Raw genomic sequence first — 1,153,433 nt, forward strand, 5'->3', positions numbered from 1 at the left:
AGCTTTACAGTAAGATTTTAAATCAGGACGTGAAAGTCATTCTACATTGATTTTCTATTTCAATAGTGTTTTGGCTATTTGGAGTCCCTAATTTGAATATATGTTTTTACATTTCAGCAAAAAAGGCCATTGAAATTTACAGGAATTATATTGAATCTGTATCTCACTTTATGGGGAAAGAATAGTTTCTTCCACAAATGGTGCTGCTACAACTGGATAACCACATACAAAGAATAAAGTTGGACCTCTAGATCACTCCATATGTAAAAATTGCCTCAAAATGGATCAACAACCTACAGATAAGAGCTAAAACGATATAACTCTTAAAAGAATGCATACAGGTGGGACCAGGTGCAGTGGCTCATGCCTGTAATCCCAGTACTTTGGGAGGCCAAGGCGGGCAGATCACGAGGTCAGGAGATCGAGACCATCCTGGCTAACACAGTGAAATCCATCTCTACTAAAAATACAAAAAATTAGCCGGGCGTGGCGGGCATCTGTAGTCCCAGCTACTAGGGAGGCTGAGGCAGGAGAATGGTGTGAACCTAGGAGGCAGAGCTTGCAGTGAGTCGAGATCGTGCCACTGCACTCCAGCCTGAGCAACAGAGAGACACTCCATCTCAAAAAAAAAAAAAAAAAAAAAGGGCCGGGCGCGGTGGCTCAAGCCTGTAATCCCAGCACTTTGGGAGGCCGAGACGGGCGGATCACGAGGTCAGGAGATCGAGACCATCCTGGCTGACACGGTGAAACCCCGTCTCTACTAAAAAAAATACAAAAACTTAGCCGGGCGAGGTGGCGGGCGCCTGTAGTCCCAGCTACTCGGGAGGCTGAGGCAGGAGAATGGCGTAAACCCGGGAGGCGGAGCTTGCAGTGAGCTGAGATCCGGCCAGTGCACTCCAGCCTGGGCGACAGAGCGAGACTCCGTCTCAAAAAAAAAAAAAAAAAAAAAAAAAAAAGAATGCACCCCGGTAAATCATCACAATAGATTCTTAGGTTTGGCACTGAAACTATAAGCAACAAAACAGAAAATAGATAAATTTGACTTAAACAAAATTTAAAACATGTATCAAAAGACATTTAAAACATGTAAAAAGACAACACAGAGAATGGGAGAAAATATTTGCAAATCTTATGTCTGATAAGTTTTACTATCCAGAATATATTAAATAACTCTTACAACTCAAAGATGAAAAGATGAACAACCAAGTTAAAACATGGAAAAAGGACTTGAATAGTCATTTCCCTAAAGAAGATATACAAAAGACCGAAAGGCAAAGGAACAAAATGTTCAACTTCATTGGTCATTAAAGAAATGCAATCCAAACCACAATGAGATACCACTTCATACTCACTAGGATAGCTTTAATAACACACAAACAAACAAACAAACTGGAAAATGAATATTGATGAGAATGTGGATAAGTAGGTTGTGTGGTGCATTGTCAATGGGAATGTAATATGATACAGGCACTGTGTAAAATACTTCATGGTTCCTTAAACAGTTAAACATGGAATTACCATATGACTCAGCGATTTCACTCTTAGGTGTATATACCCAAGAGAAATAAAAGTATATGTCCACACAGAAACTTGTACACAAATATTCATAGCAGCATTATTCATAATAGCCAAAAGGTGAAAACAATCCAAGTGTCCATCAGGGTGGATGAATGGATAAATACATTGTGAGATATATACACACACACACACACACACACACACACACACACAATGAAATATTAATTAGCCATGAAAAACAATTAAGTCCTGACAGGGCTACAATTTAAATGAACCATTAAAACATTATTCTATGTCAAAGAAACCAGACAGAAAAGGCTTCATATTATGTGATCCTTTTAAAGTGATATATCCAGAATAGGTGAATCTACAGAGACAGAAAACAGTTGAGGTTACTAAGGAATCAGAAGTGGGGAAAATGGAGAGTGATTATTTAACAGAATGTTTTCTAGGGTGATGAAACAGTTTTAAAACTAGAGAGAGCTAGTGATTGTACAACAATGTGAATACAGCAAATGTCAGTGAATTGAGTACTTTGAAATTATTAAGGGTATGCTATGTGAATTTCACCTCAATAAAAGAACAACAACAAAAAGGTACATCACATATTACCTGTACCAGAGACCATATCTAGAAAGCAGCCTGGATTAGTTGGTCCTACTCATGGCTTCTGTAATATTCCTTGCCTATCACCATATAACTGCTTGTAAAATTGTGTTGTAATATTATTTTAATATATCAATTTACATATATATCATATGCTAGATTATAAATTCTTGAGGGCAGAGACCATATCTTACTCTGAAAGTTACCTGGTGCCTCACAAATAGTAAGTACTCAATGTTTAGTTTACTTTGATGGTATCCAGGCTACTAACATAAGATGTATCTTTAAAAAAACAGTTTGTCTAGGTTGTTTTAGAAACCTAATCATTGGTTAAATATTTCACTTGAATTCTATTGATTTTCCTGTAATTAGACTCCCTGAGTCTATCTTTTCTGGCTACTATGGTCTTTTATTACTTGGCTGCCTGTTTATTCTCTCATTATAAAAATTTTAAAAAACACACGTAGCTTATATTTGTCAAATGTTGCTGCATAATCTTGAATGATGTGCCTTTACATATTTATATCTTGCACTACATAATAAGTTTGTTATGCTATAATGCAGAGCTTTTTTGAATTATCATCATTTAAGTCCCACTTCCAATAATGAGTATGAAACCTCAAGATCCATCTGTTTATTCCTTATGGTAGAAACACCAGGCCGGGCGCGGTGGCTCAAGCCTGTAATCCCAGCACTTTGGGAGGCCGAGACGGGCGGATCACGAGTTCAGGAGATCCAGACCATCCTGGCTAACACAGTGAAACCCTGTCTCTACTAAAATACAAAAAAAAATTAGCCGGGCGAGGTGGCGGGCGCCTGTAGTCCCAGCTACTCGGGAGGCTGAGGCGGGAGAATGGCGTGAACCCGGGAGGCGGGGCTTGCAGTGAGCTGAGATCCGGCCACTGCACTCCAGCCTGGGGGACAGAGCCAGACTCCGTCTCAAAAAAAAAAAAAAAAGAACCAAAACAGAAACACCATTGGAGTCACATTGTTAAGTATACAAATGCTCCTTGACTTACAATGGGGTGATGTCCCAATAAACTCATCATAAGTTAAAAATATACTAAGTAGAAAATTTTTTCAAAACACCTAAACTACTGAACATCATAGCTTAGCTAAGCCTACCATAAGAGTATTCAGAACACTTACATTAGCCTACAGTTGGGCAAAAACATCCAATAAAAAGTCAGTTTTATAATAAAGTATTAAATGTCTGATATAATTTATTGAATTATCTACTGGAAGTAAAAAATAGAATGGTTGTATGGGTACTCAAAGTACTATTTCTACTGAGTGCAAATTGCTTTCACACCATTGGAAAGATGAAATATCGTTAACTTGAATCATCATAAGTCAGGGAATGTCTGGACTTACAGAAAAATTGAAAATTAACATTTTTTTGGTTAATACATAGTGAAAACAAAAGGAAAAATATTATAACTATTACAAATATGTGATGTCATTTTTAATATTTTTCCAAAGGCAGCACCCAGATATGTATCCTACACAAGAACTATTTTTTGAGAATCAGTCTCAATTCTTCAGCTAGCTTAAGTTTGTCTTTTATGTTCTATATTCTGTATAACCAATTACTACATCTCAATACTTTCCTCAGTGAATTGCATAAACATTTAGTTCTTCTTCTCTCCCAGTATCAGTCTGTGCCAGTCATACCTAGATTAGCAATATCTACTTCTAATTAATCTTAATCATTTCATCACCCATTTATCAAATCAGAAACCTACTCCTACTATTTTCTGAAATATAAAATCAAGATACTTTAAACTCACATAATTCTTCACAATCTGATTCTATAACATCTCTTTACATTTTTCCAACTTCAGCATTCATTAATTTCTCCAAAACTTTATTCTCAAGTGTTCCTCTCTTCATTTTTTTTTTCTTATTATACTTTAAGTTCGAGGGTACATGTGCACAACATGCAGGTTTGTTACATATGTATACATGTGTCATGTTGGTGTGCTGCACCCACTAACTCGCCATTTACATTAGTATATCTTCTAATGCTATCCCTCCCCCCTCCCCCCACCCCACAACAGGTCCCGGTGTGTGATATTCCCCTTCCTGTGTCCAAGTGTTCTCATTGTTCAATTCCTACCTATGAGTGAGAACATGCGGTGTTTGGTTTTCTGTTCTTGTGATAGTTTGCTGAGAATGATGGTTTCCAGCTGCATCCATGTCCCTAAAATAATGTCTGTTGACTTCCAGGACATTCTCCCACCCTCCCTAATGTCTGATTTACCTGGCATGTATAGGTAAGCACCCTCTGTATGGCCTCATTCTTAGTGACTTGATATATAAAGTTACACCTTTTAATGACTAAACCTGAGTTCCTCCACTTTCTCAACTCTAGCGTTCATATGTCCAGACTCCATGTCAGTTACTCACAAATCAACCATGTGGTGATTTTCATCAGGATTCAAAACTCTTCAATATTCGATATCATACAATTTTAAATTCTGATATTCTGTTATCCTTCCACATCAAATTCTGATCATATTCTCTATTCTTCTACATCTCTAGTCTTATTCAGGTAAATGGCTAGATGGAAGTTTTGGCTTATGATTCATTAGAAATATGAATGTATTGCCTCCGTTTTTGGACAATAGGGCCCATCAGGCACACTGAGGCCAAGGCCATTATATAACCAAGCTATAGTTTATTAAGATGGTTAGGTATAATAGTGGATATGCAGAATAAACTTGTCAAACTTTTGAATAAAATATGTCCTATCATCTATATAGGAAGGCCAGCCCCTTTAAACCAGCCAACTAAATTACATTTACCCACTGTCATAAAGTCTGATCTTATGTTTCATTTCAGATAAATATGTTAAAACACATTTTGATAAATACTATCTAAAACACTGAGAAAAAAGAAGTTATTAAACCTCTCTGGTATGCTAGATACTAAAAACATTTCACTTAATAATAAATAATGTGGACATCATATAATTAATTGTCCTATTTTCTATTGAGTTATGAAAGTGGGATAATGGATTCCTCACTACCTAATTTTTCATAATTAAATGTAATATTTAGCTAATGTAATATAAAGCATGACAATCTTTTGGAACATTTATATAATTTATCCTGTTTGTTAAGTGGCACAGCAATTTCTATATCACAGCTAATTGTTTGAATTTGGAGTAGTTATGGAATAAAAAGTACTCTATCAAATAGAAATATATTAATGAAGCTTCATTAGACCAGGGCATTTGTCACCTTCTTCACTGTAGCCCATCCCTTCCACTCAATAGACAATGTCCATATATTCTTTGTGTTAGCATAAGATGGCACTATTTTACTTTTCAATATGTTGAGATTATTATGAATAAAGTAAAAAAATGATGAAAAAGCATATTTTCATGATTTTGCAATTGGTAAATCACTTTATTTATGATCAACTTGAACATGAATATTTTTCACCACTTTTTAAATATACTTTCTCAAGTGGTGATAGGTTTTGTGTAAAATAAAAGACATTTTCACTGCCTTCATAAAAAGAGAGATTTTATTGTTAAGAAAACATGAAAATGTTTATGATGGCATGAGGTACTGAAATAGCATTTTATTATTTTATAGTTAGTTATATATGTAATTATTTATTTAACATTCTATGTATATTTTTATGCATACGTTTGTATATACACACATCATTTTGTTTATACCATTTGTATTTAAATACATGAAAAGCACTTTCTTCTTCTGCATTAATGTTGAAGAAAAACTAGAGGAATAAGTGTGAAAAGGAATATATATTAGCTATATTACTTACATGATAAAGACAGTTTTATTTTTCTTGGGAAAATAAGTGGTTATATGTCAATTTAAATTCAACATAAAATTTCTGATATATTCTTGATATTTCCATGATTATGTATTAGTTCATTTTCACACTGCTATAAAAAATACCTGAGACTGGTTAATTTATAAAGGACAGAGACTTGATTAATTCACAGTTCTTCATGGCTGGGGTGGCTTCAGGAACCTTACAATCATAGCAAAAGGTGAAGGAGAAGCAAGTACCTTCTTCACAAGGCGGCAGGAGAGAAGGAGAGTGTGAAGGGGAAATTTCCCCCGGTTTTTTTTTTGAGACAGAGTCTCTCTCTGTTGCCCAGACTGAAGCGCAGTGACGTGATCTCAGCTCACTGCAAGCTCCACCTCCTGGATTCATGCCATTCTTCTGCCTAAGCCTCCCAATTAGCTGGGACTACAGGTACCCACCACCATGCCCAGCTAATTTTTTGGTATTTTTAGTAGAGATGGGGTTTCACCATGTTAGTCAGGATAGTCTGGATCCCCTGACCTTGTGATCTGCTGACCTCAGCCTCCCAAAGTACTGGGATTGCAGGCTTGAGCCACTGTGCCTGGCTGAAGCTTCCACTTTTAAAACCATCAGATCTTGTGGGAGCTCTCTCATTATCACAAAAACAGCATGGGGGAGATTGTTACCATGATCTAATCACCTCCCATCAGGTTCCTCCACTGACACATGGATGTTACAATTAGAGATGAGATTTGAGTGGAAACACAGAGCCAAATCATTTAATTCCACCTCAGTCCATCCCAATTCTCATGTCTTTTTCACATTTCAAAATCAATCATGTCTTCCCAACAGTCTCCCAGTGTCTTCACTCATTTCTAATAAGTTAACTAATGCTTAAGCATTAACTTAAAAGTCCAAGTCCAAAGCCTCATCTGAGACAGGGCAAGTCCCTTCCACCTATAAGTCTGTAAAGTCAAAAATGAATTCATTACCTCCAAGGTACAATGAGGGTACAGGCATTGGGTAAATATTTCCATTCCACATGGGAGAAATTGCCAAAACAAATGGACCAGAGGCCCCTTGCAAGTCCTTAACCCAGCCAGACAGTGATTAAATATTAAAAATCCAGAATCATCTCCTTTGATTCCATGTTTCACATCCATGGCATGCTGATGATACAAGGGTTGGGCTCCCATGGCCTTGGGCAGCTCTGTTCTGTGGCTCTGCAGAGTACAGTCCTACAGCTGCTTTCATGGGCTGGCATAGAGTGCCTGTGGCTTTTCCAGATGCATAGTGCAAGCTGTTGGCGGATCTACCTTTCTGAGGTCTGGAGGATGGTAGCCCTTTTCTAATAGCTTCACTAGGCAGTGCCCCAGTGGGGACTCTGTGTGGAGGCTCCAACCCTACATTTTCCCTCCACTGCCCTAGCAGAAGTTCTCCATGAGGGCTCCACCCCTGCAGCAGACTTCTGCCTTGATATCCAGGCATTTTCATACATCCTCTGAAATCTGGGCAGAGGTTCCCAAATCTCAACTCTTGTCTTCTGTACACCTGCAGGCCCAACACCACATGGCAGCCACCAAGGCTTGAGGCTTGCAACCTCTGAAGCAGTGGCCCAAGCTGTACATTGGCCCCTTTTAGCCATGGCTGGAGGTGGAATGGCTGGGATGCAGAGCACAATGTCCCAAGGCTGCACAGAGCAGCAAGTCCCTGGACTTCACCCACAAAACCATTTTTCCCTCATAGGCCTCCATCTCTGTGATAGAAGGGGCTGCCAGGAAAATCTCTGACATGCCCTGCAGACATTTTCCCTGTTGTCTTGGCTATTAACATTCTGCTCCTCATTACTTTTGCAAATTTCTGCAGCCAGCTTGAATTCCTCCCCCCAAAATGGGTTTTTTCTTTTCTGCCTCGTGGTCAGGTAGGACATTTTCCAAACCTTTATGCTCTGTTTCCCTTTTAAACATAAGTTACAATTTCAAACTATCTCTTTGTGAATACATATAACTGAACACTTTCAGAATAAGCCAGGTCACTTCTTAAATGCTTTGCTGGTTAAAAATTTCTTCTGCTACATACCCTAAATTATCTCTCAAGTTAAGCATTCCACAGATCTCTAGGGCAGGGGCAAAAAGTCACCAGTCTCTTTGGTAAAGAATAGCATGAGTGACCTTTACTCCAGTTCCCAATAAGTTATTCATCTCAATCTGAGAGCACCTCAGCCTGGACTTAATTGTCTGTATCACTATCAGCATTTTGGTCAAAACCATTCAACAAGTCTTTAGGAAGTCCCAAACTTTCCCACATCTTCCTTTCTTCTTCTGAACTCTCCAAAGTATTCCAGCCTCTGCCTGTTCCCCAGTTTCAAAGTGGCTTCCACATTTTGAAGTTATCTTTATAGCAGCACCACACTATTCCATTACCAATTTCCTGTATTACTCCATTTTCACACTGCTATAAAAAATACTCAAGACTGGTAATTTGTAAAGGAAATAGGTTTAATTGACTCATAGTTCCGCATTGCTGGGGTTGGGGGGGTGGCTCAGAAAACTTACAAGCATGGGGGAAGGTGAAGGAACAGCAAGTATCTTCTTCATAAGGTGGCAGGGAAAACAGAGTGTGCAGGGGAAACTTCCACTTTTAAAACCATCAGGTCTTATTAGAACTTCCTCACTATCACAAGAACAGGATGGGGGAAACGGCTCCCATAGTCCAATCATCTTTCTCCAGGTCCCTTTCTCAACATGTGAAGATTACCATTCATGATGATATTTGGGTAGGGATACAGAGTCAAATCGTATTAGACTATAAAAGTTTAAATTTCTTCTGTCTTTAAACATAATATAAATTTTAAAATCTTAGAAATATTTTATATGGCATACACTCTATATCTATGTAACTGATAGTTTGATATTCAATACACGTTACCTTAATAGAATTTTCATAGGAGGTTTCACTAGATTTTAAAAAATATGTACTTTATATAAATATTAGGAAGATTAATAAGAATTAAAAGGTTTTAATTGATGGGACATATTTCTAGATTTTTAAATAATTTTCTACTTATGGTACAGATGCTTTAATATCAAAGATAGATAGTTTTCTGTTTTTTATATTTTCTTGTGTTGAATTTTAGTGATGTCCTTGTTTTCCTAAGCTAAGAATATATTGCTAATTCTTGAAAATTTTATGTAATATAGTTTAAAATTATCAAATATTTGAAACAATTGTGTGGCATTTCATAACCATCATTAATAATCTTAGAAACCCTTTATGGTTATGTAACTTGATCCTCACTGTCCCAGTCTTTTAATAAAGAATTATCCAAATATGGCAGGTTAAAATTTAACAGTTGATTTCTTTATTTAATTATCATTTGCAAAAGCTTGACGCATTCATTGTAATAGCTGCTTTTCTCGTCAATCTCATCAATATTTGATAAAGACTTTCAAACATAAAGAAGATACACTAAACATTGTAATTATTTTAAAATTATACTTTAAATTCTAGGGTACATGTGCACAATGTGCAGGTTTGTTACATATGTGTACATGTGCCATGTTGGTGTGCTGCACCCATCAACTTGTCAGCACCCATCAACTCATCATTTACATCAGATATAACTCCCAATGCCATCCCTTCCCCATCCCCACTCCCCACAATAGGCCCCAGTGTGTGATGTTCCCCTTCCCGTGTCCAAGTGATAAACATTGTAATTTTACCTTTTATCAACTTAGGCTACTTAGCTTGAATACATAATAATAATTGTTTTTCCTGTTTAATTACTTCCCATTTTCCCCCTTCTACCTGTGATTTCTTTCTTAGATCATAACAAGTGCTATAATTTGAATGTACCTCCAAAAGTTTGTGCTTTGGAAACAATCCTCAGTGCAGTGGTGTTGGAAGGGAAGGTCTAATGGGAGGTGTTTAGAATTGTAAGATTTCTGCCCTTAAGAATAGATTAATGCCACTACTACAGGAGTGGGTTCCTAGTAAAAGGAAGAGTTTGGCCCTCTCTTGCATTCTCTATAGCCCTGCGTTTGCGTTTCCTCCATGGGATAACAACAAGAAGGCCCTCACTAGATGACACCCCCTCTATTTTGGTGTCTCTAGCCTCTAGAACTGTGAGCCAATAAATTTCTGTTTATTATAAATTATCCAATATTCTGTTAAAGTAGCACGAAATAGACTAAGAGGTCAACGTTACAAAATGTAAACTTGGTGAAACAGACAGAATATTATTTTATCAAAATCATAATATTTCATTACTTCAAATACTAATTGACAAAATGACTGTTTAAAAGACAGGCTCTGTCACCCAAGCTAGAGTGCAGTGGTGTGACCATAGCTCACTGCAGCCTCAAACTCCTGGGCTCAAGCGATCCTCCTGCTTCAGTCTTCTGGGTAGCTGGGACTATACACATGTACCACCACACCCAGTTGAGTTTTTAATAGTTCATATTATTTTTTGTATAAACAGGGTCTTGCTATGTTGTCCTGGCTGGTCTCAAAATCCTGCCATCAAGGAGTCCTCATGCCTCAGCCTCCCAAAGTGTTGAGTTTATAGCTGTGAGCTACCATACTCTGCCAGAATTTTTTTTTTTTTTTTTTTTTTTTAAATTTTTGAGACAGGGTCTCACTCTGTTGCCCTGGCTGGAGTGGAGTGGCACAATCATGGCTCACTGCAACCTCAGTCTCTTAGGCTCAAGTGATCCTTCTGCCTCAGCCTCCTGAATAGTTGGGACTGTTGGTGCACACCACCACGCCTGGCTAATGTTTTTTTATTTTGGGTAGAGAAAGGGCTCATCATGTTGCCCAGGCTGGTCTCGAATTCCTAAGCTCAAGTGATCCTTCCGCCTTGGCCTTCCAAAGTGCTGGGATTACAGTCATGAGCACCTAACCAGAGAAATTTTTAAACACAAAAAATTGATGGACTAAAGATTGTAAATATTTTCTGAAACCTATTTTGTATTTACAAAATGAGATGTTTAATAAATTTAAAGGCAATTTTACATGTGTGAAGTCAAAGACATGACATGTCAGGCACATTGTAGTGCTTTTACAAAGATTGAAATTTTAGAATTATTTCTTTCTCAATTTATGACCCTGAGATTTTTTACTTATGGAATGATATGAGAAATACACTATTACCTTTGTCCCTGAGTATTTAACGGCAACAAGCATTTCAGTAGATGGTACTAGTCTATAGTTTGCACATCTTTAGATCAGTTGCAAAGCAACTCTTCCTTTGCTTTAGGAGTTTAGTGCTCATTTATAAAGGCTTACAGCATGAACAAAAATGGAAAACTAAAATAATAAGTGGAAAACATGAAGTAATTCAGTTTATCACCTCACTGTTTCAGAATGAATGTCTATAATAAACTGTTCAGGTGCATTTGTAGTATAGCAATTAAAGTATTTTTTAATTTCTACCAGGCACTATTTCCCAGTCATTTTGTCTTTATATCAATATTTTCCACACCTCCACATGGCTAAAATTTTGATTCAAGAACATAACACTCACATACAGTGATTTACCCCTAACAAACCTAATAACTATTCACAACATTTAAAAATACCTTGATTTTTCTCATTAACTTATCATCATTAGCTGTAATAGCTCTTTCTTTCTGGGTAATGACAGCTGGCCACAAGAATAATAGATTAGTACAACTATCTTTTATGATTTACTTCTAATTTGACCTTGAGATCTCTGTCTTGAGAGTTGTCATAAGCCAAGATAGACACTTTCTAGGGGAGCTCTGACAGGGCAGAAAGTTAGATTTAGGTGTGTATGTCAGAAGAGACACGTGAGGAAATAAAACTAAAATGTACGAAGCAGAAGAACTGTATTATTAATAAGTCCTAGAAAGGTTGGCTGTGCTGAAGGGAGACCAGGGAGACCGATAGGAAGTCTAGAGGTGGCAGGGAGCTCAGCCAGTGAGTGAAGGAAGTGGGGGGGGGGGGGAGAGAGAGAGAGAGAGAGAGAGAGAGAGAGAGAGAGAGAGAACCTGTGGGGCTATGCCTTTGTTAAGGTCCATGGCAGGCCATTATGCCTTAGACTTTCCAGAGGGAGTTGTGAATTGGCTAATGTAATGAAAACACTCACAAAGAGGAGAACTGATTTACATGACTCCGGTGTTGACCTTTAGGTTTTACTGTAGTCAGCAGCTGTGGGGTGTCTTGGGTTTTTTGAGTTAATGAGATGAGGAACAAACAGGCTATATTGCAAACAACCATACAGGGAGGAGTTTCAACTAGGCTAAAGGTGATGTTGTGTTACTACATTTTAAACTTATGTCAGGCCTAAAAATGAATGCCAAGGCAGCAGCTATTAATACATTAATAATTATCAATACATTAAACAAATTGATGACACCATTTCTGTCAGAATAATATTCTTCTAGTGAAAAACATAAAAGAGTAAACACTCCAATTGGTCTATCTAGTATTAATTATACGTTTCTAATCATTAACAGGGAAAATAATAATATATAGAAAAATCTAAAATTTTCCCATGAAGGTAATGCTAACTATTTTGTAACAGTTATCATTTCTACTATTGGAAAATCTATGAGATAGGCCTAAGGGGTCACTGGAGGCCCAAAAAGTGGTATATTAAGGACATTAATTAGATACCAATGGAAAAAGAAAAGATAATTAAGCTGCTTTATCTTGTGGTTATATGTAAGCAATTATTAGACCTCCTGCCTTAACAAGGCCCAAAGAGTTATTATGAGAGTGACCATACATCCTAGTTTTCCTGGGAGAGTCTTAGTTTACAACTCTTATTCAGGTGTATTATTGGTAGTGCCTTCTTATCTTTTCAAAAGTGTTGTGTTTTGGACAATAAATTATATGGTTACTCTAATTATAACTCAGAGAAAAACTGAAATTTTTGAGCTTCAAGATCAAACTGTAATGGGGGGTGTAAGATCAAATATTCAAAGAGAACATTAAATTTACCTGGTATATAATATATTTATAATAGTATGTAACTAATCAGATGTTAGAAATAAAAGTATGATTTTTATTTGACTTCATTGACATGCAGTCAAAACTATACAATGGATTAGCTGATGGTATAATTCAGAATAGAAGACAGAAGGAAATAGAAGGGATAAAGATATTTGAAACTGAATCTTCCATGCCTTATTTGAGTTAGAGCAAAGAATGGACAAGGGAAAAACTGGAACACTGAAACAGTAAGTTATTATTATGTACTCCGGGAGTTCCATTTGAGGCACTTGTGAGAGAAAATTGGCTGAACTTGAATCTTCACCTATATGACTAGGTGACAACATTTTGGGCAGTTTGCAATATGGGACCAAATCTTCAACTTTGTGGCAATAGTCATAAACAATGCTATACAGTACTTAGCATGCAGCAGCTCACCAGTATTAGCAGCCAGCATCATTAAACAGAGGATGGGCAGGAGTAATTCAGAGTGACTTTCTAAATTCAGTTTATAGTTAGTCATGGCTCTTGGGTAGGAGTAATGCTCTGGCCTTAAAAGTTTCATGTTATTTATAAACATAAAATACTACAGATTGGTGCTATTCAATAAAGTTCTCTTCAAGGTTAGGAATGTCCTAAGTCTAGAGCTATGGACAACTGAAATAATGCAGGACAGAGGTAATGCTATCATATCAATAGAGAAGTGGATCTTCCCTAAAAGAAATCAGCTTTTTAGTCACTCTTCCTCCACCCCCATAAAGAGGAAGAAGAAAAGTCAGATGATATATGTCTATCTTATTTTCAAACTTTTGTAGATTCTACATCTCTTTATGCATCTGTGTTGATCTGTCCTAACTCTTAGCAAGCATTCTCTCTCTCCGGTTCCATTTCATCCTGCTTTCTTGTGTTCAGGATGGAAAAAAAGAACAATTAACAATTTTATTTTATTTTATTAATGCCAATTTATGTAACTGAATAATTCAGCTACACGTAGTACAAGAGTCTATACCCTACAATTTAGGGTTTGGTTAGTTTTGGGTAGTAATGATAAACATCAGAGTAAATACCTTTAACTGGTAATCAGCAACTGTTAACAAAAAAATAGAAAATTTCATTTTCTTGTGGTAAATATGATCATCATTATCATCTACAGTTTAGTACACACACATAAAAAAGGGAAAAAAATGTTCTCCTGCTTCATTGAATTCCTTATGGGTTCTGTAGTTCCTCTCACTGACATGTACACAGAAGGTATACTCAGTACCTTCTTTGCACCTGTCATGGAAGTGTGAGAAATTTAAAAAATTTATGTATATCTATCTATGTGTGACATTGTGCCAGGAATACAAATGGTATCTAAAATTTCATGTAATCATTTTTATATCATTTTGAGTGATACATATATGTTCTGAGGAACAATAACTTTTATCTCAATTATGACAGTGAAACCACAATATCTTTGTGAGGCCAATACTATTTCATTTTATAAATGAAGGAGCTGAGGTACAAAGAGATTAAGTAACTTACATAATAAGGTCACATAGATTTGATTCATCCATTGAATCAATTTTTCTATGCTACATAACAAATCACTACACACTTAGCAGCTTTAAACAACAAAAGTTTATTATTTCATCATTTCTGTGAGTCATGAGTCCAGGTATCATAGATGAATACCTTCTTCTACTCAGGGTCTCAGCAGGCAGAAATTAAGCTGTCAGCCAGAGATGCTGTCTCATTTGGAGCACTGGATCCTCTTCTAAGCTCATTGGTTGTTTGCAGAATGTATCTGTCTAGTGTTATATGCTTGAGATCCCTGTTTTCTGACTAGTTATCAACCCGGGACTTCTCTCGGCTTCTGCAGGCTACCCTCCAGTCCTTGCCATGTATCACCTCCTCACAATGTGGAATCTATAGTCAAGAGGAAAGAATCTCTCTCACGCTTCACTAACTGTTAAGGACTCTCATGATTAGGTTAGACTCACACTGGGAAAGCTCTGTTTTGATGAACTCAAATTAAAAAGTAACATATTACAGGAGTTATATCTCATCATAATTACAGCTTCTTCCTCTGCTTACCACCACCACCACCACCACACACACACACACACACACACACACACACACACACATATCCATAAGGTTGGTCATATAGGGTGTGTATAATAGAGGTGGGAAGTCTAGAGGCTGTCTTAGATTTCTTCTTGCCATATCCATTTACTGACTTTGCATTCCCTTCACTATTCTACTCCTAAAATGCCCTTGATGCTAAGGTATTATGAAGTTGAAGGTGGAATTCCCAAGGTTTTCATCCCCCTTGTTTGCTCTTGCCTGGTCTTCAGGGAGAGTAAACTGTGAGATAAAACTTGGGTAGAGGGTTGTGCAAGTTCTCTCTGAGTATCAAATTAATAATCCACAAAAAGTCCTATCTCACAAATTGTGGAGTTTTTCCAGGGTGTTTAGTTCATTCCTACGAAAATACAACATTATCCATGGAACTGCAGTCTTAGAACTATTTTCATCAAAGCAAGTCAACATCTGATATTTAGGAATGTTGGTTTGTGACTTGTATTCTCATTCAGAGGAACATCCTACTAGTAATATGTGGAATATGTATTAGCAAGGGTTCTCCAGGGTGATAGAACTAAGAGGGTAGATACAGACATCCCTATCTCTGTCTGTATCTCTGTCTCTATCTCTATCTCTATCATCTCTCTTTCTCTATCTATCTCTCTACCTCTCTACAGACAGAGAGATAGAGATATAGACATAAATATAGGCATATATATATAGATGCAGATACAGATATAGATATAGGTATAGATATAGATACAAGAGAGGGGATTTGTTAGGTGAATTCGCTCACATGATTATGGAGGCTTAGAAGTTACACAAGTCAATAGCAAACTGGAGACTCTGGGATGCTGGAAGTGTGGCTTCTTTTAAATCCAAATACTTCAAAACCAGAGAAGTCAGTGGTTGAATTCTCAATCTGAGGCCCGTGGTATCAGTGCTGAACTCTGAAGTCTGGAAAGCCTTTTCTAATGTCCAAGGGTAGTAGAAGAAGAGTGCCCCAGCTCCAGGAGACAAAGAGAGAGAGAGAGATCGAGAAAGAGAGAGAGAGAGATCAAGAAGAGAGAGAGAGAGAGAGAGAGAGAGAGAGAGAGGAAATTACCTGTTCTCTGCTTTTTTTTTTCTATCTGGGCCCAGACCAACAGGATAGTGCCCACAAGCATTGAGGGCAGATCTCCTCCATTTGGTACAGGAACACACATGCCAATCTGCTATGGAGACACCCTCACAAACATTCCAGAAGTAATGCTTGTCCAGTTCTCTAGGTATTCCTTAATCCAAGCAAGCTGACACCTAAAATTAACCATCATAGATATGAATAACAGAATGATAATCTCCCTCTTTCTGGCACTTATTTAAGCACATTTGTCATTCAGGTACTTAGGTACTTGTGAATTATCATTCCCCTTTGCCCTCTTCTCTACCTCAGTCTCAAACTGCCCACCTACCTCACCCTCACTCTCCCACTGCCAGTGGAGATAAGCAGAATAAGCACACTTCTTGAAAGTAAGGACCAGTAACCCTAACACAGCTCTTCACAAAGTATAGGATTTTCTGTTGGAATGTAAGTCTCATGAGAACTGACCTTGGTTGTTTTATATACTGCCCAGCACAAGATCTGGCACTCCATAAATATTGATAGGATAAAATATAGATCTAAATAAACATTGAATTGAATATTATTGTTATGCTAATTCTAAGAGTAAAACAATGAGTTCATTTTGGTCCTGGGAAGGAGGAAAAAAATTCTCATCATAATTTCAGGTCCAAAATCTTCTTTCTAAACATTAGTATATTTCAGCTTCTTATTCTGCAGAATTTTAGAATTTTATTTTTTAATATACCTTATTTAATTTTCTTCAAATACAAGATCTCACAGTTGTAAGCAAATTCAAAATATATAAGAATTACGATTTTAAAATAGCAATCTACTCCTTGTCCTTTTGTTTGTTTGTTTGTTTGTTTGCCTAGTACATTGTTATTTCAAACAGTAAAATGTGAAGTGTTCTGTTTGGTTGCAAAATGCAAATCAAATGGATTAATAGTCATCTCATAACTTCCATTTTCTAGGAAGCATCTTGGCGATTAAAGTAATTTATTTTCTCTTTTTTTGGGGGATGCAGCATTAATGTAATCATCCCAACTTTTGTAGAAAGTCAAAATGCAAGGTGATAAAGGTGGACAATACAACTATATGATGAGTTAGTCAGAAATTTTTTATTTAAATTTTACATAGAGGGACAAACTTGTGATTTGTAGTTTAATACAACAAAAGAAAAGTTTATAATAAAACTTACAACACCATTAGATACTAAGGGTTAAAGTTAAACTTAACTACCAGAACTGAGAAAAACCCTGACTTTAAAACATTTATCTGCATTGATCATATGTCCTATCATTTATTTTTACTGTTGGGCTTGCTAAAATTAATTCATCCTAAGATTTTATCAACTATAGCTTGTCTGTTTTTGCCATCATGGAAACTGCATAAAACTTAGAATCTTGATTAATTTCTTTCAGCAACCAAAAAATAGTGGTCAAATTTCAGGTCTATTTAGAGTAGTAGATAATTTAATAGGGTTGATAAATGTCATGACTGAATGGAATTTTTTTAACAATCACTTTTCAAAATACTTCACGCATTGGAAATGTCATTTTTGGATTTGAGAACAAAGACAGTTCATTTATTAAAAAAATAACAACCAGCCTATAAATCACTTAAGCTATAATTTTAAAAGCCACCCACTCTCCCCTAATGATTTTGTTCTTTGTTTTTAATTCTATGGTTTTCCTACAGGTCAACCAATTACTGAGCAGTTCAGCTAGAGAATCAGTAAAATCGCTTCTGAGCATCATTTAATGAAAGGGCCCTTTGATCTAAAAAAGAATTCAAATGCAATCACACAGAGGGAACAAACCAATTTATTAGATGATTTTTAAGTAAACTTTGGGAATTATGTTAAAGCCCCAGACTAGAAAAAAAAAATAGATGGCTCTACCAGTTCTACTGCAAAAGTCTTGCGATGTTTGGCAAAATCATCTCTCAGATTCCATTTTTCTCACATCTAAAAAAGGGATAATAATTTCTACCAAGTACCTTCACAGTGATGTTGTCAAAATTAATTAAGTTCAGAAATACAGGAGGATTTTAAAACATCAATGTGTTTTATTCAATTTGTCTCAGACCAGTAAGTGCACATGAATATTGCACACAAACCAAAAGTTCACTGGTATTTTCAACAAAGAGATGTTGTGGATCATTCATAAATTATCCTCTGTTTAATGTAATGTTATGATAGTGACTTTTAATTACACTCAAAGGATACATGTCAATTATATTTTCTAGAAAAAAGTTACTTCTCTGTAATTTGTTATTTCTTTGTCTTTTTGGTAACTAAACCATGTATCCAAGTACTGCAATGGGTCGTAGAAAGGTCATCTAGCATTCTTTGAGAAAGGTAAAATATCCTCCACTAAAATATAACTAAGTTTTATAATTATACTTACACATTTATGTGTCCTTTCTAAGAATATTTTAAGAGTAAAATAAATAGTCACTCTCTGAAATTCTTTTAAAATTACATGCAGTTATCAATAACATTTATTTTCATAGTCAGAAACTTTCTAAAACCTCTCCACCCTGTCTCTCCTTTTTACTGCATGACATGTGAAGTAGCACAGCTTATGTTAAAGAAAGTTTGCTCAAGAATCACAGGTTTATCATAATTTTTTCTTAATTATGTACTTTGCTTATTCTGAAGGCCGATTTCACTATTACTACAAGGTTGCCAATATCTATGCTATTCTCAGTGCCTGGTTCAAAATAACACTAAATTTTGGCGGAATATAACAATTTGGCTGTCTCTTTTATCATAATTTTTTTTTTTGTCCAGGCACGTTTTTAAAATATGGAAAAGAAAACCATTATGTAATTTATGTAGTTTCTTTCTTGCCTGCTTCCTCTTTTTTCCTCTATCAACTTGTGTTGTACAGTAATCCCCCCTTATCTGTGGGAGGTAAGTTCCAGCACACCCGGGTAGTGGATGCCCAAAACCATGAAGAATATTGAATCCTATATACACTATGTTTTTTCCTATGCTTACATACATATGATACAGTTTAACTTAGTAATTAGGCATAGTAAGAGATTAACAAAAATAAATGATTGTAAAGTAGAACAACCATAATAAAAGTTATGTGAATGTTGTCTGTCTCAAAATATCTTGTTGAATTATATGCATCTATTTTTGGACTGCAGTTGACCACAGCTAACTGAAACTATGGGAAACAAAACTATGGATAAAATGAGGCTAGTCTATAATTCTTCCTTTAATTAATAATCCATTTCAATTCCACTTAGCAATATGGAAAGTAACTGGCCAATCTTTGTGAAAAATGACATTTTGATAACAGAGAGTAAACTAAATATCTATAACCAGAAACTTCTAACTTATTTTTTCTGACAAAATACATATATGTGAAAAATAATATTTTGGAAAGCTAGGAAATATGCCCTACATATACAGTATACTCAATCCAGTTAAATATTACATAATATTTATCATGCTTTTTTGTAATTATATATGTTGCAGTTATGATAACCCCAAGGGCAAGTAAAAATAACTTTCAAAAATATTTGATTTATTTATTTTTTGTGCTTTTTTTGTCTTGTACTTTTTATTCTGTTAATAAACTCAATTTACCCTTTTATGCTAAGATTTCAATTAAGGAAAACCTTTGGATATAAATATCATGAGATTCAAACATCTCATTCAAGACTTAATACATAGAATATTTTTTTGTTATGCCATGATTTATAATACATAATATCCATTAACTTGAAAATAATTAATTGTCCCATCACTTTGTATTTAATGAAAAAATTCAGCCTTCCTGCCTTCAGTCTTCACATGCTTTTGCCAATTATCAGAATTATACTGTATATTTATATTTGTGTATATATATGTATATATGTATTTACATTTATAATTGTATATTTATATTTGTATATTTACATTTGTATTTTTGTATTGACTCTTGAAAAGATGTTTGAACTGTGGGACCACTTATGCATACATTTAAAAAAAATAAATGTATTGGAAAACTTTTTTGAGATTTGTGATGATTTTTAAGGAAACTTGCAGATAAACCATGAAGATTAGAAATATTGAAAACACTAAGAAAAAGTTAGATATGTACTGAATGCATAAAATATAGGTACATATCAGTCTATTTTGTCATTTACTACCATAAAGTATATAGAAATCTATTATAAAAAGTTAAAATTTGTCAAAACTTATGCACACAAATGCTTAGAAGACCCTACATGGTGCCATTCTTAGTGTAGTAGCAAGAAATATAAATACGTATAAAGATGTAGTATTAAATCACAACTGCATAAAATTAACTGTAGTGCATAATGCACTACTGTAATAATTTTGTAGCTATTTCTTGTTGCTATTGTGGTGACCTCAGGTATTGCTAGTACCTACTTAAAAATGCTGTGTGATGCTAATCATCTCCGCATGAGCTGTTTTGTCTCTCAAGTAAATTGCATCGCAGTGGAAAGTGATCTTTGGAAGTTCTTATGTGTTTTTTACTTTGTCTAGTGCAATACAATAAATCCTGAAAAATATCATAGGCAACATAAGAAATGCAACTAGTAACACGAGAAGTGCCCCCAAGAGGTAAAGTAAAGTAACGACCTTACAAAAAAAGTTAAATTGCTTGATATGTGCTGTTGCTTGAGATCTACAGCTGCAGTTGCCCACCATTTCAAGATAAATAAATTCAGAATAAGTACTATTGTTAAAAATGAAAAGAAAACTAGTGAAGTTATTGCTGCAGCTATTCCAGCAGGTGCAAAAACCATGCACTGTTTGTGAAATGTCTATTGTGCATTGAAAATGTAGCTTTTATGTGGGTACAGGGTTGCTGTAAACAAAGTATACCTATACATATGATATGATTTGAGAAAAAGTGAAACCATTCTATGACAACTCAAAGCTAAAGGAAGGTAATGGATCTAAAACTGGAGAATGTAATGCCAGCTAAGGGTGGTTTGATAACCTAAAAAATAGGTTTTACTGTAAAAAATGTCAAGATAAGAGGAGAAGCAGTTTCTGCTGACCAAGATCTGAGACACTATTAATGAAATCATTGAGAAGAAAGGATAACTGCCTAAAAAAGTTTTTAATGCAGACAAAAGTGGCCCATTCTAGGAAACCATGCCATAAAGGGCATCTTTGGTAAGAAAGAGAAGGCACAAGGATTTAAGGCAGAAACGAAGAGGCTAACTCTACTATTTTGTGAAAATGCTTCAGGTTGATGATCAGAATTGGCCTTATTTGTAAAGCTGCTAAGCACCCATTGTTGAAGGAAATAATAAACACCAGCTGCCAGCCCATCAGTTGTACAAAAGGAAGACATGGACAAAGAGAATCCTTTTTCTACATTGGTTCTATGGTTGCTTTGTCTATGAAGTCCCTTACCTTGCCAGTAAGGGACTGCCTTTTAAACTTATTTTGTATGGGACAATGCCCATGGCCACACAAAATCCTATCAGTTCAACACTGGAGGTGTCAAAGTGGTCCGTTTGCTCCCAAACACAGTTTCTAATTCAGCCTCTAGATTAGGGAGTCATAGAACCTTTAAATGTCATTACAAATGATACTCTGTAAAACAGATTGTCACTTCTGAGGAAGAGAACTCCAGGAGAGCAAATGTCATGAAACTCTGGAAAGACGGTACCATTGAAGATGTCATCATTGTTATAGAAAAAGTAGCAAAGCCTATCATGCCCCAAACAATAAATTCCTTCTAAAGATAACTGAGTTCAGATGTTGTGCATGACTTCACAGGCTTTACAACAAGGCCAATCAAGGAAATAATGAAAGAGATTTTGGATATGGCAAAAAAGATGTTGGGGGATAGTTTCAAGATATGAATCCTGGAGAAATTCAAGAGTTAGTAGGCATCACAGCAGAGGAATGAACAGAGGATGACTTGATGGACACGAATGCTTAGGACCAGTGACAAATGATAAGGAAGATGTAGAAGAAACAGTGTCAGAAAACAAATTACATTAGTCTCACAGAAGAGTCTCAATTATATGACTGTTTTTGCTAAAACAAATTGTAGAAGAAGTAATATAGAAATATTTTTAGAGAAGGGAAAATGTCAGACAGAAATTATAATGTATTTCAACAAGTTTACATTAAGTGTATCTACCTCTTCTGCCTCTCGAACCATTTCCTCCACCACTTCTACCTCTGCCACTCCGAGACACCAAGACCAAATCCCTCATGTTCTTCCTATTCCTCAGACTACTCAGAATGAAGATGATGAAGTTGAAGACCTTTATAATGATCCACTTCCACTTAATGAAAAGTAAATAAATTTTATCTTCCTTATAATTTTCTTACTTTTAATTTTATCTAGTTTACTGTAATAATACTATATGAAATACATGTAACATATAAAATATGTGTTAACTATGTTATCAGTAAGGCTTCTAGTCAACAGTAGGCTATTAGCAGTTAAATTTTGGGGGAGACAAAAGTTATATGCAGATTTTTTACTACACCGGTTGAGTGCACCCCTAATTCTTGTTTTATTCTATGGTCAGTTGTACAACACAGACTAAAAGAACTGTGTAGCATATTCTTTTATTTGACTATTCTGGTCTGTAAGCATAATCAGAATAGGGAACTATTTTTAAACATACCTCTGATGCTATAAATATCTTTACTCAAATAAAGGGCATTTTTAACTTCTCAATTTGAGTCTTCTTATGAGTATTTCTTAGAATATGTCCCAGTGACTGTTGATCTGATCTGGGGTTCTAGCTAAAACAACAGTTAGTTATTTATGACATCTCGATAAGTATTGCATATCTCTTTATACTGGCAACCTGACAGCTTCTGATTCTATTTCTATTGCACTATAGACAACTGTCTCTTCCCCTGAGATTTCTCTTATAGGCCTCAACATGATTTTCGTATGCCAAATTATTACAAATATACGTATACTTTTTTAGAAAACTATCTGGCTCTCTTTGCCAGATGTAACTTAGAGATAAATGGATACAAATTTTATGATACAGATTGAATGGTTCTAAACTAGCACAGCTTTAAGATGCATATGCACTCTGATACTACCATCCATAGTGATATGGTTTGGCTTTGTGTCCCCACCCAAATCTCATCTCAAATTGTAAACCCCATGTGTTGAGGGACGGACCTTGTAGGAGGTGATTGGATCATGGGGGTGGTTTCTGCATGCTGTTCTCATGATAGTGAATGAGTTATCATAAGATCTAATGGTTTAAAAGCATGCACTTCCTTTTGCTCTCTCTCTCTCCTGCCATGTAAGATGAACCTTGCTTCCCCTTCCCCTTCTGCTATGATTGTAAGTTTCCTGAGGCCTCCTCAGCTATGGAGAACGGTGAGTCAATTAAACTTCTTTCTTTGTAAATTACCCAGTCTCAGGTGGTGCTTTATAGCAGTGTGAAAATGGACTAATCACATAGTAAGCAAAGTTGCTACCATCTTGGAGAAATTTCAGGTTTTATAAACACTTTTTACTCTGAAGTTACTTACACTTAAGTTCTCAGTATGTGTCAATTCCATACGTTTAATTAAAAGTACTGTTATTGCCTAGAAATATAAAAGAAGAAAATAACATTTCAGTGAGTCTTATTTAATAATTTTCTAATGAGCTTTTATAAATCTTATCCAGACATTAGAAAAACTACATTAGGCAGGGCGAGGTGGCTCATGCCTGTAATCCCAGCACTTTGGGAGGCGGAGGTAGGTGGATCATGAGGTCAGGAGATCGAGACCATCCTGGCCAACATGGTGAAACCCTACCTCTACTAAAAATACAAAAATTAGCTGGGTGTGGTGACGCATGCCTATAGTCCAGCGACTCACGAGGCTGAGGCAGGAGAATCACTTGAACCTGGGAAGTAGAGGTTGCAGTCAGCCAAGATCACACCACTGCACTCCAACCTCATGACAGAGCGAGATTCTGTCTTAAAATAAAATAAAACAAAATAAACTAAAATTACACTAGGCAATGGCAACAGTGTATGGACTTTAAAATTATAGAGATCTGGATTTTAATCTCAGCTCTACCATCTGTAATCTTGCCATCTTACACATGTTAGATAGCATGTTAGATAGTTTTTCTGAGTCTTAAAATTTTCGTGTATGTAATGGAATTTTAAAAGCAACTTTTTATGGTATTTGTATAGATTAAAAAGTACACACACATACATACACATAAATTAGTGTATAATGGCTTTATAAAAACTATCTGTCTGTCCTCTGAAGTAGCAAAATTACTCGTGGTAGAAATCCTCACTTTATCTGTCCTTCAAACTACCAGAGTCATCTGTTTGTACTATGGCCCCTGATTTGAGTTTGAGGTAAACATGTCTGGGTATACTTACTATAGCAGGGCCATCAAGATTCTAGGGGTTGTGACATGAGGAAATACTGTTACGGGCTATATTGTATTCCCTCAAAATTCTTATTTTGATGTACCAACTTCCCCTACCTCAGAATGTGACTATTTGGAGATAAGATATTTAGAGATAATTAAGGTAAAATGAGGTCGTTTGGGTAAGATCTAATCCAATATTACTGGTGTCTTTATAAGAAGAGGAGATTTAAGATACAGACAACTTGACAGAGGGATGAACACGTGAAGACAGAGAGAAGGTGTCATCTGCAAACAAGGAGAGAAGCTTCAGGAAAGTCAAACCTACTGAGATTTTGACCATGGAACTTCCATCCTTCAAAACTGTAAGAAAGTAAATTTCTGTTATTTAGGCCACTTAGTGTCTGTTATTTTGTTTTGACAGTTCTAGAAAACAAATAGAACTATATATTGAAGCAAAGAGATTTGGTTTATGGCATATAACGTCTGAAGGGAGGTTCTATTGTCATTACAAGCTGATGCCTAAAACTCAGATAGATACTGCTAAGTTCTCACAGAATTATGGCTAATGTTGGCCGGGTTTGGTGGCTCACACCTGTAATCCCAGCACTTTGGGAGGCCCAGGCGGGCAGATCACAAGGTCAGGAGATTGAGACCATCCTGGCCAACATGGTGAAACCCCTCTACTAAACTACAAAAAATTAGCTGGGCATAGTGGTGTGCACCTGTAGTCCTAGCTACTCAGGAGGCTGAGTCAGGGGAATCACTTGAATCTGGGAGGCGGAGGTTGCAGTGAGCCGAGACCATGCCACTACACTCCAACCTGGCGACAGGGCAAGGTTCCATCTCACAAAAATAAATAAATAAATAAATAAATAAATAATAAAGAATTATGGTTAATGTTCATTGATTGCAGTAAAAAATAAGAGTGAATAAAAACTAAACTTTTTAAAACCACATTTTGTGCAATCAACATCTTTAATCTCAGCAGTAGACACAGAAGTAGAATTCAGAATAGGAGAATACCAGGTAACATCTAGTATATGATTGAATAATGTAAGTCCACAATTAGTACATTGATGTAAAACCATTAAAATAGGAGAAAAAGTAACTGCCAAGTATTTTGTTTTAAAATTTTGAATGAATTTGTTAGTTCTAATAATATAGAGAATACAATTATGTGTAATTACAGTTTACAGTTTATATTGATTACGGATTATTTATCTAACTTATTAGACTTGAGTTGGCCAAAGAGCATGTCCGTAGAGTTGGTCATGAGAATCACAGATAATAAAATGTGTATGTAGCCGATTTGGCAATAATTTGATTTTGACTTAGCTATCAATCCAATATATGTTTAGAAATAAATGATTCTAGTAACTATACATGAATGAACAGCCTAATGAAATAAAGTTGTCAAATATTGGCATTATTCCTCATTCATGAAAAGTTAAAAAAAAAGGCCTCTTTAGCTAAGAGTATGTTTGTTTGGAAAAACACAAGGTCTCTGAAGCCAAGTAAACAGCATGAGGGGCTACTGGGTTAAAAAAAGAAAAGAAAAAGAACAAATAAGCAGGGCTAATCAAGAACAGATTAGTGTATTAGAGGACGTTTTTTCACTGGAAATGCTCAAGCTGTCCTTCCTCTCCTCTTATGGCCATGTTGGTGATATCTGACTTCTGTTCGCCAATGACTAGTGCCCAAATATTTTTGCAGTTTACTTTCATGCATTTTTGAATTCATTTGTTCATTCAGTAAGTGGTTATTGAGCCCTTGTTATATATCAGTCACTCTCAGTGTTCCAAACATTAAGGGATTTGAAATATTGCAGAGAAAGTTCTGTCATAATAGAGCTAAACTGGCCTTGTTGCTAAGACTAAAATATGCCAGAGTCATTCCTATCTCAGGTCATTCACTCTCATGAATATCTCTGCCCGTACCACTTTGTGCTCACATCTTCCAATCTCATTTCCATTTTTTCAGGTCTCTCTACGTATTATTCATATGATACTTCAATGAGTATGGGTACTGAAGGCCTCATAGCCAAACAGCAGATCTCATAGGAGAAAAAGTGAGTTTCATAATGTGGACTAAACTTTTTAGCTTCGAATACAGTTTGAGGTTTTAGAAGATCTTGTGAAATAGAACTGATCTCAGTTACAGTAACTGTTCCTTAGTCTCCATTTCTGCTATATTAATGACTTAATTACTTTTCAACTTTTTTCTACTACTACAGCTGGTTCTAAAGGCAATACAGTAACACAGTGCTTAAGAGTGTGGACTCTGGAGCCAAACTGCTGGATTCAACTTGCTATGTGATCTTGGGCAAGTTTCTTTATCTCCCTGTACTTCAGTTTTCCACATCTGTAGGATTTGGAAGGATCTTATAATACTTGTAGAATTGCTGTGATAATTGAATGAGATGGCATATGAAATGATCTTTGCATAATCTCTGGCTACATATGTCTACGCTCTTATGACAATTAATAACTCATTCCTCTCTCTTCTTTTTTTTTGCTCCTCCAGTGTTTTACTTTCATTTGCAACTGCTCCTGCTTGACAGATTTTACTTAATACCTTCTTTATATATTTTTAGCTTTTTCCCTACGCCGTATCTTGTCCTACTACCAGTATGTCTTTATTTATCCATCCCTTTAAAATGATTGATCTTGATTTAATCACTATCATCCATGTTTGGGAAATGGTGGGTGGGGAGCAGACCTTGTTTCTCCAGTTTACTTCTGGTCTTTTGTAACTAAGAAGGCTAAGATATATGGCTTCCCATTATAAACATTACTGCAGATTACCAATAGGCTTCTCTCCAACGTGCCCACTACTCAGGAGTGACACACATTATCAGAAATCTAAACAAAGATTTTAAGTACTGATTTTTTTACTCCTATTACTTGGAAAAGACTATGGCTATGTTGGAGATACCCCTTAAAGAAATGTCAGAAAACTAAGAAATAAAAGTGAATAAATAGGAAATGAGATTGAAATAAAACAAAATGGGAAAGCTGATTTTTCCTCGGATAAAGTAAGTTATGTTTCCACAGCTGGAGGCTAAAAACAGCTGCATTATCTATAGCCCATTGAATGGAGCTCAGTCATTAATATTTTACTCATGTACACACTTCATTTTGATGCAATTTTCCTGTATAACTAGCCAGAATCATTTGCAGGATATTTAACAAAAATGATGAAAATACTCAGCTGCATCTGTTCATCATTTGGCTAACCACATTTTTGCATAAATTTAACATGGGCTTAAGCCATCACCATTATTTTTCTCATCCTTTCTCTTCACTGTTGAAATCTGAATGCCAAAATTTATTATTATTCAGGTACGCAATCACAGTACCATCCTAGCAATCAAGTCAAAAGCAGCAAAGCAAAATTGAAAAAATGTTTTCTAAAACTGCAGTCACGTAGAATACTTCCCTAAGACAACAACCAGTGGCTGTTGCAATGACAAACAGCTTTAATAATGAAAATAGACTCTCAGTTTTACCTACACAGATGCAGTTTAATTTTCTTCTTCCTTATTAGAATCCTCACTACCTCTCCTCCTCCACTCTGCCCCCAGTTGTAAGAATGAGCTGGCAAATACAACAGTTCTATTCATTCTCAGTTTAATACACAATTTCTCATATACACAAAAGGGTGAAATGGTTTCTAAAAACATTGGCTGGTGATGATGACAGTAGAATCTAATTCCCTCAGGTGCTCACTTAATACTTATCTCTCTGCTGGAGAGTGTAATAAGGTCGTCAAGATTATTGAAGTTGACAGGGCACCAGGCTCAGATTAATTACTTCATAGAATTCAGAAGGAATTAGAAAAAGCAACAATACTGCCTCTGGCAAATGCATATATTTTTTATAGTTCTCTAAGGACTTTCAGTGTAATATAATACAAAAGAGAGAAGAATAGCTAATGCAATTGATTTGTAGGTTTTGCTATACAAATTCTGAAAGATTATTCTGAGAACAAGAAATCACCATCCATCATAATTTTAAAGAAAAACACTCAGAGTGGAATACCTTAAATAAGTGATGAATAATTGAAGGGTAAGTAAAAGGTACTAACATGTGAATCTTTATCCTACCGTGTTCCAGAAAATTTATCTTCATTGCATCATTTAATTCTCACAAACATGCAAAATAGATGCTATCCTTTAAAAAAATGGACAGGTTGAAACATGTTAAGGATTTTTCCCAAAATTTAGTATCTAGTGAATAGTTAGCAGCCTTTAAATTTATCTCCCAAATCCCAAACTCTTTCCTCAAACATAGGGAACACCAATGAATTGTTCTTGAAAACTGTCCTTGTTAGGTAGTGAAACACTCACATGGAAATCACAAGGAAAACACATATGATTAAAGAATATGAGAACAAAATTGGACAATTAGAGGTTAACTAAATTTAAATGGACAAAGAGAAGGGACATGAGGCCAAAGTTACTTCCCTGAAATTCCTTGACACTTCCTGCTTAGGTGAATAATTCCAGGAACAACCCTAACCACATACTGATAATGACTATTTGAAGACACACTGTAGCCTTTAGTCAATCATCTATTAGCTTATCACTGTTAACAAATGGTATTTGTATGTGAACAGGCTGATACTCCCTTGCTGTGTCTCCTCATTTTGTCTTTAAAAATCTGCTTATAACTGCCCCAACTCACAGCATTTCTAAAGAAACTTGGAAGTATTTGTTGGGTTACTGCTCTGAATTTTGGTCCAAATAAACTCTCTACTTATATCAATTTTGCCTCAGTTTCTTTCTTTAGGTTGACATACCCATCTATATTGAGCACCTTCCTTAAATAATGCTAGAGACTTTATATATATTTATTTCATTAAAACATAAGAAATTTTAAGAGTTTGATGAGTCACTTATCAGCTTGGGGAGATGTGACAAGTAAATCTAAAAAGTGAAAAGAAATGATACAGCACAACCTACACCATTACACTTACCAAAAACCAGAAACACATCACTACTGCAGATTTGAAAACGTAGAATACACCTGGGTATGGAATAAACAAAATGAAAAAGGCTTCTGGGTAACTAAAATAGATATTAAAAAACAATTGCCCCTCGGTTCATGCAATATACTTGTAAATGGTACTATTTCTATTGTCTGTAATGAGGACTCACTGAGGCCACAAAGCTCAGGACAAAGGGTAAAAAGTACACATCTGCATTCCAAAGAAAGGTGCTTACACATTCCAGAGGACTTAGTAAGAGGTGGTCAATCAATACCCATTCTCAGTCTCCAGGCGAGAGAGATATATATATATTTATTTATATATATATAAAACATATATATATATATAAAGGCTAGCAACTAATTAGAGATAGAGACTTGATGGCATTTCCCCTCCTCCTTCTTCCAAAAATGCAGGAATGATGCTCCTTCCTCTTTCAACTCAAAAGTTGACTGAATAAACCTGAAATAGAAGGTGAGGAGAGAGGTGAAAAGGTAAGGGTGGGGTGGGAGTAGACCTGTCCTTTCCTGTTTTGTGGAACAAGGGTTTGTAAGTTTTGCAGTGGGCCAAAAGGAAACCCTGAGAGATGCCCAAGAGGTTTGTTTCCCAGGGAAAAGAACTCAGGGTAGGAGCTTATGAGGATGATGTGTGAAGTCTCCTGGAGATTAAATCACCCACAAAAAGAAATGACATCGTGTTCATGGTCTCCAAAGAAACAGCCAATATGTTCCAGAAAATATGAGCACCAGCCAAAATTAAATGAGAAGCACAGAGGCGAAATTGTTGGGGTGGGAATGGGAGAAGGGGTATTTGGAACAAAGATTGCGAAATAACAGACCAGATCTCATTCCTCCAGCCTACTCCTTCCTCGCCACTGGGCCTATGGCTCTATAGCATAAGGTTAACTCTGAACTAAACTGGTGAGAAATGAATGCCTTATATTGGATGTAAGATTAAAACTTTGATTCAGATTGAATTAGATATTTCTATATCTGAAAGTGATCCCCAAATTATAATACAGCTCTGAAATGCCATTCAGGGCAGAAAAGAGACTTCAAAAGAGAAGGGTTAAGGTAATGAAGAGAAAAATTAAAGCTGTTTCTATTGTCCAGTCCGTTATATAAATTGGTTTCACATGCATAAGAGAGACCCTTGGGTCCATACTTATAGAATATTTACTCTAATTTTGCAAAAAAAGAGAGATCTCTTTGCAATATTTATCTATTTAAAGAATATGATCCCATTAGACAGCAGGGGAATGGCTATTACTAACAGGTATGCTTGTAGCAGTGAGCAAGGACACAAGGACAGCTGCCAGCCTCAAAGGAAGGGAGAAATCAGGAACACTGCAAAAAGTAGCTTTAAAAGCTGTATAATCAAATTAGTATTCACCATTTTGCATTGGGGCAAACCTTCCTGTATCCCCCTCCTACATCCCATATCAAGCATACATAGTTAATTTGTTTCTGAGGCAGTCTGATTCAGTAAATTTACAGTAAAGGCCAGGAATCTCAATCTTAATTTTAGTTCCTCTCAAAGTGATTTGCCTAGATTTTTGCAATTAAAAAAAAATGAGAGCACTTCTGTTAATGATGTTAGTAATGCTGTTCTGTGTCCCAGATGCCTCCAATTTTACTAGATACATATCACTTAACAAATGGGGATACATTCTGATAAATGGGTCTTTAGGTGATTTCACTATTGTGTGAAAATCATAGTATGTACTTAGACAAACCTAGATGGTGTAGTCTACTACATACCTAAGCTATATGGTCTAGCCAATTACTCCTAGGCTACAAACCTGTACAGCATGATACTGTACTGGATATTGCAGGCAATTGTAACACAAGGGTAAGTGTTTATGTATCTTCACATATCTAAACATGCCAGCACACTTGTGTACGGCACTTACCATGTATGGGGCTTGCAGGACTGGAAGTTGCTCTGAGTGAGATAACAAGCAAGTAGTGAATGAATGTCAGCATCTTGGACATTATTGTACACTACTGTAGATTTATAAACACTGTACACTTAGGCTACACTAAATTTATGTATTTTTTAATAATAAATTAAGCTTAGCTTATTGAAACTTTTTAATTTTGTAATTTTTTTTTTCTTTTGAGATGGAGTCTTTGCTCTATCGCCCAGGCTGGAGGCTGGAATGCAGTGGCACAATATCACTGCAAACTCTGCCTCCTGGGTTCAGGTTTAAGCCATTCTCCTGCCTCAGCCTCTTGAGTAGTTGGGATTACAGGTGCCCACCACCACGCCCAGCTAATTTTTGTATTTTTACTAGAGACGAGGTTTCACCATGCTGGCCAGGCTGGTCTTGAACTCCTGACCTCAAATGGTCCACCTGCCTCGGCCTCCCAAAGTGCTGGGATTAGAGGTGTGAGCCACTGCTCCCGGCCAACTTTGTAACCTTTTAAACAACTTTTTGACTCTTGTAATAACAGCTTAAAACACAAACACATTGTACAGCTGACAAAAACATTGACTTTCTTTATTCTACAAGCTTTATTCTATTTTTAACACATTTTATTTTAAGGTTTTTACTTTTTAAATTTTGTTATTATTAAAAATTAAAACACACATATCAGCTTAGGCCTTCACAGAATTCAGATCATCAAAATCACTGTCTTTCACCTCCATCACATCTTTTCTCACTGGAAGGTCTGCAGGCGCAGTAACAAGCATGATACTGTCATCTCCTGTGATAACAATGCCTTCTGGAGTACATCCTGAAGGACCTGCCTGATGTTGTTTTACAGTTAACTTTATTTATTTCTTTTTAAAAATGTGTTATTATTTAGAAACAGGGTCTCATCTTGGTTTGTCACCCATGCTGGAATGCAGTGGTGTGATCATAGCTCACTCCACTTGTATTCCTAGCCTCCCACCTCAGCCTCCCAGTGTGCTGGGATTACAGGTGTGAGCCACTGCACCCGGCTTTAACTTTTTATAAGTAGGAGTACACTCTAGAATAAGGGTGAAAAGTATAGTATAGTAAATACATAAACTAGTAATAGTTTATTATCATTATCAAGTATTGTATCCTATATATAACTGTATGTGCCATACTTTTATACAACTGGCAGAGCAGTAGCTTTGCCTACATCAGCACCATTGTAAACACATGAGCCATGCATTGTGCTATCATGTTACAATGGCTGGCTATGACAACACCAGGGGCTAGGAATTTTTCAGCTCCATTATAAGCTTATGGGGCCACTGTAGCATAGGTAGTCCATACTGACTGAAACATTGTTATGCAGTGCAAGACTGTATCTTATAATCAGGCATAGGAAAATCAAAACACCTTTTAAATAACGTTTATTCAAAATTAACTTTAAGGTTTACTGCTCAGGATGCATATTGTCTGCTTTTCAGAAAACTCAACCGGATTGATGTGTTTCCTACATGCATCCAGTAGCCGAGATTTTTCAAGATGAATATTGTAAGTGTTATATAAGGGCTCATGTATTGAGAACCAGAGAGTTCAAGGGAAGGCCAGTAGTCTGGGCCGGTATGACTGCTTCAGGAGCTTCGATTTAACTCCTGGACTTAAAGACTAGGTTAATGAAGAGATTTTGTAAACTTACGCAGCACGGAACACAGCACAAAATGAATTCAAATGGGGAATTGTCCATTGAGTCTCCAGAGTGGAGTAATCTTGTTGTGAAAAAGAAAATTTACACATTTTGCTTTCACTGTGGGTCTGTAAAGGGAGGGCAAGCTGGGGAAATAGCTGGGTTTATTTATGAGATTGTTTAAAGGATACATCACACAGAAGATAAACTAGAGAAATTGTATGGTCATGTTTGCCCATATACAATCGAATCCTCTGCACAATTGATGTATCCAATAAAATCATGAGATGTTACATGGACTGTACAAAACAGTAGAATAAGGGCATTTTGCTTGGAACATGTCCAGGAGAGAGTGTATGAAATAATTTACTGCATTGCCTAAACCCTGAAATCACAGATGTCTGGAAAAAAAACGAAATGAGCTAGAAAAATGTAAGGAAAACACTGACAGCAAATCATGGAAACAAAAGTCCTTGCCCACATGAGAGGAAACAATTTCTGTTCATTGAACATTGTTGCTTCACAGAGTTCTCTGTGCACAGTGAGTACTAGAAAAGTTTACCAAGGCTGAATATTAGAAATATCTTCCCTCAACTTAGTAAATTAAACTCAATTCACTTAGACTGGGCACAATGGCTCATGTCTGTAATCCCAGTGTTTTGGGAGGCTAAGGCCAGAGAATCACTTGAGCCAAGATTTCAAAACCAGCTTGGGCAACTCTGTGAGACCCTGTCTTTACTAGAAACTAAACACCAAAAAAACAAAACAAAACAAAAGTCCTGGTGGTGTTGCATGGCCATAGTGCACTCCCAGTTACTTGGGAGGCTGAAATGGGAGGGGTACTTAAGCCCAGGAGTTCGAGGCTGCAGTGAGTTACGATCACCCCACTGCACTCCAGTTTGAATGCAGAATAAGATCCTTTCTCTTAAAAACAAAATGAAGTATTGCCAGAATGGCACTTAATAAATATTTGTGGGTTAAAGTGAGGGCTTGTTTTACTTTAGAATTACTTTCCAAGGTAATGTACAGAAAACGAAGGTTGTTTAAATCTTATAAGACATCAATGCTTTTGTAACCAATATTATTCAAATATTTGTAAAATTAAAGAGTTGATGAAATTTGTTATTATGTCTAATATAAACTTTCACTGGAATTTTCTCCTCTTCCTAACCAATATAGTCTTTTTTTTATTTTCTACTTCTCCTGTCAGATAAATGACTTTCAATGACCTGCCCTATTGATCCTATTTGCCACTTCCAGGTAATTTTTCTCCAAGACCAAAGTGTCCCGAATGTCTTCGTCTTTCTGATCACTCCATGTTCCTGTGCATGAGGCCTCTTCTACCTTTTATCTAATATTTTAGCTTTTCTTGTACAGATAGTTTGTATGTCCAGGCACGTTATAGATAATAGGCATACAACAATAGAGACAGAGAATGTGTGCCGTCTGGAACTCACAAACTATTAGGTAAAATAGACACACAGCTGCTAGGGCTTCAGGCTAAGGCAGAAAGGAACAGAAAACATAACAAATAAAAACAGGAAATCCCTCTACTCTCTGTTTCATAGGACCTGGATTTCCTGCTCCTCTGACCAGAAAGAGGGAGCCTTTAGAAACCATTTCTGTGTGAAACTGGTATGCAGTTCTAGGTTTCGGGTTCTCTTTGATTCTGTACTTGAACATAACAGAGGAAAAGAAAACAAGACAAAAACAGAAAACTCGTCTCCAGTACATGAGTGCTTTGAGTTCCCTGTTCACTGCAGCTAATATTTACTTGGCATAGTGCTCAAATAGCTGCTTCATGCATATTGTCCAGGTTTTTTGGTTGTATTCAGTGGGAAAGCCAGAATTGTGTGTCCTTATTGCATTCACTGTGAACTCAGAACCCCAGTGAGCACAACTGTGATAGCTCACCAAGATCACATCCTCTGTAAAGTTCCTCTGAACTGTGTCCAAACATTCCTGCTCCTGCTAGAGATGGCGATGTTGGCATGCTGTACTTCACTGACTTTTAGAAATGACCACAGTTTTAAAAATGGAGGACTTCATCAGTGCTCCTTGGATTTTCTCTACTACAGAAATCCAGCCCCCAAAGCATCTAGAACCTTACAGATAGTTCAAGGTTAGCTTTGTTCTTGCTACCTAGAGCCCTCTCTACATGATACACTGTGGTGATGGTAGTTTTTTTTCTTTCTTTCTCAAGTAGGACTATCTCACGTCATGAAACCCAACCATAAGGACATCCCAACTCATTTTATGTTAAAAATGGCATAATATCTTATTCTATGGATCTAATTTATTTATATTTCCAGGCCCAAATAAATGAGCATATAGTTGTCACCATTGCTACCAGACATCTAGCATTAAAACTGAATTGCTATATTAAATATTTCTGTGTACATCATTGCATATCTGTTCTAATACATGTGTTGAATGAAGTTCTAAAATTGGAATCTGATTTTGCAACTTTTAATATAAGGAGTCATATGTCATTTTCTCTCAATTTTCTCAAAATATACTAAAAATAATATTTTGAGAATTTCTATTTACCAACACAATTTTTTTCTCATGATATTCTATACCTACTGCTCTGTTACCACCACTTATGAAACTGTATTGCAATAGCATATGTGCTTCTTTCTTCTTGATTCTTCTAGACCAGTGCTGTTCAATCATAGTCTCTAAAGATGGAACTACTCATACGTTGTCCAATATGAGAGCTACTAGACATATGTAGCTATAAAACACTTGGAATATGGCTAGTGTAACAAAGGAACTCAACTTTAAGGTTTTTGTTTTTTTTAATATTAACTAATTTAAATTTAAAATGTTGACCAGGCACAGTGTAATCCCAGCACTTTGGGAGGGTGAGGCCGGTGGATCACTTGATCCCAAGATTTTGAGACCAGTCTGGGCAACATAGTGAAACCCCATCTCTATGAAAAACACAAAAATTAGCCGGGTATAGTGATGCTCACCTGTAGTCCCAGCTATCCAAGAGACTGAGGTGGGAGGATCGCTTGAGCCTGGCAGATAGAGCCTGCAGTGAGCCCTGATAGCACCACTGGACTCCAGCCTGGGAGACAGAGCAAGACTCCTTTTAAAAAATATGTATATATAATTATATATATATATATATATAAAATGTACTTTGTGACTACAATATTAGACAGCAAGGTTCTACCCTATGGGTTCTTAAGAATAACAATTCTACCTTTCATTTCTTTGTCTCTAGCATCTAGGATGGTCAAGGCAGTTTAGGTTCTGCTGGGCGAAAACCCCAATTCATCCTTGTTTTAACATTACAGAGTTTAATTTTTGCTCATCATACATATCCAGTGTGGGTTGGTTGGAGTTTTGCTCCCCACCATTATTCAAGGTCTCAGGCTAATGTAAATTCAGACACCTTGAAGCTGCATCATTAGGAACATAAAACCACCCTGGTTCCCATAGTTGAATAAAGTGTACATGGAAATTCAAACCACCTTTTCTATGTTTCACTAAAAACCCATTGGTTAGGACGAGTAACATGAATTCACCAGAATTCCTGGGGGCTGGGAAGTGTGTAAGAATGCATTGTTATTAATGATTAGTAATTATCCCTGTCACACAATAAATCTAAATTCTTGTTGAATGTTGAATAAGGAAACATTTTGGATTACCAGACAAAAGAAGTGCATTCCAGAGAAATGAAAAAGTAATGGTACTGAGGTGGAGAAATAATTTTTTTAAAAAAAAAGCCTATTCTGGGAACATTTTTGGATAAGTATTAATTTTTAAAAATGGACAAATAGAGTAAAATTAAAATGGTGGATTCTAGGTTAAGGAATTTAAAATATTAAATTTTAATTTAATATTAAAATTTTAAATTTAAATATTAAAATTTAAACAACCAGTGGAAAACAACCACTACTTGATGATTTGTTCTTGACCATCAAATTATCAGAACTTTAAAAAGTTTTTTAATTAAGATAAATATGATCTTAGAAAGGAGGACAGAGTCTTCTTTCTCTAAGACAGCAAAGCAGAAAGAGAATATGGATGAAAATTTGGAGGAATTTGTGAGATGGTCAAGAAATGTGGAAGTAGAGATGCAAAATTAGCAATAACACTATGTCATATTGACCCTTATGATGTCCCAGGGCCTGCTTTAAACACCTTATGTCTTTTACTTTATTAAACACTTTAAAAAACATAGGCGATTGGGAGGCCGAGGCGGGCAGTTCACGAGGTCAAGAGATCGAGACCATCCTGGCTAACACGGTGAAACCCCATCTCTACTAAAAATACAAAAAATTACCCAGGCGTGGTGGCAGGCGCCTGTGGTTCCAGCTACTTGGGAGGCTGAGGCAGGAGAACGGAATGAACCTGGGAGGCGGAGCTTGCAGTGAACCGAGATGGCGCCACTGCACTCCAGCCTGGGGACAGAGCCAGACTCCTTCTCAATAATAATAATAATAATAATAATAATAATAATACATAGGTAATATATACTATAACTTCTCCCCAAATTAGAGATAAGGGAACTAAAGGATTAACAGAGCAGTTAAGAAGTTTATTTAAAAATATAGCTCAAAAGTGATGATTTCTTTGGTCTACAAAGCAAGAGTATTGCATCTGCTGAGAAGAATAGATAAACAAAAGTTAGGATTGACCCCCTGAAAAATGGCGACAAATTCCTGAATAGTCACTGCAAGGCATATAATAAGGCAATAAGTCCTCTTGGATTTAGTAAAAGCTATGTCCTGCTGCTCCAATTTTCCACTGAAAAATTAGTAATTGGATGAAGAATTTTCAACAAAGATTAACGGGGTTCCTAAGTGCAGACCAAGCTGAGGTAACTTTTGTTTTATTCTGTTGGAGTTGATTGTTTTTGTGGAAATTCCAATGCCCCATGACTCTTTTGTTGTTATTTTTTACTCACATCTTAGCTAACGACCAGTCTCATAGGAAATTAAATCAGAGGTAACAATATGTTTAGTAATGATTTACTCTTGTTGATTAGTTGCTCAAATTGGTTATTACTTTTCATAATATTGAGAAAAATTTGATGGGAAAAGAAATTGTCATATTTAGACCTAAAACATTTATACCTTATTTGTGATATTTCGGTTCATGCCATCTCTGACTATCCATTCACCATTTTCAAGGATACTTGGAAGTTGAAAGTATTTACCATACATAAAATATATACATTCTGCTATTTTTAAGGTCAACAATATTTCTTTCTTCTAATTATTGTTAATATTTATTCATAACATTACTTATAAAAACATCTCTGGGGCAAATAAAATGGTAGTTACTGAAAGATAGTAAGCCCTTGGTTAGATCGTTTTGTTGCTCTACAAAAATCAGTAAAGACTCAGGAAAAAAGAATGTCTCTGACAGTGCAAATTCATACAGTGGCACATCGATTACTTGCAGGGTGGCAGTACATTTTGCTGAGAACAGATGACATCTGTAGAAAATCAAATAAGGCAAGACAACAACTTTGAAAGTGCCATTTGAATTTTCATCCGTTTCCTAATGTCATGTTTCTCAAATTGCCTCATGTTCTCATTCGTGCTCTTTTTACATTGCTATTTTGGAAATAGTAACCAAAAATTAAACTACATTTTGAAATGTTACCTCAATTGAGAAAAGAAATGGTCATTATCCTTATCACAAGCGCTGCTATTTATCAGTGCATTTGATTGTATAATGAGTCAGGCACTAAAGATAGGTATTTTCAAGGATATAAAAGTATCTTTGCTACTCCTGTAGAAAAAAGGGTTCTCTCTCATTTTCTGTGTTCTTGACATTCATGTACTCCATGAACCTTTTAAGTATGTGTGTGAATGGAATTGTATATGTGAATTTTTTGAGGGATAGAGGCTATATTATAGTAAGGTATTGTTTGTAAAATCAGCTAAGATTATTTGCTGCCTTTAAATACAATTACTTGCTCATCCTTCCATCTCCTTCCCCCTCTCCATAAGCAGGTTAAACTCCAGGTAAACTGTTAGTGGCTATGGGCCATCTCTTCACAAGAGAAACATGGAAACTCCAGATACGTTAGGCAAGAATTTAAGCTAGATTCCAGCATACGCTTCCTGATATTTGAAAACATGGGAAAGTATCTCCCACGCAGGGAGAATCTAGTTTTCATTTCACTGGATATTTCATTTGGGGCTGACTTTTACAAAATTCAGGTTTAGAAAAAGTAGCAACCATTCTCACAGTTCACATATTCTTGTGGAGTGTTATCGGGGGGAAAGGCAAATATTGGAAGTGGGAAGGAAAGAAAATAGAAAAAAACTATGTGTGTATTATACTTAAACTGGATCACTAGGGGAATAAATAATATAGGAAACATTTTTCTAAGACTAAATAATATAGATTTCTAAAACATTATGTTTGTTGATATACAATTTACACATAAAATAGTCATTCTTTTAAAGGGTACAGTTTGATGAATCTTGACTCATGTGTGTAGTAGTGTAACCATCAACACAATCAAGACACAGACATTTATTTACATCACCCCAAAACATCCCCTCATGCTCCCTGTCTCCCCATATCCAGACCCTGACAAATAGTGATTCACTTTCTGGATAATAATTTTGCCTTCTTAAAATATCATGGAAAGGGAAATATCTAGTTTCTAGTCATTTTCGTCTGGCTTCTAGCATTGTTAACACAATGCCTCTAAGAGTCACCACGATATAGCATGTATCAATAGTTCATTCCTTTTTATTGTTGCGTGTTAGGCTACTGTATAAATATACCACAATGTGTTTATCTGTTCACTTAGTTGTCTGGGGCAGTTATGAATAAAATTGCTATTACCCTCTGGGTATAAGTCTTTGAACATTTGTTTTGATTTCTCTTAGATACATAAAAGTAAAATTCTCAGTTCCTTGGTCTATGTTTAACTTTATAAGAAATTGTCAAACTCTTTTCCAAACTAGCTTTACCATTTTCCATTCCCAACAGCAATGTGTGAGGTTTCTAGTTGTTCCACGTCTTTCCTAGTAGTAAATGTTGTTAGGTAGTTATTTGTTTGTTTATTTCACCATGTTAATGGGCATGCAGTAGTAATTCATTGACATATTAATTTGCATTTCCATACAATCTAATGATATTAAGCATCTTTGTATTGTTTATTGACCATTCAACATACTTTTTGTGAAGTGTCTATTCAAACTGCTTGCTCACTATTATTTGAGTTTTCTTTTTACTGTTGTGTTGTTAAGAGTTATTTATATATTCTGGGTACAAATGTTTTATCAAATATTTATTTTATAAATATGTTTTTGCTATGTTGTGCAGAAACAAGTTTTAAAAAGAAGAAATGTATCAAGAATTCAATGTACTGAATTCCAAACTTGCTTCAAAACTAAAATATTCTAGAGGGTCTGATATTGATGTAAGTACAGACATATGGAACAACATATACAATTTTGTTCTAAATAGGCTAAATAGAACTAAATTAATAATTCAGAAATAGTCTCATTCATAGTCAGTTGATTTTCAACAAAATTGTCCAGGTATTTCAATGGCAATAGGACAGGCTTTTCAATGAATAGTTCTGGATAAACTTGGTATTTATATGGGAAAAAAAGTAAGCCAAACCTCATTCCACATACAAAAATTAACTTGAAACATATAAGCCCTGAACAATAAAACTTCTAAAAGAAAACAAAGGAGGTCAACTGACTATGAATGTCTGAGACTATTTCTAAATTATTAATGTAGTTCTGTGTAGTCTACTTAGAACAAAATTGTATATGTTGTTCCATATGTCCATACTTACATCAATATCAGACCCTCTAGAATATTTTAGTTTTACAGCAAGTTTGGAATCCAGTACATTGAATTCTTGATACATTTCTTCTTTTTAAAACTTGTTTCTGCAAAACATAGCAAACATTGTGACCTTAGATTAGGCAAAGACTTGTTAGAGAAGACACAAAAATGCATAGGCTATAATATAATTAAAACACTTTAAAAGCCCTTAACTCCAAAAAAAATATATAGTTGTTATGAAGATTAAATGAATTAAGATGTGTTTTGCATGTAGCATAAAACTTGGCACTGTATACATGATAGCTATTACTTAACAGCTATTACTGCTATAGGAAAGAAATTGGTGATCCAGGATTAAACATACTTGGGCTTTAATACAGTAAAGTAGGAATAGAGTAGGTGCCATTTTCTCTCTAATTTTCTTTTAGGTAAAATATGTCATGAAACATGGTTTATAATGCAAAATAGCAAACTTTTATTATTCACAAATAATGATTCATTAAATCATTTAATGTCCCCACTATGTGTAAGTCACTGTAAGTAAATGAAGACACAATTCCTATCCTAGAGATTTTCACAATATTTCACAAAATACTTAACATTATAACTTTTACATTTATAATAAAACAATCCATGCTTCATCTAATTATTTAATTTTTTTCTAAAAAGGGAGTATATTATATAATTTTGCAATGCTTCAACCATCAATAACAACATTTACACAGATCTAGGTGTCTCATAAGATAAATACTATTGAATAAACTTTATTATTTTCCTTTAATTTTCACACTTCAACTTTTGTCAGAATGTGCATTACTCTTGAGGTTTGTTCTATAGGCTAGACATAATGTGTTGTTAGGTTTTTATAAATTTGTAACTCCAAGAAGCCAATATCTTCCCATTTTTTTTCCAGAGAAAGGGTTTTACTCTGTCACCCAGGCTGGAGTGAGTGAGTGTGCAGTGGTAGAATCTCAGCTCACTGCAACCTCCACCTCCCAGGCTTAAGGGATCCACCGACCTCTGCCTCCCAAAACGCTGGGATTAGAAAGATGAGCCACTGGGCCCAGTAAAGACTTTTTTTTTTTTAACCTAGCTTTGAAACTGTAATTGTTTTACAGCCCAGATATTATTATCTTTAGGTTTTAGATGAGGTATTTTTAAAGATACACCACTTGACTCTATACCTAGGAATAAAAGTGGGCAGAAATTTCACTATACCCAGGTAATCTGGAGAAAAGAGTTGTGATGATCTTCCTTTTAAATTTTCCTTGTGACTAAAGTGGTCAAAGAGACAAAGGCAGTCAATCTAGGAAACAAAATCCTAGGCATAAATCTCTCCTTGTATTTTTTCCCAATTTGGTACAAGATCTCTTGTTACAACCCCAAGATGCCTAAGATCTAAGGTGGAGGAAGCTCTCTACTTCAGGCCTCAGGGAAAGCTCCCTGGTTTGCAGGTCCTTTTGCCCTCAATAAAAGAAAAAAGGCACTCCTACATAGTTAATCTTTGCCGACTTGGGTTGTATAGTAGGATTTGAGATGAAAGCCTTATTATATTTCTTAGTTTAGCTTTGCCAACTTTATGGGCTGAAGTGAAAGGTCAAATAAATGTTGGATTACATCCCTCTGTCTTTAGGTCCAATAGCACTTCAATCTTGCCACCTTTATTCCCAGCATTAGTGGTCTGATTTATGTATTTTCGTGTCTTTTTAAAATTACATACTTCACATGGGCAGGTGCTCTCTTAATTCTCCCAGAGACTTACCTAGAAATATACTCCTATGTTAAGTTCCATATATTCCCCAGCACTGTCTGATACCTAAGTATACCTTAACCTTGGGAAATTGAAATAGTGTTTATGAATAAACCTTGAGGCTTTTGAGCACATGGAGGTCCTGGAGAACGGGGGGGTCTTCAGTCCGGGGTGAAGGCTGAAGCAGCAACCAAAAGGTTAAGTACAAAGCTGTTTATAATCTCTCTTCACTGCACATTTCTAGCCAAAGGCAATGCAGCTAGAACACAGATTTAATAGAAAACTTCAGTGAAGCAGTGTCATAAGATGAAGGAAATATTGCTTCAGCAATAACATTCGTCACTAACTAATAATGTAGTCTCTGGCTTTCCTGTTACTCTTGTTGAAACTAAAGTGTATTTAAAAATTCATTACTTCCAGCTTTATTGACCCTGCATTTCTCATCTGTCCTTGTTTTTCAACCAGGCAGTCATCTCACTCATCCATTCAGCATATACAGGTTGAGTTTCAGGTGCTATATTTAGCATTTGGAATATTAAAACTAAAACAACCTCCCTTCAGTTACCTCCATTTGTCTCTAAAGTGATTGTTTAAACCATTGCTTTAGAGACAAGCAGATAGACAGACTGTTCCAAGTGTAAAAATAGTACAAAGTGGCTAGGAGGACAGAGGAGAGACAACCTAGAGACATTGAAATACAGGCATGAAAACCTATATCAAACAGTGCAAATTCGCATGTGAGATCTTTTCAAGACAGTCTTTGTTTAACCCTATATTCCTGAAGAGTTCTTGATTGTGTATTTGGAGACTCAATTTTTGTAGACTTTAAATTTGGAAGTTGTTGATGGGATAGTAAGAACTTTAATAGCTACTGCTTGGGAAAATTAAGAATATTCTTACATAGAGGATTTGCAATTACCAACTCAACTGCCCAATACTAAGTATTGAGGACAGTGATTAAACTTATAGGACTCTATCTCCTAACAAATAAATAATTTTAAGAATGAGAGCAATTGACAGAAGCTGTGAATATCAACATGACTAGTCAAAATAATTTATATTATTAATTTATATACAATAGAATTTTAATTTTATTCTTAGAAATGAAATACATACAATATAATGTAGCATTAGCTATAGAATGTATTTATGAATTTGCCCAAATCTAAATATTAAAAATGAATGAGATTATGATTAATGATGTAAAAATATCTCATAACTATAAAAAACTTTGAATGCAGTACATTAATACTCTCAAAAAGTTCTTCCTTATTGGCTAAATCAGTGCAGATTCAGAGGCATATTATTCTTAATGTGCTTTCTATGAAGCATGAGAACATACTACAAACATTGGGCATTCATGAAAATTACTAAATTTTCTGATGAATTAGTCAGCAATACTCATCCTCCTATGTATATTCTACCTTAATCAGTAATCCTAAGATGTGTTAAAACAATTTGAACATTCAGAAATGGAAATTTCTATACAGCCAAATTTCTACTTTTTAAAATCCGAACTTTTTCAGACAATAATATCGATATTGTTATTATTATTATTTTACAATAAAGTGTTTGGAACCAAACTATGCCATTTTTCTCAACTTAAAATTCTTCACACGACACTTCATTCTATAAAGAAGCAATCAAATAATATTCACAAATCGCACATTTAATCTATGTTTGTCGCTGTCCTATTAAAATTATCCATATTTTCTATTCTCAAAGAAACAAAGTCCCTGTTTTCTAAACTTGCTTTCAAGATCTTTATGATTTGAACCCAACCCCCTTTAAAAGCTTTATCTCTTATCACTACTCAGCATATCGTCCTCTTTCCAGAAACATTAAAAGTCTTCTTATTCCCCCACGAATATTCTCTACGATTTTTCCTCCTATAGTCTTGACTTTGTCTACTTTGAAGTATCCTCCTTATCAATCTATTAAAATTCTAGTTCCTTTTTAATCTAAAAAAAAAGATGTTTACTCCTCAATGCTTGTGTACCTATCTGCAGGCAGAAATCATCTTATGAAATATTTTAATATGCCCATTTTTACACATGGTTTAATATCCTACAAAGTTTGTAGTTCAATGAGAAGAGAAAATTTTTTTTTTCCAAATGTAGAAAATTAACTAAGTTTTTGAATGTTTGAATTACAATTTAGCAGGTCAGTTGAGTGAACTCTGGAGTCAAAATAAATAGGTTTTTACCTTGGCTTCATCCTTTCTAGCTGTATTTCCTTGGACATGTTATTTTACTTTGCTAGGCTCTAGCAGTCCAATTGAAATAGGTTTGATATCAATCCATACTTCACAGGGCTTTTAAAAAAAGTAAATTAGCGAATACACCTAGCGAATACACATGCTAGGTGTTACTACAGTGTTGACACATTGTAAACAATGAATGCAACTTATTGAGTAATTAAGTGGAAAATAACATACTGCTAAATGAGTTATCTTTGGGCATTTTTTAGGAGCTTTGTCTAAATTATTTTCTCAGATAGTCAATACCATTATGATATTATTAAACTAATTTTACAATAGGGTCAGTAAAAAGTCACCGTTATAAACTTTTGTAATAATTACAGTACTTAAACTATAAATTTTGTATCCATTTCAACAGATTGATTCTAAATCTTTACTCTAAAATGAGCCTGTAAATTTCCACCTTCCCAGCACTCTGCCAAAATAGCATTTGATCATTTAGGGTCAGCATTTGTAAGATTTCTGCCAATGAAATACAGTGACAATGTTGTGGATCCTTTAAATATCTGTGGCTGTTAAACTTTGCCCAATTGGTCCAATATTGCTGTCAACATAGGCAATAATATAAACGTTATCAAGAAAACAAATAGAATTAAAAGACAAAGGAGATACTATTCATGAAATAATTACAATTAATTCTTTACACAAATTAATAGCATACAAACTTAAAGTAAGATACTTAATCCTTCTCAGCTCAGTTGTAAATTGGTTGTTCTAAACTACATCTTTGCTTTCTTCATCTTATTAATTTCTCAAAAGCTATAATCAATTTACATTCAAAGTTTTAAAAACAGTATACTCGGGAGGCTGAGGCAGGAGAATCGCTTGAACCCAGGAGGTGGAGCTTGCGGTGAGCCAAGGTTGTGTCATTGCACTCCAGCCTGGGCAATAAGAGCGAAACTCCGTCTCAAAAAAAAAAAAAAAAAAAAAAAAAAAAAAAAAATTGCCTTTTAGTGACTTCTTGTAATCCTTAATCCTCCATCCATACTTTATGCACCTACACTTTGATAAGGATTACATCATTCAAGACAAAAAAAAAAAAAAAACACAGATTCCTTATTCACATTGAATTGCAATGAAATATACCTGAGTTAAGCAGAAGCTTTAAAAATAAGTTCCTAAGAAATTTGGTATTTACCTTCTACTGGAAGCTTGGTTTTTGGTTACTTGCATATTCAGTTAAACTTCAAAGGATGACAGAATATTCTTCATTAAATTATACTCTTCAAGATAGATATCATGACTGAGAAAATGTGCTTTTGAAAATGCTGTAGTGTTAGTGATTTTTTTTGTGTGTGTGAGTGAGTAATTATGTGTCACCATTTTGGTCACAAAGATAATTTTGCTTTCCACTTCTAGGTAGAATGCTAAGATACTGATTCATATCAACTTATTAAATTCCACAGAAGAGAAACTACCTTGTATTTCCAAAACAGAAAGAAGTTTCCTGTCTTCAAATGAGATTTCATGTTTCTCTTTAAAATTAGATTTTTAACTTAGAGTTGTGTTAAAGTTTCCCTAATAAAAGTTGTTTAATTAAAAATTTTTTTCTACTTTCTAATTATTTTTTAGACTTTTACTGAGCTTTCCCAAAAGATACCAAAAGATTGAATGCAGGACAATATATAGTAGCAGAGTTTCCTTACCTCTCTGGAGTGATGGGCTGTCAGGGCAATCTTGCACAGGGAAGTGTGTATGTGTGTGTGTGTGTGTGTGTGTCTTTTGGAGAAACAGAATTGGTACTGGAGAAGTGAGGCATTACTATAGAGATATCTGAAAATGTGAAAGTGCTTTTAGAATTGGATAACGGACGGAGGTCAAAATAATCTGGAGGCTTTAAAAGAAGAAAGGAAGATGAGAAAAATTTGGAACTTCCTAGAGACTTGTTGAATGGTTGTGACCAAAATGCTGATAGTGTTATGGACAGTGAAGTCCAGGCTAAGGTAGTCTCACATGGAAGTGAGTAACTTATTGTGAACTGGAGTAAAGGTCACTCTTGCTATGTTTTACCAAAGAGACTGATGGCATTGTGTCCCTAGTTTAGAGATCTGTGGAACTTTGAACCTGAGAGAGATGATTTAGGGTATCTGGTGGAAAAAATTTCTAAGCAGCAAAGCATTCAAGATGTGGCTGGCTGCTTCTAATAGCCTACACTCATTTGCATAAACAAAGAGATGACCTGAAACTAGAACTTATATTTAAAATGGAAGCAAATCATAAAAGTTTGGAAAATTTGCAGCCCAACCATGCAGTAGAAAAGAAAAACTCATTTTCTGAGAATTCAAGGCTGCAAAAATTTGCATAAGTAAAGAAGAACAGCTAAATGTTAATAGCCAAGACAATAGGGAAAATGCCTCCAGAGTATTTCAGAGACATTTGTGACACCCCTTCACAGGACTGGAGGCCCATGAGGGAAAAACGGTTTCATGGGCTAGGCCCGGCCCTTCTGCTCTGTGCAGCCTCAAGGCATGGCACCCTGCATCCCAGCTGCTCCAGCTGTGAATGAAATGTGCCAAGGTACAGCTTGGGCCATTGCTTCAGCAGGTGCTAGCCCCAGGCCTTGGTGGCTTCAATGTGATGTTGGGTCTATGAGTGCACAGAAGGCAAGAGTTGAGGTTTGGAAGCCTCCACCTAGATTTCAAAGGATGTATGAAAACGCCTGAATGTTCAAGCACTAGTCTACTTCAGGGATTGGGCTCTCATGGAGAACATCTACTAGGGCAGTGTGGAGGAAAAATATAGGGTTGAGCCCTCACACAGTGTCCTCACTGTGACACTACCTAGTGGAACTGTGAGAAGAGGGTCACTGTCCTGCAGACCCCAGAATGATAGATCCACTGACAGTTTGCACTGTGGACTTGGAAAAGTTATAGGCACTCAATACCAACCTGTGAAAGCAGCTGCAAGGGCACTACCCTGAAGAGCTACAGAGGTAGAGCTGCCCAAGGTGGTGGGAGCCCACTCCTTGCATCAACAAGCCCTGGATGTATGTATTAGTCAGGGTTCTCTAGAGAGACAGAACTAATAGGGTCGGTGTATATAGAAAGGGGAGTTTATTACGGAGTATTGACTCACACAATCACAACATGGGATACCACAATTGGCCATCTGCAAGCTGAAGAGCAAGGAAGCCAGTCTGAATCCCAAGGTTGAAGAACTTGGGGTCCAATGTTCAAGGGCACGAAGCATTCAGCACAGGAGAAAGTTGTAGACCAGAAGGGTAAACCAGCTAGTCTTTTCATGTTCTTCTGCCTGCTCTTATTCTGGCCATCCTTGGAGCTGATTAGATTGTGCTTACCCAGATTGAGGGTGGGTCTGCGTTTCCCAGTCCACTGACTCAAATGTTAATCTCCTTTGGCAACACCCTCACAGCCACAGTCAGGAACAATACTTGGCATGCTTTAAACCAACCAAATTGACACTCAGTATTAATCATCACAATGTGAGACATGGAATCAAAGGAGATTATTTTGGAGCTTTAAGAATTATAACTGCCCTGCTGGATTTAGACTTGCATAGGGTCTGTAGCCCCTTTGTTTTAGCCAATTTCTCCTTTTTGGAATGGGAACCTTTATCCAATGCCTCTACTCCCATTGTTTCTTGGAAGTAACTAACATGTTTTTGATTTTATAGACTCATAAGCAGAATGGACTTGCCCTGTCTCAGATGAAACTTTGGACTTGGACTTTTGAGTTAATGCTGGAATGAACTAAGACTTTAAGAGATTGTTGGGAAGGCATGATTGCATTTTGAAATGTGAGCAGTGCATGAGGTTTGGGTGTGGAGACAGAGCCAAACTGTATAAGAGACTGTGTTATTTTCAAGTTTGTAATAACTAGAAGGAGGAGTGCTGGGCATGTAATAAATGTACCTCAAATTTTAAAACGATGAACTACAAAAGTTGAGAATAAACTAATTGATATTTGCCAAAAGTTATCAAATATTTATCTGTAAGTCACAACTCCAACTAAAATGCAAATTATTATTATTCCATTTGATGGATTTTTTTTGAAGAATGAAGCAAATAGTAAGATTTTCATTAAAGATTTGATAAAACTAAACAACAGGATTTAAGGTATTTTAACCAAATAGCATGTAAATCAAAACATTAATGAAGTAATTCATTAACTGGTGTCATGCTTGAAATTACAAGGCATTTTTAGAAAGAACCATTCTCACCAAAAAAGTGAAAGAGTTGAACAAGGTAACAACAGCAACATCAGAAAACAGCAATCTAATGTTCCCTGAACTCCTAAGGGGGGGTAATGTTCAGCTTACACACTATGGATATTTGGAATGGTCTAGTGGATTGCTATAAGGCTATTCTCTTTTGTCATTTTCAACAACGAATAAATTCAACACAGTGTCGTCAATATCAGTACTAAAAACTTCCCTTATCAGCAAACTGATCTTGTTGCTATTGCTACTGCAATTTACCTTTTATGCCTCATTACTTTATTTAGAAAATGAACACATACCGTTTAACCTTTGGAGAAAGAGACTATGTCATTTCCAAATTTGTGATAGCTAGAAGGAGGGATGCTGAGCACATAATAAATGTACCTCAAACTTGAAAAATGTGGATACAAAAGTTGAGAATAAAGATAGGCATGAACTGAGACTCTAAGAGGAATGTCAAATTATTGGGATTGATGTAGCCGAAGAATACTCTGATAGCTCCCTTGAGTTCAGATTTTAGAGGTGTATATTTGAAATTATAGGTTAAGGACAAATAAACTAGAAAGAAAATATTATTTTAGTAAAATAAAAGCTGAATTGAAGAATAATCTTCAGCATTAAAATATTGCTTAAAATTAGACAGATTAGCCTAACAGTAAAATATATTACTTCTGGAGTCAACTTCCAGGGTTAGCATCTTAGCTTTTCCTCTTTTGGCACATAATCTTAAGAAAGTTAGCAAACTTCTCTGAGCCTATTTTGCTGATCTGCAAATCTGGGGCCAATACTACAACTTTTCCTTTAGCATTATTACGAAGATGATATGAGAAGTAAATGAATCATCAATCTTGCAAACAGTGCACAATAAATGTTATTACTGTTATATTTAAGAAAAACACTTTAACGTTTAATTTTTTTTAAAAAAAGGGGAATGCCATAGCTTGGTTAATAATGTCAAATAAATATCATACTATAAAAGTAAACAGGAAAGAAAGACTTATTAAAAGCTAATGTAATCAGAGAGAAAGGCTCAATTCAACTCCCCTGTAACTAAAGGAGGAAGAACATTTAAGTGGAAAAGTACTGCAAGACTTTAGCAGAGAGTGTGGTCAATGTAGTTAGGTCATCTGTGTTTGCCAATTGGCACTTATTGAAGTCAGTCTCGCCACAGAGACTGAAAGACAGAAGTCTAATATTTCTTCATGATTTAAAAGGGATGGCCTCCAGGTTCTTGAGAAAGACATTCCTGGCTTTCATAACCTACAAGTCACATTTAGCTGACATCCAAATTAACCTGTCTAGGGTTAGGTCTTGTCATTCATGGAAGTATCCTGTCTCCAAGTAAAGAATCTTATCATGAATTCCTCAAATTGTTGATGTACTGATTAATGTATGACCTACTGACACTGGAAATTATGCTGACTTGTTTTTGAATCATGAAGTTTTACCTATTTGTTTCTGAGTCATGACATTTTACTGGTTATCTTGCATGTAGATATCTTAGCCCATATGTTGCACTCTGTAGCCAATGATTATAACCTCTGTATTGCACCCTCCAATGAACAAGGAAAATTCTGATATGAGAAGTACCCTCCCTTTTCCTGAAATTTCTTATAAAAGTCCTCCAACTTGTAGCAGACTCTGGAACATTCTTAACTTTGTTGGCGTGTCTTTCCAGTTCGATTCTCACATTTGGCTTACGGTAAAACTTTATCAAATTATTTATGCCTCAACAGGCTTAATTTTCAGTCAACAGCTTGTAAAACTGATAAGAGGAAAGGGGAGGTTAGGAACATTTATTCAGGAAAAAACCTGCCTAAAGTTTAATCAAGCTGAGAGAAAAGTTAAGACTATCTCAGTTATAACTAACAGTGAGTAATTCAATGCTTTTTTAGATAACATTTGTGATCATGAAACAGTCTCATATATTCAGTCTGAGGAAACATTATTCAGAGGGAATTGAATTCCAAAATATGTAAACTAATTTAGGTTTCTTTCTAACTGTTCCAAATGAAGTTTAAGATTTTATGCTGAGAGGAATTAAATTCCAGGGCACTGAAAAAAGAATTTCATGGGAAGTTACTACCAGTAGCCTCATAATCATGAGGAATTTGAAGGCAAGAGAAGAAAATGTGAACCCACACCTTTCACAAAGATAGAGGAAGTACAGTCAATACTAGTGACATTAATATTAAACATAGAAAAAACTTATGAATTAATTCTCTAACAGCATTGTGTGTGCACTTAGAATAGAGATAACTGGTAAACCTCAGACATGATCTTATAAATTGCTAAGATTTATATGGATTATAAAGCTAATAGATCAGGGAAATTATGTAGTGGCCTCAAATTCAAATGTTTTCAGGGGCCAGACAAGGAGAATACATGTGATGAAGTTTTATGTGTAAATCAATAAGGAGTTCAAAGACCTGTGGAAAGTGGAGAATGTATGTATAAAGACATACAGCTTGACTCCATGCAAAACAAAGAACCAGAATTTATAGTTGTTTGTGAGCTTAATAAGAGACAGTAGTATAGAACTATTGCCACAAATTCAAGAAGAAATTCTTAGATTTAATTACCCAAAAACCAAAAATAATTTAAGAACATGGCAAATGATGTAACTGCTCTCTCTCTGGTGGGCAAAACCTAAACTTACATTCAGAAACAGTAAGAGAAACACAGAAAAGAGTTACTCAGGTGGTGAAGAGCCCCAATTTATATAAAATGAAAGCCCACTGAGTAAATATCAGATAAAAGATAAGAATTACAAAATTCTTAAATATTTTGAAACAGTCATCTTTGAATATTTAAAGCTTTTATGTGCAATAAAGTATAAGCATATTATATATTACTTTATAAAACAAACATTCAAAAATGGGGAAAATTTTCAATACAATAACAAATAACTTTGTTTTTAATAACAAAACTTTTACAAAACAAATAGTGTTCAGGGACAAAATAATTTTTTAAGCCTAGAGATGTTCACAATTTAGCCAATTCTGCACTATGTTGAGAAAGGTAGTGTACTATCAGATTAAGGTCAGATTACATTGTCTTCTGTGTTCATGAGATTCTAGGATATTATGAGTGACCTTTCATGCAATCCCATCAGATTCAACAGATAAATTCAATTGCAAGCCAAAATGTCTATGGGCAACCTCCCGTAGATTTTTCAAAGAAAATGAGCTTCATTTTGATTTGGGAGATTATGATCTTTTTTCAATTGTGTAAGCAAAAGTTTTAAAACAAACAAAACAATAATCAAGTTACTCATAAAACAAGAACATTGACTTTGAGAGGCAGCTTGTATTTGAGTACCATTTCTGCTACTTGCATTAGTCTACATAAGTTGGTGAGGTTTTTTGGTCTCAGCTTAATCAAACATGAAATCGCAGTAAAATCTCTTACATGATGCTTTTCATGATTATTAAATAACTAAAAACTGTAGCATATGTTTCTCTGTTATTGGCATATTACTGATTTTCAGTAAATTAAGCAAAATGTTGTATAGACAAGTCATGTATTAAAATCCTTGTATTAGATAATTGAGGTTCAAGGAAACACCCCCAATTTTAGATCTAATATTTAGGATAGTCAGAACTAGAACTTAGATTTCTTATACTTGGCTTCTGTTCCTTAGACATCAATACACTTTTGACTCATAAGGAAAACTAAAGTTAAAAAAGGGGAATGATGCTGTTTGAAGAGGTATAATCCAAATATAGTGTTGTTATCAGCATGATCAATTAAAGCAAAATTTCTGTATTGTGAGGAATTAGTCATTATTAGCAGGAACTAAAATCTTAACAATCTTATGTCCACATAATATTTTGATAGACATTAATCAAATTCATAACAAAATTCAGATTATAATTGAGGATACACTATTTGGACTTCAAGGGTTTAGAAGAATGAAATTCAATGACTTTAGGAGAGGTATGCGTTCTCCACTTTCCATAGGCCTTTGAACTCCTTATTGATTTACACATAAAACTTTGCCAAATGTATTCTCCTTGTCTAGCCCTTGAAAACATTTGAATAGTGCCACAATAAACATACGTGTGCATGTGTCTTTATAGCAGCATGATTTATAATCCTTTGGGTATATACCCAGTAATGGGATGGCTGGGTCATATGGTACTTCTAGTTCTAGATCCTTGAGGAATCGCCATAGTGTTTTCCATAATGGTTGAACTAGTTTACAATCCCACCAACAGTGTAAAAGTGTTCCTATTTCTCCACATCCTCTCCAACACCTGTTGTTTCCTGACTTTTTAATGATCGCCATTCTAACTGGTGTGAGATGGTATCTCATTGTGGTTTTGATTTGCATTTCTCTGATGGCCAGTGATGATGAGCATTTTTTTCATGTGTCTGTTGGCTGTATGAATGTCTTCTTTTGAGAACTGTCTGTTCATATCCTTTGCCCACTTTTTGATGGGGTTGTTTGTTTTTTTCTTGTAAATTTGTTTGAGTTCTTTGTAGGTTCTGGATATGAGCCCTTTGTCAGATGAGTAGATTGCAAAAATTTTCTCCCATTCTGTAGGTTGCCTGTTCACTCTGATGGTAGTTTCTTTTGCTGTGCAGAAGCTCTTTAGTTTAATTAGATCCCATTTGTCAATTTTGGCTTTTGCTGCCATTGCTTTTGGTGTTTTAGACATGAAGTCTTTGCCCATGCCTATGTCCTGAATGGTATTACCTAGGTTTTCCTCTAGGATTTTTATGGTATTAGGTCTAACATTTAAGTCTCTAATCCATCTTGAATTAATTTTCGTATAAGGAGTAAGGAAAGGATCCAGTTTCAGCTTTCTACTTATGGCTAGCCAATTTTCCCAGCACCATTTATTAAATAGGGAATCCTTTCCCCATTTCTTGTTTCTCTCAGGTTTGTCAAAGATCAGATGGCTGTAGATGTGTGGTATTATTTTTGAGGACTCTGTTCTGTTCCATTGGTCTATATCTCTGTTTTGGTACCAGTACCATGCTGTTTTGGTTACTGTAGCCTTGTAGTATAGTTTGAAGTCAGGTAGCGTGATGCCTCCAGCTTTGTTCTTTTGACTTAGGATTGTCTTGGAGATGCGGGCTCTTTTTTGGTTCCATATGAACTTTAAAGCAGTTTTTTCCAATTCTGTGAAGAAAGTCATTGGTAGGTTGATGGGGATGGCATTGAATCTATAAATAACCTTGGGCAGTACGGCCATTTTCACGATATTGATTCTTCCTATCCATGAGCATGGAATGTTCTTCCATTTGTTTGTGTCCTCTTTTATTTCACTGAGCAGTGGTTTGTAGTTCTCCTTGAAGAGGTCCTTTACATCCCTTGTAAGTTGGATTCCTAGGTATTTTATTCTCTTTGAAGCAATTGTGAATGGAAGTTCATTCATGATTTGGCTCTCTGTTTGTCTGTTACTGGTATATAAGAATGCTTGTGATTTTTGCACATTAATTTTGCGGCACTATTCACAATAGCAAAGACTTGGAATCAACCCAAATGTCCATTAGTGACAGACTGGATTAAGAAAATGTGGCACATAAACACCATAGAATACTATGCAGCCATAAAAAAGGATGAGTTTGTGTCCTTTGTAGGGTCATGGATGCAGCTGGAAACCATCATTCTCAGCAAACTATCGCAAGAACAGAAAACCAAACACCACATGTTCTCACTCATAGGTGGGAACTGAACAATGAGATCACTTGGACTTGGGAAGGGGAACATCACACACCGGGGCCTATCATGGGGAGGGGGGAGGGGGGAGGGATTGCATTGGGAGTTATACCTGATGTAAATGACGAGTTGATGGGTGCTGACAAGTTGATGGTTGCAGCACACCAACATGGCACAAGTATACATATGTAACAAACCTGCACGTTATGCACATGTACCCTAGAACTTAAAGTATAATAATAATTAAAAAAAAAAATAAATAAATAAATAAAAAAAACAAACAAACAAACAAAAAGAAAACATTTGAATTTGAGGCCACTACATCATTCCCCTGATCTATTAGCTTTATAATCCATATAAAGGAAAAAATCGTAACAACCATGATTATTTTCTCTGTCAGGTATCTCTTTTTCTCCATGTGTATTCACTCTTAATAAGTAGAAAATGTCATTCAATTGAAAATTGAACCAGCAAATTTATTTTAATCTTTGGTTCCCTAGCTACCTCACTGATTTACAACAGTCTTGGGCATCCATTGGCCTTTCAGTGTAATCCCCTCATAAGTAAAATATTACATTCCTTTCTACTGAACAAATTTTAATGCCGCTGTGCAAGTAACTGAAGAAGCAAGAATGAATGTGATGATCCACGCTTTCATTAAAAATTCAGTAATGATTAGGAAGACAGTAAGGTACACAAACACTCAGCAGATAGATGAATAGATAGATAAATATAGATCATGATGAGGATGATGAAGACACACTATTAGAAAATTGGGGGCCGGGCATGGTGGCTTATGCCTGTAATCCAAGCACTTTGGGAGGCCGAGGCTGGTGGATCACCTGAGGTCAGGAGTTCGAGACTAGCCTGGCCAACATGGTGAAACCCCATCTCCACAAAAATATGGAAATTATCTGGGCATGATGGCAGGTGCCTGTAATCCCAGCTACTTGGGAGGCTGAGGGAGGAGAATCACTTGAACCTGGGAGGCGGAGGTTGCAGTGACCTGAGATTACACCTTTGCACTCCAGCCTGAGTGACAGAGCAACAGTGACAGACTATCTCAAAATAAGTAAGTAAGTAAATAAATAAATAAATAAAATAGGTAACCGAAATTTCAGTTGAAGAGGAGGAATAAGTTTGAAAGAGCTATTGTATAACATGGTGACTTTAGTTAATAATAATGTATTGTATTCTTGAAAATTTTAAGATTTTAAGATTTTAAGAATCTCATCACAAAAAAAAAGATTAGGATGTGAGATAATACAGATATTAATTAGCTCACATTAGCCATTGAATACAATGTATACATATTTCAAAACATGTTGTACATGACAAATACCTGGTATGCAATTTTTGTCAATTAAAATAAATAATTTTAAAAAGAAAATAGGGGAGAATTAAAGCTACTAAGCTAACTATGAAAATGGTTAGAAATTATGTTACAAACTATGACACTGGAAGCATAATATGCACAGTATTTTTATCTCATTCCTGTATACCAGAGAATGATGGTATGATTTAGATTATTTGATGCCAAGAAGCAGTCTTATGTAATCAAGTACTCAGAAGTAACATTATACCAGGTGAAATGAAGTATTCTACAAGACAGTACAGTGGAATGAACAAAAACTTTGGAGAAAGACAAGTCTTTGTATGAATCCTGGTATGGTACTCAGGAGCCATGAGAACTGAAGAAAAGTATATTATCTTCTAGCCTAATTACCTTCATCTATAAAGTAGACATGATATGTATTATGCAAGTTATTGGGAGGATTGAGGTAATATTTGTAAAGTTCTATGCCTGGCATAAAGATAGATATGTTTTATTTTTCTTATCGGTACTTTTTATTGTCTCAATGGGTGTCATTCTTAGGAAACATGTTTAGTTCAAATTTTATAATAGAACAATTTATAAAAATATGATTAAAATAAAAAGTTGTTTTTAAATGAATAATTCCTTATACCAAGGGTCATGGAAGAACTCTTTTTGTGGGTTCCATTTCTTTAAGTTGCTAGTACTGTATACAGAGTACCTTGAAAGAGCTCATCTTATACAAAATTATCTCTATTAGTGCTTGTATCACTGTATTCATAAATGCTCATATTACATTTCGGTTACTCTATCTGTATAAGCATTCCCAACAAGTCAATCTTTAGGAGTGAACACTAATATCTGTGGGACTGTTGCATGGCTAGTTATGTTCATACCATGGTTCTAAGATTTATACAGAATTTACACATAATTTTTCCATTTTGCTATAATTTTTAAATGTTTGATTTCTTTTAATTATATAAAAAATTACAAAACCAAGACATTTCTTAAAATAGAAGCTAAAAAGTAGATGTGCTCATAATCACCACATCCCAGTTAAGTTATTGCATCCAGGAGTCATGTCTCAGTGGCATTTGAAAGACAGAAGCTTTCATTATTCATGATATTCATTTGACAAAATGAATTAAAGACAAGATAAAATGAAGATATGCTGTAAGCCTGGAGGTTTTCTGAGTGGCAGAGTCTGCAGTCAACTAAATGACTAGTCAAAGGAAAGACAAAAGAGAAAGGAAAGTCTGGCTTACAGCTTGTACCGTGTGTTTCTCCTAAGTCTGGCGATAAAGTGAGAATATTGCTTCTGTATTCATTAATTATTTATCACTAGCTCTCCAAACCTCTGAACAATTTCTGTTGAAGGAACTACAATACACATGGAGTTATTCATCAAATGCTGATGTTAGCACATTCTCTTTAAGGCTATAAACATGAATGCCAGTTGTCCAGTGAGAATCAGCAGAGTTCTGATTTATTAAAGGTAGTGAATTTCTCCACATATTGCAAAGAGCAAAAATATCAGATTCTGGTAAATTAACAGGGATAAAATATATTTATTGCCACTTGCAGTAAAAGGTTTAAAGATATTATAGCTAGGGTGGACCATGTAAAAAAAGTATGTCTATTGGAGAAATGAAATAAAGATAGGCAAAAACAAAAATTCTAATGTTTACATTGAAATGTAACTCAAACTACTATTCCTTTGATTTATTCAGACTCCTTCTACCAATTATGCAAAATCAAAGATAAAAATGCCCTTCATCTCTAGAAGTCAAAAAGTAAGATTTTCTAATAAATCTTAATTTTATTTATTTATTTACTTTTGAGGCAGGGTCTCACTCTGTCACCCAGACTGGAGTTCAGTGGCGTGATCACCGCTCACTACAGCCTCAACTACATGGGCCCAAGTGATCCTCCCACTTCAGCCTCCCAAGTAGCTGGGACTACAGGCACACGCCACCACGTCCAGCTAATTTTTGTACTTTTTGTAGAGGTGGGGTTTCACCATGTTGCCCAGGCTAGTCTCGAACTGCTGGGCTCAAGCAATCCGCCCTGCCTTGGCCTCCCAAAGTGCTGGGATTACAGAGGTGAGCCACTGCAGCCAATTTTTAAACTAATGAAATATACCTGAATGCAATTTGGTTACCAGCATAATAGCAATTCCCTATCTATTTCCCATTTCCTTCAAAATTTCTCCATATAACACTTTAATTTCTGCCTCAATAGTTGCATCTTTTATTTACCCATTTTCTTACTCCAATTTTATTTTTGCTCCTAGATCTGTACTGAAACTATCCTCTAAAGTAGTGACTCTCTAATTTAGTGTGCATAAAAAACAGGGAAACTCTGTTAAAATATGGATTCTTGGGGCCCATTCTGCAATATTCTGATTTAATGGATGGGAATAATGGAGCAGAAATGGTAAGATAGAATTAGGATGGCACATTTTAAAGCTAAGTTACCAATGTTTTATATAAAGTTAACTTCAACTTACCCCCAAATCTATTTTCATTTAAAATTTAAAATAACATACATTTTATTCTTATAAGTTCAAGTAGTATAAAGGTTTAAAAGTAAACTGAAGCCTCTCCTCACATTTTCTCTCTCATAACCTAAAGGTAACCCAGGTTAACCTTTGGATGAGTGTCTTCATATATATTTTATGTTAATGTACATATAGGTGTTATACAATTTCCTTTATCTAAAACAAGAGAAAGGTATATAGTTAGCCACGTTTCTAACTTTGCTAATTGATTTTGATATTTAAATGATCCTCTTGACTTTTCTAGATAGGAAATTGTAATTAATTCAAATTTGTATGACCTCCTTTCCATATTTCACACAGTTTTTTAAGACCAATAATAGTAGAAACAAAACAATAGCTTTCTTTTGTCACTCACTGAAAAACATATGTATTAAGAATTTTTATAAAGAAACTTCATTTATGTGTAGAAGACTCCCAAAACCATAATGCCATTTCTACCATAGTCCCTGCAGTTGAGAATTTTCAGTTTTCTGTTTGACGTCTTCATATGGATGTTATGTCAATACAATAATCTTCGTAAGTCTAAAATGGTGTTTGTCACTGCTGGAAAGGCTAAAAATAATAAGAATCATGTCTCATTTGTTCTCATAAAGCCCAATCTGCCTCTCCTTTTATAAACTATTTGTTTCTTATATTCAACTAAACCTTAATCTTATTTATCCTTTATTATCCTGCCTTGGAAATCCACAACCCTTGAGAGGCCTTGTAGGTGAGTCCACCATGGTTATGTGCTGCTTCTGTGATAAACTGGAACACTAAAATCTTTATGAGTTTGAAGTCATTGTATTAAGGGTCTTGTCACCCTAGGTACACCTAGCAGGTATATAGTTAGGATCTTGTCAAAACCACATCCTTCACCTCTCCCTGTCCATTCAGACTCCCATAAACAACTTAGTATATTAGAGAAAATATAGTGGCTATGACCAATGGACTGGAAATAGTGCTTGAGTTCAAACCCTAGCTCAGCCACTCAACAGCTTGACTGCTTGCTTTGCACAACTTATCCTCAAATATCTTATCTTCAAAAGGAGTTAATGCTAGCACTGACCTGTCTTATAAGAGTGATAGAAACAAAAGAAATAATTATGTGATATACTTAGAATTGTGCCAAGCACAGACTTAAACACATATTTGTGTTTAGTGTTTATCGTCCTAGACACTGACCATAATCATCAAAACCCTCTACAAAGAAAAGAAGAACCGATCACCTCAAATAACCCTTGATCTCTGCAATAAAGGTCAATGCAGAGCTTCCAGCTTGAGATAAAGTGAGAAAATCTCAAGGAAAAAATATAGATCCGTTTATTTTTTAAAAATTATCTTGTGAAACTGGGATTATGAAAAAAGGTAAATATTAGAATTGCCATTTCAAAATTAGAACATTTGTTGACCTCATGGCGAAAGGAGAGATAAGAACTCAGATTAAAATTACAGAAAAAAGAATATTATAAACACTTAACAGCAAAAATTGAAAGTACATAAATTGTCAAAATACCAGTACTTAATTTATTTGATCATAGGCAGAGTATAGATGAAAATATAGTAGCATCTGTAATAATATTTTGTAAACTCTTTTAATTTCCTCTCAAAACAGTCAAATGGTTTCAATTAGTTCTCTCCACTGGCAAATATTAATTCAAGACATAAATTGAAAAGACAGACTTCTAAAATAATCCTTTCTGCCATCATGAATTATTACCTAGGCTAACTGGAAAATGTAAATTATCTAAGGAATAGTTGTAATGTAAATATTATACCATTAGATTTTTTTCATAGATAATTTTACAAGACCATTGTGAACATTCAACATAAAAATTTTGGAATTAGTAGAAATGTATACTTGGCTTTACAAGAAGTTGTAGCCAGTAAAATATAAAATCCTGCCTCAGATAGGAAATTAGACATTAGTTATTTAAAACCTCTATAAAAACCAAACACTTCCTTCTATTATGCATAGATTAGCATTTTAAACTGATTTATGAAAAAAAAAGCAAAACAGGGATTTAAATGACTACTGTATTCTACTGATTCTATTTGATTAATCAGTAACCTGTCAAGAGCTCCAGAATTTAATAGAGAAACATTTCTTTGAAAATGTCAATAAAATAATGAATCAATTATAGGAAGTTGGGTATGTTAAATATAAAATAAAACAACCAGCAACAGAAAAAAAAAAAAAACCCTAAACTTTCCAAATAAAGGAGGAGAGGTCAGTGAAAAACTGTTTATCAGTTTATGAGATCAAATTGGTGGACTATAGATTGTACCCTTGCCATATGGCTTAACTTCCAAGCTATGTATTAAAACTGAAATTACTATGATGGCTGTGTTATACTGGTGCACAATAACATCTGAAAAAAGGGATCCCTGAGAACTTTTAATGTTGCTACTACCACTAAAAAATAGGTGACAGGGATTCAGAAAAGCTCTATCCTAACAAAGCAAAACCTTCAGACTGTACTCATTTCTTTTCTCTCTTCAAGAAGTCACCAACCTCTTCAAGCCAATCCATAATTAGTCCAAGTAGATTATTTTAACACTGAAGATAAGTTGAATGCAAATTACATAATGGTAAAGAAATGAGAAAATTATTTCACTAATTCATATTTATAGCAGCTTTGGGTAGTATGAATTTTCAGGTGCTGGAACACTATTTCCTGGAAAATAATCTTAAACTTGTCATTAGATGACTTAATCATTCCATGCAAGTTTTATGTAATCCTTATCCACTAGAATGACGCTATTCCCTCTGGATTCAGCTATTTTTCAATTATGTAGTTTCTATCTTTCCCAGAATTTTACTCAACTGTTCTTTCTGACTCCTTTTCCTAGTTCATTCCGATCTCCTTTAAAAAGCAAACAAACAAACCAGAAGCTGCATCTCATTATTTTCAAACCATGAAGTGATTCTCTGCTAGCTAATTCTATAACTCTACATACATCAAAACATGCTCTGCTAGTCTTTCCAGACTTTGTATTGTAATGTCCCTTCCTTTAAGTATTTCTAGATTTAATACATTTTTCCTATTCTTTTTACATTTCATATTGCCTTTACATTTCATATTTTCTTTGCTTTGTTATCTTAATAAAACATCATTACACTTAAAGCCTACATTTGCATTTTAAATTTTTGCTTGGAATATTACCGTAAAATACACCCACAATTATTTAGGAAATAGATTTTTACCATGGAGCAAAAAAATAGTTATATATATGACATGAAACACTAGCTAACTTACATTTGTAACTTATATTTTCCTTTGTGTTTGCAGAGATATATATACCAGAAGCTATATGTCAAATTAGTTAACTATTTGGTCAAATATGGCTTATGTAGACAAGGCCTGCATTATATTTTAAATAAAACAATATCTTTCATTTGCAAGGTATTGTAAAACTTACATAACATTTTAAAGCATAATAACATAATATATATTACTTGATTTTTATAAAGCCATTGTCACAAAGGCTGTATAGCAATTTTACTGATAAAGAAAGAATGCCTATGACTATTAGTAGCAGGTTTGGGACCAGTTCCAAGTCTTCATATCTATGCTCCATTACTCCTTTCACCAAAGTGCACAACTTGGCTAAGTGCAGCTTTTTGTATAAATTGACTCATAGCCAAGTAAAATTCAGTTAACATGGTTAAACATTTTGTAGCTTTTATTTAAATGTGTATAGGTCACAAAATTATATTTATAGTAGGCTTAGAATTTATAAACTGTAAAAACAATTTACTCTGCTAAGGTAGATGAAACTTAAAGATAAGTGAATTTTCATAATTCACTTGTTTCCTATTTCTTCCAAGAGAAGTAAGACTGGCAAATAGACATATTAATGATGTTTCTTTGATTCTTTTATTTCTACTGCCACATGTTCCATAATAAAAGAAGTAAGTGAAAACTTGTCATTTATCTTTACAGTTTCTCCAGTTGTTCTCAAATTTCTGCATAATATTGTATAGTAACATTGAGTTTTCATCAACCTGCAGAAAAAGGTCCTCAGCAACAAGAACAAAAAATGTTGGGAAGTGGTGCAAGGCATACTGTACCTGTTAATAATTGCACTTAATCAAATTATCTGAGAGGAGAGACCTCCTGAATATGGATTCTGAATATGGTTTCTATATAGGGTCTGACTCTAGAGGATTCAAATGGCACTCAGAAAATTTTCCTTAAAGAAAACAGACAACCTTATACCAGGTTTCCAGAATAATTGATTTAATCATACACTTTATAAAAAAGTTAAATTTTATAGTGGGGAAAAAAGTAAATTATCAAAAGGCAATTTTACATTTTCCAAATGAAAATATGCAGAACCCAGAGAATGCAGTGGTTTAGTTAAGACTACATACATAACATTATAAGAAATGAAACTAAACTAAAGGTCATGACTGCTGATTCTCTATACACTTACGTTTGTTTCAATAAATAGTTACTTTCCAAGAAAAAAAAAGTTTTAGAAATTTCTGACCTAAATTTGTAGAATTGTGGTTGAAAATATGAAGCCACTTGATTAATTTACCATAGGCTGTTCCTTAAACTATGAAGAAGAAACTAATGAAGCAGCAGTAGTGTTATTTTGTTGGCAGAGAAAAATTTTCATGAAGGTTCAATAAAATTAATTATGCAATACATTATACTAAGAGCTACTCTGAAAATAAAGTAGAAATCTGAGTCAAATTTACATCAGTTTCTAGAAGGGTTATAAAATTAATTGCTTTTTACAATTTAAGATTATAAATAAAGCAACCCTGATATGTCCTCTCCATTTGTTGACAGAATTTATTTGTTCATGTCATAGTCAGAAGGGTAGAAACAGATGAATCAAGTGCCCTTTCATTTCACCAGCCTTCAGATTTAATTGAAGAAGACTGTTTTGCTAATCTCCATCTCAGGGAAATTGCAAAAGTGCTTATTAGGTTATCTTTCAATTTTAATCACTTCCCAGAGCAGAGATAGAGACTTAAGCACCTGGCACAAAAATTGAGAAAGTGAAATATTGCTCATATATAGAGTTTCCCAATGAATGTGTTTGCAAAGCAAATATTCCATGTATATTAGATTGCATGATCATGATTCTGATTAGTTATGTGTAATTTAAAATGAAAAATAATAAAATTATGTTAAAATTGTTTGGCAGTTTTGCCAAATAATTATTGAGAAGAAAGGCACAGATTTGCTTCCTTGATAGTGTAAAATACATTTTGAGGTAGCTTTGTGCTTTTATTAGAATTCTGCATAACTTACTGTTATCAAATGTATTAAGAAGATCTCTAGACTCTCAACATATATATCTCTCCCTTTATCTTAGGTCATTAGATGTAATAAGTCCCGCAAACCTGTATTTCAAGCACTAAAAACTTACATTTCTCAAATATGTATATATATGTAAAATGTATGGGCATTTAAGAATAATTGTTTTCCCTCCATCATTTAATCTTCTTGTGTTAAAATAGTGTGTTACAATAGTTACAAGAGTTTTTTTCTGAAACTACTGGGCAGAAAGTATATATTTCTTTACTTTGAATGAAGCAAATTATTGACTGGCATTCATAAAATTATAGTAATTAGACCAAAATATTATGGGAATTTTGTGACTTGGAGTTCTCTTCATAGTCTGTTTGTATCCAAATTAGAGCCAACGACTTTCTAAGACAATGACATTTTCATAAAAATTATAATAAAACAGTTATGATTTTTGATCACCAATGTATCCCTACAAATTTGACCAAAATCATAGGAATTTCTCAACATCTTTTCTCTTATTTATTCTATGCAATATTATATTGTTATCTCCATTATACAGATAGTGAGGCCGAAGAATAGAGAAGTTAAAAACTTTCTCCAGACTACATAGCTGCCAAATGATAGAGCTAAGAGTTCAGTCCACATTTGGCTAATGCTAATATCTGTACTCTTTACCCTGATTAACAGCATTCTGTACTACCAAGTTTAAATTAGTGGCAAGCTGATCCCAGATGATCTGATCATAATTTGAGAAATAGCCATATAATTTGTCTCTCATCTCCAAAAACAACTTCACAATATACTCTAGTGAGGTAACTTTTGGTAGGAAGATATATATTCCCTAGACTTGTATGACTTACATTATAATTAGAAACCGAGCAATATTGAAAACAAAAATTTAGTCGACTTGTGTGTTTGAAACAAAGAAGCCAAGAGATAGTTTAAGGCATATGAATCAGAAGGATAATTAATATTTTTTCTCATTAAAAAGTAATATTAATTACAAGCAATTTGGACAATATAGAAAAATAGACAGTAGAGAAAAATTATCAGCCAGAATTACACTGTTTATGTGCAATTGATACAAATCTTTTACTACATTTCCATATATATTAGCATACATAATATCAGTGTATTATATCATGGTATATGTCAATTACAATATATATTATATAGTTTAGTTATAATTATATGTTTGTATTTATGGGTATATAGAGAATAAGAATATAAAATTTACATGCTGCTTGCCTATAAATCTTTTTCATATATTTAATTATTTTATTAGAAAAATAATCTAGAAACTTATTGGGAAAATTTGATTTGCTTTACTGAAATTTCTTTATGTAAATTTATATCAATTTATACTCCCAACGGCACTATAGAAAAGTAACTGACATTTTGTCATATAGGGGAAGTGGGAGTCATATTATACAAGCTGCCAAGAACACTGTAGTTTCTTCACTAGACATTGGTTTAGGTCTCTTCCCTAGACATTGCCCAAGGGTAAGCCCCTCTCCAGGGTACCTATTTGCAATTACTGATTAATGTGGAAGGACAAAGGTCTAAACTCTTTGCCCAATTAAAGACATTTCTACAGGACTATCCCAGCTCCAGAGCTCTTCATGGGATTAGCTTAGACATTGGTTGCAACTCGATCAGAGTTCAAATTTTCTCTCTGACAAATCCTGCTTCCTGTATCCTCATGAGTTTTGTTACCAAAAGCTCTCCTCAGCAAATTGCCTTCAAACTAATCTCCACCTGAGCTTGTTTCCAGTGGAACTTGACTTAAAACATATTAATTTTTGATATCTCCACTCATAAATATGGTATCATTTTCCTTTATTCAAGACTATTTTTCAAATGTGTCTTGGTAATGTTTTGTGTTTTTCTCAAATATACATATATTTGATATAATGAATAAAATGAATTAATACATTTTACTACCTAAAAACAATTTTTTGTGATGATAAATCATCAAACTCAAATAAAAAAGAAACCCAGAAATATTTTTATCAAATACAAGGAATCAATAGGATTAACATGTATAGAGTGACTATGAATCAGTAATCAAGTACTAACACCAAAATAGAGTAATCACCAAAGCATCTTCACATTTTGTCTTTAATTGAGGCCTAAATTGTAAAGTAGGTAGAGGCAGGTCAAAGTCTGGGGTCTGAACATCCACTGTGCTCCTCCAGACTCTCTTTATCTCCTAATTCCCTTGGTTCAGAGGATGTTATCTGGCTCCCTAGATCTCCATGAAACCCCATCTGGAAACTGTTGCTCTAAAAGAGAAATTAATTTTAAATAGGAATAAAGCATATAGAAACAAATATATAAACAAATTACTTCTCTATTATTAATCATATTAATAGCATTAAAATGTATGTTAAAGGGTGATGGTACATCTTTTCTATTATTTATAATAAATTTTGACATAAAAATTATAATAGAGTATAATGAGATGCATAATTACAAGCTTTCAATACTGAGAGCTTCAAATAGGTCACAATCAATAGTTTCTGAGAAATTATCCCAAGTCATTAGAGATTCAGAGAAATATTTAAATTCATAATTTTGATTAAAGTATTGTTTATAAAGATAATGTTAAACAATCAAAATGCTCATGGAAAAAGCAATAATAGATAACAATTCTTGACAGTTTACTATAATTCGGGTACTCCAAATAATAATTAAAGGTAAGTTCCAAAATTGACCCATTTTATGGTCTATCCATGTAATAGAAAATGATTCTGCAAGGTATGCAGGCAGCACATAAAAGTTGACAGTTGCAGAACCACAGCTCCTCTCTGGAACACTCCCGAAGAACAGTGGTAAAGGGAAATTTTCTCCGGAAAACATTCAAAGCTATCTGCTTTGCTTTGAAGGAGAAATGGCCAGGCATGCAATTCATGGACTGTAGCCAATTGTTTGTTTGGATGGTCAGGATCTTGGAAGAAACACGATTGGAAAACCAGTGACAAAGACATTTGGGAAAGAGGAATGTGAATAGATGTGTTAGAATGGGCAAAGGACATAATAATATTTGTGTCCCATGTGAAACTCACCAAAAGGTGGCCTCAACAGAGGAGTATTTTAGTAATCAAGTGGATAGGATGACAATTTCTGTAAATACCAATTGGCCTCTCTCCAACCCTTGACACCATGTGCTCCTCACACCTCTGAGTCAACAGGCAAAGAAGAGAATAACAGTGTTGGCTAAAGTAATTGATCCTGACTACCAAGGGGAAATTGGACTACTACTCCACAATGGAGGTAAGGAAGAATATGTCTGAGGTACAGGAGATCCTTTAGGATGTCCTTAGTGTTACTATACCCTGTGATTAAGGTCAATAGGAAATTACAACCCCATCCAGGCAGGACTACAAACGGCCCAGGCCCTTTAGGAATGAAGTTTGGGTCACCTTATTAGGTAAAGAACATAACCAGCTGAGGTAGTTACTGAAGGCAAAGAGAATACAGAATGAGGAGTAGAAGGTATTTACAAATATGAGCTATACTGTGTGACTTCAGAAATTAAGAAATTAATTGTCTTGAATACTTACTTTCTCTCTCCCTTATGATGTAACATAAAATTATTAACTTTATATCAGTATTATAGCATTATTACCCCTACATCATAGTATTTAAGTTATGTGACATTACTTAAGGACTTGACATTCTCTTCTGGGGAAGGGATTAGATTTTTGGTTATATGCAAGACAGCTGTAGTATGTTACGTAGAATGACCTTATTGTTGTCTTTATTTGTGTATGGGTGACAAGTTGATAAAGGGTTAGTATTTGCTGCTTAATTGTATGCGTCAACTTGACTGGGCTTGATCAAATAGCTGGCAAAAGATTATTTCTGGTGTGTCTGTGAGGATATCTCCAGAGGTGATTAGAATTTGAGAATCAGTTGCCTGAGTAAAGAAGATCATTCTTTTCACAAGGTGGCCTGGCATTATTCAATCTTTTGAGCACCCTAAAGAAGCAAAAAAGAGAGGGCAAATTCTCTCTCTCCTTTTAAGCTGGGACATCCATCTTCTGCTTTTGAATGTAAGAACTTTTGGTTCTTATAGATTCTGAATCTAGAACTTATACCCTCACCCCTCCTTCCCCCCAATCCCTGGTTCTCAGTTCTTTAGACATGGGCTGGAATTTACACCATAGGTGGAACCTTGCTTCTCGGGTTTCCTGATCAACCTGGCCTAAATTATACCACTGGCTTTGTTGGTTCTTCTAGATTGCAGAGTTGATGATAGGACTCCTCAGCCTTCACAATTATGAGAGCCAATTCCCAAAATCTCTCTCTCTCTCTCTCTCTCTGTCAGGATAGAGAGATATATACCTGTTTTTATTGCTGTCTCTCTCGCTCTCTCTCTCTCTTGAGATAGAGAGAAAGCCATAGAAATACAAACAACTATGTATTGTGTTATAATCAGATAAAATTATTTATAAAGTATGTATTATTTTATAATCACATAAAATTGTTATTTGGAAATACAAAGCATAGTAAAGAGTATCAACTTATTAAAACTCTGAGGTATAACTTTGCTTGTTGATTTTGGTAGCAGCCGAAGTATTGACTCCAAAATAAATATGCTGACTTCTTTGAGGAATTATTGTAATAGATAAGGTATCATTTACTTCACGTCTTATTTGGTTCAAAAATGTCATTTATTTAATTTCCTTAGAATTCCTTTTCTATGCTCTTTGTATGAACTGCACTTTGGTTTCTCACACTTACATTTTGTGAAGGTTTCTCACAAAATGTTGTTTTCTAGCATTATCTGGGCCATTTATGTCACTATTTCTCTGTGTGCGTGTGTTTGTTTCTTTTTTCATTAGAGTGAAAGACTATTAAATGTAATTTGTCCATTAGTAAAAAATTATGAGTCCAGGTTGGCAAGGGCAAATAGAGACCTGAGCAATAGGTCAATTGTGATGTAATTAATTACACTCATGTAGCTTGGAGTTCAGACTGATGATCGTTCAGTTATTTTTCCCAGAGAGAGGGAGAAAGGAGAACACAGATTGATTCTGTTCCAAATAGTTAACAGAAAAGGTCGTTGTGTCTTATCCTGCTTACAAGTGAAACTCATGAGAAATCTTAATGGAAATAACTAATTTATTTTTTTTTCAGTAAATTCTACTTGAAGTTGTTGATACAGATTATAAGAGAAAAATGTAGCCATGTTCTTTATGGTTAGGTCTGTATGATTTTCTCTTAACCATTCACAAAATTGCCAATTAAGTTTTATTTTCTAACATTTTTCTGTTGTTTAAAACAATTATATGCACATATATATGTGTGTATGAATACACACACACACACAACATCAATGAAAAAATAATCATTTAATGTTCTGCTAAGTTATATAAGTCTACCTTACTGGACCATATGTATTTGAAGAGAATGAACACCTACATGAAATAATTTTAGACTGCATCTAAGATGTATTAGGTTCTGACTCTTAGAATAATTTACAATGGAAAGGCATGTGGTTTCCACCTTAATAAAAATTAGTGAAGTGTTTTGGATATCTATGACACTGATTCAAGATTTGTTCATTTTAATAGTATGACATGAACAAAATATGTGAGAATAATATTTTACTGAGCTTTCTTGTATTTTTAATTTCTTTCAGCTGCTATTTCTGAGCCTTTTAATATTTCAAGTTTGTTCCAAAACTTTCTAACATTCTTAGTGTTAATCAATTTATCCACACTGTTTTCCAGTATTTTTCAATGAAGTTTTTGAGTCAATATAAATGTCTCAAATATTTTTGAGACAATGTCTCTTACATAATAAGATCAATTTCACATTATAATCCAACAGTGATGGTGTAATTTTAATGCTATGCTAAGGAGACTGGAGACTACTTTTAAAACTCAGTGTAGGTAATAAATAATTTGTGTTAAAAACTAGCTTAAGAAATTTGAAGCTAAATTTAAAGATTTAAGAAGCCAACTTGAGGGAAGGGGCAAAGAAAATTAGGAAAACATCAGAGTTGACAACTATGAGAACTTTGCCATTACTTTTCCTCAAAAATATCTACAGGAATCTCATTTTCACCTCCAGTTTGTCACTGTTCTGTCCTTTCTTTTTCCTTTTCTCCCTCTGCTTCCTCACTCTCTTTATTCTTTCCTGCTCTCTACAAATATTAACTTAGTCTTAAAATAATCCAAGCATTGAATCTATAAATTACCTTGGGCAGTATGGCCATTTTCACGATATTGATTCTTCCTATCCATGAGCATAGTATGTTTTTCCATTTGTTTATGTCCTCTTTTATTTCACTGAGCAGTGGTTTGTAGTTCTCCTTGAAGAGGTCCTTTACATCCCTAGTAAGTTGGATTCCTAGGTATTTCATTCTCTTTGAAGCAATTGTGAATGGAAGTTCACTCATGATTTGGCTCTTTGTTTGTCTGTTACTGGTGTATAAGAATGCTTGTGATTTTTGCACATTAATTTAGTATCCTGAGACTTTGCTGAAGTTTCTTATCAGCTTAAGGAGATTTTGGGCTGAGACAATGGGGTTTTCTAAATATACAATCATGTCATCTGCAAACAGGGACAATTTGACTTCTTCTTTTCCTATCTGAATACCTTTTATTTCTTTCTCTTGCCTGATTGCCCTAGCCAGAACTTCCAACATTATGTTGAATAGGAGTGATGAGAGAGGGCATCCCTGTCTTGTGCCAGTTTTCAAAGGGAATTTTTCCAGTTTTTGCCCATTCAGTATGATATTGGCTGTGGGTTTGTCATAAATAGCTCTTATTATTTTGAGATATGTTCCATCAATACCAAATTAATTGAGTGTTTTTAGCATGAAAGGCTGTTGAATTTTGTCAAAGGCCTTTTCTGCATCTATTGAGATAATCAGGTGGTTTTTGTCTTTGGTTCTGTTTATAGATTCAATGCCATCCCCATCAAGCTACCAATGAGTTTCTTCACAGAATTGGAAAAAACTGCTTTAAAGTTCATATGGAACCAAAAAAGAGCCCGCATCTCCAAGACAATCCTAAGTCAAAAGAACAAAGCCAGAGGCATCATGCTACCTGACTTCAAACTATACTACAAGGCTACAGTAACCAAAACAGCATGGTACTGGTACCAAAACAGAGATAGAGACCAATGGAACAGAACAGAGTCCTCAGAAATAATACCACACATCTACAGCCATCTGATCTTTGACAAACCTGAGAGAAACAAGAAATGGGGAAAGGATTCCCTATTTAATAAATGGTGCTGTGAAAATTGGCTAGCCATAAGTAGAAAGCTGAAACTGGATCCTTTCCTTACTCCTTACACAAAAATTAATTCAAGATGGATTAGAGACTTAAATGTTAGACCTAATACCATAAAAACCCTAGAGGAAAACCTAGGTAATACCATTCAGGACATAGGCATGGGCAAGGACTTCATGTCTAAAACACCAAAAGCAACGGCAACAAAGGCCAAAAGAGACAAATGGGATCTAATTAAACTAAAGAGCTTCTGCACAGCAAAAGAAACTACCATCAGAGTGAACAGGCAACCTACAGAATGGGAGAAAATTTTTGCAATCTATTCATCTGACAAATGGCTAATATCCAGAACCTACAAAGAACTCAAACAAATTTACAAGAAAAAAACAAACAACCCCATCGAAAAATGGACAAAGGATATGAACAGACAGTTCTCAAAAGAAGACATTCATACAGCCAACAGACACATGAAAAAATGCTCATCATCACTGGCCATCAGAGAAATGCAAATCAAAACCACAATGAGATACCATCTCACACCAGTTAGGATGGCGATCATTAAAAAGTCAGGAAACAACAGGTGCTGGAGAGGATGTGGAGAAATAGGAACACTTTTACACTGTTGGTGGGATTGTAAACTAGTTCAACCATTATGGAAAACACTATGGCGATTCCTCAAGGATCTAGAACTAGAAGTACCATATGACCCAGCCATCCCATTACTGGGTATATACCCAAAGGATTATAAATCATGCTGCTATAAAGACACATGCACACGTATGTTTATTGCGGCACTATTCACAATAGCAAAGACTTGGAATCAACCCAAATGTCCATCAGTGACAGACTGGATTAAGAAAATGTGGCACATATACACCATGGAATACTATGCAGCCATCAAAAAGGATGAGTTTGTGTCCTTTGTAGGGACATGGATGCAGCTGGAAACCATCATTCTCAGCAAACTATCGCAAGAACAGAATACCAAACACCACGTGTTCTCACTAATAGGTGGGAACTGAACAATGACATCACTTGGACTCGGGAAGGGGAACATCACACACCGGGGCCTATCACGGGGAGGGGGGAGGGGAGAGGGATTGCACTGGGAGTTATACCTGATGTAAATGACGAGTTGAGGGGTGCTGACGAGTTGATGGGTGCAGCACACCAACATGGCACAAGTATACATATGTAACAAACCTGCACGTTATCCACATGTACCCTAGAACTTAAAGTATAATAAAAAATTAAAAAAATTAAAAAAATTAAAAAAAAAAATCCAAGCAGTGAGTGAACACACATACAAAAAATAAAGATGCACAAACTGAAATTCTGTCTATTTAGTCTGCTGTTTAATTGGTTTTCTATTTGGAATATATTGGTTATATTTCTTTTTATGTTCTCATCTACTCTTTTTTTTTTTTTTTTTTTTTTTTTGAGAAGGAGTCTCTCTCTGTCGCCCAGGCTGGAGCTCAGGGGTGGGCTCACTGCAAGCTCCGCCTCCCGGATTCACGCCATTCTCCTGCCTCAGCCTCCCGAGTAGCTGGGACTATAGGCGCCCGCCACCACGCCCGGCTAATTTTTTTGTACTTTTAGTAGAGACGGAGTTTCACCGTGTTAGCCAGGATGGTCTCGATCTCCTCACCTCGTGATCCGCCCGCCTCGGCCTCCCAAAGTGCTGGGATTACAGGCGTGGTGAGCCACCGCGCCCGGCCTCATCTACTCTTTTAAAAGCTTTGTATGTGCTATTTTTATATTTACTGGACTTTTTATATTTACTTCGTGTGTACTTGTTCATATGTGTTATATGTTTTTGTAACAATATAAGGAAAAATAACTTTCAATATAATTCTATTAAAAGAAGTTGTATATATCATTACTTATCTGCATATGTGCTTTTTCAACTTTTTAAATTAGAAATGCATTTTTATTACAGGTGGAAATTTCATTGTTTTATATTATATTTTTATGTCAAAAATAATTTTTGAGAATTGCATCATTTATAATCAGGTTGTAATAATTAGACTCCTTTTTACAGTTTTCAAAACTCTAGTTCGTTATTTTGCATCATGAGTTTATTTTAAATAAGGAGTTTAATGCTTATCTGAGTGATAAATATTTGTTATAATACTGAGAAAATCACAACAAAGAAAGAAACATGTTGTTCTTATTCTGTGCTTTTTTTTTTTCCATGGTTATTCAGCTGCTTCAGTTTATTCAAGTACTCCAAATGCATCCATTCTACTAGTCAAAACATTATTGTGTTCAGCATTTACTGACAGGTGCAGGGCTGACAATCATTATTTCTAAAGTTTACACTCACTGTTTATATTAACATGTGGTGTTGGGCCTCTTTTCCTCATGTGCTGTGGTTCTTTTAAAAATTTTGTTTTCTGAGTGTTCAAGTTTGACAAGTCCCACACTGTTTATACTTTAAAAGTGCCCTTTTAACACCTCGCAAAATAAAATACTTAGGTATAAATCTAAAAATGTGTGAGATCTATATGGGAAAAGCTGCAAAACTCTAATGAAGGAAATCAAAAAAGGCCTAAATAGAGACATTCTATGTTCATGCATAGGAAGAGTCAATACCGTCAAGATGAAATTTCTCTCCAGTTGATCTATACATTCAATCCATCCCAATAAGAATCCCAGCAAGTTATTTTGTGGATACCAACAAACCAATTTTTAAGCTTGTATAGAGAGGCAAAAGACTCAGAATAACAAACACAGTATTAAAAAGGAGAACAAATTAGAGAATAGACACTACCCAACTGTCAGACTTCTTACAAAGCTATAGTAATTAAGGCAGTGTAGTACTGGTGAAAAACTAAATACATAAATAGAACACAATAGAGAAACAGACATCAAAATATAGTCACAATCTTTGACAAAGGGGTAAAGACAATACAATGGAAAAAAGAGGGTGGCGACAACTAAACATCTACGACCAAAACAAGAAATTTAGCCCAGACCTTATACCTTCACAAAAATTAACTAAAACTGGATTACAGACCTGAGAACATCCAGATGACTTTGGGTTTGGCAACGCCTTAGATACAATGCAAATTTATTTGTTGCCATGAAAGCAATAATTGATCAGACAAAACTCATTAATTTTTTTAAAAAAAATATTGTGCTCTGTGGAAGACATTGCAAGAGAATGAGAAAACAAATCACAGACTCAAAGAAAATGTTAGCAAAGACATACCTCATTAAGGACTTATGTAAAATATATATAAAAAAATGCTCAAAACTCAGTAATAAGTCAATGAGCAACCTAATTAAGATGTGGGCAAATGGTCTGAGTAGACACCTCACTAAAGATTATATAGATGGCAAATAAACATATGAAAATACATTGAATATCTTGTATCATTAGGCAACTGCAAATTAGTAAAACAAGATAGCGCTATGCACATGTTAGAATGGCCAAAATCCAAAACGCTGAAACACCAAGTGCTGACAAAGATACGGAGCAACAGGAATTTTTATTAATTGCCGACAGGAATACAAAATGATACAGCAACGTTGAAAGACAATTTGATGGTTTCTTACAAAACTAAATATAGTGCCTGTAAATAACTCTTTTTAGTTTTTACCCAAATGAGTTGATAACTTATGTCCACATGAGAACCTGCACCTGCACATGGGTGTTTACAGAAGCTATACTCACAATTGTCAAAATGTGAAAGCCAACAAGATGTACTTCAGTAGATGAATAGATAAACTGTGACATATTCAGACAATATAACACTATGAAACTCTAAAAATGAATGACCTATCAAGATACAAAAAGATATGGAGAAAATTTAAATGCATAATTACTAAGTAAAAAGGCTAATTTAAGAAAGCCACATACTGTATGATTCCAACTATATGCCATTCTGGAACAGTTAAAACTATAGAGACAGTAAAATATCTAGTAGTTGCCAGAAATTAAGAGGTAGGTAAGGAGAAATAAGCAGAACATAGAAAGTTTTTAGGGCAGTAAAAATATTCAGTATGATATTATAATGGTGGATAAATGTCATCAAACATTTATAAAAAAAATAATAGACTGTACAACACAAGTGAACCCTAACATAAATTTTGGACTTTGGATGATAATAATGAGTTTATTTAGGTTTACTAATTGCAGCAAATGTACCACTCTGGAGGTATGTTTTATGTGCGTGAGCAGGGGTATATGGGAACTCTCTGTACCTTCCACTCAATTTTGATGTGAATGAATCTAAAAATGATGTATAGGTTGAGTATCCCTTATCGAAAACACTGAGACCAGATGTGTTTCAGATTTTTTATTTTTTTTTTCAAATTTTGTAATAGATGCATACATGCAATGAGATATGTTGGGGATGGGATCCAAATCTAGACACAAAATTCATTTATGTTTTATATATATCTTATATACATAGCCTACAGGTAATTTATACAATATTTTAAATAATTTTATGCATGGAAAGTTTTTATTGTGTTTGACTGCAACCTATCACATGAGGTCAGGTGTAAAATTTTCCACCTGTGATGTCATGTTGGTGTTCAAAAGTTTCATATTTTGGAGCATTCTGTGTTTCAAATTTTTGGATTAGGGATACTCAAGCTGTATTTAAAGAAATGTCTACTGAAACTACATTTTTGGAAGATTTTTAAACAGACGATAAATTTTACTTTTTATTTCTTTAATGTATTGATAGTCTTTTATAGATGACACATTCATCTTATCCTTAAATAATGCCACATAATTAGTGTAATATTTTCTGACAGTTGCTTTCACAATATTCTCTCCATGCTGATAGATTTTTTTCCAAACAATTTTTAAATGCCAACTTTACCTCAAAGGGAAAGATTCACTACTTGCTAGATAGTAGACTTCTGGTGGCTGCTAGTCTCAGAAAACATCAGAAATTTCTATTTTTGCAGGATACAAATGCTTAGTATATCTTTATATTTTTAAATACTTCATAAAATTTGCGATGGTGTTATGACTAAATCTCTGTTATACAATATACTTAGGGTTACTCTCATTTATTGTAAAGATTCTATTAATTTAGAAAATCTATTTCATGAATTTGGAGCTGCAAATTATAACCTGTCGAAATGCTTTGGGGTGAGAAGCACAGCAACGGGTGAGCATGCTATTATTTCTCCTTTGTTTTGTACAAAGAGCTGTTTTGTCCTACTCTGCCCATAAAATTTGTTGTGTTCAAGATATGACATGGGCAAGTGAAGACACTAGTTTTCATTCATTTGTTGCATTAATGTATTACTAAATTTAGATTTCCTTCTTCTGTGTTTAGAAATTAGCAGAAGTGACAGTTATTCTACTTGTTTCCATTACCACAAATGGATCCACTTATGCATTCCCTACGGTTTGCACTGCCCACTTTGGATTATGGATCAGTTCTGCACAGCAGAAGTGTAACATAAGCCACATGTGTAATTTTGAATTTTGTAGTAGCACATTAGAAAAGTAAAAAGAAGCAGGTGAAATGAATTTTAGTATACTCATTTAACTTAAAATACTGGAAACATTATTCAACATAAAAACAAGAAAAATAAATGAAGTATTTTACATTTTTGTAATAAGTCTTTAAAATGTAGTGTATATTCTATGCTTAAAGCACATCTTCATTGAGACAAACCACATTTATTTACTTATTTGTTTAGTTATTTCTCTACAATGTATATGGGAACAGAAAGGACATTGTGCTCAGTGAAAAAAGGCACTCACAGAAGTACTAATACTATAGTATTCCACTCATATGAGGTCTGTAAAATAGTCAAACTCATAGAAACAGAGAGTAGAAGTGTGGCTTCCAGGGGTTAGGGAAGTGAGAATGGGGAATTGCTGTTCAATGGGTATAGAGTTTCAGTTATTCAAAATGAATACATTCTAGAGATCTACTGAACAACATTGTTTCTATAGTTAATAACACTGTATTGTACCTTTAAAAATTTAGTAAGATTGTAGATCTCATGTTAAATGTTCTTACTACAATTTTGTTTTCCCTGACAACTTTCCATGAGGCTTCTTGCTTTTGTATTCTCTGATGCCCTTGACGGTTTGGCTCTGATGTTAAGTTGGGTTTAGTTGACTGGCTTCATTTCTGAATGATTTCAGGGGGCCAAGGATCAGCTCAGTACTGCTGGACTGTGGACTCTCACCTTGGGAGGTTGGGACCAGGCCTATGGCTTTGTTCTCTGGCCCCTTGAGATCAAGCACCTGCTGCATTGGAGGGGCCAGGGTATTCCTGGTCCACTGATAACAACACAAATGGAAGGTCTGTCAAAGGTGCTTCATCAGGGCAGTGGCAGGGGGTTCCTTCCTTCCTTCCTTCCTTCCTTCCTTCCTTCCTTCCTTCCTTCCTTCCTTCCTTCCTTCCTTCCTTCCTTCCTTCCTCTTTTCTTTCTTTCTCTTTCTTTTCCTTCTTTCTTCTTTCTTTTTCTTTCGTTCTTTTCTTTTTTTGATGGAGTCTTGCTCTGTCACCCAGGCTGGAGTGCAGTGGTGTGATCTTGGCTCACTGCAACCTCCGCCTCCCAGGTTCAAGCAATTCTCCTGCCTCAGACTCCTGAGCAGTTGGGATTACAGGCATGTGCCACCATGCCTGGCTAATTTTTGTATTTTTAGTAGAGACAAGGTTTCACCACGTTGGTCAGTCTGGATCTCAAACTCTTGACCTCGTGATCTGCCTGCCTCAGCCTCCCAAAGTGCTGGGATTACAGGAGTGAGCCACTGAGCCTGCCCCCTTGCCTTTTTCTTAAGCTCCTTATTCCTTTAATCCTCTTCTCTCTAAATTCGAAGACATTAGAAAGTATTCTCAGAACTTTCTAATATAACTTCTCTCTTCACAGCAGAGCATCTTCTTTCTTAATTTGATCATTGCCACTTGAAGTTTAGATGTTATTCTTGTTTCTTTTTCTTTGTTTACTTTCTCCTGAATTTTTCCTGTCTGTAAATTAACTTGTTTAGTTTTTTGTCTGTTTTATTGCATATTAAGAGAGTGGTATTCCATAATCCTGCCTTTCACTGTCATTCTTACTCAGAATTTTCTGTAATGTTATTTTGGTTTCATAATTTGGCTTTATGATCAGATAAAGGATTTTAAGTATTTTTTTCAACTATTGGTGTATAGTTGATATATACTTGGCCTGTATAAAAATTTTGTCTGAGAATATGAATCTTTTTTTTCCTGTGTTATTTGTCCTTTGCCTTCTGAAAACAAGTAGCCTGAAGCCAACCCAGTATTTATTCCTACATTTAACACTTAACACTTACTTAAAAATTGGTTTTATTATGTCTGCTATTCTTTTTGTTGTTGTGGTTGTTGTTGTTGACAAAGTCTTGCTCTGTTGCCCAGGCTGGAGTGCAGTGACATGATGTTGATTCACTGCAACCTCTGCTTCCAGGTTTCAAGCAATTCTCATGCCTGAGCATCCCAAGTAATGCTTATTATTCAAAAATGTTCCAAAATATTTGTAAACGTATATATATAATTTTGTTCTGAATGGGGTGGAACTCCAATTATAATAAAATCACCCTGCTTAATTTTAAGAATGTTGATTCCATGTTACCTTATATAGATACATTTTTATTTGTTTTCCTTTCTCCTTGGCATATTTTCTGCCCGCCTCTCTTTTGCATATTTAACATGATCATTCATTTTATTTTTTTTTTCCTCTTTCTTTGCAGTCCTAAAGAACTTTCAAGTTTGACCTTTAGGTGAGTGACTTAATTTCCCATAATGTAAATTTTACCCTTTATTTTTTCCATGGGGGATTTAATTTTCTCATTGCATTTGTTTATATTCTTGCACTCTCTCATAATCAGGTCAAATTCCTGTGTCAGATCATTTTAAAGGTATCCTTTTATCTTTTTGACTCTTCAACTCATTGTAGAGAATTTCTATTTCAATTTCTTTTGTCTTAATGAGCATTTGCTCCTATTTCAGAGAGGCCATTGCCATTTCTTATTTCTGTGAGAATAAAAATAACATTCCCTTTTCTTTCATATTCTGCAGTAGATTATTTTTAGAGCTCTGCGTTTCTTACATTTTTTTTCTGGTTGCTAGTTTCTTCCTCTTTTACCCCAGCCGCTGCCCACCTTACAATGTTTTCTCAAAAGCAGATTCTTTCGCTTTCTTTCTTTCTTTCTTTCTTTCTTTCTTTCTTTCTTTCTTTCTTTCTTTCTTTCTTTCTTTCTTTCTTTCTTTCTTTCTTTCTTTCTTTCCTTGCTTGCTTTCTTGCTTTCTTGCTTTCTTTCTTCTTTCTTTTTTTCTTTTTCTTCTTTCTTTCTTTCTTTATTCCCTCGTTCTTTCTCTTTCTTTTTTCTCTCTCTTTCTTCTTTATTTTCCTTCCTTCCTTCCTTCCTTCCTTCCTTCCTTCCTTCCTTCCTTCCTTCCTTCCTTCCTTCCTTCCTTCCTTCCTTCCTTCCTTCCTTCCTTCCTTCTTTCCTTTCTTCATATTTGTTCATTCTCAGTGTTACAAATATAAAACTTTTGCCCTTGTTTCTGGGTTTTGTTCAATTGTAATTTTCTGGAACTCAGGAATTGTAACCTAATAAAGTATATAAGGATATACTAAGAATTACATGTTTCAGAAACTTTACAATAAAAGATTTTCCATCTCTGCTCACTGCCTATTCAACTACATTCTAGGTTACTTTCAACCACATAGGTAGGTTATACCTATTTATTTTCTGAGAATTATTGCCCCTTCCTATATATAGAAAGATGTTTGAAATGAAATAAATCCATATTCTTGCACTTTCACTTATGATACCATACAAGATATAAAATGGACATATAAAACTAAGTTGCTTTTCTGTGCCCTAATTATGAACCATTTGAAATATAAATCAGGGAAACAGTGTCATTTACAATAGTTAAAAAGAAATAAAATGGGAATAAATTTAACCAAGGAGGTAAAATCCCTATACACTGAAAACTGTTTTAAAAATGATGAAATAAATGGGAAGATATTCTGTGTTAATATATTGGAAGAATTTATATTATTAAAATGTCCACCCTACCCAAAGAGATCTATAGATTCCATATAATCCCTATCAAAACTTCAATGATATTCTTCACATAAATAGAAAAAAGAATCCTAAAATTGATACCAAATCACAAAAGACCCGCAAAAATACCCTGAACAATCAAGCAACCTGGAGCAAAAAGAGCATAACTTAAGATATCACACTACCCAATTTTAAAATATTACCAACATTATAGCAGTTAAACCAGCATATTGCTGGCATAAAAATAGATACATAGGCCAGGAGAATAGAACTGAGAGCCCAGAAATAAATTCATGCATTTACAGTCCATGGATTTTTGACAAAGGTGTCAAGAACACACAATGAGGAAAGGAAGGTGCTTTTGATAAACAATGTTGGTATAACTGGATATCCACATGCAGAATAAAATCAGACACAATCTCACACCATATACAAAAGTCAACTACAATTGATTAAAAACTTACATGTAAGACTTGAAACTGTAACATTAATGTAGAAAATGGAAGGAAATCTCCATGGCATTATTTTGGGTAATGACTTTTTGGATATAAATCCAAAAGCACTGGAAATGAAACAAAAATATACAAACAGTATTGAATCAAACTAAAAGCTCTGCACAGCCAAGAAAGCAATACGCAGAGTGAAGAAATAACCCACAGAATCAGAGTAAATATTTGGAAACTACTCATCTGACAAGGGAGTAACACCCAGAATATACAAGGAACTCAAATAACTCAATAGTTTTTTAAAAAAGAAATCCAATTTAAAAAATGGGCAAAGGACCTGAATAGACATTTTTCTTAAGAAGACATACAAATAGCCAAGAGGTATATGATAAAATTAATCATCAGGGAAATGCAAATTAAAGCCACCATGAGATATTGCCTCATGCCTTTCAGAATAGCTATTATCATAAAGGCGAAAGGTAAGAAATGCTTCCGAAGATGTGCGGAAGAGGGAATCCTTGCATACTCTGTGAGAACGTAAATTAATCCAGTCACTATGAAAAATAGTATGGAGGTTCCTCAAAAAATTAAAAATAGAACTAGCATGTAATTCAGCCATTCCAGTTCAGGGTATATATACAAAGAAAATAAAATCACTATGTCAAAAAATATTTGTACTCTCATATTGATTGCAGCATTATTCACAATAGCCAAGACATGAAATCAATCTAAATGTCCATTAATGGATAAATGGAAAAGGAAAATGTAATATATACACAAAGGAATACTACTCAGCCTTGTAATTTGCAACAACATGGATCATCCTGGAGGACATTATGTTAGGTTTAATAGGTCAGACATGGCTTATTTCAAAGACAAACGACATGATCTCATTCACATGTGGAATGTGAAAAAACTGACCTCACAGAAGTAGAGATTAGAAGGATGATTACCAAGGGCAGAGGCAGTGGTTGAAGAGAGAGTTAGGAAGTGTCGGTCAAAAGTTACAATTTTTTTTTAATTTTGTTTTTGAGATGGAGTCTAGCTCTATCGCCCAGGCTGGAGTGCAGTGGTGCAATCTCAGCTCACTGCAACCTCTGCTTCCTGGGTTGAAGCAATTCTCCTGCCTCAGCCTCCCAAGTGGCTGGGATTACAGGTGCATGCCACCATGCCTGGCTAATTTTTGTATTTTTTAGTAGAGATGTGGTTTTGTCATGTTGGCCAGGCTGGTCTCGAACTCCTGACTTCCGATGATCCGCCAACCTCGGCCTCCCAAAATGCTGGGATTAAAGGCGTGAACCACTGTGCTCAGGCACAAAATTTAAATTAGATAGGAGGATAAGTTCAAGAGATCTATTGCATAACATGGTGACTATAGTTAATGTATCGTGTTCTTGAAAATTGCTAAGATAGTAGATTTTGTGTTCTCACAACAAAGAAAAAGATAAGTATGTGAAGTAATGCCTATGTTATTTGGCTCAATTTAGCACTTCCACAATGTACACATATTTAAAAACAACATTTTGTACAAGACAAACATATATAATTTTTACTTGTCAATTAAAATGAAGAAATTAATTTTAAAAAGAAGGAAAGAAAGATACCTGCACACAGTTATGGTATTTACTAATTCTTGTTCTGTGGCTCGAATGATTGATATTAAACTATTTCTGAAATAATTTTCTGTACATATTTAAGAGACATGTATTTCTTAATAAATATTCTGGGTATAATTTTGTGAAATGCTTGGCCAAACATTCAGCTTGATCATGATATTATACCCAATAACGAATAAAAATCCTTCTACATACTTGCTTTTATTTGGTTAATAGTATTTGGTATTAGGTAATCCCTTGTGTAAAGTCTATGTGGATATTTATTGAGATCTTGAGAGTAACTATGCAGGGAGCTATTACTCAAATTTTACTTTGAATTGGTGATCTGGTCTTGATTTCCGAAGTAGAGTATATTAAACACAACATAACCTTTTCAAATATCTCTATGTAAGGCACTTTTCAAAGTACCTTACAAATGTTATGCAACTTAGGTCTATAGGTAAATCTAACTCTCATTAATACCAATATGCTTGGACCACAGAACACATGAATAATATTTAAGGAGCTTTCTTCATTGACTTCAGGTTTCACTTATAGGATCATAACTATGTTTCTCAAGAAAGAGATTGTTAGGAATACAACCCGTGTTTGTGTTCGTGTGTATTCTTCACAGAATGTATACGTATACGTACATGCATGTATGTATTGATTCAATCATAGTGTTGTTTATGTATATATATATACACACACACTTATAAATATATAATTAAGTTTTTTAAATACATGGCATATTGAATTTATGGGGGCACTGTTAAACAATATTTCATAGAGATAATGTTATTTCTTCTCTCAATAAAGTGTTGATATAGCAACTAAAATATATTAGTAATGAAGAAACACTTTGAGGTATTTTTTCTCAAATAAGCCAGTAAAACTAATGCTACCTTAAAAAGTATACATGCTGGCCAGGTGCGGTGGCTCATGCCTGTAATTCCAGCACTTTGGGAGGCCAAGGTGGGCAGATCATGAGGTCAGGAGTTGGGGACAGCCTGTCTAACATGACGAAACCTCGTCTCTACTAAAAAATACAAAAATTAGCCAGGTGTGGTGGTGCGTACTGAAGGATAAAGTCAGCACTCTGCATTCTTCGTTTTTTGTAGAATCTTTTGCAGTAAACTGCATATGTTTATTGAGTTCAAGCCTTCCATAATTCATCATCTTAAAAAAATCCCTAACTTACTTTTGTGGGTAAAATAACCTCACTAGATATTATTGAGAAAGAGAAAGGAAAAGATAGCTAGATAAATGTAAATGAAGATCGATAGATGTATAAATAGACAGATATGTGTAGACAGATAGATATGAATAAATGAGACCAAGTGGATCATCAATAGCTTTTACAGACAATTGTTTCCAAAAAAGCTACAACAATATCAATTATATAATTATTTAATGATGAAGTTTATTTTAATTTGAGTTTGGACAGTGTTATTCATCCTTCCTTTATCATGAGCTAATTTTCTTTCCTTTGTTTATCACCTTTTATCTAAGCTACAGAAGTAGATTCTGCAGTCTTTGAGAAATCAATTTCTAACTGTCGAGGGAAATTCCTTGGGCGGGGGAGAGAGAGATAGATTCTTTCTATAACATTCTCATAAAGTAAGAATGTAGAGAGATGTTATATGTCTTATGAACCTGCAAAGATTCTATGGGAAAATCAATAAAACTGTAATATAACCAAGAAAATCACACAATGTTGACTAAAGACAGATTTACAAACTTAGGTTTAAAATTCTGTGCTTTTTTTTTTTTTTTTTTTTTTTTTTTTTTGAGACGGAATCTCACGCTGTTGCCCAGGCTGGAGTGCAGTGGCGCGATCTCGGCTCACTGCAAGCTCCGCCTCCCGGGTTCCCGCCATTCTCCTGCCTCAGCCTCCTGAGTAGCTGGGACTACAGGCGCCCGCCACCGCGCCCGGCTAATTTTTTGTATTTTTAGTAGAGACGGGGTTTCACTGTGGTCTCGATCTCCTGACCTTGTGATCCGCCCGCCTCAGCCTCCCAAAGTGCTGGGATTACAGGCTTGAGCCACCGCGCCCGGCCAATTCTGTGCTTTTTTTTTTTTTTTTTTTTTTTTTTTTTTGACGCGGAGTCTTGCTCTGTGCCCCAGGCTGGAGTGCAGTGGCGCGATCTCGGCTCACTGCAAGCTCCGCTCCCCCGGGTTCACGCCATTCTCCTGCCTCAGCCTCCCGAGTAGCTGGGACTACAGGCGCCCGCCACCTCGCCCGGCTAATTTTTCTTGTATTTTTAGTAGAGACGGGGTTTCACCGTGTTAGCCAGGATGGTCTCGATCTCCTGACCTCATGATCCGCCCGTCTCGGCCTCCCAAAGTGCTGGGATTACAGGCTTGAGCCACCGCGCCCGGCCCCTGTGCTTCTTATTTGCACAGTTTCCTTCCAAGAGACTGAGAGCATCCCTGACATGTATTTGCATGATCAAGTACTTTTGTAAAACTTGCCCAAAAAACCCCATATTTTAATTATATTTGGCTAAAACCGTTGTCTTTTTCCACTCTGACTTCCTCTTTATGTCAGGTGGCATTGAAGTAGTCAGAGACATTTCTAAGCTCCTGTTTTGAGTTCATAATACTCCATTTTAATTGCAATTTGAAAGACTACAATGTTTCAGTACAATAATGAGAAATGACAGACTCCCTATTTAGACAAGTGTTAAGAGTTCTTAACAGCCCTGCCCTCTGCCCCATGACACCACTGCCACTGATGTAAAAATATGCGTGGAGGTAGCCAGCCTCTCACCCCCACCAGTGCTGCATGCCCATAACACCACCACTGTGGATGCAAACATGCACACAGAAGCCAGTGACCCTGTCCCCAGTTTCCACTCCTGCACCACCACTGCTACCACTTTCAAAGCCTGCATGTAGACAAGCAGCCCCACACCCACCAGTGTCCAGCCCCAGTTGACAAGCATGCACCTCACCATGCTGCCACTACTGCTGACATGAGCAAATGAGCACAGATGCTGCTGCCACCACCAAGTGAAATGCTTTGTCTGGCACCATCCTTTGGAGTGTTATGGTCAGCAGTCTGGGAACGTCTCAGGCCTTCCAGCACAATAGGTTCCTAACCGCGAGTTGCCAGAAAACAAAGCCAGTTTTGATGTGATGAAATAGTGATACAAATGATAAATGTAAATTATATCATTTACTGAAAGGAAGACACATGTAGATTAGTGCATAAGCATCTATTCAAGCATGTTAGATGTAAATACATATATACCTGAGCATTCAAATTGATTATAAACAAAGGCATCACTGAAGAAAACTGACCAAAAAGTTAAAATGCAGATGTAAGTATTTCTCAGACAGATTAGTGAAAATACACCTATTCCTTGACATGCCTTGATTAAATATTTAGGTTTGTTCAGTCAGTGTCTATTAAGCATAAATTCTGATTACCTTTGTTGGAATGAAATGACTTTATTTCACCTTTCTCTTAAAAAATTTGCTTCACTGACTACAGAATTCTAGAATAAAGGTTTTTTTTTTTGTTTTTTTTTTATAGTTGTTGATGAAAAATCTCCTGTCAATCTGATTGTTAAATAGATAATCTTTCTTTTCTATCTGGTTGTTTTTAAGGTCATATTGTTCTCTATAATGTTATACCAGATGATTTCCTATAGGTTTTTAAAAATATATCCTGCTTGGTATTTCATGTATTTCATATACTTTTATAAATCCTAATACTCATGATGGCCTTCCATTTTAGGAAGCTCTCTGCCTTTGTCTCTGTCATATTGTCATATTGCCACTATCACCATCTCCCCATTCCCACTTTTACATATTCAGTAAATATTGAAATGTATTTTATGCACTTCTCTTAATTTCTATTTATTTATTTATTTTTATTTTATTTTATTATTTATTTATTTTTTTTTTTGAGACAGAGTCTCACTGTTGCTCAGGCTGGAGTGCAGTGGCGCAATCTCGGCTTACTGCAAGCTCTGCCTCCTGGGTTCACGGCATTCGCCTGCCTTAGTCTCTCAAGTAGCTGGGACTACAGGCGCCAGCTACCACGCCCAGCTATTTTTTTTTTTTTTTTGTATTTTTAGTACAAAAAAATTTAGTACAAACATTTTTTTGTATTTTTTGTAATTTTTTTGTATTTTTAGTACAGCCAGGATGGTCTCGATCTCCTGACCTCGTGATCCGCCCGCCTTGGCCTCCCAAATTGCTGGGATTACAGGCTCGAGCCACCGCACCCAGCCTTTAATTTCCATTTATTATTGATGCCCACACCTTCATTTATTTGTAATGTGTTCTCAATTTTCTCTAAGTTCACATGACATAAATGACGATATTCATTTAAAAAATTATATTGGTGTCTTTTAAAATTTCACCTCTTATTTTCCCACAACATCTCTATGTTTAGTAGAATTCATCAGTGAATATTCTGAGCCTGGTATTTTCTGTTTTGGAAGGTTATTAATCATGAATTAAATGTATTTAATAGATACAGGCCTGTTGAGATTATCCATTTATTTTTGAATTTTGGTATGGTGTATCTTTTAAAAATTGGTTAATTTCATCTCTGTTATCAAATTTGTGGGCATAGAGTTGTTCACAATATTCATTTAATATCTTTTTAATATTCATGCAAACAGTAGTGATGGCCTTTCTTTCACTCCCCATATTAGTAATGTGTGTCTTCTCTCCTTTTCCCTAGTTAATCTGGCTAGATGTTTATTAAACTTAATGATCTTTTCAAAGAAGCAACTTTTACTTTTGTTGATTTTCTCTATAGATTTTCTGTTTTCAATTTTATCAATTTCTGTCCTAATTTTTATTTTGTAATTTCTTATACTTTGGAATTAAATAGCTCTTCTCCTTTTGAGATGGAAGTTTATATTATTAATTTTAGACTTTTCTTCTTTCTTTTTTTCTAATACAGTATTCATCTATTTCTCCTTGTAGTTCTAGGTTTTTTTTATGTTTTTGTTTTTGTTTTTTTCTGAGATGGAATCTTGCTCTGTGGCCCAGACTGGGGTGCAGTGGTGTGATCTCGTCGAACTGCAAACTCCACCTCCCAGGTTTAAGCAATTCTCCCACCTCAGCCTCAAGGGTAGCTGGGATTACAAGTGCACGCCACCATGCTCAGCTAATTTTTGTACTTTTAGTAGAGATGGGATTTCACCATGTTGGCCAGGCTGGTCTTGAACTCTTGACCTCATGATCCGCCCACCTCAGCCTCCCAAAGTGCTGGGATTACAGGAGTGAACCTCCTTGCCCGGAAGTTCTGTCTGTTTTTGCCTCAGGTTTTTTGACCCTCTGTTGTTTGGTGCATACTCTTTAAGGATTGTTATGTCTTCTGGGAGAATTGACCTCATTATTATTACATAATGCCCCTTTTCATTCTCAAACATTTTTCTTGTTTGCTTTGTCTGAAATTAATATAGCTACTCTAGCTTTCTATTGATTAGTGATAGCATAGCATAGTTCATCTTTATCCCTTTACTTTTTAAGATCTATGTGTTTTTATATTTCAAGTGGGTTTCCTGCAGATTACAAATAGCTGGGTTGTGTTTTTTTAATCCATTCTTATAGTCTATTTTAATTAGTATTTAGGCTATTTATCTTTAAAATGGTTAATATAGTTATATAAATATCTACCATATTTGATATTGTTTTGTATTCATTGTCTTTGTTGTTTTTCTCTGTTTTGTCTTCCACTTTCTTCTTACTTCTCTGGTTTTCATTGATCATTTTACATACTTTTATTTCCTCTCCTCTCTTAGTATATCAATTACACTTTTTTTTTCTTTTTTTTTTACATTTTTAGTGGTTGCTTGAGTTTGTGGCACTTTTACAGTAATCAATATCCTCCTTAAAATAACGCTATAGCACTTCATTATAGCTATTAAAGGTTACCTGTACCAGGGCTCAATCATTGTCTGCTTGCGTGTTTTATCTGTATGTTCTCCCTGGTGATCTCATTCAGTTATGTGGCTTTCAACATCATCTCTCTGTCATTGATACCCAAATGTATTTATTTATATCTTTATCCCTATCTGTCTATGCCTCACACACATACATTGAAATAGAGACTTCTTTAAGCATCTCAAAATTAACAACATATTTTGAATTTTAACTTTTGTCCTAACCCTGCATCTCAGTCAGTCTATCATATTCTGTTAGTAGCTTCACCATTATTTTAATTGCATGGCCACAAAGCCCACTGAGCTGGTGACTCAGGCAGTTGGTTGTCCTTTTTCTCTTCCCTCTTCTGCTAGCAAATCCATTACTAAATTCTATCCAGGATTTCACATTTGATGTTCCTTAGAATACTCATTTCTCAGTTATCCCCAGGGCAGTGACCTTTTCATCAGTTGAGTCTGTTCAGATGAAACTTCTTCATACATTGCTTTTTGACTACCTAATCTACAATAGCCTTGCCAATGTTGGTCTGTGCCATATCCACAGAGCCTAGGATAGTAGTTTTCAGGACATTTCTATGAGTAAATGAATGTTTTCTTCTACAGAAAAAAATGTGAATCAAGTTTCTATAACTCTGCATCAATGCCATCTACTATATGTACATTAACTAAAACAGTATTTAAAATTGATTTAAGTAACCTTTCTTGTACAGAAAGGTACATATATAAAAGCTACATATTTTTCAAAATTCATGAATATACTATTTTATTAAAGGTTAAAATTTTTAAGAACTATATTTTCATTTTTCTTTAAATTTAAATTGCTTTTATTTAAACACTTATATTTGGTTTCTACTTATGTGCTTTTTATACTTAGTTCTATGTGCTAATGGTCTAGCAGTGAATAAAATGGGCAAAAGCCTTGCCTTTCTGGAAACCAGTGAGATGGGAGTAAAAACAGGAGAGTGTGGTTTTCTAGAAGCCAAGTGAAGGAAGTGTATCCACAGGGAATGATCAACTGTGTCAAACTGCCTTACAGGTCAATTCATATGAAGTCTGAGAACTGAAGATTAGATACAGTTAATTGGAGAAGTACTTTCAAATGGATATAGAGTCCAAACTTTGAAGTAATATAAATCTACATTTGAAAATTCCATATACCTCTATTTAAACTGTCCATGCTCGCTAAACCTGAAATTCGTAAGACGATAAAATAAAAATAGGCTGGGCGGGGTGGCTCACACGTGTAATCCCAGCAATTTGGGAGGCCGGGACGGGAGGATCACCTAAGGTCAGGAGTTCGAAACCAGCCTGGCTATCTGGAGTCTGCGGCAGGAGAATTGCTTAAAACTGGGAAGCGGAGGTTGCAGTGAGCTGAGATCGTGCCACTGCACTCCAGCCTGGGTGACAGCAAGGCTCTGTCTCTAAAGAAATAAAAAATATAATAAAATACATACTTTTTACCTTATAGATTTATTCAAGGAGTCAAAGGTGATAATGAATTTAAAGCTTAGTGAGTTTGCACATGGTAGACACTGAATAAATGTTACATTTTATCAGTTACTAAATTAGAATATGGACACACTTTTAAAATTGAACATTTTTTAAAAATTTTATTTTAACCTACAGTAATAAGAACTGCAAGGCAGATCACTGACAATAAATTTATTTTGTTAATTGCTGCTTCATGAACCAACTGAAGGTCTATCCCTTCAACAAGTGATACTGCTTTTAAATTCTGTGGAGAACTTGGGCCTGAGTGTTTTAATATTTGTGTATTGAATTTATTATTATTTTTCTGTATTGGCTTTATTCATAGTTCTTCTTTTATGCACTATTGTTTATTTCGTTACATCATGTTTTTTATAATAGCTTACTTTCCAGAAAAAGATAAAAAGATCATTTTCTAAGTAATCCTATCAAACATGTTTAATTACTAATTGTAAGTACATAAAACTAAATTTAATTTTAGATTTTGTATAGTCAATAAGTATATGACTGATTCTCAAATATTTCACGTTTTTCAGTTATAATTCTTGCAACCGATCAAATATTTAAATGCTTTAACAAAGTTTATCCAAACATATTTAATGCTTACATATTTATAGAGCTGAAGAAGTATCTGAAAATTGAGAAAAAGTTAAAGACAATTTTGCCTATGGTTTTCCAGTGAACATTTTTATTCAGGTTTTCTGAAAGCCAACAAACATACAAAAGCCATGTAATTTAATTTGGTTCTTTTATTTCTGAAATAGTTATATTATTGTACCACACATTATGTTAGAGACAGGCATCTCCACTGAAAAGGAACTGCTTTGTACAGTTGCTTATTATGAACAGTGTTTGTAATAACACAAAGATAGCTAAAACACCCATGTTTTCTAGAATGTAATTTTGATCCACAGCCATAAAGGCTTGATACTAGATGAAAATAGAAACAAAGAGACAGCTTTCTCTTTAACCATATTTTCGACTCGTCCTGAAGGGCAATGGCTCCTCCCTATGGACAGAGAAACAGTTGAAATAAAGATCAGTATTTTTCAGATATGATATAAACCAACTATGCTAATATCAGCATAGGGAAGGTTGGGGAATATTCTACTACAGTCATTAGATTGTACTATATATTAATTACCAAAGGAAGGAAAATATAAATCTTTTCTATGAACAATTTGAACATATGCATTAATTAAACAGGAAACAAGACAGTGTTTTTGCCAAATTTGAATGTGGCATAATTGAGACTTAAAAAAAAGTTAGGTTCATGAAAATTGTCCGCTGTATTTAGTTAAGGATAACAAAATCCCACAAATCATGAGCAAATTAAAGCAAAACCACTTCCTTTCCAATTTGGCAGCTTCTTGAATGTTTAGCAAGCTATGAAGGATCATTTTAGTTTATACAGATGAGAGGAGGATGCATGTATGATTCAGAGTCTTTTTCACACAAATAAGCAATTATTTTGGACTTGGGAACTTTGTTAGCTTTGTTTGAGATGCTTGTGAAGTCACAGTCATTTTTACTAACATCTGCTATTTCCATTTATACTCCTCAAAGACATAGTCATATGTAGAAATGAAGGAATTCAGCAAGACGATTTTAAAAAATTAAATGTGATTCATCTTCTTTAAGGCAAAACTGTTTTTTGAATTTGTAAAATGGAAATCATTTACTAATTATTATTATGGTTTTTCACTAGTAGTAAAAATCAGTCTTTTGTTGTCTTGGTTCATGTTATGTTTCTATATTTGCAGAATAATCCTTAAATCCTGTCATGTGCTATATGCAGACTGGAATATAAATTATTTTTATTTCTAATACATGAAAACAATTGCCTTAAGAGGTTTCAAATCGATTCTTTGAAAAATTTCTCTTGAACAGCCACTCTTTTATAGTGTAGCTGCCCTAATTGCAAGCCCAATATGACACAAATCTAGATAATTTCCAGAACTTTATTGCTATACTTGCCTGTCTAGTTACTGTCCTGTAAGCTGTTCCAGGATTATATTATCAACACTGATATTATATTCTGTTTTTCTTTAACATTATCGCTTGTTACTATTAGGCTTATTCCTACGTATTTAAATTTTACATTTCATATAAATTTTACTTGGAGACCTCTAACTACGTGTTTCCAGATAAGGCTAGAGATTGCATAATCAACATATTTGCATAGTAGTATTCACACTTGTGATACAATTTGTGTCAAAATAAGGTTTATTTCCACATTCAGCAAATATGTATCAAAGGTATCACAATGGATTCTCATTAATGTTAAGGTGGACATACTGAAGACAAAAAATATGTTGAAAAAACTACAAAATATACAGGTAATCCTCATTATTTAGGGATTTCATTTGTGTGAATTTGCCTATCATTAAAATATATTTGTAAATCCAAATCAATACCCAAGGCTTTCACTGTCATTTGGAATGTGTGCATGCTCCTTGCAATGAAAAATTTTAGTTGACTAATGTACATGATCCTGGCTGAGGTTGAATAAGACATTGCTTTGCCATCTTTTTTCAGTTTTCATATGGTAGAAAACGCCCTTTTTAAACATTCATTTAGTACCATGTTACTCTTTTTTTTTTTTTTTTTGCCTTTTCTTGGTGATTTTACTGTCTAACGTGATAAAATGACCCCTAAGCCTAGTGTTGCAGTGTTGTCTAAGGTTTCTAAGTGTCAAAACAGCTCTGATGTGCCTTAGGAAAACATATCTGTGTAAGGTAACTGTCATTCAATCATGAGGTATAGTGTTGTTATCCATGAATTCAGCATAATGAATCAACTATATATATTAAATAAGGTGTCTTAAAACAGAATCATACATGAAACAAGATTACTACTTATAGGTTAAAGACAATGTTATACACCAGAGGCTTCCAGAAACCTAACTCTCGATTTTGTCTTTATTTCACAAAGAAGCAATGATTCAATTATTGCTAATTCAGAGTTCACGGTGACTTTAGAGAACATAATTACCATGAATAATGAAAATCGACTTTCCATACAATTTTTCACAGTGAAGCACACTGTAAGACTTCTGTGAAGTTTAAAAGAAGCACAGGCAGAGGAAAAAGCAAAGAGGTGAGCTTAATCAAGATGTGCTGGATGTTAATGTGTGGTCTAGATCAGGAGTCCCAGGAATGTGTTTGGGTGAGTAGAGGGTCTAGTGATGAAAAACAAGCCACTAAGCTGAGGACTTCAACTTTACTTTAAAAGATAATGTTATTTTGAAGCCTTGAGTAAGATAAAACTTGTTTAGGTTTTAAATATATTTGTTGAGAATGTGTTAAATGCAATCATTGAAATATGTCTATGATATTCATAACAAATAAATCAGTTGATATTTAGTCCAATTATAATTATCAATTATAGACCCAGATAAATTAATATCTATAATTTATACTCTGAAATAACTTCTTTTCTGATTTGTTAATAGATAAAGATTCTGTATAAACAATATGTATTACTACCCCTATAATATTGATCCAAAAATTCAATATAATTGAGTAAATATTAATACCCCAATTTTTTAAAATTAATAATTGTTCTAACTTAAGTATCTTGCAAGCAAATATAAAATTGATATATGGGGAGATTATTTGGTTGACTTTTATTGAGAAAATTAAATATTTTTACTACATTGCAGGAGAGATAAACCAAATGGCTGCAATTAGAAAATAACATTTGTTATATTTCCTTTTGTTTTATTCAATTTGTGTGACTTAAATTAATTAATTCGTTAGAGATGTATGTTATTAATTCAAAAAAACACACATTGTGTAGAAGCTATATCTTAGGACAAGCTGTGTTCCTCTGTGACTCATTACCAAAAGGCCCATCTGGAGACATGAAAAGAAAAATCTATTCCTTAAACTTCAGTGAAAGCGTGATTATCTACTCCATGTGAAGAGAGATTTGGGAAGCTTTTTCTAAATGTGCACTTCAAAGATTGACAAATTGTCTATCCCACTGAAGAGCAGAAACAACACCGAGGGCATGGCAAAGTTAAATGAATTCCAATTACTAAAAACAAACATATAAACATCTGTAATTCTAATGGTCGTAATAAATCTCAGCAGTTGAAAAAAGAAAAAAAAAGTCCTAGTTGGCTTGATAATTGGATCAATTTTTCACTTATGGGCTGTCAATTACTTGACATTTTAATGCATGCCAAATACAGCTAAAAGTATTTTAATTAGAATAACATTGCAAAAACTAACCCTACAGCTTTAATTGTAATTCTGATGCACAAAATGTGCATTTGAATACCTATTTACTGAGAAGGAGTTAATTAAAAGCATAGTTTTATATTGAACATGCACTGGGCAGAAAGAGAGGAAAAATAATTGGCAATTAGGAATATGTAACAGTCCACTTTATAAAGCTTAGCAAGCTTGCTGGAAACTTTAAACAAGTTGAGAATTTCATTATTATTTTGAATAGTACCAGAAGTTGTAACAATTCAATATTCCCTACATAGACATAGAATGTCTGTGGTTGTTAGTTTCAAAAGTTTCAATATTACTATGATATTAAGTTATATTTATATGGTTACTATGTTAACAATTTATATTTATATTTAAGCTACCGTTAGCAATCCATAAGACTGAATAACACCTCCCTTTTCTCACTGAAGTTTGGAACCAGTTTAGCATAAGACAAAGTCAGAAGAGAAGTCAAACTATCTACATTTCTAATAAAATTAGTATTGAGGACATATCTTGAAGCCCAAAGGGGACTGCTCATTCCCTGTCTTGGTGTAAAATAATCAAATTACAAACTATTTTGTTCATTCTACCTCTTCTAGAAAGTTTATAAAATTAGAATAACTTCCTTTCCCAGCATTTAGATGGCAGAATTCTAGGCTTCTGTGTTGTTTGTTGATGATGCTTTTAGCAAGGTCTCAGTAAAGAGGAGAGGAATATAGTGGATCCCAATGGAACATTTTGTCCAAATAAATCCTACAGTCACTGTTCAGCTTCCTCACACTAGTCCAGAGTAGGACAAAAATAGGATGACACCAAATCTCTCTCATTTAGAACCATTTATAGTTAGTATCATAAAATAAAAAAACCTTAAATTAATGACTATCACCTACTGTCAAGAAAATTCTTTCCACTGCTAAAAGGAATAAGGTAAAGCAAAGATTTTTTTTTTTTTTTTTTTTGAGAAAATTTATTTCTTATGGAAACCAGAGCAATGGGAAAGAGGCTTTTCTTCAGACATGGCCATCTAGAAAAGTTAGTTCGCCTTTAAGAAGCAAAGAATTTATGCTTTATAAAGTGGCAAAATTAAGACTAGAACTGGGCTGCCCAATCACAAGTCCATTATGTTTCATTGATTCTTCGTCATATGTCTGTAGTGTTTATTTTCTTTCTCTATTTGGTTTGTCATCAAAGTACGTTCCATGAATTACTTATCTAAAAATGTCAGATCCACCAGGGCAGGGTTCCTGCCAGTCTTGGTCATCATTTTAAACTTAGTGTCAGGCGCAATGCCAGTCAATGCTAGATAATGCTAGAGTTTCAACAAATATATTTGAATGAATTAATAAATAACCAACAGTTTGGTAACCACCCACAAGGAGGTGGAGCATAAACTTCACCCTTCAAGTGTGAGCTGCACATGGTGACTTCCATCTAAAGAATACAGTATGGAAATAAGAAAAAGAAGAACTTTACTATGAAGACACTGGAGAAATACCACCTCAGGAAGGTTGACCAAGGATACAATCAAAAAAGAAAAAATTCATACTGATAATATTTACCCTTGGTATGATGTGATAAAAGTGCATTTTGTTTCTGTGGTCTTCTTCCTAAGAACAGATAACACCAGATAATTAATGAAAAAACAAACAAACAAACAAACAAAGTAAGTCTAATCCCAATTGAGAGACACTCTACAAAATGTCTGATTAGGACTACTTAAAATTGTCAAGCACCTTTTCATATACCTGTTGATCATTTGTTTGTGTTCTTTGAAGGAATGTTTATTCAAATCTTTGCCCATTTTTAAATTTTTTTTTCTTCTGCTGTTGAGTTGTAGGATTTCTTTATTTAAAAAATTAAACTCTTATCATATACTTGTTTTACAATTCTTTTCTTACATTATATAGGTTACCTTTTCAGTCTGTTGATTATTTTTCTTTGCTCTGCAGAAGGTTTTTAGTTTGATGTAGTCACAATTACCTATTTTTTTCTTTTGTTGTCTGTGTTTTTGGTGTCATAATTAGAAAATTATTGACAAGACCAATGTTGTGAAACTTTTCCTCTATGTTTTCCTCTAGGAGTTTTCTAGTTTCTAGTCTTACATTTAAGCGTTAATATTGAATCCATTTGGAGTTACTTTTTATATATGGTATAAAATAAGAGTCCAATTTATTTATTTACCTGTGGATATCAGGTTTTCTCGACACTATTTATTGAAGAAAGAATCTTTTCCCATTATGTATTCTAGGCAACTTTGTTGAAGACCAGTTGACCACACACGTATGTGTGAGTTTATTTCTGGGCTCTCTATTCTATTCTGCGCTGTAGGCCTATATGTCTGTCTTTATGCTAAAATCATACTGTTTTAATTGCTGTAGCTTTGTAATATATTTTTGAAACTGGTAAATGTGATGCCTCCAGTTTTGTTTTTTTTTTTTTTTTTTTTTTCCCTCTCAAAATTGTTTTGGCTATTTAGGGACTTTTGTAGTTCCATGGGAACTTTAAGATCTTTTTTATATTTTTGTAAAAAAATATGTCATTGAGATTTTGATGGGTACAGTATTAAATCTGTAGATCACTTTATTAGTCTGTTTTCATACTGCTGATACAGACATACTTGATGCTGGGAAGAAAAAGAGAAAAGAGGTTTAATTGGACTTACAGTTCTACATGGCTGGAGAGGCCTCAGAATCACTGTAGAAGGTGAAAGTCACTTCTTATATGGTGGCAGCAAGAGAAAATGAGGAAGAAGCAAAAGAAGAAACCCCTGAAAAACCCATCAGATCTCGTGAGACTTACTCACTATCTGGAGAGTAGCACAAGAAAGACTAGCCCCCCATGACTCAATTACCTTCCCCTGAGTCCCTTCCACAACACGTGGGATTTCTGGGAGATACAATTCAAGTTGAGATTTGAGTGGGGACACAGTCAAACCATGTCATTCTGCCCCTGGCCCCTCCAAATTTCATGTCCTCACATTTCAAAACCAATCATTCCTTCCCAACAGTCCCCTGAAGTCTTAACTCATTTCAGCATTAACCCAAAAATCTGCAGTCCAAAGTGTCATCTGAGACAAGGCAAGTCTTCTCCACCTATGAGCATGTAAATTCAAAAGCAAGCTAGTTACTTCCTAGATACAATGGGGTACAAGTATTGGGTAAATACAGCCATTCCAAATGGGAGAAATTGGCCAAAACAAAGCGTTACAGGGCCCATGCAAATCTGAAATCCAGTGAGACAGTCAAATTTTTAAAGCTCCAAAATGATTTCTTTTGACTTCAGGTCTCACATCCAGGTCACGCTGATACAAGAGATTAGTCCCCATGGTCTTGGAAAACTCTATCCCTGTGGCTTTGCAGGGTATAGCCTCCCTCCTGTTTGCTTTCACCTGCTGGTGTTGAGTGTCTGTGGCTTTTCCAGCACACGGTGCAAGCTGTCAGTGGATCCACCATTCTGGGGTCTGGAGGATGGTGGGCCTCTTCTCACAACTCTACTAGATGATGCCCCAGTAGGGACTCTGTGTGGGGGTTCTGATCCCACATTTCCCTTCTGCACTGCCCTAGCCAAGGTTCTCCATAAGGGCCCTGCCCCACCAGCAAACTTTTGCCTGGGCAAGCTGGTGTTTCCATACATCTTCTGAAATCTAGATGGAGGTCCCAAACCTCAATTCTTGACTTCTGTGCACTCACAGGCTCAACACCATGTGGAAGTTGCCGAGGCTTAGGGCTTCCACTCTCTGAAGTCACAGCCTGAGCTCTACATTGACCCTTTTCAGCCGTGGCTGGAGCTGCTGGGACACAGGGCATCAAGTCCCTAGGCTGCACAAAGTCCCTAGGCCCAGCCTAAGAAAGCACTTTTTCCTCCTGGGCCTCTGATGGGAGGGGCTGCTATGACGGTCGCTTACATGGGGATTAACATTAGACTCTTTGCTACTTATGCAAATTTCTGCAGCCAGCTTGGGTTTTTCTTTTCTACAGCACCATCAGTCTGCAAGTTTTCTGAGCTTTTGTGCTGTTTCTCTTTTAAAATGGAATGCTTTTAATAGCATCCAAGTCACCTTTTGAATGCTTTGCTGCTTAGAAATTGCTTCCGTCGGATACCTTAAATCATTTCTCTCAAGTTCAAAGTATTACAATTTTCTGGGGCAGAGGCAAAATGTGCCAGTCTCTTTGCTAAAACATATCAAGAGTAATCTTTGCTCCAGTTCCCAGCAAGTTTCTCATCTCCATCTGAGACAACCTCAACCTGGACCTTATTGTTCATATCACTATCAGTACTTTTGTTAAAGCCATTCAACAAGTCTCTAGGAAGTTCCAAACTTTCACGTATTTTCCTGTCTTCTTCTGAACCCTCCAAACTGTTCCAACCTCTGCCTGTTACCCAGTTCCAAAGTTGCTTCCACATTTTTGGGTATCTTTTCAGCATCACCCTACTCTACTGGTACCAATTTACTGTATTAGTCTGTTTACATGCTGCTGATAAAGACATACCCGAGACTGGGAAGAGAAAGAGAAAAGAGGTTTAATTGGACTTACAGTTCCACGTGACTGGGAAGGCCTCAGTCTCATGGCAGGAGGTGAAAGGCACTTCTTACATGGCAATGGCAAGAGAAAATGGGGCAGAAGTGAAAGCACAAACCCCTGATAAACTCATCAGATCTCATGAGACTTAGTCACTGTCATGAGATAGGAGGGGAAAGAGTGCCTCCCATGACTAAATTACCTCCCCCCTGAGTCCTTCCCACAACACATGGGAAATCTGGGAGATACAATTGAAGTTGAGATTTGGGTGGGGACACAGCCAAACCATATCAATCACTTTGGGTAGAACGAACAGTTTAATAATATTAAGTCTCCAATTCATGGATGCAGAATGTTTTTGTTTATTTATGTCTTCTTTAATTTTTTTCATCAATGTTTTATTGCTTTCAGTGTACTAGCCTTTTACCTCTTAGATTAAGTTTATCCCTACGTATTTTACTCTCTTTGATGCTATTGAAAATGGGATTGTTTTATTAATGTCCTTGTCAAATAGTTTGCTGTCAGTGTAAAAAACACAACTGATTTTTGTATGTTGATTTTGTACTGCAGTTTACTGAATTCATTCATTAGTTTTAACAGTTCGTTTGTTGAGGCTTTAAGATTTTCTACATATAAAATACGGCATGTTCTCACATATAAGCGGGAGCTAAATGATGAGAACTCATGTACCCATAGGGTGGAATGATATACACTGGAGCCTTTTGGAGGGTGGAGGGAGAGGATCAGGAAAAACAACTAAAGGGTACTAGGCTTCATACCTGGGTGATGAAACAATCTGTATAACAAACCCCTATGGCACAAGTTTACCTATGTAATGAACCTACACTTGTACTCCTGAACTTAAACATTAAAAAAAACTATAGAAATAAATTTAAAAATTTTAAAAATCGTGTCATCTGCAAAATGGCCAACAGGTATATGAAACATGTTCAATATCACTTATTATCAGAGAAATGAAAATCAAAATTACAACATCACCTCACACCTATTAGTATGGCTATTTCCAAAAAACAAAAGTTAACTGTTGATGAGAATATGCAGAAATTGAAACCCTTGTATGCTGTTTTGGGAATGTAATATGTACAGTCACTATGAAAATAATACGGAGATTCCTCAAAAAATTAAAAATAGAGCTACCATATGATCCAGCAATCCCAGTTCTGAGTATATATCAAAAAGAATTGAAACCAGGACCTCAAGAGATCTGCACTTCTATTTTCATTGCAGCATTATGTACAATAGTCAAATATAGAAACAACCTAACTACACATTGACAGATGAATAAAGAAAATACATATATGTATCACATTTTCTTTATGTGTATGTGTATTATGTGAATATGTGTGTATGTATATATATAAACATAAAATGGAAAATTATTCCATCTTAAAAAAGAAAGAAATCCTGCCATATGCAACAACATGAATGAGCGGGGGACTCTATGCTAAGTAAAACAAGTCAGTGACTGAAGGACATGATTCCATTTGTATAAGCCATCTAAAATGGCTAAACTCAGTTACTGTTTTCAAGCTGCTGTTGTTTCTGTGATGAAGGAAACTTTTGGTGAAAGGATGGTGCATGAAAAATATGAATAGAAACTTGGTACTATTATCACTCCAGATACATGGAAAGAAGCTACAAAAATACCGTAGAAATTGGTAGAGAAAAGCTAAATAAAAATAAAATTTTTACTTAAAAATAAAGTAAGAGTTAATGCAACTGGAAAGAATAAGTTTCCCACTTGTACAATTTGTGTAAGTTCTGGGTACCAACCAGCTTCTCATTACCCTCACGACTGTGCCCACAAAAAGGGAATTTTTATGTTGTATGGGAAAAAGGTTTTGTATAAAAAAACTACAAACAAATGTCTATTTAGATGTGTTATGACATTTTTGACTTTCTATAATTTTAATTTGTCCTTTGATAATATTAAGCACAAATCCTGTATGTACTGCTGCACAGTAGAGCACATATAATACTCTACTATATTATGTAATTATGCAATTTAATAAGAAGGTAGAACTCATGTTGAATTTTTAAGGCGTAACATAGATGTTTAAGTTACAAAATCACGTTTTAAAAGACATAAGTTTAAACTTGGAATGTTGACCAATATTCATCCTTTCACTCTCAAAAATTCTGAACAGCGACAATGGAACTAGTCTTCGACCTCAAGTAGTTATTTTCCTCACAGGCATTTCATTGAACTGGAATACATAGCAAATTTAATGAAAAATAACTTCCAAGTTTTTATGTACTTTTTATTTAATGTTATTCACATAATTCCTATCCCTTCCCTCTATTTACAGATACTGCAAAAGTGAGGAGATTTTGGACATTTTGCTCTGAACTTAGCATCCAGGTTTATAATTCTTCCCTCGTTCCTTATTCATTGCATAGCTTTTAGAATCAGCAGAACCTTAATTAATTGCAGTTTCACAGGGTATTTAAATGTTTGAAGCCATTACTGTTGAATGGTGCCTTAGTAATTAATCTAGATCCAAATCACAGACAAATTGAATTTGTCATAAATTTGTTCTGAGGCTGAAGTGCCAATTCCTTTCATATAAGAACAAGAACACAAGGAACACCCAGTGTTCTTCCATGAATCCAGTGAATACACTGGATTTCAGAAAAACACATGTTAAAAACATTACCTTGAATTCAAACCATCATGAAAGTCAGGATAAGTGTTCATCCATGATAATGTGAAATGGAAATGAATCACCAATCTTTGGAAAAAGTCTTTGGAGTACAAACCCAATTTTTGTTTTTACCTTGTCCTCTTTTATCAAAAAAAGAACAAAACAAAGCAAAAGAAATCTAAAATGAAATATTCAAACTCAGAAGAAGAACATAGAATGGTAGTTTCCAGAGGCTGGGTGGAAATGGGGAGTTTTTTTTCAATAAAGTTTCAGTTATGCAAGTGAATAAGTTCTAGAGATCTGCTGTACAGTATAGTGCCTATAATTAGAGTACTGTTCTATACTGTGCACTTTAATAATTATTTAAGAAGGTAGAACTCATGTTGAGTTCTCTTACCAAACACACATGCATGTACAAAACAAAACAAGGGGCAGGAGGAAATTTTTGGAGGTAATACATATGCTTATTACCTTGATTGTGGTGGTGGTTTCACAATGTATGTGTAAGTCCTAACTCATCAAATTTTATACATTATATATGTGCAGGTTTTAACATATAAATTATACCTCAGTAAAGCTGTTTTTAAAAACTGTTAATTTAACAAAGAAAAAAATGGTGAGCCAAATAAAACATGATGATATCAAAGGTAAATGTAATGGACCTTGGATGGAATCCCGGTAAAGAAAAAACCATTAGGTAAAACCTAAGAAAATCTAAATAATGTATGAACTGTAGTTACTAATAATGTATCAATATAGGTTCACTAATTGTAAAAAATGTATCATAATAATGTACAATGTTAATGGTAGGAGAAACTGGGGGCAAGATATATGTACTAAATTAGGAATATGTCTGTAAATATAAAATTGTTCTAAAAATATGATTAATTTCAAAAATTATAAAATTAACACATGAAACATCATTGGTACAATAATGTTCTAGAAATGAGTAAGGTATGAGAACATTTAAAGTAGACATACATTAATTAAGGTTCATGGAGTCCTTAATTTTTCAAGGATTGATGGTTATTGTCAAGATTGTCTTTAGGACCGCCTAGAAGAATGAGCTAGTACGTAAGAGGAAGAAAGTACCGCAATTCACAGACGTGTAAATATGAAAGAAACCTAGTCAAAAACTTGCAGGTATTTGCAGTACTCTAACATAAAATCACTTTTTTCCAGTTTTTGAAAAAATGGGTTAGTCTTTAAGTTTCTCTATTTTTCAGTTTAATGAATTGATTTCGAGAAATTTTGACAGTGTCTATTACATTTTCTTCTCTTTAAATATTTTTTCATAAAGGCAGGGTCATTTTTATGTGCCAGAGTAACTAATTTTTTTGAAAGTTGGTTGTTATAAGAGTCAAATTATATCATTTAAATACTGAATAATAAAATAAGGGCTAAATTTAAAGTTAGGTCCAACAAGGAATTTGGTTTGGCGAGTAAACATCTTCTTTTGGCAGAGGTGTTTTTTTTGTTTTTTTTGTTTTTTTTAATTAGCGGTTTTCTGTTAAAAGTTGCTTTCATGTATTTTTGAAAAAAATGAACTTTTTAGTTTAGAATAGTTTTAGATTTACAAAAAAAAAAAATTGCAAGCATAATACAGAGAGTTTCTATGTACCATCACACCTATTAACAGTTTCCCCTATTATTAACATACTAGTGTGGTGTATTTGTCACAATTAATTGCTTTTCTCATTAGTTTGATGTCACTTGTTCTTGGGAGAAACACCATAGTCACCTGGCTGAGGAAGTATTTGTCAGTTTCTCTGCTATCAAATTACTCTTCTCCCCCTTCCCATACTGTGCTGTTTAGATGGAAGTCATTATGTACACCAACACTTAAAAAATAGGAAGTTATGCTACACCTGCTTGAGAACATAGTATCTACATAAATTATTATAACTCTTCAGATTCACAGATTTGTCTATTCTCCCCTAGTTACTTGCTTATTCAGTGTTTTATGTCAATGGATTCATGGATAATTATTTTATGCTTTGGTTTATAATCTTGTAATACTTTGTTTACTTTGCTATCTAAATTGTTTCAGCTTGGGCCATTGGGAGCTCTTTCAGTTGACTCCTATGCCCCTCTGACATATCCCCTCTGCATCCTTGTGGGTTTTTTCTTAAAAAATAACTTCCTTACCTCTGCAACTATAAGATGCTCCAAGCTGTGTCTGCAATTTTAGCCAGATTTTTTTTTTTAAGAATAGGATCAGCTTCGTTATCTTCAACAGTGAATTAAACTTTAAATGAAATTAATTTTTAAACTAATTTATGTACAACTTAGTACACAAATTTGTGTACTAATCTAATTTGTGTACAAAATTTGTGTACTCTCTAATTTGTGTACAACTACAGGTATTCTTGTATTTATGTTATGCACTAACATTTCTGAAATTCTAAAAATTAGTTATTTAGCATCAATGTTATTTAGTTGATTTATTGTTGCCTATGCTGATATTTAAAAGTGTAAATTGCACAAGAACACATGAACACAAAAATGTACATTCAGCCAATTATTAAAATTATGAAGACATAAACTATAAGTATTGGCAGTGTTTTGGGAAAAGAAAGGAAAACAATGTTCTAAGCGAAGGGGCCAAGAAATTGGTTCTGAGGATACGTGGCACCTCGATTGGAAACTTTCAGGTTCTACTTCTCCGGAGCTGTCTCTTCAAGTCTGAAGCCACTTGCCTAGAGCCACTTTTATTATAACTATTACTTACTTTAGGTAGGAGAATCTTAAGTTAGAACGCAGCTTCTCATTTTTATAAAATCTGCTGTTACCAATCTAGCTGTGAAGTCTGCCTTTGTGTCTGGCCAAATCTTGGTCACTGCCTCATAGAGCTCTGGTTCCTAGAACTTCGCCCTTGGTCTCTGTCTTAACTGTATGCCAAGAGGTCCAATTCCTTCAACACTGGCCATGCCTACTTAATAATGTTAGTATCACAATCTCTTAGCTTTGACTCAATACCTAGCTTCTTAACTGGGGTTTGACTATCTGCCAAGAGACTTCTCTACAGCCAAATGTCACGTAACTAAATTTTGTTGCATCTTTCATACAGTCCAGTTCTCTCTTTCAAGAGTCTTCAAACTGGCTCTCTGCCAACCGTCATTTACTCTGGAAAACTTGGGTTGTCCCGGTATAGGCCACTTGCTCACACCTCCCACCCACAGCTAATCAGATCACACCAAAGGTGTTGGTTTATTAAACTTAAAGCAAACATTTTAACATTAATAGGTGATTCTAGAATTCCGACAAGTTTTCAGAAGACAAATATGGTGGATGTAGGGCAGAATCCACTTCAGAATCTCCTTTTTCAATTTCAGTTGTCCCCCTACTTGTACCTCCTAAAACCTGACATTTCTATTATACACAAACACACCAGCACTCTCAACACAAAGGATTTGGTAAAATAGAACCCTCTTGTTCCAAAGGTTACCCTTGATTTACCTATGTGAATCCATTTAGTTTATCTCACTGGCTATATTTCAGAGATGTGGATAATGCCAAAATAGAGCAAGAGAAAGTGATGCAGTCCTTGCTGGGAAAAGTTAGAAAAATTAAACACCAGCATTCTATTAAATGATAGGTAGATGTAAGGCTTGTCACTGCAGCTAAAAATGAAGCCAACACAATGGAAACAGAGAGACAAACGAATGTGGGTAAAACTGGATGCTGAAGATACCTTTTGAGCCCCACTGTCCAATTGCACTTGAAGCTACTCCTATTCCTTGAACATATGAATATATGAGTTAATACAATTCTTTTTTGTCGGCTTCTGGTATTATCAGAAAAGGCAGGTAGCATAGTGTAAATGTTATAGATATTAGAATGAGACAAACCTGCATCCAATTTTGCTTTATCTAATTATATGAATTCAGTTAAGTTACTTAGCCTTTCTGCAGATATAAAATATACAATTTGCTCTTAATTCTACTTCAATGCAATATATGGTATTCTTGTAAAAATATTGTTTAAGATAGTTTGATTATTAAAGTGATAGTCTTTTAAAGACAGTTTAAAAATAGGTAATTGAGTAATTGATCTCGACTACAGGGTTAAAGTTGAAACCAAACTAAAAGTTTAATTAGTAATTTAAGTTTGATCTATTAGACATATAAGAGAAGTTTAAATATTTAGGAAGTTTGTTGTTATTGTTGTTGTTGCTAGAGAACTGAAATACATTAAAAAGAAATCTAAAATAATAACTTTAGAACTTTATTGTTTAAAATTTGATGATGTGTAATTAAATCTGGAAACAAGACTAACCATTCCTTAAAGTCCCCTTAGAAATCATTATTCAAATCCAATAAATTTATGTATAGAATAAAAAATTTGTAGAATGAGTTAAAGGTACAATTTTTTTTAATTTTAATGATTTTAATATTTAGTCTTAAACTTGAAAAATAATTCTTCTAAATTGTCTTTTAATTGTGATTTTATATCAAAATCACCCTCAAGTGTATCAAAAACCTTGTGTCAATGTCACTCAATTCACTTACCTGTAAATAACTCTTTAAAAACAGAACTGCATAATGACAAAGTATGTCTGATGGATCATCTTTCCTTTTGTCTATTTTGTTTATAGGTGATATGTTTGCATGGTAAAAATGAAAAAAAAAACCTGCCTTATGAAGTACAATAAGAAATACATCCTTCATTTAATTACTTTTCTCAAAACACAACTTCTTTCCACAGCAATAGTGTTATCAGTCACTTGTGCATCCTCTAGCCTCAAAGATTTTCTGTGCATGTATATCTTTTGCTCATATAAATAGCACTGTATTATACCTTGTTCCACACCTCACCTTTCTTACTCAACAATATATCTTTTGAGATCCTTCCATATTGTTATGTATTAATAACCTCATCTTTAAAATGGCTGATAGTGTTTTAGTATGTGAATTTGTCATTATTTAGTAAACCAATTCCCTGTTGACAGCTATTTAGGCTTACTTGGTTTTTCCTATGCTGTTACAAATAATATTTCAATGAATATCTGTGTATGTACATAGCCATTGTACAAATAATTGTATATCTATTTTACATATATTGTCAGATTTTATCCATAGAAATTATTCCAATTTAGAACCCTACCAAATCCCACAAGATACAGATAAGATTGTATTTCCAAAAAGTTTTAACTGAATTCTCCACTATACATGCTGGTTACCAAAGGGCCCTGTGTTGTATTTAGTTCATTTAAAAATAACAAATTTAATATTAAAAATAGTAATAATTGATAAGGGGTTCCTACATGTGAAGCATCCTATCATATTACATTTCTGTAAAGTTTACGTTACTGTCATATTAATCCTTTACAATAATAATAGTCTCACTTTCTTTTTAATAGATAAAAAATTAGAGCAATACAGAGTTCCTAGGGACACATAGCTTGAAACTGGTAAAGACTGTAGTCACTTCCTAAGAAGCTATATTGCATTGCTAATAAACTCATTTATTAGTCAGAAATTCTAAGTTATGTAGTAATAATAACTTCCAAATCTCAGTAACATTTAAAAGTTGATTTTCATGTGTGCAGTGCACAGCAGGTCCAGGAGATTCTCTAGGGAAGTTTTCCCTCTGTAATGCTCAGTGCCTCATCTCCACATCAGCATGTGCTTCCCTGATCACCAAGGCAGGGGAAGACAGTACATCTCTTTTTCTTTTTTCTTTTTTTCTTTTCTTTTCTTCTTTCTTTCTCTCTCTTTCTTTCTCTTTCTCTTTCTTTCTTTCATGCAAAGTTTTATTTTTAAACTTTTAAAATTTGAAAACAGCTAACCTACATTAAATAATACAGTTTCCGAAGCTGAATGTGCTCACTTAGAGCTTAGTTTTTCTGCCTGAAGTACAGACGCAATTTCCTAACACTCCTAGGTGGGAACACTACTGTTTGAAGATCTCTGATTAGATGAACTGATCGATTTCAGTTGGTAACATCCCTTTTCCTTCCTTAGGAAGAGTTGAAAAAATTCTACAATAGATGCATTTTCTTAGTTTTACACCGATAATTTCTTCCCAAATGTCTCCTGGGAGGCATAGACCATGTACAGGAATCCACCTTCATCCTTCTCACTCTCATAGGCCTCTGAGATTGGTGTGGAGGCGCTCACAATGCTGTGTCCCCCTTCATCAACAGGAAGAAGGCTTGAGTAGCACTGAGCTATACGCGCTTTCTAATTATCTTGATGAGCTCACTCACGTTGAAGTGGTCAGGTACAAGGAACCTCGTTTTATTCAGGACAGGAAGCTGCTTCTCACCCTTGTATCATTCTATTATCACCGGGATTTTGGTTGGATGCTGCACTCGAATAAGTCGGACATCTACCCTTCGTTGGAAGGTGCTGCGCTGCTCGAAGGTCTCCGATCGCATGGTGCTGGGGTCTGGACGCGAGGGTCCCGGCGGCTCCCAGGGCGGGGGTGGGGGCGGATGCGACTCTCCATCTCATTTTCTTCAAACGCTGTGGAGACATCATAGGGAACAAGGAAGTATAAACCTACTGATAATGATGATGGCAATAATGACAATAACCTTTTATATAGCATATCTGTGTACAAGTCACTGATTTTTGGGCTTTGCACATACAGTCATGCCCGGTCTGATGATAGGGGTACTTTGTAAGAAATGCGTCAGTAGGCAATTCTGTCTTTGGCAAACATCATACAGTATTTACACAAAACAAACCTACATAGTATAGACTACCACACACTTAGGCTATTGGGTATAGCCCATTGCTCCTTGGCTGCAAGCCTATACAGCATGTTAGTGTACTGAATACTGTAGACAATTGTAACACAATGGTTAGTATTTATGTATTTAAACGTATCTAAATATAGAAAAGGTGGAGTGAAAATAGAGTATAACAGATAAAAATTGGCACAGCTATATAGGGCACTTATCATGAATGGAACTTGAAGAACAAGAAGTTGGTCTCCATGAGTCAGTAAGTGAGCGATGAGCCAATATGAAGGCCAAGAACATTGTTGTACACTACTGTAGACCTTATAAACACTGCACACGTAGGCTACATTAAATTTGTTTTAATTTTTTCTTTAATAATAAATTAACCTTAGCTTACTATAATATTTTTCTGTAGAAACTTCCTTTTTAATTTGTTGATTCTTTTGTAATAACACTTAGCTTAAAACCTAAACATGGTTTTATATCCTTATTCTATAAGTTTTTTTCTATATTGAAGTTTTATTTTTTATTTTAAAACATTTTTGTAAAATCTAGCACACAAGCACATCCAACTGCCTGAGTTTACACAGGGTCAGGATCATCAGTATCACTGTTTTGCCCCTCTACATCTTGTCCCTTTTGAAGGTCTTCAGGATCAGTAACACACAGGGAGCTGTCATCTCCCATGATAACACTGCCTTCTTCTGGAATACCTCCTGAAGGACTTGTCTGAGGCTATTTTATAGTTAACCTTTTTTTTTTAGTAAGTAAAAGGAGTATACTCTAAAATAATGCTAGATGTATAATATAGTAAATACATAAAACAGTAACATAGTCATTTATTATCATTATCAAGCATTGAGTACTGTACACAATTGTGTGTGCTGTACTTTTATATAAAACTGATAGTGTAGTAGGTTTACACCAGTATCACCACAAACACATGAGTAATGCAGTGCCCTATGAGCTTAAGACAGCTACAACATCACTAAGTGATAGAAAATTTCTAGCTCCATTATAATAGAATGGGATCAGTGTAGTGTATTCATTCTGTCATTGACGAAAATATCATTATTCAGTGCATGACTGTATTTGGTACAACGCTATGAATACTAACCCTATTTTACAGTTGAGGAAACTAGATGAGGTTTTTCTAGTTTCCTAGTATACTGAGAAAGTCAAACCCAAAAGTGACCACAAAGGACTCTTTTTCTCATTTCAGATTTTAAACATAGGAAGTATGTGTATATGTGTGTTTGTATGTGAAATAAATTTTAAAAAATGCCCACACAGAATATTCAAGTTCCACTTTGTACTTCTGTGAGAAGTTGGTCAAATTGGGGCAATTTGGAAGAAGCTATCCAATCAGACTTTATTTGTGTAGGAAATCACAACTAGTAAGTTAGAGGAATGTAAGGGTTTGAGTCAGCAACATTTGGTTTCACTCTTGATTGACTATATTTTTAGTTCTACTTACATTTACACTTTACTCCTTATCTTTACATATGCTACTAACAATTTATGTAAAATTTATGTAAAAATTTGCTAGGCTAAAACATTACTAGCACATATTTCTAGTTAGTATTTTTCCAGCATGGACAGCTTAATGTCCTTGAGAATATACCTGGGAAGATGACGTAGGATTTCATACGGCGATCAGCTCTCTACAGGGAGAGGAGATTAAATACATTCTATTAGTCTCATAGTTACCCAAGGTGACCGAGCTGGATGACAATGTTAATGCACTCTTTTTCTTTTGACTTTTTCTAGTTGGATTCAGGCTACCTGGTGTAGTATTTCTGTCCAGAATCAAAGGCCTTCATGGCTTCCCAGTGAAGCCTCAGACAACAAATTGGAGATGAGAAAAAAGACAAGGTTATCACTTCTTAGAGAAATCATTAGCTATGAGATAAATAAAATAGGGACAAAGAATGGAAAATGTTTTCAGAATCAGGACAACCTTGTGGTATAATGTTCCTGACCTTCAGAAATAAAAATAAAAAATATAAATGGAGTAAGAAAAAAAATTAAGGAAGCACCAGCGTGATCTAGAACTGACTCACACCTTAAGCAGGGAAAGCGCTCACAGAAAGGCAGGTGAGGGGGAATGAGGGAAATTTCAAGCAAAGGTGACAGTGTTGAATAATTTAAATCGCTTATTAATTTTTTCTATAGTACTGACTTTTCTGTTCCATTATGATAAATTTCAAACCAGAGAAACTGCTTTACAATAAATATGACACAAATAGGTAGAATTTTTGCAGATTTTGATCAGAGGAATAAAACCTTTTTTGTGTGAGATAATTCTGTAAATTTTGCACAGGTTTGATTAGACGGGAGAAAGAAAATTTAAAGTTTTAAAAATAGCCAAAAGGATGTAGCAATATCTAGGTCTAAGATAGGCATAACATAGGCTCGAGCAGTGATGATGACATTGATGGAGACAAAGAAAAATGCAAGATGAAACTGAGAGGAGAGGCCGGGCACGATGACTCAAGCCTGTAATCCCAGCACTTCAGGAGGGTGGCAGATCACCTGAGGCCAGGAGTTTGAGACCAGCTGGCCAACATGGTGAGAAACCTGTCTCTACTAAAAATACAAAAATTAGCTGGGCGTGGTGGTGTGTGCATGTAATCCCAGCTACCCAGGAGGCTGAGGCAGGAGAATCGCTGGAACCTGGGAGGCAGAGGCTGCGGTGAGCCGAGATTGAGTCACTGCACTCCAGCCTGGGTGACAGAGCAAAACTTTGTCTCAAAAAAAAAAAGAAAAAAATGGAGAGGAAAAACTACAGAACTGTAAATAAAAATTCATTTTTCCACTAAAAGTCCTAAAGATAAACAATGTGTTATTGTTACTATAATATTGATATATATTTTAGGAAAAATCACAGTAAAGGGGGGAAATATCACCACTTTCAAAAGAAAAATCTACCATGAAAGTAAGTAAACAGAAAAATAAGTTCCTGATGTTTTAAGTTGTAGTTGTCTGAATGCTTGCTATGGTGAAAACAAACAAATCAAATGGTAACAAATTAACAAGAACAAATATGCAGTTTTTCAGACATCATTGTGACGTATTAATGGCTGTTGTACAGCAAACATAAAGAAAAATTACAGGAAGGAAGAAATAAAAGAAGAAAGCTGTAAAAATTATCTTGGTTACATATTTTTAGTATGTTTTCAGGTGACTACTCCTTGCAATGCTCATAATTGATCTGAAATTGATTTTGCATAGTGCTACTCATAGAGATAGAAAGACCTAAGTATTCTGAAATTCATTTAATTTTATGAAATCAAATGTTTCTGTTTTGCATTAGCAGAGACACAGAGATTAATTTAAAAGTTAGTTGAGGTAGTTTTTAGGTTATATTTTAGAGTTTTTTGATTGGAATAATAGAATAAAGCAGTACATTTACAAAGGTACCCCTAGGAACTCAGTTGGATGTGTTTTCTCTTCAACACATACAAACTATAGGAAACAATTGTATGTTTTTTGGCTTATAACAATTTCAAGAGAATTTTAAGTCAATTAAAATGAAATTGGCAACTCTTTTAATTTGATATTATTTTTATGCAAATATGTTTAGTAATAAAAAAGAAGTGAAGTGCAGAAAATGCAATTTGGAAAACAAAGCTATTTCTAAGTGCAACATTTGTCAAATCTCTTTAGGACTGAGCAGTTCTAAGAATGATTCATTGAGCATGAATGACTGAGAAAACACAAATTCAAATAAATGATTGGTTCTAGCAATGATTAGGTAGGTGGATAAAAATTTTATCATTTAGTTTGGCATTGCTAAGTGAGGAAGGGTTGATTTATATGAATTAGCATTAGCTACAAAGCATTTAATTTGGTCCTAGTAAATTGTAAATCTTAAAAATTGAAATCAATATTTCTCTAATACATTTTGATATTTTATGAAAATCAAAACATAAGTTTCTGTAAAAATCTCATGCAAATACTTGCAGATCTAAGTTTTTAATTATATATTTAAATAAGTAATAAATAACACAGAATTACAGAATTGGAATAGTGAACTTAAACTAAAGCCAGAACTCAAATATATTAAGACATAAACCAAAAGGTTGAGAATGAGGGAGTTTGGTTCTTGACTAGAGTAGCCAGTAACTGGTTTGTCTCTACATGGTGTTATAGATGTGTAATGCTTCCTCTATAGCCTTTACACAGAAGAATTGAACAGAAGGATGTCAATCTTATCAGATCTGTGTAGGAGAAAATATCTCCATAAATTTGATTGAAAAAAACCAAGTCTGCTTTATCACTGAATAGCAATGTTCTACCAGGATTTCCCCCAGGGAAGCAATTTGAGAAACAAGATTTTGCTTGCAGATTATCCAAATATAACAATATTATGTTCAATAGATGCTCTTCAAGAAGCAGGTTATTGACTTCATAATGTGGTGTTATAATCAGGAATGAATGAAAAATATCTACATTATTATGATTTATATTTGTTTCTTAGAATACACCTCAGAATGTAAATTCAATTTATTATCTACCATTCTGGTGTTAGAATTGAGCAGTTTATGTAATTGACACATTCTGAATCACAATGTTGAGTGATTATGAATTAATCATTAATATCTAATGATGCTTATGATACAAAATAGAAAAATATAAACACATATCTAGGGGTTGATCATTTTACAAGAGTCTCTTTAGTTATCTTTCTGGAATTTTTTTAATGAATTCAGTGTCATTCAAAGGTGTTCCCTTTTAATTATAAAAATATTACCCTTTTAAGATTTTAAAATATTAATGTGCCATTTCAAAACTTAAAGATCTACTATATTTAGAACTATGCCATCTACAAAATTTCTAAAATATATTTTGATTAATTGTCTCTTCATGCACGATTTGCCCTTCCTGAGAATCCTTTCCGTCCTAATAACTCTATTGTCTCTCCCCTCTCTAGTTCAAAAAAGCACTTAAGTGCCTACTATAGAACAAGCTCTGTGCTAAGTTAGAAAGATGCAAATATTTAAAAAAATAATGACCCTCAACCTTTTATATTCCAGTGGACTTAACAAATATATGACATACAATTTCAAATACTGTCAAAAGTGTTATTCTTAACTCACGGAAGATGGCTACTTATTGCATCCAGAAGATTCAAGGAAATGTTCCTAGTGAAATAAAATAATACTTGAACTGAGATTTGAAAGATACTTAATGTTAGATAAAAGAGGCATGAAAATCCATTTTGAGGAGAGGAAATAGCAAAAGCACAAGTGCAGAGGCAAAGAGTAATATGAAATGTATCATGATCATTATAGGCAGATTTTTTTATTCTAGACTATAAAATGAATTCAGAACAAGAGGGGGTTGAGACTGGAGACATACGTGTAAGCCAAATTGTTTATATTGTTATTTAATCTCTATTTTGCCTCACAAATAAGATGGAAATCTTTTGGAAAGATAGTGGAAGGCATAGTATACTTTCTACCTTTAAAATGTTTTTCTGTAAGTATTATAGGAAGGCTACAGTATAATGCTCTAACAGCATAATATGACTTCTCGTTATCCTTTAACAATAATGTAGGATGATGAAATACTAATGATGATAGCATTATTGTCTGTAATTGCTTTGTCACTATTTACCCTAGCTCTCTGACTTTAACTCCTAAGAATCGTCAGTGGAGAGTACATAAATGTGTATTCCCCTTTCTTTATGTTTTTGTGGGGAGAGCCTTCCACCACAGTGCCGCTCCTGTACTCTTGTCTTGCCTTGCCTCTATTCTCACTCACCAACGCAAAGCAAGTGGAAAGACATCTAATGGATGACTGGGGGATATGAACTGGTTACATGTGACTCAGCCTACTCTTATTCCTCTTCAGTTTTGCCTGCCGTCAGTACAAGGAACTTCCGCGTGTGTGTGTGTGTGTGTGTGTGTGTGTGTGTATGTGTATTTGTGATATGGTTTGGCTGTGTCTCCACCCAAAATCTCATCTTGAATTTTAATCCACATAATCCCTACATATCCAGGGACTCACCAGGAGGAGGTACTTGGATCATGTGGACAGTTTTCCCCATGCTGTTCTCATTATAGTGAATGAGTTCTCACAATATCTTATGGTTTCATAAGTGTTTGGTAGTTCCTCTCGCATGCATTCTCCTTCCTGCTGCCTTGTGAAGAAGGTGTCTTGCTTCCCCTTTGCCTTCAGCCATGATTGTAAGTTTCCTGAGGCCTCCCAGCCATGCTGTACTGTGAGTCAATTGAACCTTTCTTTTGTAAGTTACCCAGTCTCAGGCAGTTCCTTATAGCAGTGTGAAAATGGACTAACACAGTGTGTATGTGTTTGTGCACGTATATGCATTGTGAAGGCTGGGGATGTTGAAGTGTGCCAGTTAGTGGGTAATAAGGATAATTCAAAGGTCAACTATTATAAACTGATTTTACCAAATATTTAAGAATAGCATATGGACATGATTACAAGAGAAAATTTGTACTTTCCATCTACCTGGTCATTTCTCAGTTGGTTTCAACCTCAAACAGAGGAGAGAAGGGTGCTGTGAATTAATCTTCTAAACCTCTAACATATATGAAGGAAATGTTTCATATGTATTCCTAATTGGAACTGGCCCATTTAAAGGTATGATTGGGACAGAAGATTTTGTGCACTTGTTTCCCTCTTCATTTCACTTAATTCCTGGAATCCATTCCAATTGCTCATGTTGCCCAGTAGTCTCTCCAGGCTTCCTCTTCCTTCCTCAGATGCAGCTTCTACTCTGCTCTATTCTGAATGAAGATTTACATGCCTGTTTAATAATTTTCTCTGGAGTAAAAAGATAGTAAGTAGTGATGAGTTTTTGAGCTGCCACTACTGAATAATAAATATGCAATTGAGCGTATGTTCTCTGGATGCCAAATATCTTAATCCAAATATGTGACTCTAAAAGTGGAAAATTCACATTCAATGACAAGCTTTTGGAAAGTTACTTATGAGCAGATGGGCTTTTTGGTATGTTTGTGTTCCATCAAGTTGGTAACTAAATATTTCATCTAAATACAGGCATACCTGGTTTTATTTATCTGCACATTGCAGATACTGCATTTTTTAGAAATTGAAGTTTTTTGGCAATCCTGAGTCTAGCAAATCTGTTGGCGCCATTTTACTAACAGTATGTGCTTACTCTGTGTCTGTATCACATTTTGGTAATTCTGATGGATCTGGGCAAAGTAAATTGAAAAACTTCTGGAAAAGATTCTCCAATCCAGACGCCATTCAGAACACTAGTGATTCATGTGTGGAGGTCAAAATAAAAATATTAGCTTGAGTTTGGAAGAAGTTGATTTTCACCTTCGTGGCTGACTTTGAGGGGTTCAATACTACAATGGTGGAAGTAACTGTCAAGTGTGGTGGAAATTGTAAGAGAACTAGGATTAGAGGTGGAGTCTGAAGATGTGAATGAATTGCTGCAATCTGATGATAAAATATCAATGGATGGAGAGTTGCTTCCCATGAATGAGCAGGGAGTGATTTCTTGAGATGGGATCCACTCGTAGTGAAGATGCTAGGAGTACTGTTGTAATGACAATAATGGATTTAGTATAGTACATAAACTTAGTTGATAAAGCAGCAACAGGATTTGAGAGGATTTCTTTGATTTTAAAAGAAGCTCTACTGTAGCTAAAATGCTACCAGACAACATTGCATATTATAGATAAATCCTTCATGAATGGAAGAATCAATCAATGTAGCAAACTTCATTATTGCCTTATTTTAAGTAATTGCCACAGCCACACCAGCCTTCATGAACCACTACTCTGATTGATCAGCAGCCATCAACATCGAAGCAAGACTCTCCACCAATAACAAGATTACCACCTGCTGAAGGTTCAGAAGATTAAAATTTTCTAGAAATAAAGTAATTTTAGGCTGGGTACAGTGACTCATGCCTAAAATCCCAGAACTTTGGGAGGCCAAGACAAGTGGGTCACTTGCGGTTAGGAGTTCAAGACCAGCCTAGCCAACATGGTGAAACCCCATTTCTACTAAAAATACAAAAATTAGCTGAGTGTGGTGACAGGCGACTGTAATCCCAGATCCTGGGGCAGGGGGGTGAGGTATGAGAATTGCTTGTACCCAGAAGGTTGCAGTGAGCCAAGATTGAGCCACTGCACTCCAACCTGGCTGACAGTGAGACCCTGTCTTAAAAAACAACAACAACAACAACAAAAGAAAAACAGTAGTTTTTAAATTAAGGTAAGTACCTTAGTTTTTAGACACAATGCTATTGCACACTTAATAGTTATAGTATGGTATAAACATAACTTTTATAAACACTGGGAAACCAAAAGAATTGTATGACTCACTTTATTTCAGTGGTCTGGAACCAAACACACATCTCTGCAGTATGTCTCTGTGTCTCTCCCCTTCTCTATCTCTGTCTGTCTATCTATCTATACTCTTGTGTTTGTATAGGGGGAGATATATATATATATATATATATATATATATATATATATACACACACACACACAAAATCAGGAGACGTGTGAGTAGGCTACAGTATAATGTAAAAATATGTTTTATATAGACCAGAAAACCAAAACAATCACGTGATTTATTGCAATGTTCACCTTACTGTGATGATCTGGAATCAAATCCATAATATCTTCAAGGTAGCCTGGCATTTGAGTAATATTTGGTTGGAGTTTATCAGAGGAGCCCTAGGTGACAACAGCAAGTAAGGCCATAACAGTGTTGCAAACATTGTAGGACGTCTAACTCAACATAATATATAATATTGATTCCCTTGCTTGTCTGTATTATAGAAAAAGGATAGTGAAATACCAACCTTCAGGCCTCAGGGAGTACATGAGACACAGTTCTAGTCACTGAGATGTCAACAATAATCCCTGATATGGCATCCCTTCTCAAATAATGTATTGTTAGAAGTAAACCTTTAGCCCGCCCTTTCCCTCCTGCCTGGTGTGCAGACAATATAAGGAGGTAAATGCCCCATGTTTTAACAATGAAGTGAAATTCAGATGTTGAAGATTGTTTGGGATGACATTGTTGAGTACCATGTGAAAAACAGGTTCCATGTTTCAACCACTATTCATTGGATTTATTACTCACAAACGCATTACTAACCAACAAAGGTAACAAGTGTATTTCAACTTTGAATAGTCACCATTCTTAGCTGCAGACACTAGAGGCTATCTAGCTGGTTTATTTCTTAAGGAATTGGTTAGTGGACGCCACATAATACAGAATTGTTGCGGTGGTTTTTAAGCTTGGCTACTACATGTGTAGAAGATGCACTTGAAGAACAACATATTTAGAAGAAATGCCCAACCACATCATGGAGTCACTGAAAGGGAAAGGTATTGCCATTTCCATTGCCTCTACAATAGGAGCTAGAAACTAGAAATTGTATCACATCTACCCCAGGAAACCCACATGCAACAGTTGCTTTGTGTTCTTTCTCTTCATTCATGTTTTATGCAGATGCATCTGCTTGGCAGAACCTAAGTCCCACGCCTGCACACTTAGTTAAAAGGATATTTAGAAAATGCAGCTTATATGTGGCCAGCCTCTATTTTTCAAGAAAACAAGCCAAAGAAGTATTGAAATGAGTGTGTGAGTGGTGAGTGAGTTAATATAAAGTGTCTGCAACAAACTGTGCCAACCTTGATTGGTATTGACTTCCTGGAGTGGTGTTCTGAGGAGTGGCTGAACATATGCACGCTCAGCAAGAAAGAGTGACATGATTCATTAGTGATATCTGTTGAGACACAGAGGGAAAGTTCGGATATGCTTGCCACTTACTGTTTCATCTCCAAGCAAATACTGACATAAAAAGGCCACTAGAGAGTGGCAGCTGGGGATCTGAGACAGATCAATTACAGGAAGTAAGATCGGGAAAACACTAAGCTACTCTAATTGCTAAGCTGCTTAGTCTCAGGCAGAATTGGAGGAACTGAGATTACAAAAAGAAGAGACAATGGAAGTAGGACTATCCTGGAACAGAAATACAGAAATACACAGGGTAGCTCTCTTCCCTTGAGCTGAAGTTATTTTGGCACTTGTTTAGCCAATCTTTAGTTTGTGGGCAGAAAAACAAAAAAACATGTATCTAATTTGGGCTGAAAATTTATTTTAGGTACACCTGCTTCTGAAATCTTACAGAAGCATATTATATCAAAAGGTCCTTACCTTCAAGATCTACAGAAAAGAATAAACTAAGACAAATAATATGTAATTTCCAGGCCCATAAAACTTACCTGGCCATTTCATTTTATATGTGAAAAATCTGTGACCCAGAGATACTATGGCTTATGTAAAAAAAAAAAAGTTAGTATTTGCTTTAAGTATTTCTCAGGCCTAGGCTTTTTCTATTAATATGTAATCACATGTTCATTCAATCATCCATATTAAAATGTCATTTTCTTAAATATTATGTATAATAAAGAAATATATAAAATAAGGACTCCATGAAAAAGCAGTTTATAATAAAATGGATGAAAAAATGACACATAAAGACTGCATTCTTTGCAAATTCCAAAGGAAGGAAAGTCTTAAAAATACAAAGTATGAAGTTGGAACCAGTCAAATTTTCAGTTCAGAATCTGCCTCTATGTGAAAAAGTAGAAAATGAGTTTGTTAAATGAATCATTGGAAAGACTAAAGAGCAAAGTTTTTAATGAATTTCCAGAAACAAGGCAAAAAACACACTACAGTATCGATGTGTTGAATATTCCTTCAAGTACTTAAAGTATTTATGTTTTCACAGATGTCACCTTTCATCATTTACTACTATCCTCACCAGCCGAGAAAAACAGATGCTTCTTTAGAAGCTACCAAGTCAAGGTCAGCTGCAAGGAAGAGTGAGATCATGAGTAGCTAACATTTTCAGTTTTTATACAAGGAGAGTATTTGCCTCTCTCCATCAGTATTCTTAAATTAAGGAATTCTGCTACCATAATGAGAAATTAAAAGGCTAGGCATTCATAAATTTAAAAACTATGTCAATCACAAAATGCTACAAGAGATCTTGAAGAGATAGCTGCACTCCTATGTTCACTGCAGCATTATTTATAAGACACAAGACATGAGAACAACTTCAATGTACACTAACAAATAAATGGATAAAGAAAAATGTGGTATACACATACAATAAAACATTATTCATCCTTAGAAAATAAATAAATAGGCCTAGAGAACATTATGCTAAGTGCAATAAACCAGGCAAAGAAAGAAAAATACTGTGTGATATCATTTATATGTGGAATATTAAAATATCATTTATATTTATATGTGGAATATCATAGCTACTCATACTACAGGGAATGGTATGGTGGTTGCCAGGGGCTGGGGAGACAAGAAAACAGGTATTTGCTATTGGATTGGTATAAAGTTCAGTTATTCAAGTTGAATAATTTCTAGAGATCTGCTATACAACGTGTCTATAGCTAACAATACTGCAGCTTACATGGGCAAGACAGCCAAATAAGAACAACTCAGGTCTGCAGCTCACAGCAAGATCAATGTAGAAGGCAGGTGATTTAGGCATTTCCAACTGAGGTATCCGGCTTATCTCACTGGGACTGGTTAGACAGTGGGTGCAGCCCATGCAGAGTAAGCAGAAGCAGGGTGGGGCATCACCTCACCTGGAAAGCACAAGGGGTTGGGGAACTCCCTCCCCTAGCCAAGGGAAGCCATGATGTACTGTGCCCTGAGGAACAGTGCCTTCCAGCCCAGATACTACGCTTTTCCCACAGTCTTTGCAACCCAAAGACCAAGAGATTCCTTTGGGTGCCTACACCACCAGGGCCCTGGGTTTCAAGTACAAAACTGGGCAGCCATTTGAGCAGACACCAAGCTAGCTGCAGGAGTTTTTTTCATACCCCAGTGGCACTTGGTATGCCAGTGAGACAGAACCATTCACTCCCCTGGAAAGGAAGCCTCAAGTGAAGTCAGTTGACACAATCCTTACCATTAGAAGATTTTTGGTATTTCTAATTTGAATTCCAATACAGTGAAAGAAGAAAAAAGGTAGAGATGAAAGGCAAAATGGGAAGTCAAGGAAGGAACAAAGTGACCTTGAATTAGGATAACAGTAATTATAATGAAAAGCCAAGGAAAACTGAGGAATAAAAAAGAGTGTTACCCGAATTCTATACAAAAGCAATGTATCAGGACATTTAGAAATAACTATAAAGTTTGAAGCTGAGTGACTACTCAGAGAATAGTAAGTGCTATTGAACTAAAATATGAAAACGTTTTATGTGTTTATTAATTTTCCCCTAAGATTCCACAGTTATGTTTTCTGTCCTTTGGAAAAAGTCAATCAAAAGTAAGAAAGAAAAATTAAACGGACAAAAAAGAGAATTAAATATAAGACACAAGGAAATAATTTTAATGCATTTCCAAATTCTAGTTCTAATTCTTCCTGTGGTTTAGTTGTATGGCTGCCTTATATACAACCTTGTTGTTTCATAGCATCTGAATAGCCTTCTAATTAATTTGTTTTTATTTCAAGTATATAGATTTCAGTTGCTGTTGTTTGCAAGGAAAATATTACCAAGAAATACAGTAGAAAAATATATCTAGTATGGGAAGTAAGGTGGTCAGAATTCACATAATTACTGCTTGAGTGGCAAAAACCTCCATGCCATTTGCCTCAGGTGGGTATTATATAAATTCCATCAGTGTCTAGGATGGGAAATGCTGTCATGCTAAAATAAAGATAAGACTTTCTTGAATCTCCCATGATCTCATTTTCAGAAGCAGGAATTAGAAACACTGAGGAATGAAAGTGTTTCAAAGATATACCTGTGGGCAAGGAGTTTCTCTTTAGATTTTGAAGTAAAAATACACATTGCAACATGTAACAGCACACAACCTGGGTTTGTGGGGAAATTATTTACAGCGACTTTAAGGAGGATGCATGGGTGTAGGTCTTAAATGAGGGGAGAGAGGACAGAGACAGCAACCAGCACTTTACTGAAGGAAAGAATTCCCCAGTTCAGAGGACAAAGACACGATTTCCCTTTAAGGGCAAATAATTTTTGCTCTTCCAGCCCAGGAGATTATTTTCTAGACAAATATCGTCCAATGAAAATTATACATGTTATTTTGTACTTTCTAGTAGCCACATTAATGAAAGTAAAAATAAACAGGTGAAATGAACTTAATAATATATTTTAATTCAATATATCCAAAATATTATTTCAAATTATAATCAACATAAAAACATTAGAGATGTTTAACTTTTTTTGTACCAAGTCTTCAAAGTTCAATGTGTACTTTACGCTCACATCACATCTGAACTTGGACTATCCACATTTCTATGCTCAGTAGCCACATGTTGGAAGTAAATGCTCGGTGCTGCCAAGTGAAAATAGCACTCAGGCAAAAGTTTTCTCAGCAAGGCAATTTACTTATATAGAAGGGTGCATCTTGCGGATGGAGCAATAGTGAGAGCACACTGAACAAAGGAAAGCAGGGGCTTTTATTTCTAACGCGATTGGTTTCTACCACGGTGTCCTGTCTCCACTGGCTGGAGCTGGACCGCACAATCTAAACTGATTGTGGTTAGCTAATCTGAAGGGTGCAGGAAAGGGGTTACACTGGCGGAAAGGGCAGTTTTGACAGGAAAAGCCATTGTGGCGGGAGGGGTAATTTACAGGGTGAGCAGCAGATGTGGAATGTAGGCTCTGTAGATAAGGACTGACAGGGGAGTTGTCTACTGAGACCAGGACAGGGAGACACAAAGAGTAAGAATGCATGGCCTTGAAAGCACGAAACAGAGAACAAGGGAAGTTAGATAAGCTAAACCTTTGAAGAAATTCTTACTGTATTTAACAGACATGAGGTTTGTGGCTTCAGTCTTGAACCCCACAAGCTGTACAGTAGAGTGTCGGGCAACACTCCTGTCCTCCTTTTCAAATGTTCTTTTTAACTTTTCTTTCAATTGCTGTATATAGAGTCAGGTGGAAGAGGTTAATTTTAAAATCTTGCCATAAATTGATTTAAAGTTCTAGAACAAAATGAGCCTAAATCAGACCTTACCAAATCAAACATTCCCTTTGAGAGATCCTAAACTTTAAGTGGAATTTTAATCTAAAGTTAATATAGGATTTTCCTTGGAAACCATTGAGGTGGACTGTATGGGTGTTCTTTGTGGGTTGTCCTGAAAGGTGAACATTATCCTTTCCCACCTCCCAGGACATGTTTTGTAGGTGAATCTCCACACAGTGGTGGAGAATAGAACATAGACTTGACCAGTTGGCTAACCAAATAAAGTCCATAAATAGATGTATGTTAAAAGATGAGCATACATTTCCTTTTTCTCATCAAACTGTCCCCAGTTTGCTTTTACCTGAACTGGAGCCCACTTGTCATTCTCTTTTCCTTTAAAGTCCTTTTCAATATGAAGTTCTATAATTCTATGATTCCCGGTGCTCAAACACAAACACAGAGCACTATATTAGTGCTCTATATACAGCAGTGACAAAATATATGGTCTCTGCCCTCCTGGAGCTTACAAACAAGAGAGTGAGTGAGAGTAAACATTTGAAGTCACAAATTAGAAAGAGTTCTTGCACATTACAGAGTGTGGGAAGGTGTCTCTGAGGTATCCAGGGTTTTTCTGTGATAGAAAGCTATTTGAGTCCCTACCACAACAAAGAAACAACAAACAGCACAAGCCAAATCAAAAGGCCTTTCTTTTTACTTCTATCATCCCTTCTTCTAACCCTCTCCTGTAGAAGTCAATAGTAGAACAGCTGATGGGAAAGGAAATCAAGTAGGGAGAGCAAATGAGAAAAAAAAAAAAAAATTCCAGGGCCTGTCTTTTGCCCTCCCTGTTGAGTTCAGGGCCACAAGTAAAGGCTGAGTTGTCATTCTCTTTTCTTTTAAAGCCCTTTTCAATATGAAGTTCTATATGAAGTTCTATGATTCTGTGATTCCCAGTGATTATGGGGAAGAAACACTGAAGTAGGCGAGAGAGTAGGTTTTAACTCAGATTAGTTTATACATTGTGGTACATTTTTAAACTGGACAATTCTAATTGAATTCTAATGCTAATAGCCCCATATTACCAGAGAATTATGGATTTCCCAAAATGTTGCTAAGAGGTTGGGCATGGAGATCTGGGAGAGTGAGTGTGTAGGTAGTGGCAGGAGAGAACAAAACAATAGTCTTCTTCTGATTATGCCTCCCACATTTGGCTTATTCAATAAATAATTTATAGCTGTGTCTCTCTGTGACTCAGTTACAAATTTCTTAACAGCAGGGAGTTTAAATATATAACAGTGCCTAACACAATGCTTAGCATCTCATGCGTTAGTAATTCCAATGCACTGAAAAAGGAAATGAATGTGTTGAATGTGCTTTAGAGCTTCAGAATCTCGTCTCTCTCCTTTTTCTCCTCTGTTCTTACAACTGTTTTGCGTGTGCCACCCTTTAAGGCTGCGGATCTCTATCATCACATAATAGTCACCTGTAAACCAGAATCAATAGCTAATAGGCCTAGGGTAGTTTCAGATTTGATTGTATGAAATTGAATCAGAATCAATATCTAATAGGTCTAGAGTAGTTTCAGATTTAATTATTGGAAATTGAAATCCTGTGCATTTATTTTATATAATACACCAATTACAATGCTTTGAGATCCCTGCTACTAGGTTCCTATTAGATTCTTCCTTAAAGTTTTCCCACTAAATTTTGTGTTCTCCTGGGTACTGCACCGAATTGACATTAAAATGAATCCTTTTTGTTCTCCATTCTCCTTGCTGCTTCCTTCTCTGCCTGTGACTCCTACAAGGCCACCTCTCTGCTTCATTTTGATGTTCTTGACTCTTATTCTCACTTCCAGAGTAGGCCGAAAGAAGCTGCTTTGCTTAAAACATAATCTGTCTAAACTGAGATGAAGTATAAATGATGAAGAGTATATATTTTAACTAATAAAACAAAAATCTGGAATCCACAAAACAAAAGGTGTGGATATTCTACTCAAGGACGTCATTATATTTTGTATGTAAACTGATGCACTTTTCAGAAGAAAAAAAAATAATAGAGGTTTTCATTAGTATTAGTATTTTACTATCACTTTATATTTTTGCTAACATTAATTTGTGTGAGCTTTGTGATGCAAATCTATGTTCACCTATTTAATAGTTTTGTTAGCCTTCTTTTTGCACTTACAAAAGGCTTTAATTCACTTGACTTTTTTTTGGTGGTGGAAGAGGCATACTCAAGCAATATCAGCAGCAAATCATCACTAGATGGCAGCATAACTCAATTCTTAAATACATTTCAACCAGTAATTTTTTTTCTTATTACCGGCATTTGTTTCAAAAACTTCAATGACAAAAACATTATACTGAAATAATATGTTAGTTGGTCTTAAATATTAGTTGCAAATAATCACACACAATCTTGAGAATAGGGCCAATGCATTTGTTTTGCTCCAAGTAAAGAAGGCAATAGCTGTTTTAACTATTGAAGTATATTACGTAATACTGAAGCCTAACAAGGTACAGCATAAGTGCATGAATTTTGGAATCTGATACAACTGAATTTAAAACTGGCTCTGCTGTTTCCCTGTTGTAAAAATTAGAAAATTTGTTATAGTTGTTGTTTTATCTATCCACCTCAGTTCTCAAATAATCTCTTCATAATTAGAACCTTTTGAAGCAGCGTTTTCATGGGTGCATTATAAGATTTTTTTTAATGTAAAATGTGAGTTCTTTATTAATCTGTTCTATAATAAACTTCTATAGTATCTACATTTGTGGTATAAAAATTGAATTTCAATAATTCTAGCTTCATTATTTTATAAATGCTTCATGTGAGTAAATAGTATTATTCCACTTTATAAATGTACTCTCTTTAATTTGCTTCTCTCTTATTAATGCTCAGGCTAAATGACCACACAATAGATGCTAGGGTAATAGATGCATGTTACCCTGATTTGAAAGAGATCAAGTGATTAATTTATTCAAGAATATGCCACCTCTTTACTGAATGAATAAACAGAGACTCAAGATTTTAATAGACTTTCGTAAGGTCATACAACTTGTTGAGGCAGATCCAAGATTAGAAACAAATTATCTTCCTAATATACCACATACTGGCTCTTGTTTTGTTCATGATCATCCACCATGACCCCTAGAAACTTTAGACATAATTATTCCCTCCTTCTTCCTCGCCCACCAAACTTAATCACAGATTCATGTCAAATCTACCTCCAAAAGTCTCTTGAATCCATCTCATTTTATTCATCCAAATTTCCAATCTTTAGTGAGAACCTTTATTAAGTCACCTGTATAGTTACGATAGTATCTGAAATTATCTCCTGTTCCAGCCAGCGACTTCTACCATCTTACCATTTTCCTTCTTGAAATATTCTAGTTCACTTTGGTGTAAATGGGAGTGTAAACCAGTGTGCTCTCAAGAGCATATTATTTTTAGTTCTCAAAATTTGTAAGAAGTTACCCACATGCTTACAATAAAGATAATGTGTTAATCTCAATGTTTAAATGCCCTGAGGACTAAGTAGACACATCTCTTCCTCTCATTAGAAATGTTTTATGTGACTAAAAATTTAAAAAATTGAAAAAGTAAGAAAGAAGAAGGAAAGTCGAGCTGCTTTTGTCTTCCTTTTGGCTTCCTTTTCTGCATCACTGAAACTTCAGGAGAAAGTTAGAAAACTCTTCTCTCACTGTCCTGATACCTCTTCCTGAATCTGGTCAGAGATTGTGCCTCCCAGATGACAAGGGAGACAAAAGTGGAGTACTACATTTCATCCCGGGTATTATGCAGGTTCCCAATAAAACAAACGAAAAAAGGAAAACACTAAGTGGCCATCTCATCTAAAGACAGCAAAACCTTTCTAAATGAAAGCTTAGGATAATTGAGCTATAACAGACATCAAAATGAAAATTGCACCAAAGTCAAACAGACCAGGAAGATTTTATTCAAGATCATTGTAATAGGAGAGAGAAGCCAGAACTCAGTTGGAATTCAACTCCAGTGAAACCCAATGCTGGAGAGTTTTTAGGAGCTGAGGTGAGGGAATCTTAGGCGGCCCTTTGTCTGCTAATCGACATTACCTCAGGGAAAAGCAAACTTTCTCATTTTTTTTATGACTGGAGGTACTTTTGCAACTTGGAACAAGGTGTCTTGCCTCCAAAGTTAGGCTTCTGCTCTCCCACAGAAGCTGAGAGACAGAGGCACTATCTCTTTTGATGATTATGGTTCAAAGAGGTGGCTCCCAGGTTCTTAGGAAAAACATTCCAGAATTGTATAACTGGCAAGAGGCTTTTAAAGATACTTACGTCTCAAAGGAGCAGAAAAGCAATTTATAATTAAAAATTTCCTAAAGTAAATGCTCTAAGAAAAGGGAGAACAGAGACCTAGAGTCAAGGAGCTAAATTAATTCAATTGAAGTTTAATCAAGCTGAGAGGAACATCAAGGTCTTCTTGATCACAACTGATTATCAATATGCTCTCCAGCATCAAGTCTTAAAAAGAGATGAAAAGAGGCTACAGTGAGAAAACAAGCAAACAAAAACCACAACAAAACACAGTACTTCAATAAAGAGCCATCATGCTACCTAAAGGGCAGATAACACAGAGTTTAGCTGAATCTCTGCCCTATGTGAATTTTAAGAACAAATACAAAAATAAAAGTACAATATAGGCCTAAGAAAAATTACATCAAGACGGGAAAGAAAACACCATCATGAAGACTTAGAGAAATGCAAGCCTTGAAATGATTTAGTAAGAAACTAAAGAAAAATTTTAAAAAGTGCATAATTATGAATCCAATGAAATAGCAATAAGGATTCATAAAAGAGTAATAGACAAAAATCAGTTCAAAATGTGAAAAATAATTGGATGAGAAGAAGGATCTAAAGAGCTATAAAATAAGCTAAAATAAAATATAAATTAAATTGTATATAAAGGTATTGATATTCCCTAATATAATACATTTCATCAGGATAAACAAAAACACTAAAAATAATAAATAAGATTTATTAAGTGCTCTTTAAGTGCTAAAAGTCTTTTGATTTCTTAAAAAATCAACAAATTAAAGTGTTAGAAATATTGGAATATATATATGTAACATTTTTAGAAAAAATAAGCATAGGTCAATATGCCCTCATCCACTCTCATGCATTTCTGTGTTTTTAATTATTTTGAGTTTCTTTTTGTTATTTTTTATATGTTTATCTCATTTACTAATGTTAGAGATTTTTCTTCAATTGCCTGATAATACTTGGCTGTTCCTTCATATTTAAGAATAGCACTATTGCAACCTCTGTGTGCATGAGTAGCCTTGTCAGCTAGTGGTCTTTCTTATAGGATCATCTGAATGAGCTAGTTCAGGAAGGGTCTCCATCAGTAGGTGGGTTCTTACACTGTTCAATTTTGCTTGAAATGAATTTTTATTTCTTCTGACCATCAAGAGATGGGATGAGAGAAAAAGGCAACGAGCAAAGGTGAATTCTTAATTATTCCTTTAGTTTTCTTATTCAGAGCCAGACTTTCATGGTTAAGTATACAGATTAAATTATCCCACTTTCAACAAGATTCTCCTTCTGAGTACAGAATCTTTCCATTTCAAATTTTCCAGAGAATAGAAAACATCCACACTTCTGCAAGGATAAGTGAGCAGGGGAGCATCAATGGAGGGAAGAGATCATCTTCGTTTACCCTAATGATCTTATGAACTTGATGAAAGCTCAAAATAGATGTGCTGGGGATATGGAGTTTGGTTTAAAACTCAACTAAGAAAAACTCCATTTTTATAATCTGACTATCATGTTGAAGCTTTAAAAATTTTAATTTACTATGACAAGCTGAGAGGAACATCAAGGTCTTCTTGATCACAACTGCATATACATAGCATATACATAGACAATTGATTTTAGCATATACATAGACAATTGATTTTTTAAAAATTGTAATAGACTATTATACCTACCACCCAAGTTAAGATATCTCCTTCACTGAAGGAAATGTTATTCTGAATTTTGTGTTTGTCCTTTGATATGGTTTGGCTGTGTCCTCACCCAAATTTCATCTTGAATTGTAGCTCCCATAATCCCCATGTGTTGTGGGAGGGAACCAGTGGGAGGTAATGATGGAAAAGGGGTTTTCCCATGTTCTTCTCATGGTAATGAAAAAGCCTCAGGAGATCTGACGGTTTTATAAAAGGCAGTTCCCCTGTGCAGGCTCTCTTGCCTACTGCCATGTAAGATGTACCTTTGCTCTTCCTTTGCCTTCTGCCATGATTGTGAGGCCTGCCCAGTCATTTGGAACTGTGAGTCCATTAAACCACTTTTTCTTTATAAATTACCCAGTCTTGGGTGTGGTGTGTCTTTATTAGCAGTGTGAGAACAGACCAATACATCCTTTCCCTGTTTTGCTTCATTCTTTTTATATTGTTATTTACACTGTTAGCTTGGCAAGTGTCTGAAATTTATGCAAATAATATATTATTTAAGTTTCAAATATTTCTGCTGAATATCATGCTTGTGAGATTTATAGATATTGATAAATGCAGCTGTGGCTTTTTTTTTTTTTTTTTTTTTTTTTGAGACGGAGTCTTGCTCTGTCGCCCAGGCTGGAGTGCAGTGGCCGGATCTCAGCTCACTGCAAGCTCCGCCTCCCGGGTTTACGCCATTCTCCTACCTCAGCCTCCGGAGTAGCTGGGACTACAGGCGCCCGCCAACCCGCCCGACTAGTTTTTTTGCATTTTTTAGTAGAGACGGGGTTTCACTGTGTTAGCCAGGATGGTCTCGATCTCCTGACCTTGTGATCCGCCCGTCTCGGCCTCCCAAAGTACTGGGATTACAGGCTTGAGCCACCGCGCCCGGCCGATATATTTTCATTATTATAGAATATTTTATTGTATTATAATATGACTGTACCACAAGTGTTTTATCAATTCCCTTGCTGGTATACTTTTAGTTTGTGTCTAGATTTTTCTCACACACAGTATTATTATGCAAGCATCCTGATGTATATGTGCAACAACATTTTCTAGGTAATTATCCAGCAAAAGAAGCCTCTATAGGATAGAAGCAGAGATTTTGGAGCAGAAATTCTGAGCTGTAGAGTAAGAACACTTTCAACGTTAGTATGTTGTGAAATTTCAAGAGTCTGTAGCAATTTATAGTCCTGCACGCAATGCAGAAGTGTTTTTCACTGTTTTACATCCTTATCATGTTTGCAATTTTTAAAGTTTTAAATTCTTCTTGTTTTTTTTGTTTGTTTGTTTGTTTGTTTTTTGTTTTTTTTGAGACAGTGTCTCACTCTGTCACCCAGGCTGGAGTGCAGTGGTGTGATCTTGGCTCCCTGCAACCTCTGTCTCCCAGGTTCAAGTGATTCTCGTGCCTCAGCCTTCTGAGTAGCTGGGACTACAGGCATGTGCCACCACACCCATCTAATTTTTGTATTTTTAGTAGAGACGAGTTTCTCCATGTTGGCCAGGCTGGCCTTGAACTCCTGACCTCAAGTGATCTGCCCCCCGTGGCCTCCTGAAGTGCTGGGATTACAGGCCTGAGCCACTGCGCCCAGTCAGTTTTTAATTCTTAATCTAGCCAGTGTGTTACCTCCATAGTGTAATGTGAATATACTTAATTACTAGTGAAGTTTAACAGTCTTGCAATTGTATTTTTTTTCTTTAGTACATCCACTCCAGTGATATGCCTGCTCATAAATTTATGTTCCTAAGAAACTTTTTTCTTTTACTTATTTACTGCCCATTTCATTTCTTAATATTCTGCATATAAATTATTTGTCATTTAGAAGTGTTGCAAATAGAAACTCTAATAGCTTTGTGTCTTAATGGACATTTATTTCTAATTTAATCACATTTATTAGTCATATTTATTTGCTAATTGTTTTTGTATCTTGTTTAACACATTCATCTGTGTATTAGGGATATAATGGTCAAAGATACACAGTTTCAGTTAGAAAGGAGAAATCAGAGATCTAATGTTCATCATGGTGGTTACAGTTAATAACAATGTATTGTAGAGATGGAAATTTCTAAGAGAGTAGATTTTAAGTATTCTCACCAATAAGTTATAAGTTTGTGAAGTAATATTAATTAGCTTGATTTAACCATTCCACAATGGTTAAGTACATACTTGAAATATGAATATGAAATACATATTTTAAAACCTCATGTTGTATAACATAAATATATATAATTTTTTATTTGTTGATTAAAAAAATACATAATCAGACTGGGCATGGTGGCTCATGCCTGCAATTCCAGCACTTTGGGAGGCCGAGGCAGGTGGATCACGAGGTCAGGAGATCGAGACCATCCTGACTAACATGGGGAAACACCGTCTCTACTTAAAAAATACAAAAAAATTAGCCAGGTGTGGCGGTGGGCACCTGTAGTTCCAGCTACTCGAGAGGCTGAGGCAGGAGAATGGCGTGAACCCGGGAAGCGGAGCTTGCAGTGAGCGGAGATCGCACCACTGCACTCCAGCCTGAGTTACAGAGGCAGACTCTATCTCATAAATAAATAAATAAATAAATAAATAAATAAATAATAACGAAAACAGGTTAAAAGGAAAAGAAATTTTTCCTGTTCAATATTCACCTACATTTTTCTTTTCTTTTCTTTCTTTTCTTTTTTTTTTTTTTTGAGACAGAACTTCACTCTTGTAGCCCAGGCTGGAGTGCAGTGGTGCGATCTCGGCTCACTGCAACCTCCGTCTCCTGGGTTCAAGCGATTCTCCTGTCTCAGTCTCCTGAGTAGCTGGGATTACAAGCGCCCACCACCATGTCCGGCTAATTTTTGTACTTTTAGCAGAGACGGGTTTTCGCCACATTGGCCAGGCTGGTCTTGAACTCCTGACCTCAGGTGATCCACCAGACTCCGCCTCCCAAAGTGCTAGGATTACAGGCATGAGCTACTGTGCCTGGCCTCACCTACATTTTTCTAAAAAGCTTTATTTTTAAATAAATTGAGCTGATGTGGAATTGATTTTGCATATATGATTACGATATAGTTTAATTTTCATATGGATATAGCCTTGCCAGTGCAAGTCATTAAATGGTTAATTATTTCTTCAGTGATCTCCAATATCCATTCTGTCGTATACCAAGATACCATAAACTTTTAGGGCACTTATGCTTGAAATCTGGTAGCGTCTCTTGGTCATTCTATTTCTGTATTAAGATTACATGCCTCAATTTATAGGTTTATAGTACCTGTTTATATCTGGTAGGGGAATTCTTCCCAAAGTTTTGTTTTTTTAAAATAGCCTTCCCTATATCATGACTTATAAATCTTTCCAATTTTTATTTATACTCGAAGACAGTTTAACCAACACAGATATTTACTAATCTTTTGATATTTAGTGGAATTCAATTGCAGTAATAACCTGGGCATATGCTTTGGTCAAGGTTAGATTTATTAAACAGTCTTTAAAATTTCTTCTATAGTTTTCAGTGGAGTAAGGTAGTCTACTTTTTCTTTAGTCAATTTGAAATTTACATTTTCCCAAACTGTCCCCATTCTATCTAGACTTACTTATTAACGTTTGTAAAGTTGTTCATATTGTTCCTTAATAAGTTTTACTCTTCTCTGTGTGTGTGCTTGTGTTTTGTTTTCATCCTTGGTGTTTATTTTTGCCTTTACTGACTTAAAGTTGTTTCTTAATCTGACTTGCCAGGTCAACTGTTGATGTAATCGATCCCTTCTACTGTTCTATTGTTTTATAAATTTAAATATTTCTGATTTTATTTTTATCAATTACTTTCTCCTAGTTTGTTTTGATTAATTTTGTTGTTCTTTTCATTTATTTTTTAAAATTCAGCTCCTTGAATTGAATGCTCTATGCCTTTTTTTCAATTTTTCAGTTTATTCTAATAAATGCATTTAGCCAAGCATGTAATTTTCTTCCAGTTCTTCATATTCTTGTTTTATCTAATTGTTCTATATACATTCTTATATTATTATAGTTTGTAAAATTTTTCTTATATTTACAATAGTTGATTCTTTTATATGCTGACACTGTGTTTTTCAAGGCACAAACTTAGAAGATCAATGTGCCTTCTGACTGAATTTAATATTGTTTAAATGAAAAACATTTTTTTTACCTCAAATGCCTTTTAAAGGATCTTAGTCTAACTTTTTATAGATAAGAATGTTTTTCTTCTACAAGAAAATGCACACACACACACATACACCTACACATACACAGACACAGTATGAACAATAATAAATTAGAAACTGTGCTTAGTTTGGAGTGAGAAGGTGCCATTTCTAGTTATTTGCTCATCAGCTGTGTAGTTGTGTGACTTTGGCCAGGTCACAGGAACTCTCTGAACTTCAGATTTCTTATCCATACAATGGGAATACCACACGTTCTTCACAGCCCCAAAGAGTTGCTGCAAAAATTAAATACAAAAATGTTATCAACAAAAACTTTTTTCAACTACAATAGATTACTGTTCATCTTATGATTGCAAATAAACAATTATGAAATAAAGAGTTGAGGATGAGCATCAGAAATGAAGAAATGTGCTAAGTTTTGTTTTATAAAACCTTGTTGATATGGTGATGTAAGACTGATTATATTGATTTTATGATTATTTAATCTCACTTTTAGGCTGCAGTCTGCATATTTAAATTATATATAATTTATATTTTTATCAGATTTCCAGCTAGGAAAGATCCTAGGCCCAGTGTAAATATGAATGATATATATATATTTTTCTGGCATTTACAACTGGAGCCTCCAATCTAGTTTTATTACCACATGGCTTAATATTTTCTTCACAGCAGTCTATGAGTCTCAAATCGGCAGAAGGCAAGACCTCATCTAAATTTCAGTCTTCCCGCAACAGCTGAGACACCAGCCGATTTTTACTGTCTGTCTATCTATCTATCTATCTATCTATCTATCTATCTATCTATCTATCTATCTATCTATCTATCTATCCATCCATCCATCCATCCATCCATCCATCCATCCACCCACCTGGTAGACCTTAAAGCAAATATTATGCATGTATCAATCTCTCACTGGGAAAATAAACTTTGGAAGCTGGTTACCACTGTGCAGAGTTTTGAACAGTATAAGAAGACTTTTTCTTAAATACTTTTTATTTGCACCAATAAAGTTAGGAATCAATATGCCTACCTCTCCTCTCCCTCAGTGGGTAACAAAAAAGAGGGAACATTATGCAATCTTACATTCCATCTATAATAATTAAATCTACCAAAGTGGGATCTTTGTGCCAAATATTGAAATAAGAGCTTTACACATTTATTTAACTTATTTTCATTCTAAGAATAGCCTTTCAGATAGGTATTATTGTGAGGTCTGATAAAGGTCACATAGGCAGTAGTAAGTGGTAAAGACAAGTTTTAAATGCAGATATACATAAGCCCCAAATCCATTTTTCTTCCATACTCCTCTTTAGCATCTCTTTTATTTGGCAACCCTAGGACATTTGGGGATAGAAGTTATTTAATGATTGCCTGGCGCTCTCCTCCTGAAAGCCTCCAAATTTCCCAGCTGGGATCACTTAATTCTCATCTGCAAACTCTGTCTCTTCTCAGCAGCTGGAAATCTCTCTTTGGAAAGGTTTAGGCCAAGCTTGTCCATCCCACTGTCCATGGGCTGCATGTGGCCCAGGACGGCTCTGAATGCGGCCCAACACAAATTTGTAAATTTTCTTAAAACATTATGAGCTTTTTTTGTGATTTTATTTTCTCTCATCAGCTATCTTTAGTGTATTTTAGTGTGGCACCAAACAATTCTTCTTCCAATGTGGCCCAGGGAAGCCAAAGGATTGGACACCCGTGGTCTAGGCCAAGGGTTCATTCTTTTGCATTTTATTTTATTAATCCTCCTGAGTTTCTGTACCTCAGTGAATTAATTACTGAGTTGACTCGGTTCCATTCCCTCTATCCCATTACTTGGCATCGGAGGCATAATTCTCTTCTGCTGTTCTCACCAATACTTCTGGGGGCTGGACTCTCTCTCTCTCTCTCTTTTTTTCCCCCCAGCTTTTGTCACCTTTGGATGCCTGCTAATTTCTTCCATGTATATATGATACAGCATGTCAGTTTGGAGACCTAGACATGGATTTGTTACTGACTCATTATAGCTACATTTTGTCACCTCTCTGGAATCCTGTCCTTTACCCCATGCTAGACATCCTGACACCACCTATCTGCCTATCTGGATCACTGGAAAATGGGATTGTCACTATTAACTTCTACCAGCTTAGTCTGCAGACCTTTTTTTTTTTTTTATGTTAGTGTCTGCCAATTTAGCTTTGCCTCTGCTCCCATTGGAGACTGAGTATTCATTCTTATCAGTGACACCTTTATTCAGAATCTTTCCATTTGTCCTTTTAGTGACAATTCCCACCTAAAAGCAGACATGCAGCTGCTCAGTAACTCAATTTTGTCTGTTATATGTTAAACTACTTCTCCATCTTCTACTTACTTATTAAATTTAGTACTTTGGCAAATATTTTAAAAGCTCAGATAGTAAAATCATATTGATTTATAAATGAAGGTTAAACATATACACACACATGCACACACACATAACCCTTTGCAGAGGATTCTATTCTAATTTTGTATTTTGATATAATTTTGAACTTACAAAAGATTTGCAAGAATAATACAAAGAACTCCTATATATTTTAGTCCAATGTACTAATTACTAACATTTTGACACAATTGCTTTATTTTTTCCTCTATGACTGTAGAGTTTATTTTGAAGTCATCATGCCCCTTTGCCTCCTAATACTTAAGTATTTCCCAAGAACAAGAATAATCTCTTGCACAATTATAGTCTGGTTATCAAATTCAATAATTTTAATCTGAATATGATTATTGATTGATTTTTATTTTATTATTATTATTTTTTGAGATGGAGTCTAGCTCTATTGCCCAGGCTGGAGTGCAGTGGCACAGTCTAGGCTCACAGCAAGCCCCGCCTCCCGGGTCCACCTCATTCTCCTGCCTCATCCTCCCGAGTAGCTGGGACTACAGGAACCCGCCACTACGCCCAGCTAATTTTTTGTATTTTTAGTAGAGACGGGGTTTCACCATGTTAGCCAGGATGGTCTCGATCTCCTGACGTCGTGATCAGCCTGCCTCAGCCTCCCAAAGTGCTGGGATTACAGGCGTAAGCCACTGTGCCCGGCCTGAATATGATTTTTTAAAATCTAATTTGCATCTATATTTCTGTGTTAATAATTCTTTGTAATAATGTTTTTGATAACAATTTTTTTCTTTCTTTTAACACATGGGGTCTAGAGCTATTGTCCAGGCTGTGGTACAGTGGTATGATCATGGCTCACTGCAGCTTCAAACTCTTGGGCTCAAGTAATCCTCTCACCTTAGCCTCCCAGGTAACTGGGACTGCGGGCATAGACTACTTACTGCACCTGACTAATTTTTATTTTTTACTTTTTGTCTCACTTTATTGCCCAGCTAGTCTTGAACTCCTAGCGTCAAGTGATCCTCTTTCCTCAACCTTCCAAAATGCTGATATTATAGGTGTGAACCACAATACCTAGGCTACAACAATTTTTTCAGTGTAAGAACTGTCTTAGGGGTCCCCAAAGGCACCCTTAGGCTTGATTCTAGAGTACTCACAAGATATGGAACAACTGTTAGGATTATAGTTCATTACAGTGAAATGATACAGATTAAAATCAGAAGAGGGAAAAGATTCGCAGAATGAACTCTAGGGGAAATCAGATGTAAGTGTTGAGATAGCTCTTCCCATTGGAGTCATATGGGAGTGATCTTAATTTTCCCACCAATGACGCAAAGTACAGTTTTGCCTCCTAACAAAGCTCACACAAGCTTTGGTACTCAAGGTTTTTATTGGGGGTCAGTCACAGAGACATTAACCACTTGCCTAACTGACTTTAGCTACTCAGATTCCAGTCTCCACCCCCAACACCAGGAAAAACGATATTTATCTTAAATCTCATTACTAGGATGCACTCCTCAGGTCAAACTGATACAGTATGCCTCGAGGCCCCTGGTATACAGAAAACTCTCTTATCAAGCAGAGTATTCCAAGGACTCAGAGGTAATTTCTTAGCAGACAATCAAGAGGTAATCTGAAGACAGGTCTTCCTTTGAAATGTGCAGAATTTGAGCAACCTAGGCCTGCTGAGTTAATCATTTCTTGCCTAGTAACTAATCCAGTATTCTGTACTACACTTAGTAGTCATGTATATTTAGCCGTTTTAATCTAGAAGAGTTCTCCAGTTTTTATTTCGTTATTCATGATTTTAAAGACTATTAACAAGTTTTTTTTAGAACTTTCCTAAAATTGAGCTTGTCTGAAGTTTTTTCATGATGAGATTCTGATTATATGTTTCTCACTGAAATACCACAAAAGTAATTCTATCTTTCTTTCTCAGCAGGCATCAGGAATGACCCTGTAATGGTGGAGTTCAGTTGGTGGAGGTAGACGTCATAATGAAGAGGGTATATCCTGGATCTCTTCAGATGGCAACATGTGGCCTTTTATTAAATTAGTAATTCGATATTATTTTTGCCCATTTTCTCAATGTTTAAGTTCTGAACCATATTTCCTAGCAAGGGTCGTTACATAGGTAATATTAACTATCTAGTGTGACCATGTAACTTATTTTCCATGCTGGGGAAACTCTGAGTATAGGAGGGGACATGAATTATGCTGGGACAAATAGGTACAAATTAAAAAGCAAGATCACTCTATTCCTATCAAAGTCATGACTGTACATGAGTAGTAACAGTTGGAATTAAATTACTTAAGTTTAAGATAATAAGCTTATTGCTGGCAAAACAAAGTTATATTTATCTTTATTCCTTTATGATGAAAAAACAGACATATTTTCTTTAGAACTCAATATGTTTCAATCGGTTTATTTTTCCACTGGCCATATAGCATGATTGTCAAGACAAAATGACTTAATGCTTTCCAGAAAACAAGTAAAATATTGTAAGAAATAGAAAGGAGGTGTATCAAACATCATAGTCAGAAAGTTAATCATAAGAATGCTGGTGCATACTTCGTAATTTACATAAGGTAAATGCAGTGTTCAACAATGAATATAATTTATCAGTCACAATTAACTAGAATATATATAGAATCAGTATATACACAATTCCCTGCAACCAATATGTGAAACAAGTTTAGCAGTAATCAGAGTCTCAAGAGGGAAGTTCTAATGACATCTAAGTAATTATTGACCTTTGCAGTGAAAGAAGAATCTACAGAACTTTTCATATTTTTCAGCAAATAAAGTGTTGTGAAATAATCCTTTATATAGAGGGCAGCAGTCTTCACACCATCAATTCACTGAGTTAAGTATTATTGTCCTATTTTTATCTTCACTTTGTAAGTGAGGGAACTGAAGCATAAACAAATCAACTAACTTGTTTCAAAAATCACAAAACTAGCTAGTGGTAGAGCTAGAATTCTGCTCAATTCATCTGGCTTTAGTGGTCATGTGCTCTTGACCACTGTGCAAATACACCTTTTTTATGTAGCATGCCAACAGCTCATTTGCTATTAGGAGATACAGACTGTGTATACTTCTCTTTTAAGCAATGCCCTCATTACTGCCAATGTCCTGGCTGACCTATTAACTCGTTGAATCTTTAGGGTATTTGATTTGTAAATATATTTCAACCTTTTTCCCTTTTTGGAACAAAAAATATAATGACTGGCAAATTCATTCTCTCTCTCTTTCTTTTTTTATTTTTTTTGAGACAGGATTTCACCTTGTTGCCCAGGCTGAAGTGCAATAGCACAATCTTGGCTCACTGCAGCCTCTACCTCCTGGGCTCAAGTGATCCTCCCATCTTAGCCTCCTGAGCAGCTGGAACTATGGGCACACACCACCACAACTGGCTAATTTTCTTTTTGTTGTTGTTGTTTTCGGTAAAGACGAGGTCTTGCCATGTTGTCCAGATTGGTCTCAAACTCCCAGGCTCAAGTGATCTGCCTGCCTAGGCCTCCCCAGATGCTGGGATAATGGGTGTGAGCCACCACTTCCAGCTTCTTTTACATCCTTAAAGACATTTGTGACAATATTTTTCTCAGCCTCTTATTGTTTCTCATTATAGTATCAACTACAATGTTAACAAAAGATGAATCAAAGTTTTGGAACTGTAATTTTCTGTATCACCACCTACAATGCTATTTCCATTGTAGGTTAATGCTCAATAATTATTTATTTAATTTTATTTAATTAAATAATTGTACTTGTCAGGATTTCATCAGGAATGAAATTTAATAACAAAACTTTTTTTTGAAAGAAGTGTTAGGAAAACCAGTAAGAGAACCAAGGCAGCCAAAGAATACCAAGAGTGGGAAACAAATCCCATCCCAATATGAAACTGCACAGAGAAGAAAGATGTTATTGGAGCCAGTGAGAATTGAAGCCTTGAAAAAGTAGAGGTGGACCATCTGCCAGAAGCCACAGTTATGAAGCAGAGGAACATGGCATCTACTAGAATCCCAGCATAAAGCAGCAAGAAAGGGAATAAGGAGTCTGATTCCTCTCTTTTCATTTTTGGATATTGATGTCTCTCAGTGCCTCCCTTTAGTCAAACCAATGGGAGTTCAGATAACAAAGAGCTGGAGTGATAAAAAGCACAGGGACAGCTTTCCCAGATTACAGGACAGGTCAAAGAACGGCAGATAATTATCAGATATGGGCAAAATGAGAGGAATAGTACAATAATTAGTACCTATTTCAAATATCATGAATATAATTAATAAAATGTCCATTATTTTTTCATTATATTTATATTTTACTCATGCATTTAGAAACATATAGAGCATGTCTTACTGGAACAAAAGCCTATTTATTATGTAATATGAGGAAAGAAGAGTATATTGTTGATTTGGTGTTGCAGATAATTATAGTTCAAAACAGTAAACTCAATAGAATTGAATACATTCATGAAGGATATCATGGAAACACAGAGCAAGCACACCTAATTCGTTCTGAAGGGCAACACCAACCTTGGTGACCTAATGGATTATCATATAAGCTTGTAATGATAAGTGTGAATCCCATGAATAATGATGACTGTTATTCATGGGATTCACACAGTTGCAGAGTTCCATCCACTTTAACTTGAGCTGGCCCCATTACTGAATTGAAACAAAATACTTTGGTGGAAAGAATAATGTGCCAGTTTTGTGCCCAGGCATTAAAGTGCTCTGCAGCCTCTACCATTTTGTTATCAGGAGTCCCAAAACACCATGTAAGAAGTCTGGTTACACTACTGAGGAGCCTGTGTACAAAGACTAGGTGGAGTGGAAGAGTTCTGAAGGTTAACTAGAGCAGAGAGGTGCAGCCATCCATGTTGCAGCTGAGTGGAACTCCTTCCTGGCAGATCTGCCAGTTGAACCCAGCCTATACAAGAAGGGATGAGAACAAGAATACCCCGCTGAGCCCATTCCTGGTGACAGAATTGTGAGAAAATACAGAAGTTGTAAATTTGAGCCACTGGGTTTTGGGGAGTTTTAAAAATACATTAATAGATAACCTAGTTTCCTTGAGATAATGACTCTTGAGGTAACCAAAAAGGAAAAATAGTAGTTTTCATATATACAAGATTATGGTAGTAGTGAAGTGAACAATATTCAAAGGAGTACAAAAAACTTTTTTGAATACTTCTGGTACATAAATTGAGGAAAAGGTGACTCAAAATGAACCTGGAAAATAAACCAATGGCTGAATCATAGACAGCTTTATACACCATGATATGGAATTCAATTGTATGAGTTTTTATTGAACTGTCTTTACAAAACAGTTTTAGAAAAACACTTTGAAATATTTGTGGTAGATAGGACAAGTATGGAATCAGAAGAGTTAAAGTAGCAGCTATTGTAATGGCCCAGGTGAAACCCTGCACAAAATGTGGGAGAAATAGCCACTATGAGCTTCTTATTGGCCACAACTTAAATACACCAGCCTATTACTTCTAAATATTGTTTCTCATATTCTGTATCTGTTACAATTGTTCTGTTTCTTCTAAATCCAGAAATCTCTGTTCTCCTTAAAAAATGTAAACTAATATGTGTATCTATAATTATATCTTACATTTTACAGAATGTATTATTGCTAGTTGTTTGCAACTTTTATTGCCATGGCTATAAGTCTTTAGATGGCAGGGTAGATTTATCACTTAGCCATTAAGCTACTTAGACCCAACAAAGTGCTTTGAGTACAGAAAAAGTTGTAAAAATTTTATATTTCTTAGATGATTTTTTAAATAGGTAATTTTTTTCTGTTTTCAGTAATGTTAGACTAGATTGTTCAGAACAAAAAGATACTTAGTAAAGGGAGACATAACTCCTACCTAGAAAAAACTGGCATAATCTTAGGCTTTAAATTATTTATATAAATAATATAAATGCAATGTCTGCCATACAATAAAAAATGATGTGGAGCACAAGGAGAAAAGATAATATGAATCAAAAACAGAAAATAAGATGAATAAAAATATGCAGTTAATATAAATCCAGAAGGGTGGATATTAGTGTTGTCAGACATAAATTGCAAATAATTATGTAAACAACATCCAAAGAGATAAAAAGAATAATAAATGAGAATTGGAGCTCAGAATTGGAAACAAAGGCAATATTAGATCCTAGGTTTTAAAAATATATTAAATTTGGCAGGGCACAGTGTCTCAGGCCTGTGATCCCAGCACCTTGGGAGGCCAAGGTGAGCAGATGAATTTAGGTAAGGAGTTCAAGACTAGCCTGGACAACATGGTGAAACCCCGTCTCTACTAAAAATACAAAAATCAGCTGGGTGTGGTGACACGTGCCTGTAATCTCAGCTACTTGGGAGGCTGAGGCATGAGAATCACTTGAAACCGGGAGGCGGACGTTGCAGTGAGTCAAGATTGTGTCACTGCACTCCAGCCTGGGTGACAGAGTGAGACTACGTCTCAAAAAAATAAAAAAATTAAAAATATATATATATATATGTATATATACACACATATACACACATAAAATTCAAGCTAGGGCTGTATATCAGAAGATTAGAAACAGATGAAGTGCAAGGGATCAAATGGGATAATTTGATCAGAAGGTCAGAAGGAAATATCTAAAATGAAGCATTATAAGACAAAAAGATGAATAATGGAGAAGAGAGACTAAGATACCTAAAGTATAGTGTAAGAATATCTAATATACATTTAAATAGAGTCCTCCGAAAACATGAGACTGTTAATAAACAATATGTGAAACAATAAGGTCGAAGGCTAATGCTGAATAAATGAGAATTATATGAGAATTATATGTGTTTGAAATGCCTTTGAATGAACAATCATTGGCAATCAAAGGATGAGTCACAAGGTAATCGTAGAAGAGAATAAGTATTCTCAGGCCTCTGTTGCATTCCTTCACCCCAGGTATAGGGTAAGACCCCACTGAATGAGAGTCTCATGACCTGCGTTCAGGTTAAGTGGGTCAAAGAATGTCTTTATAGCCAGCTGTCGAACAGAAAGTTATGCAAGGTTACAGTGACCTTTTTGCTTCTGAGGCCCTCCCAGTCTCCCTTAGTTCAAAGTTCTTTGGGATACCATTTTCTGGGCCCTGACAATATAATACGAGGCTCAGTACAATTCATCCTGTGAACCTGTCTCTTAGGTCATCAGAGCTGTCCTGTCAATTGTGGTCGACCCTTCTATGTCCAACTGTGTGATAAGAGTTGAAAGATTCGAGAATTCTCATACATTCACAGTGATGCTCAGCAGAGAGCTGGAGAGAATGTAGGTATTGCCTGAACATTGACAGAAAATAATGAGACAGTAAAAATCCTTTGACATTTTTCTATATCTAGGTGTCTGAGACTACTTTCTTCATTACGTTAATAAGAATCCAAGAAAGTATTGCCCAGAAAAGGGAGCTATGTTTAATTCTGGCAAGTCAAATACACCATCTTGGCAAAGGCTATATATACATACACACACACACACACACACACACACACACACACACACACACATACACACATATATATATATCAGGTGTATACTTGAACAGAACACATTTGTAATTGTTATTGTTGTTCAGTTGGAGCATATTCTGGGTAGTGCTTATTGTTTTGCAGGTTAAAATTCATTTTAAATATCACTATTGAGAGGGTAAGTGAATGATAAGTTTGGCTCTGTGTCCCCACCCAATCTCATCTTGAATTGTAATCCCCATGGGTCGAGGGGGGGACCTGGTGGGAGGTGATTGGATCATGGGGGAAACTGCCCCCATGCTGTTCTCGTGATAGTGAGTGAGTTCTCATGACATCTGATAGCTTAAAAGTGTTGGACAGTCCTCCCTTCACACTCTCTCTCCTGCCACCATGTGAAAAAGATTCCTGCTTCCCCTTCGCCTTCTGCCATGGTTGTAAGTTTCCCGTGGCCTCCCCAGCCATGCAGAACTGTGAGTCAATTAAACCTCTCTTGTTTATAAATTACCCAGTCTCAGGTAGTATCTTTCTAGCAGTGTGCAGACAGACTAATACTGTAAAATTACTCTTTTTTCTTAATATTTGAATTTGGATCAAGTGTGCTTCTGAAAATTTTATTACCTTTTCAATTTAATTAGCCAGTCATAAAATTGAAACCAAGATAAAGACAAATAAAACAAACTTTATTTTTCAAAAGTAATTTAAAAATATATAGTAGAAAGAAGATACAGCTTTAGGCTTAAACATTATTTTCTGAGAGCATGCTATATTTAGATATTTAAAAAAAATAATCACATTCATGTTGAATATGTATAATAATTTGAAATCATGGAGCTTCTAGTTAGATATTCACATTCAGGATTTTCAACAAAGGCAAGGGCATATCAAAATCACCTAGGGAGAAATTTCATACTATGCACCTGGACCCTCTTCCACTGGGTAATAGCAGTTCTCAAACTTGGCTGCACATTTTAATCAACTGGGAAGCTTTAAAAAATATTTGTACTTGAGTCCCACACCAAAATACTTTGATATATTTGGCCTGAGGTTCAGCTTATACACCAGGATTATTTTTAGTCACCCCAGGTGAATTTAACATACTACCAAAATTGAGAACAATTTGCTTGTCAGAACTTCTGAGAGGACAGAAGGAGGAGATTGTCATATACATATCAGATTTCTTTCTTCCAATGTATCACTTCAGCCAGCACCACTGTGGTGATGATTGTCAAATGTATACCTAGTTCTCAAACATTCTGCTGAGCTCCAAGTAATACTTCCAAACTTTCTACAACTTCCCACTCCACAACCAAACCTCTTCCACTTGCCTTTCCCATATCGTAGTCACTGGGACTATCATTCTGCTGGGATTCCCATACCAGAACCCAGTAAACTCTTTCTGAGACATTTCTCTCTTCCTCTCGTCCTTCATAAATGGGGTTTCAAGGCATTTCAGTTCTACTTTCCTAACATTTCTTGAATATATTTAGTTTGTGTTTCAATTATCAATTGCCAGGAAACAAACCACACCAAAATCAGTGGCTCAGAGCAATCACCATATATTTGCTCACAATTCTGCAGCTTAGGCAGGACTCCTCAGACACAACTCATCCTGCTTCATGTGGTATTAGCTGGAATCTTTCACATAGTGGTATTAGTTTGGGCCTTTCGTATAGGTGCATTCAATTGTGAGCTCTGCTGAGGTTTAGTGTATGACATAGATCACTCACATATCTGGCACATCAGCTGAGGTGACTATAAAGACTGGGAGCAGGCTGGACATCTCTCTCCACATCATCTCTCCAGCAGGGTAGCTGGACCACTTTACGTGGTGGCTCAGGATTCTAAGAACACAAAAGGAGCTGTCAGTTCTCTTAAGGCCTAGAACTAAACTGAGATAGTGTCACTTATGTCACATTTTGTTGATCAAAAAAAGTCACAATGCAACCTTAGATTAAAGGAGGGGAAAGCGACACTAACGTTGATGGGAGGAGACACATGTGTGTAAAAGGAAAGAAAGAATTTTGGAGCGCCATTTGGAAGACAATCTACCATGCTCCATTTCCACTATTTTGTTTAAGCAATCACACCCTCTCTTCTTTCATCTCTGGGCTTGTGTTTCTGCAAAGGAATTTCTATCTTAAAAGCAAGTTGATTGTACTAAAATGTTACTAAAAGAAAAATCTCAATATTTGGACTTTCCTTAGTTCTCTAAACTCATTTCTTGACCTTCTTTTCTCACTACTCTCTCCAATAACAGAGTCACCTTTTAATTTCCCACATCATCTTTTCTCTTGAAATCTTGCCTGTTTATAGGCTCTTTTCTCTGGGTAAATGCTGTCACCACTTGACTTGGCTATGTCATTTTTCCCATTCAGGATTTCACTTTGCTCCATCAAAACTATTCCTTGACAACAATATAGTATATTTCCACCTCCAAACTATGCTATCTCAGAAAAATCTTCATATGTCAACAGTAGCACTTGCAACACTGCACTGCAATTGTTTGCTTTTCCACAACTTTCAACTCATGGGCTTTGTGTAAAAAGTTAAAAATTTTTTAATACAAGCATCATTATATTTCTATACAGTGTCTATAGTTTTGCCACTTTGGATTTGGCCCTTAAATTGAAATACTCAATAACAATATCATAACTGAGATTAAATAAAACCATAAACTCTTATAATTATCTTTCATGTCTTTCTTTTTCAATTATTCATTTATTTGTACTTTTCCTCTGTGCTCTCAGATATTTTTTGACTCAAACAAGTTCCTAGAAGCAGCTGTTTTCTTTCCATTTTAAACCATAAGATTTAAAAATTATTTCCAGTTACATATGTCTTCTGCTACAATTTTTATTTTATTGATAGCTCTTTAAGCATCTCTTCAATTTTCCAGAGTGGTCAGTACATGATTTGATTTCTTATATTGGATTTCTTTCTTCAAGTTGTTAGATCTCCTTAAATAAATAATTTTGTAACCTATTCATGGATGTATACATATGTGTGTTCATCAACAAGTGTTTGGGCCTGATTGCTGGGATCTCCTTTTTAGTAATAATCCCACAACCAGTGGGGAAAAAAAGCAATCTTTGTTTAAAAGACCAATATATAATGATAAAAAGATGGAGATTCCCTCCCTGTGACATGAAATGCAAGAATTGACAACCTAAAACCTTTTCTGAGACAAGTGAGATGCCAGGTAAAAACGGGAGAGGACCTCCCTAACTGCAGGACCAAATTCGGTTAAACCCAGTAATGTTTCACAACTCCACAGTTCTTCTCCAGGGCTAGGAAAGTCAAACACATTCCCAAAGAATAGTATTGAGCATGTTGGGAAATACACTCTTCCTTACCTTGCTCTTCAGGTTGCAAAATCATCCACTAGCCAAACCTGTATGATAGCTGCAAAAACTTCAGTCATTGCTTTAGATACTCTCCATATAGTACAGACAACAAAGTACTTCTGTCATCTTCTTCCAAGAAATCACAGCTTCCACTCTACATGCAATACCAGCAAATTTATTTTGTTTGTTGAGTCCTTCTAGCAAAGAATTGAGAATGACAGTGAAATTGATTTTCTCTGGGATTCCAACTTCTCATAATTCCTGTAAGCATTTTGTAAGCCATATGTGCACAGTAAATGAACTGTGGCATACAACTGGAGTAGCCTGAGATATTTTAATAAATACGTAAGTTTACATGGAAAAATATTTTTTGATGTATCATTTCCAAATTATACTTAATTATTATTCTTAGGTCTTTTAAATTAGAAATTTTACCACTATAATAACAAGTAAAGCAATCAAACCTCTCCTATAACATTGACAAAATTCATTTTAATGTCTGTTAGTAATCATAAGATAATTCTCTGCTACCCTTAATGTGTGCTTTAGTTAAAAACAGAAGTTGGAGGGGCAGTGGTGGATAAGAAGTTGCAATTCTCTACGTCTTTCTTTAAATGCACATTCATTGCAAATAAAAGCAGCGGGGAAAAAAGTTGTTACAGTGGTACTATACAACGAAGTTCTCAGCTTTTATAAAACAAATGAAAAATATATATCTGCACTTATTTTCTTTTGGTACAAACATGGTAGCATAGCAATTTAGAGAATAAAGTAGGCATTAAAATAATTTGTGGTTAAAAATGATTAACTTTGAAAATAACTTTAGAAGACATTCAGCATGTATTTATTACAAAAAATGAGGTAACCCGGAATAACTTTTAAGAGCACAGCCTTTGAAGCACTACGCCTGGGTTTGAATCCTGGCTCTATTTGCTTGCTAGAAGCATTACCTCAGAAAGTCCCTTAAACTCTCGGTGAATCAGTCTGTTTCTTTCTCTAAAATATGAATGAGTACCTATCTTGTAAGTTGTTTGAGGCTTGAATGACTTAATATTTGGAAAATGCTTAGAATGGTGCCTGGCACTTGGAAAGCACTGTAAGAGAATTCATTTTCCCTTCCCTGTCACACCTCCATAATTCATAGGATGTGTGATCAGTGTTTCTTAAATGCCTAGAAAAACGCGTGTAGTAGTTACTCAATAAATGGTGTTAACTAAATGAATGAAAGCATGATATAAATCTTCCTACTTTCAATGCATATACAAAAATGATAATTACAGCATTTTTTCTGCATTTATTTTTTCATTATGGAAACTAGTTATTCAGAGCTGTTTTGGGACGTGGCCCTATCAATAGAATCACTTACTAATACACTAATAATCTACGTCCAAAGTAATGTATTACGAACAACTTCAGATAAAATACTGTTGTAATGAAAGATTATTCCATTACCATTATGCCTAAATCACTAGTTTCGTGTTTTAGTATGATTATCCATTTTCAAATCCCCTATTATTGATTGCAAAGATTTGTATTAAAATGTTACTGAAAAGACCACATTGAGAAATAATCAGCTGCATCTATTAATGTGTCTTGTATTAAAAGTTATAATTATATTGTCGTGTATTACATAAAAATAACTTGTCATGATTCTTAACATCTCAACTGTTCATTAAGATACCGTTTTAGATTTGATAACATACTTTAAAGCATATTTTAAATATTTATAATTTTCTAAGCATGTTTACATATTTCTTTCATTGCCAACCTGGGATAAGATACAAAATACATAAAGAAAAAAATAAACTTAACTATAATCTCTCACTTCAATCAATTTGGAATGTTTATTTTATTTTTATTTATTTTATTTTATTTTTATTTTTATTTTTTATTATTATTATACTTTAAGTTCTAGGGTACATGTGCATAATGTGCAGGTTTGTTACATATGTATACTTGTGCCATGTTGCTGTGCTGCACCCATCAACTCGTCAGCACCCATCAACTGGTCATTTACATCAAGTATAACTCCCAATGCAATCCCTCCCCCCTCCCCTTTCCCCATGATAGGCCCCGGTGTGTGATGTTCCCCTTCCCGAGTCCAAGTGATCTCATTGTTCAGTTCCCACCTATAAGTGAGAACATGCGGTGTTTGGTTTTCTGTTCTTGTGATAGTTTGCTAAGAATGATGGTTTCCAGCTGCATCCATGTCCCTACAAAGGACACAAACTCATCCTTTTTTATGGCTGCATAGTATTCCATGGTGTAACAGGTGCTGGAGAGGATGTGGAGAAATAGGAACACTTTTACACTGTTGGTGGGATTGTAAACTAGTTTAACCATTATGGAAAACAGTATGGCGATTCCTCAAGGATCTAGAACTAATTGTACCATATGACCCAGCCATCCCATTACTGGGTATATACCCAAAAGATTATAAATCATGCTGCTATAATGACACATGCACATGTATGTTTATTGCGGCACTATTCACAATAGCAAAGACTTGGAATCAACCCAAATGTCCATCAGTGACAGACTGGATTAAGAAGAAGAAAATTTGGAATGTTTATAACCATCTTTTTATAGCATGGAGATCATCCTGTATCTTCAGTTTTAAAGACAACAAAAGAAATTTTTAAAACAATTAGAAATTTTAAAAAGTCCAGAGAATCACCAAAAAGAAAACCATGGTTATTCAGAATTCAATAATTCCAAAATTATTTTACAGATTTAGGTTTTGCTTTTTTTTTTTTTTTGACATCAATCAAGACTATTATTTTGATCTCTGTGTGGGCAAATATAAAGGTAATTTAAAAGTAGATGATTAATTTCTGAAATTTATTACATATTTTTGTGTATCTATTGAGATAGCCTAAAAGATTCTTCCTTCGGTTTATTAATGTAATCAATATTAATGATTATTTAATAATTTTGCAAAAGAATGAACAATACGTTAGTAGTCAAAATAGTTTTATATATTGTCTAAGCATCCAAATACATAAAATACATGTATAATAAGTTGTTTTCTGTAATGTGATACAATTCATCTAAATGGTCTATGTACAAGTATTAGTTATACTAAGTGAGAATAAAACTCACAATGTTTTAAATTTAAAAAAAACCCTGAGATTGACAACTGCAGATTCTCCAAAAGACCACGAAAAGAAAAAAAAAAATCTCATAACTATTGATTTAGCAAAGCCCAGTTTATTACTGCAGCAAGGGAGAATAGGGAGAACACCACCTTGGCTAAATCTTAGCTGTGTCTCAGAAGGCTTTAAGAGTCTGGATTGGGATGATTTAAGGGAATTAATTAAATGTAAGAGTCTGCTCTGGATTGGGCAAAGTCCTTGATATGATATTTATAGATTGGTGAACACACCAAGTCAGGGTTCTTTGAGACACTTTTGTGAATCAAATCATTGTTTGATATGGGTACAGCTTTGTGCCTTTGTTCTGAAAGGAAGCTGTTTAGTCAGATGAGCAAGCTATTGTGCTGAGAAAGCTATCGTTTGAAGCTGGTTGTAAGATTATTTACTGGTTTATGGCCTTATTTTAGTGACCGAGAATTTCCAAGTGATGCAGAAGTCATAGTTCCTGGGTCTGGCAATCAAGCTCTGGAGGACAGTCATTTCAATCTCATGGTGATAATTCCAACTCATGTACTCTAATTAACAAAAGAGCAAAAGTTGTTGTCTTCTCCATTTTATGAAATGTCAAGAAAAGAACTAAAAGGATTGATATTTGATAACTGTAATGATATCAGTGGTAGCTAAATATGACTTCTGAAGCAAAACTTTTATTCTTATTTTGAATTCATCTATTCAACCAAGTGTATTTTTAGGGAGTATAAAATAAGCATTATTTAGTGATTATTACCATATAATAAAAGAAACAAGAAATCTTTGTGAAAAGCCTGTGAAAATATTGAGGCTCTCTGTTGACTTGGAAGGGTGAATTAACTGTGTGCTATTTCCTAAATTAGAAGAGAGTTTACATAGCTAGCTAGTGGAGCTGTAGGAGCAATATATTTAAATTTCACATATTATTGGCCTCATATATAAATAGTTCAAATGCATTGTGTTTTGTGATATAAGCTAGTATAAAGAAGTTAAGATGGAGCATGCTGAAAATGTTAATGCAATTAATTCTACCAATAACCTAATATGATTTTGACAGACTGGGAAATGATGTATATTCAAAAGGATGAGCAAGTCAGGAAATTTCAACAAAAACAATACTAAGTTGTAAATAATGCAACCTTTATTGTCACACATATATCCATCCTATCTTCCACATTATAGGAAAAAATATTCAAAGAGCAGGTCATCAACTGAATGTTTAGCCATATTTGTAACCAACTTTTCAAAGACATATAGATTAGCTTCAAAAGCAAAACAAAAATCATCAGTTTTTTTGATTACTGCACCAAAATGTATGATCAGTCATAACTAAATTGAGACTTTTGCTTCTATTTCTGCTATCATGTGAATTTTTTTCAAAATGCAAAGATTTTGATTATTTAATTGCCATAACACTTTACTATGTTTAAACAGTGTGATACATTGAAATGAACATTTCTTTCCTCAAATAGACTGCCAGAAATCAGAAACATGAAGTGGCTTTGGAGATCATTTAGTCCAGTGGTTCTCAAAATGTGGTCATCATCAGAATTGCCTGGGGAGTGAAATGCTTTTTCCAGACCTTTGCATCATAGATTCTGATTCAGCAGGTCTGTGATATGGCACAAAAACAAAGTTTGTTTTAAGGGTTTCAGGTGGTTTGATGATAAGTCACATTTGGAAAATACAAATTTGGTACAATAGCATAGGGAAAAAGTACTAGATTTGGAATTAAAAATCCTATCTGTGTTGTGGGTTTTCAAGTGATTGGACTTAATTATTCTATTAAATGACCGTTTTGTTTTGTTTTGTTTTTCAGAAGTTCATGAAATAATAAGCACTTTGTAAAATTTAAGGCCCTAATTTTACTTTTGAAAACAAACCCTTAATCTACTTGTCCAATATTGCCAAGTGTCTTGACCAGATTAGGATCACAAAAATAATTATTTGCTTTATAAAAATACTTACCACTGTATGAATGATTTACATTTTAAAATGACTTACATTATACATGTTAATTTCTCTAAGTTCACTCAGAGAATTAGGTTTTGAAACTTAAACGTTGATATGGATTTTTCTGTAAATTTTTTAATAAAAATGTATCAAATTCATCCATTTGACAAATATTAGCTTTTGTTTTCTGGTCACAAACTTTGTGACGATTACTGAGCTAAGTATTATACATGTATTTTTGATGACATTAGGAACGTATTTTCATTCCCATGTTTTCCTGGCAAAGTTGGAATTCAAATGCAGGTTTGTGAGATTAGAAAGCTGAAGCTATACTGAGTGACAAAGCAATGTTATTCAATAATAAACTAAATAAACACAAATTTTTACATAGCTGTATATATATGCAGTGATTTAGCAAGTGATTTAAAATGTTACTGCATGTGGGTTTTTAAATATAGAGATTGCATCTAGACATTCAACGCCTTACTCTTTTAAATGTACATAGGAAAAATTAAAGTAGTAAAACATATAGTTAGCATTGCCTGTAAAAATGAGGAAGGGCACAGTGACTAAATCTTATATGTTTAGAGAGTTCTGCAAGTACAGGAAAGATAAGACCAGATTATCTACTGAGTGATTGTAATTCAATAGATAACAAGTGGCCGGAATCCTAGGAGAACTCCTCCCAAGCCCCATGATTGGAAAAGGAAGAAATGGGATGAAGGTGGGACTTTTATCAGTCAACTGGAGAACAATCTAACATTTACAGGAGACTTCAGGAGATTCAGTAGAAGCCAACACTAAGAGGTGATGAACCCTATTCTTAACCAGGTCTAGGGGATACAAAATGAGGTAGAAATATTTTTGTGGGAGTGTTAAAGTTTTGCTGGCTTGAAATAGCCAGCCCAATTTTGTCCTCTCCAAGCTCTATTGCATTGTGTCTATTCCTAGGGTCTATAGTTTTATTAGGCATGTATGAAGAAAGAGCAAAAAAAGGACTTGACTGAAGAGAAAGAAGGCAAACAAGAAGCAAATATTTGAGAGTCAAGGAAGAAAGGGTGACCAAATCTGTGGTTAAAATGAGAGAATGTTTTATGGTTTCAGCAGAAAAATGATCAAAAGTGAGAGATGTGAAAAAGTAGAAGAAAAGGAAAAAAAGGATTTAAGAAATTTTGCCATTATGACTTGTACCTCTCTTTTATGTGTTTCTCAGTAAGGGGATGAAAATTACAACAGCTACTAAAGTGTCAATATGTAGTTAGATATTTAAAAAAACCAAAATCCCGGAGATTTGCCATTTTCAGAGATGAAAATAAGAGCATGATCACCTTAAATATGGATGCTTAAGTCTGAGAATCAAACCTGCACAGCTCTATTGTAACTTTATTTCATGCGGACATGTTCATTTTGAGTCTTCCTTTGGGTATTTTAATAACCAGACAAATCAGTTTTCAAGTTCAGACTCAAGAACTGTAATATAAGATTTAACAGTCAACAAAATGAGGTTTTTAGGTTCAAATTATAACATAAATTAAAAAGAAACAGGAATTAATATACAATATTAGACATCTCTCTCTTTTCTTTCTTTCTTTCTTTCTTTCTTTCTTTCTTTCTTTCTTTCTTTCTTTCTTTCTTTCTTTCTTTGTTTCTCCTTCCTTCCTTCCTTCCTTCCTTCCTTCCTTCCTTCCTTCCTTCCTTCCTTCCTTCCTTCCTTCCTTCCTTCCTTCCTTCCTTCCTTCCTTCCTTCCTTCTTTCTTTCTTTCTTCCTTTCTTGTCTCACTCTGTCACCTAGGCTGGAGTGCAATCGTACCAATCTTGGCTCACTGCAACCTTCACCTCCCAGGCTCAAGTGATCCTTCCACCTCAGTCTCCGAAGTAGCTGGGACTACAGGTGCATGTCACCATGCCCGGCTAATTTTTGTATATATTTTTTTGTAGAGACGTGTTTTCGCCATGTTGCCTAGGCTGGTCTCGAACTCCTGGGCTCAAGGGATCTGCCTGCCTCAGCTTCCCAAAGTTTTGGGAGTACAGGCGTGAGCCACCGTGCCCACCCACTTTCATTTTAAGGAGTCACATTGTCCATATTCTAGCTGGTGATGAAATAAACCTGAGGGAAATTAAAGGTAGATTTATTGCGAATATGGAGAGGACTGATCTTCCAATTTAGACTAAAGACTCTAAGAAAACTTAAAATGAGAGAAGAGGTGGTAATAACACTTCCGTTAAGAAAAACCAAGGACTTGGTGGAAAAAAAGGGGGAAAATACACAAAATATACAAAAAAAGTAAAATAGCAAAACATAATAAATCTACGAAAAGCAAAAATAAAATGAACTCAAATACAAATATAACAGTGATGAGAATAAATCTAAAAGGATGCACTCTCAATTTAGACCAAAAAAAAAAAAAAAAAAAATAGACGTATGATAGAGCTAAAAGGCATCCCTAATACACAATACCCATGAGAACTGAAACCATCTAGGAACACTTAAAACACGTTAATTTTACTATTCTACATTCTGCATTAATATGCCTTAAGAGATCGAAACCATCCTGGCTAACACGGTGAAACCCCGTCTCTATTAAGAAATACAAAAAACTAGCCGGGCGAGGTGGCGGGCGCCTGTAGTCCCAGCTACTGGGGAGGCTGAGGCCGGAGAATGGCGTGAACCCGGGAGGCGGAGCTTGCAGTGAGCTGAGATCCGGCCACTGCACTCCAGCCTGGGCGACAGAGCGAGACTCCGTCTCAAAAAAAAAAAAAAATATGCCTTAACTAAAGTCAGGACATTTTTGCCCAGTAAGATGAAATTAAAAACAACTTTGGGTTCATCTGAGGAACTTCATAAAAGTTCATTTATCTAAAGAATAAACTATGCAAGTAGCCCTCGACAAGATAGCATCTCCTCTAGTCTTAAAAAAAATCAATTGCTATAATTGGCTTATTAAATGGCTATTTAGTCATAAATGCTCACTCCAAATTCCTCACATTGCTGCGTGCACCAACTCCAACTATTATATCACGTATTTTGTCTAATCTTAATTAAGTCTGCACTTGAAATAGCACCTTCAAACAGTTTCCCAAAACAGTATAAGTATCAAAGCCCTGACTTCTCTTTACAGTACTACTAAGACTCTGTCAGTATAGTGTTTTCCATTATTGCAGTGAAAGTATAGGTATAAAAAAACACTATACCAAGGAAATTCTAACCAAAAAATTGGGAGTAAAACATGTAAAATACAAATTAATATAAAAAATTATATCGGGGTAAAATATTCAGTATAGTTTTAAATGGTTCAATTGCTATATCAAGAAAAAATGATCTCTCTCTGCTGAAATTCAAGAATTTGAGTAATTGAACCATAAGTTGATAATGTTCTTTAATGCTTACTAGATTAAGGGACATGCAGAGTATTGAACTACACAAATAAAAACGTTGATTTCTAGAAAATATGCAGATGAATGCATGCAAATATTAGATAAGATAAATTCTTCACAATCTCACATGGACCTTCCACAAAAATTGGTCATATTCTAGTTTTACAGCAAATCTCAATGATTTTTTGAAAAATCAGTAATCTATAGACCAAGTTCTCTTAATTTAATTCAACTAAATTCAAAACCAATTATATTCAAGTTATATTGATGCTGAAAAACAGCAATAAAACCTGGAAAGAATGCATAGAGCAGCTACATGAGAACTCAAAGTAAACAGTAGGAAAATTTGCAAAGAAAGTCAAAATTTAAAGTAACACCAAACTAGCGGTGAGTTTTTTCCTGTGTCTTCACACTACTTAGTGCTGGATGTAGGCATAATTACAGGAAATGCACAGCAGAATAAAGTAAGTGCAGCCTCAGATTTACAACTGCAAGAACAAAAATGAGAAACCAGAGGGAAGTGGAAAATACCAGTAACATAGCGAGACTTGAGAAAAGTGATCCCTTAAACTAGCATATTAATTTCTGGGTTCACTCTTGACCTTTACATGAATAGATCTGGTTGAGTGTTAAACACCGTTACAAAGACTTTGAGAAGTGAATTAATATGAAAAGCAGATTCCATATTGGTTCTGAGTGATCCACATGAAGGACTGATCCTAATAGGACTACAAATGCTCTGAAAACTGAACTGACCTTAGAATCACAATCACAGCCCATACAGAGAAGACAGGTTGAAACTGTAGTCTGAACGTAACCAGGGCAATTGACTCCTAAAGCAAAATACCAACATTCTTCAGTGGATTTAATAAAAATCCAGAGTCTCATAACACAAAATTCAAAATGTTCAGGAACAATTCAACATTATTCAATATATAAAGAGAGAGGAAAATATCAACTTACAGTTTAAAAGGCAATCAACAGATACCAACACCAAGATGACACATATATTAAAATTATCTGATAAATATTGTAAAGCAGCTCTGATAAAAACGTTAAAGGAACTGAAAGCAGATCCCCTTAAAGTGGATGGAAAGATAAACATCCACAGCAAAGAAATAAAAGACACAAAGAAGAACCAAATGAAAATTTTGGAACTGAAAGATAAAATGACAAATAAAAATACTCAAGTTGGGCTTAATAGCTGAATGGTTATGAAAAAGGAATCAGTCAGTGAACTTGAAGGTAGATCAATAGACATTATCTACTCTGAAAATGATAGAAAATAGATTGCAAAAAATTAATAGAGCCCCAGGGACTGTGGGACAATTCAAAGTTCAATTATTGGGTCATTAGAAGTCTCAGAAGGAGAAGAGCAAGAGTACAGTGCTGAAAAATATTCACAGAAATATGATTCAAAACTACGCAAATTTAGTGAAAGACATAAACCTACAGAAATGCAAGAAGCTTAGTGAAGCCCAAAAAGTATAAATTCAAAGAACTCCATGTTCTAGCTTATTATATTGGGAACAAAAAGGCATAAAAGCAGCCAAGTTATAATGATACCTTATTTGTAGGGGAAAAATGATTTAAATTACTGTATATTTTTCACTGGGAATCACAGAGACAAGTAAGAAATGAAACAACAATGCTGAGAAGAAAAAAGAAAAAAACTGTCTACTAAGATTTTGATATTCAGGAAAAATATTTTACTGGAATGAAGGTGAAATAAGGACACTTTCTTTCTTTCCTTTCTTCCTTCCTTCCTTCTTTCCTTCCTTCCTTCCTTCCTTCCTTCCTTCCTTCCTTCCTTCCTTCCTTCCTTCTTCTTTCTTTCTTTCTTTCTTTCTTTCTTTCTTCTCTTTCTTTCTTTCTTTCTTTCTTTCTTTCTTTCTTTCTTTCTTTCTTTCTTTCTTTCTTTCTTTCTTTCTTTCTTTCTTTCTTTCTTTCTTTTTCTTTCTTTCTTTCTTCGTTTCCTTTCTTCTTTTTCTTCTTTCTTCCTTCCTTTCTCTCTCTCTTTCTTTCTTTTTTTTCCTTTTTTCTTTTTGACAGAGTATCACTCTGTCGACAGACTGGAGTGCAGAGGCACCTTCTTGGCTTACTGCAACCTTCACCTCTCAGGTTCAAGCAATTCTCTAGCCTCAGCCTCTGGAGTAGCTGGGACTACAGGTGCCCGCCACCATGCCCAGCTAATTTTTTTTGTATTTTTAGTAGAGATGGGGTTTCACCATGTTGGCCAGGATGGTCTGGATCTCTTGACCTCGTGATCCGCCCGCCGCAGCCTCCCAAAATGTTGGGATTACAGGAGTGAGCCAGTGTGCCTGGCTTCTTCTTTTTCTTTTCCTTCTTCCTTCTTCCCTTCCTCTTCCTCTTTCTTCCTCTTCCTATTCCTCTTCTCCTCTTCTTCTTCTTCTTCTTCTTCTTCTTCTTCTTCTTCTTCTTCTTCTTCTTCCTCTTCCTCTTCCTCTTCCTCCTCCTCCTCCTCTCCTCCTCCTCCTCCTCTCCTCCTCCTCTTCTTCTTCTTCTTCTTCTTCTTCTTCTTCTTCTTCTTCTTCTTCTTCTTCCTCCTCTTCTTCTTCTTCTCCCCCTTCTTCTTCCTCCCTTTCCTTCTCCCTCTCCCTCTCCCTCTCCTTCTTCTTCTTCTTCTCCTTCGCCTTCTCTGAGACATGGTCTTGCTATGTTTCTGTTGCCCAGGCTGGAGTGCAGTGGCTATTCACAGGCTTGATCATAGCTTACTAATACTTTAACTTCTGGTCTCAAGCAATCCTCCAGCCTCATCTTCCTGAGTAACTGGAACTATAGGTGTATGCCACTGTGCCCAACTGAAATAAAAACATTCTTAAATGAAGAAAAGTAAAAAAGAATTTGTTGACAGGAGACCTTCTTAGAAACAAATGGTAAATGAACTTCTTCAAATAGCAAAGAAATGCTAGCATAAGGAAACTTGGATCATCAGGAATAAAGGAAGAGTAGCAGAAATAGTAAATACTTAGGTAAATATAATAGGCTATTCTTTTGTTCTTTATTTCTTTAAAATATGCTTGAAAGTTGAAAGTAAAATTTTAACACTGTGGTGGGATTCTCTATTTATATGTTAATAGAGAACTATAACAGTAAAAAGGCAGGACACAGAATTGGGTTGTAAGTTTCCTATATTCCAATTGTAGTGGTAAGGCATTCACTCCAAGGAGACCTAAAATACGAGTAGTAATATAAGCTGAATGGTGACCCTTCAAATTAGTATTTTGAAATCCTTCATCCAGTACCTCAGAATACGACTATATTTAGAAATAGTTTCTTTAAAGAGATAATTTAAGTAAAATAAGGTCATATGAGAGGGCTCAAATCCAATATGATTGATGTCCTTATAAGAAGAAGAGATTAGGTCACTGATATGTGTGCACACAGAGAAAGGACCGTATGAGGATATAATAAGGAGGTGGCCATGTGAAAGCCTGGAAGAGAGGCCTCAGGAGAAACCAAGCCTGCCAGCGCCTTGGTCTCAGGCTTCCAACCCCTAGACTGAAAAAGTAAATTTGTGTTGTTTAAGCTACCCAGTCTGTGGTATTTTGTTATGGAAGTTCTAGCAAACCAATACAAGTAGATACATTGTAATATGTAGAGAATCCATTAAAATAAAATAAAACTGTATAAAGAGAATGTATCAAGAAGCTGTTAGACATATTAAAGTGGAATATTAAAACATGCACAGATAACCCAGAAGAATGCAGGAAAAAGAAACGGGAACAAAAATAGAACAAACAGGAAAAGTTAGAATATAGTAGACTTGTATACAAACATATCAATAGCCACATTAAATATTAATAACAAGCATAATAATTAAACTATTTTAATCATGAACTTAAAAATAACTGTGTTTCTACAAGAAATCATATATACTGATGTCAGTAGTTTGAGAGTAAACAAAGGAATAAAATACACAAACACTCATGAAAAAAGCTGCAGCGATTACATTAACATCATAAAAAGTAGACATTGGAGTAATGAAAATTACCAGTGATAAAGAGGGACAATGCATAACGATGAAAAGGATAATCATAAACATATATAAATCCAAATATGTACATGATTAAAGCAGAGTATCAAAACCCGAAGTAAAGAGTGGCAGAAGTAAACAAAAAATAGATAAATTAAAAATTGTAGTTGGAGACTTCAACACCTCTCTCTCAATAATTTGTGGGACTAGCAAACAGAATATTAGTAAGGATAAAGAACTGAAAAATTCTGTCAGCCAATGGGCTCCTGTACCTATGGTGATGGTTCTGAATAAAATTTGCCTTACCATGTTTTAACAAGTGTATTTGAATAATTTTTAAAACAATATTATAAATTCAATGACATTGTGAAGTGTTCTCAGTTATGTGAGAAATTAGGAATTATTTTATCCATGTACATACATAGTGAGAGAAAAATAATGCAAAGAAATATTAATAACCTGACATCTCTTTTAAATAATATTTAACTATTTTAACACTTATTTGGAAAAGAGGATTAGATATGCTATTAGGAAGGACAGAGGAGAACTGCTAATAACATTACCTTATTGGCATTTGCCAAGAATAAAATAAAATTCAGGCAATTAACTAGATTTAGCTTCCTTAGAAGGTAGTATAACAATCATCTGTACCTGATTACTAATGCCTTACCCCAAATCCTCCTGTGTACTACATAAAACATCCTCCTTGAGTGATGTCCTGGTGAATAATTTCCCACTCTTTCTTTACAAAGTCAAAGCCATCTTACTGCCCCTTGGAATTAGTGCCCCTGGGAAACTGTCCATCTATTCTCTTCTTGAATCTAGTAATATATATATAGCTCCTAAGCATTGCAAAACTCCTCACTGGATTGTACAAAACAGTACATTATCTAAACGTTTAGGTAGTAAGTAAGGGTTTCCTTATCTACTTTTTTTTGAGAAAATAATTTGAATTTATATTACAGAAAATATATATGGACACTAGGCTTGCTATAGTTAAAATTCCATATGAGCAAGGCATATTTTCTGTACTGATTGTTGCAGATGAAGCTGAAGAATACTTTCTAATAGTTGCCATGGTGTTTGACATTATGTAGATGAGAAGTAAATTGTAATTGGCAAACTAGAAGCTGTTTCCATTTCTTATATTTTATTCTAATGAGGTTATATAATTGAACTTATTTTATCAGCTGTTAAGTTTAAGATTGCTTCCCAACAGACAAGATTGGATGATGTACTTTTTATTATGTGATTTGATCCAATCAATATTCATATCTGATGTGTCAGTTATCAAAGCTAACACTCTTTTAGTTGGCTAAGATATAGAACTTGTTTAAATTCTCATTTACCACCGAAAATATTTGCTGATGAAATCATTTAATCAAAAACACATTTAAATCTAAATTACCTAAATTATAATAATAATTAAGCACACTTGAGTATATAGCCTATATTAAGCTGAAATGAAAACCAATTCCTGTGCATATTAATACATTTATATTTTTCATGTTGAAAAAACTGAAAACTAATGATTTTTAATCAAGACATAATGGCAACTCTGGGTGGGACTAATTTGCATAGCTATATCATTTGATTTGAGTATAAAATCTGAAAATGAACATATCAAATACAGTAAAATTAAATGTTATTATACATTAAGGACAAGCAATGGAAAGTTCCTGGCTTGAGAATTCCAACTGTAGGGGGACTTAATAGCATGAAAACAATAGACACAAAGAAAGAGAAACAATTCACCAAGAATTGTTTGTTCCAACTAGGAACTTACCTAAAGGAAAAATATCAGAACAACATATGAATTGTATATCAAGAACATCCCTTCATTTTTTAGTTGATGATATATTAACTATTATTACTATTAACAATCTGCTACATGTAAGACATATTAATTACAAATGCTTCATACTGGCCGGGCGCGGTGGCTAAAGCCTGTAATCCCAGCACTTTGGGAGGCCGAGGCGGGCGGATCACAAGGTCAGGAGATCGAGACCACAGTGAAACCCCGTCTCTACTAAAAATACAAAAAATTAGCCGGGCGCGGTGGCGGGCGCCTGTAGTCCCAGCTACTCAGGAGGCTGAGGCAGGAGAATGGCGGGAACCCGGGAGGCGGAGCTTGCAGTGAGCCGAGATCGCGCCACTGCACTCCAGCCTGGGCAACAGCGTGAGATTCCATCTCAAAAAAAAAACAAAAAAAAAAACACAAATGTTTCATACTTCAAGGAAATCAATGAAAAACGTAGGATGGACGATGAAAGACACTGGAATAAGCTTAAAGTTAAAACTAAGAAAATAAACAGAGGGGAAAAAAATTCTGGCTTTCAAAGCCAGAAGCTAGCAGCTGGGCTATAATGGTGCCGCTAAACATTACCTGAGCAAAAAATCTACAAGCAGTTAGAAAACATTACTCCACGGCTGTGGTGGAACAAGAGAAAGTAAGACCACTCAGAATCATACATGAATATAAAACTAAGATAAAGACACTGTGTCATTAGAAAAACAATCAAACACCCCCTCGCCAGGCTAACAGGAGTGACTACCACCTCTTTACCAATGATAACCCTGGTCCTACATTTTCTTCCTGTCTCCTAGAAACAAACAAGCAAACAAAGATAACTAATAGTTACATTTGCCTTGCATTCTGACAGCACTCAAACTGGAACCAAACAGAACCCAGGCAGTTGAAAAGTCTTAATGTCCCTGTTAACAGCGACAAATAAACAAATACCAGATTATCCTCAGCTAGTGTTGAGAGATGGAGAGATTGACCCCTGAATTTAGGGGCTGGGTTGGCAACTTGAAGTTTCATTGTTCTTCTGCAGTCCTGACATTCCCAGATAACTTCGGCTCTCTAGGTGGTCCTAGACAAGGCTACTTGGCAAACACACATGGGCAACTCCTGCATGTCCTTGGAACTATACAAGGCCCTTTGCTTGCTCATTCCATTCTTCAGGACAACTGTATTAGCTTCGTGTTAATACATCCCCATGTAATAGGTGAAATCTGGGTTTTAGGTTAAATCCTTTTCCAAAGCCAGGAAGCCAATTTGTGATGAAGCCTCAGTAAACAGAGGTTTTAGGGCAGCATCCAAAGCACTGCTGGAGCCCAGTCCCCAAAGAAGAGATGTAGGAATCGTGGGACGAGTCTCTCAGGCATGAGAGACTGATAAACCTCTCAGAATTCCAGATACCTGGGCTAGAAGCTCATCTACAAGGTAAAATACTTAATTTGTATCCCGTGGAAGGCATGGAGAAAGAATTTAATGATGTCTGGTGGTTTTACTTCTAGGAAGTTTGAAGGAGACTCTTATACTCCTCCTGAAATGTGACTGACCCCCAGAATGCATGCGTGGGGGCTCTCCCACAAACGTCCTTCTAGTCACTCATTCATTGCCCAAAAGGTTAATGTGTGCCAACTAGATGCTAAGCATTAGAGGCTGGGGGTGGGATAGTGAGTAAAATAGACCATTTCCTCAGAGAAAAACATTAATTCACAAGTTACAACACATTGATATGTGCCAGAACTAAGGCATTCCTTACACATTCCATTACACGTTTCCCAACTTGGGAGAGCCAAGAGGTGTGGGAGTGTCCCAGGGACACATTTTTTATTATAAAAGGAAAGCAGAAAGGAGAGGGATGTTGAAGTATTTTTGAAGGCATAATGAACATTTTCCATCTGATGGATTCTAGTTCCTCTGTGAAGCTGGTGTATAGCACTTCTGTGGAGGGGCCGGGGTGGAGGTGGGCAACGTTTATGGGAAGTGGAGGTTTGAAATACTTTTGAATAGGAAGAATGTAGGCCAAAGAAACAATCATGCAATCTTTATGGGCCTATGATCTTTGCTTGTTTGGTATGCTTATCTATTCCATGTGCTGCTTTTTACTTAATGTATAGTAGGCACTTAAGAAATAAGTGGAGGATAAATGAATGATTTTCAGGTGGCTTCTGAGTTGACCATCCATTCTACAGTATGTATGTATGGTGACATCCATATGCGCCATAGCTCAATAAGGGTCAGTTACTTATAAGAAAACAGGGCTTGCAAAAGCAAAGAGATGTGTTTCTGCCAAGGCAGAAAGTGTTGGAAGGAGAATAAGATGGAGTGTTTAAAATAGTTAGTTATATGACAGACCTTAAAGTCTATTATAGTGAGAGGGTGAAAATGAGAGCAAGTTGTTACATCATGTATTTAAACCCATGTACAGATTTCACCAATGATTCAAATCCCACGGAGTACTTTATAAAATATTAAGAGACTATATACTCTACCCAGTTAAAATTTCTATACTTGCCGGGCGCGGTGGCTCAAGCCTGTAATCCCAGCACTTTGGGAGGCCGAGACGGGTGGATCACAAGGTCAGGAGATCGAGACCATCCTGGCTAACCCGGTGAAACCCCGTCTCTACTAAAAAATACAAAAAACTAGCCGGGCGAGGTGGCGGGCGCCTGTAGTCCCAGCTACTCGGGAGGCTGAGGCAGGAGAATGGCGTGAAACCGGGAGGCGGAGCTTGCAGTGAGCTGAGATCCGGCCACTGCACTCCAGCCTGGGTGACAGAGCAAGACCCCGTCTCAAAAAAATAAAATAAAATAAAATAAAATTTCTATACTTTCAGCACATATCTGTAAATTCTAATAAGCAAAGTAACCTTTTTCCTTGAGGACAATTACTGACTTTAAAAGACATTCTGAATGAAATGTTATCAAATCTAAAAAACTGCTACAAGACTGTAAAACTATGAACCACATGTTAAACAAAGAACAATTATCTCTTTTGGTACTGTCTGACATTAGGAGTTGTCTGACAGAAACCTATGAAAAAATTATATATTATAGAAATCAGCATAAAAATTGAAATAAATGTAACTCATAACTCATGTTTTACCCAGGTACTATTCTGATACAAATTATGCTTAGGTATTCCAATCACAATGCTGTATTAAATTCTGAACATTATATTTAAACAAAGATAATAACAAAATCAGGATTGAGTTAGAGAAATGTCAGAACAGGGATGAATCTGAAAACCATGTCAGATGAAAAATGGTAGAAGGAATAGTCAAAGGGTTCTTGGAAAAGAAAGTATTCAAGAGAAGATGCCATAAATCCGAACTTGTTCTAGTGTCAAGAATAAATAGATTTACTTTTCTGTATAACTCCAAAAAATAATAACTCCAATGGAATAAAGTTATTAAGAAACATATTTGGTTTCAACCATAGAAAATCCTAAAGAAAGTTAAATAGTTTGGTTTGGGATGGCTTCACAGATATATCACCTCCTGGTAGCCAAAACTTAAGGGTCTACAAATCAAAGAGAGTTTATGAAACACAGTGAGAAAGTAGTTACTGGTTACTCTTACTAATAAAGCATACTTTTTTTGTATTTTTCAAACAATTCATTGTTTTAGAATTTTTAATCATTTTGAAAGAATGTATTTTTCTCCAGCTTTCTCAACAAGGAAAGTTATGCAATTTTTGTGAGAGAAGATACTAAAGAAAACCCAGAGACTATTGGATAGTGCTAACTCTGTCAGTACCCTTTTCTAATAAATGCACCATGAAACGAATAAACAGAAAAAAATTAAAATATCTCTTATTTTATAATGTCAATTTAAAAATTCAGTATTAATTATTCAATAAAATATATATTTTTATTTGGGGAATTTAAAACATGTGGCTCTTGTCTATTTCAGAAATGGAAAGAATTCATTCCTGAAGTAGCTATAAGATAAGTACACAGGCATTGGAAGGCTCCCAAATTTAACTCTGTATCATGTGGACTGCATAGAAGAAAGGCAGTTCATTTTCTAAATAGTTGGATGGCAGCCAAAAACTTTTTATAAGGAAGTAGATTTTGCTCTTTGCTATAATAAAAGAGGCAAGTATGCTTAAATGGATCATAAAAATAAAGGTGATAGAGCCAGGTGCAGTGATTTCCACCTGTAATCCCAGTTACTCAGGAAACTGAGGCAGGAGGATGGCTTGAGCACAGGAGTTAGAGGCGAGCCCGGACAACAGAATGAGATCCCATCTCTAAATAAATAAATAAAAATTATTGACTTCAGTACCTTGAGTTAGCCATTTATTTTGGCTTCAGTTTTTTGAATAAAAATAATACAAAAGAAAGAATTATTAAGGGATAAATAACGACTATCCACACATCCAGATTTATTTTTTGAATTTAGGCATAGAATAAAGAACTTCAGAGGATCAAAGATCATGGGCTAACAGCAAAAGAAGAAAACTGAATTATGCTGAAAGAATACAGAAAATCAATTTTTGAAAACTAAAAAATACAAATTTTGAAATTAAGAACATATTTCAGGAAACAGTACATGCTCAATTTCAACTGTGGAATTTTTTTCTTAAATCATTTGTGAGACTGGCTGTCAAAACTATTTAAATTGTTTGCATCAGAAATTGTTCTGATCTTCAGCCTGAAAAGAAAATCTACCTTTGTGAAATTAGATATTCTATCAACAGTAATCATTATACAAAACACAAACCATCTTTTATATAATAGAATATTCAAATATAAATAGACGTTAATCTTAAGATATTTGAATAGAAAAATAGTACAGGTTGACCAAAGCTTTGAAGACTTTTATGCAAATCTAACTTTGGACCCAGTCTAGGGCTTATTACTTTCTTGTAGGATTCTTTTGATGAACATTACTTGAGTCTGAACTAGCAAGAAAAGTAAGGTATTTTAAAGAATTGGGATTATTTTTTGAGCTGCAAGGCAGGCAGTGCTTATGAGGATGTCACGGGGTGCTTGTAATTGGACAGCCATCAGGAAGTAAAATAAAAGCTCTCTTGATTGATTTCTAATTTACAAACTCACTGCATTAGCTAATAATTCCCTCTCACTCTCTAAGACATACTGATTAATTCTCATAGCATTTGAAACAGTTTTGTTTAATAGCCTCCTGTCTACTGTGCCCCAACAATTCTGCACATTTGAGGTTCAACTATATGCTTAAAGTGGTTTCTGTCATTTATCTAACCTGCTTTTACTCCTGTACTTCACTTTTACAAGTACAGAATGTAATTATTATGTAAATTGATAATGTAAAGTAGCATATTGTAAGAAAGCCTTTTTCTATGAAATTTAATTCCAATGCTTTGGAAATGCTTGACAAAGACACATGACAATCTTGCAGTTAAACTAAGTGTAAAACTACAAAGGATGGGAGACCATTACTTTTAAAATGTAGAAAAATTCTTTATTCAGTTTCCCTCACAAGAGAGTTTAAGTTCTTGCTCCATTAAAAAAAATTAAACTGTAAATTACAAATGATACATTATATGTATAGTTTATTCAAGAAATACAACAATAAACTCCAATCAGCAGACCTATATTCACAGAAGAAACTTTGGCATTCTATTAAAGAATAAAGATAATAAGTATACATCTACACTGAGAAAAATTAGAATCTTTATTTATATATGTTTATAAAAGTGGGTATATATATTTTTAATAATTGACTGATTTAACCAAAGTTTCAATTACTAATTCTTCCATATCTAGTAAAACAAAAGGGCTTTCTTCTGCCACACTAGTCTCTACGTCTCTTTGGGATGAAATAATCACTTGCTCTTGCTCCTCTCTCTTTTTCAATTTCTTAAAAAATACCAGCATTAGTTATTTGTTTATTTAATTTACTTATTTTTGGATGAATAACAGCTTTATGTTTTTACACTTGAAGGCTGATGAGAAACCATTACAAATCTGATTAGAGAAATTCCAACACTCCAGCTGAAAAGTATGGTAGGCCAGGCATGGTAGCTTACACCTGTAATCCCAGTACTTTGGGAGGCCGAGGTGGTTGTGTCATTTGAGGTCAGGAGTTCAAGACTAACCTAGCCAACATGACAAAAACTCATCTCTACTAAAAATACAAAAATTAGCCGGGTGTGGTGGCATGCACCTATACTCCCAGCTACTTGGGAGGCTAAGATGGGAGGATCACTTGAACCCAGGAGACGGAAGTTGCAGTGAACCAAGATTGCACCTGCACTTCAGCCTGGGTGACACAGCAAGACTCCATCTCCAAAAAATAATAATAATAATAATAAAGAAGGGAAAAAAGTTACAAGTAGTTAATTGGCCAAAAGAATTTTCTTTTATAAGATACCAACTGTCAAAGAAGGAGAGAGGCTAACTTATTTGGAAAAGTTTGATAAAATCATAGACGTTCAGTGTTTGGTTGTTGGATTTGTAGATTTAAAAATTTTAATATACTAGTTCACCTATGGTGATTTTGTCTTCCATGATCTACCTATGCTTACAACCTTTGCTTCTCATTCAAAACAATGATGTGAATAGATGAATATTAATGTTTAGTCATCAGTGGGAGATTTATTTGACTCAAGTATTGGCTTTTGCACAGAGCTCTTAGTAAGGGAATCAGTAAGGTAAAGATAATAAATAGACTCATAGAACATTGAAACAAGAAATGTGGAATCGGTAAACATTTGTCAAGTTCTTATTATATGCCAGGTGCTGTTCTAGGTGCCAGAGGTACAATGGTTAACAAAGCGAGCTACATTTCTGCTCTCATAGAACATAAATTTGGGTTAGTTGGGGAGATTGGCAGAGGAGGCAAAGAAATAAAGAAGACAGTTTTGGAGTAATTCATGCTATGAAGGAAATGGTCTAAGGAGGATTGCCTGGGGCAATTGTTTTTAATTGTGTGTCAGGGGATACCTTACTGAATAACTGAGACCTGAAGGAAACAGCTACTCAATTTCCTCTGTGGACAATAAGCCTGAGTGGATAAGGTTTGGCTTATTTTTTTTATTAAAAAAATAAAAACGGAACTGGGATTTAGGTTCAGAATTTCTTACTATTCTTCTGATTGATTTTCAGGATAATCATGAAATGTGAAATGAGAAAGAACTTATCTCAGGCCTTTAGTTCAACAAGCTCTCTGACACTTTGCTGTATTGTATATTACCAAGAGATGTGCTGTTAGAGCTACTATAGACTGACAGATTCTTTCTCTATCTAGAGTACTTCTTATAAAAGAATAAGCTCATTATTTTTCTTGGTCATAGATTTGGTTAAATATTTAAAAATCCTTGCTCTTAATTTCGATATATTTAGGTTGGTTTAAAAGTAATGCAGTTTTGGCCATTACCTTTAGTATTTTGTCACTACAAGAGCCAGACAAGTCACTACATAATTATGGCAGAGTTTTCCTTTCCATTAATCATAGCTAAATCATCTTTTCCTAATATTATATATTAGTTTCCTTGACTGAGAATGTAACCGAGAATTTTCACTAACTCTCTGAGTGTCTTTTTTACTACAGAAGACTAAACTCATTCATTTAATCACAAACATGTTTGAGGGGCCACTATGTGTCAGATAGAAGATAGGAGTTGAATGCAGATAAATAAACAAGCTGGAAATTTTTCTGATTTCATAGAGCTTGCGCTTTTGTTTGTATACATTGATTTTGTTAGTATTTAAAAAAAAAAATCCTTTGATTTTGTTTCCAGGTCTATAAGCATGTTTCCGTGATTTACAACACAGAAGTGACACTTCCTTCCACACAGAAGTATATGTTAGAGATTATAACTCTGCAAATCACTCACTCAAATTTCTCATTATAGATATCTGCAACTGGATCCTGCTGTGTAAGTTCTTTTAACAGGTGAGCCTTTTCTCCCCAGAAGGATGAAACCAGATAGCAATGATGATGAAAATAAATGTTTATCACAGTAGTCACAAAATGTGATTGATTTTTCTCTTATTTCAAAAATCTAAACCACTGACTTTATATACATGTTTTTGAGAAACACAATGGAGATTACGACAGTGTGTTTAAACACACAGCACAGTAACACAAATCAGCCATATTCCTTCCTCTCACACATCATTATGGATTAGAAAGATGCTCAGGCTGCAGTGTCTCCACTGCTTATAGCAAGAGATTAATATTTACAGAAGCATACTGTAAATTTGGTAAGAATGAGAAAGTTTAAGGAACCCCACAAAGAGTGCATATCTTTAGTCTAAGAACGTTACAGATGCTTTGTGTAAACACAGTGGTAAAGTTAAAATAACCTGTAATGATTCCCATGCTTCCAGAGATCTCAGTGAAGTGTAACAACCTTCTTGGCTGATAACTTTCTTCAGATGTAAACTTCAAATGCAACTACCCTTAGTATAAGCTGCCTTCACAAGTAGAGCTTCTTGACATCTGCTTTGTGGCTGAAAGCAAAGAAGACAAATGAGCCAGGCACAAAGGCACCGGGCCTCTGAACGCATGAGAAAGGACAAAGCCTGGGATCCAAAGATAAGCTACCATTTCTCACAAGCTTTTCTGTTCAGCCATATGCTGTGTGCTGGCGACCAATTAGGCGTAAATTCATGGCTAATGAAGACAGTAATCTACACTCTTTCCCCTTCACTGGTGAGAGGAAGGAACAATGACTGTGGTCTGGAATAATGTGACCTAACAGACTGCTAGCAGAAATGAGAGTTTTAGCATCTTATCATGTATGTAGGTTAAATATGATGTCCCTTTGCCTTTCTTCTTCCTGGCCTATTTTGATGATGGAGTCCATGCTTTACCATTAGTAGATTGTATCAATTGGTTTCTGTAAGCTTATTAGAAAGCTTGCTAACTAGCTTATTTACTATTTGCGATCTCATTATTAGAGAAATTATATTTGACAGGCATTTTAGCTGAAAGCAAGGAAAAAGAAGACAGTCTTGAAAAAGATGCCATTTAAATAAGAATGTGTTTAATTTGTCATGAATAGAAGATTAATAAAAGTGTTTTCTATTCCTAAATTCCAGCTGTAAATAGAACTTCTCAATTTATTTCTTTTATCTTTTCTACCCAATCACAAATGAACAAATGACACAACAGGCCTTTTTATTTTTTAATCTATTTGCCACCTGATTTACCAATACCGTAATTAGTTGAAAAATCTTTCTATTTTTTAATTGTCTTATCTAAAGAATGTATAAATGCTAATGTTAAAAATTAAATTCTAAGAACCTAACTATTCAGTCAGATTTTCTCTGTGCTAATAAAGTCTAATTAAATATTATGACAATGAAATGCTCTGATAATTTGTGGTTTCTTAATAGGTACAAATTTACTAAAATTTTCCTGCAGAAAGAAGTTTATAATTCTATACTGTTCGCTGTTATTTACTCATTTCACTTATTCAGTATTGTTAGGTGCTAATTAGATCAAATACTATAAATGTTCCTTTCCTAACTTTAACAAAAGGATAAAAAAAGTACTAACTAAGCATTACTAAATGCTTAGCATTCTTGTTAATTATTGTGTGAGAGAGATGTACAGATAACGGTCTCTTACTCCAATAATTTAAAACAAAATTGAAAATCCATGACTAAGCACATGCAATACAACATGGCATATGGATAAAATGTGTCTATCAGCTTTGTGTAGATGAATGGATTCTGTATTCTGAATCAATGCTTTCAAAATGCAGCAAAGGAAAGCAACAAAGTCATGAAGATGGTGGGAAAAAATCAGCATCCAAAATAGCCTCATTTTCATCTTCAAGTCGTGGATGATATATATCAACTGAGCTATAAATGTCTAGAATGTGTCAAGGTATCTGAGGTTCTTATCTATTTTATGAACCTCAAGAAACTGCCAAAAAAGTTGACTTTTCAAAGCAGATTGGTATGGACTGTAATCATTGGAAAAATTGGTAAAGTTGAGAAAGATCTTTTTTGGTATAATCAAAATTGGGCAGGTTATTACAGCTTTGAATTCATTATAACATAAAAGTGCTAGAAAAAAACACCAGTCTTGAAAAATAATATCATCATTTTAATTCAAGCGTTCCTCCTGAACTCAGAACCACAAATATTTAACTACCTAGTGGACACTTCCAAATGACATTCTCTGGTAATCTCAAGCTCAATATGTCCAATACGGAACTCATTATTTTTCTCTAAAATACAGTTGTCCTCTCCTGTGCTAAAATCCCAGTGAATGGTGTCACCATGCACCAAGTCGCTAAATCGAGAAACTTGGAAGTAATTTTGATCTCTTTACCTGCCCACATCCAATCAATCATCAAGTTCTGTTTATGTAACTTCAAAAATGTCTCTTGATTCTCTACATTGCACTCCTCTAACTCAGTCCAGCATTAAATTTCATCTTGAGCACAGCTACAACCTCCTCATTTTGCTCTCTGTCTTCCATTCTGTACTTCTCCAATTCAGCCTTCACACAGCAGCCAAATACGTTTTCCTAAAACCCACACGGGAACATGGCATTTCTCTGTTTAAACCTTTGTGGCACTTCCCATTGCCTTTGGGGTGGGGGGAACCAACCCTCTATAACCTGCTTATCAGATTCTGTAAATGAACCCTTTCCTTCATTTCTTATATCTTCTGTCACTACTCCAAAACAATGTACTCTGAATTTCATCCATAGGGACGGCTATCATTTTTTTCTAAGGCTCTATGCACTATTGTGAACTATGATTATATATTAAGTCATTAAGTCAAGTTAGTGGGTCATTCTTAATAACTTTAAAATGAAAAAATTAGAATTTTAGTAATGGCATAAACCAGAAATATATTTTGCCACATGTATATACATACAAAATATTGTATATATTAAGCTATGTCAAAATTTTAAAATCATTCTACTAATTAATACATACTTAATCACTTTGAACTATATATATCTTTGGCTTTAAATGGCCACCACTACAACCACCATCAAACACCTTCTTGCAACATATCTTCTTTTAAGCACGTCTTTGCCTGGATAAATCCTACTCACCATTTAAGTCTGAGCTTTTCTCTTACCTCCTATAGGACCTGAAAGCTGAAGTTTCTTGGTACTCCTGTAGCACAATTTACTGCCAACTCAATAGTATTGTTGTATACTATATGTATTTTTGAAGTAAAATGATATTATTTTTTGTTTTTAAATTTTTTTATTTCAATAGTTTCTGAGGTACAGGTGGTTTTTGATTACATGGAAAACTTGTTTAGTGGCAATTTCTGAGATTTTAGTGCACCCATTACCGGAGCAGTGTACACTGTACCTAATATGCAGTCTTCTATCTCTCATTCCCCTCTCAACATTATCCACCCCCAAGTCCTCAAAGTCTATTTATAATTCTTATGCTTTTCCATTCTCACAATTTACTCCCACTTATAAGTGAGAATATATGATTTTTTATACTATATTTTAATTTCCTATTTACATTAGATAATAATTTATAGGATGTGAGAAAATGTATATTCTTATATTTTAATGTATTCATACTACCTTTTATAGCACCCGGCACATTATTGTGAGTACTTAATAAACATATGCTGAATGAATAAATACATTTTCTGAAAATTCTGGCTCATCCATCCTCTCTTTTATGTTCTTGAGTTATAATATTCCTGTTTTTCATAATGTATGCTGTATCTTCATCCTTTGACTATCTAGAGCAAAATGATATTTCTTATATTTTTAAATAAAAAGTTTCTAATTGAATGATTAAAGTATTTCAAATTGTTCAATAAAAATATGAAATAAAATAATTTTATATTTAAATTACAGCTTCTCTCCATTTTCTGAGCATTACTGGCATGCATATTAATCCTCAGGGTCATAGTATAAAATTTTATGAATTATTAAAGATGTGCACATGTGTGTAAAGAGATGAAAGAAAAGAAAACAATTTACTGAATATATTAGTACTGTTCATTTCATGCTGTTTTCTGAATGACAAAGGTAGATAAATCAAAATACAAAAGCATGAACATTTCTGATGTAATATAGTTCAAGGTGACCCTAATTTCATGAGTTACAGAATATATTTGGATGGCGCTTCTATCTTGCTCACTGTATACATTTTCCTAATTCTTGATTGCAAAAGCAGATGGATAATGTTAAGACTTTATTTTATGGGAAATTAGACATTATAAACATAGCTCTAAAATATGTTTTATTTATTTAGAAATGTGCTCATTTGAGATGTGACCAGAAGGCAAAATTATTTTGCTGATATTTCAAACTACTTACTACTCTAAACATATAAAGTGATGTAAGTGGCAATGCCAGATGTGACTAATTATCACAAAAACACTTCCTTAATCTAGGATCTGGAAAAGTCTATAGCTAAACAGTTCTTATATTTGATATCTGAACCTTGATTTACACTGGAAGCTGTTATGAAGCAAAAAATAACACAGCTCTAAAAATAATAGGCTCCAAAATCTAAAGGTACAATGACCCCAGTTATGGAAATGAAGATTAAGTCCAATATATTTATAATTTAATATTGATTGAAATTTAAATTGGAACTGGGATGCTAAAATATTAATAACGGCTAATTTAAATTTCAGAGAAAATGATATACGTATTTACAGAATTATTTGAACAGACATTGTGTAGAGATTACAGTCCATTAAAAAATGAAGAAGAGGTCTAAATGTTACCATAAAATTTAAATTAAATCAATAGTTATTCTGGGCTCAGTCATCATTGAGACTTTTTCTAATAAAATAAATCTAAAAATAGTAGCAATTCCTATATGCCAAGACTCGGTCTTTGGGCTTTATCTATTGTTCTAGACAGTATCTGTTGGTTTTTCATGCCATTCTCTCCTTCCTGTATTGTCTCTGCACTACAGGATTAGAAAACTTCATTTCCGAGATGCCCTTGCCAGCTGGGTTACTAATCTTGTCTGAGATTAGAAAGGGGGAAAATGTGGGAAGGAGATGATGATGATACTTCTGGCTCTGGCATTGGTTGGTAAACCCAGGCTCCCGTAGCATATGCTGTGGTTTCAGCCTATGCATCAAGAGGAATGCAGATTTTGGGTCCCAATGAGCTCCCTGGTCACTTTTCAGATAGTAATAATGGCAATTATAATAGTAGCTGTTCCTGCAGCTGTGCTCCAGTGGCATCATGGGAGAATGTGGTCCTTTCTCTCATTCTCAAGGGTAGCAGCAGCTTCCTGCAGTTACTATTAATATCTCCGGGTAAGATCCCTATTGTTTTTCCAACCCTTTCAAAACATTTAAATTCAATTCCTTATATTGATTTCTAGTTTATGTTTAAAATCTAGAATAGTTTCTATTTTATTAATAGTTTATTAGAGTTTCTATTCACTGGACATACAATAATAAATATATTGACTCATTTAATCTCTACACACTATGTTCTAAAATAGTTATTTTATTCACTCTATTAGACAGATGAGGAAAGAGAAGCACAGAGTGATTGAATAACTTTCCAGAGATTAGCCATCTGTTTCTAGCATCTAGGCTTTTAACTGCTATGCTATGCTGGTTAAACCAAATACCCCTATTCTATTACTAGGAGGTTTATTTCCACAGCTTGTTTGCTGGTAACCTTGAGAATGTGCATGTATGTTACAGGAATCTACATTTGCCAAAAATTGGAGAAAATTAAGTTTGTAGTCTACAGATGCGAACTATGCTCGTACTAGGCAGTTGAATTTGCTATATTACCTTATATAATCAATCTTCTTTGACCGCACAATCCTACTTTTTTCTTTGCTTTAGCAGCTTTATTTTTATTTATTTATTTTTTATGTCAATAGCTTTAGAGGTACAATAGTTTTTAGTTACATGGATGAATTGTATAGTGATAAAGTCTGGGTTTTAGGGTAACCTATATACCCTGATAGTATACATTGTACCCAACAGGTAATTCTCCATCCCTCACCAGCCCCCTCACACTCCTTCCTTCTGAATCACCAATGTCCATTTTATCACTCTGTATATACATAGTTTAGTTCCCACTTATAAGTGAGAACATTCAGCATTTGGTTTTCTGTTCCTGAGTTACTTTTCTTAAGGTAATGGTCTCCAGTTCTATATAAGTTGCTGCAAAATACATTGTTTTCTTCTTTTTATGGCTATTTTCCATGGTGTATATGTAGATCACATTTTCTTTATCCACTCTTCAGATGATAGACACTTAGGTTGATTCCCTATCTTTGCAATTGTGAATTTTACTGCAATAATCATATATGTCCAGGTGTCTTTTTGATATAATGACTTCTTTTATTTTGAGTAGATACTCAATAGTAGAATTGCTGGATCAAATAGTAGATCTACTTTTAGTTCTTTACAAAATCTTCATGCTGTTTTCCATAGAAGTTGTACTAATTTACATTCCCACCAACAGTGTATAAACCTTCCCTTTTTACCACATCTGTGCCAACACATACTGTTTTTTGACTTTTTAATAATTGCCATTCTGGCTGGGGTAAAGTGGTATCTCATTATAGTTTTAATTTGCATTTTCCTGATGATGAGTGGCATTAAGCATTTTTGAATGTTTGTTGGCCATTTGTAAATCTTTTTTTTTTAGAAATGTCTGTTTATGTCATTTGCCTACATTTTTATGGGATTATTACTTTGTTTCTTACTGATTTGTTTCAGTTCCCTGTAATTCCGGATATTAGTCTTTTGTGATATATGCAGTGTGAAAATATTTTCTCCCATTCTGTTTACTCTGTTGATCATTTCTTTGGCTGTGCAGAAGTTTTTTAGTTTAATTAGGTCCAATTTATTTATTTTTATTTTGTCGCATTTGCTTTTGTGGTCTTAATCACAAATTCCTAGGCCAATGTCTAGAATAGTTTTTCTAGGTATTATTCTAGAATTTTTATTGTTCAGGTCCTAGATTTCAGTCTTTGATCCGCCTTGAGTTAACGTTTGCATATGGTGAGATATAGGGATCCAGTTTCATTCTTTTCTAGGTGGCTGTTCAATCGTCCCAGCACCATTTACTGAATAGGCTGCCTTTCCCCAGAAAATGTTTTTGTCTGTTTTGTCAAAGAGCAGTTGTCTGTAGCATTTGGCTATATTTCTCGGTTCTCTATTATGTTCCATTGGCCTATATGTCTACTTTTATACCAGTACCATGCTTACTATAGCCTTGTAGTATAATTTGAAGTCGGGTAATATGATGCCTCCAGATTTGTTCTTTTTGTATAATTATGTTAGAATTAAAACCTAGTATACATAATTCTACGAAAATCACAATGGAAGTACCACTTTAAGCCCACAAGAATGGCTATAATAAAAAAGACAATAACAAGTGTTGGTGAGGACACAGGAAATTGGAACCTTCATATGCTGCTGTAAGGATGCAATATAGTACAACTATTTCAGAAACAATTGGACAGTTTCTTAAAAAGTTAAGTGTACATCTACCCTTGTGATCCAGTAATTCCACTCCTGGATATCTACCCAAGAGAAATGAAAATATATTTTCACACAGAGACCTGTCCAAGAATAATCATAGCAGCATAATTTTTGCTATACAAAATATTGGAAACAATTCAAATGTCCATTAACTGATGAGTAAATGTTAAAAGATGTAAGCAATGGAATGTTAATTGGCAACAAAAAAGAATGGAGTAATGTTACATGCTGCAAAATGGGTGAACCTAAAATCATTAAGCTTAGTGAAAGAAGCCAGATTTAAAAGATCACAAATTATAGTATTCAAGTTAGTTTGATGAAATGTCCAGAAAAGGCATATATAGAGCTAGAGTAGGAACAGTAAGTGACCATGCAAATGAGCACAAAGGATCATGTAGAGGTAATGGAAATATTATAAAAGTAGTTTGTGGTGATGATTGCACAACTATACGTCTGTCAAAATCATTGAATTGGGCTAGGTGCGGTGGCTCACGCCTGTAATCCCACCACTTTGGGAGGCCAAGGTGGGTGGATCACTTGAGGTCAGGAGTTCAAGACCAGCCTGACTAACATGGTGAAACCCCATCTTTACCAAAAATACAAAAATTAGCCAGGCATGGTGGTGCAAGCCTATAATCCCAGCTACTTGGGTGGCTGAGGCAGGAGAATCGCTTGAACATGGGAGGTGGCAGTTGCACCATTGCACTCCAGCCTGGGCAATACAGTGAGACTCCATCTCAAGAAAAAAAAAGTCATTGAATTGTACACTTAAGGTGTCTGAATTTTGTGGTATGTACATTAAATCACAAGAAGGTTATTTAATATACTTGATATTTTTATATCAATACTTGAATATTTAAATACTTTCTATGTCTATTAGGCCATTTTGCATTGCTATAAAGAAACACGTGAGACTGGGTGACTTATAAGAAAACAGGTTTAATGGGCTCATGGTTCTGCAGGCTGTACAGGAAGCATAGAAGCATCTGCTTCTGGGCAGGCCTCAGGGAACTTTTATTCATGACGAAAGGAAAAGCAGGAGTAGGCACTTTCTATGGCAAAAGCAGGAGCAAAGAGAGAGAGAGAAGGGGGAGGTGCTACACATTGTTAAACCACTAGATCTTGTGTGATCTCAGCGTGAGAGCTCACTTATCAACAAGGGGATGGCTCAAGCCATTCATGAGGGGTTCACCCCCATGATCCAAGCACCCCCATGGGGCCCAACCTCCAACATGGGGGATTACATTTCAACATGAGATTAGCATGGGGACAAACTACATCAGTGAGTAAAAATTAAATAATTCCTATAAATTCATTTTGAAATACGAAGTAAAATTGTTTTATTCTGCACAATAAAGCAACTGTTACAATTTTAAGCCTTTGAAATACATGTATCATTGACATCTTGAAGAAATAGTTATTGTGTCCATTTGAAAACAATAAAGGCATACAGTCAGATGATCTTCTATAAGACAGTAGGACAACATTCATGTTTATTTTCATAAGAACATACTTAAAGACTGTTTGTCAATGATGGATTTAAACAAAAAAATATTGAATTAAAAAATGAAATCCAAAGCATTGACTAACAAGTTGGTAAGTATCAGCCAGGTCTAGTGGCTCACACCTATAATCCCAGGATTTTGAGAGGTTGAGAGAGGAGGATTGCTTGAACCCAGGATTTCCAGACCAATCTGGGCAAAAAAACCCCGAGACCCTGTTCCTACAAAAACTATTTAAGAATTAATTGGTCATGGTGGCATGGCATGTACCGTTAGTCCCAGCTACTTGGGAGGCTGAGGTAGGCAGAATACCTGAGCGTAGGAGGTTGAGGCTGCAGTGAACCATGTTCACTGCACTCCAGACTGAGCAACAAAACAACACCCTGTCTCAAAAACAAAACAAATTGGTATCACTGTGTTTGTAGTATAGAGCATGTATTTCCTTATCACAATAATCAAGACATAGCAACCTTCAAAACCTAAAAAACCTTAATAATGGACAGGTTTTGGAGATTATAAGCAATTATATAATTAACAAAATTATTGTCAATATTATAACTATCATTATTGCTTAAAAGTGAAAATAAATTTAAGTGTTCAAGAAGATACAAGAAATAATTGTACTTATATCAGAAATTGCTTAGTGATTTTGTCATTTAAATGGCAATAAATTGATAACATACAGAAATGTAACTAAACAGAAAATAGAAAGTACTTGTGCACATTAACTCATATTTCATGTGAGAATTAACTATGTGAGATATTGTAAAGAAATCTCTGAAATACTGGTAAGAATAAGTAAATGAAGTATGCTTTGATTTATCTAAGCAAGTACTACTTTAATGTAAACAAGTAAGTGTGCTTTGTTAGTATTTTATTATTTAACTAATAGACTCTATCATAAATAAAAGTCATATCTATCTGTGATAAATAATTTTAAAACTCTTTATATGATACACAGAAATTACTTGTTGAGAGTGTGATGGATACTGAAAAGCATATCTCATAGTTAAGAAGCATAGTGATAGAAATTTAATGTGGAGAATAACATCTCTAAAATATTACGAGAGACAATTATAAATGAACTATAGTTTTTCAATCTCAGTAGCCATTTCTTCATTCATCCATCTACATAGTTACTAAAACCCTACCGTATCCCTAATAGCTATTTAAAGCCTTGTAAGTATCAATGACCTCAAACCCACATTCTTCAAGGTTTGATTTTCCCTATTACATACTGAGAATTTGTAGGAGGAGAAATTTTATGTGTCACTTGAGTTCTCTACTTAGCAAAGGTCCCACAAGATGTCTGTGTCTCTCTGATTCCATCGTGAGCCATTTCTTCCTTGGCTGCCCTTCACGGTCTAAAACCCCTGGGCACGATCATCTTTGGATTATTTCCGAACTCCAAATTCTACTCCATTTCTCTCTATATACACATATCCTTATGTTGGTATCACTCTCTTTTCATTACTGTCCCTTTGTGCAGTAGGTTTCAAAATCAGGAATTATGAGTGTCCAAATTTGTTCTTTCTCAAGATTGTTTTGGCTGGTTGGGGGCCTGTAAAATTTCATATGAATTCAAGCATCAAATTTTCTACTTTTATAAAATGTACCTGTTGGACTTTTAATAGAGACTTCACTGATTTTGTAAGTTTGCTTTGGGTAGTACTGACATCTTAACAACACTGAATCTTTCTACCCATGATCACAGAATGGCTCTACATTTATTTAGGTCTTTAAAACTTTCTTTCATCTTTGTTGTATAGTTTCCAGCAGACGAGTTTCTTACTTCCTTAGTTTAATTTATACCTAGATATTTTTTCTTCTAAATTATATTATAAATGGAATAATTTATTACATTTCCTGTTTGGGTTGCTCATTCCAGCAATCCCAGACTGGTAACACAACTGTTTTTTGTGTGTTGATCTTTGAAATTTTAATGAATCCATTCATTAGTTCAAGTAGCTGTCCTGTGGAATCTTTGGGATTTTGCTATATAAGATCATGCTCTTACTAGAGATAATTTTAAATTGTTCCCTTCTAACTTGGATGCTCATTTCTTTTTATTTATATTGTCTAATTGTTCATGCTAGAATGCCCAATACTATGTTGAATAGCAGCGGAGAAAGTAGGCATCCTTATCTTATTCTTAGTTTTTGGAAAAAGCCTTATCTTTCATGAAGTATTATGTTAGCTGTGGGTTTTTCCTAAATGCCTTTTGTTATGTAAAGTAAGTCCTGTTGTATTCCTGTTTTTCTGAGTATTTTTTTTTATCATAAAAAGGGTTTGGATTTTGTCAAATATCTTTCCGCATCAATTGAACTAATCTTTTTTTTTTTATTCTGTTAATTAATTTTCTGAGGTTGACCCACTTTTGCATTCCTGTAATAAACTCCACTTGGTCATGATGTATAATCCTTTTAATATGCTGTTAGATTCAGTCTGCTAGCATTTTGTGGAGAATCTTTGCATCTATATTTCTAGGGGATATGTGTCTGTAATGTTCTCTTTTGTGATGTCTTTATCTGGCTTTAGCATCAGGATGATGCTGGATTCATAGAATGAATTAGTAAGTATTCCCCCCTCTTATATTTTTTAGTAGTTTGAGAAAAATGGTATTAATTCTTATTTAAATGATAATGGAATTCAACAGTGAATCTCTCTGGTCTTGGATTTTTCTTTGTTGAGCAGTTTTTGAATACTGATTTAATCTCTTTATTACTACAGATCTGTTGAGGTTTGCTATTTCCTCTTGAACAAGTTTGGGTAATTGGTGTATTTCTAAGAATCTGTCCCTTTCAATTGGTTATCTAATTTGTTGGTGTACAATTGTTTGCAATATTTTGCTGTAGTCATTTTAATTTCTATAAAGTCTGTAATATCTCCACTTTTATAGTTTTTATTTTAGTTGTGTTCTCTCTATTTTTTATTATTAGTCTAGTTAAAAGTTTGTCATTTCTAGTTTGCAACACAGATGCTCCTTGACTTGAAATGGGATTCGGTTCTGATAAAACACTTACATTAGCCTACAATTGAGCAAAAATCATCTGGCAACACAGTGTACTGTAGAGTATCAGTTGTCAGGAGTCACCACTTGTGACAGTGTGGTTGACTGGGAGCTGTAGCCCACTGCCACAGCCTAGCAACATGGGTGAGTGTACATCATATTGCTAGCTCTGGAACAGATCAAAATTCAAAACTCAAAGTATGGTTTCTACTGAATATGTATCACTTTTGCACCATCATAGAGTTGAAAAATCATACAACAAACCAAGGCAAGTTAGAGATCATCTGTATGTATTATTTCTGAATGTCTCAATTACACCAAATAACCTAGTTCTTGGGCCATGGTTTGAACTTGAGAGAAATATGTGTAACAGGAAGAAACAGGAAGCTCAGTTAGCCTTAGACTGCCTTCACTAACGTAAGCTTCTTTGACATCCGTTTTCCAATGATCTTTTTGTTGGTGAAGTGGGAAAAAAAGTGAATGAGAAAAAGGAAATGAGAAAGGAATATTCCCAAGGAATTTTAGTAAAGAATCCGTGTGGGAAATGAGTTCTCTTGAGTCTGTTTGTTTCATATATTTCTTAAAAAATGAATAATGCTGCTGTAAACTTGCTTGTTAATGTTTTTTGATAGGGAATGCACTCATCTCTATTGGGTACATACCTAGGAATGCAAGTGCTGGATCACAGAGTTTGCATATATTCAACTTTAATGGATACTTCCAAGGTGGTTCTTCAGGAACTTGCAGAAAAATTATGTCCCTAAAAGAAGTATATGATTCCCAGCTGCTTCAGATGCTTGCCAACACTTATATATGGCATGTTCAGCTTTATCTTTAAAACTGTATCTATTCTAGTGTGTGAGAAGTGATATCTCATTATGTTTTATCTTTTATTTCCTTGATGACTGATGATATTGAGCACCTTTTCAAATATTGATTGTTCGTATGTATATTATCTTTTTGAAATGCCTATACAAGTCTTTTGTCTTTTATAGCGTGGCTTTTCTCTTGTTGATTTATAGAAGTCTTTATTCTGGATATGAGTTTTGTCACATGTATGTATTGCAAATGTTTTTCTCCTACTCTGTAATTTGTCTTTTCACTTTGTTAATAGTATCTTTTGATAAACTCCCGTTGTTCTTTTAATTTAATAAAGTATAATTTGTCAAATTCTTCCTAGTGTTCCTGTTTTTCTTAATGTTTTCCATGTCCTATTTAAGAATTTGGTTCCAATTGGGCAGAAACTAACTTGAGAATCCTGAAAGAAAATTAGCATCAAGGATGAGATAGCCTTTATTTTAGTAAACATTTCTTATATATATATTATTTCTCTTTCTAATATTTTTATAATGCTTTAAGAACAAGGTGCCATAGAACTTTCTGAGATGATAAATATGTTCTATATATTCACTATCCAATATGATGGTCATAAGCCACATGTGACCATGAGACTTTGAAATACAGTAATGCCATTGAAGAAATGTATTTTAAATTTTACTTGATTTAAATTAAATTTAAATTTAAATAGCTGCATGTGGCTAATGGCTACCATATTGCACATATAGCTTTAGAAACTTTGGACTTATTTTTCTAGTTGACTCCTATTTCACCTTGTGAATTTGATTGCCATTTAATTTTATCACCAATTTAAGAATAAGGAAACAGAGGCACATAGAGGATAAGTAACTTGTCCACCATTGTAGTACTGTTAATGAGTAGAGTCTGGAATCAAATTCAGGTCTATCTGATTCTGGTCTTGTTTTAAAAACCATGAGGACCGGTCGTGGTGGCTCACGCCTGTAATCCCAGCACTTTGGGAGGCCAAGGCGGGTGGATCACGAGGTCAGGAAATCAAGACCATCCTGGCTAACACGGTGAAACCGCGTCTCTACTAAAAATACAAAAAACTAGCCGGGCGTGGTGGCGGGCGCCTGTAGTCCCAGCTACTCGGGAGGTTGAGGCAGGAGAATGGCGTAAACCCAGAAGGCGGAGCTTGCAGTGAGCCGAGATCCGGCCACTGCACTCCAGCCTGGGCGACAGAGCGAGACTCCGTCTCAAAAAACAACAACAACAACAACAAAAAACAAACAAAAACAACAACAACAACAAAAAACCTCATGAGGAGGCGGCCGAGAGCAGTGGCTCACACCTGTAATCCCAGCACTTTGGGAGGCTGAGGGGGATGGATCACCTGAGGTCAGGAGTTCGAGACCAGCCTGACTAATATGGTGAAACCCCGTCTCTACTAAAAATACAAAAATTAACCGGGTGTGGTGGCAGGTGCCTGTAGTCCCCGTTGCTCGGGGAGGCTGAGGTAGGAAAGTGGCTTGAATCCGGGAGGCAGGGGTTTCAGTGAGCCGGGATCACGGCACTGCACTCCAGCCTGGGCAACACAGTGAGACTGCTTCTCAAGGAAAAAAAAAAGATAAAACCTTCAGGACCTATATATACAAAATAAAACCATCATTAATTTTGAGAAGAGAAGAGACACTTGCCTGAAGACACAAAAAACTACTTAAATTTTTTTTTAAAAGTTGAAATAAATCTCAAAAAGATGGCTTTTAAAAGCCATCTCTTCCCTATGAAGCCTTCGCAATGATACCAGCTCAAATTGGTTTTTGTGGTTCCAATTCCCTTTGTACTTATTCTTTAAAGCACTTAATTAGTATCTTATTGTAAATTGTATTTCCCAATGCTCTGAATAACAGACATTGATAGAGTTAGAAGTAACTTATAATAGAAGCATTGTTCTCCTGTTTATGTTTTAATACATGTGTTTATTATATTCCCAATGTGATTAGAAACTGTAAACCTCTGTGCTCAGTTTCAAGTCACTAACAACTGGTCATTTTCCTTTGGAAACACGGAATGGTTCAAAATTGAATCTACTTAGTCCCTTCTACCCATTAGAACGATTTTTCTATCTTTTCCTCTTTTTGTAATTCTTATCTAAGTGAACACTAGCCATGTAGTTTCCCATATCAGAAACCTCATAACCTTGTCTCACCCACCTCCTGGTCCACCTGTTTTTAGAACATCTCTTGTGTCTTTCTCAACTCTCTCCAACCTCACTGCCATATTATTAGATGAGGACTTCCATCTCTTTTTTCTATTATATTGTGAGATTATTCTAACTTGTTTTTTATGCTAGTCTTGCATTCTTCCAATTATTCTTCATCATGCTCAAAGGCTAGCACTCTAAAATTCAAATAACAACATACATTCAACAAACGGTTTCCAATATATACATTGTATAACCACTATGTTCTAGGCACCATACTGCCTATAGAAAATACAACTATAAGTTATAAGTTAAATTCTTCTCCATTAGCTACTAGTCAAAGTCCAAACTTATAATTGTACTTTATAGCCTGCCTAATTCTCCTATAAAATCAAGCACCAATTCGTATCTCTTCCCCCAGGGAATATTTCTCCCCATATATTCTATCACCACCAGAAGTTTTTCTACTGCATTATGGGTTTTTGTGCCTTTGGAATTTGATGTGTACTTTATACTGCAAATAATGCCTTTACTTACTCACCTCCAAAAATTACATACAGCTCTATAACAACCAATCATATTTAAAAATGTGTGAACTTAAATATTCAAACTTTGTGAACTTAATGTTATTACTTTTGAAAATCTCAGAGACAGAAAACTACTTCCATAGTAACTGGGTGGAGAGCAGAATTTTGATATGAGTAATTCAGAGAAGTTTATTAGTTTGAACTGTTATTTCCTTTCCTTATTAAACAACAATAAATCACTAACATTCAGTAGTCTCTTGTTTTCCATTAATTTTGTAGAAAACTAGTTTTTACATTATGTGGTTCTTGTCTAATATATACTTTAAGTTCTGGGATACATGTGCAGAATGTGCAGGTTTGTTACATAGGTATACACGTGTCATGGTGATTTGCTGCACCCATCAACCCGTCATCTACATTAGGTATTTCTCCTAATGCCATCCTTCCCCAGCTCCCCACCCCGCAAAAGGCCCCAGTATGTGATGTTCTCCTCCCTGTGTCCATGTGTTTTCACTCTTTTTTTTTTTTTTTTTTTTTTTTTTTTTAAAGACAGAGTCTCACTCTGTCACCTGGGCTGGAGTGCAGTGGCCGGATCTCAGCTCACTGCAAGCTCCACCTCCCGGGTTTACACCATTCTACTGCCTCAGCCTCCCGAGTAGCTGGGACTACAGGCGCCCGCCACCTCGTCCAGCTAGTTTTTTGTATTTTTTAGTAGAGACGGGGTTTCACCGTGTTAGCCAGGATGGTCTCGATCTCCTGACCTCGTAATCTGCCCATCTCGGCCTCCCAAAGTGCTGGGATTACAGGCTTGAGCCACCGCGCTGGGCCTTCACTCTTTTTTTTAACTTTTAGGTTCAGGGCTACATGTGCAGGTTTGTTACACAGATAAATTGCATGTCATGGGAGTTTGGCGTACAGATTATTTCATCACCCAGGTAATAAGCATAGTAGCTGGTATGTAGTTTTCTGATCCTCACCCTCTTCCTACCCTCCTCCCTCAAGCAGACCCTGGTATCTGTTGTTCTCTTCTTTGTGTCCGTGTGCTCTCGTTGTTCAGCTACCATGTATAAGGTACAACATGCAGTATTTGGTTTTCTGTTCCCATGCTAGTTTGCTTAGGAAGATGGCCTCCAGGTCCATCTATATTGCTGCAGAGAATATGGTCTCATTCTTTTTATGGCTATTTTTGGTATTGCACATGTACCAGATTTTCTTTATCCTGTCTACCATTGATGAGCATTTAGGTTGATTCCATGTCTTTACTGTTGTGAATTAAGGATAATTCACATCACCACATGGAATTGTTTACTAATAATTTTTCATATTCTGGGAAACTCTAAAATATCAAAAAGTCACAAAATAAACTTGAGTGTTGTTGACATGTGTGAGTTTTCACTCTTAAGGGCGATTGGCACATATTTTTAGGTGTCCAATTTTAAGTGATACCATGAATGTTTTATTGAAAAGAGGACTTAAAATGAGAATAATTATCATGCATAGAACAGGAAAATGCCTAGCAAAAATTAAGCAGAAAAAATTAGCACAAACATAATGTTCTGTTCCATTTTAGAGCTTTTATTGATCGAAGGAAAATGAAAAGGAAGAAAACACAAAGAAATGACATGGTTGTCTTAGTTAACAACTATCATCTTACATGATTATCTGTCCTTCCTCTCTGCTGCTACATTTAATAACTTGAGGGAAATTAAGAAAGAAGGAACAGAATGTATATAATACTATGTCCAAAGCAAATGACTTACTTTAGATTTTTTATTTTCACTATGTCTAATTGATTAACTCCATTAAACATACTAATTTACAGACTTTGAAATTAATGATATACTAACATGTTTGCTTTAAAATTAATTTTCCAATTTTAAATAAGCACTTGAAAATATCATTAATTCTCCTGTATTTATTATTAACGATGTTTATTGCTTACTTCCATTATACCACACATTTAGCTAATTTCTAATATAAATATAGAAAACATGATTTTCACTACCCTTAAAGACATTGAAGTCTAGTAATGAAGAAACACAAAAATTAACAATTACAATAAATTATGATATCCTGTGAAATATATTAATTGTAGAATATCAATAGTTACAGTACACAGAATATCTCTTTATGTGTTCCAAACTGTACTAGTATTGTTTCATTCATTATTATTGAGAATCTTAAGCATTATTTTTTATTTCTAATGCCCTGAGTAAAATTTTCAATGCAGCAGAGCCAGTATCAAATGCCAGTCCTATTTGATTTCAGAGCCTGTGTGTTTTATATGTACAGACAAGAGACATCTAACCTAACCAACAAAGTCATTCAGCTACGCCTTGAAAAAAACATCAGATAAATACTTGTATAAGAGAAGGTAAGGTACATAATGCACTGGAGAACTATTATTATTTTATTAAGGCTCTAAAATGAGAAATGTCACAGAAATGATATCTAGAGAAAGTGGGACAGTAACCACAAATAATGACCTCATATGCCATTGTTCTCCATTACAGTGTCCTGTATTATATATTTCATGTTTGAATTCATACAGATCTCAATCTTTCAACTGTATTTTCTGAGCTTTACTATATTTAGACACATAAACCTTCTCAAAACACCTTACACTGTACCAACTTACATAGGAAACTTTTAGCACGTACTTTTCTTGACGATTGTAATTAAGTTTGTCCATGTTCACTTTGCCAACAGTAAGCTACTGACTAAGCATTCTCTTTTACTTGCTGGATATTAAATAATGAAATCAAACATAAAATGTTTTGTCTTTTATTGAAAATGCAATGTGTTCATAATTCTTCATTAAGAAAGTAGAGCCATTCTATTTTGATTTAAATAATTTCTTGATTATTTTTGTTGGTAAATACGTAAGTTGTTTATTTTAAAAATAAAACCTATATAGATATTTCTAAATTTTACAGGATTATTTTTCAGACCAATGTTTTGTGAACCTGCTTAATATATTATAAACTTTAAACAGGAGACACTGTTAAGACATTTCAAACTGTTTAAACTCCATTTGTATTGTTAATAGTATTTCATTTATAGTGTTATTTTTTCCACTTGTATTAATATTTTTCTGTAAATATCCAGCAGTTATTTAGTTTAGGTCTCATGAGTTTTGCAAATTTTATAAGTAACTGAGTCTCCAGTAACAGCAGAGGGAGCTCACAGTGTATGATTTAGATTATTGCTAAGTATTTGCTTCTCAGATTTATTAGTTTTTGCCACATAGTTCCAGTTACTAGGCACACTGCCGTGTTATAGTAAATTATCAATAACTAAAGGTGTCAACATTGTATTTAAGCCATCTTTCTATCTCTCAGGGCCCCCAGTGGAGTCTCTTACATAGTAGTAGGTGCTCAGACTATAATAAATTTCAAATGAAATTATTTTTACTGATGTAGAAACTCATCATATTGACTGTTTATTTTTTATATCAAAACCATTTCTATAAATAACTTTGTTTCTGAATCTCATGGCTATTATGGATTTATTTTATTGTGTCATAAGAATTGATGTACACTTAGGTATCCTTAGGTGCCTCAGAATGTAGTATGGTCAGAGACCGGTATTCTATTTATGTTTGCCTATCTAGTGTCTAGGAAAATGTTAACCAAAAAAAGGTGCTTATTGAATATATGCATGCTAGACAATACAAATTTATTTTACTGGTCTTTAGGTTCTTATAATTATAGAAAAAATAGTCCTTTCTATGTTGCGTATCTTTATAAATCCTCAAAGACATGATTATGCCTTTTGCTATGTGTCAATTATGAACTCTGCTTGAACAAAATACTCTCAATTTCACATAAGATATACAGGCTTTCTTCAGAGCCTATAATACTTTTTGTAAAAATAAAATTGAAGTTATCCCTATATTATACTTTGTTTTTATTCACATTAAATATGTGTGTATTTTTAAACTTAAAAAAAAAAAAGTATTTGCTTCTATGGTTCAATATCAGGCTCGTAAAACTAAAAGGTTTATTTTATCAAAGGAATTTGCATAAATAGGCAATGGCAGATATAATTTATGTACTATGCTTTATAGCAATAAAATATAGAGTAAAATAAATTTAATAACTTCATTACATATGCATTTATTAAACTCAAACTAATGAAAACTAAACCTGAATCACTTCCAAGTGATACAATTATCCTAGATTTCCATGTCTCAATGAAATCTATCTCCTGAGCTCCAGACTTTGATATCTACTCAGTATCTTTCTTCAGACGTGTAATAAACATCTCACTCAGTCCAAAAGTAATCTTCCCTTTCTGTCAACCTGTCTCTCACAGTCTTCCCCATCTCTGCTGAGGATAACATCATCCTGTAATTGCACAAACCATAGTCTTGGATTCACCTTGACCTATCTCTTTCTCTAAAATTTTAGGTCTCACCCACTGCAAAATTATTTTTGCTACTCTTTCAAAATATTTTAGAATCCAACTACTTTTCAATATGTATATGAATATGGATGCTACCATCTATCATAGTTTTTTTTTGTTGTTGTTGTTTTTTTTTTTTTTTTAATGGAGTCTCGCTCTGTCACCAGACTGGAGTGCAATGGCGCAATCTCTGCTCACTGCAACCTTCGCATCCTGGGTTGATGCAATTCTCCTGCCTCAGCCTCCCGAGTAGCTGGGACCACAGGCGCCCATAACTATGCCTGGCTAATTTTTTGTATTTTTAGTAGAGACAATGTTTCACCATGCTAGCCAGGATGGTCTTGATCTTCTGACCTCGTGATCTGCTCACCTTGGCTTCCCAAAGTGCTGGGATTACAGGCATGAGCCACCGCACCCAGCTCCATCATCATTTCTTACTTGGATTACTACAAGAGCCTCTTAAAGAATATTCTTTCTTTTTTCCATGTAACTTCCACCCTCAGTTTATTCTCAGCACAACAGCAAATAAAATCTTTTAAAAATAAAAGATCTTTTAATTTCTTCAGAGCCTTCCAATGAAATCCAGTATCTTTTCAATAGCCTATTAGGTCGAGTACAATCACTCCCAAGAGAAGTTCTTAGACATAGAACTCTTAGCAGGAAAAAGTAGACCCTGATTAACAGGGTTGGGTGGGGGGTCCCTAGGAGAGATAGTGGTCAAAGTGTACACAGCTTCAGTTAGACAGCATGATTAAGTTCTGGAGATCTATTACAGAGCATGATGACTATAGTCAATAATAATGCACTCTATACTTGAAAATGGCTAAGAAAGTAGATTTTTAAAGTTCTAACCACAAAAAAAAAAAAAAATGATAAGTTTGTGCAGTGATGGGTAGCTTAATAAACTTGATGAATAACTTAATTAAATCCATTGTGGATTTACTCATTCCAAAATGTATACATATACAAAAAATCACGCTGTATTCCATAAATACAATGAAAATATTTTTTAAATAGATGAAAGAAATTTTTAAAGAGGTACCCAAAATTCAGTAATCAAGCTAACTAATATTTAATGTAATAAACTAAAAATCAATATCAAACAAATATGTAACAAGGATTGCAGCACTATTCACAATAGCAAAGACTTGGAATCAACCCAAATGTCCATCAGTGACAGATTGGATTAAGAAAATGTGGCACATATACACCATGGAATACTATGCAGCCATAAAAAAGGATGAGTTTGAGTCATTTGTAGGGACTTGGATGCAGCTGGAATCCATCATTCTTAGCAAACTATCACAAGAACAGAAAACCAAACACCGCATGTTCTCACTCATAGGTGGGAACTGAACAATGAGATCACTCGGACTCAGGAAGGGGAACATCACACACCGGGGCCTATCATGGGGAGGGGGGAGGGGGGAGGGATTGCACTGGGAGTTATACCTGATGTAAATGACGAGTTGATGGGTGCAGCACAGCAACATGGCACAAGTATACATATGTAACAAACCTGCACGTTATGCACATGTACCCTACAACTTAAAGTATAATAATAATAAATAAATTAAAAAAAAAATTTAAATATAAGCAGGTTACTCTGGTTAATTTATGACCTGGTATCATTGTGTAACTGGAACAGTTGTTTGTTATCAACTTTCTTTTCCCAGGTCTGGGCAGCAGTCATCACTCCCTGCCCGGCATGTTTATGAGAGTTCACATGATTTGAAAATTTATTTGGCAACTCAGACTTACTACATAAATATATCTATTCTATAAGCATATATATAATACATAAAGGTATATGTGCATAACACATTATACATATATATATAGGTCTATGTAGGCATACTTCATTTTATTGCACTTCACAGCTACTGTGTTTTTTTCAAATTGAAGTGTTGTGGCAACCCTGCATTGAGCACATCTATTGGTGCCATTTTTCCACAAGCATGTGCATGTACTCGCTTCATGTCTGTGTCACACTTTGGCAATTCTCACAGTAGTTCAAAATTTTTCATTATTATTATATCTATAATGATTGTCCACGATCAGTGACCTTTGATGCTATTATTGTAATTGTTTTGGGGCACCACAAACTATACCCATATAAGACAGCAAACATAATTAATAAATGTTTTGTGTGTTCTGACTGCTCTGCCAACGAGTTGTTTCCGCGTTCTCTTTCTCTCTCAGATCTCTGAGGAGACACAATATTGAAATCAGGTCAATTAATAACCCTACAATGTTCTCTAAGTGTTCAAGTGAATAAAGAGTTGTATGTCCCTCACTTTAAGTCAAAAGTTCTAGGGCCCTTAAGAATTATGCTAACTCTACTCTGCCTGTGTTCCATTAATGAAAGTCATAAGTCAAAAGCTACAAATGATTAGCTTCAGGGAGGAAGGCATGTCAAAAGCTGAGATAGGCCAAAAGCTCAACCTCTTGTGCCAAACTGTTAGCCAACTTGTAAATACAATGAAAAAGTTCTTGAAGGAAATTAAAAGTGCTGCTCTAGTAATCACACATATGATAAGAAAGTGAAACAGCCTTTTTGCTAATAGGAAGAAAGTTTTAATGGTCTGAACAGAAGATCAAACCAGCCACAACATTCCCTTAAGCCAAAGCCTAATCCACAGCAACACCCTTTTTTTGATTCTTCAAAGCTGAGAGAGTTGAGGAAGTGCAGAAGAAAAGTTGGAAGCAAGCAGAAATTGGCTCATGAAGTTTTAGGAAGGAAGTTGTCATCACAATATAAAATTGCAAGGTGAAGGAGCAAATTTTGATGAAGAAACTGCAGCAAGTTCTCCAGAATATCTACTTAAGAGAATTGATGAAGGTGGCTATGCTAACAGTAGATTATCAATGTAGATGAAACAGCCTTCTGTTGGAAGAAGATGCCATCCAGGACTTTCATAACTAGAAGTCAATGCCTGACTTTGAAGATTCAAAGGACAGATTGGCTGTCTTGTTAGGGGATAATGCAGCTGATGACTTTAAGTTAAAGCCATCTCTCATTTGCTATTGTGAAAATTCTAGGCCCCTTAAGAATTATGCTAAATCTTCTCTGCCCTTGCTCCATAAATAAAACAACAACGCCTGGATGACAGCACATTTGCTTACAGCATGGTTTACTGAATGTTTTAAACTCACTGATGAGAGCTGCTGCTCAGAAAAAGAGATATTTTTTAAAAATATTACTGCTCTTTGACAATATGCCTAGTCACCCAAGAGCTCTGATAGAGGTGTACAAGAAGATTAATGTGGTTTTCATGCCTGCTAACATAAAATCCATTCTGCAGCCCATGGTCAAGTAGCAATTTTAGCTTTCAAGTCTCATTTTTTTAAGAAATACATTTCAGAAGGGTTTAACTCCCACAGATAGTGATTCTTCTGATGGATCTGGACAAAATAAGTGAAAAACTTTCTGGAAAGGATTTAATACCATTCAGAATATTCGTGATTCATGGATGGAGGTCAAAATATCAACAAGAGTTTGGAAGTTGATTCCAAACTTCCTGAGTGACTCTGAGGAGTTCAAGACATCAGGGGAGGAAATTGCTAAAGATGTGGTAAAAGTAGCAAGAGAACTATGATTACAAGTAAAGCCGGAAAATGTGACTAAATTGCTGCAATCTCATGAAAAATGTTAATGGATGAGGAATTGCTTCTTATGGATGAGCAAAGAGAGTGATTTCTTCACATGTAATCTATTCCTGGTGAAGATGTTGTCAATGTTGTTTTAATAACCAAAGGGTTTATAATATTACATGCACTATGTTGATAATATAGTGGTGGGATTTGAGAGGATTGACTCCAATTCTTAAATTATACTCTGGATAAAATGATATCAAACAGCATTGCATGTTACAGAGAAATCTTTCACGAAAGGATGAATCAGGTAATGTTATAAACTTCATTGTCTTATTTTAAAAAATTGCCACAGCCACTTCAAATTTCAGCAACCACCACTTTGACCTGTCAGCAGCCATCAACATCAAGGCAAAGCTCCCCACCCACAGAAAGATTATAACTGCTGAAGGTTCAGATGATCATTAGTGTTTTTAACACTAACGCATTTTTAAAAGGAATTAAATATATTGTATTTTTAAACCCAATCCTATTATACACTTAATAGATTTCAGTGTAGTATAAACATAACTTCTATAAGCATTAAGAAACCAAAAAAATGTATGTGATTGGCTTTATTGCTGTGGTCTGGAACCAAGCACACAATATTTCTAATTTATGCCTGTGTGTGTGTGTTTCTCTAGGGGCCTATGTATAAGGAGATGTATGTTGTACACACATTATATACATAGGATACAAATATAGTCATGTATTTTATATATATATATCTCTCTATATATATGTATCTTTCTATCTCTATCACTCTTTTTCTCTCTACTTCAATATATACATGTCTTCCTATATATGTGTATATCTCTATATTTACTCCCATAGCATATATCTCCATGTATATATAAATTCTCACATACAAATTTACCTAAATATATCTCCATATATATCACTGTTTACACAGATATAGACAAAGTTCTAATGTATATTGTGTGTGTATATATACATAGCACATACATGTATGTGTGTATACAGTCATGTGTCACATAATCATGTTTTGATCAACAACAGACCTCATTTATAATCTTTGTCTCATAAGATTATAATAGAGCAGAAAAAATTCTATCACCTAGTGACATCATAACTGTTGTAACTAACATTTCTAGTTCAGTGGATTACTGAAGTGTCTGTGGTGATGCTGATGTAAAAAAAAATATTGAGTTGCTTAATTATATAAATGCATAACATATACAATTACGCATAACATAATACTTGACAATGACAATAAACGACTCTATCACTAATTTATGTATTTACTCTGTCATACTTTTTATTGCTATTTTACAGTGTACTTCTTCTACTTATTAAAAAATAGTTCCATAAAATAGCCTCAGGCAGGTCCTTTAAGAGGTACTCCAGAAGAAGCCATTGTTATCATTGGAGATGACAGCTCAATGAATGTTATTGCCCTTGAAGACCTTCCAGTGGGACAAGATGTGGAGGTGAAACAGAGATATTCATGATCCTGACTCTGTATAGGTTTGGGCCAATATATGTGTGTTCCATCATCTTTTTTAAGAAAAAAAAAAGTTTTAAAAAAACAAGAAAATAAAGATAAAAGCATAGCTTATAGATTAAGAATATAAAGAAAGAAAATATTTTTGTATAGCTGTAAAATGTGTTTGGGCTTTAAGACAAATGTTATTACAAAAGGTCAAAACATTTTAAAATAATATATGCTGTAAAAGTTGTAGTAAGCTAAAGGCTAATTTATTATTTAATAAAGGATTTTTAATAAATTTGTATATCCTTTGTGCATAGTGTTGATAAAGCCTACAGTAGTGTACAGTCACGTCCTTGGCCTTCACATTCACTCACTACTCACTCACTGACTCCTCCAGAGCAACTTCTAGTCTTACAAGCTTCATTCTTGGTAAGTGCCCTATACAGGTATACCACATTTTCTATTTTATATTCTATTTTTACTGTACCTTTTCTATGTTTAGATAGGTTTAGATACACAAATAATTACTATTGTGTTATAATTGCCTACAGTTTTCAATACAGTAACATGCTATACAGGTTTTAGCCTAACAGCAAGAGGCTACACCATATAATATAGGTGTGTAGGATGCTATATCATCAGGTTTTTATGAATACACTCTATGATGTTCATACAATAACAAAAATTGCCACTGATGCACTTCTCAGAATGTATATATGTCATTAAGCAATGCATGACTATACTATGCTGTTTACTTATTCATTATAATTAGTTTCTACTCTAAATTGTAAATACTAAAAGACCAGGTTTTTAAAGGAAATATCTGATGTAGCTCAGGCATATAAGCTATGTCTGCAATTTCACAGACATAGTAGGTGCTACTAAATATTGGTTGAATGTTTATTGAATATATGTGATAGACATTAATTTTGATTGATTTTTAGGGTACATATGCTGTCATGTATTTTCAGTTCTGTGTTATACTAGTGATTCTTTTTATCTAATACCCTGAAGTTTTAACTTTAAAGCTAATCTTGGTGAGAATTATCAATCAATCATATATGTGTGAATGTGTGTGTGTGTGTATGTGTACATATGTTTGATAATGCATAGTAGTTATTCAATAAAAGGAAGCTGATTTATGGTATAATGTACTTGGACCAAAAGGATGAAAAAAGCTTTGTAATAATTTTCTTTTTTTTCAGATTTTTTTGAGGTGAGATTCACATAACATAACACAATTTTAAAATGAACAATTGAGTAGCATTGAGCACCTTCACAGTGTTGTACAGCCATCATCTCTATCTAATTCTAAAACATTTTAATTACCTGGAAAGAAAACCTTTTAAACATTAAGCATCTTCCTTCTCTCCAGTCTCTGGCAACCACCAATCTGTGTCCTGTCTCTTATGGACTTATCTGTTCTAGATATTTCATATAAATGGAATCATACAATATGTGACCCTTTGTGTCGGGCATCTTTCACTTATCATGTTTTTGAGGTTCATCCACATGGTAGATGAATCAGTACTTCATTCCTTTTTTATGGCTGAGTAATATTTCATTCCGTGATATACAACAGTTTGTTTCTCCAGTTATTCATTGATGGGCATTTGAGCTGTTTTCATTTTTTGGCTATTGTAAATAGTACTACTATGACCATGTACATACATTTACTTGTTTGCATTCTTTGGGGTATGTACCTAGGAGTAGAATTGCTGGGTCATATGATAATTCCATGTTTAACTTTTTGAGGAGCTGTCAAGCTCTTTTCTTCAGTGGCTGCACCATTTACACTCCCACCAGCAATGTACAAGAGTTCAAATTTTTCCACTTCCTTGCCAAAACTTTTTATTTTCCATTTTCAAAATTATCATTCTAGTGAAAGTGAAGTGGTACTTCACTTTGGTTTTAATTTGCATTTCCCTAATGACTAATGATTTTGCACATCTTTTCATGTGCTTGTTAGTCTTTTGTGCATCTTAGGAGATCCAAATGTTGTTATTTTTTAAATTTTATTCAGATACACATTATTCAGATTTTTTTATTATATATATTGTTTCATTAGGATTTGGGGGACAAGATGTTGCTTGGTTACATGAATAAGTTTTTTAGTGGTGATTTCTGAGCTTTTGTTGCACCTGTCACCTGAGCAGTGTACACTGTACCCAATGTGTTGTCCTTTATCCCTCACTCTCCTCCCACCCTTTTCTCTGAGTCCCCAAAGTCCATTATATTATTCTTATGCCTTTGCATCCTCATAGCTTAGCTCCCACTTATAAGTGAGAACATATGATGTTTGGTTTTTCCATTCATGAGTAACTTCACTTAGAATAATGTTTGCTACCCAGGTTGCAGTGAGTGCCATTATTTCATTCCTTTTTATGGCTGAGTTGTATACGTAAACCACAATCTCTTTATCCACTCATTAATTGATGGGTATTTGGGCTGGTTCCATATTCGTGTGATTGTGAATTCTGCTGCTATAAACAGGCATGTGCAAGTATATTTTTTGTATAATGACTTCTTTTCCTCTGGGTAGATACCCAGTAGTGGGATTGCTGGATCAAATGGTAGTTCTACTTTTAGTGCTTTAAGGAATCTCCACACTGTTTTCCGTGGTGGTTGTACTAGTTTACATGTCCAACAGCAGTGTAAAAGTGTTCCCTTTTCACCACATCCACACCAACGTCTATTTATTATTATTATTATTATGGCCGTTCTTGCAGGAGTAAGGTGGTATCACATCGTGAGTTTTATTTGCATTCCCCTAATCATCAGTGACATCGAGCATTTTTTCATATGTTTGTGTCCATTTGAATATCTTCTTTTAAGAATTGCTTAGTGGTGTTCTTAGCACACTTTTTGATAGGAATGCTTATTTTTTTCTTGCCGATTTTTTTGAGTTCCTTGTAGATCTGGATATTCTTGGTTGAATTGCGAAGATTTTTTCACATTTTGTGAGTTGTCTATTTACTCTGCTGATTGTTTTGTTTGTTTGTTTGTTTTTGATTTTGATTTTTCGCTGTGCAGAAGTTTTTTAGTTTAATTAAATCCCATCTCTTTGTCTTTGTTTTTGTTGCATTTGCTTTTGGGTTCTTGGTCATGATGTCTTTGCATAAGCCAGTGTCTAGGATTTTTCTGATGTTATTTCTAGAATTTTTATGGTTTCAGGTCTTAGATTTAAATCCTTGATCCATCTTGAGTTGATTTTTTTATAAAGTGAAAGATGAGGATCTAGTTTCATTCTTCTACATGTGACTTTCCAATTATCCCAGCACTATTTGTTGAACGGGGTGTCCTTTCCCCATTTTAGGTTTTTGTTTGCTTTGTTGAAGTTCAGTTAGCTGTAAGTACGTGGCTTCGTTTCTGGATTCTCTATTCTGTTCCATTTGTCTAAGTGCCATTTTTATACCAGTGTCATGCTGTTTTGGTGACTATGGCCTTCTAGTATAGTTTGAAGTCAGGTAACATGATGCCTCCAGGTTCGTTCTTTTTGCTTAGTCTTACTTTGGCTATGTGGGCTCTTTTTTGGTTCCATATAAATTTTAGGATTGTGTTTTCTAGTTCTGTGAAGAATGATAGTGGTATTTTGATGGGAATTGTACTGAAATTGTAGATTGCTTTTAGTAGTATGGTCATTTTCACAATATTGATTCTACCTATTCATTAGTATGGAATGTGTTTTCATTCGTTTGTGTCATTTGTGATTTCTTTTAGCAGTGCTTTGTAGTTTTCCTTGTAGAGGTCTTTCTCCTCCTTGGTTAGTTATATTCCTAAGTATTTTATTTAATTTTTGCAATTATTATAAAAGAGGTTGAGTTCTTGATTTGATTCTCAGCTTGGATGCTGTTGGTGTATAGCAAAGCTATTGATTTGTGTACAGTAATTTTGTATACTGAAACTTTGTGAATTCATTTATTAGTTCTAGGAGCTTTTTGGAGGAGTCTTTAGGGTTTTCTAGGTACACAATTATGTCATCAGACAACCGCAACAGTTTTACTTCCTTCTTACTGATTTCTATGCCTTTTATTTCTTCTTTTTTATCTGATTGCTCTGGCTAAGACTTCCACTATTACATTGATTAGAAGTGGTGAGAGTGGGTATCCTTGTCTTGTTCCAGTTCTCAGAAGGAATGCTTTCAACTTTTCCCTGTTTAGTATATTGTAGGCGGTGGGTTTGTCATAGATGTCTTTTATTAAAGTGTGCCCCTTCTATGCCAATTTTGCTGAGGGTTTTAATCATAAAGTTATGCTGGATTTTGTCAAATGCTTTTACTGCATCTATTGAGGTGATCATGTGATTTTTGTTTTTAATTCTGTTTATGTGGAGTATCACATTTATTGACTTGTGTATGTTAAACTATTCCTGCATCCCTGGTATGAAACCCACTTGATCATGGTGGATTATCTTTTTGATATGCTGTTGAATTTGGTTTGCTAGTATTTTGTTAAGGATTTTTGTATTCTTATTCATCACGGATATTGGTCTGTATGTTTCTTTCAGGTTTTTTGTTTGTTTGTTTGTTTGTTTGTTTGTTTCCGTTATGTCCTTTCCTGGCTTGGGTATTAGGGTGACATTGGTTTCACAGAATGATTTAGGGAGGATTCTCTCTTTCTATATCTTGTGGAATAGTGTCAACAGGATTGATACTAATTCTTCTTTAAATGTCTAATAGAATTCAGCTGTGAATTTGTATGGTCCTGGACTTTATTTTGTTGGCAATTTTTAAATTACCATTTCAAACTTCCTGCTTGTTATTGGTCTGTGCAGAGTTTCTATTTCTCTCTGGTTTAATCTTGGAGGGTTGTATAGGAATTTATCCATCTCCTCCAGGTTTTCCAGTTTATGCAAATAAAGATGTTCATAGTATCCTTGAATGATCTTTTGTATTTCTGTGGTATCTATCATAATGTCACCCATTTCATTTCTAATTGAGCTTATTTGGATCTTCTGTTTTCTTTTCTTCCTTAATCTCACTAATGGTCTATCAATTTTATTTATCTTTTCAAAGAATCAGCTCTTTGTTTCATTTATGGTTTGTATTTTTTGTTGTTTCAATTTCATTTGGTTCTGCTCTGATCTTTGTTTTTGTTTTTGTTTTTCTTCTGCTGGATTTATGTTTGATTTGTTCTTGTTTCTCTAGTTCTTTGAAGTGTGACCTTAGATTGTCTATTTGTGCTCTTTCAGGCTATTTAATGCAGGCATTGAAGGCTATGAACTTTCCAGTTAGCATAGCCTGTGCTGTATCTGAAAGGTTTTGATAGGTTGTTTCATTATTATTGTTCAGTTCAAAGAATTTTTAAATTTCCATCCTGATTTTATTGTTGATCCAATGATCATTTATGAGCAGGTTATTTAATGTCCATATATTACATGGTTTTGATGTTTTCTTTTGGAATTGATTTCCAATTTTATTCCACTGTGGTATGAGAGAGTACTTGATATAATTCCAATTTTCTTAAATTTATTGAGGCTTGTTTTGTGCTCTATATATGGTCTATCTTGGAGAATGTTCCTTATGCTGATTAATAGAATTTATATTCTGCAGTTGTTTGGTAGAATGTTCTGTAAATATCTGTTAAACCATTTGTTCTAGAGTATAGTTTAGATCCATTGTTTCTTAGTTGACTTTCTGTCTTGATGACCTGTCTAGTGCTGTCAGTGGAGTACTGAAATATCCCACTATTACTGTGTGCTGTCTATCACATTTCTTAGGTTTAGTACTAATTGTTTTTATAAATTTGGGAGCTCCAGTGTTAGGTGGATATATATTTAGGATTGTGAAATTTTCCTGTTAGACAAGTCCTTTTATCATTGTATAATGTCTCTCTTTGTCTTTTTTAACTGCTATTGCTTTAAAGTTTGTTTTGTCTGATATAAGAATAGCTACTCCTGCTCACTTTTGGTGTCTATTTGTGTGAAATATCTTTTTCTGCCCCTCTATCTTAAGTTTATGTGAGTTCTCATGTGAGTCTCTTAAAGACAGTAGATACTTGGTTGGTAAATTATTATCCACTCTACAATTCTGTATAATTTGAGTGGATAATTTAGGCCATTTACATTCGACGTTAGTATTGAGATATGAGGTACTGTTCTATTTATTGTGCGGTTTATTGCCTGAATAACCCTTTTTATTATTTTGGGGTTTTTTTATAGGTCCTGTGAGATTTATAGGAAACTTTGTAATAACTTTCTGTAGAAAAATGCAATGTTATTTTCTCAGTTGAAAAAAAAATTATAGAAATAATTAGTTTCAATCTCTATGTAACCTTTCCTTCAATTTTCTTAAAATAATAAGATATGTAAATCATATGAGTCTGATGGTATTTAAGCTGGTATTTTGGACTGGTAAGTGTCTGATTGCCTGTTATAAGTAAAAAAATATAAATCATAACTGATTGTCTTAAGAAAGATATTTATACTAAGATTATTGCATTATTTTATCATTTTTATAGGCAATAATACAAACATGATCAAATCTGCTCATTACTCAAAATAACTGTATAGCTTTCCTCCACTGTCTCAAGACCAAAACTGAAAAGCTATTGCATGGCTTCTGCATATTTAGCTAAAACAACGTGTTGCTTTCTATAACACATCAACCATGCTGAAACTCAGAAGCTTTTGACCATACTATTGTTCTGTTTCTTTGAAATATTTACTGTGGCAAACCTCATCAGTAGTCTCCCCAAATCTACTTTCTCTTTGTCCAGATCTATCAGTCTCCACTGCAGTTAAGTACAGCACGGGATGAAGTTCTGTGAGACAATGAAATGCATGCCACTTCTAAGTCTGGCATACAAATCTTCCACAAGCACTCCTCCAAGTTCTGTTTATTTAACTGATGAGAACAACTTCATAAAGGGTTAATCTTGGAAGTCACGCATTAAAAATTCCAAATAGCCATTAGTCTGAGTATGAGAATAGTTGTATAAAGAAGACTTCCTTGCTGTAAATTAACCTGCTCTGGATGTACTTATGAAAGAGATAAACTTCTTGCTCTACTACCATTGAAACAGAAATAGATGATATTGTTATTGGATTTTTTAGTGTGAACATTATCAGAATAAACATGAAGTCATTTGTGTTAACAAACAAACAAAAACTCTTCTGACAAATAGAGCTATGTAAGAGTGTAAAAGGAGGGTTCTCATACCTGTATGCCTGATAACAAAACCATCACAAAAGACTTTGCAGAAACCACAACCTTGCACAAAGGCCACTGTAACCTTACAAAAAATGCTGGGAGGACATCTGCTCAGCAACTGCCTATCTAACCTCAGACTTGTGTCACTCTTATTGATTTGTGTAGCCAAGGATAATCATTTCAAAGCAATCACATAGTCCTTGTCATTTTTCCTTTAAAAACTCTTTGTCTTTCTTTACCTTCCTGAATACATAATTTACTCTGGCATGTGTGTTCTCATTGCAACATCCCCTTGAAGAATAAATATCTCCTTTTTTTAGGGAAACTGTCTCTGTTTGTAATGTAGGTTTACATGAGCTTATCCTAATATACTGTTAACAAATACCAAATACCTACATCTATTAAGTAGATGTCTTCCCTGACTTTTACCTAACTCCCAAGGCAGAACTGGAGTTCTCTTTTCCCACTGAAACAGCTACAGTTATTCCCCAGATAAATTACAACATTCAATGGTAAATATTTGCATATTTGTCTTCCTCTTACTATTGAACTCTTAAAGGATGAGGATTTAATTTTCTATTCTCAGAGTGTCAGATACAGAGTATCTAGAACACTCTAAATCCTGAATATTTATTGCTTTATTAAATTAATACATAAACAAATGAATCAATGGCCTCAGAAATAATACATACCTACTTCTACTCAGCAACACTTTTCAAAATTAAAATATTAGTTCATTGAATCTTTAAAAACTGCAAAATGCCTCCTACATACTTCTTTTTTTTCTCTCCCTCTCTTTCTCCAGTCAAATACCACCACCACCACCAACAAAACAGAATCCTCACAGATATATCCATATGAAAACAATGTCTTTTTAGAATCCAGATGTTCACATTACAGATTATTAGGGACTTTCAGAAGCTCATCTTGTCAAATAAAGTTTGCATTTTCATAACATTCACTACTTAATATAGACCATAGTGAATGTAGTAGAATACAAACTCTAATAACAATTGTTATATTCAAAATGCCATTTTTCTCCTTTAGTTACAAATGAGAGATGCTTTTTTTTAAAAATGTATTTATTATTATTATACTTTAAGTTCTAGGGTACATGTGCATAACGTGCAGGTTTGTTACATATGTATACTTGTGCCATGTTGGTGTGCTGCACCCATCAACTCGTCAGCACCCATCAACTCGTCATTTACATCAGGTATAACTCCCAATGCAATCATATTTATATTGGAAGCACACATCAGTATGGTAAGGACATAGCCTTCAAAAGGTCAGTTGTTATTGTGTACAAGGAAACTGTAATAAAATTGCATTGCTCATTCACTTGTAGGGGTTAATTAGTTAAATCTGAAATGCTACTTAGTAATTTTCACACAAGTCACATAGTTCAAGTGCACACAATACAAAGCAATTACACAGCAGTGAAAATTTGACAAAGGAGAAAAGCAAGATCAAATTCAGTAATGTCTACCTCTTTCTTCTAAAAATAATGTAACTTTGGCTCAAAACATAGTCTCCTGACTATTAGATTACTTTATATTGGAAGTATCGAGAGAGAAAAGAGAAAAAATGGTATATCAAGAAGTAGAACTAGCAATAACATCTACTGAATTATTTGGTTCCAGAACATTGTAAATGTAGCTAAACAGTAGAACTATAAGAAAATGAACATATGGAGTAAAAACATAAGCGGATAAACGCTTTTTCTGTCTTATGCTTTGAAAATTTTTAAAAATCTCCATTAGTTCTATAGAGTAATTGTGCAATATTTTTCAATGATTTCTTTTCAATTGTCCTCTCTGATACTTAGAATTTCAACAGTCTAGTTTTATATCAAGGGATAACACGATTAAACAATTATACATCTATTTATTATCACTCTTTGTCTCCCCCATTTTAAAATGCTTACTTTTCCTGGTGGCTTGCCAACATTTCCAATTCCATTAGAATGCATTATTTCAATACAAAAGCACTCTTTTAGTTTGCTTATAATGAATGGGAATATTTATAGGTGTACTTTTCTTAAATGGTATGTTTTTTATAAAATTTACATTTGAAAGAATTGTTTTATAAATTTACATAACTATTGCACATATATAATTTTCAATTTGCTTGAAAACAATATATTTAAGCAAGAAGAGAATAAATATTTACTTCATCTATACTGTACAATAAACTCTGAGTTTCTATTGCATTAGGGTAAGACCATGGTATAAATAATCCAAACTCATTTTAACATATGATTGAAGTATATTGTGTTTCAATTCCAAAACATATATAATTTCTATTTGGTGGAATTTAGTAAACTTCAGCATGACTTCACATTGTTGGATGTTAAAAGAATAAATATTTAATATTGTTTCTTTGATTGTTTATTTGGAATATCTATTACCAATAATCAGAGTTGGTTCCTTCTTTCCTTACCTATATTCTTTTTGTATTTTTCCCTCAACAAAGGAGAAGTACTATACAATATAGAAATTTTAAGTAGCTCCTAATATATCTAGATATAATCTCAAAAGCCATTATCTTTGAAGTTACTTACAGAAATAGTTTTTAAATTTTTAAGTACTTTTCAATGAGTGAATAAATGAAAAAGAAATACTTAACAGGAAATATTTAAAATAGTAAAATTGGATTGTCTGACTGCTGTGCCTCCACAATTTTCACCAAATTTATTAGTTATCCTATAGTTATTTATACTTTCCTTTAGCTAGCCTTTACTAACTTTATTTCTTGAACATATGCAATCGACATTGGAAGTAATTCTAAAAGCATTCATGCCAAGAGTGAGAAGCTAGCTTGAAATTAGGACTTTGTTTTAGTTTATATACATCCAGCCAGTAACCATATACATTCAATAAATGAATTTAAAGCAATTCTGGGTCTATCCAAAATTTAGGGACACCATTAACCCCTACTTTTTATTTCCAAGACTGTCAACAGAACATTCCATGAAGAATGTGTCCCAGAAGAAGACATCTGACCGAGAATCATAAAAGTTGAAATAGCATGGCTATTAGGTTCAATTATAAAATCTGATTGATGAGGAAAGAAACAGGAAGTTTACATATATAAAATGGATGTGAAGAGATAGAGTTAGATAAACATAGATTAGATGTAAATATAGATGAGATTTAGAAATAGACTTAAAAGAATGTATAAGTACAGATAAAGATGTAGATACCAATTCAAAAACAACTTGTTACCATCTCTCCAGTTTCCATGAAAAGAGAAGAAATATCTTTGGGTCTTGGTGAATTGGGGAGAAGAATCTGAGCATGCTCAACAGACCCTCTTCCTCTTATTTCTTCTGGATCCTGTCTGTGCAGAGAAAAGCATGTGTTCATCTTGGATATTTTCCATGTGCAAAGAGTGATGACTCTGCCTGGGAAATGTGAATTCACAGGCAACTCAGTGAATAAATGAATCTCATTACAAGTATTATAAACTTTATATCTCAGTCCAGTCTATCACTAGTAAAGCTAATAGTTCAACTTATAAGTTTGGAGAAACTGACTCTTAACTTGTTTTGCACTCAGCTGTGTTGGAGGGATGTTATTTATTGTCCCAGAAGATAACCATTTTGAATTCTTATAATACATAAATATATTATTTTCTTAGAAACAAAATAGAAATATATTTCCTGTCAGTTTGCATACCAAATAATGCTTCACATACGATATAGATGTTCTAACAAATATAAAATGACCCACTGGGTAAGAAATAAAATTAATTATATTCTTGGGAAATACATTTTTTAAAAATTCTGAATGTACAATGGCATCTTTGACTAACTTTATTGATTGAAACTTTTCACCTATTCTTTGTGACACAGCTAAGTACTGGGGCAGGGGACACCCCCAATCCGAGACTTATTAATTCACAATATGTCCTATATAAATAAAACCCTAAATAAAATTTATTTCACCCATTAGCAGGACACTATGTATTCCATCCAACCTCTGATTAAAAAAATAAAATTTTAGATGGAAAAAAAAAGAACTGATACGATGTGTAAAGCACTGTTTTTGATACTAAAGGACTCTCAGAATTGCCTAATCCAAGATCCCCTCATTCTAAGGGTTGAGAAAAATTAAAACAAAAATGATTTCTCATCTGTCTGTCTATCTGTCTGTCTATCTATCTATAATGAGACATGTAAAAAAAATTGGTTGAATGGTATGAGAACAGATTATTCTCTCTTCAGAAATATTAAGGCAGGACTTTGAAAGACAAATAAGACTTCAACGGCATATAAATAGAAGTACAGAAAATAATACTAGCAAGCCATAGGTTAGTTTCATTTATGTTAAATACTTTATTGCAGCAACTACCAATATTGAGGGGTTACGTTGGAAAACTACTAATATATTGGAAAAGCTAGTTGGACTTTGTGTCCCGATCGAGTCACTCCTATACCATGCAGTTGACATTCTATAAAGCAGATCCCTGAGCTCCTCTCCTCACACAAAAGTTTAAAGAGAGAACCATCTGAACTGGTTCATATTATGGTATTCTCAACTTGCTTAAGTTTCTCTTGGTCATCCAAACAGTGTCATCCAGGACGCATTTATAATCTCATTATGGCTGACAGAACTCACATTCCATGGATGTCCTATCACATGAATTTCACACATCTGCCAAACAAAGACTTTACAAGCTTGCCTTCCTTCACAAAACACTTCGTAAAATATCCACTTACTCTTCTCCTCCCCCTCATTGTTTCTTATTCCCTCTCTCTCTGTGCTTCAAGTGTATTTGCTATTTTCTTTGGTTTTTGTTTGTTTTTGGTCCTTCATGACAAAAGACTTTTGTCAAAACTGGGAACTAACTTTTGCTTTTTGCTATATCCTGAGAGCATAATAAAATAATAATATATAACAGGTATTAAATTTACACATATATTTGCCTTCAGAGTTATTATGGCAACAAATGAATGAATACCACTTCCATAGAAGTCTCAATCCAATGACTTAAGAATCAACTTCAATCAAAAACCATTTTTGAAAAGGCCTTAATTATATCCTGCAAGTATTGAAGAACAATACAATTTTATTTAGGCAAGTAGTTGTTTTAAACTTCTGAAGGCCTAAAGATCCTTTAGAACCATTAAAATCCAAAAGAGCTAAGGGAACTGAGGAAGAACAAAGCTGGAGGCATCAGATTTTTCTATTTCAAATTATATTACAAAGTTGTAACAATCAAAATAGTTTTTGGTTCTGGAATGAAAATAGACATACGATCCAATGGAAAGGAAATAGAGTCCAGAAATAAACCCACACATGTAGGGTAAACAAATCTTTGACAAAGTTGCCAAAAATACACAATAGGGAAAGATAATCTCATCTATAAATGGTGTTGGAAAAATTATCCACATGCAAAAGAATGAAATAGAAACTTCATCTTATACCATACACACAAATCAACTCCAAATAGATTAAAAACTTAAAACATAAGACTTGAATCTGTACAACTCCTGGAAGAAAACAAAGGAGGAAAGCTCTTTTAAACTGATCTTGGCAATGGTTTTCTTTGGATATGATACTGAAAGCTCAGGCAACAAAAGCAAAAATAAAGAAGTGGTACTACATCAGATTTAAAAGTTTCTGGGCAGAAAATCAACCAATCAACAAAACTAAAAGGAACACTAAGCAATGGGAGAAAATATTTGCAAACTCTATAACTGGCAAGAGGTTAATATCTAAAATATATAAGAAACTCCTGCAGCTCAATGGCAAAAACAAACAAAAAAGATCAAACAACAATGGCAACAATAAAATCATCCAGTTAATAAAAAAGCAAAGGACCTGAATAGATGTTTTTCCGGAGAAGATATAAGAATAGCCAAAAGCTGTAATAAAAGGTGCTCAACACCACTAAGTATCAGGGTAATGCAAATCAAAATCGAAATGATATATCACCTTATATCTGTTAGAATAAGTATTTTCAAAAAGCCAAAAGATAACAAGTGTTGGCAAGAATATGGATAAAAGGGAACCTGTGTACACTATTGGTGGGAATGTAAATTGGTGCAGCTGCTATGGAAAACAGTATGGAAGTTCTTCAAAAAAATAAAAATAGAACCACCATATGGTCCAGCAATCCCACTTCTCGGTAAATATCCAAAGGAAATGAGATAGCTATCTCACAGAAATATCTGTACTCCCATGTCCATTGGAGCATTATTCACAATAGCTAAGATATGAAAATAACCTACGTATCCATCAATGGATGAATAGATACGTAATATGTGACACACACACACAAATATTCTTCAACCTTTTTTAAAAAAGAAAATCCTGCTATTTAGACAACATGGATGAACCTGGAGGACAGTATGATAGTGAAATAATCCAGACAGAGAAAAATGAATACTGTATGATATCATTTATATGTGGAATATAAACAAGTTGAACTCCTAAAACAAGAATAGAATGGTGGTTACTATTGGTGGGTTACATTCCCACCAATAGTGTACACAGGTTCCCTTTTATCCATATTCTTGCCAACACTTGTTATCTTTTGACTTTTTGAAAATACTTATTCTAACAGATATAAGGTGATATATCATTTCGATTTTGATTTGCATTACCCTGATACTTAGTGGTGTTGAGCACCTTTTATTACAGCTTTTGGCTATTCTTATATCTTCTCCGGAAAAATATCTATTGGTGGTTACCAGGGTCTAGGAGGTGGGAGAAATGGGGAGATGATGGTCAGAGGACCCAAACTTTCAGTTTTCAGATGAGTAAGTTCTGTAGCTCCAATGTATAGCATGGTGACTATGGTTAATAATAACATGTTGTATACTTAAAATATGGTAAGAAAGTAAATGTAAATGTTAGCACTCACACACAAATGTTATCACACAAAGGTAACTATGTGAAGTGATAATAGTGTTAATTAGCTTGATTGGGGTAATGATTTTACAATGTATATGTGTATCAAATCATCACTTTGTATACCTTAAATATATATGATTTTTGTCAGTCAGATCTCAATAAATCTAAAACAATTTCCCAGAGGGTATCTTGCCCAACTACTACCTCCACTTCACTTTATTAAATGTTAAAGTAAAAGGTTTGCTCTTTATACAAAATATTGCCAGTGTTAGAGCCTGATGAAGAATATAACCTAGGACTCTTCCACCAGATCCTTGGGGAAATCCTGTCTATAAGGATTATAAAAATCCTGTTTATAATACTTAGAAGAGTATTATTTAGAGTTTTTAAGCTATAACACATGCTATCTTCTATGTAAATTTTGTAGTTGGATCAAGCTGTGGCATCAGAGAACTCTGAAGTAGGGTCAGAATGATTGGACTATTGATGAAATTGTCCTGATTCACTTGTATTTTGTTGTAATACCATTGGCCTTATATACTGAGTCATAAGAAATGTCATGTGTAAGTCACTGTTGTATTTCGTTTTGTGAACATTATCAAATCATTTTTTATTATATTACACAGACCATCTTTATGAGGCTTTCTCAATGAGAACCTCAAGCGTGACGACTGTTCACCACCCATTTGTAACTCAATACTGTGAACAAGTTTTACTACTTATAAAAATGAGCCAATCGCTCAACCATCCTAAATAATGAAACTCAATCAAGATGAAATAGGTAATCAGAATAATCTTAGAGTTATTAAAGAAATTTAATTTATAATTAGAAAGGACAAAAGGAAGTAATACTGAGGTTCAGATGGTTTCACTGGAAGATTTTAACAATGATTAATTTTTAAATCATATTTGATCAATTTGAATGCCACAGTTATTTTTCTCACACTAATATCCTGTTTGTAAACTATCATCTTGATTCTTTTCGTATTTGTACAAAGCTTTCATACAATTTTCATCTTTGCATGAAAGACAAAGCAATATATCTATGTCTGGGATACAGTGATGAAAATTTTCATACAAATATCAAAAATTTTTTGCTTTCTATTTCTATGCAAAATGTACTTTCTAGATTTCTAAATGTTTTCAGGAGGAAACAAAATATTATGAAATGAAATTTAATTTATATTCATTTTTTAGTGGGTCTAAAACTTTTCTCACTAATTTGTTTCCCAAAAAAATGGTACTAGAGCTTTGAAGAGTGAACTGTGGCATATCTGAGAAAGTCTCTCCATTGAACTAAACAACTATCTAATAGGTGGAGCAACTAGGCACTACACTTTCATTTCAAGTACTTACATGGGTTTAAGAACTTAAATGGCTACAAAGGCCAAAAAAAGGATAAGTTAATGAAACATGCTTAGAGTCATTCTCATGTCATGAATAAAATGAATAAATGCATTTTAAAAATATGACATAAGAATAGAAATATGGCAATACTTTGTCTTATTTTTTCTTAAAGTAAGTAGTCTTTCCATTTACCTTTCACTTTTGCACCATGAACCATGAGTGCATAGAACTACTTGTTTACTTAATATACCCACCCAAGGACAATTCTTTTTTTTTTTTTTTTTTTTTTTTTTTTTGAGACGGAGTCTTGCTCTGTCGCCTGGGCTGGAGTGCAGTGGCCGAATCTCTCAGCTCACTGCAAGCTCCGCCTCCTGGGTTTAGGCCATTCTCCTGCCTCAGCCTCCCGAGTAGCTGGGACTACAGGCGCCCGCCACCTCGCCCAGCTAGTTTTTTGTATTTTTTAGTAGAGACGGGGTTTCACCGTGTTAGCCAGGATGGTCTCGATCTCCTGACCTCGTGATCTGCCCGTCTCGGCCTCCCAAAGTGCTGGGATTACAGGCTTGAGCCACCGCGCCCGGCCGACAATTCTTAACTGATAGTTTGCCTCAGTGCTGGGAAAAGAAAGTTAGGAGAGACAGAAATGTGATGCAGACAGACTCAGTCCCAGTTTATTGTTGTCTTGATGAAATGTGGACCCAATTATTGCCAAATGTTACTATTATTCAGGAGGGTCCAGAACCACACACATTTTAAATGAAATGCACAGTATAAAAATTTGCACCATCCAAAGCAAACCTTTCTGTGTCTGGGATACAGTGGTGAGCCTACCTATGACCTCTACATAAGATATTCATCTTTTGTCCCCTGGAATTTAATGTTGTGAAGGAAAAGTCTAACACATCCTAATTTTCCTTTACCTCATTTGTTATTGGTACTTTTCCCCTGCCAAGACATTTGTATAGTTTAAAAGATACTATGAAAATTCTAAATGTTTGGATGTCTAGGTTTGAATTCCTTTATTCTTTTTCCATATACGCTGTGAGCATGTTTTACTTATAAATTTGACTTCAACTCTAGAATAGTTTTTCACTGTACTATTGATTTTTAATTGTTTATTCTTTATTAATTTTCCAGTTTATAGGTAGTTTCTGCAGACACTATCTTCTATCATATAGCTGTGATCTCTCTCCATATTTTTGCCTTTGTTCAATTCCTCTGCACATTTGGAGAGGTTCCCAGTGTTCTCATATAAAACATAGCTCTTCCTTAGCCATCCTTTTTTATACTCTTGCCTTGATGGAAATAAAATTGGAGTATTTCCTGGGCTAGGTAACTAAGGCAGGTAAGACTACAGCTATGTTATATATGCACACATACAATCATAGCTATCGTATATATTCCACATACAGTTAGATAGGAAAATATAGCATACTAAAGAAATATAAGACAAAAACAGACTCTGAAATCTGCACTGTCTGTTTCAGTTTCCCTATCCCTAAATGCACAAAACAATTTTAAGATCTTTTTAGAACTTGAGAGAAAATGATAGTCTAATGTATCCATCACAATCAGAAAGAATGCAGACCTTTTTAAAAATTTTGCAACTACAGTAGAGTGCTTAAATGGAGCAGTGGCTTACCTTCTCATGTGGGAGAAGAGAATGAAGAAGGGAAAAAGAGATAGCCAGGCCTCCATCTCTGTGCAGAGCCATCTGTCTCTCACTAGTCCGAAGACAACAAAGAAAAAGGTGGAAGAGAAGAGCCAAACTACAGTGACTCATTCACTAAAAAGAGAGCCCCATTAATGATCTCAAATTTCCGATAGCAATTCCTTTTTCATCGCTGGGGATGAAGAGAAAGATAAGGGACTTTTATTTATTTATTTATTTATTTATTTATTTATTTATTTATTATTATTATACTTTAAGTTCTAGGGTACATGTGCATAATGTGCAGGTTTGTTACATATGTATACTTGTGCCATGTTGCTGTGCTGCACCCATCAACTCGTCATTTACATCAGGTATAACTCCTAATGCAATCCCTCCCCCCTACCCCCTTCCCCATGATAGGCCCCGGTGTGTGATGTTCCCCTTCCCAAGTCCAAGTGATCTCATTGTTCAGTTCCCACCTATGAGTGAGAACATGCGTGTTTGGTTTTCTGTTCTTGCGATAGTTTGCTGAGAATGATGGTTTCCAGCTGCATCCATGTCCCTACAAAGGACACAAACTCATCCTTTTTTATGGCTGCATAGTATTCCATGGTGTAACAGGTGCTGGAGAGGATGTGGAGAAATAGGAACACTTTTACACTGTTGGTGGGATTGTAAACTAGTTCAACCATTATGGAAAACAGTATAGCGATTCCTCAAGGATCTAGAACTAGAAGTACCATATGACCCAGCCATCTCATTACTGGGTATATACCCAAAGGATTATAAATCAAGCTGCTATAAAGACACATGCACACGTATGTTTATTGCGGCACTATTCACAATAGCAAAGACTTGGAATCAACCCAAATGTCCATCAGTGACAGACTGGATTAAGATAAGGGACTTTTTAAAAAAAGATACTTTAGATTCCTATTCAGAGGAGATACACTGGTTCTAATGCAGTTTTTATTGTTTCATTGCACTCTAATTCCTAGTAAGCCCTTTTCTTATATCATTCACCTCACCTCTTTTTAAAAAATATTTTGGATGCCTATCAGGGATTTCTAAATTCATCTGAATCTGATTTCTTATTATCTCATCTTATATGTCATTTTATGGAATCTGCATTTTATTAAATTTTGATGTCAATAATCTTTCAAAAATATTCTCCTATGTCCTAGGAATAAACCATTTTGACAATATCTTCTTCCTCTGTTTCTTTGGGCTATATGTTGCTTTCTTTATTGCATTTGATCATGTATATGTTTGCATGTATTTGCTAATCTTTGCATTTTGAAACTTATTCAAGCCATAGTACTGGATTCTCAAGTACTGTAAGTGTGATTTTCTTGGATTTGCATCATTTAATATTTATTAATATATTAAATATTCATTGAGAGCCTATTTTCATACCATGAGAAATCATTCCATTTGATTGCTGGTATAATTCTCCTCTCAGGTACCAATTTTATTGCTCCCAATATGGCTCTTAACTTTGGGTAGTAATAAGCAAAACTTGCCAAACTGTTTTTTCCTTTTCCTTTTTTTTTTTTTTTTTCTCTTCTAATTCCTGCGCAAACCAACTTTGGATATATCCTTTGTGATCATTTCTAAATCTGATATTTGCCACAGCAGAGAAGGCACCACAAAATGTATCTGAAATTTCATGCAGGAAAATCATGCCCTGCCCTAACATTAACACCAGGAAATATTTTACTATTTTCAGTAAAATGTTTTCAGACAAATTTCAGACAAATTCATTCAGGCACCATTATTACATCCCTAATTCAACTCCTAATGGCTTGGTTATTGTGTCTCTTGCTTTAGTACACAGCTGACCTTGAATACCACTACATCACATGACAAGAGTTTCCAAGGAACCCCACTCCAAGGCTGCTCCAACATTCCCTCTTGCCTATAGCACTCAACATTTGGTAGACTCACTCAGTTTGATGTTGTATCATTTTTTGGATAGAAAGGTTCTATAATATTGGTCCAGGAATAAAAACACATTTTCTTCAAAGTTAGAGGTTTTTTTATGTGTGTGTGTGTATGTGTGTATATATATATACACATACACACACACATACACACACACACACACACTCACACACACATATATACACACACATATAAATATATATGTATACACAAATATATACATAAATGTATATAAAAATATATATATTTAAGGTGTACAAGCACAATTTTGCTACACAGATATTTTGCCTAGTAGTGAAGTCCTTGCTTTTAGGGTATCCATCACCCAAATAATGTATATTGTACCCATTAAGTAATGTCTTATCATCCGCTCCCCTCCCACTGCCCCACTCTTCTAGTCTCCAATATCTCTCAGTCCACACTTTATGTCTATGTGTAGATATTATTTAGCTCCTGTTACTAAGTAACAATATGTGGTATTTGTCTTTATGTTTCGGAGTTGTTTTGGTTAAGATAATGGCTTCTAATTCCATCCATGTTGTTGGAAAGGACATGAATTCTTTCTTATGACTGAATAGTATTCCACTTTGTATATATACATTTTCTTTACCCAATCATCCGTCAATGGATTTTTAGGATGATGCCACATCTTGGCTTTTATAAGCATAGAAATGGCTTGATAAGCATTGAAGTGGAGGTATCTTTTTGGTATAATGATTTATTTTCCTTTGGGTAGATACCCAGTAATGGGAATGATGCATTGAAGGATAGTTCTATTTTTAGTTATTCAAGAAATCTCCATACAGGTTTCCATAGAGGCTATACTAATTTACATTCCCACCACCAGTTTATAAGCATTCCCTTTTCTCCTTATTCTCACCAATGTCTGATATTTTTGTCTTTTTAATAATAGCTATCTGACTGGTGTAAGATGATATTGCCTTGTGATTTAATTTGCAATTTCTCTGATGATTAATGGTGTTGAACATTGTTTCATGTGTTTCATGGTGATTTGTATGCTTTCTTCTGAAAAATACCTATTCATTTTTTTTTTGCTCACTTTTAATGGAATTTTTAAATGTAATATAAATTTATAATTTATTCTTAATATTTCTTATTGACATTTGTGTGTAAATGCAGGAGATTTAGCATTTACCATTAGAATTGTTTTTAAAGGTTGGAAAAGAGTGGCATCTTTTCCCTTTCTAGTATGAAAATATTGTGACACATCTATAGGTATCATGTAGATTTTCCTAGAAAATGAAATTTGCTGGCTTGTTAAATTTTGGAGAGGTTTGGGAAGGGTACATAATCACCCATCCATCTTCTTTTCCAGATTCTGAACCAACTGAATAGACAGAGGGTACTAGTAGAAAATTTTAGCGTTATCTGTTTTATCATTGGTATAATTGGATGCTTACACGTGGCATGGATTTAAGGCCAAAATGCATTTTTCTAATGTTACCTTCTCACTGATTAAAATTTATTCACCTAGGCACAGAAAGGGCAGCCAGACAATTCAGGGCTTTCCTCAGGTGGGTAGGGATTGTAGAAGCTCAATGCCTAGGATATGGAAGTACCACTAGGGAGAACTTATAGACATTATCAGAAAACAGAAAGCAGCTTCGTGGTAAGCAGGAGGACAGACCACATTAGTGTCAAATCAATGACTGTCGGGGCCTCAGCAGTACACTACACCTCATCCTATCTGGAAGCCTGAAAGTGTTCTTTCAAGAGAGGTTGGAAACATGAGTAGAAGAATCATAAACATTTTCTCCAAAATATACTTTGTCAAATTGTCTTTTGATATAGTTATGATTATGTCCTCATTTTAAGGTAGCAAGAAACCCTCAGAGTAGACCATTCTGCCAGCGGAAAAGAAGCAATGAAGAGCTCCTGGCCATACGTATATAGAATTATGCCGTGTGACATCCCTCACTTTTAGTCAGTGTTCCCACCCTTCTCATCATACTTCCTGTGTCTCAGAAATTGTCTCTTTCAAAAAATGTACAAGCTTCCTGTTGAAACATACATGTACTACGGTGTAACTCACATTGGAAGAGGAGATCTTTATTGTGATGATTTAACACCATTTATAATTTGTGTATTTGAATGTAGGCTTGCTTTTTAATGTTTTTGTCCTATTGCAAAGGACTAGAAGGAGTAATTTAGTTTATTCACCTGACAACTTCATTTATAATGTTATTATGTAAGTATTAAATCATTGATGAGTAAATAAGGTTGAGTTGATTTGACTAAGGAAAAAGACAAAATTATTTAAATGTAAAGGCTATGACAGCATGTGCTATTATTTTTAGTACATATACTTTGGCTTTATACATTTTTCAAATTTCAGGAAAATACTTCAAATGCATAAACATTTTCTATCTGGGCAATTGTTTATTTTCCCACTTCAAGTGACAGTCTACTTCATCTTAAACAAGGAGATTGGCCCCCTACCAACTGATTACCCCAATGGAACCAAATTCGATGACCAAAAACATAATGGAAAAAAGTTGTGAAGAAAAACAAATTCATACCTATCTTCCTTTCACAAAGAACAATTGTACCTAAGGAATTAATACATTTTAATGAAATAAATATGTTTTTGTATGTTTGTGTGAATTATGATGCTGATAGACGCATGCACTTTTATAATATAAACAGAAACTGCACTCTTGTTGCTGAATGCTGACAGGAAAGGAAATGCTATTTAATCATTGTCACAATTAACAAATTTTTACTTTTAAAATTTTAACAAATATTAGTGGATATGTTCATGTGTACTTGACATCCTTCCATTTCACTCAATAGAACTTGCCCTTTTAATCTTATCTCCTTTCCTCTACACTCTATTACTCTAGAAATGGGCTATGTTTCACCCCTGGGAATAGTTTCATGATAAAATACTGGATTATAAAAACAAAGTGGCCCTATATTAAATAGATTGTGTGGTCTACCCAAAATGTTCTGTGCCTGGTTATCCCTTAAATACCTACAAACAAAAAGACATCAGCAAATCCCGCTTTAATACCATTCAAATGTTATTCCATCAGTATTATGTAAACAGTGAACTGAAACCACCAAAGCAATGTAGCACAGTAGGATAATTCAAAGGTTAGCCTTAAATACATCATGTTGTTATGAAATGATGTCTCACTTTAGCATTAAGGTTACATTCAAATTTACTTAGATTCTTATAATGACACATTTTGTTTATTAAACCTAAATTTCATTTCACATAACTTAGTGTTAGCATTTTCTTATTCACTTTTTATTTATTTATCATTATATGCCCAGAAAGGATTATAATATATGAACATCAAATGCTGAAATGCCTCACTCCCAGTGATGCCACTAACTGCTCCAAGATGCCTGCTCCAAACTAGAAACAGCATTCCACCTCTTGACTTCTGAATTATTTAATACATTTTATTGAAAATATATACCACATCTTTACCGTAATGTTAGATAGTTATAGTGTCACTGTTTAGTCATTTCCGCGGTATGTCTCTAGTGTGCAGTTTCCTTTCATAAATACAAAGATCAGTAAGTTCTGTGTGTGAGATGACCCAGGAATGGAACTTAACTACTATGTCAGGGTAAAAACATGTCAGGAATATCAAAGACTGTGGGAAACACTTAGATCATATACTCCCTCAGACAATTCGAATGCCAACACTGAAAATCAACCCCTGAATCTAAAAATTTAAAGAATAAAATGATAATGTATTAATAATTTTGGACAAATAACTCTTTAAACGGAGATTAGGCACTTCGCCAGAATCAGAGTTGAGGCCGAAGCTTGGACTTAATTATGTACCTTTGATCTCTGGGTCTACCATCCTTTACTTTTTCCCTCGGAACTCCAGTATGACCTGCAAAATGCTTGTGCAACAATAACTTTAATATATTTTTTTTAAATTAGCAAAATGTTTTGCCGGCCCACATATTTAAGGTTGCTACTACTGGCTAAATGCTCCTTTGCGGAATTAGAAATGGGTGTTCCCACTTTGGGAAGCCAAGGCGGACGGGTCACTTAGTATCAGGAGTTCAAGGCCAGCCTGGCCAACATGGTGAAATCCCATCTCTTCTAAAAAATAGAAAATAGCTGGGTGCGGTGGTGCATGCCTGTAATCTCAGCTACTCCAGAGGCTGAGGCAGGGGAATCACTTGAACCTGGGAGGCGGAGGTTGCAGTGAGCCAAGATCGCTCCACTGCACTGCAGCCTAGGTGACAGAGCCAGACTCTGTCAAAAAAAGAAAGAAAAAAAAAAAGAGGGAGAGTGAGAAAGAGAGGGGGAAAGAAAGAAAGCAAGAGAAGGTGAGAGAGCGGCAGGGGAGGGGAGGGGGAGGGGGGGAGGGGAGGGGAGGGGAGGGGAGGGGAGGGGAGGGGAGGGGAGGGGAGGGGAGGAGAGGGGAGGGGGAGGAGAGGAGAGGAGAGGAGAGGAGAGGAGAGGAGAGGAGAGGAGAGGAGAGGAGAGGAGAGCGTCCTAGGGCCGGGCGCGGTGGCTCCTGCTTGAAATCCCAGCACTTTGGAAAGCCAAGGCAGGCGGATCTCTTGAGTCCAGGAGTTTGAGACCAGCCTGGCAACAATAGTAAAACCCCGTCGCTACTAAAAACAGAAAAATTCACCAGGGCGTGGTGGCCCAGGCCTGTGGTCCCAGCTACTCAGGAGCCTGGGGTGGGAGTATCGCTTAAGCTTGGGAGGTGGAGGTTGTAGTGAGCCGAGATTCCACCACTGCACCTCAGCCTGGCCACAGAGGGAGACCCTGTCTCAAAAGCGAGCAAGCAAACAAACAAAACAAACCAAAAAACGTGAAAAAGGGCGCCCCCCGCCCCCATGGGAAGGTGAATTAGAAAAAAAGCATAACTTTCCTCAGGAATCATGCAATCATACTTAAAGAACTTGTTTAGAGGAACTTTTGGCTTAACCCTGTGCAGGGCACGATTTGTATGTTCATGGTTGACCTGAATCTATGTATCTTAAATTCTCTTTCTTCACAAAGCAGTGAGAATAAAGTTTTACTGAAATATAAAAGTGCTATATTAGGTGAGTGTTCTCATCACTGTATTTGTCACTTGCTTACCACCTGTTTTCTTTAAACCTTAATCCAGTTATCTTTTCTTCCGTGTGCATTTGGACTAATGTTCAGTGCCATGAGGCACTTTGGACTAATGTTCAGTGCCATGAGACAGCATATTATGAAAATTAGTATTTACAACCATTTTTATGAGTGTGCTACCAATATGTATTTTTCTAATTGTCACTGAAAATTTTGCATCATCTCAATGATTATGTAAAGGCAAAATGAAATGTTGGTAAAAATTTTCAATAGTTCAATTATTTCTCTATTGTCAATCCAATATACAAGTATATTTCCTTTTAAATGAGCCAAACTGATAGAAGCCAACGGATGGAATTCAGCAGTTAAAGTTTCTTGTAAAAATATTTTGATATTTTGTCTTAATTTTTCTCTACAGGAGATTTTTATGCCTTGCCAGGATCTGTCATTTTGCGTTAATTGAGCAGTAGACATTACTGGGATTCTCAAGCTTTTAAAAAATTATGAATACATCAAGATTCATTTAAACTTTTGTTATCAGGTAATTTAAACATATACCACACTTTTAAAGCTTTAAAACAGATCAAATACTACAACTATCTCATCAGGATATAATAATCAAAGGATATACAAATGTTAAGCACTTAGAACTGTATTTGGCATTAATAAGCACTCATTAAACAGTAGTCACTACTAACATCCTTTTATTCACAAAAAAATCTAAAACTCACAAAATGTGAGAAGATTTTTGTAGATGTAATAAGAAGCCAGTTTACAATAAAGTTTATCATCTATATGAAGTCATCTGGGTCTTGTACCTTTTACATTTTGGTGTTAGGAATTTGCATGAATGGCAAAGCTAAAGAATAAATTTCTTACTTAAAGATTTAGTTTAGAATAAGCAAAATATACATGCTGAGTATTTAGAGGAAACAGTCAATAATAGAAGGAAAAAATAAAAGTAAGTGATGATACATGGGCATCTGGAAGAAGAAAAATATTATGTTGTTATTAATAGATTCCTTTTAAAAGTATCAGGTTTGTGTGCTGCCTTTTCAAAACCCACACACTTTGAGTGTTAAGAGGAGGAGTTGTTAGTACTGAAGTAATTATAACAAGGGTGTAAGTTTCTGTAGGTGGAAGACAACTTATTCTAAGGAGACACTTATTTTAGACTGAAATAATATTCTATTGAATTTAAGGATTTAGGCAAGGCTGAAGTTCTCTCTGCAATGTATTCTGCAATGTAAGAATAAAAATGTGCTTCATATTTGCACAGTGGCAAATTCTCTCTGTTAAACATGAATGTTAAGTGAAGCATATCAAGAGGCTAAACTTACCTTGTGAACTATGTCATAGACCTTGCACCCCTTGCAAAAGGTGAAATTTCATCATTTGCCTTTGTGCATTTACTTGCCTAATATCTTTATTATCATAAAATTGGGATACTCTACAGCCTTTAATTTAAAACTCTGAGCTATATAAATAATTTTTACAGAGAATCATCTTTAAAAAAAAAAAAAAGACAGGATTGTAAGACCTACAACCCAATAATTTATTCTCAAGTTTCATTCTGGAGAATAAGAACTTTAGTGCAATGATTTGAAAATTTCCTATCCATTTCTCTTCAGAACTAAAGAGATCTATACCCATAGCTAGTATCTAGATTTTGTATTTTCAAACTCTTCTATTTTGTTAATAATATTACATATTGAAATTTATCCTATTCCAGGATTATTGAGGAATTAGGTTTTTCAAACGTGCTTAAGTGCACTTTTGACATATGGATTGACCTTGAGGTGTTAGAAAAAAAGTCGTTGAGAGGTGTTTGCTAGGTAATTCCAATTGCAAAAGAAACTGGTTATATAATTGTATAAACTTATTAATCTTTTCTCATTCTAATTGGAATTTGGCCCACTACCATGTAAGGTACAAGGAGTTCTAGACCAGGTTCTGAAACATAAGAATTCAATAAATATTAATATAATTAATGAATAAAAGTAGATGCCCTAGAGGAGACTCTTTATTCAAAAGCAGGACCTCTGACTGTTAATATGGTTTAATTAAAATGCTCAGGCTCAATGTTGGTATTCTTTCCTCCATCCATAGCCATCCTCCCACTCCACTATCATGTTAATAAATGAAAACACTGATATATTACCAGACACTAATCTATGAATTTTACATACATTAACTCGAATCTTCTTAATAATATTATAAAGTAGATGTTCTATTTACGCCAGTTGAGTTAGATGAAGGACGTGAAGCACCAGCAAGATAATTGACCTACCGTAAGTTACAGGGGCTCATAAGCAATTAGTCAGGATCAGAACACAGAATAGCTTCACGGCTGTGCAAAACACCCTGCACTGTCCCACCCTGACTCCTAGCCATGTTTGATGACAAAATGTCAAATCTTGCTCTTTGTGGAAAATTTGCCTAAAGATACAGAGAAATTATCCTGCCTCCACCCCATACTCTCCACCCGGTCACATTTCCCAGATCATGGGCCTAGAAAGGCAATCTTTAGCTCTTTCAGAGTAAAGCAGGCTAATAGAGCAAGCCTGCAGCCTGAAAAAATTTGATTTCACTCTTAATAACATACTTAATTATGTTACAAATCTAACATTTTATTTGACTTTCCCAGATTGAAGTTCAGATTCAATTAATTAAGCAATATGTAAAAAAACAAAACCAAACAAACAAAAAACAAGACTTGAGAACTTAGGGGATGTGATTCCCAAGTGCCTAAGTGGCAATGTTTCCTGTGTATCTGAGGCTCAAAAATTTCACATCAAGAGAGAGGTGCTGGCTTTCAAGTGCTGAGTGACTATACTTGAATCACATGGCAATTCATTCCCAGATCCCAAGTCATCACATATCTCCAGAGAAATGTAGGAGATGAAAGCACGGGGATTTACACACTCAAGGGGGCTCATTTAAGACCTATCCCAAATGAGGATGGGGGAGTATCCAGAAATGATTCCCCAGGATATGCATGCTTTGGTACTATGATTTCCTTACCCGATTCCAAATCTTGCACATCAAAACAACAGAAAGATTCATAAATGCAGAAAAGCTCATTGGCTGAATAGTGATGGCAGAAATGAGGACATATTTGGCTGGAAAGTGTTTAAATCCTTGTGATCTCAGAGCTCATAATGTGTACAAACCCAGAGACATCACTAACCACGTACAGAGTTGTGCTTCTGTAGTGGCTTCTAACATTGAACATGAGAGAGCAAGACCCCCTGGAAATAAACAAAATCCACCCCTATGTCCCACACCTAACGTCAGGACAACCAAAAGGCATGAATGGATGTAGAAAGCAACAGTACCCCAGAGCTTAACTTATTGACCATGAATTACTCTCTGGTATGTAAGAAAATTATATTCCTGGAGAAAGCCTCTGAGGTGGTTTTAACCTAGAAACTTTTCCAGAATCTTCTGTAAGCCCCTGCTTTAAGGCAGGGGCTCTATCTGTTGAGTGTTGCTGCTTCTGCTGCTGTAAAAAATTACCACAGCTGTAGTAGCTTAAAATGACACCAATTTATTATCTTAAAGTTGTTATGGTCTGTAGTTCAAAATGGGTTGGCAGGATTGTGTTCCTTCTAGAAACTCAAGAGGAGACTCCAAATACCTGTCCTTTTCAACTTCAGGAGGCTTCATGAATCCAATGACTCATGATCTTTTTCCTCCATCTCTAAAGACAACAGAGATCTGAATTCTTCTGACACTGAATCACTTTGACCTCTACTTTTAACAGTTTCTTCTCTGGTCTTAATCCTGCGGCCTCAATTTTATAAAACCCTTATGAATACATTAGGTCCACTTATGTAATGCAGGATAATCTCGCTATCTTAAGATTCTTAATCACATCTACAAAGTCCCCTTTTGCCATGAAAGGTAACTGTGATGGTTAATATTAAGTGTCAACCTGATTGAATTGAAGGATGAAGAGTATTGTTCCTGGATGTGTCTGTGAGGGTGTTGCCAAAGGAGATTAACCTTTGAGTCAGGGGACTGGGAGAGGCAGCCTCACCCTCAGTTTGGGTGAGCACCATTTGATCGGCTGCCAGTGCAGCTTGAAAAAGCAGGTGGCATAAGCTGGCTTTTGCTGAGTCTTCTGGTTTTCATCTTTCTCCTGTGCTGAATGCTTCCTGCCCTTGAACATCAGACTCCAGCTTGTTCAGCCTTTGGACTCTTGGACTTACACCAGTGGTTTGCCAGGGGCTTTTGTGTCTTTGGCCACAGACTGAAGGCTGCATTGTCAGCTTCCCTACTTTTGGGGCTTTGGGAATTGGACTGAGCCACTACTGGCTTCCTTGCTCCTCAGCTTGCAGACGACCTAACTTGGGACTTCACCTTGTGATCGTGTGAGTCAGTTCTCCTTAATAAACTCCCTTTCATATATACATATATCCTGTTGGTTCTGTCTCTCTGGATAACCCTGACTAATGCAGTAACATAGCCAGAGGTTCTGAAGATTAGGATGAGGAACATTTTAGGCAGAGAGCCATTATTGTACATACCATGGAGGCCCATAATAGGGAAAGAAACTATAGTTTTTTAGGATGGTTTTCTAAAACTTCCGTTATCCATGGAGGCCTGAGCTAAAATTTGCCTCTTGTTTTTCTGTGATCACAAGGAAAATGTTTACTTTTTATTAGAGGCCAAGGGACAGTTTATGGGCAAGCGTTATCTTCTTTTGGAGGAGTCTGGAGGTGGAATGATTATTACTCATGTTTAGGGCACGTGGAAGTTACTCAGTGAGGGAAGGAATTAGGGCTCAAAATGACAGTAAGTACCAATTTCCTCCTTAGCCTGCTTTAAGGTCATTTACGTTTGTCACAGGATATTTGACCAAGCTGTTAATTGCTATCTCCATTGACAGATGATACTCCAGTGGAATGAAAGGAAATTTTGCCCTCACGTCTTCTAACTTTTGGGCTTTTAGTCTCAGGGATTGTAAATGACTTTGTGTTTCCTGCGCCCCCCTCCCTTAAGAAAAAGTTATTAGGCACTTAAACAGCTTGATCCAGGTTTTCATTTTAGAAGGAAGTTAGCTGGATATTCTGGAAAGGGCAGAAATGATGTCTGGTGTGGGATATTTCTGGATTGATAGAGAGGTTTAAGGTTAGCAGCGCTGGATCTTGAGGAAGGGAAAGTGGACATGATTTCTTCCGTAGTCAATAACTCTTGTGGTAGGTAATGCCTCAGGAGGCTGCTGGGATTCTGAAGGAGTCAGTTGATGTGTTTGCTGGATGGACTAAGCATCAAGTTCCTATGTATCTCCTAGACTCCCCTAGAGGTTGCCAAGAAAGGAGCCTTGCATTGTGAGAAATTCTTTGGACATTGGTGACAGAAAACACAATTCAACTAAATTGAAATACGACTGTGAATGTGTTGACTCATGCAACTGACAAGTCTGAGATGAGAGCTGCAATCAGCTGCAGGGGGTTGGTGGCTGTACTCTCATAGGATCTTAAACGCCTTCAACAAGACCACCAGGCTGCCAGTCTTTCTTTCGCCTACTGTTTTTGTAATACCACAGACCTGAGAACAGAGAGGAACATTTGATTTATTTTTGGCTTTTTCAGGATGAGACAGATTTGGTACCAACACACGTGGATGATGGTTGTTCTAGATGGTTCATGAGTTTCTGAGAGCTCAGCTCTTCCCAAGATGTTCTCCTTTCTATTTTTTGCCTTGGAGATCACAAACCATGCTCCAGACTTTCTCCCAGGTCATAAGGGTATATTCTGACCCCAGCTCTTTCTGTTATATGTTAATTGAGTCCAATTCTTTCTCAACATGCAACTCCCTATAAACCTTTGAAGTCATTTTGCTTAGAAAAATAGGAGAAAATGAAGTGGAAAATTAGAAAACCCTCTACCTAGAAACTTTAGAGTGAAATATAAATTGGTACATGTAAATAGTTATTTGTTAAATACTATCAAAGCATAAAATATACTGTTCAACTTCTAACAGTGTAATAGCACATGTACATGAAAATATACTTACAATCATATTATTACAGCATCATCTGTAATAGAATAATGTGAAAATTAGTTGAATATCTGCTGGCACATCCTTACAGTAGGATGTTATAGAATTATTAAATAAATATACAGACTCAAGTTTTCTGTGATATAACTTTTCAATAAACATAAGAGACTGCAGATTAAATTGTATGACATTGTTTCTTTTAAATAATAAATAATAAAATAATGCTTATTTTAAAATGATTGCTTTTAAAAATATGTATGTTTTTTATGTTGCTGCATATAAATATAAAAATATGTATGTTAACAGAGATAAAGAAATGCCTGTTTGGATTTACAATGAAGGTGATAATTGTACCCACCAAATATTTAAAGGTAGTTGCTAATAAAAGCAAACATATTTATATTTCATTTAAATTTTATTTAATTAAAAATAAATAGTGGGAGGTCAGGAGTTTGAGACCAGCCTGGACATTATGGCGATATCCCATCCCTACAAAAATTAAAAAATAATAAAAATAAACTGGGCATGGTGGTACACACCTGCTGTCCCAGCTACTCTGGGGGCTAAGATGAGAGGATGGCTGGAGAACCAGAAGCAGAAGTTGCAATGGACTGAGATAGTGCCACTTCGCTTCAGCTTGGGTTACAGAGAAAGACCCTAACTCAAAAAATAAGCATAAAATAAGATAAAACAACAAAATAACAATTAAAAAAATAGTGGACTTCTGGGTGATTCGTATCACCCAGATGACGTTTCTCATTTGATGAGGAAGACATGGGTGCAGGGTTTAAGGCATACCTATCCTATCTCAACTACAGCAGCCTCAGCATAGAAATAGTGAAGCTAACAACAACAAGCCACATCTCCCTGAAAGTTTCTCTTATGTAAAACCTATAGGAGTGACAAGGTAAGTGTGTGTTTGTGTGCGTGTGTGTGTGTGTGTGTGGGGTGTATGTAGTATGTATCTTCCAGCTTTTTCTTTTTTCATTTTGTCTGCTTTCAGTGTGATTTTTCTCCCAAGGCTCTTTGTGAAACCTATTTAAAGATAGTGGTCACTGCTAGACATACTCCCTGATCTGCCAACATTGCCCTCTTCTGTCCCTATAAATTTCACTGCCAACCCCTGTTCCTAATACCAAGTACTATCACTTTCTTTGCTGATACTGAGAATCTCCTAGAATCACCTATGTGGTGCTTTGTTATCTGGAGTTCTTAGTTATAGTCTTATGCTATGTCCTGGGCTGTATGTGAGAAAAATGTTAATCTTTTATGTTGCTTTCTTCTAGAATAGGTGCTGAACTTTAATGTTCTGATGTTTTACAGATATTTACCTACAGCCTCTTCTTCTGTATTTCAAACATGAGCCCATGTGATTGCTAAGCTGAGAAAAGTTGTCTAACAACAACAGAATGTATTGAGAACAACAATTCCTTCCCTTAGAATAACTCTTCTCCCAAAAGAGTTTTTGATTCCTCATGAAAATAGCATGAATATTAAGAAAAATATCCACTAATATTCTGGAAGGATTATTAGATGTCAGGTATTGTTACAAGTGCTTTACATATATTCACTCATTTAATCTTCACAATGGTTTGAGGTGTATAGTAGAATGCATCATTTTCATTATGATAAAAACCATGTGATATATTTCAAGCCATTCTATAGAGCAATTTTAATACATGTTTTACTAATATTTATAAGCATTGTTCTCAAAGTTCCTAAGTTAAAGTTTAAAAATACAGACCAAGCTGAGTCAGAGTATCAGTTACTTTATCCACCAAAGGTTTACAATAAAAAAACAGATTAATTTTAAAGCAAAATTCTATTTTGATATACAATGTACATAATAAGGTAGGAAAAATTTATAATGTAAGAAAAAAGACAAATACTAAAGACCATACAAGTACAGTATGAATAAAGTACAAATTGAAATGGGAGTTACTTATGAAGAGGCATATTGCCAAGTTCTCTCTTGTGATCTTTGAAGTCAGCCTCGTAATTTTCAGTTACTCATACCTATTCTCCCTTTCCTACATCAATTCATGGTCTAAAGTCCTAATGTACTTCCATTGATATCCACTCCTACTGCTCTATTAATTTCCAAGCTGCTCTAAGCGTCCAAGGACACTTAAGTTGGCCTTGTCCCCAAAATACCTTTTCTACTCCCATAGAAAAAAAGGTTTTATTCTTTCAATCCATTTCAGTTTAATTTTGGCTCCCAGTGATCCAGATACCTAAGAACTTAAAAACCATACCAAACTGAGATTTTGCACTCAACAATTTCTTTTTTTACTTCCTTTTTTTAAAATTACACTTTAAGTTCTGGGATACATGTGCAGAATGTGCAGGTTAGTTACATAGGTATACACGTGCCATGGTGATTTGCTGCACCTATCAACCTCTCATCTGCATTAGGTATTTCACCTAATGCTATCCTTCCCCTAGCCCCCCATTCCCTGACAGGCCCCGGTGTGTGATGTTCCCCTCCCTGCGTCCATATGTTCTCACTGTTCAACTCCCACTTATAAGTGAGAACATGTGATGTTTAGTTGTCTGTTCCTGTGTTAGTTTGCTGAGAATGATGGTTTCCAGCTTCATCCATATCACTGCAAAGGACATAAACTCACCCATTTTTATGACTGCATTGTGTTCCATGGTGTATGTTTGCCACATTTTCTTTATCCAGTCAATCACTGGTGGGCATTGAGTTGGTTCCAAGTCTTTGCTATTGTGAACAGTGCTGCAATAAACATACGTGTGCATCTATCTTTATAGTAGGATGATTTATAATCCTTTGGGTATATACCCAGTAATGGGATTGCTGGATCAAATGGTATTTCTAGTTCTAGATCCTTGAGGAATTGCCACACTGTCTTCCACAATGGTTAAACTAATTTACACTTCCACCAACGATGTAAAAGCGTTCCTATTTCTCCACATCCTCTCCAGCATCTGTTGTTTCCTGACTTTTTAATGATTGCCATTCTAACTGGTGTGAGATGGCATCTCATTGTGGTTTTCATTTGCATTTCTCTAATGACCAGTGATGATTAGTTTTTTTTCATATGTTTGTTGGCTGCATCAATGTCTTCTTTTGAGAAGTGTCTGTTCCTATCCTTCGCCCACATTTTGCTGTTTTTTTTTTTTTTCTTGTAAATTTGTTTAAGTTCCTTGTAGATTCTGGATATTAGCCCTTTCTCAGAAGGATAGTTTGCAAAAATTTTCTCCCATTTTGTAGGTTGCCTTTTCCCTCTGATGATCGTTTCTTTTACTGTGCAGAAGGTCTTTAGTTTAATTAGATCCCATTTGTCTATTTTGGCTTTTGTTGCCATTGATTTTGGTGTTTTAGTCATGAAGTATTTGTCCATGTCTATGTCCAAAATGGTATTGCTAGGTTTTCTTCTAGTTTTTATGGTTTTAGGTCTTACATTTAAGTCTTTAGTCCATCTTGAGTTAATTTTTGTGTAAGGTGTAAAGAAGGGATCCAGTTTCAGCTTTCTACTTATGGCTAGCCAGTTTTCCCAACACCATTCATTAAATACAGAATCCTTTCCACATTGCTTGTTTTTGTCAGGTTTGTCAAAGATAATATGGTTGTAGGTGTGTGGCATTATTTCTGAGGCTTCTGTTCTGTTCCATTGGTCTATATATCTGTTTTGGTACCAATACCCTACTTTTTTGTTTACTGTAGCCTTGTAGTATAGTTTGATGTCAGGAACCATGATGCCTCCAGCTTTGTTCTTTTTGCTTAGGATTGTCTTGGCTATACAGTTTCTTTTTGGTTCCATATGAAATTTAAAGTAGTTTTTTCTAATTCTGTGAAGAAAGTCGATGGTAGCTTGGTGGGGAATAGTATTGAATCTATAAATAACTTTGGGTAGTATGGCCATTTTCACAATATTGATTCTTTCTATCCATGAGCATGGAATGTTTTTCCATTTGTTTGTGTCCTCCTTTACTTCCTTGATCAGTGGTTTGTAGCTCTCTTTGAAGAGGTCCTTCACATCCCTTGTAAGTTGGACTCCTAGGTATTTTATTCTCTTTGTAGCAATTGTGAATGGGAGTTCACTCATGAGTTGGCTCTCTATTATTGGTGTATAGGACTGCTGGTGGCTTTCACACATTGATTTTGTATCCTGAGACATTGCTGAAGTTGTTTATCAGCTTAAGGAGATTTGGGGCTGAGATGATGGGGTTCTCTAAATATACAATCATGTCATCTGCAAAAAGAGACAATTTGACTTCCTCTCTTCCTGTTTGAATACACTATATTTTTTTCTCTTGCCTGATTGCCCTGGCCAGAACTTCCAATACTATGTTGAATAGAAGTGTAAGAGAGGGCATCCTTGTCATTTTGCTCATTCAGTATGATATTGGCTGTGGGTTTGTCATAAATAGCATTTATTATTTTGAGATACATTCCATCAATACCTAGTTTATTGAGAGTTTTAACATGAAGGGGTGTTGAACTTTATCTAAGGCCTTTTCTGCATCTATTGAGATAATCATGTGGTTTTTGCTATTCGTTCTGTTTGTGTGATGGATTACGTTTATCAGTTTGCATTTGATGATCCAGTCTTGCATGCCAGGGACGAACCTACATGATCGTGATGGATAACCTTTTGGATGTGCTGCTGGATTTGATTTGCCAGTATTTTATTGAGAATTTTCACATCAATGTTCATCAGGGATATTGACCTAAAATTTTTTTTTTGTGTTGTGTCTCTGGTATCAGGTATCAGGTATCTGGTATCAGGATGATACTAGCCTCATCAAATGAGTTAGGGAGGAGTCCCACTTTTTCTATTGTTTGGAATAGTTTCAGAGGGAATTGTGCCAGCTCCTCTTTGTACCTCTGGTAGAATTCGGCTGTGAATCCATGCTGGTCCTGGACTTTTTTTTGGTTAGTAGGCTATCAATTACTGCCTCAATTTCAGAACTTGTTATTGGTCTATTCAGGGATTTGACTTCTTCCTGGTTTAGTCTTGGGAGAATATATGTATCCAGGAATTTATCCATTTCTTCTAGATTTTCTAGTTCATTTGCCTAGAGGTTTTTATTGTATTCTCTGGTGGTAGATTGTATATCTGTGGGATCGGTGATGATACCCCTTTATCATTTTTTATTGTGTCTATTTGATTCTTCTCTCTTTTCTTCTTCATTAGTCTGGCTAGCAGTCTATCTATTTTGTTAATCTTTTCAAAAACCAGGAGAAGTTCTCCAACCTAGAAAGGCAGGCCAACACTCAAATTCAGGAAATACAGAGGACATCACAAAGATACTCCTTGAGAAGAGCAACCCCAAGACACATAATCGTCAGATTCACCATGGTTGAAACGAAGGAAAAAATGTTAGGGCAGCCAGACAGAAAGGTCGGGTTACCCACAAAGAGAAGCCCATCAGGCTAACAGCAGACCTCTCTGCAGAAACCCTACAAGCCAGAAGAGAGTGGGGGCCAATATTAAACATTCTTAAAGAAAAGAATTTTCAACCCAGAATTTCATATCTAGCCAAACTAAGATTCATAAGCAAAGGAGAAATAACATCCTGTACAAATGCTGAAAGAGTTTGTCACCACCAGACCTGCCTTACAAGAGTTCCTGAAGTAAGTCCTAAATATGGAAAGAAAAAACCAGTACCAGCCACTGCAAAAACATAACAAATTGTGAAGTCCATCAATACTATGAAAAAACTGCATCAACTAATGGGCAAAATAAGCAGCTAGCATCATAATGACAGGATTAAATTCACACATAATGATATTAACCTTAAATGTAAATGGGCTAAATGCCCCAATTAAAACCCAATTAAATGTAACAGACTGGCAAATTGGATAAAGAGTTAAGACCCATTGGTGTGCTGTATTTAGGAGACCCATCTCACACACAAAGACACACATAGCTCAAAATAAAGGGATGGAAGAATATTTACCAAGCAAAAGGAAAGCAAAAAAAAAAAAAAAAAAAAAAAAAGAGTTGCACTCCTAGTCTCCAATAAAACAGACTTCAAACCAACAAAGATCAAAGAAGGGCATTACATAATGGTAAAGGGATCAATGCTACAAGAAGAGCTAACTATCCTAAATATATATGTACCCAGTACAGGAGTACCCAGATTCAAAAAGCAAGTTTTTAGAGACTTACAAAGAGACTTAGACTCCCACCCAATAATAGTGAGTCTTTAACACTCCACTGTCAATATTAGATAGATCAATGAGACAGAAAATTAACAAGGATATTCAGGACTTGAACTCAGCTCTGGACCAAGTGGACCTAATAGACATCTGCAGAACTCTCCACACAAAATCAGCAAAATATACATTCTTCTCAGCACCTCATCGCACTTACTCTAAAAGTGACCACATAATTGAAAGTAAAATACTCTTCAGCAAACGCAAAAGAATGGAAGTCATGACAAGCAGCCTCTCAGGCCACAGTGCAATCAAATTAGAACTCAAGATTAAGAAACTCACTTGAAATCCCACAACTACATGGAAACTGAACAACCAACTACTGGATAAATAATGAAATCAAGGCAGAAATAAATTAGTTCTTTGAAAGTAAAGAGAACAAAGACACAATGTACCAGAATCTCGGGAACACAGATAAAGCAATATTTAAAGGAAAATTTATAGCACTAAATGCCCACAGAAGGAAGCAGGAAAGATCTAAAATTGACACTAACATCACAATTAAAGAAATAGAGAAGCAAGAGCAAACAAATTCAAAAGCTAGCAGAAGGCAAGAAATAACTAAGATCAGAGCAGAACTAAAGGAGATAGAGACACGAAAAACCCATTAAAAAATCAGTGAATCATTACTACTTTCTAAATTGCCATTATTTTGTCTTTCTTTCATCCATTTACTCCTTTCATCATCTTTGTTAGATTTCTTTCCTGCCCAACTTTAATATTAAAGCCAAATACATCAATAATAAATTGTTAGTAACAATGTAGAAGTCCCTGTTTTCTTTTATCAACTTATTTTGAATTTACTTAACTAACTTATTTTGCATAAGTTTAATAGTTCAAGGATTTGTTGAGATTATAGAGAGAATTAACATGCGGTACCTGTCCTTGGTAAGGTCAAATGACATATTCAAATACAATCTTGTTAAAATTATTACTATAGGAACATCTTGTGTTTTATTATAATTATATGTGCTAAATATTTTTGAGTTATTATAGATGAAATTATTTTTTTCTTCCCACCATAATCAAGGAAAGCATCATAGAATAGAGACCAATTGGTCTTAGCTTTGAGGAATAAGTAAACATTTATTAGATAAAGAAATTTCCAAAGGAATAAGAGGAAAACAGAACTAAAAATGGGCTAACAAAAGTCATAGAAAGTCATAAACTCATGGGCTCTTGAGAAACCAGAGATTAAAGCCCTAGGCCGGGCGACGTGGCTCAAGCCTGTAATCCCAGCACTTTGGGAGGCCGAGACAGGCGGATCACGAGGTCAGGAGATCAAGACCATTCTGGCTAACACGGTGAAACCCCGTCTCTACTAAAAAATACAAAAAAACTAGCCGGGCAAGGTGGCGGGCGCCTGTAGTCCCAGCTACTCGGGAGGCTGAGGCAGGAGAATGGCGTAAACCCGGAAGGCGGAGCTTGCAGTGAGCTGAGATCCGGCCACTGCACTCCAGCCTGGGCGACAGAGCGAGACTCTGTCTCAAAAAAAAAATAAAAATAAAAAAATAAAGCCCTGCTGATGAGTATGGAACTTATCCAGAAAAAAAATGGGAGTTCACAAGGGTTGTAAATGCAGGATACATCTGTGTTCTTAAATAATTTTAGCTAAAGCAACCACTACTGAGTAGTTATGTGTCATAAAGAAGCATATAAATACTAGAAAAAAATAACTGTTTTTTATGTCAGTTGAATTAAATTTTTGAGTACTCGAGGGAAGAATAACATGATAATTTCTTCACGGGTAATGACATGAATTAATAAATCAGAATAGATATCTGAACAAAATCTTTCCTGAAAAGAATATAGAAGATATTATTTTCAGTGAAAAGAAATAAACATCTACACAACAGAGAATGTTACTTAGAAGAACATATATAGGGAAAGCACCACTGAAATGTCCAGGCCAGGAATACTGACTCCAAGCAATTAGAAAAAATACACTTCTGTGAGGTCTATAATGTATCAGTCACAATCTCAATAGAAAAACTGTGGCCCACTTAAAAAGTCATAAATAAAAATAATTTAATGAAGGGCCTACGAATTACTGTGGGTTGAATCATTTTATCCTCTCCAGAATTAATGTTGCAACTTAATTCCCAGCGCACAATAGTATTGGGGGTGGTGTCACCTTTAGGGGGTGATTGAGTCATGAGGGGTCTGCCCTCATGAATGGTATTAAGTTTCTTTACAAAAGGGCTTGACAAGGAAAGTTTGCTCCTTTTTGCCTTTCCAACGTCCGCCATGTGAGGACACAGTGCTCTCCCCTCTAGAGGATGCAGTGTTCAAGGCACCATCTTGGAAGCAGAAATGACACTAAACCTGCTGGCAACTTGATCTTGGACTTCCAGCCTCCAAAAATGCGAGAAATAAATTTCCATTCTGTATAAATCACACAGTCTCAGGTATTCTGTTACAACAGTACAAAATAGGCTAACATATATACCTAGAAATTAAGGGAATAAATATCAAATGAAGAAAACTTATTCCAGTTCTAAACTTGAAAGGGAAAATGGAGGAATGATATTGCTAGAGCCCGGAGAAAGCTAGAGCCATGGGAGCAGGGCTGCGGCAGGAGCTGGAGCTTTGAAATGCAGCCATAGTGGTGCAGCAGGAAGGGAGCTAGATAGTAGAGCATAAACATACAGTCTCTTAGTCTCTTTTCTTTCCCACATTTTGATCTCCCTGCTCACGTCTCCCACTGGTGAAATTCATCCAGAAATCAAGAACAAATAGAGCCTGGGTGACCAGTCTACAGAGGCCAACCTTTAGGAACAAGAATCAAGGCAAAGAAGGGCAGCAAGAATTGGAAAGTCGAGTGAAGAATTAAGCAGCAAAGAGGAGAGGAAAGGGGGACAATGAGAATAGGGACATGAAGGAGGAGTGAAGGTCACCACAACCAAGTCTTGATAAGTATGGGCCCTTAGCACAGACTGAAGATAGGTTGAAAAGGAAACGGTATTTCTCCTCTTGGATATTTATGAAATACAAGCAGATTAATACATTTGTTTGGATTGTCATTTGCTTATTTAGATAAATTACTTCTTTTGTGTATTAATAATATTCAAAACAACAAAATAAAAATAACTTTACAACATTTCATTTTTAGCCTAAATGTTACTCATTTCTCAAAATGGTTTTGTAATTTAGTAAGAAGACATGTAAATTTCAAGTTACATATCATCATGATTTTACCTACAGTCTCAGTTCTTCAAATAAAATTTGTAATTTTCAAAACTCACATACCTAATGCATTCTAGTAATTCTTTTGGTTATTCTGATGTGCTTTATTAATTCTCCCAGATAAATCAGATAATATGTTATTATTTTAACCAAGGACACAATACAAAAACAATTCAGGTAAATATTGTTCTTATTTGGTACCAGGTGACAGACAAGTTTTATGTAACTATGGAACTAGTTATTTATGCTTATAAAATATTTTAATGCAGAACCAATTAAATTGTTAGTCAATCTGTTCATTAATTCACCAATTCAGAAAATATTTATTGCATAACTACTATGGGTGAGTACTAATTGCTAATTAAAATATCTCTCCCTCTCCTCTCTTCTGTCTACCTTCATTTCTATCTCTATCACTAGCTCTAGCTCTAATTTATCTCTACGTATAAATTCCCTAATTGTAGTGGCTTAAAATATTGAGTATATATCATATATATGTAGAACATAAAATAATCTTTAAATGCAAGTTAAAAGTGAAACAAAATAAAAACCTAATATAATAAAAGCTATGTCTTTGATGAAAATGAAACCAAATACTGTAAGTATGATGTCCTGAAGTTCCCTTTTGCCCTTTTGTCTTTCACAGCCTTGGTAGTATCTACGAAAAATTATTTTTCACATTCATTAGGCCAAAAACCTTGTGATCATCTTCGATGCCTGCTTCTGATAACCCCACATCCAGGCCAACCACAAATTATTTCAGCTCTGCATTTAAAACACATTCAGAATTCAACTACTCCCTCCTCCACCTAATAGCTACCACTCTGGTAGAAGCCACTATCATCTCTCTCCTAGATTATTGTAACAGCTTCCCAGGTAGCATCCCTGCTTCTTTTCCTGTACCCCCATTTAGTTTATTACAAACCATTATAATAAGTTATCAGTTTATTCAGATTATGTCATTTCATTGCTCAAAAATTTCTAGTGGCTTCCTATCTACTTAGAGGAAAAAACAAACTCCTCACTCTTACCTATAAGACCCTGCATGACTAGGCTCTCTTCACTCTTGTTTTATCTTCTCCTTCTCCTTTTCCCCTACAAAAAAAAAAAAAAAAAAAAAAAAAAAAAAATTCTTTTTTAAACAATGCTTCAGGCAAAATAGCTTCCCTGATGTTACTTGACTATACATGTTCCTACCTCAGTTCATTTGAACTCACTTTGCCCTCTGCCTGCAATAATTTCAATCATTTGTGTGTCTATATGGCTAACTGTATCACTTTCTTGAAGTATTTAGTTGAAAGTCACCTTTCTTGTAGGTCTCTTCTGACCATCTATGAGAATTTTAAACTACATCCCTACAGTGTAGTGACTTAAAACAAAAACATATTATCTCTCACAATTCTATGACTTGACCAGGTTCAGCTGGGCAATTCTCATTGGGAATTTTTCACATGGTGTGTAGTCAAATGTGTCAACTGAGAGCTGCAGCCATCTGAAAGTTTGAATACGCTGGACATTTGGGGCTGATCTGACAGTTGAGGCTGGCTAGTGTCTAGACATTCAGCTAAGCTCTTGATCAAAGGGCTTTATGTCTTCTCCACGTGATTTGGGCATTTTACAGCATTGTTTCTTTTAAAGTTGCTTTTGGGCCCTAGTAGAGAATGAACATTTGATCATGAAATATCAATGGGTTACACAAAATGAGCTACTTATCATAAACTCTATGTTGCATACAAAGATAAATGCCCTTACAGCAGAACTAATGTACAAACGTTTTCCAAGGAAACTCTTGGAGTCAGGATCTGTAGCTGTGGCCTATGTCTTCGATTTCCCACCTATTCTAGGGCATCATCTAACAGGGTCATGCATCCATATTCATTAGAGGGATTTCAATTCTGAAAATGTGGAACTTTATACAAGATGAATAGAAAACACCAGACCCTCCCAAGCTATGGTCAGCTTTAAATACAGATCAAGAATAAAATAGCAATATTTTGTGGCTTATCCATGGTTCTAGCCCTTTTAGGTCACTATTTACGGCTAAAGGGTAGAGTAACTAGCCCTTTCTTTAGCATAATAGGAAGGAGCTGGGTCCAAACTTTGCAATTCATTAAGATATTCCTTGGCCAACTTCAATGAAGCCTTGAAGGAAGCCAACAACTTCTCAGGGAGGCCAACTATCAAGTGGTCAGTCTTGGACAAATTAAACTTTATATCTCAAATAGGTGTTGACTGAGACTTTATTCCATAAGTAAGCTCAGTCTCAAACAGGTCTGAGAGATGTGAATTATATGGCTCCCTCTTCCTTATTCTTACTTCGTTGTTATCTTTCTCTCAACTCCTATCTGTGTCTTCATGGGGAGTTCCCTGAATTATTTGAGTAATTCTAGCTGCTATAAAATAAAACCCAAAATTTAAAGTTTAACATAATAGCAATGTATTTCTCACTCTTGTAAAGTACAAAATAGCTATTTATGATTGAATAGTTCTGTCCACCAAGCAGGGACACTTGTTGTTTCAATCTTCAATATGTTGCTCTGCCTCTTCAATATGTGGCTGTCAATGCCACTGTGGGAAAGAAAAAATACTTGTGGAATGACTCAAAGAGTTTCTTTATCTAACTGGTCTCCGTGTAGCACACATCAGTTTTATCTGCACTCTACTGACCAGAGTTCTGTCACCTGCCCACACCTAACTTTGAGGAAGACTAAAAAAGAGGACCTAAATATACATCTATGAGGGAGAGAATACGGGTTTTGTGACTAATGAACATTCTCTGCCACATTTCCCTCTGACTAGTTACCTGACAAGGGGGAATAAAGAACAACAAAAAGCATAAAAACAACAGTAAAATCACACAAAAAAAATTTTAGTTTTTTTCACAGATATCCTTGAATTACATGATGGCAGTGACTGGCAGTGGATGGCTGTGCTATTCCAGAATCATTCAGGGGTGGCCCTCAAAGATATAGAAGAAAAGACATTCTCTTAGGGATAATAACTTGGAGGTTATGCATCTCTTATTCACCGGAAGGAAAGATAACATGTAGGAAATATCAAGAGGGATAAACAATTTAATTCAATAAATAGAGAAGTAGGAAAAAAGTGGAGAACTTGTAAAATAGGTATTTCTAGAAGAAATGTATGTTTACATATCTCAATATGACCCATACCTGCCAATAGTTCCTGTTCCCTGAGATAGCCATTTAATAGATGACCTAGCATGTCTTACACTATGGACAGTCCAGTCAATCTTTTTTCTCCAGCCATGACAATGCTTACTCTAACTTTCATGAACAGAGTTGCAAAGATGGAGGGATGAAGTCTTTACAAGGCTCAATAACATATACTTCCTTTTAATTTGCCACAACAGCCCAGCCTTACCACTATACTGGTGGCAGATTGATTTCCTAAACCATTTCTCTAATGAATGGATAGGACAGAAATTATTATTCACTAAAATATACAAAGTAATGATTTATATTTGTTTTCCTTTGTCTTCAAGCTTCTGCCTGCATGTTCATCCACAGACTTTCTAATTAATTTACTCATAGTCATAGTATCCCATATAGCATTGCTTCTCAAGAAAGAAGTCTTTTTAGGGATAATTAATTAAGGTGATGTGCTGATTCTTAAGAGTTTTACCATGTTTTCCATAACCTGAATACAGCTATCCTTGTAGAATAAATGGAATGATCTACTGAAAACCAACTTACAATGTTCATTGTTAAGAATAAGATCTTATGAGATGGGGATGTGATCCAACAGGATGCAGTATAAACTTTGAACAAGTGGCCATTATATTTGTATAATACAATCTTTCACTATTATACCTAATGAACTACTAGCAAATATCTACTTCCTGTCTATGCTGAATTCAGATGTTTTAGAGTTTTCAGTATTTGAGAGAGAAAACTTCCACAAGGGGTCACAACAACATTTTCATTGAATTCCAAGTTATGATGTTATTCTGCCATTTGGGGTCTTTTCATACCACTGAACCGGCAAAAAAGGGAAGATTTTTTAGCTGCAGTGATGATCCTAATTATCCAGAGGAAATAGTTTCTCCCGTATGGGGTTTGGAAGCTCAGGGATGTTCTAGAACACTTTCTACTACTCTCATATCCAGCAAATTCTCAACTTTCTTTTTTCTTAACTAAACTTCTTCTTCTGAGAAGAAACTCAGAGAAACCAGTACTTTTATATATAAAGAACATTAACTTAGATGCAAGCTGAGGAATAAATAATAAAGAAAGAAAGCTATAAATATAATTGATAAGTCATATAAAGAGTTGTAGAGCCAAGAACTATTGTAGTTGATCATATTTTCTCCCTAATTGTTCTATTTATATGTACTTAACTGTTCTCCTTGCTCAATTTTTCTTCTTTTTTTTTTTTTCACTGAAAAATAAGCTGTCTTATTGATAGCTCAGTTAATTGAGTCCATGTATTGTATGCTTTCAAGACAGGGTTGAATATGAACTAGAGAAACAATCAAAACCAGATATGAAAGCAGTGACTTGATAAGACATAAGTTTCCCCTTTTGGAAAGAGTTACCATGTCTTACCTTATGCATGTATAGTTGTACTATGTGAAGCTGGGGCATGATGATTGTATTACTTTGTTTTCTTGCTGCTGATAAAGACATACCTGAGACTGGGAAATTTACAAAAGAAAGAGGTTTAATGGACTTACAATTCCACATAGCTGGGGAGGTCTCACAATCACGGTGGAAGGCAAAGGGAAGCAAGTCACAACTTACATGGATGGCAGCAAGTAAAGAGAGAGCTCCTGTGGGGAAACTTCTGTTTTTAAAACCATCAGATCTCATAAGTCTCATTCACTATCATGAGAACAGCACAGGAAAGATCTGCCCCCATGGTTCAACTACCTCCCACCAGGTTTCCCCACAACACGTGGGAATTGTGGGAGTTACAATTCAAGATGATTTTGGTATGCTGTTGTCTAGAGAAGTATGCATATAAATACTGAGGAGTCAAAAGAGTGGATTATAGACAATACTTCAAATTGTCTCATTCAATACCATTTTAGGACTTCAGGTAAGACAGATACAAGATTTTTCAGATTCTTTGTAACCAGAATTTCACATGCGATTTAGCTTGTTCCAAGCAAATATTTCTCCAAGACAACATACACAACACTTCAAACTGAAGTTGACATGTCCAGGGGTATTTGTTCTTTTATGACTATGAGGATGTACTGTTGGTTCTTAGTTTCATTGATTGGTAAGAGAATATGGTATGCGGGAACAACTCTGGTTTGGGTAGTTATTGTGCTGGCTGTAGGTTCTCCAAACTTATTTTCTACACATCCTCCAAACTCTGTGAGTTACCTTATGCTTTATAGATTATACATTGGACATTATAGATTACTTGGTCATATGTAACAAAAGTACAAAGAATAGCATGGAAGTAATCACCAAATATAGAATATATAGTATTTTAGGAATGGAGAAAGAGAAATGTGATAAGAAAGTGGTAAATAGGATCTTCACTAAATTGATACATGCTATATTTATTGAGCTGCATACTATTTATGTCTATTGCAACACTTGAGCAATATCAGAGTGAAGTATAACATAAGAACAAACCTAGTAAACACAGAGCATTCCAGGAAGAAGAAACAGTACAGAGAGGTGGCAGGAATCATGCTTGTTCAATTTAGGAACAACATTGAAGCCTGTGTGGCTGGCATGTACTGAACTAGAAAACAAAGTCAAACCAAAAGGCCAGATCACATAGGGCCTGTGGGTCAAAACAAAGTCTTTTAGATTAATGCATAGTGTAATGAAAACCCACTTCAGTATTTTCAGCAGAGGAGCTTCTTGATCTGACAATTGTTTTTAATGATCACTTTGCAACGGTGTAGAGAGTATTACAGGGAGCCCTTTGGAAGGCAGTAGCAGTATTCCAAACTAGAGATGATGGTAGCTTGGAGTTGGGTAATGGCTGTGGAGATGGTAAGAGTTGGGTAAATTCCTGTATATTCTGAAGATATTCCTCACAGAAAATGACACTCAAACTAAAGGGAAATAAATAGTTTAGTCAAAATACAGGATTGGAATATTGAGATATTCCCTACCTCGAGAGAGGATAAAATTTAAACCAAAGCAAACTGCAGATGAATTAAAAATTCAATGCAACCCCTATCAAAATACCAATGATGTTCTTCACAGAAACAGAAAAAAAAAATCCCAAAATTTATATAGAACACAAAAGACACAGAGTAGCCAAAGCAATTCCAAGTAAAAGTAACAAAGCTAGAGCCACCACATTACCTGACTTCAAATTATACTACAAATTTATAGTAGCTATGACAAAATGGTACTGGCGTAAAAACAAATATATAGACCAGTGGGATAGAATGGAAAACCCGTCAATAAATCTGCACATTTACAGCTGACATGTTTTCAAAAAAGGGTGCCAAGAACATACATTGGAAAAAGGAGAGTTTCTTCAATAAATGGTTCTGGGAAATCTGAATATCCATATGCAGACTAGACTCCTATTTATCACCATATACAAAAATCAACTCAAAATGGATTAAAGACTTAAATCTAAGACCTGAGGCTATGAAGATGCTAGAAGAAAACATTAGGAAAGGACTCAAGGACATTGGTCTGGGCAACTATTTTTTGATAGGCAACCAAAGCAAAAATGAGCAAATGGGATCACATCAAGTTTAAAGGCCTCTGCATAGCAAACGAAATCCTCAACAATTTGAAAAGACAATTCACACACGGAATGGGAAAAAACATTTGTAAACTACTCATCTGACAAGGGATTATTAACCAGAACATATAAGGAACTGAAACAATTCAATAGAAACAAAAATCTGATTTAAAAATGGGAAAATGGTCTGAATAGACATTTCTCAAAAAGGAAAACCATACAAACAGCCAACAGGTATATTTTTAAAATTCTCAACATTACCAATCTTCAGAGAAATGCAAATTAAAACTATAATGAGACATAATCTCAAGTCAGTTGAAATGGCTTTCATCCAAAAGACAGGCAATAACAAATGCTGGCGAGAATGTGGAGAAAAGGGAACCCCTCCACATTGCTGGTGAGAATGTAAATTAGTATAGCCATTAAGTAGAACAGTATGAAGGTTCCTCACAAAAGTAAAATTAGAACTACCATATGATCCAGCAATCCCATTGCTGGTTATATATTTAAATAAAAGGAAATCAGTATGCTGAAAAGGTATCTGCACTCCTGTGTTCACCGTAGTACTATTCAAAACAGCCAGGATATGGATTCAACCTAACTGTCTCTAAATGGATGAATGAATAAAAAAAGTGGTAAACATACACAATGGAATATTATTAAGCCATAAAAAGAATACAATTATGTCAAATACAAAAAAATGGATGGACTGAAGGATTTATGTTAAGTAAAATAAACCAAGCACTGAAAGGTAAACATTGCATGTTCTCAATAACATGTGGGACCTAAAAAAAATTGAACGAATGGAGCTAAAGAGTAGAATGATTTTTACCAGAGGCTAGGAAGAGGAGTAAGGAGGGGAGAATAGAAAGGGGATGGTTAATGGGTGCAAAAATACATTCAGATAGACTAAATAAGATCTAGCATTCACTAGCACCATATGGCAACTATAATTAACAATAATTTATTATATATTTCAAAATAACTAAAAGAGTGGAACTGGAACATTCCTAGCATAAATGATAAATTCTTAAGGTGTTAGATACCTCAATCACTCTAATTTAAACATTACTTTGTATGCTTGCATCAAATTATCATGTGCACCCTATAAATATGTACAACAGTTATGTAGCCACAATAATTAAAAATTTAAAAATAAAAAGTAAAAGATTAGAATACAAAGCAAAAAATTATAAAACAACACTTAATATGGTTGCATAAATAACTGATTTGGGGTCACAGAAAAACTTTCTGAGCAGAAATACAATAACAAAGGAAAAGATTGTCACAGAGAAAATACCTAAAGTAAGAGTCAAATGCCAAATTTGTGAAAACATCTGCAAAACTTGAAATGTTAATGTGCCTGGTTTCAGAAATCAGTTCTGATTTACTTGCCGTATCAATTCCCTTGCTTTAATGATCGATCTGTATTGATCTGGCCATCATTTTTCTCTGTCCACTTTATTTTCCTCCTTACCATTATTTTACTTTGTATTTAGCAAAGAAACCATGCTCTATTATTTTAATTATTACCTCATAAATGTTCTCAACTCTCTCACTTGCTTTTTTTTTTCTTTTCATGTTAATTCCATGGCACAACCATAACCTTAGAAAATCCAACCAATTACATATCTTCAATTCATCAGTTGAGCATTTCAGGAGAAAATCACTCACACATTAGGATAGGTTTAGCTCATTTTCATCATCACCCACAACAAATAATCATGCAATAGTAAATAGCATTATGCAGTTCGTTCTTCAATTAGCAATGTATTAACAACATTTATAAAAGAATAAATCCAAGCATATGGATATAGGGCAGTATGAAGCCATTAACAAATCCACTCTCCTAGCCATATGTCTTGCTTCCAGTGTTCGGCTGTTGTAAAGAGGAAGGTGATGAGAAATCGTGTATCCCTAAGTATGACTTCAGCAGAAATCCTTAGAATCGTGGAAATATGGGTCAAAGAGCATAAAATTTTAAGGCTGCTTCTGAATTTCACAGTTTTATTCTCTTTCACAGAGGTGGGCGAGACTTCCCACATTACTTTTTGAGATGACTTTCTAATTTATAGATAAAAAATGCTATTATCTCAAGTTACTTTGCATTATCTCAATTACTAATTATGTTTAGTATTTTGCTTGCTTATTACTTATATTATTTTAATTTGATAGTTTTTAATTAACAAATATTGCCTGATTTCTATTGCTTTGTTTACTTCAATAAGGATGAGAATTTTCAAATATTGAGAATGCTAAAAACATTGAGAAAAGATGCTTATTGCTTCTCTCATACATTTATCTACTTTACAAATTCTTCTGCTAAAAATATTTTACTTATAATTAGAAAAAAATACTCTTTAAGGAGAAATTCAGTAGGGTTTCTTATATAAAGAAAACATTCTTTTGCCACTTTGTTTTTGGTGTTGCTATTATTAAAAATTTGGAAGATGAATTGAAAAATTAACCATTTAAAAAAGAGCAATTGCTAAAACATAGTGAAGATTTTTATATAAACTATAAAAATATAATCCTTGTACAAAATTCCAATTATTTAGATGTTATGACTATGTCTTGCATACAGTAAAGTAGGTCCCTTATATTTAAAGAGATTGGTATTTAAAAATTACAATAACATATATCTATTAATTCCTACTTATATATGAATTCATATATATATATATGTATATATATGGCTTAACTAAACTTCAAGGTACTAAGAAACAAGAATGAAAATGAACTCATAGAAGAAATTCACAAAGCAAGTAAGAAAAAAGAGTGCTTAGCCTCAACTTAGAATTGCAAAAAGAATAGAAAGGGAATATATACTTTCCACCTTTGCTCAGGTTCTGTCTCTTAGTAATGTCATATAATTCTTGGAAACAGCCTGACAGGATTACGCAACACAAATTCCCTCATGTATTATTTCATTGCTATTTGGGGTAACCAAATCTTACAGACTGTCAGCCAGCACGACAGTTTAAAAAGGACATTCCACAGTGAGTTAGAAGCTTCCTCTGACTTCACTATTCTATTCTGGACCTTCTGAATGGGCTGTCAGTTTGAAGGTTACTAGACTTGGAGATAATTTTGAGTATAATACAAAGCCTGTTAGATAAACAAAACCTCTTAAAATTTCACTTTCCTCTAAAACTTGAGATATTGTTACCGAATTAGATTCAATATTGTGACTTGTGTGTTTACTAAACATACATAAATAAATATACATTTTTATTAACACACAGATATGTATATGGTTTGTCTGTTAACAGTATAGTTGCTTTATAAATGTATTGCATTTGTAAATGTTTTGGTTCCACCATTTTCCTTTTCCTTTTTTTTTTTTTTTTTTTTTTTTTTTGAGACATAGTCTCGCTGTCACCCAGGCTGGAGTGCATTTTTTATTCTAAATCTCAGCAATTCATATGTTGACACCTGGCAGATACGGTTAGTTTTTAGAGTGACAAACATTTAGTAGCTAGGAGAGCTGGATCTTCCTAAAGTCTGCTAAAACTTACCATTGACAGATTTTGCTTTGTCAATCGTAAACCAGACACAGTCCCAGGATTCATTCTCCATTGTACCATTCTAAAGAGATAAATTATTGTTATTTTTTGTAGCATAGTCCTAAAAATGACTAAATGAACTCATTTTAAAATCTTTTCAAAAAATATCACAACAAAAACCAGAACCTAGAAGTATGGAAAACCATTTAAAGACTTACTTATAATTATCAAATATGTTCTCCAAGTAGGAATACTTTAAGTAAATGCAACAAAGGCAATTTATATTGTCCAAAAGCATGAAGAAAATCTCTGACCTAGATGACACAAATTTTTGGTTTTGGAGTGCATTGCATATTTTATTTTCTCCCCAGCAAATATATTTTCCAATTACATCTTTAGGCTATTACTAATATAGATTTGCATCCTTTAGCATATCTGCTTGTTGAAAGGGCTAGACAGATGGGAGGGACAGACAGACAATTTTTCATTTTCCACTTCTTTCTTTCCTTCTCTAATCTCTCTTTATCCTCAAACCTTTCCTTCATCTTTTCCACTCTGTTTATATCCTTCTGCTTTCTTTTTTCATGTTCAATCTTTTATTCCTCTTTCATTCATTATGTAAATATTTTCTACTTTATCTAAGGAAAAGCTTTCTACCTTCTGACAACATCTCAATCCTTGTTCCTTTTCGGTCAAACTGTTTTCTGTGCTTTATTAACAGTTTAGTGTCACACTGATCAACTTTGATGGTGACATGTAACATGAATCTGATGACAGTAATGAATACTTTAAATAGTGAATAAACACTATTAGAGTGCAAGTTGCATGACAGTAGGGATTTTATTTTATTAAAAGTATATTCCTGGGCCAGGTGCAATGGCTCAAGCCTGTAATCCCAGCACTTTGGGAGGCCAAGACAGGTGGATCACAAGGTCAGGAGATGGAGACCATCCTGGCCAACATAGTGAAACATCATCTCTACCAAAAATACAAAAATTAGCTAGTTGTGGTGGTGCTCATCTGTAGTCCCAGCTACTTGGGAGGCTGAGGCATGAGAATCCTTTGAACTTGGGAGGTGGAGGTTGCAGTGAGCCAAGATCATGCCACTTCACTCCAGCATGGGTGACAGTGGGAGACTCCATCTCAGAAAAAAAAAAAAAAAAGAGAGAGAGATTCCTAATGTTTTAAAAGTTCCTAAGGTATGTAGAAAAAATATCAGCAGAGTAGGACAAAAAGGAGTTTCAGATTTTGGTTGTTTAAAATGGTCCAGGATTGGGTCTTTTGATGATGTCAGGTTTCCATTAAGCTACCGGGGAAGTACAAACAATGTTGACAAATGTTATACATGCTGTATGAATGGGTGTCCTAGCATGGGAACTCTTAAATCTGTCTAAAATAATGATAAAGATGTCACGGGAAAAATAATATGTGAGTTGCATCTTGAAACATGAATAGAAATTCATTAGCTATAGAAGGGAGAGGGGCATACCAAAAAAGGAAAAAGCAAATACATTATGGAATACTGGAGGAGATTTTTCCTGATGCATGAGGATTAGTAAGTGGTACTCCCATTCTCTATTGCCAAAGTTCACTGAATTCCAGCAGAGAAGACCTGCTATAATCTTCTTTTCCTTGCCCACTTCCAATTATATGGGGGAAAGATGAGATTAGGTGGTTATGGTGGTGGTAAAAGTCACTGAATTTTTAGATGGGTGGCAATGAAGCTTCTTGTATTCTCCATCTTGAAGATGTGGGAATGTGAGAGATTCTTAGGAAGAGTAGAAGCTGTGGAAGGAACCCACCAGCATTCTCCAGACAGCAAAATGAGTTTGCTCTCTACAAGGAGAATTGCAAACTTCAATCCAATGAAGTATAGAAACATGACTTCTCTCATCCCACAATCTTCCTTTCTCCCTATCCTCAAATATGGGGATGTGGAATCTAGAAGAGGAAAGAAAGCAAGGCAATAAAAGAGTTGAATTCTCCACTTTTCCAAGCAGAAATTTGGTTTACATTGAGTTTGGATACCAGTTTGGAATAGAATATAAGTTTAGAGATTAAACTGGAATCAACTAATTTTAAAAGCAGAAAGTGACTATGTATTTATATAATCTGACCAAAACAGCATGTTACTGGTACGAAAGCAGACACATAGGCCAATGGAACAGACTACAGAACCCAGAAATAAGACTGCACACCTACAACCATCTCATCTTCAACAAACCTGACAAAAACAAACAAAGTGGGAAGAATTCCCTATGCAATAAATAGTGTTGGGGTAGCTGGCTAGCCATATGCAAAAGATTAAAACTGGACCCCTTCCTTACACCACATACATAAATTAACTTAAAATGGATTAAAGACTTAAATGGAAAACACAAAACTATAAAAACTCTGGAAGGCAACCTAGGCAATATGATTTAGGGCATAGGCATGGGCAAAAATTTCATGATGAAGATGGCAAAAGCAATTGCAACAAAATCAAAAATTGACAAATGGGATCTAATTAAACTTAGAGATTTTAGACAGCAAAAGAAACTTTCAAGAGGATAAACAGATAACCTACATAATGGAAGAAAATTCTCACAAACTATGCACCTGACAAAGATCTAATGTCCAGAATCTATAACAAACTTAAACAAATTTATAAGGAAGACAACCAAACAACCCCATTAAAAAGTAGGCAAAGGACATGAACAGACACTTTTTAAAAGAAGACATACATGTGACCAACAATCATATGAAAAAAAGCTCAAAGTCATTGATCGTAACAGAAATGCAAGTCAAAACCACAATGAGATACCACCTCACACCAGTTAGAATGGCTATTAAAAAGTAGAAAAGAACAGATGCTGGAGAGGTTGTGGAGAAAAGGGAGCACTTACATATTGTTTAAGAGAGCGTAAATTAGTTCAGCCATTGTGGAAGACAGTGTGGTGATTGCCGAAAGACCTAAAGACAGAAATACCACTCAACCTAGTAATCCTATTACTGGGTATATACCCAAAGAAATATAAATAATTCTATTATAAAGACACATGCATATGTATGTTCATTGCAGCACTACTCACAATAGCAAATGCATGAAATCAACTTAAATGGCCATCAATGATAGATTGGATTAAGAAAATGTAGCACATATACACCATGGAACACTATTCAACCATAAAAAGAATGAGATCATGTCATTTTCAGGGTCATGGATGGAGCTGGAGGCCATTATCCTTAGTGAACTAATGAAGAAACAGGAAATCAAATACTGCATGTTTTCACTTATAAGTGGGAACTAAATGATGCGAACACATAGACAAATGCGGGGAACAACACAAACTGGGGCCTATCAAAGGGTGGAAGGTGGGAGGGGGGAGAAGATCCAGGAAAAATAACTAATGGGTACTATGCTTGGTACCTGGGTGAATAATCTGTACAACAAACCCCCATGACATAAGTTTACCCATGTAGCAAACCTGTACATATATCACTGAACTTAAAAGAAGAGTTAAAAAAAAAGAAGGTGAAATTTTACCTATTTTAAATCGGGGCAATGATTACAAGAAATATAAACTGGCCACAACCATACTCTTAATTAATTGGAATTATTCCAAAACTGGTATGTTAAATATTACATAAAAAAGCAAACAGATAAAAATAGGACTACAGCAGGCGTATTCCAAAGAGAGTAAATACTTCGAAATGACTAGAAATCAGAGGATATCCTTGAGAATCCTGAGAGATGAACCAAGAAAGCTGGACAAGATCTTTTATTCTATCTTTGGAATCTGAATTTTATATTTCGGTGGAGAGTTCCTGAAAGGTGTTAAGTGTGCAAGTAATATGATCAGATTTCACTTTAAAAATATGTAATGTCTGACAAATTTATTTTCACTAGCGTGAGAAACACACATTTACCCATCCAAACCCAAGTGATGGACTTGGAGACACAAAGAACAGTGGAAGTGAGACTTTAATGGAGGTCTTACAAGATTGGTTGTCTGGTAGGCAGGCACACCTGGGGCAGTTACAGTGGGTAATTTATCTCCTAGCACATAAGTCCCTCCCCTAGTTCCTCACTGGTCGAGTATTATGGGGTTACAATCTTCCCAGAGGTTGCCTACATTTCACTATCCCGCTATAAAATTATATCCCAGTCCCCTTCCCTGCTTAAGTTTCAATTTCCCAATGACAAAACTTTCTTGCCTTTTATGGGCTGACCCCTCATGTACATTCTGCTCACTTATCATGACCTTCTAGGTGCATGAGCCATGCGGTTTGTTACATCCACTGGCCGGCTGCCAGTACTTAGATTTATCATGCCTTAAAAATTGACCATTTTAAATATTTTTAATATATATTGTTATGTTAAGGCATATCTTACCTATATGCCTTCAATTTTTAGGTGATATATAGGTAATATATTTTGGACAATAAATAATATAGCATTTATTGTCCAAAATGGGGGCACTTTTGAGAATAAAAAGGAAAATCAATAATTATGCTGAGGAAACATGGAAACTAGACCTATTCTTAGAAAGCTGGATGTCTGGTCACTACATATAAGAGCCAAGCAAACATAACAAAGATGACCGTTAAGTTTGTACTACAGCAATGGAGAACCAGTGTTTTGTTTTCTACCAAAACAACACTTGACTAAAACTAATGATGTATGAGAACTTAAAGATATAAAGAAATCAGTTTAGTATTCTCCATTAAAATCTAAGAGGGCCAGAAAGGCCTGAATAATCATGACAACATTGAGAAATCAAGAAAAGATGGGCCAGGCATGGTGGCTCATGCCTGTAACCCCAGCACTTTGGGACTCTGAGGAAGGAGGATTGCTTGAGTCCAGGAGTTTAAGAATGAGACCAGCGCGGGCAACATAGCAACATAGAAAGACCTCATCATTAGAGACACACACACACAATCAAATTCTGTGGCTAGTAAAATTGTGGTGGAATCAAATAGAACTTAAGAATTGTTATAATTTGACCTAAACTTGTATTGGTTGTGGATTTAAAGAAAAGGGGATGAATTGGGGAGATTTAATTGTTCAGTGTTACATAATAATATGGGCTTTTGGAAACCGTAAGTTAAAGTTAAACATTTATTTACCTTTTCCCTTTCTTATTCTTTGTTTTCTCTTCCAGAAGTTATGGGACTTCTCAAAGCCTTAATTCAGTAATGCACATTGTGAATCTCTAAGTGGAGAATATATTATTTTGAAATAAAATATTTCAAATATTTTTCTTGTTACTCTTATTATTACCTATAATGAGATTCCATAGAAAATATTTTTAATTGAAAAGGAAAATAAAGTACAAAAAGCAAAAAGATAGAATGGCAATTCTAAGTCACTAATTAGTTTGTGTCAAAGCAAGATTAGTTCTCAGGTAGTTCAATATTTCAATTTTTTTTTTTTTTTTTTTTTTTTGATGTGGAGTCTTGTTCTGTCACCCAAGGTAGAGTGCAGTGGGGTGATCTCGGCTCACTGCAACCTCCCCCTCCCGGGTTCAAGGGATTCTCCTGCCTCAGCCTCCTGAGTAGCTGAGATTACAGGTGCATTCCACCACGCCTGGCCAATTTTTGTATTTTAAATAGAGACAGGGTATCACCATGTTGGTCAGGCTGGTCTTGAACTCTTGGCTTCGTGATCCACCCACCTTGGATTCCCAAAGTGCTGAGATTACAGGCATGAGCCACCGTGCCCAGCCCAAGATTTCAATTTGATAGCACCCCCATCCCCACTTTTTTGTAACACAGTTGAAGTCATAGAAGTGAATGAGAATTTGAGAATACCAAGTAGAGTGATATGAGAGTGGAGAAGCCTACAGGCTAAATTATTGGGAAAGGGCACATATTGGGAAGAAGAAAGTAATGTCTTAACACAAGACTAATGTAAAATCTATGTGAGAAAAGTTTCAAGAAGTAATATAGAATTAACTGAGTAAATCATTTTAGAAAACTAGACAAGAAGAAAAACTAATTAAAGGACACAACACTAGGGGGTGTAGGAGTGGATAATTTGTAGTTAGTATAGAAGAATGCATAGCATAGTAAACTGAAGGTTCAGAAGATGGATAAAAAATTAGAGGGTGGGTGGAGGTCATATACACTAATATCAAATATTATTTTTATAATCCAATGGTAACTAATAGTCAATGACTCTTCTAGGAAGGGTCAAGCAAGGCAAACAAACACACTAGGAACTTGTCCTGATATAACCTAAATGTTAAATATATGTAGCATCCTATATATGCATGAATTCAATGAATATATGAAATATATATGTCATTTATGGGATTGTATATACACATATATGCATATACATAATCATCACCAACTTGGAAAAAAATTGTGTATGTGTGTATATACACAGATTATCTGTGTGTATGTGTATCTATGTATATATAATTTTAAAGAAAGAAACACTTTTTCTAGCTTTCAAAATGAGTATTATGAATATATTTGTAGACATATGTGGAAGAATAAGTGTAGAAATAAATAAAAATGCATGCAATAGGAATTAACTATCCATACAAAGATACAGCCAAAGTAATAGGCAATTTAATCAAGAACATAGCAAATAGTAGGACAGAAAGGAATTATGAAGTTCAACAAGCAGCAATAAGAAATGGCTGAGATGAGACTAGGAGGAAAGTGAAGCTTGATTAAAATTTAACAGTATAATTCAAAAAGCTATTCATCACTGTTGAATAATTAAATTTTGCATGAATGAAATATATTATGGAAAATTAAGACAAACATCTTAAGCAAAAAGTGACATTTCTATAATTAATAATTAAAATAAATGTAATAATGATAGATAATTTAATTATGTGTATTCAGTAAAATATTACTGTATTAAGTTAATCTAGAAATATCTGCCATTAAATTTGTGTCTTTACTTTCTTTAATTTATTTTAAATCCCATTACCTATATGTTTTAAGTATATTACACAAAGTATTCTTGCTATTTTTCATAATAGTCTGATATTTCTGTATTCATACTCATTTAGATTCCTCCAAAACTCTTAAATTTTCTAACCTAAGATCAACAATTTTGTTCATATAATTTAAAGTTGTCTAGCAATAGACAACATAATCTAAACATAGTCTTTTCATTTACAAATCAGTACTATACTTAGTATTACAATTTATTATCTAATACATAAGTAATGACAAAATAGTTTGGTTGAATTAATATCAGTGATGCATTGTCATATCATAAGTTTCAAAAGAGCAAAATAAAAAAAATTTTCTCTCAGTGCCAGGCTGGAAAAAAACGATATATGTCACGTTGGTCTGTCTCAGGCATACTTTCAGTCAATGAATACAGAGAAAATTACATCCATTATAAGGTAGAATTAACTTTTCCAGGCATTCCTGGTGTTTATTACATGAAATAGAGCTCTAATGTCCTATTCACTGCTTACCTGAAAATAATTCATTTGAAATTAACATATCACACTTGTCTTCTCCTTGGATCAATTTCCTATTAGTATAATTTATTTTATTTATAGACTACCATTAATAGATTGAACTCTTATCTAAACTGAAGATTCACACTGTAATTCATATAAATATGCCTGTATTTTCTCACATAAACTCGAAAATTTCATTTTAATGACAATTAAGTTTTGTCATGAGCTCGTAAAAGATTACAGGGGCTTTTTCACTAACACAATTCAATTTATGTTTGGTATGTTTAGAAAGTGAGAGAAGACCAGATTGATAAAATAAATTTTATAAAAGCAAAAATAATCTTTTAAAATTTTTACAGGAAAGGGAGTGTGAGAGAGAAAGAGATACTTTTATCATATATAAGCTCAGCTCTAGTTAGGACACTGACTGTTTTAACCTGAGGATACAAAAGAAAATGACATAGTCTTTGTTCCTAAAGTTATTTAAATTCGATATTATTTTTAGAAAGAAAATATACCAAGATCTGGATAGTCATAATAAGCTTTTGTGATAGGTTAAACTTGAACCAATAACTTAACCTATAAATTGATATACTGTGGCATGTGTATGTATACTCAACACCAGTCAGTCTACTTGTGAACACTGGAAGTTGAAGTCAACTGAACGTGAATGACTTCTGAAATTTTTAATGCCAATGTACTGTCTCCAGTCAAACACTTCTTTGTGTCTTGGGATTTTTGAACTTCAACTTTATTAAAATTTCTAAAGAAACAGTCTAAGTGAAGCAATGTAATACTTAACATAGTTGTTTTTAAGTGTTTACTAGAGTTTCTTTGGCATTTTCGCAGGTAGTATAATTACTGAAACCCTATGGCTTAATTTTAAATATAGACTTGGCCATTTACTAACTGTCAGATACTCTTTAAACTGCTTAGCCTATCTGAACTTGTCTTCTTATTTGTAAATTAAGGATTATAATAGTAACTACTTCAGTAAATGGGCTTAAATTCTGTAAAACCCACAGAAGAAGACCCTGCAAATAATTAGAATATATCCTGAATATTCACTACTATTACTAGTACCACTATTACTTGTACTAGTGCTACCACTAGTAGTATTAATATTATTATTATTTTTTGTTTGTTTGTTTGTTTGTTTGTTTTTGAGACGGAGTCTCGCTCTGTCGCCCAGGCTGGAGTGCAGTGGCGTGATCTCGGCTCACTGCAAGCTCCGCCTCCTGGGTTTACGCCATTCTCCTGCCTCAGCCTCCTGAGTAGCTGGGACTACAGGCGCCCGCCACCGCGCCCGGCTAATTTTTTGTATTTTTAGTAGAGACGGGGTTTCACCGTGGTCTCGATCTCCTGACCTTGTGATCCGCCCGCCTCGGCCTCCCAAAGTGCTGGGATTACAGGCGTGAGCCACCGCGCCCGGCCTAGTAGTACTAATATTATTACTACCTAGGAGATTTTTTGCTAACATCAGTATCAGCAATATAACTCTTCATTCTTGAATAGTTAGTACACTTTTACCTGGAAATCATTTACTTTTTAAGGTTGAATTAATGACTGTTGTCTCAACATACAGTTCTACCATCCAGGATTAAATGAATTGATTATCATTTTAACTAGCACCTTAGTGAAGGTAAGAATGTCTTACTTAGCTGTATGTAGGAAAAAAACTAAAGCAATGGTTGCTTAAGAAAAAAATATGTATTTTTAATAGAAGAGCAGAGATCGTTAGAAACCTAGATTCCTTACGTCTTTCTTCTATTGCATACTTTGTATAAAGCTTCCATTCCCCAGTTTCTTTCATGATTCGAGATGGCTGCTAGAGTTTGAGGTAAAAGTCTTTGCACTGAGCGAAAAGAAAGGGAAGTGGAGCAAGACCCAAACAGCGTCTATCTTCATTCTGAGTAGCACTTTAAAGAAGTTCTACAAAAGTGTTAGCATCTGCATGTTTATTATTTACTTGTGAAATGCAAACTACTGTTTATGATATAGAAACTCCATATGCTTGGATCTAGTTAATGTGGAGGTCAGTGATCTCTCCCAGAAGATGTTTCAATTGTACCTTGAGAAAGAATTTAAACTATTATACTATAAAAGGTCTGGAAATGTTAAAAAGTACAGAATAATATTCAGAAAATAATTTATAACTAAATATTGCCAAAGGATGTTGAAGCCCTACTGAGAACTAATGCTAGGAAAATAGTGTGCTGCTAGGGCAAGAAGGTATTTGCAATCGAAGGTAGAATAAAATAAAATTTATAATTTCTAACATGAATTGGGTACTTACTGCAAGTCATGCACTTATAGTGGTCCACAGAGGAGATATACTATTCACATGTTCAGAAAGAAAACAAAATGACTACTGCTTCTAAGAGATTTTAGTGACCACCTAAAACCTCTAAAGTGTCAGTCTCAGCATCAGTAAGTGAACGGTAAAGTCAGCATCAGGATCAAATATAGGAGCTCTAATTCAAGAGCTATCTTTCTTATTGGCATTTTTAATGCATAAACTGCTCACAATTTTATTTTCACAGTACATTATAGGTCTTTTTGAAACCATTCAATTTTAAGGAAATATTTTAAAGTAAAATTGTGAAAGCAGATTGAGAAATAGGAGAGATAAGTGTTTAAAGGCAGCAAAGACATCTAAAATATTCTATTTAATTATTCATTCATTTATTCATTGATGCTAAACATAGTGGGAATATGTAAGGTGTGTCTCCTACTTTTTCTGAGGCTTAGAGTGTAGTGAACTGAAATACATAAAATAGCAAAGAAACACACATTGGTCAGGCATTGCTAAAGAATAGGTCTTTTTCCAAAGTAGTGTTAACATGAGGGCATTTTTTATCCCTAATAGAACTTCAAACTAAAAACTTGATTTCTGATATGTCTCCTAGCAGAAAGAAATGAGATTTGACTGTTTCCCACTAAGGTTAAAGAACATAAGATACTTACGAAATTGAAATTCAGTACAAAGTATAATTGAAACAACATATGCTAACAAACCAGATTCATTTTAATATAATTTGCTATAACAACTTATTTCTTTTTTAACATTTGGGAAGATGCTTGAGCAACAGATCCCAGACTATAGGAACTGATTCAAACTTGCTTCAATTATATTTTCAATATTGTTTCTATAATGAACCCCTTGTAAAACTGATTTAAATTACTATATATTTTCAGGCTCTTTGCATTTTAAAGTAATCACCACCACATAATTGACAATATATATAATAATCAATATTGATACTAAGTACCATGACACCTGAATGGCTACTTCTCTCTCAGCACATTAGCTCTAATACTTTAAAATAACCAGAAAAGAAAATATTCAAAATATAAAATTAGTTTTAAAAATTACTAAACCAGGGAAAATAAAGCAAAGGCATTTTAATACTGAACTATAATTCTAACAAACAAAAAAACTTATCTTACTTCATTTTGTCTACTGTGTTTTTCAAAGTTCATATATTCTCCCTAAATTCTCTGATACATAATAAAATCATTTTTCACAATGGTTGAGTTTTTTCATTTAGAAGTACTTTCACTAACACGTTGATCAAATCTTGGTAAATAACATAAACACAATCAGCTTAGTCTTTCATAGCATAAAAATTTGAATACTGAGAGGTGAAGCCAGCTGGATTTCCTGGGTCGAGTGGGGACTTGAATAACTTTTCTGTCTAGCTAAAGGATTGTAAATGCACCAATCAGCACTCTGTAAAAATGCACGAGTCAGCACTCTGTGTCTAGCTAAAGGATTGTAAATACACCACTCAGCACTCTGTAAAAATGCACCAATCCGTGCTCTGTGTCTAGCTAGAGGATTGTAAATGCACCAATCAGCACTTTGTACTCCCAATACACCAATTAGTGCTCTGTGTCCAGCCAAAGCATTGTAAATGTGCCAATCAGCACTCTGTAAAAACGAACCAATCAGCACTCTGTGTCTAGCTAAAGGTTTGTAAAAGCACCAATCAGTACTCTGTAAAAACACACCAATCAGCATTCTGTGTCTAACTAAAGGATTTTAATCACACCAATCAGCACTCTGTAAAATGGACCAAGATTGCTGAATCTGTAAAATGGACCAAGATTGCTGAATCTGTAAAATGGACCAATCAGCAGGATATGGGCGGGGACAAATAAGGGAATAAAAGCAGGTCACCCCAGTCAGCAGCAGTAACCCTCTTGGGTCCCCTTCCATGCTGTGGAAACTTTGTTTTTTAGCTCTTCCCAATATATCTTGTTGCTGCTCACTCTTTGGGTCTGCAGTACCTTTATGAGCTGTAACACTCACCACAAGGGTCTGTGGCTTCATTCCTGAAGTCAGCAAGGCCACGAACCCAATGGGAGGAACAAACAACTCTGGATGCACCACCTTTAAGAGTTGTAACACTCACTACGTAGGTCTGTGGCTTCACTCCTGAAGTCCGCAAGACCATGAACCGATTGGAAGGAAGAAACTGTGGACACATCTGAACATCTGAAGAAACAAATTCTGGACACATTATCTTTAAGAACTGTAACAATCACCGAAAGGCTGCGGCTTCATTCTTGAAGTCAGAGAGACCGAGAACCCACCAGAAGGAACCAATTCTGAACACAGTACTAGCACTGTACGATTTAGCATTAGGTTTGTTGCATGTGACATGCTTAACCCAGATCTGTCTCTCTCACTCTCACTTTGTATGTATGTGTATATATATATAATTGTTGTTGTTATTTTACTTTACAGGGAGCCCAGAAGAGCAAACAGTCCTAGACTAACAGAGTAGCTCTACAGTGCCATCAGAGCTGGAGGCTCCTTCATTCTTCATTCCTTCATATTTGTTCATTCTGTCATCCTTAACATGTTCTTTCATTGTTATGGTTTCATATCTATTCCACTTCAGTCACCATGCCAACAATGCAGTATAAAAATAAAGGAACAGAGAGAAAAAATAAAGATGTGCCCTTTTCTTTTTGGCACAATTATGATCCTATAATCCATATTATCCTTAACTTGCTTTTGCTGTAATAAAACCATAACAACTGTAATCCCAACTACTAGGGAGACTGAGGCAGGAGGATTGCTTGAGCTCAGGAGTTTCAGCTTGGGCCACAGTGCAAGACCCAGGCTCTGAAAAAAAAACAAAACAACAAGATACAACAATAAAAATCATAACAAAACACTAAGAAATCATTTCAGGTCAGTACGTATTTACCACACAAAAACTAATATAATAGTAATGGATGTGTAAATTTGAAAATTTTTTTCATAAATGGAAGCAATGTTACAAGGGAAACACTTGTGAATATCTTGCATTCTTGTGTGAGTATAACATTAGATAATTTTTTTAGAAATATAATGTCTAGGTAAAGGCATATAATATTTAAAATTTTGGAAGATATTGCCAACATGTCCTCCAAATGTATTGATTCATAATTCTAACAGCAATGTTGAGTGTATTTGATCTTTTACACACATTTCAAAAATATATATTTTTAAACTTGTTACTGTTACCAATTTTGTAGATGGGAATGGGATTCATTATTTAGTTGGCGTTTATTTAATTATGAGTGAGTTGAGTACTATTTTGAAAGTTTTGGGCCTTTTTTAACTTTTTATGGTTGAGAGTGACTCATACTTAAAGAACATTCATAATACATTACTTTCATTTCAGGACAAATTAGAATTATTTTGTGCATTTAGCTTAATTATTTACCTTTTTTAGAAATGTAGGACAAAACAACATTTTAACTGTATCTAAGTGGAAATGATGGCAGTGGCGGCCCTTCTAAAGTAGCTGCTGTGAGGATGCCAGTTGCAGCAGGGGAGGCATGACTGAGACTGTGCTCTCTGTAGAACTGGCAGGGCTGGGAACAGATGGGAGCACAGCCCCCTACCGAATTGGCAGGATGGGAGCACTGCCCTCCTGTGTACAGAAGCAGCCACCCAGCCGTAGCTATGGACCCAGATATCTCTGTGCTCTTGGGGGCCCAGGAAGCCTCTGCAGGCTTGAAAGTACCTGCTCCCATTCCCAGCATCCACTCTGGGACAGAGAAAAGTTGTGATCAAGCCTGGGCACTATCGCAACCTGGTCAGGTGTGCACGCACTTAGGGTGGCTCTGACATGCCAGCTCCCTGCCACCTTGGCACCCTCTGGACTTTGGGTGCTGACAAGCATGGGAGGGAAGCTGAGACAGGGACTAAGGGCAACTTAGGGTGGGCCTTCCACTCCTTGGCACAAACAGCCTGGGTGCTATGGATGGCATGTTGATGGCAGGAGGCAAACAGGTTCCTGGGTGGAAAGGGGCAGGTCCCTGGTGAAGCCCCACCTTTAAGCCAGGAACAGCCTGAAGCCTGTGGGCTGGGCTGCCAGTTCTGTGGCAGCCTGGTGAAGTCTGCCACATGGAGTGAGAACTTATGCTCCTTTTCCAGGCCTGCCCATGGCTGCCCATGGACCAATCAGCATGCACTTCCTCCCTTCTGAGCCCACAGAAACCCTGGAATCAACCAGTCGAACAGAAGTCAAGACTACCACTACAGGAAGGTGTTACCCACTTCAGGTTTCCTCCATTCATTGAGACAACTTGCATGCAGAAAGGAGTTCCCACTGCGGATCTCCTCTCCACTGACAGCTGAACACTTATTGGGATGACTTGCCTGTGGAAAGGAACTACCCACTTTGGGTCTCCTGAGAATTGTTCTGTTGCTCAGTGAAGCTCCTCTCTGCTTTGCTCACCCTTCAGTTGTCCACATACTTCATTCTTCCTGAACATAGGACAAAAACTTGGTAACCACTGAAAAGTGGGACTGAAAGAGCTGTAACATAAACAGGGCTGAAACACACGCAACCACAAATACACTTGGATCTCGTGGGTGATGAGAAGGAAAGAAGAACTGTGGCCTTTTGAGGGGCCCAGGCCTAGGAGCTCCCTGAGCCAAGGCTGTGACAACCTCTTTAGGGCTCTCTGTTTCCTGGTGTCTCTAAGCTTCTGGGCACACCGTGTTCCCTTTGTCCAGAAATAGAAGCCACATGCAGTACACCTGGTCTGGCTGCAGCCTTGTATGAATCTGCACACAGTCCCACAGCAGCCAGCATTCCTAGCTGTGTGCAGTGGCCAGACCCCATGCTTGCTCACCCACACACCCCTCATCTCTCTGCACCAGGCTGGCCCTTAGCAGCTGTGGGACTGAGGCTGGTGGTGTGAGCTGAGCACAGCCTGCCAGGCTGAGTGGGCAGAACTAGCCCAGCAGGCATGAACCATACTCAGGCAGAAGGCACTGCTGACCACAGAGGTTTTTGGCTAGTGAACTGACACCGCAACGATCCTGTGACAACAACCCTCATCACTTGTCTTATCATTGAGTGTTTATGAGTTAAAAACTATTGATTAAACTACTTAATGCTCTGGGCTTGTTAGCTAGTTAGACCTTGGGACAATAGTCAATTCAGATATTGACATTTTTGTATCAATACTTGCAGAAAAATTCATGGTACCATTGTAATATCAATAAACATATTCTAAATAAAGCTGTGTTCATCCATACACATAGGTACTGAACATTAAAATAGTGAATCATTTTATTTTTGTAAAATTATGTTTAAAGTTTAATTAAATTTTTCAAAAAATAAATATACGTTTTAGAATTTCACCTACATTCAAATAATTTTGATATGTAAGTTAAAATGTTTACACATAAATATGTGAGCTCCATTTGAACTGTTTCTAAAAGTCTAGTAAATATCAAGGACACAGATTGTTTAGTACAGGATGTCCAAACTTTTGGCCTCCGTGGTCCACATAGAAAGAAGAACTGTCTTGGGCCACACATAAAATACACTAACACTAACAATAACTGATGAGCTTAAAAAAAAAAGTCGCAAAAAATCTCGTAATGTTTTAAGAAAATCTATGAATTTGTTTTGGGCTGCATTCAAAGCTGTCCTGGTCCACATAAGGCCCGCAGGCCATGGGTTGAAGAAACTGTGTTTAGTTCATGTTATTTATGCTTCCTAGATTGTAGCAACCATCAGGAGCAAGTATTTTACTGATCAGAATTGTGGTATTACTACTTGTGCTTATGCAAGTGGGCTTCAGGTTCAGATGGAAAAAAACAACAATAAAATTACAGGATGAAGTGATAGTAGTTATCCTTGGTGAAGCCATTTATTTCATTAAAATGTACAGAAATCTGTACCCTTTTATCACTGTTATCTCAAGGGTACTTAGAATCTTTACTTGAATTGGCAGAGAGACTACTCTGGTTTACCTATGGTGGAAAGCTTATGTATGTATGTATGTATCTATCTATCTATCTATTTACCCAACATCTGGTTGAGAATTTTGAATGTGTGTAACTAAGGGAAGAATCTGGCCTTCCTGGCTCAAGAGTAGTGGACTGAAACCCAGTGAGGGAGTGTTAAAGTTTATTCAGTTATTGAGAACATGTAGCCTCAATCACCTTTGCCTTTGTGTCTTCGTTTTCATCTCTCAACTTTCACCTTCTCTATGAAGCAGCAACAGAAGTCACAAATGTGGTGCAGTGTGGGAGTTCAGTCAGGCCGGTGGGAAAAAATTTTAAAGATAGTTGTAAGAAATAGACGCGAACCTTCTTGGAAGACTGAGGGGTTTGCATAAGCTCCAGTAATAGATAAGGCTGAAGGCAGCCTAATCCTCACCTTGAGTTAATAGCTTAGGGTGCAAATACAAAGGAATGTAGAGTAGTTTATCTAAATAGCTTGTTTACTCACGTGGTCCTAATATCAGCCTTTGATCAACTACGAGTGCATAATTGCTCTCTACTCAGGAGGTCTTAATGTCAATTACCCTCTAGTGGTGTTTACTCAAGACCTTTGTCATTTAATCTATACTGAATAAATGTGAGCTTTGCTGGCTGATGGGGCCCTGGCTGACACTCTTTACAGCACCCTCCTTGGCGCAGGTAAGTGGCCCAGACTCTGCTGGACTGACAGGCAAAATATCTGTGTCAGTGTAGGTTATTCATCTATCCTTAGGTCAGGGTCTGTGGGACAGACCTCTGCAGTGTGAGGTAGGGGTTGGGGGGCACAGGTTGTTATAAAGTCCTTATTTGCCTGGTTGAACTCTCTCTCTTTTGCACTACTATTAAAATTTGCACTTTAATGCAGTGAATATCAAAAACTTTATTTCTTTTTCTAAAGAATATTATTTTGGTTAAATTTTGCATCATCACTATATGTCAAGTGTTCTATTATAATATTTTCCATTCACTACCTGAGGAATCCTGCTAAAAATTAATGAGCTAAAGGTACAGGCCCTAAAGCTAAACTTCTTGAGTTAAATTCTCAGTGCCTACTCTTCCTAACCTCTCTAAGTCTACATTCCTCATCTGAGAAGTAAAGACAATAATAGCACCCTCCTCAGAAGAGAGTTGTGAGGATATTTGAGTTAATATTTATTAGATACTTAGAACTATGCCTGATATATTGTAAGCACTCATTAAGTATTATCTACTATCATTATTACTCTGCTGTAATGTTGATTACTTTTCCTTGTTGGTTGGTTTCCTCTTTTCTGGATATAGTCTGAAGCCAGCAAATAAGTTTAATTATTATTATTATATTTTTGCAAACAAGGGCCGTGTAGTTAAATCCATATGTTGTGGCTTAAATGTTCCTGTCCCTCCAAAATTCCTATGCTTAATCTTATTCTCCAATGCAATAGTACTAATAACGGAGTCCTTTGAGAGGTAATTAATGAGGTCCTGAGAGCTCTCTCCTCATGAGCAGGATTAGTGCCCTTATAAAAGAGGCTCTAGGAAACCCTTTTCCCCTTCCACAGGACAACACCGCAAGAAAGTAACATTTATAAAGCAGAAAACTCTCATCAGATATTGAATGTGCTGATGCCTTGATCTTGGACTTCTCAGCCTTCAGAACTGTGAGCAATTTCTGTTACTTATAAGTTACCCAGTCTATGATATTTTGTTGTAGTAGCCCAAATGACCTGAGACATCATACACATCAGTCTAATTTAGCTATTTACACATTTTAAAGTTAGATATATGGAAAAGTTAGGGTTAAATAGCTACTGCCAGACAACACACTCACAAAATACTACTTATGAATAGGACTTTCACATACAGCCACAGTAATAAACTTTTCTATAACAGCCCTAACATTTAAACATTCATCTTTTTATGAAGAGTGAATACTGAATTGACTTTTCAAGACATTTTTTGCAAGAAATAAAGTATAACTGTTAATGTCCTAGAGATTTAGATATCCTCAGGGTACACTTTAAGTGATTGTTAAGATATGGGGGAACATGAATCTACTATATCATTACATGTAAATGGTACCCCCTTTTGGTTGATAAATCTGAACTAATATAATCTAAAATAATGAATTGTAAAACAAGAGAATGTTTTCCTATTAGTTACATAATGTATTTAATATCATTTATTGATAGCAACTTTAATAGATTATACTGTTTATATATTATTAGATAACGCTTGTAAGGCTCTGAATTACAAAACTAATGGTAAATTTTGTCAGCTCTTAATTTTTTGGCAGACCATAAGTGCATTCAACAAATTAAAGAGTTACCAGCATAATAAAAATTGAAGGCATCATTGATATGATTGTCACATTAATGTATTTGTTTATAATAAACTAGAAATAATTGTGGAATGTTGCAGAAAAGTCATCCTTTCTTTTATGTACTTCTTCCTTCTCTTTTATCTATTTCTTTTTCTTAAAAAGTTTGGATATCTTTTTTTTTCCGTTTAATGATAGCCTTTGACTTGGAACCATCTGTAGGGTGCACTGTATTTCTGTTATATAGCTCAGCGGGGAACTTTAACACATCCTGTAGGGCACTTAGTGTATAGTATCAATTTGTTCCACTGACAAAATGACTCATTTGTTGCTTTGTTCTCTGTTATCTAATTTTGTCTTCTTGCATTATTGTTTTTATTCAGGTGGTAAATAACAGTTTAGTGTAATTAAAAGTCACGTATTGTCAGTGAAGAATCATACAAATTCTTCTAATGGAAACCTCTTAATGTCTTAATAAAATAATGTACTAATAAAAGACTTTGTAGTTTCCTTTTTTTCACACGAAACAATTCTCAGGCAGCATTTTTTAAGTTTTATTGGGAAATAAAAGTCAAATACAGCTTCTTTTTTCAAATTTAGAGAGAATGATCAATAGTTTCCAACATATAGCTATTCCGTAGATTTGAGTGAGGAAATTTTCAATAAAATATAATAGTGCAATGAACGCTCATGTCTCCATCACTTAGTTTCAGCAATGTGTTTCTCTATAACCCACCCACTTTCTCCCACCGGTAATTACAACAGATTATGTAGGAAAAAAACCCAAAAACATTTCATCTGTAATTATCTCAGCATATCTAAATAAAAGATATGCACATAACTATAAACATAGCCACAATTTTATACCACATTCTTACCCCAAAATTGAAAGTAATTCATTCATTAATATTAACAAATATCCAATCATTGTTTTCAGGATTTTATCTGTCAAAATTCAATCAAGATATAAAACAATTATAAAAATGGACTATTTTCATCATACCAAAAAGTCTATGTCTGACTCTTCAAAGTCAAGCTTTTCCTTTACTTACCAATAACTGACAACCACTAATCAGTTTTACATTCCTAGTTTTATCTTTGCTAGAATGCCACACAGATGAAATCAAATAATTGCACATTTCAGTCTTACAAATTACTCCATAATCATTTGACCATACGTATTGAGTCTATTTCTGCATCTGTTGCTGTTTCCATTGATCTGCTTATCGAGATTTACAGCAATCCTCCATTGTCTTCATTATTGTAATGTTACAATAAAGTTCTTCAAGTATGTTTCTTGTTTTTGATTTTTTTTTTAAGCGGAAGGATATTTTTAGTACTTATTCCCATATTACTTTTAGGAATGTCTGGGGAAAAACAAAAACAAAAACAAAAACAAGCCTTTTGGGATTTTTGTATAATTTTGAATAGGATTGCATTACATCTACATATCAATTGGGGAAAATTGACATCTCAACAATATTAGGTCTTCGAATTCATGAACTTGATATGTCTTTCTACTTATTTACACTTTTAAAAACTGTTTATCATAAATATTTTGTAGTTATCAACTACAAAATACAAGTTTCACACATATTTTCAGCTATATATCTAGATATTTTCATATTATTTGTTGCCAATAGAAGTGGTACTTTCCAAAATTTTAATTTCTAATTGTTCTTTAAAAGTGTTAAAAAATACAGATGATTTCTAAAAATCAATTTTTTATGTTGTGATGTTGCCAAGTACTTAAGTTTTAGTAGCTAACTTTTTAGATTCTTTAGCATTTTCTATGTAGATAATGATGTCCTGAGCAAACAAAGAACATTCTATTTCCCTCTTTTCAATAGTCTGTAGGAAATGACAATTAAATTTTGCAATAAACTCTTGACCTGATTTCCAAAGTAGTTTTTCCATTTTCCATTTCCACCAGTAATTCTGGGTTCGCTAAGTGAAATTATCTTTCAAATGTTGTATATTCTTTTCTAGAAGTTCTTTTTTTGTTTGTTTGTTTTTTTTTTTTTTTTTTTGTTGTTGTTTTTTGTGTGTGTCTGAGTGTCGCTCTGTTGCCCAGGCTGGAGTGCAGTGGCACGGTCTCAGCTCACGGCAAGCTCCACCTCCTGGGTTCACGCCATTCTCCTGCTTCAGCTTACCGAGTAGCTGGGACTACAGGCGCCTGCCACCACGCCCGGCTAATTTTTTATATTTTTAGTGGAGTCGGGGTTTCACCGTGTAGCCAGGATGGTCTCGATCTCCTGACCTGGTGATCCGCCTGCCTTGGCTTCCCAAAGTGCTGGAATTACAGGCGTGAGCCACTGTGCCCGGCCTGTTTTTTTTTTTATTATATACAACTTCTTTACATTATGTTTATGCTTACATGTATTTTTAGTAATAGCTATTTGGAAGATATTTTTCATTTCATTTTTTCCCCCAAGGTCATTTTCTGCCTTCTTTCACTATAGATAGCAAAAGTCTAGTTCTGTGCATATGAATGGATGCATCAAGTTTGGAACTGTGAGGATTGCTTCCTAGATCCTATCACCAGTGGAGCTTCCTGATATTCTCTGAGCGAGGAAAAGATCTGGAGACTGCTCAAGCTAAAGTAGAAAAGTGTTCATTTGTCGCTCTAAGTTGGCAGCATTCTCAGGGAGATAATGGGGATAATATAGAATTTTGCATTCAAATAGAGTTCTGAAAAAAGGAGATGTCTCAGGTTGACATTTAGTTTCATTTTGTCATTCTTTAAAATAAAAGTATGAACACCATGTTGTTTTTCAAAACTGGTTATTTACACAATATATTAGGACGAAGGAGGAAAATAATGTCACCAAGTAGATAAGAGGGTGGGCTCTGAGAGTAAATTGGTTTGAAACCAGGCTTGCCTGTTTACCAATTGGTTATGTGGTTTTGGACTGATTATTAACTTCTCTGTGTTTTGGGTTTCTTATCTATACATTAAAAATAGGGGGTTTTTTTCATAATTTTGATAAAATAATACCCAACAAGCATTTGAAATTGCCTGCCTTATAAATGTTTTGTTGTGTTTTTTTCAAATAGCATAGAGGTATGCCTCACATAGCAACATATAAACAGAGTGGCTGGCCTGGGCACAACTAAGTCCTTTGAAAAACAGAAAATTTTCATGGACATTGGTCTTTGATAATGGAGCCTCAAATAACAGAAACCCCTAGCAAGAGGCTTTTCTCTCTATTTCCTGGACTTTCCTCATCACAAAAGGTCAAGATAGCACCTCTCTTTATAAACCTTCAGTGGATAGGAAGCCCAAAAATAGGGAAGAGGCTGAAGCAGGAAGTTTGGTTCTTCTAGGAATTATCTTTAAGCATTTTTTTTTTCACCACCCTCACAAATCTGAACTGGCCACAGTCCAGGTATCAGATTAGCTCACTGATAAGGGCTGAGCTGATGGTTAGTACTGTGGAAAATGGAGAGGAGGAAGGTTAAGGAGTCACCATGTACTGGCAAGGTAGTGGACTTGGTGTAGTTGGAAACTCACTTGAACACAGTGCAAGAAGATTTTATTGAATTTTACTTTTTAAAAGATTTTGCATTAGTAATGCAATAATTCTTTTTCTCCTAAATGTAAAATATCAAATTAGATTTTTGAAATACTGCTTGGTTTTTTGTCCTCTTTTATTACCCTGCCTATTTTGAAGATCTTGTTTGCTAATAACATCCCTGTGATGTTTCTGAGGCTAGTCCTAATTACTGAGTTTTCTCGTAATTATAGGTCAAATATTGGTGCTTCTTCATATGTGTAGTAATTTTTTATTAAGCTCTAAACATTATGTATTACATTTTTGAATGTTTGACTTTGCTATCTTCTTTTAAAAAGTGTTAATTTTTGATATGCAGTTGAATTCTTTAAATTCAAACAATAGCATTTTTAAGCTTAATTGTGGGAGTGTAGTGTATTTTTTACTCTAAGGCTAGCTTATGTCTTTTAATAAAGTGTTATCTTTCTGTCCTTTCTACTGAATGCCAGATATCCAAAAAGGTATCTCCACTCTGTCTAGTGAAATGCAAATATTTCTCAGACATGGCTAAGCTCTTGGAACTGTTCAACTTAAAACTTTGTCTGCAATTTTTCTTTGCCTAACCTTGTAGTCTCACTTTATACCTATACAGATTGATATTCAGTCAAAGACTCTAGGGTACCACTATGCAGATATTTGAGAATATTTAACCGCAAGGATCTCTTTTCATAAATAATCAGCCTTGAAATGTATCTGCCTCAGCTTCTCTGACTTCCTATCTGTCTTCCCATCTCACTGAAGAAATTCAGTGAGTCACCTGGATTCTACCATCATTCCTCTACCCCATGTTGAAGAAATTGCAATGCTATATCTAGGTAAACAATCATAGTAAATGTGTACTTAGTAAATTGATGTCATTCTTTCATAGGGATTACATAAAAATATTGTTAGAGGAAATATTTTTAAAGAAAGTGAAGTATGGCTTTTAAATGCTAGATTTGTCTGAATCACTTAATGCTTAAGATTACTTTTGGTTTTTTGCTTCTCATTATAACTTAAACTTCTTATATGACTTACATACATTCATATATAAAACAATAAGAAGTATGCAAACTAAAATATGTGATAATAGACATTGCCAAGCTATTTTGCCTAATTTTTAAGTTATTTTTTTAAAAATAACCATCCATGTTTTAGATAATTTTGCCTTTCATTATTGCATTTATTTGATATGAATTTTTATTCTTACTATTGAATACAATAATGAAAGCGTTATTGAATGTATAAATCACCAACAAATCTGTAATATATAGAGACAAATTCATGTAAATAATAAATGAAGAACAGGTTCTACTAATTTGAAATCTGAGAGGAATACTTATTACCAGAATAACTGTTATCAATAATGTAACGTATCTCCAAAATATGAAGAAAGATGAAAAGCTAATGGTCAGTTAGTTAAAAAGGAAGCAAAACACTAATTAATCCTTTTGGAATCACTAAAAGAAAAACAAATCAGGTTAATTTTGGATTATATATATAGCTTCAATTTCAAAAAGTCTAGATAAAAAGATAAATCTTGACAGTGTCCCCAGTACCTGGTTTAAAAAACATTTTTTCTTTGACAATATTTCAAAATTAATTATAAAAAGACATTAAATTTAGAAATATTCAAGGCCATGACTATATACTTGAAGATGGAACCATGCAAATGACAATCAATTTTGTAGCCCAATTGGTGTCTGAATTATTTGGATCTGCATCATTTCATCTTGTTAATAGGAGACCTAGCCACAGATTGAAGCAATTTTCCAAGTTTCAGTTTGTTGCTGTTATTTTCAATTGACTTACTACCATGTAGATAACTATTTAAACTGGCCATGGAAGAAAAAAAAAATGAATGCTTCTACATTTCTCAGCCATCTTCCATCTATAGGTGTGTATGTGACTAACTATAGCCAATGATTGGATTGATGACTGAAATGTCATATACTTCCGTATCTTGCCACCTCAAATATCCTGTGACATACTGTAATTCACATTCATTTCATAGGCAAACATAGAGAAACCAGTGGAACAACTTAAGAATCTACAGCATGGAAGGAGCATGGGGTTTCTGAATCACCACTTGGAATCTGGCTGCCAACATTAAATTAGACTGACCTATGAATGAGAAATATCTCCGTCAACTTTAAGGCTGCCTGTTTCAGCACTGGGTTGCTTTGATACCATGAAAAGAGATCTACTATTTCAGATGATAAAAGTTCAAATTTCAAATATAATGAATCACTGGGAAAATGCAAAAAGAAGGAGCTTTAAAGTTTTACATCAGTTAAATAACTATTGCATATTTAACCTAGTGTTTGCTTCAATGTTGAGAATAAAATAAGAACAAGAAAGAGCAGCATAGCCAAAGAAGTGAATAAAACACATGTCTTAAGAGAAAGTCCAAATGAATAGAATAATTCCACCTATGAAGAGAAGACAGGCTGGTGTGGTGGCTCACACCTGTATTTCCACACTTCAGTAAACTGAGGTGGGAGGAAAGCTTGAGCCCAGTAGTTTGGGACAATCCTGGGCAATATAGGGATACCCCATCTCTACAAAAGATAAAAAGCCAGGCAAGGTTGTGCATGCCTGTGTTTCCAGCTGCTCAGGAGGCTGAGATGGAAGGATCACTTGAGAGCTCAGGAGGTCAAGGCTGCAGTGAGCCGTGATCCCACTATTGCAGTTCAGCCTGGGTGACAGAAGAAAACCCTTTCAAATAAATAAATAAACAATAAATAAATAAATAAATAAATAAACAAGAAAAAAAGAAAAAGAAAAAAGAAAAGGGAATAAGGAAGAAAAGAAAACAATTTTTTGCCTTCAAGTGTACACTAGGTTAAACCATCAGAGCATTAACAATAATGAAAACCTCCTTAGCATAGAAAAACTGAGAAAATACTTAAAAAATGATGCAGCCAAAATGTAACTAATATACAAATCTAGATTTAAGACAACACTATTTCATATGCCTTGAAAGCAGTCAACAAGCATGGTAAATTTAGGATTTGGTTGAGGGATTACAAGAAAATGTCCAGGGTTTGCTTAAGGTAGAAAATGAAAAGAAGAAAGGCTAAATATGAAGGAACCAAAACATTACAAAAAGGAAAACTAATAAATTCTAGGAGAGTAGGTGACTTGAAACATTAAAAATAAGAAGTAAAATTAATGAAATATAAAACAAATAAAATGGAATCAACAAAGTCCAGTTCCTTCGTGGTGGGGATGGGGAGCAGAACGTTTAGTGAGATTGACAACTTTAAGTGAGATTTAGTAAGTTAATATGTGATATTAAACAAATTTATAGTAATAACTTTGAAAGTTTACATAAAATAGATGTCACTAGAAGAGCACAGGTTATATACTGAAAAGGGAAAACTATAGATTGCAAATAATTCTATAATTGAATTAAATCAATGGTCAAAAATTTTCTTTGAAGAAAATTCTAATCTCACATGGCACCAGTAGTGATTTTATACTTCTAAGAAGCCTATTATTCCAGTCTTACACCAATTGGTTCTAGAAAACAGAAAAAGAAGTTACATACACACCGATTGTATTTTTAAGATGTGCATAACCTTGATATCAAAACCAAATAGGGATAGTATGTGAAAATAAATTTACATATAAATTTAACCCGTGGGCATAGATGCAAAAATTCAAGCCTAAATATTACCAAATCAAACTCTACAATGAATTCAAAAGGTATTATAACCCACAGAGATGGGTATATTTTAGGGATATGAGTTTATTTAAAATTAGTGAACTGCAAACAGGGATAGTCTGACTTTCTCTCTTTCTATTTGGATGGGCTTTATTTCTTTCTCTTGCCTGATTGTTCTAACTAGGACTTCCAGTACTATTTTGAAAGACATCCTTGTCTTGTGCCAGTTTTCAAGGGAAACGCTCCCAGTTTTTGCCCATTTGGCATGATGTTTGCTGTGGGTTTGTCATAGAGGGCTCTTATTATTTTGAGGTATGTCCCTTTGATATCTAGTTTGTTGAGAGTTTTAACATGAATGGATGCTGGATTTTATCAAAAGCTTATTCTGCATCTTTTAAGATGATCATGTAGTTTTTTCTTTATTCTGTATATATAATGATGCACATTTATTAATTTGCATATGTTGCATCAACTTTGCATCTCAGAGAGAAAGCCTGCTTAATTGTCACAGATTACCTTTTTGATGTGCTGCTGAATTCACTTTGCTAGTATTGTTTGTCTGTTTTTTCTTGACACGGAATTTTGCTCTGTCGCCCAGGCTGGCGTGCAATGGAGTGATCTTGACTCACCGCAACCACTGCCCCACTGGGTTCAAGCAATTCTCATGCTTCTCCCTCCTGAGTAGCTGGGATTACAGGCATGTGCCACCACACCCAGCTAATTTTTTTTTATTTTTAGTAGAGATGGAATTTCACTATGTTGTCCAGGCTGGTCTTGAACTACTGACCTCAGGTGATCCACCTGTCTTGGTCTCCCAAAGTGCTGGGATTACAGGTGGGAGCTACCAGGCCCGGCCGACTTTGCTAGCATTTTGTTGACTATTTTTGCATCAATGTTCATCAAGGATATTGACCTGAAGTTTTCATTTTTGTTGTATTTCTGCCAGGTTTTGGTTATAAGGGTGATGCTGGCTCATAAAATGAGTTGGGGAAAGGTGCCTCCTCTTCATTTTTTTGGAATAACTTCAGTAGGAATCGTGTCAACTCTTCATATATTTGGAAGAATTCAGCTGTGAATCTGTCTGGTTCTGGGCTTTTTTGACTGATGGACTATTTATTATTGATTCAATTTGGGGGTCGATATTGGTCTGTTCAGGGATTCAATTCCTTCCTGGTTCAGTCTTGGAAGGGTATATGTGTCCAGAAATTTATCCATTTCTTCTAGATTTTCTAGTTTTTTGTGAGTATAGGTATTCATAGTAGTTTCTGAAGGCTATTTGCATTTCTATGGGGTCAATGGTAATATTCCCGTTGTCATTTCTAGTTGTGTTTATTTGAATCTTCTATCTTTTATTCTTTATTAGTCTAGCTAGTGGTCTACCCTTTTTTTTTTTTTTTCCCCAAAGAGTCGGCTCCTAGTTTCATTAATCTTTTGAAAGTTTTTTTATGTCTCAATCTCTTTCAGTTCAGATCTGATTTTGGTTATTTCTTGTCTTCTGCTTGCTTGGGGTTGGTTTTCCCTTGTTTCTCTAGTTGTGATGTTAGATTGTTAATGAGATCTTTCTAGCTTTTTGATGTAAGTGTTTAGTGCTATAAATTTCCCTCTTAATGCTGCTTTAGATGTGTCCCAAAGATTCTAGTATGTTGTGCCTTTGTTCTCATTAGTTTCAAAGAACTTGATTTCTTTACCCAAAAGCCATTCAGGGGAAGGTTGATTGATTTCCATTTAATTGTGTGGTTTTGAGTGATTTTCTGAGTCTTGAATCTAATTTTAATTGTGCTGTGGTCAGAGAGAGTGGTTGGTGTCATTTTGATTCTTTTGCATAAGCTAACAATTGTTTTATGTCTGGTTGTGTGGATGATTTCACAGTATGTGCCATGTGGTATGAGAAGAATGTATATTCCATTGGTTTTGTGGGGGAGAGTTCTGATATCTATCAGGCACATTTGGTCTAGTTTTGAGTTCAGGTCCTGAATATCTTTGTTAATTTTCTCTCTTGATGATCTGTCTAATACTGTCAGTGGGATGTTGAAGTCTGCCACTATTATTGTATGGGAACCTAAGTTTCTTTGAAGGTCTCCAGGAACTTGCTTTATGAATCTGGGTGCTCCTGCATTAACTGCATATACATTTAAGATAGTTAAGTCTTGTTGAATTGAACTCCTTAGTATTATGTAATGCCCTTCTTGTCTTTTTTTGATCTTTGTTGATTTGAAGTCTGTTTTGTCTGAAATTAGGACTGTAGCCCATTTTTTTTTCTGTTTTCCATTTGCTTAGTAGATGTTTCTTCATCCCTTTATTTTGAAATTATGAGTGCCATTTCATGAGAGATGGATCTCTTGAACACAGTATACCATTGGGCATTCCTCCATTATCCACCTTACCACTCTGTGCCTTTTAATTGTGGCGTTTACCCCATATACATTTAAGGTTACTTTTGACATGTGTGAATTTGAACCTGTCACCATGTTGTTGGATGTTTATTATGCTGACTTGTTTGTGTGGTTGTTTTTTAGTGTCACTGGTCTGTGTACTTAAGCCATACTATCCCTGTTTGCAGATGACATGATTCTATATCTAGAAAACACCATAATCTGGGCCCACAAGTTCCTAAAATTGATCAACAATTTCAGCAAAGTTTCAGGATACAAAATCAATGTACAAAAATCATTAGCATTCCCATACAACAGCAATAGCCAAACCAAGAGCCAAATCAGGAGTGCAATCCCATTTACAGTTGCCACAAAAAGAATAAAATACCTAAGAGTACATCTGACCAGGGAGTCAAATATCTCTACAATAAGAATTATAAAACCATTCTCAAAAAAAATCAGAGATGACACAAATGAACAAACATTCCATAGTCATGGATAGGAAGAATCAATGTTGCTAAAATGGCCATACTGCCCAAAACAATTTACTGATTCAAAACTGTTTTTGTCAAACTACCAATGACGTTTTTCACAGAACTAGAAAAAATCATTTTAAAATTCATATGGAACCAAAGAAGATCCTGAATAGCCAAGGCATTCCTAAACAAAAAGAACAAAACTGGAGGCATCACACTACCCAACTTCAAGCTATACTACAGTTCTATAATAACCAAAACAGAATGGTATTGGTACAAAAACAGACACATAGACCAATGGAACAAAATAGAGAGCACAGATATAAGGCTGCACACCTACAACCATCTGATTTTCGGTGAAGCTGACAGAAACGAGCAATGGAGAAAGGAGTCTCTATTCAATAAATGGAGCTAGAGTAACTGGCTAGCCATATGCAGAAGATTGAAACTGAACCCATTCCTTACAGCATACACAAAAATTGACTCAAGATGGATAAAGCCTTAAATGTAAAACTAAAAGTATAAAAATCTTGAAAGACAAACTAGGCAATATCATTCTGGACATAGCAACTGGAAAAGATTTCACAGCAAAGATCCCAAAAGCAACACAGCAAAATCAAAAATTGACAAATGGGATCTAATTAAAGAGCTTCTACACAGCAAAAGAAACTATCAAATGAGTAAACAGACAATCTACAGACTGGAAGAAAATATCTGCAAACTATGCATATGCAAAGGTCTAATATCCAGCATCTATAAGGAAGTTAAGCAAGTTTATAAGCAAAAAACTAACCACATTGAAAAGTGGGCAAAGGACATGAACAATTTTCAAAAGAAAACATACATGTGGTCAGCAAGCACATGAAAAAAGTTCAACATTACTGATCATTAGGGAAATGTGAATCAAAAACCACAATGAGATACCATTTCACACCAGTCAGAATGGTTGCTATTAAAAATTCAAAAAAATATCAGATACTGGTGAGGGTGCAGAAAAAAGGGAACACTATATACTGCTTGTGGGAGTGCAAATTAGTTCAATTATTATGGAAAGCCGTGTAGAGATTCCTCACAGAGCTAAACACAGAACTACCATTTGACCCAGCCATCCCATTACTAATCATATACCCAAAGGTATGTAAATCATTCTACCATAAAGGCGCATGCACATGCATGTTCACTGCAGCACTATTCACAATAGCAAATACATGAAATCAAACTAAAAGTCCATCAGTGGTAGACTGGGTAAAGAAAATGTGGTACATATACACCATGGAATATTATGCAACCTTAAAGAAAAACAAGATCATGTCATTTGCAGGGACATGAATGGAACTGGAGGCCATTATCCTAAGCAAACTAAATCAGGAATAGAAAACTAAATACTGCAAATACTGCATGTTCTCACTTACAGTGGGAGCTAAATGATGAGAACACATGTACACAAAGAGAAGAACAACAGACACTGGGGTCTACCTGAGGATGGGGGGTGGGAGGAGGGAGAGGAGCAGAAAAAATAATTATTGGCTTATAATTAGGCTTAGTACCTGGGTGACAAAAATAATCTGTACAAGAAGCCCCTGTGACATGAGTTTACCTCTACAGCAAACCTGCACATGTACAGCAAACCTGCCTATGTACCCGAAACCTGAAATAAAAGTTTAAAAAAACAGAAAAATAAAAATAAAATAAGTAAATAAGTTAACATAATCTATAATGTTAAAATAAAAATAAAATATATCACCTCAATATACATAGAAAAATAGTATTATGTATTGTGCTTGTAAATGATTCGGGGCATATACATTTGATTCTGCTGGGTATATACCTAGCAATAAAATTTCTGGGTAAAAGGGTAAATATATCATCAACTTTTAGGAAATACTGCCAAGTAGGAAATGTCTCCTTCCAGTCTGGATACTGTCTTAATTTTAGGAAGAGTTTGAGGAACAGAGTTTGTAATTTTACATTTTCCAATTGATTAATCTTTTCTTTGCGAAGAAAACTTAGTTTTTAAAAAGGTAATCTTCCTCCCTCCCTCCCCTTCCTTCCTTCCTTCCTTCCTTCCTTCCTTCCTTCCTTTCCTTCCTCTTTCTTTCTTTCTCTTTTTCTTTTCTCTCTCTCTGTCTCTCTCTCCCTCTCCCCTTCCTTCCTTCCTTCCTTCCTTTCCTTCCTTCCTTCCTTCCTTCCTTCCCTCCCGCCTTCCTCCTTCCCCCCTCCCTTCTTCCTTACCTTTTTGTTTTTCTTTCTTTTAGAGAGTGTAAATATGTATTATTATCTTCCAAGGTGAATTAGAATTGTTGCATTTTCCTTTACAAATAAACATCCTCAAAACCGAACTTCCATTCTGTTGAACAGAAATATTCTAATTGCTGAAAAACTGTGTAAAGGGAGGAAAAGCACAGACGGCAAGAAGGAAAACAATTGTTTAACATGGGAAGAAACTCTTAGCACAGAAATTAAGGGGAAGTAGCATTTGAAATGATCAGTTTAACAGTTTTTAACCATTGCTTATGTGAAATGTGAAAATAACAAACCTCCTGTTATGCACAGAGATTAGGCAACCAGATGACACAATTTAACATCATGCTTAAGAGCATGGTTTTAAGAATTAGAATACTTGAGGACAAAACTAGGGTCTTATATGTATTCACCAAGTGACCTTGGAAAATTTTCTAAAATTCTTTGTGCCTTAGTTTTTTCATCCATACTATGAGAATAATAATGCTATATTGATATAGTAACCTACATCATGACTAATAATGATATAGTAACCTATATCTTAGGTTACTTAATGGGGATTTCATGATTAATGCGTGTAAACTACTAGAACAATGTCTGAAAAATATGAGTATTTAATAAATGTCACTTCCACCAAACCAGAAATGTGCCTATCATTATTCCTGACACGCTAGCTCTTTCAAAATTCTCCAGTGCTGTCCATTCCTCCCAGGAACAAATCTTGAGAAATTAGACTAGTCTTCTAAACTTTTATATTCATTATCCTGAAACCTTATAAATTCCCCCTTACCAGTGGTTTTGGGAAGGCTCCATTGCTGACTCCATTTAAAACAGCTGATCACTCACTTTCATTAATTCATGGATTTTTACTTCATTATTCATCATTATTTTTATTTTCTCCCTGTAGATGTTTACTTAACACTACTTGTTCCATAATATGTGGGTTTCCTTACACTTAGAATGTTTTCCCACTTTCTAGCAATCGAAAGTCTATACTTTCTTTCAAGTATTACTCTTCAGGAATACTTTGTCAGCTAATTGTACCTCTTATCAATCCATTATTTTGTTAATAATAATGTGAAGTGCTTACAATGCACTATCACATATTTTTATCAGACATTGTTATGTATTTTGTCACACTATGGCTATAATATCCTTATGAGCAGGAACACTATATGTCTGTAAGCCTCATAATAGTCATGATAGTAATTATCAGAGCACTGTAGATATACTCTGTACCTGGTGAGAAATCAGAAGAAGGAAGCATGGATTAGTCTATCAGAAATATTTAATCACGTTGATGATAGTCCTTCACAATGAAATATGCTTCTATCCCATGATAAAAATTATTATGCTGTCAGACTATCATACTTTACGAGCCATTATCTACCCTATTTGCCATCATCTGTGTCCTAATACCAAATATTATTTGGAAGTTGTAGCTTCTTCAACTTCCAGTCAACTGAAAAGATACCTGAAAATGTGGAAGCAACTTTGGAACTGGATAACAGACAGAGGTTGGAACAGTTTGGAGGACCCAGAAGAAGACAAAAAATATATAGGAAAGTTTGAAACTTCCTAAAGACTTGTTGAATGGCTTTAACCAAAATTCTGATAATGATATGGACAATGAAATGCAGACTGAGGTGATCTCAGGTGGAGATGAGGAACTTGTTGGGAACTGGAGCAAACATGACTCTTGTTATGTTTTAGCAAAGAGACTGGTGGCATTTTGCCCCTGCCCTAGAGATTTATGGAACTTTGAACTTAAGATAAATGATTTAGGGTATCTGGTGGAGGAAATTTCCAAGCAGCAAAGCATTCAAGTAGTAACTTGGGTACTGTTAAAGGTATTCGGGTTTTTTTTTTGTTTTGTTTTGTTTTGTTTTTGAGACAGGGTCTCATTTGGTCACCCAGACTGGAATGCAGTGGCAGGATCTCAGCTCACCACAACCTCTACTTCCCAGGCTCAAGCGATTCTCCTGCCTCAGCCTCCTGAGTAGCTAAGATTACAGGCACCCACCACCACGCCCAGATAATTTTTGTATTTTTAGTAGAGATAGAGACGGTGTTTCATCATGTTGGCCAGGCTGGTCTCGAACACTTGACCTCAAATGATCCACCCACCTCGGCCTCCCAAAGTCCTGGGATTACAGGCATGAGCCACCATGTCCAGCCAGCATTCAGTTTTAAAAGGAAAACAGAGCATAAAAGTTTGGAAAATTTTCAGCCTGACAATGCAATAGAAAAGAAAATCCCATTTTCTGAGGAGAAATTGAAGCTGGCTGCAGAAATTTGGGCAAATAATGAGGAGCCAAATGTTAATCACCAAGACAATGGGGAAAATGTCTCCAAGGAATGTCAGAGACCTTTGCAGAAGCCCCTCTCATCACAGGGCCGGAGGTTAAGGAGGAAAAAGTGATTCTGTGGGCCAGGCTCAGGATTCCTGTGCTGTGCGCAGCCTAGGGACTTGGTGCCCTGCATCCCAGCCACTCCAGCAGTGGTTGAAAGAGGCAAACATAGAGTTGGGGCCATGGCTTCAGAGGGTTCAAGCCCCAAGCCCTGGCAGCTTCCACATGGTGTTGAGTCTGGGAATGTACAGAGGTCAAGAATTAAGGTTTGGGAAACTCCACCTAGATTTCAGAAGATGCGGTATGGAAATGCCTGGATGCCCACGCAGAAGTTTGCTTCAGGGGTTGGGCTCTCATGGAGAACCTCTGCTAGGGCAGTACAGAAGGGAAATGTGGGGTTGGACCACCCACACAGAGTCCCTACTGGGGTACCATCTAGTGGAACTTTGAGAAGAGGGTCAACCTCCTCCAGACCCCAGAATGGTAGATCTACCAACAACTTGCACCATGGGCCTAGAAAAGCCACAAACACTCATCATGAGCTTGTGAAAGCAGCTGGCAGGGAGGCTATACCCTGCAAAGCCACAGGGGTGGAGTATCCTAAGACCATGGGAACCCACCTCTTCCATTAGCATGACCCAAATATGAGACATGGAGTCAAAGAAGGTCATTTCAGAACTTTAAGATTTGACTGCCCTGCCAGATTTTGTACTTGTTTGGGACCTGTAGCCCCTTTGTTTTGGCTAATTTCTCCCACTTGGAATGTCTGTATCTACCCAAAGCCTGTACCCCCATTGTATCTAGAAAGTAACTAACATGCTTTTGATTTTACAGTCTCATAGGCAGAAGGGACTTGCCTTGTCCCAGATGAGACTTTGGACTGTGGACTTTTGAGTTAATGCTGAAAGGAGCTATGACCTTGGGGGACTGTTGGGAAGGCGTGACTGGTTTTGATATGTGAAGATATGAGATTTGGGAGAGGCAAGGGGAAGAATGATGTGTTTGGCTCTTTGTCCCCATCTAAATCTCATCTTGTAGCTCCCATAATTCCCACATGTTGTGGGAGGGGCCTGGTAGGAGATGATTGAATTTTATGGGCACGTCTTTTCCATGCTGTTCTTGTGATAGTGAATGAGTCTCATGAGATCTGATGGTTTTGAAAACAAGGGTTTCTCTGCACAAGCTTATCTCTCTTTTGTGGCCACCATGCAAGAAGTGCTTTTTACCTTCTGCCATGATTGTGAGGCCTCCTCAGCCACGTGGAACTGTGAGTCCAATAAACTTCTTTCTTTTATAAATTGCCCAGTCTTGGGTATGTCCTTATCAGCAGCATGAAAACAAACCAATATACCATGCTTTCTCTGAAGGCCCTGGAAAAGAAGCCTTCTTTGCTTTTTCTAGTATCTGGAATTTATCAGCAATTCTTGGCATTTATTGGCTTAAGACTTCATCACCAATCTCTACATCATCTTCACATGGCCTTCTCTTTGTGTATGTTTGTGTGTGCTTTCCTCTTCTCATATGAACACTAGTCATTAGATTTAAGACACTCTACTCTGGCATGACCTGAACTTAACTAATTATATCTGAAAATACTCTTATTTCCAAATAGGGTCAAATTCTCTTTCTGGATGTATGTGAATTCTGGGGGGACATTATTCAACTCACTACACAACCTAAATTCCCCTCAACTGATGAGTAGATAAAATCTGATATAGCCGTACCATAGATGATTATTTGGTAATAAAACGGAATGAAGCAGTAAGTGATGCATACTGCAATGTGGACAAATGTTTAAAATGTTATACTAATTGAAAAAGCTAGGCACAAAATACCACATATTGTATAATTCAATTTTTATGAAATGACTGGGATTGACAAATCTATATAGGTACAAATAGGTTAGGGGTTGCCTAGGGCTGGCAGAAAACATGAGGAGTGACTGTTGATGTTTTTGTGCTTCTTATTATAGTGAGAAAAGTGTTCTAAAATTAGATTCTGCTGATTTTTGCACAACTCTGTAAATTTACGAAAAACTATTGAACTGTACACTTTACATAGATGAATTTATTGTATGTAAATTATGTCTCAATAAAAGTTGTTAAAATATGATAAATTATGTACCTAGATTTGTGCATTAGGTTGTTATTTGTGCATAGAGTTATTTTATACATCTAGAATATGTGGCGACACAGTTTCTCTCTTTCTGCTGTTGATATTAAAGAATTGATGAAACAACATCTATATACATTGAGATTCATAAATATATAAAATCTATCTATGGAAAATTCTCATAATTTATTTCTACTAATTTTAATAGTGGTGAGATTTGTCAAAAAGAATTCCTTTATTTTTCTATATATTTTATGATTTATGTTTTTAAAATTTTTAAGTCCTTTTCCTCCTACATGAGTACAAAGTCTCTCATTTAGTGATATAATCACCTTACAGTTTTTCCCTTTCATATTTATGTTTTTAATTCATCTGAAATTCAAGTCATTATGTGTAATTTGGTAGATATTTAATTTTATTTATCTCCATAATGATATAGTTTTTGTAACACCACCTACTAAATAATGCGTGCTGTAATCCCTTTTAAGTGCTGACATACACATGGGTGAATGTCTTAACTCCCTTTTATTTTCAGTTGTTCCAGTCTTAGGCCATCACCACATTGCTTTTATTATTATTATTTCACATTTTTCTTCATCATTTCTCACGTAGAATAGAGTATATTGTGTTATGTACTTGAGTAGAATATTGTATTGAGTAGAAATAAGAGTTCCAAAGGTTTGAAATTATGGACTCTGGCAATCAGTCCATGGTCAAACACATAAATATGTAATCCATATATATGAATAAACAAAGAACAAATGAATAACAATAACTATTAATAAAAGAACATGAATATGAATTAATAAACATGAATAAAAGAAGAATTAATGAATGAAATAACTATCATGTAGAAATTATGTGCCAAATGCTCAGTAAGATACAATGAATTATTGATGTGGTCTTGTAAAATGGCAGCAAATGAATGCATTTTGTAAGAAGCATATAAAATAAAAAGAAACTAAATGGCCATGAGAACAGAGCATGCCATGTAAAGAGGAGGGATTGTACATAGACTTAATCTCCCTTCTAAAAGGAAGGAAGGATAAACCATTACCATTTGATATTATAAATCAAAATTTAAACATAATGTTTTTAATATTGAAACTGGTACAAGCTTGTATTAGAACATTATGTCATTAATTTTATGTTTTATTACAACTAGGGCATTGTTGATTTGAGTTTGAAAATAAATACTAAAGATTATTTTTTAAAACCTGCTTTCAATTTGGAATTTAAAGTTTTATTACACTAATACAATTTTCATGGTAAGCCAACACTAATTGCTAATTAGACATTGCTTACAGGTGCAAAATATAAAAACATTTCATAAAATTGTTAACACTTTATGATATTGTAAATATCTCTATTTTATAGGAACTAGTAATGTTTGAAGTGAATTTCATTTTAACTACTTTTTAATCATTTGAAAAGTCAATAAAATTGTGATTATTCTTCTTTAGAAAATAATATTTATGTTTCTAAAATTTGTAGGAATTCCTCAAAGTACTCCTTATCTGGACTTACTTCTGTCTGTATCAAGGTTCCAGTGACCCATTAGCACCTATTTTTGTAACAAAACTTATTTTTCTCCCTGCATGATTTATACATCTATTTGTTCCTACTGAAGTAAGTTTTTGAAATTATACAGGCCCAAACAAGTCAATGTACAAAAATTTTAGGAAGTAGCTCCATGTACTGGCCTTCTGTAGGCTTTTTTTTTTTTTTTTTTTTAACTCTCAATATTTAAGGTAAGGTCTCTTGATGTCTATATATTGATTGCTGTGAGTTGCTGAAGTTTAGAAAAGGGAATGGAGTAGGGAAAGAAAGAGAGAGAAGGAAGGAAATTAAAACAGAAAATTGGAAATTCATACTTGTTGACAGTCTACCATGGGCCTAATGTATTTGGCATTTCATATATACATATATATAAATTATATATATACACATATATATATATAATTTAACATTCACCAAACATCATATATTATTTTCTAAGCACTTCAATTGATTTTTAAATTATAAACATATACTTATTTTTTGTATATTTCACATGCCATAAATTTTTTAAAATAAAACTTTATGGTTACATTTTTTAAAGCGGTCTTTTGAAAGATCTGGGCAAAATCAATTGCCCAAGTTCTTAGTTTACAGCTAAAAAATGTGTCTATAATTAACTCTCTTAAAGGAAATTACCTTAGAGGGAGAAAGATATTTCAGGATTTAATTATCTTCATCCTTTGTTTTGGCATTTTTGTAGAATAAAAACAATATAGAAAGATTTGTAAGTTAATGTTGATATGAGGGGGATCACAATTGGAGAAAATATGCAGTACTTTTCAAACATATGAGGCAAATTTTGGTATGATTTCCACTATTTCTCCATATGTTTCCCTAAACTTGGAAAATATAACAGTATTTTAACATACTAGGAACCAAATTAAGCATAGCAGTGTTAGGTTAGCTGCAGGACTTATTGGATTTCAGATTTTGACTTTTTAAACATTTTGTTTTATTTTTATGCTCCTTTCCCTGAAGTCATTCTGTGTAAATGTGCATTTTATATCAGTACATTTCACATCTAATAGTCAAATAAGAATTTGTTAAGTTTCATTAGAAGGAATCTAGTTGCTCTTTCTTGTTTCTATGTTTTCCACTTTTACTTTTTAAAAAAAAAAAGGTTCGTTTGGTTTAATATTCAGATAAGTCTTAACAAATTTTAAATAGGATACATTATCAAATAACCCAGAAACAGAAACTCAAATACTATGTGTTCTTACTTATACGTGGAAGCTGAACAGTGAGTATACATAGACATACATAATGGGAAAGTAGACACTGGAGACTGTAAAAGGTGGGAAGGTGGGTGGGCGGCGAGGGTTGAAAAATGATCTATTGGGTACAGTGGTCACTATTTGAGTGATGGGTACATTAAAAACCCAAGCTTTACCACTTTACAATATTCCACGTAAGAAAATTGCACTTGTACCCCCAAACCTATAAATTAATAAATAAATGTCACAGAGTAAAAAAAAAAAAATAAGGAAACTTTTGTCTTTTTAAGCCACTGAGTTATTGAGATGTATCATTTATGGTAATTAGCTTTGCTTAAATATACTGTTTCCTTCTATTTTATAAATAGCATTTAATAAATATTGTGGGAGGGCGGAGCAAGATGGCCGAATAGGAGCAGCTCCAGTCTCCAACTCCCAGCGCGAGCAACACAGAAGACCGGTGATTTCTGCATTTTCAACTGAGGTACTGGGTTCATCTCACTGGGGAGTATCGGACGATCGGTGCTGGTCAGCTGCTGCAGCCCGACCAGCGAGAGCTGAAGCAGGGCGAGGCATTGCCTCACCTGGGAAGCGCAAGGGGGAAGGGAATCCCTTTTCCTAGCCAGGGGAACTGAGACACACAACACCTGGAAAATCGGGTAACTCCCACCCCAATACTGCGCTTTAAGCAAACAGGCACACCAGGAGATCATATCCCACACCTGGCCGGGAGGGTCCCACACCCACGGAGCCTCCCTCATTGCTAGCACAGCAGTCTGTGATCTACCGGCAAGGCAGCAGCGAGGCTGGGGGAGGGGCGCCCGCCATTGCTGAGGCTTAAGTAGGTAAACAAAGCTGCTGGGAAGCTCGAACTGGGTGGAGCTCACAGCAGCTCAAGGAAACCTGCCTGTCTCTGTAGACTCCACCTCTGGGGACAGGGCACAGTAAACTAAACAAACTCAGCAGACACCTCTGCAGACGCAAACGACTCTGTCTGACAGCTTTGAAGAGAGCAGTGGATCTCCCAACACGGAGGTTGAGATCTGAGAAGGGACAGACTCCCTGCTCAAGTGGGTCCCTAACCCCTGAGTAGCCTAACTGGGAGACATCCCCCACTAGGGGCAGTCTGACACCCCACACCTCACAGGGAGGAGTACACCCCTGAGAGGAAGCTTCCAAAGCAAGAATCAGACAGGTACACTCGCTGTTCAGAAATATTCTATCTTCTGCAGCCTCTGCTGCTGATACCCAGGCAAACAGGGTCTGGAGTGGACCTCAAGCAATCTCCAACAGACCTACAGCTGAGGGTCCTGACTGTTAGAAGGAAAACTATCAAACAGGAAGGACACCTACACCAAAACCCCATCAGTACATCACCATCATCAAAGACCAGAGGCAGATAAAACCACAAAGATGGGGAAAAAGCAGGGCAGAAAAGCTGGAAATTCAAAAAATAAGAGCGCATCTCCCCCGGCAAAGGAGCGCAGCTCATCGCCAGCAATGGATCAAAGCTGGACGGAGAATGACTTTGACGAGATGAGAGAAGAAGGCCTCAGTCCATCAAATTTCTCAGAGCTAAAGGAGGAATTACGTACCCAGCGCAAAGAAACTAAAAATCTTGAAAAAAAAAGTGGAAGAATTTATGGCTAGAGTAATTAATGCAGAGAAGGTCCTAAACGAAATGAAAGAGATGAAAACCATGACACGAGAAATACGTGACAAATGCACAAGTTTCAGTAACCTACTCGATCAACTGGAAGAAAGAGTATCAGCGATTGAGGATCAAATGAATGAAATGAAGCGAGAAGAGAAACCAAAAGAAAAAAGAAGAAAAAAGAAATGAACAAAGCCTGCAAGAAGTATGGGATTATGTAAAAAGACCAAATCTACGTCTGATTGGGGTGCCTGAAAGTGAGGGGAAAATGGAACCAAGTTGGAAAACACTCTTCAGGATATCATCCAGGAGAACTTCCCCAACCTAGTAGGGCAGGCCAACATTCAAATCCAGGAAATACAGAGAACGCCACAAAGATACTCCTCAAGAAGAGCAACTCCAAGACACATAATTGTCAGATTCACCAAAGTTGAAATGAAGGAAAAAATCTTAAGGGCAGCCAGAGAGAAAGGTCGGGTTACCCACAAAGGGAAGCCCATCAGACTAACAGCAGATCTCTCAGCAGAAACTCTCCAAGCCAGAAGAGAGTGGGGGCCAATATTCAACATTCTTAAAGAAAAGAATTTTAAACCCAGAGTTTCATATCCAGCCAAACTAAGTTTCATAAGTGAAGGAGAAATAAAATCCTTTACAGATAAGCAAATGCTTAGAGATTTTGTCACCACTACTAGGCCTGCCTTACAAGAGACCCTGAAGGAAGCACTCAACATGGAAAGGAACAACCGGTACCAGCCATTGCAAAAACATGCCAAAATGTAAAGACCATTGAGGCTAGGAAGAAACTGCATCAACTAACGAGCAAAATAACCAGTTAATATCATAATGGCAGGATCAAGTTCACACATAACAATATTAACCTTAAATGTAAATGGACTAAATGCTCCAATTAAAAGACACAGACTGGCAAACTGGATAAAGAGTCAAGACCCATCAGTCTGCTGTATTCAGGAGACCCATCTCACACGCAGAGACATACATAGGCTCAAAATAAAGGGATGGAGGAAGATTTACCAAGCAAATGGAGAACAAAAAAAAGCAGGGGTTGCAATACTAGTCTCTGATAAAACAGACTTTAAACCATCAAAGATCAAAAGAGACAAAGAAGGCCATTACATAATGGTAAAGGGATCAATTCAACAGGAAGAGCTAACTATCCTAAATATATATGCACCCAATACAGGAGCACCCAGATTCATAAAGCAAGTCCTTAGAGACTTACAAAGAGACTTAGACTCCCATACAATAATAATGGGAGACTTCAACACTCCACTGTCAACATTAGACAGATCAATGAGACAGAAAGTTAACAAGGATATCCAGGAATTGAACTCATCTCTGCAGCAAGCAGACCTAATAGACATCTATAGAACTCTCCACCCCAAATCAACAGAATATACATTCTTCTCAGCACCACATCATACTTACTCCAAAATTGACCACGTAATTGGAAGTAAAGCACTCCTCAGCAATGTACAAGAACAGAAATTATAACAAACTGTCTCTCAGACCACAGTGCAATCAAACTAGAACTCAGGACTAAGAAACTCAATCAAAACCGCTCAACTACATGGAAACTGAACAACCTGCTCCTGAATGACTACTGGGTACAGAACGAAATGAAGGCAGAAATAAAGATGTTCTTTGAAACCAATGAGAACAAAGATACAACATACCAGAATCTCTGGGACACATTTAAAGCAGTGTGTAGAGGGAAATTTATAGCACTAAATGCCCACAAGAGAAAGCAGGAAAGATCTAAAATTGACACTCTAACATCGCAATTAAAAGAACTAGAGAAGCAAGAGCAAACACATTCGAAAGCTAGCAGAAGGCAAGAAATAACTAAGATCAGAGCAGAACTGAAGGAGATAGAGACACAAAAACCCCTCCAAAAAATCAATGAATCCAGGAGTTGGTTTTTTGAAAAGATCAACAAAATTGACAGACCACTAGCCAGGCTAATAAAGAAGAAAAGAGAGAAGAATCAAATCGACGCAATTAAAAATGATAAAGGGGATATCACCACCGACCCCACAAAAATACAAACTACCATCAGAGAATACTATAAACACCTCTACGCAAATAAACTGGAAAATCTAGAAGAAATGGATAATTTCCTGGACACTTACACTCTTCCAAGACTAAACCAGGAAGAAGTTGAATCCCTGAATAGACCAATAGCAGGCTCTGAAATTGAGGCAACAATTAATAGCCTACCAACCAAAAAAAGTCCAGGACCAGATGGATTCACAGCTGAATTCTACCAGAGGTACAAGGAGGAGTTGGTACCATTCCTTCTGAAACTATTCCAATCAATAGAAAAAGAGGGAATCCTCCCTAACTCATTTTATGAGGCCAATATCATCCTGATACCAAAGCCTGGCAGAGACACAACAAAAAAAGAGAATTTTAGACCAATATCCCTGATGAACATCGATGCAAAAATCCTCAATAAAATACTGGCAAACCACATTCAGCAACACATCAAAAAGCTTATCCACCATGATCAAGTGGGCTTCATCCCTGGGATGCAAGGCTGGTTCAACATTCGCAAATCAATAAACATAATCCAGCATATAAACAGAACCAAAGACAAGAACCACATCATTATCTCAATAGATGCAGAAAAGGCTTTTGACAAAATTCAACAGCCCTTCATGCTAAAAACGCTCAATAAATTCGGTATTGATGGAACGTACCTCAAAATAATAAGAGCTATTTATGACAAACCCACAGCCAATATCATACTGAATGGGCAAAAACTGGAAAAATTCCCTTTGAAAACTGGCACAAGACAGGGATGCCCTCTCTCACCACTCCTATTCAACATAGTGTTGGAAGTTCTGGCTAGGGCAAACAGGCAAGAGAAAGAAATCAAGGGTATTCAGTTAGGAAAAGAAGAAGTCAAACTGTCCCTGTTTGCAGATGACATGATTGTACATTTAGAAAACCCCATTGTCTCAGCCCAAAATCTCCTTAAGCTGATAAGCAACTTCAGCAAAGTCTCAGGATACAAAATTAATGTGCAAAAATCACAAGCATTCTTATACACCAGTAACAGACAAACAGAGAGCCAAATCAGGAATGAACTTCCATTCACAATTGCTTCAAAGAGAATCAAATACCTAGGAATCCAACTTACAAGGGATGTAAAGGACCTCTTCAAGGAGAACTACAAACCACTGCTCAGTGAAATCAAAGAGGACACAAACAAATGGAAGAACATACCATGCTCATGGATAGGAAGAATCAATATCGTGAAAATGGCCATACTGCCCAAGGTAATTTATAGATTCAATGCCATCCCCATCAAGCTACCAATGAGTTTCTTCACAGAATTGGAAAAAACTGCTTTAAAGTTCATATGGAACCAAAAAAGAGCCCGCATCTCCAAGACAATCCTAAGTCAAAAGAACAAAGCTGGAGGCATCACGCTACCTGACTTCAAACTATACTACAAGGCTACAGTAACCAAAACAGCATGGTACTGGTACCAAAACAGAGATCTAGACCAATGGAACAGAACAGAGTCCTCAGAAATAATACCACACATCTACAGCCATTTGATCTTTGACAAACCTGAGAGAAACAAGAAATGGGGAAAGGATTCCCTATTTAATAAATGGTGCTGGGAAAATTGGCTAGCCATAAGTAGAAAGCTGAAACTGGATCCTTTCCTTACTCCTTATAGAAAATTAATTCAAGATGGATTAGAGACTTAAATGTTAGAACTAATACCATAAAAACCCTAGAGGAAAACCTAGGTAGTACCATTCAGGACATAGGCATGGGCAAAGATTTCATGTCTAAAACACCAAAAGCAACGGCAGCAAAAGCCAAAATTGACAAATGGGATCTCATTAAACTAAAGAGCTTCTGCACAGCAAAAGACACTACCATCAGAGTGAACAGGCAACCTACAGAATGGGAGAAAATTTTTGCAATCTACTCATCTGACAAAGGGCTCATATCCAGAACCTACAAAGAACTCAAACAAATTTACAAGAAAAAAACAAACAACCCCATCAAAAAGTGGGCAAAGGATATGAACAGACATTTCTCAAAAGAAGACATTCATACAGCCAACAGACACATGAAAAAATGCTCATCATCACTGGCCATCAGAGAAATGCAAATCAAAACCACAATGAGATACCATCTCACACCAGTTAGAATGGCAATCATCAAAAAGTCAGGAAACAACAGGTGCTGGAGAGGATGTGGAGAAATAGGAACACTTTTACACTGTTGGTGGGATTGTAAACTAGTTCAACCATTATGGAAAACAGTATGGCGATTCCTCAAGGATCTAGAACTAGATGTACCATATGACCCAGCCATCCCATTACTGGGGATATACCCAAAGGATTATAAATTATGCTGCTATAAAGACACATGCACACGTATGTTTATTGCAGCACTATTCACAATAGCAAAGACTTGGAATCAACCCAAATGTCCATCAGTGACAGATTGGATTAAGAAAATGTGGCACATATACACCATGGAATACTATGCAGCCATAAAAAAAGGATGAGTTTGTGTCCTTTGTAGGGACTTGGATGCAGCTGGAATCCATCATTCTTAGCAAACTATCACAAGAACAGAAAACCAAACACCGCATGTTCTCACTCATAGGTGGGAACTGAATAATGAGATCACTCGGACTCAGGAAGGGGAACATCACACACCGGGGCCTATCATGGGGAGGGGGGAAGGGGGAGGGATTGCATTGGGAGTTATACCTGATGTAAATAACGAGTTGATGGGTGCAGCACAGCAACATGGCACAAGTATACATATGTAACAAACCTGCACGTTATGCACATGTACCCTACAACTTAAAGTATAATAATAATAAATAAATTTAAAAAAAAAAAAATAATTAAAAAAATAAATAAATAAATAAATATTGTGTATTTAATAATATAATTTATTCTCAGGACTTGCTGTATGCCACGTAATGTGCCAGGAATCTTACATACAGTATTTTGTCTTTAATCTGCACAATAGCCCAATCTGAATGCTAAATATATATGACGGGAACACTGATGCTCAAAGTGGCTAAGTGACTTGCAAAATAAATCAGATTTATTATACCAGGAGCCAGAGGGTGAGTAATGACAGTTTTATAACAGATACCACAAAAGGAGTTGCAGTGAACAAAATGTTGAATAGTAATTCCTATGCAATCTATGGAAAGTTCTTTTAATAGGAGCTAGTTGCCTATTAGCATTAGTCCAAAATCTTAGATTGAGAATGGAAACGAAAAACAGTTTAGTGAAAGAGAACACTATTTTGGAATCTGAAATGCAGCCCCTTGAATTTCACACTTCAAACAAATAAAGAAAAGTGAAAGTCTAGTTATATTAATACAAATTCTGCTTCTTCGACTTATGCTTAAGTCAAAATGCTTGAATCTTTAAAATATAAATAAGTAAACACCATAGTTGTCAATCAAAACAAAACAACAGGCTGGTTCTTTAATTTTTCTTTTTAGATTATCAATGAAAATAAAAAATTTGTAAGTGTAGATACAATCTGAATTGTTGAACTGATTTCTATTATTCATATGCTTGTGAAAAGGGAGATGCCTAAAATATAATTGTTGTAAATTTTTACATATGTAAAAATATTGTAATGTAAATTTACAAGTCATAGATGCAATGAGCATGGACAATCTGACAAGAAAATAATTTTCTGAATGAACAATGAAACTATAAATTTCCAGTCCTTCATTAACCTAAAAATCAAAGTAGAGGCAGGTATTACCTGACGAAGTCGACACTGTTCAGGCTTCATCTGTTAGCCTCTAACACAGCATATGGAATGCTATTTAAATTTATCTTGGAGTTTCTGTACTTGGCTGAGATCACAAGAATATGGATGAAAGACACTTTGCAGATTTCTGGGTACCCACTGGGCACCAAATTAATAAACTGGTATCAATTTAATATGTATAGTGAGTTTGGCAGAGGTTGAGCAAAGGAGATGATTAAAGGTTGAAAATCAAGGCCTATGAGAAAAACAGTAAAAATAAAAAGCTTAATTTAGTATGAGAAAAAGAAAATTGAGGAATAATTTAAGAATGCTCTTCAGAGATATGAAGTCTATTTTAGAAACGGTGATAGTTGTTTCTTTTTTCCAACAAAAAAGAGCAGAAAGAAATGAAGCCAATTTGTAAGTCATAAAAAAGGAATATATTAACCTGTTAGGGTCTGAAATATTTTTCACACTTTTAAATAAGAATAAATACATTTTTAAGATATAAGTATGTATGCATACATATATACATGTACATATATATTTACACATGTATGTATGCATACATAGTAATACTGTATTATGATTTAAAAGATGGGTAGATATTGAACTATTACTTACCAACCTCTAGCTTGTATTCTTGAATATTTAAATGGTTGAATAGGTATCGTAGACTCCAGAAAATAAAGGTTCCTCTCTATATGCAATCTCCTCAGTGCAGAAATTCATCACCCAATTGAGGGTGAAAATACTATCATCAACCTCATTCTTGTGTCAGAATAATATCACATGTTCCTATACATCACTTGAGTGCAAAGTGACTTCAGGTCTTATACAATTAAAGGTGTTAGCTAGAAAAGTGGGGATAGCACCTACTGAAGAGATGGAGGATTGAGAGGTCAAACATTGAATTGAAAGACAAAGACCAGCCTTATTTTAGTTTTAACCATATGACTTCTCATACAAAATATTGTATTAAAATAAAGGACTTCCCCAAATGTGGTTTTATAATTTTAGACTTAGTATAAAAATTATTTTATTTAAAAGATTTTTTTTTTCAATTCCAGTGACCCTCTGGTATCTGTTTTTGTTTTATATATCAATTTTTCTCCCTTAAAAAATGAGAGTAATAATTCATTTTCTATTTACTTCCCAGAGTTCTTGTGAGGATTAAATAAAATCATAGTGATTTTTAAAGAAACATCTTTAAAAAGTAAAAAGCTCTAGAAGCACTGAGCATTTTTATGATTTTAGTTGTTACATATCATAAATCACTTTTGCAATCCAGGCACTAGAGATCCGAGATCAGTTGCCATGCTTGTTTTTTTATTTTATTTTATTTTATTTTAAAGACTTGGACAAATGTTTGTCAAGTTATTCGCATTGGACTAAGAAAGTCATCAGAAGGTGTTTGAGTAATGCCAAAACCTAAACATTGTAACAAGCATTTTCATGGTGTTTTAGTTGCAATTTACAGAGCCCTGCCCTGGCTCACATGAGAGAAAGGAGAATTGACTGAAGGAAGAACTGTACACCTTAAGTGAGAGAAGGCAAGAACTAATAAAGTTCTAGAAGTTGAGGGAGCAGGACCAAATTGATGGTCTCCTGCTAATGCTTTGATCAATCAGCTCCAACCCTCTCCCCCATAACTGTGTCACCCAGTTTACAGTATAAAGCTCTGAGAGTATCTAACTGGCCTAGCTGTGGTTATATGCCCACATCTTGTCTAGGGACAGACAATAAATGTGAATGATACTCTTTCGAAGGATGCATACAAGAAGGAAAAAGAAATTGTTATTTGCTACTAGAATAAGTGAGAGTAGATGCTAAATATTTAAAATAATTAAGGCAACAAATGTCAGTTACATAATTGTGTCTTAGGGCTTGTTGCAGAATATATCTGAATAAGTTAAATTCCATGAAAAATTTCCAAATACTGGAGGATTTTTCAGTAGATTTTAAATGAATGGTTTATTTTCTAATAATTTATAGAAAACTCTAATATTTAGATATATTTCTAAACTATAAATATAAATAAAACTATATATATAATGTTTTATATATAAAACATTAACTGACCCTTTTTTTCTTCTTTTCAGCTGTATGTTCTTTAGAATTGCACTAAATTCTGATACTTTTCAGTCAAATAGCAATCCCTCCTTGTCTTTGAAAGGGTGTCTGGCTCTCAAAAGGCTCATATACTTGTATACTTGGTTTTATCCTTAAAATAATGAAGAAATATTCATTCTAATTAGGCTAAATCTGCCCTTTTAATCCTAATTAGTGTCTATCAAAATGTTCAGTGCACTTATTTTTTAGTAATGCTGTCCTGATTTTAATAAAGTCTGTTAAAAAATGTCTCTCCATATGTTATAAAACAGAGTTATAAATCAACTATCCATCTTCAAGGCTACATGTGTATTCATTTTTATCTAAATATTTATCAAGCAGCTCAGCACTTGCTAGCACTTAAGAAGCTCCCAGCCTAGTATTTGAGGAAATACGGGCATTTCAACAAAATAATGCTTTAAGTATATGGAAGAAATACTTAATTTGCCTAAGGGAACCTGGTAATGGTTGTCAAATAAGGTCAGCTGTAGTACTATACAGTTTCAAATAGAAGATATTGTGGGAAAATATGGGGTACGTTAAGACGGTTGAAATATTTAGCATGGTAAAGTGAAGTGTTCATTCCCTATGGGTATTTTATATAGACAACAACAGTAGTTAAAGTAATGCTAGCTATTGCAGCAAACAAAACTCGGTTCTTTAATCTAAGTTTATTTCTCGCTCAAATAACAGTTGAATGTGGGTGCTTCACATCAGTACACAATTTTTCCACATATTGTAATTCAGGGACAGAGGATCCTTCTATCCCCTAGGAACTCCTGCATTCTAATAGCACAACAACAACAAAACACTTCTCTACTAAACTGCCCTGGAAATGACATCTATGAGTTCTACTTACTTTCTGCTGGTAAGAAATGGTCATATGGCCCCACATGCCACTTTTCCCAGTAACAACAGCTCTATTCTATGTGAAATAAATTACAGCTAGCTCTCCTGCTCAGAGGCAAAAATGAAAAGATAAATGAGAGAGAAAGAGATGAAAAGTTGACATGGAAATTGTAGCAAAATATGATGATACCACCAATGACATAAACAAAAGCAGTTGACATTTTTGCAAACTAAGAATAACAGAGTGGGGAAGAATTTGAGACTCACATTCCTTTGTATTTTCAAAAGGATTTATTTTAGACCCTGATTTCCCTTGAAAATGGATCAATAATAAAAACAAAATACATCTATGTATTTCAACATACCTAGATCTCAAAAACTTACAGTGATATGGAATAAATGCAAAAGTATATGCAAGATGTCCACAATAGTATACCAATTACATAAAATAAAGCACAAAATGTCCATCATGTTTATGGATGAATACATATGTAGAAAATATATTCTAATATGGAGTGGAAAAATGTATACTAAATTCTAAATTTTTGCTAATAATTTTCTCTGTGAATAGAAGTAAAAGTAAAGAAGTGTAGGAGTATCTTCCAACTTTATCAGTAAAATGTTATTTCATATAAGAGATTAGAATAAAATGTGGCAAAATGTTAATATCTTTTCATTTGTGGTAGTGAATACATGGTTGTTTGTTGAAGGTGTTTTCCAAATGAAAGAAAACATGCAAAGTTAATTTAATCTTTTCCTTAAAAACAAAGAGTGTATGGCACACATTTAGGGCATTTTAAACTTGCAAGGTTGTATTATTTAGCTATTTTTACATCTGAGAGTTTGTTGCATAATCTTTTGTGAAATTAAAAAAAAAAAACCTTTGGACATTGCTGAGTATAGTTTAAACCGGGAAATACAGAATTATTAGCCAGGAGTGCACTGTATGATTGGATTTAGTATAATTAGACTCTCTTCTAGCCTAAGGGCTTTGGAGAGCAAAAGCAAAAGATTAACTAACTGCTCACATGGGTCCCAGGAAAATACAAAAGCAATACTGTTTAACAGGAAAGTTACTATCCAGAAATTAACCCACAAAGGTGGGAAGAGTATTTATCTGCTAATCTCTTTATTCCCTTGCCTGACAAAACAGCTGCATTCCTGGGTGGCCTCAAGGTAAGAGAACTAAATGCCAGCTGCCTGTTCACTTCTTTTCTCTATATTCTTCTCTCTATATTCTTCAAACATGGTTCATAAAATAGAAACTCTAACTTTAGGACAGGTTGCGGAGAAAGCTTCTTACTTTCTCTTTAGCCCTGGTTTACCCTACTTCTTTGATGCAGCTGTGATTTATCTCGGTGGTGAGAAGGTGCATTAATGGTGCCTGTTTCAATTAATGAAAGGACTGACAAGATTCTGATAAAAGTAAGGAATACAGTGTAGGAGGAGGAAACAGTATAGGTAAGCATCAAGAAAGTCTGAGACATCCAGGCTCAGCTTCCAACATCTATTTTGTGTCACACAAAGCATGCTTCATTGCTGGGTCACAAACCACCAAAATATGTGTGATATACCTTGGTCTCTGGAAAGCCATATTCTTATTCAAAGGGGGATATTTTGTATTATTCCTGGTTATCTAATCAAAGCAGGCTGGAAAGGAAACCAAAATAGTATAAGAGAAACCAGGTGCAAAACATCAGTCTGAACATTTTTTTATAGACAATGTTGACAAGATAATATAGACTATCCCCCACACGTCGCACCTTTGCACGGAACTGTGTTGATCAACAATTATGACATTTTAGTTTGGCTTGCCAACAGTCAGCATCATGTCTCCAGATAACCTCAACAATGAGTACAGGGTTGTAACTGAACAACAGAAATTCAAACTATACGTGTACACAAGGGTTCTATGGGCCAGTAAATAGGTGCTTTTTCTCTTCTCTATGCTTCATAGTACTATATGTATATAGTTCATGGTACGAATCTCAGGAGAGCAAGTCTTCCTGTAACAGCATTTCCTCTGTGACTAAGGAGATAGGTCAGCTTGATGAAAAGAGATTTACTAGCTTGTAGATTTCAGACAACATTCTGAAATCTGTTTTTTCTTCTGAAACACAAGCATTCTTTAATCCTGTTTTATTAGTAAAAAGGTGAATGATTAGTCTCCATTTAAGTCTTCTATTTTCAATATAATTGAAATTCCATAAACAAAAAGGTTTGAATGGAGAGGTTCCCTGGAAGCTAAGTAGAACTCTACATCACTATTGATTCTACCTTTTTCTTTTAAGAAGAAACATTAGAGTAGCATGATTTTTCCAACTCTCATTTTTAGCCCTGTCAAGTTAGGGGACTGGTATAAGAAACACTGTAGTATTTCTCTAAGATTATTCTAGGGAGTATCGACATTGGAATCACGTGAAGGACAACATGGAGTTCTCCAAGTGGGACCAAGGGATCTGGCTACTTTACAAATCTCTAGATAACTTCTCCCCACTCATGTTTGGGAAACGTGTTTACACATTTCATTATTTGTGTTTGTTTTCTTTTCTTGTTTATCCTTCTTACTCATAGCATTTATCTATCTTCTTGTACAGTACTCCTTTTTCTATTACTGTCACTTTAGTGGTGTATGAGACAATAAGGATTTACAAGAGTCTTTTTTAAAGGTTATATATTTGGAATCTAATATTATTGAAAACCTTTTCAGGTCAACTAATAGCTAAGATTTATTGAAGTTGAACTGTGTGCCATCTTTTGTTTAAAGTTACTTTCATATATGAACTCATTTTATACTTAAAACATTCTTTGATATAGGTTTCAATATTATTATTATTACAATTTTATTGATGAAGAAATGCAGGAACAGCTAGGTAGAGTAACTTATCCAACAGCTAGGTAGAGTAACAATTTTATTGATGAAGAAATGCAGGAACAGCTAGGTAGAGTGACTTATCCAATGTCACACAGCTGAAAAACAATGCATTCAAATCTATAGCTCCTTTAAATCACCACTCTGCTGGTTCATTAGGGGTATGTCGCCTTCAAAATCTACACAATTTACACGATATGGACTCTTTCCATAGGTAGCATGATGTCTGTCACTAAAACAAATGGAGTGTTCAGAAATGCTATGCAATTTATTTAACTATGAGCACACTCTTCGGACTCATCTTCATACCACAGTAAAATAAGAGGTGGAACCACTTGCCCATCTGTGCTAACTTGTTGCTAGTGTTAAATCATTTTGCTTCTATTTGACTTTGATTGCTTCACCAGAAATGAACTACAGACATCTATTCCCTTTGTGATACCTCCTTGGAATCAAAGTGTGGAATGTAACGATGTGCCTCCACATACTCACACTAGTTGATGCTTCATCCTGGTGACTCATGTTTTTGGAATTATCTTTCCTAAGATCATTCTATTCACAGAGAAGAGCTTAATGCATGTGAAATTTTGTAAAATCCAAAGGTGTGTACCATTTATATGTTGTCCAACATATAAATATTGAGAGAGTAAAATGAAAACTGTAGCAAGGAAGAAATCATCTCATCTTAGTGGGGTAACATTACAGGCTTTTTTTAAATTAACAGAAGATAATAAGATAATGATATGGTTTATGTGGATAATTAACATTTTAATTGAAGAATCCCTGCTCCCGTAGTAGAAATCTGTTTTTCCAGAAATAACTGTTTCTTATGTTCCCTGCAGAGGTCCTCAATGTACAAAATCTTTCAGTACACTGGGATGAAAAGCTCTTATTGGAGGAACATTTTTTGTCCTTTATAGGTAAACAATTAAACAAAAATAGCTTCACAACAAGCTATTTATAGCTAAACAATTAAACAAAAGCTACTTTTTTATAGTGAAATGTAACACCCATAGATAAAAGTGCATTAAACACAAATTTAGAGTTTAATAAATAATTATAAACAAGTATTATGTTTGGCATTTAGTACTTGTGCTCATAAATGAGATTAAACTGCAATTTTTTAAGGTAGTGTCATTTATTAATTTTGATATACTGGTCTCATAGATAAGTTAAATGCTTCAATGACCAATCTTTGGAATAATTTGTTTGTGTTTAGTATTATTTCCTCTTTATAAGTTGGCCAAAATTGTCTTGTGAAGCCATCTGGGCTTGTAGATTTTTAACGATCAGTTTAATTATTTTAGTGGTTATAGGATTATCTAGAATTTTTATTTTATTTTAGATCACTTTGAGTAAGTGGTATTTTCCTGGGAATTTGTCTGTTTTATCTTAATAGCAAAAACATTTATAAGATTCTCATATCTATGTAATATTCCCAGGATCTATAGTAATACTCTATTTTTATTTGTGACATGGATTACTAAAAAATCTATTTTACTTTTAAAATAAATAAACATTATTCTGTATCTTCTTATTTTTTATCTTGATCAGTACTAGCAAATATTTATTCTTAATCTTTTTCAAAGAACAAAATGTTAACTTTATTAACCTTTTCTATTTATATTAGTTTTCTGTTCACTTATTCTTACACATGTTATTTTATCTTTCTAATTTATTTGGGATTATTTTGGGTTTTTAAAAAATGTATTGAGATTACTACTTAGCTTATTATTATTTCTTCTAATATGTGAATATAAGCAAATACATTTCTTCTTAAGCTTGCTTTAGTTTCCTGCATTTCCACATGTTGACATATCAATATTATTTTATTTCAGTTCAAAATATATTTTATTTTCCATTTTGAAATATTCTATGACTCATAAATTTGGAGTATGTTTTTAATTTCCCAATATGTTGAATGCTTAAATTATAGTTGATTCTCACTATTCATGGATTCCATCTTTTCAAATTCACCTATTCACTATATTTGGAACCCCCAAAGCAACACTTGGGGTGCTTTTGCTGTCATTTGTGAACACACAGAGAATAAAAAACTTTTGAATCATACCTATTCTCAACCGAGGTTAAACAAGGGGATATCCGCCTTCTTGTTTCAGCTCTCACACTATAAACAAGTGTCCTACTGCAACTTTTGTAGTGAAATGCTTTGTACATTATTGTTGGTTTTGTTGGTGATTTCACTACTTAAGATGAACACCAAGCATAATGCTGACATATTGTCTAGTATTTCTAAGTACAAGAAGACATCATGTGCCTTACTGAGAAAATATACTTGTTAGATACTCTTCATTCAGGCATAAATTATAGTACTTTTGGCCACGAGTTCAATGTTAATGAATCAACAATATATATTTAATAAAGTACCTTTCAACAGAAATGCACATAAAATAAGGTTATATATTGATTGATTAATAAAATGTTATAAGCAGAGGCTACGGGAAGCTAATCTTGTATAATAGTTCCCCTAGGAGCAATGGTTCAGTATTCACTAATTAAGTGTTCGCTGCAACTTTACAGAACATAACTACCATGCATAACAAGAATTGACTGTGTGCTTTTGTTATTGATTTCTACCTTTATTGTGTATGTTCAGAGAATGCATTCTGCTATTAATCTTCTTAAGTTGAAATCTGCTTTATGCATGAGTATATGATCAGACTTTGTAAATTGTTTTTGTGTCCTGAAAATGTCCAAGTAGGCCCTAGACTTTCACTTTGATCTCAGAAATGCTACTTTTCTGTCAGCTCCATAACCTGCAATCAGCAGATACTTACAGACAGCAAGTGTCTCCAAAGAACAGGCTCAGCTCTCTGAATTCTGTTTCTTATGGATCATGGCTTGATTATTTCTCTCTCCCATTTTGCTGGTTCTCTGATGCATTAAAGCAGATTTTTATATTAGGTGCCGCTTTTTCAGTTGTTCTAGGTATACTTATATAACTTATTTGATTAACATTGCCTATCAGTAATATAAGTAAATATTGATTATTAACCTTTAAATTAAGAAAGATTTAAAAGTTCATAAAGGGCTTTTAAGATAAATAAACACAAAAAGTGAATATTTTGATATCATAATAAGTAACTCATATACTTGATATGTAAATAACTTATTATTTAATGTTTACCCTATCAGAAAAAATATTAGATTTTAATTGAAAATATATAATTATGTAATTAATTTTATATGTGATTTTAAAACACAATCTTACTAAATTAATAATACTTAAACATTTAATTCAATTATATATTTACTATATTAATAAAGTTAATTGATTTTTCCAAGTTATTATATTAAGGCATTCAATTCTTTTTGGTAGAATATAAAAATATGGCAAAAAGGCAAATATTAAAATTTGTTGGGTATTAAACTTTTGGATAAGGTAATTAATTAATCTTTAGAAGCTACATTACAAGTCATTATTAGATTTTTCTGTTTATAAATAAAATTTTTAAAGCTGTAAGTGTAACTTGAAAGATAAAACAGAACCATTTTGCTTTTGTAAATATAACAAATTGAATCTTTACCTTTAAAACCAAAGTAACTACAAAATTTATTTATTTTATTTTTTTTTCATTTGAAAAAGCACCTTCATGGACATCTCACTTCAGCCTTCTTAATTATCAATGCAGAATAGTCCAGGATAAACTTAACAATAATGATTGGTACTGACATTTAAGATATTCAAAATGTAAGACTTCATAAATTAACAAACATTCAAATTTTTAACATAGTGCTTGGCATCCAATTAGCTGTTAATTATAATCATTTTGCTTGAAGTGTCTACTTACAGTCTATAATTATAAATGCTGTTTATTTTCTAAACTAAAGAAGTTATTTAATATCCTTATTATTTTAGTAGAATGTAAACTATCTGAGAATAAGTTTTTCTATTTTGTTCATGGGTGGATTTCCACTATCAGGAGCAAAAAACAAAAATAAAAATCTGAATGAAGATGTAGTCAACATTTGTTTGTTGTTTATTTGGTTTCTGTGTGTAGTAAAGAAGAAATTGAATTCAATCTACGTGTATGTTGATGGGAAGGATCCAACAGAGGGAAAAACAAAATGAATGGTATATGAGAAGAAGCAGATAATTGTAGGAACAAAATTCTACAGTAAACAAGATGAATAGCATCTAGTGCATACATCTGGTGCCTGCATTTACTGGAGAAGAAACGACAGTTAAGGCACTGCAGCAAGAGGAAAGGAAGACTGCATCATTATTTTAAACAGGTTTTGCTGATTGCTTTTTTGGAAGACATTTTTTCTCACTAAATAGTTTTAATATTCTCACTGACTAAGAAGTAAATTTATTGCATCAGCATGTTTTTGAAAGAATAAAAAAATTGGTTTTGAAAGTGTGAGAAACAAAGCAAATTGTACAAACCATTCTAGGAGGGAAAGTGATATATGTCCTCCTGAATTTATTGTTACCAGGAGATACTGAAGACTGAATTACTGGTAACCCAGAATGTTGAAGGTAGTGCTTGGATTACTTTAGCTTCCCTTAATTTTGTAAAACAGAATAGAGTTCAAAACTTTATCGAAATCAAGCGGATTTTGACAAAGCAATCAACTATTCTACTCATCATTATTAATGTTATTAAACTTCCTAACTGAAAATATTTAAACATGAAATTTAAAAATGTAGGTGACGTTTAAAAAAAATTTGTACTGATCTATAATAATCCTACATATTTGTGGGGGTATAAATGGTATCTTTTTTACATGTATAGAATATGTAATGACCAAGGCAAGGTATTTAGGGTATATATCACCTTGAGTATTTATCATATTTATGTGTTGGGAACATTTCAATCCTTTCTTCTAGCTATTATGAAATATACAATATTCATGTTCTTATTAATGACAATCATCCTAGTCTTCTATTTAATATTTGAATGTATTTTTGTATTTAACTGTATGTCTGTATCAATCAGCCAACCTCTCTTCATCACTCCTTCTTCCCTCCTCCACACACAATCTTCCCAGCCTCAGGTAACTATCACTCCACTCTACCTCCATGAGATCAATTTTTTTAGCTCCTACATATGCATGAGAAGAAACAATAGTTTTCTTTCTGTGCTTCGCTTAACATAATGGCCTCCAGTTCTATCCATGTTGCTGCAAATGACAGGTTTTTATTCTTTTTATGACCTAGTAGTATTCCGTTGTGCATATATACCACATTTTCTTTATCCATTCATCTGTTGATGGACACTTATTGATTGATTCCATATCTTTGCCATTGCCAATAATGCTGCATAAACATGGGGGTGCCAATATGCCTTTGATACACTGATGTATTTTCCTTTGGATAGATACCCAGTAGAGGCACTGCTGGATTGTATGGCAGTTATATTTTTAGTTTGTTGAGAAATCTCCCTACCCCATTGTATTAGTCCATTCTCACACTGCTAATAAAGACATACCTGAGACTGGGTAATTTATAAAGGAAACAGGTTTAATTGACTCACAGTTCAGCATGGCTGAAGAGGTCTCAGGATACTTACAATCATGGTAGAAGGGAAACCAAACATGTCCTTCTTCATATGGCAACAGCAAGGAGAAGTGCTGAGAAAAAGAGAGAAAAGCCCCTTATAAAACTCAGATCTCGTGAGAACTCTCTCACTATCAGGAGAATAGCAGCATGGTGGTAACAGCCCCCATGATTCAATTACCTCCCACCAGGTCCTCCCATAACACGTGGGGATTATGGGAACTGCAATTCAAGATGAGATTTGAGTAAGAACACAGCCAAACCATATCCCACACCAGCTGTGTGTAAGAGTTCCCTTTTCTTAACAGCCTTCCCAGCATTTATTTTCTTTTGCCTTTTTAATAATAGCCATTCTAACTATGATAAGATAATATCTCATTGTGGTCTTGATTTGCATTTCTCTGATGATTTTGATATTGAGCATTTTTTCCATATACTTGTTGGTTATTTGTACGTCTTCTTTTGGAAAATGTCTATTCATATTTTTTGCCCATTTTAAAATCAGATTATAGTTCTATTGCTCTTGAGTTGTTTAAGTTCCTCTTATATTCTGAATATTAGTCATTTGTCAGATGAATAGTTTGCAAATATTTTCCCATGTAATAAGTTGTCTCTTCATTCTTTTGATTCTTTATTTTACTCTGCAGAGCCTCACAGTTTCATATAGTCCTATGTATTCAGTTTTGTTTTCGTTATCTGTCCTTTTGGGGTCTTAGCCATAAAATCTTTGCCTAGGCCATATCTTGTAGTGTTTCTCCTGTTTTCTTCCAACAGTAGTTTTGGGTCTTATGTTTAGGCCTTTAATCTATTTTGAGTTTATTTTTGTGTACAGTGAGAGATAGGGATCTAGTTTCAGTTTTTTGCATATAAATATCCAGTTTTCTTGGTACTGTTTATTGAAGAGGGTGTGCATTTCTAAATACATGCTCTTGGAACCTTGTTGAAAATCAATTGATGGTAAATTTGTGACTTCATTTTGGGATTCTCTAGTCTGATTCATTACTCTATGTATTAGTCAGGGTTCTCCAGAAGAACAGAACCAATTGGAGATTATCTATCTATCTATCTATCTATCTATCTATCTATCTATCTATCTATCTAATCTAGCTATGTATATAAGTTTATTAGGGAGAATTGGCTCACATAATGACCAGGTGAACTCCCATGATAGACAATCTACCTTTTTGAACCCTTTTACTTTGAGTTGATATGTGTCTTTACAGGTGAAGTGAATTTCTTGTAGGCAGCATATAATTGGGTCATTTTAATAATCTATTCAGCTAGTCTACGTTTCGTCAGTGGAAAATTTAATCAAGTTACATTCAAGGTTATTATTGATATGTGAGAACTTACTCCTGTAATTTGTTGATTGTTTTCTGACTATAATGGGGGATCCATTACATGTGACTAGATGTTATTCTCTTGTTTTTATTATAATTCTACCTTTGTCTTTGAATTTTGATAGTTTTAGCATAATGTGTCATGGAGAAAAAGTTACTGGGTTGCATCTGTTTGGATTTCTCTGAACTTCCTGTATCTGGATGTCTAAATCTCTTGCTAAATTTTGGAAATTTCCAGCTATTATTTATTTTAGGTTTATAAATCTACTATACTTAGGTTTATAAAACTATTATGTTAAATAGGTTTTCTATGGTTTGGTCTCATCTTCCTGTTTTCAACACTCAAAATTTGTATATTTGGTCACTTTATCATATCCCACATGTCAAGTAAGTTTTTTTTATCGTTTTATTTTTTATTTTATTTTTTAGTCTGACAGTTTTTATTTTGGGGCTATTTTTAAAGATCTGTCTTCAAGTTTTGGGACCTTTTTTTTCTCTAGTTTCTCCCTGAAGCTCTCAAATAAAGTTTTTATTTTATTCATTGAATTATTTGATTCTAATATTTGTGTCTTTTTAAAATATCTATCTCTGTGGTGAACTTTCACTCATATCTTGAACTGTTTTTCTGATTTTTTAGTATTGTTTATCTGAGTTCTCCTGCATCTCACTGAGATTCTTTAATTACTGAATTTTAATACCATTATTTGGAATTTTTTTGGCATTTTATAAGCTTTTGTTAATTGGCATCTGTTACTGGGGAATAATTATGTTTCTTTGGAGGAGTTATATAGTATTTTTTTTCAGGTTTCTTGTGCTCTTTTATTAATATTAGTGCACTGGTTTAATAGTCACATCCAATTTATTGGATTGGCTTGTATAGGGAAAGACATCTTCCTGCAGATATATTTATTGTGTTAGTTAGCAAGGAAGAACATACTAGCTTTAATTCTGGGTTCATACAGTAGCATAGTCTCCATATGATTTCTTTAGCTGTAAAAAGCATCAGCTTTGTCTGTGATTCCCTTAGTGACATAGGCTGTGGTTGTTAGTGGAGGCTGTGGTGAGGCTTTGCCACAGACAAGGATACCAGTCCCTAGACACCACTGGTAGCAGTACTGGGCTGAATGTGTCTTTCCTTGGACTTCCTGGTGGTGTATACAGGCATAAGTGTTAGTGGGTTCAAATGGGTCAATTATTAGGCCTCCAGGCAGATTGCTTGGTGGCTGGTAGTAACAGTGATGGGCTAGGTAAGTGGGCAGGTCCTCAGTTCACTGGGTAGTATGCATGGAATGGACAATGACAGTAGCAGTGAAGAGTCAACCATTAGACTCTGAAGTGGCAGATATTGGCATTATTTTAATGTATCATTTTTGCTAAATTTGAGGGATATATATATATATATATATAGTTTCTTTGTTTGTTTTTTTTTGAGACAGTCTCACTCTGTCGCCCAGGCTGGAGTGCAGTGGTGTGATCTCAGCTCACTGAAACCTCTGTCTCCTGAGTTCAAGCAATTCTCATGCCTCAGCCTCCCAAGTAACTGGGATTACAGGCACGCACCACTGTGCCTGGCTAATTTTTGTATTTTTAGTAGATATGGGGTTTCAACATGTTGGCCAGGCTCGTCTCAAACTCTTGACCTCAAGTGATCCACCCGCCTCAGCCTCCCAAAGTGCTGGGATTACAGGCATGATCCACCACACCTGGCAGAGGGATATATATTTTTATTTATAGACTGTCTACAAAGAATGAATTCTGAAGCTGACTATGCTTACAGTTAAAGGTTCAAATTCAAATTATTAAGACTATGCTTCAAATGAATTATACTTCAACTAAAACTAGATGTATGGGATATTTCTAATATCTAGTATTCTATCGAATACTAGTCTCTAGTATCACAAATTTAGGTACTATAAAATGTAAACAATGTAGCTATTAATTATTATTACAGAAAATGTTCTATTTATTTTTGTTCATAGTTTTTCTTCAATTTCCAGATGTATTGGTAGATTTTAGATGTCATAAAACATGTTAAATTATGCTCTTAATAATTAATTTAGTAATATTTGACTGATAATTTCTGATATTAGCATTACTAAAAAATTCTAATTTGACCACAATGCACAATAAATTTTATTTAATAGAGTCAGGATAATTTAATTTTCAAATGATAAAGCTTTGGTAGGTTTTATCAAATTGTTAATTACTACAATGGGTGGTGTAAAGCAATTGGTTAACATTTGTAATAAATATACATATATTTATGATTTTTAAAATGAATCAGAAATGAATTCTCATGTGAATTTCAGCAATTGGCAATATTCTTTAAATATTGCCATCTATGTTAACTCAGAGAAGTATTTCAAGCAATTTATTTACAAATGTATGAACAAAATTTACTTCATAATTCAACAGGTCTACTCTTTGCGTAGCATCTATAGGCACAAAAAAGGGTCACAGGGCTATGGTTATTTCCTTATTTAATTATTAGAAAATTACATTAATATAGTAAATTTAGTCACTGAGAAACAATCCTTGAAACTTGGACCTCAGTCATGCCTCATTTCTACTACCTCATTTTGAGTGTCTCTCTCCTCCACTGCCCTCATGGCCTGGGAATAGCCACATTGACCCACTTCCCATTTCTCACCTTTTGGAAGGGAAATCCAATGGAAAGACAGGTTCTAGAACCTAGTAAGGTGCAGTGCAAGGCAGAGTAATTATTTTCTCCTTCTCCACATTAATACAAATAGAATAAGAAGCAATTGATTGTCACTTTACACTGCCATCACAAGAAATGCATGTAAAATGTTTATTCTTCATCAGCTTACACAGGGCAAGTTCCTTAAGCCAACTCTCAACTCTTTAATGGGAGTAACCTTCTTCCTCTGAAACTTTTGAAAGACAAAAAAAAAAAAAAAAAAAAAAAAGATTGAGCCAGTAAACTGATTTAGAGCCAAAATAATAAAGTTACAAATGAGTAGTAAAGACAAGTATGAATAAAATTCTGAAGAAGGGACACCAACTTGGCTGAGGTGATCAGGAATGGCATAGGATACAGTGACAATAAGCATAGCCTTTATCTTTTTGGAACTTTGAAAGATATGCATCTTGGTAGAGGTTGAGAAGAGGTAATTTATTTAGTTACTGAATTGAATCTTATTACTGCACAATTGTATTAAATAGCATATACTGTATTTCCCATACAACTGTCTCCGGTTATATGGAAAAATAGCTAATATATTACCAACATTGACTTTTATAGACTGTAAAACACAGGGAGAATAAAATCATTTCAATTTTTGTCTTATCTAGAAATAAATTTCATGAAATCCTATGTAGGAATTCTGACTGAAACATGATGGATTATATGATGTTTTGAATTTTTCTCCTCTTATCTCAGGAATTATCCAAGAACAAGAACAAGAATGAGTGACATAAACATAATTACCATTTCAGATGACTGTGAAATCCATGATTCCAAACTGTATAATACAGGGAAGAATTACCCTAAGTAATAAAGGCTGGATGAGGTCATTGGCTGGGATTTTTTTGAAAATATTTAATAAAAAGAATACCTCATGAATTAACCAATTGGAACAGATTTTGTGACTAATCAAAACAGATACTAATCATTAAAAAACAAAAATCAAACTGAAATATCTCTGGCATTCTATTGGCTACAACCCAGCCTTAGCCTTCGAGGCCTGGTCCTGGAAAAAAACAGGGAGTGATGCTCTAGGCCATACTACAGAACTAGGAGTAAAGCAAATGTTAAAGAGAAAGTATATGTTAAAAGCTCAGAAAATGCAGATGTGCTATAACTACAAAAAATAGCTGAAGGAGAATGAAGAGTAAAAAATGTAGTGAAATAACCTGTGTCCTCATCTTTTAAAGTTTAGCATTAATAATAACTCTTCAATAAATAAAATATTGAATATGGCCGATTAGAAGCAGTGGCAGTGCCAAATAGTTTTCCAGTTTACATTCCTATAAGCAGTTTTTGAGGATATCATTTACTTAATATCCTCTCCTACATTTTTATATTGTCAGTATTTTTCAACAATAGATATTTTGATGCATGTGTGATAGTATCTCATTGTGGCTTTAATTTGTACTTCCTTGATGAGTAATGATAGTGAGCATTTTTTCATGTACATATTGCCCATTTGATAATTCTCTCTTAAGTGACTATTAATGCTTTCTGTCCATTTATTTATTGGGTTGTCTCTCTTTATCTTACTAACTTTTAGAAGCTCTTTAGACATTAAGTATAAGAGTATCTTTCCAAAAATATGCAAATATCTTCTCCTGATTTGTGCTTATCTCTTTTATGCACTTTTTCTGATGAATGGAAATCCTTAATCTTAATAGTGTCTAATTCATCTTGATTTTTTTTTTACTTTGGGTTAGTGCTTTTAATTTCTTATTAAAAACTGCATACTTTACTGTCAAAAGTTACTTTCCTATGTTTTCTTCTAAAACATTTATGCTTTACTTATCAGTTTTGTCTATAATCCATCTAGCATTGATCTTTGAGTGCAGTGTGAAGAAAATGTCAAGATGACTTTAAAACTATTTTTAAGCAATAAATAAGCATTCAGTGGCATTCAGTGGGGAGAAGAATCATTTTAGAATGACTCAAAATCTAGATTCCTTTAAGGAAGCATTTATGATGAATTTGACAACACAAAACCAAAAAGAAAACAATCAGTTTCACTGAAAAAAATTACGAAGAATGTCAAAGAACAAACACTAAATTGGAGAATAACATTTTACATGAATTATTCTCTTATTTTTTGCATGTCATAGCATCTGCAAATCAGCAAGATAAATACCAATTACTCAATATCGTTTGTATAAATTAGTTAAGATATAGATGAAGCTTCTGTAACAAATGTCAAAATAACAATAGCTAAAACAAGACAGCTTTTAAAATTAGTTTTTATGTATGTGTGTGCTATAAAATAATGGGTGTATAAGCAGGCCAGGTCTTCTACTGTTGTCTGGTCTTCCAGAAAATATGATTTCCATTCAAGGCTTAAAGTAGCTGTTGTGTCTCCCTCCATGTTGTACAAATATTAGTCAGTATTAAAAAGATAAGGCAGTGAGAAGAGATATCCCTTTTCAAAGCACAACTGAGAGATTACACACGTTTCTCTTTGCATCCCTTCTGTGAAAATTTAGTCATCTACCCGTAGGGAAATTTGGAAAATGATTACTCAATAAATGACAAAGGGGAATATGACTATTGAAGGCTCTAGGATTCTCTTTTATCCAGGGAAAGACATATTAACATTTACATTTCATAGAAATTGGATATTAAGCACAACAAAATGATGAGATTAATCTAAGGAAACTGTAATTTTTAACCTCAAATATGTGTTGTTTTAACCTACCTCATGGGCAAAGAGCTAAAGGTTTGATTCTACATGTTGTGGGCAACGGTAGGGGAAAGAGGCACTTTTTCTATGTCTACACCCACCTGAAGGAAACATAAGCTGAAATACTGTCTATTGCAGTTACAATATTTATAAAAATATTAAATTCACATATCCTTTCACCTAGATATTCTACTGCCAGTTATTTAGCATCCTCAAATCCAAGCAACGTAACAGGTGTGCAAGGAAACTCAGGACAGCATTGAAAATAATATACATGTTTATTAACGAGGCAGCTTCTAATCAATCATGTTCTGGTAGAATACTATGCACAACTAAAAAGAGTATGGCAGTTCTATTTAAACTGATAAAAAAATAAAATGCTATTCTATGTAAGAACTATTTTTATTTTATTTTATTTTATTTTATTTTTGAGACAGAGTCTTGCTCTGTCGCCCAGGCTGGAGTTCAGTGACCCTATCTCCACTCACTGCAAGCTCCGCCTCCCGGGTTCACGCCATTCTCCTGCCTCAGCCTCCTCACTAACTGGGACTACAGGTGCCCACTGCCACGTCTGGCTAATTTTTTTTTTTTTTTTTTTTTTTTTTTTTTTAAGTAGAGACAGGGTTTCACTGTGTTAGCCAGGAGGGTCTCGATCTCCTGACCTGGTGATCCGCCCGCCTCGGCCTCCCAAAGTGCTGGAATTACAGGCGTGAGCCACTGCGCCCAGCCAGAAATTTTTTTTTAAAAAGCAACGCATAAAGTAATATGCAGTGTATAGTAACTTCCTGTGTAAAAGCAATAAAAATTGTCCGAGCACCGTGGCTCATGCCTGTAATCTCAGCACTTTGGGAGGCCGAGGCGGGTGGATCACCAGAGGTCAGGAGTTCGAGAACAGCCTGGCCAACATGGCGAATCCCCATCTCTACTAAAGTACAAAACTTAGCTGGGCATGGTGGCAGGTGCCTGTAATCACAGCTACTCAGGAGGCTGAGGCAAGAGAATGGCTTGAACCTGGGAGGCAGAAGTTGCTGTGAGCCCAGATCATGCCACTTCACTCCAACCTGGGCAACAAGAGCGAGACTCCATCTCAAAAAAATAAATAAATAAAAATTAAAAATGTATATATGTGCATATGTATATAATCTCAAACAGTAAATTGGAAGAGGAATCTACAAAAAATCTAGTAATAGTGGATGCTTCTAGGGAGAAAAACTATGTTCTGTGGGGCTAAGGCGAGAGAATGCTTAGTTTTATTTCCTTTCTTTTCAGTCCTTTTGAATTTTTATTCATGAATTATTACTTTTGCAAAGAAAATAAAAATCAGGTTACACTTAAGAGTGCTCAAAGATGAAAAAATATTCATTCATTGAAAGACGTTCCCAAATGTTAAACTAAGTCTAGGATTTAAATGTTATCTAAAATAGACCTAAGATGTTTAATGTCACCTGAAAATAATGTTATCTCAAGTTAACGGCTTTGATTGCCTTGTAAATACCAAGACAAAACCATAGTGTTTATTTTTAATGAAATCATACTGGTTTGCTTGAATACTTTCATGTTTCCTCTGAAATTACGTAAGTACCCAATTTTTCTATGATTTTATCTGCGGCCTTAAAATGTGTATGCTAGCCGGGCGCAGTGGCTCACACCTGTAATTCCAGCACTTTGAAAGGCCGAAGCAGCTGGATCGCTTGAGGTCATGAGTTCAAGATCAGCCTGGCCAAAATGGCAAAACCCTGTCTCTACTGAAAATACAAAAATTAACCAGGCATAGTGGCGCACACCTGTTACCCCAGCTACTTGGGAGGCTGAGGCAGCAGAATCCCTTGAACCTGGCAGGTGGAGGTTGCAGTGAGCCTAGATCGTGCCGTGCACTCCAGCCTGGCTGATAGAGTGAGACTCAGTCCCAAAAAATAAAAATAAAATAAAATAAATAAAATGTGTATGCTGATAAACTGAATAACAAACAAGCATTTGGAAAACCTATATTCTACTCTCTCTTTACATTACTACTGACCTAGTCTATGGCTTTGAATATCTAATGTAATACTTTTCAAATTTCAGTATTTGCATACATGCTTTTGGAAATATACTTATTTCACTTGGCACCTATTGACTTCATGATAGTTGGTAAGTAATATTTTTTGAAAGTGATAAAGGAAGTGAGAGAGGATCAGGAAAAATAACTAATGAGTACTAGGCTGAATACTTAGGTGGTGAAATGATCTGTACAACAAACCCCATGACACAAGTTTACCTATGTAACAAACCTGCACATAGGGCCCTGAATTTAAAATAAAAGGTAAAAAAAAAAAATCATAAAATGAAACGTTCTCCAGAGTGTGATCATGTCTCATGATAACTTAAATTTAAGGATGTCCTCACAATGACTAAATTTACAAGAAACTGATTTTTTCTATCTTCCATATATATTAAACAGAATGCTATTTTACTATTTTTTTTCTGAGAGTTATAAATGATTAATTTCTTCTTGTAAGAAAACAAAGAAAATTGCAAGTGAACTTTCTTTAAAAAAAATTTGTTGATGGTTCAAACATTACTTTTCTATGTTCATAACAGAGATATAACTTTTAAATGGGAAGCCCAAGATAGTGGTGTTACTAAAAGTGCCTTCCTGAAAGTCTTATTCTCTGTTTCTGTTACTGATGAGAGTTGTTAACACAATTTTTTTTCAACGAAACAACTCCAAGTTTTTCATAACAGAACAAATTTTCCTTCTTACTTGCCACTCACTTGGCCACATTCATTGGAGTCCATGCTCTCCTGACCTCTTTTTTCTTTTTTTTTTTTTCTGAGACGTAGTTTCTCACAGTTTCACAGACTGGAGTGCAGCGGTGTGATCTTGGCTCACTGCAACCTCCGCCTCCTGGGTTCAAGCGATTCTCTTGCCTCAGCCTCCTGAGTAGCTGGGATTACAAACACCCGCCTCCACGCCTGGCTTTTTTTTTTTATATATATATATATAATATATATATATTTTTTTTACATATATATGTATATGTACATATACGTATATATGTATTTTTAGTAGAGACAGGGTTTCACCATGTTGGCCAGGCTCGTCTCGAACTCCTGACCTCAGGTGATCTGCCTGCCTCAGCCTCCCAAAGTGCTGGGATTACAGGCGTGAGCCACCGCACCTGGCCTTGACCTCTTAACTTCCTATTTCAGTTCTCTTTATTATGCCCCTCAATAGGTTCTTTTGACAATAAGCCACTTATTGATAACAGGAGCTTCTAACATTGTCTCATCGATTCTTTACTTCCACCTGCCTCAACATTCTACTATCAAATTGCTCATAAATTTCAACCAATTATTTTAGTACCGGACTCTATCCATATCTACTAAGTTATTGAGAAAGATTGTTCCAAGATCATGTGTCAGAAACTAGAACCTTGGCACCTCAAACTCACTATACCAAAGGGACAGTTAAGCTTGGGAATGGAGTCACACAGAACTATCTTTCTCTTTTTCCCAAATAGATAGCTATAATTTCATAACCCTGTATCATATCCTCATACATAAGCCGGGTTCCCAGAGTGCTGGAAGGCCACATGTCTCCCCAGGGTGGCCTCCTTCACAAATTGCTCACAAGGAAATTCTTGTGGTTCTCGAAATCGTTCAGGATACATATCCTCCCGATAAGCTAGCACTAAAACTAAGTTCTGTTAAATGTCACTCAGCAACGTCAGTTACCGGGTTATCTTCACAGGTACAGGACAAGAACAAGACTCTGCCTACCTTGAAGTGAGTGCATAACTGACTTTTTTTCCTCTATTCCCTCTTTTCACATGTTTATCTGATGTAAAATGTACGTGTACTGAGTACATAATTGGCTTTTTCCTCTCCTCCCTATTTCACATGTAAAATGTAGATTCACTGAGCACTAATCAGAGCCTCACAAGAGTAAACACTTGCCTCACTGCCTACCCTCACTCCCTTTTTTAAATCCTCCCTCTCCTGCTTGCTCTTTCCCCTTTAAATTTTGAAGTTTCCAAAACTCTCTTTGGAAAAAGCACAGGCCACAGATCCTCCTGTGATTTGTGTTTCTTTTTCCCGGGTGTGTCCTCAACCTTGGCTAAATCGGCCTCTAATCGATTGAGACCTATCTGAGTCACTTTTTGGTTTACAGTTACCAGACTATGTTTTAGCCACACTTGAGAAGCTTATTTATCTAATTCTGAATTTAGTGCTTAAAAGTAGAAAAGAGTAGAATATTTTAAAATATTATTATTATTATTGTTATTATATTTTTATAGATTTAGGGGGTACAAGCTCAGGTTTGTTACATGGATATATTGTGTAGTGGTGGGGCTTGGGCTTCTAGTGTACCCATCACCAGAATCATGTACATTGTACCCAATAGGTAATTTTTCAATCCTCGCCCTCCAACCACTCTCCCCACTTTTGGAGTCCTCAATGTTTATGTTTTTTATCATCTGCATGTCTATGTGTATCCATTGTTTAGACTCCACTTATAAATAAAAACATACTGGGTTTGTTTCTGAGTTATTTCACTCCAGTTCCATCCATGTTGCTGCAAAATACATGATTTCATTCTTTTTATGGCTGCATAGTATTCCATGATGTGTATATACCACTTTTCTTTTTTCTTTTCTTTTCTTGTCCTTCTTTCTTTTTTTCTTTCTTTCTTTTTCTTTTTCTTTTTTTTTTTTTTTTCAGACAGGGTCTCACTCAATCATCCAGGCTGGAGTGAAGTGACAGATTTCAACTCACTGCAACCTCTGCCTCCTGGGTTCCAGTTATCCTCCCACCTCAAACTGAGTAGCTGGAACTACAGGCGAATGCTACCATATCTGAAAAATTTTTGTATTTTTTTGTAGAGTCGGAGTTTCACCATGTTGCCCAGGCTGGTCTCAAACTCCTAGCCTCAAGAGACCCTCCTGACTCAGTCTCCCAAAGTGCTAGGATTACAGGCATGAGACAACATCCCAGGCCATATACCACGTTTTCTTTATCCAATCATCTGTTGATGGACACTTTGATTCCATGACTTTGCCATTGCGAATAGTGCTGCAATAAAGAAGCAAGTACAGGTGACTTTTTGACATAAGGATTTTTTTTCCCCTTTGGGTAATTAAACAGTAGTGGGATTCCTGAATCAAATGGTAGTTCTATTTTTAGTTCTTTGAGAAATCTCCATACAGCTTTCTGTAGAGTTTCCATACAGGTTTCCATAAGTAACATTCCCACAAACAGTGTATAAACGTTCCCTTTTCTCCTTATCCTGGCCAGAATCTGTCATTTTTTTTTGTCTTCTTAATAATAGCCATTCTGACTGGTGTAAAATGCCATCATATTGTGGGTTTATTTTGCGTTTCTCAAATGATGAGTGATGTTGAGCATTTTTTCATGTTTGTTGGCACTTATATGTCTTTTTGTAAGAAATGCCTTTTCTGTCCTTTGCCCACTTTTTAATGGGGTTATTTGTTTCTTTGGTTTTCAGTTGTTTGAGTTTCTTGTAGATTCTGGACATTGGTTTTTTGTTGAATGTACAATTTGCAAATTTTTTTTTTCCTATTTTGTAAGTGGTCTCTTACCCTGTTGATTCTTTTCTTTTGCTGTGTAGATTTTTTTGTTGTTGTTTAATTAAGTCACATTTGTTTATTTTTGTTTTTTGCTGCATTTGCTTTTGAGTATTAGTCATAAATTACTTTCCTAGATCAATGTCCTGAAGAGTTTTTTCCTAGGTTTTCTTCTAGGATTCTTATAGTTTCAGATCTGGAGAATTTTGGTATTTAATATCATTGTAAAGGAGATTATAGGATTAATTGTCCAAACCAGGACACTGTGGAGATGAAAGAGGAAACTTAATAATTTTACTGTGACCAAAGACCTAAACTGGGTAGCCAAGACCAACTGGATATGTGGTCAGTCTGTAACTCAATATTTCTGAGGGGAGTTGTCAAGGTGAACCCTAGAAATGTTTTTAATGTTAGTGTCTTCCCATAATAAATTATGCCTAAATAGCATTACATGAACATGAAAAGACATCAAGAGTAAAACGATCCAATAGCCTTTTCATTTTCTAATATTAAAATTAAAATGCTATTATCAGCTACTGTGAAGATAGCAGGTGGCCTGTGAACACTTCACTGATTCAGAATAAATTCACCTGAGCTCCAGATGATATAAATGCTCAACCAGGCAGCTTTGCCAGCAGCAGGTGAGCCATGGAACTAGGTGGGCATCTTGACAATGAGAGCCCATAAATAAACTGCCCATGGCCTCTATTACAGGTCCTTGAAAGAACTTCAGCATTCTTCAGAAACTGGAGAATCTTACCACGTAAGAAAATCCAATGATGAACTACCAGGATTATATTTAATTTGCCTGTCTGTCATAGTATTTTGCCTTTGTGGTTAGCAAAATAGCTTTTGCATTTTATTAATATCACTTATCAGATGCCTTTTCATCTGAAATGTATTCAGATCTGCCATTACCAGAGAAATTTCAGAATGGACCCTCAGACTATGAAATGTAAGATATTTAACTTCATGTATTGGATCTTTCTAGGAAAAGCTTATATATGACATGCAGTTAGACATAAATTCCTTGTGGGTGAAGTTTCTAGAGTTTGCCTTAGTCCATTACATGAATCTATTGCATCAATCGCCAAGAAACAAATCTAAAATTATAAACTAAAAAGGAGCAAGGGAAGGGAAATTAACACTGGGCAAATAAAGAGTCTCTTAGTGCAATTGGCTATTTCAATTTTAGTAGAAATTATTTGGCATTTACTTAACCAAACTATCAGTTTTGCATCTTAAATATTATTTTGTCCCTATAATCTCAAATCTTCAAGTTACAGTTTTTCAAAGTGACAGGACCACATGATATAAACAGTTCTACATACATATTCATGAACCTTTAATACTGTTATAAAAATTCAAATATAAAATTTATTTAGAACAATTAACAATGTATACTGATAGAAGAATCATTTAGATTACTGATTCTATTTAGGTTAATCTGAGCAAAGCAACCCTAAGATAGGTGTTTGCTTCAATCTTGGTAGTCCCGATAATGAAAAATTTAAACAACATTTAAAAAAAGAGAACACTGATGTCAAAGAGAACATAACAACGTGGTTCCATATATAAAGACCCTACTACGTGCTGGACACCATATGAGAGATTTTACGTTCAGTATCTCATTTAATCCTTAAAACATCCCTGAGAGATATATCATATATCCCTATTTTGAGGTAAAAGGAATTAAAATTTAATAAGTTTAATTAACATCTTTCATATTACAAAATAGTGAGTGAATGAGCAGGGACTCAAATCCAGGTGTGATTTTAAATCTCATAACTATTAACTGTATAAGAGATCCACCATTCCAAATTCTTAATATCAAAAATAAAAGCATGGTGAAATATCTGCAATAGATGATCAGCTTACAGTCACACAGGAAGTAATTACTGCCATCTCTCCTTACACTCTCTCTACAGCAAAAATTTACCCAAGCTAACAACATTTAATTTTAGCTGAAATAATTTTATGAATCAATTTAAGATGATATATGTAAATACCTTAGCACTATGACTTAGCTGACTCTTTAAAAGTTTAGTACTCTTCCTGTACTAATCTATTTGGTGATAATACGTTTAGAAAGCTATTAACTGTCATCACACAGCAGAAAATTGTTATTGATAACATTAATTATAGATAATACATCTGATCTTGTCTAATACACTAATATTTTACGTTATGGAGACCTATCATTAGATACCTAATAGATTTTCTTTGATTACCATAGTACCTGTAAAGCTGTCCTTTGTTTAGATGTCATATTTAATCTTATGGAATTTTAACATAGATGTAAGTTATGTTCTGGGTATCTTCATTTTATAAAAATGTCTCATAAATATAAGACTGATTTGAACATGTAGGAAATAAATTTATATATTTTACCTGTTTTCATTGATATTTATACACCAAGCAAGGTAATGATACTTTATAGTTTCTATCATGAAATAGTAATCACAGAACTATAGAGCTCCCAGGTGGTCTTACAATGCAATAAGCCCTAACTTATTTTGTAGTGAAGGAAACAAAGATCAAAAAAGGTCTAAGTGGTCTTTTCAATTCTCTGTAACCTAGATCTCTAGTCTTCCTTTCTGGGTACTTTCTACCAGAATTTAGTTATCAGATCACAGTCCTTGCAATTCTGGAGCAAGGCTATAAATTACAATTCTATACTGTGTGACAGTTCAGTGCTGACTGCACTACCATTTTAAAAGCAATTATAAATCCTGGTTCCAATATTGCAAGGTTAAGGTCATCCTGCCCTCTGAATATCTGTTGACATCTAAAGAAACCGTTCCAGTGATAGCATCTAAAACATATCTTTAGTTGCTTTATTCTTGGTCCTTGAACCAGATTAGCAGGTCAAAAGTAAAAATAAAATAAAACCCATTGATTATTCTAAAAAGAAAGGACAATAATATGCTGTTTTTAATTATGTAAAACCAAAATCAAAGCATGTATTCACAGCCTCAGGACATTACACTGTGTGGGTCAAGGAATCCACATTTCAAAACAATTGTGGCAATCACACCTGGCTATCTTCTGAGCAGGATAGTGTCCTCTTAATAATAATATTTCAAGAACTATTTCCTGTAAAAATTGCTCAATGACACTAAAGTACAATTAATTACTAGATTTTTTTCCTTTGCCACAATACAAACTCATGAATAGTAAAAAATATATCTCTGTAGCTCACACTGATAAAATGCTAAGTTCTTCTCTTTTCTGTCACTTTTATCAGTGACTAAGTTGTCTGAGAAATTTCTTCCTGAATTTCAGAGTTAATAGTTCAATTCATCAGTGTCTTATAGATCCTAACTTTCTTTCCTTTTAAGGCATTGCAGTGTATCTCCAACCATGTTGACATTTTTTAATAACGTAAAGGTTTATACAGCCTGGAATTATTTAGGTGGCTGTGGTAGTTTTAAATTCTGTCTCAAAATTCTTTAATACTTCTCCCTTCCAAAACTGGTACCTACTTCTACTCCTCTTCAGAGGAGGCTGTACTTACAGACTCATTTCTGGTGAATATAATGTGACGGAAGTGACAGACAATCTCTGAGACTAGGTTATACAATGAATCATTGAATTTCCTCCCTGATCTCTCTCTCGGATCATCTGCACTGGGAGGAGCCAGATTCCGTATCAGTCCTATGGAGACATTCATGTGGTGAGGAACTGAGACCTCCTGGCAATGACATAAAATGTATTTTGCTCATTTAATCATTCTTTCATTTAATATTTATCATGCATATTCTATAGGTAAAACACATACTTATTAATTAATTATGAATGCTATTGAAAGGTTTTAAGCAAGAAAGTAATGATTTCGATTGGATACGGGGAGGTGTGTTCTTTTTATAAGGCAAATTGGTTTATGTCATTATCCTGCTTAGAGCCCATCAGGGATTATCATTGCACTAAGAACGAATTACAAACTCCTTAAACTGGTTTATACATCTCCTGCCTACCTGTTTGGCCTCATCTCAAATAACTATCATCATCATCCACTATAAAGCTATACCAGCCATTTTATTTTCCTCAAACAAGTCAAGCTGCATCCTCAACTTGTTCTTCGTCCTGATTGTTCTTCTCTCATTTAGGTCCAAGACTATATGTCATCTCTTTAAGAGGGCTTTTGTGACCCCACAGTCTCATGGAGTCACCATTTCTCTTTTACATAACCATTTTCCCATTCTGCTGATAGCACTTATTGCTATCAAATATTTTATCTACCTATTATTTATATTTCCCTATTTAAAGTCAGTTCCAGCCTAGCAGAGTGCTTAACTGTTGTATTTACTACTGTATTTCTGGGATTGAGAGCAATAGGTCACAGTCACTGCTCATTAACTATTTTTTAATCAATGAGTATATAAAAAAATGAAGGCATGTTTGAAAAATAGGAAACATAAGACTCATTGATAATTTCTATATTATTGACTTGAGCAAACAGATGAAAAGTGGTGTTACTTAAAGATACTGAAGACTAAAGGAGAAAAAGTTATGAGTGTATAAGAAATCAATAATTTTGGTTGACTCATATTAAGTTTCATATTGCTATTCGATATCAAAGCAAAGATACCAAGTTGTCAGGTAGTTACCACTCTGGCTTTCAATGGTAAACCTGAGGATGGAACAAAATCAACAAACCTTCAAACTTTTCCTGTGCCATTTATAATAATAACAATCAGAATAATGAATACATATATGTGTGTGTGTGTGTGTGTGTGTGTGTATGTATGTATGTATGTATAGTAAAATAGTCTGGCCCACTAATGTGTTAATGGAGGTTATGTACTATTTTAAATTTTATTAAGACTAACTCATCTAATCTCAACAACTTCACTTTAGCAGACACTGTTTCTATTTCATTTTATACAATTCAAGAAACGGAAAAACCAAGAGCCTAAATAGCATGCCTAAAGACACAGTGCTAATAATTTGTGAATACACGATTGAGAATCAGGCAATCTGATTTTATAACCCACATTAAAAAAGCTATTTTATTTTAGATTCAGGGGGTACATGTGCATGTTTGTTACATGGGTATACTGTGTAATGGTGGGGATTGGACTTCTAATGTCCCCATTACCCAAACAGTGAACATTTTACCCAATAGTTATTTTTCAACCCTCACTCCTTTCCCTTGCTCCCTGCTTGTGGCGTCTCTGGTGTCTATTATTTCTATCTTTATGTCCACATGTACCCATTGTATAACCTATATTTTTAACCATGATGGTGAATAAAAAGAAGAGAGGTAAAGAATAAGCTTGAGGTTGCTCTGATATTAGGAATGAACCATATAGGAATATAAAGAAGAGGCAAAAAGCAGAGAGGAAAATTAAGTAGAAAAACACAGACAATGTGTTTTCTCAAAATTTGAGAGAAAATAATAATTCCAGAAGAAGAAAGAGATTATTTTTGTTAGTTATTTCTGAGAGCTGTAAAAGAGGAAGATAGAAAAGTCTCCACTGATTTTCAAAGTATATTCAGGTAAAAAAAAAAATAGAGGCTGGTGAGTGGTGGTCTCCTGAAGAGCAGTCTCTTGTGATATGGAGTAGGTGAAAACCCAAAGAGAGCATTAAGGGGGAGTAGAAAGTGAAGAAGTCAAGAGTGATATTTTGTGTACATATAAAATAATAAATAAATAAATATTATGGCCAAGCGGAATTTATCCCTAGCATGTGAGGCTGGTTTAACATATGCTAATCAAACAACGTAAGACATTATTTTAATGGGACAACAAAAAAAAATCACATAATCATCTCAATTGATGTGGAAAAGGCACTTGAAAAACTTCAAAATCTTTTCTTGATAAAAACTCTAAACATTTCAGGTATAGAAGGAAAGTTTCTCAACACAATAAAGTCATTTATGTAAAATTATGATTTTGTAATATTATAATTATTACAGAAAAACTGAAAGGTTTTCCACTAAGATCCTGTGCAAGGCAAGGATGTCCATGGTACTATATGCAAGAATAATCCAAAAATTACACACACACACACACACACACACACACATACACACAGAGACAGAGAGAGAGAGAGAGAACTGTTCACACTAATAAATTTAAAGGACACAAAATCAACATAAAAAATGAGCATTTTTATACACAAATCACAAACTAACTGAAAAAGAAATCATAAAACTATCTCATTTATGATGGCATTAAAATACCAGAAATATATTTTACTAAGGAAGTGAATGATCTATACACTAAAACTATAAAACACTGATGAAAGAGATTGAATAAAACAAAAAATGAAAAAATATTTTCATGAAAATATAAAACTCCCCCAATAAACAAATAAATTCTGAGAACAAAAAAGTAGACAAAACACTACATGATTTAAAATTATCTTATAAAGCTATATTAATAAAAACAGTAGGTGGGTTAATCCTGATTTGCATCACTATAAAGAAATACCTGAAGCTGTGCAATTTATAAAGAAAAAGGTTTATTTTGCCTCACAGTTCTGCAGGCTGTACAGGAAGCATGGCACTGGCATCTGCTCCTGGTGAGGCCTCAGGAAGTTTACAACATGGTGCAAGGAAAAGGGGGAGCTAGTCTATCAGTCAGTGAGAGTGGGAGCAAGAAAGAGAGGTAGAAGTGGTCCCAGATTTTTAAACAGCCAGATCATGTGTGAACTAATTAACAAGAACTCACTTGTCACCAAGAGATGGTGCTAAATCTTTCATGAGGGATCTGCTCCCATGATCCAATCACCTCCCACCAGGTTTCACCTCCAGCTTTGGGAATCATTTTTCAACATGAGATTTGAAGAGGACAAACATACAACCCATATCAGTGTGGTGCTGGCATAAAAACAAATGCATAAAACAGTGGTACAGAACGGAGATCCCAGAAGTAAATCCAAACATATATGGTTCAAACTAATTTTTGACAAGGATATCAAGAGGAAACAGTGAGGAAAACATGGTGTCTTCAATAATTGGTGCTAAGCAAACTAGATTTCCACATGTGAAAGATTGAAATTGAATCCTTATCTTACCTTTTCCACAAAAATCAACTCAAAATGGATAAAAGACCAGAAAATATAAAACTCTTAGAAGAGAATATAACGGAAAAACTCTTTTACATTGACCTTGGCAATAATATTTTGGAGATCACACCAAAACCTCAGGCCATAAAAACAAAATTAAATAAGTGGAATAACATCAAACTGAAAAACTTCTGCACATCAAACAAAACAATCAACAAAATGAAATGGCAGTTTATACATTAGAGAGGATATATTTGCAAATCATATAGCTGATAAGGGGTTAGTATTCAAACTTTATAAAGAACTCATACAACTCAATAGTAGGAAAACAAATAACCTGATTAAAAAATAGGCAAAAGACATGAATAGACATTTCTCCAAAGACATCAAAATCACCAACAAACATATGAAAAACCCTCAACATCATTGGTCACCAGAAAATGAAAATCAAAACCAGTATCAGATACCACTTCACAGGCATCAGGAGGGCTATTATCAAAAAGTCAAAAGATAACAAATGTTAGACAAGGTGTGGAGAAAAAAGTCCTCTTGTGCACCGTTGGTGGGAATGTAGACTAGTACAGCCATTATGAAAAAGAGTAGGAAGAATTTTTTAAGAAATTAAAAATAAAACTACCATATTACCCAAAAATTCCTCTTCTGGGCATATACCTAAAGAAAATGAAATCACCGTTTGATAAAGATGTCTGAAATCCCATATTCACTGCTGCATTATTCAAAATAGCTAAGACATGGACACAATCTAAGTGTCTGTTGATGGATTAATGAAGAAGGAAAAAAATATATATATAAAAAGTAGAATTATAGACTATCATATATATAGAATGGAATATTAAATATATATGTTATAAAAATATATATTATATGTAACATAATATATGCAATGGAATAATATAATATTTCATCATATAATAGCCGATTCCATTATATATATAATGGAATATTTTATATATATAATAGTCTATTGCATTATACATATTTTTGCATATATATAATAGAATATTCTTCAGCCTTAAAAATAAATGCAATCCTGCCATTTATTACGACATGAAAAAACTTGGAAGACATTATGCTAAATGAAATAAGCCAGACACAGAAAGCAAAATATTGCATGATTTCACTTGTATGTGAAATCTATAAAAGGTCAAATATACAAAGATAGAGAATCAAACAGTGGTTAACAAGAGGAGGGACTGAGAATAAGGATGAAATTGGGATATACAGGTTAGAGGATATAAAGTGGCAGATATGCACGATGAATAGGTCTCGAGATCTAATGTACAACATGAGGACTATTGGTAATAAAATTGTACTATATTTAGGATTCATTCTAAATGAGCGGATTTTAGAAAATGGCTCTGGACACAAAACAAAAACAAAATGGGTAGCAATGTGAGATGATGGACATGTTAATTTGGCTCACTATATTAACAATTTTTGCTATCTATATGTATCCCACAGCATGTTGAATATCTTAAATATACACAGTAAAATTTATTTTTAAAAATTAAATGTATAGTATTTTATGTGCATAAGATGACAGTGATGAAGCTATTAGACTATGAGTTCCTTGAGACCAATTTACAAACCTAGGAAAATATTAGAATACTAATCAAGTGTGTGTCTCAAATTTCCAAGTATGTCTTAACTCTGCAGGAATTTTTAGCCTCCCTCCTTTTCTCAACACATACTGGTCTCTGGATGAAGAGCTTTAATTTTCAACGCCCCCCAAAAAAGTAGCTTGTGAGCCCCTAAAATAAAATGTTACTTGTTTCCTTTAATTTTTTAGGGTATCTAAAGTTGCACAGATTAAATATTAAATAATAACAGCAGCTCAAAAATGAATGTGAGAATGTGATTTCCAACTCGGGTCCCACAGGTAATTCAACATATCCTTTCAAGCGGAAATTCTTTTTGTTTCTCTTCTGTAGCACAAGGACATTGTGCCTTAATCTACTAAAATAAAACAAACCAAGAAAGAGAAAAGTAGCAATTGAGGGGAAAAAAAAATAAAAGACATGATTCTTATCTTGTCAGCATTTGTGACTTAACTGTATAATCCCTGATCCCTTGAAAGTCACAGAAAGAAACCTGATTAGCCAAGAAAACAATAGCAAACTGTTGGAAAAGGACTTTGGTGGGGGATGGTTAACCGTTCCCATTGCATCACAGTTGTAGGCTCTGTCAGATTTTGACAATGCCAAGACATCTACCAAAACAAAATGAAACAAACAAAGCAAAAATCTCTCAGCAAACCTGCAATCGTGAGCATCACCTTTTTATATGTCAGCCAGAAATACATTCTATGAAAGATACTTTAAATAGATTTTTGTTATTGGTATTCAAACTGCAAAGTATTATCTAGGAAAGAAGTATGTTTTGTGTACATAGCAACAAGCAAATTAGAAGGTGTTTTTCTTACTCAAATTGTCTGATGAATCGGGAACCATATAGAATACAACTTGAAGAAGAAGGCTAACCATAATGCATTATTCATTACCTTGATTGAGAATGCTAAATCTAAAACAAGAAGTTACAAATGAAAGTTAATGTCTTTTTAAAACAAGTCAAGAATGAAAATATTGGTATAGTTTGTTGAAGCCCAAAGGCAGATTGGTGCTTAAAATCTGTTGCTAGTACTTATGTTGGTTATATCGATGTCATTGCCACCTGCATATGTCTGTTTATGCCATTGTGCCCATGTACCGTGTGTCTGCCCTGTACTTTTGGAATAAATTGCTCTATTTCCTGAAGCGACCATTATATAGCAAAAGATTGCTCAATATATCACCAAGGCCCAAAGAAAGAATATGCATACAACTCAAAGCCATCTGCTATTCCAAATGCCATTTATAGAGTAAACAAGGATTGATTTAATCTGTGGACATTTATAAGATGATCATGTGAAAGAAAGCAATGCTGAACATAAAAATTGGATTTTCTCAAATTGCTATGGATCGTTCAACAAGCGGTCACTAAACTCAGAGCTATTTAAAGTCATGTCTTAATCATTAGTTTATATCCAGGTCAATAAACATTGGTTACATGTTGTATATTCAACAGATACCCTGTTCATGTAATGCTCTGAGTATGGATGACAGTCATAACAGCAAAAATAATAATTAACATATGCTGAGGGCTTAGATGTTGTAATAAGAAATTTATATGTTGTTTTATGTAATCTTCAAAGTTACATTAAGAAGAGGATATCATTATTTTTATTTTAGAGATGACATTTAGAGGGATTGGGTAATATACCCAGGAGATAGTAAAAGGGGGTGACTGTAGGAAAGAGTGGTGGCTAAAGTATCACTAGTTCTAAAAATTATGCTTAAGTTCTCACCTAGAAATCTTGGATAAAATATTGAGTTAAAATTAAGAAGATTTTATTGTTGTTATTTTTTCTTTGTTTTAATGATGCTCTTGCCAATATTTATAGTTAAAAAATATTCAGTTTGATTGTTAGTGATACTGTCTATATATTCTGGAATTATTTTTAAAATTTCTAGTGTCAGAGCTTAACCACAAAAATGTCCAGAAAGAGATCACTCTATCGAGGCCACAGAAAAAATATATGGAACTGATAGAAGAACCATGTCTACTAGAAAATGTTGGGCATGATTTCTGACACATGAAACTCACTCAAAGCAAATAAATCAGAATACTAATTTTTTGAAGAAAATGTAGCATCAAAGAAACTAGCTTTAAAAAGATGTGAGGCAGCTTTGACAACTATTTAAAACAAATCTTGGGCCCATAATCTTCTATGAGTAGAGATAAAGTTTTAAAACATACCTCAGATGTGGCTAAGGAAAACAGTGTTCAAGGAGGAGCATCCTAGAGGTCTGATCAAGGAGAATACGGAGAAATAATAACAAGGAAAGTCCTTCCAGATAGCTGACTCAAAGTCTAGCCGAGGAAGCACCCCAGACAAGGAACCTTCCCAATCCAGGAAAGGGTCTTTTACATAGTCTGAGTGGCAGGATTTTGTGTTTACTACAAACAAATCAATAACTTTTCTTTCATTTTCAAAATATGGCTATTTTGTGATTATGCTCTCCTTGTGTATATTAGTCCATTTTCACACCGCTGATAAAGACATATCCAAGACTGAGAAGAAAAAAACAGGTTTAATGTACTCACACTTCCATGTGGCCTGGGAGTCCTCATCTTCATGGTGGAGGGCCAAAGGCACTTCTTACATAGTGGCAGCAAGATATAATGAGAGAGAAGAGAAAGCGGAAACCTCTTATAAAACTAATCTCATGAGACTTATTCACTACCACGATAACAGTATGGGGGAAACTGCCCCCATAATTCTATTATCTCCCATTGGATTCCTCCCACAGCACATGGGAATTATGGGAGTATAATTCAAGATGAGATTTGGATGGGGACACAGAGTCAAACCATATCATTCCTCCCCCAGACCCTGCCAAATCTCATGTCCTCACATTTTAAAACCAATCATGCCTCCCAACAGTCTCTGAAAGCCTTAACTCATTTCAGAATTAGCTCAAAAATCCACAGTCTAAATAAAGCATTATCCGAGACAAGGCAAGCCCCTTCTGCCTATGAGCCTGTAAAATCAAGAGCAAGTTAGTTACTGTCTAGATATGATGGGGGTACAGGCATTAGGTAAATACCGCAGTTCCAAATGGGAGAATTGGTCAAAACAAAAGGGCTTCAGGTCCCATGTGAGTCGGAAATCCAGCAGGGCAGTCAAATCTTAAAGTTCCAAAATGATCTCCTTTGACTCCATGTCTCACATTCCAGGTCATGGTGATGCAAGAGGTGGGTCCTATGGCCTTGGGCAGCTCTGCCCATGGCTTTGCAGTGTACAACCTCCTCCCAGCTACTTTCATGGACTAGCGTTGAGTGTCTGGCTTTTCCAGGCACACACTGCAAGCTGTCAGTGGATCTACCATTCTGGGGTCTGGAGGATGGAGGCCCTCTTCTCACAGCTCCACTAAGGGGTGCCCCAGTAGGTAATCTGTGTGGGACCTCTGATCGCACATTTTCCTTTCTATTGCCCTAGGAAAGGTTCTCCATGAGAGCCCTTCCCTGCAGGAAACTTCTGCCTGGACATCCTGGTGTTTCCTCTGAAATCTATGCAGAAGTTCCCAAACCCCAGTTCTTTACTTCTGTGCACTGGCAGGCTCAACACCACATGGAAGCTGTCAAGGTTTAGGCTTGACACTTGTACCCTCTGAAGCCATAGCCTGAGCTATATGCTTGCCCCTTTTAGCCATGGCTAGAGTGGTAGGAGGCAGGGCACCAAGTCCCTAGGCTGCACACAGCATGGGGACACTGGGTCTGGCCTATGAAACCACTTTTTCCTCCTCGGCCTCTGGGTCTGTGATGGGAGGGGCTGCTGTGAAGACCTCTGAGATACCCTGGGGATATTTTCCCCATTGTCTTAGGGATTAACAATTGGCTCCTCGTACTTATGCAAATTTCTGCAGCCATTTTGCCTCAGAAAATGTGTTTTTCTTTCCTTTCACATTGTCAGGCTGCAAACTATCCAGACTTTTATTCTCTGCTTTCTTTATAAAACTGAATGCCTTTAACAGCACCCAAGGTATCTCCTGAATGCTTTACTGCTTAGAAATTTCTTCTGCCAGGTACCCTAAATCATCTCTCTCAAGTTCAAAGTATTACAAATCTCTAGGACAGAGGCAAAATGCCACTAGTCTCTTTGCTAAAACATAACAAGAGTCACCTTTGCTCTAATTCCCAACAAGTTCTTCATCTCCATCTAAGACGACCTCAGCCTGGACCTTATTGTCCATATCACTATCAGGTTTTGGTCCAAGCCATTCAACAAGTCTCTAGGAAGTTTCAAACTTTCCCACATTTTCCCATCTTCTTCTGAACCCTCCAAACTGTTCCAACCTGTGCCTGTTACCTCGTTCCAAAGTCACTTCCACACTTTCGGGTATCTTTTCATCAGTGCCCCACTCTACTGGTATCAATTTACTATACTAGTCTGTTTTCATGCTGCTGATAAAGACATACCAGTGACTGGGAAGAAAAAATTAGGTTTAATGGATTCACAGTTTCATGTCGCTGAAGAGGCCTCACAATCATGGCAGAAGGTAAAAGGCACTTCTTAGATGGCAGTATCAAGATAGAATGAGAGAGAAGCCCAAGTAGAAATCCCTTATAAAACTATCAGATCTTGTGAGACTTATTCACTACCACTAGAGCAGTATGGGGGAAACTGCCTCCATGATTCAATTATGTCTCACCGGGTCCCTCACATAACACATGGGATCTATGGGAGCATAATTGAAGGTGAAATTTAGATGGGGACACAGAGCCAAACCATATCACCTTGTTTCACCCTTAAATAATTAAGTAATGATGGGAGAAGGATGTGCAAATAATACACCTTTTTTGACAGTAAACCTTAGACCAAAAGGAGTCATAGCTAGACCTAATTCAAAAGAATTAACATAACCTAAGATCCTAGAATTTGAGCTGTATGTCATGATTGACATAATTTTGTGGTTGACAGCTTTGAGGAAGGCTGAATGTTTTCTATATATAAGGAATAGTGAAAAAGATATGGGTAACCAGAAGGAACTAGCTAGCTACTCAAAAACTCTCTTGTCTGTTTTGGAGAACATTAAGACATATGCCAGCTTTCCTAGCAGTAAGGTTGTGACCTTGTAATTAGATTTTGACAATAAAAAGCAGGGCAAAGTGATGTGCTTCCATTTCCAAAAGTAAACTGTCAAATGCCAAATTTTCCTGCCCCTCTCTCTCTGTCTCTCTTTCTGTTTCTGTAGCCGTAAGCAAATGACTGCAAGATAGAGAAGCCACACAATAAAAGGAGCCCAGATAATCAAGTCAACCTTTCAAAAAGAGGCTTTCAGGCGATCCACACTACTAACAGTAGATTATGACATGAGGAACAAGATTTATGAACACACATAAAGCCCTTTGATTTGGGGGAGGTTTGTTATGGCAGCTAACAGCGTTCCCCTGTCTAATATGTGACTCATACATCCTTGTATATCTTACTCAAATCTCACTTATTTGCTCATGGTTTTTAGCAATGCCAATCCCTTAATGTTATGTAGGGAAAGGGTGTCAGATCAATACAAAACATGTGGCAGGTGAGATAGAGTCACCTTTTTCTAGCATCTGCAGTGATAGGATATTGGAATTTTCTTTTCCCCACTGGAAAATTCTGACGAATTCAAGTTATCCTCCCCCTCTCTTTCCTGTCTCCTCTGTGTGCACACACACACACACACAGAGGAGAGAGAGAGGAGAGTGTGTGTGTAATAGAGGACAGAGAGTTTGTGCTTTTCAACCTCTGAGGTATTTTCATCTGGTGGTAAGGAACTAGGATAACACCATTTATGGTTGATGACTTGCTCACACAGCAAGAGCATATCTCAAAAATTCAGCCACCCGGAAATCACAAAATGATTGCACCCCATTTGGTAAAATAGAATAGCAGAGAAAAATAAGTCCATTAAATGAATTTTATCCACTCTATGTGAATATAAAAATATGAGCCATAAAGCCGGGCAAATCTCTGAGTAAGTCAGAGGAGCTCGGGTTGATTCCTGATATGAGTCTAATGATGAGTCATGGTCAAGCTATTTATAACAGAGTCAGTCACAGCAAGAGATAAGAGCCTGTGCAAAGCTTCACTAAAACCGGAGTTTCTGCTGGCAGCTACCATACTAAAGAAACACATGTGATACCGTCAATGCAGTGGCCCTGTGTAATAAACTAACAAACTCTTCATATTCTTTTAGCATCTGTCTATGGAATAAGAATATTAACATAGTTACATAAACTAGCCTCTAATTTTGGAAGCTACTTAAAGCAGAATTATCAAAGATTTTTGTCTTTGGCTATAAATGTGATTTCAAACATTAAATGAAGGCTGTTTAACAAAGACAAGAAAACTAGACTGAGTTAATGTTATACACTACAAACACGAAACTGATTAAATACAGCAAAAGAAACTCCCAGACGCAAGTATATTTCAGGAACATCATAAAGAATATTGAGTCTTCGGTATGTTACACTGTAAAAAATTTCATTTGATAACTTGAAAACTATTTGAAACTAATTTCATTTGAAATTTTGGTCGCTGGCTAAATGGATTTGCACAAATATAATTTGTGCAATATATATAAATAGTAAGAAAATAGAAACAATTTTCTTTCATTTTGCATATATAGAGAGATGGCTGAACAACTTCAACTGTAAGCAATTTTGTCTAATCCAGATACAAGAACCAACTACATCAGGATCACTGGGTTCCTTCTTACGTAGTCATATAGGACCCATACCATATAGCTAGAATCAGAATTAGTCTATTTTGAGGGTTGCTAGAATCTTCATTTTTCTAACTCTCCATTTATCTTCCCTAAAGTTAGTGGGATTGTCATCATTTGCACCAAAATATATTAGAAACTTGTCTGGAACCTTTTAGCTTTGAGGTTATAAACTAGATATCTTGTAAGATTTTTATAGTGGTTAAACATAAAAGGAATGTAAAGCATCTGGCCTGACATAAAGCTGGCATATATAAAATTTAAAAATATTGAGATGACATGGAAAATAAAAATGCATAGGTATGTAGTATTATTTACTCAATCTCATCAAAATGCCTAATTCTTGTTTCATCTTCATGACACTACAGATGGGGATCTAATACTAATACTCTTATCTTAAATAACAGGGGAATGAGTCCCTCTTAAAAAAAATATCATCCTCAAGCTAAAGAATTATTATGTAAGCCATTTTCAGATTGGACTCCAGGTCTTTTTTAGCTCAGAATTGAGCTCCCTCAGTCTTCTTCATCTTGCAAAATGTGGAAAAGAGAAAATTTTACAGATTCTCAATGAATCCATCTTTCCTTTTCAAGGCCAGTGTTTCCAGTTTGAAAAACCCATAACTTATATGTATAGTGGGCATATTTCCTTTGCTAACTTTCATCTGCTTTTAAGGTGATCCTCAATGTCATGTGGTATAGAGGGCTATTTAAAATAGCCATCTAAAATAGACAGATTGGCCTGATAATTTCATCTGCAGTTGCTTCTCAAGGAGAATTAACTGATCTTTTCTCTCAGCTGTTACAAAGACAGATAATATACAACCAACTGTTGTGGATGCCCCTCCCTCCTATTTTAAATACACAATTTCACGGAAAAAAAATGAATAAAAATAAAGAGGAAGGCACTTTCAAAGAGGTTTACAATATTTGGTTATGGGTTACTTAAATGGCTATGTTAAATATTTTCTACATTAGGATAAAAAATTAAGGAAGAGATTGATAAAGACAGGAGGTGAATAATTTTAAAAACCCATGAAGAGTTTTGAAAAAAGACCTTTATCACGACACAGTGAAACTAGGGAGAGTGAAGAGCTATTGGCTTCATAGCCTTTTTAGACATACATTGAAAATTCACAGAGCCACAGAATTTGAATGAAGTGAATGACCTCTCCACAGGTTTGCAAAAGCAAGACTATGGCTGCTGAAGGAATTTCAATACAATGAAAGCATTTGGGGAGAGCAATTTTATCACTGTTGATAACTAAAAAGTGCACCTGGCTTCTGAACTGCAGAGTTATTTTTTTTATCATTATGAAAAGCTTTTTAAGATTAAAGGAAATCATCTAAGATTTTATCTGTAAGAAGGTAGAGGAAGAAGTAGGACACACAAAAGTACAGCGAGTGAGCAAAAATAGCAACGCTGAATAAAACCAGATGAAGCTTGAAGTACGAACATATTATTTATTCATTTGACAGTCTTTGGAATCAAACAAGAATTACATGTTCTGAATACATCAAATATTAGAATTATCCAAGGATCACAAAAAAATAAAAAGAAGGAAAGCGGTGGCAAGGATCAAATTATATCTTAAGATGAAGCTGCAGGAGGGTAGCTGTTCTTGCTCTCATGGTTGCAATTAAGTGCTCTCACTACCACCTTTCAAATTTTACTTCTTCTCAACATTTACTTTGTTATAAAGAATCTCGTGAACTGTAATTGTCTAGCTTGGGCTCTAGGATATAGTGATAAATTTATTGAAACTATCCAGTAATGGTATTTTACTTAGATTATCTTATGTAAGCCTCACAAATATTTAAGAGACCCACATAAGTACACAGCTTTTCCAGATGAGGCAATGGTAGTTAATTATGTGACCAAGGAACATAGTAATTGCTACAGCATAAATTTGGACATTGGAATCCAGAGCCCCTGCTGCAAGTGGTGAGCCTCACTGTCTCCTGAGGAAGCACCAGCAGGATTCTGATTATTTCACCAGGTGAAGCAGGGGCAGCACTAGTAGCGACAAGGTCAACTAAACTGAATAACTGAATAGGCTTTGACAATTTCTCCAGGCTTTTGAGTGGTTGCCAAGGTGAGCTGGAGAAGAGATAGAAAGCGAAGAGAAGGCATGCGATAATACAGTGGCTACGGCATACATCTGTAAATTTTCATGTCTCTTGAAACCCCCTCCCTTTTTTTATAAACAATATACTCTTATTCTATGCTGAGCTTAAAACTGGGATTTGCATTTTTAAAACAACAATGTTCCTTAAAGGGGGTGATGGGGCTCAGTGTTTTAAATGAGGACTGTTTCTACACCTGTAACAATAGCTGACACTATGTTCCAAGTACCGTTTAGAGAAAGCACTTTATAGATATCAAGTCATTTAATGCTAGCACAATCTTAAATTTAACCTGTGACAAAGCACACAAATAATATATAGCAGAGCTGCGAAAAGAATCCAGGCAGTCAGGTACCAGAATCCCCCTGTTTACCATTACATGGCACACAAAAAGATTGAAGAGTGAAAGAAATAGAGCAGACCACAGTGGCAATTACTCTGTCCACAAACTAATTTGAGCAAGGAGAAACATAAGCTTCTGGATAAAGAAAATATAGCACATGTACACCGTGGAATATTATGCAGCCATAAAAAAAGGATGAATTCATGTCCTTTGCAGGGACATGGATGATGCTGGAAACCATCATTCGCAGCAAACTAACACAGGAACAGAAAACCAAATGCTGCATGTTCTCACTCATAAGTGGGAGCTGAACAATGAGAACACAGGGACACAGAGAGGGCAACGTCACACACCAGGGCCTGTCGGGAGTGGGAGGCTAGGGGAGGGATAGCATTAGGAGAAATACCTAATGGGGATGACAGGTTGATGGGTACAGCAAACCACCATGGCATGTGTATACGTATGTAACAAACGTGAGCACTCGGCACATGTATCCCAGAACTTAAAGTATAATAGTAATAAAAAAGAAAGTCTAAGATTTTTATTTCAAAAAGTTAAGTTTCTTCATCCAAGAGGCCCTCAACATTTTGTGATGAAGAGTTAAAGCTTTTAGTAAAGTTGAATGATAATGGAAGATAGTTTACAGCACCTGGAGGCACTGCTAAAAGACATCAAATCAGGTATATTTTTGGTGATGGTGCTTGTAGCAAAGCATTTAACCAAATTCAAAAGAAAATTACTACTAGTGGAATCCAGACTATCTCAGCCATGTCAGTGTAGAAAGGTCTCCTGGTCCAGAAAATTGTGGTATGGGCAGCATCTATAAAACTGCTATTGATCATCAGGTTCTTCAGGATCTATTGTTCTATGACAACTGATCACTTAAAAACATCAGTTCTAAACCTCTAGGGTAACCCAGACCAGGGGAGTGCAGATGCACAAGTATGAGTTTTCACTACTCCTAACTCTTTTCATTATGTGGGTTGCATATAATATTAATTCTCCATCATTTCAGTGCATTGATGGCAGAAATGTGACTCCATTACACTACAAATAACACAGGGACATGGAGAGAAAAAGATGGAATCATAACCATCTCTCCGTCTTCACATTATTATAAAGATAATTATTTTAGAAATTGAGAAGTGGATTGTAGAGAGAGTTTATTCAAATTTGGAGCCTAATAATAAATACATCCATTATAATGCAAATGTAGAAATCATCCCTTTTGAAAATAAACATTTATCTCAAATGGATCATTTAAAACTGTCTAAAGTTTAGGCCAGTTTTTGCAAACACTATAAGTATTCACTATATTATTCCATAAAACAAGAGATACTTAAAGAATTTGCCAGTCCAGAACTTGAAAGATATTTCATAAGAAAAACTTATATATTTAATGAAAATATATCAAATTCGAAAATGGCTGGGCACAGTGGCTCATGCCTGTAATTCCAGCACGTTGGTAGGCTGAGGTAGATGTATAGCGTATAGCTTGAGCCCAGGAGTTCAAGAGCAACATGGACAACACAGTGAAAGCCTGTCTCCACAAAAAAAAAAAAAAAAAAAAAAAAAAAAAAAAAAAAAAAAAAAAAAAAAATTAGCTGAGTGTGGTGGCATGCACCTGTAGTCCAAGCTATTTGGCAGGCTGAGGTGGGAGGATCACTTGAGCCTGGGGAAGTCAAGGTTGGAAGTGAGCACGATAGTGCCACTGCACTCCATTCTGGATGACAGAGTAAGATACTGTCTCAAGAAAAAAAAAAAAAAAAAGCAAAAAAATCTATGGTTATGTGTTAGATTATTCAAAGGAAGGTATTGTCATGTAGCCTTGATGTAACTTTGGGTTGAAATTATGACAATGATGAAGAAACATCAATCAAAGAAAATAAGAATACACACTCTGTGACATCAGTGACACCAAATTGTCCTCTCTTTGCTAAGTTTTATATTTCTGTCTCTATTTCTTTTAACTTTATCTCTTTTGACAAGATCATAAAGTAGAAAGTGTCTAAAAGGAACCATAAAAATAGGAAATAGGCAAGCAAGTAGATATGGTTGTTTAGTATTTTAACTTTTTCCTTGTCATTTTTATTAAAGAAAATCTATCAATATTTATTTATCTTACAAAATAAACACAACAAAAATCAGCAAAACCTCATAAAAGCAACTACTGGAATTTTAGTTTAGGAAAATATATCTAGTTTAACTGGAAAAATATTACTTATTTTTATATTTATGATACATTTATAAAAATATATTGAACATTCAAATGATTTTTCTCAAACTGAACTAAAGAAAGGTGCCAGGGAAAAGCTAAAAGCACGTGAGAGCTTTGCAGGATGACCTGCACAGTGATGGTGAAGTGAAAATATGCGGGAATCCAGGAGACTTAAGTTTTTGCCATATACTCCCTTGGACAGTACTGTCATCAGGACTAATGAAATGAATGTGTATTAGCATAAGTTTTGAAGTCTTTATACACATACACACAAATACACACGCACACATCATGTATGTCGCTTGATGATGGGAATGCATTCTGAGAAGTCATTTGGCCATTTCTTCCTTATGTGAACATGATAGGGTATACTTACACACACCTAGAAATACAGCCTACTGTACATCTAGGCTATATGGTATAGGCTATTGATGCTAGGTTACAAACCTGTACAGCAGGTTACTGTACTGAATTATAAGCAATGGTAACACAATGGGATTTGTATATGTAAACATATCTAAACACAGAAAAGGTGCAATAAAAGATTGTTATAAATCGAACACCTTTTTAGGGCACTAACAATGAATGGAGCTTACAGGACTGGAGGCTGCTGTGGGTGAGTCAGTGAGGAGTGGTGAGTGAATGTGAAGGCCTGGGAAATTCCTGAACGCTATTGTAGACTTTATATGCACTCTACACTTAAGCTACAATGAAGTTATTTAAGCAATACTCTCTTCAATAATAGCTTAAGCTTAGTTCACTATACCATTTTATTTTGAAAATTTATTTTTTTTAATTTTTGGACTCTTTTGTAATAAGAGCTTAAAACACAAACACATTGTATAGCTGTCCGAAAGTATCTTTTTATATCTTATAAAGTATACGTATATTTACAATAATTCTATAAACTTTTTTCTATTCTTTTTAAGGTTTTTAAGCTGTTTTATGGAAAACAAAGACACAAACACACATATTAGCTTAGACACACACAGGTTCAGGATCATTCATATCATTGTCTTTCACCTCTATATCTTGTCTCATTGGAAGGTGTTCGGGGCAATAACATGCTTGGAGCTAAATCTCCTGTGATAGCAATGCCTTCTTCTGGAATATCTCCTGGAGGACCTGCATGAGTCTGTTTTACAGTTAACTCTTTTTGTTTTATGAATAGAGGGAGTATACTCTAAGATAATGATGAAAAGTATAGTGTATATGTAAACCAGTAGCATAGTCACTTAGTATTATTGTCAAAAATGGGTTACTGTACATATAATTTTATATGCTATACTTTTATGTGACTAGCAGTGTAGTAGTTTTGTTTACACCAGCATGAGCACAAACACGTGAGTAATGCATTGTGCTATGTCTAGGTGATGGAAATTCTTCAGGTCCATTACAATCTTATGGGACTAACTCTGTACATGCAGTTCATCATTACTGAAATGTCATTTTGCAGGGCATGTCTATACACACACAACACACACATATATATTTTTGTGTAAATACATTATTTTATGTTTGAATTTAGCAACTAACCAGAGGAAAAATGTGCTCGACACAGAAACAGATATGTAATAGGTACTAACTATGCTTTTTTATTATTTTAATTTTTATCTATTTATTTATTTAGAGACCAGGTTATAAGACCGACTAACTTCTGTATTTTTGGTAGTGATGGTGTTTCATGATGTTGCCCAAGCTGGTCTCGAATTCTTAGGCTCAAGTAATCCACCTGCCTCAGTCTCTTAGAGTGCTGGGATTACAGGTGTGAACCACTGCCTGGCTTATGTTTTTAGTTTTGATTTCTGTTTGTTTGTTTAGTGAGAGCAAAAATAATAAAAGCCAAAAAAGCCTTGTAGCACATAACAATTCAGGACTTGGGTTTTGGCATGTTAAAACAAGAAATTGTAGTGCATCAGAAGAGACACGGACTGGAAACCTGCCTCTGACATTCAATGGGTGTGACCAGAGAGGAGCGATTAGTTTATTTAGTTTCAGTGTCATCAACTTTTAAAATGTACTTTTGTTAAATATCCTTTCATTTGTAAGTAACAGAATTAAAATTTAGAATAACTCTATAAAATGGAAAATTATTAGCTTTAGTATGATCAGTTCTAGAGCTGAAAACATTGTTTTTAAGGCTCTCTCTCTGAAGGCTCCTGTGCTTCTGCAGAAACTTCAAGTTTGTTTGCTTCTCTGTGTCTCTGTGTTGTCATCATTATGTAAATATATGCCTTCATATGGCCAGGGGGAGGTTTTGCAGGCATCTCTAGATTTACAAGGTCTCTATGGTTCATGATTCCAGAGAAAGATAAATCTTCTCTCTTCTGGAACCTATGTGTCAAATTCTCGGTAAAGTTCTCCCTTAAGCTGGAGGAGTTGCACGGCTATTTCTGAATTGCTCTCCATGCCAAGACCATACAGTACTCTAAAGTATAAGTTTGCATGGCCTACGAGTACCCCTATGGCTGGAACCCAGGCATGCTATGATTTCAGTTTCAAAGAGGCAGTGGGCTAAAAGTGAACTTATTTCCCAAAGGAAAGAAAGAATAGGCAGAACTGGCCAGGCATGGTGGCTCACGCCTGTAATCCCAGGACTCTGGGAGGCCGAGGCGGGAGGATTGTCTAAGGTCAGGAGTTCGAGACCAATCTGGCCAACATGGTGAAACCCCATCTCTACTAAAAATACAAAAAAATTAGCTGGCCGTGGTGGTATGCAACTGTAATCCAGGCCACTCCGGAGGCTGAGGCAGGGTAATTGCTTGAAGCAGGGAGATGGAGGTTGCAGTGAGCCAAGATCGGGCCACTGCACTCCAGTCTGGGTGACACAGCGAGACTCCATCTCAAAAAAAAAATTATTTGTAATTATACACAAAAACCACATGAAATCCAATATGAAAGTGGAAATAGGTATTTTTCACACATACAGGCCTCTTAACATTTATTTCCTATGTCTTGTCTTTCATGAAACTATTGGTGGATGTATTCTAGATAGATGAAGGATTAAACCAAGATAAAAACATGTACATGAGAAAAGTGGGAGTAACAGGGATTCCGAGAGAAAGGTAAACAGAATCCCCAAGATGGTGGCAAAAGATGGTCCCCTGGCAAATACTATACAGTTGTGTTAGAAAGATTGGATAAAAAGACAGGAGGTTATGAAGCAAATTGAGAGAATACACGATGTATTTAATGAAATTCAGAAGAATTTTAAACATCTTCAGAAAGCTTTGGGACTAAATTAATAAACAATATATAGAAATTAAGCAAAAGAAAAATGAGACAATTAATACACAGGAAAAACAACCGTTGTTCACGATGAGGCAGGATAATTTTGAATACTTCTCTATGAATTGCTGTTTATATTATCTTTAGTTTGGATGCAGGTTGGATTTACGAAAAGTTTCACAAGAGGATTGTGAGGCTGATTAAGTAATAAATTGAAAGAATAAATCAAAGCACTAAAGCACTAAAAAATGTAGATGATTCAGAGAGAGAGAGAAAAAAAACAACTTTATCTCTATTTGAGCATCTAATTAAAGAATTGTTCACTATATGGATAAAGCTTTTCCCCAACCTCAAGACTGTGGTTAAAGAAAGCTTCCATAATCGTTACTGGGTCAGCCCTGTGTTAATGTGAGAATTAACCAGAAAGCAGTAGCCACTCTCAAAGTTAGTATAAATGTGAGTCAGCATCACCTGGAGAGATGGCAAAAGGCAGGACCAAGGCCACAGAGAAACGAGGAGGGAAGGCCAGCATCAGTGCAATCAGAGGTGAATGTCACTGGCTGTGGTGAGAAGATTTTAGTAACTCAGGAACTCTAACAAGAGAAAGGAGAGAACTGGAGCAAGGCTAGTGTGATGACTGCGATAAGGAAGTGCCAGAGTAGCCTCTGAGACAAAGGCTACTTTAGAGTACTTTCATTATAACCTATATCCCCTAGCTCTTTTTTTTTTTTTTTTTTCTAGTTGGGTCACACTGGGAAATGTGAATAACAAAATTATTATAGACAAATATGAGGCATGGTAGGCAAGTAATTTGTATAAAGTGCATTCTGCCTGTATATCAGCAGTCTTCTATCTGGGAACATAAAAATGTAACTGTACTTTTTTTATGGATTTGACTTATAAGAGATATCACTTTCATGTTAGCTAAACTTGTGTCTATATATCTCTGTGTATTCAATTTCATACTTGTTCAATATTGTCCATGGAACAAAATAATTTTAAAAATTATCATGGCCTAAGGCCTCCCTGATTTATTTACAGTGCATCAGTGGAAACATTGATGAGAGAGATATTAGACAGAATTCATAAGCACTATTATCAGGATAAAAAGGAGAGATCTTTAAACTGATGCTGCAAATTGCATTTATAAATACTGAGGGATAGTGAGAAATTTGCCATTGAAAATAATTTTAAAAAACAGTAGAAAAAATGAAATATTTTTAAAAATATGTAATATGCAATTATGCTTCTAAAAAGTTAGATGTATATGTGTCTGTTTGTGTCTCTGTGCATTTAATGTTGTCAGTCTTGGGAACTCATTATCTTCCATTCATGCGGTTTCCTGCAACTGATGCTGTATATTCACTGAAAAAGCTGACATTACTGCACAGTCGGCTTGAAATTTTCAATGCACCACAGTGCAAAGCCTTAAAGTTAAGCTCTGTTTCCACAGCAACCACAGTTGAGCTCCTCAAGCATAGTTAGACCTTTTTTGTGGTCTTAACCTACATGTACACAGTAAGGATTGCTGATCTTTGACGCACCATTTGTGTTTTATTGGTTATATAAGCCTATGTTTGTGGGTTTTTTCCTGCATTTGAAAATTCACTGACAGTTTTGCATAGGAGAAACTGTTGAAGTACATATTGGGGGAAAAATCATAATTGTGAGCAATTGGGTGGGTATTCAGATACATTTTCTGTAAAACTGATGACTAGTTCACTCAAAAAATAAATACTTGATAATTCATCTATGAAAACAAGTTTGACCCAATTTTTGAGGGCCCTCTTCTTCACTCACACACACGGGCATACACACACCCTAGAGTAATTATGTTTTTTCCACAAATGCTCTCTTTACAATTAATAATCTTAGTTATCACTGTATGATGACTGTCTTACAAATCTACTAAACTAAATGGTTCATGTGCACTGCGGATCGCAGTCTTTTCACTCTTCTTCTAAGTCACTAAGTCTCTTGGCTTCCTATAAATTAAGTCACCCTGAGTCTATCACACTTACAGGGCTACTTCACCCTCTGGAGAAAAAAAAAATGCCCACTTTTTGTATTTATAAGTGATCCCCACTTCCCCATTGTTAAAGAATCAGGAACAACGGAAGTGAACCCTGGACAGAGCTTTATTATACACATGGAAACATTCACACGGGAGCAGTCAAGAAAATGATTCCCAAAAAATTTTAGGGGAAGAGTTTTCATAAAGCTAAGGAAAAGTAACATTAGTTATCTACCAAAATATCACACTGGTTGCTTCTAAAAGAATGATACTTTGTTTTGATCTTTGCTGATCAGATTTTTAAAAAAATCTTTTGCAAGCTTTATTAAATCATAATGCAAACCAAAATCTACCAAGCAAATAGAAAACAGTTCTTGATCAGATCTTAAAGACACAGCTTACACTCAGATTCCATTCACAACACTCCATGTTCAGAAGTTTTTGTGTCATACTTGAGAATTATTAGATACAATCCAATTGTAAGATTTCTTCTCAGTGATTTCTTTTTACTACCATGATCACAACTTTTATTTACCATTGGAAATTTATGTTTTACACACACACACACACACACACACACACACACCATATTATCTTTTTCTCCAAGTTGTCCAAAGTCATGGTCAAGGCACATGTGAAAAGAAGGCAGACGTTTCTATTTCAGATGTGCAAATAACCCTTTTCATTGTGTAAATACTTCACTTATTTTTTGAACAAAATGACTGGACAAGATCATTTTACTGGGAGGATTGGTAATCCTACAAAATTGTGATTCATAAACACATCTACTGTCAGTAATTCTTAGTAATTAATCTATTTATAGACATTGAGAATCTTTCACATTACTCGGAGCTGTATTCAACATCTTTCACATTATTCTCTAGCTTTCTAACCTCTTCTCCTTTAGCATAACTTTTTTTCTATTCTGTATGAGAAACAGGTATCATCCTAAACAGTGTCTACCACCAGCTGCTTTCCTCATCCAACCTGCAAACTTTTGTATACCCATGATTATTTTGCTCTCATCTCTAAAGAAATAAATCTATTCCTTTTTGAAGTATGTTACCTTTATTGACTAAGTTCACCAGCACTCTATTGACCTTTTCTCCAGTCATTAACATATTTTGTTCTATATTGACAATGTTTTCCAATGCTAGTTCTTCCTCTCTGCTTATGTGTCAAGTGTTTTCTACCTTAAAAATTAAAATATAAATAAAAACGTTTTTACATCTGCCTTTGAATTTATCTCTACCTATTATTTCTTCTTTCTTTCACTTCTAGAGTGACCAAAAAATACCTTAAACTCGTTATCTTTCTTATATGACTTTCTCTTATTAGTTCATTATGTTTGGATTCTTACTACTGCCTCATCATTTCACTAGAATTGCACTAATTAAGTCTTAAAATAATGTGCTGATTGCTAAAGCAAAAGTTATTTTTCTATTCTCTTCTTATTTGACTGTCACTTTCAGCACTGATTACTATGCTTTCTTAAATGTCTCATCCCTTGGTTTCCATAGTATCATATTCTCTTCCTCATCTGATTCTCCTTCTAGCTCCTTTACAATATTATTTGCAATTCTTTTTTGGTTGCTTTACTCTGCCCTACTCTCTCATCAGCCATTTTTTCTTTCACTATGTATTCTACTCCTTGGAGATCTTGTACACTGTAATGGCTTTGATTGTCTAAATTTGAACCAAATGCCTTCTCTTCTTCTCCATCAACCTGTATTTTCTACTTTTATCTTTATTTTCTTCAGTGACAAGGACAACCAAAAGGCCAAAATAGAATACTGAGAGTTACAGTCCATCCAGTTCTACTTATCACTTCCTTCATCCATTGTCTAAAGTTCTGTAAGTTCTTTGCTTCTAATTATAACTTAAACGTACCCTCTCATCTGCATCTCTGCACTTATTATTTTGCTTCAGTCTTACATAGATCGCCTGGAATATTGAAATTGCCTTTTACTTGCCCTATCTCCAGTCTCCTTCTTTATCAATATATTTTACATACTTTTCCCAAAGTGATTTTCTTACCAATACAAATATGACTATGTCAGATAGTACCTAAAATCCTTCAATGACTTCCATAATTTTTTGAATTACATGGGAGACTTTTCATGGGATATGTACAGTTCACCATCACTTATTTTCATGATTTTTAGCCTTTCTAAATTAGTCATGATCTCTAGTGGAAGAAGGAAGAAGGTCACATGCTATTCAGTATTTGTATTCCCAGTGCCAATCACTGTCCCTTAGAAACAAACAAAAATGAACAAATGTTGCTGAAAGGATGCAAGTGTGAGTGAAAGATACACACATAAAAAATACAGTCCAAATGCTATATTTTTCAATTGGATTTATCAATTGGATTTAATCTCCACTCTATTTTTTCTGTATTTTTATCAGCTAACATAGTCATTTAAGTTTAGTTCAACAGGATACAAATATTTTTAGGTAGGTGGCTTATTGGGGAATTAGATCAGCACCTATAAGAGAGTGAGAGAAACAGAAGATGAAGGCAGAAGTTGAACTACAAAGTTATAACAGGCTTCATACAATCCTACAGTGGACTCAGCTCATAAAGGCAGCCGTGGACCTAAAGAGTGAGCAACAGCAAGATTTATTGCTAAGAGAAAGAACAAAGCTTCCAAAGCTGGGAAAGGGACCTGAGCAGGTTGCCACTGCTAGCTCAAGCAGCCTGCTTTCATTCCCTTATCTGACCCCACCCACATCCTACTGATTGGCCCATTTTACAGAGAGCTGATTGGTCCATTTTACAGAGAGCTGATTGGTCCATTTTACAGAGAGCTGATTGGTCCGTTTTGACAGGGTGCTGATTGGTGTGTTTACAAACCTTTAGCTAGACACAGAGTGCTGATTGGTGCATTTATAATCTTTTAGCTAGACACAGAGTGCTAGACAGAAAAGTTCTCCAAGTCCCCACAAGATTAGCTAGACACAGAGCACTGATTGATGCATTTACAAACCTTGAGCTAGACACCGAGCGCTGATTGGTGCATTTACAATCCTTTGGCTAGACACAAAAGTTCTCCAAGACCTCACTAGATTAGCTAGACACAGAGCACTGATTGGTGCGTTTACAAACCTTGAGCTAGACACAGGGTGCTGATTGGTGCATTTACAAACCTTTAGCTAGACATAAAAGTTATCCAAGTTCCCACCCTATTCAGGAGTCTAACTGGCTTTGCCTAGTGAATCCTGTGCTGGGCCACAGGAGGAGCTGCCTGCCAGTCCCACTCCACAGGCCTGCACTCCTCAGCCCTTGGGCGGTCAATAGGCTCTGTGGAGCAGGGGGCAGCACCCGTCGGGGAGGCTCAGGCTGCCGGAGCCCACAGTGGGGTGGCAGGGGGAAGGGAGGGTGGCTGGCAGGGGAAGGCGGGGGCGGTGGGGGGGAGACATGGCTGACGGCAGGTGCGGAGTCCTGCCCCATGGGGAGGTAGCTGAGACTTGGCGAGAATTCAAGCACAGCACAGGTGGACTCGCAGTGTTGGGGGACCTGGTGCATCCTCAGCAGCTGCCAGCCCAGAGAGGGGCTCCCACAGTGCAGCGGTGGACTGAAGGGCTCCTCAAGCATGGCCAGAGTGGACACGGAGGCCGAGAAGGCACGGAGAGCGAGCCAGGGCTGCTAGCATGTTGTCACCTCTCAACTGTGCATGGGTTGCCTAGTCTGCCCACCTTGACAGTGCAAGGCTTGGACTGAGGAAACTTCCCTTGTCAATGGGAATCTGTGAGCCATCACCACATCACACTCCTGACAGCTGGATGAATAAGATATGCCACTTACCATAGCAAGAACTCTCCAGGTTTTTGGTGAATGCTTCAATCTCTCTTTCCCACTATAAATGCTGTCGTTGCAACTGTCCAAACCCCACATGAAACAATAAGCTACTTAGACTCCTTTGGCCTCTTCATATATTTCCGAGACACGTTCCCCATGCCCAACCACTACCTCCTGAGAGGATCAAACTAATAATGTTATTAACCAATTAAATCACAATTGGGGAGACACATACTGCCAAAAAAGTATGGTATACCTTTCAAATTGGGAACTTAATTAATTTTTAGATAATTTTCTCTCTTAGAAGATAATCTGGTCATAGACTTCCCTTTAGAAAAATTAAAGAGATGACTTTATACTGCTTTAAAATAGTGTCCATATATAGTGAGATATATCTATATATACGTTGGAGGTTATATAGATATATATCTCTATCCATAGAGATCTATATATATACTTAGCAATATATCTATAGAGATATATGAGTATATATGTATATGTATGTATATATAGATATACACACGTGTGTATATATGATTTTATGTATATAAGTATAATTATTTATATTTATGTGTACACAGCATATAATGCTTACCTGGTATCTTGAAAAATAGTGGATATGAGATATAAAAATAGTGGAATGAGATATAACTGCCTTTTGTTATTGCCCTTTTTAAACACATAATATCATGTATAAATATTCACTTGCCCTAAGAACTGCTTGAATACTGTAGTGTTTCTGTTTCTAAATAATCCTCACCCCTATGGCCATCGGTTAACCCACGTATGCCAGAACACACAGCTGGCAGACTTTCTTAAAACAAACAAATGTAATTTATTTAAATACTTTTCTTGACTTCTAATTGCCTGCATATTAAAATACACACTGGTACCCCATCACATAGAAAGTCATTTTAGCAGCCTTTTTAATTTTATGTTCTCTTGGTCTCTGTGCCACAATTTTTGAGGACTTTTTCATGACTGAAGCAACAATGACCTTGTGATAATCTAAATTTTACACATGTTCTTTCCTCTTCCTGGAGCTAAAATCCTCATCCTTCATCTTCAAGGAGCATTTTAGAGCTCTCTCTTTTTTTTTTTTTTTTTTTGGAAGGCCTCCTCCAGCATCCTCAGATGTGATGAGTCTCTTCTGTGTTTTCACTAATTTGTTCATCAGCAATGTTAGAATATTCAATGTTGTAATTCCATAATCTGCCTTAAATGGTGCTCTTTCTTCCTGTTTTAATCTCTGTAATATCAACCATATTTTTGATCGTCAGTATCAAATATGTTTATTAAATGAATGAAAGAATATGTGAATGATTTGGTTGATTGAGGAGGCAAATATGGTGAACATATATAAAATATTTTTATAGGAAGATGTGTCAAATGTACTTTCTCTGTTTTGCTGTTGTTTATGTTCATTTTTCCCATCACTTAAAAAGCTAGAGAAACTATTGCTTTCACCAACATTTTCTCAAATGCCTGAAAAATCACCAAATATATGAGTCATGTTTTTCAGGCGATATTCTAGGAGCAAATCAATATAGTATAATATTAAGGGATTTTCTAAGATTATATATTTTCTGTTATATTCTTATAATTTACTTATTCCTCTCTGTAAATATTATACACTTAATCTTATGGGTAATTTTGTTTGATCATTAAATAGTTATTTGGATATCTGTTACTTTTAGCATATATTTTAATTATAATGATAATAATAACAATGAAATATTTACGTTGTTAAATACAACTTTTTCAAAGCTTCCTGTAGCAACCATTAATTGATTTTTTAAACAAATATTTTATGGTCCTGATAAACCTCACACTTATTTTCCAGGACTACCTAACACAAATTTTCCAATATTATAATAACTTTCATAGAACATTATCAGAATTAATCACATCTTTACCTCTGTTCACACTAGTCATAAGAAGTCCAAGACTGAGGTTCATCCTTTAGTATTTAGATTCTCGATGCCATAAGAAAATCTAATTCCATCTCTTAACCCTTTCCAACTTCTGAAAGCTTTTCAACAAATCTCTAGAACTCAGACTATATGGTAAGCAAAATATCCCATATAATTTACTTCTTCAGTCAACATTCCCTCATCTCCTTAATCTACCTGTAATAACGACTTTCTCAGAGGATGGTGTTCATCCCAGTATCAGTTAATTTGGTCTGGAAAAGGGAAATTACTCTAGAATTCAAAGTAAAAAGGCATTAACAAAGGAAATTACAGACTTGCTTGTCTGCTGGAAGGGTAGAGTTTATGATGATCAGGGAATATTCTGCTAGAATTTATGAAATCAAGAAATGCCTGCACCACCACTTAGTCATCACCAATCATCTCAGCAGCCTATAACACCATAGAAGGTGATCTCCAGGAGCACTCCCGGAAGCTGCTGAAAACCATTTTCCGTCCACTCATATGTCTGCCTGTAGGTGTCCCAGAGAATAACAGCTTCTCTTTTTCCACCATTCACATCTTAGAGGCCAAGTACATCCTCTCAAAACCTTTTCCGTATAGATAATAGCATAGCCATTCTTCCAGTTGCTTAGAACAAAATTTTTAGAATCTTCCGTGACTCTTTTCTTCTCATATTGCACACCTGATCAGAAAGCTCTCATGTCTCTACTATAAAAAATGTTTTTAACCTGACCAATTTTCTAGCTCTGTCACTATGACTCTGAGCAATGTCACAATCATCTTTATCCAGGATAGAAGTAAAGGTTTCCTAGCTGATCATTTGCTTCCTTCCATCTTTGACACCAGATCATCTACCAGATAGTATTAAAAAAAAGTTGTAATTCTCCATAAAGAGAATATATTATATAATGCTCTATAATGTACATGAAGATAGATATTCATATTTTAATATTCTGGACCAAATTTTAACATCATTGATCTACAAATATTATACTAAACATCTTCAAGGCAACTTGATCTAAAAAATATCGTTTTTCTTATTATTTTGTATTTAAGTGGGAGAAAGATGTATGTACATATAATAAGAAGAAGAATCAACTGAATTTGGAAAGATTATAGACATAAGAGAGACAATATAATTGGATAAATATATTCTACAGGAATTTGAAAGACTAAGAATCAAGAAAAACTAAAGGATTTACTATTTCAAGAGGGGAAACATCTATTATGAGACAAAAGGGAGAAAAATTAGACATTGAGAGTGTGGTCAGACTTTATTATGCTCTAATTGTGAGCTGTGTGATAGCATAAATTATTCAAATACTGTGTCTCAAAATTCTTGTTATTTATCATTTTTTAAACAAACACTATTCCATCATTTGTCACGTGCTGTCATGCTGCTATGCACTGAAGATGTCTTGGAGAAAATGGAGCAAGGGTACATCGATTCATCTTATGATCTTATTGTACTGGGTCCAAAAGAATTGCCATGCAAATATGTTTAGAACTATGATGAGAGAAGCACAGGGTGTTGTGTTATGGAGGTAATAAGGGAGGTGTATATAACAGGTGGTAGAGGTCAGGACAGCACTCTTGAAAGATTTGCGAGAAGCAAATGGACTTAACAAACAGAGTTTGACTTGGAAAGGATATATTGGTGTGAAAGTAAATAATAGTGCTCCAGGCAAATCTAATAGTATATTCAGAGGCCTAGAAGAAAGAGTTGCCCATGACTTAAAAAATATGTTGGGGCTGGATCACAGAGTATGTCAGAAAATTAAGTGAAAAAAGATCATACTGGAGTAGTGGGTAGGCGCTAGGTGAAAAGACTATAAATCAGTGCTTCTCAAAATTGATGTGCACAGCAATCATCTGGGATCTCGTTAAAACCTAGATTCCTATTCAGTAGATCTTGAAGGGAGCACTGATATCTAACAGGCTTTGCAAGTAATGCCAGTGCTGCTGGTCCACTTGTCATTCTTTAAGCAAGAAGGATTTAAATCATGTTCACGGATTTCAGTCTTATACCTATTCTTGTGGGGACTCAGGAATAAACTAAAATAGAAAAGTAACTTGATCAAACTTACATTTTCACAAGATCTTTCTCATTCTTTGTGAATAGTAGATTAGAAAGTAAAAGTTCTGGAGATAAGAAGACGTATAAAAATGTAATAATAATGATATTCAAAAGTATAGGGTAAACCTGGAAAGTTAAACTGGGGACAATGAGATACATTTAAGAACTAGAATCAAGAAGATATGATGATAAATTAAATGCATGTTGAGAGAGGAAGGGAGGTATCAGGTATAATGCCCAAGTTTATGGTTAGTAAATGTATGCATAGTGATGATAATGATGACGTTGCTAATGAAACAGCTAAAGCTTATTCAATATCTACTACATACAAGGAACTACATTATTTAATTCATAAAAAACATGAAAATGTATAACTGTATCCCCACTTTATTCGTGAGGAAGCTGAAGCATGAGTTTAAAAATTCAGAATTAGTAAAGTGCAAAACAAATTTTCAGAAAAATGGTTAATATTATCATTTATATTATTGATATTATTATTCAAGTATGTCTGGAGTTGGAAAATAAAATTATTGAAGGAATCCTTTCATGAAAAATAATTATTTTTTCTTGGTGTTGTGAGAGGTAAAGTCACACCCTGACAGGGAGTTAGGATTAGGTAAGAAATGCTTGAAAGTGGAGAAAATTTGGATATCTATTATCAAGAGAGGGGAAAAACCTGATTATAAATAAACAAAGGCACTGAAAAGTAGCACCAACAGCCCACCAGGCCAGTCTTTGTGAATTTTTAAAAAGTTAATTAGATTTATTTTACAGATGTCAGTAGACCTATGGTAGAAACAGAGAAAATGAAGGGATGCTTTTATCCAAGGTTGAGACAGCTTCTGGTGAGACCTCAGAGAGATTTTTGATCATGGAAGAAGGTGAAAGGGGAACAGGCATGTCACATGACAAAAGCAGAAGCAAAAGAGAGAGAGTGAGGTGGGAGGTGCCACACACTTTTAAATGACCATATCTCATAAGAACTCACTATCATGAAGACAGCACCAAGCCATGGGGTATCTGCTCCTATGATCAAAACATTTCCCACCAGGTCCTGTCTCCAGCATTGGAGATTAAAATTTAACATGATGTTTAGGTGGGACCAAATATCCAAACTATGTCAGCAAGCAAACAAAATTAATCAGCTGGAGTTCTCTGACCTCCAACACTCTCTGGCCTGGAGCTTATTCCTTGCTTTCTTTTAAAACTCAAAGAGATTCATAAAGACTAAGGATTATGATCCTTCTGTAATATACATTATCAGACTGAGTAACCAATCCTCAGCCTTCATCACCCTGAAATATGGAACATGGACTTACAAGCCTGAGACATACATGGGTTTATATACTGAGACATTTTTAAAAATTTCAGAACTCTAAATGTATACTTTTCAAAGCAGATGAAGTAATAATTTAAAATAGGTATGATAAATATGCTTAAAGACATAAGAAAATATATTAACAATTGGAAATAAGAAAAAATTAATTAGCAATAGTAAGAAAAATATTAAAAATAAATATTAAGAAGAAAGGTTATAGAATGATAAAATAGTATCTCAGATTGTGTTCTCCAGGAAACAGACAATGAAATGGAGGTAGGAGTGCAAAAGGTTAATTAGAGAGTAACAAGTGCGAAAGTATAAGGGAAAGAAAAATAATTGCACAGGGGGAGCCGTCCGACCATGCGACAGACATGACGACCATCTCTGTCAATCCACTGAGGAACTTGTAGATAAACACTGGCTATGTGAGAAATACCACTTCTGATAGAAATATCTAAGTCCTTAGGCCACAACCTTTCTTTGTTGTAGGTTAGAGACAGGCCCAATAAGAGCAAGCCCAATAGCTGAGACCTATTATAAATAAATTAATAGCTAGGTCCTCTCAGATAACCTCACTCTTCAGTTCTTTGTGTGTATCACTCATTGTTTTCTGGCAAACAGTGTGGCAATTAAGACTCTAACATCAGTCAAGAATCTGGTTCCATTTTGATGATTTTTGCTTTTATCTGGAAGCTTTTACAATTGTCTTAGATTGATATCTTAAATTTATGAAAATATGTTAAAGTACATTTTTATGGTTCTCAATCTTCAATTTGATGTATTATAAAACATTTCAATACAAGGTCTTTCATCTTATATTGTTGGAAAATTTTCTTCATTATTTCTTCAAATATTTTCTCTCCTCTATTCAAGATGTCTCCCTCACATAGCTGGCAAGTTGGAAGCAGGTATTGTCAGTGGGCTCAACTTGGGTTGTTAGCTGGGCATTGATTCTTCTTCACCTGGGCTGTTGGAACTTGCTCATTGTATCACTGGGAGCAGTGTGGGTTCCAGAAAAGTGGAAGAATTATGCCAGTCCTCTTAAAGTTCAAAGTGAGAACTGGCTTAGGGTAACTTCCATCAAATTGAATGCTATTAGTCAAACGAATAAAAAACCCAACCTCAATGCAAGGGTTGTACTTCACACCTCTGTTATGAAATGCTTTTATTTTGTGTGACTTACATTGGGTAAAATAAATGATTGGGTAGGAGACAGAATATGTATTTTACTTACATAATAAATTTTAGATTTTGGTCAACTATTATTTTGCCTTAACAATGTAAGTAACAGAAATATCAAATACAAATATCTTTCTTGGTTCATTTCCCTGAATCTTCTGGCAACTACTTCCTTCAATTGTTCCTACTATCTGAATATCTATTCCTGGGCTAAATTGATAGAATTTTATTTATTTTTTCTTTTTCTTTCACAGGTGAGAGGAATTAGATAGACAGCTAGATAGCTAATAGATATAAATTAGATAGATGATTAGATAGATAGATAGATAGATAGATAGATAGATAGATAGATAGATAGATAGGTGTTCAGTCACGTGTTCAGGTAAAACGATATTCTACTCTTGTATTTTTGACTCATCTTTCACAAATAACTGGAGAAGGAACCTAATACTTTTTTTCTTCTTGCCAAATGAGTGTAATGTTGAAATGAAAGGATCAAGAAACATTTAATATTTTTATTTATGTATTTACTTTTTAAATTTATTGAGATAGGGTCTCACTCTCATCACCAGGGCTGGAGTGCAGTGGTACCATTATGGCTTACTGCAGTCTCAACTTTCAGGACTCAGGTGATTCTCCCATATCGGGATAATTTTTTTTTTTTTTTTTTTTTTTTTTTTTTAGTTCAGACAGGGGTTTTACAATGTTCTTCACATGGTTGGAAAGTTGGAAGCACGTGTTGTCAGTGAGCTCAACTTGGGTTGTTAGCTGGGCATTGAGCTTCCCTCAGTCTTCCAAAATGCTGAGATTACAGGGGTGAGCCACTGCCCCTTGCCACATTTAATATTTTGACATAGCTTCAGTTTTGAAATGGTTTATTTCCATCTGATTCAAGCGTTCACTCTTCCTTACTTGTTCTGTTCTCCTTTAGTCCACTGATTGAACTCACTAGTGAAACTATTTTTCAGTTGGTGTATAAAAAGGAAGCTTATTTCTTTATTTTTTTTCTTCAACATATTTCTTCAAGTTGAAGAAAGATTCTCCACGAGACGATTTTAATGTTTTAGATTATTTTGCTTTATATTTTTATGAAAAATGACTGGATATGTTTATTGGTGACACAGTGAAATCGTGAATGATTTGTTCCTCCAAACTAGCTTCTAATATATCTTTTTTTTAATTTATTTATTATTATTATACTTTTAAGTTGTAGGGTACATGTGCATAACGTGCAGGTTTGTTACATATGTATACTTGTGCCATCTTGGTGTGCTTCTAATATATCTTACATCTCATTCCAGTGTTTGTGTTTTATTGCAAAAAAAATTTTTTAAAGATGCAAATGTGTGTCACATGCTTCTTTCCCATTCAGAAATACAATTTCATTTTATTACTAACTTTCAAATGAGCTCATCATCTTTCCTTATATAAAGTGATAGGAAAAAGTCTTTCCTGAGATTAGAGTTGATTCTACAAAGGGCACTTTATTTCCTAACCTGATTTCAGATGAAAATTATTAAATGCTCAAAACATATGGATATGTAGCTATTTGGATGGTACATTAAATATGTACATAATCATACACTGTTCTCTGCTTTCTTTGATATCATGCGTATGTTTTTTTCCCTAACTGTCCTCCATAAAATGCACGTTTCCCATTATAAAGCAATTGTACTTTCCTTCTTTCAGAGAGTATCTTCTTTTGTATCATACACTTATATATACAGTAAAAGTAAAAAGCAGCTACTTTCACATATATGAAAGGGAATAACAAGGATAAATGTCTCTCCCACTTGAGTCAACTGATTGTTATAATTGGAATTCATTTGTTCATAAATAACTCTGGACCATTTATAAAATTAAAAATATATTTACTCACTTCTGTAAATGGGATATTTCTAAAAACATTAATAGCATAATAAATCAGATAGCTTCTCTTTAAATATATGTGAAATTGATGCAGAAATAACAGGATTTCTCTCTGTATCTTATGTATGACTATAAAAATAAATATTTAGATAAATATTACTTAAAATAATTTTCATTTTATATATATTATATATATACACATATAAAGATATTATATATAATATATATATATATTATATATATATACACACACATACACCTGGATGCTTCTACCCAATTCCAATACTGAAAATTAGAAAGTATACAGTTTTAAGCTTTGAAATACCAAATAATATTTATATTTATTGGCTACTTTTCTACGAACTGTGATTTCATTTACACTTTTCACTATATTAAAAGAAAAACTTAAAATGTAGCCAATTTTGTACTCAATGGAACCAAATATTTGTGCATTTGCTCCGTCTATATACAAAATTGAATAATTTGTGTGTTGTACCTCCTTTGGTGCTTGCTCAACCAACAGACTTTTAAGTGATACGTATTAAACAGGTCCCATTTACCCAGCACTATGCAATGGAGGATACTAAATAAGACACTGTTTCTGTCTTTAGAGAGCTTATCATGTAATGGGGAAGAAAAGAAACAAAAAGTAATGAGAAAGCACTTTAAGTGCTCAGGAATTTGGTGCTTAATATAAATACACTAGCAATTCAGAAAAAAGAAAGATTGATGTGGAACAGAAGTATAAGAGTCAGTCAAGGGCACAATAGATATTGTGTTGAACTTACTACTCTTATCTTTCTCTTCTCTCCTTATCCTATTCACATTATGTTCATTCTTCATTATCAAAATCAACTCAGAGTTCATATTTGAAATCAATCTGGATTAGGTCTCTCTACTTCTCTTACCTGAGCTCCTGTTTTACTAACCATTTTAGTATTTATTGCCACATATATGATCATTTCCTGTATGGAAAATTATTTTATTTACATATGTATTTTAGCACACATCCTCAATAATTTTCAGAAAGTCTTTTTCTTTTATTTTTCTTTGAGGTAGGGTCTAACTCTGTCACCTATGTTGGAGTGCAGTGGTACAATCTCAGCTCATTGCAACCTCTGCCTCTGGGCATCAGGTGGTCCTCCCACCACAGACTCCCAAGTAGCTGGGATTACGGGTATGCACCACCACATCAGGCTAATTTTTGTATTTTTTGTAGAGACAGGGTTCCACATGTTACCCAGTTTGGTCTCGAATTCCTGGGTGCAAGTGATCCTCCTGCTTGGGCCTCCCAAAGTGCTAGGATTACAAGCGTGAGCCACTGTGTCCTATTGAACCTTCATACGTTAAAGATTGTTCCACATTTTTATATTTTACTATTGCCCCCCAGGAAGTTTGTGTCTATTTACACTTCCACCAACCAGTGTATTTTACATTTACTATTTTTTATATATTTGTCAATAATGGGAAGGAAGCATGATTAATCCTTGCTAATTTTAAAGAAAAAAATATTTAGTTTTTGAAATTATTTGATTATTAATAAGGTTAAATATTCAGCCAATATGCTTATTAGTGTTTTCACTTTGTAGGAGACTCTTTTTGTGTATTTCACATACTTTTTACTCAGTGTGCTTGTCTTTTCCTTAAAATTCAAACATATTTAATTAATGTGTTTCTATAATTCCTTAGCTTTTTAGTTTAATAATAATAATTGGTCTTTTAAAATTTAACCTTCTGCTAACATTCATGTAGTTTTTAATTGTATTTCCAGAGGAAAAAAGTCACTTTTTTTTTAGGTATGCTTTTACTTTTCTTGTCTTTCTTAGATAGTAGAACTATGTAATCAATGAGCATATATTAAGTGCTGGACAAATATTTCTTGAACAAATATTGGAAATCAATGATCCTATTTACTGATAACATCAGCTAGCTAAAGGTCACACTTAATTGAATTTAAGTTTCCTGCCTATTGCTTTATGGAAATCTTGACCTAAGGAGTAAAAAATATTTTCAGTCATCTTGAGACAATCACAGTTGATAAAATATAGTGAGTTATTTATTTTCATAACTCAAAAATTAGTCATTATTAAATAAAAATTGACATTTTCTGTGCAAACAGAAGAATAAAAATTAGATAACAATTTGCATACATGCTGTGGTGGTTTTTAAATACGTTTTCAAATTCAGGTAGAATCAAGTTCTCCTCCCCTTGAACTAGGGCTGGTCTTTATGACTGCTTCAAGGAATAGGATTTGATGGAAGTCATACTGTGTGACTTCCAAGGATGGATTTTTTAAAAGCCATGCAGCTTCAATCAATTTCTCTTGGAACATTTGTTCTGACTGCCTTCAGCCTTCATGTAAAAAGTCTGACTACATGGTGAGAGAGAGACTTACGTTTTAAGTGTCAGACATGTGAGTGAAGAAGACTTAGAAATGACTCCAGCCTCAGATCTTATCTGACTACAGTCCCGTGAGAGACCCACATGAGAACTGCCCACAGCCCAGACAAGCCACAGAATTGAGAGCAAAAGAAGTGATAGTTAATGTTTTAAAGTACTCACATGAGGTGGTTTTTTTTTCCCCTAGTAATAGATAATCAGACACACGGCAAATGGCTTTGTAAGATGAAACAATTTAAATGTTGCCATTATGTATTTTACTGAAATGTCTATGTCTGAAGGATCAAAAGCCGTCTTATAATATATTGTTTTACTTGTACTAAAAGTAACTAAAAAGTAGACTTATACTTAATTCTGGAGGAGGGTGGGGAAAATTAAATCAACTGTACTTAAATTAAGCTTTTAAAGTTTTATGTTTTATACTAAATTATCAAAAATAACTACCATCTATACTTTTGTTCTATTTTAAATATTTGGTCTCTTTCAAAAGAGAATTTCATTTGAAGTAAATACGGTTGGCTCTCTCTGTGGGCTCAGCATCTGTGTATTCAATCAACTGCAGATGGAAAATATTCAGAAAAAAAATTCACAAAGTTTCGGAAACAAAACTTGAATTTTCTGTGAACTGAGTACTACAATGTATCCACACAAATGAAGAGATATGTATGCATTGTGTTAGATATTATAAGTAATTTAGGGATGATTTAAAGTCTGTGCAATGATATTTGTTGTTTATATGGAAATAATACACCACTTTAAATGAGAGACTTGAGCATCCACGAATTTGGGTCTCCATTGGACGTCCTGAAACTAATCCTCCCGTGAATACTGAGGGATGACTATATATAGAAACAGGCATACTCATTCAAAAAGGAAATAGCAAATTAATCTAATTGTCAAGAGCTAAAACCACATTCAGTACAAATGAATGTTCTTTGAATCAAATTTATATAGAAATAAAAATAAAACTGGTAGTTAACTAATTTTTTTTTAATTATGAAAAGCCTTTGTCTTTATTTTCCTTAATATGTATACACAAAGATGGGAATAGAAAATAAACTTAGCAGAATTCAGGTATACCACATATTCCAGGCTTGGATGTAACAAGGTAAAAATAACAACTAAGAAAATAAGTAATTACTTTTAGTTTTTCCTAGTTTCTCCCATTCTCCTGATTTGTAAAATTGATCATGGTTTAGGATTTAGTTTATATGTGGCTTTTCTCCTATTATTGTACAGTTCCTGACCACACATGCCAAAGAGGCTTGTGAGTGTTTGCTAAAGAATGCTTTCCTGCACTCTACAATCACATTTAATAAAAATATGCCCTTATGTACAGCAGCATAAAAGAAGAATGGACAATATTTATAATTAATGTTCTTTGCTTTGCTTACTTAACTTACAATGAATCCATTGTCAATTATAACTGACTGCAGAAAGAATTGCAGCCAGGGAACTTAAAAAAAAAAGAAGAAGAAGAAAAAGAAAGCAAAGTGAGTATTTATTTTTCTTTATTCCTTTTCTTCTTATTACATGTACTTTTAATCAGCTTCTCTGTAATGAGAACATTTAAAGGTCGAATTAGAGTTCATGAACCTATGAGAAAGAGGATTTTGAAAGGGATAAAAGTTCAAAATATATTTGGTAGGAAGAATCAAATGATACATAGTTCACTGATAAGGTAAGACAGATTAAAATATCCAGATAAGAATTTTTTAGTCCAGCTGCAGTGGCTCATGCAGATAATCCCAGAACTTTGTGAGGCCAACGCGGGCAGACCATTTGAGATCAGGAGATGGAGACCAACCTGGCGAAATCCCATCTCTGCTAAAAATACAAAGTTAGCCAGGTGTGGTGGTGCATGCATGTAATCCTAGCTATTTGGAGGCTAAGGCAGGAGAATCAATTGAACCTGGGAGGCAGAGGTTGCAGTAAGCTCCAGCCTGGGCAATGAGAGTGAAACTCCATCTCAAAAAAAAAAAAAAAAAAAAATTAGAAAAGTACAAGAGCAAAATATAAAAAGAATCATTTTAAGTAATAATCAGTGAAAGGAGATAAATTTGATGAGGAAACCAACATTTGGTGGAATTTTTTTCATCCTTCAATTTTCATCTCTTTCATGAATTCAAAACAACACGATCAAAACCATTGTCTACATCTGTCATACTAGGCACACTACTCTCTCCTCAGATGCAGGTTCTTCATTCCTCCCTAAATGTTCTTCATACATTCTTGTTGCTAAGAAATCACAAAGAAGCTCACATGCTTTCTCTCTAGGCCAAACAGCTCTTTGCTGTTTCTCTAAATCCTGCATTTCAAATTCCAAGCCATGCAATCCTAAAATATTATACTCCTTTTGATTATGCCATTTAATTAGACCTTGCATAGATAATTTTGTATTTTATGAGAACTTTCTAGGCTTTGGTTTTCTCATTTGTAAAATGCAAATAAGACTATCTTAAAGGATTTTAATAAAAACATAACACATATAGTGTATAAATATAGTAAGTTCTGTATCAATGGTATTTTTAACATAATATTAATCTTGTATAGCCATTTATATTTTAAGTATATGTCCTCCTTCAGCAAATATAAGTCATTGAATTTTTGTTGTGTTTCCAGCATATTTCTCATGAAATATGTTCAATAATAATTTACTGTCATTTTCTATGTCCAATTATATGTTCCCTATTTTTAAGAGATCTATTTGGTTCTATTTTGAGCTTTGTCTCTCTTATCTCTCTATATTATACCAAGGAACTATGACACAAAAGATGATCAAGCTGAATCTCAAAGTTGCACTCCAGCTATATAATAACCAACAAAGCAATTTCCTTAGCATCTAATTTTGTCTCCGTGTCTACAATCATTTCTTATTGTTCAGTCCTTTACATGCTCAATTCTAGAATAAGCAAAATCTCACAAATTAATGTTAGTTCCACAGAATTCTAGTTTAATCATTTGTAGCTAAATTCAGACTATAAGCATGTATTACCTTTTTCTTCTTAGAAGGAGAACTGGTAATTGATGTGGGGCCAAACAGCACAGTACAGCAGAAAGGATCTAAATTAGGAATTATACTGAGGTATGCTATTTTTTCATATATAGCTTTTTTTGTCATGTAACCTCAGGAGAACTACTCAGACTCTTTGAGTCTCACCTAACACATTATTGTAATAAAATATTTCAAATTTGATCATTGTTATGAATACTACTGTGCTAAAGGATTTTTAATGGTATCTGAAACAGCCTAGGCTCCCAAGATATGCATGAGTTCCTCTCTTCACCAGGGTAGCTATTACAAAAACACATTGGCATTGCTTCTAATGGAATGTCTGCTTTTCTGGAATACAATAGGCCCAAGGAGATTTACATAGTGCTAAGTAACCAGGTATGAAAATAATTAATTGCTTTCATTCCATCTTCATTCTAGTTACCTAGAAAGCATTCTGAATACTCTTAGCCCAGAAAACAATATGTACATGTTACTACGAGTACATAAGAAACATTGTCTAGAATTGGAAATAAACTCATAAACACCACACACAGTGTTAAAGCCAGTACAAATAAATATAGAATAGTTAAAAAACTAAAATCAGATTTTTTTCAGAGTCGTTACAATTTCCAACTTTTGTGTGACTATGTATTTTTAATCGTAACGTAGTTTTTTTCAAGATGAAAGAAGAAAGACATATAGAAATACTATTTGCTGAAATTGTTCCAATACTTTAATTTCAAAATGAGTCTAGGTATTTTGAATGGTTATATAAAATAGAAAACGTTTACATTATGTCTCAGAAATGTTTATAGCCTTGGAGGCAACTTATTTGTTTTCTTAATATGAGAAAATGCTCAAGTAAATTATACTTTAAGCATTTGCATACAAACAATAAGATCATATCTGGGACTCCAGTCAAATTTATTTGGCTACAGATATTCATTCAAGATAGTTTGGATGTTAGTGACTCATGCTTTATTGCTTTTTAAATGGTTACTTAATATAAGCTTCTTCGAATGTTTCTTGAATTCCCTATCTTCTTTACGGCTTAATCTTTATGTTTTATTAAGCATGTATATAAAATACTAGTTATTCAAGGATTATTTTACAAAATATATAAATTGTGTTCTTTAAAACTTTTACTTTTAAAACTTAAGAAAGTTTACGTGTGTGCTCTTTTCTTAGAAAATGTGTATGTTATCCTTTAGAGCAACTTATTGATAAATTAATTTCCTTTTTATACAGATTCAGACCTGTTAAATACCACAGATTGTCTTTATTATTTGAGGATCATTAAATAGTAAATATGATTAAGTATTAAATTTTCTTCAGACTGTATTCCTGACTACATGAGGAGGAGAAAGGGGAATTTGGAACCTAAATTCTGAATCTTCTTATCATTCCACTCTTCATTTTGTGTTATTTAATATTGACATTATATTATCTCAAATCAGTTTAATCATAAAATTAATGTGGAAAACATATCCAATAGCTCCTCATTAGCAAATAAAACCAATTATTTATCCCAAGTCAGACATGCCACAGAAAAAGTAATAGCTAGGTTTGTTCGTATCCCTACCTAAAGATTTTTAATTTCCATCACGCTTGGTATAGTAGTATGTCTAATCAATTTTTAAGAACATAAAATACAAATGCTGGGAGCTATACACTGAATGTTTGTGTCCCCCCAAATATCATATGCTGAAATTCTAAACCTCAAGGTGATGGTGTCAGAAGGCAGGGCCTTTGAAGGTGATTAGTGCTTTTATGAAAAGGAACCCCAGAGCTCCCTCATCACTTGTACCATGTGAGGTTACAGTGAGAAAATGATAGCTTGTAAGCCAGGAAATGGACCCTCCCCTGACACGGAGTCTGTCAGTGCCTTAATCTTGGATTCCAGCCTCCACAACTGTGAGAAACACATTTCTGTCACTTAAAAGTTACCCAGTCTGTGATATTTTGTTATAGCAGCCTGAATAGACTAAGATAACAGGAAATTTTATGTGAAATAAAGGGGTTACTATTTGTATAATAAAAGAAAGTGAGCCTGGCACACATAGTGTTACATGTTTGGAGATTAAAAGTAAAATATCTCTTCAAATAGATGATGATCACTACTTTCTAGACAGTAAAGATAATTATTAAAAATTACTTTAAAAAACAATTTTGATTAATACTGTAGAGGTCCCTGGGACAGGGCGATTATACTCTTGACTGCAATCATTTCTTTACTAGGGACTTATCTGTCAGCAGCCATAGCTGAAGTGGGCAATTATCCCCATTAACCTCCACCAATGCTTATCATTATTGTTGTGCTAAAACATGGTTGAGGAATCCATTCAACTAAACATAAATATACATGGTCACCAATTTGACAGTTTATTTACAGATAAAAGTAATATTTTACAGATTTTTCTAAATTCTTTAAATCATTTTTAACAAATCTTATTTATAAAATGAACAAATTATTATAGGCAAATTTAAAGCCCCTTCCAATATTATGGATGTGACACATACGCAAGTTCATTTTTTTCCCCACAGTGTTCCTTATGTCATTAATTACAGAAAATACTGTCTTTTTCTACTACTCACACTATGATGCATTGCTCTTTGCACAAAGTAATTGATGGGAGAATTTTTTTAGAGATCTAGCGTGGACATACGGTAATTGCTGCCTGTTTCTAGGTGATAAGTTCCATGAAGCTCCAGGCCTATATTGCTCACCACTGTATTCTCAGTGCTTACTATACTGCCTAGCACATAGCCAGAGCACACCAAATATGTGACAAATGAATTAATGAATGTTTTCCCTGTTCTCATCTGAGACTCAAATTTTCCAAAGAAATCTTTGTTTCCCTGGGAGGTAGAAAAAAATATATTCTTTCACTAATCATTGCCATTTAATTTTTAGTCCACTTTAGTAATGTTCAATCCCCAGAGTTATCTTTCTCCCTTGTCTCATGTATTTCCCAAAAGACCTGCCTTTTGATAGGTAATCAGTGCCTGTCTCCAATCACTTTATACCTCTAAACTCTAATTCTCTTTTTTATTGGCAGCTCTCATTTATTAGTGACAATGATAGAGAGGAGGAAATAACTACATTAAACTGACATATGAATTACAGATATACAATTCAAACGATTATTTGAATCAAAAATCTTATTTGAGAAATTAACTGTGGTTTCTTTTTCTCTTCCATATTTTGCCATTCACCTTGTTAGAAGTGTGACTGAGAAAGGAAAGGATAAGATGCCTGACATAAATAATTTACAGAAATATTGAGAGGTTGACTTTGATTATGATGTTAAGATGATCTTGACTTTTTTGTTCACTCATACATTTTCATCTACGTCTCATGTAACATTGTGGGAATTACAGTGGTTGATTATCAAAAACACATAGATGTTCCATATGGACGGTGATGCAAATAGTCTGTGTGGAACTAACCCATCACACATCATCACTGAAACCTTGGCAATAAATGGGGGAAGATAAATACCATAGACAATGGAATTACTTGTTGCTGAGAAAAGTATTATCAAAACTAAAGGTACCAAAACCTTAAATGTTCTAATTATTTTTGTTAGATTTTTCATTTGTCAAAAATTAGGAGTACTAATCAGTAGTGTTATGAAAATAATATCCTAATGGTTACAGTCCGGAAGAAGAGATGATAACATCTGTCCCTAAAAAAAGGTAAATTCATTTTTTAAATGACTGTTTACAATAATTACTTGTTATGGTTTTGATTAATTTATCCAAGAGCTCAGATGATGTTACAACACCTGGTACCAGAATTCCTCTCAGGGCAGGATAATCTTGGTTTGCTGAAACACTTTTTTAGCCACTTGGGAGACAAGTTAAAATTTGAAGAGCATGGTCTTGGTAGAAACCTATTAAAGAATACACTAAACTGGCTTGCAGGAAATCCAGAAGAATTTTATTTTCTTCCTGTGAGGTATGAGAGAAAAAAAATTATTAAAAGTAATGTAGAAAAAAGAAAGGGATAATAAAGGAACCAGAGATGCGGAATGGGTTAAGAGAAATACAGAGAAAGCCCACTGAAGAAACATCAGGGTGGTGTAACAGAAAAAAACTTTATTTTAAGCAAAGATGCATATAATTTTTAAGATTCTTTTTTGGGCTGAGCATCAGCAAAATGGTGGAATAGGACTTTCCACTCCTTGTCCTACTGCATAAACATCAACTTGAACAACTATCCGAAACACACACAAAAAAACCATTACAGAGCTAAGGAAACCAGGTAAGAAATTACAGCACCTGGGTGTAGCACAGAAATAAGAAAAAAATTCATCAAAGAGGATAGGAAGGGCAGTTACTTGTATCACTCCTTTATCACCTCCAGGCAGCACAGCATGGAGAGAGATACGTCTGCTTGGGTGAAGGAGAAAACAGTGAGTACTAGACTTTGTTTCAGATCCCAACACTCAGTGTTGGACAGCACCCATGACCCCAGACTTCAGGCCAATACCTACAGACTAAGCCTCCGGGGTGGTTCCAATGCCAGGCCAGATCCCACAACTCAGACTCCAGGCTTGTTCCGAATACTTGGTCTCTGGGCCCATAGCAACACCAGGCCAAACCCAGTGACCTAGCCTCCAGACTGACCCCTTTGGATACAGGCTCTAGGCTGATCCAGCATCAGGCCAGCCCCTGTGATCCTTGGCTCCAGGCTCACCTCAAGTTCCAGCTCAGCCCTGACATATGGTCAACCCCTATAGCCCCAGGCCTCAGGCCCATGCCAGTGCCAGATAAACACTCATGGCCTCAGGCACCAGACTGGCACCTGTAGATACAGGCTCCAGGTTTGCACAATGCTAAGCTAGTCCTTGCAGTTCCACACTCTAGGTCAGCCCCTATGATCCCATTCTCCAGCAGAACCAGAGTACAGGTTTTCTCTAGATGACCCAGGATCCATGTAGACTCTAGTACTAGGATATCTCCAATGGACTCAGACTCTAGGACTGCCTCCTGTGCATCAGGTTCCAAGTCCACCTCCACAACCCTAGAACCAAGGTCAGACTTTGCAGACCTAGCTTCCAAAGCAACAACTGCACAACCATCCTCTGTAAACCCAGGCTCTAGGCACTAGGATAGCACCTATGATGCCAGGCTCCACAGTAGCCCTTTTGGGTCCATTTTCTATGTCTGTCCCAGTACCAGGCTAAACCTAGGCTCCAGGCCAGGCCTCAGACTCCAGAGGACCCAAAGTCCAGTAATACTCCAGCACATCTAGACTACAGGCCCACCCCAGTAGACCCTGGTGTCAGGCCAGCTACCAGAGACAGACTGAAGCTCCAATACTACCCCCACAGACCCAGGATCCAAGCCAGGCCAACTCCCTTGGGCCCAGAACGCAGATCTTCCTGAACTGACTCAGGCTGCAGGCCTACTTCAGCACCAGGTCAGCCTCTGTGAACTCAAGCTTCAGGCTTGACCCATTGGAACCAAGCACCAGGACAATTCTAGCAACTGACTGACCTCTAAAGACTCAAGCTCAAGATCAGTCTCAGAGTCAAGTTAACCACTGTGGATTCAAGCTTTAGGAGGGCCCCAGCTGATGAAGACTCCAGGTCTACCCTCACATACTCTTGCTCCAGGTTTATCGCCAGAAACCCAATCAAAATATCTACTCCAGTGGGTCCAGGTTCCAAACTCGACCCAGTTGACCCAGATAACAGGCCCACTCACCTGCTAAACCAAGCACCAGACCTGCCTACCTAAGGACCCCAGCAACAAGCCAGCCCATGAACCATGCCAGACAGCCTGCTCAGAATCTCTAGATGGACTGACTGGTAAAGAGCTTTCCCAGACACAGCCAATCTGCAGAGAAGGGAATAACTCCAAACTTCTACAATAAACAGACACCAATACTAAGCCACAAAAATTAAGAGCAATCAGGGAAATATAACACTACCAGAGAAACAAAATAAAACACCAGTAACTGACCTTAAAGAAATGGATATTTATGAGCACCCCTATTTAAAAAGAAATTCAAAATAAATGGTTTACAAAATCTCAGTGAAATTCAAGAAAATACAAAGAAGCAATTAAATAAAATCAGAAAAATAATAAGCAACTAAAATTAGAACTTAGACAGATACACTGAAATTGGAAACATTAAAAAAACCAAAAATTCTATAGCCTAAAAATTAAATAAAAGAAATAAAGAATGCAACAGAGAACATCAACACCAGAATTGACCAAAGAGAAGAAAAAAGTATGTGAACTCAAAGGCAGATTATTTGAACATATGCAGCCAGAAACGGAAAAAAATAATAATAAAAAGGAACAAGGAAAGCATACAAGATTTTTATGGCAACATCAAAAGAGCAAATATTTGAGTTATTGGAGACAAGGTGAAATGAGAAATAAAGGGAAGAAGGCTTATTTAAGGAAATAATAGCAGAAAATTTTCTAAATCCAGGAAAAGATATTAATATCTAGGTATAGAAAAGTCAAAAGTCTCCAATCATATTCAATCCAAATAAGTTTAAACCAGGACACATTATAAACAAACTGTCAAAACACAAAAAGAGAATTCTAAAAGCATCAAAAAAAGAGAGAATTTTGTTTGTTTGTTTGTTTGTTTTGACAGAGTCTCCCTCTGTCCCCCAGGCTGGAGTGCAGTGGCCCCATCTAGGTTCACTGCAAGCTCCGCCTCCCGGGTTCACGCCATTCTCCTGCCTCAGCCTCCAGAGTTGCTGGGACTACAGGTGCCCGCCACCACGCCCTGCTAATTATTTGTGTTTTTAGTAGAGACGGGGTTTCACCGTGTTAGCCAGGATGGTCTCGATCTCCTGACCTCGTGATCCGCCTGCCTCAGCCTCTGAAAGTGCTGGGATTACAGGCATGAGCCACCGCGCCCTGCCAAATAAGGGAGTTTTAATAAGTCTAGACAAGGAGTTCTTGGCAGAAACCTTACAGGTCTGAAGAGAGTGGGATGATATATTCAAACTGCTACAGGAAATAAACTGTCAAGCAAGTATACATTACCAGAAAGATGTCCTTCAAAAACAAAGGAGAGAGGAAGATTTTCCCAAACAGAATCTGAAAAAGTTCATTGCCAATGGCCTGTATTATAAGAAATGCTAGAGGAGATTCTTTAACCTGAAAGAATAGGATGCTGTTAATAATTAGTAGCACAATGAAAGTAGAAAACTCACTGATGAAGGTAAGTACATGATCAAACTTAGAATATTCTAATATAATAATTACATATCTTTAGTATGAAGGCTAAAAGAAAAACTACTAAAAATAATTACAGTCATAATAATTTGCTAAGGGAAAAACAATATTTAAAAACATACATTATGACAACACAAATGTTGTAACGTGAAGGGAGCGAAGTAAAAGTGTAGAGTTTTCTTATGTAATCAAAATTAAGTCGTTATAAACTTAAAATTATTTACCACAACTGTATTTTATAAAAGCCTTATGGTAACCACAAAGCAAAACCTATAGTAGATACTGAAAAGACAAAAAATGAGAAATCAAAATGTACACTAGAAAAATCACCTAATCACAAAGGGAGAGAGCAAGAGGAAGAAGAAAGGAACAAAGGAAGCATTCAGAAAACATTTAATGAAATGACAATAGTGTGTCCTTGCTTATCAATAATTACTTTTAATGTACATTAATAATATTATTCAATCAAAAAACACAGAGTGACCAAATGGATTAAAAAAAAGGACCCAACTATATGCTGCCTACAAGGACTCACCTCATCTTTAAGAACACACATAGATGAAAAGTAAAAGGATAGAAAAAGATATTCTATGCTAATGAAAACCTGAAGAGAGCAGGACTAGTTATGATTATGCCAGATAAAATAGACTTTAATTTAAAAAACTGTAAAACAATATAAGGAAGGTCATTATATAAGAATAAAGGGGGCAAAAAGAAGAGTATATAACAATTGTAAATATATATTCACCTAACATCAAAGCACTTAAATAAACAAAGCAAATATTCTTAGATTTGAAAGGAAAGATAAACTATGATACAACAATGGCAGGGGACTGCAATACCTCCCTTTCAGTATAAGACAGATTATCCAGACAGAAAATCAATAAGGACACATTGATCTTAAATGTGTTGATCTTTAGACCAACTGGACCTAATAGAACTTTCTATCCAACAACAGCAGAAGATACAGCCTTCTCAAGTGCACATGAAACATTTTTCCAGGATAGATTATATGGTAGTCCACAAAACAATATTTATCATATTTAAGAAGATTAAAATCATATGATGTTTTTTTTCAAATACAATGGTATAAAACTAGAAATCAACCAACAGAAAGAATTTTGAAAAATTCTCAATTGCATGAAAATTAAACAACATGTTCCTGAACAATCAATGAGTCAAGGAAAAAATAAAAGGAGAGATTAAAAATATCTTCTGACAAATGAAGATGGACACACAACATGTGAAAACTTATGCAATCTAGCAAAAACAGCTCTAAAAGAGAAATTTGTAGCAATAAACCCCTACAGCAAAAAAAACCAAAGATATGAAATCAACAACTGAATTTTATAATTCAAAAAAGAGCAAACTATAGTCCCAAAGTTAGATGTAAATAATTAACCAAGATCAGAGCAGAAATGAATAGATACTAGGAAAAACAACAGAAAATATCCACAAAATTAGATGTTGGTTTACTGACAAAAAAAAATAAAGGAAAAAAATAAAACTTCAGCTGGACAAAACAGGGGGGATAAAAGAGAAAAGACACAAATAAATAAAATCATGAATGAAAGAGGAGACATTACAACTGATCCCACCAAAATCCAAAGGATCATAAGAGATTATTAAGAACAATGATATGCTTCACCGTGCAGCACACCAACATGGCACAAGTATACATATGTAACAAACCTGCACGTTATGCACATGTACCCTACAACTTAAAGTATAATAATAATTAATAAATAAAAAAAAAGAACAATGATATGCAAAAAAACTGGATAAAGTAAAAGAAATGGATAAATGCCTAGACATGTACAACCTACCAGGTCTGAATCATGAAGAAACTGAAAATCTGAATAGACTAATAATAAGGAGATTTAATAATGAAATGAAGTCTTCCATCCAAGAAATGCTCAAGACCTAATCATTTTTTAGTGCTCAATTCTACCAAACATTTTAAAAAGAGCTAGTACAAATCCTTCTCAATTTTTTTCAAAATATTAAAGAAGAGGGCATACTTCCAAACTCATTTTATGAGGTCAGCATTACCCTGATACCAAAGCCAGACAAGGACACTACAACAAATAAAATTACAGAACAGTAATATCCCTAATCAACATAGATACATAAATTCTCAATAAAATACTACCAAACCTAATTCAACAGCACATTAAAAGAATCATTAATCATTATCAAATTGGATTCATATTAGAGATGTAAGAATGTTTCAGCATATGGAAATATAAATATGATAGACTACATTAACTGGATAAAGGACAAAGACCATGTGATAATCTTAATACATGAAGAAAAAGAATTTGAAATAATTCAACATCTTTTAAAATAAAAACTGTCAATAAATTAGGTATAAAAGGAATGAACCTCAACACAGTGAAGGTTATATATCACCACCCACATCTAAGATTATACTCAACTGACAAAAGTTGAAAGCTTTTGCTTTAATAACAGGAACAAGACAAGGATGCCCACTCTTGCCACTTGTATTCACCATTACTACTGGAAGTCCTAGCCAGAGCAGTTGGGCATGAAAAAGAAATAAAATGCTCGAGACCAGCCTGACCAACATGGAGAAACCTCATCCCTACTAAAAACAAAACAAAACAAAACAAATACAAAATTAGCTGGATGTGGTGGTGCACACATGTAATCCCAACTACTCAGGAGGATGAGGCAGGAGAATCACTTGAACCCGGGAGGTGGAGGTTGCGGTGTGCCAAGACTGCACCATTGCACTCCAGCCTAGGCAACAAGAGTGAAACTCTGTCTCAAAAAAAAAAAAAAAAAGGAACCAAGTAAAAGAGGAATAAATGACTTTTTTTTTTTGCTGTTTGCAGGTGAAATAAACTTAAACATAGACAATTCTATAAAAACTTTACCTAAAAACTATTAGAAGTAATAAAGAAGTAATCTTGCCTGGCCCAAAATCAATTCACAAAAAAATAGTATTCCTATAAACTAACAAGGTATATCTGAAAGAAAGAAAGAAAGAAAGAAAGAAAGAAAGAAAGAAAGAAAGAAAGAAAGAAAGAAAGAAAGAAAGAAAGAAAGAAAACAATACCTTTAAAATAGCTACAAAAGTAAAACCCTTAGGAATAAATTTAGCCAAGGAGTGAAAAGTCAGTACACTAAAAACAAAAAATTATAAAAGTGATGAAAGAATTTGAAGAAGACATAAATAAATGGAAAGTATCCCCTGTTCTGCAGCCAATAAACATATGAAGAAAGCTCAACATCACTGATTATTAGACAAATGTAAATCAAAACCACAATGAGATACCATCTCACACCAGTCAGAATGGCAATTATTAAAAAATCAAAAAATAACAGATGCTGGCAAGGTTGTGGAAAAAAGGGAATGCTTATACACTTTTGGCGGGAATGGAAATTACTTCAACCATTGTGGAAAACAGTGTGGTGATTCCTCAAAGACATAAAAACAGATATATTATTTGACCCAGCAATCCCATTACTGAGTATATACCCAAAGATAAATTGTTCTATCATAAAGAGACACTTCTCAAAAGAAGACATTTATGCAGCCAACAGGCACATGAAAAAATGCTCATCATCACTGGTCATCAGAGAAATGCAAATCAAAACCACAGTGAGATATCATTTCATGCCAGTTAAAATGGCAATCATTAAAAAGTCAGGAAACAACAGGTTCTGGAGAGAGTATGGAGAAATAGGAACGCTTTTACACTGTTGGTGGGAGTGTAAATTAGACCAACCATTGTGGAAGTAGTGATTCCTCAGGGATCTAGAACTAGAAATATCATTTGACCCAGTGATCCCATTACTGGGTATATACCCAAAAGATTATAAATCATGCTACTATAAAGACACATGCACATGTATGTTTACTGCGGCACTGTTCACACTAGCAAAGACTTGGAACCAACCCAAATGTCCATCAATGATAGACTGGATTCAGAAAATGTGACACATATACTCCATGGAGTACTATGCAGGCGTAAAAAGGATGAGTTCGTGTCCTTTGCATGGACATGGATGATGCTGGAAACCATCATTCTTGGCAAACTATCACAAGGACAGAAAACCAAACACTGCATGTTCTCACTCATAAGTGTCAGTTGAACAATGAGAACACATGGACACAAGGCAGGGAACATCACACACTGGGGCCTGTCAGAGGGTGAGGGAGGGGGGAGGGATAGTATTAGGAGAAATATCTAATGTGAAAGACGAGTTTATGGGTGCAGCAAACCAACATGGCATGTGTATACGTATGTAACAAACCTGCATGTTGTGCACATGTACCCTAGAACTTAAAGTATAAAAATAAAAAAAAAGAAACATGCACATGTATGTTAATTGCACCACTATTTACAATAGCAAAGATATGGAATCATCCTAAATGCCCATCAATGGTAGGCTGGATAAAATAAAAAATGTGGTACATCTACACCATGCAATACTACTCAATCATTAAAAAAACAAACAAACAAAATAAAACAAAACAAAAAAAAAGAGATCATGTCCTTTGCAGGGATACGGATGGAGCTAGACGCCATTATTCTTAGCAAACTAACGTGGAACAGAAAACCAAATACCCCATGTTTTCACTTATAAGCTGGAGCTAAATGATGAGAACACATGGAAACACAGAGGGGAACAAAAGACACTGGGGTCTACCAGGGGTTGCAGGTTGACAGGAAGGGGAGGACCGGGATAAAACAACAAATGTGTACCTGGCTTAGAAACTGAGTGATGAAATAATCTGCAAAACAAACCCCCATGTCCCAAGTTTACCTATATAATAAACCTACACATGTACTCCTGAACCTAAAAGTTAAAAAATACATATCAAAAAAGGTATCCCATATTCAAAGATTAGAAGAATTTACATTGTTAAAATGTTCATACTACCCAAAGCAAACTACAGATTTAATGTAATCCCTATTAAAATTCCAATGACAGTTTTCAGTGAAATGGAAAAGACAATCTTAAAATTTGCATGAAACCACAAAAGATTCCAAATAGCAAAAGCAATCTTGAGTAATAAAACCAGAAGCTAGAGGCATCATACTACTTGACTTCAAAATATACTACAAAGCTGTACTAATAAAAACAACATGGTACTGGCACAAAAACAGACACATAAGCCAATGGAACACAATAGAGAACCTAGAAAGAAATCCAAGCATTTATTGTCAAATGACATTTTGACAAAGGTTCCAGGAACACAACATTAGAAAAGGAAAGTCTTTCAATAATTTAGGTTGTGACCACTGTATGTTTACATGCAGAATAATGAAATTAGACTCTAATCTCATACTAAATATAAACATTAACTCAAAATTAATTAGAGATTTAAATGTAAAACCTGAAACTGTAAAACTACTAGAAGAAAACATAGGATATAAGCTTCATGACATTGGTCTGGACAACCAATTTTTGGATATGACCTCAAAAGTACAAGTCACAAAAGTAAAACTAAACCAGTAGGGCTGCATCAAACTGAAAAGTTTCTGCATAGTAAAGGAAATAAATCAAAAGAGTGAAAAGCCAATATACAGAATGGAAAAAATATTTGCAAATCATATATCTGATAAAAGTTTAATATCCAAAATATATAAGGAACTCAACTCAATATCAATAAAACAAATAACCCTATTTTAAAATGGGCTAAAGACCTGAATAAATATTTCTCAAAGTAAGACATTTGAATGGCCAACAGGTATATGAAAAACTGCTCCGTATCACTAATACTTAAAGGAATGAAATTTAAACCACAATGAGATATCACCTCAGAACTGTTAAAATATATTTTATTAAAATATGAAAGATAAATATTGACAAGGATATGGAGAAAAGAAAACCCTTGCATATTCTTGATGGGAATGTAAATTACTACAGTCATTGTGGAAAATAATATGGAAATTTCTCAAAAATTAACAATTGAACAGTTGTTCGTATAATCCAACAATTCTACTCCTGAATATATAACCAAAAGAAATGAAATCAGGATATACAAGAGATATCTGTACTCCCATGTTCACTGCAGCATTATTCATAATAACCAAGATATGGGCTCAACCTAAGTGTCCATCGGTGGATGCATGGATTTAAAAAAACGTGGTATATATACTATTCAGCCTTAAAATAGAAGAAAATTCTATTCACTTGTAATAACATCGATAAACTTGGAGGACACCATGTTAGTTAGAATATGACCGGCAAAGAGAGACTGCATAATCTCACTTACATGTGGAATCTAAAAAAGCTGATCTCATAGAAACAGAGTAGATGATAGTTACCAAGGGTTGCATAGTGGAGTGGGTTTAGGAGATGTTGTCCAAATGATACAAAATTTCAATTAATCAAGAAATCTATTGTACAACATAGTGACTATAGTTAATAAAAGGTATTCTTGAAAATCTCTGAGAGAGTAGATTTTAAGTGTTCTCTCCACAAAAAATTGTAAGTTTGTTAGGTAATGCACATGTTAATTAATTCAATTTAGTATTCCACATTGTTCACATTTTTCAATACATCATTTTTCAATACATAACAAATATATATGTAATTTTACAATTAATTAAAAATTAATGAATTTTTTAAAATATTCTATTGGGGCATAATGAGAGCCTCTCCACAAGCTGTCACTATTCAAATATTGATTTTATTTGTATGTTTGTTTGTTTTTGAGGTTGAAAGTCTCATGTCTTCATTGATATAGTGTGGGATTGGGACATCAGGAATAGTAGCAGTAATTACTATTAATGACTAAATACTAATTTGCATTGACTAAACTATCAAAGGACAGGCCAAGAAAGTTGGAGAATATATGAGAAAACATGTATTCAAATTTTATTACACTGTTAATAGACTACTAAAGATAAAACTCAGAAAAGTGATACAATACATTTCTTAGTTGCCTTTCTAAAATAGGTATGACTTAGTTAAAGAAAAGTAAAAGGAACATATTTATGTCTAGGTGTACATACACACACACAGAAGTCTGTCTAGGTGTACACACACACACACAGAAGTCTGTCTAGGTGTACACACACACAAATACATTTATACATATTTGAATTATTTGAAAATTCCATGTTTTGGGGAGGAAAATTAGGTAGTTGGTGAGATGATAAACCATACTCAAAAAATAATTTTCATTAAAATTATACTTCAGTCAATAAAATTATTTTCATTTATTAAATATAGTTTATCATCTCTTCAACTACCTAATTTCCCCCACAATGGAATTTTCCACTAATTCACCTATGTATATATGTATTTGTGTGTGTGCGTGTGTGTATACACCTAGACAAATGTTCCTTTTACTTTTCTTTAAGTCGTACCTATTTTAGAAAGGCAACTAAGAAAATAGATTATTTTCAATAGATTATACAAAATAATGTATTCTATAACTTTTCTGAGCTGTATCTTATCTGAATATTGAACAAGTACGCTAAACATTATTAGCTCAGGTATCAAGTACAAATTTTATTGTTTCAACATGAAAATACATTGGTTTTTTTCCCACTTTTTTGTTGAAAATTAATGTGACTAAAACATATCAGATGATTTTTTCAAATTGCGTGACACATTAGTAGCGATTGAGAAATCAGCCTGACAGCAGGATTAAACCTCCTGATTAGACCTCACTGGGAGAACAACAACATGCTTGACTGTGTGAGTTCCCAGGAAGTAGATTCTGAGAATTTGCACTCAGAATGTTTACTAAGGGAGGGCTTTTAGGATGAATAACTTAGGAAGGGAGATTATGGAAGCAAGATGGAACAAAGGGAGAAACTGAATTGTGATAAATGCCCAACTGCTGTGGGAATGCTAAGGCAGAGATAACCTGCAGGAGTTGTCCTATCTTGCCCCATGTGGTTGTGCCCTTATACCCAACTGAGAGGGGACAACGTTCTGGCGGCCCTCGCTTGCTCTCAGGGCCTCCTGGATCTCAGCGTCCGCTCTGGCCATGCTTGAGGAGCCCTTCAGCCACCCGCTGCACTGTGGGAGCCCTTCTCTGGGCGGGCCAAGGCCAGAGCCAGCTCCCTCTGCTTGCTGGGAAGTGTGGAGGGAGAGGTGTGGGCAGGAAAGCGGGGCTCCCAGGCCAGCGTGAGTTCCAGGCGGGAGTCGGCTCCACAGGACCTTCATTTGTAGCTGCTGGCGGGCGCCGCCAAACCCGGGGCAGTGAGGGTCTTAGTACCCGGGCCAACAGCTGCAAAGGGTGCGCCAGGTACCGCAACACTGCTGACTCACCCGAAACACTGCTGACTCACCCGCGCCGCAGTCGAATTCTAGCCAGGCCTCAGCCGCCTTACCGCGGAGCAGGGCTCAGGACCTGCAGCCCGCCATTCCTGAGCTCCCCCTCCGGTGGGCTCCCGCGCGGTCCGAGCCTCCCCAACTTGGGTGCCGCCCCCTGATCCAAGGCGCGGGGTGCCATAGACCACCCAAGGGCTGAGGAGTGCAGCCCCCTGTGCAGGACTGGTGGGCAGCTCAGCCCATGGCCCTGTAACGGGATCCACTGGGCAAAGCCAGCTGGGCTCCTGAGTCTGGCAGGAACTTGGAGAACTTTTATGTCTACCTAAAGGATTGTAAATGCACCAATCAGCACTCTGTGTCTAGCTCAAGGTTTGTAAATGCACCAATCAGTGCTCTGTGTCTAATCTAGTGGGGACTTGGAGAACTTTTTGTCTAACTAAAGGATTGTAAATGCATCAATCAGCACACTGTGTCTAGCTCAAGGTTTGTAAACGCACCACTCAGTGCTCTGTGTCTAGCTAATCTAGTGGGGACTTGGAGAACTTTTGTGTCTAGCTAAAGGATTATAAATGCACCAATCAGCACTCTGCATCTAGCTCAGGGATTGTAAACACACCAATCAGCACTCTGTCAAAACAGACCAATCAGCGCTCTGTAAAAGGGACCAATCAGCAGGATGTGGGTGGGGTCAGATACCGGAATAAAAGCAGGCGGCTCCAGCTAGCAGTGGCACCCCCTAGAAACTTTGTTTTTTTGCTCTTTGCAACAAATTTTGCTGCTGCTCACTCTTTGGGTTCCCACTGCCTTTATGAACTGTAACACTCACCACAAAGGTCTGCAACTTCACTCCTGAAGCCAGTGAGACCACAAACCCACTGGGAGGAACAAACAACTCCAGACCTGCAGCCTTAAGAGCTGTAACACTCACCGGGAAGGTCTGCAGCTTCACTCCTGAAGCCAATGAGACCACGAACCCACCAGAAGGAAAAAACTCTGAACACATCCGAATATCAGAAGGAACAAACTCCACACACGCCATCTTTAAGAACTGTAACACTCACTGCGAGGGTCCGCGGCTTCCTTCTTGAAGTCAGTGAGACCAAGAACCCACCAATTCCGGACACACAGCCTTTATCATGCATCAGACTTGGTTCATCCATGAAAGAGCTTTACCTTGGGGAAGGTGGCTCTCTACCTGCTACTGAGAAAATGAAGGCTGTCCACTAACAGCATTCCAAGTAATCAGACCCAATTCTCCCCATGAAAGCCAGGTTTGTGATGATTATGGGCAATAAAATTAAATATTATGGTAGAGTTATTTAGTTTAATTTGTTTTTGTTTGTTTTACTTTGACTTTGTTTCTATTGTGGTGAAATCACAACATGACATCTATCCCCTTCCCTCTTTTTTTTATTTTTAAACAGGGTCAGCTTCTGTCACCCAGGCTGGTGTGCACACAGGACTCACTGCAGCCTCGATCTCCAAGGCTTAAGCGATTCTCCTCCTTCAAACTCCTAAGTGGGTGAGACCACAGGCACACAGCACCATGCCCAGATAATTTATTTATTTTATTTATTTTTATTTTTTGTTGAGACGAGTTCTCACCATGTTGCCCAGGCTAGGCTCGAACTCCTGGGCTCAAGCAATCTTCCCACCTTGGTCTCTCAGCGTGATGAGATTATATGAGTGAGCTTTCATGCCGAGCCAAGATCTAACCTCTTAACATATGTTTAAGCACTGAATACAGTATTGTTAACTAAAGGCACAATGTTGCACAGCACACCTCTAGAACGTATTCACCTTGTATAACTGAAAGTTTACACCCATTGAACATCAGCTCCTCCCTCTTCATTTCCCCTTGTGCCCAGACCCTGGCAACCATCATTCTAACTTCCTGTTTCTGTGAGTTTGACTCTTTTGGATACCTCATGGAAGTGGAATCATGCAGGTTTGTTATTCTGTAACTGGCTTATTCCACTTGCATAATGTCTTCCAGGTTCATCCTTCATGTTGTGTATGGCAGCATTTCATTCGTTTTTAAAGCTGAATAATATTTTATTGTATGTTATACCACACTTTCTTTATCTATTCATTTGTCAATGGGCATTTTAGTTGATAATCATATCTTGACAATTGTAAACAGTGTGCAAAGAACACAGGAGCGCCAATATTTATTTGAGATCGTGATTTCATTTCCTTTGGATATATACTCAGAAGTAGAATTGCTGGATCACATGCTACTTCTATTTTTAACTATTGGAGGAACCACCATGCTATTTTTCATAATGGCTGAACCACTTTTACATTTCCACCAATAGTGTAATAGTGTTCTAATTTCTTCACATTGTTGTTAGCACATATCTTTTGTCTTTTTGATAATAGTTATTCTAACGGTTATGATAAGGTGATACCTCATTGTAGTTTTGATTTGCATTTCCTTGATGATTAGTGATTGGGAATGTATTTCTATATACTGTTGTCCATGTGTATGTCCTCTTTGGAGATTCCCATTTATGTTTTTTCCCATTTTCTAACCAGGTTATTTGTTTATTTGCTATTGAATTGTTTGAGTTCCTTATATATTTTGATTACTAACCCCTTACCAGATGTATGATTTCCAAATCTGTTCTCTGAATTCCTAGATTATCACTTTGCTTTGTTGATTATTTTCTTTGCTGTGGATTAATTTTTCTTGGTTTATGTAACCCCATTTATCTATTTTTCCTTTTGTTGCTTGTGCCTTTGATGTCAGATTCAATAAATCCTTACCAAAACAAATGTCATGGGGCTTTTCCCTCTATGTTTTATTCTAGGAGTTTACACTTTCAGGTCTTACTTTTAAATCTTTAATCTATTTTGAGCTTGTATGTGTGTGCGTTGTGTGTACAATGTAAAGTAATGATACAATGTCATTCTTTTGCATGTAGTATCCAGTTTTTCCAGTACCATTTGTTGCAGAGTGGATAATACACCATAAGCAAGTGAGATTTATCCCTGAGATATAAGCATGGTTCAATTAATGTGATATACCACATTAGTAGAGTGAAGGATAAAAATCACGTGATCCTCTCAATAGATGCAGAAAAAGCATTTGACAAAATCCAATGTAGTTTAATGATAAAAACTCTCCATAAACAAGAATAGAAGGGATTTACCTGTGTGAATTTCTTGTTTATTGAGAGTTTTTATTCTTTTTTTTATTCTTGTTTATTAAGAGTTTCTATCATGAAAATATGCTGGATTTTTCATAAGTGGCCTTTATACTTAATGATGAAAACCTGAAAACTTTTCCTCTAATATAAGGAATAAGGCAATGATGTCTATTTTACTACTTCTGTCCAATATACTACTAGAAGTCCTAGTTGGAGCAATTTGGCAAAGAAAAAGAAATATAAAGATTCCAAATCAGAAAGGAAGAAGTGAAATTATCTCAGTTTGCAGATTACATAATCTTATATTTAAAAATCCTAAAGAATTCTCACATAGAAACTGTAGAATTGATAAATTCAGTAAAGTTGCAAGATACAAAATCAACATGAAATATTAGTTGCATTTTTACATACTAATAATGAGCTATCTGAAAAGGAAATTAAGAAAACAATTCAATTTACCAGAACATTGAATATAATAAAATACTTAGAAATGAACTAACTCAAGAAGGTAAAAAACTTTTACACAGAAGACTACAAAACATTGATGAATGACTTCAAGACACACATAAATAGAAAGACAAATTGTGTTTATGGTTTGGAGCAATTAACATTATTAAAATTATACTACTGAAGGCTATCCATAGATTCAGTGCAATTCCTATAAAAATCAAATGGCATATTTTATAGAAATAAAAGAGAACAATCCTTACATTTATATGGAACCACAAGTAAACTTCTAATAGACAAAGTAATCTAAAGAAAGAAGAGAAAAGCTGGAAGGCATCAAACTTCCTAATTTCAAAAACATATTTCAGACTTCAGTAATTAACACCGTATGGTATTGGCATAAACATGAACATGCAGACCAATAGAGCAGAATTGAAAGTCCATAAATAAACCTATGAGTATATCGTCAACAGGTGTTCTACAAGGATGTCAAGAGCACACAGTAGGGAAAATATAGTCTCTTCAAACAAATGATGTTGAAAAAACTGGATGTTCAGGTGTAAAGTTATTTTAATATAACCAGTTCCATGCTGCATCAAGTTGGTCATTTAAAAAAATTATTGTAATTTGCATAGATAATCAATGACATTTATCTCTTATGCCATCTTTGTATTATCTTAACTTCTACCCCAGAAAGAGCAGTGTGACAATGCCTATTTTTCACAGTTGTTTGATGATTTTTTTAAAGCTGAAAATGTAGCAATCTGTGGTGGTAATCCATTTCCAAATATTCTAGCAAATTGTAGATATCGAAGAGACTATCTTAAAGAATTTCAGAGCTGAGTTGTCTTTTCCCTAACACTAGCAATGACCATTTTCACTTTGATTTTCACTTTGACTTCACAGCAAGTCATGATGTTTCACTTGCTCACAATTTACTCCATTCCCCTGCATACTTCCCACTCACAACTGTTGATGCTTATATTTCCTCTACCACCCCCTGAGGCTCTGCTCTTTCCATGACTGGCTACAGATTTGGTACTGAGGAACTTATACCTTGTTTCAAAAGTCTGTGAAAATTTTACCTGATCAACTAGAACATTATTTCCATTAAAGAATCATGTGTCTTTTACTTCTTCCATCCTATCTAATACCCACCCAATCATTGACTTTCAATTGTTTATAACATAATGACAACTTGACTATGAAAATATTATGATATTCAGATAAAATCCTAGGCCACTGTCCACCACCAAGTGTACAATTTGCCATTTCTGATTACAGAAATATGTCTTAACCTTAAGGAATCAAGGACTCCAAGGATCCTTAAGTTCCAGTAGTGAGGAAAGTAAAAAAAGGTATATCTCACCAAGGAGCCAGTGAAAAGGTGAGAACATCATTATCATATTGCAAATTTAGAACCCAATGTAAAGTTGAATTTTAAAAACAGAGTCAAGGCTGGGCATGGTAGTTCACACCTGTAATCCCACCAGTTTGGAAGGCCAAGGCAGGAGGATTGCTTGGGCCTGGGAGGCAAAAGTTGCAGGGAGCCATGATTGATCATGCCACTACACTCCAGCCTTGGCAATAGAGTGAGATGCTGAAAAGAAGGAAGGAAGGAAGGAAGGAAGGAAGGAAGGAAGGAAGGAAGGAAGGAAGGAAGGAAGGAAGGAAGGAAGGAAGGACGGAAGGACAGGAGGGAGGGAGGGAGGGAGGGAAGGGAGGGGAGGGGAGGGGATGAGAGAGGGAGGAAGGAAGGAAAGAATGACTAGAGTCAAGAAGTTTAAGAATGAAGGAAAGAAGGGAGGGAGGGAGGAAGAAAGGAAGGAAGGAAGGGCTAGAGTCAAGAAGTTGAAGGTAAATAATGAAACCAGGTTTTCAAGGGCAATGGATCATTTAAACCAAGGATTTAGGCAAGAAACAATTCAAAATAATTTCTGCAAAGAACAACCATAGTATAATGACGTTACCGTCCTAAAACTTAACAGCTCGAAACATGCCATTTTGATGACTGCAAATATCCAATATTCAGGCATTTCTCAGTATAAATTAGTTATATATTTTTGTATGAGAAATTCAACCATTACAGCTATAATATGGAGCTAATATTACTAAATGTCTTCCATATGCCCAACACTTTATACATGGCATTTCAATAAATTCTTTCAGTGGCTTTATGGCATGGGTTTTATTAACTCCCTTTTAAAAAGAAAAAAACTGAGGTTCAGGATAGTAAAGCAATTTGCCAACACTAGGAAGATCTGCAATGAAAAATTTGCCCAACTCAAAAGTACACTTAATTTTCACTAATGTAGGCTGTCTATCTATGAAGGACATTATCTTAAAGGACAAAGTGTATTTATCTTTTGTTTATGGCCAGGCAGATACACACTCACACAAATCATGGGTGCTTCAGGTCCCATGTTTCAGTGTGTATGTGTTTGTTTACTTATTCTAATCTGAGACTGAAATACTCTTTTCTATATCTTTGGTTTGGAATGTCTCCTCTCAGCATTGGTTTTGTGTGTCCTCCACACTGCACTGCATTACGTGGTGCTACTTGACTCTTCAGGAAAGTCCTGACTTTTCTATTTAGCATTTATAAAAATGAGAAAGATAAGTATGGCCATATAAATAATTAATGTTAACACAAATTGTTATGAGACTTACTATGACCTGAATATACTGGACAACAATTTAAACAAATATTTTTAGAAGAAGCAAGAGCAAGTTGGGCAGCCACCCTCTTCTTCTAGTGCCTTCTTTCATGTCAGGGCATTTTATTATGCCCCAGCTGATTTTGTATTCAACTATAAAGTCTCTGGTATTCAGCCATTATCTAAATATTCCCCAGCCCCTGAATTGCCTTACAGATACCTGTTAGATCTGTTATAATATGAACACAGATAGAATGAAAGCAATAAACAGAGATTGAAATTGGTTAAAATACCACTATACTGCTGCAATAATGTCAACCCATTTTTTTCCTCAGCAACTATAGATTACAATTCCTTGAAAATACAATAAAAAATAAATGTCATTCTGTAGAAGCTTTGGGAAATGGCTAAATCCTCACAAAGTAAATGTTCTAAAGAAATCCTGTGGGCACATTGAGCCTTTTAGCAAAGAAAATAATTTGATCCAGATTCTTTTTATAGATGCTCACCAGGGGAAAGGGATTATTCCTGCTACCAACATGCTCACCTGGGATCAGAGAAGACTAGAGTTTGCTAACAGGCTCTACTGCAGATGCATATATTTCTTCCTTGCATTTTCACAATGAGATTGTTTTTATATGGTGGAAATACTCCAAATGTAAACAAGGAAAAATTAAGCTGAAAACTGCTAATGCTAAGTTTAGGGCTTGCAGAAAATATCAGCTAGTGAAGAACAGCTGCCAGAATAAGACACTTGTGCTTGTAGAGATGATTTTTCATACAAATTTGAAAGAAATTATAATGATGAATCATAAGCCCTGCTATAAATAAATTATGACCACAAATTGCCGGATACAGAAATATTCTCATTAAAGTCCATTGTCTTTGAAGACAAAAATTGCCTCATTTATTATTCCAGTAGACTCAAGCCAATTTAGAACAATTAAAGCCTGCATTATCAAACATGCTTGATATGCACTGAAAATACATTAGAAGAGAAACAGGTGCCATTTCAATCTAATAGGATCAATCACTATCTACTATAAGAAGCATGCCACTTTGTTGTACAAGAAATTTAGAGTGTCTCATTGAATGAATGCCAATTTCCAATCAGCCAAGGACAATGTGGCATTAGTCTATGCCAACTGGTTCATGCACTCATTTATTAATTCATTCATTTATTCAATCAATCCTTCTACATGTCTACTATACTGATTATATGCCAGGCAACTGGTCAAGCATGGTAGAAAACCAAAAAGATTAGAAAAACATTGTAATTTAAAATATGTATTTTCTCTAGGAGACTAGGAATGACATGTGCTCCAATCAAAGGTACTGTAAGGGTGAAACTGAGTTGCACATGTAGTGCCTAGAAGTTGAAGAAAAACTGTTCTGATTGGAGAGGACAGGGAAATCTATGAGACATTAGCATGATGTTAACTGGCACCTGAGAACTATAAGATTACTACATATAGATATAAAGGGAGAATACTTCACATGGAATAAAGAGTGAAAAACTGGGCAAATAGGGGGTGATAGTGAAGAGTTTAGTTTAGAGCAGATGGAGCATTAAAGAAAGTTGTGGTAGATAAGGTTAAAAAAATCAGAGCAAGGTTGGAAGTTTGTCTAACAAGATTGTCCAGCAATGTCTCCTTTGTCTCTTTTGACTTTGGTTACTTGAAACTTCTCTCATATTTGTACTACTCAGTTATACCAGAAATTTCCCATTTTAATTACAAATTTCAGGAAATTGATTTTTACACATTTTATTATATATTTTCTATTTTATTAATATTTATTTCTATGATATTTTGACTTTAACATTCTCCAGATTTACTGTTCACTTTTCTTAGACTGATATCTAAGTACACTAATTTTCAGATTTACATTACAAAACATTTACATTAATTTTGTCAAAAATTAGAAAATTGAAATGAGATAGGTGATATAGAAATATACACGGTATATACAAAACTGACACAAATAGAAATAAAAAGCCTTAATAATTCTGGAAACATTTAAGAATTTGATTACGTATAACAAAATAAATAAACAAAACAATTCACAAATGCACTTTCTGGCCAGATGGTTTTATCAGTAAGTTCTATTAAACTTTCAAAGAATAAATGTTTTTCAAAATATGTTAACATATGTCAGAGAAAAAGAAAATTACAAAGATTTTGCAATGTATTATATGAACTCAACCTTATCTTAATCAAAACCTGATAAGAACCATATAAGAAAAGAAAATCATATGCCAATATTACCCCATAAAGCCTAAATAAAATATAAGTAAAGCAAATGCAGCAGTATATGTAAATATGTTACACCATGTTCAGTTGTTAATATCACAGAAATTTGAAGTTGGTATTGTGTTCTACATTCAATAAATAAAATGTGTTGCATTAACAAATTAATGAGAAAAATATCATGTCAAAAGTTATATAGTAAAATTCATAATCCATTCATAATACAATTTCTTGATAAACTGGAAATGCCATGTAACTTCCTCAACATGATAAAGGCATGTACAAAATCTTACAGTGAACATAAAAATTAGACGTTTGATTACTTTCTTCTTAGAGTTAAATATGAGTCAAGTATTCTTGCTTTTACTATTTCTATTTAATACTGAAGAACTGAGATTGTCTAATGCACAAAAAAAGATTGACAAGAAATAAAAATTCTGCGATTGTGCAAGTAGTATTTCAAAAGAAGATATATGTACATACATGCATACGTGCATACCTTATCAAGTATGCAAGATTTTACATTAATATCTAACACTTAACTGGCTCAATGATTTAGAAATAAAGGGAAAATTGCCATTTAAGATAGCAGAGAAATATCATGTATCTAGAAATAACGAAATATTTACATTAATATATATATACTTTGTTGACATAGAATATATGAATAAATGGAGAACTATGCTAGGTCAATGAATTAAAGTATTCAATATTTAATGTGCTGTGACTTCTTTTAAAATTGCTTTATAACCACAGAATCTGTGAAATGTGGATGGTAGGTTGGGGGTGGGGATTCATACATTTATAGGGAATGCAAAGGACAAAATAGCCTAGACGGCATAGCCTAGATAGCAGTCCCGCTGAAAGTCCCATAGAAAAGAGAATCTGAAGAGAACTTAATTACTAATGCTTAATTATGAGTGTGATTTTCAGGGGAAAAAAAAATAAGGAAATAAAGATTTGAAGCCGAAAAATAAATGGGAAGCAAATATATTATGGTGCATTCTCAAGATGGCCGCTGCTTCACAAGGAGACAATCACTTGGCCACATAGGATGTTTGAAGACGTTGTACAGAAACACTACAACTCAGAAGTCCATGCACGATTGCAACGGAGAAAGACTTCATCAGCTGCCTCCTATCTCTGATGTGTTATTGATCAAGTTTGGTGTTATCAGGAGTTAGCCTGGCCCCTTTGGCAGCTGGTGGGAAAGTCTTACCTCATATCTTGCCACACAGTGCTCACACAAAAATAGAAAATAGTTGGAGAAGCCAGGGACTCCAGGTGTTGACCTTAGTGAAGAACGTAGCTGCCCCTCACAGGGTCTGTCTGCTGCTTTGGAGTCAGGTTGGAACAAGCATCTCAGTGCCCAGGAGGCAGGAGCACCTGACAGAATCCAAGGTATCATAGAAGATGATTATAACAAAGTCGGAAAGTTTTACCAGATAGCAAGACTTAATATTAAGCTCCAGTGGTTACCATCATGTGGCACTGGGACAGAAAGTAGGCCAAAGGATCAAATCAGAAGACCCTGAGGTAAAACCAGGCATATATGGGAATTATTTACGACAGATAATTTTGTGGTACTGGCAATGCTCAGTGTGTTGATTTGGGTATCAGTTACAATAATATTGACTTTACTTGTTACATTCTATCTGTAAAATTAATTTTACTTGGTAAATTGTGTGTTTGAATACTATAGTCTGTAAAAAAATAACATAAAATAAATGCAACTGTTTCTGTCAAACATATGCATCGTCTTTCTACATCCAAATTTTAAAAATCAATTTGTCTGTAGTTTAAAAATATCCTTCAGGGATTTTTATTAGGTTTGCTTTGAATTTAAAGGTCAGGATAGAAAGAACAAAAGCGAGCCTCCCGATTCATGAACACATTTCTTTCCACTTATTTGGGTTGTCTTTGATTTATTTCTTAGGTGTTTTACATTTTTCACCATACAAATTCTGCACATATCTTATTCAATATGTACTTCAGTGTTTCACCTTCTGATGTCATTGTAAATGTTACTATTATTTGTTTTTAATTTTAAATTCCAAATGTTCATTGCTAGTATGTAGATATGCAATCGATTTCTGTAAATTTAACTTGCATCCTGTGACCACGCTAAACTCACCTATTAACTCTAGGAACTTCTTTTGCAAATACTTTGTCATTTTTCTAAGTATGCAATCACGCAGTCTGTGAATAGAGACAGATTTATTTTTTCTGTTCTAATTTGTCTTCCAAGAATCCCTGGGAAAAAGTAATTTTTTATTATTTCAAGTTTGAATGTGTTGGTTTCAGCATTAGATTAAAAGAAACTAAAAGTATCTTAGAGTAATTTATCAGAAATATCAGATGCTAAGTAGAAAAGGCTGTACTTCCAAGTACAGTATCATCCCTTGGCCTGTCGTCCCGGACCCTCTATGAAAATCTAGGAAACACAACTCTCCAGGAAATAATTTCCTGGACTGGCTAGCAGCCACAAGCAGTGTGCCTTATCATCTTGATTGTTTTCACTATTTGTGATTTTTAACTTGCCTATGATCTTTTATCCTCACTATATAGATGATAACCAACCACCCAGTTTGTCCCAGACAAGTCCTGTTTTATCCTTGCTAGTGCTACGTCTTTAAAAACAAAACAAAACAAACCTCAGTCCTACTCAAACCAGGTTTTGAGTCATCCTTGATATAGGTTTTGGTCATCCTTGACATAGAATGATATGTATCTTAAGAAAATATTGTTTCTGCTGTGAAAAATAACATCTAATATTTCTAGAAATATTAATTTTAACATTTTAAGGTATAATGAATATGAAACATATGAAACACTGCTCATCAGTCTTAACTGTTTTAACACTTTAAAATCAGACTATCTATTATTTTAGAGGACTCCCTCTATAACTTGGATGTATTGTCACATTTAAACATCATTTCTGTAAACACTTTACATAAAACATAAAAATATTATAATTTATATGACAACCTTATTTATATGAAACCCACCAATATTTAGTGCATCCTTCACCTGGTAATATAGAAAATTTTAATTTTTCTTCACAAAATCTCTGTACGCTGCCCTGGAAATAGCCATACAAGTTATTGTAGAAACAGCTGGCATTCAGACAAATGTATCTGCCATTTATCACATCTCAATGAGAAATGAGCTTCATTAAACGCTACTGACTTTGCCTTCTGAAATTTTCCATCATGTTTACCTCCTTCCACCTGCTGTGTGAAACAACTAAACAGTATGTTCACTTTTGAGGCTCCCAGAACACTCAGCAAGAAGTGGAAATCTAAGGTCTTCTGTAGTACTCATTTTGATTTATGTAATGGAGAGAGTTTTTTTATACTAGATTAACTACTCCTCACTACAGGGTGTAGAAGATGCCTTTGTTCAGGAATGATATTATTAATTGTGGCAAGAAATAGGGAAAAGATTCTATAAATGATTCAGTATAATATGTGATAACATGAAAATAAGGTCATAATATATTACTAAGTGGAAAAAAAGACTATAAAGCAGTATGTGAATTGTGATTCTGTTTTTAAATACATATATAAGTGTACAAAGTCTGGGAGAAAATTCACCCTAAATGTTACCACGTCACTGAGTGATGTGATATAACTGGAGATTTTTACTAACTTTATTTTGCTTCTCTATTTTTAAATGTTCTATAATTCATATATATTTTCATAAAATTCATTCAACTAATCGAATTATAAAAATTACTAGTTTCTGAATATTTGCATGGCTAATATAAGAGCATTAGTGTGTCATCTAAAATGCACTGGACAGCCAGTCAGGTGACTAACAAATTTTGGCTGTAACACTACTATGTAACAAGATGTTCAACCTTCATCAGCCTTACGTTTTTCATTTGCAGAATGGAAAGAAATGTCTCATATGGCTTCTGGGAAAATGAGATTATATACACAAAGATACTTTGAAGTCAGCTGATATATAAATATCCAATTGTGCTTTAAAATGATAGTTTTGCTAGGCCGGGCACTGTGGCTCATGCCTGTTATCTCAGCACTTTGGAAGGTTGAGACAGGTGGATTGCCTGAGGTCAGGAGTTCGAGACCAGCCTGGCCAACATGGCAAAACCCTGTCTCTACTAAAAATACAAAAATTAGCTGTGTATGGTGGCACGTACTTCTAATCTCAGCTACTCCAGAGCCTGAAGCAGGAGAATCACTTAAACCCTGGAGGCAGAGGTTGCAGTGAGCCAAGATTCGCCACTGTTGCCTGGGTGACAGAGTGAGACTCAATAAATAAATAAAAATAATAATTGTTATTTTATTGCTTTTAACCTATAGTTAATGTTCTTAGGCTAAGATTTTAAGCTTACTGCTGGTTGGTTTGTGTATTTGAAAGAAAAAATAAAACCATGGTAAAATATAGAAAATTTTGTATAAAATGTCTTTAGTCAAATCCTAAGTGGATCATACTATGTTCTCTATAACATATTACTGTATGCCTTTTTAAAAAAATTCTAAGTGATATTTCCAAAAAAAATTTTTCCGAGCATTAATATATTTTCTACATTGAATATATAAATAAATAATTCTCTCTAAGAGCTATATGGTTTTTAAACAAAAATAAGATCAATTTAGAAATTTTTATGCAATAGCAGATTAGAAAAAGAGGTCTAGAAATTTGATGTACATTCTCCAAGTTTTAAAAAAATTCTTATCTTACAAAACAACTATACAATCTTTTCCGCAACCATGTTCTTCGGCACTACTGGTAGAGATTGAGATAGTTGTGCCATTTGTCTAATGTTTATATGTTCATCTCTGAGTGGGCATGCAATGAAGATTTGGCTCATACATATTTAGGAAAACTGTTTTTGAGAATTTGATCCTGAGAACACTGAATGCCTAAATATTTTAAATTGAGGTTGATTTCACTGGTTATATCCATAATATCTTCACCTTGTGTCTATTTCAGCTTGTAATATTCTAGATTTATAGCAAACATTTCATCTCTCTGGTCTTATACTTTGATTGCCCTAGTTATTAATTGCTCACTCACATGTGTTTGCATCCACAGAAGCCAAAGTATTTTACTAAGTGTGAGAACAAAAAAGTAACAGAATATGAGGTATCTGCCATTAATAAGTTACAGCTCTATAAAGCTCTCAGATTTCCCCATATAGTTAAGGAGAAAACATCTTGGAGATTTTCTTTTTTTCTGACAGTCTATTGGTATTGATTCAGTACTTCATAAAACTTCAGATCTCATCTTCTCTCCCATTATTCACCTTTCTAGAGAATATATATATATATAGCTCCTGGTTGTGTTAGGTCTAATTTAGGTCCTCACTTATTCATGTGGGATTAATTCTAAATCCCTTATGCAGAGGAAAGCTGTGCCAAATAGAAGTATTGGAAGATGCTAAAGTCCCAAGAAATGTTTATATATGGTTTGTAAGCCTTGTTCACGAGAGGCCATTTTTAGCAGTGTTTTATTTATCTCTACCAATTGACAGAGATTGAGGGCTGTGTTGTCATGTGTCTTGCTGTTTATACAAACGTAAATCAACTCAATAACCGAAGTAAACAATCTTTTCACGTTGTAAAGGGTTCTTTCTGATTTAGGTTATATTACTAACACAAGCTAAAGCGATAACTGTCAGATTTCTTCAGGGGAAAATGGTCAAGTGTTCCCCCCAACTACCTCTGTCTCTAAATATTTAGCAGAATCTTTATGATGCAAAGTAGATTTACACACTGTCCTGAAATCCTTCACTTGCACTAATTTTTACCCTTTGGTGATGTGCCATTTGATTCTCTGTCATGCTTAAAATAGAATTGCAATGAAAAGGAACAAACATGGTCACAGTTAATGAGCTATTACGTGGGTATTTGAGCATAAAGAGACTTCAAGACTTAAGGGAATGAAAGAAAGTACAAATGAAAACTTTTAATTGCAACCTAATTTTATTTGTTCACAAATATTTTCTTAGTCATAGAAAGTTTTTTGGATGCCTGATTATTGTTTCTTTGAAAATTAAACCCTTTCTGTTTCCCAGACCTGTCTCATATTCTGTTTCCTTGTATTACTATGTGTTCACCCCCTTCATATTGGAATGTATGTCTTTCAATAACATCAATGGAACACATATGCAAGACTCATTATAGACCCATAAAGTAAAAAACATGAACATTCACAACTGTATTTCCTGTGCCTAGAACAGTGTCCGGCACCTAGGTGAATAATGTACTCCTCACAATGCATTTGACTTGAAAAATCAAATGTCGCCTCTTGTACTTCAGTGATATTACACAAAGTACTCAAATTTTCAATACGTGTATTTTATGTATGAGTGAAGCTTACAAATATCTCCTATATTTAGCTTTTCATCAACGTGTGCTCATCCTTTTAATTGTAATTTTTAATTTAAGTTTCTTTTAGGTTGTGCCTGCTCAGCTTTATTCATTTCCCATTACACTGGAAATATTGAGTTTTATGAATTAATCATATTATCCATAAAGTTTTGCATAGTTTTAATAGATTCTTCTAAAATCAGTACAGTTTCCTTTTGCAATTCAACTCCCAAGTTTGACCTACTCTATCTAAAAAATCCTCTCTGAGTGTCCCTTTCAAAATCACTTTTCTAAACTATTTTGGCAAAATTTTATCACTCCGTGGAATAAGTAGGCAAGTCAGGGACCGTTTTCTCACTGTTACACCTTCAAGATGAGGGTTTATACATAACATGATCTCTTTGCAAAGAAAGGCCTAGATATAAAATGAACAATTTTTAAATACAAAGTAAATTTGTTTAAAAATTTAAAAACAGGTAAAATATTATTCTTTTCTTTCACCTTTAGAAATCATTGTTTATTTAACATTTAACTCACAGAATTAGTGCAGATTTGGCTAACACTATGTCCTATACATTTTATAAAATATAAAACGTGCATGTGTCAGAGAACTATTTGAACCATGTGTAGGAAATGGAAAAGTCCCCTTTCAATTTTCATTCCCTGCTCTCATCTGTTTTCTATACAAAGGCAGCCAGGTCTTAAGCCCCAGGTACAGGAAATAATCCTGTCTTTACTGACCCCTGAGTTACAACGTCTAAAAATGTACCTTTTCAGACTCTTAGTTAACAGCTTATATGACATTCATCTTTTACTCCTGATAGGGGCAAGTTGTAACATGCAATAAAGCCTGTGTTACATGCTATAGGTATACAAAGATGGCATTGTATCTTTCCATGTGCAATATCCTGTAAAGAGAGAGACCAGGAAGATAAAGAATATTTATGCATTATGGCATTTAAAGAATGCCAATAAAAGGTGCCAGGGCATCCACGGCAGGAAAATGTTGAGTCTAATAGACAATATCGTAGAGTCATCTGAGCCTAGCAATGAACAGGTCTGGAAATGATTAATGAATATTGTAGGAGGCACGCCAGAAGAATCTCAAGTTTAGAAGGAGGAAATGGTGCAAATAAAACCACAGAGGTGTGAAAGAATCATAGACAACATTTTTAAAAAAGAATTTAAAAAAGATGTCCAATTTAAAGAAAACAGTACAGGAGAAGTTGAAAAATAAAGTAACTAAATCATATTCAAAGGTGTGTCCCTTCTGTAAATGAGAAGAAAAAAATAACTGGGTGTTTCATACAAGTATCTCTGTGTTAAAAGATATCCCCAAGTTAGTGCAAGAAATGTTGTGAAGGGAAAAAACAGGCCTGTATATGAAACAGATCAGATGTTGCACTGTATTTGGAAAAGCCTTCGTTCATAAGCCTGTTTTGAAAGTTTCGTTCTTTCTCTGGAAGAGACATTTTTTTTTTTTCTGTGGCTTCTGGAATATCAAGTGAATATCATTTTTGACTGCCATCATGAATCAGAGAAAGAAATACATCTTACAAGTTCTGATGTCATATTCTCCTCCACACCGCCATGTGCAGACTCCTGCAGATCTTCAACAGGACCTAGGAGAACATAGAGTGACAGTCAGTGCATTGGTGCTGCTGAGGAATCCCACAAGGGGCCTTGGGGGATGTGTACCCGGGCTGGAGTCTATGGAGGTGGGCAGTTGATAGGCATGGACTGAGCTGCTGCTGGACCATTCTCCTTGGTGTTGAAGGAAGACAAAGGAGAGGGGCAGAAAGAAATGAAAGAGCCTTGGCTTTCTACTTAGGGCAACCTCATCAGTGTGAAATAGTCACCTTAAGAACAGGTTAATACAGAAAGGCACTGTACTATAGAAACAGGAAGTACATTTGTGGCTGCCTAGATCCAGGGGGGTGGGAGTTGGGAAAAATAGAGGAGTGACTACTAGTAGGGTTTCTTTGAGGGGGAATAAAGAGGTTCTAAGATTAGATTGTAACAATGGTTGCACAACCCTGTGAATATAGTAAAAACGCTGAACCACCTACTTTAAATGGAGGAGTTGTTTTGCATGTCAACTACATCTAAATAAAACTGTTTTTTTAAAAAAAGAATACGTACAGTGGTGGTACTGGGCTGTAGATGTTTCCTGCAACATGAGAAAAAAATAAGAAACATGATGAGGATCAGATCATGCTGGGTTCTGTTGGCAAAGGCCTTTTATCCACTTGTTGAAATAAAAAAACGGATGTCAAACAGTGATCAAGTCACTGGCCCCCAAATAAAGCACAGAGGATGCTTGTGGGGGGAAAAAAAAAAAAGTTTCATTCTGTTTGAAGTAGGAGACAAGGTGGAAAGCAACAAAGAAGACTGAAATGTCTAAAAACAGCCTTGTGCATTGCCAGAGAGTGAAGGGATGCATGTAGATGTGGAAAGGGGTAAAAACAGAGAAAGATTGGATATGTTACAGTAACTGCATCCATTCTGCACATACTCAACCATCCGTTACAATCAGAAGTACAGAAATAGGATTATATCAGGAAAAATCATTTGCAAATGACAATACGCAAAAAACAGCCTGTCATTTGCATAAATAAGTTTTGTCAGTTTCAAATATTAATTCTTCTGACAAATTATTAAACCAACAAATAATACAATTAAAGACAAAAGGGATATAATATGTTTAATAGTACATAAAATTGTTATTGGCAAAAATAAAAGTGCAACTCACCTAATCAAATGCAGTTACAATTATACTAAAGCCCCTACTAGATGAAAGAATAGATAACTTGCAGGTCAGAATTGCACTAAGATAAAGTCCAGGCCCAAATACACATATCAGTGTTGTATTCATAATGATGTCTGACTCTCAGCTCTCCAAACCCAGTATTTTCTAAAACTAGTGAAGAGGAGTGTCAGTGAGGTGGAAAAGTTCATTCCCATGCTATCATTACTTAAATTTATGCAAAACTGCTCTTTGCATGAACTAAATCACTAAAAGAAAAAAATCTCATAACGTCACAATTAAGAATACAATTCTGAAAGTAGATATACTATAAAATGTTCAATCAAGAGAAAAAGAAAATTAAATATTTTGACATATGTAACTATTTGTCTACTTTTGTAAAAATTTGAAGTTTATGGTGGGGACTTACTGAAACATCGAAAATTCGAAAAGGAAAAAAATTTTTATCTGCAGGAACTTCTCCAGCTTTACTGCTATTTAGTTCTCAGGTTATGCTAACAATGGAATCTATAAACCACTAAAAGCATTAATACGATAAACCATCACTAACTAAAGAAAGGAAAAGAAAAGGAAACTTTCAAGAAGAGAAATCATTCTAAATTGCATGATAATCATATGAGAAAAAAATTTTCCAATTACTCTGTATTTTGGAGAGGATTCTAGAAATGGTAACATCAAGGTAAATTAATCATGCCATATAATACGTATTTTTACCCAGTACTTATTTTGTTTAATAAATGCCTTAAAATGAATATCAACCCATATATTTAATATATTTTATAGAGGTGTATCTCTCTGGAAAAAATGACTACAGATATAGTAGTCTGATTACTTATATGAGGTAGAATATTATTGGTTTAATAAGGTAAACATCCAAAATGTCCAGTTAATATTGCTCTTTTAATATTTAAAATTTATACATTTCCCCCATATTTTAACAAATTCTTAATTAGTGAAATTGAACTTGGGGAGATATACTAGTACAAGAAGAGAAGAAAGAGCATACGAGCTGCTACGTTTCAATAAAGGACATGCAAGTAACCAACATCTGCAAAGATGTTTTGAATTATCAGTAATTCTGTAAACATCAGCCAACTTATTGGGTTTTTTTAACTTGCAGATTGAGAGATATTGCAATACAATTTTGTTCTTATGCAAATTGTGCACATTTATCATAAATAGATAATCTAGAAGTTTAAATGAACCCTGTGATACCAGATCACCTGCGTTTAAGTCCTGGCTCTGCAAATTGCAAGTTATTGTAACCTTAGGTGCAATGCCCTGCCAAGCCATATCAGAGTTTGAGACAAATGGAAAAATGTTTATCCCCGTACATACTTACCTAAATATCCTTGTTTATTTTGAACCAAGTGGAGAAAGTTAATACAAGCTCACTAAATGTATTAACTAAAAAGTTAATACAAGCTCACTAAATATGGTATAATTTTTTTATTATTTTTTAATTTTTTATTTATTTTTTCATTATACTTTAAGTTCTAGGGTACATGTGCACAACGTGCAGGTTTGTTACATATGTATACATGTGCCATGTTGGTGTGCTGCACTCATCAACTCGTCAGCACCCATCAACTTGTCATTTACATCAGGTGTAACTCCCGATGCCCTCTCTCCCCCCAACCCCTACAATAGGCCCCGGTGTGTGATGTTCCCCAAGTGATCTCCTTGTTCAATTCCCACCTCTGAGTGAGAACATGTGGTGTTTGGTTTTTTGTTCTTGCGATAGTTTGCTGAGAATGATGGTTTCCAGCTGCATCCATGTCCTAAGGCACACCTGTTTAGGGTACTTACTGTAACTGGAGCTTGCAGGCCTGGAAATTGTGTGTGAGTCAGTGTGTGAGTGGTGAGTGAATCTGAAGGCATAGAACATTACTGTACACTACAGAAGACTTTATAAAAACTGTACACTTAGGTTACATTAAATTTATTTATATTTTTCTTTCTTCAGTAATAAACTAAACTTAGCCTGCAGCAACTATTTTGCATTAAAAACTTTTCAAAGTTGTTTAACATTTTGACATTTGTAATAACAATTAGCTTAAAACACAAATATACTGCAGTACAAAAATATTTTCTTCCCTTATATCCTTATTAAAAAAGCTTTTTTCTATTTTTTAATCTTTAATATTTTTAAATTTATAATTTTTTGTTAAAAATTAAGATGCAAACATACACATTAACGTAGGCCTACACAGGGTCATAATTATCAATATCTCAGTCTTCCACCTCCGTACTGAGTCCCACTGGAAGGTCTTCAGGGGCAATAGTACTCATGGAGCTCATCTCCTACAATAACAGTGCCTTCTTCTAGAATACCTCCTGAAGGACAGCCTATTTTATAGTTAATTTTCTTAGTAAGTAGGCATATACTCTAACCTAATGATAAAAAGTAGAATATAGTAAATACATAAACTGGTAATATAGCCACTATTATTATCAAATATGAACTGTACATAATTGTATGTGCTGTACTTTTATGCAACTGGAAATTTAATAGGTTTGTATACATCAACATCACTACAAACATGTGAATAATATGTTGTGTTAGGATGTTAGGACACCTGCAATGTCAATAGATGACAGAAATGTTTTACCTACATCATAATCTTATGGAACCTTCATCATGGTCTGTTGTTGAGTAAAATGTCAGTATGCAGTGCATGACTGTATACATACAGACACACGTGTGTTTTATATATATACCATAGATGTGAGCTTGTGTATATATGTATATGTATGGGTGTGTATGTGTGTATATATATAGTGATATATATATAAAAAAATAAATGTGGGAGGGCATATATATGTAGATATATAGAGAGATTAGATATAGATAGATATGGATATATATATGGAAATATGAATGGATATATATATGGAAATATGAAATGAAATCTATATGTGGAAGATATATAGAAATATCTATGTGGATATATGGAGAGAGCTATATAGGAAAACATATACAGTTGGCCCTTGAAAAATGGGTTTGAACTGCACAGATCCACTTATATGTGGATTTTTTTTCACCTTTGCTACTCCTAAGATAATAAGACCAACCTCTTCTCCTCATCCTCCTCCTCAGCCTACTTAATATGAGGAAGACAGGAATGAAGATCTGTAGGAAGACCCCCTTCAACTTAATGAATAGTTAAGTGGAATGATTTTTTTCTTCCTTATGATTTTCCTAATAACATTTTCTTTTCTGTAGCTTACTAGAATACAGACTATAATTCGTATAACACACAACATATTTGTTAAGCAACTCTTTATCACTAAGGTTTCTGGTCAACATTGAGTTATTAATAGATAAGTTTGGGAAAATTAAAAGTTATATGTGAATTTTTGACTATGTGGGCTCTTGGTGCCCCTAAACTTCATATTGTTCAGGGTTTAACTGTATACATACATCTTTTTCTCTCCTTTTCTTGTCTCCCCATCCATATATATGTGTGTGTGTGTGTGTATGTGTGTGTGTGTATGTGTGTGTGTGTGTGTGTATATATATATTAGTGTATTATATATATAGTGTAGTGTTCACTGGAGCTGTCATAGGTCCTCGGTCAACAGCAGCATTCTTGGGGACCTGCTGTCTCCTGCCCTCCCCTTGCTCCTACCCACAGTAGATTTGAAATCCCCTCTTATGCTAATGCCCTGCTTGCTTTTCCTCTAGATGCTGAGAGAATGAGTGGCCATCGAAAGCAATTCTGTTCATCAGACAAGAGTTCTTCCCATTTACACCACATCTGCAGTGAATTCCTCCACTGCAGTATTGAACCTTTTAAAGTCATCCATGAAGGTTGAAATCAACTTCTTCCAAACTCCTCATAGGATTGATATTTTTACCTCCTCCCATAAATGACAGATTTTCTGAATGTCATCTAAAATGGCAATTTTTTTCCAGAAGGTTTTCAACTTACTTTGCCCAGATCCATTAGAGGAATCACTGTAGCAGTTATAGCCTTAATAAATGTAATTTTAAAATAACAATACTTGAAAGTAAAAATTACTCCTTAACTGTGGGCTACAGGATAGATATTGTGTTAGCAGTCATGAAAACAACATTAATCTCCTTGTACATCTTCATCAGAGCTCTTGGGTAACCACATGCGTTGTCAGTGATCAGGAATACTTTGAAAGGAATTTCTTTTGCTGAACAGTAGATCTCAACAATAGGCTTAAAATATTCAATAAACCATGCTGTAAACAGATGTGTTGTCATCTAGGCTTTGATATTTCATTTCTAGAACAATCGCAGAGTATATTTAGCATAATTCTTAAGGGCCCCAGTATTTTCAGAAGGGCTAATGAGTATTATCTTCATCTTAAAATCACCAGCTGTATTAGCGCCTAAAAAAGAGAGTCAGCCTGTTCTTTGAAGCTTTGAAGCTTTGAAGCTGGGCATTGACTTCTTCTCTCTAGCTACGAAAGTCCTAGAGGGCATCTTCTTCAAATAGAAGGCACTTTGGTCTACATTAGAAATCTGTTGTTTAGTATAGCCATGTTCATCAATTATCTTAGGCAGGAGAACTTCAGCTGGAGAACTTGCTGTAGCTTCTTGCATTTGCTTCATTTGCGCTTTTAGGTTGGAGATGGTTTTATAAAGATAATTTATTTTCTTAAACCCCATGAATCAACACCTACTAGCTCAAACTTTTCTTCTTCAGCTTCCTCACCACTCTCAGACTTCATAGAATTGAAGAGGTTAAGGCCTTGTTCTGGATTAAGCTTTGGCTTAAGGAAATGTTTGATCTTTTTTATTCAGAACACTCAAATTTTCTCCATTAAGCCATAAGGCTGTTTTGCTTTCTTATAATTTGTGTGTTCACTGGAGTCACACTTTTATTTATTTTTTTTAGAGACAAGGTCTTGCTCTATTGTCCAGGCTTCAGTTCAGTGACACAATCATAGCTCACTGAAACCTTGAACTACTGGACTCAAGTGATCCTCCTGCCTGAGCCTCCCAGGTAGCTGGCACTATAGATGTGTACCACCACACTTAACTTTTAAAAAAAAATAAGTTCTCACTATGTTGCCCAGGCTGGTCTTGAATCCTGGTCTCAAGCCATTTCCTCAACTTAGCCTCCCAAAACTCTGGGATTACAGGTGCAAGCCACCACACCTGTCCTGGAGTAACACTTCTAATTTCCATCAAGAACTTTTCCTTTGCATCCACAACTTGGCTACTTGTTGCAAGAGGCCTAGCTTTCAGCTTATCCTGACTTTCAATGTGCCTTCCTCACTAAGCTTAGTCATTTCTAGCTTTTGATTTAAAGTGGCTCTTCCTTTCACTTGAACATTGTAGAGCTATTAATTGCCCTAATTTTTTATTGTTGTTTTAATATTTGCTACTACCACCAAGATCTGCACCTTCAGTGGCTCCTCCCAGGCCCATGTTCTATTAAGGGACACTGCAATGGCCCTTCTGCTCATCTTGACAGAGCGTCTTTAGGCTTAAGAGATCTGGGCACTGCTCCACCATTCCTGCTCTAGTTCCTCTACTAGCAATAGCTGCATATTGGCTCAACTCCTAAGTACTATCCATTTTCAGGGGCAGTTGAGTACTCAGTTGATTTGTTGCACACTCCTTAGTGGATTCTGACTTCTATGGTCAATGTACTGTTGTATAATCAACTAGCCTAATTTCAATATTGTTGTGTCTCAGGGAATAGGGAGGCCTGAAGCTAAGGAGACATGGAGCAATGTTCAGTCAGTGGAGCAATCAGAACACACACAACATTTATCAATTAAGTTTACTGTCTTATATGGGCATGTTTTGTGGTGCCACAAAACAATTACAATAGTAACATCAAAGATCACTGATCACAAATCACTGTAACAGATATAATAATAATGGAAGTTTGAAATATTGCAAGAATTACCAAAATGTGTCACAAAGACCTGATGGACTTGCTAGAGGCAGGGTTGTCAAAAACTTTCAATTTGTTCAATATGCAATATCTGCATGGTAAAAAAAAGCATAGCACAATAAAAAGAAATATGGCTGTATACACTATTTATAATGTATATCCCTACATATAATATATATCTATGTATAATAAATGTACATATTGTTATATATCTGCAAATATATATGGTGAATATATATCCATGAGTTGCCAAATCTGTTTTCACATCATTATGAACCCTCACAAACATGCCAGCAAGGAGCCATGATGGCTGTGCATACCCAGGAACAGAGTTGATTAAAAACAACTGTCCCATTTACACAATGATACTGTCATATGACAAATAAATAACAGCAACCTGCCTATATGTAAAATTTTGACATCTTGCTTCTCATGAATTTTTTTAATTTTGATTTTTTAAATTCATTGACTTAAATATCATTTAACCTGATTACTGAGTTTTGGCACCAATTTTTAAAAATTAACTCATTTATTTTAAAATGATTTTCATTGTATACATTTATGGGGTACAATATGACTTTTTCATATATGTATATATAATGGAATAACCAAATCAAAGTAAATAACATATCTTCATCTCATAAACATCATTTCTGTGGTTAGAACATTTACAATCTACTTTCTTAGCACTTTTCAAGTATATAGCACATTATTATTAACTATAGTAACTCTGGTCTGTAACAAAATAAATGTCCAGAACTTAATCTTTTCTTTTAACTGAATCTTTGTATATTTTGACCAACGTCCATCCTAGTCCCCAGCCTATGATAACAACACCCTATTCTTTTGAGTTCAACTTTTTCAGATTCTACATAAAAGTGAGATCATACAGTATTTTCTTCTGTGCCTAGTTTATTTTACTTAGCATAATATCCTCCAGATTCATCCATAGTATCTCAAATAGTAAGATTCCCTTTATTCTAAGGCTAAATCTTATTCCATTGTGTGTATCCATCCCAATTTCTTTACCTATTCATCCATCAAGTGATATTTAGTTTATTGTCATATCTTGGCTATGAATGAATAATAATTCGCTATTATAAATAATGCTGCAGTGAACATGAGGCTGTAGATACCTCTGTGACATAACTGATTTCATTTCCTTTGGATATATACACAGAAATGGAATTGCTGGATTATGTGGTAGTTCTATTTTTAATTTTTGAGAAACCTCCACACTACTTTTCATAATGGCTGTACTAATTTACATTCCCACAAACAGTGTGCAAGGTTCCCCGTTCTCTATATATTTGCCAATACTTGTCTTTTGTATTTTAATAAATGCTCTTCTCACAGGTGTGAAGTGATATCTCATTATGGTTTTAATTTGCATTCCCCTGATGATTAGTGATGTGAACATTTTTTCCTATACCTATTGGCCTTTTGATTCTCTTCTTTTGAAAAATATTTATTCAGGTTCTGTGCCCATTTTTTAATCAGTGTATTTATTTTCTTTCATTGAGTTGAGTTCCTTATATATTTTTTACATTAACCTTTTATCAGATATATTGTTGATACAGTTTGAATATTTGTCCCCACCCAAATTTCATGTTGAAATATAATCCCCAGTGTTGGAGTTGGACCCTGGTAGCAGGTGTTTTGATCATTGGGGAGGATCCCTCATGAATGGCTTGGGCCATCCCTTTGGTGATAAGTGAGCTCTAGCTCTGAGTTCACATAAGATCTGGTCATTTACAAGTATGCAACAGCTCCTGGCTACTCTTTCTCTCACTTGCCACTGCTGTGTGGTATTCCAAAGCATAGCAAAGGCATCCCCTTTGCCTTCCACCATAATTGTAAGCTTCCTGAAGCCTCCCCAGAGGCTGAGCAGATATCAGCACCAGGCTTCCTGTAATGCCTGCAGAACTGTGAGCCAATTAAATCCTTTTTCTTTATAAATTACCCAGTCTCAGATATTTCTTTATATCAGTGTGAATGAACTAATACAATGGTTTACAAATACTTTCTCCTGTTAAACAGATTGTCTCATTAATAGGTTGCTGAATGTTTCCTTTGCTGTGCAGAAGCTCTTTAGTTTGATGTAATCCCATTGGTTTATTTTTCCTTTTGCTGTCTGTGCTTTTGTGATAACATTCAGTAAATCTTTGCCAATACCAATATCATGGAGACTTTCTTCAATGTTCTTGCCTAGCAGTTTTATAATTGTAGATCTTACAGTTAAGTTTTTAAATGATTTTTAATTGATTTTTTATATGGGGTGAGTTTCATTATTTTGCATGTGGTAATCCAGTTTTACCCACCACCGTTTATTAAAGAGATTGTTCTTTCCCCGTTGTGTGTTCTTGGCACCATTATCAAATATCAGTGGACCACAGAATGTAGGTTTATTTATGGGTTCTCTATTCTTTTCTATTTGTCTATACGTTTGTTTTGGTGCCGCTACCATGCTGTTTTGATTATTATAGCTTTGTAGTTGACTTTGAGATCAATTGGTGTGATGTCTCCAGTTTTTTTCTTTTTGGAAAAAAATTTTGAGTATGCAGGGTCTTTTCTGGCTCCATGGAAATGTTAGAATTGCTATTTCTATTTCTGTCCAAAAATGTTATTGGGGTTTTCTGGAGGATTGCACCGAACTTACAGGTCACTTTGGGTTGCACAGATATTTTTGCACTGAATTTAACAGTGTCACCTGTCTTACCTTCATCTCGGCCCTAATTAGGCAAGTTACATAACTGCTCTGTGCCTCAGTTTCTCCACCTAAAACTGTGTTGTTTCTTATAAAACACTTAGAACAATATCTGCCAGCAAACAATAAGTACATAAAAGATGTTATTGTCGTTATTATCATTAACATTAACCTTTTTGTCTTACCTCTGCTTTCATTTTCAGAAAATGTAATTCTTCTGAGTAATATCTTCCTGGAGATCTGCATCCACTGGAGAAATGACTCAAGGTAGTATGAACCACAAAGCAAAGATTAGGATTACACTGATTTAATAAGAAAATATACTCATTCTCAACATGTCATTATCATGGCTAAGAAACAGATTTTAGAATATTTGATTTTCATTAAGGCTCCTTAGCCATAGAGCCTGGCAATTCAGTAATAAAGTATGACATAGCTAAGAGAAGAACAGAGGAATCAGTCTGTCTTTTTGAGAACATTCTTTGAATTGATTCCTTTTCAATATTCTTAAAGAATATGCTGACTCAATTTATAGTTATTTCAATTATGTAAAGATGCTAGAGAAAGGAGTGTGAAAGCAAGAAAATGACACACTGAAAGAAGATAGTCAAGGTCTGGCGCTCTTTCTGGGTATTAGCTACCTCTCCCTGCCCCTGCTAGCCCAGTTCAGTGATGTCAGAGCCAGGCTATGCCTCTGCCACAGGAATTAGAATTCAAGTCCTTCCCCTATTGGGAAAACAGGCTCTCTGTACTTATGACAAGATTATCAGCATGACAGGAACACTTTGTGTTATGCCAATAAGATATTATTTTTCCAACAGCTTCAACAGGGAAATATATTATTCTTAAAAATTTAGACAGAAATAAAAGTTCTATTTATGTTTTCTGGCAGATCTTATTTCTCTATTTATTTGCACTTTGAATAGCAGAGTTCCCTTTCATGAATATTCTAATCAGATTGAAGATATCTTCCATAGCAGAGTTCCCACAAATGGCAGTACCAAGTATAGTAGAGCAACAAATATCTGCCTTTGGCAGCAGGTGAAAGTTCTGTTTTTCACAAGTAGTTCCAATGCATCTTGGGTACTCATATCAAGAACCTCAGACAATTTTAAACAAAGAAGAGCTGTCATATTTTGCCTCCACATTTGCTGTTACATCAGGATGAGTTTTAGAGTCTCTGGCTGTTCTTTCAGTAATTAGTTCATTTAAATATATGAAAAATGTAAATTAGGATTCTACTGTTTCTGAAAGAATGAGCTAACTTTGTGAATGACTGAATAAATGAATGACCCGTTGACAGAAATAGTACAAAATGTCTGACATGTTTTCTTATTTTTGACACCCCCAGTTAATCTTCCATGGCAATAAAACTTGTTCAGTGAAAAAGACTATTTTTTTCACTGGTAAAAATAAAATTAGCCTAAAATGTCACTGGAACAGTTTTGAACTGGGGAAAACATGCCAGCTTGAAGAAACTTTTTCCTGTCAAATATTTGGTTAGGAGAAATGACAGAACCAGCCAGTACAAAAAGCTCCACATTTTAAAATAATAGAATAAATCTTCTAAAAATACAAAAGTGTATCAATTACCTTTAACCATTAAACATTTAGCCATTTATATTAGAGACACTCAGTACAGATCTTAAAGGAGATGTGCCCTATCAATAATGCTTAATACCATTTCTTGGACTCTGGCAGATAATGACTTGAGATTTTTAAGGCATAAGAAATTCTATAGCAGATTAAACACGTTTTATCTTCTTTACTCATTTAAGGTAAGAGAGAAAAAATGTATACACTGCTCTCCATGTGACAAAGATATACTTTGAGGATTCTGTGATAATTATATCATAATCTCCATCCTGAACTGAATTATAGTACAAAGGGTGAGACACCCAGGCCATCATGGGGCCACTAAATAAGTGCTGCGATAGGCCTAGGGGAAACCTAGCCTTGGAATGAGAGGATGAGGAAAACTTTTTTGGTATATGTGGTGGCTAGAAGAATCATAACTAACCCAGGAGTTAATTATAATCCTTCATAAGTAGATATGAATATTCCTGAAGATTTCAAACTGTGTAAAATATGCCAAATTGTGGTACCTGCTATAATTACAGATCCTTTTAAGAGAAATTATCCCAAACCACTTCTCCATGTTATAGCTCATGACTGAAGGGCAACCATTTCTTGGGCTCTTATCTTGTCATCTGCCCAGCCTTAAAGGTTGACCTCTACAATAGCAGTATGATAAGTAAATCATATTAATGTTCTTTAAAAAGTAAAAGAGTTGGCAGTTTTGGCTGAAGTCCAAAGAATGCCTTGAGAAAGGCAAAGAGATAGAATAGAAGATACACACAATGTGAGGTTCTAAGGAAACAGGTAATAGCAGTAGACTCTCCCTGTAGATACCATGTTGAAGATGTGGCAGTCAAGAGTAATAGGGAAGCAACTATGTTAAGGGGAGAGAAGCAGAACTGGAAACACAATTCATAAGTCAAAGGCAGAAGAAAGGAAGGAAAGTTCTGTTTCTAAGATCTCAGCTATGGGTCAAGCTTCAATCTCCATAAGACCCTCTACCTTTAAATCTCTCATATTTATTGAATCCCTGCCTTCCTTACTGATCACGGAAGTAATTTTCCATTATTTAAAATAATATGAGTGTCTGTCCCTTTCAGCCAAATGGGTCTAACTGCAACAGAAGTTATCAATCTTGTTTACATCTACAGAAAAATGTTTTAAGATCCCCAAATTATTCATAATAATTTAGTAAAAATACTTCTCAAGGAAAGGGGGCAAAAGCTTAAAACAGTAAATATGTAGGACAAGACTATGTAACTTAAATATTAAGTGAAATTATTGGTATTCAATTTTATTCATAAAAGAGGAGAAGAAGAAAAACATCTCTTGCTAATATCCTGCTGTGCACACTGACATTTAAATGGATATGGAAGAACCGTGTGTCTACACTGAGTTCCTGCTCACTAATCAAAACTGCTGTGCATCACCTCAGAAAATGGCTCTGCAGTCCTTCAGGCCAATCTACATAACTTTAACGATTTTCATGGTTAAGTGACTCAGAGCAGATCTTTTCCCTAGTCATTTTAGAATCTTCATTGAGTTCCTCGCTTTAGTGGACAAAGCCAGGCCCACTCTGTGATGCTTCATTATTCAGTTATAAAGGATAAGAAAACAGTGATTAAGCAACTCGTGTATTATGTGCTGGGCCCTCTCCATAGGCCTTCTTATTTAATCTTAACCATAGCTTGGTGAATTTAGGTTACCCTTCCTTGGCAAATAAGAAAACTGACATTAGAAATTTGCCCAAAGGTCACACCATTAGGATTTGAATTCAAGATTGTCTGACTCCAAATCACCTACTCCATGCTCTCATCCAAACCCACAAAGATATTTTCTGTTCTCATGCTTGGTTTGAACCCCAACTGACTCTTTTACGCTGAAACACTAGACACAAGGACACCAAGAACTTCAGATGCCATAGTGGGTCAGATAGGCACAACCATGATACTGAAGAAGAAACTGTTAGAAAAACATACTAGGTAATGGTTAGCTGTTCTCAATAGACTATTCTGGTGTGATTTATCTATTTTTTCTATAGAAATTTTCATCTAAGAAGTTAATATTCATAATCTAACAGAAGTCACTGGCCAGTCACAAGTTAAAAAATGCATATCTTACTTCCTTAACATTCAGTCTTTTCCTTCCTTTTTTAAGTAGAGGGGAAAAAGAATAGGGAAGTTTTTCTCCTCCACCTTTTCCAGTTTACATTGACAATATCCTTATGTTTGTTTCTCATTATCCACAAAGTCAGGCTGGGGGCAGGCAAGAGAGAGATGATTAATTTTGTTCAAGCCTATCTTTAAAATCCACTGTTCTTGTTAGTTATTGCTGTGTAACAAAACATTCAAAACTCAGTTACATTTTTTTAAAAATCCACTTTATTAGGCTTACAATTCTGTGGGTCAAGAACTTTGTCAGGGTTCAGTAAAGATGGCTTGTCTTTGTGCCATGATGTCTGGGCTTCAGGCAGGGTAGTTCAATTGTCAGGATATGGTGGAAAACCATGTGTTCTTGGACCTCACTACTGTTCGTTATGGCATCTGCTGGGTCTGGAATGTCCAGAATGGCTTCTTCACATTCATAGTTAGTGTCTAGACTTGAATGTCAAAACAACTGGCAGTTAACCAGTATTGCTTTCTTTAAAAAATATATCATCTTCACATTTTACATGACTATTTTGGATTTCTTCATAGTGTGGACTTCTCAGGGTGGTCAGACTGCTGATGTACTGTTCCACTTCTCCTAAAGAGAACTTTTCAAGAGACAAGAAGTAAAATCTAGCAGATTCTTAAGGTCTGAGTTCAGAAATGCACGAGGTTTAATTTCTACTTTATCCTCTTAGTCAAAGTAGTCACAGAACACACTCAGATATGAAGAGAGATGACATGAACTACTGGGAGGGATATAAAAAATGCATGCTTTCCATCTGCCACACCTTATCTCCTGCATCTTTCCTCTCCATTCTACCTGTGTCACTATTAGCATGAGTCCTTATTTAATGAATACTTTTAATTATTTTTTTAATTAAAGACTTACTCTGTGCTACCTACTGTGCTTATATGATAAGGAAACAAATAACATGCATAATAGGGGTTCTACTCCTTACTAACTTGCTGTGAAAAAAAAAATTTACTAACTGAGCAATTCACTTCTTCTCTGATCCATTTTTGTCAGCTGTAATAAATGTACCTCACAGAGATGTTTTGACAATGAAATGAAATAAGACAGGTAAGTTGCCTAACACAGTACCTGAAACATATTAGACAGTGACCAGTCAAATTTCTCTTTCCTAAATTAAGATAATTATGGTTAATGTGTATAGTTTAGATATGCATATATGTGTTTTAGGGGAGGAGAAAAAATTAAAGTAAAATTCTATTCTGGCAATGCCAGTAGCATAACAGAAATAGATTATTTCATGCTCCATTTCTGGAAAGTGTGGAGTAGTGATGGATAAGTTTATTTTGGGACATTGAGAACCTAGCAAGTCTACCATCATTTAACAGTGGAAAGAGAAGCAACCTAGGAAAACACTCAAATAGTAATAATCAGTTAGGCCTAATGCATTACTTTGTCCTACACACAGTTCTCTTCTCATTTATGGCAGTCTTCCTTATATTATAGCAATGTTTGATCATAAATGAGTGCAAACATTTTTATACCACATTATTACCATTTAAAGAATAAGACATATTAAATTCACTTTTGTTTTACATTCTATAGCACTTATAATAGTAGTTTGCACGTAGTAAGTACTCAATAATTAATTGATCAATCAATTCAAGGGGTAATAGTGACAGTAGACTAATAATATAGAGATTTTGCATTTTTAGTATATGTTCAGTTCAATGTTTGTTCCTATTAACAATAGGTACTATAATGTAACCATGTTAATTTATATTTTAAAAGTTTAGGTACATAATAAATTTCTCTCTTAAAGGGCAAAAAGAGGTTAAACCTAGACATGTCTAAACAGAGGCCAACTGACCATATGTTAGGAATATTAAGAAGGAATCCTTTCCATTGCTGGGCATGCACTGGCTGTAATTCTATACAAAAATCACAATGTGCTAAGTGCTGGACAAAATATAAAGTGTAAACATAGTTCCTGCCTTGTAAATATCTAAAATAAATTACACTAAAAATTATCCTTTTATTTAACTAAAACGTAGTTGCCCTACCCGGAAGAAGATGATTAATGTACAAGAAACTGCTAAAAGCATTCAAACGGCTGTGTTCCAATTACAGAAATATGATCATGAGTCTAAAATACAAATAGAATTGTATACAATCAAAGGATGTTATGGCAGTGTTTTCTATTTGAATCCAGATTTTCAGAAACCAGGTCAATGGTAGCTAGGAGCTTTTCTATTAGGTCCAAAGGAACTTACTTAAATCTGTCATTGTTAGTTTTCATAAGTGAAAAATGCCTTAGTCTGCTGTTTACATACCTTTAGATAAACTATCCAAATGTTGCCACAACTACTATAACTGAAAATTTATATACAGAGAAATATCTATAATCCTAATCAGAGGATTAATTTACATCTTTGAAAAACAATACCAAGTTAGAATGGAGAGAAAAGTTCATGAAATATTTTGTGTGACCATGATACCTAACAAACCTAACACTATGATTACTAAGTGCCCACTCCATTTAATAATACAAGAAAAGTGTCTTTTATTGATAATACACATAGTTTGGTTTCCTTGGCTATACAAAACAAAATTCAACCATTATACTCCCTTCTAGACATCAAGAAGAAAAATGATGTGGCCTGAAATTGATTTCTGAAAAGCAAGAGGGAAACCAAACATCTGAATGAACAACAAGAAGAAATTTAAAATGTATAAACACTGGTGTTGTAACAAAGATGGACTGAATTGTGGGCCACTCTCCACTTGGTAGCTGAAACCATTTGAACCCTATGTTCTTAAAATGCAGACAATCATTCCATCAAGTTACAAGATAATTTAGAGACAATAATGAAATGAATGAGGTATAACTAAGTAAAATGTTGGTTATGTTGTTAGAAAAACTAGACCAGTATATGTAAAGCAATTAGAAAATGTAGAATAGTTTGTTATTCAGTATTGAACTATCTGGTACAGATAATAGGTCTCTAGGAGTTCAAAGAAGGGAAGGATTAATGTAGCATAACATGATTTTGCAAGACTGCAGAGGTTTGAACTCTGAGTCCCACAGGATAATTAGGATTTGGAAAGGAAAAAAGATTTTTAAAAATGCTTTTATACACTTTCCAGATGGAAAGACTATACGACAAAAAGAAGAAGGTAAATAATTTTATTATGTACAATGTGTTGATTTTCTTATCAGTAAAATAGGATAAAATTGTATAAAATTGTTTTGAAAATTTAAAGCGATAATATGTATGAAGAATTCATGTTAAGCCTGAAACATCAGCCTAAGAATTTAAATAAAATACCTTTTAAACATACACCTAAGAACTTAATAAAAAGGATTGCTTAACAAGAGTTTGTCAGTTAAAAATTAAATTAATAAGAGCAAACAGTGTTAACTGGTTGCCACAGACTGAAAAAGCAAATAAAGGTTCTACTATGTAGCTTAGTTTTCTGTTCCTGGAAGTGACGAAAACCATTTCGTTACTTATTAAGGGGAATATGAAGCAATGTCATATTGTGAAAGTTGATGTGATGAATTCCTACTAGCTCTTCCTTTAATCTTTGAGTTTTCAAGTTGGCGTGGCTCTATCATGGACTACCCTGAGGTTTCTGAAGAATGTGAACTATTCCTTATCTCTAGAATATAATAAGAAAATGGTAATTCCTGTTATTACAAACTTCCTCAGAAACTTGCAGAGTATTTACTTTGCTGAACTTTGGCTATGTGTGTGTTTGTATGTGTATATCCGTGAGTGGGGGTGGGTATGTGAGTTGTGTTTTTTTAAGAATACTTATTGTCTGAATGGGGCTTAACATAACTTTCTCAGAAAGAAATTTTACTACTTTATTTTTCTACTTAGAAGAGAGAAGTTTTTTTAATAAAACCTTAGTCTATATTATTATAGTGCCAAATGATAATAATCCACCATGGAAAAATTCTTAAACAATACTTTTGTTAAATTAATTTGAAATGTATATAAAAAGAATGTCCTAGGCTAAAATATCTATAATATTTTTTCTTTAAAGGGCCAGATGGTAAATATTTTAGGCTCTGTGGGCCATATGGGCTCTATTGCAACTACTGAACTCAGTCATAACCGTTGTAGAAAACACACAGATGAATGGATATAGCAATGTTACAATAAAGCCTTATTTACAAAAGCAGGTTATAAACAGGATGAATTTGGTCCACAAGCCTTGGTTAGACAACTCCTGTTCTAGGAGCACAGTTGAAAATATTTCTTATATAAATTAGATGGCTTCTCAGATTCATAGTTTTAAAAGTTATCTGCAAAATCCCCAAGGATTTTTGAAGAAAGTTTTTCTCTTTAGATACTTGCATACCAAGGGTTACCTCTGTGATAAGACTCCCTTTTAAGAAGTAAATACTTAACTAAGTCTGCAGAAACTTCTTTGGAAACATGACTCTCACAATTAGACAACATTAAGAAAGAAAAACACAGCTGGATAGAATACTGTGGACTAGTAATCAATAGAATTGCTGGTTATGTCATGTGAGGACAATAGATCTTAATTTAGTTTCATTCTCTTCTCCTCTTTTCACACTATATACTCTTCTTTATCTCATAATAGTACATATTAAATATGTCATTGCTCAAAACCACATAGTAGACATATTATATTTTTGAGGATGATTTGGTTGTTATAATTTCAATGTTTCATTATGTCAAGCAATCTTTATCCTACTTTTTTTGTTATGAGAATTTATAGCATCTCTTTCTTCCCTCCTAACACAGAACCACAGGTTACCAGGGTCTTAGCAAAAGCTTTCTCAGTGTGATGAGGTAGGATTTTCATTTGAATTAAAAATTAGACCTCATTGAATGGAGCATATTGAATAGGATAAAGAAGATATGTGTCTCACTTCTGAACAAGAGAAAACATCTTAATATTATATACTTCTGTCATTTGACAGAATGTATTGCATCTTAGAAATATATTAACCAATTGTCTGCTCTTGACACAAAGATTTTTTCCAATTATTTGCTATTTCAAATAATGTTATGATGAATATTTAAGAACAAATCTGTAAGTACTTAGGAAAATTCCTGGAAATACAATACATCCAAGTAGTATTTTGAGTTTTTTCCTCAAAACTTTGGATTGGTCTGGGATATTATTGTTTTAATTAATTTTGCCATCTTGATATGTAATAGTATTATAATTCAAAGTTGTTTAACCTATATTTTATAAAGTTTAAACATTTTTATGTTTATTTGTCATTTGTATTTAATCATTTAAAACTTTATTATTTCAACCAATATTTATCATTGTCTACTTCTGCTACAAACATTAGAGGGTATTTGAGAATACAAGGTTGATGCCCTCTAAGAACATATGTATCTGTCAATCAATTAATGGACCTTTACTGAAGGTCTTCAAGGCACTGAGTATATAGAAGTGAAGTAAAAAGGCCAGGCACAGTGGCTCACGCCTGTAATCCCAGCACTTTGGAAGGTCATGGTGGGTATGATTACTTGAGGCCAGGAGTTTGAGACCAGCCTGGCCAACATGGTAAGACCTCATTTCTACTAAATTACAAAAAATTAGCTGGGCATGGTGGCATGCATCTGTAGTTCCAGCTACTCGGGAGGCTGAGGCAGGGGAATCACTTGAACCTGGGATGTGGAGGTTGTAGTGAGCCAAGATTGCACCACTGCACTCCAACCTGGTGACAGAGCAAGACTCCGTCTAAAAAAAAGAAAAAAGAAAAGAAATGAAATAAACAGAAAGTCTTTGTCCCAAGGAGGAAGGGGAAAGATATTAAATATATATATGTTAATGTATCATACATTTTTTAGATACTAACTATTTGAAAAAAGCAAGAGTAATATGACAGAGAATTATAAGGAAGTTTAGAGGGAGAAGCTTGTTTACTTACATGGGCTTGATGAAGTAGCATTGAAGTTAAGATCTCAGTGATAAAAGGAAAGTCATGGTGTCTGGAGGGTCTTTAAGTCTAATGCAAAAACAGTTATAAAAGGTTGTGATATAGTAATGAATTTACTGTCCTGGAGGATTAGGAAAACAACAAATGAAGCTAGAGTATGAAGCTGTGATTGGAAGGAAATGAAATCAGAAGCTAAGAAGTAACTGGATCATGCAGGACCCTATAGGCCAAATAAGAAGCTGAACTTTTTTTTAAGCTTAATAGAGAGCTACTTAATGTTGAGTAAGGAAATGATCAGTAACTTTCTGATAAATTGTTAGAAAATAGAGTGAAATGAGTAGAAGCCTTGAGGAAGTAGTAGATCCAGAGGACAAAATAATAGGTAAAGCTAAAGAAACAAGATTAGTCTGAATGCTTTAACAAGGAATGAATAAAAAAATAATGAACTATGGGATTGTGTAAAGAGACCAAACCTATGGCACAATGGCATTCATGAAAGAGAGGGAGAGAGAGCAAGCAACTTGAAAAACATATTTGAGGATATTGTATTTTTTCATTTTTGTCTGACTGAGTTGTTTCAAAGAACCAGTCTTCAAACTCTGATATTCTTTCTTCAGTTTGACCTATTCTGCTGTTAATAGTTCCAATTGTATTAGAAAATTCTCAAAGTAAGTTTTCAGCTCTATCATATCAGTTTGGTTCTTTCTTAAAATGTTTTTTTTGTTTTCCAATTTTTTTATTATTTTACTGGATTCCTTAGATGCCTTAGTTTGGGTTTCAGCTTTCTCCTGGATCTTGATGAAGATCATCAAAATTCTATCCAGATTCTGAACTCTATGTCTATCTTTTCAACCATTTCAGCCTGGTTAACCATTGCTGGATACTTAGTGTGGTCATTTGTAGGTAAGAAGACACTGGCTTTTTGAGCTGCCAGTGTTCTTGCACTGGTTCTTTCTCATCAACATGGACTGATGTTAGTTTAATCTTTGAAGTTGCTATCATACTTAAGGATATTGTCCAGAAAAATATCCACAAGCTCACTAGAGAAATTGATATCAAAATTCAAGAAATCCAGAGACCCCTGTGAGACACTACACCAGGTGACCATCCCCAAGATACATAGTCAACAGATTCTCCAAGGTCAAACTGAAACAAAAAATATTAACGGCAGCTAGAGAGAAGGGGCAGGCCACCTATAAAGGGAACTCCATAAAGCTAATGGCAGACTTTTCAGCAGAAATGCTACAAGCCAGAAAAGACTGGGGGCCTATACTGAGTATTCTTACAGAAAAAAAAGTGCTAACCAAGAATTTCATATCTGGCCAAGCTAAGATTCATAAATAAAGGATAAATAAAATGCTTTTCAGACTAGAAAATGCTAACTGAATTCACTACTACCAGACCTGCCTTGGAAGAGGTCCTTAAGGGAGTGCTAAACATGGAAACTAAAGAATGCTACTGGCCACCACAAAGCACACTTAAGTACATAGACAATGACACTATAAAGCAACTACACAATAAATCTGCATAACAGTCAGCTAACAACATGGTGAGAGGATCAAACCCACACATATCAATATTAACCTTAAATATAAATGAGCTAAGTGCCACTTAAAAGGCACAGAGTGATAAATGAATAAAGAAGCAAGACCTGACTGTATGCTGTCTTCAAGAGACCCATCTCACATGCAATGATACCCATAAGCTCAAAGTAAAGGGATGGAGAAAAATCTATCAAGGAAAAAAAAAGAGCAGGGGATGCTATTCTAATTTCAGAAAAAAACAAACTTTAGACCAGCAAACCAACAATGATCAGAAAAGACAAAGAAGGACAATAAACAATGCTAAGGGATTAAATTAAACAGACTTAAATATTTTAAATATATATAAATTTAATGCTCAAGCACCCAGATTAATTAAACAAGTTCCAAGAGACCCACAAAGAGACTTGGATAACCTCAAAATAATAGTAGGAGAATTTAATACCCTACTGACAGTATTATACAGATCACTGAGACAGAAAACTAACAAAGACACTTGGAACCTAAACTCAACACTTGATCAAATGCACCTAACAGATGTCTATAGAACAGTCCACTCAACAACAACAGAATATACATTCTTCTCATCTGCACATGGCACATACTCTAAAATAGAACACATGCTCAACCACACAACAATTTACAACAAATTAAAAAAATATATACTAACCACACTTTCAGACCACAGCATGGTAAAAATTAAATTAAATACTGAGAATATTTCTAAAAACCCCAAATTACATGGAAATTAAACAACCTGATCCTGAATGACTTTTGGGTAAACAATGAAATTAAGTCAATTATTAGTAACTTTTTTGAAACCGATGAGAAAAAAGATACAACACATCAGAATGTCTGGAATAAAGCTAAAGCAGTGATAAGAGAAGAGCTTATAGTAATAAACACTCACATCAAAAAGTTAGAAATATCTCACATTTACAACCTAACATCACACCTAGAGGAACTAGAAAAAATAAGAGCAAACCAACTCCAAAACTAGAAGAAAAAAAGAAATAACCAAAACCAGAGCTGAAATAAATGAATCTGAGATGTGAAAAAACATACAAAAGATCAACAAACCCAAAACTTAGTTCTTTGAAAAAATAAATTAGATTGATAAACCATTAGCTAGAATAATGAAGGAAAAAGAGATTCAAATAAACATAACCAGAAAAAAGAAATGGGACATTACCATCAACCCCACAGAAACATAAAAATCTCTCAGAGGCTATTATGAACATAATAGTCTATTATGAACATCTCTATGCACATGAACTAGAAAACCTAGAAAAAATGAATAAAGTCTTGCAAACATACAGTCTCCCAAGATTGAACCAGGAAGAAATTGAAACCCTGAAGAGACCAAAAATGAGTTCTGAAATTGAACCAGTAGTGAAACGTCTACCAACCAAAAAAAGCCCTGGACCAGATGGATAAAAAGTCAAATTCTACCAAATATATAAAAGAGTTGATATCAATCTTACTGATACTATTCCAAAAAAATTGAGGAGATGTGACTCCTCCCTAACTCGTTTTATGAGGCCAGCATTATTCTGATACCAAAACTTGACAGTTACACAACAAAAAATAGAAAACTTCAGGCCAATATCCCGGATGAACATAGATGCAAAATTCTTCAACAAAATACAGGCCAACCAAATCCATCAGAACACCAAGAAGCAAATTCAGTAAGATCAAATAAGCTTTATCCCTTGATGTAAGGCTAGTTTAACATACATAAATCAAAAAACATGATTCATCACATAAACAGAACTAAGAATAAAAAACACATGATCATCTCAATACATGCAGAAAAAGCCATCAATAAAATTCAACATTCCTTCATGCAAAAATCCTTCAACAACTAGGAATTGAATAACATACCTCAAAATAATAAGAACCATCTATGACAAACCCATAGCCAACATCATACTGAATGGGCAAAAGCTGGATGCATTCTCCTTGAGAACTGGAATAAGATGAGGATGCTCACTCTCACCATTCCCTTTCATCATAGTGCTGGAAATCCAGTATTTTATTGAGGATTTTTGCATTGATGTTCATCAGGGATATTGGTCTAAAATTCTCTTTGTTTGTTGTGTCACTGCCAGGCTTTGGTATCAGGATGATGTTGGCCTCATAAAATGAGTTAGGGAGGATCCCCTCTTTTTCTATTGATTGGAATAGTTTCAGAAGGACTGGTACCAGCTCCTCCTTGTACCTCTGGTAGAATTTGGCTGTGAATCCATCTGGTCCTGGACTTTTTTTGGTTGGTAGGCTATTAATTATTGCCTCAATTTCAGAGCCTGCTATTGGTCTATTCGAGGATTCAACTTCTTCCTGGTTTAGTCTTGGGAGAGTGTAAGTGTCCAGGAAATTATCCATTTCTTCTAGATTTTCTAGTTTATTTGTGTAGAGGTGTTTATAGTATTCTCTGATGGTAGTTTGTATTTATGTGGGGTCGGTGGTGACATCCCCTTTATCATTTTTTATTGCATCTATTTGATTCTTCTCTCTTTTCTTCTTTATTAGTCTTGCTAGCAGTCTATCAATTTTGTTGATCTTTTTAAAAAACCAACTCCTGGATTCATTGATTTTTGGAGGGTTTATTGTGTCTCTATCTCCTTCAATTCTGCTCTGATCTTAGTTATTTCTTGCCTTCTGCTAGCTTTTGAATGTGTTTACTCTTGCTTCTCTAGTTCTTTTAATTGTGATGTTAGAGGGTCAATTTTAGATCTTTCCAGCTTTCTCTTGTGGGCATTTAGTGCTATAAATTTCCCTCTACACACTGCTTTAAATGTGACCCAGAGATTCTGGTATGTTGTATCTTTGTTCTCATTGGTTTCAAAGAATATCTTTATTTTTGCCTTCATTTCGTTATGTACCCAGTAGTCATTCAGGAGCAGGTTGTTCATTTTCCATGTAGTTGAGCGGTTTTGATTGAGTTTCTTAGTCCTGAGTTCTAGTTTGATTGCACTGCGGTCTGAGAGACAGTTTGTTATAATTTCTGTTCTTGTACATTTGCTGAGGAGTGCTTTACTTCCAATTATGTGGTCAATTTTGGCATAAGTGCGATATGGTGCTGAGAAGAATGTATATTCTGTTGATTTGGGGTGGAGAGTTCTGTAGATGTCTATTAGGTCCACTTGCTGCAGAGATGAGTTCAATTCCTGGATATCCTTGTTAACTTTCTGTCTCGTTGATCTGTCTAATGTTGATAGTGGGGTGTTGAAGTCTCCCATTATTATTGTATGGGAGTCTAAGTCTCTTTGTAAGTCTCTAAGGACTTGCTTGATGAATCTGGGTGCTCCTGTATTGGGTGCATATGTATTTAGGATAGTTAGCTCTTCCTGTTGAATTGATCCCTTTACCATTATGTAATGGCCTTCTTTGTCTCTTTTGATCTTTGATGGTTTAAACTCTGTTTTATCAGAGACTAGGATTGCAGCCCCTGCTTTTTTTTGTTCTCCATTTTCTTGGTAGATCTTCCTCCGTCCCTTTATTTTGAGCCTATGTGTGTCTCTGCATGTGAGATAGGTCTCCTGGATACAGCAAACTGATGGGTCTTGACTCTTTATCCAGCTTGCCAGTCTGTGTCTTTTAATTAGACCATTTAGTCCATTTACATTTAAGGTTAATATTGTTATGTGTGAACTTGATCCTGTCATTATGATATTAACTGGTTATTTTGCTCATCAGTTGATGCAGTTTCTTCCTAGCATCGATGGTCTTTACATTTTGGCATGTTTTTGCAATGGCTGGTACCAGTTGTTCCTTTCCATGTTTAGTGCTTCCTTCAGGGTCTCTTGTAAGGCAGGCCTGGTGGTGACAAAATATCTAAGTATTTGCTTATCTGTAAAGGATTTTATTTCTCCTTCACTTATGAAACTTAGTTTGGCTGGATGCAAATTTTCTGAATAACAAGAGTGAATGATATGTTCTGTGATGAGACTGAAGAATGAAGGGAACAAATTTCCCTGAGAACAGATGTGACTGAGACACTTTTTTGAGGGGTTGGAGTTGATGAGAGTAAAGGAAGAGTTTCAAGTGGTATAAGAATTAGTTTATGGGTATGGGATATGATCATCTTTTATCAGGGTTCCAAACAATAGTTATGTCACCTTCAAATAATCCATAAAAAACAGTAATCAACTGATAGTGATCCCAGTACTGTCATTTCATGGCGAAAACATCCACAGTCCTTAGTACTGAAAGGATTTAGGCTTTTCTTCATTCATTAATTATTTACTAAAAATCACTGAAGCAGTAGCAGTCATGGTGGGTGCTAGAATTATAAAATAAAGAAGAAATAATCCCTCTCCTCAAGAAGCTTACTGTTGGATAGAAAGAGGCAGAATATATATTTTTAAATTTGTCTTTAGATTAAGTACAACTAATTATGTGTAATTTCTTAAAGTATTAATCACCCTTATTTGTTCTGTGATCAATGTTCTCATTTTTAGTATTTCAAAAACTCCATAATACTATGATTTTTGCTAAGTCATAATACTATGATTTTTGCTAACTCCATAATACTATGATTTTGCAGAATTCTACACTGAATTCTGGCCTAGATAATACCATCAAGAAGCTAATGAAGTGTGTATTTTTGAAAGGGACCTTGTGTAATAGGAATTCTTCTAAGACAAATCCTAAATACACCTGAATAAGGGCCTAGGTTCTTCAGTCCATTCCCTCTCTTTACAATGCAAAAGTTCCCTTATGTTATTTTAGGATGGCTTGGTTGGTCCCTATTTAGAGCAAACTGAGAAAAGTTGTTTGCTTAAAATGTATGCTGGACATGTCAGAAGTAGTCAGGTTTTGTCATGCACTCATTTTATGACAGATCCAGGCCACGGACACGAAGCTTGGCAAATATCTTATAAATTATAGCTGTGCTGAAGCCTACAGCAATGGCTTTTAACTCAGGCTCACCTACCAAATATTCTTGCAAAAACAAAAATGATACAGTGACATAACAAAGGAATGCAAAATGCAATTTCTTCAATGTCTAAGTACCAAGCATCCAATAGTAGTCTCAGATTTTTTAATAATCTGTTTAATTTTCTTTCCCAACAAACCTAAAACAGTCACTATCCATAGGAAACAATGTTATGTTATGTAATGCTTTTCTTTAAAGTTTAACAGCCTTAATTTTATAGTCCTAGCACAGTTTTTATTTCACAAAATTTTATCCCCAAAAGATTTGACACTAAGTCATTGTTTCATAATGAGTAATTATTTCATAATCTTGAGATTCTAAATGAAAATGTTCTGTATTATTTAGATCCACTTTGTAAGAAGGCAAGTAGGAAAGGACCTTCATTATTTGGAAGAAGAATTTATTTCTCTATACTCACCAATTTAGAAAAAAATCTTTCTATGTTAACTGTTTAGGCCAAGAAAGAGATTCTTCTCAGATGTTTGATTGCAGTGACACTGAAGAGTCTAGTATAAATCAAATCTAAACCAGGAAGAAAAGTCTTTTTTGATAAAAGCCTTTAGGTTTTACCCTAAAGTGTGACATAAGAATCTGTGTTTAACTAGTACATTAAGTTTTCACCCTTAGATAAGAATTTATGTTAGTTTGTATAGCTTCATTTAAAAGATCTTTATAGTTTGTGCAAATTGAAAAAAAAAAAGAAAACTCTAAGCTAATTTGTATTAGCTATTTTTAAAAATTACCATTTTCTTCACCTTTTTGAATTATCATAGTCTTATTATATATTTTAATTAAGTTTCAAAAATTTTATATCTTTTCTAAAAAACATTTGCCAATAAATGACTAACTTCAGTCTACCAAGAAAGATGAATTTTTCCATTCTTCATCTATTGTTGCAGGATATTGTCTATGGACAAACAAAGATTTTTAAATCAATTCCAAAACTCCTTAAGAAAAAATGCATTTTCAGTTAAAATAAACAATCTGTGAAATCTGGTACTGAAAACATAACTATTTAGTGGGTATTTTGTGGACAAATATGAAATAATGTAAGTATTTCTAATTTTCCAGTATTGTTAACCAACATCCTCCATTCTTCCATTCTTAGTTTTGAGATAATGACTTTCATATAAATAGTATCCTTAGTCAGGGGAACAGTTTCAATGGGTACAACAGTATTCTTATAAATAGCATTGAAGAGAACAAAATTTGTCTTCATTCTGAAACATTTTATGCCAAAATAATACTAAAGACTTGGGTTTGATCTGCTTCAAAATGAAAAAAAAAATTCCAAAGAAAAATAATTCCAAATAGCTTCACCTTTTAAAAATGCAACCACATAAATAGAAACAACAGTATGGAAAACAATTTAATTTTTAAAAAGAAAATAACTATTTTGCACTTTGGCTATGATAGGGAAATTGCATCTTTGCTATTAACAACTAACCTGGATAAAATATGAAACAATACTTCAAACATTCTGGAGAAAAGAGGAAACACATGAGGAAACCATGATATTCATGCTGTCTTTCTGTCTAAAGCCACATTCTTGAACACACGGCATGCAAAAGGAATCCAAGCAGAGCACAGTTGTATCACTAAATTTAGGATATACTGAATCAATTTTGTGACGAGGCCGAAGCAGCTATTGTGTAAAGTAGAGAAATGCAGAGGAGAGAAATACGCAGAGAAGAAAGTTCCAGGAATTTGAATAGGGGTTACCTTGAGTCTTTGGAAGAATAATAACCTGTGTATGCTCAAGGTTAACCTCACTGAAGCACACCAAAAACGTACCATGGAACTGTAAACTGAATACTCCCAAAGCTCTCAGAGGATGGAGAGATGCCCAAATTTTAAGCAGCTAGAGAGAAGAAACTCTGATAAACATCTAAGTGTTCATTAGAAACTCCAGAAATTACACCTTAGCAGTAAAGTAGCATTAGAAGTTACAGCTATTCTATGTGTCCTAACAAAGGTTAAAATTCTCAAAAAAGTAAGTTGATCCACAAAAATGCTTATAATGAGAAGAGAAGCAAAAGATATTTAAAAAGACCCAAATGGAACTTCTAGAGATGAAAAATGTAATATATAAAAAAATTTACAAGATAGATTTAATATCAGATTAGATAATACAGAGAAAATGAAACACTATCCAACCCAAAACTGAGAGAGAAAAGACTTTAACAAATCAATGGAGCCTAGGTGGCATGTAGGACAATATCAAGCAGTTTAAAATACATATGGTTGGAGAGGAGAAACATTAAAAAATTGAAAAAAATGACCACCAGAAAATTTTATATTATTTAGATGAACAAGAATTATAATTCTGTCAACTTCAGAAACAGTATAAACCAGAAAAAAAAGAATTTTTTAAATGCTGCCAAAAAGTAATCTGTCAAATTAGAATTCCATATCTAAAAAAGATATATGCTTAAATGAAACTCAGACCAGGCATGATCATTGACACCTGTAATCCTAGCACTTTAGGAAGCTGAGATGGAGGATTGCTTGAGCCCAGGAGTTGGAGACCAGCCTGGCAACATAATGGGACACCATCTCTACAAAAATTTAAAAATTAGCCAGGTGTGGTGGTGCTTACCTGTAGTCTTACCTACTCTTGAGGCTGAGGTAAGAGGAAGGCTTGAGGCCAAGAAGTCAAAGCTGCAGTGAGCTGTAGTTCTGCCACTATACTCCAGTGGAAGTGAAAAAGGGAGACCCTGTCAAAAGAGAGAAGAAAGAAAGAAAAAAGAGAAAGAAAGAAAGAAGAAAGAGAGGAAGGGGGAAGGAAGGAAGGAAGGAAGGAAGGAAGGAAGGAAGGAAGGAAGGAAGGAAGGAAGGAAGGAAGGAAGGGAGGGAGGGAGGGAGGGAGGGAGGGAGGAAGGGAGAGAGGGAGGGAGGGAGGGAAGGAGGGAGGGAAAGGAGGAAGGGAGGGAAGGAGGGAGGGAAAGGAGGAAGGATGGAAAAAGAAAAAGATGGGAAGAAAGAAAAAGAGGAAAGAGAAAGAAAGAGAGAAAGAAAAAGAGAAAGAAAGAAAGAAAGAGAAAGAAAGAAAGGAAAGAAAGAAAGAAAGAAAGAAAGAAAGAAAGAAAGAAAGAAAGAAAGAAAGAAAGAAAGAAAGAAAGAAAGAAAGAGAGAAAGAAAGAAAGAAAGGAGAAAGGAGGGAGGGACAGAAGGAAAACAAGAAAAGAAAAGAGAGAGAGAAAGAAAAAGAAATTACAATGAAATAAATAAACTTTCCACAAAAAGAACAAGAAAAAAGAAAAAAATGTCAAGAGTATTCCTAGCTAATACATTTGAACTACAACATACTTTAAAGGAAATCTTCTGGCCAAAGAAATATAGTTCTGCCTGAAAACAAAAACAAAAACAAAAGCAAAACAAAAACAAACAACAAAACAGATACATAAAGGAACTGAGAGTATCAAAAACCATAATTATGTTGGTGTGTTAAAAAATAAATATTTTTCTTTCTTGTCTAAAATTGATTTAAAATATAAACATTTGTTATTTTGTACATTCACTTCAAAAGTTTATTAACTGGAAATTGGAAACAGATTGTTTAGTTTGGAAAAGTTAACTCTTCATTATCAGCAAGATCAAGTAAACTCTGACTTCACTGATTCATTCAGGAATATTCAAATTGGAGAAAAAGTAAAAGAAAAAATTAAGACATTGGAATTTGAAAATTTTAAAAACTGAAGTTCAAGGCTCTGTATAACATGACCTAAAACTAACTTTCTAAAGTTATTCCCCACTATTTCCCAACATGTTATAGAGGAACTATGGCAGCTGAACTGTCTTCTGTATTTTTTTAATGATTATAATTTCTCAGAATTTCTTGATGCTATCACTACCTCAAATAAAATTTTCCCTAATTCAACTTTAACTATTTCTCTTTAGCCCCAGTCTACTCATTATTTGAAGTCTGTCTCAAAAGTAACTTCCTCCATGGAGCCTTTCTTAATTCTCTTTGACAAAAAAAATAATTTTTTGCTTTGAACCTCCATGATACATTGCAAGAAACATTCACTACACATGATCTGAGTTTAATATATATTACTTATGTACTTAGGTCCTATACATGACTAACTATAAGCAAAGGTTTTTCTTTGCTTACTATAATGTCATCTATATCATACAAGATAAATAGAAGTAACATTTACTGAGAACCTACTGTGTATCTTTATGAAACTAATAATTTTAAAAATGCTAATTTTAATCATAACTCAAAGAAACAATTTTTACTATGCCTTTTTTGTACATGATTAACTTTCCCATTTAGAAAAAAATGTTCAACTCGTGTATAATTTTACATAAACACACTCTGAGGCTGAAGCAAATCTGACTGATTATCAATGTGAAATTAAAATATAAAAACTGTTCTTGTAGTTATTTCTAAACAGAACTAACATTAGAATTGTCTGAATCATAAGAATCATCTATTTTGGAAAGATAAGATTCATCAAATGAATCTTTGGCCAACAACTGTTCTAGAACGATGCTAACATCACATGTAGGAATGCTACATTTTCTAGGATTTGATATTTTCAGTGATCAAGAATTGCTATATTTTCTAAATGGAAATACCACTACTAAAAACAGAATGCTATAAGTAGAATGTCTTTTGTTTCCAAAGTCAGTATACTAGAGTGATGTGAAAATAATAACAAAAGCAAGATATTTCGTGTCAAAGTTTACTTGGGATAAATGCTGTAGCCACGAGCACTGCTGGCAAGTATTCTCAGGGCAAACTGGAAAAAAGTTAAATAAAAACAGTATAAACTTGTCCAAGATCACATGAATAGTAGCAGCAAAGCTACAAGAATAACCCAGAGTTCTATTAATATGATCCAAAGCATGTATTTCTTTCACTAAATATATAGGTAATTGTTAAATGTAAATAGAAACCTAAGAGTCAAAACCAGTAAGTTGTTAAAGTATTACATATCTCAAAAGAGAGAGAGAGAAGGGAGTAAGATGATGAAAGACAGAACAGAGGGAAGGTAGGGAAGGGAAGGAAAGGGAAGGGAAGAGAAGGGAGGGAAGGGAGGGAAGAGAGGGAAGAAAGGGAAGGAAAGGAAGGAAAGGAAGGAGGGGAGGAAAAGGAAAGGGAAGGGAAGGAGGGAGGAAAGGAGGAAGGGAAGGGAAGGAAGTAGCTAGCATGTATTTGAAGCAGAAATTCTAAGTATTTCGGTTTAGAACATTTCATACAGAACACCCAAAGAAGTAAAGAAGAATAAATCAGAGTTACTTTCAGCACAATATAAAGAGAGCTATCTTTAGAATAATAGCAAAATTACTAATAAAAATTATTAACTTGAAGGGATAAAATTGCTATTGACTTGGAATTATTAAAGTTAGAGGAAGTAACTTCAATAAACCATGTCTTGAATTGCTGTTGGCAACTCTTGACAGTAATCTTATACATCTTAAAATGCCTAAACAAGGAAATACATTTATTTAAAGTAAATCAAGTTTCTTCAATATGTGTTGCTTATGTATATGATTAAAGATATAGTCTAGGAACTAAAATGATGCTGATGAAATAGTTTTTTGTATATCATTATTTAATAAATTTCCTTCGTTATACCCAAATGTGTCAGGAACATTGCTATGAAGCTTCAAGGAATATTGGGGTTTTGCTCAATGACAGTGATTTTTGAGATGAATAAGGCCATGAACTCTACCTGGATAGGGATCCTGTGGTTTGTGACAAGTGTCTCACCCACATACACACAAGATAAATCTAATTACAAATATCTCTGAATCTTGTGGCAGAACCCTAAAAAAATGGTACTTTCACATATATATATGTGTGTGTGTGTGTGTGTGTATATATATATATATGTTATTCTAATAAATATACTTCGTGACCTAATGAAATAGTTACAGAATTTATTAATATATTTCAAAAAGTAGAATGGGCAGTTGTTGCTACTTCCATTTTGGTAACTCTTAAGTTATGGATGTGCAACTTGCTCATCACTAGCACTTTGTAAAAATTGTGTGATGTGTTGAAGCATGTACAATTAATATCTAAAAGATGTATACATCTTACAAAAATACATATTTAAATCTGTCTCTGAAAAATATTAAGAGAGTTTTACCAACAAACAATTTTAGGATATTAAAAATATTTTAGGACAGGTACAGTGGCTAATGCCTATAATCCCAGCACTTTGGGAGGCAGAGGCAGGCAGATTACCTGAGGTTGGGAGTTTGAGAGCAGCCTGGCCAACATGGTGAAACCCTATCTCTACTAAAAGTACAAAATTAGCCAGGCGTGGTGGCGCATGCCAGCTACCTGGGAGGCTGAGACAGGAGAATCACTTGAACCCGGGAGGCAGAGGTTGCAGTGAGCCAAGATTGCGCCATTGCACTCCAGCCTGGGCAACAAGAGTGAAACTCCATCTCAAAAAAAAAAAGAAAAAGAAAAAAAATTAGGTTTAAAAAAATGTATTGCTAAGCCTTTCTCCTCAACATATATTCCAAAGTGGTTCATAGCAACAATAATTAAAATTTAGAATAATGGTAATATTCAGTAATAGGAAGCAATTATTATGGTAATCATCTGTGGAAGATAATTTCAAGCAACTAATAGCAAAAGCAAAATTATGGAGACTGAATAATGGTGGTAATCAAATGAACAATTTCCCAGCTAAAATGCTTATTTGACAGCAACCTGGTTAATTAACGTCAGTTGCATGTCAATTCAAAAACAAACAAGTATATTAGCTAAAAAAATAAGCAGAACACCTTTCAAGATAATTGAGAGAATTATTCATAAGCAACACAGAAGATCTAATTGATAAATATTTGTGAAAATATACCTCATACAGGTAAGTAGGTAACATACATAGGCAAGAGATATCTATATAAATACTTATCGATACAATTTGCATCCTCTCACAAATATTACCTAATGGTCCATGAAGTCAGTGTATTTTGTTTACCACTATATCGATAAACAAAGCACTGGAAACATGGTAGATGTAATTTGTTGAATTAAGTGAATTAGCAGATAAAACATTTCTGAGACTGTCCTTTGCAAAGAAAGGATTCATGTTTACTGCTTTTCAATATTTCACATGCACTTACTCTTAATGTCTATTCTCTTCCTACTAAGTCTGTGGGTTATGAGGAAAAAAGTGCTAAGTTGCCAACAAAGTGCGTAGCGGATATTTTTGTTTGTTTTGTTTTGTTTTGTTGCTTTATTTTATTAAACAACACGTGGCCCAGGGGAACTGGAAAGCTAATCATTTGGGTTAAAGTGTTCCTTTTGGTATTTCACTGTGGCATTGCACAGTAAAGTTTTATAAGTTCCAGGAAAACAAATGAAAACAGTAATTCAGATTCCAGTCTATCTCTATAGCCTCTAATTTTTGTTCTCACTTATGGCATAGCCATCTTGGGAGCTCTTATTACAAAATTTAAATTCCTGAATCAACAGAGCATTTCAAACAGCAAACTGTTGAACTCCTCAAAGAAGTTCATGTTGCAGAGGGTAACGGAAGTTCAGGAACCTCTTGCAATTCATTCTCCTCATCTCAGGAAGTAACACACTCTTTATGGTGTCTTAAATCCCATGCCATTAAAGCACTCAGTGTTCTTATAATATTAAAACAAGTGTTATCAGCCCCTAGTCCCAGCCCTAACATGTACGTTCAAGATTTCATGAGAGATGAGTTGTCAATATTGCCAACTTTTTTAAATATGAAAAATAGGTAGAAAAGGAATGTTGTCAGTGATTATGGGGTTAAAAATCTTTTTAAAAGAGAGTATTCAAAAATTCTAAGAAAGTAGTATCTGGTCTTTGCAAACAATAACAGACTCAAATTTAGTGAAGTGGGCAAAGACATTTCATTGTTGAGGAAATGTTGAAGCTGAGCTATGTATTTAATCATGTCTGCTTCTCTCCATGAATAAGGGAATAGCATAAAGAACACAGCTTTCTTGGAGTTAATGAAAAAGTAGGACAAAGAAAGCAACTCTGTCAGGTGGCAGCTCCAGTTCCTCAGATCTAAGCAGGGAACAGTAAACAACCACAGTGTCACTCTCCCGAGTTGCAGGAAACACAGCCTATTATCAAAGATCCTAAAGATGATGATGCAGGCCCTCCAAGTGACATAAGTCCTTGTGTAAAGAAAATATAAACTTGCCTTCAGTAAAATGGTCTGTTTTCTTGATTATCCTTTTAACTGTTTGATACATACCATCTCCACCCACTGAGACATGGTTAGAACAGCAACAAATTCTGGATTTTCTGAATCAGTGCCAAATTAAGTCTTTGGCCCATTTGTTGAGGTGTTCACCCTAGAGTTAGATTCAGAAAGTAATGTTCACTTCCACCTGACATCATTTGGTATTAAAACATTCCAACCTCAATTCAGGCAACAGCACAGAAAAGAAAAGAAGGCTTCCCTAGAATTTCTAAGTCCCATCCCAATTTCAACTTCTTAAAAGAAATGATTCAGGCTTTAACACATTTTTAAAAATCATGATAGTAAAGAAGCTCGCAGAAAATACAGGGGCTTCTTTGTTTGTTTGGTTTTAGGTAAGGGAAATTTAAGATGATAGATTAAGCTTGGACACATCTGTGGAATCTTTGGCGTGAGACTGGTATAGCTATCCATCTAAATTATAGAATGAGCTTGTTCCTTATCTTTGGAGCAGTCAGAAATGATCCTAAAATGACCAACAGAATTGAGATAGATATAAGATAGATGCACTTCTCTTATCTCCTTCATTACTTGTTATACGGTATACAGCAAGTGTGTGCTTGTATGTGTGTAAACTTTCTCAGAATCTCCTCCACTATATTGTGAACTTCTTTAAAGTAGGGATGCATTTTTAAATATTTGATAATGTAAACTATGACATGGAATAGTCACATAATAAATGCATGGTTATTACATCAATATATTCATACCTGAATGAATGAATGAATGAATGAAAATTATTCTCAAGACAAGAAAAGTAAATCAAACAATAGTTACATTGGTTTTAGCTAACATTCACGTATACCTTGGTTAAGAAGAAAAATCAAAGGGGATGACAGTTGAGTCGTGTTAATTCATTTTTCTAGCTTGTATGTAAGAAGCAGTAGAGGCATAGATTTAGAATGATTGCCTAGCAACTTTTTACCAATAAAGAAAATTTTCGTGATTTTTGTTTTCTTGTGTGTGTGTGTACGTTTTTTTGAAACAGTTTCTCACTCCGTTGCTCAGGCTGGAGCACAATGGTATAATCACAGCTCTCAGGTTCAAGAGATTCTCATGCCTCAGTCTTCTGAGTAGCTGGAATTACACTCATGTACCACCACACACAGTTAATTTTTGAATTTTTAGTAGAGACAAAGTTTGCCATGTTGGCCAGGCTGGTGTCAAACTCCTGGCCTCAAGTGATCCACCCACCTTGGCCTCCCAAAGTGCTGGGATTACAGACATGAGCCACTGCACCTGGCCCAAATAAACAAAGGTCTTAAAAACAAACCTGAAAAAAATGATTCTAAAACAGAATTTAGTTTTTCGCTCAGGTACAGTTATTTTTTGATTATTTAATTCAATTTCTTAACATGATTCACAACTCATTGTGGATTACGTGGCTGGGCTTTAAACATCATAGAACAAGTAATATTCTCCATTTGCTTTAGTTCAAGCAAAACTTTGCCTTCTTATCTCTGCCAAACCCAATGCTAAAGAGATAAAGCCGTCAACTTTCTAAAGGAACAGATGAACTTGAGCCAATGAACAGAAAAGCATATACAAAATACAGAGAGAAGGGACCTACTTGTCTGAAACCAAGTCAAGTTATGAGGAAAAGCCACATGGAGAAAACATGCTCACTCTTGATGGTCTTGGAACTTGATGATGCTGGGACCTTAGTGTATCCAATGTAACTAATTGTTACTTACTTCTCAGTTCAAAAGCTGAGAAATTTACATTGCCTTTACCAACTCATGGCCTTCAGACAGGATATTTCTGACAGACTTCTTCACTCAGGGATAATAAATATTAGCCCTGGTGGTATTTTAAAAATTGACTTATTTATCAACAATTACAATTTGGGATATGTCATAAGCAAAATGTGTAATTCTATTCTTCTTAAAAAATTGGATGCTCAGGTAGCACTGGGTGATTTCACTTGGAGCTTAGTATTAGCCACTTCCCTTAGACAAAAGAGACATATACCCAATATATCACAATCCCAATCACTTTTAAATGATAAAACATGACATAATAACTCTTTTCAGGAACATGAAAGAGAGAGGTGGGTTGAAGCAGTAGTGTGGGGTGGGCAGCTCCAGGCTCTAGCAGAAGAGCCAACTACTTGTGAGGCTGCAGATGAAGCAGGCATCCCACAAGTATCTTCCACAGATGGCATTAGAGAATGCAGCGGCACCCGGAAGCTTGAAGGCACCAGGAATCACAGAGCTCCAAAGAGGGTGTCACAGTCCTGGCTTGGGGAACTCCTAGGTCTGGGATCCCTGAAGGACTGCAGCTCTTCTCTCCTTCTTATCACCCACAACATGGCGAACAAGGGGCGTGTTTCAGCCCTGTTTGTGTTACGAAGGGCGTGTTCAGCCATGCCATTTGGTGGGTCCTGAGTTCTTGTCCAGTGCCCAGGAAGAATGAGGTATGCTGACAAGTGGAGGGTTAGCAAGGTGAAGAGGAGCTTTACTGAGCAATAGAACAGCTCAGAGGAGACTTGAAGTGTGTGGCGTTTGTCCACAGCCAGGGTGTCCCGATGAGTGTTCAGCTCTCAGCAGAGAGGAGACCCTGGAGTGGGTAGCTCGTCTCCACAGCTAGTAGTCTCAATGTTTGCTCAGCTCTCAGCAGAGAGGAGAACCTGGTGTGGGTAGCTCGTCTCCCCAGCTGGTCATCTTATCATCTCCTCAGCTCTCAGTAGAGAGGAGACCTTGGATTGGGTAGGTCCTCTCTGCAGCAGGCCATCCTGTTGTCTTCCTAAGTCTCTGTGAGTCCAGCACTTTTATGGGCCTCAGAGGGGAGAAAGTGTACACTGATTGGTTCATGGGCAGCTATGGGCAGGCATGGAAAAAGCACAACAAGTTCCCATTACAGTCTGCAGGACTAGCAGCCTGGCCCCCAAGCTTCAGGCCTTCCCTGGCTTGAATATGGAGCTTCAATAGGGACCTGCCCCCTTCTTCCCAGGAGCCTGTCTGCCTCCTGCTGCCATTCGTGGCACTCAGGCTGTTCATGCCAAGGGGCTCCTGCAGGCCAGCAATGACCTGCCCTCAGCCCTGCCCTTGGCCTCCCTCTTGTGTTAGTTGGTGCCCAAAATCTGGAGGGGACGAAGGTGGCAGAGGGTTGCTGTGTCAATACTTCTCTGAGTGTGTGCACACCTGGTCAGCCTGGGATAGCAATCAGACTCGGCCCCAATCATGCTCTGAGATCAAAGCAGGTGCTAGAAGTGGAGAGAAGCCAAACAGTGGGAGCAGACACTTCCAAGCCTGTAGGGGTAACGGGGGATCTTCCCAGGCCCCTGAGAGTGCAGAGATGCCTGGATTCGCAGCTGTGACGTGGGCAGCTGCAGCTGTGCCTGGGAAGGTGGGGCTCCTCCTGCCTGTTCCTGGCTCCCACCAGCTCCCTGGAGCATGCAGTGCTGGCTGTACCTGCCCGCTGCAGCTGGCATCATGGCAGCTGCCACTCTAGACAGGCTGCCACTGCCATCACTTCCAGAATATTACATTGCTGTTACCTAGTAGATGTTCAATAAGCTTCTTAATTTTAATAAGCATTTAGCTAGGAACATGATGTTCTTTATACTTTGAGACATTACATACCTGCTTGTTATTGCCATGAGTGCGTTCTGTCTCTTAACTAAAACATGGCTCCCAAGCCTGAAACATCAGGGATAAAGTCTGGTGAGGGAAAGAAAAGCAGAGAAGAGAACCAAGAGCCAGCATGGTTCACCAAGGTCACAAGGCTCTTGGTTACTGACTGAATCCAGACTGTAGTCTCATGCTACTGGCAACAAATCTGTTCTTTACATTGGGTCTCAGCTGCTTTCCTTTTTTTAAATGCAAGTAATCAAACTTTTTCTCCCTACTTCTAAACATTCTAGTACAGGTATTATTTCTATACTTATTGAATGCACAGTTTTTCAGTAACAATCCTAGACAGATAGTGTCACTATTTAACACCTTAAATCTCTAATTATGATAAGTCAATTGTGACCTTTCCTAGAGTTCCTCAGAGGCATCCCTATTATCATCTTATCATTAAGATTTATTAGTATCATTTCATTTACAAACTGCCGTTTTCATTTTATTTTGGGGCATATGTTCAAACTGGCATCTTCCCCGGCTGCAATCGATGTACATAATGCCACAGCTCCTTGATTGGTTTAAGAACATTTTCCTGTCTACAAATAGGAAGACAGTTTAAGGTTTCTGATGATGGCACATTTCAAGTGACGCTGCTTAATTCACCTGCAGTTCTCAGTGTCTTGGTTGTCTCATATTGATCTTTAAAAATAAACTTCCTGATGTTGCAAACTAAGAAGTGGTCCTAAAGAAAAGAAGATTAAAACCATGGATAGTGCAATATAGATATCAGACATCCTATTACACTAACTATGAGTATTATAATTAATGTAATAAAGAAAAACTTAATTTAAATGTGTTGGCCTAAGGAGTTAGATAAGCCCTGGTAGGTGAGAAAGTTGCTTACGGTGACTGTTGTTGATTTCCTATTCCCAATTGTTGGTTTTTCTTTTTTACTGTTCTGAACTAGAAAAAAATGTCTTGGATTCATATAAATAACTTTCATGATCTCTAAGAAGAATCATTGCTTACAGATGAATGTTTTCAGGATAATTGTCATATAGATTTGGTTATAAGAAATTAATAAAAATTGCTCCAAATAAATTTAATATAATAATTATCATTTATATGAAGTCTGTGTCAACTTCTAAAATATTGCTTTTAAGTGTTTTATTTATATTAAAATATGTAGTCTATATTCATTGGAAATATTTTCCTAACTTTGTTTTCATATAATTGCTTTTATTATTGTAATTTTTGTTGAACATTTACTTAGTACTCACTGATTAAGTCCATACGACAAAGAAAAGTTTCTCTAAATCTCCATTGAATTTGACTGTGCTCTGATTATTCCCGCTTCCCTAGCTTTCAAGACAAACAAAAGTGTCTAAAAGTTTTAATTGTAGTTGATAATTCTGAAAATGGAGTAACTTTTAAAGGCTCTTTCACACAAAAATCCTAAAGAAAACTCATAAATAATTAGTCTCGGTAAACCCCCTCACGTTTTTAGAGCTTTTTTCACTTTATTTCCTTGATGTAAAGTGTTAGTTTTTAGGTAGATTAAAACAACCTATTAGAAAGTCTTGCCAGGTGTGTTGGCTTACTCCTGTAATCTCAGCATTTTGGGATACCGAGGTGAGCAGATCACCAGAAGTCAGGAGTTCAAGACCAGCTTGGCCAACATAGTGAAACCCTGTCTCTACTAAAAATACAAAAACCAGCCAGGCGTGGTAGTAGGTACCTGTAATCCCAGCTACTCGGGAGGCTGAGGCAAGAGAATTGCTTGAACCTGAGAGGCGGAGGTTGCAGTGAACCAAGATGGTGGCACTACACTCCAGCCTGGGCGACAGAGCAAGATTCAATCTCAAAAAAAAAAAAAAAAAAAAAAGTAGGCTGACTCTACATTTATTTGTACTGTTCTATTTTAAAATATTTTAAATAATTTTTAACAGAATTTGCACCACAGAATGTCCAGGATACATGAGGAAGGAGCAATGAAGTAAGTGTTCCTCAAAGTGACAGTTATAAGTGACTAAGACATAGGGAGATGAATCACTTGGTCATCATATTGATTTGAATTCTGGGAGGACATAGATTATACATTTGAAGGAGAAAGGCAATGCATTTCTGCAAATGGATACTGCTTAAAGTCCCTAAAATGCTCCTTGAAATAAATGGGGCAAAATAGAGGTTATTTTACCCTAAAGCAATCTTACCTCCAATCTTGGCAGATTTCCAAATTTTTGAGGCTTGACCATCATCTTATATCAGAGTGACTTTAAGGGGACAGGCAATGGGATATTCACTGGATGTAAAATCAGATGATTTGGGTTTGAAAGCAAGCCTTTTCGCTTATGGACTTTTTGACTTTCAGCAAATCACATAACATCTCGAATTATTAATTGCCATATTATCTGTGAATGACTTATATATACACATATAAGCCAAGAATATTTTGTAAGCAGTGAATTGCTTTACTGCCATATTCAACAAAGGAACCAGTTGTTAGGTGATAGCCATTCATTTATTCATTCAATCATATTGTTACGTTGGGTGAAGGATACTGACATCCATAAAAAACCATCCCCTAATTTCAAGACTTACACAGTCCAGAAAAGGTTGTAGACTCAACTTACTGTGGCTCACATCTGTATTTTGTCTGCTGGCATATTTATTTAAAGTTGCAATTGTCAGGCCTTTTAATACCCTCTCCAGTTAGTCACATGCTCAACCTCTCCTTTTCTTACATTAACCTGCTTTAGTCAAACAAAGTCACATACTATAGGTACTCTCTTTAGTCAAATTATTTTTCCAGTAGATATGCCTTATCTATGTTGCAGTTTGACATTAAAGCTACATTCAAGAAAATGTTTCTCCATGCAAGCTGTTGGAATAACATCCATAAGAATTCAGCCATTCTTATTTGTATATTTGTCCAAAATGCTCCTTTTCCCCCATTTTACTTCTAGATTATGTATATCTGTAAATGTTTCTTAGATTTACTTTGCTACATTATAGCTTTGCCAAAACATACCCCTGCTGAACAGGATACGCTTTTCTCACCTCATTCTGAGGCTTCTATTTCCCACAAACTCAACAATGCAAATTAGATCCTATTAGGTTGGTGCAAAAGTAATTATGGTTTATGCCAACTAAGCAACCTATACTAACAGACTATTCCAGTCTTAGCTAATTGCTCCCTTTTCTGAATTTCTGTGATATTCTGAATGCCTATACCACCGATTTGGGAATGTAACCACATTTGGAAACATTTCTTTAGCTATTTCATGTCAGCATATCTTTCTAAAACATGTCATTTTTTGAAAACAGAAATTGGGTCTTAAATTCTCTTGTTTCTAGATCTTCTCCCACTGAAATCTTGGTGAAATAAATTGACAAATAAGGAGTGAAAGATGACACAGCTAAATATGTGACCTCCAAAACATAGATCTAGTTATATTTATGGTATAATAATATAAAATACAAATTATCATAGATATAGTAAAACTTATTCTTAATTCTCAGAATCAAGCTAAGACTAATTTTTCCACTTCTTTCATCCTTAAACAGAAGCATACATAGAAAATATATATATATGTGTGTGTATATATATATCCCAAGACCCAAACTAATTTTCTAGCAATCAACTCAGTGACTTACATTTGTAATTAGAATAATATTATCTGTGGTGCTATATTGCGCATTTGCTTCCATAGAGCACTATCCTTATGTTCTGATATACTTAATAACCTCTTGATTTTATATATAAAGTAATTTTCATGATACATTTCTGCAAATAAAACCTGTTGTGAGAAATTGTAGGATGAAAACCCAGAGAATATTACCTTCATAGTTTCAAATAATGCCTAGCTATATAGTCTACTTCTCTCAGAGTTTCCATGTAATTCCTAGGAGACTACAGTCCATTACTTTGATGTGCATGATTTTGAGACTACATTTGACCATGCTTAGGCAGGTCAGTTTTCCTTTGTGGTTTTATACTGTGCAGGACTGACCTTTTCTTGTGCACATTTATTTTCCTTTTATTATCTTTAATGGCCCATTGCATGCTGGCCATTCTCAAAATGACTTCCAAGTAGAAAAATATGGATTTATGATATATTTTTTATAACTACCCCACAATGAAGTGATCTTTTCTGTGTGAACTTCAAAGAGTTACCAGAAAGCAAAGATTGTGATTGAAAGAGGACTAGACTTCAAATTCAAAGATCAAAAGGATCATAAGAAGCCATTCAGTTCTGTCAATTAATAACTATATGACTTTGGTTGACTTTGCTAAATATTTTGAACTTAATTTTCTTATCCATAAAATAGGGTGATAATAATAATAATGCAAGCTCCTTCTATGGGAAGTTGGTACAATTAAACAAAATTTTTAAGCAGAGAGGTTTGCAAATTTTTAGCATTACAAAAAATGTACATAGTATAACTCCTGGGAATGAAGAACAATGACTAAAGCCTTATATTTGGCACCATCTGTTCTTAGAAATCCACAGGACAAGCCACACAGAATAAGAGCTGAGTATACTGACTGACCTATATAGAATTATGCAAAGTCAAAATGCAGTTCTTCATATACAGAAAAGGTGAGTTAGAAATCTGAATGGTGAACATGTAAGCACAAAGTAAGTTTGAAAATAAGTTGAAAATTAGAAAATTCTGCAATATGTACCCCCCAAATTAAAATTATATATATGTATTATATGTGTTGTGTATACATATAAGAAAATTGCATGCAGAAAAAGCAACAGATGAGATGTGATAAATAAATAATATAATGGTGACTGTTATAACTCTAACAGTTTCCAAAATTCAGGAAGTTGGTTTCAACAGAAGTGGAACAAATAATCACTAAAGAATGAAGAGCTATGCAACATAGCAGTCTAGTAATGTAGATGGGAAGCTGGCATTCATGGGAATTTAAGTAAAAACTCAGTCTAGTCATGCTGATATTGGGCATATTCTTAATTTTGTTGTTGTTTTCTTTAATATAGTGGAGTGGTCAAAAACGGTTATGACTAAAAGGTAAATAATAATAAACAGAATCTTTTGGTGGAGAAACCACAAGATGGATTTAATATTTGGTCATGTGACAGTGACCAAAGGCATCTTTTTACCCTTTATTTATTACAATCTCAAAATTCAAGTTGGTACTTCCAAATTGCAGGAAGAGATTAAAGAATGACATTAACAGACCAATCTACTAGTATTATAGGATTTTTATTTAAAACCCATTATATTTCTTGTCATTAGTGAACTTACCATATATTAAATGATAAATTAATCTGAGAAGCATGAAAAGTTATAAAATTAACTATTATAAGTACTATGTCAGAAAGCTGCTGACACTATTAAGCTTATACATTTGGCATTTATTTTTTTGTGTATGGCAGGGAAATTGCTCTGAGAAAGTAATAGCTGAATTGAATATATAAGGAAGAAAGTTAAAAGTGGTGGGGAAGATAAAATAAGGAGGAAGCATTCAGGCATAAGAACAGCCTGAATATAGCTCTTATAGCCTCGTCAAATGGTCAGTGAAACCAGAGCACTGAAAGCTGCAGGAAGAAAGGAGAAACATTCAGCTGCAGAGGTAAGTAGAATCAGCCTTGAAGGCCTTGTCTGTAGGCCCTGTCAAATATTTTTTTGTTTTATGAATAATGGCACATATGTAGGTTTTGTAGCAAGAGGTGACATATCTAAACCTACATTCCATAAAATACTATGGTTGTAGTGTGAAGAAAAGGTTTAATGGTGCAATATTGGATATGGGGAGAATGGTTGGGGATTATTGCAGCAGACAGCAGACCACACAGCAGGGCCAGGGAAATAGAAGTGGAGATAGAGAGAAGACTGACTTAGGAAATACTTAGGAAATAAAGTCAATTTACAGTACTGAACTCCATGTTGGAGAAAAGGAGAAAGCAATGTCACAAATAATTCCTAATTTTCTGGCTTGGATGTTGATGCTAGAAACACTAAAAAAAAATTAATTGAAGTGAAGGGGGTCAATATGAGTTTAGGGGTGTTGACTTGTAGTTACCTTTGAAACATCCAAATAGGGAATATTGAAATCCCAGCTGGACGAAAGTTTTTGAGTCCAGAAATTTCAAAACTGTAAATATAAGTTTTGGAGTTTTTTGCATATATGCATATATAATGTAATATAATTATTGAACTTTCAGACCTATTTTAATTTGATAATCATTTTGCCATGTTGTAAGAATTTTTTCAATAGAAATTAGCTGATCAAATGCATTCGTTCACTGAGAGAGCAAGGAGTTGGACTGATTCACAGATGGGGTTTGGCTGAATGAATGTGACAAAGTAGCAAAAAGACCAGGTAATTGAGAGCATTATCAAGAGTGTATTGACATATGAACAGTAGACTCTAACTAAATATAGAGATATTTGAGGACAGGGAAGAAGAAAAACATGAAAGGTGGTCAGCAGACATAAGATATCAATGAGATTACATGTAAAAGTAGCTGAAATGGGAGAAGTTTGAGATCAGAATGTGATGTGATTTAATTACTGGTTGAAGATAGGGTACTTACAGGTGCAGCATGTATTCAATCAAAATAAATGAAATGGTAGAGTGGAAAAGCAGCTCATTGGCAGTGAGGTCAAGGAGCTGAAGAGGTTGCATGTTGAGAGTTCATGCCCCAAAATGAATAATAAAAAGGAAAGATAAAAAGATGCAGAAATAAAGACAAAATAGTTCACATGCTTAAGAATATTGAGGAATCAATAACATATGCTGTTGCAGGAGCTTTAAAGAGATCATCATTATAAATGCTCTGGGTTCTCTCAGTTTTGAATTTAAACACCAAATACTTGTACATCAGAACCTAGTGTTTTTGAATATTTTACATTCCAGCTGACACTACATTTCTTTCTCCCATTACGCATTCTCCCATTACCCACCCCACTTCCACACACACCAGAAAACATAGCGCATAAAAATATGATTTTGACAGTTCTATCATTAGGAATCAATGAAGACAGTCACAAGATATTTCCCAGCGAGCTCTTGGACAGAGAAAGGAAATGTAATTAAGATGTTGACTAATTTAATGACGTATATTCTCCAGAGCATATCTACTTTTACTGCTGTTGCTATTTCCAGATCCTATTTTCCAGCCAGTGATTTTTTTCATGAGTTGTGATATTCACTTGAAACCTTAATCATTCTCAAAGATCCAGCTCTAAAATGGAAACTAGGGCTTTTCCCTCCATCTGAAACTCACTTGAAAGAACTAAACCTGCTGTGTCAACTGCTTTCAAGAATTATAGAGGGCAAAGCAAGGGAAGTGCTTAAGAATAACGTAAAAGATTTTTATTCTAAAACATTCATTACCTAGACTATTCCTGTGGAAATTTAAGTGCTAAATTTCCAGGTCCCAAATTGAAATGAGAGCTAGATATAAAATATGGCCTAGGTAAGAATCTCTAATAAGGACTGTGCCATCATAAAATGAACTGCATCCAAATAATGTAACACAAATTAAGTGGGAAGCAAATTTTTATGCCTAAAACTCGAATTTTAAGGGTTCTATTAATTAACGTACAATTTATGGTTAACGTTGTTTCAATAAACTTGATTGTTAAATTCTATTTTTATCTAATAGTATCTATAAACTTTTATCTTTGTCCCTGGCTTTTAAACACAGTCCTTGTTCAGTCTCTAATTGCATTCTCAGTTTCGTCTCTATTGGTCTCCTGGGTCTATCATTGTCCCTATGCAGTATATTTTATAAGATTATCCAAAATGTCTCCTCAACTTTGCAAATGCTTTTCTTCCTCAGAATAAAGTAAAGTGCAGTGGTTGATCCCATCCCACCATTGATTTCCAAGCTATGGTAGGCAGAATAATGCCCTTGCCCCTGTAGATGTCTATGTGATAATCCAGGACCCTGTGAATCTGTTACGTTATATGACAAAGGGGAATTAAGTTTGCAATTGTAATAAATTTGCTATTCATTTTTCCTTAAAATAAAGAATTTACTCTGAATTATCCAGGTAGATCCAATGTAGTGGCAAGAGTCCATAAAAGTGAAAGGAGACAGAAGAGGGCTCAGGGCCATATATATTTAAACATGCTATACTGCTAGATTTGAAGATAGAGGAAAGGCTTTGAACCATTTTCAGATTTTCTTCTCTCATTGCTAACCATATCCATTTGGAGTCAAATTCATTTGATTATGCCTTTATTATCATCCCAAGCCTGTTTATAGGATATCTCCTAGGACTGCCTTATACCTATACCTTATTTTTGTTGTTGCTTATCAAGATAGTTTCTAAAGTGTCTCTTCTTCCCAAGTATTCCTCAACTAATTAGAAGACAAATGTTTATCTTCTCATCTGTCTAAACGAACAGCAATCTCCCAAATGTAAAACTCAACTCACTGCTTATAATAAGCATCTGACACATTTGTCGTAAAACCGTCCTAACTCATACTACCTGTGTTAAAAAGATGGAGAAGACAAGTCCGAAGAAGAGAAAATAAGAATTCTATATATAAGACACAAAGCTTTAAATTTAAATCATTCAACTCAATATAACTTGCAGCTATCAAGTATTAAATTATTTTTCTAAAGACAGCATCAAAGTTATGAATAGACCATCAATTTTTTATACTGAGAGATACAGAATAATTAAAAACACAAAAAAAAAAAAAAAAAAAAAAAAAAAAAAACAAAATTGTCTCCGTCACTTTGCAAATTGCTTTTTTCTTCCTCAGAATGATTCCAGAGTGTGAGAAAGTGCCCTCCTAAAAAAATTAAATATCTTCCTAAAAAAATTAAACATCACTCTAGAATGTTCATTATTCAATTTTCTTATCTTTTCTTTTTGAGAAAGTATAAAACCAAGTTTTTTATGTTCAAAGGTGTGATTTTTAAGTAACTAAGAGACTAAGTAAGTTTTAATTTATGACACTGTTGTATATGGTGCATACTTCATGTATTTGCCCACATCTATAATTTTTATACTTTGTTATATCATCAACACATAGGATTTCTGAGTTATGAAACATGGATAAGGGTTTAATGAATAAATCATTTTCAAGTTAATAATGATAATAATCAGTTATCATATTTTTCGTCTTTGAAATCCCAAGTCCTAAATGCTCCAGCAAAATATTATTTATAGAAAATAGGGTTATTATAAATACGTTATCTTGAAGGACTATCACAAAAACATTACCCTAATTAGGTACCTAAGAAAATAATTATAAAATATATTTGAAATAATTCATATATTGATAACACAGCTAGAAAATAGAAATATTTGGACTGCCCTTTCAGTGATAAAGAAATGTCATGCTATATAGTTTATAGAAAACACGAAGAATGGAAAACAAATTAACGTTTTTAAAAAATGTAATTATTATTATTGTTTATTAACTACTGCCACCATGGATGAAATATATTCCTTAGCTGATGTTGATTCAGAAAGGTATTTTGGGAAAAAAAGATCTTCCAGAGAAACACAGTATGTTAAGGAATATTTTCTCTAGTCTGGTTGTCTATATAAGAATGTAACATGTCAGAGAATCAGAATGAAATAAATTCAGACCAAATTTTAAAAAAACAAAGCCTAGTTAAAAAAATTTATGAATCTCCTCTTCTCACCCTTTCTTTTCTTTCTTTCTTTCTTTTTTTTTTTTTTTTTTGAGACAGAGTCTCGCTATGTCGCCCAGGCTGGAGTGCAGTGGCACAATCTCGGGCTCAGTGCAAGCTCCGCCTCCCAGGTTCGGGCCATTCTCCTGCCTCAGCCTCCCGAGTAGCTGGGACTACAGGCGCCCGCCACCACACCTGGCTAATTTTTAGTAGAGACGGGGTTTCACCGTGTTAGCCAGGATGGTCTCGATCTCCTGACTTCGTGATCCACCCACCTCGGCCTCCCAAAGTGCTGGGATTACAGGCGTGAGCAACCGCATCTGGCCTCTTCTCACCCTTTCTTATGGAAAGTTCAAGTAACTAATCACGGTTTTATTCCATTTGTGGAAAATAGCTATTCACTAAGAGTAGATATACAATGAAAAATAAGGTGAGTTATCTTTAATTACTTTAAGGAAATACTGTACTATATTAATAATAACCTTAACGCTACAGCTAAGCTGAGGAAAGAGAGAATATAGGAAAAAGAGAGGGAGAGGGAGAAATGCGGGTGAATATTATGACCAAATAGAAGTGGCCGAAAGTCATTTCTGATTTCTGCCAGAGTCCAAAAGTCAGGCGTTTTTACCTGTATTTGAATACACCCATTATGCCTAATTAAATGTTTCAACAGAATTATTTGATGTCCAATTACCTCATCTAGACTGCTGCCTAAAGCAATATTCTTCATATTCTGCATTTGAAAATGGAGTTGTCAGGCTCACATTTTTAGCATTCTGAGTCATTAAACAATCTATCTAACTTGAGATAGAGTTTTTAGAAAATAAGTACTTTGCCTGTCTTTATATCACATTATTTCAGTGGTCAAGATCCCTTAATTAGTTTTCATGAAAAAATATATGCCACACAATGTGAGTGATGTTTTATTATTATCCAAAGTTTTCTACTGTAATTAGAATTGTCATCCAAAAAAAAATTATAAAATAAAATAAAAATATCTGCATTCTTTAAAAAGTACAACTTCTTACATTTTTATTTACAGAATTGAATGGCCCTCCAATTATTTGAAGCTTAATTAACTTCAATTGCTAGAATATGAGCTTCAATTCTGAAAGCTTACACCCTTGAAGAACAACTTTGCCATATTTGTTATATTACCCAGAGGATTATAAAACAAATTTGATTTTGGGCTACATGCTCAGTTTTAAATTTGGAACAATTTCCATGCTTACTAGTGCCATATATTTTCCATTGTCTAAAAATCAGAAAAATATTTAAGGGAAAAGAGTCAAAATAATTAAGAGTAACTTGGATTTTAAAATCTCATCATTAAATCATAAAATAAGAAAACTCTGACTTTTATTTAATTATGCTCCAACAATAGAAATCTACTTAAAGTGAAAAAGAATGTAGAATACGATCTTTTAATATTTTATATTATCTCTATGTTACATTTTTTGCCTGAGCAGGTTAGAGCATTAAACGTTATTTTGATTTTTGTCAATTAATTGAAATACAAAAATCAATGTATCAGAAAAAAATCAAGTTGTTGATTTTTGATAGAGCCAATATGAAAATTTTTTAAATTTCATCTTTAGAGTTTTAAAATAAGTAATCTAGAGCATCGGCTTTCTTGTGGAAAACAGTCTTTGTCTCTTTTGTTCGCTAATGTATCCTGAGTACTTTAAAGGGTGTTCATAAAATACTAAGCAATCGATAAATATTTTTACCATACTCTGAACTAAAGCCACCACATACTCAACAAAATTTGCAATAAATTGTCATTCATCTCTCTGATCCTTAGACATCAATACTCCAATGTTTATTCATTCTGATCAAGCTTACGTGAATAACATATTATTAATTGAAAATCATATTAAAATATAATCGACATTTTGGAATAATCGTTTTTGAATTGTTTCCTTTTTTCCTTTTCATATGAAATCTCAGATACTCAAAATATAGTATTTACAGTATCCATTCCATAGTCCATTCAAATTACTTCCCAATTCTGTTTTGTTTAAGTTCCAGCTGTTGTATTAAAGAACAATAGGTTTACAATCACTTCAGCAGTTTATATTGTTTCCTAAAATTGAAATTTCAAGAGATAAAGGTGTTTGGATTTTGCCTTTATAAAAGCAACATACTGAAACTTTTTATTTAGCTCTTTTTGCTTCTGGCTTAGGTTTATACCTGGCATTTATTCTCTGTGGTGCCAAGAAAATAGGATATCTGATTATTTAATGAATGTTGCTTTTTTAAACAAAATGACACTTAATCTAAGGAGTCTGGTTCCTTCAGGTTTTATTCAGTTTCAGAATAAAGATATTGAAGTGAGAATAAATCTCAAATTGAAAGTTAAAGTAGTCCTTTGAAAAATGGCGTGTTTAAAAAGTATACCCTTTGTGATCATCGCTATTTAATGCAGAAACTCTATATAGTACTGTGTAAGCCCAATTTACTCATCTTAGTACTTGTAATTCCACTGCCAGACCAGAGTTCCAGACAACAGAAAGTGAGTGCGTGTTTTATTATTACTTTTTAAAAACTTTTTATTGAGGTATCATTGACATACAAAAAGCGATACATATTTAATATATACAGCTCAATGAGTTTGGAAATTAAGTCTATACTTGTAAATGCATCACTATACTATAATTCATAACATAAACTTATCCATCACCTTCAAAAATTTCCTTCTACCTTCTTTATTTTGTTTCTATGGGTGTGTGTGTTTAATAAGAATGCTTAAGATCTACACTTGGTAAATTTTTAAGTACACAATACAGTATTGTTAACTATAGGAAGTATGCTGTAAAGTAGATCGCTAGGACTTGTTCATTTTGTATAGCCAAAACTCTGTACTCTCTGTAACCTTTGTCTAATACCTCCTCATTTCCCCCTTTGACCTAGCTTTTGGCAACTACTATTCTACTCTGCTTCTATGAGTTTGGCTATCTTAGATTCCTCATATAAATTATACCATGTAGCATTTGTCCTGTGTCTGGTTTGTTTCACTTACAATAATGTTCTCTAAGTTCATTCATGTTGTTTCAAATGACAGGATTTCCTATCATAAAGCTGAATAATATCCGTGTGTGTCTGTCTGTCTCTCTCTCTCTCTCTCTCTCTCTCTCTCTGTGTGTGTGTGTGTGTGTGTGTGTGTAATGTGTAATGTTTTCTTTATCTATTCATTCATCAATGGACAAGTAGGTTGTTGTCGTATCTTGGTTATTGTGAAAAATGCTATAGTAAGCATAGGAGTGCAGATACCTCTCTGACCTCCTGATTTCAACTCCTTTGCATATCTATACTCAGAAAGGGGATTGCTGGATCATATGGTAGTTTTATTTTTATTCTGTTTGAAGAAACTCCACACTGTTTTTTATAGTAGCTGCACCAATTCACATTCCCACCAACAGTGTAAAAGAGTTCCCTTTCATACACATCCTTGCCAGTACTTACCTTTTTTTATTTTTTAAGTAGCCATTATAACAGGTGTGAGGTGATATCTCATTACATTTTTATTTGCATTTTCCTGGGGGTTAGTGATTCTGGGTATCTTTTCATATACTTGTTGGACATCTGCATATTTTCTTTGGAGAAAATGTTCATTTATTTATTTTTCTCATTTTTACGTTGGGTTCTTTCTTTTTTATTGAGTTGTAGTTTCTTACATATTTTAGTACTAAAATTTTCATATGATAAATGTGAAGAGAGAGCTTTATAATGTAATTATTTCATTTCTCACAGTATTCAATTTTTCCACTGTCAACAAGTTTGCTTTTTGTTTTTTTGTTTGTTTGTTTGTTTTTACATAGTGTTGAGAGGTTCTTTTATTTAATGATTCATGTATGTGAATATTCTGGAGAAAGTGCTAAGGAAATGTATTTCATATAAGTTTATTCAGTCACAAATACAAAAATTCACTTCTGTGTGGTTTCTTTGTAGGATATGATCATTATTCAGATCTGTTAATCAAACTGATAATGTTCAAAAATAAAATGTATATATCTTGGACAGCTACATGGTGTTTTTAAGCTACTTGATATTTTAGGCCAATTATTTTGACTTGAGCTACTTTTTATGTTGTTTTTCTTCTCTGTTGAAAAAATTAGTACTGAGGTTATTTCAAAGAAGGTATTTTGATCCAGGATTTTATTGGAGATCGTTTGAGACAATTGAAAAAAACTGTATCTCCCTTATCTGATTATAGTTTCGTCCATTCCTAATGCTAATCTTTGGGGCTACTTCAAATGGTAAGTCACTTACAAACTGCCAAGTAATAAGCCCAACCAGATGTCGGATAACATCCCTGGACAACTGCAAGTAACTTTAATGTATCTACCTATGGACTTTCAAATAAATGCTCTCCTCCTAATTCTACCAGCTCCAATTCTGTACTTTACTTTTCCTGGGGGAAAAAAAAGCAAATTTTGGTGATTATTTTGAAAATAAATATTATCTGAATTTATTTTTCCCTTTGGTCTCTAGATGAAAAGAATTGTCTTAGCCATTCCCAGTAGTTCACAGTTCTTATTTATTTTGCACATTTGTCAGCATCAATACCCCCTGTATCCATTTCTTACATAGACAGTCATTTTCTAATATTTAATATTTGACCGGGAAAATATCATATATGTAGAAAGCATAGGACCATCTTGTGTGTGTTTAAATTGTGTTATAGATCTCATTCTTTCTTCCATTATTCTCTTGTCATAATGGTTTTAAGACTTCTTTATCTTGTTATATAATATCCTGTTTACTATTATATTCCTATTGCTTTACAGTAACCCATATTTCGCTTTTCAACTGAACTAGAAATGCAAACTTAGATTGCTTCCATTTCTTTGAAAATTAAATTCCATTTCTTTGGAAATTTCTTTCCAAAATTAGTGTTAAAATGTGTGATTTTCTTTGGGTTCCATAGCTGGGTGTGACTGTAGAGTACATGTACACTTACTTTCGCTAGGTAGGGCAAGATTGTTCTGTATAATAGTTGTATTAATTTACACTCCTACTGGAAACACAGGTTCTCCAAATTTCACCATGCTTGGAAACACTATGACCTGTTAAGTTTACCAACCAATCAGAATAAACGAACATTACATTGTCATTTTAATTTGTACATTTCTGATGAGGTTATAGGAACCATTTCATTTGCTTATTACTCATTCATGTTTCTCTTTCTATGAATTACCACTTTTGCCCATTTTTTCAACAGAAATTTCTGAGTGTTGTCTGTGTGCACATGTGTAGGCATTTGCATATTTTCTTGACAGTTTTTAGAATTTTAAAGTGATTATTTCAAAGAAGGAACTATTTGTTACACTTTACAAAAGGTGTCATTTTTTAACCTGAAATCTTTAATTTTAATGCAAATTGATCACATATTTCTGTTATGGTTGTCGGCTACATTTTTTTTTTTTTTTTAGACAGAGTCTTGCTCTGTCACCCAGGCTAGAGTGCAATGATGCAATCTCAGTGCACTGCAACCTCCGCTTCTCAGGTTCAAGCGATTCTCCTGCCTCAGCCTCCCGAGTAGCTGGGAATACAGATGCACATCACCACACCTGGCTAATTTTTGTATTCTTAGTAGAGACAAGGTTTCACCATATTGGCCAGGCTGGTCTCGAACTGCTGACCTCGTGATCTGCCCTGCTGACCTCGTGATCTGCCCACCTTGGCCTCCTGAAGTGCTGGGATTACAGGGGTGAGCCACCACGCTCCGCCTACGTTTTTTATTTGTTCAGAATTATGCCTTTCAAAGTAAGTTGTTGATTCAGTCAGAATTCCACAGTAGTCAAACTATTTCATAAAATTAGTCAATTTTCCTATTTTATTTCCTATTGAAGAGTCCATTTTCTGTACACATTTTTAAGTTTATTCTATTCCACTAGTATATATGTCTATTTTGTCATAAATATCACACTGTATCTTTGACCTATATTTTAGTTTTTCTAGAGTGAGTTCCCTTATTTGGTCTTCTTTTTCAAAATTGACACACCTATTCGCTCTAGACTAAATGCTTGTGTCCTCCCCAAATTCGTGTGTTACATCCTAATCCCCAATAAAATGGTATTTGAAGGTAGATTTGGTAGGTGATTGAATAATAAGAGTAGAGACTTTATAAATGAAATTTATGCCTTTATAAAAGAGGCTCTAAAGAGCTGCTTTGCCCCTTCCACTATGTGAGAACCAAAGAGATAATGGCCATCTATGAAGAAGGAAGTGGGTCCTCATAAAACACAGAATCTGCCATCACATTTATTTTGGACTTCCAAGCCTCCCAAATTGTCAGAAATAAATAATAGCAGTTCAAATGAACTAATGTATTATTCAAGAATATTTTATGTTTTTATGTAAATTTTAGCCTACAATTACAAAATACTTCAAAAATTCTGTTGAGATCATATTTAGATTATAAAAACTAACTTATTAAGAATCAATATGTTTATAGTAAACTATTTCATCCATGGAGAGATTTGTTGTGTGGGCATGAAGAGATTTACGTTTGTCTATGTATTACTTTATGTCTTTCAATAGAGTTTTAATTTTATTTCCATAAATTTTTCCTACATCTTTACTTGGGCTAATGCATAAATGATTTTTAATTTTTGTTATTTGTGAATGATGTATTTTCATATGAAATTTCTAGTTGATTATGCTGTATAAGGGGCATTATTATTTTTTTGCAAGTTAATTATGATAAATTAATTTTTTATCCAAAACCTTTGTAAATTATTTTATTAGTGCCAATAGAGTTTCAGGTGATCTGTGGGGTTGATCAATCTGCAAAAAAAAGTGACAGTATTTTTCTCCTTTCTTGTCCATATACTTATTTTTTCTTCCTTTCCTATAAATTTTGTTAAAACACTTAATAAAATGTTGAAGAGTAATGGTGTTGAGGTACATGTCTGGTCATATTAATCTTAAACAGAACATAAATATTTCTTTCTACACTTTCTGTTGGTAGGTGTTCAGTACTATGGCTTTTGGTATGCTGTGGAAGGTCCCCTCTATCTGTAGCTTACTAAAGTATTTTTTTCTTTGGTAATCTTAACTAGATATTAATTTTATTACTTATTTTTCTAATTCTATTGAAATAGTTCATTGTTTTCTTTCAATTAACATGGTAAAATGTTACATTTTCTGTTGTGGAACAACACTTGCATTCCTGGAATAAATTCTAATTGATTATAATGAACTATTCTAAATAGTTGTTTGTTTGTTTGTTTGTTTTTGCATGTGTCATCACTTAAATGATCCAATTCTTCCTTTTTTGTACTTATGCTTTCCAATTGGAGTAAAAATTACATTAACTTCATAAAACTAAGTTGAACACTTCTATTTCTGTATTCTGCAACTGTTTATAGATGAATAACCTTAAATGTGCAAGAACTCGTCAATAAAACTCATTTATTCTGTGACATTTTGTTGAGAAGGAGGGTTGTACTCTAATCATTATTTGAGTTTATTTACTAGGTTATGATCTATTCAAGTTTTCCATTTTTTTTTCTGTAACACTTTGGCATTTTACATATAAATTTCCCACCAGTTTAACCATTTCTCTTGGATTTTCAAATTTTATTGTATGATTGTTTATAATATTATTTTACTATCTTACAAACACTGATGTCCCTGTAGTTAGTCATTTCTTTTTCATTCTGGATTTCTCTCTTTCTAAATTGCTTCTATTTTTGTTTAGTGGTCACCTGATAATTGTCTAATTATTAATATTTTTAAAGAACCAGATAGTGAATGGTTAAACTTCTCTTATTTTGTTTATTATTTTCTATTTCATTGACTCTTACTTACCTCCTTGTTTAACTGGATTTACTCCGTAATTCTCTCAGTGTTTTACTAACTTATTGAAATAAATGCATGTCTCAAGTTTTTTCCTCTCCATTCTTTCTTGCTCTGTATTTAATATACTCAAAACTATAAATCTTTCTTTAAGCCAGATTTTTCTGTATCACATAAGTTTTTACATATAGAATTTTCATTGTCATGCATTGTATTTTCTAATTTGTCTTACGAAAACCCCTTTCACACAAAAATATTTGGTAGTACACTTTTTAGTTTCCAGATGTATTAGATTTAAAGTAATTCTCTTATTACCAATTCTATTTCATTGTGTTATAATCAAAGTAGGTAGTTTTTGATGTTTATGTTTTTTATTCATTGTTTCTTTTACCAGAATATGACATTTCTATTTGCATTTTATGAAATTTTTAAAGTAATCATAAATTAATTATATGGAATTAAAATTGCTAATACATTTTCCTTTTGTTTGATATTTGCCTGAAATACTATTTTCTATGCCTTTGTGTTCAAACTTTTGTTATTCACTCCTTTCAAGTGGGTTTCAGGCTTTTATTTGTTTTATAAAGAGTTTTTTTAGGTTGATTGTTGTTCTATTGGTTATTATTAGTCATCTTATTTTAATTTTATCTCCCTTCTTAGTTATTTTATATTCCTTTATGCTTTCTATTAGATACATAATTTCTTTCTGATCTGAAGGTTACATATGATAAATTTTATTTATCTTGTGGTTACTCTTCACTTTCTACAACAATGTAGGCATGTATATATATAATCTGTTCCTGTAAATTTCTTCAGCTTGACAATATTCATATCTTCATCCAGAACAAAGAGATGCCTTAGTGCATTTTGTAATTTCCTAGTCTCCACAAAGTCCCTGACTCTCTACCCTCTCATCATAGTGTTATAATCTGTAAGTCTAGTTAAGTCATTTCATATAGAAAAGTAGGTATGTAGATAGATAGATGGCAGATGTATAGATACATATGCAGATATGCAGAAGATTAATAATCAAATAGATATATAGATGTATTTAATCCTTGTATTTTTAGTCATTTACCAACACTTTCAAGGTCATATACAATATTCCTGAGTTCATTTTATCATGTTTGAGTACTTCCTCCAAGAATGTCATGAAAGTCTTTGGATGATAAACTCTTCAAGGCCTTACTGCTAAAAATATTTGTAATTTAACTCTTATGCTTAGGTGAGCTGGTTCAAAACTCCTTTTCTTCAAAATTTAGAAAATGTTACTTTTTTTTTTTTTTTTTGCAGTCAAACATGCTAATTAAAAAATCAATGTGGTAAAATAAAAAATAAATAAAAAAAATAAAAATAAATCAATGTGGTTTGATTATTTATTCTAGATGAGCTGCTCTTCCTCTCTAGAAGTTTTTGGTAGCTGTTTTTCCCATCTTTGAGTTTGAAATTATCTGGGCCATTTCAGTCTAATACTTAATTCGTCTTTATTTCTGAGACATCTGAGTCATTACTTACTCAAATATTTTCATCTCTCATTTTTTTCTCCCAGAGGGACTCAAAAAATTGTTGAGAATTCTACTTTTATTATAAAATTTATTATTTTTTACCTGTATTCCTCATTTCCTTATTGCTTTCAGTACCATGTAGAAAAATTACTAATCTTCATTTTCAAACCTATTAATTTTTGGTGCTTTTTGCTGTGCTATACAAAAATATCTAGTATCTCCATCCCACCTTTAATACTTTTCCTACCCAGAGTCTCTCATGGATGTTGTGTGCAGGACCACTCTAATTGCAATAGAGTTTGGGCACTTCCCTGGATTTGGACCTGACAGGGAATCATTTCAGGCTCCACCCTTGACCAGGAGCTCTCTCCCATCTATTCCTCAAGTGTAGATGGAGAAGAGTTGGAGGAAAGGGAATATTCAGAAGCTGGTGGGTCTGCTTGAATCTCTTTTCATATTTTTGCTTCTCAGGAAGTCCCTACCTCTACCCTGCCCTTGTTCCTTGATCATAGGCCAGTACCAACAGGCACGGCTGTTTTCTGCCTCTCATTTGCAGTGGGACAGGCAGGGATCTCTTAGGGGAAAGACAATGACCATCCAGTGAGTTTTCCTTCCTAGCAGACCTTCCATTTATGGCCTCTTTGATTGTCGATTTATCCTCCCACCAATGCCAAAATAGCTTCTTTCTCTACAGATGTTTCAGATGGTCTATATTAGATATTAGGCTTAACAATTCTCTTCTCTTTGCTTTTGTGCAATCTTTGGCACTGCGATTGGGAAAAGGTGGTGACAGACTATGAGTTTTTGGGTTTTTTTTTTTTTAACAACCTTTTCAGAAGTGACAGCTGGAGTTAACTTCTCTGAGTCTCTTTTTTCTCCGTATTCATTTTTATCAACTCTCTATAAAGGGAGTAAAAGAGGTTTTCAGACTTCCAATTGTGGTTTGGAATAATTGAAATTAAATTTTCAGAGAAACAGCATTGCATGGGCTGAAGCTTAGATATATGTTTAAGGTCAGAAGGGATATTGCAGGAATCACTCAGTAATTGTTTAGTATTTTAAAAACTTTGATGGGTATACTTATGTGAAGCTGGAGAAGATTAGGAATAGGATGAGGCTCAGATAAATAATAATTTTCAGGGATGGTTTTGTATGTATAACTTGTAAAATGGTATTTTGACATGACTGATTTCATGAGGCTGAGACAAAATTGCTACTTTTAAATGCCATAATTCTAGCGAAGCAAATCTTAAATATTAATGTGACTCTTTTATTTGTTGCCTACAGTAAGCGAAGCACTACAATATGCTTCTACTTCTCAGACAGGAAAGTGTTTTCACAGACATTGCCCTGTCTGATTCTTCAACTTCATGGCTTACTGAAGGACTCGGGTCTTCTGCTCCTACGGTCTTAACACTTTCTACCAGACTCTAGCTGCTATTCCCTGAGCAGAGTTAACCCTGAAAATAATTAATATAATTAAAGATATAAGTTAAACATCTGCTTCTATTTCCAGTGCTCTCATTCTGATTCTCAGCTGTGCAGGGATCCCTTCTGAATAAAACTTCCATGGAAATGCTATGTCCACAAACTTTGACATTCATGGCCTCATGAAACCTCACCTCTGCCCCATTCCCACAGTGTCTTACTGGGTGACTGCCCAGCTAATTGGATTTGAAAATATTTTTACACAGTTACAGATTAATTTGCCTCTCCTCTCAAACAGTATTTAGATAATTATCAGCAACCTCCAGTGCCTTAACTCAATGAATAATGTGGTAACTTCCAGCCCTGTGGCAGGGTTAGGAGAGAAATGTTTTTAATCACGGTGTGTGGGAGTGGCAAGAACTGGGCTGGACTGAACTGAATTGCACTGTGTCAGCAGCTCTGCCCACCCAGCCCACACAACAGATTACACTCTCTCTTAGTAATCAACCTAGAGTCACAGGTATTTAGAGACTCAAGATTCAATTTCAAAAGATAAACAAATATCAACACTATTAGGACCATTGAAAACCAGGCAAATGCATGAACATATTATTTATGTATATATGATATTTATAAAGCACATTATTATGAAATTTAATGTTATCCAAGGAGTATTTTAAAGGCATGTTAGTAACCTGATTTGCTCCTATGCTGTATAGTCATATTACACGAAAAGAATTAAGTCAGGTAATTAGATCAACTAACATCATGATTTTGAGGTTTTTTTTTTTTCCATGAAGTTCTTAACTATGGCTTAAAATGCCGCATATAATCTAGATTCCAGCATATTCCCAACCTTCTTCTTGCTCACTCAGCTCCAGCTGCACTTGCTCCTTGCTGCTCTTTGATTACACCAACTGTGCTTTGGCATTTTTATCCCTTCACACTGAAATACTTTTAAGCCAGATTTCTTCTTGAGCCACACGTTCCTTGACCATCCCACATATCATGACAATCATAGTATCCACTTCCTATCCCCACATCCGTGTTTATTTTATATCCTTTATTACCATCTGACATAGCACTTATGTATTTTGTTTTTTTATCCATAACAATGTAAATTCCATGACAGCAAGGATTTTGTCTGGATTGTTAAACTACTATAACTAGTTTATTGTGTCCTCAATAAGTAAAATTGAGTCCTCAATCATTTTCCTTGTCTAAAAAACTAGGAAACTACTTTGTTAAACTAAAAAAAGAAAAAGATTGGGAACTTAATAACTACTTGTTAATGAATAAAAGAGTGGAAAATTTATGTGCCATATATATAGGTACATAGGAATCATACAATTTTGAAATAATTCCATGTCAACGAAAACAGAAAGATGTTTATGAGAATGCCTTAAAGTACATAATGTTTTTTATAAATAAAAGCATTATTAATTTTTTTAGTTGTTGAAACTTTGTATAGTTTCTAATTATGATTTTTAATAGTCCAAGATTGTGTAGGACTGACTTTTTAATCACCTGAATAATTTACCTTTGATTTGGATATGTAAGTGTGATGGTTGATACTGAGTGTCAATTTGATTGAAGGATGCAAAGTATTGATTCTGGTTGTGTCTCTGAGGGTGTTGCCAAAAGAGATTAATATTTCAGTCAGTGGGCTAGGAAAGGCAGACCCCTACTTAATCTGGGTGGGCACAACCTAGTCAGCTGCCAGCACAGCGAAAATATATGCAGGCAGAAAAAAATGTGAAAAGACTGACTGGCCTAGCCTCCCAGCCTACATCTTTCTCCCATGCTGGATGCTTCCTGCCCTTGCAGACAGCCTATTTTGGGATCTTATGATCATGTGAGTTAATACTTAATAAACTCCCTATTAGTTCTGTCTCTCTAGAGAACCCTGACTAATACAGATTTTGGTGCCAGGAGTGATTCTAGAGGAACAGAATATTAAGGATGGAGTTCTTTTATTGGGTTTAGTGTTTCTGGAGTTGGCTGCTTAATATGATTAGGCCCCAAAATGCTAAGGACTCTACTTCTAATAGTATGGAGAACACAGATAGTCCTTGGCATTAACTGTTTAGAGAGTTATGCAAAATAAATGCATCTGACATTCTTGATTCATCGCTTGTGAGAGGCAAGGAGTTTAGTGACTCTATACAATATACCTTTGATCATATGTGGAGAACAAAGAAACATAATGAAGCTGGTTGGTTGCTCGTAAGTTCAGTGAACAAAATGATGAAAGAAAATGATGAACTCAGAGCTTCTGTCTCCTGGCTTCAGAAGTGAATATTGAGCCTCAAATCTGCTAAGATTGCCCTGAGTGAGAATCTTATCTCCTGCAAAGAAAGAGCTTAAATTGTGGAAAAATGGACACAAGTTTTTATCACGCAAGTGGCTGACCTGCAACAAAAGGTTTGTGCACAGCCTTTCCAGGTATCTGCTGTTTAAGTGAGGGCATTCATTGGAAAAGAATGGGACCCTGCAACTTGGAATGGGGATGTGTGGGAGGACCCTGGTGAAGCTGGGGACACTGAGCTTGTAAACTCTGATGAAACTTTTATGCCAGAAGAAACAGTTTCCCCATCCCCAGTAGTGGCAATACCCCCTCCCCAATCCATACTGCCATCAGCCTTTCTCCATCTTTGTCAGAGGAGATAAACCCTGTGCTGACTGAGGCAACAGTGATGGCCTCCCCTGAGGCAGTTGCCAGGAAAGATAATGTTGATTCTCCTCAGGAGCCACCCCTGACACCCCTGTTTGCTTCTAGACCTATAATTAGACTAAAGTCCTGGTGATCCCCTAGAGGTGAAGTTTAGAGTGTGACCCACGAGGAGGTGTGCTACACTTAAAAAGAACTGCTTGAGTTTTCTAATTTATATAAAAAGAAATCTTGAGAACAGGCATTGGAATAAATATTAAGGGTGTGGGATAAAGGAACATAGACTTGGATCAGTCTGAATTTATTGATTTGGGCCCACTAAGTAGGGACTGTGCTTTTAATGTTGGAGCTCAGGGAGTTAAAAAACATTCTAATAGTTTATTTACTTGGTTAGACGAACTATGGATTAAAAGATGGCCCACTATGAGCAAGCTGGAAATGACTGATCTCCTCTGGTTTAATGTAGAGGAAGGGATCCAACGGCTTAGAGACATTGGGATGGTGGAGTATATTAGTCACTTTAGACCTTCTCATCAAAGCCAGGAGGGTCCAGAAGATATACCCTTGACCAATGCCTTGCAAAATAGATTTGTGATGGCAGGACCTGCATCTTTGAAGAGCCCTAGAATTGCTGCTCTCTGTATGTCAGGTTGAACAGTGGGAACCATGGTCACTCAACTACACAATTTAAATGCCGTTGGAATAATTGGATCCCAAAGTGGCCGGGTCCCAGTTGCAGCACCAACTGTCAAAGGCAAGGTGGCATACTTACCGTAATAGACAGCAGAGGCAAAGCAACAATCAGAACAGTCTGACTTGTGTAGAGCTCCGGCATTGACTAATTAATTACAGTGTTCCTAGAAGTGAAATTGATAGAAAGCCCACTGCCTTCCTACTTAATTTAAATAAGTAGAACACTTCTAGGTCAAATGGGCAAAAGAATAATTTGAATTATAAAAACAGATAATAATGGCCCCTCAATCAATTTCCAGACTTGAGCCAGTTTGCAGACCCAGAACCCCTTGAATGAAGGGAAGGCTGGTTTCCCTTCAGGAAGGAATTCACTACATTAGGGATTTATGCAGTAAATCCTTCTCACATCCTTCCCCAAGGAGACTTCTGGCCTTTTACCAGGGTGAATGTTAATTGGTGAAAGGGAAATGATCAGATATTTCAGGAACTACTAGACACTGACTCTGAGCTGACATTGATTCCAGGGGACCCAAAACGTCATTGTTGTCCTCCAGTTAAAGTAGGGGCTTATGGAGATGAGGTAATTAATGGAGTTTTAGCTCAGGTCCCCCTTACAGTGGGTCCAGTTGGTCCCCAGACTCATCCTGTGGTCATTTCCCCAGTGACAGAATGTATAATTGGCATAGACATACTTAGCAGCTGGCAGAACCCCCACATTGGCTCCCTGACTGGTAGGGTGAGGGCTACTATAGAAGGAAGGTCAAATGGAAGCCATTAGAACTGCCTCTACCTAGAAAAATAGTAAATCAAAGATAATATTTCATCCCTGGAGGGGTTGTAGAGATTAATGCCACCATTAAAGACTTGAAAGACCCAAGGGTGGTGATTCTCATCACATCCCCATTCAACTCTTCTATTTGGCCCGTAGAGAAGACAGATGGATCTTGGACAATGACAGTGAATTATTGTTAGCTTAACCAAGTTGTGACTCTAATTGCAGCTGCTGTACCTGATGTTATTTTTATTTCTTGAGCAAATTAACACATCTCCTGGTACCTAGTATGCAGCCATTGACTTGACAAATGCCTTTTTCTCCATTCCTGTCCGTAAGGCCCACCAGAAGCAATTTGCCATCAGCTGGAAAGGTCAGCAGTACACCCTTACTGTCCTACCCCAGGGCTATTTAAACTTTCCAGCTTTGTGTGATAATCTCATTTGGAGAGACCTTGATTGCTTTTTGCTTCAGCAAGATATCACACCGGTCCATTTCATTGATGACAAAACTGGGCTTTGGAGAAACTGAATGTTTGAACATGGATCATCAAGTTACCATGCAACCTGAACTGCCTATCATGAACTGGGTGCTTTCTGACCCATCTAGCCATAAAGTTGGTCATGCACAGTAGCATTCCATCATCAAATGGAAGTGCTATATAGAGATTGAGCTCGAGCAGGTCCTGAAGGCACAAGTAAGTTACATGAGGAAGTGGCTCAAATGCCCATGGTCTCCACTCTGGCCACCCTGCCTCCTATCCCCCAGTTTGAACTGGTGGCCTCATAGGGAGTTCTCTATGATCAGTTGACAGAGAAAGAGAAGACTAGGGCATGGTTCACAGATAGTTCAGCATGATATGCAAGCACTATCCAAAGGTGGACAGCTGCAGAACCCTAGCCCCTTTCTATGACATCCCTGGAAACCTTCCCAAGTCAGCAGAACATCGAGCAGTGGTTGTGGATTTTGCATGGAAGGAAAAATGGCCATATGTGTGGTTATATACTGATTCATGGGCTGTTGCCAATCGTTTGGCTGGATGGTCAGGGACTTGGAAGAAGCATGATTGGAAAATTGGTGACTGGACCTTTCTGACTGGTCAAAAACTGTGAAGATATTTGTACTCCATATGAGTGCTCACCAATGGGTGACATCAGCAGAAGAGGATTTTAATAATCAAGTGGATAGGATGACCCATTTTCTGGACACCACTCAGCCTTTTTCCCCAACGACCCTTGTCATCACCCAATGGGCCCATGAACAAAGTTGCCATGGTGACAGGGGTGAAGGTTACACCAAGGTTACACATGGACTCAGTAACATGGACTTCCACTGACCAAGGCTGACCTAGCTACATCCACTGCTGAGTGCCCAGTTTGCCAGCAGCAGAGACTAACTCTGAGCCCTTGATATGGCACCATTCCTCAGGTGATCAGTCAGCTACCTGGTGGCAGGTTGATTATATTGGATCTCGTCCATCATGGAAAGGTCAGAGGTTTGTCCTCACTGGAATAGATACTTACTCCTGATATGGGTTTTCCTATCCTGCAAGCAATGCTGCTGCCAAAACTACCATCCATGGACTCATGGAATGCCTTACCCACTGTCATGGTATTCTAAACAGTATTGCTTCTGACCTAAGCTCTCACTTTACAGCTAAAGAATTGTGGCAGTGGGCTCATGCTCATGGAATTCGCTGGTCTTACCATGTTCCCCATCATCCTGAAACAGCCGAATTGATAGAAAGGTGGAATGACCTTTTGAAGTCACAATTACAACGCCAACCAGATGACAATATTTTGCAGTGCTTGGGCAAAATTCTCCAGAAGTCCATGTATGTTCTGAATCAGTATTGTTTCTCCCATAACCAGGATTCATAGGTCCAGGAATCAAGGGGCGGAAGTGGAAGTGGCACCACTCATCATTACCCTTAGTGATCCACTAACAAAATTTTTGCTTCCTGTTCCTGCAACATTACATTCTGCTGACCTAGAGGTCTTAGTTCCAAAGGGAGGAGTGCTGCCACCACGAGACACAACAACAATTCCATTAAACTGGAAGTAAAGATTGCCACCTGGACACTATGGGCCCCTCCTACCTTTAAGTCAACAGGCTAAGAAGAGAGTTATGGCGTTGACTGGGGTGACTGACCTAGACTATCAAGACAAAATCAGTCTGCTACTCCACAATGGAGGTAAGGAAGAGTCGTGTGAAATACAGGAGATTCATTAGGGCATCTCTTAGTATTACCATGCCTTGTAATTAAGGTCAATGGGAAACTCCAACAGCCCAATCGAGGCAGGACCACAAATGACCCAGAATACAGACTGGGTAGTCAAAAAAGGTAGTCATTAATAGCAGCTATGACCACATGACCAGCTGCAGAAATGAGAATTGTAATTGTCATGAGTATTTCCTCCTTCTTTTGTTAAAAACATGTTTTTACATGTATACACTTGTACTAAGAAAATATCTTCATTTTATTTCCTTTTCCTTTATCATGTGACATAAGATTTAATGACTTCACATCAGCATTTAAGTATTGTTAACTTTATGTAATAGTATTTGGGTTGGGGACTGATGCATTTCCAGTTCTATGGAAGACAGTTGTAATGTTATGAGTAAATATTGCTGCAGGACTTTTCTAGTTTAGCTAAAGACAAGGTTCTTATCCATCCTACAGACATGAAAATTTAGGCTCAAAGATGGTTTAAAGGGTGAGTAAAGCAAGGTTTTATTGGGTGAAAAGGGGAAAAAAAGGAGGAGGGGGGACAGCCATCTTCCTGTTTCAGAGTCCCCTGCTAGAGAGCTTCCTGCTGCCATTTGAATACTGGGTTCCACATAGGAAGAGGTGGGGTCAGGCCCCTTCCCACTACAAAGGGCGTGAATTTCCTGAGGCTCCACTTCAATGGGCAGACTGATTGGAATTTCTCCAGGACTCCCCTCCCACCTGGCTCTCATTCCCCCCTCTAAAGGAGTACGTGTAACCACTGTTAGATTCAAGGTAAAGATGAAGATGATCTTAACTGCTTCCTGCTGACAGGGGGTGCAGTTTTTGAGAAACTGCAGTCAGAGCTCCCTCAGAGACCTACTTAAAGGTTCCTGGCAGAAGGGGCCATGGTTAGAGGCTCTGGTTGCATGGTTGTTTGGAGTTTGATGGCCTGAAGGCATGAACAAACAAACAGGGTTATTAGAAAACATGTATCAAAATGAAACAAAGGGAGGGGTAAGGACAACTCAAAAATTCCAAGGCTCTTTACCAGTTTGCACAGGGAGAGGGAGGCCGAAAGCCTGACTGGCAAAATAAAAACTTTACCCTTTTGCCAGCATATTGGATTTCTGGATTACCTTCCCCTGAGTCCAATCCTAAGCCAACCAGCTTAAGGTTTGGGAAATTAACTCTTTCCATTTTGGAGGATACATCTGAGGGAAGTGTCTCATAGTACAAAGACACAATTACCTAACTGAAGAAAGGACTGAGGAGGAAAAAGGAAAAAGAAGGTGCTTTTCAAAGAAGTCCCAGCAGTTCAGGATGCATTTGGAAGGGGTACAGACTGAAGATGGATGGCTATGCATCTAGAAAGAGGGGTGCAGACATCCCTGGTTCCCTTCTCTTCCTAGCAGATACCTGGGGTACATGAAGGAGAGAAGAAAGTGTTCTCTTTCCCTCTTCCATCCTTGCATCCCAGAGACCCAGCAACTTTGGCAGGCACCGCCATGAGTTCCAAAGCAGCTTGCACCCATGAATCAGGGAGTGCCTAGAGAATGGGAATTGTCCACTCTCACCTATGCACCTATCCCTTCTACTGTCAGTAACATTGGAGTTCCATAGACGTCATGTATACCATGGATACTAACATGGTCTTTATCCATGAAACAGTAAGCTCGGGTTTTGCTTAATCGGCAGGAATCAGCCATTGTCACCTGTGCTGTGCCTTTTAACCTCCATTGTCATCTGCCTCTGGAGCCCTTACATCCAGTTTTCTTTCCAGGGCTTTGACTCAAAGCTTGGAATTGAGTCTGGGACAAAAATGTATCTCTGGGAGGATTGCATGGACTCCTTATCATAAGCCAAATGCTAAGGTGAAACTGTAGAACTGATTTTTCCTCCAACAAGGGAGAGGAAAGGATGTCATGTGACACACCCAGCCCAGTAGCTATAGTTATGCTTGCTAGGATTTGGGTGCATGGTGCTTGGCTTTGTTAGTTCCCTTGGTCTTACTTTCCCGAAAAGGAAACCTTCACCTGATGAGCACTCTATTTAGTCCCTATTTATTCCAACTCCAAACTTCCTATTTCATGGATGAAGGCCACATTAGTATCCATGGCACAAATGTGCTCTAGGGAACTCCAAGAAACAAATGATCATAGTACTGAGTTGTTTAAACAGACTTTGGTCTTATACTTGGCCTGATTATTTGCATAAAGTGCAACAAGAATAATAATTTCTACATAGGACTTTTGGAATGGCTTTGATGGAAGTGTGTTCCACAAGGAATCACAGAAAAGACCTTTTAAAGCCCAGCCCAGCCATGGGTTTGCATTCTCAAATACCTGTCAGTGGGGTGATCCTCTCCTCTTAAGGTTCCAAGATAAATTTGGAGCTCCTGGACCTGTTAGAAAGTGACACTCTTTACTGACCACAGGTCAGGAATGCTCTACAGGGACTGTGTAGACAAGAGTATGAGGCCACTTCCCCATGAGGCTTTTATTGGCCCTGAAAATCAAACTTGACTCCTTAAAGGGAAACATACCCTTCCAGTTAAAGCCTTGATAAAATAACTTTATCCAATTGTGTCCTGTTGCAAAAGAAAAATGGATTCTTATTGCACTGATGCAAACAACTATATTGCCATAAGGATACTTACAGATAGTTTCCCAATTCTAGAGGAACCAGGCAGAGGGAGACAAAGGTGCTCCAAATTTTGATCACAGGAGCATTTAACTTAATTATTAAAGGCTGTAAATAGTTTAAAATAAGTTTCCTTGATTCTGAAAAACAAAACATGGATCAGCAATATTCCAAGCAAAAGTCAAAAAGGTTGCTTCAGCTTCCTGAGTTCAGTCCATTTAGTTAACTCTTGTTAAGCATTATATTCATAAGCATTTCAGCTCTTTATGAATTCTGTACATTTTCCTTTATTCTAATGTTACAATCTCTAAAGTTATCAGAAGTCAGCATTTGAGAGCACCTGTTAAAGTTCTATAGCTCTTATAAGCCATCTTTTGAAAACGATTAAAACAAGACAACAATTGTCTGTGAATAGCAAAATGTCAAGGTTAGTTACACTTAGAAACACAGTTGACAAAGAAGTTTGGTTATCTCCGTAGTTTACAGTAACTTAACATAAAAACCTTAATTATGATTGGTAGCATACACTTAGACATTAGAATTTTAGATATATCATACAATTTTGGAACATATATTAGCATTATTCACCAAAAACCTACAGAAGATTGAGCATCATTTTGGCAATCCCATGTACCTAAATATGTCAAATAATCCTTTTTACCTCTTTTTTCTGGACACTTCAGGGGCACTCTGAAGTATTTGAAAAGCCAGGTGCCAGAGAAGACAATTTTAAAATGGAAGTTTGATTTGGGGAAGGCTATTAAATGTTTGAGGTTTAAAACACTTGATATTATGAAATAAAATTCCAGATTCCAATAATAACTAATTTGTTTTGCCAAAATAATGACTCAGAAATTTTAAAGAAGCAACATCCTTTTATAACCCTTTTGAATTTAGTTAATATGTTTACACAGAGAGCATCTTCTGCAAGATTAATTTCCACAACTTTTCCACCACTTGTTTGAACCTTCAACTTTCCCTATCTAACTGAAAACAATCCTTCAACTCTAGGCAAAAGTTTTTTCATGCCTTCTTATAGCCTTTTAAATAAAAACACATTTTACTGTTTTTATACCTTTTGCATGTAAATTTATTTTCAGTAGTTTCAATTACATGTTATAATAGTAACTTCTACCAATTGTTGACTTTAAGGTAAAACTTGGTAAGTTGCTTTAATTGTGCGTTAACTGCAGCCAAGGTTTTCCTTCTTAGTTAAGAGCCTGGTTAGTTCCATATGTCCCTAGGCCTTACCAACTGTGAAGCCAGCAAATCAAATAATTCTGAAAACCCAAAAAGCAGTTCTTAACCTTAAAACACTTAGAAAACCTTGCATCTGACTTGCATTTTACCAATAATCTTTAAGACTGTTTTTATTTCTCAAAGACTAAAGTCACGTGAACTGAAAGGTACTACAGACTTTGTATTCCCATTAAAAAATATTTGATCCAAGAACTTGTCTTTCTTTAGGCAAAATTAATTAGAACTCTTTTGACAGACATTACATACAGTACACAGACAGACAGGCAGAAGAAAACCCAGTCACTAGGTTGGGCCCTTTAAGAGACAAGGCTAGAAAAATATGCAAATATCAAACCTGAGCGGGCTCATCCCCTCAGGCAAGATTGCTAAACAAAGTCTTGCCAAGCAGTTACTAGCCATGCCCTCAGGGTGTAAAGCAAGATGGAGGCTTGATTTTACAACCAAAACTTAGCAGAGTGATAGTTGCACAGTGATAGTTGGGGGAGCCTAGCTGAGTAAAACATCTTCTAAAAGAAAAACACTTTAAAAGTTAACTTGCTAATGGGGTAGAAAAGGGGAAAGAAAAGAAACAGTTTAAAAATGCCTGAAGAAGAACCTCTCATTCTTATGCAAGTTGTTCCTCCACCAGGGAGAAAAGTTTAAGCTTAATTACTGTCCAGTGGAATAAAATACCTTGGTGGGGGAAGGGGAAAGCTGAAGAAGCTTGTGGCTGGGAACCAGCCAGCCAGTTGTCCATAATCCTTGGACCATGTGTCCCAGTCTCAGCAGGGAGCAGGGAGTGTGGCAGGGAGTGGGGACTGTGGCAGGGAGCTGCCATTCACCAATGGGTCCCTACAAAGGAAGGAAAAGGCCTTGAAAAGGCCCAGGAGCGATTGGGCTGGGGGCATGGTTTCCCCTACCCTAAGAAACCTGAGGATAAAAAGGCTTAGAAGCAACAGTGAGAGGTTTTGAGTCCCCATTTCAATCACTGCTTCTTGAGCCCCACGTTCGGCACCAAAAATGTTGCAGGACTTTTCCTTAGTTTAGCTAAAGATGAGGTTCTTGTCTGTCCCACAGCTTCACAAATTTAGGCTTGCAGATGGTTTAAAGTGTGAGTAAAGCAGGGTGTTATTGGGTGAAAACGAAAAAAATGGGTCCCCCGCTAGAGCAATTCTCACCCATCATTCAAATACCAGATTTCACACAGGAAAAGGTGGGGCCAGTCTCCTCCCCACTGCTAAGGGTGTGAACTTCCTGAGGCTCCACCTCAGTTGCAGGCTGGTTGGAGTTTCTCCAGGAACCTCCTCCCACCAGGCTGTCTCAATATGACCTTTTTATTGTCTTTATTTGAAGATTACATATGATCTCAGGAGATGTATATGGGTTCAAGCTGAGAAGGGGTGGACTTGTGATGGTTAATACTGAGTGTCAACTTGATTGGATTGAAGTATACATAGTATTGATCCTGGGTGTGTCTCTGAGGGTGTTGTCAAAGGAGATTAGCATTTGAGTCAGTGGGCTGGGAGAGGCAGATCCACCTTTAATCTGGGTGGGCACAATCTAATCAGCTGCCACTGCGGCTAGAATATAAGCAGGCAAAAAAATGTGAAAAGAGGCCTAACCTCCCAGCCTACATCTTTCTCTTGTGCTGCATGCTTCCTGCCCTCAAACAATGGAGTCCAAGTTCTTCAGTTTTGGAACTCAGACGGGCTCTCCTTGCTCCTCAGCCTGCAGATGGCCTATTGTGGGACCTTGTGATTGTGTGAGTTAATACTTAATAAACTCACCTTTATCTATATATATCTGTTCCATTAGTTCTGTCCCTCTAGAGAACACTGACTAATACAATAAGCATGCTAATAAAATAAACAGATATCTAAATACCTGTGTGAAAATTCCTAGATATTTCTTTCCTTCCTTCTACATTATGAATTCAAATATCAGTAACTGATTATGTTTTCTGGTTGTTATTCCAGGTAATCAGAATCCTAATTAGAAGTATAATACAAAAGTGTGGTTTTTATCTTTACTCCATAAATTAAATGCAAGGGATATCATGTGACTATATTTTGACAATCAAATTAAATCTAACTCTATACATTTCTCTGCCACTGTTACATGAAATTCAACTACAGTCATTGTTGAAATATTCCTCCCTTTTTGCCCCTGAGATATGAAGATTCCAGAGTCTTACACAGTTCAGAAAATGAAGGATCCCTGGTCTTTTGTTCTTTTTTTCTCACTGGTGGCTGCAGAAATGCTTGTGTTTCAACCTGACATTTCTTGAGGAAGATAACATACCAAGTGCAACAGAAGCTATAGGCTGCCTGACCCAACCTCTATTTTCTACCTTGTTCTCTTTTGCTTTTCTCCAACATAAAAGACTACCAACACTAAAGACTGAATTTACCAGCCCTTATGGATTGGATAATCCATGTGATACAGTCTGGACAATGATTTGAAAGTAAAAGCTCACTGGTATTGCTTTTCAACCTGGGTACTTTCCTATTCTGCTTTTGTGAACAATAATATAAGGCTGAACATACAGATGCCATATGAAAAACAAAAATATAAAAAGCCAGTATGTTATAGTTGGCAGAATAGAGAGACAGCAAGAGTCTGTGTCCTTAATGATATTGCTAAATGGCTGAGACAATGCCAAGAACCTATGAACTAAATACTATGTCAGAAAAATAAACAGCTATTTGCTTAAAATATTTTAAAATTCTGCCTTGTAGTTGAACATATCTATAATTTAAGCCCCAGACTTGGTTAAGGGTATCCTTATCTAGTATGATAGCACTGCTGCCAATGGTCCCGCTTTACTACATATATCAGGCAGTCATTATCCATAATTAGGGCTGTCTTTCTGGGATATTGTGACAATGTATGTACAGTTCTCTGTTGTCTTAGTTATTTGGGGTTGCTATAACAAAATATCATAGACTGAGTAGATAAGGAACAACAGAAATGCATGTCTCACTGTTCTGAAGGCTGGGAAATAAAAGGTCAAGGCATTGGCAGATTTGGTGTCTGGTGAGGACTGCTTTCTGGTTTACAGATGGTGCCTTCTAGCTGTGTCCACATGTGGTAGAGGGAGCAAAACAATTCTCTGTGGTCTTTTTTACAAGGACCCATTCATAAGGACTCTTTCTTATGATTTAATTAACTTCCAAATGCCCCACCTCATAATGCCCATCAGATTGGTGATTTGGTTTCAACATATGAATTTTGGAAGTACACAAACACTCAGACCATAGTATCTGCTTTCATTGATAATACCCCAAAACTTGTCTCCTTTCCAGTCTTGGAGAATTTCACCCTTCCCCATAGTGGTAGATGCAGCCTCCACTCTCCAAACACTTGGTTTATCCTCTTTCCCTTTGGAAAGATTACATATATGCACTAAAGATAGTCTTTTAGATCTCTAATTTGGGATCTCCTCTTAAAGGTGGGATAGCAGAAAGAATGGAGTAGGGAAAGTAAATGCTGATACTAGATACATTTTTCACATTAATCTGTCAAGTTACACTATTATAACCTATCCTATCTGGGGGTAAGAATTTGATTTAGTCATTCAAAAGATCAATTTTAAATTCTAGGGTCTGTCTCAGCTGCCAGTCAATCAATTAAATGATCAACATACCCAATACATTGCTGGCTTAGATAGCAAAGAACAAATTCCCATGTTTTAAAATTTAAGGTCTACTATTAAAGATAATAACAGATAAAACTAAAATTTAATTTGAAAACAGATATTATTACCAGGAACAAAAGAAAATACAAGTCCCTTTTCAGCTCTATGTTAGCCACTTGAAATCTCCTACAATCCAGAGTCCCCATATTGTGTTCTCATAGAGTACAATTTAAAAACAAGTTGTTTTTTTTTTTTTTGTCCAGAAATAAGCAGAGCATATTTGTAAGACAATATTAAAAGTGCAGCCTTGTTGTTTTCTGGATAAAGAGAAATATGCTGTCATTTTTCCCATCTTAGGGGAAACAGAGAAAACAAAAACAATCACTTACCTTGACTTCTCCCATTTGCAATTCTTCTGTTTCTCTGTTCCCCTTTGTAGAAAATCTCCTCTGAGTGTCTACAAGTGCTGTTTCCAGTTATACTCCAGACCCTTAAGCCTATTTTAATCAGACTTTACCCTCAACAGTGTACAGCACTGATCTTGTCGAGGTTGCCAATGACCTCTTCATTGCTAAATTAAACTGCTAGTTCTTACTCCTTTATCCTTCATTCATTTTACTTCTAAATTTTTGGATCCTTGAGATCTCTTGCTTTTCCTCCTATCTCACTATGTGCCCATTCTCAATCTCATTTGCTGTTTCTGACAATCTCTCCTTACCTACTAATATGTAAGTGCCCTAGGAATCAGTTGTAGATCTTTTTCCTGTACACACACAGCACCTTGGTGATCTCACCCATTATGATCATTGTAAGTACCATCTTTATGCCAACATCCCCCAAATGTATATCTCCAGCCCCATCCCAGATCTTTTACCTGGTCTACCTCATCTCCAGATTCATATATCCACCTCATACCTGAAATTTCCAATTGGAGATATATGTAAATTCTTTTTCCTAATAATTCAAAATAAAGTTCATCGATTTATTTTCTAAGGAGTAAATATATGGACAAATAATAATAAACCACTTTTTGCACCTAGCCAGATTTTTCAATAATTAAATCTTTCACAGATTAATACTCAAATGTTTGAGATGATGTATATATTCTCTAAAATGTAATTTCTAAAATAGTCAAATATGTGCTTCAGAAGCATTAAATAAAGCTTATTCTTTCTTAATTCAAAGAAAAATATGCCAAGTTGCAATCTCAAAGGAGGAGTTATCTTAACTTTGCATATTTTTGTCTCAGAAAACAGCAATCCAACATCTTGTGTCACTGCTATTGTTAACAATGTTGCCCACTGCTTTTCTCCTTCTCAAGCTAAATGAGAGCACATTGTCCATTTTGCATAGGATTGTGAACAAACAGCCATGTAGTCACTACAACTACTTTAATCAGTTCAGAACAAAAACTCTTCATGTAAAAGAACCAGACAAGCAAGGTACTTCTGGGGATTTGGTAGATTTCTAAAGAATCCTCAAGAGACCAGGGATGTACCAATATCATACAAAAGATTCTGTTAATTTTGGGAGATCTTAGTGTGATCCTGGGGTAATATTAGAATCTATTCAGCCTGCTCTACAGAATATAATTGATATCTTATATATTAATATATAAAAATTATATAGATATGTAAAATATTCAGGAATTATGCTAAGAATTTCCAATCTTATCAAACCTTTAAATTGCCAGATAGATTCTGTTAATTTCTATTTATCACTATGAAATGTAAATATCCCAATTTCTGAAGACTTAGTCTGTAAACAGTAAGAACATCATTTGAAAGTATGTTCATGTTGATGCTGGGATAAACTTAAATAAGAATTTAATTCTCTTTAAAGGAAATTAGAAAAGGGTTTAAAAACTCTTGCCAAAATTTGTGTTCAATTATAACTACCAGAAAGAAAATCAATACTAGAGAAAAAAATTACAAGTTGCTAAACCATAAAAATTATGTGTAAAAACAATCAATTGTAATGTGATAATTGTAATCATAATAGCAGTTCATAGTTACAGAGCAGAATTTCTGTACACAATACTCTGTTAAATATATTACACATATCATCTCATTCAGAACTCATAACAAAATTATAACGTAAGTATTACAAGTTTTTTTGTTTGTTTTTGTTTGTTTGTTTGTTTGTTTTGACAGTGTCTTGCTTTGCCATGCTGGAGTACAATGGCAATCATGGCTTAACTCAACCTAAACTGCCTGGGCACGACTGATCCTCCTGCGTCAACCTCCCAAGTAGCTGGAACTACAGGTGTGCACCCTCATGCCTGGGGAATTAAGTTTTTTATTTTTTGTAGAGATGGGGTCTCACTATATTGCCCACCCTAGTCTTGATCCTGGACTCAGGCAATCCTGCTTCAGCATCCCAAAGTGCTGGGATTATAGGCATGAGCCAGTACACATAGCCAGAAGTCATGTAGGTAGTAAAGGATGATAACAAGATTCCAACTCATATACGCTTAGACTCTAAAACCCATTTTCTTTACCACAGGTCAAGTATGCTTATCTACAAAGCATAACAGGACCCAATTACTTGTGCTTGCTATATAGAGGGAGGGGGCACCAGGGGAGATGATGAATGTGAATTTCTGGCCTTGGGAACTAACTCAGGCATTGCTGTTGAAAAAGATTAAAGAAATATACAAAAGGTTTGAAATATACTAACCATAGAGTCAGTGGCAAATGGAAGTGAATTAACTACACTGGTTAGTGCCTGGGAAAGTTCAGTCCAATGAGTGAGGCAGGGCAGCAAGGAGTCCAGAGATAGCAATAAAAACTGTGTCTATTATATTCCAATCACTTCATTAGGCTCTGTAGATACTGAAAGGAAGAGTTGTATAAAAGCATTCATAGTTGACCCTACACAGGTAAGAAGGGGCAAAATCATACAACGTCTTGAATGGCAGGCTTTAAAAAGTTTGTGTTTTGTTCTGAGGTTGACACATAAACATCTAGGGAAGAACATGGCGGGATGTGAATTTCAGAAAAATCAGCCTAGGTAATGGTTCGATTCAACAAATATATGTTAAGAATCTTCCGAGAGCCTGGACTTGGGAGTGTGCCAGGCAGTGGAGATACAGTGACAAACGCTTGCTGAAGGGACAAACGCTTGCTAAGGGACAATGTCCAGAAAAAGAGCAGTCCTGATGGCATCTTTTTAGCAAGTTTCCTGGCAGTAAAGTGAAAAAGGATGAATGACAGCAATTTAGTTTACTTACAGCTTCCTGTCAATTTAGTCATCTGAAAAAGAGGGGACTGAACTGTTTCAAAACAGAAAGCAACTGATTTTTAATGACTTTCCAATATTTATCATAGTATTAAAAACTTTTACAAGTTGATTTCCAAATTAAAATAGCTTATAGATTAATTGAGACTTCTCCCCACCTTCACCAATCCCTGTAGATCCTTAAAGTTTTGATTAACCAAAACTTAAAATGTCTATCAAAGAACTGTCAAAGAAAATTGCATCAGATCAGTTAAATGGTCAAGGAAGATGTTATTCAAGAGTCTTGCGGTGGTAGTCAAGACTATTGCAGTGAAAAAGAGAGATTGAACTCAACTTCACTAAAAGAGAAATGGGAGAGTTTTTAAGTACTGGGATGAGCTAGCAGAAAAGTACTGGAGAATGTTAGTTTGACGTTGATCAATTTGATAAGGCCATCTGTGTTTGATGATAGGTGTTTATTGAAGTTGGCTTCTGCATTCCCACCAAAACTGGACGACAGGAGCCCTATCTTTCTTGATAATTATATTCCAAAGGCTTAGCTCCCAGATCCCTGAGAAAGATGTTTCTTAGTTATAAAACTGACAAGAGGTTAGGAAAAGACTCACATTTCACAGCGACAGGGAAAGAATTTACACTTGCAAGTTTTCTAAAGTAAGTGATTTAAGAAAAGGAAAACAAGGAGCCTACAATAAAAAAGAAACTAGTCCAAAGTTTATTCAAGCTGAGGAGAACATTAAAGCCATCTTGCTCATTACTAGCAATGGTAGTTCAAATTTTTTAGATAAAATGAAACAGTCTCATATTTAACCTGGTTATGTTAGATGAAGAATTATTTTGATAGTTGGTGTTAGGATGTAGAAATTTCTGCCTGTGGCTCTCTAGTGGACCACATGTCAGAGAATGCTTTCTAAGTATTAGGTTGGTGAAAAAGTAATCACGTTGCCATAAAGTAATGGAGTTTTTCAGTGCCATAAAGTAATGGCAAAAAAACGCTATTACTTTTTTATCAGCCTAATATTAATTCTGTGCGCCCTTTTTCCACAAAATGCATATTAATACTTAGCCATGTATTTGGTGCCAGGGAAAGTTACTACCAAAGGGAAACAGTTTTTTTCTCCAACCTTATCATTATACATAATATAATCGTTCTTATGAATAGAATTATTGGGTCAAAAAATAAGTAGAGAGATCTAAGCTTAAAACATTTTATTTTGAAAAAATAAATCTCATAATGACATTTGTCCTAGGGATTTCCAAAAAAAAAAAAAAAAAAAAAAGAAAAAAAAAACCCAGTGACGTTAAAATTTTAAAGATTTTATTTAAGCAAACAGGAATTCATGAATTGGGTAGCACCAAACTGCAAGTCATTCAGGGCTCCACCAAAAATCCAAGAGGGGAGCTTTTACAAGGTATAAAGGCAGACACCCAGATAGACAGATAGAAGCAAGGCAAAGAAAATGATTGGTTGGACAGAAGAGTTCTGAGGTAGAGGTTAGTTAGCTGTTTCTGATTAGTTAAGCTTAAATTCTGTTTTCCATGGCTTTGACTGTTCACCCTGAGTTTGGTTTTGGTTTACATAGGAACTCAACACATTGAAACTGTTTCAGCCCAATGCTTCCAAATTAATTATTTAACAGAATCTAATTTGTAACATTAAGGAGTTTCACATTAACAGGTAATATGTTCTCTGTAAAATTATATCATTATGTTGTGCTCTTGTAACAAATGAGACAAAGAAAAAAAACTTGTGTGAATACATTTTACAAAAAATACAAACAAATATAAACCCAGAAATATTTTATATGTTGACAGTCATTAGTTGATTTTGAAAGCATTTAACCTCAGTAGCAATGTAAATGTAAAGAAACAATGTTTGTTTGTCAAAACTATAAGAAAATAGTAACAGAAAAATGTATCTAAATTCATTTCTTCATAAGAAATGTGAAAATTGACGATTTCTTCTCCTGCCTCCCTGTTAGGCATTGCAAACCTTCAAAGTTCCCAGTGAAAAGTGTCTCTGATACTTAACACTGACTTTATTCTAACATAGTTCATTAAGCAGAATTATAGAATTGTTTCTTTACTTTCAGCTTATTTTTTTTTTTATTTCACACTAAAAGACCTTACTTCAGGCAATGTTCTATATCTGCTGCTTAATCTTGTGCCCTCTCTTTGACTCTGTATATACAGCTGTGTGTGCACACGTGTGTGTGCGCACGCACACAAGCAAGCGTGCATTATTATCTTAGATTCTGGAGATCTCTACCAGCCATCTCCCCAGAATCCTGCCAGCACCCAGTGTGATAAGGAACAGTATTACAACAGAAAGAACATCATGTAGAGCATTTAAACTAGTGGCCTTTATTGCCAGAGAAACCATGGTAAAATGAAAGCTCTGAAGGAAAAAAGTTCATACACACACAGTCACAGACACACACACACACACACACACACACACACACGAACACACACACACACGAACACACACACACACTCAGTCCTCAGGCACTAACTTCATACTTAATTCTTTGGAATAAAGTTACAAGTTATTGGCTTGTTTTTCTTTTGTTTTTGATCGAGAAACTAAGAATAATATAGCTTCTCTTGGCCATTAGGTAATAATTGGATTTAAGTAACATTTTAGATCATCCCTAAAATATCTCAAAAGGAAACAAATTAAAATGCTGAGGTACTTGATTAAAGAAAAGTTTCAGGGGGGCGGAGCAAGATGGCCCAATAGGAACAGCTCCAGTCTCCAGTTCCCAGCGCCAGTGACACAGAAGACGGGAGATTTCTGCATTTTCAACTGAGGTACCGGGTTCATCTCACTAAGGAGTGCTGGAAAATCAGTGGTGGTCAGCTGCTGCAGCCCAACCAGCCAGAGCTGAAGCAGGGCGAGGCAACGCCTCACCTGAGAAGTGCAAGGGGGAGGGGAATCCCTTTTCCTAGCCAGGGGAACTGAGACACACAACACCTGGAAAATCGAGTAACTTCCACCTCAATACTGCACTTTACCAAGGGTCTTAGCAAACGGGCACACCAGGAGATTATATCCCACACCTGGCTGGGAGGGTCCCACACCCGCGGAGCCTCCCTCATTGCTAGCACAGCAGTCTGTGATCTACCGGCAAGGCAGCAGCGAGGCTGGGGGAGGGGCGCCTGCCATTGCTGAGGCTTCAGTAGGTAAACAAAGCCTCTGGGAAGCTCGAACTGGGTGGAGCCCACTGCAGCTCAAGGAGGCCTGCCTGTTTCTGTAGACTCCACCTCTGGGGACAGGGCACAGCTAAACCAAAAAAAAGCAGCAGAAACCTCTGCAGATGCAAACAACCCTGTCGGACAGCTTTGAAGAGAGGAGTGGATCTCCCAACACGGAGGTTGAGATCTGAGAATGGACAGACTGCCTGCTCAAGTGGGTCCCTGAACCCTGAGTAGCCTAACTGGGAGACATCCCCCACTAGGGGCAGACAGACACCCCACACCTCACACGGCAGAGTACACCCCTGAGACAAAGCTTCCAAAGCAAGAATCAGACAGGTACACTTTTGTTCAGCAGTATTCTGTCTTCTGCAGCCTCTGCTGCTGATACCCAGGCAAACAGGATCTGGAGTGGACCTCAGGCAATCTCCAACAGACCTACAGCTGAGGGTCCTGACTGTTAGAAGGAAAACTAACAAACAGGAAGGACACCCACACCAAAACCCCATCAGTACATCACCATCATCCAAGACCAAAGGCAGATAAAAACACAAAGATGGGGAAAAAGCAGTGCAGAAAAGCTGGAAATTCAAAAAATAAGAGCGCATCTCCCCCTCCAAAGGAACGCAGCTCATCGCCAGCAATGGATGAAAGCTGGATGGAGAATGACTTTGACAAGTTGAGAGAAGAAGGCTTCAGTCCATCAAAATTCTCAGAGCTAAAGGGGGAATTATGTACCCTGAGCAAAGAAACTAAAAATCTTGAAAAAAGAATGAATGAATGGATAACTAGAATAATCAATGCAGAGAAAGCCATAAAAGAACTGACAGAGATAAAAACCATGACACGAGAAATGTGTGACAAATACACAAGCTTCAGTAACCGACTCAATCAACTGGAAGAAAGAGTATCAGTGACTGAAGATCAAATGAATGAAATGAAGTGAGAAGAGAAGTATAAAGAAAAAAGAGGAAAAAATGAACAAAGCCTTCAAGAAGTATGGGATTATGCGAAAAGACCAAACTATGTCTGATTGGGGTGCCTGAAAGTGAGGGGGAAAATGGAACCAAGTGGGAAAACACTCTTCAGGATATCATCCAGGAGAACTTCCCCAACCTATTAAGACAGGCCAACATTCAAATTCAGGAAATACAGAGAAGGCCACAAAGATACTCCTCAAGAAGAGCAACTCCAAGACACATAATTGTAAGATTCACCAAAGTTGAAATGAAGGAAAAACTGTTAAGGGCAGCCAGAGAGAAAGGTCGGGTTACCTACAAAGGGAAGCCAATCAGAGTAACAGCAGATCTCTCGGCAGAAACTCTCCAAGCCAGAAGAGAGTGGGGGCCAATATTCAACATTCTTAAAGAAAAGAATTTTAAACCCAGAATTTCATATCCAGCAAAACTAAGTTTCATAAGTGAAGGAGAAATAAAATCCTTTACAGATAAGCAAATGCTTAGAGATTTTGTCACCACCGGGCCTGCCTTACAAGAGACCCTGAAGGAAGCACTAAACATGGAAAGGAACAACCGGTACCAGCCATTGCAAAAACATGCCAAAATGTAAAGACCATCGATGCTAGGAAGAAACTGCATCAACTAATGAGCAAAATAACCAGTTAAAATCATAATGACAGGATCAAGTTCACACATAACAATCTTAACCTTAAATGTAAATGGACTAAATGCTCCAATTAAAAGACACAGACTGGCAAACTGGATAAAGAGTCAAGACCCATCAGTTTGCTGTATTCAGGAGACCCATCTCACATGCAGAGACACACATAGGCTCAAAATAAAGGGAGGGAGGAAGATCTACCAAGCAAATGGAGAACAAAAAAAAAGCAGGGGTTGCAATCCTAGTCTCTGATAAAACAGACTTTAAACCATCAAAGGTCAAAAGAGACAAAGAAGGCCATTATATAATGGTTAAGGGATCAATTCAACAGGAAGAGCTAACTATCCTAAATATATATGTACCCAATACAAGAGCACCCAGATTCATCAAGCAAGTCCTTAGAGACTTACAAAGAGACTTAGACTCCCATACAATAATAACAGGAGACTTCAACATCCCACTGTCAACATTAGACAGATCAGTGAGAAAGAAAGTTAACAAGAATATCCAGGAATTGAACTCATCTCTGCAGCAAGCAGACCTAATAGATATCTACAGAACTCTCCACCCCAAATCAACAGAATATACATTCTTCTCAGCAACACATCGCACTTACTCCAAAATTGACCACATAGTTGGAAGTAAAGCACTCCTCAGCAAATGTACAAGAACAGAAATTATAACAAACTGTCTCTCAGACCACGGTGCAAGCAAACTAGAACTCAGGACTAAGAAACTCACTCAAAACCACTCAACTACATGGAAACTGAACAACCTGCTCCTGAATGACTACTGGGTACATAATGAAATGAAAGTAGAAATAAAAATGTTCTTTGAAACCAATGAGAACAAAGATACAACATACCAGAATCTCTGGGACACATTTAAAGCAGTGTGTAGAGGGAAATTTATAGCACTAAATGCCCACAAGAGAAAGCTGGAAAGATCTAAAATTGACCCTCTAACATCACAATTAAAAGAACTAGAGAAGCAAGAGCAAACACATTCGAAAGCTAGCAGAAGGCAAGAAATAACTAAGATCAGAGCAGAACTGAAGGAGATAGAGACACAAAAACCCCCCCCAAAAATCAATGAATCCAAGGGTTGGTTTTTTGAAAAGATCAACAAAATTGATAGACCACTAGCAAGACTAATAAAGAAGAGAGAAGAATCAAATAGATGCAATAAAAAATGATAAAGGGGATATCACCACCGACCCCACAGAAATACAAACTACCATCAGAGAATATTATAAACACCTCTACACAAATAAACTAGAAAATCTAGAAGAAATGGTTAACTTCCTGGACACTTACACTCTCCCAAGACTAAACCAGGAAGAAGTTGAATCCTCGAATAGACCAATAGCAGGCTCTGAAATTGACGCAATAATTAATAGCCTACCAACCAAAAAAAGTCCAGGACCAGATGGATTCACAGCCGAATTCTACCAGAGGTACAAGGAGGAGCTGGTACCATTTCTTCTGAAACTATTCCAATCAATAGAAAAAGAGGGGATCCTCCCTAACTCATTTTATGAGGCCAACATCATCCTGATACCAAAGCCTGGCAGTGACACAACAAACAAAGAGAATTTTAGACCAATATCCCTGATGAACATCGATGCAAAAATCTTCAATAAACTACTGGCAAACTGAATCCAGCAGCACATCAAAAAGCTTATCCACCATGATCAAGTGGGCTTCATCCCTGGGATGCAAGGCTGGTTCAGCATATGCAAATCAATAAACGTAATCCAGCATATACACAGAACCAAAGACAAAAATCACATCATTATCTCAATAGATGCAGAAAAGGCCTTTGACAAAATTCAACATCCCTTCATGCTAAAAACTCTCAATAAATTCGGTATTGATGGAACGTATCTCAAAATAATAAGAGCTATTTATGACAAACCCACAGCCAATATCATACTGAATGGGCAAAAACTGGAAGCATTCCCTTTGAAAACCAGCTCAAGACAAGGATACCCTCTCTCACCACTCCTATTCAACATAGTATTGGAAGTTCTGGCCAGGGCAATCAGGAAAGAGAAAGAAATAAAGGTATTCAAATAGGAAAAGAGGAAGTCAAATTTTCTTTGTTTGCAGATGACATTATTGTATATTTAGAAAACCCCATCGTCTCAGGGATTGCATTGGGAGTTATACCTGATGTAAAGGACGAGTTGATAGATGCTGATAAGTTGATGGGTGCAGCACACCAACATGGCACAAGTATACATATGTAACAAACCTGCACGTTATGCACATGTACCCTAGAACTTAAAGTATAATAATTAAAAAAAAAGAAAAAGAAAAGTTTCAGGAACCCCAATATTCAGATTATGTTAAGAATTGTTTTCATATACTTGTATTTTTAGTTATTTCATATCACTTTTCACTACTCCTAAAAGTAAAATTTTCACTAATGCCAAAGTATTTTTATCATTTTATTGTGATGATAGATCTTCCTGACTTACAGGAAAAATTTTAAGTGCTTACCAAATTTAAAAAAGATCCAAAAATATTTTTTCCCCAAAAAGTAGGTTAGTTGATTTTGAGTTACATGAAATTTCCTTACCTAATTTTTATTGTAAAAAATACTTAAAAATGAAAATATAAGTTGTGTCAATTTGCAACACATTGACATTATTTTACAAATGCTGTTGTCTTAAATTTATAATCAAATTTGGTCGTTGTAAAATAAATGTCCTAAGAAAAATATTTGGGCTCTAGTAAGTGACTAGGTAACCTATATGGTATGCAGGAGCATGATATTTTTGAAGTCTGTAATGGTTCCACTCAGTTTCTATATTTTGAACTTAATCAAACACCATTAATAAATCATCACTGCCAAAATACATGTCAATGATGTGATATTTTATCACATGCACAAAATTAAGCAAAACAATGTGTTTTCAAATCATAATAGAGTTAAGAAACTGTCCTGATTATTTTAATTTCATCTACTGTTGGTGAAATGTAACATTGATATGACTAGTTTTTAAAGTTTGGTCATGATTTTTTAATATTTTTTGACCCAATAATTTCATCCTTGGAATAATTTTCAGGAAAAATCCTGCCAAAAAATAAAATAAAGTGGACATACGGAAAACGGTCAATGCTTTCTTACATATAATGGAAAGGAGGAAAAAGAAATAGAAATTATGAGTGACTTAGGGAAATGAATAAGTAGGGAACAACAATTTACTGGGATAATTTGCATCCTTTTAAAATTTTAATTGCTAAGAAAATGCATCAGTTTGAAAAAAAAATTTCAGAAAGAATACTATTCTATTAATTGTAATTTCAAGGATCTGTCTTCCATTATAGGCCATGCTAAATAAGAAAAATACATGTGGAATTTTTTTTTTTGTCTCTTCTTTTTTGTTTTGCTTGTTTGTTAATAATACACATAGATAGAACTTATCTTTAAAATATTATACATGCCTAGGGCTCATCCCTAGAACCTCTTAATTTCGAAAATTAAGGTTGCATACAAGGATCTGTATTTTTAAAGAGCAGCAACATTTTTTTTTCTTAACCTAGAGCTTGGATTAGAGACCAATACATTAGATGGAGTTTTTCAGTGCAGAGACTCATCATTCAACTGTTCAAGTGTGCTTCTATCAGGATGAAAATAGTTAGAACATAGTCTGTGAGCAAAGAATAAAGTAAGACTACAAAGGTAGATGGATTCCAAATTGAAGCATGGATTACATGATGTTAAATACACATACACACACACACACACACACACACACACACACACACACACATACTCACGTTAACAAAATAAAATGAGACTAGAAAAGGGAAAAAGGCAAATTGACAAAATGAAAACATTTGGTTTGTGAAGTGGAAAATTACTGAATTATAGTTAATTTTTTCCCTTTTTTGATTTTTATGAGAGCTTTTACTATTTTGTGGGGAAAATCTTATTTGTTTTAAAGAGAAAGAATCTTCTGTGGATAACAAACCAACATATTTATATCTTCAACTGAAGTGACAAATTTATAAATAACTCATGTGTGGTTTACACGACCCACACTTGAGAAGATAAATTAGAGAACTGCAGTTTCATTAACTGTTTAAGAGAATCAAATAAAAAAAAATGAGCATTAACTAAACCAACTCTTACCATATGATCCAGAAATTGTGCTCCTTGTTATTTACCCAAATAAGTTGAAATTTTATTTTCACACAGAAATCTGAACACAGATGTTTACAACAGTAAGATGTCTGTGACAGCTAATTTTATGTGTCAACTTGTCAACTTGCCTGGATGCCCAGATATCTGGTTAAATAATATTGCTAGGTATGTCTCTGAGGGTGTTTCCAGAAGACAGTAGCATTTGAATTAATAGACTAAATGAAGTAAGTTGCCTTCTCCAATGTGAGTATCATCCAAATTTTTGTGGGCCTAAAAGGACAAAAAAGATGAAGGAAATAAGAATTCACTCTCTCTTCTTGACTTTTTGAGCTGGAACATTGATCTTCTGTGGCCTTTAACTGGGTCTTATATAACCACCACTCTTGGCTCTCAAGACTTTAGACTCAGAAACTCAGACTAGAACGAGTCTACTGGCTTTTCTGGGTCTCTGGCATACAAACATGACATTTCTCAGTCTTTATAACCATGTGAGCAACTTTCTTGTAATAAATCTATATATGTATACAATCTCCGATTGGTTCTGTTTCTCTGGAAAACTTTAACTAATGTAGACTCTATTACTGAGGGTGGTTCTAGAGGGACAGAATTTTAAGAATATGTTTTCTATATTGGTTCTGGGATTTTAGGAACTGACTTTCTAATCTGATTAGGTTTGAAGATGTGAAGACTATTTTCAGTAGTAAAAAGAGCATGGATGTTCCGTGGCATTAACTGCTGAGAGATATACAAACTATCTGCATACAGCATTCTTAGTCAACTACTCATAAGAAGCAAAGAGATGAGTGACTGTGTGTTTAATACTTTCAAGCATTTTTGGAAAACTAACAAATACAATGAGGTTGGCTGATTGCTACTAATGTGACTGAAAAAGCAGTGAAACAAAAGGATGATCACAGAGATTCAAACTTCTAGCTCAAGTACCACATAAATGACTTGAAAGCTTCCAGGTGTCCACTGAAGGAGACCCTTATCTACTGTAGCTATAAGGTTGAAATTTCTGAAAATCAAATGAAGAATCTCATCCTGTAACTGGCTGAACTACAATGGAAACTGAACTCCAATACTGATTGGGAAAAAATGGGATCCTGTAAATTGGGAGCGTAATGTGTGGGAAAACACTGATGAAGCTGAGAACATCAAGCCCCTAAATTCTGAGTCTTTGCCAGTGAGAAATGTGTCCCCTACCTGCAGAAAGAGTGACCTCCCATTCCTAGCACAAATGTCCTTCCAGCTCTCCACAGTATCAGCCTTTCCATCCTTTCCTTGTCTGAGGAAATGAATCCTGCATTGCCTGAGGAACCCATAACGACCTTCTCTGAGGCAGTTGCCATGCAAGACATTGCTGACTTTCTTCAAGACCTCCCACCAGCCCTCTTTCTTCTAGACCTGTAACTACTCATAAATCTCAGCAGATCTCCAAAGGTAAGGTACAAAGTGTGATCAATGAGGAATTGTCCTACACTCCAAAAGAACTACTTGAGTTTTCTAATTTCTACAAGAAGAAATCCAGGGAACATATATGTAGAAATGGATATTAAGAATATGAGATAATATAGGAAGCAACATAAAGTTAGATCAGGCCAAATTTAATGATATAAGATCACTAAGCAGAGATTTTTCATTTAGTGTTGATGCTTGGGGAAATTAAAAAGGACTCTTAATGGTTTTGTTGGTTGGTTGGCTAAAACATGGACCTCATATTCTGCAGTGAGCAAATTAGAAATGCCAGATCAGCCTTGGTTTAATGTAGAGGAAGGAATTTAAAGGCTTTGGAATATTCGAATGTTAGATGAGATTTTGTCATTGCAGATCTACTCATTTACACTGGAAGGGTCCAGGATATGTATCTTTCTCTACTAAGTAAGAGAACAACATTTGTGAGGGGAGCCATGGTATTCTTGAAGTATTCTGTGATCCCTCTTTTCTATAGGCAAGACCTTGGGGTGGGAACTACAGCCACTGAATCAAGAGTCCTAAATGCAATGGAAGTAATTGATTCCAGGGTGGAAGGGTTAAAGTGGTGGCACTCAGTCATCAATGGAAAGGTAGGTGTAGTTGCCATAGTGAATGGCAGAGTCAAAGCAGCAATAAGAATAGTCTGGCTCCTACACACCTATTGCATTGGCTAGTTTATCATGGTGTTCCTAGAAGTGAAATAAATATTCTTATTTATTGCTACTAAATTGTTACTTTATATAAGCAGAAAATTTTAGGTGAAAGAAGTAAAGTCTAACCTGAAACATTAAGACAGAGGCACTGCTTATCACCCAGTTTCCAGAGTTGATCCAGTTTACAGACCCAAAGTCTTTCTCACTCCATCACCCAGGCTGGAGTGCAGTGGCACGATCTCGGCTCACTGAAACTTCTGCCTCCTGGGTTCAAGCAATTCTTCTGCCTCAACCTCCCGAGTATCTGGGATTACAGGCATGTGTCACCATACCTAGTTACTTTTTATATTTTCAGTAGAGACGGGTTTCACCATATTGGTCAGGCTGGTCTCAAACTCCTGACCTTAAGTGATCCGCCTACCTCCACCTCCCAAAGTGCTGGGCTTACAGGCATGAACCACCATGCCTGGCCCAGATCCAAAGTCTTTTGAACAAAGCGGAGGCCAGGTACACTTGAGGAAGGATCCCAGTACACTGCCAAAAATTTATATTGGTGATCTTTCTCCCAGATTTCCCCAAAGAGACCTATGACCTTTTATCAGGGTAGCTGTGCACTAGGGGAAAAGGCAATAATCAGACCTTTTGGAGAATACTAGACACTAGCTTTCAACTGACATGAGTTCCAGGAGGCATAAAATGTCACTGTGGTCTAACAGTCATATTATGGGTTATTGAAATCAGGTGATGAAGTTTTAGCTCAAGTCTATCTCACAGTAAGTGCAGGAAAAGTCCCTTACTCCATCCTTTGGTTATTTATCCAGACTCAGAATGCACAACTGGAATAGGCATACTCAGTATACGATTCCCTGACATGTGGAGTGGGGGTTATTAGGGTGGGAAAAGTAAGTGGAAGCCATTAGAAATGCCAGTAAAGTGAAAGCAACATTGCATTCCTGTAGGAATTTCAAAGATTAGTCCCACTATCAGGGACTAGAAAGATGCAGGGGTGCTGATCCCCACCCACATCTCCATTTATCTCTCCTATTTGACCTATGCAGAAGAAAGATAGATCTTGGAGACAGGCAGTGAATTATTGTAAGCTTAACTAGGTAGTGGTTCCAATTGCAGTTGGTATATCAGATATAGTTTAATTGCTTGAGCAAATTAACACATCACCTGATGCTTGGTATGGCACTATTAATGTGGCAAATGCCTTTTCTTTCATCCCTGTCAATAAGGCCTACCAGAAGCTGTTTCCTTTTAGCTGACAAGGCCAGCAACACACACACACCATCCTACCTCAGGAGTATGTCATACTTTCCAGCCCTATGTCATAATTTACTTTGCAGAAATCTTGATCACCTTTTTCTTCCCTAAAATGTCACGTGTCAGTTACATCAATAGCATTAGACTGATTGGACTTAGTGAGCAAGAAGTAACGACTACTCCAGACTTACTGGAAAGACATTTTCATGTCAGAAGGTAGTAAACAAATCTGACAAATATTCGGAGCATTCTACCTAAGTGAAAATTCTAGAGGTCCAGTGGCATATGGCATGCCAAGATATCTCTTCTAAAGTGAGGAATAAATTGTTGCCTCTGGCCTCTCCTACAATCCCAAACAAGGCAAAATACCTAATGGGTCTCTTTGGGTTTTGAAGGCACTATATAATTCATTTGGATGTGTTAGTGCTGCCCATTTACTTAGTGACCTGAAAAGCTGCAACTTTTGAGTAGGACCCAGAAAGAAAAGGCTTTGAAACAGGTCTAGGCTGCTGGGCAATCTGCTCTGCCACTTGGGCCATATGATTCAGCAGATTCAATGGCAAATTCAAAGGTAGATTGGGATGCTGTTTGCAGCCTTTGGCAGGAAACCATAGGTAAATCACAGCATAGACTCAAGATTGTAGGACAAAGGTTTGCCATCTTCTGCAAATAACTACTCTCATTTTGAGAAACAGCTCTTAGCCAGGTACTCGGCATTAGTAGTGACTGAACATATAACCATGGACCACCAAGTTACCATCAATCTGAGCTGCCTATTATGAACTGGGTAGGTATCCACAGTAGGTATCCACTTCATCATCAAATGGAAATGCTGTATAAGTAATCGAGCCTGAGGCACAAATAAGTTATGTGAAGAAATAGCCAAATACTCATGGTTTCTACTGCTACTACACTGCCTTCGCTCTCCCAGCTGCCTACACCTATGTCTTACTTAGAAGTTTCTTAATAGTGACAAGGGAAGAGAAAACTCTGGCCTGGTTTACCGATGGTTCTGTATGATATGCTGACATCACCCAGAAGTAGACAGCTGCCAGATTACATCCTCTTTCGGGGACATCCCTGAAGAGCAGTGATAAGGGAAATCTTCCAAGTGAGCAGAACTTTCAGCAGTAAATCTGGTTGTTTTCCTTGCTTAGAAAGAGAAATGGCCAAATGTGTGATTATAAACCTAATACATGATCTGTGGCTAATGGTGTGACTGGATGGTCAGGGAATTAGAAGAAACATGATAGGAAAATTGGTGACAAGGACATTTGTGGAGGCATATGTGGTTGGACCTTTCTGAATGAGCAAAAAATGAAGATAAATGTGTTGCATGTGATTGCTCACCAAAGAGTGACCTCAACAGAGGAAGATTTTCATAATTAAATGGATAGGATGACCTATTTTGTGGATACCAGTCAGACTATTTCCCCAGCCACTCCTGTCATCACTCAATGGGCTCATGAACAAAGTGGCTATGGTGGTGAGGATGTAGGTCGTATATGGTCTCGACAACATGAACTTCAACTCACCAAGGTCAGTCTGGATATGGCCATTGCTGAATGTCTAATCTGCCAGCAGCAGAGATCAGCACTGGTCTCCAATAAGGCACCATTTCCCGCCATGATTAACCCACTCTCTGCTGATAGGTTAATTATGCTGGACTGCTTCCATCATGGGAGGCGCAACATTTAGTTCTTACTGGAATACAGATTTACTCTGGATATAGATTTTTCTTCCTTGCGCTCAATGCTTCTACCTAAATTACCATCCCTGGAATTACAGAATGCCCTATCCACTACATATTTTCTACACAGTATTGCTTCTGATCAAGAAACTCATTTAACAACAAAAGAAGCAGGACAGTGGGCCTATGCTCATGGAATTCACTGGTCTTACCATGTTCCCCACCAGCCTGAAGTGGTGGTTTCTGAGATAATGGTGAATGGCCTTTGGATACTCAGTTATAGCATTAGCTAGGTAGTAATACTTGTAAGGCTGGAATGAGGTTCTCCAGAAGACTATGTATTTTCTGAATTAGCATCCAATATATGGTGCTATTTCTTCCACAGCCAGGATTCATAGTTCTAGAAATCAAAGGGTGGAAATGAGAGTAGCACCACTCACTCTTACTCCTAGTGACCCAATAACAACATTTTTGCTTCCTGTTTCCATGACCGAATGCCCTCCTGGCCTAGGAGGGAGATTCTCCTCTAAATGGAGAAATATTTTCACCAGGGGACAAAACAATGATTCCACTGAAATGCAAGGTAAGACTTATGCCCAGTCACTGGACTCTTCATGCCTGTTAATCAAAAGGCAAAGAAGATAGTTACTGTGCTGGCTGGGGTGATTGACTCTGGCTACCAATGCAGAAATGGACTTCTACTCTGCAATGCAGGCAAGAAAGAACGTGGCTGGAATACAGAAAATCTCTTACAGTGACTTTAATGTTACTGTATCCAGTGATTAAGGTCAATGGAAAACTACAGCAACCCAGTTCAGAAAGTTTGGGTCACCCCAACAAGTAAAGAACCACAACCAGCTGAGGTGCTTGCTGAAGGTAAAAGGAATACAGAATGGGTGGTGGAAGAAAGTAGTCATAAATACCAGCTGTAGCTATGTGGTCAGTTTCAGAAGTGTAATTTTCATGAGTTATTTTCTCCTTATTTTGTTATGTATACATTGTATGTATGTATATAAAAATCTTTGTTTTCTTTTCTCTCATTTCTTTGTCATTCAACATGATATGTTTTGACTTTATGTTGTAGTATTTAAGTACTATTAATTTTATATCACAATATTTAAGTTATAGGATATTAAAGAGTAATCATCACCCAAGGAATTTATCATCTCTTCTGGGGAAGGGTTTAGTACACTTTTGGACAAAAACACGATAGTTGTATTACATTAGGCAGAATTATGACCTCATTCTTGTCTTTATTTGGAGATTATGGTTTAGGGAGTTGCTTTTGGAGTGCCAAGTTGACAAGGAATGGACTTGTGATGGTTAATTTTATGCATCAAGTTGACTAGGACAGACATCTGGTTTAACATTATTTCTGAGTGTGTCTCTGAAGGTGTTTCTGGAAGAAATTAGAATTTGAATCAATGGACTGAATAAAGCAGATTGCCTTTCCCAATGTGGGTGGGCATGATCCAATCTGAGTGCCTGAATAGAACAAAAAAGTAGAGGAGGAAAGATTCCACTCTCTCTGCCTGGCTGTTTGACCTGCCATGCCAGTCTTCTTCTCTCTTTGGACTGAGACTTACATAAGCACTACTTCCTCTCAGGTCTTTGGATTTGAATGGGAATTCACACCATCAGTTCTCCTGATTCTCAGGCCTTCGAATTCAGACTGAAAATATACCACTGGTTGTCCTGGGTCCCTAGCTTGTGGATTGCAAATTATGATTATGGTACTTCTCAGCCTCCATAATCACATAAGCCGATCCCTTATAATAAATCTCTTTATATAATTGTGTGTGGGGATGTGGGGATGTGGGGATGTGGGGATGTGGGGATGTGGAGGGGTGGGAGGGTGGGGGGTGTATTTTCATTCTATGAGTTATTTTTCCCTGAAAAACCCTGACGAATACAATGTCCAGTAGGTGAATGCATAAGCTGTGGTACGTCCACAGAATGCAATTATTATACACTACTAAAAATAAATGAGCTATCAAGTCATGAAAAGACATGGAAAAACCCTAAATGTATATTACTAAGTAAAATAAACCAATCTGGAAAAAAAAAAAAAAAAAACCTACATACTGTATGATTCCAACTATATGACATTCTGGAAAAGGCAAAACTATGGAGAGAGTAAAAAGATCCCCCTCTAAAATTAAGGGGAAGAAAGGATGAATTGGATTAACACAGATGATTTTTAGGGTAAACTATTCTATATGATACTACAATGGTGGATGCATGTCATTATACATTTCTCAATACCCACAGAATGTAGCGTACCTATAGTGAACTCTAACGTAAACTATGGACTTTGGGTAGCAATGATGAGTCAGTGTAGTTATAGGCTCTTCGACTGTAACAGATGCACCCCTGTAGTGTCAAATGTCCATAGTGGGGGAAGTTGTGCATGTACGGGGGCAGGGCTACCTGAAAATCTTCTGCTGAATTTTCCCGCGAGGCTAAAACTTCTTTAAAAAATAAAATATTTTTTTTAAACAAATGAATGTTAGGTTATCTGGGATTCACAATGGAGGTGGCCACATCCTTTGACAATCTTAGTATTCAAGTCGTTGGTCACTTTGACATGATAGTGTGATAACAAAATCAATCTCGTAATATTAATTCTATCAAATTAATTTTCAGAGAATAGTGAAACATATCATATCCTCTAAGCAAAGTTTCTAGAAGAACAGGGAATTAGAAAATTTAAAATCAATATTAATGACACTGAGCTCATATTACAGAACATTAGCATATACCTATAGTTTAATAATGTTTGGGCATTTAAACAATTAATTAAATTTTGGCAGTGGAAATTGGATGGAAGAAAGTTTTTTTCAGTAAGAAAAAATTAACTACATATTTTAATCATCTGAAACTTCTATGGATTTCAATAATTTAATAGATTCATTTAGCTCTAAATGTCTTCAAGCACGTCATAAATCCTCTGAAGTCTCTGCTTTGTAATGTAGCCTGTTAATATTCATTGTAGCCTGACAATATTCATTGTCTAAGTTCACTTTTTCTATTCTATTAGTATGTCTTGTGATTTATTTCAAAGATAAAATGAATGTCTTAACTTTTCATTCATGACTTTTTAATCCTGATTTTTTAATCAAAATTTGATGGCAATTATTATCTACTACAATGCATTATTTCATCTTCCTACACATTTTTCCTTCTTACAGTAAATCCAACATCCTGACAACATCATTAAAAATATTTTAACAGTAATTATATTTGGACAGATTCCCTTTTCTGAGCTGTTACTTAATTGTCTCTTAATAATCAACATATAACATTTTTAGGACAGAAAAGATATAGAAAATATTTTGCTTTGCTTTAGTCAAAAGTGTTGAATTCTCTAGCATTTTCTTTCTTTTATCTCACCCCTCTCATACCCCTGGATGGTGGCATAGAATTTTATAGGGTAAACTTATATGTATTACCACGACATAAATGAAAGGCCAACTATGTACGGTGTGCTTCTGAAAGACAGTCCTGTTACCTAAAGGTGAGACAGAAGCCATCTTTGATAGGGCATTTACAACTTGAGGCCCAGTAAATATTTAATCCACAAAAAAGTATGACAGGGAACATTATCAGTGGCAAAAATGTAAATGAACAGTTCTACCTCTCTCATCCTTAACTTTATCACCAGTAAAATGAAAACAAAATTACCTGCCTCTAGAATTGCTGTGATGATTAACTTGGAAAATAAATAAAAACTCAGCACTTTGGGAGGCTGAGGCAGGAGAATTACTTGAGGCCAGGAGTTCGAGAACAGCCTAGGCAACATAGCAAGACCCCCATCTCTATAGGAAAAAAGAAAATTTCAGCACTAATCATAAATACTTTATAAATGTCAGATACCATAATACTTAATAATTTTAAAATCTCAGAATTATGAGAGAAATCTAGACAGACGAAAGAAGAAGAATACATTGGCTATTTGCCTAACACTTGAATGATAGTTAGTGTATGTTTTTAAATATTTTTATCCCAAATTCTTCATTGCATACAAGGGCCTGGTGTGATACCATAAAACAGAAAAATAGTAAAGTCCTTTGAAAACTGCACCACAAAGAAAAGAGTCAAGAAAATAATTTAAGTAATTTAATCAGATAAGATTCAAGTTTATCCCCAGCTCATTTGTCTTTTATTCTTCATTTCAGTTAGTTACATTTCCACTGGTTATCACCAAGGTTGTGCATGCGCCTTGAAATGTTCACAAAAGGTCCACGATACAGGGGTTTATAATAGGCTATATGTTATATTCAGAATCCCAGGGGAACTAATAGACTCTGGAAATATTGATTAAGCAAGATGTAAAAATCTTATACAGTTTTGTCTACAACAATTTTAAAGACAAGTACAAGCTTCATTTGCCACAAAACTCACAAAAGTAATTGATTAAAGAATATCTCTTTTATGCAAAATATACATTTTAGGATATAATTTAATTGATATTCTACTATATACTGTCATTGCTCCTTGATCATTGAATAAAAAAATACTCTCATTGCCAGAATTATATTTTTATAATATTTATAATTGAGGTAATAATGATAAAAGACTTAAACTATGAATAATGTTGGTGAGTTTCATTTAAGCTATAACAATTTCCCAGAACTAAACAAATATGTGAATAAACATAGGTCATTTTTGATAAATGAATACTAACAATTTCACAACATAATTGACAAGCTGATTACATCAGTAATTTATAAGAAAATAATACAATCAAGTTCATAGATTCAACCAACAAAGTAGAAATAAGGGCAATTAAGACAGAACTATACTACATCAGTATCACTGCCTTAAGTAATTCACAGCACAATCTAATGTGGGCCCATGAAGAGTAATTCAAAGAAGTGTAGGCCTTACATGAAACTTCAGAGATGTTGATCATGAATTTGGCTTCTATTGATGAGAAATGGCCAAGACTGTTGACCCATGCACACATGTTAATATTTACAGTTGTTTCATGGACACTGGCCAGTCTACAAGCAGAGCACTCGCATGGGGAGCACCAGATGAGTTCCAGCCACAGTTCTTTTATAAGCTTTAAGTGCCTCATGAAGACGCAGGGATCTCCTCCAAGTGCAACCTGGTCACATCAGGGCACATTCAGCAGCAGAAGTCTGTTTCCAGTATAGTCCTTGGTATGGCTAAATTCCACTGTCCCTTTCTCAGCAGTCAAAAATCCATGATAAATTCTGTACAACACTGTAGTCAATAACAGCAGCACCAGACAGTATATTAATTCTTTTAACCATAAATTTGTGTGTAATTATAATGTTCTATGTGTGGTGTTATCAAAAGAATCACTGTGTCTCTAAGTATCATATATGTACGTCTGGATAAATACATTGTTGTACAAGATCTCCAACATGCAGGTCATGCTCTAGGACTTGGGGATATAGAGTAATACATGTTTCGTGGCCAATAATAAAAGTGACAATTGTCTTCCTAACAAAAAATAAACACGAGAAATAGGAATTAATCAGTAGTCTCGAGGATCCCAAATGCCTTAGTAATGTTATTTATCCCTCTATTTATTTTACGGCATTTTTTCTTCCCTCACATGCTCAATACACGAGACACACTATTGCTGTTGAATTCATAGAAATGAATAAATAGACTTCCTTCCACTCAGACTGAATATGACTCCCTAAGGATTTTGTTGGAGTGTAGTAATGAATGCTGGTTGCTAGGTAGTAGAAACTGACACTGCAGCAGGCAACCAAGTGCAATGGTGAAATTGCTGCTTAAACCCTGCTTATCAAAAAGATTCACAGTGCCGATTAACTTAGGTAGTCTACAGGGTATCATTAACTTATACACAAAGCAGAGAGGCTGCTCCAAATAGCAAAAAAAAGATATGGGGTTGGGGTTGGAGGGAGTCAACATTAAAATCATGAACATCTTACAGAGGCATTTCTGTGCTTCATGGAGACAGATGGCATATACAGTAAAGACAGGGAGCTAAGACAGACAGACGGGAACAACATACAGGACAAAACACCTGATTAAATACTGCCTGAAAATCTGATTAATCTTTTGATTCAGAAATTTAAGGCTAGTCAAAAAAGCCTTCTGTGAACACCAGTGACTTTTGAAGTTTGCACAAAATATTAACAAATAAAAATAAAATAAGGGGGTAAAAAAAGACACAAGAGCTTTGGGTGATATTTGGCACTCTGCCTCTGAAAATGATGACAAATCCTGGGGTTTAAAAAAAAAAAAAAAAAGAGTCTAGAACCAAGCAGCAATTTCTGGCTAAACAATGCAAGCCTGGCTGGCAGTTACCTTTCTTTCTCTCATGTTTTGTGCCTTCCCCAAGTCATTAAGAAAGAGATCTGGCCTCGGCTTGCGTGTAACCAGTAATGACAACCTCTTTGCAGTTATCTGTGTGCAAACAACCAGAGACATTCAGAACTCCAATACAGCATTTTTGAAGAAAAGTAAATCAATCAAGAAATTAAACTATTTAAAACATATATTTCTTTCAAATAATAAGAAAAAAAAATGTCAAGGAGAAACGTGCCCTCCCTGCCCCACAATTCAACATGCAGAACAGTAGACCAATGCTTTCATATCAGCAGGATGGTTCGATGCAAGTACACATATCCTGAGCTATCCACAGTCCCCAAACTCTGCAACATTGCTTTCAGGTGATAGAGACAAGATGGTCCATGCAAATGAGCTGACACAAGTCATGTTGTGTGCAATCAAGATAGGGTCCCAGACATCTTCAGAATGGTTTACAGTCACAAGAAATAAAGTTCCAATGAAGTGGTTGGCATTTGGAAGCACACTGTTTTAAATATATCTCCCTGAAGATATGTTTATATATTAGTGCACTGGTCAATATCTGACACTATCTGTCATTTTATTGCAAAAGGAGATCAGGGCAATTAATAGGAAAAATCTTAGCACTACTTTAGACAATCTTTAAAGCCTGGATAAAATTCATTAGCTACCCAAGTGGCATTTCTGACTTCAAATTGTAGTATCATGCAAGATTTATACTGTATTAATGGAGCCTGGAGTAACTCTACATTTAATTATTTCCATTATGGGGTAAACAGTACTTGAATTAATACAATTTAGCCGACTGATGCAGTTTGGTTGTTTGGTTTACAAGATAGATGGGATGGGAGATCGAGAGCGCCTCAGAGGACAAGGAGAGTTGTAGGGTGATGTTACTGGAGAGAGCCTCAGAGCATTGCCTGCCAAGCCCGCTATGTTGTTTAAGCTTCGGGATTTTTCATATCCTTTTATGAAAAAATGCACAGACATCAGTTGAATTCAACCAGAATATAGAAAGACAAATAATACCATGCAGGGTAATCAAAAGTGCTACTTTCAAGCTCAAAGAAGAATTTGCTTACAAAGAATTTAATATTGAGACAATTTATAACTCTAAAAAAATGAAGTTCACTGTAGTTGCCATTTTGAAAAGATTAAACCAGCCATCACAAATTATGGTTACAATACTTCAAAATCTATTTTTTCCCAGATTATAGTTAGTACTAATGTAATTTTGTCATGTGGAATACTAGAACTCATTTAAGAATTAGGCAAAGCAACTTAAGTAAGATATAAGCTTGACTAATATTTTTAAATTTCGGAATGTGTTCTTGAAAAAAAAGAGAAATAAGTAGGCTACTTTTTCTCTTTTCATTTTTTATTTCCTAAGCTAATAAAGCATACTTAAGTTTAAATGGACAACTCTTTTTCCAGCATATTTAATCTTCCAGCTTTATAGGGTTAAAAGATGATTCTTAAATAATGGCATTTGGTGCCATTATCCAGGTGATGTAGGATGGAATGCCCATTTCTAATTCCTTGGGTAAGAAAAGTAAAGGAAAAAAAAAAGAAAATGAATGAAATATAAATTGAGTCATAATTTCAGTGAAATAAGTTTGAATTTGATTACATGATGTTTTCAGCTGATTTCCACCCCCAGCCTTCCCACCCAGAAATTGAGAATAATTTGGTGTTAATTCATCTTTTCTTTCTATTACATCACACCTTGATCTTTTGTTAATGATAGCCATGAAGTTACAGGATAAAAGATGCTCTCATAAACTTTAGCCTTATTCCTTAGCTACTTAAGCAACCCTATCAAAGTCACCTTTGGAAATATTTGTATATTGTAGTATTTTTTATTACAAAAGTTTAGAGACAGTTAAACGAGGTGGAAAGCACCTAGTATAAATTTTGAAGTGAAATGTCTTAAAGCAGGGCAACTATTGACTAAAAAAGTAGTCATACTACAAAGATTTGAGATGAATGTTCTGACAGCTTTCTTGAAAAACTGTTACAGAACAGGAAAATGAAATTCTTTTTTGGCAACCAAAATTGAGCAAGTAGATACGATTCTAGTGGACTACTTGTCTCCCTTACAATATATGACTTACTCTTTGGGTTCTAATCAGACCTTGGTGTACTTGATGAGTGTGTGAGAAAAAAAAAAAAATGGGTCCATTGTTTTTCTTTATGTACCTTTCAGCTATTCCTCTTTAATTGAATCTTTTCATGGAAATTCCAGAGAAGTCATGGATAACTTTCCTCTTTTCATTGGAAGAGAAAAAGTGATGTATCTGATTATTTTATGTATGAGAGGCCAAGATAGACAATGGGTGCGGATCACAGCAATACCCCTCTTATGGGGTAAAGCTGTCTTATGGGGTGAAGCTGGATTGGATAAGAAAAGAAAATGATGAACATTCCCCTCCCCTCACAACATGCACACACATTAACTTTCAGCAGACTAGTTGCTTTCTTTGAGATTTTGCAGATAGAAATTTATACCATCCATTAACTATGACAAATGTTCTCTAGCACATAGTCTCTGCTAATCAAATAATTATGGGCCAATGTTTTGTTAGTCCCTAAATATAAATTTTCACATGCACGGAGGGTTAGTTATTACTGGTCTTCTGAAAAGTGACTGAAAATATAACTTTGGGAATTGTAGAAAAAAATTATCCTGTGCCATTGAAGTTGACTGTATAACCTAAAATTGTAAATTAGATGATAAACATTGATTGACTTTGATGAAAGGCAAAGTGGTGAATATGCATGAACTAAATGGGCTGTTAATAATTAAACATCATCATACAGATTTACAACTCTGTTCTCTACAATCTCCTTGCTCCTACAGGATCCCCAGAAAGGTAAAATTCTCTTTGGCAGTTTTATAGTGTTCATGCCAGCAATATGTAAAACTTGGTTGCCATTCTAAATGTTATCTTTCTGAATTATAGTTTTACTATAAATATTCTATTCTGTTTATAGGTCCTATATTTTTAATGACTATAATTTCAGTGTCTATTTGAAAAGTCTTCCTTTCTAATTTAGTAACAAGTATTTATTAGTAAAATTATATATTATTCCTATAAATATTTTTTTTATTCTACACGTTCATTTATGATTTAAAAATTTGATAAAATTTTGCTTAATCAAGGTTTTAGTGGAATGGCTGAAAATATAATTCATGATAATAAACACTGTTGAACTGATTTTGAACTAACATCTAGATACACAGCATTCATTCCAAATAATTCTTAAGTGCATGTGCTTATCTGTGGCAATACTGAAACTACCTACTCATGTGCTATTCACGAGCATGTTTTAGTTTATGTAATATGCTTTCCTAAAGGAAAAAACATGCATTCTAAGTATTGAGAGTTTACTCTTTTAGAGAATCCTTAAAGATTTCTTAATATATGCCCAATTACATTCATATTTTTAGCTAGAAAAATAATTCAGTGGGAATCCAGTAATTTATTTTCACTTATAGAGAGAAGAATTTTTAAATATTAAAATCAAATCAGCAGAGATACCAACTTGAGGGATAAATGAAAGGATTATATAGAAAATAAATGAATAGAAGTAACAGCAGAAATCTATAACCTACATAAAGAGAAACAGGAAAAGAAATGAATACATTTGTGATAGATATGATAAGATGACCAACTGAAAAGATTAAGTGAAGTTAGCCAGAAGTACTACCATACTTAGCAGGAAAAAACATATAGCTATAAACTACTTAAGCAAGAATGAAAAAGAGTTGATTATGATAAGAAATGACAAACAGTAAAAAGCTCATGAATAAATTTTCAAAGATGTTCTCACTAACAAAAAATAATTTGTATTTGTGAAATAAGATTGCATGTATACATTTTACATGCAAACTAAATATCTTATTAATTGCTTTGCTTGCAAAACTTTGCAATTTATAGTAAAATTTTGTATTTGGATAGTGCCTTATAACTTGCAAAGCCTTTTCTTGTTCATGATTTTCTTTGTTAGTTTAAAACTCAAAATATTGTCTAACATAGAAGAAAAACATTCTAGAGAGTTCTTTAAACACATAATCTTAGTATAAATATTGCATGTGATAATCTCATTGAATGCTGCTCTAAAATGTAAGTAAATTTAACATGTATATACATTGTGTACAGTGATTTAAGATATTCAATGCACTTAGAACAGCATGTTCTATATAAAATATTAGTTTGATATGATTACTTAACATATGTACATATATTTTGCTCGAATACTATGATAGTGTTTTCACTGTCTTCAAAATATGTTTAAAGATTTTTCTAGCACATATTTAATGTAGAACAGTAAACAACCAAATAAATCTATTGAGAGGATTGAAATACATTTTGGTGCAAGAAATAGATGCAAACAATGGAAGTAATTGGAATGGAGAAGTATTTAAAATATTATTCATGGAAGGAACAAGAGTCCTTTGTCTTCTCTTTTAAGTCTCAAAGGCATAGAAGCAAAGAAGAAAAATCTAAAGTGATCAAAAGAAATTAAGAGTAGTACAACATGGGCAATAAAATATTTCAAAGAAAAAGAGAATCACAAAATAAATATTTGAGCCTTAAATGGTAAATAATTCAATAGGGAGAAACTCCGATGAATAGCAACTAAGCACAGTATTATTTAAATGCAGTAGTGCTAATATGAAAGTTTTAAAGTGGATTTTTATTCAAATTCAATCAATTACCATAAGACATTATTAGAGTTCTTTCCCTATTCTGTCAACAGAGGAAAAATTACTGTGGCAATAAAGCAACTGGAATTGTCAAAGTAGAAGCTAATAATAAAGCATACCCCTTTTGACAAAAGTGGGTTATAATCATCACAAGATATTCTATAAAGGGGAGGAAAAGATCCCAATTGTCCTACGGTTGTAAAGTTTACCAAAAGGGAATAAAAAACTTTTTCGGGAATAGTTTAGACAGTGGTACAATCAAGGAAAAAGGACCCACATGATAAGTGGGAGCTTCGATATTCTATTATACTCTTTTAACAAAGATGCTCGTCCCATAATTTTTATTCATTCAACCTAGATTTATTATCTTCTAGGTGTCAGGCACAGTTCATGTCTGTTGAAAAATAGTAATAAACAGATTTTTTTATTATTGGTCATGAGGAAAATTCTGTAAGTGCATTTTGTGATTACACAAGTAGGCTTTGAAGTGATTACATATACTGTTCCATATGACTAAGGATCATGGGCCTTTGCAACCTTGAGACCCTCAGATAAACCACTGGCAAAAACTACCCATGTACTGGATAAGAGACATTAGAGAATGTTTTATGCTTTACTTTGAGAAAAAAAAAAAACTTACAATTGTTTTATAGTCATAAATTACTCATCAAATATGTGCACAGAGCCAATTAGTGAGTTTTATTTGCTGTAGTGAAAAAGATAACTTTTAATGACTGCTGAGTACATTATATTAATTGGATAAGTGATTTAATATTTACATATTCCATTCCAATTCTGCCCATAGAAAAATGGCAAACCAAAGGAGAGAGAAAAAGGGATGAGATGCCTTTCAGATATGACAATCACATAGGTTATTATGTATTTTAACAAGTGTCTAAGGAGAGAAGATGTAATGGAGAGAGGAAAAGAGCACCGCACGCAGTCTTTCCTAGAAAATGATGAATGAGCATTTTACATTACTCCATGTATTTACAACAGTTTATTGCTAAGTCACCTGTTATGATCTGATTAAATGCATGCCTACCTTTCCTGATCCCTCCATCAGAAGCACACGTGTAATCACCTGTCGTCAGTAGGAAACATGTTTCCCCTCTTCTGTTTTTGTCTCTGGTACTAGAGCGTCTGATGGGGAGCCTTTCTGGGGGTGATAGTGGCGGCTCACTTCCTGTACTGTCGTCACCTGATAACACTGGTCACAGCACCATGCCCATTGACAGACAGTGATGAATGAGGAAATGAGACAGTACAAAGAGTTTACACAGAATGCTGGTAGTCCAGTCACTCGATATACAAAACACAAGAATCACATCACAATAAGAAAAAGAATTTTTATCACTCTTCACGAAAAATTACATGGAGCAAAATGGAAATGTATTGAAAAGAGTAGAAATGTTATTTGGGAGATTTTAATTCCATTTTGGATTTTATCTAATAAGAAATTGCCTTTAACACAACTAATATGAACTCAAAGTAAGTGTGATAATGAAAAAGCACATAGATTATTGTCTTACAATTTTTGACATGTTATCTATTTACTCTGAATAGGAATATTTTAAAATGGAACCTATTTAAGAAAATCTCTTAAGTACATTTTGCCTTTGTGGTTATTTAAAAGACATGCTTTTATTAATTTCTGAAGGTATTGTGTCCCAAACTCTTAATAAAAATTATTCCAAAGCACACAAACTCCGTGTCCAGGTACTCTATTTGGAAGCGGCAAAATATTTTTGAGCATGCAGTGGAACAAGGCCAACTTCTCCAAATGTCCTTGAAATGAGTATCTGTTTACTTCTGTATCCTTGCCAAAGACTTTCACATCCTATTAGCCTAGATACTAGTTTGTTATTTCATTGTTTACCTGGGATGATAGTGCCCTTCTTAAGGGCTCTTTTCCCATGCCCTTCTTAAGGGCTCTGCATAGATACTTGAGAATAGTTTGATGACAGCAGCAATACCAACTAAACTCTACCTTTCATAAATACATTCTTAACAGTTTTTAGATATATGTTAGCAGAATTTGCATAGCCATCTACTAAATAAGCATAAGGACTGTGAATGAAACTTATAAACACTTACAAACTTCACCTCCAGTCACATTGTTTTTTCCATTTACCTCTAGAAGCTAAAGAGGGACTTATGAAAATGATGCCTCCCTTTGTGTTAGTTTGTTTGCTTTCTTAGTTGATGTTACTTCTAAATTATGCAAAACTATTCACATAAAATCATCATGTCATTTTTCTATAAGAAAAAATAAAATATATCTAAGTTATGGGGAATCGATAAACCCTAAATTTTCATAGTAGGGTAAAAGTTAATTAAATTGTTTAATCTGCAAAATATTTTACCTGTACCAGACAGTAGACAAGAGGTGACACTACTATGACTTTGGCAGCTGAATGTCAATTTCTAGTCAATCAACTCTACATTGTCTACCGCAATGGGGAAGAGTAGAGATTCAGCTAATCTCAAGCAGTAAATCATTCAAAATTCAGTTCTGAGAGAGAGCAGAACCCAATACACTGTGTCTAAAAAGGAATTCCACTGAGAAATTCAACTTTGCCATTGAGTGGCCAAAGAAGATCATCTATTCCTTGAAAAATGGAGGGTTAATTATATTACATGTCATCGACCCTCATCAAAGGGGTTATAATGAGATACCCTACTTAATTTAAGAACAATGAAAATTTTATCAATCCTCCAGGATATTACTAGGGAAGAGCTTTGTTATCAAAAAGGTTATCTTCCATATCACCTGTTTGGAGTTTAGGCCTTTGAAATGTAAGCATCCATTCTTCTTAAATAACTGCTTCTTGTGAATTAGGTTGAGATGCATGGCACCATGTGGCAGAGGTAAAACTGAGACAAACACACCAAGCCAAACGATATGGAGATCAACATTTTGAAGATGAAAGATGAAAAATGGTCAATATCATACCATCACATCGTGCAGGGAAACAAAGAAACATTGGCACAAAAGCAACAAACAGGCAAAAGAAAATATTGGCACCATCAGCAAAGGGCATTCCCACTAAAGCAGGAAAACTCTATAGACCAGCTATGCAGTATTCTACTTGGGGTTCATTTAGAAAATGCTACCGTCTAGCTATCTGTAAGCCTGATGCAAACACACATTTTGTGAAGGGGTTAGGGCTGAAAACTCATGAACATGTGCAGAAAATGAGAATGACTGCCTTCTGTCTAAGGAACATACTGGTCTATAAAGCATTTAATAACATGCATTTGAAGTCCTGCCTTACCTGATCTGTTATGTTCCAGAAGTCGATTGTCTTTGCCCAGACACGTGTCACTCTGTGTACTATTGCAGGCCATATTTAATTCTGTCTTGCAAAAAGTAGGTGAGCTTGCCTGAGGAGCAGGAGGGATGTGCTTCTTTCTTTTCCTTGGAAGTTTCTGCTTTGCCATTGCCAAGGAGTAGTACATTCCAAAATTGTTGACAATGACAGGCACTGGCATGGCTATTGTCAGCACTCCAGCCAGAGCACATAGGGCTCCCACCAGCATGCCTGACCATGTTTGGGGGTACATATCCCCATAACCCAGGGTAGTCATGGTCACTACAGCCCACCAGAACCCAATGGGAATGTTTTTGAACTGTGTGTGTTCACTAGCTGAAGGGTCGTTAGGTTGAGCTCCCACTCTCTCGGCATAGTAGATCATGGTAGCAAATATCAAAACTCCTAGAGCCAGGAAAATTATCAGCAGCAAAAATTCATTAGTACTAGCTCGAAGAGTATGTCCAAGCACCCTCAGACCTACAAAATGGCGGGTGAGCTTGAAAATTCTCAGGATCCTCACAAACCTTACCACCCTGAGGAAGCCAAGTACATCTTTAGCAGCTTTGGATGACAGCCCACTGAGTCCCACCTCTAAGTAGAAAGGTAGGATGGCCACAAAGTCAATGATATTCAAGAGATTTTTGATGAATTCAAGTTTATTGGGTGAAAAAACAATACGGACTAAAAATTCAAATGTAAACCACACCACACACACTCCTTCTACATACGTCAAGGCAGGATCCGTTTCAATTTCATACTGTAGAACAACACTTGTGCCATTGATGACTGGTTCTGTCTTGTTTTTAACAATATTGAAAGCTTCATGTGTTTCCAGGCAAAAAGTTGTAATTGAAACCAGGATGAAGAATAAAGAAGCAAAAGCAATAAACTGTAGAAGAAAAAGAAATAAAAAAACCCACAGTGATCTGAATCATAATATATGTTGATTCAAATCTAAAAGCAATAATTCCTGTAAATAAGAAGGAACAACAGTATATTTAGAGGTTTCACTTGGATATCACCTAAGAAAAAGAAGATACATGTATGTAACATTAATTAGAGTGTATGGGTAATGTATTTCAGGTTCTGTTTTCAACTTATAGATACAAAGTTTTGCTTTATGTTGGAATATAATTTATTGAGGTTTTTTGTATAAGAAAATATAACCTGCAAAGAGAACACGAAAATCACTGCAAGGAATTGCAATTGAAAACACACCAAAACAAAAGAGAAATTTAGACAACAGTTTATGATCCTAGAAATCTTACGCATAAGATCAAGTTTTAAACCTTTAAATATTAGGTGCATGACACACTGATAGAAATTTGGAAACTACCCAAATTTAGCTGTAGATTTATATTCATATATATAATGTTCTGCATATCATACGGTATCGGCATGAAAACAAAACAATCTTTGCAATACATGCTGCCATGCAAATTACATCAACTTCAGGTGGAGACTTGTCCAAAAGTGCAAATCTAGGGAGGAAGAATAAATAAGACTGAAAGGAGAAAAACCCAGTAAAGTAGCAATTTAAATGAAATATCTTCCTCTCTTGAAAATGGATCTCAAAGTGTTAGAGTAACATACTATAAAGTTGAAAGGGTTTTCTTAAATTCATTTCTTCAGCCAATAATACATGACTACACACACACACCTACCAATACAGAATAGTAAGAAAAAGCACCCATATAGTTCTTAGTAGTACCATATACTGTTGAAAGTAATTTACATCATTAACTTACATCAATCCTCATAACAGCACTACTCCTACTCCATTTTACAGTTCAGCGATATCAGGACAGAAAGTTTAAACTACTTTTCCATGGTCATAAACTACAAAATGATAAGCCTGAGTCACTAACCTGACAAGTTTAGCTCCAGATTCTCTTCCTCTCACTTACCAAACTCTCAAATGCAGAATACAAATGTGCTGAAAACCATTTATTTAGGCTGGGATCACATACTTCGTAATATTAAAGATCTGAAAATTTGAAATCCAGTTGTTTGAATGAATGGCACTGTTGCAGTCAGCAGTGCTAGAGATCACTAGTACTCTGTGATAACACCTCAGGTTTAGCATGCTAAATGAACACCAATAGACTCTTCCTTAAATGTCTAAACAAAAGAGTCTTTCAGGAGAAGGAAGCTGTCAGTCAAGTGGAGGGAGGTTCTTTCTTGAAAATTATAATAGAGTGTATCCAAATCCAAAGTTGCCCGTAACATCTAGTCCTCAAGCATGCCATTGGGAAGAGCTGAGACAGTTAAAGAAGAGATTGAAACCGCCACCCTTTTTACCTGGTTGAGTTTTAATACGCCAAAATGTAAAGCGTATACAAAAGGACTAAAATATCTTAGGACTGCAGCTATCTGCCCTAAAGAGCCACCTCAAATTATGGAACTTCTTCTACAGTGTGCCAGTTAGTACATCAGCTGTATAGTATTCTAAGGCAGGTCATTTTCACGGCTTTGACTTGCTCTCTCATGCACATTTTCCAAGTGCTCTAAGTTTTGGCAATGTGATCTGACCATTAGCTTTCCCAGATGTTTTATGAGATAATAGCATTCTTTTGTCATTCAGTTTTTGCTTTTATAAGTAAATGTACTATTCTTTTTTAATCAATCATTTGTTGTAACAGTATCATTAAGATCCTATGTACACATTCAAAGATAACCTTTCAGAGGAAGAATCAGTTATCCTCGATTCATAAATTACTTATTAATCTAATCCCAATTTTATCTATAGATTTAGGCGTCATGTTTGTTTCTTATTCCACCTAAAATCTTTTGTCATTAGAGTCCTGCCAATATGTACCTACTGACTCCCACCCCTCAACTATACTTTTCACCATCCCTACCTTAGACTCAAGCATTTCAGGCATTTATAGACTCAAAAGAATCTTCCTAAAGCCTTAATAGCTCACTACCTCCTTAGTAATGAGATGTTCGTCGGTGTGTGTGTATTTGTGTGTATTTTGACAAAATTTTGGTTTCTATGCAAATTCTTGTGCATAAATAAAACATGTGAACAGCCTATAAACAGTTCTAAGACACAAAACTTTGAAAACCAAAAGTTGCTTGTCATTTGGTATTTGTGTTTATTTTTATTGGCAATATTTAAAGAACCACATCATGATTTTGTATTTGTATTATTCTACTTTGCTATTTTTTATAACTCTGTATATCTTTAGCTTTTAAGTACTTTGCAAATTTGCCAGTGTCATACCAAAGTTGATTCCATTTTCAAATATTCTTTTTATTTCCCTGTTATAGTAATATTTTACTATAATATATTACATAATTTATACAATGAAATAATTATTTATGTTATATATAACATATATAAAATGTATATAGTAATATTTTTACTCTAAGAGGAAAATAAAAGAATATTTGAAAAAGAAAACAACTTTGGCATTCTGAGAAAAAGACAACATTCATCTCAGAGGTAGCTTATTATTTTGCTTTAAAAACAACCAGAGAGGCCAGGGGTGGTGACTCTCATCTGTAATCTCAGCAGTTTGGGAGGCTGAGGTGGACAGGTCACTTGAGGTCAGGAGTTCAAGACCATCCTGGCCAACCTGATGAAACCCCGTCACTACTAAAAATACAAAAATTAGCTGGGCGTGGTGGTGCATGCCTGTAATCCCAGCTACTTTCTCAAGTACTGAGGCAGGAGAATCACTTGAACCCAGGAGGCAAAGGTTGCAGTGAGCTAAGATTGTGCCACTACACTCCAGCCTGGGCAATAGAGAGAGACTCTGTCTCAAAAAAAAAAACAACAAACAAAAAAAAAACAGCCAGAGAGGCAATGTTTTTATTTATGAAAGCTAAAAACACTAGTCACAGTCTGGATTCTAATCTTAGGATAATAATCTTAGGATTCTGAGACAGAACAAAAGTATGCTTGACAATAACATAATAGAAATTTGGAAATTGAGGTTGAATTCTGAAGCGGGGAAAATGAAAAATTCTCTAAAGAGAAGGAGGAAGAGCTGAAAATGTGATGTCCACCAAATGAGAAATCCCTTCACAGGTTCAGTAGCAGAACTTGAGAATAGCAATGGAGAATATTAAATTTTAAGATGATGCTTTTTCTGTTTTGCTTTCAGCAAAAGGCTATTTTATAAAAAGAGCTTGATGTTGATTCTGTTTCAAGGAATGAAGGTATTGGGCCAGTAGAGGACAAAAAGAGGGAGAAGTCAACCATGGGAGGTGGGATACGTAGTAGGTATGAGAAACATAGAAGAGTCATAAAAATAAGAATAACAGGTAATAAGGGGAAATGTAGCCCCCATGAAAATTCTTGGAGATACTGGGAAGGCATAGAGCTTACAGAGCTTCCCATGGAAGGAACAGGAACTCAGTTTGTTAGCAATTTAGTTCAAGTATCAAATGAATGGGTGACCCAGCAGCGTTGAGAACTCAAAATTATCCAGAGGCAAATACTTGGGTTGCATTAGCAAAGGCTTGGTGCACTTTATCTGAACTTAATTCTAAGCTCTTTGGATATAAAAAATGTTTTCTTTTGTTTCTGGCTCACTGAGTAGAGCTTAAGTAGGTAAATACGAGGTTAGACTGAATAACATTCAGAAAAAGAAAGTAAAAAGGAAAGAAATCGAGGTGAAGATATTTTATTTGTTTCTTTTTCCTTCACTGAACTGAGAAATCTTTAAGGACTGGACTGATATCATATTCATTTTTTGTATTTCTTGGTGCTTGCACCGTTGTTAGTACTGTGCATGGCAGGATAGATAAAAGCGTGGAAGAATTAATGAAAGAACAAATGAGGAACTGAATAAGATAGACCACATTCCAGTGGGAATTAAAATGATATGAATAAAAGGCAAGTAATATAAATCAAACAATGAAAAAGGAATATTGAAGCCAAAAAAAAAAAAAGCCAAATTTAAAAAGCAAATTGAACTGGCTTATTGGTCTAAATGTCACCAATAGCACCTTCCATTCATTCTCTTAATGGAGCTTGTGTCTTAGCAAGAAAATGGGGAAGAGAATCACACTGCCATCTCTCTGTCTTTTCCCTGTGATAAGACCAAAAACTCCTCCAGACATTAATTAAAAATAAAATTAGGCATGTTGAATAATTAAAATGTTAGGAAGCTCTCCAGACAAGGTGTTTCATGTCAACTGATTGTACAGATCTGATGCATAATTCCAGGCAGTTTCAGAATAAAAATACTGTTAAAATATTGGCCTGTGAGTATAATCAGTAGGCACATTTTTCTCCATTAGTCATGTCCATGTATTTAATTACAGAGAGTGCCCAGGACTCTTATTTTTTTCACATCAGTGACCATGGGTCGGAAGTCTTCATAGTCCAGGATCTCCATGGAGGGTCTCATGTCAATCTACCTCAATGCAAATATTTAAGCAAATTTCTAGGTATGTATAATAGGCAGAGAGAAAGTGACGAAAAGTGGGGTATATTTTTATTTTCCTGATTTTCTCTTTCTTGTTATCATTAAAATGAGTGAAATTGAGCTCTATAACATATTCACATATGCTTATTCACTTTTTCAAGACTGTGGACTAGACTGTGTCCTTTCTCTGTGCTACTCTAGTCCAGGATCATTAATATTGCAGCAATTTTCACATACTTTTGTTAATAATTCCACATATCCACAAGTCGCTCAGAGAGACTTAAACATTCTATCCCCAGGACCATGACTTAAAGCAAGAAGTAGGTCTTCAGTCCCTGTTGTGAAATTAGTAAAAGAATAAATTATGAAATTCTGTTGCTTTGGTATGCAAAAATTCCATTGGAGCCAACACAGAATCTGTCTTTTGAAAGTTACTTCATCCTCCTATTATTCACAAAAGAAAAATCAGCCTATGCTATAAAATATAAAGGATAAAAAACTTAAAAAAAATAAAGCTCACCTCTATTTTGTAAATTAAAGGCAGAGAGATAATTTAATATTTGAAAATTAACATTATGGGAAAATCATGAAAATAAGCTACCTAAAATATAATACTAAGGAATTTCCATTTATATAATTTTACATAAGTTGCATTAGTTTTAGTTTGTAATCTAAGGACATTATCTTTCCAAATGGGAATACTTCATTCCTATTATGCTCATGTTGCTTTTCTTTCTTAAATAAGAAAATAAAGACTAAAGAAGTGAAAGAATTTTAAATGTTTAAGTATCAGAAGTTCATGTAATCCGTGATCCAAAATGTCCACTTTTAGAAATTTACTGTAAAAAATTTTACATTAAAGTACAAGGATAGACACATAGAATGATATTCAAGGAAGCATTATTTATAATTAAAAAATAAAAATGTCTGTCTCTGAACTGATGGTATGTCTGTAATAGAGCATTCCAAGGAATTAGATACTGCAACATGTACTTATCTGGAATAATCTCCAAGGAATCATGTTAAGTTAAAAACACATGACTGCAGAACAACAATATGCAGAGTGTAATCTCATTTTTTCTCATTACATACAAGTAATAAACAAATTAACAGAAACACTATATTTTTAGGAGTGGTTATAGCTGGGTGTAAGAGTGGCATTAAGCAGAGGTATTGCTAGCGCGAAATCCGAATTCATTCCATAAATGTCTGAAAAGTTAAAATTCTCTACAAAAAACTTCAATCATGTATTCCAGGTTTTAAAACAAAATTCAAAATAAGTAATAACCAAGAGAAGGTTAAGCCTGATTATTCTGAATGACCATTAAGTTGATATTATTAACCCGTAGAACCTATAAATTGGAAGTTTTTAATTTTTCTTCTTTTCTACAGCACCATAAACATAGATGATGGTCTTAATTTTGTATATATTCATGTCTTATACACCAATTTTGCCATAATTAACAAGTTTTTTTGTTCATAGAACTCTGGTCTCTAGAGAGAGAAAAAAAATCTCTTTCATTGGTAAGTCTGTCCTTAAAGGCCAATCAAGTAGGAACAAGTAGGGCCCACTGTCTGCTGGTTCTATGCAGAGCTGAGAATTAATTCAGTTTCTTCTGAGGCTGCTGATAAAATCAATTTTTCTTTATCTAAGTTTTACCATTTAAAAATAGATTCACAAACATTACCACATTTATGGTATTGAATTAGATTGAAGAAAGCTGGCCTTTCAATGAAACCACCATACACAATTACCAAGCTTGGAAATCAGTAAAAAAGATTAAACTTCAAGTGTCTATATATAAATGTGTGTGTATATCAGACATGTTATAGATTTTTATTCCTATATCCACATAAAATGTTTCTATGTATAAATAAATATTAAATTTAAATACAGATTATACATAAACATGTATATATTATAAAGATTGGTATAGAAATAGGTATAAAACAATATAGTATTCACTCCTAAAATAAAAAAAAAAAATACCCAAAGTTACTATTGACCACTGAGACATATGTGGTCCCTGATAAATATCTTCTACCATGTTTTCTTTATATCCTTATCCAATGTAAATATACAATCCTTCCTCCATTGTTTTTATTTTGAGGACACAGATTGATTTAATCGAAATTGGAATTGTTTGTTTAGAGTCATGGCCTATCCATTCACACAAAAATGTAATTTTATGGGATACAAGAAAGAAAGGCTTGATGTATTATTGGTATTACCACAACAAATTACAGTGTACAAAATTAGGTAACCAGAATTAAAAGTCATCAACTGTGAATACATAGTATCATTTTGCTTTCTTAAGTCTCAGGATGAAATTTAAAGTATGTAGTTACTGTATTTTATAAAAATATTTTTTATAATTGTTTCATTACACTGAAGAAAAATTTTACACTTTGCACTCTTAAGAATAACTGGTGATATATAGCAATTTCATGACATAAACCAGAATTGTAATTTCAAAATTCCAATTATTTAAAATTCCCCTAATATTTTATCTTTAATGTATTTAATATAAATTTATTTTTAAATGATTAATTTGTCTTGGAATGATATGAACTTCTCTACCACCATCTAGGGTTATAGAGTCACATTATTAAGCTTTATCTGCTATGAGTCCCAATATGTCTTTCTTGAGGTCAACAATCATGTTGCAAAATAAATTATCCTAAAATATTTGTTTTTACTTAACAAAAAGTGATGGAGGTGAAGGAAGGTAGCTAATTTACAAACACCTGCCAAAGAGATGTTCTGATTCAGAAAAGTCTGTTTCTTTTAGCACTATGGCACCACAGTTAAAGCACATCTTACGGAGTGCCACCAATGTCTGTCTACCATGCAGTACTACCTTTGTTAGTCCAGGTACCTGTAAATCAAAGGGTCCCCAAAACCTCAGTCTCAAATATTATTGTTCTTGTTGTCCATATTCTCCTTGCTCAGTAATTTTTTTCTAAAACCGTAACATTATCCCCAGGTAGCCAAGTTCTATCCAGCTATGGGAGTTAGACCTACCTGTAGTTCCATTGAAGCCCCATATTACATATTAAGTTAAAGCTGTAGCACTTTTTCTTCCTTAAGATCTTTGTTTATTGGACATCTGCTCCTCTTTGCTAATTGGCTTAGGCAGAACCCCTCCAATCCACTCTGGTACAGTCCAGCAGGTGTTCCTATTCAGATGTATAGGTAGCAGACACTAGAGTCTCCCTTCCTCCTGTGTCTGAGGAGCACTTTTACAAGTACTTGCAAATTATTCCCAGAGAGCAGAGGCAATTTTACACTAAAAGATTCTGTGTGAATTGCAATTTGGTTATGAGAAACAAAGAAACTATATTTAAAATCTATAAGAGATTGATTGATTGACTGTGTAATTGGAAGTACAATAAAATGAGCTTTAGTGTTGCATGCCTTAACAAGTTAACTTTATCAACTGCTTTCACATCATGGTCTAGGGACACCCAGTAGTCACAAGGCCTTTTCTGGGGTCCATATAGTCAAGCATAGTTTTGCAGTAATACTAAAATATTTCCTGCCTTTTTCACTCTCATTGTCTCACTTGTTTACAGTGGCGTTCTCTATAGGCTACATGACATGTGGTCTCTCAACACATTGAATGCAGAAGCAGGTATGAGAAATCACCCATTGTCTATTAAGCAAGATATGAAAGAGATTTGCAAAAACGTAAAACAGTGCCACTCTTCTAATTTTATTTTTGTCTCTTTCAAATAATTTTCCTTTTACACAATTTATTTTTCATTAAAATGTTAGCTCATATCACTTGGTTATATCCCAGTCCAGGAAAATAGGTGTCTCCTAGCTTTTTTATGTATGACTAACAGTACAAACTAGTGATTCTATACAAAATTACAAAGTCTCAAAGTTAATCTTCAATACAATTGGCTGCTTTACTAGATTATAAAATAATATGACTATGCTTTTACTATGTAAATAATTTTTTAAATATATGAATTCTTCTACCCTAAGGAATTCACAATAGTCACAGAGATCTACAATAATCAGAAATATCTAGGTCTATTGCTTAAATATTGGAATGTCTTGAAATCTGGTACTCTCATCTACTTCCATGTAACCACCTGCCATTAAAGCATCAATGATAACCCAAATGTCATCTCCAGCTCTGCCTTTTCTTGGTGTTTTATAATTGTAATTCCCAAATACACAAAGTTCTTCAATATCAATCAATGAAGGCAATCAAAATAGTAGTTATTATATATATTTTGTTGAAATTTTCAAAGGAGCTTCAACTTGCACTTGCCCAATTTGTTGATCAAATCTGCCCTTTCTACTCCATTATATATTTCTGTTATTTTGGACCACCACTTAGCAATTAACCAAATTGGTACCAAGACTCCTTTTTCTTCCCCAACACCTGCATCTGTTGAATTGCTGAATCCTGTAGACTTTCAGACTCTAGATACCTCTTTTCTTCCTTCTCTTCATTCCCAGGGCTAGCAGCTTAGCTTTTAATATGCTTTTAATTACTTTTTCTTGGATTACTAGGAATAAGCACTCTTTTAAGGGAACAAATGTGATTATGGCACTCACATGCTTAAAATAGTTTAATGGCTCCCAACTACTAGATAATATGCAATGTTCTTTCAAAAACTTTATTTTTATTTTTTGAGACAACGTCTCTCTCTGTTGCCCACGTTAGAGTGCAGTGGTGCAATCATGGGTCATCGCAGCCTTGATCTCCTGGGCTCAAGCAATTCTCCCACCTCAGCCTCCCAAGTTGCTGGGATTACATGCATGTGCCACCACACCTGGCTAATTTTTGTACTTTTTGTAAATAGAGATGGGATTTCACCATGTTGCCCAGGCTGGTCTTGAACTCCTGGGCCCAAGCAGTCTGCCTGTCTCAGCCTCCCAAACTGCTGGGATTACAGGCATGCACTACTGCATCCAGACATACAATTTTCCTTACATGTTATTTGAGAATTCCCTTATGTGGTCCTTACCTACCTTTTCTAATATGAATATCACCTCTCCTAGGATGTACCAGGCTATTTCATGACTTTGCACATGCAGTCCCTTCTGTCTAAAATTCATCTTTTTCCTTTGTAAGACTGGCAAATAACTACTAAGTAGTTAAAATTCAACTCAGTACATGGTCTTTTAACAAATCCTTGAAATCTGAGTCAAAATTAACCACTTCCTTGCAGTTTTCTAATATAGCACTTACCTCATTTCTGTAATATTTTATTTTCTTCTCCTTTGATAGAAAATAAGCTTGTAACAGAGAGTTTTATTCGTATTTTATGTTAATGGCATTGATTTGTTGCTTAGTAACCATTAAGAAGGGATAATGGCAAAGATTATGGCCATACCAAACATAAAGTTTAACTCAGTCTTGGTTTATTTATTTACAACACTTTCCCCAAGTGGATTTTTAAGAAGATTCATGAAAACAACAAACGGAATAGGAAGAAAGATATAAACTAAGACAAATTAGAAAATAGATTGTCAGCTTGTGTGACAAGAGTAGGGTACCGTAAGAGCTGTAAAGGAAAAAGAATGCTTCAAGGTGGAGAGATCAGCAATTTATGCTGAATTCAGAGAAGATAAAACGTCTATTGGATGAAATAATCAGGCCACTATTAGCTTCCTATGATGAAGCAGTTTTAGTAAAGAAATAGGAAAAAGCCAGATCTCAAGGGATTAACAAACTACTGAGTGCTGAGAAGTGTAAGTGACAAGTACACACACACACACACACACAAAAGCACAGCATCATAAGGGTGTAAAATCAATTTTGTCCATAGAGGTCATCACAAATCTTTATAATTTTTATAGGGCTTAACAGTGAGTCCTAATATCAAATATTCCTGAAGTCTACCCCTAAAACTTTCTAATTCATAGACTTTTCCTACTCATAACTAATCAGGAAGCCATCATAACTACATGACTTTTACAAATTGTTTTCAACTAATTCTATTCTCAAAAATGTAACTGTTTACCTGTTGTTCTGAGAAGGATCAGGAAAGAAAGAAATTAAGGGCTATGCCACTGATAACAGTTTTATAGGATACATAAGTGGTAATAGAGAAATCAGAAACAGCTTTAAGATACCAGTAGCAGGCTGGGTGTGGGGGCTCACGCCTGTAATCCCAGCACTTTGGGAGGCCGAGGCGGGAGGATCACGAGGTCAGGAGATCGAGACCATACTGGCTAACACCGTGAAACCCCGTCTCTACTAAAAATACAAACAAAATGAGCCTGGCGTGGTGGCGGGTGCCTGTACTCCCAGCTGCTCCGGAGGCTGAGGCAGGAGAACGGCTTGAACCTGGGAGGCAGAGTTTGCAGTGAGCCAGAGATGGCGCCACCACCCCACCCGCTCCCCCCAAAATACCAGTAACAATGCTACCTTTGACATGAGAAGGTGGCAACTCTAAAAAATAAAATGTTTGCTTTTCTTCCAAATATAACAATAGTAATAATAATACTAATAGATAAAATTCAGTGAATTCATCTGTCCTAAAAATTATTTTTTATTTAATCTTAACAACATATTACATAGTAGATTCTATTACCTCATTTTACAGAGAAGCAAACTGAAGCTTAGAGACTGGAGTCAAAGCCCTCTTCTTCATAACATATATGTCTTCCCTGAATGGGCCTTTGTTTAACGAGAATCTTCAACTCTACTGGACAGAAAGATTCAGAAAAGAAAAACTAGACTGATAAAATAGTGTTTTATGCATACATATACGTGAAAACACAACATGCATACATGTTAAACTTTGGTCATCAATACTCCTAGAGCAATAAAGCCAGGAGAATGAAGTTAGCTTTTATTTCTCATTTGCTTTCTAGATTTTTATAAACAGTGTTTTTTTCAAGATCCTTATAAAATAAATAGTTTAATAGCCAAATGCTGGTTCTGCACAAGCAAAGAGAAATCAAATAAGTATCAGGCTTTAAAAATGTGTTTATTATTTGAATAAAGTGAATATTCAGTTTGGGACTAAAGTATCTGAAAAATTGTGAAACTTGCATGCATGGACAAATATGAACTGAGTGCTTCCTTTCCCAGATTTTGAAATCTTTCAGCTAGATTTTTTTAAGTGATTGTTTTCATAGATTATTTAGCTCATTTTAGGGCTTTCAGGTCAAGGTTTACAGGACTTGTCCTTGATATAGAAACAACAGAAGGAAAGCTATTAAATATTTAATAGGGTTAGAAAATACTACATTTAATATTCTCTTGAGCTTGCACAGTGCTGACTTAGAAGGAAATCCAAAGTGCCTCATTTTCACATGTAGAATCTTAAAAATGCAGTTAGTAAATCATCTTCTAAAATGACATCCACAGCTTCAATGACTACATTCTTAAAAGCAAAACATTTCTTTTGAAATATGTGCTGAAAGCTCTTTGTTAATTGGAAAAAAAAGATAGCTATAGATTTTTCTTTGAGATGTTATTCATGTCCTATTTTTATCACCTTAATCTTTTTAAAATTTCAACAATTAGGCAAGAGCCAGAATTACATATAGACTTCATTTTTTTTTATTCTGCTTCGTGCTTTGTCATTTTTGTTTTGCTATGTTTGGGTAGGAGTGAATTTGAGAGATACTAAGCAAATCAGCCATATAAGGATCTTTAATAGCTATTGTACAACCAACATGATTTGTTGATTTTCATTTTACAAATGTAAAAATTTCCTTTAAACAGAATTAAAATGTTCAACTCCTATGTTGAGTCTTGGATTGAATCAATAATAATCAATCAATACTCAACATATGATTCAATGGTAAATGTTAAACTCACATGCTGAGTCTTGGATTAATTCAATCCAAGACTCAACATGTCGGTTGAAAATTTATTCAAATGCCAAATTATTAGCCTTCCCAGAGTAACTGCCTGCCTTATCTCACCCCAGCAAAGCCATTATTCTACATATAAAATAGGTTTTCAATGTCCAGAAATGAGAGAAGCAGGGCAGTAATTGGTGATGTTAGCAATGTGCTGAGGGTGATGGTGGGGGAGAGCTGAATAGGCAGAAATTACTAGAAGACAGACAATAGGTTGTCATTTTGTGAACTACATTACCTCAAATACTTCATTCAATAAACAGTTAATGACAATGTTGGTAGTAAACTCAATAAAATGTTTGAGATTCTTAAGTTTCTTCTTAGACATTTTGGCAGCAAAATATGCGTATGAACCAGAGACAGGACAAATCCTTTTATAATTTCTGATGAACATGTTTAGGCAAGTGAGAAGCAGATGAGAAAAATAAGATGCAAAGGCAAGACTGCTCAAGCATGCCAACACTTCCTTACCTTGCTAATGTGTTAACTTTCACAATCAATTATTATTTTTCTCAACAAATTATTCACATTAACTTGGATGATTTTAAAACTTTACCACAAAAATATCAGGTAATTTTCCCTTTGTTGGTGTTACAAAAACGATTTCTTAGCTATAAATGACAAAAATGAGAATACAATGAAAAGATGCTGATTTTCATTGAGCTTGAAAATTGATTTTGTTTCTAAAATCAGACTCCTCCCAGACAGATGAGTAATGAAAAGCAAAAGTTATACATATGTCATGTAATCTCTATTAAGTTATATTTTAAGACACTTTTTATTAGCTACTTTATTCTTTTATTCCTTTGCTACACTACTCTAAGTTGCTATAAAATATTATTATAATCTCTCTTATTAGACTCTACAAAATTCTAAAGCCAAAAACTCCCCACATAATGGATAAATATTATCACCTGCCTATAACACCTTCTGTCTTTCATGATGTAAGTCCTTGATATCAATGTGATTGTTTTAATACGGTATTCTAGTTTTTCTTTAAATAATTACAAATTTTTACTTCCTTGGGTTACAAGGCTGAGTATAATGAATTCTGTTGATCAGCAAGTACACAGGGTCCAATAATTGTGGTAGGAAGACTGAATAAATATTTCTCTAAATCACGTGGATTATACAGAAGAACAAAAATTGCATGTCTAATTAGTTGTTGGTATTGTTATTAGAAGACAAATTTAAATTTCTTCCCTAAATTTTTGTTCTGAAATTGTCAGCAGTGGCAAATGTTTTTAACAAGAATGGATGCTTTCAAAGGTAGACATTGAAATGACAGTAGGCATTATGCAAAAAATGCCATGTCCAAGCTTATTTCTTATGCGAGTATGTTGTTTTGACCTTTAAATTTGACCAGAAAATATTTTCTTTTTATTGTTTTGAATACTTGGATTTTGTGAATTTAACTCAATTAAAGTATAACATTTACAACTGTTACTTCAGGAAAAATCTTTTAGCATGCTTCATTTGAAACTTTAGAGTGTACATATAACTACATATATGTGTGTGTAGCATAGCACCAAAAAAATTATATAAAGATTACACAAAACTTCTATAAAAGTTATGAAACTGTGACTATATTTCCTCCAAATAATATAGGCAACTAACTAGGTGGAAGGAGAAACAAGTATTAGTGAATTTCTTTATTATTTGACCATCTATAATCTTTATTTACTAATTTGGTTTCCTTATAAGTTAGCATTAACATTATGAAAACAGAAATAAAAAATATATATGATTATCAATCCTTGAAAAATGGATTTCAAGGGTAACACAAGACAGAATCATTGGGATTCAATGAATCACACAGTGGGGACTCAATCAAACAGTCAACAATTATTCATTCAGTTTCTTCAAAAGACCCCTAACTGCAGTGAGTATGTAGTAATTTGGTGTATTGGTGTGCCTCAGATAAAATGTCAGTTTTATCTAATTTTAACATCACTTTGAAATTAATAAACATGATTTTTAACTTAGGGTTAAATGTTCATAACTTTTATAAATGTAATTAGAATACAGTCTGTGCTGGACAATGATATTTCAGTCAACAACGGATCATATACACCATGGTGGTGTCATGAGATTATAAAACTATGTTTTCAACTATACCTTTTCTATGTTTAGATATCCCTAGACACACAATACTTATCATTGTGTTACAATTGCCTACAGTATTCACTACAATAATATATTGTACAGGTTTGTAACTGAAAAGGATTAGGCTAGACCATATAGCCTAGAAGAGTAGTAGGCAATGCCACCTAGGTTTATGTGAGTACACTCTAGGGTGTTCACACATAACAACAATGAAGTTACCTAATGGTGCATTTCTCAAACCCTATCCCTGTTGTTAAGCAATATACGACTGCATTACAAATATTTATAGTATTGTCAGTTATTATTAGTTTTCTCTAAAATTTTAATTTTTAAAACTGCTTAAAGACAGCATTCAATATGATCAGGCTTCCCTTGACTTTCTTAAGTAAAATTACATTCATGACTTGAATTGCTTCCATCCAATTTGTACCAATTAAAAAATGTAAAATATACTATCCAAACTTCACCTAGAGAGACAAAATATCAAATATATGTCTATTAAAATTTTCTCTTATAGAAGTAGAATAATTAAAGAAAACCTAAATTTATGATAGCAACATTTTTCAGTCTTCTTTATCATTTTCTGATTATTTCATTTATTTAGCACTATTTTTATAGTTATCCAATGTTCACAGTGTCACAATAAAACTTTCTTTTTGTTTTGTTATGTTCTGCTCAAATTTTACTATATCATTTCTAATATATTCAAAGTTTATATTTTTTATAAACACTCAAAGCTTGAACTATACAAAGTGCTCCTTGCACCATTGGAAGTAATATTAAGGATTTCAAATACAGCAGGTCACTTATATATTTGGTTTAAATGGATGTCACAATCTATGACTAAGTTAAAGTTTCCTAGATAATTTAAACCTTTTGGCTATAATTGCTGCTCAGTTGAAAAAAAATCATTTGCGTTTAAAAATAAAAGATTTTGATAATAACTAAATCAATTAACTTCAGTTAATTTTACTGAGATGAATAGCAATTTCCTACTACTGGAATGATGTAGATATATTTCATGGGTTAACCTTAAACCAGGTTTTCTTTCATCTTAAGTAATCCATTCAGTTTTTAATAAACAAAATTTAAATACTAATTTCAAGAGATCCAATACACTTTTAGCCTGGAATTTGTATATTCTTGTTCTTACTAGTTAATTACAAATAAATAAAGAATTTCAACATTTAACAAGATGTGGTTTTAAAGTGATAATTGTTACCTTAAATATACTGAATATATTTTGAATAAATGTGATAATTGTTACCTTAAATATACTGAATATATTTTGAATAAATGTATTCCAACTGTGATTAATAACAAATTAGTAGAAAAGGAAATTTTAGATCTGTAAAATAATGTTTAAATCATTATATCAAAATTTAATCTAACGCTTTCGATTTGGGGATAACAAAAAAGCTTAGGCGGGCATGGTGGCTCATGTTTGTAGTCCCAGCATTTTGGCAGGACAAGGCAAGCGGAATACTTGAGTCCAGGAGTTCGAGACCAGCCTGGGCTACGTGGAAAAACCCTGTTTCTACAAAAAATAGAAAATTAGCCAGTCGTGGTGGCGTGCATCTGTAGTTCCAGCTACTCAGGAGGCAGAGGTGGAAGGATCTCTTGAGCCTGGAAGTTTGAGGTTACAGTGAGCAGTGATTGAGCCACTACACTCCATTCTGGGGGACAGAGGAAACCCCATCTCAAAACAAAAAAGCAAAAATAACTGAAAAACATAAACAAAAAAAGCCTAAGAAGTTAAGTCACATGTTTAGAGTTGCCTTTATAGTTTGTGGCAAAGTCTCTCATTCACCATGGAATTCATATGCAGTTCTTTCTAAAATTTCACAAACAAGTAAATAGATCAATTAGAATACATTATAGTGTATTAATTCCTGTTTAACAAATTCATTGTACATATATTCAACCAACACTTACTGAACACCTATAGTACATAAGACCCATGATAAACCAGTGATCATGACAGATATGAACAGTCCTATAAGAATAAAGATACAAGAATATGAGTTCTTCCTGGGAGAATATGGAAAGACTTCTCTGTGGAGGAGATATTGAACTCTACTTATTTCTTTAAAAAGGCTTCCCTGACTCTCTTCTGCATGGCTTGCTGTGTTTGAAGAAAAATAATATCCAAAATCTTCTATGGCAGCACTGAAAGTGAGTTTTACCCTTTAACTACCTGCTCTAAGTGTAGAAAAGTCTTAAAAAGTATTAATATGGAGAATGTGTTCAAGAGCAGTAGCTCCTCTCGCTGTAACTCCCTAATGATGTCAGTGTCTACCTGCCTCCTTCTGTTTTCATAATATATTATTAATTTGTCAATGTGTCTCACATTCTCTATTCCCCCACTCCTTACAGACTATGAACTCTTTGGGGCAAAAAAAAAGAAAAATCATACTTTTTAAAATTATTATTATTATACTTTAAGTTCTAGGGTACATGTGCATAACATGCAGGTTTGTTACATACGTATACTTGTGCCATGTTGGTGTGCTGCACCCGTTTTTTATGTTCTCCGTCTTATGCACGTAGAAGTTCCTTTATAAAACTTTACTTGAACTAAAGTAAACTGCGTTTTTTGGAATAATCATGGAGTTTATCTTTTAGGAAAAGATGCTGTGAAAACGACTTTCCAGGGGAGGAAACATTCGTAAAAGGTACAGTGTTGTAAAAGACTCTAATGAATCTGGGGAAGAGCTTTGCAAATATGCACATCTGGAGGGATAGACTCAGGCATGGAAAGCAGGAGCATGCTGCTTGTGTAGTTAGTAATGAATGTTGTGTTGAGTCCAGATTGAGAATGGCCACTGATGCCGTAATAACCACTGGGTAAACACAGTGTTTTGACCACCACAGGTATCCCAGGGCTATTTTAAGTGGGGCAGTGACAAAATCAGTCTATGTTTTTGTATACATTTTAATAGAAGAAAGGACTTTGGGGAGAAAAGACTAAATAGGAGAATAGTTCAATCAGCTAAGTAAGAGAAGAGAAGGGCAAGGGTGGAAGCAGTGGCAGCAGCCATCAGGATAGAGAGGGGAAACAGATTCAAGACACATTTCTGAGGTAAAACAGACACGGTGTGTGGCTATGTTGGGTACATAATTATTTAAGTTGGTTAATAATTTATACAAAGTAGAAGGTAGAAATGACAAAAAGTAAAGCTACATAAACAAATTAAAGGTGCCTTATTCCTATAGGGATTGTCTACTGACAAAAAGATCATATTTGGACTGATAAAAAGCTTAATTTCCAGAAACATTAAAAAAGGGATTTGAGGAGTAGATTACAATTAACAGTTGCAAATATCAGTGGGATGTCAAAGAGAACTTAAAATAGGTCTTTGGGTTTGGAAAATGGGAAGTAACCAATGACCAGATGAAATTCTTTTCATGAGACTGTTGAGCCCAGAACCAAACTGTGATAGGTTCAGGAATGACCAGGGTAGAGGAAAGGAAGACTAACTGTTCTTTTCATAACATAAGGAGAACTTTAAGGCAAAGTCTTAAAGGGGGGCTACAATAGAAGGAAGGTCTGTTGTCACTGCTGTGTTTTTGCTCTTCTTTCAACAGAAGATATTTGAATATGTTCATGGGTAGAAGGAAAGAAGTCATTGGAAAAGAAGGGTTTGAATATATAAGAAAAACACACATGTGTGAAAATACCTTAAACATAGCTAAAACACAAACATGGCAAAGGACTAAAACGCAGTTTCAATTTTATATAATCTTTTTTTTTTTTTTTTTTTTTGGAGACGGAATTTCACTATAGTTGCCCAGGCTGGAGTACAATGGCGTGATCTCGGTTCACCGCAACCTCTGCTTCCAGGGTTCAAGCGATTCTCCTGCTTCAGCCTCATGAGTAGCTGGGATTACAGGCATATGCCACCACACCTGGCTAATTTTGTATTTTTTTTTATAGAGACGGGGTTTCTCCATGTTGGTCAGGCTGGTCTCGAACCCCTGACCTCAGGTGATCAGCCTGCCTTGGCCTCCCAAAGTGCTGAGATTACAGGTGTGATCCACCGCACCCGGCCTCAATTTTATATAATCTTAAAGTCAAAACAATTTTCATCTTAAACATAGAATACTGCTTCCATTGATTCCTTCCAGCAGACTAAGATTTCACCATACAATATAGCTCTTACAGAATCATTTCAGTAGACAAATTTTGGTGGTTTATAGAGTTCTTACTTCAGCTATTTCTATCTAAGCATAACTGAGCTCAATTAACTATTTTGTATTACCTTAAAAGAAGGAAAGAAAGCCCTTTACTGGGTATATCAAGAAAAGGAAAGCATGCCCTTCCTCACTTTCAACCACTGAGTAGAAGTTTCTTGCAGATCTAAGCATAAAAACTTTGGGGATAAGTGAAACTTTAATTTGATACAGAGTTAATATAGTCCCCATGCCCCAGCTACACTGTTTTTACCTTTCCTATGCTAGGGAGACCCAGGGAAGTAAGTGTGAGTCTCAGAGTGTCAACTTACTATGTGGTAAAGCCTATTTCACTAGCTCCACCTGTACCTCATCATGGAAACAAATCAGAAAGCAATTACCAGGATCAAATTGGCTCCTCTGCCACAGATGTCATGAAAAGTGGGAGATTAATCTCTCTGGCTCCTTTACTTGTGCATAGAAATGTGGATGTTAACAATCATCAGCTAAGCTATTTGAGCTAACTTAAGAAAATGCACTTAATGAATAAAATAATATTGATAAATGAGAATATTTTTCTGGCTCGTTTGTGTTGACCAGTGCAAGAAGTATCTTGTGATACATATTTAGGTACAAGATAGTCACTTTTTTGGGAGGCCAAGGCAGGCAGATTGCCTAAGATCAGGAGTTCAATATCAGTCTGGCCAACATGGTGAAACCCCATCTCTACCAAAAATACAAAAAATTAGCCGGTCATGGTGGCGCATGCCTGTAATCCCAGCTACTGGGGAGGCTGAGGCAGGAGAATAGCTTGAACCCAGGAGGCCGAGGTTGCAGTAAGCCAAGATCGCGCCATTGCACTCCAGCTTGGGCAACAAGAACAAAACTCCATCTCAAAAAAAAAAAAAAAAAGTCACTTTTTAAACTTTAAGCATAATATTATAAAAAAATGCAAAGGTAAATTATTTCAAGGAAAATTAAATCACAGTATGTTGAAAGAAAACTTCCCACATAGTCTGACACCTGCATTGCCATTTCATCTCCATTCTTAAGTTAACATACAAACAAAACTTTAAAAAAATTCTACATATTCTCAAATACATTTACTAAAAAATGATATTTTATAAACATGTAAATGCATTATTAATATATATTACTTATATTCACTCTAAAATTTATATCTTTTTAGCTTAAGTATACTAACTTTATAAACTGTAAATATTTATTAAGACAGCATTTGTCGGAAATAAAGAGTACAAATATTTGGACAAACTATTTTTTAGAATAAGATGTTAATTCATACACATAGGACATATACATGTACAAGAAAAAATTCCACATTAAAAATACATTCTTTTAAAATTAATCCATATTCTTAATGGCAGACATATTTTTCACTTTTAAATCTTATATTTATTTTGCTCAGTTTTTTATTTTTATTTTTCTCATTATTTTTATGTACCTGTTACATTTTTTTGGTATAGTAGAAAGTATATTTTGCAGGATTGGGGTTGAAGCATATCTTCACCATTTGCTATACGCGTAATTCTGGACAATTTACTTGGTCTATTTGTATCCCACTTTAAGGACACAGATAATGGAACTCTAAAGTTACTCTTTGATCCTCAAAAATGACTTGATGTATGCAAAACGCATTACAGAATGCCAGAGTCTCTTTTAGCATTAAAGATGGTTTGTAGCAATTTTTAAAAAACCTACATGGCAGCCCTGCTTATTTATTGAAGATGAATCTTATGTTTCATCTCTCCTTAGACATACCAACTTCATGAATAAAGAGGTATCCTAAAAATATTGGAAATTTTGTGTTTCACAATCTTTAATGTAAACAATTCAGGAGGAAACCCAACACATTACTGGTAATCTTAAATGGTTGTGTAGAGATTATACTTATTGATAATTATCCTATATCCCTATGCATATTTTAAGTTTTCAATGAAAAATTGTACCCCACCCAATAAAATTTTTGTGATTTAGCAGACATTTCATAATAATGTAATTCCACAGGGCCACTATCATGAGCACCAATTAACTCTTCATGGAAGAGTTAACTCTTTGCCAGACGCGGTGGCTCACGCCTGTAATCCCAGCACTTTGGGAGGCCAGGACGGGTGGATCACGAGGTCAGGAGTTTGAGACTAGCCTGACCAACATGGTGAAACCCCGTCTCTACTAAAAATACAAAAATTAGGTAGGAGTGGTGGCACGCACCTATAATCCCAGCCACTGAGGAGGCTGAGGCTGGAAAATCACTTGAACCCAGGGCTGCAGAGGTTGCAGTGAGCTGAGATCGCACCACTGCACTCTAGCCTAGACGACAGAGCGAGACTCCATCTCAAAAAAAAAGAAAAAAAAAGGAGTTAACTCTTCATAAAAGCGAGAGTGAGCTAATAGAATGCCAGATACAGAAAATATGTTTATAGAAATCACTCTATATGCAAGCTCAAATGCAAGTGTTCATCAATATAGAGTCAATTTGATATCTGTGATTTTGCTGACATATAATTAATATGTTATGGAGCTAGTTGTGAAGTTTTACAGATCTCTCTTTGTCTTTCTAATGCTGCCTGTGTTGCCTCCCATTGTAGCTGTTCATAGCCGTTACTAAACATCATTTAATCAAAGGGGAGAAGAACTAAAGTTGCCTTGACAGTTTTGAGCACTGTGTGAGGACAAATGTGATATCTAATTTGATTCAATTAAGGTTTAAAAAGATGCTAATCTCTGGTAAGTAAATCCAGTACAGGCTATTCAAACTGTTAGTTAAGGAAATTTTTAAAAATACATTGAAAGAAAGGGAATATTTTATCTTCAATTATAAAAAAAAGAGTACTTTAGAAATATGTCTGAGACCTTTCAGGGAGTCCTGTCATTTACATATTGTGTTACAGAAGTTTAATCTTTCCATGTAACTGAAGTCTTAAAAATACATAACATTTCGGAAAGCCAAAGATATTAAATAATAGAATACTTCAAAGAAAAACATAGAAAAAAAAGGAAAAGAAATTTCAAGTAAGTCCTAAATAAAAAAAGGTCACTTAGTATTAACTTTTCAGGAGCTCTTTTATGGACCGCAAAAATTCTACAGAACTTGCTGAGTGCCTGGGAATGACAACCTTAACTTGCATTTTTCTTTCTCTTGTCAGTTTAAATCAGACATTTAATGCTATTTCAGTAAAGGATTTTGAACTAAAGATCTTGAAATGCCTTTGATTTGACATGATTTTAAGACATAAATCTGTCAAAATTGCCAAATAAATATAACTTACCGACTATTATGGGATTTAGGCTCTCTTGATAAGACAGTTTTCACTGAAGTGGGCAAAATGGTGCCCATTCAAAGCAATAGAAATACATCCCTTATTGTGGAAATGTCTATTTATGTCCAAAAAAAACCCCGAATCTGATCTAAATTGAAGCAAACTGAATTGAGAATTGCAGAGCTCACTCCCAGGCTTCATAATTCTGCACGGATTATTTATCTGTTGAGGCCTCATATTCTTTCACTGTAAAAGAGCTACTGCCATTTCTTTGATTATTCAGTCTAAGTGTATAATGCCTGTATGGTTTTCTAAGTTGTTCTGAAACAAATGTTATCATGCAGGAATAACAACAACAATATTGATAATAATGTATAGTATTCAGTTCTTTTTAAAATAAACTTAATTCTCAAATAAATTATTGGTTGGCTGAATTCTGATAAGAGGAATTTTTGATAGTAAATGGGAAATACAGCAAAAAATCTTTCCATGTAAAAGCAACTTGTACCAATTTATGGAGCCAGTTTTCTTTGTAATTTTGTGTCTTCTCACTTCTTAAGATAGGTAAGATTTTCACAAAATTAAACCAAAGAAATAACTCAATGAAGAGGCATCAACATGTTTAATAAAAACTTCTATACAGTTGCAATATTACACTAGAAGATGGTATTTTGGATATTTTATTTGTTTTCTTGCTTAAAATATTCTGCACAATTTGAAAGACTGCACTTAAATTTAGGAGGCTGTGAATTATTCATATAAACTATGTGCAATTAAGATATCTGTTTAGTGGGGGAAGAATATAAAATTCCAAAAATACAGAGATCAATGATTTTTGAATGTGTTTGTTGAATAAGCCATGGAAGTGATTTAAAATTCTACAGATCACATGAATTTATGGGCTATCTAGATTCTAGGTAGTAATTATCGTTCCTACATTGCCATGACTCTCAATTTATAATTTTTAACTCAATGAATCCAAATAAAACTAGATATATATTTAACCTAATTAAAGTTGCTGCTTTGTACTGAAGTTCTCCCTGAATATGCTGGAAAAGTGATTTTTCCTTCTGTCAATTCCATATACAGTAGCACTTGATCATTCTCTTTTATGCCTTTGCCTATTATCTGTCTATTGAAATTGTAAACATTTTGAGAGGAAAAGTTGTGTCATAAAAAGAATAATAAATAAGAAGTAGATTTAGAGTTTAAAATGATGGTCGGTTTTAAGATTGTTTTAAGAGCATGTTTAAGTTAAAAAAAGGAAAACATTCTATTATAATACTAGTCATAGGAAAAATAAGTAGAAGATCTACAAGCTACGAAAAAAGGTCTAAAACTACTCATATAATTTTTTTTTTTTTTTTTTTTTTTGGTGCTATTTGGGTACAGTTGCTGTTGAAATTCTGCAAAACTCACCAGTGGCCTATTTCCTGAGCAGAAAGTCTAGAGGCATCCATAGCCAGATTTGAGGCCCATGCAGTGAAGACGGTAGAAGAAAATGGTCAAAGTTCGTGTTCTCTTCTTAGGATGCTCATTCTGATGTCTAAAAGTGTGTACAATTTCTGCTGCCTGCTCAATTCTACTTTACTTGCCCTTTTAGAAATTTAGCATCATATCAAGATTCCTCAAAGCAAAAATTGCATTAACTATGACAGTTTTAGCCTCACTTAGAATTTTAGTCTTGATCTGTCACTGAAGTCTTGGCTCCTTGGTCCTTGCATGTAATTCAGTGGTTGGACATGAACTTAGAAATCACTTTAAGACTAAAAATGTAAATCTGGTCTAAAAAACTGAGCATTGGTCAGCTGTCATTTATTTCATATGTATTTGTTATACACCTATTGTGTTCCAAACATTATATGACACCGAGATGACAAAGATGAATCTAACTTATTCCCTTGCCTCAAAAACACCTGAAGTGCTGGACAAGAGAGGCAAGTAAGTTAATGCTATAATAGTGTAATAAGTGTTGTGTTATAGAAACACAATGTGCCTATGAAAACACAGAGAGAGGCTTCTCTAACTAAATGAGAGGAAGAGCTTACTTGAATCAAACTTCAGATGATAGAGGTAGGAAAGTTTTCCCAGAATAAAAAAAAGAGGAAAGGGACAGAAATATGAGACAGCAAGATATGTTGCATAATCAGATGAAAGTTTCATGTGGAGAATTAGAGGAATGTGAGTCTAGAAAGATTAGACAAAAATAATTTAAGAACCTGAATGTTAACCTGCAGGCTGTGAACTTTATCCTTAAAAACAATATTGGAAGTCTGTGCAAGAAAGTAATGGGGTCACATCTATACTTCAGAACTCTATTAAAATGTGAAATAGCTATACATCATCATTTTTTTAAAAAAAAATTTAATCTTGTTTTATCCATTTATCATAACTCAAATCCCACCAGGCCAATGTTGGTTCTTACATTTTACTCCAATCAAGAGATGTCATGATTCCTCTTTGCATTATCCCTTCAGAAAAAAAAATACCCCTTAAGGAGCCGAATAATCTCCTTAACTACTTTGGGGAAAAGTTGAAGGTGTCTCCAAATATTAAATCCAATTCTCAGGAGAGAAAAAAATATATATATATAAATAACATTGCTACAGCATGTTACCTTCTAATCTGATGATCGAAAAGGAATTAGTGGAAGCCCCTTGAGAAGACAATTACGTAGTTATTCTTGATCTGTGGGGGTTGAGTAGAAAGCAGATGACATGGTCATATTATTTATTTCTAGAATCTTAGAATCTTGGACTTAAGTATTGAGCCTTCTGACTCAATAGTTTATAAAATAAATGCAATCATAACTGTATTCCTCCTCCAAATAAAAGAAACTATACACCATTACTCATGGTAACTACTCAATAAGGGTATTTGGAAAGAAGTAAGATGTAGGATCTTTTCAAGATATTGCTTTACAATGCCTCCTTTAGAATGGACCTGAATGAATTGATAAATTCCTATCTCTACCTGCCTTAAGAACGATAATATTTCTGTTTAACTTTTGCAAATGACCTATTCTGAACTATAAATACAACGGTAAAGTCTCCTAATGATCAACCTATTGGTCCAAAGATTTTTCAAATGGAAATGTTGTGTAAGTATCTTGGCTTAATGCCTTATTAACGTTACATACACACACACACACCCCTCAAAAAGAATACCAGAGTAATTTTATGAAAGCCACACAAATAGAAGGCCTCGTATTCATTTAAACATTTTGAATTCTACTGATTTAGAGCAGACTTAAGAATATCAAAATGTATAACTGATGCCAGAATTTGTTCTTGAACAGTGCCAGAACCTCTTTTTTATTATTATTTTTCTCTCTCTCTCTCTCTCTCTCTCTCTCTTTCTTTTTCTTTCTTTCTGATGGAGTCTGGCTCTGTCCCCCAGGCTGGAGTGCAGTGGCGCCATCTCTGCTCACTGCAAGTTCCGCCTTCCCGGTTCACACCATTCTCCTGCCTCAGCCTCCCGAGTAGCTGGGACTACAGGCGCCTGCCACCTCGCCCGGCTAATTTTTTGTATTTTTAGTGGAGACGGGGTTTCACCGTGTTAGCTACGATGGTTTCGATCTCCTGACCTTGGGATCCTCCCACCTCGGCCTCCCAAAGTGCTGGGATTGCATGCGTGAGCCACCACTCCTGGCCTCAGAACCTCTTTATATAGTCAGTTTTCAATCAACTTACATGTCTGTATAATAAATAGTAATATTATTATTAGGTATTGTCAATAAGATGCTTTACTTATGATTCTCCTCTAGAATATTAGATCCTTGATACGTATTTATTTCAATAGCCCCAATACACACTACTGTATTTTCTGCAGGCAAGTTGTTGCCTTGCTAAATGTTACTTTCAGTATTTTGGTTTTTAGTTAAATTTATCTATCTCTGTCTATCTATACAAATATTTTATAAGAATTATTAATTGGGTGTTAATAAAGTTTAGGAATATCTTTTCTGGTTGAAAACATTTCTAAATGTAATCTAGTCAATGGAGAAAACATAGTCAACTTACAAAAATTTTAGTTTCACCAACTTTGAGTAGTAGATTATCTGTTGTTTGTTTTCTAAAAGAAATCCTATTGTGTATATTTCCAGTTTAAAACAGAATGTTATGGGATTCATACAGATAGTCAATGGTTACTACAGTAAAGCAGATTAACATATTCAACATCTCATATAGTTGCTTTTTGAGGGAACAAGAGCAATTAAAATCTACTTATTTAACAAAATTCCCTAATACAAGATAATTTTATTAACTTTAGTCCTCACGTACACCACGAGGACTAGCATTGCCAGTGCTAGAGTTGTATGAGCATTTTCTGGGGGAAAAATCACTTTTGGCATTGTTACTTAAATAAGAATACAACCATTTCTATCTGGAAAACCTCTTTAAAATCAGTCAATTTTATAAAATTTAATAAACTCTTGTTTTTATGGTTCTGAATGACTCATACAATAATTACGTTCCACACATGGTCATTTCAGTAATATAACTTCACAGGCTGTCTGGACAAATTTTGGTTTGTTACCTAATGGGATATTTCACAGTTCCACAAAACCATAATTGAGAAAAACAAGGTAAGGTATCTGATGCAAATCACTTCTTGGCATGACTCATTTTTAATTATTTATTTGGTCCAGGATAACTTGAAAGGGCAAATTTTTTCTCTCTTCTAAAGGATTCCAAGATATACCTTTATTTGTAACTATAGATCTGTCCATTATCTTAAGATAAGCATGATAACCATTAGAATCTTAGAAGAGAGACCTGAGAAATGTAGGACCTATTCAGTGAGTAATGTCCTTTGTTAGAACACCTAAGTTACGATAGGGCAAAACCTCCAATGTATATTATACAAAGATACAGATAAGGGGCAAATGAGTTCACTCTCACTTTGTCTAGTAACTCTGACAAGAAAGGAAGAGGAAGAGAAGAACGTTTAGAAGTAGAAACACATAGTATACAGGCATCCCAAAAGGAGAGTGGTATTGAAAAAACTAAACCCTAAATATTACATATATAGTCATTCTGAGTTCTACCAGGAAATCCATAGTTATTATCGTCGCATTCCCCTTTCTACCTGAGGACTCAAATTCTCAGGATATATTCTTTTGTCATTTGTTTTTGTGCTTTGTGTTATTACTCTTATAGCTCCATTATTGTGTGAATATTTTTAATAAAATGAAATACATTTAGCTGTTCCTGGGTACCTTGTTTATAATATTAATTAGAAATATTGGTCAAAAGACACCACAACTATAAATAAGTGCAAAGAGAAGGTCTGAATGAAAACGAAAAAAATGCTGTGTGTGTTTCTTCCAGGTGAGAGAAGATCAGAGTGGTACTGGGAGACCAGCCCTGGTGGGAGGGCACTGTGTTATGACTCAGGGTTTCAGGATACATCTTTATAAAGTAGTTTAACTTCCACCTTTCCTCAAACTCATGTATTTCAACATTCAGTTTGATATTTTCATGAGTCCATCTTCTGTAATTATAATGACTGTCAAGAAAATGTAGTACAGGAGTAGAGAACAAAGAAAGAGTTGTTGAATAGAATAGCTCTTTCTTTCAGTATTATGTCTTCTCCATCATAATAGTCAACATTTATAGGGAGGCCTTACTATACAAATAGTACTGTTCTAAGCTGTGTACATGTATGAACTCATTTCATTGTTATAGAAACCCTATTTAGTGTCTTCTGCTCTTTTCTTCATCTTGTCAATGAAGAGGAAGCACAGAGATATTAACTTGCTTAAGGGCACATAGATAATAGGTGGCAGAACTGAGATTCCAATCAAGTTGGTTGGCTTCCAGATTAACAAGGAGAGTGAATTTGGGAAGGAAAATAAATGACTTGAAGGTGCTGTGAATATACTTTTAACGTAATCTACATTCTTGATCTATTAAATTTTCAGTGTTTTGTCACTTAAGATGTTCTTTGAAGACACCAAATTAACTAACTTGGGGATGACTGAAGAATACTTTAATTATGATAGGATAAATTCCTTCAGATTCCATCTGTACCTGAATTTAAGGTAAGGGCAGTGAGAATTATTTAAAGTACATTTCCGTACTTCAGTCAAATAAATAAACATTAAAACACAAAAGCTTCATAGTTTATTATGAAAAGTCTAAAATAATGTAGGGGGTCAGAAGAAATAGAATTGCTTGTTTTAACTTAGATTTTAGAAGATACTATCAAATGGGGTATGCAACTGAGAGGAAAATTTTGTGGCGTTATTAATAAGAGAACATGAAAATATGGTAAACCCTATTTATGGTAGGTTCTTCCTCCATCGAGGAGAATTGTTAAGCATGAAGAAAGAGGAAACTTTGATCTTTCATAAGAACACATCCCCAGATGCCCTAGAGTTCCCAGAAATTCTCCAGTAAACTTCCATAGGAGATAAATTTCCTCCACCCCTGGATATAGAGACTAAATGTAAAATCTCAATTTCAAAAGAAAAAAGTTCAGCTGTGAAAAACAATCTAAGATCTTAAGACATTAAGAACATAATTTTTAATTGCAATTGGCACATCTTGTTGACTACATGAATGAGCAAATGGATAAATGCAGTCTGAATTCATTTGTTAGTATATTTGTGTATTTTAAATGCAAATATGTTTCATTGTGTACAGATATGCTTATGTACTGTTTGATCATCATAACTGCCCACAAGGTAAATCTTATCAGGCATCATGAATATAAACAATCTCTACATAAGGCCGGAATTCTAAGTTCTAAGTTGAAATAAAACAAAAACTCAGTTACTGGATACCAAAACCTTGGACATATCTAAGCATCGAAATTGCGAGCTGGAGTTTTTAGCTCTTAATTAGGGCTCCACAATATAAAATAACCAAATAATCAAAAGCTATGATAATTTTCTGAGACATATACTTTGGCATTTTGGACATAGAAAAAAAAGATAGCCTGTCTCTTTGCTACCAAAACATTACCTTCAAGGATATTCTTTCAGGAGAACAATGTGATTCCCTGTTATTATCTCTGAGTCCTTTCCACATTTCATCAGAAGTGAGAATAAAAAAGCAACACCTTCAATGCTTAATCTGGCAGTGACTGAGGGGGAAGAAGCCTTGTTGTATGATTGTTCTGGCCTTTCAGTGAAGACTTTCCTCCACCCAGTTTAATATTACAGAAAAAGTTTATTTTTTTTAACTCCAAAATATATTGTGTTTTTTCTTCCTCTTTTCTCGCTCAATCTCATAATCAGTTCTTCATTGGAAATATTATTTAATCATAAATGTAAAAAAGTAATTAAAATAACTTGCTAAGAGAAATAGATGAACTGTTCAAATAATCCTCTTTGTGGCATTTTTACACCAAGTTTGAGGATTAGAAACTGTTTTGTTTTAAATATGTGAGAGAAAGAGAATGTGTGTTTCCACATTCATGCATAAGCCCCACCAGGAGTGGTAACTTAGAAAAAGTATTAAAAGAAGGAGAAAAAAACAAGCCATCTCTAGGAAACTATTCAAGTCATCTCTTGGTATAAACCAACTAGCCATGCATAAGGGAAACATAGAGTTCAATGCAACACCAGAGATTTAACATTACAAAAGAAACAACAAAGCATTGTGAATGTGCAAAACATAACATCTCTGTAGCGAAAAAACTGTAGTGGGCTAGAATTTTACCAAATGTCAAGTAGCAGACCTATTTTCAAGATGTTATTATCCTTTAGGGATTAACTCAAAGGACAGTTCTGCACTGAATCTGGCCCCTTTAGCATGCAGAATCTTTTTCTACTTTTAAGCAGTGTGCCAGTCACTGAATACACATTTTCTTTCCACCTCATTCTCTGTCTCCCCTCACCCACCACACATTCACATGTGCATGTACCGTGCTGGGATATGCCCATACTAGGATTTAATTGTTAGATGGTTGAGTTTTTATATGACCACTCAATGACAGCATAACCCTCAGTACATAATGCAGTGCTCAACATGTATCAGAATTCCCATATATTTATTGACAGAGATTGATGGAAACTAATTATGGCTTCTTAATCTTCTCATCACAAATTCCTTCTGGAAATAGTAATAAATGCTAGCTGAGGATAAAATTTACAATTTTCAGAATGCATTCATATTTCCCATAATTTATATTGTATAGCCTTCCTGTAACCCTATATACTAACTATATCATCAGTATTCATCCAACATATTAGAGAATTTCTTTAGCAATTTTTTCCCAATAACCTTTCAACTTCTTGGAACATTATTCAAACTGAAACAAATCCCAACCTAAATAAAAGTTTCTATAGTAGGGCTCTGGCACATCAACAAATTGTAATACTCGGTTAATTTTGTCACATTGAATTCCTAGCAATTTAGATTTTGTATATAGCAATGTGCTCCTAGTAGTATAAAGTGGAGGCACAATCTAACACTGCCTTTTTTTTTTTTTTTTTTTTTTTTTGCCATAGAAGTCCTTTTGGCTGAAGACTAGCTTTATAGACACAATAAAGTGTTATAAAAGATCTGAGACTCACTTGACCAACTTCAAAATACTTTTGTTCTACAGATTTACAGCTCTTAGCATAATAATTTGGTTGCTGGGTATAGTTTGCTAAGTATTTAATTGGCAAACAGCCTGATTCACATCTTGTAATAAACTTTCTCAGGTACCCTGGAAAATGTTAGCAATAAAAATCTCCATTCCAGATAACAGAGTCATACCTATGTAATAATTTGAAAATAGAAGAAAAATATAATAACTTTTTGTACCTCAGAAAAAAGTCATAAATGCTTCAAAGGAAACACACAGAAATTGAAAATCATGATGAACATCTGCTAAGTTTAGAAAACAAGTATCAGCCATATTAGTTGACATTTTGTGGTACAACTGATTGTTACCTAGACACCTAAACTGTACCAATTCTACATGAGCCTTTCTACTGGTTTCAACTCATACCAAGAGTCTTCAAAATGATTATCTTATAGAACTAAAAGATGATTTCGGTTTCCTACCTGTATGCACACAATCTCTTGAGAAACAATTTCTGTTTAAGCTTGAACAAGTTTCCTTTCTGCTAACTGTATTCAAGATGTGCAAAAGAGGTACAATAGTACTTATTTCTTACTATTATCTCACAGGGATGTTGTGAATATCAATTAAAGCACTGTTTGCTGACAACTTTGAGAAGTGCTGTAGAAACACAAGGTACTCCAATTTTGAGGAATAACAAATTATCTTAGGAGTTTTAAATCCTGGAAATTATAGATGTATAAGAAGGGATTGGAGTTATCTGTAAAATTCATAATAATTTTGCTTAAAATTATAGAAGGCAGTGTCAAGTAAGATTTCTACACCTGACATTTGCTGTTAATCAAATGCATATATGAATCAGTGTTGATAAAATTCAAGGATGTTTGTTATTCTGGTTGTAGTATAAACTAGTATATTTTATACTCCATTTCAGAAGATTAATTTAGTAATATGACCCTAAAATCTTGAAAATGTAAATTCGTTTTGATTCAGAAATTTTTCTACAAAGTCACCCACAAATTTTTTTTTTTTTTTTGCCTACAACATTTAATAATGGATGTTGAAAAAGTTAGCTACAAAAATGTTCACTGCAGTATGCTTTTCACAGTAAAAACATGGAAGTAACCTCAATACTCATGGAATAAAGAATAATTTAGGTAAACAATGATGTATAAATATGCTAAACTACTTTGTAACCAATTAAAATTATTTTCTGGAAACATATTTAATGATATGAAAATATGTTCACAAGCTGAAAGAAAACAATAAGGTTACAAAAAATATTAAGGATGATTTTTATGTTTACATAAAGATAGCATACATTTCATTTTTGTATCTAGAGATAGAGATACCTATAGAGACAGAAATAAATCTGTACAGATAGAGATAGAACTAGAGACAGATTGAGAGAAACAAAGACAGATATCCCTATATTGGTAAACCTGGAGATAAAAAATAGAGATAGAGGCAGCTAAATAGAGTAATAAAAATATATCAGTGGAGACAGAATACATATTTATATGTAAAGAGATATAAATATGAATATATATACAAAAAATAAGAAATTATAGTTAGTAAAAATTAAAATTGTTTTATTTTATCTGTTATTTCTAAATTTTCTAAAATAAATATTTAATATTTTATTTAAAAAAGTACTTTAAAATACAAAATAAAATCACCATAATTTTTACCAATAACATTACCATTTCTGTTTTCTGTTTGTTATTTTAATTCATAACAAGAAGAAAATATTAAAATCCCATTAGTCTTCTCCAATAATAATCTAATTAGTTTGTTAATTGTATTGGTAAGGAATTGATATCATATTTGAAACTTTCCAGATTTATATAGAACCTCTTGGAAACAACTATTCCGTGTGCATTTAACTGATGAAGAATGTAGTTATTTAGCAGTGAATCTGATGAAATCAATGGGGGTGCATATTAAAGCCAAAAGAGAATAACACTTTATTCTCTTTCCCAATCCCAGTTCTGCCAATTACCAGGCATCAATCCTTAAAATATTTCCTAAAAATTTCCATCTTAGTTTCTTCACATAAAATTGGGCTACAAATAATTGTCCATCTACATTAACAGAGATACTTGAATAAAGAATCTGATGATAGCATAAAATCTATAGTTTATATAAGCAAGATAGTAGAATTATTATTCTTTAAAATAAATCAGGAAATTGGCAACTCAAATGAATTGCCATATTTGTAAGTCAGAATAAAGTGTTTAACTCAACATTCTAATCTTTTGGAAAGATATTTTATAAAAAATACATGATTTTCTGAAGTTTTCTTACTCCTTTATATAGAAATGTACTCTAAAATAATTAGAAAAAACTCATAAATATCAAGATAAGTAAAAGAAAATAACTTTCAATAAACTCAGTGAATACATACATTATTTTTATACCCTCCGTTCTATATTCTTCTATAAAGTGGATTGTGAAAGCACTGATGTTTCTAAATTGGATACATAATCTTAATTAGAATCATCTGCTTAATTTTTGATTTGAGAGCCCTATACTCCTCTTGAAGTATTCTAGAATTAAACCACTTCAAGTGTGTTCAAAAAGAAAGTTGAAAAATGTGGAGGTCAAAAAAGTTAATTTATCCCAAAAGTATCTAAGGACTATCTCCTTTATCAATATAAAATAAAAATCTTGTTCTCTGGAGGCTCATAATCTGGTTGATACAGATAGATAGATAGATAGATAGATAGATAGATAGATAGATAGATAGATAGATAGATATAGTATTATGTGTTCAATACAGTTTGGCTCTGTCCCCACCCAAATCTCAACTTGAATTGTATCTCCCAGAATTCCCACATGTTGCAGGAGGGACCCAGGGGGAGGTAACTGAATCATGGGGGTCAGTCTTTCCGGTGCTATTCTCCTGATAGTGAATAAATCTCACAAGATCTGATGGATTTATCAGGGGTTTCTGCTTTTGTTTCTTTTTCATTTTTCTCTTGCCACCAACATGTAAGAAGTGCTTTTCACATCTTGCCATTATTCTGAGGCCTCCCCAGCCATGTGGAACTTTAAGTCCAATGAAACCTCTTTCTTTTGTAAATAGCCCAGTCTCAGGTATGTCTTTATCAGCATCCTGAAAACAGACTAATACAATATCTCTGGGAGTACTGTTGTGAAAGACTGAAGTAATGGCCTTTAGATAAAGGCCTACAGACACCTAGAACATTTATATACCATTTGAGAAATAACTATTTAAATATATTCATTAAAGATACATGTGACCTAAGAGAGTTAATGCAGCTTTTCAAATATGTCAGCTCCCCTGTAGCAGTATCTATAGTATTATAGATTATATATATTTATATATATAGGTAAATATAGATTATAATCCACCTATCTATCCAAAGAGATCAGTTAAAAATACAAATCGGTAAAGGACTTAAAATTCCCCCAAATGCCATAGGAATTCACATAAAAACAGGACATCATCCTATTTCTAGTATTTTTTAGTTGATTAAGCATCATTCTGCTATATATACAAAATCAGATTCCTGAGAACTTGTTAGGCTTTATGCAGTAGCCCTGGAGCTTCTTATTACCAAGAGGTTTAGCTGTCAGATTAGTTCTTGCAATTGTATTTCATGTCTAAATGAGTGAATTTCATATTATTATCAGTAACCTCTTGGTCTTGATTATCTTATGTTACATATCTTGTATCAGAGCATCCTTTCTATTATTCACATTCCACTACTACTATCATCACCACTACCATTACTTTGAAAAAGAAGAAGAGAATGGGGGAAGAAGAAGAGGTGGAGAACTATAATAATGGCAACAGCAGCTATCACTTGCTGAGCATATACTGTGGAACAGGTACTATGCTATGAATTTTATATTGATTATTTCATTTAATATTTACAAAACTATGTTGTAGGCCCCATTTTATGAATAAGAGCATCACTTAAGTCTCCAACAATTAGGAAGCAGCAGAACCATGAATCTAACATAAGAGCCTTTGCTCTTAACTGCTATAGGTGGGCTGACATATTTGAAAGCTCCATTAACTCTCTTAGGTCACACATATCTTCAGTGAATGAATACATTTAAATAGTTATTTCTCAAATGGCAAATAAATGCTCTAGGGTGTCTGTTGGCCTCTACCTATGGGCTTTTACTTCAGTCTTTCACAATAGTACTTCCAGAGACACATACCATTTAACTGATTATGCTTACTTACCTAGTAACCTTCCAGATAACGACTCATTTCTCAAAATATAAGGAACAAGAAAATTCAATAATTAAAGATGACTTTAGAGCTATGTCATTAATGCAATGGTAGCGATGAAAATACATTATGTTAATACACAAAAGACCTGATTTCCCACCCTTTAAATATTTCTTAGTACATGTTTTTCTGCTGAAGGTAGGAGTTGGACCTATGCCTTTGCCAGTTCTAAAACTGACAATTTTAATATAATTCGGTTTTTCTAGATAAATACATTTTCACTCATACTACAGTATGCTGTCTTCATATTCTAGAAAAGATTTAAAATGTAGGAAATACTAATGATGACTCTAAAGTTTCTCTATACCAAAATTCAAGAAGCTACTACTTAGCTTTAAAAACCACTTGGAAGGACTTTCCTTGGTTTGTAGAGGGGAAACTCAGGGAGGGGTCAATAGGTGAGAAGTCTAGTTATTAGAAGACAAGACAGTGTGCCAGATTTGTTCAACCACAAATGGTTCATGGCTGTTGAGTCATCTGTAGTCCCTGTTATTTGCCAATGTGTAGTTTTGGCTAAGGTGCAAGAACATGCATAACAAAAGAATTACCAGACAAATTTAACTAAGATAAAAAATAAAATGCAGTTTTGTACCTTAATTTGCTTGCTATATTTTACCTTCTTTGTGTGTCTCCTCTTGAAATACTAAAATGCATGTGAATAAGTCAGATGTTTCTAATTTGTTCTCAATCTACATTTGGTCATGTAGTAGACACGCTCCGTGAGTCAGCACCAGGCTTCAGGTATAAGAGATACTTTTAGTTCACCTTCAAACCAGTAGAATATAGTCCCATAAAAAGCAAATTCATTTGGATATATATATACACACACACACACACACACACACATATGCACATTTATCTTAAGTCATATATAAATACAGAGACATAGTTCAAGAAAATGAAGGAAAAGTGAGCATTTGAAATTTCTGACATTAAGCAAGACAGTACTGTATAAACCTTTCACATTACATTCTGAGTTAAGGGGATTTCTTCAGTAGTTGACTCAACTAGGAAATTGGAGTTGAATAGCTATGACATGTTTTTACAATGTTTGTAAATTCAAAAGCACTTTTTGACTCACTCCATTTTATTCATGTAGTTATTCAACAAAAAATAAATCATCAAATATTTTCTATGTACCAAGTTCTCTGTTAGGTACTGAGGATGCAAAATAGAACTATACTCTCTTAGCCCTTGTCTTTATGGAACTTAGAGCTTGATAAGAAAGATACATAACAATTAATGATAATTCTATATGAGAAATTCCATAATGATAGAAATTTCAAAAATATTAAACCATTTTATCTTTACAGTGTTCCTATGAGCCAAATATGGTTCACAGCTGCCTCCCTGTATTAAAGGTAGCATTGGATATGGGGTATGATGTGAATTTTTTAGGGCCTCAGAACTCATTGAAAGCAGTTATGATGAGGATATCTATCTCTAATCACTAACCTTAGCATTAGTACATGCTACCTCTTCCAGTTAGTCAAGATAATATTCTAGAGGTTTTGATTTATAAATGCTTTGGCTATTGTTTTAGACAAGAAGAGATATATCTGTTGATGCTCTTAGCAATCTTACAAGCAATTATTCCCATGCTTGGCCATTTCAGCAATGCTTAAACCTCCAATAATCTTGTAAAGACAGGATACATTTTCTGATTAATCTTCCTCAGTGTTTTCACTATTTTGAGAGTGGTGACCTTTATCAGTCAAGAAAATTACCATGTTTTGTGCCCATGATCTTAATTCCCTCATCCACATTAATCTCATTCAACCAAATTTGGGAGAATTCCAGACCTACACTGCTAGTTAATTTACAGATTCCTATCTGTGAGTACACTGTACTGTAGAGCCTGAAAATGCAATATTGCGGGATCTGGCCAGCAGCCCACCATGCAATGGGGCTCTTTCTTTGTTCCCAGGCAGATTGGCAGGTTGAGAAATAATAGACACACACAAGATAGTGAAAGCTGGGTCCAGGGGGTAACCGCCTTCTGGTCCTGTGATGCCACCAATGTACAACCATAACAATAGTTTCAGGGGTTCTCCCTGCAATGCAAAGCATAGGCACAGGTTGGAGAGGCCAGGTCTGAGAACATGAGCACAGAGTGGAGGAAAGTTGCCTCCTCACCCCAGTCATCTGGAAACTGATTCAAAGAACCTTTCCAAAAAGCATTTTCAGGCAGAAGAACTCGATATGACATAGGCTAATATGTTTCAAATGAAACTCTTTGGCCCCCAGTACTGTACCCTTCCTTCCTTCTCAAGCTCTTAATTGTCCCCAAGTGACAGAATCATACATTTCATGGCAACAGATATCAGTTATGGAAAAAAATGCCTAATAATTGAGGGATAGTCTTTTTGTCTGACAGATCTGGATTTAGAGCTGGTCTATGAAACTCATCAGCTATAACATTCAGCAACATATTTATTCTCATCTGTGAAGTAGAGGTTTAAAAAACTATTTTAGGGTAATTAGAAGGATTAAATGAGGCAATGCACAGAATTATTTAGCACAGGGTCTGGCGTGTAGCAAAATAGGCAGGATTTACCACATTTTACAAAGATTACTTCCTAAGTTTCCATTTCATCTGTGAAATAGAAATAAAAAAATCTATTCCATAAACATGTGATAATTTAATGAGGTCATGCACATAACTATTTAACTTATCTGGCCTATAATGCAAGCTCAGTAAGTGCGAAAGATTAGTATGTTGTACAAACATAAAGTTACAGTGAAAGTTCTTTTAACGTACAATTAATTGACTACCTGGATTAATCAAAACCTCTATTCTCTGTGTAAAACATATGAACTGTTGTCCAAAATACCCAAACACAACAGGTAATCAGATACCATCTAGACAGAGCAACAATAGGTCTCAGTTTGTCTGAACCAGTCATGTTTATGCTCTCTTTAGTTTCACAAGTATCTAAACCTGGATGATAAATTATATGATCACCTTTTAAGTATACTGGGAGGCCTCTGTCCCTGCCTGAAGATTTGTATCCTTACCATACAAAAGTGATACCCTTTATCAGTTTCCAATGGTGTTTTTGCAAGTTTTGGTTATTAATGTAATTTCATCATTCAATTAAAATTTATGTAAATTGAGGAGAAATGCTGTGGAATTATATGTAATTCAATTAAAAAATGTAAACCACCTAATGATTTTTTAATCAGGAGATGGGAATTTGAACTTCTGGAGGAATTTTGAAATGAAGTTTCTCCACTTATTACTTCCCAAGTTCCTTTAAGTTCTTGCTCTAATTTAGAGAGACTCAAAGTAAACAAATTGAAGAGAACGCAAAAACAACATGCAAAATTTGTCAGTAGATGCATGCTCACATGCATCAACCTCAAAATAAACTTGCAAGAAAATAATTTGTGCAAGTCCACTAATCTATAAAACAATAGGGCTGAATCACAAATCCAAATGTATCTTCAACAGAGGTTCTTGCTTTCAGTTGCTAGGTGATAACCTCCACACCCCCATAAAAAAATGACAATATAAAGGCCAAGTGAACAAGAAAATTGCATATCAGTTTTAAATCTTAAGCTCAAAATACTATGAATTAATTCTGGAAAGTTGACTACAAATGTTCATAACAGAAGATCATCACAAATTAAGGATAAATCTTTATGCTGATATGTCAGAATTCAATTTATATATACATATATGTAATGGAAAGAGATTAGGTACAGCCTGGTGATTTATTTTCTCTGTTAATATTCTACAAAAAATTAAGTGCCTATATAATTCTACTGTAATGCACTAAAGTAATGTATTTAATCTGCAGTCAATTAATGCATAAACTGTTATGTTAAATAAGAAAATGTCATTGTATCCTCAGTATTCACTATGTAATAGTCCTAAATTAATATCTTCTCTTAGAAGGCTGTATAATATAACTATAAAATATAGTCTCATTCCACAAGTAATTGAATTGGACTCTTCTTTGAAAGATTATCTTGTCTACAGTGAAACCGGTTAAATAAAAATACAATCTACTTATATTTAAAATATGATTTATAAATTTTAAAATATTGAATATTGTTTTATCTATATGTTTCATTAACATCAATGAAAAATGTGCAGTTAAAAGAACATGCAACTTTTAACAGCTTTATACTTAGTTGGTCACAATTTTTTTCCATTTTCTTTACAAGTGAGGACTTTGTTGGAATTATTGCAGGTGGAATTTTGGTCTCCAAACTGCTAATAATGTGTTGTTTCAGATTAAAATGTCTAGATCTGTCCTATCCATCTCTGTAGCCCTTAGCTATAGAAACTAATTGACTTTAAAGTAATTAAAATTAAATAAAAGTTAGAATTCAGTTTCTGGGTTACATGAGTCACATTTTAAGTGCTCAATAAACACATATGGATAACAGTTACCATATTAAGCAATGCAGATATAAAACATTTCCATCATCCCAGAAAGTTCTACTGGACAGCCTTGAACTATGCTTTAGTGGAAGCTATTTTCAGCTTTGATTTGCTCTATGTACAGTATAGTGGTCCAGCTTAAGACTTTTTAATAAGCTGGATTAGGAAATTTTGAAAATAATATATCATTATTAGTAACAAACCAGTTCATTTGGGGGTGCTCCCTTATAAGAAGTTCAAATTCTCATTCCAACACTCTAGATGGCATCTCTACGGTAAGTTTCTACATATCCCTAAATACATTACTTTCAGAAACACTAAACGTCTTCCACATATTCTCCGAAGCTCTGTTTTCTTGCTTCCTTTATTGATGTTTATAGATCTATTATCTTCTTAGCCACCTATCTCAACATAAATATTCAAAATCATATATTTTACTTTTCCCTCTTTCCTCTCTTCATATTTTTAATAGGCCATTATGCCCTGTTTTACACCAAATATTCTTTTTTCCTCTCCACCCTCACTGCCACTATCTTATTGACCTATTTTTCTCACTTTAATCCATCTTCCAAACAAAAGCTATAGCAGCCTTCTCAGAACATAGATGACAGAGCTAACTACAAAATGAAGTTCAAACTGCTTAGCATAGCATTAAGGAATTTCAGGATCTTTTACCCTTGCCACCAGTGCCCCCTTACAAGCCTAAGTAACTACTGTTGTGATTTTTAAGAAATATCAATGAACCAATTGTTAGAAGACTTTTCCAAATACCTGAATATAAATTCATGTCTTTGTGACCCTCACTTCCTCTATATATAAAGTGAAGGAAAGAATAATGTCAGGAATAGTTTAGAAATTAGAATTAAAGCATGTAGCAAATTGTTGTTAATATCATCATTATCATTACCATCATCATCATCATTAGACTCTAGCCTCCAAGTCTCTAATTGCATTCTCAAAGATGCCTGAATAGAAGAATTAATAAAGACCCTTATGTTTTATTTCACTGGTGAAGAAAAATGGGTCAGGCAATGCACCATTCACTTGCCATGACCAATCACATCAATTAGGAAGTAGCCTTAGGATTTCAATTACCTTCTCATTACCTCTAAAAGCTACTGAGTGACTGTTGCATCTCAATGCTGTACATAATCTTAAGTTGTTTTAATATGATTTCTGGTTTTAGTGCATAGATTTTCATTGTGCTTCTCCTGATGCAAAGATCACATTTGTAGTGTGCATGCCTTATTTTCCAGACGCATTACAATACCAAAGCTACTCAGTTATTGATGTTTCTAGTTAGTTTTATTTAGTTTCTATTTAGTTTTAGTATTAGTTTCTATTTAGTTTCCACTAAATAGAAATTATTGAATTATTATTACTATAAAGCTCATCTCAATTTTTATTACCCTTCATTTGAATTTTTTTGATTATTCAACTTTTTCTTTTCAGCTCTTTGTGTGGCAACAGTGGTATGACAAATCTGTCATTGAAGTAGCTGCCTTTTGCTCTAATGAAGGCAGCTTGTTATTAGCAAAAGCAAAGAATTTGCTGATTGATCATAACATCTGCCTGAGCCTGTCCTGGCAAGTTAATCTTGAATTTCGGCTTTCTTCATATATAGTTCTGTTTTGAGAAACAATAGAATAGTGCTTGAAAAGTGGTTTGATCACTGGGGAGCTTGGAAAAAACAATAGTACTTTTATCCTCATGAAAAGTGGTGGTAAATTCAGGTATTGTGTTGCTCTAATTAGAAAGTCTTTACTCTCTGTGAGGCAAAACAGGTTTTTGTTTAGTTTATTTTTTTTAAAAAAATCAGTTTAGACGTTGTTAGAATGTGTGGGGAATTTTATCTCATTGATGGTAAAAATATTTATAGTTCTCAAAAATAACCTACAAATGAGTGGGTACCTATACAGTGCTATGTTAAAAAAAAATGTACATAGACAATAGAATACCATAAGGATTGCAAGCAAAGATAAAAGTGTGTTCTTTAAGATATATGCAAATACTATACATTTTGGTTGTAAATTGGAACTTACAAGATCTAAATTATTTTCTAATTTATGGTAAATAATGAAGTACTCAATTATGGTAATTAGTTGATTGATGATTAAAAATATACATGTTTCATTTCTATATTCTGATTTCCCTTAAACATCAGGATCATTCCATTGTAACCATGTTTCTCAAAATGTACTTTCTGGGCCAAAAGCATCAGATCCACCTGAGATGTTTGCTTGAAATACAGATTTCTGAAAGAATCTGACTTTTGGTTGTGGAACCTCATCTGCATTTTAATTTCATCCCCTATATAACTCCTACTGACTAAAAATTTAAGAACACTGCACTGTATTAGTTAAAGTAAAAGCAATTGAATGGCAAAGTCAAAGCCACATCAAAGGCCACATAGAATTTCTCTATTTCTCTCCCCAAAATCATACAGAAAAATTAAAATCCTTACTTTAGAAGTAGAGTATATCAGTCTATATAATTTCCATTTAGGATAATTGATCTGATTTTCAAATTTTCTTAATAAAGATTTGATAATTAAATAGCAAAATAGACTAATGCTTATATGACTAACATAAAATTATTTGTAAAAATAGCTTAATCAGTGTAACACTCTCTAGGGGAATAAAAAGCTTATTTTTCATTGCCTTGCAAATATATTCAAACATATTTTACTCAAGTTTTCATTAAAATTCATTGATGACAACTTATATAAATATCTTCAAGGCAAATTAGACAAAGACATCTATTCCTGAAGAATGAGATTCTCCCTTGGGTAAATGATAATTATGATACTCAATTGTACAAAACTCTAAGCAACACAAAAACATTAAAATTTTATTGTTAAAAAATAAATGAGTAATTGTCAATCTTCTCTTTTCCCAACCTCTTCATATTTCTGCCAAAATCCCTAATACAAGAAGAAAACACAATGAAGTATTAAATTTCAGTCCAAAATATAATATTCTTTTAATAAAAAGAAAAAGTTAATATCTTTGCTAAAAATTAAGCCTAATATGTGGATAAGCTTATTATATTGCAGTAGAAGTCATTCTTGCATATATTTTTCAATCTGTTCATCACTAATCTTTATCACAGGGATGGCTATGACATTAAAAGGCAATAAATCTAGTGTGTGATTGTGATTTGACCTTTAGGCTTTTTTATTTTTAAATTGTTTGAGTAGCTGTCTGTTTCTTCTCCTATATCTAAAACCTTCCGAGGAAATGAGGGTGAAGAGTGGAAAGAAACCTGTGCAGCTATTGGAATTTTTTAAATCATTTCATGATTCATAGAATCTAAATATTCTGGTAACCATAAACATAAAAATAAATGTACATATTCAAATAGAATGGCAGCAATTCATAAAGTAGATTACATTTAGGAACGTCTTTTAGAATCTGTTCTCCTTTATCACAAGGTCAATGGTCTTAGTAATGTCGATTTTGCATATGTGACAAGATCAGTTTAATTCCATAAAAAGAAAAGATTTGTCAAAACATGTTCCTACCCTCATGTGGCTATGGAAAGAAAGTCAATCTCTGTAAGAAACTACAGGTCCTGCAAACCTGATTCCCTAAGATGCAACATCCCTCCTGGTTGAAAATCAGAAATATTCACCACTAATTGATCACCCATGTATCAATGGGATATTAAAAGACCCGAAGCTCCCTTCCAGCTTATTCATAAATGAAGTATTAATTTGTCTAGAGGTATAAATCACAACATATTAAAATTGAAGTACCCTTAAATTTAAAGGATTTATGAAGTTGTCAAAGATGTTTAATTTACAGTTGGGCCTTCATTTAGATATGCTGATCTTAGTATAACATGACATCGTGCTTATTTCACTAATTTTTTTGCTTCAATTTAAATGGCCAATAGTAGCTAAAACATGTTCACGCACAGGCAATTCAAGGTTTTCAAAAATATTAAGACTAAAATCTTTATTATTTTCAATTAAGAAACATAGGTCCACTGACCAGCAAGAAAACTGAGGTAATGTGAGACTGTTTCACCAGAAGGTCCAACTTACAGAGCTCAATTTAGTACATTTTGATTTATATTTAGGTTGATGCAAAAGTAATGGCAAAAACAGCAATTACTTTTGCACCAACCTAATAATAATGCATACGTTCAGTGCAGTACTTTACTAATCCTTTTTTTCAAAATTATTGCTAACTTTCCACTTAACTAAAAGGCAATTCTTGCTTCCCCTTTCGGCTGAGATTCAGAATATTAGACCTGTACATTTAGATACTGATTCACCATTTTGGCATGTACAACTTTCTGCTTGTTAAGAGTAAAGTTAAATATGATTCTCTTTTAAAGTTGCCTTTTGATTATCCAATAACAGAAAATTTAAACATATACAAATGATACATTAAAAATAAAAAGTTACCTGTGCCCATACACAAACATCAGGTGTTTTCATTAGCTAATATTTTACAAATGGCCCTCCATAAAACATTCCGTTATCAAGATAACACATAGTTGAATGAGTTATTATTCTCAAACTGAACGGAGTAACAGACTGATATGTGAAAGGTGATAGAGTGATATAGCAAAATCATTCTGTTCTTGTACGCTTATATGCAAGTACATCTATTCTCATGCTCTCTTAGCTTAAAAGGTGAGCCTGAAAAGCAAAATTCTCCTCCACCCGGTCAAATTTATATTCAGTAATATTTTGCATTTTCCTTTAAATTAATTTTTAAATACAGCCCCCCACCACCCAGTGAAATGCTTGACTTGTAAGGTCCTTGATCCTATTTAACAAGAATTTTGACCTTTCTAACAGCAACGTTTCCATAAGAAGAATTCAAGCAGACATTGAGAAGTTTTCAGGAATTTTTTAATTGAATCAGAGCTGATAAGGATTAATTAGCTACATTCATCCTCATGACAGTCCTGATTTGGGAACAATAATCAAATGAAAGCTCTGTCAACAGAAATTGGCAGTGACAAAAACTTACTTACTGCCTCTCTCTTTCAAACTCAAATCCCCACTGCAAAGATAGTACAGAAAATGATGTCACAATAAGGTAGAAAATACATTACCAGCTGCTTAGAAATATACCATGGAAGTCTAAGAACACCTAGATCTTTTTAAAGTAACAACAGGTAAAATAATAAATTAACAACTTCTAATGTCCCTTTGATATGAATAAGGCTTGAAGGCATCGTTCTTCACATAGAACGGACCATACATTGTCAGCTCATTCAAATACTGAAGGATGAAGACTGTGCTTACTCCTTTCTGTTTTACTGATAATAGAGAAACTCTAAGAATGAAGAAGAATGGAGAATGGTTTATAGCTGATTATTAGTACATAAAATTACACAACCATGCTACTGCTTTCATCTGCAATCTATGATCTTAATCTTTGAGTGGTCCCTCAGTACTGGCAAGCAACTCTATTATATTCTCTTAGTTAGATCAAATTCATGGGTTTAGTTGCACAGGGCCCACACATAGAATGGTCCCATACTTGTTTTAATCTCCCACTGTTGCTGTCTTGAAATTCTTAATTTTTAATAGAAGCCCCACATTTTGCATTTTTCCCTGGGCCCTGCAGATTAGGTTGCCTACCCTGTTTCTAGTCAAGTCATTCTTATGCTCCTCTACTCTTCCAAATGATTATTTCACATCTTGTTTTCCTTCATTCCTCCAGTGTTCCCTCTCCTTCTTGTTCTCAGTTTAATGATTTGGGTATACACGTTATTTTACTACAGAAAATAAAAACAGAAAAGAAAATATTCACTTCCTCCTACAACTATACCCAACAACTTTATCTACAATTATACCCACATTAACTCTGGTCTCTTGTTAAATTCAGTGAACAGCTCTTCCTTTTATCCAAAGCCACCTAATATCCATGAAAGCAATCACTTTAAAAATACTTGTGGAATAAATGAATAAATGAGATTAATCATGTTTTAAAATATTTGTTTACTAAATCTACTACATAAATTTTCAGATTTTCCTAACATTGACTCTAACATTGACTTTTATACCATAATTATAATAATTTATTCTTATTTCATTAGAGAATAATGTGGACAGGTACTTTATATCAAATTTTATCAACCATAGGAATGTATTTCAAGTAAGATAGCTATGGCCAAAGATTCAATTTACTTACAATTGTAATTTAGAATGGCTTTGGTAAAATTGTAAAACTACTAGTGACCCTATGAAATTCAGCTTCCACTCTTTCCCTGTCACAGGTCATTTACAGCTTGATCAAAATTCGTAATTTTCTTCATACATTACAACAGACAAATACCACAATTGGCACTTATGCCACTTTCAAGTCAACTGCAAACAGCTCACCTCAATCTTATTTCTCTGTAGAAACAAAGACCCAATTCAATCTCCCCACAACTACAGGAGATTCAATTTTCACACGAAAACTGAAGAGAATGAACTAGATGAATGTCTTCCATTGTGTACCAGAAACTCTTGAATTTAAAAAATATTTTGGAACAGCTTTAGTGGAAGTGGGAAAAGTGGAAAGGGATCTCACTAGATTCTCCATCTTCCACCACAGCATTTATCTTCCTTATTAATAGGATTTGTATAACATTTTTAAAAAATACTCTTCTGCTAAAAATGGTTGAAGTTTCCTTACAGCTCTAAATTTCTAAATAAATAATTTTCATTGAGTATAAGAAAAATCATATGTCAATTTGTTATTCAAAGGACCTATATCAGAGAGAAACAGTATTTCCTCAGAAGAAAGACTGAGTGACAGTAAGCGGCAGGTAATTACACAATTATAAGAGAAAGACATAGTAATAAACAGCAGAGGAATAAAAGCAATTGCAAAAAAGTACATACCCACCCTTACACTATTCCACTACCTTCAAGCACTTAGGAAATAAGCTTATTCACACTTAACCAGTTAAAAAAAAACCCTGAAATTTGGAGATTAAGACAGAATAGCTTGTAATCGAGTAGGTCATAAGGTTTAGCACATAAATATTCTCATTGCTTTTAAGCACTTAAGACATTTCCACTTTAAAATCATGAGGAATAGTTTAGTTTATAGAAACATAATTTTTAAAAAGGAATGAGATACATCCACACAAAACTTTCATATGAATATTTATAGAAGCTTTATTGATAATTGCCAAAACTTGGATGCCCTCAAGATGTGTTTCAATCAGTGAATAGGAAACAAAGTGTGGTACCCTGACACAGTGGAATGTTATATAGTGATAACAAAGAAATGGGCTAACAAACCACAAAAAAAATATGAAAGAACCTTAAATGTATATTGCTAAGTTAAAGAAGGCAATCCAAAAAAGCTACTTACTGTATGGCCCTAACCATATGAAGTCATGGAACGGGCAAAACTGGGCACAGTAAAAAGATCTGTGGTTGTCAGAGGTTTGCAGAAGGGAGGGAGTGACAAATAGGTGGAGCACAGGGGATTTTTACAGCAGGAAAATTATTCTGCATGATCCTGTAATTGTGACTACCAGTCATTATACATTTATCAAAACCCATAGAATGTACAAGAATGTACAGCACCAAGAATGAACCCCAATATAAACTATGGACTTTGGTTCATAATAATGTATGTATATTGGGCCATTAATTGTAACAAATGTACCACACTAATGCAATATGTTGATAATAGAGGAAAATGGGAGGGGGGACATAAAGGTATACGTAATAATTCTGTATTTTCTGCTCAGTTTCACTGTAAATCTAAACTGGTAAATAAATAAATAAAGGCCCCATTACCAAAAGAAATTGTCTATTTTTCTATTTTCTAAAAGGCCCATTACAAAAAAGGAATGAGAAAACAAAAGTATGCTAGTGAAGTGATCCTACCTTATAAAAACGTATTAGAAGACATATAGCATGATTTTTAAGAGCAAGGACTTTGAAGACAGATAGACTAGCATTTTAATTTAAGCTTTTCTGTTTATCAGCTTTTTGACTTTGGGGAAAAAAAATTAACATCTCAAAACCAAAGTTTCAGCATTTATGAAACAGAGACAGTGTTCATAAATACATCCCTATGTTTGTTTTTCTCAATATGAAATATTCAAAAACCCAATGTCCTTTTATTGTTAGGAAAATAAGAACAGTAGCAAGTTATGAGTTTGATCAGGCTGAAACATTAGTACAAATTCACTCCCTTCTCTCTATGAGAACTCTGTAATAAAGCTTATTATTTACATTATTACAAACATGTATAATTAATATGCCTTGCTCATTTTCAGGCATTAAAAAAATGGTGAATTTATAGCAATAAGTCTCTAATCTGAATCTCTTCCTAAGTAGATGCTGTTCTCGGCTTGATAAGAATAACTTAAGAACATGATTATCCTGTGAATATTTAATGTTAAAACACATTATCAACATTTAATAGAAGAGAAGTTTCCTTTTGCTTTTCCTAACAAGAAGCATGAACAGCCGTTAAGTACTCACATGTCTTATTAGGCACTTATATTACTGTGCTGTCTGTTGCTGTTTGTAAAATATTTATTTCACATTACTCTGGTTGGTTGATTTAGGTTTTATTTCCACAGAGGACTGCACAAAAGCTTTTCAAACATTCTAAACCTACCTTAAACCCCTTTTCTCTGTGGAATTCTTAAATTGCATTGGTCTGGTAAAAGGAATTATTTCTGGCCAGGCACTGTGTCTCACTCCTGTAATCCCAGCAATTTGGGAGGCCAGGACTGGTGAATCACCTTAGGTCAGGAGTTTGAGACCAGCCTGACCAACATGGTGAAACCCCATTTCTACTAAAATTACAGAAATTAGCCAGGCATGGTGGTGGACGCCTGTAATCCCAGCTGCTTGGGAGGCTGAGGTAGGAGAATCGCTTGAACTCAAGAGGCAGAGGCTGCAGTGAGCTGAGATCATGCCACTGCACTCCAGCCTGGGTGATGGAGTGAGACTCTGTCTCAATAAATAAATAAATATAAATAAATAAAGGAATTATATCTCAGCAATAACACTGGAAGAACTCAGAAGCTATACAAAATCACAAGTGAAGTGTTATCTGAAAAGGGCTCAGGAACATCACACCCCTACCACGAGAGACCTGCTGATACACAGAGTGAGGCTTTGCCCTCAGAGAACTTGGAAAGTTCTGTTCTCCACGCCCTGCTGATTCATTGCTTGACCTTGCCCAAGGACTCTTTTTCACTGCATGTGGCAAATGAGCAAAAATATCTTCTATTTTATTTCATGATGGTTTATAAATTAATAATATTATCTAAAAACACACATTTTAAAAGGAGTGTCGCTACAAAATGCAAAGTGTCACTATTATTTATTCAATTGTGAACAGAAGACTGAAATGCAATAATTTGAAAAATTATGAGTAGTGTCTAAAGGGCTGGCACAAATGCAAGGTGCCATTTGTTCTCAGATAAATTTACTTTCTAAGATTCAAATAAGAGTAAAAACTTGAATATTTCATGCACAAACCCTCAACTGTACAATGCATTCAAGGGTTTTGGAGTTGAATTTAGTTCGTATTCAAATAAAGCTCAGTTCCACACACTTTTTGTTCTGTCTATGAAAGGCCCAGCTGCTTGCCCAGCTGTGTATCAGTCATTCTTGACCACAGCCCTATGAGAGTAGAATTCTATACTTTTGCTATTTCCTTTAGTGCTAAAAATTGTAGACATGTCTGTGCTTGAAGGTCATACAGGAAACTCCTGACTATGAGCGTGAAGATTAGAGAGGAGACATTATTTAGAGAATTTTATACAAACATATGGTGTTTACAAGAATTCAATACCGATTCAGTCTTATGGTTTTATTACATAGCTATTGAATGATCAATCATTTGAAGAAAATAAACTCAGCTTTTGCTCAAATACAAGATTTCTATTATCCTCATTTTTTTTAACCTCGTCTCTATTGAATAACTGCACATTAATAAACAAACAAAACATATTCCAAAAAAGAAAGCCACATTTCTATGACCTATAATATTTGTCAGAGTGAACCAAATAACAGGGAGCTATGGAATAGTGAAGCAATGGATTAGGGTAAGATGAGCTTTCTCAGATACAAAATGATGGTATGACTTGGAAAACTAGGTAGGCCTTTGTTTTGCACGTAAAAATCAAACACTTGATTAGACTAAATCAAAGATTTTTAAATTGTGTTTCAGAATCTCTGGGCTATATGAAAATGTTTTAGAGAGGGCTAAGGAAGAAGAAATACAGCTCTCCTGGGTGGTGCTTTTACTCCTCCTTCTACCAGAACAGCTCTGTACATGTCTTTCTTACTACTGGGGTTCATCATAAGACAGTCTAATTAAAAGTTTCCCTTTCTAAAAATACATTAAATAGCAGGTGAGTTCTATAGTCTTTTTCGTATGTCAGAGAAAAAATGGAAAAAACTTGATGAATTTTAGATAACTCAAGGTCAATCTGTTCTATAAACTCATTTACATCAGAGGTGTGCTCCTACGTTGGTCTATCTCTTTTTATTATGGTATTACAGACTTACTACACGAATTTCAGCATGTCCGCAGAACAAAATATACTCTGCCAATCCAAGCCAACTGACAAAGGCAATAAGAAAAAATGTAAATAAATAATTAATTTTATTTAAATAATACATTGTATTTGTTTATATATTCAAAGATATTATACATTATATATATATTTTCATACTTAATATAAAATAATTTTATGTGGAAATAATATTTATGAAAGCACTTATGCACGTACATATTTGTGGATGTCTTTATGCACTCTATTTTGCTTTATATAGTGAATCATATTGCTACTACCATGTCTGTATTTTACCTTCTTGATCAAATAGTGAAACCACACATTTACAAAGGCTTAGTGTAGTACATGGACAATGATTATAATAAATCCAAAATTATAGCACAAAACCTTGACTACACATATTTTTCAATACATTTTTGTCTGAGGAACAAACTTCACAAAAATACAAATCAAATAAATATTCCTTACTTTTCTTAGATTATACATTATAAGCTCTGTGCACACAGTTACTGATAACGGTGACATACAAGAGACATAAAACACAAAAACATGGGAATTAAGAAGCAATGAAGGTGTTTAAATAAGGGAGACTTCCAAAGCATTATATACAAACATCAACTGAATTTGGATCTTAGACCTAAATGTAAGAGCTAAAATTATACAACTTTGAGAAGAAAATATGAAAAATGGAATCTTTGTGAAACTGGGTTATACAACTCTTTCTTACATAGAACACAAAACTCAGTAGTCATAAAGGCAAAAACAATATATTGGACATTATCTAAAATAAACTCTTGTTTTATGTTTTCATGTTAGCAACATGGCAAGCCAAGCAACAAACTGTAAGAACATATTGCAAAATACATATCTGATAAAGGAATTGTATCCATAATATGTAAAGAACTCAAACCCAATAATAAGAAAATGAACAACCCATAAAAATATATGAACCAAAGATTTGAACAGATACTCACTAAAGATAAGATGAAGATGACAAAGAGGCACATGAAAAGATATTCAATATCATTAGTCATTAGAGAAAGGAAAATTAAAGAACATTGAGATACTACTATAAACCTACTAGTGGCTGGATGTGGCAAAATGTTTAGTGGCTACAAAAGTCATCTACATTGAAAATACAAGAAGAAAAAGGTGCAGAGTTTTTCAGTGTTTTTGGTGCACACACACAATAACACAAACACCATAAATTTTGGGATGAAGTCACATGAACAATTTTATATTGGTCATGAAAACCCATTCTTACTAAGTGATTTGGGCAAAAGGATAAAATTTATTCCAGTAGATATGAAGGAAGATAACTCTGAAATTCTAGGTTTCTCATACCAGTGCATGACCAGAAAAAAAAAATGGTAATTCTTGAAGTTTGGATTAAATTGCATTCAATTCATGTGGTTAACCAATTGTATTGCGTATTTTGTCCTAAAATGCTGAACGCCTCAGACTTTGCATCCATCCCTCATTCTTCCCTTATTTATAGATTTTCTAACCTTGGATCTGGCCACAAGGGAAAATTATATGAAAATAATACTAAATGGATGTCAGGAGACCTAACTCCTTATTATCTCTGCAAATCTGACCAAATCAATTCACCACAATGGCACATAATTTTTTCAAGGCTCTTAAGTTGTTAAAATATCTGATTTTATTGGATGACAAATGAAAAGGAAGAAAATGTAATTTTCCAAGTCACTTATGGCATGGCATTGAATTTAAATTATGTCATTAATAAGATTTTAAAATTTTATAAACCTTTAACTTTTCAAATGCTTTATTTACATTACTTCATTTTTGGTTCACAAGGTTACTATCGTATATTCTAAAAATTGTTTTTAACTTCATGTATTCATCAATGTAACTTATTAGTGAGAACTTACTAGTTAATAAGTTAAGGAAGAGTAAACTCATCCTGTATATTGTCAGTGTGTTACGATTTATGATGTTTCTTGAATTTTCTAGACATCTGTAGTTACATTTCTGCAGATTTAGCCAGATTTGCATATGTATATAATAAACTCATTTCTATTGTGTTGGACAAGGAAATTAGCCTCCAGAATGAAGCCTACTGAGAGATATCTTCACATTCTGATTTATTAGTGCATTGTAACACTGAATTATATACATTAATTTTCTTTCAGTGAAAGAAATTACATTTGAAAGGTGAGATATGTCCTCAACTGTTACAAGGTTATTGATAAATTTAAACTAGTAAGTTTCAACTGTGACTTGATACTTTAATTGCAGACTCCCTTGCCATTTTGGACATGAGACTTTTTCACACACATTTAGGCCTCCTGTCTTGGGATTGCAAACCTTGTATATACTATACAAACTTGATGGACAAGCTTTTTAATTAAGGAGATTTATAACCCATGTTCCATACACCTATTCAAAAAACCAATCCAGCACACTAAAAAAGGGCAGTTTGCTTGATAAAAATATGACCATTAAACTTTTTTTCATATTGATGAGAATGGTTAAATTTCAGGTTGCATAGTGTTCAGAGATGTGCTAATTCATTCCAGGGCAATTTCATGGGTTGGAACTATTCTGGGAACACCTAAAAGCAGTTTTGATGTGATTTACTAAGAAGCCACATCTTGTTTCAGAGTTGGCTGTTTGGTCTGTTACACAGTTTGAGGGTACAGCTCTGAATTTAACATGGCAACAAAAAAAGATTTAGTTGATTCAGTGCAAGAGCATAAAGAAACCTTGATTTCCACAAAAAGAACATCTCTTAAAAAGAGAAAACTTGGCTGGTCCCTCAGATCACTTTTTCTTTCTAAGAGCTAACAAGTGTAAATATACTTCTGCCTTAGGAAATTAAAAAAAGACCAAGAATGAGAGTTCTATATTGTCCACTTTAATACAGATTTTTCAAAGCTTTGGGTGTAAGACTAGTAATACTATGGGGTTCTTCCTTATCCTCAGCACCAGCGAAAAATGATGAGAGCAAGAACAGAAAAGGAAAACAAAAATTGCATATATACATTCTTCTGTGGCTAAATTTAGCAAGCCTTGAAATTGCTAGAAAATGAGATTTCATTTAAAAGGAAAGGACTACATTTAGATCACCAAATCATCAAGTTCAAACTGCTTATCCTAGCAATGCAAACTGACAGCATATGCACATACATAATCAAACGGGAAATAATAGTATGTCTCGGCGGACCGCCTAACACAAGAAAGTCAACGGCCCAAGGGATATGTCAAGAATAATTTCTTTGCATGCATTGCTCGGATGCTATGCTTTGACACAGGATTATTTCATCAGTGGAGAGTTTACGAAACTCTTAGGCAACAAACTGGATTTTCCTCTTCAGCCAGTAGGGAAGAAGGACTCAGGTAGTTTCCCTGAAACAAGCCAGTAGTAGAAGCTTGTTTAAACAGACATATTTTTATGTATGCATAAGAATCAGGAGAGAAGGAAAATGAGCATTTTGTAAAATACATAAGGCCAAAAAGAGAGAATTATGTAGAGTAAATCTGACTCTTTTCTTTTCCAAAGGAAAATTCCATCACTTAATATAGCATTTCAAATATAATCATTAGATGCAAATGAGATGACTAAGGTGACATCTACACTGGTTACATACCTCTATTTTTGGAGAGGCTCAGTAGCATTATTATCCAGGAAGAAATCATGCCAGTGGCCAAGATGACCCTCAATAAAAAGCTACAGCAGTGCAAATGTTATCTGGATATTTATTTGGCATATGTATTTTTTAAGAACTCCCTTCATAATATTTATTGTCAATGGCCAAAGGCAAGCAACATTGTTAATTATATATTTATCTATGTAAACACATGCATATTTCTAATTAATATATGCATATGTAATTCCTAATCATTTATGTTTTTTATTATCAAAGAGTTGTGCCTTAATGGAGCTAATCAAGGGGAGTACAGAAAAAAATTTGTTCCTACAAACATAGTGAGCTTTGAGAGGGCTTTAGAGAGTGCCACTGCTCAAAGGATACATCTCCTCCCCAACATCTTTATTAATAATAGAGCGTTTAACAGGGAACCATGCCTTCAATCTTACAATAAGATAATTTGTTTATATAGCATTGCATGGAATGGAATGTTGTCTTTGAATTTCTTATATAATATATAAAACTGTAACTAATACTTTCCTCAGAGTAGGTTTTCACAATAGGAGAAAGGACCTGGGGTGTCTCAAATGGGTGTAAGCATGACAAACAGAAGATGTTAAGAGTAGATATTTGGAATGATGAAGACAATTTCCAGTTTTCTCTAAGAAGGTGCCGAATGGCTTGCAAAATAGTCTTCAAGGACAAATCATAGGTCTCCAACTAAAGCTAATTAAGAGAGTTAAATCTAACATGCAAAACAAACAAACTGATGAATGAAATTGGAAATTTCCAACCATGATTCAGACTATATGCATGGGTTCCACATATCCACTATTATGGTTCCCAATTCTGTAGGGGGTTTACCCCCCTATTTGTTAAGTAGAATTGTCATCCATTTCTTGAAACCTGAAAAATCAGCCATTCATAATAGTTCACCAGTAATTTTGCATAAGATACAGAAACAAGGGCAATACTTAGATGCCCTGAAAATGGATTCTTATTCTTCACTGCCAGGGGTACTGTTATTTTTTCACTTAATATTAACCAACTTGCTGGATACCTGTATCTTTTACCTCATTTGCTTATTTGCTAGCCTCTTATGGTTCATAAACACCCCATTTTAAGATAAGATGAATCAAGTTTAACATTAGTAACTTAAAGTCAGCAAGTAGGAGACCTGGGGCTACAAATCTGAGTCCAAAAACCCATGCTCATTATACAAGGTTATACTCATATACAGTAGTTCCCGCTTATCTTTGGGGGATATGTTCCAAGACTCCAAATGGATGCCTGAAACTGCAAATAGTACCTAATCCTATATATACTTTTTTCTATACACACTTATGATAAAGTTTAATTCTAAGTTAGACACAGTAAGAGATTAACAACAATAACTAATAAAAAATAGAACAATTAAAACAATATGCTGTAATAAAGGTTATGTGAAATAGTCTCTCTCAAAATATCTTATGGTACTGTACTTGTCTTCCTTCTTGCAATGATGTGAGATGATAAATCTCATACCTACATGATGAGGTGAAGTGAGGTGAGTGGCGTACGTATTGTGGTGTGAGTGTTAGGCTACTATTCATCTTCTGATGATGCGTCAGAAGGAGAATCATCTGCTTTGCATGATCCCAGATCATCGAGCCATGACAATGTCAGGAGACATGATGAGGTGAAGTGAGGTGAGTGGCGTAAGTATTGTGGTGTGTGTGTTAGGCTACTATTCATCTTCTGATGACGCGTCACAAGGAAGATCATCTGCTTTGCGTGATCCTGGATCATCGAGCCATGACAATGTCAGGAGCAGATGATGTCGATGATCAAAAGAGTGGGTAGCATCTACATCATGAATACACTGGACAAAGGGAAGGTTCATGTCCCAAGCAGAACGGAGCAGGATGGAGCAAGATTTCATCACATCACTCAAAACGGTACACAATTTAAAACTTATGAATTGTTTATTTCTGGAATTTTCCATTTAATATTTTCAGACCACAAGCCACTGATTGGGTGTAACTGTAACCACGGAAAGTGAAACCATGGATAAAGGAGGGCTATTGTATAAAAATCAGTACAGCATGCTTCCTCCCAAAACAGTACCCAAGAGAAACAATATTAATGAGTATATTCAAATGAGTTCAGTAGCAGCCAATATATTTTACTTCTGAGCATGGTTTTAAAATATTACCAGCTCACACATGAATTTAACCATCATAATAATAAAGTTTTACCCAGAATTTATACATTACAGGTCCTGTTCTAAATACTTTCCAAATATTAATTTATTTACTTTTCCAATATATTTGTATATACAGTAGATACACATATGGAAACTGACATACAGAGAAGTTAAGTAACTTGCCCAAAGTTACACAATTAAGTAAATGATAGAGTCAGGATTCAAACCCAGGCAGTATGGTTCCAGATTCAGAAATATTACCACTGGGGCAGCACTTCCTTTTAAGTAATAAAAACATTTTCTTAATATTAGTGGCAATTACATCAGTCCATTTATTCAACAATTTTTTTTGGTATCTCCCACATGTTAAGGCACTGATTTAGGCACTTGAGAATGAAGCAAAGATTAAAAAATATAAAAGTCCCTGCCCTCAGAGAGGTTTTATTCTGGTAGAGAAGTCAGGGAAAAAAAAAAAACATATCAACAAGTAAAATATGTGGTATGTAAGTCATTTAGAGAATAATAAAGTAAAGAAATTGAATAAAAATGGCTAGATGTATAGGGAGTGAAGATTTACTATTTTTAATCTCCTCATTGCAGAGTGACATATAAGGAAAGGGCTGAAGGAAGTGAGTGTGTAAAACATATGGATACCTGGGAAAAGAGTAATTCTAGCAAAGAGAACAGCAAGTGCAAGGGCACTGTGATGAAAAAAAAAAATGCTTAACTCATGAATTACAGTAAGAAGTCCAGTGTGTCAGCAGCAGAATGAACAAAGGGACAAACTGATACAAGTGAAGTCAGAGACAAACTTCACTAGGTTGTGTAGATCTGTGGAAGGACTTTAGCTTTTACTTTGAAAATAATAGGAAGTCATTATTGTATTTTCAGGTGAAGGATGTGTTTGTTTAAGAATAGATTAAGAGGACAAAGGTGAAGGCAGGAGGCCCATTAGAAGGCTACACCTGAACAAGTGCTGGTGAAATGATATGGGCTTGGACTTAGGAAAAGAAGTATTAAATTCTAGATATATTTTCAAGGCATAGAAACAGAATTTCCTAAGGAATTGCATGTAAGGAATGAGAAAAGGAGAAGCATTAAACTTGACTTGAAATTTTTTGGCCCACACAAATCAAAGAATCAAGTTGCCATATCACGAGATGGGGAAGACTTTCGGAGGAGTTGCTTTAGAAATAACCATGATTTCATTTTGGGACATTTTAAGTTTGACATGGTAGCTATAAGGTAACTGGGAGGAGATGTCGATTAAAGTTGAATAGAAAAATCTAGAGTTTGGGGAAGAGGATTCATATACATTAGCATAGAGATTTTTTTTTTTTTTTTTTTTTTTTTTTTTTTTTTTTTTTTTTTTTAGACTGGGGGAGATCACTTAGAGAGAGAGAGATTGAGAGAGAGAAAATAACAAGAGTTTTAAGAACTGAGTCCCCAGAGAATTCAATCATTAGGCTATTGAGGAAGAAAAAACAGTAAAGAGACTAAGAAGGAACCGACAGAAGATAAAGGGAAACCAGATGGTCTGAAAAACAAACGTTTCAAGCAGGAAAGAATGATCAACTGTGTCAAATGCTATTGATGAATTTCAGTGTTCTCAAGAATTTCAGATTTAAACTTAGTTTTAGCAAAGTCATGGTGATGGGTGAACTTGAAAAGAGCAGTCTCAGTGAAATTGGGAGTTGGAAACCTGAGAGAGTGGTGGGTTCAAGTAAGACTTGGAGGACAGGGAATGCAGAGAGGAAATATGGACGGCTCTTTTGAAAAGTTTTTTCTGTATAAGAGAGCAGAGAAATAAGGTGGTGGCCAGAATGAACCACCATATAATTCTATGCTGTTAAGAGTTATTCTGGTGGTAAGCTAAAAAGAAACGATCCCCAAGAGGGAATGAATAATTGCTGGGGAGGTGTCACTAAGGAAATGAGATGAATAGGACTTACTGAGCAAAAGGAGGCATTATTACCTTGCAGGGAGAGGAAAAGTTCATTCATAGAAATGGGAGAAAAAGCAAAGGATGAAGGTATAGGTAATGGATGCATATAGATACACAGAAGCATACACAGGTTTCTTCCAGATTGATACTATTTTCTCAATAAGATAGAAGGTAAATAAAAAACACCACCACCACTCTTATTAATAGAGCATCAATTCTGTAGCAAGTATAAAGCCAGGGCTATTAATTGGGTCTTAATACCTCTTTTAATTTAAATATTATTCTCATCCCTACACTACTATGGAGAAAGCAGATATAAGCAATGGCACAATTTATATATTCAATTCAAAAATATTTTTAGATTAAACACATGTTAATATTTAGGGAAAGCTAATATTAGTCAAGCACCAATATATACTAATGAATAATATTTTTAGAATCAACACTACTTTCTATCAGCAAATTTAATGTTAATTCCTTTTTTCTTTAATATTAATAAGATCAATCAAAAATAATATCATGGGGGCCAGGCATGGTGGCTCATGCCTGTAATCCCTGCACTTTGGGAGGCCAATGGGGGCAGATCACAAGGTCAGGAGATTGAGACCATCCTAGCTAACACGGTGAAATCCCATCTGTACTAAAAATACAAAAAATTAGCCAGGCGTGATGTCACACACCTGTGGTCCCAGCTACTCTGGAGGCTGAGGAGGGAGAATCGCTTGAACCCAGGAGGCGGAGGTCACAGTCAGCCAAGATCGCACCATTGCAATCCAGCCTGGGCAACAGTGGGAGATTCTGTCTCAAAAAAATAAATAAAGAATAACAATAATAATAATATCATGGGGATATAGTTGAAAGAGTACGCATAATTGCTAATTATAACAAATTTATAATTTATTATAACATTAAATACAATAAAAGTAAAACATTTTTCACCATCTATGTGTTATCTGAAATGTTTAGTCTGTTTACTAACCCCTGTCAGAAAAGAAAATATTTCTCTAAGATTAATTTTCCATTAATGGTATGACCAGTCTTCTCAAATCTTTGTTAGATTTACAGTTTCAATTGAAGAGCAGAATAAAACATAAAATGCACCTGTTATGTATTTCTTGCAAATACTTGCAAGTAACACAGTTACAAATTTCAAGTTTAAACATCAAAAGAGTAAAAGGAATGTGGTGATGGCAACTGAAAAGAATATCAATGTTTGAGTAAACTGTAAGAGCAAACAGAGGAAATTAATTCCTAAGTCATTAATTTTACTTTTTCTAAAATATTCAGGAAGAGCTGCAAAAGAATTGCTTTCACCTGATGCATATGAAAATTTGGAGCTCTCCAGACACTCTTACTTTCTGAAAGTAGCAAGTAGAATCCTGCATATACATCTAATTTACTTTCAAATTCTATATTCACATTATAAAAGACTTTTTAAAAAGAGGGAAAGGGAAAGAAAACAAGTACAGTGTTTAAAAATAAAAAGTCACAAGAATCGTCCTTAGGCCTATGACTTTGGGGAGCTGGCACGTTACTTCAGTCGATAGTAAGAAAGAATGTTTGTTGAATACATCAATAAATAAACACCAAACAGGTATTTGCTACATTTTGGGTTATTTTCCACCTTCCACTTTATGAAATGAACTCTCCAAAGCTAACTAAATAGATCTAAGAAGGATTAATTAACAGCATGAATTTTTGACTCAAAATGATTAGTGTTTCAGTAACAGACATGCACTATACTAATATGTCCTTGGGCAAGCTACTTAACCTCTCTGATCTTTAGTGTCTACACCCAGAAAATAGGAGAAAAATATTTCTAATTTAATGATAACATGCCTAAAGCATGTAGGCAAGGGGTCTGCAACAATATAAATGAGATAGCTAATGTTATGTTATGATTAGCCACTTGCCTTTCATTGCCAGATAAGGAGAAGACCCTGCCATTTTTCTCCTTTTAACCCTCCACAGCCTCTAGAAAAAATTCTCTAATACTGTTGTTTAACCATTTGTCTTAGAAGCAATTATTTTAAAAACAAGTTCAGAACTGGGACTGCTGTTTACCATGAGTAAGCCTTTAACTGCCTTTATCCATTCCAAAACAGCTGTTGAATTTCATAAATCCAACAATTACCACTTGTTCCCTTCAAGCCCTCATAGCTTCTCTTAAATGGATTATTTTTTGCCTAAATCCATTCTAAACCAAATAGGAAAATATGTTTTCATGAATCCTGTGTGGTAGTTTCAAGGCTAAGATAGTTTTTTTTGTGTGTAGGAATATTTAAGCAGTTTTTTCCCTGGGCAGTTCAGCTGAAATTCAAACTATCAAACACAGCAATTCAACTTTATAGGAAATACCATTCCAAAATAATATTTTCACATTTGTGCTGGAAGGAAAAGAGGGAATGTTATAGCAACTTTCATAATTTCTCTGCAATAAGGCTTAGGGTAAATTGAAAAGTAAGAGAGTTATATACTAGAAGGAATACAAACAAACCTTAGAGTGTTGCCAAATTGGAATCAAAATCTTAGCCATTTCCTAATGCAACAGTGGGCAGGCTGCTTATTTATCTAAGTCTCAGTTTCCCCACTTAAAACAGGACACTTGTTATATATCTAGAGGGATTCATGTGATGATTTTAGATACTGCTTGTTACATAGGAAATCCCAGAAATGGTATTATCTCTTATGAATACCTGATTATAATCTTACAGAAAAAGTTGGAAGATTCCAAGAGACAGCATGTCTTGAACTTAAACCTTAATGTCCCCATCATCCTTTCTCTGTGTCTATGTTTCAAGACAGTAACCGAAGAAGAAACACTGGATGTTTGCTCTCCTCTGTGCTTGATGGGAGTCCAGAAAGTAGGGGCCTGAAGTGATTATTTAGACCATGTTGTACCCTAAGATAACTTTTGCCTCAAAGATCTTGAGTTAATTTAGGGAGCTCATGGTTATGTGGGATTTAAGAACCTGTAAGAGAGCTGCAGCTGGGGTACACTGTTAACTGTCTTTGATGCTAAATAAATATTAAGGCTGGTGCTGCACCCCAGAAGATCAGGGAGCATCAGAGAAGCACCTTTGTGCAGAGCGTGATCATAAGATTTTAAGTCCCCTATTCACCTGCGTCCCAGAGGAACAAGATTCTATTGAGTTTATACCCTCCCCTGGTTGTCTAGCATATACAGGACTCTAAAACCTTGACCTGGTGTCTACAAAAACGTCACGGAACCCAGAAAACTGTGGGTAAAGTTCCAAGAAGACCCAGAACTAAAGGCTTTTATTTTTAAATAGTTCACTTAGAGGAGTCTGGTGATAACTTGAAACAAATAAAAAGCAATAAGATTATATAAGGATATTCTTTAGATCTTAAAAAAATTTTTTTTAATTGGCAGAGGAAATGAAAGAGAAGATGACAACTTTTAAGAATTGGCAAAAATCAATGGACAGGAATATCACAAAACACAGAGAAAAAAAATACAAGAATATAAAAAAAATCATGGGAGTAAAGTTAGCAGTCTGAAGGAAAAATACAGAAGGTTTTATATGCAAATAATAAGAATTTCAGATGAAGGAAAAGGAACAGATGGAGGAAAGAGAATAATCAAGCCAACAATAGACAAAACGTTTTCTAAACTGAAGAAACACTTGAGCTGCAGATTGAAAGGGTTCACCATGTCCCAGAAAGGATTAATGGTGGAAAAAAAAACCAACATATTTTATATGCATCCTGGTAAATTATTCTGAATTCCTAAAATGAGGTAAACCCTTGTAAGCTTCTATACAAAGTGGGTAACTTTTGAAATAAAAGGAATCAGAGTAGCAATAGAACTTATCCAAAATACTAAGTGATAGAAGCTAATATTGACAGAACATTGAGAGGACTGTAATCAAGAAACCAGGGGAAATAAAAAGAAGTATATCTCTGGATATGCAGAGATTCTGAGAATATCACCGACATGTTTTCATCTAAGAAAAGTATGTAAGAAGGCAACAAATATCAACTGACCAGGACCGGAGGTCTTGGAATAGGAAAAGATGACAAGAGAACAAAAGAATGCTGAGTCATGTGCCTTGTAAAGCACATAAGTAGATCTACATGAATGATCTCCATGAAGAGGATAGCAATTGATATGTGGTCTTCTAATTATGGATTATTTTTGGAAGTCTTTTCAGTGTAACATATTTAATTATAAAATACTTTCTACATATATAGAACTTATATATATAAGCTATAAAGTTGTAAAGCAAAAAAAGAAAATAAATATTCAGGAGCCAAACAACTACCTGACTGTCCTAACGCCTTGACATTAGGCTATTACCCCTCTGCCATACTGCACAGGAAGTGGTCACTAAAATTCTCTTGTTTTCCCTGAATTTATGCATCTTAAAAATACATTTTCTGTTATTTTTGTTTTTGATATTTATAAAAACTGTGATTAGACTATATACAATTTTGTGGAACTTACTTTTAATGCAATAATACGTCCATGAAATCCATTTTTATAGATGATTTGCCTTCACTTAATCAATGAGAATGTTTAAAAATTATCAAATTTTTCACACAATACTGGTAGAACAGCTTGTTGAAGAAACTTTAAAAATAAAATCAGTGTTAGCTGTTTTTACGTGCTGTAATTCTCTGTGTTCATAAAGGAAGATAATATTTTAGAGTGCATGTATTATTCACCCTCTCTTCATCCTCTTCTAGTCTATAGATTTTGAGGAGACAGTTTAATATTTTTAATTTCAGACATTAAGTTTTCTATTTTAAGTTTTCTGTTTTTCTATTAACAATCTATTACGTGAACCCATTGCACTGCTTATCCATTTTCCTCTAAGAGAACATTGATGGTTACCAGTTACAAACAGTATTGCTATGAACAATTTTGTACACATATCCTGGTGAAAGAGTTTCTCTAAAGAATATGCCTAAGAGTAGAATTAAATATATTGACTTATTGTATATCAATAAATATCCTTTATACAAGGTCATAACAAATGTTTATTTATTTTCAAAGGGATTTTTCTTTCTGCAATTATTATCGGTACCAGTAATATATGAGCTTCTGCTGAAAGTTGCCAGGTTTTGACATTTTCATTAAGTATTCTTAACATCTAAAGCTATGCATTAAAATAGAAAATGTAATATCTGAAATTAAAAATATTAAACTTTCTCCTCAAAATCTATAGACTAGAACAGGATGAAGGGAGGGTGAAGAATACATTTACTCTAAAATATTATCTTCCTGTAAGAACACAGAGAATTACAGTACATATAAACAGCTAACACAGTGATTTTTATTTTTAAAGTTTCTTCAACAAGCTATTCCACCAGCGTTGTGTGAAAAATTTGATAATTTTTAAACATTCTCATTGATTAAAAAATAGATATTCTATTAAAAAGTGAAGAAAACTCAATAAAATTCAATAGGAAAAAAATTCAATAAAAATATTGAATACTCCATGGAGTTTATACCAGACTTTGCATCTGTAAATAATTTTAAAATATCTTTCTAATTAAAATACAAAATGTGTGTTACAATTTATTTTTGTTAACAATAATTTATCTATCACTTTATATAATATGAAAAATACAAAAAAAAATGAATTAGCCCAAAAGATACTAATATTTTAAGAAGAGTTACAGTTCTACTCTATGCTTATGAAACATTGATAATTCACAAATTATTCTCCAACTATTAAATATAAAGAAAAAATATTTCAGTTGAGGTTAAGTTCTCTGAATTAGGTACAAAGATTACTCCTCCTTGATAGCACCACTGAAGATTACATTTAGTTTCAAAGGACTTCTAAGAAGCAAAATAATTTTTAAATCTTCAAAAGTTCTGTGCTTTTTTTGTTAACTCTTCCTACAATTTCCCTGTCCCTGTGTGTTATCACTTTCTGAGGTCTAGTCACTCCATTTTTATTTTATCTTATCTAAAAAATTATACTGTGTCCCTATTCTCTCCATTTACTTCTTTTTGCTTATTTATCTGATCCAGTATTTCCTTTCTTAATTCATAAGCTGGACATTTCTACTTATTGTGTTCATTTTTCTGTTAAGACCAAAATGTTCCTGAATTGATAAATATAAGCCTGAACTGTATTAATAAGAAATATCCCCCAAATTTAGGCCAAATCAGCTACCAAAAAATGTAACAAGCCATCAAAACACATAAAATCCATATAATTGAGCTTAAAGAGACCAATAGTCTAATAGACATATTAAGTACATTACTTTTGAATTAATAGTAACTACACAAAGGATAAACACTGATTAAAAAGTCACCATGCCAGAATTAAAAATTTTTTAATATAGGAGATGCCACTTTACAATTGCTTACCATAGGCAAATATTCACTCTGTTCTTGACAATCAGCATTACCTTGATGTTCAAAGAATATGAAAATGGAACTTCATAAAACATTCTCAGATCTATTCAAGGCAAAACAAATGTAGTTTAACCAGGAAACCTGAATTTAATTTACAGTGTAACTCAAAGGATAAGCAATAAGTAATCTAACGTAATTCAGAAGACACCAAAAGCATCTTGTAGGATAGAAACTGATGCTTGTAATTATATATCTACCAACATTTGAACATCTGGAATGTTCAAAGTGAAGATATATACATAATGGCAACTATCATTCCACAAATGCAAATGCTTTAAAATTAATATACTAACATTAATCACAATTTGGACCAGTAAGGTAAACATACGTAAGTTTCATAATAAAAGACCTCAACACTCTCTCTTGAAAGCTGAATTCTCAACCTTGATTCACATATATCAGTCATTTAAATGTGTAGCTTCTGACCATTAGAACTTTAAAACCACTATTTCCTCCTGTAATTTTCAGAAAAAATAAAAGGAAAATGAAAATAGAGAATTTTCTTCAGTATCATCTTTTGAAATATTCTTACATTTAGGTTTATATTTATAAAGGAATAATAGCATCCTGTGTCAGAATTCTGGCCTGTTAACATGCCTATTCTGCAATCCAGCCTCCATACCAACACCTCCAAACGTCATACCCACCCTCTCTTCAAATGTAGTTTAGAGAGACCAAGAACACATGGGCTGCCCACTATGAGAAACTGTCAATTAAATCTCAGAAATCCATCTTTCAAATTCACAATATAGGTAGAGAAACAGGGGAGTAGAACCTCTTATCTATTTTGTATCTTGATTCTGAAGTGCAGTCTTGTCGGCATCCCTTACAAGGCATTAGTCCGTCCTTCAGTCCTGGATTGTAAGAATACTGTCCTGATACTACGACAAAGAGTTTTGGGCCATTGCGGTCTCTCCAGGGAAAAGATTTTTGTTTTCAATCAGAATCCAGCTTAATTATGGCTTATTTATTTGTAAGCCTATATTCTTACCCAAAGAAACACACATACACACAAACACATTGTTAATGAAAGTTTAATGTCATAGACCATAGCTTCAAATGAGTCAAAAGAAGACTCAGAAAATTTAATTAATCTAATTTACACTTTAATTTTATTCAACTAAATTTTTAATTTGAAGTGGAATGACTCTCAAAATCTGTTGGAATATGTAAAATATTCAACTAACATTAGAGTGCTTTTGACTTTTTGGCTTGCAGACCCAGAAACAGTTATGGATAGGTACATTTTAATAAAAGCTATCACTAAACAAAAAATATCTAAAATTAAATATTAGATTACAGATAGTTGCCAGGTTGGATGCTTCCCTCCTTTTGTACCCTATAGCGAATCTATCAGCAAACATGGTGGGTTCTTGTTTCCAAACATCTTGCAGGCATTATTCATTTACTTGACAAACATATATGTAACATCTAATAAATACCAAGCACCATGCTAGTAGCAGAGACATAGTAGTAAGCAAAATGGACTAAGTCTTGGCCTCCTTCAAGTCTTGGCCTCCTGAGCCTGTATTCTATAATGTTCTGCTGCTATAAGTAAGGGCTATAAAGAAAAATATATCAGGGAAAGGAAATGTTAGAGGACCTTACTTCAGTTATGGGAATTACAACCCAAGGAAGTAGCAATTGATCAAAGCCTGAGAGATGTGAAGAACTGAGCCTTCCTCCACACATGTGCAAAGGACCTGGGGTCCTCACTGAGATTCACAAATACTACTTTACATCATAATATTTTTTAGTCTGTACTTTTGCTTGTATAGTTCTCTCCCTAAAATGCCTTCAAATTCCTGCCATCTTTTAGAATACAATGAGTTCTTTGTGTTGCCTTAGTCCTTTCTCCAAAAGCTCCAGTCAGCACTCAACTTCTACTTTTGATGACCAGCTCTGTATTCACTTATTGTCATCTGTACCAAATATCATTGCACTTAGAATCTAAAAGAGAAAACTGATACTTATGAAACTTCTAATCTGAACCAGGATCTCAGTCAGTAAGCCTTCCACACATTACCTGATTTTATCTTCATGATACTTCTATGAGGTAAGCATGGTTATTCAATTTTACAGATGAAGAAGCTGAGCTTCTGAGAGATGCTGATCATACATCTATTAAATGGCAAATCCAAAATCTGTACCCAGTTTTGTGTAACTCTAAACTTCATATACTTCATTTTGTTTATTTACTGATTTATTTATGCTCCCATATCAAAAACAAAGTTTGTCCCATGTCTCGTTACCAAGTTTGGGAGCCAAATGATTACCAGAGCTTTTGCCAGGAATGCTGTTCATATTCTCTTCTGCATATTAAAGTCTTCAGGGGCTAGCATGCTATAATACTTTTCCAAATTAGTTCAGGTCACCTCGATGCATCTACTCCAGACTAGTACACTTGGAATCAGAATTGCATAGATTGGTACTTATTTATTTTTCTACTTCTGTGATTCTTCATCTCTTTTTTTAAACAAAATTATTTAAGAATCTAATGAGAGCTCTGGACACCCTCCACCCAAAATAATGAATATAATTACAATATTGTGCATACCTGAAACTCATCTCTGGACTCCCTGCTTTGAATGCATTTATTTAAACTACTCAAGAAAATTACAGGTTCCTTGAGAGCAGCAACTATATTTTTTTTTTTCTTGAGCTCCCTGTAGTGCCTGGAACAGTGCTGAATAAATACTAAGTGACTGGCCTGTCAAGGAACTTTGTGCTTTATATTTTTAAAGTGATGGGTTTTCAGCATGAACCCATCTATTTTCAATAGAAATGTTGTATGCATTTTGCAGCACCCAAAGATCAGGGGATTATACCTTTACAAAGGGAGCACACAATGGTTCAGCATCACGGTTTGAGGGTTATCAAGCAATGAATTCCAAAGCCAGTTGCAGGATCTGAATTTACATGTTTCAAAGGAGGGTCTGAAGGGAACTGGAAAGACAGTTGAACTCAGCTGGGAACTCTCATAATCTCTGCCTCAAAGAGAATATCAGAAGAAAATGTCCTCCTAGTGATATTGTTGAAATTGTTATCATTAAAATAATAATAATAAAGTTAAGGGAAATATGATTAGACTCCAGAAAGAAGACTATAAAAGCAGCTACTAAAAATCACTGTTATGAATTCTCCTTCCAATTCACATAACATTATTTTCTTACTCAGATTCAAATGAAATGAACATTCTGAGAAAACTGGCTGAATATACATATTCCAATAGAGGAAGATACTATAATAGCAAACCAACATTCAAAAATAGCTAAATAGGAGCAGTGAGAATAAAAGACAAAACACGATGTTGTATCTTGAAATTCAGATCACTAAATAACAAAAGGACATTTAAAAGCAGAACAAAAGGGTCACGTAGGAAAGACTGGTTAAGATGATGTCATTCCCAACATTCTCTGTCCTGGTAGTCTCAGCCTATAGCCTGCACCCACCCTTCTTAATGGACACCATATGCTGACCCTCCTCCCCCCGGCCAACACACACATATCTGCAACTCATGGTTGATACAACTAATTCCCAGCTGCACACCCACATCCAAGAAAACAGCTTTGCCTTCATCACTTTAAAGGCTAGCATCTCATCTGCTCTAGCTATCATTTCCAGTCTAGCCCAAGAAAGCTTCCCTTACAATTGTTCTCCCTACGATTCCATTCACATAGCAACACATATTTTTTCTTCTGTTTTGGGCACAGTTACTCCCTGACTCTCATTATCATCAGTAATTGGGCTTTTTTGCATTGTGGTTAAAAAAAAAGGAAAGAGAAGACAAAAAGAAAGAAATAACTTCCAGATTTAATTATACATTTGTCTCTATACACTGAGAAGCTTCTGGGTTTAAAGGCTTACTGTTTTTTATGCTTTCTGATGCTTTGAGAAGTTTTGTTTTGAATTCATTTTGCCTGCTTCTTTCAAAATATATAAAGGAGAAAATCTGGAAAAAAATACAAGCTGCACTGTCAACAGGCTGGCCCTGCATTGCTTTTATTATCTTGACTACAACCACCAATAGGACAGCAGATAATTTACATAAATTATCTATAAAGCAACTGTCCCCCAAAAAAGACTGCAACACTGATTTTCTTCTGTAGCAATTGTTAGTCTCATGGGTACTCTCGAAGAGTCCAATAAATGACTTTATTGTTAAAGGCTATTTTTCCACTTCCCAGCCACTTCGCTACAGTTTTCATCATTACTTACTCCTTAACAAAGGTAAAGAGTATTTAGGGAATTTTTTAAGAAAAGGAAATTAGCAATACATAAGAACGAACTAAGATATTAGAACTCTTAGGTTCGGAAGGATAAGGTGGAGAGGGCAATAGTTTAAATCAATTAAATAATAATATATTACATATATTTACTATATAATAATATACAATAGCATATACACACTCTTTAACATTTATAATGACGTGTAAATATGGAAATTATAATGCCTCCTTCATCAGTTTTTAAATGAAGATCATATGAGCTAATACTTAAAAATGTTTAAAACAATGTATGCCAAAATTTAGGGCAATGAAGTTTGGGTATTACACAACTGAAGAGGTTACTACTCACCCATACCACAAATTGGTCCCCCTGGAGTTGTGCAACTCAGTGATTCTGCATAGCAATCAATATATGTTAAAATTATTTGTCTATGTATGTCCCTACCCCCATCATGCTGGACTATCTCAAAACAAGACTCATCCTTCATCTTTGTACCTCAGACCTAACACAAAGCCTTCAAAGGTAAGCACTGGCATTTTTAGAGCTTCACAACATATCTAAAATTCAGATAGAGCAGAAATTACAATCTCATTTAGACAAATCAAGAAGCCAAGTCTCAGAGAGTAAAGTGACTTAATTAAGGTCTTTCAGTTAAATGAGCATATACTGAGTACCATTACAAAATAACCTACAATGAGCCAGACTTCAAGGGTACAGCTGAGAATAATACACACATGCTACTACAGAATAGTTAACATTCTGATGGAGAGAAACAGATAATAGCAGGTAAACAAATAAATTAAATAACTTCAGATATCACAAATTAGCAAAATGAAGACAATAAGGTGGGTGACAGGTTTATGTAATGTACTTGGGACAAACCCCTCTAAAGAGTGAAAATTTCAACCTCATTGCTGAGGGCTGTCTTGTAAGAATTAGCAGGACAAGGATTACAAGCAGAAGAAAATCAAAGCTCAAGATCTGAAGCATGCTGGCAAGGAGCAGAAAGAAGACCAGTGGGGCCAGAATGCTGTGAGGAAGCAGGAGATTTTAGGAAGAAGTCAGAAGGAAAGGTTGGGCATTAGAGGTCATGGTAAAGAAAACAGATTTTATTCTGGTTAAGAAGGGAAGCAGTGAGATTTAATTTAAACTTTAGAAAACTTAATGCAGCTAATATGGAGTAAATGAGGTAAGAAAGTGACAGAAAGATCAGTTAAGGATTTAGTGCAGTAATCCAGGAGAGAGACTTTGTTTTGTATTATATCCCTTTCTACTACTGTAAGAGACAGAACATCTAACTGGACAGAATATAATAGAGATTAAATCTGACATCCCTGAATTTTATACTTTCATGGTTTATAGGCAGCTGAAACTACACAGGAAAAGGGGAAATTTGCTTACAAAACAAGTGTGATGCCTATACCTTACTTTTGATCAACTCCATGGTAAGTTAACAGGACTGGTGAGCATCTATCTAAATCATAGTGGGACACTGAAATTACAAAGAATAAAACAATGAACCAATTAATTGAAATGGTACATGGAGTGTGTTTGCTGAATACCCCATTCCATGGTATCCTTTAAGTCATTTCCTTTTCACAAAATGGCTCTGTCAAATAGATTAATATTATACACAAAGTGGTAACTGACAGACTGGGATCTGAGGCTGCTCACTGTTGTTTTCGGGATTATAACACAAACCACATGCAGAGGCTGCCAAATGAAGCACTTCATAGGTAACTTCAAAATATAGGTTTTGTTTAAAACGTGGCTTTGCCCAACACTAATCACTGCTAGGAAGGTGGATGTTTTCTGTCTCTAGTAGAGATCGTGAAAAGGGTTAGTTAAGTGCTTTCCCTTAAAATATCTCACGTGATCCTCAAAATAACACTGTAATATAATACTATAATAATTATTCATCTTATCAGATGAATAAACAGATTCAGAGAAATTGGTGACTTAACCATGAAAACTTAACCATAACGGGTGAAGTGGGCCAGAATTTGAAACCAGTTCAACTTTCAAGGTCATGTTACTTCTATCACTCTGCATTGTTTGCATTTAGTAAGGACTCTTGCCCCAGAAAGCTACACAGATCCAGGGTAGACTGCATATGCTTTGAGGTTGGTCTGTGTACCAACTCTGCTCCTTCACTTGGAAAGCTTTCCATATCTGAAAGTTTTCAGTTTCCTCATATATAAAATGGTGATAATAACCTCCACCACCAAGATTTTCTTTGAGAATTAAGACAACATAAGCAAAAAGTTTAGTGTAATATTTTAGTCAACAACAGTAACTAAATAGACGGTAGTTTAAGAAACAGATGATCCTTTCAATTGAATAAAGATATCTGATTATATCTGATAATAATCCTGATTATCTTTAGAATACAACTATAAAACCAAATCCGGCAAAATGTGAATCATAGAGTTACCATGCTCTGCATAAAGCTTTCAAAGACGATTTTCAGCCCATCATCTCCATCTCGCTTATAATTAATAGAAGACTGGGAATTCAAATGCAATAAATACAGAATAAATAAAACAGAAGGCTAAGTCTCTCATGAGTTTCAGTTTGATATTTCTAGTCATTTGCATTTAAGGGGAATATAGAACAACACGTTTTCCATTATCCCCAAATACTCTATCATTTTAATAGTTGCAGAGATTCCACAGTATAGCTACAGTGTCTTGTCAATATTCACAACTGATTTATGTTGCAGTACAGACCACAGACAGATTCCTGGGCATCTTGGCAATGAGGCTTGGCAGACAGCCTCCTGCCCTGGCCTTGTACCAGGAGTCATAGACTCCCCACTGCTGGCATCCCACAACCCTATATTCTAAATCTGGCAAGATTTACAGCTGGTATTGCACATAGCAGCACTTCTTTGTAATGCCATTTCTTGAGCCCAGCCAGTTCTTTACACAGTTGGAAAAAATCCACATGCTATCTCTAAATCCTAGGGACTAGCACACTTGAACTTCTGAAGCTGCTTGGACTAAGATCACAACTGAAGCCAAAGCTATCAAAAAAATATCCTGTCCCCGACACAGAAGCGCTATAGTTGATGGAAGACTCTGGCAACAAGGAGAGACTCTTACAAAAGACTCCTTGGCATGTGATTATTAATAACCCTGCTAGGAAAGGCAGTTGCTGGACCTCAGGAAGTGTCTCTTGTAATAGGATATATGGTAATTATTTGAGAGGGGCTCCATAGTATGTTTCACAGAGGGCCTTGAGATTGTACTCTTGATTCTTAGCAGCTTACATCTTTTCATTTCTTTTTTCATTGCAATACTTTTTCCTTAAGTGTGAGCTCTGAGTATGAATCAACAAAAGACTTAACCCTGTACATTTTGTAATAACAGATGAAGCTATATTGTATCCCCATTTCATTTCCCTCTGCAACTAATATAGGACAACTTTCCAACAGCTACCATTTGCACAATGTCTGTATACAGCTCTCTCTGGACCACGGCATCCATGATGCTAGGACTGGCCTTGGTACCCTCTGTGTTTCCATTCCTAACCCTTATAGTGTTTCCAGTTCTCAAATTATCTCACCCCTATTTCCTAATGCTACGAATATTCATGATCAGTACTACTGAATTCCTGACTTGGCTCTTAAATACATATTTGATTTCAATGAATTTCCTGTTAATTACAGCTGCTTTGTTTTCAAATTTTTCCCCTTTGGGTCTCATAAAGAAACCAAGCATTCTGTCTTCCAATGTCAGCTGATTTAGGACAATTTGCTAAGTCCCCTTTTTCATTCTGCAATTAGTGAGCACAGGGCCAAGCATAATGTGAAGCACTAAAGACAATACAGTGAAAAATAGGCATGATCTCTGCCCTCAAGAAGGAATGGATACTAAACAAGTAATCACACACATAACTAGAAAATGTACGTTGTCATATGCACTAGGAAAATAAATATAGGGGGGGGGGAGGCAGAAAAGGAAGTTTCCCTGAGGAAGTGATTGCCTTTGTCACAGGACCATAATCACTCTTTTTTGTTTAATTGTGCATTTTGATTAGCTATTGAAAGCAGAATGTTGTATCAGTTGGGTTAATATTCAGCATGGGATTCAGATACTCTGCAGCTGTGCAGAGAGAGCTAAGTCCTGTTTCTTTTGAAATTTCCTATGGAACAGAAGTAATCATTCCCATGGGCATATTGGATAGATTAAAGTGAGTGTTATTCACTTGTCAGCTCAATTGTAATATCAGAGCAAAGTTCTCCAGTCTGTTTTTGGCATTCACCATGATCCTTGACCACCTCTACTTCACAGAAAAGAAAAGTGAGGCCCTTTTTATTACTGAGTTTTCCCAAAGATCTCTGCAAGTTCAAGAATGCAGAACTCCTGGTTATCAGCTTCTGGAACACTGACTCAGTGCCAAGTGTGAGTGATAGGAATCCTCACTTGGAGGCCACCACTGACACCACTTACCTATTAGACCACACAGTGACCTAGCCAAAGTACTTAGAAGAATGGAACAAGGAAGGAGAAAGGACCATCTGGAGAAATCACAGTTCAACACCCACTACCAACAAGACAAAACTCTCAGTCCTTTTACAAGAACAGTGGCGACATCTCCGCCCTCTTATACACCCATGGACAACAGAGTTCATTTGTTTGTGCTGGGGAGAAGGGAAATGGGAGCTGTTTTGTACCAGGCATGACAGGAGGCACCCTCCAAAATTGGCCATCCAAATGTCACAACAATCTTATGAGCAGGCACTATAATTCCCATTTCACAAAGAAACTGAGTCCCAGCACTATTTATAAGGTAGAAAGAGAAGAGCCCATTTCAGAACTCATGTAGGTGAATAACGTTAAGCATGAGCATTTAATAAAAGGAGCACAGAATTGGAGATCAAAGAGTAAGGCTAAAGTCCTATCTCTTCGCATCTATGAATATGCGATCTTAGACATTCATTAATCCTATGAACTGATCAGTAGTCCTACATTTAAGATAAGGAAAGTAGAATTCATCTCCTCCACACGGCTTTAGAATCAAAGAAAATCATGTCAAAGCACATGAAAATCTATTATAGAATTTTCATAGTTGGTCTGTTAGGGCAAATAAAGACTAATACAATTAAAAGACATCAAAGGTCCAGCGCGGTGGCTCAAGCCTGTAATCCCAGCACTTTGGGAGGCCGAGAGGGGCGGATCACGAGGTCAGGATATCGAGACTATTCTGGCTAACACGGTGAAACCCCATCTCTACTAAAAATACAAAAAATTAGCCAGGCGAGGTGGCGGGCGCCTGTAGTCCCAGCTACTCGGGAGACTGAGGCAGGAGAATGGCGTAAACCGGGAGGCGGAGCTTGCAGTGAGCGGAGATCCGGCCACTGCACTCCAGCCTGGGTGACAGAGCCAGACTCCGTCTCAACAACAACAACAAAAAAAAAAAACATCAAAGCAAACCAGCAAGTACAAACATGTTTTTGTTCATCTATGAAATATTCATTATCACCTAGTATTTGCTAAGGTTGTATACTGACACATCAGATACCAGTAAAAATCAGAAAGCAGGAAAGATATCAGAAAGTGGTAAAGGTTATAATTTTACCAAAGCAACATATTCTTTGTAACTTAGTTTTATTTTCATAAGAGACTATTTTATTTAATTCAGGTCTTAGGCCAATCTGCCTTGATAATTTACAAGGATATTTTATCCACTTTGATATTGTTTAAATTGAGTTTTTAGCTAATTCTAAGTGAAATAAAACCTGTATCTAACCAGATCAAGTAATTACATTAAATTAAATATATTCCTTTAAAAATAAGTACAAATTTTATTTAAAATAAATAAAATAAAGATTGGCATATAGGCCTTTAAAAGATGATTTTTTTCTCTAATTTCATTATATAAATTTAAGATGCCACTTTAAGTTTCAGCTTCAAAATCAGGTACAGAAGAGACGTGCATGAAAAAAGTAATTATTTTCAAGGAAGTTTTTACTGCATAGATTAAGCCTAAAGACTCAGCTAGTTTAATTGGCTTAGAATCAATGATATGTAAATCTACATTGAGTATTGCTTGAAACCAGTTCTATTCCTAATAGCACAAAAATAGATACCATAAAATACTTCTCTTCTAATTAATGTTTTAAAAATACACTTAAGGAGAAGAGCAAAACAAACAGTTTGATATCCACCCATCATCCTAAGCAACCACTTTCCCAAATGCCTCCTTCAGAACTGAACAGGCAGTTTCTAACCCTTAATTCTGCCCAATGTTATCTTCCCTAATTATTCGTTCTGTCAAGGAAACTGATAAAGGAACATCCTCTCTCCTTTATCCTAGGGAACATCCCAAATGTGTCTGAGGACAATCTTTATGGTCCTGATTCTAAACCAATAGAGTACAACCCAGTACAGTCTGAGTATAACACCACCACTGAGGTATGCACCACCCTACTATCTTCTCTTCTTTAATTTTTTCCTACCACGGTGGAAACCTTGGAGACCTGATTCTCTTAGGGACCCCAGGGATCAGTGAGCATTATACAGAATCAAGAAAACAGGAGAAACTTCAAAATCAGCCAAAATCCAATACATTGGTTATAGAGGAAGCTCTCCAAAGGCTGTCAAAAGCCAAAATTGTATACCACTTTTGCAACACAGTATGGCCATTCTTCAATCAACACTACAATTTCTAAAATCTTGTATGTTCCCCATTCATCTAATCAAGCAAATAAAATTTTACCTAAAATAGCTTAAAAAAAAAAAAAAACTCACCAAATTTCTTAAAAGAGTCCAAAGTTTTCAAATCTTGCTGCATTGAACTTGATCTTCTGTGTTCAGGGTTTGGTTCTGTATGTGCTGAAGTCACTTGCTTTCCCTAAATAAATTTTTACATTGTATATAACTCCAGAGGAAAAAGCAATCTGTCCTCTGCAGATCAATGTTTATGCTTCAGAGAAAAACAGATATATGGGTTATTCCCACTTCACAAAACATATCTAGGGGATTTGTTCACCCTAAACACCTTTACAATGGATGCTTTTTAAAGTTAAAAGGTTCCAGGTTTACTTGATGAAAATCTTTAGCTCTATGAAAATTTACTACCCAGCAGCTAACCAGCTGTTTAACACTTTCACTAAGGCCAATTGCAATAACAGTGATTTAATGATATAAAAACATGAACTGTTGGTAGAGAGGACTTTTAATATGCTTTAATGGGTTATTAAGAATTAAGAGTCTGAGATTATTTAAGTATGCAGTCATACAGAGAAACAAATTAATGAGCTCTGGATATCCCTTGCAGATGTATGATTCTGCAGAAATAAGCCATGACACAGGTAAGTCTTTGAAGATAAAGATGTTTTATATACATTAAAGAAGGATTAAGACATAAATTCAAGCCATTGTGATTAAATCTCAATGTGCTACCAGACTCACACAATTTAAAATTAAAAAAAAAAAAAATTGCTTTCTCATTAGTGGCTATAACATTCTGTACAGAAGTTTATAATCTTCCCACCAAAATTTATCATTCTTGATATCTTTCCTACTTTCTTAGTTTGTTTCTTTATCTTCATTTCTATGGAGTATACCCTAATAAGAATTTACCAAAGTTTCTGGGCAAAAATGGTAACCAAGCAGGCAAAGAACATCAAACAGGTTCAGATGATTGACACATGTTCTACCATGACTGGGAATAATTATACCAACTGGAAAACTCAAGAGGCTACCATTCTCCTGTACCAATTTGTTCACAAGTGTGGATAATAAATAGATCAAAAAAGTATATAAAAGCACAAATACAGATTTTGGAAAATAATCTCTATGCCTTGAACTCGAACCAAAATTAGACAAACCAATTTTGACCGATGAACCAATGATTAGGACCACATAATCATACTGTCATTCTTTTTAATAGAAACTTTTCAATATACCCACAATTAAAAGTAATCAACTGTGTTTTTTCAGCAGAAGATCCAAACCGCGTGAGAAACAGGAGCAGATGGGTGTCTTAACTGCTCTATTTGCATATCCTTATGGAATGGTGAAATCTTTTATGTTTGGATATTTCTACTTCACAAAGTGATCATTCTGAACATGAGACATTGTGCTATGCCTTCTGTTTTCATATCACTTTTTGCAAGGTAATTAGCTAGCACTATTAGAATTTGTAGGGTCAGTCATGAGAAGAATTGTGAAGTACATTTCATGGTCATTGTCAATTTATGTGCCAAACTCCCCTTTTGAATTCCCTTTTCTTTTTCATGTGTACCACTATCAAACTATATACACTCAGAATACTGGATAACACCTTCAAACTGAATTCATCTCTCTTCCTCATTCCTCATCAGAATTCTGGGCTCTCTCTCTCCTAGGCTCATCCAGTGGGGAATCAAGTGGTCACATATAAAATTCTGTTTGACTATTATCCTTTGAATTTATAAAGTAATTTAATATATATTATTTTATTTTTTATAATGACACCATCCTATAAATATTATTTTCTTTCTTTTAAACAATGAGGAAACTAAGAACAAAGATCCAGAAGATGGATATCTGATAAGCTTATGAGCAAGACTAAAAAACCCAAGTCTCTCTTCTCTCAATCTCATGTTCTTGCTACTATGCAAAGCAGTAAACAAATTCATCTTTATAGCATAGCCTAGTGCTACATGAATTACTTTTAAATGCATGTTTGCTACATTGAAGAGGGTAAAACTAATAGTTAATGTGTTATATCCTTGATAATATTTGTATTTTTAAGAAGAATAACATGGTAAACTATGTCTTTTAAATAAGAAAATGAATTTTCAACATTGAAATCTCTTTATTCACGCACATATTTACTCAACGAATCTTTACTAAACAACTACCTACAATGTGTCAGACTCTGTGCAAGGTGATAAGAATACAACTTGAATAAGGCATTTTTATATCCCTAAGGATTTTATGTAACAGAAAATTCAAGAACACTATTGATTACAGTAGAGTGTGATAAATTATAAAAAGAGGATTTCCACAGGATGTTATGGAAACAAAGCGCAGTTAGTAAGAGGGGGAGAATGTTCCAGGCACTTAGGAGTTTATAAAGAAGGTAGAAATAGCATGAGACGTGGAAGGACCCACAAGACATTCAGAACAGCGCTGGCACAAAGATGAGTCTGAAAATGAAGGGTATCATGGGTTAAGCTTAAGATTTTGAATTTTATCTTGAACACTATAGGGTCCCATCAAAAGTTATAAACAAGAACATTCAGGGTAAGATATTTGTTATAAAAATATTATTCTAGCAGTAAGGAAAATTAGAAACATGCCTTTAGAAAAGCCTCTGGGGCAGGAAGGACTTCCTAGGGTTCTTAAATCACATGGTATAGAGCCAACTCTTTTATCTGTAATTTCCCAGGTATGACACTGGCATATTAAAAGAAAAACTCATGTATAATAATCAAAAAGCTTCGAGCTTTCCATCATGCCTACTAAAACAGTGCTGTTTTAAATGTGCCCTGGTGTAGTTAATGTATTGTAGATTTCTAAAAATCTTTGCTTTCTAGTTTGCCTCAGCTAGTGTTAGGGTTTGGCACTTGTCTCAAAGAGTTATGAATGGAAACTCACGGTGGAAATAACAGAATACAGTTGGGAACAATCTCTGTGCTCTTGCAAAAGTCACATTTTAACAAAGCGAGAATTAGTAGGTATATGACGGTGCTAGTTGAAAATGTAGCTCAAATTAAATTCAAGCAACATTGGAAATTACAGGATCCCTCACTTGCTTTCAGAGAAAAAGGTCAGTTCTTAACTGTTGACAAGAAGAGAAAAAGAAGCTTGATATTTAAGGAAAACTGCCTACGGTTTTATGGAACTATGGAGAAAACGGGCAGTCTCAATAGTCTGTTTTATTTCATTCTAGTGATTGTTTGGAATTAATAAATAATTGAACATGTCAATTGAAAATATAAATAAAAGGGAAGGGAAGGAAACTAGTTTGATCAGGTAATCAAAACATGTAGACGCCCATTGCCAAACTGAATAGCTTCAAGAGGGCCAGGAGGCAAATAAAGGAATTGACCTTAGGACTGAGAAGAATAAAAACTAGACTTGACAGATAAGTAAATGTGGGGCAGCAAACGGTTCTTTCTCTAAAATGAAGAGACAGTTGAAAGAGACACAAGATGCGTCATGGTTTTTACCTGTACAAAGGCTGTAGCCATATAAAAATACATAGAGGAGACTTTTCTCCAAGCTAAGAAAGAGCATCAAACCACAACCACTAATAACGGTGATAATGATGAACATCTTCATTAATATTAAAGTGTCGTAGCAATGAAATATCTAGTAATGTAATAGGATTTCCCAGTTTCAGTTGCAATATTGTGGAAAAATCTTATTACCAGACTACCTCTGCAATCTATTTTCTATTAATTTTTCTCCAAATGCACCTACTTTTCTTATTATAATATCTTAAACATGAAAATATTCACACAATAGATTTCAAATGAGGATGGCAATGATAAAGAAAAATCTTCCATGTAATAATCACAAAATTATCCAATGAAAAATAATAACTCAAATTATATGTAATTCTCTATGGCCCACAATGGAAATCTATTATACTCACTCAGAAGTAGAAATATATTCAACATAAAATGATATTCTTTTAAATATCTAAATAAGCCTTATTTCTGCAGAAAATTGTCCATGACCAAAGCAGTGTAAAAACTGGAGGTGTAAATTATTACTGGCCAGCCTCACATCCCCATATGCTTTAAAAACCTACCAGGAAAGAGCAAGAAGTTTGCATTAGCATATGTGGACCTCCAAAAATTCCTCATTATTTCATGATTCCAACACCTAATTTACAAAATTAATTAACATACCGAGTCAACAAATACTCCTATTAAATATTGTTTAAAAAGAAACTGAATACTTGGAGAATTAAAGTCACAGCTTTACGTGTAAAAATCTACTCAAAGAAGGGATTAAAGAAAACAAAACGGGCGGGGCGCGGTGGCTCACGCTTGTAATCCCAGCACTTTGGGAGGCTGAGGTGGGCGGATCACGAGGTCAGGTAATCGAGACCGTCCTGGCTAACACGGTGAAACCCTGTCTCTACTAAAAACATAAAAAATTAGCCGGGCGCGGTGGCGGGCGCCTGTAGTCCCAGCTACTCGGGAGGCTGAGGCAGGAGAATGGCGTGCACCTGGGAGGCGGAGCTTGCAGTGAGCTGAGACCGCGCCACTGCACTCCAGCCTGGGCGACAGAGCGGGACTCCGTCTAAAAAAAGCGGGGGTCAAAAAATTATTTGTTACCAAAGAGAGCAGAGCATATTTGCACATCAGGATTTTTAGATTTTTATATTTATACAAGCCATACCCAATCTCCTCTGTTCAGAAGAAAAGAAAATCATACTTAGGGTTTTGTTCTTCAAATCCTACAACAGGAAAAATATAGATATTTAAGTTTCAGAATGGTTTTCACTGCCTGGTTATGTTAGTCAAAAAGAAGGTTAAGCTTTAAACTCATTAATTTCATATAGGAGGCATGGAGAAACGCATGCAATCAGATAATCACCAGTGGTGAGCCCCATTGTCTGTTGATTCATGCTCCATTTAATCCCATGTTTTCTCTGGAGAAGATGCAATTAGCCTCTCATCTGCTAATCAGATGCAATGGCTTCATGCTTCTCAGCATTTCAATTGATATTGATCCCTGAAACTAAGGTCAGGTTGTCACCAAATAGGAACATATTCTTTACTGACTTTCACAAGCCAAGCTACTTTCAAGTTGGAGAAGCAGGCCAAATCGCCATTTAAAGCATGGTTCATAATGAGGTTACCAAGGTGCCAACTTGAAATCCTTGTCAGCTAGTAATAGTTGCTCTATCACTTGGTTATACATTTCATCCCTAACTCCTCTCAAGCTTCTGTCTTATAAAGATGGGTTATGGTATCAAGGGCAAAGGAACAATGGCAGATCAGCACAAACAAACAAACCACGAGACGAACTAGTCCTCAAGTACATTGCACAGCCAAGGAGCCAGGGTGCCGTGACACTAACAGACTACAGAAGAGTTGCCCCCTCAACCAACTCTACCATGATTGCCAGTTAGCCTGGTAATAAATTAACAAACGTCTAGTGATTTATATTTTATGGATAAAATGGCTTTTATTGAGCTCATAACTTCCCTACCACTCAGTGTACTAAGTGCTAAGTACACATTGTGCCTTCATTGGTGTTTAAATCTTACCTTGTTCATTCTAATTTCCTTAAAACTACATAGGGCTGTGTATCTATTATTTTGGTTCCTTTGTCAGTGCATACCACAATACTTAGCATACAAGAAATATTTCATATACACAAGTTGAAGTAGAGTAAAGTGAGACGAGAAAGCAGAAATTGTACCGGGTGAAGAAATAAAATGATTTTCTGAAATCTCTTTCATGATGTGGATGTCACGCAAAAAAACAAAACAACAAAAAAAAAAATGGGGATGGAGAGTGCTAGAAGCAAAACAATCTGAATGGCCATAATAATCAGTATACCAATAAGACATTCATAAAATGATGCAATGCCTATGACCTTATTGTACTTAAATCCATTTTAGAAGGCTGAGAAATTTATGGCAGTGTGGCAATTTAGGTATGTGGTTGACTTGATAAATATCTAAAGAAACATGCAAAAAGAAGTCTCATGAATAGTTTCCCAAAGATTATTAGGTCCATATAACACTACTTAAATTCTGTGTAGTATCCATAATATGCCGGTAGCTTTAATTCAATATACAAAATAGTTCTTTTTCTGCTTACCCTTCAGGGTCACCTGCCGTGTTTTAAGTGTAGGGAACTGTCCTAATTGGTTCTAAGGTGGTATTCCAAAACAGGTCCTGTACACCAATCTAAAAATTATCTACGTATAATTTCCCAAAGAGATTAGAAACTAATCATAACACATTTTGAGTCTTATTTCATATAATTTTATAAAGATGCACATACACATGTACATATACACACACATATTATATCTCTTTCAATTCTTCATCCTCTATTAGGTCTGTCTCCTCTACGTTTCTTTCACACTCTCAATTATAACACTTATAATGGCATAATAATAATTTATATACATGGTTTTATTTTCTACCAGTCCATAAGCTTTTTTGAGAATCTGTTTTCTATTTATCTCTCTCATCCCAGGGCCTAAACTACATAATACAACACAATATAGCTCTACATAAAATAAATGAATGAATGAATGATGTAGCTAAGCTGTATGCTAGCACCAGTGCTAGGAAATATTAGGGTTGTAAAGATGAATAAAATCTAAATCATGCTTTGAATGAGGTTACAGAAATTATTATAACATAGAAAGAGATGAACACATCAATAACAAATTATTATAAGGGCGTCGTTAACAGCAAATTCATTTCCATCAGGGTGGATATTAAAATCATAGATTATCCATATTAGTGAGGACAAAGATTTTTTTATTTGACTTAAGTATGTTCACGTTTTAAAATCATACAGAAATTTTCACATATTGTGAAAGGACTCCTAGTAATAAAAAAAAAAAATGCACATTGGCATGGTAAAATGAGGCAGGAAAGACAGATAGGGAAGCTCAGATTTAGTCTACCCTGTAATCTGTATCAGCTCACTGGCAATCCTGAATGAATGACCAACATCTGTCATTCACAGACAAATCAATCCCATCTGTTACGCCTCCTGTTTGGGTGCACCAATGCAATGATGTATAGAATACCCTTTGGGATATAACTAGAATAAACATATGTTGAGAAAAAAGGCCTGAGGCTTGGGAGTAGTCATAGTACTTTTCAAATTATCCACCAAAATAAACAAAACTAGATGATTATAAATTTTCATATACATGATGTAGCACATCAGCTAAAATGCCTTAACTAATTACAAAGTGACTCAAAGCATAAAGAAGAAAATATTTCACAGGAAAGATGACTACATTTTTTACTGGCATCTTGAAATTTGCCTTTCAAAATCTACCCAGAAGTCAAAAAAATACATATGAACTTTATAATAATTTATGATAGATCTTATCCTCAAATACTAAATAACATTATTTATTCCTTACACTTAGCAAAAGCATGCTTTTAAAAAATTGTTAGATGACCAGGAACACTTTTTTAAAAATGAAGAACTGCTGTAAGCAGTGGCTTATAACTGTGATTATAGTAGGCAGAATGGCCCTTCAAATAATGTCCTCAGACTTGTGAACTTGCTATGTTACATGTCAAAAGGGATTTTCCAAATATAATTAAGGTTATGGACCTTAAATAGGGATATTATCCTGAATTATCTGGGTGAGTTCAATCTAATACATGAGCCCCTAAATGCAGTGTTTTCTCTGGCTGGTGGTAGAGTGATGTGGCAGAAAGAAAAGTTAAAAAGATTCAAAGGATGAGAAGAAGTCAACACATTGTTGCTGGAGTGGGGCTACATAGAAAGCATAACAAGGAAGTCAGGCCCTCTAGGAGTGAAGACGGCCCTCTGACAGCTGGTAAGGAAAGAGGGACCTCAGTTCCACAGGCACGAGGAACTGAATTCAGCCAACATCTGAATGAGCTTCATGGCAGAATCTCTCCTAGAGACAGGAACCCAGCCCAGGTGACACTCTGATTTCAGTCCCACAAGACCTTGAGCAAGGAACACAGTCGAGCCAGCTTTGCATGGACTTCTGCCCCACAAAACTGTGAGATAATAAATGGATGTTATTTTAAGCCACAAAGATTGTGTTAATTTGTTACAGTCGCCACAGAAAACGAACGCAGAAGCCCTGTCTCTGAAATCAGAAAATTTACTAATTTTATACAAGTTAGTCAAATTTTACAACTGAGTATAATGTTGAAAAAGTCAAGCTTCCACTTTAAGGTTTTGTAGTTTCACTTGGAAAGCTGAATTAATAAAAGCAATATATCCCTCATAGCCTTTTGGGGGTTATCAGTGAGATACTGCAGGTAATGTGCTTTGATAGTGCTTGGTATATGATATTTATAATAAATATAAATAAATATTAGCTATTTCTATTGAAAATCAAATGTATTTGTGGAAATATCTAGCTGGATGTATATTTTAGCTACTTTGCGATGTACTTTGCAACGTACCAAAAATAAGTGGATTGATTAATAGAAATAAAGTTAGTTAAATGAATAGATATGTGCAAGAGCAAGCATAATATAGTGTTAATGCCAGAATTGAGGCCATAGGTTTATGGATGTTCACTGTGACATTCCTTCAACATTTTTGTATGCTTGACAATTTTTAACTATAAAACTATTGGAACAAAACAAAAGTCATGAATACCAGGGACTTTAGGGCAAGAACACATGTTGAGGTGAAACATATTGTTGGCAAAATTACAACTTTTGGGAAGAAAACCTTGGTTGTAGTCATAGCTCCTTCTTTGTCTTTCTTTATCCCCTCTTTCTCTGATTTGTTAAGAGAATCAAATTGCATAAAGGATGCAAATTCTCAATACAAAATAAAGGGTTTTATGGTGTATTTTATCATGTGATTAATAATTTTTCATAGTGATACATTTGTATGTCTTAAAATTGATTGATTAAATCAAATTTAAGTGATTCTATAACACTACTGAAGAAATGTAAACTGCATTTAATGACAGCTCCACCACTACTCCACATTCCCCACTTTTCACTGGATTATCGTTGCTGCTCGACACTGCTTTCATTCATTCCTTACTGACTACCTCTAATCTTTACACTTACATCCTCTGGTTGATGAATTAGTGTGCAAGGTTGCTTCAAATCTTCAATCACTATAAATTCTGGATTGGTAAAGATAGATACACTTACTATAAAAATCGACGGTAGACTCTATCAATTCTATTATACACCCCATTTTTCTCCAGAAGCCAAATATTTAATAATTATTTTAATAATTAGCTACTTGTGGAGTGGGGCAATAAAGAGAGTTTGGTTAATGGATTCAAGACACAGTTAGAAGCAATAAGATCTAGTGTTTGATAGCACAATGGGAAGACTATAGTTAACAATAGTTTATTGTATATTTCAAAATAGCTAAAAGATTTGGAATATTCTTAACAAAAATGGTGATAAATATTTGAGGTGATGGATATCCCATTACCCAAATTTGATCATTACAAATTGTATGCTTGTAACAATGTATCACATATATCCCATAAATATATATAACTATTATGTATTCATAAAAATGTTAAAAGGGAAACAATACTACAGAACTGAAAAAAAAATTAGCTACCTATAACCAAGGATTTTAATTTAAGTTTATTATAGATGGGTTAAGAATTCAGGAAAAACTTGGTAAGTGATTCTAATTATGTCAAATATCTTAGCATGATCCTGAACCCTCAAGTCCAAACCATATATAAAATTTTTACTATTAAGCAGTGGCATTTCATAAGAGTGGCTCTACGTGAATAAAATGGCAAAATTTAACTTTCAGATTTCACTAAATCTGATATAGTTTTTGAAATTTATTATAGAAAAATATAGAATCTAGACTTTATATGCAGATGCAATATATGTAATTCATTCTTTGATGAGATAGGAATTCATTCATTTAATATCTTATAGAACAGATACCCTGTGCAAACTGGGCTAGGCGGTAACAAGAGTGATGAAACAAACAGAGATGGTGTTGCTTTAAAGAGAATAACGGAGATGAACAGTTAATAAAGATACAAGAATAAAAGATGTAGAAGGAAAAGAAAGAAAAAAGTGGCAAGTGGTAGGGGTAGGAGGATATGAGAGTACATATCCTGAGGCATTGACTCATATTAATTCTACATTTCTCAAAATTGCATTGTGATATACAACATGTCTAAAAACATGAAACAAAATGTGTCACACAAATGAAAAGCAATCTATCTATTATGGTATTCAGTGATAATTAAAATATGCCTGGGCAAATGTCAGAGTCACCTGACAGGTCATTTTCCACTTAAATATGTATAGTTAAAATTAAAGCATAGTACTTAAAGTATAATTTTAAAAAGTAAAAAAAAATAAAAATGAAGCATAGTGAACTGCCTATAATAGACATTAAGTGAATAGTTGTTGAATAGAACATTTTGATACTCCAAGGATAAAATTATGTTGTGGTTCTACTCATACCGTAAAAGCACATGATTATTGCATATGTGCATGCTTCTTTATAACACAAAAGGCATGATATTTTTCTCTGAAACAAAAACAATACAGTTCAATTGAATAGAAATTATTATTTTAAACATTATGTTGAAATTTCAGGAAAATAAGCAGGGGTATCTTTGTGATAAATTAAATTGATTAAGTGTCTAAGTTCAGTCCTAAAAGACGTTTTGATATACGACTATGCATATTTTAATAATGTCATCAGACCCAACATATCCACAGACCTACTAAAAAAAGAAGTTATTATTCTCCTTTCATAAATCCATGAAATGTTGGGTTAGAGTATATTCTGCAAGCCTCTAAGATAAAAAAGTGCTTTTAAAATAGTCTTCAGTCTTTCTAGAAACATCTATTCACAGATAATGACTTGACAAAATTATACTTATAATAGAGTAAGTTTCTTAAAGCCTACTCTTAGAAAACACTTTCAGCCTAATATAAAATACAATGTGCATTTGCAAGTAATCAAATCATATTTGTTTTAAATGCTCTAAAATTCTGATTCATATTATACTTCTCCATAGCTAGTCTGATTATCTCCATGGCTAGTCTGATTATCTCTATAGCTAGTCTGATTAAACAGGCTTTATATAATTATAATTACACTCACAAAAAGGAATGGCTTTCAGTAAATCCATTCATAATCAATATCAGATCATTTTTCCTTTAAATAAATACAAAATATTTTCCAATTTATACTCTCAAATGTTACATAGCCCAAGTCACTAAGCCAACATTTTATTGATTCTTATGGCCCAGGGTTACAAATTCCTGTTCCTTTCAGAATCCCTATGCACAGTTACATAGCAAATGTGTGTAAGTTCAGGACAAAACAGATGGAGAAGAGCAGGGTTCATTAGGCAACATTCCAAGTGTTTGTTTCTGGCAAAAATGTAAAATAAAAAAATGCCACTGAATCCCTGACCATCATGCATTCACAGCTCTGTGTGAATGTGATAATGATGGTGGTTAAATTAATGTGTCTCTCTTTGCTACAGGGCAGGTCTGTGTTATTTCAGTTGTACATTCAAATATATACTGCATGCAGACTAAATATCCAACTTTCCTGATATTAATGATGTCCTTAAATTATTTCTAGAGAAAATATAAGAGATAGATAGATAAATAAATAAATGCTTATATTCAAACTTCAGACACGGTTTTGAAGATAAATAGTTTTAGTCCAACTGGGAGTCTACAAACTAGTAGATAATATTGATGTTATAGCAAAATATGATAATTCCAGAACTTTTAGTGAAAGCTTATTATTGACTATCAAAGATAGAAAGTATAAGAACATTCTACATTGGTTCTGTGAAAAATCACCTTACCTCTTTGTTCCAAATGTCATCGAATTGTTGACTATTACAACAGATTTGATCTCTACTCACTAATTTCTTCATACCTATGCCCTAACTTAGATCTTTATAATAATACAATTTCATTCTAAGTCAATACTTCTAATTTTTAATTGTGTGCTATATATAATGTCACTCTACGTGTACCCAGAGCATGGCCATATTCTAATTTAGCATGGTTTTCCCCTTTGACAAGTCTGTAATCTATTGAGAAAGACCTGATAATTTTGTATTATGCACACCACACTTATCAACTCCCTTTCTCTAACGTCAGAGAAAATATTTCCCTCCACCTAAGACTAATCTGTCAAACACTCAGCTTTATTATCCTTTTTATCTTGGTATATTTAACCTTCCTGTCCACTATAACCTTCTCTACAGCTTACACACAATTTTCAAAATACATGCAAATAGAGACACAATATACCAAAACATCTGGGATGCAGCGAAAGCAAGGCTAAGAGGGAACATTATAGCATTAAATGCCTACATTTTCTAAAAAATGGAAAAATCAGAAATTAATAACCTAATACTGCACCTCAAGGAACTAGAAAAACAAGAACAACCTAAACCCAAGCTAACAGAAAAAATAAAGAAATAACAAAAATAAGAATAGAACTAAATGAAATTGAGACCAAGAAAAGGATCAACAAAATAAAATTTGGTTCTTTGAAAAGATAAACAAAATTGATAGACCACTAGCTAGACGAACCAAGAAAAAAGATTCAAATAAACACAATCAGAAATGAAAAAGGAGAAATTACAATTGATACCACAGAAACACAAAAGATCATTCAGAGACTATTATGAACAACTATGCTCACCAGCTAGAAAGCCTAGGGGAAATGGATAAATTCCTGGAAATATACAGCCTCCCAAGAATGAACCAGGAAGAACTATAAATCCTGAACGGACCAATAATGAGTAATGAGATAGAATCAGTAATAAAAATCTCCCAACAACAATAACAAAAGAAACCCAGGACCAGATGGATTCACAGCTGAGTTCTACCAGATGTACAAAGAACTGGTACCAGTCCTACTGTAACCGTTCCAAAAAATCAAGGAGGAGGGAATCCTCCCTAACTAATTTTATGAAGCCAGTATCACCCTAATACCAAAGCCAGACAAGGACTCAACAAAGTCCCTCCCATTCTCTAAAATCAAGCAATACCTTTGCTTTACTCTGCATGTTCCCACCACAACATTCCCAATCCATTGCCACACTCTCTCCTCTTTCCTTGTCAAATTTGCACTTATAACCTGCTCTATTTTCCTCTTATTCCCTCCCAGCTCTTCTTCAACTCACTACAATCAGTACCTTTTGAAAATAGCTTTGCCAAATCCACTAGTGACCATCTCTTGCAAAATCTAACAGACACTTTTAGGTCTTCTCTTCTCTCTTCTCTTTGGCCCTCAAAATACTGTCTCACCTAGTTCTCTCCTACCTCATTCACATTTAAATATGCATCAGTAGATGTTTTTCTTTTTTTGTCTTATAAATACCAGTTCCTCAAGGATCTCATCCTCAACTCTTTTTTCTTTACACTCTGCTGTAAGAAATCTCATATAATCTACTGGTTTTAACTACCACCTATACACAAAATAAAGACATTTTACAACTGCATCTGTGTTCCTGACTTCTTCCCAAAGTTCCAAGATTCTATGAATGGCTGCACATACTGTATACACATATACACATTTGTGATTTCATCTGTCATATAACCAAATTCTTCATCAGAGCATGGAAAACATGGACTGACAATGTTTCTTTAAAAAACAAAATGGTTAAAAGAAATAATGACAATCACATCCATTAAAAATAGCAGTGTTATATTTAATATTTTGCCCCAAAATATTATGTCCCAAATTATGCATGTGCACTGTCTGTACGTGTATCTTAAGCCCAAAACCTTTCTATACAGATCATTCATATTTCCGAACAAGAAAAGCTTTACAGTCAATATGACCTTTAAAACAAACAAAAAATTATATAAGTAAGACATAAAGTCAGCTTAGATTCCCTTTCTCAGTTTACATTTTCATTAAGAAATATTCATCACCATCAAATATTCTCAATTCTTCAGCCTGGGAAGGAACAGCACATCAGTACCTCTGATTTAACCTTGATACACAAGAAGTGTGCCTGTTAGCAGTTCACATCATTTTAATAGCTACCAAAATGAAGATACAGCATTGAGTTCACTTCCTAAAGAGAAAAATCTAATTCATCAAGATTATGAGCATTTCTGAAAGCCCACCATGGAAATATAGTGGCTGCTTAGAGTGGATTGTCATTGATCAACAGTTACCCACGCTGTGGCCTCACATGGACTGACTCACTGACCTGGACAAAAACAGAATCCTGCTAATTTCATTTTTAAAATAATGCTTATTTTAGGAGGATTGCATATCTAAAGTATTTCTTGGCACCAGAGCACAGCAACTACCTGCATTTTTGCTGTTGCATTTTGCTTTTGCCAATGGGAAAAAAATCCACTGTACACAGAACCATTTGCTCATCTTGTACCCACTACAAAAAGCTCTACCACTGATTGTTCTCACTCTCTTAATCATCAGCCTTAAAATATCTTTATATATATATGTGTTCATTAATAATACCAATTGGAACAGGAGATTAATAATGCAAGTAGACCAGAGGTTACAAAGTGTGTTTTTAGACTACCTGTTTCAGAATCACCTGAGTGCTTACTTAAAGAACTAAAAATAAATATTTTAAAAAATAGATTCCTGGACACCCCAGGAAATTCATTTAATAGAATATTTATAGTAGAGCAAATGTCCATATTTTAACAGCCTTCCAAGGTGATCCTAATGTACACTAAAGTTTGAGAACAAGGTATGTTTTTATTCTATTTACTGAGTTGAGTTTGGGCAAGAAACTGGAAGAAGGAATTGAAAGCAGAAGGGGTTGTCAAAGATGCTTTACCTATAAGAAAATGGGATTCTGGGCCGGGTGCGGTGGCTCACGCCTGTAATCTCAGCACTTTGGGAGGCCGAGAAGGGCGGATCACGAGGTCAGGAGATCGAGACTATCCTGGCTAACACGGTGAAACCCCGTCTCTACTAAAAATACAAAAACAAAATTAACCAGACCTGGTGGCGGGCGCCTGTAGTCCCAGCTACTAGGGAGGCTGAGGCAGGAGAATGGCGTGAACCCGGGAGGCGGAACTTGCAGTGAGCCGAGATTGCACCTCTGCACTCCAGCCTGGGTGACAGAGTGAGACTCTGTGTCAGAAAAACAATAATAATAATAACAAAGAAAGAAGAAAAAAAGAAAATGGAATACCGGTAGAGAAGGTGCCAGTACTACTCACCTGAGAAAATGCCAAAGAAATGAAGGCATTCTAGCATGAGGTCCTAGAGACCTCAGGGACCTAATAAATCACATTATTTACTGTCTACATCTTTAAGATCAGCCTGACTGCCTCTGCTCTCTTTCGAGTTAAAATAACCAACTCATTTCATTTCATTTTGCTGCACGAAAAAAGCAGTCACTTCAAGCATCCAGCTTGGCCCAGATATAATAATAAGGCCATGCCTTGGAAAGGAAGTGAAAAAGAATAAAACATGAACCAAAAATTTACCTCTTCTTCAATGGAAGCTGTGAATTATGGCTAAAGATAAGCCGATAAAACTGTGAGCGATGCTCTGCTTTAAAAACAGCAGCGAGTGAAGTAACAATTTGGCAACCAGCATGAAGAACGCAAAATTTTCCCTGAAATGGAGATCACGTTTGAGGATGAAATTTTCTTATGTGAACAAGAATTTTTGAGTGAATTTAGTTCAATTCTAACTGCTTTTCCATATCCATAAATATTACCCTGACTCAGGCTTTCTCTCTCTTTCTCTAAATACATTTTCTGGCGGTGGCTATTATAACTCTTCTCCAGCACCAAGGAGATGTCTAAGCAGAAATATGCTAAGGCCATATTTTCAACTATAAAATAAAATAATATTTGATTTTGAAAGCATGATTTATAATTTTGTCTTTTTCTTAATTTCTGAAGAACCTTGTGACAACATAATTATGAGACTTTGTTTTTCTTCTAAACCAGCCAGAGGGATTAATAAAGTATTGCAGTAGAAGAAAAACTAAGAGCAAACATGTATTTCAGCCATAAATTCCATGTATATAAAATTGAGGCAACAATATCTTCCCTAATTGCTTCATAGCCTTGATAGGGGCATCAAAGGGCAATATGTATGTCAGTTACTTACTGCTGCATAACAAACCACCCTAAAATATAAGCATCAGAATAAGAATCATATATTAACCAAGGATTCTGCAATTTGGACAATGTTTAGCTGAGAGATTCCCCTAATGGTCTCCCCTGTGGTCAGTCGTGAGGGGGATCTACTGGGCTTGGTTGGTCAGTGTTCTCACTTACATGTCTGGACTTTTTTTTTCTGGGCACTTCTGTTCTTCACATAACTTCTCCAGCATACATCAAGAGCATAAGTCACATCATGTAAGAATCTATCAACCCTCTCCTTGCATCAAATTTACTAATATCCAACTGGCCAAAGTAAGTCAGATGGCCAAGTCGAGGATCATTAGGGAAGGAGATTACAAAAAATGTGGATAGATAGGTGTGATTTGTCAGGGACTATTAATATTACAGTCTATCAAATGTATATGATAATTATTTTGTAAATGGCAAAGAATCATACAAATATAAGTAATTTAATAGTGAAAGTTAGAGTTAAAATAGTAAAGAATTATAAAAATAAATTTGAACTAAGTTTATCAATGTCTTTCTTCCCTTGAACATTGATCTTGTTTGCTACCATGTAATAAATTTGATTGATTTAAATTTTATCACTTTAAAAAATATCCTTTAAGGTTTGTGTCTGTGGAAACACATTTGGGATACATGTCTCCTCATGAATAAATGGAAAAACCAAAAGGCAGGCAGACAAAAAAGAATATCTGATACATAATGGGCAAAAAAGAAAAAAAAGAGAATAATGATAGACTTCAGTGAGTTAAAGATTAGAAGTGGAGATGCATAATTTATTAAACTTTTAATGTAATGATTAATGTCATAGACTCAGGAAGATGAAAAGAAATTGAGAGATTTTCTATTTCCTCCAGAACACCATTTAGTATCATGCCAAGAAAACAAAAACAAAAACAAAACAAAACTTATGCTTTAAAAAAGTGAAGGAAAAAAATAGCCATCTCTTCCATTAGCACCATTTAGTAAACAATGGTTCTCACTGTGGAAAAGACCTTTCTTGTTTCTAACTTCTGCTATTCATGCTGAAACTTGGGCTCATTTTCTTTGCTCTTGTCCTTAGGCAAACTGGATAAAAACTGGTTACTCTCTTCACACAATTGCATAACCCTCCATACACTTGAAGGCCGTTCTCAGACATCTCTTATTTTTCCCTTCTTTAGGCTAAGTTGCAGTTTTCTAACCTGTCCCTCAAATGTTTTGTTTTCAAACCCTTCAGCCACTTTCACTGCACTCTTCTAAATTCTCTCAAAAATGTCAATACCCATCTTAGGGAGTGAGGCTTCTTTATCCTAAGTTGTGATTAACCGGAGAAAACTATAATGCAAAGTTAACCTCTGCAACATTAGATTATCTTGAGGATTAAATACATCGATAAAGTTTCTTTAAATGAGTTTAAAACAGTAACTAGTATAAAAAAGCAAGTAGTAGTTACAGTAGTAGTGAGAGTAATTATTGGACACTTTGATTTTAAATATGATGTGCTGGCACTTTTCCTAACAGTACTAATTTCTAACTAATATGTACTCTCTTACTCACACTGCTAGCTCTTCTTCACCTTTATTCAGAAAGAAGCAATGATTTCCCATTTAAGCATTCCATTTTTAAAAATTTATTCATTTATCATAATCATTCAGAATTTGAATCTATCTTCTTACTTTCAAAGCGATGTTTCCATGTTTGAGTAATGTTGTGGCTAATATTAATGTAGTATAGTGTATTGGATAAGCCATATGGTCCTGAGACAGGGTTGAGAGATGAACAATAATCTTTACTGAGTATTACTATGTACCAGAGTAGAAAATTATTACATGCTTTGAAGTATCATCTAACGTCATTCAAACAATAAACAATAACTAACATGTAGTATCATCTAACGTCATTCAAACAATAAACAACAACTAACATGTATTGAGCATTTACTGCATGTCATCCTGTGCTAAGCAAATTATGTGTTATTTCTTTCACCCTCACAAAAATATACTGCCTTAGTATTCACTCATACTGTATTCATTTTATAAATGAGGAAATTAGGTCTTAGAGAGGTTAAGTTACTTGCTTAGAGCTACACAACTAGTAAGTGTGAATACCTGAATTCAAATTCAGGTCAGACTCTAGAAGTTGATTACCTAATCTTTATAAACTTCCTGTACAACTGCCACTAAAAATCCGGCAAGGGACTTATCAGCTCCATTTCATAGGTGAGAAAATTAAAGTAGAGCAAGATTAAATAATTTGTCCAAAATCCTACCTTAAATGGCTAACCTAAGACTTGAACACAGAACAGTCTGACTTCACGATTAAAAACAAAACAAAACAAAAAGATAAGACAATTGTGGTCCCAGAAAGCACAAATCTGTAAATGTGAATTTCTCATTATGCTATTTATACAGACTTGTCATTTGCAAGTCAAAAACGAAGCTTTGAAAAGAAAATAATATAATAAAAAAATAGAATCTGTGTGCTGAACAGTTTTTGAAGCCCTTTTGAATAAGTGGTATCACTGATAGCTATCAGTGATTAAACAGGCACTCTACATCCAATATAGCAAACCACCTGCAAGACTTAGCGGCTTACAACAAGTCATTTATTTTGCTTTTCATTCAGCTGCCACACCTGACTAGCAAAGTAGACACTGCATTTGATAACTGATCTGGATGTGATTCTAGCCCCCTGCCCTTTCTGACTTATCTTCAGATTCAAGCCCTACATGCCTGTTATTAGAATAACAGGACCTGTCTTTGATCTTGAGCTCTCCTTGACATTCATCTAATCAAAAAGGTTCTAATACAAATCCCTGATTTTATGACATTAAATTTCCCACTGTCATTTGATCCTGGATTCTCGTGTTTATTCTTCATGCCTCTCCTTTTCTAGAACTGTATTTTTTTTTTTTTTTGGAGATATCTTTTTTTTTTTTTAATACTTTAAGTTCTAGGGTACATGTGCATAACGTGCAGGTTTGTTACACATGTATACTTGTGCCATGTTGGTGTGCTGCACCCATCAACTCGTCAGCACCCATCAACCAGTCATTTACATCAGGTATAACTCCCAATGCAATCCTTCCCCACTCCTCCTTCCCCATAATAGGCCCCGGTGTGTGATGTTCCCCTTCCCGAGTCCAAGTGATCTCATTGTAGACTGTATTTTTAAAAAACATCTAGTGAGTTGTATTTTTCACCATGACTTTTGCTTCTATCTGTAAAAATAATAGAAAACCTTACACAAAATCTTCTGTAACTCAGATTGAAAGCTCCTATTATGTATAATTTGTTTTGATGGGAGTTTTAATTAGATGTGTAAAACTAAGTGTCAGCAATATTTTTTCTAATATGCAAGCAGACATATCCTTTATCTGATAATAAAAATGACGCACAAAAGGTAAAGATCATTTCATGGGAGTGAAGATTACCTAGGAAAACATCATCATTCATGGTGAACATCCATTGTTATATGACTGACATTGTATTAATAATTATAATAGCTTCACTTGCCACCAAAAGGGGAAAAAAACGAGAATACTAGTTTTATTATACAAAGATAGATTCATCATATGTATTGCCTCATGAATATTAACCATTATGACTTTTTAAATCAATTATCTTTTTAAAAAATTAGTATGTCATAAGCATCTTCAGGGCACTAACTATTCTGAAATACAAGTTATTGGAAGACATGGGTATATTCCTTACATATCTTTAAAATGCAACACGGTAGGCTCATCATGCATTCACATCATGTGACAGAGCAGATATAATCGGTGAATTAGTAGAGTGTTGTCCCACTAGTACATTAATGTTTTATTCATTAAATTATTAAGTAGTTGACTACTGCACTAAATTAGGGCCACTAGAACTCCAAACTATGCTTGCATAGGCAAGTGTAGTGGCATATGCCTGTAGTTCCAGCTACTTGGGGGGCTAAGGCAGGAAGATCAGTTGACCTCAAGAGTTTGAGACCAGCCTGGGAACCATAGGAAGACTCTGTCTGTAAAATATATATACACACATTTTTGTGAATGTGGGTGTATGTGTGTGTGTGTGTGTGTATGCATATATATATGTACATCACACCGAAAATACATTCCAGAGTTTCTTCACCATTTTAATTTGTCCTTATTTATAGCCTAACCTTATAAATACTTACACTTTGTAAATACTTTATTAACATCACTGGGCCATCAAAATTCCAGTTGGTGTTCAAACTGTGAATTGTCTACAGTGAATGGTTTCTTCCTTTTGACATGGACATTACATCACCAAGACTCAGGAAGTAGAGTCTTTCCAAAATCGAAATAGTCAGAGTTCCTCACCAACTCCAAATCTCATTAAACTTACAGTCAAGTGGATGAGAGAGTAAAAGAAAAGAAAAAAGGGATTATGCTTATAGAGCCAGCAATGCGATTCTCACAAATCCATTGAGGATATTTTAGACCTGCTCTGATCCACTGTGTCTTTTTACAGGAAAAATTACTGAGCCAGAAGGCTAAAGCCTTGCAACATCTGTGTGCCAGTTATAAATTCAGAACCAAGTCATTTATTGGCCCACCTCAATTTTCCCGTTTCCAAGCTCAAAGGGTTGGTCTATGTCTTAACTTAGTAAAAACTTTGGATCCTCTCCAAAAAAAAAGAGTATCTCAAACAATTTATGTCTGAAATTTCAGGAGATGCAAGTGCTTCTTAACACTTCCCCATGTTCTCTTTAGCATAGAATTTTAAACAACCCCAAGTTTAAAATGCCTGGGCCAAATGATTTCTATGAATAAATAAATAAAGCTCTATAAATTTTACGTTGGCTTCTGTTTATTTACATATTGGGTCTAAGCCAGCTACATTAAGCTCATATCCTATTTTCTTTTCTTTTGTAAAAAATAAAATGACATTATCCTTGTAAGAATTGCATAATGATTACTTTCAAAGTCTTTCTACATTTTTAATCTTATTTTATATGACCCAGTTAATATACAGTTTCAACCATTCCTTGATCATCATCTGTTATGTTTTTTCATATTTATTTTCATATTGAGGCTAAAACTGGGGGTAATAATTTAAAACATTTAATCAGTGTCAAAGATAGTAGAAAGATAATTTCTAGTGTCTTCTTGTTGTATATTCTGGTAAATAGTGCTATATATATGTACTAAGATTTTTTGGGTGGGGAGGAGAATTAACTGAAATATTTTGAAAATATAGAAAAACATAGAATATGGTAAAATAAACACTTTTATGTCCATCTAGAATTAATATATATTACTTTTATACTATATTTGTTTCAGATCTTTTTCTTTTGTTGTTTATTTTGTTTAAGAAATAAAATGTTACAGCTACAACTAAAGTCTTACAATCTTACCAACCTTTTTTTTTTTTTTTTTTTTTTTTTTTTTTTTGAGACTGGGTCTCGCTCTGTGGCCCAGGCTGGAGTGCAGTGGCACGATCTCTGCTCACTGCAAGTTCCGCCTCCCAGGTTCACGCCATTCTCTTGCCTCAGCCTCCCTAGTAGCTGGTACTACAGGCGCCCACCACCACGCCCAGCTAATTTTTTGCATTTCTAGTAGAGACGAGGTTTCACCATGTTAGCTAGGATGGTCTCAATCTCCTGAACTCATGATCCGCCCGCCTTGGCCTCCCAAAGTGCTGAGATTACAGGCAACAATCTTACTGACTTTTATTTTTCATCAAAGATAATCACTATCCTGTAGTTGGTTTATTTCATTCCCATGCAGAGATTTTTAACATACAGATATACTCACCAAAAAAAAAGAGATACAATATGTATTACAGTTTTATGTGACTTAAATAATTTGTATAATTGACATCTCTGGCTGCTCATTTGAATATTGCTTTTTATGGAACAGTTTGATTCTGAGATGTATACATGTTATTAAAAGTAGGTCTGGTTTATTAATTTTAACTGCTGTGGAATAGTTTAGTATATGTGTAAACCATGCTTTATTTATTTAATCCATCTCTGAAATAGATTGGTTTCATATTTTTGCTATTAAAAATAGTGCAACAATCACCATGTTTGTGCAGGTGCATGAATTTCTCAAGGATACATACCTAGAAATAGAAATAGACATAAGATATGTGCCTCCTCAACTTCAATGATTGCTGATAACTTGATCTGCGTAGCAATTGTAACAATTTTAACTTCCACCAGCAGTATGTAAGAATCTCCATTTTCTCACATCTTAGTAACTATTAGTGCCATTAAATGTAGTAATCATTTTATGTGTATATAACGTAACCATTGATTGGTTTAATCTTCATTAGTGCTCAATATTTATACAATAAATAGCCAATGCTTGTTTTAATTTATCTTTTGAATTGTGTCCCAGAATTTAAAGTAACACTGAAAGGATCTTAATTACCTGCTTTGAAAAAAAAATCTAGTATAATTACCTGATAATATGAAAGGAGTATAATAAATAAAAATACATAAATATAATTATTAAATTTAGACTGAAAAAAACTCAACATCTTCTTACTCAAATCTTGGGCACTTAGCTAAGGGCTGCAATGGAGGATTATTGAGACAAATTCAGTAAAAGTTTCCATTTTTTTCAACCAACAGAGTCAGTGCTTTTAAAATACTAAATTTGAACATGCTTAGGTTAGGCATGGACATTTTAATTTGCCAAAGTGTCCAGAACTCTTTGGTATTTTACAATAAGCCATTGCCTGTGACTCCTGAAGTCATTCGATTATACAACCTTGAATATAAGCTGACATTCTGCACCTCTATCCAGAGCCTGCTATCACTCATTTCTACTAAATACATATTCCTATGCAAGCTTTATTCATAGGACACAAAAAATTCCTTTATTACAACAAAAATTCAGAAATGTATTCTCAATCATTTGGATGACTCAGAAAAATAAAATAATCTCAGTGACCTCTGCTTAATAGTTTACTTTTCACCACACCCTCATCTGTCACACTAATACACTTTGTCTTTTTCAGTAATAGTGAGCTCATAGTTCTGTAAAATATATCACACTGCCATTCCTGTAGAAACTCTAGCCTGCAGACTAGAACCATCACCACCAGCCCTGATTTATTTATTTGGTAAATGTCTATCAATACACAAATTTCAAGACCACTTTTTTTTTCTTTGCTTTAATCATAAGCACTTCTGCTTAAAAAGTCCACTTTCAAGAGTTCCTTGACTCCCATAGGCAGACTAAGTTGATCTTTCCTATAAGCACCGTCAATACTTCCTTGGCATTATATTGTTTTTTTTATTGCATAGCTATTCATTGCTAGACTGTGAGCACCATCAAAGCAAGAACATCTCAAACATATATCTGCCTATACTATGAAATGCAGTCTACAGAAATTAAATATTACATGATTCTAATCAAGATTTTATAGTTATGTTTAATACAAATATGTCAATATTTTACATATTTACTTTTAATAAATAACACTCTTCTGAATGTCAACAATACTTTTGTAACTAGATTTTTCTTTATATGGTTGCAAGAATAAAATGAATGTTATAAGAACTCAGCTATGTAAAAATGTAACTTTCAAAATCCTAAAGTAAAATTTAGAGATAGATTCCATTTCTATGCTCTCACGGTTCTTGAATTAACACGTAAGATATCTACTTCCATTAGTATGGTGGATTAAATGCCCTACATAAAATCTGGAAGAGGAATAAATAACAAAACTGATTTTTATCTTGACAGTTTTTGCCTGAAGTCAAAAGATTTTGAATTTCCATTTTGATAACTGGACGGGCTCGGAGATACAAGCTCACCAAAGCCCAAGGCCTTCATGATGCAAGAAAACTAATAGAAAAACCTTGCACAGAAAATTAAATATAGGAGAAACAAACCCTTTATTTGTAAATGAAACCCTTCCATATCAAACAGACATACTGTGTAGATTCCGACTGTGGATGAAGAGAAAAATAAAATCCTCCCCTAAGAATCTGTAACCACAGAATAGTCTTCATACAAGTTTGCAGTTGGAATTCACACTACCTGTACAGTATCAAGGTCTTCGTTTGGAGAATTTAATCTAAAGCTAAATTGGGTTGGCCCACTGCCAGTTGTCTGGCAAAGAAAAAAATGCAAATCCTCTTTGGAGCAGCTCAACTTTAAAACAGACTTCAAAGAATTCCCAAAGATAAAAATTTTAAGAGAAACGAATAGCTCACAGTCAAATTTCACAACCTGAATAAAAACCGAGTCATCATAAATGAGAACCAGAAGAATGAAGAATGTAGTATAGTGATTGACATGTATGTGTGTGAGAGAGAGAAGATAGATAATACACAAATTTTAAAAGACAGAAATTATTGGAATTATCATCTACTTATTTGATACATTTAAAGCAATTAGATCTGTAGGTAACACTTCGTATTATCAAGAATCAAGCAGATTTGAAAAAGAACCAAACAGAACTGAAAGTAAAAAATATAATGAAATTTAAATTTATTTTACAGGGCAACTCTAAAAACATCAGTTTAAGAGAAAATTAGTGAACTGAAATAAACATCTGAGATATTACCTAGAATGTAGTAGAAAGGGTCAAAGAGAAAGAAAATATGTAAAAAAGAATGCAAGATACAGTTAGTGGAAGAAAGTCTAATATATATATTAGAACCTATAACTAATTGCTATAAATAAAAAACACCAAAGTTTTAGAAAGTGCCCAGTAAAAAGAAAGGGGAGCAAATGCTATTCAAAGAAATACAGTAAAGCCAGTGACATTTCCCGGAGAAGAGCTGAACAACTCGATCCTCAGATTGAGAAAGTTCTATGAATCTCCAGCAGAACTGATAAAAAGAAATACATATTTAAACACATCATAGTTAAAAAAAAGAGTATCAAAATGAATAAAAAGTTCTTAAAATAAACAAAAAAGAAAACACACACACACAAAACAAAAACAAAAACAAAAACAGGTGATTAAAACAACTGGTTTCCAAATAATAATAGAAACCAAAAAAGAATGGTTCCCTTGGTTTACCGAGAGAAAATAATTGTCAACATAAATTCCATGTGTATATTTGAAGTATTTGTATGTTTGTCATTTTTCCACAAGTAATTATGAAGAGTTAATGAAAAACACTTTCACTAAAGGAAATTTTTATTTATATTCTTCAAGGCAAAGAAAAACTATTCCAGATGTAAGATTGAAGGTGGAAAAAAAATAAGAACATTGGTAAATATGTAGGTAAATCTAAACAAACATTAATCATATAAATTACCAGTAAAAATGACTAATTGTATGTTCATTTGGGGTGGGAAGTAAACAGTTAGAATTAAAGTTCTCAAAAATAATAATATGTAAGTTGTTGTAAAGGTCATTGAGTTGGAGAATTCTAAGGTATTTGATTTGCTGCAGGGAGAAGACTCAAGGCAATACATTATGAATCAATAATTTGGAAGCCTCAAGTAAGGTATGCATATGATATGTGTGAAGGTAATTACTAGAAAAACAGTTGTAGTACATACAACATTCAAAAATTAGAGGCGAAATATACGATGACAACATAAATTTAAAAACTCAATTCACCCAAAATGACTGGGACTGGGGGCAACGTGAAAAGCACAAGTGGAGACAGTGGGAAAAGTGGCAACAATAAACATGGATGAATTTTTAGGTATCGTGAAGTAAATTCAGAGAAAAAATACTGTATTACTTAATTAACTTAAAGTCCACAAAAAGTCAACACTAAACCATATATTGTTTAGGAATGCCGTTTGGAATAACAGACACTTAGAATAAGAGATGGCTACATGTGATTGGGAAGAAGACACAGTGTGTTCCTAAGGTACATGTAATGTTCTATTTCATAGATTGCGGGAGGTAGCAATGATGTTTATTTTATCATTTTTCTTAAAGTATGTGTATACAGCAGACCCTTGAACAATCCAGGAGTTATAGGTGCCAATTCCCCATGCAGTTGAAAATTTACATGTAACATTTGACTCCCCCAAATACTGCATGCTCTGACTTATAAGTGGGAGCTAAATAATGTGTACACATGGATAGAGAGAGTGGAATAGCAGACATAGGAAACTTGGAAGGGTGGGAGGGTGAGAAGGGGCTGAAAGATAAAAATTCGCTTAATGGGTACAATGTATAATGCTTAGTGATAGCTACACTAAAAACCCGGTCTTCACCACTATGCAATATATCCATTAACAAAACTGCACTTTGCATCCCCTAAATCTATAATAATAATAATTTTTAAAGACGTATTTGCAAAACAAATGAATAGCCTACTGTTGACTGGAAGCCTTACTGATAACAATTAACACATATTTTATACATGTATTATATACTGTATCCTTACAATAAAGCAAGCCAGAGAAAAGAAATGCTGTTAAGAAAAATGTAGAGAAAATATATTTATTATTCACTAAGTGGAAGGGGATCATCATAAAGGTCATCAGCCTCATTATCTTCACATTGAGTAGGCTGAGGAGGAGGCAGAAGACAGGAGGGGTTGGTCTTGTCTCAGGGATGGCAGAGGCAGAAGAGGTGGAGGAGGTGGAAGGGGAGGGAGGAGAGGTAGGCACGTTCAGCGTACTTATTGAAAAAAAAAACTATGTGTAAGTGGACCTTCACAGTTCAAACTCACATTGTTCAAGAGTCAACTATAATTTTACACACTCTATTAGTATAATATATTTCTCAATAAAATTTTACTATTGGGACTAAAAAAGAAATATGTTTCTATTCCATTGAGTGCTTTCATGATAGGACTGACTAGAGAGAGCATGCTGAAGTAGATGGCTCCTTGGGGGTCCCTCTTGTCTCTGATATTTATTTATTTAGCAAAACATGCAACTATCACATTTGCTGTATCAGGAGAAGTGTTTATGGAAGATTTGGATGAGAGCCTTTGAAATACTGGCATCTCAAACAAGCAATATTTTTGATACAAAACTGGCTTTATAGAGTGAGCAGCTGAGATTTAGGAAACCTTAGTTGAGTTCTCCTTTCCAGGGATCATCACACCTGTCCTCAAAGTTGTCTATTTCTAGACTCCCAGCCTGATGCCCTCATGGAGGTTCAGCAGATTTCATTCTATTCAGTCTTTACACCTTGGCAAATGTCAGGCATCTAGGACTCATCCCCACTGGCATTTGTAGCAAGCAAAAGATAAGCTACAATAAATCAGACTGACTAAATTCCCCAATACCATCTGTGCTGCTACAGCATACATAGATGCCATCATATTTTTAAAAAGAAATCTGACTGGCAATGAAGTGTTTTGAGTCATGAAATGTGTGAGCTGGTCACCCAAATAAGTAGGAAAGAAAAATCACATGAAGCTTTTATAATTCTGAGTTATTTTCATTTGATGTCATTTTATAAATCATATGGTACTGGTGCTATAAAACTAAATACACAGTATATAAATAGATAATAGAAAAGTCGTGTGGCTTTCTACAATAGTTACAACACAGTAACTGCCATGAAAGATTTCTTTTACATTTTTGGACATTTTGAAAAACTAATTTTTTCTGTCAATGTTCTGTCTTTATTGAGCCTATAAAAAAGTATTTTTCAAGTTTCAACACACTTTTTTACTGATATACTGTGCTACCTTCTTAGTATAAAGAGAACTTCATGACTATCACCAAACGGTTTGGTGCTCACAGAAATACAGGGAAAATAAAAAATTCTAGATTCAATCTTGTCTGTCAACCCTTTCTCCCAAGGGAAAAAAAAAAATGCCCCTCTTCATCATGCCTGCACAAATTTGTGGCTCAAATATTGCAATATAACTATCAATGCATAAGTTGGATGTGCAAATGGGATTAGGGCCTGATTTTATAAACTGAGTAAATTGTATTCTATGATGTCTGTAATGAATTAAAATTTTCTCAAGCACTAGACTATTTAACAGCTAACTTGGAGGTAGTGAAACAAAGCAGAAACAAGGCAAAACTAAGAATAAGAATTTATTCCCCCAAAAGTTAGTCTTAAAACAAGCTGTAAACAAATGTCAGGAAAAAGTAAGAAGAAAAATAAACTTGCCATCATTCAAGAGAATGAAGTCAATAATACAAGCATGATTGTACTGAGTTTTAGCCAATTAATGCATATTTCCTTCGAAATCAGTTTGTGAGTCAAGAGTAGGACAAAATGAAGATAATTTGACTTTATGTTGGCAAAAATTAATATCTAATCTTTATTAGAGTTCATGTACTGCATTTGCCCACTGATAACAGAAAATGAGAAGGCTTGTTAAGTCTACAGGTGGCCCTAACTAGAGAGGGTGCTTAGCAAGAGAAAGAACAGAAGATGAATTAATGAATTAGACATTGGTCAAGCAGCTGAAGAGCAGCAGAGCACAGTTCACTAATGACAAGGTTAAGGAAGTGCAAAATACTGAACTAAATGCTTTAGATACAGTTTATCAGTTTGTCTCACAATAAGGCTTCAAAGTGGGTATCATTTACAGATGATGACAATTTGAATTCCCAAAGAAATGGGACTATACATAAAAGAGAGAAAACATTGTCAGATAGAAGCATAAACAAAAGACAAGTACCTACAATGAGGCACAGTTTCTTTAAAGGAAGTGGAGTTGGGCTTCATTGTTTAGAAATAATTTTCCAACAGTCTGATTTCAGGTCACCAGGAGAGAAAGTTGTCTATTTCTACCTCGGAGCTTTTGAGAGTAGAGATATCACAGCCCAAAGAGTGCAGACATCCTGGAAATGTCAGCTTGATGTGTCTATAGTTGCTAGTTACAGCACCAAGGTCAAACACATACGACTTAGAGCAGGAGTCAGCAAACTATGACTCACGGGCCAAATCTGACTCTCTGACCATTTTTTGATACAATTTATAGATAAGAATTATGTATACATTTTAAATGGTTGAAAAAATGTCAGAAAAATATTTTATGACACAGAAAAAGGATAGGAAATGTCATTGAAATTGAATTTTCAGTACACATAAATAAAGTTTTATTGGTTCGCAGTCACACTCATTCTTTTACATAATGCCCATGGCTACTTTCAAGCTAGCAGAATTGCATATGCCTCTCACAACCTATAATGTTTAGTATCCAGCCCGTTACAGAAAAAGTTTATTGACCCTGTTTTGAAGTCAATAGATATTAAATTCAAATCTTGATTTTTTTCTAGCTATGTGTTCTTAAGAAAGACAATTTCTTTCAACCTCAGTGTCCTTGTTTTTAAATGATGCCTACCTTTGAAGGTTTATTGCAAGACAAAACTATAAAAAGCACTTAATCTACTGTCTTTCACACAATAAATACTCTAATATAGCTACAGATATTCTACCCAAATAACTCTAACTAACTCCCAATTTAAGTTTGCAACCTACCATTTCTATAATATGTTTTGGGCTCCAAAAATTCATTTAGAATTTCTTTATATCATTATCATACCCAAATAATATCATACCCAAATAATTCATCGTAGTGTCATTTTCCTGTAAAGAAGCTAGTGTATTTATGAGCCAGAGGGTAGCACTGACAAAACTAACACTCTGTATTGACTATGCACTATAAATCAACTTACCTCAAGAAATATTGACAGATACCCCACCATAATCTGGGAACAATCCCAAGTACTGCTCTGGTTTCCCTCTGTGAAGAGCCTGGTGTTGCTTACAAATAGTCATTCTGCCTTCTTCCTCTCTGACAGAACGTCAGTTTTGTTAGGAACAACAATGTCAAGGACAGTTCAAACAAAGCAAAACTCTACATTTTGTAATTGCCTTAAAGTCGGGGATGATTTGGGTAATAAGAAAGTAAATGAAATTCAGTGGGCAAGTTTTCCATTTTTTGTTGGATTGTCCCTTCTGCCTTTTGTCCTTAGTCCTTGCCCTTCCTTCTTGCTTAACTCTGTATATCATGGCTGTAGCTCTAGCAGTCATGTTGTGGTTATGAGGAAAAAGCTAAAAGAATCACAGAAACCTAAGCTTTGACATCACTGAGCTGCTTAACCAGCAATTATCTACCTCAGAACTTCTTGATGAATCAGACAGAAGAAAGCCCTTGCTTTGTCTTTTGGTTTCTTGTAACAAAGTTCAATCTTTAACTAATATATTTATCCTCAAGAAGTTATTTGATCCATATACTTCCTTGGACCCATGCATCTTTAAACATCAAGACCACAGTTCAGCAATTTTAATGAGTCATTTGTGCCTGAGTAACATCATATAATCAACTGGTTTTCATGTGAGCAAGGCCATCAAAAGTCCCCATGTGATGGAAAAAGCTTTAAAAATAAGACATGTCATTCCTTAGAGAAAAGAAATTTAAGATGCTAAACTCTGAATGAGACTCTGAATGACTACTGACAGTGATGATCTTAATTAGCAGCATCTCTGATCTGGGAGCTTGAACTCCATGCTGCGAATGAAAAATACAATGACATTATCACTTAAATACATTTTAAATGGAAACTTCAAACTTTACAGACTTTCAGTTCATATATTCCTCTGAAAACATTTTCCCTTAGAAAGATTAAATTAAATGGCTGGGAGTCTTTATTGATGTCAAGGCCATTTAAGTCATTTGAGGCAGGTCACTGATTTAGTTGCTTTTGTATTTGGCAAAACTTTGTCATTAATCTAATCTTACAGTCCTTATTTACACAATTTACATTTGAAGTCAACAGAAGTCAGTAGGAGGCTTATTTGTGTTGTCTCATAGCATTTAGTATTGATAAATTTTATCAATCTTTTAGTTTATTAATTTGTTTTCTGAATAAGACTGTCATCCACCAAACTCAAGTTGTGAAATATAACAGTAATAAAATCAGCATCATTACTTCATAAGCCAAAAAATGTTGTTCTAATTTTCAGAACCAATAGAATCTAACTTCTGACCATGAGTGGGAGGAAAAGAGTTATCTGCACAGCTTTATGGGCAACTTTAATAAGAATTAAACCATACATATATTTGGAAATCATTAATTAAATTACTGGAGATCATATTTTTAGATACACTTCAGAGAAAAAAGGAAACAGCTGCACATTTTTAGTTAATAACCAAAACAAAGTAATAGCCTACATTCTCTTGCCTTTACATTGGGTGTAATTTTGGTTTTTCCTACCAAGAGAGCCTGGTTCTTTGAAATCAAAAGCAAGGTTTTTTCATGGTTATGACATTTCCCATGACATTTATTCAAAAAAAAAATCAATCTGGCTTTTAAAGCACTGGAAACAGGGTCTTGTGAAAGGAGGAAACCATAACAAGGCTTCATCCAACAAAGTTACTTTGATTTTTTTTCCCAAAAAACCTTCTGAGAAGCTTTATCTGAAAATGGATCTGGGTAGTTACACTTCAAAGGGAAAGACCATCTAAGAGGCTTTTTATTAACAGCAGGGTTATCTTCTACAGATTTTATTTTAGTCCCTTGAGACTTTGAATATAATCAAGTTAAAGAGTCAATACTGAACAAAATATAATTTGGTCTTGTCCTAATCAGGCTCAAGTTATGCAACAGGGATGACAAAAACGTCTTTACAAAAGGCCTGGAAGTGTGGGGTAAATATAAGCCCTTGGTAGGGGCAGAAGGAGTAGCTAAATAAGTGTGTAACACCGTTAAGAAATATCCGAGAACATCGCATGTTCTCACTCGTAAATGGGAGCTGAACAATGAGAATACATGGACACGGGGAGGGAAACATCACACACCGGGGCCCTGTCGAGGGGGCGGCAGGGGAAAGGGGAGGGATACTATTGGGAGAAATACATAATGTAGATGACGGGTTGACGGGTACAGCAAACCACCATGGCACTTTTATACCTATGTAACAAACCTGCACGTTCTGCACATGTATCCAAGAATTTAAAGTATAATAAAAATATATATATAATTAAATTTTTAAAAATGTTTAAAAATACATATCTGAGCTGTAAGCCGCAAAACAGTGTGGATCTTGTTTCAGTTTTTGCTTTTCCCCCAATAAAAGTTCCTTAAGTTAAGATAAAACTTAGGAAATATTCTATTGACAGCTTTGGAAACAGTGTATGACTGGCTGTTGCATTCAGAACCCTAGGGACTCAAGTCAAGTGACTTAAGATTATATCAGTAAATAATTAAATATTTATCAGTGTGGGGGAAAGCAGGAAGAAGGCTCAGTCCCACCTTTTACTCAGATCAGCTGTGTTCATTTTGGACAAAGCACTTGAAACTCTTAAACTCAATTCTAACATCGCTCGACTAGGAGGTTTAACAAACACAAAAGAGCTCGACTATCTAAAAAGCAGCTTACATATATGATTAGTATTTTCCACTTAATCAGAAGTGGTCAAACCGCCATTTCTTTCAGGGAGTTTTTTGTAACTACATATTGCAAGTTCACTCTGAGAGATTCTGACACACTCAAGAGTCTGTATATTGTAAAGTGCTTTATGTCATTCTGTAATTCAGTCAAGTTTGCACATCACTGCAACTATACTATGAATTAATTGAGGATAAGGACAGTAATTGACCATCTTTGAATCCCCCATACCTGGCACAAGTGTCTGTCCCAGAGTAGGTTCTATAAAAGTGAGTGCTAACTGAAAAATATATAAATGAATGAATAAATGATAAACACTTATAGTTACCACTATAGGCTGAGTTGTGTCCTCACAAAATCCATTTGTTGAAGCCCTAACCCCCAGTACCATAGAATGTGACTGTATTTGGAGATAGAACCTTTAAGGAGGTAATTAAGTTCAAACAGAATTGTAAGGCTAGGCCCTAACCGCATATGATTGTCATCCTTATAAGAAGAAATTTTGACACAGACACCAGAAATGGACATGTACAGAGGAAAGACCCTGTGAGAACACTGCAAGAAGGTGGCCATCTGCAAGCCAAACATAGAGGCCTCGGAAGAAACCAGACCTGTCAACACCTTAATTTTGGACTTCTAGTCTCCAGAACTGTGAAAAAATTAATTTATGTTATTTGATCTACCAAGTCTATTTTGTTATGGTACCACTAGCAAACTAATACAGTTAGAAAAAAAGTATTAGAATTTGCTAGAAACAGGCAATGATATCAATATTTTGCCCAACATCACACAGCCAGTAAGTTCCAAGCCCAGGGTTCAAACACACGTTTACTACTTATAAACTCAAATGATTTGTCCACAAATCACTCTCTAGACCACAATACTGAAATGTGTTCCTTCTAGTAATAAATCCAGAATTACACTTGCCTTCTAAAACAGGATCCCATCTGTAAAAAGATGGAGGTGGTTTGTTTAAAAACAATGTGCTTTTCTGGTAACAATGTTATGAATGTGCATTGATATCCTCTGTATTCAGATTCTCATTTGCTACGTCATGAGATAAATATACTCAAGGCTCAATTAAGATCTAAGAGAAATACAAGTATTTAACATCTCAGTTAAGTTCATTATCACAGCTTCACAAATAATATGTATGGTAGTTCATAATGACCAAAAAAACAGTTTTAAAACATAATTTTCAAGCATATTATTGATCTTAAATTTTGAAAATCTTATGAAAAGCAAATTAGACAAAAACAAATTGAAAATATTACGTGTTTTGCGTGTATACTTAAAGAGAAACTACAATAAAAATAAACCAGAATAGAACGTTGTATTCACATTTATTACTAGGTTATGTGAGGTGTAAACCTACATATGTGGGTTTTAATGAACCCATATAACTCAAGATTGTAGGCACTTTCATAAATTAGGTCTCATGTTGCAAAAATCAATGAATGTTTAGATATCCTAATATGTAAACTCAGGAGTGTTTTTTCTTTCAAAAGGTGTCATGAAAGCAATAATAATTATTATATGGAACTTAGGATTTTCAGAAGTAAACTAAAGTATTAAATCTAAAATATTTTTGTAAGCATCTGTAGATATATTCCTACAAACACACTTTTAAAATATAAATGATATCTAGTCAAGTAGAAACTGATTTTACTCAAAGCAGCATGGGGAGCTACTTTCAAGTTGTAGTCCAAAAGCAGAGTTCAAAGAAATGTAAAAATACTCTGTCAAATATTGCACTCTGATTGATATCTTTTAAATGAGGAATTCTCTTTACCCAGCACCAGGGGTTTTTACAAAATAAGATTCTAAAGTTTTAACAACATGAATTAAACTATCCCAGCTTCACCTTAATAGAGAACTTTATTGCCATCTTCTCCTCTAGCAACATAAATCTTAAGAAAAGAATTACTCTAATCGCCTTGGTAAAATTTGTGGTCCAGTAAGTTTTACAATCTAGAGCACAGCTTTGACACTGCCCATTTATAGAAAATGTCATCCACATGTACTGGAATGTGAATTGCTCACCTTCAGAGTCATGTAACACTGCTTTCAACTAGGAAATATATATTTACTCTAAATTTTCTCACTAAGAAAAAAGATAGCCTTATTCTCTTATCCATGAAGAATTCCTATGAGATCTTAAAGTGCAACAAAAAGCAACAGCAATTAAATAATATGTAGGCAGAAATAGGAAAACACATTGAAGAAGAAAGGTCCTATCAGTAATATAACTGAAAGTAACTTAAATTCCTTCAAGGTTGTGAATTTTGTGCTTATATTCCCAACATATATACCACCCTTCAATCAACCAATAATACCTGGACCCACCAAGAGCCAAGTGTTAAGTGAAGTTCTATTTGGGATTATGAAAAATAAACAAGGACATTGTAGTCATATTCTCATTTTCTCCCTCCTCTCTTTCCTCTCATCCCTCTCAACTTTAGTGAGCATTTCTGTATGGCCAAGTCTTCCATTTGGGCCAGGAGTTTACTGTCTCAAAATATATATTTTTTAATTGAAATGTAGTATAAACATCTTCCTAAAATTTATTGAAAACTCAGTTTCTTTGATGGAATATTCAGTCTTAGTTTCTTTATTTGTAAATGAGTTAGGCTATATGGATTTCAAGTCTGCTTTTTAAGTGTTTCTAAATGGGCAGGGTTGTTGCCTTCAACCTAATCATAACTTCATTCTATTACATACTGAGTCATCAGCTCAGGGTCTCCTCAGGTTTGTGGGACTCTTTGCCAACACAGTATGGCACCTGACAGATATGGCTTTGGGATTAATAGATTACATCTGTAGTTTTGTTCTTTCTTCTATTGCTGTCAGACTGTCAGAGGCTGTGTCTTGGTATTTGGACCATCATGACATCCTTTTGCCCTGACTGATGTCACATCTTAAATCACATGCAAAATTAAAATCAGACAACCAAGCCTGCTACAGCTACATAAAAAGAGGCTTGCCCTGTGAAGAATTAGATTTTGAAGAGAGAAAACAGACTCTTTGCTGCCTATTCATCCACAAAAAAAAAAAAAAAAACAACTCTATTTTTCCCTTACTTGTGGCTGCATTCTTTGAGAGAGGTAAGTTAACCCCTCTCCCTACTTGCATGTTAGTGGAAGGGAATATTTTCAGCTCCTTTGAGCAGCATCTATCTGGGACATTCACATGGTCAGTCTATTGACTAGAGATCTAAAAGTCTTAGACCATGACCTGCTTCCTCTTTATTTCCTGTACTTTAAAGTAAGATGCCCTTTCCTCTTATAAGTTGCCCTCACTAAGCAGACCTATTTGGCTGATTGTAGAAGTGGACCTGCAGATCCAGATCTGTCTCTCCTCATGCAGACAAGCCTGACCATGTGAGTCAGTATTTGGTTCAGGGGAAGATGGCATGCTCTATTTGCTCCAAGGCCTAAGATCAGTGATACAGCTTCCCAGCAAAGCCTTGTAAGGGGAGAGAGAGGGAGATCGGGAGATGGTTGCAAGAATAAAAGGGTGTGTTGCTGCTATCACGTGTTTTTACATTAATTAATAACGCTGATATTTCATTTCCTTAATCTCTGTCATTTTTTGTATATCTAGTTCCCTTGGCCAAAAACTCCAGAGGGAAAATTATTGATTAGGTTTTCTCCAGGTAAAAGAGATATTATTGTGGAATTATTATGGAGAATAAATAAAATTGTTGAGAGAAACTTATTATTTAAATGGGATTCCTAAACTTAAAGTCAACCAGATGGTGAATAACTCTTTTCATTTGGAACAAATTCATTTAAGTTTCTGCACGCTAATAATTTGTTTTCACACCAGCCACTTACAGTTAAAGACTGCTAAGCATTAAACACAACATTAAGCACACACATATTCCTGTAGAATGCTAAATTTCAAGACTATGAGACAGATATATGAAAAACGTAAAAAATACCTATTGCTACTTACTCATGCCAATCATTTTGGGTTTCTTTTTAAAGAAGCTGGTGATGTAATCTCCAACACAATGTAGAAAATCTCAACAGTATACTTGGAGACTGATTTCAATGTTTTGAAACATATAGATTATGTAAAAGAGAAGATTAAGACTTTCCTAAAACCTAAGAACTTGAAATGCTAAATGTTTATCTTAAAACACTTACAGTCTTGCTAAACTTTCTGTTAAGTAGGCTTGAAATGGGGGCTGTGACCCATTTCAAAACTGCCATGGGACTTGCTGCAAAGTTTGCTGCTGTTACTGTGAAACAAACCCCAGGTGTTCTCAAACTACCTTGGGGAAAATCCTACACACTCCTTTTTTGGAACTTGCAGGGAACAATATGAAAGAAAAGAACCAGAATGGTTCCTGGATTCAGGAGCTCTCAAAGCTCTTTTCAAAGAGTAACTTTTAATAAATACATGACTTAAGCTCCCTGTTCCATGACTAGCTTCACTTTGGTCATTTGAGAAGAATATAGACCCAGGATCCGAGCATCATTAGCCTCTTACATCTTTTTTTTTGTTATATCTTTTCCTATACATTTTCAGTAGGAGTAATGTTTTGGATTTGATGCAATTCTCAAGTGTGTGTGTCAGCTTTGCCCTTGTTCACTCTGCCAGCCTAACACAACCTAACCTAAAACTGAATTCGATTAACTGCATTTTGTTCACAATAAATCATCATCCACTTTGAAGACTCTGGTCTCATTATCATATGAATATCCCAGGATGTCACAAGTCAATTTGTGTCCTCAGCTCCATACACAGTCTAACACATTCTACTGTGTACATAAACTAGAAATTTCCAATTTCTAGAAAGCATTCATATTTCTGATACTTTGCCAGTAGCCACTGTTCCTGCAGGCTTTCACTTAATGCATTTGGGCACAAGTATCGATCCTCAGCTGGAGTGCATTCCTCTGGACTAAACTGCTGCCAGGTAGAATTCTGGTAACAAACACATTGGGCATCTTCAAGGAGGACATGGATGTTCTCTGGATAAGTAAATTCCAGTCCCCGAAACACTAACCTGTAACAACTGCTATTTCATTTCTCTTTCCAAATCTATTTAATCTATGAGAATAGCTAATGGAAAGATACCTGGAGTTTTCTATGTATTATTCATAGATCAAAACTTGTTGAACTAAAACTTTCTGCATCAGCATAAATTATTCAAAATAGAATTAATATTTATTGAATATTCATTATTACTTCAAAAGCCTGTTTAACAAAATCTGTCAATCTTCCAAGTGTGTGCTTCCCTAACATTAGCACCAAAGTGCCCACCAACCTATGCCAGTTATAACCACTGTTTAGGAAGTCAATACATGGCTACTGTACATACTTCAATTCTTATTTTATTTCTTAGTGTTTCCAACTTGCTGATGTCAAGAGAGTGATCACCTACAGTTCCTTAGTAATGTCTCACAAATCCATCATACGTATCCATGAAAAATTCTAAGGAGAACTGATAGAGGCAATTTTTATTTTTGAGTATGATTAGAAGTGTTTACAACATCTAATTATTTAATGCTCTTTTGTGTATTTTATGTAAGCATATAAATACATAATTTTATGTAAATACATAAAATACACAAAAGAGCATTAAATAATTAGATATCATAAACAGACTGTATAGACTAAATAGAGTGGACTTTTTAATCATACGCTTAAAGAAATATGCTGTCCCTCGACTCCACTCTTACTAATACAAAACATTCTATTTTCATATGTTATCCCAGAGTCACTGCTGTATGTATTAGGCAATTAATTGCAGTTAGTCATAAGTTATGAATAACTAATAGATACAATAAGATAAATTAGTGAATTGTAATTGTGCATAGAGTCTTATTAATAAATTTAGTTTCTCATTTAATAAGTTATTTCTATATTATTTTAGTAAATTCAAATGTACATATTTATTTTTCAAATATATTCTAACTCTTCTAAATATAGAGAGCAATGATTCAAGATAATGTTAAGTGTTAGGGCCATCAAAATTACATACTACAGAAGGTGCAAAGATAGAGTACTTGAAATTTCTAATTGTGGATTATTCACTTAAGCCTATTTTTCTTAACAGTAAATTATGTATAGATGTTGATATCTATGTACATTTGCCTATGTGTTTCATCTATAATAACATACTAATATTTCAAGTAACAGATATCTGGAAACCCTGCATAAATCCAACAGGCTAACCATTGCTTATTTGAGGGGAAACTGACATAAAGATTTGGTTTGTCTGTAAATAAAAACTATATTAAATATAAGTTCATTGAACACTCCAACCAAAAGAAAGAATTGACAGAATGAGTTTAAAGAATGACATAATTCAACTACAAAAGATATTCATATTCACGGATGCAAAAAAGTTGAAAGTAAAGAATGGAAAAAATATATGCCACATACCATGCAAATAGTAACCAAAAGACAGCTGGAGAGGCTCTATGAATATCAGACAAAATGTACTTTAAGGCAAAAATTGTTATGAGGGAAATAAACATATTTTATAACTGTATCAAATAAAATGATTTATAAATTTATATAATTTTATATATCTAGTGCACGGATTTTTAAAAGTCAATCCATCAGGAAAATATAAGTAGAAACATATATGCATCTGAACCTGAACCCCAAAATACAGGAGCAAAAACCGACAGAATTAAAGGAAGAAATAGATAATTCAACAATGGCAGTTAGTGACTTCAATATCCTACTTAAATAATGGATAGAACATCTAGGCAGAAGATCAAAATGGAAAAAGAGAAAACTCTAATGATCTAAAAAAAGAAAAGTTGGACCTAACAGATGTCTATAAAACATTCCACCAACATCAGCAGAATACACATTTGCGTCAAATGCACACGAAACATTCTCCAGGTTATATCATATGGTAGAGGAAATATAAGTCTCAATAAATCTGTAAGTATTAAAATTATACAAAGTACGTTCTGTGATCACAAGCAATTAACATACAAGTGTATAAGAGGCAAATTTGAAGAGTTCACAAATAGTCAAAACTTAAACAACATATTCCTAAGTAACCAATGGATCAAAAAAGATGTTACAAAATAAATTAGAAAATACTTTGCAACAAATGAAAACAAAAAAAAATACACTAAAACTTTTTAGATAAAGCTACAGCACTCCACAAAGAAAAATTTATAGCTCTAAATACATATATTGAAAAAGAAAAATTAGAAATTCTTTAAGAATTCACCCTAAGAATTAGAAAAAGAAGAGCAAATAAGCCCAAAGCAGGCAGAATAAAGAAATTAATACATATTAGAGTAGAAATAAAGAATTCTAAAACAAGAGAAAATCAACAAAACCAAAATTTAGTTTTTTTAAAAGATTAACAAAACACACAAACCTATCTGAACTTACCAAAAGAAAATAAAGGAAGGAAACTGAAATTACTAAACTTAGGAATGAGAGGGTATCACTAGAAACCTCAAACAAACAAAAAGAATTATTAGAGAATACCATGAACAACTATACACTGACAAATGAAATGACTTCACAGAAATAGACAAATTAGCATAACTGATTTAAGCAAACATATGGATGACCTTTTACTTTCTTTTCTATTATCTGTAATTTTATTTTGTCATTTTGGTTTCTATCTAATGACAAGTGTGGATTACTTCTTTATTTTTTCATTTGTAAAATAAAATTCCTTTTGTAATTACTTCAAAGAGAAAATAGATGGATTCAAAATAATCTAGGATTTTTCTCAAAAACATAAAATAAAAGCTTCTTATGAATCACAGTTTGCTCTTTAGAAATAGTAATAATTACAAGGTAGGAATCACTTATAGATGTAATGCATGAAAAGAAAATCATAGGTAAACACATAATAACAGAGAAAGAAAACTGCACAAAGAAAATAACTTGGAGTTTAATACTTATAAAGATCCAAAAATTAAGAATAAATAAATAAAGGCTAATAACCAGAGTTGACTTAGCAGGGAAGGCTTTCTTCCACCAATCTGAGTTGTAACTGATCCATTGTGTTTGAAGAGCTCCGTATTTATGGCTCTTTGTTTTCTCAAAAGTACAGCTAAGAAAGATTGAGTTATTAAATATTAATTCGACCCAATAATTTTTTATTATTTGCATTTTTTTTGTTTTTGTATAACCCCTATTTTATAATAAAATTGAATCATGGCTGCATATACGACAATGTCTCAAGATTTTCTGACCTCCTTGAAAGCCTTTGATCTATAATGCATTAAAAAGTTATCTTAAATCCTCAATCATAATTTCCAATTTTGTCTCTATCTCCGCATTTTATCTTCTGTATTTGAATGACAACTCTTTGCTTAAAATGTATAATATGAGATTGCCAGAGACTAAAATAAGCTCAATATCCAAGTAATTTGGAATTGCTATCTCTAAATATATGATCTCATCTTGCTATTTATCATTTGCCCTCCTATAACTGACAAAATAAATGCAACTTTTTAAAAAATGAATGATTTGAGAAAGCCTGAAATACATTACTATGTTGGGCAAAGCAATCAAGCCCTGGAAAAAACTCTATAATGACTTTTAAATACCTTTTTTATGAGTATTTACCATGTTTCAATCTAGTAGGTATACATAATAATCTATAAAAATATAACAATAAGGAATATTTAATTAAACACTTGTCTATAAGCTAGTTACTGTATTTAGTTCTTTACTAAACATCTATCCCAGCCCCGTTTTGCAAAATAGGGAACAGAGTCAGAGAAGTTAATTGCCCAAGGACATAAAGAACCTGGAAAGTAGTGCTGCCAGGCTTCAGATTCAAAGTTAGTGTCTAGACTGAGCTCCTACCTAAAAAGCTATAATTATCAATTGCATAGTTTCTATATGCAATAAATTTCACATAAATTTACCAGGGAAAATATAATTAAGTAAGAATTAAGCAAAATCCATTAGTTTTGAGAACCACAAATGGTGAAAACAACTTAAAAAAATATTTTGACAACTGCATTCTATTTCTTACTAAACCAAAACTGGCAGAGGCAGAATTGCTCAAATATGTTTTTTAAGTTATTTCTTTGCCAAATTTAAACCCAAATTATGTTGCTGTCCATGGAGGTTGTAAATAATATATGAGTCTATGAAAATGAGTTAGAAACTAGAATCTGGTCAAGTATATTTAATTTGAACAAAATGAATATTAGAAATCTGCCTCACACTATTCACAATAGCAAAGACTTGGAATCAACCCAAATGTCCATCAGTGACAGACTGGATTAAGAAAATGTGGCACATATACACCACGGAATACTATGCAGCCATAAAAAAGGATGAGTTTGTGTCCTTTGTAGGGACATGGATGCAGCTAGAAACCATCATTCTCAGCAAACTGTCGCAAGAACAGAAAACCAAACACCGCATGTTCTCACTCATAGGTGGGAAATGAATAATGAGATCACTTGGACTCGGGAGGGGGAACATCACACACTGGGGCCTATTATGAGGAGGGGGGAAGAGGGAGGGATTGCATTGGGAGTTATACCTGATGTAAATGACGAGTTGATGGGTGCTGACGAGTTGATGGGTGCAGCTCACCAACATGGCACAAGTATACATATGTAACAAACCTGCACGTTGTGCACATGTACCCTAGAACTTAAAGTATAATAATAAAAAAAAAACAAAAAACAAAAACAAAAAAAAAAGAAATCTGCCTCAATATTTTTGGAAGCAAAGTTTACTCAATCTTTAAAGACTCTCTTCCTTAGTTTAGGCCATAGCTGTGATTATTTACACAATTTTGCTCACAAGTACAATCCAAATGATAATACTAAGAGAAAGATATTCCTTGTGGAAAGCCAGGCAGATGATGTGTTCAATCATCAGTCTTCAGTTTAGACAGGTGCCAAAAGGAAAGGATAAACATTTTTTGTCAGTCATCTCTCCAGTAAGTAATCTATTACAGGGAGCCTTCCTTTCTGAAGCCCAGAAACTAATACAAACATTAGATCATAGTAATTAAATAATCACTTTCAAACATAAAGCTAGTTGAGATTGCCTTTGTCTGAGGCCTTGATATTCTTTCCCAGGTAAAACTTCTATCTTATCACATAGAGCAGTACCTGGCACATAGTGAGCATTGAACAGAAACATTTTTGAATCATTGACTATCACAAAATACACAAAATAAATATAAAATTACAGCAATTCTGAAACTAGTTGAATTAACAATATTCAATGAAATGGCACAAGTTACTCAAAGTTTATAAGCTCTTCAGTGATGTTTCATTACTAGCGATAATGTCATTTAAGGGTGAAAAATGATAATTTATTCTTTTAAAATTTATGAAATCAAAAGATATATAGGGAGATGATTGTATAAAAAGACTACTAAGTCTCTTGGGAAAATTCTCTTTAGCTCCTATGGAAGTAAAAAGGAACATAATTTATTTTTTCACTGTTGGTAATGTATAATGTTCTATGTATCCTATTTTAAAACAAAGTAAAATTTAAAAATCTATTTCAAAAATGTAATTCTTATAATTACTATGATTGTTGTTTTATTTCTTTTCTTTCCTTCTCTTTTTTCTTAGAGAAATTAGACAAATATAGGGGGAAAACAGACTCAGAGAACAAGAGCTATTAATAAAAGATAAAGTGAATGCTTTGCAAACGAGCATCTACATCTTTTTCTCTGCTACAGTGTCTTGGAATCGTCTATCTTTTCATGGGTATTAAAGTTATGAGAATGTCATTAACTGCTGTTGAAATCAGAAGATTTTTAAACCGAGGACCTGATTGCTTGTGATCACTTGTTCCCTAGGCTTGCAAAAGAAAGGCAACATCACATTAGCAATAAAATGTGAAAATAGGGGAAATTGCTTATTTTAATCTTTTCATATATTGTTTTAATCTATGACTAAGTAAAAGAAAAACAAGTTCCAGACCATTTTAATGTTTTCAAATTATAACTACCTTTTTCTCTTCTCAAGGTGAAGTCACTAGAATTCCAACCTCAGAATATAACAAAAAGGTAGATGATAATGGCTTAAAAATAATTAGCATTTTATGATTTTACACAGTTCTTCCTCGTACATTCTCACATGTGATTTCAGTAATCCTGTAAGGTAGCAAAATGGAGGCTTAGAGGGAATAAGTGATTTGCTCAGGGCCACAGAGATAGCAGAGTGACCCAGACAAAAATCTAGCTCTTCAGGTGCTTTTTAAAATGTACCAAGAGGAAGACAGCTGTCCCTGGTTTCAACCTATCATTCAAAACTTTGGGATTCAGGACTCCTCAGAATCAAAAATCATGGAATTCTAGATACAGAGGAATAGAGATAGGTTATCTAATTCAGATCACTCAATTTACAGATGAAAAACCTGAATGTATTCACTCAACTGAATATGTTTGACTTCTTAGAACAAACAAAAAAAAAAGTTCTTTATTTAGAGTCCATATATTAGTTTTTCTTCTCCAATGTTGGCATTACTTAACCATATGTGAATCAATAAGGCTAGCACGTCACAGTGATGTAATTTCTTTCTTTAATGTGCCGTTGATGTTGAACGTTTTTTTCTTTCCAGGAAGAGTTCTCAGCCAAGAGATGTTAACTTTTGTCAACAGCTCCCATATTTGAACTTGTTCACATTTCAGGGCAACACCCAGTAGTTATCTCAAAGTTTCTGTAGGTTAAAAGTTCTGGCATGGCATAGCTCAGAATCTCCCAAGGCTGTATCAAGAGGCTGGCTGGGTTGCATACTCATTTGGGGGTGGGTGTACTCTTCCCAACTTATTCAGATTGTTGTCAGAATTTTGTTCCTTGAAGTTCCTGTATTCTTGCTAGCCGTCAGCTGGATGTCACTCTCAGTTCCTAGAGGCCACTCTTGGGTCTTAACCACCTGGGCCTCTCACAATATGGCAGCTTACTCCTTCAAAGCCAGCAGGATCTTACTAAATTTGAATGTCTCTGACATTTTCTGTATCTGACCTCTAGACCCTTTTTAAAGGGACCACCCAATTAGGACAGGTATACCCTGGATAATTTTCTATTTTATTAAGTTAAACTCAACTGATTAGGGGCCTTAGTTGCATCAGCAAAATCCCTTCACCTTTGCCAGGTAATGTAACCTAATTACAGAAATGATATCCCTTCCCATGGACAGACCCTCAACCATGCTGAAGGGGAAGAGATTATAACAGTTTTGTACACCAGAATTGGGAAGAAATTATACAGCCTGTGTACACTAGGATTGGGAAACCTTGAGGCTATCTTAGAAATCTGCCTACCACAAGTCTTTGTGATTGCAAATCATTATTTTCTCAGTCATATTTACAGGGTAAGAATAAATGTATGTCATTTGCAACTACATGCATGAAACTGGAGGACATTCTGTTAAGTGAAATAAGTCAGGCAAAGCACGACAAATATCATATGTGAAAGCTAAAAAAATTACTATCTTGAAGGTAGTGAGTAGAATGGTGGTTATCAGAGGCTAGTGGGGAGGGAGGGATGAAGAAAGCTTGGTACAAAAATTGAGTTAGGTGGAATAAGTTCTAGTGTTTGATCGCGCAGTAGAATGACTATAGTTAACAAGAATTTATTGCATATTTAAAAATAGCTATAAGAGATTTAGAATGTTCCCAATACAAAGAAATAATAAATACTTCAGTGTTGGATATCTCAATTACCCTGATTTGGTCATTACACTTGGTATGCAAGTATCAAAATATCACATGTAGCCCATAAATAGTCACAGCTGCTGTGTATCAACAAAAATAATAAAACACTAAAAAAGGGATTTTTTAAATTATCTTTATCATTTGTTCTCTTCTATTAAGAATGTTATCTGCAAATCTGAATATACTGCACATGTACCCCTGAACTTAAAAGCTGAAGAAAAATAAAAATAAATAAATAGTCATCACCATACCCACCCTCACCCCTCAAAGAAAAGATGTCAAATTTCTCAAATAAGGAGAATAAGCCTGTTTCAGGCTTCCATCTACAGAGCTCATACATAACTTGTGGTATTCAAATTTGTATTCCTTGGCATCCTGACATGAATGGAGTTGGAAGCCATTATGCTCAGCAAACCAGCGCAGGAACAGAAAACCAAAGACAGCATGTCCTCACTTATAAGTAGGAGCTGAATGTTGAGAACACATGGGAAGATGGTGGGGAACAACACACACTGGGGCATGTTGGAGGCGGGTGTTGGAGAAGGGAGAGCATCAGGAAGACTAATGGATGCTGGGCTTAAAACCTAGGTGATGGATGATCTGTGCAGCAAACCACCACCATGGCACACATTTACCTTTGTAAGAAATTTGCACATCCTGCACATGTAACCCTCAACTTAAAAGTTGAAGGGAAAAAAAAAAAACAAAAAAAAGTACATCCACCTTTGCCCTGTACTTTCATTCTTATAGCTGCTAAGAAAGAGCTTTAGTCTATTTCTAAATCAGCCCGTGCATCTCTCACAACTACTGATAAGTCAGTTCATCAAGGATCATCAATGGGGAAACCTTTTCAATTTAAAATTAATCAAAATATTCTATGCTAGTTATTGGTAACTGGGAGCTTAGAAAGAGCTAGTCTTTTACATCCTTTCTTATCACTTAAATGAATATGCCTCAACCAAGTTCAAGCTTCCTCTGATAGGCTACAACCGCAAGGCTACAATTCTACAAGATCACAACTTGGCCTCATTCCCCATGTGCTGGCTGTTTCCTTCTAAACCCCCAAAGCACCAATTCAGGGCTGTCTAACTTCTTGATGGGAACCAACTTTAACAAGGTAAAATTATTACAACCAGGGAACCAGATAGAATTCTGAGAAAAGCAAATCTGGCAATTGTAAAATCTTTTCAGAGATCCCAGATCAAACAGAAATCCATTTTATGATCAAATTCAAATACTCTACAATTACTATTATATACCCTCATGGTAATAATTACCATCACTTTGAATATTGGCATAGATACAATTTTTATATTTGCCTATGAAATTATTTACTAGTTCTACTCCATAATCACCATTTATCTTCTCCCTTTCACTATATCAACAGCAAAAAATTCAGAAGTCAAACTAGAAATAAGCATTTTTCTTCAAGATTGTATTAGATTAGTTAAATCCAAGTCAATTCTAGTTCTAAAATTCTTTGGTTCTGCATTTCTATGTCAGATATAGAGATATAGAAGAATCATATCAGAGTAGAATGGTTCTGAGAGCTAATCTAAAGATACAATTGAAATTATCTTACAACAATTTACATGGAAAATAGAGAGAACTACACATGAATCATTTCTTCTTCCAGATTTGGGCCTATAAACTACACTTTCCACTTCTCTATAGTTCCTCATTTCTCACAAACAAAAGGAAAAAACAAAAGTGGGTATAAAGAATATTATATTCTTCACTAAAGCACTTCCTATTTTTCATATTGTCACAAACTCAGCTTTCCTCACCAGAGAAACCCATGCCAATGATTGCCATCTTTATTAAAACTCTATATAATTACATATCCTTTTGGAAATATAAACATTCTAAATTAGGATTTAGAGAGTAAAATTTAAAACTAATTTTCAACAGAAAGTTTATAATAATAAAGGAGCTTCATAAAATGCAAAAATAGATTTGAATCAGAATGCAAAAAAAATCACAGTCATTATTGCAATACTCTTCATGTTATTTGAACAGCGAATTACTTCCAAACCTTTGGAATTCAAGTATGCACAAAAATCTGCTCCTTGATTTGATCTTAAAACACTGCATAGTTTTCTTAACCAATGAAACGTCATTTGTACTTTCTTTTCACTGACCATCAAGGAAAAAATCAGTTTAAAAGGATTTTTATCCAACACAATCTATTTCAGGGCATGTCATTTCTTCATCTTCATCTTCTGATTTTTTTTTATATTTAGTATAATACTTTCCCCTTCCCAACAAAAAGTCATTTTAAAGAGAGTAACTTCTTTCATATGAATTTTGATTTAATTGAAGTTAAATGCTCTTCTTCTTCACAATTCTAACTTTTTTCTTCAAACTGGCTCCTTAATTTACAATCACGGTGTATTTTTTACCATGATTGTAAAATATTCAAGTTTGTTTTTCTTCAATAACAAACTTGAACATTCTGGATCATTAATTAAACTTAATCAGAATTATTGAATGTACTAAATTTGTGGCTAAAAATGTCATAAAATGAATGCTGATATGTAAGTCTCATTTTCAAATGTTCTTAGATATAGTAATTGAATGGGCACCTTAATCACTCTTGGTGTTCTCCAAGTGTTCACTCTTGGAATCTCTAGATTCCCCTATGAATATAAAATAGTAGCAAATGCCTATTTTACCTTGCCTCTCTTCAACTATGAGAGAGATGGAAATGTTGCAGTCATATTATATAGTCTAAAAATGTTCCATATTTAGAGATGAATTTTATTTGACATAGAGCACATATTGTCTCTGATCCACTCCTTTTCAGATATCAAAGTAGTCGTTTAATCCAGCCTTTACTTGGAGTTCAAAAGTCCTTCCATTCCCCAACTATGGGTACTTATTAAAATGTGTCTTCTGAGTTGTAAGAAGAAATGAAGTCTATTTCTGGTAGAAACCTCCCAAAATTATGTTATTCATACAAAATAGACTCAAAAGAGGTTTCCCATTAGAGTTGCCAACATATTTCATTATATGTTATATTTAATTAACCACGTTTTTAATGCATGTGCTTATCTGAGCAAATATCTATTTATCTGACACGGTTGAAAGGATAGCAGAAAACAAAAAGGCTAAGAAAAAGAAATTAATACCACAAGAATTCTTCCAAGCTGGTGATAGCAGTAATAAAGAGATGCAGAGAACAGAGAAACTGTAGTGTCCAGATGCCAATGAACCTGCTTCCTGCCTGCTCTATAGAGCTTCCAGAGAAAAAGCAGGAGGGGACAGCTAGGCAAGAGAGAAGCAGAAGACAGCCAGTGTGCCTGAAGGATCAATGCAGACCACAACAGTAAACTTCCAAAAGCACCCCTAAGACAAAATCACTCAGTCACACTGGGCCAGGATTAGAATGAGGTGAAAGAGGCATTAGCCTCCAACCCAAACTGTGATTGCGGGTCTGCTTTATCCAAAACAAATTCTAGGACATGCCTTTCAAGCTTATTATCCCAAATGGATTAAATAAGTAGAAAATAGTTAAATGTGTAAGTTAAAATAAGATAAATATCATTAGGGAATTGCAAATAAATTCCTATGGGAGCTCAAGAAAGTGGAGATTATATCTGTGGGGAATTACATTAAAGATTGCATCATTGGTACTATTCTCTACATAGCTCCAAACCCCATCTTGCCCAGGACATGACAGAATTGTACATTTGGTTTTAGTTGATGGGTCCAAGGGACTATTTCTGGTCAATTAATTGCAAGCAGCAGTCATGTCTGTCACTTTCAGGCTATAGCATTTAATTGCTAAAGTGAGACTTTGCAGAGCTCTCTTTTTTCCCCTCTGGCACAGCAAGGAGTTAAGTTTGAAACAGTAGTCTCTGAAGAGCTATAATTAATAGGCCTTCTCTGCTGTCCCACAAAACACATGTAGTATAAGCAGGAAATAAAACTTTCTTATATTAGGTCACTAACACTTTGGAGTTTCATTTCACTGCAGCATAACACAACCTATCCTAACTGAAATAACATCAAAGTCCAGTATTCAATAACAGTTTAAGAACAGGGTTGCCAGATAATTATGATGTCCAGTTAAACCTGAATTTCAGGTAAACAGTGAAAATGATAGCATAACATTCAATATTTGGAACATACTTATCCTAAAGAATTATTATCTATCTGAAATTCAAATTTAACTGGATGTATTATATTTTTGTTTGCAGTGGTATCTGAGATAGATTATATTTATCCTAAAAAATTATTCATTATCTATCTGAAATTCAAATTTAACTGGATATACTATTTTTCTGTTTGCAGTGGTATCTGAGATAGATTTTAAATTATTAGTAGAATTTGACAGATAAAAAAGGCAAGCAAATGCTAAGACAATGGACCAAAGATCAAAAAGTACAGAAGAATATTCAAAGATCATGAAGTGTAACTTAACTGAAACACTGTGTACCTGGAATGGCAGGTACTTGTACATTTAGCCATTTCCTATGGTTCCATCCTTGGTATACTATTCTCATTACTCTACATGTTGCCCTAAGCACTGTCATCCACTCCAGTCCTTCTTCTCTCCTGAGCTGAAATGGGAACTAGAGAGGCAGTTTGGGCTTAACTCACCTCCACATCCTCCTCCCTGGTGTGGGCTACTATCTTAAAACAGAAGCCAGATCATGCCATTCCTCTGCTCAAAACTTTTCCGTGGCTTCTGCCTAAATAAGAGTAAAAGTTGAAGTTCTCGCAGTGGACTACAAGCCCTGTAAGATCTAGTGCCCTACACATTTTCTGATTTAATTCACTACTCTTCCCCTCTGCTCACCCTGTACCAGTCAAATGGCCTCACAGTTCCTCAAATGAACTAGACACTCTCCCAGCATGGAAATTTTGCGGTGGTTCTTCTCTCCACCTGAAAATTCTCTACCCCTAGTCTTCCATGATTGAACTGCATTTTTCCCTACTTTAGTTAATAATACATGTCTGCCACCTACCCTTAAGAACATATAGAATAATTAATTTCAAATGATACTGTAATTTATGTAATCTCTTTGGTGTTGAATATAGCATTATTATTAAAGGCGATTAAAATATCTGTGACCTTCGAAACAGTAATCCAGGTCCTGGGAATTTGCCCAACAAAAAAACCTCAAAAAGAGAGCACATGTGTATTTTCAAATATATTCTTATCATCAACATTTCAATAGTGTTCTCAATAATTTAATTTATAGTAGCAAAAAAACAGAAATATATGAATGGACTATTGTGTCTTGTTAAAATGTGTAAAGAAGAAGACTGTATTAACATGAAACTGGTAAGTGAAGTGATGCTGCAAGTTATATATATATAAATATATATACATATATATAAATATATATACATATATATACACACATATATATATACACACACTGTACTTCAACTCTGTATGTTGGAAAACAGGAAGAAATAAAAGCAATTGTTTTAAGGAGTATTAGCTTGCTAAGGCTGCAACAACAAAATACTAGAGAATTATTGAAATAAAGTGAAACTTAATGGGAAGATTTACATTAATGAATTTAATAAAATTTGATCCATTCCCTCTACTTCTCAGCAAAAAGCACCATGAAGAAACACCAGGAAGAGGTAATGCTATTTTATGAACAAGCACAGGGTTCAGGAAATATGACTATAATTCTATATAACTTACTGTAGAAATCCAATAGTTTTAAATTACTTAGGTAAAAGGTATATTTTTCTAGGAATTTCTGAATTGGAAGGAACATTTGGAATTGTGTCAGGTAATATGCTTTCAGCTATAATAAACAAGAACTACTGATTCAAAGTAGGTTAAAATATGATTTTTTTTTCAAATTTTATGAAAATCAGAGGATAAAGGAGTTGTTAGACTGATTAACTTATTGGCTCAGCTTGGTCAGCAAGTGGCCAGTTCATTCAATTGTTCTCCTCTAACACTTTGTTTATTTCATCCTTAGTCAGACAATAGTCTCAGTTATTACATCCAGATATAATGTCATACACAGAAAGAAAATTAAGTTCTCTTCTTGAGAACTTCAGAAGAATGCTTTCTTCAAAAATTTTCCTGGCGTCTTGCCCTAAAATTTTATTGTTTAAATTGAACAATTTACCTACAAGACAAATGGGATTTTTCTTGGACCAATCAGGCCTACCATTGTATGTGGGTTGTGATGAGCATTATTTAAGACATACATCTGTGTAAAAAGGATGGCGGATACTTCAACAAAGCTGGAGATTCTCTTAAAAAGAAGAAAAGTGGAAAATAATAACAATCTTCCTTACTTTACTTATTAACACCCAAAAGATTATATTTAGAGACATTAAATACCTTGTGCAAGAATTTGAGTGGCCAGGCCTACCATTGATGCCTATCTCTTTTTGAATTTTGAATGTCCAATGAGAATATTGGTTAATCCTCTCAACCTCCATGTTATAATTTACCCCCAGGAAAATACTGAAGGCATGTCCAGGCATGAAATACTAATGAAATAGTCAAGAGAATCATCTACTTTCATCACAACCAGTGATGAAATTAGCACTGATGCATAGATTTACTAGTTCTCATTAGAAAATAGATCTTTTATAATATAATTAAGGTGGTGGGTAAGAATTAGACTGGAAAGCTGGAAAATTGATTCACACAGATGGCAATATGATTTTTGAAGCTCTTATTACAATTGACTTAAAATTCATTTATCAGAGTCACTGTTGATGCTGAAGGCAGTGTGGAAAGTTTGTTTCTTAAAATTGTGTTTTATTTACTATTAACATTTTTTGCGAAGATTTCATTGTAGCGTGAAATGTACCCTAGATTTGGAGTCAAACCCCAAATGTGGAAACTGGATTTGTAGCTTATCAACTGTGTAAACTACAACTATTCAGATCCTTGTAACCCTCAAATGGGGATTAAATCAAAACAATAACAAAAGTACACCCCCAATTTTTAAAAATTCCCAGAAATGCAGTGAAGAGAAATGAGATAATGCACATGAAAACATTCAAAACATAGATTAGCACAAAAATACTTCTGCCTTTGATACAGAAATATCCATATTTGCCAGCGTGGAGCAAGTAGTTCAGGGTTAAGATTGCCATTTTTTAATGATGCTAGTATTTAAGCCCTCCTTGTTCAGAGACGTGGGGGAAGTTTTGGGACCCATGAGCTAATAAATCAGGTAATAACTACCCAGTAGATGGCTATTCTATCTTTGAGCTTGAATGTTTTTTCCTTATAGAAAACAAACAAAAAAAATAGTAGAAGGAAATCTCATTTCAAAGTTCATAGGAAAAACAGAAATATACTAAACGAAAAAAGATAATGAAATGAAAGTTAAATCTCATGATTCTAAAAAGTTTCACCCACATGTTCCAACAATATTTGACACATATACAACTATGTAATTAAACAGTTCAAATCCAAGTTTGAATCAGAATACCAGTAAAAATTAGGCTTTCTGCAGGAAATGATACAGTATTTTATTTGTCTATAAACATTCAGAGGGCAAAATTTTTTTAAACTGCAAATCAATTGCACCTTGGAAAGAGACTATCATCTTCATCAATCTCAATTTTTTTTTTTTTTTTTTCATTTTGGCAAAAATTTATAAGGAGTGAGTCTGATAGATACTTAAAGAAGTATGCCTTAAATCAGGTAACAAAATAGAAATGAACAAAGTCTTTTGAAAAATCCCATGTGATTGGATATCAATTTCAATTATATGAGAAAAATAAAGTCAATATTTTTTTTATTTCCTAAATCTGCTGATGTAATTTGGCTAATTTGTGCATGTTAGACTCCATATTTTCATGAAAACAAAGTTATAGAATGAAGGCATCTATCTGTGTTTTATAAAAGATAGTTTTTATTACTACTGTCATGGAAAAATATATTAACTATTGATTTTTCTAATGATATTTCTGCTACTATTTCACTGACACACAGTCTCTTCAACTTAGCATTCCATACAATTCTAAAGCTCCAAATTGCACTGTATCTTAAACATTTAAAAAAGCATTTACTGATTATCATCTACTTGTAGACTGTGTGTTAACCATGAAAAATGGAAAATTACATAAAGCCCTAAGTTAACAGCACCAAAATTTATTATTTTTTTCCTATGGTGTTCTTTATTATCAAAAGAATATATTGTCAACATAGTAATTTTAAATATAGACGTTTCAAAGTGTTAAATGCTCAAAGTTTTGTATGTTAATAATTTGGCACATATCTGTCCTATTTTTAAACAATAATTATGTCATATAGTTAGTATTGTACCATTTTCTGTTTCTAATACTATAAATTTTATGAGAAGACTACATCTGGTTTTGTTAATTCTGTATAAATCAAATTCTTATCACATACTAAGACTTCAAAAATGTTTGTTGAATGGGTGCCATTAGTTTCTAAATACATGAAGCCTCCTATTAGATTTGTGTAAAAAGTGTGTCTTTTTATCACCAATTATTTCTGATATAAGGAAAACAAATGAATTTGATATGCACAATTTATTGTGAAACACTTTTAGTTGCAATCAAGTTTTAATTGTTTTTTCTTTTAATTTCATGGTGTGTACACTGTGTATTTCTTATGACGTATATTGATTTTATTTGTTTCAATAATAGATTTTCTAATATTAAATTATGTCTAATAGCTAGGTTAAATCCTACTTTATTTTGGTAGATCAATATTTTAATAAATTCTTGAATTCAATTTGCAAGTATTCCATTTAGTAATATAGCATACTATATTTATAAGTGGGTTTGCTCTATAATTTTTACTGTCAGATTCAAGACAAGTAGATTTTCATAAAATTTACTTAATAGCTTTTAGAAAGAACTTTTTCCTACAGTGTGAAATAATGATACATATTTAAAGTTATCCTTCTTTGATATTTAAAAGAACCCACTATAAAACTAAGTAAGTTAAAATAATTCTTGGTGTAATTTTGGTAACTTTCAATGCACTTCCATACAGTGCAATTAGCATTTTTGATAACTTATACCTTTCAAAAAAAATCAATTTCTTCACAACTTTCTTGAAAACTCACACATGGTAGAAAGTAGAATTGTTCTCAAACTTTTTGTCCTTCTAACATGTTGATCAAAGTGTTCAAAATAAATACCTAAAAGAGAGTCTTAATGGACAATCTTCAATCTCTAAGCAAAGTAAGAAGCTTGACAAACTAGTTTCTAGGATTCTCATGGAAATGGAAGAAAAAAACTAAAAGGGCAATTTATTTAAAATGCAACTGAGTTGGATTCCAGGTACAAGGTTGAGAACTTTGTTGAAATTAAAGGAAAAAGAAACAGTAATTTTCCATTCTTATTTTAATAATTAACTCTTGTCACAAAATAAACTGCTTTCCAACTTCTAATATTATCTTTTGGCTTTTTTCAATGCTTAAATCATCATTTTTTAAAACTTCTTTCTGTCTGTATAAGACATATCTGCATATCTACAGCCATGAAGACAGAATCAATTCTAAGCAATATTGCAGAGTAGCAAAAGTTATACTTGCCACTTTTAGCTTTGCCTTTGATTTCTTCCTCCTACTACGAAGTATACCGCACCTTCCCCTTCAAGGCTGCTGAGAGTTCCCTAATGGACAGTGTCTACTGCCTGACCTTCCTCCAACAGCCTTTCACTTTCTCAACATTTTTATTCAAACTAGTTCATTAAAGCTCTACCTTCTATAGAAAACTAATAGAGTATAATGTCCAAAGTTGCTGATTTGGCAACCTCACGAATGTGAACTCAAATTCTCCTCAATGATTTTCCAGCTGTGTGAACATGTGTACTTAAATTAACCTCAACAGATCTTAATTTCTTCATTTATAAAATGAGGATCACTGTGCCAATGTCACAGTGTTACCACAATAATTAACAATAATAAGCCTGTGAAAGCATAGGTATAAGTGCTTCACATCTCTTGATCATTTAATCATTACTACCAGTCTACTGGGGAAACATTATTACTATTAATATCTTCCATTTTTAGATGAGAGAACTAAGGGAAAGAGAGGGAAAGGTTCATGACCAGAGGCACATAGGTGGTTAAGTGATAGAGCTGGAATCTCAACCCAGGTAGTCTGGCTTTCAAAGCCCTACCCTGTCCACTCCACGACAGCTGCCTCTTGGTGACTGCTTCAACAAGGTAATGTGTATAAAGTGCATACACCGCCTGTCACTTAGAAAGCACTGACTACATGGTACTCTCTAAGGTTTTCAGTCTCTTATTCAGAACCTTCAGGGCCAGATGTATTTCAGAATTCTGAATTTTTTAGATTTTTAGAAAGGCAATATGGTATCCTGAACATGTGCACATGTTATGTAACAAGTACAGCAGGGTTTGGGGCCGCACCCCATAATCAAGCACATTAATATTTCTGTAGCAATCAAAACATTCACACTAAGTGGGATACATACAGAAAACTATAAATAGCCTCACCTCACTTCAGGACAAGTTTTGCTGCAAATTCGTTACCAAAATTCTGCTGTTCCTAGAGCTTTTTCAATTTTGGAATTGAGGACAAGAGATTGCGAGCAGTTTTATGCCATGCAGTGTACTGTGATGGTGCTGGAGACAAGAAATGAACGAAGCACAGTGAGCCTAACAGCAGAACAGGGAATACAGATGAACACATGTTCACCCAGCCCTTCGGTCCCCAAACTAATGGAGTGGTTACCAATCTGATCACTTATTCAGAGTAGTGTTTATGGCTGAGAAGAGCTCAAAAGGTTATCCTTTTCAGGAAACTTACTTGTATGCTAACAGAGGGATTTGGAAATCATAGTGCATTAATTGAAAGGAGTCATTCCACTACTAGAATTTCCTGGCATTGTAGCAAAGTAACACAGTGCGAAAATTTTGTTGCCCCTCAAGCTCAAATATTCTCTACAAAGAGACTACCCATGCAGAAAGCTCAAACCTGAAATTTGACCAATCCTTTGTGCTAAGCAAATAGGTGTTTCTACAACCAGGATCATTTCTAAAACAAATTGTAATCTATTATAGAAGATCACCACCATAATAAAAACATTAAACTTGCTTTTCAATGTACAAGCACAACAACAACAACAAAACAAAAAACACTGTGCCTAATGAACCAAAATTATCAGTCATATTCAGGAGACAAATAACCAGTACCCAGAAAGACCTGGGAATGACAATATCCTGGAAACGAAAGCAAACTTTACATTCAACATTTTTGTAAGATTTTATGCATCATTGAAATATTATCCACATATGTTAAAATTTTTAACATAATCATTATGACTCTTTTCAAGTCCAACTGAATGATACCTCTGTCTTCTTGCAATAAAAAGGACATAAAAATATGAAGCCAGTTTCCTCTGAAATGGTCCCACATTTTTAACAATAAAAATCTGTTTTACCCTAGAATATGAAAATAAAATTGAATAATACTCATGTCTTAGAATATTGCTCTTAGGATAAGCCCAAATTCCTCAATGTGGCTTACCGGGTCCTCCACAATCTCCACCTGCCTTTGCAAACTCGCCACTCCTCTTTCCATTCCACCTCTCAGATTCTTGGAGTTCCAGCATTAATCAACTTTATATACTTCCCAAAGAGTATCATACCACTGGCCCACTTGATACCCTTCATCTCGCAGCTCACACACATTCCCGCCCCCACCCACTTCCCCATCCTATTCCCTACTCTATCTTCAAGAATCTCTATAAACTTCACTTCCTGATCTCCTTCGCTTGATTAGATTCACTTTCCATGTCTCCTGTATACTGCCTATTATAACACTTATATTTGAGAGTAATGCTTAGCTCAGCTTTTCTAGATGCAAGTTTACAAAGTCTTGCAGTCTCTGTATAGCATCATTAACACAGAGTCTTCCATTTTGTAGAAACTCAAAGAATAAATTAATTTTGACTATTATATGTGCTTTTATAGGCTCTGAATATTTTTGTACTATTCAAGAGCATATGCATATTTTTGCCAGGTTAATCATCTAGTTCAGAGTCTCCATAGATGTGGGTTGGCTAGATAAGTAAACTTAAGCTAATGCACTGAATTTAATCACTAATAATAACATCAACCACTGGATTATGTTCTTCTATACCTTCTACGTGAAGTTGATTTATATATTTTTTTCACTTAAACCTTACTACATCTCCCTTTTCAGCAAGGAAAGGGAGAACTTACTGGAAGTCATTAACTTAATTGATAGAGCTGGTATGTGAACTCAGATCTAATTTCCCCCAGGTACTTTTTCTTTTTACTACCTTACGTTGCTTGATAAGAAATGCTGCCACACATTTATTTCTTTTCTGAATTAAGGAAAGGTAGGGGTCACCAAGCACAGTGATCTCTTTTAATTATCTCATAGCACCTGGGAAAGATTATATGCAAAATATTCATCCAGTTCTGTATGATGCATTGACTGAAGAGCCACTTATGTACTTAAGTGCCTGCTGGTGAAATGATCTGTGAATCCACAGAGATAGAACAAAGATTAAATAATTATGGTGGTTACATGCCTACTCCTCACTATTCAGAACCAGGGATAAGCATGATTGTGACAGTTGATATCTTCATAAGAGATTTTAAGTATGTAAGTATTCATTTGTGGACACATGAATGCAGGCTCTATCTGAAGGGAGCAGAAGCGTAAAGCTGGAAGAAAACGCAGAATGAAATTTAGAATGATAATAGATTTTATACCTAAAAAGATTTAAGATATGTTGTATTTTCACATAGAAAAAAGTATAAGCAAGAATTTAAAAAGAACTTAACTTGCAATCCTTAATAGAAATGGCAACAGATACTATATTTAATCAGGTAATACAGTATGGAATTATGAACATCTTTGGGCTGTAACAGTGATAACACATGCTACTAAGGTTATGTGATTGATTAGTTTCAGTTATTCAATTTCTATGTATTTTGGAAAACAATATGCTATCATAATTTCTTGTATGTGTTAATTTAGTTATAAATGTTATCGTAGGCTGGGTGTGGTGGTTCATGCCTGTAATCCTAGCATTTTGGGAGGCTAAGGCAGGTGGATCATCTGAGGTCAGGAGTTCGAGACTAGCCTGGTCAACATGATGAAACTTCGTCTCTACTAAAAATACAAAAATTAGCCAGTCATGGTGGCACGCACCTGTAATACCAGCTACTTGGGAGGCTGAGACAGGAGAATCACTTGAACCCAGGAGGTGGAGGTTGCAGTGAGCCGAGATTGCGCCATTGCACTCCAGCCTGGATGACAAGAGTGAAACTCTGTCTCAAAAATAAATAAATAAATAAATAAATAAATAAATAAATAAATAAATATTTTACTGTAATTAAATAAAGAGAATAGAGGTATAATTCCAGCGAAGTTACATAATACAAAAGAGTCTACAAATCATACACCTTGGGAAATTTTCTTCTGGCTTCTCTGAGAAGCCTTTTTAGAGTTCTTGAACCATCTGGTGCATTTTGAAGAAATACGGAGGGTTCTCCCTTCCATGCATCTTGTGCCTCTGCACACCACTCCAATCAAAATAATCAACTCATGGAGCATGCACAAACTCAAGCCATTCCCAGTATTGCCCTCTAACAGGAACAAATTTCTATTTATTTCTACGATAATATTTTAAAATATGCATTTTTCCATGTTACTAATATTCTTTTCATAAATATTTTTCAAAATAGAATATTCTATCATGTGGATTGTTATAGTTTACATACATCCTATCTCCTTCTGTTGTAAACTAATATTATTATTATAAAGTGTTCACTACTATGAAACAATTATTCAAGGGATACTTTTATGCAACAATTAGTTTCCTCATATTTAATAAACTTTCTTTTAATTATTTCCTGAAAGTAAGATTACTATATTGAGAAACAATTTTGCCAATTACATAAACAACAGCATTTCAGCAGACTTCCCCTTGACTGAAAGAAAAACTACCATTAACTTTCATGAAGACATTCTTATTTTCATGACACTTTATTTTTTAGTTGTTGATACCTCTTAGTACATTAGGATGTCATTTAATCAAAACCCTCAAATGTTGTCTTGAATAATGTCCAAACTCAAAAACATACAGTGTTGAGCTAAATCCTTATTTCACCAAATTGATATCTTACATCTCAGTCCTTCAGTTTTACATGGAAAAGTAAATCCAAGTATAATTTTCCCTTTATTAGCCATCTTAACACAGTTACTGCAATGTATTACTCTAAAGTAATGACATTAAAATACACATATCAAAATTCAGATAAACAATTAAATGACCTCTTCCCTCAAAAAAAAAACGCCCTAAGAACAGTACTTTACAAAAGATATTCCATGAAACTGGATGTTTTCAGAAAACTGACAAATTTGGAGGATAAGCACTTTCTCTTTTTGTTTTAAATGAAATTTGGGCCGGGCGCGGTGGCTCACACCTGTAATCCCAGCACTTTGGGAGGCCGAGGCGGGCGGATCACGAGGTCAGGACATCGAGACCATCCTGGCTAACACAGTGAAACCCCGTCTCTACTAAAGAATACAAAAAATTAGCCGGGCGTGGTGGCGAGCGCCTGTGGTCCCAGCTGCTCGGGAGGCTGAGGCAGGGGAAAACCCAGGAGGTGGAGGTTGCAGTGAGCCGAGATTGTGCCACTGCACCCCAGCCTGGGCGACAGACCAAGACTCCGTCTCAAAAAAAAAAAAAAAAAAATGAAATTTGGAAGAGGCTTTAATATACAATGTGCATTGTAAATTTACAAGTGGAGGTAGTGTGTGTGACTCAGTGCCCAAATGGAATTTGTTTTTTATGAGCAATATCTCAAAGAACTTGTGTACTGAAGAACACATTTCTGCTTTAGGAGACTACACCCTTAAGATGGCATTGCCATTATTTAAAACATGTTTGGAAGTCCTCTATTGGAACTGACTTCAAAAGACAATTTACCAAACACTGGAAAATCAGTCTCATTGAATTACAGTTATAGGATATGCTCTTTTGTTCCAACCTTTTTCTTTGTCCCAACATTCTCAGATATCTTCTTTCAACTGTTTGTTCCTCACTTACTGAATTATGGGGAGCTTACAGTAGTGCAGGCTGGCACAGCTAGGGAGGAGAATTATTTGCAGAACAGATACAGTGAAGGCCAAAGACAGTGATTGTAGGACCCAGTTAAATGTGGTGGCCAAAGCAACCTTACTTGGAGTATGTTACGGAGCAGACTGTAATTTAAGTTTAATTGCCCATTTACTATTGCCTGTCTGAAAATATCACAAGTCACACCATAAATGTAATAACCTGATGACTACAAATGAAAATTATGAGAACTCAAATTGCCAGAAGTTAAGAATGCATATACAATGTATTTAAAAATACACCTGTAACAAAAAGATGGATTTCTATACAGCACATAAGTAGTTACTGAGTTTTCCTCAGAGTTTTGCCTTTGTGCATAATTACTTAGTAATAATTAAAAGCTCTCTTTTTGTCATAGTCAAACCTTGTTTCATGAACATATACTAGGAACAGACTATCAATATGCAAACAATAGAAGTTGTATAAGCAACAGTAAACATAGAAATAGAAGGTCATTTGAAGTATGTTGGTCCAATAACGTTTTAATGAAAATGCTATGAAATTTCACCCTTTCTTAGCCCTAGGACCACAGAAATCACCTCTGGCAAGGACCCAGCCACATCTGCTTTGTTCTGTCAGTGTGCTACTGGATGGCCAGAGGAGTTATCTATCTTTATTTGAGCACTAACTGTTTCAAAAATTAGAATTAGAGTTACAGTAGACTCTCTACAGCACCATAAATATGCCTAGTTGGAAAATTTTGTGTACAGGACTAATGCTAAAACAGTGAGAAAGACTGCAATGTAAAACCACCAAAAGCTTCCTTCTGAATTCACTTTAAAACACAATACAGAGTTCTTGGATTTAGCAAATAAAAATAGAAGATCCTTATTGAACATTGGGAATTTCAGGTAAGAAACAATTTTTAGCATAAATGTGAACCAAAACTTAGTATAGATTCTTATATTAAAAATATTTATTTACTATATATCTGAAATGGAAAGTTAATCTGGTATCATACTTTATCTGGCAATATATCTGTAAAAAAATAACAAGGTGGCCAGGCGCGGTGGCTCACGCCTGTAATCCCAGCACTTTGGGAGGCCGAGGCAGGTGGATCACGAGGTCAGGAGATTGAGCCCAGCCTGGTCAACATGTGAAACCCTGTCTCTACTAAAAACACAAAAAATTAGCTGGGTGTGGTGGTGCATGCCTGTAATCCCAGCTACTCGGGAGGCTGAAGTAGAAGAATCACTTGAATCCGGAGTCGGAGGGTGCAGTGAGCCGAGGTCACACTACTGCACTCACTCCAGCCTGGCGACAGAGTGAGACTCCATCTCAATAAATAAATAAATAAATAAATAACAAGGTGACACACTATAATAGCCCAGGAAATTTAGGACAACAATAAACAACATGGCAAAATCCAGAAGGGTTTGTATTAGTCAAAATAACTGTTGAGGAGAATAGTTAAGAGTCGATGATCATAGTAACTTGTGCTCAAGCTCTTGAAATGAAAATAGTGAATATTGACAGGATTAGGGAAATTTTAAAACTCCCTTCAGCTTGAAAGTTAGTTGGTGCAGGCATTGTCTCTGACTAGGGAAATTACATTAGCCAGGAATCAGTCCACCCGTAATGTTCTGAAGACTGGGGGCTACTTTCTAAGAGGGATGAACCTTACTTCTACAACAATATTATTTCTCAGTCATCAGTGTTTTGATAGTTCAGAAGGTGAAGAAAGTTACCACCAGGTTACGTTCTCTAAAACCAGCAGTATAACAGAGGACATGGGGTACTCCTGTGCATTATTCCTTATCATCTGACCACCATTCCAAAGAGTCACAGAACTGAGGGAAGAAAGGGGCTTACAGTTGTTTCCCTTGGAGATGCATCTGTAAGTTGAAGCAGTAGAAGGCTTTGGTGTCTGGCTTACTGAAAAGTGTACTTTTCCACCTAAAAGGCAGTCGATCAGCCAGTCTGTTAGGAAGACACTTCTGTGAGTACCTACTATGTACCAACCTGTGCTAGGCATCAGTAATTAATTAAACCTGTGCTAGGCATCAGTCATTAAACCTGTGCTAAGCATCAGAATTCATTAAACCTGTGCCGGGCTTCAGTAATTCATTACTTGTCTCCTCTGCACCACTTGATCTTTCATTCCCTACACTGCATTCAGAGAAAAGTAGGCAATGGTATCAGGAATGTTGTCTATCTTCATTCTACACAGGGTTCATATCTAATGCAATTACAGTCAAAGCAGCAATAGAGGATTGTCAGCTGCGCTCTGCAACCTATTGGCAAAAAGTACAATTATCTTCAAAACTGTCTTCTATAAACTCGTGGATTTTCTACCTATGAGCCAATGAAAAAGAGGCTCTTCTGTCCCCACCTCTCACCAATGCAAAAATCACTTGATAAATACCACTAGGTATTAGACTAAAGATTTTGAACATTAGCCTACCATTAAGCTTGATATAGTAATAGCTATGAGTTATAGAATGCTCACTTTATGTCAGGTAGTCTGCTATGCACATTAAATATGTTATCTCATTTAATCCTCATAATACCCATTTATGAGGAGGTTTTATTACAAAACTGAAAAAGAAACTTAAATCATCCATGGTCATACAACTACTGTGTTGTAGGGTCATATCCTTTGATTGTCCCATAACTACCTCTCTAGGCCCTCTTTCAATAGCTCCCAGTAGCCCTTTACCTCTGCTCATGCCTATCTTCTTTCAGTTCATTTAATTTTCTTCGCTCTCATCTCTAAGACCTCTATCCCACTAATCATTATTTCTTAAACACCCCTTATCTCCTTTGGCTAAATTCTATTCCTTTACATTTTAGTGTTTTAAGAGTTCAGGAGGTGATGCTCTCAATTAAAGGTTATGCTCTCCTTGGGGCCTTTCCAGACCCAAGATTTTGTTTTGGGGTCTTGTCTGTGCTCACAGCATAGAAATGTTTCTATCCTCTTTGTTTGCCTATACTTTATTATTTCCAAATACTAGATGGCAGGTTTTAATAAACAAAATTGTACATCCAAAACTTGTGTACTAAGCTAACTTTCATATGTGAATGCAACAGAAAGATATCCTTGGATATATGAAGACACACAAAAATATATCATATTCAAACTATTTCTTAGTTCCATAAAGAAATTGGAAAATATATAGCATATCACAAAGAGATGTTTCCAAATTGACTCTAGAGAAAATAATCTCAGAAAAGCAGTAGTATATAAGTTTAAATACTATTTCAATCAATAAAAATTCAGTAAGATAACTATACCTATGATTAATATACTAAAAGTAGTAGCTTACTCATATGCCATCAATGGCTAAAGTGTAATGGACTGCAAGATACCATTCACAATAACCACCAGGCATAAAATATTGAGGAATAACATTTAAAATGAACATGTAGGACCTATATAAAGTAAGCTATGAAATTACTTTTTGAGATCTAAAACCAGATTTAAACAAATGAAAAGGTACTATGTTCTTGCCTGTGAAGGTTAAATTAGAAAAAAAAAAAAAAAAAAGAGCCTATATGCCCTCATGGATATAATTATCTTAGAGAAAATGAAATAACTAAACTAAATTTTTAACAGTCTTTGCGGAAAAAAAGAACATTTTCTTCCTCAGGCTATTCAATATTTTCTCAATTTTCCATTGTAAGAATATTTAAATTTATGATTTAAGAAAACTTTTTGTTTTAAAAATAATTTAACTGTAAAGACACCTCATCTTGAAACCACAAATTCATTCTAATACTTTGTTTTGAATATTATAATCTATTTTATAAGTTTATTTCATCTACTATCTCACAATGGTTTTTCCTAAAACAATGTAGATTTACCTAATCTCTATAATATTATAAATGAAGACTTTTTTCATTCTGTCTATTTGCATGACTGCTATAATGTACCTATGCTTCTTTAAACACCTTTCTCAGTCCTGGTATTTGCCACAGCTCAGATGGACTATCTGGGCATAATTTGGTTTTACATGTAATAGTCTTCACAGCATGTGTTTGATGAAGTATATTCTAGATAGAATGTGGAAAAATTCACCTTTGGATATTTCTAATTTATTAAATGAAACAAAATAACAACCGTGTGATAAATAAGAATTCTTTTTTTCCTGCGCTCCTTGTCTAATTTCCTTGCTGCCGCAACATCCATTCTTCAGCATCTTTTCCTAGGACAAGGCATCCTTCTGTGAAGGCCTCATTTCCCGGTAATTAGCAGGACAATCAGTGCCATCTATTATTGTTAGTCAGAAGCTTCTCTACATAATGGGGACTTAGCATTTGGTCCCACCGGCGATGTTTCTGTGTAAAAATTTAAAGTACACTAATATGTAAATATTATTCCAACTTAATGGTGTACTTTCTATGGAGACTCAGAGATGTTTGTTAAGCCATCAAAGTGCTTGGTTCTTACAAATGTATTCTCAGTGGGTATATAACAAATTAAGTGTCACCATTGTCCGAGTGATCCTTTTCAAGAATTTTTCTTTTACTGTTAGTCTAAAAAGCTTCTTATGGCAATGAGAAAATCACACATTATGCTAGGCTTCTAATTTTCTCAGTAGGATTGTGTATGTATTTGGGGACCAGAATACATTAAAAAGTGGGAAAAGAAGGTGAGCTCAAAGAAAAGAAGAAGCATTGCCTTTGTGGGGAAGAATCATAGAGAAATACATCATTGTAGGCAAGGAAAATCACAGAATTATTCAGATGGTGATAAAAACCTAAGCTTTAGTAATCTATTGCACAAAATGGTGACCATAATAAATAATAATGCATTATATATTTCATAATTGCTAAAAGAGTATATTTTAAGCATTTTCACCACAAAAACTGAGGTGAGAAATTTATTCATTAGCCACATTTAATTATTTTACATTGTAAATATATATCAAAATATCACATTGTACCCTATAAATGTCTACAATTTTTTTAAAACCTAGTAAGAAAATAACCAGACACTGTTCATAACTCTGGGTAAAAACAACAACAACAACAAAATAGTATTCCTATACACAAGTTTATAACTATTATGAACAAGAGGCCTATACACATATAGTCAAACTCTAGTTGAAGACAGCAAACTTATCTTCTTACCCAAATGTTATTTAAAATGGTGAAAAATAATCACAGGGATGAAAAGTTATTATTATTGGACTAGAATACTGAGATATAAAGCAAGCAGGATGAAAATAAAGAATATACAGATTGGAAGTGGAGTAATGTAATTCAGTATAGGTACAGGAGAGAGTATTTCCTGGGACTGGTCCTTTTCTTCGCAAAGAAATCCGGAGGAACCTCAAATTCAGAGGCAACATGTACTAGGAGAGGGAGCTGGCTATGGGACAACTGCTTAGGTCTGGAATTTCTTTCAGTGTCTGGCTATAGAATTTGCCCTTAGAACATAGCTAGCAAGAACAGCTCTATAAATAGAGTAGGGAATCAACAGAAGAGAAGACAGTTCTAAATTAGGTATGTTGGTGTGATAAAGAAAAGTGGAGCAAACTCTAAGGTACCTTCGTATTTCCTCAAAGTGCATGGAGCAAAAGAAAAAGGAAAGATAACCCCATATTGACTGAAATGCTCCAAAGTTCTATCTCCAAATAAAACTTCCTTTTTTAGACCTCCACAGTACCCCAATTTGCCCACCTGCTCCTATCCACCCACCCCGAAGGGAATCCTGTGTTCTGCACCATCCTGCCAATCTACCCACAACACACTATATTCACCCAACTCTCTTTCAGATGAAAAGTTATCTGAAGAGAATCAATAGTATAAAATGCAACAACCAAGACGAACAAATGAAAAAGAAATTTCATAAAGGGACTAGAGTTAATGCCAGAAATAAAATAGAATTTAAAGAATTTTCTAACTAGTATCTTCAGAAAGATTCACAAAGATATTACAGTCATTAAGTTATAATACACAGATATGAAAAAAAAGAGTAACCAGAAAATAAGAAAGATTCCCTGAATATTGCAAATGTGTTGTCAAAATGGAAAAATTAGGGTACTGGGTTCAATAGTGTCCCTCAAAATTCATGTCTACCCCAAACCTCAGAATTAAATTTTAGCTAATTTAACAATTAGTTAAATCAAAATGGAGCCATACTCGGCTAGATCAGGACATAATCAGGACATAATCCAATTGACTATTGTCCTGATAAGAAGAGAAAACAGAGACCCATACACTGAGGGCAAGGTGAGGCCAGGGGAAGGGGATCATCATGTGAAGATGGAGATGCATCTACAGCCAAGAAACACAAAGAAACTCCAAGAATTGCAACCACCAGAAGCAGGCAGTGAGTCATGAAACAGATTATCTTTTAGAACCAGTAGAAGAAACCAAGTCTGCCAAACTAGCCTCCAAAACTGTAAGAAGATAGGTGTCTGTTGTTTTAAGTCACCCCTTTGAAGTCATTTGGTTGTGGTGATTTGTTATGGAAGCCCTAGGAAATTAACACAGTTAGTTAAGTGCTATAATACAATGTCTATAAAATTATGTGGAAACTCAGAGAAAGAAATTAACTGCTTAGGAGGAGGTGTTAAAAAATATTTGATAACCAGAGAATCCATGTCTTATATCCAGGAATGGCAAAAAAAAAAAAAAAAAAAAAAAAAAAAATTGTGGTTTGAACACAACTACACTTTTGGCAGTGGAGTTGTAAGGAAAAGGACTAGAAGCACAGGTAGTAACAAGGTTCTGAAGAGCCATTCTATGGAATCTTAATATGTACTCAAGGAAAATGGATAAAGTTCTTTTAAAACAAGAGAATGGTGTGGTATGTTTGTGCCTTGGAAGGAATGACTGTCTTGTCTCTGAAGTCACCATCTTCCCAGTTTAATACCTGTTTTCATTTTTATTTTTCTTCCTCACTACCTTTGCTCTTTCCTCTACTTTTCAACAGTGAGTTTTATGTAAAGCAATTTTCCAAGGAGTATTTTGAACTTCAAAATCACATCATCATTTTCCTTTAATCCTAGTTCAATTCAAATTTCTAGTTTTGGAATCCACATGAACTTCTACATGGGACAGGCAGTTCTGTTTCACAGAAACCATGCAAAAGCTAATATTATTTTCTTGGGTTTTAAATAAAGTAGTAGCAATGTAAAGCCTGTATTTCTTGTACAGAGGATTGCTTATCTCACTAACTTGTTATGGTGGTGAATTACAATAACCAAAAATCTTAACTGGCATACTCAGCATCTAATTTCACAACCATAAACTCTGTGAAGTAGCCTTCTATAATTAAGTAGTTTATACAGAAATATAAAAGAAAAAAACACAAAATATAATACCAAATATTACAGTGTTAAATCTTGTAAAAGAATAACTAACTACTCATGAGCCAGATACCCAAAACGTAACCACTGAATCTTGAATGAGGAAGAAGTCATAAAGTTTCTCTTGTCCCATAACACAAACAGAAACTAAGGGAACATTCTTGACTTTTCTTGTTGCCTCATTCACTCCTACCTAATTAGTCAAAACTCCTCTTCAACTGTGTCCATTTTACCATTTTACTTCATTCCTCTTCAAGGTTCAATGTTGTCTCCTACCACCTGTGTTACTTCAGTAACACACTAAACTGTGGCCCCCCTGAAAAACTTACACTCATCTGCTCCAACCCAATCCCCTCTTCAGCTACAAAAGTTTCAGAAAGATATTCCCAATTACAAATCTGTTTGCTGGTGCTCTTAAAATCCTTCACAATCTCTCCACTACCAGCAGAGAAAGACCAGAACTTCTCAAGAGAACTTACCAAGCATTCCCAGCCAACCTCAGGGTCTGTCTGCTGTGTACCTCCCCACCCCTTGCTCAAAGCTCCAGTGGTATTTAATTACTCACAGTACTTCAAACAGGACAAACAGTCCATGCCTTCCTTTCCTGTTGAAACTATTTAGGCTCTTCCCACTGTCTGAAAAATCTATCTCCTCTTCATCCTGTGGTACCAACACAGATAGGAAAATTTTTCCAATGCTAGCAAAGCTGTGTTAACCTCCAAATCACCCTGTGCTCACTTCTACTGCAGATATTATGACATTGCACTATCATCATCCTTTGGTTGTTTTCTTACAATACACTACAAGAGTGTTAAGGGCTGGGAATATGCCTTCACCTTGCCGCTTGGAATATGCCTGATTTATAATGTGTATATTAGATATTATTTTAATTAATTACCATTTAATCATACATGAAATAATTACTTCTACAACTGCCCGGACAGATAGTCATTTAGAATCCACATGAAAAATCTCAGGGAAAGACAACTTATTTCTTCATGAACATTCTAAACACCAGAAAGCCTTCTTAAAGTAGGCTACTATAAACTCCTCACCTCCAGAAACGAGCAATGCTTGCCTCAAAGAATAATAACGTCCCGGGCCCAGTGGCTCAAGTCTGTAATCCCAGCACTTTGGGAGGCCGAGACGGGCGGATCACGAGGTCAGGAAACCGAGACCATCCTGGCTAACACGGTGAAACCCCGTCTCTACTAAAAAAAAAAAAAAAAAATAAAAAAAAAACACTCGGTGGGCGAAATGGCGGGCGCCTGTAGTCCCAGCTACTCGCGAGGCTGAGGCAGGAGAATGACGTGAACCCGGGAGGCGGAGCTTGCGGTAAGCCTAGATCCCGCCACTGCACTCCAGCCTGGGCGACAGAGCGAGACTCCGTCTCAAAAAAAAAAAAAAAAAAAAAAAAAGAATAGCAATGATAATGTTAAGAGTAACAATAATACGAACGACATTTCTAGAACCAGGTCTGGATTCTTAACATAAATGTGATCAGTCTTTCCTCGTAGCACTCTACTGAGTCAGACACTATTATTTTCTCCCTGGTCCAGATGAGAAAAAAGGAGGCTTAGAGAATTCCCTGAAGAAAAGACAGCAAGCAAGTTGTTGAGTCAGAATTCACATTTAGCATATTCAATCAAGTCCTTAACACTAATACACTAATTTGCTTCCATCTCAAAATCAACTATCAGAAGTCAGCCAGTTAGTTACTTAACTCCTTCACTCTAAGAAGACATGCAATTAAAAAAACAACTATATAACTTTATTTTTAACTTTTTTCCAAATTCGTCCATCCAGGAAACTCTTTTGAGAGACAACACCTGTTAACATCCTACTGGACTACAGGTAACCAGTTCTAATACTGGTCTAAGCTTGATTTTTCTCTTAATTCGTTGTTCAATTGTATTTGTTTTCTCTGCAGTCGTAGCAGAGTACTGGCACATAGTGAGCAAGTAGCCAACTGTGCTCAAAACACATTCACCTGATCTGAATCATACCCAAATCCCACTGAATTAGGATCTCTGGGGCGAGACCTGATTTGTACAATTTTAGTCATCATCTTAGGTGATTCATAGGCACATCCAAATTTGTGAACTGCAAATTTTAAGTAAACTGATAAAAGAGTATCTATTGCTGTCCTGGACTGAGAGTCTTACATCTAAGCAGGATATCTTGTATATAAGCCCAGCGGTCCCCTCCTTCCCAATTTCCACCCTCCCTGTTCTTTCAAGCCTGTTTTTCTGTCTTTGCCATGTTTCACGCCTTCAGATTTTTTTATTATTCAGTGTTACATGACATGATATTCCCCGTTAAGCCTTCATGTTTGCTCCCTATTCCATTGACCTTCCCCTTGATTTTTGGAAAATGCCTATTTATCTTATGGGAGTTAACCAAACTGTCATCTCCTTCGTATAGGAGACTTGTTTCCTCCTTAACCTGTGTGTCTACACTATATGAATGTCTCTACTATATCACTTAGTGCACTATAACTGTGAATTTATAGTTCTTCTTTTCCTACTGAATACAAGTGTCATGAAGGCAAGTGCCAAATTTTAATCCATTTTGCATTTTGCATTCTTAGAACATAACCTAGTTCTGGCCAACAGTTGAAATTCAATAGTTGTCAACTAAGAGATTCAAAAGCATTAGAAACTTTGACACTTTTTTCTCTCCCAGTTTGTTTAGTTAAAGGAGAATGTACAAACCCTGACAACAACCTCCCAGTTTGTTTAGTTAAAGGAGAATGTACAAACAACAACAACAACAATTTATCATCCAATCAATGCAGGCCAAAGTAGAGGAAACACAAAAGACTATATTGATAAAGAAACCCAGCACTGAAGTACAACGTCGAGTGCTCTGGCAACTGCACTTACATCTAAAAAACAAATGTTACTAAGAAATCACCTATGATAGATAAATCAGAGATAAATTGAGTCAATGATGAAAAAATTGAAAAAGAATCAAATTTTTTAAAACATTCACTAAATTTTTAAAAATCTAGCAATTGATAGCATGTGCATACTACAATTAAGAATTAAACAGTAAATTTATAGAAAAAAAATGAGGCAATTAATTAAAGACAACCCTGCTTTTGCATCAAGTCTAATCATTTTTGAATGTCATTAAAGCCTAATAATACATTAAAATATGTTTGATCCTGTTAGTTTGCTTAAATTCTATATTTCTAGCATTGCACTCTAAGTATTAAATTGCAGTCAACATTATGTGCCTGGGAATTAAGCATAAGTATACAGCATGCAAATGATACAAATATGAAAGTTGCTCAACTTTGATGTATCCACGAATTATTTTAGATAATAGTGATAGGTTCATTCAGACCTAAAGTTATAATATATTTAAAAAATTAAAGATAACTGCTAGTTTAGATTCTGTTTGTACAGACAAAGGCCAGTTAATGTTCTATTCTGCCCATTTCCTACTCAGTCTACTTGGTTGCATTAGAGCATTCTAGTAACTCATAATATTCCTCTCATTGCTCCCAAAAGAAGCCTAAAAGAGAGAAGCAGAACAACTTAAATGATAAATCAAACTGTAATAACTGTATTGTTATGCTTTCCTAAATACCAGTTTTGCTACTTTTATCTAAAAATTAATACATCAACATCAGTAAGGAAGCTTGTTACTGCAATGATTATTATGCCATCATTTCCGGTACAATTATTATACAATATTCACTTTTAGCAAATAGCATTTAATCCTAAGTCAATAAACTTAAAAGCACCAAAATCAAGAACCCCATATCTGAATTTCTATTCTATAATTTGCAAGCATAGACACAAATTTTACATAAATTCTGAATAATATCTGGCCCTTTCAAGGAGACCAAAATGATCAAAAAAACTCAAAAAAATGAATTTATATGGATCCAAATAGTTTTTGCTTAAACATAATTTATAAACATGTAATCTTACAGAGTCAATTAACATTATTTGAATATATGGACAATGTTATTTAAATCACTACATTTTATAAAAGATATCTTTGCATTTTATTATTTACTAAACAATTTTAAAATCCTAGATAAAATATTGGTATAAAATAAGAGAATTTATGCAACCAAAAGTTGATTATTTTTTCTATCTTGGTCTTTCATCGTAGAGACAACTCAAAGGAAAACACCTTTCACTGCTAAGACTAAGTTATAGAAAAAACTGTCGAGAAAGACTATCTTTGCCTTTGCTCCAATTTTTAAAGATGTCTACAGCACAGTCAGATATTGTTAAAGAATGGCAAAGCTCTAAGATTTGATAGCACACCAACCGGGGGCTTCAAACAAAGAATGAAGAAGACACTACTTAAGTGTCTGCATGAGATTTTCTGGACACATACAGCATTGAGGAAGTGTCAGTTTAGCAAGATGTTGGTATTATTATCAACTTTCAGGAAATTACATGACTTCCAGTCAAGCAATTGCAGTAATTATGGAGTATTTTTACCCAACGTTATCCATAACATTTTGCCCCAAGTTCTTCTGTTTTGATTTCTATAAAATGTATTATCTGGGACGCTCCCAAATTATAACATTGCTTTACATTTCCATTACACTATATTTGGCTTACTGTTCATTAAAGAATGTTCAGGGAAATTGTTTTTTCTGTATTGTATTTACTGACCTTACAACAACATTTAACTTTGTTTGCAGATCTCCAATAGCTCTAAACACTTTTCTCTTCAATTCACCAGTTATCCCTGGGAAAACCCACCATGACCTGGTTATTTACATTTGAGAAGATGATGTTCTATTGCCAATAGGTTGAACCAGTGTTGCATTAAAAATAAATAAATCGAACAAGAGTAGAAAAACATATTATAAAAGACATATACACAAAAGGGTCAAAGGAAAAATAGGTATCTTATTTCTTAATTATCTATATCTTCTGGCTCAGCTTGGGAGGTAGGCTCCCGCAGGTCTTCTCATTATTACGAGCTGAAGGGGAAAAAGGGGGTTAAGTGCATAAGCATGTTAGTTTTAAGGCTTTAAAGGAAGTAAGACAATAACATGTAAAACTAGTGGAGAAGGCAGCAATGGAAGACTGCAACTGGAAGGAAATCTTGAAAATAAGGCAAATCCCTAAAATAATGACAAATTTCTGATATTGTTGAACAGTAAGACATGGAAGGGGTCAGAGCCTATCCTTCCTAACAGTCTTGCTGCTTCCCAACAGCTAAAGTTTGTGTATTTAGTGTTAAACACAGTATAAACTAAGCAATCAAAATTGAATAGGATGAACACTTAATCAGAAATCACAAGATCTAAATACTAGCCCTGCCATTGTCACTAACTTGTCATGGCTGAAACATGTCAGTTGTCTCCTCTGTGAATCGAGGCAGTCGTGCCAGATGATTGCCAATTTTCTTCCAGTTCTAATCAGCATAAACGCCAGAAGTCTGTCACATATTTCTTCATCAATTTCACTAATATAAAATATATTTTGGACACACATAATAACATGCACACATGCACTTCTCAATCAAATCTTTAAGTTATATTCCCACAAGTCGATCCCATATCTTACCCACATGCAAATTTTACAAATATATTCCCTGAGTATGTATCTGTATTATAACAGTGAATATATATTCTTTTTATGTAGATACATATACCCTAAAATAGAAAAAATATTTTCTCAAAAGAGAAATATGGAGCACTATACACTATACATGCACATTCATTTTAAATACTCTTCACTAGTCAGCACATTAAAATATATCTTAATGAACATATGAACATTATGAACAAAATATAATTTTAACTTAAGAAGTGTGCTAGACAGCACACTATTTTCTATGTCTATTCTGATAGAATGGGTTATGAAAGAGATTAGAATTGAATAATTTGACACTATTTTGTAAACACTTAAATGTGTTAGGCATAGTGTAAGTCCTCAAGAGAATAAGACTATCCCTTTTATATAAAATATGAAAAGGGGAAAAACATGGTGTTGTTGACAAGATACTTTTCAAGTGAAAATAAGACTGAGATTATCTAATCGGTTACCCTTGCAGGTGGATGGATATACACCTGCACTGAATCTTAGACCTAAGAAATGACAGAGCCGATCATCTTTATGGGTTTCATGCCAGAACCACAGCAAAATGATTTCCTGAGATCAATATGTGGTTGAGAGAAAGCTGTTTTCAATGGAAACAGGAAGCTGGGAGCTAACCTGTTTCTATGGTAACCACAGCAGTAGCTACCCAACAGCTGTAGGGGAAAAAAAAGGGCAGAAAGTTACAAATGAAAATTGAAACAAAACAAAACAAAACAAGATTCTGGTTTACCTTATTAGTGTGATGGTCCTTGGAGTGCAATCAGAATGGGCATGAACATGTTGTCCCTTCCTCTTTCCCCCAGAATCTTTAGCAATAACTGTCTTACAAACCTCAACATTTTAGAGCTGAAAAGAACTTTAGACACTATCTAGTCCAATGTGTCATCTCAATGTTTGTGTTTTATTTTTCAGAATAAAGCAAAGGAAATCAAGATTCAGGAAGATGAAGTAAATTCTCCAAGGTCACACAACTAGTGTTGAAATCAGTGCTGGAGCGTAGGTCTCATAGGTCTCAATCGTTTTTCAATTCTTTTTCCATGTAATATCCAGTCCTGCTCTGTTCTCCTCCCAACACTCACATTCTATTCACTTTCCATGAAAATATTGACTACACAGTGTTGAGATTATTACCATCCCTCAACCTACACGGAAGGCAAAAAAGTAGTGCTTTTCTGTCTTAAAAGAATATCTTGACTGCTCTTATGAATATAAAGAAAAGCCCTTCATATTTCAACCAGAATTGAATTAAGTTTATGGAATATATTGGTGATAATTTTTTGGACTATTTTGCCACTATATATTTTCTTCTACAGATCTGTGTTTATCTTTAATGCTCTTTACTATTTTATTTAGACACATTTCTAAAGGTTCCCACAATAAAAAGAATATATGACTCAGAAGTTCAAAGAATACAAGACTTGAAAATCACATTTACTTTATTTGTTGTAGTAAAAATTGATGGTAATGATAAACATTTTCAAATGGGAAACTACAAAAAGGTTGATCTATACCTTCCTTTTCAGTTATTTTGAAAATAAGCTCACTGACAAAGATAAAAACTTTCCTTGTCTTTTATTTAATTTTGTCAACTCAGTTCTACAAATGAGCTCTTAGCAAAATATTAGAGAAAAAGGTCATACCTAATTTATCCAAGTACATTCACTTTTTGCACACCTAATGTCCAGCCATAAATCAGGTCACCTCATGTGTATATTACTAGTATATATATTTAATTGGCAATTAAATTTACTTGATTATTTTAGTGATCAATTAAATCAGGTACTCTCTGATTCTATCCAATGCTCAGAATACAAGCATAAAATTAAATTTATTTATAAACCTTTTAACTAGTGGCCCTGAAAAGGTGAAAAGACACTTAAATGCTTAGGTGGAAAGTGCAAACACACTGTACTATTATAGCAGACTCGTTTGATGAATATGAAGTTTGAGTATGCATTGTCATGTGGTTGGTCATGACTTGTAAGTAAATGGAAATAATAAAATAAACTTGTCCACACACCCAAATAGTTCAATTGTTGTTTGATATAAGTACAGTCTTCATTATATTGTAAGGAGAGAGCCTGTAAGTCATTATGAAAACAGAAAAATAAAGAATTAAAGATCCTAATATTTTGTAATAAAATAAAGACCAATAATACCTTAACATCATCATTTCTAAAAGGAATATTTTACTGCATGTGTCAGGCAATATTCCTATGTGAGATCTTTTTTTTTTTTTTTTTGAGGAAAATTCATTTTTAACACCTCTAGAATTTTATTTACCGTAATCTTGTTTTTTTTATTTAATAGATAATGCCTTTAGGAAATATTTTATTATAAATAGAGAGGTGAGCTCACTGAAGGCAAAGGACTGTATCTTCTCCATGCATTCCCAGTACTTTTCATAGTTTCCAGTCTACAGTGACTACATAATCAATATTCATTGAATGAATGAATTTTCTAAAATTTTAATAATTGACGATATTTTATGGATAAGCTATATTTAGCCATTATTTAATTAGAACCACTCTTACCAAACAAGACTTAATATATTTTCTTCCTTTAATCTTAATACATCATTCAAATTGTTCCTACACCTTATTATAATTTTTAAAAATCAAGTGCTACATTTAATACTAGCAAATATTTATTTAGATCATTTCTTTCTTGTTTTGTTTTGTTTTGTGGCAAGAGGAAAAAGTGGCCCATACAAAGTAAATGAAATATTTGCAAATTTGAGTCTAATGCTAGAAATTAAAATGTCCATGTTAATGGCTTCTAAGGAGTATGTTTTAGCAATGCTGTAGAAATAATCTATAATGCTAATAACGTGAATATTTTCAAGATTTAAAAAAGTATAGATTCACTGTCATAATCCATGTATGATTCAGAAGGATTGCATATGATATACAACCCATATTGTATTTCAACAATGGTAAATGAGATAAAGGTCAGGGGAATGTTTGTGAAAGAGCTAGAAACATATCAAAAAGTCAACATCTTAAATGGGGTTCCATGGCAGTTATTATTTTGTTTTTCCTTTTCTAAAATGTGCTTTAAAAGTAAAAAACAGAAGATCAAGTAATCAAAGATATGCATAAATCACCAAGGAAGAGCCAACATTCTAAAACAGAGCTGAATTCAATTATCTCCCCCACCCTATTAAAAAGTAAGTGAAAGAAGAGAAAGAGAAACTTATAACTGCTCTCAGCAGTTTAATATTCCAAACAGATTCTTCAAAATTGTCTTTTATTTTAGTATTTTGTCCTTATGTCATTTTTAAAAACTTCTAAAAATCTAGAAACTCTATCAAGGAATTTCTGCCTGGTGCCCGTCCTCTTATATATGATACATTCTTCAAGGGAAAGCACATAGAAGCTTTACCTTTTTCTAACACTTACATATTAAATTGAAAATATACAGTGCATCACATTTTTACAAGTATATGTATGCATCCTTGCTTTTTACTATTTGTAAATATCACTCACTAGTATCAACAAAATAACCTCTCATTATTTTCCTGATCTCATTTTCTCCACAACAGGTTTCCATGACAACTTATATTTGAATTTTTATAAACTTCTATTTTTAAATACTATTCTTAAGAATAAAAGCTTCAATGTATAAGATATAAACTTATTTACCAATTGAAATAGAACAATTTAGACCCCTCAAATATGTATTTACTTAATAAATTAAAAATCATAGAGGAGAGGGACATGCCAACCAAAAGAGAAGGCAAAAATTCAGGGTTGCAAAATCCAATTAATTATTCAGTTCCTATCACCATTGTTTTTGTCTGTCATTTAAATCATAAAAGTTACAAACAAAGCACATCTATTATATAACTGATCTAATCTTTTCAATATTGGAGAAAAAAGAAAATTGTGAAACAAGTATAATGAGTTGAAAAGGGAATTCAGAGAGTTAAAATTTTTCATGTCAAACATTTCAATAAAAGATGAGCTAATGTTAAAAAGTAAGAGTGTTTATAAAACTTCAAATACTTCTATTAAGACTGAGACTCATGATAATAAGACAACTGAAGCAAACCACTTGATAATTATTTTATGTTTCCTCAAATTGTGTCCATGCAAAATATAATTTCAACTTGTGGCCTCCACATGTAACTCTATTTTTCAAACTAGTCAGATAACATTGTCAGGTTATCATCTTAACTAAAAGTGCTCAGGAAAAAATATTAAGTCACTTTTAAGTAGAATGATGACTTACGATTACCTTTTTTTAGCCAACCCCTAATAATTTGAAGAGATTTCCCTGAAGACAAGACTCACAAAAGAAAGCCAAACATTAAACACTGACTGGTCAATAAAAATGGAAAGTTCAAACAGGATTCTTTTTAAGAAGTTAATTCAAGTCCCATATTTTTATTCTACTGTTGGGTGGTAAAGGGTAAAAATTCTAGGAGCGAAAGTCCTGGAATACACATATTTTAAAACTCATAGATGACTTTTCAAAGTTAGGATTCTAGTGAATGTCTTATGCCGCATTAAATCTCAAGAGCAATGTGATCTGCAGAGATTTCACAATCCAGTCCAGTTATAATCAGTAGTTTTGTTAGAAAGGGCCTGAGGAGAGAGTCATGAGACCTCTGGGATAATTTTGGCTTTGCTATTAACTTGATGTATAACCTTGGCCATCACTCAGCATCTGCAGTCTTCATTTTCTTCATCTACAATATAAAGGGTCTTGACTAAAAGTGACCTCAAATAAATTTTTCGGGTCTATGATTCTTAGCTGATTCTGTTTCTACTTGCTCTTTGACCTTGTTTCAGTCTCAATTTTGGTGTATTCTTTTCTCACCTAAAACAGATGCAGATCAAAGCCTCAATATTATTATAATGAAATATCATAATAAATGTTTTTTAAACACACAGTTTTCAAGTCAATGCTTTATCCTTTTGACCAATAATCTATAGAATCAAATTTCATGGCAATGATAAAAGTTGAACACCTTCTTAAAGTTTTTGCTATGCAATCTGGCCTACAATAAAATGTATTATGTTACCATAAGGAAAAATAATAAAACATTCTGTCCTTTTTTAGCACATTATCTGGAAAAAGGAATCACACGATGGGCCTGAAAACAAATTCAGATTATCCTTTTAGCCACCAAATGGAAAGAGCTCTATAACACTCAGCTGGAATCCAAGAAACACAGATGCACAGATGTAATGGTCATGAGCCTGTGGTTTAATTTAAATAAATATGCACTTCTGGTTTTGTTTGGTTGATTTAGTTTTTTTTTTGTTTTTTTTGTTTTTGTTTTTTTTTTTTTCCTGAATGCCAACTCTGTTGTTGAATTTATGGCATGGCCTGAAAAAAAAAAAAAAAAAGGATTTCCAAGTTGAAGCTATTAATTCTATGTTCAAATATGTGTATGTAGGCATGCTAGAATTTATGTATGCATTTAAATACCAAATCTAAAAGAGTAGCAATGCTTTAAATTGTCTCTTTCATATTCTATTTCACATTGTAAACAAAACACATCCACAGACTTCCAAAGTGTTATCAGAAGCACATCTTCTGACAAATTAGTAGATAGCTGCATAACATCTCAGATGCAGACACTTCTGACATACAGAGGAAGAAAATAATGAAGATAGAGCCAAAGTAAAGTTGGGAGAATTCCCATTCTGCCCATGGGGTGCGTTTTCTGGGTGTCAGAAGCAAACCAGACACATGCAGTTGCAAAGATTTAACCAAATGCAGTACTTTGTTCTCACATGTAATTAAAAACCGTTCACATACTGTGTAATTTGTGGTTATTTATATGTCTTTATTTCCTTTCCACCAGAGAAACCATTATTGGTTACTTTTATAATCTCTTCATGAGATTTTGAAGAATTAATTGGGAGTGTCAAGGATTAAAGTTGAGCTGTCATTTATACTAGAACCCAAAAAAGAACACTGAGGCTGGAATCACAATATTAAAATTAAAATAAAGTTTGTTCCTATCTTAATTATTCAGATTTACAGAACTAGGATCACCAAAGTGGTTAATGGGTTAATGTATGTTCAACCTGTAAGGATCAGAGATACAACCCAAAGAGAAAGGGACCAGGCTCAAAATCCCCTGTGTAAGTGGGCTTTCTCGTCAACTCACGGAAACAATCCTAGTATTCATCTCCCCTGGAAAGTGACAGGCCCAAACAACGTTCTGGAGATTCTCTTTACAAAATAAACCTCCTGGCAAATCTTTCCTCCCTCCATCTCCCCAGTCACATAGATATATTCCATTTCCCCTTCCTCTGTCCTCAGAATCAATCCCTAATTTGAGCACTGCTCTGGGTGAGTCAGACGTGAAGGGGCCAAACTGAAAATGTCAAATAGGGATGACCAGGAGGCCAGAAAAGAGATCTTAGCTACAGGAAAAGTTAGAACAAAGGAGTGAGAGAGAAATTCGAGATGAATCCTCATACCCGTTTCAGGACAAGGTCCAGAAGACGTGCACAGAGAAGTCGACATTTGCCCTGTAGGTCCCATCTGCTAAAGTAAATCCGTTTGAGTTGGGAGAAGAGGAGGAGAAACATGGTACTGTGTGGGATGGTGGCCAGGGTCCCTGGGTTTACCCTGCAAAGGATGAGCCTCTAACCGCATCGCTAGGAAGTCCCGGGTCTCTTCTACCCCCATCCCTGAGGCCCTGGGGTGGAAAAGAACAGAAAGTTGGGGAGGGAGTTGGGAGAAGTTGAAGCAGCAGGGAAGGGGTCGATTCTGGCCTTACCCTGGCGGCTCTGGACGAGTAAGGGTCTTCGAAGAGGGCCCACATGCGGGGCTGCAGCCTCCTCCAGCGGCCAGATTTGCCGTCTGGGCCCCCGAGCCCCGCCGCGTCCTCGATGCCTAGCCTCTTGGCCGCCAGGTCCTCATCGTCGCCGGGGTCGCCGCCAATGAGGTCGGGGGTCTCGAAGATGTCCAGCGCCTCCTCGGCGTCGCGGTGCTGCCGGTAGGTCATCCAGCAGCAGGGCTCCACGTCGGTCTCGTCGATGCCCCAGAAGGCCAGCTCCTCCTCGAAGAGCGGCCCGCACACGTCTGCGGGGCAGTGCAGCTTGCCGGTGCGGTAGTAGTTGAGCACATAGGCGAAGACGCCCGGGTGCCGGTCGAAGAAGAACTCTCGGCCGCCCCCGGGGTGGTCGCTGGCCCTGCCGCCGCGGGAACTGCAGTTGCCCGCGCCGCCCTCGAAGCAGCCGCCTGGCCCGGGGGACAACTGGGGCGCTCTCGGCGGCGGCGACAGTGGAGGTGGCGACGGCTGCAGCTTGTCGCCCGCCGTGGTCAAGCAGTCGCCCGGGGGCTCGGAGGAGGCAAGAAGGGCCAGGCGTGTTCCAGGCAGGGTCTTGAGGGTGCTGCGGTAGGTCTCGTGCCGGGTACCCCCGACATTGAGGATCACCCTCTCGTTGTTCTCGATCTTGCCCATCTCTGTGACTCAGACATGACTGGGGAAAGGCAAACACAGCGCCGAGTTAAAGATCTTGGCCGTCAAAGACACACCAAGACCCCCACCACCAACCCAGAGCTAGTCCCGGGATGCAGGGTTGGCAGACAGGCATGGGGCAAGGGACCCTCCCCCGGAGGGGATCAGCGTCCAGCGTTGTCCCCGCCTCTTGCATCACACCTTTCCCAGGTTTCCAGAGAACTACGGAGACAGCAGTCCAAGTCTTTCTTGACCTTTCATGACACCGTTTCCCTTGCCTCCCGCTTTCCTTTTTTTGGCTCTGATCTCTTCTCCTTCATCTTTTCACCTTCCACTCTTCCTCTTTTCTGTTCCCTCTCAAGTCCAACCTGCTCCCAGCCCCTAACCCCCTCTCTGCCTCCCCAAACACCCCCTCCCTCCCTCTAAGCCTACTTTCTCCCCCTCCTTTGCCCCATTCTCTCCTCCTCCCCTGGTTGGCTTCTCACTCCCACTCTCCAAGACCCTCCTCTTTCTCCCCTTCCCCTAGCCTGGATGCAATTTCCTTAGGCAGGGGGTTTTCCTCAGGCAACTTGACAGTGTTGGGTGAGAGCACACCCTCTCCTCACCCTGTGAAGAGCCCCTATTCCACACCCACCCTAGGTCAACCCCAGACCCCTCGCTACTCCCTAGCGCTCAGGCAGTGCCTTCTACGCAACCTGTTCTAGGTTCACCTCTACACTTGCTCACAGACCATGCAAAAAGACCACGCAGAAGTCAGAGAAAAAAAAAAATCTCTGCTGTTGCTTTTCACCTAGGAGACCTCTGACCTACTTCCTTATTCAATTTCCTTTTCACATTATTATTATTGTTGTTGTTGATATTATTATTACTTGGGAAAGGAAACAACTAACTAGGATCCATCTTTAAGAATAGAGGTGATCAGTGCCTCCCACCCATCCCCCTTCCCAAGAAAAACAAATCCCTTAAGGGGTGGAGGGTGGGGGATTTGCTTTCTAGGAGGGGCGAGGCTCGGGGGAAAAGCTGCTTGGAGGCACACCCCCTGGGTCCCTGATGTGGAAGTCTCGCTGACAGTGTCCCTGTTTCCAGCCTCCCAGCCACCTCTCCCCAGGGCTTCATCTCTACATTTCTATTGCGGAAAGGCAGAGCAGGGGGGATGCCTGCCTGCAGGGTCAACAAGCCCTTTCCAGGAAATGCCCCCTTTCACCACCCCCACCCCATTTCCAGATACCTTAAGGAGACCAAGAGAAAAGTGGTTTTGCTTTGGTTTCCGAGTGGACGAGGTTCTCTAGGCAGCAGGACTGAGTCTTGGCGCCCAGCTGAGCCGCCGTTCTCCGACGAGAAACTACTTGTTGGCGTTTTCCGGATTCAGGTGATTGAGCCGCTTCTCTGGGCGCTGGGGTGGGGGACAAAGCCCCCGCCGGCCGCCGGCCGCGCTCCCCGCCTTCATTCTGTGATCTGCGGATTTGCCAGTCGCCAACCTCCGCGCCCAGAGTCACCATCGCGCAGGGTTGGGCAAACCATGGAGCTCTGGGCGGGTCCAGCCGGCACTGCCCGACCCCACCGGGAGCGGGCAGATCGGCTGGCCGTGAATGGAGCGGAGACTGGCCGGAGGTCAGGAGAGCTCACCACTTGAAGGTGAAGTCGCCCTGCTCCGATTCCATCTGCAGATTTTGTTTCTCCCCCAAATCAGCCGCTGCTGGAGCTGTCCCTTCAGCACCACTCGCCGTCAACCTCCCGCCGTCAGCCAAAGCACAGAGCTGGGGAAAGGGTGGGTGGGTCTGGAGAAGCTATGTTGTACCAACCAGGTTCACATATTTTTCTTCTGTGAAGCTCTGTCTCCACCCTCTCTGGAGCTTCTGCCTGCCTTATTTACACCCTACTCTCCACACCCTCTCTCTCTCCCCCCCACCCCTTGCCATGCCCCACCCCTCCCAACAAGTGAGAGAATCTAAAACCAATTGCATTTTTTTTTTTCCTCAATGACAGCTGACCGGAGAGAGAGGTGTACTTACAGGTGACAGTAAATATTGTTTCTTATGTCTTATGCATGCCTCTGGCTTGCTTTTTCAAATCAAATGTCCGTCTCTAGCTACCACACCACTGTTATCTAAAGCAAAACAAGTTTTAGAAGTTTATCCCAGAAAGATAATGCTTTACAAAGTACAAGTTCCAGTTTTTTTGTTTGTTTGTTTTATTTTGTTTCATTTTGTTTTTTTGTCTGAAGCTGAAGAGAAAAGCCACAGATACCCAAGTATCCAAGTAATTCTCTAATAAGCCAATTTTACCCTTTCTCAAGTTTTCATTTCCCCTTGTATTAGTGTGCTCGGGCTGCCATAAGAAAGTATGACAAATTGGGTGGCTTAAACAACAGAAATATATTGTCTCATGGTTCTGCCAGTTTCAAATACAAAATTAAGATGTTGTTAGGGTTGGCTTCTTCTAAGAGTTTTGGAGGAAGAATATGTTCCAGCCGTCTCTCCTTGGCTTATAAATAGGCATCTTCTTCTTGTGCCTCTTCTGACTATTTTCTCTCCATGCATACCTGTCTCTGTGTCCAAACATCCTCTTTTTATAAGGATATCAGTTATATTAGATTGGGGCCCACCCTAAATGATCCCATTTCAACTTCACTATCTCTATAAAGATTCTATATCCATATAAGGTTACATTCTGAGGTACTGAAGGTTAGGACTCCAATACAGCTTTTATGAGGGGAAAGGGCAATATTCAACCTATAACAGGCCTCATCACCAAACAGATCATGTGCGTGTGTGTGTGTGTGTATCTGTGTGCATATTCCAAGAAAGAAAAAGAAAGAAGAAAGAAAGAAAGAAAGAAAGAAAGAAAGAAAGAAAAGAAAAAAGAAAGAAGGAAAGAAAGAAAGAAAGAAAGAAAGAAAGAAAGAAAGAAAGAAAGAAAGAAAAAGAAAGAGAAGGAAGGCAGACACTATTCTACAGGCATAATTTGTTAGAATTGAAGTCCACCCACCCAGTAGGGAAAACACCAGGTCCTCTGTGGAAGAATATCTCTTTGAGAAACAAGTATTGATATGATACTATGGCTTAGAAAGAGCAAGATTTATGAGTTATTAATAAGAACATTTTAGCAATATAGAGGGTGGGAAGACAGGTAGTAAAATGTGAATTCACCAAATAACATCTATCTGTTATGACACATTAAAAGTAGAGAACTAAAAGGTCTTTGGAAGGTCATTGAGATCTAGAAAATAAATGCAAAAAAATGTAATATACACATTTATATTTTAAATTACTGACAATTTGACAGTAAATGTGTAAAGACAATGTGAACCCAGCATGTGAGTTACTAACACACACAAAAATGTATAAGGCTTTAATGTGAAGAAAATTATTTTAATTTTTTACAATTACCAATCACTGAGGTATTTCCAAAAATGATAATGATAATAAATTTCAGTTGCCAGAAAAATTACAAAGAGAAAGTATACTCACCTTCTAACAGTCATTCTTCCATTGTCTAGATGATGTCTTATATTGGCTAATGTAAATTCAGTAGGGAAAAGGGGGAATGTGGTTTGCTTTAGAATAAATTAACAATTGTAATAGCAACAGAAGCATTAATAATAATAGATATTTACTGAGATCATACTATGTTGAAAATTCTTCACATAAATTACCCCCTTTGAATTTAAATGGAGAAAATGTTCACATTAAATTGCAAGACTGTAAAAAGATAACTCATACAGATGACAGGAATCAGTAATGAAAACCTTTAGTCTCATAATATTAGTTGCATTATGAAACAACTAGAGAGAAAACAAAAAGAAAGGAAAAGATAATGCAAAGTACTCATGGGGAGGAAAATGGAACAACAAAGATCTAATGAGTCGATTTGGGTGCAAGGTTCTATAAGCTATCTAGAAATAATCACATTGATAGGAGGATCATCTTTCCGAAGAACTCAGACTTTCCTTGTGATTCAAAAAGGATTATATGTGAAATTAGAGGACATGTCAGATAAGTTTGAAAATAAGAATGTGGGAAGATAAAAGGATGAGATGTGCATGTCAATGGAGAATTGATACACAAAGCAAGGAATAAAATACAGTCTCTTTTATTTTTTGCTGGTCAATAGAACAAGGGAAGAACCTAAAACAAATATCCAGGCTCCATTATATAAGACAGGAGAGAACAGAAAACCCCTCCAGCCAACGAACTTTACTGATCCTGCTGTAAAACTCAGATAAAAGTGAAAAGAAAGCAAAGCTTTGAAAAATGGCAATGGAAAACTGAGGGAGGAAAACATTTGTGGTTTCCTTTGTGGTCTGTGTGGAGCAACGATTTAGAAAACTGTACGGACATTACCCCTTGCAGGGAAGCAACTGAAATGCTGCTTCCTTTATAATTCTTGAGTCAGCATCACAGAAAGGCTACAGAAACTAAGCACTACGTCACCATCAGAAATGTGAATTGATCTCATGAAGCACACTGTGACTGTCAGAATGACATACTTGCAAAAGTTTACCATTTGAACAACTTAAATCTTCTAAAATCTAATGTGAGGATTTTAAAAATATTCTTCACTCTCAAAAAGTAATATATTCATACACAAAATTCTTCTGCAGTAGATTAAAGAATGATCATAATTTTTCATTGCTCCCTACAGATTTGGACCTTTGTAATGTGACTTTGCAACTTCTCCCTTCAAGTCTGTTTCTCCAGCTCTTGAATCTGTGTTGTCTTTGTAACTTACTTTGGCCAATAGAATGGAATGGAAGTGATGATGTACCAGTTCCAAATCCAGGCTTCAAAAGGTCTGGTATGCTTCTTCACTCTTGCTCTGTCTCTCTCTCTCTCTGTCTCTCTCTCTCTCTCTCTCCCTTCCACTCTCTTTCTTGGAACTCTACCCTAATACTATGAAAATAAGTCTTAACTAGTTGACATCGTGGTGAGAGATATATATGCCAGTCATGCACACACACACACACACACACACACCCCTTCAGTACAATAAGTAATAGTATTAGGAGCCAACTCAGAGGACATAATAGAGGATTATCCGGATTATATACACACATACACATATATATTTTATATTTGATATATAAAGTATTATGACAAATAATATATATTTTTGTATATATTTATGTGTATATAATTATGTACTAACCATCTGTAAATGAGCTAGTACCTTGTCTTAGTCAATTTGTGCTACTATAACAAAATAATTGAGACTGTGTAATTTTTAAAAACAGAAATGCATTCCCTCACAGCTCTGGAAGCTCTGGAAGTTCTGGAAGCTCTGGAAGTTCTGGAAGCTAGGAAGACCAAGATCAATTTGCCAACACCTGGTATGGGTCTTCTTATTGCATCCTTAGATGGTGGAAGGCAGAAGGCCAAGAAAGGGACAAATTCTTTGTCTTCACATTGCAGAAGAGAGAGAGAACCCACTCCTGAAATTTTTTAGAACAGCACTATTCTATTTATTGAAGGTGGTGCACTCATAACCTAGGAACATCCCAAGTCTCACCTCCCAACACTGCCACACTGGGGATCAAGTTTCCAACACATGAATTTGAGGGGACACATTAACACCATGACATTTACACAATACACTCTTTTCCTACCCAAACTAATTATAGTAGACACTTGAATAATACAGAGATTAGGGGCACTGATCCCCACACGGTGGAAAATCTATGTATAACTTTTGACCCTCTAACAATTTTCCTAGCCTACTGTTGACCAGAAGGCTTACCAATAAGGCAGTCAATTAACACGTATTTTGAATGTTATCTGCATTATATATTATATTCTTGCAATAAAGTAACTTAGAGAAAAAATGTTATCAATAAAATCATAGGGAATAAAAATATATTTACTGTTTATTAAGTGTAAGTGAATAATCATAAAGATATTCATCTTAACCATCTTAATATTAAGTGGGCTGGGGAGAAGGGGCAAGAGAAAAAGTTGGTCTCACTGTCTCAGGGATGGCAAAGGTGACAGAAAATCCACGTATGAATGGGCCTGCACAGTTCAAACCCATGTTGTTCGAGGATCCACTATTTTTGCGATGATTATAATAAAATAGACCTACATATGATGAATTCATGGATTACTAATTTTACAACTTGACCATTGGGTTTGTAAGAAATACGTATTTGCAGAGGCCCTGCATAAATATCTAGCATAATAACATAGGTGTTTAGTCAATTTAAGCTTGCTGTATACTCGTAGAATTGATATGTAAGAGTGCTGAAAAAAGACATTTTAAAGAAAGCGAAAAACAAATTTCCATAAATATAAGATGACATTGATTGGTAAGCATTAAAAATAAGAGTAAAAAATAGCCTTGTTTTGAAAAGCAATTCTTGGTCATAGCCTTCTTCATCAGTCATTCGTTTAAATAGATAAAAGATGATAGATATAGATAGATAGATAGATAGATAGATAGATAGATAGATAGATAAATAGATAGATACATACATACATAGACACATAGATATATAGATAGATACATAGATAGTAGGTGGATGGATGCAGAGAGAGAGAGACAGACAGACAGACTTTAGAAAATAGAGCAGCTCATTATTCACATCACACTATCTGAGGTCATTGTAATTTACAAAGGGGACAATATGAGCAGATTTTCCCGGGGGGATTGTCATAACACTAAGCGTTAAATTATTGGCAGATATCAATAAAGTGTACTCTGCTTTCTTATTGTTCTTGTTCCTCTACAGATCATGGATGATAACTAAGACACTAGAATATTTGAATAATTTTATAACCTATACTTTTAGTACTTTACCTCCTTCTACCAATAATTATTTCATTATTTATAGAGTAAGTGTATGGCTTACTCTATCACATTGTAAACTCTGTAGATCTGCTCAATCTATATTTTCTTATGACCTCTCAGCCATGGGAAAGTTCTGGGCTTGAAAATATATCACACCCCCTGAGAAGGTTTTTAAAATGCAAAAATCTTCACACTGAGATTCTGATTCAGTTGGTTTGGTGCAAAAAATTATAAGTCTGTGTTTTCAAAAAGCATCATACATTTTAAGAAACATTGTCTATAGGAAGTTGCATTAAAGCAAATATTTATAAACTATGACAAGACATTACCTGAACATACCATCTGCAGAAAATGTTAGGGAAGAGTGGGGTAAAAAGATAACTAACATTTATTAAGGAAAAACTGTAATTCCAGGCACTATACTTATACGTATTATTTCATTATTTATTATGATAGGTCTACCAAGAAAATATTGAAATACGATATTTTTTATATTTGGTAAAGGATTGTCAGATTAAATGAAGAGAACAGTGTTATTGTAATTGCAGCAGTTAAAACTTAAGTACTTAAGTGCAAAATAAAATGCCAAGAGCTTCGAATTTAACCCATTTAATCATCAACCTATCATTTTTACTGGTGTTTTCCAAAGAGGAGGCTGACGCTGAAATTGTAGAATAACTTGCCCAAGTTCACATAGCTAATAAGAGACAGCTGGTAGTATTCAAACCCACAGGTGTTTAATTCTAATGCCTGTATCCTGGTCAAAGAGTAAATAGCAGAGCGGTGATTTGAATATATGCAGAACCATGATTTGCATAGAAAATAGAAGATAATAGACATGACAAAAAATAAATACCAAATTTAATGTATCCCAATTGTTTGGGGAATTGAAAACCCACCACCAGAATATCTCAGAGCTCTCTTTCCTCTGTTTAATAAATAGCATATGATAAAACCAGTAATCAAAATAGGCAAGTAAAATGAATTTTTTAAGAAAAAAAAATGAGTTTGAATTTGTTTAGTACAAAAGGAGAAGAATGGAAAACATAGGTCACAAATATTTTTCTGAAAAAATGTTGAGAATAATCAGGTTGATTTCCTTGGGAAATAAAAGTAAAAGCTCAAGGAATGAGGATGCTGAAAGAGACTTGCAATAAGACGGAAGCAGGTCTAAGCACACCAGTTTAGTCTCATTATTTAGAAAGATAATCTAGACAAGTAGAAAAGCAGGCTTTTGAAAAGCTACTACATGCAGTTTTCAAACAGAATTGAGGGAGGTAAAAATAACATCAGGGCAAAGAAGCAGTTCTAAAGAGGAACCAGACTGAGGCAAACATTGAAATTCTTTTCCTTTAGCCATGCCATGGAAACTTGCTTTTCAATTTTATTTGTATTTACTTTGTAAATAAATCAAACAATGAGATAGTATAAAATATCATGCAACTTGGGGAACAGACATGAAAGAGTATAAAACCCCAATATGGATTAGAATGACAAAACAACCCCTCAAAGAAAATGTTAAGCCATGCACCAAAATACACAGTGAATTGTTTCCAAGAGATATAAAATACACTTCAAATTTCTGCTGGAAAAAAATCCATTTCAATACTATATTTAGATATATAACTTTAAAAAGTCCAGTATTCTCTAAATGATCTAAATCTTTTTATTGCCATAATTACATTTGGACATTGAGTTAAATAAATTAAAGAGTGTTTTTAGTTGATGCTATGGTCTGAATGTGTCCTCAAATTTCATATAAGGTAATCACCAGTATGATAGAGTTAAGAGGTGGTACATTAAAGAGGTGATTAAGTCATAAGTGTGGAGCCTTCATGCATGGAATTAGGGCCCTTATAAAAAGGCTTGAGGAAGTGATTTTGCCTTCTACTCGTCCTTCAAATCTCAGTTTAAATAGCTTTACCTCCAAGGCTTCCTTGATGTTCTAAAATACGTTGTACTTTGTGGACTAGATATTGTGCATATGCTCTAGCACCCTTTATTTCCCCTATCAAGACAACTAGAAGCCAGAATTGCAATTACTTATGTAACTGTTTGTCTCACATGCTAGATTGTCAGTGCCAAAATCAAGCGTGTCTTAGTCACAATTATATACCCAATGTCCAGTTTAGTGCCTGGTTTGCAATGATCAGTGATTTTGATAAGGAAGATGATAACGATGATAATGAAATAACTGCAATGCTGATTATTTTGCAAGTAAAGATCATAGTTATCATTATTGTATACCTGCCATCTTCCAGGTTCTGCGCTAAATGATTTACATCTATTCTTCCATTTAATTCTCATAATGCTATAGTATATGAACTATGATTATTCCCATTATATAGGTAAGAACATGTAGGTATAAAAAGTTACTGAAATGTAGATATAGAAAGATTACTTGAGTTGTCTAGTAATTAGAGAAAATAAGGCTGGAATCCAAATGTTTGGCCTACAAAGTTTCTCTTCTTGAATATTTGTGTTGTTTTGTTGACTGTTGTAGGCAATGTAGAGGAAATTGCTCTGTATGAGTTTGAGTTCCTATAACTAAGAATTTTAGATATTGGATTCTTATTCTACTACACTTCTGATGTTTCTTTTTTTTATTATACTTTAAGTTATAGGGTACATGTGCACAATGTGCAGGTTTGTTACACAGGTATACATGTGCCATGTTGGTTTGCTGCACCCATTAACTCATCATTTACATTAGGTATTTCTCCTAATGCTATCCCTCCCCCTGTCCCCCACCCTATGACAGGCCTCAGGGTGTGATGTTCCCTGCCCTGTGTCCAAGTGTTCTCATTATTCAATTCCCACCTATGAGTGACAACATGTGGTGTTTGATTTTCTGTCCTTGTGATAGTTTGCTGAGAATGATGGTTTCCAGCTGCATCCATGTCCCTGCAAAGGACTTGAACTAATCCTTTTTTATGGCTGCATGGTATTCCATGGTGTATATGTGCCACATTTTCTTAATCCAGTCTATCATTGGGGGACATTTGGGTTGGTTCCAAGTCTTTGCTATTGTGAATAGTGCTGCAATAACCATACATGTGCATGTGTCTTTATAGTAGCATGACTTATAATCCTTTGGGTAAATACCCAGTAATGGGATGGCTGGGTCATATGGTACTTCTAGTTCTAGATCCTTGAGGAATCACCATACTGTTTTCCATAATGGTTGAACTAGTTTACAATCCCACCAACAGTGTAAAAGTGTTCCTATTTCTCCACATCCTCTCCAGCACCTGTTGTTTCCTGGCTTTTTAATGATTGCCATTCTAACTGGTGTGAGATGGTATCTCATTGTGGTTTTGATTTGCATTTCTCCGATGACCAGTGATGATGAGCATTTTTTCATGTGTCTGTTGGCTGCATCAATGTCTTCTTTTGAGAAGTGTCTCTTCATATTCTTTGCTGATAGGGTTGTTTTTTGTTTGTTTGATTTTGCTTTTGTTTTTGTAAATTTGTTTAAGTTCTTCACAGATTCTGAATATTAGCCCTTTGTCAGATAGGTAGATTGCAAAAATTAGATCCCATTTGTCTATTTTGGCTACTGTTGTAATTGCTTTTGGTGTTTTAGTTATGAAGTCTTTGCCCATGCCTATGTCCTGGATGGTATTGCCTTGGTTTTCTTCTAGGGTTTTTATGGTTTTAGGTCTAACATTTAAGTCTCTAATCCATCTTGAATTAATTTTTGTATAAGATGTAAGGAAGGGATCCAGTTTCAGTTTTCTAATTATGGCTAGCCAGTTTTGCCAGCACCATTTATTAAACAGGGAATCCTTTCCCCATTTCTTATTTTTATCAGGGTTGTCAAAGATCAGATGGTTGTAGATGTGTAGTGTTATTTCTGAGGCCTCTGTTCTGTTCCATAGGTCTATATATCTGTTTTGGTACCAGTACCATGCTGTTTTGGTTACTTTAGCCTTGTAGTATAGTTTGAAGTCAGGTAGTGTGATGCCTCCAGCTTTGTTCTTTTGGCTTAGGATTGTCTTGGCAATGTGGGCTCTTTTTTGGTTCCATATGAACTTTAGTTTTTTCTAATTGTGTGAAGAAATTCATTGGTAGCTTGATGGGGATGGCATTTAATCTATAAATTTACCTTGGGCAGTATGGCCATTTTCACGATATTGATTCTTCCTTCAATTCATTCACGATGTAATGTTTCCACTTTCAGCTCTGCTTTATTCCCTTCAGTATTCCAAATTAAGTATTTTTTTAGATAATTATAAAGTCCACGATATATAATAAACTTACAAAGTTAAAATGTTTTTAACAAATATTTAGAGATTTGTGAATCAACAAAAGAAATAATAAATATTTAAGTTTATGAGAAAAATGTCCTATGTTTTTATTAATTTGATAACATTTTTCAGTTAATAGTCTGGTCTAATATTAGCCATCACTATTTTTTAAAAAGAGAAAAAAAACTTCCTAAATATAAGAAATTTTCTCAGCCTCCTTCATACCTGAAGTGGATTGGAGTCCAAAAACCTCCTCATTTTGTACTTTGCCTGCTCCTTTTAATCTAAGCTGAATAATTCCCTTAAATCTTTGTGTACCAAATTGTAATCCACTCCACTAAACAAAAGACACATTCATAAATGTTTTTCTAAACTCTGTCTAAACTTAGTGTCCATTCATGAGGATACTGTGATTAAAAAAAAAAAAAAACTTAATAAATCTTAGGAGTTATATTGTTTTAACTTGAGGTCTTCAGGGTCATCCTTTAATTCTTTTGTTTAATTGAATCCAATTATTTAATACACAATGATGTAACTGTGATCCCAAGGTGTGCAGTTAAAGCCTTCAACTGCAACTGAAGAGAGGGCAGGAATGATACACCTGGGGACAGTGTTGAATCAGGAATGACAGGCAGATATCCATCACCAGGCAACCTCCTCTCCAGGACCAGGCATAGGGGAGTAGCCTGAGGGGCAGGACCCCATGGTAGCCCAGCACCAAGGGAAGGATCCTTCTTTAATTTTTTTAGATGGCTTTTGTCAAATGAAAATGTCTGTAAAACACTAACTTCTACCTTTCTGGGATTTTAGCAAATAATCTTACAGCCCTTTTTGATATTCTTACTAGGAAAGATTGAAAAAAGAAATAGTTTTATTTTTAAATTCAGCAGGTTCTGGCTCATATAATTTCTCTAAATTCTGCTCAAAAACCTAGCAATTTCTTCTTTGGTGCATCTCTTCTTATATTTTATCACAAGCAGCAAAGAGAAACCAGTTGTCATGTTCCACATTCTGCCTGAAAATCTCCACTGGCAGATCCATGAGTTTATTAGGTTCTCTTTCTATTTTCCACATTACTGTAGGCAGCAGTATTGTCAAACTTTTTGCCACTGCATAACAAAGATTCCTTTTTTTTTTTTTTCCAATACCTAATAGCATTTTTCTCACTCTTCTTCAAGCCTAAGATCTTTCCAAATTCAACTAAGAGGCTCCTTGATGTCCTTTCAGCTTTGGTCTAGCACGAAGTCCCAAAGTCAATGGTAAATGCTTTCAGCTTTTATTACAGCAACATCACACTTTCATATATCCAAAAATTCTCTTCTGATTATAGCTGCATAACAAGTTACTATAAAGTTTTGAAGTTTGAAACAAAAACCATATTGTTATAGTCTCTAATGGTTCTATAGTCAGGAACTTAAGCAGAGTATGGTGAAGATGACCCATGATATCTGTGACCTCAGATGGTGACATGGTTTGGCTGTGTCCTCACCCCAAATCTCATCTTCAATTGTAATCTGAATTGTAATCCCCACATGTTGGGGGAGGGATCTCGTGGGAGGTGATTAGATCATGAGGGCAGTTCCCCCATGCTGTTCTTGTGATAGTGAGTGAGTTCTCATGAAATCTGATGGTTTTCTAAGCAGCATTTCCCCCCTCTGCTTGGCACTTCTCGCTCCTGCTGCCATGTGCAGAAGGACATGTCTGCTTCCCCTTCTGCCATGATTGTAGATTTCCTGAGGCCTCCCCAGCCATGCAGAACTTTGAGTCGATTAAACCTTTTTCCTTTATAAATTACCCATCTTTACAGCAGCACTAGAAGGGACTAATATAGATAGGATGATGGCTATGGGCTGGATCAGCTGGGCCTAGCTGAGAATCTGTCTGATACATGATCTTAAGGTTTTTCTGTGGAATGTCTCCACATTGTTTCTCCAGTATGGCAGCCCAGGCAATCAGATGCTTTACATGGAATCCCAGGACTTCAAAAACAATAGATCTGGTAAAGCATGGTGGAAACTATAAGGATTCCTATGATATTTCAAACATAAGCTTAACTTTTAGTACTAGTAGTTTACTTTATATTCCTTAAGGTTCTATTCCTTAAGGTTCTTGCTTTGGGACCATTTCATTAGCTGTTTCCTCTGCCTGGATTTCTTTTCTCATGGATCTTTTCCTGGATTGCCCTTTACATCATGTAAGTCTCAACTGAGACTTAATGTCACGTAGTGGCTGTCCTGACAGAGCCACCTTCTGAATCAGCCACCTGCAAACTGAGAGAAATGTCACTTCTGGTAATAAAACGCATTTAGTAAGAGGTCAATAGGAAAAAGAGAGCCTATTTTGCAGATGGCAAGAAACTACAAATATTTATGACTTTGTTGTTTTCCTGATATATTCTTTTCCTCCTTTAATCTTTGTGGTCTTATGATAATGCAAAGGTATTCACAATTTAATCATATGCCTCTTTTCTTCTTCTCCATTACCTAGAGGCTGGAAGACTGTGTAGTTACAAAGTGAAGAAATAAATAAATTAGGATCCAGGCTAAAAACAGTTGGGACTAGAAGGTAGAGTCACCAACCCAAAAACTCCTCAACCCTCTTCCCACCAAATGTATCAATCACACATAAACTGTCTTCTCATTATCATTTTGTTTTTTGTTTGTTTGTTTGTTTTTGAGACAGAATCTCACTCTGCCGCCCAGGCTGGACTGCAGTGGTGTGATCTCTGCTAACTGCAACTTATGCCTCCCGGGTTCAAGCGATTTTCCTGCCTCAGCCTCTTGAGTAACTGGGACTACAGGCATGCACCACCACCCCCGGCTAATTTTTATAGTTTTAGTAGAAACGGGGTTTCACCATGTTGGCCAGGCTGGTCTCAAACTCCTGACCTCAGGTGATCCACTCGCCTTGGCCTCCCTAAGTGCTGGGATTACAGGCGCAAGCCACCGCACCCAGCCTTCTCGTTATGTTTTACTCCCATACCCAGAGCAACGGCAGTAGTATATAGCAGATGGAGAAAATGTCCACCATAAAACAAATACGTATGCTTTTTATTCATTCAAAAATATCGTGTAAACTCTATTTCTCACTGAGCATTAGAACACCAAATGAAATGCCAGTTTAGGAATGTATGTTAGACTTAGAAAGTTCTGAGCTAAATGGTTACAAGAAGGTGAAATGTGTTGTGTTGTCATAGCAGATGCTAAGAATATTATTAGATAGCAATTCTTAGATTGGCTTGGATGAACTCTTCCTCTGGGCAATAGAAGAGACTACAAATTTAATTGTAGCCTTGTCTCAGTCTTAAAAATGTGCACTGTAAATTGCAAGGGAATATCATTAAACATCAAATTTCACCACTTTCACCAAGAGTTAGAAGCAGCAAGTTAATTTCACATGCTTTTTTTTTTTTTTTTTTTTTTTTTAGTATGGAAGATGTTTCCATAGAATCTAACTCGTGGGAATGATACTAGAATCAATTACACAGTGAAAAAGGCAATACAGAAATATCTTTGTGCCATTACTTAACTATAAAAGCATAGGTGAGGCAGGTAACTTGCAAAACCCATTAAGAAAGTGTACCTGGAAACCCTATTCTCAGACTAGCAAAATAAAAAACTTGAATCTCTTCCAGTGGAGATAAAATTACTTTATTGGAACAAAAATTTTTTCAGTGAAAACTGAATGAAAGAACTCTGGCCATAAAGGGCAACTGGAAATACAATTTGCTGAATGATATCATAACATATCCACTACACATATGCTACGCTGCTCTGAAAGAGATATGAGACTCCACAAGATTGGACATTTTACTTCAAGATAAAGGTAACAGTCCTATATAAACATGTAATACAATTGGGATTTCATTTCTAATATATGGAATAGCTGAGAAATGTCCTGGATTTTAAGATATGTGGCATTATCCCTTTATATTTCAAATATTTATTTTTCAGTATTTTAAGAAAAGTTATCTAGAATATATTTCACATTTCTAACTTAGTGTAAGATGTGTAAGAAATGTGTGAGAAGCATAATTTATACTCTATATAGATAGAAGAAGGTTATATTGTTGTTTTATCACATCGTATTTATTTTATTATTGATGAGTTTAATATACATGTATATTTAAATATGCATAATTACACTTGTATATACATGTTTATATATATATACACAAACATGTGTTTATATTTTGCCTAGTCAATTGAAAATAAGTTATAAATAACTTGACACTTCACCTCTGAATATTTCAGTACATATTTCCTATGAATTAAGACATTCTTCCAAATATCCATAACACCTAAGAAAATTGACAATAACTCAATAATATCTAATAAATATTTCATATTGAATTTTGAAATTTTCCCCAACATGTCTTTTAGAGCTGTTATTTTCCCCAATCCGGGAACTAATCAATGCTCACACATTTGCATGTGTTCATTATGTCTCTTTAATATCTTCTCATTTGGAACTTTTTACCATTTGTTTCTTATGATGCTTTTGAAGAAGTGAGGCTCTTTGTCTTGCAGGGTGTCCCACATTCTGAATTTGCCTGATTGTTCCTTGATTTTTAGATTCAATTAAACATTTTTGGAAAGAATACTACATAGATGATAATGTACTTTTTTATTGCATCACATTTGAGGACTTATGATATCCAGATATATTACTATTGATGCTTTTAAGTTGGTCACTTGGTAATCAAGTGACTGTCAAATCTTTTCATGTATGGGTACATTTTGACCATTGTAATTAGTAAGTAATCTATGAAACAGCTCTTTAAAAAATCACATGAACATGATTTTTCCAGTATTTGTTTTAGCATTCATTGATAATCTTTGTCCTAATTGATTATTTTGTTAGTTATTGCAACATGGGATATTCTAGAAGTGAAAAAAAGTTGCTGAAATTAAGAAACTATTACATGAGTTTAACAGGATATTAGACACAAATGATGAAATGATTAGTGAAGCAGAAGATCAGTCAATAAGTAGAAATATCAGGACAGAAACACGTATAAGGAAAAGGAATGAAATATGAAGAAAACAATGCAGGAGATACTTAGGACACTGTAAAAGGTCTAATATGAGTGTAAAAGCCCTGAGGAAAAGGAGACAAATACTTGGACATAAATAATAATTGACTAATGGTTGACAGTATTCCAAAACTAAAAAGTCACTAAGTCACAGGTTCAAGAAATACTCCTATATTCCAAGCCAGTTTAGTAAAATAACAGGCACACCAGAGTAAAACTTCTAAAGAGCAGAGGCAAAGAAAATATCTAAACTTAGCCAAAAAGACACATTCCCTTCGAATGAGTCATAGTAAGACAAATAGCTGAATTATAAACCAACAGGGCATGCTAGAAGAATAAAATACTGCCTTCCACGTATTGAAAGAAAATAACTATCAACCTAGAATTCTATACACAACAGAAATATTCTTCAAAAATGAAGAAGAAACCAAATATTTTCACACACATGCTTGAGAAAATTTTTCAACAACAGATTCACCTAATAAATAATAATAAAGGAAGTTCTTCAGTCATAAATAAATCACAGATGAAAGCAAGGAACAAAGGAAAATTAATGAAGAGCAATGGGAATGATCAGTAAGTGCTAAATCCAAATGGATGTTGATTTTACAATAATAATAATAGGTACTGCCTAAAATGTATTCAGAATTTAAAACATAATAAAAATACCACACAGCCTGGGGATATATAGAATTTTTTATATTCTAATGTCTTTTGGTTGTCTGACATGTGGCAAAAAGTGCTAATTATATTATACTGCTTAAATAAGTTAAACATGCATATAATATTGTAATGTCCAAGGTAAACAATAAATAATAGTACAGTAATGCGATTTTTAACTAAAATTTAATAGAAAGAAAATGGGAAAAATAAAACAGAAATACTCAATTAATCCAAAAGAAGCTAGTGGTAAAAAGAAACAAACAGCAGGTGGAAAAGAAAAACAATTTTTAAAGTATTAGAGAAAAATTAACCTAGTGATTAAAACGTGTTATTGACCAATTTATACTTGTTTTAATCCCATCTTTTTCACTTATTGGTGAGTAGAAAGATGATACAACACCCTAGTAAGTCTGTTTTTTCCAGCTGCGTACAACAGTTGCCTAAAAAATTAGATGGCTTTATTGAAAGAGAAGTTTGAACAATTGAATTCTAGTCCTGGTCTTACTAGTGTTTAATCGTGGCAAAAAAAAAATGTCTTTATTCACTGGCCATGTCATTTAGCTTTGGTGATCCTTAGTATGTTCAACTTTTAAAAATAATTTTAAGAAGACTAACTTTGCCTACTTTCCAGAATTTCTTTTAAAATAAATGAAATGAAATCACATGCATAAGAGAATGCTGAGAAGTGTGTCATATTCAAATGTAAAATGTGTTTGATCTCCTTCATAGGTGTTGAAATCACTTGTCATTATTGGTTCCCTAAAGGAGGAAACCATCAGAAAAAAAAAAAGTACTTTGTCATCCTACAAGTATTGTTCTTCAGAGAGGATAAATTGAAGCCTTTAGATAAATTAACACGCTAAAATAAAGCCCTTCATGTTTAATAAATTTAACGGAAAGGAATAACTTCAACAAATACACAAGTTATTCAGTCTGTTCTTGAATAGCTGTTCCTTGATTCACACACATTTGGCAAGGTATCATTTAGAAAAACATCAATAAACAAACTAGCTTTATCAGAACTGTAAGAGTTTTACAAGATAATTTTATATAAATCTCTTCTCAAAAGAAAGAAGGAAAGGAAGGAAGGAAGGAAGGAAGGAAGGAAGGAAGGAAGGAAGGAAGAAACGCAGGCAGGAAGGAAGGGAGAAGGGAGGGGAGGGAGGGAGGGGGAAGGGAGTGAGGGAAAAAAGAAGGAAATAAAGAAAATTAATTGTTATACATATATTTGCTTTTCCAGTAACATGTATAACTTTGAAGTGTCAAAAGTAATTCATGGTTCAAAAACTACATACACCAATTTTATTTGTTAAGAGTATTTTAATTGTTAGGGATTAAAAATACCTTTCATCATTTTCTTAAGAAAAAAAATTTTTTAAGTTTGTAACAGCCAATTTTTATACATTTCATTTACTTTTTTATTTACTATGCTTGCAAAAATTTAACACATTTAACCTCTTAGAACATGCAAGCATTTTGGAGTATTTTAAATGTCTTCATCCAAATGTAAATAATGTAGTCAAGTATTACATATATAGATATACAGTATATATGTATAATAAATATATAAACTCTACAAAAGATTATTATTATTCTGTCCATTCACCACTCATTTATATTTGTCTACATATTTCTCCTGTCCATTACTTTTAATTTATTTCTGAAACTTAAAGCTGCCCTTTTAGGACCTTTTCCTTCTTAAGGAATGATCTTTACTATTTTCTTCAGAACAAGCTGCTGAAGACAAATTTCATAATTTTGATTTTTCTGTACTTTTTTCTTTTCTTTTCTTTTCTTTCTTTCTTTCTTTTTTTTTTTTTTTTTTTTTTTTTTTTTTTTTTTTTTTTGAGACAGAGTCTCCCTCTGTCGCCCAGTGCAGTGGAGTGCAGTGGCGCAATCTCACAGCAAGCTCCGCCTCCCCGGGTTCACGCCATTCTCCTGCCTCAGCCTCCTGAGTAGCTGGGACTACAGGTGCCCACCACCATGCTTGGGTTATTTTTTTTTTTTTTTTTTTTTTGCATTTTTCGTAAAGACTGGGTTTCACCATGTTAGCCAGGATGGTCTCGATCTGCTGACCTCGTGATCCGCCCGCCTCGGGCTCCCAAAGTGCTGGGATTACAGGCATAAGCCACCGGGACCGGCCAAATGTTTTGGTTTAATTATCATTTTAGAAGATTATTTTACTGAACGTAGAATTCTAGTTGACACATATCCTTTCATTACTTTGAAAATATCATCTCACTTCTAATTTCTACTGAGAAACTTGGTGTCATTCTAGTTCTATTTTCCTGCTGCTTAAAATTTTTCTATTGATGTATTTTAGCAGTTTTACTTTGTTGGGCCTAGGTGAGTCTTTTTTATTTATTATTCATTCTTCTCTGGGTTGAAAAGCCTTTTCTAAAAGATTGTTGTTTCCCCATTGTGTGTACTTGGTGCCTTTGTCAAAAATCAGGTGGCTGATTTGTTTTTCAGATTGCAACTGATTTTTGTATGCTGATTGTATGTTGTGTATCCTATAACCTTAGTAAATTCATTCATAAGTTCTAATAGCTTTTTGGCTCAGCTTTAGTGTTTTCTATATAAGATTATTTCATCTGCAAACTGGTCACCCTTGTCTTGTTCCTGATCTTGGAAAAAGCTTTTCATCATTGAGTGTGATGTTAGCTGTGGGCTTATCATATATGACATTCATGAAGTTGAGGTACATACCTCCTACGCCTAATTAGTTGGAAATTTTTATCATGAAAGAAGGTTGAATTTTGTCAAATTCTTTTTCTGTACCCATTTTAATAAACATTTTTTCATGCTCTTAATATGGTGTGTCTAGATAAAGTTTTATCCATTTTATTTCTATTCAAAAATCTGAGCCTTAGCTTTGTTCATCTTTTCAATTGTCTTTCTAGTTTCTATTTCATCTCTTTTGGTTCTAATCATTATTATTTCCTTAATTCTGCTAACCTTGGGCTCGATTTGTTCTTCTTTTTAAAGTTCCTTGAGGTGTAAATTTGGGTTGTTTGAAGTCTTCCTTTTTTCTTAGTGTAGGCGTTTATTGCTATAAACTTCCCTCTTAGAATTGCTTTTGCTGCATCTTATAAGTTCTGGTATGTTATGCTTTTGCATTCTTTTATATCAAAATTTTTTTTAATTTCCCATGTGGTTTTTTCTTTTATCTATTTGTTGTTCAAGAGTGTGTTGTTTAATTTCCACATGTTTGTGGATTCTCCAGTTTTTCTCCTATTATTAATTTTAGTTTCACACCCTCGTGGTCAGAGGAGATGCTTAACATGATTTCAGTCTTCTTAAATTTAAGACTTTTTTATAGCATAACATAGGATCTATCCTTGACAATATTCTGCATGCGCCTGCGAAGAACCTGTATTCTGCTACTTTTGGATGGAATGTTCTGTATATGTCTGCCAGGACATTTTGATCAATATTGCTATTCAAGTCCACTGTTTCTTTTTTGATTTTCTGTTTGGATGTTGAAAGTGGGGTGTTGAAGTACTCCACTATTTTTACATTGCTGCCTATTTTTCCCTTTAAGCCTGTTAATATTTACTTTACATATTTAGGTGCTACAATGCTGGGTGCATATATATATATATATATATATGTTTATGCTCTTCCTGAATCACCACTTTATAATTATATAATAACATTTTTGTCTTTTGTGGCAGATTTTGACTGAATTCCTATTTTTTCTAATATAAGTATAGCCACCTTGCTCTTTTTTAGTTACCTCTTTCAGAAAGTGTTTTTTCTGTCTTTTAACTTTCAGCCTATAAATGTCCTGAAAGCTAAATTGAATATCTTGTAGGAAGCACATTGTTCAACTTTTTAAAAATATATTCAGCTATCCTGTGCCTTTTGATTGGATAATCTACCTATTTACATTTGAAGTCATTAATTAAAGAACTTACTGCTGACATTTTGTTTTCTGACCATTTTGTGGTTTCTTTGTTCCAATATTTCTCTTGTGTGGTCTTACTTTGTGACTTCCTTATATTTTTAGTGGTATGCTTTGATTCATTTCTCTGTTCTGAGTACCAGAGGGTTTTTGTTTGTGATTACCAGGAGGACGATATACAATATTTGCTGTAATAGCAGTCTATTTTAGCTGATAACAACGTAAGTTCAATCACATACAAAACTTCATACTTTTGTTTCTCTCCTCACACACATTTCATGCTATTTGTGTCATACTTTATACTTTTATATTGCGTATCTATTAATAAATTAATGTAGCTATAGTTATTTTTAATCCTTTTGTATTTTTACTCTTATACTAGAGTTAAATGTGATTTCTGCATCACCATTACACTATTACAGTATTCTGAACTTGAATATGTATTTAGCTTTATTTATAAGCCTTACGCTTTTACATGTTGTTAAACAACAGGTTTTCATGTTGTCACTTAATATTCTTTTGTTTTAACTTGTACAGCACCCTCTAGCATTTTTTTATAAGGCATGTTTAGTCGTGATGAACTCCCTTGGCTTTTGTTTGTCTGGGAATGTCTTTATATCTCCATTTCTGCAGGATTGTTTTGCCAGGTATAGTATTACTGGCTCTCAGGGGTTTTTTTTCTTTCAACGCTTTGAGTGTATTATCCTACTTCCTCTTGGTCTGCAAGGTTTATGCTGAAAAAAATCTACTCATAACTTTTTCAGGTACCATTGTATGTGATAAGTCACTTTTCTCTTGCTGCTTTCAAAAGTATTTTGGTATTTGACTCTTGACAATTTTATTATAATTTACCACAAAGTATTCTTTTTTGGATTTATCTTCCTTAGGTATGTTTTAGATTCATAAATCCAGATGTGCATATTCCTTTTAAAATGTAGAAGGTTCTCAGTCATTATTTCTTTAAATAAGCTTTCTGACATTTTCTCTCTCTCCTCCTTCAGGGACTTAATGTATATGTTTGTTTGTTATAGACTTTTCATATGTCCTATATGCTTTCTTGACTCTTTTTCATTTATTTTTCTCTTTTTTTTCTCTAACTGGTTAACTTCAAGTGACCTTTTAGTTAACTGAATCTTCCTTCTGCATGATTGAGTGTGCTGTTGAAGTTCTTAATTGAATGTTTTCAATTCTATTATTGTATTTTTTATCTCTAGCATTCTAGCTTTTTATGGTTTCTATTTCTTTATTAAACTTCTTTTGTTCTTTTTTTTTTTTTTCCTAATTGTGTTTAATTTTCTGTGTTCTCTTGCATCTCATTGAGCATCTTTAAGATGATTATTTTGAATTCTTTGGCAGGTAATTCATAGATCTCCATTTCTTTGGGGGATAGTTACTGGGGCTGTGTTGATTTCCTTTAGTGGTGTTATATTGCCTGATTCTTCATGATCTGCATAGCTTTACATGGATGTTTGTGTATTTGAAGGAAGAAACAAACAGCTCTTCAGTTTTTACAGACTGGTTTTGGCAGGTAAAGATCTTCTATTGTTAGGTCCCTCGGACTTAGGAGATTGCCTTCAGGATCACAGTTGAGTGGTGTTAGAGCCAGGTCATATGGCTGCTGCTGGATCCACAGTGTAATCCATGATCACCAGGCCTGTTATTAGTAGTTCAGGTAGACATACATGAATCCTGTCTGATACCTGGGTAGATAAAATTTCCTCCAGGACCTTAGTCAGTAGGGCTGATGTTGGGACAAGAGTCTATTTCATGGTCTGCCATTGGATCTCTAGATAGTGGAACTGTTACCAGATGTCTCTGGCTGGGTCCCTGGGTGAACAGGACTGCTCCCAGATAGCACCTAGGAGGGATCAGAGGCAAGACACAAAGCTGCTTTATAATCCGTGGTCAGACCAGTGTCAGCAGTTCTACCTCTGAAGTCACAGACAGTCATGTCTCCCAAATGATGCCACAGGCAAGACTGCTCCTGGACCATGCTTGAAGGGGCTGGAGTTGGATCATGCACCACTTCAGGGTCCATAGCCTGAACTGAAGTTGGCAAACCTGCTACCCAAGTCCCAGGTGCTTTTGGCTTTTCCTGTGTTTCTTAGCAGATGATTCTGGTGTTAGAATTAAGGCCAAATGAAGTTGTAGCTGAATTCACAGGGGTACATAGCTGTTTTTAGGTTTATAGTCAGAATCATGGTCAGTAAGCCTGACAGATGGGTGCATATCTGTCTTTTCAAAATGGCACTACTCAGTCTTGGGCTCCATCAGGATTTCACAACCTCCTACCTGGATGTCAAAGCTCCCACAAAGGCAATTTTGTCCATGGATAAATATTGTTGCTGTGGTGGGATATGAGTGAGGCGCATCCTATTTCACTGTTTTCCTGATATCACTCTTTCCTTTGTTATTATTTATAGTTTCAGTTTTTCTGTAACATTTTTTAATTTTTTCTCTTTTAATTCATTAAACAGTTACACCATGGTTATTTTAAAGTCTGTGTCTATTTATTTCATTATCTCTATTTCTTACCAGTTACTTCTATATTCTCTTCTCTTGGTTTTTAATCATGTGGACTGCCTCCATGAATTACTTCATTTTTTTTGAAACTATAAATGAAATGTTATGAAAATGTAATGACGTTAACTCCTTCTAGGAAGGATGTACCTACTGCAAGCATTTCTTTTACTGCTGTATAATCCTTTATTAAGGGTTACTCAAAAAAATTAGCAATTGGCTGTTCTAATTTAGCAATTATCCAGGACAAATAAGTGCTTGACTAACTTAGTTAATCGTGCAAATTAAAATTTGACATTTAAGGGTATTCTTTATTGATCTATTTAATAACTATATATTATAAAATATTTTAAAATCTATGCAGCTAGGAGAGCTAGTAATCATAGATCACTTAGATCCTTTTACAGAAATAAGGATGACTTGATCTGGGCTAAGGTTTTTTGAAGAGTTTTTCTACTTATTGTTCAATCTTTTTTCCAATGATGTAGGCTTTCAAATTCCAATCCAAAGGTGAGAAATTTACTAGTGCTATCCCTTCTTGATAAATTCTGCATACCAATATTTTCCCATAGTCCTACAAGTCTATCTAGGTTCTGCTCAGTTATTTCCCTCTAACCCTTTTTTCCTAGAATTGACAGGTATCTGTTGTTGGAATACTACTCCTAGTGTCAGGCTCACTTCTCTGAGTTTTTATCTATCCCTGAATCTGACTTCATAATTCCTCACTACCTGTTGACTCTATGTGCTTTCAAGCAATTTTGTGTTTATATTTTGTCCGTTTTTCTAGACATTCTAGATGATCTGCATTTTTTTGGCTGCTATTTCTAGAAGCTTTTCTCTATTACCATTTGCTAAAGGTTACTCAAAAGAAGTATAGTTTGCCTGTTTTAATTTAGTAATTACATAAAACAAACAGAAACAGTGACTGAACAATTTTATTTAACTCATTTTTGCAAAGAACTTATTTTAGGATACTTTCTATTATCTACTTAACATTTATTAAGGGCTTACTATGCACAAAGTACTGCTTCAAATCATGAGCATACAGTAATGAAAAGACACACAAGTTTCTTACCTCTTAGCACTTAGTCACTGGTGTAATATAAAAAACAAATCAATAAGAAACTATATAACTTCAGATTATCATAAATGGTATGAAGACAATAAACCACGAATTGTTATAGAAAAGTAAATTGCAATATAAAACTTAAACATTAAAAAGAATACCTTGTGCAGAGTGGTGGGATAATGGTGTCCAGGCATAGGTAACTAGATAAACAAATACCCTGAGGAAGAAAAAAAAGCTTCCTATATTAGCAGATCATGGCTAAACTATGATGTGTGAGCAAGGGATTAGTATAATTTGAAGTTGGAGAGGAGCACAGAGTCTGGATCATGTAGAACCTTGTAATCTATAGTAAGAACAACTCAGCTTTGTTCTATAACTTTTTAAAATAGAAGATCATATGAGTGATGGTGCTGTATTATAGGTGAGTTAGCTGCCATAATATTTCTTCCCATATTCTTACGAAAAAAAAAAATGCTGTCAGCCCGCTAAATTGGTAGGAGTGCCCTATACTGTCAAAACACTTCATAACTAGATTGTTTCTACTGGCAATTTTACCTCTTAGAGAGTAGTGGAAGCAACTGGGGAAATTGCTACTCTGAACTTACTAACAAACAAAAGGGAAAAATTGGTTGGAAAAGTAAAAGTGATAAGAACCATGGGGACAGGAAATAATACTTTTTTAGAATTTAAAATCACAAGAAAAGAAAATCCTGAACACATTTAGACAGTCATTAAGTCTTTGAAGAAAATGATTTTTATTAATTTAAAAACAAAGTGAAAATGGACTCAGGACGTTAGAAACTAAGAAGGAAGATCGCAAGTGTTTCAGAATGTTCCACAAAATATAATTCTGCTTCTGTCATTATGGAAGGCATTTTGATGATACAGGACATGGGGGGAAAAAAAGGCTAATATAGCCACAAAGGATGCTTTTAAATCAAGTAATATCCTTGACTTAAAAAGACAAGCCAGTGGCAATTATAAATTAATGACACCTAAGAATGTTTTCAAGAAGTCTGGTTCATAGTGCATTCAAACTTACAAAAATATTAAAGACATCTAAAACAAATTTTGCTCATTTTTGGAGCAAAAAAAAAAAACTACCAAAGAAGGAGCAGCTTGAGGGAATATTAATGGATTATGAGAAAAAAAATGAAACTGAACTATTTTGCATTATCCTACAAGATGAATGATTACAGCATAGAATAGACTGACCAGATAGGAGTTGAAAGCCAGATCATAAGATATTTGAAGAGACACAGTAACATCTCAAAATGAGGCCAATTTTCTTAGAGTAGGTGAATTACCCCTGGAGTGTTAAAATAACTTGCAAATGAATTTGCTGAAGAATATGTGATGGGCATTCATCTTTCAGAAATCCTAGTGAGTAGAGATGAGCTGGTGAAAGCCTAGAGAGAATCTAATGTCTTTCTAATATTCGAAAGAGCAGAGAACAAAGTGAAAAATCCTGAAGACCGTTCTTATCTGAATAACACTTTCAGAACTGATTATAATGGTATAGTTTATGAACTTCACAAAATGAAGCTGTTTTCATTAGGAAACAGTAAGTTTACTAATGGCAAGTTACATATTCTAATGCATTTTTCCTTCTCTCCATTGCTTTAGATGCTCCAACCACACAGATCTCCCTTGCATCGAAAAACCTGGTATACAGGCTGGGTATCCCTTATCCAAGATACTTGGACACAGAAAATTTTCAGATTTTGGAATATTTGCATATGTATAATGAGATATCATGTGATCGGACCCAAGTCTAAACACAATAATTCATTTATGTTTCATATGCACCTTGTCCACTAGATTTAAGGTAACGTAATGCAATATTTTTAATAATGATTTTGTTCATGAAACAAATTTTTGACTGCATTTTGACTGTGATCCATCACATGTGGTCAGGTGTGGTATTTTCTATTTGTGGCATCATGTTGACGTTCAAAAAGCTTCAGATTTTGGAGCATTTAAAATTTAGAATTTTCAGATTAGGAATTCTCAATCTGTAATAGAAATGCAGTAAATTTTGTTGAACAGATTACTCAGTTTTCTCTGATGTGACATCCTCCAGTGGAGTTTTCCACACAGGGCCTCTGCACATACTCTTCCATCTGCCTGTAATGTTCTCACTCTCCTGATTGACACTCTCTTAAACCAAAATTTCTCTGACTCCGGGTCAGGGAAATTTTGGTCATAAACTCTTTGTAGGGCAGTTTTTGAGTGTAGGCCATCTCTTTTATAGATACTCTAAGAAAAGCTAGAGAAATATAAATTGGTTATGGGTTCAGTTAAGTTGAATAGCAACCTTGGATTAAATGACTATATCCAAGAGATAGAGATCAAATAGTCTGGAGACAGTGCATGTTATATGCTGTCACTTCACATGATAAAGCAGTGATTAATTTTCTTTGGCCAAAGCTGGTACAATTTGAACAACAAAATAAATAAGAAAGTATTCATATGAGTAGTTTTAAGCACTTCCTGACCTTCTGGTACTACAAGATGCTCCAGGCAAGTATGACTTTTATACTTGCCAAAAATGTAAAAGTCAAGGCCTCATTCTCAGTTGTTTGGGTTCAGGTGGTTCTCTGTACTCTCTCCATAGGGAAACTTTCCAAGAATTTTGTGGTTTTCTGCAGGATTTCTCACTGTAATGTCATAAGGTCATTCTCTCTCCCATTGATCTTTTTCCCTTAGGCATATTCAATTACCAACTAAATTAATAAGAGCCTGTCTTGGTAGACTTCCTATTTTAGGCTATAAATTACATATAAGATAGATTTACAGATCAAATAAAACATTTTACTGTGGGGGAAAAATTTACTTCCACAAATGTGTTCTAAATAAGCTTTTTTTTAGTTTAGAATAGTTTTAAATATACAGAAAAATGGAGAAAGTAGTACAAATAGTTTTCATATACCCATTCCCAGTTTCCACTATTAGTAACATCATGCATTATTATGGTGCATTTGTCACAATTAATGAACTGATATTGATTATTATTTTTCATTGAAGTCCATATTTTATTTGTATTCCTTAGTTTTTTCCTAATATCCTAATATCCTTCTTCTGTTCTGGGATCTCACCCAGGAAACCATATATTAATAATATTTAGTTGTCATGTCCACTTAGGTTCCTCTTGACTACTACTTTTTTCAGGCTTTCCTTATTTTTAATGACTTTGATGGTTTTGAGGAGTATTGGTTAGGTATTTTGTAAAATGTCCCTCAATTGAAATTTTTCTAATTTTTTCCTCATGATTGGGTTTGAGTTATATAATTTGAGAAAGAAGAACACAGAGATAATTTGCTATTTCCATTCCATGATAACAATGGTACATACAATCAGCATGTCTTGTCTCTGTTAACTTTGGTCACACAGCTGAGGTGGAGTTTGTCAGAGTTTTATCAGTGTAAACTTATTCCCCACTGCCTTATACTATGTTCTTTGGAAATCGCTGTGCACAGCTCACACTCAAAAAGTGGGGAATTATTCTCCAATTTCTTAAAGCCAGAGTACCTACATAAATTACTTGAAATTATTCTGCTTGGAAGATTTGTCTATGATCTCCATTTATTTATTTATTTAAATATTTATTTATGTCCCTATTTACTCATGGGTATTTATTTCGTAGTTTGGGTTATAATCTAATACTGTCTTTTTATTTTGTTGCTCACATTGCTCCAGCTTTAGCAATTATGAGCTACATGCATCATTATGGGTTTTTTGTTTGTTCGTTTTTGGGATTTTTTTAAAGTATTTCTTTACTTTCTGCTACTATGTGATGCTCCAGGCTCATCTTGAATATTTCCTGCCTTGTGCTGGAATCAGTCATTCCCTCCCATGGAGGCCTGGCTTCTTTTATTCAAGAATGGTATTCAAAACCAAGATCTGGATATGCTCATTGTGACTTTAGTGTCATTGTTTTTAGGCTCCCTCGACTGACAGAATGAGGACATAGATGTATGTACACTAACCCATATATATACACATAGCATAACCATTCCTGTATGTAACCATCTGTATCTATATTAAGCCAAACATGCATTCATACTGAGGTCTCCAACTCTAATTCATATGGATCATTCTAGCCCCTTTTCCTCGATTACCTCAAAATCCATCTGAAAGAAACCTGGCTCCCACTATTCACCATTCAAATTACTTAAGTTACTTGTTCAATTCCAGTATACATGTATGATTGTTTCAGAATTGTTCATTAATACACCTGGGAAGCAATATTATCCCTACATCACAGCATAATGTTTATGTAAAGTCCATGTTGCCTTTCGTCCTATAGACTCCACTCTTCCAAAGTTACTGAGGTCAACAGGTTTTTCTCACATGCTCTTCAGTGAGATTGCCTCATACATTGGTAATACAGATAGATTTTGGAGGGGGGTCACATTCTGCATTCCATTCTGGGATCCTTTATACTCCTAAATATTTTTGCATGCAATAATTTTTAATCTTTATCTTAGGTTTTGGGTTTGACAGATACATAGTGTTATGTATTTACCATTGCAGCATCACACATAATAATTTCCTGGTCCTAAAAGAATCTCTTGCTTTTATTTAACCTTTCCCTTCCCCAAAAACCTTTGGAAACCATTGATCTGTTTGCCATCCCTCTAGCTGTGTCTTTCTCAGAATGTTATATAATTTGAATCATAAAATATGGAGCATTTTCAGACTGGCTTCTTTCACTTAGCCATATGCCCTCAAGATTCATCTGTGTCTTCACCTGGCTATATATCTCACTCTTTTTAATCACTAAATAGTATTCAATTGTATGATTGTACCAAGGTTTGTTTTTCTATTCATTTGTTTAATGATATCTTGATTACTTCCAATTTTGGTGGTTTATGAATAAGGTTGCTGTAACCATTCATGTGCAAGTGGTTTTGTGGCCATAATTTTTTCAACTAAGATGGGTCAATATCTAGGAGCACAATTGCTAGATCATACAGTATGGCCATGTTTAGCTTTCTAAAGAGCTGCCAGTCTTACAAAATAGCTGTACCATTTTGTATATTCACTAGCAATAAATAAGTTGCTCAGCAGCTTTGCCAGAATGAGGTGTTGTCAGTTTCCTGGATTTTTTTATCCTCCTAATAGATTTTAAATGGTATCTCATTGTTATTTTAATTTGTGTTTCCTTAATGATAAATGATGTTGAGCAAATTTTTCATATGCTTGTTGCCATTTCCTTTGATAATATGTCTGTTCATATTTTTTGCCCATTTTTAATTGATTGCTGATTTTGTTGTTATTGAATTCTAACAAGTCATTTGTTTTATTTTATTGTATGTGTTTATTCCTTTTTTTGAGATGAAGTCTCGCTCTGTTGCCCAGGCTGGAGTGCAGTAGCGCAATCTCAGCTCATTACAGCCTCCACCTCCAGGGTTCAAGCAATTCTCCTGCCTCAGTCTCCTGAGTACCTGGGATTATAGTCATGGGCCACCATGCCCAGCTACAAGTCTTTTATTAGACTTGTATTGTGAAAATATTTTCTTTTAGTCTTTGGCTTACCTTTTTATTTGCTTAGCAGTGTCCTTCATAGAGAAGAAAGTTTTAATTTACTAAAGTTTACTAGTTTTTCCCTTCTTGGATTGTGCTTTGAGTGTTGTATTGAAAAACTAATCACCAAACCCAAGTTCATGTAGATTTTTCTTCTGTGTTTTTTTCTCGGAGCTTTATAGTTTTGCATTTTACATTTAGAGCTATGATCCAGCTTGAGTTAATTTTTGTGAAAAGGTTTAGGTCTGTGTCTGTGTTCAATTTTTGGACTTTCTGTTGTTGTTCCAGCACATGTTATTAGGTATACACACACTTAGGATCGCTATATATCCTGGGAGAATTATTCCTATTATTATTAGGGAACACCCTTTTCTAACCTCATAATCTTCGTTACTTTGAAGTCTGCTTGGTCTCAAATTAATGTAAGTTACTTCTATTTTCCTGTGATTAGTATTGGTGTGGTATGCCTGTCTTCATCTCTTTGCATTTAACCTGTCTCACTCTATTTTTAAAGTAGTTTTCTTGCACACTATATATTTAGGTCTTGTTTTGTAAATCACTCTGAAAATCCCTATCTTTCAAGTAGTTTATTTAGACTACTCGTATTTAAAGTGATTACATATATAATTGGATTGATATTTGTAACTATTTTCTATATGGGAAATTTATTCTTTGTTTCCTCCTCATTTTTCAACTTTCTCTGGTTTAATTGAGCTTTTTATAGAATGCCATTTTCTTTCCTTAGAATTATAGTTATTTTTAAAGCTCTCAGTGGTTATGTTAGAGTTTATAACATGTGTTTTGAACTAATGTAGGTATTTTTAACTAATCTAAGTCCACCTTTATGTAATACTATACCACTTCATATGTAATGCAGGTACTTTAACAAGAGCATTCTTACTTCCCCTTTTCTGTTTCTGTGACATTAATGTCATTTATTTAACTTAACCATATGCTGTTATTATTCAATGCACTGTTACAATCATTACTTTAAACAGATAAATTTTAGATCCATTAAGAACTTAAAAAGGTAAAGATTGTATTTTTCTTGCAGAGCAGGTCTCCTGGCAATGAATCTCTGATTTATTCTTTATTCAAAAAAAAAAATCTTAATTTTTCCCTTCACATTGAAGGATACATTTGCTGGATATAAAATTTTAGATGATGGGTTTTGTCTTTCAACATCTTAAATATTTATTCCGCTCTCTTCTTGCCTGCATGGTTTCTGACAAAAAATCAGCTGTAATTCTTGTACTTAATACACTCTGTAGTAGGATTTCCTCACCCTATCCCCTCAGGCTGTTTTCAAGATTATCTCTTAGTCTTGGTTTTCTGCAGTTTAGCTATAATATAGATAGATGTATGTTTGGGTTATTTATTGTATTTATGTTCTATGAGCTTCTTGAATTTGTGCTTTGGTATCTGTCATAAATTTTGGAAAGGTCCCAAATATTGCTACTTTAAATATTTTTTCTGCTATATTCTCTCTTTCTTCTCCTTCTGGTATTCCAGTTATAGGTATATTATATCTTTTTAAGTTGTCTCACAGTCTTGAATGTTCTGATCTCGTTTTATTCATTCTTTTTCTTTTGCATTTCATTTTAGAAAGTTTCTATGTACCTCTCATCACTAACATCATGAAAAGCTGATACATTGTTTTAACATATCTTTGGTGCAGCACATACTTAGCAGAGAATCAACAGTGTAAACTTAGTCAACTCTGTTCTCATGAAATCTTTTTGTTCTACTTATCATTTCACTTTTTTCTCTTTTGTTTGACAGAATAAAAATACCAATTCATTTACCTAGTGTTTTGTATAATCCAATATACAGCTTTTTGCATTTTCAAAATTCAGCTATCATGTTCTTAATCTCCATGTTTTTAATATTTTTATTGGATATTTCATTACCTCTACTCTAGTTTTTCTCAAATCATAATACATTTACAGATTATGAATTTTTAAAAGGCTTCTCTAACTTCTTATAGTAAGTCTGTTTTATAGGGGAGAATTTGTTTTACTGCCTCAGACTAATCGTATTTAAAATTCTGCAGTTTTCAATATGTTGGTAAACTTTCTGGTTTACTTAATCTTAGAGAGAGAGTTCAAATATTTGAATGATATTGGGCTGAGATAAATTTTGAGAAATTGTGTGATTGAGTCCCAGTTCAAATCATAAAAGCAAGAAGGGAAAAACTTACGTTTATTATAATTTTGCTTTGCAGTATTAGTGAAAAAGGACATTATACATGGATGCAATCACAGCATGGATTTTTCTCTTTGTTGCTGCAAATTTTCTCCTCTGTAATTGTGGAGTAGTCCCAGTTATTGCTATAAACTATTCTTACTAGCTTGACAGCTCTGGGAACTACCTTCAGCTATCTCTGTAATTTAGTTAAAAATGTAATATGAGAATAATATCTACAGCAGGTTCCCTGCCCTACATAAATCCTAGTATCTAGAAAATTTTGATGGCTTAATTAGGATAAAAGTTTGCTTCTCTATAAAACATACTTTTATCTAGCTCTTGCCTTTCAAAATTAGGGAGTTGTAGTAGTTCTTTCAATGTTCTCTGAGTTTGGCTCTATTTTATACACAGTGAGTTGTGGTATGACATGGTTTCCCAGTATACTTTCTCCCTCTGGTACAGCCTTTAGATTCAAGTCTTTAAAGCACAATTCACACCCTTTTCTAATTTTTACTATTGATACATATTTTTCACTGGTATTATATTATCTTAGTAATTTAATGATGTTTTATGAGAGATGAATGGTAATGAAAAAGTAAGAAAGATTAACATTTTATACTTTTATTATAATTATATTTAAAATATACAGTCAGTGAAATCTTACTAATCACAAATATTACATTCATCTAAATTCTACCAGAGCATCTTATTTCCCAGGAGGGCTTTTGAGGTTTTTTTAAAAAAAACACTGGTTTTCCACAATTTTGGTAAATGTATTAAACACATTACTATTCAGTAGTAAAAGGGAACAAACTCCTGATATACTCAACAACATAGGTGAGTTTCACAGATATCATGTTGCGTGAATGGAGTCATATGGCAAAGAGTAGAGTCAGTATGATTCTATTTACATACATTTTTAGAACATGGAAAACTAATCTATGGTGATAGAAATCAGAGCAATGGAGACTGACAGGAAGCAGGAGAAGGTGATCACCTGGGAGGTAATAGAAAAGGATTTTCTTCGGTGCTGCAATTGAACTATGCAATGATTGAGATGTGTGCCCCATGGGTTTATACATTCGTCAAAATTTATCATAAAGTATTCTTAAGATCTGTGCATTTCACTGTATATAAATTATAGTTTCATTTAAAATGCTATGATAAAATAGCTGCACTAAAAAGAAAAAGTATTTTTTTAAAATAAATGCAATGCATAAACCTGGGAAAATAAAATGTTAAATATCTAGCAAAATTTTAGTAATCAATACTCCATCCTAGTAGAAAATTAGTAGAAAACCATAAATACAAATATTTTACAAAAATTAATTAAAATGGCATTAAAATACATGAAAATTTTTAAACTCCTTTAGTAATTAGAGAAACATAATTTTAAATCATAATGATTTATATATAATTTTTTGCCTTCCACATGTTCATTTATTATGTCATATAATTTTATATTTTAACATTTTTATATAGTAGACCTTCAAATAGTCGATAGGTGAATAAACTAATGCGTGCTAATTTAAATAGTCCATGTTTGATATGGCTTGGATCTATGACCCCACCCTAATCTCATGGAGTTTTTTGGGGGGTTTGTTTGGTTTTGTTTTTGAGATGGAGTCTCACTCTGTGGCCCAGACTGGAGTGCAGTTGCATCATCTCAGCTCACTGCAACCTCTGCCTCCTGGGTTCAAACGATTCTCCTACCTCAGCCTCCTGAGTAACTGGGATTACAGGTGCACACTACCATGCCTGGCTAATTTTTGTACTTTTAGTAGAGTCGGGGTTTCACCATGTTGGCCAGGCTGGTCTCGAACTCCCGACCTCAAGTGATCCGCCCTCCTCAGGCTCCCAAAATGCTGAGATTACAGGTGTGAGTCATGGGGCCAGCTCCTAATCTCATGTTGAGTTGTAATCCCCAGTGCTGAAGTTGAGGCCCGGTGGAAGGTGATTGGATCATGGGGGCAGATTTGCTGCTTTCCTGCTGTTCTCATGACAGAATTCTCACCAGATCTGGTTGTTTAAAAGTATAGCACGTTCCACGTTCCCCCTCTCTCTTTTGCTCCTGCTCTGGTCATGTAAGCTGTGCTTTGCTTCCCCTTCGCTTTCCACCATGATTGTAAATTTCCTGAGTACCCTCTAGAAGCTGAGCCAATGCCAGAATGATGCTTCCTGTACAGCCTGTGGAACTGTGAGCCAATTATACCTTTTCTCTTTACAAATTACCCAATCTCAGGTATTTCTTTATAGCAGTGCAAGAATGGATTAATAAGTTTTAAAGTAAATATTATTAAAATTGTAAATTATATATTTATAATTTAAAGAAAGTGAGTGGATCTTAAGGATAATAACAATAAAACATGTATCTAATTATATGGAAAGAAATTAAAGATGTAATAGTAAATTTTATAGCTTCCATTACTTAAAATTACATGATTAGAGAATTAAAATAAGTTAACATATTTATAGTCTGTTCTAAAATTATGATAAAATTAATTTTAACAAAGAAAAATAAAATTAAACAAAAAAATTAGGAATAAGTTGATTAATTTAAGGAAAAAATAGAATTACTTACTATCAAGAGCTAATTCTTGGAGGCAATAACAATAAAATTAAAAGCAATGTCAATATTATCAAGAATAAGTGAAACAAGCATAAATAAAATAAAGGTAATAAATAATACATCAAGGAAATTATGAATTATGAGGAGTATAGCATACAGAATTTTATGCTAACAAATTTGAAAAGAAAAATAATTTTCTTTTAGTAATTAAATTTTTCCAAAGAAAAATTAGGAAACTTTAAATTGCAAAAATAACAAAGGTATAAGGAAAAACTAAGAAAAAAAAAGTGAGAAGCAAAAGTACACTATTAAGGTTTACAAAGACGTAAAAAAGAGCTAGAAAAGGGAAAGATATATCATGAGCAATCGCAAAACAATTAAATCTACATTTAAATTCTATCTTAATCAATGACAAGATAACAAAAACTATTTCTAAAGTTAATTAAAAGTATAAACTAAGGATGCTAAGGAAAATAGAGCTATGACATTTTTAAAAATAAAAGTAATGAGAAAAGATTCATTAACAGAAGTTAAAATATATTACAAAGAGAATTCATAAAAAAATCCATAAACAGATCCATGTATATATTTTAATTTTGTTTGTGATGAAGACAACATTGCAGAGTGAAATGAAATAAATAATATATGAGCAATTGGATTTGCACATTGAAGAAAAATAGAGTGTTAGTATGTAAATTCCATGCTATTTAATATTACAAAAGTAGTAAAACATAAGTTAATATTAATGGTGGTATTTTCTAATTAAAACACAAAAGTCAAAAGAAAAAACTGACAAATTTTATTTCATACAAACTAAAAGCCTTCCTAAAACAAAACACAGAATAATTACATTTAAAATATCAGCAAAGTTCTGGGGAACAATTTGCAACATATATAACAGACAAAAATTACTAGCCAAAATATATTTACAGAGTTCTTAAAAGTCAATATAAAAAACAACTCAATGGAAATAAGGAACAAGATATAAACAGGCAATTCACAAAGAAAAATCACAAATGCCTAATAAATATATATAAAGATGCTCAACCTGACTACTAATAATAAAAATACAAATTAAAAGGAATTATTTTTTATAATATTGTCAAGAATTATAAACAGTAATAATATCAAGCCTTGGCAAGTTTACAAAGAATACTACTTCCATGTGCTCCTAGTGGGAGTATAAATTGGAGAAACCTTCTGAAATACAAGTTGACAGTCTATCAGAATAAAACTGTGCATCTCTGATGACTCAGCAGTTGCACTTCCAAGAAACAATTATAAAGAAATATTCCCAACTGAGCACCAAATTGTACATGGTAAAATGATTTCTTTTTTGTGGAGCTAAAAATTGGAAACCTAAATCTCTATCAATAAATTATTTTTATATTGTGTTACAGAGCTATTTTTTTAAATGAGGTAAGCTTTTATATGCTTGTACAAATCTTAACCCTAACTTTATAAATGGAAATTAAGGGATGCAGAGACTTTTTAAAAAGATTTTCCAGCTGATATGCATATGGGATGCCTTTACACATGATATATATCACTTGAGGTCGGGATCACTTGAGGTCGGGAGTTCAAAACCAGCCTGGCCAACATGGTGAAACCCCGACTCTACTAAAAATACAAATATTAGCCAGGCATGGTAGTGCACACCTGTAATCCCAACTACTCGGAAGGCTGAGGTAGGGGAATCGTTTGAACCCAGGAGGCAGAGGTTGCAGTGAGCTGAGATGATGCAACTGCACTCCAGCCTGGGCCACGGAGTGATATAAGCATGATAATCCACACCAACAAATGGGGTAGAGGATGGCATGAAGACCAGAGATGTCTGTTGTATCCATCCTTTGGTCATAAAAAAAATAGTGTTTTGAATTTATTAACAGATGAAAGGCTGACTTTTTGGATAATTGTAAATTGTTCCTTTAAGAAAAGGGCAGCAACAAACATTCTTTAAGCCTCAGCATGTATCTGGAATTTTGTTTTTGCAAAAATCTCAGCTGCATTTGGAAAATTTCACGTTCTTTAAATTAGAAGATTAGTTAAAACAAAACAAAACAAAAAAGAGATGCAGAAACTAAAGGTAGAAGTATCAATTTCTGTCGGATAGAAATCCTAGAAAGTGAGTAATAAATAAGAAAATGAGGGGAGGAAATAGCTGAAGATATAACACTCATAATTTTTTGTAACTAAAGAAAGATACATGCTCTTAGTTGAGAAGCCTCATGAAGTACACAGCAGAGCAGAAAAGACAATACAATGCATATTTATATATGTAAATCTAAGTATCTGAAAACACAGAATGCCATGAGAAGTTCTCAAAGTTTCTAGAATGAAAAAGTAAAGCCTTAAATTTAAATCATTGGCCTGAGGTTTCCAAACAGCAACATTAGATGTAAGAAAAAACAAAAGACTAATATAGCATCTAGTAAAGGGTGAATTCTTTTGTAAATAATATCAATAATTGGTTTGCTATATGGAATACACAATAAAATTATCAAATTTCACAAAAATAAACTTCAAGAATTGAGCATATCCTGTGAAAACCAAAACAACCAAATTAGTAGAAAATATATTCTATCTCTTATTCCGTAGAGAATGATTTTTAAATAAGAACAAAAGGCATTTATAATGTAAGAGAAAACCATATATAGCAGTACTATATGGAAAGGAAAGATTTCCTCAAACATGGTCCCTTATTTAAAGTTAATAGTACAGGCCGGGAGCAGTGGTTCATGCCTATAATCCCAGCACTTTGGGAGGCCAAGGTTGGTGGATCACTTGAGGCCAGGAGTTCGAGACCAGCCCGGGAAACATGGCAAAACTTCGACTCTACAAAAATTACAAAAACTAGCTGGGTGTGGTGGCATGCATCTGTATTCTCAGCTACTTGGGAGGCTGAGGCACAAGGATTGCTTGAGGCACAAGAATTGCTAGATTAAGATCTAGAATATATCAGGAAGAAGGAGACCACATGGCCTAATGGATGAGGCATCAGACTTTGGATCACAAGATAGAATATATAAGGAATTCTTACAAATTATGAAGAAATATGAAAACCAGAAAGAGAGATAGGGAAAGGATATGAATGGGCAATCTGTAGAAGCAGATAGTATAAATTATAAAGAAAAAGATCAACCACAGTAGTAATCAAAGAAGTGCAAATAAAAATCACAATGAGATATATTGCATGTACTTCATGTTTGCAAAAACTCTAATAATATCAAGTGTTGGTGCAGATGCCAAGAAATGGAAATCCTCAGGCACTACTGTTGGATGGAAACAGTGGCATTCGTTTTGGAAACAAAATCTATTATTTAATGAAATAAGGATATGTATATATCCCACAATCCAAAAAATTCTGTAGAAGACTTTGCTCAGGTACACAAATAGACACACATAAAAATATTCACTGAAGTACAGTAGGAGTAAAAATTTGGAAGCAATGTAGATAGAAGCCAATAGAAGACTAGAAAGTGGGCACTAAAAGGGTAAGTCCAATATATTTATCAAAAAAATTATAGTTTTATATGGAAAGAGTAAGAAAAGTAAGAAATACAATACAACTTAGGTAATTATATATGAAATTTACACTATTCATATCTACATTTATAAGAATGTATATACATTATAAGAAACAATGCCATATATTTTACATGAACACACACATAAAGAAATTTATGAGAGGTGGATTGGCAGAATGTAAATTTAGCACAAAGGAGAAGGGAAGTATAAGGGAATGGGATCATGCTGGGAGCTGAAAGGCTTAAAAGCAAATAAAACGTGTGTCATACATTGATAATATACTAAGGAATATACCTTAATTTAGTTGGGTGCCCCTGAAATCCTCCTTTTCAAATGATCACTTTCGGTGTGGGCAAGGGTATGAGTAAAATAAGCACTTATATATACTCGTGTTAGATAACACTTTACCATGACACAAACTCCAAACTTTAACATTTTACTTATGTTTTTTGAAATGTAAGACAAACCAGTCAATTCCCAAGCCTATAATAATGTATAGGAGCAGACCTCATCCCTTGGACTAGCGAGGAGACTTTAAAAAATATTGGTCTTACTCTTTATTGAGTTTCTAAGCTCTTGATTTAACAGATGTCCACTGAACTTCAGTTGCATATCACAAACTCTGAGAATGTATCCCTATCCTTTACTTATTTCCTTTCAATATCTCTGATTGCTGCATTTTATTTTTCAGGACTTTACCCCTAAATCTGAAAATCTCCAAACTCAATCTTTTTTGTTGTAAAATACCCTTCAGATTAATTCCCCATTCTCATAGATGTTCTATATTTTCAACTTCCATATCCAAATTTGTGTTTTTTTCATCTGGATAGTTATGCTTTCATATTATTCTACTGTCTCAAACTCAACATAAATCAGTTGAATCTCATTACCTTCTCCCTCCAAATAGCTCCCATTGCTAATTCCCATTTGATTCTGTGGATATATTGCCATCCCAACTGACCACATATGATTTTTTTTAAATTACATATTTGTTTTACTCTTTTCTTTCCTTTATCAATCACATCAATTCCCATTAATTCACAACTGTATTATTTTCCTATTGCTGTTGCAACAAATTAACACAAATTTAGTGGTTTAAACCAACACAAATTTATTATCCTGCATTCTGGAGAACAGAAGTACGAAATAGGTCTTACCAGGCTAAAAGCAAGATGTCAACAGGGCTACATTCCCTTCTGAAGGTTCTAGGGAAAAATTCATTTTCTTGCATTTCCAGATTCTAGAGGCCGCCCACATTTGTTGGCTCCTGGCCCCCTCCCATCTTCAAAACCTGCAATGTTTGGTTGAGTCTTTTTATGCTGCCATCTCTCTGGCTATTCTTTTTCTATTTAAGAACCCTTGTGGTTATATTGATCTCACCTGGATAATAAAAAAAAAAGTTCCTGGACTAATTGATGAGCAACATAATTCCATCTTCAGCCTTAATTATCCCTTGCTATGTAACATAACATATTCATATGATATTAGGGTTTCAATATCTTTGGGGAGCCACTATTCCACCTATCACAATAACCAGTTCATTTCAATTCAAATATCACCCATGTCTTATTTACTGTTTTTCTTTCTTCATAATTTAAAACGAATTCTCTGCAAAATCCTTTGCCCCCCAGGCACATCTGGGGTCCCCACCAGATATCTTACATGTACTCAGAACAAGTCATGTTTCTTAACCTGTGCTAATTATCTCTCTTTTCTTCTTCAGGCCTTTCCCTTGAGTGCTGTACAAGTGTGTCCCTCAGGTACTGATGAAGCCTCTACAGAGCTATCTTCTCAGCCTTGCTGTGCCATTTCTGCTGCTACTGCAGCAGTGACATGGGAATCTCTGAGGCATCAAACCTTGAATTGGAGGAAAGTGCTTCTTTCCATATTTTGTGTTAAGTCCTACTAAAAGATAGCAAAGCAGAGTTGTTTGCCTAGAGACTTTTAAATAAAATTTAGGTATTACTTTTAAACATAGGTTAATATAGAAGACAAATCTAAGTGACAAAAATAATGTGTATTCAGCATCACTATTCCCCAAGGATGACAAATGTTTTTTTTTTTTTTTTTTTTTTTTTTTTTGCTACAATATCTCCCAGTTGACTCCATCTTTTCTTCTACTGAATTTTCAACCAGAGAGCTCCTTAGTTTCTTATTTAAATAGACTTCTGGTAGACCTAACCAGTATTACATGTGCCAGATCTATCTGAATCTAATCAAGTTTGGTTTAAATGAAACCAGCTGTGCCCACAGCCTCATACCTATTCCATTTTTACTTTTGTACAACCACAAAACTAGCCCGGAGTGGGGGAGTTCACTTAATAATTTGCTAAGTGCAATTGCCACCACCACTACTCTATGATCCAGCCCCTCCCTATCCAACATGACATCATCGATTAAAACTCCTAAATCAATGCTATTTTTTACTTAAGAAAGTATAGTATTTTTCTGTGACCCTTCAGATAAAGACCCTCAATCAATCGACCACTCAAATATCTTTCTAATATTTACTATAGTATGGTTTCCATTGTTCTCTAATTTTGGCTCCTGCCTTTCTTCATCTCAGCCCTGTATCATGAATATTCTTCCTTTTCAAATGGTCACATTATTTCTAAGTATCCACCACAATCTCTACCTTCTCTCAGAACAGTTGTGAACTTTTAAGCTATATTTTTGAACATTTGGTAAATCATTTGATGCTTAAATAATTGAATAAGGTCAGGTTGTGTTTAATAAATGTCAGCTGTGCTTTATGGTACGTAGGTAAAAATCAGTATGGCTCTGTTTATATGCTGGATTGCGTTTATTGATTTGTGTATGTTGAACCAGCCTTGCGTCCCAGGGATGAAGCCCACTTGATCATGGTGGATAAGCTTTTTGATGTGCTGCTGGATTCGGTTTGCCAGCATTTTATTGAGGATTTTTGCATTGATGTTCATCAGGGATATTGGTCTAAAATTCTCCTTTTTTGTTGTGTCTCTGCCAGGCTTTGGTATCAGGATGATGTTGGCCTCATAAAATGAGTTAGGGAGGATTCTCTCTTTTTCTATTGATCGGAATAATTTCAAAAGGAATGGTACCAGCTCCTCCTTGTACCTCTGGTAGAATTCAGATGTGAATTCATCTGGTCCTGGACTTTTTTTGGTTGGTAGGCTATTAATTATTGCCTCAATTTCAGAGCCTGCTATTGATCTATTCAGGGATTCAACTTCTTCCTGGTTCGTCACTGGCCATCAGAGAAATGCAAATCAAAACCACAATGAGATACCATCTCACACCAGTTAGAATGGTGATCATTAAAAATTCAGGAAACAACAGGTGCTGGAGAGGATGTGGAGAAATAGGAACACTTTTACACTGTTGGTGGGATTGTAAACTAGTTCAACCATTATGGAAAGCAGTATGGCAATTCCTCAAGGATCTAGAACTAGAAGTACCATATGACCCAGCCATGCCATTACTGGGTATGTACCCAAAGGATTATAAATCATGCTGCTATAAAGACACATGCACATGTATGTTCATTGCGGCACTATTCACAATAGCAAAGACTTGGAATCAACCCAAATGTCCATCAGTGACAGACTGGATTAAGAAAAGGTGGCACATATACACCATAGAATACTATGCAGCCATAAAAAAAGATGAGTTTGTGTCCTTTGTAGGGACATGGATGCAGCTGGAAACCATCATTCTCAGCAAACTATCGCAATAACAGAAAACCAAACACGGCATGTTCTCACTCATAGGTGGGAATTGAACAATGAGATCACTTGGACTCAGGAAGGGGAACATCACACACCAGGGCCTATCATGGGGAGGAGGAAGGTGGAGGGATTGCATTGGGAGTTATACCTGATGTAAATGACGAGTTGATGGGTGCTGATGAGTTGATGGGTGCTGCACATCAACATGGCACAAGTATACATACGTAACAAACCTGCACGTTGTGCACATGTACCCTAGAACTTAAAGTATAATAATAATAATAATAATAAAACAGTATGGCTTAAAGGTAAAAATCAAACAATTCATCCTAAGGTTAGCATTACAATTTTTATTATCCCCTTAGGCTAGCAAAACACTGATGACAATCCCAGGTGTCCCTCTGTCCTTTCTTGTTAGACTTAAACTCATTAATTCCAGATTAAGTCTTATCCTGATATCGTCCAAAACCCAATTTAGCAATTAAATTATACCCTGCCCTTACTCAGTACTTTTAGCAAGTCTCCTTTCCTGAGGTAACCGCCTGCCTTTTTAGAAAAATTTCCCTTTGTTGATGGCCTCACACTTCCCATCTCTTTTTCAATGGTTGCCTTCATCCTTCTAGGTATGACTGCAACTCTTTCAAGCCAGATCAAAAATACAGTTCTTTAATTTTCAGAATTTCTCACAAAAGTTTTCCTTTATTTCATCCTTATAGCTTTGCTGAGTCAAATTACTGCTATATGTTCATTAATAAATCATGAAATAAGTTTATCTAATGTGAACACTTTTTCATCAACAGGAAGAACAGGGACTATAATTCAATATCTAATAACTTCCTTGGAGAAAGAAGCATTTCTTCACAAAGCTTCCCAGATGAAAAATGAGATATAATTTAAAAATTACAGAATTACTTTGGCAACAAAGAAAAAGAGCTTTAAGGTTTCTGAGCTGTCTACTCTGATGCAACATTTTTAGAGCTCTCTCTTGAGAAAGAAATAGCACTTCTATGGGAGGGGGGAAGGAACAGAGTGTTGCTATAATTGTTGATAAAAGTAAATAATTCCAACAAAAGAACCAGGATTTAAGACATGGTGAGAAGACCAAAAGATGTGGTATTTGGAGACCTAAAGTCAAGTTTGCCAGTTCACTTGGTGTTATTCAGCAGTTTAGGTGCATTTAACTGTCCTAATGAGGTTGAAGAAGTAGGCATCATACAAAGCAAATACCCTGTTTGGGAACTCCGTATCTGACCTGGCAAGATAGAGTTACTGAGCTAAAAGAAGTCATCTTATCACCATTTAAGTTAATTATAAGACATGGAGGGTTATAAGGAAAGGACTTAAACTAATGACTCGGCCGGGCACTGTGGCTCACCCCTGTAATCCAAGCACTTTGAGAGGCCATGGTGGGCAGATCACAAGGTCAGGAGTTTGAGACCAGTCTGGCCAACATAGTGAAACCCCATCTCTACTAAAAATACACAAAAAAATTAGCCAGGCGTGGTGACACATGCCTGTAATCCCAGCTACTTGGGAGGCTGAGGCAAGGAGAATTGTTTGAACCTGGGAGGCGGAGGTTGCAGTGAGCCGAGATCAGGCCACTGCACTCCAGCCAGGGCGACAGTGTGAGACTCCGCCTCAAAAGTAAAAAATAAAAATAAAAATAAATACCCAATGACTCATCATGACATCTAACCCTATTACAAAAGCCCTGAATATATCAGAACTCTTGATACCCGCTGACAATTCTTCACACATAGTCCTCATCACCTCCCTGTTACAGACAAGGTACTGCACTTCCTGCACAAAAATGGCTCATGCAAAATTTAAAATAGAATATATCTGAGGGAGGTCACCTGTGAACAACTCACATTTCTACTTTTCTTAGTCACTGAAAATTTTCAACACCCCACACTCTGTTTTCTTTTTCTGGGCACCTGTACCACTATTGTTTTAGACTTCTCATGCTGGTCCTTCTCTATATCAACAACACAAACCCCCTACCATGTCCACTGCCATGCAGGACCCTTTTCTGTTCATTATAGACTACCTTAAGTACTATCCTTTCTCTCAGGACTTCTTCATCTCTTGGCCTTATTATCTCTACTCTGAAAGTCCAGAGGACCAGAAGGTGGTCCCATAAAAACTCCCAGTAGAGAATTTATAGTCTATAAATATACAACACTCCAAAATATTTTCTATGGCCTTGATTGATCTGATCCAGACTAGTTTGCAATCTGCAAAACCAGAATTGAACTGGGTGCCAAAATTGAATCCTCTTGCTTTCTTTGCATTGTTCTTTGTGCAATAAAAAGATCACAACTGCAGTTTCCATCCTCCGTAGAAGTCCTGAAATACAATGGCTTCATTCTAAAGCTTTTTTCTGTACAACCATTTCTAACATTACTAAACTTTGCTCCATTAATGTAGACTGACTATATTAATCTGTTTGCATTACTGTTAATATAAAGATATACCTGAGACTGGGTAATTTGTAAAGAAAAGAGGTTTATTTTAGCATATGATTTTGCAGGCTGTACAGGAAGCATGATGTTGGCATCTGCATCAGGTGAGGCCTCAGGAAGCTTACAATTATGGTGGAAGGTGAGGGGGAGTCAGCATGTCACATGGTGAGAGATAAAGAGAGCAAGGCAAAAGGTCCCGGACTTTTGAACAACCAGATCCGTGAACTAACTGAGCAGGAACTCACTTATCTCCAAGGGCATGGTGCTAAATAATTCATGAAGGATCCATTTCCGTGATTGAATCACCTCCCACCAGGCCCTACCTACAGTGTTGGGAATCACATCTCCGTGTGAGATTTGGAGGGGACAATCATCCAAACCATATTACTGACTAAAAACCACCATTACTTACAAACCACTGTTAATTACAAACCACTGTTACTTACAAACCACCATTTAGTGGTTTCGGCCATGAGCAGCAGGTCATGGTAGAGGAATGACACAACTACTCCCTGCCATTAATTAGAAGAGACATAAACCAGGAAAACTGCCCATATTTGGAGTTGATAAACCCTGGAATTGTTATGGTGCTACTTCTCTTACACAATATGGATTTCAAAATAGGTATATAATTAAGTGATGAAATAAATTTAATAAAATTTCAATGAGATGTTAATTTTTCTTAAAGAGCCACTTTAATACATAAATTTTAATTTTTTTGATATTTTGACTTTTTTAATTTTTAAATTTTGGTATTTTATTAAGAACCTTGACATTGAACGTGTTTGGTACTTAGTGAATTATCCATCAGTACCCAAATTACAGTACCCACAAGTGGTCATAAACCAAAGCACGGAACATGCCCAAAGTGCTACTAGCAAAAATTTACTACATTCTATTGACTGCTGACTCCTCCAATTTTGACATCTTGTTATGATTACCCAGTATCATGTAAGAATGTCATTTGATTAAAAATATTTTGTGCTAAATGATTCCATATATTTATTTAAATATGTAATTTTTGTCTTATGAACATGGATACATAATAAGTATTCCTTTAAGGAACATATGGAAGAGGTAAATTTCTATCGAAGAAAAACAAAAGGAAGTAAATACTAATAAATCTTGGATTTATTAGATTAAAAAATATCAGATTAACGAAGTTATATTATACTAATAAAATGAGTAAAATACTAAAGTTGCATACAGATGGCTTAAGAAACCTTAAAATATTTGACATTTACATTTTTATTAACTTTTTTTTTGAGACAGGATCTCGCTCCGTAACCTGGCTAGTGTGAATTACAGCTCACTGCAGCTTTGACCTCTGTGGCTCAAGCAGTCCTCCTACCTCAGCTTCCTAAGTAACTGGGACTACAGGTGTACACCCATGCTTGGCTAACTGTATTTATGTTTTGTAGAGATAGGGTCTCACTATATTGCCCAGGCTGGTCTTGAACTCCTGAACTCAAGCCATGCTCCCACCTTGGGCTTCGAAAGTGTTGGAATTACACATATGAACCACCATGCCCATCCTATTAATTTTTATTATAGGTGAAAATCATATAGAACCCAAAAGCTATATCAAAAAGCCACGATTTTCTATACCACCTGTTTCTAACACTAGTCTCACTACTCAGAGGCAGCTGCTTTCAACAACTTTCACTGTTTTCCTAGCATTTAGCTTAGTGTTTCTAGATAATATGTTTATACTCCAATGTCTCAACTATCAACCCATCACCTACTGAATACTTCTGGTTGTTGAGGGCTTATCATCTAAATCACCACCTTCTCCAATTTTTTCTCAGCTGCACATCCTCCTAATATACTTATAAAAGAATCTTTAGTTACATTAAAAGTGTTTACACTATAATTCCATGTAAAATTTGTTTACACTGAGCCAACTAGTCTATTAGAAGTGTATTTCTTTTAGTATATCACTCTTGGCATTTTCTTAATATAATAATCTGTGTCTTCCTTCTGTTATCATTCTATATATTTTCATCGATAATTTTTTCAAGAAACTAGAATAGATCTATTGCATACTTTTTATTCATTCTGCTGTGTGCAGGGGATGGCCCTTCAAACTGGGGTCATATCCATCAATTATGAGAAATTGTATTGTATTTTTTTCTTTTATAATTCTGCATCTCTCCCATCCCATTTCTTCTATTTTCTTTTCCTGTAAGAGGATTGGGATTAATCTCGTGTTGGATCTCCTATATTAAACTTTTTCTTTTTTGTTTTTATTTATAATCTTCCAAAAATTCCATTCCTTTATTTTATTTAATCATCTATTTTATGCTTTGTTCATATTTTTAAGTTATAATCTGTTGCCACTTCAAAAAGAGAAACATCCATTGTGAACCTTGGAAATATTTTGCTTTGTGAAAGAAATCAGACACAAAAGGACATATTTTTAAAGCTAGACAAATATTACATTCCATTTATATAAAATGTCCGGAATAGACAAATTCATTAAGACAAAAAGTAGATTCGTGGTTGCCACAAAATTGGGGTGAGGGACTGGGACTGTCTGCTAGTGGATATAGGGTTTCTTCTTGGAATGATATTGGAAATGTTCTGGAATCAGTGGTGAGGGTTGCACAACATAAAAAAAAAAAAAAAAAAAAACCCTAAAAGCCACTGAATTGTACACATTACAACAGTAAATTTTGTTTTATTAATTTTATCTTGATTTTTTAAAAGCATAGAAACTCTCGAACTATATTGACTTGAAAATGGAAAATAACCAATAAATGTTGACTTACCAGTAAAAAAGCCATCAATATATAATTTGTGATACGGAAATATAATTATTAATGTCTATGTTTAATGACTAGACTATTTTATACATGATGTTAAAAACCTGTATTTTAAGTTCATTTGTAAGATTCATATTTTATAAACATTTTCTAAAATTTTGTAAAAAGCACACATTTCTCTACATAAAACTTCATGTGTACAGTTTAAGTGTCACCACTCTTATGATTCTACCATCATATTTAAGAAATATGCTTTAACTATATTATAGCAAACATTTTTTAAAATTGTATTTCATCTTAGCATCCATATACTAATATAATTAATTTTGAAATATCAATTTCAAAGCAAAAAAAATGCCATAATGCAAACATGGTATTTAATGTGAGAAAATTAAATAAAATTAATCACTTGAACAATATTTATTATTTACAGCGTTATCTATTTCTGTTCAACTTCTTACATAGCTGTATGCATGTGCATGCAAAACTAGTGGATTGTCAGGCAAAACACAGCCACTGGGAACACAACAGTCTAACAGCATTAGCCTGTCGTTTGATTGTGCCCTAGCTGAAACCTCCATTAAAACATTACAGAATAAAATTCACAGAAATGTCAATACTATAACTCCTAAGTTTATAGGCCCTGAACCAGAAAGAACACTGAGCATTAAATTAAAGGAGGGGGAATTCTTGACATTCAATAGTATATTCTCTGTTCTGAGAAATGAGATGTAGGAGGTCAGCTAAGGGGATCAAAGATAAATCATTAAAAGGATTACCGCTGTCTGTGGTACCAAAGCATTTGCACACTCTCAGTCTGTTTCAGTCTGTTTAAATAAAGATGCCTGAAGATGTTATACAAAAAGTTTAAGATAAGCGACAGTATTCATTTGATAAATTCTCTTGATAAGTAATAAATTAAATGTATCATCTGCTTTCCTATTCCCACAAGTAGCTAAAGATCATTTTTATTCAAACAGAAAAACAAAGTGCTAATATTTAAATTATTTTCAATTGTTTGAGAGTCCCTATCCTATTTGATCGCTTAGAATATAAAAATAGGCCAGATTTGGTCTGAATAATAATAGATGGTTGGTGTTCTAATCTATGATCTTTCTGCCTTCACGAGAACTGGATAAGAAAACTAACTACTTCCCCATTGACTGCTTATAAACCATACACACTCTTTAAATTTTGACATAATACAATTAGATTTCTAAAATGGAAAGCACAGAGACTGTGTCGCTTTCAAGTTGAAAAAGACGTATATCTTTGATCACTGCGATGGAGAGCTGCTGAGACTTCATTTCCCACAACTCACATCTTCAAAGTCCTCACTTTCACTGTCATCAGTACAGTTGTCCTCTAATATTGTTGACTATTTAGAAACACCATAGTAACTGTCTTGGAGGGTCTGGGCTCTGCATTTAGAAACAATGCAAAGCAATTTCTTCCAACACTTAAAGAAAACATTCAGCTAGCCATTTAGAAACTACTTCCCTCCACTAAAAGAATTCGGTTTCATTAATCTTTGAATGCCTTATAAGAAGCAGGAAATTTTTCAATAACTCACTAAATTACATTTCTACTTCCAGATTAAGAAGACGCAAAACTAATACAGATGGTTTTGCTTTTGAAAAGATTAGCAAAAGATTGAAAGTTTTCAGTTGAGCTTCCAGTTTATAAGATCCAATATTTCTTTCCTTTTTCAAATATAAAGAAATATGATAGTCTTACAGAAGCAAAAGAAGTTTAAGGTACAGTAGGTTCCAATTCATAGTTCTGATTTTTTTTGAAATTATTTTTCCATTAGTTTTCTGTCAGAAGAAGCAGTGCATTTACATTGACGAATCAAGATTACTTCATGAGTAGATAAAACATTGCATTCTTTTTCAACTATTCTGGTAACCAGCATAAACAATAGACTCCAGTGAAAGATGAATTTTAGGTTCTACCTTCAGAAAAGCCAAGGACCTGTCCAAAATATTGGCAGCCACAATAAAAGTTTCTGGAGAAGATTCAAAAAAAGTTAGTTAAATCTCTTAGATCTTAGTGTTTTTTATATTCAGTACAAAATGTTATCATTCTCAAGAGTTGCTCTATCAAGCTCAGCTCTTTGTTCTCATAGTTGGAATTTCTATTCCTGTTTTAGGTAGAGTTTCACCAGTTCAGATAACGGGACCCATTCCAGACTGCCAAGACCTATGACCCCAAATTCTTCACCAGGTGGGAGATGTGATGTCCGACCAAGAGAGGATTGGGTGCAGAGGAATATGATAGACTCTTTTGTGTGCCAGAGACCTGCCAGCTCAGGCATCCAACCCTCCACAGCCGTTGCCATCTCCTCTTCCGGTTCAAAGTTCCAACTTTGTGCAATTGCCTATACCCACACTCCCACTTGCAGTACCTTCTCTTCCATACTACTGGTTTTCCTGGCAGCTGTAGGCCGTGCCATTGCCAACAGAAGCTGAAGCAAATTTCTTCTTGTTCATTGTATTTTTAGTTTCCAAAAGCTCTTTCTTATTCTCTGTCCTTTTTACGTAAGACCCATTTCTATTTTAAAGAAAGATTTTCTTCTCTTATCTCCCTGAGGATATTAACTATGGCTTTTTAGTTTGCTTCTTTTATTCCATTGACTGTCTTTGTTTTTGTCCAGGTTTTTTTTTTCTGTTTATTTTTGTCTGTCACCTAAGTGTCTTTCCTCAAATGTCTACTAATTGTCAAAGATTTGTTCATATGTGAAAATGAGAAGTTGATTGGAAGATGAGCATTGGTGTGTGTTGGTAAGGGGAAGGTATAAACTTTACTATCCAGGATTCTAGGAGGAAGCAGGAGAAACAGTCTATTAGTCTTGTATTTAAATATATAGATTTTTGCATAATCCTACTGTTCTTAGTCCTTGAACTCTGCCCTACTTTATGCGATGCCTGTAGTCTCTGAATCCAGAGTTTCTTTGTCTTAGTTTCACTAGGCTAAACCTGCTATATCCTCTGATAGATGTGGGTGGGGTAGCTTTCTGACTGCTCAGGGAGGTCATGGGGACTAGGAAAGTTCAACCACTTTGTATATAGATTTTCAACCAATCATATTGTAATCACAGATCTCACCCCATGTTCCAAGCATTCAGCGAGGCAAATTAGGTCAATTCTTATAGGTATCCCATCTCCAGCAGGCATTTGTTTGGATTCCTATTGCTTCTAGGCTGCTAAGTCCATAATATCTTCTTCATTAGTTTGCTCTTTTTCAACTTTTTTTTTTTAAATCCTTCATCCACTATTGTCTATGTTTTCTTTGTCCTTATGTGTTGTCTTTTATCCTTATTGATACTTCTATGAAGCTTTTAGAGAGAAGAGCTGATGGACAAGAACAATCAATCTGCCAAACTTCAGTGTAAGGGCTCAGTAAACTGTCAATATTTTTGAAATATTGGACAACATTATAAGTTGGGATATATGGTTTGGGACAATAAATAATGCCATATATCATATATAGTATTAGAATATACTTTTAGTTCTACATTAAAAATATAATCAGAATTTGAACCAGCTAGCAGCTAGCATCCTAATCCAGTGACACCATTTGCGACAAAGCACCACCATCTATCATGTAGTTTGAAACAATGTTGCAAATGACAGAAGCCAATCTGAATTTACCTTGATACCTGAAGTCTAGCCAATAGCTGACTTCAGTTCCATACTATACTTGTGGGAAGAAAGAGCCTGTCTAATGCTGTTCTGTTCAATGAGTAAATGCCTAGGAGTCATTTTAAGTAATGGACTTTCAGTTTCCCCCCGGATTTAAATCTGACCTAACAATTCATTTGCCACCTTAATACGTGCTCACCAGCCTTTTAATTCCCATCCAGGGCTACCTTCTATGGTTGGAGTCTAGACCATTGACAACATTCCATATATAATAAGAAAAAGGGGGTGTAGAATGCAGAAGAAGAAAAGTTCCTGAACCTCTGCTGGCAGGAACTATCTTGGCTGATGTATAGAAACATCTTGGCTTGTCTAAACATTAGTGCAGTAACCTTTTGCTGAGTAATCAGCCTACTGTAGCTTATTGTGTAACTGTAGTTCTAGAATGTGAACCACATGATCCTAAGAACAGATAACTGATCCAAATACCAAGATTAAGACCTAATCCCTTCACAGACCACAAGCACAGTTAATGCAGCTGGTAGAATATGTTCTGGGAATATGTGAAATACCACTTTGAAGACTCTCAGAAGTGAGACTAAAGCTTTTTTCATAGGTGAGTGGTTAATAGCCCATGTGCATAGATAAAAATGTCCCCTTCCCTTATTTCTAACCCTATTTCTCTAACCAGACAGGAGAGTCCCCTCAACAATTAGGTTATACCCATTCTCCCATCCCCACTCTTTTCTCTACATAGTCTAAAAGTTCATCCATGTGTAAGCTCCACATCGTCTTGTCCCAAGCTACCTACTACTCCATCAGCACTTCCTATTTTTTATGCCTTTCCCTTTTACTTTCTTCTTCTTATTATTAAACAGTACCGCCACTTTATCCTTATAAATGTTTTCTGCCTTGTGTTCTGTCTTGTCTGATATTAACTTAGTTACACCAGCTTTCTTTTGGTCATTTCAAAAAATGGTATACATATCCTCATCTATTTCTGTGTGACTTTAATTTAGGTAAGTAGGTAATTTAACTTGGGTATTTCTTGTAAGCAGCATGTGGCTGAAATTGTATTCTTTTTATTCGACTTAATAAAATTTTATATTTTATCTAATCTGGTGAAATCTTCCAGGTGAAATTAGTCCAACTGTATTTATCATGGCACATTTTAGAACCTTACAACAATCTTATTTTGTGGTTTCCATTTAATTAAAGTTTTCCTTAGATTTCATCTTTATTATCCACTTGATAAACAGTTTTGTGCATCCTTTTTTTCATCCATAATGACAAACTATAATTTTATAATTTTTTTGGTGGTTTCTACTAAAATTTTCACATGAATACTGCACTATAATTTTTAACAAAATTTAACAGTATTTGCACCTCCCTTCCTAACCAATCACACCACCTTTCACAATCCCTTTCTGCACCATAGTATTGTTTAGCGCTTTCATTTTATCTTTTATTTTAAACATATTTTAAACACACTTTACAGACTTTAATCTTTTCTATTTACTAGTCAAATTCCAGCAAAAGCTGTACTGTACAAGTGCACACTATACAAACTGTACATGTACTGTACATGCACAGTATACAAACAAATGCACGTAGCACATACTGTGCTGTTCTTCACTTCTGTGGATTTGTCCATGCTGGGCCCATCTAGAATGCTTTTCTTTCTCTTCCCCACTTCTCCCATCTCCATTCTTGTTATTCATTAATGAACTCCTCACCATCCCTTAAGAAGCATTTCTAGCTTCAACTTTTATAAGCAGTTTTCTCTGACCAGAAGCCACTAGCACATTGCTGGGGCTTCCACAGTTCTTTATATTCAGTAATTGCATAATTAAATAGTGATTTCATACACTGGACAAATAGTCTCATGTGGATAGTCACTGTGTAATTTGTGTTATATAATCTCAGGGCCTGGCACAGTGCTGACATATAGTAATTTCTCAAAATGCGTTTGTTGAAGGAAAGAACAAATGAAAAGAACTATGGGCTTGCTTAAGGGTAAAAAGTAATTAGGCCTAAATACTTTCAATTAAGATTAGTGGTTATCTACAGCTTCAGAATTATCCAACCATAAGGAACACAAGTGAGACTTTAATAAATAAACTAGGATTTAAGACTTTAATCAGAAAATAATACTGAAACAGAGAAAGTACAAAATAGAATGTTTGTATGGGTATGTGGATGTACAGACACACATAGACATGCATTTTATTTTGTTCAATTTTTAAAAAAGATAACTTCTCACCAGGTTGTGAGGCAAAGCTGGTTCTAGAGATGCAATTGATAGGACCTAAATCAAGGATAGAAGAGGGGAGCTTGCAAGGTGACAGAGATAAATAAGAAAACATTAATGGGACTTCACTGAGAAATATCTTTCATTTTTAAATAGATATAATAACACATAAACATTTATAAACAAAAGAGTAAAGAAAAATATGAAAAACAGCAAAAATTTAAAGACAACATAGATATGAATATTAGACCATGACGATTGAAATCTAACCTTAAAATAGCTGCAGAAAACATATGAATAATGGAGAAAATTGATAGTCAACATTATATTAAGATATCTTTAAATTATGTTGTATTAAACTAAAAGTAACAAAAATGAAAAATGAAAAAAATACATTTGGTGTCAAATGAACAAGATGAAGCCAATATCGTGATACATTCTAATAAAAGCCTTAAATTTCAATAATACTCTGTCTGCTCAATGCCATTGTGCAGAGAAGCACCCTAATGCATAAGCTTTTTAATGCTGTAAAATATAGTAGCTGAAATTAAATGCCACTTTTTCAGTGGTGAATTAATGAACAGTCTGGTGAAATTCAAAAGCTTTTTGATGTGTAAAGCTTGATAAATGGAACTATTCTATCAATAGGCAAAAATGCAGCAACCTATCTAGATGGATAATACGTAATTTCTGCACAGGTCTCTGTTTAGTGAATACATCACTGTATACTGATCACGAGTCTTGCTCCAATCAAGTAAAACATATTTTTGGAAAAAAACAAAGAGTTTCCCAAACTTCAAAAGCAAACAGATAACTATCAGCAAACCAAATTTTAGAAAGCTTCAAACTGTCAACAACAGTGGAGTCACATTTTCAGAACTTTTGAAAGTATGTGCTATTGTGAATAGTGCCACAACAAACATAACACATGCATGTGTCTTTATGAAAGAAAAATTTCCATTCCTTTGGGCATATACCTAGTAATGAAATTACTGGGTCGAATGGTAGTTATGTTTTTAAGTCTTGGAGGAATTGCCACACTGTCTTTCACAATGGTAGAACTAATTTATACTCCCACCAATAGTGTGTAAGCGTTCCTTTTTCTTTGCAACCTCACCAGCACCTATTGTTTTGTGAATTTTAATAATAGCTATTCTGACTGGTGTGAGATGTGATCTAATTGTGATTTTGATTTGCATTTCTCTAGTGATCAGTGATGTTGAGCTTTTCTGCATATGCTTGTTGGCCTTCTGAACTTAAAAGTTAAAAAAAAAAAAAACACTTGGCCCAAGACTGCTAGAGTACACTCTTAAGTTGTCCTTACTGCATGGTGGCTGCAGGGGCCTTTCTACCATATACCAACATCCACCATCTTTTCCATCCAAATATCTTTCTTCAGAGAACAAGAAGGAATGGTATCTAGAATACCAATGACTGAAGGATTACAGGAAAACTCTGAATAAAATCTTTGGATGTCCTGTAAACTAATTACTCACTTTAGTGATACATAAATAATAGCAAGAAGGAGAAGATAAAACAATTGTCATTTAAAAAGGGTAAAATATGAACACCAAGAAGGAGCGGTGGTTGCTGTGGATTTTAAATAATTACAATAATTTTTGGATCAAAGCATGCTTTGAAAAATGTCAGCTCTTCAATATAAGTCATAAAAAATGAGAAAGAATAGAGACAGAAAAGATAAAAAGCATAAAATATCTGATGTAAAAATGGTCCAAAAGTATTAGGATTGTTTAGGCCGATGCAATTTTTTTATATTAATGTCATTCAACAAATATCTATTGTGTATTTACATGCTAGACCTAAGGCCAGGAACAGCACTAGCCAATAGTAATATAGTGATGAACAAGGAAGAAAATCCCAACTGCTCTCTCAAGAAAGATAAAAATTAATAGAAACAAACACAAACAGCAAAGTAAAGCAAACGATACCCAGAATGCAATGGAGCATGAAAGAAAGAGACTCAATATTTCTAGCATTACAGGTTAGACCTGAAGACATTTTTGTTTATATGAAATTTCAGAAACAGAATAGTTACCTCCTGAGTGATACTAAAATGTGAAAGGAAAACATAATTAGGAAAAGCATCAAAATCTTACCCTCTGTCTTCCAACCTTCATTGTCTTAGAAAATTCCTTTAAAACTTACCTCAGGCATCATCTTACCTGTATTTTCTCTCAGTTTCACAACACATCTACAAATACACATGCCCTAGAGTAATTTCTACATAGCCACGCTGCCAATCATTTATCACATTTATAGTCACTAATCTTAATCTGTAGTCTCCAGGATCCATAAGGCTTATTGAAGAAAAAAAGTATGTGTTATTCTACTTCGCACCACCAGTGTCTGCACAGCTTCTAGCATATTCCAGACAATCATAAATGCTTGTTAAATAAATGGATATTTGAATGAATGAGTAGCTCTTAAAGAAGAGATTTAGAGTAGTATCCAAAGTGTAATGGCCAGCATAACTCAACCTGATATACCGCATCTGAACTCACTGACTATATTTTCTTACTCTGCCAGCTTTCTTAGCTCTAGCCACACTGGCCACCTCACTGCTTGTCAAACACACATGGCAGACTCCTCCCTTAGGTCATCTGCACTAACTGTCCATTATCTTCCGGGTTTCATAGAGTGCATTTTCTCATTTTCAAGTCAATTTCTCAATGCCCAACTTGAACATTCTACTTTAGATATGCCCATCCTCCTACAGATTTCTCATATCCTGCTCTATTTTTTAAAATTTTATATTCAGTCACCTTCTAGCATACTATTTTTTTTTATATGTTATGTTTATTATTTACACATATCTTCACACACCCCCATTAGAACATAAGCTCCAAGAGACTTATATTTTTTCACAGGTGTGCTTATAACAATGACTGGCACATTATAAATTCTCAATAAATACTTTTTCATGAGTGAATCCAAGAAGAAAGCACAACACAATTAAAACAAGATGTGTTTACAAGCCATAGATGTAGCATTAAAATTATAACATTAAAAATAAAATATGTATTTTATTTAATAAAATTAAATAAATTTAACCAAGCAGGTGAAAGATCTCTACACTGAAAACTATAAACACTGATGGAATAAATCGAAGACACAAATGAATGGAAAGACATCCTGTGTTCATGGATTGGAAGAATTAATATCAACTCAAAGTGCTTATAAATTCAATACAATCTCTATCAACATACCAACGACATTCTTCACAGAAATAGAAAAAACATTCCTAAAATTCATATGGAGCCATAGAAGACCCCGAATAGCCAAAGCGATCTTGAGCAAAAAGAACAAAGCTGTAAACATCACACTATCTGACTTCAAACTATACTACAAAGCTAAAGTAATGAAAACAACATGGTGCTGGCATGAAAAACAGACACATAGATCAATGGAACAAAATAGAGAACCAAGAAATAAGTCTATCCACTTATAGCCAATTGATTTTTGATAAAGATTTCCAGAACACACAATGGGGAAAGGACAGTCTCCTCAATAACTGGTGTTGTGACAAATGTATATACATATGCAGAAGAATGTGACATTATGCCCTTATCTCACACCATATAGAAAATCAACTCAAAATGAATTGTACACTTAAATGTAACACCCGAAACTATGAAACTACTGGAAGAAAACATACGGGAAAAGCTCCTTGACATGGGTCTGGGTGATGACTTTTTAAATATAACCCCTAAAGCACGGGCAACAAAGCGTAAAATAGACAAATAAAATTATATCATGCTAAAGCTTCTGCCTAGTAAAGGAAAATATCAACAGAGTGAGGAGAGAGCCTACAGAATGGGAGAAAATATTTGCAAACTATTTATCTTATTAGGGGTTAATAGCTATAGTATGTAAGAAATTAAAGAAACTCAATAGCAAGAAAACAAATTACCTGATTAAAAAACGGGCAAAAGACTTCAATAGACTTTCTAAAAAATAAACATCCAAATGGCAAACATGTATATGAAAAAAATGCTTAACATGATTAATCATCAGATAAAATGCATATTAAAACCTCTCACCTGTTACAATGACTATTACCAAAAAGGCAAAAGATAACTGTTGGCAAGATTGTGCAAAAAAGGAAATCCTTGCACACTGTTGGTGGGAGTGAAAATGAGTACAGCCATCATGAAAAACAGAATGAAAATTTTTTAAGAAATTAAAAATACCATGACCATATGATCCAGCAACCCCACTACCAGGCATATTTGCAAAGGAAATAAAATCAGTAAGCTGAGGAGACATTTGTACTTTCATGTTAATTGCAACACTAGTAACAATAGCCAAGATACAAAATCAACCTAAGTGTCCATCAACAGATGAATAAACAAATGTGGTACATATATATACACAGCGGAATACTATTTAGCCAAAAAAAGAAGAAAATCTTGTACTTTACAATGGCTTGGATGAACTTGGAGGACCTTATGTTAAGTGAAATAAGCCAGGCACATAAATACAAATACTGCGTGGTCTCATTCATACATAAAATCTAAAAAAGTTGATCTCCTATTAATACAGCGTACAATGGTGGCTACCAGGGCCTGGGGTGGTTGGAGGGTGGGTGGGATGTTGGGGAGATGTTGATCAAGGATACAAAATTTCAGTTAAAACGGTGAAAGAAATTCAAGAGATCTATGTTACAATATGTTGACTATAGTTAATAATATATTGTATTTTTGAAAAATCCTGAGGGTAGATGTAAAATGTTCTTACCACAAAAATAATAGCTATGTGATGTAACGCATATGTTAATTAGCTAGAGATAGTCATTTCACAATGTGTCTATACTTCAAAACATCATGTTGTATTAATACATGGTAAATACACACAATTTTACCTGTCAACTTGAAACAATTTAAAATTATAATGGAATGCCAATGTTTCAACATTGTTTATCTAGAAATATAAACTCCATGCAGAATTTAGAAACTTAAAATTGTAAAGGTACAAATTTTTCAAAAAAACTTAAGCCTGGATTTCAATTCTTCCAAGACTTTTCAAGTGTAAGTTTCCCTTTCCACCTACATCAATTTTATAATGAACTGGGAACCCCATTTCTCCTCTTCTTAAAACACTGACTACAAGTATAGTATAGTATAGTATAGTATAGTATAGTATAGTATAGTATAGTATAGTATAGTATAGTATGTGGTAATGCACTCTGCTAAAATTTCTCAAGAAAATAGCTACAAAGGAAGACATGTTTACTAACAAATTATGTTGCTTACTTTTATGATTAGAATTTATTCCTAGGTCAGGTAAGTCTCAAGCAGAAGGTGAATGACAGGGAGTTGGAAATGGATTTGGGGAATAAATAAGTAAGTAGGCTTGGAGATAAGGATTCGTCAACCTTTGGATAGTCAGGTTTACACTAAAAACAAAAAGAGTACTTTTCCCAAGCAGTAAGTTCTCTGCAGCTAGTAATAGGTACTATGGCATTGTGTGAAATGAGGAGGCAGGACAGAAACAGCAGAAAGGCAGAAGTGACTGTATTCGTTTGCTAGGGTTGCCTTAACAAACTACCACAAACTAGTCACCTTAAACATAAGTTTATTGTCTTACAGTTCTGGAGGCTAGAAGAATAAAATCAACACGTGGGCAGGGTTGGTTCTTTCTGAGAGCTGTGAGCGAAAGATCTGACCCAGGACTCTCACCCTGGCTTACAGATGGCCATCTTCACATTCCTGTGGTGTTTTGCCTGTACCTTTACGTAGTCTTTTCCCTGTATATATCTGTGTCCAAATTTCCCCTCTTAAGACTCCAATCATATTGAATTAGGATTCACCCTCACGACTTCAGTTTAATTTGCTTACCTCACTGAAGACTCTATCTCCAAATAAAGTTGCATTCTGAGGCACTGAGACTTAGGATGTCAAAATACAAAATTCGGGGCAGGAGGTGTCACAATTCAACTAATAACAGTAACTAAAGCATTTTTGCACTCCTATGTTCCAAGAACTTTATATTTTGTCTCATTTCATTCCCTTAATTTTTGAGGAGAATCACTTTTTGATAACAGAAATCTGAGGCTTATTATTGTGCCTGGCCAAGCGTTTTATTCTGCACAATAATACACTTGACCTCCCTTGAGTATCTGTAGTAGACAAGTCACTAAAGTAGAAATAGAAGACATTCTTAATTAAGTATTGGAACCATACATTTAAAACCTTCTCACCACAAAACTTTCAATGGAAAATAAAAATTGATATTGTAACTTGAGGCACTAAATTCAAGGATTTTTTTCTACAAATCAAATCCTGAAGCCCATAGTACATTCTACTTATATTTGTAAAATATTCACATCATGTTGTTTCTCTGAAGAAAGTGCAGTGTGTTTTGAGTCCCCATCCTGTAGGCTGGCAGGCAGGGCTGGGGCTGGTGTGAGTTAATAGAGGCACCTGCCCTTTGATGAAAAATTCAAGAGACACCAGAAAACTCAATAGTCAAGATAAATTTTATTTTAATGTTATATTTTAAAAAATAAAAATTGATACAAAAACTTTATATTGAACAAAATATAAAACATTTAAATATAGAAAAGATCGGTATGACTAATTTTTCTTTTGCTTCAGTCTCCAATATAGCTCTGTCCATCACTTTTCCTGATTCTGTCTTCATCTAGAATATTTGGTTCATTTGGGATATTTTAAAAATTAATATTTATATTTATATGTTAATATATTTATATATTATAGATTATATAATATATTATAAATTATATGTATAACATATTCTATATTCTATATTATAAATTATATATAACATGTTATATATTATATTTAATATTTATATATTAATATTACATATTATAACTATATTATAATATTTATATATTATTATTAATATTATATATTGATTACTAAGGGTTGGGTTTTTTTGGTGCTGCTTTAAATGTCATGCATGGGTGGGTGCCTTACTTGCCTCATTGTGACAATAACCCAGCTGGCAGGACATTCAATATTAATTGGGGACTGGGCTTTCCTCTGCCAATGATTGATCCCACAGGGGCCTGGAGATCTCACACAAGTCAAAATATTTGGAGTATGGCCTCTGGTCTTCAATTCACAATGGTTACTGTAATGAAGTGCCATTATTATGAAAACATTCTTTTTTATTTGCTATGTTTAAAAAAAGGGGGACAAAAATCTTTCTCAACGCTACACTCACCTTTAGTTACTGCCCCATAACTGTTTCACTTTGAGGTAAAAATTTTCAAAACCGCCATCTCACACTTACTAAAACCACATTCTCAATTTTGTTTTTTCTTTTTCTTTCTTTCTTTTTTTTTTTTTTTTTCGGGGAGGGGGTGGACAAGGTCTTTCTGTTGTCCAGGCTAGAGTGCAGTGGGATGGTCACGACTAACTGTACCCTGAATCTCCCGGGCTCAAGGGATCGTCCCACCTCAGCCTCCTGAGAAGCTGTTACTACAGGCCTGTGCCACCATGCCTGACTAATTATTTTTATCTTTTTTTTTTTTTTTTTTTGTAATGTCAGGGTCCCACTCTGTTGCCCAGGCTGTTCTCAGACTCCCGAACTCAAGCAATCTACCCAACTTAGCCTCCCAAAGCACTGGGATTTCAGGCATGAGCCACCATGCCTGGCCCTCATTTTTCATTTTCTCTTCAAACCACTCCAATTTGGTTTTTCTCCACCATTTCATGTTGTCCAATCCAGTGGCTGCTTGTTTGCCCTCATTTTATTCAACACAGTTTATCATTTCCCATACTTGATTACAGTTTGATTTCTTGGCTTCCATGTCACTATGTTCTTCTGACTTTCCATCCACATCCCTGGCCAACCTGTTTCAGCCTTTTTTGTTGGCCTTTTTACTCTTATTATACGTCTAAATGTATTCTAGGGCTCAATCCTTTGCCATCTTTTCTGTCCATATCATGCCCTAAAGAGTCTTACAACGTCTCAAGACTTCAAATGCCACTTATATACTGGTGATTCCATATCACCAACCTGGGCCTCTTTCCTGAGCTCTTTACTTATAAATCCAATTACTCATTTGACATTTCTATTTAGATATTTAATAAGATTCTCAAACTACGGACAAAGCAAGTGTTTGCTTTTTCCTCTCAAACCTGTTTTACTCCTAATCTTCCCCATTCTTAGTAAATGGCACCACCTCCCCCCCACTCAGTTGCTCATTCTAGCCATCATGCTCGCTTCCTCTTTTTCTCTAAAGTACACAGTCCACCTACATGTTCTGTTGACACTACCTCTAAAATCACAAATCTTGTGATAGTTTGCTAAGAATGATGGTTTCCAGCTGCATCCATGTCCCTACAAAGGATGCAAGCTCATCCTTTTTGATGGCTGCATAGTATTCCATGGTGTATATGTGCCACATTTTCTTAATCCAATCTGTCACTGATGGACATTTGGGTTGATTCCAAGTCTTTGCTATTGTGCCATCATTCTTAGCAAACTATCACAAGAACAGAAAACCAAACACCGCATGTTCTCACTCATAGGTGGGAACTGAACAATAAGATCACTTGGACTCAGGAAGGGGAACATCACACACAGGGGCCTATCATGGGGAGGGGGGAGGGAGGAGGGATTGCATTGGGAGTTATACCTGATGTAAATGATGAGTTGATGGGTGCAGCACATCAACATGGCACAAGTATACATATGTAACAAACCTGCACGTTATGCACATGTACCCTACAACTTAAAGTATAATAATAATAAATAAATTAAACAAAAACAAAAACAAAAACAAAAAATCACAAATCTAACTACATCTCACCGTCTCCAAAGCTAAAACCCTAGCTAGTTCAAATTGCCATAATCTCAGACTAGGACTATGAAAGTAGCCACTTGGCAGGTCTCCTTGCCTCCAGCCCAAATCCATATCCCTGCTAGCTTTCAGAGTGATCTTTCTAAAGTACAAAATCAGATCACAGCACTCCTCTGCTTTTCTTTGGACTTTGACTATAAATCCAAACTCCTTCTTATGGACTATTAGGCTTTATATGATCCAACACTTGACTACCTCCCCAATCTCATCTCCTAACATTCTCTTCATTCTAGGGAACCTTTTTTTCCCTTTGAACACACCAAAATCATTGGCACTTCACGGCCTTATTTACTAACTGTGTCTTCTATCTGGAATGCTCTTCCTCTTCCACTTTGCTTCATTTAGGTCTCAAATAGAATGTCACCACCTGTAAGAACTTTCCTATTCACTTTCTGCTCATGCTGTGTATTTTTTCTTCTTTTTAAAAGGATTTAACTAAATTATCTTATTTGTTTACTTGCTTACTGTCTCCTACCACTATAAATTGAACTGTATGGGGCAGGCAATTTGCGCATATTGTTCATGGTCGTATCTGTTGAACCTGGAACAGTGTCTGTCTCATAAAACTACTCAATAAATATGTGTTGGATGAACAAATGGTTAAAGTGATAACTGTATGAATTAACAAATTAATTATTCAAGCCCTTATGGTCCCTTGAAGGTGATATCTCTGAAACCTGGGAGTCGTATCTGGGATTCACAGCCTGGGTGCCTAGTGTTCGCCACACAGACACTCTCCTCTGAGGGCCCAGGATCTCCCCAGGCAGTTGCTGCCAGAAAACACGGAACATGGCTCTATGTCCTCAGAACCAGAAACACTCTTCCCTTCTCTATCTCAGAAGAAACTCTCAAAAGTTTCCTTTTCCACTCTAGGTGGACTTATATCTATTAGAACCTACTCAAGCAAACTCACATACACACACACACACACACACACAGATAGTTAAGTATATTAGTCAAGGTTCTCTAGAGGGACAGAACTAATAGAATAGATGTATATATGAAGGGGACTTTATTAGGAGAGTTGACTCAGGTGATCACAAGGTGAAGGCCGTCTGCAAGCTAAGGAGCCAAGAAGCCAGTCCAGGTCCCAAAACCTCAAACGTAGGGAAGCCGATAGTGCAACCTTCGCTCTGTGGACAAAGGCCTGAGAGGCCCTGGCAAATCACTGATGTAAACCCAAGAGTCCAAAAGCTGAGGAACTTGGAGTCTGATCTTTGAAAGCAGAAAGCACCCAGCGTGGGAGAAAGATGGAGGCTGGAAGATGCCAGTCTAGTTCTTCCACATTCCTCTGTCTGCTTTGATCCTGGCCATGCTGGCAGCTGACTAGATGATGCCCACCCAGATTGAGGGTGGGTCTGCCTCTCCTACTCCACTGGTTCAAATGTTAATCTCCTTTGGCAACACCCTCACAGACACACCCAGGGACAATACTTTGCATCCTTCAATCCAATCAAGTTGACACTCAGTATTAACCATCATAGTATGGTTCCGATTCTGAATTTAGTTCTTCACAATTTCTGCCTCAGACTGTGAGACAACAAAGATAAAAGTTTGCCTGACTTATTGTAATTGAGCAGGAGGTATCTCTTTTATTCTATCAGATCACTTTATTCCACATAACTTAGATCATGTAGACTTACCGTATTATTTTTCTTTTAATATCTCAGAAGAATTTTGTCAACTGTGGGTCGTATTAATTAACTCCTCAGTATATCTGACAAAATGTTTTTAATATTCTTGCTCTTATTCAAATTCTATGTAAGGATTTGCTCTACTTACTATTGTAAACACACACACACACACAAAAAAAATTTGGCAACTGAAATCAACCATTTTACTTTGTTCACAAAACAGGGGATCAAGAATAGAGAAGAGCTTGGCTGCATAGTTCTCACTTGAGATCTTTTAGATGATTGTAGTAAGGTGTTGATTAGAGGTGCAATAAACCCAAGACATTTCACTTACATGTAGACAATTGAAGTTAGCTCTCAGCTGAGAGGTCAGCTGTAGCTGTTAACCAGAGCACCTGTATGTGGCCCCTCTAGTTTGGCAGTCTCAGGTAGTGTGACTTCTTACCTGATGGCTTCAGTGTCCCAGAGAACAAGGCAGAAACTACATTGCATTTTTTTGCCTAGTCTGGAAAGTAACACAGTATCACTTTAGACACAATCTAGTGGCTGCAAGAGACTACCAAGTCACCCAGATTCAAGCAGAGGGGACATAGAGCCCATCTCTTGATGCAAAGTCAAGTTCACTATGTAAAGGTATATGGGATGAGAGATACTATTGCAGCTGTGTTTGGAAAACACATGTTACAGAATTCAGTGTCATCAGTGGTCTTAGTGTGTACACCAGAGAAAATAGCAATGCTGCCTAAGGTCTTTAAAGATAAAATTAGCCTCACATATGTATTATTTTCCAGTTACTTTGAATAACAACAAATTTTGTTACTAACTCCTTTTATAAGCTGCCACTTTGTTACATGCTTTGAAGGAAAAGAGTTAATAGCCCTAATACAAGGTTTTGATTATCTTTCGTGGACTCTGCTGAAGAAAGAGAATAAATAATAATGAGAGGCTTATTAAATTCAGGAGGAAGTGGTGGCATACAAATTATTCCTACCTAGTAAAAATTTTTTTTTAAAAGAATAGCTCTTATAATTGCCATTCAGGATAATCAGGAAAAAAAAAAGAGAAGCTTTTACTTAATTGAAGAAAACAGAGGAAATAGAGTATTCGGAATACATATATGTGTGTGTGTGCACGTGCATGTGCTAGACTGTGGTAAGTACTATACCTATATCTACATCTCTGTTATATCCATATCTATTCCATACACACATCAACCTGCAGTTGAAGTAGAGACTCAATAGCTTCCCAAAGTTGTACAGCTAATTTGTAGAAGAGCTCAAGTCTGAAGTCAGTATTCAGTGATTTCAAAGCCTGTGCTCATTCCACATAATTTATATTAAAATACTAATATAAGTACATATTTTTTCTTAATAAAAAGGGTCATCTGAATGCTTCCTCAAAATAACTTTTCATTTATAACATGTTTTCTAAAAAGTTCCTCAATAAAATTCTTCAGCTACTAAATACGCAACTTTCATAAGAGAAACACAATTTCCTTGAAACACAGTCATTTGTTTCATATCAGCTTTATCATCATTAAACATTCCCAGGAAATTCAACATGTATTTGCGAAGGTGAGAATCTTCACACTTTATAACTAAATTCATTTAGACATGGCTTGGAAGTCCCATCCTAACTTGATAAAAGGGAAAGTTAAAAGCAAAAAGAAACTTGATTTTTTTTTTCTCCTTGAATAAAATTTGTCCACTGGATAGGTAATTGCTTCTTCAAATCCTTCCAAATGGCTTTATTTTGCTTGGCTATCCAAAAATTATACAAATCAGCTTATATAAGATTAAAGAGAGAAATCTGAAAATTTGTATCCATTAGTACATTTTCACAATTTATACAATCAATTCTCCAAAATCTTTTACCATTTCAGTATTTTATATTAAAATACTTCCATTGCATTTCAATAATACCTTAATGAATCATATGTTTTCAGAATAGTGAATTATTATTACTCCCCTAGGATAATATTTGCAGGTCTTAAATGCTCTGCTATACATAGTTTATGTCCATGTTGTATCAATTATGGACTTCTGGTATTTGAATCTTTAACTTTACTACTTTAGGCACTGTATTTGCCTAAATGCCATGCCATTTTTGGGTCTGTGATGCATACTACAGTGTCTGACAGAGAACGGCAGCTATGAACTGACTTAAGCCGATTAAGCCATGCACAAGTAATAGCTTCCTTGTGGTAGGTAACCATGGCCCTCTCTGCAAAAAAGTCTTTGAGGTAGGTGGAAATTAGCTACCCCATGCCTTATTTCTAGGTTGTAATGACATACATTTGAGAATAAGTTCTGCCACATAAACATTTATTAAACAAACATTTCTTAGCAAGGAGGCCAAAAAAGTTTACACAATCTGTTCTGTAAAATCAGTACAATCCCAGCAGTTTGTCCTTTAGAGACTTCAGCCATCACTCTGCACGAAAGGTTCAAAAAGGAAGTAGCAGCAACATTCCAGGACAGGGTCTGCTTACTTTATTATCAGTCGAACAACCAGAAATCTTTCTGATCCATGGGTGGACCAAGATTCCTTTAAGGCTCTAAGAGCACACCATTTTCATGGATGGAATTAATTATGCTTAGAAGCCTAATTAGCTGATGTTGACTGAGTTCCAAGAAATGAGAGTGAGTATAGTAGCCCCTAAGCAGTGAGGCTTTGGGGACAAGTGGCCAGCTAGAACATGCCTTCTGTGCATTATTAGGGTAACTTACTGCCTCCATAGGTGAATTTTGCACAAAATTGCATGTTCATACTATTTACGTGAAGTCTACTAAAGTGTTTCGATGCAAAAGTGCTCCAAAACAAGAACCCTGACAATTTCTGCTCAATAAATCACACATTTACCCAGCTGACTAATAATTGATTTAACGCCTACCCCATGTCAGACACTGCTAGACACCCACCAGGATCACAAAGCTGAATAAGATATTGTTCTTACCTTCAAGAAGTTTACAGTCTAGTGAGAGAAACACAAGCAGAGTTATGATTACAGTAGAAAGTGATGAATTCTACAGTAAAGGTACACCCAGGGTGCCAATGGGATCCCAATATATCAGATTCAAGAGTTTGTCTAACTTTTCAGAAGACATTATCCTTAAGGAGGTATTTGAAGATCAGTATGAATTAATTTAATGCACTAAGTGCAGAAAATAATTTTAGATAAAAGTAGCAGAATAGATATGAAAGCTCAGAGGTTGGAAACCTCACAATCCATTTTAAAAGCTGTTAGATAGTTCAAAATGACTGGAAGAATGTGGGGAATGAGCTGAGTATAGGGAGATGAGCTTAAGAAAACCCGATCTTTTAGGTTTTATGTGTTAAGGTCACAGCTTGAACTTTTCTGAGAGATATGAGGTATCAGGGAAGAATTTTATTCAGGAAGTAATGTATATTGCAAAAGGGCATTCCAACATCAATGGGTTGAAACAGCATTGGGAAGGAGGCAGAGTTGATGAGGGGGAGTACACATGACAAGTGGTAAGAGTTTGAACTAAGGCATAAGCATTGAAAACAGTGAATGAGAGAAATTTAAAGAACCAATGGATAAATTCAAGAACCAATACACCTGAGACTGAGTGGATAATAGAGAGTGTGAGAAAAATCTAGAATATCTCAGAGCCTTGGCCTACAGCAAGGGTAGTGCCACTCACCCTGTACAAATGACTGACTGGCAGAATAAATAATGATTAAGTGCACAGTGGCTCCAATATGAAGCATTTATTCTTTATTAAGTACATCCAAGAAATCAATTTTCCTCAGTAGTTTATAGAACTTTAAAATAAAAATGGAAGGATATGACAAGAGCTTCTTCTCATGATCAGAAACTAATACATCCATGTCTACTCTGCAGATTCTCTTTGCTCTTCTCTTGCTTGGCTTGTTTTATATGCTCATTACCTTCTATTTCTTTTTTTAAAGTACTTTCTTTTTTGTAAGCATTTCATGTTTGTCCTTGCTGGTCAACCTGGTAGTGATTACAGCTTATCAAGGTACATGTTTTATATCTGCAAGCACTACAAACCATAATCTGATAAAAGCATGTTACATAATCTGCAGTAAACATAGCCTAATGTACACAATTCTCTCCTGATAACAACTTAAACAGGAAGTCAAAAGTAATATGTAAAATAAGATATGATCTATAGCTGTATCAAAATCATGAATTACTCTAAGTGACTTCCTCTCTGCAGAGTCACTGGTTCATTAGCACATATATTTATATACTATAAAATTTAAAACAGGGACATACATTTTTAACTATACTATAATTGCTCCATCATTCAAATATGTATGTCCTTTCCATTAAAAGTTAGCTTAAAATTCCTATATAATATCCCTTGTCTTTTTAATAAAATGTGAGTTTTTCCTTAAAATTCCCTAAACTTTTATTTTTAAAATGTAAAAATAGAAAAATCGATATATACAATTCCATAAACAGTATGGTTAACTGAGAAAGCAATTATATAGCATACAAGCAAGTAACTTACAAAGATATAGAGATCTATAAAATATACATAACTATAAAATTCATGTAACAACATTACAACATATAATGTAATATTTTAAAGTTTTCAAAAGGTCTTTTAGAATTACAAAGACTATTAAGCATAGGATTTCAAAAGTCAGTTGTGTTGTGGATGTTTGAAATGTCACTTCTCTTAAATGTTCTTTTATTAAGTTTAATACTAAATAACAGGTTTTACTATACCAAAATCAAAGAAGAATGCAGGCAGTGAGGCAAATCCAAAAGCAGAATGATTTACTGTGTCACCAATTCTAACAAAATACACCAAAAAAATCTCATAAGTAGAGATATTTCCTACAAATAACCACATGTGAATGCTTATATTAGGAAGATTAAGATGACTATTAGGAGTATGCTGTCATGTTAACATGTTACATTCCAAAAGTAGCTTCCCATTTTTTTTACGGTATAACAGACTACACAGTTTCTGATTATAGAAACAGAAAAATATGACATGCCAACATTAAGAATAGGTTTCTTAAGAACCAAATAAAAATTATCAATGAAAAACGCACTATATGCATATTGAGCACCTCCAGTATTAGTCATTTTTAACAAGAACAATTTGTATGGTTTAAGATTTCTATAGTTGGATAAATTTTTCCAAGAAAAAGATATGTGACAAAAATAGTGTTATAGACTTATTTCTGCCAAAATGTCTTCTAGCATATTGTTTTAATTTTAATAGCCAAATTTTTTAAAAAGTCAAGAAATAAAGAATTTAGCCAGTGAAAATAGCACTAAGAGGTTTACACATATTTTCCCTCTCATATCTTAGTACTAAGTTTTAGTACTTTCTCAAATCTTGAAAAGCGCAACTTTGAATTTGTTGGGTACACATGTATCACACTTCTCATGTTGCTGCCAAGTACAGATGGATACAGTGATGTCTAAAGTCATATTCTACAAAGTAAATATTTTCATTTTTGAATCACTTATTTTTTTCTAATTTATGTTACATTAACATAGAAAATTTAAAATTATGAAGTTGGAAACAACTCATAAAGTTGTCTCTTTTCTCTGCATTCCCAGGAAGAAATGACTAGCAAAGAATTTAGAAAGAATGACTACAATACATGTAACTATTAAATAACATATATTTAGAAGGAAATGTTTCAATTGTTTGTTATACAAAAAGAGATGTTTAGAATATGATGCATTCATTTTAGGATACAAAATATGCTTTCACATTTCAGGCAATAATTACTGAACTATTCCTTAGATTCATATTTGCAACAATACACTTTTAGGATCTTTGTTTAAAAAGATAATGTATTGATCTTAATAAAGAACATTTCCCATTCATATTGTATTGTTTCTAGCTAAATAACAATTGTATGCTGGTAAAAAGGATGCTGTTTTAAAACAGAATAAAAGAACAAATACAACTGGTCATTAGAAAAACTACATTGTGCTCTATTTAACCAACAACAGTACATAATTTAGAAGACAAAGATTTACAAGACAAGTCAGTATTTAAATGAGCATCATAGGGGTAAACCTCCATCATTCTAAATATTCTATATACAGAAAACATCTATAATCACACTGCTTGAAACATTTCTCTTGCATATCCTTTAATATATTCATATGTTAAAAACACGTTGAATTATTTCACTGGCTTTAGGCCCAATTCTAATTTATCAAATTGACAATGGTGGCAAATATATTCTGAGGAAGAGATAGCTAAAAACAATGTGAAAGGACAGGAAACTTGGTTAATAAATACATGCTGCCATATTGTTTGATGCAGACGTAACTTTTCTATTGAAGTTAATAAAAAATGACCTCTAAAATATATGCAAGGTAAGTAATAAACCAAAAAGACACCTTTACAAATGTATGAACATGTGAGCAGGCATATACATGCACAAACACTCACATGCCCCTACATCTATCCTTCTGGATAGTTCTTTCCAGACTCAACGAAAAAAAAAAAAAAAACAGAATAAAGGAAGTCCTAGGAAAATATATTCCAGTGTTTGATCATCCTTTACACTGAAATCATCTCTCCAATAAAATGCTTAGTGCTGATGACATATGTTATTATTAAAGACTAAATCCCCCATGGAGTACGCAAGATGGTAACAAAATCTTCATCATCTATTATTTCTATACTTAAACCTTCATAGTAATCTTCAAATTCACCATATGAAACTTCATCAGACTTGCTGCAGGCAACTTTTAACGTTTCTAGAAAGGATGATTTAATTTCTTCCTCTGTTGAATGGCCTGTAAAATAGTACTGAGTATGAAACAGTTTCCTAAAAAGTTCAGTGAAATGACTGATGATGATAAAGGAATACTTAATCATCTTATGAAATACATGCAACAATTTGAAATCTTTTGTCAAACTACCAGCCAATTTATTTACACATGAACTGGAATTATTTCATCTCATTCAATTTGCCACTCCTTCCCTGCCCCCTGCTCTCCTGCACTGATCTATCTCCAGGATCCTAGCATAGAACACAATTTCTTTTTATCATAAAATTTTAAAAAGAACAGAGGAATTGAAAGATGAAAGGAAGCTATAGTGACTGGTCAGATAACACTGAAAAGAGAATAAACAGAGGCCCATATACAATAGCAGAAAAGGGGTCAAAAAACTTCTATGTGACCCTCTAAAACGTTTTTTTTGTTGTTGTTGTTTTTTATTATACTTTAAGTTCTAGGGTACATGTGCACAACGTGCAGGTTTGTTACATATGTATACATGTGCCATGTTGGTGTGCAGCACCCATTAACTCGTCATTTAAATTAGGTATATTTCCTAATGCTTTCCTTCCCTTCTCCCCCCTCCTCCCTCCCCACAATAGGCCCAGGTGTGTGATGTTCCCCTTCCTGTGTCCAAGTGATCTCATTGTTCAATTCCCACCTATGAGTGAGAACATGTGGTGTTTGGTTTTCTGTTCTTGCGATAGTTTGCTGAGAATGATGGTTTCCAGCTGCATCCATGTCCCTACAAAGGACACGGACTCATCCTTTTTTATGGCTGCATAGTATTCCATGGTGTATATGTGCCACATTTTCTTAATCCAGTCTGTCACTGATGGACATTTGGGTTCATCACTCGCCATCAGAGAAATACAAATCAAAACCACAATGAGAATTAAAAAGTCAGGAGACAACAGGTGCTGGAGAGGATGTGGAGAAATAGGAACGCTTTTACACTGTTGGTGGGACTGTAAATTAGTTCAACCATTGTGGAACACAGTGTGGCGATTCCTCAAGGATCTAGAACTAGAAATACCATTTGACCCAGCTATCTCATTACTGGGTATATACCCAAAGGATTATAAATCATGCTGCTATAAAGACACATGCACACATATGTTTATTGCAGCACTATTCACAATAGCAAAGACTTGGAATCTAAAACGTTTTAAAGTCAGGTTATGTTTTAAATAACAGGCTTAGATGGGAATACCACTCAAACCGTTTGTCTAATGGGGTGGACAAAATTAAGGTGAGAGTTAATTTTTTTCCCTCAAACCAGAGGTTCTTTAATGGACATAGACAATAATGCATTGCAAAGTGTCTTCCAAACTAAAGGAATGAAATCTGCTTTGAATATTAAGAAGTTTGCTTTCTTTTAAAAACATATACAAGAAATAGAGAAAAAGTGATTATTCTATAAAATACAAGTTGAATGTAGAAAGACTGAATAATGATGCTACATAGAGATGGTAATATAAAATAATAAAATAAAGTTTTAATTGAATGTTAGTCAAGGTTAAAAACTAATCAAGATCCCATCTATATAAAAAAAAATTTTGGAGAAATTTCCCTCTTTGTTTACCATCCATACTTTTGAACAGAGGAGTTTTAACACAATTTTTATCTGAGGAAACATTTTTCACTCTGATTTATATTTCAAATAGTGAAGAATTTCATACCTCCTTTATATCCCTCACCCAGGAAATACCTACCTCCTATCATCTATAACTGAATTTTTTTCAGTCCTCTCGGAGACTAGAAAATATTTACAGCAACAAATGTTATATTTCTAAAACTATTACATAGAAATATATTTGGGATATCCCATTTATATTAAACCTTAAAATACTTTTTTCTAATATATTACTTAAGCAAATTTAAGAAGGAATATTTTCTATAGTTAAAATTAAATTGTATGTGGTATAAGAGCCTTACCTTGAAATTAATTGTAAATTGTGAACAAACTATATCCCAGAGGTGGGCATATGAATAGATTATAATTTGCAATAATAAATAATAATGGGGTACTTTTTTTCTTCTTTGAAATACAGTGACAAGTTTTCTTCTATTTAGGAATATTTAGCTTACCTATTGTCATTCTGAATGTGAACGCAAAGACAAATTATGGAATTTCTGAAACCAAGAAAGGCTTTCCCAACAACAAAAATAAAACCCTCATCAAAAATTCCATGAAACGTAATAAATCTGAAGCTATTTTAGCAACCTAATTAATATTATTAGATGAGAAAAGAGAAAGAGAAAAAATACATGGTGTTAAACTATTTCGTTCTTATATTTAGTATGACTAAGAGAAAGAAACAGACAATGACATGTGTTTAAAGGAAAAAAATACACTAGCACCAATTAAATATACACTAGAAATTCTCTTAGAGTAGCTGTAATTTATTTAATGTCATGAATAAGCAAATTAAACTATTTCGACCAGAAATAGGTAATTAGAAATTTGGAATCCAGTGATGATTAGCTTTAATCTTCATAACCAAATCTCACGTTTTTCATTTCATAATTAAAAGTGACAAATTAACCATATATAAGAGTTAATGATGATAAGAAACCAAAGTAATTACAGTGTTTCTCTTTTAATAGTAAGGAATAAAATTCTAAAAATAATAGTATTCTATAGTATTTAGCAGTACAGAATTAAAGTTATAAGTTGAAAAGAAATTATTATAAAATATGGTCAATAAATATTCCTTAAAGATGGACAATCAATAAATGTACAAATATATGTTTAACCTCCCTAGTAATGAAGGAACTCCAAGTAAAATGTTTTTTTTTTTAACCTATCAGATTGGCAAAGTGAAAGTTTTTGGCAAAGTTGTGGAGGAAAAGAACTCTTCAACAAATGGCTATATAATCTAGTATAGTCATTTTACAATGTCATTTGGAAGTATCACTTAAAATTTTAAATGCAGACATCCCAGTAATTCTAGGTATTAATATCACTCCAGGGAAGCAGTAGAAAACAGGCCTGAAGAGTCACAAATAAGCGCATTTATTGCTTCATTAGTTGTTGATCAATAATTAGAACTTAAAATCTAACAATAAAACAATGGCTAGGTAAATGACAGTATATTGACTTATAAAAAGAATAATATACTGCAAGATAAAAAATAACGAGGCTCAATGTAGATTAATATATAAAGAACTCCAAAACATACTGGTGAGTGTAAAAAGCAAATTATATAACATTCTCTTCAGTGTACCTTTCATGTCAAAAAAACTTCAAAAAGTATTAAATATTTACAGTATGCACATAGCCATGAAAATTCATAGAATAAGTAAAATTCATAATGTATTAGCTGGAATATATATGCTAAATGATAATTTTGACTTCTATGGAAGGAAATGTAAAGAGGAGAGTTGTGGTCAAATGCTTTCTTTATAAAAAGGATGTACTTATAAAACAATTATGTAAAAAAGTTAGAAAAAATACAGTAGGATATGAATCTCTAGAGTTACTTTATGGAATTTACAATATCCTCGAATTTTGATAGATATATGTACGTTCATTCTATGCATAGCTCCATCCCTAGAGAAAGACACTCCTTCATTTCGCTTAAATCCTTAAGTATGGATAACTATATAAGAAGATATAGTAGAAATAACTCTGAGAACCTGCATATGTATTTATCTATTTTCTAAAGCTATTTCATTCTTTTTAACTTAAATCCCTTACTATCTCCTAAATAGGAAATGAGTTCTATATTGATAAAAAATATCAAACAAACAAACGAGTACAGGCAATAGACCTAAGAACTATTAAATGAAGAAAGGCAAATAGTTCTTAAGTTTCTGGTTCAAAAAAATAGTTTATTTCCCCCCCCCAATGCCTCAATCTAAGGTTTAAATTAATATAAAGATATTATCTTTAAGTAATATTTTCAAAGTCCAATGCATTTTAACTCTGAATAATTACCTGAAATTACTTGAGAATGCTTCTTTGCACAGTAACATTTTCTTATGTTTGTAATAGGCACACTGCCAGTTTTGTTGAAATCCAGTTTCATAAAGGCCTAATAGACAAATGTTATTATTATTAGTTTGTTGGTTGGTTGTGTTGTTTTGAGACAGAGTCTCGCTCTGTCACCCAGGCTGGAGTGCAAGATGTGATCTCAGCTCAGTGCAATCTCCTCCTCCCAGGTTCAAGCAATTCTCCTCCTTCAACCTACCAAGTGAGTAGCTGGGACTACAGGCGCCTGCCACCAGGCCCAGCTATTTTTGGTATTTTAATAGAGATGGGGTTTCGCCATGTTAGTCAGGCTGATCTCAAATTCCTAACCTCAGGTGATCCATCCACCTTGGCCTCCCAAAGTGCTGGGATTACAGGCGCGAGCCACCATGGCCAGCCTGACAAATGTTATTTTTTAAGTAAAATTATTAGACATAGGAATCTAATTTTCTATTTTATAGTAGGTTATTTCTGAGCTATAAACATGGCATTTTAAAAGTACTATACTGATATATGAAAGAACCGTTATAAATACAGGAGAAAAAGATAGTGAAGCAAGATATTAGGAAATCTGTACTCAATTAGAAAGCTCTACCACTTTCTAGCATCCTGACCTTGAGAAAGTAACCTGACCTCTATTTCCATGACCTCTCTCCCCTGAAAACTGAAGAGATGGGTAAAAGACCTCTCAGGTAACTTCCAGCTCTAGGATTCGTATAAATGGCCAAAAGAGATTGCCAAGACGAATATTTTAACTCAAGAAGTGAATTTGCAAATATTTCCTCCCTAAAATCAGTGAAAAAGTGAAATACTTTTTAAATGAGTTATGTTACTCTATTTCTTGAAATTTAATACACTTTTTAAAATGTAGTTGTGTTATTGTTCCTCTAATTCAGTGTAGCTCTGAGTATCATAAGATATCAGGAAATATTTCATTGGAAGAGTATTCACTATTTAGAAAGACACAAGCTACCCAAAGCAACATTCTACATTTGCAGTGGGGTCAAAACTAGAATCAAGTCTGGTTATTCACAATATTGCATTCATAGAAATATGGAAGCTATTGTAGACTGACTTGTGTTCCTCCAAAATTCATATGTTGAACCTAATCCCAGTAGCTCAGAATATGACTGTATTTGGAGGTAGGGCCTTTGAAGGGATAATTAAGTTAAAATGAAATCATTAGGGTGGCCCCTTATCCAATATGACTGCTGTCTCCTTATAAGAAGGCAGTAGGGCCAGGCACGGTGGCTCACACATGTAATCCCAGCACTTTGGGAGGCTGACGTGGGTGGATCACCTGAGATCAGGAGTTCAAGACCAGCTTGGCCAACATGGTGAAACCCTGTCTCTACTAAAAATACAAAAAGTAGCCAAGATGGTGGCACATGCCTGTAATCCCAGCTACTTGGGAGGCTGAGACAGGAGAATCGCTTGGACCCAGAAGAGGGAGGTTGCAGTGAACCAAGATCACACCACTGCCCTCCAGCCTGGGCAACAGAGCAAGACTCATCTCAAAAAATAAATAAATAAAAGACAGTAGGATGCAACACAGACAAAGGGAAGACCATGTGAGGACACAGAGAACAGGCAGCCATCTGCAAGCCAAGGAGAGAGGCCTCAGAAGAAACCAAACCTGCTGACACCTTGTTTGGGAACTTCTAACCTCCAGAGCTATAAGACAATAAATTTCTGTTATTTCAGTCACCTAGTCTGTAGTATTTTGTTATGGCAGCCCAAGCAAACTAATACAGAACTGCATAACACTTCTCTTGCCCTCTGTTCCCATTACCAAGATTTATGAAAGACACAAGTCTCCAATTTCAATTCCAGATTCTCAAACCTATCACCAGGAAGGACATGGAAAGCATGAATAAGTACACATTTATAAATATTATGTGGTGAATTTGTCTAATTTAAGGTTTTTACTGTGTCTCTTGCCCAGTAGAGACTAATTTCTGTATTTGAGATTTATATAATTATTTACATTATATAGAATAGCTTTGTTTCAATATTAAGTACATATACAAAAGAAAAAAAAGCTAACTACATTGCTCAAAAGTATGATCCAAAAAATGGCTACCAAAACTCAAGTAATACGTAGCTTCCTATTAAAGTCAGTACTCCTGTTTTTAATTCCAATTTAACATGATTATTTTAATTTGCAAGTTAATATTTATCATGCATATTCTAAACACCAGAGAAACATTTTTTAGTCATCATCCTAAAACAAAATGTCTGGAGTATTGACACTGGAACAGCCACAATGCTAAGAATTGTATATGCATTATCTTATTCAATATTTACACCAATTCTATGAGAAAGGAAACTGAGGCTTAGGAATATTTTATAATACATATATTCACATAGCTAGTAATTTATGGAGGTAACAACTTATGGAGCTAGTAATTTGTTAACTAAAATTTGATTTCAAATTTTATTTTCCCCTCATAGTATTTCTCTAAAATATATACACAAGTTATTTTGCTTCATTCTGGGTCGATTTGTATGCATATGGACTTGTTTTCTGTTTTACTAAACCCAACATATGTTACAAGTAAATAGATTTAAAACATTTTAAATGGTAATTCATTAAACTTTTAAAATACTCAACCTAACAATCTATTAAAAATAACAATTTGAAAGATTACTTAACAAAGTTACCTTTCGAACATATGATTTCCTATATTCATTCATTTCACCAATAATACCACGTTTGAATTCTCCATAATCAACCTTACCATTGCCATTGTCATCCAGAATTAGCCACGCAGACTCAAAATCCTAGAAATAATCAGAGATAAGTGTTGCAATTTTAAGTTATATATTGTCACAACAAAATCATCTTAGTTGTATTTTGTTACATCTTCTGTAGTCCTAAATACGATAACTCATTTAATAAGAAAATTGAGGAAGTTACAAAAAAAGTCCAATCAAAGCCACTAAAAAGTGATTTACAGGAACCTACGGTAAACAGTTCTGTAAAGATAGGAGCCATTTAGGAGTGGCAATAGCTCACAAATTTATCTTTTTTAAGTTTTTTTTTTTTTTTTTTTTTTTTGAGACGGAGTCTTGCTCTGTCGCCCAGGCTGGAGTGCAGTGGCCGGATCTCAGCTCACTGCAAGCTCCGCCTCCTGGGTCTACGCCATTCTCCTGCCTCAGCCTCCCGAGTAGCTGGGACTACAGGCGCCCACCACCTCGCCCGGCTAGTTTTTTGTATTTTTTAGTAGAGACGGGGTTTCACCGTGTTAGCCAGGCTGGTCTCGATCTCCTGACCTTGTGATCCGCCCATCTCGGCCTCCCAAAGTGCTGGGATTACAGGCTTGAGCCACCGCGCCCGGCCTTAAGTTTTATTTTTGATGGACAAATAATAATGGTATATAGTTATAGGGTACAATATGATATTTCAATACATGTATTTCAATACATGTGTATATTGTAGAATAATACAGTCATATCTACCATCTTAAATATTTATCATTTCTTTGTGATGAGAACATTTAAAATCCTCCCTTTTAGGTATTTTGAAGTATACATTATTATAAACTATAGTTACCATGCTGTGCAATAGATCACCCAGAACTTAATCCACTGTGTAATGACAACTTGTACTTTTGACCAATTTTCTATTTTCCTTGTATACCAACCCCCTTCCCCATGCTCTGGAAACAAATTTATCTTTTCAACTTTATTTCTATATCTATACATCTATCTCCATAGAGATATATAGATATCTGTGTGTGTCTGTGTATGTGTGGTTACCATTTACTCAATTTTAAACATTTAAATACTTTTAATGTATTATATCTGTGTTAATTCAAAAGTCACATTCGGTCCTGGAGTGCTTCCAATGGCATTATAACCAGTAATTATATTTCTGCTAGTCTTCATGCTTGAAAATATAGATTTGAATGACTCTAATATCATTCTATAATTTACACTGAAAGGTATAATTTTTAATAAGTCCCTTATGCCAGTTTATTCACTTTACCATTACATTACCATTTACTTCTTCAGCAAATGCACTATTTAATAGAAAGTTCTAACACAGTTTTCCTCGACAACAAAGAAATTACAGCATCATTTTCTCAAACTCAAGTAAATATATTTTTTCAATGTTTTAATCAAGTTGTTACCTTTAAATGTGAATGTAGATAAAATACCTAACAAGGTGCTTAGCAAATAATAGGTACTCAAAAAATATCATTTTCCACTCCCTCCTTTTGTTTTCAAAGAAAACTTTAACTAGAAAAACAATCTAAAGATGCCTGCCTTCCCTCAGTTCTCAACAACCCCATACATCTTTGTCTATCATAATGTACTGCACATTATGCAGACTTTAAGCGTCTGTGCATTTAAACTGAAGATGAGCTTGACCTTTAAAATCATGAGTAATATGCACAGGAGAAGACCAATTTGCTCATCCAATTCATGGATTACTAGAATTGAAAGATACTTCTTAAAGCTTAAAAGAAGTAATTTTCAAGATTTGAGTAATTTAACATAATCGTCAACAAGAAATACATATTTATATTTATATATACTTAAGAGATATACATCTATATACTTTTTCTTTCAAAGATATGGTACACAATGGAAAATAATTACATTAAAAAAAGCTGAAGGAAATCACTGATAGTTTCTCTATATAAATTAGGCTTTTTAGGGTACATGTCAATTTTTTTAAATCTCAAATCAGGGAGAATGGCTGACTATGCCTTCCCACAAACATTCTCTAGTTTCAAAATTAGACCTAGGTTAGTGATTCCTAAGTTCTTCTTCTCAAGCTGTTTGTATGTGCTTATCATTGCATGAGCAGTTTACAGTGATATTACAGAAAAAATATAAAATATTATTAAAATATATGAGAAAAGGAGAACGCGTGCTCATATTTTCATAATATGTTCCCTCTATGTTAGAAGTCTTATATAATTACTATAGTTTTTGTTCCTAGACCTAATCATAACAATTTAGCAAATTAATCAAAAAGGGAAGTATTGTTATGATACAGAAAAAGTACTAGACGGGAACATATTAACTAGGTTCTAGTCCTACATCAGCTATTAATTACTTGTGATTTTATAAACACATACACACACAAGCATATACACACACACGCAAGCGCACACACACACATATATATACATATATATTATATATATATGATTTCATCCATAGGCCCAGTTTATAATTCCCATTGCCGTTCCTTGTTCTTGTTACAATCTTTTATTATAATATTAGGGCACTTTAGGCCTCAGAAAATGGAATCTCTCTCCCTCCCTCTCTGACCTTCTCCTGCCCTTCTTTCACCTGCTCTTTTCCCTCTTCAAGGCAGGAATCATCTCCTGCCTTTCTGTGTTGGAGCTGTCCATAAAAAATTCTCTGACCTACCTTGTCTAATTGTAGGCCATAAGACCCCCATTTCAGAAGGGGTCCTGCCCCCACCATGGAGGAAGGAATGCTGCACAGAGGCCAAGAAGAGTCTGAACAGGCATTCCTTACTGGGTTTCCTTCTTCAGTCTATCAGTATTAGGTCATACACTTTTGTCCAATCACATTTCTACACAGTTGTCCATGTATCAGTCATGTCTATCCAATGTAGTCTCCATAGAAAAGTCAAGAGGACAGGGTTCAGGGAGTTTCTGGGTAGCTAAGGTTGTGGAGGTTCCTGGAGGGTGGCACCCAGGGAGGGTATGAAAGCTCTGCACTCCTTCCCCCATACCTTGCCCTATTCATCTCTTCATCTGTATCCTTTGTAATATCCATGAGAATAAACAGGTAAATATAAGTTTTCCTGAGTTTTGTGAGCTGCTCCAGCAAATTAATTGAACCCAAGGAGCGGGTCGTGGAAACCCCAAACTTGAAATTAGTTGACCACAAGTTCCAGGGACCCAAACCTGTGACTGGTGCCCTATGCAGAGTGTGTTGGGGGCAGGGGTTGTCTTGTAGAACTGAGATCTCACCCTGTGGGATCTGAGTCTATCTCTAGGTAGATAATGTCAGAATTGAATTGAATTAGAGGCTGTCCACTGGGTTTCAACTGCTTAGTATGGGTGGAACCCCCACATGCATTTGGTTGCAGAAGTATTCTGTGTTGATTATTGCTGTGTGAAAGCAGAGGAAACATAGTTTGTGTGATTTTTCCATTCTCACTCATGTGATTGTAAGCAAAGACAAGGTTTTCTAATTTCCTATTGCTGCTTTATTATTGTTGTTGTTGTTGTTGTTGTTGTTGTTTTAATCTACAAAAGGAAGAGAGGAAGTTAGATTATCCCTAGTATGTATCACTAGGTGGGCAAAAGATTAAACATCATAAAAACCAAAAAGATGGGTATGTCAGAACAATGTTAGGCAACATGATATTAGCACAGAATTGTACAGCTGATATGGCAGATTCCCATGTAATTTTCTCATTTGAGCTTCCAAGCAACTCTAACAATAACAATTACCTCTGGATTGCTCAGGCAGAGCCCCCCAATCAAAAAAGTTAAAAGACTGGTCCAAGATCATACAGTTCAAATAGTAAAGCCAGAACTTGAACCTAAGTGTCCTAAGTTCAATTTACAGTGTTCTTTCTACAAAATACACATCTTGTGACAAGATCTTTTGAAGCAAAAGAGAACAGTGCAAGAGATCCTTTATCTGAAATCCTTGAGACAAATGTGATTCATATGCTTTTAGAATACAACCCATTCTTCTTAGTATGATGTGCAAGACTTTAATGTACCAGACGTTTCTCTCCATTCTTCTCTTTTCCTTCCTTCCATAAATTTATCCATTCAAACTAACGCATTATCTGCTTAACTTTCCATATGCTGGGTTCTATTTCAGATGTTAGAAAAAGAGCAGGAACACAAAAACACTCTGGTCCCCACCCTGATGAGACTTAATGATTTACTTACAGGCAGAGCCAGAAAATACTTACAACGTGGCATGAAAAAAAAATGATAATAAAACGAGAAATTGGTATCGAAAGGACCAAAGATCAAATGGGAGTGCTCCTTTAGACAGAAGTGTCAGGGTAATGCTCTTGACAGAGAAAGCTGTGGCCTGAATGCTAAGAAAACCCAGCAAGCAAAGATCTAGTAGATTATTCACAGTGGAGGGAACCGTATGTGTTAAGGTTATTAATCATTTGCAGTGTCAGAAACAGGCCACACTCCCTTCCCCTCCAAGCTTTCACATATGTGTCTCCTTTTCATAAAATACACATTGTCTGATTCACACTCCTCTTTCGCCCTTGTCTGGTTAACTCTTCCTCAACCTTCAAAACTCAGCTTAGATGTCCTCCTCCAGGCATCCTTCCATGATCTTTGCTCTCCTTCCCTAGAACCTGTCTTGGAATCAGGTATCTATCCCATGTGTTCCAAAAACATTCTCCATCTAATACATATTTTGTTTTATGTTCATTTTCCTTCAATTACGGTGATCTCAAGAGTACAGAGTATTATCTCAGAGCTTAGCACAATGCCTGGTTATTAAGCTCTTTATAAATATAGAATGGAACAATATTTAAACTTTAAAAACCAACAGGGCTTGTCACCTGATAGCTTAACACTGATAACAGGGCATAGAGAAGGAGAAAATAAATGAAAACTAAAATTTCAGTAGAACAGTGAATAATGCCACCTAAGAATAACATATTATCTGCTGCAGAGAATTTTCTGTGGCACATACCTTTTCAGACACTTCTAAGTGAAACACTTTTAGAGCTTGCTTAAAATCTGCCTTATCTAAAAGTCCATTTCCTTCCTTGTCCAACTGTTGAAAGTATTTTCCCAATCCAGTCAAAATACGAACACCTCTTTTATGTAGTTTTTCTTTTAGCACATCTGTTCAACAAGAGAAATGAAAACAAATTGTTCCTATGCATAAATGTATAAAGCCGCAGTTATCTTTCATAAGAAAATTAAAGTTGATGTAACTAAAATCAGGAATTTGTGAATATTCAAACAAATCAAATGTAAGACAAAAGACTTTGGAAAATAGGATGTTTTTAATCAAGAGGATTAGCTATAAAATCACATGTAAATATGCCAGAACAATAGCACCACTGTGTGGTGGAAGTGTTATATTTTTAAAACAGAAAAATACAGTTTCACTTTATCACCAAGAGAATAACCTAAATATTACAAATAAAATCTTAGATTTTGTTGCATAGACAACCTCTTTAACCACCCCCATATCTTTAATCTGTTTTCCTTTTCTTAGTTTTTATCAACTGAATTGCAAAATTGATGACAGTCAAGTAATTCACAAATTATCAGTTCAACATTTTAAAAATAGTTTGAAATCTTCAAATTGTAACTTGTATATAAAATAGCATCAAGGCTTTTGAATTCTATCCTACACTTACATATTTCATAAGAGGTTATTTGCTTAGATCCCTGTCATTCTCTTTGTAGCTGTTATTTCACTTACTGCGCTTTGTACCATATTTACTTAAGAATAGATTGGTAACTTTACTAAAGCAGTTATTAGATATAATACATGAGAGAAAAAAACAAATGTCACTAAGTTCAATTGTGACAAATACTGTATTGACTATGATATAATAGAGAAAACTGTTTACAAACTTTGGCATCAAGAACATTTGAGAGTCCAAACAAAACTTTTCAAATCTGTTTCTTGCCTTCTCACTGTGAGCGCCTTATCTTTAAAAGATAAATCAGGAGTCATGAAAATTCATACATTAGGTCAAGTGTGATGGCTCATGACTATAATCCCAGCACTTTGTGAGGCTGAGATGGGAAGATCACTTGAGCCCAGAAGTTCCAGACTACCCTGGAGAGCATAGCAAGACCCTGTCTCTACAAAAACAGAAAAAAAAAAAAAAAAAAAAAAAAATTTAGCCGGGTGTGATGGCATGCACCTGTAGTCCTGGCTACTCAGGAAGCTGAGGCAAGGAGGGTCACTTGAAACCAGGAATCTGAGGTAAGCTGTGATTGTGCCACTGCACTCCAGCCCAGGCAAAGGAGCAAGGCTCTCTCTCAAAAAAAAAAAAAAAAAAAAAAAAGGTTCATAAATTACATGTTAACTTCTGTGATTGCTTGTTTAATACCTTTCTCCATTTTAGACTATGAGATCCAACAGACTAACTGTCTAATCGAGTCTACTATACTGCATCTTCCAAAATTTGGAAAATGTTTTAGTATCCAAAACTGAAATATATCTAATTTATCACCCACAACAACCCTGGAAATTTAATAAGAGAAGTATTATCATCCCTGTTTTAGAGATGAGGAAAGAGATGCAAGGGATTTCTCCAAAGTCATGTGTGTCTTGAACAACAGAGTCCAAACATGAATCTGGCTCCCAATCTCGCATTTTTTTTCTTTTACGCTAGGACATCACAAACTTCTTCAAGATATTATGTAATACATAAGACAAGTATTATATTACAAAAATTACTTTTACATTTCATTCAGCTTATGAGTAAAACCCATATTATCTAGTAATTTCTAAAACACTTAATTTTATAATTCATATAATACTAGTTAGGACCATTAAAGTAAGAAAAATCTTAAAACGTTTAGAAATCCTAAACAATAAAAGTATGTATGTATACTTTTTTAAATAAGCAAAGGGTAAATATAAATCAAGTGCCACTGAGAAGTATCTGGAAAAATGTTGTTTTACTGATTATAAAAAAAAAAAGGATCAAAAATTCAAAGTACTTGAGAGTATAGTAATAACACATACCTTGAATTGCCTTGAAGACCAGCCTATCATTAGTTTCTTGAATGACTATATCATCCTCCTGGTCCATAGAAGCAGTTCTGCAATTGACATGTTCACAGGGATGAAATATATTATATATATACATATATATATATTCTATTTTATAATCTTGAGTATAAAACTCTAAGCTCTTCCCTGCTCCAGACTCAAAGAAACTCTCACACTTGGAAGAGTGCTTAGAATTTAATCAAGTCCCAACTCTGCCTTCTGCTTTGATGCCCAAGAAGATTAAATTGAGAGCTAAAATCCTTAAAATCTTATAAGGACTACTTGTAAACATTCTTTGTCTTTGTTTTGTTTTGTTTGTTTGTTTTTTGAGACGGAGTCTCGCTCTGTCACCCAGGCTGGAATGCAGTGGCGCGATCTGGGCTCGCTGCAACCTCCACCTCCCAGGTTCAAGAGATTCTCCCACCTTAGCCTTCTGAGTAGCTGGGACTACAGGCGCCTGTCACCATGCCTGGCTGATTTTTGTATTTTTTAGTAGAGATGGGGTTTCACCATATTGGCCAGGCTGGTCTCGAACTCTTGACCTTGTGATCTGCCCACCTCGGCCTCCCAAAGTGCTGGGATTACAGGAGTGAGCCACTGCACCTAGTCAACATTCATTTTTGTAACAATTTTAATGTTTTAAATATTTAATTAAAACTATTAAATTTAAAAGCAATTTTACCTTGCAAAGCATAAGATGAAAAAAATGTTATTTTTAAAAGCCCCCTCAAATGCGTTCATTTTTAGCAATATAGTAAATGATGAACACAGACTTCTTACAGCCACTTTGTAGGATATAGCCTCTAACATACATATATAAAATCACGGGAATTATGTTTTTAAAATCACATGTATATATTCCTGTTACTTAAAAAATCATTTTAAAAGCAATGTTTGATGTATAGAACTAATTTTCACTATGCATTTTATCAATCAATAAATACTGTAAGCATATGGGACCCTAAGACTTTTTTAGATACTAAAAAAGTCATCATAATAACAATGTGAAAAAAAATTGTTACAATATTGTATTGATACCCTTTTTTAAAAAAATTTATTCCTTTTGGTAATATTTGGTAAAATAAAAGTGTTATAGCAAAGGCAAATTAATAAGGTATCTTTAACATAAAAATGAATATTTTAAAATATTTGATTGATTATAACTGTTCCCACACATGAAGTGTATTTGAGTACGAGATAGTACATAAAATAGACACACGTAGCTGTGCTTGTTTTTTAAAAATATAAACCTTAGCGAAGTTATAAATACCTTGCAGTAGAATGTCATTTTAAGATAATTTAAAAATAGTGTTTTCACCTGCTTCAAAATGCCAAATGCATATTTAACTTACTTGAGAGAATCCAAAGCTATCTGATCAATATGTGTGATTCGGAGTTTAAGAAATGTGTTTTCTTTGATGCTTTCTGGAAGGCTGGCATGATCAGAACTCAAAAATGTCAAAGTTGCACCCTAAAGAAATGAACAGATGAATGAAGCTAGAAAGTATATAAGAAATAAAATACAACTAACATTAATTTAAAATAATTGATTTGATTAATGTGACATGATATACTTTAATAATGGTAAAAAAAGTATATTTGGAGAATGCTTATATGTATTTGGAGAAACTATACAGATAAAGAAACTAATATCTCTGTCAATCTCAGAACAGTCTTCTATTTAACAATCCATGTGAATAAAAAAAGCCAGCAATATAATAAACTCAGTTTTTTTAATGAGAATGAGAGGAAAAAAGAAAAAATAAATTAATTGAAATTATGACATCCCTAAATAGAGCTATTGGCCCACAGAATGATATACCACAAATTGAAGAACTGTGAAGATCTCTCATACTCTTTCAGCTGGACTTTTGATGACAGACATTTCCTAACTATAAAATCTAATTTCAACCTAATGAGAACATCAAAACTTCAGCCACAAAATTCCTCTCAAAAAATCTTAATCTAAACTTATAAAATTATTATTTTAATTTCTAAGCTTCTCTAATAAACATAACCAGTGCAAGGACAAATACCAAATACAATTTTTTTTTTTTTTTTGAGACGGAGTCTTGTACTGTCGCCCAGGCTGGAGTGCAGTGGCACGATCTCTGCTCACTGCAGCCTCCGACTCCAGGGTTCAAGCAATTCTCCTGCCTCAGCCTCCAGAGTAGCTGAGATTACAGGCACCCGCCACCACGCCCAGCTGATTTTTATTTTATTTATTTATTTATTTTTTATTTTTTTATTTTTTTTTGTATTTTTAGCAGAGACGGGGTTTCACCATGTTGGTCAGGCTGGTCTCAAACTCCTGACCTCATGATCCGCTCACCTGGGCCTCCCAAAGTGCTGGGATTACAGGCGTGAGCCACCGCACCTGGCCAACTGGCCAACAAATACAAATTTTAAATAGGGGCTTAATTCTGCCTTTTGCATAGAAGGGAAGGACGTCCTTTCCCTCCATTTTCTCAGCACATTTACTTTACAGAATTTGTAATTATAATGTCAGTACTTTCTCCTCTCTTTGAAATGTATACAAATACTTCTGAAAATTAGATAAGCCTGTTGTCAGTTTTATGACCTAGATAAGGCTTTCTCAAGGACCCGTGAGCCACTCTTTGAGTGTAAACATCAAGGGAGAGAGTACTGCTATCTCCCAGTTTCTGTGAGAGGGTGGGAGCCTAACTTCCTTAGGCACCTTGCTCTAAGTGCAAAACCACCTCCTGTCACAAAGATATGAAAAGTTTGTTTTTTTCTTCCCCTGGATGAAGCCAATTAGCTACTATAGATAGTCACTCTAATTACCAGGTCAATCTAGGATAAACTGTGTGACAAATGGTACCATAAAGTCTTCTTACTTGAGGACTAGTTATTGTTTATACCAAAAACATGTATGTCTAGGGGTAGGAAGGAGGTGATCCCTTTCCTCCCCATCATAATGCTCACTGCCCACATCCCTGTAACAAAAGACAAGTCTACAAGAGAAAAGCATAACAAATTTACTAATGTGCATAAGCATAGGAGCCATACCAAAAAAAAAAAAAAAAAAAAAAAAAGAAACAGAAAAAAAGAAAGAAAACTCAAAAAGCCAGATGGTTGATACTTAAATATTCTCCTCATTGGTGAGAGGGAAATGGGGGAGGTTGTAAATGAATGGGCCTGGAAGACCAGATTGTGTTTTGTAAATGATTCCCTTTGGTTGCTGAATGGGACCAAAGGACAAACAACAGCCTGTGGACAAGTTATGAGAAGGTGAAGACCAGCCTGTATAACACAGTGAGACCGTGTCTCAATTTAGAAAGAAAAACAACAACAACTAAAGGTAAGATGAAACTAAAAAAAGAATTCTCAATTTTTTAGTTAAAAATTTAAACATATTTGACTACAAAACTTGGCAAAATTTACCTATACTTCAAATTTAAAGCTTTGTGGGGTTTTGTTTGTTTGTTTGTTTTTCCTGCTGGGCAAATATTTCACCTTCCCAGCATTTGGCAAATAAAGCCTTTTGGGAAACCAGCTAGCAAGATGCTGCACCACCATAGCTGTCAGCATGATGGCAATTAGTGTATATCCAACATCGCTCTTTTGCACTTATTTAGTCTTTCATCCAGTCTTCACTGACGAAAAATCTGGACACATATGATGTTTGCTTTGTCTTCATGTTTTTAATACAAAAATAGAGATATTAAAAACATCCCTTCAGGATTGAGAGTGGTTAAGGCACTTGCACAAGTTGCAACTTATCACATTTAAATCCATTCATTAAATACACATGTATTCAGTGTCTACTAAGTACTTGTCACTCTTCCAGTTGCTAGGAATATGGTAGGGGTCATGATAGATAAGTCCTTACCTTCAAGGGGTTATAGCGTCATGTCAGAGAAAATAATGAATAGATAAAAATATACATACATACTATATGGTCAGGACTATGAAGAAAAATTAAGCCCATTAAAAGAACAGAGAAGGGTAGGAGTGCTATATTGGATACTATGTTCAGATTTGGACTCTTTCAGTTTTTAATCTTTTAGATCTTCATAATAGAATAACACCCAGAAATTAGGAAGGCTTTGGAGAAATGAGTGATCTTCTGACAGCACGAAAAACAAAACAAAACAAAAACCTGAAAGAAATAAAGAAAAAACTACCAGAGATAGAAAAGAAGATATATAAAGGAAGAGCCAAAGAATCTGCAATTCAGATTGGAAGATGGAGAACTATGAGTGATAAAGTGAAATATTATCCTGGATTTAGATTATAATAATCTAGGCAGAACACTTAGTAGAACATAGCAGTTTAGATTGACTTTTTAGTTGAGTGAGGGTAAGACTGAGGATGAGAAGATTCAGAGTCTCCTGTAAATAATTATCATGTTAAGCAATTAAGAATATGTGATCTGTGTAACAGTGTTATGCATAGAAGCATATGTGTATACTTACATGTGTGCCTAAGGGAACAGCCTGCGTCAGTGCATATATGCATGCATATAAGTGAATACCTATGTGGGTACACCTTTAGGCAGGCGCATCTATGGGCACATGTGCACATTCATGTATTTATCTTAAAAACTGGCACCAAAATTTCTTTTAAGGAGTGTTTAGAAAAAGACTTAATGAGGCATATAGACATGAAAAGACAAGTTCCACAGCCATATCTGGAAAACAAAACAGAATACTCCCATCAAAAAAAAAAAAAAAAAAAAAAAAAAAAGAGGGATAGAGTTGAATATTTCTGCATAAAACAATAGATTGGTGGGGAGAAACAAGAGGTGGAAGAGTTAAAAAAATGGAGAAGAGTGCTTTTACCATGGGAAATATTCAAGGGATGTATTTTTAACAGTAGGGATGTCTAATAATAAATTGTAAATTGCTTACAATGCTACAGTGTGAACCTCTTTTGATATCCCCTTCAAAATGTCTGCTACACACACAAAGCATCATATATGTGGTTTACATATAGTTGGCTGAATTTCTTTCCTTTCTCTCTCTCTCTCTCCTTTCTTTCTTTCTTTCTTTTTTCTTTCTTTCTTTTTTTTCTTTCTTTCTTTTCTTTTTCTTTATTTTCTTTCTTTCTTGGAAATCATAAAAAAGAACAGAGTTCCACATCTACTTCAAAGAAATATGGAATGAGGATAGTGAGAATAAATCATAAACTACACTAAATTTTTGGAGACATAAACTCAAACTTTAAACTTGGAATATGCATTAAACATTCTTCTACGGGTTGTGAAATGGGAGTCGAAGCTGATTTTCTCTAGATCTCAAGAGGCAGGCTTCAGTGCCATATGTATAGTGTATACTGTATTTAAGTGTAAGATGTAAAATTTTTCCTCAACCCATACTTCTCCCTTAACTGGGTACCAAACTGTACTGGCTCTACCTATCAAATAATTTTTATTTGTCTAATTAGCTTCATAGCCAGAGTCACTTGCTTATTCAGGTTGCCATAATCTCTCTCCTTGATTAATATAATTCAATCCCATCCTGCCCTTGTGTATCTAGTCTTCAATTCCTTCCCCACATTGTAACCAGACAGATCTTTCAAAATCACAAATCTGATCATGCCACCTTCCCCCACTCCATCCACATCTTCTCTTCCAGTGACTCCCCAATACATGTTAGATAACTCTTTAACATAGGCTGCTTTTTAATAAGCTCTAACTCATCTCTTGCCAGCCTCCACCTTGAACTCTCCTCCAATCAGACTGAACTACTTCCAGTTCTCCAAATAAGTCATGTGCTCTCTTCCTTTTTGTTCTTAGCACAAGCTGTCTTCTCCACCTGGAAGCTTTTCCCCACCCTCACCTATCCCCTTATCCCAGCCTTGCTAACTCCTAGTCAAGGGTAGATGGTACTTTCTCTAGGGAACCTCCTTTGATTCCACAAAACTGGGCCGTCATCCCTCCTATCTGGCCCACATTGCCCCTCCTATCTGGCCCTCCTATCTATCTGTGTCTCCAATTAGACTGTCAGCTCCACAAAAGTAGGGAATGAGTCTAACTTACTGCTCCATCTACAGATCTTAGGACAGAAACATATATTACCTGAATGATCACTGTGGATAGTGCTGTATTTTAATCATGATATAAAGTGTAAATACGATTTAAAATTTAAGAGCACTACACAAACTGTAACACTATCTATGCTCCACCCATTCTAGGGAATCCTTGTGACACACCAAATGCCAGGAATTTCCTGAAGTGGGAAAATCACAAGGAAGATAGGCTATCTGTCAGAAAAGTGATAGCTCCAGAGGCCCATACCCCTTCACATGGAGGAAACTGTCCATCCTCAGAGGATAAACCTACTTTAGGTAAAGAATATCTCCTGGTGCTATTGAGATAGCCACTTAGCCAATGACACAGCTTTGAAGAACCTTTCAAAGTATGAAGATACAACTTCATCTGGAGACAAGCCACATTGTGGAATGGGAAGGGGGGTGTTACAGAAAATAAATGCTATGCTTGTATTCAGACTTGAGATTTGGGGCTAGGAAGCAGAAGTTCCTGGGAAAACATCGACCATTAGCCCACATAAATGACCCTGTTCAGGACGGAGGAGAGGAAATAAATTGAAGACTAGAAGCCCTGTTCCTCTACCTCCAGAGGACTCCACAAAATCCACCATCTGGTATTAAATGTGTGCACACACACACACACAACTTACAACATAAAAATCACCAAGTCGGTATTGTTTTCCTTTTCTTCGTCCACATTGATGACTATAAATGCTTTTTTGAATAAAAGGAAGCACAATTGTTCTAGAAAGTAAATGAGAAAAAAATGGAAAGTTATTTAGCTTCTCTCAGAAGTGATCATCTCCAGAGTTCTAACAATGTTTTATGGCATACCTATTTTTCCCAAATTGTCGGTATTCATAAATTGTAAGGGATTGGTCGTGAGTGAAAAAGAACCCAATCAGCTCTCTGCAAGCATCACGTCCATTACTGGAAAAAATAGAATGATATCAAATATCTTCAAATATAATAATTTTTAGATTAATTAACTAAAAAAAGTGTGCATCTAAAGAGGGATAGCTAACTCTCTTATGTATGTGGCAATGAGTGAAGGTTATGGGAAACTGTAGGGAAAACACAAAAACACAGCTTGCTGAAATGTCCACTAAAAGTTAGATCTGAATGCAGAAATAAAAATATTACACTGACATGAAAAGTGGATATATTTACAATGTAAATTATTAATTCAACATAGACTTTTAAGATAAAGTGAATTATCTTTGAAAGTGTTGAGCTTGCAAGAAGGCACACATAGATACAAATTTATTATCTTTTATTGTCATAGAAAGCTTTAAAATCACTAAACAAATAAGATAATTTAAAATACACATTTTACTAGTAATATAGAAAGAACATCAAGTAGAATTATGTATTACTGGAAGATTATAAGACTGAAATAATAGATTTAAGAATTATTTTCCTTGTCACTGCATCTATCGATAATCTGTTAAATCATTAAGACAAAATTAAATAAAGCAGCTTATAAAACATTAGTTTTCAGTTTACAATACTCTGGTAGTAATATAACTCTTTTAAAAATTCACTACTAAGTTACTTTTTAAAAAACATTTAAATTCGCTTCAAAGATAACTTTTAATTAGAATGTTTTTCCTACAGATTCATATTTCTTATTTTTTATAACAGATTACTAGATATTACGTTAAAATGTGTGTTCTAAATTCACATATTTTTAAATGATACAAACCTATCTAATCTCATTACTGTTATTTCTATTCAAAAGAGAATATGTTTTTGTAATCATAGGATTAAAAAATTTAATAAAATCACAATTACCGTGACATGATCCTACCATCAAATTGTAATTTATGAGAAAGCACATTTTCAGTTAATGTAGAATGAGTTCTTATCCTGTTAAGAAATACATTTTGTCAGTAACTTTTTAAGATACTTATAACTTGATGGAAATTAAAATGTACAAAAAAAGTTATGTGAATATTTTGAAACCACACAGATTGGATAAAGATAAAGGTACTCTTCTTTTTCAGATTGCTAATTGTAGCAGACACAAAAGAAATAACTCTGAGATATAGTATATAATATGTGAATGACTTTTATATTAGAAGCTATACCATCAAAGTGCTATAAAAGTAAATATTGAACAGAGATACAACATTTGTGACTGGCACTGTTGCAGGGCTACCTGAGTGCCATTTCTAACCCTCTTCTTTGCTTCCCTCCCACCACAGAATTTGCTCTTAGCATCTTGCAACTAAGGATGAGTAAGGGACCTAGTTCTGCCAATAAGCTTCCAGGAAAGACTTTCTTTTGTCCTGGTAAGAGAGTGGCATGAGAAGAGTTCCTGCCTGTGAACATGGCAGGGATATTATGCTAGGAGCCACTATAGTCACCATGAAATCAAGCCACCACATCAGAATGACCAAAAAGATATAGGAAAGCCAGCCTAGAGCTGTAACATCACTAAGCTACTGAACCAAAATCAATAAATGCCTACCTCCAAGCAGCTAACTATATAGGAAAAATAAATTCTGACTTGTTTAAGCCACTATCAATCGTTTTTCAGTGATGTGTAACTGAAAACATTCCTTACCAGAATAACCAAAGAGTGAGGAAGAGTGCTGAATGAAGTTCGAACCTTGTCATAGATCAATAGGTTATTTAAGCATTATGGCCTTCAGACAGTACTGAGCGATCTCATAAAGGCTGCCAGCCCTAAAATTATATTTAACAATATAAAGCAAAACCAAAGCACCCTACTGCCAATAATCTCCTATATATTAAGAGATCTGAAGACTAAATGATACATTTCTTCTTTGCTTCACACAATAATATTTCTCCCATAAAACTGCAGGTATAATGAAATGGCAGTAATGTAATTAGTAAGTAAGTGTGTGGGTCACTGAAATCTTGAAAGCTACACCTCTATAAAATCTGGGTATCTACAAAAAGGAAGCGGGGGACAGGAAACATGAGCCTGCACCAAATGAGAGTTTGTGAGCACAGAGTAGAGCCATGGGAGCTTAACCACCTCAATTCAATTTAATCCACTGGGATTAATGTGTTTATTGAATGCCCACTATGTGCCTGAAACAATTCTAAATGCTGAGAAAATAACAGCAACAGTAATGGCTACCATTTATTGAGAATTTCCCAGACACTAGTCATTGTTAAAATCACTTTAATGTGTATTGGTTTATTTACTACTTACAATAACTCTGAGGTTAAGTGTTATTATTCCCATTTTTCAAATAAATTTTATAGAAACAGAGACCGATGAGTAAATTGCTCAAGGCCATATGATTAGTAAATGGCAGAGCTAGAAAAAACTTTGCTCTTAACCATTACATTATATTGCTTTTCAATAGTAAACAGAACTCACTTTAACAGTGACAAATGGAAGTAGCAGCTTCAAGGGCCCTGTAGTCTTCTCGAAAAGATAAAAGTAAATATGTATTTACACTATAAAATGCAAAGTGCCGTGTTGGGTTTTAGGTGCCCAATTCCTTTTAGGAACCCAAGTTCCTTACCAATACATAAAGAAGAATCAGAAAGATTGAAGATTAAAGTACGAATTTTAGTATTGGTAAAGCTATTAGAAACCACAGCTTAGGTATGCAAGCAACCACAAGCTAGTCCTTACCACTATAATTAAACAGACTAACCCACTCATTTCCACTGGGGAGGGACCGTCTAAAACAATGCACAGGGCAGAATGTGCGCTTCTGCAGGCTGCTGCCTCCCAAACAAAGGGGAGAGGAAGGGCTGCACTACCCACGCCAATTCCTGCTTCTAAATTTATGAAGCAGAACTCTCTCCTCCTCTGGGAAGAATAAATGGGGGTAAGAGGAGTGAAAGCTACAAATTCATTAATTCTAATTGATACCACAACAGGATTTCTCATGGAACTAGATTAGTTTGAAACAAGTTGCAGGTATTTACTCTAATACAACACAATACTAATTAGGATAATATTGACGCAGGGAAACAGATAATACTGAAGAAAAAGTCTAGAAACCAACCATGCATTAGACATGCACATAACATGTCATGTCATAATCATGCATATAACAACTTGACATATGACATGTGGCATTACAAGTCAGAAGGAAAATGATTTAGTGGTAGGCAGAGATTATTTTTAAGGAATATACAAAGGACATTAACAATATAGGGAAAGAGGAAAACTGGCCTATGTTAAAATTAGGAACTCCTATTTCTAACTTTAGTTTTTAAGACAGATACTATCAAGAGAATGAAAAGGTAACCACAGAGTAGGACAAGATATGTGTGACAAATATAGTTGAAAAAGGATTCATTTCTAAAACATGTAAATAAGATCCACAAATAAATACTAAAAAGACAGACAACTCAACAGGCTTGAATGGAAATTTTGTATGAGAATATCTAGATGGCCTATATACATATGGAAAAGTACCCAACTACATTAGTCTCCAGTGAAATGCAAATTAAAATCACTAATACACATCCATAAGAAGAACTCAAATAAAAAAAGGCAGACAATACCAAGCTCTGGCAAAGATATGGTGCAACAAGAACACTCATACTGCTACTGGTGGGAGTGTAAATTTCAGCAACCAGTTGGGAAAGCTATTTGGCTGCATCTTTTAAAGCTGAACATATGGATACTAAATGGTCCAACAATTCTACTTCTAAGTATATACTCAGCAGAAATGAGTACATATGTTTACCAAAAGGCATGAGCAAGGAAGTTCATAGCAGCACTATTCATAAACAGCCAAATATCTATCAACCTCTGAATAGATAGGTTGTGGCATGTGGTACAATGAAATACCATACAACGATGAGATTAAAAAAAGACAACTACAAATAACACCATGGATAAAACTAACAAACATAATGTTGGGTAAAAGAAGCCAAACACATTTCACTATGTATATCAAAATATCATGTTATACATCTTATATACAACTAAATAAATAAGTGCCATTAGAGAGAAAAAAATAAGCTGGACACAGAGTCTAGATTTCTTGTAATTTCATTTCCACAAATTTCATAACCAGGCAGTTCTAATCTATGATACTAAGATAGAGAGATTAACCCGGTATAGCAGGGGAAATGAATAGTACCTGGGAGGCAGCATAAGGGGCGGTTCTGTGGTACTGGCAATTGTCTGTTTCTTGATCTGGGCATTTGGTATATGAGTGTTGTTCTGTTTTTGATAACTCCTATGTTGTGCACCTAAAATGTGTGCACTGTGAATGTACGTTTTATTTCAATGGAAGTTTACTTTTAAAAAGGAAAGTTTAGATGTGTGGTACATAAATGATGACCTCCTCTGGCCCAACATGTCTACATCCTAATCCTTGGAACATGGGAATACATTATATGATAGAAGGGATGTGGCATATGTGATAAATTAAGAACATTAAAATGGAGAGACTATTGGCATTATCCAGGAAGATTCAATGCACTCATCCATGTCCTTATTGGAGGAATGTAGAGAGAAATGTATCTATAGAAAAAGAGTGACAGAGTGACGCAGCATGAAACCAGCTATTGCAGACTTTGAAGATGGAGGAAAGGGCCATGAGCCAAGGAATGAAGGCAGCTTCTAGAAGCTGCAAAAGGCAAGAAAACAGCTTCACCCCTAAAACCTCTAGAAGGAATGTAGCCCTATCAATCCCATGATTTTAGGCATCTGAACTCCAGAAGAATTAAAGAATAAATCTGTGTTTTAGAATACTAAGCTCATGGTAATTGTTACAGCAGCAATAGGAAACTAACACATGATGCTTCTAAATATTTGAATGGATGAAAGCAAGGGCTTTCAGAAAATAAGAATGAGAAAAAATGATTAAAAAAAGATATGAAAATACTAACAATTACAGTACTCTGAAAATATAAAAAAGTTACTGTGGGTACTGGTAGATTTTTTTATGTCTACTAAAGCTGAGGTTAGATGTCAGTGAAACTGTTGAAGAATTTAAGTGGACAGCATCAGAGGATTGTAAAAGATCATACCAATTCTAAGGTTGAAAAAGCTACAACGTAAAATGCAAAAAAAAAAAAAAAAAAGTACAATCAATACCAATTTTTAACATGCCAATGAGATTTAGCCATTATATATAACACACGTAAAATATCTTGGTAACTATATGATACATTTTCACATCCATTATCTCCAAAGATTGTGGCTTTTTTTTCCCCTAAATTACAAATTAAAAATCTGGAGGGCAAAGAGAGTAAAATAAGGTATTGCCCCTAATATCATAAAGTAGCAGAATTGGGAGCTGAACTAAAAAAATTCCACTTTTCTTTATATAGAAAAAAGTGAAACGAACACAGAAGCTCCAGCTAGACACAGAAGTACATTTTAAAAATACTTTTAGAACATAGTGCATCTTCATTTTATGTAATTAAAATCTTCTTACTTTGTTTCATGTAGTGTTCTTTTTCTAAATCGAAGAGGTGTCATCTTTGAATCTGGAAGGATATGATCACTTTCTTTTTGCTCAATGGCTACATTTTGTTCTGGATCACTGATTACAGCCCTATACAGGAAAATAAAAAGTCCGACAATTAAATATGATCATGCATTACTTTAAAATTCACATATTTTTAAGCAGTTCTAAAAGTTCATATACCAAATGCAAATTTACAGCGCTGTCAGAATAATATTTTTATTAAAAGTATTTAAAAATATTTTCCATAAGAAAGTGAATATTCCTCTTTTTCCAGAAGTATTATCTAAAACTGAATTGAAATTTCGGAGGGAGCTAAGAGCTCCAAGTATTTATTTTACTACCTTTAAACAAGCAGACACAATGTTGGTTTCTGATTGTGTGGGAGGTGGGTAGGAGAGAACACAGGTAAAGGAAAATAAGAATACAAAGTCATAAATACCACAACAGAAATTCAACGAACAAACATAGAAGAGAATAACTTAATTCCTAGAAGGCATAGAGAAGAGTTTATGAAAGGCATCCTAGAAGAGGAGATAGTTGCACTGATTCTTAAAAGGTGAGAGTACAAGACTTCCTCTCCAGGAGTCCGCGGAGGGAGGGCAGACTCAAAGTGCTCCTGGACGCAGAGGCTCTTGTCAGAGGGAGCAGACCGGTGGGAACAAAGGAAGGATCTGAGCGACCCCAACTTTGCAGCCGAGGCCTCCAGCTCCGCGGTGCATAGCAACCCTGGGGTTTCGGTTCCTCTGTTTGCGACCCTGGCAGAGCCCCAGAGCCGCAGAGCCCTCCTCGAGACCCGACCACTGCCCCAGACCACAAGCGACCCGAAGGCTCTGCAGCAGGCCGCGGAGAAGGGCGGCGCCCACCAGGCCCCTAGCACGGCCCAGTCTGGCCCAGCACAGCTGCTGAAGAAGGCGCACGAGCTCATGTGGTACGTGCGGGTCAAGGACCAGAAGATCATCATTTGGTTTCCAGACATGGAAGGATGTCATCGGCAGCTACAATTAGTGATGGAGGGGCAACTTCAGGCTCACCGGCCTCATTCTCGCCCAGGTGTTCCGAATGCACCATGGAAGCTGACCAGGCTGCACCAGAGGCTGTCCAGCCTCCACACCATGGAGTCTGAGCTGGTCAAAGCGCTGGAGCCCGAGGAGCTGGACAGGGTGGCTCTGAGCAACAGCATGGTCCTGAGAGGCCTTCTCACGATCCTGAGCCTCATCTACTTGAAAGGCTGCAGCGCCAGAAAGAGCGCCGTCTGGAACGTGCTGCGCGTCCTGGGGCTGCGGCCCTGGAAAAAGCACTCCACTTTCCACCTTCGGGACGTGCGGAACCTCATCACCAAGGAGTTTGTCCAGCAGAATTACCTTAAGTACTGGCACGGCCCATACGTGCAGCAGCCGGTGTATGAGTTCTTCTGGGGCTCCCGGGCCGGCCGCGAAATTACCAACTAGCAAATCATGGAGTTCCTGGCCATGGTCTTTAAGAAAGACCCCCAAGCCTTCCGGATACTGGGAAGGTATGGAGGAGGCCAGAGCTCTGCAGGAGACTAATCCCACTGCCTACTGCTCCTGTAACAGTGTCTCCCAGGACTAGCAAGGTCTGGAGGCAGATGAATGGTTTCTGACCCTCGCCAGGCCTGTGGAAGCGGTGGGGGTGGGTCACTAGAGTATTAGGATTTACAGTGCAGTATTCACGTGTAACTTTACAGTACAGTGCTTTTATACCTTTTAATGCAATGTTGTCATTTGGGTACTACTGTGTAGTGTTTGGGACATATGCATGTTTGTTTATAAGTAAGTTTGGTTGGCACTTTTGCTTTTGTGCTGCCTTTCTTGGATTTTTGTACCAGAGACATGCTAAACTGATGAAATATATTGAGAAAGTTTCCATCATATTCTTTTACATGGGACTGATAATGTGTACTGGGGTAGGCTGCTCCTGGCAAGTTTGGAAGAACTCACCAGCAAAGCTGACCTAACAAAGAGAAAAGTCAAGGCCCCTCTCTTCACGATCTTGCTGGGCACAGGAAACATCCTCTCAGAGTGAACTGATTTGAATGGAGCTGGTCTCAATGTGGGCACTTGGCACACTTTACTAAACACATTTTCAACCCCACCATGAGTTAATGTTAAAGTAAACATTAAAGATTCTTGTGATACAATCCAAAAAAAGTGAGTACAAGTTAGCACTCAGAGGAGAAGGAGTAAGGGTACCACAAGCAGAGGAACAATATGTGTACAGCCACAGCAGACAGCACAGTGAGGACACACCCGAGGACTGTACACAGTGTAATGGATGAGAGTACAGACTCTGCAACTAGACTGCCTGGATTCAATCCTTGCCTACCACAATAATTAGCCGTGTAGCCTTATCTGGTCAATTTGCTCTGGGCCAAAGTTTTCTCATTAATAAAAGAAAGAATAATGGTATCTCCCACACAGAAGTGATGTGAAGATTAAATAAATTAGTTAACATGTACATATTGTTTAGGGGAGTACCTATAATCCACTAAGTATTATAAAAGCACTCAACAGTTGAGGCTTTGCCTCCTAATTTCCCTTTTACTGCATATTTTACTGAATATGGATAAATATAGAGGCATGATAGCCCATCATGTGGCATTGCAATGGTTTTGAAAAGTGATAGTAAGGGTCTACACTAAGGTGGCAGTAAACACACAGTTTGATCGAGGAAAAAAGATCCAGTGTTCCATAGAACAGTAGGGTGACTATAATTACAATAATATGTAGTACATTTTAAAGTAGCTAGAAGATAATAATTAAAATGTTTCTAACATACAGAAAAGACAAATATTTAAGGTTATGGTTATCCCAAGTACACTGACTTGATCTTTATAAATTATATTGTTAAATTATCTCATGTACCCCAAAACTATAAAATATATAAATACAAAAGAACACAAACAAAAAAATAATAAAAAGTAAATAAATAGACATAGTAGAAAGAATAAATTCAAGAAACATCAACAGAACTAGAAAACTAATTGGATTTGAGGTCATCAAGTAGAAAGATCCATAGTAACTGAACAATGTGAAATGAGATTCAATTAATAATATAAGGAACATAGGTGTCATTGTGTTTTTAAGGCAGGAGAATAGGGTCTGGAGGCAGGAAACCTAAGGTCCATTCACCCTGACTTCCTAGAACTAAATCAAAAGGAAAACCCCAACTTTCCATACTCAAGTAACAAAAGGGCCAGAGGCTACTTCCTTTGCAACCACCCCCCTTTTCTGTGTGGCAGATGAAAAATTGAAAATACCTCTGATTGGTCCCCTGCCATGACCAGTCACGATGGTTGTCGGCCAAGTCTAAATTTCAATAGGAGGATAACTTTGTAACTCACTTCAGCCTCTGACTGGTGACTTCCCATGACCAATCAGATGTTTGCATAGGGTGTAATTTTGTAACTTCGCTTCAGCTTCCAATTGGTCACTTTCCACAACCAATTAGACTGATTGCAGGCCACTTCTTCATTTACATAGACAAAGTAGACAAAGTATGTAAATAGACAAAGTAAAAAGAAATGTATGTATGTATTTGTCATTACATACATTTACATGTACACCAAGTAACCAATAGGAAACCTCTAGAGGGTATTTAAGCCCCAGAAAATTCTGCAATCAGGTCCTTGAGCCACTTGCTCAGGCTGCTCCCACCCTGTGGAGTATATTTTGATTTTCAATAAATCTCTGCTTTTGTTGCATCATCCTTTCCTTGCTTTGCTTTTATGTTTTGTCCAATTCTTTGTTCAAAGTGCAAAGAACCTGGACACCCACCACTGGTAATAGTTTTGATTTGTTATTGTTGTTATTAATATTATTTTAAGGGTAAGAATAATAGGTTATCCTCATATCCTTATGAGACAGGAAAACAGGGGAAATGATGCAGGAAAATAGCAAAAGGAATTAAAAGTTGGATAAAGAACAGAATAAGTAAAAGCATGAGAGCAGAAAGAAGGTGAAGGGGTGACTGAGCAAGAAGCGAGATAAGAAGCAGAGGTTCAGCAGCCAAAACAAAAGTGAGATAAAAAAGTGAGTAAGGAGCTTGCAGTGAGCCGAGATCGCACCACTGCACTCCAGCCTGGGTGACAGAGCGAGACTCAGTCTCAAAAAAAAAAAAAAAAAAAAAAGTGAGTAAGGAGCCCCCATGGCCAGCTAGGTTCGGACCAAACCTGTCAGGGGCAGCTCCCCAGAGAGGGGCATGCTCATTAAAATGAAGTATCCTTAAAATGACCCAAAATGGTAATTAGCTACTTAAGTTTCATGCATATGGACTGCATATCATACATGTACTTAAAATGATGGGATGGAGATGACACACAAGCACACAAGGCCCAAATTAACTCAGCAACATCTATTAATCAAAAGGCAGACACTGGCTAGAGACTAGGCATCCTTGGGAAGAGAATAAAACAAAACACGTAAAAGGACCCAAAGGACCAAACTAAGGTTGATTTATCTCACAGAACTCAGTCCATTCTCCCACTCCGAGAGTGTAATACTGCGCTTAATACACTTCTGCTGCTTTGCTTCACTATCTCTGTGCGTCTCATCCAATTCTTTGTTCAGGACACCAAGAGCCTGGAACTACATGGCACCATCCAGTAACACTTACTTTCCTCCTTAGCAGGTTGGGTTCCATGATTCATCAAAAGAGAATCCTGTACCCACCTTTTAACAATCTTGCCCTCTCTGGATTTTTCCACAATCTTGCCCTCTCTGGTTTTTTCTACTTGCCTGGAAAAACCCTAAGTCTGAATAAATTTGATGAATAACTGGATAAAAGAATAAATGAGCAGACATTTTTTAAAGGGTATCATGAACCTTCAAAACTATGAAAATGAAACAGCAATTCAAAGATAGAACTTACGAATTTATTGAGTTATTTCCATTGCTGGAACATTCAGGAAAAGCTTTAGTCATGTCTACCATATACTGTAGATTCTGTTCATTTGTGTGCCAAGTTAGGAACTAAATCCTCTTTTTAAATTGAGCATTAAGATATTTTTTAAATTTCCCAAATGAAAAAGGCTGGCATTTATAAAAAGTGGCACCTATTCTATTCTCACACTTTATTTATCAGTTCTGTGTTAAATATACATACACGGAATGTTAGAGTTATAAGAAATCTTAATGTTAATTTGGCAGAAGCAAAAATCAAGACATACAGAAGGAAAATATGAAAGCTCAAACAGCGAATTAGTCACATAGCTAAACCTAAAACCAAATTCTGCTGACTCTATTTAAGTCCTCTTTTCCAGTTCATTCATTCATTTGCCTATTCAACAAGTTTTACTATACAGCTACTACACTAGCCAATGGGAGTGTAATAGTGAGCAAAACTTCCAAAGTGCTCTGCCCTCATGAAGCTCACATTCTGAAGAGGCCGAAAGATAATTAACATGATAAACAGAGAAAATACAACATGAATTACATGTCCCTATGGAGGAAAAAATGAAATGGTAAGAAGATGTGAAATTTTGAGCAAGGGATCATAAATTTATTTATGGTCAATTTATTTATTTAAATTTATTTATGGTTTATTTATAGTAAGGCCAAGGTAGGCCTCACCAAGGTGACTTCTAAGTAAAGACAGGAGCTAAAATGAGTAAGCAGACATACAAATTTCTGGGGAAAAGGCATTCCAAGAAGAGGGGAAAATAAATGCAAAGTACCTAACACAGGAATGGAACCTGGTATGTTCCAGAACAGGGAGAAGTCAAACGGCTAGAGGAGAGTAGGAAAGAGGGAGAAAAGTCCAAGGTCCAAGGTCCAAGGTCTAATGGTGGGCTTGGATAGATTGTGTTATTGGCCCAAATTTTTTAGTAATCCTGATCCATATCCTTGCTATGGCCTCATTACAGGTGGTGTGTACTTTCTTACCCCTTGACCTTGAGCTTTTGACTTGCTTTGGTCAGTTACACACAGCTATATGACTCTGCTAATCTCAACTGAACTAACTCATACAAACGCGGGTTGGTTGGAAATCTGTTTATCTAGGATGGTCTCAGCTAAGTAGCTCAGTGGCATTTCTAGAAGGACCTTTTTCTTGAGACTACCAGACTAGCCAAGCAGTGTTCTTCTCTCAAAAGTGGCAGAAGCACTAAAGGGCAAATGGAAACACATGAGATCATTTAAGGCCTAAGATCAAACCTAAGACCATTTTTGCTCATATACAACTGGGCAAAACAAAAAGTAAGGACCTTCCAGCCAAGCCTAGCCTTGATAGATAACCTAAAGACACATGAGCAAAAATTACTGTTCTTTTAAGCTACTGATTTTTGTTGCAACACATAATTAATACATGAGCCTTGTAGCTTTCACTGTGATTGAAATGAGAAATTCCTGGAGGGTTTTATCTGGCTTACCTTTTAATAGATTAACTATGGGGTACTGGGTTGAAAATAAACCAGTAAGCGGCAAATGCAGAAACAATGAGGCCAGTTAAGTAGTCCCTGAAATAATCCAGGGGACACAAAATAAGTTTGAATAGGATGGTGGCAGCAGAGGGAGTAAATCTATGTTGATGGTAGGACTGAGAGTGTTTGTTGGCAAGCTAGATATGGTATTTGAGAGAAAGAGGGGTCAAAGGCATCACTAGGATTTTAGGTCTTAGTAACAAGAAGAATTGACTTGCCATGGAGGAAAGTTAAAGATTTGGTCATGGTGGAAGAGAGGGCAGTGAAGCTTCAGACACCCAGATTGGAGAAAGTTAAATTGAAATCTTAGAGAAGTATCAGAATATAGGTGGTTTTTAAAGGCATGCTATTGGATGAGATCACTTAAAAAGCAAATACAAAAGAGGTCCAAGAACTGAGCTCTTGGGCACACCCACGTTTAAAGACTGGGAAGATGAAGAAGAACCATAAGAGATTCTGAGAAGGGGAGAAAGGTAGGAGAACAGTCAAGTGTCACGTGTGGGAAGCCATGCAGAAAAAAAACAAAACAAAAAACCTGCCTCAAAGAAAATCAAGTTTCAAATGAGACAGCTGCTGCAGATGGGCCAAGTAAATGAGAACTGAGAAACCGTTAGTCTAGCAATATGGATCTCACTACTGGAAAAAAGTTGTTGGAGGCATGGTGGAGGTGAAAACACTAAGTTCATGAGACAATGGAAGGAGGGACAAGGGAGACTCTAGGTATTTCAAAGAATTCACTGAAAAACGTGAATGTAGAAGCATGCATCATTCTTTCTGTCATTCATTCCTTCTGCCATGTAACTAAACAGTTTTTTCAAAGCTAAGTCTTACTTTTTACTTGAAGTAGATAATTCCAACCTCTTCAGAAATTCTACCATATTTCCATATTATCATGCAATTCAGCAATGCATATGTTAAAATTTTAGTTTTCTAACGAGTTTTAAAATTCTTAACAGTCTCACAGTTCTCGAACTGCACCAAGGAACCCTGAGGTAACACAGTGAACTCACAGGGGTACTATGGAATATTTTTAATTTTTGAGGGAAACTCAGTGATACTTGACATCACTTACACACCAGGTAAACTACCAGTTCAACCTCAGGGTAGCTCACAGCTTCAACAAGACAGCACACTATACTGCTTCCACGATGTTACATCTTTGCAGAGCTGAGTTTTCTATAGTTGCTATGATAAAAAGCAAATATCAGGTGAAAATCAATATGGAATATAAAGTGGAAGTGGCAGCATTGTAAATGATTCTAGGATTTGAGAGACTGTGCAGTGCCCATAAGATGCATACAGATCCTTGGTAAGAATAAAGAATAAAGTAAGGATATCTTCTTTCAATTTATGTGTATTATTTTTTAAATGGTCATTAGTTGTTAGCAAATAAATACTTAAGTATTTTTCTCTAAACAACTTAATAAGTATTTATAAGACAAATAGAACTGTTAGGTATTTCTATTGGTCTAAGAGTGCTGTGAAAAAATTACTAAAACACTAACAGTGCAGTGAACAAAGAAAGTCTGGGAACCTCTGAGTTAGCTAACCTCTAACTGACCAAGGATATGAGTGTCAGGCATGAAAAGAAATTTAATGAAAATTTTCTGAATTGATTTCTATTGTGAGTTGCTAATTCTCACCTAGATAAGTGGTCTATCATGACTTGCTCTGCAACAATCTGTTTCTTCTTCTCTGCAGCCACAATTTCCTGGGAAGATTAAATAAAGACAATTTCACCATCGATAAAGTAGAACCATACAATATTTAACACAAAAGTTCTAAAACATAAATTAAATATCTCTGATTTCCATCTTACATATAGATGGAAACAGATTACTATTATAGATTATAGATTACTTTCCATCATTACTAAATTTAAATTTCAGTCATTTAATCTACAAATATCATTTATTTTCTAAGAAATAATGCACTTACATTTCAGTAAAAATTATCAGAATTTTCATGAGCTGCCTTTGCATTTTACGGGGCAGACTAAAGGAGAAAGAGACTATGGCATCCTTCCATTCTATTCCTCCCCTCAAGAGATGTCCTGCAAAAGGCATGTTAAACCGCTCCAAGAAGACTACCAACACTGACACAAAGTAAGCTTAGTCTAACACTATTCACAGCAAAAGAAGGCAAAACTGAGTTTGAATTGTTTGACCTTTCATCAAAAATCTAAAACAAGGAAAAACAAAACAAAAACTCTCCTCATCAAAAGTATAATATTTTCTCTGCATATAATGCATCAATAATATTTAATAAACTTTTCTCAATTACTAGTTTGATTAAGCTTTCTTCATACTATTTTTTTTTCACTTTTTTAAAATTATACTTTAAGTTCTAGGGTACCTGTGCACAACGTGCAGGCTTATTACATATGTATACATGTGCCATGTTGGTGTGCTGCACCCATTAACTCATCATCTACATTAGGTATATCTCCTAATGCTACCCCTCCCCCCTCCCCCCTCCTCCCTCCCCACAATAGGCCCTAGTGTGTGATGTTCCCCTTCCTGAGTCCAAGTGATCTCATTGTTCAATTCCCACCTATGAGTGAGAACATGCCGTGTTTGGTTTTCTGTTCTTGCGATAGTTTGCTGAGAATGATGGTTTCCAGCTGCATCCATGTCCCTACAAAGGACACGAACTCATCCTTTTTTATGGCTGCATACTATTCCATGGTGTATATGTGCCACATTTTCTTAATCCAGTCTGTCACTGATGGACATTTGGGTTGATTCCAAGTCTTTGCTATTGTGAATGGTGCCGCAATAAACATATGTGTGCACGTCTCTTTATAGCAGCATGATTTATAATCCTTTGGGAATATACCCAGTAATGGGATGGCTGGGTCAAATGGTATTTCTAGTCCTAGATCCTTGAGGAATCGCCACACTGTTTTTCACAATGGTTGAACTAGTTGACAGTCCCACCAACAGTGTAAAAGTATTCCTATTTCTCCACATCCTCTCCAGCACCTGTTGTTTCCTGACTTTTTAATGATTGCCATTCTAAGTGGTGTGAGATGGTATCTTACTGTGGTTTTGATTTGCATTTCTCTGATGGCGAGTGATGATGAGCATTTTGTCATGTGTCTGTTGGCTGTATAAATGTCTTCTTTTGAGAAGTGTCTGTTCATATCCTTTGCCCACTTTTTGATGAGGTTGATTTTTTCTTGTAAATTTGTTTGAGTTCTTTGTAGGTTCTGGATATCAGCCCTTTGTCAGATGAGTAGATTGCAAAAATTTTCTCCCATTCTGTGGGTTGCCTGTTCACTCTGATGGTAGTTTCTTTTGCTTTGCAGAAGCTCTGTAGTTTAATTAGATACTGTTTGTCAATTGTGGCTTTTGCTGCCACTGCTTTTGGTGTTTTAGACATGAAGTCCTTGCCCATGCCTATGTCCTGAATGGTATTACCTAGGTTTTCTTCTAGAGTTTTTATGGTTTTAGGTCTAACATTTAAGTCTCTAATCCATCTTGAATTAATTTTCGTATAAGGAGTAAGGAAAGGATCCAGTTTCAGCTTTCTACCCATGGCTAGCCAATTTTCCCAGCACCATTTATTAAATAGGGAATCCTTTCCCCATTTCTTGTTTTTCTCAGGTTTATCGAAGATCAGATGGCTGTAGATGTGTGGTATTATTTCTGAGGGCTCTGTTCTGTTCCATTGGTCTATATCTCTGTTTTGGTACCAGTACCACGCTGTTTTGGTTACTGTAGCCTTGTAGTATAGTTTGAAGTCAGGTAGCGTGATGCCTCCAGCTTTGTTCTTTTGGCTTAGGATTGTCTTGGCAATGTGGGCTCTTTTTTGGTTCCATATGAACTTTAACGCAGTCTTTCCCAATTCTGTGAAGAAACTCATTGGTAGCTTAATGGGGATGGCATTGAATCTATAAACTACCTTGGGCAGTATGGCCATTTTCACGATATTGATTCTTCCTATCCATGAGCATGGTATGTTCTTCCATTTGTTTGTGTCCTCTTTTATTTCACTGAGCAGTGGTTTGTAGTTCTCCTTGAACAGGTCCTTCAAATCCCTTGTAAGTTGGATTCCTAGGTATTTTATTCTCTTTGAAGCAATTGTGAATGGGAGTTCACTCATGATTTGGCTGTTTGTCTGTTACTGGTGTATAAGAATGCTTGTGATTTTTGCACATTGATTTTGTATCCTGAGACTGCTGAAGTTGCTTATCAGCTTAAGGAGATCTCGGGCTGAGATGATGGGGTTTTCTAAATATACAGTCATGTCATCTGCAAACAGGGACAATTTAACTTCTTCTTTTCCTTTTTTTTTTTTTTTTTTTTTTTTTTTTTTTTAGCAGTGCATCTCAGAGATCCATTTATTCATGCCATGAAGTAAATGGTACTTATACAAGTGTACTGGGATGTTCTACACTCCCCATCTAACACGGCTTGCTTAAATTTACAGGCGGACTGATGTTTTCTTTCACATGTACTCCAAGTAAATCTGGTTAATGATGACCAGGAGCAGGCGCCGAAGCTTTCAAAGCCTTACTTCTTTTATCAGCGACCCAGATTTTATAAACAATGAAGCCCATCAGCCCCATTCCTATCCAAATCTCCTGGTAAACTTTGGTGTAGTAGGGCTTCATGGGGATCCACACATTTTTAATAATACTTTGAAGCATCTTGGCGCAGGACAGACACCTCAGACCACCACAAACCTGCAGTCAAGTCAGAAAGGTCACCGAGCGCGCACCTCTTTTCCTAATTGAATACCCTTTATTTCTTTCTCTTGCCTGATTGCCCTAGTCAGAACTTCCAACACTATGTTGAATAGGAGGGGTGAGAGAGGGCATGCCTGTCTTGTGCCAGTTTTCAAAGAGAATGCTTCCAGTTTTTTCCCATTCAGTATGTTATTGGCTGTAGGTTTGCCATAAATAGTTCTTATTATTTTGAGATACGTTCCATCAATACCGAATTTATTGAGAGTTTCTAGCATGAAGGGCTGTTGAATTTTGTCAAAGGCCTTTTCTGCATCTATTGAGATAATCATGTGGTTTTTGTCTCTGGTTCTGTTTATATGCTGGATTATGTTTATTGATTTGCATATGTTGAACCAGCCTTGCATCCCAGGGATGCTTTTTGATGTGCTGCTGGATTCAGTTTGCCAGTATTTTATTGAGGATTTTCGCATCGATGTTCATTAGGGATGTTGGTCTAAAATTCTTTTTTTGTTGTGTCTCTGCCAGGCTTTGGTATCAGGATGATGTTGGCCTCATAAAATGAGTTAGGGAGGATTCCCTCTTTTTCTATTGATTGGAATAGTTTCAGAAGGAATGGTACCAGCTCCTCCTTGTACCTCTGGTAGAATTCAGCTGTGAATCCATCTGGTCCTGGAGTTTTTTTGGTTGGTAGGCTATTAATTATTGCCTCAATTTCAGAGCCTGCTATTGGTCAATTCAGGGATTCAGCTTCTTCCTGGTTTAGTCTTGGGAGAGTGTAAGTGTCCAGGAAATTATCCATTTCTTCTAGATTTTCTACTTTATTTGCATAGAGGTGTTTATAGTATTCTCTGATGGTAGTTTGTATTTCTGTGGGGTTGGTGGTGATATCCCTTTATCATTTTTTATTGCATCTATTTGATTCTTCTCTCTTTTCTTCTTTATTAGTCTTGCTAGTGGTCTATCAATTTTGTTGATCTTTTTAAAAAACCAACTCCTGGATTCATTGATTTTTTTGGAGGGTTTTTTTGTGTCTCTATCTCCTTCAGTTCTGCTCTGATCATAGTTATTTCTTGCCTTCTGCTAGCTTTTGAATGTGTTTGCTCTTGCTTCTCTAGTTCTTTTAATTGTGATGTTAGGGTGTCAATTTTAGATCTTTCCTGCTTTCTCTTGTGGGCATTTAGTGCTATAAATTTCCCTCTGCACACTGCTTTAAATGTGTCCCAGAGATTCTGGTATGTTGTATCTTTGTTCTTATTGACTTCAAAGAACATCTTTATTCCTGCCTTCATTTCATTATGTACCCAGTAGTCATTCAGGAGCAGGTTGTTCAGTTTCCATGTAGTTGAGCAGTTTTGATTGAGTTTCTTAGTCCTGAGTTCTAGTTCGATTGCACTGTGGTCTGAGAGACAGTTTGTTATAATTTCTGTTCTTGTACATTTGCTGAGGAGTGCTTTACTTCCAATTATGTGGTCAATTTTGGAATAAGTGTGATGTGGTGCTGAGAAGAATGTATATTCTGTTGCTTTGGGGTGGAGAGTTCTGTAGATGTCTATTAGGTTTGCTTGGTGCAGAGGTGAGTTCAATTCCTGGATATCCTTGTTAAGTTTCTGTCTCGTTGATCTGTCTAATGTTGACAATGGGGTGTTAAAGTCTCCCATTATTATTGTATGGGAGTCTAAGTCTCTTTGTAAGTCTCTAAGGACTTGCTTTATGAATCTAGGTGCTCCTGTATTGGGTGCATATATATTTAGGATAGTTAGCTCTTCTTGTTGAATTGATCCCTTCACCATTATGTAATGGCCTTGTCTCTTTTGATCTTTGATGGTTTAAAGTCTGTTTTATCAGAGACTAGGATTGCAACCCCTGCCTTTTTTTGTTTTTCATTTGCTTGGTAGATCTTCCTCCATCCCTTTATTTTGAGCCTATGTGTGTCTCTACATGTGAGATGGGTCTCCTGAATACAGCAAACTGATGGGTCTTGACTCTTTATCCAATTCGCCAGTCTGTGTCTTTTAATTGGACCATTTAGTCCATTTATATTTAAGGTTAATATTGTTATGTGTGAACTTGATCCTGTCATTATATTAGCTGGTTACTTTGTTCATTGGTTGATGCAGTTTCTTCCTAGCATCGATGGTCTTTACATTTTGGCATGTTTTTGCCATGGCTGGTACTGGTTGTTCCTTTCCATATTTAGTGCTTCCTTCAGGATCTCTTGTAGGGCAGGCCTGGTGGTGACAAAATCTCTCAGCATTTGCTTATCTGAAAGGATTTTATTTCTCCTTCACTAATGAAACTTAGTTTCGCTGGATATGAAATTCTCAGTTGAAAATTCTTTTCTTTGAGAATGTTGAATATTTGCCCCCACTCTCTTCTGGCTTGTAGAGTTTCTGCCGAGAAATCTGCTGTTAGTCTGATGGGCTTCCCTTTGTGGGTAACCCGACCTTTCTCTCTGGCTGCCCTTAACATTTTTTCCTTCATTTCAACATTGGTGAATCTGACAATTATGTGTCTTGGAGTTGCTCTTCTCGAGGAGTATCTTTGTGGCGTTCTCTGTATTTCCTGAATTTGAATGTTGGCCTGCCTTGCTTGGTTGGGGAAATTCTCCTGGATAATATCCTGCAGAATGTTTTCCAACTTGGTTCCATTTTCCCCATCACTTTCAGGCACACCAATCAGATGTAGATTTGGTCTTTTAACATAATACCATATTTTTTGAAGGCTTTGTTCATTTCTTTTTACTCTTTTTTCCCTAAACTTCTCTTCTCACTTCATTTCATTCATTTGCTCTTCAATCACTAAACTCTTTCTTCCAGTTGATCAAGTTAAGTTACTGAAGCTTGTGCATTTGTCACATAGTTCTCATGTCATGGTTTTCATCTCTATCAGTTCATTTATGGACTTCTCTGCATTGCTTATTCTAGTTATCCATTCATCCATTCTTTTTTCAAGGTTTTTAGTTTCTTTGCACTGGGTACGTAGTTCCTCCTTTAGCTCTGAGAAGTTTGATGGACTGAAGCCTTCTTCTCTCAACTCGTCAAAGTCATTCTCCATCCAGCTTTGTTCCATTGCTGGCGATGAGCTGTGTTCCTTTGGAGGGGGAGATGCGCTCTGATTTTTTGAATTTCCAGCTTTTCTGCCCTGCTTTTTCCCCATCTTTGTGGTTTCATCTGCCTTTGGTCTTTGATGATGGTCACATACTGATGGGGTTTTGGTGTGGGTGTCCTTTCTGTTTGTTAGTTTTCCTTCTGACAGTCAGGACCCTCAGTTGCAGGTCTGTTGGAGTTTGCTTGAGGTCCACTCCAGACCCTGTTTGCCTAGGTATCAGCAGTGGAGGCTGCAGAAGATAGAATATTGCTAAACAGCAAGTGTTGCTGTCTTTTCTTGCCCTGGAAGCTTCGTCTCAGAGGTGTACCCAGCCGTGTGAGGTGTGAGGTGTCAGTCTGCACCTAGTGGGGGATATCTCCCAGTTAGGCTACTCAGGGGTCAGGGACCCACTTGAGCAGGCAGTCTGTCCGTTCTCAGATCTCAACCTCCATGCTGGGAGAACCACTGCTCTCTTCAAAGCTGTCAGACAGGAACATTTACATCTGCAGAGGTTTCTGCTGCTTTTTGTTTAGCTATGCCCTGTCCCCAGAGGTGGAGTCTACAGAAGCAGGCAGGCCTCCTTGAGCTGCAGTGGGCTCCCCCCAGTTCGAGCTTCCCAGAGGCTTTGTTTACCTACTTAAGCCTCAGCAATGGCAGGCGCCCCTCCCCCAGCCTTGCTGCTGCCTTGCAGTTAGATCTCAGACTGCTGTGCTAGCAATGAGGGAGGCTCCATGGGCATGGGACCCTCCAGGCCAGGCATGGGATATAATCTCCTGGTGTGCCTTTTGCTAAGACCCTTGGTAAAGCACAGTATTAGGGTGGGAGTTACCCGATTTTCCAGGTGTTGTGTGTCTCAGTTTCCCTTCGCTAGGAAAAGGAATTCCCTTCCCCCTTGCACTTCCCAGGTGAGGCGATGCCTTGCCCTGCTTCAGCTCTCGCTGGTCGGGCTGCACCCACTGACCAGCACCGACTGTCTGACATGCCCCAGTGAGATGAACCTGGTACCTCAGTTGAAAATGCAAAAATCACCCATCTTCTGTGTCACTCGTGCTGGGAGCTGGAGGCTGGAGCTGTTCCTATTTGGCCATCTTGGGCGTCCCCCACTTCATACTATTTTTCACTTTTCCAATTCATCTGAAACTATTTTTATGATTTTTTTAGGTCATATCTAATTGAAATATTGGTAATCATTCAATTCCAATTATATTGTCATGCAGCTATAATGACTAAAATTTACCTTTAGAGGGGCAAATAAAAGAGGTTAAAAAATTAAGAAGTCAAAATAAAGCTTGTTCTGTTTTTAGAATGTAAATTACTGTCATCCCCATTGATCATTCCAATAAATGAAATTAAGATAGAGGCTTTGTAACCTTAGAAAAAGTGCTTTATTTAAAACTGAGACAAAATATAAAATAAGAATGTCTAAAGACATATCATAGAAACAAAAAGTAAAACTTGCAAGAAAATTGGAAAAGTTGGGCACAATTATTTAAATGCTATTTAGCCTACACTAAATTTAGTTTTTTGGGTTTTTTTTTTTTTTTTTTTGAGACAGGGTCTTGCTATGTTGCCCAAGCTGGAGTGCAGTGGCACTACCATGGCTCACTGCAACCTCTGCCTCCTAAATTCAAGCGATTCTCATGCCTCAGCCTCCCAAGTAACTGGGACTACAGGTGTATGCCACCACGGCTGGCTAACTTTTATATTTTTAGTAGAGATGGGGTTTCACCATGTTGGTCAGCCTGGTCTCGAACTCCCGGTCTCAAGTGATCCCCCAGCCTCAGCCTCTCAAAGTGCTGGGATTATAGGTATGAGCCACCATGGCCAGCCTTAAATTTAGTTTTAATAATAATGTTAAAACAAAATTTAATAAGAATTTTAATAAGAATGTTAAAACTAAACTTAAATGTAGGCTAAATAACACTTTTATTTAGCCTAAATTATTATTAAACATTATTATTATTTAACATTATTTAAATGTTATTTAGCCTACACTAAATTTAGTATTTTTGTTTGGTAGAAATTCAAAATGTATAGTTTACACATTTAATATGTCCCACATAAAGCTTACGTTATTTAATACATCTTGTGTCACTCTCTAAGCTCATGATGCTTTATAAGATTTTTATCTAGTTATAAATTTAAAACAGCAAATAAATGTTTAAAAATTAGCACAACCTAAAAGTAAAGCAAGGTATATTTTTTAATATCTAAGAGTGATTCATAAAGTGGACACTGACTAAAACATTAAAATTATACACAGAAAAGATCCACATCAGCCAAACACAGATGTGTTTACAGATGTAAAACCCAGTAGAAGCCAAAGAAGGGAGATTAATTAACACCATAGAGCCCATGCAGAAAGCCCACCTTGAGTGTTGAAGCTTATGGTGGCTTATACTTTGTAGGAAAGGTTAGAACCCATAGGCACACTGATTTAGAGATCTGTATAAACATAAAGCAGATTAGAAGCAGAAGTGACACTGATGCAAGGATCTATCAACACTAAAAAATGAAAAAGGAGCTGGATGAGGTGGACACAAAAAACGTAGTTTCATTGCTTCTATTTTCACTTAAGAGGTGTACAATTAAATAAAGAAGTTTTCACCTACATTTTTAAAACAAATTGGTGCTAATTTCAGATGCCTTGAAAGCTTACTCATGTAAACGTTTCCTCAGAGGAAGGAGGAGACAGTTAAATGAGTACTACCAAAATAAAATAAAACTTGATAATGAATTTAGAAACATTGCTCCTAATAATGTAGTTGTAAGGAAAAGAAATCCATTAACATCCAGATTGCTTTGAATTACATCAAGAACAATATTCAATGAGCCTTAATTATTGTAACACCCATTTCAAATATAACTTCAGGGATATATCAAAATAAGCCTTATTTGAAACACTATTTTTCCTTAAAAAGTAGCATTTTTTAATTTTTAGGATAATCCTGATAATACTCATTCTATTAAACATAAATACCCAAATGATAATAGGCACCAAAAAGAAAAAAATGTGCATGTGGTTTAAGTAAAAGAACTCACAAATTTGCAACTTAGGACATCCACAGAAAATCAGTTCACATAGTCCAGAGATTGATTATTTATTGCTATTAATTCAGACATAATTGATTCTGGATGACTGTGACCCAAATAAAACATATGTTGAATCTCCACTCAATGATAATAGTAATGTAACTAACTATATCCATATTGCTTTGTTACTATTTATGCTATCAAAACCAGACTTTTCCCAACTTGTGAGCCACCACACTGGCATTCCAACAATCTGTTATAAGTATGCCTAAGACATTAATCATTTGGGTGTCTGAGGTGGTCAGTGACCTCCAGTTCCAAGCAGCTTGGTACCTTTACCCCAGAACATTACAGAAATGTTTTAATTATCTATTTGTGCCAGAACTGGGCTAAACTATACTTGCCAACCTAATTGATTCTGTAAAAGACATAATTGAAAGTTAATATTAAGCATCTGGAGTTTTGTTTCACTTTTCCTAAAAAAGAAAAATAACTTATTTCTGGAATTTCCTTAACTAGCCTGAATGTATCTAATGTTAGTAGCTCACTACTTCAAAAAAAATAACCAGGCTGCTTTTCGGGGGCAAGGAGGTGACACCAAATAAACTCACTAACATAAATAGCAGCCAACTCACATTTTGAACAGTATAAAATAAATGTTTCAAACACCTAAAGACTCAAGACAATTTTCTACCAACACAATATATAATATTATACACAATATATATATTATATATAATATATATAATAATATAGAATAATACCAAACACAATTCAATCATTTATAAAAACGAGGACTCAATTTTCCATTAATGAATATTCACCTGAGTCCAAATTCAATTGTTGCAATTATTTATTCCATTCAGTCTTTAAAATCTTAGAAATCAAATGAGATTAATGGCTCACCAAATAAGTAAAAATGCTGACAACTTACTGCATCCAATTTTCTTGCCCTCTGTTGTTTATCGCAAGGGTTGTCTGCATAACCTTGCTGTAAGAGGGCTTTCCTATCCAGAGTTGTAAGGTCATCTGTGTTGGCTTCTTTATGTTGCACGCACTATGCATGAAAGAAATAAATGAAGCATCATACACATATTTAGAATGTTTGTTTTTAACAAAATATGGGAATAGATAACCATGGAATATCTCAGTGACTATTTGTACAGCAGTTAAAAGTACAGGCTCTGAAAATCAGATTGCTTATATTTGAATCCAGCTCTTCCAGTTGCCAGCTAGATGACCTCTCTGTGTCTCAGTTTACTCATAGATAAAATGTGAATTAATAATAGAAACTACTTCACCAGAAACAAAAAGGATTAAGAGATAATACATGCCCAAAACTTTATAAAAACTACTTGACACAGTAGGCATTACATAAAAGTTAGCAACTATTATAATTATTATTGTCCAATTTGAATCTTTGAAAAATTAATAAATGTGGGCATGTCTACTCCATTATAAAATTTAATTCAGAAATAAAATACTAAAAGATGAGTGTAACCTTCGAGGTAAAAGATTATTTGGGATGCTAAAGAGATAAACATCAAATTGTTCTTTGACTATGAGATGTGTTTATGCTACCTCAGCAAAACAAAAAAAAAGGTTCCAATAAGATAGCAACTTGTCAAAACCTTTACAGATTTCAAGATTTCTTCCTTCCAGGGCTTATTCTTACTTTAGATCTTCCTTGAAAGGTCATACTCTACCCTAATACTCCTCTCTGTCTTTATGACCTTTGATTGCTGCATAAAATTTTGTTATATATTTGTTTAGGCTTTATCGCTTGCCTCTCCTAATGTAAGTTCCATGAAAGCAGGAACCTTGTCTGTCATTTTTATTGCCATATCCCTGGTTGCAGAACAGGATAATACAACGTGAGCACTCGATAAATATTTATTCAATAAATGAATAATGAACCTAGCTTAGGTATTTACTATTTAAAACTCAATTTATGAGGATACTTTACCATTTTATTTGTTTACCCACTAATATACTTCTTTCTAAATAGTGATTTATTTAAACAGGCACCAAAAAATGCTTAGCATTATATAGGTAAATTAAGCAGATTAATTTAATGCATATATTCAAATATAAGCAAAGCACTGTATTTTGTTCAGGTTGAAAACACTTTCGAAATAATTTTATTTTGTGTCACCTTGTTTTCTACCTTTTACAAAAGGAAAACTGATATTTCCACTTAATATTTCAAATTTAACCTCCCAAAAGCAGACTTCTTTACAGTCTTCCCCTACCTCTAGTTAATGGTAACCCTCTTAGGCCAAAAGCCTTGGATCCATTCTTTTTTTATTTTAAAATATTTTATTGACAATAAAAATTGTAAATATGCAGTGTGTACAATATGATGATTTGATATACAGATAGATTATGTAATGATTATCACAATCAAATTAATTAATACATCCATCACCACACAATTACCATTTGTATTTGTCTGTGTATGTGTGTGTGTGTGTCATTAAGACACTTAAAATCTGCTTTCTTATCAAATTTCTAGGAAAAAAATATAGTATGATTAACCGTAATCACCACAAATACAGTAGTTCCTCAGAACTTATTTATCGTATAACTGAAAGTTCATATCCGTTGACCAAGTCCCCATTTTCCCAACCCCTCCCCCCGAGTCCCTGGCAACCAATATTCTGCTCTCTGCTTCTGTGGGCTCAACTTTTTTAGAGTCCACATTTAAGTGAAAACATAGAGTATTTGTCTTTCTGTGCCTAGTTTAATGTCCTGAAATTAATCCTTGTAGAGTCATTCTTGGTCTTCCCTTTCTCTCAAGTCTACAACTAATCCATTCAAAAATCTTCTTAGCCCTACCTTCAGAATCTATCAACAATATGACTTTGTGAGACACTACAACGTTCCGAGTCTGAAGCTACCATCACCTAGGTCCAAGCCATCATCATCAAATTTTGCCTCGATTATTGTGACAGCCTCCTCAAAGGTCTTCCTGCTTTCATCTTTGTCCTATTCTCAATAAAGACCATCCTCAAAAGAACAAAGTAGCTTTCTGCCTCACAGAAAAAGACAAAGTCCTTACATGGCTTGGGTGACCTCCCTGAGCTGCCTCCCAAACTCCCTTTAACTCTCTGACTAACCTCCTTCCATCTCTCCCTTGTTCTCCCTCCTCTGACCACACTGTCCTCCTCAATATTTCTTAAACACCCCTACTCATGACACAGAGTTTCTCCTGACTAGCTTGCTCCTCAGGTGTGTGCTAAAATGCTATCTTATCTAAAGGTCTCCCCTGTGATCCTATACAAATTGCTATCCCATACCCAAAGCCCTGACTTTCCTAGATCCCTTCTATACACCACACTTTTCACATGTGTCATACTAGCTGGGTTGAATGATTAATCATTCCATTGATTGATTTTTTTTTCTCCTTGCCATTTCCTTCCATTAGGATATAAGCTCTTTAGAGGCAGAAATTTTTGTCTGTTTTATTCACTGACTTACCCCCAGTGCCTGGACAGGGGTATTGCGTAAAGTTAAGAACTCAGCAACTATTTGTTGAAAGAATAAATAATAAATGAATAAATTATATTGATCATTTATACAATTAAAAAGGTTTCTTTAGAGTGAAAAAAGATGTATTTGGAATGAATAATAAGTACGATTAGGAAATTAAGATTATTTTCAACAAAATTGAAGTTTAATGATTTTCATGTTTAATTTCAAGATGTTTCATTATTTTAAAAATAGACATGTACACATAAATTTGCATTTTAGGTAACAAAACAATCTGACAAGAGATTCATCAGCTTTTATAGTAAGTGGAAGGAAAACTCAACAAAGGAAATTTACCATTAGAATTGCCATGGTTTGGATGTTTGTCCCCTCTAAACCTCATGTTGAAATTTCATCCCCAATGTTGGAATGGTGTTTGGGTCATGGAGGTTGATCTCTCATGATCAATGTTGTCCCTTGGAGGTGAGTGAGTTTTCATTTTATTATTTCCCAAGAGTGCTGGTTGTTCAAAAGAGCCTGGCACCTCCACGTGCTCTCTTGTCTCCTATCTTGCTAAGTGATCTCTGCACATGCTGGCTTCCCTTCACCTTCCACCATGAGTAGAAGCAACCTGAAGCTCTTAACAGGTGCTCAGTCTTCAGCTTTCTAGCCAACAGACTCATGAAGCCAAATAAACCCTTCTTTCTTCATAAATTACCCAGCCTCAGGTATTTCTTTACAGCAACACAAAATGAACTAAGACAAGAATCAAGCAAAGTCAAACTTCTATTTTACAGTTCAACTGATTATCAGTTGACTCATGTATCAGACTGATTAGTTAGCAACTATAGCCTTTAGTGATTGCCCTGGATCCTAAATATTTCTAATCTTAGCTTTGCTTTGCCAGTAAAGAGAATCAATTTACATGTTGATCCCTGCTTTAAAGAGGGGCTTATATTTCTGATATCAGGGATGTCTTCTATTTCCAGAGATTACTAGTGTTAATTCATATAATTGTAATAGAATTTACTAATAGGCCACTTATATAGCAGTTTTGATTCTCATAATGGTATATTTTAAAAAGACATCAAGTAAGTTCCTCAAACCCCTTAAGCACAAAATTATTATATAGAATCTACAGAAATGCTTTTTAACTAGAAGTTCTTCTAAAAGAACCACTAAAAACATATTAAACTTAATAATTTCACACCTTTAATATAGATTCTAAAAATCAAAGCAGCAAAACAGCATATTTTCCAGAAGAATTTAGGTGCATATTGGCTTCTATAAAACTCTTTATTCTTACTATATAAATACTTACCAATTTTATGGAAAATCTGCAAATAAAATTTGTTTTTTTCTTAAACCAAAAATAAAAGAAGTCCTCATTTGAATTTGCACTTGCAAATTCCAGTTTTACTTAAATAAAATAAAAGTTTTACTTAAAACTTTTAAAATAAAAGTTTTACTTAAAAAATATTTTGAACCATTTTCCTGCCATTCAGTAAAGCATGTGCTTACAGAAACCTTCATTCTGTTTTCCCAATATCTATACAGTGATCTATCTAAATATCACTTTGTATATCCTGCAAACAATACATGGTGAGATGCTAAAAGGTTATGAAATTATCTTGCCTAGTATTATAGACACCAGATTATCATACTTCTGTGTTTATATTTGGGTCTACAAAAATGTTTTTAAAATAAGAAAGACTAAATAATCCCATTAATTTTGTTACTCTTTCAGCTAAACACTATGTAATTTATTTAATTCTAGATAGTTTCTGCCGGGTTAAAAAATAGCTGACATGTCATACCTACTTATAAATTTATTATTTTTTAGCTACAGAAAAATGCTAAGCAAATACAACATTAAAACCATCCTGAAAACACATTATTCTTACAAAAAGTTAACTGAATTAAAAATTCTATCTATATATTCTCTTCTTTATGGCCACTAGTATCCTATTTTTCAAATTATTCCTTCCAAAAATCAAGACTGACTTTTTATGTATGATTATGAAAGCCATTACAATTAAGATGTTTATTATTATATTCATTAATAATGAATTTATACCCAATTAATATTACATAAAAACATAACAATTTCAGCAATTCATGATGTTAAAAAACCATTTCCCATAATGTGACAAAAGACAGTAATGAAGTGATGGTAGTTTTTGCACAAAACAGACTATAAAGTCTCAAACTACTTATCAATTTTAAAATATAGACTGTCAGACCAACTGAGTTCAAGACAGCTACGTCAACAAAATACGTAATGCTGTCTTATTTCTAATCCCAAGGTACGTGAAAAACTTCTATCAGAGAAAAAGTGACTAAACTATATGGCTATAACTTTTTTGTCAGAAAATGATTACAATAACCCGTTAAATTTGTTGTGAAGAACAAACTAGCTAATATAACTAAAATATTTACAACAGTCCTTGATAAACAGAAATAAATGTTACCTATTATACTTATGACTAATAGCAAGACAAGTCACCCAAAAAGAGATTTCTATAATACATGCAGTTTTCTTTAAATTTAATTAGAATTTTTTTAAGCCTCATACATTACCTTTTCATCTATCTTGTTTCTTGGAGACTGTTGATGTGTAACATTTGAGTTTGTATTCTCTGCATCTATCTGACTATACTGCTTATAGCCCTCTTTCATTTCCGTTTTATATTGCTGATATTTTAGTTTATATTTGTCTGTTGGTGCTGGCAAATTTTCAGGTATCATGTTCTGATCCTATAGGTAAAAAGAAAAAAGAATGCTGTCAGAAAAAATTACTAATTTTCCTTATTGGAATTAACAGGTTTATCATTTATCTTAGCATTTACTCCTTAAAAATGACCATTATAGTCAATGTTCTAAGCAGAGATAGTATTTAAGATATTCAACTGGTATAGACAGCATCACTGACCAATCAGAGCAGACAGAACTGCTAAGAATGGGCACTTACCTTAAATACTAGTAAGCTTGTACCTTGTTTCCTAGCTGAAGATCCATTCTGGTTCCAATAGCATTTAAGAGGAGAAAAATTGATTTATCTTTCTTCTTAGGATTTTTAGATAAGCTTTTCTTCTGCCTCAGAAGAACTCCACTGTTAATCTTTCTTTTCATAATAGACATAGCAATTGAAGATCACTAATACTGAGCATTGGTTGTCATTTCTAGAATATCAAGATATTCTATCTATTTGCAAACATGGAAACATTTGCAAATAAAATTTGTTTTTCTCTTAAACCAAAAGTAAACAAATGTCCTCATTTGAATTTGCATTCAAGGAAATAAAAGTTTTACTTAAAAAATATTTTGAACCATTTTGCTGCCACTCAGTAAAGCATGTGCTTACAGAAAACTTCATTCTATTTTCCCAATAGAAAACAGTGACCTAAATATTATTTGGTTCCCTACCATATTTCCATGGGAGTGAGAGATAATGGAGTCAGTGGATAAGAGAAATCTAAAAGAAGTGCTATACAAATACAAGGGCATACTGTATTGACCCAGGGAGGGACAGACACTCCAAAAGGAGCTTTTTTATACAGCCAGTCCAATCCTTGAAAAGTGTTGAGGATATCCATGTCTAACCCAGAGAAGGATGAAGCAAAGCTTCAGGATATTATTCATGCAGTTTTCCAAAATGAAACTAGGAACATGAATAGAGTCAGCCATATGAAAAGACTAACAAAAACAGAAAAGCCCTACTCCTATACTAGTCAGGATTTATATTCACATTGTGAACAAAACACTAGATATGTTTGAAGCATAAACATGTCCCAAGGAGACAACTTGGAATGAGCATAGCTACTTACTCCATAGTATCCCAGTAGCCTAAAGTATGAATCAGTTTCCAGGAGACCAGTCTTACATTGCTAAACTAGCAATATCTGATCTAAAAGTTTGCCATATTTTAAAAAATTCCTCAATTCCATATAAGGATATACCTGTACTTTACTGATTTCATGTAAAAATTTTAAAATACCAATTTCAATGTGTGACAAGATGTAAAACAAGTAAAAATCATTTCACTAACATTATGGTTTGGTATTCTAACACATAAAATATTTAAACTTGGCAAAACATCGATTGAACATAACAAAATTTTTTAATTTTATTGAGATTAAATCCAGTGCTAATAATGCATACTATAATTCTGAAAATTGATAAGCAAATAAATACTAGCCAATTTATTTAGATGATGCTGAGTATATGGAGTTTGACATGGTGTGACCCAACCAAGAGTAGAAGATGAATTTGGCGGGCTTGCTGTACTAAGTGGAATATATGAAAAATTGTCCTAAAAAATAAAATTAATGATACTTCTTATATTCTATGTGTAATATTGTGTTTTAATGTTTATTATATTAAATACTAAATAAAAATTACCTCATCATCAGAGTCAACAAGGCTTCCCAAATCAAGTCGTGGGACCCTGAAAGAAATAATCTAAGTATCTCGTAACTTTTTAACATGAAATTTTAACAACTGCAAATCTTATGTGTTACATCTTTTATAAATAGGTACACTGAAACCAATGGTGCCGTGGCTTCTACTGGCTTGTGATAGGCTTTTGTTAAATGCTCAGTAATTTGTCAAGCTGGTTGTTAAACCCATCCATCATTAAAAATATATATAAATTTACAATTAAGTTATATTAAAAATAAATACTCAAAATTCATCACTTCCCGATGATTTCACTGTACTTTGCTATTATCTGTGCTCTAGAGATTATCTATGTCTATCCTATCTCTATGGTAGTTTAATAGTGTGCACCTCTTTCTAATTCTGTGCTCAGTGATGTCATATAGGTACACTGAAATCAGCCTTGGTGGGATTATTTACACTGCAATTGGCAAATGCTATGAATAGGACTTGGTTTAATATTTGGTTGATTTCTGAAACTGTAACAAGTGTTGGAGAAAAATGTTAACAATGCAGATTCAACCTAAAATTATATCATGTCTATACCTGTCACACAGTGAATAGCCTCAAAACACGCTGAAGAAATGTGGTTTTATAGTCAAAACTATTATTTGACTCAGCAAAGAAATCACTCATGTCACTTTTTAAAGTAAATAAAAATATTAACCAATATTCATGCTGGAACTACACAGGTTCATCAATTGCAACCATAGGTTAGCTAGAGATACAGAGTTCAGCAAAAAAACAGAGAGACAATTATGTGAAAATCTACTGGCTATATGGAATCTACAAGAGAGACTATATATTTGATTAATATTTGTAAATTGATTGCTACATGTCCTTTATATCAGTAAAAGCTACAATCAACTTAATATATGCTTAAATTTCTTTATAATAAACAAGTAAAATTTACAATAAACTTATAATACACTTTCAGAAAACCAGTCCTTAAACTTTTCTCTGTACACAAACAACACAGCCATTGTTACATACTCAATATCTTGGATCTAGTGCTTGCACCTAACTCTATTCTTTATGTCAAGATGAGCACACAGGTAATCTGTCACACAGAACCACATAAATGTTGATGTTTATTCATTTTGATCTTCAGAAATGTCAATACTCTCTGGTTTAGCCTAGTAAATTACTAAGTTTTTAAATTTGTATTTTTAAAGAGCCTCTATAATCTAAAATACTTGAAAGAATAGAAAAATCGTATTATTTCAAATTTTAAAAGTCAAAATAACATATAACATAAAACACAAATTAATATATTCTAAACCAAAAATAAAATAATTTTAAGATTGATAAAATTGTCATATTCCTCAAAATTAAAACAGACATAATTATCCTTAAATTCATGTCAACTATATGAATTATACAAGGATAAACATTTACATATCTCTTTAATAAATGCATATAGTTGAATTTTCCAAATAAAATAATATTTTCACTTTTTCAGGAAAATGTAAAACATATTAAGGAAAATAAAGAAACCAAAGAAGTATTACCTATAATTCTACCATCTTATCACAAAAGCTATTTTAATTTTGGTATAGTAATTTTCAGGCTATCCATATGTGTATAGATTTTTCTGTGGTTCACAATCATAGCTACATATATAATTTTGCTTTCTTTTTTAATTAGTCAATGTATGATAAATATGTGCCCATTAAACAGTCCAAATGTGAAGAAATGTAACTTACACTGATGGGCAAGAATTCCGGTTTGTCCATGATTCAGAAGTCCACCTTTGCTTTAATTTAAAAAAAAAAATTTTGAATCGGTATGAACATGAATATACCCTTTATACTTTAAGAGATATACAATGAGTCAATGCAATAAGGCTAATTATATTTTTTCTCAGTAAACGCCATATAATAAATGCGTATTAAGCCCCTTCCTACTGTGCTTGAGACACAGATAAAATGGCAAGCAAGACAGATAATCCCCACCCACATAGCACTCTGCTGGAGACGTTCTCTCAAATAAACAGTAATGGGAAAAATCAGACTGTAACAGAGTAACTACATAGCAGTATACCCAACCTACTCTAGGGAATTTGGGAAGCTTATTTTTGTTTGTTTTGTTTTGTTTTTTTCTTAAGGCAACCTTTAACAGGAGTTCTGAAAGATAAGGAGGAGTTAGCCAGAAGAAAAGAGAAGAAAGAAAATTGATTCAGCTAGGAAACAACTTGTGCTGCACAGGCCTCCAGATAAGAGTCGGCATTTGGAAAGGGGTAAAATCCAAAGTGTGAGGGGTGTAGGGCCAAGTTGTTACATTATAGTACAAGTTAGGGAACTTGGACCTTGTTTTTAAGGTAATGGGAAGACAGTGAAGGGTTTGAGAAAGAAAGTAACAAACACATGCATGTGTTTGTCAACATTCCATCTTGTTGCCAAAAACATTGTGCAAGGCATGAAAATTACAACAAGCTTAGCCACCATGAAATAGAAGATATATATGAGTCTTAGGAGAACTTCAAGTTAAAAAAAAATAGAAAATAATTCACCCATCAGCACTTACACCCTATTTCTGAAATGTTACCTGACTTGTGCTTTTTTTGTGATATTGGTAGCAACCGTAAAAATTACATTCTACTTTTTGTCTTTTTTTATATTTTCCTTAAACAGATACTCTTAAATAACAATAATTATACAATAAGTTTAATTTTAAAAAATAAAACTAATTCAAGCAGTGGCAAATTTTCAAGTAATTATTATCTTCAATTTTGGTGGTTCCATTCTTCAAATCTAGAAAATGCTGATCCTAAATATCTGTAAATATAAGTAATCACAAAACACGAAGAAAAGGTCAAAAAATTATTTAATAAGTCATCCTGAAAGAAGAAAATTATATAGTTCACATACTTGTAGTGGCTTCTTTCTTCCAAAGAATGGCTGAATTTGGCTCCTAGAAGTGGCAGCAACTCCTTTAACCTCTAAATCCATTCAAGTTCCTGTATTTATCATGCAGTATACTTTGAAAAAGGTAGAGTAAATGTTAAATGATAATTCTTACTCTAATTTTAAATAAGTCATACAAATTACCTAACAAGTTTACCTGGAAAGAAATCATATGGTTAATCACTTTTGGTGCTTTTACCAATATCAACTTTTTGTAGGGCAATCACATTATGCCCTGTGTTAGCATGAATAATGGGCCCCCAAAGAAGGCCATGTCTTAATGCTCAGACCCTGTAAATATACCACCTTACATGACAAAAAGGACTTCAGATGTGTTTGAATTAAGAATTTTAAGATGGGGCGATTATCCTGGATTCTCTCGTGGGCTCAGTGTAACCACCAGAATCCTTATAAGAGGGAAGCAGAAAGAACAGAGTGAAACAGAGAAGATGTAAGGATGGAAGCATACGACAGAGAGGGGTGAAGATGTCAAGCATTCTGGTTCTGAAGATGGAGGAAGAGGTCATGAGCAGCCTCCAGAAGGCAGAAGAGGCAGGAATGGATTTTCCTCTGGCGCTTCCAGAAAGAACCTGCCCTGTTGACAGCCTGATTTTAGCTCCTTAAGACTAATGTTGTACTTCTGATCTTCAACTATAAAATAAATGTATGTTGTTTTAAACCAGTAAGTTTAAATTTTTTTACAGCAAAAATAGAAAACCAATGCATCTCCCTCTTCTGTACTACCACCATGAGATATACCTTTATCTCCTTTACTCATTTCCCAAACCTTTATGAGTTTCGGTTTTGCCAGAGTAGCCTGATGAAAATACTTTTAACAAGCAGTATTCTTCATCTAGAACAAAGAATAAAATGGAGTAAATGGTCCAATTAGTAATAATGTGGTGATTGGTAAAAATGCTTACAAAAGGATGTTGAAAGTAATCAACTTGGCCGGGCGCGGTGGCTCAAGCCTGTAATCCCAGCACTTTGGGAGGCCGAGACGGGCGGATCACGAGGTCAGGAGATCGAGACCATCCTGGTTAACACGGTGAAACCCCGTCTCTACTAAAAAAGATACAAAAATATAGCCGGGCGAGGTGGCAGGCGCCTGTAGTCCCAGCTACTCGGGAGGCTGAGGCAGGAGAATGGCGTGAACTCGGGAAGCGGAGCTTGCAGTGAGCTGAGATCCGGCCACTGCACTCCAGCCTGGGCGACAGAGCAAGACTCTGTCTCAAAAAAAAAAGAAAAAGAAAGTAATCAACTTGCAAATATGTACAAAATAAAAATCAAATGAATACATTTCATTGAAATTTTGTATATTTTATACTTCACCTTTATATTACTAAGGACAATTTCACATTTAGATATTTATTCATACTTTCTTTTTCTATAGTCTTGGATTTATTTTAACAATAAATTATTTCTGTTTTGTTTTTTAAAGGAAAGATAGCGTGACATCCTGCCAGCTTGGAATTAGACAGACATACATTGTAATCCTGATTTTTGCCACTTTCACATAATTTAAGTTTGAGTAAAAAATCTTTATGAACCAATGTTTCTACATAATAGGTAAAATGAATTTAATGTTAGTACTTTTCCTGTTGGAATAATGTAACATTCAATAAATGGTAGCCATCATTATTATTAAAATATATTTTTATTTCATGGCCAATGAAATCTTACCTGAAAGATATCCCAATTCCTTACTAACTTATCTATATGGTTCTCTTCACCCCATCCCTAGAGCCTCTTCCTCTAAAAATTCCTTGCCATAAGCCTAGAATTCCACTCTAAGTCAAGTCAGGAGACTTATCAACCAATAGTAAACATATTCTGGAAAAAAAATACAAATCATTAGACTCAAAAATTCTCCTATAGCACTACAGATGGCTTTCTTTCCAGAGCTATTTTTCACAAACAAGCAACTTTTAAAAGTTGCTATTGTTTTGTTTTGGAGGCCAGGGTTAGGTTGGTTGTTTAATCACACAAATTATTGTATTTGCAATGATGATTACTCACTAACCAACCCAAGTTGAGATAAGGATGCTGAACAATCAGCAAAGTGATTTTCTCCACACATTAGTCTCTCAATTGTTTATATCCTAGTAACAGTTATAGCTATTTCAAATCACTATAGGTCATTTCAAATCAGTATAATTTATTTGCAAATTTAAAAAGCAGCAACATTTAAATCCTCAAATGTCCAGGACCCCCAGTTCCTCTACTTCCCCAATCAGGACAGTCTTCACTCTTCACTGTCATTAGATTTTCATTTCCCTAATAAACTGTCAAGACCATGAAAGTTCGTGTCTCCTGCCCTTAAATAAAGCATAGGTAGTAAATATTTAGTCAATAGTAAATTAATGCATAGCAAAATACATATATACATTTTACACATATTCTTAGATTCCTTTCATTTATCTGCATCTAACTGTAACATAATCACAATGCCAACATACAAATTCTATCTTCAATTAGATAAGATGTTTAAAGCATTGCATTATAACTATTAGTCCTTAATGCTAGACTGTAAGCCTCATATTTGCTCACCCTATGTCTCAGGATTTAGAAAGCCCACAATGTAGTAGGAACTTAACAAATGTTTATTAAATAAGTAAAGTCAGTTAATTCAGAATGGCATAACACAAAAGTGGTTAACTTAGATACAGTAAGAGTATTCAAAGGGCAATGCCGTCATATATGGAACACTTCCGGATCTATAGAATTAGAGCAGTCAGGCAACTGACACCCTATGTAGATGATTTTAAGATTTTGACAGGGCTTCAAAGACAAAAACAGCTCAATCTTCTGATTTTCAAACCGAGCCAGCTGAGACCCAGAAAAGTGAACTGTACTTTGCTAAATGGTTTGCCAGTTATTGCAGACCCGAATTCACTACTTGGGTTTCAGATCTCTTTTCAGTACTACATCCTCACTGGTACAGGTAATAGAAGAATCCAAGGGGAATTAGCTATATGGACTAAAGAATTAGAAATCTAAACTTGGTGGCACAGGAATCAGCAAACAACTGGCTGTGAGCAAATCTTTGAAACCTATGCCAAGGGTTGTCTTTGTCGTTAAGCACTGAATATCCAGCTGGGCTATATTGGAGCTAGGGAGTAGCAAAAGGAAGGGATAGCACTTCTAAATGGCTTCTGTCCCCAAATAGCTGCATGTCATGGGGTGATATTGCTAGCATATAATAAATACTGTTGGCTAATGTCTTTAGCGCTACCATAAATAACTGAACACACTTCCCATTTCCCTCATTTTTTTTTTTTTAAGGATGACTATTTCCACTTCCAATTATTATCCCTTCTCTCTTGGTAGTATTACTGGCTATTATGTTACTTATACCAAATCAGAAAAAAAAATGAAAAAAAAAATAAACTGATTTAATTCAGCTCATAAATAAGGAAAAAAAGAAAGAGCTGTAAATACAATTAGTATTTAAGCTACATGAAGGTACGGACCAAGTCTATGTTGGATCCCACACGACTACAGACCCAGATATCTGAATTCAAACTTAGGTCATTCCTAATTTCAAACAAAACAGAGTAACACCTTTTTCACCCACATCACTCCCCTGGCTCCCAAATTATATTATACTTCAGAGCACCTGCAGTGTAGCAGAAGGAATTCCCCATCCCCTACCTATCTGGGATTCCTGCACAGGACAGGCGAGGGGCACAAGAGACAGCTAGCCTGATTTCACCTAACAGCTCAGTAAGAAGAGGTTCAGAGTTAGAAGGGCTAGAAAAATAACTAGCGCGATTCCTCCAAAAACCGCCTTCAGAAAGCTTCAGACAGGTGAGTCTGGTCAGTCCAGGCCTGAGTCTGCAGGTTGCCCGGCAACTGGCGCCGCAGCGCAGGGCCTCTGATTACACTCTTACCTCCAGGGACGAAAAGGTGGTCGGTCCAAGTCCCTTGTACGTTCTACGGCACTTCCTGCCCCCGCCAATCTGCCTCCTCAGTTCCGCGTCTGGCTGACCGGAACTGAGCGTGTGGCCGAAGACCCCGCCACGCTCTGAGAAGTACTTGCTGACTGGAAAACTCAAAGGGGTGAAATCTCTGCTGCAGCCGCCAGAGCTTCCCAGGGAACTGGCTCCGCGGCCCCCCTAAACCCCGGCGAGGAGCCGGAGCGGACTCGCTCACCTGCGCTTCTCCTGAGCAAGGAAAGGACCAAAGCCCGGCCCGGATCCACGGCGATTGTTGTGTAAATCTTTGTCTAATTGAATTTTATTTAGCATGTTTCATAATGCACCTGTCTGTGCGCAGGGCCCAGAATGATGTTTTGAGGGGAAGAAATTTAAGCATATGCTGCAATATCTGTCTCAAGGAGCTTGCACTATTTTTTTTAAAAAGACTGCAATATATTATACAGAGATTATAGATATTAGACTGGATATTACTTTAAATTTGTGTGACCATGTACATATAGATGATTACATGAATAATTGCATATACATGTATGTGTATTTGTGTGTATATATAATTAAAAATTTAAATGATGTATGGAAAGGGCAAAGGCCTAGATATCAAGAAACCTACATTTTATTCTTTGCCAATTTTTTTTTTTTTTTTTTTTTTTTTTTTTTTTTTTGAGGCGGAGTCTGGCTCTGTCGCCCACGCTGGAGCGCGGTGGCGCGATCTCGGCTCACTGCAACCTCCACCTCCCAGCTTTAAGCGATTCTCCAGCCTCAGCCTCCCAAGTAGTTGGGATTACATGCGCCCGCCACCACACCCGGTTAATTTTTTGTATTTTTAGTATAGACAGGGTTTCACCATGTTGGCCAGGCTGGTCTCGAACTCCTGACCTCAGCCTCCCAAAGTGCTGTGATTACAGGGATGCCACCACGCCCGGCCCAAATATTTTTATGTATGCTCTGTACACAGTGTCTTGGCATCTACTCCTCATCTATAAAGGGAAAAAGCTGGTTTGAGATAATTCCAAGGTTCTACTCCACTCTAACATGCACTAACTTTCCTAAATTACACAGCCAAGAGTCAGATATTAAAATTAGAAGTAAGAGTTTATGAAGGTTAATCCAGTTCTTTCATAATCCTGTTTTTCTAATCTGCAGTAACTTTTCAAAATTATCTCCCCTCAAAATGTATGTATCAAAACATGAATATTTCCAGTATTTCCTGGAGCCAGTTTGGGAGTAAAAATACAAATAAATTTTTAAAGTATAAAAGTAGTGAAGTAAATGAGGTATAATGTAATCACTCTGTATTTTTCTGCTGCACTCCATAAAATTAATCCACCAATTACCCCCACATAGAAAGAAAAGCAAAAATAAATAGCAGAAAACACACATAAAAATAAAACAGAAAACTAAATTTAACTTTTAAAAAGTTATAAAAGACCAGGCCGGGCGCGGTGGCTCAAGTCTGTAATCCCAGCACTTTGGGAGGCCGAGGCGGGCGGATCACAAGGTCAGGAGATCGAGACCACAGTGAAACCCCGTCTCTACTAAAAATACAAAAAATTAGCCGGGCGCGGTGGCCGGGGCCTGTAGTCCCAGCTACTCAGGAGGCTGAGGCAGGAGAATGGCGGGAACCCGGGAGGCGGAGCTTGCAGTGAGCCGAGATCGCGCCACTGCACTCCAGCCTGGGCAACAGCATGAGACTCCGTCTCAAAAAAAAAAAAAAAAAAAAAAAAAAAAAAAAAAAAAAAAAAAAAAGTTATAAAAGACCTTAAAAATTCTGGTGCCCCAGCTAAACTTGTCCATTCCACAAATAGATGTTCAAGAAAATAACATTAGGACGTGCACAGAGTCTAATCCTGGCAATTAGACTTTTTACACCTAAATTATTTTAGTATTTCTGAATATAGCTGTCTACGCCATTGGGAACATGGTCTAAAAAACATAATGTATACAATTCAGACATTTTGTTATAAACGTCTATTAGAAGAGCAATAATCTTGGATTATGTTTTGACTATATATTCTCTACTTTTGCCAATCTTTAAATCCATTACTTTATGAAATTCCTGTTGTTGTTATAGGCAGTTAATTTCTCTATACACTAAATGAAACTAAACTAGCTGTTAACCTTTATCCTTATTAACCTTATCCCTATCAACCTTTCCTGTTTTGCAGTTCCAAAATAGTTTGCATTTGAAGCTCAACTTTAAATTTTCATTTACTTGATCATTCATTAATGCATTCAACATTCACTGAGTACCTGCTACTTGAAAATATTTTACTTTATATTTGCATTTATTTGTTCATTCAGCCACTTATGTATTTGACAAACATCCACTGAACACCTTCTATCTTCACATAAACCCAATGTTAGAAAAAGTGAAATATATAAGCCTACCCAGTATTTCCTGTTATACGATTAAGTCAAAAATATTTATTGAGCCCCTCATATGTATATATACATATATATAACAATTAAAATATAGTTTCTGCTCTCAAGAAGCTTACAGTTGTATACCACATTATTAGAAAGTTAAAGAGAACTCATTTGTTTTTTCAACCAATTTTTATTGAGGGTCTAAAGGTTCAGTTCCTGTTCAAGGTGCTAGAGATATAGCAATGAAGAAAACAAAGCCATTGTTGTGGTGAAGGTTACAACCTGATAGAGAAGGCAGATGTTAAAAAAATAAATAACATAAATTCAGGAGGTAATTAATGCAATGAAGAAGACTAAAACAGGTTAAGTGGATAGACAGTGACAGATAGGAGATGTAGGATGATCAGGGAAGACTTCACTTGAAGGGAACTCTATAAAGAGCATTGCAGACAAAAGTAACAGCAAGTGCAAAGAAGCTGAGGTGAGGGCATCCTTATCAAGCTGATGGATGTGGCCCATGCAGAATAAGCCAGGAGAGAATGCAGGAAAGAGGCCAGAGAACTAGCCATGGTCAGATTATGTAGTGTCTTTTGGGCCATACCTAGGACTTCAGATTTTTTATTGTGGCCCCCCATAGTAACGGAAGCCAAGTCTTTAAAAGTTCTCTCTCTCTCTCTCTCTCTCTGTATACACACATATGTATATGTACATGTGCCTATAGACATCTGTATCTCTCTCTGTGTGTAGATGTATATATGTCCATAGGCATACATACATATACATATATGTGTACACACACAGATTTATATAGAGAACTTTACATATATAAATGTATGTGTGTATATACACACACATATGTGTATATGTATATGAGTATATGCCTATAGACATCTGTATATCCAGGAAGAGATCTATATGTATAGACACATGCAGGTGTACATATCTGTATCGATTTATCTATCTGTATACCTACACGCAAACATATACACATACACGTGCATATGTTCATGTCTTTGGGTGTGGGATATCAGAAGCTCAGTTTGGACTATGTATGTGATAAGAAAGTAGTATATACAGCAATTCTCCATTAGCTGGTAGTAGACTAGAAATATATTATCTATTGCCCAGTAGAATTTCCATTAGGATCCTTGCAATTTTCTTTTTTTATATTCTAATTTTCTTTTTATTTTTAAAAAGATAACAGCCGCATCAAAGTAGTTTGTTTTTTGTGTCAAGGTTGACTATGGCAGAACATTCAGCAGATGTAAATATGTGTTCACCTGAATTAAATGACATTGTAAACAACTTCGAATCACTAAGTAAAGATATTTATTTGAAACAGAAATACTAAAAAAATTAATGTCATGGGGAAAAATGCTGGTTTATTACTGAATATCAATATAAGTGACGTAATGAATTTAAAACATTAAGCCAAATGAAGTTGGTTTATTGCATTGCAGGTAAAATAGACAATCAAATGTACTCTGTCCATCCCAGTCTCAGCATATCAATTAAAGCAACTCTTGGAGTCTACCAGTCACCAAACAGTGGCTCTGTTCCAAACTATCAAAAACGGAAGATTTGTCAAGAGAAATTACTTGGCTACGTTTTCCAGGCATCTATTTTTATCTATCTAAGCAATCGGTCTCTTCAGACGGAAAAAAGAAGGAAATTATTAATTGTTTGACAAGTTGATAATTTAAGATCACGGTATTGTCACTAATAAGAATTGCCTATTCTTACTATATTCCCAATCTCTGAGGGAAGTGGCAATATGATTCTAGATTATTTAGAACAATAAAAATCTATACAAGGAAGCTGCGTCTAAAAAACTAATATATAGTACTTTGCACTCCACTGGCCCATTGTCAGCATCCCGCACTTGTTCTTTACCTAATTTGTGTGGCTTGCATATTGCAATCTGCATTACAATCCAGGCGCGCTCTGCAGATTACAGATTGGATCCACAGAAAGCAGTTTGGATGGTTGAAACTCCCTCCACCAGAGGGCGACTCACAGCTTTCCCCTGTAGCTCAGAGCTTTGTGGAAGGCGAACCCTGCTGCTTGTTCCTCCCCACAGCGACACTGACAAGCAGATCCAGCCTGCTGGGCATCCCCGCGCTGGGCTCGAGCCGGTGCGGGAGGATGGAGCCAAGGGAGATCGTGGTGCGGGGGTGGGGAGGGGAGGAGAAATCGTTGCCGCAGCCGTTACTGGTCCGCGCAGTCAGGGTATCGTCCACCTCCTTCCATGGCTCTGAAGAAGAAATTCAGTTGTTTATGGACCTTGGGTCTGTATTTGGTAGCCAGTACCAAAATCCCATCCATCACTGACCCAAACTTTATAAACAACTGCCTCGATGGCCACAACGAATGGCGTGGCAAAGTCAACCCTCCCGCGGCCAACATGAAATACATGGTGAGAAAGAACCAGGGCTGGGCTCTTAAATCCCTGACTCATCCTAAGGCATCTGGGTGGTAAATTTCACAAACTTAACTTGTACTAATTCAGTGCAGACTTCATATATAGGCAGTGAAAAAGAAAAAAAAAAAAAAAGAAAATCGCACCTTGGCTGGGCTGTCTCCTCCACAGTCATAGGAGTGAACAAGAAAGGAAAACCTGAAGCTGTTCCTTGTCTCTCGCCGGGAAGGTGGGGATGCTGGAGCGGTGTTTGGAAGTTGCTTTGTTGCACCACTAAGTTTATAAGTACTTAACACAGGATTATTTTGTTTCCTTTCCTCCATTTTTTGGCTAGCACTTTGCATCACCCACAACCAAGATACAAGATATCAAAGAAATAGCCCAAGAATGGAGATTCTCTTGTTTTCTTACTTATTTTTATATCATATGAATCCAAGATCAAAACAAAACTTTATGTGTAGTATTATTTGAAAAAATATTACAAGGATGAGAATATTGAAATCAGGAATTGAATTACATCAGATGGTCGTTTTCATGAAAAATAATAAATGCATGAAATTTAATTCCAAAAACATTAAACTAATTGTGTCCTTTCAGACCTCCATCATATAGAAAATAAGGCAAAAGACAGTACTCTATGGAAGAATAAGCATAAAAAGCATTGGATTATTAAAATAATCCATAGAACTTACAAAATGTTAAATATTTGACTATGAATTGTGTGATTGGAAATTTCCCTTGCATTATAACTCTTTCTTGTTTATAAATGCATCATTATGAGCATAAACGTTGATAGTATTAGTCTTTTATGTACTATGCAGATATAGATACAGTGTAATTCATGTCTATTCCAGCTTTCTCCTTTTCTATCCAGTGGAAAACAAAATAAAAGTAATTATAAAATCACAACTCAGGCATTAAAATAAGTTCAAAACTGTACTAGTCTACTGTATAAGAAAATTATATTTTGAAGGAAGAGAAAGATTCAAATAGATATTGGAAATGAAACAAGAATAAACTAATCTCTTTAATGCAGAATTGTTAAGATATTTTAACATATAATGTTTACCAGCTTGGGGTTGTCCAAGGCATAAATTAACTAGAAATAAATCTTCAACTGAATTCAGAAATACTAATATTAGTAGTAATATGGGTGATGCCTTTAGAGTTTTATTGTATATTGTATGATAAAAAAAAAAAGAGTAAATGTGGGGTTAAATATAATAAATGTTCTTTATATTTCTTTTGTACTCATTGACTCTTTAAAGCAAAATGTGATAACAATGAATTGTGGGGTTTATAATAATGTAGAAAAGAAACACATTATAACTGATGCATTAAAAATGAAGTGAAGTGTCAATAGAATTATTCTGCTGAAACTTCCTTATATTGTTAAGAATCACAATAATATTTCCGGATGGACTGTGAGAAGTTAAGAATGCATGTTTTTATATCTAGAATAACCACTAAAAATATACAAAGAAGTAGAGCTAAAAATCCAGTAAATAGAATACTAAAAGTCCTTGATTAATTTTTGGAAAACAGGAACAAGGAACAAAAGAACAAAGAGGGAATCAATTAAAAATAGCAAATGGTAGACTAAAACTTAACCATGTTAAAATTATATTAAATGCAAATGACTACTACATACTTTAATTTAAAATAAAGATTATTAGACTGGATTAATGCTTTTGTAACAGAAACATATCATGAATAGATTAAAGTAAAAAGATGGAAAAAATACATTATGCAAACTCTAAAATTAAGATAGAGTAGCTATATTTATAGCTACCAAAGTAGATTTTAAGACAAGGAGAACTACCAGAAATAAAAGGGGACATTAAGGAATAATAAAAGGGCCGATTCAACAAGAGACACAGCAATCTTCAATGCAAATAAATGTAATAATGTATTTTAATACACAAAAATTGTCAAAAGTAAAGGGAGAAAGAGACAAAACCGTCATAGAGATTTTAATCTTAGTGAATAAGAGAACAAGTAGGTAAAAATCAGTAAAAATAAGAAAGATTTGAACATCAAACAATTTTACCTAATTGACATTAAACAATTTATACCACACTGCAAAATACAAATTCTTATCAAGTATGCATTACATTCATCAATATAAACAATATGCTGAACCACAAAACAAGTCTCAATAAATTAAAAGTATTTGAAATTTTGTTCTATATTTTCTGAAAAAAAAAATAGACTTAAACTAGAAATAAAGTGTGGAAAATCTCCCAAAATGTGAAATCAAGCAGAACATATCTAAATAGTCCATAAGTTAAAGAAGAAATAACAATAGAGATTACTATAATTTAGATTTGAATGTTAATGGAAACACAACATATCAAAACTTGTGGGATATAGCAAAAGAAGTGTTTGGAAGCATATTTATAGATTTAAATGAATATTTTAGGAAAGAAGAATAGTTAAAAATCAAGACCTATTCTTTCAACTCAAGACGGTAGGAAACAAGTGTAAATTAAGCACAAGAAATTTTTTTTAAAAACTAAAGATAATCATAATTTGAGGAAATTGAAAGTAAAAGTATGATGGACAAAAATCAATAATATGAAAAGTTGGTTTTAAAACTATATATTAATAAAATTGATAAACCAGTAGCAAAAAAAAGATTAATGAAGAAAGACACAACTCAAAAATAAATTTTAGGAATGGAAAATCACTTTTAAAAAGCGCCAAACATTAAATGGATAGATAGAGAATATTTTGAACAACTTTATACTAATGAATTTGACAACATAAAGAAAATAAATAGACAAATGTATTGAAAATCAACATTCTATAAAATTGACACAATATTTTGATATGTTGTTTATTGAAGGATTACTAGTGCATAAATGCATAAAATGCACTAGTTTTAATGTACAATTTTTTTACGTATGTATATGTCAGTGAAACTACCTACATCAAGATTAGAATTTTTATTTCGTATATGGATGCCATGTTATTTAACACATAAAGTCTCATAAATATTACATTCTGTACTATGTGTTTTATAAAGTAACATTAAATCCTTGAACTTTGCCTAATAAAAGTATTGCTCATTATTTTTATTTCTTTCATTTCTATTATTATTTTTTGACTATTGTATTCTTTGTCTTGTACAAATGAAAGAATCCTGGGTTACAGACTGATTTTGAACCCAATATAAATCTTTTAACAGGGATATTTAACCAATTTATTAATGAGATCATTCGTCTGCATCTTCATCAATCTAAATAGTCTTAACGCCATTACATAAATTAATTATGTAATGTAAAATATTCTTAACAGAAAATGCACGTGAATTCTAAGAAAAAAGCAACACCAATCTTATACAAATCTTTTTGTGAAACTGAAAGAGAAAACCTTTTGGAACTTTATGAGCCAAGTTTTACCCTGGCACCAAATGAGACAAAACATTACAGGTTAGAAAATTATAGCTCAATGTAGATGCAAAAAATCTTCAACAAAATTATAATCAATTGAATCCAGCAACACATATAAAGAATATTATATCATGGGATTTATCTCAGGAATAAAAAGTTGGATTAGGACTTGAAAATTAATCAACATAATCAGGATCAAAACTAGAAATACCATTAACAGAAAACTCCCCAGAAAATGAAAAAACTGTGAGAAATCCAACTTGGATTGGGGGAATTTAATTGCTATTTACAAGTTGCCACTCTTAATAGATTAAATGAGAAAAATTATATGATCATCTGAATAGAGTCAGGAAAACCATTTGGCAAAACGCTACATCAAATCATTTTGTTTCACTTTTTTTCCATTTTATCCTGTAGGTTTTTTAATAATAGTTTTGGGAAACAGGTGTTATTTGGTTGCATGGGAAAGGTTTTTTTTTTTTTTTTTCCAATTTTTAAGTTCTAGGGTACATGTGCAGGATGTGCAGGTTACACAGGTGAACATATGCCATGGTGGTTTGCTGCACAGATCAACCAGTTACCCACATGTTAAGCCCAACATCTATTAGTTATTCTTCCTGAAGCTCTCTTTCCTCCCACCCCCATCTGCCTACAGGCCCCAATGTGTGTTGATTCCCCCCATGTGTCCATGTGTGCTCATTGCTCAGCTCCGACTTATAAGTGAGAACATGTGGTGTTTGGTTTTCTGTTCCTGCATTAGATTGCTGAGGATAATAGCTTCCAGCTCCATCCATGTCCCTGCAAAGGACTTGATCTCATTCCTTTTTATGGCTGCATAGTATTCCATGGTGTATATGTAGCACATATTTTCTTTATCCACTCTATCATTGATGGGCATTTGGGTTGATTCCATGTCTTTGCTATTGTGAATAGTGTGCAGTGAATATACATGTGCATGTATGTTTATAATAGAATGATCTATATTCCTTTGGGTACATACCCAGTAATGGGATTGCTGGGTCAAATGGTATTTCTGACTCTAGATTTTTGAGGAATTGCCACACTGTCCTCCACAATGGGTAAACTAATTTACACTCCCACCAACAATGTAAAAATGTTCCTTTTTTTCCTGCAACATTGCCCGCACCTGTTGTTTCTGGACTTTTTAATAATCGCCTTTCTGACTGGCCTAAGATGGTATCCAATTGTGGTTTTGATGGCATTTTTCTAATGATCAGTGATGTTGAGCTTTTTTCATTTGTTTTTTGGCCACATGTATGTCTTCTTTTGAGAAGTGTCTGTTCATGTCCTTTGCCTACTTTTTAATGGGGTTGTTTAGTTCTTTAAATTTATTTAATCTCCTTATAGACTATGGATATTAGACCTTGGTCAGATGGATAGATTGCTAAAATTTTCTACCATTCTGTAGGTTGTCAGTTCACTCTGATGATACTTTCTTTTGCCATACAGAAGTTCTTTAGTTTAATTAGATCTCATTTGTCCATGTTTGCTTTTGTTGCAATTGCTTTTGATGTTTTCATCATGAAATATTTGCCCATGCCTATGTCCTGAATGGTATTGCCTAGATTTTCTTCTAGGGTTTTTATAATTTAGGGTTTCACATTTAAGTCTTTAATCCATCTTGAGCTAATTTTTGAATAAGGTGTAAGGAAGGGGCCCAGTTTCAATTTTCTGCATATGGCTAGCCTGTTGTCCCAGCAGAAAAGTTATTTGCTAGTGATTTATGACATTTTGGTGCACCCATCGCCCGAGCAGTGTACACTGTACCCAATGTGCATTCTTTTATCCCTTACCCCACTCCCACTCTTCCCAGTGAGTCCCCAAAGTCCATCATTCTTATGCCTTTGGATCCTCATAGCTTAGCTCCCACTTATAAGTGAAAACATACAATGTTTCTTTTTCCATTCCTGAGTTACTTCAATTCAAATAACGGTCTCCAACTCCATCCAGGTTGCTGTAAATGCCATTATTTTGTTTCTTTTTATGGCTAAGTCGTATTCCATTACATATATATAATATGTGTATATTTTATATACACATATTTTGTATATATATGTATAAATATATATATACACATACCATATTTTCTTTATTAACTTATTGGTTGATGGGCATTTAGACTGTTTCCATATTTTTAGAATTGCAACTTGTACTGCTATAAACGTATGTGCAAGTATCTTTTTCATAAAATGACTTCCTTTCCTCTGCGTAGATTTTTGACAAAGGTGCAAAAGTAATTCAGTAGAGCAGTCTATTCAAGAAATGGTGTTGAAACACCATTTAATACCTATAAGAAAAAAAAAAACAACTTTGACCTGAAAAGCAAAAATTATCTTACAAAATGAATCATAAATTTAAATGCAAAGCATAAAATTATTAGAAGAAAAACAGGAGAAAATCCTCAGGACAGAGCTAGATGAACCTTCCTAATATAATGAATTATTTTGATTTTTTTCAAAACCAAAAACTATTTTTAAAAAGTCAACAAATTTGACCCCATCAAAGTAAAAAACTTCTACTTTATAAAGTACCCTGTTAGGAACATGAGAGGACAAACTACAAACTAGGAGAAAATATATTCAAACTATATATTTAAGAAAGAACTCCTGTCTAGAGAAAGAACTCTCAAAACTCAACAGTAAAAAAAAAAAAAAAAAAAAAAAAAAAAAGCCGGGCGCGGTGCCTCAAGCTTGTAATCCCAGCACTTTGGGAGGCCGAGACGGGTGGATCACGAGGTCAGGAGATGAGACCATCCTGGCTAACACGGTGAAACCCCGTCTCTACCAAAAAATACAAAAAACTAGCCGGGCGTGGTGGCAGGCGCCTGTAGTCCCAGCTACTCGGGAGGCTGAGGCAGGAGAATGGCGTAAACCCGGGAGGCGGAGCTTGCAGTCAGCTGAGATCCGGCCACTGCACTCCAGCCTGTGCGACAGAGCGAAACTCCGTCTCAAAAAAAAAATCAATTAGAAAACGAACAGAAGACTAACGTTTCACCACAGAGATATACAGATGGAAAATAAGCACATGAAAACATGTTAAACATCATTAGCCATTAGTGAAATGCAAATTAAAACCACAAGGACATATCACTACACACCAATTAGGAAAGCAAAAATAAAAAATAATGACAATAGCAAGATATGGTGAAGATATGGAGAAAATTGATCAGTCATACTTTTCTGGTGGGAATGCAAAATGGTATAGCCACTCTAGGAAATAGTTTGGCAGTTTCTTACAAAAAAAAAAAAAAAAAACCCTAAACATACACTTACATATGACTTAGACTTGCAATTGCACTGCTGGGCACTTTTTCCTTTTCCTTTTTTCCTAGAAAAAGGAAAACTTATTGCTACATAAAAATCTGCTCAGAAACATTTATGGATACTCCCAATTCAATGCTCTTGAGAAACAGGAGTTTAGGGACTCTATATATGTTTGTAATAGCTCAAACTTGTAAACATCCAAATTTCCATCAATAGATGAAAGTTAAACTGTGGTACATCTACACTATGGAATATGACTTGGTCATAAAATGGAACAAACTATCAACACATGGAACATCTCCATGGCTCTCAAAGGCATTATGCTGAGTGAAGAGAAGCCAATCTCAAAATGGATACATACCATAGGATTCTATTTATATAACATTCTTTTTTCTTTTTTTTTTTTCTTTTTTTTTTTTGAGACAGAGTCTCACTCTGTCACCCAGGCTGGAGTGCAATGTCACAGTCTTGGCTCGCTGCATCCTCTGCCTCCTGGGTTCAAGCAATTCTACTGCCTCAGCCTCCTGAGTAGTTGGGATTACAAGCACCAGCCACCACATTTGGCTAGTTTTTGTATTTTTAGTAGAGATGGGGTTTCACCATGTTGGCCAGCTGGTCTTGAACTCTTGACCTCAGGTGATCCACCCACCTTGGCCTCCCAAAGTGCTGGGATTACAGGCGTGAGCCACCAGGCCTTGCCATCTATTTATATAACATTCTTGAAATAACAAAATTACAGAACTGAAGAACATATTGATGATCGCCAGGGATTAAAGATAGTATGGGTAGTGAGTGGTTGTGATTTAACGGGATAGTATGAAGGATCCTTGTGGCGTTGAAACAGTTCTGTATCTAGATATTGTGGGATTGATTACTTCAATTTATACATGTGATAAAATCACATAAACCTACACATAATCAAAAATAAATGCAAGTAAAACTGTTGAAATCTTTAAAAAGTCTGTGGATAATACCAATGTCAATTTATTATTTTGATATTATACTATTGTTACAAAAAACATTACCATTGGGAAAACTAGGTGAAGTCTACACAGGACCCCTGTGTACTATTTTTGTAACTTCTTGTGAATTTATAATTAGTTAAAAATAAAGATGCTTAAAAATAACCTTGGCAATTATACCTACATTAAGCCTGTTGCTTTTGTCATGAGTTGTTTCTGGACTCTGTTCTGTTCCACTGAGCTATTTGTCTACCCTTGTGTCAATATGACAATATCTTAATGTAGCTTTATGATAAATATTGATATATGGGAGAGAAATTCTCCAGTTTTATTCTACATTTAAAAGATTGTCTTAGCTTTACTTGGAACATCGCATTTCCACATACATTTTGTAATCAATTTCTACCCCAAAAAAGCTAATTGGAATTTGATTAGAAATAAAATTATATGTCATAATCAATATTCTTTTGCAATATGAATATTCTGGTCCATGAACATTTTATATCTCTCCATTTATTTAAGTCTTTCAAAATTTATTTCAGTTACGTTTTTGCAGTTTTCAGCATAGAGGTCTTGTATATCACTTATTAAATCTATTAATACATATTGGATGTTTTGGAGCGATTCATTTGTAGAATATACATAGAGATATAATAGATTTTTGCATACTTTCATTGTATCTTTCAACTTTGATAATTTCATTTATTTTTATACTATTGTTTATGTATTAATTTAAATTTTTATGCATCCAGTCATGTAGTCTATGAATAATGATAGATACAATCCCAATACATTTAACGTGTTTTGTCTTATGTATTTACAACTCATGCATTTTATTATACTTCCTAACTTCTTGTATAATAATAAGTAGAAATAACGAGGGCAGATATCTTGTTTTATTCCTAATCTTGAGGGAAAGTTATAATATTTCACCATTTTATAAGATTTTTGTCTGTTTGTTTGTAGATTATCTTGATCAAATTAAGGGCATATTTTCTTTCTATTCCTAGTTTTTTGCCCTTTTTAATTATCAATGTGTATTCATCCTTTAATTGCAATAAATTAACATGAACTTCTGAATTACTAGACTTTAAATTCTGGATTATTTTAATCACATTCCGATTTATTTCTTCAGTGACTCTAATGTATCAGGCCATCTGCTAAGTACTGGTAATATAACAATGAACTGTCATAGAGTGAGTATAAATAAGTATTTCTGAAGTAGAACTACAGAGAAATGACTAACTGTGAACACAATAAATACCAAAGAAAAACTACATCTTATTAAAATAATAAATGTAAGCAAAAATTAATTGATTACAATCATTAGAATAATTTAATGCAAATATTTATGCACAATTCAATTTAAATTATTTTTATCTTTCAGATTTGGGATAAAGGTTTAGCAAAGATGGCTAAAACATGGGCAGACGAGTGCAAATTTGAACATAACAACTGTTTGGATAAATCATTTAAATGCTATGCAGCTTTTGAATATGTTGGAGAAAATATGTGGTTAGGTGGAATAAAGTCATTCACACCAAGACTTGCCATTATGGCTTGGTACAATGAAAGCCAATATTATGATTTTGATAATCTGTCATGTTCCAGAATCTGTGGCCATTATACACAGGTAAATATTTGACATCTTTATTGATTAGTTCTTATTTGTGTATATTTTAATTGCCAGAATTTATTTCTCTGTGTGTAAAGTGCCTTTATTTTTCTGGCTGCCTTTAAATTTTTTCCCTTATCATAGGTCTTGAGCAATTTAATAATAATATACCAAAGTTTTCTGTATGTTTCTTGTGCTGCAGTTCACTGGCCTTTTTGAAGTCATAAGTCAATAGCTTAAATCAAATTTAGAAAAATGTTGGCCACTGTTTCTGAAAATACTTCTTTCTCTCACTCTCTCTCTTCCCTCGAAGTGGGAAGTTCTCTTCTCTTCAAGTTACTCATGTAGAAAGTCACTTGAAGTTTTTCCACATAAATTGATGCTCTTGTCTCTTTCTTTCTTGGTTTTTTCTCTCTGTGATTAATTTCAAGTAATTTTATCGCTGCATCTTTAAGTTTGTTGATCTATTCTTCTGTAATGTTTAGTCTCCTGTTAATCCCATTCAGTTTGTTTTCCTTCTTGCACCTTAAAGTTCGTATCTCTACAAATTTAATATTTTTACATCTTCAATGACTATACCTAATATGTTTGCTCTTTCATCTAGCTTTTTAAGCATATGAGATAGAGTTGTAATAATTAATATTTTCCCTGCTAGCTCTAGTATCTGTGTTAACTCTGTGTTAGTTTCAATGGATTGATTTTTCTCTTCATTATGCATCAAATTTTATTCCCTCATATTATGTTGGGTAAATTTTATTATATTCCCAATATTGTAAATTTTGCCTTGTTGGGTGCTGGATTCATCTGTATACTATAAATATTCTTGAGCTATCTTTTTGGGTACAGCTAAGTTACCTGAGACATATTCGATCCTCTTTGTTCCTGCTTTTAAAATATGTTAGGTAGAATAAAAGTAGTGGGTTTTTTTTTTTTTTTTTTTTTTTTTTTGAGACAGAGTCTCGCTCTGTCACCCAGGCTGGAGTGCAGTGGCCGGATCTCAGCTCACTGCAAGCTCCGCCTCCCAGGTTTACCCCCTTCTCCTGCCTCAGCCTCCCGAGTAGCTGGGATGACAGACGCCCGCCACCTCGCTCGGCTAGTTTTTTTTGTATTTTTTAGTAGAGATGGGGTTTCACCGTGTTAGCCAGGATGGTTTTGATCTCCTGACCTCATGATCCGCCCGTCTCGGCCTCCCAAAGTGCTGGGATTACAGGCTTGAGCCACCACGTCCGGCAAAAGTAGTGTTTAGTCCAGAGCTGATAATGATCTCTCACTACCCAGGCAAGATTCTTCTGCATACTCTACCTAACACACTGAGAATTATGAAGTTGTCCAATTCAGAAAGTGGGAATGGGTCCAATTTCTGATTTTGTGTAAACCTTGGTATTATTTCCTCTAGTTCTTGTAAATGGGTTAGACTAGTTTCTTCACATGCATGTTTTGATTAGTACTTTGCTGAATAGATGATGAGGACCCTCTGCACATTGTCCTAGTGTGTCACTGTACATTTCTCACCTCTTCAGAACTATGCCATCTAAACTTCTGCATCCTTGGTCTCCCCAAGACTCTCAATCAGACTCTCTCAATTATGAGAGTCTATCAAACTTCTTCTGAGCCATAATGTAGAAACTGTCTCCAGGCAATATACAAGGACAATTATAGAGTTTCCATCTTTTTTTCCCCAAATCTCAGGGGTATTACGTTGTGTTGCCTAATGTCTTGAAAACCATTACTTCCTATCATTTTCCCAATTTTTAAAATTATTTCAGGTAGAAGTGTAAATGTGTCTAAAATTCACCTTTCGGCCAAACTTTAATGCTAGACATGGTACTAAGCTGCTAGGAAAGCCTGTTTAAGCAATATAAATAGCTCACCTTCTTCTCTAGACTTACCCATTTGTATAAGTTGAATTAATACATAGGGTCTTAAAACAAGTCGTTCTTATCAGAGGTGCAGTGAACAAATAATAGCAACTTCCACGTTCCCTTTATGTTCACTCTTCGTTCAACAACAGGATGTTCTAAGTCTAGACACTCTCCAGGACATCAGGAAAGATGTTGGTAAAGAATATGGTTTGGCTACTACTGGGAAAATTGAAAGAATGAATCAAGTGTCAGACGTCCTGACAACAAAAAAGATGCAATATCCCTAATAATATGGCATCAAGGCTGAGTCATAGCTTTTATATATCCTTTGTCTTCTCTTTTGCTGTAAAGCAAAAAAAGAAAAGCCGGTTCTCAAATGCCCCTTCTCCCTTCGTATTGCTAGATCAGAAAGGGGAGCTTACTTTTTATTGACTAGTTTACACTTAAGGTTAAATAATTAGGAATGGTTATATTCTTATAAAATCAACAACTATATCTTGCTTAATGTTCCAAACAAAATAAGAGAAAATTTTATTGCATTTACCACCTATTGATATTCACATTGGAGTTACATCCAATGTTCATATTAATATTCCATCTAATTTCTTTAATGAAACCAATACATCATAAACCTACATAGTGAATATTTATTCTCACCATCTCAAAAGCCCCAAAAAGTCACAATTTAGATAGAATTTAATGGTGTAGTTAGTTATTCATAAGTCAAATTGTTAAACATGATTTTTTGGAAATATATATATTTTAGTTGTATTTTTTATTAATTGTTTAAAACATTCAAAAGGAAAAATGCTCTTTTAATCTTCTCACTTTATCTCATTTCATTAAGTGGGAAACTACCTCAGAATTGATCTGTCACTTACTCACCAAAACCACAAAGATGGCTGAAAGCAAAATTTTTTTTTTTTTTTTTTTTTGAGACGGAGTCTCACCCTGTCACCCAGGCAGGAGCACAGTGGTGTGATATCGGCTCACTGCAAGCTCCATCTCCTAGGTTCAAGCGATTCTCCTGCCTCAACCTCCTAAGTAGCTAGGATTACAGGCACATGCCACCACGCTCGGCTTATTTTTGTATTTTTAGTAGAGACGGGGTTTTGCCATGTTGGCCAGGCTGCTCTGGAACTCCTGACCTCGTGACCCACCCAGCTCGACCTCCCAAAACTCATTTTTAAATTCTCAGTTCACTGTGATTTTTCTTGCACTTTTGCTGCCTCTCAGGAAAAAAAAAGCCAGTAAAATATATTTTGCAAAACTATTGATTCTGGCTAGAACAAGCCTATGAAAAAAATTGATACATCAATTTACAAAATACGTTAGTACGTTTTGCTAATAAAGTTGTAAAATAAATGAGATCCGAAATTTGTGTTGTCAAAATTTATTCTGTGTCTAAATTCCTTGGGTTATTTTCAAAATGGAGTAAATCAGTATTTTCTTCCCTTTTTTGTTTATTTGGAAAATGAAAAAAATTTATTCTATCATTGTCACAAAAAACTAGTAATGTTCCTTACCTCTTTATCTATCTACTGTAACTAGTTTTCCATAGAAGTCTTCTTCCTTTTGAATAACTTTGCTATTCTTTGCAAATAGATAAAAATAAAGATTCACCATCCTTATGGCAGGCATCTTTGAAAATCAACTCAATATGTTTTTAATTCTTACCTATGTCTTGTGACTTGACAAAGGTAAGAATATGGTTAAGATTGCAAAATTTAAAACGTAATTAGTAAAATTTTTCTGAGAAAAACAAATAAATGTAAGTTATTGTTTTCATTTATAGTCTGATTCTAATATTGTTTGTATGATATTCCCATGGATAGAATAAAAATGTATTTCATAAATAATCTAGAAGAAATTATTTTGGCTGTATATTATATTATGAGTTTGGTTATATATTATAGTCTCCTTTTGATTTATGAGGATTACCAGTATGGAAAAACTAGCTTGGTAGCTCTCATAAAATCAGCCATAACAATATAAGAATTTTAAACTAAATATAAAAATTAGAAAAAATATGTAGCTAATAAGTATTTATGTACATTATTTTTTGTAGCATGACAAAGATTATACTAATTCTCTAAATGCATTGTTTGCATAGAATAGAATTGTTTTCCATATGTTATCTTGACATTCCTTTTCTTTATAGTTAGTTTGGGCCAATTCATTTTATGTCGGTTGCGCGGTTGCAATGTGTCCTGACCTTGGGGGAGCTTCAACTGCAATGTTTATATGCAACTATGGACCTGCGTGAGTTATTTTCTCTTAAAAATAATTTAATTGAAATTAATGTTGATGATGGTTGCCAAATAAGAGGATCTTATAGTAGAGACAAATGTATTTTTGATAAGTAATGTCTCCCTTTAAAGTGCTAATCAAATGAGATAGGTGAAAATAGAAGATGGTGGCAGAATATTGCCTTATTTAAAGAAAAACTATACCTGTCATAAAATATTTAAACTTGAGAGAGAAAATGATGGAGACTGTTAAGTTTAAAAAAAGAGATAATATAAAATACATTGCCACAGTAATATATAAATACTGAAACACAAAAAGGCTGGCAGATGCTTCTCTAATATAATATAAAATAAGTGGAATAAGAAAACGATTGAGAATGATTGTAAAAGCATATACTTTTAAGAAAAGAACAACATAACTTTAATTGTCTTGCTGATAATTGCATATATAGATGAAAATATAGCATAAGCTTAAAGGGAAACTCCGAAAATGAAATTCTAGAACTCTAATCTCAGTTAATCTATACTAGGAAGAATATAAAAACAGTTAATAACCCAGCTGTTCAACAAATATCAATTTAAAAACAAGCAGTAGAAAAGATAAAAACAAAGACAGAGAATAAATATGCAAAATTGACTACAAGGAGCTGAGATATGCCAAAATTACTAGAGAGAGGCAGAAATGTGTATATATCTCTCTGTATTTTCTTCCATGACCTTACACTTGGAAGCAAAAACAAGAATGATAAATACAAATTTTTATAGCTTGGGAAAAGTAGAGTTGCTATAGATTCAGAGAAATTATAAAACTACTGACGCATTATCTTTTCTCTTAAGGAGACTAATCACAAGATTTGAAATGGAAAGAGAACAATAATAGGGGATGAAGGCTCAAGATTTAATGAAAAAGCAGTTAAGCATCATATTGCTTTGAATAAGTCAGGTTTTGGGGTCCAAACAAACTGTGTACATAACAGATTTCTTATGGGTCTTGTGAAAGCATATGAGGATATTGCTATGTCACCCCTGGCCAAGTGGTAGGGAGCAATATACCCTGTCACTTGAAACAAAAGCCAAAAAAAGCAAAATAGACGAAGCACATGAAGCAATGGTTTTAAAGACACTGGTTATAATACAACAAAGGGCTGTCATCTCTGAAAACTAACAAACAAAAAGTTAGCCCTATAATTCCCCCAGCCTTCTGTCTCAATGAGAGCTTTCAAGTCATGGCACATGAAATTACTAAGACAGAGGTTGACCGACTGACTCCCTGAGTTGAAGAAATGGAGCTAAAAGTATAAGAATACTAATACAGCTAGAGTTCACGGAAAAGAGTACCAGAGAAAAGAGAACTACACAGAGAGAACCCTAGAGATCTACAAAAGGTATTCCTTGAGTATTGATTAGCACGTGCATGTGAACAGGCCAGATTAAGAAGCATCTGAAACAGTAAGAAGACACAGTTCTTGGCACTCACACAGTGAGCAGAACTAAACTGCTCCAGACCCACCTAACAATTCATAATGTAAAACCTGAAAGGATCAAAATGTTCCCATGTAATCTGACTGTATCCCGCATAAGAAATGATTGAGAATGATTATAAAAGCACATACTTTTAAGAAAAGAACAACATAACTTTAACAACAACAACAAAAAACTCAAGGAGGTTTACAGAAATACATAATACCCAGCACCTAACACAATGTCTGGAATCTAATGAAATATTGCCAGCCATATACAGAAGGAAAAAAATAAGACATAATAAGAAGCTGAATCAATAAGTTGAAACGAATGCAGAACTTACACAGATGTTATAATTAAGAGAGACATTAAAATGATTATAACTGTATTCCATATTTTTAAATGTTAAACAAAGATGAAAAATATTCAAAACAGAGGACTACAATGTCTGAGACTTTTTAGAAGTTAAAATTAATGGAATATTAGACATTCCAGAAAAGAAAGATGAATGAATTCAAAATCATAACATTAGAAATTATCCAAGACAGTGATTCAGGAGTTCACAGCTGCAGTGAGCCATGATTGCCCTGGGAAACAGAGCAAGACCCTATCTCTTTAAAAAAAGAAAAGAAAAAAATTATCCAAGATAGAATCCATAGGGGAAAAAATATCCAAAAAGATAAAATTCATATCAGTTAGCTGTGATACAACTTTAGTGTAAATTGATTTCCTTAAATTGGACTGCCTCCTGGCCAGAGGGACAGGCTGGAGACTACCTAAGAAGACCGGGTCCCAGGAGGAAGGGGTGCCCACCACCACTGTGGCTCCAGTTGACCATTTTCCCCTGCTGCTGGTGCCAGCAAGACTGAGTGATTTGGACCAGGAGAAATTCCCCACAGTGCAACACAGGTACTGTGACAGTTTGTGGCCAGACTGCTTCTTTAAGCAAGACCCTGACACATTCCTTCTTGCCAGGCAGGGCCTCTCCCTGAGGGATTTTCAGCACCCCCAGCCAGCGGTTTATGGACAGATCTCTGATTTCCATGAGAGGAGCCCCTAGGAGGACAGGAAGCCACGGTATCATGGACCGCAATCTTATCCTTTTCTGCTGGCAAACGCTGAGGAGTCCGGGTAGTCTGGATAAGGGAAATTCTTGCTTATTTAAGTGGGTCCCTGATCCTATTTCTCCTGACTGGGTGAGATCTCCCAACAGGGGTCTCCAGGCACTGCATACAGGAGCATTCTGGTAGGCATTAGGTCAATGCCCCTCTGGGGCAGAGTGCCTAGTGAAAGGAGCAGGCTGCCATCTTTGGTGTTCTGCCACCTCCACTGGTGATACCTCCGGGGTCAGAGGGACCCAGGTGAACAGGGTCTGGAGTAGGCCCCCAGCAAATCACAGCAGCCCTAGGGAAGAGAGGCCTTACTGCTAAAAGAAGAACAAACAGAAAGCAACAACAGCATCAATTAGACCACAAAAACCCCATCCAACGGTCAGCAGACTCAAAGATCAAAGGTAGATAAACTCTTGAAGATGAGAAAGAATCAACTCGAAAATGCTGAAAACTCAAAAAGCCACAGTGCCTCTTCAACTACAAATGATCACAACACATCTCCAGCAAGGGCACAGAACTGGGATGAGGCTGAAATGGATGAATTGACAGAAATCGGGTTCAGAAGATGTATAATAATGAACTTCATTGAGCTAAAGGAGTATGTTCTAACACATTGCAAAGAAGCTAAGAACCATGATAAAATATTACAGGAGCTGTTAACCCGAATAACCAGTTTAGAGAGGAACATAAATGAACTGATCAAGCTGTAAAACACAACATAAGAACTTCACAATGCAATCACAAGTGTCAATATCCAAACAGACCAAGTGGCAGAAAGGATATCAGAGCTTGAAGACTATCTTGCTGAAATAAGGCAGGCAGACAAGATTAGAGAAAAAAGGAACAAACAAAACCTGTGAGAACTATGGGATTATGTAAAAAGATTGAACCTATGACTGATTGGGGTACCTGAAATAAATAGAGAGAACAAACCAAGTTGGAAAACACACTTCAGGATATCATCCAGGAAAACTTCCTCAACCTAGCAAGAAGGTCAACACCCAAACTAAGGAAATCCAGAGAACCCCAGTAAGATACTCCATGAGAAGATCAACCCCAAAACACATAAGCATTAGATTCTCCCAAGGTCAAACTGTAAGAGACAATGTTAAGGGCAGCCAGAGAGAAAGGCCAGGCTGCTTACAAAGGGAAGCCCATCAGACTAACAGCAGACCTCTCAGCAGAAACCCTAAAATCCAGAAGAGATTGGGAACAATATTTAACATTCTGGTTTGAGATGGAGTCCCACTCTGTCACCCAAGGTGGAGTGCACTGGTACAATCTTGACTCACTGCAACCTCCGCCTCCCAGGTTCAAGTGATTCTCCTGCCTCAGCCTCCTGAGTGGCTGGGATTAGAGGTGCCCGCCACCACACCCAGCTAATTTTTGTATTTTTAGTAGAGACAAGGTTTTGCCATGCTAGCCAGCCTGGTCTCGAACTCCTGACCTCAGGTGATACACCCTCCTTGGCCTCCCAAAGTACTGGGATTATAGGCGTGAGCCATCATGCCTGCCCAATATTTAATACTCTTAAAAAAAAATTCAGCTTAGAATTTCATTTCCAGCCAAACTAAACTTCATAAGCAAAGGAGAAATGAGATTTTTTTTCAGATAAGCAAATGCTGAGGGAATTCATCACCACAAGGCCTGCCTTGCAAGAGCTCCTGAAGGAAGCACTAATATGGAAAGGAAAAATGGTTACCAGTCACTACAAAAAACACACTGAAGTACACAAACCAACAACACTATGAAGCAACTATATGAACAAGTCTGAAAAATAACCAGCTAGCATCATGATGACAGGATCAAATTCACATATAACAATACTAACATTAAATGTAAATGGCCTAAAGGCCCCATATAAAAGACACAGAATGGTAAGCTGGATAAAGAGCCAACATCCATCAGTGAGCTGCATTCAAGAGACCCCATCTCACATGCAAAGACATACATAGATTCAAAGGGACGGAGGAAAATTTACCAAGCAAATGGAAAACAGAAAAAAGCAGAGGTTGAAATCCTAGTTTCTGATGAAACAAACGTTAAACCAATAAAGATGAAAAAAGACAAAGAAGGGCATTACATAATGGTAAAGGAATCAATTCAACAAGAAGAGCTAACTATCCTAAATATATATGCGCCCAATACAGGAGCACCCAGATTCACAAAACAAGTTCTTAGAGACCTACAAAGAGACTTAGACTCCCACACAGTAACAGTGGGAGATTTTAACACCCCACTGTCAATATTAGACAGATCATAGAGACAGAATATTAACAAAGATATCCTGAAGTTGAACTCAGCTCTGGATCAAGTGGACCTGATAGATATCTACAGAACTCTCCACACCAAACAACAGAATATGCATTATTCTCAGTGCCACAAGGCACTTACTCTAAAACTGCACACAATTGTAAGTAAATCACTCCTCAGCAAATGCAAAAGAACTGAAATCATAACAGTCTCTCAGAACAAAAGATAGTCAAATTAGAACTCAAGATTAAGAAACACTCAAAACCACACAACTACATGGAAATTAAACAACCTGCTCTTACATGACTCCTGGGTAAATAATGAAATTAAGGCAGAAATCAAGAAGTTCTTAGAAACTAATGAGAACAATGAGATAACATACTAGAATCTCTGGAATGCAGCTAAAGCAGTGTTAAGAGGGAAATTTATAGTGCTAAACACCCACATCAAAAAGCTAGAAAGATCCCAAATTGACATCCTAACATCATAACTAAAGGAACTAGAGAACCAAGAGCAAACAAACCCCAAAGCTAGCAGAAGACAAGAAATAGCCAAGATCAGAGTGAAACAAGGTGATACAAACATGAAAAACCCTTCAAAAAAATCAATGAATCCAGGATCTGGCTTTTTGAAAAGATTAATAAAACAAATAGACTGCTAACTAGCTGTTATCATACATAAGTAAAGAGAGAAGAATCAAATAGACACAATAAAAAATGATAAAGGGGATATCACCACTGACCCCACAGAAATACAAACAACCATCAGAGAATACTATAAACACTTCTGTGCAAATTACTTGGAAAATCTAGAAGAAATGGATAAATTCCTGTAAACATATGCCCTCCCAGGACTGAACCAGGAAGAAGTTGAATCCCTGAATAGACGAATAACAACTTCTGAAATTGAGGCAGTAATGAACAGCCTATCAACAAATAAAAGCACAGGACCAGATGGATTTATAGCTGAATTCTACCAGAATAACAAAGAGGAGCTGATACCCTTTCTTTTGAAAAAATTCCAAACAATTGAAAAGGAGGTACTCCTCCTAACTCATTGTATGAGGCCAGCATCATCCTGATACCAAAACCTGGCAAAGAAACAACAATAAAAAGCATCAGGCCAATATCCCTGATGAACATTGATGCAAACATTCTCAATAAAATACTGGCAAACCAAATCCAGCAGCACATCAAAAAGCTTATCCACCACAATCAAGTTGGCTTCATCCCCAGGATGCAAGTCTGGTTCAGCATATGCAAATCAATAAATGCAATTCATTGTATCATCAGAACTAAAGACAAAAACCACATAATTATCTCAATGGATGACAAATGGCCTTCAATAAAATTCAACATTCCTTTATGTTAAAAACTCCTCTCAATAAAACAGGAATTGAAGGAGCATACCTCAAAAAAATAAGAGCCATTTATGAGAAACCCATGGCCAATATCATACTAAATGGGCAAAAGCTGGAAGCATTCCCCTTGAAAACCAGTACAAGACAAAAATGTCCTCTCTCATCACTTCTATTCAATGTAGTATTGGAAGTTCTGGCCAGAGCAATCAGGGAAGAGAAAAAAAAAGGGGGGTGGTATTCAAATAGAAAGAGAGAAAGTCAAATTGTCTTTGTCTTTGTTTGCAGATGATATAATCCTATATCTTGAAATCCCCATTATCTCATCCCAAAATCTTTTTAAGCTGATAAGCAACTTTAGCAGTCTCAAGATACAAAATCAATACGCAAAAGTCACAAGCATTCCTGTACACCAACAACAGAGAAGCAGAAAGTCAAATCATGAATAAATTCCCATTCACAATTGCTAGAAAGAGAATAAAATACCTAGGAATACAGCTAACAAAAAAAGTGAAGGATCTCTTCAAGAAGAACTACAAACCACTGCTTAAGGAAATTGGAGAAAACACAAACAAATGAAAAAAACATTCATGTTCATGGATAGTAAGAATCAATATCATGAAAATGACCACACTGCCCAAAGTAATTTATAGATTCAATGTTATTCCCATTAAACTCATTGACATTCTTCACAGAACTAGAAAAACTATTTTAAAATTCATATGGAACCAAAAAAAAGTCTGTGTAGCCAAGACATCCTAAGCAGAAAAGAACAAAGCTGGAGGCATCACACTACCTGACTTCAAACTATACTACAAGGCTGCAGTAACCAAAACAGCATAGTACTGGTACAAACACAGACACACAGACCAATGGAACAGAATAGAGAACTCAGAAATAAGACCTTACATCTATTATCATCTAATCTTTGACAAACCTGACAAAAACAAGCAATGAGGAAAGGACTCCCTATTTAATACATGGTGCTAGAAGAACAGGCTAGCCATAAGCAGAGAATTGAAACTGGACAACTTCCTTACAACTTACACAAAAATTAGCTCAAGATGGATTAAAAGCTTAAATGTAAAACCCAAAACTATAAAAACCCTAGAAGAAAATCTAGGCAATACTATTCAGGACATGGGCATGGGCAAACATTTCATGACAAAAACATCAAAAGCAATTGCAAAAGCAAAATGGACAACCAGGATCAATTAAACTAAAGAGCTTCTACACAGCAAAAGAAACTATCATCAGAGTAAACAAGCAACCTACAGAGTGGGAAAAAACTTTAGCAATCTATCCATCTGACAAAGTTCTAATATCCAGAATCTACAAAGAATTTAAGTAAATTTACAAAACAAAAAATCATTCAAAAATGGGCAAAAGACATGAACAGACACTTCTCAAAATAAGACATTTATGCATCCAACAAACTACAAAAAAATAGCTTAACATCACTGGTCAGTAGAGAAATGCAAATCAAAATCACAATTTGATACCATCTCATGCCAGTCAGAATGGCAATTATTAAAAATGGCCGGGCGCGGTGGCTCAAGCCTGTAATCCCAGCACTTTGGGAGGCCGAGACGGGCGGATCACGAGGTCAGGAGATCAAGACCATCCTGGCTAACACGGTGAAACCCCATCTCTACTAAAAATACAAAAAATTAGCCGGGCGTGGTGGCTGGCGCCTGTAGTCCCAGCTACTCGGAGGCTGAGGCGGGAGAATGGCGTGAACCCGGGAGGCGGAGCTTGCAGTGAGCCGGGATCGCGCCACTGCACTGCAGCCTGGGAGACACAGCGAGACTCCGTCTCCAAAAAAAAAAAAAAAAAAAAAAAAAGTCCAGAAACAACAGATGCTGGAGATACTGTGGAGAAACAGGAATGTTTTTACACTGATGGTGGGAATGTAAACTCCACAATAGTCAAACCATTGTGGAAGACAGTGTGATAATTCCTCAAAGATCTAGAACCAGAAATACCATTTGACCCAGCAATCCCATTACTAGGTATATACCCCGAAAAATATAAATTATTCTATTACAAAGATACATGCACATGTATGTTCAGTGCAGCACTATTTACAATAGCAAAGACATGGAATCAACCTAAATGTCCATCAATGATAGACTGGATAAAGAAAATGTGGTACATATACACCATGAAATACTATGCAGCCATAAAAAGGAATGAGTTCATGTCCTTGGCATATATATATAAAATATATAATATATATTATATACATTATATATGATATACATTATATATTATATAATATATATTTATATATGGTTTTATACATGTTTTTAAACCATATATTCAATTATCCCATTTATATTAACCATATATAACATATATAATATATATTATATTTTTTATATATATGGTTTAAAAATATGGTTTATAATATATATTTTATATATATATGTGTGTGTATGTGAATATATATATATTAGCTTACAGACTGCATAAAACAGATAAAATATAAAATACAGAAAAACAGACCACAGGACAGATTTGGCCTCTGGGCCATACTGTGCTGATTGCTACTCTATAGAAAATCCACTGGAATCTACCAAAACTCATCTAAAACTAATAAGTTTAGCTTTTAGGATACAAAATAAGTATACAAAAATTAATTACATGTCTGCATAGTAACAGTTAACGAGCAGAAATTGAGTGAAAATATCATTTAAAATAGCATCAAAAATATAAATTATCTAAAGAAAGAGACATATACTGAAAACTGCATAATATCATGAGAGAAACTAACAAAGACACAAATAATTAGAGAGATAGACGTTGTTCATGAGTTAGAAGACTCAGTATTTTTAAGATGTCCTTTTTTTTTTTTCTGAATTGATCTATGGATTCAAGACAATCCCAGCAAAAATTCTACCACATAAGTTGACAAGTTGATCAAAAAATTCATGTGGAGACACAAAAATTTTGAATAACCAAAACAACCTGAAATAGAATAAATTTAAAGGACTAATACTATTGCTTTCAAGTGCTAATAATATGGTTTTCAAAAGTTATTAAAACTGTAAAATAATCCCAACATTGTGGTATTTGCATAAAGTTAGACAAATAGATTAGTGGAATAGAATACAGAGATCAGAAATAGACCCACACATGGCTGACCACATATTTTCAACTAATTTTTCAGAAATGAACAAAGGTATTTCAGTGAAAAAAAATTAATAAATCATACTAGAACAATTAGTTATCCATAAAGTAACTTGGATCTACACAATGACAAAAATTAACTCAGAATGAATTGTAGATGTATTTGTTCATTTCATACTACTATAAAGAAATATCCAAGACTGGGTAATTTATAAAGGAAACAGGTTTAATTGACTACATGGCCTCAGGAAACTTACAATCATGGCATAAGGCAAAGGGGAAACAAGCACCTTCTTCACAGTGCAGCAAGACAGAGAAGAGAAAAGGAGGAACTTCCAAACAGTCTTAAAACCATCAGATCTCATGAGCACTCACTATCATGAGAACAGCACGGGGGAAAACTCCTATGGTCCAATCACCTCCCTCTCTCAACATGTGGAGATTATAGTTCCCTCCATCAACACATAAGAATTACAATTAGAGATAAGGTTTGGGTGGGGACACAGAGCCAAACCCTATCACTTTGCCCCCAGCCACTCCGAAATCTCATGTCTTTTAACATTTCCAAACCAATCATGCCTTCCCAACAGTTCCCCAAAATCTTAACTGATTTCTGCATTAACTCAAAAGTCCATAGTCCAAAGTCTCATCTGAGAAAAGGCAAGTCCCTCCTGCCTATAAGCCTGTAAAATCAAAAACAAGTTAGTTATTTCCTAGATACAATGGGGATACAGGCATTGGGTAAATGCTCCCATTCCAAATGAGAGAAATTGGCCAAAACAAGGGGGATACAGGTCCTGCACAAGTCCAAAATCCAGTGGGGCAGTCATTAAATCTTAAATCTCTGAAATAATCTCCTTTGGCTCCATGTCTCATATTGGGGGCATGCTGATGTAAGAGGTGGGCTCCCACAGCCTTGGGCAGTTCCTTCATGGGCTGCTACTGAAAGTTTGTGGCTTTTCCTGGTGCATGGTGCAAGTTGCCATTGGATCTACCATTCTGAGGTCTGGAGGATGGTGGCCCTGTTCTCACAGCTCCACTAGGCAGTGCCCCAGTGGGGACTCTGTGTGGAGTCTCCAATCCCACCTTTTCTTTCCATACTGCCCTAGTAGAGGTTCTCCATGAGGGCTCTGCCCCTGCAACAGACTTCTGCCTAGATATACAGGCATTTCCATACGTCCTCTGAAATCTAGGTGGAGGTTTCCAATCTTCAGTTCTTAACTTCTGTGCACCCACAGGCCCAACACGTTGCAGTCTTTCTGCCCCTTAGCTCAGATAGGTCTGAGTTCTTGTCTCACAACCAGGAAGAATTAGGTGTGTGGATACTGGAGAGTGAGTGGAGTAGAATTTATTAAGCAAAAGAGAAACTCTCAACAAAGAGAAATGTGGCAAGAAGGGAATGGTTCCCCTACCCAAAGGCTGGAAAGTACCCCCTTGTGGCTGGTTCTGGGGCCTTTTATGGACTCAGAATGAAGAGTATGTGCTGATTGGTCTGTGAATATGCAAAAAAAAAAAAAAAAAAAGTTAAAGTAAAGACAACAGTATAGAAAACTAATTAGGAAAGGGTTGGCATATGTAAAATAGGTGAAGGGTGGGTATCAATCAGAGGAAAGTGCACCAAACAAGAAAACAAGTTCTCAATCCAGTCCAAATATTTAACTTGTAGCTTGGCTTTCAGGTTATAAACTGTCTTTGGCTTGAAGGTGGGGTTTCACCAGGGACCCAAGCCTATCTGCCTAGGCATTTGGCTGCCTTCTGCTACTCTCAACATCACATTGAAGTCACCAAGGCTTGGGGCTTGCACCCTCTGAAGCAAGAGCTGAAGCTGTACTTCAGCCCGTTTTAGCTGAGGAAAGAGATGTAATTGACTCATGGTTCCACGTGAGTGAGGAGGCCTCAGGAAACTTACAATCATGACAGAAGGTGAAGGGGAAGCCAGCACCTTCCTTACAGTGCAGCAGGAGAGAGAAGAATAAAGGAAGAATTTCTAAACACTTTTTAAACCATCAGATCTCATAAGAACTCACTCACTATCATAAGAACAGCATGAGGGAAACCACTCCAATAATCCAATCACCTCCCTCCTTAAACGTGGGGATTACAGGTTCCTCCCTCAACACATGGGAATTACAATTCAATATGAGATTTGGGTGGGGACACAGAGCCAAACCATATCAACAGACCTAAATGTAAAATCTAAAACTACAGAAATTTTAGAAGAAAAGATGAACAAAAACCTTTATGACCTTCAGATAGCCAAAGATTTTTAAACTACCACACTAAAACTATGATATATAAATTTAATGTCATTAAAATTAAAAATAACTACTATTCAAAGACACTGTTAAGAGAATGAAAAGACAAGCCACCTGGAAGAAAGTCTGTAAACAGCAACAATAACAGCAACATATATCAAATAAAGGATGTACCCTGGAATATAGGAAGAATTCTCACAACTCAATATAAAGAAAACTTACAACTCAATCTTAATGTTTTTAATACAAAGAAGATATATAGGTAACAAATACACACATAAAAATGCTCAACATCATTAGTCATTTAAAAAATACAAATTAAGGTCACAATAAATACCACTACACTACTATTAGAATGGCTAGAGGGTGGCCATGCCAAATGCTGGGGACAATGTGAAGGCTATGGTATTCTCACGCACTGTTAGATCTGTGTTCCTGTAATGATGTATGTATGAATGCTTTGAACATTCATAGCAACCCTATTGGTAGTGACCAAAAACTTGACCAACCCAAATGCCCATCAATGGAAGAATATATAACTAAATTGTGGCATATTCTTTAATGGAATACTACTCATGTTGTTATGTTTTTATGTGTGTACTCTAAGTAACACATTTTTTAAGTCTTTCACAGATAGAAGATAAAGAGCCTTTGAAAAATTTATGACTTATACTATTAAAAATCAGGCATAATAGCTGTCAAGTCATACATCATCAAAGAGAACTAGATAAGGACTATGATATTATAATTTAAAATTAAAACATGAAACACATGTTTATGTTTGCAATTTAAATATTACTTATTTCATGTACCGAATGAAGAAATAGTCATACTATCTATGACAAAAACTTTGCAACCATCACATGCATAATTACACTGGGTCCAGATCTCATTATTGTTCTATAGAATATTCAAGAATAGAACTTCCATGTGGTTCATTCTGTAAGGAATTGTTTTAATAGTTTAACAAAAGAAATGAAAATAAAATTGAGACATATTATTTTTCGTTTTCAACGTTTATGACTTAATGAATGACTAAAACAACTTGCATACATGCGTGAAAAAAATTGGAGAAATTAACAGCCACTTGACTAATCAATGTTTCTCTTTTTTACAGAGGAAATTTTGCAAATATGTCTCCTTACACTAAAGGAGAATCTTGCTCTCTCTGCTCGAAAGAAGATAAATGTGTAAAGAACCTCTGCAGTAAGCAAAAAATAATATTATATTTAAAGAGTAAAATTTCCATATATTTATTATATTTTAAAATTTGGCTTCTCAAGTTTACAAATTAGGGACAAGACTTGATTGTTGTTATCTGATGATATAAATCATTTGTCATAAATTTTAATACTTAAACTCAGATGATTCTTGCTGTCTTCACTGACTACTCTCCCTCTGAAGCTAAAGAGCATAAAGGAAGGAGGTACAACCATGATTCAATTTGCTGCTGCACTGAAAATAACTATGTGTTGAAATGCTTCTTATTTTTACTTGCTTTCATTGACCTCCTTTTATTAGTTATTAGAATAGTGATCCATTCCAAAGTAATTTGTTAGTCAATGTCCAAAGTAATTATGATTTAAAACTAACATGTCTCTCTTTCATGATCAACTTTTTCATTCTCAAAACAAATATGATTTTAAAGGCTAAAAGTATAAATTTTGGGCAGTGAGACCAGAGCAAAAAAAAAATGGAGCCATGCGTCAACAAAATGTCAATCTCTGCAAAATACTGGAAGAGATTTATTCTGAGCAAATATGAGTGGCCAATGACCTGTGAGACAGCCCTCAGGGACCCTGAGAACATGTGTCCAAGGTGGTCAGGCTACAACTTGTTTTTCACATTTTAAGGAGACATAAGACATCAATCAATACATGCAAGATATACATTAGTTCTGTCCAGAAAGGCAAGACAACTGGAAGTGGGGCTTGCAAGTCAAAAGTCAAAGGTAGATTCAAAGATGTTCTGATTGGCAATTGGTTAAGTAATTGTCTAAAGGCTTACAATCAATAGAAAGGAATAGCTGGGTTAAGATAAGGGGTTGTGGAGACCAAGGGTTTATTAAGTAGATGAAACCTCAAGGTATCAGGCTTCTGAGAGACTAGATTGTAAATGCTTCTTATCAGGTTGAAAGAGTCTCTTCTATTAGACTTAAGATCTGTATTGGTGTTAATGCTGGAAAGCTTTTTCTGAATTCCAAAAAGGGAGGAAGGTATAACAGGACATGTCTGACCTCCCCTTTCCTATCATGGCCTGAACTAGTTTTTCAGGTTAACTTTGGAATGCCCTTTGCCAAAAGTAGGGGTCCATTCAGATGGTTGGGGGACTTAGAATTCTAGTTCTGGTTTACATTATCCTCCTTCTGGCCAACATTTGCCAGAGGCAAAGTCAACGGCCAGTAAACATTTACTTTATCCCATAGTTTTGCCAGGGTGGCATGGCTGCCTGCCCCAGGTTCATCCTGTCCCTCAGCGGAATCCCTATTGCCAAAGGACCTAGATCCAAAAATTTATAGCCAATTTAAATGTTACAGCCCAGATGGGAATGGACATGGACAGGCATTCACTAACTGTTAAATTTTTTAAAGTAATATAAAAGCCAACCAACAAAAACACAAAGGTGAAGATACAAAATTGACTTACCTTTAACTTCTATACGTTGAGCTGCTATAATGTTGGTTTTAGTTACAGACTTAACAGCAATTAGCTACACAAAACATAAGCATTATTAAAACCTTTTAAGCTAAGGAATTTAGAGATTTTTGTTGTGCCACATTTCTTTTTGTTGTCTTTAGTAATGTGTCCTAAGGTGTCTGATAAAAATTTTTTATATATAATTATCTGCATAAATCTCACAACTGGGAGTATTATACCCAGGAGGCTTTGTCATGGGTATCTTTATATTCTTTCAGTAATAATTTGTTGTTAATTCTACAGGAAGGCCGGGCGCGGTGGCTCAAGCCTGTAATCCCAGCACTTTGGGAGGCCGAGACGGGTGGATCACGAGGTCAGGAGATCGAGACCATCCTGGCTAACATGGTGAAACCCCATCTCTACTAAAAAATACAAAAAAAAAAACTAGCCGGGCGAAGTGGCGGGTGCCTGTAGTCCCAGCTACTCGGGAGGCTGAGGCAGGAGAATGGCGTGAACCCGAGAGGAGGAGCCTGCAGTGAGCTGAGATCCGGCCACTGCACTCCAGCCTGGGTGACAGAGCAAGACTCCGTCTCAAAAAAAAAAAAAAAATTCTACAGGAAGCAGCAAATTACTTATGGTTAGAATGGATTAAAAGGTGCCACATAAGAGCTCAGAAGGCAAAGTTCCTGTTTTACCAGCTGTTTAGGCATCTGTGTACCTATCCTTGATTGAGAAGAGCTGAACTAATTATATCCCTCAAAACCAGCCCTTGTAATCTCATGCAACCACCTCTTGCACAACAGTCCCTGGGCCTAGAGGGAGGGTATTTGTATTGTTTTAGCAACAGAGCATATGCAATGAAAAGCAGATCAGGCTCAATGGGATTCCAAATGAGGAAGATTTGCAGGTTTTGTCAAATCATCTGTAGTCCTCAGAATGCCATGATTCTGGTTTTCCTGGAAGAAGGAAAACCATGAGCGATCAATCACATTAATAATTTGACAATTAAAAAAGAATGTGTGTGTTAGAACAGAAAAAGGAAACTATTCCCCTAGAGCACTAACTAAAAACATAAAAAATTATAACCTGGTACTCTTTAGAGGATCACTGTAGCAAAGAGAGATTCATAATTCAATTTGCATTCAACAACAAAAGTCAGCACCAGAATTGAGTAACAAGTGTTACAGTTTTCCTTTGAAACAATTTACCTCTTTCTCTAATCCTCCTTTACTACTAAAGAGAAATTATAGTAAAACCAATTTGTGTGCAAAGTAAGTTTTAGGTTTATTATTTGGCCTGATCATTCGCATAAAGTGCAACAAGAATTGATTGGCCATATAGACTTTTTTCAATTTGGCTTTGCTGTAATTTTATCTAAACATATGTTATTCTAGTTAAAGCCTTGGTAAAATAACCAGTGTCTTCTATTGTGCTTTTTGAAAAGAGAAGACTCTTAGTAGATTTACGCAAATAACTATATTGTCATAAAATCAGAATACTCAGGAACTGTTTTGAATTTTGGAGAACTCAGGTAGAGAGAAAGGTAAATTTTCTCACAAAAGTGTACTTTACCCAATTACTCTAAACCATAAGTCACTCAAAAGAAAAAGATTTTCTTGCCTCTTCTTTAACCAGAGAAGCAGCCCTCGATATAAGATGCTGTTTGTTCACCTTGGAACTTCTATTCACAAGCCAAGTAGCTCTTGTCAGATGAGAGCTGTTTATCAGGAACTGTAGAATCTAGCAGCTCCTCACATAGAGTGAGACCTAGGGGCAAAAGAGGCCTCCTGGTCATGACCTCCTCCTTGTTTCCCCAGGTAGCAAGATCCTATATAAACCATTTATAAACCATTTTTATTTTATCATAAAATTTTGGGGGCACCATTATTTATATTAACACAAGGGTAGCTTCAGTTAACACCCCATAGCAAGGCAGTAAATGCCCCATAAGTGGAAATTCTCTAGTCCACAGTCCTTGTAGTTGTCATTAAGAAATGCTCACAGATTTTTGCCATAGGCCCCAATAAATGCTCCATAAGGAGTTATCAAGTGGAAGATTTGTCCTGAGCAGCACTCAGCTTCTACCCTATATTCTGTGGGCTCGGGCAGCCTTACTAGTTCTTTTAGCATATCCAGTTAACATTTCACAAAGGGCAGATTTTCATGCCTTCAGATTTATAGTATTACATAGGGAAACATCCCCAGTGAGATCTAATACCCAGTTTCATAAGACATGTAGGTAAAGGAGGTCACAACTACCTTACGTAAAGCCTGTTTCAACATTTCAAATCTCATAATACTATCAACCTTTACATTTTTATGTTCTGGTCCTAGGAAATGTTCTTCTCTACCACTAGACTATTTTACCTTTACTAATGAATATGTATTTAGGTTCCCAGCAGGGGATTAAGCCAAGAAACTCAGTCTCTTTTGTCAATCTTCATCTAAATTTGCCTCAACAGTGCCCCAGGCAATGTCAGCTTTCTCATTATAATATCTGTCCTTTGATTTTTCTTAAATTTCCCCAATCTGGGGGCAAATGCAGAACACTGGTGTGGTGCTATTTAATGTTGGAGGATCGACAGTGATTGCCTTTGGTCCACCCAGTCTTTGATAGTGTTGTAAAGACCTTGAACTCCATGAATTTTCATTTTATTTATTTCATTTATTAATAACCATTTAAAGATTTCCACTCTTTTGAGATGAGTCCTTTGACTCCCTTTTACCTTTCTCTTTTTTGTTGTTAATTACCTTAATGTTTTATTAGCATCTCTGAGACCCATGAAGGAAAGCAAATTTGATAAGTTTTCTCAAACAGTTGTTCAGTTCTATAGGAGTAATGTCATCTGGGATGCCCTGTAAAAAGAGCTCCCTTAAGCACAGCATTTACCATGACCTTGGTAATAGCCATATTTGGTGAGTGAATATCCTCATCATCATAAAGCCAGTCCCACATGGCTTGCATATGAAGCATTTCAGCTGCCTCATCTGGGGTCCTCCACTTGGCATTTTACAGGAAGAGTTGGGCAGTCTCCTTCTCAGGGTAAACAGAACCTACAGTAGCATTTATCCAATCCACTAGACTGGTCATTGTCTCAGGAATAACCTCCTGTGCATCCATATCACATGTATACTCATCAATTGTTTAATAGTGAACTACGGGTCCTACATTGACCCAAACATGCTCTTTCATTGCATAGCATTTAAAATTAAAGATACTGTCCTTAAAGTAGTTATTTTTACAATCCATTATACTAAAGGTTTCTCAGGAATCTGATGATATGAATCTACCAAATGGAAGAATTTTTTTTACTTTATACCCTCTGGTTTTAATAGTTGCTTGGTTTTGCCGCTCGCCAACATTGACTATTTTCTTAGTAACCGCAGGTCTTAGAGGTAATTTTTACTGGCCTTGGTTAATTTTTCCCTTTGTGGGTAGCTTTGAGGATAGTGGCCTGAGCTAACTTACATCTGAATTTGGTCCAGCCTTCAGGCCAAACACAGCACTCTTTCACTTTCATTATACCTATTACAAATAACAATAACCAAGGGATTGAATATTTTGCCTTTTTCTTAGTAGTCTGCATTTTCTTACACATTCAGTGAACTAACTCTCTGGGAGTATGACTATGATTCATCTCTAAATTGCACTGGCAACTTTTACCTTTAGTAACTGAATGCAGTCCAGCTGCAGCTCCTTAATATGGGTGACCACATAGCCACCCAAGAGTCAAAGGTTTCTTACTCCCCACCCTATAATTTTCTCTTCATCCATTTGGTATTATCTGCATATTTGTTTCCTTTATTTTAAAGATACTCAAATAGCCTCTAAACTAACAAAAATATTATATTCTCTTTAGCAAAAATCACATCCTTATGTTTCTATAAACTTTACCAAAAAAAAAAAAAAAAAAAAAAAAAACACTTTTTACTCTCCTGCTATTTTAGCTTTTAACATCCCAAATTCCCAGTGGGGAAAAACAAATTATTTAACTTAACATAACATGACTTTGAGATTTTAAACTACTGGAGATAATTTTGAGATTAAATTTACCAAATTAATCTGAATATTACTAAAGTCATGTGAACTAAAAGGTATCAGAGTTAGCTTCTATTAGTTTCATATGCACTTACTTCTCTTTAAGCCAACTAATTAGAGCTCTTGCATATTTTGGTAGTGAAATATCACTTTTATATGACACATATAAACATACAGATAAAACAGACATACAAACAAAAGCAGATCCTATAAGATTTTTTATTTGCCTGTTTTCATATATTCTTTTCCTTACTTTAGACTATTAATTTTAAAAAGTTACAGGAGCCAACTAAAATTGAAGGAAAGAGTTACCATCCCAGGACTTCTCAAAAGTTAGAAAGAGCTAAAGCAGCAGGGTACAGCGTAAGTTGAACTTCTGTTACATCAATCTAAAGAATTTTAAAATTAAAATTAAAACAGGTTATAGAATTTAAAAATTAATTGATAGGTGCAGCAAACGACCAGGGCACATACATACTTATGTAACAAACCTGCACATTCAGCACATGTATCCCAGAACTTAAAAATTCAAAAAATAAAAATTAAAAATGTCTTCCATTAAAAGTCAATATTTTTAATAACAGCTTGTTCTAACCAATTTTATAGTCTTGTATCAGTGTATTTTAATATCAAAGTCCAATTTCTAGAAAGACTATTAAAATTTCCTTTTAACTATAGCCAACTTAAATGTAACTTAAATATAATTTTTTTTTTTTTTTGGCTAATCTTATTATGACTTACACAGACCATTCGTGAAAAGTTTGAATTTTCAGGTTTGTCTTAAACATCCCCCTTTCTTAAACAACTAGATAGTTTATTTTAGGACAAAAATTTACCACACAAGATTATTTCTCATACAAAAATATTTTTTAACCTTTCTTACCAAAAATACCTCTTAATATGTATAACTTCCTTTAAGTCTCTCTTATTTCCTGGTTCCTTTTACCTTCTTTTGCATATAACTTTTAAATAACCTTTGAATTAAACAAACATTATTTACCTTTCAATAAGAACACATTTTTAAAAAAATGTTTTCCTATCATTTTTCAAACTAGACATTGCCCAGTTAATGAATATCCAATGTTAAATATAACTTTAGATTCAAACAAACTTTAGACAAGTGTGTTTACAAACATTTATTCTATTACATTTACCTCATTAATTTATTTAATAGTTCACCTAGTGTATTTATAAAGACTGATAGTCATCATTTAAAATTATTTCCCTGTTAATCATTTTTACAGCCTATGAATTGTGGGTGTTTACTCAAGAAATAAACTTAAGGCTGACTATATGAGTATTTTACCAATAATTCAGTATGTAGCTGTTTTCATTAAACCAACAATACCAAATGTCTTATTCAGCAAAAATTACACAAGCAAAGATTATTCTGTTTTGGGCTGGCTTTATAGTTTTACAACCCTTATGCAAAATTTTGACACCTTATAATATTTGCCAGGGATAAACATGAACCCACTTGATCAATAAACAGAAAGAAAAATGCTACAGTTCTAATTCTAATGTTACTTTACCAAGAATTTTAAAGCCAGTTTATTTATTAAAGATTTTACTTAAGTCATTGTCATGTGCGTCCCTGTGAAGAGACCACCAAACAGGCTTTGTGTGAGCAATAAAGCTTTTCAATCACCTGGGTGTGGGCAGGCTGAGTCCGAAAAGAGAGTCAGTGAAGGGTGGGGCCATTTTATAGGATTTGGGTAGGTAAAGGAAAATTCCAGTCAAAGGGGGTTTGTTCTCTGGCGGGCAGGAGTGGGGGTCTCAAGGTGCTCAGTGGGGGAGCTTTTTGAGCCAGGATGAGCCAGGAAAAGGAATTTCACAAGTTAATGTCATCACTTAAGGCAAGGACCGGCCATTTTCACTTCTTTTGTGGTGGAATGTCATCAGTTAAGGCCGGGGAGGGCATTTTCACTTCTTTTGTGATTCTTCAGTTACTTCAGGCCATCTGGGCATATACGTGCAAGTCACAGGGGCTGCGGACGTGCAAGTCACGGGGGATGTGATGGCTTGGCTTGGGCTCAGAGGCCTGACATTCATGTGAATTTGAAAAGCATATGGGCTTATTATTTATTTAATTTATGGTTACTCTTAAGCCAATTTGGTACCTTGTGGCCACAATCCATAACAAAATACATAAACACATACATGCGCATCATAGAAAGATCCTATTTTTTATTTCAGAACTCTAGCCATAAGATATTAATACGAACTCACCGGTTTACAAAAAGGAAGAAGATTGGATCTAAACAGTGGGCTTTGTCTCAGTAGAAAAGTAACAGCAGATTTAAAGCAGGCAGAAAAGAAAATAGAGAAGTAGAGAACTTAGGAACTCTTGAGTTGCAGATTGACCTTTGGGCTATGAATTTTTCTTTGATGTGATTTGCCCATCAGCTTAAAATGTGCAAAACAGACCATAATATGTAACTAGTTTGAGTACTAGTAATCTTGGCATGCCCTCAAACTTTTTCATTTTGCACAAACACTCGCAAAGAGAGGCACCCTAAAACTCACAGGGCGCCCCAAAGTGGATCATTCTCCTTGTCTTTCCTCATTTTCAGATTGTTGCCCACTTTTTTTTTTTCTTAAAAGGAGGAATGGAGCTGTGGCCTAGGATTTTTTTGTGTGGTAGATCAATGTGTGCTGATTTTGGATAAGACTGCAGTGTTTTACAAATGAGTCATTTCCACCTGCTTATGTGTCTCAGTTTCTCTCTCCAGAGGTCTATCACCTCTGAGAAGGCTAAAAATGCCAAGTGAACAGCTCTATATGCATTTCTTGAATGAGTCTTTTAAAACTAATTTTGTTCAGGGTTCCCCGTAGGGCCACTGCATGGCAAAAGGGGTAAACCACCGAGACGATTCCCACTCAGCCCCCAGTCACCCAAGGGGCAGCTTGCAGCTGGGAGTAACAAAATGTCCTTTCTCTTCAGAGCTGAGGTGGTCTCTCATTTATCTATAAAAATGAAAGTTTAAGTTTCTTACAAAAATGCACAGACAAGCCAATTGAGATTAATTTTGGGAGAAAAATTAAGGGAGAAGACACTTTAGAATATACCTCCAAAGTGGAAACCAAATAGGTTACCCAAAAGGCAGGGGTTCTCCTTGGCTTTAGAAAAAGGCAATGGACAAGATCCTTTAGAATGCAGCTCTAAACTAGAATTAGGATCCTAAACAACAACTTCTTAGGAGGAAAAAAAAAAACTTTTTGACTCTTTTGTAGTAACACTTAGCTTAAAACACAAACATATTCTATAGCTATATCAAAGTATTTTATTTCTTTATGTCCTTATTCTATAAGCTTTTTTCCACTTACAATTTTTATTTTACTGTTTAAACTTTTTGTTAAAAACTGAAATACAAATACACACATTAGCCTAGGCCTACACAGGATCAGAGTCATCAATATAACCATCTTCCATCTCCACATCGTGTACCACAGGACGGTCTTGCACATTAAATTATAGTCCTTTTTGTAATATATTTGTTATTATAAATATTTTAGAATTTTATTTTATAATTGATTTTATTGGCTTAAAAATGTAAATGCTTTTGTATATTAGTCTATTAACAGTTTTACCAAACTCTCTTATTATTTCTGACAGTTTATTGATTTTCTTGGATTTTATATGATGACAAATCATTTTTCTGTTAAAAATAATGCAAGTTTTGTTCTTTCTTCTACTCTTTCTATTCATTATTTATTTCACAAATTTTTTTTTTTTTTTTTTTTTTTTTTTTTTTTTTTTTTTTTTTTTTTTTTTTTTTTGAGACGGAGTCTTGCTCTGTAGCCCGGGCTGGAGTGCAGTGGCCGGATCTCAGCTCACTGCAAGCTCCGCCTCCCGGGTTTAGGCCATTCTCCTGCCTCAGCCTCCGGAGTAGCTGGGACTACAGGCGCCCGCCACCTCGCCCGGCTAGTTTTTTGTATTTTTAGTAGAGACGGGGTTTCACGGTGTTAGCCAGGATGGTCTCGATCTCCTGACCTCGTGATCCGCCCGTCTCGGCCTCCCAAAGTGCTGGGATTACAGGCTTGAGCCACCGCGCCCGGCCTATTTCACAAATATTAACAGACAGTTCATTTCTCCAGTGCAATGTTGAGCATAAGCTGTAACAGTAGACACACCCTTCTATTATTCTTGAATTCAGAGACAATGTTTCACCATTGTGTATGTTTGTTTTAGATTATTTTCATTGGTCTTCATTGCCAGGTTATAAAAGTTTTCTCTTTTCCTTATTTTGCTGAGTTTTTAATTTGAATAAATGTTAACTTTAACAATTTTTTCCTCCATCTCTTGAAATGCTATTTCTTTCCTTTTAATGTCTTAAAGTTGTAAACTGTATCAAAGGGTTTCTAATATAACACAGCTACACTGTAAAATTTCAAAAGGTACCAGGAGTTAAGTGATGTCCCAGTAATACAATATTACGTTATTCTTTCATTCTTGTGATAAATCCAATTTGGTCATGAGGTTTCCTTAAGAGATGACTAGATCCTTGTTAACTTTTTATTTACAATTTTTTGCATTTATTTTTAGAATTGTGCTTGGCCATATAATTTTCCTCCTGCATTTTTCCTTGATTTTGACTTCAAGGTTGTATTAGCCTCATTTTAAAAAGCTGGCATTTGGAAATAATTTTTCCTTTAGTATTTTGGTTACAGTTTGTATAAGATTCTGATTATTTAATTTTTGAATGTTTAGGAGACATTCTCTGTAAAGCTATTTTGTTCTAATGCAAGTGTGTTCTGTGTAATTTTAATTACTGATTAATTTTTTTTAATCATTATGGGATATTTGGGTTTGTGGAAGACTTTGGCAAATTTTCTGTTCTATCCACATTTCAATGAAATACTCTTATATTTTTACATGTACTTCGTGTGTAGTTATGTTTCATTTATGTCCTATTACTTTTGACTTGTACTTTTTCTCTTTTTTGTTGATCAGTCTTTATTAGAAAACATATTTTATCTTGGTTTGCTGCTTATTTGAGATAGGAAATATAGCATAACAGTGATATATATAGACCTTGGAATCAGATGGTTTAACTCAAGAGGTGATTAAGAGAATTACATTTGATTAAATACACAAAATTATTTAAGCCTCCCAAAAAGTAATTTTTCAATACATTTTAGCTATTACTATAACTAAGTTCCAAATTTTCTATCATTTAACCCAGTTTATATTTTGTAGCATTCATTGCTCTCTGACATTATCATTTTTACTCATTTATTTATTTAATTTTAAAATTGAGTATAGATTTTTCTCTCCTCATTTTTCCACAATAAAAGGGATTTTATTTTTTCCTGGTAACCATTATATCCAAAGCTAGAATCATGCTGAATATGTAGTAGAAGGTCAAAAAATTAATTATTTTTTTAAGTAGATTATTTCCTAATGAAGTGCTAGATGCTATTAGAATGGTAAACTGGGGAGGAAAGTTTGATGTGGAAAAGACATTGAGAAATATTTGGAGTAAGGAACATTACAGAAATGAATGAGATTGTTAATGAATAGTTCTGGCATACAAAAAATTCAACATGAACAAATTACCTTTCTTCAGGGACTTGAATTGGGAATGAAAGAGTGGGAAAAATAAAGTTAACTACTTTATAGCTTTGTCTGTTTTTAACTTTTGTGCCTTCAACACAAGAGGTATTTTAGAAATATTTCTTGATGGCCGGGCACGGTGGCTCACACCTGTAATAGCAGCACTTTGGGAGGCCAAGGCGGGTGGATCACGAGGTCAGGAGATCCAGACCATCCTGGCTAAGACGGTGAAACCCATCTCTACCAAAAATGCAAAAAATTAGCCGGGCGTGGTGGCGGGCGCCTGTAGTCCCGGCTACTCGGGAGACTGAGGTAGGAGAATGGTGTGAATCCGGGAGGCGGAGCTTGCAGAGAGCCGAGATCGCGCCACTGCACTCCAGTCTGGGCGACAGAGCGAGACTTTGTCTCAAAAAAAAAAAAAAAAAAAAAAGAGGGGGCCGGGCGCCGTGGCTCAAGCCTGTAATCCCAGCACTTTGGGAGGCCGAGACGGGCGGATCATGAGGTCAGGAGATCGAGACCATCCTGGCTAACCTGGTGAAACCCCGTCTCTACTAAAAAATACAAAAAAAAAACTAGCCGGGCGTGGTGGCGGGCGCCTGTAGTCCCAGCAACTCCGGAGGCTGAGGCAGGAGAATGGCGTAAACCCGGGAGGCGGAGCTTACAGTGAGCTGAGATCTGGCCACTGCACTCCAGCCTGGGCGACAGAGCGAGCCTCCGTCTCAAAAAAAAAAAAAAAAAAAAGAAATATTTGTTGACATAACACTGTTGGTAGGAAGCATCATAAAGAGTTTTAAATACTGTAGGATTGAGTAGGAAGGTTTCATTTTCTTGTTAAAAAGTCAAACTAATTTTTGTTAGTTGATTGTCTTATTCTAAAAGCCACAAAAGCAAAGAAATATCTTTTCTTGTTTTATAACATTTCATAATATTAACTTCTATTTTTACTTTAGGGACTCCACAACTTATTATACCTAATCGTATGTATCAAAATGTTTTAGTATTAATCAGATTATTTTCTCCCATTGAAAATGAATTGAACCTTAACTATTCTGGTTTTGTTTTCATTTTTGACAGAAAATCCATTTCTGAAGCCAATGGGGAGAGCACCTCAGCAGATAGCCTTTAATCCATTCAGCCTAAGTTTTCTTCTTCTGAAAATCTTTTAATGTCATTTATATACAAAAGAAATTATCAAATGTTAAAATAAAAGAATAGTTTATTGTTTAACTTATCATCAGTTTGATTCTTTATTGAATCTTCTACACTCTTTCCTGATACCTAAATTTAATGTTTGTTTTAACTCAGAAAATGTATTGTAGTATGGAAAATGGATGGCAGTAGAATAAAGTCTTAAGATTATTTTAAATTACAAATCCATATGTATAACCAAAGTGTTCCACTCTTTAATTTTCTAATGAGAATGGATTTCCATTTTAGTTATAGTACATTTAGAGAACTAAAGTCATTTCAGATATTAGTTTCCTTATATACTAGCAGTTTCCTTTATGAATACCATCAACATCATTCAGAAACAAAATGTTACTGAGGAAAGTTTTTTCAGATAGCATATAATGTTATACATTATGGACATAATCAGTGGTTGGGGGAATAAATCAATGAATTAAATTCAAAAGGAAAATTAACTAAATTTTCAACCTTTAAAAAGTAAATATATGTTCTGCAAATTAAAGTCGCACTCTTCTGGAGATTTATTTTTAAATATGCCCCATAGAAAATAACAGGATGTTAACAGCATATCTTTTAAAAGCCATACAAAATTAGTATAGGCAACAACATCTCTACAAACCAGAGAATTATTCAATTCTGGCATTTCTTTTTTCTGAAGAAAAAAATATTTAATAAATTCAGTTTTCAAAATCATCACTGCTGAATTGTTGACTCCTGTGAAGTAAATTATCTATTTTTCTTCTCAACTAAGGCAAGCTCCAGCTTCCTTCAGCTATTGTATTAAGGCTCTCTAAAGAGACAGAACTACTAGCTTATATGCATGTATAAAACAGAATTTATGAAGAATTGACTCACACGATCGAAAGGTGAAGTCCCATCTGTAAGTTGAGGAGCAAGGAAGCCAGCAGTAGCTCAGTCCAAGTTTCAAAATCTCCAAAGTCGGGAAGCCGAGAATTCAGCCTTCAGTGTGTGGCTGAAGGCCTGAGAGCCCCTGGTAAACCACTGATGTAAATACAAGAGTACAAAAGACGAAGAGCCTGGAGTCTGATGTTTGAGGGCAGGAAGTGTCCAGCCTGAGAGAAAGATGAAGGCTGGAAGATTCAGCAAGTCTGTTCTTCCATCTTCTCCTGCCTGGTTTATTCTAGCCACGCTGGCAGCTGATTGGATGTTGCCCACCCACATTGAGGTGGGTCTGCTTTTCCCAGTTCACTGACTCAAATGTTAATCTCCTTTGGCAACACTCTTACAACACACCCAGGAACAACAGTTTGCATCCTTCAATAAAGTTGACTTAACCATCACAAGTCTACCCCTTGTCTACTTGAAAAATACACATCTCCTGAAATCATATATAATCTCCAAATAAAGACAATAATAAGGCTATAATTATGTCTAATTTACAGCTATCCTTTGTACAACTGGAAGTGCTCTCATCGTTAACCTAAATGTTATTACATAAAGTTAACAACACTTAAATGTCTAAATGAAGTCAATAAACCTTATGTCACATGATAAAGGAAAAATAGAGGGAATAAAATGAAGATACTTTCTTAGTACAAGCGTACACATGCACAAACATATTCTTAACAAAATAAGGAGAAAATACTTATGACAATGACATTCCTCGTTTCTGCAACTGGTCACGTGATTGTATTCATGACTACCTTCTTCTACTACTCATTCTGTATTCTCTTTGCCTTCTGCAACCACCTCAGTGGGTGATGAACTTTTTTTCCTGGTCAAGTGACCTAAACCTCCATTCCTGAAGAGTCTGAGCCATTTGTAGTCCTGCCTGGATTGGGTTGTTAGTTTCCCATTGACCTTAATCACAGGGCATGGCAAATCTAAGAAATGCTCCATGGAGTCTCCTATATTCCATACATACTCTTCCTTACCTCCATTATGGAGTAGTAGGCTGATTTCATCTTTTTGGTTTTTTTTGTTTAGTTTTTTGAGACGGAGTCTCTGTTGCCCAGGCTGGACTGTAGTGGCACAATCTTGGCTCACTGCAACCTCCGCCTGCTGGGTTCAAGTAATTCTCTTGCCTCAGCCTTCCAAGTAGCTAGGATTATAGGTGCCCATCACTGCACCCAGCTAATTTTTGTATGTTTAGTAGATGGGGTTTCACCATGTTGGCCAGGCTGGTCTTAAACTCCTGACCTCAGGTGATCTACTTGCCTCAGCTTCCCAAAGTGCTGGAATTACAGATGTGAGCCACCATACCCAGCCTGATTTCATCCTGATAGTCTAAGTCAATCACCCCAGCCAACACTGTAACTCTTGTTAGCTTGTTGACTTAGAGGTAGGAGGAGCCCAAAGTGACCAGGTGGCAATCCTAACCTCCAGTTTAACAAAACACTTCTTGTGTCTCCTGGTGGCAGCATTTCTCCCTCTGGAACTAAGATCTGTAGACCAGCAGAATGTAATATCATGGGAACAGGAAGCAAAAATTTTGCTAGTGGATCACTAGGGGTGATGGTGAGTGGTGCCACTTTGATGTCTGAACTCGTGAATCCTGGCTATGAGAGAAACTGAGCCATATATTGGATGCTGATTCAGAGAATATATAGCTTCTGAAGAACTTTGCCCCAGCCCTATAAAGTATTGTCAACTAGCTGACATTGTAGTTATGACTTCAAAAGGCAATCCCACCATTCTATCAATCCAGCTGCTTCAGGAAGATGGGGAACATGGTCAGATCAGTGAATTCCACGAGCATGAGCCCACTGTTGCACTTCTTTAGCCATAAAGTGAGTGCCTTGGTTAGAGGCAATGTTGTGTAAAATACCATTATGGTGGATAAGACATTCTGTGATTCCACGGATGGTAGTCTTGGCAGAAGCATTTTGTGTGCAGGATAGGCAAACCCAGATCCAGAGTATGTGTCTATTCCAATGAGGGTAAATCACTGCCCTTTCTATAATGGAGGCGGTCCAATGCAATCAACCTGCCACAGATAGTTGTCTAATCACCCCAAGGAATGGTGCCATATCAAGGGCTCAGTGTTGGTCTCTGCTACTGCCACACTGGGCACTCAGCAGTGGCTGTAGCCAGGTCAGCCTTGGTGAGTGGAAGTCCATGTTGCTGAGCCCATGTGTAACCTTCATCCCTGCCACCATGGCAACTTTGTTCATGAGCCCATTGGGTGATGACAGGGCTGGCCGGGGAAGAAGGTTGAGTGGTGTTCACAGAATGAGTCATCCTATTCACTTACTATTAAAATCCTCCTCTGCTGAGGTCACCCTTTGGTGAGCATTCACATGAGATACATATACCTTCACAGTTTTTGACCAATCAGAGAGGTCCATCCACATACCTCTTCTCCAAATTTCTTTGTCATCAATTTTCCAATCATGCTTCTTCCAAGTCCCTGACCACCCACCCAAACCATTGGCTACAGCCCATGAATCACTATATTATTATACATCTGGCCATTTCTCCTTCCAAGCAAAGTGTACAGCCAGGTGCACTGCTTGAAGTTCTGCACACTGGGAGATTTCCCTTCACAAGCATCCTTCAGCGATACCAAGAAAGGGGTTATGGTGCTGCAGCTGTCCATTTTGAGGTGGTGTCTGCATATCATGCAGAACCATCTGTAAACCAGGCCCTAGTCTTCTTTTCCTCTGTCAACTGATCACAGGGAACTTCTCATGAGGCCATCGATGCAGGCTGGGGGAGAGCAGGCAGGATGGCAGGAGTGGGGACCATGGGCATTTGAGTCACTTCCTCATGTAACTTACTTGTGCCTTCAGGATCTGCTTGTACCCCATCATGTATATACTGCTTCCAATTGGTGATGAAATGCTTCTGTGCATGCCCAACTTTATGGCTAGATGGGTCAGAAAGGCATGCTTCTGTGCATGCCCAACTTTATGGCTAGACGGGCCACCCAGTTCATCATAGGCATTTCAGGTTGCATGGTAACTTGATGACCCATAGTCAAACGTTCAGTTTCTACTAAAGCCCACTTACAGGCCAAGAGCTTTCTCTCAAAATGAAAGTAATTATCTGAGGAAGATGGCAGGGTTTTGCTCCAAAATCCTAGAGGTCTCCACTGTGATTCACTTATGGGGGCCTGCCAAAGGCTCCTAACAGCATCTTATCTGCCACTGACACCTTAAGCACAATTGGATCTGCTGGGTCATATGGCCCAAGTGGCAGAGAAGCTTGCACAGCAGCCTGGACCTGTTGCAGAGCCTTCTCCTATTCTAGACCCACACTCAAAACTGGCAGCCTTTCAAGTTACCCAATAAATGGGCCAGAGTAACACACCCAAATGAGGAATGTGTTGTCTGCAAAATCCAAATAGGCCCTCTAAGCATTGTGCCTTTTTCTTGGTTATAGGAGGGGCCAAATGCAATAACTTATCTTTCACCTTAGAAGGAATATCCCCATAGGCCCCACAGCCCTGGACCTCTAGGAATTTCACTGAGGTAGAAGGTCCCTGAATTTTAATGGGGTTTATTTCCCATCCTCTTGCATGCAAATGTCTCACCAGTGAGTCCAGTGTGTTTGCTTTTTCTTACTCACTGGATCCAATCAGCATTATGTTATCAATGTAATGGGCCAGTGTGATATCTTGTGAAAGGGAAAAGTGATCAATATTTCTGCAAACAAGATTAGGACACAAAGCTGGAGAGCTGATATACCCCCAGGTAGGACAGTGAAGGTATATTGCTTGCTTTGGGTCTAATCAGATTAAACATCCAACTCCGGAAACCCTAAAACCAACTAAAGAAATCAATCCTTAAAATTCTATTCCTCTAGAACCACTCCTTGTACCAAAATCTGTATTTGGCAGGGTTCTCTAAAGGGACAGAACTACTAGGATATGTGCATATATGAAACGGGTCTATTAAGGAGAATTGACTCACTCAATCACAAGGTGAAGTCCCATGATAGGCCATCTGTAAGTTGAGAAGCAAAGAAGCCAGCAGTGGCTCAGCCCAAGTCCCCAAACCTCAAAATCAGGAAGCCTACAATGAAGCCATCAGTCTGTGGTCAGAGGCCCGAGAGCCCCTGGTAAACCACTGGTGTAAATCCAAGAGTCCAAAAGTCAAAGAGCCGGGAGTCTGATGTTTGAGGGCAGGAAGCATCCAGCACAGGAGAAAGATGAAGGCTGAAAGACTCAGTAAGTCAGCTCATTCCACCTTCTCCTGCCTGTTTTATTCTAGCCACAGTGGCAGCCAATTGGATGGTGCCTACTCACATTGAGGGTGGGTCTGCCTTTCCCAGTCCACTGACTCAAATGTTAATCTTCTTTGGCAACACTCTCACAGACACACCCAGGAACAATACTTTGCATCCTCCAATCTAATCAAGTTGACACTTAATATTAACCATCACAGACATATTTGTGTGTGTGTGTGTGTATATATATATATATGTACTATTTTTAATCATTATAAATGTATTTTTAATAGAACTGAACGTTGTTTGCTATATACTGTCAGATATCTAGGAATTTCCACATAGCTGGGTGATTGATACTTTTTTTTTCTTTTTGAGACAGGGTCTCACTCTGTCACCTAGGCTGGAGTGCAATGGTGCAATTTTGGCTCACTGCAACCTCCACCTACCGGGTTCAAGCAATTCTCCCACTTCAGCCTCCCGAGTAGCTGGGACCACTGGCGCGTGCCACCATGCCTGGCTAATTTTTGCATTTTTTTTGTAGAGATGGGGTTTTGCCATGTTGCCCAGGCTGGTCTTGAACTCCTAAGCTCAAAGCAATCCACCTGCCTCAGCCTCCCAAGTGCTGGGATTATAGGCATGAGCCACTGCGCCTGGCCAATTGATGCTATTTTTTATAAAGAAGCCAAGTAGTTTTATATTTACATCTTCTTATATCTGTCAGGGTTCTCCAGAGAAACACAACCAATAGGGGAGAGAGACATGGAGAGGGAGAAGGAGAGAAAGGGGAAGAGGTAGAGTGGGATGGGGAGAGGCAGAGAGAGATTTTTAGTAATTGGCTCACAGGATCCTGTAGGCTAACAAATGGAAATTTTTAGGGTAAGCTGTCAGGATGGAGATTTAAGTGAGAGTTGCTGTTGCAGTGTCTAGTCCAAATGTTGGAAACTCAGGCAAAATGTTTTATGTTGCAGTCTGGAGGCAGGATTTCTTTTTAGAAAAACTCATCTTTGTTCTTAAGGCCTTCAACTGGTTGAATGAGATCCACTCACATCAAAAAGGATAATCTGATTTACTTAAAGTCAACTGATTATAAATTTTAATCACATCTACAAAAAAAAAAAATCTTTAAAGCAACATCTAGACTAGTATGACCAAACAACTGGTCACTGTAGATTAGCCACATTGACACACAAAATTAACCATCACATTGCTATTTGACGTCATGCATATAGAGTCTTATCTTTTTAGTAATGTAAGCTTTTGCTATTTGTTTAACTACTGCATTGTTAAAATTCTCATTCATAATTACTTGTTTTTTAACTTGTGGTATGAAATAACCTAAAGGTAAATTCACATGTATGTAGAGTTTTCTACCTATTGCATTGTTTATCATTTTGTTATCTTCACGGATTTTTAATTAAACATTTTCATTAATAATTAAAACATCCTCTGATTTTTAATATAATTACTCATTTATCCCCTTATACTTCTTATTCATTCAAGAGCATATGATTTTCTTTAAGTCAGATTAAAATTTAAAATTAAAAAATTTTTTACAGAAGCATATTTCCTGATGAAGAAGTACTTGTCAAAGAGTGTTAAATTAGCACTGCTATAGGAACTTTCAAGTCATGACAGTTCTCAGAAAATGGAGTCTATTCACAGGACTTTGGTCCATGCTAAAGCTATGAGCAGAGGCTAGAAAGGCAGAGCGTCTCCATCTTATTAGTGGGTCTTCCTCTTACTGTCAAGAAGAGAAAATTCTGGGCCAAGGATATGTCTTTTTTATTTCTTGTGATCTTAACAACAGCCTCTTGACAGGACATCTTGGGAAGCCTGTCTTGTGATCTTAACAACAGCCTCTTGACAGGACATCTTGGGAAGCCTGTCATTGCTTGAGGTTCCTTTACTCTGAGTAGACTGTTAATAGCGACTCTAAGTAACCCTCCTATTTCAGTTAGTTTGGAATTGCTAGACAAACTGCTCTAGGCTTAGCTTTTTCAAACTACTGAGAATAGTTAACTCAAGATTTAAGTAGTGCATTTTTCTGGAGATTCTCTTGTCCTGCTAGGACAAGTTTGGGTTGTCAAACTCAAATAAGTGTGTGTTCCCAGAATTTGCTGAATCACTTCAAAATATGAGACAAAGAAATCAGACTTGTCGGCCGGGCGCGGTGGCTCAAGCCTGTAATCCCAGCACTTTGGGAGGCCGAGACGGGCGGATCAGGAGGTCAGGAGATCGAGACCATCCTGGCTAACACGGTGAAACCCCGTCTCTACTAAAAAATACAAAAAACTAGCCGGGCGAGGTGGCGGGCGCCTGTAGTCCCAGCTACTCGGGAGGCTGAGGCAGGAGAATGGCGGGAACCCGGGAGGCGGAGCTTGCAGTGAGCTGAGATCCGGCCACAGCACTCCAGCCTGGGCGACAGAGCGAGACTCTGTCTCAAAAAAAAAAAAAAAAAAAAAAAAAAAAAAAAAAAGAAATCAGACTTGTCAATAATAGTTGGGCCAGTTTTCTACCTCTTGGGAGAAATGGTGAAGAGATAGTTTAAACAGTATTCTCTGTAGTTTATGATGATGATGATGATGATACATCCCGCTCAGTAAAAAAAAAAAAAAAAAAAAAAAAAAATTGTAGAGTGACCAAAAATCCTAGTTTGCCTGAGACTGGGAGGTTTCCTAGTACATAAGAAAACATACCCAGAATAGGACATTATCTAACAAATGTGGAAGTAGTAACCCTTAGATTAAATCAGAAGGTACTATATGTACATTGAACTAAATGTACCATGTATATTTTTATAATAAAGTAATATATTACAAAATACATAACGACTGAACCTAAAAAGGATGAGGTAGAAATAAATTTAAAAATAAGTGTTAAAGAGATGTTTATGCCAGGAATATAAGAAGAAACACTTCTCACAATTTTATATTATTTGCTTGCATTTGTATCTTGGCAACTATATTGAATCGGCAATTTCCTCTCGGCAATTTTTCCAGGATATGTGATCATTTTGAGATGGTTGGCTTAGTTAAAACTAGGTAATTTAAACTGTAATTAAATTTACCTGTGATCACTAACTGTAGCAGGGGAAATAAATAAATTCTGTTATCATTACTTTTAGTGGAACTCCCATTTTCTCTCAGGAAAACAACATATCACTTGCCAATGTCCTCCAGACTAAAACTACCAGCAACTCACCTATAGTTATATTCATTGGGTTTGCTTCTTGCAGCTAGGGAAACTACATTGATTATTATAAGAATAACTCAATAAATATTTATTAAGCATGCTCTCATGAAACCTAATATAAAAAAAACATTTATTAAGCATGCATAATATCTGGCACCATGCTAAGTGTTAATAATTACTTTTAGTCCTTGTGAATTCAATGAGTGAAAATAAGAGAATTTAAACTTAATAATAGTAATACCTAACAGTAATGCCTGCACTATGCCAAGCCCTAAGTGCCTTACAAATAATAACTTATGTAATTCCCTCAATAATTCTCAGTAAGGTAGATGCTATTAATTTTTATTCCTTGAACTACTAATAAAGCTAAACATATTTTCATAAACTACATTCCAATTTACCAATATGTTGTTTGAGAGTTATTAAGAAAGGCTAGGGAATGTTATTTTCACCTTTGATGAAAAGATTACAGGAAGTGGTTTCAAACATATGACCATACTTCATATTGACTTAATGAATACAGAACTAATGTGCATTCAGGAGTCAAATTTTAATATAAATAGTCTCAGATTTATACTCAATTTTATGGCTTGGTCTTTTAGAGACTGATATGGTTTGGCTGTGTCACCACACAAAACTTAAATTGTATCTCCCAGAATTCCCACATGTTGTAGGAGGGACCCAGGGGGAGGTAATTGAATCATAGGGGCCCATCTTTCCTGTGCTATTCTCATGATAGTGAATAAGTCTCATGAGATCTGGTGGGTTTATCAAGGGTTTCTGCTTTTGCTTCTTCCTCATTCTTTCTTGCTGCCACCATGTAAGAAGTGCCTTTAGCCCTCCGCCATGATTGTGAGACCTTCCCTAGCCACATGGACTAAGTCCAATTAAACCTCTTTCTTTTGTAAATTGCCAAATTCCAGGTATGTCTTTATCAGCAGCATGAAAACAAATGAACACAAATGATACTTTAGTTCCAGAGGTCCAAATTCCTCCTGGAATCTAGTTATATATAGTCCATCATACCTATATGTGAAGAGTAGATGCAGGATGAATATTTCAACTACACTGTTATTTAGCCTTTTTTTTTTTTTTTGTAAATTACTGGTTCATTTTCCACCTCTATTTTTCTAATGGTGCTGCTGTTATTCACTTTCTTAAAAATTTTTATTTTTTTTGAGACCGTCTCACTCTGTTGCCAGGCGGCAGTGCAGTGGCACAATCTCAGTCCACTGCAACCTCTGCCTCCCGGGTTCAAGCAATTCTCCTGCCTCAGCCTCCCAAGTAGCTGAGACTACAGGCATGTGTCACCACACCCAGCTAATTTTTGTATTTTTAGTAGAGACAGGGTTTCACCATGTTGGCCAGGATGGTCTCCATCTCCTGACTTCATGATCTGCCTGCCTCAGCCTCCCAAAGTGCTGGGATTACAGGCATGAGCCACCACACCTGGCCTCTTAAGAAATCTGAATGGCTCCCTGTGCATCTAGGATTTTAATCCTTGGACATTTATCTAGCAAATTTCTCAGTTGCCCTATTTTACATTTTAATGAAGTAAAGTCTATCTTTCTACCTTTCAATGTTAGCTTTTACGTGTGGATCATTTTGGTTTTCTCTTAATGCTTCTCATGCACAATTATCTGAATCTGAAATTTGAATTATAGAAAAGATCAATTGAGTGCGTATAGAAAAGAAACAACAATGAGAGTCAATAAAAAAAATAAAAACAGTGTTTCTAATAACATCTATACAGAGAACAAAATAATACAGTTCAGTATCTTCAGTCTTACTCCATGATCAATGTAGATTAAAAATACATTTTTAAATTTGCTAGCTTTTATCTAAATCAAAAAGCATATGGAATTAGAGTATTATTTCCTTAAAATTTCAAGTGCTGACCAGGCATGGTGGCTCATTACAATCCTTAATGTATATACACCTAGCAAGAGAGTATAGAAATATACGAGACAAAACTGATAGAATGACAAGAAGAAATAGATGAATCTACTATCTATAGTTGGAGAATTCAAAACACCTCTATCTGAAATGTATAGATTCAGCAGGCAGAAAATCAGTAAGGACATAAAGTCAACAACATCAATCACCTGGATGTAATAAGACATCTATACATTATTTGACAATAGCTGAATACATATTCTCAATCTCATACGAAACATTTACCAAAATAAACTATATTCTGGACCATAAAACACACCTTAATAAATTTAGAATAGAAGTCATGTAATGCCTCCTCTCAGACCACTAGTAATTGAACTAGAAATCAATAACAGAACGATAACCATAAAATTCCAAAATAAGAGATTAAATGGCACACTTCTAAATAACACATGGTCCAAAGAAAAAAATATCAAAAGAAATGTGAAAATATTTTTAAATGAATGAAAATGAAAACATCCTAGCAAAATCTGTGGGATGCAGCAAAGCATTGCTTAGAGGTAATTTGTAGCACTGAAAAAATATATTAGAAGAGAAGAAAGATCTAAAATCGCATATGCTTTCACTGGAAGAAACTAGAAAGAAAGAGCAAATTAAACCCAAAGAAAGCAGAAGAAATAATAAAAATTTGAGCAGAAATCAATAAAATTGTAAACAAAATTAATAAAATTAATAAAACCAAAAGCTGGTTCTTTTAAGGCATAAATAAGATTGATAAGCTTCTAGCCAAGCTAACAGAAAAAGGGAAAAGACATACATTATCAATATCAGAGATGAAAGAAGGAACATCACTACAGATCTGATGAACATTAAAAGGATAACTGAGCAATACTATGAACAACTCCACACCCACCCTAATACCAAAATCCTGCAAAAACATTACAAGAAAAAAAAGTACTACAGACCAATGTCTCTCATGAACGTAGATACAAAATTCCCCAACAAGATACTAAGCAAATTGAATTTAACAATGTATAAAAATAATTACACACCATGATGGAGTGGAATTTATTCCAGATTGCTCTAGTCTGAATATTTGTCCCCTCCAAATTCATGTTAAAATTTAATTCCATTGAGGCAGTATTGAAAGGTGGGGCTTTAAAAAGATTATTGGGTTATGAGGGCTCTGTCTTCAAGAATGAACCAATACATTCATAGATTAATGGATTAATAGGTTAATGAGTTAATGGATTAATGGGTTATCACAGGAGTGAGACTAAAGGGCTTAGTAAAAAGGGAAACAGAGACCAGAGCCAGCATGACCAACTTTCTTGCCATATGATGCCCTGCACTGCCTCAGGACTTCGCAGAGTTCTCAACAGCGAGAAGGTATTTCACCAAATGCAGCCCCTCAACCTTGTGTTCTCAGCCTCCATAGCTGTAAATATTAAATATTTTTCTTTATAAATTACCCAGTTTCAAGTATTCTGTTATAAGCATCAGAAAATGAACTCAGACATAGGAATACAAGCCTGGTTCAATTTGCAAATCAATTAATGTAATAAATCACATCAATAGACTAAAGAAGAAAAACCATATATCAATAGATCCAGAAAGAACACTGGACAAAATCCAAAATGAACTCATGACAAAAATTCTCAATAAACTAGCAATAGTAGGAAACTTCCTTGAGATATTGATAAAGATATCAATATTTACAAAAAAAGCTATAGCTAACTACAAAGTTAATGATGAGAAACAGGAAGCTTTCTCACTAAGATCAGGAACAAGGCAAAGATGCCCCTCTCATCACTGCTCTTCAACTTCATACTGGAAGTCCTTGCTAATGCAATAAGACAAGAAAATAAAAGGTTTGTAGATTGAGAAGAAAGAAAGAAAAATGTCTTTGTTTGCCAATGACATAATTATTTATGTACAAAATCCAAAGAATCAACAAACTTCGGAAACTAATCAATGATTTTAGCAAGGTTGCAGGATACAAGGTTAATATAGAAAAGTCAGTTACTTTAAATTACTTTCCTATATACTAACCATGAACGAGTAGAATTTAAAATGAAAAATGTAATAGCGTTTAGCACACACGAACAAATACTTAGTCATAACTCTAACAAACTATTTACAAAATCTATATGAGGAACACTACAAATGTATGATAAAAGAAATCAAAGAACTAAATAAATGAAGAAATATTCCCTGTTAGTAAATAGAAAGACTAAATATTGTTAGGATATCAGTAATTCCCAATTTGATCTATAGATTTAATGTAACCCCAGTCAAAATTTCAGCAATTTGTGGATATCGACAAAATAATTCTAAAGTTTATATGAAGAGGCAAAAAAAAAAAACCTGAACAGCCAATACATTGGATGAGAAGAACAAGGTTGCAGGACTAACACTACATGACATTAAGACTTACTATAAGCGTACATGTCTCAGTCTATTTTGTGCTGCTATCACAGAATGTCTGATATTTGGTAATTTATAAAAAACAAAGATCAATTTCTTACAGTTCTGGAGGCTGGAAAAGTCCAAGATTGAGGAGCTTGCATCTGGTGAGGACCTGCTGGCTGTGTCATCTGATGGCAGGAGTTCACAGAGCAAGAGAGTGCAGGCATATGTGCAAAAGAAGGGAGCTGAACTCACTTTTTTATCAGGAACTCACTCCCTCAATATTGTACCAATCCTGTGATAATGGCATTAATTCAATTCATGAGGACAGAGCTCTCATGACCTAATCACCTCTTAAAGATCCCACCTCTCAATGCTGTTGTATTGGGTATTAATTTTCTAACACATGAATTCAGGGGGACACATTCAAACAACAGCAAAAATACAGTAATTAAAACAGTATAGTATTGGTGAAAGTAGAAATAAATAAATCCATGGAACAGAATAGAGAGCTCAGAAATAGAACGACATAAATCAAGTCAACTGATCTTTGACAAAGGAGCAAAGGCAATATAATGGAGCAAATGTAGTCTTTTCAACAAATGGTTCTGGAACAACTGAATGTCCATAAATAAGAAAAAAATATCAGTCTAAGCACAAACTTTATACCCTTAACAAAAATTAATCAAAATGGATCACAGACCTAAATGTAAATGCAAAAGTATAAACTCATAGAAGTTTATATAAGAGAAAATCTAGATGATCTTTAATTTGGCAATAATCTTTTAGATACGACACAAAAGTTATGATTTATGAAAGAATAAATTGATAAGCTGGGTGTCATTAAAACTAAAAATTTCTACACAGCAAAAGACATTCTTAAGAGAATGAAAAGACAAGCCACAGCCTGGGAGAAAAACACAGAAGATATGTGCAATAAAAACTATTACCCAAAATAAGCAAAGACTCTTTAAACTCAACAGTCGAAAAACAAACAGCTTAATTTAAAAATGGGTCAAAAACGTTAATGGACACCTCACCAAAGAAGATACATAGTACTCAAATGAGCATATGAAAAGGTGCATCATATGTCATCAGGAAAATGCACATTAAAATACCAATGAAATACCACTACACACCTATCAGAATGGCCAAAATTCAGAACACTGGCAACACCAAATGCTAACAAGGATGTGGAGGAACATGAGCTCTCATTCATGGCTGGTGGGAATGCAAAATGGCACAGCCACTTCAGACTACAGTTTAGTGGTTTCTTAAAAAACTGAACATTATACTTAATGTCATAGTCTGTTTAATGTTACTCATAAGAAAATACCTGAAACTGGGTAAGTTATAAAGAAAAGGAATTTACTTCTTAGAATTGTGGAGGTTCAGAATTTCAAAGCCAAGGGGCCATATCTGGTGAGGCCCTTCTTGCTACTGGGGACTCTGCAGAATCCCAAGGCATCACAGAGTATCACATGGTAAAGGAGCTAAATGAATCCATTAACCCATTAATCTATGAATGGGTCAATACATTCATGAGGACAGACCCAATCACTTCTTAAAGGCCCCACCTTTCAATACCGTTACATTGGGGATTGAGTTTCAACATGAATTTTGAAACGGACAAATATCCAAACAATAGCACTTACCATATGATCCAGCAATCATGCTCTTGGTATTTATCCAAAGGAGTTGAAAACTTATGTCTACACAGACACCTGCACAAAGATGTTTATAGCAACTGTGTTCCTTTGCAAATTGATATGGTTTGGCTCTGTGTCCCCACCCAAATCTTACCCTGAATTGTAATAATCCCCACATGTCATGGGAGTGACTCGGTGAGAGGTAATTGAATCATGGGGGCAAGTTTTTCCCATGCTGTTCTCAGGGTAATGAATAAGTCTCATGAGATCTGATGGTTTTATAAGGGGTAGTTCCCCTGCACATGGTCTCTTGCCTGCCAGCATGTAAGATGTCCCTTTGCTCCTCCTTCATCTTCCACCATGATTGTGAGGGCTCCCAGCCATGTGGAATTGTGAGTCCATCAAACCTCTTTCCTTTATAAATTACCCAGTCTTGGGTCTGTCTTTATTAGTGGCATGAGAACAGAATAATACACCAATACCTAGAATCAACCAACGTGTCCTTCAATAGCTACTGGAATAAAGAAATGTTGGTACATCCAGAAAATGAAAAATTATTCAGTGCTAAAAAGAAATTAGGTATCAAGCCATGAAGACATGGAAGAAATTTACATACATATTACTAAGTGAAAGAAGCCAATCTGAAAAGGCTACATACTGTATGATTCCAACTATATAACATTCTGGAAAAAGCAAAACTATGAAGACAGTAAAAATATAAGTAGTTGCCAGGGTTAGGAGGGAGGGAGAGACGAATAGTCTGAACACAGGGGATTTTTAGGCAGTAAAACTACTCTATATGATACTAAATGCTGGAAACATGACATTATACATTTATCCAAACCCATGAAATGTGCAACACCAAGAATGAGTCCTAATATACACTATGAACTCTGGGTGGGAATAATGTATAAATGTAGATTCATCAACTGTAAATGTACTACTCTGTTGTGGGATGTTGATAATGAGGGAGGTTATGTACGTGTGGGGGCAGGAGGTACATGAGAAATCTCTGTACCTTCCTCTCAGTTTTGCTGTGAACCTAAAACTGCTATTAAAAAATAGAGTCTATTTTTAGAAAAGGAATTGGTAAAAACAAAACAAAACAGAAGTAGCTCTACCACCCCCTGCCTGGGTGGCCTCAGGCAATTCGATTTCTCTTTTTCTCAGTTTTTCCATCTGTTAAAGGGATAATAACTATTTCTTAAGATTTGTATGACTTGAATGAGTTGCTATTGTCCAAGCATTTTAAATAGTGCCCGACACATTAAATATTTGTGAAATAGATTAAAAGTAGTATTCACCACTCTGTATTGTAACTATTGATGATTCAGCTGTATCACCTTTAACTAAAAGCTTCCTGTGGAAAGACTCCATGTCTAGTTTGTTCAGCATTTGAACCTTTAGCTGGGCTGTGACACACAGGAGGTACCAAGGAAATATTTATTGAATGAGATGTCTAGCAGTGGAATGGGCTTCCCAGGAAATGGTGACTTCCTGTTGGTGTAATTGTTTAAGAAAAGGATGTAATGATCACCTGTCAGTGATGTTCCAGAGAGTATGCCTAACACATGAGGCTAGTAATCATGGCTGAAATTTCTTCCAAATCTAAGATTGCATTATTCTATTTATATTTTTTCTTTAGCATTGTTTGCAGTCTAACAACAGTACCACCATAATAAACGAATTGCATTTTTCAGCACTTGCCACCTTCACCCTTAAATAGGTTCTAGCCATACCAAAATACTTTAGCCTTTAGGATCTTCCTCTCTCTTTAGGCACATTACGTGCTTTTCCTTTTGTTTAGAATGCTATCTTACACTTGTCTGTTTCAGTTTCTGTATACATTTTCCAGAAAGGCTTCCCTGGTCCTCCACAAGAGTACTAATCGTCCCTCACATGATGCAATAGAATTTTGGCTTTGTATTTATCACATGTTATAAATACTACCTGATTGCTAATTCACTAAACTGTAAGCTGCTTAAAAGCTGAATCTGTGTCTTGTCTACTAATCTTTTTCCATCACTTAATACACTGCAAAATAGTAAGTATTCAAGGGTATGAATGAAACCATCTTACATAGGTCCACTGTTTTTCAATTGTGTGCATCACAATTTTTGAAAGCATTTTTCTTTTTATAAATGTTTGGCTAACCTGTTACAATGTTTTGTAGTAAAATTTTCTCTTAATGTCAATTTTCCATATCTGCTTAATGCATTAAGCATAATATGTAATATGCAAACGTGTATTCCAAAACAAATATGTGCTTTTTTTCCACGCTTAGAATTTAAAGTCTTCAAAGCAAGTTGGTTTTGTTATGTTTTGTTTTTGAGGAAAATGTTTGGAGGTAAATAGATCAGGCCAAAATCAGCTAGATATCAGCCAATTTTGTCTGGAAAAAAAAGAGAAGAGTTTTTTCTTACTGTGAATGCCACAATTACTGAAAAAGATGAATCTTGATATTCCAGGCTGTCTGAACTGTGCTGATGAGAGAAGAAGTAGAAATGTTTTAACCTTTGGAGAGTTTGGTGATCCCTACTCTCCCTTCACTCCCATTTATTTTGTGGTTTCCCACAAAGGTTCATTTAAAAACTGAAAAAAATCTCATCGATTAAGTTGGCCTTAAGAACTTCTTTGGCCTTAAGAACTAGCAACATTTCTTTATTCCATTCTGTCCCTGAGGAAAATAAAGGGCTGGCCCTGCATCAAATTTCCAACTCAATAGGTAATGCAGAAAAAAAATTAATTGAATTTGTATCTGTATCGCAGAAAAATCATTTCACCTGGCACAATTAGACAGTTCCTCAGACCCGTTACTCAGTAATTGGCATTTACCATACAAACTGATGACTCATGAATGACGACATATCATTCGGTGTCAGAAATCAATTAGGGATAACATTTCACTACATTGGTTTAGTGAAAAGCGCTTACTCACGTAGCGCAAGCTTTCTTTAGTTCGTCAGACATCTATTGCCAGCCTTCTTCACTCTGCAGGTCTAGTTTTCCCCTCCTCTCCCCCTCCCCTCCCCACTCTCCCCTCCTCAGTATCGTCTCCCTCCTCTCTCCTCCCTCCTCTTTTCTCCCTCCTCCCTCCTTTGTTTTTCCTCCTCCCCGCTCCCTTTCTCCCTCCGGGAGGCGGGACAAGGCTCGCCTGCGTCCCCCGTAGATTGGCAGGTCACTGGGACGGCCAGCGCGTGCGCACTGGCCTGTCCGCGGCCGGTGGACCATGGAGGCCCCAAGGTCCTTCGCCCGGGAGTGGAGCGCACAATCCCTCCCCCTGGCAGTAGGGGGCGTTTTGAAGCTGCGGCTCTGTGAGCTGTGGCTACTGCTACTAGGTTCTAGTTTGAACGCGACATTTTTGCCACACGAAGAGGACGTAGACTTTATCAACGAGTACGTGAACCTCCACAATGAGCTGCGGGGCGACGTCATTCCCCGAGGGTCTAACTTGCGCTTCATGGTGAGGCCGGAAGGCGGTTTCCCGAACCTTCCACGACCGTTGCCACAACGCCTCCCTCGGCCTCGGGAAGTTGGGGCCACTGCTCTGAGGCCGAAGGATCGCGGAGAACCGCACTTTTAGCTTGGATTTTAAAGTACACGTGAAGTTTATACAGAGAAAAACTGCGGACACTCAAACACATACTTATTACCATAATATTGCACAGGGCCGGGACTAGGGTGATAGAGGCACTGGCCTGCAGTGCAGATTTTAAGGGGGCGCCAATGCAAGAAAATGATATTTTAATGCAACGGGTTTTTAAAAATTAAAAATCAGTGCAAAAATATCAATATCAGTGATAAAGAAATGTTAAAAAATTTAACAAAGACAGGAACCTTGGGTCTGGATAAGGGAAAAGCAAGTGCGACACTCTCAGGGTGGTGCAAATCAAGATGAGAACCTATTTGTTTTTGTTTTTGTTTTTTTTTTGAGACGGAGTCTCGCTCTGTCGCCCAGGCTGGAGTGCAGTGGCCGGATCTCAGCTCACTGCAAGCTCCGCGTCCCGGGTTTACGCCATTCTCCTGCCTCAGCCTCCCGAGTAGCTGGGACTACAGGCGCCCGCCACCTTGCCCGGCTAGTGTTTTGTATTTTTTTTAGTAGAGACGGGGTTTCACCGTGCTAGCCAGGATGGTCTCGATCTCCTGACCTCGTGATCCACCCGTCTCGGCCTCCCAAAGTGCTGGGATTACAGGCTTGAGCCACCGCGCCCGGCCGAGAACCTATTTGTATTTGAAATTTTTAGCTTTTTCCATCACAGATGTCACATTAGCTTTGCCTTTTAAAAATATTTTTTATCTTGATTATTGGTTTTTATTTTATTTTTATTTTTGGTGCCCATTCCAAATTTGGCTCCTAAGGAAGTCTCTCAGTTTCCTCACCCTAGTCTTGACCCTGATTTTGCCTTACCTTACAATGCTGTTCTTGCTTTCCCGCTCTTTTACACCCTATAGTCATTTAACAGCTCATCAACTATTCCCTGGTTGCTATGGAGTTTTCATGACTGTCATTAAAATGACTGAAAATCCAGCAAGTATTACTGTCCTCTTAGGGAATTAGAAGCTTCAAGTTTATGTTATAAATTATATAGCAAGGACTACTTTCCTAGACATGTCTTTTCTTCCTTCAGCATTAGGTCTTAGCACAAATTTCAGAAATGGGATAAATAAAGGGTACGATATTTTTTATTTATTTAACACACAGCAATTGCTATGCTAACGGGCTGTGCCAAATTTAGCATATACCAGCTGTGTATAAATGTTCTGTTTTCACCACATCCTTACTGACTTGGACATGTTCAATTATTTGCTAAATGATAAATTATAAAAATGGTAATTTGTTTTAATGTTAATTTTAAGATACTATTTTGATAGGACATACTTTAGTTCTTTCTCGTTCATTTCCTTTACCTTTCATATTGTCATCATTTCTGTGTCAGATTATATGCTTTCTTGTAGAAATATGCTAGCACTTGGTTCTATCTGCGGAAGACACTTTTTTCTAAGCCAATTCTTTATCTTTTGAATTCAATTATAGAGTTTGGGGATATTTGGGAGTTTCAGCTAATTTTCTATTTTTTTGTGACTAATTCTGTTTCTTCCCAATTTGAAGATTACCCTTAATCCTGAAAATTAATAAACACATAATACTTTCTAATACAACTTTTCATAGGTTTTCTATCTCATCTCTAAAAATTATATAATATTTCAAACATAAGGTATATAAAATAATATACCTGTATACCCACAGTCAATATTTTTAAATATGGACATTTTTAAAGGAATAGTATTTGATGTATAGGTTAAAGTCCCACCCTAAATGTTTACCCTTTTCTTCTTTCTTAAAGTTAATGTATATTTTTCCCATGTATTTTATTAAGACATAAATATTAACTGTAAATAGTATAGTCTATCGTAATAATATGGCCTATTTAAAACGTTTCTTTAGCATATTTGGACATCTTTTTTTTTAATTATTTTATTGGTTATTTTTAGTATTTTAATATATGTATTTATAAATTCCAAAAGTTAGTATCTGTAAACTCCACCCAAATATTAATAAGATCTTAGAACACAAATTCTGAATACTTTCCATCCTTATTCATGCTATTGTCATGTAGTACTTTTGTTCTACCTTGCTTTTAAATACCAAAATAATTGTTGTTTTTAAAAAATTGTATTACAATATACAGGACATAACATTTACCATTTTAACCATTTTTAAGTGTATAGTTCAGTGGCATTAAGTACATTCGCATTGTTGTGCGCCTGTTACCACCACCCATCTCCAAAATTTTTTCATCTTCCTGAACTGAGACACCATACCCATCAAATAATTACTTTATTCTCATTTCCCCTCCTCCCAGGCCTCTATCACCATTCTACTTTCTATCCCTATTAATTTTACTTCTTAAGGTACCAAATATAAGTGGAATTGTACAATATGTGTCTTTGTTACTAGCTTATTTCATTTGGTAAAATGTCTATAAAGTTCACCCATGTTGTAGCATGTGTCAGGATTTCCTGTCTTTTTACAGCTGAATAATATTCTACTGTGTGTATATACCATATTTTGTTTATCAATTCACCTGTCAGTAGATATTTAGATTGCTTCCCTTATTTGGCTATTGTGAATAATACTGCTATAGACATGGGTGTACATTTATCTGCTACAGTTCCTGCTTTTGCTGTTTCTGGGTATATACCCAGAACTGGAATTGCTGTATCATATGATAATTCTATGTTCAATTTTTCAAAGAACCGCCATTCTGTTTTCCATAGTGGCTGCACCATTTTACATTCCCACGAAGAATGTTCAATGGTTCAATTTCTCCACATCCTTGATAACACTTGTTATTTTCTGTTTTATTTTTCTTACTCCTCTTTTTTTCCTAATGATAACCATCTAGCAGGTATGAAGTGATACCTCACTGTATTTTTTATCTGCATTTCCCTAATGATTACTGATATTGAGTGTCTTTTTATTTGCTCCTTGACCAAGTTTTTCTCTTCCTTGAAAAGCTATTCAAGTCCTTTGCACACTTTTTGGCCAACTTTTTATATTTTTTTGTTGTCGAGTTATAGGAATTTTCATAGATTCTGGTTATTAATCTTTTTCAGATATATGATTTGAAAGTATTTTCTCCCATTTTGTAAGTTGCCTTTTCACTGTATCAATAATATCCTTTGATGAACAAAAGTTTTTAACGTCAATGAAGTATAATTTATCATTTTTTGTTGTTATTGTGTGTATTTTTTGTATCGTATCCAAGAAATCATTGCCAAATTCAGTGTCATGAAGCTTTTCCCCTGTGCTTTTTAAAGGTTTTATAGTTTTAGGTCTTTGAGTTAAGTTTTGTATATTGTATAAGGTAAGGGTCCAGTTTATTCTTTTGCATGTGGATATCCATTTTTCCTAACTTCATTTGCTGGAAAGATTATTATTTTCCCCATAAAATGGTCTTGCCACCCTTGTTAAAAATCATTTGACCATATATACTGGTGTTTATTTTGGGGCCCTCTATTCGTTTCTATTAGTCTAATATGTCTGTGTGCTATTAATAGTTCCACAACAATTACTGTAGAATACTGGTAAGTTTTGAAATTAGGAAGTGTGCATTCTCCAACTTTTTTCATCTTCTTCAAGATTATTTTGGCCATTCAGGGTCCTTTCAGATTTTTTATGAATTTTGGGATGTATTTTTGTATTTTTGCAAAAAAAAATACATTATTGGGATTTTGATATGGGTTTCATTGATTTGTAACATTTTGGATAGAATGGCTGTCTTAACAATATAAAGTATTCCAGTACATTAACACAGGATGTCTTTTCACTTTCTAGTATCCACCTTAATTTCTTTCAGTAGTATTTTGTTGTTTTTAGCATATATGTTTTTCCCTCTTTGGCTAAGTTTATTCCTAAATATTTTATTCTTTCTGATGCTATTGTGATGGAGTGGTTTACCTAATTCCCTTTCATATTGTTTGTTATTAACGTATTGAAAAGCAACTAATTTTTGTATGTTGATTTTGTAACCTGCTACTTTTCTGAATTTATTTATTGGTTCTATTTTGTGTGTGGAATCTTTAGGGTTGTCTACGTATAAGATGATGGTGTGGCTATTTTTCTTCGCTTTGTTAATATATTCTATCACAATGGTTAATTTTTATATGTCAAACCATTCCTGCACCAAGGAGTAAATTCCACTGGGTTATCATGTATAATTCTTTCAATGTGCTATTAAATTCAGCTCTTTTTAATGTGCTGTTAAATTCAGCTTTTTGTTTTTGTTGAAGATTTTTATATTAATATTCATAAAAGATATTGGCCTATAGTTTTCTTATGGTACCTTTTTCTGGCTTTCGTATCAGGGTGATGCTGGCTTCATAGAATGAGTTAATAAATGTTCCCCCCTCTTCATTTTTGGGGAAGAGTTTGAGAATTGATGTTAATTCTTTAAATATATGCCTTGAACTCCTATTAGAATTCACCAATGACTCCATCTGGTTCTGGGCTTTTCTTTGTTGGGAGATTTGTATTACTGATTTTTATTATTATTTTATAAATGTATTATTATTTTAATAATTTTATTGTTTTTATTCAATCTTTTTACTAGCTATAGGTCTGTTTAGATTTTCTGTTTCTTCGTTACTACCTTTTGGTAGGTTGTATGTTTCCAAGAATAAGTCTTCTGTCTTTATTTCTTACTCAGTCTTGCTAAACGTGTATCATTTTTGCTGATCTTTTTGAAGAACCAGCTCATAGGTCTGCTGATTTTCTCTGTTGTTTTTCTGTTCTCTATTTTATTTATCTCTGCTTCAATCTTTATTATTTCCTTCCTCTAGTAACTTTGGGTTTCATTCAATTTTCCTCTTCTACTTACCTATGGTGTACAGTTAGGCTGTCAATTTGGAGTCTTTCATTTTTTTTTAAAAATGTAAGCTCTTACACTCTTACATTTTCCTCTTAGTGCTGTTTTTTGTACATTCCATATGTTTGAATAGTTGTGTTTTCATTTTCATTTTTCCCAAGGTATTTTCTTTTGTGATTTATTTTATTTTTTTTTTAAGACGGAGTCTGGCTCTGTTGCCCAGGCTGGAGTGCAGTGGCGCCATCTCAGCTCACTGCAAGCCCCGCCTCCAGGGTTCACGCCATTCTCCTGCCTCAGCCTCCTGAGTAGTTCGGAGTACAGGCGCCTGCCACCTCGCCTGGCTAATTTTTTTTTGTATTTTTAGTAGAGACGGGGTTTCACCGTGTTAGCCAGGATGGTCTCGATCTCCTGACCTCGTGATCCGCCCGTCTCGGCCTCCCAAAGTGCTGGGATTACAGGCTTGAGCCACCGCGCCCGGCCGTGTGATTTATTTTTTGAGTCATTGCTTAAGAATGTGTTGCTTAGCATTATTATTTCTTTTTTTTTTTTTTAATTTTTTTTTGAGACAGGATCTCATTCTGCTGCCCAGGCTGGAGTGCAGTGTTGTGATCTCAGCTCACTGCAGCCTTTACCCCTGGGGCTCAAGTGATCCTCCCATCTCAACCACCTAAGTAGCTGGGACTACAGGTGCTCACCACCATGCCCAGCTGATTTTTGTATTTTTTGTAGAGGCAGGGTTTTGCCATGTTGCCCAGGCTCGCACCTGGCCCGTTATAATTATTTATCCTAGCTAACCATTACTTCTTGTATTGCATTACCACTTTCTGGAATCAGTTTCCTTGTGCCTAAAATACATCTTTTAATAGCTCATTCAGCAAGGGAGTGTGAATAGTAAACTTAATATTTCTATATGTAAAATAATCTTTACTTCACACTCTTGAATGATATTGTTCTCTGTCAGCGCTATCTTCTGTCTCCCACTGTTGCTTTTGAGGTTTCTTTTGTTAGCTGAACTCAGAAGTTCCCACAGTATGGTTCCTATACCAGCAACAACAGAATCAGAATCACCTGTGAACTTGTTAGAAATTAAAGTTCTTAGGACCTATCCCAGACTTACTGAATCAGAAATCCTGGTTTTGAAACCCAGTAATCTGTATTTTAATAAGTCCTCCAGATGATTCTGAAGTGTACTAAAGTTTGAGATCCACTAGTCTTTTGCTCTTTTAAAGATGATTTATCTTTTCTCTCCAGCTACTTTAAATATTTTATATTTGCTGTTCTGTAGTTTTACCCCATACTGGTACTAAGCATGCATTTATTTTTATTTATTTTGTTCAGAACTTTTCTTCTTGAATCTCTGTATCCATGTCCATTGTTAAGACTAAAATTCTTCAGCATTATTTCATAGAATGTTGCCCCTTCCCCATGCTCTCTAGTCTCCCTGTCTTGAACTCCTATTAGTTGTATATCTGACTTTTTCATCCTTTTATCCACAGCTCTCCATTTTCTCTCTATAGTCCATCTTTTTTTCTGTTTTCCTTCCGAGTCATTGCTTTAGAACTACTGTTCAGTCACCAGTTTTCTCTTCGGATTTGTGTGATATATTTAACTGGCCAATTGATTTTTTAAAATTTCTAGACTATTTTATAAAATTTGCTCATATTCCCCCACTGTTCTGTTTTCTCTTGTGATTTTGGTTTTTACACTCACTTATTTAATCATTTTAAACATAAATTATTTTATATTTTCATAAAATATTTTTAGTGTTTTATTATTTTAGTTTCTTTGGGTGCCATTTCTCTTATTTTAGCTATGAGCCTCTGTCATGTTTATAATTTTCTATCCTATGCTCATTTTCAGCAGAGATTATGTGTGTGTGAGAAAGAGTTCCATGTTGTCCAAATAGTGGAAAAATAAATATTGCTACAGACTAGTTTTTATTAGCTTTTGCCTTACTCCCCTGTTACAGTTTTATATTTATAATTGTTTTTATATTTATAATGTGTTAAGTTTTGATGTTTATAATTTGTTTGGGTATTGTCAGCATATATAGGCAATTTAAGTATAGTGTCCACCTGTATGCATAGTATAGATCTAGAACTGATTTCTCACATAACATGACTTTTTTCCATCTGACTTTCTGTCACTTCCTCAGACTTCTGGGAAGGATTTGCTGGTCTGCTTCATTTAGGAAGAAGTCGGCATCCTAATTTTTCCACAAATACTTCAGTCCCAGAACTTGTCTTAGGTGGCTTTATGGCTACATTTTCTCTTCCTACATTGGTGGCATTTATATCTGATCTGATGTTTCCTTTCCTTAGATTAGGCACGTGAGTTTACCACTTTGACTTTTAACTTTTCTCTTCATTTCTGGCACCTGAGTATTACCTTTCTTTCCTTTGAGCTCAGCTGTGGATTAAAAAAAAAAAAAAAAAAAAAAAAAAAAAAAAAAGGCCGGGCACGTTGACTCGTGCCTGTAATCCCAGCACTTCGGGAGGCCAAGGCGGGCGGATCACTTGAGGTCAGGAGTTCTGACCAGCCTGGCCAATATGGTGAAACCCTGTCCCTACTAAAAATACAAAAATTGCCAAGCGTTGTGGCACACGCCTGTAATCTCAGCTACTTGGAAGGCTGAGGCAGAAGAATCGCTTGAACCCGGGAGGCGGAGGTTGCAGTGAGCTGAGATCACACCACTGTACTCCAGCCTGGGCAACAGTGAGACTCCGTCTCAAAAAAAAAAAAAAAAAAAAAAAAAAAAAAGCCTTTATCATACAAAGATTGAACTATATGAATTGCTCTTCAACCATTTTTGACCTAGAAAACACAAGCAATTTCATAGGATTCAAACTAAACATTTTATTCACCATTTTTATAGGTTTGTAATATTAGAAGATTGTGCCTTAGCTTCGTCCACTTTTTGCTTTAACTTTCTTACATTCTTGGATGCTAGAAGCACAGAATCCCTCCCTTCTTTTTCTGGGCTGTTCTGGGGCTGAGTGATTCCTAATTCTAACCTGACATTGTAGTACTAGGAGAAGGCTCAAGACTTAGACTCCCCTCATGTACCAGATAATGGGCTGTAGTTTTATATGTAATATCAATTTTTAATTTAATATTACAAATAAATCTTCCTCCTTTTTTTAAAAAAGAAAAAACAGTACAGTCAATGTTAACATTTTTTAACAGCCACTTCAGTCATGTTCCCTTTCTCCATCCCCAGAGACAGTGACCTTTATGAGTTTGATATGAGTCATTCTAATACATTTTTTAAGGTTTCAAATATATATGTGATGATCTAGACCAAAAACATAATGTTTGGAGGTTTCTGTCTTATATTTCTATAAGTGGCATTATGTAGAATTTATCATGTTACTTGGTTTTTCATTCAAAATTATACATTTGAGATTTATTCATAGATACAAATCTAGTTAATTCAGTTTTATGTGCTATGATATTTATCCCTTAAATATACTACATTTTTTACCTGTTTCTTTATTGATGGACATTTAGATTGTTTTAAAAATAAATAAATAAGCATAGCCAGGATATTTTGAAAAATGAGGGTTATTGAACATATTAGATTTTATAGCATATGATAAAGCCTCAATAAGTAAAATAATATAGTACTAGTATGTTAAAAGATATACCATTGGAAAGATGTAGAGTTCAGAAATAACCCAAATATGTAAGGGAATTTAGTATATGACAAAAGTAACATCTCAAATCTGTGAGCTATCGATAGACTTTTAAATTTTTAAATTGGGTGTTGAAAAAGGTAAGGTTTTTTTTTTTTTTTTTTTTTTTTTTTTTTTTTTTTTTTTGAGACGGAGTCATGCTCTGTCACCCAGGCTAGATCTGGGTAGTCATTTGAAAAAGGTAATTTGCTTCATCCGTACATCTATATAAACTCCAGCTAAGTCAACAATTCCCCACAGACAAGACAATAAAAGTATTGTTGAACTTTGGAATTTTACTTGCCTGATAGGTAAGATATGATCTCTGATTTTTATGTCTCTTATTATAAGCAAAGCTATACATCCTTTCATGTGAATAAGGATCTGTTAGTATCCTTTAATGATTTTTTTAATCAGATTTTTTTACTTTTTTTCTCCCATTATTTATTTGGGAAATGAGCCATTCATCTGTGATATGAGTTGTAATTATTTTCCCAGTTTGTCAGGTTTTTTTTAATCTACTTATGTATTTTTTGCTATTCAGACTTTTTAACATTTTTGTGTAGCCGACTAATCAGTTTTTAAAAATTGCTTCTGGATTTTGTGTCAAAGTCAAAGACCATGCCTACTCCATGTACTACTGGTGTGCAAGCAAAATGATACAGTCCTTGTAGAGAAGAATCTGACAATACCTACTACATTACAGATGTATTTACTCTTTGGCTCTTTGATGCCATTTCTGGTATCCATCCTAAGGACCTACCACACAAGAAGGAAATGGTATCCCTATACGGTTATTCATTGTACCATCATTTAATATTAACAAATTATTGCAAAAATACTCTAATTTCCAGCCCTGAGGGTTAACTAAAGTAAATGTGGTTCATCCACATAAAAGAATACCATACACCTGTGGGGAAAAAAAAGAATGAGAAAGCTTTTTTTTTTTTGGAGAGAGTCTCGCTCTCTCGCCCAGGCTGGAGTGCAGTGGCGCCATCTCAGCTCGCTGCAACCTTCGCCTCCTGGGTTCATGCCATTCTCCTGCCTCAGCCTCCGGAGTAGCTGGGACTACAGGCGCCCGCCACCACGCCCAGCTAATTTTTTTTGTATTTTTTTAGTAGAGATGGGGTTTCACTGTGTTAGCCAGGATGGTCTCAATCTCCTGACCTCGTGATCCGCCCGCGTCAGCCTCCCAAAGTGCTGGGATTACAGGCGTGAGCCACCACGCCCGACAGAGAACATTCTTTACACTAACAAGACAATATCTCATGGATCTTGGAAAAGCAAGGTATATTATGATACGTTTTATATAAGAAAATTAAAAATAATGTATATTTGAATGAAAAATAATGGACAGATCCACAGGAATTAATTAGTTACATATAGAAGCCCTAGGGGAAATAGGATGGTGGAGAGCAAGACAACATGACTTCTCAATGATTTTATGTGGTTTTGTTTTTATAAAGTATTAGATATCTGTTCAAAAAATAATTTATTTTTAAAACAAAATGTTCGTTAATGCATGTTGATAATTTTACTGGAGATAATAAGTAAGTGATAAAGCATTCATGAAACAAAAAATATATACAGCAAAAAAAATGTAATTGCAACTAAAAAAATTTAAAACACGATCCTCAGTAAAATAACGTATTTTATGTATTAGGGCTAGCATTCCTGAAGTCTGATCTTTGTGTATGATGGGATGAAATGGGCAAACGAAACATCAAAATGGAAGTGAGCATAATTTTATATATATATATGTGTGTATATATATGTCTTTTTGTTATTTAATAACCATATGTAATTTTAAATATGATAATTGAAGTTAAAGGTAGTTAAGATAATCATAAAGATTATCATAATGATTTGATGTTGGTGGCTAGCAGATGGCAAAAGTTAGTTGAACTTCCAGGTTTGCAAAAGAGAAGTGAGCAATAAAAAGAAACTTTATCAAGCCCGCAATATAAAGAGAGAAAAATAGGAAATGACTTTTAAAGACTGTAAACATAAAATAATATTTTAAAATAAACTAAATATAAGTTATGATAAATATGAGTGAATTTAATTTCCTTATCAATAATTTGCAAAAATATATACCTGAAGCAATTGAAAATAAAAAGATGAATAAAAATATATTATGAAACTTCCAATTTAAAAAAGAGAAACAATACTATAAAATAATATAGAAATGAAGACTAAAGATAAAAAGAAATACTACGTATTGGGGGAAAAAAAGGTATAATCCATGAAGATAAAATAAAGGCCTTTGCACTGGCCAAAATAGAAAATATATCAAGTAAAATTTCCTAAAAATACAAAGAATATTTTTTAAAACAAGATAATTATAGGATATTTTCTATACTTCTTTTAAAATCTTATAAAATGGATTTGAAAAGTAAGTTATATATAACAATGAATAAAATTGGACAAAATCAATAATTGTATATCCTGTCAATAAGGGATTCTAATATCCGTGAAAAACATCTTTGTTTTATGCTCATAAGGAAAAGCTTAAGTAGAAATTTTACAGGCCAAATTTCTGACTAAAATTTAATAAAACTAGAAAGAACAAAAAGTGTTGGTTGATAGAATCTTAACTACTTAGGACTTGAGGAACATTCTTCAAATTATCTTCAGATCAAGAACAAAAAACAAAATTTCCCCAAAATATGGGCACAATATCAAAACACATGACATAAATAAAGGAAAAGGCAATTTACTGTGAATGTCATTTTACATAAACTGACTGACAATAAGTGAACTAAAAAATTCAAAGAAAAGAAACAAAGACTGAGAGAATAGCTGTATAGGTAAAAGTAATGAAAAATAATTTTTTCTAGTAAAACAGCATTCTTATTTGCAAGAACTAGAAAAAAAATAGACACATTCCTGATAAGTCTCAGGGGATAAAAAGAAAACAAATTATTTTAGTAGTGAGAAAAAGAATTATAACCACAGATAGAGATGAGATTACAAGAAGTGTAAGACAATACTATGTCCAACCATGTTAATAATATTAGGTATCCAGATGAAATCAAGTGTTTTTCTAGCAAAATGTAAGTTGCAAAGTAAATCCAGAAAGAGAAAACCCTAACAGCAGTGCTTTAGAAGACAGTAGCAAGATGTTGAAGATTTATTCTTTAAATAGGCCTCAATCCTAGGTAACAATAAAGTTAATTCTGAATAATCTTCAAAGAACAGATATTTCCAGTGATATTAATGTGTTTCTGTGTGTTTAAAAAATGGAAGATTCAATTCATTTTAGAAATCTAGAATAACTTAAATCTCCAAATGTGATAAACATAACAAGGAGAAAAAGGGAAAAAATGTAGGCCTATTTCATTTATCAATATATATTGGAAAGTAAATAGAATAATAATATTCTCTAGTCTCTTAATAGTGTTTTCCTTTACTCTTCCTTAGTCACATTGTGACTAAGTAACAACTCGTTACTTAAATTTGTTCAGTTTCCAAAATCAGTGTTATGTGTATTTTGACGAAGACTCTGAGCCTTCTTCTTGAATAGAGATTGACCTTGGGCCCTGTCCTAAAGCTTACGTTGCCCGGTTTTATCACAAATCACAGCTAGCCCAGTTTAGACAGCATCTGTTGCCCTTGATGTCTAATCAGTCTGGCCTGCCTTCAGCAAGAATCTTTGTAGTCAGTTTAGCAAGAATCCCCCTACCCTTGATGTCTCCTTTTAGTAATTTTCCATGCACTGACCTCTTCACTCTGTTCCATGGGTATAAAATCCCCACTTATCCCTGCTGTATTTGGAATTGAGCCCATTCTCTCTTCTCTAACATGATAGTCTTACCACTTACCACAAAAGCCCTAAATAAAGTCGTCCTCTGTGTTAACAAGTGTCATGAACAATTTTTCCTTTAACAGTTATGGTACTGCTGTGACTCCGATAGTAGCAGATTCATCATTGGATCTCCAAACCTCTCACCCAGGACCCCAAGTGCACACCTTTGAAGACTTTGTCTTCACTCCTGAATGATTAGGGATCCATTGGTGAGTCTGACTCATGAGCCACTGCTTCAGATGACAGTCTGCTGAAGCATGGTGAGGATAGATTTTTGATTTTTAAGCTTCTGTATACTCTCTCAAGCTGAATTCGAGTTTTAGGCTTCTTTGTCTGCGAGGCCCCTTCTAGGCTTAAAATTTATTTCCTATTCTTTCTTTCAAGTGGGGATTCACTTCTCAATCCTGGACTGAAAGTCTTTCTTCCTGACTCTTTGTTTTGTGGGGAGATTCATTTCCTGAGTCCTAGGCTGGACATTTGTCTTGGCTTCTTATGAAGTCTCCTTGTGGTCCCCATTTGATTCTGCTGCTTTCCTGGGAGCTTCTCAGTTTACTAACCCCTGTCCCGTTTTTGAGCCCCTGGTAACTCTATACTCCACCAACTCTGTCTACTTCCTTTTTTGTTGGTGTGAATTTAACTAAGGATAATTTGGAACTTCAGTGGCTTCTTTGGGAAACTTCAAATCTCTGCAAACTAGCTCCTCTAAGACCCCTCCCTTCCCATCATCTCTGCTCCTCCTTCCTCCTTGTACCACCTTTGATCTTCCCTTCAGTTCCCTTGATATGTCCACCTTCAACCCCCTACCTCCTTCATCCTTCTGTTCACACCAGCCTCTACAGTCACTAGAACTTTAGATCCCCTGCCCCCATTAGAGGCTTTCAAGAAACTCAGGAACCCTCAGAAGCAACTACCTGAGACTAAAAAGGAAAAATAAATGGGAAACAGACTAAAAAGGAAAAATAAATTGGAAACAAATATTTCAAATAAATTGGAAATATTTGATCCACCCAGACAGGCTTTGGAAACATCTAAACAACTATTTGATGTTCCCAGTCTTTCACCTAAAAAGTAGTTCACAGTCTCCATGAGATTGCATATCAAGACAAAGAAAGCCTTAAAGACTTTTCCACAAATAATGGTAAAAAGCATTAGTCCTCATATTGAGCAGATCACCTTAACTTGTTACCTCTGTCAAAAACATAATTCCAAGTATTTTATGTAAATCAGTGAGTTTTCTACTATTGTGTTTCAGTTGACTTGTGGCTAAAATTTTAGAATGAACCTATAAGATCTCTATATATGTCTCTCTGTGTGTATATACGTATGTATGTTATGTATATGTGATACTTTCTTACCTTGAGATCATATTACAAATTTAATTTATAAAATCTCTTAAAGGAGTTCTATTAAAATTGCCTTAGAGCTAAATAAGGCTTATATAAATTAAACATTCCTCAAACTCTCAGAAAAATACAAACTAATCCACATTCTTTTCAGATTCACTTGACTTGGGTGAATCTTTGCCAGATAAGACTAATTTAGTAATGTTGGTTTAATAAAACACAGCTGTGTCTTCTGAGTTATCAGAATTAATTATCATACAAGCATATATTTTTATTCTACTTGGGTTTACTAAGTCAAATAAACTTGTGATAGCTACAAGATATTTAAGATGATAAAAATTATAAATTCAGCCTAAGAACACATGTACAAATAAAGATGCAGTAAAAATGAATTTCTTGATATCTATTACTTCATATGTATCAAATGAAGCAATAAAACAACAATTGTGCATTTAACCCTTTTTAGTATTTTTGCTGTTGTCATTCTTTTATGTTTACGTAATATGTATGCGCCATAAGAATAGTTAATAAGGAAATAACCTGAGATGCTAGGTAGCTTTGTTTAGTGTTATGTCTTACTAAAAAATAGTTTCCAAAATCTTTTTCGTAACTGATAAAGTTATGTTAGATTAAATTCATGGATACTCATTGATAATTTCTAAGTGAGATAAACTGCTGAAACATTCATTTTTAAGCATAAGTTTAAGCTTGCACACTTTTTAGTTTTTAATACTATGAAGTAGCAAATACCTATAAAAGCTGGTGAGATGGTATATTCATAAAATTTGCTAATCTACTATAGAATGCTGGTATATGACAAATAATTCACAGTTATTTACTTTCTAGTTTTTCTCTGTGAAATCAAGGGTACTAATGTATAGAAACACTTTGTATGAAAAGTTTACAAGGAATGTAGGATGTGTTTTTGTCAAGAGAAGGAGAAAGTAATTTTGTCTTAAAATAAAATGACTGGTCAGGATGAGAAAGAAGAAAATTTAGAACAATATATGTGGCAGACTGCCACAGTTACTACTTGAGACCATCACTACAACAGTTACTACTGTTACTACTTGAGACCGTCATTACAAGACTGAACAAAGGAGGACAAATGCAGAAACGAAAACTTAAAAGAAACTGTTTTAAAGGAAGGGTAACATGAGGAGGAAGAAGAGGTCTCCCTGCCTCTAGTGAGCAAGGGCAGCCACCCTGAGCTTCCACAGCCCTTCATATTTGTTGCGTGAAATGAGCAGGGAGGAGGAGGTAACAATTGGCCAGCTGCATAATTGATCACAGATTCATATTATTATTAATAGGCTTCAGATGTAACTAATCACAAAAAACACTTGTGCCTGGGTCATGACTGCCCTCAGCATTCCTTCTGGGCAGCAGACGCAGTTTGTCAGTCTGCCAACAATCCACTTTCATGAGAACAGTTTGCAGTTTACTCATATAGCCTCCAGTGGTATACTGAGTTGATCATGACCCTCACTCTTTCGGCCTTCAACAAATATAGAAATATGGATATAGAAAGTTTGAAAAGGCTTGTGAAAAGAAAATTTTATGTTGCATGGTCAAAGCTGGCTAAGACCAGATGGTTGTATTTATAATGGCTTTTTAGAAAACCTTCAATGACATTTAAAATTAAAAGTACAGGGATGTAAAACTAGAATTTGATTTTTTCTCTGTAAAAATGACAACATTTACTTGGGTTACTGGTCCGCTCTTAATAAGAAATTGCCAAAAGTTGTGGGGATTTTTTGCTTTTCAAGTAATCAACTTAGAATAAAAAGATTGTATATCTTAACATGATTTCCTGTGCTTTATATAAACTTGATTATTTTCCTGATTATTTAAGAAAACCACGTATTCTCACTTTTAAAAGAGCTAAGGTCTTTAAAAAAAATTATGTTACCCCCATAGTTACTTTTAAAATCTTTTGTCATATTGGTTAAATAGATTGCTTAAGTATTGTTTCATAGCTGTCTAAGATCTTATTTAGTCAAGTGTTCAAACCTTTTGAGATTTTTTATGACATTGCTTTTCCAAGATCAAATTCTAAATGAAATCTTAATTTTGAGCTGAACTTGAAATTTCCCAGAACCCTAGACTATCTCAAAGAATTTTTTCCTTTACTTTTTTTTTTTAAAGTTAAAACTAATTAGATTTATTTAATAGGTTAAATTGCATGAAATGCGTTGTCAAATAAGAAGAGAGGTGTTGGGCATGGTGGCTCACACCTGTAATACCAACACTTTGGGAGGCTGAGGTGGGAGGATCACTTGAGTCCAGGAGTTTGTGACCAGCTTTGGCAATATGGTAAGACCCTGTCTCTACAAAAAAATAAAAGAATTAGCTGGGTGCGGTGGTGCACACCTGTAATCCCAGCTACTATGGAGGCTAACAAAGGAGGATCAGTTGAGCCCAGGAGTTTGAGACTGCAGTGAACCACAATCACACCACTGCATTCTAGCCTGGGCAACAGAGCAAGTCCCTATCTCAAAAAGAAAGAGAAAGAGAGACAGATACAAATACAAGAGGGGCCTAACAAAGACTCTCTACTTAACCAAACTTTAGTCAGACTTTCCTGAGCCCTCTCTGACTAGACCTGGGATTTAGGCCCTGTCCTATGGCCTGCATCACCCAGTTTTCACGAAAGTCCCACCTTGCCCAGTTTAAGGAAAGTCTCCCACCCTCGATACCTGATTACTCTGAATATCTGATCAAAATCTTCATCCCCCAACCTTGAGATCTACCTGGCCTGACCTGGCTACACTGACCTGTCTTCAGCAAGAATCCTTTAGATCAGTGTAGCAAGAATCCCGTCAAACTTGATGTCTCCTCAATAATTTTTTATTCATTGACCCCCTCATCCTCCTCCATGGCTATAAATCCCCACTTATCCTTCCTGTGTTTGGAGTTGAGCCTCAGGTGTCTCCCCTGTTGCAAGTCTTCCAAAGCCTTCATTACTGTGTTAACAAGTATCATGAATATTTTTTACTTCAATAATGAAATTTTTCATATGCAACTTTATATCCTTCAGCTTATTGAGATATTCCCATGTATTGCATGGATGAATAAATAAATTAAGGTGTAAAAGCACAAAGCAAAAATTAAAAGAGAGAATAGAATGCAAAGTTCCTAAATCTTACAAATGGTGTGGAACTAAAAACCAAAATAAAAGGGAGAAAATTAAGAAATAATAGAAGCAGATTTTCTAGAACGGAAGAAAGACATAAGTTTTTAGATTAAGATAAATGTCAGGGAAAATTGTGAAATACAATATTGTGTGCACTGTTTATCTTACACATAGCAATTATGTTTTCTATAATTGTCTTTGAGCTAGGCAATTTACAATTTTTAAATTGTAGAAAAGTGATTGTAATGTAACTAATTTTGCTCATAGAAATGCAAATTTATTGTGTCTGATGAAATGTAATTGACGATTGCCCTGTGGATAAGACCCAGTTTTTATATTTATTTGTGAATGGATTTCAGCACTTCTATACAGCCTATAATCTTGAGAATTCTTTGGATTCTTAATCCAAAGATAATATCTTAGTAGTTCCCTCATTAATTAATCACGTAAAATCATTGACACATGTATGAGAGTTATGATTATACCTTCCTTTTAAAATTATTTTTTAATGGAGTCCACCAAATGCTAAGCCCAATTAATGAGAAAAGGCCCATAGTTAGACATATTCTAGGGAAATATATTGAAATAAAATCTTAAAATCTTCCTGTTACCTATAAGAGAGTACAAATTAGAATGTGGATTCAGCTTTTCTAGCTAAACAAAGACTAATGGCTTACAAAAAATTTTTGCCCTCTCAAAGCACATTTATCAACCTTATCTTGACATATTTCATTAAATATCTCATTAACTGCTTCTTGAAACTTTAGCCTCTCTTTTCAATTAGGATTTTTATTCATAGTTGAATAAAAGAATCTGGAGCTATTACAAGTTATTTGCACATAGCTGTGAGAAGTAAAATGCTTATGAACTTGGAGCTGGGAATTAGATTTCATGAGTTTAAATCCAGGCTCCACAATTTACTATCTATGAGACATTTAATACACTTAAACTCCTTAACCTCTTGGTGTTTTAGTTAGTTCCTCTGGGCAAACAGAAATAATAATAATAATACATACCTCCTAGGGTTATTGGAACATTCAGTGAAATAATACATAAAATACTCTTAAAATAATGACTGCTATGTAGTAAGGATGAGGTATGTGAACTATATGTAAAATATATCAGGTTGAAGTATAGTCCATGGGACATTGTTTGCAAATGGGAAACAATCTAAAGGTCTATTAATGGTGAAATGATTATATTTATTATAGGCTATCCATGCTGTGGAATACTATGTAGACCTTGTAAAAATTAAGCAAATCTAGTTATGTTAATATGGAACTCTTTCTCTACATGAAAACTGAAAGTTGAAGGCCAATAATATTATATATGATATGATCACAATCGTGCAAAGGAAGAAAGATCACAAACTACCCATTTAAAACAGCCAAACTTAGAGTTAAATGTGTGTATGTTTGTATATACAGAGATAGAGAGATATATACACAAGCAAATTTTTTTAATAGTGGTTACCTTAGGGGAAAGGAAGTAGTGGGGAGATATTCTAAAGGTCTGATATGTTTATTTTCTATGTTGTATTTATGTATAATCTGTGGGATTCACTAAGAAAACTCTAAGGCAAGCTTGTCCAACCTGTGGCCTGCAGGCTGCATGAGGCCCAGGACAACTTTGAATGCAGTCCAACACACATTTGTAAACTTTCTTAAAACATTATGAATTCTTTTGCGATTTTTTTTTACTAGATCATCAGCTATCCTTAGTGTTAACGTATTTTATGTGTGGCCTAAGACAATTCTTTCAATGTGGACCAGGGAAGCCAAAATGTTGGACACACCTGCTCTGAGGAAGTATGAGTATTGGTTTTCAGATGTTTACTTTCCGACACACTATAACATATGTACTTAGTATTTTGGTTTCACCACTATTTTGTTGATTTTTCTAGTGTGCGGTTTTCGTTCTGGTCCTTCACTAACAATTAATTTAATGAGTCTCTAAATGACAATAAAAGCACACATTTCTGGTTATTTCCAGATAGCTAGCCAGGGAACAGCATCTTATGCTATTTTCTCATATTTCTGGCAACAAACGTTATATGTGCCTTACATGTAACATTCACCAACTACTACCATGTGTTAAAAGTTTTTCATGTATGTGTGTGTGTGTGTGTATATATATATACACACTATATATTATCTTTCTGTCTTCTTTCTCTTATTCTCTAATCTTACATATATATCTGATCTTATATGTAATCTGATATAAAAAATATATCTAATGCAATATATATAAGATGTATATCTAATCTGATATATAAAATGTATATCTAATCCGATATATATGAGATGTATATCTAATCCGATATATATAAGATGTATAACTAATCCGATATGTATATAAGATGTATATCAATCCGATATATATATAAGATGTGTATCTAATCTGATATATATAAGATGTATATCTAATCCGATATATATAAGATGTATATCTAATCCAATATATATAAGATGTACAGCTAATCCAATATATATGATGTGTATCTAAACAGATATATATAAGATGTGTATATGAGATGTATATCTAATCAGGTATATATAAAATATATTTATCTAATTATATATATAAAAATATATATAATTATAATAAAGCAATTTGAGGACAAAATTTATGCTGACTTAGCATTTTATTCTTGACAATATGATATTTTGCATATAATCATTAATTAATAAATACCTCTTAAATGAATAGTATTTTAGACTGTTGTAATTGTGTGTACAAAAAGGCATGAGTTTAAAAATATATACTCTGAGCCGACTATAGGAAAGTGTATTACATACTTCTGAACAGACTACATGTGAAAATAGTATCATTTCCATCATCTAGCATTCTAATATTTTAATTACAAATACATACATAGTACTTTGTCTCAGGAAATGGTCATTTCATTTTTTATTATCCCATAGAAGTTTTTCCCAATAGAAATTTCTCAACCAAGATGCACGAGTACAAAGTTAGAATTGTTTCCTTTAAATCTATTGATAAGGACTCAAGAAAAAATATTTTAGACTACAAAAAAAACTTCTTATTTTGTTCTCTTTGCTTTTCGAATATTTTTCAGACTTGGGATGTAGCTTTATCACGGACTGCTAGAGCATGGGGAAAAAGATGTGTGTTTGAGCATAATATTTATTTAGAAGATGTACAAATGGTCCATCCTAAATTTTATGGTATTGGTGAAAATATGTGGGTCGGCCCTGAAAATGAATTTACTGCAAGTATTGCTATCAGAAGTTGGCATGCAGAGAAGAAAATGTACAATTTTGAAAATGGCAGTTGCTCTGGAGACTGTTCTAATTATGTTCAGGTATCTAATTTTTATTTTGTTATTAATTCAAATACTTTTTAATTGCTTTATGCCTAGTTTTATTATGTTTCAAATTTGTACATAAACTCAAATAATAAAATTATTACATTTAATAAGATCACACTTTTAATCAATCTTCCTAGTCTTCAAAATGTCTACCATCCCATCTTTTATGTGAACCATACAATTAAAACAATATTTTAAATGGAGTAAACCTACTCTCCATGTTCAAAGATGAAAAGCACTTTCCTAAAAATAATGTACACTGGAAAAGGAGGAAAGAAACCAGTAAATAAAAATAATTTATAAATTATTGACTATAAACATAAGTAGAAGATTTTTTTGCACATATCAGTACACATACTACTATATAGCTGATTGACTAAAACATTTGGAATGCAAATTAATAGTATTGTTTCCCTGCCTCTGGTTCAATAATCCACCCTCACACTTCATACTCCAGGAATATTGAAACACTTATGGTACATAACCTTTGTTATTTTACACATCACATTGTTTAACAATAATTTATTTATATGTCTTATCAGTGTATAAAGTATCTACACTGTAGATATCTACAGTGTAGTATCTACACTGAGGGCAGGGACCTTGCCTTTTCATCCATATATTCTCAACAACATGACATTATTTAGGTCTGCAATAAATATTTGTTTCAGGAATCAAGAAATCATTACATGAACTCCCACATTTATTTAAAAGGTAGTTTTTCAATCAACAAACCCTTATGTCACGTTTTATGTAGAACTTAACATTTTGGAATTTGTTCATGTTGAACTCATGTCTTTCTCTTTCATCCAATCATGCTTCAAAAATTTTTTCATTATTTTTTTTTCTGATCATTTCTTCCTTCTAGAAAGTTATAGTGATTTTCCATTGACTTGCTCCTATCAAACCTAGCCTCTTTAATATGGCTTTAATACTCAGTAAACTAACCAAATCTACTCCCTGATATGGTACTCTGTGTTTTTATTCCTTAATTCTAGTCTCCTAGACATTTTCATTTCCTGCATTTGACATGCTTAACTTCACTTTAACTCTTGCAGATATTCTATTCTTTATTCTTCTAAAGTATCACCTTTTTAATGTGTCACTTTATTTCTTTAAGGATCACACTTTTAAAACCACTAAGGCCTGAGATAAAGAATAAAACAAGAATGGTTCCTCTTTCTTGCACAGAGATTAACAAAACAAGTACTTTTGGGTTCACTTGGAAGTATTAGAAATATTAAAGTTATACAGATAATTTCTGGAATGCCTTTGATTATTCCCATCTTTTTTACTCCAATTCAAGATCTGTTTCTCTTTTATAGAAACCAGCTCTTTTATTTCATTTTTTAATGAAAAGGCCAGCTTTTGTTTTGTCCTGCAATAGAATTTTCTTAACAAAGAGAAAGAGAAATGCCAATAGCATTCAATTCTTCTCTACTCTTGTATCTCTTTTAGTTTCTACAATCGGATTGTCTCTCTTTTTCTCCCTTTTTCCCACAACTTCCATCTTTTAAAAACTTATTCTCCTCTTTCCCATCTTCTCTCTTCCAATAACCTAGAACTTTCCAATTCAACCAGAGGTTGAAAATTGATTCATCAGGTGTGACTTCCTCTGTCTCTGAAGCATTATTCTGGGTTGACCGTGTTCTCAAACAGTTCTTCCTAAGAATATGGTATTGGTAGAATCTATTGAAGTATTTCTCTAAATACAGTGTTGAAAATGCTGCCCCAACTCTGTGGTAACTCTCTACATGTCTCTAAATAAAAATAGTTTATATTTCTTGAATTGCTTGGTGAAAAGTTCTATGTGAATGGAATATATTATTGTTTATAATATGAAAGTAAATGTTTAAAATTAAATTTTGTGTCTTTCTTGAAATTTTTATTTTAGCTTGTTTGGGACAACTCTTACAAAGTTGGTTGTGCTGTTACTCCATGTTCAAGAATTGGACATATTATACATGCAGCAATTTTCATATGCAACTATGCACCAGGGTAAGTTACTTAAAATTAATAAAAGAATATAAAAATAAATTCAGAAAATTTCAAGATAAGTTTTTCTAACTTTCAATATATTTTTATGTTTTTTGAACTATAAAATAATTAAATATAATACTTTACATTGAAATATTTTCAATTTTATAATGAAATAAGTCATAAATTGGACATATTGATTTTACTTATACACTGGCCAAATATTACTTCCTAGAATAACCTTAACTTTAGTATTATTTCACAATATTTCACTTAATTAGCATAAGACAAATTATTTTCCAGAATAGTTTATTCTAAAATTTATAGTAGAAGTAGAAAGAAAATTAGATGTGTTGAAATTTATTCAGTAAGAATTGTATCAGGAATATGTCAGTTTTGTAACATGAAGAGCACTTTTAATTGACCACCCCTTGGAGATTATTGACTGGGACCTGTCTTATACATATAAGGAATTGTCACATCTCGAGATTGAAGAGCACTTCAAACAACTTTTAGTCAAGCTATTCATATATGACTATACCGTATACCTGAGTACCTTCAAATGATGGAAAATAACTACATCTCAAAATAGCTTCCATTTCTTGAGAGCTCTTTTGGAAATTTCCAAGCTTTCTTACAGGTCAATATAATACTATAAGTAATATTGTTATAACTTCCAAATAAGTTAGAAAATGTTTGAATTAACATCTTAAATAAACAGTAAGAATTGACTGCCTACCAAGATTGAGAAGGAATTTCTGCCAAATAAAATGCTTTGAGACTAAACCAGAAAGAAAAATTTAAAAAGTAGTGATTACTGATTGTATTCCCCTGGCTAAGAAAAACAGTAGAACTATGCTCTGCGTCAAATTAAACTCAGAAAGCTCTTTCCTGATGAGAAGTCTTGCTAACTTTGAACATAGACATGCAAAATAAGTTTGGAATATAGAGTTGCAAAACATTTTAGGCGTCCTTTCACTCCTACAGACTGGAAGCATTGGGATACCTATTACTTGCAGAAACTTTAAAAATTACTACTGATTGGTGTTGCAAATTCAAACAGAATTGTACACCGGGGAGGAGGGGGTTGGTAGAGGATTTTCTGGGGCACAAATCCTCATTTATTCACTCAGCAAGTATGTACAGACTCTGTTCTTTCTACTAACAAGATGTAAAAGACACCACATTTAGTTTATAGTCTTGGCAGGGAGACAAACACTTTAATAAGTGAACACATAGATAAATAACATTTTAATTAGACAATAAAATATACTGTAAAAAGCAAGATTAGCAAATAGAGAATGACTGGTCTAGAAGATAGATAGGGTAGTCACAGAAGAAGGGTATCATTTGAGCTGAAAACCAGATGTTCCAGGTAGAAGTATGTTCCAGGTAGGAGCATGTATAAAAATCTCAGAGACTGGAATGAGTTTAACATGTTTGAGAAAGGAATAACTGTGGTTAGAGGTAGGAGTTGAGGTAGAGAATTAGATGACAGCTAGACCAAATATAGTAACATATGTTATGTTAAAGATTTTGGAATTTATCCTAAGTAATGACAAAGCCAGTGGAAGGTCTTAAACAGAGTGACATGATCTCACTTTTGTTTTGAAAAGAACACCTTAACAAAAAGATTACTGTGACTGTTGGTAGAGAATGAAATATAAGGAAACAAGAGTGTAAAGAGGAAGTATAATTAAGAGGCTGTTTCCTATAGTACAGGCTACAGACTGATATTTTGGATTAGGGTTTTAGCATGTGGATTTTTTATCGAGTTAGATAATGAATTACCACAAATGTAGTGATTTAAAGCAGAACCCATTTATTATCAAACAGTTCTATAGGTCATGAACCCAGGCATATTGTGACAGGATTGTCTTCCCAGGGTCTCAAAGGCCAAAATCCAGATGTTGACTAAGTATTCGCCTGGAGGATTGGAGAAGTACCTGCTTCCAAGCTCATTCAGGCTGTGAGCAGAATTTAGCTCTGTATGATGATGGGACTCTTGTCCTTGTTTGCTTGCTGGCTCTGAGCCATGTGTTGTCTCATCTTCTGGAGCTGCCCATGTTTCTTTGACACGTGGCCCCACCATCTTCAGGTCAGCAAAGATATGTCAGAGCCTTCTCATGTTTCAAATCTCTGACTCCTCTTCTGTGACCAGCTAAAGAAAACTCTCTGCTTTTAAAACACCCATAGGATGAGTCAAGGCCAACCTAGATAATGTCAATACTTTAAGGTCAGTAGCGCCTTATAATATAATTATGGAAGTAAAATTAATCATATTCACTCTCCTGAGAATTATGCATTGCATGTACATGAGGAGTGGAGGATCTTGTGATTTATCTTAGAATTCTGCCTACCATAGAATGGAAATAGTGAGGAAAGGTCAGTTTCTGGGTATATTATGGAGGTGGAGCTAATAATACAAGCCAATTGGCTTGACTTTAGGGATAGATTGAATAAAATAATCAAGCAACACTGTGCCTATGTCTTTAGTCTAAAAAAACTGGGTGGATGGTGATTTCATTAACTTAGAGAAGATCAAAGGGTATGTTTTCTATTTGGGTATATTAGATAAAAAAATAAATGCAGGAAATGTGATTGAATCATGAGAAACAGAGAGCCATATGAAAGTATGTAGTTGTTTTCTAAGTAGAGGCAATTTCTGGTAAAAAGGCTCTGAAGTGAAAGTCACAGTGAATGAGATCAGCATGTGGGAGAGTGCATATGGAGACAATTTAAGAACTAAGTCCTGGGGCACTATGCTATTTCAAACTAAGGCAAAAGAGCTAGTAAAGGAGAATGAAGAGAGGCTAATGAGGCATGAGGGAAACCAAAAACCTGCTGGTAAGGTACTTGGAAGTCAAGTGAAGAACATGAACTAAGAAGCCCAAACTGGTTAACTCTATGAGATGCTGCTGAGAGAATGAGAAATTGAGGAAGGCGAACTGACAGTTCCATTAGATGAGATGAAGGTATTTGGTGACCTTAAGAAGAATAGTGATTCAGGGGTCTCAGATGACTACAGTGATAAGATGAAGCTACTGGTTGTTGAAATCACCCTTTTTTTCTTGCTACTCTCCTATGGCATAGGCTTCTTTGTCTTGAAATTTCTGTTAACCATTTTTCCTTTGATACAAATATTGGCAAGTCTACCTTGAAGGATCTAGATTGGAACATATATCAGTCAACTCAGTCCAATTCTTATTTGATTATGTACCTAAAATAGGCAATCACATTATCTCTCTTAAGGATAGTTGGTAGAAAAATCAATCCATTACAATATTATAAAATATTGGGTAGAAATGAATGTAAAATAACCAAATTGAAAATTAGAAGGTATAGTGGGATGAACGGTGCCCCCCAACCAACGTTAAATATATTTAGGCCCTAATTTCCAGAACCTGTCATTATTACTTAAATGGCAAAAGTGTGAATATTACCTAATATGGCAAAGATGTGGTTAAGATAAGGATCTTGAGAAAAGGAATTTATTCTGGATTATTTGGGTGAGGGCTAAAGAGGAGAGGAGGATTCAGCATTAGACACACAGAAGAGGAGGAGACAGTGTGACCACAGCGGAAGCGGCTAAAGTGATGCATCCAGAAGCCAAGGAGCTAAGGCCACCAGAAGCTGGAAAAATCAAACAGATTCTCAGAGCCTTTGGAGGGAGCACAGTCCTGCCAACACCTTGATTTTGGACTTTGGGCCTCCAGAACAGTGAATAAGTTAATGTTGTTTTAGCCACCCAATTTGTGGTAATTTGTTAATATAGTTACAGAAAATTAATGCAGAATAGAAGAATAAAACAGACCTGGCCATGCATACAGAAAACAACAAGTCAAAGCAACCTTGAAAATTTTTCTCAGAAACACAAAGGTGAAGAATAGAGGTCAAAATATATAGAAAAAATGAAATATGTATGGCATATAAATCTACAAATTGATGTTTCTAAACAATAGAGAAGGGCAAAGGAAAGAGAAATGAGAAAGAAAAGAAAATGATCCCAATCTACAAAGATATCTGTATAAAGATTAGAATAGTTTATAATGTATCAGAAAAAAACAGAAACAGTATTTACATATAATTATTTACTAGTCCTTATTTTTCATTTTCAAAGATAGAAACACACATTTTAAGTACAATTTTAAAAAATAAAATAAAAGAATATTAATTCGATTACTCTAAAACTTAAATATTGGAAAAGACATAAAGATGACCATAAGAATTTATGCTATTGATAGGTAATGTTATTAACTGAGCTAGGAAAAGATACAGAGTGGAGGGAAAAGAACTGTTTTTATTTTTAGGCATGTTGGATCTGCAGTTGACTACAGGACCTTTCATTTAGTTAAATATAATTTTGTTGTAAGTGTGCCAAAGACATTGCACATTACATTTTATGTAATGTAATTTACAAATATTTCCCCAAATATTAATGTTTAACTGTTGACTTAAGATGCAATTCATTTTTGTCAAATCGTATTGCTTTGTTTTACTGTAGAAACAAAAGTATCAATTTTTTTCCATGGGTTTTGAGGTTTGTGTCATACATAGATAAGCTTTCTCAAAATATTACTGCTATTTTTAATTATCTCATATTTTCTTCTAGCAATTCTTATGTTACCCATTTTGCTTCTGTACATTCTGTAAGCTGGTATGAGAATATCTTGCTTAAAATAACTATAAAGACTGGACAAAACATATACAACAACTGTTTTTAGGCATTAGAAAACAACCAGTGTGGGTCTTTGATCTCTGCAAATAAGAAAGAACTCAGCGGGAGTCACGTATTTGTTCCAGTTTTCTCCCTGAAAGTGTTTCCCAAACTGTAGCCAGAGAAACAGAATCCAAGCAAAGAATGTGTTTTTTTTGGCGGGGGGGTAAAGGAGATATCAGTGTCTGTCAATGCTAAGGTGTCTGGTATTTGGGACCAGGATCTCAAAGAGGAGGAGGCTACAAAGAAGAAGCCCTCCAAGTCTATGTAAAAACTTTCTGTGGGTCCTTGGCCAACTCTTTAGCTGCACTTCACAGTGCAAGATGCTCAATGGATTAGTGGGGACCAGCTATTCGGAAGCTGAAGATCTGCACAGATATTTCAGAAGCTGCACAGTGCTGAAAAGACAGAGTTGCAGTTTGAGCCCAGCCAAAATGGTGAGTTGTTGGTTAACACCCTGGGCACCCACTTGTGGATTCAGAAAGGCCATGCCCTAAGAGTAAGAACCATACCCGAAGAGTAAGCCCACCATAGGAATAAGGGAAACAGTAATGTAGACCCATCTAATCCTAAAACCAGCCCTCAACAGGATGGCGGTTATCTGCCAGTAATTTCACTGCCAGATAAAACAAAACTCGCCATTTTTTTTAAAGGAAGCTGATGTGATGGTTAATTTTATGTGTCAGCTTGGCTAGGCTGTGGTGCCTAGTTGTTTGGTCAAAGCAGCCTAGATGTTGCTGTGAAGGTTTATTTTAGATGTGATTAACGTTTAAACCAGTAGGCTTTGAATAAAGCAGATTATCCTCCATAATTTCAGTGAGCTTCACCCAATCAGTTGAAGGTCTGAGGTCCTTTCAGCTTTGAAGAGAAAAGTCTGAGGTCTCCAGAAGAGAAAGGAATTTGCCTCCAGACTCCCTCCTTCAAACTCAAGACTATAACATCAGCATTTCCCTGGATCTCCAGCCTGCCAGCCTGCCTTGCAGATTTTGGACTTACCAGCTCCCATGAGCCAATTCCTTAAAATAAGAGTCTTTCTCTCTCTCTCTTTCTCTGTCTCTGATGTGTGTGTGTGTATGTTTATACACATGCATATACATCATATTGGTTATATTTCTCTGGAGAACTTTAATACAGATTTTGGTACCAGCAGTGGGGTTTGAGACCACCAAGGACATATTCAATTAGATCTGCTGGAACCTATGGCCCAAATGGCAGATCAACTAGTGTGGCATCCTGCACCTGTTGGCGCCTTCTCTTGCTCTGGGCCTCACTCAAAAGTAGAAGCTTTCAAGTCACTCAGAAAATGCGCTGCAACAGCACACCCAAATGAGGAATATGTTGCCTCCAAATCCAAAAAGACCTGCTACGTTTTTTTTGTTTTGTTTGTTTTGTTTTTTTGCCTGTCATTTGGTTACAGAAGGAGGTAAGTGCAACAACATATCTTTCACTTTAGAAGGGATATCTCAACATGCATCATACCACTGTACCCTAGAAACTTCACTGAAGTAGAAGACCCCTGGTTTTGTGTCAGATATTGAACCTGAATTTTGTCAAGCCCCAAGACCTAACTACCAGAAATACAGAGAATATAGTAACAAGGTAAACAGCATCACAGTGGTATAGTCACTCAAGTCCTAACACCTAAGACTTCCGGAAATAGGGTGATTTGGGGTGTAATTAGTTAAGATGAGGTCATAGTGGAGCAGGTTAGGTCCCTAATCCAATATGATTAGTAACTTTATAAGAAGATGGAAATGTGGAAACACAGAGACATGGGGCTAATGTCATGCAAAGAAGGAATGATGTGTCTACAAGACAAGGAACACCAAAGATTGCTGACCATCACCAAATGCTAAGAGAGAGGCATGGAGTGAGTCTCCATTGGAACCCTCAGAAGGAACCAACTCTGCTGACACCGTAATTTTGGACTTTTCGCCTTAAGAACTGTAAGATAATAAATTTCTGTTGTTTTTAAGCCATCTAGTTTGTGGTACTTTGTTACAGCAGCCTGAGAAAACTAATACACAATGATAAAAACCAACAAATATCTCCCATAAAATTCAACCAAGTTCAGCTTCCCTTCCCAATTTAAAAAGAAGCTAACAAGTGAAGCTTAGCAAAATTAGAGAAAAATTTTCTTTTCATTAAAATGGTGTTTTTAAAGAACAGACAACCCTCAAACTAAAAGGTATCATCATATTTAGTGGTGATATCTACAAGAATTGCCATTAAGGTTTTAAAAAGATAAGAATATTCATTCCATAAGAATCAATCAAGATACCAGTGTTAGTGAAAAAAAGCAAATCAATGCAATTAGACACAAGAAAGAAATAACGGGCCTAAATGAAAGATGAAAGCAGATACCTTATTATTCAATACTGAAGAAACCCAAGATTCCTCATTTTAAAAACTAAAAATAATATAATTCAGCAAATCAACAATTTATAAAATTAATATTCAAAGCTTAAGAGCTTTCCTATCTATGAAATTATGAGTTAGAAAATACTATAAGACAATATGTATAAAAACATAAGATATATCTTAAAAATTTACAGACTCAATATGAAGAAAATGTTTACAGTTTACTAAAATATTTAATAGAAGAATTTTTAAAATGGAAAAACATACCATGTTTATAGATGAAATATTCAGTGTCTTAAAGTCACTTCAGTCTTTATCCATCCATACACTTAATTCAATTCAGATTAAAATTTTTAATCAATATTTTTATAAGTTGATATAACTGGATAACATTACAATTTATATGGAAAAAAATAAACATTGGTATATTATTAGGTAAAGAAGGTAATGAATGACAAGGGGAGTTATAGCTACCAGATTTCAAAATATGTCATGAAGCTGCAATAGTTAAAAGGCTAAAATAAGGGCATATGAATAGATAGAGTTATTGTGTTATGTAGGTGAGGGTCAATAAGTAGATCCAAATACATATGTAGTGATTATGATAAAGGTGGCATTTAAAATCACTGGTTAAAGTATTTAAGTAATAGAATTAGGAGAGAGCCTCCTGGCTGGATAAAAGTAAAACTGAGTTTTTCACTCATCTTAGAAAAATAAATTTCTAATAGATAAAAGATTTAAACATTAAAAAGTGAAGTCATGAAGGCTATATTAGTGAATTTGCTTATGATTTGGAAGGTATAAGGACCTATCAGAACACTAAAGTCCAGAAACTATAAAGGAAAACATGTATGAATCTGAGTATAGAAAAAGTCATTTATTAAATGGGAAATCCTTTCCCTATTGCTTGTTTTGGTCAGGTTTTTCAAAGATCAGATGGCTGTAGATGTGTGGCGTTATTTCTGAGGCCTCTGTTCTGTTCCATTATAGTATAGTTTGAAGTCGGGTAGCATGATGCCTCCAGCTTTGTTCTTTTTGCTTAGGATTGTCTTGGCTATTCGGGCTCTTTTTGGTTCCATATGAAATTTGAAGTAGTTTTTTCCAGTTCTGTGAAGAAAGTCAATAGTAGCTTGATGGGGATAGCATTGAATCTATAAATTGCTTTGGGCAGTATGGCCATTTTCACAATATTGATTCTTCCCATCCATCAGTATGGAGTGTTTTTCCATTTGTTCGTGTCCTCTCTTATTCATGTCCTTTGCAGGGACATTGATGAAGCTGGAAACCATCATTCTTAGCAAACTATCACAAGAACATAAACCAAACACCACATGTTCTCAAGTGGGAGTTAAACAATGAGAACACATGGATACAGGGAGGGGAACATCACACACTGGGACCTGTCGGGATGTGGGGTGCGAGGGGAGGGATAGCATTAGGAGAAATATCTAATGAAGATGATGGGTTGAAGGGTGCAGCAAACCACCATGGCACATGTATACCTATGTAACAAATCTTCACATTCTGCACATATACCTGAGAATTAAAGTATAATTTTAAAAATTAAATGAAAAAAAGAAGAGACAATAGAATGGAAGCCAGTGTTGTGGTGATGTATAAGAAGTAGTGAAAAATGAAACAACTTGCTGTAAGTAGTCTAGTTGTTCTGGCTGTATGAGATGGAAAAATCGACATCTGTTTCATGTGCTTTAGCTCTTGTTCTGTTAACAATGTACAGACTATGTGAGTCTGGATGGAGAACTTTGAAGAACCTGCCTACAAATTGTAATTGCTACATTGTCAAGCTGTGGGCTGTATTACCCCCTTGATGAACAAGATAGTGGCAGATATGAGTCTAGTGTAGGCAAAGAAAGTTTCTACCACTGCCAGAATTGTGCTGTCATTTTGAAAGACTGTGTATCTATTACAATTTTTGAATAATTGTCTTCTAATGAACTTGGGGTTGGAAATGGGTACACTTGTCTGTTAAGACACCCAGGCAACATGTCCTTATCTAGGATCTGGACACATGCTCTATAGGTAGCATTGTACTGAGGCTATGGCCAGATAGAGGCTAAGAAAAGTTCTAGAAGACTATGTTCAAGAGTCTTGACTTGGTCTTGGTGAACCACTGGTCTGCTTCTTAGAAAATGTAAATTTTCTAAGGCATTGCCAGGGCAGCTGTGAAATATCAGTGGACTTTGCTGCTTATAGATACTTACCTATTATTTCCTCCTAATCTGGCCCAATAATTCCAATTGAAGTTGGGAGGTGTGCCGTGGATCCAGACTTAAGTTGATTTAGGTTCACTTTCTTAGAAACTCAGAACTAGAGGAAGATTAACATAGGGGAGAGTATTAGCCTGACATTTCTGGCTGTCTAATAGAAATAATGATTATAAAACTCAACTCTTTGAAAGAGGGGACTCATTGTAGTCTACCACAGTGTGGATTTATTTATTTTCAGTTTTACGTATGTATGTATGCATTATTATATTTGTTTATTTGCCTTTCCACAGTTTTGCCAGGCTACAGATATCAGACATTATGATCTTGGGGTGATTGGCCTATGCTCTAGTTCTCAAAGGCAGTTTTTATAGTGAGTAGCTTTTTACTTAGGCATAAGGACAGAGGTCTCCCGTCCTTGGGACCTTAGGAGACAATACATCTGCTTTTGTGTTGGAGGCATCTGTTTTGGTGAAAAAGTGTTAGGATAGGAAAAATAGACCAGGGTGTAGCTAAAGGTGACTAGAGCAACTCTTGAGTTTCTGCTGTGGCTGGGTTCTAAACAAAATGCCTTTCTTTCTTGAAATAGTTGGATAATAGAACAGTAAAACTGAAGAAGTGATATATGATCTACAAATAACCACAAACCTCTGGATGTTCCTGATGGACTTGAATGCTTACAATTCAAGGGTATCAGATGTCTTATTGGGTATCACTCAAACGCTCTGATTAAATAAGATATATCTGAGAAATGTGATACTCAGGTTTTTGAACATATGTTTCTTAGGCTTGGCCATTCTTCCTGAAGGCCTAATAAGGCCTAACCAAGGACTTAAATAACGAATGTTTGTTTTTATAGCTACAAATTATGTACCAGGTAAATAGGCAATCCTGATTAAATTACCAGAATTAATGACATTGCCCCCACTCAAAAGTATCTTTTCCCTGCTTGTTTTCTCTACCTTTCTTATCCTAGATCATTTATTTAAATTTCCCGACTTAAAAGTACTTTAGGGCCTTTTTTCTCATTTAGCTCTAGGCAATTGATGTAATTATTTCTTACTTCTCTCTTCAGCTCTGTACAGTGGGTTAAATCAACTCTGTAAATTCCCGTTTATATTTATTTGCTTCTTTATAAATTTATGTGTTTTTATGTACACCCCCAAAATAATTCATACAGATGAGTCTTTGGGACATAAGCATTTCAGAATTTTGTAAACTCTATAGATACTTAATATATCATTTTTATAAAACTTTTTATGTATTTGAGCCAACCAGGAAGCAATTAATTATAAAACATTCTATAGACATTTATTTATTTATTTATGTATTTATGTATTTATTTATTTATTTATTTTAGAGACAAAGCCTTGCTCTGTTGCCCAGGCTAGAGTGCAGTGGCACAGTCATAGCTCACTGCAACCGCAAACTCCTGGACTCAACTTATCTTCCTTCCTCAGTATCCTGAGTAGCTGGGACTATAGGCACGCACCATGCCTGGCTAATTTAAAAAAATATGTTTTTGAAGAGACGAGGTCTTGCTCTGTTACCCAGGCTGGTCTCGAACTCATGGTCTCAAGAGATTATCCTACATTGGCCTCCCAAAGCACCAGTATTATAGGTGAGGGAGCTACCCCACCCAGCCTACATCATTCACTTTTAAAGGATACATTTTGCTATAAACTAAAATGAAAGAAGCTTTAAACCCCATTCTTATATTTAATTATAATACTTTGTTTCTAGGGCATGGGAATTCGTTTCAGAAAAGACTGTTTCCTGGGGGAGAACAAAAGGGAAGCATTGAATCTCTAATTAAAGTATTTCCTTAAATCCAGTTTCTTAACTCACGTTTTAAACCTGATTAAATATTAGTAACTATATTATTTAAATTACATGTAAAAATTGAAGCTTATTCTAACTAAATGTTTTCTGCTTTTTTGTTTATAGAGGAACGCTGACAAGAAGACCTTATGAACCAGGAATATTTTGTACTCGATGTGGCAGACATGACAAATGCACAGATTTTCTATGCAGTAAGATAAAGAAAATAACTTAAACATGAAAAAAATGCATAATGGATTGGACAACAAGAAAAATAAGTGATTGAACACTAGTTTTTTATTGTCATGTTAATATTATTCCTTTGATCAGAATGCTACTATTATATTATCAAAGGATGGTTGACACAGTATCATCTTTAGATTTTTCTAAACTGTAGAGCCTTTTCTGTTCTATCTTAACCCTATTCCTTCCCCTGAGGACATACCAGAGTGTCTGAAAGAAGGAATGAGAACTAACAGTTTTACCCTGATAAAGCTTCACAGTTTATTCCCAAACAGCAGACTGTTTGATAATAACTGCTTTAAAGGATAGTATATTCCAAAATATTTATGAAGTAGCATATATTTAATACCCTTTTCTTTTAGTTTTTCCTCCAAAAAGCTGAAATGTCCAAATATTTAGAAAGTAAAAAGTAGAAAATATGTTTGATTACATTTTTCTTTTAGTTTTTCCACATGAAAGAATATACTCCAAAAGTATAACTATAGCTAAAATATACAATGCTTAGGAATATGGGAGGAGATAAATTAGGATAATAAGTAAATAGCATATTATGTTGTTTTATAATTATTATACTTTAAGTTCTGGGGTACATGTGCAGAACATGCAGGTTTGTTACATAGGTATATATGTGCCATGGTGGTTTGCTGCACCCATCAACCCATCATCTACATCAGGTATTTCTCCTAATGCTATCCCTCCCCTAGCCCCCGACCCCCCAACAGACCCTGATGTGTGATGTTCTTCTCCCTGTGTCCATGTGTTCTCATTGTTCAACACCCACTTATGAGTGAGAACATGTGGTGTTTGGTTCTATGTTCTTGTGATAGTTTGCTGCGAATGATGGTTTCCAGCTTCTTCCATGTCCCTGAAAAGGAAATGAACTAATCCTTTTTTATGACTGCATAGTATTCCATGGTATATATGCCACATTTTCTTTATCCAGTCTATCATTGACAGGCATTTGGGTTGGTTCCAAGTCTTTGCTATTGTGTATAGTGTTACAATAAACATACGTGCGCAGGTATCTTTATAGTAGAATGATTTATAATTCTTTGGGTATGTACCCAGATTACTGGGTCAAATGGTATTTTTGGTTCAAGATCCTTGAGGAATCGCCACACTGTCTTCCACAGTGGTTGAACTAGTTTACACTCCCACCAACAGTGTAAAAGTGTTCCTATTTCTCCACATCCTCTCCAGCATCTGTGGTTTCCTGACTTTTTAATGACTGCCATTCTAACTGGCATGAGGTGGTATCTCATTGTGGTTTTGATTTGCATTTATCTAATGACCAGTGATGATGAGCTTTTTTTCATATGTTTGTTGGATGCATAAATGTCTTCTTTTGAGAAGTGTCTGTTCATATCCTTCTCCCACTTTTTAATGGGGTTGTTAGCTTTTTTCTTGTAAATTTGTTTAAGTTCTTTGTAGATTCTGGAAAAGAGACAGGGTCTTTCTTTCTGTCACACAGGCTGGAATGCAGTGGTTTGATCATAGCTCACTGTAACGTTGAATTCATGGGCTCAGGTGATCTTCCTGCCTCAGCCTCCCAAGTAGCTAAGACTGCAGGCATGTGCCACCATGCCCAGCTAATTTTTTTTTATTTTTTGCAGAGACAGGATCTTGTTGTGTTGCCCGGGCTGGTCTCAAACTCCTGGCCTCAAGTGGTCCTCCTACCTCACCCTCCCAAATATATGATATTTTTGTGCTGAAGAAAAAACAGAAACAAAAACTAGTGGACAGTTTTACTATAACACCATTTCAGGGATGATTCCACCTAACATCTCTGCTGTTGCTTCAGTTGAATCAAGATGCAAACTCTTGTTCTTCCTCTTTTCATTGTCTTTCTTTTTCTGAAAAATTCAATACTAAAGTCATTGAGCAGGTCAGGGGAATGTAGTCATCTACACAGAGGGGCATCCAGAGGTGATGTGTTAGAACCTAAACAGCATAACAAAGGATCCACACGAGATGCAGTGGGCATGGAAAGGAAACCTAAGCAAGATGAGGATGCTGTCCACATAGAGATGTGGCCACGTGTGGGAAGTCAGATCCCTCATGGAATGAAGTAACCGTCCATATATGAGGTCTGGTTTGGGGTATCAGAGCCAGAGCAGAATAAAATGATGTCCATGCAGGGATGACTCAGTATGTGGCATCTGTGCCCAGGCAAGGTGAGGAGAGCATCAACATGGGATGGAAGGGAGAGTCTGAGCCAGTGAGGAAGACATCCCTGGAGGGATGGTCTGGCAGTGGTTGTTGGAGGCCTAGAAGAATAAGGAGAAGAGTCCATATTGGAGTGGGCTGAGAAGAGATTTTGAACCTAAGCCAGTAAAGGGGGCATCCATACTTAAGGGCAATTACACATGAGGTTTCTGAGTGCAAATTAGGTGAGGAAAGTTTTAATGTGGAGAAGATGACTTGACATGGGTAAAGTCAGGGCCCAAGTTGGGTAAGGAAGGAATCCACACACAGAAGCCCAGAGCTGGGTTTCAAAGTCTGAGCAGGGTGGGAGGGTGTCCCAGCGTAGGGCCAGCCCCTAAGTTGGCCGATTAATACAAGACATTTTCTCAGCAAAAACATACTCCAAATATTACATTGGTCAGACTTATAGTAAAACAATATTGCTTTCTGAGATTCAAATGTAACCTGACATCATTTGTTTTTATTTGCTAAATCTGAGTGTCTAAGTCTAAGCAGAGTGAGGGGGGCACATATGTGTGCTAGGAGCTAGAGACAGTGATGGGAGATTGGAAGCATAGTGGGGGAATGATAAAAAAAATTAAGTATAATGGGGGCTAGTTTCTTGCTGTCAGAAATGGAATACAAATATGTAAAGGAAAAAAGCAAGCATGAATCTTATGGTGGTGAATTGGAATTATAAGTGTTGGAAATTAAGAATTTTAATAAACATATATAAATGTGTATATATACACAGATAAAACTATAACTGTGGACTCAGTTTCAACATGTGAATAATTGTAGGGCCTCAAGAACAGAACCAAAACAATAGAACAGAAAATACAACTAGAGAGAGATATATAGATACTTAAGTAATAAAACAAATTTCACAGAAATAAAAATACCTGAATCTAAACATTGAAAGTGCACACTATGTGCTGGGAAAAAGTGACACAAAATAGTCAACACAGTAGACATAGCCTAGTAAGTTACTGGACATTAGTGGAAAAGAAAGAATCTTAAAGTATCCAAGCAAAAATGTAAGATCAGTTATTAAGAAGTTTAACGGTCTGGATTGAAGCAGAAAAATAGTCACTCTAAGTATTTTAGCAATAAAGTGTTTAACATAGGAAATTCAGTTTACCTGAATACTGTAAACACTAAGGGAGTGAAGGTCAGGGAAGTGGCCACAGTAAGGCAGAGAAGTGGCAACAAAGCTGAGAGTTCTATATTGTATTATACTAAGAAGCCACTGTGAAACTCACATTGATCCATCTTACCTGGCCTACCATCATCCCTGGTGGTTGCTTTTCTTATATCTTTCCTATTTCATTTGCATTCCTGTCATTGGCAAACTCTTACCTGAAGCTATGCAGAGAAAATAATTCACAGAACTGTACTTCCTGGTTTCAGCTCTACAATACAAAATTGACTTCACACTGATGTGGTAGTAATGCTGCTTTGGCAACTGATATTCCCACATAAAGGGGGAAAATTCAGTCTGGCTTCAAACTTCTCTACCATAACAGTAAATGCTAAGAGATGGTTGCATGATGCCTATATGCCCTTAATATAAGAAGTGTCAACCAAGAATTTATATACAGCAAAACCTATTATTCAAGTGTAATCAAATAGACAGATGTTTTGGGAGCATGCAGTTACATTTGGTGTATAGTTCTCATGAGCACTTCTTCAGTAAACTAGAGGATGACATTCACCAAAAAGAAGAGAGGAATGAAAAAACTTGAGTGAAAGAACTCTCTGTGAGCCCTGAATCTTAATAGATAGACTAAGACTAAAACAATCTGAGAGTTATAGTTACAAAAAAAATACAAGAAATATTGGAAACATGCAAATGATACAATTAATAAAACTTGGGAGGAGAAGAGAGAGAGAAAAAATATGCTTATTTCCTCATCATTTATAGCTAAGGGCCGAAGATACTAGACTATTTAAAGCTGATGAACAATAGAGGTGCAAGTAAATTTAAATGTATTTAACTATTTAATGAAACATATAATCAATAAAAATTGATGAGAAGTGAATAAAGATGCAAAGAAGAAGCATACTATTACATAATTGCTCATACTAAGGCATCAATAGATACACAAATACCAAATGAGAAAATACAAACTACGTGATGAAGACTTTTTGAAAGAAAATCTAAATAGAAATCATTACATAAAATATGAAGTAAGACCAAGCGCAAAAGGCTAAAATAACCTCAGAGATCCAAAGGAAGGTCAGTTCATCTCTAAGGTGCCTGAATAATGAGTTCTAAATTTTCCTGTTGCAAGACAAAGTTCTTTGTTGCTATTGGGTTCTCTATGTATGAGAACTCATTTATCCTTCCACTGTGCTTCCTAGTGGAATTCAGGATTGGTTATCTGACCATCATGATATTGTTTAGCTCTGTGTCCCCACCCAAATACCATCTTGAATTATAATCCCCACATGTTGAGGGAGGGACCTGATGGGAGGTAATTGGATCAGGGGAGCAGTTTCTCTCATGATGTTCTCATGATATTGAGTGAGTTCTCATGAGATCTGATGGTTTAAAGTGTTTGGCAGTTGCCCCCTGCCTCTCCTGCCACCATGTAAGATGTGCCTTGCTTCCCCTTCACCCTCTGTCATGATTGTAAGTTTCCTGAGGCCTCTCCAGCCATGCAGAACTGTGAGTCAATTAAACCTCCTTTCTTTATAAATTACCCAGTCTCAGGTAGTTCTTTTTAGCAGTGTGAAAATCAACTAATACATGAAATTGGTACCAGTTATAGTGAGGCATTGCTGAAAAGATACCTGAAAATGTAGAAGCAACTTTGGAACTGGGTAACAGGCAGAGGTTGGAACCATTTGGAGGGCCCAGAAGAAGACAGGAAGATGTGGGAAAGTTTGGAACTTCCTAGAGTCTTGTTGAATAGTTTTGACCAAAATGCTGATAGTGATATGGACAATGAAGTCCAGGCTGAGGTGGTCTCAGATGGAGATGGGAAACTTGTTGGGAACTGGAATGAAGATCATTCTTGCTATGCTTTAGCAAAGAGGCTGGTGGCATTTTTACCCATGTCCTAGCAATCTGTGGAACTTTGAACTTGAGAGAGATGATATAGGGTATCTGGCAGGAGAAATTTCTAAGCAGAAAAGCACTCAAAATGTGACCTGGCTGTTTCTAAAAGCATATAGTCTTATGCATTGATAAAGAGATGATCTGAAATTAAAACTTATGTTTAAAAGGGAAGCAGAGCATAAAAGTTTGGAAAATTTGCAGCCTGGCCATGTGGTAGAAAAAATATACATATATATATATTTTTTTTTCCTGGGGAGAAATTCAAGCTGGCTGCAAAAATTTGCACAAGTAACGAGGAGCCAAATGTTAATCGCCAAGACAATGGGAAAACTGTCTCCAGGATATTTCAGAAATCTTCATGGCAGCCTCTCCCATCACAGGCCCAGAGGCCTAGGAGGGAAAAATTGTTTCATGGGTCAGGCCCAGGTCCCTGCTGCTCTGTGTAGCCTTGGGACATGGTGCCCTGCCTCCCAGCCATTCCAGCTTAAGCCATGGCTCAAAGGGACCACGGTACAGCTCAGGCCATTGCTTTAAAGGATGCAAGCCCCAAGCCTTGGTAGCACCTTGGCAGCATCCATGTGTTGTTAGGCTTGCAGGTGCATAGATGACAGAGTTGAGCTTTGGGAGCCTTTGCATAGATTTCAGAGGATGTATGGAAACACCTGGATGTCCAGGCAGAAATCTGGTGCAGGGGTGGAGCCCTCATGGAGAACCTCTACTAGGGCAATGCAGAGGGGGAAATGTGGAGTTGGGGCCCCCACATAGAGTCCCTACTGGGGCACTGCATAATAGAGCTGTGAGAGGAAGGCCACCATCCTCCAGATCCCAGAATGACAACTTGCACCATGTGCCTGGAAAAGCCACAGGTAGTCCATGCCAGCCTGTGAAAGCAGCCACAGGGCCTGAACCCTTCAGAGCCACAGGGGCAGAGCTTCCCAAGTCCTTGGGAGTCTGCCCCTTGCATCAGCATGCCCTGGATGTGAGACATGGAGCCAAAGGAGACTATTTTGGAGCTTTAATATTTAATGACTGTCCTGTGGGATTTTGAACTTGTATGGGGCCTGAAGCCCCTTTGTTTTGGCCAATTTCTCCCACTTGGAATGGGAGCATTTGCCCAATGCCTGTACCTTCATTGTATCTTAGAAGTAACCAACTTGCTTTTGATTTTACAAGCTTATAGATGGAAGGGACTTGTCTTGTCTTAGGTGAGACTTTGAACTTGGACTTTTGGGTGAAGGCTGGAATGAGTTTAGACTTTGGGGGACCCTTGGGAAGGCATGATTGTGTTTTGAAATGTGAGAAGGACATGAGATTTGGAAGGGGCTGGGGCAGAATGATATGGTTTGGCTCTGTGTTCCTACTCAAATATCATCTCAAATGGTTATCTCTAAGTGCTGAGGGAGGGACCTGGTGGGAGGTGATTGGATCATGAGGACAGTTTCCCCCATGCTGTTCTCATGATAGTGAGTGAATTCTCATAAGATCTGGTGGTTTAAAAGTGTTTGGCAGTTCTCCCCTCACTCTCCCTCCTGCCACCATGTAAGACGTGCCTTGTTTCCCCTTCACCTTCCACCATGATTTTAAATTTCCCAAAGCCTGCCCGTCCATGCAGAACTATGAGTCAATTAAACCTTTTCTCTCTATCTCTTTTTTTTTTTTAGACAGAGTCTTGCTCTGTCGCCAGGCTGGAGTGTAGTGGTGCAATCTTGGTTCACTGCAAACTCCGCCTCCCAGGTTTAAGTGATTATCCTGCCTCAGCCTCCCAAGTATCTGAGACTACAGGAAAAACCTCTTTCCTTTGTAAATTACCCAGTCTCAGGTAGTTCTTTATAGCAGTGTGAAAATGGACTGATAATCTCTCAACCCAAATGAGCAGAAGAAAGGGAATTTATTTCCTAAAAACTATTATTATCTCATTGAACTAGTTAACTAAAAATATTGAATGCCAGGCTATAGAGCTAACTTTGCCATCTGGGAAATTAAGAGCAACTGAAAGCTTCTGAAAATAAGAATTAAATGAGGAAAGTGAATAGATTTCTAAGATTAATTAGGAGTGATCTGTGGGGAGAAAGAGAGATGAAAATAAGAGATATTATAGAATCCTAGAATGTTGGAGCTGGAACAATATTTTAAGGGCAGAAGTGGAAAACTTACGAAAGGTCAATGACGTAAAGACAGAATTAGCACTAGAATGCATATCTCCTTACTCATGTATTTCCATACTTTCTGTAACAAACCAGGCTGATTTCATTAAAGAGAATATATTGTACTTAAAATTGGCTAGTGGTTGGAGGGAGGACATCAAAGATAATGCCTGGGAGCTAGGAGAAAGTGACACTATTATTGGGAGATTTTCTTATTTTTTAGAAAAGAAATTTTATCTAATTTTTTATGGACTTTCTTTTTCTTTCTAGGTAATGCAGATCGTGACCAAGCCATATGTATGTATTGTTGTCCTTTATTTCTTGAACAATTTAACTACTTTATGTGAAATCCAGCTTTCAATTGCTTCTTTGTTTACAGATTACCGATTTTGGTATCCAAAATGGGAAATGCCCCGGCCAATTCTATGTGATCCACTGTGCACATTCATTTTATTATTGAGGATAATATGTTTTATGCTGTGTGTCATAACTGTTTTGATAGTACAGTCTCAGTTTCCAAATATCTTGTTGGAACAACAAATGATATTTACCCCTGAGGAATCTGAAGCAGAGAATGAAGAGGAGGAAAAACAGAAAGAGAAGAAAGAAAAAGAGGAAATAGAAATGGAAATAATGGAAATGGAGGAGGAAAAAGAAGAGAGAGAGGAGGAAGAGGAGGAGGAGGAGGAGGAGGAGGAAGACGAGGAGAAGAAGGAAGAAGAGGAAACACAAAAAGAAAAGATGTAGGAAGAGGAAAAATAAGAGTAGAAAGAGGAGGAAAAAGATGTATCACCAATATAAGCCAAAAGTGTAATACAAAAAAGACAGACAAAAAAAAAAGTAAAACACTGAGTTTTAACAAGGAAGAAGATATGCAAACCACCATTGGGATGTTTTTTTTCCCTTCTCTCCTATACTTATTCAGTAAATTTAAATTTGTAAAACAAAGAAACAAAAAACATGTAAGGTGGGCTCTTTGACACTAAGAACAGATAAAGACATGACAAGAAAAACTCTGAAAAACATTTGACCAGTCTAATTAATTTTAAGATTTCACCATGTTATTCTAATAAAGGAGGGAATTTTCATTTTCTAAACGTGTTTCCGTCTCTGTGCTTTAAATAGTAAGGTGCTTAAGATCATTCCAAGTTCAGAACAACCATTGAATAAAATTTGTATTTTTTTGTTTTTACTGTTACTATCATAGTTGTTATTGGTGGTAGTGGTATTTCCCAGGTGATATTAAGGTATTTGATATTATTATTTGTCTTTGTGGTTTTGGGAATAGTTTAAGTGGTACCTGTACATCCTGCTAGGATGCAAACTTATTATTTATAATTCATGTTCAATATTTCATTAAAGACTTGCTGTAATTTTCTGCCACTGAGGGCTAATAAATGCCAGAATTTTAATTAGTTGTGGTAGAGGAATCTGGGTGCTTCCAAATTTATATGATAAAATAAATAAATTTTTAGAAAATTATTAACTTGTTATTCAATATGTATAGTAAAAGTTCACAAATTAATAAGATAACTACTTACCACTAGTAATACTAATAAATGAACTAAATAAAAACACCTAGCACAGGAGATTTCTTTAGCTACAAAATAAATGGCTAGTACAGATGACCACTAAGACCTCTTCCATCAATAAATATTCATGGATCAACTTTGTAAAGGAATCAATAGTAGTTGTGAAGTATACTAGGCAAACACCTGAGGGAAAAACCTGATTCCCATGAAAATGTTCCTGAACTCAGCACCTTATATGGCAAAATAATAAATACCTTTTATTGCTCAATTTTAAAATAGGCAAAAAGCAATGTATAATATTTTTCCGATTGCCATTCCATGCTCAGCTGTCTTACTGTTGCACACTTATTAGAACTCAATGTGGCTGAGATGTGAAAGGTTGATACAATTGTATTTATGACAGGGACTTAGGGAACTTATTCTAATTGAGAATCAGAGGCTTAATAAACTGAAGGTATAAGTGAAAGAAATGACATTGAAAAAAAGAATCACTGCATATCTGATGTTGTCAAATAAAAATCTGTTTTCCAATTTTGATAGAATATTGTGTTCTAAAGCTGTATTTCTCAATGTGTGGTTCCACTGAGGGAAAAGAAAGAAGAAAGAAAAAAAACCTAGCATAGCCAAATACCTCAAATGGTGTAAATGCTATGTGTATTAACTCTGTTGTTCTTTAGTTGTATCAATATTCTGTTAAAAACCTGTTCCTAAGTAGGGCAAGATAAGAATTATATTAAAAAGCCCTGAGCTATCCTCTTGGATTTGAGTGTTTCTGTTTGGTTTGTTTCCTTTGCTTTGTTTTTTTTCAAAGAGCTCCTCTTTGTAGAAATTAGATATTTTTCTATCTATGAAGTCAGCCTCTGTTCCACCAGTCCCCTGAGAAAAAAGCCTTAGGTAGAGAAAAGGGCTAGTTCTCTACAGTGACGTTATTTATTATTATTATTGTACATTTGTGTTGTACTTCATAGCTTCCAAAGTCCTTTCATGTATTTAATATTCAAAACCCTTCTTGTGGAGCTGGCATTGCTTCTATTTTTAAAATAAGAAAACTGACCTTAGATATGTGAACATATGACGCATTTACAAGTACAATTTCTTCATTTATTAATTCCCACACATGACTAACTTGTTACGTATCTGTATGCCTAATAGAACCTGGGCCAGGCCCAGGAAATCATTTTCTCCTAGATCTCAAAGCCTGTGATGGGAGGGGCTCCGGTGAAAAACCCTTACATTTTCCCCATTGTCTTGGAGATTAACATTCATCTCCTCATTACTTATGCAAGTTTCTGCAGCCAGCTTCAATTTCTCCTCAGAAAATAGGTTTTTCTTTCTATCACATTGTCAGGCTGCAAATTTTCCAAACTTTTATGCTCTGCTTCTTTTATAAAACAACCCAAGTCACCTCTTGAGTGCTTTACTGCTTAGAAATTTCTTCCTCCATGTGAGAAATGGGAAAGTTCTTCAAAGATTATAAAAAGTCACATTTTCTTACAATAAGATTGCTATCCACTATATATATAAAAATATATATATACATATATATATATATATTCCTGATATATATAAATCAGCTGTCCTAGCTTGCTCTGGCATGCCTGGACAGAAGTAGACAAGCCCCAGCCCATAGTGCATGCCACTCCTTATTTGGAGATGCTTCCTTAACTATCCCTGAGCAACTTCCTTTTCTTTCTTTGTTCTAGTCCCCTCACCTAATTAAGAATGTTTAAACTAATAACCAATCGGGTAAAGTGTAAAATGTGAGGTCCTATTCCAGCCAGTGAAAACTGGACACAGCAGTAGGGTAGACGTGTCAGGTTATAAATTACTGTGTCTCCTTTGTTTGGTGTGCTCTTGTGGCTGGACAGCTATTGGGTAGCACCCTTTCTGCAGAAAGTAAAGCTCACCTGGCTGAGAGATCATTTGTTCCCACGTTTTTGTTTTGTTTTGTTTTTGCGACACCAAAAACTTCATTCCCAACATCCAGATGTCCTAAATCATCTCTCTCAAGTTCAAAGTTCCACACATCTCTAGGGCAGGGGCAAAATGCCACCAGTCTCTTAGATAAAACATAGCAAGAGTCACCTTTACTCCAGTTCCCAAAAAGTTCTTCATCCCCATCTGAGACCACCTCAGCCTGGACCTTATTATTCATATCACTATCAGCATTTTGGTCAAAACCATTCAACAAGTCTCTAGGAAGTTCCAAACTTTCCCACATCTTCCTGTCTTCTTCTGAGCCTTCCAAATGGTTCCAACCTCTGCCTGTTACCCAGTTCCAAAGTCACTTCCACGTTTTCAGGTATCTTTTCAGCAATGACTCATTCTAACTGGTACTAATTTACTTTTTTTTTTTTTTTTTTTTTTTTTTGAGACAGAGTCTCATTCTGTCACCCAGGCTGGAGTGCAGTGGCCAGATCTCAGCTCACTGCAAGCTCCGCCTCCCAGGTTCACGCCATTCTCCTGCCTCAGCCTCCCGAGTAGCTGGGACCACAGGCGTCCGCCACCTCGCCCGGCTAGTTTTTGTATTTTTTAGTAGAGACGGGGTTTCACCATGTTAGCCAGGATGGTCTCCATCTCCTGACCTCGTGATCCGCCCGTCTCGGCCTCCCAAAGTGCTGGGATTATAGGCTTGAGCCACCGCGCCCGGCCCTAATTTACTTTATTAATCCATTTTCACGCCACTGATAAAGACATACCCAAGACTGGGCATTTTACAAAAGAAAGAGATTTATTGGACTTACAGTTCCATCTGGCTGGAGGGGCCTCACAATCATGGCAGAAGGCAAGGAGGAGCAAGTCACATCTTGCGTGGATGACAGCAGGCAGAGGGAGAGCTTGTGTAGAGAAACTCCCATTTAAAAACCGATCGGGTCTCATGAGACCCATTCACTATCACAAGAACGGCCTGGGAAAGACCCGCCCCCACGATTCAGTCATCTCCTACTGGGTCCCTCCCACAACACATGGGAATTATGGGAGCTACAGATGAGATTTGGGTAGGGATACAGAACCAAATCATATCACCACCCAAAGGAAAAGAAATCATTATATTGAAAAGACGCCTGCATTCATATGTTTATCACAGCACTATTCCAAAGACGAAGTCATGAAATCAACCCAAGTGGCAGGTATTAATGTCCCTGTTATTTCCGATTGCATTTATTTGAATTGTCTCTTTTATTCATGGTTATTCTAACCAGCAGTCTATCAATATTTTTTATCTTTTCAAAGAGCCAATTTTTCATTTTTTGCTCCTTTGTATCATTCTTTTGGTCTCCATCTCATTTAGTTCTGCTTTGATCTTTGTTATTTCTTTTCTCTGCTAGCTTTAGGTTTTGTTTGTTTTTGTTTTTCTAGGGTTCTTTTTTTTTTTTTTTTTTTTAGGTACAATGTTAGGTTGTTAATTTGAGATCTTCCTGTCTCTTTAATGTAGGCATTTAACACTATAAACTTTCCTCTTAGAACTGCTTTTGCTGTATCCCAGAGGTTCTGGTTTATTGTGTCCCTAGTTTCAAAATTTTTTATTGATTTCTGCCTTAATTTCATTGTTTACTCAAAGATCATTCAGGAGCAAGTTGTTTAATTTCCATGTATCTGTATAGTTTTGAGATTTCCTCTTGGCATTGATTTCTAATTTTATTCCACCCTGGTCCAAGAAGATATTTGATATGATTTTGATTTTTTTAAAATGTATTAAAACTTGCTTTATGGCCAAGAATATGGTCTATTTTAGAGAATGTTCTGTGTACTGATGAGAAAAATATATATTATGCAGTTATTGTGCAAACTGTTCTGTAAGTGTATATTAGGTCTAGTTAGTGTAGAGTTGTTTCAGTCTAGACTTTCTTTGTTGACTTTCTGCCTCCATAATCTGTCTAGTATTGGCAGTCGGGTATTGAAGCCTACCACTATTATTTTATTGCTGTTGATGTGTTTTTTTACATATAGGAATATTTGTTTTATGAATCTGGGTGCTCCAGTTTGGGGTACATATATACTTAAGGTTGTTAAATCTCCTTGTTGAATTGATCCCTTTATCATTATATAATGATCTTCTTTGTCTTTTTTTTTCTTTAACTGTTGTCGATTTAAAGTCTGTTTTATCTGATGTAAGTATGGCTACTCCTGCTCACTTTTGGTTTCCATTTGTGTGGGATATTTTTCTCACCCCTGTACTTTGAGTCTTTACCCATTAGGTGGCATTCTTGTAAGCAGCATAAGGTTGACTTTATTTTTTTATTCAATTCACCAGTCTAAATTTTTAAAGTCGGGCATTTAGTTCAGTGACATTCAAGATTAATATTGATATGTGAGGTTTTGTTCTTGTCATAATGTTAATTGTTACCTAGTTGCTTTCTAGTCTTATAATTGCTTTATAAGACCCATGAGTTTTCTTTTGTGTTTTTTTATAGTGGCAAATATTATCCTTTTGTTTGTATGTTTAGAATTTCTGTGAGAATTTCTTTTATGGCCAGGCTAGTGTTAACAAATTCCCTTAGCATTTGCATGTCTGATAACTACTTCATTTCTCCTTCATTTATGAAACTTGGCTTAGGAGGATACAGAATTCTTGGCTGGCAGTTCCTTTCTTTAAGAAGATTAAAAATGGAACCCGAATCTCCTCTGATTTGCAAGGTTTATGCTGAGAAGTCTGCTGTTACTCTGATGGGATTACCTTTATAAGTTATTATATGTTTCTCTCTTGCTGCTGTTAGGATTTTTTCCTTCACATTGACTTGAATAGTCTGAAGACTATATACCTTGATGAGGTATATCTTGTAGAGTATCTTCTAGGGATTCTCTATGCTTCTTGTTTCTGAATGCCTAATTCTCTAGCAAGACTAGGGACAGTTTCCCAAATTGTTCCCTCAGATAGGTTTTCCAAGCTTTTTACCTTTTCTTCTTCTTGCTTAAGAATGCCTATAACTCAGAGGTTTGGTCACTTTACATAATTCCATATTTCTTGAACGATTTGTTGATTTATTTTATTTTATTTTTTAAATTTTTGTCTGCCTAGGTTAAATAAAAGGATTGGTCTTCAAGCTCTGAAAGTCTTTCTTATGCTTGTTCCAGTCTATTGTTAAAGCTTTCAGTTGTATTTTGTAACTACTTCAATAATTTTTTTATTTCCCAAAGTTCAGTTTGCTTTTTAATATGTATTTCTTTAGTAATTGTTTATTCATATTCTGAATTTTTTTCTGATTTCTTTGTGTTGGTTTTCAACTTTATCTTGGATCTCATTGAGCTTCCTTACCATACATATTTTAAATTCTTTATCTGTCATTTTAGAATTTTCATTTTGATTAAGATCCATTGCTAGAGAGCTAGTGTGATCCTTTGGGAGTGTTGAAACACTGGTTTTTATATTGTTGGAATTCTTATGCTGATTCCTTCTCATTTGAGGAAGCTATCATTTTTTATTTTTGAATTGACTTTCTTTTGAATGAGACTCTTTTTTCCCCTCGAGGGTGTGACTGTAATGTATATTGTGTATAATCATTTGGCTTTGATTCTGGGTGCTTTCAGTGAGCTAAAGTTCTGTGTGAGTTCCTTAGTTATAGATAGCTTTTGTGTGGTGGCTTTCTTAAATGCTGATTGTAGTAGCAATGTATTGGGTATATAAGCAGGCTCACTACCTTCTGCAGGGCTGAGAGTGCAGAGGCCTCAGGAAGCTTATCTCATTCCCTAGCACTGTGCTTTTCAGTCAGCAGGTTTTATATTTTGTTGGGTACTTCAATTTCCAGTCCAGTAGGTGGTGCTTATGGGTAAAAGCTGGCTACCACAGAAGCTGATGCCTATGTTCTTTTTCTTTGTTTACTGAGAGGGGATTTCTGCTGTCACAGGCAGTTGGCTGGTCTGTGGACTACTCAATGCTCTGAGTTCCTCACTCAGCCCAGAACAAGGGACAAATCTGGGCAGAGCTGGACTTCCAAACTCACCCTTGAATACCCCAGTAACTAGTGGAAGCACCTACCCTGATGGGGTAGGGGAGCAGAGAGGAGCTCAGGGTGCTGAGGTCTCCACTATGGGGGGATAAAGGAGGCTGCACTAAACAAGAAGACAGTCTGCTTCCCTATCACTCCCCTGTCCCAGGGCTTTTGTTCTTTGGTTCAAATAAACATTGTCCTTATCTTCAGCCCACAATTCAGCTGAGGTCAAGAAACATTCCCATTCCATGGCTACTCCTGAAATGGCCTTGGGGCAGAACCTCTTCCCTCAAACCCTAACAGACAGCTCTGCAACTCACTTGCACTCTGCCATAGGAATGCTCCACATTGGGATGGGCCCCACCCTTTGTGCAAGCTTAAGCCAGTAGGCACACCATCTGTGGGGGTGAATTCACCCTCAATAGCCCTAGAAATATTTTCCCCGGGTGCTATTGTGCCAATTCCCAGCAGGGACAGCTGCTACTGTGCCAGTTCCCAGCAGGGACATCCACAGCAGTAGATAAGAGGTGGGAGGAGACCTTATTTCCACATCCATTCCAGGCACTGGTACTGCCTGGCTGCTATGGTGGAACCACCCTCCTCCCCTGCAGAGTCCAACACCACACCCATGTCTCTACTGGGAGGGGCACAGTCATCATCTTCTCACAGGCAGGGAGCTCTCAGGCAGAAGAGAGTGCATGATCTGGTTTCCTTTGTCCCAAAGGGCACTTTCTCCCTTTGGTGTGGATAAGGGTGGAATTTTTGATCTGCAGTTGGCTTTATCCACAGACACAGCACCAGCAGATATGGAGGGCCAACTGTACTGCTTCTATCCTGGAACTTTAGCTGCACCTTCAAAAGACTATCCTAATGGTTTATCGGCCAGCAGTTTCTACATAGTGTGATATATAATACAACCAGTGGATTCCATAGTCAGGACATCCCTCCTGAAACTCCTTTACTGTAAAGTGAGACCTCTGATTGGATGCTCACTTCTGTGGGATTCTATGCCTGTGAATCAGGAACTCAGTAAATCCACAAATTGTGGTGTTGGTTAAGACTCTGAGGGCTGGAGAGTCAAATTCATATCCAGAATGGGTGCAGAACAGCTGTCTGTTCCAACGAGAAAGAACTATTGACTTTTCCATGATGGAAGGGGACTAATATAGTCAATTTATTACAAAATGCCAGTTGGTCTTTTCAAAGAATAGTGGCATGGTGGGGACTCATCTACATTGTTGATAGGTCGTACATACAGAGGTATTTGGATCAGCCTCAATAACTGTGAGTTCATACAAACAGACTTAATGTGTTGCATTCATGCATTCCATTTGCCTGTAATACTTATTCTGGGTAGAAAAAGGACCAAGGTTGACTACTGTCGACTGGTTGAGTCATTTTGTCTATTGATTATTCAGTGGCTCTGGTAGGCATTAATCTATAAAAACTTTTCACACACCATTCCCACTCCCATATCTCCACTCATATGCCATTAGCTCAGACCCTCTTATTTCTGATCTTCCAATTCTTTTATTTCTAAACCGCTGGCCTCTGGTCAGGCATTTGCCACAGTTCACACTTATTTTCACCTCAGGCCACTTCTGCGTTCATACAAGGTGAATGTCCAGGTATACCCAAAGTTCCACTTAGAAAATTTTCTCTCACCACTGTCTTTCAAGGCCACCCCTGAGTATGGCTGTAATGTAGCCATTGTCCATTTTCAGCTTGTACCCACCTGTCAAGCCAACCAACTGATAAACCAAGAATGAACTTTTTTTCATTTCCTTTATCTAGTGGGACAGGAACCCCTCTCTCATATGGTGCTAAGTGTGAGCTGAGAAAAGACTACTGGTACAACTGTGGTGGGTGATATGGAGCTCTAGGTTGTCTGCTTATGCAGTTTACTTATGCTGTCTGTTTCTACTTAGATACAATCTTAAATGTACCATTTACATCTTATAGATATGTTGTAACTGGAACTGCCTAACTTTATGATTTAATCTGACAAAACACAAATCATGATGGGTGGTTCTGGACACATGGTCACTTGGTATCCTATCAGTTTCTATGCTTCTGTCTTTGTAATAGAGAACATAAATATTTGCACAGTTTGTCATTTATTTCAGAGGAGTTGCATCAGCATCTTCCTGACCCCTGAATCCCTGAAGTTCTTATTGGAGTGACAGAGTCCTCTGGAGTGCATATGCCTTACCAAGACCTCCAGTATGCTAGTCACTTCTTGCTCATCCTGCCAGATCCGCATGATGCCATTAATATAATAAATCAATTTGAAATTGTACAGGATTCCAGACAGTCCAGATCTCTTCTAAATATTTTCTGTCAATGGATAGAACTGTTAACATAGCTCTAGGGCAAAATTTTATTCCTTCCATGTGAATGCAAACTATTTCTGATTCTCTTGATTGTTTAGGATTGAAAAAACACATTTGCCAAACTAATGCTGCATACTGTATATCTGAGGCCTTATTAATCTGCTCAAGCAATAATACAACATTCAGCATGGCAGCTATGACTGGTTCTATTACTTGGTTGACCTTGTGGTAGTCCACAGGCTTTCTCCAAGATTCATCTGTTTTCAACAGGTACAAGACTGGTCCATTAAAAATACATAGGATAAGTCAGGCATTGTGGCTCATGCTTGTAATCCTAGCAATTTGGGAGGCTGAGGTAAGTGGATTCCTTGAGCACAGGAGTTTGGGACCAACCTGGGCAACATGGTGAGATCCCACCTCTACTAAAAATACAAAAAATTAGCCAGGTGTGATGGTGCATGCCTGTAATACCAGGTACTCAGGAGACTGAGGCATGAGAATTGCTTGAATCCGGGAGGCAGAGGTTGCAGTGAACTGAGGTTGCACCACTTCACTCCAGCCTGAGCAACAGAGTGATACTGTGTGATATGGTTTGGCTGTGTCCCCACCCAAATCTCAATTTGAATTGTATCTCCCAGAATCCCCATGTGTTGTGGGAGGGACCCACGGGGAGGTAATTGAATAATGGAGGCCAGTCTTTCCCATGCTATTCTTGTGATAGAGAAAAAGCCTCACAAGATCTGATGGGTTTTTCAGGAGTTTCTGCTTTTGCTTCTTTTACATTTTCTCTTGCCACCACCATGTAAGAAGTGCATTTACCTCCCGCTGTGATTCTAAGGCCTTCCCAGCCATGTGGAAGTGTAAGTTCAATTAAACCTCTTTTTCTTCCCAGTCTCAGGTATGTTTCTATCAGCAGCATGAAAAAGACTAATACAGTAAATTAGTACCAATAGAGTGGGGCATTGCTGAAAAGATACCCAAAAATGTGGAAGCTACTTTGGAACTGGGTAACAGGCAGAGATTGGTACAGTTTGGAGGGCTCAGAAGAAGATAGGAAAATGTGGGAAAGTTTGGAACTTCCTAGAGATTTGTTGAATGACTTTTACTAAAATGCTGATAGCATATGGACAATAAAGTCCAGGCTGAGGTGGTCTCAGATGGAGATGAGGAACTTGTTGGGAACTGGAGTAAAAGTGACTCTTCTTAGGTTTTAGCAAAGAGATTGGTGGCATTTTGCCCCTGCTCTGGAGATTTGTGGAACTTGAGAAAGATGCTTTACTTGGTGGGAGAAATTTCTAAGCAGGAAAGCATTCAAGAGGTGACTTAGGTGCTGTTAAAGGCATTCAGTTTTATAAGGGAGGCAGAGCATAAAAGTTTGGAAAATTTGCAGCATGGCCATGCAATAGAAAAGAAAAGCCCATTTTCTGGGGAGAAATTGAAGCTGGCTGCAGAAATTTGCATAAGTAGCAAGAAGCCAATGTTAATCTCCAAAACAATGGGGAAAATGTCTCCAGGCCATGTCAGAGACCTTTGCAGAAGCCCCTCTCATCAAAGGCCAGGGGGTAAAAGTGGTTTTGTGGGCTGGGCCTAGGGTCCCCATGCTGCGTGCAGCCTAGGAACTTGGTACCCTGTGTCCTAACTGTTCCAGCCATGGCTGAAAGGGGCCAAGGTACAGCTGGGGCTGTTGCTTCAGAGGGTGGAAACTTCAAGCCTTGGCAGCTTCCATGTAGTATTGAGCCTGGGGTACACAGAAGTCAAGAATTGAGGTTTGGGAACTTCAGCCTAGACTTCAGAAGATGTATGGAAATAACTGGATGCCCAGGCAAAAGATTGCTGCAGGGGTGGGACCCTCATGGAGAACTTCTGCTAGGGCAGTGAGGAAGGAAAATGTGGGGTCAGAGACCCCACACAGAGTCCCTACTGAGGAACCACCTAGTGGAGCTCTGAGAAAAGGACCACTGTCCTCCAGACCCCAGAATGGTAGATACACCAACAGCTTGCACCATGCACCTGGAAAAGCCATAGATACTTAATGCCACCCCATGTAAACAGCTGGGAGAGAGGCTGTATCCTGCAAAGCCACAGGGGCAGAGCTGCCCAAGACCATGGGAACCTACCTCTTGCATCAGGGTAACCTGGGTATGAAACATAGAGTCAAAGGAGATCATTTTGGAGCTTTAAAATTTGACTGCCCTGCTGGATTTCAGACTTGCATGGGCCCTGTAACCCCTTTGTTACACCCAATTCCTCCCACTTGGAATGACTGTATTTACCAATACCTGTACCCCCCTTGTATCTAGAAAGTAACTAGCTTGCTTTTGATTTTACAGGCTCACAGGAGGAAGAGACTTGCCTTGTCTCAGATTAGACTTTGGACTGTGGACTTTTGAGTTAGTGCTTAAATGAATTAAGACTTTGGGGGACTGTTAAGAAGATATGAATGGTTTTGAAATGTGAGGACATGAGATTTGGAGAGTACATCTTTGTCAGCAGTGTGAAAACAGACTAATATACTCTGTCTCCAAAATATATGTGATAGGGACTACCACTTCTCTGATTTTAGATCTTTAAAGGGGAACCAATCTCTGTCATATCTTCAGGAAACAATATTGTTTTTTATTTTCTATCTTTAAGCTTGGTAATATCAGAGGCTGTATCTTCCTCCACAGCCAAGGACCCATTGTCGAACACTATCCAATAGTACATTTGAGAGCCAGAGAAATGACCATGCAGTAGATCTGCAAACCAAATGCACCCACTGCAAGATAAACTTTAGCTAGTAATATTTTACCTTGCCCCATTCACCTCCATGTAACAGGGCCCATGGTGATACTTTGGCTCTCTGCATATCAATGTCAACCCAGATCCTGTGTCCAATAGTCTCCCGACTGTGTGTATATTCTCCTTTCCAAGTATATATTTACCACATAAATATCTATGAATCCATTTGGGAAAGACTAGACAAATCTTTAAAGTACATACAGAAGGGGGGTACTAAGGAAATCTTTAAAGTACATACCAGTGGTGTTTTTCCTAGGAATTCAGCCACCTCTTTAGTCAGTAGGTTCCAGATCTGAAAACTGTCTGAAATCTAATAATCAAGCAAGGGATCATGATTTTTTTACAACTTACTTCCTTGGACGACTACTAAAACCAGCTGTGCTAGTTCAGATTCTCCACTGCTAAAAACAGCTGTGCTAGTTCAGAAGGCAATGTCAAGATAATGTTAGAAGCTCAAGAGATAGTGGTCCAAGAGACTTACCTCCTTGGACCACTACTGAACTTACTAAGACTTACTTCCTTGGACCACTAGTTCAGATGCTCCACTACTGAAACTAGCTATGAGAAGTGCAAGAGATTTATTTGTTGATGCGTGTAAAAGCTAAGGCATTAGTATAATATGGGAAGGAAAAAGAAAAAGAGTAACTTTACAGTAGAGAAAACTGACAAACACTACCTCAGCCAGGTGATCCAAGTCAACATCAAGTCATGTACGTATTTTTGATATGATGAGAATAGCACTTTTCCTCCATGGTCTTCTTCCCAAGAATACATAATCCCAGCCTAACTGTGAGAAAAGCATCAGATGAATCTCAACTGAGGAACGTTCTCTAAAATACTGACTAGTACTCTTTAAAACTGTCAAAGTCATCAAAAACAAGGAAAGTCTGAGAAACCATCACAAACACAAGGAGACTAAGATTAGAAGTATGTCTACTCAGTGTAATATATCCTGAATGGGATTTTGGAAGGAAAAATAAAAGGGTATTAAGTAAAAGCAAAAAATAAATAAAGTATGGACTTTAGCTTAATGATAATGTGTCAACATTGGTTCATTAATCATGAAAAATGTTCAATGTAAGATGTTAACAATAGGGGAAAGTGGGTATGAGTTACATGGGAACTCCATACTATAAGATTTTCTGCAAATCTAAATGTGTCCTAAAATATAGACATTTCCCTTTGGGAGGCCAAGGTGGGCAGATCACGAAGTCAGGAGATTGAGACCATCCTGGCCAACATGGTGAAACCCCATCTCTACTAAAAATACAAAAAATAATTAGCTGGGCCTGGTGGCGGGCGCCTGTAGTCCCAGCTACTCAGGAGGCTGAGGCAGAAGAATGGCATGAACCGGGAGGCAGAGCTTGCAGTGAGCAGAGATTGCGCCACTGCACTCCAGTCTGGGTGACAGACAAGTCTCTGTCTCAAAAAAAAAAAATATATATATATATCTATATATATGTGTGTGTGTGTGTGTGTGTGTGTGTGTGTGTAGAAGTTTCTTAAAAACATTTTGTAAAAAGCATATTTTATGGCACATGAAAATTACATAAAATTTAAATTACAGTGCCCATGAAAAAAGTTTTTTTGTCACACACACACACACACACACACACACAATAAATGGCAGAGGAAACAGGAGTAGACAGAAAATGCTTTATACCACAATGTATATCTGATACTTATGAAGGGGACTGGGGTAGGGGGGAAGGATAAAGATTTAGTAGGGAGAGGCTCTGATTGCAACTCTGAGAAAATCTGAGCCCACACAAGGGAAAGTTGTGGCACAAAAATGCTCAATGGAGATCTTTTGTGTTGGGAGAAGTACGTGTTGGGCAAAAATGTCTTAGTACAGTGTCATGCTTAGTCATTGAGTGGGGCTGGCCACGAAAAGTGTGGCCTTGGCTGAAATGCTGTGGCAGATTTTGAAGGTGCTGCAGCTGGAGACTCTCAGCTCACTGCACTCCTTTTGACATGCTCTCTTGAAGGAAAATCTCAGGGATGTGCCTCCATATTGACACAGGGGTAAAGCAGATTCACCTGAGTAACTGAGAGCAACACTTCACATAGATCTAAGCTATAGGGAAAAGAGAGATCAGATTGTTGCTGTGTCTATGTAGGAAAGGAAGATATAAGAAACTCCATTTTGACCTGTTCCCTGAATAGCTGCTTTGCCCTGAGATGCTGTTAATCTGTAACTTTGCCCCATCCTTGAGTTCACAAAAACATGTGTTGTATGGAATCAAAGTTTAAGGGATCTAGGGCTGTACAGGATGTGCCTTGTTAACAAAATGTTTACAGGCAGTATGCTTGGTAAAAGTCATCGCCATTCTCCATTATCAATAAACCAGGGACACAAACACTGCGGAAAGCTGCAGGGACCTCTGCCCTGAAAAGTCAGGTATTGTCCAAGGTTTCTCCCCATGTGATAGCCTGAGATATGGCCTCATGGGATGCAAAAGACCTGACCATCCCCCAGCCCAACATCTATGAAGGGTCTGTACTGAGGACGATTAGGAAAAGAGGAAGGCCTCTGTCTCCTGGCTGCCCCTGGGAACGGAATGTCTCGATATAAAACCCGATTGTACATTTGTTCTATTCTGAGATAGGAGAAAAACTGCCCTGTGGTGGGAGGCAAGACATGTTGGCAGCAATGCTGCTCTGTTATTCTTTATTCCACTGAGATGTCTGGGTGGAGAGAAGCATAAATCTGGCCTACGTGTACATCCAGGCGTAGTACCTTCCCTTGAACTTATTTGTGACACAGATTCCTTTGCTCACATGTTTTCTTACTGACCTTCTCCCCACTATCACCCTGCTCTCCTGCTACATTCCTCTTGCTAAAATAGTCAAAATAGTAATCAATACCGAGGGAACTCAGAGACTGGTGCCGGTGCAGGTCCTCTGTATGCTGAGCACCGGTCCCCTGGGCCCACTGTTCTTTCTCTATACTTTATCTCTGTGTCTTATTTCTTTTCTCAGTCTCTCGTCCCACCTGACGACAAATACCCACGGTGTGGAGGGGCAGGCCCCATTCACAAAGCATTTGTACAGCCTATCTTATAGCTTTTAAGGTTTCAAGGAGAAGTTGAGGGGGAAATAACTGTGGGGTTTTGTTTTTAAGAAGAAGGATTCTGACTGAAGAGTCTGAAATTAAACTCTCCTCCATAAGAAAAATAATTCCTGGAGGATGAGATGAAAAATCCAATTGACAAGCAGGTCAGGAAGATCTGAAGCTATATGGTTAGGTCACGGTGTAATGGCCTGCGGAGAAGTAACTGTGCTTTCCTGAACTCTTAGGTACTGAGCTCAATGCACAATATAACCCAAATCACAGGGCAAGAAGCATATCTAAATATTAAAAGGACACAGAAATGCAGTGGTGAAAGAGCGAAAAGTGTTGGACTGGCAAATCTGACAAATTGTTATGAGGAACTCCTGACCCTGTTGTTAGTACAAATGTTATGCATGAGTAGGAAACTCAGCTGGTGCCACTGAGAGTTAAGTAAGGAAGGGTTCTTTAAGTGGGAACCTTGGAGTAGTCAAAGCTGAAAGACATGGAACCATTTTAATAGAATGGTCCCATGGGGTACAATAGGAAACCGTACTTCTGGCAGAAGGCTGGTGGAGTGCTATAGGGAAGGACATTGGGCTTTTAGATCTAATGATCCTTGATTCAGTTACTAACCACTTTGTCTTTTAAATATAACTACAAGCATCCTAGTGGGTACTGGTTGAGACTATACCTACTAATGGGTGGCTTCCATAATTTTAAGATCAAAGATTCTAATAAGAACTTGAACATTGTATGAAAAGCATTTAAATAAGAAACAGGCAGCTCAGCAAACTGAACTGATTAAATGCAGATAATATATTCATAAACCTGCAGGAGTGAGTAGCATGGAAGGAAACCATGGGATTTATGAACAATGGAAGTCACCTCACTACAGACAAGACTGTCCCCATGAAATGACTTACCTCTAACATTGAAAGCTTGTGCCCCACTGTATGAGACTCTTAATTCATAAAAGAAAAAAAAAAAAAAAAAAAAAAAAACCATAGAACTTGACTTATAGATGACAATGCTTGATTAATAGAGATTTGTATTTGAAAGAATGCCAACTAACAAAATTTCTAGTTAAAAAATGAAGTATATCAGCAAAATTGACAATTATATCCAGTGTGGCTGGCATAAACTCCCATTGAGATAAATGGATGAGATAGATACATACATTGATATATACTATTATAGATATCTATTTATATAATAACTCAGTCAATGACTAATGTTCTAACCATTTGTTTTAGCAAGTGAGGCACAGTGAATCAGACATAAAAATACCAATCATTAGGATGCTGGATTTAAAAAAAGCCATGAGTCTTTAATTTAAAAGTAAATAGTGGTCATATCAATGCCCTTCAGTCACATTCAGAGGTAGAAAGTGAGAGTGACTGAGACTACAAGATACATTTATTTATGAAAGCTTTGGCAATGTTAAGTGCCTGAAATGATTGTGTATAGGGCAGTAAGCTGAGTATCAATGGACCCATTTCCAGGAATTGCTCTTGTTTCTTGGAATTGTCCAGCTTGTAAATAGCCAAAGATATTTATGTGTTAGTCAATAAACAGATCAAAAAATTAAATGGCCCATCAACCATAAGACCAACAAGTTTTAACTAGATTTTCTCTCATATTGATATTTTTTTCTAGTTTTGACTTTAACACTGAAGCCTTAACAAGGACACAAAAGGCCAGAACACCAGAGTGTCCACAAAAACAGACCTAGACTTAGATATCAACAAATCAGGGAATAAAATTTTATATTACAAACAGAATAGGAGAGGAAGGACCAGGAAATTAATGTGAAGTGCTTTTCTCAATAATTCATACTTACCACAAAGTAGTAGAATAAATGAATATTAAAATGAGCAATTTAAGCAATTACTAGATAATATTTGGGGTGGCAGAGCATTAAGGAGTAATATTCCATATTAAAAGTATGTGCCACAAAATTCATATTGAAGGGCAATATAGTTGGATCACCAGTTGAATTGTCTAATAGATAGGCTTGGCAATGAGGTGGTAGAGGTAAAAAGTGTAACTTATATCATGATTAGCCAAGTAATATTTAAAACAATTTCTACTCCTGTCCTTATTATTTTAAAAGCAGAGATTGTTATATGTCTCCTAGTTAGAAACATTAAATTCTTATAATCTGTGACTTGCTATACAAATGTTACTGCTACAATTTCATCAATAAATTGTGTCTTAAACCTAAGGCAGATGCCAACAGAAGGAAATCTTCACAGATGACATACTTAGTAAATGCTTTGAATGTAGGTTTGGAATAAACAGAGGAGACAGCTTGGTCATGCCATATTTGCTTCTCATCATTTGGAGTATTATTCCAGGCTGTCTCCTCTGATAGGGCAAACATATATAAGGAAAGATGCAAATAGAGAAAAAGATAAGTGGTAGGAGAATCAGGCAACCTTATTTCAGCACTTTAAAGAACAGTAGAGAACAACAGAATGTGCTCTTAGCATTCTTCATATGTCTGTACTCCTTAAGAAAGGATCTGGAGAGAAGGTACTAGCAGTGATCCAGCCATTTTGAGTCTGTTACCATGGACTTGGACAAAAGGCTATCCTGTATGCTCATACAGTGTATGGGCAATAATGGAATGAGCATTGTGGATGTGGCCAATTCTTAATGAGATGGTTGCAATTTGGAAATAGAAGTGGGAAGAGTAGGCTATTTAATCAGTATTATTTCTCCCTAAGAACCCAAACGAAAATTTACTTGACAGAACAGCCAGCCATAATGCAAAACAGTTGCCATGTTTCAGAATCTATTATTTCGAGATATGGAAATATACACCAAGTTACTAAATACAATAGAAAGGATCTAAAAAGTGGCTCATTCTACATTAATGACTGTATTTTGTGCATAAGCAAAATGACATTGCTTTTGCATGTGGCCTCTAAATCCTATAGGAAAAATATAGTCTTATCATAACATAGTGCAATGATAATTGATTTGGAAACCATGAACCAGAATTAAAAAGATAACTGATTTTTACCAATCAGAGATATAACAAAGAAAAAGCAATGAAATGAGAGCCCATGAAGTGTTTCTGTTTCTGGATCCTGACCAAGAATGAGAAGATTCAGAAGCTTTGTGAATATGGACAAGCTAAACTTATAAATGTTTGAGTCCATTACAGACAACTAATCCCTTTAGCTAAATAGAAGAACCGTTACTAATACTAGGCATTACATAATCGAATGTCCATCGTTAGAGAATAGCTAAAGACACTGGGATCACAACTTAAGGGAGCATAAATCTGAACTCACTTTGGCAAAAACGGTGACATGACAAGTCACTAATGACCTCCAGAGTGGGATATACCCCAGAGGAATTGTTCTCAGGCCTATTTTGTCTTCCCACTGGTGTGAATAGGTTTACCAACATAACACTTCAGTTGTGACCTGTCTCATTATATTATGTGTCCTTGTTTCATATAAACAAGATAAATCCTTTTTTAATGATTGCAAAAACTTTCTACTATATGAGTGCTCTATAAATAATTTGCTTCGTTTTATTGGAAGTTCATATTCTTTCTGCCACACTACATAAACAGTGTGGTTGTCAACCTTCCTGCTCAAAAGGAGATTCTCCACTACTTCTATTCAGTTCTAACTCAATGGACATGTGCGAGGTTGTTCTCTTTCTATGCCACCGTCTCCACCTAAGTTTCATAAAGACAAGATAACAAAGTCCAGCACTGTTAATTTGTAAGTTTTCTATAAGTTACCAGTTGATAGGATGAGAAAAACACAGAGAAAGCGGGTTCTCTGAGGCCCTTCCACTATGCTCCAGACCTTCCTCCAAGTCATGGTTAATTTTATGTATCAACTTAACTGTATTAAGGGAGCTGGTAAAGCGTTGTTTCTGGGTGTGTCTGTGAGGGTGTTTCCAGGGGAAACTGGGGTGTGAGTTGGGGTACTGAGTGGAGAAGATCCCCCCTCACGGCAGAAGAAAGGTAAATTGTGTGTGCGTGTGTGTGTGTGTGTGTGTCTCCTGGAGCTGAGATATCCTTCTACTCCTGCCCTTGGAAATCAGAATTCCATGTTCTCCAGCTCCTGGAGCAGCTCCCCAGATTTCCCTAGCCTTTGACCTCAGACTGAGAGTTATACCATGGGCTTCCCTGGGTCTCAATCTTGCAGATGGTCTATCTGGGGACTTGTCAGCCTCCATAATTGCATGAGCCAGTTCCCCTAATAAATCCCCTCTCACGCATCTCTCTGTGTGTATATCCTATTGGTTCTGTCTTTGTGGAGAACCCTGACTCCATCTCCTTTTGTTTTTGGTTGCCACTCTGGCTGCTCTCTCCCAAAGCCCAGGGCTTATATCCAGGGCTCATTTGTCTGGTAGGTATAGTAGGCAAGGGCCTAGGACCAATGATACTTTGAGGGACCCACAACAATGTTCTAATTTTTGTTTCTTTAAAATAAGAACAAAATGAATGGAATAATAATGAACTTAACGATGAATCCAGCCTGGGTTGTATTTGTGTTTATACTAACACAATTATAAAATATAATTTTTCATATTTTTTATGACAGAAAAGACCCACAAAGGTAAAAGTACCTAGGGACCAGTCCTGCTCGCATCTAACAGCTAGATTTGTGATTTCTTTGAGTCTTCAGTATGAGTTTGGGGCACAAAAGTACCTCTTGGAGTAGACATGAAAGAGAAAGGGGAGAAATAATTAGATTAACACTTTGAGATTAAGCCCTGCCATATAAACACATATCTGGGCTCTTGTCCAGTTATTTCTTTCGGATAAATTGTTAAAACTGGGATGGTGGGGTATAAAAATATTGAAGGCATTTGATTTGTTTTGCCACAGTAATCTTTTGGAAATGTTAATAGCTCCTATCATCTATGAATGAGAGTGCTATCATTAATTTTATTCTGTCAATCTGACAGACTACAAATGCCATCTGCACATTTTAATTTACATTTTTAATGCTAGTGAGGTAGGACACTTTTTAATCCTTTGAAGTTCTTTTATTGTTTGCCTATACAAATTATTTGGCCGTTTTTCAGTTGGTGTTTTTGTCAATTTATTACTGACATGTAAGACTACATGTATTTAGGGATGCTAACCATGCTATGTTACATGGGTTGCAATATCTCTCCCTAGTTTGCCATTTGCCTTAATATTTGCCTATGATGCTGTTTAGAATCTCTCTTTATAGCAGGAAAGATGGCTGTCAGTACCCTAGGCCTATCTCTTACATCTCACAAAGGAGAGACTTTGGTGTGTCTTACTAGCTTCAGCCCGAAATTCCTAGGAATGACTCAAATTGACTTATCTTAGACCATGTTCTAATTACTGAATTAATCACTATCCCCAAAGAATGCAGAGAAAGATCAAGAAATACTCTGATTGGCCCAATATGGAATCTGTGCCCATTTTAGCACTTGGAGATGGAAGAATAGGGCACCATAATCGAAGCCAAACCATGGCTACAGAGAGCAGATGGATAGCAAAACGTTCCAGACACAGTAACACTGTACTTAACCACAGTTAACTGTAGCAGTGTGCCACTGTAATTTTTCCCAGGTTAATAGACAATAGTCCTGACCTTGCTTTGTGAATAACCAATTAATCACTCAAATATGTTTGGGCACATACCAGACCCAAAAAAATCCCACAATTGTGGCCAAATATAATTTTGAATTTGAAATTTCAGCACTGGAAAATGCTGAATTAAACAAAGTTAAACTGATTTTTCCTATGTACTACAGGAATTCTCAAAGCCTTTGAGATGCCAAGTATGAATTAGGTACAGTTAAACTGTGTGTGGAGTACGCAGAAGTTTTTGTGCTTTTTATCATTGAGGACTTTCTCACGTATCTATTTTTTCCAAAAGAATACAGTTTGGTAAAATGTTCCATATATTAAATTGTTATAAACACTTGCATTTTTTCTGGACTTTTAATTTTATTCCATTTATCTATTTAGTTAGGTTTGTCATAAGAAATGGATTATACCAAGATGCTGTTAACCAAGAAATATCATATCTCCTCCCTCCCCTCAACACCCACTCCCTGGCTACATGAGAATTATGGAAGACAAAGTAATAGTTTACTGTTAGCAAGAGCTTTATCCCCAAATCCCACTAAAGAACCACAATGAGCTTGCTTAAGCCATGTCCAGCTATGGCCTGTGCATTCTCTCACCCTACTACCTAAACCTGGCTCTCACAGCCTACCACTGAGTAGAAATGAAACTCATACCTGCCAGCACCAGAGAAAACAGAAGCAAAAGAATTTAGCAGATATATATCACAGGCCTATCCTATGTGGGTAACAGGAGAAGTGTTACAAACTCCAGAAGGAGCTGCCTCCAGGCATGGAAGAAAATAGAGAAAAGAACACATCTGTGTTTATTAAGACTTTTTAGTTTCTTTGAGTGCTGTACCCAAACAACATGGCCCACTCAATACAACGAAAAATGATAAATCAAGATCAGTATTCTTGCTAGAGGTAGAATAAGAGAGCTAGAACGAATATGAGTGCCTGAGCTCCTAAAGGAAGTCAATTTATTCATTCTTCTACCAGTAAAATTATTACGATTAGTATATTTTCCCATTCTGCTTAGAAAAATCACTCATTTTCTTTTTTCAAGTTTTTGTGCTAGTCTCGCTTTTGAATGAACTCTAAGATACTTTTGTCATGTTATAAACAAATCCTATTATTATTATTATTATTATTATTGAGACGGAATCTCGCTTCTTCGCCCAGTTTGGAGTACAATGACGCAATCGCAGTTCACTGCAACCTCCGCCTCCCAGGTTCAAGAAGTTCTCCTGCCTCAGCCTCCCAAGTAGCTGGGATTACAGGCACGTGCCAGCATGCCGGCTGATTTTTGTAATTTTAGTAGAAACAGGGTTTCACCATGTTGGCCAGGCTGGTCTCGAACTCCTGACCTCAAGTGATCCACCCACCTCGGCCTCCCAAAGTGCAGGAATTACAGGCATAAGCCTCCGCACCCAGCCCAATTAATATTTTTTTAAAACTATTTTTTTATAGATGTTTTAGGTTCACAGAAAAAATGAGAGAAAGGTACAGAGATTTCCCATATATCTCCTGCCCCTACACATGCATACTCTCCCCCATTACCAACGTGTCCCTCCTGACTGCCATATTTGCTGAACCTGCATTGACACATCATAATCACCCAAAGTCCATGGTTTATATTAGAGCTCACTCTTAGCATTATACATTCTACAGGTTTGGACAAATGTATAATGACATGTATCTGCCATTCTGCAACCATACAGAGTAGTTTCACTGCCCTGAAAATCTTCTGGGCTTTGCCTCTTCACCCCTCCATTCCTCTTCAACCACTGGCAACCACTGATCTTTTTAATATCTTTTATAGTTTTGTCATCAAAGTATCTCCTGTGTTATCTCCTAGGAGTTTTATAGTTTTGCCTTTTCCATTTAGGTCTATGAACAATTTTCATTTAAATTTTTGTGAAAGATTCAGGATCTGTGTCTAGATTAATTTTTTTGCACGATGTGCAGTTGTTCTAGTACCATTTATTGAAAAGACTCTCGTTGCTCCGTTTTATTACCTTTGCTTCTTGGTCAGAGATTAGTTCACTATATTTATGCAGGTCTATTTGTGGGCTTGCTAGTCACACCATTGATCAATTTGTCTAATCTTTTGCCAATAGCATTATAGTAAGTCTTAAAGTTGAATTGTTTATTTAGAAGTGTGCTTATTTGGGGATTTTTTGCTTACCTTTCTGTTATTAGTTTCTAGTTTAACCCCACTGCAGTCTGAACTCAGACACTGTATGATTTCTATTATTTTAAATATGCTAAGGTATATTTTAGGGTCCAAAATGCAGTATATCTTCATACATGTTCTATGAAAGCATGAGAGGGAGGGATTGCATTGGGAGTTATACCTGATGTAAATGACGAGTTGATGGGTGCTGACGAGTTGATGGTTGCAGCACACCAACATGGCACAAGTATACATATGTAACAAACCTGCACGTTATACACATGTACCCTAGAACTCAAAGTATAATAATAAAAAAAAAGAATAAAAAAAAGAAAAAAAGAAAAAAAAAGAAAGCATGAGAAGAATGTGTATTCTGCTGTTGTTGAATGAAGTAGGCTACAGATGTTGATTATATCTAGTTTATTGATGGTGTTACTGAGTTCAACTATGTGCTTACTATTTTCTGCCTATTGGATTTACTCACTTCTGACAGAGTTGTGTTGAAATCTCCAACTATAATAACGGTTTCATCTATTTCTCCTTTCATTTCTATCACTTTTTGCTTTATATAATTTTACGCTGTGTTGTTAGGTACAGTCACATTATGGATAATTGTCTTTCTGGAAAATTGACCCCTTTATCATTAAATAATAGCCTTCACTATCCATGATAATTTAACTTGCTTTGAAGTCTGCTTTGTCTGAAATTAAGATAGACACTCCTGCTTTCTTTTGATTAGAGTTAGCATAGTATATCTGTCTTTATATTTAAAGTGGGCTTCTTAAAGACAGCATATCGTTGGGTCTTGCTTTTTGATCCACTATGACATTGTTAGTCTTTTAATTGGTAACTTTAGATCATTGACATCCAAGGTGATTATTGATATATTTGGACTAATATCTACCATATTTGTTATTGTTTTCTATTTGTTTTCTTGTTATTTGCTCCTATTTTTGTCTTTCACTCTTTCTGCCTTTTATGGTGTTGAGCATGTTAATTTTGATTCCATATTCTCTCCTTTCTTAGCATATGTCATAGATATATAATTTTTTTTTTTTACTTTTTTAAGTGGTTGCCCTAGAGTTTGCAATACACATTTGCAACTAATCCAAGTCCACTTTAAAATAGTTTGCCACTTCACAGGTAATGGGAGTGCTTTATAATAACAAAATAATCCTAATTTCTGTTTCTTATCCCTTGTATCATCATTGTCATCCATTTCACTTATATATAAGCATATATAGTATATGCACATAAGACATGTATATAAGCATACATAACCAAGTACATTGCTGCTATTATTATTTGAACAAACTGTTATCTGTTAGATCAATTAATAAGAAACATACAAGTTTTTGTTTTATCTTCACTTTTTCCTTCTTTGATAATCTTCCTTTCTTTGTGAAGATCTGAGTTTCTGCCCTAAATTATATTATTGTCCTTCTCTCTGAAGAATTTCTTTTAACATTTCTTGCAAGGCAAGTATACTGGCAACGAATTTTCCCAACTTTTGTTTGAGAAAGGTTTTATTCCTCCTTCCCTTTTGAAGGAATATTTCACAGGGTACAGAATTCTAGTTTGTCATTTTTCCTCCCAGGACCTTCAATATTCCACTCTACTCTCTTCTTGCTTGCATGATTTCTGAGGAGAAATCAGATGTAATTCTTTGTTCCTCTATAGGCAAAGTGGTGTTGAACTCTGGCTTATTTCAGGGTTTTTTCTTTACCTATGATTTTCTATAGTTTGAAATAATATGCCAGTGTAGGGTTTTGCTTTTTGTTTTGTTTTGGCATTTATCCTCCTTGGTGTTCTCTGAGTTTCCTGGATCTGTGATCTGGTATCTGACAATAATTTGGGGAAATCCTCAGTCATTATTGTTTCAAGTGTTTTTTCTACTTCTTTTTATTTTCTTTTTGGTATCCCCCTTATACATATTTGCATCATTTGTGGTTGTTCCACAGTTTTTGGATATTGTTTCCTATTTTTTACAATCTTTGTTCTCTTTGCTTTTCCGTTTTGGAAATTTCTGTTGATAAATCTGTAAAAATCAAGGCAAGTGACCCTTTCCTCAGCTGGGTCCAGTCTCCTAAAGAGTCTATCAAAGGCATTCTTCATTTCTGTTATGGCATTTTTAATCTCCAGTATCTTTTTAATTCTTTCTTAGGATTTTCATCTCTCTGGATCCATTGCCATCTGTCTTGCATGCTGTCTACTTTTCCTGTTAGAGCACTTACCATATTAATTATTGCTGTTTTAAATTCCTGAGCTTATAATTCCTATATCCCTGGCATGCCAGGTTCTGATGAGTGCTCTCTTTCTTCAAATTATTATTTGTTTGCTTTTTAGTATGTCTTGTAATTTTTTATTGACAGACATACATGATGTAGTAGGTAAAAAGGAAATGCTGTAAATAGTTATTATTTAGTAATGTGGTGCTAGGGTGTCAAGGGAGGCAAAGTGTCCTATAATCCAAACATTAGGCCTCAGTTTTTCAGTGAGCCAGTGTCCCTGGAATGTAAAGTGTGCAAGTGCTCCTCAGTTTCCCCTCTCTCCTTAGGTGAGACAAGATGGCTAGAGTGGGCTGAAGTTGAGTATTTCCCTTCTCTAATGTGGAGTTGGGTATTTCCTTTGCTCCAAGTCAATTAGGCTTGTATAAAACACCTGCAGGTTAGGCTCTGGTTAAATAGCTTCTGCTGAGAGCAGACCTTGTTAAGAACAGAGTACTCTGGAGTATTTCAAAATGGTTGCTTTCTCCTTCTCCCTGCCAGAAGCACAAGGTAGTTTGTTTGTTTGTTTTTTTCTGTGAGGACCTCGTCGAGTTCCTAGAGGTAAAATTCACAGAAGTTTGGGGTTCCCTTGGAGTTTTTAACCATCAGACTTGTCTACATTGAACCTCCAGCAACTCATCAATCACAGTTCAGGTTTTCCTACGCTGGCACTGGTTTCTGCAGCAGCCTCTGCTCATGAGTCAGCTCTGGTAAGTCATGACGCTCCTTATTTGCCTGTCTGTCTCTCTAATATTGGAGACAACAGTTTGCCCTGTGTCCTCACCTCACTTAAGTATCCAAAAGGAGTTGATAATTTTTCTTTTTTCTTTTCTTTCTTTCTTTCTTTCTTTTTTTTTTTTTTTTTTTTTTTTGAGATGAGTCTCTCCCTGTCTTCCAGGCTGGAGTGCAATGGCACTATCTCAGCTCACTGCAACCTCCGTCTCCCGGGTTCAGGCGATTCTCCTGCCTCAGCTTCCCGAGTAGCTGGGATTACAGGTGCCTGCTATCATGCCTGGCTAATTTTTGTATTTTTAGTAGAGACAGGGTTTCGCCATACTGGCCAGGCTGGTCTGGAACACCCAACCTCAGGAGATCCATCCGCCTCGGCCTCCTAAAGTGCTGGGTTTACAGGCATGAGCCACCGCTCCCGGCCAGAGTTGTTAATTTTTCAGTGTGTTCAGCTTTTTGGTAGGATGGAGTTGTGATGTCCAAACTCCCTACATGCAGAATCACAAACCAGAAGTCTTCCAATCAGTATTTTTACTTAGGATTTTTATAATTGGGATCATATTCAATTTATATTTGAGGAAAGAAAAGAACTTTTATCTGAGGAATGTTAACCGTTTCAAATTATTGGGCCCAGAGAGACATTAAAATGAGACAGCAATCATGTCCTACTTCCCCATTTTGAGCAATTCATCTATTGAAACTACTTGCTATTGCCTATAAATTAAACTAATAATGCCACACTGGACACCATAACCCACACCCCATGGCTTAACAATGTATAGCCAATCACTAATCGATGTTATTTCTGTAAACCAATGAAAATTCCTGACAAGTAACTTGGTATTAGCCCACTCCGTGGCCCCCTTTTTTTGCCTTTAAAAATCCACTTGCAGCAGCTGCTAATTGGAGTGTGTATTCAGGGCTATTGAATCTATGCTCCCAGGTTGCAGTCCTCAGCCTTGGCTCAAATGCTCTGCTTATATTAATTTTGCCTCAGCTTCTTCCTTTTAGGTTAATATAAGTTAGTGAAAATTGACACTTTTCAATGCAATGTTCTAATTCATGAAATTGGCCCCATATTCATTCAATGTATGGATTGTCTCTTTTCTTAATTGCTTTCCTCTGTAAGATACTATTTTTCCTCTGCTGCTCAGCTGCTGCTTTTCTTTCACTATTTTCTTTCTTCCTTGAGACCGCCTTCTACATCCTCTTTACTCTTTTCTCTCTTGTTCATGATACAATCCTGAATTACAAATAAATAATGTACTAATATGTATATATTTGAGTCCAACTTAACGATTTTATAATTGTTAATGTGATTATGTAATGTAATGCTTAATGCTATAAATTAATAGATTATTCAGTGTCAGGGGTATCTGCATACATGTTACTCTCTACCTTTAATGTTAAATTTATCCTAATTATTAAGGCTATGAAAATCTATTTTCTCGGCCGGGCGCGGTGGCTCAAGCCTGTAATCCCAGCACTTTGGGAGGCCGAGACGGGCGGATCACAAGGTCAGGAGATCGAGACCATCCTGGCTAACACGGCGAAACCCCGTCTCTACTAAAAACACAAAAAATTAGCCGGGCGAGGTGGCGGCGCCTGTGGTCCCAGCTACTAGGGAGGCTGAGGCAGGAGAATGGCGGGAACCCGGGAGGCGGAGCTTGCAGTGAGCTGAGATCTGGCCACTGCACTCCAGCCTGGGCGACAGAGCGAGACTCCGTCTCAAAAAAAAAAAAAAAAAAAAAAGAAAATCTATTTTCTCAAGCAGATAACATTTATTAAATAATCATTCTTCCTTTAAAAAGTAGATTATAATTACAGCTTTAGTATGACAATCTATTGAACTGTTTACATAAGAGAAAGAAGAGTAGTATTTTTATAAATGTAATGATTTAAAACTTTGTCTTGTACTAAAACCTCAATACCTGGATGCAAACTACAAATATTTCTATTGTGATTCGTTTGCAGAGGTATAGTAATGCTTATTTTGTTACACTCCCAAGATCCCAAAGAAAATATTTCTCTAAGCAGATTCTATTATATTGCTGTCCTCTCAAGTTAAGGTACTCAGGAATTACCAGCAAAATCTGGATTAGATGCTCTATTAGTTTCCTAGGGTTACAAACTGAGTGGCTAACATTAGAAATTTATTCTCCCTCACTTCTGGAGGCTAGAAGTCTGAAATCAAGGTGTTGACTGGACCATGCTCCCTCCAAAGCCTCTAAGAGAGGATACTTCCTTGACTCTTCCAGCTTCTTTTAGCCCCAGGAATTACTTGGTTTGTGACAGCATAACTCCAATCTCTGCCTCTATCTTCTCATGATTGTCTCCCTTCTGTGTGTCTCTGTGTCTTTACATGGCATTTTTTCCTCTCTGTCTGTATTTCTCTTCTAAGGACACTAGTCATATTGGATTTGGGTCCATCCTAATGACCTCATCTTAACTTGATTACACCTGCAAGGACCCTATTTACAAATATCATTTTGAAGTACAAGGGGTTGGGAATTCAACATATCTTTTGGAATGATACAGCTCAATCTATAATAGGTGCCTTGGGTGGGATGCTGATCTCTCTCTCTGAATAACTTCCCTTAAAGTAACTTAATTTTTTTCGCCTCCCACACAAAGCAGAAACTAGCTATCTCCATTGTATCACCACTCTGATATAGGCACCAGCCCTTCCCTCTATTTTCTTCATGCTTACTGTGTAGAGGTGAAGCTGTAGGCAGAACAGCTATCTTGTGACTATGAGATAAAAAGTATGAGTGCAATGACCTGAGACCGAGAATTATGAAGCAGGAGTATAGAAAAAGCTTGAAATACTGTTGACATTACATTGATACTGAGCCCTCCCTGGGTTGCTCCTGTCTGCTTTTGGACTTCTTTTTATTTTGAGACATTATACCCAATAGTAATTAAGTTATTGTAGATGAGTTTTTGTGCAACTAACATATATTCTCTCATGTTTGGTTTCTCCCTTGGAAAACAACTTCGAAAGAGTGAAACTTGAAACAGCTTGTTTCTTTTCACACTGGTTCTTGTGTCTGCCATTGGGGAAACTGTAGGCAGACCTTCCCATTCTGGCCCCACCCATCTTTCCCCACTTCCAGACACTAAGCAGGGAGCTCAGACCACTGTGTACTCTGCCAATCAGCCTATTGCCTGAGGCAACAGAGTTTCTCCCGGTAAACAATGATCATGTATATACCCAGCTACATTGGCTGCAGCCAGCTCTTACCCATGAATGCTATCTACCGGCTTGTAGCTTAAACCACAAAGCCTAATATAAAACCTGCTGACAAAAGTGCATAGGGCTGTAGAAGCAAAGCCAAAACACCCTAACCAACATTCTCTACAGTCACACACCCTAGGGTGGAGAGGAAGGAAAAGGGGAAAAAAAATTATAGGGAAAGAAACAAAAATAAATCATACTGCTTATGCAAGCCTATGAAAGTCAATCGTGTTTATTAGTGATTAAATATTGGCGTATCTTAGAAGTGCAACAGAAGCAGATAACATCTTTTTAATAAGCAGTATATATTTTTGTCCTATTTTTCTTTGTTTTGTTTTAAATCAAAGTATGACTCATCTCCACACCTATTAATGAAGTTGTAAATTATGATTTCATCAGTGATAGATGTTTTCCTCACAAAAAAGACGATCAGTAGCAACTTTCTTTTTCCCATGTGTGATTGTCTTTGCTGACTTTAATTTTAGATTTCAAATGACCTCAGACACTACCTATTGGTAAATTTCATGGTTTGTTTCTGATCTGGCTGAATGTTTCTTAATCCTTTCTCTCTCTCTGGTTCAGCTTTCCTAGCACTGACCTTTACCTAAATTGTTAAGTCTCCTTGCAACTGGCAGTCCCAAGGAATCCTGTCTGAGTCTACCTACATTGGGTTAATAAAATTAGTAACCCCTAGTAAGAGTGATCAAGAGAAAAACAGAAAAAAACAAAAATTACCAATATCAGGAATAAAACAAGGGACACCACTAGAAGTCCTAGAGAAATTTAAAGAATAAGAAGGTGAATAACTTTGTTACTAAATTCAGCAATTTAGATGAAATGGACAAATTCTTGAATGAATTTCGAAAACAAACATGACAATAAAGAACAATTCTGAATAGCCTCATGTTAAGAATTGTAAAGGGTCTAAGATTTTATCCTAATTGCAAGCTAACAAGTTAGTAACACTTTCAAGGAAAGAAAATACAAGACCTCTGGGTCAGAGATAAACAACTGTATTTTACTCATAGCAATGGTAACGCATTACAACTTTTTAAAACATTATTTTCTTAAAATTTATTTTTATTTGAATATATGTATGTATAATTTTAAAAACTGAATAATTTTCTCAGTATGTAAAAAAAAAAAAAGCTGTCATTGGAGCCACTGATGACAGGACATTTTTTAAAAAGCTATTTTAGCAAAGAAACTGCAAAAAGAAAACAGGAAAAAAAATTGGCAATCAAAATGTTCAAAGGAAACAGCAAAACTGCTGTTGAAACCACCATTTCCTTTGAGTTGAGCAAGTTCAAAATAATGTTTCTCAGAAGTGTGAAATTAAGCTAAAAATGTATAGCTAGCTGAATATATAAATATTAATTCAATGTTATCACACTATATGGCCTGCATTATCTCTTGGACTTTTTACATCATGTATTCCCCCCGTAATATAAACACTCAGATGCCTTACAAATTTAGATGCCTAACAAGTTTAACTCATGAATGACTAAATCTACCCATACATGCCATCTACTGGCTTGAAGTTTGAACCACAAAGTGTAATATAAAACCTACTGACAAAAGTGCGTAGGGTTGTAGAAGCAAAGCCAAAACACCCTATCCAACATTCTCTACAGTCACACCCCCTAGGGTGGAGGGGAAGGGAAAGGGGGAAAAAAATCATAGGGAAAGAAAGAAAAATAAATCCTACCCACATGAAAAGAATTATGAAAATCAGAAGTGCCAGCATCTTTAGATGTGAAGGACCCAGTGCACGAATTCTGGCATCAAGAAAAATCTGAATGGAGTGATACCACCAAAGCATCACACTAGCTCTCCTGCAGTGGTCTCTAATTAAAATGGAAACTCAGAAACTACAGATAAAGAATTCAAAGCATAGATTGCAAGGAAGTTCAACAAGATTGAAGGCAAGGTTAAAAATCACCACAGAAGAACTTTGAAAGCATTCCAGGAAACGAAGGAAGAGATAAGCATCTTTATATAGAAATCAGAGGTTCCAGAATTGAAAAACAAACTAAAGGAATTTCAAAGTGAAATGGAAGCTTTTATCAATAGACAAGACCAAGCTGATAGAAGAATTTTAGAGCTTGAAGACCAGTCTTTCAAACTAATCTAATCAGACAGAAATAAAGAAAAAAGAATTTTTAAAAATGAATAAAGTCTTCAAGAAATATGGGATTATGTAAAGCTGCCAAACCTATGAATTATTAGCATTCCTGAGAAAGGAGAAAAATTAAATAAACTGGAAAACATGTCTAAGAGAATAATTCAACAAAGCTTTCTTAATCTTGCTAGAGAGGCAGACATCCAGATACAAGAAATCCAGAGAACACCTGTGAGATACTATACAAAATGAACTTCACCAAGGTATATGTCACCATATTGTCCAAGGTCAATACTGAAGAAAAAAATCTCAAAGGCAGCTAGAGAAAAAGATCAGATTATTTACAAAGCAAACCCCATCAAGCTAACATACTTCTCAGACTTACAAGCCAGAAGAGATTTGGGAGCCTATTTTCAGCATTCTTAAAAGAAATTCCAATCAAGAATTTCATATCCCACCAAACTAAGCTTCATACACGAAGGAGAAATAAAATCTTTTCTCAACAAACAACAAGGGGAATTTGTTACTAAACCAACCTTACAAGAGATCTTTTTTTTTTTTTTTTTTTTTTACTTTAAGTTCTGGGATACATGTGCAGAACATGCAGGCTTGTTACATAGCAATACATGTGCCATGGTGGTTTTCTGTACCTATCAACCTGTCATCTAGGTTTTAAGCCCCACATGCATTAGGTATTTGTCCTAATGCTCTCCCTCCCCTTGCCCTCCACTCCAGGACAGGCCCCAGTGTGTGGTGTTCCCCTCCCTGTGTCCATGTGTTCTCATTGTTCAACTCCCACTTATGAGTGAGAGCATGCGGTGTTTGGTTTTCTGTTCGTGTGTTAGTTTGCTGAGGAAGATGGCTTCCAGCTTCATCCATGTACCTGCCAAGGACATGAACTCTTTCTTTTTATGGCTGCATAGTGTTCCATGGTGTATATGTGCCACATTTTAGTCTATCATTGATGGGCATTTGGGTTGGTTCCAAGTCTTTGCTATTGTAAATAGTGCTGCAATAAACTTGTGTGTGCATGTGTCTTTATAGCAAAATGATTTATGATCACTTGGGTATATACACAGTAATGGGATTGCTGGGTCAAATGGTATTTCTGGTACTAGATCCTTGAGGAATACTACACTGTCTTCCACAATAGTTGAACTAATTTACACTCCCACCAATAGTGTAAAAGTGTTCCTATTTCTCCACACCCTCTCCAGCATCTATTTCCTGACTTTTTAATGATCTCCATTCTAACTGGCATGAAATGGTATCTCACTGTGGTTTTGATTTGCATTTCTCTAATGATCAGTGATGATGAGCTTTTTTTTAATATGTTTGTTTGCCACATAAATATCTTCTTTTGAGAAGTGTCTGTTCATATCCTTTGCCCACTTTTTGATGGGGTTGCTTTTTTCTTGTAAATTTGAGTTCCTTGTTAGACCTTTGTCAGATGGATAGATTGCAAACATTTTCTCCCATTCTGTAGGTTGCCTGTTCACTCTGATAGTTTCTTTTGCTGTGCAGAAGCTCTTAAATTTAATTAGATCCCATTTGTCAATTTTGGCTTTTGTTGCCATTGTTTTTGGTGTTTTAGTCATGAGGTCTTTGCCCATGTCTATATCCTGAATGGTATTGCCTTGGCTTTTTTCTAGGGTTTTTACAGTTTTGGGTTTTACATTTAAGTTTTTAATCCATATTGAGCTAATTTTTGTATAAAGTGTAAGGAAGGGGTCCAGTTTCTGTTTTCTCCATATGGATAGCCAGTTTTCCCAACACCGTTTATTAAATAGGGAATCCTTTCCCCATTGCTTGTTTCTGTCAGGTTTGTTGAAGACTAGATGGTTGTAGATGTGTGGTGTTATTTCTGAGGTTTCTTTTCTGTTCCATTGGTTCCATTGGTCTGTTTTGGTACCAGTACCATGCTGTTTTGGTTACTGTAGCCCTGCAGTATAGTTTGAAGTCAGGTAGAATGATTCCTCCAGCTTTGTTCTTTTTGCTTAGGATTGCCTTGGCTATATGGGCACTGTTTTGGTTCCATATGAAATTTAAAGTAGTTTTTTTCTAATTCTGCGAAGAAAGTCAATTGTAGCTTGATGAGAATAGCATTTAATCTACAAATTACTCTGGGCAATATGGCCATTTTCACGATATTGATTCTTCCTATCCGTGAGCATGGAATTGTTTTCCATTTGTTTATGTCTTTCCTTAATTTCTTGAGCAGCTGTTTGTGGTTCTCCTTGAAGAGGTCCTTCTCATCCCTTGTAAGTTGTATTCCTACATGTTTTATTCTCTTTGTAGCAATTGTGAATGGGAGATCACTCATGATTTGTCTCTCTGCTTGTCTATTGTTGGTGTATAGGAATGCTTGTGATTTGTGCATATTGATTTTGTATCCTGAGACAGCTGAAGTGCCTTATAAGCTTAAGGAGTTTTGGGGCTGACACAATGGGGTTTTCTAAATATACAATCATGTCATCTGCAAATGGAGACAAATTGACTTCCTCTCTTCCTATTTGAATATGCTTTATTTCTTTATCTTACCTGACTGCCCTGGCCAGAACTTCCAATACTATGTTGAATAGGAGTGGTGAGAGAGGGCATCCTTGTCTTGTACCAGTTTTCAAAGGTAATGCTTCCAGTTTTTGCTCATTCAGTATGATATTGGCTTTGGGTTTGTCGTAAATAGCCCTTACTATTTTGAGATATGTTCCATCAATACCTAATTTATTGAGAGTTTTTAGCATGAAGGGGTGTTGAATTTTATCAAAGGCTTTTCTGCATCTATTGAGATAATCATGTGGTTTTTGTCATTGGTTCTCTTTATGGGATGGATTACATTTATTGATTTGTATATGTTAAACCAGCCTTGCATCCCAGGGATGAAGCTGACTTGATCATGGTGGATAAGCTTATTGATGTGCTGCTGGGTTCAATTTTCCAGTATTTTATTGAGGATTTTCACATCAATGTTCATCAAGGATATTTGTCTGAAAGTTTCTTTTTTTGTTGTGTCCCTGCCAGGTTTTGGAATCAGGATGATGCTGGCCTCATAAAATGAGTTAGGGAGGATTCCCTCTTTTTCTGTTGTTTGGAATAGTTTCAAAAGGAATGTTACCAGCTAGGCTTTGTACCTCTCATAGAATTCAGCTGTGAATCTGTCTGATCCTGGGCTTCCCTACACCACCCCCCTGCCCCCCGCAACCATCAGTAAGCTATTAATTACTGCCTCAATTTCAGCACTTGAACTTGTTATTAGTCTATTCAGAAATTCGACTTCTTCCTGGTTTAGTCTTGGGAGGTTGTATGTGTCCAGGAATTTATCAGTTTCCTCTGGATTTTCTAGTTTATTTGTGTTGAGGTCTTTATAGTGCACTCTGATGGTAGTTTGTATTTCTGTGGGATCAGTGGTGATATTCCCTTTATCATTTTTTATTGTGTCTATCTGATTCTTCTCTCTTACCTTCATTAGTCTAGCTAGTGGTCTATTTTGTTAATCTTTTCAAAAAAACAACTCCTGGATTTATTGATTTTTTATGGGTTTTCATGTCTTTATCTCCTTCAGTTCTGCTCTGATCTTAGTTATTTCTTGTCTTCTGCTAGTTTTTTAATTTGTTTGCTCTTGCTTCTTTAGTTCTTTCTATTGTGATGTGAGGGTGTTGATTTCAGATCTTTTCAGCTTTCTGATGTGGACATTTAGTGCTATAAATTTCCCTCTTAACACTGCTTTAGCTGTGTCCCAGAGATTCTGGTATGTTGTCTTTGTTTTCGTTGGTTTCAAATAACTTCTTTAGTTCTGCCTTAATTTCATTATTTACCAAGTAGTCATTCAGGAGCAGGTTGTTCAATTTCCATGCAGGTGTGCGATTTTTAGTGAGTTTATTAATCCTGAGTTCTAACTTGATTGCACTGTGGTCTGAGAGACTGTTATGATTTACATTCTTTTGCATTTGCTGAGGAGTGTTTTACTTCCAATTATGTGGTCAATTTCAGAGTAGGTACCATGTGATGCTGAGAAGAATGTATATTCTGTTGTTTTGGGGTGGAGAGTTCTGCAGATATCTATCAGGTCCACTTGTTCCAGAACTGAGTTCAACTTCTGGGTATCTTTGTTAATTTTCTGTCTTGTTGATCTGTCTAATATTGGCACAGGGTGTTAAAGTCTCCCACTATTATTGTGTGGGGGTCTAAGTCTTTTTGTAGGTCTCTAAGAACTTGTTTAATAAATCTGGGTGCTCCTGTGTTGGGCGCATATATATTTAGGATAGTTAGCTCTTCTTGTTGCATTGATCCCTTTACCATTATGTAATGCCCTTGTCTTTTTTTTTTTTTTTTGTCTTCATTGGTTTAAAGTCTGTTTTATCAGAGACTAGGATTGCAACCCAGCTTTTTTTCTGTTTTTCATTTGCTTGGTAAATATTCCTCCATCTCTTTATTTTGAGCCTGTGTGTGTGTGTTTGCATGTGAGATAGGTCTCCTGAATACAGCACACTGACGGATCTTGACTCTTTATCCAATTTCCCAATCTGTGTCTTTTAAGTGGGGCATTTATCCCATTTACATTTAAGGTTAATATTATTGTATGTGAATTTAATCCTGTCATTATGATGCCAGCTGGTTATTTTGCTGATTAGTTGATGCAGTTTCTTCATAGTGTTACTGATCCTTTATATTTTGGTGTGTTTTTGCAGTGGCTGGTACTGGTTTTTCCTTTCCATATTTAGTGCTTTCTTCAGTAGCTCTTGTATGGCAGGCCTGGTGGTGACAAAATCCCACAGCATTTTCCTTTCTGGAAAGGATTTTATTTCTCCTTCACTTATGAAGCTTAGTTTGGCTGGATATGAAAATTCTGGGTTGAAGATTCTTTTCTTTAAGAATGTTGAATATTGGCCCCACTCTCTTCTGGCTTGTAAGGTTTCTGCAGAGAAATCCACTGTCAGTCTGATAGGATTCTCTTTGTAGGTGACCTGACCTTTCTCTCTGGCTGCCCTTAACATTTTTCTCTTCATTTTAACCTTGGAGAATCTGACGATTATGTGTCTTGGGGTTGCTCTTCTTGAGGAGTATCTTAGTGGTGTGCTCTGTATTTCCTGAATTTGAGTGTTGGTCTGTCTTGCTAGGCTGGGGAAGTTCTCCTGGATAATATCCTAAAGCGTATTTTCCAACTTGCTTCCACGTTCCCCATCGCTTTCCAGTACACCAATCAATTGTAGGTTTGATCTTTTCACATAGTCTCACATTTCTTGCAGGCTTTGTTCATTTCTTTTTATTCTTTTTTGTCTAATCTTGCCTTCATGCCTTATTTCAGTAAGGCGATCTTCAATTTCTAATAGCCTTTCTTCTGCTTGATCAATTCAGCTATTGATACTTGTGTATGCTTCATGAAGTTCTCATGCTGTGTTTTTCAGCTCCATCAGGTCATTTATGTTCCCCTCTAAACTGATTATTCTAGTTAGCAGTTCCTGTAACCTTTTATCAAGGTTCTTAGCTTCCTTGCATTGGGTTAGAACATGCTCCTTTAGCTCAGAGGAGTTTGTTATTACCCGCCTTCTGAAACCTAATTCTTTCAATTCATCAATCTCATTCTCCATCCAATTTTGTGCCCTTGCTGGAGAGGAATTGTGATCATTTAGAGAAGAAGAGGCATTCTGGTTTTTGGAATTTTCAGCATTTTTTACTGGTTTTTCCTCATCTTCATTGATTTATCTACCTTTGATCTTTGAGGCTGATGATCTTTGGATGGGGTTTCTGTGTGGGGTCTTTTTCATTGATGTTGATGTTATTGCTTTCTGTTTGTTAGCTTTTCTCCTAACAGTCAGGCCCCTCTTCTGCATGTCTGCTGCAGTTTGCTGGAGGTCCACTCCAGACCCCGTTCGTCTGGGTATGACCAGTGGAGGCTGCAGAACAGCAAAGATTGCTGCCTGTTCTTTCATCTGGAAGCTTTGTCCCAGTGGGGTACCAGCCTGATGCCAGCCAGAGCTCTCCTGTAAGAAACGTCTATCAACCCCTGTTGGGAGGTCTCTCCCAGTCAGGAGGCACAGGGGTCAGAGACTCGCTTGAGGAGGCAGTCTGTTCCTTAACAGAACTGGTGCACTATGCTGGAAGAATCTCCCTTGTCAGAATCAACTGCTCTTTTCAGAGCCAGCAGCAGGAAAGATTGAGTCTACTGAAGCTGCGCCCACAGCCACCCCTCTGCACTGGTGCTCTGTCCCAGGGAGATGAGAGTTTCATTGGTAAGCCCGTGAGTGGGGCTGCTGCCTTTCCTTCAGAGATGCCCTGCCTAGTGAGAAATAATCTAGAGAAGCAGTCTGGTCACAGCCACTTTGCTGCACTGTGGTGAATTCCACCCAGTCCACGCCTCCCAGTCTCCTTCGCACTGTCAGGGGAAAACTGCTTACTAAAGCTTTGGTAATGGTGCATGCCCCTCCACCCACCAAGTTCGATCCTCCCAATTCTACTCCATACTGCTGTGCTGGCAGTGAGAATTTGAAGCCAGTTGTTCTTAGCTTGCTGGACTCTGGGAGTGGGACCCGCTGAGCAAGACCACTTGGCTTCCTGACTACAGCCCCATTTCCAGGGGAGCATATGGTTCTGTCTTGCTGGGGTTCCCAGGCACCATTAGGGTGCAAAAATAACTTCTGCAGCTAGCTCAGTGTCTGCCCAAAACAGCCACCCAGTTTTGTGCTTGAAACCTAGGACCCTGGTGGTACAGGCATACGAGGGAATCTCCTGATCTGTAGATTGCAAAAAACGTGGGAAAAAGATACTACCAGGCTGGGTAGCACAGTCCCTCATGGCTTCCCTTGGCTGGGGGAGGGAAGGCCCTGGCTCCTTGCACTTCCCAAGTGAAGCAATGCCCCACCCTGCTTCTGCTTGCTCTCAGTGGGTTGCACTCACTGCCTAACTAGTCCCAGTGAGATAAACTGGTTACCTCAGTTGGATATACAGAAATCCACCCACCTTCTGCATTGGTCTCACTGGGAGCTGCAGACTGGAGCTGTTTCTATTCAGTCATCTTTGCCCCTCCCCCACAAGGGATCCTTAAGGGAGTTCTAAACATGAAAACAAAAAGAATGATATCTGCTACCACAAAAACACACTTAAGTCACTTAAGTACACAGCCCTCAGACCCTATAAAGCAACTACACAACAGAGACCACAAAGCAATCAGCTAACAACTTCACAATAGTTTCAAAGCCTTACATATCAATATTAACTTTGAATGTAAACCTTCTAAATGTTCCGCATAAAGGGCAAAGAGTGGCAAGTTGGATGAAAAAAACAAGACTCATCCAACTGGTGTCTTCAAGAGATCCATCTAACATGGAACAACACTCATAGGCTCAAAGCAAAGGGATATAGAGAAAGATTTATTATGCAAACAGAAAACAAAACAGAGGAGGGGTTGCTATTTTTATATGAGCTAAAACAGACTTTAAATCAACAACAGTAAAAAAGGAGAAGGGCATTACATAATGATAAAGGGTTCAATTTGACAAGAAGATTTAATTATCCTAAATATATTCACACCCAAAATTAATTGGAGCACCCAGAATCATAAAACAAGTACTTCTGGACCTAAAAAAAAAAAGATTTTAATGGCTACACAATAACATCCCACTGACAGCATTAGACAAATCATGAAGGTGGAGAACTGACAAATTCTGGACTTAAATTCAACATTTAACCAATTGGACTGAATAGATACCTACTGAATCTTTCCCCCATCTGCCACAGAACATACATTCTTTTTATCTGCACACAGAACACACTCTGAGATTGACCACATGCTTGGCCATAAAGAAAAGTCTCAATAAATTCCAAAAAATCAAAATTATACCAATCATACTCTCAAATCACAGTAGAATAAAAATAGAGATCAATACCAACAAGATCACTCAGTACCAAGAAGATCACTCAAAACTACACAATTACATGAAAATTAACTTGCTCCTAAATGACTTTTGGGTAAACCACAAAATTAAAGCAGAAGTAAACAAATTCTTTGAATAAAACAGAGACACTATATACCACAATCTCTGGGATGCAGCAAAAACACATTAAGGGGAAAGTTTATAGCACTAAATGCCTACGTCAAACAGCTAGAAAGATCTCAAATCAACAATTTGACATTGCACCTAGAGAAACTAGAAAAATAAGCACTAACCCCAAAACTAGCAGAAGAAAAGAAGTAATGAAATCGAGACCCCAAAATCCATACAAAGAATCAGTGAAACCAAAAGTTGACTCTTTGAAAGAATAAAAAGATTGATAGACTGCTAGCAAGATTAACAAAGCAAATATACTTTAAATGGGGACAAGAAATTCAAAATACAATGTGGGAGAAATTATTTTAAAAAATTGTTTTTAATAAAAATGGTTGGACACAGTGGCTCATGCCCATAATCTCAACACTTTGGGAGGCTGAGGTGGGAGGATTGCTGAAGCCTAGGAGTTCAAGACTAGCATGAACAACAGTGAGACATCTCTGCAAGAAATAAAATAAAAATTTAGAAACTGAGTTCCTTTCTCTCTCATATTTAACAAATGCTTAACTAACATTTGCAACTACGGATTAATTTTTAGAGAAAAAATGAGTGTTGATTGGGGATGTCAGTATTATTTTTAGCAAAATTATGTGATAACACAGAACAGCATTTTCACTTCACATTTGATTTTCAAAATATCATTTAACATTTAAATTCTCTTTTTTTTTTCTGAGATGGAGTCTCGCTCTGTCGCCAGGCTGGAGTGCAAAGGTGCTATCTTGGCTTACTGCGACCTCCGCCTCCTGGGTTCAGCGATTCTCCTGCCTCAGCCTCTCCAGTAGCTGGGATTACAGGCATGCACCACCATGCCTAGCTAATTTTTTGTATTTTTAGTAGAGACAGGGTTTGACTGTGTTAGCCAGGATGGTCTCAATCTCCTGACCTCGTGATCCACCCACCTCGGCCTCCCAAAGTGGTGGGATTACAGGCATGAGCCACCGTACCTGGCCTAAATTATTCTCTTTTTAAGGACTACTGGAGTTATTATTTTGTTTGCTCTCCTTCAAATGTTAATTGGTTTAATTCTAGTCAGCTGTTTGTCAACAGGTTTCGAATTTCTAAAATCCTGAATCTCTTGCAAGAATTGTGATGTCATTTTGCAATTGATTTATTATATCACATTTGCCTTGTATTATTGGACATTAACAGCACTGTATAATTAATAAGAAACCTACAAAGACCTTGACTCTTCCTACAAGGATTCATTGTAATTATATAGAAAGTAATTGTATAAGTTTGTTAGTAAATTTGTGTGTGTGTTATGACTACTTTTGGTGCCCTATGCCACCTTGTACAGGTGGTGACTTGAATGTGAATACTTGGAAAATGAGGATGCCTATATTTTAATTATTATAAAAGTATATATTAGTACAGAATTTTATAGAGTCTCCTGATAATGAGGCAAAGTGGCATTATCACCTACTTTTTTTCATTTTATATAAGTGTGGGATACATGTGCAGAACATGCAGTTTCGTTACATAGGTAATCATGTGCCATGGTGGTTTGCTGCACTTATCAACCCATCAAATTCTATGTTTTAATCCCCGCATGCATTAGGTATTTGTCCTAATGCTCTCCCTCCCCTTGCCTCCCACCCTCTGATAGGCCCCAGTGTGTGATGTTCCCCTCCCTGTGTCCATGTGTTCTCATTGTTCAACTCCCATTTATGAGTGAGAACATGCCATGTTTGGTTTTCTGTTCCTGTATCACCTATTTTTTAGTTATAATCTCATATAGACAAGAAACTTAAATTTACCAGATAGTTTGAAGAATTATAAAAACAGAATATTCTTAACATAAATTTATACACCACCTTCCCAGTTAGAAATATTCCTAAGCTCTTTCAGCCTATACTTTTGTGTTAATCACTATATCTATACTGAGCATTATGTACTTTTTGTTTAAAACAGCATTGTATAATAGAAACATAAGCCACGCATTTTATTTCACATTTTCTTTTAGCTACATTAAAAAGGTAAAAAGAAGTAAGTAAATTCTATTATTTAATGTGTCCAAAATATTTCAATTTATAATCAACATAAAAACTATTAAGGAGATATTTAACATTCTTTGTTTCATACCAAGTCTTTAAAATCTGAAGTATATTTTGCATGTAGAGCACATCTCAATTTAGACTAGCCACATTCAAGTGCTCAGTAATCTCATGTGACTAGTAGCTCTAGCATGAGATATCTCAGATGTATTTATTTATTTAGGGACAAGGTCTTGCTGTGTCATCCAGGCTGGAGTGCAGTGGTGTGATCTCAGCTCACTGCAATCTCTGCCTCTGGGGCTCAAGTGATCCTCCCGTCTCAGCCTTCCAAGTCGCTGGGACTACAGACACATGCCATCATGCCCAGCTAATTAAAAAAAAAATTTTTTTTTATTTTGTGGAGATGGGTTCTCACTATATTGCCTAGGCTGGTCTTGAACTCCTGGGCTCAAGAGATTCTCTCACCTTGGCCTCCCAAAGTGCTAGGTTTACAAGAATGAGCCATCATACCCAGCCCTGTTAGCACAGATTTAAGGATTGAGCTCTTACAAGTGGCTCATCTCTAGAGCACATCTTATTCAAGTACTTTTCTTAATATGATTTGAGGTAGGGATTCTGTATTAGAGGGTGTTATGAACTCAATGTATGTGTCTTTCTAAAAATTCCTACATTGAAACCTGAATCCCTAAGGTGAGGCCTTTGAGAGGAAATTAGGTTCAGATGAGGTCATGAGGGTAGAGCCTCTATACAGCATTAGTTTCCTTATAAGAAGAGGAAGAGACTAGAGCTCAGTCTCTCTGCTTTGTGAGTACACAGCGAGAAGTTGATCATCTACAGGCCAGGAAGAGGGCCCCCATTAGGAACTGAATTGGCCATCACCCAGATGATTGTATGGGACTTCCCAGCCTCCAAAATAGTCAGAAATAAATTCTGTTGTTTAAACCACCCAGTCTACTAATACAGAGGGAAAGACAGTAGAAATGTAATATAATGATGACTACCACTGCCTCACAATTTGGTGGAAAAGAAAGACATGTGTGAAAAGGAAATAAGGGAACAAAGAGGAAAGGCGATTCTTACGGGAGTCAGAAAATACAACATAGAAAAGGTAATATATGAGTTGGGCCTTGAAGGAGAAGCAGGGGTTTGATAGAGAAATAAGTAATCAAATGGCATTCCAGTCAAAAGGAACAAAAACACTGGGTAACTGAGGAACCTGGCATTTTGTGTCTGATGAGAAGCTTAATAAATCTGAACTACAAGAGACAGGGTCTCCAGAGTGGGTAGGTGGCCTGAGGATTGCAAAGTGTTTGTATAAACCACTGCTCAAAATAAGAGGATCTGATTTAAAATATCGCTGAGCAACAACAAACTGATGATGCCCACAGCATAGTTTTCCTATTTTCTGTAGTTTTACTTAAACTAAAACAACTATTTTTTAAATCAAGGATTGGCTAAGTTAACTCATAGGAAGATCCTAAGAGTACTGAAGATTTTTGTGTGAACATTCTTGCAGTTTTTGATTATTGGCTTCCAGGCTAGATAAAGATATAAAGACAGCTTGGGACTGGGGATGCTGGGCTGAGAGAATAAGATAATGAGAAGCATGAAAGTCACTATAAATATGGAGAAAAGATTAAGCAGCAGGGACAGCGAAGAGCTTAAGAAGTAGAAGGGAGACTGTTGTGGCCAAAGGACAGGAATTAGGGGATAGAGCAATTCTACTTGGTAAGGCCCAGGGTATGTCTGTATGGAAGACTTGTTAAAATTGTTGGAATAGAATTGGTTAAAGAATTTTGTGGGCAGAGTGTTAGACATTCAAATGCACATAGAGACTATGGGCCAAGGCTCACGTCCTCAGGGGTTATAGAGGAAGTCTAAGGATGAAGATGGTACGAGCAAAATTGGTATAAATGAATGTCAGACATCTCAAATGTTACTGAGGGAAGGCTGTGTAGCAATGTCAGCATTGGAAAACTGGGAAATTTTTGGTCCCAACATCCCAAGATACGGTGAATGAGAGTGAATGAATGCCTTTAGCCAAGTGCTTTACCAGGGATAGGATGTCAAAAGGGCAAAGAGAAGCAGCATGGCACAACTTAGTGGTTCTCAAACTTTGACTGTGTCCCAGAAACACTGCGGAGAGCTGACAAAAAGCACCAATTGGTTGTTACAGTGTGGACATTCAAATGCACACCAGGAGAGCCATTGTTATAAAGAAGAGAGACTGCCTGGGTTTAATTCACTTCTTTCACTTACTAACAGTGTAAACTTGAGCAAATTACTTAACTTTGACTCTCAGCTTCCTCATCAAACACGTAGCTATATAATACATACATTTCAGGATCATAACGAAGTAAACTTGAACTGAGAACATGCCAGACTATAGTGTGCCATGAAAAGTATCAGGTCGATGGTCATGGGACACAGTGAACTGGCAGAAGATAGCTACTCTCTGTAAGTGAAATAGTCCAGTATATAACTATTAGGCTTCCCCAATCTTGGGCAGGGTCGAAGCTAAAGGGCAGAAGATGAAGGCTCATTGCTGTATATCTATGCTAAAGAAAGTTTTAAAAAATATTTAAAGACAAGTATAACAGTGTTTAAGAGTTTAGAAATTCATATTACTCAATTCTCACCTTCATATTATCTTTAAATCCATATTTTTAAAAGTGACTTCTCTGTTTAAGTATGAGAAGCATAGGTCCCAGCAGTGCTTATAAATTTGGTGTGGTGGCTTGCTCTCTTTTTAAACCACATCAGTCAAAGAAAAAAGCAGAAGTTCCATGGCAGCTTCCTCTTTGGAGAAACTGCCTCAAGGGCAGCTAAAGTAAGGAAGTGATAAAGTAAAATCTATCATGCAAAGGGAGAGAAAATAGGGAGTACTTAAATATATGAATTAACAACATGCCTTCTTTGACCAGACTTCAGTCAGGCTCCTCTAAGCCCTCTTGTCAACTGGGGCTTGATCTTGGCCCTCATCATTCCCGGACCTGCATAGCCTGGTTTTAGCAAGAATCCTGTTAAGTCAATTTAGAGGAAATATTTCCCATTCTTTTCTGATCATCCTGGCCTGACCACAGCAAGAATCCCGTTAGATCAGTTTAACAAGAATCCCCTCATCCTTGATGTCTCTTGTTAGTGATTTTTCCATCCAGACTCTGCTGCTTGGCTATAAATCCCCCATGTCTTTATTGTACTCAGAATTGAGCCCAATTCTATACTAAGGTCTTTTTTTCCTTTTTGCAATTTTTAAAAATAAAATATATCTTTACCACTTTAGTGTCTGGCTCTGGTTCTCTTTAATATGTACAACCAGATACAAGTATACATATAGTTCCAATGTTTAATATATGGTCTCAATGCCCATATGCTGATGATGAAAGTATAAATTAGTACAAGTTCCAAGAGAGTAATTGGATATTCTATATTTGAAATCTTTAAAACACTAATATCCCATTCACTAATTCTAATTCTAGGAACCAGTCTTACTAAATATAGAATATATAAAGATATCTAGGCCAGGCGCAGTGGCTCATGCCTGTAATCCCAGCACTTTGGGAGGCCGAGACGGGTGGATCACGAGGTCAGGAGATCGAGACCATCCTGGCTAACACGGTGAAACCCCGTCTCTACTAAAACACACAAAAAAATTAGCTGGGCGCGGTGGCGGGCGCCTGTAGTCCCAGCTACTCGGAGGCTGAGGCAGGAGAATGATGTGAACCCGGGAGGCAAAGCTTGCAGTGAGCCGAGATCGCGCCACTGCACTCCAGCCTGGGAGACAGAGCGAGACTCTGACTCAAAAAAAAAAAAAAAAAAAAAAAAAAAAAATCCACAGCATTATTATAATAAAGAATAATTGAAACAGATCTGAAATTCAACAATATGTTATGTAAATTATGCATTCATTTGCAAAAACATTGTATAGTCCTTAAAATGTTTATGAAAAATTGTAATAACCAAAAACATGCTTATGAAATAATAAATACAGAAAACAAGATACAAAATTGCATGAAATTATGCCCTTGATTAACAAAATTTCTATATGTATATTATATATTTTAAATATATATGTGAGAATATGTATAAAAGATTGATAGAGGCACATGAAAATGTTGACAGGGAGTCTTCTGAGATGTATTGATAATTTTTGTTTCCTTTATCCTCAAAAAGGCAGGATTCTTAGTTGCAAAGCAAAGAAGCCACTAAAGTGGAAATGGTATTTATTAAAAGAAATTAGGTAGCTGACAGAATGATTAAGGGGGCTGAGAACAGTCTCTAGGCTAAGCTTCCTAGGGCAATGCCCAAGTCTGCTGTAAAGAAAACCATCACTGTCGCTGCTATTGAGTAATAAAAGACAGCAACAGAACTTTTCTAAAACTTCCAGCTACGCTGCTCTTCTAGAAAACTACTACCTCTTAAACTACAGCCCCCAAAAGCTGTACATGTCTGTTGCCAACTATCTGTCAAAAATAGAAGCTTCATGCAGAGGCTGTTTCTTCATGTTGCTCATCTCCAGATCAAAGTCTTAGAGAGCTCCGAGCAGAGGAGTGACATAGCTGACTTGTATTGTAAGAGGATAATTCTGACTGCCAGAGGAGCATATATGTAAAGGGCAAGGAAGGAAGGAAGGACAATACTTAGAAGCCATTGTAATAATCCAGGCAAGAAGTAAAGCCAGGTTGGTAGAAGGTGGAGTGATGAGAAATAGTCGAATTCTAGATACATTTCAAAGACAGACATATTAGGATTTACTAATTGCCTACGTTTGAGGAGTGAGAGAAAGACAATGCAGGAATAATCCCAAGATTTAGTCTTGAGAATTTGGAAGATATTTGGGTGACAATATACTGAGATGAGGAAGATCTTGGGGCAGATGTGACAGGTAGCTGTTGAGTACATGAGGCTAGTTCAAGGCTGGAGATAGAAATATGGAAAATGCCTTGCATAATAGCTGGCAACTAGTAGGATAGTGGGCAGGGATTTCCTGTTGGGTACAATTCTGGGCATATCTGGGCTTGCCTAATCAAAGTCCTATTTTCATGTAAATGAAGCAGCCTCCTAGGAAGAAAGTTGTGCTGAAATTGACCCAATAGAAAATTCTTTAGCCCTTAACAGAGAAGGAAGATTCTGAACAGCAGGGATACCATCACTTGAATTTATCTCCTAATCCAAATTCTGTAGATACGTAATCAGGGAAGATGTAAGTAAAAACTACAGGGCATCTGAGCATGGAGCACTGATTTGGGGCTGACCCTATGGACTAACTTCTTGAGGCACCCCTAATAGAAAACCACGGAACAGTGGCCACACAGGAGAAAAGACAAGTGTCTGGAAAAGTAGCATATGCTCTTGGTGGAAATGGACTTCTTCACCAGCTAATGTAAAAGAAGCCCTCAGACAACCTTTTGTGGGTGATTTTACAAGGCGCTGAGGTCCTATGTTAGGCAGTTGTAGGCAAAATCAATAAGGTATGTATTACTGTCCTAATCTGACACAGTTGGCTCCATTTGGGGAAGAAAGATCTGGTTATAATATATATGACCACTAACGAAAGGGATTGAGAAAAGGAAAGTAGGAAGAGTACAAAAGAATAGATTATTTCTTAAGTCTGAAAAATTGAAAGGAAATATCACATAGCAGAATCCTTAGCAACCAGAAGAATTCAGTGTAGCTATAGTTATGCTTGAATATACAAATATAATTAACTTAGTCCTGAGAACTGCATATAACCCAAAATCACCCAAGCTAGGCAAAAGACGTCAAAGTAAAAAATTAATTTTACAAAGCCATATATTTTTAAAAGGCAATTATTTTTGAAAATGATCCTTTGTTGAGTAGAGAAAGGGAATACATAATAAAGCTAAAAATGTCCAAAAACACAACATAAAATTGTTGCAGTCTAATAACTAAAAAAGCCAATATTACTGTTTTGTACATTATTGTAGATGAAATTAGCATATTTAGCAGGAGCATTGTTCTGCTCCAGTGCCGTTGTATAAGAATTACCTTTGAATAAGAAGTGGCATTTGCCCAACATTTTTCACCTGAATATCTGAAACTGTTTAAAAACATCATTATGAGTCATTCAATACATCTATTTCTAATATTAAAAAAATAAGTTATTTATTTAGACTATTCAAATGAATACCAAATGCAGTGTATAAAAGGTCACAAGGTAAAGAACCCATCAAGAAACAAATTTAACACCAGTGTGAGTAATTTGTATCAAAAATCCATTATTGATCTATAGCAATAATACAGTGTCAAGATATATTTTTTCCTAACTTGATTTTATTCTCTTATCAAAGTGTAATGCTATAAATATGAAAGTGTTCTAGGTTAAACATAGCCTCAACTGTATGTATGTGTATTAGTCCATTTTCATGCTGCTGATAAAGACATACCTGAGACTGGGTAATTTGTAAAGAAAAGGGCTGGGCACGGTGGCTCACGCCTGTAATCCCAGCACTTTCGGAGGCAGGTGGATCATGTGCTCAAGAGATGGAGACCATCCTGACCAACAGGGTGAAACCTCGTCTCTACTAAAAATACAAAAAAAAATTAGCTGGGCATGGTGGTGGGTGCCTATAGTCCCAGCTACTCAGGAGGCTGCGGCAGGAGAATCACTTGAACCCAAGATGTGGAGGTTGCAGTGAGCTGAGATCATGCCACTGCACTCGAACCTGGTGACACAGTGAGACTCCATCTCAAAAAAAAAAAAAAAAAAAAAAAAAAGGTTTAATGGACTCACAGTCCCACGTGGCTGGGGAGGCCTCACAATCATGGCAGAAAGTGAAAGGCACATCTTACATAGTGGCAGGCAAGAGAATGAGAGCCAAGCGAAAGGGAAACCCCTAATAAAACCATCAGATCTCATGAGACTTATTTACTACCATGACTAAAGTATGGTAGTAAATAAGTTTAAATAAGTAGTAAATAAGTATGAAATCGCCCCCATGGTTCAATTCTCTCCCACAGGGTCCCTCCCACAACATGTGGAAATTATGGGAACTACAATTCAAGATGAGATTTGGGTGGGGACACAGCCAAACCATATCCATATGGAATGCACTTGTGCATACCTAGAGTAATAAAGGGAAAGAAAATAATAATAATAATAATAGCTGTTATATATAGTACTTACCCTGTGTCAGCTACTGCCTAATCTGCTTTTACAAATAACTTCTTATTTAAATTTGTTTATCAATCCAATGAAGGAGATGATATTATTCCTATTTTACAGATAAGGAAACTAAAGGACAGAAAGACAAAATGCCCATTCATACACCTAGTACAGGGTGTTTGATTTGAACCCAGACACTCTAATGAACTTGTGCTCTTAACTGCAGACAAGATTTGCAGTGAGTCCTTATGTTAACATCTTACTAGTGTCATTCCCCTGGTCCAGTTATTCTCTTTATGTCTCAATATTTTCATCTGTAAATAGGAATAATTATGTGTATACGCATGCATATACACTCACACATACATATGTCACAAGATTATTAAGAGAGCATAGTGAGATAATGAATTTGAAAAGGCTTGGTGCTTGTCATCACTGCTGCCAACTGACCTAAGCTAACATGGCCTCAAATGTCAGGTTCTTTTGATAAATATTGAAGCCTCTTGCAGTTAGAGCTGAATTATGCAAAGACTATGTTCCCCTCCCTTACAAACACAATACCTGATAGTATGCTATTATGAAAGTAAGTCTTGGAAAAATTTTGCTAAATGTCTTAACATTCATTAGCAAACAATTACAAAAACATTCCTGCTCTCTACTCTTAGACACTCCAATGGTAAGCTCACTAAACAGACATTCTAAAGTTAAGACGAGCAGCCTTGGAGTCAAGGCAGAAAACAGGAACCTCTTGTGAGGTGGCAGTTCCCTTGAACACTACACCCGCAGTAATAGAGATCTGAGGACGTCTGCTTCTTTATACTTCATTCATGCAATAGCAGGAGGATGTGTTCAATCTCCCTACAAGCCACTCTGAAAATTACTTATTTTGCCAGTGAAAATGATTCTCTAACATGCCCTGTTGTAATGAACAAACTCTCAGGTATCAATTTTCATAAACATATCTGAAGTGTTAGCATCACCTTTGGAGTGTGGATTCCTGATGAGAGTACTTCAGCACTAATTAACTGCTTCTAGAATATGGACTATAGTTAACTTGTACCTTGTCACATATTTAAAACTAGTTTATACCAAATTAAAGTATCATCACACAACAATATAACAGTGATATGTTTGCTTAATAAATATCATAGTCCTTCCCTCTTTCTGAATCCTTTATCTTGGTCCATCCCCACACCCAACATATAGCCCCAATAGAATAGGTGGCTAGAGGTTTTGGAGCCTAAATGTTTATGGAATCTAATCATAAAGTGTGAGATTATAGAAAATTCTGTATCATTTCTCCCCAAGAAATAAAAAAGCACATCATGTGTATAAATGGATATATTTAGAACAGTATAGCAAGGTTGAGATTTTTCTACATAATATAAATGATTATCTCTAGCTACACTGTTGCTTTTTATAAGACACTTGAGTAAAACTTGCTGGGATAGAGAGAGACAGTCCATTATGCAGTATTACCCACAATACTGAAATTGTGGATATTCCTTTAGTCTTTCATCTATGTATGGGTTTATCAAGACATGTATATGTATGAATTTGTGCATGATTTTAAACATCCCATGACTCTCCAAAACAACTGCAGTTTATTTTATTACTATGAAAGATAGCATATTCTCACTGTAAAAAAATTAAATGATACAGAGAAGAATTAAAAAGAAAGTTAAAAATATTTTAAAATGCTACCATGCAGTGATGAGCACTAAAAACCAATCTCTCTCTCTCTTAACACACATGCATAATTATCAAAGAGATCATGGTGAAGACTCGGGTTAAGAAGTGGAAAAAGTCATAGCAAAGTTCAAAGCCTTCTAAGAAGTGAAGGCTTACATTTGCTGCCAGGTGAAAGTTCCTGTTCTGTGGCAAACCACTTCTATGGGCTTTTGGAGCAAACATGTAGTATGAAATGAAACGTCTTAGAGTTGTAGCTCTAAGGAGCTAACCTGGTCTGCACCATAACACAAAAATCATCTCTGTGATGGCAGACTTTTCCTTTTGCTGATTGTTTTCAGGAAATTCCAGAAAAAAATATTAAATCATTTCAATACCAAGATCACATTGCTTATTCTTGGGAGTTGTATGTGTATAACAGGGATTATGCAAGCAACCACAAAACACCACTGATTTTGCTTGCTCGTGGGGTCTCATTTTCCTTGTTGTTGTTTTCAACACTCAGTCTAGCTCACAGAGACCCAGAAGACGAGAAGCAGGCCTTGGGCATGGTTACCACTTCAAACTGGAGAAAGGTCTCTTTGTTTATTGTCATGACAATGATCAAAAAGTTGCCTATGACACCTGAACAAGACACTGCTTATCTCAGATTGCTATAACATAAAGACATGGTAGTGGAAATCAGGCAGACTGGACAAAATTTGAATGTATATATGAGTATTTTTAAGGTTATTTGTGTATCTGTGGCAACAGTAATTCTGCCTTATGGTTCTGTAATGGTTTTTGTTTGGTTGGTTGGTTGGGCTTTTTTGAGATGGAGTTTCACTCTTGTTGCCTAGGCTAGAGTGCAGTGACGCAATCTCAGCTTACTGCACCCTCCGCCTCCTGGGTTCAAGCAATTCTCCTGCCTCAGCCTCACAAGTAGCTGGGATTACAGGCATGCGCCACCATGCCCAGCTAATTTTGGTATTTCTAGTAGAGACCATGTTGGTCAGGCTGGTCTTGCACTCCTGACCTCAGGTGATCCGCCCTCCTCGGCCTCCCAAAGTGCTGGGATTACAGGCGTGAGCCACCGCACCTGGACTGTATGTTTGTTTTTAATGATGGGGTTCTTGCTCTGTCACCCACGCTGGATTGCAGTGACATGACTACAGCTCTTCACAGCCTCAAATTGTGGGGATCAAGCTATCCTCCCACCTCAACTTTCTGAGTAGCTGGGGCTACAGGTGTGCCTGAAATGTTTCTTTACTTTTTGTTTGCATTAGAAATATTTCCCCCTTCATTCCATTTTCCATATCTCTTAATTTTCTAAAATACAGGTGTTTTCTAAAACCAGGTCTAAACCCCACCTACAGCTAAAATCCTCCAATAACTTCCCATTACTTTGGTGATAAAATCAAAAATCATTAGCAGAATTGAGAAATCCTTCCTGATCTGACTCTTAACTTCTCTCCCTCAAGTGGCATGAAAGCATCATTTGGATTCTGAATTCCATGACACCAGATATCAAGTTTCCTACCAGTCAGACTCAGTACTTATTTACAGACCATATTTACAGAGGGAGATAACATGGAGAGGTTCTTGCTCCATTCTTGCCATAACACCATGTCTTCAACTTCACAACTGGATATATAGTTCCTATCCCTCTAATTCCCTTCTCCTCTCCAGCCCTTTTTCACTTGATCAACACCTAGCTGATTCTAGCCTCAGCAAAGGCCTCATCTGTTGTATGTAGGAGGCCAGCTTTGCCCTTTCCAGAATGGGTTAAGTATGCTCTCTTGTGTGTCCATATCTTCTTGTGCTTTCCTATATCCAGATCTCCAACAGCCCCTGTTGTAACCATCCTTGTCGTCACCATCTCACAGCTCTTACCACTGTGAGCTCCTTAGGGCCAGTGACTGTGTTTTTCTTTCTGTATTACTAAGGTGAATATACAAGGCATGAATTTAATATTAGCTAGTTCATTTGATCCTGCCGAACCTCTATAATTAAGGAAGCAGAAAAGGTCCCATAGCCTCATTCAGTAGGTGACTGAGGTTTTGAGAGTTTGGTATCCTGTCCAAGGTCTTACAGCTAGTTAGAAACAGAAACTAAATTCTCAACTTGAGTCCTGTATTCTTTCTAGTATTCTCTCTCTCAATCCCTCCCTGCCTCCCTCTCTCTCTCACGCACATACACACACACACACACACACACACACGCTTACGTGTTTCTACCATCGTGAATGAATTCTAGGTCACGTTTATGATGTTAACCAGATATTCCAACCACTATGTGTTGATATGACTCTAAAAAGAAAAAGATTTCTGAAAGCATTTTGCAAGGCATTTATAGAAGTAAGAGATATGTTTTCATTTTATCACCACAACCTCCATGAAAAATTGGAGACTATTATTCCTGGAGACTTCAGAATTTTCTTTGGAAATATCCCCCAATTCAAAAGGAAGTCTGACACAGCCTCATAAAAATCTATGTCGTAATAGGTGCTGTGTCACTGAAAACCACTGAAAAGACAGGGTAGGGTTAAGAACACAAAGTGAGCTGCACACCATATATGGAGAAACCCGTTTCTTAAAACTAGTGATGAACTCATGCTCTGTTCTGTTTTCTCAAAGCTGAAGTCGGCTAGCTTTGCAAAGCTGCGGGCTGAGCACTCAGGGAGGCAATCACTCTCTCAGAAACTGCGGCGGCACTGCACTGCAGCCTCCCAAGGCTCCATGCCAGACAAAGCATGCGTGTCACACTTGCTACAATAGCCTGGATGGTTTCTTTTGTCTCCAGTTATTCACACACAGCAAATATTTTGCCAGATATTGAAAATGAAGATTTCATCAAAGACTGCGTTCGAATCCATAACAAGTTCCGATCAGAGGTGAAACCAACAGCCGGTGATATGCTATACATGGTAAGGAAAATATCATTAATTGTGGCGTCAGTTCAGTCAGAAACAGCTAATGTGTATTGACTTTGGTGTTAATGCCTTCGTAATCCTGAATGATTTTTTTTCAGTGTGATTAATGTATGCAGTAAATTCACAATCTGTGATCAAAACACATCCAGTTTAGCTCTGTCTGCTCAACTGTTGTCGTAAGCAAGTGCCACAGCCCATTTTACTTCTCTTTTTGAACATTTCCTGTTTTCTGATTTTCAGTGGATGTTACTTCTCTTTTTGTTATTTTCTTCCATGTTAATTTTTATGATTTTCTTTGTTTTTGGTTTTTTGCCTCTAAATTTACTTTTTTTGTTGCTGACAAAGTACTGAGTTGCTCAGGAAGGCAGAATGGCATCTGGGAAAAGGAAGGGATTTTGGTTCAGTAAGGCTTGGGATTGAATTTCAGATCTGTGGCTTTAAGCTGGTTTTTAACCTTTCTGAACTTCTTAGGATATGGGCTATTGCGGTTATGGAATAATGTTGTGAAACATGGCACACACTATTTTGCCTATAATTAGCCTTCAGTGAAATGTCAGTTTTCCTCACCTAGATTCTAAATTCCATGAAACTAAATCATCGGCCGGGCGCGGTGGCTCACGCCTGTAATCCCAGCACTTTGGGAGGCCGAGGCGGGCGGATCACAAGGTCAGGAGATCGAGACCACGGTGAAACCCCGTCTCTACTAAAAATACAAAAAAATTAGCCGGGCGCGGTTGTGGGCGCCTGTAGTCCCAGCTACTCGGGAGGCTGAGGCAGGAGAATGGCGTGAACCCGGGAGGCGGAGCTTGCAGTGAGCCGAGATCGTGCCACTGCACTCCAGCCTGGGCGACAGAGCGAGACTCCGTCTCAAAAAAAAAAAAAAAAAAAAAAAACTAAATCATCACGTTTCCTACCAACCCTACTCAGTGCTTGAAGACCATATTTATAGAGGACTCATATGCAGTGGTATTTTCTCTCCTTATCTCACCTTGTTTTCCATTAAAATTCCCACTGTACTCACCCCAGTTACATTGTAGATGAGCCCCCTATTATTTAAAATTTGACCCCCCTATTGTTTAATGTTTATTTTTGCAGACTTGGGACCCAGCACTAGCCCAAATTGCAAAAGCATGGGCCAAAAATTGCCAGTTTTCACATAATACACGGCTGAAGCCACCCTACAAGCTGCACCCAAACTTCACTTCACTGGGAGAAAACATCTGGACTGGGTCTGTGTCCCTCTTTTCTGTGTCTTCCGCCATCACAAACTGGTATGATGAAATCCAGGACTATGACTTCAAGAATCGGATATGCAAAAAAGTCTGTGGCCACTACACTCAGGTAAGTATCTGCCCTATATTTTCTTGAAACTGTCTTTTCAAGTGTGAGGAGAAAACTGTACTATGAGGTTAAGAAAATATATAGTATGCTAGTATACCTGTAAATATAAGGGAGTTACTTACTTTAAAAATAATAAATAGAACAGACTCCAATAACAGAGAAAATAGTGCTTGAAAAGTTTAGTTGTGGGAACTAAACACATAATAGGTAATATATGAGGCCCACCCACCTGGACGGGCTTTGAACAATTCCTGTAACAGCGATTCTCCCATAGGACTTTATTCCATTTGTGAGAAATCAAAGAACTTTATGAGTGAAAGGATATTCAGGTTCCAGCTGGCATAAGTTTTAAGTGAAATTTGAGGCAGTTGTTTTGGGACTATAAAATTGGAAGAAACAAGCCTCTCAGACAGAAACATCAGTAAGAACTGATGCTTCCACAACTTCTCATTCTCTCAAACATCGACTGAAAACCTACTGTGTGCCATGCACTATGTGCCACACACGGTGCTACACAAGGAGGGAGAAAAAGTCAGTCCCAGGCCAACAGAGAGGCCAACGTGTAAACTTATATGAACCATTCTGAGGGTATTCTGCCCCCAGAATCCACATTATTAGTCCCAATAGCCACATTCAGAGCCACCCATTGAGGGTTTTTTTTTGTTTTTTTCTTTTTTAAATTTTTACTCGAGCTGATTCTGGCTCCCTAACCCTACTTCACATTTGCAGCGTGATGGAAACAACTCCCTAGGGAGCATCTGTCGTAATCGTCTTCAGACACTGCCTTCCTCTCCTGGCCACATTTTGTTTATTTAGTGTCACTTCCTGGCCATCCTTGTCAAACCAATAACTTACGGTACTTAACCTATAATTGACTGTTTTGGGGCACAAAAAATCAGTTGAAATGAGGTATGAAGGCAAAAACGTTTCTATCAAGGCAGTTACATTGAAATATTAGGTGGTTTTAAGGAGCAACATGCTGTTAGAAAAACTCTCTCGCTCCAGCTCAGCCCTACAAAGCCTGTGATCTCATTCGTGCTGTTACAGATGAACCAACTTTGGTGCAGTTACAAACATTTAGTATTATAAGAGTAAAATGAATTTCTCCTAAATTTCTCTCATAAATCAATTTTGGTTTACGTTTACAAACAAATTTAACCAGGAAATAAGTTTCCTTGGATTACAAGACCTAAGGGAGAAGAAAGCTAAATCTAGATTGGCTACAAGTGGTACTTGGTACTGTTATGCATTGCGGTATTTAAATACTCAGAAATAATTGTCAGTTTGAGGGTGCCTACTTTCATTTATTTATTAGTCAGTGTTTAAGCTTCTATCCTATAACAGGCACTAGTGATATGTCTTAGTCCAGATTCTTGGAAAACAGACCCTGAGACAATAGTTTATGAGCTAACATTTTATTGGGGTACAATCTTGGAGAAGTGGAAGTCAGGAGAAATAGGGAATGAGCCAGGGAAGGAGGACAAATACAGCTGGAAATGGTCCCTGACCCTCAGGAATTGACCTTTTGGGAGAGACTGATGTGTAAATGGATTATGACAGTGTTTGGCTAGTACAATCTAGAGAAGCTGACAAAGTGCCATGTGAGCAAGGAGGACAGCAACTTATCCAGCCAAAAGGAAGTGTAAAGCTTCACACAGCAGGAGACATGTGAATTGGTACTTGAAAACTGAGTGGGAGTTTTTCAGATGAAAAGGAAAGGGAAGAGAATTCTCAGCAAGGTGTGGAAAGTATACATATGTGTATGAATGGGCCTGGTACTTTAGATCAATGGCAAGAAGCTCAGCATGCCAAATACATAGAGGTCAAAAGACTGTAAAATTGACAACAGACTCCTAAACCACGCTCAATACACAAGTTAAGACACTCCGTGTTCACCATTCCAGGAAATCAAAAGAGAGAAAGCTTGAGTTTATGTCATAAATGCCCGAGATTTCACAGATGACCCTCCCAAAATTAACTGAGCTTACTTGTGAAATTTCCCCTTACATCTAAGGGAAAAAAGGAGGGCTAATATTTTGGTCATGAGAAGATTCATTTTCTAAAACCCAGTCCCATACTTACAGATATTAAAACCCAAGCTCAGTGATCCTAACATAAGTGATCCTCTTTAAGAGACCACTACATTCTACCCCCACTTCAGAAGAGGGACACTTATCATGGGGAGAATGTCCAAGAACCCCCTGGACTGGGAAGATAGAGCAGCAGCAACCGCTTTTTAAATGGGCATAGTGTTTAGCTCTCTACATTGAAGACCTCATTCAATTATTACCACAAATCTATTAAGGAGATGTTAATGGTATTACCCACAGGTGAATAAACAGACTTAGAGAGGTTAATAAGTTGTTCCCCTGATGTCATTTAGCTAGTAAGAGGAAGAGTTGAGGTTCAGATATTAGATAAGTTGGAAGCCTTAAATAATAAAATATGTGCAAGTTATCTAATAAAATACTAGTATTTAGTAGGCATTGAACAAAGGGTAGATCCCTTACATGAACTGGTTTTCCAGCAATTATAATGGAAGAAGGATCCGATAGTTAGGTGAAAGACTATCTGTTTTCATCATGGCAAGAAATCTTCCTGGGGGACTCAAAACTACTCAATTGCTGTGTTAAATTCATGCTGGACAGTTACTTTAAGTGGATATTACAACCTCCTACTTATCCTCATCTTCTCTTCAAAAATCAAGCTATTTGCAGATTTTGGCTGATGATGGGAGGTTGTACAGAATAAAGAACATAGATTCAGACCCATTATCTCCTCACAAAATGTATGATATTTCTTGATGTGTTCATTCAACACTTCAGCTTTATCTTCACTGGAGATAGACTAACATTGAGGAAAAATGTTGGTGTATAAAATGGAAGATGATTCAAATTCGACATTCTGTTGCTGACAGTTCAACTTTAAAAAGTTTAGAAATAGTTTAAGTATCTGGGCAGGGTAGCAGATTGCTTGGGTTTGATAGTGCCAGGATTTCCCACTAGATGGCACTACTGATCGTATTTTAGTTTTTCTCTTCTTGCCTTCTCCTACCCTCTTGATATCTATTTTTATATTCTCATAGAACCATGGAAATGTGACATGTTTCATAATTTCTGTAGTAGGTTTCACATATGTTACAGTGTTACCATACTCCTGATAATGAACCAGAAGAGCTCATATCAAGAACTGAAAAGGAAAGATGCTGGAAAGGGATTGTGGGCCTATAAAGGAGACATCTTCCTCCCCTCTGGGTTCCCCAGGTGTAGTGCTTTTGTAAGAAAGGTTTAAAGAGTGGTTCCTGGTTCTGAAGAGCTTGCTAAAAGAGAAACCACTCTAAAAGCATCTTGCTGAGGGCATAGACTGTCCTCACATTATTTCATGGCCAGGCAGAATTAGGTTCCAATCTTTTACCTACAAAAGTAAGAGCAATAACACTTATTTATTGAGTTGTTATAAGGATTAAACATGATGTCACATGTAAAATGCTTAATGGTACACCTAAGTTCTCAAAAGTGAGTAGCTCTTATAATTACGGGTTTTTTTTTTTTTTTTTTTTTTTTTTTTTTTTTTTGCTTACTATAGTAAGAAAACATACAACAGAAACCTGCCTGATTAAAAAAAAAAAAAAAGTGTTAAGAATTTTTAAGCATAAGAAACTTAGTGGTAAGGGAATGATACAAAAACATTTGCTGAGTGCTTGCTATGTTCCAGAAGCTCATTAAAAACTTCAAAATAGGCCTATGGAGTTGGTATTGTTATTATCCTCATTTAATAGATAAGGAACCTAAGACCAATGTCACACTGTAAGTGGCAAAGCTTGAATATGAACTCAAGCCTTGTGGCTCCAAAGCCCACAAGTTTAACCAAAAACCAGAGTGCCCATGAAGCTTTTAGAAAGAGACCAACTTGGAAAGATAGATAGATAGATAGACTGTGCTACATCCATGTAATAAATATTACTCAGCAATAAAAAGCAGTGACTACAAATGAATACAGCAAATGCTTATACTAAGTGAAAGAAGCCAGATTCAAAAAGCTGTATTTAGACTGATTCCATTCGTATAACATTCTGGAAAAGGCAAAACTACAGAAACAGATTAATGATTGCTGGGGTCTGGGAGTGGGGGTTGACCACAAAGGGGCTCAAGGGAACTTTCTGGGGCAATAAAAATATTCTATGTCTTGCATGTGGTAGTGGCTACACAACTGTATTCTTTTGTCAAAATTCATAGAAATGTACACCTAAAAATCATAAATGTTATTGTATGTTTATTATACCCTAATAAACCTCACTTAAAAAAAAGAGGCCAACTAAAACACACAAAATGAATGGTAACTAACATTCGCACACTTCTGAGGAAAAAGTATTAAAATGGGGAAGGGATCCAAAGATTAAGAATACTTTTGATATAACAATGCTACAAAAGAAAGTGCTCAAAGACCAAAGGATAAAAATATAAAATGAGCCAAGGTGATAGTAAAGGAATAAAGACAACACTGAACACAGCATGCACAGGAATCACCTCAGGAACTTGTTAAAATGCAGACTCCAAAAGCAACTCCAGTGACTGGCATTCAGTAGGTCTCAGAGGGGCCCAAGATGATTTTAAACAAAGCACTCTAGGTAAAATCACTTTGAGATATATGAATAAAATTAAGAAATTTGAAAAATAAAACAAAACTGATTAGAAAGTAGAAGTTTAAGGATCAAACCTGAGGATTAACAGTCCTCATAAAGCTGGGCTTTCTCAGTGAGACAGAGGCCTTAAGCTGATTCATTGCCTGTTCAGGCTGGAGTTTCCTGCAGGGGGTTCCTGGGGATAAAGAAATGTTTCTAGGGAACACCCCTTTTAGATCATGGAGTAGGGAAGTACACTTTACCTTGCCAAAGGAGGGTACCCTCTCCAGTTGCCAAACCAAGGAGAAGGCAGCCCACACTCTGCCCACTATGTCCCTAGTCATGTCCCTACCTCTACCACACCTTTAAATCTTGGAGAAGTTGAGACTCCAACCTCAGCTCCCCTCTTGCCCTACTTCCTACTCTCCCTCCAGGCCTTAGGGGAAAGGGGTCGGGATCCAAACCGCAAGAGAGGGTTCTTGAATCTCAGGCAAGAAAATTCAGAGTGAGTCCGTAAAGTGAAGGCAAGTTTATTAAAAAAGTAAAGGAATAAAAGAATGGCTACTCTATAGACAGAGCAGCCCTGAGGGCTGCTGGTTGCCCATTTTTATGGTTATTTCTTGATACTATGCTAAACAAGGGGCAGATTATTCATGCCCTCCCTTTTTAGACCACAGGGTAACTTCCCGATGTTGCCAAGGCATTTGTAAACTGTCATGGTGGGAGTGTAGCAGCGAGGACACCAGAGGTCTCTCATCGCCCTCTTGGTTTCGGTAGGTTTTAGCTGGCTTCCTTACTGCAACCTGTTTTATCAGCAAGGTCTTTGATCTGTATCTTGTGCTGACTTCCTATCTCCCCTGTGACTTAGAATGCCTAACCATCTGGGAACGCAGCCCTGTAGGTCTCAGCCTCATTTTACCCAGCCTTTATTCAAGACAGAGTTGTTAGGGCCGGGAGTGGTGGCTCACGCCTGTAATCCCAGCATTTTGGGAGGCCGAGACGGGCAGATCACCTGAGGTCAGGAGTTTGAGACCAGCCTGACCAACATGGTGAAACCCCATCTCTGCTAAAAAAGCAAAATTAGCCAGGCATGGTGGCACATGCCTGTAATCCCAGCTACTTGGGAGCCTGAGGCAGGAGAATCGCTTGGACCTGGGAGGCGGAGGTTGTGGTGGGCCGAGATCGCACCATCGCACTCCAGCGTGGGCAACAAGAGCAAAACTCCGTCTAAAAAAAAAAAAAAAACAAAACAAAAAAACACCACCACCACCAAGATGGAGTTGCTCTAATTCCAACACCTGACACAGGGAGCGAATTTCATTTATTTTTAAAGTAAAGTCTTCGTTTTCTGTAGCCACGCTGGCTTTGCTTTCAGTTTTGTCAATGGGTCAGCCCCACCCTAGGTTCACACAGGATGCTGCCCTCTGCTGGAGGACTCCAGACCAGCTCATCCCAGCTCTAGCTCCACCTCATTTCTTCAGAGACAGGCACCGTGCCATATATGCCCTTAGCATCTTTCACTTCCTATTCACAGTGGTCAAACCCTCCCCTGATGAATTTCATGACTGCTTTTTTTCTAAGTTTTGTGAATGTACCCACTGGTTCTAGCTCATTCATTTTTGTGTCTGCTGTATTTAGCACAGTTCTTATGAAAAAATTGCTCAAAAACTTGAGTATAAAATAGTTTAAAATATAATTTGGTACTGCTGTAAAAAGGAGTGCATTTAATTGCTGGCTGTATCCACCTTTAAATACTTTCTTCTTTAGGCTTTTGTGACACCAAACACTCTTGGTCAAGATGGGCTTTATAATTTAATTTGTGGAGCCCATTGCAAAATGAAAATGTGGAATCTTTTGTTCAGAAAGCAAGGGGAAAGCACCACTAAAGGTGCTAAAATATGTGACAGCACTGACCTAAACCAAGCATGGAGCTCTTTTGAGTACTGGATCCCAGGTAACAGCACAGGTCTCTCTGTTCTTGGTTTCCCTCCTACATCACTGACCACTCCTTTTCAGTCTGTTTTGCAGGCTGGTTTTGTGTTTGCTTTCATTATCCCAGACTCTCATTTACTTGATCTATTATATTTGCCTGTGTGATCTAATCTTGCCCCATGTTTTCCAGATTTACATCTCTAGCCTTACCCTGTCCTCTGGACTGCAGCCACCAAGTCAATCTTCACTTGATGTCTATTAGGCATCTCAAAATCAGCAAGTTCTGAACAAAACCCCTGCTCATGCTCCCACCTACCCTCCTCCTTCCCTAGTTTTCTCCATCTCAGTAAATGTTTCTCAGGCCTCAAACCAAAACTTTCTCTCTTCCCCTTTTACCCTACACTCAAAACAAAAGCAAATCCTTTTAGCTTTACCTCTAAGCTGAGCCATGAACCTGATTCATTCTCGGGAACTCCACTGGCATCACCCATGTGTGAGTCACTATCTTTTCATTCTTGTACCATTGAAACAGCTTCCAAAATTACCTCCTTCCTGTTTCCCTTGCTCTTCTCAGTCTGTTCACTTCGTAACCACCAAAGTGATCTAAAACACGAAAAAGAACATAGCACTCACAAGAATCTCTGCGATCGGTTTCTCTGCCTTTGACCTCACTGCTTACAACTCTCCCCAACTCATCAGATCTTGGCTTCACTTGCTTTCTTCGTGCCATTCTATAATGCCAAGCAAATTCCATCTCAGGGCCTTTCTCCCTGGTGTTCCATCTGCTTGGAATGCTCCTCCTCCATTGTTTAAGTTTCCCGAATGTGTGTCCTGAGTGCTGCATCCTCATCATCCAAGTCTCAGTTCAAATGCATCCTCTTCGGAGATGTCTTCCCTGAACAACCAAGTTAAATCAGCACCACCTCACCAGCAGTCACTCTCTATTGCATTACGCTGTTTTATTCCTTCATTGTACAGTCAAAAATTATCTTATCGTTTATTTCATACACTCCCTCCCCCTAATAATAGTAACTACCGGTCTATCCAGCTGATTTCTGAGCATCTAAACCTTCCTGGGTTTTAAGCACTCTAACTAGAGTGGATATACCTCACCATCACCATGTTTATGAAGACCTAGTCATACCCAGTGTTTATCTTATGGTTTCTCTCTGTTAAAAATCCCTATTTCCTTTCAGGTTGTTTGGGCGGATAGTTACAAAGTTGGCTGCGCAGTTCAATTTTGCTCTAAAGTTTCTGGCTTTGATGCTCTTTCCAATGGAGCACATTTTATATGCAACTACGGACCAGGGTAAGTGCCTGAATCAATCGGTTTATAGTAGACGCCCCCCAAAAAAACAAGAAAAAAATTATTTTAGCAGTATTCCTCTTCATTATAGAAAATCTGGATAATAAAGTATAAAGAAAAAATTAACATAACCCTTAATTCCGCTGCCCAGAGATATACTTCATTAACATTCTGGTACATTTTTCCTGGAGAGAGAGAGAGAGAGAGAGAGAGAGTGTGTGTGTGTGTGTGTGTGTGTACATCCTTTATATATACTATCTAAATACATACGCACATATTTTTAAGAGTGGTAAGACTAAAATGTTTGTCAGGGACATAAATTGCATATGGTAATAAAATACCACAAAGTGGAAGAACTGATGTTATATTTATTGGTTTATTAAAAACTTGGCAATTTTATACAATTTTCAAAACAATTAAATTCCTCAACCTATTTCATTTACTTTTGACAGTTGTTTTTATTTTTAACTTTTTTAAATTTTTTTTTATTATTATACTTTAAGTTCTAGGGTACATGTGCATAACATGCAGGTTTGTTACATATGTATACTTGTGCCATGTTGGTGTGCTGCACCCATCAACTCATCATTTACATCAGGTATAACTACCAGTGCAATCCCTCCCCACTCCCCTCTCCCCATAATAGGCCCCGATGTGTGATGTTCCCCTTCCGGAGTCCAGGTGATCTCATTGTTCAGTTCCCACCTATGAGTGAGAACATGTGGTATTTGGTTTTCTGTTCTTGCGATAGTTTGCTGAGAATGACGGTTTCCAGCTGCATCCATGTCCCTACAAAGGACACAAACTCATCTTTTTTTATGGCTGCATAGTATTCCATGGTGTATATGTGCCACCTTTTCTTAATCCAGTCTGTCACTGATGGACATTTGGGTTGATTCCAAGTCTTTGCTATTGTGAATAGTGCCGCAATAAACATACGTGTGCATGTGTCTTTATAGCAGCATGATTTATAATCCTTTGGGTATATACCCAGTAAGGGATGGCTGGGTCATATGGTACTTCTAGTTCTAGATCCTTGAGGAATCGCCATACTGTTTTCCAGAATGGTTGAACTAGTTTACAATCCTTGACAGTTGTTTTTAAAACAGATACTTAGTTCCCACTTTGGGAAACAGGGAAAACACCTTCCTCCTGTTTTCTTTAAACTTACATATGTGTGCTTGTGTCATACACATATTTAGAAAACTGATCATACTGAAAATATACATTTTCTATTTTCACTTAAAATTATGCTGTGAAAATTTTCCTTATCAAAATTTTAAGTGATTTTAATCATAAAAATGATAGATTATTTAATGCTTACAATGCTCTCAGCACTGTTACAGTGCTTCACATATGTTCATCTTCACTAAAAGTTTATGAGATGGGTCCTATTATTACCCATTTGGCAAATAAGAACAGCAAGGCACACACGTGATGAGCAACCTGCCCAAAGTCCTACAGTTAGTGACTATCACTGATGGACATTGATCTGGCTGTCTGGCTCCAGAGTCCATGCTGTTGATGGTACCACAACAGTTTATCCTGTTGAAGAATTTAGATTGTTCACTATATTTTCTTTTAATATATGAACAACCTTGTACATTTATCTTCAGTCACTTCTATTTCCCTATAATTCCTTAAGATACTAGCATGTAAAGACTGTGACCATTTTTGTTTTAAGTACATATTGCCAAATTACATTCCACCATTCTATCAATTTGTATTCCATCATCAGTACTAGGTATTATAATTTTTTAGTATTTTCTAATTTGATGGAAATGGCATTTCATTTGTTTTCTTTTGCATCTGTGATTACTAGTAATTATAAATTTCTTCACATAATTGTCTATTTATATTCCTTTTACTGTGAACCATGTGGGCTGACCATTTTTCTACTAGTTTTTCTTATTTATAAAAGTTGTTTATATTTTAAAGTTTTTTTAACCATTTGCAATATATATAAAATGATCTTTAATTTGTTGCCTTTGAATTTTTTTGATTCCTGGAGATTGGCTGAAAGAAAGCCATTTCCCTGAAGTAATGTGCAGAAGACATACTCAATATTCTGAGTGAGTGCTGTGGGTATGAAGGAGACAAACCAAGCATCATTCAGAAGATGACAGCTTTGACTGAATATCTCAGAGTTGGAAAATAAAGAAAACCCAGAAAAAACTAGACAATGCCAGTTAGACAAATTCAATTAGTGGTAACTTTTCATATGACTTTGTTTTTTTTGAGACCAGGGTCTCTCGCTCTGTCACCCAGGCTGTAGTACAGTGGCTCGCTAATGGTTCACTGCAGCCTTAACCTCCCAGGCTCAAGCAAGCCTCCCAACTCAGCCTTGCTAGTACCTAAGACTACAGGTACATGCCACCATGCCCAGCTAATTTTTTGTAGAGACAGAGTTTTGCCATATTGCCCAGGCTGGTCTCCAACTCCTGGGCTCAAGTGATTCACCTGCCTCAGCCTCCCAGAGTGGTGGGATTATATGCATGAGCCACCACACCTGGCCTCATATGACATTTTTAATGGTTAAGATAGTTAATTTACTGTGTGACCCTGAACAAATTAACTCTGAATCTCATTTTAATCTCCAGTAGATCAGAATAACAGCACCTACCACTTAGAGTAGCTGTGAAAGTGACAAGAGAAGGCTTTGTAAAATATCAGGTATATATAATGCTTGGCAATGGTGAATGTTTTATAAGTATTCATGATTTTTATTATGTCAAAGTACAAATGTAAATTTTCCTGGTTTACATTCACTTATCTTCAAAGTTATAAACAATATTAAATTGTAAAACTTATAACCAAAGTTATAATGCTTCCATAAAGACTAACTTCAAACATTCATTTATTCAACAAATATTTGTTTACTGAGCTCCAAAGGAGAATAAGGCAGTCTCTGCCTTTACGAGAGTAATATTTATGGGGCAAACAGATAATAAAAATACAAATAAAATAACTGCATCATTTTACGGGCAATTAGGGGCAATTATAAATAATACTGTAATAGAAACTTTCAATAGGCAAGGCCCCTATTTAAAATAATCAGGGAAGGGCTTCCTGTGATATAGTTAAGCTTAGGCATGAAGAATGAGAAGGAATCAAACATAAGAACTTCTGGAACAGCCGTCTAGTGGAGAAAAGAACAGCAAAACTTCCGTGAAGAAAAGTTTGGCAAGCTGAAATCACAGAAACTGGTGCCCTCGGTCTGCTCAACAGATGAAACGTGGGGGAGGAAGGCAGTGCAGATCTAGCGGGAACTTTTAGATCACGGCAAAGTTTACATAAGAAGCCATTCAAGTATATTAAGCAGGGGAGGGATGAGACTTTTAAATTTGGAGATCAGTCTGGATGGAAAATGGATTAGAGGAGCATAAAAGGTAAAACAGAGACCAGTTAGGAATGTCCTCATTTCCCTTTGCCCTCTGAGGTATTATTTTCCTATATACAAAGAAAAAGTTGTAGGCCCCAATTCCACATAATCTTAGGAAGTCCAGTATCCTCCTCAGTATTTCTGATACGTCAGAATGGGGGCTGGGATGCTTAATCTTCCAGTTGCCTGTAACACTCTCCTCTTCATTTCCCCTGGGCACCATGAACAAGGGTATGGTGTATAACGGTTCTTTACTCAGAGTGGATTAGTGGAGGAGAGGATTATAGCACAGAAGAGGACATAACTTTGACCACAAGATAGTGAAGACAGTACCAGTGTGCTTATTAGGCCATCACTGCCTTAGGGACCCTTACCCATATTTATATTTTTCTTTAAAGATCCGTCTTCTGTCTTCCCCTGGGTCCCAGAACCCCAACCCTCTTCTCTCTCAGGCTGCCAGGGAAAACACTGAAATATCCTGTTGCTTTATTGTGCTGAATACTTTAGGTCCCACAGTCTTAACGACTCCCATCTAGACAAATCCAGGCCTTTTTAGTAACATGTTTCTCCCGAGGTGGATACTACCATTTCCATAGACCGCACCAACTGTCTTGGTTTTTAGCTTATTTTTAAGTAGGATTTTTTACCTTTTCCTTTACAGTTTGGAATGCACAACTAAGGATCATAAATGATTTTATTAAAACCATTCTAGAGCTTAAACCACTTAATAAATACTGTGCTTATTAACAATGAAAGACATTCCAATGATTAATGTCTATTCTGGACATCTTTTGAAATTGCTATCAGAATTGCTACTATATTACCTTTTTTCCATGGTGGAGAGTAAGCACAGGGCAAATTTAATTTCGGAAGCAACTTAAAATTTGGAGCAAAATAAGAACATATATTTGGGGTTGGAAATGAGGTGTCGTTATAAAGTTGTGTGTCTAAGGTGAGAGTTCTCAACTTTGGAGGTAATTGTAGAGTACTGAGGAGAGGAGGGTCATAAACTTCGATTAGAAAAAAATTGTTTTATTTTTATTTTCACTAACCTCTATTAAAAATAACATTTCCTTTCATTATGAATGAAGACAACACTCCACCGTCATATTAGCAATCAATGTGATTTGACTTAGCAGTATCATCTTTGTGAATATCATATTTTCATACCATATTTCAGTTGCTGCAGAGATCTCAAAATACAGTTTATGTTCATCACTACTTTGAAACTGATAGCCCCCTGGTAGATCTTAATAGAGAAGCACATATTACTTTATCACAAATCTTGTTTTAAATATTGTGATAACTACTTCAATTTAATTGGTTTCCTTTATAATCCTATGTATTTTATGCATTTAACAACAAACTATGTTGAGAAAGAGCCCATAGGCTTCACCAGACTGCCAAAGGGTACGATTACACAAAAAAGTTTAGAACTTTTTCCAAAAGCAGAGTTCCAAAAAAATTTAGTGCACTGGCAGGTTCATTGAGATAAATGTGCAGCCTCTCACCATTACTACTATGAGGATTTTATGGGGATATAAAATGCTTGGATATTATTTCCCTTTCTAGTCTGTGACCTTGGTCAATTATTTACACTCTGTAACTCAGCCTCTAGCTATATAATGGGGATAAATAGATAACAGTAACTTCCTCATAGGGTTTTTGTGAAGATTATTTCATTCAAGGTTGTTTAGAACAAAGACAAACACATGGTGAGTGCTCACTAATTAGTAGCTATTATTCATATCACATCTTGTACGTGAAAACAATTTGCACTTTAGAAATTCCCCCATACCATTATTTATTATTTTTTTTGGAAGGCACCAGCCAAATGGCTCCTATCCAGTGAAAATTATGGAGGGTTGACCAACTGAGAAGACTGAATGTGGGTCACCATAGCTTTTCTAAGATGGACAGTTTTTTGAATGGCAGTAATCATATAGGCCAGAGGGTAGGTAAAGAGAGGGAGCACAGCCCTGGAGTTAAATCTAGGTTTCCTCTGACTCTGAAATGTATAAATTGTGATTAAAGGCATCTTACATCTTTTGTCTCGTCTGTAAAACAAACAATAACTTCCTCCCAGAACTGTCACAATTAAATGGGGTACAGATTAAAATAGGTTCATAGACATAGGTACATAGAATGAACTCTGCAAATATTAGCAGCCTTCCATTTCTGCCTTCCTGTCTTCACTTCTATGACCAACTCTGAACCTTTGTACTTTACTATTCTTCTGGATTTATTTAAAGATTCATAGTAAATTCCAATTTTAAAAAAACTGAAAAACTCCTAATGGACATCCTTCTTCTACTTTACAGAGGCAATTACCCAACTTGGCCATATAAGAGAGGAGCCACCTGCGGTGCCTGCCCCAATAATGACAAGTGTTTGGACAATCTCTGTGGTGAGTAAAAGGAACAGTCTACCAATAGAATAATGTAACAGTAACATGTAACTTTCTACAGAATTAACAGTGAAACCATGTTTTATCCTAACGGTTATCTTCAAGGGAACTGGCATCAAGTAGCAATTAAACCAATGGCTTACTGTTCTAGGAATACGTTTAAGATAAATTTAAATGTGAAAATCACATTCTTTTTATTTAGTTCTCATTGGTCAAAAAAAAAAAAACAAAACTGTCAGAAACTGTAGACCAAGATTCCTAAGATTTGTTAATTTCAGCGAGATCAGAAATAAGTATCCTGTTGGTCATCCAAATAGAATTTTCTTTTTTTTTTTTTTTTTTTTTTTGAGACGGAGTCTTGCTCTATCACCCAGGCTGGAGTGTAATGGTGCAATCTCAGCTCACTGCAACCTCCATCTCACGGGTTCAGGCGATCCTCCTGCCTCAGCCTCCCAAGTAGTGGGGATTACCACGCCACCATGCCCAGCCTGGCCAACATGGTAAAACCCCCTCTACTAAAAATACAAAAACTAGCTGGGTGTGGTGGTGGGCCCCTGTAATCCCAGCTACTCAGGAGGCTGAGGCAGGAGAATCACTTGAGCCCGGGAGGTGGAGGTTGCAGCGAGCAGAGATCGTGCCACTGCACTCCAGCCTGGGTGACACAGTGAGGGTCTATCTCCAAAAAATGAAAATAAAGCTGCAACATGGCACTTTTTATTAGCCAGACAGCATTTAATGAAGAAGTGTAGAACCTGCATGCAGGTAAATTTTCAAGGATGTTTTACTAAACATCCAAGCAAAATTTTGCTTTGTGATTTTGAAATATTAGTAATTGGCCAAGAATTTATTTCTGGTTCTTGTTCTAGATACAAGCCCTTCCATCCCAGTATGTTTTTATTTTTACCATGGTGTGAAGGGGAAACTTCTATTAAGCTGTGCAAATCCTGTGGTACTTTTGTGTCCATATTTGTAACAAACTGAACTCAGAGCAGCTGGGCTAGAGTAGGGTGCTTAGAATAGAGGAAGGACAGAGTAGGCCAAGTTTCACTGCATGACATTTAGTTTGGAAAAAAGTGTTCCATTGCTCACATGTTTTCTAAGGTCCCTTCCAGGCCTAAAATTATAAAATTTTACCTATTAAACTGCTTGTTCTCCTCCTTCCCATTTAATGTTGAATACTTATCTTTACACACAATAGTACTTTTGCAAAGTTTTCTGAGCCATTTTTCTCCCAGTCCATTCTTTATTTCACTCATATCACTCTTGTGAAGAACACTCAGTTAACATGTAGCCACAATGCAGCTAATATCAAGGTATCAACATATATTCACTGAATTCTTCCTTTCACATTGCTGTAGCCCTTCAAAACATATATATATTTCTTCCTTCCAAGTTAACCAGTATACATAAGGGCTAAAACTTTGGATTTTAGAACCAGTATGCCAAGTTTCGGTGCAATTTCCAGTTCGACCACTGTGACTTTGGGCAAGTTTCTGCTTCTATTTTTTCAGTGAAACAATCTAATGAAAAAAATAAGTTTCCCTTTAAAAATCTAGGCAATTAGTAACACTACCACCACCACAATGACAAAAACACTTCTGGTTTTAGCTTTTGATCTTTGGTGATCTAACTTGAGATGATCTTTAATCTTGGGGAATAACATTTAGAAGATTAAAGCTGTAGTCCAATAATGAAAACCCCTGGACTCTTGAGAAAACACATGCTAACTTGTGTTTATAAGATGTGAAACTCGTTACTCATTTATTTCAGATAAGTGCTCTTACAGATTGATCTTGTCACTAATTTCCTATTCTCAAAGTTAGATTTATGTAATTTGTTTTCATGTAACTTGAAGCTTACTTGAAAGTATTCTACTCTTCGCACTAATACTGAATAAGTAAGATGTGACTAAAAAACTTAAGGATCACCATTTGACCTTTTATAAGGTCTGATGAAGGTAAAGGTTAGAGGATAAAAGCTTTTATTTAACAGATTCCATCTCAGACAAATTATGGCTAGCACTGGAGCATAAATTCCTTTGTGGTCTCCTAGATACTGCTGGTAATTCAATAAATACCCTTGGAGGCCAAATCAGGACTGTTTTAAAAATGTGCTGGGCATACTAGTGGTACATAAGATGATTTTAGCTAGTTCACAGATGTACATTTGTTTCAATAGTTGAATATTGAACATTTAAAATATATATATAAGAAAAAATAACTAGAACATCACACTCTTGATTTCATGGACATAATTGCCAAGAAAAGTGAGGGTAGCATCTTTACAGTAATTCACCACAGACAAAGCCCACTCACAGGTATGAAGACCAGGGATGCTCACAAGTGCCCAGAGGACCAGATGATTGATGGGTTCTACCACGAGCATCTATTAGCAACTGCTGCAGAACTGCTGTGGAAAAGGTTTCTATTTCATAAAAGAAAGTATCCAGAAGGCTAAAGGCAGTTGTGGAATTTATTTCTTCCCAGTGCTCTGAATGTCAAAATTTGAATAAAGCTCAGTGAAAGGAGGGGTATAATTAATGACTTGATAGCCAAACATCGTAATGATGAGTTAGTGACATATTAGACTGGATGAAAGAGAGGTCACTGTCTTTTTATTATGGACTCATCATAAACAGTGTCACTCTTCTCAGGAAGAAACTTATTTTTAGAAATATAGTTTAATAAATTTCTCACATTATTTCTAATATTTTTTATTTTTTAAATTTTATTACCTGCTAGTTATATGTAAAGTGATTTTCCATTTATAGTAATGGTATAGTTTCCTTTCTATAAAAGGTTTATAAAGTTTATATAGAAAGTCAACTTAAAAATACCAAGTTAATTCAGTCAGTTCAAAAAATGTTGAATAAACTTGGATAGTCACTGCAATAAAGCCAAAGCCAGTTAATGGTTACAATTAAAGATTTAGCTTTTTAAAACCCTCACCTGTACGTACCCTTTTAATTTTTTTTCTTTCTTCTCCCTAACTTTACAGTTAACCAACAGCGAGACCAAGTCAAACGTATGTACACCAATCTTAAATTGTTTCATTAAGAGCTATGTGAATTCTGTCAGTGCATTATGATGAACAATGTCTAAGAGGATATTCTATGTTTGTTTCACAGGTTACTACTCTGTTGTGTATCCAGGCTGGCCCATATATCCACGTAACAGATACACTTCTCTCTTTCTCATTGTTAATTCAGTAATTATGATACTGTCTGTTATAATTACCATTTTGGTACAGCACAAGTACCCTAATTTAGTTCTTTTGGACTAATACAATCCAGGAAAGAAAAAACCCAAAAATCAACCTTATTCAAATATGGCTTTTTTTTAAAACCAATAATAGTGAATAACAATTAGGTGTATTTCTATTTTAAAACATTTCAGAAAAGAAAATACGTTGCAGCCATACTCTTACTCAAAAGAAGAAACTTCCTAACTCTATCATATAAACTCATCTTTACTTCCTACTTTTCTATAAATAAGCATTGTTTGCTATAAATAAGCATTGTTTGCAGGTTGCCACAGGTGGACTTTCAGTAAGTAACTTAACCCATGTTTCAGCTTCTAAATCTGCAAAATGAGCAAGGTACAGTAGCACTTTTTAAGGTGATTCTTAGTAACTCCAGTAGCCATTATTACTTTTTGCATGCAGCTTCGACTCTAAATATCTGGTTTTCCCTGTTCTCTTGCAACCTGATGTCTTTCTGGTTTACCACTTCCCCAAATTCAGAACAGAGGAGTAACTAGGGGATCTGATTTTAGAGGCCTTAATTTTCTGTTCATGTGGACTGTTAAAAGTAAAACCAAATTTTCAAAAGGGATAAACCTAAATATTTGTTTGTTATCATTAAAGGGAGCATCAAATGCTGGGACATCATTATATTTGAAGACTAACCAATGGTATCAGACACGATTTAATGGATAATCACAATGGTCGTAATGTATACAAAGACATATATACCACTTTCTAGTACAAAATTTTCAAAACACACAAAAATATAATAATTTATAAAGAACACTCTTCTATGAACAACCACCACCAAAACAAAACCCTCAGAAAATTTCTCACAAATAAGGCAACTAATGCCTGGTATCTCAAAATCCTTTACAAAAGGAGATGGTTCTAGTCAAGGAGTTTGGGGTATATTTTACTTTTTTTTCTTCTTTTTCTTTTCATCTGCCTCCATCTTCAGCGCAATTTCTTCAGCTGTAAGAGCTCCCAGTTTCTTATTCTTTGCTTTCTTAACCTTTTCCTTGATGCTGGCCACATCAATTTTAGTTTCAGTAGAAGCTAGACAAATTAAAAGCACAATACATGTAACACTTTAGATGTTACCAAGTAAAACAAAGAATATATTTTAAAGCAATAACTTCAGAGTCCTCTTATAATTGAAAAATCACAGTATAAAATATAAAAACACCTGCCTAAAGGAGTCAGAAATTTATTCAGACTAATAAATAAAACAAATCATAAAATACTTTAATACATAAAAATGGCATGATTGATTGAACCAATTACTGGATTCAACTATATTAACACTATTTCCTTAAATCCTACTTCAGACTAAATTATTTTACCTACATTCTTTTCCATATTTTGGAACTTCTGAGTCCTCATTATTTTCCATCTTGCACATTAAAATAATTTAAAATTACATGTATCCCTTCTCAGTAAGTTTAATCAGCTAACCATAAGCTAGAGGTCAAAATCTACTTCCTCTAATACCAAAACAAAAACTTAAAGTTTTCCAAATATTAATTCAATGAATGACTAATAGTATTCTATTTAACAAGAGTTTGCTGTATTTAACAACATTCTGGTAATAAAGACAATTTGGGCATATTTGGAAGTTCCCCTAACAGGACCCAACTAACTAATCAATGCCAAAAGTCGGAGCAAAACAGAAAGGAAGCAGTGAAAAAGAATGCAACTTTTTCTTACTATTCAAAGTACAGTATCACAGCATAAAAGAATCATAAGATAAAACATCATAATGTACAAACTACCCAGCAACCTGAGAAGCACAGAGCGTTAAAGCCTCCACTGTGTGGAGAAACTACATTAGGTTAACTAGCTATTGAGTACCTTCAAAGCACTCAACTGACAGGTTGTACAAACTGGAAATTAAAATACTTATGACATTTTTACCTTTTATATAACCAATAATCTACCACAGAATATAGTATTTTTAAAACTATTAACAAGCAATATGTTAAATAATGTATTATATCTGTTTCTGACCAAGTCTGTACAATATTGCTGGGGGGCCCTCTCCCCTCATTGTCACTGTTCACTTTGGAGGGTTACTTTAGGAAGAGGACAAGTGCTACCACAGGGGGGAAAAATGCAGAAGAGGAGAGGATGCATCAGAATGAGACTAGAAATGTTATGAGAATGTTTTCTCTTAGTGTCTTTTAAATATTAGGTTAGTGGGAAAGTGATTGTGGTTTCTGCCATTTAAAAACCACAATCACTTTCACACTAATAGCTCATGAATAAGACCTGTCAGTGTCCTTTAGTCCAAAGTGTTGAGAAATCCATGTTACCAATATAGAAGCCAAACTCTAAGCCAAAATCACATAAAGAGAAGAAAAAGTACAACTTCTGGTAATTCCTCTTTGAGAGGCATGACAACAGAGCTCAGGGATCGTCTTGCTTGCATTTCTACAGAAGACGTACTGGCTGCCCTGGGTTTGTATCTTTCACAACAAAGAGTCTTTCCTGAGCACAGACCAGAGGTCAGGAGAGGACTGTCAATCCAGTTTGCACTTAAATAGGCATTAGCTGCCTCTAAAGTCCTTAGGATCAGTAATTACTGAAATGCTAAGAGAACTGATGAAAATATATGATTATTTCTTAAAGAGATTCAGACAAATTCACTATGGGTTTACTTTTCATAATTAATAAAGACTTTTACATCACATAAAGCATTACCTTCCTTAGGTTTCACAATTGGTTTTTCTTTAGGTGGAATAAATGCTTTGTTTCTTTCCTCTTGTTTCTTACTGATGGCTTCTGCTTGTTTAGCCTACATTAATAAAAAATAGTTAAATGTATTTATAGTTAAATAATTCAAGTATCTATGAACTTTGCTATTAATCTTGTGAGCTAGACATAAAGTACCTTTATTGCTTCCATTTTCTGCCGCTTCTTCTGATTCGCCTTCAAGAAGTATTCACCACTAGCCAATTCTTTATCAATCTGTTGAAAACAGTATTTACAATTACATCAGAAATAATGTAGAGGAGAAGTCAGGTCCTAAGCAAGTCACAATATCCTTAGGGTAAAAACAATGGGGTCAAACTGATTTATTAATAAAAATGGTAGTGACATAAAGGAAGCAGAGTCTAAGCTGAGGGGAATACATACACAAAAGTGTGGAGGTAGGAAAGCACCTCCATGGAATACAACCCAGAGGAGTTCAGGGATACAGTATGGAAAGTGTGAGAAGAAACTGGAGAGTGAGTTTTGGGATAATTTGAAGAAGCTTCAATGGCAGATAAAGTAGGAGGGATAAGATTTAGAAATGACTGTGGGTTTCCGAGAAGACTGAAAAGACCAAAGCACAATTTTAATGGAGAGGAATGAGGAATAGATGAGAGCCTGGAATAAACGTAGTGGCATGCAGAATAAAAGCCAGAACGATCAGGAATTGGTGACTAATTAGCAAAAGCAACAGCTTGTTCATTCAATATACAGCCAACATGTAAAATGTGTATAACCGACTTGTCTGCCACTTATACAGCATTATTATATCTAAGGCACTGTTCTAAGCTCTTTACAATTATTCATTTAATCCTCATTAACGATTCTTTAAGACAGGTATTATCATTACTCCCATTTTAGGTATGGGGAAACTTAAGTACGGATGGGATAAATAACTTGCCCAGTCACATAATGAATAAGTAAGAACAAGACAATCGAGACATCACTGTTTCAAGAAGCTTACACAGCTAAGGAAGAAAGATAAGTCAATTAACTCCAAGAAAGGGTCATAAGAAGTAAGGCAGCTGTTACGGAAGCATGGTTTAATGACTGCCTCACTCCCTTTTCCCTGCAACTACTATCAATTTCCTCCATGATCCAACACTTCCATTGTTTTTTCACTATGATCATCATTTTTCCCATCAATCATCAAATCTTTCCTGAAAGACTCCAAACATGGTTGTGGAAAAAGAGACATAGAAATCAGTGAGTTCACACGCTGAGCAGTAGAAAGGGAAGGCTTTAGGATATAGCCAAGGAAGGGAATAATGAAGCAAGAACCCCCAGGAGATAGGTGAAGATGGAATTCAAAGAACACATAGAAAAGGCTGATGCAGGTGGAAGAAAACACAGACGTGAGAGAAGAGGAAACAGAAGGGGTTCTTATCTGGTGGTCTCAAATATTTCAATAAAATGCAAAGTCATCTGCTAAACGTGGAAGGGCACTGAGAGAATTAAGAGGAAACATGAATTCTGAATGAATTTAATCCAAAGATAAAACTTTCTCTAACCTAATTTGGTAGCCACGTTATAGGGAAGACAAGTTTTTAGACTGATCCAAGTTTTAGAGTTTTGCTGAGAAGGTGTGACAGAACTAAAAAGGGGCATGAATCAAAACAATGCTGTGCAAGAACAAAATGGCAACTGGTCATGGTGGGAAAGGAAATGAAGCAGAAGATAGTTGACAAAATGGAAAGGAATCATAACTTAGAAAAACAGTGGGTGTTACAATTTAAGATTTCAGAACTAGAACAATCATAGAGCATACAGTCACAAGAATGTTGCCAAAGCAGAGGAAAGAGTACTGCAGACTAAATTGTTGAACTTTTATCCATGGAATATTTACAGTGGCTACAGGGACACAAACTGCCTGAATGCAGTTTATAATCAATGTGAAGGCCCCACTGCACATCCCCATGCATGCAGCTCAAAATATACCTATTTATATTTACCCTCAGTTTCTTATAGTTCTGCACACACACACGCAATATATATATATACATATCCCACCTGAAATAACCTTCAATAAAGTTTCCGACCAAATATACTAAAATAGATTCCCCTTCATATAAAGTTCAACATTTAGTACTAACCTGACTTTCTGGCTGTGGTGGTGGGAATGGCGTATATTCTTTCTTAACAGTTTTTTTCTTTGGTTCCTTGCGTTTATTCACATTTTTATGTTTGAACTGCGGCAAAAATCTCTCCCAACTTTGTGATCGTAATTCAGAATCTTTTGCCAGCTCTCTCTTAATCATTAAGCTCTTTAGTCATGCAACAAAGTAAAAATTTTTACTTTCCAAAGTCACACATTTATCAAACTCAGACATAAATATTGCTTCTATAAATAATAAAAGAAACAGTTTCTAGTTTCTTTGGTGAAATTAAACCAATCACATAAGGAAAAAGGTAAATTATCACAAACATGTATAATTATTAGAAAACCATTAGAAATTTAAATTACAAAATGCAGAATTGTTAAAATGAGATGAAAATAAAACTGACTTTTCAACTATTATTTCATTAAAACATTTAAAAGTCAACTTATAAAAGCCGGGAGGGTTCTTAATTAGCTGATATTCCCTGCAAACAGGAAGTTTTCAGTAGCAACTGAAATATCATAGAAAAAGGCAAAAGTAAACTTTCTCATGATTACAGAAAACCAATACTTTCACATTTCCCTATTCCATTTAAATTTTAGACCTTGGAACATCAGAGGATACAAACCAGGGATCAGACATATAGCTTTGTTTTTATCTGCAATATCCCAATGTAACTCAAAATCACTTTTCCCCTAATCTAACAGCGACTTCATAACTTAAGTTCATCAAATTTAAGTGGATTGCTCAACAAACCCATCATAAAATAGTTCTATATACCATGGTTACATTTCCAAGAATAATCAAACTTTGTGCACACTGGGATATAATGGATCTCTCTCAAAGGGGCTACAATTTGAGTGTTAAATTCAAAAAAAGGTTTTAATGCAACATGAGATATTCCAGATTTTAATAGAAAAGGGCAGAATTCTGAAAAATCATATCTTTAAATATATGGGTGCATAATCTAAGAAAACTGCACTGATATGATCTACAACAAATTCTGTGAAGCTTATTTTCATTGATTAGAACTATATAACACATTACACACTACCCCCTTCAGTAGTTTCCACACTGTGCTCCATAGAGAGCTTCCAAGAAGTACCTACAAAACTGGGGTAAAGTAGGCTGAATTCTACCCCTAATTTACCCAAAATAGCTCTGCTTTATCTGTTTGTGCATTAGAATTTCATAAAACATTTAATTTCAAGAAAGGATTCTGTAGCTAAAAGAAGTATGATAATCACTGGTACAGTTACATAGAATTATCACTCACTTTAATGTTATAAATTGGATGAATATTCTTCATAGTATCTAGGACTACTTTTCTAACCTGAAATTTGCAAAGAAAAATGAATTAGTCACAAGGATTTTAATGAGCTATGGAGGAGAGGATAAATACTGCAAAATATCTAATCAGGTAATGGGTATCAAATTAAATAATTTAATTAAATAATTAGATCTTTCATAGAGGCAGTCAAACCTCCCTTGAATACAATACAGTTTCTCAATTACTGCTAAAATGTAGCACAGAGAACTAATACAACACTGTATAGCAACGTGATTTAGGAAGAAGAGGGCTGGAATACAAGGACTGCCATTGCATACAGGAAGGTCACTTTCCTGTTCCAGCTTTCTCATTTGTAATATAAAGATAAAATCATATACCTCAAGACTCTATTGTAAGAATTAAATATTTTAAAGACTTTATAAAACTAAAGTATTCAATATACTTAATTATTGCTCCATGAGAAAAGAGCAGACAATTTATGACAAAAAGGGCCAATAGGATTACTATTAAAGGCCCTGGAAAGGAAGCACAACCTCACAAGCCAGATCCAGACAGTAATAGTACCAAAAGGAGTTAAAAGAAATAGCATTTGCTCCACAGATTTTCTCACATTTAATTTAAAAAGTTAAAGAAAATGTTCATGAAAAGTTATTAAACATTATACTAAAATTCAAACAAAAGAAAACATATCTTGAAGAAAAGTTTTCAGAGTGTGACCTCTACTGGCTGTATACACTACTGCAAATAACTGGAGTTTTGCTCAATTTTCGCATCATTTGGGCATATGTGACTATTCCACGTTTTTCGTCTGTGCTACAGACTGAAGATCTTAAATGCTCATTTAAATGTTATAGCGGAGGAGTAATAGTGTGCGGACCTTCTAATTCAGAAATGCATGTCTCCTTAGTTGCCAAGGTTGGCCAAAACATGTTAGGGTCCAGAAATGATGATTCCCTTGAATTATATGACATAAAAAGTATTTACTAATGGGAAATCAAAGCACATTCTAAAAAAATAAAATTATAAAGCATTATCCAATAAACTATATTATAACCAAATTATTTGTTCTCTGCTGAAAATGAATTGAAGATAATACATAGTTCTCACCTCTTTTAAGCCACTAAAAGGTCCAATGGCTGAAACTGTGTTTCCCTGAACCATAATGTAACAATTAGTTAAGAGTTCCAATGCCTGTATCAAGAGATCAGGTTAAAATTCATTACTCTGAAAAATTATTAAGGGAGAGACTCAAGTTTTCCACTAATAAAAAAATACCTTCAATGTAGATCCTTTGGGACCAATAAGCCGTTGTCTTCGTTTTACAAATCTCTCTTTATTCCTTACTAAAGAACCTATTTTAATGATGTCACATGCAACATCATCCTGAAGAATTCGTACTGCCTTTTGCAAAAAAAAAAAAAAAAAAACAGACATTATCAACATTTTTTACAATTACATTTATTTTCCAAGCCCATGCTATTGTTATCTAAGCACAAATACGAAAACTTGATGGTGGAAGGTGGAAAAGATGGGATGTTATAGGTTAACACTGATGCAAACAAAGCAAAGTCTCTGTAATTTTAGATTTACCTGTTCAAATGAAACACTCCTTGCTAACAGTTTTATCAGATCTCTTGCCCTAATGATGATATATGGATCAAAAGTCTTCTTTGTAGTACAGACAGTCATGCTGCCTTCGATCAGGTCCAGGGTTGCATTAACATGCTACAAAAGGAAAGAGCAAACAAGCAGTTGTCTAAAAATGAGTTTATTTTTAGATAAATATAAAGCCTATCCTAACCAACCTATTAATTTCTGTCACCTCTCAATTCCTATCAATTACTTCCCTGAAGAAGCTAGGTAGTTAAGTATAAATAATGAATACTCAATTACTTTCACACTTTACAGACTATAAGAAACTGGAGCAATTGAAACCATTTACACTTGGTTTTAGAATACTTTGTACCCACTGGAATATAGATTGCCTCTAATTTTAAAATTATAAATGAAACAAATGGGGTCATACTTAAAATCTGACTAAGATAAAAATGTAAAGCTGTACAGCTTCCCTATTCTGGACCCAGCTCCAGTCTACCATCTGCTCCATTGGGTAAGAATTGACTTTCCCTTTCAAACTTTTTTCCTAGCTAATTAGGGGACTAAATACTAAGTAAAAGCAAATTAACATAGTTTCAGAAAAAAGCAACGATTAGAAAACTTAAGCATTAACTTTCAACAGGAAAAAACAGATTTCAACAAAGCAAATTAAAATGCTATTTTCTCACTTGTGAGCATAATCTCAAGAATATTTCAACATAGTTAAGTGTTGAACAATTCAATATATGGTTGGGTCGCTATGAGTTTACAAAAAAAAAAAAAGAGCTCAATCCCAGACGCAGCTATAAAACACAACCTGCAGCTTGCTGAGCCACCTTCACCCACAATGGCACAACCAACTCCAGAGCAGTCCCACAGTGAGAAACACATTTTATATCACAACCTAATAAATGTACACACACACACACACACACACACAACTAAGCCAATATGAAAAAAACATACTTTTACCATGTGATATGCCATTTTCTAAAGGCTTCTTATAGCCATTAAATTGACTTCTCAATACACTAATGGGTTTCAATACCCAGTTTGGGGAAAAAAAAAAAATGCAGTTATCTAGGGGCATAGCATCAGCATAAACAAGGAAAAGTTGGATACATCCACATCTTCCATTTAAGATGAAAAGTAATCCATTTAGAAACATGACTCAGCTCAGACTGGGACAGACACATGACAACTCTCATGGCCTGGAGCAGGCATTCTGAAATTGAGACTTCACAGGTGAATTTCAGACAGTTGTGAAGCTCCTAAAATATTAAAGGTATGCAAATTTTTCAAAGTAATTTATTTCTCATAAAATTTAAAACAAATGAACATTAGGTAAGAAGAAAATGTACCTAAATAGTTTAAAATACCAAAGGAACCAAAGTAACCAGCACCATTGCTATGTTAGCACCATTAAAAAAAAAATGCATCAGCATACATACACTTAAAGGCATAAGCAAGAGCAAAGTCTCAAATAAATGTATTATTATAAGATACACATACATGTTCATTCAAGGCTTTCTGCACCAATGGCCAACACTCTTTCAAGTAAGCTTCTCTGTATTTTGGGAACAAAGTTGAGAAACTGCTCTCCTCCAAAAGTCCTCTGGGATTGTCCTCTTTGGAAAAAGCTGGTTCCTTCCAGCCATCGGGAACAGTAAGGAGTTCTGATTCATCTACAGAAAGGAAAAAATTGACACATCACATTTTAACTGTCTTTTGGACACTTTATGAACATCCTATGCACATATTCATAAGCCTTCCAGTACTTCTTGCATTTCCTTTTCCCCGCTTTTTATATTATTCAAGAGTCGAAGAACATTCCTCTGTCATTATCAATTCACTGTATTAAAATTATCTGTACACACTTCAGTTGCCTCATAAGACAAAGTTCCTTAAGAGCAGAATCCCTCTTCATGCCAATTGGCATATGCCAGACAGACAGTGAGCACTCCAGAAACGTGTACTGCATTACACTACCATAAAACTGAAGATCTCAATGCCATTTTGTTTAGTATTTTAAATACAATTAACCTTTCTGACTTTCCTGGAGTGTATGGAACCTGGGTGTATGTGTTTGTATACAACTTCTGAAAGAGGATTCTAGTTTATCTTTCAGTTAATAATCTCGAGTAATTCTAGATTTTCCTAAGCGTTTTGAGTGCCTTATTTCCACATGCGTTTCATAACTATAAAAGGTAGAATCTGTATTATTCTCATTTTATAGAAGATAGTCTAAAAAGGCTAAGTGACTTGCCTAAGGGAACACAAAGCTGACTCAGCCTGGGACTCCTTTCACTACAAGAAAATGCCTAAGGGCCATAAATTATCTTCTGAATCATGTATTTAAAAAACGTGGTACTGAATTTTAAGAACTCCTTAAATTCAACAGCTATACTCTAATTCAGTTATACTAAAAGGTATGCTCCATAGACTTTCAGTATCAGTATAAACTGTTAAGTCTGTCAGAAATGCAATTATTGGGCCCCACTCCAGACCTACTGAATCAGAATCTCTTCGACAAGGGACAGAAGTCTGTGTTTTACTATGCTCAACAGGAGACTCTTAAGCACAGTAAAATTTGAAAAGCAGGGCATTACCCTATGTTATCAACCTCAGGTAAACTTTCTGCTTATACTCACATCCACTTTTCTATTTCTATTTCTGGTTCAAATCACAGACAATTGGCTAGTCTAAGGATTCTCCAATGTCCTTTAAAGAACACAAATTCCACAAAAGTGATTACTTATGTATTATATACATTTTTTTTTTTAAGACAGGGCCTCGCTCTGTCACCCAGGCTGGAGTGCAGTGGCTCCATCCCAGGTCACTGCAGCCTGGACCTCCTGGACTCAAGCGATCTATTCTCTTGCCTCAGCCTCACAAGTAGCTGGTACTACAGGCATGTGCCATAATGTCTGGCTAATTTTTGTTTTTTTTGTTTTTTGTTTTTTTTTTGGTAGGGAAAGGGTTTTGCCATGTTGCCCAGGCGCATCTCCTGGGCTCAAGCAATCCCCCCTCCTCAGCTTGCCAAAGTGCTGGGATTACAGGCGTGAGTCACTGCAACTGGTTACTTGCAATGCTTCCCTGACCAAGTCCCTATCCAATTTAAACACTTCAAAGGCTACGGATCAATTTTTTCAAAGTCCCCACTACAATCTCAGAAAAAAAATTGACAAAAGAAATACACAGGAGTTTCACAATTAAGGAAGGCCCAAAACATGTGAAAAGATACGCAACCTCATAGGTGATCAGAAAATGCAAATTAAAACTGCAACCAGATCCCATTTCATACCTACCAAAATGACAGAAATTCAAAATTCAGGTAACATCATGTATTCATATGAATGTAAGGCAATGAGAACTTTCGTCCACTGCTAGGGGGAACAAAACTGACACTAGCACTTTGGAAAAAAGTTAGCATTACTTACACACACCCTACACTTCAGTAATTCCAATCCTATGTTCACAACCTAAAGAAACCCTTGAACATGTTAACCAGAAGACATGTACAAAGATGTTTTAGCAGTACTGTTTATAATTGCAAGCAATAGGAACAATCCAAATGTCCACCGATTGTAAAATGAAAAAAAAAATTGGGGTATAGTCATACAAGGAAACACCACATAACAGTGAAAAGACTAAAACTACACCTACAAGTATCACCCTGTTTGAAAAACAAAGCTAAATCTAAGACACAGAAAAATGCATACGGTCCACTTTCATGTATATAAAATTTAAAAAGAGGCAAAATTAAGCCACTTCGTGACTACAAGAAGAGGAACAGAATGCAACGCAATTCAGAGTGGTTACTTGTGACAGGAAAAGAGAATATGATCTGAGAAGTGCACGTAAGGGTTTGAGGGGTATGGTAATGCTCTATTTTACTTAACAGTCTGAATGCTAGTTTCTTGCATGGTTTTATTAAACTATATATAAGTTGCATCCTCTGCTATGTACGTTACATAATCATTTAATGAGCAACAACGAAGAAACCTTGAAAACTTTCCCAATGCATCTAAATTGAGAGTTCAATGTTTTTAACACTTCTATGAGCCTGGTTGAACAGATCCCCAGGCTATTTCTGACTTCTCTGTCATTCATACTGAAGAAAACGGGTAAAACCAGACCACAACGCAGGAGTTAACAATTAAAAGGTAGCACAACCTAAAGAGTAAGGGCTGTGTCGTCTAGTATTTTAGCAATCTGACAAACAGGAATTGATAAATCTTTCAAACTGTCTTTACTGACAAACTAGAGCTAAGGACATGTCAGATAGCTCCTTTCCCCATATCTCACCCCATTATCAGGGTCGACTCCTGTATATCAGAACTACCTGCTCCCACCTCACCCTATTCCTCATTCCGTCAATGACTTTCAGTCCCCTGCAGGCTACAGGGTTCCGCGGCGCCCTCGGCATTTTCTTAATAATCTTTTACAGAAGACGTATTCAGCAACGGCTTCGCTTTGGGGACCCTTTAGCAAAAGGAATGAATTAGGAACACGTGGGTGGCACCATATCGGCCAGTCGTTCCTGTGGGCCCAGCCAACAATCTTATCAGCGATTATTGTGGTACTTAAATACACAGTACAGGCTCCAGGTGGTTTTATAAGTCCACAAGCAATGAGAAAAAAAAACATCGCAACTCAACGTCCACAAACCCCAGCCTTCGGTTCCCACATAACATCACCTTGGTTCTCCGGCTTTGTCTTCTGGTTACGAAATTCACTTTTTCCAGCCCCTTTTTCTCGCCGCTCTAAAGAGGGAGACGCCATTTTCAAGCTGCTTCCGGTGACGCCGGAAATGAAACTGTTCTTAAATCCTACCGGCTAAAATGCCTACACTCAAAATGAGTTCCGCGGAACTCAGACGAGGAGATCTGCGCAGTTTTCCGTGCGTACGTGCGTTAAAGCCCGCGCTTTTACACACACCGGAGGTTCTCCTACGTGGCCAATGAAGAGCTGGAGACTTTCTCCCAGTATGCACTGGAACCATGGCGTTTGCGTACTGGGACTTGTAGTTTAGCAGGCGGTATAGGCAAATTGGACACTGTGTTATCCGCAGTTTCCTCGTGGCCTCACGGGCTAACCTGGACCACCGGAGTGCGACCAGCCTGTCATTGATGTCATTCATTCTTTCGATAAAAATGTATATGTTGGCCAAATATGCGCTAGATGTTGGGAGGAAGTACAAATATGAGAATACAATGTATATTGGGCCTCCGCTGTAAGAAGTGACAGGAATAGCTACTATTTATTGTGAGAATGCTTTGTTGCAGTACTTTATTTACATTATTTCTACTTTTAAAAACAATGACCAAATTAAACTTTCCAAAGTTGTTTCTGATGGTAATCTTCCCGAGTGTTGGTATTTCTCTTTCTAAGTCAGAGGGATGGTAATTCAACATTCTGACGTTTCAGAAGTATTTCAACTAGCCTAAGATTTCTCAAAATCTCTACTCGTTTTCTACCCCCAACGTTGCATAGGGCTAAGGTGTGTAGAGAGGTTCATCACTGACTACAAATAACTACACTTTTAGAAGTATAAAAGTTCTTTGACATGCCAAAGACAAGATTTTTTAAAATTATTGATTTTATTGCTTGCATTTCTAAAATTTTCTGCAGCAAATAGGGAAAGTCTTTGATAGGTTAAATTCCTTGCATTAGTGAAATACACGTTTGTCTGATAAATCCACTCTCGTGTATCTTATACAAAAATTTAGGTTTTCATATATGAGATCCATGTATGAAACAGATTGTTACATATGGACAGAAGAACCCAAACGACAGAGCAAAGGTTTTTTGCTTTTATCCTGTGCGTTTTATAAATGACAGGGATTTTATCTCTGTTCTTTTAATTTCCTCAAAAAAATAATGATAAATCCCTAAAATAGAACAAATAGCAACAGGTTAAAGTTATAAAGTGAAGAGTACACCTCATGAAGCAGGTTTTTATCATCCTTATTTTAAGTAACTCAATCACTAATAAGTGAAAGGCCCGTCTTCAAGTCCAGGCAGTTTGACCTAGCAGCTTCAGGGGGCTACTATTCATTAGGAGCTTCAAAAGTGTTAGAAAGAGGGCTGATAGGGGTGAAGGGGAGGGAATAGTCTAGAAGTAATATTTGTGTTAAAAGCCCTTTATTTTCTAGCAAAATTTTCTACATAGGCTTTTATTCCTATTTACATATATATTTTTAATCTTAGTATTGCTCTTATTTGAGAAATATTGAGAATATGATGGAGATGGGAAAATGAAAACCCACCCATCCTTTTCTTGTCAATATTGAGTCTGTTTGTAAAACCCAACCTTTTAATTACCATACTATGCAGAGCTCAGGGTTCATCTTTCCCTTTTTGAAATTTTTACATTTTTTTTCCAAATCATTACTGAAAGGGGTGTAAAAACATAGATAATAATTGAGTTCTAAGATTCTCTAAGGTCTTCTAGACCTCCTATTATAGATGACACCACACTAAAACTGTCCTGTCTGCTTTCCAAAGGAAAAGATTCATCAGGCTCCTGCAATAAGTTATTTCAATATTAAATGATTCTTTCCCTTGCCTAATTCAAAAGCCCTCACGTTGTCAACCAACTGAATATACAATATAAAAACAATATATGATTGCAAGTTAAGTGAATTTTTTTTAAAAGTCTGTTATTTGCCTTCCAGAAGCCAATAATCTAATACAAGTTATATCACAGGAACAGGGAGTTATCTTACATATAGGATATAAAAACTTTTACTAAAAAATAAATCCTGCAACAAAAATCACTAATTTAAAAATATTATAATTACTAATAATCATATACTGAAGAGTATATATAATTATACAGTACTTTTTCCTCTGTGATAATATGAGATAAAAATATAGCAAGATATTAATTTGATGCTAGTAGTTATAAGAAGTAATGTATAAAAATTAAATGAATAGAAAAATAATTGCGTAAGACTGAGAGGCTGAAGCTTTTCCTTAGTACACATACATTTTTTTTCAGTTTTAAAACAGACTCTGATGCTTCAATACTGTTACTCATTAACTGAATTTTCATATTTTGGCTTGACAAGCAGGAATGGCACATATGTATACTACTAAAAATTAAAATTGACAGTCAAATTGAATGAGGACAATGTTTCAACAATTTGGTTAGACTATGTGTTAAGCAGTTTTGAAGAAAAATTTTAAAATAAACATGGTATGGAATAAATAAATTCGGAAATTAATTCGACTAGTTCTTCTAAGAATTAAACATTATAACCACAATATTACATATGAATAGTTTAAACTTTTAAAACCTCTAAACAATAGTTTCCACATGTGGGAACTATTTGCTCTAGATTCCTTTGGAAAAGAGCAGATCTAACTTCAACATCTTCCAAAAATTCATTAGAATTGAAAGAACAATTTAATTTTAAATAAATATTGAATAATAACTAAATACTGTAAATATTTATTGAATACATATTGAAACTAAATATTGAAAAATCTCCTAAAATCACCTTAAAAGACTATAAACTCAAAAGTGATTATCAAAATGATAGTGTCCAAATTTTCATCTCATTTTCAGTGATTCACTGATTATAAAGTATTCAAAATAATAATTTAAAATTTAAAATGATGAGAAATAGGATACGAAAAATAAAGGATATAAGAGAGAGGGGGCAAAATATTCACAAAACATTTAATGGTTGATTACAATAATATTCAAGGTGATAAAAAGATGTAAGCAATTCCATTGAAAAATAAGGAAAGGCCGAGAGCGGTGGCTCATGCCTGTAATCCCAGCACTTTGGGAGGCCAAGGCAGGCGGATCACGAGGTCAGGAGATTGAGGCCATTCTGGCTAACATGGTGAAACCCCATCTCCACTAAAAATACAAAAAATTAGCCGGGCATGGTGGCACATAACTGTAGTCCCAGCTACTAAGGAGGCTGAGGCAGGAGAATCGCTTGAATCCAAGAGGTAGAGGTTGCAGTGAGCCGAGATCATGCCACTACATTCCAGCCTGGGTGACAGAGCAAGACTCCATCTCAAAAAAAAGGGGAAAAAAAGAAAAACGGAAAATATATTAGTAGATATTTATGATGGTTAATTGTAAGTGTAAACTTGACTGGGTAATGTTGTCCCAATATTTGGTCCTACAATATTATGGATATTTCTGTGAGAGTACTTTTAGATGAGATTAACATTTAAATCAGTGAACTTTGAGTAAGGCAGATTGTCCTCTATACTGTGGGTGGTCCTCATCCAATCAGTTGAAGACCTGAATAGAGAAAACACATTGACCTCTCCTGAGAAAGAAGAATTCTGCAGCAGAAGTCCCTTGGTCTTGGATTGTAGTATTGTCTCGTCTTTGAGTCTCCAACCTGACAGCCTACCCTGCAGATTTTGGACTTCCCAGTCTCCATAAACATAAACATGTGAGCCAATTTTTTTAAATAAATAAAAATAAATTACATACACACACAGGTTTTGTTTCTCTGGGGAGCCCTAATACATTTTGTTTCTCTGGAGAGCCCTAATTAATACAACAGTTTATAGTAGAGCATATCCAAATGATTGACAAACATATGATGTTCAACCTCACTACTGTCAACAAGTATACAGACTTAACAATGAAATATCACTTCTCACCCACCAGATTGAAAAAAAAGAAAAGAAATAATAAACATACATTTTTAAAAATAATACTGCTAGAGGAAATAATACGCTCATACACGGCTAGTGCAAATATAAACTGTTACTGCCTTTTTGCAGAGCAATTTAGCAATATAAAATATACACATATGGTTCTGCAGTAATTCCACACCAGATAAACTATTGAATAGAAATAAAAGACCATTCATTAGAATGTTTGTACAATAGTGTTGCTTATTACCTTCTATAAAAGTAGTTTAGTGAAATATACTTTGGAGCCATACTGACTAGTTTGCCACGTATTGGCTATATAGCCTGCGGCAAGTTTCTTACATACTCCTGCTCAGTTTTTCAAAATGGGGAGAATAACCTAAACCCTCAAGAGCTTAATACATGTAAAGTGCAAAAAAAAAAAAAAAAAAAAAAAAAGGCCGGGCGCGGTGGCTCAAGCCTGTAATCCCAGCACTTTGGGAGGCCGAGGCGGGCAGATCACGAGGTCAGGAGATCGAGATCATCCTGGCTAACACGGTGAAACCCGTCTCTACTAAAAATACAAAAAAAAAAAAAACTAGCCAGGCGAGGTGACGGCGCCTGTAGTCGCAGCTACTCCGGAGGCTGAGGCAGGAGAATGGCGGGAACCCGGGAGGCGGAGCTTGCAGTGAGCCGAGATCGCGCCACTGCACTCCAGCCTGGGTGACAGAGCAACACTCCGTCTCAAAAAAAAAAAAAAAAAAAAAAAAAAAAAAAAAAAAAATTAGCACATGGTAAACACTCAATAGGTGTTAGCTATTATTGTTTATACTGGCAAAAAGTAAAAGCATTTGAACTATCAATTAGGGATCTAGTTAAATAGATGTTACTTTCATAACCATGGGCTATTATACAACCATTTATAAGAATTAATTAAATATATATTAAAAATACATAGAACATTGAGCAATAAAAGCCAGATACATAATATAAACATACATATACACATACACACACGTATATATAATATGATCTCATTTTTCTAAGACAAACCATTCATTTATTCAACAAATATTTATTGAGCACCTATAACGTTCAAGACACTGTTCTAAATACTTGGTTATATTCTATGTGCTGAACATAAATATATGAATATATGAGTTTGTATGTGATTGTACAATAAAAAATTGGGATGGATACACATTAAGCTTTTAAGACTGGCTAACTTAGAGATTAAGGTGATTAGAAAAGAAGATGAAACTAGGCAAAAAGACAAAAGAAGATGTCCATGATAAAATGGCATGTATAATATGATCCTATTTACATACGACTGTCTGTGTGTGTTTCTGCATGAAAAGACGGTCATCTGTATGTTGACTATGTTACCTCTCAATATAGAGACATTTCAAAGTATGGCAATTAAATAGCAATACAGTTGTAAATCAATCACAATATACATCATTTTTCTTTAACATCCTTGGAAATCTGGACATAAATATGTAAATAAATAAACAAATATAATATGTACTTAAATGATACTAAAAGGAAAAAGAAAAATGGACGTCTCTAAAGGGTTTCTTGGCACAAATCTAGAATCTAGATTGGAAAGTCCTTGGGTCACAGCCACAGGCAGGCCCTTTTTTTTCCTTTTGGAGACAGAGTCTCACTCTGTTGCCAACACTGGAGGGCAGTGGTGCGATCTCAGCTCACTGCAAGCTCTGCCTCCCGGGTTCAGGCAATTCTCCTGCCTCACCCTCCCGAGAAGCTGGATTACAGGCACCCGCCACCACGCCTGGCTAATTTTTGCATTTTTAGTAGAGATGGGGTTTTGCCATGTTGGCCAGGCTGGTCTTGAACTCCTGAACTCAGATGATGCACCCACCTCGGCTTCCCAGAGTCCTGGGATTACAGGCAGGCCCTTTTTGATTGTGACTTCTCTCCCCTTTGGCTTCTTAGGCAATCTAGACCCACATGCAGCCACCATCATCTTCCTGTGGGAAATGTGGTCCACCTGTTCTTACCCAGCACAAATTGGCCTCACAAGAACTCTCCTTTGGAATTAAAGACCTTAATTCTCACAGTAACCAGAGGATAGAGGGGAAAGAAAGAGTAAGGATGAGATTTAACAATGTCTTTGGAGAGTGCATTATCTCTTATTAAAGCAAACAGGAAAGTGGCAAATAAATGTGGTTTATTTTTATTTAACATTTCTACACTCATTTATCAGAGATAAAAATTAATTTTGCAGAGCAATCTACTTTCTTGCTAACTTTATTTTCTTTTTTAAATAATCTAGATAGGATTTCTCAAATACATAAGGTTGACACATTTTTCTTTTCTTTTTTTAAATCTTATTTTAGGTTTAGGGGTACATATGCCGGCTTGTTATATAGCTAAACTCGTGTCACAGGGGTTTTTTGTACAGATTATTTCATCACCCAGATACTAAACCTAGTACCCAATATAATTATTTTTTCTGCTTCTCTCCTCCAACTCTCCACCCTCAAGTAGGCCCCAGTGTCTGTTGTTCCCCTCTTTATATCTATGAGTTCTCATTATTTAGCTCCCACTTATAAGGGAGAAATGCGGTATTTGGTTTTCTGTTGCTGTGTTAGTTTGCTAATGCAGGAACAGAAAAATGGATGGAGCTGGAGGATGGAGCCTCCAGCTCCATCCATGTTCCCTCAAAAGTCATGATCTCATTCTTTTTTATGGCTGCATAGTCACATTTTTATTTTCTAGCATATATTAGCTGCTTTTCATTCCAGTCAACTTTATGGAAAAGTTTAAAATTCTAAATCAATATATCTAGCAACATCAATAACGGTAATAATACCTGTGGCTGTAAAAGTAAGCCTATTTCATGATGAAATAGGTATCTAATCAAGCACACACAAAAAAAGTACTCTGGCTGTAAACTGATTATACATAATCAGTCATAAAATTTTTATAATATTAACCTATCTTTAGAAAAATAAAGTGTTGATAAAAGTGAATTGTTCTGCATGTAACCCAAGAACCCTGGGAATCTAGGAGAGAGACCAGATTTATGAAACATATTCAGTAAGTCTTGAAATGCTTTCTGCTTTGCAGCAGGATGTTTCATGTAGTTGGTGGTGCCTGGGTGAAATATCTTTGCAGGATACCCACCTCTTTCTCCAAGGCCACACTTAGCAAATTCTGTGGAGAATAAGATATAATGTACCGTTTTGACTCTAACCAGACATTTAATCTGAGATAAGGCTTAACCAACTGGTTTCTTTTATTGTAAAATGAGAGAGTTGGGTTAGATTACTGTTCCTCAAACTTTAACCAGCCTCAGAATCACTTGGAGGGGTGGTGCCACTCTCACTTTATAGTAGTGTAATAGGCCCTGAGAATTTGCAGCCCCCCAAAAGCAAAGAATTATTGAACCCAAAATATCAATAGTGCCAAGGATAAGACACTCTGGCCTAAAGGTGTTCTGAGTTGCTGTTATTCTACTTTAAAGGGCCAGTAAGTGCCTAACCAAGCATGCCATGAAAGCAAAGTTATTTTCCACTTTTTTTTTTTTTTAATTTAACCTACCTAGGGCAGTATTAGCTTGGTACCAAAGCCAAAGATTCCAGATAGTTGTTCATTATTATGCTGGGCTCCTCAGTGGACAGTTCTCCATTTTCCTCAACCATATCATTGTGGAATTCTGTTGCCTCATGACCTGAAAAAACATTGGGATTTGTACATACAGTGGACCCTTTGAGTTGAAAGACACTCGTTACTACTTGAATATTAGTCTCTTCAGGCCCCAAGCCAATAAAAGGTTCATATTTTCATTGGGAATCTAGCCTCTCCTATAATTTACAGGCAATCTTCCCTCTTTCTCTTTGTGATTGTTTTCATTGATAAGGACCAACTTTGATATAATTTTCAGTTAGAACATTCTTCCCCCTAAAGGAAAGCTGGAATACATTCCATGATATTAGGTTCCACCATAGCAACAGAAGGCTTTTTAATGCATGCATGAATATTCAGGATTTAATCAGTGGCATGTGAAATGTATTGATACTACTGAGAATTATTATTTAATGCTAATATAAAAAGCAAATGACAGTCTTGTATTTGTAAACATAACACTGAAAGAACATTTGAACTTTTCTGGAAAGCAAATCTTTAGTCATTTGTTGAAGCTACATGCCTTTCCCATCCTTTAGATGGCAGTAACTGCAGATGGCCCATAATAAAATGAACACTTTAAGTGAAATATTTTAAACATTTAATAGATTTATATTTTTAAAAGTGATTTCATGATGTTAATAAGATGGTGGCCTTGCTTCTTCATTGTTTCAAATTCTCTAATTAAAAAGTCTAGCTACCTGACACTGGGAGGTGTAAATGCAGGCTTTAACATAAGACTTTTTATCATCCAACAGTGATTTTAACCTCTTTTTGTTTACCGTTCCCTTTACTATGTGATGAAATAGAGACTCTTTCCCCAGAAGAGCACACGTTTGCATAGACATAATAGCACTCTTCCATAGAGTCCCTAGAGGATCAGGCTACCCGTTTAGGGGGCCTTGTCATAACGCAACATGAGAGGAGTGTCTCAGAAGCCTCAATCTGATCTTATAAGCACTAGAGTGCCCTGCTCTTAGAGTTGCCCAGGGGAGGCAGAGGGGATGGAAGAACTCTTCACCTTTAATAAATAAGCATATGCCACCTTCTACAATTATGATTTCAGTATGACTAAATAGTTGCATAAAACTATACTTCTCAAGACTCCTTTGACAGCAAGTCATAGAAACTCAAAGTAACTTAAGTAAAAAAGAGGACGTATAGTCCTATCACCTGGAGGAACGCACCAGTGTCATCAAGACAGTCATGCCCTCTCTCAATCACTGGCGTGTTCTCTCTCTCTTTCTCTCTGTCCCCCTTCTGTGTCTATCGGCAGTTCTAGGATGTACATTCTCAACAGAAGAAGAGCTTCTTTTTCTGAAGAGTTATATCAAAAGTCCCAAGTGACCACTTACATTTAGTTTGGTATTTATCATTTCCATGCATATTTTTGTTTTTATGGCTACTACGCGCACACATACACACATACAATTTTTAAACAAGATAAAGTAGGCTTTACATATTCTATATAACATATTGTACATAATACTTAATATGTATATTATATAACTATTTTATATTAGTTACATTCATATAATGTATATGTATATTATATATACAAAATTATTATGTGCATGTACTTATGAAACTTGCTTTTTATGTAGAATATATTGTTTTTAGATATATTCATCTTGAATCCTTGTAAGGCTAGTTCATTCATCCACAGTAAATAACTTTTGAAATTAGTTTATAAAAGACATTGTACTTCCATCTTCATTGCATTCTCTCTCTAGCTCTTACTCTCTCTCTGTCTCTCTGGGATCACTCATTCTGAGGAAAGCCAGCTGTCGTGTTGTGAGCAGCCCTGTGGAGAGGTCCCTGTGGTAAGGAACTGAAACCTGTCAACAGCCGCGTGAGAGAGCTTGGAGGCAGCTCATGTAGTTTAGTCAAGCTGACTGATGACTGCAGCGCTACCTAATTGCAGCCTCCTGGGAGACCTTGAGCTGCAAGCTCCCAGCTGAGCTGCTCACAAATTCCTGACCCTCAGAAACTGTATAAATGTTTAAGTTGCTAATTTGGGGAATAATTTTTACACAGACAAACATAACTAACACAATATTGAAGCAAATCTAAGCGTTTATCAATGTATCAGGCTTTGGTGGGGATACAGACGTGAAACTTTTTCTCGGTAGGAATAATTTTCCCTGGTTCTTGCCACTAGAGGGCAAATGGTCACAAATGATGGCTTTCTCTATTTCCATACAACTCAGATGTCGAAGCAAAAATTCTTAAGAGACTATCTGCTCTGTTGCCTTACAGATGAGTATACGAATGCCCACAGACATTAACTTACTTATTCACACAGGCTAGATCTTAATGTAAGAACTCAGCTGCAGTTAATAACATTTTTAAAAAATTTTTGTGATATACACCTATACATTTATTTTTAATTTTTGTGATATATACCTATACATCTATACATAGGTATATATATTTATGGGATACATAAGATGTTTTGATACAGGAATGCAATATGAAATAAGCATATCATGGAGAATGTGTTATCCATTCCCTTGGGCATTTATCCTTTCAGTTCCAAACAATCCAATTAAACTATTTAAGTTGCTTTAAAGTGTACAATTAAATTATTATTGACTACAGTCACCCTATTGTGCCAATCAGTTAACTATTAATTAATGCTGCTATTTCTGAGTCACAAGGTACAAATAAAGAAGGCTTTATCTTTTTCATTTCAACTAGCATGTTAAAATTCCTAAGATCACAAAACTTATGATAACAACTATTGCTATTTATTGGGTACCTATTATGAACAACTTGTTATACACATGTGCTACATGTCTTTTCACTTAACCTATATAATGAAGCTTTGAAACTTATGCCTGTGAATGCATGAGGGTCAGGGTCTTGTCAAAGGACACATAGCTAGAAGAAGGAAAACAAATTCGATTCTGATAGAGGTTAAATCTCTTTGTAATATTTTTCTTAGGGGACAGCTCATAGCCTCTGATTATACCAGAAGTTTGTTGCTTCTGGAAACTTTTAGTTTGTTGAGACATTTAAATGATTGCCACGTAACACTGAAATGGAAAAGAAAAAAAAATTGATCACCTTCCTTCCTTTTTTCCCAGAAAAATTTTCTCTCTCTCTCTCTCTCTCTCTCTCACACACACACACACACGACTCTCTCTCTCTCATACACACACTTATTGCCTCTTTTCTTCATTCCAGCAAACCAGCTTTGTGATATTGGTTAACCTTCCTAGAGCTTCATTTTGTTGCACCTTCTTCATTTCTAAAATAAGAACACACCTACCTCTTTCAAGCTCTCAGCAGGGATGCTGTGATGATTAATGAAAAAGTCTTCATGAATCTCATTTTATTTTGCAGAAGACAGAAGTTTAATAAAGTTAAAGAATCATTATAATGATAATTAGTCATATTTTAGGACAGATGGGCAAGTGTCTGGCAGTGGTGGCTTAGCTGGAGCTGTTGCCACTCCAAAGCAATAAAGTAATGTCAATATGTCAGCCACATCAAGTTAGGCGCCAGGAGGGTGCAATAGCAGCCTACTTCACACACTGCTTTGTTCATCATCTCTGCTTGGCACACACTGGGACAGAGTTACAGCATTTTTAAGACAGACAGGCAGGCAGTTCGAGAAGAACCACCTCATTATTGTGGCATATAATCTCCAAAGAGAGCCACCATTAATAGCTTCCTTCCTTGTTGATATGCATGTTACTCCTCACACCAAGAGAGTGAGTCTACCCCCTTGACTCTGGCCTGGCCCTGTGACTTGTTTAGATCAATAGAATACTGGACTATGACTCTGCTAATTCTAGGTCAAGCCTTTAGAAAGACTGGCAGCTTCTGCTTTCTCTATCTTGGAAGAATGATGCAGGATAAGAAGTTCAAATACCCTGAGCCCATCTCACTATGAGAAAGCCCAAGCTAGCCATGTGGAAAGAGGGACAGAAACAGGCCTGACCATATCTGGGATATTCCAGTCATCCCAGCTGAGGTTCTGGACGTGAGTGAAGAAGCAATCTTAGACATTTCAGCTTCAGTAGATACCATGTGGAGCAAAAGAACTGTTCAGTCCAGATTGTTTTTAAGCCATTGTGTTCTGGCATGTTTCTTATACAGCAATAGATATTTGAAACACCTATCAACATTTAACATATGGATTATACACAGACAGTCTCCAACTTATGATGGTTAGACTTATAATTTTTTGACTTTCTGATGGTACTCGGAAAGTCAAAAAATTGCCAGTCTAACCTTCATAAATTGGAGAGCCATCCTGTTTTTCACTTTCAGTATAGTATTCAATAAATTGCATGAGATATCAAACACTTTATTATAACATAGGCTTTGTGTTAGATTATTTTTCCCAGTTGCAGGCTTGTATAAGTGTCTGAGCACATTTAAGATAGGCTAGGCTAAGTTCTGATGTTCTATAGGTTAGGTATATTAAGTACATTTCCAATTTAGATTATATTTTCTAACTTATGATGGGTTTATCAGGACACAATCCCATCATAAGTTAAGGAACGTCAGTAGGGCTAAATGAGATTGATAAGCTCCCTGATCTCATAGTGTTTATATCCTAACTGGGGAAGACAAATAACAACAACCAAAGCAAAAAGATAATTTCAGTTGGTGATAATGCAATTAATCTGGGAAGGATAACGTGATGGCATTATTATCAGAGTCTTTCTAAGGGTTCCCCACAATGCATCAGCAATAAACTAACAAACAGAAAAAAAGAAAGAAAATGTTCACTGCGAGATTGTAATACAGTTTAATTATCTGTAACCTAATTACCAGTTTCGGTTTATGAGTAAATACCACAATTCATGGTGTGGGCAGAGCTTTCCCATTTTACACTTTGAGTCTTAGCTTTGTTAACACTGAAACTGATCTGGTGGGTTAGATGTTTTTCTCCTACCTTATTAGCTTTTTAGGGAAGTAAAAATGGAATGTGCTAGCACTGGTGGTACAGGTATTTTGCTGGTCCACATACTGTCTATTAACACAGTCCCTAAGACAGAGCCATTGATGTACTCAAAGAGAATGAATTTGATGGGCACCTTGACTGATTCCATGCCTTCGCTATTGTAAATAGCACTGTGATGAACATATGAGTGCATATGTCTTTTTGGTAGAACAATTTATTTTCCTTTGAGTGATGGAATTGCTGGGTCAAATGGCAGTTCTGTTTTAAGTTCTTTGAGAAATCTCCAAACTGCTTTCCATTGTGACTGAACTAATTCACATTGCCACCAGCAGTGTATAAGTGTCCCCTTTTTTCCATAGCCTCACCAGCATCAGTTGTTTTTTTGACTTTTTAATAATAGCCAGTCTGAGGTCAGGCATGACGGCTCATGCTTGTAACTCCAGGATTTTGGGAGGCTGAGGCAGGTGGATCACTTGAGGCCAGGGGCTAAGACCAGTCTGGCAAACATGGCAAAACCCCATCTCTACTGAAAAACTACAAAAAGAAAAAAAAAAAAAATTAGCCAGGCATGGTGGTGGGCACCTGTAATCCCAGTTATTCGGGAGGCTGAGGCAGGAGAGTCACTTGGACCCAGGAGAGAGAGGTTGCAGTGAGCGGAGATCGCACCATTGCACTGCAGCCTGGGTGACAAGAGTGAAACTCCGTCTCAAAAAATAATAATAATAATAATAGCCAGTCTGACTGGTGTGAGATAGTATCTTATTGTGGCCTTGATTTGTATTTCTCTGATGATTAGTGATGTTGAGCATTTTTTCATATGTGTGTTGGCCACTTGTATATCTGCTTTTGAGAAGTGTCTGTTCATATCTTTTGCCCACTTCTGAATGGGGTTATTTGTTTTTGCTTGTTGGATTGTTTAAGTTCCTCATAGATTCTGGATATTAGACCTTTGTGAATATTTTATCCCATTCTGTAGGTTGTGTGTTTACTCTGTTGATAGTTTCTTTTGCTGTACAGAACCTCTTTAGTTTAATTAGGTCTCACTTGTCAATTTTTGTTTTAGTTGCAAGGATAGATTGGATAATGAAATGTGGTACATACATGCCATGGAATACTATGCAGTCATAAAACAGAACAAAATTATGTCCTTGGCAACAACACAGATACAGCTGGAAGCCATTACCCAAGCAAATTAATGAAGGAAAAGAAAACCCAATACCACATGTTCTCACTTACCAGTAGGATCTAAACACTGGATACTAATGGACATAAAGATGGCAACAATGGACACTCCAGACTACTAGAAGGGAGAGGGCAAAAGTGTTGAAAAACTAACTACTGGGTACTATTTTCAGTACTTAGGTAATGGGATCAATTATATCCCAAACCTCTGCATCACAAAATATACCCAGCTAACAAACCTGTAGATGTAGCTCCTAAATCTAAAATAGAAGTTGAAACTATTTCTTCAAATGAAAATAAGTTTGAATCAAGAGAATCAAGGAACTAGATATTTTCCAGTCCTACATTTCTGGAAGGCTTCAGTTACTTATTTTCTTCTGAAGAAAGGGCATTTTTCATAAAACAATTAGAAAAACCACTCTTCTTTCACATACATAGCATGGTTCTCTGTGATATCCCATGAATATTCTGTTGAGACCCTTCCACATTATTTTGAAATTAGCAATGACTTCCTTGAAAGAGGAAATTCTGTCTTAATTTATTTGCTTATTTATCCTGTCACACCATATCCTGCCCATAGTACATGCTTAATAAATATTTGTTAAATGAGTGAATGTCGGATTAAGAGACCAGTGTCTATTGAAACCCAGCTCTGCGACCTACTAGCAGTGTGATCTTGGTCAAGTTACTCTTAATTACTCTCAACCACTATATTGTTACTTTAAAATTAATATTAAGTTTCCAAAATGGTGACTCTTGATAAATTAGAATAGACACTTAACCATTGACAGCTAATGCTGGCAACATTGAATGTGTGTGTGTATAATGTATACATATATACATGTATATGTGTATATTTGTATATATGTTATATTTGTATTGTGTATTTTAATTATTTTCAATCATTTGTAGGCATACATATATATGTCTACATATGTATATATGTATATGTACACATATATGTATACATATACATGTATATATGTCTACAGATGTATATATACACACACATATATATACACGTATATATACACACACATATGTGTGCCTGTAAATGTAATCCTTCCCTCATAGAGGTTATTTGCCTTTAGATAAAATCTGGGAAAAGTGAAGATTGTTACTGTTAGAATTCGATTTGAATGTATTTTTACTTAAATACTGACTTTTTAAACTTTGCTTTCTTCTAAGACAAATTTCTTAGTTGGCCAACAATAACTGGCAATATCTAAGCATCTATGATATTTTATCAAGAGTCACCACTTTGAAAACTTAATAATATTAGTTTTAAAATAATTATGTGGTAGTTGAAGTCTATTGTTGGAAATGAGGCAGGAGGACAGAGGAAAGAAACAGCAAATTTGATGTATTTTACAACCTAAAGGTCTAATGCCAGAAGAGTTAATCTTACAGTGCCTGTTCATGAAAACCTCATTGAAAAGTCCTATGATATTAATGAGATAAGTTAAATGTCCTTGACTACAATGAATCCCAGTAGAAATTTTACAATAAATTGGTCTTCAATGAAAGGTAATAGGGTACAGAAAGAAAAAAAAAATCACATAAATTAAGATTTTTTGCCATTTTTTATATTTGTCACATATTTGTGGACTAAGTAGATGAGGAATTACTGGTACAGAATTCAACAAAATTCAATGAGATATTATTATAATTATAATTTTAGAGCATAGGATTATTTGGCAAAATGGGAACACATAGTGGTTGAGATGCACCAGTGTTTAAATATGAATGATAGTGAGATAATATTTTGGTTAGGACAATCAGCTTAACATCCAGAGCCATTTGTTTAGACTGTAATTTAACAGAAAATATAATTCTAATATTCAGTTTATATAATAATGCCTTTAAGTGGTAGAAATTCTAACCTTTAAGATTAGAACTTCTTCTTTTCTAACTTCTAGGGAGAGCCTTATCTGCTCTCAAAAGGTCTTAAGATTACCATCTGAGCTTTCAAAATCTATATCAGTCCTAATTCTAGGGTGTCTCATCCTTCAGCAAACATAAGAATTTATAAACAGATTTAGAAATAGCAACAAGTGATTTCTCCTTCTAAACTGCATTCTTACCTTGGATAACAAATAACTGAAAGATTTCCAACTATTTGCATTCCTTTCTGACCAGGCAATCTGAGGGCATTCTGTAGCCTCCAGCCATTCAAATAGCAACTCTATTTGGAATAAAATTAGATAGAAAATTATCACTGTAACCTTACAAACCCTGAGACTACCTCACAGAAGTAAGCTGGTAAAAACATAAGATAAACAGCAGATCCTAAAGATATGCCAAAAATTTTTAAAAGTGTTTTTATATCATTGAACTCCAGCCGGATATAGGGTACAAGGTGGAGAATATGAAAACTGGTTACACATTCCATACCACTCTAAACAGCTCAATGAAGATTCCTTGGGATTTATTATGACAGATACTGTTACACTTCCTTTAGCTCTCACTTAAAAGCATATGTTTGGTTCAATCCCCACCAAGAATTACTGGGTTTATATCACTGTCAGGTAACCAATGTCTTCCCAGATAGTGGAACATGTTACTGAAAATATCTTTATTTGCCTTCACTCACAGATTCACACACAGTGGGGGCTTAAATGATCCTTAGTCCTGGGAAAGTGGGTGATGAGGGGTTCAGGAATGGCGCAGGTAGAAATATGTTCTCTTAGCGGAATGTAGTATTGGCTGTTCACCCAATTTCTGCAGATGACCTAAATAACAATCGCCTTAGAGATGCTGGTAATTTGAAATAAAAATTACAACTTCTATCCAATGTTGGCTCGCATCTCTTGAACCATCTAGTCTTTTATTTATTCCATAAAAATATATCAAGTGCCTTCTCTGTTCCCCAAAGTGTACTGGGCCCTACAAATACTGCATTTAATGAGACAGAAGTTGTTCCTAACCTGCCTATGAACTTGCAGTGTAGAGGTGAAGGGAGACACTAAACTACAGTAAACTAAAAAGCAGCGCTAAACACATGTTTGCAGTCAAGTGTTACGTATGGCAAGCACATAGTGCTATGGAAACCTGTTATAGGAATGTCCTTCCTTCTTCCAACTGGTAGAAAAGGACACCAAAGTGATCCTCATCTGGGTATCCAAGTGCAAATGACTTAATTTCTTGGGCTATGGTTTCCTTCGATAAAAGTAAGAGGAATTGGAATAAATGATTTCTAAAGTCCCTTTCAGTGATAAGGTGCTGGAATCCTTTTCAAATCTTCCCAATCCCAAAACCATATTCACATGGCATATTCTCTGCAAGAATAACTTGAGGACTTGTTAATGACTAAGTACAGACAATAGTTATGTCTTTAACCATCCCTAGAGTGCCAGCAGTGAAGCTCGATTTCAGAATCCTGGGATGCTCACTCATCTCTACTGGAAATACCCTAGGAAGAAAAGTCCTTATGGAATGCCGTAGGGTCTTACTGTCTGTTTCCCAAATGCCCCTTTTCTGTGTGTGTACCAAGCTAGGTAGGGGTACTATTCTCTTCTGATTCATAGTGAGCTGTCACGTGCCCTAAAGGTGCTGTCTCAGAAGGTTGTATCCTCTCATTTTTCTCCCTTAAGTAATCAAGTAGATAAACAAGAACCCCAAATTATTCTTGTTAACCTTTCATTACCAAAATAAGGGGAAGAGTCACATAAACAGAGAAATAGAAACCTGCCTATGTTTTCTATGACTTCTGTAGTAGATGCTGTAGTATGGCTCTTTCAATACCTTTTCCAACCCTTCTCTTGTTTTCCTCTACTACTGAGGCCAGAAAATGGAAATGCTTAACTCTCAGCCTCTTACAAGTCATGGTAGCTCAATTCTGGCCTATCAGATGTAGTGGAAGTCCCTAGAAACCAAAAGGGCTTCCTATTGCTTTGCTTTTCTCATTCTTCCTGTTTGGAACAGGCATGTGATGGCTGGAAATACAGCAGCCATCATGAAACTGTGAGGATGAAAGTAATTGGTGAAGTTGATGGAACAGAAAGAAAATGAACTTGGTTCTTTGATGACATATTACAGAAGCTGCCTCAGCCTTGAACAATCTTCATTAAACCTGATATTTAAGTGTTTACTGGGTTTTTGTTTGTCACAATGAATATAATTCTAACTGATCAACTTCTAAAAATAATACTGATTGTGTACAGAAAGCTGACATATAGAAACTTCAGGGTGGCCTTGGTGTACTTGGAAGTAGCCTAAAATTGATCAGAATATCTTCATACTTGTTTAGGTTGTATAAAATCATCCTTGTTATTTCACAGTATTTTATCTTCTAGATATAAGATTTTGATCAATAAATATTAGAATATTCAAACTAAATGGAAACAAAGCTGCCAGCCCCAATCTTTATTGACAAGAAGATTAAAACACTTTTACTTTTGAGAAGCTCAGCATTGTGACCACTCTGAATTCAACAGTGAGGTGCTGTTCCCCATTCAGAGGGAGAGAGTCTAAGACTAAAATATTTGTTTTAAAAAATGCAAGATTGTCTCAAGCTACATATCATGGGGCATGTTAAATAAAAGTTCCCATAAACATCCCTCAGGTATTTGAATGTTTTGGGAATAGGAGAGGTTCTTCATTTCTTATTAAACAAAAAGTTTTGAAAACATCACCACTCTAGACTCTAGAGTCATGCTACCTGGCTAAAATCCTTTTTAAACCCTTACTGGCAGTACAATTTTGACAAGTTATGGAACTTCAGTAATGTTCAGTTTCCTCATTTGTAAAAAGGAGTTATAACAATTACCTCCTAAAACTCCATCTACTGGATAACAGTTACATTTCCAGTAAATGTTATCAATTACAATTATTGTGACAGAATCTTTACCTTGAAGGTTTATGTTTCATTTTTGGTTGATATTACATTTCTTTACCTGTGTTTAAGTTACGTGGGTCTTCATGGATAAAAAGTCATCAGTAGTGTTTTTAAGTAGATGATATGTAAGCCTACTAGACTCCTTGGAGTCCTTGAAGCACCTTGAAGGCAAGAAACATTTTTGCCCAGTGTGGAGCACAGTGTTTGGCACATAGTAGGTGCTTAACAAACGTTTGTTAAATAAACAAGTGAGTGAGTGCTAGGAAAGGAGATAAAGAAAATACCTTGGGCAACTCTTTGTTACTTTACATTTATGAGGGGCCAATATAAGAGCTATATTTAGAGCACAAAGTACTCAATGTCTCTGTATACTAACTTCTGAACTCCTAGAACTTGTTTTTATCTACAGTGTTACTAGCATTTTGAAAAGACTTCAATTGCTTGGGTTCTCTTTGTTATTTATTAGTTTTGTTTGTTCTGTTCAAGTAGTGTAGCAATGGTGTGGGAATTAAATTGAAACCGTATGAACTATGTATTAAAATCTAACATGTTCAAGCAGGGGAAAGCAGAACTAGACAAGAAACAAATTTCAAGTCTCAAGAAGCCAATTTTGTATTTCTGCAGACCCCACACATAGACTCTAGGCACTGTATTAATAATAGATGTTTTTGTCTTCTAAAGAGTGATTTGCCCAACAATAGGCCTTCCTCAGCAGTTTTATGCTATAGTTGACTGGCATGTATTGTCCTAAAACACAAAAATATAACTATAAATAAAAATGTAAACTGATCAGAGAAGGGAACTCAACATATGTACCTGATTTCCCTTAGGCATGCTTGGGGATACCCAAACACTTGCAAAGAGAGACAATAAAACAATGATTTCAGGTTCTGTCACTACAGAACAGGTAGAATCAAGAAATTCCTGAAGACACTGAACTGCAATTTTCTAAACTTCAGGTTAGATAAAAAGTTGATGTCTGCTACCTTGTTAATATTTGACACATTCTTAGGTACTATATCTGTTATGAATTCCATTAGTTTTGTTAGGTTACAAATAACAAAACAAACTAAAAAAGCTGCAGCTTAAACTACCTAGAAGATTATTTTCTTTCATGTAAAGTATCCAGAGATAAGCAGTCCTAGATTGGTATAAACATATCAAATATTCTTAAATGTTTTTTCCAACCAACTCATGCATTTTAACTAGAAATTTGGCAGATTTAGTGATTCCATGTGATGGTGTTGCTGTTTTGATTAAAATGAACTCTTACCTAATTCCAAAATTTATATTTCCGCTTAATAACAAAGCATTGTCACAATTTATAACTTTTTTTTGAGATGGAGTTTCGCTCTTGTTCCCCAGGCTAGAGTGAAATGGCACAATCTCAGTTCACCACAGCCTCCGCTTCCCGGGTTCAAGTGATTCTCCTGTCTCAGCATCCTGAGTAGCTGGGATTACAGGCATGTGTAATCCCATGGCTAATTCTGTATTTTTAGTGAAGAGAAGGTTTTCCCATGTTGGTCAGGCTGGTCTCAAACTCCTGACCTCAGGTGTTCCGCCCACCTCGGCCTCCGCAAGTGCTGGGCTTATGGGCGTGAGCCACCATGCCTGGCCTAGAATATTTTTAAAAAGCAATATAGCATTCTACATTGATTTAGGGACAAATATAACAGAAACATTAATATATTTAAAAAACAGTTTAAAAATGTGTTCACATGTGTATGTGTGCGTGTGTGTGCGCACACATGCGCATCCCAGGCTCACTAAATTGGAATTGACAAAGACATTTTAATATGTAATCCTGTTAGAGTAAGTAGTTAGACAGACATGAGCAGGGCAGAAGAGGGTCCCCCTACCACCCAGGAATGTCAGGTGACCATCAGGTGATGGTCAGGTAGTTGTTAAACTGTCTCTCCCTGATGCCAGGGAAAGGCAGTCTCCCAATAGATAAAAAACACCCGAAGCTGGTGGTGAGCAGCTTCCTAATAAGATTTCAGGAGTTGGGCAAGTGGGTTCAAGCATGCACACTAAGAGGCAAAATGGTGGAATTTAACTCATATATAACCTTTCTCTAGGAACACTCGACTGGTAAGGAAAGAAATGCCTCAAGAGAGCATGCGTACAACTTCAGTAAACACACTGTGCATGAGGCCCCTCGAAAATGCTGGCAGGCCACTGCACATGTGGAATGCCAACATATAAAACCCCAAGTCAAAGGTAAAACTGGGCACTTGAATCCCTCAAGTTGCCCACTTGACCCTCCTCCAAGTGTACTTTACTTCCTTTCATTCCTGCCCTAAAACTTTTTAACAAACTTTCACTCCTGCTTTAAAACTTGCCTCGGTCTCTCCCTCTGCCTTATGCCCCTTGGTTGAATTATTTCTTCTGATGGGGCAAGAAGTGAGGTTGCTGCAGACCTGTATGGATTCACTGCTGCCAACAATCCCATAATTTCTTTGTTAGAGTATCCAAATAGTATCCATGCAGCAGATATATTTTCCCACAAACATTTGTGAAAGGAAAATAAAAACTCAGGACCCCAATTCACTATGCCAAAAGGAAAAAATTAAACTGAAAGCAGAGTCATACAAGAAGCTGCCTTTCCTTTTGTTCCTAAGCAAATAGCTACAAATAAAAGGTTGTATTCACCTTATCTTATGTAAAGTGCTGGCAGATGAATACATAATTGAGTATTCCCCTACCTGATCCTATTTTCTTGCAACATGTGGGTTACCATAACCACCCTTCTTTCCCTCTGGCCCACTTTTTCCCCTTTAAATATTGAAGCCCTCAAATTCATCCTTGGAGAAAGGCATAGACCACAGATTATTTCTGTGATTCCATGTTTTCTTCTTCCAGGTGTGTCCTTAACCTTGGCAAAGTAGACTTCTAAACTGATTGAGACCTGTCTCAGATACTATTGTAGGTCTACAATGTACAAATTACCTGCATATTGTCTGAGACATAGTTCTTGCCCTAAAGGAGCCCCAAATCCATAAATACAGAACTCCAAAGACACATGCTTTGTTACAGGTGGTAGGTACTATCACAGAAGTAAACCTGAGAAGAGAGGAGGGAGTGAGGAAAACCAGGGTGGCTTGAAACTTTCTTTGCCAGGTGGTGTGAGAGAGACAAGGGTCGCATAGAAGGGGATCTGCAGGGCCTGAGAATCTTGTACTACACGTCAGAAAACCATTACAGCCCCATCAGCACCCTTGAGGCAGTTCTGCCACCCCCATAAACAGAAGCTCCTAAACCTGGCTTAGGCCAGTAACTAGGAAAAGCCATCAGTGCTTAGTAGGCGGGCTCTTTAACATGTATTCACGTTGCTGGTCTGAATGTCAAACAAGGGACAGCAAGGTGTGATCCAGAGAGACAAAAATCACTGCACTGACCCTGTTTAGGTCCTCTTCTGCATTCTCATTAAAACAAAAAATGTAAACTGAAATCTATCCAAGCATAAATTTCACTCAGTCATCCACAATCCTAGGCTTTATACCGAATTTGCTGATATCAATAAATTATATCTGTATCCTTGAACATTTTCAGTAATTCAATTTATTAGGAGACCAGATTTACCCACTGCCAATTTTCCGTTCTGTCCAGTTCATCTTTGGTACCCAAATCATTTCAGAGAGAGCACTACGTGAAGATGCAGGTGTGCGCAAGGGCTGAAAACACAATTTGTTTCATCCTGCTAGGGATCAAAGTTACTTGCCCAGTATAGCCTTAACATTTGGGTGTCCAGATTAAGGTATATAAGACTTTTCTTAGAAATAATTTTTCCATTGCTTCTCTAAAAAACAAAAATCCAATATAATTTTGACTAGAAGGTATCGTGCAATTTTTTACATATCCTCCAATTAATCAAATATATACACATGTGTATATGTATTTATTTTAAATTGAATGCCTATTTAGATTTTGTTTAGTTATGAAATATTTTAAGCATATGAAAACTACAGAAACAAAAGTCACTTAGTACCCGGTATCTACAATAACATTTTGTCATTTTTCTTTTTTTTCAGAATTCCTAACCTTTCAGGCCCAATTACTATCACTATCTTAAAGGTGGAGAGTCTTTCCCATGCATACTTTTATACTTTTATTACATGTGCATGCCCCGTAAAATCATACAGTATTGTTTTATGTTCATTTTAATTGATAAACATGGTATACTGAACATATTTTGCAACATGCTTTGTACTCTGTATTATTGAGATTTATACATCATAGTACACACAGCTCTCATTCATTTCCTTTAACTTCTAACATGATATATACTCTTATTTTTTATTATTTATAGATACTTTTAATTATTGTTTTTGCTACTGTCATGAAAGCAATGAACTTTTCTGTACATGTATTCTGCAATGCGTAAGAATTTCTCTAGAAAATACACCTAGAAATTAAGCAACTGGGTCATAGTTGAATATTCATCTTTCATAAATAGTGCCAATTTTTGCTATAAATAAGTATTCTCTTTTCTCCATATCCTCACCAACATTCAGTTTTTAGCCTTCAAATTATATCAGTCTGATAATCATAGAATGGTATCACATTGTCTTGCAAACAACTTCATCTAGTATGTAGTTTTTCTTTTTATTTTTCATGGTTTTCTTTGATGAATAGACATTAAAAATTTTCATAACTCTAATTTGTAAGTATCTTTTTTATGATTTGAGGTTTATGTATCTTGTTCAGATTTTTTTCTCTTCACAAACTACTATCATAATATATTCTCATTTTTTTCTAAGGCTATCAAGATTTTATTTTTACATTTTTGTCTTAATTCACTTGAAATTGATTTTTGTGCATAGTGTAAAGTGGGAATCAAACTGTATTATTTCCAAATAAAAAAACCAGTCATCTCAGGACTATTGATTAAGTAGTCCTTTCCTAGGGTTTTGCAATGCTTCCTCAGTCATAGATTAAGCTTCCATATATGGGCTTTCTAGTCTGTTTCACTGGTTTACTTACTTATTCCCATACTAACACTATCCTTTTTAAAAATCATACATACTGAAATCTAGTAGTGAGATTTTCTACATCTTGTCTTTTTAAAAAATTGCATAAGAAATTCTTGCCCTTTGCTTTTTAATTGAAATATTTAAAATCAGTTCTGAAGTTACACACATACATACACGTCTTTGGGATGTTGGGATTGAGATATGGTGTTGGGATCTGACTGTGTGATCACGGTGAATTTAACATTAATTTGGCAAGAATTGACATGATACTGAGTTTTTCTATCCATAAACATGGTGTCGTCTTTCCACTTATTTAAGCCTTCTTAAATGTCTTTCCATTAAGTTTCATATACTTCTGCCCATTTTTATTAATAGATGTATTCCTAGGCACCTAACAACTTTGTTCTTATATTAAATGATGTCTCATACAATTCCATTTTCTGTTATCGTAGACAATTAGGAATGTAATTGTTTGACTTTTATATATCAATATTATATGTAGCAAGCATTCAGGACATTCATTAATTCTATTAATTTGTCTATAGATTTTCATGAGGTTTTTACATAATTACAGAGTCTCTGTATCACGATAGTTTTTTCTTTCTTTCAAGTCCTTAACCTTTTATTACTTTTTCTTGTCATACTGCCCCAAACACTCAATATAATGTTGAATAGAAATATCAAACATTGCTTTAAAATATCCACAAATTAAAAAAAACACATACATACATACATATTTGTTTATTTTTATGTCAGAGCCTATTTAGTCCTAATTACATGTTTATACATTTCTTTGCTCACTACTGCCACTCTTCCTCTATGGATCCAATTCCTTTCCTCCTGAAATATACCTGTTTCTATTTTATTCTCACTCAAAGAAATTCCTTTGTGTACAGAATTCTAGGTTCACATTCTTTTTCAGAATGTTCTGGATACTATTCACTTGTCTTCCTGCCTTTATTGTTGCTGATTACAGCATGGCTATTGATCTAATAATTCTTTCTCTGTAGGTAGTCTTTGATTTTTCCTCTTGCCGCTTTTAAAATGTTCTCTTTGTCTTTAACATTTTGTAGTTTTACCACAATGTGTCTATATGTGGATTCTGTTTTCCTTATTCTACTTAGCACCCGTGTGTTTTCAGTCTGTAACCTCATGTATTTTCATTACTACTAAAAATCTTCATCTGTTGTCTCCTTACATATTATCTCTTCCCCACTCTTTCTTTTCTCTCTTTGAAATTCTCATTAGAGTTTTGTTTATCTTAGTCTGTACTCCACTTCTCTTAACCACTTTTCGATATTGTATTTATGCTTCATTCTAAGCCATTTCTTTAGAGGTTTCTTTTAATTCAGTATTTCCCTTTTTAGCTGTATCATTTCTATAAGTTTTATTTGATTCTTTTTCATATTTGTCTGCTCTATTTTCAGTATCCTATTCTTCTTGGTTTCTAGTTCTTTTACCTCTTAAATACATTGAACATATTTATTTTATAGTATTTTTCAGATTGTTCTAGTAGCCAAGCTCTTATAGAGTGTTTATCCTCCAAATGGTTATCACCACTAACTTTACCTAATAAATGTTCTTTGTGTAGTTAGTACCTTTTGTAAAATTGTGAGCTAACTTTTAGTTGAAGATTATTTTTCTAGTGTGGGATTCCCAAGCATCCTACTTTTTGAACTATTGGTACAAAGCATTTTTATATTTGCTTCTGCTGGTTACCTCAAGGTACTTATTGTTTAACAATGTCCAGAACCATGCTGTTGGTTATTTTTCAATTCAGGAATTCTACACAAAACTAGTGATGTAAATTTGGATTCCATATCTGTATATAGATTTTTCAGTGGAATTTTTTTTCACTCAGCTTTAGGCCAAGATAAGCTTTCTTGTGACTCATCTCGTAGCCTTAACAATGCTCCATATGTCTGTATGGGCATCTCAGTTACAGTATTTCAGTTCACAACCAAAAACCAAATTTGCTGTCCTAACATGGGTATTACCCAATCCTAACTGCCAATGAAAGATCCAATGAGATATCAGATTACAAGACTGTTACACTGACTGTAAAGTTTTCTTTTCTGATGATGATTTAAGATTTCCTTTTTAAATTTTTATTTAATCAGCTATTTATATGTGAGGGGTAGGTGTGGGGAGGGGTGTGCACATACACAGACTTGTCTGTTTATTAGGTTATATTGTATATAGCCTTTCCATCTATTTATGATAAGAGGGGTTCCACAGTAGGTTGGCCCACATGATTGACAGAACGAAGAGGTTTGATTAATTCATGAATACAGAAAAGCTTAGATTACACGGGACATTCCTTTCTGTGAAGCTTTTTGTATTTTCCTGTAGTGCTCAGTCAACTTATATAATCAAACAGATTTTCAGCCATGTGTTTTTTACTGGCTGTATCCAGATCCTTGGATTCATCTCTAGTTTCTGGTTTCTCAACTAAGAAAGGCTCAAATAAAACTTCTTCGTAAAGAAATGTGTTTTGAAGGTTATTTAAATTGTAACAATAAATATATTGATGACACATCATAATAGCTATTCATCTTATGAAGATATCTAAAGCATAAGTCTTAGGTCATTGGAGGGAAATTAATTAAATCAATAAGGAGTAATTCCAACACGTCATTATTTTACAGAAGAATAAATGATTTTGGCTGAATATCATTTTTAAATAAAAGATAAAATCTTCTCTCATGTTCATTAACAAAGTGTCCATCTCGTTAAAATAAAACTAATGGGTGCTTTTTAAAATTCTCATTTCCACAATTAATACAGTTAAGACCCCCAAGAATACTGATCTGATTTTACTATTCAAAATTCTTTCTTTTTATATTGTGAATCATCTGTCCACATGCCAGTTACCACAAGAACAGTCCTTGATCAAAGAATTGTGCAGTCATACAAGATATAAACATGTAAACAGAGTATTACATTTTGACATGTTTGAGCTACATTTCCAAAGGATGATGTGTGACAAACTACCACAATGCAGTACCATTCAGCCTTAGCTACAAAGTAGGGAGTGGCAGAAGAAATAGTGTGAGGCCAGGGCCTTATATTCCATGCTAACAATTTCAAACTTTATTTGGAAGACGATTGAAAGCCATTGAACAGTTTTAAGCAAGGAAGTGACTATATAGTCATATTTCATTTTAGGTGGATGATAAATTTGAAGGGCTGAATCGAGGGATAGGGATACCAGTTAGGAGGCTATTTCAATATTCTAAGGAAGAATCAGTACAGATAATGGGTTGTCACAATAGAAATGGAGGTGTAGGAAACAGAACTGAGAAATATTTAGGAAGTAAATCATTAGGGCTTAGAGACTATGAGATTTATCAAAGAATATGAGGGGAAAAAAGAAGTTTCAGGTGACTCCAAGACTTCTGGCTTCAGTGATGTAGTGCATAGTGGTGCCATTAAATGAGATGAGGAAGACAGAAAAAGAAGCAGACATGAGAAAATTTATAAGTTTTTAAGTGCCTTCAGGAACAAGATATATAAGCACGGTGCTTAGGTGAGCAGGCAGGGCTACAGAATGAGATTTTTTTTTTTTTTTACATCATTAATATATAGATCATGGTTAACTAAACTCTAGATAGCATCCATGTTTGAGGAGCAAATGGATGAGGAGATTAAAGTGAACTGTCAAGAGTGGGAGGAGAGTCCTATAAGCCAAAAGGGCAGAATTTCAGTATGAAAATGTATGGAGTTGTGTGTGTGTGTGTATGTGTTTTATTGCTAATGGTGGTCCCATTTAGATACTTCTAAGGTAATTCTATTCACTATCTTCACTCTTTATAAGAATTCACCATCCATAGCAGAAACTTTTATATGAAAATGCAAGTATTAAAAGTAAACAAAACTGAAATTCCAAAATGTAACAGTTAAGGGAGTAGGGGGGAGCTAAAGAGTATATCAAGGATGACTTTGATGCAATATTTCTGGTGTTTCTTACGAGACAGCATAGTTTTCAAGATACTAGCCATCTTGCCCATGAATGCAAAACACCACTAAGTAAATATAATTCTAGACAAGAATGAGAGTTTCACAGTTCATTTTTCTATTGGCCAGCAGGGTGCTGCCACTGTTGTTAACAGTCATTGTTAATGGAAGAACTAAAAAGCTCTTTTTGAAGAGACAGACATCCCTTTATGACAAAGTAACTAACTAAAATCCCTGCTATTATGCAAATTAAAAACCAGGGGACAAATTTTAATTAAAAACATTTATAGCAAGTGGAATAACAGCTGCCAGTTTCTCTCACCACTCGTGAATGTGTTTTGCAGCTGGCTATAATTCTCTCTTGTTTCAATGCGCTTAACCAATAATAACAGCTGTTCACTAGACAGGGGACATTTTATTAGTACCCATTTGATATGTAGTAACTGCTTAAGAAATCTTTAATATGAACGATTTTTAAGAGAATCACACCGTGACTTGATGAATCATTGTCTAAAGAACTTTTTTGTTTCTCTAAATGAGTAAAACATTCCTTTGACCTCTAAAGCATCTCCATCTTCCATAAGGCTCAAACAAGTCTATGAATTTCTTAGTCTAGTCATATAAAAGTCTAAGAACATTTTAGATCACATTAAGCAAAACTAGGGGAAAAAATGTAACAGGAAAGGGAATTGGGAGGAGCTAAAGAGTATATACAAGGATGACTGATGCAGAATTTTTAAGAGAGCATATTCCTCAAGATACTAGCAATCTTGTTCATGAATGCAAAACACCACTCAGTCAGGGCCTAATCACAGCTTTTGTTTGTTTATTTGGTTTGCTGTTTACTAAGTTCTCGGTGTTTGTCTAGGAAAACATTCTGTTATAGTTCATGAAAAACAGAAATGTCAGACAAGAAGTCAATGAAATGAACTGAAGTTGCTTAAACCAATGACACACATGATGACAAAACATTTAGTAAATCTATGACGTATGTTAAGAGAGCAAACTGATGACTCATTTGAAGGGGATTCACAGTAGACTCTCAGACTCAGAGCTTATTGAATGAAGGCAACATTGCCGTTACATACTCAGGTGGAGTAAAACAGATCTGATTAGCATAGCTTAATAATGGAAGGAAAAAAATGTTTTCTTAAGAAAAAATATAAGATAGGTTATTAGAGCAAATCTTAACAGAATTCATAATCTTGCTACTAGAGGAGACAGCAAGAAAAAGTGCAATAGAAATGTCATCCTTATACACAGATCCAAGGTACCATATATGGGACATGCTCATGATTTTCAATGTTTTCAGGATTCCTTTGGAATATGCCTTTCTAAAGATATTCCCAGCTTCCACATATTAGAGAGTTATATGGAATTAAACTAGATACCAAAGGTCAACTGGATCCCTAGTTTTATTACCTAAATGTTGTATGCATGAAATTTTTTACTGGAAGCATTTATTGAGTCATTTAAAAAAAGATGACATTAAAAAGAAGTAATTTTTGGCTGGGCACAGTGGTTCATACCTGTAATCCCAGTACTTTGGGAGGCCAAAGTGGGTGGATTGCCTGAGCTCAAGAGTTCAAGACCAGTCTGGACAACATGGTGAAACTCCGTCTCTACTAAAAATACAACAAAAAATTAGTCAGGAGAGGTAGCACATGCTTGTTGTCCCAGCTACTCGGAAGGCTGAGGTGGGAGGATCATTTAAGCCTGGGCAGTAGAGGTTGCAGTGAGCCAAGATCACACCACTGCACTCCAACTCTTCATATTTAAGTATGATGCTGCTGAGCAATCCTTTTTAAAACAACATGAAACAGACTGAAATTGTACATGAGGATTAGAGAGAGCCAACCAGAAGCAGGAGCAGGAGACTGGATACTGGACGTGGAAACCTGAGTTTGATAGCACACATTTCTTCTGACTGCCCATAGCAGCGCAAGTTTTGAAATACTTAATTGCAAAAAAATCAGATTAAATTTATAGTTAAAGGTCCTTCTCTTTACCAGACTGTTTTGAGTCAAGAAGGAAAGAAATGGCTTTTTTGTTTGTTTGTTTCTTTTGAGATGGAGTTTTGCTCTTGTTGCCCAGGCTGGAGTGCAATGGCACCATCACAGCTCACTGCAACCTCCACCTCCAGTGTTCAAGCGATTTTCCTGCCTCAGCCTTCCGAGTAGCTGGGATTACAGGCATGCGCCACCACATCTGGCTAATTTTGTATTTTTAGTAGAGACGGAGTTTCTCCATGTTGGTCAGGCTGGTCTCGAACTCCTGACTTCAGGTGATCCGCCCACCTCAGCCTCCCAAGTGCTGGGATTACAGGCATAAGCCACTGTGCCCAGTCCATTTTTATATTTACATTAAAGTGAAGAAGCTCTACACAACTTTAAGGGCTTTTCCTGATCTGACTTTCTTCTAAAACTTTGAATGCCTCCATCTGAGTTGCTGCACTGCATTTATATGGAAGGCATAAAAATAGACAGGAAGCCAAATTTACATTTTCTATAGGCCAGAGAACTTCATTTTAAAATAGAAGAGAATTGTCAGGACATAGGAATGAAGTCAGAGAAATCATAAAGGAGAGAAGCATCTGACGTGTGTGTGTATGGTAGGTGAAGGTAGAAAGACAAAATTAAAGGGAATTAGAGTGAGAATTTGTAACAATGGGATGCTTTTGTTACAATCTTTCTCTTTTATGCTTCAAACAACTAACTTATTTGAAGCAATTTGAGTTTATCTTAGTGCAAAGCAAAAAAATACAAATATGGGGACTTTGAAATGGCAACTTAAGCAGAAATGATAGGAAAATCCTTCATTCTTTCTACTCCTTTTCACTGGACATCCCCATTGAGACTACTTACTGGCTGCTGTGTAATCCTCATGTTTATAAAAGGACACACTTATGAGTTTCTAATCAGTTCAGAATAGAATAATGTCTGCAAAGCACAAGTGGTTATCCCTGCTCTAATTCCATAAGCACCAGGTATTATCAATTAAAGATGTTCCGCTCAATCTGCTGTGAAAAAAATTTACATGTTGGAAGCTGGCTAAATTTTGATTTATACCGGATCTACAGTTTTTTACATTTTCTTTCACAACCTGCTTTTCATGCTTGGATAAATTTTTATGAACATGATTTGCATCTTGATTCTTGAAGTTATGAACAAATCCTAGGACATGAATAAAAAGGGATATGGTAAGGCTATACATCTTCTGTTATCACACTAAAGTTGTATGACATGCTACCGTTGCATGTCCCTTTACCAGTTTATTTTCTTTTAAACCACTTTGGATCTGCATGACCTTGTGTTTACTTTTAATTCTACTGCATTTATCCTTTAAATGCATTTAGAAAATGCAGCCATACTTTTATTAAAAGAGTACACATAGCCGTTCTGTAAAAATTAATGGCTCAGAGAGAAAGAAACAAGAAAAAAGTGATCAGTTAGAAAGAAAGTTGCAAAGCATTCCTTTGTTTTCCTTCCTTACTTCTAACTCATCCTTGTGGTACTTTCTGGATTGGTGGGGAGGGGTGGGTTGTAAGGATAAAGGATCTCAAGGAGCCTAAACTGAAAAGAACCTGTGGAACCGGAAAGGTAAGTCAGCTAGAAAGGAAGAGAATAGATGTAACCAAATATAACTTGATGAATGTTAATTAGCTCTCTTACTTACACCCCAGTACTCTAATGTATTATAAAGCATTGAGTAGAAAAAAACCTGAAATTTCCATTTTTCCCCTGTTTACTAGAGATACATTATTTTACTCATTCAAACTAAAATTGAGACAAGCCTCAACTTCAAAAGTTTCTGAGTAAATTAGATATATTCAGTTGTTTATAAAGAAAGCCTATTGAATAGATATAAAATCACAAACTGGCTTATCAATCTTGGTCTTAGATTTGTTCTTTATGAATCTTTGTATAAGCAAAAAGAATCTTTTACTCTGGTAGGAAACATATCTTGCTTCACGTACTTTTAGAACACATTTGGAACCTTATATTATTTTTATTTGGTGATTGGCCAGAGGTTCAATTATCAACTTTGTTTCAAATATAACTTATTTAATTGTATGTTTCTTTTATCTTTTTAAATATTGGCAGTATTTAACAACCAGATCTCAATTAAAAAAAAAAATGTAACAATTGCCTTCACAAGGCAGCACGAAGTGACTTCAGCATATCCCAGGGAGACCAGGAAAAAGAAAACAGGCATAAAAAGCCATGAGAATATTTAGACAAGGCAAACACAAAAACTCCTATGCTATGTGAGTCATGTAGATAGTGGACCAATTTTATGTTCATTAATATTTATTGAGAACTTATTAATGCCAGGAAGCTCTTTGTGTAATTTCTTATTTCTTCTTCAAAATAATCTTATGAAGTTGAATCACTAGTAGCCCTTTTTAATAGACAAAGAAACAGGCATAGAGAAGGAAAACAATTTTTCCAGTGAGGGGGCAAGGATTAATTCCAGTTTTATTTGACTCAAGAGCCCATGCTTTTAACAAAGGTATATATCAACTCCCCTCATGCCCTGATGAGAGACTTCACAGACCCTCAAAGTCACTCACAGCCCTGACTTAAAAGAGCAGTGGATTTGCTCCTCCAACAGGAAGGTCTAAATTAGCAAACATCATGTGGAATAAGGCAATTACAAAGATTGAAACAAGTGTCTTCATTTTGACCCTCTTCCATCTAAAGTCTAAGAAAGTGTGTACATACTCCTCAGATGACTACATCGTTTACTTTCATGTACTTATTTTCATCTGCACTTTCCAATTTTTGAATAAATAAATACAATTTAGTAAGATTAAATGCTTTTTTTTTTTTTCCATTTCCTAGGTTTCCAACAATTGTTCTGGGAAGAGTGGGCTCAGTTCTCCCTCTGCTTGTCAGAATGATTAATTAGATTTAATTTCATGCTGTCTCCTCTGCTGTCTTTTCCCTCTCCCCAGTGACTAATAACTCTTTCACAAAGTCCAAACAAATGGCCTCTGTATCTAGTTTTTATTTTTGGAAGTTTTCCCCAGCCAAAATGCATAGAACCTCTTCACAGACAGCAGCTTAGAAATTCCTGGCTAGGATTCCTGCCCTTAACAGCCGCACTTGATACAGCTAGATGGCCCGTTGACTGATATCTTGGGTGGCATCATGCCAGCTCAAAAGTTGTCAAGCCATTTGAATCAAGAATCAGCACTAGGCAGTGATAAATACGGATGGGCAGCCTGCGGAGCAACTCTGCGAGGGGCCATATCTTCTTCAGGAAGTACACTTGTGCCAGCACTAAAGCATTAACACCACGTGGCTTTTTCTACACTTGACATCTGTGGACAGAGTGTGTGACAAAAGGAGGAAGAGAAGGAGGATGGAAAAGACAAGAGAGTTGGTAGGTGTGGCTAGCAAACCATAGAGAGGGAATCTGGTGCGGGCCCAGGAGTCCATTAGGAACCCTGCCTTACTGACTATTTATCACGCGATGTGAGCACGAACAGGTGCCTCATTTCAAGGCCAGGGCTTAAGCACAATTGAAGGAAGAGGTTGGAAATGAGCAAGTCAAATCTCTGTTTCTAGCCATGCTACATACCTTCAAAAAGGGGAAAAGAATCCATTACTCATTATGCCACGTGACTACCAGATGAAACCTTAGGGTGGGAAACAGCCCCTTTCCAAGACATAGACACAAAGAAATGAGTTTAAACATGTCATAAACCCAGATCACTGGCATCCTGAGTAGGTGAGAAGACACAGCTGTTTGGACAGTCCCAGACATCCAGACGAATTTGACATAGCTTTAATAAATTCATCAGTAAAATGAAGATATTTAGTAGTCTAAATATGTGTATAAGCATGGAAGGACTTCAGATTCAGGCTTTGTGGGACTGAAACACTGCCTTGTGGCTAATTTAAGGCTCACGAAGTTTAACAACTGGCCCAGTATCATTTTTCAGCTAATCCTCAATTTCCTCAACTGTAAACTGAGAATAAAACTAAAACATACCTCACAGTGTTGTGATTAGGCTCAAATGAGATGATTTGTACAAAGCACTTATTAAATGGTAAAGTCCATACAAATGTATCATTGAGCATTTTAGAGTAGCTCACTCCTTTGTAAACATGACTTACGATACTAATCTCTACCACTGATAATTTTTCAAAATCATATACAAAACACACCTTATAAATTATGACTCTAGTATTGGTACTACAATTGTTTTTAAATTGGTAATGTTTCAAAAGTAGTCATCTTGGGATACCATGTTTTCCATTTTTTTTTTTTTCTAAACAAGATCTCACTCTGTTGCCCAGGCTGGAGTGCAGTGGTGCAATTACGGCTCCCTGTAGCCTTGACATCCTGGACTCAGGTGATCTTCCCACCTCAGTCTCACAAGTAGCTAAAACTACAGTCTTACACCACCGTGCCTGGCTAATTTTTATTTTGGGTAGAAACAGGGTCTCTCTATGTTGTCCAGCCTGGTCTCAAACTCCTGGGCTCAAGTAATCCTCTTGCCTCGGTCTCCCAAAGTGTTGGGATTACAGGCATGAGCCACCATGCCCAGCTGGGATACCATGTCTTCGGACTAACAAGAAAGTCCTTTCACTTCTTAAAAGTCATCCTGTTGAGTTACCTTTGGAATCTATTTACAAATTGAAGACAAAAATCAATGGTCATTTATGACCCAAAATAGCATCCACCTTATTTACCTGACAATACTTTGTATGCCTTTTGGCTCAGATCCAAAATCAAGTTTATACTCAAAGGAAGATATTTATATTATGCTTCATGGTTACAATTTCACATAACCTTACCATTTGTATCTACTTGCAATTCTTTAGACTAGGCTGGGTAGGTACAACAAAGCCTGGCTTATAAAGAACCTGAGGGAGACAGAGAAAAAGAGAGAGAGAGAGAGAGAGAGAATGAGCTTATACACTCTGATGCAAACTCTGATTGTTCTGTCTCCAAGGGGATTTCTTATCCCAGAGAGGAATTTTCCCCATTCCTTGGGTTGTTCTCCTATTCTATCAAATCCTCAAATCATTAAGTCAGTTCTAAAGTATGGTTGCAAAAAAATGCTTTGAACAATGGTAACACCATTAGCATGTGAATATAGTCTCCCAGAAGAGCCATATTCAAATTTCTGACATTTTCACAAGTGTAAGTTCTGATGTATTCATTTAAAAGTCTGTTCGAATTTGTATCTTAAAACAACCTTGTGTGTTATTTCTAAATATCTTATTTTCAAAAGAAACAGGCTCAGAAGGTTTAGGGACTAGAAATATTCATTGACATTGGTTCAATTGCCAAATCAGTATTATAGTAAGTCAGTATCAAATTATGAAGAATACACGACTAACTCAGAAGCATGGTGGAAAAAAAAAAAAGTCCCTATGTATATGGCATTATCAATGTAAGGTTATTTTCACATTTTGGATATATTTTTCAATCTTGAAAATTCATTCCATATTGATTATGTTTTTTCTTAACATGCCAGAATGAAATCCTAAAAACTCAATGTTACTTCTTCAGAGAAGCCTTTATTCTCTCTGTCCCTCGAGACTATAAATGGTTTCTTTCCACTAACACTTGGCTTGTAACTTTTTTTTTTTTTAACATTGGCACATTACTTTCTAGTTGTTTATTTGTATCAATCTCCAATTTATATACTACGAGTTCCTTGAGGGCAGGGGCCCCTACTGGTTCCTCTTTTCTAGCCCACAGCATGGTGCCCAGTACATAACAATATGTTCAATAAATGTTTGATGATTGAATACAGCAGAAAATTTAAATTATGAGACAGTGTAAAAAAATAAAAAGGAAAAGGAGTTTATAACATATAAACACATAGCCAGCCCAATCAAATGATTATCTATCTATTGTCTTCTCTTTATCTCTCAGAAAAGCGTCAGGCATTTTGATTCAGAAATTCTAAACAGCATGCAGCCATAGCCACCTCAGAAGGACCTGAGCTGAGGACACTGCCTGAGGATTATGGTTGTTAATAGAATTATTTTTAGTCCCTCTATTTAGTTGAATGCATTCCTTTGTGGGGAATTTAAAGTGCTTCATTCACATGTCTGCTTCATTGTCACAATCCTGTGGCTGTGTAGGGACAAGATTAGCACTGCATTTCATGAATGAGGAAGCTGGAGAAGGTTGATTCACTCAAGGCCACTCAGGTAGCTCTTAGGAAAGAGAAGATTGGAAATGCTTTTCTTGATGTTTCTGTTGTGTGGAACTGCCACTGATTTTAGCCTCAGAGTAATCAAAGCTTGACTGCCACTGAGAGATCCAAACATTCACAAACCTGAGAGTCTTGGTGGCTATACAATTCAAAACTGCCACAACCAAGAACATACTGAGTCAGATTCTTTTTACCTCCTAATATGTCAGGCCTGAAACTCAGTTTCCGTGAATTCCTTCCTTGGAACCAGCTACATAATTTTCGGGGCTCCGTGCAAAGTAAAACTGCATGCTCTTTGTTCAAAAAGTATTAAGAATTTTAGGAAGGATTCTGCAGAGCATTCAATGAAGAGTGAAGAGTGCAGGGCATTTCTGAGGTTCCTCATTCAGGCAAGTAGCTTTTTTCTTGCTATTCTACCATCGCCCAGATCTTCATCAAGTTTTACTTAACTATTACTCCTAATACCTTGTATCTTCTGTACTTGTTTTCAGTAACATTATTCAATGAACCCTCTATGCTGGCATTTGGGTGAAATTCCTAAAATAAAAATCTGTTGAGGTCATTGCCTTGTTAAAAATCTTTGGAAGATTGTTTCTTATCTCCTAGGTAAAGTAGAACTTGTTATGCTTCTCTTTCGGTTATTTATTGCCATATTAAAAAAACACCCAAAACTCAGTAGCTTAAAACAGTCACTATGTATTTGCTCACAATTCTGGGTCTGGCAGTTGAAGAAGAGATCAGCTGAGATACTTTGTCCCTGCTCCCTGGGGTATTGCTGGGCTCACTTATGTATTTTGTGGTCAGGTGGCAGTTCACCTAGCTACTAGCTGGTCCCAGATGGCAGTTGACTAGGGCTTTCAGCTAGTGTGCCTCAGTTCCCCTCCGCATGGGCTTTCCAGCAAGCTGGCTGGGATCTTCTCGTAAGGCAGCTGGATTTTAAGATGGTAAAACTGAAAGCTGGAAATGCCTCTTGAGGCTTCAGCTCATAAATTGCACAATGTCACCTCCGCCACATTTTATTCGTCAAAACAGATCATAAGACCAGCCCAGATTCAAGATGTTGGAGAAATAGATTTTACCTCCTGAAGGAAGGAACAGCAACATTACATTGCAAAGAGGATGTCTACAGGGTTGTGAGAAATTTGTGGCTATATTTTCTAATACCTTAGTAACGCCTTGCCGTGCGTTCTTCATGACCTATACTTCCAGACCTTTCCTTCTTTGTCTCCCATTACTCTCAAAACACAACATTGTTTTGGTAATTATTATGATAATGATAACAACAACAGATACAGACACTGATATTATCTTTGTGTCAGGCATCATAGCTCTTGTGCATGTATCATGGCATTTTATGCTCCAAATTCTCTATGATGCAAGTAAATGGATATTTTATCCCCATTTTAGAGATGAGGAAACTGAGACATTCAGGAGCTTACTAGGTCTCACAACAAAAAAGAACCTAAACTGGGATTCAAACTCAGGTATGCATGATTCTGACATTCATTAACATTGTACCATGCCACAGAGCTATACCAAAGTGTTACCCTTACTTAATGTGTACTCACATGCCTTTGTGACATTGACATGCTATTCCTTTCACCTGAAAAAGCCTATATCTGTCTCTTTCCTCGTCTTCCTTTTCTGTTTCATCTCCTTCTCCACACACAACAGAAAAGCACATACACAACTCTTTTTGAAAACGTTTCTGACTCCCCCAGGCAGAGTTAGTTGTCCCACTATGTGCAGATCTGCTTATCTGTTTCTTCTTGAGCATTTACCTTTTGACATAGAAATATTATCTTATTTTTCTTTTTTTTTTTTTTTTTTTTTTTGAGGCTGGAGTGCAGTGGTGTGATCTTGGCTCACTTCACCTCCCAGGTTCAAGTGATTATCCTGCCTCAGCCTCTTGAGTAACTGGGATTACAGGTGCGTGCCACTACACCCAGCTAATTTTTGTATTTTTAGTAGACACAGGGTTTCACCATGTTGGTCAGGCTGGTCTCGAACTCCTGACCTTGTGATCCACCCACCTCGGTCTCCCAAAGTGTTGGGATTATAGGCGTGAGCCACTGCGCACAGCCTAAATACTGTCTTATTTTTCTATGCAACTCTCAGGATTAGTACAGTATTGACCTTATAGTCATTGTTTAATAAATGACTATTGAGTGGAACTTTTTAAAGCATGCTAACTTTGATAATAATTAAGATTATATTCAGGCTTGTTGATAATTTTTACTGAAATCAGCAATTGAAGTAGTAGAAATAGCCAAAACAATTGTCCATCAAGAGTTGAAGACAATCTTTTGCCTGTGCCAGTCGTATTAGGCCATTCATTCATTTATTCAATTATTCAGGCTTTTACAGGACATTGTGTACTTTGACAAGGCATTCATGCATTCAGTCACTCATTAAGAAAATTAACAGATGTAAAAATGAATCAGCTTTTGTTTAAATGACATTGGATTTTCCATTTTGCTTTGTTTTGTTTTTGTAATCAATATAAACTACACTCTAGATTAGCTAACTTAACACCCATTCCCAACCCTGTTCTTTTCTTGATTACCTTCACTATGGAGGCTATAAATACCATATACTCACTTTCTCAGCCTCTCTTGCAGATGTGGGTAGTCATGTGCTACAGTCTTGTCAATGACGCATAATTTGAAATATGTTAGAAATTTTTTTGTGAAAATTTTATTTCCCTCTTTAAATAAAGACTAGACACTCATTTCCCTTTCTCCTTGCTGTGAGTACAGACATAGTGCCAGGAGTTATAGCGACTATCCTATAACTATGACAAACAACCATCATGCTATGCATGGCAAAGTATTAAGACAGAAAAAAACTAAATCCCCCATGACACAGTTGAGCTGCTGTATAAGCCTCCTGACGCTCTGCATACAGACTTTATACCAAGTGAAAAGGGAGAGCCCTATTTGTTTAAACCACGATTGGTCAAATTTTTTTCTTACTTGTAGCCAAATGGATCCCCACCTAAGGCACATACAGTTTGGCAATACAGTGTGGAAATTACCTAAAAGTTTGTGTGTGTTTGAGGGGAGGGGATTATTTTATTTAAACAACGACAGTGTAACATGAGTCTATAAGGGCGAAGATACTTTTTTTTTTTTTTAATTCACTGTAATATCTCCACAACTTAGAGTAGTAACTGGCACATAGTAAGCATTCAATAAATATTTGCTGGCTGAGTGAATAGTGTAAATGTATGAGGAGCTGCCTCTTGAATTGTGTATCCTAGCTTCACTTCTGCAAGATGCATTTTTAGCTGTACACCTTAAATGGCTCTCTGAAACCTAATGGCAACAAAAGTTTCAAGCAGCCTCAGAAGTCAACCACCACAAGAAGAAGCTTCAGGCATCCTCAGAAGAAGTCAACAACTTATAATAGCTTCTAAATTTGATGAAATACTATTCCCATTTTATTATAATATCACAAAGGTCAATTTAAGAGGATACCGGTGAAGGGATCTGAAATCACAGCTATAAATAGTGATGTTACATTTGACCTGGGTTCACCTGCTGCATGACTCCATGTGCACAAATCCCTCATGCTGTCTCTCAGACAGGATGTGATCTGGTAAGGAGGCTTCAGAAATGTAGTCATAACATTTGCAGTTTATTGCCTTCTCTCTATATTTTTCATCAGAGAGATGACAGAGGTTCATGAGGCAGAGAAGTGTTACTTGTTGAACTTCGGGCTTTATGTATGTACACGCAGGTATCTTACTACCTTTCGCATCCAACAACTCTTAGTAGATCAGAAGCACCAGGTGACATTTGAGTGAATTCTATACTTAAATAATTCATCATCATTTTCAGCACGTAATACGTCTTTGAGAAAATACTTGTCATGTGCACAATTAAATTATAAGCTGTCAGTGTAAAGAAAACTATACCAATGTTAATTTAAATAACTAGGATGAAGTTCACTATCCTGTCAACAACTCATTTGTCACCTTCTGAAAAAAATATTGTCAGAATCAATATTATTCCTCCTTATTAGAGATTTCTAATAAAAGGTTCATGATGATTCTTTAAATCTAGTCCTTTGCCCATCTTCATAACTACTTTTGCTCTATGGAAAACAATACTAGTTATGTGATTCAAAGCGGATTTTTCTTCTAGAATAGTCCTGCCTATAATGTCCAAGGAAGAGCAGTTACTTTCTCAAAAACCATCTGAACTAGTCCAACACTTTGCTTGAGGAAAGCTTGAAGTGTTAACCTGTTCTCACTTTGTTTTTTAAAAATAAAAACACATGTGGTAGTAAGAGTTTAGTTTCCATGAATGTGCTGCATGCTGGTCAGAAGACATGAAGTCCTCAGTTTTTTAAATAAGAATTAATATAACATTAGGAAGGCCTTTTAGTTCTCCATTTACCTTGGGAGCTCACTAGCTCTAATAAGTGCAATAATAAACTTTGACATTTCTCTAAATTGCGCCAGGATATTAGTTATGAGAAACATGTTTGGAGGTTATTTGCCTCATTTTCTCTTTCCTTTTGCTTTCCACTCAGTTATCCCCACCTTGCACATAGGTCTGTTTACCTAACTTTGGAGAATTTGTGCTTGGTTTGCTTCAGCAAAGAAGTAATTGGATTCCTCTGTTGATTTTTGACCCCCATTCTAACCTCAACCATCACCCTTCTCTAGCCCAAGGGAGACCTGAGCTTTGCTTTTAAGGGAAAGGACAATGAAAAGTCAACTCACAGGTCAGGGACAGGCAGTAATGAAACACCGGGATCAGGTGGCAGCAGCTTCAGCTCCTTTCACAGGACACCGAGCAAGAACGAAGACTCAAGGACACCATTCAGAGAAAAGCAGATGGTTTGTATCAAGGGCTTGGCTATGCTGAATCTCCCGTCAGCCACCGTAGTCTTGCAGAAACATTTCCAGCTACACAACTGGCCTCTTTCATGGAAGGACAGAACAGTTTACGGTAGAGATGCTCTGTAAACTATTTTTATAACCTTGAAGGACATTGGATATAATCTGTGAAGCAATGAAAGGTATGAGTGTTTTGCAGATTATCCCCCAACCTTAGCTTCCCATGAGTACCCCTTTTACAAGGCTGTGGTTTATGCTCCTTTGGGCATGGAGGTCGGGTCACTATTTTGGGAACTGACAACAATAACAGTCAACTTGACTGTGTTCATACTCTTGAGTGTATATAAGCAGCCACAAAATTTGGCTTCTTAATGTGAAATGACACCTGATATGAAACTGTCCCCTAAGGAGGCGTCAAACACAAAAATTCAGTGGAAGCTAGGAAGCACGGGTCCAGCTGAACGTGCACACTGAGCAAAGGCTTTTTCAAATGCAGTAAAAGGAACTCATACAAGTGAACTCTGTAATGAATGTAAATAGTCTACTATATGTTTTATTAGAAGAATGTCATTTGGGGCTTGAATGGTGGATAGAAAGTTTTCTAGAGGCCATGTCAAAAAAAATGCAAAAATATATAAAATAATTTCTAATGTTTATTTGGTGTTTGTGAAGATCCAGACACTATGTTAAATATTTTTCAAGCCTCATAGGTTCATAAAATAAATTATTTAAGGAAATAAAGCACTATTATGATCTCCATTTTACCGTAAAGGAAACTGAAGCTTAGAAAGGCCAACTAACCAGTGAATGCTTAAGCCAGGTCTATCTGAATCTAGTTGCCTAAAATCTTACCCAACAGACATTGTTGAATATTTACCCATGATTTCAAAGCCAGGCATCATACTAAATGAAATTAAGAGATAATAACCTGGAAAATGTGGATAGCCAGAACCATTCCATTAAACAGCCAGTCAGAGCTGAGTTATACAAGGATTCAAAGAAATGTGTATGTGTGCTTCACACAGAAATTAATTTCAGAATAGCCAGTTTGTCAAAAATGATAGCACTTTTTTTTTTTTTTATACTGGAGTCTTACCCTGTGGCCCAGTCTGGAGTGCAATGGCATGATCTCCGCTCACTGCAACCTCTGCCTTCTGGGTTCAAGCAATTCTCCTGCCTCAGCCTCTCAAGTAGCTGGGATTACAGGTGCCCGACACCACGCCAGGCTAATTTTTGTGTATTTTTAGTACAGATGGGGTTTCACCATGTTGGCCGGGGTGGTTCTCGAACTCCTGGCCTCAGATGATCCACCCACCTTAGCCTCCCACAGTGCTGGGATTGTAGGCATGAGCCACCATGCCTGGCCAGTACTCTTTTTGAAATACTAATTTTTAAAAATAGATGAACTGTGCCCTCACCCCCCCCCCCTTTTTTTTCCCTGCATTTTATCACAAGCTGATGGATCTATGCTGCACTACAAGCCCATTTCTTTCATCTACTCAGTGGTTTCTGATGACCTAACACTGTTAGGTAAAGGTGCATGTGTTGCCAGTAGTTGTCCCACTAAGAATTACTTTAACTCATGTGGTTAGGAGTCAATACCTTCCCAGGAAAAGCACTGAGTGTGCTGGTGGAAGGCACGCACTTATCAAGCAGCAGTTCTTGAGCAGCAATGCTTGCTGTAAAAGTGCTAATATTTATTTTCCACACTAGAGGACAGTGCTTGAAAGAGTAACAGTCCTTACCTCCAAGGTTAGGCAGCACCAAGACTGGAACAATCAGCCCATTGTTAGCTCCCCTAACCCACGTGCAGAGCACATAAAGATTTTATTTCTTTGGCAGAAAAAAAGAGAAATAAGTATGTTTGCTGTAACATGTGGCAGAAATCAATGATGATGCTGTATTAACTTGCTGAGCACAGCAAAAGAGAAATGCCAGTAAAATTTACTAATCAGAATTGCCAAAGAATAAATGAAAGAAGACATCTTTATAAATGCAGGTGAAATCCTTTTACAATAAGCTCTTAAAGAAAGAATTTTTGTTGAAGCTGTGACCAAATGCTCAGAAAAATAATCTGTTGTTTTGGTTTGATTATCATTAGAATTTAGTGATTAAAAACTTATTTACATAAACATTTTGTTTTCTCTCATCAGTAGAATAGTCATACATGTTGTAGGGTACAAAACACAAGGCCCAAAACATATATGTGATGTTATTTGATGGTTAAGTTTTGCCCTTGGAAGCAGGAGATGAGTATTGGAGAGGGAGTGGTTAGTGGTGTTTGAAGATGGATTTAAATACTATAGAAACCCCTTTTGGTTTTACCTGCATGAATCTTCAAGCAAGAGTATCACTAACCACATAGAGTGTCAAAAGGGAGGCATTGTTTCCTTAAGCCATAATTAAAGACAGTCCCTGGCCTTGAACTTTACTTGAACAAGAACTATCGGGACCCTGAAGGATTAACTCAGCATTCATGCTTTTCAAAAGGCGCTGCTGCCAGTAAGGAAGAGGAGGAATACGATTTCACCGAAGGGCACCAAATCCAAGACTTCTCATTGTTCCTGGAGCCAGCCCCGGTGATTCACCAATCAGCCAGTGGAAGGGGCTCTGTTTTACTGAACTGAGGTGGGTGTAGTACCCTCTACTTCCCCATTCTCACATCTGACCCCTTTCTACTTCCACTGTTACCCTCATCTCCTGTTTATATTGATTGCCTACAGTGTCACAGAATTGAAAAATATTGGGGAGCCCAGCACAGTCCTGGGTACTACAGCAGATTACACCAATTTTAAATCTTTTCCCTGCCCTGAAGGATATATGGATACACTCGGTAATATAAAAGCTTACAGTCTAGTGGAGAAGATGCCCCCATACCCAATCAACCATCCCTCTGCTAGCGCGAGAACAGCCGTGTTTGAGCAGCGTTAGGTATTCACTCCTATTCACTTCCTACTCCTGAGCTGAGGACACAGTCCTGGGAACCGTGACCCCAAGATTTCTTTTTTTTTTTTCTTTTTTTTTTTTTGAGACGGAGTCACCCTCTGTCGCCCAGGCTGGAGTGCAGGGGCGCGATCTCGGCTCACTGCAAGCTCCGCCTCCCGGGTTCACGCCATTCTCCTGCCTCAGCCTCCTGAGTAGCTGGGACTACAGGCGCCCGCCACCCCACTATTTTTTTTATTTGTATTTTTAGTGGAGACGTGGTTTCACTATGTTGGCCAGACTGGTCTCAAACTCCTGACCTCGTGATTCACCCACCTCGGCCTCCCAAAGTGACTCCAAGATTTCTAACAAAAATCACCACAGTCTGGAATATCGAGAATTGTGTTCAGCCCTCTGTAGCTGCGTGACCCTCTCCGGCCCTGCCCGAGACAACTAACCACTCTGTACAACACAGTTTTCCTCTCTGCAGAATGAAATTACAGATGTACCACATCACGGGATTAGTGTGTGGGTGGACAGGAAACAAGGGCGGGAACAACCCTGATGCCCGTCACAGAGCTCTTTCTGTTATGGATCCTTCATGAGCTCATAAACGTCACTAATTTCAAAGGAATAGGCTTTATTCAGCCTTCATTTGGGATGTACAAAATTTCGACCCCAGAGAGAGACCTGATTATTCACATTCCAAAGGATCTTCAACTTTAAAAGCCTAACGCAGAATTTTTTTTTTTTTTTTTTTTTAATGAATTAGCTGGAGTCGTAGAATACTAGCTCTGGTTTAGATATTAGAGCTCTTTTAGGTAGTCTCCTGGTGCTCCACCTCCACATATAAATAAGGAAATAGCAATTGGGATGTTTTCCTTGGGCTAAAAGCAATTTTTTGGAAGAGCTGGTCTTAAAACCAAATCTTCTGATTCTCAGCCCAGTTGGTTGGTCAGCTGATAACTGCAAACACAAGATTAGAATCAGATATACATAATGATAAAGTGGCCTAAAACCATCACATTATTCAGTGAGATTTGCTTATTAAAGAAATCTACATTATACACCCATTCAGAAATATATTTATAAGAAATACTGAAGTACAAACAGCAAGAGTAACCAAAAATGTGTGCACAAATGCAACCAACATCAATATGCCATCACCAGCCAACCAGGTTATTTCTAGTCTTATCAAAATCAACACAGCAATAAAATGTCTCCTTGTTCTTTCAACCTCCTTATTAAAATGCATTAAATTTGTTTTTTTCATATATAGAAAGATAAGGTTATTAATTACAGGAACTGCTTATCAGCAAAATGTAAAATAGCAGGAGAGTCATTTGATGGTTTAGCTAAGAAGAAAAAGGGATAATGGGAAGAAAGATTCAGATGAAAGAAGTTGAAGGAAATGAATATTAAATTTATATTCATAAAGGATTTAATTTTTTAAATTGAAACATTTCCTACAAAGAATTCACATATTTTAAAAGAAAGTTGATTATGAAGTACACAAGTATGTATGTATGTAAATTGCCATTAAAATTAAAAGAATAAACTGTTGTATACTTTACTAGATCTTTTACAAATAAAAAGGATCACCTCACCTCCAGAATGGTCCTGGCAAGATTGCAGGTAGCTGGGGTCAGCAAAGGTGTGAGGGAGAGGAGATCTCAGCATCTACTCCAAATGCCTGGCTTGGATTCCTAAATAACCTTGTTGATAACTGGAGTTTTGGGGAATCTTAGGTTTTAAGAACTTCATTTCACAGGTACTTAAAATTAATATCCTGTAAATAGAAGGTAGAGGATTATCTTCTCACCAGAAAGCAGAAAAATGCAGCAGTCAATTCTATCAACATAGCCTGTATTTGGAGCACGGCTTTTAAACAGGCAGCCAGCTCTCTGCTGTTGTGTTGTCTTGCCTGTCAATCAAAGTGCTTGGGAAATGGATTCTCAACGTTATGTGTCAGTCAATAACCTCAGTCTTGAAACAGAAGAACATAACAAGACTGGATTTATTTGCATTTAATTTCAATGAATTTACATGTCATGGTCACAGGTTTTAATTTCCTTCACAAAATAAAGTAATGGAAGTCACTTGTAGAGTACTGATATGAACAAAGGTTTTCAGCCTAATTTATCTGAAATAAACATATAAATTTAGTAAATTTAAGCACAACCCCTAATTTAGAGGAACAGATAGACACTAGGTATTTGGGAGTCATTATTCTTTTTTATTTTAGTAAGAAGTAATTTTTTTTTTCTTTTTTGGGAATGGAGTCTTTTTTTTTTTTTTTTTTTTTTTTTTTTTGAAATGGAGTCTTGGCTGTCGCCTAGGTTGGAGTGGTGCAGTGGTGTGATCTCTGCTCACTGCAACTTCCCAGATTCAAGCAATTCTCATGCCTCATGAGTAGCTGTGATTACAAGCATCTGCCACCACGCCCAGCTCATTTGTGTATTTTTAGTAGAGACAGGGTTTCAACATGTTGGCCAGGCTGGTCTCAAACTCCTGACCTCAAGTGATCCGCCCACCCCGGCCTCCCAAAGCGCTGGGATTACAGGCGTGAGCCACCGCACCAGGTCAGTACGAAGTAGTATCTTTAATATTTGGTGTTGATGAAGGAGGAGTTTAAATTCACAAAGCCTTATGGGGAAGCAGCAGCTTTTGTAGAATATAATATTCTGTTTATACGATCTATCAATCCACCTATCTATCTATCTTCTATTTATTGAGTAGTTTTCCAAAACCTTTTCAGATATAGAACACTTAAAAAAAAAAAAAAAAAAACTCGTCTGAAAAGGTCAGATTAAAAACAAAGTGTTCTGGCTGTGTTTGGGGTGAAGCCCGTGCCCAGGCCCACTCTGCTGCATCCTCACTTGTGGGTTGAAAGGAGAGACGTGTGTCTGGGAAAGGGACAGTACTGGCTGAAGGAATTGCTGTGACCCCCTGGCAGCCGCCCTTGGCAATCTCAGGAGGAAATGCCTGCAAACCAGGCTGTGTAACAATAGCCAAACAGACTACTTCAGCCTTTGCCAACACCAGAAATAAAGAATTCATTATGACTAATTAATTAATAAAATATGCAATGCTTCCTTTAAGGCTGTCCTGACTGGAAACACTGCAACAAAATTGGAAAACACACTAAACCATGAGTCCCATGTGTTAAACATCCCCCAAATCATATCTGATAAATAAAAAAGAATACCTTCTAAGCCAGTGAAGGGTTGAATATTTCAGGAAGGATCCATTGTTAACCAGTTGAAAAGAAGATACCTCAATTATATTCCATACTGCAGTGGGAAGCATTTTAATTTGAATTTATTTTTAAAAAAACCTATTTTGGCTATGGTTCAATACTTGTATAGTTGGCCAAGTGCTGTTTAATCATGTATTTGAGTCAGTTGGTTGGGGACTGTAAGCTCTCAGAGGACGGGACTCAGCTGCTTAACTTCAGTCCTCTGCCAACTGCTCTATGTTGTCAGGTGCCTAGGGATGGCCTTGCAGCCAGAACTTTTTCTGTGACTTCCTTTTCCTCTTCATTCTCTCTCTGGTCCCCATTCAGACTTTTTAATAAGAGCAAACCACTTCCCTCTATAGAAAGATTCCATCTGCAGAACTTTCCCATTGAGCATCTGTCACGCATAACCAAAAATTTTATAAAATGCAGAGGATGTTTGACTTTGGCCAAAACCATTCTAAGAGACTTTGAAGTTATGGAGGCTCCACTAGTTGTACTCCACTAGAAAAGTCTGGTTTCTTTTTTAATGACACATTGAACCCTAAAACTAGCTCATCAGATCATTCAAATAGCCTGGCCAATTAGATGTTACAGTCCCAGTGACAACATTTTATAGTAAATGTCAGAAAAGATAGGTGGATAGATGAGTTATGATTCTCTATGACAAATGGAACGAGGTTGAGTATCTTCTTAAACATGGGCTCAACTTTCCTCTGAAACCTTTGCAAATGACATTTGATTGCCATCTAAATCAGAAACAATGATGTTACCAAATATCCATTCTTTAATTGCTGCTTCATGCTAGGGAGTCCTTGTGCTTTCAAAAATCCCTTCCAGTTTCCAGGAAAAAGGATCATTCTTTGAACTTTACATGTCTCTTAGTAAATTTGAATCACTGCTTTGGTCCTAGACATTATTGCAGTTTTCAATTCTTTGTCAATCAAATCAACCCTAAATAAATTTCTCTTCTTACATGTATGTATTGGGAAGGATGGAGTAACAGATGGGGGAAGGCTACTGAAATAGAATGTCGCTTAATCTCAGATATCAGCATCCTTAAAGCTTCAAATGAGCACTTACTTGGAATAATTGGTAATCCATTGACTCATTCACTAATTCATTCCATAGATGTTTATTGTGTGTTTGAGATCTACCAGGCACTGGACCAGGTTTGGCTAATAATGAACATAACGCATCTCCTTTCCTCAAAGTTAGTGCTACAGACACAGAGATAAACAATAAGGACTGATCATGTGCAGACGACAAGGCACAGGATCCTGAGGGGAAACACAGTCTTAGAGAGGAGGGCGGCACTGAGATGAGCCAGCCTGGGGAAGGTGGGTGTGAGAGAATAGCAAAAGGTGAGAAGGGAGAGAGAATCATGTACCAGGTTTTGAAGGGCTTTATGCATCAAAGTAATTTATCTGATCTTAATCTGTTTTTGCCTTTCTCAGACTTTGATATCCTGGTGTCCATATTGCAAAACCACAGGATAAACAAGAAATATCTTCCTGGAGCATTGTTTTTGCTAAGTGGTAAGTAATTTAAAATATTTATTACTAAAGAAGTAGAGTGCAAAATCTGCATACATTTGTAAGATAAATTATAAAACTCCTAAGATATTTTGTACTTGTGACAGGTAACTTCAGATCCCAGGCCTGCTCTCTCCTTTGCCATTGGGGAAATGCTTGTGGAAAAGTTTGCAAAGTGGATTGTAATGGGGAGCTACTTAAGAGTTTTAAGGAGACCAATGACAGGAGCCAGTTTGCAGTTTAGAAAGACTTCAGCCTGCTAGGCAGTCTAGAGAAGGGTGAGAGTGGAAGCAAGAATCTCTGCTCAGAGGCTATTGCAGTCACAGATATGAGAAATATACTGGCTTTAACTAGGGTGGCAGCAACAGGGATTTTAAAAAGTGATTTGCAAGACATTAAAGCAATAGCATCAATGAGAGTTTTTGATTCATTCATGTAATTAATAAACTTTTACAGGGTTTATAGGTAACAATGCCTATGTTCTAGGCATTGTTCTAGGTTCACAGTAGGGAATAACACAGAAAAGAACTCTACCTTCTTGAGGCTCATATTCTAGAGAAAAGAGACAGATGACACAAAGTAAACCAGCAATTAACCCAATAGTATAAATCAGTGATAAATGTCCCAGTGGAAATGAATTGAGCAATGTGATGATTCTGTGGGGAGCAGATAAGGTGGTCAGAAATGGGATTTGGAGAGTGAAAAGCGAAGAAAGCAAACATGATGAGTGAATGACAGTGTGCTATACGGAGACATGGAACATAAGAAGAAAGGAATATTTGAGAGGGAATGAATGATACTGAGTTCAGTTTGGGAGATCCAGGAGAAGATGTCCATAAGAGAATTGCCTTGGAATCTGTGCTTAAAATATAAAGAGATAGATACATAGATAGATATATAGATATATAGATATAAAATACATGCTCACATACAAACACACAAGTACCACATGGAGTCACTTCAGAGATGGGGAAGTACTGAATCTAAAGATATGAAAACAGCAGCAATAGGAAATGAGGGCACAGCCCCAGAGACCTCTCGAGCAGGTGTGGGGTTGAGATGAATGATAATGTGCTTTCATTAGCTAACGAGCATCATCTTAGCTAATACATGCTATGTATGCAATAAATAGCACGTTCTCTGACATTCAGTAGATATAATCAATGGTTTGATGGTTTGATTTGGTACATGTTCTATTCTGCTTTTATTAGTGGAAATAACTCCAAGAGTGTGCATGGGGAAGTCAGTGGAGCAGTTTGGGCTCTTTTTTGGAGTGTGCTCTACGCATGACTTCCACCCTGCCCACCTGAACTGAAAAAAAGGCACCTGCACAGTCCCTAAAGAGACTCCAAGCTATAATGAGGCCCATGCCCAGCAGCAGAGGGAAGCCATTAAGATAATGAGAGACTCTGGTGTTCTTCCTTGCAGGAGCCGCAGTTAGAGAATTTAAAACCCCAAATTTCAAGGATGTGTTACCACTGAAAAATTCCATTTTCTTTTCTTTCTAGACAATGTGAGACAATAAAACCCCAGTGTGAAAAAGGAGGAAGTTCAAGAAACCTTTTCTGGGAAGAAGTGGAGGAACAGTACATAAACAACCTTTTTTCTTTTTCACCCTGCAAGAGTCCTTCCACCACAGCTGAATGTCTTTCTTCAACTGCTATTGCTTAATAATCTTAGTATTTACATTGACCTTTCAGTTGGTCGTTTGGCTGGAGACAGTTTTCTGTGGGGCAGATTTAGCTAAGATCTGCCTGCTGGTTTATACTAAAATCCTGCATAATTATAAAAGCCACAGACCTCACTTTTGGAGTCTTCCAACATCAACATTGAAGAACACTCCATCTTCCAAAAAAAAACCAAACATGTTTCTGCATGAAAGGCCACTTTGAGCAAATGAAAGTATCTGACATGCAGCTCTAAATAGGTCTTTTCACGGGTTATCCCATTACAGTAAATGGAAATGAGTTATTCTTTCTTAGGCATGGGGTGATATGTTAAGAGTGGGTTTAAAAACCATAGTGTGCTGGCCAAAGCCTGAAAGACAGGCGTCTTAGGAGAATGTTGATCTGTTAATTGGCTACTCAGGGAACAGAACTAGAAAACAGGGTCTATTAAAAGACCATATTTAAAATAGATGACAGGCTTACTCAAAAGCCATATACCCGAATTGAATGTGGGAATGTGATTATCTTTGTGTTTTTGTATTTTTGTTATATGTTCACAGTGTTGCAGTGTCAGGAGATTCCTGGCACATGCCCCAACTCTGAGGCTGTTTCTATACTTGTCTAGGCTGCAGTGCCACAGACAGCAAAAACCTCCTAATTTTCTAAGTCTAGACAGGAGCGAATATCCAGTGACCAATATGTGTGATTATTTGTAGTTTCTTTCTAGGAACAAAAAAATCAGAGTTTATAAATACAATTTTATAATCGTACCTTTCCAAAACAGAGAACTGGATATAACTGTCAACTTTTTTCAGCGGCTCACACCTGTAATTCCAGCACTTTGGGAGGCCAAGGCGGGTGGATCACTGGAGGCCAGGAGTGAGACCAGCCTGTCCAACATGGTGAAACCCTGTCTCTACTAAAAATACACAAATTAGCCAGGTGTGGTGATGTGTGCCTGTAATCCCAGCTGCTCACAAGGCTGAGACAGGCAAACCACTTGAACCTGGGAGGCCATGTTTGCAGTAAGCCGAGATTGTGTCACTGCACTCCAGCCTGGACCACAGAGATGCCATCTCAAAAAAAGAAAGGAAGAATGAATGAAATGAAAGCCAAGCAGATGAATAATTGAGGGTTACTCCATGTCAGTCTCACATTAGGCTGACATTTTTAAAACAGTTTTAATTTGATATTCAAAACAAATAAAAAGATAGGTAGCATTTCAAGTTTAAAGAGATGAGGAAATTGAAAAAAAAGGTCATTTGTCTAATGTCATTTGACAGAGGCAGGAAGAATATTCCAACTTGGGATCCTTGAATTCTAAAGACTTTTTGTTGTGTTTAGTTTTTGTATGTGTGTATGTATGACTCTTATTATGCCTCTCTATCCCCTTACAGAAGCCAGTGAAAGAATAAAATAAATAAATTCAAAGAAGACCTACAGTAAGAGAGACAGTGCTGTGTGCGCAGAGACAGCTGACCCTTCTCAGGGCAGAGAGATGCCTACTGGTTGACTTTTTCTTGGTGAATTCATCAGTGTTTAGGTCCTTGTTCTCAATCTTGCAAGCTTAAAAATTTAAACTGGTCTATATTCCAAAGTTGGTCCGGTTAGATTATATTCTTCTCTTTCTCTCAAACATCAAAAAGATGTATATAAAAGCAGAAAAATCTTTAAATTTATACAATGAGAATTACAACACCCAAGATGAATGGGCCATCACATTAACCTGACTAGCACATTCTCTTACCATCCACGTAAAGATAAGATTCACGGGATGCCACGTTATGATCAGAACATATGAGATTTTGTGTGTTATTTAAAAAAAACACATACCTTATGAGACTCCAGTAGCCACCTACACAATTGGGAATTGATTACTAAGCTGACTATACCAAGATCTGAGTCAGTCTTGAATACCAAGATCTAAATTACCAATGTTTGCCTCTGGCGCTCCATTTCCGACAATGCCTCTCTAGCTAAATAATCTCTCTTTAATTTACTATGTTAGTAGAATTAATCAGGCTATTGACAATCCTTGAGGCCAGAAACCACTTTTGATATTTTTTAGGTTTCTTGAAATATATTTATGTTTAGTCATTACATGTTCACAGCTCAACCTTCAGAGAATAGCCTAAAGTTAGGATTAACTTTATCCATATCTAGCCCCTCTGACCCCACCTGGGGAGAAAAAAAAACATTAGAGGACTTCAGCTATACCTGGAACAAAAATATCCAATTTTCTTTGGGTTGACATAATCAATTGGAAAATAAACAAAAACTGAAATAATAGTAATTCTACATGCAAATGATACAATTCACTTGGCACAACTGTCCCTTAATCTGATGCCTAATTGAGAAAAATATCAGGCAGCTCATTTAGAGCATAAAACTATCATTCTGGAGAAAATTTTTCTCATGAGTAATTAAACAAAATTTAAATAAAAATGCTGCCACCAAGTAAATTTGTTAAATTGTGCTTTTACTGTATCAGGGCCTCAATTTAATTGTCATCTGTCTGTAAATACTAGAGAAGAATTTGCCATCAGTTTAAGAACATAATGACTGGCTGTTTTCCAGATATAATTACTCCAAAACAGGACAGCATTGTGTAGACTGCAAACACTTGCACAAAGGATATGGTTTATGTATGAGGTAACGTAAGGGCATGAAAGAGGAAAGACTACTTTTAAACCCATTACGAATATCAGGCAAAGATTGGGAAAAGACAGCGCCATTGAGTTAACGAAGGGTACATTCCAACATACAATTACAATCCCATTTACAAATAAAAGCATCCTTCAGTTGCAGACATCAAAGAAACCCATCAAATTTCAATCAGGCTTACATTATAAATATTGGAGAGGAAAGATGGATGAGGGATAATTACTTACAGCAGGTCACTACTTTTCTAGTGATGAAATAAGAATGTTAATAGAACCAAATATGCCTGTTTTTCAGTTCAGATAAAATGGAAGCAGTACATATTTACAGTGAATGAAATGGTGACTCAAGAACTGATCTTTCAGGTGGCATAGGCATCGGGCAGTGCAATTCAGGAGCAGGAAGAAGTTTCTCCCCCAAAACAATCCAGCCTTTATTCTCTGCCAGGGAAATTCCACCATGAAATTTCTCTATTACAGCTCTATTTCTATTCAAACTCAAAATATCATTGGGAATGAAGGAACAGTAAGCTGCTGCCAATTATTTACTTCTTACTAGGAAATAATTTCAACAACATTTATTTGACAAAAGTTTATTTATGTACCAGGCCCTCTAAAAGCTATTGGGAATATGATATGGAACTAACATAGACATGATTTCTTACCTCATGGATCTTAGATTCCAGTTGGGGAGACAGCCATTAGTCAAATAACCCCTAAATGGGTGTTTAATTACAGACTGAGAGAAGAGCTATGTAGAAGAGAAAGCTGGGCCTTAAAAAGTCTGTGACTTCATCTAGGCCGGGGTCTCAGAAAGTCCAATGAGGAAGTAATCGTTGAGCTGACTGTTGAAGGATGAACAAGAGACAGCTAGGTGAGGAGAAGGATGGAAACTCATTCTGAGCGAATTAACAGTATGCTCAATATCCGTAAAATGGAATGCTATTTAGTCATAAAAAGAAATGAAGTATCGATAAATGCTACAACATGAACATCACAAACACTGTGTTAAGTGAAAGAGAAGCCAGGCACAAAAAGCCATGTATTGTATAAATCCATTTATATGAAATGTCCATAGAGATAGAGATAGAAAATCCATACAGACAGAAGTCAGATGAATGGTTGCCAGGCCTGGGAGTAGGAGGGAATGACTAGTGACTGTTTAGTAGGTATGGATTTTCTTTGGGGATGATGAAATGCTCTGGAACTTGATTGTGGTGATAGTTATACAACATTGTGAATGTACTTAAGTGCCATTGAGTTGTCCACATTAAAATGGTTAAAAAGGTGAATTGTAGGTAATGTGTATTGTAACACAAATTATTTTTTAAAGCAGTATATTAAAAGACCCTTCTCTTGGTAGGAGAGAGCATGGCTTATTCTAGAAACTGAAAGATACAGTGTGGATGGATGGCAGAGACAATGGGGAGAGAGACAGTAGGCTGGGACAAGAGCACGCAGAGGCATGGAGGCCTTGCTAGGATTCAGTGTTTATCTTAAGAGGAATGGAAGCCACTGAAAGTTAAATGTGTATCTGTGCATATGTGTCTGTGTGTGTGCATGCGTGTGTATATGTGTATGTGTATAGAGGGGGAGCATTACCATCCACACACACATACACATTTGAAAAAGATAACTATATATTCTGTGCATGTGTGTGCATCTCTGTGTGTGTATAGAGGAGCATTACCATAAACACACACACGTACACACACACACATATTTGAAAAGTATAACCATATAGTCAAGAAAAAGTGTGTTTTTATAGCTTGAAAGGAGAGTGTGGTGGAAGATAAGATGGGAAGAGGGAAATGTGCACAAGGCAAAGGATACCTCCTTCCTAGTTTTTGTAGGGCTAATTCTGTCTAGGTCCTCCCAGGTAGACTTGTATAGAAGTCCTGAGATTAGCAAAACACAAGAAGATGTTTCAGTGTGAGGTAAATCAGAAACTGATGCTTGAGTGTGTAGTAAGTTATTTTAATATGGGAAAGCCAAAGAATGCATTAGATATTTAATGGGATGTTAAGATGGGGGGCGCAGGTTGGTGCTCAATATAGGGTTTAAACTCGAGGGTAAGATAGTGAAGAGCAGTCCTCAGGTGCAGTTGGAACCGTCAGCGATGGCGATAACATGATTTTGGTTTTCTTTGGTTAGAGAATTCTTCTGAGAATGGACCAGAACTTCTGGACTCCTGGTAATTTGTGGGATCCTACAGACTTGCCACAGGGAGCTAGTTGCATTGCATCTCTCAGTATCAACAGTGTGTGCCACATTGGGTTAGAAATGAGGTTATGCCTCAGTTTAGAGGAGGTACTTTAGGAATAAATACATGAATTGATGTTAGAAATTAGAGAGCATCATAAATTTGTTTATTCATTTGTTCCATCCTTTCTCATGCAGCAAGTGTTTATTGAGTATTGTCTATTTTAGGGCACTATGCTATGCCTAAGTCCAGAAGACCAATAATTAAAACGAGGTCATTTTCCACGAAAATTAAGATATTTAAAATGCAATTTTACAGATAAGATACATGAATGAAACGTTCTGTTTAGATTATAAGGCCAGAACCTAAGGAGTCTTGTTTACTTTCTAACTAAATATCTATAGGAATTATTTTTTTAATGGACATAATTTTTGAATGAATATAGTTTTAAAAATCTAAAATCACTCTTTGCCCTGATACCATATTTCCATCAACTGCTATTTTTTGCTTCCATGATATAATACCAGAAAGTATCTCAGGTACATATTGGACAAGGAGTAAAAAGAAAAAGACTTTTCTTTTTATCGATGCTTATGTAAACTTGTATAATCACATTCATTACAAGATGTAAGATTTTGAGAACTATCTGACAATGGGAAGATGTTTATTGAAACCCTTTGAAGCAATTTTTTTTGTGAAAACAGTTTTCAGAAAAGAGAGTTGTCTAAGTTCCCAAAGCAATAAAGTAGCACTACATAAAACTCCCAATATCTCAGCTGTTATTATCTAGTACTAGATAGCATTTAGTAATAGAAAGGCTTTTCGTTGTGTCAGTAAGCAGATGGGCAGGGGCTACCTACTTTCTATGAAGTTGAAGATTGCTCAAAAGATCAAGAGCCAATCTAACTGAAAGGTTTTCTATTAACTCAAAAGATTCTTAAGGGCAAAACTGAAAAGCTAGAGTAAGAATAAAGGAGGATCCAGTACTCAATAAGTTTAAAAATTCAAAATAAATGGCAATAACTTTAACACAATTCCATGGCTTAAAATTACCTGATACATTTGATTTCAAAGAAAAAACACTCATTTATTTTATTTAATTATCAGTGACATATACATTTTTAATAATATGTGCATTTGCTTGAAAAATTAGGAAATAAAACTTACATTTAAAAAATGCATTGTAGAGAATGTGACTCCTTAGTACTGACAGACTGACTCCTTAGTACTGAGAAGACTGACAGGCTCTCAAGTAAAGAGAAAATTAGAAAGGTAACTAAAATACAAATTTTTCCAGCTATTAAAACTCATTGACACAGATAAGCCTAAATTCAGAAGGCAGCGTTTTCTTAATTGAGTCATTGATACCATTCCTATTATCATGAACACTAGAAGAGAGATTTTTAATAACCCCAAGGCTCATAAACCCCTAGGCTATCTATCAGTGGGGTTTAGAGCATCTGTGAACCCCCCATCCCTCACCAAATCTTATGATAAATAGTGTGTGATAGATGTCTATTGTATCAACTTGGCTTAGAACTATGTCTTCCGTATGTCTTTTCTGCAGATTTCTTGGACAGTGTGGTCCTCAAGAGACATTTTGCATAAGATGTAGAAAGTGGAAGTAAAGCAGTAGCCATCTAGTTTTTTTATGCTTGGAAGACAGATGCAGGGCTCCAGGCACTGTTGGACCTCATGCATGTTGTCACTTATCTGCAAGCTCACCTTGTTGGTGAGGGGCAGCAGCTGGGCTCCTGCCAGATCCTCCTGCTGGATCAACTTCCCTGAATCCTCGACCAGATGCATATTTAGCTCCATGACGGAAGGCACCAGTTTCTCCTTCATTCAACTTGTCTTTGCTTCCTCTGCTTCCCATCCATCTTCTTTGCCCAACTGTCTGTGGACTTCAGGTGCCAGCACCAGGCCAGAAACTACAGCTTTATATCCAAACTCAGACCTCCTCATCAGTTTTCACAGCACTGTAAGGACAAATCACTACAATTAAGAAATATATATTTCTTAACTGTAAATTAATAAATTGAAAATTGAAAAATATATTTCTTAATTATATAAATATATATAGGTAAATATATTTACATGTAATATATAAGTATTTACTTACATATTATATATAAATACATATTTACATATATTATATATAAATATATGCATATTATATGTGATATATACACTTATAATATTTATTTATATATTAAATATACTAAAAATATACTATAAATATATATTTTAATAACTGTATAAACAAATAAGTATATATGGTTTTGCTTAAACCCTGATACATTGTATGTTAAAGTATAAAGTTATAAGTGTATGACCAGGTGCTGTGGCTCATACCTGTAATCCTTGCACTTTGGCAGGCTGAGGCGGGTGGATTACTTGAGATCAGGAATTCAAGACCAGCCTGCCCAACATGGTAAAACCCTGTCTCTACTAAAAATACAAAAATTAATTGGGCATGGTGGTGTGCTCCTGTAATCGCAGTTACCCGGGAGACTGAGGCAGGAGAATAGCTTGAACCCAGGAGGTGGAGGTTGTAGTGAGCTGAGATCACGCCACTGCACTCCAGCTTGGGCAACATAGCGACACTCCCTCTCAAACAACAATAAAGGTGGGCAGATCGTGAGGCCAGAAGATCAAGACCATCCTGGCCAACACAGTGAAACCCCGTCTCTACTAAAAATACCAAAATTAGTTGGGCATGGTGGCATGCACCTGTAATCCCAGTTACTTGGGAGACTGAGGCAAGAGAATCACTTGAACAGGGGAGCCGGAGATTGCAGTGAGCCAAGATTGCGCCACTGCACTCCAGCTTGGCGACAGAATGAGACTCCATCTCAAAAAAAAAAAAAAAAAAAAAAAAGTTACAACTGTAACTCTCATAGAAATTCATAGTAAGCATAGTATGGCAAAGATTTACTTAAGTTATTAATGAGGATCCAGCGGGATGTCAAAAATAGTTCAAAGAAGGATAAAAGAGACTAATTAAAGTGTAAGAAAGAATGCGGGAATATGATTGCTAAATTAGATTCAAAACTGGCTAATGTACTACATGACAATCAAAACATAAATTTTAGTATTATCTCCCTTTTAGAGAGAAATCATTGGCATCTCATTTGGACAAAAATCATTGTCATCTGTTGAAATGTCTACAAGTTAAGTTGGAATTTTATAATTTGAACTCTAATCAATAGTAAACAGTAATCAGGCAAAGCTATATTTCAAGAATCAGATGAACCTTCCTCAGGCTTACTGGACACTGCTCAAGCAAAACTTGGGAATACCACAGTTGTCATTTTGCTTTATTTCCAAATTTTGGAAAATTTTTTTAGTATATTTATATGTATTTTTCTGCAGAGAACAGCCAAAATCTAAAGGGATCTTCAATTTTTAAAGAGAGAGAGTAAAACCAACCAAATTTTAAAAATAAAATAGGACTGATCCCATTTGAATTTTTTAATAATTGCAAAAAGTAAGAAAAACTTGTTAATTCTGAAAGTTCTTGTTTAACTGAATTTTTTCTTCATTGCTAGTATAAAAATAAAAATGCTCAAATATCTCACGGCTTTAAAATAACATAGCCATAAAAATCAGTTCATTTGTTATTGTAAGCTACCATATTATCGTTTTATTTTACTTTAAATGAATAGCCAGCATTTACTGAGGTCTTACTATGTAGCAGGAGATTTGACATACGTTGCCTCACAACAACCCAGTGATGCAGTTACTGTCATTGGCCTTGTGGTCTAGAGGAAGAAGTCAGCTCAGAGAAGTAAGTCAGTTGCCTAAAGCTCCACTATGAATATTTGGACCTAGGTCTTTCTCACTTTAATTTATTATTACTATTTTTTTAGAGACAGGGTCTTGCTTTGTCACCTGGGCTAGAGTGTAGTGGCATCATCATAGCTCACTGCAGCCTCAAACACCTGAGCTTAAGTGATTCTCCCACCTAAGCTTCCCAAGGCCTGCAGGTGAATGCCACCATGCCACGCTAACGTTTTTTTATTCTTATTATTATTTGTAGAGACAGGGGAATCCTTATGTTGCCCAGGCTGGCAAATTCCTCGGCTCAAGCGACCCTCCTGCCTCGGCCTCCTAAAATGCTAGATTACAGACATGAGCCATTACATCCAGCTTCTCTTACTTTAGAGACCACAGATTTGCCCCCCACTATCTTCTCTCACCTCTCCTGGAAAGCTCCTTGAAAAATAAACATGTTTATTACATATTCATTGCCCACCTCTTGTGCAATCAATGCATAGTGTATGCAAACTGCTTTGCTAGCTTGGGGCCTGGCACATAATACAAGTTAGTTTCTTCCATCTCTGTCCCTCCTCCCATCCCTTACAGAAGTAACAGGTTGCTAAGGTTCTGTTTTACCTCTTTTTCTTGGCACTATCACAGCTTTAAATATAAAAGATATAAAAATGACTCCAAAATCTACTTCAAATTCCAAATATCGCCTCCATATATCCACTGGCTTGTTGGGTTTCCCCATAAGGTGTCCCTCTAGCATTTCAAATTGTGTCTCAAATTGGAATATACCTGGCATAGTGATGTCACTATGAATGTAAGCTTTGTTCTAATATGTTTCTCCCCTAATAACAATGGGCATATGTGAGCCCAGGATGTAGGAACATCAGTTTCACTCAGTGGTAAGTAAAGTGTAATATTATTCTTCACCTAAAATATTCACGTGGCTCATTCCCTTCTCTCTTTGAAATTTTTGATAAAATGGTTCCTCCCTAAAGAGACTACTTGGCCATCTCATCGATCACATACCTCTTGGCCCTCCTAGTCCTCCTGTTTTGCTCTATTTTTTTCTAGCACTGATCACCTACTAAGACCCTATATAATTTACTTATTTGTCATGTCTATTGTTATTGTCAATCTCACTTTACAAGAATGTCGGTTCCGCAGGGCAAAGATTTTGTTTGTTTTGTTTACCAGGTTGTCAATGCTGCCTAGAGCAGGACACACAGTTGGTACTCTGTAAGTATTTGTTCAGTGAATGAATCAATCAATGATAGCAAAACAAGCACAGCTATGTTATAGTATGCACAGAAAACATGTATTAATTGAAAATATCAATGGAAATAGTTAAATTTTTTCTATAACTTGATACATATTTTTCACTTTAAAAATTTAAAGAAAACTTCTAACACTACAAAAATGAAAATCACTATCATTTGTTTTAAATAGAAGCCAACCTTACTAAAAATTATGTAATTACTGACACAAATATTACATATGTACTCTTTAAAATAGCCATTTCACTGGGATCACACACCTCATACTTTGGGAAATATTAGTCTAAGAAATTTAAGGAGATTCTATATTAGAGATTACTAACTCCTAAACCTGGAAAGGGTTATAGAAACGATCTCATTTTAGAAATAAAGAAATGGAAGGTGAGAGGGTTTAAGTGTCTTGTTCCAAGTTAGACAGTGATGTTTAGGGGTCTGTACCACCTAATTATTCTGCTCTTCCATGACACATGTTTGCTTGTCTCTAGCAGTGTTGTGCCATTCACAATTAAGCAAATCCTCTCTGGCATTTACCTGCTTCTGAGCCTTTCTTTAACTTGAACATTTTCTTTTGCTTTCTGACTCCTTTACCCTTGCAGACCAGTTCATCCTACACTTTGTGTTTCTTTTGTAGCATTTATTCACGCTCTTTTGTATTACATTGGTTTTTTTTTTTTTTGTACTTGTGTTATATTTCCTACTTTTCTTAAGCCTCAGTACAGTGATAGTTTTATTTTTAAACTGTCCCTCTGTGATACCTAACATTATACCTAATAGTGAGTTTGTGTTTAGTAAGATTTTTACAAGAACTGAATTGAATCTCACTACTATTTGGGAACAAAGCACTAGAAAATGAGATGTTGGTGGTCTTTAGATACTATGGGGCCCATCTGTTTGCTATTACCTGTTTCCCACCTGCTGTCATTACTAGCATAAAACTCCATCTGCTACTTCCTCTTCTCTTCCAAGCCTGACTTGGCAGTAAATCTGTCAGACTCTCCATTAGAGTTGACTAGTCAGCATTACTTTTCCTTAATGATTTTTAATAATTACTACATCTTATTTTATTTTATTTGGTTCTCAAGAGTATCCTTAAGATGTGAGTCAGGTAACTAGTACTAAAATCAGGACAAATCTGTCAAAACTGTTCTTAAAAAGCATTAATCAAGCGTTTGGGTTTGAAATTGAAGTAGAGGTTACAGATGGGAGAGTGTGACCTTGGGAAATCACTCAACGCTTCTGGTTCTCAGCATTCTCTCCTTTATGATGAGAGAATTAAGTGCGGTGTCTCTGAGATCCCTTCCAAATGTAACATTCCTGATAGCAAAGATTCATCCCTGAGAACATCCTCGATGGCATCCCCTTCACAAGTCTTTCCTGACCCCTATCCTGATCCAAATGAATCCCATCTTTCAACTTCTAAATGCTTAATTCTCACCTATGTTCCCGTCTCACTTTATCTTGTACTGCCATCAAGCTAGCTGTGCCTTACTCCATCACACTGCCTTCTCCCTCAAGTCGTGGGTTGCCGAAAGCAGTAATAATCTTTGTAACTCCCTCAAAGGTCTAGTAGAGTGTGTTACAGCTAGCACAGGCAGTACACACTGGATAAATTAATCAATGACTGAAAAAGTGTAATATCATAATAATTCTGTCCTGGAAGAAATAAAAACCAAAAATGCTACTGAACAAATCAGATAATTATAGAAATTTGAACTGGGCGTGGTGGCTCACACCTGTAATCTCAACACTTTGGGAGGCTGAGGCGGGCAGATCACTTGAGGTTTGGAATTTGAGACCAGCCTGGCCAATATGGGAAAATCCTGTGTCTACTAAAAATACAAAAATTAGCCAGGCCTGGTGGCTCATGCCTATAATCCCAGCTATTTGGGTTGCTGAGGCATGAGGATCACTTGAACCTGTGAGGCGGAGGTTGCAGTAAGCTGAGATGGCACCACTGTACTCCAGCCTGGGCAACAGAGTGAGACTTTATCTGGAAAAAAAAAAGAAAAAGAAAAAGAAAAAAGGAGAAATTTGAGCCATAGCCACCATTATGAATTTTAGTCACCACGGAAAGTGACTGCAGAAAATAAATGTAATATGCAATTTAAACATAATAGCAACATATGGTGTGTTTAATATGTAAATACAGAAGCCTATATAGAAGAAGAGGCCATGTTACAGAGTGATCAGGAGTGTAGACTATAGAGGTTCTACTTGATGCCTGGCTTTCATCATGACTCTGATACTTTGTATGAGCTAGGGGAAGTTATGTGACTTTCTATCTCAAATTTATCATCTGTAACATGGAAGTATCTAGTTCTTAGAGTTACTATGTGAAAAAAATGAATGTCTGGCACATATTGAGTATCTGGCACATATTAAGTGCTTAATAGATGTTTGCCATTATTTTATAATTGGTACTAAAGTATTTTAATATGCCTGTTCTTTAGCACATAAAATTGTAGTAATAACAGAAGTTTCCTCCTAGAACCACTGTGAGATTTTTCAGCGCTTATGGCTATTGAATATATTCTTGTTATATTATTGGATTCATACAAAAATATCTTAACTTAAAAATAGCCAAAAAGTGCTGAGGCATTTTAAAGATGACCTGGATTCTCATTCATCTCAAGCCACTTAATTTTCCCAGGTTGAGAATCATGCAGTATTGGCTTTTTCAAAAACTGGCAAAATATATATTTATTTTCTAGCTAATGGATGTACATCAGGCAGAAAGTTAATGAGCGTTGTCTTAGTCTGTTTGGGCTGCTATAACAAAAAATGTCATAGACCAGGTGGCTTAAACAACAGACACTTATTTTTCACAGTTCAGGAGGCTGGAAAGTTCAAGATCAAGGCACGGGCAGACTGGGTGTCTGGTGAGGGCCTGCTTCCTGGTTTGTAGACACAGCTGTCTTCTTGCTGTGTCCTCACATGGTGGAAGGGGTGAAGAAACTCCTTGAAGTCTCTTTTATAATGACACTGATCCCATTCAATGAGGCTCCCCACCATGAACTCCCAAAAGCCTCGCCCACAAATGCCATTATACTGGGGATTAAGTTGCAACATATAAATTTGGGGGAAACACAAGCATTCAGTTTATAGCAAGTATGAATACTTTCTGAAAGTTTCTGAAAGAAAATTCTACTATATTCTTACTTCAGCAACATTTTCACTTTTGAGCCAACCAAATCATTTTCCAAACTCTGTCATTTAATGTTAATTCTGTGAGGTTGAAGTTAGTGATTAGGGCATGAGCTTTGTGATCAGACAGAACAGAGGTCACATCCTGGCTCCACCACTTTCTAGGCACATGAAATTGAACACGTTACTTCACCTTTCTAACCTCAGCTTTTCCATCTATGATACAAGCATAATAACAGTTCCTTACTCACAGGTTGTCGTAAGGATTAAGAAAGATCACATAGATGGCATGATTGTGTGGCAGAGAATAAACGATCAATACATGGTATAGCTATTATTATTTCTGATGATATACACTTGCCATTATGTCTGCAAAATGGTCAATTTTAAGTCCATTTCGGAATACTGCATTTCACAATGAAGTTCCAGGTTTCCACAATACCAACTGATTGAACAATCAGAGGACTTTTTTTGTGAAAGGCAAAATTTTGCTTGAGCAGTAAGTAGTCTTTTTCACAAGGTTTTACATATGCCGGAATAGTGATATTACCACAATGAGTCTCAATATCATCTCTCTTGTTGATGAAAGACTGACAGTTCACATAATTGTTGCCTTAAATACAGACTTATACTTTCAGGGTAACAGGGAAAAGAACGTGCTATTCTGGCAAGGATATGAGGGTGTTCTTGAAGCAAGTGTATCTTCAACATCTTGTCCAGCTGAAGGAATATAAACTTTGACAGCATCTCCACCTGACAGCGTCTAGAATTGAAGGGGCTGCCTCAGGGTTGGTACAGGTAATTACATCACCCTCTTCTGCACCCCAGCCCCTTGCCTCTTTTTTGGCTTCTCACTCCACTGACCACTGCAGGATCAAACCTGGGAAAGCACATGAAAAATTCACCAGTGCAGAACAATCCAATCATACAACAAGGTGACATTTTAGGTAACTTAAACTACAAGAATTGCCTCCCAAGAAACAGGAAATTATATCTGAAGTAGTTTAAGGAAAAAAAATAGTTTCAGGTTGGAGTGCAGTGGTGTAATTTCAGCTCACTGTAACCTCCACCTCCTGGATTCAAGCGATTCTCTTGCCTCAGCCTCCCCAGTAGCTGGGATTACAGGAAAAAATAGTTTTATAAGATTTTTTTGGAGGTAGCTTGATGTTTTAATATAATGAAGTGCCACAGTAAAAAAAAAAATTGCAGATTTAGTAATGAGCATAGAAACAGCTTCTTGAGTGATGCTCTAATTCACGACATGCCACTGACAACTCACTGAGCTGTGTATGCGTATCTTTTCATTTCTGCACGGAAGTTATGCTCAGGAGCTCAACAGCTGTTTTAAAATGCCAGGCTTCCAGGTGCTGTTCTCCTAAGACATGGCAGACCTATAATTTCTTCATATATTTACATAAATGGCTCCTGTGAATGGGGGAAGTCTTTATGAGGTTAACGTTATCATAAACTTCTATTATGAAACAACTCATTACCCATTATCAGCCCCTGTCACCCGGTCTGTGTATAGAGAAGGAGAGGAGAGAGAAAAGTCATTAAAGAAAAATGAAATTGCTGAAAAAAATGGAGCAGGAGACATTTGCCTAACTCTATAAATCAAAGGTAGTGGAGTATAACTTTATCTCATTCATATTAGGTCATTAAGCCAGAAAAAGCTGAGGAGCACTAAGAACCTTGGTACTTAAAATGCTATAACCATTTAGTGCTCTCTCTCTCTCTCTCTGTCTCTCTCTCAGGGAGCAGGCTTTGTGATTTCTCTCCCTCCCTCCCTCCGTCTTTCTCTGTCTTCCTCTGTTCCTCGTGTGAAAAACTCTATTATTCAAAGGACAAAAGGAAACCTATTTGAGGAAAAAAAAATTATTTCTCTTTCTAACCCATTATTCTTTTACAGTTATGAAAGCTATCATATGATCGTTGTATTACATAGTAACATTGAGTAGTATAAGGACTCTAACAGAGCCTGGGCAACATGGCAAAACTCTGTCTCTACCAAAAACACAAAAATTAGCTGGGTATGGTGGCACGTGCCTGTAGTCCCCGCTACCTGAGAGACTGAGGTGGCAGGACTGCTTGAGCCTGGGAAGTAGAGGCTGCAGTGAGCTGTGATTGTGCCACTGCACTCCAGCCTGGGCAACAGAGTGAGGTCCTGTCTCAAACAAAACAAAACACAACAAAACCAACACTCTAATAGATATCTCGTCAAGCAGTTTCTTTGATTATAAGTATCTTCTAGACTGGATAATTAGATTTTCTTTATTGAAAAGCTATTTCTATCCATCACTGTACATCAAGCTGTATAAAAATGAATTGATTTGAAACTGTGTTTGTAAACTGAGTTTATTTGAGGATTCTGAGAAATTAGATTTGGGAGGACAGCTTGCAGAACTCTTTCATCAAAGGACAAGGAATCTTGGAGGAAAAGCACATTGTAAGAGGAGAGGCTGGGTCCATAAAGTGACCTCTAGGAAAATGGGCTACAGCACCAGTGTGGAAATGATTTTCAGACAAGATGGTACTTGATTCTCAGGTTTTCATTTTCCCAGCACCCATGGACTCACTTCCTGAGAGCAGCCTCCTCGAGTCCACAATTTAATCAGTGCTTTCTCTATTATTCTTCCATATAGCATCCGCAGTCTTCCTTCCTAGTAAAATACACATTTGTTGATGTGTTTACCAGCTAATGGTTGTTTCTTCTACTTGACTATAGGCTCTGTTAAGTTCAGCCTAAAGCTGCCTCCTTACATATTTTAAGTTCAACCTAAGGGTTTCTTTGTACATCATGAACTATAATAAGTGGAAGTATAAACAGACTGTAGCCCGCACTTGTGCCAATCACTGAGTTTTAGCCAATCAAATGTAGCCAACTGTTCAAACCATGTTCAAATGAGGCAAACGCCGAGCTGCAACCAATCCAGCTGTTTCTGTACCTCACTTCCGTTCTCTATATGCCACTTTCCATTTTTTTGTCCATAAATCTTCCACACATGGCTGCGCTGGAGTCCCTGAGCCTACTCTGGCTGGGAAGGCCACCCAATTCACGAATTGTTCATTGCTCAATTAAACCCGTTTCAATTTAATTCAGCTGAAGTTTTTCTTTTATCAGTTCCAAGAGGCCAGGCACCATGTCTGTCTTGCTGTCTACTTTTTTCCTAATACCTCGTTCATATATTTGTTGAATGAATGAGCAGATGAATGCACAAGTACTAGGGAAAGGGAAGCTTCAATAGGAAGAATAAAGGATAAAAAAATCAGGTACCTTAAGAGTGAAAAAACAACTCCTCTGTTAGTTTCAAAGACATTAATAAGAGAAGGACATGGCATTTAGTGCAGATATATATACACTAGTCCCCACTGATTCAAGTTTAGCTTTTGGTGCTTTCTATTATTCATGGTCAAAAACAGTCTAAAAATGTTAAATGGAAAACTTTCAAAAATAAGCAACTCATAAATTTTAAACTGTGTGCTGTTCTCCATCCTGCTTGGGATGTGAATCATCTCTTTTTCCAGTGTTTTCATGCTATACATGCCACCAGCCCATTAGTCACTTAGTAACCATCTCAGTTATTAGATCAACCATTGCATTATCGCAGTGCTCATGTTCAAGCAACCCTTATTTTACTTAATAATGGCCCCAAAGTGCAAGAGTTGTGATGCTAGCAATTCAGATAGGCCAACGAGAAGCTGTAAAGTGCTTCCTTTAAGTGGAAAGGTGAAAGTTCTCGACTTAATGAGGAAAGAAACAAAATCAAATGCAGAGGTTGCTAAGATCTATAGTAAGAACAAATCTTCTATACAGGATATTGTAAAGAAGGAAAAAGAAATTTGTACTAGTTTTGCTGATGTACCTCAAACCACAAAAATTTATCACAGTGTATGATAAGGGCTTAGTTAAGATGAAAAAGGCATTAAATTTGTAGGTGGAAGCCATGAACAGAAATGTATTCCAGTGGATGGCAATTGGGTTCTGTCCTATCCAAGATTTCAGGCATCCACTGGGGGGTCTTGGAATGTATCCTCTGCAGATAAGGGGTGGCCACTATATCTTGGGCACTAAGCATCAGGAACATTTTTCCAGACATCAGATGCCACCACCAGCAGCAAAGATCCTGTTGCTGGAAAAGGGGAGGAGAGGAAGACATAGCCACACTTGGGCTGTTAATAGGAATAGGATACAGCAATGAAGGAGACAAAGGAAAACAGCAGAGAAGATTGTTTTTAGAGTTCATATGAGATGCCCCAAGAAACTCTCAGAACCATCTGGAAAATTTTTGAGAAAAGCTCAAATTTAACACTTATAAATTTATTTTGAGATTTTACAATCAGCCTGAAAAACGTTAACTGACATATTGCTAAGAGAGAAAAGCAGCTTATAGATGAGCACATATACATTAATGCTTCCATGTGTATGTTCATGTTGGAAAAGACGTAAGTTTTTTTTTTTTTTTTCTTGTTTCCTTGAAAGAAAGACTTCAGGACAGAAATTCCTTACAAATACTCATAGTATTAAATAGTTATTTTTGAGAAGTGAGATTATAAGTGATTTTAAGATACATGTATATCTTTATCTGTATTTTTTTTATTTTCCCTTCATTGCACAAGGAGTCCTTATAAACATTTCAAGAGTTTTAAAGATGTGCTTTCTTTTGAAAACAGGTAAGAAGGGAAAAACAAATCATGCTTACTTCAGTTGATTTACTTGAGGAATGGAGAAGAAAAAGTAAAAGAGCCCAGAGTCACTTACAAAAGCAGGGACATGATGGCCAAGCAAGACAACACCACAGCATAGTTCCTGCTTCCTGCATTCTTTCCTGCATGTGAGCAGTTCCATTCTCAGCTCAGCTATGAGACGTGAGGCCAGTCTAGATTTGGGTTTTTTGGCTCTTGGTGTGGTCTCTGCTCCATTTCACAGAGAGAATAAATAGGAATATCAGCAATTCACTGAGGAGCCATTGCCCCCATTTTTGTGTTTTCTCTTTCCCTATAAGACCTTTCTTCCATTGACACCATTGAGGGCAATTTTGAGAGATATTGGGATCCCTGGCATAGAACCTTTGGCAGTGTGCCCTGATAGACTCTCTTTGGTCAGAATTTTGTTGCAAGTTTCATAGAATAGTCTAATTTATATGCACTAAAACACCTAAAAACATTCAAGAGAAAAGAATAATAATAATTTAAAAACCACACCGAAACACCTGAAATATTGTTGCATGTTGCCTTTCACCCTCATCCTGATACTATTTTGTCAGATTTATCTGCCTTAGTTGCTGCCTTCCTCTCTCATGTCTCCTATTTAGGCAGAAAATAAAGGGTTTCTGGGGAAATAAAAGTAAATACGGTAAATGGAAAATGGAATTGGATAATGAATGATAATATGTAGCCTTCTAACTAGGTCAGGTGGGAATGGTTCCTTTAAAACATCATCTTCCATGTGGGACCTGCAGGCACCTCTTTGCCTTTGTTTACAGCAGCCCTTCTGCCTGTAATGTGCTCCTGTGGTTGGCCTGGTTGCTCTTTCTCATCTATCCAAAGAGGAGCAGACATCTGCCAGCTTTCGATTATGCCCTGAGGAATCTGTTGCAACAAAGGAGTAACAATTTGAAGGACTGAAAAGTAAAGACAATGACCTAACAGTTCTCAGGACAGGAAAAGCTGAAGATTAATGGCTTTCTCCTATTACCCCTTCTAATTTTGGCTTTCTATTCAGTTATCTTAGTCTTAGTGTCATAATTAAACAACAACAGCCACCATAGCAAACAAGGATTGCCAACTCCCCAAAACAAAGAGTAAACCTTTCTTGAGTACCCATTCTTTACTATGCTTGGTTCTGGACTAGAGATGAATGATTTCAGATCTTTGATGGCAAGGCTTTGGGCCTTTTAAAATACAAACTGATGAGTCACAGAAATAAATGAAGTTGGCTTTACTGAAAGTAGTTTTTACATCAGATGCTCTGTTTCTCACCATGCCCTGTGGCCTTCTTCTGAATATTTCCTCTGCCTACAAAGTGGCTTAACATCCATACGCATGACAGTGTGTCCTCTGTTGATAAGTTATGTAGTAATGTTTGCCCCCCGCTGTAATAGTTGAAGACCTAAAAAGCAAACAACAAAAACTATCAGTTACTGTGGAGAAGAAGATGGGGAAAATTAAAAATGTATTCAGAGAATGGTGAGGCATATATAGACCACATCTGTAATAGTCCATTTTCAAGCTGCTGATAAAGATACACCTGAGAATGGGTAATTTATAACGAAAAAGAGGTTTCATTGACTCCCAGTTCCACATGGCTCGGGAGGCCTCACAATCATGGTGGAAGACAAAGGAAGAGCAACAGGACATCTTACATGGTGGCCGGCAAAGAGAGACAATGAAAGTCAAGCAAAAAGGGAAACCCCTTGTAAAATCATCAGATCTTGTAAGACTTATTCATTACCACGAGAACAGTATGGAGGAAACCACCACCATGATTCAATTATGTCTCACCGGGTCCCTCCCACAACACGTGGGAATTATGGGAGCTACAATTCAAGATGAGATTTGGGTGGGGACACAGTCAAGCCATATCGACACACACAGAGGGATTCTGGGGTAACTTTAAGTAGACTGCATAAATCCTTCCTCTCCCTAGCCCACTCAAAATAATCCCAGGCAGAAATAAGCATTCCAATTTTGTTAATCCTATAGTACTTCGGTCTTGTGCCAGAAACATGACTGTAAACAATAATACTCAGTGTTAGAGTTAGTTGTGCTCTTGCTAATGACTTCAGGTTCAGCGCAAGCTCCTCCACTAGGAAATTTCTCATTCATCTTGCTGTTCACAACTCCTTGCCTAGTTTCTGGTACTTAAAAAGCTTTAATAAACAATCATGAACGATAGTGAGCAAAAAAAAAAAAAAAAAAAAAAAAAAGTAACTTTCACTGTCACATTGTTAACTAATGTTAGAATTAAGACTAGAACTACATCTCTGATCTCCTTCCACACATAATCTCACAGATAGGTGTCATCTCCTGAAAGTGCAACTTTCATCATGTCATTTTCCACTTTAATGTCAAACAAACAAAACCTAAATGGCTCCCAATCACCCAGAGAACTCTGGACTCCTATCAAATCTGCTCAACCCCAGTCTCCTCCTGCTTCCTCCCATTTCATTAACCAAAAATTCAGGAGTCTTTCTTAATTCCTCTCTTTCCCTTCTAACCTTCATGAACAAGTCCTATCAGATCTGCCTTCAAAATATATCCAAAATCTGTTTCTTTGCTCCACTTCCTATCTTCCTTGTCCAAGATACCAGCACCTCTCATTTAGCGATGAAAATATCCTTTTTGTTAATTACCAAAAACTAGTCTTCCTGCTTCTAGCCTTGCCCATCTCAAATCTATTTTTCACATACAGCAGTAGAATGAACTTTAAAACAAAATCTGTCGATCGTATCCTATCACATCCCTGATTAAAACCTTCCATTGCATTTAGGGAAACACACAAACTCATTACCATGGCCTAAGAGACCTTCCGTAAACTGATCTGCTGTCTACCTCACTTGACCTCATCATTCCAACTGTCTTTCCCCCTTGATCATTATTCTCCAGTCATACAACCACTTCCCACTTTACAGCCTGTTTCCTCTCCCTGGAACTCCTTATGGATGCTTGCTTCTTGTCATCAGAGTCTCAGCCTAAATGTCACTCAGAGAGGTCTTCCCTGACCACATATGAGCCCCATGAATCCTGTGATCTCAATCACTGTCCACTGTTTTATCTTCATAGCTCTTACCACCACCTGATATTTTCTTGTTGATTTTTTCTCTCCACCCCTTTGTCTTGTTTAATGCTGAGTTTTCATTGCTCCAAACAGCTCCTGACACATAATGAATCCTTAATAAGTATTCATTGAATGAAAAAATGAATGAGGTCCAAATAACTTGACTGGCCAGTCAGAGCCTTCTGTTAAGATACCAAACTATTTTTCTGGCTACTACTCCCCTTTCACAACCATGTGTTTCCAGCCAAATTTCACAGTTTGTTTCCTCTACACTCAGTATTTCTGAGAACAGCTCAATGATTGAAGGGTAGGCAGAATGAATTCATGGCAAACCCAGCTAAAATGTGAAGTAGATCACATTGGCCTTTAAGTTCTCTATTTAAATCTCTCTTCACTCTCCATGCCCACCATGAGATGTCACCTTTTTGGGGGACTTTGTAAATTTATTTATTCCCTAGATGCTCACGACTATAAACAACACAGATAGCCAGGTCGTTGAAACACAATTTTATTTACATTTCACTTCGGTTGGGCAAGTGCCTTATAATGATCTGGAGATTTGGTATTTCTAGCCAGGAAAAAAAAGTTAATAAAATTTCACTTTTCTAATTAAAGCAAATTATGTTATTTTCACTATCTGACATGCCTTAGGGACAGACATTTTTAAAGGAGAAGGCTGTCTTACTTACTCTCTATGCCAGCACCACATTTCTAGACCAATTTGCTGTTTAGATATTACTCTTACTGGCATCTCAATAAGGATGTCTCTGTACAGAGTAGCTAGACAAGACATGGTTCCCCACTCATGTTACTGTGGTTCAGCAGCCAGGTGGGACAGAACTGCACGGTTAAGCTGAATATTTCTCTTTTACTAACACGTAATTCAGATCAGTATTATCTTTCCAATATTCATAAAATATAAGACAATTGGGTAACTTTATCAAAAAGACTTAAATACCTTTAGTGTCAAAATTCTCATTTAATTCATCACCTTTGTTTATTTGCATAATCTTTCTGACTATATAAATAGGTACCATATTGAGGTGTCATATCTAGAACCTAGAACAGTATCTGGCACATTACAGTGCATAGATGTCTACTTAAGAAAAAGATTTGTTGAATAAATAATTTCCTTTGAAAATATTTTGAGAAAAGAAATTGATACTAAGGTTTTCATTCTAAAAAGCAGATCTACTTAGCAGTTCAATAATCTAAAGCATTTACTTCTGAAAGGCTGAATGTATACATACAGCCTTCAAATAAACAGCATGCTCTGCTATTGAAAATTCATTTGTCATGTTCTGATTTGGGCTAATTCTAAGAAATCTGGTGAATCACTACTCTTAGTAAGACAGAAAATATAGCAGCTCTTCGCACTGTAAAATCTTAGTTCAAATTTAATCAAACAGTGTCTCTATACTTACATATATGAATAAACTTTCAAAAAATCCAAATCCAAATCTGGGTGTTAGATATTTGTTCCCTTGGAAAAGATGTTCCCTATACTTAAGGTAAGAGCACATCTTGATAATTTATCACTTACCATAAGTTTTCTCCCTTTCAGCCCAGATACCACCTCTCCAAATGTGGTAAAATCAATTGCATATTGTTTGAATTTCAGGGCACTCCTGACGTAGAGGGGATTTATTGCATCCCGAGTAGCCCACCTCGCTATGAATGCAGCAGATTTAGTTCCGAGTCAGTAAGAAAGAAAATTTGATAATTTTTAAAAATGTACCTACTTGGAAAAAAAAGAAAAAACATTTTAGGTTGATAAGTGTTATATAATTGATTGCCAACTGTAAAATGTAATGTTGATAATTGTCAAGGTTCCAATATTGTGTACATACCTTTCTATACATTTTTATTTTATGTCCAGAGCCTTCATTGAGACCATCTGGCAACACTCACTTCCTTTGACTTTTTTCCGTCAGTAATAAATTGTGCTGCTTCTCGTTTCCTCAGCCATGTGCCCCTTAATGAAGTAATTGAAGCTCTCAGGGCTTAACATGATGCTGCTTTTAGATTACATTTGTGTTTTCACAGTTGCCTTCAGGGAGGCAACCTCAAAGATTAATTAGAAGTGGGAATTCCCAGCCCTACAATGATATCATTGGGTGGGAGGGTAGGGGGATGTTTCCTGGAGCCTCTCAAATCCCCAAGATAGATAAAGGGAGTTAGAAGAGGTTTTGTTTTTGAAACTGTATGTGTGTGAAAAAAACCAGAAGGGAAATGTAGAATTCTATGGAGTTTAGACACCATCCAAAACAGTTATAACCCTGATGGTCTAACTGAATTTAATAAAATAAAGATAGGAGATACAAACTAAAGTTTTCTGAGTCACTGAAGGTAATTTCAAGAAAAGAAAATCCCTGAATATGTCTTTCAACACACACACACACACACACCCTTCAGCACAGACTGCCTAAAAGATTTCAGAGGCTAGTGGCACCAGATGGTGGTAAGATGTAAGAGCTTTCCAATAGAGCTATTAGGAAAGCAGTTAAAAGTTGAAGTCAGGTTGGCCTTCTGGTTAACAGATGTACAGTTCAAATGACTGTTGCGCTGTTAAAAAGAAGAACAGAAAAGAAAAGGAAGAAAACAATGCGTAGTTACTCAATGGTAAATTCAACAGATTGAGTTCTTGTGAATCCTTTGAAGTCATAAGATAGTCTTGAGATAACACAAAGTGAATTTCAAAATTTAAAAAGAAAGGAGCTGAACTGAGCTTCGGGCAGAGTAGGATTAGTCTCTCACTCCCACTACATCTAAATACCATTAACGATACACTTTTAACAAATTCTCACACATTTTCCAAAATATATATAGGTTTTCTTCATGTTTCTCACGGAACTAATATATCACTCAGATTCTAAATTCATACTGATATAGACAGTTGGGTAACAGATCCAGTGAAATGTTTTTGGCACAAAAGGAAATACAGAAAAAGCCAATGGAAATTGCCCTCAAGTTGCTTAAAGATTGGCAGGAAAGATACGATGTGTGAATAAGTACCCGTGTGTAGGTAGAGCTAGCTGCCACACATGCTTGGGTAAGTTGTGCAGTGCACAACCTGCATGGCCATCTGAGACAGTCTCTAAGTAAACCAATAAACAACAGGGGTTCAAAGGAGAAAGAAGTTTCTTATGTCTGAAAGATCAGGAATGGTTTCCTGGAAGAAGTGATATGTAGGTTGTGCATTGATTGAGAGGATATATACACACAAGGGTTGGAATCATGGTAGAAGGAACTCAACTGGAGGAAACAGGCTGTGTCTGACACCTGGAGTTCAGGATCAGTGAACTGATCTTGGTTCTGTGTGTGTGATGTGGTCAGCATGTGCTGGTCCAGCCTGACCTCTTCATGTGATTCCTTTTTACACCTGCTGACTCCCTTGTATGATCCCTCCTGCTTGCAGCTAACTCACCAGGAGATCTCAGCTTAGGCCTGCCTGCCTATCACCCACCTTCCATTCCAGCCTGGGGTAAGCACCACTCTTGTATATTCCCATGGCACTCTGAATTGATCTGTCATATCAATTATCACATGTGTTTTGAACAGTTTCCTTATCTGGATCCTTCACAAAATTTTTAGCACCCTGAGGGCAAAGACAGTTTTACCTTATTCACAGTGATTTCTCCAGCAACAGACATAGTGCATGATATTCAGTATATGCTCAGAAAACAATTTTCATATTACTTACATGAAGATATTTTATTGCATCAAATTAAAGTATGTTTGCAAGAAAGGGACCAGTGTCATATACTAGGTTTTCTGTACAGTTCAACTTCTTTCAAAAGTTCCTTGATAATACCTTGATATTAATAAAAGAGAATTAAATTTATAGATGATAAGATATTCCTTTAATTTTTAAAACTCTCCCTTTAGAAATTGTGGATTATTGTCCAACTAAATAAATAGTCCATCCTCCTCCCCCACCCACCAATCTCCACATGGCAAGAATATAAACACACAGGAATTTCAGCGATTCTGAAAGTATAAAAAGTATATAAAAGGCTAAGAAGTTGGGGCTTCATCCACTGCCTCATTTATCCAAAATATATTCACTTTATGCTAGGTCTGTTTGAGGCATTGGGGATACAGTTGGAGAAAGGACTTCGTACAGGACTGGGGGATTTAAACACATAAACAATAATCAAATAGATCTGGGAGGGTCAGTGCTATTGAGAAAATAAAATGGGATTTGTGAGATATAGGAACATGAGAGACCACTTTAGGTGGTCAGAGAGGCCATCTCTGAAGAAGGGGCATTTGAGCTGAGACAAGGATGACAGGAAGGAAGAGGACTTGAGAAGAATCTGGGGAAGAATGCATGGGGTGGGGGAAAGGGCGTAACATAACATTTTAAAAGACAAAGTTCAAATATTTTACTTTAAGGAAATGTAAATCCACTGAATGCCAGATAAGTATCATCTAGGCTTCTGTCATTTCCCTCTCCATTGCCTTTCTCCTCCTCATCCCAAGATCACTGGCTTGAAAACAACACCTCATCGTCAGAGCGGCAATCCCCTGAAATGGGAGAGGTGAGATAGTTGTTCACATTTTATTTCAAATTCCAACCCCATGTATAACTCAGAAGAGTTATCCGATCTTCCCCTTCCAGTACTGAAGCGATCAGCCCTCTTGCTTGCAAGCCACTGAAGCTGATCCTAGCTAATTTAAGATGAAAATAAGTTATTGGAAAAATAGGAGAATTTTATTGATATGATAAAAATGCTGGAGAATCAACCTTTAAAAATTGAATGGAAATGGGGGCCTACCCAGCAGAGAACATGGACAAGGCCCTGAGAGGAATATCTGCTTAGGACACAAAGCTGCGCCCTACTGCTATGTGATACACACCACTCACACTGCCATCGTGGCTGTTAGTTGCTGAAGCACTGGATTCTCAACTCACCTCACTGCCACTGCTTCCAAGGATAATAGGTAGATTTTTTTTTTTTATCCTCTCCCTCCTCCCTTCCTCCACCTTCAAGTAGTGTCTGTTTCTCCCTTCTTCTTACTTATAAGTGAGAACATGTAATATTTGATTTTCTGTTCCTGCATCCATTTGCTTAGGACTATGGCCTCCAGCTCCATCCATGTTGCTGCAAAGGACATGATCTCATTCTTTTTTATGACTGTGTAGTATTCCATGGTGTGTGTGTGTGTGTGTGTGTGTGTGTGTGTGTGTATGTATATACATATATATATATCACATTCTCTTTATTCAGTCTACTATTGATGAGTATTTATATGTCTTTGCTATTGTGATTAGTGCTGCAATGAATTTATGTGTGCATGTATCTTTACGGTAGAATGATTTATATTCCTTTGGATACATACCGAGTAATGGGATTGCTGGGTCAAATGCTAGTTCTGATTTAAGTTCTTTGAGAAATTGCCACACTGCTTTCCACAATGGTTAAACTAATTTACATTCCCACAAGCGGTGTATACGTGTTCTCTTTTCTCTAACACCTTCGCAGCAACTGTTATTTTTTGACTTTTTAATAATAGCCATTCTGGTTGGTATGAGATGGTATCTCATTGTGGTTTTGATTTGCACTTCTCTAATTATTAGAGATTTTAAGCTTTTTTTTTTTTTTATGTTTGTTAGCCACATATATGTCTTCTTTTGAAAAGTGCCACTTACATACCATTGGTGGGAGTGTAAATTAGTTCAACCATTGTGGAAAGCAGTATGGTGATTTCTCAAAGAGCTAAAAACAGAACTACCATTTGGTACAACAATCTCATTACTGGGTATATACTCAGAGGAATATAAGTTGTTTTGCCATAAAGATACATGTACACCCATGTTAAGTGCAGCACTATTCACAATAGCAGAGGCACAGAATCAACCTAAATGCCCATCAGTGATAGACTGGATAAAGAAAATGTGGTACATATATACCACAAAACCCTGTATAGCCATAAAAAAGAACAAGATCATGTTTATTTTGGGAACATGGATGGAGGTGGAGGCCATTACCTTTAGTAAACTAATGCAGAAACAGAAAACCAAATACCGCATGTTCTCACGTACAAGTGGGAGCTAAATGATGAGAATTCATGAAAACAAAGAAAGGAACAACAGACATTGGGGCCTATTTGAGGGTGGAGAAAGAGAGGAAGGAGACTAGCAGACAAATAAACTATAGGGTACTAAGCTTAGTACCTGGATGATGAAGTAATATGTACAACAAACCCCTGTGACATGAGTTTACCTACATAACAAACCTGCACATGCACTCTCAAACCTAAAATAAGAGTTAAAAAAAATGTTTAAACAACACCACAAAGGAAAAGTGTCTGTTCATGTCTTTTGCTCATTTTTTAATGGAGTTGTTTTTTGTTTGTTTATTTGTTTAAGTTCCTTATAGATTCTGGATATTAGACGTTTGTTGGATGCATAGTTTGCAAATATATTCTCCCAATCTGTAGGTTGTCTGTTTACCCTGTTGATAGTTTCTTTTGCTGTGGAGAAGCTCTTTAGTTTAATTGGGTCCCACTTGTCAATTTTTGTTTTTGTTGCAATTGCTTTTGGCGTTTTTGTCAAAAAGCCTTTGCAGAGCCTGTGTTCAGAATGGCATTTCCTAGGTTATCTTTCAGAGTTTTTACAGTTTTAGGTTTTACACTTAGGTCTTTATCTTGAATTGATTTTTGTATATGATTTAAGGAAGGGGTTCAGTTTCAATACCTTAGTTTTCTCATTTTGAAAACAGGCACATTGGTATCCATCCAATAGTGATATTGTCAGGATTAAATTAAGTAATATAGAATATGACAGTAGCTGTTATTCACGTTGTTGTTTCATTTCTATTTTGAGCCCTTAGTGTACACGTTATTCTATATAAGCAAAGCAGCTACTTATGTCTTTATTGTAATTTTTGCTGTTTCTATCATGGCTTTCCATCCTCTCTCTTTTTGACATTTCATCATTTTGTTGTTGTTTTTGTCTCATCTGTCTCCTGCTGAATTTTCTTTAATGAATCTCAGTTTTCAAACTGACATGTTGCCCTTTTGTGAATATCACTGGCCAATCTGAGACTTTTTCAGTTTATGAGACAAAAGAATGTTTTAGGCATAATGGTCAGGACTTTGGTTCTTCTCTACTGTATTCTTCTAACCGATGGCTTTGTTCTGTTGTTGAAAGAAAACAGACATTGTACTCTTGGGCTTCTTTTCTATTTCTTTGTCCAGAATCACCCTGAAAATCTGGTGGTTACAGAAGGTTATTCTCAAGAATAGAGATTTTCAACCTTGACACCACTGATATTTTGGACCAGGTAATTCTTTGTTGTTGGGGCTTCTTTTGTGCATTGAAAGATGTTTAGCAGTATTTCTGGCTACCAGTATCTCCTCTCTCCTTCACACCAGTGTGACAACCAAAAATGTCTTCTGAGGTGTAAAATCATCCTGGTTGAGAGCATTTTACCCATACTTACTCTGCCAAGCAGTTGCCTGAGTGATTACATTTATCCTACTCTGTTCTCACTATGAAGTTTTTTCCTAAGCAATGTTTAAAAATTTGGCAAGACTTAGGTGACTTTGACCACATCCTCAAACAAATGAACTGTTTTCCCAGTTCCTAACCACAGGCTGCACCTTGGACCTCATGCTAGTGTTGACTAGGGTGGCTTAGTTTAGAGCATGTATATGGGTCATAGCCATATCAGTCATCCTTCTTTTTTAAGACTTGTAAGCTCACTATTGTTAAAATATTACAGTTCTTTAATTGCAAAATACCCTTCATTGATGGTAAGATTCACAACAACAGCGTTCTTTTTTTTACTTAAAATATATATTAAATGTTCAAAAGTATTCTTTTTAGCTTAATAAACCATAAATGGTACATATATTTGCATTCCACTTTATTTTTCGGGACTACTCACAGGAGTTTAAGGATGACAGCCTTCAAATGTTAAAATGCACATTCCTGCCTCCTACCTTCCATATTATGACCTTGAGGAGGAGCAGGAGACCCCAGGGATGCAATCAATTCTAAACAAGCATCTCAGCTAGTTCTAATGTAGCCCACCAACATACATTGAGAAAGATTGGTCTAAGCCTTCTTAACATTTAGGATGTAAAGATTGTTCTAAGTCACTGCTGGCCCTTGGCAGTCATGTGCAACATCAAGTGGCATTCCACTCCACTATTCACAGGCTTACTCACAACCATGAGACATCCTAAACAGTACCAGGGATTCATTTGAACTGTCAACTTAGCCAAATTTGTAGTTTTATTTCTGGTAATTAAATGATATACCACGGGGAGGTAGTTTGTCTTATAAGCCAGCTGCGATCTTTCAACAAATAGACATTTGATGCTGTGGGTGCCTTTTATGATGCTTACATTGGCTGTATCAACCTCTGCTATCTTAGGAAATTCTCCACCTATTCTCCCAAATTTTCTGCAGCCTTTCAATATGTCACCTGAACTAAAACAGATAGCCTTCCTAATATAAAATAGCTTTAAGACTGCAACATAATATTTATTTTAGAAACAGTTTTAAGTGACAGGGATATGCAGTTCACTAAAACTTTACCAGAATGTGATGTTATTCATGTAGGCTCTTATTGAGGTGACAATTGGATGATCAATAGCCTGTACATCTGTTAAATTTGTATGTGTTTAGTCATTGACAACTACTTATCAACTTACCTTCTCCCTGGTGGTGGCAAATTTCATTTGACATTGATTGTAAGATACAATTAGATTTTTCAAATAATCAAATATAGGGAAGGTTATTTTACGAGGGGGGATAATGAGTAATTAGTGGATATGATGTACATTATCTGGGTGATGGATACCCTAAAGCTTTGAATTAACCACTACACAACCTATACATGTAACAGAACTGCATTTGTACTTCAGTCATTTATACAATTTTTTTTAAAGTTATTTTACAATGGAAAAGAGAAATTCTCCTAGTTTAGATTTTAAGCCTAAGCTTTACTTTGCTAATCAGTGTGCTTTTCAAAAATGTTAAAATGATTAGTTATATTCATCTGACCAGGGGAAACGGGGTCTTAAATAGAATTTTGAAAAAACAATAAATTTTACTATTGCATGAAAGAAATAGTAAAACTTCTGAATTAATGGAGCTGCTATTTACATCTCACATGGTAGTACCCATAATTAGCATGTTCTTAGTAAATGTGTCTGTTTCCTAAATAAAAACGTATAAGCTAATTCAATAATTAGGGCTTAACTTCCTTTTCCTTGACAAACCATAGAATTAGAAAATAGAGAAGGAGGTTTATCAGACAGAAAGCTATAGGATTAAGTGTGTAAACCAAAGTAATACCAGAAATTGTTTAGCTCTGTTTAATTTCAGAAGGGCATGTTCCACAGTGATAACTTTAGAACATATTCAATAAGTGATTGTTTCTATTAATAAGATGTGCCAATGCCTGTTTTATTTGGTAGGTTAAGAACCATCTGATGAGTTATTCTTATCCAATACAGATAGTACAAAGAATAGAAGAAGGGAATGCAAAGCTTTCTTTATTATTCATCTTAAAACTAATCTCATAAATAATGAGTATTTCTTTTTTTTTTTTTTTTTTTTTTTTTTGAGACGGAGTCTCGCTCTGTCGCCCAGGCTGGAGTGCAGTGGCCGGATCTCAGCTCACTGCAAGCTCCACCTCCTGGGTTTACGCCATTCTCCTGCCTCAGCCTCCCGAGTAGCTGGGACTACAGGCGTCCGCCACCTCGCCTGGCTAGTTTTTTGTATTTTTTAGTAGAGACGGGGTTTCACCGTGTTAGCCAGGATGGTCTCGATCTTCTGTCCTCGTGATCCGCCTGTCTTGGCTTCCCAAAGTGCTGGGATTACAGGCTTCAGCCACCGCGCCCGGCCTGAGTATTTCTTTTTTTTTTTTTTTTTTTTTTTTTTTTTTTTGTTGAGACAGAGTCTCGCTTTGTCGCCCAGACTGGAGTGCAGTGGCCGGATCTCAGCTCACTGCAAGCTCCGCCTCCCGGGTTCACGCCATTCTCCTGCCTCAGCCTCCCGAGTAGCTGGGACTACAGACGCCCGCCACCTCGCCCGGCTAGGTTTTTGTATTTTTTAGTAGAGACGGGGTTTCACCGTGTTAGCCAGGATGGTCTCGATCTCCTGACCTTGTGATCCGCCCGTCTCGGCCTCCCAAAGTGCTGGGATTACAGGCTTGAGCCACCGCGCCCGGCCAGTATTTCTTATATATTATATGTGTATATATATACACACACACACACACACACGTATTTTTTGAGACAGTGTCTCACTCTTTTGCCCAGGCTAGAGTGCAGTGGTGTGATCTCAACTCACTAGAACCTCCACCTCCCGGGTTCAAGTGATTCTCCTGCCTCAGCCTCCTGAGTAACTGCAATTACAGGTGTGTGTCACCACACCTAGCTAATTTTTGTATTTTTAGTAGTGACGGGGTTTCACCATGTTGGCCAGGCTGGTCTTGAACTCCTGACCTGAAGTGATCCGCCTGCCTCGGTCTCCCAAAGTGCTGGGATTACAGGAATGAGCTACACACCCAGCCATATATATTTAATAATATGTTATTTATTATAAGTAATAAATATAAATATTATAGTACTTATTAATAATCTTATAAATAATCTTACAGTAATCTGTTCATCTTACAAATAATCATTACCTACCCACCAAAGCTCTCCAATAAGTGTTATTTGAAGACTTCGGTAGACAGAAAAGCAAAAAGTAATGGACTATCTCTAAAGACTATTAAGCAACTTGTGTCTTCATCCCATTAGAACCACCCCCTATCCACTGAAAAACATTTAGTCTGATTTATGGTCAAGTTGCAAGAAGGCAGCAAAACCTCTGCCTTGCAGAAGGCCAGCAACATCAAGAAGTTCTCTCTATTGTTTTCTCCCATTGAATCTGGCCTCCAAAGTGTTATGCTAAAGTAAGCACGGGATTTAGTCAAGGGAAAATCTCCTGGGATTCATTTCATGAACTTGGAAAGTCTTTATAGTGCATCTGCTTTATAGTGGCTGGGTTATGGAGCAGTGCCATGGTAACCAAGGTACAACTGCAGCTTCAGCCTCGCTGGCAGCAGTGAATAGTCATGAAACATAGGGACATCCCCTAACTATTGCCATAGTCTAAATGTAATGTTATGAAGGCCACATAATGGTGGCAAAAAACTGGAATAAACAGGAATAAACAAATGGGGACAAAATTACAAAGAAAGACTAACCAGAACTAGGAGAAGAGAAAGAGAAGGCAAAATCAAAAGCTATTTCCCTTTTGAAACCTATGAGACTGTGAATATAGCATTGCTATTAATAGTAATAGGAAAGACATAAAGATAAATGCTTTGGGGCTCAAAGATATGTGAGGTTTGCAGTTTTTTAAATTTGAATGGCCAATCCAGTTGGAAGTGTCAAGGTGGCTGGTCAGAGAATAGAAGAAAAATACTTATGGGAGGATTTGGGAATTGGCACAAAGATGTCACCGACACTGAAGAAGTAGATGTGTTCTTCGTGGGAGAAAGTACAGAGATTAAGCTTCTATAAATGGCTAAGGATAAAAGTTTCAAAAATATTTCTATTTAGCAGATGGGGGAGGAAAAAGAGGCATCTAAAGAGACAAAACTCCTGCAGCTGGTATATCCTTCACTTGCCTGTGAGCCGTGAGCCCTCCGCACTTTGCCCACTCCAGTTCTACTCTGTCTGATGCTTCCGCCATGGCCCAAGCTGGCATAACACTGATTGGACTGGCTGTCATGGGCCAGACCTTAATTTTGTGCATGAATGACCATGGCTTTGTGGCTTTTGCTTTTAATAGTACAGTCTCCAAAGTTGATGATTCCTTGGCAACAAGGCAGAGGGGACCAAAGATGTTGTTCAGTCCTTGAAGAAGATGGTCTCCAAGCTGAAAAAGCCACAGGCATATCATCTTTCTTGTGAAGGCTGGTCAAGCTGTTGATGATTTCGTGAAAAAATTAGTATCATTGTTACACACTGGTGACAATATCATTGATGGAGGCAATTCCAAATATAGGGATGCCACAAGACGATGTAGAGACCACAAGGCCAAGGAAATTTTATCTGTGGAGAGCAAAGTTAGTGCTGGAGGAAAAGGATCCCAGTATGGCCTATAACTCATGCCACGAGGGAACAAAGAAGTTGGCCCCTATCAAGACAATCTTCCAAGGCATCACTGCAAAAGAAAACTGAAGAACTTTTCCCTGACTGGGTGGGAGAGGAGGGGGCAGGCCACTTTGTAAAGATGGTGTACAATAGGATAGAGTATGGGGCTATGCAGCTGATCAGTGGGGCTTACCACCTGATGAAACAGGTGCTGGGCATGGAGCAAAACAAGATAGCATAGGATTCTGAGGATTGGAATAAGACAGAGCTTGACTCATTCTTGATTGAAATCAAAATAAGAAGACAGAGGCCTTTGAGGGCTAGAATAAGACAGAGCTCCATTCATTCTTGATTGAAATCACAGCCAATATTCTAAGATACTGATGGCAAATACCTGCTGCCAAAGATCAGGGACAGCGAGGGACAGAAAGGCACCAGGAAGTGGATCACCATCTCCACCCTGGAAGATGGCATTCCTGTCACCCTCAATGGAAAAGCTGTCTTTGTTCAGTGCTTATCCTCTCTGAAGGATGAAAGAATTCAAGTTAGCAAAAAGCTGAAGGGTCCCCAAAATAATTAGTTTGATGGTGATAAGAAATCATTCCTGGAAGACATTCGGAATGACCGCTATGCTTCCAAGATCATCTCTTATGCTCAAGGCTTTATACTGCTAAGACAGGCAACCAGTGAATTTGGCTAGACCCTCAATTATGGTCATATTGTCCTGATGTGGAGGAGAGAGGCTGCATCATCAGAAGTGTATTTCTAGGAAAGATAAAGGATGCATTTCATCAACACCCGGAACTTAAGAACCTATTATTAGACGACTTCTTTAAGTTGGCTGTTGAAAACTGCCAGGACCGCTGGTAGCAGGTGGTCAGCACCAGGATCTGAGCCAGCATTCCCATGCCCTGTTTCAACACTGCTGTCTCCTTCTGTGATGGATACAGACACGAGATGCTCCCAGCCAACCTCATCCAGACTAAACGGGATTACGTTGGGGCTCACGCCTATCAATGCTTAGAAAAACAGCGACGGTTTACTCACACCAATTGGACAGGCCATGGTGGCAGTGTGTCATGCTCTTCACATAATGCCTAATCATGCTGTTTCTGTTACCCGTCACAATTCCATAGACCAGGCCGTTTCATGTATCACACAACCACACAACACCACTTAATGGTCCTCTGTTCTATTTTCTGCTCAGATCTTTTAAAATAAAAGAATGTAAGAGACTCCCGGAAAAGTCACATAGAGTTTATTTATAAAGTAGCTCTGTGAGAACCATCATGCCCTCCACCCTTGCCTCTTGGGACTGACCGGGAGCTGATAATGTGCGCGAGAGTGAGAACCAACCCGTTGAAGCAATCGTTCCCAAGGGCTCCCTGTGGACTAGTGAGGCTCCTCTCATGCAAATAGGAAGACTTGTTACAATTTGATCAAACTGGAATCTTTCTATCATGTAGCTGAATTCCTTTTTTCCTTTACTCAATAAAAGCTACATTTTATTAAAAAAAAGAAAGACAAAATTCTGAAAGGGTGTCGAGAAAGTTTCATGGCAGAGATACGCATTTCAAGAAAAGAGCTGGTCAGCTGTGTCACAGACGCATTTAAAAACCAAGGGGAAACTGAAGGCTGATGACATTATGGTGAACATAGTGGAAAGGAATTAAAGCAGCTTGTGATAAGTTGAAGGCAAATTTGAAGAAAGATCACTTGGTGACAGTCCTCTAGGGATTGTGGCAATGACACCTTATATTTCATCTCCAGTTCAGCCCAAATAGATGGCACAAATGAGAATTTTCTCATATGAGGATTTCATCTGGGTTTATAACCTAGTCAGTTCTATTTCTTTATTTGCCTCCAGAAGGGCTAGAAGCAAACCCCATCTGCATTCCCAGGGGAGGCAGGAAAAGGCTCATTAACAAGATGTTTGAGATGGCCCTGCTTGCAGTTTTACAAAGAAACGTTATGAATTAGCAGTGTAATATGTTACACGGTACAATCTCTCACCACCGCAGACCCAGGATTTAGTGCTTTATAGTATAGCTATATTTGAAATAAGACATAATTAGTACCAGAACTGTCAGATTTCAGCATCTTAAAATTAGATATTAAAAGTAAGGCTGATAAAATTATTTTTGCATCAAATATTAAAAGATGGTTTCCTGTAAGAAATATAAATATGGCATATCTTAATTTTCAAATTTAGCAAAACGGAAACCAAACCTTCCCGTAGTAATCTCTCTATATTATACAAAAGTTCTCTCTAGTCTATCCCAGAGGTTTTAAATTAAGTGTAAAATTAACACATTTAATTTCTGTAAAATATTTCATGTTTCCTTCTTGATGTATGGCACTCCTCTAGATTTTATGAATATATTCTGAATTTTACTATTGCTATTTCAAATACCTTATATTTAGATACACTGTATGATGCATTAGAAATTGATGAAGAAATGAGACTACAATTTGATTAATTATAGGCCAGAGGTTTTAATTATGCCTTTCAGTTAATCAAAGTAATTTCCTCTGTTATAACAGAAGTAATCCTTTTATAGACTTTTTTTTTCTTTTTCTTTTTTTTTTTTTGAGATGGAGTCTTACTCTGTTGCCCAGGCTGGAGTGCAATGGTGCGACCTCGGTTTTACAAAAACAAAAAGGCTTTATAATCCTAGGCTTACTTTTACTCACCATTGTTTACTAATTGAAGTTTAGAAATACTTAATGCAAGCAATGGTTATGGTTTATTTTATTATTATTATATTATTATTTGAGACAGGGTCTCACTCTGTCACCCAGGCTGGAGTGCAGTGGTGCAATCTCAGCTTACTGCAACCTCTGCCTCCTGGGTTCAAGCGATTCTCCTGCCTCAGTCTCCCTAGTGGCTGGGGCTACAGGTGCCCGCCACTGTGCCCGGCTAATTTTTGTATTTTTTGTAGAGATGGGGTTTCACCATGTTGGCCAGGCTGGTCTTAAACTCCTGACCTCAGGTGATCCGCCCGCCTCGGCCTCCCAAAGTGCTGGAATTACAGGTGTGAGCCACAGTGCTTGGCCCTTTTACAGACATAATTTTTATGCATAGGCAATAATCCTACATTTTATAGAGTTATATCTAATTATAAATAACACAGCATTACATTGAACTAACCCCAGCATTCTCATAATGACTAAAGGTCAGTAACCAAACCAAGCCCAGAAATGTGGCTGGGCTCCAAGAATAATCTAGAATGATCCAGGTTTTGTCCATGCTCCATTCTGATCTTCAATTTCATTGTTTTCTTTCTCTGAGGACTAGCTTTCTCTAATCCCAGTCAACATACAAAACATGGAGAACAGTAGCTCCCTGATTCTGTGTGTTAGAATTCAGTCATTCAGGAAGAAACTAAATGTACTCTTTCTGTTCCAATTTTAAAATTCCTAGGCAAAAAAACTGACTATTTTCATCAGTTGTCCATTACTAGATGAGTCAACTCTGGCCAAGGAGCGGGTACACATTGGAGAATAGGGTTTCACCAAACCTATCAACAGGAGACAGGAGCCATGGACATGTAGGGCTCAATGGCTGCCCTGGATCTACGGCCATTATGATGAAGACGTGATGTGCACCTACACACCAACACACCAGAGACTGTCCTAAAGAGTGATAACTTAATTCAGTCACTTTAATTTTTTTAAAAAATCAATTTTAAAAAATCAATTTGCTTAGAAGAAAACTACAATCATAACTATTACTTGGGTCTGTTTAAACTATTTTATTTTTTAAATCTTTCTGATTTTGGTGATGCATAAACACACTGTGGTTATTTTTATTTGCCTATTGGGAATTCTGATGAAAAATTAGGTGAGCAAAGGGACATGTTTTTAAACTATAAGACAGTTGGTCTTATTCAGTCACTGAGTGATAAGGAGGGACGTTTAAGGCTTAGAATTCTTGGTTGTTGTAGAAGATACTTGAGTTGCTGACTTTCTCCTTTCATGTTTGCTTTCCTGCCCTGCAAAACCAAGAAAGTGAAATCCTTCTTATATCCCTGAATCCCTGGAAGCCCCAGGTGGTCCTGTTACTCGGTTCTGGTGAATGGGATATAAGTGAAAGACTATTGCTGCTTCCCCTTCTGTTCTTTTTCCTGCCTGAAATCCTGGAGGGATACCTGAGGTGCATCAGCCACCCCTAAGGATGGAAGAGAAGGGAGGAAAAGAAGAGAAAATGAGAAAGTATGGACTGCCTGTGCTTGGAGTCCTCTTGTATGAGGCAGAAACATTCCTTAATTGATATAAGCCACTCTGTGGGTTTTTTTGTAAAACTCATAGCTGAGCACAATACACTAGATATAGCTATCCCAGCATCAGGAAAGTGGCAAGAATTACTGAAACTTGGTACCTAAAGGTAGCCAATTACTACTGCAAATCTTTTTGCCCTTGTGATGGTTAATGTTATGGGTCAACTTGATTAGGGCATAGGATGCCCAGATATTTGGTTCAACATTATTCTGGGCATGTCTGTGAAGGTGTTTCTGAATGGGATTAACATTTGAATTAGCAGACTGAGTAAAGCAGATTGCTTTTTCTAATGCGGGTAGGTCTCATCCAATCAGTTAAAGAACTCAATAGAACAAAAAGACTGAATAAGAGGGAACATCTCCTGCCTGACTGCATGAGCTGAAACCTTGGTCTTTTCCTGGTTTTGGACTCGAAATGAAAAATAGACCCTTGAGTCTCAATACTGCCAGCTTTAAGACTGGAACTTACACTACTGGCTCTCCTGGTTCTCAGACCTTTGGACTTAGGCTGGAACTACACTATCAACTCTCCTGGGTCCCAGCTTACCGGGGATCTTGTACTGGGGGCTGCAGATCTGAGACTTCTCAGCCTCCATAATCATGTCAGCCAAATCATAATAAATGTCTCTCTGTCTTTCTAATTTTTCTTTCTCTAGAGGCCCTTGACTATTTGGGAGGTGTGGTAGGCTGAATAACAGCCCTCCCAAAGATATCCACATCCAAAATCCCCACAGCCTGTGAATATGTTACATACATGGTTAAAGAGACACTGTAGATGTGATTAAGTTAAGTATCTTCAGATGGGGAGATTATCCTGAATTATCTGGGTATTCACAAGGGTTCTTGTAACAGAGAAATAGGTAGGTCAGAGACATGGAAAGAAGATATGGAGCCGGAAACAGAGTTCAGAGAGGAAAGAAGATGCTACCCTGCTGACTTGGAAGACAGAAGAAGGGGCCTTGAACCAAGGAGTGGAGGTAGCCTCTAAAAACTGTAATAGGCCAGAAAATGGATTGTTACCTATCACCTCCTAGGCAGCCTTGTGGACCCATTTTTTTTACTTCTGACCTCCATAGTTACAAAATGTTAAACTTGTGTGTTATACTACTAAGTGTGTTGTAATTTGCTAGGGTAGCAGTATGAAACTGACATAGGGGATTTGATTAACAGTATAAATGCAACTGGACTCTGGCAAGAGTTCCTGAAGAATCACACAACCTCTAGTCACCCCTCAAATCCATTCAGGACACAGTGGGGTCAGCATGTGAGCATGCCCTTTCAGGAGATTAAAAGTTTCCTTTTTGATCTAATAAGAATAGCAATGTAGACTAAATGGCAAATTTGGTTTCTTATATCCAAAATTGAATTTTGAACTCAGCTACCAAGAAGTGTTTGTGACTAGGTTGTATCTACTGAGTAGAAATTTCATGCATGTGACATTTGACATAGAACTCTCTAGATGCATGATTAATTTTTGCAGATCAAGTATTACCTCATTATCAGATGTGTAGAAAGTAACAATGTAATTATAATGCAGCTATTTTCAGTGCAGTCTGCCAGGTTATTTCTCTGCCAAATCATTATGCCCTGGGAAACAGCACGTGGCATTATCAAAACAAGTTTGCTCTTGTGAGCAGTCAGTTCAGGTAACTGCATCTTTATTATTGACAGTTCCCTTAGGAAATTTGGGTCCTGAGTTCTGTTATGCTCTGGAACTGCAATTCATTAAAGTTTCCATCCTGAGCCAGTTTTAATTAAACTGTGCTCCTTTTCTCTTTAGTGTCACATAGCTCATTTTCCCTAGCAGGTTAGAGTTATTATAGAAATCCAGCTGTTGAATTAACCTGAGACCCCTTTCTATTTGTCATTTTAAGAAATCTCCTGTCAATTTACAAGTTTAGCAGATGAATGAGCATAAAATGTACCAGCTTCCATAACAAGAACATGAAAAGCAGGAAAGGAAAATGAAAAAGAAAGGAAATACTAGGTAGCATCTCAGTCTGCATCTTTTAGAAAATAAAACTAGTACTTGGAGGCATTCATAAGCTGATGTGATGTTTATGGCAATAATACTAGGTGATACATTTAATGTCTTAAATATAGGTTTTTTCAGCTCTTTTCATTCTGAAATTAAACTGCCTTGTAATTGGTACGGTATGATATGATGGACTAATTTCTGGACAATTCATAATTTTTCGTCCCCTTTCCAATAGGATTCTCTTAACTGGCTATAATCATTCTTTATTTTATGCACAAAGTAAAAGAGATTTGTTTGTTTGTTACTTATGTGTTTTCACTGACAAGCAATAATGCATCATTAACTGCATCTCTTGTTAGTTGTCATTATCAGTTTGCAGAGTGATAACTTTGTCTCAGCAACACAGGTTCTCCCTCATTATGGGTAAGAATAAAAGAGCCTCTTTGTTCATTCAACAATCTAATAAATATTCATCGAGCGCCTTCTTTGTGAAAGGCCTAGTGCAAGACAATGCATAGAATATAAAACTGTCTAAGATAGGCTCTATTTTCTGGTAATTTATTGAGTTAACTTATACATGTTGACTCTCAGGGACTCAGGGACTCTTCATTGCATTTCCTTTTTTCCCCCTTCCCCTTCACAATGTTTGGGAAAGAGGAGTTGATAATAGAAAATCTGAAGGAGGTGGGCTGGGTGTCATGGCTCACACCTCTAATCACAGCACTTTGGGAGACCGAGATGGGTGGATCGCTTGAGCTCAGGAGTTCCAGACCAGCCTGGGCAACATAGGCAAAATCCTGACTCTACAGAAAATATAAAAATTAGCTGAGCATGGTGCTGTGCACCGGTAGTCCCAGCTACTCAGGAGGCTAAAGTGGCAGAATCACTTGAGCACCGGAGGTTGAGCCTGCAGTCAGTCTTGATCATGCCACTACACTCCAACCTGAATGACAGAGATCCTGTCTCAAAAAAACAAAAACAAAAAAGTCTGAAGGAATAGTGATTAGTTAAGAAGCATGGTCTAGTCATGAGGTTATTGTAGGGACAAATAAAACGATAGGAGTAAAAAGAAAAATAAAGTCACACTTAAAAAGAAAGATCCAAAAGGACTCAGCAACTGATTGGCTATATAGGCAAATATGTGGATACATTTTAAAAACCAGTGTTTCCTCTAGTTTCTTTAAAATACATATGACTGTTTAAAGCAAATATTAAAATATGGTCTTATGAGATTTAGTACGATAGATATAGATATATGTAATATACATGAAAATTATAGCATAAAAGACTAAGGTGACAATAAATGAAATATCCCCCATTGCTATAAAAATTGTTACATTAACGTGAATTGGCATAATATTTATTTTAACTATGCTATGAAAAGTTAGGGATGCATATTTTAATTCTTACAGCAACCCCTAAGATTTAATGCAAGGGGATATAGCTAAAAAGCAATGGGTAAATTAAAATACAATTCTAAAAATTATTCAAATAAGCTAAAAGATAAAAGGAAAGAAGAAACAAAGGAAAGAAAAATATATAGAGATTGACATACAGAAAACATATAATAAAAAGGCAGACCTAATTAACCCTGTCAATAATTACATTAAATATTAAAAATTCATACAGTCCAGTTGTATGGATAGTGTACCCATGCACTCCAATCCTTTTAACTCCAGTTGAAAGGCAGAAATTTTCCTAGCTAACGCGGTGAAACCCCATCTCTACTAAAAATACAAAAAATTTGCCGGGTGTGGTGGCGGGCGCCTGTAGTCCCAGCTACTCGGGAGACTGAGGCAGGAGAATGGCGTGAATCCAGGAGGCAGAGCTTGCAGTGAGCCGAGATTGCGCCACTGCACTCCAGCCTGGGACACTGTGAGACTCCGTCTCAAAAAAAAAAAAAAAAAAGGCAGACATTTTTAGAATTAATTAAAAACAAAGCAAGGCTCAACTATTTTATGTCCATATGAGATGAATTTTAAATATGAAGATGTAGATAGGTTGAAATTAAATGGAAACAGAGATGGCATGCAAACAGAAAGGCTGAAGTGGCTATTTAATATCAAGTAGACTTTAAGACAAAAAGTGTTATCAGAGATAAATAAGGAAGTTTGATCTGATAAAATTGTCAATCCATCAGGAAGATATAACAATTATAAATGTGTATGCATCTAATAGCAAGGCAACAAAATACATGAAACAAAGATTGACAAAATTAAAAAGAGAAATAACTCCATGAACATAGTTGGAGACTTCAAATCCCACTCTCAGCAAGTAATAGAACAACCAAACAGACACTCAGCAAACATATAAGAGAGTTGAACAACATTATTAATCATTTTATTCTAATTGCCATTTACAGAACAGAACATCCAGAATCAGCTGAATACACGTTCGTTTCAAGTACACATGGTATGTTCATAAAGGAACTATATTCTGGGGTATAAAATAAGTCTAGTAAATTTCAAGAGGATTGAAATTATACAGAGGATGTTCTCTCACCACAAAGGAAAATTAATTAGAAAACAATAATGTGTCTAGAAAACATCCTAAAATATGAAAATTAATACAATGCTAAATAAGCTAGAGGACAAAAAACTGATAATAAGAATTAGAATATACTTTGAATTGAAAAACAACTAACAAATACAACATATCAAAATATGTAGAATGCAACTAAACTAGTACTTATAGAGAAATATATGGCTTTAAATAATTCTATTACAATAAAAGAAAGGTCTAAAATAAATGACTGAAGATCCCTTTTGAGAAATTATAAAAAGAGAAAAGCACAAGAAGAGTATACAGAAGGAAGAAAATAATAAAGTTAAGAGCAGAAATCAATGAAAGAGAAATATGATAGAAAAACACAGCCAAAAGTTATTTATTTGAAAAGTTCAGAAAGATTTATAAACCCTAGCTATACTAACTTAAGAAAAAACAAATAATGAATGTCACTGTTGAGAACAAAAGAGTGGTTATTACTAAGATAGAATAGACATTCTATCTTGGGATAGATAATAGGATAGCATAATGAGGGAATATTATTAACAATTTTATGCCAACAAATTGACCAATTCTGATGAAATGAACACATTTTTTGAACAACAAAATGTACAAAAACTGACACAAGATAAAAATCTGAAGTGTCCTATATCTATTAAGGAAAACTAATATCATTACTGAACTCTTTCTTCAGAGACTATTCCAGGCCCATGTGGTTTCACTGATGAATTCTAACAAATATTTAAGGAAGAAATAACAACATTCTTAAACACATTATTTCAGAAAAGAGAGAGCAGGAATGATATCAATTCATTTTATGATAATAGCACAATCTTAATCCTTAAACTGACAAAGACTTTTTTAAAAATTATGCATCATATTTCTTTTCTTTTTTTTTTTTTTGAGATGGAGTCTTGCTCTGTCATCCAGGCTGGAGTGCATTGGGGTGATCTTGGCTCACTGCAACCTCTGCCTTCTGGGTTCAAGTGACTCTCCTGCCTCAGCCTCCCAAGTAACTGGGATGACAGGCATGTGCCACCATGCCCCGCTAATTTTTGTACTTTTAGTACAGACGGGGTTTCTCCATGTTGGCCAGGATGGTCTTGAACTCCTGACCTCAGGTGATCTGCCTGCCTTGGCCTCCCAAAGTGCTAGGATTACAGGCATGGGCCACCGCACCCAGCCTATGCATCATATCTGTAATAAAGATAGCCTTAATTTCCTTAACTAAAATATTAGCAAATCAAATACATCAATATATATGTAAAGAACAATTACAAGGAGGATTTATCCAAGAAATGTAAGATTATATGACATTCTAAAATCAATATAATTCTTCATGTTTTCAAAAAATGATAAAAACCATATGATTCTTTCATTAGAAGCAGAAAAATATTGACAAAACTCATCATTTATCCACGTCAAAACTCTCAACAGACTAAAACTAGAAGAAACTTGGGCACAGTGATGCATACCTGTAGTCCTAGTTACTTGGAGGCTGAGGTGGGAGGATCGCTTAAGCCCAGGAGTTTGAGTTCAACCTAGGCCACATACCAAGACCTTCATCTAAAATTAATAAAAGAATGAATAATAATTTTAAAAATTGCCCTTCTGGGCTGGTCTAAAAATATTTGGAAGGAAACTTCAATTTGTTAAAGAATATCTATAAAATCTTACGGGTAGCATTGTACTTAATGAAAAATATTGATTACATTCCCCCTAATATTGGAAATAAGCCAATAATGACCCTTTTCATCTCTTTTACTCACAAGTCTTTTGGAGGCCCTTAACAATGTAATAAAAGGCAAAAAAAAAAAAAAAAAAAAAAAAAAATTAAAAAAAAAATACAGATTTGAAAAAATGTAAAACTTTTTCTACCTGTAGGTGATGACTGTTTATGCAGAATATCCTAAGCAATCTACAAAAGCACTACTAAAACTAATATGTAAGAAAAAGGAAAATGGCAGATAGGAGGGAGGACTGACTTGCAACTCCCACTAAGACAGAAAGAGTAGCGTCATGACAGAGACCCACATCATGAACTTTTGCCTCAAGAACTACTGCAGGAACATACCAGGAAAGCCAAGAGAATCCACAGACCCTTTGAAGGAGGAGGATTGCCACTGGCCACTGTAGGCTACATAGGACTGCTGAGTAACTCCAAAGGCAAAGGACATAATCCCTTGGGAGCTTTATGACCCTGCCTACTGCCTGAGAAATCTGAATACTTATCCAAACTCCACCCTAGGGCAAGCTTATATTCTCCCTATATAACTGCAGTTGATGTGCTCTTAAAAGCTCCACCTCCTGCCTGGAGGCTAACCAACATAAAACCAGTACAAAACCAAAAATACAACCAAGACCCTCAAGGAGTCCACTTCACAACCCTGCTACTTCCACCACAACAGGTGCTGGTATCCATGGCTGAGAGACCTAAAAACAGATCATACCACAGGACTTTTTGCAGACTTAGCCAGTATTAGCCCAGAGCCTGGTAGCTCTGCTGGGTGGCTAGATCCAGAAGAGAAATAACAATCACTGCAGTTTGGGTCTCAGAAACCCCATCCCTAGGGGAAAGTGGAGAGCATCACATTAAGGGAGCACTCTGTGGGACAAAAGAATTTGAATAGTAGCCCTTGAGTCCCAGATCTTCCCTCTGACAGAGTCTACTCAAATGAGAAGAAACCAGATAAACAAATCTGGTAATATGACAAAACAAGGTTCTTTAATATCCCCAAATGATCACACTATCTCACCAACAATGGTTCCAACCCCAGACGAAATCTCTCTGAATTGCCAGAAAAAGAATTCAGAAGGTTGACTACTAAGCTATTCAAGAAGGCACCAGAGAAAGGTAAAGTCCAACTCAAAGAAATCAAAAACATGATATAGGACATGAATGAAAAAATCTCCAGTGAAATAGATAACATTAAATTTAAAAAAATTTCAACTTCTGGAAATGAAGGACACACTTAGAGAAATGCAAAATGCACTGGAAAGGCTCAGCAATAGTATTGAACAAGTAGAAGAAAGAACTTCAGAGCTCAAAGACAAGGCTTTTGAATGAACTTAATCCTTAACAAAGACAAAGCAAAAAGAATTTTAAAAAATAAGTAAAGCTTCCAGGAAGTTTGAGATTATATTAAACAACCAAATCTAAGAATAACTGGTGTTCCTGAGGAAGAAGAGAAATCTAAATGTTTGGAAAACATATTTGGAATAATCAAGAAAAACTTCCCCAGCCTTGCTAGAGATCTAGACATCCAAATACAAGAAGCTCAAAGAACATCTGGGAAATTTTTTTTTTTTTTTTGAGACGGAGTCTCGCTTTGTCTCCCAGGCTGGAGTGCAGTGGCCGGATCTCAGCTCACTGCAAGCTCCGCCTCCCGGGTTTACGCCATTCTCCTGCCTCAGCCTCCCGAGTAGCTGGGACTACAGGCGCCCGCCACCTCGCCCGGCTAGTTTTTTTGTATTTTTTAGTAGAGACGGGGTTTCACCGTGTCAGCCAGGATGGTCTCGATCTCCTGACCTTGTGATCCGCCCGTCTCGGCCTCCCAAAGTGCTGGGATTACAGGCTTGAGCCACCGCGCCCGGCCTACATCTGGGAAATTAATTGCAAAAAGTCATTACCCAGGCACATAGTCATCATGTTATCTAAAGTCAAGATGAAAAAAATAATCTTAAGAGCTATGAGGCCAAAGCATGAGGTAACCTATAAAGGAAAACCTATCAGATTAACAGCAGATTTCCCAACAGAAACCCTACAAGCTAGAAGGGATTAAGGTCCTACCTGTGGCCTCCTTAAACAAAACAATTATCAGCCAAAAATTTTGTATCCAGTGAAAGTAAGCTTTATAAATGAAGAAAAGATACAGTCTTTTTCAGACAAACACATGCTGAGAGAATTTGCCACTACCAAGCCAGCACTACAAGAACTGCTAGAAGGAGCTCTAAATCTTGAAACAAATCCTCAATATACACCAAAATACAATCTCCTTAAAGCATAAACCTCACAGGACCTATAAAACAATAACACAAGGGGGAAAAAATAAACCAAGTTATTCAGGCAACAAATAGCATGATGAATAGAATAGTTCCTCACATCTAAATACTAATGTTGAATGTAAATAACCTAAATGCTCCACTTAAAAAAATACAGAATGGCAGAATGGATTAAAATTTCACCAACCTAGTATCTACTGTCTTCAAGAGATTCACCTGACACATAAGGACTCACATAAACTTAAGGTAAATGGATGGAAAAAGGTATTCCATGCAAATGGACATCAAAAGTGAGCAGGAAAAGCTATTCTTATATCAGACAAAACAGGCTTTAAAGCAACAGCAGCTAAAAAAGACAAAGAGTGATATTATATAATGATAAAAGGACTAGTCCAACAGGAAAATATCATAGTCCTAAATACATATGCCCCTAACACTGGAGCTCCCAAATTTCTAAAACAATTACTACTAGACCTAAGAGATGAGATAGACAGCAACATAATAATAGTGGGGGACTTTAATGCTCCACTGACAGCACTAGACAGGTCATCAAGACAGGAAGTCAACAAAGAAACAATGAACTTAAACTATAACAAATGGACTTAACAGATATTTACAGAAAATTCTACCCAAAAACTCAAAAATACACATTCTATTAATCAGTACATGGAACATTCTCCAAGATAGACCATATGATAGGCCACAAAACAAGTCTCAACAAATTTAAGAAAATCAAAATTACAGCAAGTACTCCCTCAGACCACCATGGAATATTATTGAAAATTAACTCCAAACAGAACCATCAAAACCAGGCAAATACATGGAAATTGAATAACTTGCTCCTAAATGATTTTTGGTTCAACAATGAAATCAAGATGGAAATTAAAATATTCTTTGAACTGAATAGTAATAGTGAGACAACCTATCAAAGCCTCTGGGATACAGCAAAAGTGGTGCTAAGAGGAAAGTTCATAGTATTAAGTGCCTACACCAAAAAATCTGAAAGAACACAAATAGACAATCTAAGATCACACCTCAAAAAAACTGGAGAAACAAGGACAAACCAAAACCAAACCCAAACTCAGCAGAAGAAAAGAAATAACCAAGATCAGAGCAGAACTAAATGAAACTGAAACAAACAAAAAAAACTATAGAAAAGATAAATGAAACAAAAGGCTGCTTCTTTGAAATGATAAATAAAATTAATAGACCATTAGTGAGACTAAGAAGAGAGAAGATCCAAATAAGCTCAATTAGAAACAAAATGGGAGCTACTACAACCGATACCACAAAAATGCAAGAGATCATTCAAGGCTACTGTGAACACCTTTACACACATAAACTAGAAAACCTACAGGAGGTGGATAAATTCTTGTAAATATACAACTCTCCTAGATTAAACCAGGAAGAAATAGAAACTCTGAAGAGACTTATAACAAGCAGGAAGATTGCAATGGTAATTTAAAAGTTACCAACAAAAAAATTCCAAGACCAGATGATTCACAGCTGAATTCTATCAGACATTCAAAGAAGAATTTGTACAATCCTATTGACACTATTCCAGAAGACAGAGAAAGAGGGAATACCCCCTAAATCTTTCTATGAAGCCAGTATCACTTTAATACCAAAACCAGGAGAGGACATAACAAAAAAAGAAAAATACAAACCAATGAATATAGATGCCAAAATCCTCAACAAAACACTTGCTGACCAAATCCAACAGCGTATTAAAAAGATAATCCACCATTATCAAGTGGGTTTAATACCAGGGATGCAGGGATAGTTTAACATATGCAAGTAAATAAATGTGATACACCACATAAACAGAATTAAAACCAAAAATCACATGATCATCTCAATAGATGCAGAAAAAGCATTTGACAAAATCCAACATCACTTTATGATTAAAACCCTCAGTAAAATTTGCAAAGAAGGAACATACCCAAAAGCAATAAAAGACATCTGTGACAAATCCACAGCCAACATTATACCAAATGGGGAAAAGTTGAAAGCATTCCCTGATAACTGGAACACAACAAGGATGCCCATTTTCACCACTTCTATTCAACATAGTACTAGAAGTCCCAGCCAGAGCAATCAGACAAGAGAAAGAAATAAAGGACATCCAAATCAGTAAAGAGGAAGTCAAACTGTCACTGTTTGCTGAAGACATGATTGTATACATAGAAAACCCTAAAGACTCATTCAGAAAGCTCCTAGAACTGGTAAATGAATTCAGCAGTTTCAGGATACAAAATCAATGTACACAAATCAGTAGGTCTGCTATATGCCAACAGCAACCAAGCTGAGAATCACATTAAGAACTCAATCCCTTTTACAATAGCTGCAAAAATAAATAAAATACTTAGGAATATACCTAACCAAGGAGGTGAAAGACCTCTTCAAGGAAAACTATGAAACACTGCAGAAATAAATCATAAGTGGAAATAAATCGAAACACATTCCATGCTCATGGACGGGCAGAGTAGATTTTGTAAAATGACTATACTGCCAAAAGCAATCTACAAATTAATGAAATTCCCATCAAAATACCATTGTCATTCTTCACAGAACTAGAAAAAACAATCCTAAAATTTATACGGAATCAAAAAAGCCCACATAGTCAAAGAAAGACTAAGCAAAAAGAACAAATCTGGAGGCATCACACTACTCAACTTCAAACTCTACTATAAGGCCATAGTTACCAAAACAACATGGTAGTGGTATAAAAACAGGCATAGAGACGAATAGAACATAATAGAGAACCCAGAAGTAAAGTCAAATATTTACAGTCAACTGATCTTCAACAAAGCAAACCAAAACATGAGGTGGAGAAAGGACATCCTATTCAACAAATGGTGCTGGGATAATTAGCAAGCCACATGTAGATGGATGAAACTGAATCCTCACCTCTCACCTTATACAAAAATCAACCCAAGATGGATCAAAGACTTAAATCTAAGACTCAAAACTATAAAAATTCTAGAAGATGGCATTGGAAAAATCCTTCTAGACATTGGCTTAGGCAAAGACTTTATGACCAAGAACCCAAAAGCAAATGTGACAAAAACAAAGATAAATAGCTGGGACTTGGTTAAACTAAAAAGCTCCTGCATGGCCAAAGAAACAATCAGCAGAATAAACAGACAACCCACAGAGTGGAAAAATCTTTGCAATCTACATATCCAACAAAGGACTAATATTCAGAATCTACAAGGAACTCAAACAAATTAGAAAAAAAAAAAACAATCCAATCAAAAAGTGGGCTAAGGACATGAACAGACAATTCTCAAAAGAAGATATACAAATGGTCAACAAACAGATTTAAAAAATGTTGAATGTCACTAATAATCAGGGAAATTCAAATCAAAACCACAATGTGATACCACCTTACTCCTGCAAGAATGGCCATAATCAAAAAATCAAAAATAATAGATGTTGGCATGGATGTGGTGAAAAGGGAACACTTTTACACTGCTGGGGAGAGTATAAACTAGTAAACCACTATGGAAAACAGTGTGGAGATTCATTAAAGAACTAAAAGTAGAATTACCATCTGATCCAGCAATTCCACCGCTGGGTATCTACCCAGAGGAAAATAAGTCGTTCTACCAAAAAAAAGACACTGCACACCTATGTTTATAGCAGCACAATTTGCTATTGCAAAAATGTGGAACCTGCTCAAGTGCCCATCAATCAATGAGTATATAACGAAACTGTGATATATATATCAGTTAAATATATATATATATAAAATATATAATGGAATATGGAATATATCATGGAGTGTGTGTGTGTGTATATATATATCTATATATATCTCATAGAATACTACTCAACGTTAAAAAGGAACAAAATAATGGCATTCACAGCAACCTGGAAGAAATTGGATACCATTATTCTAAGTGAAGCAACTCAGGAATGGAAAACCAAACATTATATACTCTCACTCGTAAGTGGGAGCTAAGCTATGAGGATGAAAAGGCATAAGAATGATATAATGGACTTTGGAGACTCAGGGGAAATAGTGGCAGGGGTATGAAGGATAAAGACTATACACTGGGTAAAATGTACACTGCCCGGGTGACGGGTGCACCAAAATCTCAGAAATCACCACTAAAGAACTTACTCATGTAATCAAACACCACCTGTTCCCCAGAAACCCATTGAAATATTAAATAATTCTACTATGAAGATATAGCCACACCAATGTTCATTGCAACACTATGCACAATAGCAAAGATATGGAAGCAACCTAAATGCCCATCAGTGATAGACTGGATAAAGAAAATGCGGTGCATATGCAGCATGGAATACTATGCAGCCATAAAAAAGAATGAGATCATGTCTTTTGCGGGATCATAGATAGAGCAGGAGACTGTTTTTCTTAGCAAATTAACACAGGAACAGAAAACTAAATACTGCATATTCTCACTTATAAGTGGGTGCTAAATGATAAGAACTTATGAACTCAAAGAAGGAAATAACAGACACTAGGGTCTACTTGAGGGGGTTGAGTTGGAGGAAGGAGAGGACCTGAAAAGATAACTATTGGGTACTGGGCATAATAGCTGGGTAATGTAATAATACGTATAACAAAACCCAGTGATGTGTGTTTACCTGCATTAAAAAACCTTCACAAATCTAAATAAAAGTTACTCCCTAAAATAAAAGTGTACTCCCAAACCTAAAATAAAAATAAAAGTTAAGAAAACGGGATGAGGCCGGGCGCGGTGGCTCAAGCCTGTAATCAGCACTTTGGGAGGCCGAGACGGGCGGATCACGAGGTCAGGAGATCGAGACCATCCTGGCTAACACGGTGAAACCCCGTCTCTACTAAAAAATACAAAAAAAAAAACTAGCCGGGCGAGGTGGCGGCGCCTGTAATCCCAGCTACTCGGGAGGCTGAGGCAGGAGAATGGCGGGAACCCGGGAGGCGGAGCTTGCAGTGAGCTGAGATCCGGCCACTGCACTCCAGCCCGGGCGGCAGAGCGAGACTCCGTCTCAAAAAAAAAAAAAAAAAAAAAAAAAAAAAAAAAAAAAAAAACGGGATGAAGCAAGAGCAAACAAATTCAAAAGCTAGCAGAAGACAAGAAATAATTAAGATAAGAGCAGAACCGAGGGAGAGAGAGACATGAAAAACCCTTTAAAAAATCAACGAATCCAGGACCTGGTTTTTCAAAGAGATCAACAAAATAGATGGACCACTAGCAAGACAAATAAAGAAGAAAAGAGAGAAGAATCAAATAGACGCAATAAAAAACGATACAGGGGATATCACCACTGATCCCACAGAAATACAAACTACCATCAGAGGATACTATAAACCCCTCTATGCAAATAAACTAGGAAATCTAGAAGAAATGGATAAATTCCTGGACACATACGCCCTCCCAAGACTAAACCAAGAAGTCGAATCCCTGAATACACCAATAACAAGTTCTGAAATTGAAACAGTAATTAAAAGCCTACCAACCAAAAAAAGTCCAGGACCAGACGGATTCACAGCTGAATTCTACCAGAGATACAAAGAAGAACTGGTACCATTCCTTCTGAAACTATTCCAAACAACAGAAAAAGAAGGAATCCTCCATAACTCATTTTATGAGGCCAGCATTATCCTGATACCAAAACCTGGCAGAGACACAACAAAAAAAGAAAATTTCAGACCAATATCCCTGATGAACATCGATGCAAAAATCCTCAATAAAATACTGGCAAACTGAATCCAGCAGCACATCAAAAAGCTTATCCAGCTTTGATCAAGTTGGCTTCATCCCTGGGATGCAAAGCTGGTTCAACATATGCAAATCAATAAATGTAATCCATCACATAAACAGAACCAATGACAAAAACCACATAATTATCTCAATAGATGCAGAAAAGGCCTTTGACAAAATTCAACAGCCCTTCATGTTAAAACCTCTCAATAAACTAGGTGTTGATGGGACATATCTCAAAATAATAAGAGCTATTTATGACAAACCCACAGCCAATATCATACTGAATGGGCAAAAACTAGAAGCATTCCCTTTGAAAACTGACACCAGACAAGGGTGCCCTCTCTCACCACTCCTATTCAACATAGCGTTGGAAGTTCTGGTCAGGGTAATCAGGCAGAAGAAAGAAATAAAGGGTATTCAATTAGGTAAAAAGGAAGTCAACTTGTCCCTGTTGGCAGATGACATGATTGTATATTTAAAAAACCCCAGCAAATCAGCCCAAAATCTTCTTAAGCTGATAAGGAACTTCAGCAAAGTCACAGGATACAAAATCAATATGCAAAAATCACAAGCATTCCTATACACCAAAACCAGACAAACAGAGAGCCAAATCATGAGTGAACTCCCATTTACAATTGCTATAAAGAGAATAAAATAACTAGGAATATAACTTCCAAGGGATGTGAAGGACCTCTTCAAGGAGAACTACAAACCATTGCTCAAGGAAATAAGAGACAACACAAACAAATGGAAAAACATTCCATGCTCATGGATAGGAAGAATCAATATCGTCAAAATGGCCATACTGCCCAAAGCAATTTATAGATTTAATGCTATCCCGATCAAGCTACCATTGACTTTCTTCACAGAATTGGAAAAAACTACTTTAAATTTCATATGGAACCAAAAAAGAACTCACATAGCCAAGACAATCCTAAGCAGAAAGAACAAAGCTAGAGGCATCACGCTACCAGACTTCAAACTATACTACAAGGCTACAGTAACAAAAACATCATGGTACTGATACCAAAACAGATATATAGACAAATGGAACAGAACAGAGGCCTCAGAAATAACACCACACATCTACAACCATCTGATCTTTGGAAAGCCTGACAAAAATAAGCAATGGGGAAAGGATTCCCTATTTAATAAATGGTGTTGGGAAAACTGACTAGCCATATGCAGAAATTTGAAACTGGATCCCTTACTTACGCCTTATACAAAAATTAACTCAAGATGGATTAAAGACTTAAGCGTAAAAACTAAAACCATAAAAACCCTAGAAGAAAAACCTAGGCAATACCATTCAGGCCATTGGCATGGGCAAAGACTTCATGATGAAAACACCAAAAGCAATGACAACAAAAGCCAATTTAGATAAATGGGACATAATTAAACTCAAGAGCTTCTGCACAGCGAGAGAAACTATCATCAGAGTGAACAGGTAACCTACAGAATGGGAGAAAATTTTTGCAATCTATCCATCTGACAAAGGGCTGATATCCAGAATCTACAAGGAACTTAAGCAAATTTACAAGAAACAAACAACCCCATCAAAAAGTGGGCAAAGGATATGAACAGACACTTCTCAAAAGAAGACATTTATGCAGCCAACAAACATATGAAAAAATGCTCATCATCACTGGTTGTTACAGAAATGCAAATCAAAACCACAATGAGATACCATCTCATGCCAGTTAGAATGGCGATCATTAAAAAGTCAGGAAACCACAGATGCTGGAGAGGATGTAGAGAAATAGGAACGTTTTTACACTGTTGGTGGGAGTGTAAATTAGTTCAACCATTGTGGAAGACAGTGTGGTGATTCTTCAAGGACCTAGAACTAGAAATACCATTTGACCCAGCAATCCCACTACTGGGTACATACCCAAAGATTATAAAACATTCTACTATAAAGACACATGCATAAAATAAAAATTAAAAAAGACATATGCACACATATGTTTATAGGGGCACTGTTCACAATAGCAAAGACTTGGAACCAACCCAAATGCCCATCAATGATAGACTGGATAAAGAAAATGTGGAACATATACACCATGTAATACTATGCAGACATAAAAAAGGATGAGTTCATGTCCTTTGCAGGGACCTGGATGATGCTGGAAACCATCATTCTCAGCAAACTAATGCAAGAACTGAAAACCAAACACTGCATGTTCTCACTCATATGTGGGAGTTGAACAATGAGAACACATGGATACAGGGAGGTGAATATCACACACTGGGGCCTGTCAGGGAGTGGGGACTAGGGGAGGGATAGCATTAAAAGTGATACCTAACATAAATGACGGGTTGATGGATGCAGCAAACCACCATGGCATGTGAATACCTATGTTACAAACATGCACATTCTGCACATGTACCCTAGAACTTAAAGTATAATTTTTTTAAAAAAAATGTGATATACATACACGGTAAAAAAAATGTGATATACATACATGGTGGACTATTATACAGACATTAAAAAAAGAATGAAATCCTATCATTTGCAACAAAATGGATGGAACTGGAGGTCATTATGTTAGGTGAAATAAGCCAGGCACAGAAAGACAAGCTTTTGCATGTTCTCACTTATCTGTGGGAGCTCACAATTAAAACAATTGAACTCACAGAGATAGGAAGTAGAACTATAGCTACCAGAGGCTGGGAAGGGTAGTTGTTGTGGAGAGTGAGGGAAGGAAGGGGGAAGTGGGGATAGCTAATGGGTATGAAAGTATAGTTAGAGAGAATGAATAAGATCTAGTATTTGATGGTCCAACAGGGTGACTACAGTCAACAATAATTATACATTTTTAAATAACTAAAAGAGTATAATTGGATTCTTTGTAACACAAAGAAAAGATAAATGCTTAAGGTGATGGATACTTGATGTACCCTGATTGTGCGATTATTACACACTGTATGCCTGTATCAGAATATCTCATATGCCCCTTAAATACATACACTTACTATGAACCTATAAAAACTTAAAATAAAATTTTTTTTAAGAAAAATGAAAATGTCAACTTCCTTGGAATAAGATGTTCAAGACTTCCTTTCAGAAAACTACAAAACTTAATTGAGATAAATGTAGAATGGCAAAAAGGGAGAGAGATACATTGTGTATGAATGCAACTTCCAACATTGCAAAGATATATTTTCTCCAATCAAAATAACAGGACTTTTTTTGGAACGTGGCAAGTTGATTCTAAAATTGTAATGAAAATGGCAGTGGACCAAAAACCATCAATATACTCTTGAAGAAGAGAAACAAGGTAGGATGACTTGCTATACTGCATATCAAGGCTTATTTGAAAGCTACAGTAAATAAGAAAAAAGTAGACAACTGTATGAACAGAATATAATAGAAAAGAAAAAGACCCTTGTTTGTATAGAAACTTGATACACAATACAGTAACCACTAAACAACAGTGGGGAAAATTCAGTATTTTGAATAAATGATTCTGGGCAAATTGAACCATCCATTTGGAAACAGAATAGAATCTTGATTACCTGCCTCCTACCCTACACAAAAGTCCATTCCAAGTAGAACTTAGATATAAATATGACAGACAGAACAATAAACTTTCTAGAGAAAAACATAATAGAATATTTTCATCATCTAGGCTAACCTTAAACAGGAAACAAAAACCAGTTTCTAATCACGTATGAAAGGATAAAAAATTTGGATTACAGTTAGATGGATAACTTGTTTTCATCAAGACACTTTAAGAACATGGAAATTGGAGATGACATTTGCAAAACATACAACTAACAAAGAGGTTGAATCCAAAGTATGTTTTTAAAAAAAACTCTTCAAATCAATAAGAAAAAGAACAGGCAACACCATAGAAAACTGGGCAAAGACTTAAACAGGCATTTCACAGAAAAAGATATCTAAATGGCCCATAAACAGACAAAGAAAGGCTCAACCTCATCAGTCATTAAGGAAATATAATTAGTATCGCATTGTGATACCATTATAAAACCACCCAAATGTAATACTAATATTGAAAATACCAGGTGTTTGCAAGGACATGAAACAATGGGAACTCTAATAACACTGCTGACAGGAGTATAAATTGGTACAACCACTTTGGAAGACTATTTGCCATTGTCTACTACATTAAAAAATATGCAAAAACCATCAATTCACTACTTCCACTCCTAGATATATGCCCAATATAAATGCATACATGCATGTAGCCAAAGGTGTATACAAGAAAGGTCATAGCAATATTACTGGCAATAGGCAAAAATTACAAACATCTCCAATGTTCATCTACAATAGAATGGATAAATGTGGTCTATTCATGATATTGAATAGTATATAGCTGTAAAAATGAATTAATCCCAGCTATACACAACAGTAATGATGAATCTCACAAATATAATGTTGAGCAAAAGAAGCTATACACAGAAAAATACATACTGCAGGCATTTATTTCACTTTTAAAAAGAAGCAAAATCAAATTATAGTGCTTAGAAACGCATTCTTAGGTAGAAAACTATAAAGAAAATCAAAGAAGTAATTAGCGTAGTTGTTAGCATATTGACTATTTTTGAATTGGTAGTGATTGGAAAGCTGCAAGGGGGGCTTCTAGGACATAAGAAATGCACACATTCATGTGGTAGGTGACAATCACATGAGTTTTCTCTGTAATCACTGAGCTATATATTTTAAAATTTTGTCTACTTTTCTTCCTACATTATTTCACAGTGGAGAAAAGTTAAAAAAAAAAAAAAGCAGATGAAAGAGTCTGTCAATTCATGTTAAAGTGCTGCAAAAAGATCAAATGGAATGAGAAAAAAATGAAAGCTTTAACATTTGATAGTTACAGGTAATGTGCAGCCTTTAGAAGTTTCAGGGAAGTCATCGAGAAAAGCAGTTGAAGAGTCAGCAGTCAAGAATTAAAGATAAGCAGATAACAGGAAACAGAGACAGTAAGTCCCACCTACTCCACTTCGGAGGGAAGGAAAGAAAAAGGCACAATGATAGCAAGGAAGGATGATGCTACTATTTTATTTTTTGGTGTGTTTCTGTTAAGACTGAAAGGATTTGTGAGTACCTTAGTGGACAAAGGAAAATGAAGCAGCAGAAAGGGAAACTATAAATAATATAACAGAGATGTGATGATTATTGGATCAACACCCTCTACACCGTGGCCTCCAAACTTTTTCACCGTTTTATATCTCCTCCTGACCTTTGTCCCAACATTTCGCAGAGCATGTGGGAAAACAAGTCAAAATAAGAGAAATCAGAGAAAGCTACATGCTCCATTGTCCATCACCAGTTCCCCAGCCAGGAGTAGACTGGAGTGAAGAGAAAGGGAGGTTTTGCACTGAATGAAGGATTAACATTCTGAAATAAATTGTCCTAGAGTCTGAAAGTCTTGAAAATGGTTTTTTTTTTTTTTTTTTTTTTTTTTTTTTTTTTTTTTTTTTTTAAAATGCCTGAAATTGCCCTAAGAAGCAGTGAGATTCATTGGTGGTAAGGTAGAGGGAAGGATGAGGCCAAGGTTCAACCAAACGTAAAGACAATTAGGCAAAAGGAACAAACTTCAGTGATCTGTTGCACAGAATAACTATAATAAATAATAATGCACTACATATTTCAAAATTGCTCAGAGAGTAGACTTTAAATGTTTTCACCACAAACAAATGGTAAGTATGGGAGGTGATGGATCTGTTAATTCACAAAGTAAACATAGATCAAAATATCACTTTGTACCCCATATAATATACACAATTATTATTTGTCAATTAAAAATAACATTTAGAAAAAACCTTGAAGACAATAGTGAGAGAGAAATAAAGCTGGTTAGTGATTTCCCCTATAGTGGATGCTGTGGTTTTCCACCTAGTCTCTCTCCTGACCTTTTCAGGGCTGAAGCTCTCATTTCTCCGGTATTGTGGGTGTTGGCAGCTGCCTGCTCTTAGCTTTCTCAGGGTTGCCTGAAGCCAAAGACAACCACCCTTCTGAGGTCATACTTCCTTCCTGTGTCCCATGACTGGCCCATGTAGAGCACTGTGAAGGGCCCACCTGACTCCAGAGCTCCCTATGGAATGAAATGAGGCCTTGGCTGTGACTGCCATTCAGCTTATCCTTTCACCCCAGGATTTCTCAAATTCAGCACTATTGACATTTTGAGCTGGATGATTCTTTGTTGTGGTGGCCACTCTGTATATTACAGGGTATTTAGCAGTGTCCTTGGCCTCTATCCACTAGATGCCAGTATGTCTCCAGATGTTGCTAGATATATCCTGGGGTTCCAAATCTTCCCAGTTGAGAACCATGATGCAATCCTGCCCTTTTGACAGTACCCCCTGAGGCGCTGCTCCTAAGAGCATTCCCCAATAAACTTCCTGCATACAAATCACCAGGTCTGTAGCACACCAATAAATTCAGTTCACTCAATAAACACGTGTTTATTAGTAAGTTATACCTGTACTACTGTAATTATATCATAAACACTATAGAGCATAAACAAAGAACAATTTAAGGTGAGATAAAAAAATAAACATAATTAATAGTTCTAGCATTTTCCCCTACTCCTCAAAAGAATGTTTACTAGCACCTTCTAGGGAGCCTAAACCCTACATTGGAGACCAGTACCCTGGGAGCTGGGCGGCATCAGCAAAAAGAATGTAGGTGGAGTATTCAGCCTTACTAACACTGAGTTAGGGGAAAACAGGGAGGATATTTTAAATAAGGATGTTAGGGGTGATATGGTGATGGGTGGCAAGATGGAAAAAGTCTTTTAGTTTATATCCAGATGGCATTGATCACTTTAGTAGGTATTAGATAAAAGGGACTTGTAGCTAAATAAAGGTCATGTCTTACAGTGCCTACAAATTACCTACTTAAATTCCTATGAAAACAAAAGTAAAATGAAAGTTTAAAAGGTAGCAAGGGCAATGAGAAGTAAGGATAAGAAAGACCATGAATCAAAAGTTCAGAGGGAATTGCTTTTAATTGTATCATTATTGTTAGGCCAGGCGCAGTGACTCGCGCCTCTAATCCCAGCACTTTGGGAGGCTGAGACATGCGGATCAATTGGGCCCAGGAGTTTGATACTAGTGTGGGCAACGTGGTGAAACCCTGTCTCTACAAAATATACAAAAATTAGATTGGTGTGGTAGTATATACCTGTAGTACCAGCTACTTGGGAGGCTGAGGTGTGAGGTTCACCTGAGCCTGGGGAGTGAGAGGCTGCAGTGAGCCAAGATCGTGCCACTGCACTCCAGCCTGGGTGACAAGAGACTCTGTCTCAAAATAAACAAAAAAGTGCCATTATTAGATTATAGATAAATTCTTGAACTTCCTATACATTCTTTTACCTCTAAATTTAAAATTAGGTCATCACACCCTTTTATGAGCTTATTAAAATAATACCATACCATTAGAAATAAATAGAAATTTTTAGAGAGTCACACAGAAATTGACAGATAATTGTAGTAAGATACTTCATTCCATTATCAATTCATTTTAGACGAAGTAGTAAAAATAAATGAGATACAGGCTTTGAATAATGTAAGTAATAATGCTGAAAACATGCTTTTTCCCATTTACATTTAAGGCCTAAGTTTCTAACCACTCTTGGAGCATTCCTCAGCTTTTCCTGAAAGTGAGAGAGTTTCAGGGTAATAATCCATGTATCCTCAGGACCAAGTCCCTCATAGGTGGAGCTATAGAGGCCAGGCACGCTGGCTCACACCTGTAATCCTGGCACTTTGGGAGGCTGAGGCAGGCAAATCACGAGGTCAAGAGATCGAGACCATCCTGGCCAACATGGTGAAACCCCATCTCTACTAAAAATACAAAAATTGGTTGGCATGGTGGTGCATGCCTGTAATCCCAGCTACTTCGGAGGCTGAGGCAGGAGAATGGTGTGAACCCAGGAGGCAGAGCTTGCTGTGAGCCGAGATTGCGCCATGGCACTCCGGCATGGGCGACAGAGACTTCGTCAAAAAAAACCAAAAAATCCAACTGCACTATTAGCTACAAATTCAAATTAAAACCAGTTTAATTTGAATTAAAATCAATTAAAACCAGATGCCAGTTTTGCTTCTCAAATTTGCCATTATTTTGTGGGTATAGTGCATTGAAGACTGGTAAGGAAACAAATTGTTACAACTTTTATAGAGAGCAATAGGAGAAATCTGGCAAGTGTATCAAAAGCCCTTTAAAATGTATATTTTAAATAGTTATTCTACTTATAGAAATGTAGTTTTAGCAAATAATCAGAAATGTGGGCAAATGGGGATGCCTATTACAATATGATTAAAAATAAGAATCAATTAAAATTATTCATATGTGGGAAAATTATTAAATATATCCTAATATATTCATTCAAAAGAGTGGTTTGCACCATATAAATAATATAAATAATTGAAATAATTCAAAGAATATTTAGCCATACAAAAAAGATGATACGATATTATGTATGCATAGAATACAAAACTAGAGATGAAACATAACCCCACTTTTGTGGAAAACACTGAAGATTAAGACGTTAAAGACATCAAAACATTGACAGAGATTGATATGGTTTGGCTGTGCCCCCCCGCAAATCTCATCTTGAATTGTAGTTCCCACAATCCCCACATGTTGTGGGAGGGACCTGGTGGGAGGTAATTTAATCACAGGTGCAGTTACCCTCATGCTGTTCTCGTGATAGTAAGTGAGCTCTCATGAGATCTGATGGTTTTATAAGGCATTCTTCCCCATTTTGCTCAGCACTTCTTCTTGCTGCTGCCATGTGAAGAAAGATATGCTTGCTTCCCCTTCCACCATGATTGTAAGTTTCCTGCGGCCTCTCCAGCCCTGCGGAACTGTGAATCAATTATGCCTCTTCCTTTATAAATTACCCAGTCTCAGGTATGTCTTTACTAGCAGCATGAGAACAGACTAATACAGAGGTTATTTTTATGTCGCTAAGAACATATGCGATTTTTTTATTCCTTTGTTTTCCCCAAGTTTTCTGCGAGTATATATCACTTTATAACCAGAAGAAAAACAATAGTCTTTTTACGGATCTGATGAACTTATCTATGGTGTAAGGGTTACAACTAGAGTAGGGGTTAAATAGAACAAAAGGAAAAACTTTGACTTATCACTTTAGGAAACATTGCAAGAAAATTAAGAATACGTAAAAAAACCCACAAACTATTTGAAGCTGGATAGACATAGATTTTTTTTCTTAAATAAAAAAATTATTATTTTTTAAATTCAGTCTTACTCTGTCACCCAGGTTGGAGTACAGTGGGGTGATTATGGCTCACTGGAGCCTTGACCTCCCCAGGCTCAAGCAAGCCTCTCACCTTAGCCTTCCCAGTAGCTGGGACCACAGGCAAGCACCACCACACCCAGCTAATTTTTGTACTTTATTTTTTTTAGAGTTAGGATTTTGCCATGTTGTCCAGCCTGGTCTCGAACTCCTGGGCTCAAGTGATTCACCTGCCTCAGCTTCCCACAGTGCTGGGATTACAGGCATGAGCTACTGCACCCGGCCTAGACACAGATTTCAGTCTTGATTTAACTACCTATTAAATATGTCATATTTGGAGCTTTCTTATCTACAGGCTAAATACCCTTCTTTGCAAGACTCTTGTCTGAAATTGAGTTTACATAGTTAATGCGCCTGGCATGATGTCTAATATAGAGTAGATTTTCCATAAAAGTTTCATCATGTCCCCTTACTGATACCTAGATCTTATCTTTTGATCGCTCAGCTTTAATCTTTTGCCTAAGATCAAGTTAATGTTGCCAGTATTTCCACTATGATCAATTAAAACTTGATTCCATAAGGCCTCCTCCATATAAGGTAAATTTAAAATGACATTTGGCACAGCTGAATACAAAAATACATCTCCATAATTAATAAAGACAGGAAATAATTTGCTCAAAGAGGACTGAAAAAAATGTTACTTGAATTGACAATTATTTGACTGATCTTACAAATCATTTCATTTAGAAGTTGTACATGGAGATGACTAAAGTGAGTCAATTTATTAATTCGATAATATCCTAGTTATCCATTTTCTTCCCTATCAGGAGTTTGTAAAGGACAAAAATTTCCATGTTGCCGTGAAAGGCAAAATTAGAACACTTCTCATTGAACTATTACATAAACTGTTCCTGCATGCTCTAATTTTATTTAAAATTAGAAATAGCTTCAGAGGTATTAATAGAATCAATAAATAGTGATATGTAATCAATATTTGATGTTGATAATTTTTTATTTGATGTTGATTATAAAGAACTTAAGGGAACACCAGGCACCATGTTTCCAAAATATCTGGCTTGTTTAAATATACATAAAACAGAGCTATACACTAGTATATAAATAGTCTGGATTAAGACAACTGTACGATGACTTTGCACTGGCCTATATTTTTATGATCTCAAGCAAACATTCTTTGTCATGAGTCCTTGAATAAACGAAGAAAATATCTCAGTGTAAAGAAAATGAATTTTGCTTTTTTTGGGTATAATATTTTATTTCTCTCTATCACAAAGCTGAAAAATTGAGCAGTGATGCTTATCAGCTTATTCTTTTCAGCTGAATGGAAAGGAAAATCACACAAAATTGAACGCAGAAACTGCCTTGACCTTCTCAATTGCTTGAAAATGGAAATGTTTATTCAAGCATTTACATGGTGGCCCTGGCTCATGGTGCCTTTGATTAATATAAACTGTTTTTCTAAGATAAGCAGCTCAAGGCATATGCTTTCTTCACTTCGTCTCTGCTGAACTTCTCCATCTAGCACAACTTAGAGGCCCTGAAAAAATATCCTTTGTTTGTCCTTTCTCACCTGGACTCCTGTAACAGGAACCCAACAGATCTGCAGGCTTGCACTCTGGTCATTTTATGATTCATTCTCCACAGAGCTCGGGAGCCATCTTTATAAAATGCAAATCAGCTTCTCTTCCTTCCTTAGTTAAAACACTCAAATGGCAACCAATTGTAATTAATATAAAATCTGAACCTCTTCCACATCTGACTTCATCTGGCACTATTAACCCTTTCCTCACTGGGCTGTAACTATACTCTCCTTTTTACTGTTGTTCAATCACACCAAGTTCATTCCCACTGCAAGAACTTGGCCTTGCTATTCTCTCTGCCAGGAATGCCTTGCTCCTAGACTTTAACACATCTGCCTTCTTTTTTGCATTCAGGTCTTGGCTCAAATATCTTTTCAGAGAGATCTTCTAACTTTCTAATCCAACGTGGAACACCCCTGCTCCCTGTTACTTTCTGTAGGCCTGTCGTTGTTTCCATACCACTTATTACCAGCTGGCATTATTTTATTCATTTATTTTCTTGTTTATTGTTTTCTACTCTTCACTAAAAATTTCATCTGCATAAAGGCAAATATCCTGTTGATTGTGTTCACTGCAGTATTCTTGACATCTAGGATAGTGACTAACACATACTGTTTGGTTTGTAAATATTTTTTATATAAACATTCATCTGTGCAACTAATCAACTGAAGTTTTCTTATTTACAAGCAACAGAAACTAACTCCAGTGAATTGGAGCGGAAAAGTACCTATTGAAAAACATGTTTAATTTTATGTGTCAACTTGATTGGGTTACTGAGTGCCAAGATATTGGGCCAAACGTTATGCTGCGTATTTCTGTAATTGTGGTTTTGGATGAGGTTAACATTTAAATTGGTAGACTGAGTAAAACAGATTGCTCCCCCTCAATTTCTATGGGCAACCATTCAATTGGTTGATGAAAGGTCTGAATAGAATGAAAGGCTGACCTCCCTGGAGTAAGATAAAATTCTGCTTTCCTGACTGCATTTGAACTGGATATTGGCTTTTTTCCTTTTTTTGAAACTTGAACTGAAATATTGGTTCTTCCTGGGTCCCCAGCCTGCCAGGCTTCAGACTGGAACTATATCATGGGATCTCCCAGGTCTCCAGCTTGTCCACTTGCCCTGCAGATCTTGAGACTTTACAGACTCCGTAGTCATGTAAGCCAATGCCCTATACCAAATATTGAATCTCTTTATATATGCAGGTCCTATTGGTTATTTCTCTGTAGAATCCTAACTAAAACAGAAGAATATCAGGTGGCTCACAGAATAGCCAGAATAACTAGAGAAAGAGCCTTGGAAAATGGGGAGGAACAAAGCCCTTAGAAGGCCAGAACCACAACTGAAATGACACAGAGGAAAAGTCTGGCTAGAACAATGCTGCCTTTAGCCCTGCTAGTTGTGGCCACCAGACACCCTACTACTGTTGCCACCACCATAGCTGTTGCTGGATGCTGGTGCTCTCACCACTAGACTGAACTCTCACTGTCCTTGCTTCTTTATTTCCTTTTCTCTATGCTTAAGTTTCCTGCAGCAACAATCTTGGCCACATGTCCACAACCCTACTTGAGGTTAAATTATTAAAAAAAAAAAAAAAAAAAAAAAAGCTTCTGGCCTTTGAGGCTTTTGTAATAAAAAATAGGTCTTGTCACTATAAAATCATAAAATGTGAAAAGCAAATCATTGCTTTATATATTTTATCATTAGCTATGACCTAGAAATACATTGATCTTGCTATGCTCATCACAGATCTTTTCATTTATTCAACAATCATATATTAAATATCTTATAATTTAACATATAGTTAAATATCTTATAATCTATGATATTTCCTGAGTTAATCAATAGTTACAGAAACATAACCACAATCTCAAGATTGGCTAAAATTAGCCCCATAAAATATGAAGAGCTCTATAAAATCCTAATGATCTCTGTAAAATCCTATAGATGCCTAGGTATCTATAGGCAGCTTTGAAAGGCTGATAAAAAGACTTACCTCCACTTCAGGGCCAAGAATTTGTAATCAAGTAGATCTCCTGTATGAGTTCCTCTTCACAGCAGAGATAGATTTGGACCCTAGACCCAGATATTGCATTCCCTCACTAAACGACTATGGACAGGTCTCTAAGTCTTGGTTTCTTTACCTGTAAAATGAGAATAATAACCAAGTTATTATTATTAATAGAGCCCTCTATTACTTCCTCACCAAGTTTTTCTGAGGATCATATAGGATAATTCATGAATAGGTCTCAAATGAAAGGTATGCAAAATACATATAAAATATCAATAGTATTGTTATGTAAGTAGTAAGACCCTATTGCAATTGAAAGCCACATCCATTCTAATCACAAGAGCTACTCTCTTAGTTTTGTGCTGCTGTAACAAAAATACTTGAGATTGGCTAATTTGTGAAAAACAGGCATTTATTTTCACAGTGCAGGAAGCTAGGAAGTCCAAGATCAAGGTGTCAACAGGTTTGGTCATCTGGTGAGCACTGCTCTCTCTTTCCAAGATGGCACCTGGTGCTGCATCCTTCAAGGGGAGGAATGTGTTGTCCTCACATGGTAGAAGGCAGAAGGGTGAGGGAGCCAAAGCATTAATGACGCCTCTTTTATAAGGGCCTTAATCCCATTCACAAGAGAAGGAACCCTCGTTGACCTAATCACCTCTTAAAGGCCCCTTAACACCATTATATTGGCCATTATGTTTCAACACCCGAATTTTGGAGGGGACACATCCAGACAACAGCTGCTACTATTTGTTTATTTCTTTCCCAGTTCCCTAAACATGCATAGCTCCTCATTCTCTCATTGTGTCTTCTCCTGCCAACTTGACTAAGTAAAGTATCTCTTAGCTTCTGAATCCTCTCCTTTTCTCTTGGCTGGCTGCTTCACATTGGAGAGACCTCAGCTAAACTAGTTGATCTCCCTCCATGGGGGAAGAAGGATTTATTTGATAGATGACTTTGAGGTAGGAAAGTGACCCTGTTTAGACTGACAGATACTAATAAGTCATTTTTGCCCTACATGTCATGTTGGCAATTTTTTCCTATTACTTGACTAATCTTCCATAGAAAAATAAAATTCTCATTATAATATATATTACCTATAAGTATTATCTTAATTATTGTAAAATCTCAGGTCTGGAGATTTGATTAGTTTGTGTGCTATGGCTGGCTACTTAACACAGAGTATTTTACATATATTAATTCTAGGCAAATTTCCCTTTATGATATTTTAGCAACTCAACCTTTAGTCACAACCAAAGAATTACAAATTTTCCACTTGTGAACACTTCAAAATATGTATTCATTTTAACTTGCTAACATGGTAAAACATGGAAAATGTGATCTATAAAGAATAAACAGAAGTCACGGTGCTCACAACACAATAGAAGCACAGTGGGTAGATTTCTATTTAAGGGCTCAGCTCAACAAGGAATAGAAAAAAAGAAAACAAATGTTTCTGCCCTGCTAAGAGAAGCCTTGCCTTTGTGTGCTATTTCCTGGCAGATGAAAAGGCAGAGAAGCTCCAGCTTGTACTGCTCTCTTAGGATTTGAAGGAACAGAAGAAAAGCAAACACTTCTCTGCTTCTAAGAATGATGTTTAGGCAAAAATAGTCCATCTTTTCTTTTTGTTTCTTCTCCTTCCTTTATTATTAAATGAAAAAGACTAATGGTAAGGTGAAAATCCTTTTTGAAATTATTTTTGTGTTAAAAATTTGGTCGTTTTTTGAAAATTATAGCAGAGCTTATTTTGTTTCCCTCCTTCAAATTGTCTCATGTGATATTCAGTTGTTAATTCTTGAGCAACTTTTGATTCTTTGGTGGTGCAATCTAAATTGAAGACCACCAGTTTATTCAAATGACATATTATTCCAGCCACTATAAGGAGTACCCTCGGTCAATACTGATTATAAATGATTTCCCTATGCAAACTAACTCCTTCTCTCAAAGCCTCTTTCCTAGGACTTCAACTCATCTTATATGCTATTATGATCTGAGTGTTTGTGATCCCTATCCCCCCAAATTTTTATGCTGAAATTCTAACCCACAAGTGATGAGATTAAGAGGTAGAACCTTTGTGAAGTGATTAGATCAGGAGGATGGAACACTCATGGACCAAATTAGTGCCCTTATAAAAAAGGTCCAAGGTGGATCACCTGAGGTCAGGAGTTCAAGACCAGACTGGCCAACATGGAGAAACCCCGTCTTTACTAAAAATACAAAAATTAGCTGGGCATGATGGTGGGTGTCTGTAATCCCAGCTACTCAGGAGGCTGATGCAGGACAATCACTTGAACTTGGGAGGCGGAGGTTGCAGTGAGCCAAGATCATGCCATTGCACTCCAGCCTGGGTGACAAGAGCAAGACTCCATCTCAAAAAAAAAAAAAAAAAAAAAAAAATGGCTCAAGAGAGACCCTTGGTACTTTCCACCATGTGAGGACACAGGGAGAAGGTGTCATCTATAAACCAGAAGCGGGTCCTCACCAGACACCAAATCTCCCCATGCCTTCACCTTCATCTTGGGCTTCCCAAACTCCAGAACTGTGAGAAATAAAGGTCTACTTTCTATAAGCCACCTAGTTGATAGTATTTTGTTACAGCAGCCCAAACAGACCAAGGCATATACCCACTTCAATGATATGCCACGATGGTAGCCAATGCTAGTACAGACTTAAGGCTTAATAAAAATATTGTCATGTCACAATTCTGACCTCAGTAATAGTACCAGGCTCCTGGATCCATTGGTAGGGTAATTTGAGACACTCAAATGGATGGCTAAAGTTATGTGAAAATGCTCAGTCCCAATCCACACTGAGTCAAGGGCTTCCACTACCACCTCTGTCTCATGAAAACTATTTCAAAGAGCAGTGCATGTGCAAGAACCATTTTCTCACTCAATCAAAAAACCATCACCAAAATAATATCTGGCTAACTGCATTCAACATCTTCATCCTCTAACATAAAGTGTAAGATGATAATATTTTTATTAGTGTGACATGATAATATTTTTATTAAACCCTAGCACACTAATACAGGTCCCCATTGCTAAAATCCTTTATTTTTGTATCTTCCTGCCTTTGGGGGTGAGATACTGAGTTGAATTATCTAAAGAGAAGAGAATCTCCTTTGACAGTTTTTGCCAAGTAGATCAACAAATGCCTTTGACATTAAAAATACCATAAAGCCTAAACTGGCTGCTCTTAACTCCTGGTGTCCTATTCTTATGGATTTTCTCTTAAACTCTCTGGTAATTCCTTCTTCGTATTTTTCTAGGACTCTTTTTTCTCCCTTTTCTTGTGTTTATTACCAGCCTCCTGTCTTTGGCTCTCTCTTTTAACACTCTAGACTGTGACTCACAAACCCAAGTGATAACAGAGATCTGTAGATAACATGAATAAATGAAGCAGGTGGTAGGAAAGAAAAATTATGTGGCTCTCTTACTCTTTAGTTTTTCCATCTTTGATATAGTAAAGAAATACCTTTTCTCTTAGAAAAACAACAACCACAACAACAGAAAATAAATACAAGCATAATCTTAAATGGTAACTGGTATTCAATGTCAGGGAGATAAGAAAGATAAGAAGGAGTACATGTGTCTATGGAAAACAGGAAGCAGCTGTTTCTCAGCTTCAGCCAATGTCAGCCAATAGGTAATATAACTATTAGCAATATTTTTTTTCCATTTATCAAGACAATCTGAAATTCAGGCTTTCATTTGAAATCTCTGATGTTTAAAAATCTGCTCGAGGATAACACATCTACATGCCAGAAATAGCATGCCAAAGAGAATACATCTCCATGCCAGAAATGGCCGGTGGGTTGCCAGTTCATGGCTTCTTTACTACAAATTACCAAAGGCAGTGCTTTCCAAACTGCAGAGGACAACCTACTGATGGCTCATGTCATCAGTCTCATGGGTTGCAAGTAGCATTTTTAAACGAAATCAAATTGCATAGAAGAAAATGGAATAGAAAAAAACAGAATTTATCACATTTAATAGGTGTAAGTATTGTAAAAGGAGACCTGTGTGTCTGTGTGTGTCTGTGTGTTTAGTAGGTGTCTGCAAAAAAAAAAAATAATTAAAAAAAAATCTAGTCCTGACTATAGTCAATACGTCTGAAAGTCACTGCCTCGTTAACATTATTTTACCCACTTAGTGTCAAATGACATTTAAATGCTAATGGTTTTGAAAAGTGTATCTATAGGCTAGATTTTTGTCTTGAACTCAGACCCATATTTTCAACTGTCTACTAGATATTAGCACTTGGATGTTCCACACATCCCACAAATTCAGTAATAGAATGATTAAAATAATAGGCTTTTTAGCCAGACAGATCTGAGTTTGAATTGTGGGATTTCTCAGCCTGTTTTCTCATTCTTAAAGTCGGAATAATTAAAACCTCAAAATAGTGCTGTAAGAATTTGTGTCCTTAGAACAGTGCCTAGCTCACACAAAAATAAACAAATATCGCTTGAGCACCAACCACGTTCCCGGCATTGTTCTAGGCACTAGAGATTGATGAGAAAATTCAGCCCTTCCATACGAGACAATGCTGCTTTTCAGTGGTTTGAGAAAAAAGTTGAAATCAACAAAACATCCCCTTCATGTTTTACTGCATACATACAGTAATCCTTTTAAGATGTATTCCATCAGCAACCTTTTCAAATAGCATCTTTGAAGTTTACTAAGTTATGACCACGGAATGACCTTCTTCCTGCTGAGTGTGAGTAAGCCTTCTCTCATCTCCTGAGCGCCATGAGCTCTCCCTGCCCCAGCTAACCACCAGGCAATTCTCAGAGAGGTCTCAGTTGTACTTGGGTACAAAATAGAACCTCTAATGTTATTGGGTGAAGGAACTTGTGTGCAGCGTTCCCAGGTTCTAGTGAATAAGATGATGTCCTTTGCCCTTGTGAAGTTTGCTGACAGTGACCACATAAATAGATACATACATGATAGCATAATTTCAGCTGATATTGTACTGTTGTAAGTATTGTTACAATGATGATGATGATGACGATGATAAAGTAAAACCATAAACACGTTATTTCCCCACTCTTTCTCCTTACACCTACCTCCTTCTCATCTTGTATTTCTAGCTGGATGAATCACATCACCTTTCACACTGTTGCCCAAGCCAAAGGCAACTATCTAGTCCATAGGCTCTACTCTGTATTTCTGAAATCCATCTACTTTTCACTCTTACTATCATTGTGCTATGCCAGATTCCTACCATCACTTGCCCAAGGCTCTGTGGCAAACTCCTGATTGGCCTTTCTGCTTCCAGATCCATCCCCTTTTAATACATCATTCACATTGAAATCAGACTCCATGTAGAGTGGATCTAGCCATGTCTGTTCATTTTCTAACCCTTTAAGGACTCCCTATTGTCATCTGTAGAAAGTCTAAGCTGCTGGTGGATTTACCAGACCCTTCATGATCTTAGCCCTGTTCAACTCTCAAGCATCATCAGTCTCAAATTCTGTCTTCTTGTTAATTAGAATGACTTACATAAATTTTTACAGTTCTCTTTTACTTCTGGGCTTTTATGTAGACCACTCTTCCTCCTGGAAATCTTTTTGCTCTCCCTGATTTTCTTACTTCCAACATTCCCCGCACACACACACACACACACACACACACACACACACACACACACACACACTTCCACCCTTCAATTAAGTGCACTTTGAAATTGTTTATTTTTTTTGACTCTCTCCTCTTAAGAAAGGGGAGATGTCTTTATTGGCATATCCCCATTAACTAAAGTCAAATGCCTAGGTCCCTGTATTTGTTTCCTATTACTGCTGTAACAAATTGTCACAAACATAATGGCTTAGAACAATACAAATTTATCATCTTATGCTCTGCAAACCAGAAGTCTGACAGGTCTCATCAGGTTAAAAATCAAGATATTGGCTAAAATCAAGGCATCAGTTAAAATCAAGACACCAGCAAAAATCAAGACACCAGCAGGACTGCATTGTTGCATTCCTTTCTGTGGGGTCTAGGTAGGATCTATTTCCTTGCCTTTTCCAACTTCTAGAGACCATGCACATTTCTTGGCTTGAAGCTGGCTTCTTTCTATTTTCAAAACTAGAATAGGCGAGGGAAGTCCTTCCCACTTGCAATCACTCTGACCTCCTCATTTGCCTCTCTCTTCCATTTTTAAGGTCCCTTCTAATTACATATCACCTAGATAGTCCAGACCAATCTCCTTATTTTAAGATCATCTGATTAGCAACCTTAATTTTATTTGCTGCCTTAATTCCCCTTTGCCATGTAAGGTAATATATTTATAGGCTTCTGGGATTAGGACATGGACGTCTTTGGGAGGCCATTACTCAGACTACCACAGCCCCGATTAATAGCTTATAAATTGATATGCAAATAAGGTATCCATTACAGGGATCATTACAGGGGCTGCTGTGGTGGATGGCCGTTGTTCTTGCCTGCCCATCACTTATTTTCTTTCTTATGGCAATGACACCTTCATATTTCCAGAGGAGCTCCTTCTCCCCCAACTTCACACAATCTTAGTGGGTGTATGAGTTAAGGTAAGGCTTAATATCTAGTACCAAAATTTCAATTTCCTCAAAAAAAATTTTTTTAACGATTTCTTGCTCACATAAAGGTCCAATGAGTATTTCTAGTGTGGCTATTCTCCTTCAAGTAGTTCAGAGGACTCAAAGACCCTTATTCCTTCCATCTTGTAACTTCTCCGCCCACCAGGTTCAGGCGATTCTCCTCCAGAATAGCTGGGAGTACAGGCACACGCCATTACACCTGGTTAACTTTTGTATTTTTAGTAGAGATAGGGTTTCACTATGCTGGCCAGACTGGTCTCAAACTCCTGACCTCAAGCGATCATCCCACCGTGGCCTCTGAAAGTGCTGGGATTACAGGCGTGAGCCACTGCGCCCAAACCAGCCTGGCTCGTAAAGCTTTTCTTTTACTTCTCTGAGCTATTTGATCTTTCTAATAAGTTCAATTTATTTAGTAAAAAGTTAATTTCTGCTTCTCACCACCAACAAATCCTAATTGATACTACCTTATAAACAATCCTGGATTTTTAAAGGTCCAGGAAATACCAAGCTTAAGAATACTTCTTTGTTATAGTTCAGAACCCACTGACAATTAGCCCTGTCAATGGAATATCCCACTAACAATCTGGAATTGAAAATTTAAAAGAATATTTGGCAATCATTAAAGTATCCAAAAAAATGTTTTTTGGGAACAAGAAACATTCATCCGATGGAACATTTAGGTAAAATAAATTTATCTCCCCATTCCAGAGATACATTCTTATTTTTATGAATTGGCTAGTGACTGGAGCTGGTTAAAAAATGGTGCAAACCCTGTGAGTTCACTGGCACTTTGTTAAATGAAATTGATCACTTGTAAAATATAGTAATTGTATTAAACAACTTTCGTTAACCCTAAGATCGCCTTGATGACGTCTCTCACACAGCTCCACAAGGAAAGCACTAAAAGTACACATATGCACACACATACATAAATATACACTAGTTAAAATGTTTCCTGAGTATAAAATAAGACAGAAGAAAACACAATAGTAGAGACTCTCAGCAGGAACTACATTTGAAAAACTAGTGATAAATGATATCATGATAAAAATGATGTCCTTAATAAAGCTACTCATACTACTTTACATAAATAATAGCCACTTGTAGATAAATTTTAGAATCATAGAATCTGCTGCCTAATTTTAGAGATGAGGAAACAAAAAGCCAAAAGAGTAACCACTAGGCAACACTGCCACTCAGCAAGTTAGCAGGAGCAGCAGGATGCAAATCTAGGTACACGCAGAATGTGAGTTTGGTGGTATGAAGGAAACACTAGAGCTGAACAAAAGATCATTGAAAAATCATTAGTCACCTTATATTGAGGCCAATCTGCAAAATATTTTATCATTTATTAAACAATTTAAGCACTGAATCATAGACTGACTATTTCAGGTACAAAATATTTAATAATGAGTGTGTTGTGTGTGTGTGTGTGTGTGTTTAAAGACAAGATTATTTATCATTAGGAATAGGTTATTTTCCATAAAAAGGAAGTTTGGGTCTATGATACTGATTAAAAATGTTACTATGGTAGACATAAAATAAAAATAGAAAAATACAATCAGTTTGAAATCATATGAAAGAAAACATGGCATTTTCTGCCTAATCAATGTTTATTTACAAAATATTCTGCAGGTATTCATACCTTTTCTCCTGGAATTTAGAATGTAATTAGTCATACAACATAAACCGAAAGAAAAAAATGACAAGAGTAGTAAAAATGCAACTTGTTTAGAATTTTGAAAATTATGTAGAAAAGAGTTTCACACGATTATTCAGCATGAACAATTAACTTGTTGTTATCAGTCAACAATAACCAAAACAGTCAAATGCCTTAATGGGAGGAACATTTCAAGGTAAACTATAGTGAACTGAGATTTTTTAATATCTCAAGCTCAATAGCAAGAGCATATATCTGAAAATCAAGTATTAATGATTTATTTATATCTTAACAGTATTGTTGCAATTGAGGGAAAGGAGGTAATAGGAAATGAGGAGATAACTAGATGATATTTATGGAATGCATATAATTCAGTCATAATTATTTTCATGGTGGTTTTATGAAAACTTATAGGTACATTATAACTAATCATGTTCCAGAAAATGCAAATAAGATAATAGTAGAGAAGGAATAGACATCAAATGCTTCTTTAATAAACCACAGCCATTTTCTCTAAGCAGGGAAAATGCTTTAATTGAATATCATCTTATTAGAAAGACATTATTTCCTCCAGAGTCATGAAGTATATACAAGGAATTTTAGGAGTCGTATCCATCGGGGCTATTTTGTAAGCACCGCAATCTACTGTGGTGCTACTGTGGCTAGCGTAGGTAGATAAATGAATTTACTGAAAGATATTAGACAGCTCAGAGAACTGTTGGGTGGGCTGAGGAATAGTCTCAAGATTACCCCCTCAGGAACCATTCCTCAGAACCACACTGAAGAACTGGCCTGAGCAGGAAGTTACCACGGCCACCACCACCCCCACATTAGCAAAAGGCATGAATCATCCCCAATCTGTTTCTTGCTACAGTTCACCTCCACAGTTAAGTCTCACTTGTGCCTCTAACTTATAAAACCATAGTTACACATCTGCAGCTTAGCCACAAGGGAGTCTGAGAATGCAGACCTTTTTTTTTTTCTTTTCAAACTACCCTTGGAAAATGGAGCTCACAATGTGGAGACGTATCAAATGAATAGAGGGTGTTCAAGGCATGTGGAAAATCTGGTAGGCAAAATTCTAAGATCTTCCACTATCTCCACTCTCCGGTGTTATACCCAAGATTAGTTATATGGCAACAGGGATTTTGTAGATGTAATTAAGGGCCCTAAATAGTTTACTTTGATTTAATTGAAAGGGTGATTATCCTTGGTGGGCTTGACCTAACCAGATGAACCCTTAGAAGGGAATGTGCCCTTACTGAGAGGAGATTTGAAGCATAAGAGAATTTTCCTGCTGGTCTTAAAGACACAAAGTCCACAAGTTCGACAGCTGCAGGGAAACAAATTCTGCCAATGACCCCATGAGCTTGGAAGAGGGTCCTAAGCCTCAGATAAGACCCCAGCCCCAGCTGACACCTTAATTTTAGCCTTACAGGACCCTGAACAGAGAACCTAGTTATATTCTGCCCAGAATTCCAACCAACAAAGCTATGAGATAATAAGCTAAGTTTTAAGCCAATAAGCTTGTGGTAATGTGTTATGCAGCAATATAAAATTAATCCAGGCAGCTACCAATGACAGGCATCTCTGACAGGTGTCATGTATCAATGTTGGATAATAAATTCTCCATAATCTTATTACGCATTTCCAAAAGGCAAAATAATTATAGTAAAGGTAATTTATATTTTCATAACCATTGTTAACTTCCATTTAGGTACTATTCAGTGGTTACTCTCTGGTATAAACTGAGATTTAGAAATAAAAATGAAAACAGTTATTTAACAAAATTTTTGTACTACAGTGTATTATCTAAATGTGTGTGTCTGTGTGTATGTGTGTTTCCAAGAGCTTATTACTATGGTAAAAATTAAAATGCAAGATTGATTTTATGACATCCATAAAAAAATCTATCAAGAAGGATGGCTATAAGAAAAAGAAGGAAAATAAGCAAGTTAATAAGGAGGTGAACCAACTTTCTAGTTGAGGAACAATTTATCACATGGTTTCATGCAGCTTACATTCTGACTAATTGAACATAATTTTATCAACCATGAGGTTAACAAGTAAAATATTTCTGGAATAGAAATAGACATGCTCTTTCTCATCTCCCACAGCAGTTTCTTTAATGACGTCTAAGAAAACAGGAGCACAGTTCTAAAAAAAATTAATTACAGTCCATTTTTAAAAATTAGTTGAAATTACTTAGGTAAGGCTGTCTCATTTTAGAAGAGAAAAAAAAAGCTAAGTACGTAGTTTGGATATCAACTTGGTTTAAAACCCAAGACAAAGCAAAGCAAAAATAATATGAACAAAGCCTCAAAATAAGTTATAGGAGATCTATGGGAAAATCTGTACTTCCCCGCTCAACTTTGAAGCTTGAATGTCCTATCAACCTGACATTTAATGACTTCTTTTGAGAACAGAATAATAAATTTGTGACCATTATTCCTAAGCAAGACATGCTAAAGATTACTTAATCTTGAGATGTAATAATTTCTGTATATTCAATCTCAGGAGATTCTATAATTCCACCATCCGAGACTAGCAACTAATTGCCACTAGTGACATGTGGCTATTGAGCCCTTGAAGGTTGGCTAGTCCAAATTGAGACTGGCTGTAAGAATAAAATACAACAGATTTTGAATATTTAGTTTGGAGGGGAAAAACTCATTAATAAGTTTTATATTGATTATATGCTGAAATGATACAATTTATATTATATTATTTTTACATAATAGTTAAATATATTAACAACATAATTCATCTGTTTTCTAACATTTTAAAAAATATGGCACCATGAAAATTTAAAATTTTACACTTTACATGTCCATTGGATAACACTGTTCTGTAATATATGAAAATTTCACACTTTTGTTTCAGAGAGTCCATCATCACTTATGGAATCATGTCTTACTAAGCTATTTAAAGAATATCCCTTTGGCCGGGCGCGGTGGCTCACGCCTGTAATCCCAACACTTGGGGAGGTCGAGGTGGGCGGATCATTTAAGATAAGGAGTTTGAGACCAGCCTGCCAAAATGGGGAAACCCCATCTCCACTGAAAATACATGGGCTGGGCGTGGTGGCTCAAGCCTGTAATCCCAGCACTTTGGGAGGCCGAGATGGGCAGATCACGAGGTCAGGAGATCGAGACCATCCTGGCTAACATGGTGAAACCCCGTCTCTACTAAAAAAAATACAAAAAAACTAGCCGGGCAAGGTGGTGGGCGCTTGTAGTCCCAGCTACTTGGGAGGCTGAGGCAGGAGAACGGCGTAAACCCGGGAGGCGGAGCTTGCAGTGAGCTGAGATCCGGCCACTGCACTCCAGCCTGGGCAACAGAGCGAGACTCCATCTCAAAAAAAAAAAGAAAAAAGAAAAAAGAAAATACATGGTGGTATATACCTGGCATGGTGGTGGGTACCTGCAATCCCAGCTACTCAGGAGGCTGAGGCAGGAGAATCGCTTGAACCCAGGAGGTGGAGGTTGCAGTGAGCTGAGACCACACCACTGCCCTCTAGCCTGGGCAACAGAGCAAGACTCTGTCTCAAAAAACTAAAAATAAATAATAAAGTATATTCCTTTGTTGAAGGGTCTGGTTGTGCCCTTGTCTACACATGGGCTAATACAATTATTCCTGCAGAGGATCTGGTGAATTTTATTATCAGTCACAACATTTGTTCTCAGAGATCTGGGATGCAGTGAAAAGGGCAGACTCTCCCTCCAGGGCTATAGTAGATGCCCCAGATATTCTTGCAGAGGCTAACCTGAAAGCTATGGCAGTCCTTTTAGTTTATGTGCCCCAACATGAATCAAAATACCATCTCAGTGCCCAGTATGGTTTCAACACACAGTTTCCCATCTTCAGATACAAAACTGATAACAATGATATAAGAATTATTTTTAATAGGGAACTTAATGTTTAACCATTTGACTCATTTCTCTCTTTGGTATCCAGAAATTTTTATTTCGTGGCATTTAATACAATTGACTTTGGGTCAGGCCCAAAGAAGAAAGTCATTCATAATTTGGGGGAGAAACCCAAATACAAGGACATAGTGTTTGAAATTAAAGACCCAGAGAGGGTTGATACCCAGGCATAGGCACGAAATTGAGAAACAGTGGCAGATAATAGTTTAAAATTACCAGTGTTTAGCTTATATGATAATTTATATTACAAATAATGGGAAAGCCCGAGCAGGCTGTCATCAGATTGCAGTCTCCCTATTGCTCTTGTGGAATTTTCTTTCCAAAGAGGCATAAGACACCTTCACTCTACACTAATGTAGATTATCCCATAGGGTAGAACACCCATGTGCCATTTCTCGCCTCTATGCAAGATTCCCTAATTTTCTTGATCCCAGTGGTAACCTGGGCAAGGTCTTTGGGAGGATCAAGAGGACCAGCAAAGAGAGGGAGCTGAAAAGGGAGAGAGAAAGTTACTGCTGAAAAAAAACACTTGCGCTGTCACTATTGAAATTCATTTTTCTGTTTCTTCTTTGTGTGAAAAAAGCAGGAAGATTGAGAAAAGAAGATACTTTTGTGGCTTATGTAATAAAATAGTTAATTTCTCAATCAGGCTTTCACACTCCTCAACCCATCAGATATGTGCCTTTCAGGTGTTTTACCCAGGGGAAAAATGGAAGGAAAAAGAGAGAGAGAACCAAATTATGACTAAAGCTTACTTCAGTTTTTGATATTTTGATTTAGTTCTTTTAATGTAGCATTTTATTTTTACTCTGCTTTTTTTTTTTTTTTTTTTTTTTTAAGACCTTTGAACAGAAAAACAGGTTACTATCTTAGATTTTTAATGCTGATTGAAAACATAGCTGTTTGGAACAAAAAGTCATGCGTAACTGAAATGGACATTTGTTATACTTGCCGTTCTGCCTCAATTTTCACCTTTTGTCAACAATATTCTAATTTCCATTTGGGTAAGCAACTCCAGTCGTTTATATTAGGGGCTTTCAACTTGTTAAGCCATGAGGTACTTTATTCAAAATAAATTTGTATGAAAGCCTAACATTTGAAAACAGATAAAAACAGGAGTTGTGGCATGGGTGGACACGGGGTGGTGGGCCTCAAACCCTGCCCAATGTTCTTTTCTTAGGAGCCTCAACCCCCTTCCCCAAGATCTCCTTGGACACTAGCTCCACAGATCACAGTGTAAAATAAACAGATCTAAATTATCCTAACTGATTGACCATTTATAGTTCCACCGTAAACACATTACAACATTTCAGATCTAATGGCTTTCTAAAGAGCTCCTGTGCCTGTCCCCCAAACTAGCAATCTACTGTCAGCTTCAAGTCCCAAGGAATTTAGGGTGCATCTAAAATAAAGTATAGTAAAAGAGCTCTTAATAAAAATTAAAATATGATATTCAGAATTGTGAATGTTGGAGATGCTATGTAAGTATCTCTCATGATAGATTTTTATTACAGTATTTCTTTGAAAGTTCAAGACGGAATACCAAATGCAATATGCCAGAAGTTGCTAGGGAAAAATAATAAGCCAGAAGTCTTTTGAAACTTTTTGCAAGCCTTAGCTTTAAGTATCAGGGAGATTACGAATTAGAGAATTCAAAGTGAGAATAGTAAGGAAACTTTCATATTATAACAGGAACATGGAGCCAATGTTTAATTAACCACCCCTAAAGGAGGAAAAGAGACAACTTAAAGCAAAAGAAAAATCTCAAATCACTTGCATTTGACTTCAGAATACTATCTGACACAAATTCTCCACAATCAATCTGTCTGCATCCTATCTCAGTAGCCTGGGAACAGCTTGGGAGTGTGAAGGTGAGACCTTGAGGCCATTATAGAAGGCGATTAGTGGGTAAATAGAGAGCTGACCATTTGCATTGAGGTTAACTCTTATAATTATAGAGCGGAGGGCTAAGATAGCTATGTTTATTTTCCATATCTCTCTTCCCAGCTTCACATAACCCAGTCAATATCTCCCTCCCCCACTGTAATCTCTTTCCTTTATGTCATTTCCACTTGTGGTGCCCTTGTCACCACCCCCTCTTTTCCCACTGAGCTATTTTAGCTGTGAGAATCAGAGTAGCCGGCATGGTCAGAGCAGTTAAAGAAGGATGAATGGCCCTATTTGTGCCAAATTAAAGAAAGCCTCCAGAAGTGCTTCCAGAGAGTACATACTCCTCACGTTGTCTGTTACCCCAAAGATTCTCTCTTGACTTCATGGACCATCAACCAACTAGCCTGCATAATTTTTTTCTCCCCCTGCCTCCTAGCACTAAAATAATTGCTAATATGTAGGAAAGAGAATCATAGCGGTAAATGTTAAATAATGTGTAGATAGTAAGAAGGAAAGTAACATGAAATTAACATCCATGGATTCACAATTTGGGCTCCTATTAATCAAACACTTTATCTAATAATAAAAAGTTTTTGCATTACTTCCAACTCTTTGGTCTGCTGACACAAATGTGAACTTTAAATGCCCCCAAATCAAGTGAAAATTTTGCTTGTTAAGCAAGTTCAGTATCATTTGTACACATTTCTTGAACAGATGGTTAATAACAGTTAATTATCACTTAATATTTACTACAAAGCCAGAATATTCAGAATATAAAGGGAACATCCACTCCAAGGAACAAAAATAAGCCTATGCAAAGGAGAGAATGGCACAAAGCTTTCAGTCCAACATTCAATCAATAGTATTAATTGAGCATCTACTATAAGCTATTCATTGCACTAGGCACTGAGATCTTGCACAACAGGAACAAAGATCTCTGTGTGAGGCATATGAAGATGTAATTCCTTGGTAGTCCAGTCTTGGGATTGTGTTGCATTTAAATCAATAGAAATTGTGACATTTTCTTCTATAGCTCACAGAAATTCGTGACTGATCCTGGGAAACTTTCATCAAGCTTCTTGGTTCTTTGCTATATTCAGGCCCCCTGAACCTTCTAGAAGTATCTCACATTTTTGCCCCAATTGAACCCTCTCTCATTTCTGTTGCTCTATCCTTAATATCTTAGCTCTTGATTGCCTTCTCCTCCATTCCACACAGCCTGTCACAACAGGCTTCACTTGTTGATACTTTTTATCCTGTTATATGTGTAATATATCTTGTCTTCAGGGATCTAATCTAGTAGAGAAGTAAGAAATATAAATAATATTTTAATATGGACATATTATGACGTGTCAAAATAGAGATAGGCACAAGTTCCCATGGAATTATGAGAGAAAAACTCTTATTGAGTTGGGAAAGGAGGTTGGGACAGGGACAGGATTCAGAGGGCTTCGAGCAGAAGAGATGCCCTCTCTTGGGGTGAAAATGTTGATGGTGCCAGGGAGCCATCTTGAAGAAGTCTAGGTAAAACTTAGGAAAGACCAAAGCTTTTGCCTCCAATTACAAAAAACATTCAGTTTTATCGAACCTTTTTTTCCTGGAAAAATGTTCTAACAAGTAATTGACAGTATTTGATAATTGCTGTACATGTAGTTCCCCGGAGTTTTATTTCACTGGCATCCATTAAGGTAGTGATTTCTCCATTTGCTGCCATCTCCACTGGTTCCCCCACAAATATTAGCAAACACACGTATTCCTATTAGAGAAAACTCCCCACCACACACACATACAAAACAATGTAATGTCAAAAATCATGAACTGATGAATTATATAAGGAATAGCAGCAAAATAAAAGAAGATGAATATAAAAGCTAAATTTTTAAGTCTTCAAGCATTATTTAAGCTAATTTTTCTAGATTTTTATAGTCTTTTCTTGCTTAATATGTTTGGGGACAAAAAATAAATATGCGTAAACAAACAAACTCTAGGGGCCTGTTTTTACTTTTAAAGTCAGATCCTAAAAGCTCTGAAGTTTGACCCAAACATGGCTGGGGATCCAGAAGTATACAGAGTGAGTGATTCATCACAAGGAGCTTCAAAGGGTACCAAAAACAGAAATTCAAGGTGTAGATTATAATGTAATTTTCGAGATTATTTAAAAATGCCTCCCCTCAAATGGAGCAACATAGTTATCTAATTAATTCAGGTGAATAAATATTATCCTTTAATTCATATCTCATTAGCCTGACACAAGTTGGAACATATTGTTCTTTATCATACAAGGTACATTTCTTGCTATTATATGATAAATTTTAGGAAATAAGGTGTATAATGGAAGACCAATTGCTCCAGAAGACATGTGCATAACTTGTAATCTTGTAAATTAGTTCTGCCTGGGCTGCATTCCAGTTTTCCAGAAGAACAATTATTAACAAAGGAAAGCCCACCCAATGGCATGAAAGACGGCATGAATACCGCTGCACAATTCCCTCTAGGCACGCTCAGAAATTTTTCAGGATCCTACATGAAATCTTTTTTTTCTAAATAGTAATTTCATTAAAATACATGCTGCAACTGAAGGTGTGAGTGAGAAAAAGTGCAGTGAAAGGAACAATGCAAGAAAATGGAGTTTTAGAAACTACACAGTAAACGATTGCTGATGAACTTAAACATTCTGGTACAATTAAGGGTAATTTTGTGTGCAGAAAATATTATTCAAGATACTTTATTAATAACCTTTTATTACAGTTACAGAGGCTGAAATTGAATTCTTCCTTGAGCTTTTATGTTCAACTTCTTACTCTAATTTAAAAATCTAGCAAATATTTACAACTGCTTGTTATGGGGATTTGAATAATACTGGTTGGTTTCCATTTACAAACTTGGTAACACTTTCAATATGACAAACGTTGTTTATAAATTTAATATATTGTATTTTCTTTTAAGTTAAAATTTCTGATTGACAGACCCTTCCATAATACTTAAGAAACTCAGATAAATCAAATTAACTTTATATGGTGAAATTAAAATCATTTTAATATTCCAGTGCTATATATAACCTTAGAAATATTCACCAAAATCCATTATTCTCTTACATATTTGAAATTGATATATGCAATACTAATTATACATAAATTCTAAACATAATACGAATACTATGGTTCTGATTCCTTTAAGCATTTTTATACTAATTTTTATACTAATTCTAAATATTCCCATAGTTAAATGCTGCTTTTCTCTGGGGAGACAATTGCATTCTTTGTCAATTAGGTTACTTTTCACTAGCAATTTTGACTGGAAATGAAATCTGTAACTTTAGACATTCAGAGCAATTCTCATCGCCTGCTATTTAAGTAGTTATTATTTTAGGAGACACCTTAACATGATTGAGACTACCCAAAGGCTAAAGACTTTGACCAAATCTAACTTTTAACTTAGAACAATTCATAAGCTACACTTCTTAATGCATATACCTCCATAGTCCAAAGCATCAATGAAGTCTTTATAATCCCCTAGACAGCCCTATGCAATCTGGTTCCCCCATTTCTACCTATTTCCTCTCTTATCCATAAAACTCCTACTTACCCTCTTCCTTATTCACTCTACTCCATCCACACCGGTTTTCTTGCTACCTCTGGTCCTTGCCCAATGTGTTCCTGCCTTGGGGCCTTTGCACTGACTCTTCCCTCCACTCAGAACACTCATTGTCTCAGGTGAATTCATGCCAATAACCTTCAGGTTTTTACTCAAACATAACTTTCTCCAAAAGGCCTATTCCAACCATGCTATTTGAAACTGCAACCCTGCCCTCTCTCTCCACCCCTCCCACTATTCCTTATTCTCCTCCCACTCAATTTATTTTCTCCATATCACTCAACAGCATCTGACATGCTATGCATTTTAATTATTTATGTGCTTATTGACTGTTTCTCCCAAAGCTCCATGAGGGATGAGATTCTTTTCTTTTTTGTTCAGTGCTAAATCCTGATAATTAAAAGTTTCTCAAAAAAAAAAATAATCTGTTGAATGAATGAATAAATGGAGCAAAGAAGCTAACTTCTGGGTGCCACAAAAAGAAACTCCATGTTACTGTTGACATCCTTGTAAAGAATGCAAAGTTGTCCGAGCCCTTCAGCAATGTTTTCTGCAAGCAATGTGCAAATTTGGAAACAGCTTTCCCTGTTCTTCCGAGCAGGCCCGGGATGACCTCTGCCTGTTTTCAACCATTGTTGATGGTAATTATTCATGTTTGAAATTAACATTATATTTTTTGAAAACTGTCCCTTAATTAGAATTTTCACTGTTTCAAACTAGCCTTATCCCTTAATTAGTCCAAAGTGGTAGCTGAAGTTTATGTCCCAGCTCAATTCATTCACCTTCTTTACCTCAATCTCCTGTATTCTCATTTGTCCCATTAACCATAAATGGGGCTGAGAGAGGCGTAAATTGTTTTCTCATGATGAAAGGTCTGAATCTACTAATTAGGTCAGTCAATTCCCAGAGTGCAAAGGCTAAATTTTCTTGCTTGGATACGCACCACATATCTGCAAACCACAGCACAGTTAGTTATCAAATATTCTGCAAATGTTCCCATGCGGAGCTCCCTCTGAGGGTGATCAGGGAGGCTTGGTACAGATCAGAAAGAATTTTGTCCACGTGTTTATCGTTCAGGAGGGAACTCTGTGAGGGAAAACTATTCTTCAACTTCTTTTATCACTATTAATATAGAAACAAAGCAAAAAGAAGAGCGGACGTGCCGCTCTCCCTGTTCTGATTATCTGGACATGGGCTTTATCTTCTTTATGGAAAGTACAGGGTTGTGGGGTGAAGGGTGGAACCACTTATCATTCATCTTCCTGTATCGATATTCATTATGTAGTAGTAAGAACATCTTGCTCTGACTTGTATTACCCCAGGCAAGACCAATTAAACTCCCTTCATGGACAATTCCTAAATGTCCTATATATGGAGCCAACTTGGCACTTCCCCACTATGTTATGAGCTCAGTGAAAAGTCCCACAGAAGTATGATGCCTGGGCTAAAAATGTCCAATGGCACTAGCGATGAAAAAGTCATACAGAATCTTGGGGTTCTCAAGCCCATGTTTCCCTTGAATTACTTTACTTAAGCCAAAAGGTAACCATGTAATATCTGATTGTCTGTGGATGCTATATTTGACATCAGGAACATTTCCATTCTCCTAGTAAGAAATAAACCAAAGACAGAGTTATGACCTTGTGGATTACTCATTCTGCAGGGGGAATTATCCAACATATTTAGAAAAAATAGGGCCCCTGTTTTTTAAAACCAAACCCTGATATATTTTTAGAAACCTTGAAGATTGCTTGCCATAAAAAGCTACCATCACTAAAAAAGCAAGAGATTTTCTAGCTCATAAGACATGAAAGTTTGGCTTTATATCTGAACAGACTAACCCTTATTTTGGAAAAACCATTTAAATAGGCCTGTTAGTTTTATTGATGTAAATAAAATATAGATCCATAGCTTAAAGAAAAGCTTTCAGTCTTTACATAACTAAATGCAGATACTGAAAGTCAATCAGATACTGCATATCATCACTTTTCCATCCAATCAGATACTGCATATCATCACTTTTCCATCTACTGTATACTTTTGTATATTATGGTTCAGGGTTTTAGCTGTCTCTTAGTTTTATTAAAAATGGAATTTCTACTTTTTTGATCATTTTTCTTGTTTTAGCATAATTTATGAGAGGATGATGTAGCAAAATGATTTGATTATGCTATTTGAAAACTGGAAGTGATTTACTGCACAACTTAAATATTTTGTCTTATCATTACAGCAGCTCTATAAGGTGAGTACACTGGGAAGGAAAAATTTTATTTAAATAGAAGAAAAGAGGAAGTTTTGCCTTCTTGGGGAAAGGCACGGCTCAGCTCTGTTTAGATAAAAAATGATCTTGGACCTTGGACATTTTGGTGGAAAATGGTTGGGCTTGCTGGGCACCATTTGAAGGACTGGGGCTAAATATAGAGGGTACTACATTTCTCTACATGGTACATGTTGGGAGGGATTTTGAATCTTACTGGGAAGCATGGAAAAAAGGGACTTGTGGTCCAATAACTGAAAAGAAAGGGGTGAGAAGAGGAAAGAAAGGGGTGAGAAGAAAGAAGTGAAGGGAGATGGGAGAAGAATGGAGGAAGAGAAAGACAAACAGAAGTGAGTGTGAAAGAAGAAGGGCTGTGGTGTTTATGAGCAGCATACCAATAGGTAGGAACTGGAAAGAAAGTTGGCCACAAGAAGTTCCCCATGGCAGCAGGGGCTGGTAGGCTCTAGGACAGAGCAGTCCCATCCTGAGGTTTAAGGTGTGTGCTGGGTTGGGCTGCATACGTACTTGTCTGCTCCCACGATCACCTCCTCCACTACTCTACAGCGAAGATGCTGTCTGCTCTGTCTGCTTGCTCTCTAAAGCCAACCCTTCCATCTGCTCTGTCATTGCAGTAATATTAGTGTTGACTATTCCTCCTTTTTGTGTATTTAATATTTCCCATTTGGGTCCTTTCTGTTAGCTTTCTTTTTTTTTTTTTTTTTTTTTTTTTTGAGACGGAGTCTCACTGTGTCACCCAGGCTGGAGTGCAGTGGCGCGATCTCGGCTCACTGCAAGCTCCGCCTCCCGGGTTTACGCCATTCTCCTACCTCAGCCTCCGAGTAGCTGGGACTACAGGCGCCCGCCACCACGCCCGGCTAGTTTTTTTTTGTATTTTTAGTAGAGACGGGGTTTCACCATGTTAGCCAGGATGGTCTCGATCTCCTGACTTCGTGATCCACCCGCCTCGGCCTCCCAAAGTACTGGGATTACAGGCTTGAGCCACCGCGCCCGGCCTCTGTTAGCTTTCAAATAGGAGCTAAGCACTTTGGGAGGCCAAGGGCAGGCAGATCACAAGGTCAGGAGATTGAGACCATCCTGGCTAATATGGTGAAACCCCGTTTCTACCAAAATTACAAAAAATTAGCCAGGCGTGGTGGCACACACCTGTAGTCCCCGCTACTCAGGGGGCGGAGGCAGGAGAATCACTTGAACCTGGTAGAAGAAGGTTGCAGTGAGCCGAGATCACGCCACTGCACCCCAGCCTGGATGACACAGTGAGACTCTGTCTCAACAACAACAACAAAAAGCACACACTCCAATCTTTAAAAAGTTCCTTCAACTTCACTCTTTCCCCGCCATCCCTTTATCTTCCTCCTCTCCTTCACAGTTAAGGATCTCAAAAGCACTATGTTATTTTTTCTTTTTCCATGTTCTCCCTACATATTCATCTCACAACCTGCTTCAATCTGACTTTCCTCTTCACCACACCATCGAAAACAGCCCTGGCTCTGTAGGTTATTAATGAGCTGAAGACACTAAATCCAATAGGAATTATTCAGAGCTCACTTTATTTATTTGACCCTCAAGCATTTGGCTTATTGATCAGCTCCTCCTTGAATTCTCTCCCTGCTTGGCTCTTGTGCAGCTGTCCCATCTCAAATTGCCTCCAGTCTTTCCGGTCTCTTTTGCAGGTGCATCCTCCTCACCAGCCCCATCAGTACCACATTTCTACTTTCTCTCTGAGGCACATCATACAAGTCTCTTTTTGGTTCCTGCCCTCCCTGTCACAAAACTTTTCACATGCTTTTCCTGTAGATAGCTTTTAGGTTATCACTTCTTTGAGGAAGCCATTTTTAAAGTGCCAAATAGGTCAATTCTTACTATTATTTTTATTGCCCCGTGTATCTCCCTTTTATAACAACTCTGGACACTTCATCTGCATCAGCTGAGGTTTTATACATATTTTCAGTAACGATTGGGTTAATAATATCTGCATCAGCCAATTGACTGTACACTTTATGATGGTAAGGATCATGTTTGTTTGCTTTGTCTCGTTTTTGGATTGTGAGGAGCTTACATTTATTGTCCACTCATTGCCTGGCACAGAATGATTCTCAATACGTACTTGTTAGATAATTTTCCCCAAACTTTTATAAGCGCCGTTTCTAGTGGTTTTTTTGTTAGTAGTGAGAGGCAGAATGGGAGAAAGAGGACAGCCTTGCAAGCTTGCGGGATAATTAGAGCTTGGAGAGTTAGAAGGAAAAGGTTCAAGCATAGAAAGATTCAGACAAACACCACTCCCTTCAGGCACTCACATAAATGTGAGGAGGGGGCACAAGTCATTTCCCTTGGCCACTAAGAGTAAAGAAAATCCCAGATTTCTGGAGACTCAGGGACACCCAGACAGCATATCGTGTTTGCAAAGGTGTTATTACAGTCTCATGGAGAAAAAAATCAATTGTCAGACACTAGATGCAGTTCTGACTGCATCATTTGGGGGCCCAAACCTGACAGCCCAGCAGAAGCAGCAGTGCCTGGTAAACGCTAGACCACACTTTCCAAAACACACAGATTCTAGTTCACAAAACACACAGATTCTAATTCAGTTGGTCTGGGGAAGAGGTCAGGAGTCTACATTCTAAAAATAACCCATCCCAACACACCCCTATTCAATTGTAATATATCTCCAGATTTGGGAATTACTAGACCAAATAACTCTTAAGATACTTTTCACTCCTGAATTTCTATGAATCTGTAAAAATATAATTAAAGTTTTTTTCAATAGAGGCTATATGAACTTCAGCTTAGGTCATGGATTATTTATTCTTTTGTTCAATAAGCATTTGATGCAAACTTTTTATCAATGAGGCACTGAGCTGCCTTTAAACACATGTGCTCCTTAGGAGTAAAGTGGGGTTGATTTGACAGAATTATCTCTGCCCTTAATGAAATTACAATACAATACAGTTAAAGAAATTAGATGTCCAAGAAATAATTTGGGACACATAGGGCATTATATGAACTAAAATTCCAGTTATCTTTCCATCAACATTGCCAAGCACCCAGAAAAGTTCCAAAACCACAAATAAGTTGGGTTATTCTTGACCTTTTGTGCCTTCCCCTCACTACCCGTTGTGAGATGTAACCTCTTTTTCTTCTATAGCTCTTATATGCTCTTATATCTCTATATCGTAACTCTTTGCACAAACTGCTTCTTCATTCTGAATATGTATCAAGTACATGTGTTCTGCATACAGTAAGAGTTTCAAATGAGTCAGTGGCCAAGCAGAAGGGAAGTGGTTTTTCAAAATGGTTTTTGCTTTGAAAGAGGCATCTTTAAGGCAATGGGGACAGAAAAGGAAATAGAAAAATGAAGCCAAGAAAAGAAAGATACAAAGATGAAAAGTAGGAATGGCATCAGGTGGCACAGAGATAAACTGTGGTATTGTGGTATAAAAGCAGGAACCATATTGGTACCAGAGAGGTGGCAGTTCACTCTCAAAAAGGGAAGTAAAAGACAAAAGGCTAAGGGTGGCCTCTGCCTTGGTCTTCAGAGATCATTGAGGTACTAATGATCTCTGAAGACCAAGGCAGAGGCCACCCCTAGCAAGTGTTGGAAGCGAACAGTGGAAGAGGAAAACAGGAGAGAAAGGAAGAGGCAGATGACGGCTCAGCAGAAAACCCTGAGCAAGTTGGTGTGAGACCAGGATCTTCCCAGAGTCTGGGGGCTGGAGGGCGAGGCACATTTGTCACATGTAAGGTCAAGTAATAACATCATTCTATGCCATGCCCCACAAGGCTTCATCTCTTCCTAGAAATGTACCAATAGCACAATGTAATATTACTTTATACTTCTAAGGATTGCCCTGATATGATATGATATTTTACATTGCCCTAAGATGATATGCTATTTAATATACTCTTATTAATAAGGCAGAGAAGGACATAGTCATAACCAAGTTTCATTGACTGATTTGCCTTGAGCCAGACTCCTTATATGAATTACATCATTATGACCTCATACAAAGCTAAAAATGCACTTACCATTATCATTCTCATTTTACATTTTAAAAACCAGCCAGGGGTGTGCTAGTAAATATTTTATGAGGAAAAAGCTCTGATTTATAGTGTCTACCAAGATCTACGGTGTAAATACTTCATGGAAATATTACCAACATGATGTGACAGAATGCAGGGTTGAAAAGGGTTGTATGGTAGCATACCCTCGTATATTACTTCTACCATAGACATACAATAGATGAAAATAGTCAAGAGCATATAGTAAAATATAGCAAAATAATTAGGAAATGATGAGTTTGGAGTCTTTATTAACTTTACCTTAAACAATTTGCTTAATTCTAAATTTATATGTCATAACATTCAATAAGGACTGTGTTTAACAACCAGCTCACAAAGTCTTGAAAATTCAATGATCAGCTCTCATAAGCCAGTATGAGCTGGCTCTAGCATACCTCTGTCAGTCCAGTGTGATTTTGGAATATATTCTCCTTTGTAACATCTCAATTTCTAACCATTCCCAGAAAACTGAATTTTTAAAAATCTTGTCTCCTTAAGAATTGATTCTTGTATTTTAAACTCGGTCCCCCAGCCCTCCAGGAGATCCAGGTAGTAGGCAGGAAGTTATCAGAGTCATGTTATAGAGAAGTCTAAGAAACGCAGATAAGGAGATGAGGGATGAGTGTCACCAGGAAGCAGATTCCTGTATGAGAATCAGTGTGTGGCAACAGAAACCAAACCACTTTCAACAAGACCCAAACTTAATGTAAAGACACATCTTCTTATGTACCCCAACAGGGCTGAAATTAATCCTAGAGATGGAGAGTTTGGAACCTACAGGATAGGACAGGCAAATGATTACACTTGACTAATTAAATGGACCTTGAGGTTGACTTGCCAGCACCCAGACCCCCTTTCTTACCTACATTTTTGTCATTGAGGCAAACCAAGAGCACAGGGGATGCTGACTCCCAGGCTGGCTCTAAACATAAAGCATGCTCTTAGGGCCTAACAAAATCAGAGTATTTTTACCATCTGGCCCAAGACAAATATTTGGGCTGCAAGGCAGGAGGGAGGGTTTGCCTGACGTTTTGGCGCAAATAGTAACTGGTTTTTTGGGCAATGGGTGTAGACCTGGGAGTCGTTGGCAGCCATGTTGGGACAAGAGCATAGCAGCTTTGGCACAAAGCTACATCACTCACCTCTGAGTATCAGAGAAAAGGACAGAAACCAAGTCCTTGGTGATGCAATTGTGTGACTAGATCAAACCAATCCTGACACGTATATACTTCTGAATTTCCAGTTATGTGAGCCCATAAATCTTCTTTATGGCATGAGCCAGTTTAAATTGTGTTTTCTGATATGGTAACTGGATGCATTCTAACGAGACAACCTTCAAAGTGATCAGGTAGGTGTTCACAGAGAACAGAACCTGGCAAAACATACTGGAGAAACCAGGGAAGTAAAAGGTCATGGAAGGCTGGTGTGGCCAAGGAACACTACACAAGTATCTTTAGAAGTGCCTCTCAAGGAAAGGTAGATGTGGCAGATGAGGAAGAGAGTAGGCCTTGCCATCTGCAAGGAGGGTGTGACCAGCCACACAGGAATGGGCTAGGACCAGCTGAGCATGGCCCTTCCCTTGTCTGTTAGTTACGGAAAGGAATTCTTTCATTTCCTGGTGAGCAGCAGCTCTACCCATTGCATCAGCTTGCTGTGCTCGCCTGGTGTCTGCTCCTTAATCAGATATGGGAGCCAGGGCAAGTGAATGCCAAGTTATAAAAATAGAAGAACAGGTAAAGGGAAGTTCTCTCCAATTTGCACCTGGAGTAACACAGGGGTGATAGATGTGAGAAAGCCAAATTGCTAGGTAATGTACACATCAGGCATAGCTTGCCGCAGTATGACATGGTCATGAACAGCTTTCTTTGAGAAATGTGCCTTGACTATCATATGTGGTTTTCTTTTGCTTTAATGTTCTATAATTAGTTAATAAAAATGTCTGTAATCCAAATTAATATCCATAATGAACCAATCAAAATCAGAGATATATGTACTTAGACTGGAGATGCTGTTCTTCCACAATTCTACAAACAGACATTTGCCCCACGTCCTCGGTGGCTCCACAAGGCCCCTTGTGTGAACATGAAACAGCTCGTAAAGCAGAAAGAAAGGCAAAAATAAGACTCAATGGGCTGGGCACAGTGGCTCATGCCTGTAATCCCAGCACTTTGGGAGGCCAAGGCAGGTGGATCACTTGAGGTCAGGAGTTCAACACCAGCCTGGCCAAAATTATAAAACTCCGTCTCTACTAAAAATGAAAAAAATCAGCCGGGCATGGTAGCGCATGCCTATAATCTCAGCTATTTGGGAGGGTGGGGCAGGAGAATAGCTTGAACCCGGGAGGCAGAGGTTGCAGTGAGCCGAGATTGCGTCACTGCACCCCGGCCTGGGTAACAGAGTGAGACTCTGTCTCTAAGTAAGTAAGTAAGTAAGTAAGTAAGTAAGTAAGTAAGTAAGTAAATAAATAAATAAGACTCAATTAAAATCTAGAATTTAAATGGTAAGTTTCTTAGAAGTGTGCCCCTCTTGATTCCCCCTCCAGTTTTCAAAAGGAAATCCTCATTCATAAAATGTCTGAAACTGACTTTAATAACTGAACCTGTGACTCTTAGTTTGGGGCCCTAGTATGCCAGCAATTCAGTCAGATTATCTGAAATAATGATTTATCATTGCAGATAGTCCAGCAATAATTTCAGATACCACGGCCTCTGCTGACACTTTTCTGATGTTTTCCTTATGATAAATCTCTCTCTTTTTACTTTTTTCATTAAATGTATCTGTTCTGGTGTCTTTGCTCCTTCTTCCAGCAGTCTGGAAATCCTTGTGCAAACCTGATCCATAAGCTATCCCTCCATCTCTTTAAGAACACAGTAATGGAGTAAGAATTCATAAGCGTATGCCTCAGAATCCTCAGATATCTGGGACCTGGGAGTCTCAAAATCAAGGCCATGCAGAGCTGGATAAAACAAAACTAGAATCAGGGTCCCCTGAGTCATGGAAACTACTCCAGTACCCAAATGCATCTGAGCCTCTTGGCACATCCAGGGAAGACTAAAAGTATTTTCTAGCCTATTAAATCAATTTCTTTATTAAATCAATTTCTTACAAAGAAAAAAGGAAATTATTGTTGGTCTTTTTACTTTCTGCCCTACCTCTTTGTAATAAGAATTGAGGCAAATTTGTCATCAAATGCTCTTTGCAGAGAGGTAGGATGTCATAATGGAGGGAGCCCAGGCCCTGAAGTTAGACATAAATAGAGATGAACGCAAATTCCCTCACTGATCAGCTCTGTGCCTTCTGGCAAGTTATTTAATCTCTCTGACCCTTGCTCTCCTTTGCTATAAAAAAGGGGTTATTGATACCTGCGTTTTGGGCATGTTATATGGATTAGGAATAATCTATTAAAAATACATAGCATAATGGCTAGTACAAAGTAGACATTCAACAAATTACACTTATTATCATTCTCAAAGTAAATTAGTTTAAACATTTAGGAATCGGTTTATGCTTCCAGATGACTAATAAACCTGAGAGTTTTTTTTTTTTGTTTTTTTGTTTTTTTTGCCCCATAGAAATTTTCTGTAATTGTATACACCGGCTGTAAATCCAGTTATGAATCAAAAATAATATATTTAAAGTACTTTTATTCCAGATTAAAAATAAATTCTAATAGTTTGCCTCAGAGAAACAATCAAGCTTCCCATTAAGACAAATTCAGTAACCACAAAAGCATGCAGAGCTAGACAAAAGAAGATAGTACTATTCTTTCCACGAGTGTGTGACTCATTTTCAACTCAAAGATGGTGAACAGGAAACAAATGCTCATTTACCCACTGGGCTGCTCAGAGCCTGCAGGGATACAGACAATTTTTTGCACATTCAAGCAAAATGTTATGTCCTTCCTCACTGGATTCAGTCCCATTTTTGCAGGTGTAACTTTTATAAGCAAGACTGAAAAGAAAAAAGAAAAAAAGTGTCATTTGGGAGTGCATTCAAAGCCCATTAAGATGACACATTCGCTTGTATTTCTCTTTAACCTTCAAGCCACAGGACAGCCTCCCAACCGTGCTGAAGAATCAAGGGCGGAAGGTCAAAATTATCCAAAAACAAATATGATACTTCAAAAATGTCTGAAAAGGACAGGTGTGCTTTTCAAGAAACCTTTCCCACAGCGGCTTTAGCCTTTGTATGCGGCCCGGATGTAGCTGATAAACTAAGGCTTTCTGACTTTGCAGCCTGATAGATATAATTTTCATGCTGTATATGGAAAGATAATGCACCCAATGTATTGGACAGTTGTCCCTGTGTTATCAAGCAGTGTGTTCTCTTATTTCACTAACAAATGTGCAGACAAACACACATTGTGGCAAACGCAAGGAAATCACTAGCCTGTGTTTGAAACTTAAGCCTCCCCATTCTTTAGAGTATAGCAGTATTCAGGCAATAGGGATGCATGGTACCAGCATTACCCTTTCTCTCCAGACTCCAGAACATGACAATAGCTGATACGTTTCAGTGCATGAATAATTCTGATCCCAGCTAGACAACTGCTGTGAAGGAATTGTCCTTATAATAGTTGTCTCATAAAAATATGTATATTTTATTATAAAACAAGAATATTCAAATGGACATCCACATTTTGGCCCCAAATCCTCCCCTTTCCTGTGTCTTATGCAAAGTAGAGGTCGATAAATATTTGTCAAATGAAAGTTAAAAGCATGAAAGAATGTTTTATTTGGATTTTGATGCCTTTCTAGTGAGATACTACCTGTTTTTCATTTAATCACAGCTTATTTTTTTGAGATGAGAAAATGTAGACGCAAAGTCATGATAAGCCACCAACATCATAAAGAGCAGACTCAGGTACTGAACTGTATTCTCTGCCTGTCCCTTCATGCAATTTCTTTCTACTTTCCACAGAAAAATCCCCCCTTCCTGCTATTTCCACCCCTGAAATATTTATAGGCTGATGTCCTCTTTAGTCATCACTGAGCTAAGCTGCAATCTTGTAATCATTTCTCAGAAGTCATTTTCTCCGTTGGCTTAATCATTTCATTTACTTCTGACTCCACCTAATGTGCTTACGTCCCTTAGACATGAGGTTCCAGAACTGAAACAGCCCTTCAAGGAACCAGAGAGAAGCCAGGCAACATCAATGAAGCCCCTTGATAATAGAACGTGTCCTCACATGTGACTCCATAGATGTTTTGCTGTGGGACTCTTTAATTCCATCTTGCCTTATAGGCAAGATGCAATCTTTATCAGAGCTCCAGGGATAATGCTGTGTCACACAAAAATGTGCACTACTTTTGATGTCAGGTACACCTGGGTTCAAATCTTGGCTTCCCGATTTACTACCTGTATAACCTAAGGCAAGTTATTAAGCATCTCTAAATCTTGGTTTCTTCGTCAGAGATAAGTTGGGAGGAATACTAGCTACATCATAGGAGTCTTGTGAGAACTAAATCACTTCATATATGTAAATGGTCTGTGTATACTATACCTAGCACACATTATATACAGCACTCTTACTAACCTCTAAATCTAGTGTTAAATCAATTTCTCTCTCTCTCTTACCTGACTCCATTCAATTTACCAGGAATTCTGTCCACCTTTCTTTCATTTTTTCTGAACGTATCCATTTTTTCCCATTGATATGAGTCACAATTAGATCAGCTGCCACCTGATCAAACCCACCATCATTTCTAACCAGACCATTGCCGTAGCCTCCTGACTCAATTCCCCTGCTTTCATCCTTGCCCTTTATAATGCGTTCTCTACACTGTAGCGATGTCATCTTTTTAAAAGATTACTTGGATCAGTCCGCTTGCCTGCATAAAACATGGCATAGGGTTCCCACTACACTAAAATACAAATCCAAAATTCTTGCCATGGACTACAGGACCTCAAGTGATCTTTCCCTGCTTGTATCTCTGAAGTTATCCTTCTCCCCTCTTCTATCACTTACTCTACATTTAGTTTCTTGAGTGGTTTCTTGAGTTCACTAAGCTTATTCTGGTGCCAGAAAATTTGCCCTTTCCATTCCCTGAGACTTAGATGTTCTTCCCCAAGATCTTTATATGATTGGTTCCTTCTCATCATTTCAGTCTAAGACCAGAGGTCACCTCCTCCAAGAGGCCTCCCTTGGTCACCAAATCTCACGTTGTCTCTCCCTGATAACCTAACACTGACACTTTCTAGCACATTACTTGGTCTTATTTTCTTTATGTCACTTTATCACTATCTGAAATTACCATATTTACTTGTTTATTTCCAGAATGTTTGTCTCTCTCAATAGAATGCTAGCTCTATGAAAGAAGGAACTTTGTCTACTTTGCATATCTCAATATTGTTACCTCCTAAAATTGTGCCTGGCATGAAGTAGGCACTCAAAAAATATTTGACAAATGCATAAATTGGTGTTTTTAAGCCTGTTTTGGAAGAACTGGGCTCTATCATCCTTTTCATAAGGATGAAAAGATAATGAAATCTTAAGGTATTCTCACATAAATTTAATATCTCAGCCCTAAATTTTGTATAGCCAGGAAATTCTGTAGCATTATAAAATGGTTCAGAACACAGAGCGTGTTTTAAGTCCTAGCTTTGCCACTTCCTTTCTGTGTGACCTTGGATAAGCCAGCTGACGTATTAAAACTGGTTTTCTTGTCTAAAAATATAAAGATAATAACGCATACAATATTAGAGGGTTTTGTGAGGATTAAAAAAGCTAAGTCTATAGCACAGTTCCTGGAACATTGTGTGCAGTCAGTAAATGGTGGTTATTATTATTATGGTTATAGTTTTTACAGTAATTAATTCTGGCACCGTACTTTACAAAGAACTTTGACAAATTGGAGTCCATCCAGAGGAGAACAAACAATCTTGTGAAGGGTCTGGAAACCACGACTTGTAAAGAATGATGGAAAGAGCTGAGGATGTTTACCTTGGAAAAGACACTTTTTCAGAGGAACATGATACCTTTTTTAAAAACACTGAAAAGAACTGTCTGGTGGAAGAGAGATTTGATTTATTCAATGTTACTCTGCAGTATACATTTAAAGCCAAAGAGTAAAAGTTAAATCTTAAACTCTTTATGATCTAATAACCAAACGTTCCCAAACCAAAATAGCATTGAATTCTACTTATAAGAGTAAAAACTTTTAAGTCATGTTTGCATAAATTTTTATTAGGGAAATTATATCGTATATGAAGCCATTTACAATTACCATTGTATTAGCCTGTTTTCACACTGCTGATAAAGACATATCCAAGACTGGGCAATTTACAAAGGAAAGAGGTTTAATGGAGAACTCACAGTTCCACATGGCTGAGAAAGCCTCACAATTATGGCAGAAGGTAAAAGGCACATCTCACATGGTGGCAAACAAGAGAAGAGGGCTTGTGCAGAAAAACTCCCCTTTTTAAAATCATCAGATCTTGTGAGACTTATTCACTGTCACGAGAATAGCACAGGAAAGACCTCCCACTGGACTCCTCCCACAAGATGAGATTTGGGTGGGGACAAAGCCAAACCATATCAACCATATTAAGACTTTGTATCAATATGAAAAGTATGTGTAGGATCTCAATTGCAGAAAATGGACTATGAAATACATGCATAAGCAGACTATGAAATATAGGCACTATACAGAGAGAAACAGAAAGAAAGAGAGAGAGAATATAAGCACAAACACACGTAAATAATATGTGTTGCTTCAAGAGGTGATGAGTTTCCTGTCCGTCCAAAGGTTAAAGCAAAGACCAGACAACCTCTTAGAAGAAACAGCATTGAGAAGTAATATTACAGACAAAGCACTGGCTAGGGTGAACACTGAAAAGATTTCAAAGCTCCATGGGTCTATGATCTGATGAAATATATCGTTGAATTGTGGGCACAAAATTGTGCTTTTTAAAATAGTGCAGATGACATTAAGCCTCTCAAATAGTTTCATTTCCTCTCAATTAAAACAGGCAAAAAAATCGAATACCAAGAGACCCAAGTTCTGGGCTCCATGGTCTACTGGGACATTGTGGCATCAAGACCCACAAAGTGGACGTTTCTGGCCATTATTTCTTTTCTGCTCCAGCAAAAGTCTGTCAACCTCTCTGAACCTCATTTTCTGGATCCTTTCCCAAAAAGAAGGAAGTTGCATGCTTTCTATATCTAAAAATCTGTGCTTCATCTTGATTATTTTCTTTCATAATTCTGAGCTTGGCCAGGAATTAGAAGCCACCTGAACTTTGTAAATAAGGAATTTCTAAGAACACTAACAAGGGAATAACTGTAGGAGAATTTTGGTCCCTAAATCAGGGATGGTCCTTTTTCCACGTAAGTTTCAAAAAGTAATAAATAATTCCTATTATAATTCAATGTGTGAAAAGTTTACAATTCTAAGAGACAAGCATCCATAAGTAGGGTTTTCCTAGAAAGTCTCTTTATATTTTATGCAAGATGACATTAAGTCATCACCTGCATTGCTTTCTTGGCTTTTTGTTGATAAAGGAGCTCTCCTCTGTTGTTGTCAAACTTCCAGGCAAGTTTTCAGACTATCTTCATCCTAGAAGGGCCAATAGACAGAAGATTGCCATTTTCAAGCATTGAATACACAATTGGATCCTTCATTGAGGTCAACTGACCTCCCATTTTATATCTCAGATGATTTCCAGTGGTGGCAAAAACATGTACTTTTCCTTTCCCACTTCGGGAACTATGAGGTGTGCTTTGACTAGGCAATAGAGATATTACAAAATAGCAAACCCATAGAACTTCCAGAGACATCATGAATACTGTAAGAACAGCCTCATTCTCTTCGAATCCTTGGTTATAATTCACATAGATTATCTTGTGGGAATAGAACAAAGTAAGCCTTGCTGTGCCATGCTCTTCTGGTGAAGAGTTCTCTGACTTCTATGTTTCAGATGAAGGAATCATTGTAATATGACAATGGTCAGGGAGTGCCCTCCTCTCATGCCCAGAATTGACCTACAGTCCTCAAACCAATAAGCTCAAGCCCAGATGATTACCACCTACATGAAAGGTAACCTTTTTTCTTTCACAAAATAGAATTTTTTATTGTTAATATTTTTATAATTGAGATGAAATTCACATAACACAAGTCAATCATTATAAAGTGAACAATTCAGATCAATTTATTACATTCACGTTTTATATAATCATGACCTCTAACATCTTCATCACCTGGAAATACAACCTGGACCCATTGTGCAGTTCCTCCATTCTCCCCTCTCTCCCGTCCCTGACTCTGTTTTCAGTCTCTAAAGATGTACTTATTCTGGATATTTTATATAAATGAAATCATATAACATGTGAGCTTTTCATTCTAGAAAGATAGCTGTTTAATCATTCCCAAGTTCAGGAAGGCATCATGTTTGTATAAGGAAATAAATAAACAGTATCATATGAATTAATTTATCTAAACAGAATTTATTGAGACCTAGCATTTGCAAAACATCTAGTGCTTTAGGAGCACAAAAAAAGACCTGTTAATTATCCTTGTATTCAAAGAAGTTACAGTTTAGAAAGCGGGTAGCAGAGAAAAAAGATCGAGAGCCAAATCCAAGAGGCCGCTACTTTTTAGCAATCAAAAGAAGCCTGGCTTCTAAGGGAAGCTTGGAGCTTTGAGGTCCTCCATAACTCACATCAAGGAACAGTACTAATATTAGTTAGTATTCATGGTTGCAAGTTTCAGAAATTCAACTGAATTAGTCTAACACAAAAAGGGAGAAATCGGCCGGGTGTGGTGGCTCACGCCTGTAATCCCAGCACTTTGGGAGGCCAAGGTGGGTGGATCATCTGAGGTCGGGAGTTCAAAACCAGCCTGACCAACATGGAGAAAGCCCCTGTCTGCTAAAAATACAAAATTAGCCAGGCATGGTGGCACATGCCTGTAATCCCAGCTACTCACGAGACTGAGGCAGGAGAATCGCTTGAACCCAGGAGTCGGAGGTTGCGGTGAGCCAAGATCTCGTCATTGCACTCTAGCCTGGGCAACAAGGGCGAAACTCCATCTCAAAAAAAAAAAAAAAAAAAAAAAAAAAAAAGGTGGGGAGGAATATATTATGGAAAAGCAGGGGTGGCTCACAATGCGTGGTAGCAGAAACAGAGCCCAGACTCAAAGCAGAAGCTTAGGAATTTCCTTTTCTCATCTTGATTTCTATCTTAGTCCGTTCAGGCTGCTATGACAAAATACCACAGACTGGGTGGCTTATAAACAACAGTAACGTATTTCTCACAGTTCTGGAGGCTAAGAAGTCCCAAGTCAAGGCAGATTTGATATCTAGTGAGGGCTCACTTTTTCACAGATAGCCACCTTCTTGCTGTAATTTCACATGGGGTAAGGGACAAGGGGTTTCTCTGGGGTCCCTTTTATAAGGGCACTTATCCCATTAGGGAGGGCTCCACTGTAATGACCTAATCATGTCTCAGAGGCCCCACCTTCAAACAACATCATCTCAAGGTTACGATTTTAACATATGAATTTTGGGAGGACATAAACATTGATTCCATTGCAGCTACTCTATATATTTAAATGTCAATTCATTCTTTGCTCTCTGTTCACATGGTGGACAAAAGACGGTGATCCCACAGTTTCCAAGTTTACATCTCCTTTCTTCAAAAGAGGCACTATTACATGAGGCTAAGAATAGACTCCAGAGTCAGACAGAGGTGAGTTTAAATCCTAATTCTACCATCTACAGGCTGTGTGACACTGGGAAAGTCATTTAACCTCTCGGGCCTGTTTCCTCATCAATAATACTACTGATTTCATAAGGTTCTTTAAAAATTTCATTGGAAAACACATATAAAGATCAATGTTCACCACATAAATCTTCAACACATATTAACTATTGAATATTATTATGATTAAAGAGGCCATCCCTAAATGAGTGAGTCTTGATAACAAATCCAGATTTCAAAAAAGAGACTCTGATCCAACTTGGGCCAAGTGCTTCCCTCTCCTCCATCAGTAACAGCCAGAGGGTAGAGTCACAGCTGAGAAAGATGGCTAGCAGAGACATTCCTGTGGTGGAGACGCAGGAGCCTGTCTGCAACTGAACCCAGGAGAGAAGATACCAGAATCAGAGAGAAGAGGAGCGGAGTCAAAGTCAGGCCTCCTAACCTGCTGAGGGGACAGCTGCCTGTGGATCCCAGGCCACAGAAGAAAAAACTTATTTGGGGCTTTTGGGACTTAGCTCAAGAGACTCTCTCAGTCGATCTTTGGAACTCGTGCTACTGCTTTTTTAATTTAGTCAATATTGACTAGTTAACCTCCTGAACTTTGAAATCATTGTTTACTCTCTTTTTCTATCACTTTAGCTTGTTTGGATTATTCTTTTATTCTCTCTGACCTTTAGTTTTAGATTTTCCTTTATCTTAGTTGTTCTTACCTCATGGTTTGCTTGCTGCCTTCTGTGTGGTTTTTTTTTTTTTTTTGGTGGCAGGGAGGGAGTGGGTTCATTTATGTAACCTAGTGCTTTGTATCATTTTATCTTTAACTCTTCTTTTTATTGTTTTGTTGCTACTTTTAAACCTTTTTATTATTTACAATTTTTAGTTTTCTAAAATTCTACCAGTGAAAAGTATAGATGAAGGGGTTTGGCTGACAAGATGACCCCTCTGACTCCAAAAGATGGATGGGAGCTCATTTCCATTTCAACCATCCTGTAGGGGCCTCCAGACCCTGAGGCTGATCTACAGAAATCTCACAGAAACTCCACATAATTCGGTTTAGAAAGGTGTTTACAGATCCCCTCGGCTAAGGATTACACATCAGGCTGCTTCTCACCACACTTTCTTTCTGCTTTTCTAGGAGAAAGTGCCTCCCTTCAGCAGATTGAGTAGGCGGTGAGCCCTATTCTGGAGAAAAAAAGGTATGTAGCTCTGCCAAAGAATCAGTGAAAGAGGATGCAGCATTCCAGATGAAAGAGGCCTTCTCATCACGGTGGAGCCGCAGAGCTCAGCCCCAGGACCTCTTCTCTTCTCTGTCTTCATTCAGTTATTGATTTCTTAGGTACTATCCACATACTGATGACTCTCAAATCTATATTTTCAGAACACAACCTCTCTCCTGAACTCTATAATGCTAACCTCCCACTTGACATCTCAATTTCAATGTTCAATAGGCATCTCAAACTTAGCATATCCAGAACTCAATTACAGATCTTTCCCCTGCTGAACCAGCTCCTCCCGAAGTCTTTCCCATCTCAGACAACAGTAACATCATCTTTCTCTTATAGCCCATATCCAATCCATCAACAAATTCTATTGGTTCTACTTCAAACTTTGATCACCTCTCACCTGGAATAGTGCAGTAGCTTACTTATTGGTCTCTCCGCTTATATCCCTGCCTCCTACAGTCTACTCATTATGCAACAGCTGCAGTGATCCTTTAGAAATATTTATCAGACCATATTATCCTGCTGAGAACCTTCAATGGTTCCTCATCAGCTGGTTTCCTTGTTCCTCCAATACAATCACACTCCCTCTATAAAGCCTTTGTATTTGTTCTCTCTTTCTGGAACCCTCTTCTATCAGATATTCACATAGCTTAATCTCTCACTTCCTTCAGGTTCATGCTCAAATACCAGTTCAACATCCTGTACAAAATATTAATAGTACTTACTTCATCATTTTATCCCCTTTCTCACTTTATTTTTCTTTATAGTACTTATCACTGTCTGCCATACTTGCTTATTATCTGTCTCCCCTAACTAAAATATTAGGTTGGTGTAAAGTAATTGCAGTTTTTCCCATTACTTTCCAAGGCAAGAACTACAGTTACCTCCATACCAACCTAATACAAGCTCCAATGAAGAAAAGATACTTTTTCAGTTTTGTTCTTGCTGTATCTCTAATGTCTGTGTCTATAATGGCACTAGAAAATGCTCAATAATTGTTTGAATACACTAAACAATTAAATAAGTGATTTAAATCCTGGTATTATAGTTTAAGCAGAATTTTATTTTTTTTTAGATGGAGTTTCACTCTTGTTGCCCAGGCTGGAGTGCAATGGCACAATCTTGGCTCACTGCAACCTCCGCCTCCTGGGTTCAAGTGATTCTCCCCGCTCAGCCTCCTAAGTAGCTGGGATTACAGGCATGCACCACCACACCTGGCTAATTTTTGTATTTTTAGTAGAGACTAGGGTTTCACCATGTTGGTCAGGCTGGTCTTGAACTCATGACCTCAGGTGATCCACCCACCTCAGCCCCCCAAAGGGCTGGGATTACAAGTGTGAGCCACCGTGCCCGGTCCTCAAGCAGCATGTTCAAACAGTTTATATAAAAAGAGGGTGTTGAGATGCAGGGAAAAAAAAACCTAAAAAATAAGATGACAACTGTGTCAACCCTTGAATGAAATACCATTGTGCGCAGGCACTGTGCCAGATGTCTCTTGTGGGTTATTTCTTTTAATCTTAAATGTTATAAGATAATTGACAATATTGGTTCAGCTCTAGTAGATTCTTTGAAACTTATCACCCATTATCTATTATCTTTTCACTCAAGCTGCAGTATTATTCATTGTCAAGAGACATAGACTTCAGAAAATAAACTTGCTGACCAGGAGGGGTGACTCATGCCTGTAATCCCAACACTTTAGGAGGCTAAGGTGGGTGGATCATTTGAGGTCAGGAGTTTGAGACCAGCCTGGCCAACAAGGTGAAACCCCATCTCTACTGAAAATACAAAAAATTAGCCGGGCATAGTGGCGCATGCCTATAATCCCAGCCACTCAGGAGATTGAGGCACGAGAATTGCTTAAACCCAGGAGGTGGAGGTTGGAGTGAGTCGAGATCCTGCCACTGCACTCCAGCCTGGGTGACAGAGTGAGACTCTGTCTCAAAAAAAAAAAAAAAAAAAAAAAGAAAAGAAAAAAAAGAGAAAAGAAAGAAATGTGCTAATCTTGATGTTGTATGCTTTTCCTCCTGCTATAAGGAAAGCAATTATGGCAGGTAAAGGCAAACTGACCATATTTATCCTGAAGAATTCAAAATAAAATCTAATTCATGAAAAAGGTTACAAAGTATTATGGATATACAATCAAAGGAGAAATTAACCTCAACATGTACAATCAAAGAAGACCTTACTAGAATCTAGCACTTGATCTAAGCCTCAAATAATTGACATGCTTTATAAACTCAGAAGTTTGACACAAGGCAAGTTATAGTGTAAGGAAGGACAAAGAACTCCTAAAAAGCAAGGTATGCAAGAAACCTTTGAGTAAGTGGTAGGCAACTTCTAAGGCAGCCCCCACTGATCTCCACCTCCTCATATTTACGTCATTGTGTAATACTCTCCACTTGAATATGAGTAGGACCTATGACTTACTCCTAGCCAACAGAATATGACAAAGGTGGGATGTCGCTTCCATAATTAGGTTACATGATTGTGACTTCTGTCTTTTAATTTATTTATTTATTTTGAGACAGAGTCTTGCTCTGTCACCTAGGCTGGAGTGCAGTGGTGCAATCTAGGCTCACTGCAACCTCTGCCTCCTGGGTTCAAGCAATTCTCCTGTCTCAGCCTCCTGAGGAGCTGGGACTGCAGGCGCCTGCCATCGTGCCCGGCTAATTTTTTTTTTTTTTTTGTATTTTTTAGTAGAGACAGGGTTTCACCATGTTAGCCAGGATGGTTTTGATCTCCTGACCTCATGATCCACCCGCCTTGGCCTCCCAAAGTGCTGGGATTACAGGCATGAGCCACCACGCCTGGCCTAATTATTATATTTTTAGTAGAGATGGGGGTTTCACAATATTGGTCATGCTGATCTCGAATTCCTGACCTCAGATGATCCACCTGCCTTGGCCTCTCCAAGTGCTGGGATTACAGGTGTGAGCCACTGTGCCTGGCCAATGACTTCTGTCTTATTAGCAGACTCTCTATTGCTTTCTCAGCTTGTATGCTTTGATGAAAAAAGCTGTGATTTTGGAAAAGCCCATGTGTCAAGAAACTGAGACAGTCTCTAGCCAATAGACAGCAATGAATTCAGGCCCTCAGTCTAACAGCCTTTCGCACTCAAGCCTTCAGATGAGAGCTCAGCTCTCACCAATACATTGATTCCAGCCTTGTGAGGGACTCTGTCTCAGAGAATCCAGCTAAGTCAGGCCAGTATTCCTGATCCACAGAAACAGCAAGATAATAAATGTGTGTTGTTTTAAGCTGCTAAATTTTGTCATAATTTGTTACAAAGCAAGAAATAATTACTTTAATTTAGGACTAACGATACATTTGCATTTTCCCCAAAATCTTTTTTTGTAACAAATCTTTTAATTTGTAGTTCAAGTATTTATTTAGTAAATAATTATTAAGAGTCTGTTTTTTGTAATTATTGTTGTTATAGTGAATATAAAGACTGGGAATATCAATCAGAGAAAGACCTCTCCTCAAGAAGACTGGTCCAGGTAGGTAAGAGGTGCTCACAAACAATTAAAACAAGGTAGAAGCTACATGCTAAACGACAAGAAATAGCTGGAGATGATGTATCAAGAATGTATGGTGGAAGTGCATTGAATTGGGTCTTGAAAAGCAGGTTGGGCATATAAGGGATACACAATGGACTGTCTGTAAGCAAATACATGGAGGTGAGAATTATGGGGCATGTACGACAGATGATAAACAATTTCTTTCACTACAGAGTAGGACACATTTAGGGTAGGAGGTTCATACAGGTAGACAGAATTGGAGAAGTAGGTTGGACCATATTGGGAAGCTCCTTGAACTGTGGGCAAAGGGCTAAGAGTTGGTGCTTTTTAAAACATTATTCAAACTCCGTTGCCAAAAATAATAGAGTCCCAATTTCCTTTCTGAAACCTTCCTCATTCCATACCTAATACTTTTAAATATTGGGCCAAAGGTAAAAACTTCCTGTACTTTTATCATGTCCCAGTTTGTTCAAGATTACTTATCCATTGAGTCTCTCTGAAATGGCTCACTGCATTTTATAATGCAATTTGAAGACCCAAGTATGATTGAAACTGAGAAACTAACACCATCTATAAAGTATTGTATGCATTTTTACTATGTGTAGATTATTGTGGTGACTCTCTGCATTTGTTTCCAGTACAGAAAAAATTCTTACAGCTTTTCCATACCCCCTACCCAAAATGTCACTTTCTTGAAGTATTCTCATTTATTCATCAGAGTTTGGAGGAAGGCCATATGGCTGCAAAATATGTATTTATGTCTAATTTGTGCACTGCTTCTGCTTGTAATTTCATTTAAGGTAGCTTAAATGGCACTCAAACAGACAATTTTTACTTGTACATTTACCAGCATGAAATCACTTTGAAAATCCATTCAAGAACTTCGTGAAATTAATCTTCACTGGAGACTTTCTCTACATAATCTCTGCTAGTTACAAAATTCTTCATAGAGGTTCTCAAGGAGTTTCAAAAGCTTTCTGCTCACCCAGCAGGATATGGCTCATTTTATAGCCTTTCATATATTACTTTAGAGAAGCACACAAACTTACCATCTTCCTCGCCTAATAGTAAAGGTTGATTGAGATCCTCTGGACTTGTGCTTTCATAGCTATTTTAATGCCCAAAACAACACATAACCAAGCATCCCTCCAGACTTTCAAAGTATCAACAAATAGTGTTTTTGAGCTTGTTTCTCTCAATTTTGGACTCTGTACATCTAATTATGTTTATAGCACGCATAATCCTATGACACCAACTGTCCAACAATCATATCACCATCCCCACATCTTCCCAGCTAAAAACTGTTTACAATTCAGTGTCACAATTTGATTTTTTTTTTTTTTTTTTTGATTGATGATACTTAAGCAGCTGGGAGAATTAATGGAGTTCAGCAGAGGCCACAGTCCTAACCAGGGTTTGTAATTGATATCTGGGAGGCCGCGGCCTTTTCTTTCTGCAAAAGCAGTCTAATTAGTGAGGCCTGCATGTCTGTGCAAGGCAAGAGGAGAAGGTGGTGGAGGAGGAAACCTGAGGTCCCCTGAGGGTTTGAAACTGCTTGGCTTTCTAATCAGAACAGTTCCACAGAAGCAAAAGAGGTAGAGTGCTTCTAGAAAAGACAGACTCTTCAAACATATTTGCAACATGTATTGCTGCAAATACACATAACATACAGTATTTGCAATTTACAGTCATCATTCTCCAATTAATGTTCAAAAGAGTTTAGTGGTTTACTCCTCTAACCCTTAGGTATATAGAACACAAATTTATTCACTTAAAATTTAACTTGTCAATACAATTCACTTTGGAATATTTTTAAATAGTAAGTTCCTTGATTCACTTAAAATTACTTTATAATGCAATTAACAGAATTATTATTATTATTTTTTTAAATTTATTTATTATTATTATACTTTAAGTTGTAGGGTACATGTGCATAACGTGCAGGTTTGTTACATATGTATACTTGTGCCATGTTGGTGTGCTGCAGCCATCAACTCATCATTTACATCAGGTATAACTCCCAATGCAATCCCTCCCCCCCCCCCCTCCCCATGATAGGCCCCTGTGTGTGATGTTCCCCTTCCTGAGTCCAAGTGATCTCATTGTTCAGTTCCCACCTACGAGTGAGAACATGCGGTGTTTGGTTTTCTGTTCTTGTGATACTTTGCTAAGAATGATGGTTTCCAGCTGCATCCATATCCCTACAAAGGACGCAAACTCATCCTTTTTGATGGCTGCATAGTATTCCATGGTGTATATGTGCCACATTTTCTTAATCCAATCTGTCACTGATGGACATTTGGGTTGATTCCAAGTCTTTGCTATTGTGAATAGTGCTGCAATAAACATACGTGTGCATGTGTCTTTATAGCAGCATAATTTATAATCCTTTGGGTATATACCCAGTAATGGGATGGCTGGGTCATATGGTACGTCTAGTTCTAGATTCTTGAGGAATCGCCATACTGTTTTCCATAATGGTTGAACTAGTTTACAATCCCACCAACAGTGTAAAAGTGTTCCTATTACTCCACATCCTCTCCAGCACCTGTTGTTTCCTGACTTTTTAATGATCGCCATTCTAACTGGTGTGAGATGGTATCTCATTGTGGTTTTGATTTGCATTTCTCTGATGGCCAGTGATGATGAGCATTTTTTCATGTGTCTGTTGGCTGTATGAATGTCTTCTTTTGAGAAATGTCTGTTCATATCCTTTGCCCACTTTTGGATGGGGTTGTTTGTTTTTTTCTTGTAAATTTGTTTGAGTTCTTTGTAGGTTCTGGATATTAGCCCTTTGTCAGATGAGTAGATTGCAAAAATTTTCTCCCATTCTGTAGGTTGCCTGTTCACTCTGATGGTAGTTTCTTTTGCTGTGCAGAAGCTCTTTAGTTTAATGAGATCCCATTTGTCTATTTTGGCTTTTGTTGCCGTTGCTTTTGGTGTTTTAGACATGAAGTCCTTGCCCATGCCTATGTCCTGAATGGTACTACCTAGGTTTTCCTCTAGGATTTTTATGGTATTACGTCTAACATTTAAGTCTCTAATCCATCTTGAATAATTTTCGTATAAGGAGTAAGGAAAGGATCCAGTTTCAGCTTTCTACTTATGGCTAGCCAATTTTCCCAGCACCATTTATTAAATAGGGAATCCTTTCCCCAATTTCTTGTTTCTCTCAGGTTTGTCAAAGATCAGATGGCTGTAGATGTGTGGTATTATTTCTGAGGACTCTGTTCTGTTCCATTGGTCTAGATCTCTGTTTTGGTACCAGTACCATGCTGTTTTGGTGACTGTAGCCTTGTAGTATAGTTTGAAGTCAGGTAGCGTGATGCCTCCAGCTTTGTTCTTTTGACTTAGGATTGTCTTGGAGATGCGGGCTCTTTTTTGGTTCCATATGAACTTGAAAGCAGTTTTTTTCCAATTCTGTGAAGAAACTCATTGGTAGCTTGATGGGGATGGCATTGAATCTATAAATTACCTTGGGCAGTATGGCCATTTTCACGATATTGATTCTTCCTATCCATGAGCATAGTATGTTCTTCCATTTGTTTGTGTCCTCTTTGATTTCACTGAGCAGTGGTTTGTAGTTGTCCTTGAAGAGGTCCTTTACATCCCTTGTAAGTTGGATTCCTAGGTATTTGATTCTCTTTGAAGCAACTGTGAATGGAAGTTCATTCCTGATTTGGCTCTCTGTTTGTCTGTTACTGGTGTATAAGAATGCTTGTGATTTTTGCACATTAATTTTGTATCCTGAGACTTTGCTGAAGTTGCTTATCAGCTTAAGGAGATTTTGGGCTGAGACAATGGGGTTTTCTAAATATACAATCATGTCATCTGCAAACAGGGACAGTTTGACTTCTTCTTTTCCTAACTGAATACCCTTGATTTCTTTCTCTTGCTGATTGCCCTAGCCAGAACTTCCAACACTATGTTGAATAGGAGTGGTGAGAGAGGGCATCCCTGTCTTGTGCCAGTTTTCAAAGGGAATTTTTCCAGTTTTTGCCCATTCAGTATGATATTGGCTGTGGGTTTGTCATAAATAGCTCTTATTATTTTGAGGTACGTTCCATCAATACCGAATTTATTGAGCGTTTTTAGCATGAAGGGCTGTTGAATTTTGTCAAAAGCCTTTTCTGCATCTATTGAGATAATCATGTGGTTCTTGTCTTTGATTCTGTTTATATGCTGGATTATGTTTATTGATTTGCGAATGTTGAACCAGCCTTGCATCCCAGGGATGAAGCCCACTTGATCATGGTGGATAAGCTTTTTGATGTGTTGCTGAATGCGGTTTGCCAGTATTTTATTGAGGATTTTTGCATCGATGTTCATCAGGGATATTGGTCTAAAATTCTCTTTTTTTGTTGTGTCTCTGCCAGGCTTTGGTATCAGGATGATGTTGGCCTCCTAAAATGAGTTAGGGAGGATTCCCTCTTTTTCTATTGATTGGAATAGTTTCAGAAGGAATGGTACCAACTCCTCCTTGTACCTCTGGTAGAATTCAGCTGTGAATCCATCTGGTCCTGGACTTTTTTTGGTTGGTAGGCTATTAATTATTGCCTCAATTTCAGAGCCTGCTATTGGTCTATTCAGGGATTCAACTTCTTCCTGGTTTAGTGTTGGAAGAGTGTAAGTGTCCAGGAAATTATCCATTTCTTCTAGATTTTCCAGTTTATTTGCGTAGAGGTGTTTATAGTATTCTCTGATGGTAGTTTGTATTTCTGTGGGGTCGGTGGTGATATCCCCTTGATCATTTTTAATTGCGTCAATTTGATTCTTCTCTCTTTTCTTCTTTATTAGTCTTGCTAGTGGTCTGTCAATTTTGTTGATCTTTTCAAAAAACCAACTCCTGTATTCATTGATTTTTTGGAGAGTTTTTTGTGTCTCTATCTCTTTCAGTTCTGCTCTGATCTTAGTTATTTCTTGCCTTCTGCTAGCTTTCGAATGTGTTTGCTCTTGCTTCTCTAGTTCTTTTAATTGTGATGTTAGAGTGTCAATTTTAGATCTTTCCTGCTTTCTCTTGTGGGCATTTAGTGCTATAAATTTCCCCTCTACACACTGCTTTAAATGTGTCCCAGAGATTCTGGTATGTTGTATCTTTGTTCTCATTGGTTTCAAAGAACATCTTTATTTCTGCCTTCATTTCATTATGTACCCAGTAGTCATTCAGGAGCAGGTTGTTCAGTTTCCATGTAGTTGAGCGGTTTTGATTGAGTTTCTTAGTCCTGAGTTCTAGTTTGATTGCACTGTGGTCTGAGAGACAGTTTGTTATAATTTCTGTTCTTGTACATTTGCTGAGGAGTGCTTTACTTCCAATTACGTGGTCGATTTTGGAGTAAGTATGATGTGGTGCTGAGAAGAATGTATATTCTGTTGATTTGGGGTGGAGAGTTCTATAGATGTCTATTAGGTCTGCTTGCTGCAGAGATGAGTTCAATTCCTGGATATCCTTGTTAACTTTCTGTCTCGTTGATCTGTCTAATGTTGACAGTGGAGTGTTGAAGTCTCCCATTATTATTGTATGGGAGTCTAAGTCTCTTTGTAAGTCTCTAAGGACTTGCTTGATGAATCTGGGTGCTCCTGTATTGGGTGCATATATATTTAGGATAGTTAGCTCTTCCTGTTGAATTGATCCCTTTACCATTATGTAATGGCCTTCTTTGTCTCTTTTGATCTTTGATGGTTTAAAGTCTGTTTTATCAGAGACTAGTATTGCAACCCCCGCTTTTTTTTGTTCTCCATTGGCTTGGTAAATCTTCCTCCATCCCTTTATTTTGAGCCTATGTATGTCTCTGCGTGTGAGATGGGTCTCCTGAATACAGCAGACTGATGGGTCTTGACTCTTTATCCAGTTTGCCAGTCTGTGTCTTTTAATTGGAGCATTTAGTCCATTTACATTTAAGGTTAAGATTGTTATATGTGAACTTGATCCTGCCATTATGATATTAACTGGTTATTTTGCTCGTTAGTTGATGCAGTTTCTTCCTAGCCTCGATGGTCTTTACATTTTGGCATGTTTTTGCAATGGTTGGTACCGGTTGTTCCTTTCCATGTTTAGTGCTTCCTTCAGGGTCTCTTGTAAGGCAGGCCTAGTGGTGACAAAATCTCTAAGCATTTGCTTATCTGTAAAGGATTTTATTTCTCCTTCACTTATGAAACTTAGTTTGGCTGGATATGAAATTCTGGGTTTAAAATTCTTTTCTTTAAGAATGTTGAATATTGGTCCCCACTCTCTTCTGGCTTGGAGAGTTTCTGCGAGAGATCTGCTGTTAGTCTGATGGGCTTCCCTTTGTGGGTAACCCGACCTTTCTCTCTGGCTGCCCTTAAGATTTTTTCCTTCATTTCAACTTTGGTGAATCTGGCAATTATGTGTCTTGGAGTTGCTCTTCTCGAGGAGTATCTTTGTGGCGTTCTCTGTATTTCCTGGATTTGAATGTTGGCCTGCCCTACTAGGTTGGGGAAGTTCTCCTGGATGATATCCTGAAGAGTGTTTTCCAACTTGGTTCCATTTTCCCCCTCACTTTCAGGCACCCCAATCAGACGTAGATTTGGTCTTTTTACATAATCCCATACTTCTTGCAGGCTTTGTTCATTTCTTTTTCTTCTTTTTTCTTTTGGTTTCTCTTCTCGCTTCATTTCATTCATTTGATCCTCAATCGCTGAGATACTCTTTCTTCCAGTTGATCGAGTCGGTTACTGAAGCTTGTGCATTTGTCACGTATTTCTCATGTCATGGTTTTCATCTCTTTCATTTCGTTTATGACCTTCTCTGCATTAATTACTCTAGCCATCAATTCTTCCACTTTTTTTTCAAGATTTTTAGTTTCTTTGCGCTGGGTACGTAATTCCTCCTTTAGCTCTGAGAAATTTGATGGACTGAAGCCTTCTTCTCTCATCTTGTCAAAGTCATTCTCCGTCCAGCTTTGATCCGTTGCTGGCGATGAGCTGCGCTCCTTTGCCGGGGGAGATGCGCTCTTATTTTTTGAATTTCCAGCTTTTCTGCCCTGCTTTTTCCCCATCTTTGTGGTTTTATCTGCCTCTGGTCTTTGATGATGGTGATGTACTGATGGGGTTTTGGTGTAGGTGTCCTTCCTGTTTGATAGTTTTCCTTCTAACAGTCAGGACCCTCAGCTGTAGGTCTGTTGGAGATTGCTTGAGGTCCACTCCAGACCCTGTTTACTGGGTATCAGCAGCAGAGGCTGCAGAAGATAGAATATTTCTGAACAGCGAGTGTACCTGTCTGATTCTTGCTTTGGAAGCTTCCTCTCAGGGGTGTACTCCACCCTGTGAGGTGTGGGGTGTCAGACTGCCCCTAGTGGGGGATGTCTCCCAGTTAGGCTACTCAGGGGTCAGGGACCCACTTGAGCAGGGAGTCTGTCCCTTCTCAGATCTCAACCTCCGTGTTGGGAGATCCACTGCTCTCTTCAAAGCTGTCAGACAGAGTCGTTTGCGTCTGCAGAGGTTTCGGCTGTGTTTGTTATTGCCCTGTCCCCAGAGGTGGAGTCTACAGAGACAGGCAGGTTTCCTTGAGCTGCTGTGAGCTCCACCCAGTTCGAGCTTCCCAGCAGCTTTGTTTACCTACTTAAGCCTCAGCAATGGCAGGCGCCCCTCCCCCAGCCTCGCTGCTGCCTTGCTGGTAGATCACAGACTGCTGTGCTAGCAATGAGGGAGGCTCCGTGGGTGTGGGACCCTCCCGGCCAGGTGTGGGATATGATCTCCTGGTGTGCCTGTTTGCTTAAAGCGCAGTATTGGGGTGGGAGTTACCCGATTTTCCAGGTGTTGTGTGTCTCAGTTCCCCTGGTAGGAAAAGGGATTCCCTTCCCCCTTGCGCTTCCCAGGTGAGGCAATGCCTCGCCCTGCTTCAGCTCTCGCTGGTCGGGCTGCAGCAGCTGACCAGCACCGATCGTCCGGCACTCCCCAGTGAGATGAACCCAGTACCTCAGTTGAAAATGCAGAAATCACCGGTCTTCTGTGTCGCTCGCCCAGAATTATTTTTAAAGTAAGTTCCTTTGAGGCCTATTATTTGATTTTTAAAATTATTTTTTAAAATAATTTTATATACACATAATAAAATGGTACAAAGTCTGAAGAACTCAGGGGACCATCTTTATATCATTCAGCTTATTTGGTAGAGACCAGACTGGGAGAAAGGGAAAGAGTTTTGATGGCATAAAGACCTGTATAAAATTTTTTTAAATGATTAATATTCTTTAACTTCAAATTTATGAAGCAACTGATTTTGTGGAATGCTTACTTTATTATAATTTTTTCCTTCGTCAAACACATATTTCCATTCCTTTGTTTTCAAATGCGTTGCTTAAAATAAAAAGATTTACTTTTAGACTCTCTCTGTTCTTGACTACTGAAGTTTTCTTTTAATTTCACCCTCTTAAGGTCAGAAGAATATTTGCTTTTCATTTTGCCATGATCATGTAAACCTCAACTCTTTTGAATGCTTTCTTCATAATTTTTCTGTACATTAAATTGAAAATTCATCTCACTCATAATACCCCATACAAGTCTCTCTTACATTTTATCTACTCTCCTGCCTATGACATTCATTTCTTTTTCTGTCCTTTGTTTGCTTACTGGTTTGTTTTTATTTAATGGCCCACATAATGCTTTGAATTTTGTGTCCTTTAAAATTTAATATGTATACATTATAAATTTCCCAACCCATTGTATAAATAAATTAGTATATTCATATTCATTTATTCGAATTTGTTATCGATTATCAGAGACTAAATAATTCTACAAATGTAAATTCAGTACTAAATTTAGAATAAAGCCAAGTGAACTGGTAATCAGGAGACAACATGCCCATGTAAGACTGCAAATCCCAGAAAGGCAGTGACTACGTGGTGTTCACTTTTGTATTCTGGGTGGTTAGCAAATTTTCTGACACAGGCACATAGAAGGCATTCAACAAGTGTTTATAGAGCAAATGAACTCCGGGAAGTCAGTATTATCATTTTTCCCATTTTGTTAATGAGGTCACATCATTATTAAGTGGTAAAGCCAATATTCAAACTCCAATATGGAGTTCACATTCTTAATTACTATGTAATATTGCCTCTGTTGGAAATAAAGGAGAGGTGTCAAAGCTTCCACCACTCTTAGAATTAGGCTTTGTCAAATATATGAGACATTAACTGACTTAGCCAATAACAAAAAGAAATTTTCACTATTACACGAAGATTTTTAAAAGAAATAGAATATTCTCATATAATCTCATTCAAGCATAGAAAACATAGAATATTAATTATTTAAATCATGGGAAACCATTAACATATAATTTCTGCTGCAGCGTTTACTTTACCAAATGTCAAAGCATTGTAATTGCAGGCTTGCAAAAATGGTAAATGAATGGAAGAGTTCACTCCTAGGTGTATAAAAAAGATGGAGATCAATATTGTGCTATTACTGCTTGGTTTGCACATCAGAAGAAACATGTGAAGCAAATGCCAAGGCACCACAGTGGAGATCAATGCACTCAGCAAACAGATGGATTCATCTCTGAGATGCCAATAAGTAGATCCTAAATACTTTTCTCTCTAGAAAACCTGTGTGCCTAATTTTCATCTTAAAAGCTCAAATGTATATTTTGCACTCTGGGCTTCATTGTAGATTGCATAATGATCCATTATGTACTAGAAGTCAAGAGTCTAGTATCAGTTAGTTGCTTCTGGATGTTTAAGGCTACCAAACCCTGGCATTGCTCTGTACAAATGATATATTTGGTTTGCAAAGCCTCAGAAGGTAATGACATAAAGTCCTTCAAAGCTGTCAAGAATCACTGCAGAGAAGACACATGATAATCAATTATAGTTCCAGTAAGCAGCATTTAATTTTTTTGAATTTAGTTCAAACTTTGAAGGTGTTTTGACCGATGAGAAATCCTAGGGCTCTGACACAGGATCTCTTAAGGCAGAAGAGCCTCCCAGGCACCCACTGAAATTCAACCATAAAGGAGTGGAGGGTTGTGGGAATGTATCACTGATTCATGTCAATAGTCTCATAACTATTCACAATCATAGCAGCTATGGAGCTTAGTTGAGTTTCCCTTAGACACCCTCTGCAAAATATCCAATCTCAAAAAGGGTTCCTTACTAGGAAAACAGAATAATTTCAACCATTAGAGTTACCTGGTGGATTTTTGAAGTGAACAAGAGCAGAAAGTATTCCTAAATACTGACTTTGGAAAATCAGACCTGGTTTTGATGACCCATATTGCTAGGACACTAGGAAAAGTCCTGGACAGTGCTCTTCTCCAGGATCAAGTGCAGTCGGCACACAATGGAAAGCCCACTGTGAAATAATGCTGCTGTGAGCTTTTGGAGCTGAGGGTGAAGTGGAAAGAATGATGGCTGAGCACAATCCAGAATGAAGTAGGCTTTTGAGATGGAAACCTTGAAATCTCAGCTCTGGAAAGACATTTTCTGAGCTAGTTCTGCAAAGATGCAGAGGCCATCTCTGCATTACTACTAAGCAACCTAGTACTGAAATGGTGTCTTACGAAAAATAATCTGTCAAGATATATTTATTGGATTGCTGGAGAAGGATTAGATCTTAGTCTTCTCTAGAAACAGACTGTCCATGGTCTTTGATCAATCTTTTAATTCATTTTTAAACTTTTATCAAGCATCTTATTTGGTCAAGGATCTGATAATCCTGTCTAAGGTAGTCCATATATTACAAACTACATGTGTCATTGTACTAAGAAGTGAAAATATGACAGTGGTGTCTCTTGATTATCTCTATACTACTATTGAAACTACTTATTTGCACCAGGCTTTTATAGGCCACTGAGTATACATATTAACTCTGTTAATCACCACACCTCCTTGCATTGGTCCCATTTTATAGATAAAGGAATAAAATAGAATGCTGCCCAAATTTGTATACATTTGAGTAACAGAACCAAGACCTGAACACAGGTTAATCTTACCAGGGCCACTGCAGGATCATCTCTGGGAACTGCTTTCCGAAAAGGCCTTCGAAAATTAAAAGATTACCTTGCTCAGAAGCGAAATGGAACTCTGTCATTCAAAATTTATCTAAACTATTCTTGAAACTGTGAATATCACCTGCAGTTTCTTGAAGAGAAATGAATCTCTGTGTGAGTTAGGTAACATATGCAGCTCATATGATACACATCCAATGAATGATTTTTCCTCTAGAGTAACAGTTAAGCTATTGGTTCTAGAGTTAGACCATCTAATCCCATAATACTGGCTCTAGGTATGTAACTTTGGGCAGGTTACATTACTTCTTTGAGCCTCTGTTTTGTTATCTATAAAAGGTGTAATAATAGTATCTATTTGATAGAGTTACTATGACAATTAAATGAACATGTCTATATGAGGTGATTAGCACTATATTAAACCCTAAATAGATGCTATTTTTTTCATATTTCCTCTTTCCTTTAATTCAGGCTACATTATGCAACCAAATATAGATGATTTAAGTATTAAATATAATCAAAGAGAAATAAGGCTAATATATATCAAGGCTAATTAACACACATATTTATTTGGCCGGGCGCGGTGGCTCATGCCTGTAATCCCAGCACTCTGGGAGGCCAAGGCAGGTGAATCACCTGAGGTCAGGAGTTCGAGAAAAACTATGAAGTGGGTAAAGCTTGTCTTTTTTTTTTTTTTTTTTTTTTTTTTTTTTGCAATGGCGTCTCACTGTGTCACCTAGGCTGGAGTACAGTGGCATGATCTCGAATCACTGCAACCTCCGCCTCCCGAGTTCCAGCAATTCTCCTGCCTCACCATCCCCAGGAGCTGAGATTACAGGTATGCACAACCATGTACAGCTAATTTTTGTATTTTTAGTAGAGACGGGGTTTCACCATGTTGGCCAGGGTAGTCTAGAACTCCTGACCTCAAGTGATCCACTCACTTCAGCCTCCCAAAGTGCTGGGATTGCAGGCGTGAACTACTGCGCTGGCCTAAGCTTGTCTTTTTTGTTCTTAGTCTCCAAATTGCAGACACCACCTGCAACTTGTATTACTACTAAACAACCTAATACTGAAATGGTGTCTTATCCAAAATAATCTGTCGAGATATATTTATTGGATTCCTGGAGAAGAATTAGATCTTTTATAGACTCTTTCTCTATAGTAAAGCCTGATTTTAAGTATGAACCTAGAATTTATTTGCAGTAAGATGTAAATGCATTCATTCAATAACAAACATATACTAAATGATCATTTTAACTGATTACAGCCTGAAATAATTCCGGAATGCTTTAAAAAAAATGTACACTTCAGAACTAAAGCCACTTTTATAGATTATCTATTCTAAAATGATCAAGCTAAAAGGTAAGGAAATTGAGATCCTGAGAACTTTGTATTTTAATAAGAACCAAAAGAATAAAGCTGTATTAGTGGCGTCTTTGGCATGAGTCAACAGACGGGGAATATACAACAACAGGGTAACATCATTAAATCACTTATTCAGATAGCTGGTCCCCAGTTCATTCCTAAAAACAGTCTTATCCATAGGTCCAAGAAAAGCTAGTTGTTTATTTGAAGCAGAGGGTTGCGGGAGATACCAAATGTTCCCATATGCTTCTAGGGATGTTCTGGGCTTGTTTTCTCATCACCAGTATGCTTACCATCATCATTTCCAACAGGCTTCCTACCTAGAAAAAGAATTACCATCTCTCTTTACATGTTTTTCAAATCATTATAATTAAATTCTTCAATCTTAATGCCCAATTCTAAGTGTTTCTAGCTAGTCAGAAGGGCATTAAGAAAGCAGATCAAGAACTGGGTGGTAATTTTATGTGTGAACAGAATGTCATTAATTTGAAAGGTCACCTAACTCTGTATCTCTAAGAAATGAGAAACGGTTAATCAAGGACAGTGGGGTCTGGCATCACTCTCACAGACAGTGAAGAGTAAAGCATTACTTTGGAACACTTTACTCCAAACAGCTATGTGATGGCGAGGAATAGAATAGGTCATTTTTCTTTGTCACTGGACCAACATTTCTTTTAATACACAGTGTGATCAGTGAATCAGAAATGAATGTCCAAGGTCGGGCACGGTAGGTCACACCTGTAATCGTAGTAGTCTGGGAGACCAAGGCAGGTGGATCACTTGAGGTCAGGAGTTCGAGACGAACCTGGCCAACATGGCAAAACTCTGTCTCTATTAAAATTACAAGAATTACCTAGGTGTGGTAGCATGCAACTGTAGTCCCAACTACTCTGGTGGCTGAGGCAGGAGAATCGCTAGAACCCGGGAGACAGAGTTTGCAGTGAGCGGAGATCACACCACTGCACTCCAGCCTGGGTGACGGAGCGAGACTCTGTTTCAGAAAAAAAAAAAAAATGAGTGTCCAGCCCAACCCTGAAAATGAAAAGCCAGAGTTCATGAGTAGCTTCTGTAAAAGAGAGGTTGCCACAGAAAAAGCTAAAAATGTGAAAAGGACTTCAGTTTACCAAGAAACCCTCTAGCCATTCACTTATCACAAGGCAGTGTCTATGGCCCTCTTGAAATAGGCCCTTTGCTCCTGTTCCTTGTCTAAATGCACCAAATCACTAGTAGACAGTTGTACTCTGAGCACAAAGTGATGATCCCTGGAGCCCTGAAAACTATTTCCCACTTTGTCCACTTACATACCAATCTTACAAGCTTCATGAAAACAACTGTAATAGACCATTAAACTGGTATTCTTATTGTCTTAGAATTTTAGCAGAGGCCCAAACACTGAGTATAATTATGCCCAAACCTGTACTAAGACCCTGTACATCTTGATATATGGGCCCCTGACACACACAAAGATGGAGTTTTGGTTCATCACCCCTAAGAACATGAGTGGTGAAGATGTTCTTGGAGACTTGTCAGTGGTTTATGCATTCCCTCCACACACAATAGTGTAGGAGAAGGAAGTGCTTCTGCTCCCCTACCAACCAAACCAAATGAGGAAGGCTTCAGAAACCCACCCGGAGCACTACACTTGTGTCTACTGGAAGTTAGGTGGCACAGGCTGCGGTATCTGACTAAACCTGAACAATGTAAATATGAGAGCCTGATTCAACACCCTTGAGAACTGAGTGAGAAAAGGAGGGCTACAATGGAAGTTAATTGTACTCTCACCAATGGGTGGGGAAAAAATTGTATTCTGAGAACCAAGTATGGATTCCATAGAAGGGAGCTGACCTTTAATCATATTGGTAGGGACCCTGAATAAGAGGCCCACCTTGAAGGATGAAGTGACACCAAGAGAGAATCTGAGGAGCAGGCTGGGTGCAGTGGCTCACACCTGCAATCTCATCACTTTGGGAGGCCAAAGGGGGAGGATCACTTGAAATCAGGAGTTTGAGAGCAGCCTGACCAACATGGTGAAACCCCATTTCTACCCAAAACACAAAAATTAGCCAGGCATGGTGGTGCATGCCTATAATCCCAGCTACCTGGGAGGCTGAGGCAGGAGAATTGCTTGAACCCAGGAGGCAGAGACTGCAGTGAGCCAAGATCGTGCCACTGCACTCCAACCTGGGTGACAGAGTGAGACTCTATCTAAAATTAAAAAAAAAAAAAAAAAAAAAAAAATCTGAGGAGCATGGGCCACTGGAAGTGAGAGGCTGAGAAAGAAACTGTGAATGGCCAATTGTAGGAGGCATCACCTGTGTCAGGGACCTGCAGTGAGAAAACCCACAGCTGTGGGCTCTTCTAATAACTCATAAAATCTCACCATGAACCAGTTTTGGCATATCTCCCTTGGCAGAGGTGGAAGCCAAGAGAGCTAGAGAAAACCTTTTCAATGTCTGAATTTTTCCCATCTATCTTTTCCCTCTCCGATCCCAGGGAATGGGGAAGGAGCACAAAAACTAGGAAGAAGAATGAAAGAGGCCACCAAGCCCACCTTTCCATTGCAGAGTTTTAGCCAGAACTGCGATCGGATGAATGAGATGAGATTTGACAGCATGCATATTGAACTATATTTTAAAGCTTGTATATTTTACAAGGATTCTTTCTTATTCCTTTGCTATTTATCCAAGCCACACATACCCTTGTTTTATTACTTGGAAATGAGACTGACTATACATGAAAAGCTCTGGAGTCTGCCCGAAATTTCACCTAATGGAAGGGAAGAAGAATTCAGCAGAATGGGTTTAAAGTGATAGGAATGGAAAAGAATAATGGTGCTTTCTGCTTGCTTTTTAACAAGTCTAATTTATTTAATAAAGTGTTATATTGTGTTGGAGTTTATGCACACATTCTGCAATTAGTACTTTGGAGCTAATAATTACATTTCTCTAAATAATTGCAATGATGCTTCATGTTTATATTAACAACTTACATGTGTCAGACATTGTACTAAATACTTTTACAAGCATTATTTCATTTGAGCTTAATGATCATCTTAAGAAATTCACTAAAACTATTTTACACTTAAGGAAACAAAGCCTAGGTTAAGATCACACCGAAAATGGTGAAGGTAGAACCTGAACTCAGGTAGCCTGTCTACAAAGCCTAAATTCTTATTCAATAGGCTTTGCTTGTAAAACATTGAACTAGGCATTACACAAAATAACAAAATAGTTAATGCTTTTAATGCCTATGCCTATGCCAATATCCATTTTTATCATATTATTTTCCATTTTAAATATTCAGAAATTTTCACATTTTCTACATTTTTATCTAGGTGGCAGGAATGGGATTTTCAGCAATGAAGGAAATGATCTATATCTGTCCTGACCAATATAACAGTCACTAGCCACATGTGACTGCTGAGCACTTAAATGTGGCTGGTGCAATGGAGGAACTAAATTTTTACTTGAATCTTATTTAATTTTTTTAACTTCAAACTTAAATGGCCATATGGGGCTAGTGGCTATGGCATCAGAATAACCAAAGATAATACTGCAGGCCTATCTTGGCCTGTCTGTCTATTGGCAGATCCAGGTATAACATATATCACACACACATAATAGAGACTCTAGATTACTTGAAAAAGAAAGTTCTAGATTAAGGAGGAGGTAAGTGACTCATTTCAGCCAAAAATCCTACCACGAAAATCTACCTAATATCTAGGATGATGCCAAAGTTTCAAAGATTCCTTTGGATACAGAGATTATGGATTTCCAATATATTTTGAGATATTCTCACAGAATCCAAGCTGATGCACATTTTCATGTCACCAAATTAATTGTCATAAAACACTTTTTCCAAAATAAAAAAAAAAACATAAAAAGGAATCACTTCCCAATGGTTAGACTTAGATCAAGCTAAATATTTACTATCTGATGATCAAGGCAATTATCAACAGCTAGAGCATTCATTTGTTCTAGGCAACATTTTAAGAATGACATTCTGGAAACAATTTAAAAGATAGCAATCAAGATAAAGAGGTCTGGAAAGATGGTCATATGAGAAGACATGGAATTGTTAACCAAAAGAGGAGGCACAGAGGTGGTATAGGTGCTGCCCTCAAGCAATTGAATGCTTGTCACACAGGAGAGAGAGTACTTATTCCATGCTATCCAAAGAGAAGGACTAAAGTCAAAAGGGAGGACTTAAAGGGAGATAGGATGCCCCAATGTAAGCAAAAGCAGGAAATTGAGCTATTCAGCAGAATTCACTATTTAAGAAGTAATGCACTCCAGCCACTAATTATGTTCAAACAGATTGCAGAAAATTTTAAATTATAGTTAAAAGGCAAGCCCAGGCCAGGCCAGGCGTGGTGGCACACAACTGTAATCCCACCACTTTGGGAGGCTGAGGTGGGCGGATCACCACAGGTCAGGAGTTCAAGACCAGGCTGGCCAAAATGGTGAAACCCCGTCTCTACCAAAAATACAAAAAAATTATCCAGGCGTAGTGGTATACACCCATAGTCACAGCTACTCGGGAGACTGAGGCAGGAGAATCACTTGACCCCAGGAGGCAGAGATTGCAGTGAGCCAAGATTGTGCCATTGCACTGCAGCCTGGGTGACAAGAGCAAAACTCCACCTAAAAAAAAAAAAAAAAAAGCAAGTCAACACATTTCTATGGTATTTACTGAAAAGTTGTCACGGGACCTTCAGAACTCAAAAGCTTGGTTTAGCCATTACTTTTTGGTTTTTTTTTTTAAAAGGAAGGTGTTTTGTGAATATTTATATGTTACTTATAAAATGTAAGTTATAGCTATATCTATGCTACATCTTGTCATTAAAATTTGGATATTTATCTAAATATATTTCCTAAAAGGGGCAAAGAGTTTTCTCATGAATTTTGTGATTTAACAGTTCTAAAGACTACTGATGTGTAACTTTGAGATGATGAATGTCTATTATAAGACATTATATTTGTTGGAATTAGTTGAAAATTCTGTGTGTTCTAGAACAGAGGCCTCAGAAATAACACCACACATCTACAACCATCTGATCTTTGAAAAACCTGACAAAAACAAGCAATGGGGAAAGGATTCCCTATTTCATAAATGGTGTTGGGAAAACTGGCTAGCCGTATGAAGAAAACTGAAACTGAACCCCTTTCTCACACCTTATACAAAAATTTAACTCAAGATGGATTAAAGACATAAACCTAAGACCTAAAACCATAAAAGCCCTAGAAGAAAACATAAGCAATACCATTCAGGACATAGGCATGGGCAAAGACTTCAAGACTAAAACACTAAAATCAATGGCAACAAAAGCCATAATTGATAAATGGGATCTAATTAAACTAAAGAGCTTCTGCACAACAAAATAAACTATCATCAGAGTGATCAGGTAACCCACAGAATAGGAGAAAATTTTTGCAATCTATCCATCTGACAAAGGGCTAATATCCAGAATCTACAAAGAACTTAAATAAATTTACAAGAAAATAACAACCCCATCAAAAAGTGGGCAAAGGATATGAGCAGACACTTTTCAAAAGAAGATATTTATGCAGCCTACAAACATGTGAAAAAAAACCTCATCATCACGGTCATTTGAGAAATGCAAATCAAAACCGTAATGAGATACCATCTCATGCCAGTTAGAATGGCAATCATTAAAATGTCAGGAAACAGCAGATGCTGGAGAGGATGTGGAGAAATAGAAACGCTTTTACACTGTTGGTGGGAGTGTAAATTAGTTCAACCATTGTGGAAGACAGTGTGGCAATTCCTCAAGGATCTAGAACCAGAATTACCATTTGACACAGCAATCCCATTATGGGGTACATACCCAAAGGATTATAAATCATTCTACTATAAAGACACATGCACACATATTTTTATTGCAGCACTGTTCACAATAGCAAAGACATGGAACCAACTCAAATGCCCATCAATGATAGACTGCATAAAGAAAACATGGCACGTGAAACCCCGTCTCTACTAAAAAATACAAAAAACTGGCCGGGCAAGGTGGCGGGCACCTGTAGTCCCAGCTACTTGGGAGGCTGAGGCAGGAGAACGGCGTAAACCCGGGAGGCAGAGCTTGCAGTGAGCTGAGATCCAGCCACTGCACTCCAGCCTGGGCGACAGAGCGAGACTCCGTCTCAAAAAAAAAAAAAAAAAAAAAAGAAAACATGGCACATATACACCATGGAATACTATGCAGCCATAAAAAAGGACGAGTTCATGTCCTTTGCAGGGACATGGATGAAACTGGAAACCATCATTCTCAGCAAACTAACACAGGAACAGAAAACCAAACACCACAGGTTCTCACTCATAAGTGGGAATTGAACAATGAGAACACATGGACACAAGGGAGGGTAACATCACACACTGGGGCTTGTCAGGGACTTGGGGGTTAGGGGAGGGATAGCATTAGGAGAAATACCTAATGTAGATGATGGGTTGATGGGTGCAGCAAATCACCATAGCACGTGTATACCTATGTAACAAATCTGCACGTTCTGCACATATACACCAGAACTTAAAGTATAATAATACAAAAAAAGTGTGGTCCCAGCTGCTCGGGAGGCTGAGGCAGGAAAATGGTGTGAACCCAGGAGGAGGAACTTGCAGTGAGCTGAGATCGCACCACTGCACTCCAGCCTGGGCGACAGCGTGAGACTCCATTTAAAAAGAAAAAAAAAGAAAAACAAAAAGAAAATTCTGTGTTTTCTAATAAAGTTGTAAATTATGTTTACATAGGAGGCAAAGTTTGCTGATCAATCCTGTGGAAATTAGTACAATTTAAGATACCACTGACATAACTCAACCTCTATAAAGTACTAAGTAAATTCTCTTAGAATTAGAAACATATCTAAAAGCATTCTTTCTTGTAAATACTATTTTGCAAGCCAAATATGACTTTAACAGATTAATTATAAGATGCAATGCCCAAATTCTTTTTTTCCAAAACATTTTCTCATACTTTGTCAGGAATTCATTTTCTCCCTTTTCTATTTATCCAAGTACCACCTATCCAAGGCCCTATGCAAGCCTCTTTACCATTAAGCCTTCCCAGATTGTCTCAGCCTCTTTTAAATTTACACCATGGTCATGCCTGCATTACTCGATGCTACACAGTCCTTACTATAGGATTCCTAAGTATTCTTTATCCTTGTGTATATTTCTGTTTAACTATGTTGGCTTATCCCTGTTCTAGCACAGTGACTTGCATTAAAAGGCCATGGTAAATGCTAATTACTTGATTGAGAAAAGTTGGAAAATCCATAGATGGGAGAACTGGCCAGACCAGGGAGAATTTCTATCCCGGTTATCTTTGCTATATAACAAATTACCTGAAAGTTTAGTGGCTTCAAAGAAGCATTTTATTATGTTCAAGGATTGATGGGGAATTGGAAAGGAGACATTAGGGCTGGCTTCTCTCTGCCATGAGGTCTGGGGTCTCAGATGAGAAGACTAATCATCAATTTCTGGAGCTGGAATTATCTGAAGACTTACTCATAACTGGTGTTTGAGAAGGAAAGGCTCAAAGTTTAAGACTGCTAAGCAGAGCACCCATCTGTGGCTTCTCTGTGTGGGTTGGTTTCTTCATAGCATGGCAGCCCCAGAGGAATCGGATAGGACTCCCAGAAGGAGTATTTCAGTACAACAAGTTAAAGCATTTTTGGACCTGGTCTCTGAAGTCGCATAGTGTCACTCCTACCATACTCTATTGGTTGAAGCAGTCACAAGCCTACCCAGTTTCAAAGGGGAGAAAACATAAACCCCACCTCTTCATGGGAGGAGTGGCAAGGTCACATTATCACATAGCATGTGGGATAGGAACTATTGTAGCAGTCATCTTTGGAAAGTACAACCTGCAATGTTTAAATTCTTTGGAAAATGCAATCTCTAACCCAGTTCTAGGCTTTAACAGACTATAGTTTTGGATATGTTCAGTCTGTGACCAAATGTTCTGGAACTACATGGAGTCCACAGCCAGAATATCTCGTTAATAACAATAGCACTAATAGACATCATTTGTTGACACACACTAATGAATACTTACCAACGTCTTACAAGCATTTCCTAATTCCTCAAATCGACGCTATGATAAAGGGCAAATCATTATTCCATTTTACTAACAAGAAAATTGTGGCGCAAAATTGTCAAGTGAGTTGGGCAAGGTCAGTGGAAGCAAGATTTGATATCAGCCATGTCTGTCTGACTCTGGAGTCTAGCTTCTTAATCCTGAAGCTGTACTGACTCCATATATGACATTGTCAGAGGCATGTGAACCAGAGCCACCCCATCTGGAATAGGAGCTGTGTAAAATAAGGCTGAGACCTACTGGGCTGTGTTCCCAGAAGGTTAAGGCACTCTAGGTCATAGGATGAGATAGGAAATCAGCACAAGATACAGGTCATAAAGATGTTGCTGATAAAACAGTTTGCAGTAAAGAAGCCAGCCAAAACCCACCAAAACCAAGATGGCAAACAGAGTGATCTCTGGTTGTCCTCACTGCTACACTCCCACCAGTACCATGACAGTTTATAAATGCCATGGCAATGACAGGAAGTTATCCCATCTGGTCTAAAAAGGGGAGGCATGAATAATCCACCCCTTGTTAATCATATCATCCAGAAATAACCATAAAAATGGGCAACCAGCAGCCCTCAGGGCTGTTCTGTCTATGGAGTAGCCATTCTTTTATTCCTCTACTTTCTTAATAAATTTGCTTTCACTTTACTCTGTGGGATCTCCCTGAATTCTTTCTTACGCAACATCCAAGAACCCTCTCTGGGGTTCTGAATCAGGACCCCTTTCCTGTAACAACATTGTTCATCTTAAAGGCTTCAAAGCCCTTCATTCTTATAGCTCTTCGTAAATAACAAGGTCTATGTGGGGAATGTTGCTTTTATCACTGATTCCTCCTGTAGCATGTTATATTGTTCCTGGTTATGTTTCAGCATGCACAAGCCCTTCTGGAAACTTTGAAAAATTATGTTTCATTCTGTTCCTCTAACCACAACTTGGTCATAAATGCTTCTGGAATTTGTTTTCATCAGCTCAGCGCATCGTTTCTTCCTTTGCTCTTGCCTGCCACAGCAATGTCAAAGCAGCAAGCAAAAACACATCCACTGATAATTCTTTTTATCTTCTAACAGCAACTTTTGTTTCTATGTCTGAATCATCCTTTAGGGCTCATACCCTGTTCTGGAGTGAATGTATTATATCATGTATTTGGAAGAGGTTTTGTTGAGTGCCTGGGTGACGGTTTTCTCCAACTTACGGGGCAGAACGTTCTTGTCGCTTACTGCCCAAATTTTTCCAATCTAGTTAAACACAAATTAGTGAAACCTGAGATACCATGAGGACTCATTGAAGAGAAACTGCCAAACCTTTGAAAAACAGAATTTCCACATAGATTTCCCTACCGCTATGTTTGTCAATTTGTAGAAAGCTAAGAATACTCCAAGTAGTGATTAACGGTCTGAATGAAATTGCACACACGCCCAAAAAAGCCCATTTAATAAACCAACAATGGGAGGTACAACTGTGGATCAACTGCTCCACATTTCTCTCCTTGGAGGTTCAAATGCAGCAATGAAACTAAGCTGGTACTTGAATGAAGTGATTTTCCTCCCTGAAAAGGAATCATGTTTCATCCCTACTTTCTAAATTCTTTTTTGTTTTGCCAGACATCTATTCCTTGTATTACTTTAGAAAGCCACAAATTGTCTAGCGGCAGGTGGTCTAGCTTTGAAAGATGCTAATATACACCATTCAACTAGAATCTCTCAGACTGTTTAATTGGAATTTTGTTTTGTTTTGTTTATCTGTGTGTTTAGCATTAGCAGGGGGAACAGAAAACTGTCTCTCCTTCAGGCTGAACACTTGGGAACAGACTTCCAAACATCAACTTAAAAGCCAAGAAAGAAGAAAAAATACTTCAGGTAACATAACAGCTGCTGAGCTCCACAGAACACAATTACTAAAAACATCTTGTATAGCTGTGAAGGGACATTGAAAGAGCTTTTAGCTAGTATAGGTTCCTGGGTAGATTTTAAATGTTCTAAGACAACGTGTAGATATATCAATGGAGAACATACACATCTGGAAAAAATCACAAAATGACTGGGATAGAAAAAGAAGGAAGACAAATTCCCTACAACAGCCACTGAACTACAGCAACCCATGAAATGCAAGGATGGATTAAACAGCAATACATTCTCTAAGAAATTTAATAGGATTATGTACAGAATATAGTACTCATTTCATTTCCTAGAATGATAAAGGCTCTCATCACTGGTCATTAGAGAAATGCAAATCAAAACCATAATGAGATACCATCTCATGCCAGTTAGAATGGCAATCATTAAAAAGTCAGGAAACAACAGATGCTGGAGAGGATGTGGAGAAATAGGAACACTTTTACACTGTTGATAGGAGTGTAAATTAGTTCAACCATTGTGGAAGACAGTGTGGCAATTCCTCAAGGATCTAGAACCAAAAATACCATTTGATCCAGCAATCCCATTATGGGTACATACCCAAAGGATTATAAATCATTCCACTATAAAGACACATGCACATGTATGTTTATTGCAGCAGTGTTCATGATAGCAAAGACTTGGAACCAAACCAAATGCTTATCAATGATAGACTGCATAAAGAAAATGTGGAACATATACACCATGGAATACTATGCAGCCATAAAAAAGGATGAGTTCCTGTCCTTTGCAGGTACATGGGTGCAGCTAGAAACCATCATTCTCAGCAAACACAAGAACAGAAAACCAAACACTGCATGTTCCCACTCATAAGTGGGAGTTGAACAATGAGAACACATGGACACAGGGAGGGGAACATCACACACCAGGGCCTGTCATGGGGTGAGGGGCTAGGGGAGGGATAGCATTAGGAGAAATACCTAATGTAGGTGGTGGGTTGATGGGTGCAGCAAATCACCATGGCACATGTATACCTATCTAAGAAACCTGCAAGTTCTGCACATGTATCCCAAAACTTAAGGTATAATAATAATTTTTAAAAAGATAAAGGCGAAAAGGAATCTCAAAACAACAGTCTGCATAACCTTCTTATCTTATGTTTTATTTTGTTTGATAAGAGGACAATAAAGTAGATAATTATCAGTATAAATGGGAGTAGCTACTGGCAACCTAGCTTCTGGGCCATTACCCTTCCCATCACACTTCTTGGTACCTATGTTTTACAGAGTTGCTTGCAGTATTGTTATATGAGTCATTTCATTATATCTTCACATATGAGATATCAGAAAAGGCATCAGTTCATTTTAAAGATGATGCATTTACTTAAATGCAATTAAATATAGAAAGTTTAATGTCCCAGTGCTAGTTACATAGATAATGATATAAACAAGACCAAACCCCAGGCCTCTAGGTTTCAATACCTATGTATGTTATCTACTCTGGAGATTAAGTGATTATATTCACTGAATGTTACCATTTACAAATACTTGTTATGTCAGCTTCTATACAGTGATACCTTGAAATAATGTTCTTTTATAACAAATTTCTTTGTGAAAAAAAAAGCCCATGGTAGTAATAGAAAAGAAAACAGAAGCAACAGGTACACAGCAGTAAGATTTCACTGGTGGCAAAATTTAAAACTAACCAATCAGCAAACACTTTTCTCAGTGTTTTGTTTTGTTTTTTCCTTATTTTAAGAAAAATATAGCTGATCAAAGGTAAGAAAAAGTTTGTTTCCTTTATTTTTAGCCACTACATTTTTTTTTCCAACTATTCCATTCACCACCTTCTCTTGTCAGAAAAGGAAAACCTTCTCTCATTCATCTGTCTGACCATTCATCAGGTTTTTATTGAGCACCTAATCCAAGCTAGAACTATGCTAGCTGTGGGGATACAATGGTAAACAAGAAAGACCAAGAAACCCCCCAACCTAGCAGAAGACGTAGACAACTCAAATGGCTTTTGCAATACAGTGCTATAAGGGCTATGATGTCTTGGCCACCTCTAACTCCCACTGGGGAGGCCAGCAGGAAACCTCCTGGAGAAAATTACTCTAAGCTGAAACCTAAAATAGGGCAGGGTAGGGAATGAGGAAGAGTTTTTAAGGGAGCAACTGATGTAAAGGAGTAAAAACAAAGGGTTTCCTGTTCAAAGAACTGAAAGAAGTTGGTGGAAGAGGGGGCAGAGGAAAAAGATGGAATTGGATTAGGAGACCAGGGCCGTATCTCACTGACTGCCGTCAGCTGTGCCAAGGGCTTGAACTCAATCTTAAGGGCAACTGGAGGAAAGTTAAAGGGTTCATTAGGAAAAACATGAATAAATATCATTCTCCAATAAAATCATTCAGGCCAGTTAGGGAACCAACTAGGAGGTTGTTACTGTAATCCAGGTGAAAGAGATAACAGTGGTCTAAAATAGTTTCATAAACCATTTAACTAACAGGACAATCAATTCCACACTTTGATTTTACATGCTTTATCTCATGTCATGGAAAATGTTTCCTGCTGAAAATTGTGAAACATAAGCAAGCAAGTGCAGAGATATTTTAGGGAGTGGGGCCCCCAGAATTGCACATTCTCCTGAATTCCATTGGTCTTCTGCTCCTCTGATGGGTGATACACTGGGGGCTAGTCTAGCTGAATTACTTCACTCTCATTCTATAACTCCGGCCCCTGTCCCTCCCCAGCCTAAACTGCGCCTTTTGGATCTTTTTCCTAGATCCAACATATTTGTATTCTCCTTCAGCCCTAAGTTTTCTACACATTTTCTTTTTTGTGTTTTGTTTGTTTGTTTTTGTGTTTTTGTGTGTGTGTATTTTTTGTGTTTTCTTTTTTGTTTTGTTTTATTTATTTTTTATTTTTTTTGAGACAGAGTCTCCCTCTGTCGCCCAGGCTGGAGTGTAGTGGCGTGATCTCAGTTCACTGTATCTCCACCTCCGAGGTTCAAGCAATTCTCCTGCCTCAGCTTCCTGAGTAGCTGGGATTACAGGCGTGCACCACCACATCTGGCTAATTTTTGTATTTTTAGTAGAGATAGGGTTTCACCATGTTGGCCAGGGTAGTCTAGAACTCCTGACCTCAAGTGATCCACTCACTTCAGCCTCCCAAAGTGCTGGGATTACAGGTGTGAGCCACCGCGCCCAGCTCTACACATTTTCTTAACACAGGTTTGAATTCCCCAGGACTCATTATTTTGGCCTCTGCTTTCTGAAATGGAAGTTTGACATGGATACACATTCTTTTCATTAACAAAGGAGTTACAGATCACGAATTGGTTAGTGCAATATACTTAAAATTGCTCATTGCACATATGTCCACAAGTTTATCTTCTTCCCCTGGGCTCACAGTTTCCTCTGCTACCCTTACATGGTCTCTGCATCTGTATTCACATGGGACAGCCTTGAGCAGCACAGCTCAGACCTCATCTCGGCTGGGATGTTCTAGAAGAAAGTAGAGTACCAGGAGGAGAATGAAGTAGATGAATTCTAAGATTCTGCACTCTCCAGTGGAGTGTTGTTTCCTAAAAAATTATCAGAACACACATTCCACACATGAAAAATTCATCATACTTTGAAGCTAATTAAAGTAAATATCATCCAATTTTAACCAAATGTATATTCTACCACAAAAGGACATGCAAATGGCTTCTTTTAAAAATATATATAGCCAGAATGGTTTTTGGCAATATACCAATGGAAACTGAAATGTTTGGGGGGTGATTAACTCATGTTCTAGATATCTACCATTATTAAAGTTTTCATGGGCAAGACTAGATCTTAAAACAGATTGATTTTTTCATGACCAGAAACTGAACTGAGTTTGAACAAGTCCCATCGGGACTGAATTTTTAGCATCTCATAAGTGGTGTTATTTAAAACCACACTACTCTGACACTGGGAAACCAATGTACAGCCACAGGATCTTTATATACTGCAATGGGTGGAAGTAAAGTTTCCCTAAAATAAAATTTATGTTCCTGTTATCAATTATCCTACAAGGAAGTAAATCCTGAGACAAGAAAGGAGGGCTTGGGAAATATATCTCAGTTCCCAAGGACAAAGAGAATCTGTCCTTTTCTAGGTGAGGGACTCATCTTAATGAGCACTGAAGCCTCGATATTGCAACAGTCAGTGCTAGTGACTGGGCATGCGGTGAGCTGCCCTTATAACCAAGAATAAAGCAAGGACCTGCCTGATGAGGAACCCCCAAGGGATTTGGAACAGAGGCAGCAATTTTCAGATGTTTGGTATAGGTTGCACTTCCCTTCTATTATTCTCAAACAATCTGTTTTAAAATGCTCCAAATCCTAAAAATCTTAAAATGATGAAATGCAGTTCCTGGCCTCTCCTTTACTAAGAGAAATTAAAGAAAAAGGAGCCGCCCCTGCTGGAGTGCACAGGTCTAGTGGAGTTGTTTACCCTTTCCCAAGTCCAAGGTGGCTTTGGCAGCAGCAATTATGGTTGGAGAAAACTGTGCCTGCAGTGATGCTCTCACAGAGACAGTTCAGTAGCAAAAGACCAGCTGAAGAGAGATTCTGGAGCAACCAGCACCTGAGCCAGTGGTGTGGATGCCCTGCCATGAGCGCCTGCAGCAGCATGCGGTGAGAACATTCGGGATTTCCTTTTGAGAATGTCAAGTCATCATGGACAGTGGCTCATGAGTCAGACCTCACCCCGTGTATCATCGTCAGAACACCATCCATGGTGGTTTGGACCATTACGCAGTTTTAAATTGTTTTTGTTCTTATTCATTGTTTAATTTATATCTGTGGTGGATCATTGGTTAAATACAGGAAGCAAAAGAACACTGATGTTGAAATACAAATTTATACGAAACATAAAAGAGATAATTCCATAAATTCCCTTAAGAGTTTCTTTAACCAAACCTACCAGTTGCATTGAATTAATCAAAATATTTATACAGCATGTCACGCTCTCTCCAGTTCTACTTTTAGCATGTTAAAAGGGAAACTTTTGCCAATCATATGGAATTTAGGTTTTTTGTCTAATGGGATTAAATATCATCATAACAAAATGTTTTATTTGAGCACAGGTTAGGAAAATGACCACTTAAATCTTTTCTCTGAACCCATATTTTAAGAACAAAAATATAAAAACTATTTCAATAAAACACTCATGTTTTTAAAAGTAAAATGCAAGAAATCCAAACATAAAATAAGCAGTTTTGTTGATGTTACCACAATAAGTTACATTTATATCTATATTTTAATATACATTTAGTCCCCAACTAAATATTATAGATATCATTTTACCTTTCATATCTTTTAAATTTTTTAATACAATTTTAAAAATTGATTAGCAAATGTTACTTGTTAAGTGGGAAAAAGTTAAAATGTATTCTATATAGTAATCATTAAGATTATATTTAAACAATTAATTAACCATATAATTTATCATCCAAACTAGAACAGTTTTGAGAATGGAAAGGGCTACTAATAATCACCATCCCAGGAGAATACATAAAATCCAGGGCTGTCCTAAGGAAATGGGACTTTTGGTAATACTACTAAGAATATGATCTGTAATAACATATTGGCCTTTTTATAAGTTTTAAATTATGCTTTATGCAACACATAAGATGACAAGATGATTTTTACTGTAGAAGGGATATATGCCAGCAAAGGAACCTAAACTAGATTGTGCTATTTTGATCCAATTCCTTCATTTCACAGATGAAGATCATAAACCTAAATTTGCTAAAACATATGACCAAGGTATGACACCTAAGCTAGAAGAAACTTTCATGCCTTTAAATGATAACTACTTTCTCGATGACAGATGACCAAGAAATTAAAAACATAATTTTAATAACTACTTCCTAAAACTATAACAAGTAATGTGAAATAATTAGCACCTTTAATAAAAATCTTGAAAAATAATTGTTATTGTCAATATTCTGAGATGTTATACTATGCCTATTTATAGAAACTCTAATAATCAGTCCTAGTGGCAGGAAAACTTACCAGGGTTATCAGAGGTGAGACAGACAGGTGTGGGCTGGTAACCTGAAGCAGCTGGTGATCTGAGCAGTTCCTCATCTGGAAGGTCATAGGAAAGGGGAAGTTCTTACACTGACAACTGAGCCTTCAAGCTCATCCCCACCAGTCCCACAACATGGTGGTCTGCTTAAGTAACAATGACTGAGCATGAGATGGTACAATGAAAGAACTGTAATCTTGTGCCCAGATGTAGAACATTCAGAATCTGGAGAAGTAGTGCCATCTGATTTGTGGAAACAGCCTAAAACAAGAATACTGAGACAGAGGAAGCTGCAATGGCCTCTAGTAGCCAGATTAGACTTCAGTTCTCATTTCACCTTCCATTTATAAATGAGTCTAACCTCTAAGAATTCAGTAAACCTCAGAATCCTTGGGAAATTTGGGGGAGGAGTGCAATGGAGGTTTAATAAAAAGCTACAGAATATTCTGCTGAACAGTAGAAGGGTAATCTTGAGCAATTCATTGGAAAAATTAAACATGACACAAAAGTCATTCACAAGTGGTGTTTCCATTATGCTTAAATTCAAATTGTGTAAAATCCAGTGGAGATAGAAAGGGAACTGGTAAATTGGACCATTATAGATCATTTTATGTGTATAATTGAATGATTGTTACATAATTTCAGCATATTAGTTGACAAATTAGAAAAAGAAGAAAATAAACAATGTTCAGTCTGATTAAAGGAATAAAGGCAAGAAGTAAGTAGAATAATGAAGAGAAGTGAAATAAGACAATAATGATTAAGACAGATAATAATGGCACCTTAGCGTTCCATTGCTACTTAGTGGCAGTTTTTTTCAATTTTTTTTTTCCACAGTAAACCTTTTTTACATAGCCCTTGGAGTTCTACAAAAGAAAGAACACAAGATTTGAAGATGGAAAACTTGAACTTAAATCGTTGCTCCACCATTGACCTTGAGCCAATAACATTGTTTTTTTATCCTTGTTTCCCTTTACTGCAGACGAGTAGGAATGCCTCACTCACAGGGCTTGTTGAAAGAAATAAACACAGCAATTATGTGAGCATGTTCAACATACAGAAGGCCATCAAATATGTTAATTTATTTTCATGAATATTTAAAATAATCTTGAAGAATACTTTTCAAGGAAGAATGTCTAAAAATATAAAGAAATATTAAAGAAAATAAGGAATCTGGAAAGTCTTTTAAGGAGTTAGCCATTTAAAAGAGCTCATTAGCATTTCACAACCTTTCCAGTTAGCAAGGTGCTGTTCTGAAGATTCTGTCATTATATGATACACAAGTTGCAATTAATGAAATACAGAAAATTGAAAACTCTATTAGAAAATTGCCAGTTAGCAGGACAGGGATTAAGAATATAATTGTAATTTGAGGAAAGGCATTAATAATTAAAAGGTCAAGATGGTCCACCCCTTAGGAACCTAAGTAGCAGGGAGTTTTATAATGCAAATTAGAGGGGTTTTTTTTTTAGCTATGTGAGGGGAAAATTTCACCTCTGAGCACAAAAACTCTAAAAGAGGACAGACTATCTTTTTTACTTACCTGAAAAGATTCCTATTCTTCTTTTGTTTGGTCTAGACATTACCATCACCTTTCTAACACATTCATTGAATGTTATAGGTCCCAAGAATTAAAAATGTGTAACTAATTGTCCCTGCACTAAAATAAAAACAATTTTTAAAATAAAGAATAAAAAGTAGGAATTAACGATGAAATACAACAGAATAAACAATAAAAGCCAGGTTTTCCGGGATAGATCAGGGTCACCACTGTCACCATCAGCATTATAGTATTTCTTTTATTAGCTGTTACAAAATCTAGAGCATTTAAGATTCCTTCTAGAAAATTCCAGAAGTCCCAGAGATTATTTTAAATATGCTCAATATTAGCCTCCTAGATACTACTTAGTACCTGTCATTTTTCTCTTCCCCTGTTTCAACAGCTATAGAATTGGCTTCTGGAGAAAAGGCAGAATCAATGAGAATCAGCCAAACCAATTCCATGAACAATTCCAGTATATCATGTCCTCCCCATTTCTGCAAGTCAAGATTAGGCTGCTTCAGCTCACACTCCAGTGCTCCAACAGATAGAGATAAGCAATATTCCTCATGCCTCTTGAACTGCCCTGCTGTCAAATCCATACGTTCAAAACATCTTAAGGTACTCCAATAAAACAATCATCTTTTTTCAAATGTGTAACTATTATGTTGAATAACTATGGTTTGTAAGAAATTAGAAAGTCATTTTGTTTTGTTCTTCTGCTGTCTTTATATTTATTCACTATTTGGGGGATTGTCCTTCCCCTGTCCCTGGATAGAAACTTGGGCAGGCCATGGCATTTTTCCGGTAATTTTTAGGTAACACAAATAGTCAGTAGTGTACTGAATCTGCTTATACTAACTTGCAAGAGTGCATGTATTTCTTCCTAACTCTGCATTTGGTGATGTCATGTTGGAGACTTAAAATACTCACCTGGGTTGACAGAGAGAGCGTATCTTAAGAGGGACAGACCTTTGAATGGTACCGCTCTTCTCCCTCTGCCCAGATGAAATCTCCATCCTTCCCACTGGTGAAAGTGTGTGGAAGGCAGGGATGCAGTCAATACTGAAAGAGATCACATTCTAGGAGTGTAGTGATTATAGCCTACAAAGGTCAAGAGAAGACATGGTTTGAAGATCTGTTTTCTGAATGACAAATTTAACATGATGAGTAAATGAATTATTGCTCACATGTTCCTGCATGCTCTGGGTGAGATTTGCATTTTTGTTCATCAACAATGAAGCTCAGTATCAATATTTGAAAGATTCACTGGACACCACTCTTCAAGGACAGCAAGAAAGATGCTACACTATCATGAGTAATGAGGTAATCAACATCAAATAAATTGCATTAGAGAATTGCAGAAGCAAGATCTATACTGTTTCTATACAATTGAGTCCTGAAGAGTCTTGGCCGAGTGAGTCATCACAGCACTGCTGCCTTTTTCTCACAGTGGGAGATATAAAATTGACAAGAAGTGGACTATAAAGAATATAAAGAAAGAGTTCCTGGGTTTGAATGGGAAGAGACAATGCCTTAACACTGCAAAGAATCTTCTTGTGCAGTGACTGGACAATATGCAAACACCTAAGTGCTTCTCTAGATCTTCACCATTCAAGATAGATCACTACACCTCACATGAGTCAACACATTTTGCAATACATTTTTTAAATAATTGTTTTTATAGACAGGAGTCCCGCAAAAAAAAAAAAAAAAAAAAGTTGCCAGTGTTTCATATACATTATGTGTGACCAAAGGCTAAAGGATGGCTAAGTGGCAAAACTTCTGCTGAACTAAAGATGGCCTCTACACTTGACACAGTCCTATGTTCTTTGGCCAGACTTCAGATCCCCTAACAGTTATCTGTTAGGATAACTACTTTTCAGCAGTGGTTCCTTGACCCTTTATGAAAATAAAGCTCTGTTGGAACACCGCACCACCCCCGACCTCTGCCCAACCTATCCAAGCATGTTTGTACATAGCTGAACATGCAATAATGTAGTCAACAATCTGCACTAACCTCAGTGACCCCTGTTTTACAAAGCCTTCCTTACTGATGTGTGTTTGGAATTGAATGAAAGTGAGAGGGAACAAAGAAAAATTATGAGCAAGGAGAAAGGAGAAGGAAGCACGGGGTTTGCAGATCTAACGTTGCAGAAGTTAGCCTAACAAAATAGAGGGCCCAGTGAATACATTTAGGAAAAGGAACAAGGGTCTATGAAACTTTGAATGCAGCGCCAATTCTGTCATTCCTCTGTTCCTTCACATATACAATTCCTCATCATTCTCAGGAAACTCCATTTCTTTCGCAGACATGAGTGCCAGAATACATCTCCCTCTCCTATTAGACAGTCCATAGAACACAATATCCTCAGCAGTACATTTCCAAACTCTGAGCTATGCTGACTAGAGTATGAGCAGAATGGGTGGAAGACTTCGGTCCAAGATGGGGCTTAGCCTCTGAGGTGTGGCATAGCCATGTTGATCATGCTTTCAAACCTTTTGCCACACAGATTAAAAATAGTGTAGTAAGAATGTGCTTGTTGCCTATTTACAGCTATATAACTTGAGGCTAATGACACCACATGGCACCAATGATGGAGCAAGAAACTGAAAGTAAAATTTGAATGTTAGATTTAGGTGACAAGGTTTGCCAAGCAGGTTTCTGCAATCATTTCAATAATTATTCTGAAATTTTAGGGTGGCATGGCTGAGGTCCAAAAAGTTCAAGATCACAGCACTGCAGGTCCTGATGAGGTGAGGACATAGCCAAGGATCAAGCATGTCTTCTTTGAGGGAAGCAGAGGAAACTTGAGAAGCTGTTGTCATGGAGCATCTGCTAATTAATGCTACCTTGTCATTTCTGTTGAGAGTTATCTCCTTTAAGGTAAATGCAATAAAGTGTAATTCATATACAATCTATGTGCTTCAGTCTTCATTTTATTCTATTCTCAAGTCCTGTCTTCTGTAGACTTAATTCACACTCCAAGTCCCTACTTATTTTTCTGCATCATCTAGTGTATTACCATTGAACTCCAATGGGTTTTATACACACACATATGTACATGCACATGTGGATTCACACACATACTCCATGAAGAACTGGTTTTCACAGTCAGCACAGGATGCACATTTTACACCATGATCTAATAAAAACATGCACATGTATAAATATAACTGAATAAATGTTTGATACACAATAATTATCCCAATACATATGATATATTCTGCTATTATCTATTTTATTTGTAATGCTAATTTTTATGAACTGATTAGTTTATCTAATTATGGGTTTCAGCCTGGAGTTTAAATCCATTTGGCTCTACATCCAATATGCAGATTGTACCCTGGGATCCATTGGTGAATAATCAATAAAATTCATTATAGAATTATCTGTTCTTCAGGCTCACCCCTCAGCTTTTCTTTCTTTACTTTTTGGTCCAAGTGAAATAATTGTGCCAAGCGTTTTACAGTATTCCCAATTAATCTCTGAATTCAAAAGGAGGCATATATCCTGATTTTCAAGTAAATTTAAGAATTAAACACTTGTTCTGCCAGAAAGATAAACATACATATACCTACCTACACACACACACACACACACACACACACACACACACACACACACACACACACAGACACACACACACACACACAGAAATAAAGGCCTGGAAATAGATGCCCAATATTTATAATAGTGATTATCTCAAGATAATAAGATTGAATAAAAAAAGCTTATTTTTTATTAAGGGAATGAGGGAAGGGAATGAGGGACTATCACCTTTTACATCATGCACTTACACACTGTTTTACAACAGATTTGTATTATTATTGTACCTTTTAAGTTAATTAAGATATGTTCAGTTTTAGAAACTTGGAAAACATGACAATAAATATTTAAATCTATTTAAATCTCCAAACTCTCACCACCTAGAAAAAAATCGGTCATAAAAATTAGATAGGGGGGCGGAGCAAGATGGCCGAATAGGAACAGCTCCAGTCTCCAACTCCCAGCGCCAGCGACACAGAAGACCGGTGATTTCTGCATTTTCAACTGAGGTACTGGGTTCATCTCACTAGGGAGTGCCGGACAATCGGTGCTGGTCAACTGCTGCAGCCCAACTAGCGAGAGCTGAAGCAGGGCGAGGCATCGCCTCACCTGGGAAGCGCAAGGGGGAAGGGAATCCCTTTTCCTAGCCAGGGGAACTGAGACACACAACACCTGGAAAATCGGGTAACTCCCACCCCAATACTGCGCTTTAAGGAAACGGGCACACCAGGAGATTATATCCCACACCTGGCCGGGAGGGTCCCACGCCCACGGAGCCTCCATCATTGCTAGCACAGCAGTCTGTGATCTACCGGCAAGGCAGCAGCGAGGCTGGGGGAGGGGCGCCCGCCATTGCTGAGGCTTAAGTAGGTAAACAAAGCCGCTGGGAAGCTCGAACTGGGTGGAGCTCACAGCAGCTCAAGGAAACCTGCCTGTCTCTGTAGACTCCACCTCTGGGGACAGGGCACAGTAAACAATAACAAACGCAGCAGAAACCTCTGCAGACGCAAACAACTCTGTCTGACAGCTTTGAAGAGAGCAGCTGATCTCCCAACATGGAGGTTGAGATCTGAGAAGGGACAGACTCCCTGCTCAAGTGGGTCCCTGACCCCTGAGTAGCCTAACTGGGAGACATCCCCCACTAGGGGCAGTCTGACACCCCACACCTCAGAGGGTGGAGTACCCCCATGAGAGGAAGCTTCCAAAGCAAGAATCAGACAGGTACACTCGCTGTTCAGAAATATTCTATCTTCTGCAGCCTCTGCTGCTGATACCCAGGCAAACAGGGTCTGGAGTGGACCTCAAGCAATCTCCAACAGACCTACAGCTGAGGGTCCTGACTGTTAGAAGGAAAACTATCAAACAGGAAGGACACCTACACCAAAACCCCATCAGTACGTCACCATCATCAAAGACCAGAGGCAGATAAAACCACAAAGATGGGGAAAAAGCAGGGCAGAAAAGCTGGAAATTCAAAAAATAAGAGCGCATCTCCCCCGGCAAAGGAGCGCAGCTCATCGCCAGCAACGGATCAAAGCTGGACGGAGAATGACTTTGACGAGATGAGAGAAGAAGGCTTCAGTCCATCAAACTTCTCAGAGCTAAAGGAGGAATTACGTACCCAGCGCAAAGAAACTAAAAATCTTGAAAAAAAAGTGGAAGAATTGATGGCTAGAGTAATTAATGCAGAGAAGTTCATAAACGAAATGAAAGAGATGAAAACCATGACACGAGAAATACGTGACAAATGCACAAGCTTGAGTAACCGACTCGATCAACTGGAAGAAAGAGTATCAGCGATTGAGGATGAAATGAATGAAATGAAGCCAGAAGAGAAACCAAAAGAAAAAAGAAGAAAAAGAAATGAACAAAGCCTGCAAGAAGTATGGGATTATGTAAAAAGACCAAATCTACGTCTGATTGGGGTGCCTGAAAGTGAGGGGGAAAATGGAACCAAGTTGGAAAACACTCTTCAGGATATCATCCAGGAGAACTTCCCCAACCTAGTGGGGCAGGCCAACATTCAAATCCAGGAAATACAGAGAACGCCACAAAGATACTCCTCGAGAAGAGCAACTCCAAAACACATAATTGCCAGATTCACCAAAGTTGAAATGAAGGAAAATCTTAAGGGCAGCCAGAGAGAAAGGTCGGGTTACCCACAAAGGGAAGCCCATCAGACTAACAGCAGATCTCTCAGCAGAAACTCTCCAAGCCAGAAGAGAGTGGGGGCCAATATTCAACATTCTTAAAGAAAAGAATTTTAAACCCAGAATTTCATATCCAGCCAAACTAAGTTTCATAAGTGAAGGAGAAATAAAATCCTTTACAGATAAGCAAATGCTTAGAGATTTTGTCACCACTAGGCCTGCCTTACAAGAGACCCTGAAGGAAGCACTAAACATGGAAAGGAACAACCGGTACCAGCCATTGCAAAAACATGCCAAAATGTAAAGACCATCGAGGCTAGGAAGAAACGGCATCAACTAACGAGCAAAATAACCAGTTAATATCATAATGGCAGGATCAAGTTCACATATAACAATCTTAACCTTAAATGTAAATGGACTAAATGCTCCAATTAAAAGACACAGACTGGCAAACTGGATAAAGAGTCAAGACCCATCAGTCTGCTGTATTCAGGAGACCCATCTCACATGCAGAGACATACATAGGCTCAAAATAAAGGAAGGGAGGAAGATTTACCAAGCAAATGGAAACAAAAATGGAGAACAAAAAAAAGCAGGGGTTGCAATACTAGTCTCTGATAAAACAGACTTTAAACCATCAAAGATCAAAAGAGACAAAGAAGGCCATTACATAATGGTAAAGGGATCAATTCAACAGGAAGAGATAACTATCCTAAATATATATGCACCCAATACAGGAGCACCCAGATTCATAAAGCAAGTCATTAGAGACTTACAAAGAGACTTAGACTTCCATACAATAATAATGGGAGACTTCAACACTCCACTGTCAACATTAGACAGATCAACGAGACAGAAAGTTAACAAGGATATCCAGGAATTGAACTCATCTCTGCAGCAAGCAGACCTAATAGACATCTATAGAACTCTCCACCCCAAATCAACAGAATATACATTCTTCTCAGCACCACATCGTACTTACTCCAAAATCGACCACGTAATTGGAAGTAAAGCACTCCTCAGCAAATGTACAAGAACAGAAATTATAACAAACTGTCTCTCAGACCACAGTGCAATCAAACTAGAACTCAGGACTAAGAAACTCAATCAAAACCGCTCAACTACATGGAAACTGAACAGCCTGCTCCTGAATGACTACTGGGTACATAACGAAATGAAGGCAGAAATAAAGATGTTCTTTGAAACCAATGAGAACAAAGATGCAACATACTGGAATCTCTGGGACACATTTAAAGCAGTGTGTAGAGGGAAATTTATAGCACTAAATGCACACAAGAGAAAGCAGGAAAGATCTAAAATTGACACTCTAACATCGCAATTAAAAGAACTAGAGAAGCAAGAGCAAACACATTTGAAAGCTAGCAGAAGGCAAGAAATAACTAAGATCAGAGCAGAACTGAAGGAGATAGAAACACAAAAAACCCTCCAAAAAATCAATGAATCCAGGAGTTGGTTTTTTGAAAAGATCAACAAAATTGACAGACCGCTAGCAAGACTAATAAAGAAGAAAAGCGAGAAGAATCAAATTGACGCAATAAAAAATGATAAAGGGGATATCACCACCGACCCCACAGAAATACAAACTACCATCAGAGAATACTATAAACACCTCTATGCAAATAAACTGGAAAATCTAGAAGAAATGGATAATTTCCTGGACACTTACACTCTTCCAAGACTAAACCAGGAAGAAGTTGAATCCCTGAATAGACCAATAGCAGCTCTGAAATTGAGGCAATAATTAAGAGCCTACCAACCAAAAAAAGTCCAGGACCAGATGGATTCACAGCTGAATTCTACCAGAGGTACAAGGAGGAGCTGGTACCATTCCTTCTGAAACTATTCCAATCAATAGCAAAAGAGGGAATCCTCCCTAACTCATTTTATGAGGCCAACATCATCCTGATACCAAAGCCTGGCAGAGACACAACAAAAAAAGAGAATTTTAGACCAATATCCCTGATGAACATCGATGCAAAAATCCTCAATAAAATACTGGCAAACCGCATTCAGCAACACATCAAAAAGCTTATCCACCATGATCAAGTGGGCTTCATCCCTGGGATGCAAGGCTGGTTCAACATTCGCAAATCAATAAACATAATCCAGCATATAAACAGAACCAAAGACAAGAACCACATGATTATCTCAATAGATGCAGAAAAGGCTTTTGACAAAATTCAACAGCCCTTCATGCTAAAAACGCTCAATAAATTCGGTATTGATGGAACGTACCTCAAAATAATAAGAGCTATTTATGACAAACCCACAGCCAATATCATACTGAATGGGCAAAAACTGGAAAAATTCCCTTTGAAAACTGGCACAAGACAGGGATGCCCTCTCTCACCACTCCTATTCAACATAGTGTTGGAAGTTCTGGCTAGGGCAATCAGGCAAGAGAAAGAAATCAAGGGTATTCAGTTAGGAAAAGAAGAAGTCAAACTGTCCCTGTTTGCAGATGACATGATTGTATATTTAGAAAACCCCATTGTCTCAGCCCAAAATCTCCTTAAGCTGATAAGCAACTTCAGCAAAGTCTCAGGATACAAAATTAATGTGCAAAAAATCACAAGCATTCTTATACACCAGTAACAGACAAACAGAGAGCCAAATCAGGAATGAACTTCCATTCACAATTGCTTCAAAGAGAATCAAATACCTAGGAATCCAACTTACAAGGGATGTAAAGGACCTCTTCAAGGAGAACTACAAACCACTGCTCAGTGAAATAAAAGAGGACACAAACAAATGGAAGAACATACCATGCTCATGGATAGGAAGAATCAATATCGTGAAAATGGCCATACTGCCCAAGGTAATTTATAGATTCAATGCCATCCCCATCAAGCTACCAATGAGTTTCTTCACAGAATTGGAAAAAACTGCTTTAAAGTTCATATGGAACCAAAAAAGAGCCCGCATCTCCAAGACAATCCTAAGTCAAAAGAACAAAGCTGGAGGCATCACGCTACCTGACTTCAAACTATACTACAAGGCTACAGTAACCAAAACAGCATGGTACTGGTACCAAAACAGAGATATAGACCAATGGAACAGAACAGAGTCCTCAGAAATAATACCACACATCTACAGCCATCTGATCTTTGACAAACCTGAGAGAAACAAGAAATGGGGAAAGGATTCCCTATTTAATAAATGGTGCTGGGAAAATTGGCTAGCCATAAGTAGAAAGCTGAAACTGGATCCTTTCCTTACTCTTTATACGAAAATTAATTCAAGATGGATTAGAGACTTAAATGTTAGACCTAATACCATAAAAATCCTAGAGGAAAACCTAGGTAGTACCATTCAGGACATAGGCATGGGCAAAGACTTCATGTCTAAAACACCAAAAGCAACGGCAGCAAAAGCCAAAATTGACAAATGGGATCTCATTAAACTAAAGAGCTTCTGCACAGCAAAAGAAACTACCATCAGAGTGAACAGGCAACCTACAGAATGGGAGAAAATTTTTGCAATCTACTCATCTGACAAAGGGCTAATATCCAGAACCTACAAAGAACTCAAACAAATTTACAAGAAAAAAACAAACAACCCCATCAAAAAGTGGGCAAAGGATATGAACAGACATTTCTCAAAAGAAGACATTCATATAGCCAACAGACACATGAAAAAATGCTCATCATCACTGGCCATCAGAGAAATGCAAATCAAAACCACAATGAGATACCATCTCACACCAGTTAGAATGGCGATCATTAAAAAGTCAGGAAACAACAGGTGCTGGAGAGGATGTGGAGAAATAGGAACACTTTTACACTGTTGGTGGGATTGTAAACTAGTTCAACCATTATGGAAAACAGTATGGCGATTCCTCAAGGATCTAGAACTAGATGTACCATATGACCCAGCCATCCCATTACTGGGTATATACCCAAAGGATTATAAATCATGCTGCTATAAAGACACATGCACACGTATGTTTATTGCAGCACTATTCACAATAGCAAAGACTTGGAATCAACCCAAATGTCCATCAGTGACAGACTGGATTAAGAAAATGTGGCACATATACACCATGGAATACTATGCAGCCATAAAAAAGGATGAGTTTGTGTCCTTTGTAGGGACATGGATGCAGCTGGAAACCATCATTCTTAGCAAAGTATCACAAGAACAGAAAACCAAACACCGCATGTTCTCACTCATAGGTGGGAACTGAACAATGAGATCACTTGGACTCGGGAAGGGGAACATCACACACTGGGGCCTATCATGGTGAGGGGGCAGGGGGGAGGGATTGCACTGGGAGTTATACCTGATGTAAATGACGAGTTGATGGGTGCTGATGAGTTGATGGCTGCAGCACACCAACATGGCACAAGTATACATATGTAACAAACCTGCACATTATGCACATGTACCCTAGAACTCAAAGTATAATAATAAAATAAAAATAAAATAAAAAATAAATAAATAAATAAAGACTTCAGAAGAAGCATGGCCCCGTCAACACTGAGATTTTGGACTTTGTCTCCAAAACTATGAAATAATAAATTTCTGTTATTTTCAGCCAAAAAAAAAAAAAAATTTGATACATTTCTTTTCATCTTTTCTTCCATTAACATACACACACAATCACACACATACACACAGAACACTATAATTATAGTAGACAAAGATTTTTATCCTTTTTCACTTAGCATTATAATCAAGGATATTTAGCCACATTGTTAAAATTTTTTCAACTATTTAGCATTTTGTAATTGCATATAGTTCATCAAATGGGTATTTCAAAAAATAGAAAAGTAGTCATTTATTATTAAAATTATTTCCAGAATTCATAAGAAGAATATTTTAGTAAATTATAAACCCCCAAATGAAATAATAAAATCATTAAATTTCTACCACAATTATGTGTAAAACAGACATATACAGTTGAACATGATTGAAGCCCACAGAATAGTTTAAAAAGTAGTGTGCCTTCATATCATTAAACATTTCTTACCCAGTCTTCATGTAATATAGTTTACATAAATATTCAGCACTTTGTGGATATAATCATTTAAAAACAGCTTAGAAAATTTGCAAATAATTAAACCTAATGAGGTTTAATAGGGCAGCATGAGTAGAACTATACAGATAAAATAAACAATACAAACCATTAAATGGAGGAAAAATCTAGAATGGGCATAGTTTTACATATTGCACTTGAAGAACCTGTAAAAAACTAGTGGTAATATCTAAATAGGTAGCTAGGCTTGTACCTATCAAGCTCAAAAGAGAGAAAGTGGTCAGACTGCATATTTAGCAGCAGGGAGCTAGAGCCATGGCCAGTGAATGGGCCCAGACAAGTACTGTACATGGGATGAAAGAAGACCATGGTCACATAGATAAACCAGGTCATTCAGCCCACCCCTACTTCCTTCCTCTTTAGAGATCATATATACGTACTTTTCCCTTAAATCTATATCACATGTTTTATATCCCTAAATGTCTTATGAGCTTCT

General features: G+C 35.8%; 7 protein-coding genes, 1 long non-coding RNA gene and 3 pseudogenes across 24 annotated transcripts; 5 read left to right on the top strand and 6 right to left on the bottom strand.

The window, feature by feature from the left end:
• The first annotated feature begins 49,020 nt into the window (after positions 1-49,020).
• GLIPR1 (GLI pathogenesis related 1) lies at positions 49,021-946,438 on the top strand. Of its 2 annotated transcripts, XM_050749465.1 has the most exons (7): positions 49,021-49,030; positions 927,861-928,132; positions 929,234-929,479; positions 937,229-937,341; positions 943,042-943,127; positions 946,125-946,151; positions 946,255-946,438. In XM_050749465.1, exons 2-7 carry the CDS (start codon positions 927,959-927,961, stop codon positions 946,407-946,409), a joined length of 801 nt encoding a protein of 266 aa, XP_050605422.1. In that variant the 5' UTR covers positions 49,021-49,030; positions 927,861-927,958; the 3' UTR covers positions 946,410-946,438. The 2 variants fall into 2 exon arrangements, with proteins under 2 accessions (XP_050605422.1, XP_050605421.1); XM_050749464.1 differs by lacking the exon at positions 49,021-49,030 and having other exon boundaries at positions 927,759-928,132.
• LOC126931340 (microtubule-associated proteins 1A/1B light chain 3B-like) lies at positions 106,881-107,254 on the bottom strand (annotated as a pseudogene).
• Positions 478,392-645,940, bottom strand: KCNC2 (potassium voltage-gated channel subfamily C member 2). 9 transcript variants are annotated; one of them, XM_050749450.1, is made up of 6 exons: positions 644,741-645,424; positions 643,856-644,561; positions 488,594-489,521; positions 488,089-488,192; positions 486,361-486,525; positions 478,392-480,700 (listed from the first exon to the last, which is right to left on the bottom strand). In XM_050749450.1, exons 2-5 carry the CDS (start codon positions 644,540-644,542, stop codon positions 486,406-486,408), a joined length of 1,839 nt encoding a protein of 612 aa, XP_050605407.1. In that variant the 5' UTR covers positions 644,543-644,561; positions 644,741-645,424; the 3' UTR covers positions 478,392-480,700; positions 486,361-486,405. The 9 variants fall into 9 exon arrangements, with proteins under 9 accessions (XP_050605407.1, XP_050605406.1, XP_050605401.1 ...); XM_050749449.1 differs by lacking the exon at positions 488,089-488,192 and having other exon boundaries at positions 478,392-479,518; positions 480,602-480,700; positions 644,741-645,417; XM_050749444.1 differs by lacking the exons at positions 488,089-488,192; positions 644,741-645,424 and adding an exon at positions 645,768-645,940 and having other exon boundaries at positions 478,392-481,569.
• On the bottom strand, positions 711,620-772,978 carry CAPS2 (calcyphosine 2). 6 transcript variants are annotated; one of them, XM_050749459.1, is made up of 18 exons: positions 772,761-772,978; positions 768,832-768,941; positions 767,668-767,717; positions 765,926-765,971; positions 765,723-765,836; positions 764,105-764,281; positions 758,988-759,110; positions 748,884-748,951; positions 740,772-740,891; positions 736,174-736,248; positions 735,214-735,309; positions 735,030-735,123; positions 729,717-729,835; positions 728,338-728,414; positions 726,313-726,467; positions 721,300-721,419; positions 718,603-718,699; positions 711,620-714,674 (listed from the first exon to the last, which is right to left on the bottom strand). In XM_050749459.1, the coding sequence occupies exons 2-18, from the start codon at positions 768,910-768,912 to the stop codon at positions 714,499-714,501; spliced, it is 1,788 nt and encodes a 595-aa protein (XP_050605416.1). In that variant the 5' UTR covers positions 768,913-768,941; positions 772,761-772,978; the 3' UTR covers positions 711,620-714,498. The 6 variants fall into 6 exon arrangements, with proteins under 6 accessions (XP_050605416.1, XP_050605411.1, XP_050605412.1 ...); XM_050749454.1 differs by lacking the exon at positions 765,723-765,836; XM_050749455.1 differs by lacking the exons at positions 736,174-736,248; positions 765,723-765,836.
• Positions 741,165-742,499, top strand: LOC126930342 (necdin-like; annotated as a pseudogene).
• On the bottom strand, positions 751,568-751,894 carry LOC126931341 (ATP synthase subunit ATP5MJ, mitochondrial-like). The gene has a single exon (XM_050749468.1). It carries the CDS (start codon positions 751,892-751,894, stop codon positions 751,718-751,720), a length of 177 nt encoding a protein of 58 aa, XP_050605425.1. The 3' UTR covers positions 751,568-751,717.
• On the top strand, positions 777,340-815,990 carry GLIPR1L1 (GLIPR1 like 1). 2 transcript variants are annotated; one of them, XM_050749466.1, is made up of 6 exons: positions 777,340-777,591; positions 786,623-786,868; positions 790,874-790,974; positions 803,649-803,737; positions 815,714-815,740; positions 815,838-815,990. In XM_050749466.1, the coding sequence occupies exons 1-6, from the start codon at positions 777,424-777,426 to the stop codon at positions 815,927-815,929; spliced, it is 723 nt and encodes a 240-aa protein (XP_050605423.1). In that variant the 5' UTR covers positions 777,340-777,423; the 3' UTR covers positions 815,930-815,990. The 2 variants fall into 2 exon arrangements, with proteins under 2 accessions (XP_050605423.1, XP_050605424.1); XM_050749467.1 differs by lacking the exon at positions 815,714-815,740 and having other exon boundaries at positions 777,343-777,591.
• On the top strand, positions 833,419-876,920 carry GLIPR1L2 (GLIPR1 like 2). The gene is made up of 6 exons (XM_050749463.1): positions 833,419-833,693; positions 853,640-853,885; positions 855,786-855,889; positions 867,119-867,204; positions 874,898-874,924; positions 875,007-876,920. Exons 1-6 carry the CDS (start codon positions 833,460-833,462, stop codon positions 875,372-875,374), a joined length of 1,065 nt encoding a protein of 354 aa, XP_050605420.1. The 5' UTR covers positions 833,419-833,459; the 3' UTR covers positions 875,375-876,920.
• Positions 946,439-947,034: 596 nt separating the features above from the next.
• Positions 947,035-959,032, bottom strand: KRR1 (KRR1 small subunit processome component homolog). 2 transcript variants are annotated; one of them, XM_050749460.1, is made up of 10 exons: positions 958,811-959,032; positions 955,623-955,795; positions 954,105-954,239; positions 953,790-953,915; positions 953,622-953,705; positions 952,500-952,556; positions 951,218-951,388; positions 949,263-949,340; positions 949,074-949,167; positions 947,035-947,429 (listed from the first exon to the last, which is right to left on the bottom strand). In XM_050749460.1, exons 1-10 carry the CDS (start codon positions 958,893-958,895, stop codon positions 947,287-947,289), a joined length of 1,146 nt encoding a protein of 381 aa, XP_050605417.1. In that variant the 5' UTR covers positions 958,896-959,032; the 3' UTR covers positions 947,035-947,286. The 2 variants fall into 2 exon arrangements, with proteins under 2 accessions (XP_050605417.1, XP_050605418.1); XM_050749461.1 differs by lacking the exon at positions 953,622-953,705.
• An 82,032-nt stretch (positions 959,033-1,041,064) lies between these two features.
• Positions 1,041,065-1,043,079, top strand: LOC126930933 (6-phosphogluconate dehydrogenase, decarboxylating-like; annotated as a pseudogene).
• Positions 1,043,080-1,051,793: 8,714 nt separating this feature from the next.
• Positions 1,051,794-1,105,462, bottom strand: LOC126930945 (uncharacterized). Its single transcript, XR_007717720.1, has 3 exons — positions 1,105,381-1,105,462; positions 1,072,909-1,073,056; positions 1,051,794-1,051,918 (listed from the first exon to the last, which is right to left on the bottom strand). It is a non-coding gene; the product is annotated as an uncharacterized LOC126930945 (long non-coding RNA).
• Between the last annotated feature and the right edge of the window lie 47,971 nt (positions 1,105,463-1,153,433).

Source organism: Macaca thibetana, chromosome 11, assembly GCF_024542745.1.
Source record: "Macaca thibetana thibetana isolate TM-01 chromosome 11, ASM2454274v1, whole genome shotgun sequence".
In the NCBI taxonomy this organism is placed as follows: Eukaryota; Metazoa; Chordata; class Mammalia; order Primates; family Cercopithecidae; genus Macaca; species Macaca thibetana.

What these genes read in the sequence shown, in the direction of transcription:
- KCNC2 (XM_050749444.1), bottom strand. Translation starts at nt 644,542, where the DNA reads ATGGGCAAGATCGAGAACAACGAGAGGGTGATCCTCAATGTCGGGGGT. An exon ending in ACTCGTCCAGAGCCGCCAGG is followed by an intron (nt 489,522 to 643,855) that starts GTAAGGCCAGAA and finishes TTTCTTCTACAG; the next exon opens with TTTATTGCTTTTGCTTCTTT. An exon ending in TCTGGAACATAACAGATCAG is followed by an intron (nt 486,526 to 488,593) that starts GTAAGGCAGGAC and finishes TGCTGTGACCAG; the next exon opens with TGTTATCAGGTGACGACAGT.
- LOC126931341 (XM_050749468.1), bottom strand. Translation starts at nt 751,894, where the DNA reads ATGCTTCAAAGTATTATTAAAAATGTGTGGATCCCCATGAAGCCCTAC.
- CAPS2 (XM_050749459.1), bottom strand. Translation starts at nt 768,912, where the DNA reads ATGGATTTAGAGGTTAAAGGAGTTGCTGCCACTTCTAGGAGCCAAATT. An exon ending in ATGATAGACCACTTATCTAG is followed by an intron (nt 740,892 to 748,883) that starts GTGAGAATTAGC and finishes TTTCCTGTATAG; the next exon opens with GGCTGTAATCAGTGATCCAG. An exon ending in ATAGCTTTGGATTCTCTCAA is followed by an intron (nt 728,415 to 729,716) that starts GTAAGTTAAATA and finishes TGTCAATTGCAG; the next exon opens with AACTGCTTCTATGGACCAGG.
- GLIPR1L1 (XM_050749466.1), top strand. Translation starts at nt 777,424, where the DNA reads ATGGCTCTGAAGAAGAAATTCAGTTGTTTATGGACCTTGGGTCTGTAT. An exon ending in CGGCCAACATGAAATACATG is followed by an intron (nt 777,592 to 786,622) that starts GTGAGAAAGAAC and finishes TTTATCTTTCAG; the next exon opens with ATTTGGGATAAAGGTTTAGC. An exon ending in ATGTGTAAAGAACCTCTGCA is followed by an intron (nt 803,738 to 815,713) that starts GTAAGCAAAAAA and finishes TTTTTACTTTAG; the next exon opens with GGACTCCACAACTTATTATA.
- GLIPR1L2 (XM_050749463.1), top strand. Translation starts at nt 833,460, where the DNA reads ATGGAGGCCCCAAGGTCCTTCGCCCGGGAGTGGAGCGCACAATCCCTC. An exon ending in ATATGCAACTATGCACCAGG is followed by an intron (nt 855,890 to 867,118) that starts GTAAGTTACTTA and finishes TTTTGTTTATAG; the next exon opens with AGGAACGCTGACAAGAAGAC. An exon ending in AGATCGTGACCAAGCCATAT is followed by an intron (nt 874,925 to 875,006) that starts GTATGTATTGTT and finishes CTTTGTTTACAG; the next exon opens with ATTACCGATTTTGGTATCCA.
- GLIPR1 (XM_050749465.1), top strand. Translation starts at nt 927,959, where the DNA reads ATGCGTGTCACACTTGCTACAATAGCCTGGATGGTTTCTTTTGTCTCC. An exon ending in ATATGCAACTACGGACCAGG is followed by an intron (nt 937,342 to 943,041) that starts GTAAGTGCCTGA and finishes TCTACTTTACAG; the next exon opens with AGGCAATTACCCAACTTGGC. An exon ending in GTGTTTGGACAATCTCTGTG is followed by an intron (nt 943,128 to 946,124) that starts GTGAGTAAAAGG and finishes CTAACTTTACAG; the next exon opens with TTAACCAACAGCGAGACCAA.
- KRR1 (XM_050749460.1), bottom strand. Translation starts at nt 958,895, where the DNA reads ATGGCGTCTCCCTCTTTAGAGCGGCGAGAAAAAGGGGCTGGAAAAAGT. An exon ending in AGAAAGCCTTGAATGAACAT is followed by an intron (nt 954,240 to 955,622) that starts GTATGTGTATCT and finishes TTCCTTTTGTAG; the next exon opens with CATGTTAATGCAACCCTGGA. An exon ending in GGAGTGTTTCATTTGAACAG is followed by an intron (nt 953,916 to 954,104) that starts GTAAATCTAAAA and finishes TTTTTGCAAAAG; the next exon opens with GCAGTACGAATTCTTCAGGA.